Consider the following 1,153,433-nt stretch of genomic DNA (forward strand, 5'->3'; position numbering starts at 1 on the left):
CAGAGAAGGTAAATTGTAGGAAACATAATTCTCTACAAAAAAGGTCTCTTAACATTTTGCCATAGCTCGCTTGGTTTCCGAGATATTTGCAGATTTATCTCAAGGGAAGGGGCCTGAGGGACATATTTCGAGATATTTCTTCTTCTTGTTGTTCTTCTTCTGCACAGCTAAGCTGGAAGTGGCATTTGCAGCTCGCAATAGTGCAGAGTTATCTCAAAGAAAGGGGCCACGGTGTTTCTGTATCTCTATTATGTTGGTGCGGCTTCGGAACTTTTAAGTATCTTGATATATCTCGAGAACTACGCATCTGATCAAAAAATATCGTAGAACATAAAAAGTAGGAAACTTAATTCTCTACAAATAAGGTCTCTTAACATTTTGCCATAGCTCGCTTGGTTACCGAGATATTTGCAGATTTATCTCAAGGGAAGGGGCCTGAGGGACATATTTCGAGATATTTCTTCTTCTTGTTGTTCTTCTTCTGCACAGCTAAGCTGGAAGTGGCATTTGCAGCTCGCAATAGTGCAGAGTTACCTCAAAGAAAGGGGCCACGGTGTTTCTGTATCTCTATTATGTTGGTGCCGCTTCGGAACTTTTAAATATCTTGATATATCTCGAGAACTACGCATCTGATCAAAAAATATCGTAGAACATAAAAAGTAGGAAACTTAATTCTCTACAAATAAGGTCTCTTAACATCTTGCCATAGCTCGCTTGGTTTCCGAGATATTTGCAGATTTATCTCAAGGGAAGGGGCCTGACGGACATATTTCGAGATATTTCTTCTTCTTGTTGTTCTTCTTCTGCACAGCTAAGCTGGAAGTGGCATTTGCAGCTCGCAATAGTGCAGAGTTATCGCAAAGAAAGGGGCCACGGTGTTTCTGTATCTCTATTATGTTGGTGCGGCTTCGGAACTTTTAAATATCTTGATATATCTCGAGAACTACGCATCTGATCAAAAAATATCATACAACATAAAAAGTAGGAAACCTAATTTTCTACAAAAAAGGTCTCTTAACATTTTGCCGTAGCTCGCTTCGTTTCCGAGATATTTGCAGATTTATCTCAAGGGAAGGGGCCTGACGGACATATTTCGAAATATTTCTTATTCTTGTTGTTCTTCTTCTGCACAGCTAAGCTGGAAGTGGCATTTGCAGCTCGCAATAGTGCAGAGTTATCTCAAAGAAAGGGGCCACGGTGTTTCTGTACCTCTATTATGTTGGTGCAGCTTCGGAGCTTTTAAATATCTTGATATATCTCGAGAACTACGCATCTGATCAAAAAATATCATAGAAAATAAAAAGTAGGAAACTTAATTCTCTACAAAAAAGGTCTCTTAACATTTTGCCATAGCTCGCTTCGTTTCCGAGATATTTGCAGATTTATCTCAAGGGAAGGGGCCTGACGGACATATTTCGAGATATTTCTTCTTCTTGTTGTTCTTCTTCTGCACAGCTAAGCTGGAAGTGGCATTTGCAGCGCGCAATAGTGCAGAGTTATCTCAAAGAAAGGGGCCACGGTGTTTCTGTATCTCTATTATATTGGTGCGGCTTCGGAACTTTTAAATATCTTGATATATCTCGAAAACTACGCTTCTGATCAAAAAATATCAAAGAACGTAAATTGTAGGAAACATAATTCTCTACAAAAAAGGTCTCTTAACATTTTGCCATAGCTCGCTTCGTTTCCGAGATATTTGCAGATTTATCTCAAGGGAAGGGGCCTGACGGACATATTTCGAAATATTTCTTATTCTTGTTGTTCTTCTTCTGCACAGCTAAGCTGGAAGTGGCATTTGCAGCTCGCAATAGTGCAGAGTTATCTCAAAGAGAGGGGCCACGGTGTTTCTGTATCTCTATTATGTTGGTGCGGCTTCGGAACTTTTAAATATCTTGATATATCTCGAGAACTACGCATCTGATCAAAAAATATCATAGAACATAAAAAGTAGGAAACTTAATTCTCTACAAAAAAGGTCTCTTAACATTTTGCCATAGCTCGCTTCGTTTCCGAGATATTTGCAGATTTGTCTCAAGGGAAGGGTCCTGATGGACATATTTCGAGATATTTCTTGTTCTTGTTGTTCTTCTTCTGCACAGCTAAACTGGAAGTGGCATTTCCAGCTCGCAATCGTGCAGAGTTATCTCAAAGAAAGGGGCCACGGTGTTTCTGTATCTCTATTATGTTGGTGCGGCTTCGGAACTTTTAAATATCTTGATATATCTCGAGAACTACGCATCTGATCAAAAAATATCATAGAACATAAAAAGTAGGAAACTTAATTCTCTACAAAAAAGGTCTCTTAACATTTTGCCATAGCTCGCTTCGTTTCCGAGATATTTGCAGATTTATCTCAAGGGAAGGGGCCTGACGGACATATTTCGAGATATTTCTTCTTCTTGTTGTTCTTCTTCTGCACAGCTAAGCTGGAAGTGGCATTTGCGGCTCGTACTAGTGCAGAGTTATCTCAAAGAAAGGAGCCACGGTGTTTCTGTATCTCTATTATGTTGGTGCGGCTTCGGAACTTTTAAATATCTCGATATATCTCGAAAACTACGCTTCTGATCAAAAAATATCATAGAACATAAATTGTAGGAAACATAATTCACTACAAAAAACGTCTCTTAACATTTTGCCATAGCTCGCTTCGTTTCCGAGATATTTGCAGATTCAGCTCAAAGGAACGGGCCTGACGGACATATTTCGAGATACTTCTTCTTCTTGTTGTTCTTCCTCTGCACAGCTAAGCTGGAAGTGGCATTTGCAGCTCGCAATAGTGCAGAGTTATCTCAAAGAAAGGGGCCACGGTGTTTCTGTATCTCTATTATGTTGGTGCGGCTTCGGAACTTTTAAATATCTTGATATATCTCGAGAACTACGCATCTGATCAAAAAATATCATAGAACATAAAAAGTAGGAAACCTAATTTTCTACAAAAAAGGTCTCTTAACATTTTGCCGTAGCCCGCTTCGTTTCCGAGATATTTGCAGATTTATCTCAAGGGAAGGGGCCTGACGGACATATTTCGAAATATGTCTTATTCTTGTTGTTCTTCTTCTGCACAGCTAAGCTGGAAGTGGCATTTGCAGCTCGCAATAGTGCAGAGTTATCTCAAAGAAAGGGGCCACGGTGTTTCTGTATCTCTATTATGTTGGTGCGGCTTCGGAACTTTTAAATATCTCGATATATCTCGAGAACTACGCATCTGATCAAAAAATATCATAGAACATAAAAAGTAGGAAACTTAATTCTCTACAAAAAAGGTCTCTTAACATTTTGCCATAGCTCGCTTCGTTTCCGAGATATTTGCAGATTTATCTCAAGGGAAGGGGCCTAACGGACATATTTCGAGATATTTCTTCTTCTTGTTGTTCTTCTTCTGCACAGCTAAACTGGAAGTGGCATTTCCAGCTCGCAATAGTGCAGAGTCATCTCAAAGAAAGGGGCCACGGTGTTTCTGTATCTCTATTATGTTGGTGCGGCTTCGGAACTTTTAAATATCTCGATATATCTCGAAAACTACGCTTCTGATCAAAAAATATCATAGAACATAAATTGTAGGAAACATAATTCTCGACAAAAAAGGTCTCTTAACATTTTGCCATAGCTCGCTTCGTTTCCGAGATATTTGCAGATTTATCTCAAGGGAAGGGGCCTGACGGACATATTTCGAAATATTTCTTATTCTTGTTGTTCTTCTTCTGCACAGCTAAGCTGGAAGTGGCATTTGCAGCTCGCAATAGTGCAGAGTTATCTCAAAGAGAGGGGCCACGGTGTTTCTGTATCTCTATTATGTTGGTGCGGCTTCGGAACTTTTAAATATCTTGATATATCTCGAGAACTACGCATCTGATCAAAAAATATCATAGAACATAAAAAGTAGGAAACCTAATTTTCTACAAAAAAGGTCGCTTAACATTTTGCCGTAGCTCGCTTCGTTTCCGAGATATTTGCAGATTTATCTCAAGGGAAGGGTCCTGATGGACATATTTCGAGATATTTCTTCTTCTTGTTGTTCTTCTTCTGCACAGCTAAACTGGAAGTGGCATTTCCAGCTCGCAATCGTGCAGAGTTATCTCAAAGAAAGGGGCCACGGTGTTTCTGTATCTCTATTATGTTGGTGCGGCTTCGGAACTTTTAAATATCTCGATATATCTCGAAAACTACGCTTCTGATCAAAAAATATCATAGAACATAAATTGTAGGAAACATAATTCACTACAAAAAACGTCTCTTAACATTTTGCCATAGCTCGCTTCGTTTCCGAGATATTTGCAGATTCAGCTCAAAGGAACGGGCCTGACGGACATATTTCGAGATACTTCTTCTTCTTGTTGTTCTTCCTCTGCACAGCTAAGCTGGAAGTGGCATTTGCAGCTCGCAATAGTGCAGAGTTATCTCAAAGAAAGGGGCCACGGTGTTTCTGTATCTCTATTATGTTGGTGCGGCTTCGGAACTTTTAAATATCTTGATATATCTCGAGAACTACGCATCTGATAAAAAAATATCATAGAACATAAAAAGTAGGAAACCTAATTTTCTACAAAAAAGGTCTCTTAACATTTTGCCGTAGCCCGCTTCGTTTCCGAGATATTTGCAGATTTATCTCAAGGGAAGGGGCCTGACGGACATATTTCGAAATATGTCTTATTCTTGTTGTTCTTCTTCTGCACAGCTAAGCTGGAAGTGGCATTTGCAGCTCGCAATAGTGCAGAGTTATCTCAAAGAAAGGGGCCACGGTGTTTCTGTATCTCTATTATGTTGGTGCGGCTTCGGAACTTTTAAATATCTCGATATATCTCGAGAACTACGCATCTGATCAAAAAATATCATAGAACATAAAAAGTAGGAAACTTAATTCTCTACAAAAAAGGTCTCTTAACATTTTGCCATAGCTCGCTTCGTTTCCGAGATATTTGCAGATTTATCTCAAGGGAAGGGGCCTAACGGACATATTTCGAGATATTTCTTCTTCTTGTTGTTCTTCTTCTGCACAGCTAAACTGGAAGTGGCATTTCCAGCTCGCAATAGTGCAGAGTCATCTCAAAGAAAGGGGCCACGGTGTTTCTGTATCTCTATTATGTTGGTGCGGCTTCGGAACTTTTAAATATCTCGATATATCTCGAAAACTACGCTTCTGATCAAAAAATATCATAGAACATAAATTGTAGGAAACATAATTCTCGACAAAAAAGGTCTCTTAACATTTTGCCATAGCTCGCTTCGTTTCCGAGATATTTGCAGATTTATCTCAAGGGAAGGGGCCTGACGGACATATTTCGAAATATTTCTTATTCTTGTTGTTCTTCTTCTGCACAGCTAAGCTGGAAGTGGCATTTGCAGCTCGCAATAGTGCAGAGTTATCTCAAAGAGAGGGGCCACGGTGTTTCTGTATCTCTATTATGTTGGTGCGGCTTCGGAACTTTTAAATATCTTGATATATCTCGAGAACTACGCATCTGATCAAAAAATATCATAGAACATAAAAAGTAGGAAACCTAATTTTCTACAAAAAAGGTCGCTTAACATTTTGCCGTAGCTCGCTTCGTTTCCGAGATATTTGCAGATTTATCTCAAGGGAAGGGTCCTGATGGACATATTTCGAGATATTTCTTCTTCTTGTTGTTCTTCTTCTGCACAGCTAAACTGGAAGTGGCATTTCCAGCTCGCAATCGTGCAGAGTTATCTCAAAGAAAGGGGCCACGGTGTTTCTGTATCTCTATTATGTTGGTGCGGCTTCGGAACTTTTGAATATCTTGATATATCTCGAGAACTACGCCTCTGATCGAAAAATATCATAGAACATAAAAAGTAGGAAACATAATTCTCTACAAAAAAGGTCTCTTAACATTTTGCCATAGCTCGCTTCGTTTCCGAGATATTTGCAGATTTATCTCAAGGGAAGGGTCCTGACGGACATATTTCGAGATATTTCTTCTTCTTGTGGTTCTTCTTCTGCACAGCTAAACTGGAAGTGGCATTTCCTGCTCGCAATCGTGCAGAGTTATCTCAAAGAGAGGGGCCACGGTGTTTCTGTATCTCTATTATGTTGGTGCGGCTTCGGAACTTTTAAATATCTTGATATATCTCGAGAACTACGCCTCTGATCGAAAAATATCATAGAACATAAAAAGTAGGAAACTTAATTCTCTACAAAAAAGGTCTCTTAACATTTTGCCATAGCTCGCTTCGTTTCCGAGATATTTACAGATTTATCTCAAGGGAAGGGGCCTGACGGACATATTTCGAGATATTTCTTCTTCTTGTTGTTCTTCTTCTGCACAGCTAAGCTGGAAGTGGCATTTGCAGCTCGCAATAGTGCAGAGTTATCGCAAAGAAAGGGGCCACGGTGTTTCTGTATCTCTATTATGTTGGTGCGGCTTCGGAACTTTTAAATATCTTGATATATCTCGAGAACTACGCATCTGATCAAAAAATATCATACAACATAAAAAGTAGGAAACCTAATTTTCTACAAAAAAGGTCTCTTAACATTTTGCCGTAGCTCGCTTCGTTTCCGAGATATTTGCAGATTTATCTCAAGGGAAGGGGCCTGACGGACATATTTCGAAATATTTCTTATTCTTGTTGTTCTTCTTCTGCACAGCTAAGCTGGAAGTGGCATTTGCAGCTCGCAATAGTGCAGAGTTATCTCAAAGAAAGGGGCCACGGTGTTTCTGTACCTCTATTATGTTGGTGCAGCTTCGGAGCTTTTAAATATCTTGATATATCTCGAGAACTACGCATCTGATCAAAAAATATCATAGAAAATAAAAAGTAGGAAACTTAATTCTCTACAAAAAAGGTCTCTTAACATTTTGCCATAGCTCGCTTCGTTTCCGAGATATTTGCAGATTTATCTCAAGGGAAGGGGCCTGACGGACATATTTCGAGATATTTCTTCTTCTTGTTGTTCTTCTTCTGCACAGCTAAGCTGGAAGTGGCATTTGCAGCGCGCAATAGTGCAGAGTTATCTCAAAGAAAGGGGCCACGGTGTTTCTGTATCTCTATTATATTGGTGCGGCTTCGGAACTTTTAAATATCTTGATATAACTCGAAAACTACGCTTCTGATCAAAAAATATCAAAGAACGTAAATTGTAGGAAACATAATTCTCTACAAAAAAGGTCTCTTAACATTTTGCCATAGCTCGCTTCGTTTCCGAGATATTTGCAGATTTATCTCAAGGGAAGGGGCCTGACGGACATATTTCGAAATATTTCTTATTCTTGTTGTTCTTCTTCTGCACAGCTAAGCTGGAAGTGGCATTTGCAGCTCGCAATAGTGCAGAGTTATCTCAAAGAGAGGGGCCACGGTGTTTCTGTATCTCTATTATGTTGGTGCGGCTTCGGAACTTTTAAATATCTTGATATATCTCGAGAACTACGCATCTGATCAAAAAATATCATAGAACATAAAAAGTAGGAAACTTAATTCTCTACAAAAAAGGTCTCTTAACATTTTGCCATAGCTCGCTTCGTTTCCGAGATATTTGCAGATTTGTCTCAAGGGAAGGGTCCTGATGGACATATTTCGAGATATTTCTTCTTCTTGTTGTTCTTCTTCTGCACAGCTAAACTGGAAGTGGCATTTCCAGCTCGCAATCGTGCAGTGTTATCTCAAAGAAAGGGGCCACGGTGTTTCTGTATCTCTATTATGTTGGTGCGGCTTCGGAACTTTTAAATATCTTGATATATCTCGAGAACTACGCATCTGATCAAAAAATATCATAGAACATAAAAAGTAGGAAACTTAATTCTCTACAAAAAAGGTCTCTTAACATTTTGCCATAGCTCGCTTCGTTTCCGAGATATTTGCAGATTTGTCTCAAGGGAAGGGTCCTGATGGACATATTTCGAGATATTTCTTCTTCTTGTTGTTCTTCTTCTGCACAGCTAAACTGGAAGTGGCATTTCCAGCTCGCAATCGTGCAGAGTTATCTCAAAGAAAGGGGCCACGGTGTTTCTGTATCTCTATTATGTTGGTGCGGCTTCGGAACTTTTAAATATCTTGATATATCTCGAGAACTACGCATCTGATCAAAAAATATCATAGAACATAAAAAGTAGGAAACTTAATTCTCTACAAAAAAGGTCTCTTAACATTTTGCCATAGCTCGCTTCGTTTCCGAGATATTTGCAGATTTATCTCAAGGGAAGGGGCCTGACGGACATATTTCGAGATATTTCTTCTTCTTGTTGTTCTTCTTCTGCACAGCTAAGCTGGAAGTGGCATTTGCGGCTCGTACTAGTGCAGAGTTATCTCAAAGAAAGGAGCCACGGTGTTTCTGTATCTCTATTATGTTGGTGCGGCTTCGGAACTTTTAAATATCTCGATATATCTCGAAAACTACGCTTCTGATCAAAAAATATCATAGAACATAAATTGTAGGAAACATAATTCACTACAAAAAACGTCTCTTAACATTTTGCCATAGCTCGCTTCGTTTCCGAGATATTTGCAGATTCAGCTCAAAGGAACGGGCCTGACGGACATATTTCGAGATACTTCTTCTTCTTGTTGTTCTTCCTCTGCACAGCTAAGCTGGAAGTGGCATTTGCAGCTCGCAATAGTGCAGAGTTATCTCAAAGAAAGGGGCAACGGTGTTTCTGTATCTCTATTATGTTGGTGCGGCTTCGGAACTTTTAAATATCTTGATATATCTCGAGAACTACGCATCTGATCAAAAAATATCATAGAACATAAAAAGTAGGAAACCTAATTTTCTACAAAAAAGGTCTCTTAACATTTTGCCGTAGCCCGCTTCGTTTCCGAGATATTTGCAGATTTATCTCAAGGGAAGGGGCCTGACGGACATATTTCGAAATATGTCTTATTCTTGTTGTTCTTCTTCTGCACAGCTAAGCTGGAAGTGGCATTTGCAGCTCGCAATAGTGCAGAGTTATCTCAAAGAGAGGGGCCACGGTGTTTCTGTATCTCTATTATGTTGGTGCGGCTTCGGAACTTTTAAATATCTCGATATATCTCGAGAACTACGCATCTGATCAAAAAATGTCATAGAACGTAAAAAGTAGGAAACTTAATTCTCTACAAAAAAGGTCTCTTAACATTTTGCCATAGCTCTCTTCGTTTCCGAGATATTTGCAGATTTATCTCAAGGGAAGGGGCCTGACGGACATATTTCGAGATATTTCTTCTTCTTGTTGTTCTTCTTCTGCACAGCTAAGCTGGAAGTGGCATTTGCAGCTCGCAATAGTGCAGAGTTATCTCAAAGAAAGGGGCCACGGTGTTTCTGTATCTCTATTATGTTGGTGCGGCTTCGGAACTTTTAAATATCTTGATATATCTCGAGAACTACGCATCTGATCAAAAAATATCATAGAACATCAAAAGTAGGAAAATTAATTCTCTACAAAAAAGGTCTCTTAACATTTTGCCATAGCTCGCTTCGTTTCCGAGATATTTGCAGATGTATCTCAAGGGAAGGGGCCTAACGGACATATTTCGAGATATTTCTTCTTCTTGTTGTTCTTCTTCTGCACAGCTAAACTGGAAGTGGCATTTCCAGCTCGCAATAGTGCAGAGTCATCTCAAAGAAAGGGGCCACGGTGTTTCTGTATCTCTATTATGTTGGTGCGGCTTCGGAACTTTTAAATATCTCGATATATCTCGAAAACTACGCTTCTGATCAAAAAATATCATAGAACATAAATTGTAGGAAACATAATTCTCGACAAAAAAGGTCTCTTAACATTTTGCCATAGCTCGCTTCGTTTCCGAGATATTTGCAGATATATCTCAAGGGAAGGGGCCTGACGGACATATTTCGAGATATTTCTTCTTCTTGTTGTTCTTCTTCTGCACAGCTAAGCTGGAAGTGGCATTTACAGCTCGCAATAGTGCAGAGTTATCTCAAAGAAAGGGGCCACGGTGTTTCTGTATCTCTATTATGTTGGTGCGGCTTCGGAACTTTTAAATATCTTGATATATCTCGAGAACTACGCATCTGATCAAAAAATATCATAGAACATGAAAAGTAGGAAACTTAATTCTCTACAAAAAAGGTCTCTTAACATTTTGCCATAGCTCTCTTCGTTTCCGAGATATTTGCAGATTTATCTCAAGGGAAGGGGCCTGACGGACATATTTCGAGATATTTCTTCTTCTTGTTGTTCTTCTTCTGCACAGCTAAGCTGAAAGTGGCAGTTGCAGCTCGCAATAGTGCAGAGTTATCTCAAAGAAAGGGGCCACGGTGTTTCTGTATCTCTATTATGTTGGTGCGGCTTCGGAACTTTTAAATATCTTGATATATCTCGAGAACTACGCATCTGATCAAAAAATATCATAGAACATGAAAAGTAGGAAACTTAATTCTCTACAAAAAAGGTCTCTCAACATTTTGCCATAGCTCTCTTCGTTTCCGAGATATTTGCAGATTTATCTCAAGGGAAGGGGCCTGACGGACATATTTCGAGATATTTCTTCTTCTTGTTGTTCTTCTTCTGCACAGCTAAGCTGGAAGTGGCATTTGCAGCTCGCAATAGTGCAGAGTTATCTCAAAGAAAGGGGTCACGGTGTTTCTGTATCTCTCTTATGTTGGTGCGGCTTCGGAACTTTTAAATATCTTGATATATCTCGAGAACTACGCATCTGATCAAAAAATATCATAGAACATAAAAAGTAGGAAACTTAATTCTCTACAAAAAAGGTCTCTTAACATTTTGCCATAGCTCGCTTCGTTTCCGAGATATTTGCAGATATATCTCAAGGGAAGGGGCCTGACGGACATATTTCGAGATATTTCTTCTTCTTGTTGTTCTTCTTCTGCACAGCTAAGCTGGAAGTGGCATTTGCAGCTCGCAATAGTGCAGAGCTATCTCAAAGAAAGGGGCCACGGTGTTTCTGTATCTCTATTATGTTGGTGCGGCTTCGGAACTTTTAAATATCTTGATATATCTCGAGAACTACGCATCTGATCAAAAAATATCATAGAACATAAAAAGTAGGAAAATTAATTCTCTACAAAAAAGGTCTCTTAACATTTTGCCATAGCTCGCTTCGTTTCCGAGATATTTGCAGATTTATCTCAAGGGAAGGGGCCTAACGGACATATTTCGAGATATTTATTCTTCTTGTTGTTCTTCTTCTGCACAGCTAAACTGGAAGTGGCATTTCCAGCTCGCAATAGTGCAGAGTCATCTCAAAGAAAGGGGCCACGGTGTTTCTGTATCTCTATTATGTTGGTGCGGCTTCGGAACTTTTAAATATCTCGATATATCTCGAAAACTACGCTTCTGATCAAAAAATATCATAGAACATAAAAAGTAGGAAACTTAATTCTCTACAAAAAAGGTCTCTTAACATTTTGCCATAGCTCGCTTCGTTTCCGAGATATTTGCAGATTTATCTCAAGGGAAGGGGCCTAACGGACATATTTCGAGATATTTCTTCTTCTTGTTGTTCTTCTTCTGCACAGCTAAACTGGAAGTGGCATTTCCAGCTCGCAATAGTGCCGAGTCATCTCAAAGAAAGGGGCCACGGTGTTTCTGTATCTCTATTATGTTGGTGCGGCTTCGGAACTTTTAAATATCTCGATATATCTCGAAAACTACGCTTCTGATCAAAAAATATCATAGAACATAAATTGTAGGAAACATAATTCTCGACAAAAAAGGTCTGTTAACATTTTGCCATAGCTCGCTTCGTTTCCGAGATATTTGCAGATATATCTCAAGGGAAGGGGCCTGACGGACATATTTCAAGATATTTCTTCTTCTTGTTGTTCTTCTTCTGCACAGCTAAGCTGGAAGTGGCATTTACAGCTCGCAATAGTGCAGAGTTATCTCAAAGAAAGGGGCCACAGTGTTTCTGTATCTCTATTATGTTGGTGCGGCTTCGGAACTTTTAAATATCTTGATATATCTCGAGAACTACGCATCTGATCAAAAAATATCATAGAACATGAAAAGTAGGAAACTTAATTCTCTACAAAAAAGGTCTCTTAACATTTTGCCATAGCTCTCTTCGCTTCCGAGATATTTGCAGATTTATCTCAAGGGAAGGGGCCTGACGGACATATTTCGAGATATTTCTTCTTCTTGTTGTTCTTCTTCTGCACAGCTAAGCTGGAAGTGGCATTTGCAGCTCGCAATAGTGCAGAGTTATCTCAAAGAAAGGGGCCACGGTGTTTCTGTATCTCTATTATGTTGGTGCGGCTTCGGAACTTTTAAATATCTTGATATATCTCGAGAACTACGCATCTGATCAAAAAATATCATAGAACATGAAAAGTAGGAAACTTAATTCTCTACAAAAAAGGTCTCTTAACATTTTGCCATAGCTCTCTTCGTTTCCGAGATATTTGCAGATTTATCTCAAGGGAAGGGGCCTGACGGACATATTTCGAGATATTTCTTCTTCTTGTTGTTCTTCTTCTGCACAGCTAAGCTGGAAGTGGCATTTGCAGCTCGCAATAGTGCAGAGTTATCTCAAAGAAAGGGGCCACGGTGTTTCTGTATCTCTCTTATGTTGGTGCGGCTTCGGAACTTTTAAATATCTTGATATATCTCGAGAACTACGCATCTGATCAAAAAATATCATAGAACATAAAAAGTAGGAAACTTAATTCTCTACAAAAAAGGTCTCTTAACATTTTGCCATAGCTCGCTTCGTTTCCGAGATATTTGCAGATTTATCTCAAGGGAAGGGGCCTAACGGACATATTTCGAGATATTTCTTCTTCTTGTTGTTCTTCTTCTGCACAGCTAAACTGGAAGTGGCATTTCCAGCTCGCAATAGTGCAGAGTCATCTCAAAGAAAGGGGCCACGGTGTTTCTGTATCTCTATTATGTTGGTGCGGCTTCGGAACTTTTAAATATCTCGATATATCTCGAAAACTACGCTTCTGATCAAAAAATATCATAGAACATAAATTGTAGGAAACATAATTCTCGACAAAAAAGGTCTCTTAACATTTTGCCATAGCTCGCTTCGTTTCCGAGATATTTGCAGATATATCTCAAGGGAAGGGGCCTGACGGACATATTTCGAGATATTTCTTCTTCTTGTTGTTCTTCTTCTGCACAGCTATGCTGGAAGTGGCATTTACAGCTCGCAATAGTGCAGAGTTATCTCAAAGAAAGGGACCACGGTGTTTCTGTATCTCTATTATGTTGGTGCGGCTTCGGAACTTTTAAATATCTTGATATATCTCGAGAACTACGCATCTGATCAAAAAATGTCATAGAACGTAAAAAGTAGGAAACTTAATTCTCTACAAAAAAGGTCTCTTAACATTTTGCCATAGCTCTCTTCGCTTCCGAGATATTTCCAGATTTATCTCAAGGGAAGGGGCCTGACGGACATATTTCGAGATATTTCTTCTTCTTGTTGTTCTTCTTCTGCACAGCTAAGCTGGAAGTGGCATTTCCAGCTCGCAATAGTGCAGAGTTATTTCAAAGAAAGGGGCCACGGTGTTTCTGTATCTCTATTATGTTGGTGCGGCTTCGGAACTTTTAAATATCTTGATATATCTCGAGAACTGCGCATCTGATCAAAAAATATCATAGAACATAAAAAGTAGGAAACTTAATTCTCTACAAAAAAGGTCTCTTAACATTTTGCCATAGCTCGCTTCGTTTCCGAGATATTTGCAGATTTATCTCAAGGGAAGGGGCCTGACGGACATATTTCGAGATATTTCTTCTTCTTGTTGTTCTTCTTCTGCACAGCTAAGCTGGAAGTGGCATTTGCGGCTCGCACTAGTGCAGAGTTAGCTCAAAGAAAGGGGCCACGGTGTTTCTGTATCTCTATTATGTTGGTGCGGCTTCGGAACTTTTAAATATCTTGATATATCTCGAGAACTACGCATCTGATCAAAAAATATCATAGAACATAAAAAGTAGGAAACCTAATTCTCTACAAAAAAGGTCTCTTAACATTTTGCCATAGCTCGCTTCGTTTCCGAGATATTTGCAGATTTATCTCAAGGGAAGGGGCCTGACGGACATATTTCGAGATATTTCTTCTTCTTGTTGTTCTTCTTCTGCACAGCTAAGCTGGAAGTGGCATTTGCGGCTCGCACTAGTGCAGAGTTATCTCAAAGAAAGGGGCCACGGTGTTTCTGTATCTCTATTATGTTGGTGCGGCTTCGGAACTTTTAAATATCTTGATATATCTCGAGAACTACGCATCTGATCAAAAAATATCATAGAACATAAAAAGCAGGAAACTTAATTCTCTACAAAAAAGGTCTCTTAACATTTTGCCATAGCTCTCTTCGTTTCCGAGATATTTCCAGATTTATCTCAAGGGAAGGGGCCTGACGGACATATTTCGAGATATTTCTTCTTCTTGTTGTTCTTCTTCTGCACAGCTAAGCTGGAAGTGGCATTTGCAGCTCGCAATAGTGCAGAGTTATCTCAAAGAAAGGGGCCACGGTGTTTCTGTATCTCTATTATGTTGGTGCGGCTTCGGAACTTTTAAATATCTTGATATATCTCGAGAACTGCGCATCTGATCAAAAAATATCATAGAACATAAAAAGTAGGAAACTTAATTCTCTACAAAAAAGGTCTTTTAACATTTTGCCATAGCTCGCTTCGTTTCCGAGATATTTGCAGATTTATCTCAAGGGAAGGGGCCTGACGGACATATTTCGAGATATTTCTTCTTCTTGTTGTTCTTCTTCTGCACAGCTAAACTGGAAGTGGCATTTCCAGCTCGCAATAGTGCAGAGTCATCTCAAAGAAAGGGGCCACGGTGTTTCTGTATCTCTATTATGTTGGTGCGGCTTCGGAACTTTTAAATATCTCGATATATCTCGAAAACTACGCTTCTGATCAAAAAATATCATAGAACATAAATTGTAGGAAACATAATTCTCGACAAAAAAGGTCTCTTAACATTTTGCCATAGCTCGCTTCGTTTCCGAGATATTTGCAGATATATCTCAAGGGAAGGGGCCTGACGGACATATTTCGAGATATTTCTTCTTCTTGTTGTTCTTCTTCTGCACAGCTATGCTGGAAGTGGCATTTACAGCTCGTAATAGTGCAGAGTTATCTCAAAGAAAGGGACCACGGTGTTTCTGTATCTCTATTATGTTGGTGCGGCTTCGGAACTTTTAAATATCTTGATATATCTCGAGAACTACGCTTCTGATCAAAAAATATCATAGAACATAAATTGTAGGAAACATAAATCTCTACAAAAAAGGTCTCTTAACATTTTGCCATAGCTCTCTTCGTTTCCGAGATATTTCCAGATTTATCTCAAGGGAAGGGGCCTGACGGACATATTTCGAGATATTTCTTCTTCTTGTTGTTCTTCTTCTGCACAGCTAAGCTGGAAGTGGCATTTGCAGCTCGCAATAGTGCAGAGTTATCTCAAAGAAAGGGGCCACGGTGTTTCTGTATCTCTATTATGTTGGTGCGGCTTCGGAACTTTTAAATATCTTGATATATCTCGAGAACTGCGCATCTGATCAAAAAATATCATAGAACATAAAAAGTAGGAAACTTAATTCTCTACAAAAAAGGTCTTTTAACATTTTGCCATAGCTCGCTTCGTTTCCGAGATATTTGCAGATTTATCTCAAGGGAAGGGGCCTAACGGACATATTTCGAGATATTTCTTCTTCTTGTTGTTCTTCTTCTGCACAGCTAAACTGGAAGCGGCATTTCCAGCTCGCAATAGTGCAGAGTCATCTCAAAGAAAGGGGCCACGGTGTTTCTGTATCTCTATTATGTTGGTGCGGCTTCGGAACTTTTAAATATCTCGATATATCTCGAAAACTACGCTTCTGATCAAAAAATATCATAGAACATAAATTGTAGGAAACATAATTCCCGACAAAAAAGGTCTCTTAACATTTTGCCATAGCTCGCTTCGTTTCCGAGATATTTGCAGATATATCTCAAGGGAAGGGGCCTGACGGACATATTTCGAGATATTTCTTCTTCTTGTTGTTCTTCTTCTGCACAGCTAAGCTGAAAGTGGCATTTACAGCTCGCAATAGTGCAGAGTTATCTCAACGAAAGGGACCACGGTGTTTCTGTATCTCTATTATGTTGGTGCGGCTTCGGAACTTTTAAATATCTTGATATATCTCGAGAACTACGCATCTGATCAAAAAATGTCATAGAACGTAAAAAGTAGGAAACTTAATTCTCTACAAAAAAGGTCTCTTAACATTTTGCCATAGCTCTCTTCGTTTCCGAGATATTTCCAGATTTATCTCAAGGGAAGGGGCCTGACGGACATATTTCGAGATATTTCTTCTTCTTGTTGTTCTTCTTCTGCACAGCTAAGCTGGAAGTGGCATTTGCGGCTCGCACTAGTGCAGAGTTAGCTCAAAGAAAGGGGCCACGGTGTTTCTGTATCTCTATTATGTTGGTGCGGCTTCGGAACTTTTAAATATCTTGATATATCTCGAGAACTACGCATCTGATCAAAAAATATCATAGAACATAAAAAGTAGGAAACCTAATTCTCTACAAAAAGGGTCTCTTAACATTTTGCCATAGCTCGCTTCGTTTCCGAGATATTTGCAGATTTATCTCAAGGGAAGGGGCCTGACGGACATATTTCGAGATATTTCTTCTTCTTGTTGTTCTTCTTCTGCACAGCTAAGCTGGAAGTGGCATTTGCGGCTCGCACTAGTGCAGAGTTATCTCAAAGAAAGGGGCCACGGTGTTTCTGTATCTCTATTATGTTGGTGCGGCTTCGGAACTTTTAAATATCTTGATATATCTCGAGAACTACGCATCTGATCAAAAAATATCATAGAACATAAAAAGCAGGAAACTTAATTCTCTACAAAAAAGGTCTCTTAACATTTTGCCATAGCTCGCTTCGTTTCCGAGAGATTTGCAGATATATCTCAAGGGAAGGGGCCTGACGGACATATTTCGAGATATTTCTTCTTCTTGTTGTTCTTCTTCTGCACAGCTAAGCTGGAAGTGGCATTTGCGGCTCGCACTAGTGCAGAGTTAGCTCAAAGAAAGGGGCCACGGTGTTTCTGTATCTCTATTATGTTGGTGCGGCTTCGGAACTTTTAAATATCTTGATATATCTCGAGAACTACGCATCTGATCAAAAAATATCATAGAACATGAAAAGTAGGAAACTTAATTCTCTACAAAAAAGGTCTCTTAACATTTTGCCATACCTCTCTTCGTTTCCGAGATATTTGCAGATTTATCTCGAGGGAAGGGGTCTGACGGACATATTTCGAGATATTTCTTCTTCTTGTTGTTCTTCTTCTGCACAGCTAAGCTGGAAGTGGCATTTGCAGCGCGCAATAGTGCAGAGTTATCTCAAAGAAAGGGGCCACGGTGTTTCTGTATCTCTATTATGTTGGTGCGGCTTCGGAACTTTTAAATATCTTGATATATCTCGAGAACTACGCATCTGATCAAAAAATATCATAGAACATGAAAAGTAGGAAACTTAATTCTCTACAAAAAAGGTCTCTTAACATTTTGCCATAGCTCGCTTCGTTTCCGAGATATTTGCAGATTTATCTCAAGGGAAGGGGCCTGACGGACATATTTCGAGATATTTCTTCTTCTTGTTGTTCTTCTTCTGCAGAGCTAAGCTGGAAGTGGCATTTCCAGCTCGCAATAGTGCAGAGTCATCTCAAAGAAAGGGGCCACGGTGTTTCTGTATCTCTATTATGTTGGTGCGGCTTCGGAACTTTTAAATATCTCGATATATCTCGAAAACTACGCTTCTGATCAAAAAATATCATAGAACATAAATTGTAGGAAACATAATTCTCGACAAAAAAGGTCTCTTAACATTTTGCCATAGCTCGCTTCGTTTCCGAGATATTTGCAGATATATCTCAAGGGAAGGGGCCTGACGGACATATTTCGAGATATTTCTTCTTCTTGTTGTTCTTCTTCTGCACAGCTAAGCTGGAAGTGGCATTTGCAGCTCGCAATAGTGCAGAGCTATCTCAAAGAAAGGGGCCACGGTGTTTCTGTATCTCTATTATGTTGGTGCGGCTTCGGAACTTTTAAATATCTCGATATATCTCGAAAACTACGCTTCTGATCAAAAAATATCATAGAACATAAATTGTAGGAAACATAATTCTCGACAAAAAAGGTCTGTTAACATTTTGCCATAGCTCGCTTCGTTTCCGAGATATTTGCAGATATATCTCAAGGGAAGGGGCCTGACGGACATATTTCAAGATATTTCTTCTTCTTGTTGTTCTTCTTCTGCACAGCTAAGCTGGAAGTGGCATTTACAGCTCGCAATAGTGCAGAGTTATCTCAAAGAAAGGGGCCACAGTGTTTCTGTATCTCTATTATGTTGGTGCGGCTTCGGAACTTTTAAATATCTTGATATATCTCGAGAACTACGCATCTGATGAAAAAATATCATAGAACATGAAAAGTAGGAAACTTAATTCTCTACAAAAAAGGTCTCTTAACATTTTGCCATAGCTCTCTTCGCTTCCGAGATATTTGCAGATTTATCTCAAGGGAAGGGGCCTGACGGACATATTTCGAGATATTTCTTCTTCTTGTTGTTCTTCTTCTGCACAGCTAAGCTGGAAGTGGCATTTGCAGCTCGCAATAGTGCAGAGTTATCTCAAAGAAAGGGGCCACGGTGTTTCTGTATCTCTATTATGTTGGTGCGGCTTCGGAACTTTTAAATATCTTGATATATCTCGAGAACTACGCATCTGATCAAAAAATATCATAGAACATGAAAAGTAGGAAACTTAATTCCCTACAAAAAAGGTCTCTTAACATTTTGCCATAGCTCTCTTCGTTTCCGAGATATTTGCAGATTTATCTCAAGGGAAGGGGCCTGACGGACATATTTCGAGATATTTCTTCTTCTTGTTGTTCTTCTTCTGCACAGCTAAGCTGGAAGTGGCATTTGCAGCTCGCAATAGTGCAGAGTTATCTCAAAGAAAGGGGCCACGGTGTTTCTGTATCTCTCTTATGTTGGTGCGGCTTCGGAACTTTTAAATATCTTGATATATCTCGAGAACTACGCATCTGATCAAAAAATATCATAGAACATAAAAAGTAGGAAACTTAATTCTCTACAAAAAAGGTCTCTTAACATTTTGCCATAGCTCGCTTCGTTTCCGAGATATTTGCAGATTTATCTCAAGGGAAGGGGCCTAACGGACATATTTCGAGATATTTCTTCTTCTTGTTGTTCTTCTTCTGCACAGCTAAACTGGAAGTGGCATTTCCAGCTCGCAATAGTGCAGAGTCATCTCAAAGAAAGGGGCCACGGTGTTTCTGTATCTCTATTATGTTGGTGCGGCTTCGGAACTTTTAAATATCTTGATATATCTCGAGAACTACGCATCTGATCAAAAAATATCATAGAACATGAAAAGTAGGAAACTTAATTCTCTACAAAAAAGGTCTCTTAACATTTTGCCATACCTCTCTTCGTTTCCGAGATATTTGCAGATTTATCTCGAGGGAAGGGGTCTGACGGACATATTTCGAGATATTTCTTCTTCTTGTTGTTCTTCTTCTGCACAGCTAAGCTGGAAGTGGCATTTGCAGCTCGCAATAGTGCAGAGTTATCTCAAAGAAAGGGGCCACGGTGTTTCTGTATCTCTATTATGTTGGTGCGGCTTCGGAACTTTTAAATATCTTGATATATCTCGAGAACTACGCATCTGATCAAAAAATATCATAGAACATGAAAAGTAGGAAACTTAATTCTCTACAAAAAAGGTCTCTTAACATTTTGCCATAGCTCGCTTCGTTTCCGAGATATTTGCAGGTTTATCTCAAGGGAAGGGGCCTAACGGACATATTTCGAGATATTTCTTCTTCTTGTTGTTCTTCTTCTGCACAGCTAAACTGGAAGCGGCATTTCCAGCTCGCAATAGTGCAGAGTCATCTCAAAGAAAGGGGCCACGGTGTTTCTGTATCTCTATTATGTTGGTGCGGCTTCGGAACTTTTAAATATCTCGATATATCTCGAAAACTACGCTTCTGATCAAAAAATATCATAGAACATAAATTGTAGGAAACATAATTCTCGACAAAAAAGGTCTCTTAACATTTTGCCATAGCTCGCTTCGTTTCCGAGATATTTGCAGATATATCTCAAGGGAAGGGGCCTGACGGACATATTTCGAGATATTTCTTCTTCTTGTTGTTCTTCTTCTGCACAGCTAAGCTGGAAGTGGCATTTACAGCTCGCAATAGTGCAGAGTTATCTCAACGAAAGGGACCACGGTGTTTCTGTATCTCTATTATGTTGGTGCGGCTTCGGAACTTTTAAATATCTTGATATATCTCGAGAACTACGCATCTGATCAAAAAATGTCATAGAACGTAAAAAGTAGGAAACTTAATTCTCTACAAAAAAGGTCTCTTAACATTTTGCCATAGCTCTCTTCGTTTCCGAGATATTTCCAGATTTATCTCAAGGGAAGGGGCCTGACGGACATATTTCGAGATATTTCTTCTTCTTGTTGTTCTTCTTCTGCACAGCTAAGCTGGAAGTGGCATTTGCAGCTCGCAATAGTGCAGAGTTATCTCAAAGAAAGGGGCCACGGTGTTTCTGTATCTCTATTATGTTGGTGCGGCTTCGGAACTTTTAAATATCTTGATATATCTCGAGAACTGCGCATCTGATCAAAAAATATCATAGAACATAAAAAGTAGGAAACTTAATTCTCTACAAAAAAGGTCTCTTAACATTTTGCCATAGCTCGCTTCGTTTCCGAGATATTTGCAGATTTATCTCAAGGGAAGGGGCCTGACGGACATATTTCGAGATATTTCTTCTTCTTGTTGTTCTTCTTCTGCACAGCTAAGCTGGAAGTGGCATTTGCGGCTCGCACTAGTGCAGAGTTATCTCAAAGAAAGGGGCCACGGTGTTTCTGTATCTCTATTATGTTGGTGCGGCTTCGGAACTTTTAAATATCTTGATATATCTCGAGAACTACGCATCTGATCAAAAAATATCATAGAACATAAAAAGCAGGAAACTTAATTCTCTACAAAAAAGGTCTCTTAACATTTTGCCATAGCTCGCTTCGTTTCCGAGATATTTGCAGATTTATCTCAAGGGAAGGGGCCTGACGGACATATTTCGAGATATTTCTTCTTCTTGTTGTTCTTCTTCTGCACAGCTAAGCTGGAAGTGGCATTTCCAGCTCGCAATAGTGCAGAGTCATCTCAAAGAAAGGGGCCACGGTGTTTCTGTATCTCTATTATGTTGGTGCGGCTTCGGAACTTTTAAATATCTCGATATATCTCGAAAACTACGCTTCTGATCAAAAAATATCATAGAACATAAATTGTAGGAAACATAATTCTCGACAAAAAAGGTCTCTTAAGATTTTGCCATAGCTCGCTTCGTTTCCGAGATATTTGCAGATATATCTCAAGGGAAGGGGCCTGACGGACATATTTCGAGATATTTCTTCTTCTTGTTGTTCTTCTTCTGCACAGCTAAGCTGGAAGTGGCATTTGCAGCTCGCAATAGTGCAGAGCTATCTCAAAGAAAGGGGCCACGGTGTTTCTGTATCTCTATTATGTTGGTGCGGCTTCGGAACTTTTAAATATCTTGATATATCTCGAGAACTACGCATCTGATCAAAAAATATCATAGAACATAAAAAGTAGGAAAATTAATTCTCTACAAAAAAGGTCTCTTAACATTTTGCCATAGCTCGCTTCGTTTCCGAGATATTTGCAGATTTATCTCAAGGGAAGGGGCCTAACGGACATATTTCGAGATATTTCTTCTTCTTGTTGTTCTTCTTCTGCACAGCTAAACTGGAAGTGGCATTTCCAGCTCGCAATAGTGCAGAGTCATCTCAAAGAAAGGGGCCACGGTGTTTCTGTATCTCTATTATGTTGGTGAGGCTTCGGAACTTTTAAACACCTCGATATATCTCGAAAACTACGCTTCTGATCAAAAAATATCATAGAACATAAAAAGTAGGAAACTTAATTCTCTACAAAAAAGGTCTCTTAACATTTTGCCATAGCTCGCTTCGTTTCCGAGATATTTGCAGATTTATCTCAAGGGAAGGGGCCTAACGGACATATTTCGAGATATTTCTTCTTCTTGTTGTTCTTCTTCTGCACAGCTAAACTGGAAGTGGCATTTCCAGCTCGCAATAGTGCCGAGTCATCTCAAAGAAAGGGGCCACGGTGTTTCTGTATCTCTATTATGTTGGTGCGGCTTCGGAACTTTTAAATATCTCGATATATCTCGAAAACTACGCTTCTGATCAAAAAATATCATAGAACATAAATTGTAGGAAACATAATTCTCGACAAAAAAGGTCTGTTAACATTTTGCCATAGCTCGCTTCGTTTCCGAGATATTTGCAGATATATCTCAAGGGAAGGGGCCTGACGGACATATTTCAAGATATTTCTTCTTCTTGTTGTTCTTCTTCTGCACAGCTAAGCTGGAAGTGGCATTTACAGCTCGCAATAGTGCAGAGTTATCTCAAAGAAAGGGGCCACAGTGTTTCTGTATCTCTATTATGTTGGTGCGGCTTCGGAACTTTTAAATATCTTGATATATCTCGAGAACTACGCATCTGATCAAAAAATATCATAGAACATGAAAAGTAGGAAACTTAATTCTCTACAAAAAAGGTCTCTTAACATTTTGCCATAGCTCTCTTCGCTTCCGAGATATTTGCAGATTTATCTCAAGGGAAGGGGCCTGACGGACATATTTCGAGATATTTCTTCTTCTTGTTGTTCTTCTTCTGCACAGCTAAGCTGGAAGTGGCATTTGCAGCTCGCAATAGTGCAGAGTTATCTCAAAGAAAGGGGCCACGGTGTTTCTGTATCTCTATTATGTTGGTGCGGCTTCGGAACTTTTAAATATCTTGATATATCTCCAGAACTACGCATCTGATCAAAAAATATCATAGAACATGAAAAGTAGGAAACTTAATTCTCTACAAAAAAGGTCTCTTAACATTTTGCCATAGCTCTCTTCGTTTCCGAGATATTTGCAGATTTATCTCAAGGGAAGGGGCCTGACGGACATATTTCGAGATATTTCTTCTTCTTGTTGTTCTTCTTCTGCACAGCTAAGCTGGAAGTGGCATTTGCAGCTCGCAATAGTGCAGAGTTATCTCAAAGAAAGGGGCCACGGTGTTTCTGTATCTCTCTTATGTTGGTGCGGCTTCGGAACTTTTAAATATCTTGATATATCTCGAGAACTACGCATCTGATCAAAAAATATCATAGAACATAAAAAGTAGGAAACTTAATTCTCTACAAAAAAGGTCTCTTAACATTTTGCCATAACTCGCTTCGTTTCCGAGATATTTGCAGATTTATCTCAAGGGAAGGGGCCTAACGGACATATTTCGAGATATTTCTTCTTCTTGTTGTTCTTCTTCTGCACAGCTAAACTGGAAGTGGCATTTCTAGCTCGCAATAGTGCAGAGTCATCTCAAAGAAAGGGGCCACGGTGTTTCTGTATCTCTATTATGTTGGTGCGGCTTCGGAACTTTTAAATATCTCGATATATCTCGAAAACTACGCTTCTGATCAAAAAATATCATAGAACATAAATTGTAGGAAACATAATTCTCGACAAAAAAGGTCTCTTAACATTTTGCCATAGCTCGCTTGGTTTCCGAGATATTTGCAGATATATCTCAAGGGAAGGGGCCTGACGGACATATTTCGAGATATTTCTTCTTCTTGTTGTTCTTCTTCTGCACAGCTATGCTGGAAGTGGCATTTACAGCTCGCAATAGTGCAGAGTTATCTCAAAGAAAGGGACCACGGTGTTTCTGTATCTCTATTATGTTGGTGCGGCTTCGGAACTTTTAAATATCTTGATATATCTCGAGAACTACGCATCTGATCAAAAAATGTCATAGAACGTAAAAAGTAGGAAACTTCATTCTCTACAAAAAAGGTCTCTTAACATTTTGCCATAGCTCGCTTCGTTTCCGAGATATTTGCAGATTTATCTCAAGGGAAGGGGCCTGACGGACATATTTCGAGATATTTCTTCTTCTTGTTGTTCTTCTTCTGCACAGCTAAGCTGGAAGTGGCATTTGCGGCTCGCACTAGTGCAGAGTTAGCTCAAAGAAAGGGGCCACGGTGTTTCTGTATCTCTATTATGTTGGTGCGGCTTCGGAACTTTTAAATATCTTGATATATCTCGAGAACTACGCATCTGATCAAAAAATATCATAGAACATAAAAAGTAGGAAACCTAATTCTCTACAAAAAAGGTCTCTTAACATTTTGCCATAGCTCGCTTCGTTTCCGAGATATTTGCAGATTTATCTCAAGGGAAGGGGCCTGACGGACATATTTCGAGATATTTCTTCTTCTTGTTGTTCTTCTTCTGCACAGCTAAGCTGGAAGTGGCATTTGCGGCTCGCACTAGTGCAGAGTTATCTCAAAGAAAGGGGCCACGGTGTTTCTGTATCTCTATTATGTTGGTGCGGCTTCGGAACTTTTAAATATCTCGATATATCTCGAAAACTACGCTTCTGATCAAAAAATATCATAGAACATAAATTGTAGGAAACATAATTCTCTACAAAAAAGGTCTCTTAACATTTTGCCATAGCTCTCTTCGTTTCCGAGATATTTCCAGATTTATCTCAAGGGAAGGGGCCTGACGGACATATTTCGAGATATTTCTTCTTCTTGTTGTTCTTCTTCTGCACAGCTAAGCTGGAAGTGGCATTTGCAGCTCGCAATAGTGCAGAGTTATCTCAAAGAAAGGGGCCACGGTGTTTCTGTATCTCTATTATGTTGGTGCGGCTTCGGAACTTTTAAATATCTTGATATATCTCGAGAACTGCGCATCTGATCAAAAAATATCATAGAACATAAAAAGTAGGAAACTTAATTCTCTACAAAAAAGGTCTCTTAACATTTTGCCATAGCTCTCTTCGTTTCCGAGATATTTGCAGATTTATCTCAAGGGAAGGGGCCTAACGGACATATTTCGAGATATTTCTTCTTCTTGTTGTTCTTCTTCTGCACAGCTAAACCGGAAGTGGCATTTCCAGCTCGCAATAGTGCAGAGTCATTTCAAAGAAAGGGGCCACGGTGTTTCTGTATCTCTATTATGTTGGTGCAGCTTCGGAACTTTTAAATATCTCGATATATCTCGAAAACTACGCTTCTGATCAAAAAATATCATAGAACATAAATTGTAGGAAACATAATTCTCTACAAAAAAGGTCTCTTAACATTTTGCCATAGCTCTCTTCGTTTCCGAGATATTTCCAGATTTATCTCAAGGGAAGGGGCCTGACGGACATATTTCGAGATATTTCTTCTTCTTGTTGTTCTTCTTCTGCACAGCTAAGCTGGAAGTGGCATTTGCAGCTCGCAATAGTGCAGAGTTATCTCAAAGAAAGGGGCCACGGTGTTTCTGTATCTCTATTATGTTGGTGCGGCTTCGGAACTTTTAAATATCTTGATATATCTCGAGAACTGCGCATCTGATCAAAAAATATCATAGAACATAAAAAGTAGGAAACTTAATTCTCTACAAAAAAGGTCTCTTAACATTTTGCCATAGCTCGCTTCGTTTCCGAGATATTTGCAGATTTATCTCAAGGGAAGGGGCCTAACGGACATATTTCGAGATATTTCTTCTTCTTGTTGTTCTTCTTCTGCACGGCTAAACCGGAAGTGGCATTTCCAGCTCGCAATAGTGCAGAGTCATTTCAAAGAAAGGGGCCACGGTGTTTCTGTATCTCTATTATGTTGGTGCGGCTTCGGAACTTTTAAATATCTCGATATATCTCGAAAACTACGCTTCTGATCAAAAAATATCATAGAACATAAATTGTAGGAAACATAATTCTCGACAAAAAAGGTCTCTTAACATTTTGCCATAGCTCTCTTCGTTTCCGAGATATTTCCAGATTTATCTCAAGGGAAGGGGCCTGACGGACATATTTCGAGATATTTCTTCTTCTTGTTGTTCTTCTTCTGCACAGCTAAGCTGGAAGTGGCATTTGCAGCTCGCAATAGTGCAGAGTTATCTCAAAGAAAGGGGCCACGGTGTTTCTGTATCTCTATTATGTTGGTGCGGCTTCGGAACTTTTAAATATCTTGATATATCTCGAGAACTGCGCATCTGATCAAAAAATATCATAGAACATAAAAAGTAGGAAACTTAATTCTCTACAAAAAAGGTCTCTTAACATTTTGCCATAGCTCGCTTCGTTTCCGAGATATTTGCAGATTTATCTCAAGGGAAGGGGCCTGACGGACATATTTCGAGATATTTCTTCTTCTTGTTGTTCTTCTTCTGCACAGCTAAGCTGGAAGTGGCATTTGCGGCTCGCACTAGTGCAGAGTTAGCTCAAAGAAAGGGGCCACGGTGTTTCTGTATCTCTATTATGTTGGTGCGGCTTCGGAACTTTTAAATATCTTGATATATCTCGAGAACTACGCATCTGATCAAAAAATATCATAGAACATAAAAAGTAGGAAACCTAATTCTCTACAAAAAGGGTCTCTTAACATTTTGCCATAGCTCGCTTCGTTTCCGAGATATTTGCAGATTTATCTCAAGGGAAGGGGCCTGACGGACATATTTCGAGATATTTCTTCTTCTTGTTGTTCTTCTTCTGCACAGCTAAGCTGGAAGTGGCATTTGCGGCTCGCACTAGTGCAGAGTTATCTCAAAGAAAGGGGCCACGGTGTTTCTGTATCTCTATTATGTTGGTGCGGCTTCGGAACTTTTAAATATCTTGATATATCTCGAGAACTACGCATCTGATCAAAAAATATCATAGAACATAAAAAGCAGGAAACTTAATTCTCTACAAAAAAGGTCTCTTAATATTTTGCCATAGCTCGCTTCGTTTCCGAGATATTTGCAGATTTATCTCAAGGGAAGGGGCCTGGCGGACATATTTCGAGATATTTCTTCTTCTTGTTGTTCTTCTTCTGCACAGCTAAGCTGGAAGTGGCATTTGCAGCGCGCAATAGTGCAGAGTTATCTCAAAGAAAGGGGCCACGGTGTTTCTGTATCTCTATTATGTTGGTGCGGCTTCGGAACTTTTAAATATCTTGATATATCTCGAGAACTACGCATCTGATCAAAAAATATCATAGAACATGAAAAGTAGGAAACTTAATTCTCTACAAAAAAGGTCTCTTAACATTTTGCCATAGCTCTCTTCGTTTCCGAGATATTTGCAGATTTATCTCGAGGGAAGGGGTCTGACGGACATATTTCGAGATATTTCTTCTTCTTGTTGTTCTTCTTCTGCACAGCTAAGCTGGAAGTGGCATTTGCAGCTCGCAATAGTGCAGAGTTATCTCAAAGAAAGGGGCCACGGTGTTTCTGTATCTCTATTATGTTGGTGCGGCTTCGGAACTTTTAAATATCTTGATATATCTCGAGAACTACGCATCTGATCAAAAAATATCATAGAACATGAAAAGTAGGAAACTTAATTCTCTACAAAAAAGGTCTCTTAACATTTTGCCATAGCTCTCTTCGTTTCCGAGATATTTGCAGATTTATCTCAAGGGAAGGGGCCTGACGGACATATTTCGAGATATTTCTTCTTCTTGTTGTTCTTCTTCTGCACAGGTAAACTGGAAGTGGCATTTCCAGCTCGCACTAGTGCAGAGTTAGCTCAAAGAAAGGGGCCACGGTGTTTCTGTATCTCTATTATGTTGGTGCGGCTTCGGAACTTTTAAATATCTTGATATATCTCGAGAACTACGCATCTGATCAAAAAATATCATAGAACATAAAAAGTAGGAAACCTAATTCTCTACAAAAAAGGTCTCTTAACATTTTGCCATAGCTCGCTTCGTTTCCGAGATATTTGCAGATTTATCTCAAGGGAAGGGGCCTGACGGACATATTTCGAGATATTTCTTCTTCTTGTTGTTCTTCTTCTGCACAGCTAAGCTGGAAGTGGCATTTGCGGCTCGCACTAGTGCAGAGTTATCTCAAAGAAAGGGGCCACGGTGTTTCTGTATCTCTATTATGTTGGTGCGGCTTCGGAACTTTTAAATATCTTGATATATCTCGAGAACTACGCATCTGATCAAAAAATATCATAGAACATAAAAAGCAGGAAACTTAATTCTCTACAAAAAAGGTCTCTTAACATTTTGCCATAGCTCGCTTCGTTTCCGAGATATTTGCAGATTTATCTCAAGGGAAGGGGCCTGGCGGACATATTTCGAGATATTTCTTCTTCTTGTTGTTCTTCTTCTGCACAGCTAAGCTGGAAGTGGCATTTGCAGCGCGCAATAGTGCAGAGTTATCTCAAAGAAAGGGGCCACGGTGTTTCTGTATCTCTATTATGTTGGTGCGGCTTCGGAACTTTTAAATATCTTGATATATCTCGAGAACTACGCATCTGATCAAAAAATATCATAGAAGATGAAAAGTAGGAAACTTAATTCTCTACAAAAAAGGTCTCTTAACATTTTGCCATAGCTCGCTTCGTTTCCGAGATATTTGCAGATTTATCTCAAGGGAAGGGGCCTAACGGACATATTTCGAGATATTTCTTCTTCTTGTTGTTCTTCTTCTGCACAGCTAAGCTGGAAGTGGCATTTGCAGCTCGCAATAGTGCAGAGTTATCGCAAAGAAAGGGGCCACGGTGTTTCTGTATCTCTATTATGTTGGTGCGGCTTCGGAACTTTTAAATATCTTGATATATCTCGAGAACTACGCATCTGATCAAAAAATATCATAGAACATAAAAAGTAGGAAACCTAATTCTCTACAAAAAAGGTCTCTTAACATTTTGCCATAGCTCGCTTCGTTTCCGAGATATTTGCAGATTTATCTCAAGGGAAGGGGCCTGACGGACATATTTCGAGATATTTCTTCTTCTTGTTGTTCTTCTTCTGCACAGCTAAGCTGGAAGTGGCATTTGCGGCTCGCACTAGTGCAGAGTTATCTCAAAGAAAGGGGCCACGGTGTTTCTGTATCTCTATTATGTTGGTGCGGCTTCGGAACTTTTAAATATCTTGATATATCTCGAGAACTACGCATCTGATCAAAAAATATCATAGAACATAAAAAGCAGGAAACTTAATTCTCTACAAAAAAGGTCTCTTAACATTTTGCCATAGCTCGCTTCGTTTCCGAGATATTTGCAGATTTATCTCAAGGGAAGGGGCCTGGCGGACATATTTCGAGATATTTCTTCTTCTTGTTGTTCTTCTTCTGCACAGCTAAGCTGGAAGTGGCATTTGCAGCGCGCAATAGTGCAGAGTTATCTCAAAGAAAGGGGCCACGGTGTTTCTGTATCTCTATTATGTTGGTGCGGCTTCGGAACTTTTAAATATCTTGATATATCTCGAGAACTACGCATCTGATCAAAAAATATCATAGAACATGAAAAGTAGGAAACTTAATTCTCTACAAAAAAGGTCTCTTAACATTTTGCCATAGCTCTCTTCGTTTCCGAGATATTTGCAGATTTATCTCGAGGGAAGGGGTCTGACGGACATATTTCGAGATATTTCTTCTTCTTGTTGTTCTTCTTCTGCACAGCTAAGCTGGAAGTGGCATTTGCAGCTCGCAATAGTGCAGAGTTATCTCAAAGAAAGGGGCCACGGTGTTTCTGTATCTCTATTATGTTGGTGCGGCTTCGGAACTTTTAAATATCTTGATATATCTCGAGAACTACGCATCTGATCAAAAAATATCATAGAACATGAAAAGTAGGAAACTTAATTCTCTACAAAAAAGGTCTCTTAACATTTTGCCATAGCTCTCTTCGTTTCCGAGATATTTGCAGATTTATCTCAAGGGAAGGGGCCTGACGGACATATTTCGAGATATTTCTTCTTCTTGTTGTTCTTCTTCTGCACAGGTAAACTGGAAGTGGCATTTCCAGCTCGCAAGAGTGCAGAGTCATCTCAAAGAAAGGGGCCACGGTGTTTCTGTATCTCTATTATGTTGGTGCGGCTTCGGAACTTTTAAATATCTCGATATATCTCGAAAACTACGCTTCTGATCAAAAAATATCATAGAACATAAATTGTAGGAAACATAATTCACGACAAAAAAGGTCTCTTAACATTTTGCCATAGCTCGCTTCGTTTCCGAGATATTTGCAGATATATCTCAAGGGAAGGGGCCTGACGGACATATTTCGAGATATTTCTTCTTCTTGTTGTTCTTCTTCTGCACAGCTAAGCTGGAAGTGGCATTTGCAGCTCGCAATAGTGCAGAGTTATCTCAAAGAAAGGGGCCACGGTGTTTCTGTATCTCTATTATGTTGGTGCGGCTTCGGAACTTTTAAATATCTTGATATATCTCGAGAACTACGCATCTGATCAAAAAATATCATAGAACATAAAAAGTAGGAAACTTAATTCTCTAGAAAAAGGTCTCTTAATATTTTGCCATAGCTCGCTTCGTTTCCGAGATATTTGCAGATTTATCTCAAGGGAAGGGGCCTAACGGACATATTTCGAGATATTTCTTCTTCTTGTTGTTCTTCTTCTGCACAGCTAAACTGGAAGTGGCATTTCCAGGTCGCAATAGTGCAGAGTCATCTCAAAGAAAGGGGCCACGGTGTTTCTGTATCTCTATTATGTTGGTGCGGCTTCGGAACTTTTAAATATCTCGATATATCTCGAAAACTACGCTTCTGATCAAAAAATATCATAGAACATAAATTGTAGGAAACATAATTCTCGACAAAAAAGGTCTCTTAACATTTTGCCATAGCTCGCTTCGTTTCCGAGATATTTGCAGATATATCTCAAGGGAAGGGGCCTGACGGACATATTTCGAGATATTTCTTCTTCTTGTTGTTCTTCTTCTGCACAGCTAAGCTGGAAGTGGCATTTACAGCTCGCAATAGTGCAGAGTTATCTCAAAGAAAGGGACCACGGTGTTTCTGTATCTCTATTATGTTGGTGCGGCTTCGGAACTTTTAAATATCTTGATATATCTCGAGAACTACGCATCTGATCAAAAAATGTCATAGAACGTAAAAAGTAGGAAACTTAATTCTCTACAAAAAAGGTCTCTTAACATTCTGCCATAGCTCTCTTCGTTTCCGAGATATTTCCAGATTTATCTCAAGGGAAGGGGCCTGACGCACATATTTCGAGATATTTCTTCTTCTTGTTGTTCTTCTTCTGCACAGCTAAGCAGGAAGTGGCATTTGCAGCTCGCAATAGTGCAGAGTTATCTCAAAGAAAGGGGCCACGGTGTTTCTGTATCTCTATTATGTTGGTGCGGCTTCGGAACTTTTAAATATCTTGATATATCTCGAGAACTGCGCATCTGATCAAAAAATATCATAGAACATAAATTGTAGGAAACATAATTCTCTACAAAAAAGGTCTCTCAACATTTTGCCATAGCTCGCTTCGTTTCCGAGATATTTGCAGATATATCTCAAGGGCAGGGGCCTGACGGACATATTTCGAGATATTTCTTCTTCTTGTTGTTCTTCTTCTGCACAGCTAAGCTGGAAGTGGCATTTACAGCTCGCAATAGTGCAGACTTATCTCAAAGAAAGGGGCCACGGTGTTTCTGTATCTCTATTATGTTGGTGCGGCTTCGGAACTTTTAAATATCTTGATATATCTCGAGAACTACGCATCTGATCAAAAAATATCATAGAACATGAAAAGTAGGAAACTTAATTCTCTACAAAAAAGGTCTCTTAACATTTTGCCATAGCTCTCTTCGTTTCCGAGATATTTGCAGATTTATCTCGAGGGAAGGGGTCTGACGGACATATTTCGAGATATTTCTTCTTCTTGTTGTTCTTCTTCTGCACAGCTAAGCTGGAAGTGGCATTTGCAGCTCGCAATAGTGCAGAGTTATCTCAAAGAAAGGGGCCACGGTGTTTCTGTATCTCTATTATGTTGGTGCGGCTTCGGAACTTTTAAATATCTTGATATATCTCGAGAACTGCGCATCTGATCAAAAAATATCATAGAACATAAAAAGTAGGAAACTTAATTCTCTACAAAAAAGGTCTCTTAACATTTTGCCATAGCTCGCTTCGTTTCCGAGATATTTGCAGATTTATCTCAAGGGAAGGGGCCTGACGGACATATTTCGAGATATTTGTTCTTCTTCTTGTTCTTCTTCTGCACAGCTGAGCTGGAAGTGGCATTTGCGGCTCGCACTAGTGCAGAGTTAGCTCAAAGAAAGGGGCCACGGTGTTTCTGTATCTCTATTATGTTGGTGCGGCTTCGGAACTTTTAAATATCTTGATATATCTCGGGAACTACGCATCTGATCAAAAAATATCATAGAACATAAAAAGTAGGAAACCTAATTCTCTACAAAAAAGGTCTCTTAACATTTTGCCATAGCTCGCTTCGTTTCCGAGATATTTGCAGATTTATCTCAAGGGAAGGGGCCTGACGGACATATTTCGAGATATTTCTTCTTCTTGTTGTTCTTCTTCTGCACAGCTAAGCTGGAAGTGGCATTTGCGGCTCGCACTAGTGCAGAGTTATCTCAAAGAAAGGGGCCACGGTGTTTCTGTATCTCTATTATGTTGGTGCGGCTTCGGAACCTTTAAATATCTCGATATATCTCGAAAACTACGCTTCTGATCAAAAAATATCATAGAACATAAATTGTAGGAAACATAATTCTCTACAAAAAAGGTCTCTTAACATTTTGCCATAGCTCGCTTCGTTTCCGAGATATTTGCAGATATATCTCAAGGGCAGGGGCCTGACGGACATATTTCGAGATATTTCTTCTTCTTGTTGTTCTTCTTCTGCACAGCTAAGCTGGAAGTGGCATTTACAGCTCGCAATAGTGCAGACTTATCTCAAAGAAAGGGGCCACGGTGTTTCTGTATCTCTATTATGTTGGTGCGGCTTCGGAACTTTTAAATATCTTGATATATCTCGAGAACTACGCATCTGATCAAAAAATATCATAGAACATAAAAAGTAGGAAACTTAATTCTCTACAAAAAAGGTCTCTTAACATTTTGCCATAGCTCTCTTAGTTTCCGAGATATTTGCAGATTTATCTCAAGGGAAGGGGCCTGACGGACATATTTCGAGATACTTCTTCTTCTTGTTGTTCTTCTTCTGCACAGCTAAGCTGGAAGTGGCATTTGCAGCTCGCAATAGTGCAGAGTTATCTCAAAGAAAGGGGCCACGGTGTTTCTGTATCTCTATTATGTTGGTGCGGCTTCGGAACTTTTAAATATCTTAATATATCTCGAGAACTACGCATCTGATCAAAAAATATCATAGAACATAAAAAGTAGGAAACTTAATTCTCTACAAAAAAGGTCTCTTAACATTTTGCCATAGCTCGCTTCGTTTCCGAGATATTTGCAGATTTATCTCAAGGGAAGGGGCCTGACGGACATATTTCGAGATACTTCTTCTTCTTGTTGTTCTTCTTCTGCACAGCTAAGCTGGAAGTGGCATTTGCAGCTCGCAATAGTGCAGAGTTATCTCAAAGAAAGGGGCCACGGTGTTTCTGTATCTCTATTATGTTGGTGCGGCTTCGGAACTTTTAAATATCTTGATATATCTCGAGAACTACGCATCTGATCAAAAAATATCATAGAACATAAATTGTAGGAAACCTAATTTTCTACAAAAAAGGTCTCTTAACATTTTGCCATAGCTCGCTTCGTTTCCGAGATATTTGCAGATTTATCTCAAGGGAAGGCGCCTGACGGACATATTTCGAGATATTTCTTCTTCTTGTTGTTCTTCCTCTGCACAGCTAAGCTGGAAGTGGCATTTGCGGCTCGCACTAGTGCAGAGTTATCTCAAAGAAAGGGGCCACGGTGTTTCTGTATCCCTATTATGTTGGTGCGGCTTCGGAACTTTTAAATATCTCGATATATCTCGAAAACTACGCTTCTGATCAAAAAATATCATAGAACATAAATTGTAGGAAACATAATTCTCTACAAAAAACGTCTCTTAACATTTTGCCATAGCTCGCTTCGTTTCCGAGATATTTGCAGATTCAGCTCAAAGGAACTGGCCTGACGGACATATTTCGAGATATTTCTTCTTCTTGTTGTTCTTCTTCTGCACAGCTAAGCTGGAAGTGGCATTTGCAGCGCGCACTAGTGCAGAGTTAGCTCAAAGAAAGGGGCCACGGTGTTTCTGTATCTCTATTATGTTGGTGCGGCTTCGGAAATTTTAAATATCTTGATATATCTCGAGAACTACGCATCTGATCAAAAAATTGCATAGAACATGAAAAGTGGGAAACTTAATTCTCTACAAAAAAGGTCTCTTAACATTTTGCCATAGCTCTCTTCGTTTCCGAGATATTTGCAGATTTATCTCAAGGGAAGGGGCCTGACGGACATATTTCGAGATATTTCTTCTTCTTGTTGTTCTTCTTCTGCACAGCTAAGCTGGAAGTGGCATTTGCGGCTCGCACTAGTGCACAGTTATCTCAAAGAAAGGGGCCACGGTGTTTCTGTATCTCTATTATGTTGGTGCGTCTTCGGAACTTTTAAATATCTTGATATATCTCTAGAACTACGCATCTGATCAAAAAATATCATAGAAGATAAAAAGTAGGAAACTTAATTCTCTACAAAAAAGGTCTCTTAACATTTTCCCATAGCTGGCATCGTTTCCGCGATATTTGCAGATTTATCTCAAGGGAAGGGGCCTGACGGACATATTCCGAGATATTTCTTCTTCTTGTTGTTCCTCTTCTGCACAGCTAAGCTGGAAGTGGCATTTGCAGCTCGCAATAGTGCAGAGTTATCTCAAAGAAAGGGGCCACGGTGTTTCTGTATCTCTATTATGTTGGTGCGTCTTCGGAACTTTTAAATATCTTGATATATCTCGAGAACTACGCATCTGATCAAAAAATATCATAGAACATAAAAAGCAGGAAACTTAATTCTCTACAAAAAAGGTCTCTTAACATTTTGCCATAGCTCGCTTCGTTTCCGAGATATTTGCAGATTTATCTCAAGGGAAGGGGCCTGACGGACATATTTCGAGATATTTCTTCTTCTTGTTGTTCTTCTTCTGCACAGCTAAGCTGGAAGTGGCATTTGCAGCGCGCAATAGTGCAGAGTTATCTCAAAGAAAGGGGCCACGGTGTTTCTGTATCTCTATTATGTTGGTGCGGCTTCGGAACTTTTAAATATCTTGATATATCTCGAGAACTACGCATCTGATCAAAAAATATCATAGAACATGAAAAGTAGGAAACTTAATTCTCTACAAAAAAGGTCTCTTAACATTTTGCCATAGCTCTCTTCGTTTCCGAGATATTTGCAGATTTATCTCGAGGGAAGGGGTCTGACGGACATATTTCGAGATATTTCTTCTTCTTGTTGTTCTTCTTCTGCACAGCTAAGCTGGAAGTGGCATTTGCAGCTCGCAATAGTGCAGAGTTATCTCAAAGAAAGGGGCCACGGTGTTTCTGTATCTCTATTATGTTGGTGCGGCTTCGGAACTTTTAAATATCTTGATATATCTCGAGAACTACGCATCTGATCAAAAAATATCATAGAACATGAAAAGTAGGAAACTTAATTCTCTACAAAAAAGGTCTCTTAACATTTTGCCATAGCTCTCTTCGTTTCCGAGATATTTGCAGATTTATCTCAAGGGAAGGGGCCTGACGGACATATTTCGAGATATTTCTTCTTCTTGTTGTTCTTCTTCTGCACAGCTAAACTGGAAGTGGCATTTCCAGGTCGCAATAGTGCAGAGTCATCTCAAAGAAAGGGGCCACGGTGTTTCTGTATCTCTATTATGTTGGTGCGGCTTCGGAACTTTTCAATATCTCGATATATCTCGAAAACTACGCTTCTGATCAAAAAATATCATAGAACATAAATTGTAGGAAACATAATTCTCGACAAAAAAGGTCTCTTAACATTTTGCCATAGCTCGCTTCGTTTCCGAGATATTTGCAGATATATCTCAAGGGAAGGGGCCTGACGGACATATTTCGAGATATTTCTTCTTCTTGTTGTTCTTCTTCTGCACAGCTAAGCTGGAAGTGGCATTTGCGGCTCGCACTAGTGCACAGTTATCTCAAAGAAAGGGGCCACGGTGTTTCTGTATCTCTATTATGTTGGTGCGTCTTCGGAACTTTTAAATATCTTGATATATCTCTAGAACTACGCATCTGATCAAAAAATATCATAGAAGATAAAAAGTAGGAAACTTAATTCTCTACAAAAAAGGTCTCTTAACATTTTCCCATAGCTCGCTTCGTTTCCGAGATATTTGCAGATTTATCTCAAGGGAAGGGGCCTGACGGACATATTTCGAGATATTTCTTCTTCTTGTTGTTCTTCTTCTGCACAGCTAAGCTGGAAGTGGCATTTGCAGCGCGCAATAGTGCAGAGTTATCTCAAAGAAAGGGGCCACGGTGTTTCTGTATCTCTATTATGTTGGTGCGGCTTCGGAACTTTTAAATATCTTGATATATCTCGAGAACTACGCATCTGATCAAAAAATATCATAGAACATGAAAAGTAGGAAACTTAATTCTCTACAAAAAAGGTCTCTTAACATTTTGCCATAGCTCTCTTCGTTTCCGAGATATTTGCAGATTTATCTCGAGGGAAGGGGTCTGACGGACATATTTCGAGATATTTCTTCTTCTTGTTGTTCTTCTTCTGCACAGCTAAGCTGGAAGTGGCATTTGCAGCTCGCAATAGTGCAGAGTTATCTCAAAGAAAGGGGCCACGGTGTTTCTGTATCTCTATTATGTTGGTGCGGCTTCGGAACTTTTAAATATCTTGATATATCTCGAGAACTACGCATCTGATCAAAAAATATCATAGAACATGAAAAGTAGGAAACTTAATTCTCTACAAAAAAGGTCTCTTAACATTTTGCCATAGCTCTCTTCGTTTCCGAGATATTTGCAGATTTATCTCAAGGGAAGGGGCCTGACGGACATATTTCGAGATATTTCTTCTTCTTGTTGTTCTTCTTCTGCACAGCTAAACTGGAAGTGGCATTTCCAGGTCGCAATAGTGCAGAGTCATCTCAAAGAAAGGGGCCACGGTGTTTCTGTATCTCTATTATGTTGGTGCGGCTTCGGAACTTTTAAATATCTCGATATATCTCGAAAACTACGCTTCTGATCAAAAAATATCGTAGAACATAAATTGTAGGAAACATAATTCTCGACAAAAAAGGTCTCTTAACATTTTGCCATAGCTCGCTTCGTTTCCGAGATATTTGCAGATATATCTCAAGGGAAGGGGCCTGACGGACATATTTCGAGATATTTCTTCTTCTTGTTGTTCTTCTTCTGCACAGCTAAGCTGGAAGTGGCATTTACAGCTCGCAATAGTGCAGAGTTATCTCAAAGAAAGGGGCCACGGTGTTTCTGTACCTCTATTATGTTGGTGCGGCTTCGGAACTTTTAAATATCTTGATATATCTCGAGAACTGCGCATCTGATCAAAAAATATCATAGAACATAAAAAGTAGGAAACCTAATTCTCTACAAAAAAGGTCTCTTAACATTTTGCCATAGCTCGCTTCGTTTCCGGGATATTTGCAGATTTATCTCAAGGGAAGGGGCCTGACGGACATATTTCGAGATATTTCTTCTTCTTGTTGTTCTTCTTCTGCGCAGCTAAGCTGGAAGTGGCATTTGCGGCTCGCACTAGTGCAGAGTTATCTCAAAGAAAGGGGCCACGGTGTTTCTGTATCTCTATTATGTTGGTGCGGCTTCGGAACCTTTAAATATCTCGATATATCTCGAAAACTACGCTTCTGATCAAAAAATATCATAGAACATAAATTGTAGGAAACATAATTCTCTACAAAAAAGGTCTCTTAACATTTTGCCATAGCTCGCTTCGTTTCCGAGATATTTGCAGATATATCTCAAGGGCAGGGGCCTGACGGACATATTTCGAGATATTTCTTCTTCTTGTTGTTCTTCTTCTGCACAGCTAAGCTGGAAGTGGCATTTACAGCTCGCAATAGTGCAGACTTATCTCAAAGAAAGGGGCCACGGTGTTTCTGTATCTCTATTATGTTGGTGCGGCTTCGGAACTTTTAAATATCTTGATATATCTCGAGAACTACGCATCTGATGAAAAAATATCGTAGAACATAAAAAGTAGGAAACTTAATTCTCTACAAAAAAGGTCTCTTAACATTTTGCCATAGCTCTCTTCGTTTCCGAGATATTTGCAGATTTATCTCAAGGGAAGGGGCCTGACGGACATATTTCGAGATACTTCTTCTTCTTGTTGTTCTTCTTCTGCACAGCTAAGCTGGAAGTGGCATTTGCAGCTCGCAATAGTGCAGAGTTATCTCAAAGAAAGGGGCCACGGTGTTTCTGTATCTCTATTATGTTGGTGCGGCTTCGGAACTTTTAAATATCTTAATATATCTCGAGAACTACGCATCTGATCAAAAAATATCATAGAACATAAAAAGTAGGAAACTTAATTCTCTACAAAAAAGGTCTCTTAACATTTTGCCATATCTCGCTTCGTTTCCGAGATATTTGCAGATTTATCTCAAGGGAAGGGGCCTGACGGACATATTTCGAGATACTTCTTCTTCTTGTTGTTCTTCTTCTGCACAGCTAAGCTGGAAGTGGCATTTGCAGCTCGCAATAGTGCAGAGTTATCTCAAAGAAAGGGGCCACGGTGTTTCTGTATCTCTATTATGTTGGTGCGGCTTCGGAACTTTTAAATATCTTAATATATCTCGAGAACTACGCATCTGATCAAAAAATATCATAGAACATAAAATGTAGGAAACTTAATTCTCTACAAAAAAGGTCTCTTAACATTTTGCCATAGCTCGCTTCGTTTCCGAGATATTTGCAGATTTATCTCAAGGGAAGGGGCCTGACGGACATATTTCGAGATACTTCTTCTTCTTGTTGTTCTTCTTCTGCACAGCTAAGCTGGAAGTGGCATTTGCAGGTCGCAATAGTGCAGAGTTATCTCAAAGAAAGGGGCCACGGTGTTTCTGTATCTCTATTATGTTGGTGCGGCTTCGGAACTTTTAAATATCTTAATATATCTCGAGAACTACGCATCTGATCAAAAAATATCATAGAACATAAAATGTAGGAAACTTAATTCTCTACAAAAAAGGTCTCTTAACATTTTGCCATAGCTCGCTTCGTTTCCGAGATATTTGCAGATTTATCTCAAGGGAAGGGGCCTAACGGACATATTTCGAGATATTTCTTCTTCTTGTTGTTCTTCTTCTGCACAGCTAAGCTGGAAGCGGCATTTGCGGCTCGCACTAGTGCAGAGTTATCTCAAAGAAAGGGGCCACGGTGTTTCTGTATCTCTGTTATGCTGGTGCGGTTTCGGAACTTTTAAATATCTTGATATATCTCGAGAACTACGCATCTGATCAAAAAATATCATAGAACATAAATTGGAGGAAACCTAATTTTCTACAAAAAAGGTCTCTTAACATTTTGCCATAGCTCGCTTCGTTTCCGAGATATTTGCAGATTTATCTCAAGGGAAGGCGCCTGACGGACATATTTCGAGATATTTCTTCTTCTTGTTGTTCTTCCTCTGCACAGCTAAGCTGGAAGTGGCATTTGCGGCTCGCACTAGTGCAGAGTTATCTCAAAGAAAGGGGCCACGGTGTTTCTGTATCCCTATTATGTTGGTGCGGCTTCGGAACTTTTAAATATCTCGATATATCTCGAAAACTACGCTTCTGATCAAAAAATATTATAGAACGTAAATTGTAGGAAACATAATTCTCTACAAAAAACGTCTCTTAACATTTTGCCATAGCTCGCTTCGTTTCCGAGATATTTGCAGATTCAGCTCAAAGGAACTGGCCTGACGGACATATTTCGAGATATTTCTTCTTCTTGTTGTTCTTCTTCTGCACAGCTAAGCTGGAAGTGGCATTTACAGCTCGCAATAGTGCAGAGTTATCTCAAAGAAAGGGGCCACGGTGTTTCTGTATCTCTATTATGTTGGTGCGGCTTCGGAACTTTTAAATATCTTGATATATCTCGAGAACTACGCATCTGATCAAAAAATATCATAGAACATAAAAAGTAGGAAACCTAATTTTCTACAAAAAAGGTCTCCTAACATTTTGCCATAGCTCGCTTCGTTTCCGAGATATTTGCAGATTTATCTCAAGGGAAGGCGCCTGACGGACATATTTCGAGATATTTCTTCTTCTTGTTGTTCTTCTTCTGCACAGCTAAGCTGGAAGTGGCATTTGCGGCTCGCACTAGTGCAGAGTTATCTCAAAGAAAGGGGCCACGGTGTTTCTGTATCCCTATTATGTTGGTGCGGCTTCGGAACTTTTAAATATCTCGATATATCTCGAAAACTACGCTTCTGATCAAAAAATATCATAGAACATAAATTGTAGGAAACATAATTCTCTACAAAAAACGTCTCTTAACATTTTGCCATAGCTCGCTTCGTTTCCGAGATATTTGCAGATTCAGCTCAAAGGAACTGGCCTGACGGACATATTTCGAGATATTTCTTCTTCTTGTTGTTCTTCTTCTGCACAGCTAAACTGGAAGTGGCATTTCCAGCTCGCAATCGTGCAGAGTTATCTGAAAGAAAGGGGCCACGGTGTTTCTGTATCTCTATTATGTTGGTGCGGCTTCGGAACTTTTAAATATCTTGATATATCTCGAGAACTACGCCTCTGATCGAAAAATATCATAGCACATAAAAAGTAGGAAACTTAATTCTCTACAAAAAAGGTCTCTTAACATTTTGCCATAGCTCTCTTCGTTTCCGAGATATTTGCAGATTTATCTCAAGGGAAGGGGCCTGACGGACATATTTTGAGATATTTCTTCTTCTTGTTGTTCTTCTTCTGCACAGCTAAGCTGGAAGTGGCATTTGCAGCTCGCAATAGTGCAGAGTTATCTCAAAGAAAGGGGCCACGGTGTTTCTGTATCTCTATTATGTTGGTGCGGCTTCGGAACTTTTAAATATCTTGATATATCTCGAGAACTACGCATCTGATCAAAAAATGTCATAGAACGTAAAAAGTAGGAAACTTAATTCTCTACAAAAAAGGTCTCTTAACATTTTGCCATAGCTCTCTTCGTTTCCGAGATATTTCCAGATTTATCTCAAGGGAAGGGGCCTGACGGACATATTTCGAGATATTTCTTCTTCTTGTTGTTCTTCTTCTGCACAGCTAAGCTGGAAGTGGCATTTGCAGCTCGCAATAGTGCAGAGTTATCTCAAAGAAAGGGGCCACGGTGTTTCTGTATCTCTATTATGTTGGTGCGGCTTCGGAACTTTTAAATATCTTGATATATCTCGAGAACTGCGCATCTGATCAAAAAATATCATAGAACATAAAAAGTAGAAAACTTAATTCTCTACAAAAAAGGTCTCTTAACATTTTGCCATAGCTCGCTTCGTTTCCGAGATATTTGCAGATTTATCTCAAGGGAAGGGGCCTGACGGACATATTTCGAGATATTTCTTCTTCTTGTTGTTCTTCTTCTGCACAGCTAAGCTGGAAGTGGCATTTGCGGCTCGCACTTGTGCAGAGTTATCTCAAAGAAAGGGGCCACGGTGTTTCTGTATCCCTATTATGTTGGTGCGGCTTCGGAACTTTTAAATATCTCGATATATCTCGAAAACTACGCTTCTGATCAAAAAATATTATAGAACATAAATTGTAGGAAACATAATTCTCTACAAAAAACGTCGCTTAACATTTTGCCATACCTCGCTTCGTTTCCGAGATATTTGCAGATTCAGCTCAAAGGAACTGGCCTGACGGACATATTTCGAGATATTTCTTCTTCTTGTTGTTCTTCTTCTGCACAGCTAAGCTGGAAGTGGCATTTACAGCTCGCAATAGTGCAGAGTTATCTCAAAGAAAGGGGCCACGGTGTTTCTGTATCTCTATTATGTTGGTGCGGCTTCGGAACTTTTAAATATCTTGATATATCTCGAGAACTACGCATCTGATCAAAAAATGTCATAGAACGTAAAAAGTAGGAAACTTAATTCTCTACAAAAAAGGTCTCTTAACATTTTGCCATAGCTCTCTTCGTTTCCGAGATATTTCCAGATTTATCTCAAGGGAAGGGGCCTGACGGACATATTTCGAGATATTTCTTCTTCTTGTTGTTCTTCTTCTGCACAGCTAAGCTGGAAGTGGCATTTGCAGCTCGCAATAGTGCAGAGTTATCTCAAAGAAAGGGGCCACGGTGTTTCTGTATCTCTATTATGTTGGTGCGGCTTCGGAACTTTTAAATATCTTGATATATCTCGAGAACTGCGCATCTGATCAAAAAATATCATAGAACATAAAAAGTAGAAAACTTAATTCTCTACAAAAAAGTTCTCTTAACATTTTGCCATAGCTCGCTTCGTTTCCGAGATATTTGCAGATTTATCTCAAGGGAAGGGGCCTGACGGACATATTTCGAGATATTTCTTCTTCTTGTTGTTCTTCTTCTGCACAGCTAAGCTGGAAGTGGCATTTGCGGCTCGCACTAGTGCAGAGTTAGCTCAAAGAAAGGGGCCACGGTGTTTCTGTATCTCTATTATGTTGGTGCGGCTTCGGAACTTTTAAATATCTTGATATATCTCGAGAACTGCGCATCTGATCAAAAAATATCATAGAACATAAAAAGTGGGAAACCTAATTCTCTACAAAAAAGGTCTCTTAACATTTTGCCATAGCTCGCTTCGTTTCCGAGATATTTGCAGATTTATCTCAAGGGAAGGGGCCTGACGGACATATTTCGAGATATTTCTTCTTCTTGTTGTTCTTCTTCTGCACAGCTAAGCTGGAAGTGGCATTTGCGGCTCGCACTAGTGCAGAGTTATCTCAAAGAAAGGGGCCACGGTGTTTCTGTATCTCTATTATGTTGGTGCGGCTTCGGAACCTTTAAATATCTCGATATATCTCGAAAACTACGCTTCTGATCTAAAAATATTATAGAACATAAATTGTAGGAAACATAATTCTCTACAAAAAGGGTCTCTTAACATTTTGCCATAGCTCGCTTCGTTTCCGAGATATTTGCAGATTTATCTCAAGGGAAGGGGCCTGACGGACATATTTCGAGATATTTCTTCTTCTTGTTGTTCTTCTTCTGCACAGCTAAGCTGGAAGTGGCATTTCCAGCTCGCAATCGTGCAGAGTTATCTCAAAGAAAGGGGCCACGGTGTTTCTGTATCTATTATGTTGGTGCGGCTTCGGAACTTTTAAATATCTTGATATATCTCGAGAACTACGCCTCTGATCGAAAAATATCATAGAACATAAAAAGTAGGAAACTTAATTCTCTACAAAAAACGTCTCTTAACATTTTGCAATAGCTCGCTTCGTTTCCGAGATATTTGCAGATTCAGCTCAAAGGAACGGGCCTGACGGACATATTTCGAGATACTTCTTCTTCTTGTTGTTCTTCCTCTGCACAGCTAAGCTGGAAGTGGCATTTGCAGCTCGCAATAGTGCAGAGTTATCTCAAAGAAAGGGGCCACGGTGTTTCTGTATCTCTATTATGTTGGTGCGGCTTCGGAACTTTTAAATATCTTGATATATCTCGAGAACTACGCATCTGATCAAATAATATCATAGAACATAAAAAGTAGGAAACTTAATTCTCTACAAAAACGGTCTCTCAACATTTTGCCATAGCTCGCTTCGTTTCCGAGATATTTGCAGATTTATCTCAAGGGAAGGGGCCTGCCGGACATATTTCGAGATATTTCTTCTTCTTGTTGTTCTTCTTCTGCACAGCTAAGCTGGAAGTGGCATTTGCGGCTCGCACTAGTGCAGAGTTATCTCAAAGAAAGGGGCCACGGTGTTTCTGTATCCCTATTATGTTGGTGCGGCTTCGGAACTTTTAAATATCTCGATATATCTCGAAAACTACGCATCTGATCAAATAATATCATAGAACATAAATTGTAGGAAACATAATTCTCTACAAAAAACGTCTCTTAACATTTTGCCATAGCTCGCTTCGTTTCCGAGATATTTGCAGATTCAGCTCAAAGGAACTGGCCTGACGGACATATTTCGAGATATTTCTTCTTCTTGTTGTTCTTCTTCTGCACAGCTAAACTGGAAGTGGCATTTCCAGCTCGCAATCGTGCAGAGTTATCTCAAAGAAAGGGGCCACGGTGTTTCTGTATCTCTATTATGTTGGTGCGGCTTCGGAACTTTTAAATATCTTGATATATCTCGAGAACTACGCCTCTGATCGAAAAATATCATAGAACATAAAAAGTAGGAAACTTAATTCTCTACAAAAAAGGTCTCTTAACATTTTGCCATAGCTCTCTTCGTTTCCGAGATATTTGCAGATTTATCTCAAGGGAAGGGGCCTGACGGACATATTTTGAGATATTTCTTCTTCTTGTTGTTCTTCTTCTGCACAGCTAAGCTGGAAGTGGCATTTGCAGCTCGCAATAGTGCAGAGTTATCTCAAAGAAAGGGGCCACGGTGTTTCTGTATCTCTATTATGTTGGTGCGGCTTCGGAACTTTTAAATATCTTGATATATCTCGAGAACTACGCATCTGATCAAAAAATGTCATAGAACGTAAAAAGTAGGAAACTTAATTCTCTACAAAAAAGGTCTCTTAACATTTTGCCATAGCTCTCTTCGTTTCCGAGATATTTCCAGATTTATCTCAAGGGAAGGGGCCTGACGGACATATTTCGAGATATTTCTTCTTCTTGTTGTTCTTCTTCTGCACAGCTAAGCTGGAAGTGGCATTTGCAGCTCGCAATAGTGCAGAGTTATCTAAAAGAAAGGGGCCACGGTGTTTCTGTATCTCTATTATGTTGGTGCGGCTTCGGAACTTTTAAATATCTTGATATATCTCGAGAACTGCGCATCTGATCAAAAAATATCATAGAACATAAAAAGTAGAAAACTTAATTCTCTACAAAAAAGGTCTCTTAACATTTTGCCATAGCTCGCTTCGTTTCCGAGATATTTGCAGATTTATCTCAAGGGAAGGGGCCTGACGGACATATTTCGAGATATTTCTTCTTCTTGTTGTTCTTCTTCTGCACAGCTAAGCTGGAAGTGGCATTTGCGGCTCGCACTAGTGCAGAGTTATCTCAAAGAAAGGGGCCACGGTGTTTCTGTATCCCTATTATGTTGGTGCGGCTTCGGAACTTTTAAATATCTCGATATATCTCGAAAACTACGCTTCTGATCAAAAAATATTATAGAACATAAATTGTAGGAAACATAATTCTCTACAAAAAACGTCGCTTAACATTTTGCCATACCTCGCTTCGTTTCCGAGATATTTGCAGATTCAGCTCAAAGGAACTGGCCTGACGGACATATTTCGAGATATTTCTTCTTCTTGTTGTTCTTCTTCTGCACAGCTAAGCTGGAAGTGGCATTTACAGCTCGCAATAGTGCAGAGTTATCTCAAAGAAAGGGGCCACGGTGTTTCTGTATCTCTATTATGTTGGTGCGGCTTCGGAACTTTTAAATATCTTGATATATCTCGAGAACTACGCATCTGATCAAAAAATGTCATAGAACGTAAAAAGTAGGAAACTTAATTCTCTACAAAAAAGGTCTCTTAACATTTTGCCATAGCTCTCTTCGTTTCCGAGATATTTCCAGATTTATCTCAAGGGAAGGGGCCTGACGGACATATTTCGAGATATTTCTTCTTCTTGTTGTTCTTCTTCTGCACAGCTAAGCTGGAAGTGGCATTTGCAGCTCGCAATAGTGCAGAGTTATCTCAAAGAAAGGGGCCACGGTGTTTCTGTATCTCTATTATGTTGGTGCGGCTTCGGAACTTTTAAATATCTTGATATATCTCGAGAACTGCGCATCTGATCAAAAAATATCATAGAACATAAAAAGTAGAAAACTTAATTCTCTACAAAAAAGTTCTCTTAACATTTTGCCATAGCTCGCTTCGTTTCCGAGATATTTGCAGATTTATCTCAAGGGAAGGGGCCTGACGGACATATTTCGAGATATTTCTTCTTCTTGTTGTTCTTCTTCTGCACAGCTAAGCTGGAAGTGGCATTTGCGGCTCGCACTAGTGCAGAGTTAGCTCAAAGAAAGGGGCCACGGTGTTTCTGTATCTCTATTATGTTGGTGCGGCTTCGGAACTTTTAAATATCTTGATATATCTCGAGAACTGCGCATCTGATCAAAAAATATCATAGAACATAAAAAGTGGGAAACCTAATTCTCTACAAAAAAGGTCTCTTAACATTTTGCCATAGCTCGCTTCGTTTCCGAGATATTTGCAGATTTATCTCAAGGGAAGGGGCCTGACGGACATATTTCGAGATATTTCTTCTTCTTGTTGTTCTTCTTCTGCACAGCTAAGCTGGAAGTGGCATTTGCGGCTCGCACTAGTGCAGAGTTATCTCAAAGAAAGGGGCCACGGTGTTTCTGTATCTCTATTATGTTGGTGCGGCTTCGGAACCTTTAAATATCTCGATATATCTCGAAAACTACGCTTCTGATCTAAAAATATTATAGAACATAAATTGTAGGAAACATAATTCTCTACAAAAAGGGTCTCTTAACATTTTGCCATAGCTCGCTTCGTTTCCGAGATATTTGCAGATTTATCTCAAGGGAAGGGGCCTGACGGACATATTTCGAGATATTTCTTCTTCTTGTTGTTCTTCTTCTGCACAGCTAAGCTGGAAGTGGCATTTCCAGCTCGCAATCGTGCAGAGTTATCTCAAAGAAAGGGGCCACGGTGTTTCTGTATCTATTATGTTGGTGCGGCTTCGGAACTTTTAAATATCTTGATATATCTCGAGAACTACGCCTCTGATCGAAAAATATCATAGAACATAAAAAGTAGGAAACTTAATTCTCTACAAAAAACGTCTCTTAACATTTTGCAATAGCTCGCTTCGTTTCCGAGATATTTGCAGATTCAGCTCAAAGGAACGGGCCTGACGGACATATTTCGAGATACTTCTTCTTCTTGTTGTTCTTCCTCTGCACAGCTAAGCTGGAAGTGGCATTTGCAGCTCGCAATAGTGCAGAGTTATCTCAAAGAAAGGGGCCACGGTGTTTCTGTATCTCTATTATGTTGGTGCGGCTTCGGAACTTTTAAATATCTTGATATATCTCGAGAACTACGCATCTGATCAAATAATATCATAGAACATAAAAAGTAGGAAACTTAATTCTCTACAAAAACGGTCTCTCAACATTTTGCCATAGCTCGCTTCGTTTCCGAGATATTTGCAGATTTATCTCAAGGGAAGGGGCCTGCCGGACATATTTCGAGATATTTCTTCTTCTTGTTGTTCTTCTTCTGCACAGCTAAGCTGGAAGTGGCATTTGCGGCTCGCACTAGTGCAGAGTTATCTCAAAGAAAGGGGCCACGGTGTTTCTGTATCCCTATTATGTTGGTGCGGCTTCGGAACTTTTAAATATCTCGATATATCTCGAAAACTACGCTTCTGATCAAAAAATATCATAGAACATAAATTGTAGGAAACATAATTCTCTACAAAAAACGTCTCTTAACATTTTGCCACAGCTCGCTTCGTTTCCGAGATATTTGCAGATTCAGCTCAAAGGAACTGGCCTGACGGACATATTTCGAGATATTTCTTCTTCTTGTTGTTCTTCTTCTGCACAGCTAAACTGGAAGTGGCATTTCCAGCTCGCAATCGTGCAGAGTTATCTCAAAGAAAGGGGCCACGGTGTTTCTGTATCTCTATTATGTTGGTGCGGCTTCGGAACTTTTAAATATCTTGATATATCTCGAGAACTACGCCTCTGATCGAAAAATATCATAGAACATAAAAAGTAGGAAACTTAATTCTCTACAAAAAAGGTCTCTTAACATTTTGCCATAGCTCTCTTCGTTTCCGAGATATTTGCAGATTTATCTCAAGGGAAGGGGCCTGACGGACATATTTTGAGATATTTCTTCTTCTTGTTGTTCTTCTTCTGCACAGCTAAGCTGGAAGTGGCATTTGCAGCTCGCAATAGTGCAGAGTTATCTCAAAGAAAGGGGCCACGGTGTTTCTGTATCTCTATTATGTTGGTGCGGCTTCGGAACTTTTAAATATCTTGATATATCTCGAGAACTACGCATCTGATCAAAAAATGTCATAGAACGTAAAAAGTAGCAAACTTAATTCTCTACAAAAAAGGTCTCTTAACATTTTGCCATAGCTCTCTTCGTTTCCGAGATATTTCCAGATTTATCTCAAGGGAAGGGGCCTGACGGACATATTTCGAGATATTTCTTCTTCTTGTTGTTCTTCTTCTGCACAGCTAAGCTGGAAGTGGCATTTGCAGCTCGCAATAGTGCAGAGTTATCTCAAAGAAAGGGGCCACGGTGTTTCTGTATCTCTATTATGTTGGTGCGGCTTCGGAACTTTTAAATATCTTGATATATCTCGAGAACTGCGCATCTGATCAAAAAATATCATAGAACATAAAAAGTAGAAAACTTAATTCTCTACAAAAAAGGTCTCTTAACATTTTGCCATAGCTCGCTTCGTTTCCGAGATATTTGCAGATTTATCTCAAGGGAAGGGGCCTGACGGACATATTTCGAGATATTTCTTCTTCTTGTTGTTCTTCTTCTGCACAGCTAAGCTGGAAGTGGCATTTGCGGCTCGCACTAGTGCAGAGTTAGCTCAAAGAAAGGGGCCACGGTGTTTCTGTATCTCTATTATGTTGGTGCGGCTTCGGAACTTTTAAATATCTTGATATATCTCGAGAACTGCGCATCTGATCAAAAAATATCATAGAACATAAAAAGTGGGAAACCTAATTCTCTACAAAAAAGGTCTCTTAACATTTTGCCATAGCTCGCTTCGTTTCCGAGATATTTGCAGATTTATCTCAAGGGAAGGGGCCTGACGGACATATTTCGAGATATTTCTTCTTCTTGTTGTTCTTCTTCTGCACAGCTAAGCTGGAAGTGGCATTTGCGGCTCGCACTAGTGCAGAGTTATCTCAAAGAAAGGGGCCACGGTGTTTCTGTATCTCTATTATGTTGGTGCGGCTTCGGAACCTTTAAATATCTCGATATATCTCGAAAACTACGCTTCTGATCTAAAAATATTATAGAACATAAATTGTAGGAAACATAATTCTCTACAAAAAGGGTCTCTTAACATTTTGCCATAGCTCGCTTCGTTTCCGAGATATTTGCAGATTTATCTCAAGGGAAGGGGCCTGACGGACATATTTCGAGATATTTCTTCTTCTTGTTGTTCTTCTTCTGCACAGCTAAGCTGGAAGTGGCATTTCCAGCTCGCAATCGTGCAGAGTTATCTCAAAGAAAGGGGCCACGGTGTTTCTGTATCTATTATGTTGGTGCGGCTTCGGAACTTTTAAATATCTTGATATATCTCGAGAACTACGCCTCTGATCGAAAAATGTCATAGAACATAAAAAGTAGGAAACTTAATTCTCTACAAAAAACGTCTCTTAACATTTTGCAATAGCTCGCTTCGTTTCCGAGATATTTGCAGATTCAGCTCAAAGGAACGGGCCTGACGGACATATTTCGAGATACTTCTTCTTCTTGTTGTTCTTCCTCTGCACAGCTAAGCTGGAAGTGGCATTTGCAGCTCGCAATAGTGCAGAGTTATCTCAAAGAAAGGGGCCACGGTGTTTCTGTATCTCTATTATGTTGGTGCGGCTTCGGAACTTTTAAATATCTTGATATATCTCGAGAACTACGCATCTGATCAAATAATATCATAGAACATAAAAAGTAGGAAACTTAATTCTCTACAAAAACGGTCTCTCAACATTTTGCCATAGCTCGCTTCGTTTCCGAGATATTTGCAGATTTATCTCAAGGGAAGGGGCCTGCCGGACATATTTCGAGATATTTCTTCTTCTTGTTGTTCTTCTTCTGCACAGCTAAGCTGGAAGTGGCATTTGCGGCTCGCACTAGTGCAGAGTTATCTCAAAGAAAGGGGCCACGGTGTTTCTGTATCCCTATTATGTTGGTGCGGCTTCGGAACTTTTAAATATCTCGATATATCTCGAAAACTACGCTTCTGATCAAAAAATATCATAGAACATAAATTGTAGGAAACATAATTCTCTACAAAAAACGTCTCTTAACATTTTGCCATAGCTCGCTTCGTTTCCGAGATATTTGCAGATTCAGCTCAAAGGAACTGGCCTGACGGACATATTTCGAGATATTTCTTCTTCTTGTTGTTCTTCTTCTGCACAGCTAAACTGGAAGTGGCATTTCCAGCTCGCAATCGTGCAGAGTTATCTCAAAGAAAGGGGCCACGGTGTTTCTGTATCTCTATTATGTTGGTGCGGCTTCGGAACTTTTAAATATCTTGATATATCTCGAGAACTACGCCTCTGATCGAAAAATATCATAGAACATAAAAAGTAGGAAACTTAATTCTCTACAAAAAAGGTCTCTTAACATTTTGCCATAGCTATCTTCGTTTCCGAGATATTTGCAGATTTATCTCAAGGGAAGGGGCCTGACGGACATATTTTGAGATATTTCTTCTTCTTGTTGTTCTTCTTCTGCACAGCTAAGCTGGAAGTGGCATTTGCAGCTCGCAATAGTGCAGAGTTATCTCAAAGAAAGGGGCCACGGTGTTTCTGTATCTCTATTATGTTGGTGCGGCTTCGGAACTTTTAAATATCTTGATATATCTCGAGAACTACGCATCTGATCAAAAAATGTCATAGAACGTAAAAAGTAGGAAACTTAATTCTCTACAAAAAAGGTCTCTTAACATTTTGCCATAGCTCTCTTCGTTTCCGAGATATTTCCAGATTTATCTCAAGGGAAGGGGCCTGACGGACATATTTCGAGATATTTCTTCTTCTTGTTGTTCTTCTTCTGCACAGCTAAGCTGGAAGTGGCATTTGCAGCTCGCAATAGTGCAGAGTTATCTCAAAGAAAGGGGCCACGGTGTTTCTGTATCTCTATTATGTTGGTGCGGCTTCGGAACTTTTAAATATCTTGATATATCTCGAGAACTGCGCATCTGATCAAAAAATATCATAGAACATAAAAAGTAGAAAACTTAATTCTCTACAAAAAAGGTCTCTTAACATTTTGCCATAGCTCGCTTCGTTTCCGAGATATTTGCAGATTTATCTCAAGGGAAGGGGCCTGACGGACATATTTCGAGATATTTCTTCTTCTTGTTGTTCTTCTTCTGCACAGCTAAGCTGGAAGTGGCATTTGCGGCTCGCACTAGTGCAGAGTTAGCTCAAAGAAAGGGGCCACGGTGTTTCTGTATCCCTATTATGTTGGTGCGGCTTCGGAACTTTTAAATATCTCGATATATCTCGAAAACTACGCTTCTGATCAAAAAATATTATAGAACATAAATTGTAGGAAACATAATTCTCTACAAAAAACGTCGCTTAACATTTTGCCATACCTCGCTTCGTTTCCGAGATATTTGCAGATTCAGCTCAAAGGAACTGGCCTGACGGACATATTTCGAGATATTTCTTCTTCTTGTTGTTCTTCTTCTGCACAGCTAAGCTGGAAGTGGCATTTACAGCTCGCAATAGTGCAGAGTTATCTCAAAGAAAGGGGCCACGGTGTTTCTGTATCTCTATTATGTTGGTGCGGCTTCGGAACTTTTAAATATCTTGATATATCTCGAGAACTACGCATCTGATCAAAAAATGTCATAGAACGTAAAAAGTAGGAAACTTAATTCTCTACAAAAAAGGTCTCTTAACATTTTGCCATAGCTCTCTTCGTTTCCGAGATATTTCCAGATTTATCTCAAGGGAAGGGGCCTGACGGACATATTTCGAGATATTTCTTCTTCTTGTTGTTCTTCTTCTGCACAGCTAAGCTGGAAGTGGCATTTGCAGCTCGCAATAGTGCAGAGTTATCTCAAAGAAAGGGGCCACGGTGTTTCTGTATCTCTATTATGTTGGTGCGGCTTCGGAACTTTTAAATATCTTGATATATCTCGAGAACTGCGCATCTGATCAAAAAATATCATAGAACATAAAAAGTAGAAAACTTAATTCTCTACAAAAAAGTTCTCTTAACATTTTGCCATAGCTCGCTTCGTTTCCGAGATATTTGCAGATTTATCTCAAGGGAAGGGGCCTGACGGACATATTTCGAGATATTTCTTCTTCTTGTTGTTCTTCTTCTGCACAGCTAAGCTGGAAGTGGCATTTGCGGCTCGCACTAGTGCAGAGTTAGCTCAAAGAAAGGGGCCACGGTGTTTCTGTATCTCTATTATGTTGGTGCGGCTTCGGAACTTTTAAATATCTTGATATATCTCGAGAACTGCGCATCTGATCAAAAAATATCATAGAACATAAAAAGTGGGAAACCTAATTCTCTACAAAAAAGGTCTCTTAACATTTTGCCATAGCTCGCTTCGTTTCCGAGATATTTGCAGATTTATCTCAAGGGAAGGGGCCTGACGGACATATTTCGAGATATTTCTTCTTCTTGTTGTTCTTCTTCTGCACAGCTAAGCTGGAAGTGGCATTTGCGGCTCGCACTAGTGCAGAGTTATCTCAAAGAAAGGGGCCACGGTGTTTCTGTATCTCTATTATGTTGGTGCGGCTTCGGAACCTTTAAATATCTCGATATATCTCGAAAACTACGCTTCTGATCTAAAAATATTATAGAACATAAATTGTAGGAAACATAATTCTCTACAAAAAGGGTCTCTTAACATTTTGCCATAGCTCGCTTCGTTTCCGAGATATTTGCAGATTTATCTCAAGGGAAGGGGCCTGACGGACATATTTCGAGATATTTCTTCTTCTTGTTGTTCTTCTTCTGCACAGCTAAGCTGGAAGTGGCATTTCCAGCTCGCAATCGTGCAGAGTTATCTCAAAGAAAGGGGCCACGGTGTTTCTGTATCTATTATGTTGGTGCGGCTTCGGAACTTTTAAATATCTTGATATATCTCGAGAACTACGCCTCTGATCGAAAAATATCATAGAACATAAAAAGTAGGAAACTTAATTCTCTACAAAAAACGTCTCTTAACATTTTGCAATAGCTCGCTTCGTTTCCGAGATATTTGCAGATTCAGCTCAAAGGAACGGGCCTGACGGACATATTTCGAGATACTTCTTCTTCTTGTTGTTCTTCCTCTGCACAGCTAAGCTGGAAGTGGCATTTGCAGCTCGCAATAGTGCAGAGTTATCTCAAAGAAAGGGGCCATGGTGTTTCTGTATCTCTATTATGTTGGTGCGGCTTCGGAACTTTTAAATATCTTGATATATCTCGAGAACTACGCATCTGATCAAATAATATCATAGAAGATAAAAAGTAGGAAACTTAATTCTCTACAAAAACGGTCTCTTAACATTTTGCCATAGCTCGCTTCGTTTCCGAGATATTTGCAGATTTATCTCAAGGGAAGGGGCCTGCCGGACATATTTCGAGATATTTCTTCTTCTTGTTGTTCTTCTTCTGCACAGCTAAGCTGGAAGTGGCATTTGCAGCTCGCAATAGTGCAGAGTTATCTCAAAGAAAGGGGCCACGGTGTTTCTGTATCTCTATTATGTTGGTGCGGCTTCGGAACTTTTAAATATCTTGATATATCTCGAGAACTACGCATCTGATCAAAAAATATCATAGAACATAAAAAGTAGGAAACTTAATTCTCTACAAAAACGGTCTCTTAACATTTTGCCATAGCTCGCTTCGTTTCCGAGATATTTGCAGATTTATCTCAAGGGAAGGGGCCTGACGGACATATTTCGAGATATTTCTTCTTCTTGTTGTTCTTCTTCTGCACAGCTAAGCTGGAAGTGGCATTTGCGGCTCGCACTAGTGCAGAGTTATCTCAAAGAAAGGAGCCACGGTGTTTCTGTATCTCTATTATGTTGGTGCGGCTTCGGAACTTTTAAATATCTCGATATATCTCGAAAACTACGCTTCTGATCGAAAAATATCATAGAACATAAAAAGTAGGAAACTTAATTCTCTACAAAAAACGTCTCTTAACATTTTGCAATAGCTCGCTTCGTTTCCGAGATATTTGCAGATTCAGCTCAAAGGAACGGGCCTGACGGACATATTTCGAGATACTTCTTCTTCTTGTTGTTCTTCCTCTGCACAGCTAAGCTGGAAGTGGCATTTGCAGCTCGCAATAGTGCAGAGTTATCTCAAAGAAAGGGGCCACGGTGTTTCTGTATCTCTATTATGTTGGTGCGGCTTCGGAACTTTTAAATATCTTGATATATCTCGAGAACTACGCATCTGATCAAATAATATCATAGAACATAAAAAGTAGGAAACTTAATTCTCTACAAAAACGGTCTCTTAACATTTTGCCATAGCTCGCTTCGTTTCCGAGATATTTGCAGATTTATCTCAAGGGAAGGGGCCTGACGGACATATTTCGAGATATTTCTTCTTCTTGTTGTTCTTCTTCTGCACAGCTAAGCTGGAAGTGGCATTTGCGGCTCGCACTAGTGCAGAGTTATCTCAAAGAAAGGAGCCACGGTGTTTCTGTATCTCTATTATGTTGGTGCGCTTCGGAACTTTTAAATATCTCGATATATCTCGAAAACTACGCTTCTGATCAAAAAATATCATAGAACATAAATTGTAGGAAACATAATTCACTACAAAAAACGTCTCTTAACATTTTGCCATAGCTCGCTTCGTTTCCGAGATATTTGCAGATTCAGCTCAAAGGAACGGGCCTGACGGACATATTTCGAGATACTTCTTCTTCTTGTTGTTCTTCCTCTGCACAGCTAAGCTGGAAGTGGCATTTGCAGCTCGCAATAGTGCAGAGTTATCTCAAAGAAAGGGGCCACGGTGTTTCTGTATCTCTATTATGTTGGTGCGGCTTCGGAACCTTTAAATATCTCGATATATCTCGAAAACTACGCTTCTGATCAAAAAATATCATAGAACATAAATTGTAGGAAACATAATTCTCTACAAAAAAGGTCTCTTAACATTTTGCCATAGCTCGCTTCGTTTCCGATATATTTGCAGATATATCTCAAGGGCAGGGGCCTGACGGACATATTTCGAGATATTTCTTCTTCTTGTTGTTCTTCTTCTGCACAGCTAAGCTGGAAGTGGCATTTACAGCTCGCAATAGTGCAGAGTTATCTCAAAGAAAGGGGCCACGGTGTTTCTGTATCTCTATTATGTTGGTGCGGCTTCGGAACTTTTAAATATCTTGATATATCTCGAGAACTACGCATCTGATCAAAAAATATCATAGAACATAAAAAGTAGGAAACTTAATTCTCTACAAAAAAGGTCTCTTAACATTTTGCCATAGCTCTCTTCGTTTCCGAGATATTTGCAGATTTATCTCAAGGGAAGGGGCCTGACGGTCATATTTCGAGATACATCTTCTTCTTGTTGTTCTTCTTCTGCACAGCTAAGCTGGAAGTGGCATTTGCAGCTCGCAATAGTGCAGAGTTATCTCAAAGAAAGGGGCCACGGTGTTTCTGTATCTCTATTATGTTGGTGCGGCTTCGGAACTTTTAAATATCTTAATGTATCTCGAGAACTACGCATCTGATCAAAAAATATCATAGAACGTAAAAAGTAGGAAACTTAATTCTCTACAAAAAAGGTCTCTTAACATTTTGCCATAGCTCGCTTCGTTTCCGAGATATTTGCAGATTTATCTCAAGGGAAGGGGCCTGACGGACATATTTCGAGATACTTCTTCTTCTTGTTGTTCTTCTTCTGCACAGCTAAGCTGGAAGTGGCATTTGCAGCTCGCAATAGTGCAGAGTTATCTCAAAGAAAGGGGCCACGGTGTTTCTGTATCTCTATTATGTTGGTGCGGCTTCGGAACTTTTAAATATCTTAATATATCTCGAGAACTACGCATCTGATCAAAAAATATCATAGAACAGAAAATGTAGGAAACTTCATTCTCTACAAAAAAGGTCTCTTAACATTTTGCCATAGCTCTCTTCGTTTCCGAGATATTTGCAGATTTATCTCAAGGGAAGGGGCCTGACGGTCATATTTCGAGATACATCTTCTTCTTGTTGTTCTTCTTCTGCACAGCTAAGCTGGAAGTGGCATTTGCAGCTCGCAATAGTGCAGAGTTATCTCAAAGAAAGGGGCCACGGTGTTTCTGTATCTCTATTATGTTGGTGCGGCTTCGGAACTTTTAAATATCTTAATATATCTCGAGAACTACGCATCTGATCAAAAAATATCATAGAACGTAAAAAGTAGGAAACTTAATTCTCTACAAAAAAGGTCTCTTAACATTTTGCCATAGCTCGCTTCGTTTCCGAGATATTTGCAGATTTATCTCAAGGGAAGGGGCCTGACGGACATATTTCGAGATACTTCTTCTTCTTGTTGTTCTTCTTCTGCACAGCTAAGCTGGAAGTGGCATTTGCAGCTCGCAATAGTGCAGAGTTATCTCAAAGAAAGGGGCCACGGTGTTTCTGTATCTCTATTATGTTGGTGCGGCTTCGGAACTTTTAAATATCTTAATATATCTCGAGAACTACGCATCTGATCAAAAAATATCATAGAACATAAAATGTAGGAAACTTAATTCTCTACAAAAACGGTCTCTTAACATTTTGCCATAGCTCGCTTCGTTTCCGAGATATTTGCAGATTTATCTCAAGGGAAGGGGCCTGACGGACATATTTCGAGATATTTCTTCTTCTTGTTGTTCTTCTTCTGCACAGCTAAGCTGGAAGTGGCATTTGCGGCTCGCACTAGTGCAGAGTTATCTCAAAGAAAGGAGCCACGGTGTTTCTGTATCTCTATTATGTTGGTGCGGCTTCGGAACTTTTAAATATCTCGATATATCTCGAAAACTACGCTTCTGATCGAAAAATATCATAGAACATAAAAAGTAGGAAACTTAATTCTCTACAAAAAACGTCTCTTAACATTTTGCAATAGCTCGCTTCGTTTCCGAGATATTTGCAGATTCAGCTCAAAGGAACGGGCCTGACGGACATATTTCGAGATACTTCTTCTTCTTGTTGTTCTTCCTCTGCACAGCTAAGCTGGAAGTGGCATTTGCAGCTCGCAATAGTGCAGAGTTATCTCAAAGAAAGGGGCCACGGTGTTTCTGTATCTCTATTATGTTGGTGCGGCTTCGGAACTTTTAAATATCTTGATATATCTCGAGAACTACGCATCTGATCAAATAATATCATAGAACATAAAAAGTAGGAAACTTAATTCTCTACAAAAACGGTCTCTTAACATTTTGCCATAGCTCGCTTCGTTTCCGAGATATTTGCAGATTTATCTCAAGGGAAGGGGCCTGACGGACATATTTCGAGATATTTCTTCTTCTTGTTGTTCTTCTTCTGCACAGCTAAGCTGGAAGTGGCATTTGCGGCTCGCACTAGTGCAGAGTTATCTCAAAGAAAGGAGCCACGGTGTTTCTGTATCTCTATTATGTTGGTGCGGCTTCGGAACTTTTAAATATCTCGATATATCTCGAAAACTACGCTTCTGATCAAAAAATATCATAGAACATAAATTGTAGGAAACATAATTCACTACAAAAAACGTCTCTTAACATTTTGCCATAGCTCGCTTCGTTTCCGAGATATTTGCAGATTCAGCTCAAAGGAACGGGCCTGACGGACATATTTCGAGATACTTCTTCTTCTTGTTGTTCTTCCTCTGCACAGCTAAGCTGGAAGTGGCATTTGCAGCTCGCAATAGTGCAGAGTTATCTCAAAGAAAGGGGCCACGGTGTTTCTGTATCTCTATTATGTTGGTGCGGCTTCGGAACCTTTAAATATCTCGATATATCTCGAAAACTACGCTTCTGATCAAAAAATATCATAGAACATAAATTGTAGGAAACATAATTCTCTACAAAAAAGGTCTCTTAACATTTTGCCATAGCTCGCTTCGTTTCCGATATATTTGCAGATATATCTCAAGGGCAGGGGCCTGACGGACATATTTCGAGATATTTCTTCTTCTTGTTGTTCTTCTTCTGCACAGCTAAGCTGGAAGTGGCATTTACAGCTCGCAATAGTGCAGAGTTATCTCAAAGAAAGGGGCCACGGTGTTTCTGTATCTCTATTATGTTGGTGCGGCTTCGGAACTTTTAAATATCTTGATATATCTCGAGAACTACGCATCTGATCAAAAAATATCATAGAACATAAAAAGTAGGAAACTTAATTCTCTACAAAAAAGGTCTCTTAACATTTTGCCATAGCTCTCTTCGTTTCCGAGATATTTGCAGATTTATCTCAAGGGAAGGGGCCTGACGGTCATATTTCGAGATACATCTTCTTCTTGTTGTTCTTCTTCTGCACAGCTAAGCTGGAAGTGGCATTTGCAGCTCGCAATAGTGCAGAGTTATCTCAAAGAAAGGGGCCACGGTGTTTCTGTATCTCTATTATGTTGGTGCGGCTTCGGAACTTTTAAATATCTTAATGTATCTCGAGAACTACGCATCTGATCAAAAAATATCATAGAACGTAAAAAGTAGGAAACTTAATTCTCTACAAAAAAGGTCTCTTAACATTTTGCCATAGCTCGCTTCGTTTCCGAGATATTTGCAGATTTATCTCAAGGGAAGGGGCCTGACGGACATATTTCGAGATACTTCTTCTTCTTGTTGTTCTTCTTTTGCACAGCTAAGCTGGGGGTGGCATTTGCAGCTCGCAATAGTGCAGAGTTATCTCAAAGAAAGGGGCCACGGTGTTTCTGTATCTCTATTATGTTGGTGCGGCTTCGGAACTTTTAAATATCTTAATATATCTCGAGAACTACGCATCTGATCAAAAAATATCATAGAACAGAAAATGTAGGAAACTTCATTCTCTACAAAAAAGGTCTCTTAACATTTTGCCATAGCTCTCTTCGTTTCCGAGATATTTGCAGATTTATCTCAAGGGAAGGGGCCTGACGGTCATATTTCGAGATACATCTTCTTCTTGTTGTTCTTCTTCTGCACAGCTAAGCTGGAAGTGGCATTTGCAGCTCGCAATAGTGCAGAGTTATCTCAAAGAAAGGGGCCACGGTGTTTCTGTATCTCTATTATGTTGGTGCGGCTTCGGAACTTTTAAATATCTTAATATATCTCGAGAACTACGCATCTGATCAAAAAATATCATAGAACGTAAAAAGTAGGAAACTTAATTCTCTACAAAAAAGGTCTCTTAACATTTTGCCATAGCTCGCTTCGTTTCCGAGATATTTGCAGATTTATCTCAAGGGAAGGGGCCTGACGGACATATTTCGAGATACTTCTTCTTCTTGTTGTTCTTCTTCTGCACAGCTAAGCTGGAAGTGGCATTTGCAGCTCGCAATAGTGCAGAGTTATCTCAAAGAAAGGGGCCACGGTGTTTCTGTATCTCTATTATGTTGGTGCGGCTTCGGAACTTTTAAATATCTTAATATATCTCGAGAACTACGCATCTGATCAAAAAATATCATAGAACATAAAATGTAGGAAACTTAATTCTCTACAAAAAAGGTCTCTTAATATTTTGCCATAGCTCGCTTCGTTTCCGAGATATTTGCAGATTTATCTCAAGGGAAGGGGCCTAACGGACATATTTCGAGATACTTCTTCTTCTTGTTGTTCTTCCTCTGCACAGCTAAGCTGGAAGTGGCATTTGCAGCTCGCAATAGTGCAGAGTTATCTCAAAGAAAGGGGCCACGGTGTTTCTGTATCTCTATTATGTTGGTGCGGCTTCGGAACCTTTAAATATCTCGATATATCTCGAAAACTACGCTTCTGATCAAAAAATATCATAGAACATAAATTGTAGGAAACATAATTCTCTACAAAAAAGGTCTCTTAACATTTTGCCATAGCTCGCTTCCTTTCCGAGATATTTGCAGATATATCTCAAGGGCAGGGGCCTGACGGACATATTTCGAGATATTTCTTCTTCTTGTTGTTCTTCTTCTGCACAGCTAAGCTGGAAGTGGCATTTGCAGCTCGCAATAGTGCAGAGTTATCTCAAAGAAAGGAGCCACGGTGTTTCTGTATCTCTATTATGTTGGTGCGGCTCCGGAACTTTTAAATATCTTAATATATCTCGAGAACTACGCATCTGATCAAAAAATATCATAGAACATAAATTGTAGGAAACATAATTCACTACAAAAAACGTCTCTTAACATTTTGCCATAGCTCGCTTCGTTTCCGAGATATTTGCAGATTCAGCTCAAAGGAACGGGCCTGACGGACATATTTCGAGATACTTCTTCTTCTTGTTGTTCTTCCTCTGCACAGCTAAGCTGGAAGTGGCATTTGCAGCTCGCAATAGTGCAGAGTTATCTCAAAGAAAGGGGCCACGGTGTTTCTGTATCTCAATTATGTTGGTGCGGCTTCGGAACCTTTAAATATCTCGATATATCTCGAAAACTACGCTTCTGATCAAAAAATATCATAGAACATAAATTGTAGGAAACATAATTCTCTACAAAAAAGGTCTCTTAACATTTTGCCATAGCTCGCTTCGTTTCCGATATATTTGCAGATATATCTCAAGGGCAGGGGCCTGACGGACATATTTCGAGATATTTCTTCTTCTTGTTGTTCTTCTTCTGCACAGCTAAGCTGGAAGTGGCATTTACAGCTCGCAATAGTGCAGAGTTATCTCAAAGAAAGGGGCCACGGTGTTTCTGTATCTCTATTATGTTGGTGCGGCTTCGGAACTTTTAAATATCTTGATATATCTCGAGAACTACGCATCTGATCAAAAAATATCATAGAACATAAAAAGTAGGAAACTTAATTCTCTACAAAAAAGGTCTCTTAACATTTTGCCATAGCTCTCTTCGTTTCCGAGATATTTGCAGATTTATCTCAAGGGAAGGGGCCTAACGGACATATTTCGAGATATTTCTTCTTCTTGTTGTTCTTCTTCTGCACAGCTAAGCTGGAAGCGGCATTTGCGGCTCGCACTAGTGCAGAGTTATCTCAAAGAAAGGGGCCACGGTGTTTCTGTATCTCTGTTATGCTGGTGCGGTTTCGGAACTTTTAAATATCTTGATATATCTCGAGAACTACGCATCTGATCAAAAAATATCATAGAACATAAATTGTAGGAAACATAATTCTCTACAAAAAAGGTCTCTTAACATTTTGCCATAGCTCGCTTCGTTTCCGAGATATTTGCAGATTTATCTCAAGGGAAGGGGCCTGACGGACATATTTCGAGATACTTCTTCTTCTTGTTGTTCTTCTTCTGCACAGCTAAGCTGGAAGTGGCATTTGCAGCTCGCAATAGTGCCGAGTTATCGCAAAGAAAGGGGCCACGGTGTTTCTGTATCTCTATTATGTTGGTGCGGCTTCGGAACTTTTAAATATCTTAATATATCTCGAGAACTACGCATCTGATCAAAAAATATCATAGAACATAAAATGTAGGAAACTTAATTCTCTACAAAAAAGGTCTCTTAATATTTTGCCATAGCTCGCTTCGTTTCCGAGATATTTGCAGATTTATCTCAAGGGAAGGGGCCTAACGGACATATTTCGAGATATTTCTTCTTCTTGTTGTTCTTCTTCTGCACAGCTAAGCTGGAAGCGGCATTTGCGGCTCGCACTAGTGCAGAGTTATCTCAAAGAAAGGGGCCACGGTGTTTCTGTATCTCTGTTATGCTGGTGCGGTTTCGGAACTTTTAAATATCTTGATATATCTCGAGAACTACGCATCTGATCAAAAAATATCATAGAACATAAATTGTAGGAAACATAATTCTCTACAAAAACGGTCTCTTAACATTTTGCCATAGCTCGCTTCGTTTCCGAGATATTTGCAGATATATCTCAAGGGCAGGGGCCTGACGGACATATTTCGAGATATTTCTTCTTCTTGTTGTTCTTCTTCTGCACAGCTAAGCTGGAAGTGGCATTTGCAGCTCGCAATAGTGCAGAGTTATCTCAAAGAAAGGAGCCACGGTGTTTCTGTATCTCTATTATGTTGGTGCGGCTTCGGAACTTTTAAATATCTTAATATATCTCGAGAACTACGCATCTGATCAAAAAATATCATAGAACATAAATTGTAGGAAACATAATTCACTACAAAAAACGTCTCTTAACATTTTGCCATAGCTCGCTTCGTTTCCGAGATATTTGCAGATTCAGCTCAAAGGAACGGGCCTGACGGACATATTTCGAGATACTTCTTCTTCTTGTTGTTCTTCCTCTGCACAGCTAAGCTGGAAGTGGCATTTGCAGCTCGCAATAGTGCAGAGTTATCTCAAAGAAAGGGGCCACGGTGTTTCTGTATCTCTATTATGTTGGTGCGGCTTCGGAACCTTTAAATATCTCGATATATCTCGAAAACTACGCTTCTGATCAAAAAATATCATAGAACATAAATTGTAGGAAACATAATTCTCTACAAAAAAGGTCTCTTAACATTTTGCCATAGCTCGCTTCGTTTCCGATATATTTGCAGATATATCTCAAGGGCAGGGGCCTGACGGACATATTTCGAGATATTTCTTCTTCTTGTTGTTCTTCTTCTGCACAGCTAAGCTGGAAGTGGCATTTGCAGCTCGCAATAGTGCAGAGTTATCTCAAAGAAAGGGGCCACGGTGTTTCTGTATCTCTATTATGTTGGTGCGGCTTCGGAACTTTTAAATATCTTAATATATCTCGAGAACTACGCATCTGATCAAAAAATATCATAGAACATAAAATGTAGGAAACTTAATTCTCTACAAAAAAGGTCTCTTAATATTTTGCCATAGCTCGCTTCGTTTCCGAGATATTTGCAGATTTATCTCAAGGGAAGGGGCCTGACGGACATATTTCGAGATATTTCTTCTTCTTGTTGTTCTTCTTCTGCACAGCTGAGCTGGAAGTGGCATTTGCAGGTCGCAATAGTGCAGAGTTATCTCAAAGAAAGGGGCCACGGTGTTTCTGTATCTCTATTATGTTGGTGCGGCTTCGGAACTTTTAAATATCTCGATATATCTCGAAAACTACGCTTCTGATCAAAAAATATCATAGAACATAAATTGTAGGAAACATAATTCTCTACAAAAAACGTCTCTTAACATTTTGCCATAGCTCGCTTCGTTTCCGAGATATTTGCAGATTCAGCTCAAAGGAACTGGCCTGACGGACATATTTCGAGATATTTCTTCTTCTTGTTGTTCTTCCTCTGCACAGCTAAGCTGGAAGTGGCATTTGCAGCTCGCAATAGTGCAGAGTTATCTCAAAGAAAGGGGCCACGGTGTTTCTGTATCTCTATTATGTTGGTGCGGCTTCGGAACTTTTAAATATCTTGATATATCTCGAGAACTACGCATCTGATCACAAAATATCATAGAACATAAATTGTAGGAAACATAATTCTCTACAAAAAAGGTATCTTAAGATTTTGCCATAGCTCGCTTCGTTTCCGAGATATTTGCAGATTCAGCTCAAAGGAACTGGCCTGACGGACATATTTCGAGATATTTCTTCTTCTTGTTGTTCTTCCTCTGCACAGCTAAGCTGGAAGTGGCATTTGCAGCTCGCAATAGTGCAGAGTTATCTCAAAGAAAGGGGCCACGGTGTTTCTGTATCTCTATTATGTTGGTGCGGCTTCGGAACTTTTAAATATCTTGATATATCTCGAGAACTACGCATCTGATCACAAAATATCATAGAACATAAATTGTAGGAAACATAATTCTCTACAAAAAAGGTATCTTAACATTTTGCCATAGCTCGCTTCGTTTCCGAGATATTTGCAGATTTATCTCAAGGGAAGGGGCCTAACGGACATATTTCGAGATATTTCTTCTTCTTGTTGTTCTTCTTCTGCACAGCTAAGCTGGAAGCGGCATTTGCGGCTCGCAATAGTGCAGAGTTATCTCAAAGAAAGGGGCCACGGTGTTTCTGTATCTCTATTATGTTGGTGCTGCTTCGGAACTTTTAAATATCTTGATATATCTCGAGAACTACGCATCTGATCAAAAAATATCGTAGAACATGAAAAGTAGGAAACTTAATTCTCTACAAAAAAGGTCTCTTAACATTTTGCCATAGCTCTCTTCGTTTCCGAGATATTTGCAGATTTATCTCAAGGGAAGGGGCCTGACGGACATATTTCGAGATATTTCTTCTTCTTGTTGTTCTTCTTCTGCACAGCTAAGCTGGAAGTGGCATTTGCGGCTCGCACTAGTGCAGACTTATCTCAAAGAAAGGAGCCACGGTGTTTCTGTAACTCTATTATGTTGGTGCGGCTTCGGAACTTTTAAGTATCTTGATATATCTCGAGAACTACGCATCTGATCAAAAAATATCATAGAACATAAATTGTAGGAAACATAATTCTCTACAAAAAACGTCTCTTAACATTTTGCCATAGCTCGCTTCGTTTCCGAGATATTTGCAGATTCAGCTCAAAGGAACTGGCCTGACGGACATATTTCGAGATATTTCTTCTTCTTGTTGTTCTTCTTCTGCACAGCTAAGCTGGAAGTGGCATTTACAGCTCGCAATAGTGCAGAGTTATCTCAAAGAAAGGGGCCACGGTGTTTCTGTATCTCTATTATGTTGGTGCGGCTTCGGAGCTTTTAAATATCTTGATATATCTCGAGAACTACGCATCTGATCAAAAAATATCATAGAACATAAAATGTAGGAAACTTAATTCTCTACAAAAAAGGTCTCTCAACATTTTGCCATAGCTCGCTTCGTTTCCGAGATATTTGCAGATTTATCTCAAGGGAAGGGGCCTAACGGACATATTTCGAGATATTTCTTCTTCTTGTTGTTCTTCTTCTGCACAGCTAAGATGGAAGTGGCATTTGCGGCTCGCACTAGTGCAGAGTTATCTCAAAGAAAGGGGCCACGGTGTTTCTGTATCTCTATTATGTTGGTGCGGCTTCGGAACTTTTAAATATCTCGATATATCTCGAAAACTACGCTTCTGATCAAAAAATATCATAGAACATAAATTGTAGGAAACATAATTCTCTACAAAAAACGTCTCTTAACATTTTGCCATAGCTCGCTTCGTTTCCGAGATATTTGCAGATTCAGCTCAAAAAAACGGGCCTGACGGACATATTTCGAGATACTTCTTCTTCTTGTTGTTCTTCCTCTGCACAGCTAAGCTGGAAGTGGCATTTGCAGCTCGCAATAGTGCAGAGTTATCTCAAAGAAAGGGGCCACGGTGTTTCTGTATCTCTATTATGTTGGTGCGGCTTCGGAACTTTTAAATATCTTGATATATCTCGAGAACTACGCATCTGATCAAAAAATATCATAGAACATAAAAAGTAGGAAACTTAATTCTCTACAAAAAAGGTCTCTTAACATTTTGCCATAGCTCGCTTCGTTTCCGAGATATTTGCAGATTTATCTCAAGGGAAGGGGCCTGACGGACATATTTCGAGATATTTCTTCTTCTTGTTGTTCTTCTTCTGCACAGCTGAGCTGGAAGTGGCATTTGCAGGTCGCAATAGTGCAGAGTTATCTCAAAGAAAGGGGCCACGGTGTTTCTGTATCTCTATTATGTTGGTGCGGCTTCGGAACTTTTAAATATCTCGATATATCTCGAAAACTACGCTTCTGATCAAAAAATATCATAGAACATAAATTGTAGGAAACATAATTCTCTACAAAAAACGTCTCTTAACATTTTGCCATAGCCCGCTTCGTTTCCGAGATATTTGCAGATTCAGCTCAAAGGAACTGGCCTGACGGACATATTTCGAGATATTTCTTCTTCTTGTTGTTCTTCCTCTGCACAGCTAAGCTGGAAGTGGCATTTGCAGCTCGCAATAGTGCAGAGTTATCTCAAAGAAAGGGGCCACGGTGTTTCTGTATCTCTATTATGTTGGTGCGGCTTCGGAACTTTTAAATATCTTGATATATCTCGAGAACTACGCATCTGATCAAAAAATATCATAGAACATAAATTGTAGGAAACATAATTCTCTACAAAAAAGGTATCTTAACATTTTGCCATAGCTCGCTTCGTTTCCGAGATATTTGCAGATTTATCTCAAGGGAAGGGGCCTAACGGACATATTTCGAGATATTTCTTCTTCTTGTTGTTCTTCTGCACAGCTAAGCTGGAAGCGGCATTTGCGGCTCGCAATAGTGCAGAGTTATCTCAAAGAAAGGGGCCACGGTGTTTCTGTATCTCTATTATGTTGGTGCGGCTTCGGAACTTTTAAATATCTTGATATATCTCGAGAACTACGCATCTGATCAAAAAATATCATAGAACATAAAAAGTAGGAAACTTAATGCTCTACAAAAAAGGTCTCTTAACATTTTGCCATAGCTCGCTTCGTTTCCGAGATATTTGCAGATTTATCTCAAGGGAAGGGGCCTGACGGACATATTTCGAGATATTTCTTCTTCTTGTTGTTCTTCTTCTGCACAGCTGAGCTGGAAGTGGCATTTGCAGGTCGCAATAGTGCAGAGTTATCTCAAAGAAAGGGGCCACGGTGTTTCTGTATCTCTATTATGTTGGTGCGGCTTCGGAACTTTTAAATATCTCGATATATCTCGAAAACTACGCTTCTGATCAAAAAATATCATAGAACATAAATTGTAGGAAACATAATTCTCTACAAAAAACGTCTCTTAACATTTTGCCATAGCTCGCTTCGTTTCCGAGATATTTGCAGATTCAGCTCAAAGGAACTGGCCTGACGGACATATTTCGAGATATTTCTTCTTCTTGTTGTTCTTCCTCTGCACAGCTAAGCTGGAAGTGGCATTTGCAGCTCGCAATAGTGCAGAGTTATCTCAAAGAAAGGGGCCACGGTGTTTCTGTATCTCTATTATGTTGGTGCGGCTTCGGAACTTTTAAATATCTTGATATATCTCGAGAACTACGCATCTGATCACAAAATATCATAGAACATAAATTGTAGGAAACATAATTCTCTACAAAAAAGGTATCTTAACATTTTGCCATAGCTCGCTTCGTTTCCGAGATATTTGCAGATTCAGCTCAAAGGAACTGGCCTGACGGACATATTTCGAGATATTTCTTCTTCTTGTTGTTCTTCCTCTGCACAGCTAAGCTGGAAGTGGCATTTGCAGCTCGCAATAGTGCAGAGTTATCTCAAAGAAAGGGGCCACGGTGTTTCTGTATCTCTATTATGTTGGTGCGGCTTCGGAACTTTTAAATATCTTGATATATCTCGAGAACTACGCATCTGATCAAAAAATATCGTAGAACATGAAAAGTAGGAAACTTAATTCTCTACAAAAAAGGTCTCTTAACATTTTGCCATAGCTCTCTTCGTTTCCGAGATATTTGCAGATTTATCTCAAGGGAAGGGGCCTGACGGACATATTTCGAGATATTTCTTCTTCTTGTTGTTCTTCTTCTGCACAGCTAAGCTGGAAGTGGCATTTGCGGCTCGCACTAGTGCAGACTTATCTCAAAGAAAGGAGCCACGGTGTTTCTGTAACTCTATTATGTTGGTGCGGCTTCGGAACTTTTAAGTATCTTGATATATCTCGAGAACTACGCATCTGATCAAAAAATATCATAGAACATAAATTGTAGGAAACATAATTCTCTACAAAAAACGTCTCTTAACATTTTGCCATAGCTCGCTTCGTTTCCGAGATATTTGCAGATTCAGCTCAAAGGAACTGGCCTGACGGACATATTTCGAGATATTTCTTCTTCTTGTTGTTCTTCTTCTGCACAGCTAAGCTGGAAGTGGCATTTACAGCTCGCAATAGTGCAGAGTTATCTCAAAGAAAGGGGCCACGGTGTTTCTGTATCTCTATTATGTTGGTGCGGCTTCGGAGCTTTTAAATATCTTGATATATCTCGAGAACTACGCATCTGATCAAAAAATATCATAGAACATAAAATGTAGGAAACTTAATTCTCTACAAAAAAGGTCTCTCAACATTTTGCCATAGCTCGCTTCGTTTCCGAGATATTTGCAGATTTATCTCAAGGGAAGGGGCCTAACGGACATATTTCGAGATATTTCTTCTTCTTGTTGTTCTTCTTCTGCACAGCTAAGCTGGAAGCGGCATTTGCGGCTCGCACTAGTGCAGAGTTATCTCAAAGAAAGGGGCCACGGTGTTTCTGTATCTCTGTTATGTTGGTGCGGTTTCGGAACTTTTAAATATCTTAATATATCTCGAGAACTACGCATCTGATCAAAAAATATCATAGAACATAAAAAGTAGGAAACCTAATTTTCTACAAAAAAGGTCTCTTAACATTTTGCCATAGCTCGCTTCGTTTCCGAGATATTTGCAGATTTATCTCAAGGGAAGGCGCCAGACGGACATATTTCGAGATATTTCTTCTTCTTGTTGTTCCTCTTCTGCACAGCTAAGCTGGAAGTGGCACTTGCGGCTCGCACTAGTGCAGAGTTATCTCAAAGAAAGGGGCCACGGTGTTTCTGTATCCCTATTATGTTGGTGCGGCTTCGGAACTTTTAAATATCTCGATATATCTCGAAAACTACGCTTCTGATCAAAAAATATCATAGAACATAAATTGTAGGAAACATAATTCTCTACAAAAAACGTCTCTTAACATTTTGCCATAGCTCGCTTCGTTTCCGAGATATTTGCAGATTCAGCTCAAAGGAACTGGCCTGACGGACATATTTCGAGATATTTCTTCTTCTTGTTGTTCTTCTTCTGCACAGCTAAGCTGGAAGTGGCATTTACAGCTCGCAATAGTGCAGAGTTATCTCAAAGAAAGGGGCCACGGTGTTTCTGTATCTCTATTATGTTGGTGCGGCTTCGGAACTTTTAAATATCTTGATATATCTCGAGAACTACGCATCTGATCAAAAAATATCATAGAACATAAAAAGTAGGAAACCTAATTTTCTACAAAAAAGGTCTCTTAACATTTTGCCATAGCTCGCTTCGTTTCCGAGATATTTGCAGATTTATCTCAAGGGAAGGCGCCTGACGGACATATTTCGAGATATTTCTTCTGCTTGTTGTTCTTCTTCTGCACAGCTAAGCTGGAAGTGGCATTTGCGGCTCGCACTAGTGCAGAGTTATCTCAAAGAAAGGGGCCACGGTGTTTCTGTATCCCTATTATGTTGGTGCGGCTTCGGAACTTTTAAATATCTCGATATATCTCGAAAACTACGCTTCTGATCAAAAAATATCATAGAACATAAATTGTAGGAAACATAATTCTCTACAAAAAACGTCTCTTAACATTTTGCCATAGCTCGCTTCGTTTCCGAGATATTTGCAGATATATCTCAAGGGAAGGGGCCTGCCGGACATATTTCGAGATATTTCTTCTTCTTGTTGTTCTTCTTCTGCACAGCTAAGCTGGAAGTGGCATTTACAGCTCGCAATAGTGCAGAGTTATCTCAAAGAAAGGGGCCACGGTGTTTCTGTATCTCTATTATGTTGGTGCTGCTTCGGAACTTTTAAATATCTTGATATATCTCGAGAACTACGCATCTGATCAAAAAATATCATAGAACATGAAAAGTAGGAAACTTAATTCTCTACAAAAAAGGTCTCTTAACATTTTGCCATAGCTCTCTTCGTTTCCGAGATATTTGCAGATTTATCTCAAGGGAAGGGGCCTGACGGACATATTTCGAGATATTTCTTCTTCTTGTTGTTCTTCTTCTGCACAGCTAAGCTGGAAGTGGCATTTGCAGCTCGCAATAGTGCAGAGTTATCTCAAAGAAAGGGGCCACGGTGTTTCTGTATCTCTATTATGTTGGTGCAGCTTCGGAACTTTTAAATATCTTGATATATCTCGAGAACTACGCATCTGATCAAAAAATATCATAGAACATAAAAAGTAGGAAACTTAATTCTCTACAAAAAAGGTCTCTTAACATTTTGCCATAGCTCGCTTCGTTTCCGAGATATTTGCAGATTTATCTCAAGGGAAGGGTCCTGATGGACATATTTCGAGATATTTCTTCTTCTTGTTGTTCTTCTTCTGCACAGCTAAGCTGGAAGTGGCATTTGCGGCTCGCACTAGTGCAGAGTTATCTCAAAGAAAGGGGCCACGGTGTTTCTGTATCTCTATTATGTTGGTGCGGCTTCGGAACTTTTAAATATCTTGATATATCTCGAGAACTACGCATCTGATCAAAAAATATCATAGAACATAAATTGTAGGAAACATAATTCTCTACAAAAAAGGTATCTTAACATTTTGCCATAGCTCGCTTCGTTTCCGAGATATTTGCAGATATATCTCAAGGGAAGGGGCCTGCCGGACATATTTCGAGATATTTCTTCTTCTTGTTGTTCTTCTTCTGCACAGCTAAGCTGGAAGTGGCATTTACAGCTCGCAATAGTGCAGAGTTATCTCAAAGAAAGGGGCCACGGTGTTTCTGTATCTCTATTATGTTGGTGCGGCTTCGGAGCTTTTAAATATCTTGATATATCTCGAGAACTACGCATCTGATCAAAAAATATCATAGAACATAAAATGTAGGAAACTTAATTCTCTACAAAAAAGGTCTCTCAACATTTTGCCATAGCTCGCTTCGTTTCCGAGATATTTGCAGATTTATCTCAAGGGAAGGGGCCTAACGGACATATTTCGAGATATTTCTTCTTCTTGTTGTTCTTCTTCTGCACAGCTAAGCTGGAAGCGGCATTTGCGGCTCGCACTAGTGCAGAGTTATCTCAAAGAAAGGGGCCACGGTGTTTCTGTATCTCTGTTATGTTGGTGCGGTTTCGGAACTTTTAAATATCTTAATATATCTCGAGAACTACGCATCTGATCAAAAAATATCATAGAACATAAAAAGTAGGAAACCTAATTTTCTACAAAAAAGGTCTCTTAACATTTTGCCATAGCTCGCTTCGTTTCCGAGATATTTGCAGATTTATCTCAAGGGAAGGCGCCAGACGGACATATTTCGAGATATTTCTTCTTCTTGTTGTTCCTCTTCTGCACAGCTAAGCTGGAAGTGGCACTTGCGGCTCGCACTAGTGCAGAGTTATCTCAAAGAAAGGGGCCACGGTGTTTCTGTATCCCTATTATGTTGGTGCGGCTTCGGAACTTTTAAATATCTCGATATATCTCGAAAACTACGCTTCTGATCAAAAAATATCATAGAACATAAATTGTAGGAAACATAATTCTCTACAAAAAACGTCTCTTAACATTTTGCCATAGCTCGCTTCGTTTCCGAGATATTTGCAGATTCAGCTCAAAGGAACTGGCCTGACGGACATATTTCGAGATATTTCTTCTTCTTGTTGTTCTTCTTCTGCACAGCTAAGCTGGAAGTGGCATTTACAGCTCGCAATAGTGCAGAGTTATCTCAAAGAAAGGGGCCACGGTGTTTCTGTATCTCTATTATGTTGGTGCGGCTTCGGAACTTTTAAATATCTTGATATATCTCGAGAACTACGCATCTGATCAAAAAATATCATAGAACATAAAAAGTAGGAAACCTAATTTTCTACAAAAAAGGTCTCTTAACATTTTGCCATAGCTCGCTTCGTTTCCGAGATATTTGCAGATTTATCTCAAGGGAAGGCGCCTGACGGACATATTTCGAGATATTTCTTCTGCTTGTTGTTCTTCTTCTGCACAGCTAAGCTGGAAGTGGCATTTGCGGCTCGCACTAGTGCAGAGTTATCTCAAAGAAAGGGGCCACGGTGTTTCTGTATCCCTATTATGTTGGTGCGGCTTCGGAACTTTTAAATATCTCGATATATCTCGAAAACTACGCTTCTGATCAAAAAATATCATAGAACATAAATTGTAGGAAACATAATTCTCTACAAAAAACGTCTCTTAACATTTTGCCATAGCTCGCTTCGTTTCCGAGATATTTGCAGATATATCTCAAGGGAAGGGGCCTGCCGGACATATTTCGAGATATTTCTTCTTCTTGTTGTTCTTCTTCTGCACAGCTAAGCTGGAAGTGGCATTTACAGCTCGCAATAGTGCAGAGTTATCTCAAAGAAAGGGGCCACGGTGTTTCTGTATCTCTATTATGTTGGTGCTGCTTCGGAACTTTTAAATATCTTGATATATCTCGAGAACTACGCATCTGATCAAAAAATATCATAGAACATGAAAAGTAGGAAACTTAATTCTCTACAAAAAAGGTCTCTTAACATTTTGCCATAGCTCTCTTCGTTTCCGAGATATTTGCAGATTTATCTCAAGGGAAGGGGCCTGACGGACATATTTCGAGATATTTCTTCTTCTTGTTGTTCTTCTTCTGCACAGCTAAGCTGGAAGTGGCATTTGCAGCTCGCAATAGTGCAGAGTTATCTCAAAGAAAGGGGCCACGGTGTTTCTGTATCTCTATTATGTTGGTGCAGCTTCGGAACTTTTAAATATCTTGATATATCTCGAGAACTACGCATCTGATCAAAAAATATCATAGAACATAAAAAGTAGGAAACTTAATTCTCTACAAAAAAGGTCTCTTAACATTTTGCCATAGCTCGCTTCGTTTCCGAGATATTTGCAGATTTATCTCAAGGGAAGGGTCCTGATGGACATATTTCGAGATATTTCTTCTTCTTGTTGTTCTTCTTCTGCACAGCTAAGCTGGAAGTGGCATTTGCGGCTCGCACTAGTGCAGAGTTATCTCAAAGAAAGGGGCCACGGTGTTTCTGTATCTCTATTATGTTGGTGCGGCTTCGGAACTTTTAAATATCTTGATATATCTCGAGAACTACGCATCTGATCAAAAAATATCATAGAACATAAATTGTAGGAAACATAATTCTCTACAAAAAAGGTATCTTAACATTTTGCCATAGCTCGCTTCGTTTCCGAGATATTTGCAGATATATCTCAAGGGAAGGGGCCTGCCGGACATATTTCGAGATATTTCTTCTTCTTGTTGTTCTTCTTCTGCACAGCTAAGCTGGAAGTGGCATTTACAGCTCGCAATAGTGCAGAGTTATCTCAAAGAAAGGGGCCACGGTGTTTCTGTATCTCTATTATGTTGGTGCGGCTTCGGAACTTTTAAATATCTTGATAAATCTCGAGAACTACGCATGTGATCAAAAAATATCATAGAACATAAAAAGTAGGAAACTTAATTCTCTACAAAAAAGATCTCTTAACATTTTGCCATAGCTCGCTTCGTTTCCGAGATATTTGCAGATTTATCTCAAGGGAAGGGTCCTGATGGACATATTTCGAGATATTTCTTCTTCTTGTTGTTCTTCTTCTGCACAGCTAAACTGGAAGTGGCATTTCCAGCTCGCAATCGTGCAGAGTTATCTCAAAGAAAGGGGCCACGGTGTTTCTGTATCTCTATTATGTTGGTGCGGCTTCGGAACTTTTAAATATCTTGATATATCTCGAGAACTACGCCTCTGATCGAAAAATATCATAGAACATAAAAAGTAGGAAACTTAATTCACTACAAAAAACGTCTCTTAACATTTTGCCATAGCTCGCTTCGTTTCCGAGATATTTGCAGATTCAGCTCAAAGGAACGGGCCTGACGGACATATTTCGAGATACTTCTTCTTCTTGTTGTTCTTCCTCTGCACAGCTAAGCTGGAAGTGGCATTTGCAGCTCGCAATAGTGCAGAGTTATCTCAAAGAAAGGGGCCACGGTGTTTCTGTATCTCTATTATGTTGGTGCGGCTTCGGAACTTTTAAATATCTTGATATATCTCGAGAACTACGCATCTGATCAAAAAATATCATAGAACATAAAAAGTAGGAAACTTAATTCTCTACAAAAAAGGTCTCTTAACATTTTGCCATAGCTCGCTTCGTTCCCGAGATATTTGCAGATTTATCTCAAGGGAAGGGGCCTGACCGACATATTTCGAGATATTTCTTCTTCTTGTTGTTCTTCTTCTGCACAGCTAAGCTGGAAGTGGCATTTGCGGCTCGCACTAGTGCAGAGTTATCTCAAAGAAAGGGGCCACGGTGTTTCTGTATCTCTATTATGTTGGTGCGGCTTCGGAACTTTTAAATATCTTGATAAATCTCGAGAACTACGCATCTGATCAAAAAATATCATAGAACATAAAAAGTAGGACACTTAATTCTCTACAAAAAAGGTCTCTTAACATTTTGCCATAGCTCGCTTCGTTTCCGAGATATTTGCAGATTTATCTCAAGGGAAGGGTCCTGATGGACATATTTCGAGATATTTCTTCTTCTTGTTGTTCTTCTTCTGCACAGCTAAACTGGAAGTGGCATTTCCAGCTCGCAATCGTGCAGAGTTATCTCAAAGAAAGGGGCCACGGTGTTTCTGTATCTCTATTATGTTGGTGCGGCTTCGGAACTTTTAAATATCTTGATATATCTCGAGAACTACGCCTCTGATCGAAAAATATCATAGAACATAAAAAGTAGGAAACTTAATTCTCTACAAAAAAGGTCACTTAACATTTTGCCATAGCTGGCTTCGTTTCCGAGATATTTGCAGATTTATCTCAAGGGAAGGGGCCTGACGGACATATTTCGAGATATTTCTTCTTCTTGTTGTTCTTCTTCTGCACAGCTAAGCTGGAAGTGGCATTTGCGGCTCGCACTAGTGCAGAGTTATCTCAAAGAAAGGAGCCACGGTGTTTCTGTATCTCTATTATGTTGGTGCGGCTTCGGAACTTTTAAATATCTCGATATATCTCGAAAACTACGCTTCTGATCAAAAGATATCATAGAACATAAATTGTAGGAAACATAATTCACTACAAAAACCGTCTCTTAACATTTTGAGATAGCTCGCTTCGTTTCCGAGATATTTGCAGATTCAGCTCAAAGGAACGGGCCTGACGGACATATTTCGAGATACTTCTTCTTCTTGTTGTTCTTCCTCTGCACAGCTAAGCTGGAAGTGGCATTTGCAGCTCGCAATAGTGCAGAGTTATCTCCAAGAAAGGGGCCACGGTGTTTCTGTATCTCTATTATGTTGGTGCTGCTTCGGAACTTTTAAATATCTTGATATATCTCGAGAACTACGCATCTGATCAAAAAATATCATAGAACATGAAAAGTAGGAAACTTAATTCTCTACAAAAAAGGTCTCTTAACATTTTGCCATAGCTCGCTTCGTTTCCGAGATATTTGCAGATATATCTCAAGGGAAGGGGCCTGCCGGACATATTTCGAGATATTTCTTCTTCTTGTTGTTCTTCTTCTGCACAGCTAAGCTGGAAGTGGCATTTACAGCTCGCAATAGTGCAGAGTTATCTCAAAGAAAGGGGCCACGGTGTTTCTGTATCTCTATTATGTTGGTGCTGCTTCGGAACTTTTAAATATCTTGATATATCTCGAGAACTACGCATCTGATCAAAAAATATCATAGAACCTGAAAAGTAGGAAACTTAATTCTCTACAAAAAAGGTCTCTTAACATTTTGCCATAGCTCTCTTCGTTTCCGAGATATTTGCAGATTTATCTCAAGGGAAGGGGCCTGACGGACATATTTCGAGATATTTCTTCTTCTTGTTGTTCTTCTTCTGCACAGCTAAGCTGGAAGTGGCATTTGCAGCTCGCAATAGTGCAGAGTTATCTCAAAGAAAGGGGCCACGGTGTTTCTGTATCTCTATTATGTTGGTGCGGCTTCGGAACTTTTAAATATCTTGATATATCTCGAGAACTACGCATCTGATCAAAAAATATCATAGAACATAAAAAGTAGGGAACTTAATTCTCTACAAAAAAGGTCTCTTAACATTTTGCCATAGCTCGCTTCGTTTCCGAGATATTTGCAGATTTATCTCAAGGGAAGGGTCCTGATGGACATATTTCGAGATATTTCTTCTTCTTGTTGTTCTTCTTCTGCACAGCTAAGCTGGAAGTGGCATTTGCGGCTCGCACTAGTGCAGAGTTATCTCAAAGAAAGGGGCCACGGTGTTTCTGTATCTCTATTATGTTGGTGCGGCTTCGGAACTTTTAAATATCTCGATATATCTCGAAAACTACGCTTCTGACCAAAAAATATCATAGAACCTAAATTGTAGGAAACATAATTCACTACAAAAAACGTCTCATAACATTTTGCCATAGCTCGCTTCGTTTCCGAGATATTTGCAGATTCAGCTCAAAGGAACGGGCCTGACGGACATATTTCGAGATACTTCTTCTTCTTGTTGTTCTTCCTCTGCACAGCTAAGCTGGAAGTGGCATTTGCAGCTCGCAATAGTGCAGAGTTATCTCAAAGAAAGGGGCCACGGTGTTTCTGTATCTCTTTTATGTTGGTGCCGCTTCGGAACTTTTAAATATCTCGATATATCTCGAAAACTACGCTTCTGATCAAAAAATATCATAGAACATAAATTGAAGGAAACATAATTCACTACAAAAAACGTCTCTTAACATTTTGCCATAGCTCGCTTCGTTTCCGAGATATTTGCAGATTCAGCTCAAAGGAACGGGCCTGACGGATATATTTCGAGATACTTCTTCTTCTTGTTGTTCTTCCTCTGCACAGCTAAGCTGGAAGTGGCATTTGCAGCTCGCACTAGTGCAGAGTTATCTCAAAGAAAGGGGCCACGGTGTTTCTGTATCTCTATTATGTTGGTGCTGCTTCGGAACTTTTAAATATCTTGATATATCTCGAGAACTACGCATCTGATCAAAAAATATCATAGAACATGAAAAGTAGGAAACTTAATTCTCTACAAAAAAGGTCTCTTAACATTTTGCCATAGCTCTCTTCGTTTTCGAGATATTTGCAGATTTATCTCAAGGGAAGGGGCCTGACGGACATATTTCGAGATATTTCTTCTTCTTGTTGTTCTTCTTCTGCACAGCTAAGCTGGAAGTGGCATTTGCAGCTCGCAATAGTGCAGAGTTATCTCAAAGAAAGGGGCCACTGTGTTTCTGTATCTCTATTATGTTGGTGCGGCTTCGGAACTTTTAAATATCTTGATATATCTCGAGAACTACGCATCTGATCAAAAAATATCATAGAACATAAAAAGTAGGAAACTTAATTCTCTACAAAAAAGGTCTCTTAACATTTTGCCATAGCTCGCTTCGTTTCCGAGATATTTGCAGATTTATCTCAAGGGAAGGGTCCTGATGGACATATTTCGAGATATTTCTTCTTCTTGTTGTTCTTCTTCTGCACTGCTAAACTGGAAGTGGCATTTCCAGCTCGCAATCGTGCAGAGTTATCTCAAAGAAAGGGGCCACGGTGTTTCTGTATCTCTATTATGTTGGTGCGGCTTCGGAACTTTTAAATATCTTGATATATCTCGAGAACTACGCCTCTGATCGAAAAATATCATAGAGCATAAAAAGTAGGAAACTTAATTCTCTACAAAAAAGGTCTCTTAACATTTTGCCATAGCTCGCTTCGTTTCCGAGATATTTGCAGATTTATCTCAAGGGAAGGGGCCTGACGGACATATTTCGAGATATTTCTTCTTCTTGTTGTTCTTCTTCTGCACAGCTAAGCTGGAAGTGGCATTTGCGGCTCGCACTAGTGCAGAGTTATCTCAAAGAAAGGAGCCACGGTGTTTCTGTATCTCTATTATGTTGGTGCGGCTTCGGAACTTTTAAATATCTCGATATATCTCGAAAACTACGCTTCTGATCAAAAAATATCATAGAACATAAAAAGTAGGAAACTTAATTCTCTACAAAAAAGGTCTCTTAACATTTTGCCATAGCTCGCTTCGTTCCCGAGATATTTGCAGATTTATCTCAAGGGAAGGGGCCTGACCGACATATTTCGAGATATTTCTTCTTCTTGTTGTTCTTCTTCTGCACAGCTAAGCTGGAAGTGGCGTTTGCGGCTCGCACTAGTGCAGAGTTATCTCAAAGAAAGGGGCCACGGTGTTTCTGTATCTCTATTATGTTGGTGCGGCTTCGGAACTTTTAAATATCTCGATATATCTCGAAAACTACGCTTCTGACCAAAAAATATCATAGAACCTAAATTGTAGGAAACATAATTCTCTACAAAAAAGGTCTCTTAACATTTTGCCATAGCTCGCTTCGTTTCCGAGATATTTGCAGATATATCTCAAGGGAAGGGGCCTGACGGACATATTTCGAGATATTTCTTCTTCTTGTTGTTCTTCTTCTGCACAGCTAAGCTGGAAGTGGCATTTACAGCTCGCAATAGTGCAGAGTTATCTCAAAGAAAGGGGCCACGGTGTTTCTGTATCTCTATTATGTTGGTGCTGCTTCGGAACTTTTAAATATCTTGATATATCTCGAGAACTACGCCTCTGATCGAAAAATATTATAGAACATAAAAAGTAGGAAACTTAATTCTCTACAAAAAAGGTCTCTTAACATTTTGCCATAGCTCGCTTCGTTTCCGAGATATTTGCAGATTTATCTCAAGGGAAGGGGCCTGACGGACATATTTCGAGATATTTCTTCTTCTTGTTGTTCTTCTTCTGCACAGCTAAGCTGGAAGTGGCATTTGCGGCTCGCACTAGTGCAGAGTTATCTCAAAGGAAGGAGCCACGGTGTTTCTGTATCTCTTTTATGTTGGTGCCGCTTCGGAACTTTTAAATATCTCGATATATCTCGAAAACTACGCTTCTGATCAAAAAATATCATAGAACATAAATTGAAGGAAACATAATTCACTACAAAAAACGTCTCTTAACATTTTGCCATAGCTCGCTTCGTTTCCGAGATATTTGCAGATTCAGCTCAAAGGAACGGGCCTGACGGATATATTTCGAGATACTTCTTCTTCTTGTTGTTCTTCCTCTGCACAGCTAAGCTGGAAGTGGCATTTGCAGCTCGCAATAGTGCAGAGTTATCTCAAAGAAAGGGGCCACGGTGTTTCTGTATCTCTATTATGTTGGTGCGGCTTCGGAACTTTTAAATATCTTGATATATCTCGAGAACTACGCCTCTGATCGAAAAATATCATAGAGCATAAAAAGTAGGAAACTTAATTCTCTACAAAAAAGGTCTCTTAACATTTTGCCATAGCTCGCTTCGTTTCCGAGATATTTGCAGATTTATCTCAAGGGAAGGGGCCTGACGGACATATTTCGAGATATTTCTTCTTCTTGTTGTTCTTCTTCTGCACAGCTAAGCTGGAAGTGGCATTTGCGGCTCGCACTAGTGCAGAGTTATCTCAAAGAAAGGAGCCACGGTGTTTCTGTATCTCTATTATGTTGGTGCGGCTTCGGAACTTTTAAATATCTCGATATATCTCGAAAACTACGCTTCTGATCAAAAAATATCATAGAACATAAAAAGTAGGAAACTTAATTCTCTACAAAAAAGGTCTCTTAACATTTTGCCATAGCTCGCTTCGTTCCCGAGATATTTGCAGATTTATCTCAAGGGAAGGGGCCTGACCGACATATTTCGAGATATTTCTTCTTCTTGTTGTTCTTCTTCTGCACAGCTAAGCTGGAAGTGGCATTTGCGGCTCGCACTAGTGCAGAGTTATCTCAAAGAAAGGGGCCACGGTGTTTCTGTATCTCTATTATGTTGGTGCGGCTTCGGAACTTTTAAATATCTCGATATATCTCGAAAACTACGCTTCTGACCAAAAAATATCATAGAACCTAAATTGTAGGAAACATAATTCTCTACAAAAAAGGTCTCTTAACATTTTGCCATAGCTCGCTTCGTTTCCGAGATATTTGCAGATATATCTCAAGGGAAGGGGCCTGACGGACATATTTCGAGATATTTCTTCTTCTTGTTGTTCTTCTTCTGCACAGCTAAGCTGGAAGTGGCATTTACAGCTCGCAATAGTGCAGAGTTATCTCAAAGAAAGGGGCCACGGTGTTTCTGTATCTCTATTATGTTGGTGCTGCTTCGGAACTTTTAAATATCTTGATATATCTCGAGAACTACGCCTCTGATCGAAAAATATTATAGAACATAAAAAGTAGGAAACTTAATTCTCTACAAAAAAGGTCTCTTAACATTTTGCCATAGCTCGCTTCGTTTCCGAGATATTTGCAGATTTATCTCAAGGGAAGGGGCCTGACGGACATATTTCGAGATATTTCTTCTTCTTGTTGTTCTTCTTCTGCACAGCTAAGCTGGAAGTGGCATTTGCGGCTCGCACTAGTGCAGAGTTATCTCAAAGAAAGGAGCCACGGTGTTTCTGTATCTCTTTTATGTTGGTGCCGCTTCGGAACTTTTAAATATCTCGATATATCTCGAAAACTACGCTTCTGATCAAAAAATATCATAGAACATAAATTGAAGGAAACATAATTCACTACAAAAAACGTCTCTTAACATTTTGCCATAGCTCGCTTCGTTTCCGAGATATTTGCAGATTCAGCTCAAAGGAACGGGCCTGACGGATATATTTCGAGATACTTCTTCTTCTTGTTGTTCTTCCTCTGCACAGCTAAGCTGGAAGTGGCATTTGCAGCTCGCAATAGTGCAGAGTTATCTCAAAGAAAGGGGCCACGGTGTTTCTGTATCTCTATTATGTTGGTGCGGCTTCGGAACTTTTAAATATCTTGATATATCTCGAGAACTACGCATCTCATCAAAAAATATCATAGAACATAAAAAGTAGGAAACTTAATTCTCTACAAAAAAGGTCTCTTAACATTTTGCCATAGCTCGCTTCGTTCCCGAGATATTTGCAGATTTATCTCAAGGGAAGGGGCCTGACCGACATATTTCGAGATATTTCTTCTTCTTGTTGTTCTTCTTCTGCACAGCTAAGCTGGAAGTGGCATTTGCGGCTCGCACTAGTGCAGAGTTATCTCAAAGAAAGGGGCCACGGTGTTTCTGTATCTCTATTATGTTGGTGCTGCTTCGGAACTTTTAAATATCTTGATATATCTCGAGAACTACGCATCTGATCAAAAAATATCATAGAACATGAAAAGTAGGAAACTTAATTCTCTACAAAAAAGGTCTCTTAACATTTTGCCATAGCTCTCTTCGTTTTCGAGATATTTGCAGATTTATCTCAAGGGAAGGGGCCTGACGGACATATTTCGAGATATTTCTTCTTCTTGTTGTTCTTCTTCTGCACAGCTAAGCTGGAAGTGGCATTTGCAGCTCGCAATAGTGCAGAGTTATCTCAAAGAAAGGGGCCACTGTGTTTCTGTATCTCTATTATGTTGGTGCGGCTTCGGAACTTTTAAATATCTTGATATATCTCGAGAACTACGCATCTGATCAAAAAATATCATAGAACATAAAAAGTAGGAAACTTAATTCTCTACAAAAAAGGTCTCTTAACATTTTGCCATAGCTCGCTTCGTTTCCGAGATATTTGCAGATTTATCTCAAGGGAAGGGTCCTGATGGACATATTTCGAGATATTTCTTCTTCTTGTTGTTCTTCTTCTGCACTGCTAAACTGGAAGTGGCATTTCCAGCTCGCAATCGTGCAGAGTTATCTCAAAGAAAGGGGCCACGGTGTTTCTGTATCTCTATTATGTTGGTGCGGCTTCGGAACTTTTAAATATCTTGATATATCTCGAGAACTACGCCTCTGATCGAAAAATATCATAGAGCATAAAAAGTAGGAAACTTAATTCTCTACAAAAAAGGTCTCTTAACATTTTGCCATAGCTCGCTTCGTTTCCGAGATATTTGCAGATTTATCTCAAGGGAAGGGGCCTGACGGACATATTTCGAGATATTTCTTCTTCTTGTTGTTCTTCTTCTGCACAGCTAAGCTGGAAGTGGCATTTGCGGCTCGCACTAGTGCAGAGTTATCTCAAAGAAAGGAGCCACGGTGTTTCTGTATCTCTATTATGTTGGTGCGGCTTCGGAACTTTTAAATATCTCGATATATCTCGAAAACTACGCTTCTGATCAAAAAATATCATAGAACATAAAAAGTAGGAAACTTAATTCTCTACAAAAAAGGTCTCTTAACATTTTGCCATAGCTCGCTTCGTTCCCGAGATATTTGCAGATTTATCTCAAGGGAAGGGGCCTGACCGACATATTTCGAGATATTTCTTCTTCTTGTTGTTCTTCTTCTGCACAGCTAAGCTGGAAGTGGCATTTGCGGCTCGCACTAGTGCAGAGTTATCTCAAAGAAAGGGGCCACGGTGTTTCTGTATCTCTATTATGTTGGTGCGGCTTCGGAACTTTTAAATATCTCGATATATCTCGAAAACTACGCTTCTGACCAAAAAATATCATAGAACCTAAATTGTAGGAAACATAATTCTCTACAAAAAAGGTCTCTTAACATTTTGCCATAGCTCGCTTCGTTTCCGAGATATTTGCAGATATATCTCAAGGGAAGGGGCCTGACGGACATATTTCGAGATATTTCTTCTTCTTGTTGTTCTTCTTCTGCACAGCTAAGCTGGAAGTGGCATTTACAGCTCGCAATAGTGCAGAGTTATCTCAAAGAAAGGGGCCACGGTGTTTCTGTATCTCTATTATGTTGGTGCTGCTTCGGAACTTTTAAATATCTTGATATATCTCGAGAACTACGCCTCTGATCGAAAAATATTATAGAACATAAAAAGTAGGAAACTTAATTCTCTACAAAAAAGGTCTCTTAACATTTTGCCATAGCTCGCTTCGTTTCCGAGATATTTGCAGATTTATCTCAAGGGAAGGGGCCTGACGGACATATTTCGAGATATTTCTTCTTCTTGTTGTTCTTCTTCTGCACAGCTAAGCTGGAAGTGGCATTTGCGGCTCGCACTAGTGCAGAGTTATCTCAAAGAAAGGAGCCACGGTGTTTCTGTATCTCTTTTATGTTGGTGCCGCTTCGGAACTTTTAAATATCTCGATATATCTCGAAAACTACGCTTCTGATCAAAAAATATCATAGAACATAAATTGAAGGAAACATAATTCACTACAAAAAACGTCTCTTAACATTTTGCCATAGCTCGCTTCGTTTCCGAGATATTTGCAGATTCAGCTCAAAGGAACGGGCCTGACGGATATATTTCGAGATACTTCTTCTTCTTGTTGTTCTTCCTCTGCACAGCTAAGCTGGAAGTGGCATTTGCAGCTCGCAATAGTGCAGAGTTATCTCAAAGAAAGGGGCCACGGTGTTTCTGTATCTCTATTATGTTGGTGCGGCTTCGGAACTTTTAAATATCTTGATATATCTCGAGAACTACGCATCTGATCAAAAAATATCATAGAACATAAAAAGTAGGAAACTTAATTCTCTACAAAAAAGGTCTCTTAACATTTTGCCATAGCTCGCTTCGTTCCCGAGATATTTGCAGATTTATCTCAAGGGAAGGGGCCTGACCGACATATTTCGAGATATTTCTTCTTCTTGTTGTTCTTCTTCTGCACAGCTAAGCTGGAAGTGGCATTTGCGGCTCGCACTAGTGCAGAGTTATCTCAAAGAAAGGGGCCACGGTGTTTCTGTATCTCTATTATGTTGGTGCGGCTTCGGAACTTTTAAATATCTCGATATATCTCGAAAACTACGCTTCTGACCAAAAAATATCATAGAACCTAAATTGTAGGAAACATAATTCTCTACAAAAAAGGTCTCTTAACATTTTGCCATAGCTCGCTTCGATTCCGAGATATTTGCAGATATATCTCAAGGGAAGGGGCCTGACGGACATATTTCGAGATATTTCTTCTTCTTGTTGTTCTTCTTCTGCACAGCTAAGTTGGAAGTGGCATTTGCGGCTCGCACTAGTGCAGAGTTATCTCAAAGAAAGGGGCCACGGTGTTTCTGTATCTCTATTATGTTGGTGCGGCTTCGGAACTTTTAAATATTTCGATATATCTCGAAAACTACGCTTCTGATCAAAAAATATCATAGAACGTAAATTGTAGGAAACATTATTCTCTACAAAAAAGGTCTCTTAACATTTTGCCATAGCTCGCTTCGTTTCCGAGATATTTGCAGATTTATCTCAAGGGAAGGGTCCTGATGGACATATTTCGAGATATTTCTTCTTCTTGTTGTTCTTCTTCTGCACAGCTAAGCTGGAAGTGGCATTTGCAGTGCGCAATAGTGCAGAGTTATCTCAAAGAAAGGGGCCACGGTGTTTCTGTATCTCTATTATGTTGGTGCGGCTTCGGAACTTTTAAATATCTTGATATATCTCGAGAACTACGCATCTGATCAAAAAATATCATAGAAGATAAAAAGTAGGAAACTTAATTCTCTACAAAAAAGTTCTCTTAACATTTCGCCATAGCTCGCTTCGTTTCCGAGATATTTGCAGATTTATCTCAAGGGAAGGGGCCTGTCGGACATATTTCGAGATATTTCTTCTTCTTGTTGTTCTTCTTCTGCACAGCTAAGCTGGAAGTGGCATTTGCGGCTCGCACTAGTGCAGAGTTATCTCAAAGAAAGGGGCCACGGTGTTTCTGTATCTCTATTATGTTGGTGCGGCTTCGGAACTTTTAAATATCTTGATATATCTCGAGAACTACGCATCTGATCAAAAAATATCATAGAACATAAAAAGTAGGAAACTTAATTCTCTACAAAAAAGGTCTCTTAACATTTTGCCATAGCTCGCTTCGTTTCCGAGATATTTGCAGATATATCTCAAGGGAAGGGGCCTGCCGGACATATTTCGAGATATTTCTTCTTCTTGTTGTTCTTCTTCTGCACAGCTAATCTGGAAGTGGCATTTGCGGCTCGCACTAGTGCAGAGTTATCTCAAAGAAAGGGGCCACGGTGTTTCTGTATCTCTATTATGTTGGTGCGGCTTCGGAACTTTTAAATATCTTGATATATCTCGAGAACTACGCCTCTGATCGAAAAATATCATAGAACATAAAAAGTAGGAAACTTATTTCTCTACAAAAAAGGTCTCTTAACATTTTGCCATAGCTCGCTTCGTTTCCGAGATATTTGCAGATTTATCTCAAGGGAAGGGGCCTGACGGACATATTTCGAGATATTTCTTCTTCTTGTTGTTCTTCTTCTGCACAGCTAAGCTGGAAGTGGCATTTGCGGCTCGCACTAGTGCAGAGTTATCTCAAAGAAAGGAGCCACGGTGTTTCTGTATCTCTATTATGTTGGTGCGGCTTCGGAACTTTTAAATATCTCGATATATCTCGAAAACTACGCTTCTGATCAAAAAATATCATAGAACATAAATTGTAGGAAACATAATTCTCTACAAAAAACGTCTCTTAACATTTTGCCATAGCTCGCTTCGTTTCCGAGATATTTGCAGATTCAGCTCAAAGGAACGGGCCTGACGGACATATTTCGAGATACTTCTTCTTCTTGTTGTTCTTCCTCTGCACAGCTAAGCTGGAACTGGCATTTGCAGCTCGCAATAGTGCAGAGTTATCTCAAAGGAAGGGGCCACGGTGTTTCTGTATCTCTATTATGTTGGTGCGGCTTCGGAACTTTTAAATATCTTGATATATCTCGAGAACTACGCATCTGATCAAAAAATATCATAGAACATAAAAAGTAGGAAACTTAATTCTCTACAAAAAAGGTCTCTTAACATTTTGCCATCGCTCGCTTCGTTTCCGAGATATTTGCAGATATATCTCAAGGGAAGGGGCCTGCCGGACATATTTCGAGATATTTCTTCTTCTTGTTGTTCTTCTTCTGCACAGCTAATCTGGAAGTGGCATTTGCGGCTCGCACTAGTGCAGAGTTATCTCAAAGAAAGGGGCCACGGTGTTTCTGTATCTCTATTATGTTGGTGCGGCTTCGGAACTTTTAAATATCTTGATATATCTCGAGAACTACGCCTCTGATCGAAAAATATCATAGAACATAAAAAGTAGGAAACTTAATTCTCTACAAAAAAGGTCTCTTAACATTTTGCCATAGCTCGCTTCGTTTCCGAGATATTTGCAGATTTATCTCAAGGGAAGGGGCCTGACGGACATATTTCGAGATATTTCTTCTTCTTGTTGTTCTTCTTCTGCACAGCTAAGCTGGAAGTGGCATTTGCGGCTCGCACTAGTGCAGTTATCTCAAAGAAAGGAGCCACGGTGTTTCTGTATCTCCATTATGTTGGTGCGGCTTCGGAACTTTTAAATATCTCGATATATCTCGAAAACTACGCTTCTGATCAAAAAATATCATAGAACATAAATTGTAGGAAACATAATTCACTACAAAAAACGTCTCTTAACATTTTGCCATAGCTCGCTTCGTTTCCGAGATATTTCCAGATTTATCTCAAGGGAAGGGGCCTGACGGACATATTTCGAGATATTTCTTCTTCTTGTTGTTCTTCTTCTGCACAGCTAAGCTGGAAGTGGCATTTGCGGCTCGCACTAGTGCAGAGTTATCTCAAAGAAAGGAGCCACGGTGTTTCTGTATCTCTATTATGTTGGTGCGGCTTCGGAACTTTTAAATATCTCGATATATCTCGAAAACTACGCTTCTGATCAAAAAATATCATAGAACATAAATTGTAGGAAACATAATTCACTACAAAAAACGTCTCTTAACATTTTGCCATAGCTCGCTTCGTTTCCGAGATATTTGCAGATTCAGCTCAAAGGAACGGGCCTGACGGACATATTTCGAGATACTTCTTCTTCTTGTTGTTCTTCCTCTGCACAGCTAAGCTGGAAGTGGCATTTGCAGCTCGCAATAGTGCAGAGTTATCTCAAAGAAAGGGGCCACGGTGTTTCTGTATCTCTATTATGTTGGTGCGGCTTCGGAACTTTTAAATATCTTGATATATCTCGAGAACTACGCATCTGATCAAAAAATATCATAGAACATAAAAAGTAGGAAACTTAATTCTCTACAAAAAAGGTCTCTTAACATTTTGCCATAGCTCGCTTCGTTTCTGAGATATTTGCAGATTTATCTCAAGGGAAGGGTCCTGATGGACATATTTCGAGATACTTCTTCTTCTTGTTGTTCTTCGTCTGCACAGCTAAACTGGAAGTGGCATTTCCAGCTGGCAATCGTGCAGAGTTATCTCAAAGAAAGGGGCCACGGTGTTTCTGTATCTCTATTATGTTGGTGCGGCTTCGGAACTTTTAAATATCTTGATATATCTCGAGAACTACGCCTCTGATCGAAAAATATCATAGAACATAAAAAGTAGGAAACTTAATTCTCTACAAAAAAGGTCTCTTAAGATTTTGCCATAGCTCGCTTCGTTTCCGAGATATTTGCAGATTTATCTCAAGGGAAGGGGCCTGACGGACATATTTCGAGATATTTCTTCTTCTTGTTGTTCTTCTCCTGCACAGCTAAGCTGGAAGTGGCATTTGCGGCTCGCACTAGTGCAGAGTTATCTCAAAGAAAGGAGCCACGGTGTTTCTGTATCTCTATTATGTTGGTGCGGCTTCGGAACTTTTAAATATCTCGATATATCTCGAAAACTACGCTTCTGATCAAAAAATATCATAGAACATAAAAAGTAGGAAACTTAATTCTCTACAAAAAAGGTCTCTTAACATTTTGCCATAGCTCGCTTCGTTCCCGAGATATTTGCAGATTTATCTCAAGGGAAGGGGCCTGACCGACATATTTCGAGATATTTCTTCTTCTTGTTGTTCTTCTTCTGCACAGCTAAGCTGGAAGTGGCATTTGCGGCTCGCACTAGTGCAGAGTTATCTCAAAGAAAGGGGCCACGGTGTTTCTGTATCTCTATTATGTTGGTGCGGCTTCGGAACTTTTAAATATCTCGATATATCTCGAGAACTACGCATCTGATCAAAAAATATCATAGAACATAAAAAGTAGGAAACTTCATTCTCTACAAAAAAGGTCTCTTAACATTTTGCCATAGCTCTCTTCGTTTCCGAGATATTTGCAGATTTATCTCAAGGGAAGGGGCCTGACGGTCATATTTCGAGATACATCTTCTTCTTGTTGTTCTTCTTCTGCACAGCTAAGCTGGAAGTGGCATTTGCAGCTCGCAATAGTGCAGAGTTATCTCAAAGAAAGGGGCCACGGTGTTTCTGTATCTCTATTATGTTGGTGCGGCTTCGGAACTTTTAAATATCTTAATATATCTCGAGAACTACGCATCTGATCAAAAAATATCATAGAACGTAAAAAGTAGGAAACTTAATTCTCTACAAAAAAGGTCTCTTAACATTTTGCCATAGCTCGCTTCGTTCCCGAGATATTTGCAGATTTATCTCAAGGGAAGGGGCCTGACCGACATATTTCGAGATATTTCTTCTTCTTGTTGTTCTTCTTCTGCACAGCTAAGCTGGAAGTGGCATTTGCGGCTCGCACTAGTGCAGAGTTATCTCAAAGAAAGGGGCCACGGTGTTTCTGTATCTCTATTATGTTGGTGCGGCTTCGGAACTTTTAAATATCTCGATATATCTCGAGAACTACGCATCTGATCAAAAAATATCATAGAACATAAAAAGTAGGAAACTTAATTCTCTACAAAAAAGGTCTCTTAACATTTTGCCATAGCTCGCTTCGTTTCCGAGATATTTGCAGATTTATCTCAAGGGAAGGGTCCTGATGGACATATTTCGAGATATTTCTTCTTCTTGTTGTTCTTCTTCTGCACAGCTAAACTGGAAGTGGCATTTCCAGCTCGCAATCGTGCAGAGTTATCTCAAAGAAAGGGGCCACGGTGTTTCTGTATCTCTATTATGTTGGTGCGGCTTCGGAACTTTTAAATATCTTGATATATCTCGAGAACTACGCCTCTGATCGAAAAATATCATAGAACATAAAAAGTAGGAAACTTAATTCTCTACAAAAAAGGTCTCTTAACATTTTGCCATAGCTCGCTTCGTTTCCGAGATATTTGCAGATTTATCTCAAGGGAAGGGGCCTGACGGACATATTTCGAGATATTTCTTCTTCTTGTTGTTCTTCTTCTGCACAGCTAAGCTGGAAGTGGCATTTGCGGCTCGCACTAGTGCAGAGTTATCTCAAAGAAAGGAGCCACGGTGTTTCTGTATCTCTATTATGTTGGTGCGGCTTCGGAACTTTTAAATATCTCGATATATCTCGAAAACTACGCTTCTGATCAAAAAATATCATAGAACATAAAAAGTAGGAAACTTAATTCTCTACAAAAAAGGTCTCTTAACATTTTGCCATAGCTCGCTTCGTTCCCGAGATATTTGCAGATTTATCTCAAGGGAAGGGGCCTGACCGACATATTTCGAGATATTTCGTCTTCTTGTTGTTCTTCTTCTGCACAGCTAAGCTGGAAGTGGCATTTGCGGCTCGCACTAGTGCAGAGTTATCTCAAAGAAAGGGGCCACGGTGTTTCTGTATCTCTATTATGTTGGTGCGGCTTCGGAACTTTTAAATATCTCGATATATCTCGAGAACTACGCATCTGATCAAAAAATATCATAGAACATAAAAAGTAGGAAACTTAATTCTCTACAAAAAAGGTCTCTTAACATTTTGCCATAGCTCGCTTCGTTTCCGAGATATTTGCAGATTTATCTCAAGGGAAGGGTCCTGATGGACATATTTCGAGATATTTCTTCTTCTTGTTGTTCTTCTTCTGCACAGCTAAACTGGAAGTGGCATTTCCAGCTCGCAATCGTGCAGAGTTATCTCAAAGAAAGGGGCCACGGTGTTTCTGTATCTCTATTATGTTGGTGCGGCTTCGGAACTTTTAAATATCTCGATATATCTCGAAAACTACGCTTCTGATCAAAAAATATCATAGAACATAAAAAGTAGGAAACTTAATTCTCTACAAAAAAGGTCTCTTAACATTTTGCCATAGCTCGCTTCGTTCCCGAGATATTTGCAGATTTATCTCAAGGGAAGGGGCCTGACCGACATATTTCGAGATATTTCTTCTTCTTGTTGTTCTTCTTCTGCACAGCTAAGCTGGAAGTGGCATTTGCGGCTCGCACTAGTGCAGAGTTATCTCAAAGAAAGGGGCCACGGTGTTTCTGTATCTCTATTATGTTGGTGCGGCTTCGGAACTTTTAAATATCTCGATATATCTCGAGAACAACGCATCTGATCAAAAAAGATCATAGAACATAAAAAGTAGGAAACTTAATTCTCTACAAAAAAGGTCTCTTAACATTTTGCCATAGCTCGCTTCGTTTCCGAGATATTTGCAGATTTATCTCAAGGGAAGGGTCCTGATGGACATATTTCGAGATATTTCTTCTTCTTGTTGTTCTTCTTCTGCACAGCTAAACTGGAAGTGGCATTTCCAGCTCGCAATCGTGCAGAGTTATCTCAAAGAAAGGGGCCACGGTGTTTCTGTATCTCTATTATGTTGGTGCGGCTTCGGAACTTTTAAATATCTTGATATATCTCGAGAACTACGCCTCTGATCGAAAAATATCATAGAACATAAAAAGTAGGAAACTTAATTCTCTACAAAAAAGGTCTCTTAACATTTTGCCATAGCTCGCTTCGTTTCCGAGATATTTGCAGATTTATCTCAAGGGAAGGGGCCTGACGGACATATTTCGAGATATTTCTTCTTCTTGTTGTTCTTCTTCTGCACAGCTAAGCTGGAAGTGGCATTTGCGGCTCGCACTAGTGCAGAGTTATCTCAAAGAAAGGAGCCACGGTGTTTCTGTATCTCTATTATGTTGGTGCGGCTTCGGAACTTTTAAATATCTCGATATATCTCGAAAACTACGCTTCTGATCAAAAAATATTATAGAACATAAATTGTAGGAAACATAATTCACTACAAAAAACGTCTCTTAACATTTTGCCATAGCTCGCTTCGTTTCCGAGATATTTGCAGATTTATCTCAAGGGAAGGGTCCTGATGGACATATTTCGAGATATTTCTTCTTCTTGTTGTTCTTCTTCTGCACAGCTAAACTGGAAGTGGCATTTCCAGCTCGCAATCGTGCAGAGTTATCTCAAAGAAAGGGGCCACGGTGTTTCTGTATCTCTATTATGTTGGTGCGGCTTCGGAACTTTTAAATATCTCGATATATCTCGAAAACTACGCTTCTGATCAAAAAATATCATAGAACATAAATTGTAGGAAACATAATTCACTACAAAAAAGGTCTCTTAACATTTTGCCATAGCTCGCTTCGTTCCCGAGATATTTGCAGATTTATCTCAAGGGAAGGGGCCTGACCGACATATTTCGAGATATTTCTTCTTCTTGTTGTTCTTCTTCTGCACAGCTAAGCTGGAAGTGGCATTTGCGGCTCGCACTAGTGCAGAGTTATCTCAAAGAAAGGGGCCACGGTGTTTCTGTATCTCTATTATGTTGGTGCGGCTTCGGAACTTTTAAATATCTCGATATATCTCGAGAACTACGCATCTGACCAAAAAATATCATAGAACATAAAAAGTAGGAAACTTAATTATCTACAAAAAAGGTCTCTTAACATTTTGCCATAGCTCGCTTCGTTCCCGAGATATTTGCAGATTTATCTCAAGGGAAGGGGCCTGACCGACATATTTCGAGATATTTCTTCTTCTTGTTGTTCTTCTTCTGCACAGCTAAGCTGGAAGTGGCATTTGCGGCTCGCACTAGTGCAGAGTTATCTCAAAGAAAGGGGCCTCGGTGTTTCTGTATCTCTATTATGTTGGTGCGGCTTCGGAACTTTTAAATATCTCGATATATCTCGAGAACTACGCTTCTGATCAAAAAATATCATAGAACATAAAAAGTAGGAAACTTAATTCTCTACAAAAAAGGTCTCTTAACATTTTGCCATAGCTCGCTTCGTTTCCGAGATATTTGCAGATTTATCTCAAGGGAAGGGTCCTGATGGACATATTTCGAGATATTTCTTCTTCTTGTTGTTCTTCTTCTGCACAGCTAAACTGGAAGTGGCATTTCCAGCTCGCAATCGTGCAGAGTTATCTCAAAGAAAGGGGCCACGGTGTTTCTGTATCTCTATTATGTTGGTGCGGCTTCGGAACTTTTAAATATCTCGATATATCTCGAAAAGTACGCTTCTGATCAAAAAATATCATAGAACATAAAAGGTAGGAAACTTAATTCTCTACAAAAAAGGTCTCTTAACATTTTGCCATAGCTCGCTTCGTTCCCGAGATATTTGCAGATTTATCTCAAGGGAAGGGGCCTGACCGACATATTTCGAGATATTTCTTCTTCTTGTTGTTCTTCTTCTGCACAGCTAAGCTGGAAGTGGCATTTGCGGCTCGCACTAGTGCAGAGTTATCTCAAAGAAAGGGGCCACGGTGTTTCTGTATCTCTATTATGTTGGTGCGGCTTCGGAACTTTTAAATATCTCGATATATCTCGAGAACTACGCATCTGATCAAAAAATATCATAGAACATAAAAAGTAGGAAACTTAATTCTCTACAAAAAAGGTCTCTTAACATTTTGCCATAGCTCGCTTCGTTTCCGAGATATTTGCAGATTTATCTCAAGGGAAGGGTCCTGATGGACATATTTCGAGATATTTCTTCTTCTTGTTGTTCTTCTTCTGCACAGCTAAACTGGAAGTGGCATTTCCAGCTCGCAATCGTGCAGAGTTATCTCAAAGAAAGGGGCCACGGTGTTTCTGTATCTCTATTATGTTGGTGCGGCTTCGGAACTTTTAAATATCTTGATATATCTCGAGAACTACGCCTCTGATCGAAAAATATCATGGAACATAAAAAGTAGGAAACTTAATTCTCTACAAAAAAGGTCTCTTAACATTTTGCCATAGCTCGCTTCGTTTCCGAGATATTTGCAGATTTATCTCAAGGGAAGGGGCCTGACGGACATATTTCGAGATATTTCTTCTTCTTGTTGTTCTTCTTCTGCACAGCTAAGCTGGAAGTGGCATTTGCGGCTCGCACTAGTGCAGAGTTATCTCAAAGAAAGGAGCCACGGTGTTTCTGTATCTCTATTATGTTGGTGCGGCTTCGGAACTTTTAAATATCTCGATATATCTCGAAAACTACGCTTCTGATCAAAAAATATCATAGAACATAAATTGTAGGAAACATAATTCACTACAAAAAACGTCTCTTAACATTTTGCCATAGCTCGCTTCGTTTCCGAGATATTTGCAGATTCAGCTCAAAGGAACGGGCCTGACGGACATATTTCGAGATACTTCTTCTTCTTGTTGTTCTTCCTCTGCACAGCTAAGCTGGAAGTGGCATTTGCAGCTCGCAATAGTGCAGAGTTATCTCAAAGAAAGGGGCCACGGTGTTTCTGTATCTCTATTATGTTGGTGCGGCTTCGGAACTTTTAAATATCTTGATATATCTCGAGAACTACGCATCTGATCAAAAAATATCATAGAACATAAAAAGTAGGAAACTTAATTCTCTACAAAAAAGGTCTCTTAACATTTTGCCATAGCTCGCTTCGTTCCCGAGATATTTGCAGATTTATCTCAAGGGAAGGGGCCTGACGGACATATTTCGAGATATTTCTTCTTCTTGTAGTTCTTCTTCTGCACAGCTAAGCTGGAAGTGGCATTTGCGGCTCGCACTAGTGCAGAGTTATCTCAAAGAAAGGGGCCACGGTGTTTCTGTATCTCTATTATGTTGGTGCGGCTTCGGAACTTTTAAATATTTCGATATATCTCGAAAACTACGCTTCTGATCAAAAAATATCATAGAACGTAAATTGTAGGAAACATTATTCTCTACAAAAAAGGTCTCTTAACATTTTGCCATAGCTCGCTTCGTTTCCGAGATATTTCCAGATTTATCTCAAGGGAAGGGTCCTGATGGACATATATCGAGATATTTCTTCTTCTTGTTGTTCTTCTTCTGCACAGCTAAGCTGGAAGTGGCATTTGCAGCGCGCAATAGTGCAGAGTTATCTCAAAGAAAGGGGCCACGGTGTTTCTGTATCTCTATTATGTTGGTGCGGCTTCGGAACTTTTAAATATCTTGATATATCTCGAGAACTACGCATCTGATCAAAAAATATCATAGAAGATAAAAAGTAGGAAACTTAATTCTCTACAAAAAAGGTCTCTTAAGATTTCGCCATAGCTCGCTTCGTTTCCGAGATATTTGCAGATTTATCTCAAGGGAAGGGGCCTGTCGGACATATTTCGAGATATTTCTTCTTCTTGTTGTTCTTCTTCTGCACAGCTAAGCTGGAAGTGGCATTTGCGGCTCGCACTAGTGCAGAGTTATCTCAAAGAAAGGGGCCACGGTGTTTCTGTATCTCTATTATGTTGGTGCGGCTTCGGAACTTTTAAATATCTCGATATATCTCGAAAACTACGCTTCTGATCAAAAAATATCATAGAACATAAATTGTAGGAAACATAATTCTCTACAAAAAACGTCTCTTAACATTTTGCCATAGCTCGCTTCGTTTCCGAGATATTTGCAGATTCAGCTCAAAGGAACGGGCCTGACGGACATATTTCGAGATACTTCTTCTTCTTGTTGTTCTTCCTCTGCACAGCTAAGCTGGAAGTGGCATTTGCAGGTCGCAATAGTGCAGAGTTATCTCAAAGAAAGGGGCCACGGTGTTTCTGTATCTCTATTATGTTGGTGCGGCTTCGGAACTTTTAAATATCTCGATATATCTCGAAAACTACGCTTCTGATCAAAAAATATCATAGAACATAAATTGTAGGAAACATAATTCTCTACAAAAAACGTCTCTTAACATTTTGCCATAGCTCGCTTCGTTTCCGAGATATTTGCAGATTCAGCTCAAAGGAACGGGCCTGACGGACATATTTCGAGATACTTCTTCTTCTTGTTGTTCTTCCTCTGCACAGCTAAGCTGGAAGTGGCATTTGCAGGTCGCAATAGTGCAGAGTCATCTCAAAGAAAGGGGCCACGGTGTTTCTGTATCTCTATTATGTTGGTGCGGCTTCGGAACTTTTAAATATCTCGATATATCTCGAAAACTACGCTTCTGATCAAAAAATGTCATAGAACATAAATTGTAGGAAACATTATTCTCTACAAAAAAGGTCTCTTAACATTTTGCCATAGCTCCCTTCGTTTCCGAGATATTTGCAGATTTATCTCAAGGGAAGGGTCCTGATGGACATATTTCGAGATATTTCTTCTTCTTGTTGTTCTTCTTCTGCACAGCTAAGCTGGAAGTGGCATTTGCGGCTCGCACTAGTGCAGAGTTATCTCAAAGAAAGGGGCCACGGTGTTTCTGTATCTCTATTATGTTGGTGCGGCTTCGGAACTTTTAAATATTTCGATATATCTCGAAAACTACGCTTCTGATCAAAAAATATCATAGAACGTAAATTGTAGGAAACATTATTCTCTACAAAAAAGGTCTCTCAACATTTTGCCATAGCTCGCTTCGTTTCCGAGATATTTGCAGATTTATCTCAAGGGAAGGGTCCTGATGGACATATTTCGAGATATTTCTTCTTCTTGTTGTTCTTCTTCTGCACAGCTAAGCTGGAAGTGGCATTTGCAGCGCGCAATAGTGCAGAGTTATCTCAAAGAAAGGGGCCACGGTGTTTCTGTATCTCTATTATGTTGGTGCGGCTTCGGAACTTTTAAATATCTTGATATATCTCGAGAACTACGCATCTGATCAAAAAATATCATAGAAGATAAAAAGTAGGAAACTTAATTCTCTACAAAAAAGGTCTCTTAACATTTCGCCATAGCTCGCTTCGTTTCCGAGATATTTGCAGATTTATCTCAAGGGAAGGGGCCTGTCGGACATATTTCGAGATATTTCTTCTTCTTGTTGTTCTTCTTCTGCACAGCTAAGCTGGAAGTGGCATTTGCGGCTCGCACTAGTGCAGAGTTATCTCAAAGAAAGGGGCCACGGTGTTTCTGTATCTCTATTATGTTGGTGCGGCTTCGGAACTTTTAAATATCTCGATATATCTCGAAAACTACGCTTCTGATCAAAAAATATCATAGAACATAAATTGTAGGAAACATAATTCTCTACAAAAAACGTCTCTTAACATTTTGCCATAGCTCGCTTCGTTTCCGAGATATTTGCAGATTCAGCTCAAAGGAACGGGCCTGACGGACATATTTCGAGATACTTCTTCTTCTTGTTGTTCTTCCTCTGCACAGCTAAGCTGGAAGTGGCATTTGCAGCGCGCAATAGTGCAGAGTTATCTCAAAGAAAGGGGCCACGGTGTTTCTGTATCTCTATTATGTTGGTGCGGCTTCGGAACTTTTAAATATCTTGATATATCTCGAGAACTACGCATCTGATCAAAAAATATCATAGAAGATAAAAAGTAGGAAACTTAATTCTCTACAAAAAAGGTCTCTTAACATTTCGCCATAGCTCGCTTCGTTTCCGAGATATTTGCAGATTTATCTCAAGGGAAGGGGCCTGTCGGACATATTTCGAGATATTTCTTCTTCTTGTTGTTCTTCTTCTGCACAGCTAAGCTGGAAGTGGCATTTGCGGCTCGCACTAGTGCAGAGTTATCTCAAAGAAAGGGGCCACGGTGTTTCTGTATCCCTATTATGTTGGTGCGGCTTCGGAACTTTTAAATATCTCGATATATCTCGAAAACTACGCTTCTGATCAAAAAATATCATAGAACATAAATTGTAGAAAACATAATTCTCTACAAAAAACGTCTCTTAACATTTTGCCATAGCTCGCTTCGTTTCCGAGATATTTGCAGATTCAGCTCAAAGGAACGGGCCTGACGGACATATTTCGAGATACTTCTTCTTCTTGTTGTTCTTCCTCTGCACAGCTAAGCTGGAAGTGGCATTTGCAGCTCGCAATAGTGCAGAGTTATCTCAAAGAAAGGGGCCACGGTGTTTCTGTATCTCTATTATGTTGGTGCGGCTTCGGAACTTTTAAATATCTTGATATATCTCGAGAACTACGCATCTGATCAAAAAATATCATAGAACATAAAAAGTAGGAAACTTAATTCTCTACAAAAAAGGTCTCTTAACATTTTGCCATAGCTCGCTTCGTTTCCGAGATATTTGCAGATTTATCTCAAGGGAAGGGGCCTGACGGACATATTTCGAGATATTTCTTCTTCTTGTTGTTCTTCTTCTGCACAGCTGAGCTGGAAGTGGCATTTGCAGGTCGCAATAGTGCAGAGTTATCTCAAAGAAAGGGGCCACGGTGTTTCTGTATCTCTATTATGTTGGTGCGGCTTCGGAACTTTTGAATATCTCGATATATCTCGAAAACTACGCTTCTGATCAAAAAATGTCATAGAACGTAAATTGTAGGAAACATTATTCTCTACAAAAAAGGTCTCTTAACATTTTGCCATAGCTCGCTTCGTTTCCGAGATATTTGCAGATTCAGCTCAAAGGAACGGGCCTGACGGACATATTTCGAGATACTTCTTCTTCTTGTTGTTCTTCCTCTGCACAGCTAAGCTGGAAGTGGCATTTGCAGCTCGCAATAGTGCAGAGTTATCTCAAAGAAAGGGGCCACGGTGTTTCTGTATCTCTATTATGTTGGTGCGGCTTCGGAACTTTTAAATATCTTGATATATCTCGAGAACTACGCATCTGATCAAAAAATATCATAGAAGATAAAAAGTAGGAAACTTAATTCTCTACAAAAAAGGTCTCTTAACATTTCGCCATAGCTCGCTTCGTTTCCGAGATATTTGCAGATTTATCTCAAGGGAAGGGGCCTGTCGGACATATTTCGAGATATTTCTTCTTCTTGTTGTTCTTCTTCTGCACAGCTAAGCTGGAAGTGGCATTTGCGGCTCGCACTAGTGCAGAGTTATCTCAAAGAAAGGGGCCACGGTGTTTCTGTATCTCTATTATGTTGGTGCGGCTTCGGAACTTTTAAATATCTCGATATATCTCGAAAACTACGCTTCTGATCAAAAAATATCATAGAACATAAATTGTAGGAAACATAATTCTCTACAAAAAACGTCTCTTAACATTTTGCCATAGCTCGCTTCGTTTCCGAGATATTTGCAGATTCAGCTCAAAGGAACGGGCCTGACGGACATATTTCGAGATACTTCTTCTTCTTGTTGTTCTTCCTCTGCACAGCTAAGCTGGAAGTGGCATTTGCAGCTCGCAATAGTGCAGAGTTATCTCAAAGAAAGGGGCCACGGTGTTTCTGTATCTCTATTATGTTGGTGCGGCTTCGGAACTTTTAAATATCTTGATATATCTCGAGAACTACGCATCGGATCAAAAAATATCATAGAACATAAAAAGTAGGAAACTTAATTTTCTACAAAAAAGGTCTCTTAACATTTTGCCATAGCTCGCTTCGTTCCCGAGATATTTGCAGATTTATCTCAAGGGAAGGGGCCTGACGGACATATTTCGAGATATTTCTTCTTCTTGTTGTTCTTCTTCTGCACAGCTAAGCTGGAAGTGGCATTTGCGGCTCGCACTAGTGCAGAGTTATCTCAAAGAAAGGGGCCACGGTGTTTCTGTATCTCTATTATGTTGGTGCGGCTTCGGAACTTTTAAATATTTCGATATATCTCGAAAACTACGCTTCTGATCAAAAAATATCATAGAACGTAAATTGTAGGAAACATTATTCTCTACAAAAAAGGTCTCTTAACATTTTGCCATAGCTCGCTTCGTTTCCGAGATATTTGCAGATTTATCTCAAGGGAAGGGTCCTGATGGACATATTTCGAGATATTTCTTCTTCTTGTTGTTCTTCTTCTGCACAGCTAAGCTGGAAGTGGCATTTGCAGCGCGCAATAGTGCAGAGTTATCTCAAAGAAAGGGGCCACGGTGTTTCTGTATCTCTATTATGTTGGTGCGGCTTCGGAACTTTTAAATATCTTGATATATCTCGAGAACTACGCATCTGATCAAAAAATATCATAGAAGATAAAAAGTAGGAAACTTAATTCTCTACAAAAAAGGTCTCTTAACATTTCGCCATAGCTCGCTTCGTTTCCGAGATATTTGCAGATTTATCTCAAGGGAAGGGGCCTGTCGGACATATTTCGAGATATTTCTTCTTCTTGTTGTTCTTCTTCTGCACAGCTGAGCTGGAAGTGGCATTTGCAGGTCGCAATAGTGCAGAGTTATCTCAAAGAAAGGGGCCACGGTGTTTCTGTATCTCTATTATGTTGGTGCGGCTTCGGAACTTTTAAATATCTCGATATATCTCGAAAACTACGCTTCTGATCAAAAAATGTCATAGAACATAAATTGTAGGAAACATTATTCTCTACAAAAAAGGTCTCTTAACATTTTGCCATAGCTCGCTTCGTTTCCGAGATATTTGCAGATTCAGCTCAAAGGAACGGGCCTGACGGACATATTTCGAGATACTTCTTCTTCTTGTTGTTGTTCCTCTGCACAGCTAAGCTGGAAGTGGCATTTGCAGCTCGCAATAGTGCAGAGTTATCTCAAAGAAAGGGGCCACGGTGTTTCTGTATCTCTATTATGTTGGTGCGGCTTCGGAACTTTTAAATATCTTGATATATCTCGAGAACTACGCATCTGATCAAAAAATATCATAGAAGATAAAAAGTAGGAAACTTAATTCTCTACAAAAAAGGTCTCTTAACATTTCGCCATAGCTCGCTTCGTTTCCGAGATATTTGCAGATTTATCTCAAGGGAAGGGGCCTGTCGGACATATTTCGAGATATTTCTTCTTCTTGTTGTTCTTCTTCTGCACAGCTAAGCTGGAAGTGGCATTTGCGGCTCGCACTAGTGCAGAGTTATCTCAAAGAAAGGGGCCACGGTGTTTCTGTATCTCTATTATGTTGGTGCGGCTTCGGAACTTTTAAATATCTCGATATATCTCGAAAACTACGCTTCTGATCAAAAAATATCATAGAACATAAATTGTAGGAAACATAATTCTCTACAAAAAACGTCTCTTAACATTTTGCCATAGCTCGCTTCGTTTCCGAGATATTTGCAGATTCAGCTCAAAGGAACGGGCCTGACGGACATATTTCGAGATACTTCTTCTTCTTGTTGTTCTTCCTCTGCACAGCTAAGCTGGAAGTGGCATTTGCAGCTCGCAATAGTGCAGAGTTATCTCAAAGAAAGGGGCCACGGTGTTTCTGTATCTCTGTTATGTTGGTGCGGCTTCGGAACTTTTAAATATCTTGATATATCTCGAGAACTACGCATCTGATCAAAAAATATCATAGAACATAAAAAGTAGGAAACTTAATTCTCTACAAAAAAGGTCTCTTAACATTTTGCCATAGCTCGCTTCGTTCCCGAGATATTTGCAGATTTATCTCAAGGGAAGGGGCCTGACGGACATATTTTGAGATATTTCTTCTTCTTGTTGTTCTTCTTCTGCACAGCTAAGCTGGAAGTGGCATTTGCGGCTCGCACTAGTGCAGAGTTATCTCAAAGACAGGGGCCACGGTGTTTCTGTATCTCTATTATGTTGGTGCGGCTTCGGAACTTTTAAATATCTCGATATATCTCGAAAACTACGCTTCTGATCAAAAAATATCATAGAACATAAATTGTAGAAAACATAATTCTCTACAAAAAACGTCTCTTAACATTTTGCCATAGCTCGCTTCGTTTCCGAGATATTTGCAGATTCAGCTCAAAGGAACGGGCCTGACGGACATATTTCGAGATACTTCTTCTTCTTGTTGTTCTTCCTCTGCACAGCTAAGCTGGAAGTGGCATTTGCAGCTCGCAATAGTGCAGAGTTATCTCAAAGAAAGGGGCCACGGTGTTTCTGTATCTCTATTATGTTGGTGCGGCTTCGGAACTTTTAAATATCTTGATATATCTCGAGAACTACGCATCTGATCAAAAAATATCATAGAACATAAAAAGTAGGAAACTTAATTCTCTACAAAAAAGGTCTCTTAACATTTTGCCATAGCTCGCTTCGTTCCCGAGATATTTGCAGATTTATCTCAAGGGAAGGGGCCTGACGGACATATTTTGAGATATTTCTTCTTCTTGTTGTTCTTCTTCTGCACAGCTAAGCTGGAAGTGGCATTTGCGGCTCGCACTAGTGCAGAGTTATCTCAAAGAAAGGGGCCACGGTGTTTCTGTATCTCTATTATGTTGGTGCGGCTTCGGAACTTTTAAATATTTCGATATATCTCGAAAACTACGCTTCTGATCAAAAAATATCATAGAACATAAATTGTAGGAAACATTATTCTCTACAAAAAAGGTCTCTTAACATTTTGCCATAGCTCGCTTCGTTTCCGAGATATTTGCAGATTTATCTCAAGGGAAGGGTCCTGATGGACATATTTCGAGATATTTCTTCTTCTTGTTGTTCTTCTTCTGCACAGCTAAGCTGGAAGTGGCATTTGCAGCGCGCAATAGTGCAGAGTTATCTCAAAGAAAGGGGCCACGGTGTTTCTGTATCTCTATTATGTTGGTGCGGCTTCGGAACTTTTAAATATCTTGATATATCTCGAGAACTACGCATCTGATCAAAAAATATCATAGAAGATAAAAAGTAGGAAACTTAATTCTCTACAAAAAAGGTCTCTTAACATTTCGCCATAGCTCGCTTCGTTTCCGAGATATTTGCAGATTTATCTCAAGGGATGGGGCCTGTCGGACATATTTCGAGATATTTCTTCTTCTTGTTGTTCTTCTTCTGCACAGCTGAGCTGGAAGTGGCATTTGCAGGTCGCAATAGTGCAGAGTTATCTCAAAGAAAGGGGCCACGGTGTTTCTGTATCTCTATTATGTTGGTGCGGCTTCGGAACTTTTAAATATCTCGATATATCTCGAAAACTACGCTTCTGATCAAAAAATGTCATAGAACATAAATTGTAGGAAACATTATTCTCTACAAAAAGGGTCTCTTAACATTTTGCCATAGCTCGCTTCGTTTCCGAGATATTTGCAGATTTATCTCAAGGGAAGGGTCCTGATGGACATATTTCGAGATATTTCTTCTTCTTGTTGTTCTTCTTCTGCACAGCTAAACTGGAAGTGGCATTTCCAGCTCGCAATCGTGCAGAGTTATCTCAAAGAAAGGGGCCACGGTGTTTCTGTATCTCTATTATGTTGGTTCGGCTTCGGAACTTTTAAATATCTCGATATATCTCGAAAACTACGCTTCTGATCAAAAAATATCATAGAACATAAAAAGTAGGAAACTTAATTCTCTACAAGAAAGGTCTCTAAACATTTTGCCATAGCTCGCTTCGTTTCCGAGATATTTGCAGATTTATCTCAAGGGAAGGGGCCTGACGGACATATTTCGAGATATTTCTTCTTCTTGTTGTTCTTCTTCTGCACAGCTAAGCTGGAAGTGGCATTTGCGGCTCGCACTAGTGCAGAGTTATCTCAAAGAAAGGGGCCACGGTGTTTCTGTATCTCTATTATGTTGGTGCGGCTTCGGAACTTTTAAATATCTCGATATATCTCGAAAACTACGCTTCTGATCAAAAAATATCATAGAACATAAATTGTAGGAAACATAATTCTCTACAAAAAACGTCTCTTAACATTTTGCCATAGCTCGCTTCGTTTCCGAGATATTTGCAGATTCAGCTCAAAGGAACGGGCCTGACGGACATATTTCGAGATACTTCTTCTTCTTGTTGTTCTTCCTCTGCACAGCTAAGCTGGAAGTGGCATTTGCAGCTCGCAATAGTGCAGAGTTATCTCAAAGAAAGGGGCCACGGTGTTTCTGTATCTCTATTATGTTGGTGCGGCTTCGGAACTTTTAAATATCTTGATATATCTCGAGAACTACGCATCTGATCAAAAAATATCATAGAACATAAAAAGTAGGAAACTTAATTCTCTACAAAAAAGGTCTCTTAACATTTTGCCATAGCTCGCTTCGTTCCCGAGATATTTGCAGATTTATCTCAAGGGAAGGGGCCTGACGGACATATTTTGAGATATTTCTTCTTCTTGTTGTTCTTCTTCTGCACAGCTAAGCTGGAAGTGGCATTTGCGGCTCGCACTAGTGCAGAGTTATCTCAAAGACAGGGGCCACGGTGTTTCTGTATCTCTATTATGTTGGTGCGGCTTCGGAACTTTTAAATATCTCGATATATCTCGAAAACTACGCTTCTGATCAAAAAATATCATAGAACATAAATTGTAGAAAACATAATTCTCTACAAAAAACGTCTCTTAACATTTTGCCATAGCTCGCTTCGTTTCCGAGATATTTGCAGATTCAGCTCAAAGGAACGGGCCTGACGGACATATTTCGAGATACTTCTTCTTCTTGTTGTTCTTCCTCTGCACAGCTAAGCTGGAAGTGGCATTTGCAGCTCGCAATAGTGCAGAGTTATCTCAAAGAAAGGGGCCACGGTGTTTCTGTATCTCTATTATGTTGGTGCGGCTTCGGAACTTTTAAATATCTTGATATATCTCGAGAACTACGCATCTGATCAAAAAATATCATAGAACATAAAAAGTAGGAAACTTAATTCTCTACAAAAAAGGTCTCTTAACATTTTGCCATAGCTCGCTTCGTTCCCGAGATATTTGCAGATTTATCTCAAGGGAAGGGGCCTGACGGACATATTTTGAGATATTTCTTCTTCTTGTTGTTCTTCTTCTGCACAGCTAAGCTGGAAGTGGCATTTGCGGCTCGCACTAGTGCAGAGTTATCTCAAAGAAAGGGGCCACGGTGTTTCTGTATCTCTATTATGTTGGTGCGGCTTCGGAACTTTTAAATATTTCGATATATCTCGAAAACTACGCTTCTGATCAAAAAATATCATAGAACATAAATTGTAGGAAACATTATTCTCTACAAAAAAGGTCTCTTAACATTTTGCCATAGCTCGCTTCGTTTCCGAGATATTTGCAGATTTATCTCAAGGGAAGGGTCCTGATGGACATATTTCGAGATATTTCTTCTTCTTGTTGTTCTTCTTCTGCACAGCTAAGCTGGAAGTGGCATTTGCAGCGCGCAATAGTGCAGAGTTATCTCAAAGAAAGGGGCCACGGTGTTTCTGTATCTCTATTATGTTGGTGCGGCTTCGGAACTTTTAAATATCTTGATATATCTCGAGAACTACGCATCTGATCAAAAAATATCGTAGAAGATAAAAAGTAGGAAACTTAATTCTCTACAAAAAAGGTCTCTTAACATTTCGCCATAGCTCGCTTCGTTTCCGAGATATTTGCAGATTTATCTCAAGGGATGGGGCCTGTCGGACATATTTCGAGATATTTCTTCTTCTTGTTGTTCTTCTTCTGCACAGCTGAGCTGGAAGTGGCATTTGCAGGTCGCAATAGTGCAGAGTTATCTCAAAGAAAGGGGCCACGGTGTTTCTGTATCTCTATTATGTTGGTGCGGCTTCGGAACTTTTAAATATCTTGATATATCTCGAGAACTACGCATCTGATCAAAAAATATCATAGAACATAAAAAGTAGGAAACTTAATTGTCTACAAAAAAGGTCTCTTAACATTTTGCCATAGCTCGCTTCGTTCCCGAGATATTTGCAGATTCAGCTCAAAGGAACGGGCCTGACGGACATATTTCGAGATACTTCTTCTTTTTGTTGTTCATCCTCTGCACAGCTAAGCTGGAAGTGGCATTTGCAGGTCGCAATAGTGCAGAGTTATCTCAAAGAAACGGGCCACGGTGTTTCTGTATCTCTATTATGTTGGTGCGGCTTCGGAACTTTTAAATATCTCGATATATCTCGAAAACTACGCTTCTGGTCAAAAAATATCATAGAACCTATATTGTAGGAAACATAATTCTCTACAAAAAAGGTCTCTTAACATTTTGCCATAGCTCGCTTCGTTTCCGAGATATTTGCAGATATATCTCAAGGGAAGGGGCCTGACGGACATATTTCGAGATATTTCTTCTTCTTGTTGTTCTTCTTCTGCACAGCTAAGCTGGAAGTGGCATTTGCAGCTCGCAATAGTGCAGAGTTATCTCAAAGAAAGGGGCCACGGTGTTTCTGTATCCCTATTATGTTGGTGCGGCTTCGGAACTTTTAAATATCTCGATATATCTCGAAAACTACGCTTCTGATCAAAAAATATCATAGAACGTAAATTGTAGCAAACATTATTCTCTACAAAAAAGGTCTCTTAACATTTTGCCATAGCTCGCTTCGTTTCCGAGATATTTGCAGATTTATCTCAAGGGAAGGGTCCTGATGGACATATTTCGAGATATTTCTTCTTCTTGTTGTTCTTCTTCTGCACAGCTAAACTGGAAGTGGCATTTCCAGCTCGCAATCGTGCAGAGTTATCTCAAAGAAAGGGGCCACGGTGTTTCTGTATCTCTATTATGTTGGTGCGGCTTCGGAACTTTTAAATATCTCGATATATCTCGAAAACTACGCTTCTGATCAAAAAATATCATAGAACATAAATTGTAGGAAACTTAATTCTCTACAAAAAAGGTCTCTTAACATTTTGCCATAGCTCGCTTCGTTTCCGAGATATTTGCAGATTTATCTCAAGGGAAGGGGCCTGACGGACATATTTCGAGATATTTCTTCTTCTTGTTGTTCTTCTTCTGCACAGCTAAGCTGGAAGTGGCATTTGCAGCGCGCAATAGTGCAGAGTTATCTCAAAGAAAGGGGCGACGGTGTTTCTGTATCTCTATTATGTTGGTGCGGCTTCGGAACTTTTAAATATCTTGATATATCTCGAGAACTACGCATCTGATCAAAAAATATCGTAGAAGATAAAAAGTAGGAAACTTAATTCTCTACAAAAAAGGTCTCTTAACATTTTGCCATAGCTCGCTTCGTTTCCGAGATATTTGCAGATTTATCTCAAGGGAAGGGGCCTGACGGACATATTTCGAGATATTTCTTCTTCTTGTTGTTCTTCTTCTGCACAGCTAAGCTGGAAGTGGCATTTGCGGCTCGCACTAGTGCAGAGTTATCTCAAAGAAAGGGGCCACGGTGTTTCTGTATCCCTATTATGTTGGTGCGGCTTCGGAACTTTTAAATATCTCGATATATCTCGAAAACTACGCTTCTGATCAAAAAATATCATAGAACATAAATTGTAGGAAACATAATTCTCTACAAAAAACGTCTCTTAACATTTTGCCATAGCTCGCTTCGTTTCCGAGATATTTGCAGATTCAGCTCAAAGGAACTGGCCTGACGGACATATTTCGAGATATTTCTTCTTCTTGTTGTTCTTCCTCTGCACAGCTAAGCTGGAAGTGGCATTTGCAGCTCGCAATAGTGCAGAGTTATCTCAAAGAAAGGGGCCACGGTGTTTCTGTATCTCTATTATGTTGGTGCGGCTTCGGAACTTTTAAATATCTTGATATATCTCGAGAACTACGCATCTGATCAAAAAATATCATAGAAGATAAAAAGTAGGAAACTTAATTCTCTACAAAAAAGGTCTCTTAACATTTTGCCATAGCTCGCTTCGTTTCCGAGATATTTGCAGATTTATCTCAAGGAAAGGGGCCTGACGGACATATTTCGAGATATTTCTTCTTCTTGTTGTTCTTCTTCTGCACAGCTAAGCTGGAAGTGGCATTTGCGGCTCGCACTAGTGCAGAGTTATCTCAAAGAAAGGGGCCACGGTGTTTCTGTATCCCTATTATGTTGGTGCGGCTTCGGAACTTTTAAATATCTCGATATATCTCGAAAACTACGCTTCTGATCAAAAAATATCATACAACATGAATTGTAGGAAACATAATTCTCTACAAAAAACGTCTCTTAACATTTTGCCATAGCTCGCTTCGTTTCCGAGATATTTGCAGATTCAGCTCAAAGGAACTGGCCTGACGGACATATTTCGAGATATTTCTTCTTCTTGTTGTTCTTCCTCTGCACAGCTAAGCTGGAAGTGGCATTTGCAGCTCGCAATAGTGCAGAGTTATCTCAAAGAAAGGGGCCACGGTGTTTCTGTATCTCTATTATGTTGGTGCGGCTTCGGAACTTTTAGATATCTTGATATATCTCGAGAACTACGCATCTGATCAAAAAATATCATAGAACATAAAAAGTAGGAAACTTAATTCTCTACAAAAAAGGTCTCTTAACATTTTGCCATAGCTCGCTTCGTTTCCGAGATATTTGCAGATTTATCTCAAGGGAAGGGGCCTGACGGACATATTTCGAGATATTTCTTCTTCTTGTTGTTCTTCTTCTGCACAGCTAAGCTGGAAGTGGCATTTGCGGCTCGCACTAGTGCAGAGTTATCTCAACGAAAGGGGCCACGGTGTTTCTGTATCTCTATTATGTTGGTGCGGCTTCGGAACTTTTAAATATCTCGATATATCTCGAAAACTACGCTTCTGATCAAAAAATATCATAGAACATAAATTGTAGGAAACTTAATTCTCTACAAAAAAGGTCTCTTAACATTTTGCCATAGCTCTCTTCGTTTCCGAGATATTTGCAGATTTATCTCAAGGGAAGGGGCCTGACGGACATATTTCGAGATATTTCTTCTTCTTGTTGTTCTTCTGCACAGCTAAGCTGGAAGTGGCATTTGCAGCTCGCAATAGTGCATAGTTATCTGAAAGAAAGGGGCCACGGTGTTTCTGTATGTCTATTATGTTGGTGCGGCTTCGGAACTTTTAAATATCTTGATATATCTCGAGAACTACGCATCTAATCAAAAAATATCATAGAACATAAAAAGTAGGAAACTTAATTCTCTACAATAAAGGTCTCTTAACATTTTGCCATAGCTCTCTTCGTTTCCGAGATATTTGCAGATTTATCTCAAGGGAAGGGGCCTGACGGACATATTTCGAGATATTTCTTCTTCTTGTTGTTCTTCTTCTGCACAGCTAAGCTGGAAGTGGCATTTGCAGCTCGCAATAGTGCAGAGTTATCTCAAAGAAAGGGGCCACGGTGTTTCTGTATGTCTATTATGTTGGTGCGGCTTCGGAACTTTTAAATATCTTGATATATCTCGAGAACTACGCATCTAATCAAAAAATATCATAGAACATAAAAAGTAGGAAACTTAATTCTCTACAATAAAGGTCTCTTAACATTTTGCCATAGCTCTCTTCGTTTCCGAGATATTTGCAGATTTATCTCAAGGGAAGGGGCCTGACGGACATATTTCGAGATATTTCTTCTTCTTGTTGTTCTTCTTCTGCACAGCTAAGCTGGAAGTGGCATTTGCAGCTCGCAATAGTGCAGAGTTATCTCAAAGAAAGGGGCCACGGTGTTTCTGTATCTCTATTATGTTGGTGCGGCTTCGGAACTTTTAGATATCTTGATATATCTCGAGAACTACGCATCTGATCAAAAAATATCATAGAACATAAAAAGTAGGAAACTTAATTCTCTACAAAAAAGGTCTCTTAACATTTTGCCATAGCTCGCTTCGTTTCCGAGATATTTGCAGATTTATCTCAAGGGAAGGGGCCTGACGGACATATTTCGAGATATTTCTTCTTCTTGTTGTTCTTCTTCTGCACAGCTAAGCTGGAAGTGGCATTTGCGGCTCGCACTAGTGCAGAGTTATCTCAACGAAAGGGGCCACGGTGTTTCTGTATCTCTATTATGTTGGTGCGGCTTCGGAACTTTTAAATATCTCGATATATCTCGAAAACTACGCTTCTGATCAAAAAATATCATAGAACATAAATTGTAGGAAACTTAATTCTCTACAAAAAAGGTCTCTTAACATTTTGCCATAGCTCTCTTCGTTTCCGAGATATTTGCAGATTTATCTCAAGGGAAGGGGCCTGACGGACATATTTCGAGATATTTCTTCTTCTTGTTGTTCTTCTGCACAGCTAAGCTGGAAGTGGCATTTGCAGCTCGCAATAGTGCATAGTTATCTGAAAGAAAGGGGCCACGGTGTTTCTGTATGTCTATTATGTTGGTGCGGCTTCGGAACTTTTAAAAATCTTGATATATCTCGAGAACTACGCATCTAATCAAAAAATATCATAGAACATAAAAAGTAGGAAACTTAATTCTCTACAAAAAAGGTCTCTTAACATTTTGCCATAGCTCTCTTCGTTTCCGAGATATTTGCAGATTTATCTCAAGGGAAGGGGCCTGACGGACATATTTCGAGATATTTCTTCTTCTTGTTGTTCTTCTTCTGCACAGCTAAGCTGGAAGTGGCATTTGCAGCTCGCAATAGTGCAGAGTTATCTCAAAGAAAGGGGCCACGGTGTTTCTGTATCTCTATTATGTTGGTGCGGCTTCGGAACTTTTAGATATCTTGATATATCTCGAGAACTACGCATCTGATCAAAAAATATCATAGAACATAAAAAGTAGGAAACTTAATTCTCTACAAAAAAGGTCTCTTAACATTTTGCCATAGCTCGCTTCGTTTCCGAGATATTTGCAGATTTATCTCAAGGGAAGGGGCCTGACGGACATATTTCGAGATATTTCTTCTTCTTGTTGTTCTTCTTCTGCACAGCTAAGCTGGAAGTGGCATTTGCGGCTCGCACTAGTGCAGAGTTATCTCAACGAAAGGGGCCACGGTGTTTCTGTATCTCTATTATGTTGGTGCGGCTTCGGAACTTTTAAATATCTCGATATATCTCGAAAACTACGCTTCTGATCAAAAAATATCATAGAACATAAATTGTAGGAAACATAATTCTCTACAAAAAAGGTCGCTTAACATTTTGCCATAGCTCTCTTCGTTTCCGAGATATTTGCAGATTTATCTCAAGGGAAGGGGCCTGACGGACATATTTCGAGATATTTCTTCTTCTTGTTGTTCTTCTGCACAGCTAAGCTGGAAGTGGCATTTGCAGCTCGCAATAGTGCATAGTTATCTGAAAGAAAGGGGCCACGGTGTTTCTGTATGTCTATTATGTTGGTGCGGCTTCGGAACTTTTAAATATCTTGATATATCTCGAGAACTACGCATCTAATCAAAAAATATCATAGAACATAAAAAGTAGGAAACTTAATTCTCTACAAAAAAGGTCTCTTAACATTTTGCCATAGCTCTCTTCGTTTCCGAGATATTTGCAGATTTATCTCAAGGGAAGGGGCCTGACGGACATATTTCGAGATATTTCTTCTTCTTGTTGTTCTTCTTCTGCACAGCTAAGCTGGAAGTGGCATTTGTAGCTCGCAATAGTGCAGAGTTATCTCAAAGAAAGGGGCCACGGTGTTTCTGTATCTCTATTATGTTGGTGCGGCTTCGGAACTTTTAGATATCTTGATATATCTCGAGAACTACGCATCTGATCAAAAAATATCATAGAACATAAAAAGTAGGAAACTTAATTCTCTACAAAAAAGGTCTCTTAACATTTTGCCATAGCTCGCTTCGTTTCCGAGATATTTGCAGATTTATCTCAAGGGAAGGGGCCTGACGGACATATTTCGAGATATTTCTTCTTCTTGTTGTTCTTCTTCTGCACAGCTAAGCTGGAAGTGGCATTTGCGGCTCGCACTAGTGCAGAGTTATCTCAACGAAAGGGGCCACGGTGTTTCTGTATGTCTATTATGTTGGTGCGGCTTCGGAACTTTTAAATATCTTCATATATCTCGAGAACTACGCATCTAATCAAAAAATATCATAGAACATAAAAAGTAGGAAACTTAATTCTCTACAAAAAAGGTCTCTTAACATTTTGCCATAGCTCTCTTCGTTTCCGAGATATTTGCAGATTTATCTCAAGGGAAGGGGCCTGACGGACATATTTCGAGATATTTCTTCTTCTTGTTGTTCTTCTTCTGCACAGCTAAGCTGGAAGTGGCATTTGCAGCTCGCAATAGTGCAGAGTTATCTCAAAGAAAGGGGCCACGGTGTTTCTGTATCTCTATTATGTTGGTGCGGCTTCGGAACTTTTAGATATCTTGATATATCTCGAGAACTACGCATCTGATCAAAAAATATCATAGAACATAAAAAGTAGGAAACTTAATTCTCTACAAAAAAGGTCTCTTAACGTTTTGCCATAGCACGCTTCGTTTCCGAGATATTTGCAGATTTATCTCAAGGGAAGGGGCCTGACGGACATATTTCGAGATATTTCTTCTTCTTTTTGCTCTTCTGCACAGCTAAGCTGGAAGTGGCATTTGCAGCTCGCAATAGTGCATAGTTATCTGAAAGAAAGGGGCCACGGTGTTTCTGTATCTCTATTATGTTGGTGCGGCTTCGGAACTTTTAAATATCTTGATATATCTCGAGAACTACGCATCTAATCAAAAAATATCATAGAACATAAAAAGTAGGAAACTTAATTCTCTACAAAAAAGGTCTCTTAACATTTTGCCATAGCTCTCTTCGTTTCCGAGATATTTGCAGATTTATCTCAAGGGAAGGGGCCTGACGGACATATTTCGAGATATTTCTTCTTCTTGTTGTTCTTCTTCTGCACAGCTAAGCTGGAAGTGGCATTTGCAGCTCGCAATAGTGCAGAGTTATCTCAAGGAAAGGGGCCACGGTGTTTCTGTATCTCTATTATGTTGGTGCGGCTTCGGAACTTTTAAATATCTCGATATATCTCGAAAACTACGCTTCTGATCAAAAAATATCATAGAACATAAATTGTAGGAAACTTAATTCTCTACAAAAAAGGTCTCTTAACATTTTGCCATAGCTCTCTTCGTTTCCGAGATATTTGCAGATTTATCTCAAGGGAAGGGGCCTGACGGACATATTTCGAGATATTTCTTCTTCTTGTTGTTCTTCTTCTGCACAGCTAAGCTGGAAGTGGCATTTACAGCGCGCAATAGTGCAGAGTTATCTCAAAGAAAGGGGCCACGGTGTTTCTGTATCTCTATTATGTTGGTGCGGCTTCGGAACTTTTAGATATCTTGATATATCTCGAGAACTACGCATCTGATCAAAAAATATCATAGAACATAAAAAGTAGGAAGCTTAATTCTCTACAAAAGAGGTCTCTTAACATTTTGCCATAGCTCGCTTCGTTTCCGAGATATTTGCAGATTTATCTCAAGGGAAGGGGCCTGACGGACATATTTCGAGATATTTCTTCTTCTTGTTGTTCTTCTTCTGCACAGCTAAGCTGGAAGTGGCATTTGCGGCTCGCACTAGTGCAGAGTTATCTCAACGAAAGGGGCCACGGTGTTTCTGTATCTCTATTATGTTGGTGCGGCTTCGGAACTTTTAAATATCTCGATATATCTCGAAAACTACGCTTCTGATCAAAAAATATCATAGAACATAAATTGTAGGAAAGTTAATTCTCTACAAAAAAGGTCTCTTAACATTTTGTCATAGCTCTCTTCGTTTCCGAGATATTTGCAGATTTATCTCAAGGGAAGGGGCCTGACGGACATATTTCGAGATATTTCTTCTTCTTGTTGCTCTTCTGCATAGCTAAGCTGGAAGTGGCATTTGCAGCTCGCAATAGTGCATAGTTATCTGAAAGAAAGGGGCCACGGTGTTTCTGTATCTCTATTATGTTGGTGCGGCTTCGGAACTTTTAAATATCTTGATATATCTCGAGAACTACGCATCTAATCAAAAAATATCATAGAACATAAAAAGTAGGAAACTTAATTCTCTACAAAAAAGGTCTCTTAACATTTTGCCATAGCTCTCTTCGTTTCCGAGATATTTGCAGATTTATCTCAAGGGAAGGGGCCTGACGGACATATTTCGAGATATTTCTTCTTCTTGTTGTTCTTCTTCTGCACAGCTAAGCTGGAAGTGGCATTTGCGGCTCGCACTAGTGCAGAGTTATCTCAAAGAAAGGGGCCACGGTGTTTCTGTATCTCTATTATGTTGCTGCGGCTTCGGAACTTTTAAATATCTCGATATATCTCGAAAACTACGCTTCTGATCAAAAAATATCATAGAACATAAATTGTAGGAAACATAATTCTCTACAAAAAAGGTCTCTTAACATTTTGTCATAGCTCGCTTCGTTTCCGAGATATTTGCAGATATATCTCAAGGGAAGGGGCCTGACGGACATATTTCGAGATATTTCTTCTTCTTGTTGTTCTTCTTCTGCACAGCTAAGCTGGAAGTGGCATTTACAGCGCGCAATAGTGCAGAGTTATCTCAAAGAAAGGGGCCACGGTGTTTCTGTATCTCTATTATGTTGGTGCGGCTTCGGAACTTTTAAATATCTTGATATATCTCGAGAACTACGCATCTGATCAAAAAATATCATAGAACATAAAAAGTAGGAAGCTTAATTCTCTACAAAAGAGGTCTCTTAACATTTTGCCACAGCTCGCTTCGTTTCCGAGATATTTGCAGATTTATCTCAAGGGAAGGGGCCTGACGGACATATTTCGAGATATTTCTTCTTCTTGTTGTTCTTCTTCTGCACAGCTAAGCTGGAAGTGGCATTTGCGGCTCGCACTAGTGCAGAGTTATCTCAAAGAAAGGGGCCACGGTGTTTCTGTATCTCTATTATGTTGGTGCGGCTTCGGAACTTTTAAATATCTCGATATATCTCGAAAACTACGGTTCTGATCAAAAAATATCATAGAACATAAATTGTAGGAAACATAATTCTCTACAAAAAAGGTCTCTTAACATTTTGCCATAGCTCTCTTCGTTTCCGAGATATTTGCAGATTTATCTCAAGGGAAGGGGCCTGACGGACATATTTCGAGATATTTCTTCTTCTTGTTGTTCTTCTTCTGCACAGCTAAGCTGGAAGTGGCATTTGCAGCTCGCAATAGTGCAGAGTTATCTCAAAGAAAGGGGCCACGGTGTTTCTGTATCTCTATTATGTTGGTGCGGCTTCGGAACTTTTAAATATCTTGATATATCTCGAGAACTACGCATCTGATCAAAAAATATCATAGAACATAAAAAGTAGGAAACTTAATTCTCTACAAAAAAGGTCTCTTAACATTTTGCCATAGCTCGCTTCGTTTCCGAGATATTTGCAGATTTATCTCAAGGGAAGGGGCCTGACGGACATATTTCGAGATATTTCTTCTTCTTGTTGTTCTTCTTCTGCACAGCTAAGCTGGAAGTGGCATTTGCGGCTCGCACTAGTGCAGAGTTATCTCAAAGAAAGGGGCCACGGTGTTTCTGTATCTCTATTATGTTGGTGCGGCTTCGGAACTTTTAAATATCTCGATTTATCTCGAAAACTACGCTTCTGATCAAAAAATATCATAGAACATAAATTGTAGGAAACATAATTCTCTACAAAAAAGGTCTCTTACCATTTTGTCATCGCTCGCTTCGTTTCCGAGATATTTGCAGATATATCTCAAGGGAAGGGGCCTGACGGACATATTTCGAGATATTTCTTCTTCTTGTTGTTCTTCTTCTGCACAGCTAAGCTGGAAGTGGCATTTACAGCGCGCAATAGTGCAGAGTTATCTCAAAGAAAGGGGCCACGGTGTTTCTGTATCTCTATTATGTTGGTGCGGCTTCGGAACTTTTAAATATCTTGATATATCTCGAGAACTACGCATCTGATCAAAAAATATCATAGAACATAAAAAGTAGGAAGCTTAATTCTCTACAAAAGAGGTCTCTTAACATTTTGCCATAGCTCGCTTCGTTTCCGAGATATTTGCAGATTTATCTCAAGGGAAGGGGCCTAACGGACATATTTCGAGATATTTCTTCTTCTTGTTGTTCTTCTTCTGCACAGCTAAGCTGGAAGTGGCATTTACAGCTCGCAATAGTGCAGAGTTATCTCAAAGAAAGGGGCCACGGTGTTTCTGTATCTCTATTATGTTGGTGCGGCTTCGGAACTTTTAAATATCTTGATATATCTCGAGAACTACGCATCAGATCAAAAAATATCATAGAACATGAAAAGTAGGAAACTTAATTCTCTACACAAAAGGTCTCTTAACATTTTGCCATAGCTCTCTTCGTTTCCGAGATATTTGCAGATTTATCTCAAGGGAAGGGGCCTGACGGACATATTTCGAGATATTTCTTCTTCTTGTTGTTCTTCTTCTGCACAGCTAAGCTGGAAGTGGCATTTACAGCTCGCAATACTGCAGAGTTATCTCAAAGAAAGGGGCCACGGTGTTTCTGTTTCTCTATTATGTTGGTGCGGCTTTGGAACTTTTAAATATCTCGATATATCTCGAAAACTACGCTTCTGATCAAAAAATATCATAGAACATAAATTGTAGGAAACATAATTCTCTACAAAAGAGGTCTCTTAACATTTTGCCATAGCTCGCTTCGTTTCCGAGATATTTGCAGATTTATCTCAAGGGAAGGGGCCTGACGGACATATTTCGAGATATCTCTTCTTCTTGTTGTTCTTCTTCTGCACAGCTAAGCTGGAAGTGGCATTTGCAGCTCGCAATAGTGCAGAGTTATCTCAAAGAAAGGGGCCACGGTGTTTCTGTATCTCTATTATGTTGGTGCGGCTTCGGAACTTTTAAATATCTTGATATATCTCGAGAACTACGCATCTGATCAAAAAATATCATAGAACATAAAACGTAGGAAACTTAATTCTCTACAAAAAAGGTCTCTCAACATTTTGCCATAGCTCGCTTCGTTTCCGAGATATTTGCAGATTTATCTCAAGGGAAGGGGCCTGACGGACATATTTCGAGATATTTCTTCTTCTTGTTGTTCTTCTTCTGCACAGCTAAGCTGGAAGTGGCATTTGCGGCTCGCACTAGTGCAGAGTTATCTCAAAGAAAGGGGCCACGGTGTTTCTGTATCTCTATTATGTTGGTGCGGCTTTGGAACTTTTAAATATCTCGATATATCTCGAAAACTACGCTTCTGACCAAAAAATATCATAGAAAATAAATTGTACGAAACATAATTCTCTACAAAAAAGGTCTCTTAACATTTTGCCATAGCTCGCTTCGTTTCCGAGATATTTGCAGATATATCTCAAGGGAAGGGGCCTGACGGACATATTTCGAGATATTTCTTCTTCTTGTTGTTCTTCTTCTGCACAGCTAAGCTGGAAGTGGCATTTACAGCTCGCAATAGTGCAGAGTTATCTCAAAGAAAGGGGCCACGGTGTTTCTGTATCTCTATTATGTTGGTGCGGCTTCGGAACTTTTAAATATCTTGATATATCTCGAGAACTACGCATCTGATCAAAAAATATCATAGAACATAAAAAGTAGGAAACTTAATTCTCTACAAAAAAGGTCTCTTAACATTTTGCCATAGCTCGCTTCGTTTCCGAGATATTTGCAGATATATCTCAAGGGAAGGGGCCTGACGGACATATTTCGAGATATTTCTTCTTCTTGTTGTTCTTCTTCTGCACAGCTAAGCTGGAAGTGGCATTTACGGCTCGCACTAGTGCAGAGTTATCTCAACGAAAGGGGCCACGGTGTTTCTGTATCTCTATTATGTTGGTGCGGCTTCGGAACTTTTAAATATCTCGATATATCTCGAAAACTACGCTTCTGATCAAAAAATATCATAGAACATAAATTGTAGGAAACATAATTCTCTACAAAAAAGGTCTCTTAACATTTTGCCATAGCTCGCTTCGTTTCCGAGATATTTGCAGATATATCTCAAGGGAAGGGGCCTGACGGACATATTTCGAGATATTTCTTCTTCTTGTTGTTCTTCTTCTGCACAGCTAAGCTGGAAGTGGCATTTACAGCTCGCAATAGTGCAGAGTTATCTCAAAGAAAGGGGCCACGGTGTTTCTGTATCTCTATTATGTTGGTGCGGCTTCGGAACTTTTAAATATCTTGATATATCTCGAGAACTACGCATCAGATCAAAAAATATCATAGAACATAAAAAGTAGGAAACTTAATTCTCTACACAAAAGGTCTCTTAACATTTTGCCATAGCTCTCTTCGTTTCCGAGATATTTGCAGATTTATCTCAAGGGAAGGGGCCTGACGGACATATTTCGAGATATTTCTTCTTCTTGTTGTTCTTCTTCTGCACAGCTAAGCTGGAAGTGGCATTTACAGCTCGCAATACTGCAGATTTATCTCAAAGAAAGGGGCCACGGTGTTTCTGTATCCCTATTATGTTGGTGCGGCTTCGGAACTTTTAAATATCTCGATATATCTCGAAAACTACGCTTCTGATCAAAAAATATCATAGAACATAAATTGTAGGAAACATAATTCTCTACAAAAAACGTCTCTTAACATTTTGCCATAGCTCGCTTCGTTTCCGAGATATTTGCAGATTTATCTCAAGGGAAGGGGCCTGACGGACATATTTCGAGATATTTCTTCTACTTGTTGTTCTTCTTCTGCACAGCTAAGCTGGAAGTGGCATTTACAGCGCGCAATAGTGCAGAGTTATCTCAAAGAAAGGGGCCACGGTGTTTCTGTATCTCTATTATGTTGGTGCGGCTTCGGAACTTTTAGATATCTTGATATATCTCGAGAACTACGCATCTGATCAAAAAATATCATAGAACATAAAAAGTAGGAAGCTTAATTCTCTACAAAAGAGGTCTCTTAACATTTTGCCATAGCTCTTTTCGTTTCCGAGATATTTGCAGATTTATCTCAAGGGAAGGGCCTGACGGACATATTTCGAGATATTTCTTCTTCTTGTTGTTCTTCTTCTGCACAGCTAAGCTGGAAGTGGCATTTGCGGCTCGCACTAGTGCAGAGTTATCTCAACGAAAGGGGCCACGGTGTTTCTGTATCTCTATTATGTTGGTGCGGCTTCGGAACTTTTAAATATCTCGATATATCTCGAAAACTACGCTTCTGATCAAAAAATATCATAGAACATAGATTGTAGGAAACTTAATTCTCTACAAAAAAGGTCTCTTAACATTTTGCCATAGCTCTCTTCGTTTCCGAGATATTTGCAGATTTATCTCAAGGGAAGGGGCCTGACGGACATATTTCGAGATATTTCTTCTTCTTCTTGCTCTTCTGCATAGCTAAGCTGGAAGTGGCATTTGCAGCTCGCAATAGTGCATAGTTATCTGAAAGAAAGGGGCCACGGTGTTTCTGTATCTCTATTATGTTGGTGCGGCTTCGGAACTTTTAAATATCTTGATATATCTCGAGAACTACGCATCTAATCAAAAAATATCATAGAACATAGAAAGTAGGAAACTTAATTCTCTACAAAATAGGTCTCTTAACATTTTGCCATAGCTCGCTTCGTTTCCGAGATATTTGCAGATTTATCTCAAGGGAAGGGGCCTGACGGACATATTTCGAGATATTTCTTCTTCTTGTTGTTCTTCTTCTGCACAGCTAAGCTGGAAGTGGCATTTGCGGCTCGCACTAGTGCAGAGTTATCTCAAAGAAAGGGGCCACGGTGTTTCTGTATCTCTATTATGTTGGTGCGGCTTCGGAACTTTTAAATATCTCGATATATCTCGAAAACTACGCTTCTGATCAAAAAATATCATAGAACATAAATTGTAGGAAACATAATTCTCTACAAAAAAGGTCTCTTAACATTTTGTCATAGCTCGCTTCGTGTCCGAGATATTTGCAGATATATCTCAAGGGAAGGGGCCTGACGGACATATTTCGAGATATTTCTTCTTCTTGTTGTTCTTCTTCTGCACAGCTAAGCTGGAAGTGGCATTTGCGGCTCGCACTAGTGCAGAGTTATCTCAAAGAAAGGGGCCACGGTGTTTCTGTATCTCTATTATGTTGGTGCGGCTTCGGAACTTTTAAATATCTCGATATATCTCGAAAACTACGCTTCTGATCAAAAAATATCATAGAACATAAATTGTAGGAAACATAATTCTCTACAAAAAAGGTCTCTTCACATTTTGCCATAGCTCTCTTCGTTTCCGAGATATTTGCAGATTTATCTCAAGGGAAGGGGCCTGACGGACATATTTCGAGATACTTCTTCTTCTTGTTGTTCTTCTTCTGCACAGCTAAGCTGGAAGTGGCATTTGCAGCTCGCAATAGTGCAGAGTTATCTCAAAGAAAGGGGCCACGGTGTTTCTGTATCTCTATTATGTTGGTGCGGCTTCGGAACTTTTAAATATCTTGATATATCTCGAGAACTACGCATCTGATCAAAAAATATCATAGAACATAAAAAGTAGGAAACTTAATTCTCTACAAAAAAGGTCTCTTAACATTTTGCCATAGCTCGCTTCGTTTCCGAGATATTTGCAGATTTATCTCAAGGGAAGGGGCCTGACGGACATATTTCGAGATATTTCTTCTTCTTGTTGTTCTTCTTCTGCACAGCTAAGCTGGAAGTGGCATTTGCGGCTCGCACTAGTGCAGAGTTATCTCAAAGAAAGGGGCCACGGTGTTTCTGTATCTCTATTATGTTGGTGCGGCTTCGGAACTTTTAAATATCTCGATATATCTCGAAAACTACGCTTCTGATCAAAAAATATCATAGAACATAAATTGTAGGAAACATAATTCTCTACAAAAAAGGTCTCTTAACATTTTGTCATAGCTCGCTTCGTTTCCGAGATATTTGCAGATATATCTCAAGGGAAGGGGCCTGACGGACATATTTCGAGATATTTCTTCTTCTTGTTGTTCTTCTTCTGCACAGCTAAGCTGGAAGTGGCATTTACAGCGCGCAATAGTGCAGAGTTATCTCAAAGAAAGGGGCCACGGTGTTTCTGTATCTCTATTATGTTGGTGCGGCTTCGGAACTTTTAAATATCTTGATATATCTCGAGAACTACGCATCTGATCAAAAAATATCATAGAACATAAAAAGTAGGAAGCTTAATTCTCTACAAAAGAGGTCTCTTAACATTTTGCCATAGCTCGCTTCGTTTCCGAGATATTTGCAGATTTATCTCAAGGGAAGGGGCCTGACGGACATATTTCGAGATATTTCTTCTTCTTGTTGTTCTTCTTCTGCACAGCTAAGCTGGAAGTGGCATTTGCGGCTCGCACTAGTGCAGAGTTATCTCAAAGAAAGGGGCCACGGTGTTTCTGTATCTCTATTATGTTGGTGCGGCTTCGGAACTTTTAAATATCTCGATATATCTTGAAAACTACGCTTCTGATCAAAAAATATCATAGAACATAAATTGTAGGAAACATAATTCTCTACAAAAAAGGTCTCTTACCATTTTGTCATCGCTCGCTTCGTTTCCGAGATATTTGCAGATATATCTCAAGGGAAGGGGCCTGACGGACATATTTCGAGATATTTCTTCTTCTTGTTGTTCTTCTTCTGCACAGCTAAGCTGGAAGTGGCATTTACAGCGCGCAATAGTGCAGAGTTATCTCAGAGAAAGGGGCCACGGTGTTTCTGTATCTCTATTATGTTGGTGCGGCTTCGGAACTTTTAAATATCTTGATATATCTCGAGAACTACGCATCTGATCAAAAAATATCATAGAACATAAAAAGTAGGAAACTTAATTCTCTACAAAAGAGGTCTCTTAACATTTTGCCATAGCTCGCTTCGTTTCCGAGATATTTGCAGATATATCTCAAGGGAAGGGGCCTGACGGACATATTTCGAGATATTTCTTCTTCTTGTTGTTCTTCTTCTGCACAGCTAAGCTGGAAGTGGCATTTGCGGCTCGCACTAGTGCAGAGTTATCTCAAAGAAAGGGGCCACGGTGTTTCTGTATCTCTATTATGTTGGTGCGGCTTTGGAACTTTTAAATATCTCGATATATCTCGAAAACTACGCTTCTGACCAAAAAATATCATAGAACATAAATTGTACGAAACATAATTCTCTACAAAAAAGGTCTCTTAACATTTTGCCATAGCTCACTTCGTTTCCGAGATATTTGCAGATATATCTCAAGGGAAGGGGCCTGACGGACATATTTCGAGATATTTCTTCTTCTTGTTGTTCTTCTTCTGCACAGCTAAGCTGGAAGTGGCATTTGCGGCTCGCACTAGTGCAGAGTTATCTCAACGAAAGGGGCCACGGTGTTTCTGTATCTCTATTATGTTGGTGCGGCTTCGGAACTTTTAAATATCTCGATATATCTCGAAAACTACGCTTCTGATCAAAAAATATCATAGAACATAAATTGTAGGAAACATAATTCTCTACAAAAAAGGTCTCTTAACATTTTGCCATAGCTCGCTTCGTTTCCGAGATATTTGCAGATATATCTGAAGGGAAGGGGCCTGACGGACATATTTCGAGATATTTCTTCTTCTTGTTGTTCTTCTTCTGCACAGCTAAGCTGGAAGTGGCATTTACAGCTCGCAATAGTGCAGAGTTATCTCAAAGAAAGGGGCCACGGTGTTTCTGTATCTCTATTATGTTGGTGCGGCTTCGGAACTTTTAAATATCTTGATATATCTCGAGAACTACGCATCAGATCAAAAAATATCATAGAACATAAAAAGTAGGAAACTTAATTCTCTACACAAAAGGTCTCTTAACATTTTGCCATAGCTCTCTTCGTTTCCGAGATATTTGCAGATTTATCTCAAGGGAAGGGGCCTGACGGACATATTTCGAGATATTTCTTCTTCTTGTTGTTCTTCTTCTGCACAGCTAAGCTGGAAGTGGCATTTACAGCTCGCAATACTGCAGATTTATCTCAAAGAAAGGGGCCACGGTGTTTCTGTATCCCTATTATGTTGGTGCGGCTTCGGAACTTTTAAATATCTCGATATATCTCGAAAACTACGCTTCTGATCAAAAAATATCATAGAACATAAATTGTAGGAAACATAATTCTCTACAAAAAACGTCTCTTAACATTTTGCCATAGCTCGCTTCGTTTCCGAGATATTTGCAGATTTATCTCAAGGGAAGGGGCCTGACGGACATATTTCGAGATATTTCTTCTTCTTGTTGTTCTTCTTCTGCACAGCTAAGCTGGAAGTGGCATTTGCGGCTCGCACTAGTGCAGAGTTATCTCAAAGAAAGGGGCCACGGTGTTTCTGTATCTCTATTATGTTGGTGCGGCTTCGGAACTTTTAAATATCTCGATATATCTCGAAAACTACGCTTCTGATCAAAAAATATCATAGAACATAAATTGTAGGAAACATAATTCTCTACAAAAAAGGTCTCTTAACATTTTGTCATAGCTCGCTTCGTGTCCGAGATATTTGCAGATATATCTCAAGGGAAGGGGCCTGACGGACATATTTCGAGATATTTCTTCTTCTTGTTGTTCTTCTTCTGCACAGCTAAGCTGGAAGTGGCATTTGCGGCTCGCACTAGTGCAGAGTTATCTCAAAGAAAGGGGCCACGGTGTTTCTGTATCTCTATTATGTTGGTGCGGCTTCGGAACTTTTAAATATCTCGATATATCTCGAAAACTACGCTTCTGATCAAAAAATATCATAGAACATAAATTGTAGGAAACATAATTCTCTACAAAAAAGGTCTCTTCACATTTTGCCATAGCTCTCTTCGTTTCCGAGATATTTGCAGATTTATCTCAAGGGAAGGGGCCTGACGGACATATTTCGAGATACTTCTTCTTCTTGTTGTTCTTCTTCTGCACAGCTAAGCTGGAAGTGGCATTTGCAGCTCGCAATAGTGCAGAGTTATCTCAAAGAAAGGGACCACGGTGTTTCTGTATCTCTATTATGTTGGTGCGGCTTCGGAACTTTTAAATATCTTGATATATCTCGAGAACTACGCATCTGATCAAAAAATATCATAGAACATAAAAAGTAGGAAACTTAATTCTCTACAAAAAAGGTCTCTTAACATTTTGCCATAGCTCGCTTCGTTTCCGAGATATTTGCAGATTTATCTCAAGGGAAGGGGCCTGACGGACATATTTCGAGATATTTCTTCTTCTTGTTGTTCTTCTTCTGCACAGCTAAGCTGGAAGTGGCATTTACAGCGCGCAATAGTGCAGAGTTATCTCAGAGAAAGGGGCCACGGTGTTTCTGTATCTCTATTATGTTGGTGCGGCTTCGGAACTTTTAAATATCTTGATATATCTCGAGAACTACGCATCTGATCAAAAAATATCATAGAACATAAAAAGTAGGAAACTTAATTCTCTACAAAAGAGGTCTCTTAACATTTTGCCATAGCTCGCTTCGTTTCCGAGATATTTGCAGATATATCTCAAGGGAAGGGGCCTGACGGACATATTTCGAGATATTTCTTCTTCTTGTTGTTCTTCTTCTGCACAGCTAAGCTGGAAGTGGCATTTGCGGCTCGCACTAGTGCAGAGTTATCTCAAAGAAAGGGGCCACGGTGTTTCTGTATCTCTATTATGTTGGTGCGGCTTTGGAACTTTTAAATATCTCGATATATCTCGAAAACTACGCTTCTGACCAAAAAATATCATAGAACATAAATTGTACGAAACATAATTCTCTACAAAAAAGGTCTCTTAACATTTTGCCATAGCTCACTTCGTTTCCGAGATATTTGCAGATATATCTCAAGGGAAGGGGCCTGACGGACATATTTCGAGATATTTCTTCTTCTTGTTGTTCTTCTTCTGCACAGCTAAGCTGGAAGTGGCATTTGCGGCTCGCACTAGTGCAGAGTTATCTCAACGAAAGGGGCCACGGTGTTTCTGTATCTCTATTATGTTGGTGCGGCTTCGGAACTTTTAAATATCTCGATATATCTCGAAAACTACGCTTCTGATCAAAAAATATCATAGAACATAAATTGTAGGAAACATAATTCTCTACAAAAAAGGTCTCTTAACATTTTGCCATAGCTCGCTTCGTTTCCGAGATATTTGCAGATATATCTGAAGGGAAGGGGCCTGACGGACATATTTCGAGATATTTCTTCTTCTTGTTGTTCTTCTTCTGCACAGCTAAGCTGGAAGTGGCATTTACAGCTCGCAATAGTGCAGAGTTATCTCAAAGAAAGGGGCCACGGTGTTTCTGTATCTCTATTATGTTGGTGCGGCTTCGGAACTTTTAAATATCTTGATATATCTCGAGAACTACGCATCAGATCAAAAAATATCATAGAACATAAAAAGTAGGAAACTTAATTCTCTACAAAAAACGTCTCTTAACATTTTGCCATAGCTCGCTTCGTTTCCGAGATATTTGCAGATTCAGCTCAAAGGAACTGGCCTGACGGACATATTTCGAGATATTTCTTCTTCTTGTTGTTCTTCCTCTGCACAGCTAAGCTGGAAGTGGCATTTGCAGCTCGCAATAGTGCAGAGTTATCTCAAAGAAAGGGGCCACGGTGTTTCTGTATCTCTATTATGTTGGTGCGGCTTTGGAACTTTTAAATATCTCGATATATCTCGAAAACTACGCTTCTGATCAAAAAATATCATAGAACATAAATTGTAGGAAACATAATTCCCTACAAAAAAGGTCTCTTAACATTTTGCCATAGCTCGCTTCGTTTCCGAGATATTTGCAGATTTATCTCAAGGGAAGGGGCCTGACGGACATATTTCGAGATATTTCTTCTTCTTGTTGTTCTTCTTCTGCACAGCTAAGCTGGAAGTGGCATTTGCGGCTCGCACTAGTGCAGAGTTATCTCAAAGAAAGGGGCCACGGTGTTTCTGTATCTCTATTATGTTGGTGCGGCTTTGGAACTTTTAAATATCTCGATATATCTCGAAAACTACGCTTCTGACCAAAAAATATCATAGAAAATAAATTGTACGAAACATAATTCTCTACAAAAAAGGTCTCTTAACATTTTGCCATAGCTCGCTTCGTTTCCGAGATATTTGCAGATATATCTCAAGGGAAGGGGCCTGACGGACATATTTCGAGATATTTCTTCTTCTTGTTGTTCTTCTTCTGCACAGCTAAGCTGGAAGTGGCATTTACAGCTCGCAATAGTGCAGAGTTATCTCAAAGAAAGGGGCCACGGTGTTTCTGTATCTCTATTATGTTGGTGCGGCTTCGGAACTTTTAAATATCTTGATATATCTCGAGAACTACGCATCTGATCAAAAAATATCATAGAACATAAAAAGTAGGAAACTTAATTCTCTACAAAAAAGGTCTCTTCACATTTTGCCATAGCTCGCTTCGTTTCCGAGATATTTGCAGATATATCTCAAGGGAAGGGGCCTGACGGACATATTTCGAGATATTTCTTCTTCTTGTTGTTCTTCTTCTGCACAGCTAAGCTGGAAGTGGCATTTGCGGCTCGCACTAGTGCAGAGTTATCTCAACGAAAGGGGCCACGGTGTTTCTGTATCTCTATTATGTTGGTGCGGCTTCGGAACTTTTAAATATCTCGATATATCTCGAAAACTACGCTTCTGATCAAAAAATATCATAGAACATAAATTGTAGGAAACATAATTCTCTACAAAAAAGGTCTCTTAACATTTTGCCATAGCTCGCTTCGTTTCCGAGATATTTGCAGATATATCTCAAGGGAGGGGGCCTGACGGACATATTTCGAGATATTTCTTCTTCTTGTTGTTCTTCTTCTGCACAGCTAAGCTGGAAGTGGCATTTGCGGCTCGCACTAGTGCAGAGTTATCTCAAAGAAAGGGGCCACGGTGTTTCTGTATCTCTATTATGTTGGTGCGGCTTCGGAACTTTTAAATATCTCGATATATCTCGAAAACTACGCTTCTGATCAAAAAATATCATAGAACATAAATTGTAGGAAACATAATTCTCTACAAAAAAGGTCTCTTAACATTTTGTCATAGCTCGCTTCGTTTCCGAGATATTTGCAGATATATCTCAAGGGAAGGGGCCTGACGGACATATTTCGAGATATTTCTTCTTCTTGTTGTTCTTCTTCTGCACAGCTAAGCTGGAAGTGGCATTTACAGCGCGCAATAGTGCAGAGTTATCTCAAAGAAAGGGGCCACGGTGTTTCTGTATCTCTATTATGTTGGTGCGGCTTCGGAACTTTTAAATATCTTGATATATCTCGAGAACTACGCATCTGATCAAAAAATATCATAGAACATAAAAAGTAGGAAGCTTAATTCTCTACAAAAGAGGTCTCTTAACATTTTGTCATAGCTCGCTTCGTTTCCGAGATATTTGCAGATATATCTCAAGGGAAGGGGCCTAACGGACATATTTCGAGATATTTCTTCTTCTTGTTGTTCTTCCTCTGCACAGCTAAGCTGGAAGTGGCATTTGCAGCTCGCAATACTGCAGAGTTATCTCAAAGAAAGGGGCCACGGTGTTTCTGTATCTCTATTATGTTGGTGCGGCTTTGGAACTTTTAAATATCTCGATATATCTCGAAAACTACGCTTCTGATCAAAAAATATCATAGAACATAAATTGTAGGAAACATAATTCTCTACAAAAGAGGTCTCTTAAAATTTTGCCATAGCTCGCTTCGTTTCCGAGATATTTGCAGATTTATCTCAAGGGAAGGGGCCTGACGGACATATTTCGAGATATTTCTTCTTCTTGATGTTCTTCTCCTGCACAGCTAAGCTGGAAGTGGCATTTGCAGCTCGCAATAGTGCAGAGTTATCTCAAAGAAAGGGGCCACGGTGTTTCTGTATCTCTATTATGTTGGTGCGGCTTCGGAACTTTTAAATATCTTGATATATCTCGAGAACTACGCATCTGATCAAAAAATATCATAGAACATGAAAAGTAGGAAACTTAATTCTCTACAAAAAAGGTCTCTTAACATTTTGCCATAGCTCTCTTCGTTTCCGAGATATTTGCAGATTTATCTCAAGGGAAGGGGCCTGACGGACATATTTCGAGATATTTCTTCTTCTTGTTGTTCTTCTTCTGCACAGCTAAGCTGGAAGTGGCATTTGCGGCTCGCACTAGTGCAGAGTTATCTCAAAGAAAGGGGCCACGGTGTTTCTGTATCTCTATTATGTTGGTGCGGCTTTGGAACTTTTAAATATCTCGATATATCTCGAAAACTATGCTTCTGACCAAAAAATATCATAGAACATAAATTGTACGAAACATAATTCTCTACAAAAAAGGTCTCTTAACATTTTGCCATAGCTCGCTTCGTTTCCGAGATATTTGCAGATATATCTCAAGGGAAGGGGCCTGACGGACATATTTCGAGATATTTCTTCTTCTTGTTGTTCTTCTTCTGCACAGCTAAGCTGGAAGTGGCATTTACAGCTCGCAATAGTGCAGAGTTATCTCAAAGAAAGGGGCCACGGTGTTTCTGTATCTCTATTATGTTGGTGCGGCTTCGGAACTTTTAAATATCTTGATATATCTCGAGAACTACGCATCTGATCAAAAAATATCATAGAACATAAAAAGTAGGAAACTTAATTCTCTACAAAAAAGGTCTCTTAACATTTTGCCATAGCTCGCTTCGTTTCCGAGATATTTGCAGATATATCTCAAGGGAAGGGGCCTGACGGACATATTTCGAGATATTTCTTCTTCTTGTTGTTCTTCTTCTGCACAGCTAAGCTGGAAGTGGCATTTGCGGCTCGCACTAGTGCAGAGTTATCTCAACGAAAGGGGCCACGGTGTTTCTGTATCTCTATTATGTTGGTGCGGCTTCGGAACTTTTAAATATCTCGATATATCTCGAAAACTACGCTTCTGATCAAAAAATATCATAGAACATAAATTGTAGGAAACATAATTCTCTACAAAAAAGGTCTCTTAACATTTCGCCATAGCTCGCTTCGTTTCCGAGATATTTGCAGATATATCTCAAGGGAAGGGGCCTGACGGACATATTTCGAGATATTTCTTCTTCTTGTTGTTCTTCTTCTGCACAGCTAAGCTGGAAGTGGCATTTACAGCTCGCAATAGTGCAGAGTTATCTCAAAGAAAGGGGCCACGGTGTTTCTGTATCTCTATTATGTTGGTGCGGCTTCGGAACTTTTAAATATCTTGATATATCTCGAGAACTACGCATCAGATCAAAAAATATCATAGGACATAAAAAGTAGGAAACTTAATTCTCTACACAAAAGGTCTCTTAACATTTTGCCATAGCTCTCTTCGTTTCCGAGATATTTGCAGATTTATCTCAAGGGAAGGGGCCTGACGGACATATTTCGAGATATTTCTTCTTCTTGTTGTTCTTCTTCTGCACAGCTAAGCTGGAAGTGGCATTTACAGCTCGCAATACTGCAGATTTATCTCAAAGAAAGGGGCCACGGTGTTTCTGTATCCCTATTATGTTGGTGCGGCTTCGGATCTTTTAAATATCTCGATATATCTCGAAAACTACGCTTCTGATCAAAAAATATCATAGAACATAAATTGTAGGAAACATAATTCTCTACAAAAAACGTCTCTTAACATTTTGCCATAGCTCGCTTCGTTTCCGAGATATTTGCAGATTCAGCTCAAAGGAACTGGCCTGACGGACATATTTCGAGATATTTCTTCTTCTTGTTGTTCTTCCTCTGCACAGCTAAGCTGGAAGTGGCATTTGCAGCTCGCAATAGTGCAGAGTTATCTCAAAGAAAGGGGCCACGGTGTTTCTGTATCTCTATTATGTTGGTGCGGCTTCGGAACTTTTAAATATCTTGATATATCTCGAGAACTACGCATCTGATCAAAAAATATCATAGAACATAAAAAGTAGGAAACTTAGTTCTCTACAGAAAAGGTCTCTTAAGATTTTGCCATAGCTCGCTTCGTTTCCGAGATATTTGCAGATATATCTCAAGGGAAGGGGCCTGACGGACATATTTCGAGATATTTCTTCTTCTTGTTGTTCTTCTTCTGCACAGCTAAGCTGGAAGTGGCATTTGCGGCTCGCACTAGTGCAGAGTTATCTCAACGAAAGGGGCCACGGTGTTTCTGTATCTCTATTATGTTGGTGCGGCTTCGGAACTTTTAAATATCTCGATATATCTCGAAAACTACGCTTCTGATCAAAAAATATCATAGAACATAAATTGTAGGAAACATAATTCTCTACAAAAAAGGTCTCTCAACATTTTGCCATAGCTCGCTTCGTTTCCGAGATATTTGCAGATTTATCTCAAGGGAAGGGGCCTGACGGACATATTTCGAGATACTTCTTCTTCTTGTTGTTCTTCTTCTGCACAGCTAAACTGGAAGTGGCATTTCCAGCTCGCAATAGTGCAGAGTTATCTCAAAGAGAGGGGCCACGGTGTTTCTGTATCTCTATTATGTTGGTGCGGCTTCGGAACTTTTAAATATCTTGATATATCTCGAGAACTACGCATCTGATCAAAAAATATCATAGAACATAAAAAGTAGGAAACTTAATTCTCTACAAAAAAGTCTCGTAAGATTTTGCCATAGCTCGCTTCGTTTCCGAGATATTTGCAGATTTATCTCAAGGGAAGGGGCCTAACGGACATATTTCGAGATATTTCTTCTTCTTGTTGTTCTTCTTCTGCACAGCTAAACTGGAAGTGGCATTTCCAGCTCGCAATAGTGCAGAGTTATCTCAAAGAGAGGGGCCACGGTGTTTCTGTATCTCTATTATGTTGGTGCGGCTTCGGAACTTTTAAATATCTTGATATATCTCGAGAACTACGCATCTGATCAAAAAATATCATACAACATAAAAAGTAGGAAACTCAATTCTCTACAAAAAAGGTCTCTTAACATTTTGCAATAGCTCGCTTCGTTTCCGAGATATTTGCAGATGTATCTCAAGGGAAGGGGCCTGACGGACATATTTCGAGATATTTCTTCTTCTTGTTGTTCTTCTTCTGCACAGCTAAGCTGGAAGTGGCATTTGCGGCTCGCACTAGTGCAGAGTTATCTCAAAGAAAGGGGCCACGGTGTTTCTGTATCTCTATTATGTTGGTGCGGCTTCGGAACTTTTAAATATCTTGATATATCTCGAGAACTACGCATCTGATCCAAAACTATCATAGAACATAAATAGTAGGAAACTTAATTCTCTACAAAAAAGGTCTCTCAACATTTTGCCATAGCTCGCTTCGTTTCCGAGATATTTGCAGATTTATCTCAAGGGAAGGGGCCTAACGGACATATTTCCAGATATTTCTTCTTCTTGTGGTTCTTCTTCTGCACAGCTAAGCTGGAAGTGGCATTTGCGGCTCGCACTAGTGCAGAGTTATCTCAAAGAAAGGGGCCACGGTGTTTCTGTATCTCTATTATGTTGGTGCAGCTTCAGAACTTTTAAATATCTTGATATATCTCGAGAACTACGCATCTGATCAAAAAATATCATGGAACATAAAAAGTAGAAAACTTAATTCTCTACAGAAAAGGTCTCTTAACATTTTGCCATAGCTCGCTTCGTTTCCGAGATATTTGCAGATTTATCTCAAGGGAAGGGGCCTGACGGACATATTTCGAGATATTTCTTCTTCTTGTTGTTCTTCTTCTGCACAGCTAAGCTGGGAGTGGCATTTGCAGCTCGCAATAGTGCAGAGTTATCTCAAAGAAAGGGGCCACGGTGTTTCTGTATCTCTATTATGTTGGTGCGGCTTCGGAACTTTTAAATATCTTGATATATCTCGAGATCTACGCATCTGATCAAAAAATATCATAGAACATAAAAAGTAGGAAACTTAATTCTCTACAAAAAAGGTCTTTCAACATTTTGCCATAGCTCGCTTCGTTTCCGAGATACTTGCCGATTTATCTCAAGGGAAGGGGCCTGACGGACATATTTCGAGATATTTCTTCTTCTTGTTGTTCTTCTTCTGCACAGCTAAGCTGGAAGTGGCATTTGCAGCTCGCAATTGTGCAGAGTTATCTCAAAGAGAGGGGCCACGGTGTTTCTGTATCTCTATTATGTTGGTGCGGCTTCGGAACTTTTAAATATCTTGATATATCTCGAGAACTACGAATCTGATCAGAAAATATCATAGAACATAAAAAGTAGGAAACTCAATCCTCTACAAAAAAGGTCTCTTAACATTTTGCAATAGCTCGCTTCGTTTCCGAGATATTTGCAGATTTATCTCAAGGGAAGGGGCCTGACGGACATATTTCGAGATATTTCTTCTTCTTGTTGTTCTTCTTCTGCACAGCTAAGCTGGAAGTGGCATTTGCGGCTCGCACTAGTGCAGAGTTATCTCAACGAAAGGGGCCACGGTGTTTCTGTATCTCTATTATGTTGGTGCGGCTTCGGAACTTTTAAATATCTCGATATATCTCGAAAACTACGCTTCTGATCAAAAAATATCATAGAACATAAATTGTAGGAAACATAATTCTCTACAAAAAAGGTCTCTTAACATTTCGCCATAGCTCGCTTCGTTTCCGAGATATTTGCAGATATATCTCAAGGGAAGGGGCCTGACGGACATATTTCGAGATATTTCTTCTTCTTGTTGTTCTTCTTCTGCACAGCTAAGCTGGAAGTGGCATTTACAGCTCGCAATAGTGCAGAGTTATCTCAAAGAAAGGGGCCACGGTGTTTCTGTATCTCTATTATGTTGGTGCGGCTTCGGAACTTTTAAATATCTTGATATATCTCGAGAACTACGCATCAGATCAAAAAATATCATAGGACATAAAAAGTAGGAAACTTAATTCTCTACACAAAAGGTCTCTTAACATTTTGCCATAGCTCTCTTCGTTTCCGAGATATTTGCAGATTTATCTCAAGGGAAGGGGCCTGACGGACATATTTCGAGATATTTCTTCTTCTTGTTGTTCTTCTTCTGCACAGCTAAGCTGGAAGTGGCATTTACAGCTCGCAATACTGCAGATTTATCTCAAAGAAAGGGGCCACGGTGTTTCTGTATCCCTATTATGTTGGTGCGGCTTCGGATCTTTTAAATATCTCGATATATCTCGAAAACTACGCTTCTGATCAAAAAATATCATAGAACATAAATTGTAGGAAACATAATTCTCTACAAAAAACGTCTCTTAACATTTTGCCATAGCTCGCTTCGTTTCCGAGATATTTGCAGATTCAGCTCAAAGGAACTGGCCTGACGGACATATTTCGAGATATTTCTTCTTCTTGTTGTTCTTCCTCTGCACAGCTAAGCTGGAAGTGGCATTTGCAGCTCGCAATAGTGCAGAGTTATCTCAAAGAAAGGGGCCACGGTGTTTCTGTATCTCTATTATGTTGGTGCGGCTTCGGAACTTTTAAATATCTTGATATATCTCGAGAACTACGCATCTGATCAAAAAATATCATAGAACATAAAAAGTAGGAAACTTAGTTCTCTACAAAAAAGGTCTCTTAACATTTTGCCATAGCTCGCTTCGTTTCCGAGATATTTGCAGATATATCTCAAGGGAAGGGGCCTGACGGACATATTTCGAGATATTTCTTCTTCTTGTTGTTCTTCTTCTGCACAGCTAAGCTGGAAGTGGCATTTGCGGCTCGCACTAGTGCAGAGTTATCTCAACGAAAGGGGCCACGGTGTTTTTGTATCTCTATTATGTTGGTGCGGCTTCGGAACTTTTAAATATCTCGATATATCTCGAAAACTACGCTTCTGATCAAAAAATATCATAGAACATAAATTGTAGGAAACATAATTCTCTACAAAAAAGGTCTCTCAACATTTTGCCATAGCTCGCTTCGTTTCCGAGATATTTGCAGATTTATCTCAAGGGAAGGGGCCTGACGGACATATTTCGAGATACTTCTTCTTCTTGTTGTTCTTCTTCTGCACAGCTAAACTGGAAGTGGCATTTCCAGCTCGCAATAGTGCAGAGTTATCTCAAAGAGAGGGGCCACGGTGTTTCTGTATCTCTATTATGTTGGTGCGGCTTCGGAACTTTTAAATATCTTGATATATCTCGAGAACTACGCATCTGATCAAAAAATATCATAGAACATAAAAAGTAGGAAACTTAATTCTCTACAAAAAAGTCTGGTAAGATTTTGCCATAGCTCGCTTCGTTTCCGAGATATTTGCAGATTTATCTCAAGGGAAGGGGCCTAACGGACATATTTCGAGATATTTCTTCTTCTTGTTGTTCTTCTTCTGCACAGCTAAACTGGAAGTGGCATTTCCAGCTCGCAATAGTGCAGAGTTATCTCAAAGAGAGGGGCCACGGTGTTTCTGTATCTCTATTATGTTGGTGCGGCTTCGGAACTTTTAAATATCTTGATATATCTCGAGAACTACGCATCTGATCAAAAAATATCATACAACATAAAAAGTAGGAAACTCAATTCTCTACAAAAAAGGTCTCTTAACATTTAGCCATAGCTCGCTTCGTTTCCGAGATATTTGCAGATTTATCTCAAGGGAAGGGGCCTGACGGACATATTTCGAGATATTTCTTCTTCTTGTTGTTCTTCTTCTGCACAGCTAAGCTGGGAGTGGCATTTGCAGCTCGCAATAGTGCAGAGTTATCTCAAAGAAAGGGGCCACGGTGTTTCTGTATCTCTATTATGTTGGTGCGGCTTCGGAACTTTTAAATATCTTGATATATCTCGAGATCTACGCATCTGATCAAAAAATATCATAGAACATAAAAAGTAGGAAACTTAATTCTCTACAAAAAAGGTCTCTCAACATTTTGCCATAGCTCGCTTCGTTTCCGAGATACTTGCCGATTTATCTCAAGGGAAGGGGCCTGACGGACATATTTCGAGATATTTCTTCTTCTTGTTGTTCTTCTTCTGCACAGCTAAGCTGGAAGTGGCATTTGCAGCTCGCAATTGTGCAGAGTTATCTCAAAGAGAGGGGCCACGGTGTTTCTGTATCTCTATTATGTTGGTGCGGCTTCGGAACTTTTAAATATCTTGATATATCTCGAGAACTACGAATCTGATCAGAAAATATCATAGAAGATAAAAAGTAGGAAACTTAATTCTCTACAAAAAAGGTCTCTTAACATTTTGCCATAGCTCGCTTCGTTTCCGAGATATTTGCAGATTTATCTCAAGGGAAGGGGCCTGACGGACATATTTCGAGATATTTCTCCTTCTTGTTGTTCTTCTTCTGCACAGCTAAGCTGGAAGTGGCATTTGCGGCTCGCACTAGTGCAGAGTTATCTCAAAGAAAGGGGCCACGGTGTTTCTGTATCTCTATTATGTTGGTGCGGCTTCGGAACTTTTGAATATCTTGATATATCTCGAGAACTACGCATCTGATCAAAAAATATCATAGAACATAAAAAGTAGGAAACTTAATTCGCTACAAAAAGGTCTGTTAACATTTTGCCATAGCTCGCTTCGTTTCCGAGATATTTGCAGATTTATCTCAAGGGAAGGGGCCTAACGGACATATTTCGTGATATTTCTTCTTCTTGTTGTTCTTCTTCTGCACAGCTAAGATGGAAGTGGCATTTGCAGCTCGCATTAGGTCAGAGTTATCTCAAAGAAAGGGGCCACGGTGTTTCTGTATCTCTATTATGTTGGTGCGGCTTCTTAACTTTTAAATATGTTGATATATCTCGAGAACTACGCATCTGATCAAAAAATATCATAGAACATAAAAAGTAGGAAACTCAATCCTCTACAAAAAAGGTCTCTTAACATTTTGCAATAGCTCGCTTCGTTTCCGAGACATTTGCAGATTTATCTCAAGGGAAGGGGCCTGACGGACATATTTCGAGATATTTCTTCTTCTTGTTGTTCTTCTTCTGCACAGCTAAGCTGGAAGTGGCATTTGCAGCTCGCAATAGTGCAGAGTTATCGCAAAGAAAGGGGCCACGGTGATTCTGTATCTCTATTATGTTGGTGCGGCTTCGGAACTTTTAAGTATCTTGATATATCTCGAGAACTACGCCTCTGATCGAAAAATATCATAGAACATAAAAAGTAGGAAACTCAATCCTCTACAAAAAAGGTCTCTTAACATTTTGCAATAGCTCGCTTCGTTTCCGAGATATTTGCAGATTTATCTCAAGGGAAGGGGCCTGACGGACATATTTCGAGATATTTCTTCTTCTTGTTGTTCTTCTTCTGCACAGCTAAGCTGGAAGTGGCATTTGCAGCTCGCAATAGTGCAGAGTTATCGCAAAGAAAGGGGCCACGGTGTTTCTGTATCTCTATTATGTTGGTGCGGCTTCGGAACTTTTAAGTATCTTGATATATCTCGAGAACTACGCCTCTGATCGAAAAATATCATAGAACATAAAAAGTAGGAAACTTAATTCTCTACAAAAAAGGTCTCTTAACATTTTGCCATAGCTCGCTTCGTTTCCGAGATATTTGCAGATTTATCTCAAGGGAAGGGGCCTGACGGACATATTTCGAGATATTTCTTCTTCTTGTTGTTCTTCTTCTGCACAGCTAAGCTGGAAGTGGCATTTGCAGCTCGCAATAGTGCAGAGTTATCGCAAAGAAAGGGGCCACGGTGTTTCTGTATCTCTATTATGTTGGTGCGGCTTCGGAACTTTTAAATATCTTGATATATCTCGAGAACTACGCATCTGATCAAAAAATATCATAGAACATAAAAAGTAGGAAACCTAATTTTCTACAAAAAAGGTCTCTTAACATTTTGCCGTAGCTCGCTTCGTTTCCGAGATATTTGCAGATTTATCTCAAGGGAAGCGGTCTGACGGACATATTTCGAGATATTTCTTCTTCTTGTTGTTCTTCTTCTGCACAGCTAAGCTGGAAGTGGCATTTGCAGCTCGCAATAGTGCAGAGTTATCTCAAAGAAAGGGGCCACGGTGTTTCTGTATCTCTATTATGTTGGTGCAGCTTCGGATCTTTTAAATATCTCGATATATCTCGAAAACTACGCTTCTGATCAAAAAATATCATAGAACATAAATTGTAGGAAACATAATTCTCTACAAAAAAGGTCTCTTAACATTTTGCCATAGCTCCTTTCGTTTCCGAGATATTTGCAGATATATCTCAAGGGAAGGGGCCTGACGGACATATTTCGAGATATTTCCTCTTCTTGTTGTTCTTCTTCTGCACAGCTAAACTGGAAGTGGCATTTCCAGCTCGCAATAGCGCAGAGTTATCTCAAAGAAAGGGGCCGCGGTGTTTCTGTATCTCTATTATGTTGGTGCGGCTTCGGAACTTTTAAATATCTTGATATATCTCGAGAGCTACGCGTCTGATCAAAAAATATCATAGAACATAAAAAGTAGGAAACATAATTCTCTACAAAAAAGGTCTCTTAACATTTTGCCATAGCTCGCTTCGTTTCCGAGATATTTGCAGATTTATCTCAAGGGAAGTGGCCTGACGGACATATTTCGAGATATTTCTTCTTCTTGTTGTTCTTCTGCTGCACAGCTAAACTGGAAGTGGCATTTGCGGCTCGCACTAGTGCAGAGTTATCTCAAAGAAAGGGGCCACGGTGTTTCTGTATCCCTATTATGTTGGTGCGGCTTCGGAACTTTTAAATATCTCGATATATCTCGAAAACTACGCTTCTGATCAAAAAATATCAGAGAACATAAATTGTAGGAAACATAATTCTCTACAAAAAACGTCTCTTAACATTTTGCCATAGCTCCCTTCGTTTCCGAGATATTTGCAGATTCAGCTCAAAGGAACTGGCCTGACGGACATATTTCGAGATACTTCTTCTTCTTGTTGTTCTTCCTCTGCACAGCTAAGCTGGAAGTGGCATTTGCAGCTCGCAATAGTGCAGAGTTATCTCAAAGAAAGGGGCCACGGTGTTTCTGTATCTCTATTATGTTGGTGCGGCTTCGGAACTTTTAAATATCTTGATATATCTCGAGAACTACGCATCTGATCAAAAAATATCATAGAACATAAAAAGTAGGAAACTTAATTCTCTACAAAAAAGGTCTCTTAACATTTTGCCATAGCTCGCTTCGTTTCCGAGATATTTGCAGATTTATCTCAAGGGAAGGGGCCTGACGGACATATTTCGAGATATTTCTTCTTCTTGTTGTTCTTCTTCTGCACAGCTAAGCTGGAAGTGGCATTTGCGGCTCGCACTAGTGCAGAGTTATCTCAAAGAAAGGGGCCACGGTGTTTCTGTATCTCTATTATGTTGGTGCGGCTTCGGAACTTTTAAATATCTCGATATATCTCGAAAACTACGCTTCTGATCAAAAAATATCATAGAACATAAATTGTAGGAAACATAATTCTCTACAAAAAAGGTCTCTTAACATTTTGCCATAGCTCGCTTCGTTTCCGAGATATTTGCAGATTTATCTCAAGGGAAGGGGCCTGACGGACATATTTCGAGATATTTCTTCTTCTTGTTGTTCTCCTTCTGCACAGCTAAGCTGGAAGTGGCGTTTGCGGCTCGCACTAGTGCAGAGTTATCTCAAAGAAAGGGGCCACGGTGTTTCTGTATCTCTATTATGTTGGTGCGGCTTTGGAACTTTTAAATATCTCGATATATCTCGAAAACGACGCTTCTGATCAAAAAATATCATAGAACATAAATTGTAGGAAACATAATTCTCTACAAAAAAGGTCTCTTAACATTTTGCCATAGCTCGCTTCGTTTCCGAGATATTTGCAGATATATCTCAAGGGAAGGGGCCTGACGGACATATTTCGAGATATTTCTCCTTCTTGTTGTTCTTCTCCTGCACAGCTAAGCTGGAAGTGGCATTTACAGCTCGCAATACTGCAGAGTTATCTCAAAGATAGGGGCCACGGTGTTTCTGTATCTCTATTATGTTGGTGCGGCTTCGGAACTTTTAAACATCTTGATATATCTCGAGAACTACGCATCTGATCAAAAAATATCATAGAACATAAAAAGTAGGAAACTTAATTCTCTACAAAAAACGTCTCTTAACATTTTGCCATAGCTCGCTTCGTTTCCGAGATATTTGCAGACTCAGCTCAAAGGAACTGGCCTGACGGACATATTTCGAGATATTTCTTCTTCTTGTTGTTCTTCCTCTGCACAGCTAAGCTGGAAGTGGCATTTGCAGCTCGCAATAGTGCAGAGTTATCTCAAAGAAAGGGGCCACGGTGTTTCTGTATCTCTATTATGTTGGTGCGGCTTCGGAACTTTTAAATATCTCGATATATCTCGAGATCTACGCATCTGATCAAAAAATATCAGAGAACATAAAAAGTAGGAAACTTAATTCTCTACAAAAAAGGTCTCTCAACATTTTGCCATAGCTCGCTTCGTTTCCGAGATACTTGCCGATTTATCTCAAAGGCAGGGGCCTGACGGACATATTTCGAGATATTTCTTCTTCTTGTTGTTCTTCTTCTGCACAGCTAAGCTGGAAGTGGCATTTGCAGCTCGCAATTGTGCAGAGTTATCTCAAAGAGAGGGGCCACGGTGTTTCTGTATCTCTATTATGTTGGTGCGGCTTCGGAACTTTTAAATATCTTGATATATCTCGAGAACTACGAATCTGATCAGAAAATATCATAGAAGATAAAAAGTAGGAAACTTAATTCTCTACAAAAAAGGTCTGTTAACATTTTGCCATAGCTCGCTTCGTTTCCGAGATATTTGCAGATTTATCTCAAGGGAAGGGGCCTGACGGACATATTTCGAGATATTTCTTCTTCTTGTTGTTCTTCTTCTGCACAGCTAAGCTGGAAGTGGCATTTGCGGCTCGCACTAGTGCAGAGTTATCGCAAAGAAAGGGGCCACGGTGTTTTTGTATCTCTATTATGTTGGTGCGGCTTCGGAACTTTTAAATATCTTGATATATCTCGAGAACTACGCATCTGATCAAAAAATATCATAGAACATAAAAAGTAGGAACCCTAATTTTCTACAAAAAAGGTCTCTTAACATTTTGCCGTAGCTCGCTTCGTTTCCGAGATATTTGCAGATTTATCTCAAGGGAAGGGGTCTGACGGACATATTTCGAGATATTTCTTCTTCTTGTTGTTCTTCTTCTGCACAGCTAAGCTGGAAGTGGCATTTGCAGCTCGCAATAGTGCAGAGTTATCTCAAAGAGAGGGGCCACGGTGTTTCTGTATCTCTATTATGTTGGTGCGGCTTCGGAACTTTTAAATATCTTGATATATCTCGAGAACTACGCATCTGATCAAAAAATATTATAGAACATAAAAAGTAGGAAACTTAATTCTCTACAAAAAAGGTCTCTTAACATTTTGCCATAGCTCGCTTCGTTTCCGAGATATTTGCAGATTTATCTCAAGGGAAGGGGCCTAACGGACTTATTTCGAGATATTTCTTCTTCTTGTTGTTCTTCTTCTGCACAGCTAAACTGGAAGTGGCATTTCCAGGTCGCAATAGTGCAGAGATATCTAAAAGAAAGGAGCCACGGTGTTTCTGTATCTCTATTATGTTGGTGCGGCTTCGGAACTTTTAAATATCTTGATATATCTCGAGAACTACGCGTCTGATCAAAAAATATCATAGAACATAAAAAGTAGGAAACATAATTCCATACAAAAAAGGTCTCTTAACATTTTGCCATAGCTCGCTTCGTTTCCGAGATATTTGCAGATTTATCTCAAGGGAAGGGGCCTGACGGACATATTTCGAGATATTTCTTCTTCTTGTTGTTCTTCTTCTGCACAGCTAAGCTGGAAGTGGCATTTGCAGCTCGCAATAGTGCAGAGTTATATCAAAGAAAGGGGCCACGGTGTTTCTGTATCTCTATTATGTTGTTGCGGCTTCGGAACTTTTAAATATCTTGATATATCTCGAGATCTACGCATCTGATCAAAAAATATCATAGAACATAAAAAGTAGGAAACTTAATTCTCTACAAAAAAGGTCTCTCAACATTTTGCCAAAGCTCGCTTCGTTTCCGAGATACTTGCCGATTTATCTCAAGGGAAGGGGACTGACGGACATATTTCGAGATATTTCTTCTTCTTGTTGTTCTTCTTCTGCACAGCTAAGCTGGAAGTGGCATTTGCAGCTCGCAATTGTGCAGAGTTATCTCAAAGAGAGGGGCCACGGTGTTTCTGTATCTCTATTATGTTGGTGCGGCTACGGAACTTTTAAATATCTTGATATATCTCGAGAACTACGAATCTGATCAGAAAATATCATAGAACATAAAAAGTAGGAAAACTAATTTTCTACAAAAAAGGTCTCTTAACTTTTTGCCGTAGCTCGCTTAGTTTCCGAGATATTTGCAGATTTATCTCAAGGGAAGGGGCCTGACGGACATATTTCGAAATATTTCTTATTCTTGTTGTTCTTCTTCTCCACAGCTAAGCTGGAAGTGGCATTTGCAGCTCGCAATAGTGCAGAGTTATCTCAAAGAAAGGGGCCACGGTGTTTCTGTATCTCTATTATGTTGGTGCGGCTTTGGAACTTTTAAATATCTCGATATATATCGAAAACTACGCTTCTGATCAAAAAATATCATAGAACATAAATTGTAGGAAACATAATTCTCTACAAAAAAGGTCTCTTAACATTTTGCCATAGCTCGCTTCGTTTTCGAGATATTTGCAGATATATCTCAAGGGAAGGGGCCTGACGGACATATTTCGAGATATTTCTTCTTCTTGTTGTTCTTCTCCTGGACAGCTAAGCTGGAAGTGGCATTTACAGCTCGCAATACTGCAGAGTTATCTCAAAGAAAGGGGCCACGGTGTTTCTGTATCCCTATTATGTTGGTGCGGCTTCGGAACTTATAAATATCTCGATATATCTCGAAAACTACGCTTCTGATCAAAAAATATCATAGAACATAAATTGTAGGAAACATAATTCTCTACAAAAAACGTCTCTTAACATTTTGCCATAGCTCGCTTCGTTTCCGAGATATTTGCAGATTCACCTCAAAGGAACTGGCCTGACGGACATATTTCGAGATATTTCTTCTCATTGTTGTTCTTCCTCTGCACAGCTAAGCTGGAAGTGGCATTTGCAGCTCGCAATAGTGCAGAGTTATCTCAAAGAAAGGGGCCACGGTGTTTCTGTATCTCTATTATGTTGGTGCGGCTTCGGAACTTTTAAATATCTTGATATATCTCGAGAACTACGCATCTGATCAAAAAATATCATAGAACATAAAAAGTAGGAAACTTAATTCTCTACAAAAAAGTCTCGTAAGATTTTGCCATAGCTCGCTTCGTTTCCGAGATATTTGCAGATTTATCTCAAGGGAAGGGGCCTAACGGACATATTTCGAGATATTTCTTCTTCTTGTTGTTCTTCTTCTGCACAGCTAAACTGGAAGTGGCATTTCCAGCTCGCAATAGTGCAGAGTTATCTCAAAGAGAGGGGCCACGGTGTTTCTGTATCTCTATTATGTTGGTGCGGCTTCGGAACTTTTAAATATCTTGATATATCTCGAGAACTACGCATCTGATCAAAAAATATCATACAACATAAAAAGTAGGAAACTCAATTCTCTACAAAAAAGGTCTCTTAACATTTTGCAATAGCTCGCTTCGTTTCCGAGATATTTGCAGAAGTATCTCAAGGGAAGGTGCCTGACGGACATATTTCGAGATATTTCTTCTTCTTGTTGTTCTTCTTCTGCACAGCTAAGCTGGAAGTGGCATTTGCGGCTCGCACTAGTGCAGAGTTATCTCAAAGAAAGGGGCCACGGTGTTTCTGTATCTCTATTATGTTGGTGCGGCTTCGGAACTTTTAAATATCTTGATATATCTCGAGAACTACGCATCTGATCCAAAACTATCATAGAACATAAACAGTAGGAAACTTAATTCTCTACAAAAAAGGTCTCTCAACATTTTGCCATAGCTCGCTTCGTTTCCGAGATATTTGCAGATTTATCTCAAGGGAAGGGGCCTAACGGACATATTTCCAGATATTTCTTCTTCTTGTTGTTCTTCTTCTGCACAGCTAAGCTGGAAGTGGCATTTGCGGCTCGCACTAGTGCAGAGTTATCTCAAAGAAAGGGGCCACGGTGTTTCTGTATCTCTATTATGTTGGTGCAGCTTCAGAACTTTTAAATATCTTGATATATCTCGAGAACTACGCATCTGATCAAAAAATATCATGGAACATAAAAAGTAGAAAACTTAATTCTCTACAGAAAAGGTCTCTTAACATTTTGCCATAGCTCGCTTCGTTTCCGAGATATTTGCAGATTTATCTCAAGGGAAGGGGCCTGACGGACATATTTCGAGATATTTCTTCTTCTTGTTGTTCTTCTTCTGCACAGCTAAGCTGGAAGTGGCATTTGCAGCTCGCAATAGTGCAGGGTTATCTCAAAGAAAGGGGCCACGGTGTTTCTGTATCTCTATTATGTTGGTGCGGCTTCGGAACTTTTAAATATCTCGATATATCTCGAGATCTACGCATCTGATCAAAAAATATAGGAGAACATAAAAAGTAGGAAACTTAATTCTCTACAAAAAAGGTCTCTCAACATTTTGCCATAGCTCGCATCGTTTCCGAGATACTTGCCGATTTATCTCAAAGGCAGGGGCCTGACGGACATATTTCGAGATATTTCTTCTTCTTGTTGTTCTTCTTCTGCACAGCTAAGCTGGAAGTGGCATTTGCAGCTCGCAATTGTGCAGAGTTATCTCAAAGAGAGGGGCCACGGTGTTTCTGTATCTCTATTATGTTGGTGCGGCTTCGGAACTTTTAAATATCTTGATATATCTCGAGAACTACGAATCTGATCAGAAAATATCATAGAAGATAAAAAGTAGGAAACTTAATTCTCTACAAAAAAGGTCTGTTAACATTTTGCCATAGCTCGCTTCGTTTCCGAGATATTTGCAGATTTATCTCAAGGGAAGGGGCCTGACGGACATATTTCGAGATATTTCTTCTTCTTGTTGTTCTTCTTCTGCACAGCTAAGCTGGAAGTGGCATTTGCGGCTCGCACTAGTGCAGAGTTATCGCAAAGAAAGGGGCCACGGTGTTTCTGTATCTCTATTATGTTGGTGCGGCTTCGGAACTTTTAAATATCTTGATATATCTCGAGAACTACGCATCTGATCAAAAAATATCATAGAACATAAAAAGTAGGATCCCTAATTTTCTACAAAAAAGGTCTCTTAACATTTTGCCGTAGCTCGCTTCGTTTCCGAGATATTTGCAGATTTATCTCAAGGGAAGGGGTCTGACGGACATATTTCGAGATATTTCTTCTTCTTGTTGTTCTTCTTCTGCACAGCTAAGCTGGAAGTGGCATTTGCAGCTCGCAATAGTGCAGAGTTATCTCAAAGAGAGGGGCCACGGTGTTTCTGTATCTCTATTATGTTGGTGCGGCTTCGGAACTTTTAAATATCTTGATATATCTCGAGAACTACGCATCTGATCAAAAAATATCATAGAACATAAAAAGTAGGAAACTTAATTCTCTACAAAAAAGGTCTCTTAACATTTTGCCATAGCTCGCTTCGTTTCCGAGATATTTGCAGATTTATCTCAAGGGAAGGGGCCTAACGGACTTATTTCGAGATATTTCTTCTTCTTGTTGTTCTTCTTCTGCACAGCTAAACTGGAAGTGGCATTTCCAGGTCGCAATAGTGCAGAGTTATCTAAAAGAAAGGAGCCACGGTGTTTCTGTATCTCTATTATGTTGGTGCGGCTTCGGAACTTTTAAATATCTTGATATATCTCGAGAACTACGCGTCTGATCAAAAAATATCATAGAACATAAAAAGTAGGAAACTTAATTCTCTACAAAAAAGGTCTCTCAACATTTTGCCAAAGCTCGCTTCGTTTCCGAGATACTTGCCGATTTATCTCAAGGGAAGGGGACTGACGGACATATTTCGAGATATTTCTTCTTCTTGTTGTTCTTCTTCTGCACAGCTAAGCTGGAAGTGGCATTTGCAGCTCGCAATTGTGCAGAGTTATCTCAAAGAGAGGGGCCACGGTGTTTCTGTATCTCTATTATGTTGGTGCGGCTACGGAACTTTTAAATATCTTGATATATCTCGAGAACTACGAATCTGATCAGAAAATATCATAGAACATAAAAAGTAGGAAAACTAATTTTCTACAAAAAAGGTCTCTTAACTTTTTGCCGTAGCTCGCTTAGTTTCCGAGATATTTGCAGATTTATCTCAAGGGAAGGGGCCTGACGGACATATTTCGAAATATTTCTTATTCTTGTTGTTCTTCTTCTCCACAGCTAAGCTGGAAGTGGCATTTGCAGCTCGCAATAGTGCAGAGTTATCTCAAAGAAAGGGGCCACGGTGTTTCTGTACCTCTATTATGTTGGTGCAGCTTCGGAGCTTTTAAATATCTTGATATATCTCGAGAACTACGCATCTGATCAAAAAATATCATAGAACATAAAAAGTAGGAAACTTAATTCTCTACAAAAAAGGTCTCTTAACGTTTTGCAATAGCTCGCTTCGTTTCCGAGATATTTGCAGATTTATCTCAAGGGAAGGGTCCTGATGGACATATTTCGAGATATTTCTTCTTCTTGTTGTTCTTCTTCTGCACAGCTAAACTGGAAGTGGCATTTCCAGCTCGCAATCGTGCAGAGTTATCTCAAAGAAAGGGGCCACGGTGTTTCTGTATCTCTATTATGTTGGTGCGGCTTCGGAACTTTTAAATATCTTGATATATCTCGAGAACTACGCATCTGATCAAAAAATATCATAGAACATAAAAAGTAGGAAACATAATTCCATACAAAAAAGGTCTCTTAACATTTTGCCATAGCTCGCTTCGTTTCCGAGATATTTGCAGATTTATCTCAAGGGAAGGGGCCTGACGGACATATTTCGAGATACTTCTTCTTCTTGTTGTTCTTCTTCTGCACAGCTAAGCTGGAAGTGGCATTTGCAGCTCGCAATAGTGCAGAGTTATATCAAAGAAAGGGGCCACGGTGTTTCTGTATCTCTATTATGTTGTTGCGGCTTCGAAACTTTTAAATATCTTGATATATCTCGAGATCTACGCATCTGATCAAAAAATATCATAGAACATAAAAAGTAGGAAACTTAATTCTCTACAAAAAAGGTCTCTCAACATTTTGCCAAAGCTCGCTTCGTTTCCGAGATACTTGCCGATTTATCTCAAGGGAAGGGGCCTGACGGACATATTTCGAGATATTTCTTCTTCTTGTTGTTCTTCTTCTGCACAGCTAAGCTGGAAGTGGCATTTGCAGCTCGCAATTGTGCAGAGTTATCTCAAAGAGAGGGGCCACGGTGTTTCTGTATCTCTATTATGTTGGTGCGGCTTCGGAACTTTTAAATATCTTGATATATCTCGAGAACTACGAATCTGATCAGAAAATATCATAGAACATAAAAAGTAGGAAACCTAATTTTCTACAAAAAAGGTCTCTTAACTTTTTGCCGTAGCTCGCTTAGTTTCCGAGATATTTGCAGATTTATCTCAAGGGAAGGGGCCTGACGGACATATTTCGAAATATTTCTTATTCTTGTTGCTCTTCTTCTCCACAGCTAAGCTGGAAGTGGCATTTGCAGCTCGCAATAGTGCAGAGTTATCTCAAAGAAAGGGGCCACGGTGTTTCTGTACCTCTATTATGTTGGTGCAGCTTCGGAGCTTTTAAATATCTTGATATATCTCGAGAACTACGCATCTGATCAAAAAATATCATAGAACATAAAAAGTAGGAAACTTAATTCTCTACAAAAAAGGTCTCTTAACGTTTTGCAATAGCTCGCTTCGTTTCCGAGATATTTGCAGATTTATCTCAAGGGAAGGGTCCTGATGGACATATTTCGAGATATTTCTTCTTCTTGTTGTTCTTCTTCTGCACAGCTAAACTGGAAGTGGCATTTCCAGCTCGCAATCGTGCAGAGTTATCTCAAAGAAAGGGGCCACGGTGTTTCTGTATCTCTATTATGTTGGTGCGGCTTCGGAACTTTTAAATATCTTGATATATCTCGAGAACTACGCATCTGATCAAAAAATATCATAGAACATAAAAAGTAGGAAACTTAATTCTCTACAAAAAAGGTCTCTTAACATTTTGCCATAGCTCGCTTCGTTTCCGAGATATTTGCAGATTTATCTCAAGGGAAGGGGCCTAACGGACTTATTTCGAGATATTTCTTCTTCTTGTTGTTCTTCTTCTGCACAGCTAAACTGGAAGTGGCATTTCCAGGTCGCAATAGTGCAGAGTTATCTAAAAGAAAGGAGCCACGGTGTTTCTGTATCTCTATTATGTTGGTGCGGCTTCGGAACTTTTAAATATCTTGATATATCTCGAGAACTACGCATCTGATCAAAAAATATCATAGAACATAAAAAGTAGGAAACTTAATTCTCTACAAAAAAGGTCTCTTAACATTTTGCCATAGCTCGCTTCGTTTCCGAAATATTTGCAGATTTATCTCAAGGGAAGGGGCCTGACGGACATATTTCGAGATATTTCTTCTTCTTGTTGTTCTTCTTCTGCACAGCTAAGCTGGAAGTGGCATTTGCAGCTCGCAATTGTGCAGAGTTATCTCAAAGAGAGGGGCCACGGTGTTTCTGTATCTCTATTATGTTGGTGCGGCTTCGGAACTTTTAAATATCTTGATATATCTCGAGAACTACGAATCTGATCAGAAAATATCATAGAAGATAAAAAGTAGGAAACTTAATTCTCTACAAAAAAGGTCTGTTAACATTTTGCCATAGCTCGCTTCGTTTCCGAGATATTTGCAGATTTATCTCAAGGGAAGGGGCCTGACGGACATATTTCGAGATATTTCTTCTTCTTGTTGTTCTTCTTCTGCACAGCTAAGCTGGAAGTGGCATTTGCGGCTCGCACTAGTGCAGAGTTATCGCAAAGAAAGGGGCCACGGTGTTTCTGTATCTCTATTATGTTGGTGCGGCTTCGGAACTTTTAAATATCTTGCTATATCTCGAGAACTACGCATCTGATCAAAAAATATCATAGAACATAAAAAGTAGGAACCCTAATTTTCTACAAAAAAGGTCTCTTAACATTTTGCCGTAGCTCGCTTCGTTTCCGAGATATTTGCAGATTTATCTCAAGGGAAGGGTCCTGATGGACATATTTCGAGATATTTCTTCTTCTTGTTGTTCTTCTTCTGCACAGCTAAACTGGAAGTGGCATTTCCAGCTCGCAATCGTGCAGAGTTATCTCAAAGAAAGGGGCCACGGTGTTTCTGTATCTCTATTATGTTGGTGCGGCTTCGGAACTTTTAAATATCTTGATATATCTCGAGAACTACGCATCTGATCAAAAAATATCATAGAACATAAAAAGTAGGAAACATAATTCCATACAAAAAAGGTCTCTTAACATTTTGCCATAGCTCGCTTCGTTTCCGAGATATTTGCAGATTTATCTCAAGGGAAGGGGCCTGACGGACATATTTCGAGATACTTCTTCTTCTTGTTGTTCTTCTTCTGCACAGCTAAGCTGGAAGTGGCATTTGCAGCTCGCAATAGTGCAGAGTTATATCAAAGAAAGGGGCCACGGTGTTTCTGTATCTCTATTATGTTGTTGCGGCTTCGAAACTTTTAAATATCTTGATATATCTCGAGATCTACGCATCTGATCAAAAAATATCATAGAACATAAAAAGTAGGAAACTTAATTCTCTACAAAAAAGGTCTCTCAACATTTTGCCAAAGCTCGCTTCGTTTCCGAGATACTTGCCGATTTATCTCAAGGGAAGGGGCCTGACGGACATATTTCGAGATATTTCTTCTTCTTGTTGTTCTTCTTCTGCACAGCTAAGCTGGAAGTGGCATTTGCAGCTCGCAATTGTGCAGAGTTATCTCAAAGAGAGGGGCCACGGTGTTTCTGTATCTCTATTATGTTGGTGCGGCTTCGGAACTTTTAAATATCTTGATATATCTCGAGAACTACGAATCTGATCAGAAAATATCATAGAACATAAAAAGTAGGAAACCTAATTTTCTACAAAAAAGGTCTCTTAACTTTTTGCCGTAGCTCGCTTAGTTTCCGAGATATTTGCAGATTTATCTCAAGGGAAGGGGCCTGACGGACATATTTCGAAATATTTCTTATTCTTGTTGCTCTTCTTCTCCACAGCTAAGCTGGAAGTGGCATTTGCAGCTCGCAATAGTGCAGAGTTATCTCAAAGAAAGGGGCCACGGTGTTTCTGTACCTCTATTATGTTGGTGCAGCTTCGGAGCTTTTAAATATCTTGATATATCTCGAGAACTACGCATCTGATCAAAAAATATCATAGAACATAAAAAGTAGGAAACTTAATTCTCTACAAAAAAGGTCTCTTAACATTTTGCCATAGCTCGCTTCGTTTCCGAAATATTTGCAGATTTATCTCAAGGGAAGGGGCCTGACGGACATATTTCGAGATATTTCTTCTTCTTGTTGTTCTTCTTCTGCACAGCTAAGCTGGAAGTGGCATTTGCGGCTCGCACTAGTGCAGAGTTATCTCAAAGAAAGGGGCCACGGTGTTTCTGTATCTCTATTATGTTGGTGCGGCTTCGGAACTTTTAAATATCTTGATATATCTCGAGAACTACGCATCTGATCAAAAAATATCATAGAACATAAAAAGTAGGAAACTTAATTCTCTACAAAAAAGGTCTCTTAACATTTTGCCATAGCTCGCTTCGTTTCCGAGATATTTGCATAGTTATCTCAAGGGAAGGGGCCTGACGGACATATTTCGAGATATTTCTTCTTCTTGTTGTTCTTCTTCTGCACAGCTAAGCTGGAAGTGGCATTTGCGGCTTGCACTAGTGCAGAGTCATCTCAAAGAAAGGGGCCACGGTGTTTCTGTATCTCTATTATGTTGGTGCGGCTTCGGAACTTTTAAATATCTCGATATATCTCGAAAACTACGCTTCTGATCAAAAAATATCATAGAACATAAAAAGTAGGAAACTTAATTCTCTACAAAAAAGGTCTCTTAACATTTTGCCATAGCTCGCTTCGTTTCCGAGATATTTGCAGATTTATCTCAAGGGAAGGGGCCTAACGGACATATTTCGAGATATTTCTTCTTCTTGTTGTTCTTCTTCTGCACAGCTAAACTGGAAGTGGCATTTCCAGCTCGCAATAGTGCAGAGTTATCTCAAAGAAAGGGGCCACGGTGTTTCTGTATCTCTATTATGTTGGTGCGGCTTCGGAACTTTTAAATATCTTGATATATCTCGAGAACTACGCATCTGATCAAAAAATATCATAGAACATAAAAAGTAGGAAACTTAATTCTCTACAAAAAAGGTCTCTTAACATTTTGCCATAGCTCGCTTCGTTTCCGAGATATTTGCAGATTTATCTCAAGGGAAGGGGCCTGACGGACATATTTCGAGATATTTCTTCTTCTTGTTGTTCTTCTTCTGCACAGCTAAGCTGGAAGTGGCATTTGCGGCTCGCACTAGTGCAGAGTTATCTCAAAGAATGGGGCCACGGTGTTTCTGTATCTCTATTATGTTGGTGCGGCTTCGGAACTTTTAAATATCTCGATGTATCTCGAAAACTACGCTTCTGATCAAAAAATATCATAAAACATAAATTGTAGGAAACATAATTCTCTACAAAAAAGGTCTCTTAACATTTTGCCATAGCTCGCTTCGTTTCCGAGATATTTGCAGATATATCTCAAGGGAAGGGGCCTGACGGACATATTTCGAGATATTTCTTCTTCTTGTTGTTCTTCTTCTGCACAGCTAAGCTGGAAGTGGCATTTACAGCTGGCAATAGTGCAGAGTTATCTCAAAGAAAGGGGCCACGGTGTTTCTGTATCTCTATTATGTTGGTGCGGCTTCGGAACTTTTAAATATCTTGATATATCTCGAGAACTACGCATCTGATCAAAAAATATCATAGAACATAAAAAGTAGGAAACTTAATTCTCTACAAAAAAGGTCTCTTAACCTTTTGCTATAGCTCGCTTCGTTTCCGAGATATTTGCAGATTTATCTCAAGGGAAGTGGCCTGACGGACATATTTCGAGATATTTCTTCTTCTTGTTGTTCTTCTTCTGCACAGCTAAGCTGGAAGTGGCATTTGCAGCTCGCAATAGTGCAGAGTTATCCCAAAGAAAGGGGCCACGGTGTTTCTGTATCTCTATTATGTTGGTGCGGCTTCGGAACTTTTAAATATCTCGATATATCTCGAAAACTACGCTTCTGATCAAAAAATATCATAGAACATAAATTGTAGGAAACATAATTCTCTACAAAAAATGTCTCTTAACATTTTGCCATAGCTCGCTTCGTTTCCGAGATATTTGCAGATATATCTCAAGGGAAGGGGCCTGACGGACATATTTCGAGATATTTCTTCTTCTTGTTGTTCTTCCTCTGCACAGCTAAGCTGGAAGTGGCATTTCCAGCTCGCAATAGTGCAGAGTTATCTCAAAGAAAGGGGCCACGGTGTTTCTGTATCTCTATTATGTTGGTGCGGCTTCGGAACTTTTAAATATCTTGATATATCTCGAGAACTACGCATCTGATCAAAAAATATCATAGAACATAAAAAGTAGGAAACTTAATTCTCTACAAAAAAGGTCTCTTAACATTTTGCCATAGCTCGCTTCGTTTCCGAAATATTTGCAGATTTATCTCAAGGGAAGTGGCCTGACGGACATATTTCGAGATATTTCTTCTTCTTGTTGTTCTTCTTCTGCACAGCTAAGCTGGAAGTGGCATTTGCGGCTCGCACTAGTGCAGAGTTATCTCAAAGAAAGGGGCCACGGTGTTTCTGTATCTCTATTATGTTGGTGCGGCTTCGGAACTTTTAAATATCTTGATATATCTCGAGAACTACGCATCTGATCAAAAAATATCATAGAACATAAAAAGTAGGAAACTTAATTCTCTACAAAAAAGGTCTCTTAACATTTTGCCATAGCTCGCTTCGTTTCCGAGATATTTGCATAGTTATCTCAAGGGAAGGGGCCTGACGGACATATTTCGAGATATTTCTTCTTCTTGTTGCTCTTCTTCTGCACAGCTAAGCTGGAAGTGGCATTTGCGGCTTGCACTAGTGCAGAGTCATCTCAAAGAAAGGGGCCACGGTGTTTCTGTATCTCTATTATGTTGGTGCGGCTTCGGAACTTTTAAATATCTCGATATATCTCGAAAACTACGCTTCTGATCAAAAAATATCATAGAACATAAAAAGTAGGAAACTTAATTCTCTACAAAAAAGGTCTCTTAACATTTTGCCATAGCTCGCTTCGTTTCCGAGATATTTGCAGATTTATCTCAAGGGAAGGGGCCTAACGGACATATTTCGAGATATTTCTTCTTCTTGTTGTTCTTCTTCTGCACAGCTAAACTGGAAGTGGCATTTCCAGCTCGCAATAGTGCAGAGTTATCTCAAAGAAAGGGGCCACGGTGTTTCTGTATCTCTATTATGTTGGTGCGGCTTCGGAACTTTTAAATATCTTGATATATCTCGAGAACTACGCATCTGATCAAAAAATATCATAGAACATAAAAGGTAGGAAACTTAATTCTCTACAAAAAAGGTCTCTTAACATTTAACATAGCTCGCTTCGTTTCCGAGATATTTGCATATTTATCTCAAGGGAAGGGGCCTGACGGACATATTTCGAGATATTTCTTCTTCTTGTTGATCTTCTTCTGCACAGCTAAGCTGGAAGTGGCATTTGCGGCTCGCAATAGTGCAGAGTTATCTCAAAGAAAGAGGCCACGGTGTTTCTGTACCTCTATTATGTTGGTGCAGCTTCGGAACTTTTAAATATCTTGATATATCTCGAGAACTACGCATCTGATCAAAAAATATCATCGAACATAAAAAGTAGGAAACTTAATTCTCTACAAAAAAGGTCTCTTAACATTTTGCCATAGCTCGCTTCGTTTCCGAGATATTTGCAGATTTATCTCAAGGGAAGGGGCCTGACGGACATATTTCGAAATATTTCTTCTTCTTGTTGTTCTTCTTCTGCACAGCTAAGCTGGAAGTGGCATTTGCGGCTCGCACTATTGCAGAGTTATCTCAAAGAAAGGGGCCACGGTGTTTCTGTATCTCTATTATGTTTGTGCGGCTTCGTAACTTTTAAATCTCTCGATATATCTCGAAAACTACGCTTCTGATCAAAAAATATCATAGAACATAAATTGTAGGAAACATAATTCTCTACAAAAAAGGTCTCTTAACATTTTGCCATAGCTCGCTTGGTTTCCGAGATATTTGCAGATATATCTCAAGGGCAGGGGCCTGACGGACATATTTCGAGATATTTCTTCTTCTTGTTGTTCTTCTTCTGCACAGCTAAGCTGGAAGTGGCATTTGCAGCTCGCAATAGTGCAGAGTTATCCCAAAGAAAGGGGCCACGGTGTTTCTGTATCTCTATTATATTGGTGCGGCTTCGGAACTTTTAAATATCTTCATATATCTCGAGAACTACGCATCTGATCAAAAAATATCATACTACATAAAAAGTAGGAAACTTAATTCTCTACAAGAAAGGTCTCTAAACATTTTGCCATAGCTCGCTTCGTTTCCGAGATATTTGCAGATTTATCTCAAGGGAAGGGGCCTGACGGACATATTTCGAGATATTTCTTCTTCTTGTTGTTCTTCTTCTGCACAGCTAAGCTGGAAGTGGCATTTGCGGCTCGCACTAGTGCAGAGTTATCTCAAAGAAAGGCGCCACGGTGTTTCTGTATCTCTATTATGTTGGTGCGGCTTCGGAACTTTTAAATATCTTGATATATCTCGAGAACTACGCATCTGATCAAAAAATATCATAGAACATGAAAAGTAGGAAACTTAATTGTCTACAAAAAAGGTCTCTTAACATTTTGCCATAGCTCTCTTCGTTTCCGAGATATTTGCAGATTTATCTCAAGGGAAGGGGCCTGACGGACATATTTCGAGATATTTCTTCTTCTTGTTGTTCTTCTTCTGCACAGCTAAGCTCGAAGTGGCATTTGCATCTCGCAATAGTGCAGAGTTATCTCAAAGAAAGAGGCCACGGTGTTTCTGTACCTCTATTATGTTGGTGCAGCTTCGGAACTTTTAAATATCTTGATATATCTCGAGAAGTACGCATCTGATCAAAAAATATCATACTACATAAAAAGTAGGAAACTTAATTCTCTACAAGAAAGGTCTCTAAACATTTTGCCATAGCTCGCTTCGTTTCCGAGATATTTGCAGATTTATCTCAAGGGAAGGGGCCTGACGGACATATTTCGAGATATTTCTTCTTCTTGTTGTTCTTCTTCTGCACAGCTAAGCTGGAAGTGGCATTTGCAGCTCGCAATAGTGCAGAGTTATCTCAAAGAAAGGGGCCACGGTGTTTCTGTATCTCTATTATGTTGGTGCGGCTTCGGGACTTTTAAATATCTCGATATATCTCGAAAACTACGCTTCTGATCAAAAAATATCATAGAACATAAAAAGTAGGAAACTTAATTCTCTACAAAAAAGGTCTCTTAACATTTTGCCATAACTCGCTTCGTTTCCGAGATATTTGCAGATTTATCTCAAGGGAAGGGGCCTAACGGACATATTTCGAGATATTTCTTCTTCTTGTTGTTCTTCTTCTGCACAGCTAAGCTGGAAGTGGCATTTGCGGCTCGCACTAGTGCAGAGTTATCTCAAAGAGAGGGGCCACGGTGTTTCTGTATCACTATTATGTTGTTTGCGGCTTCGGAACTTTTAAATATCTTGATATATCTCGAGAACTACGCATCTGATCAAAAAATATCATAGAAGATAAAAAGTAGGAAACTTAATTCTCTACAAAAAAGGTCTCTTAACATTTTGCCATAGCTCGCTTCGATTCCGAGATATTTGCAGATTTATCTCAAGGGAAGGGGCCTGACGGACATATTTCGAGATATTTCTTCTTCTTGTTGTTCTTCTTCTGCACAGCTAAGCTGGAAGTGGCATTTGCGGCTCGCACTAGTGCAGAGTTATCTCAAAGAAAGGGGCCACGGTGTTTCTGTATCCCTATTATGTTGGTGCGGCTTCGGAACTTTTAAATATCTCGATATATCTCTAAAACTACGCTTCTGATCAAAAAATATCATAGAACATAAATTGTAGGAAACATAATTCTCTACAAAAAACGTCTCTTAACATTTTGCCATAGCTCGCTTCGTTTCCGAGATATTTGCCGATTCAGCTCAAAGGAACTGGCCTGACGGACATATTTCGAGATATTTCTTCTTCTTGTTGTTCTTCCTCTGCACAGCTAAGCTGGAAGTGGCATTTGCAGCTCGCAATAGTGCAGAGTTATCTCAAAGAAAGGGGCCACGGTGTTTCTGTATCTCTATTATGTTGGTGCGGCTTCGGAACTTTTAAATATCTTGATATATCTCGAGAACTACGCATCTGATCAAAAAATATCATAGAAGATAAAAAGTAGGAAACTTAATTCTCTACAAAAAAGGTCTCTTAACATTTCGCCATAGCTCGCTTTGTTTCCGAGATATTTGCAGATTTATCTCAAGGGAAGGGGCCTGTCGGACATATTTCGAGATATTTCTTCTTCTTGTTGTTCTTCTTCTGCACAGCTAAGCTGGAAGTGGCATTTGCGGCTCGCAATAGTGCAGAGTTATCTCAAAGAAAGGGGCCACGCTGTTTCTGTATCTCTATTATGTTGGTGCGGCTTCGGAACTTTTAAATATCTTGATATATCTCGAGAACTACGCATCTGATCAAAAAATATCATAGAACATAAAAAGTAGGAAACTTAATTCTCTACAAAAATGGTCTCTTAACATTTTGCCATAGCTCGCTTCGTTTCCGAGATATTTGCAGATTCATCTCAAGGAAAGGGGCCTGACGGACATATTTCGAGATATTTCTTCTTCTTGTTGTTCTTCTCCTGCACAGCTAAGCTGGAAGTGGCATTTGCGGCTCGCACTAGTGCAGAGTTATCTCAAAGAAAGGGGCCACGGTGTTTCTGTATCTGTATTATGTTGGTGCGGCTTCGGCGCTTTTAAATATCTTGATATATCTCGAGAACTACGCATCTGATCAAAAAATATCATAGAAGATAAAAAGTAGGAAACTTAATTCTCTACAAAAAAGATCTCTTAACATTTCGCCATAGCTCGCTTCGTTTCCGAGATATTTGCAGATTTATCTCAATCGAAGGGGCCTGACGGACATATTTCGAGATATTTCTTCTTCTTGTTGTTCTTCTTCTGCACAGCTAAGCTGGAAGTGGCATTTGCGGCTCGCACTAGTGCAGAGTTATCTCAAAGAAAGGGGCCACGGTGTTTCTGTATCTCTATTATGTTGGTGCGGCTTCGGAACTTTTAAATATCTCGATATATCTCGAAAACTACGCTTCTGATCAAAAAATATCATAGAACATAAATTGTAGGAAACATAATTCTCTACAAAAAACGTATCTTAACATTTTGCCATAGCTCGCTTCGTTTCCGAGATATTTGCAGATTCAGCTCAAAGGAACGGGCCTGACGGACATATTTCGAGATACTTCTTCTTCTTGTTGTTCTTCCTCTGCACAGCTAAGCTGGAAGTGGCATTTGCGGCTCGCAATAGTGCAGAGTTATCTCAAAGAAAGGGGCCACGGTGTTTCTGTATCTCTATTATGTTGGTGCGGCTTCGGAACTTTTAAATATCTTGATATATCTCGAGAACTACGCATCTGATCAAAAAATATCATAGAAGATAAAAAGTAGGAAACTTAATTCTCTACAAAAAAGGTCTCTTAACATTTTGCCATAGCTCGCTTCGTTTCCGAGATATTTGCATATTTATCTCAAGGGAAGGGGCCTGACGGACATATTTCGAGATATTTCTTCTTCTTGTAGTTCTTCTTCTGCACAGCTAAGCTGGAAGTGGCATTTGCGGCTCGCACTAGTGCAGAGTTATCTCAAAGAAAGGGGCCACGGTGTTTCTGTATCTCTATTATGTTGGTGCGGCTTCGGAACTTTTAAATATCTTCATATATCTCGAGAACTACGCATCTGATCAAAAAATATCATAGAACATGAAAAGTAGGAAACTTAATTCTCTACAAAAAAGGTCTCTTAACATTTTGCCATAGCTCTCTTCGTTTCCGAGATATTTGCAGATTTATCTCAAGGGAAGGGGCCTGACGGACATATTTCGAGATATTTCTTCTTCTTGTTGTTCTTCTTCTGCACAGCTAAACTGGAAGTGGCATTTCCAGCTCGCAATAGTGCAGAATTATCTCAAAGAAAGAGGCCACGGTGTTTCTGTACCTCTATTATGTTGGTGCAGCTTCGGAACTTTTAAATATCTTGATATATCTCGAGAACTACGTATCTGATCAAAAAATATCATCGAACATAAAAAGTAGGAAACTTAATTCTCTACAAAAAAGGTCTCTTAACATTTTGCCATAGCTCTCTTGGTTTCCGAGATATTTGCAGATTCAGCTCAAAGGAGCTGGCCTGACGGACATATTTCGAGATATTTCTTCTTCTTGTTGTTCTTCCTCTGCACAGCTAAGCTGGAAGTGGCATTTGCAGCTCGCAATAGTGCAGAGTTATCTTAAAGAAAGGGGCCACGGTGTTTCTGTATCTCTATTATGTAGGTGCGGCTTCGGAACTTTTAAATATCTTGATATATCTCGAGAAGTACGCATCTGATCAAAAAATGTCATAGAACATAAAAAGTAGGAAACTTAATTCTCTACAAAAAAGGTCTCTTAACATTTTGACATAGCTCGCTTCGTTTCCGAGATATTTGCATATTTATCTCAATCGAAGGGGCCTGACGGACATATTTCGAGATATTTCTTCTTCTTGTTGTTCTTCTTCTGCACAGCTAAGCTGGAAGTGGCATTTGCGGCTCGCACTAGTGCAGAGTTATCTCAAAGAAAGGGGCCACGGTGTTTCTGTATCTCTATTATGTTGGTGCGGCTTCGGAACTTTTAAATATCTCGATATATCTCGAAAACTACGCTTCTGATCAAAAAATATCATAGAACATAAATTGTAGGAAACATAATCCTCTACAAAAAACGTATCTTAACATTTTGCCATAGCTCGCTTCGTTTCCGAGATATTTGCAGATTCAGCTCAAAGGAACGGGCCTGACGGACATATTTCGAGATACTTCTTCTTCTTGTTGTTCTTCCTCTGCACAGCTAAGCTGGAAGTGGCATTTGCGGCTCGCAATAGTGCAGAGTTATCTCAAAGAAAGGGGCCACGGTGTTTCTGTATCTCTATTATGTTGGTGCGGCTTCGGAACTTTTAAATATCTTGATATATCTCGAGAACTACGCATCTGATCAAAAAATATCATAGAACATAAAAAGTAGGAAACTTAATTCTCTACAAAAAAGGTCTCTTAACATTTTGCCATAGCTCGCTTCGTTTCCGAGATATTTGCAGATTTATCTCAAGGGAAGGGGCCTGACGGACATATTTCGAGATATTTCTTCTTCTTGTTGTTCTTCTTCTGCACAGCTAAGCTGGAAGTGGCATTTGCGGCTCTCACTAGTGCAGAGTTATCTCAAAGAAAGGGGCCACGGTGTTTCTGTATCTCTATTATGTTGGTGCGGCTTCGGAACTTTTAAATATCTCGATATATCTCGAAAACTACGCTTCTGATCAAAAAATATCATAGAACATAAATTGTAGGAAACATAATTCTCTACAAAAAAGGTCTCTTAACATTTTGCCATAGCTCGCTTCGTTTCCGAGATATTTGCAGATATATCTCAAGGGAAGCGGCCTGACGGACATATTTCGAGATATTTCTTCTTCTTGTTGTTCTTCTTCTGCACAGCTAAGCTGGAAGTGGCATTTGCGGCTCGCACTAGTGCAGAGTTATCGCAAAGAAAGGGGCCACGGTGTTTCTGTCTCTCTATTATGTTGGTGCGGCTTCGGAACTTTTAAATATCTCGATATATCTCGAAAACTACGCTTCTGATCAAAAAATATCATAGAACATAAATTGTAGGAAACATAATTCTCTACAAAAAAGGTCTCTTAACATTTTGCCATAGCTCGCTTCGTTTCCGAGATTTTTGCAGATATATCTCAAGGGAAGGGGCCTGACGGACATATTTCGAGATATTTCTTCTTCTTGTTGTTCTTCTTCTGCACAGCTGAGCTGGAAGTGGCATTTGCAGGTCGCAATAGTGCAGAGTTATCTCAAAGAAAGGGGCCACGGTGTTTCTGTATCTCTATTATGTTGGTGCGGCTTCGGAACTTGTAAATATCTCGATATATCTCGAAAACTACGCTTCTGATCAAAAAATATCATAGAACGTGAATTGTAGGAAACATTACTCTCTACAAAAACGGTCTCTTAACATTTTGCCATAGCTCGCTTCGTTTCCGAGATATTTGCAGATACATCTCAAGGGAAGGGGCCTGACGGACATATTTCGAGATATTTCTTCTTCTTGTTGTTCTTCTTCTGCACAGCTAAGCTGGAATTTGCATTTGCGGCTCGCACTAGTGCACAGTTATCTCAAAGAAAGGGGCCACGGTGTTTCTGTACCTCTATTATGTTGGTGCGGCTTCGGAACTTTTAAATATCTTGATATATCTCGAGAGCTACGCATCTGATCAAAAAATATCATAGAACATGAAAAGTAGGAAACTTAATTCTCTACAAAAAAGGTCTCTTAACATTTTGCCATAGCTCGCTTCGTTTCCGAGATATTTGCAGATTCAGCTCAAAGGAACTGGCCTGACGGACATATTTCGAGATATTTCTTCTTCTTGTTGTTCTTCCTCTGCACAGCTAAGCTGGAAGTGGCATTTGCAGCTCGCAATAGTGCAGAGTTATCTTAAAGAAAGGGGCCACGGTGTTTCTGTATCTCTATTATGTTGGTGCGGCTTCGGAACTTTTAAATATCTTGATATATCTCGAGAACTACGCATCTGATCAAAAAATGTCATAGAACATAAAAAGTAGGAAACTTAATTCTCTACAAAAAAGATCTCTTAACATTTTGCCATAGCTCGCTTCGTTTCCGAGATATTTGCAGATTCAGCTCAAAGGAACTGGCCTGACGGACATATTTCGAGATATTTCTTCTTCTTGTTGTTCTTCCTCTGCACAGCTAAGCTGGAAGTGGCATTTGCAGCTCGCAATAGTGCAGAGTTATCTTAAAGAAAGGGGCCACGGTGTTTCTGTATCTCTATTATGTTGGTGCGGCTTCGGAACTTTTAAATATCTTGATATATCTCGAGAACTACGCATCTGATCAAAAAATGTCATAGAACATAAAAAGTAGGAAACTTAATTCTCTACAAAAAAGGTCTCTCAACATTTTGCCATAGCTCGCTTCGTTTCCGAGATATTTGCATATTTATCTCAAGGGAAGGGGCCTGACGGACATATTTCGAGATATTTCTTCTTCTTGTTGTTCTTCTTCTGCACAGCTAAGCTGGAAGTGGCATTTGCGGCTCGCACTAGTGCAGAGTTATCTCAAAGAAAGGGGCCACGGTGTTTCTGTATCTCTATTATGTTGGTGCGGCTTCGGAACTTTTAAATATCTCGATATATCTCGAAAACTACGCTTCTGATCAAAAAATATCATAGAACATAAAAAGTAGGAAACTTAATTCTCTACAAAAAAGGTCTCTTAACATTTTGCCATAGCTCGCTTCGTTTCCGAGATATTTGCAGATTTATCTCAAGGGAAGGGGCCTAACGGACATATTTCGAGATATTTCTTCTTCTTGTTGTTCTTCTTCTGCACAGCTAAACTGGAAGTGGCATTTCCAGCTCGCAATAGTGCAGAGTTATCTCAAAGAAAGGGGCCACGGTGTTTCTGTATCTCTATTATGTTGGTGCGGTTTCGGAACTTTTAAATATCTTGATATATCTCGAGAACTACGCATCTGATCAAAAAATATCATAGAACATAAAAAGTAGGAAACTTAATTCTCTACAAAAAAGGTCTCTTAACATTTTGCCATAGCTCGCTTCGTTTCCGAGATATTTGCAGATTTATCTCAAGGGAAGGGGCCTGACGGACATATTTCGAGATATTTCTTCTTCTTGTTGTTCTTCTTCTGCACAGCTGAGCTGGAAGTGGCATTTGCAGGTCGCAATAGTGCAGAGTTATCTCAAAGAAAGGGGCCACGGTGTTTCTGTATCTCTATTATGTTGGTGCGGCTTCGGAACTTGTAAATATCTCGATATATCTCGAAAACTACGCTTCTGATCAAAAAATATCATAGAACATAAATTGTAGGAAACATAATTCTCTACAAAAAACGTCTCTTAACATTTTGCCATAGCTCGCTTCGTTTCCGACATATTTGCAGATTCAGCTCAAAGGAACTGGCCTGACGGACATATTTCGAGATATTTCTTCTTCTTGTTGTTCTTCTTCTGCACAGCTAAGCTGGAAGTGGCATTTACAGCTCGCAATAGTGCAGAGGTATCTCAAAGAAAGGGGCCACGGTGTTTCTGTATCTCTATTATGTTGGTGCGGCTTCGGAACTTTTAAATATCTTGATATATCTCGAGAACTACGCATCTGATCAAAAAATATCATAGAACATAAAAAGTAGGAATCCTAATTCTCTACAAAAAAGGTCTCTTAACATTTTGCCATAGCTCGCTTCGTTTCCGAGATATTTGCAGATTTATCTCAAGGGAAGGGGCCTGACGGACATATTTCGAGATATTTCTGCTTCTTGTTGTTCTTCTTCTGCACAGCTAAGCTGGAAGTGGCATTTGCGGGTCGCACTAGTGCAGAGTTATCTCAAAGAAAGGGGCCACGGTGTTTCTGTATCCCTATTATGTTGGTGCGGCTTCGGAACTTTTAAATATCTCGATATATCTCGAAAACTACGCTTCTGATCAAAAAATATCATAGAACATAAATTGTAGGAAACATAATTCTCTACAAAAAACGTCTCTTAACATTTTGCCATAGCTCGCTTCGTTTCCGAGATATTTGCAGATTCAGCTCAAAGGAACTGGCCTGACGGACATATTTCGAGATATTTCTTCTTCTTGTTGTTCTTCCTCTGCACAGCTAAGCTGGAAGTGGCATTTGCAGCTCGCAATAGTGCAGAGTTATCTCAAAGAAAGGGGCCACGGTGTTTCTGTATCTCTATTATGTTGGTGCGGCTTCGGAACTTTTAAATATCTTGATATATCTCGAGAACTACGCATCTGATCAAAAAATATCATAGAACATAAAAAGTAGGAAACTTAATTCTCTACAAAAAAGGTCTCTTAACATTTTGCCATAGCTCGCTTCGTTTCCGAGATATTTGCAGATTTATCTCAAGGGAAGGGGCCTGACGGACATATTTCGAGATATTTCTTCTTCTTGTTGTTCTTCTTCTGCACAGCTAAGCTGGAAGTGGCATTTACAGCTCGCAATAGTGCCGAGTTATCTCAAAGAAAGGGGCCACGGTGTTTCTGTATCTCTATTATGTTGGTGCGGCTTCGGAACTTTTAAATATCTCGATATATCTCGAAAACTACGCTTCTAATCAAAAAATATCATAGAACATAAATTGTAGGAAACATAATTCTCTACAAAAAACGTCTCTTAACATTTTGCCATAGCTCGCTTCGTTTCCGAGATATTTGCAGATTCAGCTCAAAGGAACTGGCCTGACGGACATATTTCGAGATATTTCTTCTTCTTGTTGTTCTTCCTCTGCACAGCTAAGCTGGAAGTGGCATTTGCAGCTCGCAATAGTGCAGAGTTATCTCAAAGAAAGGGGCCACGGTGTTTCTGTATCTCTATTATGTTGGTGCGGCTTCGGAACTTTTAAATATCTTGATATATCTCGAGAACTACGCATCTGATCAAAAAATATCATAGAACATAAAAAGTAGGAAACTTAATTCTCTACAAAAAAGGTCTCTTATCATTTTGCCATAGCTCTCTTCGTTTCCGAGATATTTGCAGATTTATCTCAAGGGAAGGGGCCTGACGGACATATTTCGAGATATTTCTTCTTCTTGTTGTTCTTCTTCTGCACAGCTAAGCTGGAAGTGGCATTTGCAGCTCGCAATAGTGCAGAGTTATCTCAAAGAAAGGGGCCACGGTGTTTCTGTATCTCTATTATGTTGGTGTGGCTTCTTAACTTTTAAATATCTTGATATATCTCGAGAACTACGCATCTGATCAAAAAATATCATAGAACATAAAAAGTAGGAAACTCAATTCTCTACAAAAAAGGTCTCTTAACATTTTGCAATAGCTCGCTTCGTTTCCGAGATATTTGCAGAGCTATCTCAAAGAAAGGGGCCACGGTGTTTCTGTATCTCTATTATGTTGGTGCGGCTTCGGAACTTTTAAATATCTTGGTATATCTCGAGAACTACGCATCTGATCAAAAAATATCATAGAACATAAAAAGTAGGAAACTCAATTCTCTACAAAAAAGGTCTCCTAACATTTTGCCATAGCTCGCTTCGTTTCCGAGATATTTGCAGATATATCTCAAAGGAAGGGGCCTGACGGACATATTTCGAGATATTTCTTCTTCTTGTTGTTCTTCTTCTGCGCAGCTAAGCTGGAAGTGGCATTTGCAGCTCGCAATAGTGCAGAGATATCTCAAAGAAAGGGGCCACGGTGTTTCTGTATCTCTATTATGTTGGTGCGGCTTCGGAACTTTTAAATATCTTGATATATCTCGAGAACTACGCGTCTGATCAAAAAATATCATAGAACATACAAAGTAGGAAACTTAATTCTCTACAAAAAAGGTCTCTTAACATTTTGCCATAGCTCGCTTCGTTTCCGAGATATTTGCAGATTTATCTCAAGGGAAGGGGCCTGACGGACATATTTCGAGATATTTCTTCTTCTTGTTGTTCTTCTTCTGCACAGCTAAGCTGGAAGTGGCATTTGCGGCTCGCACTAGTGCAGAGTTATCTCAACGAAAGGGGCCACGGTGTTTCTGTATCTCTATTATGTTGGTGCGGCTTCGGAACTTTTAAATATCTCGATATATCTCGAAAACTACGCTTCTGAACAAAAAATATCATAGAACATAAATTGTAGGAAACATAATTCTCTACAAAAAAGGTCTCTTAACATTTTGCCATAGCTCGCTTCGTTTCCGAGATATTTGCAGATATATCTCAAGGGAAGGGGCCTGACGGACATATTTCGAGATATTTCTTCTTCTTGTTGTTCTTCTTCTGCACAGCTTAACTGGAAGTGGCATTTACAGCTCGCAATAGTGCAGAGTTATCTCAAAGAAAGGGGCCACGGTGTTTCTGTATCTCTATTATGTTGGTGCGGCTTCGGAACTTTTAAATATCTTGATATATCTCGAGAACTACGCATCTGATCAAAAAATATCATAGAACATAAAAAGTAGGAAACCTAATTCTCTACAAAAAAGGTCTCTTAACATTTTGCCATAGCTCTCTTCGTTTCCGAGATATTTGCAGATTTATCTCAAGGGAAGGGGCCTGACGGACATATTTCGAGATATTTCTTCTTCTTGTTGTTCTTCTTCTGCACAGCTAAGCTGAAAGTGGCATTTGCAGCTCGCAATAGTGCAGAGTTATCTCAAAGAAAGGGGCCACGGTGTTTCTGTATCTCTATTCTGTTGGTGCGGCTTCGGAACTTTTAAATATCTTGATATATCTCGAGAACTACGCATCTGATCAAAAAATATCATAGAACATAAAAAGTAGGAAACTTAATTCTCTACAAAAAAGGTCGCTTAACATTTTGCCATAGCTCGCTTCGTTTCCGAGATATTTGCATATTTATCTCAAGGGAAGGGGCCTGACGGACATATTTCGAGATATTTCTTCTTCTTGTTGTTCTTCTTCTGCACAGCTAAGCTGGAAGTGGCATTTGCGGCTCGCACTAGTGCAGAGTTATATCAAAGAACGGGGCCACGGTGTTTCTGTATCCCTATTATGTTGGTGCGGCTTCGGAACTTTTAAATATCTTGATATATCTCGAGAACTACGCTTCTGATCAAAAAATATCATAGAACATAAATTGTAGGAAACATAATTCTCTACAAAAAACGTCTCTTAACATTTTGCCATAGCTCGCTTCGTTTCCGAGATATTTGCAGATTCAGCTCAAAGGAACTGGCCTGACGGACATATTTCGAGATATTTCTTCTTCTTGTTGTTCTTCTTCTGCACAGCTAAGCTGAAAGTGGCATTTGCAGCTCGCAATAGTGCAGAGTTATCTCAAAGAAAGGGGCCACGGTGTTTCTGTATCTCTATTCTGTTGGTGCGGCTTCGGAACTTTTAAATATCTTGATATATCTCGAGAACTACGCATCTGATCAAAAAATATCATAGAGCATAAAAAGTAGGAAACTTAATTCTCTACAAAAAAGGTCGCTTAACATTTTGCCATAGCTCGCTTCGTTTCCGAGATATTTGCATATTTATCTCAAGGGAAGGGGCCTGACGGACATATTTCGAGATATTTCTTCTTCTTGTTGTTCTTCTTCTGCACAGCTAAGCTGGAAGTGGCATTTGCGGCTCGCACTAGTGCAGAGTTATATCAAAGAACGGGGCCACGGTGTTTCTGTATCCCTATTATGTTGGTGCGGCTTCGGAACTTTTAAATATCTTGATATATCTCGAGAACTACGCTTCTGATCAAAAAATATCATAGAACATAAATTGTAGGAAACATAATTCTCTACAAAAAACGTCTCTTAACATTTTGCCATAGCTCGCTTCGTTTCCGAGATATTTGCAGATTCAGCTCAAAGGAACTGGCCTGACGGACATATTTCGAGATATTTCTTCTTCTTGTTGTTCTTCTTCTGCACAGCTAAGCTGGAAGAGGCATTTGCAGCTCGCAATAGTGCATAGCTATCTGAAAGAAAGGGGCCACGGTGTTTCTGTATCTCTATTATGTTGGTGCGGCTTCGGAACTTTTAAATATCTTGATATATCTCGAGAACTACGCATCTGATCAAAAAATATCATAGAACATAAAAAGTAGGAAACTTAATTCGCTACAAAAAAGGTCTCTTAACATTTTGCCATAGCTCGCTTCGTTTCCGAGATATTTGCAGATTTATCTCAAGGGAAGGGGCCTGACGGACATATTTCGAGATATTTCTTCTTCTTGTTGTTCTTCTTCTGCACAGCTAAGCTGGAAGTGGCATTTGCAGCTCGCAATAGTGCAGAGTTATCTCAAAGAAAGGGGCCACGGTGTTTCTGTATCTCTATTATGTTGGTGCGGCTTCTTAACTTTTAAATATCTTGATATATCTCGAGAACTACGCATCTGATCAAAAAATTTCATAGAACATAAAAAGTAGGAAACTCAATTCTCTACAAAAAAGGTCTCTTAACATTTTGCAATAGCTCGCTTCGTTTCCGAGATATTTGCAGATTTATCTCAAGGGAAGGGGCCTGACGGACATATTTCGAGATATTTCTTCTTCTTGTTGTTTTTCTTCTGCACAGCTAAGCTGGAAGTGGCATTTGCGGCTCGCACTAGTGCAGAGTTATCTCAAAGAAAGGGGCCACGGTGTTTCTGTATCTCTATTATGATGGTGCGGCTTCGGAACTTTTAAATATCTCGATATATCTCGAAAACTACGCATCTGATCAAAAAATATCATAGAACATAAAAAGTAGGCAACTTAATTCTCTACAAAAAAGGTCTCTTATCATTTTGCCATAGCTCTCTTCGTTTCCGAGATATTTGCAGATTTATCTCAAGGGAAGGGGCCTGACGGACATATTTCGAGATATTTCTTCTTCTTGTTGTTCTTCTTCTGCACAGCTAAGCTGGAAGTGGCATTTGCAGCTCGCAATAGTGCAGAGTTATCTCAAAGAAAGGGGCCACGGTGTTTCTGTATCTCTATTATGTTGGTGCGGCTTCGGAACTTTTAAATATCTTGATATATCTCGAGAACTACGCGTCTGATCAAAAAATATCATAGAACATAAAAAGTAGGAAGCTTAATTCTCTACAAAAAAGTCTGGTAACATTTTGCCATAGCTCGCTTCGTTTCCGAGATATTTGCAGATTTATCTCAAGGGAAGGGGCCTAACGGACATATTTCGAGATATTTCTTCTTCTTGTTGTTCTTCTTCTGCACAGCTAAACTGGAAGTGGCATTTCCAGCTCGCAATAGTGCAGAGTTATCTCAAAGAGAGGGGCCACGGTGTTTCTGTATCTCTATTATGTTGGTGCGGCTTCTTAACTTTTAAATATCTTGATATATCTCGAGAACTACGCATCTGATCAAAAAATTTCATAGAACATAAAAAGTAGGAAACTCAATTCTCTACAAAAAAGGTCTCTTAACATTTTGCAATAGCTCGCTTCGTTTCCGAGATATTTGCAGATTTATCTCAAGGGAAGGGGCCTGACGGACATATTTCGAGATATTTCTTCTTCTTGTTGTTCTTCTTCTGCACAGCTAAACTGGAAGTGGCATTTCCAGCTCGCAATAGTGCAGAGTTATCTCAAAGAGAGGGGCCACGGTGTTTCTGTATCTCTATTATGTTGGTGCGGCTTCGGAACTTTTAAATATCTTGATATATCTCGAGAACTACGCATCTGATCAAAAAATACCATAGAACATAAAAAGTAGGAAACTTAATTCTCTACACATAAGGTCTCTTAACATTTTGCCATAGCTCGCTTCGTTTCCGAGATATTTGCAGATTTATCTCAAGGGAAGGGGCCTGACGGACATATTTCGAGATATTTCTTCTTCTTGTTGTTCTTCTTCTGCACAGCTAAGCTGGAAGTGGCATTTGCAGCTCGCAATAGTGCAGAGTTATCTCAAAGAAAGGGGCCACGGTGTTTCTGTATCTCTATTATGTTGGTGCGGCTTCGGAACTTTTAAATATCTTGATATATCTCGAAAACTACGCTTCTGATCAAAAAATATCATAGCACATAAATTGTAGGAAACATAATTCTCTACAAAAAACGTCTCTTAACATTTTGCCATAGCTCGCTTCGTTTCCGAGATATTTGCCGATTTATCTCAAGGGAAGGGGCCTGACGGACATATTTCGAGATATTTCTTCTTCTTGTTGTTCTTCTTCTGCACAGCTAAGCTGGAAGTGGCATTTGCAGCTCGCACTAGTGCAGAGTTATCTCAAAGAAAGGGGCCACGGTGTTTCTGTATCTCTATTATGATGGTGCGGCTTCGGAACTTTTAAATATCTCGATATATCTCGAAAACTACGCATCTGATCAAAAAATATCACAGAACATAAAAAGTAGGCAACTTAATTCTCTACAAAAAAGGTCTCTTATCATTTTGCCATAGCTCTCTTCGTTTCCGAGATATTTGCAGATTTATCTCAAGGGAAGGGGCCTGACGGACATATTTCGAGATATTTCTTCTTCTTGTTGTTCTTCTTCTGCACAGCTAAGCTGGAAGTGGCATTTGCAGCTCGCAATAGTGCAGAGTTATCTCAAAGAAAGGGGCCACGGTGTTTCTGTATCTCTATTATGTTGGTGCGGCTTCGGAACTTTTAAATATCTTGATATATCTCGAGAACTACGCGTCTGATCAAAAAATATCATAGAACATAAAAAGTAGGAAGCTTAATTCTCTACAAAAAAGTCTGGTAACATTTTGCCATAGCTCGCTTCGTTTCCGAGATATTTGCAGATTTATCTCAAGGGAAGGGGCCTAACGGACATATTTCGAGATATTTCTTCTTCTTGTTGTTCTTCTTCTGCACAGCTAAACTGGAAGTGGCATTTCCAGCTCGCAATAGTGCAGAGTTATCTCAAAGAGAGGGGCCTCGGTGTTTCTGTATCTCTATTATGTTGGTGCGGCTTCTTAACTTTTAAATATCTTGATATATCTCGAGAACTACGCATCTGATCAAAAAATTTCATAGAACATAAAAAGTAGGAAACTCAATTCTCTACAAAAAAGGTCTCTTAACATTTTGCAATAGCTCGCTTCGTTTCTGAGATATTTGCAGATTTATCTCAAGGGAAGGGGCCTGACGGACATATTTCGAGATATTTCTTCTTCTTGTTGTTCTTCTTCTGCACAGCTAAACTGGAAGTGGCATTTCCAGCTCGCAATAGTGCAGAGTTATCTCAAAGAGAGGGGCCACGGTGTTTCTGTATCTCTATTATGTTGGTGCGGCTTCGGAACTTTTAAATATCTTGATATATCTCGAGAACTACGCATCTGATCAAAAAATACCATAGAACATAAAAAGTAGGAAACTTAATTCTCTACACATAAGGTCTCTTAACATTTTGCCATAGCTCGCTTCGTTTCCGAGATATTTGCAGATTTATCTCAAGGGAAGGGGCCTGACGGACATATTTCGAGATATTTCTTCTTCTTGTTGTTCTTCTTCTGCACAGCTAAGCTGGAAGTGGCATTTGCAGCTCGCAATAGTGCAGAGTTATATCAAAGAAAGGGGCCACGGTGTTTCTGTATCTCTATTATGTTGGTGCGGCTTCGGAACTTTTAAATATCTTGATATATCTCGAAAACTACGCTTCTGATCAAAAAATATCATAGCACATAAATTGTAGGAAACATAATTCTCTACAAAAAACGTCTCTTAACATTTTGCCATAGCTCGCTTCGTTTCCGAGATATTTGCCGATTTATCTCAAGGGAAGGGGCCTGACGGACATATTTCGAGATATTTCTTCTTCTTGTTGTTCTTCTTCTGCACAGCTAAGCTGGAAGTGGCATTTGCAGCTCGCAATTGTGCAGAGTTATCTCAAAGAGAGGGGCCACGGTGTTTCTGTATCTCTATTATGTTGGTGCGGCTTCGGAACTTTTGAATATCTTGATATATCTCGAGAACTACGAATCTGATCAGAAAATATCATAAAAGACAAAAAGTAGGAAACTTAATTCTCTACAAAAAAGGTCTCTTAACATTTTGCCATAGCTCGCTTCGTTTCCGAGATATTTGCAGATATATCTCATGGTAAGGGGCCTGACGGACATATTTCGAGATATTTCTTCTTCTTGTTGTTCTTCTTCTGCACAGCTAAGCTGGAAGTGGCATTTGCAGCTCGCAATAGTGCATAGTTATCTGAAAGAAAGGGGCCACGGTGTTTCTGTATCTCTATTATGTTGGTGCGGCTTCGGAACTTTTAAATATCTCGATATATCTCGAAAACTACGCTTCTGATCAAAAAATATCATAGAACATAAATTGTAGGAAACATAATTCTCTACAAAAAAGGTCTCTTAACATTTTGCCATAGCTCGCTTCGTTTCCGAGATATTTGCAGATATATCTCAAGGGAAGGGGCCTGACGGACATATTTCGAGATGTTTCTTCTTCTTGTTGTTCTTCTTCTGCACAGCTATGCTGGAAGTGGCATTTGCAGCTCGCAATAGTGCAGAGTTATCTCAAAGAGAGGGGCCACGGTGTTTCTGTATCTCTACTATGTTGGTGCGGCTTCGGAACTTTTAAATATCTTGATATATCTCGAGAACTACGCATCTGATCAAAAAATATCATAGAACATAAATTGTAGGAAACATAATTCTCTACAAAAAAGGTCTCTTAACATTTTGCCATAGCTCGCTTCGTTTCCGAGATACTTGCCGATTTATCTCAAGGGAAGGGGCCTGACGGACATATTTCGAGATATTTCTTCTTCTTGTTGTTCTTCTTCTGCACAGCTAAGCTGGAAGTGGCATTTGCAGCTCGCAATAGTGCAGAGTTATCTCAAAGAAAGGGGCCACGGTGGTTCTGTATCTCTATTATGTTGGTGCGGCTTCGGAACTTTTAAATATCTTGATATATCTCGAGAACTACGCATCTGATCAAAAAATATCATAGAACATAAAACGTAGGAAACTTAATTCTCTACAAAAAAGGTCTCTTAACATTTTGCCATAGCTCGCTTCGTTTCCGAGATATTTGCAGATTTATCTCAAGGGAAGGGGCATAACGGACATATTTCGAGATATTTCTTCTTCGTGTTGTTCTTCTTCTGCACAGCTAAACTGGAAGTGGCATTTCCAGGTCGCAATAGTGCAGAGTTATCTCAAAGAAAGGAGCCACGGTGTTTCTGTATCTCTATTATGTTGGTGCGGCTTCGGAACTTTTAAATATCTTGATATATCTCGAGAACTACGCATCTGATCAAAAAATTTCATAGAACATAAAAAGTAGGAAACTCAATTCTCTACAAAAAAGGTCTCTTAAGATTTTGCAATAGCTCGCTTCGTTTCCGAGATATTTGCAGATTTATCTCAAGGGAAGGGGCCTGACGGACATATTTCGAGATATTTCTTCTTCTTGTTGTTCTTCTTCTGCACAGCTAAACTGGAAGTGGCATTTCCAGCTCGCAATAGTGCAGAGTTATCTCAAAGAGAGGGGCCACGGTGTTTCTGTATCTCTATTATGTTGGTGCGGCTTCGGAACTTTTAAATATCTTGATATATCTCGAGAACTACGCATCTGATCAAAAAATACCATAGAACATAAAAAGTAGGAAACTTAATTCTCTACACATAAGGTCTCTTAACATTTTGCCATAGCTCGCTTCGTTTCCGAGATATTTGCAGATTTATCTCAAGGGAAGGGGCCTGACGGACATATTTCGAGATATTTCTTCTTCTTGTTGTTCTTCTTCTGCACAGCTAAGCTGGAAGTGGCATTTGCAGCTCGCAATAGTGCAGAGTTATCTCAAAGAAAGGGGCCACGGTGTTTCTGTATCTCTATTATGTTGGTGCGGCTTCGGAACTTTTAAATATCTTGATATATCTCGAAAACTACGCTTCTGATCAAAAAATATCATAGCACATAAATTGTAGGAAACTTAATTCTCTACAAAAAAGGTCTCTTAACGTTTTGCAATAGCTCGCTTCGTTTCCGAGATATTTGCAGATTTATCTCAAGGGAAGGGTCCTGACGGACATATTTCGAGATATTTCTTCTTCTTGTTGTTCTTCTTCTGCACAGCTAAACTGGAAGTGGCATTTCCAGCTCGCAATAGTGCAGAGTTATCCCAAAGAATGGGGCCACGGTGTTTCTGTATCTCTATTATGTTGGTGCGGCTTCGGAACTTTTAAATATCTCGATATATCTCGAAAACTACGCTTCTGATCAAAAAATATCATAGAACATAAATTGTAGGAAACATAATTCTCTACAAAAAAGGTCTCTTAACATTTTGCCATAGCTCGCTTCGTTTCCGAGATATTTGCAGATTTATCTCAAGGGAAGGGTCCTGATGGACATATTTCGAGATACTTCTTCTTCTTGTTGTTCTTCTTCTGCACAGCTAAACTGGAAGTGGCATTTGCAGCTCGCAATAGTGCAGAGTTATCGCAAAGAAAGGGGCCACGGTGTTTCTGTATCTCTATTATGTTGGTGCGGCTTCGGAACTTTTAAATATCTTGATATATCTCGAGAACTACGCCTCTGATCGAAAAATATCATAGAACATAAAAAGTAGGAAACTTAATTCTCTACAAAAAAGGTCTCTTAACATTTTGCCGTAGCTCGCTTCGTTTCCGAGATATTTGCAGATTTATCTCAAGGAAAGGGGCCGACGGACATATTTCGAGATATTTCTTCTTCTTGTTGTTCTTCTTCTGCACAGCTAAGCTGGAAGTGGCATTTGCAGCTCGCAATAGTGCAGAGTTATCTCAAAGAAAGGGGCCACGGTGTTTCTGTACCTCTATTATGTTGGTGCAGCTTCGGAGCTTTTAAATATCTTGATATATCTCGAGAACTACGCATCTGATCAAAAAATATCATACAACATAAAAAGTAGGAAACTTAATTCTCTACAAAAAAGGTCTCTTAACGTTTTGCAATAGCTCGCTTCGTTTCCGAGATATTTGCAGATTTATCTCAAGGGAAGGGTCCTGACGGACATATTTCGAGATATTTCTTCTTCTTGTTGTTCTTCTTCTGCACAGCTAAACTGGAAGTGGCATTTCCAGCTCGCAATAGTGCAGAGTTATCCCAAAGAAAGGGGCCACGGTGTTTCTGTATCTCTATTATGTTGGTGCGGCTTCGGAACTTTTAAATATCTCGATATATCTCGAAAACTACGCTTCTGATCAAAAAATATCATAGAGCATAAATTATAGGAAACATAATTCTCTACAAAAAAGGTCTCTTAACATTTTGCCATAGCTCGCTTCGTTTCCGAGATATTTGCAGATTTATCTCAAGGGAAGGGTCCTGATGGACATATTTCGAGATATTTCTTCTTCTTGTTGTTCTTCTTCTGCACAGCTAAACTGGAAGTGGCATTTCCAGCTCGCAATAGTGCAGAGTTATCTCAAAGAGAGGGGCCACGGTGTTTCTGTATCTCTATTATGTTGGTGCGGCTTCGGAACTTTTAAATATCTTGATATATCTCGAGAACTACGCATCTGATCAAAAAATATCATAGAACATAAATTGTAAGAAACATAATTCTCTACAAAAAAGGTCTGTTAACATTTTGCCATAGCTCGCTTCGTTTCCGAGATACTTGCCGATTTATCTCAAGGGAAGGGGCCTGACGGACATATTTCGAGATATTTCTTCTTCTTGTTGTTCTTCTTCTGCACAGCTAAGCTGGAAGTGGCATTTGCAGCTCGCAATTGTGCAGAGTTATCTCAAAGAGAGGGGCCACGGTGTTTCTGTATCTCTATTATGTTGGTGCGGCTTCGGAACTTTTAAATATCTTGATATATCTCGAGAACTACGAATCTGGTCAGAAAATATCATACAAGATAAAAAGTAGGAAACTTAATTCTCTACAAAAAAGGTCTCTTAACATTTTGCCATAGCTCGCTTCGTTTCCGAGATATTTGCAGATTTATCTCAAGGTAAGGGGCCTGACGGACATATTTCGAGATATTTCTTCTTCTTGTTGTTCTTCTTCTGCACAGCTAAGCTGGAAGTGGCATTTGCAGCTCGCAATAGTGTATAGTTATCTGAAAGAAAGGGGCCACGGTGGTTCTGTATCTCTATTATGTTGGTGCGGCTTCGGAACTTTTAAATATCTCGATATATCTCGAAAACTACGCTTCTGATCAAAAAATATCAGAGAACGTAAATTGTAGGGAACATAATTCTCTACAAAAAAGGTCTCTCAAGATTTTGCCATAGCTCGCTTCGTTTCCGAGATATTTGCAGATTTATCTCAAGGGAAGGGGCCTGACGGACATATTTCGAGATATTTCTTCTTCTTGTTGTTCTTCTTCTGCACAGCTAAGCTGGAAGTGGCATTTCCAGCTCGCGATAGTGCAGAGTTATCTCAAAGAAAGGGGCCACGGTGTTTCTGTATCTCTATTATGTTGGTGCGGCTTCGGAACTTTTAAATATCTTGATATATCTCGAGAACTACGCGTCTGATCAAAAAATATCGTAGAACATAAAAAGTAGGAAACTTAATTCTCTACAAATAAGGTCTCTTAACATTTTGCCATAGCTCGCTTGGTTTCCGAGATATTTGCAGATTTATCTCAAGGGAAGGGGCCTGAGGGACATATTTCGAGATATTTCTTCTTCTTGTTGTTCTTCTTCTGCACAGCTAAGCTGGAAGTGCCATTTGCAGCGCGCAATAGTGCAGAGTTATCTCAAAGAAAGGGGCCACGGTGTTTCTGTATCTCTATTATGTTGGTGCGGCTTCGGAACTTTTAAATATCTCGATATATCTCGAAAACTACGCTTCTGATCAAAAAATATCAGAGAACGTAAATTGTAGGAAACATAATTCTCTACAAAAAAGGTCTCTTAAGATTTTGCCATAGCTCGCTTCGTTTCCGAGATATTTGCAGATTTATCTCAAGGGAAGGGGCCTGACGGACATATTTCGAGATATTTCTTCTTCTTGTTGTTCTTCTTCTGCACAGCTAAGCTGGAAGTGGCATTTCCAGCTCGCAATAGTGCAGAGTTACCTCAAAGAAAGGGGCCACGGTGTTTCTGTATCTCTATTATGTTGGTGCCGCTTCGGAACTTTTAAATATCTGGATATATCTCGAGAACTACGCATCTGATCAAAAAATATCATAGAACATAAAAAGTAGGAAACTCAATTCTCTACAAAAAAGGTCTCTTAACATTTTGCCATAGCTCGCTTCGTTTCCGAGATATTTGCAGATTTATCCCAAGGGAAGGGGCCTGACGGACATATTTCGAGATATTTCTTCTTCTTGTTGTTCTTCTTCTGCACAGCTAAGCTGGAAGTGGCATTTGCAGGTCGCAATAGTGCAGAGTTACCTCAAAGAAAGGTGCCACGGTGTTTCTGTATCTCTATTATGTTGGTGCGGCTTCGGAACTTTTAAATATCTTGATATATCTCGAGAACTACGCATCTGATCAAAAAATATCATAGAACATAAAAAGTAGGAAACTTAATTCTCTACAAAAAAGGTCTCTTAACATTTTGCTATAGCTCGCTTCGTTTCCGAGATATTTGCAGATTTATCTCAAGAGAAGGGGCCTGACGGACATATTTCGAGATATTTCTTCTTCTTGTTGTTCTTCTTCTGCACAGCTAAGCTGGAAGTGCCATTTGCAGCGCGCAATAGTGCAGAGTTATCTCAAAGAAAGGGGCCACGGTGTTTCTGTATCTCTATTATGCTGGTGCGGCTTCGGAACTTTTAAATATCTTGATATATCTCGAGAACTACGCATCTGTTCAAAAAATATCGTAGAACATAAAAAGTAGGAAACTTAATTCTCTACAAATAAGGTCTCTTAACATTTTGCCATAGCTCGCTTGGTTTCCGAGATATTTGCAGATTTATCTCAAGGGAAGGGGCCTGAGGGACATATTTCGAGATGTTTCTTCTTCCTGTTGTTCTTCTTCTGCACAGCTAAGCTGGAAGTGGCATTTGCAGCTCGCAATAGTGCAGAGTTACCTCAAAGAAAGGGGCCACGGTGTTTCTGTATCTCTAATATGTTGGTGCCGCTTCGGAACTTTTAAATATCTGGATATATCTCGAGAACTACGCATCTGATCAAAAAATATCATAGAACATAAAAAGTAGGAAACTTAATTCTCTACAAAAAAGGTCTCTTAACATTTTGCCATAGCTCGCTTGGTTTCCGAGATATTTGCAGATTTATATCAAGGGAAGGGGCCTGACGGACATATTTCCAGATATTTCTTCTTCTTGTTGTTCTTCTTCTGCACAGCTAAGCTGGAAGTGGCATTTGCCGCTCGCAATAGTGCAGAGTTATCTCAAAGAAAGGGGCCACGGTGTCTCTGTATCTCTATTATGTTGGTGCGGCTTCGGAACTTTTAAATATCTTGATATATCTCGAGAACTACGCATCTGATCAAAAAATATCATAGAACATGAAAAGTAGGAAACTTAATTCTCTACAAAAAAGGTCTCTTAACATTTTGCCATAGCTCTCTTCGCTTCCGAGATATTTGCAGATTTATCTCAAGGGAAGGGGCCTGACGGACATATTTCGAGATATTTCTTCTTCTTGTTGTTCTTCTTCTGCACAGCTAAGCTGGAAGTGGCATTTGCAGCTCGCAATAGTGCAGAGTTATCTCAAAGAAAGGGGCCACGGTGTTTCTGTATCTCTATTATGTTGGTGCGGCTTCGGAACTTTTAAATATCTTGATATATCTCGAGAACTACGCATCTGATCAAAAAATATCATAGAACATGAAAAGTAGGAAACTTAATTCTCTACAAAAAAGGTCTCTTAACATTTTGCCATAGCTCTCTTCGTTTCCGAGATATTTGCAGATTTATCTCAAGGGAAGGGGCCTGACGGACATATTTCGAGATATTTCTTCTTCTTGTTGTTCTTCTTCTGCACAGCTAAGCTGGAAGTGGCATTTGCAGCTCGCAATAGTGCAGAGTTATCTCAAAGAAAGGGGCCACGGTGTTTCTGTATCTCTCTTATGTTGGTGCGGCTTCGGAACTTTTAAATATCTTGATATATCTCGAGAACTACGCATCTGATCAAAAAATATCATAGAACATAAAAAGTAGGAAACTTAATTCTCTACAAAAAAGGTCTCTTAACATTTTGCCATAGCTCGCTTCGTTTCCGAGATATTTGCAGATTTATCTCAAGGGAAGGGGCCTAACGGACATATTTCGAGATATTTCTTCTTCTTGTTGTTCTTCTTCTGCACAGCTAAACTGGAAGCGGCATTTCCAGCTCGCAATAGTGCAGAGTCATCTCAAAGAAAGGGGCCACGGTGTTTCTGTATCTCTATTATGTTGGTGCGGCTTCGGAACTTTTAAATATCTCGATATATCTCGAAAACTACGCTTCTGATCAAAAAATATCATAGAACATAAATTGTAGGAAACATAATTCTCGACAAAAAAGGTCTCTTAACATTTTGCCATAGCTCGCTTCGTTTCCGAGATATTTGCAGATATATCTCAAGGGAAGGGGCCTGACGGACATATTTCGAGATATTTCTTCTTCTTGTTGTTCTTCTTCTGCACAGCTAAGCTGGAAGTGGCATTTACAGCTCGCAATAGTGCAGAGTTATCTCAACGAAAGGGACCACGGTGTTTCTGTATCTCTATTATGTTGGTGCGGCTTCGGAACTTTTAAATATCTTGATATATCTCGAGAACTACGCATCTGATCAAAAAATGTCATAGAACGTAAAAAGTAGGAAACTTAATTCTCTACAAAAAAGGTCTCTTAACATTTTGCCATAGCTCGCTTCGTTTCCGAGATATTTCCAGATTTATCTCAAGGGAAGGGGCCTGACGGACATATTTCGAGATATTTCTTCTTCTTGTTGTTCTTCTTCTGCACAGCTAAGCTGGAAGTGGCATTTGCGGCTCGCACTAGTGCAGAGTTAGCTCAAAGAAAGGGGCCACGGTGTTTCTGTATCTCTATTATGTTGGTGCGGCTTCGGAACTTTTAAATATCTTGATATATCTCGGGAACTACGCATCTGATCAAAAAATATCATAGAACATAAAAAGTAGGAAACCTAATTCTCTACAAAAAAGGTCTCTTAACATTTTGCCATAGCTCGCTTCGTTTCCGAGATATTTGCAGATCTATCTCAAGGGAAGGGGCCTGACGGACATATTTCGAGATATTTCTTCTTCTTGTTGTTCTTCTTCTGCACAGCTAAGCTGGAAGTGGCATTTGCGGCTCGCACTAGTGCAGAGTTAGCTCAAAGAAAGGGGCCACGGTGTTTCTGTATCTCTATTATGTTGGTGCGGCTTCGGAACTTTTAAATATCTTGATATATCTCGGGAACTACGCATCTGATCAAAAAATATCATAGAACGTAAAAAGTAGGAAACCTAATTCTCTACAAAAAAGGTCTCTTAACATTTTGCCATAGCTCGCTTCGTTTCCGAGATATTTGCAGATCTATCTCAAGGGAAGGGGCCTGACGGACATATTTCGAGATATTTCTTCTTCTTGTTGTTCTTCTTCTGCACAGCTAAGCTGGAAGTGGCATTTGCGGCTCGCACTAGTGCAGAGTTATCTCAAAGAAAGGGGCCACGGTGTTTCTGTATCTCTATTATGTTGGTGCGGCTTCGGAACCTTTAAATATCTCGATATATCTCGAAAACTACGCTTCTGATAAAAAAATATCATAGAACATAAATTGTAGGAAACATAATTCTCTACAAAAAAGGTCTCTCAACATTTTGCCATAGCTCGCTTCGTTTCCGAGATATTTGCAGATATATCTCAAGGGCAGGGGCCTGACGGACATATTTCGAGATATTTCTTCTTCTTGTTGTTCTTCTTCTGCACAGCTAAGCTGGAAGTGGCATTTACAGCTCGCAATAGTGCAGACTTATCTCAAAGAAAGGGGCCACGGTGTTTCTGTATCTCTATTATGTTGGTGCGGCTTCGGAACATTTAAATATCTTGATATATCTCGAGAACTACGCATCTGATCAAAAAATGTCATAGAACATGAAAAGTAGGAAACTTAATTCTCTACAAAAAAGGTCTCTCAACATTTTGCCATAGCTCTCTTCGTTTCCGAGATATTTGCAGATTTATCTCGAGGGAAGGGGTCTGACGGACATATTTCGAGATATTTCTTCTTTTTGTTGTTCTTCTTCTGCACAGCTAAGCTGGAAGTGGCATTTGCAGCTCGCAATAGTGCAGAGTTATCTCAAAGAAAGGGGCCACGGTGTTTCTGTATCTCTATTATGTTGGTGCGGCTTCGGAACTTTTAAATATCTTGATATATCTCGAGAACTGCGCATCTGATCAAAAAATATCATAGAACATAAAAAGTAGGAAACTTAATTCTCTACAAAAAAGGTCTCTTAACATTTTGCCATAGCTCGCTTCGTTTCGGAGATATTTGCAGATTTATCTCAAGGGAAGGGGCCTGACGGACATATTTCGAGATATTTCTTCTTCTTGTTGTTCTTCTTCTGCACAGCTAAACTGGAAGCGGCATTTCCAGCTCGCAATAGTGCAGAGTCATCTCAAAGAAAGGGGCCACGGTGTTTCTGTATCTCTATTATGTTGGTGCGGCTTCGGAACTTTTAAATATCTCGATATATCTCGAAAACTACGCTTCTGATCAAAAAATATCATAGAACATAAATTGTAGGAAACATAATTCTCGACAAAAAAGGTCTCTTAACATTTTGCCATAGCTCGCTTCGTTTCCGAGATATTTGCAGATATATCTCAAGGGAAGGGGCCTGACGGACATATTTCGAGATATTTCTTCTTCTTGTTGTTCTTCTTCTGCACAGCTAAGCTGGAAGTGGCATTTGCAGCTCGCAATAGTGCAGAGTTATCTCAAAGAAAGGGGCCACGGTGTTTCTGTATCTCTATTATGTTGGTGCGGCTTCGGAACTTTTAAATATCTTGATATATCTCGGGAACTACGCATCTGATCAAAAAATATCATAGAACATAAAAAGTAGGAAACCTAATTCTCTACAAAAAAGGTCTCTTAACATTTTGCCATAGCTCGCTTCGTTTCCGAGATATTTGCAGATTTATCTCAAGGGAAGGGGCCTGACGGACATATTTCGAGATATTTCTTCTTCTTGTTGTTCTTCTTCTGCACAGCTAAGCTGGAAGTGGCATTTGCGGCTCGCACTAGTGCAGAGTTATCTCAAAGAAAGGGGCCACGGTGTTTCTGAATCTCTATTATGTTGGTGCGGCTTCGGAACCTTTAAATATCTCGATATATCTCGAAAACTACGCTTCTGATCAAAAAATATCATAGAACATAAATTGTAGGAAACATAATTCTCTACAAAAAAGGTCTCTTAACATTTTGCCATAGCTCGCTTCGTTTCCGAGATATTTGCAGATAAATCTCAAGGGCAGGGGCCTGACGGACATATTTCGAGATATTTCTTCTTCTTGTTGTTCTTCTTCTGCACAGCTAAGCTGGAAGTGGCATTTACAGCTCGCAATAGTGCAGACTTATCTCAAAGAAAGGGGCCACGGTGTTTCTGTATCTCTATTATGTTGGTGCGGCTTCGGAACTTTTAAATATCTTGATATATCTCGAGAACTACGCATCTGATCAAAAAATATCATAGAACATAAAAAGTAGGAAACTTAATTCTCTACAAAAAAGGTCTCTTAACATTTTGCCATAGCTCTCTTAGTTTCCGAGATATTTGCAGATTTATCTCAAGGGAAGGGGCCTGACGGACATATTTCGAGATACTTCTTCTTCTTGTTGTTCTTCTTCTGCACAGCTAAGCTGGAAGTGGCATTTGCAGCTCGCAATAGTGCAGAGTTATCTCAAAGAAAGGGGCCACGGTGTTTCTGTATCTCTATTATGTTGGTGCGGCTTCGGAACTTTTAAATATCTTGATATATCTCGAGAACTACGCATCTGATCAAAAAATATCATAGAACATAAAAAGTAGGAAACTTAATTCTCTACAAAAAAGGTCTCTTAACGTTTTGCAATAGCTCGCTTCGTTTCCGAGATATTTGCAGATTTATCTCAAGGGAAGGGTCCTGACGGACATATTTCGGGATATTTCTTCTTCTTGTTGTTCTTCTTCTGCACAGCTAAACTGGAAGTGGCATTTCCAGCTCGCAATGGTGCAGAGTTATCCCAAAGAAAGGGGCCACGATGTTTCTGTATCTCTATTATGTTGGTGCGGCTTCGGAACTTTTAAATATCTCGATATATCTCGAAAACTACGCTTCTGATCAAAAAATATCATAGAACATAAATTGTAGGAAACATAATTCTCTACAAAAAAGGTCTCTTAACATTTTGCAATAGCTCGCTTCGTTTCCGAGATATTTGCAGATTTATCTCAAGGGAAGGGGCCTGACGGACATATTTCGAGATATTTCTTCTTCTTGTTGTTCTTCTTCTGCACAGCTAAGCTGGAAGTGGCATTTGCAGGTCGCAATAGTGCAGAGTTACCTCAAAGAAAGGGGCCACGGTGTTTCTGTATCTCTATTATGTTGGTGCCGCTTCGGAACTTTTAAATATCTGGATATATCTCGAGAACTACGCATCTGATCAAAAAATATCATAGAACATAAAAAGTAGGAAACTTAATTCTCTACAAAAACGGTCTCTTAACATTTTGCCGTAGCTCGCTTCGTTTCCGAGATATTTGCAGATTTATCTCAAGGGAAGGGGCCTGACGGACATATTTCCAGATATTTCTTCTTCTTGTTGTTCTTCTTCTGCACAGCTAAGCTGGAAGTGGCATTTGCAGCTCGCAATAGTGCAGAGTTATCTCAAAGAAAGGGGCCACGGTGTTTCTGTATCTCTATTATGTTGGTGCGGCTTCGGAACTTTTAAATATCTTGATATATCTCGAGAACTACGCATCTGTTCAAAAAATATCATAGAACATAAAAAGTAGGAATCCTAATTTTCTACAAAAAAGGTCTCTTAACATTTTGCCGTAGCTCGCTTCGTTTCCGAGATATTTGCAGATTTATCTCAAGGGAAGGGGCCTGACGGACATATTTCCAGATATTTCTTCTTCTTGTTGTTCTTCTTCTGCACAGCTAAGCTGGAAGTGGCATTTGCAGCTCGCAATAGTGCAGAGTTATCTCAAAGAAAGGGGCCACGGTGTTTCTGTATCTCTATTATGTTGGTGCGGCTTCGGAACTTTTAAATATCTTGATATATCTCGAGAACTACGCATCTGATCAAAAAATATCATAGAACATAAAAAGTAGGAAACTTAATTCTCTACAAAAAAGGTCTCTTAACATTTTGCCATAGCTCGCTTCGTTTCCGAGATATTTGCAGATTTATCCCAAGGGAAGGGGCCTGACGGACATATTTCGAGATATTTCTTCTTCTTGTTGTTCTTCTTCTGCACAGCTAAGCTGGAAGTGGCATTTGCAGCTCGCAATAGTGCAGAGTTATCTCAAAGAAAGGGGCCACGGTGTTTCTGTATCTCTATTATGTTGGTGCGGCTTCGGAACTTTTAAATATCTTGATATATCTCGAGAACTACGCATCTGATCAAAAAATATCATAGAACATAAACAGTAGGAAACTTAATTCTCTACAAAAAAGGTCTCTTAACGTTTTGCAATAGCTCGCTTCGTTTCCGAGATATTTGCAGATTTATCTCAAGGGAAGGGTCCTGACGGACATATTTCGGGATATTTCTTCTTCTTGTTGTTCTTCTTCTGCACAGCTAAACTGGAAGTGGCATTTCCAGCTCGCAATGGTGCAGAGTTATCCCAAAGAAAGGGGCCACGATGTTTCTGTATCTCTATTATGTTGGTGCGGCTTCGGAACTTTTAAATATCTCGATATATCTCGAAAACTACGCTTCTGATCAAAAAATATCATAGAACATAAATTGTAGGAAACATAATTCTCTACAAAAAAGGTCTCTTAACATTTTGCAATAGCTCGCTTCGTTTCCGAGATATTTGCAGATTTATCTCAAGGGAAGGGGCCTGACGGACATATTTCGAGATATTTCTTCTTCTTGTTGTTCTTCTTCTGCACAGCTAAGCTGGAAGTGGCATTTGCAGGTCGCAATAGTGCAGAGTTACCTCAAAGAAAGGGGCCACGGTGTTTCTGTATCTCTATTATGTTGGTGCCGCTTCGGAACTTTTAAATATCTGGATATATCTCGAGAACTACGCATCTGATCAAAAAATATCATAGAACATAAAAAGTAGGAAACTCAATTCTCTACAAAAAAGGTCTCTTAACATTTTGCCATAGCTCGCTTCGTTTCCGAGATATTTGCAGATTTATCCCAAGGGAAGGGGCCTGACGGACATATTTCGAGATATTTCTTCTTCTTGTTGTTCTTCTTCTGCACAGCTAAGCTGGAAGTGGCATTTGCAGGTCGCAATAGTGCAGAGTTACCTCAAAGAAAGGGGCCACGGTGTTTCTGTATCTCTATTATGCTGGTGCGGCTTCGGAACTTTTAAATATCTTGATATATCTCGAGAACTACGCATCTGTTCAAAAAATATCATAGAACATAAAAAGTAGGAATCCTAACTCTCTACAAAAAAGGTCTCTTAACAGTTTGCCGTAGCTCGCTTCGTTTCCGAGATATTTGCAGATTTATCTCAAGGGAAGGGGCCTGACGGACATATTTCGAAATATTTCTTATTCTTGTTGTTCTTCTTCTGCACAGCTAAGCTGGAAGTGGCATTTGCAGCTCGCAATAGTGCAGAGTTATCTCAAAGAAAGGGGCCACGGTGTTTCTGTACCTCTATTATGTTGGTGCAGCTTCGGAGCTTTTAAATATCTTGATATATCTCGAGAACTACGCATCTGATCAAAAAATATCATACAACATAAAAAGTAGGAAACTTAATTTTCTACAAAAAAGGTCTCTTAACGTTTTGCAATAGCTCGCTTGGTTTCCGAGATATTTGCAGATTTATCTCAAGGGAAGGGTCCTGACGGACATATTTCGAGATATTTCTTCTTCTTGTTGTTCTTCTTCTGCACAGCTAAACTGGAAGTGGCATTTCCAGCTCGCAATAGTGCAGAGTTATCCCAAAGAAAGGGGCCACGGTGTTTCTGTATCTCTATTATGTTGGTGCGGCTTCGGAACTTTTAAATATCTCGATATATCTCGAAAACTACGCTTCTGATCAAACAATATCGTAGAACATAAAAAGTAGAAAACTTAATTCTCTACAAATAAGGTCTCTTAACATTTTGCCATAGCTCGCTTGGTTTCCGAGATATTTGCAGATTTATCTCATGGGAAGGGGCCTGAGGGACATATTTCGAGATATTTCTTCTTCTTGTTGTTCTTCTTCTGCACAGCTAAGCTGGAAGTGGCATTTGCAGGTCGCAATAGTGCAGAGTTATCTCAAAGAAAGGGGCCACGGTGTTTCTGTATCTCTATTATGTTGGTGCGGCTTCGGAACTTTTAAATATCTCGATATATCTCGAAAACTACGCTTCTGATCAAAAAATATCAGAGAACGTAAATTGTAGGAAACATAATTCTCTACAAAAAAGGTCTCTTAAGATTTTGCCATAGCTCGCTTCGTTTCCGAGATATTTGCAGATTTATCTCAAGGGAAGGGGCCTGAGGGACATATTTCGAGATATTTCTTCTTCTTGTTGTTCTTCTTCTGCACAGCTAAGCTGGAAGTGCCATTTGCAGCGCGCAATAGTGCAGAGTTATCTCAAAGAAAGGGGCCACGGTGTTTCTGTATCTCTATTATGTTGGTGCGGCTTCGGAACTTTTAAATATCTTGATATATCTCGAGAACTACGCATCTGTTCAAAAAATATCATAGAACATAAAAAGTAGGAATCCTAATTTTCTACAAAAAAGGTCTCTTAACATTTTGCCGTAGCTCGCTTCGTTTCCGAGATATTTGCAGATTTATCCCAAGGGAAGGGGCCTGACGGACATATTTCGAGATATTTCTTCTTCTTGTTGTTCTTCTTCTGCACAGCTAAGCTGGAAGTGGCATTTGCAGGTCGCAATAGTGCAGAGTTACCTCAAAGAAAGGGGCCACGGTGTTTCTGTATCTCTATTATGCTGGTGCGGCTTCGGAACTTTTAAATATCTTGATATATCTCGAGAACTACGCATCTGTTCAAAAAATATCATAGAACATAAAAAGTAGGAATCCTAACTCTCTACAAAAAAGGTCTCTTAACAGTTTGCCGTAGCTCGCTTCGTTTCCGAGATATTTGCAGATTTATCTCAAGGGAAGGGGCCTGACGGACATATTTCGAAATATTTCTTATTCTTGTTGTTCTTCTTCTGCACAGCTAAGCTGGAAGTGGCATTTGCAGCTCGCAATAGTGCAGAGTTATCTCAAAGAAAGGGGCCACGGTGTTTCTGTACCTCTATTATGTTGGTGCAGCTTCGGAGCTTTTAAATATCTTGATATATCTCGAGAACTACGCATCTGATCAAAAAATATCATACAACATAAAAAGTAGGAAACTTAATTTTCTACAAAAAAGGTCTCTTAACGTTTTGCAATAGCTCGCTTGGTTTCCGAGATATTTGCAGATTTATCTCAAGGGAAGGGTCCTGACGGACATATTTCGAGATATTTCTTCTTCTTGTTGTTCTTCTTCTGCACAGCTAAACTGGAAGTGGCATTTCCAGCTCGCAATAGTGCAGAGTTATCCCAAAGAAAGGGGCCACGGTGTTTCTGTATCTCTATTATGTTGGTGCGGCTTCGGAACTTTTAAATATCTCGATATATCTCGAAAACTACGCTTCTGATCAAACAATATCGTAGAACATAAAAAGTAGAAAACTTAATTCTCTACAAATAAGGTCTCTTAACATTTTGCCATAGCTCGCTTGGTTTCCGAGATATTTGCAGATTTATCTCATGGGAAGGGGCCTGAGGGACATATTTCGAGATATTTCTTCTTCTTGTTGTTCTTCTTCTGCACAGCTAAGCTGGAAGTGGCATTTGCAGGTCGCAATAGTGCAGAGTTATCTCAAAGAAAGGGGCCACGGTGTTTCTGTATCTCTATTATGTTGGTGCGGCTTCGGAACTTTTAAATATCTCGATATATCTCGAAAACTACGCTTCTGATCAAAAAATATCAGAGAACGTAAATTGTAGGAAACATAATTCTCTACAAAAAAGGTCTCTTAAGATTTTGCCATAGCTCGCTTCGTTTCCGAGATATTTGCAGATTTATCTCAAGGGAAGGGGCCTGAGGGACATATTTCGAGATATTTCTTCTTCTTGTTGTTCTTCTTCTGCACAGCTAAGCTGGAAGTGCCATTTGCAGCGCGCAATAGTGCAGAGTTATCTCAAAGAAAGGGGCCACGGTGTTTCTGTATCTCTATTATGTTGGTGCGGCTTCGGAACTTTTAAATATCTTGATATATCTCGAGAACTACGCATCTGTTCAAAAAATATCATAGAACATAAAAAGTAGGAATCCTAATTTTCTACAAAAAAGGTCTCTTAACATTTTGCCGTAGCTCGCTTCGTTTCCGAGATATTTGCAGATTTATCTCAAGGGAAGGGGCCTGACGGACATATTTCCAGATATTTCTTCTTCTTGTTGTTCTTCTTCTGCACAGCTAAGCTGGAAGTGGCATTTGCAGCTCGCAATAGTGCAGAGTTATCTCAAAGAAAGGGGCCACGGTGTTTCTGTATCTCTATTATGTTGGTGCGGCTTCGGAACTTTTAAATATCTTGATATATCTCGAGAACTACGCATCTGTTCAAAAAATATCATAGAACATAAAAAGTAGGAATCCTAATTTTCTACAAAAAAGGTCTCTTAACATTTTGCCGTAGCTCGCTTCGTTTCCGAGATATTTGCAGATTTATCTCAAGGGAAGGGGCCTGACGGACATATTTCCAGATATTTCTTCTTCTTGTTGTTCTTCTTCTGCACAGCTAAGCTGGAAGTGGCATTTGCAGCTCGCAATAGTGCAGAGTTATCTCAAAGAAAGGGGCCACGGTGTTTCTGTATCTCTATTATGTTGGTGCGGCTTCGGAACTTTTAAATATCTTGATATATCTGGAGAACTACGCTTCTGATCAAAAAATATCATAGAACATAAAAAGTAGGAAACTTAATTCTCTACAAAAAAGGTCTCTTAACATTTTGCCATAGCTCGCTTCGTTTCCGAGATATTTGCAGATTTATCCCAAGGGAAGGGGCCTGACGGACATATTTCGAGATATTTCTTCTTCTTGTTGTTCTTCTTCTGCACAGCTAAGCTGGAAGTGCCATTTGCAGCGCGCAATAGTGCAGAGTTATCTCAAAGAAAGGGGCCACGGTGTTTCTGTATCTCTATTATGCTGGTGCGGCTTCGGAACTTTTAAATATCTTGATATATCTCGAGAACTACGCATCTGTTCAAAAAATATCGTAGAACATAAAAAGTAGGAAACTTAATTCTCTACAAATAAGGTCTCTTAACATTTTGCCATAGCTCGCTTGGTTTCCGAGATATTTGCAGATTTATCTCAAGGGAAGGGGCCTGAGGGACATATTTCGAGATGTTTCTTCTTCCTGTTGTTCTTCTTCTGCACAGCTAAGCTGGAAGTGGCATTTGCAGCTCGCAATAGTGCAGAGTTACCTCAAAGAAAGGGGCCACGGTGTTTCTGTATCTCTAATATGTTGGTGCCGCTTCGGAACTTTTAAATATCTGGATATATCTCGAGAACTACGCATCTGATCAAAAAATATCATAGAACATAAAAAGTAGGAAACTTAATTCTCTACAAAAAAGGTCTCTTAACATTTTGCCATAGCTCGCTTGGTTTCCGAGATATTTGCAGATTTATATCAAGGGAAGGGGCCTGACGGACATATTTCCAGATATTTCTTCTTCTTGTTGTTCTTCTTCTGCACAGCTAAGCTGGAAGTGGCATTTGCCGCTCGCAATAGTGCAGAGTTATCTCAAAGAAAGGGGCCACGGTGTCTCTGTATCTCTATTATGTTGGTGCGGCTTCGGAACTTTTAAATATCTTGATATATCTCGAGAACTACGCATCTGATCAAAAAATATCATAGAACATGAAAAGTAGGAAACTTAATTCTCTACAAAAAAGGTCTCTTAACATTTTGCCATAGCTCTCTTCGCTTCCGAGATATTTGCAGATTTATCTCAAGGGAAGGGGCCTGACGGACATATTTCGAGATATTTCTTCTTCTTGTTGTTCTTCTTCTGCACAGCTGAGCTGGAAGTGGCATTTGCAGCTCGCAATAGTGCAGAGTTATCTCAAAGAAAGGGGCCACGGTGTTTCTGTATCTCTATTATGTTGGTGCGGCTTCGGAACTTTTAAATATCTTGATATATCTCGAGAACTACGCATCTGATCAAAAAATATCATAGAACATGAAAAGTAGGAAACTTAATTCTCTACAAAAAAGGTCTCTTAACATTTTGCCATAGCTCTCTTCGTTTCCGAGATATTTGCAGATTTATCTCAAGGGAAGGGGCCTGACGGACATATTTCGAGATATTTCTTCGTCTTGTTGTTCTTCTTCTGCACAGCTAAGCTGGAAGTGGCATTTGCAGCTCGCAATAGTGCAGAGTTATCTCAAAGAAAGGGGCCACGGTGTTTCTGTATCTCTCTTATGTTGGTGCGGCTTCGGAACTTTTAAATATCTTGATATATCTCGAGAACTACGCATCTGATCAAAAAATATCATAGAACATAAAAAGTAGGAAACTTAATTCTCTACAAAAAAGGTCTCTTAACATTTTGCCATAGCTCGCTTCGTTTCCGAGATATTTGCAGATTTATCTCAAGGGAAGGGGCCTAACGGACATATTTCGAGATATTTCTTCTTCTTGTTGTTCTTCTTCTGCACAGCTAAACTGGAAGCGGCATTTCCAGCTCGCAATAGTGCAGAGTCATCTCAAAGAAAGGGGCCACGGTGTTTCTGTATCTCTATTATGTTGGTGCGGCTTCGGAACTTTTAAATATCTCGATATATCTCGAAAACTACGCTTCTGATCAAAAAATATCATAGAACATAAATTGTAGGAAACATAATTCTCGACAAAAAAGGTCTCTTAACATTTTGCCATAGCTCGCTTCGTTTCCGAGATATTTGCAGATATATCTCAAGGGAAGGGGCCTGACGGACATATTTCGAGATATTTCTTCTTCTTGTTGTTCTTCTTCTGCACAGCTAAGCTGGAAGTGGCATTTACAGCTCGCAATAGTGCAGAGTTATCTCAACGAAAGGGACCACGGTGTTTCTGTATCTCTATTATGTTGGTGCGGCTTCGGAACTTTTAAATATCTTGATATATCTCGAGAACTACGCATCTGATCAAAAAATGTCATAGAACGTAAAAAGTAGGAAACTTAATTCTCTACAAAAAAGGTCTCTTAACATTTTGCCATAGCTCGCTTCGTTTCCGAGATATTTCCAGATTTATCTCAAGGGAAGGGGCCTGACGGACATATTTCGAGATATTTCTTCTTCTTGTTGTTCTTCTTCTGCACAGCTAAGCTGGAAGTGGCATTTGCGGCTCGCACTAGTGCAGAGTTAGCTCAAAGAAAGGGGCCACGGTGTTTCTGTATCTCTATTATGTTGGTGCGGCTTCGGAACTTTTAAATATCTTGATATATCTCGGGAACTACGCATCTGATCAAAAAATATCATAGAACATAAAAAGTAGGAAACCTAATTCTCTACAAAAAAGGTCTCTTAACATTTTGCCATAGCTCGCTTCGTTTCCGAGATATTTGCAGATCTATCTCAAGGGAAGGGGCCTGACGGACATATTTCGAGATATTTCTTCTTCTTGTTGTTCTTCTTCTGCACAGCTAAGCTGGAAGTGGCATTTGCGGCTCGCACTAGTGCAGAGTTAGCTCAAAGAAAGGGGCCACGGTGTTTCTGTATCTCTATTATGTTGGTGCGGCTTCGGAACTTTTAAATATCTTGATATATCTCGGGAACTACGCATCTGATCAAAAAATATCATAGAACGTAAAAAGTAGGAAACCTAATTCTCTACAAAAAAGGTCTCTTAACATTTTGCCATAGCTCGCTTCGTTTCCGAGATATTTGCAGATCTATCTCAAGGGAAGGGGCCTGACGGACATATTTCGAGATATTTCTTCTTCTTGTTGTTCTTCTTCTGCACAGCTAAGCTGGAAGTGGCATTTGCGGCTCGCACTAGTGCAGAGTTATCTCAAAGAAAGGGGCCACGGTGTTTCTGTATCTCTATTATGTTGGTGCGGCTTCGGAACCTTTAAATATCTCGATATATCTCGAAAACTACGCTTCTGATAAAAAAATATCATAGAACATAAATTGTAGGAAACATAATTCTCTACAAAAAAGGTCTCTCAACATTTTGCCATAGCTCGCTTCGTTTCCGAGATATTTGCAGATATATCTCAAGGGCAGGGGCCTGACGGACATATTTCGAGATATTTCTTCTTCTTGTTGTTCTTCTTCTGCACAGCTAAGCTGGAAGTGGCATTTACAGCTCGCAATAGTGCAGACTTATCTCAAAGAAAGGGGCCACGGTGTTTCTGTATCTCTATTATGTTGGTGCGGCTTCGGAACATTTAAATATCTTGATATATCTCGAGAACTACGCATCTGATCAAAAAATGTCATAGAACATGAAAAGTAGGAAACTTAATTCTCTACAAAAAAGGTCTCTCAACATTTTGCCATAGCTCTCTTCGTTTCCGAGATATTTGCAGATTTATCTCGAGGGAAGGGGTCTGACGGACATATTTCGAGATATTTCTTCTTTTTGTTGTTCTTCTTCTGCACAGCTAAGCTGGAAGTGGCATTTGCAGCTCGCAATAGTGCAGAGTTATCTCAAAGAAAGGGGCCACGGTGTTTCTGTATCTCTATTATGTTGGTGCGGCTTCGGAACTTTTAAATATCTTGATATATCTCGAGAACTGCGCATCTGATCAAAAAATATCATAGAACATAAAAAGTAGGAAACTTAATTCTCTACAAAAAAGGTCTCTTAACATTTTGCCATAGCTCGCTTCGTTTCGGAGATATTTGCAGATTTATCTCAAGGGAAGGGGCCTGACGGACATATTTCGAGATATTTCTTCTTCTTGTTGTTCTTCTTCTGCACAGCTAAACTGGAAGCGGCATTTCCAGCTCGCAATAGTGCAGAGTCATCTCAAAGAAAGGGGCCACGGTGTTTCTGTATCTCTATTATGTTGGTGCGGCTTCGGAACTTTTAAATATCTCGATATATCTCGAAAACTACGCTTCTGATCAAAAAATATCATAGAACATAAATTGTAGGAAACATAATTCTCGACAAAAAAGGTCTCTTAACATTTTGCCATAGCTCGCTTCGTTTCCGAGATATTTGCAGATATATCTCAAGGGAAGGGGCCTGACGGACATATTTCGAGATATTTCTTCTTCTTGTTGTTCTTCTTCTGCACAGCTAAGCTGGAAGTGGCATTTACAGCTCGCAATAGTGCAGAGTTATCTCAACGAAAGGGACCACGGTGTTTCTGTATCTCTATTATGTTGGTGCGGCTTCGGAACTTTTAAATATCTTGATATATCTCGAGAACTACGCATCTGATCAAAAAATGTCATAGAACATGAAAAGTAGGAAACTTAATTCTCTACAAAAAAGGTCTCTTAACATTTTGCCATAGCTCTCTTCGTTTCCGAGATATTTGCAGATTTATCTCGAGGGAAGGGGTCTGACGGACATATTTCGAGATATTTCTTCTTCTTGTTGTTCTTCTTCTGCACAGCTAAGCTGGAAGTGGCATTTGCAGCTCGCAATAGTGCAGAGTTATCTCAAAGAAAGGGGCCACGGTGTTTCTGTATCTCTATTATGTTGGTGCGGCTTCGGAACTTTTAAATATCTTGATATATCTCGGGAACTACGCATCTGATCAAAAAATATCATAGAACATAAAAAGTAGGAAACCTAATTCTCTACAAAAAAGGTCTCTTAACATTTTGCCATAGCTCGCTTCGTTTCCGAGATATTTGCAGATTTATCTCAAGGGAAGGGGCCTGACGGACATATTTCGAGATATTTCTTCTTCTTGTTGTTCTTCTTCTGCACAGCTAAGCTGGAAGTGGCATTTGCGGCTCGCACTAGTGCAGAGTTATCTCAAAGAAAGGGGCCACGGTGTTTCTGAATCTCTATTATGTTGGTGCGGCTTCGGAACCTTTAAATATCTCGATATATCTCGAAAACTACGCTTCTGATCAAAAAATATCATAGAACATAAATTGTAGGAAACATAATTCTCTACAAAAAAGGTCTCTTAACATTTTGCCATAGCTCGCTTCGTTTCCGAGATATTTGCAGATAAATCTCAAGGGCAGGGGCCTGACGGACATATTTCGAGATATTTCTTCTTCTTGTTGTTCTTCTTCTGCACAGCTAAGCTGGAAGTGGCATTTACAGCTCGCAATAGTGCAGACTTATCTCAAAGAAAGGGGCCACGGTGTTTCTGTATCTCTATTATGTTGGTGCGGCTTCGGAACTTTTAAATATCTTGATATATCTCGAGAACTACGCATCTGATCAAAAAATATCATAGAACATAAAAAGTAGGAAACTTAATTCTCTACAAAAAAGGTCTCTTAACATTTTGCCATAGCTCTCTTAGTTTCCGAGATATTTGCAGATTTATCTCAAGGGAAGGGGCCTGACGGACATATTTCGAGATACTTCTTCTTCTTGTTGTTCTTCTTCTGCACAGCTAAGCTGGAAGTGGCATTTGCAGCTCGCAATAGTGCAGAGTTATCTCAAAGAAAGGGGCCACGGTGTTTCTGTATCTCTATTATGTTGGTGCGGCTTCGGAACTTTTAAATATCTTAATATATCTCGAAAACTACGCTTCTGATCAAAAAATATCATAGAACATAAATTGTAGGAAACATAATTCTCTACAAAAAAGGTCTCTTAACATTTTGCCATAGCTCGCTTCGTTTCCGAGATATTTGCAGATAAATCTCAAGGGCAGGGGCCTGACGGACATATTTCGAGATATTTCTTCTTCTTGTTGTTCTTCTTCTGCACAGCTAAGCTGGAAGTGGCATTTACAGCTCGCAATAGTGCAGACTTATCTCAAAGAAAGGGGCCACGGTGTTTCTGTATCTCTATTATGTTGGTGCGGCTTCGGAACTTTTAAATATCTTGATATATCTCGAGAACTACGCATCTGATCAAAAAATATCATAGAACATAAAAAGTAGGAAACTTAATTCTCTACAAAAAAGGTCTCTTAACATTTTGCCATAGCTCTCTTAGTTTCCGAGATATTTGCAGATTTATCTCAAGGGAAGGGGCCTGACGGACATATTTCGAGATACTTCTTCTTCTTGTTGTTCTTCTTCTGCACAGCTAAGCTGGAAGTGGCATTTGCAGCTCGCAATAGTGCAGAGTTATCTCAAAGAAAGGGGCCACGGTGTTTCTGTATCTCTATTATGTTGGTGCGGCTTCGGAACTTTTAAATATCTTGATATATCTCGAGAACTACGCATCTGATCAAAAAATATCATAGAACATGAAAAGTAGGAAACTTAATTCTCTACAAAAAAGGTCTCTTAACATTTTGCCATAGCTCTCTTCGTTTCCGAGATATTTGCAGATTTATCTCAAGGGAAGGGGCCTGACGGACATATTTCGAGATATTTCTTCTTCTTGTTGTTCTTCTTCTGCACAGCTAAGCTGGAAGTGGCATTTGCAGCTCGCAATAGTGCAGAGTTATCTCAAAGAAAGGGGCCACGGTGTTTCTGTATCTCTCTTATGTTGGTGCGGCTTCGGAACTTTTAAATATCTTGATATATCTCGAGAACTACGCATCTGATCAAAAAATATCATAGAACATAAAAAGTAGGAAACTTAATTCTCTACAAAAAAGGTCTCTTAACATTTTGCCATAGCTCGCTTCGTTTCCGAGATATTTGCAGATATATCTCAAGGGAAGGGGCCTGACGGACATATTTCGAGATATTTCTTCTTCTTGTTGTTCTTCTTCTGCACAGCTAAGCTGGAAGCGGCATTTCCAGCTCGCAATAGTGCAGAGTCATCTCAAAGAAAGGGGCCACGGTGTTTCTGTATCTCTATTATGTTGGTGCGGCTTCGGAACTTTTAAATATCTTGATATATCTCGGGAACTACGCATCTGATCAAAAAATATCATAGAACGTAAAAAGTAGGAAACCTAATTCTCTACAAAAAAGGTCTCTTAACATTTTGCCATAGCTCGCTTCGTTTCCGAGATATTTGCAGATCTATCTCAAGGGAAGGGGCCTGACGGACATATTTCGAGATATTTCTTCTTCTTGTTGTTCTTCTTCTGCACAGCTAAGCTGGAAGTGGCATTTGCGGCTCGCACTAGTGCAGAGTTATCTCAAAGAAAGGGGCCACGGTGTTTCTGTATCTCTATTATGTTGGTGCGGCTTCGGAACCTTTAAATATCTCGATATATCTCGAAAACTACGCTTCTGATAAAAAAATATCATAGAACATAAATTGTAGGAAACATAATTCTCTACAAAAAAGGTCTCTCAACATTTTGCCATAGCTCGCTTCGTTTCCGAGATATTTGCAGATATATCTCAAGGGCAGGGGCCTGACGGACATATTTCGAGATATTTCTTCTTCTTGTTGTTCTTCTTCTGCACAGCTAAGCTGGAGGTGGCATTTACAGCTCGCAATAGTGCAGACTTATCTCAAAGAAAGGGGCCACGGTGTTTCTGTATCTCTATTATGTTGGTGCGGCTTCGGAACATTTAAATATCTTGATATATCTCGAGAACTACGCATCTGATCAAAAAATGTCATAGAACATGAAAAGTAGGAAACTTAATTCTCTACAAAAAAGGTCTCTCAACATTTTGCCATAGCTCTCTTCGTTTCCGAGATATTTGCAGATTTATCTCGAGGGAAGGGGTCTGACGGACATATTTCGAGATATTTCTTCTTTTTGTTGTTCTTCTTCTGCACAGCTAAGCTGGAAGTGGCATTTGCAGCTCGCAATAGTGCAGAGTTATCTCAAAGAAAGGGGCCACGGTGTTTCTGTATCTCTATTATGTTGGTGCGGCTTCGGAACTTTTAAATATCTTGATATATCTCGAGAACTGCGCATCTGATCAAAAAATATCATAGAACATAAAAAGTAGGAAACTTAATTCTCTACAAAAAAGGTCTCTTAACATTTTGCCATAGCTCGCTTCGTTTCGGAGATATTTGCAGATTTATCTCAAGGGAAGGGGCCTGACGGACATATTTCGAGATATTTCTTCTTCTTGTTGTTCTTCTTCTGCACAGCTAAACTGGAAGCGGCATTTCCAGCTCGCAATAGTGCAGAGTCATCTCAAAGAAAGGGGCCACGGTGTTTCTGTATCTCTATTATGTTGGTGCGGCTTCGGAACTTTTAAATATCTCGATATATCTCGAAAACTACGCTTCTGATCAAAAAATATCATAGAACATAAATTGTAGGAAACATAATTCTCGACAAAAAAGGTCTCTTAACATTTTGCCATAGCTCGCTTCGTTTCCGAGATATTTGCAGATATATCTCAAGGGAAGGGGCCTGACGGACATATTTCGAGATATTTCTTCTTCTTGTTGTTCTTCTTCTGCACAGCTAAGCTGGAAGTGGCATTTACAGCTCGCAATAGTGCAGAGTTATCTCAACGAAAGGGACCACGGTGTTTCTGTATCTCTATTATGTTGGTGCGGCTTCGGAACTTTTAAATATCTTGATATATCTCGAGAACTACGCATCTGATCAAAAAATGTCATAGAACATGAAAAGTAGGAAACTTAATTCTCTACAAAAAAGGTCTCTTAACATTTTGCCATAGCTCTCTTCGTTTCCGAGATATTTGCAGATTTATCTCGAGGGAAGGGGTCTGACGGACATATTTCGAGATATTTCTTCTTCTTGTTGTTCTTCTTCTGCACAGCTAAGCTGGAAGTGGCATTTGCAGCTCGCAATAGTGCAGAGTTATCTCAAAGAAAGGGGCCACGGTGTTTCTGTATCTCTATTATGTTGGTGCGGCTTCGGAACTTTTAAATATCTTGATATATCTCGGGAACTACGCATCTGATCAAAAAATATCATAGAACATAAAAAGTAGGAAACCTAATTCTCTACAAAAAAGGTCTCTTAACATTTTGCCATAGCTCGCTTCGTTTCCGAGATATTTGCAGATTTATCTCAAGGGAAGGGGCCTGACGGACATATTTCGAGATATTTCTTCTTCTTGTTGTTCTTCTTCTGCACAGCTAAGCTGGAAGTGGCATTTGCGGCTCGCACTAGTGCAGAGTTATCTCAAAGAAAGGGGCCACGGTGTTTCTGAATCTCTATTATGTTGGTGCGGCTTCGGAACCTTTAAATATCTCGATATATCTCGAAAACTACGCTTCTGATCAAAAAATATCATAGAACATAAATTGTAGGAAACATAATTCTCTACAAAAAAGGTCTCTTAACATTTTGCCATAGCTCGCTTCGTTTCCGAGATATTTGCAGATAAATCTCAAGGGCAGGGGCCTGACGGACATATTTCGAGATATTTCTTCTTCTTGTTGTTCTTCTTCTGCACAGCTAAGCTGGAAGTGGCATTTACAGCTCGCAATAGTGCAGACTTATCTCAAAGAAAGGGGCCACGGTGTTTCTGTATCTCTATTATGTTGGTGCGGCTTCGGAACTTTTAAATATCTTGATATATCTCGAGAACTACGCATCTGATCAAAAAATATCATAGAACATAAAAAGTAGGAAACTTAATTCTCTACAAAAAAGGTCTCTTAACATTTTGCCATAGCTCTCTTAGTTTCCGAGATATTTGCAGATTTATCTCAAGGGAAGGGGCCTGACGGACATATTTCGAGATACTTCTTCTTCTTGTTGTTCTTCTTCTGCACAGCTAAGCTGGAAGTGGCATTTGCAGCTCGCAATAGTGCAGAGTTATCTCAAAGAAAGGGGCCACGGTGTTTCTGTATCTCTATTATGTTGGTGCGGCTTCGGAACTTTTAAATATCTTAATATATCTCGAAAACTACGCTTCTGATCAAAAAATATCATAGAACATAAATTGTAGGAAACATAATTCTCTACAAAAAAGGTCTCTTAACATTTTGCCATAGCTCGCTTCGTTTCCGAGATATTTGCAGATAAATCTCAAGGGCAGGGGCCTGACGGACATATTTCGAGATATTTCTTCTTCTTGTTGTTCTTCTTCTGCACAGCTAAGCTGGAAGTGGCATTTACAGCTCGCAATAGTGCAGACTTATCTCAAAGAAAGGGGCCACGGTGTTTCTGTATCTCTATTATGTTGGTGCGGCTTCGGAACTTTTAAATATCTTGATATATCTCGAGAACTACGCATCTGATCAAAAAATATCATAGAACATAAAAAGTAGGAAACTTAATTCTCTACAAAAAAGGTCTCTTAACATTTTGCCATAGCTCTCTTAGTTTCCGAGATATTTGCAGATTTATCTCAAGGGAAGGGGCCTGACGGACATATTTCGAGATACTTCTTCTTCTTGTTGTTCTTCTTCTGCACAGCTAAGCTGGAAGTGGCATTTGCAGCTCGCAATAGTGCAGAGTTATCTCAAAGAAAGGGGCCACGGTGTTTCTGTATCTCTATTATGTTGGTGCGGCTTCGGAACTTTTAAATATCTTAATATATCTCGAGAACTACGCATCTGATCAAAAAATATCATAGAACATAAAAAGTAGGAAACTTAATTCTCTACAAAAAAGGTCTCTTAAGATTTTGCCATAGCTCGCTTCGTTTCCGAGATATTTGCAGATTTATCTCAAGGGAAGGCGCCTGACGGACATATTTCGAGATATTTCTTCTTCTTGTTGTTCTTCCTCTGCACAGCTAAGCTGGAAGTGGCATTTGCGGCTCGCACTAGTGCAGAGTTATCTCAAAGAAAGGGGCCACGGTGTTTCTGTATCCCTATTATGTTGGTGCGGCTTCGGAACTTTTAAATATCTCGATATATCTCGAAAACTACGCTCCTGATCAAAAAATATCATAGAACATAAATTGTAGGAAACATAATTCTCTACAAAAAACGTCTCTTAACATTTTGCCATAGCTCGCTTCGTTTCCGAGATATTTGCAGATTCAGCTCAAAGGAACTGGCCTGACGGACATATTTCGAGATATTTCTTCTTCTTGTTGTTCTTCTTCTGCACAGCTAAGCTGGAAGTGGCATTTGCAGCGCGCACTAGTGCAGAGTTAGCTCAAAGAAAGGGGCCACGGTGTTTCTGTATCTCTATTATGTTGGTGCGGCTTCGGAACTTTTAAATATCTTGATATATCTCGAGAACTACGCATCTGATCAAAAAATATCATAGAACATAAAAAGTAGGAAACCTAATTCTCTACAAAAAAGGTCTCTTAACATTTTGCCATAGCACGCTTCGTTTCCGAGATATTTGCAGATTTATCTCAAGGGAAGGGGCCTGACGGACATATTTCGAGATATTTCTTCTTCTTGTTGTTCTTCTTCTGCACAGCTAAGCTGGAAGTGGCATTTGCGGCTCGCACTAGTGCAGAGTTATCTCAAAGAAAGGGGCCACGGTGTTTCTGTATCTCTATTATGTTGGTGCGGCTTCGGAACTTTTAAATATCTTGATATATCTCGAGAACTACGCATCTGATCAAAAAATATCATAGAACATAAAAAGCAGGAAACATAATTCTCTACAAAAAAGGTCTCTTAACATTTTGCCATAGCTCGCTTCGTTTCCGAGATATTTGCAGATTTATCTCAAGGGAAGGGGCCTGACGGACATATTTCGAGATATTTCTTCTTCTTGTTGTTCTTCTTCTGCACAGCTAAGCTGGAAGTGGCATTTGCAGCGCGCAATAGTGCAGAGTTATCTCAAAGAAAGGGGCCACGGTGTTTCTGTATCTCTATTATGTTGGTGCGGCTTCGGAACTTTTAAATATCTTGATATATCTCGAGAACTACGCATCTGATCAAAAAATATCATAGAACATGAAAAGTAGGAAACTTAATTCTCTACAAAAAAGGTCTCTTAACATTTTGCCATAGCTCTCTTCGTTTCCGAGATATTTGCAGATTTATCTCGAGGGAAGGGGTCTGACGGACATATTTCGAGATATTTCTTCTTCTTGTTGTTCTTCTTCTGCACAGCTAAGCTGGAAGTGGCATTTGCAGCTCGCAATAGTGCAGAGTTATCTCAAAGAAAGGGGCCACGGTGTTTCTGTATCTCTATTATGTTGGTGCGGCTTCGGAACTTTTAAATATCTTGATATATCTCGAGAACTACGCATCTGATCAAAAAATATCATAGAACATGAAAAGTAGGAAACTTAATTCTCTACAAAAAAGGTCTCTTAACATTTTGCCATAGCTCTCTTCGTTTCCGAGATATTTGCAGATTTATCTCAAGGGAAGGGGCCTGACGGACATATTTCGAGATATTTCTTCTTCTTGTTGTTCTTCTTCTGCACAGGTAAACTGGAAGTGGCATTTCCAGCTCGCAAGAGTGCAGAGTCATCTCAAAGAAAGGGGCCACGGTGTTTCTGTATCACTATTATGTTGGTGCGGCTTCGGAACTTTTAAATATCTCGATATATCTCGAAAACTACGCTTCTGATCAAAAAATATCATAGAACATAAATTGTAGGAAACATAATTCTCGACAAAAAAGGTCTCTTAACATTTTGCCATAGCTCGCTTCGTTTCCGAGATATTTGCAGATATATCTCAAGGGAAGGGGCCTGACGGACATATTTCGAGATATTTCTTCTTCTTGTTGTTCTTCTTCTGCACAGCTAAGCTGGAAGTGGCATTTGCAGCTCGCAATAGTGCAGAGTTATCTCAAAGAAAGGGGCCACGGTGTTTCTGTATCTCTATTATGTTGGTGCGGCTTCGGAACTTTTAAATATCTTGATATATCTCGAGAACTACGCATCTGATCAAAAAATATCATAGAACATAAAAAGTAGGAAACTTAATTCTCTAGAAAAAAGGTCTCTTAATATTTTGCCATAGCTAGCTTCGTTTCCGAGATATTTGCAGATTTATCTCAAGGGAAGGGGCCTAACGGACATATTTCGAGATATTTCTTCTTCTTGTTGTTCTTCTTCTGCACAGCTAAACTGGAAGTGGCATTTCCAGGTCGCAATAGTGCAGAGTCATCTCAAAGAAAGGGGCCACGGTGTTTCTGTATCTCTATTATGTTGGTGCGGCTTCGGAACTTTTAAATATCTCGATATATCTCGAAAACTACGCTTCTGATCAAAAAATATCATAGAACATAAATTGTAGGAAACATAATTCTCGACAAAAAAGGTCTCTTAACATTTTGCCATAGCTCGCTTCGTTTCCGAGATATTTGCAGATATATCTCAAGGGAAGGGGCCTGACGGACATATTTCGAGATATTTCTTCTTCTTGTTGTTCTTCTTCTGCACAGCTAAGCTGGAAGTGGCATTTACAGCTCGCAATAGTGCAGAGTTATCTCAAAGAAAGGGACCACGGTGTTTCTGTATCTCTATTATGTTGGTGCGGCTTCGGAACTTTTAAATATCTTGATATATCTCGAGAACTACGCGTCTGATCAAAAAATATCATAGAACATGAAAAGTAGGAAACTTAATTCTCTACAAAAAAGGTCTCTTATCATTTTGCCATAGCTCTCTTCGTTTCCGAGATATTTGCAGATTTATCTCGAGGGAAGGGGTCTGACGGACATATTTCGAGATATTTCTTCTTCTTGTTGTTCTTCTTCTGCACAGCTAAGCTGGAAGTGGCATTTGCAGCTCGCAATAGTGCAGAGTTATCTCAAAGAAAGGGGCCACGGTGTTTCTGTATCTCTATTATGTTGGTGCGGCTTCGGAACTTTTAAATATCTTGATATATCTCGAGAACTACGCATCTGATCAAAAAATATCATAGAAGATGAAAAGTAGGAAACTTAATTCTCTACAAAAAAGGTCTCTTAACATTTTGCCATAGCTCTCTTCGTTTCCGAGATATTTGCAGATTTATCTCAAGGGAAGGGGCCTGACGGACATATTTCGAGATATTTCTTCTTCTTGTTGTTCTTCTTCTGCACAGCTAAGCTGGAAGTGGCATTTGCGGCTCGCACTAGTGCAGAGTTATCTCAAAGAAAGGGGCCACGGTGTTTCTGTATCTCTATTATGTTGGTGCGGCTTCGGAACCTTTAAATATCTCGATATATCTCGAAAACTACGCTTCTGATCAAAAAATATCATAGAACATAAATTGTAGGAAACATAATTCTCTACAAAAAAGGTCTCTTAACATTTTGCCATAGCTCGCTTCGTTTCCGAGATATTTGCAGATATATCTCAAGGGCAGGGGCCTGACGGACATATTTCGAGATATTTCTTCTTCTTGTTGTTCTTCTTCTGCACAGCTAAGCTGGAAGTGGCATTTACAGCTCGCAATAGTGCAGACTTATCTCAAAGAAAGGGGCCACGGTGTTTCTGTATCTCTATTATGTTGGTGCGGCTTCGGAACTTTTAAATATCTTGATATATCTCGAGAACTACGCATCTGATCAAAAAATATCGTAGAACATAAAAAGTAGGAAACTTAATTCTCTACACAAAAGGTCTCATAACATTTTGCCATAGCTCTCTTCGTTTCCGAGATATTTGCAGATTTATCTCAAGGGAAGGGGCCTGACGGACATATTTCGAGATACTTCTTCTTCTTGTTGTTCTTCTTCTGCACAGCTAAGCTGGAAGTGGCATTTGCAGCTCGCAATAGTGCAGAGTTATCTCAAAGAAAGGGGCCACGGTGTTTCTGTATCTCTATTATGTTGGTGCGGCTTCGGAACTTTTAAATATCTTAATATATCTCGAGAACTACGCATCTGATCAAAAAATATCATAGAACATAAAATGTAGGAAACTTAATTCTCTACAAAAAAGGTCTCTTAACATTTTGCCATAGCTCGCTTCGTTTCCGAGATATTTGCAGATTTATCTCAAGGGAAGGGGCCTAACGGACATATTTCGAGATATTTCTTCTTCTTGTTGTTCTTCTTCTGCACAGCTAAGCTGGAAGCGGCATTTGCGGCTCGCACTAGTGCAGAGTTATCTCAAAGAAAGGGGCCACGGTGTTTCTGTATCTCTATTATGTTGGTGCGGCTTCGGAACCTTTAAATATCTCGATATATCTCGAAAACTACGCTTGTGATCAAAAAATATCATAGAACATAAATTGTAGGAAACATAATTCTCTACAAAAAAGGTCTCTCAACATTTTGCCATAGCTCGCTTCGTTTCCGAGATATTTGCAGATATATCTCAAGGGCAGGGGCCTGACGGACATATTTCGAGATATTTCTTCTTCTTGTTGTTCTTCTTCTGCACAGCTAAGCTGGAAGTGGCATTTACAGCTCGCAATAGTGCAGACTTATCTCAAAGAAAGGGGCCACGGTGTTTCTGTATCTCTATTATGTTGGTGCGGCTTCGGAACTTTTAAATATCTTGATATATCTCGAGAACTACGCATCTGATCAAAAAATATCATAGAACATGAAAAGTAGGAAACTTAATTCTCTACAAAAAAGGTCTCTTAACATTTTGCCATAGCTCTCTTCGTTTCCGAGATATTTGCAGATTTATCTCGAGGGAAGGGGCTTGACGGACATATTTCGAGATATTTCTTCTTCTTGTTGTTCTTCTTCTGCACAGGTAAACTGGAAGTGGCATTTCCAGCTCGCAAGAGTGCAGAGTCATCTCAAAGAAAGGGGCCACGGTGTTTCTGTATCACTATTATGTTGGTGCGGCTTCGGAACTTTTAAATATCTCGATATATCTCGAAAACTACGCTTCTGATCAAAAAATATCATAGAACATAAATTGTAGGAAACATAATTCTCGACAAAAAAGGTCTCTTAACATTTTGCCATAGCTCGCTTCGTTTCCGAGATATTTGCAGATATATCTCAAGGGAAGGGGCCTGACGGACATATTTCGAGATATTTCTTCTTCTTGTTGTTCTTCTTCTGCACAGCTAAGCTGGAAGTGGCATTTGCAGCTCGCAATAGTGCAGAGTTATCTCAAAGAAAGGGGCCACGGTGTTTCTGTATCTCTATTATGTTGGTGCGGCTTCGGAACTTTTAAATATCTTGATATATCTCGAGAACTACGCATCTGATCAAAAAATATCATAGAACATAAAAAGTAGGAAACTTAATTCTCTAGAAAAAAGGTCTGTTAATATTTTGCCATAGCTAGCTTCGTTTCCGAGATATTTGCAGATTTATCTCAAGGGAAGGGGCCTAACGGACATATTTCGAGATATTTCTTCTTCTTGTTGTTCTTCTTCTGCACAGCTAAACTGGAAGTGGCATTTCCAGGTCGCAATAGTGCAGAGTCATCTCAAAGAAAGGGGCCACGGTGTTTCTGTATCTCTATTATGTTGGTGCGGCTTCGGAACTTTTAAATATCTCGATATATCTCGAAAACTACGCTTCTGATCAAAAAATATCATAGAACATAAATTGTAGGAAACATAATTCTCGACAAAAAAGGTCTCTTAACATTTTGCCATAGCTCGCTTCGTTTCCGAGATATTTGCAGATATATCTCAAGGGAAGGGGCCTGACGGACATATTTCGAGATATTTCTTCTTCTTGTTGTTCTTCTTCTGCACAGCTAAGCTGGAAGTGGCATTTACAGCTCGCAATAGTGCAGAGTTATCTCAAAGAAAGGGGCCACGGTGTTTCTGTATCTCTATTATGTTGGTGCGGCTTCGGAACTTTTAAATATCTTGATATATCTCGAGAACTACGCATCTGATCAAAAAATATCATAGAACATAAAAAGTAGGAAACTTAATTCTCTACAAAAAAGGTCTCTTAACATTTTGCCATAGCTCGCTTCGTTTCCGAGATATTTGCAGGTTTATCTCAAGGGAAGGGGCCTAACGGACATATTTCGAGATATTTCTTCTTCTTGTAGTTCTTCTTCTGCACAGCTAAACTGGAAGTGGCATTTCCAGCTCGCAATAGTGCAGAGTTATCTCAAAGAAAGGAGCCACGGTGTTTCTGTATCTCTATTCTGTTGGTGCGGCTTCGGAACTTTTAAATATCTTGATATATCTCGAGAACTACGCATCTGATCAAAAAATATCATAGAACTTAAAAAGTAGGAAACTTAATTCTCTACAAAAAAGGTCTCTTAACATTTTGCCATAGCTCGCTTCGTTTCCGAGATATTTGCAGATTTATCTCAAGGGAAGGGGCATGACGGACATATTTCGAGATATTTCTTCTTCTTGTTGTTCTTCTTCTGCACAGCTAAGCTGGAAGTGGCATTTGCGGCTCGCACTAGTGCAGCGTTATCTCAAAGAAAGGGGCCACGGTGTTTCTGTATCTCTATTATGTTGGTGCGGCTTCGGAACTTTTAAATATCTCGATATATCTCGAAAACTACGCTTCTGATCAAAAAATATCATAGAACATAAATTGTAGGAAACTTAATTCTCTACAAAAAAGGTCTCTTAACATTTTGCCATAGCTCTCTTCGTTTCCGAGATATTTGCAGATTTATCTCAAGGGAAGGGGCCTGACGGACATATTTCGAGATATTTCTTCTTCTTGTTGTTCTTCTTCTGCACAGCTAAGCTGGAAGTGGCATTTGCAGCTCGCAATAGTGCAGAGTTATCTCAAAGAAAGGGGCCACGGTGTTTCTGTATCTCTATTATGTTGGTGCGGCTTCGGAACTTCTAAATATCTTGATATATCTCGAGAACTACGCATCTGATCAAAAAATATCATAGAACATAAAAAGTAGGAAACTTAATTCTCTACAAAAAAGGTCTCTTAACATTTTGCCATAGCTCGCCACCTTTCCGAGATATTTGCAGATTTATCTGAAGGGAAGGGGCCTGACGGACATATTTCGAGATATTTCTTCTTCTTGTTGTTCTTCTTCTGCACAGCTAAGCTGGAAGTGGCATTTGCGGCTCGCACTAGTGCAGAGTTATCTCAAAGAAAGGGGCCACTGTGTTTCTGTATCTCTATTATGTTGGTGCGGCTTCGGAACTTTTAAATATCTTGATATATCTCGAGAACTGCGCATCTGATCAAAAAATATCATAGAACATAAAAAGTAGGAAACTTAATTCTCTACAGAAAAGGTCTCTTAACATTTTGCCATAGCTCTCTCCGTTTCCGAGATATTTGCAGATTTATCTGAAGGGAAGGGGCCTAACGGACATATTTCGAGATATTTCTTCTTCTTGTTGTTCTTCTTCTGCACAGCTAAACTGGAAGTGGCATTTCCAGCTCGCAATAGTGCAGAGTTATCTCAAAGAAAGGAGCCACGGTGTTTCTGTATCTCTATTATGTTGGTGCGGCTTCGGAACTTTTAAATATCTTGATATATCTCGAGAACTACGCATCTGATCAAAAAATATCGTAGAACATAAAAAGTAGGAAACTTAATTCTCTACAAATAAAGTCTCTTAACATTTTGCCATAGCTCGCTTCGTTTCCGAGATATTTGCAGATTTATCTCAAGGGAAGGGGCCTGACGGACATATTTCGAGATATTTCTTCTTCTTGTTGTTCTTCTTCTGCACAGTAAGCTGGAAGTGGCATTTGCAGCTCGCAATAGTGCATAGTTATCTCAAAGAAAGGGGCCACGGTGTTTCTGTATCTCTATTATGTTGTTGCGGCTTCGGAACTTTTAAATATCTTGATATATCTCGAGAACTGCGCATCTGATCAAAAAATATCATGGAACATAAAAAGTAGGAAACTTAACTCTCTACAAAGAAGGTCTCTTAACATTTTGCCATAGCTCGCTTCGTTTCCGAGATATTTGCAGATTTATCTCAAGGGAAGGGGCCTGACGGCCATATTTCGAGATATTTCTTGTTCTTGTTGTTCTTCTTCTGCACAGCTAAGCTGGAAGTGGCATTTGCAGCTCGCAATAGTGCAGAGTTATCTCAAAGAAAGGGGCCACGGTGTTTCTGTATCTCTATTATGTTGGTGCGGCTTCGGAACTTTTAAATATCTTGATATATCTCGAGAACTACGCATCTGATCAAAAAATATCATAGAAGATGAAAAGTAGGAAACTTAATTCTCTACAAAAAAGGTCTCTTAACATTTTGCCATAGCTCTCTTCGTTTCCGAGATATTTGCAGATTTATCTCAAGGGAAGGGGCCTGACGGACATATTTCGAGATATTTCTTCTTCTTGTTGTTCTTCTTCTGCACAGCTAAGCTGGAAGTGGCATTTGCGGCTCGCACTAGTGCAGAGTTATCTCAAAGAAAGGGGCCACGGTGTTTCTGTATCTCTATTATGTTGGTGCGGCTTCGGAACCTTTAAATATCTCGATATATCTCGAAAACTACGCTTCTGATCAAAAAATATCATAGAACATAAATTGTAGGAAACATAATTCTCTACAAAAAAGGTCTCTTAACATTTTGCCATAGCTCGCTTCGTTTCCGAGATATTTGCAGATATATCTCAAGGGCAGGGGCCTGACGGACATATTTCGAGATATTTCTTCTTCTTGTTGTTCTTCTTCTGCACAGCTAAGCTGGAAGTGGCATTTACAGCTCGCAATAGTGCAGACTTATCTCAAAGAAAGGGGCCACGGTGTTTCTGTATCTCTATTATGTTGGTGCGGCTTCGGAACTTTTAAATATCTTGATATATCTCGAGAACTACGCATCTGATCAAAAAATATCGTAGAACATAAAAAGTAGGAAACTTAATTCTCTACACAAAAGGTCTCATAACATTTTGCCATAGCTCTCTTCGTTTCCGAGATATTTGCAGATTTATCTCAAGGGAAGGGGCCTGACGGACATATTTCGAGATACTTCTTCTTCTTGTTGTTCTTCTTCTGCACAGCTAAGCTGGAAGTGGCATTTGCAGCTCGCAATAGTGCAGAGTTATCTCAAAGAAAGGGGCCACGGTGTTTCTGTATCTCTATTATGTTGGTGCGGCTTCGGAACTTTTAAATATCTTAATATATCTCGAGAACTACGCATCTGATCAAAAAATATCATAGAACATAAAATGTAGGAAACTTAATTCTCTACAAAAAAGGTCTCTTAACATTTTGCCATAGCTCGCTTCGTTTCCGAGATATTTGCAGATTTATCTCAAGGGAAGGGGCCTAACGGACATATTTCGAGATATTTCTTCTTCTTGTTGTTCTTCTTCTGCACAGCTAAGCTGGAAGCGGCATTTGCGGCTCGCACTAGTGCAGAGTTATCTCAAAGAAAGGGGCCACGGTGTTTCTGTATCTCTGTTATGCTGGTGCGGTTTCGGGACTTTTAAATATCTTGATATATCTCGAGAACTACGCATCTGATCAAAAAATATCATAGAACATAAATTGTAGGAAACCTAATTTTCTACAAAAAAGGTCTCTTAACATTTTGCCATAGCTCGCTTCGTTTCCGAGATATTTGCAGATTTATCTCAAGGGAAGGGGCCTGACGGACATATTTCGAGATATTTCTTCTTCTTGTTGTTCTTCTTCTGCACAGCTAAGCTGGAAGTGGCATTTGCGGCTCGCACTAGTGCAGAGTTATCTCAAAGAAAGGGGCCACGGTGTTTCTGTATCTCTATTATGTTGGTGCAGCTTCGGAACCTTTAAATATCTCGATATATCTCGAAAACTACGCTTGTGATCAAAAAATATCATAGAACATAAATTGTAGGAAACATAATTCTCTACAAAAAAGGTCTCTCAACATTTTGCCATAGCTCGCTTCGTTTCCGAGATATTTGCAGATATATCTCAAGGGCAGGGGCCTGACGGACATATTTCGAGATATTTCTTCTTCTTGTTGTTCTTCTTCTGCACAGCTAAGCTGGAAGTGGCATTTACAGCTCGCAATAGTGCAGACTTATCTCAAAGAAAGGGGCCACGGTGTTTCTGTATCTCTATTATGTTGGTGCGGCTTCGGAACTTTTAAATATCTTGATATATCTCGAGAACTACGCATCTGATCAAAAAATATCATAGAAGATGAAAAGTAGGAAACTTAATTCTCTACAAAAAAGGTCTCTTAACATTTTGCCATAGCTCTCTTCGTTTCCGAGATATTTGCAGATTTATCTCGAGGGAAGGGGCCTGACGGACATATTTCGAGATATTTCTTCTTCTTGTTGTTCTTCTTCTGCACAGCTAAACTGGAAGTGGCATTTCCAGGTCGCAATAGTGCAGAGTCATCTCAAAGAAAGGGGCCACGGTGTTTCTGTATCTCTATTATGTTGGTGCGGCTTCGGAACTTTTAAATATCTCGATATATCTCGAAAACTACGCTTCTGATCAAAAAATATCATAGAACATAAATTGTAGGAAACATAATTCTCGACAAAAAAGGTCTCTTAACATTTTGCCATAGCTCGCTTCGTTTCCGAGATATTTGCAGATATATCTCAAGGGAAGGGGCCTGACGGACATATTTCGAGATATTTCTTCTTCTTGTTGTTCTTCTTCTGCACAGCTAAGCTGGAAGTGGCATTTACAGCTCGCAATAGTGCAGAGTTATCTCAAAGAAAGGGGCCACGGTGTTTCTGTATCTCTATTATGTTGGTGCGGCTTCGGAACTTTTAAATATCTTGATATATCTCGAGAACTACGCATCTGATCAAAAAATATCATAGAACATAAAAAGTAGGAAACTTAATTCTCTACAAAAAAGGTCTCTTAACATTTTGCCATAGCTCGCTTCGTTTCCGAGATATTTGCAGGTTTATCTCAAGGGAAGGGGCCTAACGGACATATTTCGAGATATTTCTTCTTCTTGTTGTTCTTCTTCTGCACAGCTAAACTGGAAGTGGCATTTCCAGCTCGCAATAGTGCAGAGTTATCTCAAAGAAAGGAGCCACGGTGTTTCTGTATCTCTATTCTGTTGGTGCGGCTTCGGAACTTTTAAATATCTTGATATATCTCGAGAACTACGCATCTGATCAAAAAATATCATAGAACTTAAAAAGTAGGAAACTTAATTCTCTACAAAAAAGGTCTCTTAACATTTTGCCATAGCTCTCTTCGTTTCCGAGATATTTGCAGATTTATCTCAAGGGAAGGGGCCTGACGGACATATTTCGAGATATTTCTTCTTCTTGTTGTTCTTCTTCTGCACAGCTAAGCTGGAAGTGGCATTTGCAGCTCGCAATAGTGCAGAGTTATCTCAAAGAAAGGGGCCACGGTGTTTCTGTATCTCTATTATGTTGGTGCGGCTTCGGAACTTTTAAATATCTTGATATATCTCGAGAACTACGCATCTGATCAAAAAATATCATAGAACCTAAAAAGTAGGAAACTTAATTCTCTACAAAAAAGGTCTCTTAACATTTTGCCATAGCTCGCTTCGTTTCCGAGATATTTGCAGGTTTATCTCAAGGGAAGGGGCCTAACGGACATATTTCGAGATATTTCTTCTTCTTGTTGTTCTTCTTCTGCACAGCTAAGCTGGAAGTGGCATTTGCGGCTCGCACTAGTGCAGAGTTATCTCAAAGAAAGGGGCCACGGTGTTTCTGTATCTCTATTATGTTGGTGCGGCTTCGGAACTTTTAAATATCTCGATATATCTCGAAAACTACGCTTCTGATCAAAAAATATCATAGAACATAAATTGTAGGAAACATAATTCTCTACAAGAAAGGTCTCTTAACATTTTGCCATAGCTCGCTTCGTTTCCGAGATATTTGCAGATATATCTCAAGGGAAGGGGCCTGACGGACATATTTCGAGATATTTCTTCTTCTTGTTGTTCTTCTTCTGCACAGCTAACCTGGAAGTGGCATTTGCAGCTCGCAATAGTGCAGAGTTATCTCAAAGAAAGGGGCCACGGTGTTTCTGTATCTCCATTATGTTGGTGCGGCTTCGGAACTTTTAAATATCTTGATATATCTCGAGAACTACGCATCTGATCAAAAAATATCATAGAACATAAAAAGTGGGAAACTTAATTCTCTACAAAAAAGGTCTCTTAACATTTTGCCATAGCTCGCTTCGTTTCCGAGATATTTGCAGATTTATCTCAAGGGAAGGGGCCTGACGGACATATTTCGAGATATTTCTTCTTCTTGTTGTTCTTCTTCTGCACAGCTAAGCTGGAAGTGGCATTTGCAGCTCGCAATAGTGCAGAGTTATCTCAAAGAAGGGGGCCACGGTGTTTCTGTATCTCTATTATGTTGGTGCGGCTTCGGAACTTTTAAATATCTTGATATATCTCGAGAACTACGCATCTGATCAAAAAATATCATAGAACATAAAAAGTAGGAAACTTAATTCTCTACAGAAAAGGTCTCTTAACATTTTGCCATAGCTCGCTTCGTTTCCGAGATATTTGCAGATATATCTCAAGGGAAGGGGCCTGACGGACATATTTCGAGATATTTCTTCTTCTTGTTGTTCTTCTTCTGCACAGCTAAGCTGAAAGTGGCATTTACAGCTCGCAATAGTGCAAAGTTATCTCGAAGAAAGGGGCCACGGTGTTTCTGTATCTCTATTATGTTGGTGCGGCTTCGGAACTTTTAAATATCTCGATATATCTCGAAAACTACGCTTCTGATCAAAAAATATCATACAACATAAATTGTAGGAAACTTAATTCTCTACAAAAAAGGTCTCTTAACATTTTGCCATAGCTCGCTTCGTTTCCGAGATATTTGCAGGTTTATCTCAAGGGAAGGGGCCTAACGGACATATTTCGAGATATTTCTTCTTCTTGTTGTTCTTCTTCTGCACAGCTAAACTGGAAGTGGCATTTCCAGCTCGCAATAGTGCAGAGTTATCTCAAAGAAAGGAGCCACGGTGTTTCTGTATCTCTATTCTGTTGGTGCGGCTTCGGAACTTTTAAATATCTTGATATATCTCGAGAACTACGCATCTGATCAAAAAATATCATAGAACATAAAAAGTAGGAAACTTAATTCTCTACAAAAAAGGTCTCTTAACATTTTGCCATAGCTCGCTTCGTTTCCGAGATATTTGCAGATGTATCTCAAGGGAAGGGGCATGACTGACATATTTCGAGATATTTCTTCTTCTTGTTGTTCTTCTTCTGCACAGCTAAGCTGGAAGTGGCATTTGCGGCTCGCACTAGTGCAAAGTTATCTCGAAGAAAGGGGCCACGGTGTTTCTGTATCTCTATTATGTTGGTGCGGCTTCGGAACTTTTAAATATCTCGATATATCTCGAAAACTACGCTTCTGATCAAAAAATATCATACAACATAAATTGTAGGAAACTTAATTCTCTACAAAAAAGGTCTCTTAACATTTTGCCATAGCTCGCTTCGTTTCCGAGATATTTGCAGGTTTATCTCAAGGGAAGGGGCCTAACGGACATATTTCGAGATATTTCTTCTTCTTGTTGTTCTTCTTCTGCACAGCTAAACTGGAAGTGGCATTTCCAGCTCGCAATAGTGCAGAGTTATCTCAAAGAAAGGAGCCACGGTGTTTCTGTATCTCTATTCTGTTGGTGCGGCTTCGGAACTTTTAAATATCTTGATATATCTCGAGAACTACGCATCTGATCAAAAAATATCATAGAACATAAAAAGTAGGAAACTTAATTCTCTACAAAAAAGGTCTCTTAACATTTTGCCATAGCTCGCTTCGTTTCCGAGATATTTGCAGATGTATCTCAAGGGAAGGGGCATGACTGACATATTTCGAGATATTTCTTCTTCTTGTTGTTCTTCTTCTGCACAGCTAAGCTGGAAGTGGCATTTGCGGCTCGCACTAGTGCAGAGTTATCTCAAAGAAAGGGGCCACGGTGTTTCTGTATCTCTATTATGTTGGTGCGGCTTCGGAACTTTTAAATATCTTGATATATCTCGAGAACTACGCGTCTGATCAAAAAATATCATAGAACATAAAAAGTAGGAAACATAATTCTCTACAAAAAAGGTCTCTTAACATTTTGCCATAGCTCGCTTCGTTTCCGAGATATTTGCAGATTTATCTCAAGGCAAGGGGCCTGACGGACATATCTCGAGATATTTCTTCTTCTTGTTGCTCTTCTTCTGCACAGCTAAGCTGGAAGTGGCATTTGCAGCTCGCAACAGTGCAGAGTTATCTCAAAGAAAGGGGCCACGGTGTTTCTGTATCTCTATTATGTTGGTGCGGCTTCGGAACTTTTAAATATCTTGATATATCTCGAGAACTACGCATCTGATCAAAAAATATCATAGAACATAAAAAGTAGGAAACTTAATTCTCTACAAAAAAGGTCTCTTAACATTTTGCCATAGCTCGCTTCGTTTGCGAGATATTTGCAGATTTATCTCAAGGGAAGGGGCCTGACGGACTTATTTCGGGATATTTCTTCTTCTTGTTGTTCTTCTTCTGCACAGCTAAGCTGGAAGTGGCATTTGCGGCTCGCACTAGTGCAGCGTTATCTCAAAGAAAGGGGCCACGGTGTTTCTGTATCTCTATTATGTTGGTGCGGCTTCGGAACTTTTAAATATCTTGATATATCTCGAGAACTACGCATCTGATCAAAAAATATGATAGAACATAAAAAGTAGGAAACTTAATTCTCTACAAAAAAGGTCTCTTAACATTTTGCCATAGCTCGCTTCGTTTCCGAGATATTTGCAGATTTATCTCAAGGGAAGGGGCATGACGGACATATTTCGAGATATTTCTTCTTCTTGTTGTTCTTCTTCTGCACAGCTAAGCTGAAAGTGGCATTTACAGCTCGCAATAGTGCAAAGTTATCTCGAAGAAAGGGGCCACGGTGTTTCTGTATCTCTATTATGTTGGTGCGGCTTCGGAACTTTTAAATATCTCGATATATCTCGAAAACTACGCTTCTGATCAAAAAATATCATACAACATAAATTGTAGGAAACTTAATTCTCTACAAAAAAGGTCTCTTAACATTTTGCCATAGCTCGCTTCGTTTCCGAGATATTTGCAGGTTTATCTCAAGGGAAGGGGCCTAACGGACATATTTCGAGATATTTCTTCTTCTTGTTGTTCTTCTTCTGCACAGCTAAACTGGAAATGGCATTTCCAGCTCGCAATAGTGCAGAGTTATCTCAAAGAAAGGAGCCACGGTGTTTCTGTATCTCTATTCTGTTGGTGCGGCTTCGGAACTTTTAAATATCTTGATATATCTCGAGAACTACGCATCTGATCAAAAAATATCATAGAACATAAAAAGTAGGAAACTTAATTCTCTACAAAAAAGGTCTCTTAACATTTTGCCATAGCTCGCTTCGTTTCCGAGATATTTGCAGATGTATCTCAAGGGAAGGGGCATGACTGACATATTTCGAGATATTTCTTCTTCTTGTTGTTCTTCTTCTGCACAGCTAAGCTGGAAGTGGCATTTGCGGCTCGCACTAGTGCAGAGTTATCTCAAAGAAAGGGGCCACGGTGTTTCTGTATCTCTATTATGTTGGTGCGGCTTCGGAACTTTTAAATATCTCGATATATCTCGAAAACTACGCTTCTGATCAAAAAATATCATAGAACATAAATTGTAGGAAACATAATTCTCTACAAAAAAGGTCTCTTAACATTTTGCCATAGCTCGCTTCGTTTCCGAGATATTTGCAGATATATCTCAAGGGAAGGGGCCTGACGGACATATTTCGAGATATTTCTTCTTCTTGTTGTTCTTCTTCTGCACAGCTAAGCTGAAAGTGGCATTTACAGCTCGCAATAGTGCAAAGTTATCTCAAAGAAAGGGGCCACGGTGTTTCTGTATCTCTATTATGTTGGTGCGGCTTCGGAACTTTTAAATATCTCGATATATCTCGAAAACTACGCTTCTGATCAAAAAATATCATAGAACATAAAAAGTAGGAAACTTAATTCTCTACAAAAAAGGTCTCTTAACATTTTGCCATAGCTCGCTTCGTTTCCGAGATATTTGCAGATTTATCTCAAGGGAAGGGGCATGACGGACATATTTCGAGATATTTCTTCTTCTTGTTGTTCTTCTTCTGCACAGCTAAGCTGGAAGTGGCATTTGCAGCTCGCAATAGTGCAGAGTTATCTCAAAGAAGGGGGCCACGGTGTTTCTGTATCTCTATTATGTTGGTGCGGCTTCGGAACTTTTAAATATCTTGATATATCTCGAGAACTACGCATCTGATCAAAAAATATCATAGAACATAAAAAGTAGGAAACTTAATTCTCTACAGAAAAGGTCTCTCAACATTTTGCCATAGCTCTCTTCGTTTCCGAGATATTTGCAGATTTATCTCAAGGGAAGGGGCCTGACGGACATATTTCGAGATATTTCTTATTCTTGTTGTTCTTCTTCTGCACAGCTAAGCTGGAAGTGGCATTTGCAGCTCGCACTAGTGCAGAGTTATCTCAAAGAAAGGGGCCACGGTGTTTCTGTATCTCTATTATCTTGGTGCGGCTTCGGAACTTTTAAATATCTTGATATATCTCGAGAACTACGCATCTGATCAAAAAATATCATAGAACATAAATAGTAGGAAACTTAATTCTCTACAAAAAAGGTCTCTCAACATTTTGCCATAGCTCTCTTCGTTTCCGAGATATTTGCAGATTTATCTCAAGGGAAGGGGCCTGACGGACATATTTCGAGATATTTCTTATTCTTGTTGTTCTTCTTCTGCACAGCTAAGCTGGAAGTGGCATTTGCAGCTCGCAATAGTGCAGAGTTATCTCAAAGAAAGGGGCCACGGTGTTTCTGTATCTCTATTATGTTGGTGCGGCTTCGGAACTTTTAAATATCTCGATATATCTCGAAAACTACGCATCTGATCAAAAAATATCATAGAACATAAATTGTAGGAAACATAATTCTGTACAAAAAAGTTCTCTTAACATTTTGCCATAGCTCGCTTCGTTTCCGAGATATTTACAGATATATCTCAAGGGAAGGGGCCTGACGGACATATTTCGAGATATTTCTTCTTCTTGTTGTTCTTCTTCTGCACAGCTAACCTGGAAGTGGCATTTGCAGCTCGCAATAGTGCAGAGTTATCTCAAAGAAAGGGGCCACGGTGTTTCTGTATCTCTATTATGTTGGTGCGGCTTCGGAACTTTTAAATATCTTGATATATCTCGAGAACTACGCATCTGATCAAAAAATATCATAGAACATAAAAAGTAGGAAACTTAATTCTCTACAGAAAAGGTCTCTTAACATTTTGCCATAGCTCTCTTCGTTTCCGAGATATTTGCAGATTTATCTCAAGGGAAGGGGCCTGACGGACATATTTCGAGATATTTCTTCTTCTTGTTGTTCTTCTTCTGCACAGCTAAGCTGGAAGTGGCATTTGCGGCTCGCACTAGTGCACAGTTATCTCAAAGAAAGGGGCCACGGTGTTTCTGTATCTCTATTATGTTGGTGCGGCTTCGGAACTTTTAAATATCTCGATATATCTCGAAAACTACGCTTCTGATCAAAAAATATCATAGAACATAAATAGTAGGAAACTTAATTCTCTACAAAAAAGGTCTCTCAACATTTTGCCATAGCTCTCTTCGTTTCCGAGATATTTGCAGATTTATCTCAAGGGAAGGGGCCTGACGGACATATTTCGAGATATTTCTTATTCTTGTTGTTCTTCTTCTGCACAGCTAAGCTGGAAGTGGCATTTGCAGCTCGCAATAGTGCAGAATTATCTCAAAGAAAGGGGCCACGGTGTTTCTGTATCTCTATTATGTTGGTGCGGCTTCGGAACTTTTAAATATCTTGATATATCTCGAGAACTACGCATCTGATCAAAAAATATCATAGAACATAAAAAGTAGGAAACTTAATTCTCTACAAAAACGGTCTCTTAACATTTTGCCATAGCTCGCTTCGTTTCCGAGATATTTGCAGATTTATCTCAAGGCAAGGGGCCTGACGGACATATTTCGAGATATTTCTTCTTCTTGTTGTTCTTCTTCTGCACAGCTAAGCTGGAAGTGGCATTTGCGGCTCGCACTAGTGCAGAGTTATCTCAAAGAAAGGGGCCACGGTGTTTCTGTATCTCTATTATCTTGGTGCGGCTTCGGAACTTTTAAATATCTTGATATATCTCGAGAACTACGCATCTGATCAAAAAATATCATAGAACATAAAAAGTAGGAAACTTAATTCTCTACAGAAAAGGTCTCTTAACATTTTGCCATAGCTCTCTTCGTTTCCGAGATATTTGCAGATTTATCTCAAGGGAAGGGGCCTGACGGACATATTTCGAGATATTTCTTATTCTTGTAGTTCTTCTTCTGCACAGCTAAGCTGGAAGTGGCATTTGCAGCTCGCAATAGTGCAGAGTTATCTCAAAGAAAGGGGCCACGGTGTTTCTGTATCTCTATTATGTTGGTGCGGCTTCGGAACTTTTAAATATCTTGATATATCTCGAGAACTACGCATCTGATCAAAAAATATCATAGAACATAAAAAGTAGGAAACTTAATTCTCTACAAAAACGGTCTCTTAACATTTTGCCATAGCTCGCTTCGTTTCCGAGATATTTGCAGATTTATCTCAAGGGAAGGGGCCTGACGGACATATTTCGAGATATTTCTTCTTCTTGTTGTTCTTCTTCTGCACAGCTAAGCTGGAAGTGGCATTTGCGGCTCGCACTAGTGCACAGTTATCTCAAAGAAAGGGGCCACGGTGTTTCTGTATCTCTATTATGTTGGTGCGGCTTCGGAACTTTTAAATATCTCGATATATCTCGAAAACTACGCATCTGATCAAAAAATATGATAGAACATAAAAAGTAGGAAACTTAATTCTCTACAAAAAAGGTCTCTTAACATTTTGCCATAGCTCGCTTCGTTTCCGAGATATTTGCAGGTTTATCTCAAGGGAAGGGGCCTAACGGACATATTTCGAGATATTTCTTCTTCTTGTTGTTCTTCTTCTGCACAGCTAAGCTGGAAGTGGCATTTGCGGCTCGCACTAGTGCAGAGTTATCTCAAAGAAAGGGGCCACGGTGTTTCTGTATCTCTATTATGTTGGTGCGGCTTCGGAACTTTTAAATATCTCGATATATCTCGAAAACTACGCTTCTGATCAAAAAATATCATAGAACATAAATTGTAGGAAACATAATTCTCTACAAAAAAGTTCTCTTAACATTTTGCCATAGCTCGCTTCGTTTCCGAGATATTTGCAGATATATCTCAAGGGAAGGGGCCTGACGGACATGTTTCGAGATATTTCTTCTTCTTGTTGTTCTTCTTCTGCACAGCTAAGCTGGAAGTGGCATTTGCAGCTCGCAATAGTGCAGAGTTATCTCAAAGAAGGGGGCCACGGTGTTTCTGTATCTCTATTATGTTGGGGCGGCTTCGGAACTTTTAAATATCTTGATATATCTCGAGAACTACGCATCTGATCAAAAAATATTATAGAACATAAAAAGTAGGAAACTTAATTCTCTACAAAAAAGGTCTCTTAACATTTTGCCATAGCTCGCTTCGTTTCCGAGATATTTGCAGATTTATCTCAAGGGAAGGGGCCTGACGGACATATTTCGAGATATTTCTTCTTCTTGTTGTTCTTCTTCTGCACAGCTAAGCTGGAAGTCGCATTTGCGGCTCGCACTAGTGCAGCGTTATCTCAAAGAAAGGGGCCACGGTGTTTCTGTATCTCTATTATGTTGGTGCGGCTTCGGAACTTTTAAGTATCTTGATATATCTCGAGAACTACGCATCTGATCAAAAAATATCATAGAACATAAAAAGTAGGAAACTTAATTCTCTACAAAAAAGGTCTCTTAACATTTTGCCATAGCTCGCTTCGTTTCCGAGATATTTGCAGATTTATCTCAAGGGAAGGGGCATGACGGACATATTTCGAGATATTTCTTCTTCTTGTTGTTCTTCTTCTGCACAGCTAAGCTGGAAGTGGCATTTGCGGCTCGCACTAGTGCAGAGTTATCTCAAAGAAAGGGGCCACGGTGTTTCTGTATCTCTATTATGTTGGTGCGGCTTCGGAACTTTTAAATATCTCGATATATCTCGAAAACTACGCTTCTGATCAAAAAATATCATAGAACATAAATTGTAGGAAACTTAATTCTCTACAAAAAAGGTCTCTTAACATTTTGCCATAGCTCTCTTCGTTTCCGAGATATTTGCAGATTTATCTCAAGGGAAGGGGCCTGACGGACATATTTCGAGATATTTCTTCTTCTTGTTGTTCTTCTTCTGCACAGCTAAGCTGGAAGTGGCATTTGCAGCTCGCAATAGTGCAGAGTTATCTCAAAGAAAGGGGCCACGGTGTTTCTGTATCTCTATTATGTTGGTGCGGCTTCGGAACTTTTAAATATCTTGATATATCTCGAGAACTACGCATCTGACCAAAAAGTATCATAGAACATAAAAAGTAGGAAACTTAATTCTCTACAAAAACGGTCTCTTAACATTTTGCCATAGCTCGCTTCGTTTCCGAGATATTTGCAGATTTATCTCAAGGGAAGGGGCCTGACGGACATATTTCGAGATATTTCTTCTTCTTGTTGTTCTTCTTCTGCACAGCTAAGCTGGAAGTGGCATTTGCGGCTCGCACTAGTGCACAGTTATCTCAAAGAAAGGGGCCACGGTGTTTCTGTATCTCTATTATGTTGGTGCGGCTTCGGAACTTTTAAATATCTCGATATATCTCGAAAACTACGCTTCTGATCAAAAAATATCATAGAACATAAATAGTAGGAAACTTAATTCTCTACAAAAAAGGTCTCTCAACATTTTGCCATAGCTCTCTTCGTTTCCGAGATATTTGCAGATTTATCTCAAGGGAAGGGGCCTGACGGACATATTTCGAGATATTTCTTATTCTTGTTGTTCTTCTTCTGCACAGCTAAGCTGGAAGTGGCATTTGCAGCTCGCAATAGTGCAGAATTATCTCAAAGAAAGGGGCCACGGTGTTTCTGTATCTCTATTATGTTGGTGCGGCTTCGGAACTTTTAAATATCTTGATATATCTCGAGAACTACGCATCTGATCAAAAAATATCATAGAACATAAAAAGTAGGAAACTTAATTCTCTACAAAAACGGTCTCTTAACATTTTGCCATAGCTCGCTTCGTTTCCGAGATATTTGCAGATTTATCTCAAGGCAAGGGGCCTGACGGACATATTTCGAGATATTTCTTCTTCTTGTTGTTCTTCTTCTGCACAGCTAAGCTGGAAGTGGCATTTGCGGCTCGCACTAGTGCAGAGTTATCTCAAAGAAAGGGGCCACGGTGTTTCTGTATCTCTATTATCTTGGTGCGGCTTCGGAACTTTTAAATATCTTGATATATCTCGAGAACTACGCATCTGATCAAAAAATATCATAGAACATAAAAAGTAGGAAACTTAATTCTCTACAGAAAAGGTCTCTTAACATTTTGCCATAGCTCTCTTCGTTTCCGAGATATTTGCAGATTTATCTCAAGGGAAGGGGCCTGACGGACATATTTCGAGATATTTCTTATTCTTGTAGTTCTTCTTCTGCACAGCTAAGCTGGAAGTGGCATTTGCAGCTCGCAATAGTGCAGAGTTATCTCAAAGAAAGGGGCCACGGTGTTTCTGTATCTCTATTATGTTGGTGCGGCTTCGGAACTTTTAAATATCTTGATATATCTCGAGAACTACGCATCTGATCAAAAAATATCATAGAACGTAAAAAGTAGGAAACTTAATTCTCTACAAAAACGGTCTCTTAACATTTTGCCATAGCTCGCTTCGTTTCCGAGATATTTGCAGATTTATCTCAAGGGAAGGGGCCTGACGGACATATTTCGAGATATTTCTTCTTCTTGTTGTTCTTCTTCTGCACAGCTAAGCTGGAAGTGGCATTTGCGGCTCGCACTAGTGCACAGTTATCTCAAAGAAAGGGGCCACGGTGTTTCTGTATCTCTATTATGTTGGTGCGGCTTCGGAACTTTTAAATATCTCGATATATCTCGAAAACTACGCATCTGATCAAAAAATATGATAGAACATAAAAAGTAGGAAACTTAATTCTCTACAAAAAAGGTCTCTTAACATTTTGCCATAGCTCGCTTCGTTTCCGAGATATTTGCAGGTTTATCTCAAGGGAAGGGGCCTAACGGACATATTTCGAGATATTTCTTCTTCTTGTTGTTCTTCTTCTGCACAGCTAAGCTGGAAGTGGCATTTGCAGCTCGCAATAGTGCAGAGTTATCTCAAAGAAGGGGGCCACGGTGTTTCTGTATCTCTATTATGTTGGGGCGGCTTCGGAACTTTTAAATATCTTGATATATCTCGAGAACTACGCATCTGATCAAAAAATATTATAGAACATAAAAAGTAGGAAACTTAATTCTCTACAAAAAAGGTCTCTTAACATTTTGCCATAGCTCGCTTCGTTTCCGAGATATTTGCAGATTTATCTCAAGGGAAGGGGCCTGACGGACATATTTCGAGATATTTCTTCTTCTTGTTGTTCTTCTTCTGCACAGCTAAGCTGGAAGTCGCATTTGCGGCTCGCACTAGTGCAGCGTTATCTCAAAGAAAGGGGCCACGGTGTTTCTGTATCTCTATTATGTTGGTGCGGCTTCGGAACTTTTAAATATCTTGATATATCTCGAGAACTACGCATCTGATCAAAAAATATCATAGAACATAAAAAGTAGGAAACTTAATTCTCTACAAAAAAGGTCTCTTAACATTTTGCCATAGCTCGCTTCGTTTCCGAGATATTTGCAGATTTATCTCAAGGGAAGGGGCATGACGGACATATTTCGAGATATTTCTTCTTCTTGTTGTTCTTCTTCTGCACAGCTAAGCTGGAAGTGGCATTTGCGGCTCGCACTAGTGCAGAGTTATCTCAAAGAAAGGGGCCACGGTGTTTCTGTATCTCTATTATGTTGGTGCGGCTTCGGAACTTTTAAATATCTCGATATATCTCGAAAACTACGCTTCTGATCAAAAAATATCATAGAACATAAATTGTAGGAAACATAATTCTCTACAAAAAAGGTCTCTTAACATTTTGCCATAGCTCGCTTCGTTTCCGAGATATTTGCAGATATATCTCAAGGGACGGGGCCTGACGGACATATTTCGAGATATTTCTTCTTCTTGTTGTTCTTCTTCTGCACAGCTAAGCTGAAAGTGGCATTTACAGCTCGCAATAGTGCAAAGTTATCTCAAAGAAAGGGGCCACGGTGTTTCTGTATCTCTATTATGTTGGTGCGGCTTCGGAACTTTTAAATATCTCGATATATCTCGAAAACTACGCTTCTGATCAAAAAATATCATAGAACATAAATTGTAGGAAACTTAATTCTCTACAAAAAAGGTCTCTTAACATTTTGCCATAGCTCTCTTCGTTTCCGAGATATTTGCAGATTTATCTCAAGGGAAGGGGCCTGACGGACATATTTCGAGATATTTCTTCTTCTTGTTGTTCTTCTTCTGCACAGCTAAGCTGGAAGTGGCATTTGCAGCTCCCAATAGTGCAGAGTTATCTCAAAGAAAGGGGCCACGGTGTTTCTGTATCTCTATTATGTTGGTGCGGCTTCGGAACTTTTAAATATCTTGATATATCTCGAGAACTACGCATCTGATCAAAAAATATCATAGAACATAAAAAGTAGGAAACTTAATTCTCTACAAAAAAGGTCTCTTAACATTTTGCCATAGCTCGCTTCGTTTCCGAGATATTTGCATGTTTATCTCAAGGGAAGGGGCCTAACGGACATATTTCGAGATATTTCTTCTTGTTGTTCTTCTTCTGCACAGCTAAGCTGGAAGTGGCATTTGCGGCTCGCACTTGTACACAGTTATCTCAAAGAAAGGGGCCACGGTGTTTCTGTGTCTCTATTATGTTGGTGCGGCTTCGGAACTTTTAAATATCTCGATATATCTCGAAAACTACGCTTCTGATCAAAAAATATCATAGAACATAAATTGTAGGAAACATAATTCTCTACAAAAAACGTCTCTCAACATTTTGCCATAGCTCGCTTCGTTTCCGAGATATTTGCAGATATATCCCAAGGGAAGGGGCCTGACGGACATATTTCGAGATATTTCTTCTTCTTGTTGTTCTTCTTCTGCACAGCTAAGCTGGAAGTGGCATTTGTAGGTCGCAATAGTGCAGAGTTATCTCAAAGAAAGGGGCCACGGTGTTTCTGTATCTCTATTATGTTGGTGCGCCTTCGGAACTTTTAAATATCTCGATATATCTCGAAAACTACGCTTCTGATCAAAAAATATCATAGAACGTAAATTGTAGGAAACATTATTCTCTACAAAAAAGGTCTCTTAACATTTTGCCATAGCTCGCTTCGTTTCCGAGATATTTGCAGATTTATCTCAAGGGAAGGGGCCTGACGGACATATTTCGAGATATTTCTTCTTCTTGTTGTTCTTCTTCTGCACAGCTAAGCTGGAAGTGGCATTTGCAGCTCCCAATAGTGCAGAGTTATCTCAAAGAAAGGGGCCACGGTGTTTCTGTATCTCTATTATGTTGGTGCGGCTTCGGAACTTTTAAATATCTTGATATATCTCGAAAACGACGCTTCTGATCAAAAAATATCATAGAACGTAAATTGTAGGAAACATAATTCTCTACAAAAAAGGTCTCTTAACATTTTGCCATAGCTCACTTCGTTTCCGAGATATTTGCAGATTTATCTCAAGGGAAGGGGCCTGACGGACATATTTCGAGATATTTCTTCTTCTTGTTGTTCTTCTTCTGCACAGCTAAGCTGGAAGTGGCATTTGCGGCTCGCACTAGTGCAGCGTTATCTCACAGAAAGGGGCCACGGTGTTTCTGTATCTCTATTATGTTGGTGCCGCTTCGGAACTTTTAAATATCTTGATATATCTCGAAAACTAAGCATCTGATCAAAAAACATCATAGAACATAAAAAGTAGGAAACTTAATTCTCTACAAAAAAGGTCTCTTAATATTTTGCCATAGCTCGCATCGTTTCCGAGATATTTGCAGATATAGCTCAAGGGAAGGGGCCTGACGGACATATTTCGAGATATTTCTTCTTCTTGTTGTTCCTCTTCAGCACAGCTAAGCTGGAAGTGGCATTTCCAGCCCGCAATAGTGCAGAGTTATCTCAAAGAAAGGATCCACGGTGTTTCTGTATCTCTATTATGTTGGTGCGGCTTCGGAACTTTTAAATATCTCGATATATCTCGAAAACTACGCTTCTGATCAAAAAATATCATAGAACATAAATTGTAGGAAACATAATTCTCTACAAAAAAGGTCTCTTAACATTTTGCCATAGCTCGCTTCGTTTCCGAGATATTTGCAGATATATCTCAAGGGACGGGGCCTGACGGACATATTTCGAGATATTTCTTCTTCTTGTTGTTCTTCTTCTGCACAGCTAAGCTGAAAGTGGCATTTACAGCTCGCAATAGTGCAAAGTTATCTCAAAGAAAGTAGCCACGGTGTTTCTGTATCTCTATTATGTTGGTGCGGCTTCGGAACTTTTAAATATCTCGATATATCTCGAAAACTACGCTTCTGATCAAAAAATATCATAGAACATAAATTGTAGGAAACTTAATTCTCTACAAAAAAGGTCTCTTAACATTTTGCCATAGCTCTCTTCGTTTCCGAGATATTTGCAGATTTATCTCAAGGGAAGGGGCCTGACGGACATATTTCGAGATATTTCTTCTTCTTGTTGTTCTTCTTCTGCACAGCTAAGCTGGAAGTGGCATTTGCAGCTCCCAATAGTGCAGAGTTATCTCAAAGAAAGGGGCCACGGTGTTTCTGTATCTCTATTATGTTGGTGCGGCTTCGGAACTTTTAAATATCTTGATATATCTCGAGAACTACGCTTCTGATCAAAAAATATCATAGAACATAAAAAGTAGGAAACTTAATTCTCTACAAAAAAGGTCTCTTAACATTTTGCCATAGCTCGCTTCGTTTCCGAGATATTTGCATGTTTATCTCAAGGGAAGGGGCCTAACGGACATATTTCGAGATATTTCTTCTTGTTGTTCTTCTTCTGCACAGCTAAGCTGGAAGTGGCATTTGCGGCTCGCACTTGTACACAGTTATCTCAAAGAAAGGGGCCACGGTGTTTCTGTGTCTCTATTATGTTGGTGCGGCTTCGGAACTTTTAAATATCTCGATATATCTCGAAAACTACGCTTCTGATCAAAAAATATCATAGAACATAAATTGTAGGAAACATAATTCTCTACAAAAAACGTCTCTCAACATTTTGCCATAGCTCGCTTCGTTTCCGAGATATTTGCAGATATATCCCAAGGGAAGGGGCCTGACGGACATATTTCGAGATATTTCTTCTTCTTGTTGTTCTTCTTCTGCACAGCTAAGCTGGAAGTGGCATTTGTAGGTCGCAATAGTGCAGAGTTATCTCAAAGAAAGGGGCCACGGTGTTTCTGTATCTCTATTATGTTGGTGCGCCTTCGGAACTTTTAAATATCTTGATATATCTCGAGAACTACGCATCTGATCAAAAAATATCATAGAACATAAAAAGTAGGAAACTTAATTCTCTACAAAAAAGGTCTCTTAACATTTTGCCATAGCTCGCTTCGTTTCCGAGATATTTGCAGGTTTATCTCAAGGGAAGGGGCCTAACGGACATATTTCGAGATATTTCTTCTTCTTGTTGTTCTTCTTCTGCACAGCTAAGCTGGAAGTGGCATTTGCGGCTCGCACTAGTGCAGAGTTATCTCAAAGAAAGGGGCCACGGTGTTTCTGTATCTCTATTATGTTGGTGCGGCTTCGGAACTTTTAAATATCTTGATATATCTCGAGAACTACGCATCTGATCAAAAAATATCATAGAACATAAAAAGTAGGAAACTTAATTCTCTACAAAAAAGGTCTCTTAACATTTTGCCATAGCTCGCTTCGTTTCCGAGATATTTGCAGGTTTATCTCAAGGGAAGGGGCCTAACGGACATATTTCGAGATATTTCTTCTTCTTGTTGTTCTTCTTCTGCACAGCTAAGCTGGAAGTGGCATTTGCGGCTCGCACTAGTGCAGAGTTATCTCAAAGAAAGGGGCCACGGTGTTTCTGTATCTCTATTATGTTGGTGCGGCTTCGGAACTTTTAAATATCTTGATATATCTCGAGAACTACGCATCTGATCAAAAAATATCATAGAACATAAAAAGTAGGAAACTTAATTCTCTACAAAAAAGGTCTCTTAACATTTTGCCATAGCTCGCTTCGTTTCCGAGATATTTGCAGATTTATCTCAAGGGAAGGGGCCTGACGGACATATTTCGAGATATTTCTTCTTCTTGTTGTTCTTCTTCTGCACAGCTAAGCTGGAAGTGGCATTTGCGGCTCGCACTAGTGCAGCGTTATCTCAAAGAAAGGGGCCACGGTGTTTCTGTATCTCTATTATGTTGGTGCGGCTTCGGAACTTTTAAATATCTTGATATATCTCGAGAACTACGCATCTGATCAAAAAATATCATAGAACATAAAAAGTAGGAAACTTAATTCTCTACAAAAAAGGTCTCTTAACATTTTGCCATAGCTCGCTTCGTTTCCGAGATATTTGCAGATTTATCTCAAGGGAAGGGGCATGACGGACATATTTCGAGATATTTCTTCTTCTTGTTGTTCTTCTTCTGCACAGCTAAGCTGGAAGTGGCATTTGCGGCTCGCAATAGTGCAAAGTTATCTCAAAGAAAGGGGCCACGGTGTTTCTGTATCTCTATTATGTTGGTGCGGCTTCGGAACTTTTAAATATCTTGATATATCTCGAGAACTACGCATCTGATCAAAAAATATCATAGAACATAAAAAGTAGGAAACTTAATTCTCTACAAAAAAGGTCTCTTAACATTTTGCCATAGCTCGCTTCGTTTCCGAGATATTTGCAGGTTTATCTCAAGGGAAGGGGCCTAACGGACATATTTCGAGATATTTCTTCTTCTTGTTGTTCTTCTTCTGCACAGCTAAGCTGGAAGTGGCATTTGCGGCTCGCACTTGTACACAGTTATCTCAAAGAAAGGGGCCACGGTGTTTCTGTGTCTCTATTATGTTGGTGCGGCTTCGGAACTTTTAAATATCTCGATATATCTCGAAAACTACGCTTCTGATCAAAAAATATCATAGAACATAAATTGTAGGAAACATAATTCTCTACAAAAAACGTCTCTCAACATTTTGCCATAGCTCGCTTCGTTTCCGAGATATTTGCAGATATATCCCAAGGGAAGGGGCCTGACGGACATATTTCGAGATATTTCTTCTTCTTGTTGTTCTTCTTCTGCACAGCTAAGCTGGAAGTGGCATTTGTAGGTCGCAATAGTGCAGAGTTATCTCAAAGAAAGGGGCCACGGTGTTTCTGTATCTCTATTATGTTGGTGCGCCTTCGGAACTTTTAAATATCTTGATATATCTCGAGAACTACGCATCTGATCAAAAAATATCATAGAACATAAAAAGTAGGAAACTTAATTCTCTACAAAAAAGGTCTCTTAACATTTTGCCATAGCTCGCTTCGTTTCCGAGATATTTGCAGGTTTATCTCAAGGGAAGGGGCCTAACGGACATATTTCGAGATATTTCTTCTTCTTGTTGTTCTTCTTCTGCACAGCTAAGCTGGAAGTGGCATTTGCGGCTCGCACTAGTGCAGAGTTATCTCAAAGAAAGGGGCCACGGTGTTTCTGTATCTCTATTATGTTGGTGCGGCTTCGGAACTTTTAAATATCTTGATATATCTCGAGAACTACGCATCTGATCAAAAAATATCATAGAACATAAAAAGTAGGAAACTTAATTCTCTACAAAAAAGGTCTCTTAACATTTTGCCATAGCTCGCTTCGTTTCCGAGATATTTGCAGGTTTATCTCAAGGGAAGGGGCCTAACGGACATATTTCGAGATATTTCTTCTTCTTGTTGTTCTTCTTCTGCACAGCTAAGCTGGAAGTGGCATTTGCGGCTCGCACTAGTGCAGAGTTATCTCAAAGAAAGGGGCCACGGTGTTTCTGTATCTCTATTATGTTGGTGCGCCTTCGGAACTTTTAAATATCTCGATATATCTCGAAAACTACGCTTCTGATCAAAAAATATCATAGAACATAAATTGTAGCAAACTTAATTCTCTACAAAAAAGGTCTCTTAACATTTTGCCATAGCTCTCTTCGTTTCCGAGATATTTGCAGATTTATCTCAAGGGAAGGGGCCTGACGGACATATTTCGAGATATTTCTTCTTCTTGTTGTTCTTCTTCTGCACAGCTAAGCTGGAAGTGGCATTTGCAGCTCGCAATAGTGCAGAGTTATCTCAAAGAAAGGGGCCACGGTGTTTCTGTATCTCTATTATGTTTGTGCGGCTTCGGAACTTTTAAATATCTTGATATATCTCGAGAACTACGCATCTGATCAAAAAATATCATAGAGCATAAAAAGTAGGAAACTTAATTCTCTACAAAAAAGGTCTCTAAACATTTTGCCATAGCTCGCTTCGTTTCCGAGATATTTGCAGGATTATCTCAAGGGAAGGGGCCTAACGGACATATTTCGAGATATTTCTTCTTCTTGTTGTTCTTCTTCTGCACAGCTAAGCTGGAAGTGGCATTTGCGGCTCGCACTAGTGCAGAGTTATCTCAAAGAAAGGGGCCACGGTGTTTCTGTATCTCTATTATGTTGGTGCGGCTTCGGAACTTTTAAATATCTTGATATATCTCGAGAACTACGCATCTGATCAAAAAATATCATAGAACATAAAAAGTAGGAAACTTAATTCTCTACAAAAAAGGTCTCTCAACATTTTGCCATAGCTCGCTTCGTTTCCGAGATATTTGCAGATTTATCTCAAGGGAAGGGGCATGACGGACATATTTCGAGATATTTCTTCTTCTTGTTGTTCTTCTTCTGCACAGCTAAGCTGGAAGTGGCATTTGCGGCTCGCACTAGTGCAGAGTTATCTCAAAGAAAGGGGCCACGGTGTTTCTGTATCTCTATTATGTTGGTGCGGCTTCGGAACTTTTAAATATCTCGATATACCTCGAAAACTACGCTTCTGATCAAAAAATATCATGGAACATAAATTGTAGGAAACATAATTCTCTACAAAAAAGGTCTCTCAACATTTTGCCATAGCTCGCTTCGTTTCCGAGATATTTGCAGATATATCTCAAGGGAAGGGGCCTGACGGACATATTTCGAGATATTTCTTCTTCTTGTTGTTCTTCTTCTGCACAGCTAAGCTGGAAGTGGCATTTGCAGCTCCCAATAGTGCAGAGTTATCTCAAAGAAAGGGGCCACGGTGTTTCTGTATCTCTATTATGTTGGTGCGCCTTCGGAACTTTTAAATATCTCGATATATCTCGAAAACTACGCTTCTGATCAAAAAATATCATAGAACGTAAATTGTAGGAAACATTATTCTCTACAAAAAAGGTCTCTTAACATTTTGCCATAGCTCGCTTCGTTTCCGAGATATTTGCAGATTTATCTCAAGAGAAGGGGCCTGACGGACATATTTCGAGATATTTCTTCTTCATGTTGTTCTTCTTATCCACAGCTAACCTGGAAGTGGCATTTGCAGCGCGCAATAGTGCAGAGTTATCTCAAAGAAAGGGGCCACGGTGTTTCTGTATCTCTGTTATGTTGGTGCGGCTTCGGAACTTTTAAATATCTTGATATATCTCGAGAACTACGCATCTTATCAAAAAGTATCATACTACATAAAAAGTAGGAAACTTAATTCTCTACAAGAAAGGTCTCTTAACATTTTGCCATAGCTCGCTTCGTTTCCGAGATATTTGCAGATTTATCTCAAGGGAAGGGGCCTGACGGACATATTTCGAGATATTTCTTCTTCTTGTTGTTCTTCTTCTGCACAGCTAAGCTGGAAGTGGCATTTGCGGCTCGCACTAGTGCAGAGTTATCTCAAAGAAAGGGGCCACGGTGTTTCTGTATCTCTATTATGTTGGTGCGGCTTCGGAACTTTTAAATATCTTGATATATCTCGAGAACTACGCATCTGATCAAAAAATATCATAGAACATAAAAAGTAGGAAACTTAATTCTCTACAAAAAAGGTCTCTTAACATTTTGCCATAGCTCGCTTCGTTTCCGAGATATTTGCAGATTTATCTCAAGGGACGGGGCCTGACGGACATATTTCGAGATATTTCTTCTTCTTGTTGTTCTTCTTCTGCACAGCTAAGCTGGAAGTGGCATTTGCGGCTCGCACTAGTGCAGCGTTATCTCAAAGAAAGGGGCCACGGTGTTTCTGTATCTCTATTATGTTGGTGCGGCTTCGGAACTTTTAAATATCTTGATATATCTCGAGAACTACGCATCTGATCAGAAAATATCATAGAACATAAAAAGTAGGAAACTTAATTCTCTACAAAAAAGGTCTCTTAACATCTTGCCATAGCTCGCTTCGTTTCCGAGATATTTGCAGATTTATCTCAAGGGAAGGGGCCTGACGGACATATTTCGAGATATTTCTTCTTCTTGTTGTTCTTCTTCTGCACAGCTAAGCTGGAAGTGGCATTTGCGGCTCGCACTAGTACACAGTTATCTCAAAGAAAGGGGCCACGGTGTTTCTGTATCTCTATTATGTTGGTGCGGCTTCGGAACTTTTAAATATCTTGATATATCTCGAGAACTACGCATCTGATCAAAAAATATCATAGAGCATAAAAAGTAGGAAACTTAATTCTCTACAAAAAAGGTCTCTAAACATTTTGCCATAGCTCGCTGCGTTTCCGAGATATTTGCAGGTTTATCTCAAGGGAAGGGGCCTAACGGACATATTTCGAGATATTTCTTCTTCTTGTTGTTCTTCTTCTGCACAGCTAAGCTGGAAGTGGCATTTGCGGCTCGCACTAGTGCAGAGTTATCTCAAAGAAAGGGGCCACGGTGTTTCTGTATCTCTATTATGTTGGTGCGGCTTCGGAACTTTTAAATATCTTGATATATCTCGAGAACTACGCATCTGATCAAAAAATATCATAGAACATAAAAAGTAGGAAACTTAATTCTCTACAAAAAAGGTCTCTTAACATTTTGCCATAGCTCGCTTCGTTTCCGAGATATTTGCAGATTTATCTCAAGGGAAGGGGCATGACGGACATATTTCGAGATATTTCTTCTTCTTGTTGTTCTTCTTCTGCACAGCTAAGCTGGAAGTGGCATTTGCGGCTCGCACTAGTGCAGAGTTATCTCAAAGAAAGGGGCCACGGTGTTTCTGTATCTCTATTATGTTGGTGCGGCTCCGGAACTTTTAAATATCTCGATATACCTCGAAAACTACGCTTCTGATCAAAAAATATCATGGAACATAAATTGTAGGAAACATAATTCTCTACAAAAAAGGTCTCTTAACATTTTGCCATAGCTCGCTTCGTTTCCGAGATATTTGCAGATATATCTCAAGGGAAGGGGCCTGACGGACATATTTCGAGATATTTCTTCTTCTTGTTGTTCTTCTTCTGCACAGCTAAGCTGGAAGTGGCATTTGCAGCTCCCAATAGTGCAGAGTTATCTCAAAGAAAGGGGCCACGGTGTTTCTGTATCTCTATTATGTTGGTGCGGCTTCGGAACTTTTAAATATCTTGATATATCTCGAGAACTACGCATCTGATCAAAAAATATCATAGAACATAAAAAGTAGGAAACTTAATTCTCTACAAAAAAGGTCTCTTAACATTTTGCCATAGCTCGCTTGGTTTCCGAGATATTTGCAGGTTTATCTCAAGGGAAGGGGCCTAACGGACATATTTCGAGATATTTCTTCTTCTTGTTGTTCTTCTTCTGCACAGCTAAGCTGGAAGTGGCATTTGCGGCTCGCACTAGTACACAGTTATCTCAAAGAAAGGGGCCACGGTGTTTCTGTATCTCTATTATGTTGGTGCGGCTTCGGAACTTTTAAATATCTCGATATATCTCGAAAACTACGCTTCTGATCAAAAAATATCATAGAACATAAATTGTAGGAAAGATAATTCTCTACAAAAAACGTCTCTCAACATTTTGCCATAGCTCGCTTCGTTTCCGAGATATTTGCAGATCTATTTCAAGGGAAGGGGCCTGACGGACATATTTCGAGATATTTCTTCTTCTTGTTGTTCTTCTTCTGCACAGCTAAGCTGGAAGTGGCATTTGTAGGTCGCAATAGTGCAGAGTTATCTCAAAGAAAGGGGCCACGGTGTTTCTGTATCTCTATTATGTTGGTGCGCCTTCGGAACTTTTAAATATCTCGATATATCTCGAAAACTACGCTTCTGATCAAAAAATATCATAGAACATAAATTGTAGGAAACTTAATTCTCTACAAAAAAGGTATCTTAACATTTTGCCATTGCTCTCTTCGTTTCCGAGATATTTGCAGATTTATCTCAAGGGAAGGGGCCTGACGGACATATTTCGAGATATTTCTTCTTCTTGTTGTTCTTCTTCTGCACAGCTAAGCTGGAAGTGGCATTTGCAGCTCGCAATAGTGCAGAGTTATCTCAAAGAAAGGGGCCACGGTGTTTCTGTATCTCTATTATGTTTGTGCGGCTTCGGAACTTTTAAATATCTTGATATATCTCGAGAACTACGCATCTGATCAAAAAATATCATAGAACATAAAAAGTAGGAAACTTGATTCTCTACAAAAAAGGTCTCTTAACATTTTGCCATAGCTCGCTTCGTTTCCGAGATATTTGCAGATTTATCTCAAGGGAAGGGGCATGACGGACATATTTCGAGATATTTCTTCTTCTTGTTGTTCTTCTTCTGCACAGCTAAGCTGGAAGTGGCATTTGCAGCTCGCAATAGTGCAGAGTTATCTCAAAGAAAGGGGCCACGGTGTTTCTGTATCTCTATTATGTTTGTGCGGCTTCGGAACTTTTAAATATCTTGATATATCTCGAGAACTACGCATCTGATCAAAAAATATCATAGAACATAAAAAGTAGGAAACTTGATTCTCTACAAAAAAGGTCTCTTAACATTTTGCCATAGCTCGCTTCGTTTCCGAGATATTTGCAGATTTATCTCAAGGGAAGGGGCATGACGGACATATTTCGAGATATTTCTTCTTCTTGTTGTTCTTCTTCTGCACAGCTAAGCTGGAAGTGGCATTTGCGGCCCGCAATAGTGCAAAGTTATCTCAAAGAAAGGGGCCACGGTGTTTCTGTATCTCTATTATGTTGGTGCGGCTTCGGAACTTTTAAATATCTCGATATATCTCGAAAACTACGCTTCTGATCAAAAAATATCATAGAACATAAATTGTAGGAAACTTAATTCTCTACAAAAAAGGTCTCTTAACATTTTGCCATAGCTCGCTTCGTTTCCGAGATATTTGCAGGTTTATCTCAAGGGAAGGGGCCTAACGGACATATTTCGAGATATTTCTTCTTCTTGTTGTTCTTCTTCTGCACAGCTAAGCTGGAAGTGGCATTTGCGGCTCGCACTAGTACACAGTTCTCTCAAAGAAAGGGGCCACGGTGTTTCTGTATCTCTATTATGTTGGTGCGGCTTCGGAACTTTTAAATATCTCGATATATCTCGAAAACTACGCTTCTGATCAAAAAATATCATAGAACATAAATTGTAGGATACATAATTCTCTACAAAAAACGTCTCTTAACATTTTGCCATAGCTCGCTTCGTTTCCGAGATATTTGCAGATATATCCCAAGGGAAGGGGCCTGACGGACATATTTCGAGATATTTCTTCTTCTTGTTGTTCTTCTTCTGCACAGCTAAGCTGGAAGTGGCATTTGTAGGTCGCAATAGTGCAGAGTTATCTCAAAGAAAGGGGCCACGGTGTTTCTGTATCTCTATTATGTTGGTGCGCCTTCGGAACTTTTAAATATCTCGATATATCTCGAAAACTACGCTTCTGATCAAAAAATATCATAGAACATAAATTGTAGGAAACTTAATTCTCTACAAAAAAGGTCTCTTAACATTTTGCCATAGCTCTCTTCGTTTCCGAGATATTTGCAGATTTATCTCAAGGGAAGGGGCCTGACGGACATATTTCGAGATATTTCTTCTTCTTGTTGTTCTTCTTCTGCACAGCTAAGCTGGAAGTGGCATTTGCAGCTCGCAATAGTGCAGAGTTATCTCAAAGAAAGGGGCCACGGTGTTTCTGTATCTCTATTATGTTGGTGCGGCTTCGGAACTTTTAAATATCTTGATATATCTCGAGAACTACGCATCTGATCAAAAAATATCATAGAACATAAAAAGTAGGAAACTTAATTCTCTACAAAAAAGGTCTCTTAACATTTTGCCATAGCTCGCTTCGTTTCCGAGATATTTGCAGGTTTATCTCAAGGGAAGGGGCCTAACGGACATATTTCGAGATATTTCTTCTTCTTGTTGTTCTTCTTCTGCACAGCTAAGCTGGAAGTGGCATTTGCGGCTCGCACTAGTGCAGAGTTATCTCAAAGAAAGGGGCCACGGTGTTTCTGTATCTCTATTATGTTGGTGCGGCTTCGGAACTTTTAAATATCTTGATATATCTCGAGAACTACGCATCTGATCAAAAAATATCATAGAACATAAAAAGTAGGAAACTTAATTCTCTACAAAAAAGGTCTCTTAACATTTTGCCATAGCTCGCTTCGTTTCCGAGATATTTGCAGATTTATCTCAAGGGAAGGGGCATGACGGACATATTTCGAGATATTTCTTCTTCTTGTTGTTCTTCTTCTGCACAGCTAAGCTGGAAGTGGCATTTGCGGCTCGCACTAGTGCAGAGTTATCTCAAAGAAAGGGGCCACGGTGTTTCTGTATCTCTATTATGTTGGTGCGGCTTCGGAACTTTTAAATATCTCGATATACCTCGAAAACTACGCTTCTGATCAAAAAATATCATGGAACATAAATTGTAGGAAACATAATTCTCTACAAAAAAGGTCTCTTAACATTTTGCCATAGCTCGCTTCGTTTCCGAGATATTTGCAGATATATCTCAAGGGAAGGGGCCTGACGAACATATTTCGAGATATTTCTTCTTCTTGTTGTTCTTCTTCTGCACAGCTAAGCTGGAAGTGGCATTTGCGGCTCGCAATAGTGCAAAGTTATCTCAAAGAAAGGGGCCACGGTGTTTCTGTATCTCTATTATGTTGGTGCGGCTTCAGAACTTTTAAATATCTCGATATATCTCGAAAACTACGCTTCTGATCAAAAAATATCATAGAACATAAATTGTAGGAAACTTAATTCTCTACAAAAAAGGTCTCTTAACATTTTGCCATAGCTCTCTTCGTTTCCGAGATATTTGCAGATTTATCTCAAGGGAAGGGGCCTGACGGACATATTTCGAGATATTTCTTCTTCTTGTTGTTCTTCTTCTGCACAGCTAAGCTGGAAGTGGCATTTGCGGCTCGCACTAGTGCAGAGTTATCTCAAAGAAAGGGGCCACGGTGTTTCTGTATCTCTATTATGTTGGTGCGGCTTCGGAACTTTTAAATATCTCGATATATCTCGAAAACTACGCTTCTGATCAAAAAATATCGTAGAACATAAATTGTAGGAAACATAATTCTCTACAAAAAAGGTCTCTTAACATTTTGCCATACCTCGCTTCGTTTCCGAGATATTTGCAGATTTATCTCAAGGGAAGGGGCCTGACGGACATATTTCGAGATATTTCTTCTTCTTGTTGTTCTTCTTCTGCACAGCTAAGCTGGAGGTGGCATTTGCAGCTCCCAATAGTGCAGAGTTATCTCAAAGAAAGGGGCCACGGTGTTTCTGTATCTCTATTATGTTGGTGCGGCTTCGGAACTTTTAAATATCTTGATATATCTCGAGAACTACGCTTCTGATCAAAAAATATCATAGAACATAAATTGTAGGAAACATAATTCTCTACAAAAAACGTCTCTTAACATTTTGCCATAGCTCGCTTCGTTTCCGAGATATTTGCAGATTTATCTCAAGGGAAGGGGCCTGACGGACATATTTCGAGATATTTCTTCTTCTTGTTGTTCTTCTCCTGCACAGCTAAGCTGGAAGTGGCATTTGCGGCTCGCACTAGTACACAGTTATCTCAAAGAAAGGGGCCACGGTGTTTCTGTATCTCTATTATGTTGGTGCGGCTTCGGAACTTTTAAATATCTCGATATATCTCGAAAACTACGCATCTGATCAAAAAATATCATAGAACATAAATTGTAGGAAACATAATTCTCTACAAAAAACGTCTCTTAACATTTTGCCATAGCTCGCTTCGTTTCCGGGATATTTGCAGATATATCCCAAGGGAAGGGGCCTGACGGACATATTTCGAGATATTTCTTCTTCTTGTTGTTCTTCTTCTGCACAGCTAAGCTGGAAGTGGCATTTGTAGGTCGCAATAGTGCAGAGTTATCTCAAAGAAAGGGGCCACGGTGTTTCTGTATCTCTATTATGTTGGTGCGCCTTCGGAACTTTTAAATATCTCGATATATCTCGAAAACTACGCTTCTGATCAAAAAATATCATAGAACATAAATTGTAGGAAACTTAATTCTCTACAAAAAAGGTCTCTTAACATTTTGCCATAGCTCTCTTCGTTTCCGAGATATTTGCAGATTTATCTCAAGGGAAGGGGCCTGACGGACATATTTCGAGATATTTCTTCTTCTTGTTGTTCTTCTTCTGCACAGCTAAGCTGGAAGTGGCATTTGCAGCTCGCAATAGTGCAGAGTTATCTCAAAGAAAGGGGCCACGGTGTTTCTGTATCTCTATTATGTTGGTGCGGCTTCGGAACTTTTAAATATCTTGATATATCTCGAGAACTACGCATCTGATCAAAAAATATCATAGAACATAAAAAGTAGGAAACTTAATTCTCTACAAAAAAGGTCTCTTAACATTTTGCCATAGCTCGCTTCGTTTCCGAGATATTTGCAGGTTTATCTCAAGGGAAGGGGCCTAACGGACATATTTCGAGATATTTCTTCTTCTTGTTGCTCTTCTTCTGCACAGCTAAGCTGGAAGTGGCATTTGCGGCTCGCACTAGTGCAGAGTTATCTCAAAGAAAGGGGCCACGGTGTTTCTGTATCTCTATTATGTTGGTGCGGCTTCGGAACTTTTAAATATCTTGATATATCTCGAGAACTACGCATCTGATCAAAAAATATCATAGAACATAAAAAGTAGGAAACTTAATTCTCTACAAAAAAGGTCTCTTAACATTTTGCCATAGCTCGCTTCGTTTCCGAGATATTTGCAGATTTATCTCAAGGGAAGGGGCATGACGGACATATTTCGAGATATTTCTTCTTCTTGTTGTTCTTCTTCTGCACAGCTAAGCTGGAAGTGGCATTTGCGGCTCGCACTAGTGCAGAGTTATCTCAAAGAAAGGGGCCACGGTGTTTCTGTATCTCTATTATGTTGGTGCGGCTTCGGAACTTTTAAATATCTCGATATACCTCGAAAACTACGCTTCTGATCAAAAAATATCATGGAACATAAATTGTAGGAAACATAATTCTCTACAAAAAAGGTCTCTTAACATTTTGCCATAGCTCGCTTCGTTTCCGAGATATTTGCAGATATATCTCAAGGGAAGGGGCCTGACGAACATATTTCGAGATATTTCTTCTTCTTGTTGTTCTTCTTCTGCACAGCTAAGCTGGAAGTGGCATTTGCGGCTCGCAATAGTGCAAGGTTATCTCAAAGAAAGGGGCCACGGTGTTTCTGTATCTCTATTATGTTGGTGCGGCTTCGGAACTTTTAAATATCTTGATATATCTCGAGAACTACGCCTTTGATCGAAAAATATGATAGAACATAAAAAGTAGGAAACTTAATTCTCTACAAAAAAGGTCTCTTAACATTTTGCCATAGCTCGCTTCGTTTCCGAGATATTTGCAGATTTATCTTAGGGGAAGGGGCCTGACGGACATATTTCGAGATATTTCTTCTTCTTGTTGTTCTTCTTCTGCACAGCTAAGCTGGAAGTGGCATTTGCAGCGCGCAATAGTGCAGAGTTATCTCAAAGAAAGGGGCCACGGTGTTTCTGTATCTCTGTTATGTTGGTGCGGCTTCGGAACTTTTAAATATCTTGATATATCTCGAGAACTACGCATCTGATCAAAAAATATCATACTACATAAAAAGTAGGAAACTTAATTCTCTACAAGAGAGGTCTCTAAACATTTTGCCATAGCTCGCTTCGTTTCCGAGATATTTGCAGATTTATCTCAAGGGAAGGGGCCTGACGGACATATTTCGAGATATTTCTTCTTCTTGTTGTTCTTCTTCTGCACAGCTAAGCTGGAAGTGGCATTTGCAGCTCGCAATAGTGCAGAGTTATCTCAAAGGGAGGGGCCACGGTGTGTCTGTATCTCTATTATGTTGGTGCGGCTTCGGAACTTTTAGATATCTTGATATATCTCGAGAACTACGCATCTGATCAAAAAATATCATAGAAGATAAAAAGTAGGAAACTTAATTCTCTACAAAAAAGGTCTCTTAACATTTCGCCATAGCTCGCTTCGTTTCCGAGATATTTGCAGATTTATCTCAAGGGAAGGGGCCTGTCGGACATATTTCGAGATATTTCTTCTTCTTGTTGTTCTTCTTCTGCACAGCTAAGCTGGAAGTGGCATTTGCGGCTCGCACTAGTGCAGAGTTATCTCAAAGAAAGGGGCCACGGTGTTTCTGTATCTCTATTATGTTGGTGCGGCTTCGGAACTTTTAAATATCTCGATATATCTCGAAAACTACGCTTCTGATCAAAAAATATCATAGAACATAAATTGTAGGAAACATAATTCTCTACAAAAAAGGTCTCTTAACATTTTGCCATAGCTCGCTTCGTTTCGGAGATATTTGCAGATTTATCTCAAGGGAAGAGGCCTGACGGACATATTTCGAGATATTTCTTCTTCTCGTTGTTCTTCTTCTGCACAGCTAAACTGGAAGTGGCATTTGCAGCTCGCAATAGTGCAGAGTTATCTCAAAGAAAGGGGCCACGGTGTTTCTGTATCTCTATTATGTTGGTGCGGCTTCGGAACTTTTAAATATCTTGATATATCTCGAGAACTACGCATCTGATCAAAAAATATCATAGAACATAAAAAGTAGGAAACTTAATTCTCTACAAAAAAGGTCTCTTAACATTTTGCCATAGCTCGCTTCGTTTCCGAGATATTTGCAGGTTTATCTCAAGGGAAGGGGCCTAACGGACATATTTCGAGATATTTCTTCTTCTTGTTGCTCTTCTTCTGCACAGCTAAGCTGGAAGTGGCATTTGCGGCTCGCACTAGTGCAGAGTTATCTCAAAGAAAGGGGCCACGGTGTTTCTGTATCTCTATTATGTTGGTGCGGCTTCGGAACTTTTAAATATCTTGATATATCTCGAGAACTACGCATCTGATCAAAAAATATCATAGAACATAAAAAGTAGGAAACTTAATTCTCTACAAAAAAGGTCTCTTAACATTTTGCCATAGCTCGCTTCGTTTCCGAGATATTTGCAGATTTATCTCAAGGGAAGGGGCATGACGGACATATTTCGAGATATTTCTTCTTCTTGTTGTTCTTCTTCTGCACAGCTAAGCTGGAAGTGGCATTTGCGGCTCGCACTAGTGCAGAGTTATCTCAAAGAAAGGGGCCACGGTGTTTCTGTATCTCTATTATGTTGGTGCGGCTTCGGAACTTTTAAATATCTCGATATACCTCGAAAACTACGCTTCTGATCAAAAAATATCATGGAACATAAATTGTAGGAAACATAATTCTCTACAAAAAAGGTCTCTTAACATTTTGCCATAGCTCGCTTCGTTTCCGAGATATTTGCAGATATATCTCAAGGGAAGGGGCCTGACGAACATATTTCGAGATATTTCTTCTTCTTGTTGTTCTTCTTCTGCACAGCTAAGCTGGAAGTGGCATTTGCGGCTCGCAATAGTGCAAGGTTATCTCAAAGAAAGGGGCCACGGTGTTTCTGTATCTCTATTATGTTGGTGCGGCTTCGGAACTTTTAAATATCTTGATATATCTCGAGAACTACGCCTCTGATCGAAAAATATGATAGAACATAAAAAGTAGGAAACTTAATTCTCTACAAAAAAGGTCTCTTAACATTTTGCCATAGCTCGCTTCGTTTCCGAGATATTTGCAGATTTATCTTAGGGGAAGGGGCCTGACGGACATATTTCGAGATATTTCTTCTTCTTGTTGTTCTTCTTCTGCACAGCTAAGCTGGAAGTGGCATTTGCAGCGCGCAATAGTGCAGAGTTATCTCAAAGAAAGGGGCCACGGTGTTTCTGTATCTCTGTTATGTTGGTGCGGCTTCGGAACTTTTAAATATCTTGATATATCTCGAGAACTACGCATCTGATCAAAAAATATCATACTACATAAAAAGTAGGAAACTTAATTCTCTACAAGAGAGGTCTCTAAACATTTTGCCATAGCTCGCTTCGTTTCCGAGATATTTGCAGATTTATCTCAAGGGAAGGGGCCTGACGGACATATTTCGAGATATTTCTTCTTCTTGTTGTTCTTCTTCTGCACAGCTAAGCTGGAAGTGGCATTTGCAGCTCGCAATAGTGCAGAGTTATCTCAAAGGGAGGGGCCACGGTGTGTCTGTATCTCTATTATGTTGGTGCGGCTTCGGAACTTTTAGATATCTTGATATATCTCGAGAACTACGCATCTGATCAAAAAATATCATAGAAGATAAAAAGTAGGAAACTTAATTCTCTACAAAAAAGGTCTCTTAACATTTCGCCATAGCTCGCTTCGTTTCCGAGATATTTGCAGATTTATCTCAAGGGAAGGGGCCTGTCGGACATATTTCGAGATATTTCTTCTTCTTGTTGTTCTTCTTCTGCACAGCTAAGCTGGAAGTGGCATTTGCGGCTCGCACTAGTGCAGAGTTATCTCAAAGAAAGGGGCCACGGTGTTTCTGTATCTCTATTATGTTGGTGCGGCTTCGGAACTTTTAAATATCTCGATATATCTCGAAAACTACGCTTCTGATCAAAAAATATCATAGAACATAAATTGTAGGAAACATAATTCTCTACAAAAAAGGTCTCTTAACATTTTGCCATAGCTCGCTTCGTTTCCGAGATATTTGCAGATTTATCTCAAGGGAAGAGGCCTGACGGACATATTTCGAGATATTTCTTCTTCTCGTTGTTCTTCTTCTGCACAGCTAAACTGGAAGTGGCATTTACAGCTCGCAATAGTGCAGAGTTATCTCAAAGAAAGGGGCCACGGTGTTTCTGTATCTCTATTATGTTGGTGCGGCTTCGGAACTTTTAAATATCTTGATATATCTCGAGAACTACGCCTCTGATCGAAAAATATCATAGAACATAAAAAGTAGGAAACTTAATTCTCTACAAAAAAGGTCTCTTAACATTTTGCCATAGCTCGCTTCGTTTCCGAGATATTTGCAGATACATCTCAAGGGAAGGGGCCTGACGGACATATTTCGAGATATTTCTTCTTCTTGTTGTTCTTCTTCTGCACAGCTAAACTGGAAGTGGCATTTACAGCTCGCAATAGTGCAGAGTTATCTCAAAGAAAGGGGCCACGGTGTTTCTGTATCTCTATTATGTTGGTGCGGCTTCGGAACTTTTAAATATCTTGATATATCTCGAGAACTACGCATCTGATCAAAAAATATCATAGAACATAAAAAGTAGGAAACTTAATTCTCTACAAAAAAGGTCTCTTAACATTTTGCCATAGCTCGCTTCGTTTCCGAGATATTTGCAGATTTATCTCAAGGGAAGGGGCCTAACGGACATATTTCGAGATATTTCTTCTTCTTGTTGTTCTTCTTCTGCACAGCTAAACTGGAAGTGGCATTTACAGCTCGCAATAGTGCAGAGTTATCTCAAAGAAAGGGGCCACGGTGTTTCTGTATCTCTATTATGTTGGTGCGGCTTCGGAACTTTTAAATATCTTGATATATCTCGAGAACTACGCCTCTGATCGAAAAATATCATAGAACATAAAAAGTAGGAAACTTAATTCTCTACAAAAAAGGTCTCTTAACATTTTGCCATAGCTCGCTTCATTTCCGAGATATTTGCAGATTTATCTCAAGGGAAGGGGCCTGACGGACATATTTCGAGATATTTCTTCTTCTTGTTGTTCTTCTTCTGCACAGCTAAGCTGGAAGTGGCATTTGCAGCGCGCAATAGTGCAGAGTTATCTCAAAGAAAGGGGCCACGGTGTTTCTGTATCTGTTATGTTGGTGCGGCTTCGGAACTTTTAAATATCTTGATATATCTCGAGAACTACGCATCTGATCAAAAAATATCATACTACATAGAAAGTAGGAAACTTAATTCTCTACAAGAAAGGTCTCTAAACATTTTGCCATAGCTCGCTTCGTTTCCGAGATATTTGCAGATTTATCTCAAGGGAAGGGGCCTGACGGACATATTTCGAGATATTTCTTCTTCTTGTTGTTCTTCTTCTGCACAGCTAAGCTGGAAGTGGCATTTGCAGCTCGCAATAGTGCAGAGTTATCTCAAAGAAAGGGGCCGCGGTGTTTCTGTATCTCTATTATGTTGGTGCGGCTTCGGAACTTTTAAATATCTTGATATATCTCGAGAACTACGCATCTGATCAAAAAATATGATAGAACATAAAAAGTAGGAAACTTAATTCTCTACAAAAAAGGTCTCTCAACATTTCGCCATAGCTCGCTTCGTTTCCGAGATATTTGCAGATTTATCTCAAGGGAAGGGGCCTGTCGGACATATTTCGAGATATTTCTTCTTCTTGTTGTTCTTCTTCTGCACAGCTAAGCTGGAAGTGGCATTTGCGGCTCGCACTAGTGCAGAGTTATCTCAAAGAAAGGGGCCACGGTGTTTCTGTATCTCTATTATGTTGGTGCGGCTTCGGAACTTTTAAATATCTTGATATATCTCGAGAACTACGCCTCTGATCGAAAAACATCATAGAACATAAAAAGTAGGAAACTTAATTCTCTACAAAAAAGGTCTCTTAACATTTTGCCATAGCTCGCTTCGTTTCCGAGATATTTGCAGATTTATCTCAAGGGAAGGGGCCTGACGGACATATTTCGAGATATTTCTTCTTCTTGTTGTTCTTCTTCTGCACAGCTAAGCTGGAAGTGGCATTTGCAGCGCGCAATAGTGCAGAGTTATCTCAAAGAAAGGGGCCACGGTGTTTCTGTATCTCTGTTATGTTGGTGCGGCTTCGGAACTTTTAAATATCTTGATATATCTCGAGAACTACGCATCTGATCAAAAAATATCATACTACATAAAAAGTAGGAAACTTAATTCTCTACAAGAAAGGTCTCTAAACATTTTGCCATAGCTCGCTTCGTTTCCGAGATATTTGCAGATTTATCTCAAGGGAAGGGGCCTGACGGACATATTTCGAGATATTTCTTCTTCTTGTTGTTCTTCTTCTGCACAGCTAAGCTGGAAGTGGCATTTGCAGCTCGCAATAGTGCAGAGTTATCTCAAAGAAAGGGGCCGCGGTGTTTCTGTATCTCTATTATGTTGGTGCGGCTTCGGAACTTTTAAATATCTTGATATATCTCGAGAACTACGCATCTGATCAAAAAATATCATAGAACATAAAAAGTAGGAAACTTAATTCTCTACAAAAAAGGTCTGTTAACATTTTGCCATAGCTTGCTTCGTTTCCGAGATATTTGCACATTTATCTCAAGGGAAGGGGCCTGACGGACATATTTCGAGATATTTCTTCTTCTTGTTGTTCTTCTTCTGCACAGCTAAGCTGGAAGTGGCATTTGCAGCTCGCAATAGTGCAGAGTTATCTCAAAGAGAGGGGCCACGGTGTTTCTGTATCTCTATTATGTTGGTGCGGCTTCGGAACTTTTAGATATCTTGATATATCTCGAGAACTACGCCTCTGATCGAAAAATATCATAGAACATAAAAAGTAGGAAACTTAATTCTCTACAAAAAAGGTCTCTTAACATTTTGCCATAGCTCGCTTCGTTTCCGAGATATTTGCAGATTTATCTTAGGGGAAGGGGCCTGACGGACATATTTCGAGATATTTCTTCTTCTTGTTGTTCTTCTTCTGCACAGCTAAGCTGGAAGTGGCATTTGCAGCGCGCAATAGTGCAGAGTTATCTCAAAGAAAGGGGCCACGGTGTTTCTGTATCTCTGTTATGTTGGTGCGGCTTCGGAACTTTTAAATATCTTGATATATCTCGAGAACTACGCATCTGATCAAAAAATATCATACTACATAAAAAGTAGGAAACTTAATTCTCTACAAGAGAGGTCTCTAAACATTTTGCCATAGCTCGCTTCGTTTCCGAGATATTTGCAGATTTATCTCAAGGGAAGGGGCCTGACGGACATATTTCGAGATATTTCTTCTTCTTGTTGTTCTTCTTCTGCACAGCTAAGCTGGAAGTGGCATTTGCAGCTCGCAATAGTGCAGAGTTATCTCAAAGGGAGGGGCCACGGTGTGTCTGTATCTCTATTATGTTGGTGCGACTTCGGAACTTTTAGATATCTTGATATATCTCGAGAACTACGCATCTGATCAAAAAATATCATAGAAGATAAAAAGTAGGAAACTTAATTCTCTACAAAAAAGGTCTCTTAACATTTCGCCATAGCTCGCTTCGTTTCCGAGATATTTGCAGATTTATCTCAAGGGAAGGGGCCTGTCGGACATATTTCGAGATATTTCTTCTTCTTGTTGTTCTTCTTCTGCACAGCTAAGCTGGAAGTGGCATTTGCGGCTCGCACTAGTGCAGAGTTATCTCAAAGAAAGGGGCCACGGTGTTTCTGTATCTCTATTATGTTGGTGCGGCTTCGGAACTTTTAAATATCTCGATATATCTCGAAAACTACGCTTCTGATCAAAAAATATCATAGAACATAAATTGTAGGAAACATAATTCTCTACAAAAAAGGTCTCTTAACATTTTGCCATAGCTCGCTTCGTTTCCGAGATATTTGCAGATTTATCTCAAGGGAAGAGGCCTGACGGACATATTTCGAGATATTTCTTCTTCTCGTTGTTCTTCTTCTGCACAGCTAAACTGGAAGTGGCATTTACAGCTCGCAATAGTGCAGAGTTATCTCAAAGAAAGGGGCCACGGTGTTTCTGTATCTCTATTATGTTGGTGCGGCTTCGGAACTTTTAAATATCTTGATATATCTCGAGAACTACGCCTCTGATCGAAAAATATCATAGAACATAAAAAGTAGGAAACTTAATTCTCTACAAAAAAGGTCTCTTAACATTTTGCCATAGCTCGCTTCGTTTCCGAGATATTTGCAGATACATCTCAAGGGAAGGGGCCTGACGGACATATTTCGAGATATTTCTTCTTCTTGTTGTTCTTCTTCTGCACAGCTAAACTGGAAGTGGCATTTACAGCTCGCAATAGTGCAGAGTTATCTCAAAGAAAGGGGCCACGGTGTTTCTGTATCTCTATTATGTTGGTGCGGCTTCGGAACTTTTAAATATCTTGATATGTCTCGAGAACTACGCATCTGATCAAAAAATATCATAGAACATAAAAAGTGGGAAACTTAATTCTCTACAAAAAAGGTCTCTTAACATTTTGCCATAGCTCGCTTCGTTTCCGAGATATTTGCCGATACATCTCAAGGGAAGGGGCCTGACGGACATATTTCGAGATATTTCTTCTTCTTGTTGTTCTTCTTCTGCACAGCTAAACTGGAAGTGGCATTTACAGCTCGCAATAGTGCAGAGTTATCTCAAAGAGAGGGGCCACGGTGTTTCTGTATCTCTATTATGTTGGTGCGGCTTCGGAACTTTTAGATATCTTGATATGTCTCGAGAACTACGCATCTGATCAAAAAATATCATAGAAGATAAAAAGTAGGAAACTTAATTCTCTACAAAAAAGGTCTCTTAACATTTCGCCATAGCTCGCTTCGTTTCCGAGATATTTGCAGATTTATCTCAAGGGAAGGGGCCTGTCGGACATATTTCGAGCTATTTCTTCTTCTTGTTGTTCTTCTTCTGCACAGCTAAACTGGAAGTGGCATTTACAGCTCGCAATAGTGCAGAGTTATCTCAAAGAAAGGGGCCACGGTGTTTCTGTATCTCTATTATGTTGGTGCGGCTTCGGAACTTTTAAATATCTTGATATATCCCGAGAACTACGCCTCTGATCCAAAAATATCATAGAACATAAAAAGTAGGAAACTTAATTCTCTACAAAAAAGGTCTCTTAACATTTTGCCATAGCTCGCTTCGTTTCCGAGATATTTGCCGATACATCTCAAGGGAAGGGGCCTGACGGACATATTTCGAGATATTTCTTCTTCTTGTTGTTCTTCTTCTGCACAGCTAAACTGGAAGTGGCATTTACAGCTCGCAATAGTGCAGAGTTATCTCAAAGAAAGGGGCCACGGTGTTTCTGTATCTCTATTATGTTGGTGCGGCTTCGGAACTTTTAAATATCTTGATATATCTCGAGAACTACGCATCTGATCAAAAAATATCATAGAAGATAAAAAGTAGGAAACTTAATTCTCTACAAAAAAGGTCTCTTAACATTTTGCCATAGCTCGCTTCGTTTCCGAGATATTTGCAGATTTATCTCAAGGGAAGGGGCCTGTCGGACATATTTCGAGATATTTCTTCTTCTTGTTGTTCTTCTTCTGCACAGCTAAGCTGGAAGTGGCATTTGCGGCTCGCACTAGTGCAGAGTTATCTCAAAGAAAGGGGCCACGGTGTTTCTGTATCTCTATTATGTTGGTGCGGCTTCGGAACTTTTAAATATCTCGATATATCTCGAAAACTACGCTTCTGATCAAAAAATATCATAGAACATAAATTGTAGGAAACATAATTCTCTACAAAAAAGGTCTCTTAACATTTTGCCATAGCTCGCTTCATTTCCGAGATATTTGCAGATACATCTCAAGGGAAGGGGCCTGACGGACATATTTCGAGATATTTCTTCTTCTTGTTGTTCTTCTTCTGCACAGCTACACTGGAAGTGGCATTTACAGCTCGCAATAGTGCAGAGTTATCTCAAAGAAAGGGGCCACGGTGTTTCTGTATCTCTATTATGTTGGTGCGGCTTCGGAACTTTTAAATATCTTGATATATCTCGAGAACTACGCCTCTGATCGAAAAATATCATAGAACATAAAAAGTAGGAAACTTAATTCTCTACAAAAAAGGTCTCTTAACATTTTGCCATAGCTCGCTTCGTTTCCGAGATATTTGCAGATACATCTCAAGGGAAGGGGCCTGACGGACATATTTCGAGATATTTCTTCCTCTTGTTGTTCTTCTTCTGCACAGCTAAACTGGAAGTGGCATTTACAGCTCGCAATAGTGCAGAGTTATCTCAAAGAAAGGGGCCACGGTGTTTCTGTATCTCTATTATGTTGGTGCGGCTTCGGAACTTTTAAATATCTTGATATATCTCGAGAACTACGCATCTGATCAAAAAATATCATAGAACATAAAAAGTGGGAAACTTAATTCTCTACAAAAAAGGTCTCTTAACATTTTGCCATAGCTCGCTTCGTTTCCGAGATATTTGCAGATTTATCTCAAGGGAAGGGGCCTGACGGACATATTTCGAGATATTTCTTCTTCTTGTTGTTCTTCTTCTGCACAGCTAAACTGGAAGTGGCATTTACAGCTCGCAATAGTGCAGAGTTATCTCAAAGAAAGGGCCACGGTGTTTCTGTATCTCTATTATGTTGGTGCGGCTTCGGAACTTTTAAATATCTTGATATATCTCGAGAACTACGCATCTGATCAAAAAATATCATAGAACATAAAAAGTGGGAAACTTAATTCTCTACAAAAAAGGTCTCTTAACATGTTGCCATAGCTCGCTTCGTTTCCGAGATATTTGCAGATTTATCTCAAGGGAAGGGGCCTAACGGACATATTTCGAGATATTTCTTCTCCTTGTTGTTCTTCTTCTGCACAGCTAAACTGGAAGTGGCATTTCCAGCTCGCAATAGTGCAGAGTTATCTCAAAGAGAGGGGCCACGGTGTTTCTGTATCTCTATTATGTTGGTGCGGCTTCGGAACTTTTAAATATCTTGATATATCTCGAGAACTACGCATCTGATCAAAAAATATCATAGAAGATAAAAAGTAGGAAACTTAATTCTCTACAAAAAAGGTCTCTTAACATTTTGCCATAGCTCGCTTCGTTTCCGAGATATTTGCAGATTTATCTCAAGGGAAGGGGCCTGTCGGACATATTTCGAGATATTTCTTCTTCTTGTTGTTCTTCTTCTGCACAGCTAAGCTGGAAGTGGCATTTGCGGCTCGCACTAGTGCAGAGTTATCTCAAAGAAAGGGGCCACGGTGTTTCTGTATCTCTATTATGTTGGTGCGGCTTCGGAACTTTTAAATATCTTGATATATCTCGAGAACTACGCCTCTGATCGAAAAATATCATAGAACATAAAAAGTAGGAAACTTAATTCTCTACAAAAAAGGTCTCTTAACATTTTGCCATAGCTCGCTTCGTTTCCGAGATATTTGCAGATACATCTCAAGGGAAGGGGCCTGACGGACATATTTCGAGATATTTCTTCCTCTTGTTGTTCTTCTTCTGCACAGCTAAACTGGAAGTGGCATTTACAGCTCGCAATAGTGCAGAGTTATCTCAAAGAAAGGGGCCACGGTGTTTCTGTATCTCTATTATGTTGGTGCGGCTTCGGAACTTTTAAATATCTTGATATATCTCGAGAACTACGCATCTGATCAAAAAATATCATAGAACATAAAAAGTGGGAAACTTAATTCTCTACAAAAAAGGTCTCTTAACATTTTGCCATAGCTCGCTTCGTTTCCGAGATATTTGCAGATTTATCTCAAGGGAAGGGGCCTGACGGACATATTTCGAGATATTTCTTCTTCTTGTTGTTCTTCTTCTGCACAGCTAAACTGGAAGTGGCATTTACAGCTCGCAATAGTGCAGAGTTATCTCAAAGAAAGGGCCACGGTGTTTCTGTATCTCTATTATGTTGGTGCGGCTTCGGAACTTTTAAATATCTTGATATATCTCGAGAACTACGCATCTGATCAAAAAATATCATAGAACATAAAAAGTGGGAAACTTAATTCTCTACAAAAAAGGTCTCTTAACATGTTGCCATAGCTCGCTTCGTTTCCGAGATATTTGCAGATTTATCTCAAGGGAAGGGGCCTAACGGACATATTTCGAGATATTTCTTCTCCTTGTTGTTCTTCTTCTGCACAGCTAAACTGGAAGTGGCATTTCCAGCTCGCAATAGTGCAGAGTTATCTCAAAGAGAGGGGCCACGGTGTTTCTGTATCTCTATTATGTTGGTGCGGCTTCGGAACTTTTAAATATCTTGATATATCTCGAGAACTACGCATCTGATCAAAAAATATCATAGAAGATAAAAAGTAGGAAACTTAATTCTCTACAAAAAAGGTCTCTTAACATTTTGCCATAGCTCGCTTCGTTTCCGAGATATTTGCAGATTTATCTCAAGGGAAGGGGCCTGTCGGACATATTTCGAGATATTTCTTCTTCTTGTTGTTCTTCTTCTGCACAGCTAAGCTGGAAGTGGCATTTGCGGCTCGCACTAGTGCAGAGTTATCTCAAAGAAAGGGGCCACGGTGTTTCTGTATCTCTATTATGTTGGTGCGGCTTCGGAACTTTTAAATATCTTGATATATCTCGAGAACTACGCATCTGATCAAAAAATATCATAGAAGATAAAAAGTAGGAAACTTAATTCTCTACAAAAAAGATCTCTTAACATTTTGCCATAGCTCGCTTCGTTTCCGAGATATTTGCAGATACATCTCAAGGGAAGGGGCCTGACGGACATATTTCGAGATATTTCTTCTTCTTGTTGTTCTTCTTCTGCACAGCTAAGCTGGAAGTGGCATTTGCAGCTCGCAATAGTGCAGAGTTATCTCAAAGAAAGGGGCCGCGGTGTTTCTGTATCTCTATTATGTTGGTGCGGCTTCGGAACTTTTAAATATCTTGATATATCTCGAGAACTACGCATCTGATCAAAAAATATCATAGAACATAAAAAGTAGGAAACTTAATTCTCTACAAAAAAGGTCTCTTAACATTTTGCCATAGCTTGCTTCGTTTCCGAGATATTTGCACATTTATCTCAAGGGAAGGGGCCTGAGGGACATATTTCGCGATATTTCTTCTTCTTGTTGTTCTTCTTCTGCACAGCTAAGCTGGAAGTGGCATTTGCAGCTCGCAATAGTGCAGAGTTATCTCAAAGAAAGGGGCCACGGTGTTTCTGTATCTCTATTATGTTGGTGCGGCTTCGGAACTTTTAAATATCTCGATATATCTCGAAAACTACGCTTCTGATCAAAAAATATCATAGAACATAAATTGTAGGAAACATAATTCTCTACAAAAAACGTCTCTTAACATTTTGCCATAGCTCGCTTCGTTTCCGAGATATTTGCAGATTCAGCTCAAAGGAACTGGCCTGACGGACATATTTCGAGATATTTCTTCTTCTTGTTGTTCTTCCTCTGCACAGCTAAGCTGGAAGTGGCATTTGCAGCTCGCAATAGTGCAGAGTTATCTCAAAGAAAGGGGCCACGGTGTTTCTGTATCTCTATTATGTTGGTGCGGCTTCGGAACTTTTAAATATCTCGATATATCTCGAAAACTACGCTTCTGATCAAAAAATATCATAGAACATAAATTGTAGGAAACATAATTCTCTACAAAAAAGGTCTCTTAACATTTTGCCATAGCTCGCTTCGTTTCCGAGATATTTGCAGATTTATCTCAAGGGAAGGGGCCTAACGGACATATTTCGAGATATTTCTTCTTCTTGTTGTTCTTCTTCTGCACAGCTAAACTGGAAGTGGCATTTCCAGCTCGCAATAGTGCAGAGTTATCTCAAAGAGAGGGGCCACGGTGTTTCTGTATCTCTATTATGTTGGTGCGGCTTCGGAACTTTTAAATATCTTGTTATATCTCGAGAACTACGCATCTGATCAAAAAATATCATAGAAGATAAAAAGTAGGAAACTTAATTCTCTACAAAAAAGGTCTCTTAACATTTTGCCATAGCTCGCTTCGTTTCCGAGATATTTGCAGATTTATCTCAAGGGAAGGGGCCTGACGGACATATTTCGAGATATTTCTTCTTCTTGTTGTTCTTCTTCTGCACAGCTAAGCTGGAAGTGGCATCTGCGGCTCGCACTAGTGCAGAGTTATCTCAAAGAAAGGGGCCACAGTGTTTCTGTATCCCTATTATGTTGGTGCGGCTTCGGAACTTTTAAATATCTCGATATATCTCGAAAACTACGCTTCTGATCAAAAAATATCATAGAACCTAAATTGTAGGAAACATAATTCTCTACAAAAAAGGTCTCTTAACATTTTGCCATAGGTCACTTCGTTTCCGAGATATTTGCAGATATATCTCAAGGGAAGGGGCCTGACGGACATATTTCGAGATATTTCTTCTTCTTGTTGTTCTTCTTCTGCACAGCTAAGCTGGAAGTGGCATTTACAGCTCGCAATAGTGCAGAGTTATATCAAAGAAAGGGGCCACGGTGTTTCTGTATCTCTATTATGTTGGTGCGGCTTCGGAACTTTTAAATATCTTGATATATCTCGAGAACTACGCATCTGATCAAAAAATATCATAGAACATGAAAAGTAGGAAACTTAATTCTCTACAAAAAAGGTCTCTTAACATTTTGCCATAGCTCTCTTCGTTTCCGAGATATTTGCAGATTTATCTCAAGGGAAGGGGCCTGACGGACATATTTCGCGATATTTCTTCTTCTTGTTGTTCTTCTTCTGCACAGCTAAGCTGGAAGTGGCATTTGCAGCTCGCAATAGTGCAGAGTTATCTCAAAGAAAGGGGCCACGGTGTTTCTGTATCTCTATTATGTTGGTGCGGCTTCGGAACTTTTAAATATCTCGATATATCTCGAAAACTACGCTTCTGATCAAAAAATATGATAGAACATAAATTGTAGGAAACATAATTCTCTACAAAAAACGTCTCTTAACATTTTGCCATAGCTCGCTTCGTTTCCGAGATATTTGCAGATTCAGCTCAAAGGAACTGGCCTGACGGACATATTTCGAGATATTTCTTCTTCTTGTTGTTCTTCCTCTGCACAGCTAAGCTGGAAGTGGCATTTGCAGCTCGCAATAGTGCAGAGTTATCTCAAAGAAAGGGGCCACGGTGTTTCTGTATCTCTATTATGTTGGTGCGGCTTCGGAACTTTTAAATATCTCGATATATCTCGAAAACTACGCTTCTGATCAAAAAATATCATAGAACATAAATTGTAGGAAACATAATTCTCTACAAAAAAGGTCTCTTAACATTTTGCCATAGCTCGCTTCGTTTCCGAGATATTTGCAGATTTATCTCAAGGGAAGGGGCCTAACGGACATATTTCGAGATATTTCTTCTTCTTGTTGTTCTTCTTCTGCACAGCTAAACTGGAAGTGGCATTTCCAGCTCGCAATAGTGCAGAGTTATCTCAAAGAGAGGGGCCACGGTGTTTCTGTATCTCTATTATGTTGGTGCGGCTTCGGAACTTTTAAATATCTTGTTATATCTCCAGAACTACGCATCTGATCAAAAAATATCATAGAAGATAAAAAGTAGGAAACTTAATTCTCTACAAAAAAGGTCTCTTAACATTTTGCCATAGCTCGCTTCGTTTCCGAGATATTTGCAGATTTATCTCAAGGGAAGGGGCCTGACGGACATATTTCGAGATATTTCTTCTTCTTGTTGTTCTTCTTCTGCACAGCTAAGCTGGAAGTGGCATCTGCGGCTCGCACTAGTGCAGAGTTATCTCAAAGAAAGGGGCCACAGTGTTTCTGTATCCCTATTATGTTGGTGCGGCTTCGGAACTTTTAAATATCTCGATATATCTCGAAAACTACGCTTCTGATCAAAAAATATCATAGAACCTAAATTGTAGGAAACATAATTCTCTACAAAAAAGGTCTCTTAACATTTTGCCATAGGTCACTTCGTTTCCGAGATATTTGCAGATATATCTCAAGGGAAGGGGCCTGACGGACATATTTCGAGATATTTCTTCTTCTTGTTGTTCTTCTTCTGCACAGCTAAGCTGGAAGTGGCATTTACAGCTCGCAATAGTGCAGAGTTATATCAAAGAAAGGGGCCACGGTGTTTCTGTATCTCTATTATGTTGGTGCGGCTTCGGAACTTTTAAATATCTTGATATATCTCGAGAACTACGCATCTGATCAAAAAATATCATAGAACATGAAAAGTAGGAAACTTAATTCTCTACAAAAAAGGTCTCTTAACATTTTGCCATAGCTCTCTTCGTTTCCGAGATATTTGCAGATTTATCTCAAGGGAAGGGGCCTGACGGACATATTTCGCGATATTTCTTCTTCTTGTTGTTCTTCTTCTGCACAGCTAAGCTGGAAGTGGCATTTGCAGCTCGCAATAGTGCAGAGTTATCTCAAAGAAAGGGGCCACGGTGTTTCTGTATCTCTATTATGTTGGTGCGGCTTCGGAACTTTTAAATATCTTGATATATCTCGAGAACAACGCATCTGATCAAAAATATCATACAACATAAAAAGTAGGAAACTTAATTCTCTACAAAAAAGGTCTCTTAACATTTTGCCATAGCTCGCTTCGTTTCCGAGATATTTGCAGATTCAGCTCAAAGGAACTGGCCTGACGCACATGTTTCGAGATATTTCTTCTTCTTGTTGTTCTTCTTCTGCACAGCTAAACTGGAAGTGGCATTTACAGCTCGCACTAGTGCAGAGTTATCTCAAAGAAAGGGGCCACGGTGTTTCTGTATCCCTATTATGTTGGTGCGGCTTCGGAACTTTTAAATATCTCGATATATCTCGAAAACTACGCTTCTGATCAAAAAATATCATAGAACCTAAACTGTAGGAAACGTAATTCTCTACAAAAAAGGTCTCTTAACATTTTGCCATAGGTCACTTCGTTTCCGAGATATTTGCAGATTTATCTCAAGGGAAGGGGCCTGACGGACATATTTCGAGATATTTCTTCTTCTTGTTGTTCTTCTTCTGCACAGCTAAGCTGGAAGTGGCATTTGCAGCTCGCAATAGTGCAGAGTTATCTCAAAGAAAGGGGCCGCGGTGTTTCTGTATCTCTACTATGTTGGTGCGGCTTCGGAACTTTTAAATATCTTGATATATCTCGAGAACTACGCATCTGATCAAAAAATATCATAGAACATAAAAAGTAGGAAACTTAATTCTCTACAAAAAAGGTCTCTTAACATTTTGCGATAGCTTGCTTCGTTTCCGAGATATTTGCACATTTATCTCAAGGGAAGGGGCCTGAGGGACATATTTCGCGATATTTCTTCTTCTTGTTGTTCTTCTTCTGCACAGCTAAGCTGGAAGTGGCATTTGCAGCTCGCAATAGTGCAGAGTTATCTCAAAGAAAGGGGCCACGGTGTTTCTGTATCCCTATTATGTTGGTGCGGCTTCGGAACTTTTAAATATCTCGATATATCTCGAAAACTACGCTTCTGATCAAAAAATATCATAGAACCTAAACTGTAGGAAACGTAATTCTCTACAAAAAAGGTCTCTTAACATTTTGCCATAGGTCACTTCGTTTCCGAGATATTTGCAGATTTATCTCAAGGGAAGGGGCCTGACGGACATATTTCGAGATATTTCTTCTTCTTGTTGTTCTTCTTCTGCACAGCTAAGCTGGAAGTGGCATTTGCAGCTCGCAATAGTGCAGAGTTATCTCAAAGAAAGGGGCCGCGGTGTTTCTGTATCTCTATTATGTTGGTGCGGCTTCGGAACTTTTAAATATCTTGATATATCTCGAGAACTACGCATCTGATCAAAAAATATCATAGAACATGAAAAGTAGGAAACTTAATTCTCTACAAAAAAGGTCTCTTAACATTTTGCCATAGCTCTCTTCGTTTCCGAGATATTTGCAGATTTATCTCAAGGGAAGGGGCCTGACGGACATATTTCGCGATATTTCTTCTTCTTGTTGTTCTTCTTCTGCACAGCTAAGCTGGAAGTGGCATTTGCAGCTCGCAATAGTGCAGAGTTATCTCAAAGAAAGGGGCCACGGTGTTTCTGTATCTCTATTATGTTGGTGCGGCTTCGGAACTTTTAAATATCTCGATATATCTCGAAAACTACGCTTCTGATCAAAAAATATCATAGAACATAAATTATAGGAAACATAATTCTCTACAAAAAACGTCTCTTAACATTTTGCCATAGCTCGCTTCGTTTCCGAGATATTTGCAGATTCAGCTCAAAGGAACTGGCCTGACGGACATATTTCGAGATATTTCTTCTTCTTGTTGTTCTTCCTCTGCACAGCTAAGCTGGAAGTGGCATTTGCAGCTCGCAATAGTGCAGAGTTATCTCAAAGAAAGGGGCCACGGTGTTTCTGTATCTCTATTATGTTGGTGCGGCTTCGGAACTTTTAAATATCTCGATATATCTCGAAAACTACGCTTCTGATCAAAAAATATCATAGAACATAAATTGTAGGAAACATAATTCTCTACAAAAAAGGTCTCTTAACATTTTGCCATAGCTCGCTTCGTTTCCGAGATATTTGCAGATTTATCTCAAGGGAAGGGGCCTAACGGACATATTTCGAGATATTTCTTCTTCTTGTTGTTCTTCTTCTGCACAGCTAAACTGGAAGTGGCATTTCCAGCTCGCAATAGTGCAGAGTTATCTCAAAGAGAGGGGCCACGGTGTTTCTGTATCTCTATTATGTTGGTGCGGCTTCGGAACTTTTAAATATCTTGTTATATCTCGAGAACTACGCATCTGATCAAAAAATATCATAGAAGATAAAAAGTAGGAAACTTAATTCTCTACAAAAAAGGTCTCTTAACATTTTGCCATAGCTCGCTTCGTTTCCGAGATATTTGCAGATTTATCTCAAGGGAAGGGGCCTGACGGACATATTTCGAGATATTTCTTCTTCTTGTTGTTCTTCTTCTGCACAGCTAAGCTGGAAGTGGCATCTGCGGCTCGCACTAGTGCAGAGTTATCTCAAAGAAAGGGGCCACAGTGTTTCTGTATCCCTACTATGTTGGTGCGGCTTCGGAACTTTTAAATATCTCGATATATCTCGAAAACTACGCTTCTGATCAAAAAATATCATAGAACCTAAATTGTAGGAAACATAATTCTCTACAAAAAAGGTCTCTTAACATTTTGCCATAGGTCACTTCGTTTCCGAGATATTTGCAGATATATCTCAAGGGAAGGGGCCTGACGGACATATTTCGAGATATTTCCTCTTCTTGTTGTTCTTCTTCTGCACAGCTAAACTGGAAGTGGCATTTCCAGCTCGCAATAGCGCAGAGTTATCTCAAAGAAAGGGGCCACGGTGTTTCTGTATCTCTATTATGTTGGTGCGGCTTCGGAACTTTTAAATATCTTGATATATCTCGAGAACTACGCATCTGATCAAAAAATATCATAGAACATGAAAAGTAGGAAACTTAATTGTCTACAAAAAAGGTCTCTTAACATTTTGCCATAGCTCACTTCGTTTCCGAGATATTTGCAGATATATCTCAAGGGAAGGGGCCTGACGGACATATTTCGAGATATTTCTTCTTCTTGTTGTTCTTCTTCTGCACAGCTAAGCTGGAAGTGGCATTTACAGCTCGCAATAGTGCAGAGTTATCTCAAAGAAAGGGGCCACGGTGTTTCTGTATCTCTATTATGTTGGTGCGGCTTCGGAACTTTTAAATATCTTGATATATCTCGAGAACTACGCATCTGATCAAAAAATATCATAGAACGTGAAAAGTAGGAAACTTAATTCTCTACAAAAAAGGTCTCTTAACATTTTGCCATAGCTCGCTTCGTTTCCGAGATATTTGCAGATTTATCTCAAGGGAAGGGGCCTGACGGACATATTTCGAGATATTTCTTCTTCTTGTTGTTCTTCTTCTGCACAGCTAAGCTGGACGTGGCATTTACAGCTCGCAATAGTGCAGAGTTATCGCAAAGAAAGGGGCCACGGTGTTTCTGTATCTCTATTATGTTGGTGCGGCTTCGGAACTTTTAAATATCTTGATATATCTCGAGAACTACGCATCTGATCAAAAAATATCATAGAACATGAAAAGTAGGAAACCTAATTCTCTACAAATAAGGTCTCTTAACATTTTGCCATAGCTCGCTTCGTTTCCGAGATATTTGCAGATTTATCTCAAGGGAAGGGGCCTGACGGACATTTTTCGAGATATTTCTTCTTCTTGTTGTTCTTCTTCTGTACAGCTAAGCTGGAAGTGGCATTTGCAGCTCGCAATAGTGCAGAGTTATCTCAAAGAAAGGGGCCACGGTGTTTCTGTATCTCTATTATGTTGGTGCGGCTTCGGAACTTTTAAATATCTTGATATATCTCGAGAACTACGCATCTGATCAAAAAATATCATAGAACATAAAAAGTAGGAAACTTAATTCTCTACAAAAAAGGTCTCTTAACATTTTGCCATAGCTCGCTTCGTTTCCGAGATATTTGCAGATTTATCTCAAGGGAAGGGGCCTGACGGACATATTTCGAGATATTTCTTCTTCTTGTTGTTCTTCTTCTGCACAGCTAAGCTGGAAGTGGCATTTGCGGCTCGCACTAGTGCAGAGTTATCTCAAAGAAAGGGGCCACGGTGTTTCTGTATCTCTATTATGTTGGTGCGGCTTCGGAACTTTTAAATATCTCGATATATCTCGAAAACTACGCTTCTGATCAAAAAATATCATAGAACCTAAATTGTGGGAAATATAATTCTCTACAAAAAAGGTCTCTTAACATTTTGCCGTAGCTCGCTTCGTTTCCGAGATATTTGCAGATTTATCTCAAGGGATGGGGCCTGACGGACATATTTCGAGATATTTCTTCTTCTTGTTGTTCTTCTTCTGCACAGCTAAGCTGGAAGCGGCATTTGCGGCTCGCACTAGTGCAGGGTTATCTCAAAGAAAGGGGCCACGGTGTTTCTGTATCTCTATTATGTTGGTGCGTCTTCGGAACTTTTAAATATCTCGATATATCTCGAAAACTACGCTTCTGATCAAAAAATATCATAGAACATAAATTGTAGGAAACATAATTCTCTACAAAAAACGTCTCTTAACATTTTGCCATAGCTCGCTTCGTTTCCGAGATATTTGCAGATTCAGCTCAAAGGAACTGGCCTGACGGACATATTTCGAGATATTTTTTCTTCTTGTTGTTCTTCCTCTGCACAGCTAAGCTGGAAGTGGCATCTGCAGCTCGCAATAGTGCAGAGTTATCTCAAAGAAAGGGGCCACGGTGTTTCTGTATCTCTATTATGTTGGGGCGGCTTCGGAACTTTTAAATATCTCGATATATTTCGAAAACTACGCTTCTGATCAAAAAATATCATAGAACATAAATTGTAGGATACATAATTCTCTACAAAAAAGGTCTCTTAACATTTTGCCATAGCTCGCTTCGTTTCCGAGATATTTGCAGATTTATCTCGAGGGAAGGGGCCTGACGGACATATTTCGAGATATTTCTTCTTCTTGTTGTTCTTCTTCTGCACAGCTAAGCTGGAAGCGGCATTTGCGGCTCGCACTAGTGCAGGGTTATCTCAAAGAAAGGGGCCACGGTGTTTCTGTATCTCTATTATGTTGGTGCGGCTTCGGATCTTTTAAATATCTCGATATATCTCGAAAACTACGCTTCTGATTAAAAAATATCATACAACATAAATTGTAGGAAACATAATTCTCTACAAAAAAGGTCTCTTAACATTTTGCCATAGCTCGTTTCGTTTCCGAGATATTTGCAGATATATCTCAAGGGAAGGGGCCTGACGGACATATTTCGAGATATTTCCTCTTCTTGTTGTTCTTCTTCTGCACAGCTAAACTGGAAGTGGCATTTCCAGCTCGCAATAGCGCAGAGTTATCTCAAAGAAAGGGGCCACGGTGTTTCTGTATCTCTATTATGTTGGTGCGGCTTCGGAACTTTTAAATATCTTGATATATCTCGAGAACTACGCATCTGATCAAAAAATATCATAGAACATGAAAAGTAGGAAACTTAATTGTCTACAAAAAAGGTCTCTTAACATTTTGCCATAGCTCACTTCGTTTCCGAGATATTTGCAGATATATCTCAAGGGAAGGGGCCTGACGGACATATTTCGAGATATTTCTTCTTCTTGTTGTTCTTCTTCTGCACAGCTAAGCTGGAAGTGGCATTTACAGCTCGCAATAGTGCAGAGTTATCTCAAAGAAAGGGGCCACGGTGTTTCTGTATCTCTATTATGTTGGTGCGGCTTCGGAACTTTTAAATATCTTGATATATCTCGAGAACTACGCATCTGATCAAAAAATATCATAGAACGTGAAAAGTAGGAAACTTAATTCTCTACAAAAAAGGTCTCTTAACATTTTGCCATAGCTCGCTTCGTTTCCGAGATATTTGCAGATTTATCTCAAGGGAAGGGGCCTGACGGACATATTTCGAGATATTTCTTCTTCTTGTTGTTCTTCTTCTGCACAGCTAAACTGGAAGTGGCATTTCCAGCTCGCAATAGTGCAGAGTTATCTCAAAGAGAGGGGCCACGGTGTTTCTGTATCTCTATTATGTTGGTGCGGCTTCGGAACTTTTAAATATCTTGATATATCCCGAGAACTACGCATCTGATCAAAAAATATCATAGAAGATAAAAAGTAGGAAACTTAATTCTCTACACAAAAGGTCTCTTCACATTTTGCCATAGCTCGCTTCGTTTCCGAGATATGTGCAGATTTATCTCAAGAGAAGGGGTCTGACGGACATATTTCGAGATATTTCTTCTTCTCGTTGTTCTTCTTCTGCACAGCTAAGCTGGAAGTGGCATTTGCGGCTCGCACTAGTGCAGAGTTATCTCAAAGAAAGGGGCCACGGTGTTTCTGTATCTCTATTATGTTGGTGCGGCTTCGGAACTTTAAAATATCTTTATATATCTCGAGAACTACGCATCTGATTAAAAAATATCATAGAACGTAAAAAGTAGGAAACTTAATTCTCTACAAATAAAGTCGCTTAACATTTTGCCATAGCTCGCTTCGTTTCCGAGATATTTGCAGATTTATCTCAAGGGAAGGGGCCTGACGGACATATTTCGAGATATTTCTTCTTCTTGTTGTTCTTCTTCTGCACAGCTAAGCTGGAAGTGGCATTTGCAGCTCGCAATAGTGCAGAGTTATCTCAAAGAAAGGGGCCACGGTGTTTCTGTATCTCTATTATGTTGGTGCGGCTTCGGAACTTTTAAATATCTTGATATATCTCGAGAACTACGCATCTGATCAAAAAATATCATAGAACATAAAAAGTAGGAAACTTAATTCTCTACAAAAAAGGTCTCTTAACATTTTGCGATAGCTCGCTTCGTTCCCGAGATATTTGCACATTTATCTCAAGGGAAGGGGCCTAACGGACATATTTCGAGATATTTCTTCTTCTTGTTGTTCTTCTTCTGCACAGCTAAACTGGAAGTAGCATTTCCAGCTCGCAATAGTGCAGAGTTATCTCAAAGAGAGGGGCCACGGTGTTTCTGTATCTCTATTATGTTGGTGCGGCTTCGGAACTTTTAAATATCTTGATATATCTCGAGAACTACGCATCTGATCAAAAAATATCATACAAGATAAAAAGTAGGAAACTTAATTCTCTACACAAAAGGTCTCTTCACATTTTGCCATAGCTCGCTTCGTTTCCGAGTTATGTGCAGATTTATCTCAAGGGAAGGGGCCTGACGGACATATTTCGAGATATTTCTTCTTCTTGTTGTTCTTCCTCTGCACAGCTAAGCTGGAAGTGGCATTTGCAGCTCGCAATAGTGCAGAGTTATCTCAAAGAAAGGGGCCACGGTGTTTCTGTATCTCTATTATGTTGGTGCGGCTTCGGAACTTTTAAATATCTTGATATATCTCGAGAACTACGCTTCTGATCAAAAAATATCATAGAACGTAAATTGTAGCAAACATTATTCTCGACAAAAAAGGTCTCTTAACATTTTGCCATAGCTCGCTTCGTTTCCGAGATATTTGCAGATTCATCTCAAGGGAAGGGGTCTGACGGACATATTTCGAGATATTTCTTCTTCTTGTTGTTCTTCTTCTGCACAGCTAAGCTCGAAGTGGCATTTGCAGCTCGCAATAGTGCAGAGTTATCTCAAAGAAAGAGGCCACGGTGTTTCTGTACCTCTATTATGTGGGTGCAGCTTCGGAACTTTTAAATATCTTGATATATCTCGAGAACTACGCATCTGATCAAAAAATATCATCGAACATAAAAAGTAGGAAACATAATTCTCTACAAAAAAGGTCTCTTAACATTTTGCCATAGCTCGCTTCGTTTCCGAGATATTTGCAGATTTATCTCAAGGTAAGTGGCCTGACGGACATATTTCGAGATATTTCTTCTTCTTGTTGTTCTTCTTCTGCACAGCTAAGCTGGAAGTGGCATTTGCAGCTCGCAATAGTGCAGAGTTATCCCAAAGAAAGGGGCCACGGTGTTTCTGTATCTCTATCATGTTGGTGCGGCTTCGGAACTTTTAAATATCTTGATATATCTCGAGAACTACGCATCTGATCAAAAAATATCATAGAACATAAAAAGTAGGAAACTTAATTCTCTACAAAAAAGGTCTCTTAACATTTTGCCATAGCTCGCTTCGTTTCCGAGATATTTGCAGATTTATCTCAAGGGAAGGGGCCTGACGGACATATTTCGAGATATCTCTTCTTCTTGTTGTTCTTCTTCTGCACAGCTAAGCTGGAAGTGGCATTTGCAGCTCGCAATAGTGCAGAGTTATCTCAAAGAAAGGGGCCACGGTGTTTCTGTATCTCTATTATGTTGGTGCGGCTTCGGATCTTTTAAATATCTCGATATATCTCGAAAACTACGCTTCTGATCAAAAAATATCATAGAACCTAAATTGTGGGAAATATAATTCTCTACAAAAAAGGTCTCTTAACATTTTGCCGTAGCTCGCTTCGTTTCCGAGATATTTGCAGATTTATCTCAAGGGAAGGGGCCTGACGGACATATTTCGAGATATTTCTTCTTCTTGTTGTTCTTCTTCTGCACAGCTAAGCTGGAAGCGGCATTTGCGGCTCGCACTAGTGCAGGGTTATCTCAAAGAAAGGGGCCACGGTGTTTCTGTATCTCTATTATGTTGGTGCGGCTTCGGATCTTTTAAATATCTCGATATATCTCGAAAACTACGCTTCTGATTAAAAAATATCATAGAACATAAATTGTAGGAAACATAATTCTCTACAAAAAAGGTCTCTTAACATTTTGCCATAGCTCGTTTCGTTTCCGAGATATTTGCAGATATATCTCAAGGGAAGGGGCCTGACGGACATATTTCGAGATATTTCCTCTTCTTGTTGTTCTTCTTCTGCACAGCTAAACTGGAAGTGGCATTTCCAGCTCGCAATAGCGCAGAGTTATCTCAAAGAAAGGGGCCACGGTGTTTCTGTATCTCTATTATGTTGGTGCGTCTTCGGAACTTTTAAATATCTTGATATATCTCGAGAACTACGCATCTGATCAAAAAATATCATAGAACATAAAAAGTAGGAAACTTAATTCTCTACAAAAAAGGTCTCTTAACATTTTACCATAGCTCGCTTCGTTTCCGAGATATTTGCAGATTTATCTCAAGGGAAGGGGCCTGACGGACATATTTCGAGATATTTCTTCTTCTTGTTGTTCTTCTTCCGCACAGCTAAGCTGGAAGTGGCATTTGCAGCTCGCAATAGTGCAGAGTTATCTCAAAGAAAGGGGCCACGGTGTTTCTGTATCTCTATTATGTTGGTGCGGCTTCGGAACTTTTAAATATCTTGATATATCTCGAGAACTACGCATCTGATCAAAAAATATCATAGAACATAAAAAGTAGGAAACTTAATTCTCTACAAAAAAGGTCTCTTAACATTTTGCCATAGCTCGCTTCGTTTCCGAGATATTTGCACATTTATCTCAAGGGAAGGGGCCTAACGGACATATTTCGAGATATTTCTTCTTCTTGTTGTTCTTCTTCTGCACAGCTAAACTGGAAGTAGCATTTCCAGCTCGCAATAGTGCAGAGTTATCTCAAAGAGAGGGGCCACGGTGTTTCTGTATCTCTATTATGTTGGTGCGGCTTCGGAACTTTTAAATATCTTGATATATCTCGAGAACTACGCATCTGATCAAAAAATATCATAGAAGATAAAAAGTAGGAAACTTAATTCTCTACACAAAAGGTCTCTTCACATTTTGCCATAGCTCGCTTCGTTTCCGAGTTATGTGCAGATTTATCTCAAGGGAAGGGGCCTGACGGACATATTTCGAGATATTTCTTCTTCTTGTTGTTCTTCCTCTGCACAGCTAAGCTGGAAGTGGCATTTGCAGCTCGCAATAGTGCAGAGTTATCTCAAAGAAAGGGGCCACGGTGTTTCTGTATCTCTATTATGTTGGTGCGGCTTCGGAACTTTTAAATATCTTGATATATCTCGAGAACTACGCTTCTGATCAAAAAATATCATAGAACGTAAATTGTAGCAAACATTATTCTCTACAAAAAAGGTCTCTTAACATTTTGCCATAGCTCGCTTCGTTTCCGAGATATTTGCAGATTCATCTCAAGGGAAGGGGTCTGACGGACATATTTCGAGATATTTCTTCTTCTTGTTGTTCTTCTTCTGCACAGCTAAGCTCGAAGTGGCATTTGCAGCTCGCAATAGTGCAGAGTTATCTCAAAGAAAGAGGCCACGGTGTTTCTGTACCTCTATTATGTGGGTGCAGCTTCGGAACTTTTAAATATCTTGATATATCTCGAGAACTACGCATCTGATCAAAAAATATCATCGAACATAAAAAGTAGGAAACATAATTCTCTACAAAAAAGGTCCCTTAACATTTTGCCATAGCTCGCTTCGTTTCCGAGATATTTGCAGATTTATCTCAAGGTAAGTGGCCTGACGGACATATTTCGAGATATTTCTTCTTCTTGTTGTTCTTCTTCTGCACAGCTAAGCTGGAAGTGGCATTTGCAGCTCGCAATAGTGCAGAGTTATCCCAAAGAAAGGGGCCACGGTGTTTCTGTATCTCTATCATGTTGGTGCGGCTTCGGAACTTTTAAATATCTTGATATATCTCGAGAACTACGCATCTGATCAAAAAATATCATAGAACATAAAAAGTAGGAAACTTAATTCTCTACAAAAAAGGTCTCTTAACATTTTGCCATAGCTCGCTTCGTTTCCGAGATATTTGCAGATTTATCTCAAGGGAAGGGGCCTGACGGACATATTTCGAGATATCTCTTCTTCTTGTTGTTCTTCTTCTGCACAGCTAAGCTGGAAGTGGCATTTGCGGCTCGCACTAGTGCAGAGTTATCTCAACGAAAGGGGCCACGGTGTTTCTGTATCTCTATTATGTTGGTGCGGCTTCGGAACTTTTAAATATCTTGATATATCTCGAGAACTACGCATCTGATCAAAAAATATCATAGAACATAAAAAGTAGGAAACTTAATTCTCTACAAAAAAGGTCTCTTAACATTTTGCCATAGCTCGCTTCGTTTCCGAGATATTTGCAGATTTATCTCAAGGGAAGGGGCCTGACGGACATTTTTCGAGATATTTCTTCTTCTTGTTGTTCTTCCTCTGCACAGCTAAGCTGGAAGTGGCATTTGCAGCTCGCAATAGTGCAGAGTTATCTCAAAGAAAGGGGCCACGGTGTTTCTGTATCTCTATTATGTGGGTGCAGCTTCGGAACTTTTAAATATCTTGATATATCTCGAGAACTACGCATCTGATCAAAAAATATCATCGAACATAAAAAGTAGGAAACATAATTCTCTACAAAAAAGGTCTCTTAACATTTTGCCATAGCTCGCTTCGTTTCCGAGATATTTGCAGATTTATCTCAAGGTAAGTGGCCTGACGGACATATTTCGAGATATTTCTTCTTCTTGTTGTTCTTCTTCTGCACAGCTAAGCTGGAAGTGGCATTTGCAGCTCGCAATAGTGCAGAGTTATCCCAAAGAAAGGGGCCACGGTGTTTCTGTATCTCTATCATGTTGGTGCGGCTTCGGAACTTTTAAATATCTTGATATATCTCGAGAACTACGCATCTGATCAAAAAATATCATAGAACATAAAAAGTAGGAAACTTAATTCTCTACAAAAAAGGTCTCTTAACATTTTGCCATAGCTCGCTTCGTTTCCGAGATATTTGCAGATTTATCTCAAGGGAAGGGGCCTGACGGACATTTTTCGAGATATTTCTTCTTCTTGTTGTTCTTCCTCTGCACAGCTAAGCTGGAAGTGGCATTTGCAGCTCGCAATAGTGCAGAGTTATCTCAAAGAAAGGGGCCACGGTGTTTCTGTATCTCTATTATGTTGGTGCGGCTTCGGAACTTTTAAATATCTTGATATATCTCGAGAACTACGCATCTGATCAAAAAATATCATAGAACATAAAAAGTAGGAAACATAATTCTCTACAAAAAAGGTCTCTTAACATTTTGCCATAGCTCGCTTCGTTTCCGAGATATTTGCAGATTTATCTCAAGGTAAGTGGCCTGACGGACATATTTCGAGATATTTCTTCTTCTTGTTGTTCTTCTTCTGCACAGCTAAGCTGGAAGTGGCATTTGCAGCTCGCAATAGTGCAGAGTTATCCCAAAGAAAGGGGCCACGGTGTTTCTGTATCTCTATCATGTTTGTGCGGCTTCGGAACTTTTAAATATCTTGATATTTCTCGAGAACTACGCATCTGATCAAAAAATATCATAGAACATAAAAAGTAGGAAACTTAATTCTCTACAAAAAAGGTCTCTTAACATTTTGCCATAGCTCGCTTCGTTTCCGAGATATTTGCAGATTTATCTCAAGGGAAGGGGCCTGACGGACATATTTCGAGATATTTCTTCTTCTTGTTGTTCTTCTTCTGCACAGCTAAGCTGGAAGTGGCATTTGCGGCTCGCACTAGTGCAGAGTTATCTCAACGAAAGGGGCCACGGTGTTTCTGTATCTCTATTATGTTGGTGCGGCTTCGGAACTTTTAAATATCTCGATATATCTCGAAAACTACGCATCTGATCAAAAAATATCATAGAACATAAATTGTAGGAAACATAATTCTCTACAAAAAAGGTCTCTTAACATTTTGCCATAGCTCGCTTCGTTTCCGAGATATTTGCAGATTCAACTCAAAGGAACTGGCCTGACGGACATATTTCGAGATATTTCTTCTTCTTGTTGTTCTTCCTCTGCACAGCTAAGCTGGAAGTGGCATTTGCAGCTCGCAATAGTGCAGAGTTATCTCAAAGAAAGGGGCCACGGTGTTTCTGTATCTCTATTATGTTGGTGCGGCTTCGGAACTTTTAAATATCTTGATATATCTCGAGAACTACGCATCTGATCAAAAAATATCATAGAACATAAAAAGTAGGAAACTTAATTCTCTACAAAAAAGGTCTCTTAACATTTTACCATAGCTCGCTTCGTTTCCGAGATATTTGCATATTTATCTCAAGGGAAGGGGCCTGACGGACATATTTCGAGATATTTCTTCTTCTTGTTGTTCTTCTTCTGCACAGCTAAGCTGGAAGTGGCATTTGCGTCTCGCACTAGTGCAGAGTTATCTCAAAGAAAGGGGCCACGGTGTTTCTGTATCTCTATTATGTTGGTGCGGCTTCGGAACTTTTAAATATCTTGATATATCTCGAGAACTACGCTTCTGATCAAAAAATATCATAGAACGTAAATTGTAGGAAACATTATTCTCTACAAAAAAGGTCTCTTAACATTTTGCCATAGCTCGCTTCGTTTCCGAGATATTTGCAGATTCATCTCAAGGGAAGGGGTCTGACGGACATATTTCGAGATATTTCTTCTTCTTGTTGTTCTTCTTCTGCACAGCTAAGCTCGAAGTGGCATTTGCAGCTCGCAATAGTGCAGAGTTATCTCAAAGAAAGAGGCCACGGTGTTTCTGTACCTCTATTATGTGGGTGCAGCTTCGGAACTTTTAAATATCTTGATATATCTCGAGAACTACGCATCTGATCAAAAAATATCATCGAACATAAAAAGTAGGAAACATAATTCTCTACAAAAAAGGTCTCTTAACATTTTGCCATAGCTCGCTTCGTTTCCGAGATATTTGCAGATTTATCTCAAGGTAAGTGGCCTGACGGACATATTTCGAGATATTTCTTCTTCTTGTTGTTCTTCTTCTGCACAGCTAAGCTGGAAGTGGCATTTGCAGCTCGCAATAGTGCAGAGTTATCCCAAAGAAAAGGCCACGGTGTTTCTGTATCTCTATTATGTTGGTGCGGCTTCGGAACTTTTAAATATCTCGATATATCTCGAAAACTACGCTTCTGATCAAAAAATATCATAGAACATAAATTGTAGGAAGCATAATTCTCTACAAAAAAGGTCTCTCAACATTTTGCCATAGCTCGCTTCGTTTCCGAGATATTTGCAGATATATCTCAAGGGAAGGGGCCTGACGGACATATTTCGAGATATTTCTTCTTCTTGTTGTTCTTCTTCTGCACAGCTAAGCTGGAAGTGGCATTTGCGGCTCGCACTAGTGCAGAGTTATCTCAACGAAAGGGGCCACGGTGTTTCTGTATCTCTATTATGTTGGTGCGGCTTCGGAACTTTTAAATATCTCGATATATCTCGAAAACTACGCATCTGATCAAAAAATATCATAGAACATAAATTGTAGGAAACATAATTCTCTACAAAAAAGGTGTCTTAACATTTTGCCATAGCTCGCTTCGTTTCCGAGATATTTGCAGATTCAACTCAAAGGAACTGGCCTGACGGACATATTTCGAGATATTTCTTCTTCTTGTTGTTCTTCCTCTGCACAGCTAAGCTGGAAGTGGCATTTGCAGCTCGCAATAGTGCAGCGTTATCTCAAAGAAAGGGGCCACGGTGTTTCTGTATCTCTATTATGTTGGTGCGGCTTCGGAACTTTTAAATATCTTGATATATCTCGAGAACTACGCATCTGATTAAAAAATATCATAGAACGTAAAAAGTAGGAAACTTAATTCTCTACAAAAAAGGTCTCTTAACATTTTGCCATAGCTCGCTTCGTTTCCGAGATGTTTGCACATTTATCTCAAGGGAAGGGGCCTAACGGACATATTTCGAGATATTTCTTCTTCTTGTTGTTCTTCTTCTGCACAGCTAAACTGGAAGTGGCATTTCCAGCTCGCAATAGTGCAGAGTTATCTCAAAGAGAGGGGCCACGGTGTTTCTGTATCTCTATTATGTTGGTGCGGCTTCGGAACTTTTAAATATCTTGATATATCTCGAGAACTACGCATCTGATCAAAAAATATCATAGAAGATAAAAAGTAGGAAACTTAATTCTCTACACAAAAGGTCTCTTCACATTTTGCCATAGCTCGCTTCGTTTCCGAGTTATGTGCAGATGTATCTCAAGGGAAGGGGCCTGACGGACATATTTCGAGATATTTCTTCTTCTTGTTGTTCTTCTTCTGCACAGCTAAGCTGGAAGTGGCATTTGCAGCTCGCAATAGTGCAGAGTTATCCCAAAGAAAGGGGCCACGGTGTTTCTGTATCTCTATCATGTTGGTGCGGCTTCGGAACTTTTAAATATCTTGATATATCTCGAGAACTACGCATCTGATCAAAAAATATCATAGAACATAAAAAGTAGGAAACTTAATTCTCTACAAAAAAGGTCTCTTAACATTTTGCCATAGCTCGCTTCGTTTCCGAGATATTTGCAGATTTATCTCAAGGGAAGGGGCCTGACGGACATTTTTCGAGATATTTCTTCTTCTTGTTGTTCTTCCTCTGCACAGCTAAGCTGGAAGTGGCATTTGCAGCTCGCAATAGTGCAGAGTTATCTCAAAGAAAGGGGCCACGGTGTTTCTGTATCTCTATTATGTTGGTGCGGCTTCGGAACTTTTAAATATCTTGATATATCTCGAGAACTACGCATCTGATCAAAAAATATCATAGAACATAAAAAGTAGGAAACATAATTCTCTACAAAAAAGGTCTCTTAACATTTTGCCATAGCTCGCTTCGTTTCCGAGATATTTGCAGATTTATCTCAAGGTAAGTGGCCTGACGGACATATTTCGAGATATTTCTTCTTCTTGTTGTTCTTCTTCTGCACAGCTAAGCTGGAAGTGGCATTTGCAGCTCGCAATAGTGCAGAGTTATCCCAAAGAAAGGGGCCACGGTGTTTCTGTATCTCTATCATGTTTGTGCGGCTTCGGAACTTTTAAATATCTTGATATATCTCGAGAACTACGCATCTGATCAAAAAATATCATAGAACATAAAAAGTAGGAAACTTAATTCTCTACAAAAAAGGTCTCTTAACATTTTGCCATAGCTCGCTTCGTTTCCGAGATATTTGCAGATTTATCTCAAGGGAAGGGGCCTGACGGACATATTTCGAGATATTTCTTCTTCTTGTTGTTCTTCTTCTGCACAGCTAAGCTGGAAGTGGCATTTGCGTCTCGCACTAGTGCAGAGTTATCTCAAAGAAAGGGGCCACGGTGTTTCTGTATCTCTATTATGTTGGTGCGGCTTCGGAACTTTTAAATATCTTGATATATCTCGAGAACTACGCTTCTGATCAAAAAATATCATAGAACGTAAATTGTAGGAAACATTATTCTCTACAAAAAAGGTCTCTTAACATTTTGCCATAGCTCGCTTCGTTTCCGAGATATTTGCAGATTCATCTCAAGGGAAGGGGTCTGACGGACATATTTCGAGATATTTCTTCTTCTTGTTGTTCTTCTTCTGCACAGCTAAGCTCGAAGTGGCATTTGCAGCTCGCAATAGTGCAGAGTTATCTCAAAGAAAGAGGCCACGGTGTTTCTGTACCTCTATTATGTGGGTGCAGCTTCGGAACTTTTAAATATCTTGATATATCTCGAGAACTACGCATCTGATCAAAAAATATCATCGAACATAAAAAGTAGGAAACATAATTCTCTACAAAAAAGGTCTCTTAACATTTTGCCATAGCTCGCTTCGTTTCCGAGATATTTGCAGATTTATCTCAAGGTAAGTGGCCTGACGGACATATTTCGAGATATTTCTTCTTCTTGTTGTTCTTCTTCTGCACAGCTAAGCTGGAAGTGGCATTTGCAGCTCGCAATAGTGCAGAGTTATCCCAAAGAAAAGGCCACGGTGTTTCTGTATCTCTATTATGTTGGTGCGGCTTCGGAACTTTTAAATATCTCGATATATCTCGAAAACTACGCTTCTGATCAAAAAATATCATAGAACATAAATTGTAGGAAGCATAATTCTCTACAAAAAAGGTCTCTCAACATTTTGCCATAGCTCGCTTCGTTTCCGAGATATTTGCAGATATATCTCAAGGGAAGGGGCCTGACGGACATATTTCGAGATATTTCTTCTTCTTGTTGTTCTTCTTCTGCACAGCTAAGCTGGAAGTGGCATTTGCGGCTCGCACTAGTGCAGAGTTATCTCAACGAAAGGGGCCACGGTGTTTCTGTATCTCTATTATGTTGGTGCGGCTTCGGAACTTTTAAATATCTCGATATATCTCGAAAACTACGCATCTGATCAAAAAATATCATAGAACATAAATTGTAGGAAACATAATTCTCTACAAAAAAGGTGTCTTAACATTTTGCCATAGCTCGCTTCGTTTCCGAGATATTTGCAGATTCAACTCAAAGGAACTGGCCTGACGGACATATTTCGAGATATTTCTTCTTCTTGTTGTTCTTCCTCTGCACAGCTAAGCTGGAAGTGGCATTTGCAGCTCGCAATAGTGCAGCGTTATCTCAAAGAAAGGGGCCACGGTGTTTCTGTATCTCTATTATGTTGGTGCGGCTTCGGAACTTTTAAATATCTTGATATATCTCGAGAACTACGCATCTGATCAAAAAATATCATAGAACATAAAAAGTAGGAAACTTAATTCTCTACAAAAAAGGTCTCTTAACATTTTGCCATAGCTCGCTTCGTTTCCGAGATATTTGCAGATTTATCTCAAGGGAAGGGGCCTGACGGACATTTTTCGAGATATTTCTTCTTCTTGTTGTTCTTCTTCTGCACAGCTAAGCTGGAAGTGGCATTTGCAGCTCGCAATAGTGCAGAGTTATCTCGAAGAAAGGGGCCACGGTGTTTCTGTATCTCTATTATGTTGATGCGGCTTCGGAACTTTTAAATATCTTGATATATCTCGAGAACTACGCATCTGATCAAAAAATATCATAGAACATAAAAAGTAGGAAACTTAATTCTCTACAAAAAAGGTCTCTTAACATTTTGCCATACCTCGCTTCGTTTCCGAGATATTTGCATATTTATCTCAAGGGAAGGGGCCTGACGGACATATTTCGAGATATTTCTTCTTCTTGTTGTTCTTCTTCTGCACAGCTAAGCTGGAAGTGGCATTTGCGGCTCGCACTAGTGCAGAGTTATGTCAAAGAAAGGGGCCACGGTGTTTCTGTATCTCTATTATGTTGGTGCGGCTTCGGAACTTTTAAATATCTCGATATATCTCGAAAACTACGCTTCTGATCAAAAAATATCATAGAACATAAATTGTAGGAAACATAATTCTCTACAAAAAAGGTCTCTTAACATTTTGCCATAGCTCGCTTCGTTTCCGAGATATTTGCAGATTCAACTGAAAGGAACTGGCCTGACGGACATATTTCGAGATATTTCTTCTTCTTGTTGTTCTTCCTCTGCACAGCTAAGCTGGAAGTGGCATTTGCAGCTCGCAATAGTGCAGAGTTATCTCAAAGAAAGGGGCCACGGTGTTTCTGTATCTCTATTATGTTGGTGCGGCTTCGGAACTTTTAAATATCTTGATATATCTCGAGAACTACGCGTCTGATCAAAAAATATCATAGAACATAAAAAGTAGGAAACTTAATTCTCTACAAAAACGGTCTCTTAACATTTTGCCATAGCTCGCTTCGTTTCCGAGATATTTGCAGATATATCTCAAGGGAAGGGGCCTGACGGACATATTTCGAGATATTTCTTCTTCTTGTTGTTCTTCTTCTGCACAGCTAAGCTGGAAGTGGCATTTGCGGCTCGCACTAGTGCACAGTTATCTCAAAGAAAGGGGCCACGGTGTTTCTGTATCTCTATTATGTTGGTGCGTCTTCGGAACTTTTAAATATCTCGATATATCTCGAAAACTACGCTTCTGATCAAAAAATATCATAGAACATAAATTGTAGGAAACATAATTCTCTACAAAAAACGTCTCTTAACATTTTGCCATAGCTCGCTTCGTTTCCGAGATATTTGCAGATTCAGCTCAAAGGAACTGGCCTGACGGACATATTTCGAGATATTTCTTCTTCTTGTTGTTCTTCCTCTGCACAGCTAAGCTGGAAGTGGCATTTGCAGCTCCCAATAGTGCAGAGTTATCTCAAAGAAAGGGGCCACGGTGTTTCTGTATCTCTATTATGTTGGTGCGGCTTCGGAACTTTTAAATATCTTGATATATCTCGAGAACTACGCATCTGATCAAAAAATATCATAGAGCATAAAAAGTAGGAAACTTAATTCTCTACAAAAAAGGTCTCTTCACATTTTGCCATACCTCGCTTCGTTTCCGAGATATTTGCATATTTATCTCAAGGGAAGGGGCCTGACGGACATATTTCGAGATATTTCCTCTTCTTGTTGTTCTTCTTCTGCACAGCTAAGCTGGAAGTGGCATTTGCGGCTCGCACTAGTGCAGAGTTATCTCAAAGAAAGGGGCCACGGTGTTTCTGTATCTCTATTATGTTGGTGCGGCTTCGGAACTTTTAAATATCTCGATATATATCGAAAACTACGCTTCTGATCAAAAAATATCATAGAACCTAAATTGTAGGAAACATAATTCTCTACAAAAAAGGTCTCTTAACATTTTGCCATAGCTCGCTTCGTTTCCGAGTTATTTGCAGATATATCTCAAGGGAAGGGGCCTGACGGACATATTTCGAGATATTTCTTCTTCTTGTTGTTCTTCTTCTGCACAGCTAAGCTGGAAGTGGCATTTGCAGCTCGCAATAGTGCAGAGTTATCTCAAAGAAAGGGGCCACGGTGTTTCTGTATCTCTATTATGTTGGTGCGGCTTCGGAACTTTTAAATATCTTGATATATCTCGAGAACTACGCATCTGATCAAAAAATATCATAGAACATAAAAAGTAGGAAACTTAATTCTCTACAAAAAAGGTCTCTTAACATTTTGCCATAGCTCGCTTCGTTTCCGAGATATTTGCAGATTTATCTCAAGGGAAGGGGCCTGACGGACATATTTCGAGATATTTCTTCTTCTTGTTGTTCTTCTTCTGCACAGCTAAGCTGGAAGTGGCATTTGCGGCTCGCCTAGTGCAGAGTTATCTCAAGAAAGGGGCCACGGTGTTTCTGTATCCCTATTATGTTGGTGCGGCTTCGGAACTTTTAAATATCTCGATATATCTCGAAAACTACGCTTCTGATCAAAAAATATCATAGAACATAAATTGTAGGAAACATAATTCTCTATAAAAAACGTCTCTTATCATTTTGCCATAGCTCGCTTCGTTTCCGAGATATTTGCAGATTCAGCTCAAAGGAACTGGCCTGACGGACATATTTCGAGATATTTCTTCTTCTTGTTGTTCTTCCTCTGCACAGCTAAGCTGGAAGTGGCATTTGCAGCTCGCAATAGTGCAGAGTTATCTCAAAGAAAGGGGCCACGGTGTTTCTGTATCTCTATTATGTTGGTGCGGCTTCGGAACTTTTAAATATCTTGATATATCTCGAGAACTACGCATCTGATCAAAAAATATCATAGAGCATAAAAAGTAGGAAACTTAATTCTCTACAAAAAAGGTCTCTTCACATTTTGCCATACCTCGCTTCGTTTCCGAGATATTTGCATATTTATCTCAAGGGAAGGGGCCTGACGGACATATTTCGAGATATTTCCTCTTCTTGTTGTTCTTCTTCTGCACAGCTAAGCTGGAAGTGGCATTTGCGGCTCGCACTAGTGCAGAGTTATCTCAAAGAAAGGGGCCACGGTGTTTCTGTATCTCTATTATGTTGGTGCGGCTTCGGAACTTTTAAATATCTCGATATATATCGAAAACTACGCTTCTGATCAAAAAATATCATAGAACCTAAATTGTAGGAAACATAATTCTCTACAAAAAAGGTCTCTTAACATTTTGCCATAGCTCGCTTCGTTTCCGAGTTATTTGCAGATATATCTCAAGGGAAGGGGCCTGACGGACATATTTCGAGATATTTCTTCTTCTTGTTGTTCTTCTTCTGCACAGCTAAGCTGGAAGTGGCATTTGCAGCTCGCAATAGTGCAGAGTTATCTCAAAGAAAGGGGCCACGGTGTTTCTGTATCTCTATTATGTTGGTGCGGCTTCGGAACTTTTAAATATCTTGATATATCTCGAGAACTACGCATCTGATCAAAAAATATCATAGAACATAAAAAGTAGGAAACTTAATTCTCTACAAAAAAGGTCTCTTAACATTTTGCCATAGCTCGCTTCGTTTCCGAGATATTTGCAGATTTATCTCAAGGGAAGGGGCCTGACGGACATATTTCGAGATATTTCTTCTTCTTGTTGTTCTTCTTCTGCACAGCTAAGCTGGAAGTGGCATTTGCGGCTCGCCTAGTGCAGAGTTATCTCAAGAAAGGGGCCACGGTGTTTCTGTATCCCTATTATGTTGGTGCGGCTTCGGAACTTTTAAATATCTCGATATATCTCGAAAACTACGCTTCTGATCAAAAAATATCATAGAACATAAATTGTAGGAAACATAATTCTCTATAAAAAACGTCTCTTAACATTTTGCCATAGCTCGCTTCGTTTCCGAGATATTTGCAGATTCAGCTCAAAGGAACTGGCCTGACGGACATATTTCGAGATATTTCTTCTTCTTGTTGTTCTTCGTCTGCACAGCTAAGCTGGAAGTGGCATTTGCAGCTCGCAACAGTGCAGAGTTATCTCAAAGAAAGGGGCCACGGTGTTTCTGTATCTCTATTATGTTGGTGCGGCTTCGGAACTTTTAAATATCTTGATATATCTCGAGAACTACGCATCTGATCAAAAAATATCATAGAACATAAAAAGTAGGAAACTTAATTCTCTACAAGAAAGGTCTCTTAACATTTTGCCATAGCTCGCTTCGTTTCCGAGATATTTGCAGATTTATCTCAAGGGAAGGGGCCTGACGGACATATTTCGAGATATTTCTTCTTCTTGTTGTTCTTCTTCTGCACAGCTAAGCTGGAAGTGGCATTTGCGGCTCGCACTAGTGCAGAGTTATCTCAAAGAAAGAGGCCACGGTGTTTCTGTATCCCTATTATGTTGGTGCGGCTTCGGAACTTTTAAATATCTCGATATATCTCGAAAACTACGCTTCTGATCAAAAAATATCATAGAACATAAATTGTAGGAAACATAATTCTCTATAAAAAACGTCTCTTAACATTTTGTCATTGCTCGCTTCGTTTCCGAGATATTTGCAGATTTATCTCAAGGGAAGGGGCCTGACGGACATATTTCGAGATATTTCTTCTTCTTGTTGTTCTTCTTCTGCACAGCTAAGCTGGAAGTGGCATTTGCGGCTCGCACTAGTGCAGAGTTATCTCAACGAAAGGGGCCACGGTGTTTCTGTATCTCTATTATGTTGGTGCGGCTTCGGAACTTTTAAATATCTCGATATATCTCGAAAACTACGCTTCTGATCAAAGAATATCATAGAACATAAATTGTAGGAAGCATAATTCTCTACAAAAAAGGTCTCTCAACATTTTGCCATAGCTCGCTTCGTTTCCGAGATATTTGCAGATATATCTCAAGGGAAGGGGCCTGACGGACATATTTCGAGATATTTCTTCTTCTTGTTGTTCTTCTTCTGCACAGCTAAGCTGGAAGTGGCATTTACAGCTCGCAATAGTGCAGAGTTATCTCAAAGAAAGGGGCCACGGTGTTTCTGTATCTCTATTATGTTGGTGCGGGTACGGAACTTTTAAATATCTTGATATATCTCGAGAACTACGCATCTGATCAAAAAATATCATAGAACATAAATTGTAGGAAGCATAATTCTCTACAAAAAAGGTCTCTCAACATTTTGCCATAGCTCGCTTCGTTTCCGAGATATTTGCAGATATATCTCAAGGGAAGGGGCCTGACGGACATATTTCGAGATATTTCTTCTTCTTGTTGTTCTTCTTCTGCACAGCTAAGCTGGAAGTGGCATTTACAGCTCGCAATAGTGCAGAGTTATCTCAAAGAAAGGGGCCACGGTGTTTCTGTATCTCTATTATGTTGGTGCGGGTACGGAACTTTTAAATATCTTGATATATCTCGAGAACTACGCATCTGATCAAAAAATATCATAGAACATGAAAAGTAGGAAACTTAATTCTCTACAAAAAAGGTCTCTTAACATTTTGCCATAGCTCTCTTCGTTTCCGAGATATTTGCAGATGTATCTCAAGGGATGGGGCCTGACGGACATATTTCGAGATATTTCTTCTTCTTGTTGTTCTTCTTCTGCACAGCTAAGCTGGAAGTGGCGTTTGCAGCTCGCAATAGTGCAGAGTTATCTCAAAGAAAGGGGCCACGGTGTTTCTGTATCTCTATTATGTTGGTGCGGCTTCGGAACTTTTAAATATCTTGATATATCTCGAGAACTATGCGTCTGATCAAAAAATATCATAGAACATAAAAAGTAGGAAACTTAATTCTCTACAAAAACGGTCTCTTAACATTTTGCCATAGCTCGCTTCGTCTCCGAGATATTTGCACATATATCTCAAGGGAAGGGGCCTGACGGACATATTTCGAGATATTTCTTCTTCTTGTTGTTCTTCTTCTGCACAGCTAAGCTGGAAGTGGCATTTGCGGCTCGCACTAGTGCACAGTTATCTCAAAGAAAGGGGCCACGGTGTTTCTGTATCTCTATTATGTTGGTGCTTCTTCGGAACTTTTAAATATCTCGATATATCTCGAAAACTACGCTTCTGATCAAAAAATATCATAGAACATAAATTGTAGGAAACATAATTCTCTACAAAAAACGTCTCTTAACATTTTGCCATAGCTCGCTTCGTTTCCGAGATATTTGCAGATTCAGCTCAAAGGAACTGGCCTGACGGTCATATTTCGAGATATTTCTTCTTCTTGTTGTTCTTCCTCTGCACAGCTAAGCTGGAAGTGGCATTTGCAGCTCGCAATAGTGCAGAGTTATCTCAAAGAAAGGGGCCACGGTGTTTCTGTATCTCTATTATGTTGGTGCGGCTTCGGAACTTTTAAATATCTTGATATATCTCGAGAACTACGCATCTGATCAAAAAATATCATAGAACATGAAAAGTAGGAAACTTAATTCTCTACAAAAAAGGTCTCTTAACATTTTGCCATACCTCGCTTCGTTTCCGAGATATTTGCATATTTATCTCAAGGGAAGGGGCCTGACGGACATATTTCGAGATATTTCTTCTTCTTGTTGTTCTTCTTCTGCACAGCTAAGCTGGAAGTGGCATTTGCGGCTCGCACTAGTGCAGAGTTATCTCAAAGAAAGGGGCCACGGTGTTTCTGTATCTCTATTATGTTGGTGCGGCTTCGGAACTTTTAAATATCTCGATATATCTCGAAAACTACGCTTCTGATCAAAAAATATCATAGAACATAAAAAGTAGGAAACCTAATTCTCTACAAAAAAGGTCTCTTAACATTTTGCCATAGCTCGCTTCGTTTCCGAGATATTTGCAGATTTATCTCAAGGGAAGGGGCCTAACGGACATATTTCGAGATATTTCTTCTTCTTGTTGTTCTTCTTCTGCACAGCTAAACTGGAAGTGGCATTTCCAGCTCGCAATAGTGGAGAGTTATCTCAAAGAAAGGGGCCACGGTGTTTCTGTATCTCTATTATGTTGGTGCGGCTTCGGAACTTTTAAATATCTTGATATATCTCGAGAACTACGCATCTGATCAAAAAATATCATAGAACATAAAAAGTAGCAAACCTAATTCTCTACAAAAAAGGTCTCTAAACATTTTGCCATAGCTCGCTTCGTTTCCGAGATATTTGCAGATTTATCTCAAGGGAAGGGGCCTGACGGACATATTTCGAGATACTTCTTCTTCTTGTTGTTCTTCTTCTGCACAGCTGAGCTGGAAGTGGCATTTGCAGGTCGCAATAGTGCAGAGTTACCTCAAAGAAAGGGGCCACGGTGTTTCTGTATCTCTATTATGTTGGTGCGGCTTCGGAACTTTTAAATATATCGATATATCTCGAAAACTACGCTTCTGATCAAAAAATATCATAGAACGTAAATTGTAGGAAACATTATTCTCTACAAAAAAGGTCTCTTAACATTTTGCCATAGCTCGCTTTGTTTCCGAGATATTTGCAGATTTATCTCAAGGGAAGGGTCCTGATGGACATATTTCGAGATATTTCTTCTTCTTGTTGTTCTTCTTCTGCACAGCTAAACTGGAAGTGGCATTTCCAGCTCGCAATCGTGCAGAGTTATCTCAAAGAAAGGGGCCACGGTGTTTCTGTATCTCTATTATGTTGGTGCGGCTTCGGAACTTTTAAATATCTTGATATATCTCGAGAACTACGCCTCTGATCGAAAAATATCATAGAACATAAAAAGTAGGAAACTTAATTCTCTACAAAAAAGGTCTCTTAACATTTTGCCATAGCTCGCTTCGTTTCCGAGAGATTTGCAGATTTATCTCAAGGGAAGGGGCCTGACGGACATATTTCGAGATATTTCTTCTTCTTGTTGTTCTTCCTCTGCACAGCTAAGCTGGAAGTGGCATTTGCAGCTCGCAATAGTGCAGAGTTATCTCGAAGAAAGGGGCCACGGTGTTTCTGTATCTCTATTATGTTGGTGCGGCTTCGGAACTTTTAAATATCTTGATATATCTCGAGAACTACGCATCTGATCAAAAAATATCATAGAACATAAAAAGTAGGAAACTTAATTCTCTACAAAAAAGGTCTCTTAACATTTTGCCATAGCTCGCTTCGTTTCCGAGATATTTGCAGATTTATCTCAAGGGAAGGGGCCTGACGGACATATTTCGAGATATTTCTTCTTCTTGTTGTTCTTCTTCTGCACAGCGAAGCTGGAAGTGGCATTTGCGGCTCGCACTAGTGCAGAGTTATCTCAAAGAAAGGGGCCACGGTGTTTCTGTATCTCTATTATGTTGGTGCGGCTTCGGAACTTTTAAATATCTTGATATATCTCGAGAACTACGCCTCTGATCGAAAAATATCATAGAACATAAAAAGTAGGAAACTTAATTCTCTACAAAAAAGGTCTCTTAACATTTTGCCATTGCTCGCTTCGTTTCCGAGAGATTTGCAGATTTATCTCAAGGGAAGGGGCCTGACGGACATATTTCGAGATATTTCTTCTTCTTGTTGTTCTTCTTCTGCACAGCTAAGCTGGAAGTGGCATTTGCAGCGCGCAATAGTGCAGAGTTATCTCAAAGAAAGGGGCCACGGTGTTTCTGTATCTCTATTATGTTGGTGCGACTTCGGAACTTTTAAATATCTTGATATATCTCGAGAACTACGCATCTGATCTAAAAATATCATACTACATAAAAAGTAGGAAACTTAATTCTCTACAAGAAAGGTCTCTAAACATTTTGCCATAGCTCGCTTCGTTTCCGAGATATTTGCAGATTTATCTCAAGGGAAGGGGCCTGACGGACGTATTTCGAGATATTTCTTCTTCTTGTTGTTCTTCCTCTGCACAGCTAAGCTGGAAGTGGCATTTGCAGCTCGCAATAGTGCAGAGTTATCTCAAAGAAAGGGGCCACGGTGTTTCTGTATCTCTATTATGTTGGTGCGGCTTCGGAACTTTTAAATATCTCGATATATCTCGAAAACTACGCTTCTGATCAAAAAATATCATAGAACATAAATTGTAGGAAACAGAATTCTCTACAAAAAAGGTCTCTTAACATTTTGCCATAGCTCGCTTCGTTTCCGAGATATTTGCAGATTTATCTCACGGGAAGGGGCCTAACGGACATATTTCGAGATATTTCTTCTTCTTGTTGTTCTTCTTCTGCACAGCTAAACTGGAAGTGGCATTTCCAGCTCGCAATAGTGCAGAGTTATCTCAAAGAAAGGGGCCACGGTGTTTCTGTATCCCTATTATGTTGGTGCGGCTTCGGAACTTTTAAATATCTCGATATATCTCGAAAACTACGCTTCTGATCAAAAAATATCATAGAACATAAATTGTAGGAAACATAATTCTCTATAAAAAACGTCTCTTAACATTTTGCCATAGCTCGCTTCGTCTCCGAGATATTTGCAGATTCAGCTCAAAGGAACTGGCCTGACGGACATATTTCGAGATATTTCTTCTTCTTGTTGTTCTTCCTCTGCACAGCTAAACTGGAAGTGGCATTTCCAGCTCGCAATAGTGCAGAGTTATCTCAAAGAAAGGGGCCACGGTGTTTCTGTATCTCTATTATGTTGGTGCGGCTTCGGAACTTTTAAATATCTTGATATATCTCGAGAACTACCCATCTGATCAAAAAATATCATAGAACATAAAAAGTAGGAAACTTAATTCTCTACAAAAAAGGTCTCTTAACATTTTGCCATAGCTCGCTTCGTTTCCGAGATATTTGCAGATTTATCTCAAGGGAAGGGGCCTGACGGACATATTTCGAGATATTTCTTCTTCTTGTTGTTCTTCTTCTGCACAGCTAAGCTGGAAGTGGCATTTGCGGCTCGCACTAGTGCAGAGTTATCTCAAAGAAAGGGGCCACGGTGTTTCTGTATCTCTATTATGTTGGTGCGGCTTCGGAACTTTTAAATATCTTGATATATCTCGAGAACTACGCATCTGATCAAAAAATATCATAGAACATAAAAAGTAGGAAACTTAATTCTCTACAAAAAAGGTCTCTCAACATTTTGCCATAGCTCGCTTCGTTTCCGAGATATTTGCATATTTATCTCAAGGGAAGGGGCCTGACGGACATATTTCGAGATATTTCTTCTTCTTGTTGTTCTTCTTCTGCACAGCTAAGCTGGAAGTGGCATTTGCGGCTCGCACTAGTGCAGAGTTATCTCAAAGAAAGGGGCCACGGTGTTTCTGTATCTCTATTATGTTGGTGCGGCTTCGGAACTTTTAAATATCTCGATATATCTCGAAAACTACGCTTCTGATCAAAAAATATCATAGAACATAAAAAGTAGGAAACTTAATTCTCTACAAAAAAGGTCTCTTAACATTTTGCCATAGCTCTCTTCGTTTCCGAGATATTTGCAGATTTATCTCAAGGGAAGGGGCCTGACGGACATATTTCGAGATATTTCTTCTTCTTGATGTTCTTCTTCTGCACAGCTAAGCTGGAAGTGGCATTTGCAGCTCGCAATAGTGCAGAGTTATCTCAAAGAAAGGGGCCACGGTGTTTCTGTATCTCTATTATGTTGGTGCGGCTTCGGAACTTTTAAATATCTTGATATATCTCGAGAACTACGCATCTGATCAAAAAATATCATAGAACATAAAAAGTAGGAAACTTAATTCTCTACAGAAAAGGTCTCTCAACATTTTGCCATAGCTCGCTTCGTTTCCGAGATATTTGCAGATTTATCTCAAGGGAAGGGGCCTGACGGACATATTTCGAGATATTTCTTCTTCTTGTTGTTCTTCTTCTGCACAGCTAAGCTGGAAGTGGCATTTGCGGCTCGCACTAGTGCAGAGTTATCTCAAAGAAAGGGGCCACGGTGTTTCTGTATCTCTATTATGTTGGTGCGGCTTTGGAACTTTTAAATATCTCGATATATCTCGAAAACTACGCTTCTGATCAAAAAATATCATAGAACATAAATTGTAGGAAACATAATTCTCTACAAAAAAGGTCTCTTACCATTTTGCCATAGCTCGCTTCGTTTCCGAGATATTTGCATATTTATCTCAAGGGAAGGGGCCTAACGGACATATTTCGAGATATTTCTTCTTCTTGTTGTTCTTCTTCTGCACAGCTAAACTGGAAGTGGCATTTCCAGCTCGCAATAGTGCAGAGTTATCTCAAAGAAAGGGGCCACGGTGTTTCTGTATCTCTATTATGTTGGTGCGGCTTCGGAACTTTTAAATATCTTGATATATCTCGAGAACTACGCATCTGATCAAAAAATATCATAGAACATAAAAAGTAGGAAACTTAATTCTCTACAAAAAAGGTCTCTTAACATTTTGCCATAGCTCGCTTCGTTTCCGAGATATTTGCAGATTTATCTCAAGGGAAGGGGCCTGACGGACATATTTCGAGATATTTCTTCTTCTTGTTGTTCTTCTTCTGCACAGCTAAGCTGGAAGTGGCATTTGCGGCTCGCACTAGTGCACAGTTATCTCAAAGAAAGGGGCCACGGTGTTTCTGTATCTTTATTATGTTGGTGCGGCTTCGGAACTTTTAAATATCTCGATATATCTCGAAAACTACGCTTCTGATCAAAAAATATCATAGAACATAAATTGTAGGAAACATAGTTCTCTACAAAAAGCGTCTCTTAACATTTTGCCATAGCTCGCTTCGTTTCCGAGATATTTGCAGATTCAGCTCAAAGGAACTGGCCTGACGGACATATTTCGAGATATTTCTTCTTCTTGTTGTTCTTCCTCTGCACAGCTAAGCTGGAAGTGGCATTTGCAGCTCGCAATAGTGCAGAGTTATCTCAAAGAAAGGGGCCACGGTGTTTCTGTATCTCTATTATGTTGGTGCGGCTTCGGAACTTTTAAATATCTTGATATATCTCGAGAACTACGCATCTGATCAAAAAATATCATAGAACATAAAAAGTAGGAAGCTTAATTCTCTACAAAAAAGGTCTCTTAACATTTTGCCATAGCCCGCTTTGTTTCCGAGATATTTGCAGATTTATCTCAAGGGAAGGGGCCTAACGGACATATTTCGAGATATTTCTCCTTCTTGTTGTTCTTCTTCTGCACAGCTAAGCTGGAAGTGGCATTTGCGGCTCGCACTAGTGCAGAGTTATCTCAAAGAAAGGGGTCACGGTGCTTCTGTATCACTATTATGTTGGTGTGGTTTCGGAACTTTGAAATATCTTGATATATCTCGAGAACTACGCATCTGATCAAAAAATATCATAGAACATAAAAAGTAGGAAACTTAATTCTCTACAAAAAAGGTCTCTTAACATTTTGCCATAGCCCGCTTCGTTTCCGAGATATTTGCAGATTTATCTCAAGGGAAGGGGCCTAACGGACATATTTCGAGATATTTCTTCTTCTTGTTGTTCTTCTTCTGCACAGCTAAGCTGGAAGTGGCATTTGCAGCTCGCTATAGTGCAGAGTTATCTCAAAGAAAGGGGCCACGGTGTTTCTGTATCTCTATTATGTTGGTGCGGCTTCGGAACTTTTAAATATCTTGATATATCTCGAGAACTGCGCATCTGATCAAAAAATATCATAGAACATAAAAAGTAGGAAACCTAATTCTCTACAAAAAAGGTCTCTTAACATTTTACCATAGCTCGCTTCGTTTCCGAGATATTTGCAGATTTATCTCAAGGGAAGGGGCCTAACGGACATATTTCGAGATATTTCTTCTTCTTGTTGTTCTTCTTCTGCACAGCTAAACTGGAAGTGGCATTTCCAGCTCGCAATAGTGCAGAGTTATCTCAAAGAAAGGGGCCACGGTGTTTCTGTATCTCTATTATGTTGGTGCGGCTTCGGAACTTTTAAATATCTTGATATATCTCGAGAACTACGCATCTGATCAAAAAATATCATAGAACATAAAAAGTAGGAAACTTAATTCTCTACAAAAAAGGTCTCTTAACATTTTGCCATAGCTCGCTTCGTTTCCGAGATATTTGCAGATTTATCTCAAGGGAAGGTGCCTGACGGACATATTTCGAGATATTTCTTCTTCTTGTTGTTCTTCTTCTGCACAGCTAAGCTGGAAGTGGCATTTGCGGCTCGCACTAGTGCAGAGTTATCTCAAAGAAAGGGGCCACGGTGTTTCTGTATCTCTATTATGTTGGTGCGGCTTCGGAACTTTTAAATATCTTGATATATCTCGAGAACTACGCATCTGATCAAAAAATATCATAGAACATAAAAAGTAGGAAACTTAATTCTCTACAAAAAAGGTCTCTTAACATTTTGCCATAGCTCTCTTCGTTTCCGAGATATTTGCAGATTTATCTCAAGGGAAGGGGCCTAACGGACATATTTCGAGATATTTCTTCTTCTTGTTGTTCTTCTTCTGCACAGCTAACATGGAAGTGGCATTTGCAGCTCGCAATAGTGCAGAGTTATCTCAAAGAAAGGGGCCACGGTGTTTCTGTATCTCTATTATGTTGGTGCGGCTTCGGAACTTTTAAATATCTTGATATATCTCGAGAACTACGGGTCTGATCAAAAAATATCATAGAACATAAAAAGTAGGAAACATAATTCTCTACAAAAAAGGTCTCTTAACATTTTGCCATAGCTCGCTTCGTTTCCGAGATATTTGCAGATTTATCTCAAGGGAAGGGGCCTGACGGACATATTTCGAGATATTTCTTCTTCTTGTTGTTCTTCTTCTGCACAGCTAAGCTGGAAGTGGCATTTGCGGCTCGCACTAGTGCACAGTTATCTCAAAGAAAGGGGCCACGGTGTTTCTGTATCTTTATTATGTTGGTGCGGCTTCGGAACTTTTAAATATCTCGATATATCTCGAAAACTACGCTTCTGATCAAAAAATATCATAGAACATAAATTGTAGGAAACATAGTTCTCTACAAGAAACGTCTCTTAACATTTTGCCATAGCTCGCTTCGTTTCCGAGATATTTGCAGATTCAGCTCAAAGGAACTGGCCTGACGGACATATTTCGAGATATTTCTTCTTCTTGTTGTTCTTCCTCTGCACAGCTAAGCTGGAAGTGGCATTTGCAGCTCGCAATAGTGCAGAGTTATCTCAAAGAAAGGGGCCACGGTGTTTCTGTATCTCTATTATGTTGGTGCGGCTTCGGAACTTTTAAATATCTTGATATATCTCGAGAACTACGCATCTGATCAAAAAATATCATAGAACATAAAAAGTAGGAAGCTTAATTCTCTACAAAAAAGGTCTCTTAACATTTTGCCATAGCCCGCTTCGTTTCCGAGATATTTGCAGATTTATCTCAAGGGAAGGGGCCTAACGGACATATTTCGAGATATTTCTTCTTCTTGTTGTTCTTCTTCTGCACAGCTAAGCTGGAAGTGGCATTTGCGGCTCGCACTAGTGCAGAGTTATCTCAAAGAAAGGGGTCACGGTGCTTCTGTATCTCTATTATGTTGGTGTGGTTTCGGAACTTTGAAATATCTTGATATATCTCGAGAACTACGCATCTGATCAAAAAATATCATAGAACGTAAAAAGTAGGAAACTTAATTCTCTACAAATAAGGTCTCTTAACATTTTGCCATAGCTCGCTTCGTTTCCGAGATATTTGCAGATTTATCTCAAGGGAAGGGGCCTGACGGACATATTTCGAGATATTTCTTCTTCTTGTTGTTCTTCTTCTGCACAGCTAAGCTGGAAGTGGCATTTACAGCTCGCAATAGTGCAGAGTTATCTCAAAGAAAGGGGCCACGGTGTTTCTGTATCTCTATTATGTTGGTGCGGCTTCGGAACTTTTAAATATCTTGATATATCTCGAGAACTACGCATCTGATCAAAAAATGTCATAGAACATAAAAAGTAGGAAACTTAATTCTCTACAAAAAAGGTCTCTCAACATTTTGCCATAGCTCTCTTCGTTTCCGAGATATTTCCAGATTTATCTCAAGGGAAGGGGCCTGACGGACATATTTCGAGATTTTTCTTCTTCTTGTTGTTCTTCTTCTGCACAGCTAAGCTGGAAGTGGCATTTGCAGCTCGCTATAGTGCAGAGTTATCTCAAAGAAAGGGGCCACGGTGTTTCTGTATCTCTATTATGTTGTTGCGGCTTCGGAACTTTTAAATATCTTGATGTATCTCGAGAACTGCGCATCTGATCAAAAAATATCATAGAACATAAAAAGTAGGAAACCTAATTCTCTACAAAAAAGGTCTCTTAACATTTTGCCATAGCTCGCTTCGTTTCCGAGATATTTGCAGATTTATCTCAAGGGAAGGGGCCTAACGGACATATCTCGAGATATTTCTTCTTCTTGTTGTTCTTCCTCTGCACAGCTAAGCTGGAAGTGGCATTTGCAGCTCGCAATAGTGCAGAGTTATCTCAAAGAAAGGGGCCACGGTGTTTCTGTATCTCTATTATGTTGGTGCGGCTTCGGAACCTTTAAATATCTTGATATATCTCGAGAACTACGCATCTGATCAAAAAATATCATAGAACATAAAAAGTAGGAAACTTAATTCTCTACAAAAAAGGTCTCTTAACATTTTGCCATAGCTCGCTTCGTATCCGAGATATTTGCATATTTATCTCAAGGGAAGGGGCCTGACGGACATATTTCGAGATATTTCTTCTTCTTGTTGTTCTTCTTCTGCACAGCTAAGCTGGAAGTGGCATTTGCGGCTCGCACTAGTGCAGAGTTATCTCAAAGAAAGGGGCCACGGTGTTTCTGTATCTCTATTATGTTGGTGCGGCTTCGGAACTTTTAAATATCTCGATATATCTCGAAAACTACGCTTCTGATCAAAAAATATCATAGAACATAAAAAGTAGGAAACTTAATTCTCTACAAAAAAGGTCTCTTAACATTTTGCCATAGCTCGCTTCGTTTCCGAGATATTTGCAGATTTATCTCAAGGGAAGGGGCCTGACGGACATATTTCGAGATATTTCTTCTTCTTGTTGTTCTTCTTCTGCACAGCTAAGCTGGAAGTGGCATTTGCGGCTCGCACTAGTGCAGAGTTATCTCAAAGAAAGGGGCCACGGTGTTTCTGTATCTCTATTATGTTGGTGCGGCTTCGGAACTTTTAAATATCTTGATATATCTCGAGAACTACGCATCTGATCAAAAAATATCATAGAACATAAAAAGTAGGAAACTTAATTGTCTACAAAAAAGGTCTCTCAACATTTTGCCATAGCTCGCTTCGTTTCCGAGATATTTGCATATTTATCTCAAGGGAAGGGGCCTGACGTACATATTTCGAGATATTTCTTCTTCTTGTTGTTCTTCTTCTGCACAGCTAAGCTGGAAGTGGCATTTGCGGCTCGCACTAGTGCAGAGTTATCTCAAAGAAAGGGGCCACGGTGTTTCTGTATCTCTATTATGTTGGTGCGGCTTCGGAACTTTTAAATATCTCGATATATCTCGAAAACTACGCTTCTGATCCAAAAATATCATAGAACATAAAAAGTAGGAAACTTAATTCTCTACAAAAAACGTCTGTTAACATTTTGCCATAGCTCGCTTCGTTTCCGAGATATTTGCAGATTCAGCTCAAAGGAACTGGCCTGACGGACATATTTCGAGATATTTCTTCTTCTTGTTGTTCTTCCTCTGCACAGCTAAGCTGGAAGTGGCATTTGCAGCTCGCAATAGTGCAGAGTTATCTCAAAGAAAGGGGCCACGGTGTTTCTGTATCTCTATTATGTTGGTGCGGCTTCGGAACTTTTAAATATCTTGATATATCTCGAGAACTACGCATCTGATCAAAAAATATCATAGAACATAAAAAGTAGGAAACTTAATTCTCTACAAAAAAGGTCTCTTAACATTTTGCGATAGCTCCCTTCGTATCCGAGATATTTGCATATTTATCTCAAGGGAAGGGGCCTGACGGACATATTTCGAGATATTTCTTCTTCTTGTTGTTCTTCTTCTGCACAGCTAAGCTGGAAGTGGCATTTGCGGCTCGCACTAGTGCAGAGTTATCTCAAAGAAAGGGGCCACGGTGTTTCTGTATCTCTATTATGTTGGTGCGGCTTCGGAACTTTTAAATATCTCGATATATCTCGAAAACTACGGTTCTGATCAAAAAATATCATAGAACATAAAAAGTAGGAAACTTAATTCTCTACAAAAAAGGTCTCTTAACATTTTGCCATAGCTCGCTTCGTTTCCGAGATATTTGCAGATTTATCTCAAGGGAAGGGGCCTAACGGACATATCTCGAGATATTTCTTCTTCTTGTCGTTCTTCGTCTGCACAGCTAAACTGGAAGTGGCATTTCCAGCTCGCAATAGTGCAGAGTTATCTCAAAGAAAGGGGCCACGGTGTTTCTGTATCTCTATTATGTTGGTGCGGCTTCGGAACTTTTAAATATCTTGATATATCTCGAGAACTACGCATCTGATCAAAAAATATCATAGAACATAAAAAGCAGGAAACTTAATTCTCTACAAAAAAGGTCTCTTAACATTTTGCCATGGCTCGCTTCGTTTCCGAGATATTTGCATATTTATCTCAAGGGAAGGGGCCTGACGGACATATTTCGAGATATTTCTTCTTCTTGTTGTTCTTCTTCTGCACAGCTAAGCTGGAAGTGGCCTTTGCCGCTCGCACTAGTGCAGAGTTATCTCAAAGAAAGGGGCCACGGTGTTTCTGTATCTCTATTATGTTGGTGCGGCTTCGGAACTTTTAAATATCTCGATATATCTCGAAAACTACGCTTCTGATCAAAAAATATCATACAACATAAAAAGTAGGAAACTTAATTCTCTACAAAAAAGGTCTCTTAACATTTTGCCATAGCTCGCTTCGTTTCCGAGATATTTGCATATATATCTCAAGGGAAGGGGCCTGACGGACATATTTCGAGATATTTCTTCTTCTTGTTGTTCTTCTTCTGCACAGCTAAGCTGGAAGTGGCATTTGCGGCTCGCACTAGTGCAGAGTTATCTCAAAGAAAGGGGCCAGGGTGTTTCTGTATCTCTATTATGTTGGTGCGGCTTCGGAACTTTTAAATATCTCGATGTATCTCGAAAACTACGCTTCTGATCAAAAAATATCATAGAACATAAATTGTAGGAAACATAATTGTCTACAAAAAAGGTCTCTTAACATTTTGCCATAGCTCGCTTCGTTTCCGAGATATTTGCAGATATATCTCAAGGGAAGGGGCCTGACGGACATATTTCGAGATATTTCTTCTTCTTGTTGTTCTTCCTCTGCACAGCTAAGCTGGAAGTGGCATTTGCAGCTCGCAATAGTGCAGAGTTATCTCAAAGAAAGGGGCCACGGTGTTTCTGTATCTCTATTATGTTGGTGCGGCTTCGGAACTTTTAAATATCTTGATATATCTCGAGAACTACGCATCTGATCAAAAAATATCATAGAACATAAAAAGTAGGAAACTTAATTCTCTACAAAAAAGGTCTCTTAACATTTTGCCATAGCTCGCTTCGTTTCCGAGATATTTGCATATTTATCTCAAGGGAAGGGGCCTGACGGACATATTTCGAGATATTTCTTCTTCTTGTTGTTCTTCTTCTGCACAGCTAAGCTGGAAGTGGCATTTGCGGCTCGCACTAGTGCAGAGTTATCTCAAAGAAAGGGGCCAGGGTGTTTCTGTATCTCTATTATGTTGGTGCGGCTTCGGAACTTTTAAATATCTCGATGTATCTCGAAAACTACGCTTCTGATCAAAAAATATCATAGAACATAAATTGTAGGACACATAATTCTCTACAAAAAAGGTCTCTTAACATTTTGCCATAGCTCGCTTCGTTTCCGAGATATTTGCAGATATATCTCAAGGGAAGGGGCCTGACGGACATATTTCGAGATATTTCTTCTTCTTGTTGTTCTTCCTCTGCACAGCTAAGCTGGAAGTGGCATTTGCAGCTCGCAATAGTGCAGAGTTATCTCAAAGAAAGGGGCCACGGTGTTTCTGTATCTCTATTATGTTGGTGCGGCTTCGGAACTTTTAAATATCTTGATATATCTCGAGAACTACGCATCTGATCAAAAAATATCATAGAACATAAAAAGTAGGAAACTTAATTCTCTACAAAAAAAGGTCTCTTAACATTTTGCCATAGCTCGCTTCGTTTCCGAGATATTTGCATATTTATCTCAAGGGAAGGGGCCTGACGGACATATTTCGAGATATTTCTTCTTCTTGTTGTTCTTCTTCTGCACAGCTAAGCTGGAAGTGGCATTTGCGGCTCGCACTAGTGCAGAGTTATCTCAAAGAAAGGGGCCACGGTGTTTCTGTATCTCTATTATGTTGGTGCGGCTTCGGAACTTTTAAATATCTCGATGTATCTCGAAAACTACGCTTCTGATCAAAAAATATCATAGAACATAAATTGTAGGAAACATAATTCTCTACAAAAAAGGTCTCTTAACATTTTGCCATAGCTCGCTTCGTTTCCGAGATATTTGCAGATATATCTCAAGGGAAGGGGCCTGACGGACATATTTCGAGATATTTCTTCTTCTTGTTGTTCTTCCTCTGCACAGCTAAGCTGGAAGTGGCATTTGCAGCTCGCAATAGTGCAGAGTTATCTCAAAGAAAGGGGCCACGGTGTTTCTGTATCTCTATTATGTTGGTGCGGCTTCGGAACTTTTAAATATCTTGATATATCTCGAGAACTACGCATCTGATCAAAAAATATCATAGAACATAAAAAGCAGGAAACTTAATTCTCTACAAAAAAGGTCTCTTAATATTTTGCCATAGCTCGCTTCGTTTCCGAGATATTTGCATATTTATCTCAAGTGAAGGGGCCTGACGGACATATTTCGAGATATTTCTTCTTCTTGTTGTTCTTCTTCTGCACAGCTAAGCTGGAAGTGGCATTTGCGGCTCGCACTAGTGCAGAGTTATCTCAAAGAAAGGGGCCACGGTGTTTCTGTATCTCTATTATGTTGGTGCGGCTTCGGAACTTTTAAATATCTTGATATATCTCGAGAACTACGCATCTGATCAAAAAATATCATAGAACATAAAAAGTAGGAAACTTAATTCTCTACAAAAAAGGTCTCTTAACATTTTGCCATAGCTCGCTTCGTTTCCGAGATATTCGCATATTTATCTCAAGGGAAGGGGCCTGACGGACATATTTCGAGATATTTCTTCTTCTTGTTGTTCTTCTTCTGCACAGCTAAGCTGGAAGTGGCATTTGCGGCTCGCACTAGTGCAGAGTTATCTCAAAGACAGGGGCCACGGTGTTTCTGTATCTCTATTATGTTGGTGCGGCTTCGGAACTATTAAATATCTCGATATATCTCGAAAACTACGCTTCTGATCAAAAAATATCATAGAACATAAATTGTAGGAAACATAATTCTCTACAAAAAAGGTCTCTTAACATTTTGCCATAGCTGGCTTCGTTTCCGAGATATTTGCAGATATATCTCAAGGGAAGGGGCCTGACGGACATATTTCGAGATATTTCTTCTTCTTGTTGTTCTTCCTCTGCACAGCTAAGCTGGAAGTGGCATTTGCAGCTCGCAATAGTGCAGAGTTATCTCAAAGAAAGGGGCCACGGTGTTTCTGTATCTCTATTATGTTGGTGCGGCTTCGGAACTTTTAAATATCTTGATATATCTCGAGAACTACGCATCTGATCAAAAAATATCATAGAACATAAAAAGCAGGAAACTTAATTCTCTACAAAAAAGGTCTCTTAATATTTTGCCATAGCTCGCTTCGTTTCCGAGATATTTGCATATTTATCTCAAGTGAAGGGGCCTGACGGACATATTTCGAGATATTTCTTCTTCTTGTTGTTCTTCTTCTGCACAGCTAAGCTGGAAGTGGCATTTGCGGCTCGCACTAGTGCAGAGTTATCTCAAAGAAAGGGGCCACGGTGTTTCTGTATCTCTATTATGTTGGTGCGGCTTCGGAACTTTTAAATATCTTGATATATCTCGAGAACTACGCATCTGATCATAAAATATCATAGAACATAAAAAGTAGGAAACTTAATTCTCTACAAAAAAGGTCTCTTAACATTTTGCCATAGCTCGCTTCGTTTCCGAGATATTTGCATATTTATCTCAAGGGAAGGGGCCTGACGGACATATTTCGAGATATTTCTTCTTCTTGTTGTTCTTCTTCTGCACAGCTAAGCTGGAAGTGGCATTTGCGGCTCGCACTAGTGCAGAGTTATCTCAAAGAAAGGGGCCACGGTGTTTCTGTATCTCTATTATGTTGGTGCGGCTTCGGAACTTTTAAATATCTTGATATATCTCGAGAACTACGCATCTGATCAAAAAATATCATAGAACATAAAAAGTAGGAAACTTAATTCTCCACAAAAAAGGTCTCTTAACATTTTGCCATAGCACGCTTCGTTTCCGAGATATTTGCATATTTATCTCAAGGGAAGGGGCCTGACGGGCATATTTCGAGATATTTCTTCTTCTTGTTGTTCTTCTTCTGCACAGCTAAGCTGGAAGTGGCATTTGCAGCTGGCAATAGTGCAGAGTTATCTCAAAGAAAGGGGCCACGGTGTTTCTGTATCTCTATTATGTTGGTGCGGCTTCGGAACTTTTAAATATCTCGATATATCTCGAAAACTACGCTTCTGATCAAAAAATATCATAGAACATAAATTGTAGGAAACATAATTCTCTACAAAAAACGTCTGTTAACATTTTGCCATAGCTCGCTTCGTTTCCGAGATATTTGCAGATTCAGCTCAAAGGAACTGGCCTGACGGACATATTTCGAGATATTTCTTCTTCTTGTTGTTCTTCTTCTGCACAGCTAAGCTGGCAGTGGCATTTGCGGCTCGCACTAGTGCACAGTTATGTCAAAGAAAGGTGCCACGGTGTTTCTGTATCTCTATTATGTTGGTGCGTCTTCGGAACTTTTAAATATCTCGATATATCTCGAAAACTACGCTTCTGATCAAAAAATATCGTAGATCGTAAATTGTAGGAAACATTATTCTCTACAAAAAAGGTCTCTTAACATTTTGCCATAGCTCGCTTCGTTTCCGAGATATTTGCAGATTCATCTCAAGGGAAGGGGTGTGACGGACATATTTCGAGATATTTCTTCTTCTTGTCGTACTTCTTCTGCACAGCTAAGCTCGAAGTGGCATTTGCAGCTCGCAATAGTGCAGAGTTATCTCAAAGAAAGAGACCACGGTGTTTCTGTACCTCTATTATGTTGGTGCAGCTTCGGAACTTTTAAATATCTTGATATATCTCGAGAACTACGCATCTGATCAAAAAATATCATCGAACATAAAAAGTAGGAAACTTAATTCTCTACAAAAAAGGTCTCTTAACATTTTGCCATAGCTCGCTTCGTTTCCGAGATATTTGCAGATTTATCTCAAGGGAAGTGGCCTGACGGACATATTTCGAGATATTTCTTCTTCTTGTTGTTCTTGTTCTGCACAGCTAAGCTGGAAGTGGCATTTGCAGCTCGCAATAGTGCAGAGATATCTCAAAGAAAGGGGCCACGGTGTTTCTGTATCTCTATTATGTTGGTGCGGCTTCGGAACTTTTAAATATCTTGATATATCTCGAGAACTACGCGTCTGATCAAAAAATATCATAGAACATAAAAAGTAAGAAACATAATTCTCTACAAAAAAGGTCTCTTAACATTTTGCCATAGCTCTCTTCGTTTCCGAGATATTTGCAGATTTATCTCAAGGGAAGGGGCCTGACGGACATATTTCGAGATATTTCTTCTTCTTGTTGTTCTTCTTCGGCACAGCTAAGCTGGAAGTGGCATTTGCGGCTCGCACTAGTGCAGAGTTATCTCAACGAAAGGGGCCACGGTGTTTCTGTATCTCTATTATGTTGGTGCGGCTTCGGAACTTTTAAATATCTTGATATATCTCGAGAACTACGCGTCTGATCAAAAAATATCATAGAACATAAAAAGTAGGAAACTTAATTCTCTACAAAAACGGTCTCTTAACATTTTGCCATAGCTCGCTTCGTTTCCGAGATATTTGCAGATATATTTCAAGGGAAGGGGCCTGACGGGCATATTTCGAGATATTTCTTCTTCTTGTTGTTCTTCTTCTGCACAGCTAAGCTGGAAGTGGCATTTGCGGCTCGCACTAGTGCACAGTTATCTCAAAGAAAGGGGCCACGGTGTTTCTGTATCTCTATTATGTTGGTGCGGCTTCGGAACTTTTAAATATCTTGATATATCTCGAGAACTACGCGTCTGATCAAAAAATATCATAGAACATAAAAAGTAAGAAACATAATTCTCTACAAAAAAGGTCTCTTAACATTTTGCCATAGCTCGCTTCGTTTCCGAGATATTTGCAGATTTATCTCAAGGGAAGGGGCCTGACGGACATATTTCGAGATATTTCTTCTTCTTGTTGTTCTTCTTCTGCACAGCTAAGCTGGAAGTGGCATTTGCGGCTCGCACTAGTGCAGAGTTATCTCAACGAAAGGGGCCACGGTGTTTCTGTATCTCTATTATGTTGGTGCGGCTTCGGAACTTTTAAATATCTTGATATATCTCGAGAACTACGCGTCTGATCAAAAAATATCATAGAACATAAAAAGTAGGAAACTTAATTCTCTACAAAAACGGTCTCTTAACATTTTGCCATAGCTCGCTTCGTTTCCGAGGTATTTGCAGATATATTTCAAGGGAAGGGGCCTGACGGGCATATTTCGAGATATTTCTTTTTCTTGTTGTTCTTCTTCTGCACAGCTAAGCTGGAAGTGGCATTTGCAGCTGGCAATAGTGCAGAGTTATCTCAAAGAAAGGGGCCACGGTGTTTCTGTATCTCTATTATGTTGGTGCGGCTTCGGAACTTTTAAATATCTCGATATATCTCGAAAACTACGCTTCTGATCAAAAAATATCATAGAACATAAATTGTAGGAAACATAATTGTCTACAAAAAACGTCTGTTAACATTTTGCCATAGCTCGCTTCGTTTCCGAGATATTTGCAGATTCAGCTCAAAGGAACTGGCCTGACGGACATATTTCGAGATATTTCTTCTTCTTGTTGTTCTTCTTCTGCACAGCTAAGCTGGAAGTGGCATTTGCGGCTCGCACTAGTGCACAGTTATGTCAAAGAAAGGTGCCACGGTGTTTCTGTATCTCTATTATGTTGGTGCGTCTTCGGAACTTTTAAATATCTCGATATATCTCGAAAACTACGCTTCGGATCAAAAAATATCATAGAACGTAAATTGTAGGAAACATTATTCTCTACAAAAAAGGTCTCTTAACATTTTGCCATAGCTCGCTTCGTTTCCGAGATATTTGCAGATATATCTCAAGGGAAGGGGCCTGACGGACATATTTCGAGATATTTCTTCTTCTTGTTGTTCTTCTTCTGCACAGCTAAGCTGGAAGTGGCATTTGCAGCTCGCAATAGTGCAGAGTTATCTCAAAGAAAGGGGCCACGGTGTTTCTGTATCTCTATTATGTTGGTGCGGCTTCGGAACTTTTAAACATCTTGATATATCTCGAGAACTACGCTTCTGATCAAAAAATATCATAGAACATAAATTGTAGGAAACATAATTCTCTACAAAAAACGTCTGTTAACATTTTGCCATAGCTCGCTTCGTTTCCGAGATATTTGCAGATTCATCTCAAAGGAACTGGCCTGACGGACATATTTCGAGATATTTCTTCTTCTTGTTGTTCTTCTTCTGCACAGCTAAGCTGGAAGTGGCATTTGCGGCTCGCACTAGTGCACAGTTATCTCAAAGAAAGGGGCCACGGTGTTTCTGTATCTCTATTATGTTGGTGCGGCTTCGGAACTTTTAAGTATCTCGATATATCTCGAAAACTACGCTTCTGATCAAAAAATATCATAGAACATAAATTGTAGGAAACATAATTCTCTACAAAAAATGTCTCTTAACATTTTGCCATAGCTCGCTTCGTTTCCGAGATATTTGCAGATTCAGCTCAAAGGAACTGGCCTGACGGACATATTTCGAGATATTTCTTCTTCTTGTTGTTCTTCTTCTGCACAGCTAAGCTGGAAGTGGCATTTGCAGCTCGCAATAGTGCAGAGTTATCTCAAAGAAAGGGGCCACGGTGTTTCTGTATCTCTATTATGTTGGTGCGGCTTCGGAACTTTTAAATATCTTGATATATCTCGAGAACTACGCATCTAATCAAAAAATATCATTGAACATGAAAAGTAGGAAACTTAATTCTCTACCAAAAAGGTCTCTCAACATTTTGCCATAGCTCTCTTCGTTTCCGAGATATTTGCAGATTTATCTCAAGGGAAGGGGCCTGACGGACATATTTCGAGATATTTCTTCTTCTTGTTGTTCTTCTTCTGCACAGCTAAGCTGGAAGTGGCATTTGCGGCTCGCACTAGTGCAGAGTTATCTCAATGAAAGGGGCCACGGTGTTTCTGTATCTCTATTATGTTGGTGCGGCTTCGGAACTTTTAAATATCTCGATATATCTCGAAAACTACGCTTCTGATCAAAAAATATCATAGAACCTAAATTGTAGGAAACATAATTCTCTACAAAAAAGGTCTCTTAAGATTTTGCCATAGCTCGCTTCGTTTCCGAGATATTTGCAGATATATCTCAAGGGAAGGGGCCTGACGGACATATTTCGAGATATTTCTTCTTCTTGTTGTTCTTCTTCTGCACAGCTAAGCTGGAAGTGGCATTTGCAGCTCGCAATAGTGCAGAGTTATCTGAAAGAAAGGGGCCACGGTGTTTCTGTATCTCTATTATGTTGGTGCGGCTTCGGAACTTTTAAATATCTTCATATATCTCGAGAACTACGCATCTGATCTAAAAATATCATAGAACATAAAAAGTAGGAAACTTAATTCTCTACAAATAAGGTCTCTTAACATTTTGCCATAGCGCGCTTGGTTTCCGAGATATTTGCAGATTTATCACAAGGGAAGGGGCCTCACGGACATATTTCGAGATATTTCTTCTTCTTGTTGTTCATCTTCTGCACAGCTAAGCTGGAAGTGGCATTTGCCGCTCGCAATAGTGCAGAGATATCTCAAAGAAAGGGGCCACGGTGTTTCTGTATCTCTATTATGTTGGTGCGGCTTCGGAACTTTTAAATATCTTGATATATCTCGAGAACTACGCCTCTGATCGAAAAATATCATAGAACGTAAAAAGTAGGAAACTTAATTCTCTACAAAAAAGGTCTCTTAACATTTTGCCATACCTCGCTTCGTTTCCGAGATATTTGCAGATTTATCTCAAGGGAAGGGGCCTGACGGACATATTTCGAGATATTTCTTCTTCTTGTTGTTCTTCTTCTGCACAGATAAGCTGGAAGTGGCATTTGCAGCGCGCAATAGTGCAGAGTTATCTCAAAGAAAGGGGCCACGGTGTTTCTGTATCTCTATTATGTTGGTGCGGCTTCGGAACTTTTAAATATCTCGATATATCGCGAAAACTACGCTTCTGATCAAAAAATATCATAGAACATAAATTGTAGGAAACATAATTCTCTACAAAAAACGTCTCTTAACATTTTGCCATAGCTCGCTTCGTTTCCGAGATATTTGCAGATTTATCTCAAGGGAAGGGGCCTGACGGACATATTTCGAGGTATTTCTTCTTCTTGTTGTTCTTCTTCTGCACAGTTAAGCTGGAAGTGGCATTTGCGGCTCGCACTAGTGCAGAGTTATCTCAACGAAAGGGGCCACGGTGTTTCTGTATCTCTATTATGTTGGTGCGGCTTCGGAACTTTTAAATATCTTGATATATCTCGAGAACTACGCGTCCGATCAAAAAATATCATACAACATAAAAAGTAGGAAACTTAATTCTCTACAAAAAAGGTCTCTTAACATTTTGCCATAGCTCGCTTCGTTTCCGAGATATTTGCAGATTTATCTCAATGGAAGGGGCCTGACGGGCATATTTCGAGATATTTCTTCTTCTTGTTGTTCTTCTTCTGCACAGCTAAGCTGGAAGTGGCATTTGGGGCTCGCACTAGTGCAGAGTTATCTCAAAGAAAGGGGCCACGGTGTTTCTGTATCTCTATTATGTTGGTGCGGCTTCGGAACTTTTAAATATCTCGATATATCTCGAAAACTACGCTTCTGATCAAAAAATATCATAGAACATAAATTGTAGGAAACATAATTCTCTACAAAAAACCTCTCTTAACATTTTGCCATAGCTCGCTTCGTTTCCGAGATATTTGCAGATTCAGCTCAAAGGAACTGGCCTGACGGACATATTTCGAGATATTTCTTCTTCTTGTTGTTCTTCCTCTGCACAGCTAAGCTGGAAGTGGCATTTGCAGCTCGCAATAGTGCAGGGTTATCTCAAAGAAAGGGGCCACGGTGTTTCTGTATCTCTATTATGTTGGTGCGGCTTCGGAACTTTTAAATATCTTGGTATATCTCGAGAACTACGCATCTGATCAAAAAATATCATAGAACATAAAAAGTAGGAAACTTAATTCTCTACAAAAAAGGTCTCTTAACATTTTACCATAGCTCGCTTCGTTTCCGAGATATTTGCAGATTTATCTCAATGGAAGGGGCCTGACGGGCATATTTCGAGATATTTCTTCTTCTTGTTGTTCTTCTTCTGCACAGCTAAGCTGGAAGTGGCATTTGCGGCTCGCACTAGTGCAGAGTTATCTCAAAGAAAGGGGCCACGGTGTTTCTGTATCTCTATTATGTTGGTGCGGCTTCGGAACTTTTAAATATCTCGATATATCTCGAAAACTACGCTTCTGATCAAAAAATATCATAGAACATAAATTGTAGGAAACATAATTCTCTACAAAAAACGTCTCTTAACATTTTGCCATAGCTCGCTTCGTTTCCGAGATATTTGCAGATTCAGCTCAAAGGAACTGGCCTGACGGACATATTTCGAGATATTTCTTCTTCTTGTTGTTCTTCCTCTGCACAGCTAAGCTGGAAGTGGCATTTGCAGCTCGCAATAGTGCAGAGTTATCTCAAAGAAAGGGGCCACGGTGTTTCTGTATCTCTATTATGTTGGTGCGGCTTCAGGACTTTTAAATATCTTGATATATCTCGAGAACTACGCATCTGATCAAAAAATATCATGGAACATAAAAAGTAGAAAACTTAATTCTCTACAGAAAAGGTCTCTTAACATTTTGCCATAGCTCGCTTCGTTTCCGAGATATTTGCAGATATATCTCAAGGGAAGGGGCCTGACGGACATATTTCGAGATATTTCTTCTTCTTGTTGTTCTTCTTCTGCACAGCTAAGCTGGAAGTGGCATTTGCGGCTCGCACTAGTGCAGAGTTATCTCAAAGAAAGGGGCCACGGTGTTTCTGTATCTCTATTAAGTTGGTGCAGCTTCAGGACTTTTAAATATCTTGATATATCTCGAGAACTACGCATCTGATCAAAAAATATCATGGAACATAAAAAGTAGAAAACTTAATTCTCTACAGAAAAGGTCTCTTAACATTTTGCCATAGCTCGCTTCGTTTCCGAGATATTTGCAGATATATCTCAAGGGAAGGGGCCTGACGGACATATTTCGAGATATTTCTTCTTCTTGTTGTTCTTCTTCTGCACAGCTAAGCTGGAAGTGGCATTTGCAGCTCGCAATAGTGCAGAGTTATCTCAAAGAAAGGGGCCACGGTGTTTCTGTATCTCTATTATGTTGGTGCGGCTTCGGAACTTTTAAATATCTTGATATATCTCGAGAACTACGCATCTGATCAAAAAATATCATGGAACATAAAAAGTAGAAAACTTAATTCTCTACAGAAAAGGTCTCTTAACATTTTGCCATAGCTCGCTTCGTTTCCGAGATACTTGCCGATTTATCTCAAGGGAAGGGGCCTGACGGACATATTTCGAGATATGTCTTCTTCTTGTTGTTCTTCTTCTGCACAGCTAAGCTGGAAGTGGCATTTGCAGCTCGCAATTGTGCAGAGTTATCTCAAAGAAAGGGGCCACGGTGTTTCTGTATCTCTATTATGTTGGTGCGGCTTCGGAACTTTTAAATATCTCGATATATCTCGAGAACTACGCATCTGATCAAAAAATATCATACAACATAAAAAGTAGGAAACTTAATTCTCTACAAATAAGGTCTCTTAACATTTTGGCATAGCTCGCTTCGTTTCCGAGATATTTGCAGATTTATCTCAATGGAAGGGGCCTGACGGGCATATTTCGAGATATTTCTTCTTCTTGTTGTTCTTCTTCTGCACAGCTAAGCTGGAAGTGGCATTTGCGGCTCGCACTAGTGCAGAGTTATCTCAAAGAAAGGGGCCACGGTGTTTCTGTATCTCTATTATGTTGGTGCGGCTTCGGAACTTTTAAATATCTCGATATATCTCGAAAACTACGCTTCTGATCAAAAAATATCATAGAACATAAATTGTAGGAAACATAATTCTCTACAAAAAACGTCTCTTAACATTTTGCCATAGCTCGCTTCGTTTCCGAGATATTTGCAGATTCAGCTCAAAGGAACTGGCCTGACGGACATATTTCGAGATATTTCTTCTTCTTGTTGTTCTTCCTCTGCACAGCTAAGCTGGAAGTGGCATTTGCAGCTCGCACTAGTGCAGGGTTATCTCAAAGAAAGGGGCCACGGTGTTTCTGTATCTCTATTAAGTTGGTGCAGCTTCAGGACTTTTAAATATCTTGATATATCTCGAGAACTACGCATCTGATCAAAAAATATCATGGAACATAAAAAGTAGAAAACTTAATTCTCTACAGAAAAGGTCTCTTAACATTTTGCCATAGCTCGCTTCGTTTCCGAGATACTTGCCGATTTATCTCAAGGGAAGGGGCCTGACGGACATATTTCGAGATATTTCTTCTTCTTGTTGTTCTTCTTCTGCACAGCTAAGCTGGAAGTGGAATTTGCAGCTCGCAATTGTGCAGAGTTATCTCAAAGAAAGGGGCCACGGTGTTTCTGTATCTCTATTATGTTGGTGCGGCTTCGGAACTTTTAAATATCTCGATATATCTCGAGAACTACGCATCTGATCAAAAAATATCATAGAACATAAAAAGTAGGAAACTTAATTCTCTACAAATAAGGTCTCTTAACATTTTGGCATAGCTCGCTTCGTTTCCGAGATATTTGCAGATTTATCTCAAGGGAAGGGGCCTGACGGACATATTTCGAGATATTTCTTCTTCTTGTTGTTCTTCTTCTGCACAGCTAAGCTGGAAGTGGCATTTGCAGCTCGCAATAGTGCAGAGTTATCGCAAACAAAGGGGCCACGGTGTTTCTGTATCTCTATTATGTTGGTGCGGCTTCGGAACTTTTAAATATCTTGATATATCTCGAGAACTACGCATCCGATCAAAAAATATCATAGAACATAAAAAGTAGGAAACATAATTCTCTACAAAAAACGGCTCTTAACATTTTGCCATAGCTCGCTTCGTTTCCGAGATATTTGCAGATTCAGCTCAAAGGAACTGGCCTGACGGACATATTTCGAGATATTTCTTCTTCTTGTTGTTCTTCTTCTGCACAGCTAAGCTGGCAGTGGCATTTGCGGCTCGCACTAGTGCACAGTTATGTCAAAGAAAGGTGCCACGGTGTTTCTGTATCTCTATTATGTTGGTGCGTCTTCGGAACTTTTAAATATCTTGATATATCTCGAGAACTACGCGTCTGATCAAAAAATATCATAGAACATAAAAAGTAAGAAACATAATTCTCTACAAAAAAGGTCTCTTAACATTTTGCCATAGCTCGCTTCGTTTCCGAGATATTTGCATATTTATCTCAAGGGAAGGGGCCTGACGGACATATTTCGAGATATTTCTTCTTCTTGTTGTTCTTCTTCTGCACAGCTAAGCTGGAAGTGGCATTTGCGGCTCGCACTAGTGCAGAGTTATCTCAAAGAAAGGGGCCACGGTGTTTCTGTATCTCTATTATGTTGGTGCGGCTTCGGAACTTTTAAATATCTCGATATATCTCGAAAACTACGCTTCTGATCAAAAAATATCATAGAACCTAAATTGTAGGAAACATAATTCTCTACAAAAAAGGTCTCTTAACATTTTGCCATAGCTCGCTTCGTTTCCGAGATATTTGCAGATATATCTCAAGGGAAGGGGCCTGACGGACATATTTCGAGATATTTCTTCTTCTTGTTGTTCTTCTTCTGCACAGCTAAGCTGGAAGTGGCATTTGCAGCTCGCAATAGTGCAGAGTTATCTCAAAGAAAGGGGCCACGGTGTTTCTGTATCTCTATTATGTTGGTGCGGCTTCGGAACTTTTAAATATCTTGATATATCTCGAGAACTACGCACCTGATCAAAAAATATCATAGAACATGAAAAGTAGGAAACTTAATTCTCTACCAAAAAGGTCTCTCAACATTTTGCGATAGCTCTCTTCGTTTCCGAGATATTTGCAGATTTATCTCAAGGGAAGGGGCCTGACGGACATATTTCGAGATATTTCTTCTTCTTGTTGTTCTTCTTCTGCACAGCTAAGCTGGAAGTGGCATTTGCGGCTCGCACTAGTGCAGAGTTATCTCAATGAAAGGGGCCACGGTGTTTCTGTATCTCTATTATGTTGGTGCGGCTTCGGAACTTTTAAATATCTTGATATATCACGAGAACTACGCATCTGATCAAAGAATGTCATAGAACATGAAAAGTAGGAAACTTAATTCTCTACAAAAAAGGTCTCTTAACATTTTGCCATAGCTCTCTTCGTTTCCGAGATATTTGCAGATTTATCTCAAGGGAAGGGGCCTGACGGACATATTTCGAGATATTTCTTCTTCTTGTTGTTCTTCTTCGGCACAGCTAAGCTGGAAGTGGCATTTGCGGCTCGCACTAGTGCAGAGTTATCTCAACGAAAGGGGCCACGGTGTTTCTGTATCTCTATTATGTTGGTGCGGCTTCGGAACTTTTAAATATCTTGATATATCTCGAGAACTACGCGTCTGATCAAAAAATATCATAGAACATAAAAAGTAGGAAACTTAATTCTCTACAAAAACGGTCTCTTAACATTTTGCCATAGCTCGCTTCGTTTCCGAGATATTTGCAGATATATTTCAAGGGAAGGGGCCTGACGGGCATATTTCGAGATATTTCTTCTTCTTGTTGTTCTTCTTCTGCACAGCTAAGCTGGAAGTGGCATTTGCGGCTCGCACTAGTGCACAGTTATCTCAAAGAAAGGGGCCACGGTGTTTCTGTATCTCTATTATGTTGGTGCGGCTTCGGAACTTTTAAATATCTTGATATATCTCGAGAACTACGCGTCTGATCAAAAAATATCATAGAACATAAAAAGTAAGAAACATAATTCTCTACAAAAAAGGTCTCTTAACATTTTGCCATAGCTCGCTTCGTTTCCGAGATATTTGCAGATTTATCTCAAGGGAAGGGGCCTGACGGACATATTTCGAGATATTTCTTCTTCTTGTTGTTCTTCTTCTGCACAGCTAAGCTGGAAGTGGCATTTGCGGCTCGCACTAGTGCAGAGTTATCTCAACGAAAGGGGCCACGGTGTTTCTGTATCTCTATTATGTTGGTGCGGCTTCGGAACTTTTAAATATCTTGATATATCTCGAGAACTACGCGTCTGATCAAAAAATATCATAGAACATAAAAAGTAGGAAACTTAATTCTCTACAAAAACGGTCTCTTAACATTTTGCCATAGCTCGCTTCGTTTCCGAGGTATTTGCAGATATATTTCAAGGGAAGGGGCCTGACGGGCATATTTCGAGATATTTCTTCTTCTTGTTGTTCTTCTTCTGCACAGCTAAGCTGGAAGTGGCATTTGCAGCTGGCAATAGTGCAGAGTTATCTCAAAGAAAGGGGCCACGGTGTTTCTGTATCTCTATTATGTTGGTGCGGCTTCGGAACTTTTAAATATCTCGATATATCTCGAAAACTACGCTTCTGATCAAAAAATATCATAGAACATAAATTGTAGGAAACATAATTGTCTACAAAAAACGTCTGTTAACATTTTGCCATAGCTCGCTTCGTTTCCGAGATATTTGCAGATTCAGCTCAAAGGAACTGGCCTGACGGACATATTTCGAGATATTTCTTCTTCTTGTTGTTCTTCTTCTGCACAGCTAAGCTGGAAGTGGCATTTGCGGCTCGCACTAGTGCACAGTTATGTCAAAGAAAGGTGCCACGGTGTTTCTGTATCTCTATTATGTTGGTGCGTCTTCGGAACTTTTAAATATCTCGATATATCTCGAAAACTACGCTTCGGATCAAAAAATATCATAGAACGTAAATTGTAGGAAACATTATTCTCTACAAAAAAGGTCTCTTAACATTTTGCCATAGCTCGCTTCGTTTCCGAGATATTTGCAGATATATCTCAAGGGAAGGGGCCTGACGGACATATTTCGAGATATTTCTTCTTCTTGTTGTTCTTCTTCTGCACAGCTAAGCTGGAAGTGGCATTTGCAGCTCGCAATAGTGCAGAGTTATCTCAAAGAAAGGGGCCACGGTGTTTCTGTATCTCTATTATGTTGGTGCGGCTTCGGAACTTTTAAACATCTTGATATATCTCGAGAACTACGCTTCTGATCAAAAAATATCATAGAACATAAATTGTAGGAAACATAATTCTCTACAAAAAACGTCTGTTAACATTTTGCCATAGCTCGCTTCGTTTCCGAGATATTTGCAGATTCATCTCAAAGGAACTGGCCTGACGGACATATTTCGAGATATTTCTTCTTCTTGTTGTTCTTCTTCTGCACAGCTAAGCTGGAAGTGGCATTTGCGGCTCGCACTAGTGCACAGTTATCTCAAAGAAAGGGGCCACGGTGTTTCTGTATCTCTATTATGTTGGTGCGGCTTCGGAACTTTTAAGTATCTCGATATATCTCGAAAACTACGCTTCTGATCAAAAAATATCATAGAACATAAATTGTAGGAAACATAATTCTCTACAAAAAATGTCTCTTAACATTTTGCCATAGCTCGCTTCGTTTCCGAGATATTTGCAGATTCAGCTCAAAGGAACTGGCCTGACGGACATATTTCGAGATATTTCTTCTTCTTGTTGTTCTTCTTCTGCACAGCTAAGCTGGAAGTGGCATTTGCAGCTCGCAATAGTGCAGAGTTATCTCAAAGAAAGGGGCCACGGTGTTTCTGTATCTCTATTATGTTGGTGCGGCTTCGGAACTTTTAAATATCTTGATATATCTCGAGAACTACGCATCTAATCAAAAAATATCATTGAACATGAAAAGTAGGAAACTTAATTCTCTACCAAAAAGGTCTCTCAACATTTTGCCATAGCTCTCTTCGTTTCCGAGATATTTGCAGATTTATCTCAAGGGAAGGGGCCTGACGGACATATTTCGAGATATTTCTTCTTCTTGTTGTTCTTCTTCTGCACAGCTAAGCTGGAAGTGGCATTTGCGGCTCGCACTAGTGCAGAGTTATCTCAATGAAAGGGGCCACGGTGTTTCTGTATCTCTATTATGTTGGTGCGGCTTCGGAACTTTTAAATATCTCGATATATCTCGAAAACTACGCTTCTGATCAAAAAATATCATAGAACCTAAATTGTAGGAAACATAATTCTCTACAAAAAAGGTCTCTTAAGATTTTGCCATAGCTCGCTTCGTTTCCGAGATATTTGCAGATATATCTCAAGGGAAGGGGCCTGACGGACATATTTCGAGATATTTCTTCTTCTTGTTGTTCTTCTTCTGCACAGCTAAGCTGGAAGTGGCATTTGCAGCTCGCAATAGTGCAGAGTTATCTGAAAGAAAGGGGCCACGGTGTTTCTGTATCTCTATTATGTTGGTGCGGCTTCGGAACTTTTAAATATCTTCATATATCTCGAGAACTACGCATCTGATCAAAAAATATCATAGAACATAAAAAGTAGGAAACTTAATTCTCTACAAAAAAGGTCTCTTAACATTTTGCCATAGCTCGCTTCGTTTCCGAGATATTTGCAGATTTATCTCAAGGGAAGGGGCCTAACGAACATATTCCGAGATATTTCTTCTTCTTGTTGTTCTTCTTCTGCACAGCTAAACTGGAAGTGGCATTTCCAGCTCGCAATAGTGCAGAGTTATCTCAAAGAAAGGGGCCACGGTGTTTCTGTATCTCTATTATGTTGGTGCGGCTTCGGAACTTTTAAATATCTTGATATATCTCGAGAACTACGCATCTGATCAAAAAATATCATAGAACATAAAAAGTAGGAAACTTAATTCTCTACAAAAAAGGTCTCTTAACATTTTGCCATAGCTCGCTTCGTTTCCGAGATATTTGCAGATTTATCTCAAGGGAAGGGGCCTAACGGACAAACTTCGAGATATTTCTTCTTCTTGTTGTTCTTCTTCTGCACAGCTAAGCTGGAAGTGGGATTTGCGGCTCGCACTAGTGCAGAGTTATCTCAAAGAAAGGGGCCACGGTGTTTCTGTATCTCTATTATGTTGGTGCGGTTTCGGAACTTTTAAATATCTTGATATATCTCGAGAACTACGCATCTGATCTAAAAATATCATAGAACATAAAAAGTAGGAAACTTAATTCTCTACAAATAAGGTCTCTTAACATTTTGCCATAGCGCGCTTGGTTTCCGAGATATTTGCAGATTTATCACAAGGGAAGGGGCCTCACGGACATATTTCGAGATATTTCTTCTTCTTGTTGTTCATCTTCTGCACAGCTAAGCTGGAAGTGGCATTTGCCGCTCGCAATAGTGCAGAGATATCTCAAAGAAAGGGGCCACGGTGTTTCTGTATCTCTATTATGTTGGTGCGGCTTCGGAACTTTTAAATATCTTGATATATCTCGAGAACTACGCCTCCGATCGAAAAATATCATAGAACGTAAAAAGTAGGAAACTTAATTCTCTACAAAAAAGGTCTCTTAACATTTTGCCATACCTCGCTTCGTTTCCGAGATATTTGCAGATTTATCTCAAGGGAAGGGGCCTGACGGACATATTTCGAGATATTTCTTCTTCTTGTTGTTCTTCTTCTGCACAGATAAGCTGGAAGTGGCATTTGCAGCGCGCAATAGTGCAGAGTTATCTCAAAGAAAGGGGCCACGGTGTTTCTGTATCTCTATTATGTTGGTGCGGCTTCGGAACTTTTAAATATCTCGATATATCGCGAAAACTACGCTTCTGATCAAAAAATATCATAGAACATAAATTGTAGGAAACATAATTCTCTACAAAAAACGTCTCTTAACATTTTGCCATAGCTCGCTTCGTTTCCGAGATATTTGCAGATTTATCTCAAGGGAAGGGGCCTGACGGACATATTTCGAGGTATTTCTTCTTCTTGTTGTTCTTCTTCTGCACAGTTAAGCTGGAAGTGGCATTTGCGGCTCGCACTAGTGCAGAGTTATCTCAACGAAAGGGGCCACGGTGTTTCTGTATCTCTATTATGTTGGTGCGGCTTCGGAACTTTTAAATATCTTGATATATCTCGAGAACTACGCGTCCGATCAAAAAATATCATACAACATAAAAAGTAGGAAACTTAATTCTCTACAAAAAAGGTCTCTTAACATTTTGCCATAGCTCGCTTCGTTTCCGAGATATTTGCAGATTTATCTCAATGGAAGGGGCCTGACGGGCATATTTCGAGATATTTCTTCTTCTTGTTGTTCTTCTTCTGCACAGCTAAGCTGGAAGTGGCATTTGGGGCTCGCACTAGTGCAGAGTTATCTCAAAGAAAGGGGCCACGGTGTTTCTGTATCTCTATTATGTTGGTGCGGCTTCGGAACTTTTAAATATCTCGATATATCTCGAAAACTACGCTTCTGATCAAAAAATATCATAGAACATAAATTGTAGGAAACATAATTCTCTACAAAAAACCTCTCTTAACATTTTGCCATAGCTCGCTTCGTTTCCGAGATATTTGCAGATTCAGCTCAAAGGAACTGGCCTGACGGACATATTTCGAGATATTTCTTCTTCTTGTTGTTCTTCCTCTGCACAGCTAAGCTGGAAGTGGCATTTGCAGCTCGCAATAGTGCAGGGTTATCTCAAAGAAAGGGGCCACGGTGTTTCTGTATCTCTATTATGTTGGTGCGGCTTCGGAACTTTTAAATATCTTGGTATATCTCGAGAACTACGCATCTGATCAAAAAATATCATAGAACATAAAAAGTAGGAAACTTAATTCTCTACAAAAAAGGTCTCTTAACATTTTACCATAGCTCGCTTCGTTTCCGAGATATTTGCAGATTTATCTCAATGGAAGGGGCCTGACGGGCATATTTCGAGATATTTCTTCTTCTTGTTGTTCTTCTTCTGCACAGCTAAGCTGGAAGTGGCATTTGCGGCTCGCACTAGTGCAGAGTTATCTCAAAGAAAGGGGCCACGGTGTTTCTGTATCTCTATTATGTTGGTGCGGCTTCGGAACTTTTAAATATCTCGATATATCTCGAAAACTACGCTTCTGATCAAAAAATATCATAGAACATAAATTGTAGGAAACATAATTCTCTACAAAAAACGTCTCTTAACATTTTGCCATAGCTCGCTTCGTTTCCGAGATATTTGCAGATTCAGCTCAAAGGAACTGGCCTGACGGACATATTTCGAGATATTTCTTCTTCTTGTTGTTCTTCCTCTGCACAGCTAAGCTGGAAGTGGCATTTGCAGCTCGCAATAGTGCAGAGTTATCTCAAAGAAAGGGGCCACGGTGTTTCTGTATCTCTATTATGTTGGTGCGGCTTCAGGACTTTTAAATATCTTGATATATCTCGAGAACTACGCATCTGATCAAAAAATATCATGGAACATAAAAAGTAGAAAACTTAATTCTCTACAGAAAAGGTCTCTTAACATTTTGCCATAGCTCGCTTCGTTTCCGAGATATTTGCAGATATATCTCAAGGGAAGGGGCCTGACGGACATATTTCGAGATATTTCTTCTTCTTGTTGTTCTTCTTCTGCACAGCTAAGCTGGAAGTGGCATTTGCGGCTCGCACTAGTGCAGAGTTATCTCAAAGAAAGGGGCCACGGTGTTTCTGTATCTCTATTAAGTTGGTGCAGCTTCAGGACTTTTAAATATCTTGATATATCTCGAGAACTACGCATCTGATCAAAAAATATCATGGAACATAAAAAGTAGAAAACTTAATTCTCTACAGAAAAGGTCTCTTAACATTTTGCCATAGCTCGCTTCGTTTCCGAGATATTTGCAGATATATCTCAAGGGAAGGGGCCTGACGGACATATTTCGAGATATTTCTTCTTCTTGTTGTTCTTCTTCTGCACAGCTAAGCTGGAAGTGGCATTTGCAGCTCGCAATAGTGCAGAGTTATCTCAAAGAAAGGGGCCACGGTGTTTCTGTATCTCTATTATGTTGGTGCGGCTTCGGAACTTTTAAATATCTTGATATATCTCGAGAACTACGCATCTGATCAAAAAATATCATGGAACATAAAAAGTAGAAAACTTAATTCTCTACAGAAAAGGTCTCTTAACATTTTGCCATAGCTCGCTTCGTTTCCGAGATACTTGCCGATTTATCTCAAGGGAAGGGGCCTGACGGACATATTTCGAGATATGTCTTCTTCTTGTTGTTCTTCTTCTGCACAGCTAAGCTGGAAGTGGCATTTGCAGCTCGCAATTGTGCAGAGTTATCTCAAAGAAAGGGGCCACGGTGTTTCTGTATCTCTATTATGTTGGTGCGGCTTCGGAACTTTTAAATATCTCGATATATCTCGAGAACTACGCATCTGATCAAAAAATATCATACAACATAAAAAGTAGGAAACTTAATTCTCTACAAATAAGGTCTCTTAACATTTTGGCATAGCTCGCTTCGTTTCCGAGATATTTGCAGATTTATCTCAATGGAAGGGGCCTGACGGGCATATTTCGAGATATTTCTTCTTCTTGTTGTTCTTCTTCTGCACAGCTAAGCTGGAAGTGGCATTTGCGGCTCGCACTAGTGCAGAGTTATCTCAAAGAAAGGGGCCACGGTGTTTCTGTATCTCTATTATGTTGGTGCGGCTTCGGAACTTTTAAATATCTCGATATATCTCGAAAACTACGCTTCTGATCAAAAAATATCATAGAACATAAATTGTAGGAAACATAATTCTCTACAAAAAACGTCTCTTAACATTTTGCCATAGCTCGCTTCGTTTCCGAGATATTTGCAGATTCAGCTCAAAGGAACTGGCCTGACGGACATATTTCGAGATATTTCTTCTTCTTGTTGTTCTTCCTCTGCACAGCTAAGCTGGAAGTGGCATTTGCAGCTCGCACTAGTGCAGGGTTATCTCAAAGAAAGGGGCCACGGTGTTTCTGTATCTCTATTAAGTTGGTGCAGCTTCAGGACTTTTAAATATCTTGATATATCTCGAGAACTACGCATCTGATCAAAAAATATCATGGAACATAAAAAGTAGAAAACTTAATTCTCTACAGAAAAGGTCTCTTAACATTTTGCCATAGCTCGCTTCGTTTCCGAGATACTTGCCGATTTATCTCAAGGGAAGGGGCCTGACGGACATATTTCGAGATATTTCTTCTTCTTGTTGTTCTTCTTCTGCACAGCTAAGCTGGAAGTGGCATTTGCAGCTCGCAATTGTGCAGAGTTATCGCAAACAAAGGGGCCACGGTGTTTCTGTATCTCTATTATGTTGGTGCGGCTTCGGAACTTTTAAATATCTTGATATATCTCGAGAACTACGCATCCGATCAAAAAATATCATAGAACATAAAAAGTAGGAAACATAATTCTCTACAAAAAACGTCTCTTAACATTTTGCCATAGCTCGCTTCGTTTCCGAGATATTTGCAGATTCAGCTCAAAGGAACTGGCCTGACGGACATATTTCGAGATATTTCTTCTTCTTGTTGTTCTTCCTCTGCACAGCTAAGCTGGAAGTGGCATTTGCAGCTCGCAATAGTGCAGAGTTATCTCAAAGAAAGGGGCCACGGTGTTTCTGTATCTCTATTATCTTGCTGCGGCTTCGGAACTTTTAAATATCTTGATATATCTCGAGAACTACGCATCCGATCAAAAAATATCATAGAACATAAAAAGTAGGAAACTTAATTCTCTACAAAAAAGGTCTCTCAACATTTTGCCATAGCTCGCTTCGTTTCCGAGATATTTGCAGATATATCTCAAGGGAAGGGGCCTGACAGACATATTTCGAGATATTTCTTCTTCTTGTTGTTCTTCTTCTGCACAGCTAAGCTGGAAGTGGCATTTGCAGCTCGCAATAGTGCAGAGTTATCTCAAAGAAAGGGGCCACGGTGTTTCTGTATCTCTATTATGTTGGTGCGGCTTCGGAACTTTTAAATATCTCGATATATCTCGAAAACTACGCTTCTGATCAAAAAATATCATAGAACATAAATTGTAGGAAACATAATTCTCTACAAAAAACGTCTCTTAACATTTTGCCATAGCTCGCTTCGTTTCCGAGATATTTGCGGATTCAGCTCAAAGGAACTGGCCTGACGGACATATTTCGAGATATTTCTTCTTCTTGTTGTTCTTCCTCTGCACAGCTAAGCTGGAAGTGGCATTTGCAGCTCGCACTAGTGCAGGGTTATCTCAAAGAAAGGGGCCACGGTGTTTCTGTATCTCTATTAAGTTGGTGCAGCTTCAGGACTTTTAAATATCTTGATATATCTCGAGAACTACGCATCTGATCAAAAAATATCATGGAACATAAAAAGTAGAAAACTTAATTCTCTACAGAAAAGGTCTCTTAACATTTTGCCATAGCTCGCTTCGTTTCCGAGATACTTGCCGATTTATCTCAAGGGAAGGGGCCTGACGGACATATTTCGAGATATTTCTTCTTCTTGTTGTTCTTCTTCTGCACAGCTAAGCTGGAAGTGGCATTTGCAGCTCGCAATTGTGCAGAGTTATCTCAAAGAAAGGGGCCACGGTGTTTCTGTATCTCTATTATGTTGGTGCGGCTTCGGAACTTTTAAATATCTCGATATATCTCGAGAACTACGCATCTGATCAAAAAATATCATAGAACATAAAAAGTAGGAAACTTAATTCTCTACAAATAAGGTCTCTTAACATTTTGGCATAGCTCGCTTCGTTTCCGAGATATTTGCAGATTTATCTCAAGGGAAGGGGCCTGACGGACATATTTCGAGATATTTCTTCTTCTTGTTGTTCTTCTTCTGCACAGCTAAGCTGGAAGTGGCATTTGCAGCTCGCAATAGTGCAGAGTTATCGCAAACAAAGGGGCCACGGTGTTTCTGTATCTCTATTATGTTGGTGCGGCTTCGGAACTTTTAAATATCTTGATATATCTCGAGAACTACGCATCCGATCAAAAAATATCATAGAACATAAAAAGTAGGAAACATAATTCTCTACAAAAAACGTCTCTTAACATTTTGCCATAGCTCGCTTCGTTTCCGAGATATTTGCAGATTCAGCTCAAAGGAACTGGCCTGACGGACATATTTCGAGATATTTCTTCTTCTTGTTGTTCTTCCTCTGCACAGCTAAGCTGGAAGTGGCATTTGCAGCTCGCAATAGTGCAGAGTTATCTCAAAGAAAGGGGCCACGGTGTTTCTGTATCTCTATTATCTTGCTGCGGCTTCGGAACTTTTAAATATCTTGATATATCTCGAGAACTACGCATCCGATCAAAAAATATCATAGAACATAAAAAGTAGGAAACTTAATTCTCTACAAAAAAGGTCTCTCAACATTTTGCCATAGCTCGCTTCGTTTCCGAGATATTTGCAGATATATCTCAAGGGAAGGGGCCTGACAGACATATTTCGAGATATTTCTTCTTCTTGTTGTTCTTCTTCTGCACAGCTAAGCTGGAAGTGGCATTTGCAGCTCGCAATAGTGCAGAGTTATCTCAAAGAAAGGGGCCACGGTGTTTCTGTATCTCTATTATGTTGGTGCGGCTTCGGAACTTTTAAATATCTTGATATATCTCGAGAACAACGCATCTGATCAAAAAATATCATAGAACATAAAAAGTAGGAAACTTAATTCTCTACAAAAAAGGTCTCTTAACATTTTGCCATAGCTCGCTTCGTTTCCGAGATATTTGCATATTTATCTCAAGGGAAGGGGCCTGACGGACATATTTCGAGATATTTCTTCTTCTTGTTGTTCTTCTTCTGTACAGCTAAGCTGGAAGTGGCATTTGCGGCTCGCACTAGCGCAGAGTTATCTCAAAGAAAGGGGCCACGGTGTTTCTGTATCTCTATTATGTTGGTGCGGCTGCGGAACTTTTAAATATCTCGATATATCTCGAGAACTACGCATCTGATCAAAAAATATCATAAAACATAAAAAGTAGGAAACTTAATTCTCTACAAAAAAGGTCTCTTAACATTTTGCCATAGCTCGCTTCGTTTCCAAAATATTTGCAGATTTATCTCAAGGGAAGGGGTCTGACGGACATATTTCGAGATATTTCTTCTTCTTGTTGTTCTTCTTCTGCACAGCTAAGCTGGAAGTGGCATTTGCAGCTCGCAGTAGTGCAGAGTTATCTCAAAGAAAGGGGCCACGGTGTTTCTGTATCTCTATTATGTTGGTGCGGCTTCGGAACTTTTAAATATCTTGGTATATCTCGAGAACTACGCATCTGATCAAAAAATATCATAGAACATAAAAAGTAGGAAACATAATTCTCTACAAAAAAGGTCTCTTAACATTTTGCCATAGCTCGCTTCGTTTCCGAGATATTTGCAGATTTATCTCAATGGAAGGGGCCTGACGGGCATATTTCGAGATATTTCTTCTTCTTGTTGTTCTTCTTCTGCACAGCTAAGCTGGAAGTGGCATTTGCGGCTCGCACTAGTGCAGAGTTATCTCAAAGAAAGGGGCCACGGTGTTTCTGTATCTCTATTATGTTGGTGCGGCTTCGGAACTTTTAAATATCTCGATATATCTCGAAAACTACGCTTCTGATCAAAAAATATCATAGAACATAAATTGTAGGAAACATAATTCTCTACAAAAAACGTCTCTTAACATTTTGCCATAGCTCGCTTCGTTTCCGAGATATTTGCAGATTCAGCTCAAAGGAACTGGCCTGACGGACATATTTCGAGATATTTCTTCTTCTTGTTGTTCTTCCTCTGCACAGCTAAGCTGGAAGTGGCATTTGCAGCTCGCAATAGTGCAGAGTTATCTCAAAGAAAGGGGCCACGGTGTTTCTGTATCTCTATTATGTTGGTGCGGCTTCAGGACTTTTAAATATCTTGATATATCTCGAGAACTACGCATCTGATCAAAAAATATCATGGAACATAAAAAGTAGAAAACTTAATTCTCTACAGAAAAGGTCTCTTAACATTTTGCCATAGCTCGCTTCGTTTCCGAGATATTTGCAGATATATCTCAAGGGAAGGGGCCTGACGGACATATTTCGAGATATTTCTTCTTCTTGTTGTTCTTCTTCTGCACAGCTAAGCTGGAAGTGGCATTTGCAGCTCGCAATAGTGCAGAGTTATCTCAAAGAAAGGGGCCACGGTGTTTCTGTATCTCTATTATGTTGGTGCGGCTTCGGAACTTTTAAATATCTTGATATATCTCGAGAACTACGCATCTGATCAAAAAATATCATGGAACATAAAAAGTAGAAAACTTAATTCTCTACAGAAAAGGTCTCTTAACATTTTGCCATAGCTCGCTTCGTTTCCGAGATACTTGCCGATTTATCTCAAGGGAAGGGGCCTGACGGACATATTTCGAGATATGTCTTCTTCTTGTTGTTCTTCTTCTGCACAGCTAAGCTGGAAGTGGCATTTGCAGCTCGCAATTGTGCAGAGTTATCTCAAAGAAAGGGGCCACGGTGTTTCTGTATCTCTATTATGTTGGTGCGGCTTCGGAACTTTTAAATATCTCGATATATCTCGAGAACTACGCATCTGATCAAAAAATATCATACAACATAAAAAGTAGGAAACTTAATTCTCTACAAATAAGGTCTCTTAACATTTTGGCATAGCTCGCTTCGTTTCCGAGATATTTGCAGATTTATCTCAATGGAAGGGGCCTGACGGGCATATTTCGAGATATTTCTTCTTCTTGTTGTTCTTCTTCTGCACAGCTAAGCTGGAAGTGGCATTTGCGGCTCGCACTAGTGCAGAGTTATCTCAAAGAAAGGGGCCACGGTGTTTCTGTATCTCTATTATGTTGGTGCGGCTTCGGAACTTTTAAATATCTCGATATATCTCGAAAACTACGCTTCTGATCAAAAAATATCATAGAACATAAATTGTAGGAAACATAATTCTCTACAAAAAACGTCTCTTAACATTTTGCCATAGCTCGCTTCGTTTCCGAGATATTTGCAGATTCAGCTCAAAGGAACTGGCCTGACGGACATATTTCGAGATATTTCTTCTTCTTGTTGTTCTTCCTCTGCACAGCTAAGCTGGAAGTGGCATTTGCAGCTCGCACTAGTGCAGGGTTATCTCAAAGAAAGGGGCCACGGTGTTTCTGTATCTCTATTAAGTTGGTGCAGCTTCAGGACTTTTAAATATCTTGATATATCTCGAGAACTACGCATCTGATCAAAAAATATCATGGAACATAAAAAGTAGAAAACTTAATTCTCTACAGAAAAGGTCTCTTAACATTTTGCCATAGCTCGCTTCGTTTCCGAGATACTTGCCGATTTATCTCAAGGGAAGGGGCCTGACGGACATATTTCGAGATATTTCTTCTTCTTGTTGTTCTTCTTCTGCACAGCTAAGCTGGAAGTGGCATTTGCAGCTCGCAATTGTGCAGAGTTATCTCAAAGAAAGGGGCCACGGTGTTTCTGTATCTCTATTATGTTGGTGCGGCTTCGGAACTTTTAAATATCTCGATATATCTCGAAAACTACGCTTCTGATCAAAAAATATCATAGAACATAAATTGTAGGAAACATAATTCTCTACAAAAAACGTCTCTTAACATTTTGCCATAGCTCGCTTCGTTTCCGAGATATTTGCAGATTCAGCTCAAAGGAACTGGCCTGACGGACATATTTCGAGATATTTCTTCTTCTTGTTGTTCTTCCTCTGCACAGCTAAGCTGGAAGTGGCATTTGCAGCTCGCAATAGTGCAGAGTTATCTCAAAGAAAGGGGCCACGGTGTTTCTGTATCTCTATTATGTTGGTGCGGCTTCAGGACTTTTAAATATCTTGATATATCTCGAGAACTACGCATCTGATCAAAAAATATCATGGAACATAAAAAGTAGAAAACTTAATTCTCTACAGAAAAGGTCTCTTAACATTTTGCCATAGCTCGCTTCGTTTCCGAGATATTTGCAGATATATCTCAAGGGAAGGGGCCTGACGGACATATTTCGAGATATTTCTTCTTCTTGTTGTTCTTCTTCTGCACAGCTAAGCTGGAAGTGGCATTTGCGGCTCGCACTAGTGCAGACTTATCTCAAAGAAAGGGGCCACGGTGTTTCTGTATCTCTATTAAGTTGGTGCAGCTTCAGGACTTTTAAATATCTTGATATATCTCGAGAACTACGCATCTGATCAAAAAATATCATGGAACATAAAAAGTAGAAAACTTAATTCTCTACAGAAAAGGTCTCTTAACATTTTGCCATAGCTCGCTTAGTTTCCGAGATATTTGCAGATATATCTCAAGGGAAGGGGCCTGACGGACATATTTCGAGATATTTCTTCTTCTTGTTGTTCTTCTTCTGCACAGCTAAGCTGGAAGTGGCATTTGCAGCTCGCAATAGTGCAGGGTTATCTCAAAGAAAGGGGCCACGGTGTTTCTGTATCTCTATTAAGTTGGTGCAGCTTCAGGACTTTTAAATATCTTGATATATCTCGAGAACTACGCATCTGATCAAAAAATATCATGGAACATAAAAAGTAGAAAACTTAATTCTCTACAGAAAAGGTCTCTTAACATTTTGCCATAGCTCGCTTCGTTTCCGAGATACTTGCCGATTTATCTCAAGGGAAGGGGCCTGACGGACATATTTCGAGATATTTCTTCTTCTTGTTGTTCTTCTTCTGCACAGCTAAGCTGGAAGTGGCATTTGCAGCTCGCAATTGTGCAGAGTTATCTCAAAGAAAGGGGCCACGGTGTTTCTGTATCTCTATTATGTTGGTGCGACTTCGGAACTTTTAAATATCTCGATATATCTCGAGAACTACGCATCTGATCAAAAAATATCATAGAACATAAAAAGTAGGAAACTTAATTCTCTACAAATAAGGTCTCTTAACATTTTGGCATAGCTCGCTTCGTTTCCGAGATATTTGCAGATTTATCTCAAGGGAAGGGGCCTGACGGACATATTTCGAGATATTTCTTCTTCTTGTTGTTCTTCTTCTGCACAGCTAAGCTGGAAGTGGCATTTGCAGCTCGCAATAGTGCAGAGTTATCGCAAACAAAGGGGCCACGGTGTTTCTGTATCTCTATTATGTTGGTGCGGCTTCGGAACTTTTAAATATCTCGATATATCTCGAAAACTACGCTGCTGATCAAAAAATATCATAGAACATAAATTGTAGGAAACATAATTCTCTACAAAAAACGTCTCTTAACATTTTGCCATAGCTCGCTTCGTTTCCGAGATATGTGCAGATTTATCTCAAGGGAAGGGGCCTGACGGACATATTTCGAGATATTTCTTCTTCTTGTTGTTCTTCTTCTGCACAGCTAAGCTGGAAGTGGCATTTGCGGCTCGCACTAGTGCAGAGTTATCTCAAAGAAAGGGGCCACGGTGTTTCTGTATCTCTATTATGTTGGTGCGGCTTCGGAACTTTTAAATATCTCGATATATCTCGAAAACTACGCTTCTGATCAAAAAATATCATAGAACATAAATTGTAGGAAACATAATTCTCTACAAAAAACGTCTCTTAACATTTTGCCATAGCTCGCTTCGTTTCCGAGATATTTGCAGATTCAGCTCAAAGGAACTGGCCTGACGGACATATTTCGAGATATTTCTTCTTCTTGTTGTTCTTCCTCTGCACAGCTAAGCTGGAAGTGGCATTTGCAGCTCGCAATAGTGCACAGTTATCTCAAAGAAAGGGGCCACGGTGTTTCTGTATCTCTATTATGTTGGTGCGGCTTCGGAACTTTTAAATATCTTGGTATATCTCGAGAACTACGCATCTGATCAAAAAATATCATAGAGCATAAAAAGTAGGAAACTTAATTCTCTACAAAAAAGGTCTCTTAACATTTTGCCATAGCTCGCTTCGTTTCCGAGATATTTGCAGATTTATCTCAAGGGAAGGGGCCTAACGGACATATTTCCAGATATTTCTTCTTCTTGTTGTTCTTCTTCTGCACAGCTAAGCTGGAAGTGGCATTTGCGGCTCGCACTAGTGCAGAGTTATCTCAAAGAAAGGGGCCACGGTGTTTCTGTATCTCTATTAAGTTGGTGCAGCTTCAGGACTTTTAAATATCTTGATATATCTCGAGAACTGCGCATCTGATCGAAAAATATCATGGAACATAAAAAGTAGAAAACTTAATTCTCTACAGAAAAGGTCTCTTAACATTTTGCCATAGCTCGCTTCGTTTCCGAGATATTTGCAGATTTATCTCGAGGGAAGGGGCCTGACGGACATATTTCGAGATATTTCTTCTTCTTGTTGTTCTTCTTCTGCACAGCTAAGCTGGAAGTGGCATTTGCGGCTCGCAATAGTGCAGAGTTATCTCAAAGAAAGGGGCCACGGTGTTTCGGTATCTCTATTATGTTGGTGCGGCTTCGGAACTTTTAAATATCTTGATATATCTCGAGAACTACGCATCCGATCAAAAAATATCATAGAACATAAAAAGTAGGAAACTTAATTCTCTACAAAAAAGGTCTCTCAACATTTTGCCATAGCTCGCTTCGTTTCCGAGATATTTGCAGATATATCTCAAGGGAAGGGGCCTGACAGACATATTTCGAGATATTTCTTCTTCTTGTTGTTCTTCTTCTGCACAGCTAAGCTGGAAGTGGCATTTGCAGCTCGCAATAGTGCAGAGTTATCTCAAAGAAAGGGGCCACGGTGTTTCTGTATCTCTATTATGTTGGTGCGGCTTCGGAACTTTTAAATATCTTGATATATCTCGAGAACAACGCATCTGATCAAAAAATATCATAGAACATAAAAAGTAGGAAACTTAATTCTCTACAAAAAAGGTCTCTTAACATTTTGCCATAGCTCGCTTCGTTTCCGAGATATTTGCAGATTTATCTCAATGGAAGGGGCCTGACGGGCATATTTCGAGATATTTCTTCTTCTTGTTGTTCTTCTTCTGCACAGCTAAGCTGGAAGTGGCATTTGCGGCTCGCACTAGTGCAGAGTTATCTCAAAGAAAGGGGCCACGGTGTTTCTGTATCTCTATTATGTTAGTGCGGCTTCGGAACTTTTAAATATCTCGATATATCTCGAAAACTACGCTTCTGATCAAAAAATATCATAGAACATAAATTGTAGGACACATAATTCTCTACAAAAAAGCTCTCTTAACATTTTGCCATAGCTCGCTTCGTTTCCGAGATATTTGCAGATTTATCTCAAGGGAAGGGGCCTAACGGACATATTTCCAGATATTTCTTCTTCTTGTTGTTCTTCTTCTGCACAGCTAAGCTGGAAGTGGCATTTGCGGCTCGCACTAGTGCAGAGTTATCTCAAAGAAAGGGGCCACGGTGTTTCTGTATCTCTATTAAGTTGGTGCAGCTTCAGGACTTTTAAATATCTTGATATATCTCGAGAACTACGCATCTGATCAAAAAATATCATGGAACATAAAAAGTAGAAAACTTAATTCTCTACAGAAAAGGTCTCTTAACATTTTGCCATAGCTCGCTTCGTTTCCGAGATATTTGCAGATATATCTCAAGGGAAGGGGCCTGACGGACATATTTCGAGATATTTCTTCTTCTTGTTGTTCTTCTTCTGCACAGCTAAGCTGGAAGTGGCATTTGCAGCTCGCAATAGTGCAGAGTTATCTCAAAGAAAGGGGCCACGGTGTTTCTGTATCTCTATTATGTTGGTGCGGCTTCGGAACTTTTAAATATCTTGATATATCTCGAGAACTACGCATCTGATAAAAAAATATCATGGAACATAAAAAGTAGAAAACTTAATTCTCTACAGAAAAGGTCTCTTAACATTTTGCCATAGCTCGCTTCGTTTCCGAGATACTTGCCGATTTATCTCAAAGGAAGGGGCCTGACGGACATATTTCGAGATATTTCTTCTTCTTGTTGTTCTTCTTCTGCACAGCTAAGCTGGAAGTGGCATTTGCAGCTCGCAATTGTGCAGAGTTATCTCAAAGAAAGGGGCCACGGTGTTTCTGTATCTCTATTATGTTGGTGCGGCTTCGGAACTTTTAAATATCTCGATATATCTCGAGAACTACGCATCTGATCAAAAAATATCATAGAACATAAAAAGTAGGAAACTTAATTCTCTACAAATAAGGTCTCTTAACATTTTGCCATAGCTCGCTTCGTTTCCGAGATGTGTGCAGATTTATCTCAAGGGAAGGGGCCTGACGGACATATTTCGAGATATTTCTTCTTCTTGTTGTTCTTCTTCTGCACAGCTAAGCTGGAAGTGGCATTTGCGGCTCGCACTAGTGCAGAGTTATCCCAAAGAAAGGGGCCACGCTGTTTCTGTATCTCTATTATGTTGGTGCGGCTTCGGAACTTTTAAATATCTCGATATATCTCGAAAACTACGCTTCTGATCAAAAAATATCAAAGAACATAAATTGTAGGAAACATAATTCTCTACAAAAAAGGTCTGTTAACATTTTGCCATAGCTCGCTTCGTTTCCGAGATATTTGCAGATTTATCTCAAGGGAAGGGTCCTGACGGACATATTTCGAGATATTTCTTCTTCTTGTTGTTCTTCTTCTGCACAGCTACGCTGGAAGTGGCATTTGCAGTTCGCAATAGTGCAGAGTTATCTCAAAGAAAGGGGCCACGGTGTTTCTGTATCTCTATTATGTTGGTGCGGCTTCGGAACTTTTAAATATCTTGATATATCTCGAGAACTACGCATCTGATCAAAAAATATCATAGAACATAAAAAGTAGGAAACTTAATTCTCTACAAAAAAGGTCTCTTAACATTCTGCCATAGCTCGCTTCGTTTCCGAGATATTCGCAGATGTATCTCAATGGAAGGGGCCTGACGGGCATATTTCGAGATATTTCTTCTTCTTGTTGTTCTTCTTCTGCACAGCTAAGCTGGAAGTGGCATTTGCGGCTCGCACTAGCGCAGAGTTATCTCAAAGAAAGGGGCCACGGTGTTTCTGTATCTCTATTATGTTGGTGCGGCTTCGGAACTTTTAAATATCTCGATATATCTCGAGAACTACGCTTCTGATCAAAAAATATCATAAAACATAAATTGTAGGAAACATAATTCTCTACACAAAACGTCTCTTAACATTTTGCCATAGCTCGCTTCGTTTCCGAGATATTTGCAGATTCAGCTCAGAGGAACTGGCCTGACGGACATATTTCGAGATATTTCTTCTTCTTGTTGTTCTTCCTCTGCACAGCTAAGCTGGAAGTGGCATTTGCAGCTCGCAATAGTGCAGAGTTATCTCAAAGAAAGGGCCCACGGTGTTTCTGTATCTCTATTATGTTGGTGCGGCTTCGGAACTTTTAAATATCTTGATATATCTCGAGAACTACGCATCCGATCAAAAAATATCATAGAACATAAAAAGTAGGAAACTTAATTCTCTACAAAAAAGGTCTCTCAACATTTTGCCATAGCTCGCTTCGTTTCCGAGATATCTGCAGATATATCTCAAGGGAAGGGGCCTGACAGACATATTTCGAGATATTTCTTCTTCTTGTTGTTCTTCTTCTGCACAGCTAAGCTGGAAGTGGCATTTGCAGCTCGCAATAGTGCAGAGTTATCTCAAAGAAAGGGGCCACGGTGTTTCTGTATCTCTATTATGTTGGTGCGGCTTCGGAACTTTTAAATATCTTGATATATCTCGAGAACAACGCATCTGATCAAAAAATATCATAGAACATAAAAAGTAGGAAACTTAATTCTCTACAAAAAAGGTCTCTTAACATTTTGCCATAGCTCGCTTCGTTTCCGAGATATTTGCATATTTATCTCAAGGGAAGGGGCCTGACGGACATATTTCGAGATATTTCTTCTTCTTGTTGTTCTTCTTCTGCACAGCTAAGCTGGAAGTGGCATTTGCGGCTCGCACTAGCGCAGAGTTATCTCAAAGAAAGGGGCCACGGTGTTTCTGTATCTCTATTATGTTGGTGCGGCTTCGGAACTTTTAAATATCTCGATATATCTCGAAAACTACGCTTCTGATCAAAAAATATCATAGAACATAAATTGTAGGAAACATAATTCTCTACAAAAAACGTCTCTTAACATTTTGCCATAGCTCGCTTCGTTTCCGAGATATTTGCAGATTCAGCTCAAAGGAACTGGCCTGACGGACATATTTCGAGATATTTCTTCTTCTTGTTGTTCTTCCTCTGCACAGCTAAGCTGGAAGTGGCATTTGCAGCTCGCAATAGTGCAGAGTTATCTCAAAGAAAGGGGCCACGGTGTTTCTGTATCTCTATTATGTTGGTGCGGGTTCGGAACTTTTAAATATCTTGATATATCTCGAGAACTACGCATCTGATCAAAAAATATCATAGAACATAAAAAGTAGGAAACTTAATTCTCTACAAATAAGGTCTCTTAACATTTTGGCATAGCTCGCTTCGTTTCCGAGATATTTGCAGATTTATCTCAAGGGAAGGGGCCTGACGGACATATTTCGAGATATTTCTTCTTCTTGTTGTTCTTCTTCTGCACAGCTAAGCTGGAAGTGGCATTTGCAGCTCGCAATAGTGCAGAGTTACCTCAAAGAAAGGGGCCACGGTGTTTCTGTATCTCTATTATGTTGGTGCCGCTTCGGAACTTTTAAATATCTGGATATATCTCGAGAACTACGCATCTGATCAAAAAATATCATAGAACATAAAAAGTAGGAAACTTAATTCTCTACAAAAAAGGTCTCTTAACATTTTGCCATAGCTCGCTTCGTTTCCGAGATATTTGCAGATTTATCTCAAGGGAAGGGGTCTGACGGACATATTTCGAGATATTTCTTCTTCTTGTTGTTCTTCTTCTGCACAGCTAAGCTGGAAGTGGCATTTGCAGCTCGCAGTAGTGCAGAGTTATCTCAAAGAAAGGGGCCACGGTGTTTCTGTATCTCTATTATGTTGGTGCGGCTTCGGAACTTTTAAATATCTCGATATATCTCGAGAACTACGCATCTGATCAAAAAATATCATAGAACATAAAAAGTAGGAAACTTAATTCTCTACAAATAAGGTCTCTTAACATTTTGGCATAGCTCGCTTTGTTTCCGAGATATTTGCAGATTTATCTCAAGGGAAGGGGCCTGACGGACATATTTCGAGATATTTCTTCTTCTTGTTGTTCTTCTTCTGCACAGCTAAGCTGGAAGTGGCATTTGCAGCTCGCAATAGTGCAGAGTTACCTCAAAGAAAGGGGCCACGGTGTTTCTGTATCTCTATTATGTTGGTGCCGCTTCGGAACTTTTAAATATCTGGATATATCTCGAGAACTACGCATCTGATCAAAAAATATCATAGAACATAAAAAGTAGGAAACTTAATTCTCTACAAAAAAGGTCTCTTAACATTTTGCCATAGCTCGCTTCGTTTCCGAGATATTTGCAGATTTATCTCAAGGGAAGGGGTCTGACGGACATATTTCGAGATATTTCTTCTTCTTGTTGTTGTTCTTCTGCACAGCTAAGCTGGAAGTGGCATTTGCAGCTCGCAGTAGTGCAGAGTTATCTCAAAGAAAGGGGCCACGGTGTTTCTGTATCTCTATTATGTTGGTGCGGCTTCGGAACTTTTAAATATCTTGATATATCTCGAGAACTACGCATCTGATCAAAAAATGTCATAGAACATAAAAAGTAGGAAACTTAATTCTCTACAAAAAAGGTCTCTTAACATTTTGCCATAGCTCGCTTCGTTTCCGAGATATTTGCAGATTTATCTCAAGGGAAGGGTCCTGATGGACATATTTCGAGATATTTCTTCTTCTTGTTGTTCTTCTTCTGCACAGCTAAGCTGGAAGTGGCATTTGCAGCGCGCAATAGTGCAGAGTTATCTCAAAGAAAGGGGCCACGGTGTTTCGGTGTCTCTATTATGTTGGTGCGGCTTCGGAACTTTTAAATATCTTGATACATCTCGAGAACTACGCATCCGATCAAAAAATATCATAGAACATAAAAAGTAGGAAACTTAATTCTCTACAAAAAAGGTCTCTCAACATTTTGCCATAGCTCGCTTCGTTTCCGAGATATTTGCAGATATATCTCAAAGGAAGGGGCCTGACGGACATATTTCGAGATATTTCTTCTTCTTGTTGTTCTTCTTCTGCACAGCTAAGCTGGAAGTGGCATTTGCAGCTCGCAATAGTGCAGAGTTACCTCAAAGAAAGGGGCCACGGTGTTTCTGTATCTCTATTATGTTGGTGCCGCTTCGGAACTTTTAAATATCTGGATATATCTCGAGAACTACGCATCTGATCAAAAAATATCATAGAACATAAAAAGTAGGAAACTTAATTCTCTACAAAAAAGGTCTCTTAACATTTTGCCATAGCTCGCTTTGTTTCCGAGATATTTGCAGATTTATCTCAAGGGAAGGGGTCTGACGGACATATTTCGAGATATTTCTTCTTCTTGTTGTTCTTCTTCTGCACAGCTAAGCTGGAAGTGGCATTTGCAGCTCGCAGTAGTGCAGAGTTATCTCAAAGAAAGGGGCCACGGTGTTTGTGTATCTCTATTATGTTGGTGCGGCTTCGGAACTTTTAAATATCTTGATATATCTCGAGAACTACGCATCCGATCAAAAAATATCATAGAACATAAAAAGTAGGAAACTTAATTCTCTACAAAAAAGGTCTCTTAACATTTTGCCATAGCTCGCTTCGTTTCCGAGATATTTGCAGATATATCTCAAGGGAAGGGGCCTGACGGACATATTTCGAGATATTTCTTCTTCTTGTTGTACTTCTTCTGCACAGCTAAGCTGGAAGTGGCATTTGCAGCTCGCAATAGTGCAGAGTTATCTCAAAGAAAGGGGCCACGGTGTTTCTGTATCTCTATTATGTTGGTGCGGCTTCGGAACTTTTAAATATCTTGATATATCTCGAGAACAACGCATCTGATCAAAAAATATCATAGAACATAAAAAGTAGGAAACTTAATTCTCTACAAAAAAGGTCTCTTAACATTTTGCCATAGCTCTCTTCGTTTCCGAGATATTTGCAGATTTATCTCAAGGGAAGGGGCCTGACGGACATATTTCGAGATATTTCTTCTTCTTGTTGTTCCTCTTCTGCACAGCTAAGCCGGAAGTGGCATTTGCGGCTCGCACTAGTGCAGAGTTATCTCAAAGAAAGGGGCCACGGTGTTTCTGTATCCCTATTATGTTGGTGCGGCTTCGGAACTTTTAAATATCTCGATATATCTCGAGAACTACGCATCTGATCAAAAAATATCATAGAACATGAAAAGTAGGAAACTTAATTCTCTACAAAAAAGGTCTCTTAACATTTTGCCATAGCTCTCTTCGTTTCCGAGATATTTGCAGATTTATCTCAAGGGAAGGGGCCTGACGGACATATTTCGAGATATTTCTTCTTCTTGTTGTTCTTCTTCTGCACAGCTAAGCTGGAAGTGGCATTTGCAGCGCGCAATAGTGCAGAGTTATCTCAAAGAAAGGGGCCACGGTGTTTCTGTATCTCTATTATGTTGGTGCGGCTTCGGAACTTTTAAATATCTTGATATATCTCGAGAACTACGCATCTGATCAAAAAATATCATAGAACATGAAAAATAGGAAACTTAATTCTCTACAAAAAAGGTCTCTTAACATTTTGCCATAGCTCTCTTCGTTTCCGAGATATTTGCAGATTTATCTCAAGGGAAGGGGCCTGACGGACATATTTCGAGATATTTCTTCTTCTTGTTGTTCTTCTTCTGCACAGCTAAGCTGGAAGTGGCATTTGCAGCGCGCAATAGTGCAGAGTTATCTCAAAGAAAGGGGCCACGGTGTTTCTGTATCTGTATTATGTTGGTGCGGCTTCGGAACTTTTAAATATCTTGATATATCTCGAGAACTACGCATCTGATCAAAAAATATCATACTACATAAAAAGTAGGAAACTTATTTCTCTACAAGAAAGGTCTCTAAACATTTTGCCATAGCTCGCTTCGTTTCCGAGATATTTGCAGATTTATCTCAAGGGAAGGGGCCTGACGGACATATTTCGAGATATTTCTTCTTCTTGTTGTTCTTCTTCTGCACAGCTAAGCTGGAAGTGGCATTTGCAGCTCGCAATAGTGCAGAGTTATCTCAAAGAAAGGGGCCACGGTGTTTCTGTATCTCTATTATGTTGGTGCGGCTTCGGAACTTTTAAATATCTCGATATATCTCGAAAACTACGCTTCTGATCAAAAAATATCATAGAACGTAAATTGTAGGAAACATTATTCTCTACAAAAAAGGTCCCTTAACATTTTGCCATAGCTCGCTTCGTTTCCGAGATATTTGCAGATTTATCTCAAGGGAAGGGTCCTGATGAACATATTTCGAGATATTTCTTCTTCTTGTTGTTCTTCTTCTGCACAGCTAAACTGGAAGTGGCATTTCCAGCTCGCAATCGTGCAGAGTTATCTCAAAGAAAGGGGCCACGGTGTTTCTGTATCTCTATTATGTTGGTGCGGATTCGGAACTTTTAAATATCTCGATATATCTCGAAAACTACGCTTCTGATCAAAAAATATCATAGAACGTAAATTGTAGGAAACATTATTCTCTACAAAAAAGGTCCCTTAACATTTTGCCATAGCTCGCTTCGTTTCCGAGATATTTGCAGATTTATCTCAAGGGAAGGGTCCTGATGAACATATTTCGAGATATTTCTTCTTCTTGTTGTTCTTCTTCTGCACAGCTAAACTGGAAGTGGCATTTCCAGCTCGCAATCGTGCAGAGTTATCTCAAAGAAAGGGGCCACGGTGTTTCTGTATCTCTATTATGTTGGTGCAGCTTCGGAACTTTTAAATATCTTGATATATCTCGAGAACTACGCATCTGATCAAAAAATATCATAGAACGTAAAAAGTAGGAAACTTAATTCTCTACAAAAAAGGTCTCTTAACATTTTGCCATAGCTCGCTTCGTTTCCGAGATATTTGCAGATTTATCTCAGGGGAAGGGGCCTGACGGACATATTTCGAGATATTTCTTCTTCTTGTTGTTCTTCTTCTGCACAGCTAAGCTGGAAGTGGCATTTGCGGCTCGCACTAGTGCAGACTTATCTCAAAGAAACGGGCCACGGTGTTTCTGTATCTCTATTATGTTGGTGCGGCTTCGGAACTTTTAAATATCTTGATATATCTCGAGAACTACGCATCTGATCAAAAAATATCATAGAACGTAAAAAGTAGGAAACGTAATTCTCTATAAAAAAGGTCTCTTAACATTTTGCCATAGCTCGCTTCGTTTCCGAGATATTTGCAGATTTATCTCAAGGGAAGGGGCCTGACGGACATATTTCGAGATATTTCTTCTTCTTGTTGTTCTTCTTCTGCACAGCTAAGCTGGAAGTGGCATTTGCAGCGCGCAATAGTGCAGAGTTATCTCAAAGATAGGGGCCACGGTGTTTCTGTATCTCTATTATGTTGGTGCGGCTTCGGAACTTTTAAATATCTCGATATATCTCGAAAACTACGCTTCTGATCAAAAAATATCATAGAACGTAAATTGTAGGAAACATTATTCTCTACAAAAAACGTCTCTTAACATTTTGCCATAGCTCGCTTCGTTTCCGAGATATTTGCAGATTCAGCTCAAAGGAACTGGCCTGACGGACATATTTCGAGATATTTCTTCTTCTTGTTGTTCTTCCTCTGCACAGCTAAGCTGGAAGTGGCATTTGCAGCTCGCAATAGTGCAGAGTTATCTCAAAGAAAGGGGCCACGGTGTTTCTGTATCTCTATTATGTTGGTGCGGCTTCGGAACTTTTAAATATCTTGATATATCTCGAGAACTACGCATCTGATCAAAAAATATCATAGAACATAAAAAGTAGGAAACTTAATTCTCTACAAAAAAGGTCTCTTAACATTTTGGAATAGCTCGCTTCGTTTCCGAGATATTTGCAGATATATCTCAAGGGAAGGGGCCTAACGGACATATTTCGAGATATTTCTTCTTCTTGTTGTTCTTCTTCTGCACAGCTAAACTGGAAGTGGCATTTCCAGCTCGCAATAGTGCAGAGTTATCTCAAAGAAAGGGGCCACGGTGTTTCTGTATCTCTATTATGTTGGTGCGGCTTCGGAACTTTTAAATATCTTGATATATTTCGAGAACAACGCATCTGATCAAAAAATATCATAGAACATAAAAAGTAGGAAACTTAATTCTCTACAAAAAAGGTCTCTTAACATTTTGCCATAGCTCTCTTCGTTTCCGAGATATTTGCAGATTTATCTCAAGGGAAGGGGCCTGACGGACATATTTCGAGATATTTATTCTTCTTGTTGTTCTTCTTCTGCACAGCTAAGCTGGAAGTGGCATTTGCAGCTCGCAATAGTGCAGAGTTATCTCAAAGAAAGGGGCCACGGTGTTTCTGTATCTCTATTATGTTGGTGCGGCTTCGGAACTTTTAAATATCTCGATATATCTCGAAAACTACGCTTCTGATCAAAAAATATCATAGAACGTAAATTGTAGGAAACATTATTCTCTACAAAAAAGGTCCCTTAATATTTTGCCATAGCTCGCTTCGTTTCCGAGATATTTGCAGATTTATCTCAAGGGAAGGGGCCTGACGGACATATTTCGAGATATTTCTTCTTCTTGTTGTTTTTTCTTCTGCACAGCTAAGCTGGAAGTGGCATTTGCAGCTCGCAATAGTGCAGAGTTATCTCAAAGAAAGGGGCCACGGTGTTTCTGTATCTCTATTATGTTGGTGCGGCTTCGGAACTTTTAAATATCTCGATATATCTCGAAAACTACGCTTCTGATCAAAAAATATCATAGAACGTAAATTGTAGGAAACATTATTCTCTACAAAAAACGTCTCTTAACATTTTGCCATAGCTCGCTTCGTTTCCGAGATATTTGCAGATTCAGCTCAAAGGAACTGGCCTGACGGACATATTTCGAGATATTTCTTCTTCTTGTTGTTCTTCCTCTGCACAGCTAAGCTGGAAGTGGCATTTGCAGCTCGCAATAGTGCAGAGTTATCTCAAAGAAAGGGGCCACGGTGTTTCTGTATCTCTATTATGTTGGTGCGGCTTCGGAACTTTTAAATATCTTGATATATCTCGAGAACTACGCATCTGATCAAAAAATATCATAGAACATAAAAAGTAGGAAACTTAATTCTCTACAAAAAAGGTCTCTTAACATTTTGGAATAGCTCGCTTCGTTTCCGAGATATTTGCAGATATATCTCAAGGGAAGGGGCCTAACGGACATATTTCGAGATATTTCTTCTTCTTGTTGTTCTTCTTCTGCACAGCTAAACTGGAAGTGGCATTTCCAGCTCGCAATAGTGCAGAGTTATCTCAAAGAAAGGGGCCACGGTGTTTCTGTATCTCTATTATGTTGGTGCGGCTTCGGAACTTTTAAATATCTTGATATATTTCGAGAACTACGCATCTGATCAAAAAATATCATAGAACATGAAAAGTAGGAAACTTAATTCTCTACAAAAAAGGTCTCTTAACATTTTGCCATAGCTCGCTTCGTTTCCGAGATATTAGCAGATTTATCTCAAGGGAAGGGGCCTGACGGACATATTTCGAGATATTTCTTCTTCTTGTTGTTCTTCTTCTGCACAGCTAAGCTGGAAGTGGCATTTGCGGCTCGCACTGGTGCAGAGTTATCTCAAAGAAAGGGGCCACGGTGTTTCTGTATCCCTATTATGTTGGTGCGGCTTCGGAACTTTTAAATATCTCGATATATCTCGAAAACTACGCTTCTCATCAAAAAATATCATACAACATAAATTGTAGGAAACTTAATTCTCTACAAAAAAGGTCTCTTAACATTTTGCCATAGCTCTCTTCGTTTCCGAGATATTTGCAGATTTATCTCAAGGGAAGGGGCCTGACGGACATATTTCGAGATATTTCTTCTTCTTGTTGTTCTTCTTCTGCACAGCTAAGCTGGAAGTGGCATTTGCAGCTCGCAATAGTGCAGAGTTATCTCAAAGAAAGGGGCCACGGTGTTTCTGTATCTCTATTATGTTGGTGCGGCTTCGGAACTTTTAAATATCTTGATATATCTCGAGAACTACGCATCTGATCAAAAAATATCATAGAACATAAAAAGTAGGAAACTTAATTCTCTACAAAAAAGGTCTCTTAACATTTTGGAATAGCTCGCTTCGTTTCCGAGATATTTGCAGATATATCTCAAGGGAAGGGGCCTAACGGACATATTTCGAGATATTTCTTCTTCTTGTTGTTCTTCTTCTGCACAGCTAAACTGGAAGTGGCATTTCCAGCTCGCAATAGTGCAGAGTTATCTCAAAGAAAGGGGCCACGGTGTTTCTGTATCTCTATTATGTTGGTGCGGCTTCGGAACTTTTAAATATCTTGATATATCTCGAAAACTACGCTTCTCATCAAAAAATATCATACAACATAAATTGTAGGAAACTTAATTCTCTACAAAAAAGGCCTCTTAACATTTTGCCATAGCTCTCTTCGTTTCCGAGATATTTGCAGATTTATCTCAAGGGAAGGGGCCTGACGGACATATTTCGAGATATTTCTTCTTCTTGTTGTTCTTCTTCTGCACAGCTAAGCTGGAAGTGGCATTTGCAGCTCGCAATAGTGCAGAGTTATCTCAAAGAAAGGGGCCACGGTGTTTCTGTATCTCTATTATGTTGGTGCGGCTTCGGAACTTTTAAATATCTTGATATATTTCGAGAACTACGCATCTGATCAAAAAATATCATAGAACATAAAAAGTAGGAAACTTAATTCTCTACAAAAAAGGTCTCTTAAGATTTTGCCATAGCTCGCTTCGTTTCCGAGATATTAGCAGATTTATCTCAAGGGAAGGGGCCTGACGGACATATCTCGAGATAGTTCTTCTTCTTGTTGTTCTTCTTCTGCACAGCTAAGCTGGAAGTGGCATTTGCGGCTCGCACTGGTGCAGAGTTATCTCAAAGAAAGGGGCCACTGTGTTTCTGTATCTCTATTATGTTGGAGCGGCTTCGGAACTTTTAAATATCTTGATATATCTCGAGAACTACGCATCTGATCAAAAAATATCATAGAACATAAAAAATAGGAAACTTAATTCTCTACAAAAAAGGTCTCTTAACATTTTGCCATAGCTCGCTTCGTTTCCGAGATATTTGCAGATATATCTCAAGGGAAGGGGCCTGACGGACATATTTCGAGATATTTCTTCTTCTTGTTGTTCTTCCTCTGCACAGCTAAGCTGGAAGTGGCATTTGCAGCTCGCAATAGTGCAGAGTTATCTCAAAGAAAGGGGCCACGGTGTTTCTGTATCTCTATTATGTTGGTGCGGCTTCGGAACTTTTAAATATCTTGATATATCTCGAGAACTACGCATCTGATCAAAAAATATCATAGAACATAAAAAGTAGGAAACTTAATTCTCTACAAAAAAGGTCTCTTAACATTTTGCGATAGCTCGCTTTGTTTCCGAGATATTTGCAGATTTATCTCAAGGGAAGGGTCCTGATGGACATATTTCGAGATATTTCTTCTTCTTGTTGTTCTTCTTCTGCACAGCTAAACTGGAAGTGGCATTTCCAGCTCGCAATCGTGCAGAGTTATCTCAAAGAAAGGGGCCACGGTGTTTCTGTATCTCTATTATGTTGGTGCGGCTTCGGAACTTTTAAATATCTCGATACATCTCGAAAACTACGCTTCTGATCAAAAAATATCATAGAACCTAAATTGTAGGAAACATAATTCTCTACAAAAAAGGTCTCTTAACATTTTGCCATAACTCGCTTCGTTTCCGAGATATTTGCAGATATATTTCAAGGGAAGGGGCCTGACGGACATATTTCGAGATATTTCTTCTTCTTGTTATTCTTCTTCTGCACAACTAAGCTGGAAGTGGCATTTATAGCTCGCAATAGTGCAGAGTTATCTCAAAGAAAGGGGCCACGGTGTTTCTGTATCTCTATTATGTCGGTGCGGCTTCGGAACTTTTAAATATCTTGATATATCTCGAGAACTACGCATCTGATCAAAAAATATCATAGAACATAAAAAGTAGGAAACTTAATTCTCTACAAAAAAGGTCTCTTAACATTTTGCCATAGCTCGCTTCGTTTCCGAGATATTTGCAGATTTATCTCAAGGGAAGGGGCCTGACGGACATATTTCGAGATATTTCTTCTTCTTGTTGTTCTTCTTCTGCACAGCTAAGCTGGAAGTGGCATTTGCAGCTCGCAATAGTGCAGAGTTATCTCAAAGAAAGGGGCCACGGTGTTTCTGTATCTCTATTATGTTGGTGCGGCTTCGGAACTTTTAAATATCTTGATATATTTCGAGAACTACGCATCTGATCAAAAAATATCATAGAACATAAAAAGTAGGAAACTCAATTCTCTACAAAAAAGGTGTCTTAACATTTTGCCATAGCTCGCTTCGTTTCCGAGATATTTGCAGATTTATCTCAAGGGAAGGGGCCTGACGGACATATTTCGAGATATTTCTTCTTCTTGTTGTTCTTCTTCTGCACAGCTAAACTGGAAGTGGCATTTCCAGCTCGCAATAGTGCAGAGTTATCTCAAAGAAAGGGGCCACGGTGCTTCTGTATCTCTATTATGTTGGTGCGGCTTCGGAACTTTTAAATATCTTGATATATCCCGAGAACTACGCATCTGATCAAAAAATATCATAGAACATGAAAAGTAGGAAACTTAATTCTCTACAAAAAAGGTCTCTTAACATTTTCCCATAGCTCTCTTCGTTTCCGAGATATTTGCAGATTTATCTCAAGGGAAGGGGCCTGACGGACATATTTCGAGATATTTCTTCTTCTTGTTGTTCTTCTTCTGCACAGCTAAGCTGGAAGTCGCATTTGCGGCTCGCACTGGTGCAGAGTTATCTCAAAGAAAGGGGCCACGGTGTTTCTGTATCCCTATTATGTTGGTGCGGCTTCGGAACTTTTAAATATCTCGATATATCTCGAAAACTACGCTTCTCATCAAAAAATATCATACAACATAAATTGTAGGAAACTTAATTCTCTACAAAAAAGGTCTCTTAACATTTTGCCATAGCTCTCTTCGTTTCCGAGATATTTGCAGATTTATCTCAAGGGAAGGGGCCTGACGGACATATTTCGAGATATTTCTTCTTCTTGTTGTTCTTCTTCTGCACAGCTAAGCTGGAAGTGGCATTTGCAGCTCGCAACAGTGCAGAGTTATCTCAAAGAAAGGGGCCACGGTGTTTCTGTATCTCTATTATGTTGGTGCGGCTTCGGAACTTTTAAATATCTTGATATATTTCGAGAACTACGCATCTGCTCAAAAAATATCATAGAACATAAAAAGTAGGAAACTTAATTCTCTACAAAAAAGGTCTCTTAACATTTTGCCATAGCTCGCTTCGTTTCCGAGATATTTGCAGATTTATCTCAAGGGAAGGGGCCTGACGGACATATTTCGAGATATTTCTTCTTCTTGTTGTTCTTCTTCTGCACAGCTAAGCTGGAAGTGGCATTTGCGGCTCGCACTAGTGCAGAGTTATCTCAAAGAAAGGGGCCACGGTGTTTCTGTATCTCTATTATGTTGGTGCGGCTTCGGAACTTTTAAATATCTCGATATATCTCGAAAACTACGCTTCTGATCAAAAAATATCATAGAACATAAATTGTAGGAAACATAATTCTCTACAAAAAAGGTCTCTTAACATTTTGCCATAGCTCGCTTCGTTTCCGAGATATTTGCAGATTTATCTCAAGGGAAGGGGCCTGACGGACATATTTCGAGATATTTCTTCTTCTTGTTGTTCTTCTTCCGCACAGCTAAGCTGGAAGTGGCATTTGCGGCTCGCACTAGTGCAGAGTTATCTCAAAGAAAGGGGCCACGGTGTTTCTGTATCTCTACTATGTTGGTGCGGCTTCGGAACTTTTAAATATCTTGATATATCTCGAGAACTACGCATCTGATCAAAAAATATCATAGAACATAAAAAGTAGGAAACTTAATTCTCTACAAAAAAGGTCTCTTAACATTTTGCCATAGCTCGCTTCGTTTCCGAGATATTTGCAGATTTATCTCAAGGGAAGGGGCCTGACGGACATATTTCGAGATATTTCTTCTTCTTGTTGTTCTTCTTCTGCACAGCTAAGCTGGAAGTGGCATTTGCGGCTCGCACTAGTGCAGAGTTATCTCAAAGAAAGGGGCCACGGTGTTTCTGTATCCCTATTATGTTGGTGCGGCTTCGGAACTTTTAAATATCTCGATATATCTCGAAAACTACGCTTCTGATCAAAAAATATCATACAACATAAATTGTAGGAAACATAATTCTCTATAAAAAACGTCTCTTAACATTTTGCCATAGCTCGCTTCGTTTCCGAGATATTTGCAGATTCAGCTCAAAGGAACTGGCCTGACGGACATATTTCGAGATATTTCTTCTTCTTGTTGTTCTTCCTCTGCACAGCTAAGCTGGAAGTGGCATTTGCGGCTCGCACTAGTGCAGAGTTATCTCAAAGAAAGGGGCCACGGTGTTTCTGTATCTCTATTATGTTGGTGCGGCTTCGGAACTTTTAAATATCTCGATATATCTCGAAAACTACGCTTCTGATCAAAAAATATCATAGAACATAAATTGTAGGAAACATAATTCTCTATAAAAAACGTCTCTTAACATTTTGCCATAGCTCGCTTCGTTTCCGAGATATTTGCAGATTCAGCTCAAAGGAACTGGCCTGACGGACATATTTCGAGATATTTCTTCTTCTTGTTGTTCTTCCTCTGCACAGCTAAGCTGGAAGTGGCATTTGCAGCTCGCAATAGTGCAGAGTTATCTCAAAGAAAGGGGCCACGGTGTTTCTGTATCTCTATTATGTTGGTGCGGGTTCGGAACTTTTAAATATCTTGATATATCTCGAGAACTACGCATCTGATCAAAAAATATCATAGAACATAAAAAGTAGGAAACTTAATTCTCTACAAAAAAGGTCTCTTAACATTTTGCCATAGCTCGCTTCGTTTCCGAGATATTTGCAGATTTATCTCAAGGGAAGGGGCCTGACGGACATATTTCGAGATATTTCTTCTTCTTGTTGTTCTTCTTCTGCACAGCTAAGCTGGAAGTGGCATTTGCGGCTCGCACTAGTGCAGAGTTATCTCAAAGAAAGGGGCCACGGTGTTTCTGTATCTCTATTATGTTGGTGCGGCTTCGGAACTTTTAAATATCTCGATACATCTCGAAAACTACGCTTCTGATCAAAAAATATCATAGAACATAAAAAGTAGGAAACTTAATTCTCTACAAAAAAGGTCTCTTAACATTTTGCCATAGCTCGCTTCGTTTCCGAGATATTTGCAGATTTATCTCAAGGGAAGGGGCCTGACGGACATATTTCGAGATATTTCTTCTTCTTGTTGTTCTTCTTCTGCACAGCTAAGCTGGAAGTGGCATTTGCGGCTCGCACTAGTGCAGAGTTATCTCAAAGAAAGGGGCCACGGTGTTTCTGTATCCCTATTATGTTGGTGCGGCTTCGGAATTTTTAAATATCTCGATATATCTCGAGAACTACGCTTCTGATCAAAAAATATCATAGAACATAAATTGTAGGAAACGTGATTCTCTACAAAAAACGTCTCTTAACATTTTGCCATAGCTCGCTTCGTTTCCGAGATATTTGCAGATTCAGCTCAAAGGAACTGGCCTGACGGACATATTTCGAGATATTTCTTCTTCTTGTTGTTCTTCCTCTGCACAGCTAAGCTGGAAGTGGCATTTGCAGCTCGCAATAGTGCAGAGTTATCTCAAAGAAAGGGGCCACGGTGTTTCTGTATCTCTATTATGTTGGTGCGGCTTCGGAACTTTTAAATATCTTGATATATCTCGAGAACTACGCATCTGATCAAAAAATATCATAGAACATAAAAAGTAGGAAACTTAATTCTCTACAAAAAAGGTCTCTTAACATTTTGCCATAGCTCGCTTCGTTTCCGAGATATGTGCAGATTTATCTCAAGGGAAGGGGCCTGACGGACATATTTCGAGATATTTCTTCTTCTTGTTGTTCTTCTTCTGCACAGCTAAGCTGGAAGTGGCATTTGCGGCTCGCACTAGTGCAGAGTTATCTCAAAGAAAGGGGCCACGGTGTTTCTGTATCCCTATTATGTTGGTGCGGCTTCGGAAGTTTTAAATATCTCGATATATCTCGAAAACTACGCTTCTGATCAAAAAATATCATAGAACATAAATTATAGGAAACATAATTCTCTATAAAAAACGTCTCTTAACATTTTGCCATAGCTCGCTTCGTTTCCGAGATATTTGCAGATTCAGCTCAAAGGAACTGGCCTGACGGACATATTTCGAGATATTTCTTCTTCTTGTTGTTCTTCCTCTGCACAGCTAAGCTGGAAGTGGCATTTGCAGCTCGCAATAGTGCAGAGTTATCTCAAAGAAAGGTGCCACGGTGTTTCTGTATCTCTATTATGTTGGTGCGGGTTCGGAACTTTTAAATATCTTGATATATCTCGAGAACTACGCATCTGATCAAAAAATATCATAGAACATAAAAAGTAGGAAACTTAATTCTCTACAAAAAAGGTCTCTTAACATTTTGCCATAGCTCGCTTCCTTTCCGAGATATGTGCAGATTTATCTCAAGGGAAGGGGCCTGACGGACATATTTCGAGATATTTCTTCTTCTTGTTGTTCTTCTTCTGCACAGCTAAGCTGGAAGTGGCATTTGCGGCTCGCACTAGTGCAGAGTTATCTCAAAGAAAGGGGCCACGGTGTTTCTGTATCCCTATTATGTTGGTGCGGCTTCGGAACTTTTAAATATCTCGATATATCTCGAAAACTACGCTTCTGATCAAAAAATATCATAGAACATAAATTGTAGGAAACATAATTCTCTACAAAAAAGGTCTCTTAACATTTTGCCATAGCTCGCTTCGTTTCCGAGATATGTGCAGATTTATCTCAAGGGAAGGGGCCTGACGGACATATTTCGAGATATTTCGTGTTCTTGTTGTTCTTCTTCTGCACAGCTAAGCTGGAAGTGGCATTTGCGGCTCGCACTAGTGCAGAGTTATCTCAAAGAAAGGGGCCACGGTGTTTCTGTATCCCTATTATGTTGGTGCGGCTTCGGAACTTTTAAATATCTCGATATATCTCGAAAACTACGCTTCTGATCAAAAAATATCATAGAACATAAATTGTAGGAAACATAATTCTCTATAAAAAACGTCTCTTAACATTTTGCCATAGCTCGCTTCGTTTCCGAGATATTTGCAGATTCAGCTCAAAGGAACTGGCCTGACGGACATATTTCGAGATATTTCTTCTTCTTGTTGTTCTTCCTCTGCACAGCTAAGCTGGAAGTGGCATTTGCAGCTCGCAATAGTGCAGAGTTATCTCAAAGAAAGGGGCCACGGTGTTTCTGTATCTCTATTATGTTGGTGCGGCTTCGGAACTTTTAAATATCTTGATATATCTCGAGAACTACGCATCTGATCAAAAAATATCATAGAACATAAAAAGTAGGAAACTTAATTCTCTACAAAAAAGGTCTCTTAACATTTTGCCATAGCTCGCTTCGTTTCCGAGATATGTGCAGATTTATCTCAAGGGAAGGGGCCTGACGGACATATTTCGAGATATTTCTTCTTCTTGTTGTTCTTCTTCTGCACAGCTAAGCTGGAAGTGGCATTTGCGGCTCGCACTAGTGCAGAGTTATCTCAAAGAAAGGGGCCACGGTGTTTCTGTATCCCTATTATGTTGGTGCGGCTTCGGAACTTTTAAATATCTCGATATATCTCGAAAACTACGCTTCTGATCAAAAAATATCATAGAACATAAATTGTAGGAAACATAATTCTCTACAAAAAAGGTCTCTTAACATTTTGCCATAGCTCGCTTCGTTTCCGAGATATTTGCAGATATATCTCAAGCGAAGGGGCCTGACGGACATATTTCGAGATATTTCTTCTTCTTGTTGTTCTTCTTCTGCACAGCTAAGCTGGAAGTGGCATTTGCGGCTCGCACTAGTGCAGAGTTATCTCAAAGAAAGGGGCCACGGTGTTTCTGTATCCCTATTATGTTGGTGCGGCTTCGGAACTTTTAAATATCTCGATATATCTCGAGAACTACGCTTCTGATCAAAAAATATCATAGAACATAAATTGTAGGAAACGTAATTCTCTACAAAAAACGTCTCTTAACATTTTGCCATAGCTCGCTTCGTTTCCGAGATATTTGCAGATTCAGCTCAAAGGAACTGGCCTGACGGACATATTTCGAGATATTTCTTCTTCTTGTTGTTCTTCCTCTGCACAGCTAAGCTGGAAGTGGCATTTGCAGCTCGCAATAGTGCAGAGTTATCTCAAAGAAAGGGGCCACGGTGTTTCTGTATCTCTATTATGTTGGTGCGGCTTCGGAACTTTTAAATATCTTGATATATCTCGAGAACTACGCATCTGATCAAAAAATATCATAGAACATAAAAAGTAGGACACTTAATTCTCTACAAAAAAGGTCTCTTAACATTTTGCCATAGCTCGCTTCGTTTCCGAGATATGTGCAGATTTATCTCAAGGGAAGGGGCCTGACGGACATATTTCGAGATATTTCGTCTTCTTGTTGTTCTTCTTCTGCACAGCTAAGCTGGAAGTGGCATTTGCGGCTCGCACTAGTGCAGAGTTATCTCAAAGAAAGGGGCCACGGTGTTTCTGTATCCCTATTATGTTGGTGCGGCTTCGGAACTTTTAAATATCTCGATATATCTCGAAAACTACGCTTCTGATCAAAAAATATCATAGAACATAAATTGTAGGAAACATAATTCTCTATAAAAAACGTCTCTTAACATTTTGCCATAGCTCGCTTCGTTTCCGAGATATTTGCAGATTCAGCTCAAAGGAACTGGCCTGACGGACATATTTCGAGATATTTCTTCTTCTTGTTGTTCTTCCTCTGCACAGCTAAGCTGGAAGTGGCATTTGCAGCTCGCAATAGTGCAGAGTTATCTCAAAGAAAGGGGCCACGGTGTTTCTGTATCTCTATTATGTTGGTGCGGGTTCGGAACTTTTAAATATCTTGATATATCTCGAGAACTACGCATCTGATCAAAAAATATCATAGAACATAAAAAGTAGGAAACTTAATTCTCTACAAAAAAGGTCTCTTAACATTTTGCCATAGCTCGCTTCGTTTCCGAGATATGTGCAGATTTATCTCAAGGGAAGGGGCCTGACGGACATATTTCGAGATATTTCTTCTTCTTGTTGTTCTTCTTCTGCACAGCTAAGCTGGAAGTGGCATTTGCGGCTCGCACTAGTGCAGAGTTATCTCAAAGAAAGGGGCCACGGTGTTTCTGTATCCCTATTATGTTGGTGCGGCTTCGGAACTTTTAAATATCTCGATATATCTCGAAAACTACGCTTCTGATCAAAAAATATCATAGAACATAAATTGTAGGAAACATAATTCTCTACAAAAAAGGTCTCTTAACATTTTGCCATAGCTCGCTTCGTTTCCGAGATATGTGCAGATTTATCTCAAGGGAAGGGGCCTGACGGACATATTTCGAGATATTTCGTCTTCTTGTTGTTCTTCTTCTGCACAGCTAAGCTGGAAGTGGCATTTGCGGCTCGCACTAGTGCAGAGTTATCTCAAAGAAAGGGGCCACGGTGTTTCTGTATCCCTATTATGTTGGTGCGGCTTCGGAACTTTTAAATATCTCGATATATCTCGAAAACTACGCTTCTGATCAAAAAATATCATAGAACATAAATTGTAGGAAACATAATTCTCTATAAAAAACGTCTCTCAACATTTTGCCATAGCTCGCTTCGTTTCCGAGATATTTGCAGATTCAGCTCAAAGGAACTGGCCTGACGGACATATTTCGAGATATTTCTTCTTCTTGTTGTTCTTCCTCTGCACAGCTAAGCTGGAAGTGGCATTTGCAGCTCGCAATAGTGCAGAGTTATCTCAAAGAAAGGGGCCACGGTGTTTCTGTATCTCTATTATGTTGGTGCGGGTTCGGAACTTTTAAATATCTTGATATATCTCGAGAACTACGCATCTGATCAAAAAATATCATAGAACATAAAAAGTAGGAAACTTAATTCTCTACAAAAAAGGTCTCTTAACATTTTGCCATAGCTCGCTTCGTTTCCGAGATATGTGCAGATTTATCTCAAGGGAAGGGGCCTGACGGACATATTTCGAGATATTTCTTCTTCTTGTTGTTCTTCTTCTGCACAGCTAAGCTGGAAGTGGCATTTGCGGCTCGCACTAGTGCAGAGTTATCTCAAAGAAAGGGGCCACGGTGTTTCTGTATCCCTATTATGTTGGTGCGGCTTCGGAACTTTTAAATATCTCGATATATCTCGAAAACTACGCTTCTGATCAAAAAATATCATAGAACATAAATTGTAGGAAACATAATTCTCTACAAAAAAGGTCTCTTAACATTTTGCCATAGCTCGCTTCGTTTCCGAGATATTTGCAGATATATCTCAAGCGAAGGGGCCTGACGGACATATTTCGAGATATTTCTTCTTCTTGTTGTTCTTCTTCTGCACAGCTAAGCTGGAAGTGGCATTTGCGGCTCGCACTAGTGCAGAGTTATCTCAAAGAAAGGGGCCACGGTGTTTCTGTATCCCTATTATGTTGGTGCGGCTTCGGAACTTTTAAATATCTCGATATATCTCGAAAACTACGCTTCTGATCAAAAAATATCATAGAACATAAATTGTAGGAAACATAATTCTCTATAAAAAACGTCTCTTAACATTTTGCCATCGCTCGCTTCGTTTCCGAGATATTTGCAGATTCAGCTCAAAGGAACTGGCCTGACGGACATATTTCGAGATATTTCTTCTTCTTGTTGTTCTTCCTCTGCACAGCTAAGCTGGAAGTGGCATTTGCAGCTCGCAATAGTGCAGAGTTATCTCAAAGAAAGGGGCCACGGTGTTTCTGTATCTCTATTATGTTGGTGCGGGTTCGGAACTTTTAAATATCTTGATATATCTCGAGAACTACGCATCTGATCAAAAAATATCATAGAACATAAAAAGTAGGAAACTTAATTCTCTACAAAAAAGGTCTCTTAACATTTTGCCATAGCTCGCTTCGTTTCCGAGATATTTGCAGATTTATCTCAAGGGAAGGGGCCTGACGGACATATTTCGAGATATTTCTTCTTCTTGTTGTTCTTCTTCTGCACAGCTAAGCTGGAAGTGGCATTTGCGGCTCGCACTAGTGCAGAGTTATCTCAAAGAAAGGGGCCACGGTGTTTCTGTATCTCTATTATGTTGGTGCGGCTTCGGAACTTTTAAATATCTCGATATATCTCGAAAACTACGCTTCTGATCAAAAAATATCATAGAACATAAATTGTAGGAAACATAATTCTCTACAAAAAACGTCTCTTAACATTTTGCCAGAGCTCGCTTCGTTTCCGAGATATTTGCAGATTCAGCTCAAAGGAACTGGCCTGACGGACATATTTCGAGATATTTCTTCTTCTTGTTGTTCTTCCTCTGCACAGCTAAGCTGGAAGTGGCATTTGCAGCTCGCAATAGTGCAGAGTTATCTCAAAGAAAGGGGCCACGGTGTTTCTGTATCTCTATTATGTTGGTGCGGGTTCGGAACTTTTAAATATCTTGATATATCTCGAGAACTACGCATCTGATCAAAAAATATCATAGAACATAAATTGTAGGAAACATAATTCTCTATAAAAAACGTCTCTTAACATTTTGCCATAGCTCGCTTCGTTTCCGAGATATTTGCAGATTCAGCTCAAAGGAACTGGCCTGACGGACATATTTCGAGATATTTCTTCTTCTTGTTGTTCTTCCTCTGCACAGCTAAGCTGGAAGTGGCATTTGCAGCTCGCAATAGTGCAGAGTTATCTCAAAGAAAGGGGCCACGGTGTTTCTGTATCTCTATTATGTTGGTGCGGGTTCGGAACTTTTAAATATCTTGATATATCTCGAGAACTACGCATCTGATCAAAAAATATCATAGAACATAAAAAGTAGGAAACTTAATTCTCTACAAAAAAGGTCTCTTAACATTTTGCCATAGCTCGCTTCGTTTCCGAGATATGTGCAGATTTATCTCAAGGGAAGGGGCCTGACGGACATATTTCGAGATATTTCTTCTTCTTGTTGTTCTTCTTCTGCACAGCTAAGCTGGAAGTGGCATTTGCGGCTCGCACTAGTGCAGAGTTATCTCAAAGAAAGGGGCCACGGTGTTTCTGTATCCCTATTATGTTGGTGCGGCTTCGGAACTTTTAAATATCTCGATATATCTCGAAAACTACGCTTCTGATCAAAAAATATCATAGAACATAAATTGTAGGAAACATAATTCTCTACAAAAAAGGTCTCTTAACATTTTGCCATAGCTCGCTTCGTTTCCGAGATATTTGCAGATATATCTCAAGCGAAGGGGCCTGACGGACATATTTCGAGATATTTCTTCTTCTTGTTGTTCTTCTTCTGCACAGCTAAGCTGGAAGTGGCATTTGCGGCTCGCACTAGTGCAGAGTTATCTCAAAGAAAGGGGCCACGGTGTTTCTGTATCCCTATTATGTTGGTGCGGCTTCGGAACTTTTAAATATCTCGATATATCTCGAAAACTACGCTTCTGATCAAAAAATATCATAGAACATAAATTGTAGGAAACATAATTCTCTATAAAAAACGTCTCTTAACATTTTGCCATAGCTCGCTTCGTTTCCGAGATATTTGCAGATTCAGCTCAAAGGAACTGGCCTGACGGACATATTTCGAGATATTTCTTCTTCTTGTTGTTCTTCCTCTGCACAGCTAAGCTGGAAGTGGCATTTGCAGCTCGCAATAGTGCAGAGTTATCTCAAAGAAAGGGGCCACGGTGTTTCTGTATCTCTATTATGTTGGTGCGGGTTCGGAACTTTTAAATATCTTGATATATCTCGAGAACTACGCATCTGATCAAAAAATATCATAGAACATAAATTGTAGGAAACATAATTCTCTATAAAAAACGTCTCTAAACATTTTGCCATAGCTCGCTTCGTTTCCGAGATATTTGCAGATTCAGCTCAAAGGAACTGGCCTGACGGACATATTTCGAGATATTTCTTCTTCTTGTTGTTCTTCCTCTGCACAGCTAAGCTGGAAGTGGCATTTGCAGCTCGCAATAGTGCAGAGTTATCTCAAAGAAAGGGGCCACGGTGTTTCTGTATCTCTATTATGTTGGTGCGGGTTCGGAACTTTTAAATATCTTGATATATCTCGAGAACTACGCATCTGATCAAAAAATATCATAGAACATAAAAAGTAGGAAACTTAATTCTCTACAAAAAAGGTCTCTTAACATTTTGCCATAGCTCGCTTCGTTTCCGAGATATGTGCAGATTTATCTCAAGGGAAGGGGCCTGACGGACATATTTCGAGATATTTCTTCTTCTTGTTGTTCTTCTTCTGCACAGCTAAGCTGGAAGTGGCATTTGCGGCTCGCACTAGTGCAGAGTTATCTCAAAGAAAGGGGCCACGGTGTTTCTGTATCCCTATTATGTTGGTGCGGCTTCGGAACTTTTAAATATCTCGATATATCTCGAAAACTACGCTTCTGATCAAAAAATATCATAGAACATAAATTGTAGGAAACATAATTCTCTACAAAAAAGGTCTCTTAACATTTTGCCATAGCTCGCTTCGTTTCCGAGATATTTGCAGATATATCTCAAGCGAAGGGGCCTGACGGACATATTTCGAGATATTTCTTCTTCTTGTTGTTCTTCTTCTGCACAGCTAAGCTGGAAGTGGCATTTGCGGCTCGCACTAGTGCAGAGTTATCTCAAAGAAAGGGGCCACGGTGTTTCTGTATCCCTATTATGTTGGTGCGGCTTCGGAACTTTTAAATATCTCGATATATCTCGAAAACTACGCTTCTGATCAAAAAATATCATAGAACATAAATTGTAGGAAACATAATTCTCTATAAAAAACGTCTCTTAACATTTTGCCATAGCTCGCTTCGTTTCCGAGATATTTGCAGATTCAGCTCAAAGGAACTGGCCTGACGGACATATTTCGAGATATTTCTTCTTCTTGTTGTTCTTCCTCTGCACAGCTAAGCTGGAAGTGGCATTTGCAGCTCGCAATAGTGCAGAGTTATCTCAAAGAAAGGGGCCACGGTGTTTCTGTATCTCTATTATGTTGGTGCGGGTTCGGAACTTTTAAATATCTTGATATATCTCGAGAACTACGCATCTGATCAAAAAATATCATAGAACATAAAAAGTAGGAAACTTAATTCTCTACAAAAAAGGTCTCTTAACATTTTGCCATAGCTCGCTTCGTTTCCGAGATATTTGCAGATTTATCTCAAGGGAAGGGGCCTGACGGACATATTTCGAGATATTTCTTCTTCTTGTTGTTCTTCTTCTGCACAGCTAAGCTGGAAGTGGCATTTGCGGCTCGCACTAGTGCAGAGTTATCTCAAAGAAAGGGGCCACGGTGTTTCTGTATCTCTATTATGTTGGTGCGGGTTCGGAACTTTTAAATATCTCGATATATCTCGAAAACTACGCTTCTGATCAAAAAATATCATAGAACATAAATTGTAGGAAACGTAATTCTCTACAAAAAACGTCTCTGAACATTTTGCCATAGCTCGCTTCGTTTCCGAGATATTTGCAGATTCAGCTCAAAGGAACTGGCCTGACGGACATATTTCGAGATATTTCTTCTTCTTGTTGTTCTTCCTCTGCACAGCTAAGCTGGAAGTGGCATTTGCAGCTCGCAATAGTGCAGAGTTATCTCAAAGAAAGGGGCCACGGTGTTTCTGTATCTCTATTATGTTGGTGCGGCTTCGGAACTTTTAAATATCTTGATATATCTCGAGAACTACGCATCTGATCAAAAAATATCATAGAACATAAAAAGTAGGACACTTAATTCTCTACAAAAAAGGTCTCTTAACATTTTGCCATAGCTCGCTTCGTTTCCGAGATATGTGCAGATTTATCTCAAGGGAAGGGGCCTGACGGACATATTTCGAGATATTTCTTCTTCTTGTTGTTCTTCCTCTGCACAGCTAAGCTGGAAGTGGCATTTGCAGCTCGCAATAGTGCACAGTTATCTCAAAGAAAGGGGCCACGGTGTTTCTGTATCTCTATTATGTTGGTGCGGGTTCGGAACTTTTAAATATCTTGATATATCTCGAGAACTACGCATCTGATCAAAAAATATCATAGAACATAAATTGTAGGAAACATAATTCTCTATAAAAAACGTCTCTTAACATTTTGCCATAGCTCGCTTCGTTTCCGAGATATTTGCAGATTCAGCTCAAAGGAACTGGCCTGACGGACATATTTCGAGATATTTCTTCTTCTTGTTGTTCTTCCTCTGCACAGCTAAGCTGGAAGTGGCATTTGCAGCTCGCAATAGTGCAGAGTTATCTCAAAGAAAGGGGCCACGGTGTTTCTGTATCTCTATTATGTTGGTGCGGGTTCGGAACTTTTAAATATCTTGATATATCTCGAGAACTACGCATCTGATCAAAAAATATCATAGAACATAAATTGTAGGAAACATAATTCTCTATAAAAAACGTCTCTTAACATTTTGCCATAGCTCGCTTCGTTTCCGAGATATTTGCAGATTCAGCTCAAAGGAAGGGGCCTGACGGACATATTTCGAGATATTTCTTCTTCTTGTTGTTCTTCTTCTGCACAGCTAAGCTGGCAAGTGGCATTTGCAGCTCGCAATAGTGCAGAGTTATCTCAAAGAAAGGGGCCACGGTGTTTCTGTATCTCTATTATGTTGGTGCGGGTTCGGAACTTTTAAATATCTTGATATATCTCGAGAACTACGCATCTGATCAAAAAATATCATAGAACATAAAAAGTAGGAAACTTAATTCTCTACAAAAAAGGTCTCTTAACATTTTGCCATAGCTCGCTTCGTTTCCGAGATATGTGCAGATTTATCTCAAGGGAAGGGGCCTGACGGACATATTTCGAGATATTTCTTCTTCTTGTTGTTCTTCTTCTGCACAGCTAAGCTGGAAGTGGCATTTGCGGCTCGCACTAGTGCAGAGTTATCTCAAAGAAAGGGGCCACGGTGTTTCTGTATCCCTATTATGTTGGTGCGGCTTCGGAACTTTTAAATATCTCGATATATCTCGAAAACTACGCTTCTGATCAAAAAATATCATAGAACATAAATTGTAGGAAACATAATTCTCTACAAAAAAGGTCTCTTAACATTTTGCCATAGCTCGCTTCGTTTCCGAGATATTTGCAGATTTATCTCAAGGGAAGGGGCCTGACGGACATATTTCGAGATATTTCTTCTTCTTGTTGTTCTTCTTCTGCACAGCTAAGCTGGAAGTGGCATTTGCGGCTCGCACTAGTGCAGAGTTATCTCAAAGAAAGGGGCCACGGTGTTTCTGTATCTCTATTATGTTGGTGCGGCTTCGGAACTTTTAAATATCTCGATATATCTCGAAAACTACGCTTCTGATCAAAAAATATCATAGAACATAAATTGTAGGAAACATAATTCTCTACAAAAAACGTCTCTTAACATTTTGCCAGAGCTCGCTTCGTTTCCGAGATATTTGCAGATTCAGCTCAAAGGAACTGGCCTGACGGACATATTTCGAGATATTTCTTCTTCTTGTTGTTCTTCCTCTGCACAGCTAAGCTGGAAGTGGCATTTGCAGCTCGCAATAGTGCAGAGTTATCTCAAAGAAAGGGGCCACGGTGTTTCTGTATCTCTATTATGTTGGTGCGGGTTCGGAACTTTTAAATATCTTGATATATCTCGAGAACTACGCATCTGATCAAAAAATATCATAGAACATAAAAAGTAGGAAACTTAATTCTCTACAAAAAAGGTCTCTTAACATTTTGCCATAGCTCGCTTCGTTTCCGAGATATTTGCAGATTTATCTCAAGGGAAGGGGCCTGACGGACATATTTCGAGATATTTCTTCTTCTTGTTGTTCTTCTTCTGCACAGCTAAGCTGGAAGTGGCATTTGCGGCTCGCACTAGTGCAGAGTTATCTCAAAGAAAGGGGCCACGGTGTTTCTGTATCTCTATTATGTTGGTGCGGCTTCGGAACTTTTAAATATCTCGATATATCTCGAAAACTACGCTTCTGATCAAAAAATATCATAGAACCTAAATTGTAGGAAACATAATTCTCTACAAAAAACGTCTCTTAACATTTTGCCAGAGCTCGCTTCGTTTCCGAGATATTTGCAGATTCAGCTCAAAGGAACTGGCCTGACGGACATATTTCGAGATATTTCTTCTTCTTGTTGTTCTTCCTCTGCACAGCTAAGCTGGAAGTGGCATTTGCAGCTCGCAATAGTGCAGAGTTATCTCAAAGAAAGGGGCCACGGTGTTTCTGTATCTCTATTATGTTGGTGCGGGTTCGGAACTTTTAAATATCTTGATATATCTCGAGAACTACGCATCTGATCAAAAAATATCATAGAACATAAAAAGTAGGAAACTTAATTCTCTACAAAAAAGGTCTCTTAACATTTTGCCATAGCTCGCTTCGTTTCCGAGATATGTGCAGATTTATCTCAAGGGAAGGGGCCTGACGGACATATTTCGAGATATTTCTTCTTCTTGTTGTTCTTCTTCTGCACAGCTAAGCTGGAAGTGGCATTTGCGGCTCGCACTAGTGCAGAGTTATCTCAAAGAAAGGGGCCACGGTGTTTCTGTATCCCTATTATGTTGGTGCGGCTTCGGAACTTTTAAATATCTCGATATATCTCGAAAACTACGCTTCTGATCAAAAAATATCATAGAACATAAATTGTAGGAAACATAATTCTCTACAAAAAAGGTCTCTTAACATTTTGCCATAGCTCGCTTCGTTTCCGAGATATTTGCAGATATATCTCAAGCGAAGGGGCCTGACGGACATATTTCGAGATATTTCTTCTTCTTGTTGTTCTTCTTCTGCACAGCTAAGCTGGAAGTGGCATTTGCGGCTCGCACTAGTGCAGAGTTATCTCAACGAAAGGGGCCACGGTGTTTCTGTATCCCTATTATGTTGGTGCGGCTTCGGAACTTTTAAATATCTCGATATATCTCGAAAACTACGCTTCTGATCAAAAAATATCATAGAACATAAATTGTAGGAAACATAATTCTCTATAAAAAACGTCTCTTAACATTTTGCCATAGCTCGCTTCGTTCCCGAGATATTTGCAGATTCAGCTCAAAGGAACTGGCCTGACGGACATATTTCGAGATATTTCTTCTTCTTGTTGTTCTTCCTCTGCACGGCTAAGCTGGAAGTGGCATTTGCAGCTCGCAATAGTGCAGAGTTATCTCAAAGAAAGGGGCCACGGTGTTTCTGTATCTCTATTATGTTGGTGCGGGTTCGGAACTTTTAAATATCTTGATATATCTCGAGAACTACGCATCTGATCAAAAAATATCATAGAACATAAAAAGTAGGAAACTTAATTCTCTACAAAAAAGGTCTCTTAACATTTTGCCATAGCTCGCTTCGTTTCCGAGATATTTGCAGATTTATCTCAAGGGAAGGGGCCTGACGGACATATTTCGAGATATTTCTTCTTCTTGTTGTTCTTCTTCTGCACAGCTAAGCTGGAAGTGGCATTTGCGGCTCGCACTAGTGCAGAGTTATCTCAAAGAAAGGGGCCACGGTGTTTCTGTATCTCTATTATGTTGGTGCGGCTTCGGAACTTTTAAATATCTCGATATATCTCGAAAACTACGCTTCTGATCAAAAAATATCATAGAACATAAATTGTAGGAAACATAATTCTCTACAAAAAACGTCTCTTAACATTTTGCCAGAGCTCGCTTCGTTTCCGAGATATTTGCAGATTCAGCTCAAAGGAACTGGCCTGACGGACATATTTCGAGATATTTCTTCTTCTTGTTGTTCTTCCTCTGCACAGCTAAGCTGGAAGTGGCATTTGCAGCTCGCAATAGTGCAGAGTTATCTCAAAGAAAGGGGCCACGGTGTTTCTGTATCTCTATTATGTTGGTGCGGGTTCGGAACTTTTAAATATCTTGATATATCTCGAGAACTACGCATCTGATCAAAAAATATCATAGAACATAAAAAGTAGGAAACTTAATTCTCTACAAAAAAGGTCTCTTAACATTTTGCGATAGCTCGCTTCGTTTCCGAGATATTTGCAGATTTATCTCAAGGGAAGGGGCCTGACGGACATATTTCGAGATATTTCTTCTTCTTGTTGTTCTTCTTCTGCACAGCTAAGCTGGAAGTGGCATTTGCGGCTCGCACTAGTGCAGAGTTATCTCAAAGAAAGGGGCCACGATGTTTCTGTATCTCTATTATGTTGGTGCGGCTTCGGAACTTTTAAATATCTCGATATATCTCGAAAACTACGCTTCTGATCAAAAAATATCATAGAACATAAATTGTACGAAACATAATTCTCTACAAAAAAGGTCTCGCAACATTTTGCCATAGCTGGCTTCGTTTCCGAGATATTTGCAGATATATCTCAAGGGAAGGGGCCTGACGGACATATTTCGAGATATTTCTTCTTCTTGTTATTCTTCTTCTGCACAGCTAAGCTGGAAGTGGCATTTACAGCTCGCAATAGTGCAGAGTTATCTCAAAGAAAGGGGCCACGGTGTTTCTGTATCCCTATTATGTTGGTGCGGCTTCGGAACTTTTAAATATCTCGATATATCTCGAAAACTACGCTTCTGATCAAAAAATATCATAGAACATAAATTGTAGGAAACATAATTCTCTATAAAAACCGTCTCTTAACATTTTGCCATAGCTCGCTTCGTTTCCGAGATATTTGCAGATTCAGCTCAAAGGAACTGGCCTGACGGACATATTTCGAGATATTTCTTCTTCTTGTTGTTCTTCCTCTGCACAGCTAAGCTGGGAGTGGCATTTGCAGCTCGCAATAGTGCAGAGTTATCTCAAAGAAAGGGGCCACGGTGTTTCTGTATCTCTATTATGTTGGTGCGGGTTCGGAACTTTTAAATATCTTGATATATCTCGAGAACTACGCATCTGATCAAAAAATATCATAGAACATAAAAAGTAGGAAACTTAATTCTCTACAAAAAAGGTCTCTTAACATTTTGCCATAGCTCGCTTCGTTTCCGAGATATTTGCAGATTTATCTCAAGGGAAGGGGCCTGACGGACATATTTCGAGATATTTCTTCTTCTTGTTGTTCTTCTTCTGCACAGCTAAGCTGGAAGTGGCATTTGCGGCTCGCACTAGTGCAGAGTTATCTCAAAGAAAGGGGCCACGGTGTTTCTGTATCCCTATTATGTTGGTGCGGCTTCGGAACTTTTAAATATCTCGATATATCTCGAAAACTACGCTTCTGATCAAAAAATATCATAGAACATAAATTGTAGGAAACATAATTCTCTACAAAAAAGGTCTCTTAACATTTTGCCATAGCTCGCTTCGTTTCCGAGATATTTGCAGATATATCTCAAGCGAAGGGGCCTGACGGACATATTTCGAGATATTTCTTCTTCTTGTTATTCTTCTTCTGCACAGCTAAGCTGGAAGTGGCATTTACAGCTCGCAATAGTGCAGAGTTATCTCAAAGAAAGGGGCCACGGTGTTTCTGTATCCCTATTATGTTGGTGCGGCTTCGGAACTTTTAAATATCTCGATATATCTCGAAAACTACGCTTCTGATCAAAAAATATCATAGAACATAAATTGTAGGAAACATAATTCTCTATAAAAACCGTCTCTTAACATTTTGCCATAGCTCGCTTCGTTTCCGAGATATTTGCAGATTCAGCTCAAAGGAACTGGCCTGACGGACATATTTCGAGATATTTCTTCTTCTTGTTGTTCTTCCTCTGCACAGCTAAGCTGGGAGTGGCATTTGCAGCTCGCAATAGTGCAGAGTTATCTCAAAGAAAGGGGCCACGGTGTTTCTGTATCTCTATTATGTTGGTGCGGGTTCGGAACTTTTAAATATCTTGATATATCTCGAGAACTACGCATCTGATCAAAAAATATCATAGAACATAAAAAGTAGGAAACTTAATTCTCTACAAAAAAGGTCTCTTAACATTTTGCCATAGCTCGCTTCGTTTCCGAGATATTTGCAGATTTATCTCAAGGGAAGGGGCCTGACGGACATATTTCGAGATATTTCTTCTTCTTGTTGTTCTTCTTCTGCACAGCTAAGCTGGAAGTGGCATTTGCGGCTCGCACTAGTGCAGAGTTATCTCAAAGAAAGGGGCCACGGTGTTTCTGTATCCCTATTATGTTGGTGCGGCTTCGGAACTTTTAAATATCTCGATATATCTCGAAAACTACGCTTCTGATCAAAAAATATCATAGAACATAAATTGTAGGAAACATAATTCTCTACAAAAAAGGTCTCTTAACATTTTGCCATAGCTCGCTTCGTTTCCGAGATATTTGCAGATATATCTCAAGCGAAGGGGCCTGACGGACATATTTCGAGATATTTCTTCTTCTTGTTGTTCTTCTTCTGCACAGCTAAGCTGGAAGTGGCATTTGCGGCTCGCACTAGTGCAGAGTTATCTCAAAGAAAGGGGCCACGGTGTTTCTGTATCCCTATTATGTTGGTGCGGCTTCGGAACTTTTAAATATCTCGATATATCTCGAAAACTACGCTTCTGATCAAAAAATATCATAGAACATAAATTGTAGGAAACATAGTTCTCTATAAAAAACGTCTCTTAACATTTTGCCATCGCTCGCTTCGTTTCCGAGATATTTGCAGATTCAGCTCAAAGGAACTGGCCTGACGGACATATTTCGAGATATTTCTTCTTCTAGTTGTTCTTCCTCTGCACAGCTAAGCTGGAAGTGGCATTTGCAGCTCGCAATAGTGCAGAGTTATCTCAAAGAAAGGGGCCACGGTGTTTCTGTATCTCTATTATGTTGGTGCGGGTTCGGAACTTTTAAATATCTTGATATATCTCGAGAACTACGCATCTGATCAAAAAATATCATAGAACATAAAAAGTAGGAAACTTAATTCTCTACAAAAAAGGTCTCTTAACATTTTGCCATAGCTCGCTTCGTTTCCGAGATATTTGCAGATTTATCTCAAGGGAAGGGGCCTGACGGACATATTTCGAGATATTTCTTCTTCTTGTTGTTCTTCTTCTGCACAGCTAAGCTGGAAGTGGCATTTGCGGCTCGCACTAGTGCAGAGTTATCTCAAAGAAAGGGGCCACGGTGTTTCTGTATCTCTATTATGTTGGTGCGGCTTCGGAACTTTTAAATATCTCGATATATCTCGAAAACTACGCTTCTGATCAAAAAATATCATAGAACATAAATTGTAGGAAACATAATTCTCTACAAAAAACGTCTCTTAACATTTTGCCAGAGCTCGCTTCGTTTCCGAGATATTTGCAGATTCAGCTCAAAGGAACTGGCCTGACGGACATATTTCGAGATATTTCTTCTTCTTGTTGTTCTTCCTCTGCACAGCTAAGCTGGAAGTGGCATTTGCAGCTCGCAATAGTGCAGAGTTATCTCAAAGAAAGGGGCCACGGTGTTTCTGTATCTCTATTATGTTGGTGCGGGTTCGGAACTTTTAAATATCTTGATATATCTCGAGAACTACGCATCTGATTAAAAAATATCATAGAACATAAATTGTAGGAAACATAATTCTCTATAAAAAACGTCTCTTAACATTTTGCCATAGCTCGCTTCGTTTCCGAGATATTTGCAGATTCAGCTCAAAGGAACTGGCCTGACGGACATATTTCGAGATATTTCTTCTTCTTGTTGTTCTTCCTCTGCACAGCTAAGCTGGAAGTGGCATTTGCAGCACGCAATAGTGCAGAGTTATCTCAAAGAAAGGGGCCACGGTGTTTCTGTATCTCTATTATGTTGGTGCGGGTTCGGAACTTTTAAATATCTTGATATATCTCGAGAACTACGCATCTGATCAAAAAATATCATAGAACATAAATTGTAGGAAACATAATTCTCTATAAAAAACGTCTCTTAACATTTTGCCATAGCTCGCTTCGTTTCCGAGATATTTGCAGATTCAGCTCAAAGGAACTGGCCTGACGGACATATTTCGAGATATTTCTTCTTCTTGTTGTTCTTCCTCTGCACAGCTGAGCTGGAAGTGGCATTTGCAGCTCGCAATAGTGCAGAGTTATCTCAAAGAAAGGGGCCACGGTGTTTCTGTATCTCTATTATGTTGGTGCGGGTTCGGAACTTTTAAATATCTTGATATATCTCGAGAACTACGCATCTGATCAAAAAATATCATAGAACATAAAAAGTAGGAAACTTGATTCTCTACAAAAAAGGTCTCTTAACATTTTGCCATAGCTCGCTTCGTTTCCGAGATATTTGCAGATTTATCTCAAGGGAAGGGGCCTGACGGACATATTTCGAGATATTTCTTCTTCTTGTTGTTCTTCTTCTGCACAGTTAAGCTGGAAGTGGCATTTGCGGCTCGCACTAGTGCAGAGTTATCTCAAAGAAAGGGGCCACGGTGTTTCTGTATCTCTATTATGTTGGTGCGGCTTCGGAACTTTTAAATATCTCGATATATCTCGAAAACTACGCTTCTGATCAAAAAATATCATAGAACATAAATTGTAGGAAACATAATTCTCTACAAAAAACGTCTCTTAACATTTTGCCAGAGCTCGCTTCGTTTCCGAGATATTTGCAGATTCAGCTCAAAGGAACTGGCCTGACGGACATATTTCGAGATATTTCTTCTTCTTGTTGTTCTTCCTCTGCACAGCTAAGCTGGAAGTGGCATTTGCAGCTCGCAATAGTGCAGAGTTATCTCAAAGAAAGGGGCCACGGTGTTTCTGTATCTCTATTATGTTGGTGCGGGTTCGGAACTTTTAAATATCTTGATATATCTCGAGAACTACGCATCTGATCAAAAAACATCATAGAACATAAAAAGTAGGAAACTTAATTCTCTACAAAAAAGGTCTCTTAACATTTTGCCATAGCTCGCTTCGTTTCCGAGATATGTGCAGATTTATCTCAAGGGAAGGGGCCTGACGGACATATTTCGAGATATTTCTTCTTCTTGTTGTTCTTCTTCTGCACAGCTAAGCTGGAAGTGGCATTTGCGGCTCGCACTAGTGCAGAGTTATCTCAAAGAAAGGGGCCACGGTGTTTCTGTATCCCTATTATGTTGGTGCGGCTTCGGAACTTTTAAATATCTCGATATATCTCGAAAATTACGCTTCTGATCAAAAAATATCATAGAACATAAATTGTAGGAAACATAATTCTCTACAAAAAAGGTCTCTTAACATTTTGCCATAGCTCGCTTCGTTTCCGAGATATTTGCAGATATATCTCAAGCGAAGGGGCCTGACGGACATATTTCGAGATATTTCTTCTTCTTGTTGTTCTTCTTCTGCACAGCTAAGCTGGAAGTGGCATTTGCGGCTCGCACTAGTGCAGAGTTATCTCAAAGAAAGGGGCCACGGTGTTTCTGTATCCCTATTATGTTGGTGCGGCTTCGGAACTTTTAAATATCTCGATATATCTCGAAAACTACGCTTCTGATCAAAAAATATCATAGAACATAAATTGTAGGAAACATAATTCTCTACAAAAAACGTCTCTTAACATTTTGCCAGAGCTCGCTTCGTTTCCGAGATATTTGCAGATTCAGCTCAAAGGAACTGGCCTGACGGACATATTTCGAGATATTTCTTCTTCTTGTTGTTCTTCCTCTGCACAGCTAAGCTGGAAGTGGCATTTGCAGCTCGCAATAGTGCAGAGTTATCTCAAAGAAAGGGGCCACGGTGTTTCTGTATCTCTATTATGTTGGTGCGGGTTCGGAACTTTTAAATATCTTGATATATCTCGAGAACTACGCATCTGATCAAAAAATATCATAGAACATAAAAAGTAGGAAACTTAATTCTCTACAAAAAAGGTCTCTTAACATTTTGCGATAGCTCGCTTCGTTTCCGAGATATTTGCAGATTTATCTCAAGGGAAGGGGCCTGACGGACATATTTCGAGATATTTCTTCTTCTTGTTGTTCTTCTGCACAGCTAAGCTGGAAGTGGCATTTGCGGCTCGCACTAGTGCAGAGTTATCTCAAAGAAAGGGGCCACGGTGTTTCTGTATCTCTATTATGTTGGTGCGGCTTCGGAACTTTTAAATATCTCGATATATCTCGAAAACTACGCTTCTGATCAAAAAATATCATAGAACATAAATTGTACGAAACATAATTCTCTACAAAAAAGGTCTCGCAACATTTTGCCATAGCTCGCTTCGTTTCCGAGATATTTGCAGATATATCTCATGGGAAGGGGCCTGACGGACATATTTCGAGATATTTCTTCTTCTTGTTATTCTTCTTCTGCACAGCTAAGCTGGAAGTGGCATTTACAGCTCGCAATAGTGCAGAGTTATCTCAAAGAAAGGGGCCACGGTGTTTCTGTATCCCTATTATGTTGGTGCGGCTTCGGAACTTTTAAATATCTCGATATATCTCGAAAACTACGCTTCTGATCAAAAAATATCATAGAACATAAATTGTAGGAAACATAATTCTCTATAAAAAACGTCTCTTAACATTTTGCCATAGCTCGCTTCGTTTCCGAGATATTTGCAGATTCAGCTCAAAGGAACTGGCCTGACGGACATATTTCGAGATATTTCTTCTTCTTGTTGTTCTTCCTCTGCACAGCTAAGCTGGGAGTGGCATTTGCAGCTCGCAATAGTGCAGAGTTATCTCAAAGAAAGGGGCCACGGTGTTTCTGTATCTCTATTATGTTGGTGCGGGTTCGGAACTTTTAAATATCTTGATATATCTCGAGAACTACGCATCTGATCAAAAAATATCATAGAACATAAAAAGTAGGAAACTTAATTCTCTACAAAAAAGGTCTCTTAACATTTTGCCATAGCTCGCTTCGTTTCCGAGATATTTGCAGATTTATCTCAAGGGAAGGGGCCTGACGGACATATTTCGAGATATTTCTTCTTCTTGTTGTTCTTCTTCTGCACAGCTAAGCTGGAAGTGGCATTTGCGGCTCGCACTAGTGCAGAGTTATCTCAAAGAAAGGGGCCACGGTGTTTCTGTATCTCTTTTATGTTGGTGCGGCTTCGGAACTTTTAAATATCTCGATATATCTCGAAAACTACGCTTCTGATCAAAAAATATCATAGAACATAAATTGTAGGAAACATAATTCTCTACAAAAAAGGTCTCTTAACATTTTGCCATAGCTCGCTTCGTTTCCGAGATATTTGCAGATATATCTCAAGGGAAGGGGCCTGACGGACATATTTCGAGATATTTCTTCTTCTTGTTGTTCTTCTTCTGCACAGCTAAGCTGGAAGTGGCATTTGCGGCTCGCACTAGTGCAGAGTTATCTCAAAGAAAGGGGCCACGGTGTTTCTGCATCTCTATTATGTTGGTGCGGCTTCGGAACTTTTAAATATCTCGATATATCTCGAAAACTACGCTTCTGATCAAAAAATATCATACAACATAAATTGTAGGAAACATAATTCTCTACAAAAAAGGTCTCTTAACATTTTGCCATAGCTCGCTTCGTTTCCGAGATATTTGCAGATATATCTCAAGGGAAGGGGCCTGACGGACATATTTCGAGATATTTCTTCTTCTTGTTATTCTTCTTCTGCACAGCTAAGCTGGAAGTGGCATTTACAGCTCGCAATAGTGCAGAGTTATCTCAAAGAAAGGGGCCACGGTGTTTCTGTATCTCTATTATGTTGGTGCGGCTTCGGAACTTTTAAATATCTTGATATATCTCGAGAACTACGCATCTGATCAAAAAATATCATACAAGATAAAAAGTACGAAACTTAATTCTCTACAAAAAAGGTCTCTTAACATTTTGCCATAGCTCGCTTCGTTTCCGAGATATTTGCAGATTTATCTCAAGGGAAGGGGCCTGACGGACATATTTCGAGATATTTCTTCTTCTTGTTGTTCTTCTTCTGCACAGCTAAGCTGGAAGTGGCATTTGCGGCTCGCACTAGTGCACAGTTATCTCAAAGAAAGGGGCCACGGTGTTTCTGTATCCCTATTATGTTGGTGCGGCTTCGGAACTTTTAAATATCTCGATATATCTCGAAAACTACGCTTCTGATCCAAAAATATCATACAACATAAATTGTAGGAAACATAATTCTCTACAAAAAACGTCTCTTAACATTTTGCCATAGCTCGCTTCGTTTCCGAGATATTTGCAGATTCACCTCAAAGGAACTGGCCTGACGGACATATTTCGAGATATTTCTTCTTCTTGTTGTTCTTCCTCTGCACAGCTAAGCTGGAAGTGGCATTTGCAGCTCGCAATAGTGCAGAGTTATCTCAAAGAAAGGGGCCACGGTGTTTCTGTATCTCTATTATGTTGGTGCGGCTTCGGAACTTTTAAATATCTCGACACATCTCGAAAACTACGCTTCTGATCAAAAAATATCATTGAACATAAATTGTAGGAAACATAATTCTCTACAAAAAACGTCTCTTAACATTTTGCCATAGCTCGCTTCGTTTCCGAGATATTTGCAGATTCAGCTCAAAGGAACTGGCCTGACGGACATATTTCGAGATATTTCTTCTTCTTGTTGTTCTTCCTCTGCACAGCTAAGCTGGAAGTGGCATTTGCAGCTCGCAATAGTGCAGAGTTATCTCAAAGAAAGGGGCCACGGTGTTTCTGTATCCCTATTATGTTGGTGCGGCTTCGGAACTTTTAAATATCTTGATATATCTCGAGAACTACGCATCTGATCAAAAAATATCATAGAAAATAAAAAGTAGGAAACTTAATTCTCTACAAAAAAGGTCTCTTAACATTTTGCCATAGCTCGCTTCGTTTCCGAGATATTTGCAGATATATCTCAAGGGAAGGGGCCTGACGGACATATTTCGAGATATTTCTTCTTCTTGTTGTTCTTCTTCTGCACAGCTAAGCTGGAAGTGGCATTTGCGGCTCGCACTAGTGCAGAGTTATCTCAAAGAAAGGGGCCACGGTGTTTCTGCATCTCTATTATGTTGGTGCGGCTTCGGAACTTTTAAATATCTCGATATATCTCGAAAACTACGCTTCTGATCAAAAAATATCATACAACATAAATTGTAGGAAACATAATTCTCTACAAAAAAGGTCTCTTAACATTTTGCCATAGCTCGCTTCGTTTCCGAGATATTTGCAGATATATCTCAAGGGAAGGGGCCTGACGGACATATTTCGAGATATTTCTTCTTCTTGTTATTCTTCTTCTGCACAGCTAAGCTGGAAGTGGCATTTACAGCTCGCAATAGTGCAGAGTTATCTCAAAGAAAGGGGCCACGGTGTTTCTGTATCTCTATTATGTTGGTGCGGCTTCGGAACTTTTAAATATCTTGATCTATCTCGAGAACTACGCATCTGATCAAAAAATATCATACAAGATAAAAAGTACGAAACTTAATTCTCTACAAAAAAGGTCTCTTAACATTTTGCCATAGCTCGCTTCGTTTCCGAGATATTTGCAGATTTATCTCAAGGGAAGGGGCCTGACGGACATATTTCGAGATATTTCTTCTTCTTGTTGTTCTTCTTCTGCACAGCTAAGCTGGAAGTGGCATTTGCGGCTCGCACTAGTGCACAGTTATCTCAAAGAAAGGGGCCACGGTGTTTCTGTATCCCTATTATGTTGGTGCGGCTTCGGAACTTTTAAATATCTCGATATATCTCGAAAACTACGCTTCTGATCCAAAAATATCATACAACATAAATTGTAGGAAACATAATTCTCTACAAAAAACGTCTCTTAACATTTTGCCATAGCTCGCTTCGTTTCCGAGATATTTGCAGATTCACCTCAAAGGAACTGGCCTGACGGACATATTTCGAGATATTTCTTCTTCTTGTTGTTCTTCCTCTGCACAGCTAAGCTGGAAGTGGCATTTGCAGCTCGCAATAGTGCAGAGTTATCTCAAAGAAAGGGGCCACGGTGTTTCTGTATCTCTATTATGTTGGTGCGGCTTCGGAACTTTTAAATATCTCGACACATCTCGAAAACTACGCTTCTGATCAAAAAATATCATAGAACATAAATTGTAGGAAACATAATTCTCTACAAAAAACGTCTCTTAACATTTTGCCATAGCTCGCTTCGTTTCCGAGATATTTGCAGATTCAGCTCAAAGGAACTGGCCTGACGGACATATTTCGAGATATTTCTTCTTCTTGTTGTTCTTCCTCTGCACAGCTAAGCTGGAAGTGGCATTTGCAGCTCGCAATAGTGCAGAGTTATCTCAAAGAAAGGGGCCACGGTGTTTCTGTATCCCTATTATGTTGGTGCGGCTTCGGAACTTTTAAATATCTTGATATATCTCGAGAACTACGCATCTGATCAAAAAATATCATAGAAAATAAAAAGTAGGAAACTTAATTCTCTACAAAAAAGGTCTCTTAACATTTTGCCATAGCTCGCTTCATTTCCGAGATATGTGCAGATTTATCTCAAGGGAAGGGGCCTGACGGAGATATTTCGAGATATTTCTTCCTCTTGTTGTTCTTCTTCCGCACAGCTACGCTGGAAGTGGCATTTGCGGCTCGCACTAGTGCAGAGTTATCTCAACGAAAGGGGCCACGGTGTTGCTGTATCTCTATTATGTTGGTGCGGCTTCGGAACTTTTAAATATCTCGATATATCTCGAAAACTACGCTTCTGATCAAAAAATATCACAGAACATAAATTGTAGGAAACATAATTCTCTACAAAAAAGGTCTCTTAACATTTTGCCATAGCTCGCTTCGTTTCCGAGATATTTGCAGATTTATCTCAAGGGAAGGGGCCTGACGGACATATTTCGAGATATTTCTTCTTCTTGTTGTTCTTCTTCTGCACAGCTAAGCTGGAAGTGGCATTTGAGGCTCGTACTAGTGCAGAGTTATCTCAAAGAAAGGGGCCACGGTGTTTCTGTATCTCTATTATGTTGGTGCGGCTTCGGAACTTTTAAATATCTCGATATATCTCGAAAACTACGCTTCTGATCAAAAAATATCATAGAACATAAATTGTAGGAAACATAATTCTCTACAAAAAAGGTCTCTTAACATTTTGCCATAGCTCGCTTCGTTTCCGAGATATTTGCAGATATATCTCAAGGGAAGGGGCCTGACGGACATATTTCGAGATATTTCTTCTTCTTGTTGTTCTTCTTCTGCACAGCTAAGCTGGAAGTGGCATTTGCGGCTCGCAATAGTGCAGAGTTATCTCAAAGAAAGGGGCCACGGTGTTTCTGTATCTCTATTATGTTGGTGCGGCTTCGGAACTTTTAAATATCTTGATATATCTCGAGAACTACGAATCTGATCAAAAAATATCATACAAGATAAAAAGTAGGAAACTTAATTCTCTACAAAAAAGGTCTCTTAACATTTTGCCATAGCTCGCTTCGTTTCCGAGATATTTGCAGATTTATCTCAAGGGAAGGGGCCTGACGGACATATTTCGAGATATTTCTTCTTCTTGTTGTTCTTCTTCTGCACAGCTAAGCTGGAAGTGGCATTTGCGGCTCGCTCTAGTGCAGAGTTATCTCAAAGAAAGGGGCCACGGTGTTTCTGTATCTCTATTATGTTGGTGCGGCTTCGGAACTTTTAAATATCTCGATATATCTCGAAAACTACGCTTCTGATCAAAAAATATCAGAGAACATAAATTGTAGGAAACATAATTCTCTACAAAAAAGGTCTCTTAACATTTTGCCATAGCTCGCTTCGTTTCCGAGATATTTGCAGATATATCTCAAGGGAAGGGGCCTGACGGACATATTTCGAGATATTTCTTCTTCTTGTTGTTCTTCTTCTGCACAGCTAAGCTGGAAGTGGCATTTGCGGCTCGCACTAGTGCAGAGTTATCTCAAAGAAAGGGGCCACGGTGTTTCTGTATCCCTATTATGTTGGTGCGGCTTCGGAACTTTTAAATATCTCGATATATCTCGAGAACTACGCTTCTGATCAAAAAATATCATAGAACATAAATTGTAGGAAACATAATTCTCTACAAAAAACGTCTCTTAACATTTTGCCATAGCTCGCTTCGTTTCCGAGATATTTGCAGATTCAGCTCAAAGGAACTGGCCTGACGGACATATTTCGAGATATTTCTTCTTCTTGTTGTTCTTCCTCTGCACAGCTAAGCTGGAAGTGGCATTTGCAGCTCGCAATAGTGCAGAGTTATCTCAAAGAAAGGGGCCACGGTGTTTCTGTATCTCTATTATGTTGGTGCGGCTTCGGAACTTTTAAATATCTTGATATATCTCGAGAACTACGCATCTGATCAAAAAATATCATAGAACATAAAAAGTAGGAAACTTAATTCTCTACAAAAAAGGTCTCTTAACATTTTGCCATAGCTCGCTTCGTTTCCGAGATATTCGCAGATTCAGCTCAAAGGAACTGGCCTGACGGACATATTTCGAGATATTTCTTCTTCTTGTTGTTCTTCTTCTGCACAGCTAAGCTGGAAGTGGCATTTGCGGCTCGCACTAGTGCAGAGTTATCTCAAAGAAAGGGGCCACGGTGTTTCTGTATCTCTATTATGTTGGTGCGGCTTCGGAACTTTTAAATATCTCGATATATCTCGAAAACTACGCTTCTGATCAAAAAATATCATAGAACATAAATTGTAGCAAACAGAATTCTCTACAAAAAAGGTCGCTTAACATTTTGCCATAGCTCGCTTCGTTTCCGAGATATTTGCAGATATATCTCAAGGGAAGGGGCCTGACGGACATATTTCGAGATATTTCTTTTTCTTGTTGTTCTTCTACTGCACAGCTAAGCAGGAAGTGGCATTTGCGGCTCGCACTAGTGCAGAGTTATCTCAAAGAAAGGGGCCACGGTGTTTCTGTATCTCTATTATGTTGGTGCGGCTTCGGAACTTTTAAATATCTCGATACATCTCGAAAACTACGATTCTGATCAAAAAATATCATAGAACCTAAATTGTAGGAAACATAATTCTCTACAAAAAAGGTCTCTTAACATTTTGCCATAGCTCGCTTCGTTTCCGAGATATTTGCAGATATATCTCAAGGGAAGGGGCCTGACGGACATATTTCGAGATATTTCTTCTTCTTGTTATTCTTCTTCTGCACAGCTAAGCTGGAAGTGGCATTTACAGCTCGCTCTAGTGCAGAGTTATCTCAAAGAAAGGGGCCACGGTGTTTCTGTATCTCTATTATGTTGGTGCGGCTTCGGAACTTTTAAATATCTCGATACATCTCGAAAACTACGCTTCTGATCAAAAAATATCATAGAACATAAATTGTAGGAAACATAATTCTCTACAAAAAACGTCTCTTAACATTTTGCCATAGCTCGCTTCGTTTCCGAGATATTTGCAGATTCACCTCAAAGGAACTGGCCTGACGGACATATTTCGAGATATTTCTTCTTCTTGTTGTTCTTCCTCTGCACAGCTAAGCTGGAAGTGGCATTTGCAGCTCGCAATAGTGCAGAGTTATCTCAAAGAAAGGGGCCACGGTGTTTCTGTATCTCTATTATGTTGGTGCGGCTTCGGAACTTTTAAATATCTCGATACATCTCGAAAACTACGCTTCTGATCAAAAAATATCATAGAACATAAATTGTAGGAAACATAATTCTCTACAAAAAAGGTCTCTTAACATTTTGCCATAGCTCGCTTCGTTTCCGAGATATTTGCAGATATATCTCAAGGGAAGGGGCCTGACGGACATATTTCGAGATATTTCTTCTTCTTGTTGTTCTTCTTCTGCACAGCTAAGCTGGAAGTGGCATTTGCGGCTCGCTCTAGTGCAGAGTTATCTCAAAGAAAGGGGCCACGGTGTTTCTGTATCTCTATTATGTTGGTGCGGCTTCGGAACTTTTAAATATCTCGATACATCTCGAAAACTACGCTTCTGATCAAAAAATATCATAGAACATAAATTGTAGGAAACATAATTCTCTACAAAAAACGTCTCTTAACATTTTGCCATAGCTCGCTTCGTTTCCGAGATATTTGCAGATTCACCTCAAAGGAACTGGCCTGACGGACATATTTCAAGATATTTCTTCTTCTTGTTGTTCTTCCTCTGCACAGCTAAGCTGGAAGTGGCATTTGCAGCTCGCAATAGTGCAGAGTTATCTCAAAGAAAGGGGCCACGGTGTTTCTGTATCTCTATTATGTTGGTGCGGCTTCGGAACTTTTAAATATCTCGATACATCTCGAAAACTACGCTTCTGATCAAAAAATATCATAGAACATAAATTGTAGGAAACATAATTCTCTACAAAAAAGGTCTCTTAACATTTTGCCATAGCTCGCTTCGTTTCCGAGATATTTGCAGATATATCTCAAGGGAAGGGGCCTGACGGACATATTTCGAGATATTTCTTCTTCTTGTTGTTCTTCTTCTGCACAGCTAAGCTGGAAGTGGCATTTACAGCTCGCAATAGTGCGGAGTTATCTCAAAGAAAGGGGCCACGGTGTTTCTGTATCTCTATTATGTTGGTGCGGCTTCGGAACTTTTAAATATCTCGTTATATCTCGAAAACTACGCTTCTGATCAAAAAATATCATAGAACATAAATTGTAGGAAACATAATTCTCTACAAAAAAGGTCTCTTAACATTTTGCCATAGCTCGCTTCGTTTCCGAGATATTTGCAGATATATCTCAAGGGAAGGGACCTGACGGACATATTTCGAGATATTTCTTCTTCTTGTTGTTCTTCTTCTGCACAGCTAAGCTGGAAGTGGCATTTACAGCTCGCAATAGTGCAGAGTTATCTCAAAGAAAGGGGCCACGGTGTTTCTGTATCTCTATTATGTTGGTGCGGCTTCGGAACTTTTAAGTATCTTGATATATCTCGAGAACTACGCATCTGATCAAAAAATATCATAGAACATAAAAAGTAGGAAACTTAATTCTCTACAAAAATGGTCTCTTAACATTTTGCCATACCTCGCTTCGTTTCCGAGATATTTGCAGATTTATCTCAAGGGAAGGGGCCTGACGGACATATTTCGAGATATTTCTTCTTCTTGTTGTTCTTCCTCTGCACAGCTAAGCTGGAAGTAGCATTTGCAGCTCGCAATAGTGCAGAGTTATCTCAAAGAAAGGGGCCACGGTGTTTCTGTATCTCTATTATGTTGGTGCGGCTTCGGAACTTTTAAGTATCTTGATATATCTCGAGAACTACGCATCTGATCAAAAAATATCATAGAACATAAAAAGTAGGAAACTTAATTCTCTACAAAAAAGGTCTCTTAACATTTTGCCATAGCTCGCTTCGTTTCCGAGATATTTGCAGATATATCTCAAGGGAAGGGGCCTGACGGACATATTTCGAGATATTTCTTCTTCTTCTTGTTCTTCTTCTGCACAGCTAAGCTGGAAGTGGCATTTGCGGCTCGCACTAGTGCAGAGTTATCTCAAAGAAAGGGGCCACGGTGTTTCTGTATCTCTATTATGTTGGTGCGGCTTCGGAACTTTTAAATATCTCGATATATCTCGAAAACTACGCTTCTGATCAAAAAATATCATAGAACGTAAATTGTAGGAAACATAATTCTCTACAAAAAAGGTCTCTTAACATTTTGCCATAGCTCGCTTCGTTTCCGAGATATTTGCAGATATATCTCAAGGGAAGGGGCCTGACGGACATATTTCGAGATATTTCTTCTTCTTGTTGTTCTTCTTCTGCACAGCTAAGCTGGAAGTGGCATTTACAGCTCGCAATAGTGCAGAGTTATCTCAAAGAAAGGGGCCACGGTGTTTCTGTATCTCTATTATGTTGGTGCGGCTTCGGAACTTTTAAATATCTCGATATATCTCGAAAACTACGCTTCTGATCAAAAAATGTCATAGAACATAAATTGTAGGAAACATAATTCTCTACAAAAAACGTCTCTTAACATTTTGCCATAGCTCGCTTCGTTTCCGAGATATTTGCAGATTCAGCTCAAAGGAACTGGCCTGACGGACATATTTCGAGATATTTCTTCTTCTTGTTGTTCTTCCTCTGCACAGCTAAGCTGGAAGTGGCATTTACAGCTCGCAATAGTGCAGAGTTATCTCAAAGAAAGGGGCCACGGTGTTTCTGTATCTCTATTATGTTGGTGCGGCTTCGGAACTTTTAAATATCTTGATATATCTCGAGAACTACGCATCTGATCAAAAAATATCATACAAGATAAAAAGTAGGAAACTTAATTCTCTACAAAAAAGGTCTCTTAACATTTTGCCATAGCTCGCTTCGTTTCCGAGATATTTGCAGATTAACCTCAAAGGAACTGGCCTGACGGACATATTTCGAGATATTTCTTCTTCTTGTTGTTCTTCCTCTGCACAGCTAAGCTGGAAGTGGCATTTGCAGCTCGCAATAGTGCAGAGTTATCTCAAAGAAAGGGGCCACGGTGTTTCTGTATCTCTATTATGTTGGTGCGGCTTCGGAACTTTTAAATATCTCGATACATCTCGAAAACTACGCTTCTGATCAAAAAATATCATAGAACATAAATTGTAGGAAACATAATTCTCTACAAAAAACGTCTCTTAACATTTTGCCATAGCTCGCTTCGTTTCCGAGATATTTGCAGATTCAGCTCAAAGGAACTGGCCTGACGGACATATTTCGAGATATTTCTTCTTCTTGTTGTTCTTCCTCTGCACAGCTAAGCTGGAAGTGGCATTTGCAGCTCGCAATAGTGCAGAGTTATCTCAAAGAAAGGGGCCACGGAGTTTCTGTATCCCTATTATGTTGGTGCGGCTTCGGAACTTTTAAATATCTTAATATATCTCGAGAACTACGCATCTGATCAAAAAATATCATAGAAAATAAATTGTAGCAAACAGAATTCTCTACAAAAAAGGTCGCTTAACATTTTGCCATAGCTCGCTTCGTTTCCGAGATATTTGCAGATATATCTCAAGGGAAGGGGCCTGACGGACATATTTCGAGATATTTCTTCTTCTTCTTGTTCTTCTTCTGCACAGCTAAGCTGGAAGTGGCATTTGCGGCTCGCACTAGTGCAGAGTTATCTCAAAGAAAGGGGCCACGGTGTTTCTGTATCTCTATTATGTTGGTGCGGCTTCGGAACTTTTAAATATCTCGATATATCTCGAAAACTACGCTTCTGATCAAAAAATATCATAGAACGTAAATTGTAGGAAACATGACTCTCTACAAAAAAGGTCTCTTAACATTTTGCCATAGCTCGCTTCGTTTCCGAGATATTTGCAGATATATCTCAAGGGAAGGGGCCTGACGGACATATTTCGAGATATTTCTTCTTCTTGTTGTTCTTCTTCTGCACAGCTAAGCTGGAAGTGGCATTTACAGCTCGCAATAGTGCAGAGTTATCTCAAAGAAAGGGGCCACGGTGTTTCTGTATCTCTATTATGTTGGTGCGGCTTCGGAACTTTTAAATATCTCGATATATCTCGAAAACTACGCTTCTGATCAAAAAATGTCATAGAACATAAATTGTAGGAAACATAATTCTCTACAAAAAACGTCTCTTAACATTTTGCCATAGCTCGCTTCGTTTCCGAGATATTTGCAGATTCAGCTCAAAGGAACTGGCCTGACGGACATATTTCGAGATATTTCTTCTTCTTGTTGTTCTTCCTCTGCACAGCTAAGCTGGAAGTGGCATTTGCAGCTCGCAATAGTGCAGAGTTATCTCAAAGAAAGGGGCCACGGTGTTTCTGTATCTCTATTAAGTTGGTGCGGCTTCGGAACTTTTAAATATCTTGATATATCTCAAGAACTACGCATCTGATCAAAAAATATCATAGAACATAAAAAGTAGGAAACTTAATTCTCTACAAAAAAGGTCTCTTAACATTTTGCCATAGCTCGCTTCGTTTCCGAGATATTTGCAGATTCAGCTCAAAGGAACTGGCCTGACGGACATATTTCGAGATATTTCTTCTTCTTGTTGTTCTTCCTCTGCACAGCTAAGCTGGAAGTGGCATTTGCAGCTCGCAATAGTGCAGAGTTATCTCAAAGAAAGGGGCCACGGTGTTTCTGTACCTCTATTATGTTGGTGCAACTTCGGAGCTTTTAAATATCTTGATATATCTCGAGAACTACGCATCTGATCAAAAAATATCATAGAACATAAAAAGTAGGAAACTTAATTCTCTACAAAAAAGGTCTCTTAAGATTTTCCCATAGCTGGCATCGTTTCCGAGATATTTGCAGATTTAGCTCAAGGGAAGGGGCCTGACGGACATATTCCGAGATATTTCTTCTTCTTGTTGTTCCCCTTCTGCACAGCTAAGCTGGAAGTGGCATTTGCAGCTCGCTATAGTGCAGAGTTATCTCAAAGAAAGGGGCCACGGTGTTTCTGTACCTCTATTATGTTGGTGCAGCTTCGGAGCTTTTAAATATCTTGATATATCTCGAGAACTACGCATCTGATCAAAAAATATCATAGAACATATACGGTAGGAAACTTAATTCTCTACAAAAAAGGTCTTTTAACGTTTTGCAATAGCTCGCTTCGTTTCCGAGATATTTGCAGATTTATCTCAAGGGAAGGGTCCTGACGGACATATTTCGAGATATTTCATCTTCTTGTTGTTCTTCTTCTGCACAGCTAAGCTGGAAGTGGCATTTGCAGCTCGCAATAGTGCAGAGTTATCTCAAAGAAAGGGGCCACGGTGTTTCTGTATCTCTATTATGTTGGTGCGGCTTCGGAACTTTTAAATATCTTGATATATCTCGAGAACTACGCCTCTGATCGAAAAATATCATAGAACATAAAAAGTAGGAAACTTAATTCTCTACAAAAAAGGTCTCTTATCATTTTCCCATAGCTGGCATCGTTTCCGAGATATTTGCAGATTTAGCTCAAGGGAAGGGGCCTGACGGACATATTCCGAGATATTTCTTCTTCTTGTTGTTCCCCTTCTGCACAGCTAAGCTGGAAGTGGCATTCGCAGCTCGCAATAGTGCAGAGCTATCTCAAAGAAAGGGGCCACGGTGTTTCTGTACCTCTATTATGTTGGTGCAGCTTCGGAGCTTTTAAATATCTTGATGTATCTCGAGAACTACGCATCTGATCAAAAAATATCATAGAACATAAAAAGTAGGAAACTTAATTCTCTACAAAAAAGGTCTCTTAACATTTTCCCATAGCTGGCATCGTTTCCGAGATATTTGCAGATTTAGCTCAAGGGAAGGGGCCTGACGGACATATTCCGAGATATTTCTTCTTCTTGTTGTTCCTCTTCTGCACAGCTAAGCTGGAAGTGGCATTTGCAGGTCGCAATAGTGCAGAGTTATCTCAAAGAAAGGGGCCACGGTGTTTCTGTATCTCTATTATGTTGGTGCGGCTTCGGAACTTTTAAATATCTCGATATATCTCGAAAACTACGCTTCTGATCAAAAAATATCATAGAACATAAAAAGTAGGAAACTTAATTCTCTACAAATAAGGTCTCTTAACATTTTGCGATAGCTCGCTTGGTTTCCGAGATATTTGCAGATTTATCTCAAGGGAAGGGGCCTGACGGACATATTTCGAAATATTTCTTCTTCTTGTTGTTCTTCTTCTGCACAGCTAAGCTGGAAGTGGCATTTGCAGCTCGCAATAGTGCAGAGTTACCTCAAAGAAAGGGGCCACGGTGTTTCTGTATCTCTATTATGTTGGTGCGGCTTCGGAACTTTTAAATATCTTGATATATCTCGAGAACTACGCATCTGATCAAAAAATATCATAGAACATAAAAAGTAGGAAACTTAATTCTATACAAAAAAGGTCTCTTAACATTTTGCCATAGCTCGCTTCGTTTCCGAGATATTTGCAGATATATCTCAAGGGAAGGGGCCTGACGGACATATTTCGAGATATTTCTTCTTCTTGTTGTTCTTCTTCTGCACAGCTAAGCTGGAAGTGGCATTTACAGCTCGCAATAGTGCGGAGTTATCTCAAAGAAAGGGGCCACGGTGTTTCTGTATCTCTATTATGTTGGTGCGGCTTCGGAACTTTTAAATATCTCGTTATATCTCGAAAACTACGCTTCTGATCAAAAAATATCATAGAACATAAATTGTAGGAAACATAATTCTCTACAAAAAAGGTCTCTTAACATTTTGCCATAGCTCGCTTCGTTTCCGAGATATTTGCAGATATATCTCAAGGGAAGGGACCTGACGGACATATTTCGAGATATTTCTTCTTCTTGTTGTTCTTCTTCTGCACAGCTAAGCTGGAAGTGGCATTTACAGCTCGCAATAGTGCAGAGTTATCTCAAAGAAAGGGGCCACGGTGTTTCTGTATCTCTATTATGTTGGTGCGGCTTCGGAACTTTTAAGTATCTTGATATATCTCGAGAACTACGCATCTGATCAAAAAATATCATAGAACATAAAAAGTAGGAAACTTAATTCTCTACAAAAATGGTCTCTTAACATTTTGCCATACCTCGCTTCGTTTCCGAGATATTTGCAGATTTATCTCAAGGGAAGGGGCCTGACGGACATATTTCGAGATATTTCTTCTTCTTGTTGTTCTTCCTCTGCACAGCTAAGCTGGAAGTAGCATTTGCAGCTCGCAATAGTGCAGAGTTATCTCAAAGAAAGGGGCCACGGTGTTTCTGTATCTCTATTATGTTGGTGCGGCTTCGGAACTTTTAAGTATCTTGATATATCTCGAGAACTACGCATCTGATCAAAAAATATCATAGAACATAAAAAGTAGGAAACTTAATTCTCTACAAAAAAGGTCTCTTAACATTTTGCCATAGCTCGCTTCGTTTCCGAGATATTTGCAGATATATCTCAAGGGAAGGGGCCTGACGGACATATTTCGAGATATTTCTTCTTCTTGTTGTTCTTCTTCTGCACAGCTAAGCTGGAAGTGGCATTTACAGCTCGCAATAGTGCAGAGTTATCTCAAAGAAAGGGGCCACGGTGTTTCTGTATCTCTATTATGTTGGTGCGGCTTCGGAACTTTTAAATATCTCGATATATCTCGAAAACTACGCTTCTGATCAAAAAATGTCATAGAACATAAATTGTAGGAAACATAATTCTCTACAAAAAACGTCTCTTAACATTTTGCCATAGCTCGCTTCGTTTCCGAGATATTTGCAGATTCAGCTCAAAGGAACTGGCCTGACGGACATATTTCGAGATATTTCTTCTTCTTGTTGTTCTTCCTCTGCACAGCTAAGCTGGAAGTGGCATTTACAGCTCGCAATAGTGCAGAGTTATCTCAAAGAAAGGGGCCACGGTGTTTCTGTATCTCTATTATGTTGGTGCGGCTTCGGAACTTTTAAATATCTTGATATATCTCGAGAACTACGCATCTGATCAAAAAATATCATACAAGATAAAAAGTAGGAAACTTAATTCTCTACAAAAAAGGTCTCTTAACATTTTGCCATAGCTCGCTTCGTTTCCGAGATATTTGCAGATTAACCTCAAAGGAACTGGCCTGACGGACATATTTCGAGATATTTCTTCTTCTTGTTGTTCTTCCTCTGCACAGCTAAGCTGGAAGTGGCATTTGCAGCTCGCAATAGTGCAGAGTTATCTCAAAGAAAGGGGCCACGGTGTTTCTGTATCTCTATTATGTTGGTGCGGCTTCGGAACTTTTAAATATCTCGATACATCTCGAAAACTACGCTTCTGATCAAAAAATATCATAGAACATAAATTGTAGGAAACATAATTCTCTACAAAAAACGTCTCTTAACATTTTGCCATAGCTCGCTTCGTTTCCGAGATATTTGCAGATTCAGCTCAAAGGAACTGGCCTGACGGACATATTTCGAGATATTTCTTCTTCTTGTTGTTCTTCCTCTGCACAGCTAAGCTGGAAGTGGCATTTGCAGCTCGCAATAGTGCAGAGTTATCTCAAAGAAAGGGGCCACGGAGTTTCTGTATCCCTATTATGTTGGTGCGGCTTCGGAACTTTTAAATATCTTAATATATCTCGCGAACTACGCATCTGATCAAAAAATATCATAGAAAATAAAAAGTAGGAAACTTAATTCTCTACAAAAAAGGTCTCTTAACATTTTGCCATAGCTCGCTTCATTTCCGAGATATGTGCAGATTTATCTCAAGGGAAGGGGCCTGACGGACATATTTCGAGATATTTCTTCTTCTTGTTGTTCTTCTTCTGCACAGCTACGCTGGAAGTGGCATTTGCGGCTCGCACTAGTGCAGAGTTATCTCAACGAAAGGGGCCACGGTGTTTCTGTATCTCTATTATGTTGGTGCGGCTTCGGAACTTTTAAATATCTCGATATATCTCGAAAACTACGCTTCTGATCAAAAAATATCAGAGAACATAAATTGTAGGAAACATAATTCTCTACAAAAAAGGTCTCTTAACATTTTGCCATAGCTCGCTTCGTTTCCGAGATATTTGCAGATATATCTCAAGGGAAGGGGCCTGACGGACATATTTCGAGATATTTCTTCTTCTTGTTGTTCTTCTTCTGCACAGCTAAGCTGGAAGTGGCATTTGCGGCTCGCACTAGTGCAGAGTTATCTCAAAGAAAGGGGCCACGGTGTTTCTGTATCTCTATTATGTTGGTGCGGCTTCGGAACTTTTAAATATCTCGATATATGTCGAAAACTACGCTTCTGATCAAAAAATATCATAGAACATAAATTGTAGCAAACAGAATTCTCTACAAAAAAGGTCGCTTAACATTTTGCCATAGCTCGCTTCGTTTCCGAGATATTTGCAGATATATCTCAAGGGAAGGGGCCTGACGGACATATTTCGAGATATTTCTTTTTCTTGTTGTTCTTCTTCTGCACAGCTAAGCTGGAAGTGGCATTTGCGGCTCGCACTAGTGCAGAGTTATCTCAAAGAAAGGGGCCACGGTGTTTCTGTATCTCTATTATGTTGGTGCGGCTTCGGAACTTTTAAATATCTCGATACATCTCGAAAACTACGCTTCTGATCAAAAAATATCATAGAACCTAAATTGTAGGAAACATAATTCTCTACAAAAAAGGTCTCTTAACATTTTGCCATAGCTCGCTTCGTTTCCGAGATATTTGCAGATATATCTCAAGGGAAGGGGCCTGACGGACATATTTCGAGATATTTCTTCTTCTTGTTGTTCTTCCTCTGCACAGCTAAGCTGGAAGTGGCATTTGCAGCTCGCAATAGTGCAGAGTTATCTCAAAGAAAGGGGCCACGGTGTTTCTGTATCTCTATTATGTTGGTGCGGCTTCGGAACTTTTAAATATCTCGATACATCTCGAAAACTACGCTTCTGATCAAAAAATATCATAGAACATAAATTGTAGGAAACATAATTCTCTACAAAAAACGTCTCTTAACATTTTGCCATAGCTCGCTTCGTTTCCGAGATATTTGCAGATTCAGCTCAAAGGAACTGGCCTGACGGACATATTTCGAGATATTTCTTCTTCTTGTTGTTCTTCTTCTGCACAGCTAAGCTGGAAGTGGCATTTACAGCTCGCAATAGTGCAGAGTTATCTCAAAGAAAGGGGCCACGGTGTTTCTGTATCTCTATTATGTTGGTGCGGCTTCGGAACTTTTAAATATCTTGATATATCTCGAGAACTACGCATCTGATCAAAAAATATCATAGAACATAAAAAGTAGGAAACTTAATTCTCTACAAAAATGGTCTCTTAACATTTTGCCATAGCTCGCTTCGTTTCCGAGATATTTGCAGATTTATCTCAAGGGAAGGGGCCTGACGGACATATTTCGAGATATTTCTTCTTCTTGTTGTTCTTCCTCTGCACAGCTAAGCTGGAAGTAGCATTTGCAGCTCGCAATAGTGCAGAGTTATCTCAACGAAAGGGGCCACGGTGTTTCTGTATCTCTATTATGTTGGTGCGGCTTCGGAACTTTTAAATATCTCGATATATCTCGAAAACTACGCTTCTGATCAAAAAATATCAGAGAACATAAATTGTAGGAAACATAATTCTCTACAAAAAAGGTCTCTTAACATTTTGCCATAGCTCGCTTCGTTTCCGAGATATTTGCAGATATATCTCAAGGGAAGGGGCCTGACGGACATATTTCGAGATATTTCTTCTTCTTGTTGTTCTTCTTCTGCACAGCTAAGCTGGAAGTGGCATTTGCGGCTCGCACTAGTGCAGAGTTATCTCAAAGAAAGGGGCCACGGTGTTTCTGTATCTCTATTATGTTGGTGCGGCTTCGGAACTTTTAAATATCTCGATATATGTCGAAAACTACGCTTCTGATCAAAAAATATCATAGAACATAAATTGTAGCAAACAGAATTCTCTACAAAAAAGGTCGCTTAACATTTTGCCATAGCTCGCTTCGTTTCCGAGATATTTGCAGATATATCTCAAGGGAAGGGGCCTGACGGACATATTTCGAGATATTTCTTTTTCTTGTTGTTCTTCTTCTGCACAGCTAAGCTGGAAGTGGCATTTGCGGCTCGCACTAGTGCAGAGTTATCTCAAAGAAAGGGGCCACGGTGTTTCTGTATCTCTATTATGTTGGTGCGGCTTCGGAACTTTTAAATATCTCGATACATCTCGAAAACTACGCTTCTGATCAAAAAATATCATAGAACCTAAATTGTAGGAAACATAATTCTCTACAAAAAAGGTCTCTTAACATTTTGCCATAGCTCGCTTCGTTTCCGAGATATTTGCAGATATATCTCAAGGGAAGGGGCCTGACGGACATATTTCGAGATATTTCTTCTTCTTGTTGTTCTTCCTCTGCACAGCTAAGCTGGAAGTGGCATTTGCAGCTCGCAATAGTGCAGAGTTATCTCAAAGAAAGGGGCCACGGTGTTTCTGTATCTCTATTATGTTGGTGCGGCTTCGGAACTTTTAAATATCTCGATACATCTCGAAAACTACGCTTCTGATCAAAAAATATCATAGAACATAAATTGTAGGAAACATAATTCTCTACAAAAAACGTCTCTTAACATTTTGCCATAGCTCGCTTCGTTTCCGAGATATTTGCAGATTCAGCTCAAAGGAACTGGCCTGACGGACATATTTCGAGATATTTCTTCTTCTTGTTGTTCTTCTTCTGCACAGCTAAGCTGGAAGTGGCATTTACAGCTCGCAATAGTGCAGAGTTATCTCAAAGAAAGGGGCCACGGTGTTTCTGTATCTCTATTATGTTGGTGCGGCTTCGGAACTTTTAAATATCTCGATATATCTCGAAAACTACGCTTCTGATCAAAAAATATCAGAGAACATAAATTGTAGGAAACATAATTCTCTACAAAAAAGGTCTCTTAACATTTTGCCATAGCTCGCTTCGTTTCCGAGATATTTGCAGATATATCTCAAGGGAAGGGGCCTGACGGACATATTTCGAGATATTTCTTCTTCTTGTTGTTCTTCTTCTGCACAGCTAAGCTGGAAGTGGCATTTGCGGCTCGCACTAGTGCAGAGTTATCTCAAAGAAAGGGGCCACGGTGTTTCTGTATCTCTATTATGTTGGTGCGGCTTCGGAACTTTTAAATATCTCGATATATGTCGAAAACTACGCTTCTGATCAAAAAATATCATAGAACATAAATTGTAGCAAACAGAATTCTCTACAAAAAAGGTCGCTTAACATTTTGCCATAGCTCGCTTCGTTTCCGAGATATTTGCAGATATATCTCAAGGGAAGGGGCCTGACGGACATATTTCGAGATATTTCTTTTTCTTGTTGTTCTTCTTCTGCACAGCTAAGCTGGAAGTGGCATTTGCGGCTCGCACTAGTGCAGAGTTATCTCAAAGAAAGGGGCCACGGTGTTTCTGTATCTCTATTATGTTGGTGCGGCTTCGGAACTTTTAAATATCTCGATACATCTCGAAAACTACGCTTCTGATCAAAAAATATCATAGAACCGAAATTGTAGGAAACATAATTCTCTACAAAAAAGGTCTCTTAACATTTTGCCATAGCTCGCTTCGTTTCCGAGATATTTGCAGATATATCTCAAGGGAAGGGGCCTGACGGACATATTTCGAGATATTTCTTCTTCTTGTTGTTCTTCCTCTGCACAGCTAAGCTGGAAGTGGCATTTGCAGCTCGCAATAGTGCAGAGTTATCTCAAAGAAAGGGGCCACGGTGTTTCTGTATCTCTATTATGTTGGTGCGGCTTCGGAACTTTTAAATATCTCGATACATCTCGAAAACTACGCTTCTGATCAAAAAATATCATAGAACATAAATTGTAGGAAACATAATTCTCTACAAAAAACGTCTCTTAACATTTTGCCATAGCTCGCTTCGTTTCCGAGATATTTGCAGATTCAGCTCAAAGGAACTGGCCTGACGGACATATTTCGAGATATTTCTTCTTCTTGTTGTTCTTCTTCTGCACAGCTAAGCTGGAAGTGGCATTTACAGCTCGCAATAGTGCAGAGTTATCTCAAAGAAAGGGGCCACGGTGTTTCTGTATCTCTATTATGTTGGTGCGGCTTCGGAACTTTTAAATATCTTGATATATCTCGAGAACTACGCATCTGATCAAAAAATATCATAGAACATAAAAAGTAGGAAACTTAATTCTCTACAAAAATGGTCTCTTAACATTTTGCCATAGCTCGCTTCGTTTCCGAGATATTTGCAGATTTATCTCAAGGGAAGGGGCCTGACGGACATATTTCGAGATATTTCTTCTTCTTGTTGTTCTTCCTCTGCACAGCTAAGCTGGAAGTAGCATTTGCAGCTCGCAATAGTGCAGAGTTATCTCAAAGAAAGGGGCCACGGTGTTTCTGTATCTCTATTATGTTGGTGCGGCTTCGGAACTTTTAAATATCTTGATATATCTCGAGAACTACGCATCTGATCAAAAAATATCATAGAACATAAAAAGTAGGAAACTTAATTCTCTACAAAAAAGGTCTCTTAACATTTTGCCATAGCTCGCTTCGTTTCCGAGATATTTGCAGATATATCTCAAGGGAAGGGGCCTGACGGACATATTTCGAGATATTTCTTCTTCTTCTTGTTCTTCTTCTGCGCAGCTAAGCTGGAAGTGGCATTTGCGGCTCGCACTAGTGCAGAGTTATCTCAAAGAAAGGGGCCACGGTGTTTCTGTATCTCTATTATGTTGGTGCGGCTTCGGAACTTTTAAATATCTCGATATATCTCGAAAACTACGCTTCTGATCAAAAAATATCATAGAACGTAAATTGTAGGAAACATAATTCTCTACAAAAAAGGTCTCTTAACATATTGCCATAGCTCGCTTCGTTTCCGAGATATTTGCAGATATATCTCAAGGGAAGGGGCCTGACGGACATATTTCGAGATATTTCTTCTTCTTGTTGTTCTTCTTCTGCACAGCTAAGCTGGAAGTGGCATTTACAGCTCGCAATAGTGCAGAGTTATCTCAAAGAAAGGGGCCACGGTGTTTCTGTATCTCTATTATGTTGGTGCGGCTTCGGAACTTTTAAATATCTCGATATATCTCGAAAACTACGCTTCTGATCAAAAAATGTCATAGAACATAAATTGTAGGAAACATAATTCTCTACAAAAAACGTCTCTTAACATTTTGCCATAGCTCGCTTCGTTTCCGAGATATTTGCAGATTCAGCTCAAAGGAACTGGCCTGACGGACATATTTCGAGATATTTCTTCTTCTTGTTGTTCTTCCTCTGCACAGCTAAGCTGGAAGTGGCATTTGCAGCTCGCAATAGTGCAGAGTTATCTCAAAGAAAGGGGCCACGGTGTTTCTGTATCTCTATTAAGTTGGTGCGGCTTCGGAACTTTTAAATATCTTGATATATCTCAAGAACTACGCATCTGATCAAAAAATATCATAGAACATAAAAAGTAGGAAACTTAATTCTCTACAAAAAAGGTCTCTTAACATTTTGCCATAGCTCGCTTCGTTTCCGAGATATTTGCAGATTCAGCTCAAAGGAACTGGCCTGACGGACATATTTCGAGATATTTCTTCTTCTTGTTGTTCTTCCTCTGCACAGCTAAGCTGGAAGTGGCATTTGCAGCTCGCAATAGTGCAGAGTTATCTCAAAGAAAGGGGCCACGGTGTTTCTGTACCTCTATTATGTTGGTGCAACTTCGGAGCTTTTAAATATCTTGATATATCTCGAGAACTACGCATCTGATCAAAAAATATCATAGAACATAAAAAGTAGGAAACTTAATTCTCTACAAAAAAGGTCTCTTAAGATTTTCCCATAGCTGGCATCGTTTCCGAGATATTTGCAGATTTAGCTCAAGGGAAGGGGCCTGACGGACATATTCCGAGATATTTCTTCTTCTTGTTGTTCCCCTTCTGCACAGCTAAGCTGGAAGTGGCATTTGCAGCTCGCAATAGTGCAGAGTTATCTCAAAGAAAGGGGCCACGGTGTTTCTGTATCTCTATTATGTTGGTGCGGCTTCGGATCTTTTAAATATCTCGATATATCTCGAAAACTACGCTTCTGATCAAAAAATATCATAGAACATAAATTGTAGAAAACTTAATTCTCTACAAAAAAGGTCTCTTAACATTTTGCCATAGCTCTCTTCGTTTCCGAGATATTTCCAGATTTATCTCAAGGGAAGGGGCCTGACGGACATATTTCGAGATATTTCTTCTTCTTGTTGTTCTTCTTCTGCACAGCTAAGCTGGAAGTGGCATTTGCGGCTCGCACTAGTGCAGAGTTATCTCAAAGAAAGGGGCCACGGTGTTTCTGTATCTCTATTATGTTGGTGCGGCTTCGGAACTTTTAAATATCTCGATATATCTCGAAAACTACGCTTCTGATCAAAAAATATCATAGAACATAAATTGTAGGAAACATAATTCTCTACAAAAAAGGTCTCTTAACATTTTGCCATAGCTCGCTTCGTTTCCGAGATATTTGCAGATATATCTCAAGGGCAGGGGCCTGACGGACATATTTCGAGATATTTCTTCTTCTTGTTGTTCTTCTTCTGCACAGCTAAGCTGGAAGTGGCATTTACAGCTCGCAATAGTGCAGAGTTATCTCAAAGAAAGGGGCCACGGTGTTTCTGTATCTCTATTATGTTGGTGCGGCTTCGGAACTTTTAAATATCTTGATATATCTCGAGAACTACGCATCTGATCAAAAAATATCATAGAACATAAAAAGTAGGAAACTTAATTCTCTACAAAAAAGGTCTCTTAACATTTTGCCATAGCTCTCTTCGTTTCCGAGATATTTGCAGATTTATCTCAAGGGAAGGGGCCTGACGGACATATTTCGAGATACTTCTTCTTCTTGTTGTTCTTCTTCTGCACAGCTAAGCTGGAAGTGGCATTTGCAGCTCGCAATAGTGCAGAGTTATCTCAAAGAAAGGGGCCACGGTGTTTCTGTATCTCTATTATGTTGGTGCGGCTTCGGAACTTTTAAGTATCTCGATATATCTCGAAAACTACGCTTCTGATCAAAAAATATCATAGAACATAAATTGTAGGAAACATAATTCTCTACAAAAAACGTCTCTTAACATTTTGCCATAGTTCGCTTCGTTTCCGAGATATTTGCAGATTCAGCTCAAAGGAACTGGCCTGACGGACATATTTCGAGATATTTCTTCTTCTTGTTGTTCTTCCTCTGCACAGCTAAGCTGGAAGTGGCATTTGCAGCTCGCAATAGTGCAGAGTTATCTCAAAGAAAGGGGCCACGGTGTTTCTGTATCTCTATTATGTTGGTGCGGCTTCGGAACTTTTAAATATCTCGATATATCTCGAAAACTACGCTTCTGATCAAAAAATATCATAGAACATAAATTGTAGGAAACATAATTTTCTACAAAAAAGGTCTCTTAACATTTTGCCGTAGCTCGCTTCGTTTCCGAGATATTTGCAGATTTATCTCAAGGGAAGGGGCCTGACGGACATATTTCGAAATATTTCTTATTCTTGTTGTTCTTCTTCTGCACAGCTAAGCTGGAAGTGGCATTTGCAGCTCGCTATAGTGCAGAGTTATCTCAAAGAAAGGGGCCACGGTGTTTCTGTACCTCTATTATGTTGGTGCAGCTTCGGAGCTTTTAAATATCTTGATATATCTCGAGAACTACACATCTGATCAAAAAATATCATAGAACATATACGGTAGGAAACTTAATTCTCTACAAAAAAGGTCTTTTAACGTTTTGCAATAGCTCGCTTCGTTTCCGAGATATTTGCAGATTTATCTCAAGGGAAGGGTCCTGACGGACATATTTCGAGATATTTCATCTTCTTGTTGTTCTTCTTCTGCACAGCTAAGCTGGAAGTGGCATTTGCAGCTCGCAATAGTGCAGAGTTATCTCAAAGAAAGGGGCCACGGTGTTTCTGTATCTCTATTATGTTGGTGCGGCTTCGGAACTTTTAAATATCTTGATATATCTCGAGAACTACGCCTCTGATCGAAAAATATCATAGAACATAAAAAGTAGGAAACTTAATTCTCTACAAAAAAGGTCTCTTATCATTTTCCCATAGCTGGCATCGTTTCCGAGATATTTGCAGATTTAGCTCAAGGGAAGGGGCCTGACGGACATATTCCGAGATATTTCTTCTTCTTGTTGTTCCCCTTCTGCACAGCTAAGCTGGAAGTGGCATTCGCAGCTCGCAATAGTGCAGAGCTATCTCAAAGAAAGGGGCCACGGTGTTTCTGTACCTCTATTATGTTGGTGCAGCTTCGGAGCTTTTAAATATCTTGATGTATCTCGAGAACTACGCATCTGATCAAAAAATATCATAGAACATAAAAAGTAGGAAACTTAATTCTCTACAAAAAAGGTCTCTTAACATTTTCCCATAGCTGGCATCGTTTCCGAGATATTTGCAGATTTAGCTCAAGGGAAGGGGCCTGACGGACATATTCCGAGATATTTCTTCTTCTTGTTGTTCCTCTTCTGCACAGCTAAGCTGGAAGTGGCATTTGCAGGTCGCAATAGTGCAGAGTTATCTCAAAGAAAGGGGCCACGGTGTTTCTGTATCTCTATTATGTTGGTGCGGCTTCGGAACTTTTAAATATCTCGATATATCTCGAAAACTACGCTTCTGATCAAAAAATATCATAGAACATAAAAAGTAGGAAACTTAATTCTCTACAAATAAGGTCTCTTAACATTTTGCGATAGCTCGCTTGGTTTCCGAGATATTTGCAGATTTATCTCAAGGGAAGGGGCCTGACGGACATATTTCGAAATATTTCTTCTTCTTGTTGTTCTTCTTCTGCACAGCTAAGCTGGAAGTGGCATTTGCAGCTCGCAATAGTGCAGAGTTACCTCAAAGAAAGGGGCCACGGTGTTTCTGTATCTCTATTATGTTGGTGCGGCTTCGGAACTTTTAAATATCTTGATATATCTCGAGAACTACGCATCTGATCAAAAAATATCATAGAACATAAAAAGTAGGAAACTTAATTCTATACAAAAAAGGTATCTTAACATTTTGCCATAGCTCGCTTCGTTTCCGAGATATTTGCAGATTTATCTCAAGGGAAGGGGCCTGACGGACATATTTCGAGATATTTCTTCTTCTTGTTGTTCTTCTTCTGCACAGCTAAGCTGGAAGCGGCATTTGCGGCTCGCACTAGTGCAGAGTTATCTCAAAGAAAGGGGCCACGGTGTTTCTGTATCTCTATTATGTTGGTGCGGCTTCGGAACTTTTAAATATCTTGATATATCTCGAGAACTACGCATCCGATCAAAAAATATCATAGAACATAAAAAGTAGGAAACTTAATTCTCTACAAAAAAGGTCACTAAACATTTTGCCATAGCTCTCTTCGTTTCCGAGATATTTCCAGATTTATCTCAAGGGAAGGGGCCTGACGGACATATTTCGAGATATTTCTTCTTCTTGTTGTTCTTCTTCTGCACAGCTAAGCTGGAAGTGGCATTTGCGGCTCGCACTAGTGCAGAGTTATCTCACAGAAAGGGGCCACGGTGTTTCTGTATCTCTATTATGTTGGTGCGGCTTCGGAACTTTTAAATATCTCGATATATCTCGAAAACTACGCTTCTGATCAAAAAATATCATAGAACATAAATTGTAGGAAACATAATTCTCTACAAAAAAGGTCTCTTAACATTTTGCCATAGCTCGCTTCGTTTCCGAGATATTTGCAGATATATCTCAAGGGCAGGGGCCTGACGGACATATTTCGAGATATTTCTTCTTCTTGTTGTTCTTCTTCTGCACAGCTAAGCTGGAAGTGGCATTTACAGCTCGCAATAGTGCAGAGTTATCTCAAAGAAAGGGGCCACGGTGTTTCTGTATCTCTATTATGTTGGTGCGGCTTCGGAACTTTTAAATATCTTGATATATCTCGAGAACTACGCATCTGATCAAAAAATATCATAGAACATAAAAAGTAGGAAACTTAATTCTCTACAAAAAAGGTCTCTTAACATTTTGCCATAGCTCTCTTCGTTTCCGAGATATTTGCAGATTTATCTCAAAGGAACTGGCCTGACGGACATATTTCGAGATATTTCTTCTTCTTGTTGTTCTTCCTCTGCACAGCTAAGCTGGAAGTGGCATTTGCAGCTCGCAATAGTGCAGAATTATCTCAAAGAAAGGGGCCACGGTGTTTCTGTATCTCTATTATGTTGGTGCGGCTTCGGAACTTTTAAATATCTCGATATATCTCGAAAACTACGCTTCTGATCAAAAAATATCATAGAACATAAATTGTAGCAAACATAATTCTCTACAAAAAAGGTCTCTTAACATTTTGCCATAGCTCGCTTCGTTTCCGAGATATTTGCAGATATATCTCAAGGGAAGGGGCCTAACGGGCATATTTCGAGATATTTCTTCTTCTTGTTGTTCTTGTTCTGCACAGCTAAGCTGGAAGTGGCATTTACAGCTCGCAATAGTGCAGAGGTATCTCAAAGAAAGAGGCCACGGTGTTTCTGTATCTCTATTATGTTGGTGCGGCTTCGGAACTTTTAAATATCTTGATATATCTCGAGAACTACGCATCCGATCAAAAAATATCATAGAACATGAAAAGTAGGAAACTTAATTCTCTACAAAAAAGGTCTCTTAACATTTTGCCATAGCTCTCTTCGTTTCCGAGATATTTGCAGATATATCTCAAGGGAAGGGGCCTGACGGACATATTTCGAGATATTTCTTCTTCTTGTTGTTCTTCTTCTGCACAGCTAAGCTGGAAGTGGCATTTGCGGCTCGCACTAGTGCAGAGTTATCTCAAAGAAAGGGGCCACGGTGTTTCTGTATCTCTATTATGTTGGTGCGTCTTCGGAACTTTTAAATATCTCGATATATCTCGAAAACTACGCTTCTGATCAAAAAATATCATAGAACATAAATTGTAGGAAACATAATTCTCTACAAAAAACGTCTCTTAACATTTTGCCATAGCTCGTTTCGTTTCCGAGATATTTGCAGATTCAGCTCAAAGGAACTGGCCTGACGGACATATTTCGAGATATTTCTTCTTCTTGTTGTTCTTCCTCTGCGCAGCTAAGCTGGAACTGGCATTTGCAGCTCGCAATAGTGCAGAGTTATCTCAAAGAAAGGGGCCACGGTGTTTCTGTATCTCTATTATGTTGGTGCGGCTTCGGAACTTTTAAATATCTTGATATATCTCGAGAACTACGCATCTGATCAAAAAATATCATAGAACATAAAAAGTAGGAAACTTAATTCTCTACAAAAAAGGTCTCTTAACATTTTGCCATAGCTCGCTTCGTTTCCGAGATATTTGCAGATTTATCTCAAGGGAAGTGGCCTGACGGACATATTTCGAGATATTTCTTCTTCTTGTTGTTCTTCTTCTGCACAGCTAAGCTGGAAGTGGCATTTACAGCTCGCAATAGTGCAGAGTTATCTCAAAGAAAGGGGCCACGGTGTTTCCGTATCTCTATTACGTTGGTGCGGCTTCGGAACTTTTAAATATCTTGATATATCTCGAGAACTACGCATCTGATCAAAAAATATCATAGAACATGAAAAGTAGGAAACATAATTCTCTACAAAAAAGGTCTCTTAACATTTTGCCGTAGCTCTCTTCGTTTCCGAGATATTTGCGGATATATCTCAAGGGAAGGGGCCTGACGGACATATTTCGAGATATTTCTTCTTCTTGTTGTTCTTCTTCTGCACAGCTAAGCTGGAAGTGGCATTTGCAGCTCGCAATAGTGCAGAGTTATCTCAAAGAAAGGGGCCACGGTGTTTCTGTATCTCTATTATGTTGGTGCGTCTGCGGAACTTTTAAATATCTCGATATATCTCGAAAACTACGCTTCTGATCAAAAAATATCATAGAACATAAATTGTAGGAAACATAATTCTCTACAAAAAACGTCTCTTAACATTTTGCCATAGCTCGTTTCGTTTCCGAGATATTTGCAGATTCAGCTCAAAGGAACTGGCCTGACGGACATATTTCGAGATATTTCTTCTTCTTGTTGTTCTTCCTCTGCACAGCTAAGCTGGAAGTGGCATTTGCAGCTCGCAATAGTGCAGAGTTTTCTCAAAGAAAGGGGCCACGGTGTTTCTGTATCTCTATTATGTTGGTGCGGCTTCGGAACTTTTAAGTATCTCGATATATCTCGAAAACTACGCTTCTGATCAAAAAATATCATAGAACATAAATTGTAGGAAACATAATTCTCTACAAAAAACGTCTCTTAACATTTTGCCATAGCTCGCTTCGTTTCCGAGATATTTGCAGATTCAGCTCAAAGGAACTGGCCTGACGGACATATTTCGAGATATTTCTTCTTCTTGTTGTTCTTCCTCTACACAGCTAAGCTGGAAGTGGCATTTGCAGCTCGCAATAGTGCAGAGTTATCTCAAAGAAAGGGGCCACGGTGTTTCTGTATCTCTATTATGTTGGTGGGGCTTCGGAACTTTTAAATATCTTGATATATCTCGAGAACTACGCATCTGATCAAAAAATATCATAGAACATAAAAAGTAGGAAACTTAATTCTCTACAAAAAAGGTCGCTTAACATTTTGCCATAGCTCGCTTCGTTTCCGAGATATTTGCAGATTTATCTCAAGGGAAGGGGCCTAACGGACATATTTCGAGATATTTCTTCTTCTTGTTGTTCTTCTTCTGCACAGCTAAGCTGGAAGTGGCATTTGCGGCTCGCACTAGTGCAGAGTTATCTCAAAGAAAGGGGCCACGGTGTTTCTGTATCTCTATTATGTTGGTGCGGCTACGGAACTTTTAAATATCTCGACATATCTCGAAAACTACGCTTCTGATCAAAAAATATCATAGAACATAAATTGTAGGAAACATAATTCTCTACAAAAAAGGTCTCTCAACATTTTGCCATAGCTCGCTTCGTTTCCGAGATATTTGCAGATATATCTCAAGGGCAGGGTCCTGACGGACATATTTCGAGATATTTCTTCTTCTTGTTGTTCTTCTTCTGCACAGCTAAGCTGGAAGTGGCATTTGCAGCTCGCAATAGTGCAGAGATATCTCAAAGAAAGGGGCCACGGTGTTTCTGTATCTCTATTATGTTGGTGCGGCTTCGGAACTTTTAAATATCTTGATATATCTCGAGAACTACGCGTCTGATCAAAAAATATCACAGAACGTAAAAAGTAGGAAACATAATTCTGTACAAAAAAGGTCTCTTAACATTTTGCCATAGCTCGCTTCGTTTCCGAGATATTTGCAGATTTATCTCAAGGGAAGGGGCCTGACGGACATATTTCGAGATATTTCTTCTTCTTGTTGTTCTTCTTCTGCACAGCTAAGCTGGAAGTGGCATTTACAGCTCGCAATAGTGCAGAGTTATCTCAAAGAAAGGGGCCGCGGTGTTTCTGTATCTCTATTATGTTGGTGCGGCTTCGGAACTTTTAAATATCTTGATATATCTCGAGAACTACGCATCTGATCAAAAAATATCATAGAACATGAAAAGTAGGAAACTTAATTCTCTACAAAAAAGGTCTCTTAACATTTTGCCGTAGCTCTCTTCATTTCCGAGATATTTGCAGATATATCTCAAGGGAAGGGGCCTGACGGACATATTTCGAGATATTTCTTCTTCTTGTTGTTCTTCTTCTGCACAGCTAAGCTGGAAGTGGCATTTGCAGCTCGCAATAGTGCAGAGTTATCTCAAAGAAAGGGGCCACGGTGTTTCTGTATCTCTATTATGTTGGTGCGGCTTCGGAACTTTTAAATATCTTGATATATCTCGAGAACTACGCATCTGATCAAAAAATATCATAGAACATAAAAAGTAGGAAACTTAATTCTCTACAAAAAAGGTCGCTTAACATTTTGCCATAGCTCGCTTCGTTTCCGAGATATTTGCATATTTATCTCAAGGGAAGGGGCCTGACGGACATATTTCGAGATATTTCTTCTTCTTGTTGTTCTTCTTCTGCACAGCTAAGCTGGAAGTGGCATTTGCGGCTCGCACTAGTGCAGAGTTATCTCAAAGAAAGGGGCCACGGTGTTTCTGTATCTCTATTATGTTGGTGCGGCTTCGGAACTTTTAAATATCTCGATATATCTCGAAAACTACGCTTCTGATCAAAAAATATCATAGAACATAAATTGTAGCAAACATAATTCTCTACAAAAAAGGTCTGTTAACATTTTGCCATAGCTCGCTTCGTTTCCGAGATATTTGCAGATATATCTCAAGGGAAGGGGCCTGACGGGCATATTTCGAGATATTTCTTCTTCTTGTTGTTCTTCTTCTGCACAGCTAAGCTGGAAGTGGCATTTACAGCTCGCAATAGTGCAGAGTTATCTCAAAGAAAGGGGCCACGGTGTTTCTGTATCTCTATTATGTTGGTGCGGCTTCGGAACTTTTAAATATCTTGATATATCTCGAGAACTACGCATCTGATCAAAAAATATCATAGAACATAAAAAGTAGGAAACTTAATTCTCTACAAAAAAGGTCGCTTAACATTTTGCCATAGCTCGCTTCGTTTCCGAGATATTTGCAGATATATCTCAAGGGAAGGGGCCTGACGGGCATATTTCGAGATATTTCTTCTTCTTGTTGTTCTTCTTCTGCACAGCTAAGCTGGAAGTGGCATTTACAGCTCGCAATAGTGCAGAGTTATCTCAAAGAAAGGGGCCACGGTGTTTCTGTATCTCTATTATGTTGGTGCGGCTTCGGAACTTTTAAATATCTTGATATATCTCGAGAACTACGCATCTGATCAAAAAATATCATAGAACATAAAAAGTAGGAAACTTAATTCTCTACAAAAAAGGTCGATTAACATTTTGCCATAGCTCGCTTCGTTTCCGAGATATTTGCAGATTTATCTCAAGGGAAGGGGCCTAACGGACATATTTCGAGATATTTCTTCTTCTTGTTGTTCTTCTTCTGCACAGCTGAGCTGGAAGTGGCATTTGCGGCTCGCACTAGTGCAGAGTTATCTCAAAGAAAGGGGCCACGGTGTTTCTGTATCTCTATTATGTTGGTGCGGCTACGGAACTTTTAAATATCTCGACATATCTCGAAAACTACGCTTCTGATCAAAAAATATCATAGAACATAAATTGTAGGAAACATAATTCTCTACAAAAAAGGTCTCTCAACATTTTGCCATAGCTCGCTTCGTTTCCGAGATATTTGCAGATATATCTCAAGGGCAGGGTCCTGACGGACATATTTCGAGATATTTCTTCTTCTTGTTGTTCTTCTTCTGCACAGCTAAGCTGGAAGTGGCATTTGCAGCTCGCAATAGTGCAGAGATATCTCAAAGAAAGGGGCCACGGTGTTTCTGTATCTCTATTATGTTGGTGCGGCTTCGGAACTTTTAAATATCTTGATATATCTCGAGAACTACGCGTCTGATCAAAAAATATCATAGAACGTAAGAAGTAGGAAACATAATTCTGTACAAAAAAGGTCTCTTAACATTTTGCCATAGCTCGCTTCGTTTCCGAGATATTTGCAGATTTATCTCAAGGGAAGGGGCCTGACGGACATATTTCGAGATATTTCTTCTTCTTGTTGTTCTTCTTCTGCACAGCTAAGCTGGAAGTGGCATTTACAGCTCGCAATAGTGCAGAGTTATCTCAAAGAAAGGGGCCGCGGTGTTTCTGTATCTCTATTATGTTGGTGCGGCTTCGGAACTTTTAAATATCTTGATATATCTCGAGAACTACGCATCTGATCAAAAAATATCATAGAACATGAAAAGTAGGAAACTTAATTCTCTACAAAAAAGGTCTCTTAACATTTTGCCGTAGCTCTCTTCATTTCCGAGATATTTGCAGATATATCTCAAGGGAAGGGGCCTGACGGACATATTTCGAGATATTTCTTCTTCTTGTTGTTCTTCTTCTGCACAGCTAAGCTGGAAGTGGCATTTGCAGCTCGCAATAGTGCAGAGTTATCTCAAAGAAAGGGGCCACGGTGTTTCTGTATCTCTATTATGTTGGTGCGGCTTCGGAACTTTTAAATATCTTGATATATCTCGAGAACTACGCATCTGATCAAAAAATATCATAGAACATAAAAAGTAGGAAACTTAATTCTCTACAAAAAAGGTCGCTTAACATTTTGCCATAGCTCGCTTCGTTTCCGAGATATTTGCATATTTATCTCAAGGGAAGGGGCCTGACGGACATATTTCGAGATATTTCTTCTTCTTGTTGTTCTTCTTCTGCACAGCTAAGCTGGAAGTGGCATTTGCGGCTCGCACTAGTGCAGAGTTATCTCAAAGAAAGGGGCCACGGTGATTCTGTATCTCTATTATGTTGGTGCGGCTTCGGAACTTTTAAATATCTCGATATATCTCGAAAACTACGCTTCTGATCAAAAAATATCATAGAACATAAATTGTAGCAAACATAATTCTCTACAAAAAAGGTCTGTTAACATTTTGCCATAGCTCGCTTCGTTTCCGAGATATTTGCAGATATATCTCAAGGGAAGGGGCCTGACGGGCATATTTCGGGATATTTCTTCTTCTTGTTGTTCTTCTTCTGCACAGCTAAGCTGGAAGTGGCATTTACAGCTCGCAATAGTGCAGAGTTATCTCAAAGAAAGGGGCCACGGTGTTTCTGTATCTCTATTATGTTGGTGCGGCTTCGGAACTTTTAAATATCTTGATATATCTCGAGAACTACGCATCTGATCAAAAAATATCATAGAACATAAAAAGTAGGAAACTTAATTCTCTACAAAAAAGGTCGCTTAACATTTTGCCATAGCTCGCTTCGTTTCCGAGATATTTGCATATTTATCTCAAGGGAAGGGGCCTGACGGACATATTTCGAGATATTTCTTCTTCTTGTTGTTCTTCTTCTGCACAGCTAAGCTGGAAGTGGCATTTGCGGCTCGCACTAGTGCAGAGTTATCTCAAAGAAAGGGGCCACGGTGTTTCTGTATCTCTATTATGTTGGTGCGGCTTCGGAACTTTTAAATATCTCGATATATCTCGAAAACTACGCTTCTGATCAAAAAATATCATAGAACATAAATTGTAGCAAAGATAATTCTCTACAAAAAAGGTCTCTTAACATTTTGCCATAGCTCGCTTCGTTTCCGAGATATTTGCAGATATATCTCAAGGGAAGGGGCCTGACGGGCATATTTCGAGATATTTCTTCTTCTTGTTGTTCTTCTTCTGCACAGCTAAGCTGGAAGTGGCATTTACAGCTCGCAATAGTGCAGAGTTATCTCAAAGAAAGGGGCCACGGTGTTTCTGTATCTCTATTATGTTGGTGCGGCTTCGGAACTTTTAAATATCTTGATATATCTCGAGAACTACGCATCTGATCAAAAAATATCATAGAACATAAAAAGTAGGAAACTTAATTCTCTACAAAAAAGGTCGCTTAACATTTTGCCATAGCTCGCTTCGTTTCCGAGATATTTGCAGATTTATCTCAAGGGAAGGGGCCTAACGGACATATTTCGAGATATTTCTTCTTCTTGTTGTTCTTCTTCTGCACAGCTAAGCTGGAAGTGGCATTTGCGGCTCGCACTAGTGCAGAGTTATCTCAAAGAAAGGGGCCACGGTGTTTCTGTATCTCTATTATGTTGGTGCGGCTACGGAACTTTTAAATATCTCGACATATCTCGAAAACTACGCTTCTGATCAAAAAATATCATAGAACATAAATTGTAGGAAACATAATTCTCTACAAAAAAGGTCTCTCAACATTTTGCCATAGCTCGCTTCGTTTCCGAGATATTTGCAGATATATCTCAAGGGCAGGGTCCTGACGGACATATTTCGAGATATTTCTTCTTCTTGTTGTTCTTCTTCTGCACAGCTAAGCTGGAAGTGGCATTTGCAGCTCGCAATAGTGCAGAGATATCTCAAAGAAAGGGGCCACGGTGTTTCTGTATCTCTATTATGTTGGTGCGGCTTCGGAACTTTTAAATATCTTGATATATCTCGAGAACTACGCGTCTGATCAAAAAATATCATAGAACGTAAAAAGTAGGAAACATAATTCTGTACAAAAAAGGTCTCTTAACATTTTGCCATAGCTCGCTTCGTTTCCGAGATATTTGCAGATTTATCTCAAGGGAAGGGGCCTGACGGACATATTTCGAGATATTTCTTCTTCTTGTTGTTCTTCTTCTGCACAGCTAAGCTGGAAGTGGCATTTACAGCTCGCAATAGTGCAGAGTTATCTCAAAGAAAGGGGCCGCGGTGTTTCTGTATCTCTATTATGTTGGTGCGGCTTCGGAACTTTTAAATATCTTGATATATCTCGAGAACTACGCATCTGATCAAAAAATATCATAGAACATGAAAAGTAGGAAACTTAATTCTCTACAAAAAAGGTCTCTTAACATTTTGCCGTAGCTCTCTTCATTTCCGAGATATTTGCAGATATATCTCAAGGGAAGGGGCCTGACGGACATATTTCGAGATATTTCTTCTTCTTGTTGTTCTTCTTCTGCACAGCTAAGCTGGAAGTGGCATTTGCAGCTCGCAATAGTGCAGAGTTATCTCAAAGAAAGGGGCCACGGTGTTTCTGTATCTCTATTATGTTGGTGCGGCTTCGGAACTTTTAAATATCTTGATATATCTCGAGAACTACGCATCTGATCAAAAAATATCATAGAACATAAAAAGTAGGAAACTTAATTCTCTACAAAAAAGGTCGCTTAACATTTTGCCATAGCTCGCTTCGTTTCCGAGATATTTGCAGATTTATCTCAAGGGAAGGGGCCTAACGGACATATTTCGAGATATTTCTTCTTCTTGTTGTTCTTCTTCTGCACAGCTAAGCTGGAAGTGGCATTTGCGGCTCGCACTAGTGCAGAGTTATCTCAAAGAAAGGGGCCACGGTGTTTCTGTATCTCTATTATGTTGGTGCGGCTACGGAACTTTTAAATATCTCGACATATCTCGAAAACTACGCTTCTGATCAAAAAATATCATAGAACATAAATTGTAGGAAACATAATTCTCTACAAAAAAGGTCTCTCAACATTTTGCCATAGCTCGCTTCGTTTCCGAGATATTTGCAGATATATCTCAAGGGAAGGGGCCTGACGGGCATATTTCGAGATATTTCTTCTTCTTGTTGTTCTTCTTCTGCACAGCTAAGCTGGAAGTGGCATTTACAGCTCGCAATAGTGCAGAGTTATCTCAAAGAAAGGGGCCACGGTGTTTCTGTATCTCTATTATGTTGGTGCGGCTTCGGAACTTTTAAATATCTTGATATATCTCGAGAACTACGCATCTGATCAAAAAATATCATAGAACATAAAAAGTAGAAAACTTAATTCTCTACAAAAAAGGTCTCTTAACATTTTGCCATAGCTCGCTTCGTTTCCGAGATATTTGCAGATATATCTCAAGGGAAGGGGCCTGACGGGCATATTTCGAGATATTTCTTCTTCTTGTTGTTCTTCTTCTGCACAGCTAAGCTGGAAGTGGCATTTACAGCTCGCAATAGTGCAGAGTTATCTCAAAGAAAGGGGCCACGGTGTTTCTGTATCTCTATTATGTTGGTGCGGCTTCGGAACTTTTAAATATCTTGATATATCTCGAGAACTACGCATCTGATCAAAAAATATCATAGAACATAAAAAGTAGGAAACTTAATTCTCTACAAAAAAGGTCGCTTAACATTTTGCCATAGCTCGCTTCGTTTCCGAGATATTTGCAGATTTATCTCAAGGGAAGGGGCCTAACGGACATATTTCGAGATATTTCTTCTTCTTGTTGTTCTTCTTCTGCACAGCTAAGCTGGAAGTGGCATTTGCAGCTCGCAATAGTGCAGAGTTATCTCAAAGAAAGGGGCCACGGTGTTTCTGTATCTCTATTATGTTGGTGCGGCTTCGGAACTTTTAAATATCTTGATATATCTCGAGAACTACGCATCTGATCAAAAAATATCATAGAACATAAAAAGTAGGAAACTTAATTCTCTACAAAAAAGGTCGCTTAACATTTTGCCATAGCTCGCTTCGTTTCCGAGATATTTGCATATTTATCTCAAGGGAAGGGGCCTGACGGACATATTTCGAGATATTTCTTCTTCTTGTTGTTCTTCTTCTGCACAGCTAAGCTGGAAGTGGCATTTGCGGCTCGCACTAGTGCAGAGTTATCTCAAAGAAAGGGGCCACGGTGTTTCTGTATCTCTATTATGTTGGTGCGGCTTCGGAACTTTTAAATATCTCGATATATCTCGAAAACTACGCTTCTGATCAAAAAATATCATAGAACATAAATTGTAGCAAACATAATTCTCTACAAAAAAGGTCTGTTAACATTTTGCCATAGCTCGCTTCGTTTCCGAGATATTTGCAGATATATCTCAAGGGAAGGGGCCTGACGGGCATATTTCGAGATATTTCTTCTTCTTGTTGTTCTTCTTCTGCACAGCTAAGCTGGAAGTGGCATTTACAGCTCGCAATAGTGCAGAGTTATCTCAAAGAAAGGGGCCACGGTGTTTCTGTATCTCTATTATGTTGGTGCGGCTTCGGAACTTTTAAATATCTTGATATATCTCGAGAACTACGCATCTGATCAAAAAATATCATAGAACATAAAAAGTAGGAAACTTAATTCTCTACAAAAAAGGTCGCTTAACATTTTGCCATAGCTCGCTTCGTTTCCGAGATATTTGCAGATTTATCTCAAGGGAAGGGGCCTAACGGACATATTTCGAGATATTTCTTCTTCTTGTTGTTCTTCTTCTGCACAGCTAAGCTGGAAGTGGCATTTGCGGCTCGCACTAGTGCAGAGTTATCTCAAAGAAAGGGGCCACGGTGTTTCTGTATCTCTATTATGTTGGTGCGGCTACGGAACTTTTAAATATCTCGACATATCTCGAAAACTACGCTTCTGATCAAAAAATATCATAGAACATAAATTGTAGGAAACATAATTCTCTACAAAAAAGGTCTCTCAACATTTTGCCATAGCTCGCTTCGTTTCCGAGATATTTGCAGATATATCTCAAGGGCAGGGTCCTGACGGACATATTTCGAGATATTTCTTCTTCTTGTTGTTCTTCTTCTGCACAGCTAAGCTGGAAGTGGCATTTGCAGCTCGCAATAGTGCAGAGATATCTCAAAGAAAGGGGCCACGGTGTTTCTGTATCTCTATTATGTTGGTGCGGCTTCGGAACTTTTAAATATCTTGATATATCTCGAAAACTACGCTTCTGATCAAAAAATATCATAGAACATAAATTGTAGCAAACATAATTCTCTACAAAAAAGGTCTGTTAACATTTTGCCATAGCTCGCTTCGTTTCCGAGATATTTGCAGATATATCTCAAGGGAAGGGGCCTGACGGGCATATTTCGAGATATTTCTTCTTCTTGTTGTTCTTCTTCTGCACAGCTAAGCTGGAAGTGGCATTTACAGCTCGCAATAGTGCAGAGTTATCTCAAAGAAAGGGGCCACGGTGTTTCTGTATCTCTATTATGTTGGTGCGGCTTCGGAACTTTTAAATATCTTGATATATCTCGAGAACTACGCATCTGATCAAAAAATATCATAGAACATAAAAAGTAGGAAACTTAATTCTCTACAAAAAAGGTCGCTTAACATTTTGCCATAGCTCGCTTCGTTTCCGAGATATTTGCATATTTATCTCAAGGGAAGGGGCCTGACGGACATATTTCGAGATATTTCTTCTTCTTGTTGTTCTTCTTCTGCACAGCTAAGCTGGAAGTGGCATTTGCGGCTCGCACTAGTGCAGAGTTATCTCAAAGAAAGGGGCCACGGTGTTTCGGTATCTCTATTATGTTGGTGCGGCTTCGGAACTTTTAAATATCTCGATATATCTCGAAAACTACGCTTCTGATCAAAAAATATCATAGAACATAAATTGTAGCAAACATAATTCTCTACAAAAAAGGTCTCTTAACATTTTGCCATAGCTCGCTTCGTTTCCGAGATATTTGCAGATATATCTCAAGGGAAGGGGCCTGACGGGCATATTTCGAGATATTTCTTCTTCTTGTTGTTCTTCTTCTGCACAGCTAAGCTGGAAGTGGCATTTACAGCTCGCAATAGTGCAGAGTTATCTCAAAGAAAGGGGCCACGGTGTTTCTGTATCTCTATTATGTTGGTGCGGCTTCGGAACTTTTAAATATCTTGATATATCTCGAGAACTACGCATCTGATCAAAAAATATCATAGAACATAAAAAGTAGGAAACTTAATTCTCTACAAAAAAGGTCGCTTAACATTTTGCCATAGCTCGCTTCGTTTCCGAGATATTTGCAGATTTATCTCAAGGGAAGGGGCCTAACGGACATATTTCGAGATATTTCTTCTTCTTGTTGTTCTTCTTCTGCACAGCTAAGCTGGAAGTGGCATTTGCGGCTCGCACTAGTGCAGAGTTATCTCAAAGAAAGGGGCCACGGTGTTTCTGTATCTCTATTATGTTGGTGCGGCTACGGAACTTTTAAATATCTCGACATATCTCGAAAACTACGCTTCTGATCAAAAAATATCATAGAACATAAATTGTAGGAAACATAATTCTCTACAAAAAAGGTCTCTCAACATTTTGCCATAGCTCGCTTCGTTTCCGAGATATTTGCAGATATATCTCAAGGGCAGGGTCCTGACGGACATATTTCGAGATATTTCTTCTTCTTGTTGTTCTTCTTCTGCACAGCTAAGCTGGAAGTGGCATTTGCAGCTCGCAATAGTGCAGAGATATCTCAAAGAAAGGGGCCGCGGTGTTTCTGTATCTCTATTATGTTGGTGCGGCTTCGGAACTTTTAAATATCTTGATATATCTCGAGAACTACGCATCTGATCAAAAAATATCATAGAACATGAAAAGTAGGAAACTTAATTCTCTACAAAAAAGGTCTCTTAACATTTTGCCGTAGCTCTCTTCATTTCCGAGATATTTGCAGATATATCTCAAGGGAAGGGGCCTGACGGACATATTTCGAGATATTTCTTCTTCTTGTTGTTCTTCTTCTGCACAGCTAAGCTGGAAGTGGCATTTGCAGCTCGCAATAGTGCAGAGTTATCTCAAAGAAAGGGGCCACGGTGTTTCTGTATCTCTATTATGTTGGTGCGGCTTCGGAACTTTTAAGTATCTCGATATATCTCGAAAACTACGCATCTGATCAAAAAATATCATAGAACATAAATTGTAGGAAACATAATTCTCTACAAAAAACGTCTCTTAACATTTTACCATAGTTCGCTTCGTTTCCGAGATATTTGCAGATTCAGCTCAAAGGAACTGGCCTGACGGACATATTTCGAGATATTTCTTCTTCTTGTTGTTCTTCCTCTGCACAGCTAAGCTGGAAGTGGCATTTGCAGCTCGCAATAGTGCAGAGTTATCTCAAAGAAAGGGGCCACGGTGTTTCTGTATCTCTATTATGTTGGTGCGGCTTCGGAACTTTTAAATATCTCGATATATCTCGAAAACTACGCTTCTGATCAAAAAATATCATAGAACATAAATTGTAGGAAACATAATTTTCTACAAAAAAGGTCTCTTAACATTTTGCCGTAGCTCGCTTCGTTTCCGAGATATTTGCAGATTTATCTCAAGGGAAGGGGCCTGACGGACATATTTCGAAATATTTCTTATTCTTGTTGTTCTTCCTCTGCGCAGCTAAGCTGGAAGTGGCATTTGCAGCTCGCAATAGTGCAGAGTTATCTCAAAGAAAGGGGCCACGGTGTTTCTGTATCTCTATTATGTTGGTGCGGCTTCGGAACTTTTAAATATCTTGATATATCTCGAGAACTACGCATCTGATCAAAAAATATCATAGAACATAAAAAGTAGGAAACTTAAGTCTCTACAAAAAAGGTCTCTTAACATTTTGCCATAGCTCGCTTCGTTTCCGAGATATTTGCAGATTTATCTCAAGGGAAGTGGCCTGACGGACATATTTCGAGATATTTCTTCTTCTTGTTGTTCTTCTTCTGCACAGCTAAGCTGGAAGTGGCATTTGCAGCTCGCAAGAGTGCAGAGTTATCCCAATGAAAGGGGCCACGGTGTTTCTGTATCTCTATTATGTTGGTGCGGCTTCGGAACTTTTACATATCTCGATATATCTCGAAAACTACGCTTCTGATCAAAAAATATCATAGAACATAAATTGTAGGAAACATAATTCTCTACAAAAAAGGTCTCTTAACATTTTGCCATAGCTCATTTCGTTTCCGAGATATTTGCAGATTTATCTCTAGGGAAGGGTCCTGATGGACATATTTCGTGATATTTCTTCTTCTTGTTGTTCTTCTTCTGCACAGCTAAGCTGGAAGTGGCATTTACAGCTCGCAATAGTGCAGAGTTATCTCAAAGAAAGGGGCCACGGTGTTTCCGTATCTCTATTACGATGGTGCGGCTTCGGAACTTTTAAATATCTTGATATATCTCGAGAACTACGCATCTGATCAAAAAATATCATAGAACATGAAAAGTAGGAAACATAATTCTCTACAAAAAAGGTCTCTTAACATTTTGCCGTAGCTCTCTTCGTTTCCGAGATATTTGCAGATATATCTCAAGGGAAGGGGCCTGACGGACATATTTCGAGATATTTCTTCTTCTTGTTGTTCTTCTTCTGCACAGCTAAGCTGGAAGTGGCATTTGCAGCTCGCAATAGTGCAGAGTTATCTCAAAGAAAGGGGCCACGGTGTTTCTGTATCTCTATTATGTTGGTGCGGCTTCGGAACTTTTAAATATCTTGATATATCTCGAGAACGACGCATCTGATCAAAAAATATCATAGAACATAAAAAGTAGGAAACTTAATTCTCTACAAAAAAGTTCGCTTAACATTTTGCCATAGCTCGCTTCGTTTCCGAGATATTTGCATATTTATCTCAAGGGAAGGGGCCTGACGGACATATTTCGAGATATTTCTTCTTCTTGTTGTTCTTCTTCTGCACAGCTAAGCTGGAAGTGGCATTTGCGGCTCGCACTAGTGCAGAGTTATCTCAAAGAAAGGGGCCACGGTGTTTCTGTATCTCTATTATGTTGGTGCGTCTTCGGAACTTTTAAATATCTCGATATATCTCGAAAACTACGCTTCTGATCAAAAAATATCATAGAACATAAATTGTAGGAAACATAATTCTCTACAAAAAACGTCTCTTAACATTTTGCCATAGCTCGTTTCGTTTCCGAGATATTTGCAGATTCAGCTCAAAGGAACTGGCCTGACGGACATATTTCGAGATATTTCTTCTTCTTGTTGTTCTTCCTCTGCACAGCTAAGCTGGAAGTGGCATTTGCAGCTCGCAATAGTGCAGAGTTTTCTCAAAGAAAGGGGCCACGGTGTTTCTGTATCTCTATTATGTTGGTGCGGCTTCGGAACTTTTAAGTATCTCGATATATCTCGAAAACTACGCTTCTGATCAAAAAATATCATAGAACATAAATTGTAGGAAACATAATTCTCTACAAAAAACGTCTCTTAACATTTTGCCATAGCTCGCTTCGTTTCCGAGATATTTGCAGATTCAGCTCAAAGGAACTGGCCTGACGGACATATTTCGAGATATTTCTTCTTCTTGTTGTTCTTCCTCTGCACAGCTAAGCTGGAAGTGGCATTTGCAGCTCGCAATAGTGCAGAGTTATCTCAAAGAAAGGGGCCACGGTGTTTCTGTATCTCTATTATGTTGGTGGGGCTTCGGAACTTTTAAATATCTTGATATATCTCGAGAACTACGCATCTGATCAAAAAATATCATAGAACATAAAAAGTAGGAAACTTAATTCTCTACAAAAAAGGTCGCTTAACATTTTGCCATAGCTCGCTTCGTTTCCGAGATATTTGCAGATTTATCTCAAGGGAAGGGGCCTAACGGACATATTTCGAGATATTTCTTCTTCTTGTTGTTCTTCTTCTGCACAGCTAAGCTGGAAGTGGCATTTGCGGCTCGCACTAGTGCAGAGTTATCTCAAAGAAAGGGGCCACGGTGTTTCTGTGTCTCTATTATGTTGGTGCGGCTACGGAACTTTTAAATATCTCGACATATCTCGAAAACTACGCTTCTGATCAAAAAATATCATAGAACATAAATTGTAGGAAACATAATTCTCTACAAAAAACGTCTCTTAACATTTTGCCATAGCTCGCTTCGTTTCCGAGATATTTGCAGATTCAGCTCAAAGGAACTGGCCTGACGGACATATTTCGAGATATTTCTTCTTCTTGTTGTTCTTCCTCTGCACAGCTAAGCTGGAAGTGGCATTTGCAGCTCGCAATAGTGCAGAGTTATCTCAAAGAAAGGGGCCACGGTGTTTCTGTATCTCTATTATGTTGGTGGGGCTTCGGAACTTTTAAATATCTTGATATATCTCGAGAACTACGCATCTGATCAAAAAATATCATAGAACATAAAAAGTAGGAAACTTAATTCTCTACAAAAAAGGTCGCTTAACATTTTGCCATAGCTCGCTTCGTTTCCGAGATATTTGCAGATTTATCTCAAGGGAAGGGGCCTAACGGACATATTTCGAGATATTTCTTCTTCTTGTTGTTCTTCTTCTGCACAGCTAAGCTGGAAGTGGCATTTGCGGCTCGCACTAGTGCAGAGTTATCTCAAAGAAAGGGGCCACGGTGTTTCTGTGTCTCTATTATGTTGGTGCGGCTACGGAACTTTTAAATATCTCGACATATCTCGAAAACTACGCTTCTGATCAAAAAATATCATAGAACATAAATTGTAGGAAACATAATTCTCTACAAAAAAGGTCTCTCAACATTTTGCCATAGCTCGCTTCGTTTCCGAGATATTTGCAGATATATCTCAAGGGCAGGGTCCTGACGGACATATTTCGAGATATTTCTTCTTCTTGTTGTTCTTCTTCTGCACAGCTAAGCTGGAAGTGGCATTTGCAGCTCGCAATAGTGCAGAGATATCTCAAAGAAAGGGGCCACGGTGTTTCTGTATCTCTATTATGTTGGTGCGGCTTCGGAACTTTTAAATATCTTGATATATCTCGAGAACTACGCGTCTGATCAAAAAATATCATAGAACGTAAAAAGTAGGAAACATAATTCTGTACAAAAAAGGTCTCTTAACATTTTGCCATAGCTCGCTTCGTTTCCGAGATATTTGCAGATTTATCTCAAGGGAAGGGGCCTGACGGACATATTTCGAGATATTTCTTCTTCTTGTTGTTCTTCTTCTGCACAGCTAAGCTCGAAGTGGCATTTGCAGCTCGCAATAGTGCAGAGTTATCTCAAAGAAAGGGGCCACGGTGTTTCTGTATCTCTATTATGTTGGTGCGGCTTCGGAACTTTTAAATATCTTGATATATCTCGAGAACTGCGCATCTGAACAAAAAATATCATAGAACATAAAAAGTAGGAAACATAATTCTCTACAAAAAAGGTCTCTTAACATTTTGCCATAGCTCGCTTCGTTTCCGAGGTATTTGCAGATTTATCTCAAGGGACGGGGCCTGACGGACATATTTCGAGATATTTCTTCTTCTTGTTGTTCTTCTTCTGCACAGCTAAGCTGGAAGTGGCATTTGCGGCTCGCACTAGTGCAGAGTTGTCTCAACGAAAGGGGCCACGGTGTTTCTGTATCTCTATTATGTTGGTGCGGCTTCGGAACTTTTAAATATCTCGATATATCTCGAAAACTACGCTTCTGATCAAAAAATATCATAGAACATAAATTGTAGGAAGCATAATTCTCTACAAAAAAGGTCTCTTAACATTTTGCCATAGCTCGCTTCGTTTCCGAGATATTTGCAGAATTATCTCAAGGGAAGGGGCCTGACGGACATATTTCGAGATATTTCTTCTTCTTGTTGTTCTTCTTCTGCACAGCTAAGCTGGAAGTGGCATTTGCGGCTCGCACTAGTGCACAGTTATCTCAAAGAAAGGGGCCACGGTGTTTCTGTATCCCTATTATGTTGGTGCGGCTTCGGAACTTTTAAATATCTCGATATATCTCGAAAACTACGCTTCTGATCAAAAAATATCATAGAACATAAATTGTAGGAAACATAATTCTCTACAAAAAAGGTCTCTTAACATTTTGCCATAGCTCGCTTCGTTTCCGAGATATTTGCAGAATTATCTCAAGGGAAGGGGCCTGACGGACATATTTCGAGATATTTCTTCTTCTTGTTGTTCTTCTTCTGCACAGCTAAGCTGGAAGTGGCATTTGCGGCTCGCACTAGTGCAGAGTTATCTCAAAGAAAGGGGCCACGGTGTTTCTGTATCCCTATTATGTTGGTGCGGCTTCGGAACTTTTAAATATCTCGATATATCTCGAAAACTACGCATCTGATCAAAAAATATCATAGAACATAAAAAGTAGGAAACTTAATTCTCTACAAAAAGGTCTCTTAACATTTTGCCATAGCTCGCTTCGTTTCCGAGATATTTGCAGATTTATCTCAAGGGAAGGGGCCTGACGGACATATTTCGAGATATTTCTTCTTCTTGTTGTTCTTCTTCTGCACAGCTAAGCTGGAAGTGGCATTTGCGGCTCGCACTAGTGCAGAGTTATCTCAAAGAAAGGGGCCACGGTGTTTCTGTATCTCTATTATGTCGGTGCGGCTTCGGAACTTTTAAATATCTCGATATATCTCGAAAACTACGCTTCTGATCAAAAAATATCATAGAACATAAATTGTAGAAAACATAATTCTCTACAAAAAAAGGTCTGTTAACATTTTGCCATAGCTCGCTTCGTTTCCGAGATATTTGCAGATATATCTCAAGGGAAGGGGCCTGACGGACATATTTCGAGATATTTCTTCTTCTTGTTGTTCTTCTTCTGCACAGCTAAGCTGGAAGTGGCATTTGCGGCTCGCACTAGTGCAGAGTTATCTCAAAGAAAGGGGCCACGGTGTTTCTGTATCTCTATTATGTTGGTGCGGCTTCGGAACTTTTAAATATCTCGATATATCTCGAAAACTACGCTTCTGATCAAAAAATATCATAGAACATAAATTGTAGGAAAGATAATTCTCTACAAAAAAGGTCTCTTAACATTTTGCCATAGCTCGCTTCGTTTCCGAGATATTTGCAGATATATCTCAAGGGAAGGGGCCTGACGGACATATTTCGAGATATTTCTTCTTCTTCTTGTTCTTCTTCTGCACAGCTAAGCTGGAAGTGGCATTTGCGGCTCGCACTAGTGCAGAGTTATCTCAAAGAAAGGGGCCACGGTGTTTCTGTATCTCTATTATGTTGGTGCGGCTTCGGAACTTTTAAATATCTCGATATATCTCGAGAACTACGCATCTGATCAAAAAATATCATAGAACATAAAAAGTAGGAAACTTAATTCTCTACAAAAAAGGTCTCTTAACATTTTGCCATAGCTCGCTTCGTTTCCGAGATATTTGCAGATTTATCTCAAGGGAAGGGGCCTGACGGACATATTTCGAGATATTTCTTCTTCTTGTTGTTCTTCTTCTGCACAGCTAAGCTGGAAGTGGCATTTACAGCTCGCAATAGTGCAGAGTTATCTCAAAGAAAGGGGCCACGGTGTTTCTGTATCTCTATTATGTTGGTGCGGCTTCGGAACTTTTAAATATCTTGATATATCTCGAGAACTACGCATCTGATCAAAAAATATCATAGAACATAAAAAGTAGGAAACTTAATTCTCTACAAAAAAGGTCTCTTAACATTTTGCGATAGGTCGCTTCGTTTCCGAGATATTTGCAGATTTATCTCAAGGGAAGGGGCCTGACGGACATATTTCGAGATATTTCTTCTTCTTGTTGTTCTTCTTCTGCACAGCTAAGCTGGAAGTGGCATTTGCGGCTCGCACTAGTGCAGAGTTATCTCAAAGAAAGGGGCCACGGTGTTTCTGTATCTCTATTATGTTGGTGCGGCTTCGGAACTTTTAAATATCTCGATATATCTCGAAAACTACGCTTCTGATCAAAAAATATCATAGAACATAAATTGTAGGAAAGATAATTCTCTACAAAAAACGTCTCTTAACATTTTGCCATAGCTCGCTTCGTGTCCGAGATATTTGCAGATTCAGCTCAAAGGAACGGGCCTGACGGACATACTTCGAGATACTTCTTCTTCTTGTTGTTCTTCCTCTGCACAGCTAAGCTGGAAGTGGCATTTGCAGCTCGCAATAGTGCAGAGTTATCTCAAAGAAAGGGGCCACGGTGTTTCTGTATCTCTATTATGTTGGTGCGGCTTCGGAACTTTTAAATATCTTGATATATCTCGAGAACTACGCATCTGATCAAAAAATATCATAGAACATAAAAAGTAGGAAACTTAATTCTCTACAAAAAAGGTCTCTTAACATTTTGCCATAGGTCGCTTCGTTTCCGAGATATTTGCAGATTAATCTCAAGGGAAGGGGCCTAACGGACATATTTCGAGATATTTCTTCTTCTTGTTGTCCTTCTTCTGCACAGCTAAACTGGAAGTGGCATTTCCAGCTCGCAATAGTGCAGAGTTATCTCAAAGAGAGGGGCCACGGTGTTTCTGTATCTCTATTATGTTGGTGCGGCTTCGGAACTTTTAAATATCTTGATATATCTCGAGAACTACGCATCTGATCAAAAAATATCATAGAACATAAAAAGTAGGAAACTTAATTCTCTACAAAAAAGGTCTCTTAACATTTTGCCATAGCTCGCTTGGTTTCCGAGATATTTGCAGATTTATCTCAAGGGAAGGGGCCTGACGGACATATTTCGAGATATTTCTTCTTCTTGTTGTTCGTCTTCTGCACAGCTAAGCTGGAAGTGGCATTTGCGGCTCGCACTAGTGCAGAGTTATCTCAAAGAAAGGGGCCACGGTGTTTCTGCATCTCTATTATGTTGGTGCGGCTTCGGAACTTTTAAATATCTCGATATATCTCGAAAACTACGCTTCTGATCAAAAAATATCATAGAAGATAAATTGTAGGAAAGATAATTCTCTACAAAAAACGTCTCTTAACATTTTGCCATAGCTCGCTTCGTTTCCGAGATATTTGCAGATTCAGCTCAAAGGAACGGGCCTGACGGACATATTTCGAGATACTTCTTCTTCTTGTTGTTCTTCCTCTGCACAGCTAAGCTGGAAGTGGCATTTGCAGCTCGCAATAGTGCAGAGTTATCTCAAAGAAAGGGGCCACGGTGTTTCTGTATCTCTATTATGTTGGTGCGGCTTCGGAACTTTTAAATATCTTGATATATCTCGAGAACTACGCATCTGATCAAAAAATATCATAGAACCTAAAAAGTAGGAAACTTAATTCTCTACAAAAAAGGTCTCTTAACATTTTGCCATAGCTCGCTTGGTTTCCGAGATATTTGCAGATTTATCTCAAGGGAAGGGGCCTGACGGACATATTTCGAGATATTTCTTCTTCTTGTTGTTCTTCTTCTGCACAGCTAAGCTGGAAGTGGCATTTGCGGCTCGCACTAGTGCAGAGTTATCTCAAAGAAAGGGGCCACGGTGTTTCTGTATCTCTATTATGTTGGTGCGGCTTCGGAACTTTTAAATATCTCGATATATCTCGAAAACTACGCTTCTGATCAAAAAATGTCATAGAACATAAATTATAGGAAAGATAATTCTCTACAAAAAACGTCTCTTAACATTTTGCCATAGCTCGCTTCGTTTCCGAGATATTTGCAGATTCAGCTCAAAGGAACGGGCCTGACGGACATATTTCGAGATACTTCTTCTTCTTGTTGTTCTTCCTCTGCACAGCTAAGCTGGAAGTGGCATTTGCAGCTCGCAATAGTGCAGAGTTATCTCAAAGAAAGGGGCCACGGTGTTTCTGTATCTCTATTATGTTGGTGCGGCTTCGGAACTTTTAAATATCTTGATATATCTCGAGAACTACGCATCTGATCAAAAAATATCATAGAACATAAAAAGTAGGAAACTTCATTCTCTACAAAAAAGGTCTCTTAACATTTTGCCATAGGTCGCTTCGTTTCCGAGATATTTGCAGATTTATCTCAAGGGAAGGGGCCTAACGGACATATTTCGAGATATTTCTTCTTCTTGTTGTCCTTCTTCTGCACAGCTAAACTGGAAGTGGCATTTCCAGCTCGCAATAGTGCAGAGTTATCTCAAAGAGAGGGGCCACGGTGTTTCTGTATCTCTATTATGTTGGTGCGGCTTCGGAACTTTTAAATATCTTGATATATCTCGAGAACTACGCATCTGATCAAAAAATATCATAGAAGATAAAAAGTAGGAAACTTAATTCTCTACAAAAAAGGTCTGTTAACATTTTGCCATAGCTCGCTTCGTTTCCGAGATATTTGCAGATATATCTCAAGGGAAGGGGCCTGACGGACATATTTCGAGATATTTCTTCTTCTTGTTGTTCTTCTTCTGCACAGCTAAGCTGGAAGTGGCATTTGCGGCTCGCACTACTGCAGAGTTATCTCAACGAAAGGGGCCACGGTGTTTCTGTATCTCTATTATGTTGGTGCGGCTTCGGAACTTTTAAATATCTCGATATATCTCGAAAACTACGCTTCTGATCAAAAAATATCATAGAACATAAATTGTAGGAAACATAATTCTCTACAAAAAAGGTCTCTTAACATTTTGCCATAGCTCGCTTCGTTTCCGAGATATTTGCAGATATATCTCAAGGGAAGGAGCCTGACGGACATATTTCGAGATATTTCTTCTTCTTGTTGTTCATCTTCTGCACAGCTAAGCTGGAAGTGGCATTTACAGCTCGCAATAGTGCAGAGTTATCTCAAAGAAAGGGGCCACGGTGTTTCTGTATCTCTATTATGTTGGTGCGGCTTCGGAACTTTTAAATATCTCGATATATCTCGAAAACTACGCTTCTGCTCAAAAAATATCATAGAACATAAATTATAGGAAAGATAATTCTCTACAAAAAACGTCTCTTAACATTTTGCCATAGCTCGCTTCGTTTCCGAGATATTTGCAGATTCAGCTCAAAGGAACGGGCCTGACGGACATATTTCGAGATACTTCTTCTTCTTGTTGTTCTTCCTCTGCACAGCTAAGCTGGAAGTGGCATTTGCAGCTCGCAATAGTGCAGAGTTATCTCAAAGAAAGGGGCCACGGTGTTTCTGTATCTCTATTATGTTGGTGCGGCTTCGGAACTTTTAAATATCTTGATATATCTCGAGAACTACGCATCTGATCAAAAAATATCATAGAACATAAAAAGTAGGAAACTTCATTCTCTACAAAAAAGGTCTCTTAACATTTTGCCATAGGTCGCTTCGTTTCCGAGATATTTGCAGATTTATCTCAAGGGAAGGGGCCTAACGGACATATTTCGAGATATTTCTTCTTCTTGTTGTCCTTCTTCTGCACAGCTAAACTGGAAGTGGCATTTCCAGCTCGCAATAGTGCAGAGTTATCTCAAAGAGAGGGGCCACGGTGTTTCTGTATCTCTATTATGTTGGTGCGGCTTCGGAACTTTTAAATATCTTGATATATCTCGAGAACTACGCATCTGATCAAAAAATATCATAGAAGATAAAAAGTAGGAAACTTAATTCTCTACAAAAAAGGTCTGTTAACATTTTGCCATAGCTCGCTTCGTTTCCGAGATATTTGCAGATATATCTCAAGGGAAGGGGCCTGACGGACATATTTCGAGATATTTCTTCTTCTTGTTGTTCTTCTTCTGCACAGCTAAGCTGGAAGTGGCATTTGCGGCTCGCACTACTGCAGAGTTATCTCAACGAAAGGGGCCACGGTGTTTCTGTATCTCTATTATGTTGGTGCGGCTTCGGAACTTTTAAATATCTCGATATATCTCGAAAACTACGCTTCTGATCAAAAAATATCATAGAACATAAATTGTAGGAAACATAATTCTCTACAAAAAAGGTCTCTTAACATTTTGCCATAGCTCGCTTCGTTTCCGAGATATTTGCAGATATATCTCAAGGGAAGGAGCCTGACGGACATATTTCGAGATATTTCTTCTTCTTGTTGTTCATCTTCTGCACAGCTAAGCTGGAAGTGGCATTTACAGCTCGCAATAGTGCAGAGTTATCTCAAAGAAAGGGGCCACGGTGTTTCTGTATCTCTATTATGTTGGTGCGGCTTCGGAACTTTTAAATATCTCGATATATCTCGAAAACTACGCTTCTGCTCAAAAAATATCATAGAACATAAATTGTAGGAAACATAATTCTCTACAAAAAAGGTCTCTTAACATTTTGCCATAGCTCGCTTCGTTTCCGAGATATTTGCAGATATATCTCAAGGGTAGGGGCCTGACGGACATATTTCGAGATATTTCTTCTTCTTGTTGTTCTTCTTCTGCACAGCTAAGCTGGAAGTGGCATTTGCGGCTCGCACTAGTGCAGAGTTATCTCAAAGAAAGGGGCCACGGTGTTTCTGTATCTCTATTATGTTGGTGCGGCTTCGGAACTTTTAAATATCTTGATATACCTCGAGAACTACGCTTCTGATCAAAAAATATCATAGAACATAAATTGTAGGAAACATAATTCTCTACAAAAAACGTCTCTTAACATTTTGCCATAGCTCGCTTCGTTTCCGAGATATTTGCAGATTCAGCTCAAAGGAACTGGCCTGACGGACATATTTCGAGATATTTCTTCTTCTTGTTGTTCTTCCTCTGCACAGCTAAGCTGGAAGTGGCATTTGCAGCTCGCAATAGTGCAGAGTTATCTCAAAGAAAGGGGCCACGGTGTTTCTGTACCTCTATTATGTTGGTGCGGCTTCGGAACTTTTAAATATCTTGATATATCTCGAGAACTACGCATCTGATCAAAAAATATCATAGAACATAAAAAGTAGGAAACTTAATTCTCTACAAAAAAGGTCTCTTAACATTTTGCCATATCTCGCTTCGTTTCCGAGATATTTGCAGATTTATCTCAAGGGAAGGGGCCTGACGGACATATTTCGAGATATTTCTTCTTCTTGTTGTTCTTCTTCTGCACAGCTGAGCTGGAAGTGGCATTTACAGCTCGCAATAGTGCAGAGTTATCTCAAAGAAAGGGGCCACGGTGTTTCTGTATCTCTATTATGTTGGTGCGGCTTCGGAACTTTTAAATATCTTGATATATCTCAAGAACTACGCATCTGATCAAAAAATATCATAGAACATAAAAAGTAGGAAACTTAATTCTCTACAAAAAAGGTCTCTTAACATTTTGCCATAGCTCGCTTCGTTTCCGAGATATGTGCAGATTTATCTCAAGGGAAGGGGCCTGACGGACATATTTCGAGATATTTCTTCTTCTTGTTGTTCTTCTTCTGCACAGCTAAGCTGGAAGTGGCATTTGCGGCTCGCACTACTGCAGAGTTATCTCAACGAAAGGGGCCACGGTGTTTCTGTATCTCTATTATGTTGGTGCGGCTTCGGAACTTTTAAATATCTCGATATATCTCGAAAACTACGCTTCTGATCAAAAAATATCATAGAACATAAATTGTAGGAAACATAATTCTCTACAAAAAAGGTCTCTTAACATTTTGCCATAGCTCGCTTCGTTTCCGAGATATTTGCAGATTTAGCTCAAGGGAAGGGGCCTGACGGACATATTTCGAGATATTTCTTCTTCTTGTTGTTCTTCCTCTGCACAGCTAAGCTGGAAGTGGCATTTGCAGCTCGCAATAGTGCAGAGTTATCTCAAAGAAAGGGGCCACGGTGTTTCTGTACCTCTATTATGTTGGTGCAACTTCGGAGCTTTTAAATATCTTGATATATCTCGAGAACTACGCATCTGATCAAAAAATATCATAGAACATAAAAAGTAGGAAACTTAATTCTCTACAAAAAAGGTCTCTTAACATTTTCCCATAGCTGGCATCGTTTCCGAGATATTTGCAGATTTAGCTCAAGGGAAGGGGCCTGACGGACATATTCCGAGATATTTCTTCTTCTTGTTGTTCCCCTTCTGCACAGCTAAGCTGGAAGTGGCATTTGCAGCTCGCAATAGTGCAGAGTTATCTCAAAGAAAGGGGCCACGGTGTTTCTGTACCTCTATTATGTTGGTGCAGCTTCGGAGCTTTTAAATATCTTGATGTATCTCGAGAACTACGCATCTGATCAAAAAATATCATAGAACATAAAAAGTAGGAAACTTAATTCTCTACAAAAAAGGTCTCTTAACATTTTCCCATAGCTGGCATCGTTTCCGAGATATTTGCAGATTTAGCTCAAGGGAAGGGGCCTGACGGACATATTCCGAGATATTTCTTCTTCTTGTTGTTCCTCTTCTGCACAGCTAAGCTGGAAGTGGCATTTGCAGGTCGCAATAGTGCAGAGTTATCTCAAAGAAAGGGGCCACGGTGTTTCTGTATCTCTATTATGTTGGTGCGGCTTCGGAACTTTTAAATATCTCGATATATCTCGAAAACTACGCTTCTGATCAAAAAATATCATAGAACATAAAAAGTAGGAAACTTAATTCTCTACAAATAAGGTCTCTTAACATTTTGCGAAAGCTCGCTTGGTTTCCGAGATATTTGCAGATTTATCTCAAGGGAAGGGGCCTGACGGACATATTTCGAGATATTTCTTCTTCTTGTTGTTCTTCTTCTGCACAGCTAAGCTGGAAGTGGCATTTGCAGCTCGCAATAGTGCAGAGTTACCTCAAAGAAAGGGGCCACGGTGTTTCTGTATCTCTATTATGTTGGTGCGGCTTCGGAACTTTTAAATATCTTGATATATCTCGAGAACTACGCATCTGATCAAAAAATATCATAGAACATAAAAAGTAGGAAACTTAATTCTCTACAAAAAAGGTCTCTTAACATTTTGCCATAGCTCGCTTCGTTTCCGAGATATTTGCAGATTTATCTCAAGGGAAGGGGCCTGACGGACATATTTCGAGATATTTCTTCTTCTTGTTGTTCTTCTTCTGCACAGCTAAGCTGGAAGCGGCATTTGCGGCTCGCACTAGTGCAGAGTTATCTCAAAGAAAGGGGCCACGGTGTTTCTGTATCTCTATTATGTTGGTGCGGCTTCGGAACTTTTAAATATCTTGATATATCTCGAGAACTACGCATCCGATCAAAAAATGTCATAGAACATAAAAAGTAGGAAACTTAATTCTCTACAAAAAAGGTCTCTTAACATTTTGCGATAGCTCGCTTCGTTTCCGAGATATTTGCAGATTTATCTCGAGGGAAGGGGCCTGACGGACATATTTCGAGATATTTCTTCTTCTTGTTGTTCTTCTTCTGCACAGCTAAGCTGGAAGCGGCATTTGCGCCTCGCACTAGTGCAGAGTTATCTCAAAGAAAGGGGCCACGGTGTTTCTGTATCTCTATTATGTTGGTGCGGCTTCGGATCTTTTAAATATCTCGATATATCTCGAAGACTACGCTTCTGATCAAAAAATATCATAGAACATAAATTGTAGAAAACTTAATTCTCTACAAAAAACGTCTCTTAACATTTTGCCATAGCTCGCTTCGTTTCCGAGATATTTGCAGATTCAGCTCAAAGGAACTGGCCTGACGGACATATTTCGAGATATTTCTTCTTCTTGTTGTTCTTCTTCTGCACAGCTAAGCTGGAAGTGGCATTTGCAGCTCGCAATAGTGCAGAGTTATCTCAAAGAAAGGGGCCACGGTGTTTCTGTATCTCTATTATGTTGGTGCGGCTTCGGAACTTTTAAATATCTCGATATATTTCGAGAACTACGCATCTGATCAAAAAATATCATAGAACATAAAAAGTAGGAAACATAATTCTCTACAAAAAAGGTCGCTTAACATTTTGCCATAGCTCGCTTCGTTTCCGAGATATTTGCAGATATATCTCAAGGGAAGGGGCCTGACGGACATATTTCGAGATATTTCTTCTTCTTGTTGTTCTTCTTCTGCACAGCTAAGCTGGAAGTGGCATTTGCAGCTCGCAATAGTGCAGAGTTATCTCAAAGAAAGGGGCCACGGTGTTTCTGTATCTCTATTATGTTGGTGCGGCTTCGGAACTTTTAAATATCTTGATATATCTCGAGAACTACGCATCTGATCAAAAAATATCATAGAACATAAAAAGTAGGAAACATAATTCTCTACAAAAAAGGTCGCTTAACATTTTGCCATAGCTCGCTTCGTTTCCGAGATATTTGCATATTTATCTCAAGGGAAGGGGCCTGACGGACATATTTCGAGATATTTCTTCTTCTTGTTGTTCTTCTTCTGCACAGCTAAGCTGGAAGTGGCATTTACAGCTCGCAATAGTGCAGAGTTATCTCAAAGAAAGGGGCCACGGTGTTTCTGTATCTCTATTATGTTGGTGCGGCTTCGGAACTTTTAAATATCTTGATATATCTCAAGAACTACGCATCTGATCAAAAAATATCATAGAACATAAAAAGTAGGAAACTTAATTCTCTACAAAAAAGGTCTCTTAACATTTTGCCATAGCTCTCTTCGTTTCCGAGATATTTGCAGATTTATCTCAAGGGAAGGGGCCTGACGGACATATTTCGAGATACTTCTTCTTCTTGTTGTTCTTCTTCTGCACAGCTAAGCTGGAAGTGGCATTTGCAGCTCGCAATAGTGCAGAGTTATCTCAAAGAAAGGGGCCACGGTGTTTCTGTATCTCTATTATGTTGGTGCGGCTTCGGAACTTTTAAGTATCTCGATATATCTCGAAAACTACGCTTCTGATCAAAAAATATCATAGAACATAAATTGTAGGACACATAATTCTCTACAAAAAACGTCTCTTAACATTTTGCCATAGTTCGCTTCGTTTCCGAGATATTTGCAGATTCAGCTCAAAGGAACTGGCCTGACGGACATATTTCGAGATATTTCTTCTTCTTGTTGTTCTTCCTCTGCACAGCTAAGCTGGAAGTGGCATTTGCAGCTCGCAATAGTGCAGAGTTATCTCAAAGAAAGGGGCCACGGTGTTTCTGTATCTCTATTATGTTGGTGCGGCTTCGGAACTTTTAAATATCTCGATATATCTCGAAAACTACGCTTCTGATCAAAAAATATCATAGAACATAAATTGTAGGAAACATAATTCTCTACAAAAAAGGTCTCTTAACATTTTGCCATAGCTCGCTTCGTTTCCGAGATATTTGCAGATATATCTCAAGGGCAGGGGCCTGACGGACATATTTCGAGATATTTCTTCTTCTTGTTGTTCTTCTTCTGCACAGCTAAGCTGGAAGTGGCATTTACAGCTCGCAATAGTGCAGAGTTATCTCAAAGAAAGGGGCCACGGTGTTTCTGTATCTCTATTATGTTGGTGCGGCTTCGGAACTTTTAAATATCTTAATATATCTCGAGAACTACGCATCTGATCAAAAAATATCATAGAACATAAAAAGTAGGAAACTTAATTCTCTACAAAAAAGGTCTCTGAACATTTTGCCATAGCTCGCTTCGTTTCCGAGATATTTGCAGATTTATCTCAAGGGATGGGGCCTAACGGACATATTTCGAGATATTTCTGCTTCTTGTTGTTCTTCTTCTGCACAGCTAAGTTGGAAGTGGCATTTGCGGCTCGCACTAGTGCAGAGTTATCTCAAAGAAAGGGGCCACGGTGTTTCTGTATCTCTATTATGTTGGTGCGGTCTCGGAACTTTTAAATATCTTGATATATCTCGAGAACTACGCATCTGATCAAAAAATATCATAGAACATAAAAAGTAGGAAGCATAATTCTGTACAAAAAAGGTCTCTTAACATTTTGCCATAGCTCGCTTCGTTTCCGAGATATTTGCAGATTTATCTCAAGGGAAGGGGCCTGACGGACATATTTCGAGATATTTCATCTTCTTGTTGTTCTTCTTCTGCACAGCTAAGCTGGAAGTGGCATTTGCGGCTCGCACTAGTGCACAGTTATCTCAAAGAAAGGGGCCACGGTGTTTCTGTATCTCTATTATGTTGGTGCGGCTTCGGAACTTTTAAGTATCTTGATATATCTCGAAAACTACGCTTCTGATCAAAAAATATCATAGAACATAAATTGTAGGAAACATAATTCTCTACAAAAAACGTCTCTTAACATTTTGCCATAGCTCGCTTCGTTTCCGAGATATTTGCAGATTCAGCTCAAAGGAACTGGCCTGATGGACATATTTCGAGATATTTCTTCTTCTTGTTGTTCTTCCTCTGCACAGCTAAGCTGGAAGTGGCATTTGCAGCTCGCAATAGTGCAGAGTTATCTCAAAGAAAGGGGCCACGGTGTTTCTGTATCTCTATTATGTTGGTGCGGCTACGGAACTTTTAAATATCTCGACATATCTCGAAAACTACGCTTCTGATCAAAAAATATCATAGAACGTAAAAAGTAGGAAACATAATTCTGTACAAAAAAGGTCTCTTAACATTTTGCCATAGCTCGCTTCGTTTCCGAGATATTTGCAGATTTATCTCAAGGGAAGGGGCCTGACGGACATATTTCGAGATATTTGTTCTTCTTGTTGTTCTTCTTCTGCACAGCTAAGCTGGAAGTGGCATTTACAGCTCGCAATAGTGCAGAGTTATCTCAAAGAAAGGGGCCACGGTGTTTCTGTATCTCTATTATGTTGGTGCGGCTTCGGAACTTTTAAATATCTTGATATATCTCGAGAACTACGCATCCGATCAAAAAATATCATAGAACATGAAAAGTAGGAAACTTAATTCTCTACAAAAAAGGTCTCTTAACATTTTGCCATAGCTCTCTTCGTTTCCGAGATATTTGCAGATATATCTCAAGGGAAGGGGCCTGACGGACATATTTCGAGATATTTCTTCTTCTTGTTGTTCTTCTTCTGCACAGCTAAGCTGGAAGTGGCATTTGCGGCTCGCACTAGTGCAGAGTTATCCCAAAGAAAGGGGCCACGGTGTTTCTGTATCTCTATTATGTTGGTGCGGCTTCGGAACTTTTACATATCTCGATATATCTCGAAAACTACGCTTCTGATCAAAAAATATCATAGAACATAAATTGTAGGAAACATAATTCTCTACAAAAAAGGTCTCTTAACATTTTGCCATAGCTCATTTCGTTTCCGAGATATTTGCAGATTTATCTCAAGGGAAGGGTCCTGATGGACATATTTCGAGATATTTCTCCTTCTTGTTGTTCTTCTTCTGCACAGCTAAGCTGGAAGTGGCATTTACAGCTCGCAATAGTGCAGAGTTATCTCAAAGAAAGGGGCCACGGTGTTTCTGTATCTCTATTACGTTGGTGCGGCTTCGGAACTTTTAAATATCTTGATATATCTCGAGAACTACGCATCTGATCAAAAAATATCATAGAACATGAAAAGTAGGAAACTTAATTCTCTACAAAAAAGGTCTCTTAACATTTTGCCGTAGCTCTCTTCGTTTCCGAGATATTTGCAGGTATATCTCAAGGGAAGGGGCCTGACGGACATATTTCGAGATATTTCTTCTTCTTGTTGTTCTTCTTCTGCACAGCTAAGCTGGAAGTGGCATTTACAGCTCGCAATAGTGCAGAGTTATGTCAAAGAAAGGGGCCACGGTGTTTCTGTATCTCTATTATGTTGTTGCGGCTTCGGAACTTTTAAATATCTTGATATATCTCGAGAACTACGCATCTGATCAAAAAATATCATAGAACATGAAAAGTAGCAAACATAATTCTCTACAAAAAAGGTCTCTTAACATTTTGCCATAGCTCGCTTCGTTTCCGAGATATTTGCAGATATATCTCAAGGGAAGGGGCCTAACGGGCATATTTCGAGATATTTCTTCTTCTTGTTGTTCTTGTTCTGCACAGCTAAGCTGGAAGTGGCATTTACAGCTCGCAATAGTGCAGAGGTATCTCAAAGAAAGGGGCCACGGTGTTTCTGTATCTCTATTATGTTGGTGCGGCTTCGGAACTTTTAAATATCTTGATATATCTCGAGAACTACGCATCCGATCAAAAAATATCATAGAACATGAAAAGTAGGAAACTTAATTCTCTACAAAAAAGGTCTCTTAACATTTTGCCATAGCTCTCTTCGTTTCCGAGATATTTGCAGATATATCTCAAGGGAAGGGGCCTGACGGACATATTTCGAGATATTTCTTCTTCTTGTTGTTCTTCTTCTGCACAGCTAAGCTGGAAGTGGCATTTGCGGCTCGCACTAGTGCAGAGTTATCTCAAAGAAAGGGGCCACGGTGTTTCTGTATCTCTATTATGTTGGTGCGTCTTCGGAACTTTTAAATATCTCGATATATCTCGAAAATTACGCATCTGATCAAAAAATATCATAGAACATAAATTGTAGGAAACATAATTCTCTACAAAAAACGTCTCTTAACATTTTGCCATAGCTCGTTTCGTTTCCGAGATATTTGCAGATTCAGCTCAAAGGAACTGGCCTGACGGATATATTTCGAGATATTTCTTCTTCTTGTTGTTCTTCCTCTGCACAGCTAAGCTGGAAGTGGCATTTGCAGCTCGCAATAGTGCAGAGTTATCCCAAAGAAAGGGGCCACGGTGTTTCTGTATCTCTATTATGTTGGTGCGGCTTCGGAACTTTTACATATCTCGATATATCTCGAAAACTACGCTTCTGATCAAAAAATGTCATAGAACATAAATTGTAGGAAACATAATTCTCTACAAAAAACGTCTCTTATCATTTTGCCATAGCTCGCTTCGTTTCCGAGATATTTGCAGATTCAGCTCAAAGGAACTGGCCTGACGGACATATTTCGAGATATTTCTTCTTCTTGTTGTTCTTCCTCTGCACAGCTAAGCTGGAAGTGGCATTTGCAGCTCGCAATAGTGCAGAGTTATCTCACAGAAAGGGGCCACGGTGTTTCTGTATCTCTATTATGTTGGTGCGGCTTCGGAACTTTTAAATATCTTGATATATCTCGAGAACTAAGCATCTGATCAAAAAATATCATAGAACATAAAAAGTAGGAAACTTAATTCTCTACAAAAAAGGTCTCTTAACATTTTGCCATAGCTCGCTTCGTTTCCGAGATATTTGCATATTTATCTCAAGGGAAGGGGCCTGACGGACATATTTCGAGATATTTCTTCTTCTTGTTGTTCTTCTTCTGCACAGCTAAGCTGGAAGTGACATTTGCGGCTCGCACTAGTGCAGAGTTATCTCAAAGAAAGCGGCCACGGTGTTTCTGTATCTCTATTATGTTGGTGCGGCTTCGGAACTTTTAAATATCTCGATATATCTCGAAAACTACGCTTCTGATCAAAAAATATCATAGAACATAAATTGTAGGAAACATAATTCCCTACAAATAAAGTCTCTTAACATTTTGCCATAGCTCGCTTCGTTTCCGAGATATTTGCAGATTTATCTCAAGGGAAGGGGCCTGACGGACATATTTCGAGATATTTCTTCTTCTTGTTGTTCTTCTTCTGCACAGCGAAGCTGGAAGTGGCATTCGCAGCTCGCTATAGTGCAGAGTTATCTCAAAGAAAGGGGCGACGGTGTTTCTGTATCTCTATTATGTTGGTGCGGCTTCGGAACTTTTAAATATCTTGATATATCTCGAGAACTACGCATCTGATCAAAAAATATCATAGAACATAGAAAGTAGCAAACTTAATTCTCCACAAAAAAGCTCTCTTAACATTTTGCCATAGCTCGCTTCGTTTCCGAGATATTTGCAGATTTATCTCAAGGGAAGGGGCCTGACGGACATGTTTCGAGATATTTCTTCTTCTTGTTGTTCTTCTTCTGCACAGCTAAGCTGGAAGTGGCATTTGCGGCTCGCACTAGTGCAGAGTTATCTCAAAGAAAGGGGCCACGGTGTTTCTGTATCTCTATTATGTTGGTGCGGGTTCGGAACTTTTAAATATCTTGATATATCTCGAGAACTACGCATCTGATCAAAAAATATCATTGAACATGAAAAGTAGGAAACTTAATTCTCTACAAAAAAGGTCTCTTAACATTTTCCCATAGCTCTCTTCGTTTCCGAGATATTTGCAGATTTATCTCAAGGGAAGGGGCCTGACGGACATATTTCGAGATATTTCTTCTTCTTGTTGTTCTTCTTCTGCACAGCTAAGCTGGAAGTGGCATTTGCAGCTCGCAATAGTGCAGACTTATCTCAAAGAAAGGGGCCACGGTGTTTCTGTATCTCTATTATGTTGGTGCGGCTTCGGAACTTTTAAATATCTCGATATATCTCGAAAACTACGCTTCTGATCAAAAAATATCATAGAACATAAATTGTAGGAAACATAATTCCCTACAAATAAAGTCTCTTAACATTTTGCCATAGCTCGCTTCGTTTCCGAGATATTTGCAGATTTATCTCAAGGGAAGGGGCCTGACGGACATATTTCGAGATATTTCTTCTTCTTGTTGTTCTTCTTCTGCACAGCTAAGCTGGAAGTGGCATTTGCGGCTCGCACTAGTGCAGAGTTATCTCAAAGAAAGGGGCCACGGTGTTTCTGTATCTCTATTATGTTGGTGCGGCTTCGGAACTTTTAAATATCTCGACATATCTCGAAAACTACGCTTCTGATCAAAAAATATCATAGAACATGAAAAGTAGGAAACTTAATTCTCTACAAAAAAGGTCTCTTAACATTTTGCCATAGCTCTCTTCGTTTCCGAGATATTTGCAGATTTATCTCAAGGGAAGGGTCCTGACGGACATATTTCGAGATATTTCTTCTTCTTGTTGTTCTTCTTCTGCACAGCTAAACTGGAAGTGGCATTTCAGCTCGCAATAGTGCAGAGTTATCTCAAAGAGAGGGGCCACGGTGTTTCTGTATCTCTATTATGTTGGTGCGGCTTCGGAACTTTTAAATATCTCGATATATCTCGAAAACTACGTATCTGATCAAAAAATATCATAGAACATAAAAAGTAGGAAACTTAATTCTCTACAAAAAAGGTCTCTTAACATTTTGCCAAAGCTCGCTTCGTTTCCGAGATATTTGCACATTTATCTCAAGGGAAGGGGCCTGACGGACATATTTCGAGATATTTCTTCTTCTTGTTGTTCTTCTTCTGCACAGCTAAGCTGGAAGTGGCATTTGCGGCTCGCACTAGTGCACAGTTATCTCAAAGAAAGGGGCCACGGTGTTTCTGTATCTCTATTATGTTGGTGCGTCTTCGGAACTTTTAAATATCTCGATATATCTCGAAAACTACGCTTCTGATCAAAAAATATCATAGAAGATAAAAAGTAGGAAACTTAATTGTCTACAAAAAAGGTCTCTTAACATTTCGCCATAGCTCGCTTTGTTTCCGAGATATTTGCAGATTTATCTCAAGGGAAGGGGCCTGTCGGACATATTTCGAGATATTTCTTCTTCTTGTTGTTCTTCTTCTGCACAGCTAAGCTGGAAGTGGCATTTGCAGCTCGCAATAGTGCAGAGTTATCTCACAGAAAGGGGCCACGGTGTTTCTGTATCTCTATTATGTTGGTGCGGCTTCGGAACTTTTAAATATCTTGATATATCTCGAGAACTAAGCATCTGATCAAAAAATATCATAGAACATAAAAAGTAGGAAACTTAATTCTCTACAAAAAAGGTCTCTTAACATTTTGCCATAGCTCGCTTCGTTTCCGAGATATTTGCATATTTATCTCAAGGGAAGGGGCCTGACGGACATATTTCGAGATATTTCTTCTTCTTGTTGTTCTTCTTCTGCACAGCTAAGCTGGAAGTGACATTTGCGGCTCGCACTAGTGCAGAGTTATCTCAAAGAAAGGGGCCACGGTGTTTCTGTATCTCTATTATGTTGGTGCGGCTTCGGAACTTTTAAATATCTTGATATATCTCGAGAACTACGCATCTGATCAAAAAATATCATTGAACATGAAAAGTAGGAAACTTAATTCTCTACAAAAAAGGTCTCTTAACATTTTGCCATAGCTCTCTTCGTTTCCGAGATATTTGCAGATTTATCTCAAGGGAAGGGGCCTGACGGACATATTTCGAGATATTTCTTCTTCTTGTTGTTCTTCTTCTGCACAGCTAAGCTGGAAGTGGCATTTGCAGCTCACAATAGTGCAGACTTATCTCAAAGAAAGGGGCCACGGTGTTTCTGTATCTCTATTATGTTGGTGCGGCTTCGGAACTTTTAAATATCTCGATATATCTCGAAAACTACGCTTCTGATCAAAAAATATCATAGAACATAAATTGTAGGAAACATAATTCCCTACAAATAAAGTCTCTTAACATTTTGCCATAGCTCGCTTCGTTTCCGAGATATTTGCAGATTTATCTCAAGGGAAGGGGCCTGACGGACATATTTCGAGATATTTCTTCTTCTTGTTGTTCTTCTTCTGCACAGCGAAGCTGGAAGTGGCATTCGCAGCTCGCTATAGTGCAGAGTTATCTCAAAGAAAGGGGCGACGGTGTTTCTGTATCTCTATTATGTTGGTGCGGCTTCGGAACTTTTAAATATCTTGATATATCTCGAGAACTACGCATCTGATCAAAAAATATGATAGAACATAAAAAGTAGGAAACTTAATTCTCTACAAAAAAGGTCTCTTAACATTTTGCCATAGCTCGCTTCGTTTCCGAGATATTTGCACATTTATCTCAAGGGAAGGGGCCTAACGGACATATTTCGAGATATTTCTTCTTCTTGTTGTTCTTCTTCTGCACAGCTAAGCTGGAAGTGGCATTTGCGGCTCGCACTAGTGCAGAGTTATCTCAAAGAAAGGGGCCACGGTGTTTCTGTATCTCTATTATGTTGGTGCGGCTTCGGAACTTTTAAATATCTTGATATATCTCGAGAACTACGCATCTGATCAAAAAATATCATAGAACATAAAAAGTAGGAAACTTAATTCTCTACAAAAAAGGTCTCTTAACATTTTGCCATAGCTCGCTTCGTTTCCGAGATATTTGCAGATTTATCTCAAGGGAAGGGGCCTGACGGACATATTTCGAGATATTTCTTCTTCTTGTTGTTCTTCTTCTGCACAGCTAAGCTGGAAGTGGCATTTGCGGCTCGCACTAGTGCACAGTTATCTCAAAGAAAGGGGCCACGGTGTTTCTGTATCTCTATTATGTTGGTGCGTCTTCGGAACTTTTAAATATCTCGATATATCTCGAAAACTACGCTTCTGATCAAAAAATATCATAGAAGATAAAAAGTAGGAAACTTAATTCTCTACAAAAAAGGTCTCTTAACATTTCGCCATAGCTCGCTTTGTTTCCGAGATATTTGCAGATTTATCTCAAGGGAAGGGGCCTGTCGGACATATTTCGAGATATTTCTTCTTCTTGTTGTTCTTCTTCTGCACAGCTAAGCTGGAAGTGGCATTTGCGGCTCGCACTAGTGCAGAGTTATCTCAAAGAAAGGGGCCACGGTGTTTCTGTATCTCTATTATGTTGGTGCGGCTTCGGAACTTTTAAATATCTCGATATATCTCGAAAACTACGCTTCTGATCAAAAAATATCATAGAGCATAAATTGTAGGAAACATAATTCTCTACAAAAAACGTCTCTTATCATTTTGCCATAGCTCGCTTCGTTTCCGAGATATTTGCAGATTCAGCTCAAAGGAACTGGCCTGACGGACATATTTCGAGATATTTCTTCTTCTTGTTGTTCTTCCTCTGCACAGCTAAGCTGGAAGTGGCATTTGCAGCTCGCAATAGTGCAGAGTTATCTCACAGAAAGGGGCCACGGTGTTTCTGTATCTCTATTATGTTGGTGCGGCTTCGGAACTTTTAAATATCTTGATATATCTCGAGAACTAAGCATCTGATCAAAAAATATCATAGAACATAAAAAGTAGGAAACTTAATTCGCTACAAAAAAGGTCTCTTAACATTTTGCCATAGCTCGCTTCGTTTCCGAGATATTTGCATATTTATCTCAAGGGAAGGGGCCTGACGGACATATTTCGAGATATTTCTTCTTCTTGTTGTTCTTCTTCTGCACAGCTAAGCTGGAAGTGACATTTGCGGCTCGCACTAGTGCAGAGTTATCTCAAAGAAAGGGGCCACGGTGTTTCTGTATCTCTATTATGTTGGTGCGGCTTCGGAACTTTTAAATATCTTGATATATCTCGAGAACTACGCATCTGATCAAAAAATATCATTGAACATGAAAAGTAGGAAACTTAATTCTCTACAAAAAAGGTCTCTTAACATTTTGCCATAGCTCTCTTCGTTTCCGAGATATTTGCAGATTTATCTCAAGGGAAGGGGCCTGACGGACATATTTCGAGATATTTCTTCTTCTTGTTGTTCTTCTTCTGCACAGCTAAGCTGGAAGTGGCATTTGCAGCTCACAATAGTGCAGACTTATCTCAAAGAAAGGGGCCACGGTGTTTCTGTATCTCTATTATGTTGGTGCGGCTTCGGAACTTTTAAATATCTCGATATATCTCGAAAACTACGCTTCTGATCAAATAATATCATAGAACATAAATTGTAGGAAACATAATTCCCTACAAATAAAGTCTCTTAACATTTTGCCATAGCTCGCTTCGTTTCCGAGATATTTGCAGATTTATCTCAAGGGAAGGGGCCTGACGGACATATTTCGAGATATTTCTTCTTCTTGTTGTTCTTCTTCTGCACAGCGAAGCTGGAAGTGGCATTCGCAGCTCGCTATAGTGCAGAGTTATCTCAAAGAAAGGGGCGACGGTGTTTCTGTATCTCTATTATGTTGGTGCGGCTTCGGAACTTTTAAATATCTTGATATATCTCGAGAACTACGCATCTGATCAAAAAATATGATAGAACATAAAAAGTAGGAAACTTAATTCTCTACAAAAAAGGTCTCTTAACATTTTGCCATAGCTCGCTTCGTTTCCGAGATATTTGCACATTTATCTCAAGGGAAGGGGCCTAACGGACATATTTCGAGATATTTCTTCTTCTTGTTGTTCTTCTTCTGCACAGCTAAGCTGGAAGTGGCATTTGCGGCTCGCACTAGTGCAGAGTTATCTCAAAGAAAGGGGCCACGGTGTTTCTGTATCTCTATTATGTTGGTGCGGCTTCGGAACTTTTAAATATCTTGATATATCTCGAGAACTACGCATCTGATCAAAAAATATCATAGAACATAAAAAGTAGGAAACTTAATTCTCTACAAAAAAGGTCTCTTAACATTTTGCCATAGCTCGCTTCGTTTCCGAGATATTTGCAGATTTATCTCAAGGGAAGGGGCCTGACGGACATATTTCGAGATATTTCTTCTTCTTGTTGTTCTTCTTCTGCACAGCTAAGCTGGAAGTGGCATTTGCGGCTCGCACTAGTGCACAGTTATCTCAAAGAAAGGGGCCACGGTGTTTCTGTATCTCTATTATGTTGGTGCGTCTTCGGAACTTTTAAATATCTCGATATATCTCGAAAACTACGCTTCTGATCAGAAAATATCATAGAAGATAAAAAGTAGGAAACTTAATTCTCTACAAAAAAGGTCTCTTAACATTTCGCCATAGCTCGCTTTGTTTCCGAGATATTTGCAGATTTATCTCAAGGGAAGGGGCCTGTCGGACATATTTCGAGATATTTCTTCTTCTTGTTGTTCTTCTTCTGCACAGCTAAGCTGGAAGTGGCATTTGCGGCTCGCACTAGTGCAGAGTTATCTCAAAGAAAGGGGCCACGGTGTTTCTGTATCTCTATTATGTTGGTGCGGCTTCGGAACTTTTAAATATCTCGATATATCTCGAAAACTACGCTTCTGATCAAAAAATATCATAGAGCATAAATTGTAGGAAACATAATTCTCTACAAAAAACGTCTCTTATCATTTTGCCATAGCTCGCTTCGTTTCCGAGATATTTGCAGATTCAGCTCAAAGGAACTGGCCTGACGGACATATTTCGAGATATTTCTTCTTCTTGTTGTTCTTCCTCTGCACAGCTAAGCTGGAAGTGGCATTTGCAGCTCGCAATAGTGCAGAGTTATCTCACAGAAAGGGGCCACGGTGTTTCTGTATCTCTATTATGTTGGTGCGGCTTCGGAACTTTTAAATATCTTGATATATCTCGAGAACTAAGCATCTGATCAAAAAATATCATAGAACATAAAAAGTAGGAAACTTAATTCGCTACAAAAAAGGTCTCTTAACATTTTGCCATAGCTCGCTTCGTTTCCGAGATATTTGCATATTTATCTCAAGGGAAGGGGCCTGACGGACATATTTCGAGATATTTCTTCTTCTTGTTGTTCTTCTTCTGCACAGCTAAGCTGGAAGTGACATTTGCGGCTCGCACTAGTGCAGAGTTATCTCAAAGAAAGGGGCCACGGTGTTTCTGTATCTCTATTATGTTGGTGCGGCTTCGGAACTTTTAAATATCTCGATATATCTCGAAAACTACGCTTCTGATCAAAAAATATCATAGAACATAAATTGTAGGAAACATAATTCCCTACAAATAAAGTCTCTTAACATTTTGCCATAGCTCTCTTCGTTTCCGAGATATTTGCAGATTTATCTCAAGGGAAGGGGCCTGACGGACATATTTCGAGATATTTCTTCTTCTTGTTGTTCTTCTTCTGCACAGCTAAGCTGGAAGTGGCATTTGCAGCTCGCAATAGTGCAGACTTATCTCAAAGAAAGGGGCCACGGTGTTTCTGTATCTCTATTATGTTGGTGCGGCTTCGGAACTTTTAAATATCTCGATATATCTCGAAAACTACGCTTCTGATCAAAAAATATCATAGAACATAAATTGTAGGAAACATAATTCCCTACAAATAAAGTCTCTTAACATTTTGCCATAGCTCGCTTCGTTTCCGAGATATTTGCAGATTTATCTCAAGGGAAGGGGCCTGACGGACATATTTCGAGATATTTCTTCTTCTTGTTGTTCTTCTTCTGCACAGCGAAGCTGGAAGTGGCATTCGCAGCTCGCTATAGTGCAGAGTTATCTCAAAGAAAGGGGCGACGGTGTTTCTGTATCTCTATTATGTTGGTGCGGCTTCGGAACTTTTAAATATCTTGATATATCTCGAGAACTACGCATCTGATCAAAAAATATCATAGAACATAAAAAGTAGGACACTTAATTCTCTACAAAAAAGGTCTCTTAACATTTTGCCATAGCTCGCTTCGTTTCCGAGATATTTGCAGATTTATCTCAAGGGAAGGGGCCTGACGGACATATTTCGAGATACTTCTTCTTCTTGTTGTTCTTCTTCTGCACAGCTAAACTGGAAGTGGCATTTCCAGCTCGCAATAGTGCAGAGTTATCTCAAAGAAAGGGGCGACGGTGTTTCTGTATCTCTATTATGTTGGTGCGGCTTCGGAACTTTTAAATATCTTGATATATCTCGGGAACTACGCATCTGATCAAAAAATATCATAGAACATAAAAAGTAGGAAACTTAATTCTCTACAAAAAAAGGTCTCTTAACATTTTGCCATAGCTCGCTTCGTTTCCGAGATATTTGCAGATTTATCTCAAGGGAAGGGGCCTGACGGACATATTTCGAGATATTACTTCTTCTTGTTGTTCTTCTTCTGCACAGCTATGCTGGGAGTGGCATTTGCAGCTCGCAATAGTGCAGAGTTATCTCAAAGAAAGGGGCCACGGTGTTTCTGTATCTCTATTATGTTGGTGCGGCTTCGGAACTTTTAAATATCTTGATATATCTCGAGAACTACGCATCTGATCAAAAAATATCATAGAACATAGAAAGTAGCAAACTTAATTCTCCACAAAAAAGCTCTCTTAACATTTTGCCATAGCTCGCTTCGTTTCCGAGATATTTGCAGATTTATCTCAAGGGAAGGGGCCTGACGGACATGTTTCGAGATATTTCTTCTTCTTGTTGTTCTTCTTCTGCACAGCTAAGCTGGAAGTGGCATTTGCGGCTCGCACTAGTGCAGAGTTATCTCAAAGAAAGGGGCCACGGTGTTTCTGTATCTCTATTATGTTGGTGCGGCTTCGGAACTTTTAAATATCTCGACATATCTCGAAAACTACGCTTCTGATCAAAAAATATCATAGAACATGAAAAGTAGGAAACTTAATTCTCTACAAAAAAGGTCTCTTAACATTTTGCCATAGCTCTCTTCGTTTCCGAGATATTTGCAGATTTATCTCAAGGGAAGGGTCCTGACGGACATATTTCGAGATATTTCTTCTTCTTGTTGTTCTTCTTCTGCACAGCTAAACTGGAAGTGGCATTTCAGCTCGCAATAGTGCAGAGTTATCTCAAAGAGAGGGGCCACGGTGTTTCTGTATCTCTATTATGTTGGTGCGGCTTCGGAACTTTTAAATATCTCGATATATCTCGAAAACTACGTATCTGATCAAAAAATATCATAGAACATAAAAAGTAGGAAACTTAATTCTCTACAAAAAAGGTCTCTTAACATTTTGCCAAAGCTCGCTTCGTTTCCGAGATATTTGCACATTTATCTCAAGGGAAGGGGCCTAACGGACATATTTCGAGATATTTCTTCTTCTTGTTGTTCTTCTTCTGCACAGCTAAGCTGGAAGTGGCATTTGCGGCTCGCACTAGTGCAGAGTTATCTCAAAGAAAGGGGCCACGGTGTTTCTGTATCTCTATTATGTTGGTGCGGCTTCGGAACTTTTAAATATCTCGATATATCTCGAAAACTACGCTTCTGATCAAAAAATATCATAGAACATAAATTGTAGGAAACATAATTCTCTACAAAAAAGGTCTCTTAACATTTTGCCATAGCTCGCTTCGTTTCCGAGATATTTGCAGATTTATCTCAAGGGAAGGGGCCTGTCGGACAGATTTCGAGATATTTCTTCTTCTTGTTGTTCTTCTTCTGCACAGCTAAACTGAAAGTGGCATTTCCAGCTCGCAATAGTGCAGAGTTATCTCAAAGAAAGGGGCCACGGTGTTTCTGTATCTCTATTATGTTGGTGCGGCTTCGGAACTTTTAAATATCTCGATATATCTCGAAAACTACGCTTCTGATCAAAAAATATCATAGAACCTAAATTGTAGGAAACATAATTCTCTACAAAAAACGTCTCATAACATTTTGCCATAGCTCGCTTCGTTTCCGAGATATTTGCAGATTCAGCTCAAAGGAACGGGCCTGATGGACATGTTTCGAGATATTTCTTCTTCTTGTTGTTCTTCTTCTGCACAGCTAAACTGGAAGTGGCATTTCCAGCTCGCAATAGTGCAGAGTTATCTTAAAGAAAGGGGCCACGGTGTTTCTGTATCTCTATTATGTTGGTGCGGCTTCGGCACTTTTAAATATCTTGATATATCTCGAGATCTACGCATCTGATCAAAAAATATCATACAACATAAAAAGTAGGAAACCTAATTCTCTACAAAAAAGGTCTCTTAACATTTTGCCATAGCTCGCTTCGTTTCCGAGATATTTGCAAATTTATCTCAAGGGAAGGGGCCTGACGGACATTTTTCGAGATATTTCTTCTTCTTGTTGTTCTTCTTCTGCACAGCTAAACTGGAAGTGGCATTTCCAGCTCGCAATAGTGCAGAGTTATCTCAAAGAAAGGGGCCACGGTGTTTCTGTATCTCTATTATGTTGGTGCGGCTTCGGAACTTTTAAATATCTTGATATATCTCGAGAACTACGCATCTGATCAAAAAATATCATAGAACATAAAAAGTAGGAAACTTAATTCTCTACAAAAAAGGTCTCTTAACATTTTGCCGTAGCTCGCTGCGTTTCCGAGATATTTGCAGATTTATCTCAAGGGAAGGGGCCTGACGGACATATTTCGAGATATTTCTTCTTCTTGTTGTTCTTCTTCTGCACAGCTAAGCTGGAAGTGGCATTTACAGCTCGCAATAGTGCAGAGTTATCTCAAAGAAAGGGGCCACTGTGTTTCTGTATCTCTATTATGTTGGTGCGGCTTCGGAACTTTTAAATATCTTGATATATCTCGAGAACTACGCATCTGATCAAGAAATATCATAGAACATAAAAAGTAGGAAACTTAATTCTCTACAAAAAAGGTCTCTTAACATTTTGCCATAGCTCGCTTCGTTTCCGATATATTTGCAGATTTATCTCAAGGAAAGGGGCCTGACGGACATATTTCGAGATATTTCTTCTTCTTGTTGTTCTTCTTCTGCACAGCTAAGCTGGAAGTGGCATTTGCAGCTCGCAATAGTGCAGAGTTATCTCAAAGAAAGTGGCCACGGTGTTTCTGTATCTCTATTATGTTGGTGCGGCTTCGGAACTTTTAAATATCTTGATATATCTCGAGAACTACGCATCTGATCAAAAAATATCATAGAACATAAAAAGTAGGAAACTTAATTCTCTACAAAAAAGGTCCCTTAACGTTTTGCCATAGCTCGCTTCCTTTCCGAGATATTTGCAGATTTATCTCAAGGGAAGGGGCCTGACGGACATATTTCGAGATATTTCTTCTTCTTGTTGTTCTTCTTCTGCACAGCTATGCTGGGAGTGGCATTTGCAGCTCGCAATAGTGCAGAGTTATCTCAAAGAAAGGGGCCACGGTGTTTCTGTATCTCTATTATGTTGGTGCGGCTTCGGAACTTTTAAATATCTTGATATATCTCGAGAACTACGCATCTGATCAAAAAATATCATAGAACATAGAAAGTAGCAAACTTAATTCTCCACAAAAAAGCTCTCTTAACATTTTGCCATAGCTCGCTTCGTTTCCGAGATATTTGCAGATTTATCTCAAGGGAAGGGGCCTGACGGACATGTTTCGAGATATTTCTTCTGCTTGTTGTTCTTCTTCTGCACAGCTAAACTGGAAGTGGCATTTCCAGCTCGCAATAGTGCAGAGTTATCTCAAAGAAAGGGGCCACGGTGTTTCTGTATCTCTATTATGTTGGTGCGGCTTCGGAACTTTTAAATATCTTGATATATCTCGAGATCTACGCATCTGATCAAAAAATATCATACAACATAAAAAGTAGGAAACCTAATTCTCTACAAAAAAGGTCTCTTAACATTTTGCCATAGCTCGCTTCGTTTCCGAGATATTTGCAGATTCAGCTCAAAGGAACGGGCCTGATGGACATATTTCGAGATATTTCTCCTTCTTGTTGTTCTTCTTCTGCACAGCTAAGCTGGAAGTGGCATTTACAGCTCGCAATAGTGCAGAGTTATCTCAAAGAAAGGGGCCACGGTGTTTCTGTATCTCTATTATGTTGGTGCGGCTTCGGAACTTTTAAATATCTTGATATATCTCGGGAACTACGCATCTGATCAAAAAATATCATAGAACATAAAAAGTAGGAAACTTAATTCTCTACAAAAAAAGGTCTCTTAACATTTTGCCATAGCTCGCTTCGTTTCCGAGATATTTGCAGATTTATCTCAAGGGAAGGGGCCTGACGGACATATTTCGAGATATTTCTTCTTCTTGTTGTTCTTCTTCTGCACAGCTAAACTGGAAGTGGCATTTCCAGCTCGCAATAGTGCAGAGTTATCTCAAAGAAAGGGGCCACGGTGTTTCTGTATCTCTATTATGTTGGTGCGGCTTCGGAACTTTTAAATATCTTGATATATCTCGAGAACTACGCATCTGATCAGAAAATATCGTAGAACATGAAAAGTAGGAAACTTAATTCTCTACAAAAAAGGTCTCTTTACATTTTGCCATAGCTCGCTTCGTTTCCGAGATATTTGCAGATTTATCTCAAGGGAAGGGGCCTGACGGACATATTTCGAGATATTTCTTCTTCTTGTTGTTCTTCTTCTGCACAGCTAAGCTGGAAGTGGCATTTACAGCTCGCAATAGTGCAGAGTTATCTCAAAGAAAGGGGCCACGGTGTTTCTGTATCTCTATTATGTTGGTGCGGCTTCGGAACTTTTAAATATCTTGATATATCTCGAGAACTACGCATCTGATCAAGAAATATCATAGAACATAAAAAGTAGGAAACTTAATTCTCTACAAAAAAGGTCTCTTAACATTTTGCCATAGCTCGCTTCGTTTCCGATATATTTGCAGATTTATCTCAAGGGAAGGGGCCTGACGGACATATTTCGAGATATTTCTTCTTCTTGTTGTTCTTCTTCTGCACAGCTAAGCTGGAAGTGGCATTTGCAGCTCGCAATAGTGCAGAGTTATCTCAAAGAAAGGGGCCACGGTGTTTCTGTATCTCTATTATGTTGGTGCGGCTTCGGAACTTTTAAATATCTTGATATATCTCGGGAACTACGCATCTGATCAAAAAATATCATACAACATAAAAAGTAGGAAACCTAATTCTCTACAAAAAAGGTCTCTTAACATTTTGCCATAGCTCGCTTCGTTTCGGAGATATTTGCAAATTTATCTCAATGGAAGGGGCCTGACGGACATATTTCGAGATATTTCTTCTTCTTGTTGTTCTTCTTCTGCACAGCTAAACTGGAAGTGGCATTTCCAGCTCGCAATAGTGCAGAGTTATCTCAAAGAAAGGGGCCACGGTGTTTCTGTATCTCTATTATGTTGGTGCGGCTTCGGAACTTTTAAATATCTTGATATATCTCGAGAACTACGCATCTGATCAAAAAATATCATAGAACATAAAAAGTAGGAAACTTAATTCTCTACAAAAAAGGTCTCTAAACATTTTGCCATAGCTCGCTTCGTTTCCGAGATATTTGCAGATTTATCTCAAGGGAAGGGGCCTGACGGACATATTTCGAGATATTTCTTCTTCTTGTTGTTCTTCTTCTGCACAGCTAAGCTGGAAGTGGCATTTACAGCTCGCAATAGTGCAGAGTTATCTCAAAGAAAGGGGCCACGGTGTTTCTGTATCTCTATTATGTTGGTGCGGCTTCGGAACTTTTAAATATCTTGATATATCTCGAGAACTACGCATCTGATCAAGAAATATCATAGAACATAAAAAGTAGGAAACTTAATTCTCTACAAATAAGGTCTCTTAACATTTTGCCATAGCTCGCTTCGTTTCCGATATATTTGCAGATTTATCCCAAGGAAAGGGGCCTGACGGACATATTTCGAGATATTTCTTCTTCTTGTTGTTCTTCTTCTGCACAGCTAAGCTGGAAGTGGCACTTGCAGCTCGCAATAGTGCAGAGTTATATCAAAGAAAGGGGCCACGGTGTTTCTGTATCTCTATTATGTTGGTGCGGCTTCGGAACTTTTAAATATCTTGATATATCTCGAGAACTACGCATCTGATCAAGAAATATCATAGAACATAAAAAGTAGGAAACTTAATTCTCTACAAATAAGGTCTCTTAACATTTTGCCATAGCTCGCTTCGTTTCCGATATATTTGCAGATTTATCCCAAGGAAAGGGGCCTGACGGACATATTTCGAGATATTTCTTCTTCTTGTTGTTCTTCTTCTGCACAGCTAAGCTGGAAGTGGCACTTGCAGCTCGCAATAGTGCAGAGTTATATCAAAGAAAGGGGCCACGGTGTTTCTGTATCTCTATTATGTTGGTGCGGCTTCGGAACTTTTAAATATCTTGATATATCTCGAGAACTACGCATCTGATCAAAAAATATCACAGAACATAAAAAGTAGGAAACTTAATTCTCTACAAAAAAGGTCTCTTAACGTTTTGCCATAGCTCGCTTCCTTTCCGAGATATTTGCAGATTTATCTCAAGGGAAGGGGCCTGACGGACATATTTCGAGATATTTCTTCTTGTTGTTCTTCTTCTGCACAGCTAAGCTGGAAGTGGCATTTGCGGCTCGCACTAGTGCAGAGTTATCTCAAAGAAAGGGGACACGGTTTTTCTGTATCTCTATTATGTTGGTGCGGCTTCGGAACTTTTAAATATCTTGATATATCTCGAGAACTACGCTTCTGATCAAAAAATATCATAGAACATAAATTGTAGGAACCATAATTCTCTACAAAAGAGGTCTCTTAACATTTTGCGATAGCTCGCTTCGTTTCCGAGATATTTGCAGATTTATCTCAAGGGAAGGGTCCTGATGGACATATTTCGAGATATTTCTTGTTCTTGTTGTTCTTCTTCTGCGCAGCTAAACTGGAAGTGGCATTTCCAGCTCGCAATCGTGCAGAGTTATCTCAAAGAAAGGGGCCACGGTGTTTCTGTATCTCTATTATGTTGGTGCGGCTTCGGAACTTTTAAATATCTTGATATATCTCGAGAACTACGCCTCTGATGGAAAAATAACATAGAACATAAAAAGTAGGAAACTTAATTCTCTACAAAAAAGGTCTCTCAACATTTTGCCATAGCTCGCTTCGTTTCCGAGATATTTGCAGATTTATCTCAAGGGAAGGGGCCTGACGGACATATTTCGAGATATTTCTTCTTCTTGTTGTTCTTCTTCTGCACAGCTAAGCTGGAAGTGGCATTTGCGGCTCGCACTAGTGCAGAGTTATCTCAAAGAAAGGGGCCACGGTGTTTCTGTATCTCTATTATGTTGGTGCGGCTTCGGAACTTTTAAATATCTCGATATATCTCGAGAACTACGCATCTGATCAAAAAATATCATAGAACATAAAAAGTAGGAAACTTAATTCTCTACAAATAAGGTCTCTTAACATTTTGCCATAGCTCGCTTCGTTTCCGAGATATTTGCAGATATATCTCAAGGGGAGGGACCTGACGGACATATTTCGAGATATTTCTTCTTCTTGTTGTTCTTCCTCTGCACAGCTAAGCTGGAAGTGGCATTTGCAGCTCGCAATAGTGCAGAGTTATCTCAAAGAAAGGGGCCACGGTGTTTCTGTATCTCTATTATGTTGGTGCGGCTTCGGAACTTTTAAATATCTTGATATATCTCGAGAACTACGCTTCTGATCAAAAAATATCATAGAACATAAATTGTAGGAACCATAATTCTCTACAAAAGAGGTCTCTTAACATTTTGCGATAGCTCGCTTCGTTTCCGAGATATTTGCAGATTTATCTCAAGGGAAGGGTCCTGATGGACATATTTCGAGATATTTCTTCTTCTTGTTGTTCTTCTTCTGCACAGCTAAACTGGAAGTGGCATTTCCAGCTCGCAATCGTGCAGAGTTATCTCAAAGAAAGGGGCCACGGTGTTTCTGTATCTCTATTATGTTGGTGCGGCTTCGGAACTTTTAAATATCTTGATATATCTCGAGAACTACGCCTCTGATCGAAAAATATCATAGAACATAAAAAGTAGGAAACTTAATTCTCTACAAAAAAGGTCTCTTAACATTTTGCGATAGCTCGCTTCGTTTCCGAGATATTTGCAGATTTATCTCAAGGGAAGGGGCCTGACGGACATATTTCGAGATATTTCTTCTTCTTGTTGTTCTTCTTCTGCACAGCTAAACTGGAAGTGGCATTTCCAGCTCGCAATAGTGCAGAGTTATCTCAAAGAAAGGGGCCACGGTGTTTCTGTATCTCTATTATGTTGGTGCGGCTTCGGAACTTTTAAATATCTTGATATATCTCGAGAACTACGCCTCTGATGGAAAAATAACATAGAACATAAAAAGTAGGAAACTTAATTCTCTACAAAAAAGGTCTCTCAACATTTTGCCATAGCTCGCTTCGTTTCCGAGATATTTGCAGATTTATCTCAAGGGAAGGGGCCTGACGGACATATTTCGAGATATTTCTTCTTCTTGTTGTTCTTCTTCTGCACAGCTAAGCTGGAAGTGGCATTTGCGGCTCGCACTAGTGCAGAGTTATCTCAAAGAAAGGGGCCACGGTGTTTCTGTATCTCTATTATGTTGGTGCGGCTTCGGAACTTTTAAATATCTCGATATATCTCGAGAACTACGCATCTGATCAAAAAATATCATAGAACATAAAAAGTAGGAAACTTAATTCTCTACAAATAAGGTCTCTTAACATTTTGCCATAGCTCGCTTCGTTTCCGAGATATTTGCAGATATATCTCAAGGGGAGGGACCTGACGGACATATTTCGAGATATTTCTTCTTCTTGTTGTTCTTCCTCTGCACAGCTAAGCTGGAAGTGGCATTTGCAGCTCGCAATAGTGCAGAGTTATCTCAAAGAAAGGGGCCACGGTGTTTCTGTATCTCTATTATGTTGGTGCGGCTTCGGAACTTTTAAATATCTTGATATATCTCGAGAACTACGCTTCTGATCAAAAAATATCATAGAACATAAATTGTAGGAACCATAATTCTCTACAAAAGAGGTCTCTTAACATTTTGCGATAGCTCGCTTCGTTTCCGAGATATTTGCAGATTTATCTCAAGGGAAGGGTCCTGATGGACATATTTCGAGATATTTCTTCTTCTTGTTGTTCTTCTTCTGCACAGCTAAACTGGAAGTGGCATTTCCAGCTCGCAATCGTGCAGAGTTATCTCAAAGAAAGGGGCCACGGTGTTTCTGTATCTCTATTATGTTGGTGCGGCTTCGGAACTTTTAAATATCTTGATATATCTCGAGAACTACGCCTCTGATCGAAAAATATCATAGAACATAAAAAGTAGGAAACTTAATTCTCTACAAAAAAGGTCTCTTAACATTTTGCCATAGCTCGCTTCGTTTCCGAGATATTTGCAGATTTATCTCAAGGGAAGGGGCCTGACGGACATATTTCGAGATATTTCTTCTTCTTGTTGTTCTTCTTCTGCACAGCTAAACTGGAAGTGGCATTTCCAGCTCGCAATAGTGCAGAGTTATCTCAAAGAAAGGGGCCACGGTGTTTCTGTATCTCTATTATGTTGGTGCGGCTTCGGAACTTTTAAATATCTTGATATATCTCGAGAACTACGCATCTGATCAAAAAATATCATAGAACATAAAAAGTAGGAAACTTAATTCTCTACAAAAAAGGTCTCTCAACATTTTGCCATAGCTCGCTTCGTTTCCGAGATATTTGCAGATTTATCTCAAGGGAAGGGGCCTGACGGACATATTTCGAGATATTTCTTCTTCTTGTTGTTCTTCTTCTGCACAGCTAAGCTGGAAGTGGCATTTACAGCTCGCAATAGTGCAGAGTTATCTCAAAGAAAGGGGCCACGGTGTTTCTGTATCTCTATTATGTTGGTGCGGCTTCGGAACTTTTAAATATCTTGATATATCTCGAGAACTACGCATCTGATCAAGAAATATCATAGAACATAAAAAGTAGGAAACTTAATTCTCTACAAAAAAGGTCTCTTAACATTTTGCCATAGCTCGCTTCGTTTCCGATATATTTGCAGATTTATCTCAAGGGAAGGGGCCTGACGGACATATTTCGAGATATTTCTTCTTCTTGTTGTTCTTCTTCTGCACAGCTAAGCTGGAAGTGGCATTTGCAGCTCGCAATAGTGCAGAGTTATCTCAAAGAAAGGGGCCACGGTGTTTCTGTATCTCTATTATGTTGGTGCGGCTTCGGAACTTTTAAATATCTTGATATATCTCGGGAACTACGCATCTGATCAAAAAATATCATACAACATAAAAAGTAGGAAACCTAATTCTCTACAAAAAAGGTCTCTTAACATTTTGCCATAGCTCGCTTCGTTTCGGAGATATTTGCAAATTTATCTCAAGGGAAGGGGCCTGACGGACATATTTCGAGATATTTCTTCTTCTTGTTGTTCTTCTTCTGCACAGCTAAACTGGAAGTGGCATTTCCAGCTCGCAATAGTGCAGAGTTATCTCAAAGAAAGGGGCCACGGTGTTTCTGTATCTCTATTATGTTGGTGCGGCTTCGGAACTTTTAAATATCTTGATATATCTCGAGAACTACGCATCTGATCAAAAAATATCATAGAACATAAAAAGTAGGAAACTTAATTCTCTACAAAAAAGGTCTCTAAACATTTTGCCATAGCTCGCTTCGTTTCCGAGATATTTGCAGATTTATCTCAAGGGAAGGGGCCTGACGGACATATTTCGAGATATTTCTTCTTCTTGTTGTTCTTCTTCTGCACAGCTAAGCTGGAAGTGGCATTTACAGCTCGCATAAGTGCAGAGTTATCTCAAAGAAAGGGGCCACGGTGTTTCTGTATCTCTATTATGTTGGTGCGGCTTCGGAACTTTTAAATATCTTGATATATCTCGAGAACTACGCATCTGATCAAGAAATATCATAGAACATAAAAAGTAGGAAACTTAATTCTCTACAAATAAGGTCTCTTAACATTTTGCCATAGCTCGCTTCGTTTCCGATATATTTGCAGATTTATCCCAAGGAAAGGGGCCTGACGGACATATTTCGAGATATTTCTTCTTCTTGTTGTTCTTCTTCTGCACAGCTAAGCTGGAAGTGGCACTTGCAGCTCGCAATAGTGCAGAGTTATATCAAAGAAAGGGGCCACGGTGTTTCTGTATCTCTATTATGTTGGTGCGGCTTCGGAACTTTTAAATATCTTGATATATCTCGAGAACTACGCATCTGATCAAAAAATATCACAGAACATAAAAAGTAGGAAACTTAATTCTCTACAAAAAAGGTCTCTTAACGGTTTGCCATAGCTCGCTTCCTTTCCGAGATATTTGCAGATTTATCTCAAGGGAAGGGGCCTGACGGACATATTTCGAGATATTTCTTCTTGTTGTTCTTCTTCTGCACAGCTAAGCTGGAAGTGGCATTTGCGGCTCGCACTAGTGCAGAGTTATCTCAAAGAAAGGGGACACGGTTTTTCTGTATCTCTATTATGTTGGTGCGGCTTCGGAACTTTTCAATATCTTGATATATCTCGAGAACTACGCTTCTGATCAAAAAATATCATAGAACATAAATTGTAGGAACCATAATTCTCTACAAAAGAGGTCTCTTAACATTTTGCGATAGCTCGCTTCGTTTCCGAGATATTTGCAGATTTATCTCAAGGGAAGGGTCCTGATGGACATATTTCGAGATATTTCTTGTTCTTGTTGTTCTTCTTCTGCGCAGCTAAACTGGAAGTGGCATTTCCAGCTCGCAATCGTGCAGAGTTATCTCAAAGAAAGGGGCCACGGTGTTTCTGTATCTCTATTATGTTGGTGCGGCTTCGGAACTTTTAAATATCTTGATATATCTCGAGAACTACGCCTCTGATCGAAAAATAACATAGAACATAAAAAGTAGGAAACTTAATTCTCTACAAAAAAGGTCTCTCAACATTTTGCCATAGCTCGCTTCGTTTCCGAGATATTTGCAGATTTATCTCAAGGGAAGGGGCCTGACGGACATATTTCGAGATATTTCTTCTTCTTGTTGTTCTTCTTCTGCACAGCTAAGCTGGAAGTGGCATTTGCGGCTCGCACTAGTGCAGAGTTATCTCAAAGAAAGGGGCCACGGTGTTTCTGTATCTCTATTATGTTGGTGCGGCTTCGGAACTTTTAAATATCTCGATATATCTCGAGAACTACGCATCTGATCAAAAAATATCATAGAACATAAAAAGTAGGAAACTTAATTCTCTACAAATAAGGTCTCTTAACATTTTGCCATAGCTCGCTTCGTTTCCGAGATATTTGCAGATATATCTCAAGGGAAGGGACCTGACGGACATATTTCGAGATATTTCTTCTTCTTGTTGTTCTTCCTCTGCACAGCTAAGCTGGAAGTGGCATTTGCAGCTCGCAATAGTGCAGAGTTATCTCAAAGAAAGGGGCCACGGTGTTTCTGTATCTCTATTATGTTGGTGCGGCTTCGGAACTTTTAAATATCTTGATATATCTCGAGAACTACGCCTCTGATCGAAAAATATCATAGAACATAAAAAGTAGGAAACTTAATTCTCTACAAAAAAGGTCTCTTAACATTTTGCCATAGCTCGCTTCGTTTCCGAGATATTTGCAGATTTATCTCAAGGGAAGGGGCCTGACGGACATATTTCGAGATATTTCTTCTTCTTGTTGTTCTTCTTCTGCACAGCTAAACTGGAAGTGGCATTTCCAGCTCGCAATAGTGCAGAGTTATCCCAAAGAAAGGGGCCACGGTGTTTCTGTATCTCTATTATGTTGGTGCGGCTTCGCAACTTTTAAATATCTCGATATATCTCGAAAACTACGCTTGTGATCAAAAAATATCATAGAACATAAATTGTAGGAAACATAATTCTCTACAAAAAAGGTCTCTTAACATTTTGCCATAGCTCGCTTCGTTTCCGAGATATTTGCAGATTTTTCTCAAGGGAAGGGTCCTGATGGACATATTTCGAGATATTTCTTCTTCTTGTTGTTCTTCTTCTGCACAGCTAAACTGGAAGTGGCATTTCCAGCTCGCAATCGTGCAGAGTTATCTCAAAGAAAGGGGCCACGGTGTTTCTGTATCTCTATTATGTTGGTGCGGCTTCGGAACTTTTAAATATCTTGATATATCTCGAGAACTACGCATCTGATCAAAAAATATCATAGAACATAAAAAGTAGGAAACTTAATTCTCTACAAAAAAGGTCGCTTAACATTTTGCCATAGCTCGCTTTGTTTCCGAGATATTTGCAGATTTATCTCAAGGGAAGGGGCCTTACGGACATATTTAGAGATATTTCTTCTTCTTGTTGTTCTTCTTCTGCACAGCGAAGCTGGAAGTGGCTATTCCAGCTCGCAATAGTGCAGAGTTATCTCAAAGAAAGGGGCCACGGTGTTTCTGTATCTCTATTATGTTGGTGCGGCTTCGGAACTTTTAAATATCTTGATATATCTCGAGATCTACGCATCTGATCAAAAAATATCATACAACATAAAAAGTAGGAAACCTAATTCTCTACAAAAAAGGTCTCTTAACATTTTGCCATAGCTCGCTTCGTTTCCGAGATATTTGCAAATTTATCTCAAGGGAAGGGGCCTGACGGACATATTTCGAGATATTTCTTCTTCTTGTTGTTCTTCTTCTGCACAGCTAAACTGGAAGTGGCATTTCCAGCTCGCAATAGTGCAGAGTTATCTCAAAGAAAGGGGCCACGGTGTTTCTGTATCTCTATTATGTTGGTGCGGCTTCGGAACTTTTAAATATCTTGATATATCTCGAGAACTACGCATCTGATCAAAAAATATCATAGAACATAAAAAGTAGGAAACTTAATTCTCTACAAAAAAGGTCTCTTAACATTTTGCCATAGCTCGCTTCGTTTCCGAGATATTTGCAGATTTATCTCAAGGGAAGGGGCCTGACGGACATATTTCGAGATATTTCTTCTTCTTGTTGTTCTTCTTCTGCACAGCTAAGCTGGAAGTGGCATTTACAGCTCGCAATAGTGCAGAGTTATCTCAAAGAAAGGGGCCACGGTGTTTCTGTATCTCTATTATGTTGGTGCGGCTTCGGAACTTTTAAATATCTTGATATATCTCGAGAACTACGCATCTGATCAAGAAATATCATAGAACATAAAAAGTAGGAAACTTAATTCTCTACAAAAAAGGTCTCTTAACATTTTGCCATAGCTCGCTTCGTTTCCGATATATTTGCAGATTTATCTCAAGGGAAGGGGCCTGACGGACATATTTCGAGATATTTCTTCTTCTTGTTGTTCTTCTTCTGCACAGCTAAGCTGGAAGTGGCATTTGCAGCTCGCAATAGTGCAGAGTTATCTCAAAGAAAGGGGCCACGGTGTTTCTGTATCTCTATTATGTTGGTGCGGCTTCGGAACTTTTAAATATCTTGATATATCTCGGGAACTACGCATCTGATCAAAAAATATCATACAACATAAAAAGTAGGAAACCTAATTCTCTACAAAAAAGGTCTCTTAACATTTTGCCATAGCTCGCTTCGTTTCGGAGATATTTGCAAATTTATCTCAAGGGAAGGGGCCTGACGGACATATTTCGAGATATTTCTTCTTCTTGTTGTTCTTCTTCTGCACAGCTAAACTGGAAGTGGCATTTCCAGCTCGCAATAGTGCAGAGTTATCTCAAAGAAAGGGGCCACGGTGTTTCTGTATCTCTATTATGTTGGTGCGGCTTCGGAACTTTTAAATATCTTGATATATCTCGAGAACTACGCATCTGATCAAAAAATATCATAGAACATAAAAAGTAGGAAACTTAATTCTCTACAAAAAAGGTCTCTAAACATTTTGCCATAGCTCGCTTCGTTTCCGAGATATTTGCAGATTTATCTCAAGGGAAGGGGCCTGACGGACATATTTCGAGATATTTCTTCTTCTTGTTGTTCTTCTTCTGCACAGCTAAGCTGGAAGTGGCATTTACAGCTCGCATAAGTGCAGAGTTATCTCAAAGAAAGGGGCCACGGTGTTTCTGTATCTCTATTATGTTGGTGCGGCTTCGGAACTTTTAAATATCTTGATATATCTCGAGAACTACGCATCTGATCAAGAAATATCATAGAACATAAAAAGTAGGAAACTTAATTCTCTACAAATAAGGTCTCTTAACATTTTGCCATAGCTCGCTTCGTTTCCGATATATTTGCAGATTTATCCCAAGGAAAGGGGCCTGACGGACATATTTCGAGATATTTCTTCTTCTTGTTGTTCTTCTTCTGCACAGCTAAGCTGGAAGTGGCACTTGCAGCTCGCAATAGTGCAGAGTTATATCAAAGAAAGGGGCCACGGTGTTTCTGTATCTCTATTATGTTGGTGCGGCTTCGGAACTTTTAAATATCTTGATATATCTCGAGAACTACGCATCTGATCAAAAAATATCACAGAACATAAAAAGTAGGAAACTTAATTCTCTACAAAAAAGGTCTCTTAACGTTTTGCCATAGCTCGCTTCCTTTCCGAGATATTTGCAGATTTATCTCAAGGGAAGGGGCCTGACGGACATATTTCGAGATATTTCTTCTTGTTGTTCTTCTTCTGCACAGCTAAGCTGGAAGTGGCATTTGCGGCTCGCACTAGTGCAGAGTTATCTCAAAGAAAGGGGACACGGTTTTTCTGTATCTCTATTATGTTGGTGCGGCTTCGGAACTTTTCAATATCTTGATATATCTCGAGAACTACGCTTCTGATCAAAAAATATCATAGAACATAAATTGTAGGAACCATAATTCTCTACAAAAGAGGTCTCTTAACATTTTGCGATAGCTCGCTTCGTTTCCGAGATATTTGCAGATTTATCTCAAGGGAAGGGTCCTGATGGACATATTTCGAGATATTTCTTGTTCTTGTTGTTCTTCTTCTGCGCAGCTAAACTGGAAGTGGCATTTCCAGCTCGCAATCGTGCAGAGTTATCTCAAAGAAAGGGGCCACGGTGTTTCTGTATCTCTATTATGTTGGTGCGGCTTCGGAACTTTTAAATATCTTGATATATCTCGAGAACTACGCCTCTGATCGAAAAATAACATAGAACATAAAAAGTAGGAAACTTAATTCTCTACAAAAAAGGTCTCTCAACATTTTGCCATAGCTCGCTTCGTTTCCGAGATATTTGCAGATTTATCTCAAGGGAAGGGGCCTGACGGACATATTTCGAGATATTTCTTCTTCTTGTTGTTCTTCTTCTGCACAGCTAAGCTGGAAGTGGCATTTGCGGCTCGCACTAGTGCAGAGTTATCTCAAAGAAAGGGGCCACGGTGTTTCTGTATCTCTATTATGTTGGTGCGGCTTCGGAACTTTTAAATATCTCGATATATCTCGAGAACTACGCATCTGATCAAAAAATATCATAGAACATAAAAAGTAGGAAACTTAATTCTCTACAAATAAGGTCTCTTAACATTTTGCCATAGCTCGCTTCGTTTCCGAGATATTTGCAGATATATCTCAAGGGAAGGGACCTGACGGACATATTTCGAGATATTTCTTCTTCTTGTTGTTCTTCCTCTGCACAGCTAAGCTGGAAGTGGCATTTGCAGCTCGCAATAGTGCAGAGTTATCTCAAAGAAAGGGGCCACGGTGTTTCTGTATCTCTATTATGTTGGTGCGGCTTCGGAACTTTTAAATATCTTGATATATCTCGAGAACTACGCTTCTGATCAAAAAATATCATAGAACATAAATTGTAGGAACCATAATTCTCTACAAAAGAGGTCTCTTAACATTTTGCGATAGCTCGCTTCGTTTCCGAGATATTTGCAGATTTATCTCAAGGGAAGGGTCCTGATGGACATATTTCGAGATATTTCTTCTTCTTGTTGTTCTTCTTCTGCACAGCTAAACTGGAAGTGGCATTTCCAGCTCGCAATCGTGCAGAGTTATCTCAAAGAAAGGGGCCACGGTGTTTCTGTATCTCTATTATGTTGGTGCGGCTTCGGAACTTTTAAATATCTTGATATATCTCGAGAACTACGCCTCTGATCGAAAAATATCATAGAACATAAAAAGTAGGAAACTTAATTCTCTACAAAAAAGGTCTCTTAACATTTTGCCATAGCTCGCTTCGTTTCCGAGATATTTGCAGATTTATCTCAAGGGAAGGGGCCTGACGGACATATTTCGAGATATTTCTTCTTCTTGTTGTTCTTCTTCTGCACAGCTAAACTGGAAGTGGCATTTCCAGCTCGCAATAGTGCAGAGTTATCCCAAAGAAAGGGGCCACGGTGTTTCTGTATCTCTATTATGTTGGTGCGGCTTCGCAACTTTTAAATATCTCGATATATCTCGAAAACTACGCTTGTGATCAAAAAATATCATAGAACATAAATTGTAGGAAACATAATTCTCTACAAAAAAGGTCTCTTAACATTTTGCCATAGCTCGCTTCGTTTCCGAGATATTTGCAGATTTTTCTCAAGGGAAGGGTCCTGATGGACATATTTCGAGATATTTCTTCTTCTTGTTGTTCTTCTTCTGCACAGCTAAACTGGAAGTGGCATTTCCAGCTCGCAATCGTGCAGAGTTATCTCAAAGAAAGGGGCCACGGTGTTTCTGTATCTCTATTATGTTGGTGCGGCTTCGGAACTTTTAAATATCTTGATATATCTCGAGAACTACGCATCTGATCAAAAAATATCATAGAACATAAAAAGTAGGAAACTTAATTCTCTACAAAAAAGGTCGCTTAACATTTTGCCATAGCTCGCTTTGTTTCCGAGATATTTGCAGATTTATCTCAAGGGAAGGGGCCTTACGGACATATTTAGAGATATTTCTTCTTCTTGTTGTTCTTCTTCTGCACAGCGAAGCTGGAAGTGGCTATTCCAGCTCGCAATAGTGCAGAGTTATCTCAAAGAAAGGGGCCACGGTGTTTCTGTATCTCTATTATGTTGGTGCGGCTTCGGAACTTTTAAATATCTCGATATATCTCGAAAACTACGCTTGTGATCAAAAAATATCATACAACATAAATTGTAGGAAACATAATTCTCTACAAAAAAGGTCTCTTAACATTTTGCCATAGCTCGCTTCGTTTCCGAGATATTTGCAGATATATCTCAAGGGAAGGGGCCTGACGGACATATTTCGAGATATTTCTTCTTCTTGTTGTACTTCTTCTGCACAGCTAAGCTGGAAGTGGGATTTACAGCTCGCAATAGTGCAAAGTTATCTCAAAGAAAGGGGCCACGGTGTTTCTGTATCTCTATTATGTTGGTGCGGCTTCGGAACTTTTAAATATCTTGATATATCTCGAGAACTACGCATCTGATCAAAAAATATCATAGAACATAAAAAGTAGGAAACTTAATTCTCTACAAAAAAGGTCTGTTAACATTTTGCCATAGCTCGCTTCGTTTCCGAGATATTTGCAGATTTATCTCAAGGGAAGGGGCCTGACGGACATATTTCGAGATATTTCTTCTTCTTGTTGTTCTTCTTCTGCACAGCTAAGCTGGAAGTGGCATTTGCGGCTCGCACTAGTGCAGAGTTATCTCAAAGAAAGGGGCCACGGTGTTTCTGTATCTCTATTATGTTGGTGCGGCTTCGGAACTTTTAAATATCTCGATATATCTCGAAAACTGCGCTTCTGATCAAAAAATATCATAGAACATAAATTGTAGGAAACATAATTCTCTACAAAAAGGGTCTCTTAGCATTTTGCCATAGCTCGCTTCGTTTCCGAGATATTTGCAGATTTATCTGAAGGGAAGGGGCCTAACGGACATATTTCGAGATATTTCTTCTTCTTGTTGTTCTTCTTCTGCACAGCTAAACTGGAAGTGGCATTTCCAGCTCGCAATAGTGCAGAGTTATCTCAAAGAAAGGGGCCACGGTGTTTCTGTATCTCTATTATGTTGGTGCGGCTTCGGAACTTTTAAATATCTTGATATATCTCGAGAACTGCGCATCTGATCAAAAAATGTCATAGAACATAGAAAGTAGGAAACTTAATTCTCTACAAAAAAGGTCTCTTAACATTTTGCCATAGCTCGCTTCGTTTCCGAGATATTTGCAGATTTATCTCAAGGGAAGGGGCATGACGGACATATTTCGAGATATTTCTTCTTCTTGTTGTTCTTCTTCTGCACAGCTAAGCTGGAAGTGGCATTTGCGGCTCGCACTAGTGCAGAGTTATCTCAAAGAAAGGGGCCACGGTGTTTCTGTATCTCTATTATGTTGGTGCGGCTTCGGAACTTTTAAATATCTCGATATATCTCGAAAACTACGCTTCTGATCAAAAAATATCATAGAACATAAATTGTAGGAAACATAATTCTCTACAAAAAAGGTCTCTTAACATTTTGCCATAGCTCGCTTCGTTTCCGAGATATTTGCAGATATATCTCAAGGGAAGGGGCCTGACGGACATATTTCGAGATATTTCTTCTTCTTGTTGTACTTCTTCTGCACAGCTAAGCTGGAAGTGGCATTTACAGCTCGCAATAGTGCAAAGTTATCTCAAAGAAAGCGGCGACGGTGTTTCTGTATCTCTATTATGTTGGTGCGGCTTCGGAACTTTTAAATATCTTGATATATCTCGAGAACTACGCGTCTGATCAAAAAATATCATAGAACATAAAAAGTAAGAAACATAATTCTCTACAAAAAAGGTCTCTTAACATTTTGCCATAGCTCGCTTCGTTTCCGAGATATTTGCAGATTTATCTGAAGGCAAGGGGCCTGACGGACATATTTCGAGATATTTCTTCTTCTTGTTGTTCTTCTTCTGCACAGCTAAACTGGAAGTGGCATTTCCAGCTCGCAATAGTGCAGAGTTATCTCAAAGAAAGGAGCCACGGTGTTTCTGTATCTCTATTCTGTTGGTGCGGCTTCGGAACTTTTAAATATCTTGATATATCTCGAGAACGACGCATCTGATCAAAAAATATCATACAACATAATAAGTAGGAAACTTAATTCTCTACAAAAAAGGTCTCTTAACATTTTGCCATAGCTCGCTTCGTTTCCGAGATATTTGCAGATTTATCTCAAGGGAAGGGACCTGACGGACATATTTCGAGATATTTCTTCTTCTTGTGGTTCTTCTTCTGCACAGCTAAGCTGGAAGTGGCATTTGCGGCTCGCACTAGTGCAGCGTTATCTCAAAGAAAGGGGCCACGGTGTTTCTGTATCTCTATTATGTTGGTGCGGCTTCGGAGCTTTTAAATATCTTGATATATCTCGAGAACTACGCATCTGATCAAAAAATATCATAGAACATAAAAAGTAGGAAACTTAATTCTCTACAAAAAAGGTCTCTTAACATTTTGCCATAGCTCGCTTCGTTTCCGAGATATTTGCAGATTTATCTCAAGGGAAGGGGCATGACGGACATATTTCGAGATATTTCTTCTTCTTGTTGTTCTTCTTCTGCACAGCTAAGCTGGAAGTGGCATTTGCGGCTCGCACTAGTGCAGAGTTATCTCAAAGAAAGGGGCCACGGTGTTTCTGTATCTCTATCATGTTGGTGCGGCTTCGGAACTTTTAAATATCTCGATATATCTCGAAAACTACGCTTCTGGTCAAAAAATATCATAGAACATAAATTATAGGAAACATAATTCTCTACAAAAAAGGTCTCTTAACATTTTGCCATAGCTCGCTTCGTTTCCGAGATATTTGCAGATATATCTCAAGGGAAGGGGCCTGACGGACATATTTCGAGATATTTCTTCTTCTTGTTGTTCTTCTTCTGCACAGCTAAGCTGAAAGTGGCATTTACAGCTCGCAATAGTGCAAAGTTATCTCAAAGAAAGGGGCCACGGTGTTTCTGTATCTCTATTATGTTGGTGCGGCTTCGGAACTTTTAAATATCTCGATATATCTCGGAAACTACGCTTCTGATCAAAAAATATCATAGAACATAAATTGTAGGAAACTTAATTCTCTACAAAAAAGGTCTCTTAACATCTTGCCATAGCTCTCTTTCTTTCCGAGATATTTGCAGATTTATCTCAAGGGAAGGGGCCTGACGGACTTATTTCGGGATATTTCTTCTTCTTGTTGTTCTTCTTCTGCACAGCTAAGCTGGAAGTGGCATTTGCGGCTCGCACTAGTGCAGCGTTATCTCAAAGAAAGGGGCCACGGTGTTTCTGTATCTCTATTATGTTGGTGCGGCTTCGGAACTTTTAAATATCTTGATATATCTCGAGAACTACGCATCTGATCAAAAAATATCATAGAACATAAAAAGTAGGAAACTTAATTCTCTACAAAAAAGGTCTCTTAACATTTTGCCATAGCTCGCTTCGTTTCCGAGATATTTGCAGATTTATCTCAAGGGAAGGGGCATGACGGACATATTTCGAGATATTTCTTCTTCTTGTTGTTCTTCTTCTGCACAGCTAAGCTGGAAGTGGCATTTGCGGCTCGCACTAGTGCAGAGTTATCTCAAAGAAAGGGGCCACGGTGTTTCTGTATCTCTATCATGTTGGTGCGGCTTCGGAACTTTTAAATATCTCGATATATCTCGAAAACTACGCTTCTGGTCAAAAAATATCATAGAACATAAATTATAGGAAACATAATTCTCTACAAAAAAGGTCTCTTAACATTTTGCCATAGCTCGCTTCGTTTCCGAGATATTTGCAGATATATCTCAAGGGAAGGGGCCTGACGGACATATTTCGAGATATTTCTTCTTCTTGTTGTTCTTCTTCTGCACAGCTAAGCTGAAAGTGGCATTTACAGCTCGCAATAGTGCAAAGTTATCTCAAAGAAAGGGGCCACGGTGTTTCTGTATCTCTATTATGTTGGTGCGGCTTCGGAACTTTTAAATATCTCGATATATCTCGAAAACTACGCTTCTGATCAAAAAATATCATAGAACATAAATTGTAGGAAACTTAATTCTCTACAAAAAAGGTCTCTTAACATCTTGCCATAGCTCTCTTTCTTTCCGAGATATTTGCAGATTTATCTCAAGGGAAGGGGCCTGACGGACTTATTTCGGGATATTTCTTCTTCTTGTTGTTCTTCTTCTGCACAGCTAAGCTGGAAGTGGCATTTGCGGCTCGCACTAGTGCAGCGTTATCTCAAAGAAAGGGGCCACGGTGTTTCTGTATCTCTATTATGTTGGTGCGGCTTCGGAACTTTTAAATATCTTGATATATCTCGAGAACTACGCATCTGATCAAAAAATATGATAGAACATAAAAAGTAGGAAACTTAATTCTCTACAAAAAAGGTCTCTTAACATTTTGCCATAGCTCGCTTCGTTTCCGAGATATTTGCAGATTTATCTCAAGGGAAGGGGCATGACGGACATATTTCGAGATATTTCTTCTTCTTGTTGTTCTTCTTCTGCACCGCTAAGCTGAAAGTGGCATTTACAGCTCGCAATAGTGCAAAGTTATCTCAAAGAAAGGGGCCACGGTGTTTCTGTATCTCTATTATGTTGGTGCGGCTTCGGAACTTTTAAATATCTCGATATATCTCGAAAACTACGCTTCTGATCAAAAAATATCATAGAACATAAATTGTAGGAAACTTAATTCTCTACAAAAAAGGTCTCTTATCATTTTGCCATAGCTCTCTTCGTTTCCGAGATATTTGCAGATTTATCTCAAGGGAAGGGGCCTGACGGACATATTTCGAGATATTTCTTCTTCTTGTTGTTCTTCTTCTGCACAGCTAAGCTGGAAGTGGCATTTGCGGCTCGCACTAGTGCAGAGTTATCTCAAAGAAAGGAGCCACGGTGTTTCTGTATCTCTATTCTGTTGGTGCGGCTTCGGAACTTTTAAATATCTTGATATATCTCGAGAACTACGCATCTGATCAAAAAATATCATAGAACATAATAAGTAGGAAACCTAATTCTCTACAAAAAAGGTCTCTTAACATTTTGCCATAGCTCGCTTCGTTTCCGAGATATTTGCAGATTTATCTCAAGGGAAGGGGCCTGACGGACATATTTCGAGATATTTCTTCTTCTTGTGGTTCTTCTTCTGCACAGCTAAGCTGGAAGTGGCATTTGCGGCTCGCACTAGTGCAGAGTTATCTCAAAGAAAGGGGCCACGGTGTTTCTGTATCTCTATTATATTGGTGCGGCTTCGGAACTTTTAAATATCTTGATATATCTCGAGAACTACGCATCTGATCAAAAAATATCATAGAACATAAATAGTAGGAAACTTAATTCTCTACAAAAAAGGTCTCTCAACATTTTGCCATAGCTCTCTTCGTTTCCAAGATATTTGCAGATTTATCTCAAGGGAAGGGGCCTGACGGACATATTTCGAGATATTTCTTATTCTTGTTGTTCTTCTTCTGCACAGCTAAGCTGGAAGTGGCATTTGCAGCTCGCAATAGTGCAGAGTTATCTCAAAGAAAGGAGCCACGGTGTTTCTGTATCTCTATTCTGTTGGTGCGGCTTCGGAACTTTTAAATATCTTGATATATCTCGAGAACTACGCATCTGATCAAAAAATATCATAGAACATAAAAGGTAGGAAACTTCATTGTCTACAAAAAAGGTCTCTTAACATTTTGCCATAGCTCGCTTCGTTTCCGAGATATTTGCAGATTTATCTCAAGGGAAGGGGCATGACGGACATATTTCGAGATATTTCTTCTTCTTGTTGTTCTTCTTCTGCACAGCTAAGCTGGAAGTGGCATTTGCGGCTCGCACTAGTGCAGAGTTATCTCAAAGAAAGGGGCCACGGTGTTTCTGTATCTCTATTATGTTGGTGCGGCTTCGGAACTTTTAAATATCTCGATATATCTCGAAAACTACGCTTCTGATCAAAAAATATCATAGAACATAAATTGTAGGAAACATAATTCTCTACAAAAAAGGTCTCTTAACATTTTGCCATAGCTCGCTTCGTTTCCGAGATATTTGCAGATTTATCTCAAGGGAAGGGGTATGACGGACATATTTCGAGATATTTCTTCTTCTTGTTGTTCTTCTTCTGCACAGCTAAGCTGGAAGTGGCATTTGCGGCTCGCACTAGTGCAGAGTTATCTCAAAGAAAGGGGCCACGGTGTTTCTGTATCTCTATTATGTTGGTGCGGCTTCGGAACTTTTAAATATCTCGATATATCTCGAAAACTACGCTTCTGATCAAAAAATATCATAGAACATAAATTGTAGGACACATAATTCTCTACAAAAAAGGTCTCTTAACATTTTGCCATAGCTCGCTTCGTTTCCGAGATATTTGCAGATATATCTCAAGGGAAGGGGCCTGACGGACATATTTCGAGATATTTCTTCTTCTTGTTGTTCTTCTTCTGCACAGCTAAGCTGGAAGTGGCATTTGCAGCTCGCAATAGTGCAGAGTTATCTCAAAGAAAGGGGCCACGGTGTTTCTGTATCTCTATTATGTTGGTGCGGCTTCGGAACTTTTAAATATCTTGATATATCTCGAGAACTACGCATCTGATCAAAAAATATCATAGAACATAAAAAGTAGGAAACTTAATTCTCTACAAAAAAGGTCTCCTAACATTTTGCCATAGCTCGCTTCGTTTCCGAGATATTTGCAGATATATCTCAAGGGAAGGGGCCTGACGGACATATTTCGAGATATTTCTTCTTCTTGTTGTACTTCTTCTGCACAGCTAAGCTGGAAGTGGCATTTACAGCTCGCAATAGTGCAAAGTTATCTCAAAGAAAGGGGCGACGGTGTTTCTGTATCTCTATTATGTTGGTGCGGCTTCGGAACTTTTAAATATCTTGATATATCTCGAGAACTACGCATCTGATCAAAAAATATCATAGAACATAAATAGTAGGAAACTTAATTCTCTACAAAAAAGGTCTCTCAACATTTTGCCATAGCTCTCTTCGTTTCCGAGATATTTGCAGATTTATCTCAAGGGAAGGGGCATGACGGACATATTTCGAGATACTTCTTCTTCTTGTTGTTCTTCTTCTGCACAGCTAAGCTGGAAGTGGCATTTGCGGCTCGCAATAGTGCAGAGTTATCTCAAAGAAAGGGGCCACGGTGTTTCTGTATCTCTATTATGTTGGTGCGGCTTCGGAACTTTTAAATATCTCGATATATCTCGAAAACTACGCTTGTGATCAAAAAATATCATAGAACATAAATTGTAGGACACATAATTCTCTACAAAAAAGGTCTCTTAACATTTTGCCATAGCTCGCTTCGTTTCCGAGATATTTGCAGATATATCTCAAGGGAAGGGGCCTGACGGACATATTTCGAGATATTTCTTCTTCTTGTTGTTCTTCTTCTGCACAGCTAAGCTGGAAGTGGCATTTGCAGCTCGCAATAGTGCAGAGTTATCTCAAAGAAAGGGGCCACGGTGTTTCTGTATCTCTATTATGTTGGTGCGGCTTCGGAACTTTTAAATATCTTGATATATCTCGAGAACTGCGCATCTGATCAAAAAATGTCATAGAACATAAAAAGTAGGAAACCTAATTCTCTACAAAAAAGGTCTCTTAACATTTTGCCATAGCTCGCTTCGTTTCCGAGATATTTGCAGATTTATCTCAAGGGAAGGGGCATGACGGACATATTTCGAGATATTTCTTCTTCTTGTTGTTCTTCTTCTGCACAGCTAAGCTGGAAGTGGCATTTGCGGCTCGCACTAGTGCAGAGTTATCTCAAAGAAAGGGGCCACGGTGTTTCTGTATCTCTATTATGTTGGTGCGGCTTCGGAACTTTTAAATATCTCGATATATCTCGAAAACTACGCTTCTGATCAAAAAATATCATAGAACATAAATTGTAGGAAACATAATTCTCTACAAAAAAGGTCTCTTAACATTTTGCCATAGCTCGCTTCGTTTCCGAGATATTTGCAGATATATCTCAAGGGAAGGGGCCTGACGGACATATTTCGAGATATTTCTTCTTCTTGTTGTTCTTCTTCTGCACAGCTAAGCTGGAAGTGGCATTTGCAGCTCGCAATAGTGCAGAGTTATCTCAAAGAAAGGGGCCACGGTGTTTCTGTATCTCTATTATGTTGGTGCGGCTTCGGAACTTTTAAATATCTTGATATATCTCGAGAACTACGCATCTGATCAAAAAATATCATAGAACATAAAAAGTAGGAAACTTAATTCTCTACAAAAAAGGTCTCCTAACATTTTGCCATAGCTCGCTTCGTTTCCGAGATATTTGCAGATATATCTCAAGGGAAGGGGCCTGACGGACATATTTCGAGATATTTCTTCTTCTTGTTGTACTTCTTCTGCACAGCTAAGCTGGAAGTGGCATTTACAGCTCGCAATAGTGCAAAGTTATCTCAAAGAAAGGGGCGACGGTGTTTCTGTATCTCTATTATGTTGGTGCGGCTTCGGAACTTTTAAATATCTTGATATATCTCGAGAACTACGCGTCTGATCAAAAAATATCATAGAACATAAAAAGTAAGAAACATAATTCTCTACAAAAAAGGTCTCTTAACATTTTGCCATAGCTCGCTTCGTTTCCGAGATATTTGCAGATTTATCTGAAGGCAAGGGGCCTGACGGACATATTTCGAGATATTTCTTCTTCTTGTTGTTCTTCTTCTGCACCGCTAAGCTGGAAGTGGCATTTGCGGCTCGCACTAGTGCAGAGTTATCTCAAAGAAAGGGGCCACGGTGTTTCTGTATCTCTATTATGTTGGTGCGGCTTCGGAACTTTTAAATATCTTGATATATCTCGAGAACTACGCATCTGATCAAAAAATATCATAGAACATAAAAAGTATGAAACTTAATTCTCTACAAAAAAGGTCTCTTAACATTTTGCCATAGCTCGCTTCGTTTCCGAGATATTTGCAGGTTTATCTCAAGGGAAGGGGCCTAACGGACATATTTCGAGATATTTCTTCTTCTTGTTGTTCTTCTTCTGCACAGCTAAACTGGAAGTGGCATTTCCAGCTCGCAATAGTGCAGAGTTATCTCAAAGAAAGGAGCCACGGTGTTTCTGTATCTCTATTCTGTTGGTGCTGCTTCGGAACTTTTAAATATCTTGATATATCTCGAGAACTACGCATCTGATCAAAAAATATCATAGAACATAAAAAGTAGGAAACTTAATTCTCTACAAAAAAGGTCTCTTAACATTTTGCCATAGCTCGCTTCGTTTCCGAGATATTTGCAGATTTATCTCAAGGGAAGGGGCATGACGGACATATTTCGAGATATTTCTTCTTCTTGTTGTTCTTCTTCTGCACAGCTAAGCTGGAAGTGGCATTTGCGGCTCGCACTAGTGCAGAGTTATCTCAAAGAAAGGGGCCACGGTGTTTCTGTATCTCTATTATGTTGGTGCGGCTTCGGAACTTTTAAATATCTTGATATATCTCGAGAACTACGCATCTGATCAAAAAATATCATACAACATAAAAAGTAGGAAACTTAATTCTCTACAAAAAAGGTCTCTTAACATTTTGCCATAGCTCGCTTCGTTTCCGAGATATTTGCAGGTTTATCTCAAGGGAAGGGGCCTAACGGACATATTTCGAGATATTTCTTCTTCTTGTTGTTCTTCTTCTGCACAGCTAAACTGGAAGTGGCATTTCCAGCTCGCAATAGTGCAGAGTTATCTCAAAGAAAGGAGCCACGGTGTTTCTGTATCTCTATTCTGTTGGTGCGGCTTCGGAACTTTTAAATATCTTGATATATCTCGAGAACTACGCATCTGATCAAAAAATATCATACAACATAATAAGTAGGAAACTTAATTCTCTACAAAAAAGGTCTCTTAACATTTTGCCATAGCTCGCTTCGTTTCCGAGATATTTGCAGATTTATCTCAAGGGAAGGGGCCTGACGGACATATTTCGAGATATTTCTTCTTCTTGTGGTTCTTCTTCTGCACAGCTAAGCTGGAAGTGGCATTTGCGGCTCGCACTAGTGCAGCGTTATCTCAAAGAAAGGGGCCACGGTGTTTCTGTATCTCTATTATGTTGGTGCGGCTTCGGAGCTTTTAAATATCTTGATATATCTCGAGAACTACGCATCTGATCAAAAAATATCATAGAACATAAAAAGTAGGAAACTTAATTCTCTACAAAAAAGGTCTCTTAACATTTTGCCATAGCTCGCTTCGTTTCCGAGATATTTGCAGATTTATCTCAAGGGAAGGGGCATGACGGACATATTTCGAGATATTTCTTCTTCTTGTTGTTCTTCTTCTGCACAGCTAAACTGGAAGTGGCATTTCCAGCTCGCACTAGTGCAGAGTTATCTCAAAGAAAGGGGCCACGGTGTTTCTGTATCTCTATCATGTTGGTGCGGCTTCGGAACTTTTAAATATCTCGATATATCTCGAAAACTACGCTTCTGGTCAAAAAATATCATAGAACATAAATTATAGGAAACATAATTCGCTACAAAAAAGGTCTCTTAACATTTTGCCATAGCTCGCTTCGTTTCCGAGATATTTGCAGATATATCTCAAGGGAAGGGGCCTGACGGACATATTTCGAGATATTTCTTCTTCTTGTTGTTCTTCTTCTGCACAGCTAAGCTGAAAGTGGCATTTACAGCTCGCAATAGTGCAAAGTTATCTCAAAGAAAGGGGCCACGGTGTTTCTGTATCTCTATTATGTTGGTGCGGCTTCGGAACTTTTAAATATCTCGATATATCTCGAAAACTACGCTTCTGATCAAAAAATATCATAGAACATAAATTGTAGGAAACTTAATTCTCTACAAAAAAGGTCTCTTAACATCTTGCCATAGCTCTCTTTCTTTCCGAGATATTTGCAGATTTATCTCAAGGGAAGGGGCCTGACGGACTTATTTCGGGATATTTCTTCTTCTTGTTGTTCTTCTTCTGCACAGCTAAGCTGGAAGTGGCATTTGCGGCTCGCACTAGTGCAGCGTTATCTCAAAGAAAGGGGCCACGGTGTTTCTGTATCTCTATTATGTTGGTGCGGCTTCGGAACTTTTAAATATATTGATATATCTCGAGAACTACGCATCTGATCAAAAAATATGATAGAACATAAAAAGTAGGAAACTTAATTCTCTACAAAAAAGGTCTCTTAACATTTTGCCATAGCTCGCTTCGTTTCCGAGATATTTGCAGATTTATCTCAAGGGAAGGGGCATGACGGACATATTTCGAGATATTTCTTCTTCTTGTTGTTCTTCTTCTGCACCGCTAAGCTGAAAGTGGCATTTACAGCTCGCAATAGTGCAAAGTTATCTCAAAGAAAGGGGCCACGGTGTTTCTGTATCTCTATTATGTTGGTGCGGCTTCGGAACTTTTAAATATCTCGATATATCTCGAAAACTACGCTTCTGATCAAAAAATATCATAGAACATAAATTGTAGGAAACTTAATTCTCTACAAAAAAGGGCTCTTAACATTTTGCCATAGCTCTCTTCGTTTCCGAGATATTTGCAGATTTATCTCAAGGGAAGGGGCCTGACGGACATATTTCGAGATATTTCTTCTTCTTGTTGTTCTTCTTCTGCACAGCTAAGCTGGAAGTGGCATTTGCGGCTCGCACTAGTGCAGAGTTATCTCAAAGAAAGGAGCCACGGTGTTTCTGTATCTCTATTCTGTTGGTGCGGCTTCGGAACTTTTAAATATCTTGATATATCTCGAGAACTACGCATCTGATCAAAAAATATCATAGAACATAATAAGTAGGAAACCTAATTCTCTACAAAAAAGGTCTCTTAACATTTTGCCATAGCTCGCTTCGTTTCCGAGATATTTGCAGATTTATCTCAAGGGAAGGGGCCTGACGGACATATTTCGAGATATTTCTTCTTCTTGTGGTTCTTCTTCTGCACAGCTAAGCTGGAAGTGGCATTTGCGGCTCGCACTAGTGCAGAGTTATCTCAAAGAAAGGGGCCACGGTGTTTCTGTATCTCTATTATATTGGTGCGGCTTCGGAACTTTTAAATATCTTGATATATCTCGAGAACTACGCATCTGATCAAAAAATATCATACAACATAAATAGTAGGAAACTTAATTCTCTACAAAAAAGGTCTCTCAACATTTTGCCATAGCTCTCTTCGTTTCCAAGATATTTGCAGATTTATCTCAAGGGAAGGGGCCTGACGGACATATTTCGAGATATTTCTTATTCTTGTTGTTCTTCTTCTGCACAGCTAAGCTGGAAGTGGCATTTGCAGCTCGCAATAGTGCAGAGTTATCTCAAAGAAAGGAGCCACGGTGTTTCTGTATCTCTATTCTGTTGGTGCGGCTTCGGAACTTTTAAATATCTTGATATATCTCGAGAACTACGCATCTGATCAAAAAATATCATAGAACATAAAAGGTAGGAAACCTCATTGTCTACAAAAAAGGTCTCTTAACATTTTGCCATAGCTCGCTTCGTTTCCGAGATATTTGCAGATTTATCTCAAGGGAAGGGGCATGACGGACATATTTCGAGATATTTCTTCTTCTTGTTGTTCTTCTTCTGCACAGCTAAGCTGGAAGTGGCATTTGCGGCTCGCACTAGTGCAGAGTTATCTCAAAGAAAGGGGCCACGGTGTTTCTGTATCTCTATTATGTTGGTGCGGCTTCGGAACTTTTAAATATCTCGATATATCTCGAAAACTACGCTTCTGATCAAAAAATATCATAGAACATAAATTGTAGGAAACATAATTCTCTACAAAAAAGGTCTCTTAACATTTTGCCATAGCTCGCTTCGTTTCCGAGATATTTGCAGATTTATCTCAAGGGAAGGGGTATGACGGACATATTTCGAGATATTTCTTCTTCTTGTTGTTCTTCTTCTGCACAGCTAAGCTGGAAGTGGCATTTGCGGCTCGCACTAGTGCAGAGTTATCTCAAAGAAAGGGGCCACGGTGTTTCTGTATCTCTATTATGTTGGTGCGGCTTCGGAACTTTTAAATATCTCGATATATCTCGAAAACTACGCTTCTGATCAAAAAATATCATAGAACATAAATTGTAGGACACATAATTCTCTACAAAAAAGGTCTCTTAACATTTTGCCATAGCTCGCTTCGTTTCCGAGATATTTGCAGATATATCTCAAGGGAAGGGGCCTGACGGACATATTTCGAGATATTTCTTCTTCTTGTTGTTCTTCTTCTGCACAGCTAAGCTGGAAGTGGCATTTGCAGCTCGCAATAGTGCAGAGTTATCTCAAAGAAAGGGGCCACGGTGTTTCTGTATCTCTATTATGTTGGTGCGGCTTCGGAACTTTTAAATATCTTGATATATCTCGAGAACTACGCATCTGATCAAAAAATATCATAGAACATAAAAAGTAGGAAACTTAATTCTCTACAAAAAAGGTCTCCTAACATTTTGCCATAGCTCGCTTCGTTTCCGAGATATTTGCAGATATATCTCAAGGGAAGGGGCCTGACGGACATATTTCGAGATATTTCTTCTTCTTGTTGTACTTCTTCTGCACAGCTAAGCTGGAAGTGGCATTTACAGCTCGCAATAGTGCAAAGTTATCTCAAAGAAAGGGGCGACGGTGTTTCTGTATCTCTATTATGTTGGTGCGGCTTCGGAACTTTTAAATATCTTGATATATCTCGAGAACTACGCATCTGATCAAAAAATATCATAGAACATAAATAGTAGGAAACTTAATTCTCTACAAAAAAGGTCTCTCAACATTTTGCCATAGCTCTCTTCGTTTCCGAGATATTTGCAGATTTATCTCAAGGGAAGGGGCATGACGGACATATTTCGAGATATTTCTTCTTCTTGTTGTTCTTCTTCTGCACAGCTAAGCTGGAAGTGGCATTTGCGGCTCGCACTAGTGCAGAGTTATCTCAAAGAAAGGGGCCACGGTGTTTCTGTATCTCTATTATGTTGGTGCGGCTTCGGAACTTTTAAATATCTCGATATATCTCGAAAACTACGCTTCTGATCAAAAAATATCATAGAACATAAATTGTAGGACACATAATTCTCTACAAAAAAGGTCTCTGAACATTTTGCCATAGCTCGCTTCGTTTCCGAGATATTTGCAGGTTTATCTCAAGGGAAGGGGCCTAACGGACATATTTCGAGATATTTCTTCTTCTTGTTGTTCTTCTTCTGCACAGCTAAACTGGAAGTGGCATTTCCAGCTCGCAATAGTGCAGAGTTATCTCAAAGAAAGGAGCCACGGTGTTTCTGTATCTCTATTCTGTTGGTGCGGCTTCGGAACTTTTAAATATCTTGATATATCTCGAGAACTACGCATCTGATCAAAAAATATCATACAACATAATAAGTAGGAAACTTAATTCTCTACAAAAAAGGTCTCTTAACATTTTGCCATAGCTCGCTTCGTTTCCGAGATATTTGCAGATTTATCTCAAGGGAAGGGGCCTGACGGACATATTTCGAGATATTTCTTCTTCTTGTTGTTCTTCTTCTGCACAGCTAAGCTGGAAGTGGCATTTGCGGCTCGCACTAGTGCAGAGTTATCTCAAAGAAAGGGGCCACGGTGTTTCTGTATCTCTATTATATTGGTGCGGCTTCGGAACTTTTAAATATCTTGATATATCTCGAGAACTACGCATCTGATCAAAAAATATCATACAACATAATAAGTAGGAAACTTAATTCTCTACAAAAAAGGTCTCTTAACATTTTGCCATAGCTCGCTTCGTTTCCGAGATATTTGCAGATTTATCTCAAGGGAAGGGGCCTGACGGACATATTTCGAGATATTTCTTCTTCTTGTGGTTCTTCTTCTGCACAGCTAAGCTGGAAGTGGCATTTGCGGCTCGCACTAGTGCAGAGTTATCTCAAAGAAAGGGGCCACGGTGTTTCTGTATCTCTATTATATTGGTGCGGCTTCGGAACTTTTAAATATCTTGATATATCTCGAGAACTACGCATCTGATCAAAAAATATCATAGAACATAAATAGTAGGAAACTTAATTCTCTACAAAAAAGGTCTCTCAACATTTTGCCATAGCTCTCTTCGTTTCCGAGATATTTGCAGATTTATCTCAAGGGAAGGGGCCTGACGGACATATTTCGAGATATTTCTTATTCTTGTTGTTCTTCTTCTGCACAGCTAAGCTGGAAGTGGCATTTGCAGCTCGCACTAGTGCAGAGTTATCTCAAAGAAAGGGGCCACGGTGTTTCTGTATCTCTATTATATTGGTGCGGCTTCGGAACTTTTAAATATCTTGATATATCTCGAGAACTACGCATCTGATCAAAAAATATCATAGAACATAAATAGTAGGAAACTTAATTCTCTACAAAAAAGGTCTCTCAACATTTTGCCATAGCTCTCTTCGTTTCCAAGATATTTGCAGATTTATCTCAAGGGAAGGGGCCTGACGGACATATTTCGAGATATTTCTTATTCTTGTTGTTCTTCTTCTGCACAGCTAAGCTGGAAGTGGCATTTGCAGCTCGCAATAGTGCAGAGTTATCTCAAAGAAAGGAGCCACGGTGTTTCTGTATCTCTATTCTGTTGGTGCGGCTTCGGAACTTTTAAATATCTTGATATATCTCGAGAACTACGCATCTGATCAAAAAATATCATAGAACATAAAAGGTAGGAAACCTCATTGTCTACAAAAAAGGTCTCTTAACATTTTGCCATAGCTCGCTTCGTTTCCGAGATATTTGCAGATTTATCTCAAGGGAAGGGGCATGACGGACATATTTCGAGATATTTCTTCTTCTTGTTGTTCTTCTTCTGCACAGCTAAGCTGGAAGTGGCATTTGCGGCTCGCACTAGTGCAGAGTTATCTCAAAGAAAGGGGCCACGGTGTTTCTGTATCTCTATTATGTTGGTGCGGCTTCGGAACTTTTAAATATCTCGATATATCTCGAAAACTACGCTTCTGATCAAAAAATATCATAGAACATAAATTGTAGGAAACATAATTCTCTACAAAAAAGGTCTCTTAACATTTTGCCATAGCTCGCTTCGTTTCCGAGATATTTGCAGGTTTATCTCAAGGGAAGGGGTATGACGGACATATTTCGAGATATTTCTTCTTCTTGTTGTTCTTCTTCTGCACAGCTAAGCTGGAAGTGGCATTTGCGGCTCGCACTAGTGCAGAGTTATCTCAAAGAAAGGGGCCACGGTGTTTCTGTATCTCTATTATGTTGGTGCGGCTTCGGAACTTTTAAATATCTCGATATATCTCGAAAACTACGCTTCTGATCAAAAAATATCATAGAACATAAATTGTAGGACACATAATTCTCTACAAAAAAGGTCTCTTAACATTTTGCCATAGCTCGCTTCGTTTCCGAGATATTTGCAGATATATCTCAAGGGAAGGGGCCTGACGGACATATTTCGAGATATTTCTTCTTCTTGTTGTTCTTCTTCTGCACAGCTAAGCTGGAAGTGGCATTTGCAGCTCGCAATAGTGCAGAGTTATCTCAAAGAAAGGGGCCACGGTGTTTCTGTATCTCTATTATGTTGGTGCGGCTTCGGAACTTTTAAATATCTTGATATATCTCGAGAACTACGCATCTGATCAAAAAATATCATAGAACATAAAAAGTAGGAAACTTAATTCTCTACAAAAAAGGTCTCCTAACATTTTGCCATAGCTCGCTTCGTTTCCGAGATATTTGCAGATATATCTCAAGGGAAGGGGCCTGACGGACATATTTCGAGATATTTCTTCTTCTTGTTGTACTTCTTCTGCACAGCTAAGCTGGAAGTGGCATTTACAGCTCGCAATAGTGCAAAGTTATCTCAAAGAAAGGGGCGACGGTGTTTCTGTATCTCTATTATGTTGGTGCGGCTTCGGAACTTTTAAATATCTTGATATATCTCGAGAACTACGCATCTGATCAAAAAATATCATAGAACATAAATAGTAGGAAACTTAATTCTCTACAAAAAAGGTCTCTCAACATTTTGCCATAGCTCTCTTCGTTTCCGAGATATTTGCAGATTTATCTCAAGGGAAGGGGCATGACGGACATATTTCGAGATATTTCTTCTTCTTGTTGTTCTTCTTCTGCACAGCTAAGCTGGAAGTGGCATTTGCGGCTCGCACTAGTGCAGAGTTATCTCAAAGAAAGGGGCCACGGTGTTTCTGTATCTCTATTATGTTGGTGCGGCTTCGGAACTTTTAAATATCTCGATATATCTCGAAAACTACGCTTCTGATCAAAAAATATCATAGAACATAAATTGTAGGACACATAATTCTCTACAAAAAAGGTCTCTGAACATTTTGCCATAGCTCGCTTCGTTTCCGAGATATTTGCAGGTTTATCTCAAGGGAAGGGGCCTAACGGACATATTTCGAGATATTTCTTCTTCTTGTTGTTCTTCTTCTGCACAGCTAAACTGGAAGTGGCATTTCCAGCTCGCAATAGTGCAGAGTTATCTCAAAGAAAGGAGCCACGGTGTTTCTGTATCTCTATTCTGTTGGTGCGGCTTCGGAACTTTTAAATATCTTGATATATCTCGAGAACTACGCATCTGATCAAAAAATATCATACAACATAATAAGTAGGAAACTTAATTCTCTACAAAAAAGGTCTCTTAACATTTTGCCATAGCTCGCTTCGTTTCCGAGATATTTGCAGATTTATCTCAAGGGAAGGGGCCTGACGGACATATTTCGAGATATTTCTTCTTCTTGTGGTTCTTCTTCTGCACAGCTAAGCTGGAAGTGGCATTTGCGGCTCGCACTAGTGCAGAGTTATCTCAAAGAAAGGGGCCACGGTGTTTCTGTATCTCTATTATATTGGTGCGGCTTCGGAACTTTTAAATATCTTGATATATCTCGAGAACTACGCATCTGATCAAAAAATATCATACAACATAATAAGTAGGAAACTTAATTCTCTACAAAAAAGGTCTCTTAACATTTTGCCATAGCTCGCTTCGTTTCCGAGATATTTGCAGATTTATCTCAAGGGAAGGGGCCTGACGGACATATTTCGAGATATTTCTTCTTCTTGTGGTTCTTCTTCTGCACAGCTAAGCTGGAAGTGGCATTTGCGGCTCGCACTAGTGCAGAGTTATCTCAAAGAAAGGGGCCACGGTGTTTCTGTATCTCTATTATATTGGTGCGGCTTCGGAACTTTTAAATATCTTGATATATCTCGAGAACTACGCATCTGATCAAAAAATATCATAGAACATAAATAGTAGGAAACTTAATTCTCTACAAAAAAGGTCTCTCAACATTTTGCCATAGCTCTCTTCGTTTCCGAGATATTTGCAGATTTATCTCAAGGGAAGGGGCCTGACGGACATATTTCGAGATATTTCTTATTCTTGTTGTTCTTCTTCTGCACAGCTAAGCTGGAAGTGGCATTTGCAGCTCGCAATAGTGCAGAATTATCTCAAAGAAAGGGGCCACGGTGTTTCTGTATCTCTATTATGTTGGGGCGGCTTCGGAATTTTTAAATATCTTGATATATCTCGAGAACTACGCATCTGATCAAAAAATATCATAGAACATAAAAAGTAGGAAACTTAATTCTCTACAAAAACGGTCTCTTAACATTTTGCCATAGCTCGCTTCGTTTCCGAGATATTTGCAGATTTATCTCAAGGGAAGGGGCCTGACGGACACATTTCGAGATATTTCTTCTTCTTGTTGTTCTTCTTCTGCACAGCTAAGCTGGAAGTGGCATTTGCGGCTCGCACTAGTACACAGTTATCTCAAAGAAAGGGGCCACGGTGTTTCTGTATCTCTATTATGTTGGTGCGGCTTCGGAACTTTTAAATATCTCGATATATCTCGAAAACTACCCTTCTGATCAAAAAATATCATAGAACATAAATTGTAGGAAACATAATTCTCTACAAAAAACGGCTCTTAACATTTTGCCATAGCTCGCTTCGTTTCCGAGATATTTGCAGATATATCCCAAGGGAAGGGGCCTGACGGACATATTTCGACATATTTCTTCTTCTTGTTGTTCTTCTTCTGCACAGCTAAGCTGGAAGTGGCATTTGTAGGTCGCAATAGTGCAGAGTTATCTCAAAGAAAGGGGCCACGGTGTTTCCGTATCTCTATTATGTTGGTGCGCCTTCGGAACTTTTAAATATCTCGATATATCTCGAAAACTACGCTTCTGATCAAAAAATATCATAGAACGTAAATTGTAGGAAACATTATTCTCTACAAAAAAGGTCTCTTAACATTTTGCCATAGCTCGCTTCGTTTCCGAGATATTTGCAGATTTATCTCAAGGGAAGGGGCCTGACGGACATATTTCGAGATATTTCTTCTTCATGTTGTTCTTCTTCTGCACAGCTAAGCTGGAAGTGGCATTTGCAGCGCGCAATAGTGCAGAGTTATCTCAAAGAAAGGGGCCACGGTGTTTCTGTATCTCTGTTATGTTGGTGCGGCTTCGGAACTTTTAAATATCTTGATATATCTCGAGAACTACGCATCTGATCAAAAAATATCATACTACATAAAAAGTAGGAAACTTAATTCTCTACAAGAAAGGTCTCTTAACATTTTGCCATAGCTCGCTTCGTTTCCGAGATATTTGCAGATTTATCTCAAGGGAAGGGGCCTGACGGACATATTTCGAGATATTTCTTCTTCTTGTTGTTCTTCTTCTGCACAGCTAAGCTGGAAGTGGCATTTGCGGCTCGCACTAGTACACAGTTATCTCAAAGAAAGGGGCCACGGTGTTTCTGTATCTCTATTATGTTGGTGCGGCTTCGGAACTTTTAAATATCTTGATATATCTCGAGAACTACGCTTCTGATCAAAAAATATCATAGAACATAAAAAGTAGGAAACTTAATTCTCTACAAAAAAGGTCTCTTAACATTTTGCCATAGCTCGCTTCGTTTCCGAGATATTTGCAGATTTATCTCAAGGGAAGGGGCATGACGGACATATTTCGAGATATTTCTTCTTCTTGTTGTTCTTCTTCTGCACAGCTAAGGTGGAAGTGGCATTTGCGGCTCGCACTAGTGCAGAGTTATCTCAAAGAAAGGGGCCACGGTGTTTCTGTATCTCTATTATGTTGGTGCGGCTTCGGAACTTTTAAATATCTCGATATATCTCGAAAACTACGCTTCTGATCAAAAAATATCATAGAACATAAATTGTAGGAAACATAATTCTCTACAAAAAAGGTCTCTTAACATTTTGCCATAGCTCGCTTCGTTTCCGAGATATTTGCAGATATATCTCAAGGGAAGGGGCCTGACGGACATATTTCGAGATATTTCTTCTTCTTGTTGTTCTTCTTCTGCACAGCTAAGCTGAAAGTGGCATTTACAGCTCGCAATAGTGCAAAGTTATCTCAAAGAAAGGGGCCACGGTGTTTCTGTATCTCTATTATGTTGGTGCGGCTTCGGAACTTTTAAATATCTCGATATATCTCGAAATCTACGCTTCTGATCAAAAAATATCATAGAACATAAATTGTAGGAAACTTAATTCTCTACAAAAAAGGTCTCTTAACATTTTGCCATAGCTCTCTTCGTTTCCGAGATATTTGCAGATTTATCTCAAGGGAAGGGGCCTGACGGACATATTTCGAGATATTTCTTCTTCTTGTTGTTCTTCTTCTGCACAGCTAAGCTGGAAGTGGCATTTGCGGCTCGCACTAGTGCAGAGTTATCTCAAAGAAAGGAGCCACGGTGTTTCTGTATCTCTATTCTGTTGGTGCGGCTTCGGAACTTTTAAATATCTTGATATATCTCGAGAACTACGCATCTGATCAAAAAATATCATAGAACATAAAAAGTAGGAAACTTAATTCTCTACAGAAAAGGTCTCTTAACATTTTGCCATAGCTCTCTTCGTTTCCGAGATATTTGCAGATTTACCTCAAGGGAAGGGGCCTGACGGACATATTTCGAGATATTTCTTATTCTTGTTGTTCTTCTTCTGCACAGCTAAGCTGGAAGTGGCATTTGCAGCTCGCAATAGTGCAGAGTTATCTCAAAGAAAGGGGCCACGGTGTTTCTGTATCTCTATTATGTTGGTGCGGCTTCGGAACTTTTAAATATCTTGATATATCTCGAGAACTACGCATCTGATCAAAAAATATCATAGAACATAAAAAGTAGGAAACTTAATTCTCTACAAAAACGGTCTCTTAACATTTTGCCATAGCTCGCTTCGTTTCCGAGATATTTGCAGATTTATCTCAAGGGAAGGGGCCTGACGGACATATTTCGAGATATTTCTTCTTCTTGTTGTTCTTCTTCTGCACAGCTAAGCTGGAAGTGGCATTTGCAGCTCGCAATAGTGCAGAGTTATCTCAAAGAAGGGGGCCACGGTGTTTCTGTATCTCTATTATGTTGGTGCGGCTTCGGAACTTTTAAATATCTTGATATATCTCGAGAACTACGCATCTGATCAAAAAATATCATAGAACATAAAAAGTAGGAAACTTAATTCTCTACAGAAAAGGTCTCTTAACATTTTGCCATAGCTCTCTTCGTTTCCGAGATATTTGCAGATTTATCTCAAGGGAAGGGGCCTGACGGACATATTTCGAGATATTTCTTATTCTTGTTGTTCTTCTTCTGCACAGCTAAGCTGGAAGTGGCATTTGCAGCTCGCAATAGTGCAGAGTTATCTCAAAGAAAGGGGCCACGCTGTTTCTGTATCTCTATTATGTTGGTGCGGCTTCGGAACTTTTAAATATCTTGATATATCTCGAGAACTACGCATCTGATCAAAAAATATCATAGAACATGAAAAGTAGGAAACTTAGTTCTCTACAAAAACGGTCTCTTAACATTTTGCCATAGCTCGCTTCGTTTCCGAGATATTTGCAGATTTATCTCAAGGGAAGGGGCCTGACGGACATATTTCGAGATATTTCTTCTTCTTGTTGTTCTTCTTCTGCACAGCTAAGCTGGAAGTGGCATTTGCGGCTCGCACTAGTGCACAGTTATCTCAAAGAAAGGGGCCACGGTGTTTCTGTATCTCTATTATGTTGGTGCGGCTTCGGAACTTTTAAATATCTCGATATATCTCGAAAACTACGCTTCTGATAAAAAAATATCATAGAACATAAAAAGTAGGAAACTTAATTCTCTACAAAAAAGGTCTCTTAACATTTTGCCATAGCTCGCTTCGTTTCCGAGATATTTGCAGATTTATCTCAAGGGAAGGGGCATGACGGACATATTTCGAGATATTTCTTCTTCTTGTTGTTCTTCTTCTGCACAGCTAAGCTGGAAGTGGCATTTGCAGCTCGCAATAGTGCAGAGTTATCTCAAAGAAGGGGGCCACGGTGTTTCTGTATCTCTATTATGTTGGTGCGGCTTCGGAACTTTTAAATATCTTGATATATCTCGAGAACTACGCATCTGATCAAAAAATATCATAGAACATAAAAAGTAGGAAACTTAATTCTCTACAGAAAAGGTCTCTTAACATTTTGCCATAGCTCTCTTCGTTTCCGAGATATTTGCAGATTTACCTCAAGGGAAGGGGCCTGACGGACATATTTCGAGATATTTCTTATTCTTGTTGTTCTTCTTCTGCACAGCTAAGCTGGAAGTGGCATTTGCAGCTCGCAATAGTGCAGAGTTATCTCAAAGAAAGGGGCCACGGTGTTTCTGTATCTCTATTATGTTGGTGCGGCTTCGGAACTTTTAAATATCTTGATATATCTCGAGAACTACGCATCTGATCAAAAAATATCATAGAACATAGAAAGTAGGAAACTTAATTCTCTACAAAAATGGTCTCTTAACATTTTGCCATAGCTCGCTTCGTTTCCGAGATATTTGCAGATTTATCTCAAGGGAAGGGGCCTGACGGACATATTTCGAGATATTTCTTCTTCTTGTTGTTCTTCTTCTGCACAGCTAAGCTGGAAGTGGCATTTGCAGCTCGCAATAGTGCAGAGTTATCTCAAAGAAGGGGGCCACGGTGTTTCTGTATCTCTATTATGTTGGTGCGGCTTCGGAACTTTTAAATATCTTGATATATCTCGAGAACTACGCATCTGATCAAAAAATATCATAGAACATAAAAAGTAGGAAACTTAATTCTCTACAGAAAAGGTCTCTTAACATTTTGCCATAGCTCTCTTCGTTTCCGAGATATTTGCAGATTTATCTCAAGGGAAGGGGCCTGACGGACATATTTCGAGATATTTCTTATTCTTGTTGTTCTTCTTCTGCACAGCTAAGCTGGAAGTGGCATTTGCAGCTCGCAATAGTGCAGAGTTATCTCAAAGAAAGGGGCCACGGTGTTTCTGTATCTCTATTATGTTGGTGCGGCTTCGGAACTTTTAAATATCTTGATATATCTCGAGAACTACGCATCTGATCAAAAAATATCATAGAACATAAAAAGTAGGAAACATAATTCTCTACAAAAAACGGCTCTTAACATTTTGCCATAGCTCGCTTCGTTTCCGAGATATTTGCAGATATATCCCAAGGGAAGGGGCCTGACGGACATATTTCGACATATTTCTTCTTCTTGTTGTTCTTCTTCTGCACAGCTAAGCTGGAAGTGGCATTTGCGGCTCGCACTAGTGCACAGTTATCTCAAAGAAAGGGGCCACGGTGTTTCTGTATCTCTATTATGTTGGTGCGGCTTCGGAACTTTTAAATATCTCGATATATCTCGAAAACTACGCTTCTGATCAAAAAATATCATAGAACGTAAATTGTAGGAAACATTATTCTCTACAAAAAAGGTCTCTTAACATTTTGCCATAGCTCGCTTCGTTTCCGAGATATTTGCAGATTTATCTCAAGGGAAGGGGCCTGACGGACATATTTCGAGATATTTCTTCTTCATGTTGTTCTTCTTCTGCACAGCTAAGCTGGAAGTGGCATTTGCAGCGCGCAATAGTGCAGAGTTATCTCAAAGAAAGGGGCCACGGTGTTTCTGTATCTCTGTTATGTTGGTGCGGCTTCGGAACTTTTAAATATCTTGATATATCTCGAGAACTACGCATCTGATCAAAAAATATCATACTACATAAAAAGTAGGAAACTTAATTCTCTACAAGAAAGGTCTCTTAACATTTTGCCATAGCTCGCTTCGTTTCCGAGATATTTGCAGATTTATCTCAAGGGAAGGGGCCTGACGGACATATTTCGAGATATTTCTTCTTCTTGTTGTTCTTCTTCTGCACAGCTAAGCTGGAAGTGGCATTTGCGGCTCGCACTAGTACACAGTTATCTCAAAGAAAGGGGCCACGGTGTTTCTGTATCTCTATTATGTTGGTGCGGCTTCGGAACTTTTAAATATCTTGATATATCTCGAGAACTACGCTTCTGATCAAAAAATATCATAGAACATAAAAAGTAGGAAACTTAATTCTCTACAAAAAAGGTCTCTTAACATTTTGCCATAGCTCGCTTCGTTTCCGAGATATTTGCAGATTTATCTCAAGGGAAGGGGCATGACGGACATATTTCGAGATATTTCTTCTTCTTGTTGTTCTTCTTCTGCACAGCTAAGCTGGAAGTGGCATTTGCGGCTCGCACTAGTGCAGAGTTATCTCAAAGAAAGGGGCCACGGTGTTTCTGTATCTCTATTATGTTGGTGCGGCTTCGGAACTTTTAAATATCTCGATATATCTCGAAAACTACGCTTCTGATCAAAAAATATCATAGAACATAAATTGTAGGAAACATAATTCTCTACAAAAAAGGTCTCTTAACATTTTGCCATAGCTCGCTTCGTTTCCGAGATATTTGCAGATATATCTCAAGGGAAGGGGCCTGACGGACATATTTCGAGATATTTCTTCTTCTTGTTGTTCTTCTTCTGCACAGCTAAGCTGAAAGTGGCATTTACAGCTCGCAATAGTGCAAAGTTATCTCAAAGAAAGGGGCCACGGTGTTTCTGTATCTCTATTATGTTGGTGCGGCTTCGGAACTTTTAAATATCTTGATATATCTCGAGAACTACGCATCTGATCAAAAAATATCATAGAACATAAAAAGTAGGAAACTTAATTCTCTACAGAAAAGGTCTCTTAACATTTTGCCATAGCTCTCTTCGTTTCCGAGATATTTGCAGATTTACCTCAAGGGAAGGGGCCTGACGGACATATTTCGAGATATTTCTTATTCTTGTTGTTCTTCTTCTGCACAGCTAAGCTGGAAGTGGCATTTGCAGCTCGCAATAGTGCAGAGTTATCTCAAAGAAAGGGGCCACGGTGTTTCTGTATCTCTATTATGTTGGTGCGGCTTCGGAACTTTTAAATATCTTGATATATCTCGAGAACTACGCATCTGATCAAAAAATATCATAGAACATAAAAAGTAGGAAACTTAATTCTCTACAAAAACGGTCTCTTAACATTTTGCCATAGCTCGCTTCGTTTCCGAGATATTTGCAGATTTATCTCAAGGGAAGGGGCCTGACGGACATATTTCGAGATATTTCTTCTTCTTGTTGTTCTTCTTCTGCACAGCTAAGCTGGAAGTGGCATTTGCAGCTCGCAATAGTGCAGAGTTATCTCAAAGAAGGGGGCCACGGTGTTTCTGTATCTCTATTATGTTGGTGCGGCTTCGGAACTTTTAAATATCTTGATATATCTCGAGAACTACGCATCTGATCAAAAAATATCATAGAACATAAAAAGTAGGAAACTTAATTCTCTACAGAAAAGGTCTCTTAACATTTTGCCATAGCTCTCTTCGTTTCCGAGATATTTGCAGATTTATCTCAAGGGAAGGGGCCTGACGGACATATTTCGAGATATTTCTTATTCTTGTTGTTCTTCTTCTGCACAGCTAAGCTGGAAGTGGCATTTGCAGCTCGCAATAGTGCAGAGTTATCTCAAAGAAAGGGGCCACGCTGTTTCTGTATCTCTATTATGTTGGTGCGGCTTCGGAACTTTTAAATATCTTGATATATCTCGAGAACTACGCATCTGATCAAAAAATATCATAGAACATAAAAAGTAGGAAACTTAATTCTCTACAGAAAAGGTCTCTTAACATTTTGCCATAGCTCTCTTCGTTTCCGAGATATTTGCAGATTTATCTCAAGGGAAGGGGCCTGACGGACATATTTCGAGATATTTCTTATTCTTGTTGTTCTTCTTCTGCACAGCTAAGCTGGAAGTGGCATTTGCAGCTCGCAATAGTGCAGAGTTATCTCAAAGAAAGGGGCCACGGTGTTTCTGTATCTCTATTATGTTGGTGCGGCTTCGGAACTTTTAAATATCTTGATATATCTCGAGAACTACGCATCTGATCAAAAAATATCATAGAACATAAAAAGTAGGAAACTTAGTTCTCTACAAAAACGGTCTCCTAACATTTTGCCATAGCTCGCTTCGTTTCCGAGATATTTGCAGATTTATCTCAAGGGAAGGGGCCTGACGGACATATTTCGAGATATTTCTTCTTCTTGTTGTTCTTCTTCTGCACAGCTAAGCTGGAAGTGGCATTTGCGGCTCGCACTAGTGCACAGTTATCTCAAAGAAAGGGGCCACGGTGTTTCTGTATCTCTATTATGTTGGTGCGGCTTCGGAACTTTTAAATATCTCGATATATCTCGAAAACTACGCTTCTGATCAAAAAATATCATAGAACATAAATTGTAGGAAACATAATTCTCTACAAATAAGGTCTCTTAACATTTTGCCATAGCTCGCTTCGTTTCCGAGATATTTGCAGATTTATCTCAAGGGAAGGGGCCTGACGGACATATTTCGAGATATTTCTTCTTCTTGTTGTTCTGCTTCTGCACAGCTAAGCTGGAAGTGGCATTTGCGGCTCGCACTGGTGCAGAGTTATCTCAAAGAAAGGGGCCACGGTGTTTCTGTATCTCTATTTAGTTGGTGCGGCTTCGGAACTTTTAAATATCTTGATATATCTCGAGAACTACGCATCTGATCAAAAAATATCATAGAACATAAATAGTAGGAAACTTAATTCTCTACAAAAAAGGTCTCTCATCATTTTGCCATAGCTCTCTTCGTTTCCGAGATATTTGCAGATTTATCTCAAGGGAAGGGGCCTGACGGACATATTTCGAGATATTTCTTATTCTTGTTGTTCATCTTCTGCACAGCTAAGCTGGAAGTGGCATTTGCGGCTCGCACTAGTACACAGTTATCTCAAAGAAAGGGGCCACGGTGTTTCTGTATCTCTATTATGTTGGTGCGGCTTCGGAACTTTTAAATATCTCGATATATCTCGAAAACTACCCTTCTGATCAAAAAATATCATAGAACATAAATTGTAGGAAACATAATTCTCTACAAAAAAGGTCTCTTAACATTTTGCCATAGCTCGCTTCGTTTCCGAGATATTTGCAGATATATCTCAAGGGAAGGGGCCTGACGGACATATTTCGAGATATTTCTTCTTCTTGTTGTTCTTCTTCTGCACAGCTAAGCTGAAAGTGGCATTTACAGCTCGCAATAGTGCAAAGTTATCTCAAAGAAAGGGGCCACGGTGTTTCTGTATCTCTATTATGTTGGTGCGGCTTCGGAACTTTTAAATATCTCGATATATCTCGAAAACTACGCTTCTGATCAAAAAATATCATAGAACATAAATTGTAGGAAACTTAATTCTCTACAAAAAAGGTCTCTTAACATTTTGCCATAGCTCTCTTCGTTTCCGAGATATTTGCAGATTTATCTCAAGCGAAGGGGCCTGACGGACATATTTCGAGATATTTCTTCTTCTTGTTGTTCTTCTTCTGCACAGCTAAGCTGGAAGTGGCATTTGCGGCTCGCACTAGTGCAGAGTTATCTCAAAGAAAGGGGCCACGGTGTTTCTGTATCTCTACTATGTTGGTGCGGCTTCGGAACTCTTAAATATCTTGATATATCTCGAGAACTACGCATCTGATCAAAAAATATCATAGAACATAAAAAGTAGGAAACTTAATTCTCTACAAAAAAGGTCTCTTAACATTTTGCCATAGCTCGCTACGTTTCCGAGATATTTGCAGATTTATCTCAAGGGAAGGGGCCTGACGGACATATTTCGAGATATTTCTTCTTCTTCTTGTTTTTCTTCTGCACAGCTAAGCTGGAAGTGGCATTTGCGGCTCGCACTAGTGCAGCGTTATCTCAAAGAAAGGGGCCACGGTGTTTCTGTATCTCTATTATGTTGGTGCGTCTTCGGAACTTTTAAATATCTCGATATATCTCGAAAACTACGCTTCTGATCAAAAAATATCATAGAACATAAATTGTAGGAAACATAATTCTCTACAAAAAAGGTCTCTTAACATTTTGCCATAGCTCGCTTCGTTTCCGAGATATTTGCAGATATATCTCAAGGGAATGGGCCTGACGGACATATTTCGAGATATTTCTTCTTCTTGTTGTTCTTCTTCTGCACAGCTAAGCTGAAAGTGGCATTTACAGCTCGCAATAGTGCAAAGTTATCTCAAAGAAAGGGGCCACGGTGTTTCTGTATCTCTATTATGTTGGTGCGGCTTCGGAACTTTTAAATATCTCGATATATCTCCAAAACTACGCTTCTGATCAAAAAATATCATAGAACATAAATTGTAGGAAACATAATTCTCTACAAAAAAGGTCTCTTAACATTTTGCCATAGCTCGCTTCGTTTCCGAGATATTTGCAGATATATCTCAAGGGAAGGGGCCTGACGGACATATTTCGAGATATTTCTTCTTCTTGTTGTTCTTCTTCTGCACAGCTAAGCTGAAAGTGGCATTTACAGCTCGCAATAGTGCAAAGTTATCTCAAAGAAAGGGGCCACGGTGTTTCTGTATCTTTATTATGTTGGTGCGGCTTCGGAACTTTTAAATATCTCGATATATCTCGAAAACTACGCTTCTGATCAAAAAACATCATAGAACATAAATTGTAGGAAACTTAATTCTCTACAAAAAAGGTCTCTTAACATTTTGCCATAGCTCTCTTCGTTTCCGAGATATTTGCAGATTTATCTCAAGGGAAGGGGCCTGACGGACATATTTCGAGATATTTCTTCTTCTTGTTGTTCTTCTTCTGCACAGCTAAGCTGGAAGTGGCATTTGCAGCTCCCAATAGTGCAGAGTTATCTCAAAGAAAGGGGCCACGGTGTTTCTGTATCTCTATTATGTTGGTGCGGATTCGGAACTTTTAAATATCTTGATATATCTCGAGAACTACGCATCTGATCAAAAAATATCATAGAACATAAAAAGTAGGAAACTTAATTCTCTACAAAAAAGGTCTCTTAACATTTTGCCATAGCTCGCTTCGTTTCCGAGATATTTGCAGGTTTATCTCAAGGGAAGGGGCCTAACGGACATATTTCGAGATATTTCTTCTTCTTGTTGTTCTTCTTCTGCACAGCTAAGCTGGAAGTGGCATTTGCGGCTCGCACTAGTACACAGTTATCTCAAAGAAAGGGGCCACGGTGTTTCTGTATCTCTATTATGTTGGTGCGGCTTCGGAACTTTTAAATATCTCGATATATCTCGAAAACTACGCTTCTGATCAAAAAATATCATAGAACATAAATTGTAGGAAACATAATTCTCTACAAAAAACGTCTCTTAACATTTTGCCATAGCTCGCTTCGTTTCGGAGATATTTGCAGATATATCCCAAGGGAAGGGGCCTGACGGACATATTTCGAGATATTTCTTCTTCTTGTTGTTCTTCTTCTGCACAGCTAAGCTGGAAGTGGCATTTGTAGGTCGCAATAGTGCAGAGTTATCTCAAAGAAAGGGGCCACGGTGTTTCTGTATCTCTATTATGTTGGTGCGCCTTCGGAACTTTTAAATATCTCGATATATCTCGAAAACTACGCTTCTGATCAAAAAATATCATAGAACGTAAATTGTAGGAAACATTATTCTCTACAAAAAAGGTCTCTTAACATTTTGCCATAGCTCGCTTCGTTTCCGAGATATTTGCAGATTTATCTCAAGGGAAGGGGCCTGACGGACATATTTCGAGATATTTCTTCTTCATGTTGTTCTTCTTCTGCACAGCTAAGCTGGAAGTGGCATTTGCAGCGCGCAATAGTGCAGAGTTATCTCAAAGAAAGGGGCCACGGTGTTTCTGTATCTCTGTTATGTTGGTGCGGCTTCGGAACTTTTAAATATCTTGATATATCTCGAGAACTACGCATCTTATCAAAAAATATCATACTACATAAAAAGTAGGAAACTTAATTCTCTACAAGAAAGGTCTCTTAACATTTTGCCATAGCTCGCTTCGTTTCCGAGATATTTGCAGATATATCTCAAGGTAAGGGGCCTGACGGACATATTTCGAGATATTTCTTCTTCTTGTTGTTCTTCTTCTGCACAGCTAAGCTGAAAGTGGCATTTACAGCTCGCAATAGTGCAAAGTTATCTCAAAGAAAGGGGCCACGGTGTTTCTGTATCTCTATTATGTTGGTGCGGCTTCGGAACTTTTAAATATCTTGATATATCTCGAGAACTACGCATCTGATCAAAAAATATCATAGAACATAAAAAGTAGGAAACTTAATTCTCTACAAAAAAGGTCTCTTAACATTTTGCCATAGCTCGCTTCGTTTCCGAGATATTTGCAGATTTATCTCAAGGGAAGGGGCCTGACGGACATATTTCGAGATATTTCTTATTCTTGTTGTTCGTCTTCTGCACAGCTAAGCTGGAAGTGGCATTTGCAGCTCGCAATAGTGCAGAGTTATCTCAAAGAAAGGGGCCACGGTGTTTCTGTATCTCTATTATGTTGGTGCGGCTTCGGAACTTTTAAATATCTCGATATATCTCGAAAACTACGCTTCTGATCAAAAAATATCATAGAACATAAATTGTAGGAAACATAATTCTCTACAAAAAAGGTCTCTTAACATTTTGCCATAGCTCGCTTCGTTTCCGAGATATTTGCAGATATATCTCAAGGGAAGGGGCCTGACGGACATATTTCGAGATATTTCTTCTTCTTGTTGTACTTCTTCTGCACAGCTAAGCTGGAAGTGGCATTTACAGCTCGCAATAGTGCAAAGTTATCTCAAAGAAAGGGGCCACGGTGTTTCTGTGTCTCTATTATGTTGGTGCGGCTTCGGAACTTTTAAATATCTCGATATATCTCGAAAACTACGCTTCTGATCAAAAAATATCATAGAACATAAATTGTAGGAAACTTAATTCTCTACAAAAAAGGTCTCTTAACATCTTGCCATAGCTCTCTTTCTTTCCGAGATATTTGCAGATTTATCTCAAGGGAAGGGGCCTGACGGACTTATTTCGGGATATTTCTTCTTCTTGTTGTTCTTCTTCTGCACAGCTAAGCTGGAAGTGGCATTTGCGGCTCGCACTAGTGCAGCGTTATCTCAAAGAAAGGGGCCACGGTGTTTCTGTATCTCTATTATGTTGGTGCGGCTTCGGAACTTTTAAATATCTTGATATATCTCGAGAACTACGCATCTGATCAAAAAATATGATAGAACATAAAAAGTAGGAAACTTAATTCTCTACAAAAAAGGTCTCTTAACATTTTGCCATAGCTCGCTTCGTTTCCGAGATATTTGCAGATATATCTCAAGGGAAGGGGCCTGACGGACATATTTCGAGATATTTCTTCTTCTTGTTGTTCTTCTTCTGCACAGCTAAGCTGAAAGTGGCATTTACAGCTCGCAATAGTGCAAAGTTATCTCAAAGAAAGGGGCCACGGTGTTTCTGTATCTTTATTATGTTGGTGCGGCTTCGGAACTTTTAAATATCTCGATATATCTCGAAAACTACGCTTCTGATCAAAAAACATCATAGAACATAAATTGTAGGAAACTTAATTCTCTACAAAAAAGGTCTCTTAACATTTTGCCATAGCTCTCTTCGTTTCCGAGATATTTGCAGATTTATCTCAAGGGAAGGGGCCTGACGGACATATTTCGAGATATTTCTTCTTCTTGTTGTTCTTCTTCTGCACAGCTAAGCTGGAAGTGGCATTTGCAGCTCCCAATAGTGCAGAGTTATCTCAAAGAAAGGGGCCACGGTGTTTCTGTATCTCTATTATGTTGGTGCGGATTCGGAACTTTTAAATATCTTGATATATCTCGAGAACTACGCATCTGATCAAAAAATATCATAGAACATAAAAAGTAGGAAACTTAATTCTCTACAAAAAAGGTCTCTTAACATTTTGCCATAGCTCGCTTCGTTTCCGAGATATTTGCAGGTTTATCTCAAGGGAAGGGGCCTAACGGACATATTTCGAGATATTTCTTCTTCTTGTTGTTCTTCTTCTGCACAGCTAAGCTGGAAGTGGCATTTGCGGCTCGCACTAGTACACAGTTATCTCAAAGAAAGGGGCCACGGTGTTTCTGTATCTCTATTATGTTGGTGCGGCTTCGGAACTTTTAAATATCTCGATATATCTCGAAAACTACGCTTCTGATCAAAAAATATCATAGAACATAAATTGTAGGAAACATAATTCTCTACAAAAAACGTCTCTTAACATTTTGCCATAGCTCGCTTCGTTTCGGAGATATTTGCAGATATATCCCAAGGGAAGGGGCCTGACGGACATATTTCGAGATATTTCTTCTTCTTGTTGTTCTTCTTCTGCACAGCTAAGCTGGAAGTGGCATTTGTAGGTCGCAATAGTGCAGAGTTATCTCAAAGAAAGGGGCCACGGTGTTTCTGTATCTCTATTATGTTGGTGCGCCTTCGGAACTTTTAAATATCTCCATATATCTCGAAAACTACGCTTCTGATCAAAAAATATCATAGAACGTAAATTGTAGGAAACATTATTCTCTACAAAAAAGGTCTCTTAACATTTTGCCATAGCTCGCTTCGTTTCCGAGATATTTGCAGATTTATCTCAAGGGAAGGGGCCTGACGGACATATTTCGAGATATTTCTTCTTCATGTTGTTCTTCTTCTGCACAGCTAAGCTGGAAGTGGCATTTGCAGCGCGCAATAGTGCAGAGTTATCTCAAAGAAAGGGGCCACGGTGTTTCTGTATCTCTGTTATGTTGGTGCGGCTTCGGAACTTTTAAATATCTTGATATATCTCGAGAACTACGCATCTTATCAAAAAATATCATACTACATAAAAAGTAGGAAACTTAATTCTCTACAAGAAAGGTCTCTTAACATTTTGCCATAGCTCGCTTCGTTTCCGAGATATTTGCAGATATATCTCAAGGTAAGGGGCCTGACGGACATATTTCGAGATATTTCTTCTTCTTGTTGTTCTTCTTCTGCACAGCTAAGCTGAAAGTGGCATTTACAGCTCGCAATAGTGCAAAGTTATCTCAAAGAAAGGGGCCACGGTGTTTCTGTATCTCTATTATGTTGGTGCGGCTTCGGAACTTTTAAATATCTTGATATATCTCGAGAACTACGCATCTGATCAAAAAATATCATAGAACATAAAAAGTAGGAAACTTAATTCTCTACAAAAAAGGTCTCTTAACATTTTGCCATAGCTCGCTTCGTTTCCGAGATATTTGCAGATTTATCTCAAGGGAAGGGGCCTGACGGACATATTTCGAGATATTTCTTATTCTTGTTGTTCTTCTTCTGCACAGCTAAGCTGGAAGTGGCATTTGCAGCTCGCAATAGTGCAGAGTTATCTCAAAGAAAGGGGCCACGGTGTTTCTGTATCTCTATTATGTTGGTGCGGCTTCGGAACTTTTAAATATCTCGATATATCTCGAAAACTACGCTTCTGATCAAAAAATATCATAGAACATAAATTGTAGGAAACATAATTCTCTACAAAAAAGGTCTCTTAACATTTTGCCATAGCTCGCTTCGTTTCCGAGATATTTGCAGATATATCTCAAGGGAAGGGGCCTGACGGACATATGTCGAGATATTTCTTCTTCTTGTTGTACTTCTTCTGCACAGCTAAGCTGGAAGTGGCATTTACAGCTCGCAATAGTGCAAAGTTATCTCAAAGAAAGGGGCCACGGTGTTTCTGTGTCTCTATTATGTTGGTGCGGCTTCGGAACTTTTAAATATCTCGATATATCTCGAAAACTACGCTTCTGATCAAAAAATATCATAGAACATAAATTGTAGGAAACTTAATTCTCTACAAAAAAGGTCTCTTAACATCTTGCCATAGCTCTCTTTCTTTCCGAGATATTTGCAGATTTATCTCAAGGGAAGGGGCCTGACGGACTTATTTCGGGATATTTCTTCTTCTTGTTGTTCTTCTTCTGCACAGCTAAGCTGGAAGTGGCATTTGCGGCTCGCACTAGTGCAGCGTTATCTCAAAGAAAGGGGCCACGGTGTTTCTGTATCTCTATTATGTTGGTGCGGCTTCGGAACTTTTAAATATCTTGATATATCTCGAGAACTACGCATCTGATCAAAAAATATGATAGAACATAAAAAGTAGGAAACTTAATTCTCTACAAAAAAGGTCTCTTAACATTTTGCCATAGCTCGCTTCGTTTCCGAGATATTTGCAGATTTATCTCAAGGGAAGGGGCATGACGGACATATTTCGAGATATTTCTTCTTCTTGTTGTTCTTCTTCTGCACAGCTAAGCTGGAAGTGGCATTTGCAGCTCGCAATAGTGCAGAGTTATCTCAAAGAAAGGGGCCACGGTGTTTCTGTATCTCTATTATGTTGGTGCGGCTTCGGAACTTTTAAATATCTCGATATATCTCGAAAACTACGCTTCTGATCAAAAAATATCATAGAACATAAATTGTAGAAAACTTAATTCTCTACAAAAAAGGTCTCTTAACATTTTGCCATAGCTCTCTTCGTTTCCGAGATATTTGCAGATTTATCTCAAGGGAAGGGGCCTGACGGACATATTTCGAGATATTTCTTCTTCTTGTTGTTCTTCTTCTGCACAGCTAAGCTGGAAGTGGCATTTGCGGCTCGCACTAGTGCAGAGTTATCTCAAAGAAAGGAGCCACGGTGTTTCTGTATCTCTATTCTGTTGGTGCGGCTTCGGAACTTTTAAATATCTTGATATATCTCGAGAACTACGCATCTGATCAAAAAATATCATAGAACATAATAAGTAGGAAACCTAATTCTCTACAAAAAAGGTCTCTTAACATTTTGCCATAGCTCGCTTCGTTTCCGAGATATTTGCAGATTTATCTCAAGGGAAGGGGCCTGACGGACATATTTCGAGATATTTCTTCTTCTTGTGGTTCTTCTTCTGCACAGCTAAGCTGGAAGTGGCATTTGCGGCTCGCACTAGTGCAGAGTTATCTCAAAGAAAGGGGCCACGGTGTTTCTGTATCTCTATTATATTGGTGCGGCTTCGGAACTTTTAAATATCTTGATATATCTCGAGAACTACGCATCTGATCAAAAAATATCATAGAACATAAATAGTAGGAAACTTAATTCTCTACAAAAAAGGTCTCTCAACATTTTGCCATAGCTCTCTTCGTTTCCAAGATATTTGCAGATTTATCTCAAGGGAAGGGGCCTGACGGACATATTTCGAGATATTTCTTATTCTTGTTGTTCTTCTTCTGCACAGCTAAGCTGGAAGTGGCATTTGCAGCTCGCAATAGTGCAGAGTTATCTCAAAGAAAGGAGCCACGGTGTTTCTGTATCTCTATTCTGTTGGTGCGGCTTCGGAACTTTTAAATATCTTGATATATCTCGAGAACTACGCATCTGATCAAAAAATATCATAGAACATAAAAGGTAGGAAACTTCATTGTCTACAAAAAAGGTCTCTTAACATTTTGCCATAGCTCGCTTCGTTTCCGAGATATTTGCAGATTTATCTCAAGGGAAGGGGCATGACGGACATATTTCGAGATATTTCTTCTTCTTGTTGTTCTTCTTCTGCACAGCTAAGCTGGAAGTGGCATTTGCGGCTCGCACTAGTGCAGAGTTATCTCAAAGAAAGGGGCCACGGTGTTTCTGTATCTCTATTATGTTGGTGCGGCTTCGGAACTTTTAAATATCTCGATATATCTCGAAAACTACGCTTCTGATCAAAAAATATCATAGAACATAAATTGTAGGAAACATAATTCTCTACAAAAAAGGTCTCTTAACATTTTGCCATAGCTCGCTTCGTTTCCGAGATATTTGCAGATATATCTCAAGGGAAGGGGCCTGACGGACATATTTCGAGATATTTCTTCTTCTTGTTGTTCTTCTTCTGCACAGCTAAGCTGGAAGTGGCATTTGCAGCTCGCAATAGTGCAGAGTTATCTCAAAGAAAGGGGCCACGGTGTTTCTGTATCTCTATTATGTTGGTGCGGCTTCGGAACTTTTAAATATCTTGATATATCTCGAGAACTACGCATCTGATCAAAAAATATCATAGAACATAAAAAGTAGGAAACTTAATTCTCTACAAAAAAGGTCTCCTAACATTTTGCCATAGCTCGCTTCGTTTCCGAGATATTTGCAGATATATCTCAAGGGAAGGGGCCTGACGGACATATTTCGAGATATTTCTTCTTCTTGTTGTACTTCTTCTGCACAGCTAAGCTGGAAGTGGCATTTACAGCTCGCAATAGTGCAAAGTTATCTCAAAGAAAGGGGCGACGGTGTTTCTGTATCTCTATTATGTTGGTGCGGCTTCGGAACTTTTAAATATCTTGATATATCTCGAGAACTACGCATCTGATCAAAAAATATCATAGAACATAAATAGTAGGAAACTTAATTCTCTACAAAAAAGGTCTCTCAACATTTTGCCATAGCTCTCTTCGTTTCCGAGATATTTGCAGATTTATCTCAAGGGAAGGGGCATGACGGACATATTTCGAGATATTTCTTCTTCTTGTTGTTCTTCTTCTGCACAGCTAAGCTGGAAGTGGCATTTGCGGCTCGCACTAGTGCAGAGTTATCTCAAAGAAAGGGGCCACGGTGTTTCTGTATCTCTATTATGTTGGTGCGGCTTCGGAACTTTTAAATATCTCGATATATCTCGAAAACTACGCTTCTGATCAAAAAATATCATAGAACATAAATTGTAGGACACATAATTCTCTACAAAAAAGGTCTCTTAACATTTTGCCATAGCTCGCTTCGTTTCCGAGATATTTGCAGGTTTATCTCAAGGGAAGGGGCATAACGGACATATTTCGAGATATTTCTTCTTCTTGTTGTTCTTCTTCTGCACAGCTAAACTGGAAGTGGCATTTCCAGCTCGCAATAGTGCAGAGTCATCTCAAAGAAAGGAGCCACGGTGTTTCTGTATCTCTATTCTGTTGGTGCGGCTTCGGAACTTTTAAATATCTTGATATATCTCGAGAACTACGCATCTGATCAAAAAATATCATACAACATAATAAGTAGGAAACTTAATTCTCTACAAAAAAGGTCTCTTAACATTTTGCCATAGCTCGCTTCGTTTCCGAGATATTTGCAGATTTATCTCAAGGGAAGGGGCCTGACGGACATATTTCGAGATATTTCTTCTTCTTGTGGTTCTTCTTCTGCACAGCTAAGCTGGAAGTGGCATTTGCGGCTCGCACTAGTGCAGAGTTATCTCAAAGAAAGGGGCCACGGTGTTTCTGTATCTCTATTATATTGGTGCGGCTTCGGAACTTTTAAATATCTTGATATATCTCGAGAACTACGCATCTGATCAAAAAATATCATACAACATAATAAGTAGGAAACTTAATTCTCTACAAAAAAGGTCTCTTAACATTTTGCCATAGCTCGCTTCGTTTCCGAGATATTTGCAGATTTATCTCAAGGGAAGGGGCCTGACGGACATATTTCGAGATATTTCTTCTTCTTGTGGTTCTTCTTCTGCACAGCTAAGCTGGAAGTGGCATTTGCGGCTCGCACTAGTGCAGAGTTATCTCAAAGAAAGGGGCCACGGTGTTTCTGTATCTCTATTATATTGGTGCGGCTTCGGAACTTTTAAATATCTTGATATATCTCGAGAACTACGCATCTGATCAAAAAATATCATAGAACATAAATAGTAGGAAACTTAATTCTCTACAAAAAAGGTCTCTCAACATTTTGCCATAGCTCTCTTCGTTTCCGAGATATTTGCAGATTTATCTCAAGGGAAGGGGCCTGACGGACATATTTCGAGATATTTCTTATTCTTGTTGTTCTTCTTCTGCACAGCTAAGCTGGAAGTGGCATTTGCAGCTCGCAATAGTGCAGAATTATCTCAAAGAAAGGGGCCACGGTGTTTCTGTATCTCTATTATGTTGGGGCGGCTTCGGAATTTTTAAATATCTTGATATATCTCGAGAACTACGCATCTGATCAAAAAATATCATAGAACATAAAAAGTAGGAAACTTAATTCTCTACAAAAACGGTCTCTTAACATTTTGCCATAGCTCGCTTCGTTTCCGAGATATTTGCAGATTTATCTCAAGGGAAGGGGCCTGACGGACACATTTCGAGATATTTCTTCTTCTTGTTGTTCTTCTTCTGCACAGCTAAGCTGGAAGTGGCATTTGCGGCTCGCACTAGTACACAGTTATCTCAAAGAAAGGGGCCACGGTGTTTCTGTATCTCTATTATGTTGGTGCGGCTTCGGAACTTTTAAATATCTCGATATATCTCGAAAACTACCCTTCTGATCAAAAAATATCATAGAACATAAATTGTAGGAAACATAATTCTCTACAAAAAACGGCTCTTAACATTTTGCCATAGCTCGCTTCGTTTCCGAGATATTTGCAGATATATCCCAAGGGAAGGGGCCTGACGGACATATTTCGACATATTTCTTCTTCTTGTTGTTCTTCTTCTGCACAGCTAAGCTGGAAGTGGCATTTGTAGGTCGCAATAGTGCAGAGTTATCTCAAAGAAAGGGGCCACGGTGTTTCCGTATCTCTATTATGTTGGTGCGCCTTCGGAACTTTTAAATATCTCGATATATCTCGAAAACTACGCTTCTGATCAAAAAATATCATAGAACGTAAATTGTAGGAAACATTATTCTCTACAAAAAAGGTCTCTTAACATTTTGCCATAGCTCGCTTCGTTTCCGAGATATTTGCAGATTTATCTCAAGGGAAGGGGCCTGACGGACATATTTCGAGATATTTCTTCTTCATGTTGTTCTTCTTCTGCACAGCTAAGCTGGAAGTGGCATTTGCAGCGCGCAATAGTGCAGAGTTATCTCAAAGAAAGGGGCCACGGTGTTTCTGTATCTCTGTTATGTTGGTGCGGCTTCGGAACTTTTAAATATCTTGATATATCTCGAGAACTACGCATCTGATCAAAAAATATCATAGAACATAAATAGTAGGAAACTTAATTCTCTACAAAAAAGGTCTCTCATCATTTTGCCATAGCTCTCTTCGTTTCCGAGATATTTGCAGATTTATCTCAAGGGAAGGGGCCTGACGGACATATTTCGAGATATTTCTTATTCTTGTTGTTCATCTTCTGCACAGCTAAGCTGGAAGTGGCATTTGCGGCTCGCACTAGTACACAGTTATCTCAAAGAAAGGGGCCACGGTGTTTCTGTATCTCTATTATGTTGGTGCGGCTTCGGAACTTTTAAATATCTCGATATATCTCGAAAACTACCCTTCTGATCAAAAAATATCATAGAACATAAATTGTAGGAAACATAATTCTCTACAAAAAAGGTCTCTTAACATTTTGCCATAGCTCGCTTCGTTTCCGAGATATTTGCAGATATATCTCAAGGGAAGGGGCCTGACGGACATATTTCGAGATATTTCTTCTTCTTGTTGTTCTTCTTCTGCACAGCTAAGCTGAAAGTGGCATTTACAGCTCGCAATAGTGCAAAGTTATCTCAAAGAAAGGGGCCACGGTGTTTCTGTATCTCTATTATGTTGGTGCGGCTTCGGAACTTTTAAATATCTCGATATATCTCGAAAACTACGCTTCTGATCAAAAAATATCATAGAACATAAATTGTAGGAAACTTAATTCTCTACAAAAAAGGTCTCTTAACATTTTGCCATAGCTCTCTTCGTTTCCGAGATATTTGCAGATTTATCTCAAGCGAAGGGGCCTGACGGACATATTTCGAGATATTTCTTCTTCTTGTTGTTCTTCTTCTGCACAGCTAAGCTGGAAGTGGCATTTGCGGCTCGCACTAGTGCAGAGTTATCTCAAAGAAAGGGGCCACGGTGTTTCTGTATCTCTACTATGTTGGTGCGGCTTCGGAACTCTTAAATATCTTGATATATCTCGAGAACTACGCATCTGATCAAAAAATATCATAGAACATAAAAAGTAGGAAACTTAATTCTCTACAAAAAAGGTCTCTTAACATTTTGCCATAGCTCGCTACGTTTCCGAGATATTTGCAGATTTATCTCAAGGGAAGGGGCCTGACGGACATATTTCGAGATATTTCTTCTTCTTCTTGTTTTTCTTCTGCACAGCTAAGCTGGAAGTGGCATTTGCGGCTCGCACTAGTGCAGCGTTATCTCAAAGAAAGGGGCCACGGTGTTTCTGTATCTCTATTATGTTGGTGCGGCTTCGGAACTTTTAAATATCTTGATATATCTCGAGAACTACGCATCTGATCAAAAAATATCATAGAACATAAAAAGTAGGAAACTTAATTCTCTACAAAAAAGGTCTCTTAACATTTTGCCATAGCTCGCTTCGTTTCCGAGATATTTGCAGATTTATCTCAAGGGAAGGGGCCTGACGGACATATTTCGAGATATTTCTTATTCTTGTTGTTCTTCTTCTGCACAGCTAAGCTGGAAGTGGCATTTGCAGCTCGCAATAGTGCAGAGTTATCTCAAAGAAAGGGGCCACGGTGTTTCTGTATCTCTATTATGTTGGTGCGGCTTCGGAACTTTTAAATATCTCGATATATCTCGAAAACTACGCTTCTGATCAAAAAATATCATAGAACATAAATTGTAGGAAACATAATTCTCTACAAAAAAGGTCTCTTAACATTTTGCCATAGCTCGCTTCGTTTCCGAGATATTTGCAGATATATCTCAAGGGAATGGGCCTGACGGACATATTTCGAGATATTTCTTCTTCTTGTTGTTCTTCTTCTGCACAGCTAAGCTGGAAGTGGCATTTGCGGCTCGCACTAGTACACAGTTATCTCAAAGAAAGGGGCCACGGTGTTTCTGTATCTCTATTATGTTGGTGCGGCTTCGGAACTTTTAAATATCTCGATATATCTTGAAAACTACCCTTCTGATCAAAAAATATCATAGAACATAAATTGTAGGAAACATAATTCTCTACAAAAAAGGTCTCTTAACATTTTGCCATAGCTCGCTTCGTTTCCGAGATATTTGCAGATATATCTCAAGGGAAGGGGCCTGACGGACATATTTCGAGATATTTCTTCTTCTTGTTGTTCTTCTTCTGCACAGCTAAGCTGAAAGTGGCATTTACAGCTCGCAATAGTGCAAAGTTATCTCAAAGAAAGGGGCCACGGTGTTTCTGTATCTCTATTATGTTGGTGCGGCTTCGGAACTTTTAAATATCTCGATATATCTCGAAAACTACGCTTCTGATCAAAAAATATCATAGAACATAAATTGTAGGAAACTTAATTCTCTACAAAAAAGGTCTCTTAACATTTTGCCATAGCTCTCTTCGTTTCCGAGATATTTGCAGATTTATCTCAAGCGAAGGGGCCTGACGGACATATTTCGAGATATTTCTTCTTCTTGTTGTTCTTCTTCTGCACAGCTAAGCTGGAAGTGGCATTTGCGGCTCGCACTAGTGCAGAGTTATCTCAAAGAAAGGGGCCACGGTGTTTCTGTATCTCTACTATGTTGGTGCGGCTTCGGAACTCTTAAATATCTTGATATATCTCGAGAACTACGCATCTGATCAAAAAATATCATAGAACATAAAAAGTAGGAAACTTAATTCTCTACAAAAAAGGTCTCTTAACATTTTGCCATAGCTCGCTACGTTTCCGAGATATTTGCAGATTTATCTCAAGGGAAGGGGCCTGACGGACATATTTCGAGATATTTCTTCTTCTTCTTGTTTTTCTTCTGCACAGCTAAGCTGGAAGTGGCATTTGCGGCTCGCACTAGTGCAGCGTTATCTCAAAGAAAGGGGCCACGGTGTTTCTGTATCTCTATTATGTTGGTGCGGCTTCGGAACTTTTAAATATCTTGATATATCTCGAGAACTACGCATCTGATCAAAAAATATCATAGAACATAAAAAGTAGGAAACTTAATTCTCTACAAAAAAGGTCTCTTAACATTTTGCCATAGCTCGCTTCGTTTCCGAGATATTTGCAGATTTATCTCAAGGGAAGGGGCCTGACGGACATATTTCGAGATATTTCTTATTCTTGTTGTTCTTCTTCTGCACAGCTAAGCTGGAAGTGGCATTTGCAGCTCGCAATAGTGCAGAGTTATCTCAAAGAAAGGGGCCACGGTGTTTCTGTATCTCTATTATGTTGGTGCGGCTTCGGAACTTTTAAATATCTCGATATATCTCGAAAACTACGCTTCTGATCAAAAAATATCATAGAACATAAATTGTAGGAAACATAATTCTCTACAAAAAAGGTCTCTTAACATTTTGCCATAGCTCGCTTCGTTTCCGAGATATTTGCAGATATATCTCAAGGGAATGGGCCTGACGGACATATTTCGAGATATTTCTTCTTCTTGTTGTTCTTCTTCTGCACAGCTAAGCTGAAAGTGGCATTTACAGCTCGCAATAGTGCAAAGTTATCTCAAAGAAAGGGGCCACGGTGTTTCTGTATCTCTATTATGTTGGTGCGGCTTCGGAACTTTTAAATATCTCGATATATCTCCAAAACTACGCTTCTGATCAAAAAATATCATAGAACATAAATTGTAGGAAACATAATTCTCTACAAAAAAGGTCTCTTAACATTTTGCCATAGCTCGCTTCGTTTCCGAGATATTTGCAGATATATCTCAAGGGAAGGGGCCTGACGGACATATTTCGAGATATTTCTTCTTCTTGTTGTTCTTCTTCTGCACAGCTAAGCTGAAAGTGGCATTTACAGCTCGCAATAGTGCAAAGTTATCTCAAAGAAAGGGGCCACGGTGTTTCTGTATCTTTATTATGTTGGTGCGGCTTCGGAACTTTTAAATATCTCGATATATCTCGAAAACTACGCTTCTGATCAAAAAACATCATAGAACATAAATTGTAGGAAACTTAATTCTCTACAAAAAAGGTCTCTTAACATTTTGCCATAGCTCTCTTCGTTTCCGAGATATTTGCAGATTTATCTCAAGGGAAGGGGCCTGACGGACATATTTCGAGATATTTCTTCTTCTTGTTGTTCTTCTTCTGCACAGCTAAGCTGGAAGTGGCATTTGCAGCTCCCAATAGTGCAGAGTTATCTCAAAGAAAGGGGCCACGGTGTTTCTGTATCTCTATTATGTTGGTGCGGATTCGGAACTTTTAAATATCTTGATATATCTCGAGAACTACGCATCTGATCAAAAAATATCATAGAACATAAAAAGTAGGAAACTTAATTCTCTACAAAAAAGGTCTCTTAACATTTTGCCATAGCTCGCTTCGTTTCCGAGATATTTGCAGGTTTATCTCAAGGGAAGGGGCCTAACGGACATATTTCGAGATATTTCTTCTTCTTGTTGTTCTTCTTCTGCACAGCTAAGCTGGAAGTGGCATTTGCGGCTCGCACTAGTACACAGTTATCTCAAAGAAAGGGGCCACGGTGTTTCTGTATCTCTATTATGTTGGTGCGGCTTCGGAACTTTTAAATATCTCGATATATCTCGAAAACTACGCTTCTGATCAAAAAATATCATAGAACATAAATTGTAGGAAACATAATTCTCTACAAAAAACGTCTCTTAACATTTTGCCATAGCTCGCTTCGTTTCGGAGATATTTGCAGATATATCCCAAGGGAAGGGGCCTGACGGACATATTTCGAGATATTTCTTCTTCTTGTTGTTCTTCTTCTGCACAGCTAAGCTGGAAGTGGCATTTGTAGGTCGCAATAGTGCAGAGTTATCTCAAAGAAAGGGGCCACGGTGTTTCTGTATCTCTATTATGTTGGTGCGCCTTCGGAACTTTTAAATATCTCGATATATCTCGAAAACTACGCTTCTGATCAAAAAATATCATAGAACGTAAATTGTAGGAAACATTATTCTCTACAAAAAAGGTCTCTTAACATTTTGCCATAGCTCGCTTCGTTTCCGAGATATTTGCAGATTTATCTCAAGGGAAGGGGCCTGACGGACATATTTCGAGATATTTCTTCTTCATGTTGTTCTTCTTCTGCACAGCTAAGCTGGAAGTGGCATTTGCAGCGCGCAATAGTGCAGAGTTATCTCAAAGAAAGGGGCCACGGTGTTTCTGTATCTCTGTTATGTTGGTGCGGCTTCGGAACTTTTAAATATCTTGATATATCTCGAGAACTACGCATCTTATCAAAAAATATCATACTACATAAAAAGTAGGAAACTTAATTCTCTACAAGAAAGGTCTCTTAACATTTTGCCATAGCTCGCTTCGTTTCCGAGATATTTGCAGATATATCTCAAGGTAAAGGGCCTGACGGACATATTTCGAGATATTTCTTCTTCTTGTTGTTCTTCTTCTGCACAGCTAAGCTGAAAGTGGCATTTACAGCTCGCAATAGTGCAAAGTTATCTCAAAGAAAGGGGCCACGGTGTTTCTGTATCTCTATTATGTTGGTGCGGCTTCGGAACTTTTAAATATCTTGATATATCTCGAGAACTACGCATCTGATCAAAAAATATCATAGAACATAAAAAGTAGGAAACTTAATTCTCTACAAAAAAGGTCTCTTAACATTTTGCCATAGCTCGCTTCGTTTCCGAGATATTTGCAGATTTATCTCAAGGGAAGGGGCCTGACGGACATATTTCGAGATATTTCTTATTCTTGTTGTTCTTCTTCTGCACAGCTAAGCTGGAAGTGGCATTTGCAGCTCGCAATAGTGCAGAGTTATCTCAAAGAAAGGGGCCACGGTGTTTCTGTATCTCTATTATGTTGGTGCGGCTTCGGAACTTTTAAATATCTCGATATATCTCGAAAACTACGCTTCTGATCAAAAAATATCATAGAACATAAATTGTAGGAAACATAATTCTCTACAAAAAAGGTCTCTTAACATTTTGCCATAGCTCGCTTCGTTTCCGAGATATTTGCAGATATATCTCAAGGGAAGGGGCCTGACGGACATATTTCGAGATATTTCTTCTTCTTGTTGTACTTCTTCTGCACAGCTAAGCTGGAAGTGGCATTTACAGCTCGCAATAGTGCAAAGTTATCTCAAAGAAAGGGGCCACGGTGTTTCTGTGTCTCTATTATGTTGGTGCGGCTTCGGAACTTTTAAATATCTCGATATATCTCGAAAACTACGCTTCTGATCAAAAAATATCATAGAACATAAATTGTAGGAAACTTAATTCTCTACAAAAAAGGTCTCTTAACATCTTGCCATAGCTCTCTTTCTTTCCGAGATATTTGCAGATTTATCTCAAGGGAAGGGGCCTGACGGACTTATTTCGGGATATTTCTTCTTCTTGTTGTTCTTCTTCTGCACAGCTAAGCTGGAAGTGGCATTTGCGGCTCGCACTAGTGCAGCGTTATCTCAAAGAAAGGGGCCACGGTGTTTCTGTATCTCTATTATGTTGGTGCGGCTTCGGAACTTTTAAATATCTTGATATATCTCGAGAACTACGCATCTGATCAAAAAATATGATAGAACATAAAAAGTAGGAAACTTAATTCTCTACAAAAAAGGTCTCTTAACATTTTGCCATAGCTCGCTTCGTTTCCGAGATATTTGCAGATTTATCTCAAGGGAAGGGGCATGACGGACATATTTCGAGATATTTCTTCTTCTTGTTGTTCTTCTTCTGCACAGCTAAGCTGGAAGTGGCATTTGCAGCTCGCAATAGTGCAGAGTTATCTCAAAGAAAGGGGCCACGGTGTTTCTGTATCTCTATTATGTTGGTGCGGCTTCGGAACTTTTAAATATCTCGATATATCTCGAAAACTACGCTTCTGATCAAAAAATATCATAGAACATAAATTGTAGAAAACTTAATTCTCTACAAAAAAGGTCTCTTAACATTTTGCCATAGCTCTCTTCGTTTCCGAGATATTTGCAGATTTATCTCAAGGGAAGGGGCCTGACGGACATATTTCGAGATATTTCTTCTTCTTGTTGTTCTTCTTCTGCACAGCTAAGCTGGAAGTGGCATTTGCGGCTCGCACTAGTGCAGAGTTATCTCAAAGAAAGGAGCCACGGTGTTTCTGTATCTCTATTCTGTTGGTGCGGCTTCGGAACTTTTAAATATCTTGATATATCTCGAGAACTACGCATCTGATCAAAAAATATCATAGAACATAATAAGTAGGAAACCTAATTCTCTACAAAAAAGGTCTCTTAACATTTTGCCATAGCTCGCTTCGTTTCCGAGATATTTGCAGATTTATCTCAAGGGAAGGGGCCTGACGGACATATTTCGAGATATTTCTTCTTCTTGTGGTTCTTCTTCTGCACAGCTAAGCTGGAAGTGGCATTTGCGGCTCGCACTAGTGCAGAGTTATCTCAAAGAAAGGGGCCACGGTGTTTCTGTATCTCTATTATATTGGTGCGGCTTCGGAACTTTTAAATATCTTGATATATCTCGAGAACTACGCATCTGATCAAAAAATATCATAGAACATAAATAGTAGGAAACTTAATTCTCTACAAAAAAGGTCTCTCAACATTTTGCCATAGCTCTCTTCGTTTCCAAGATATTTGCAGATTTATCTCAAGGGAAGGGGCCTGACGGACATATTTCGAGATATTTCTTATTCTTGTTGTTCTTCTTCTGCACAGCTAAGCTGGAAGTGGCATTTGCAGCTCGCAATAGTGCAGAGTTATCTCAAAGAAAGGAGCCACGGTGTTTCTGTATCTCTATTCTGTTGGTGCGGCTTCGGAACTTTTAAATATCTTGATATATCTCGAGAACTACGCATCTGATCAAAAAATATCATAGAACATAAAAGGTAGGAAACTTCATTGTCTACAAAAAAGGTCTCTTAACATTTTGCCATAGCTCGCTTCGTTTCCGAGATATTTGCAGATTTATCTCAAGGGAAGGGGCATGACGGACATATTTCGAGATATTTCTTCTTCTTGTTGTTCTTCTTCTGCACAGCTAAGCTGGAAGTGGCATTTGCGGCTCGCACTAGTGCAGAGTTATCTCAAAGAAAGGGGCCACGGTGTTTCTGTATCTCTATTATGTTGGTGCGGCTTCGGAACTTTTAAATATCTCGATATATCTCGAAAACTACGCTTCTGATCAAAAAATATCATAGAACATAAATTGTAGGAAACATAATTCTCTACAAAAAAGGTCTCTTAACATTTTGCCATAGCTCGCTTCGTTTCCGAGATATTTGCAGATATATCTCAAGGGAAGGGGCCTGACGGACATATTTCGAGATATTTCTTCTTCTTGTTGTTCTTCTTCTGCACAGCTAAGCTGGAAGTGGCATTTGCAGCTCGCAATAGTGCAGAGTTATCTCAAAGAAAGGGGCCACGGTGTTTCTGTATCTCTATTATGTTGGTGCGGCTTCGGAACTTTTAAATATCTTGATATATCTCGAGAACTACGCATCTGATCAAAAAATATCATAGAACATAAAAAGTAGGAAACTTAATTCTCTACAAAAAAGGTCTCCTAACATTTTGCCATAGCTCGCTTCGTTTCCGAGATATTTGCAGATATATCTCAAGGGAAGGGGCCTGACGGACATATTTCGAGATATTTCTTCTTCTTGTTGTACTTCTTCTGCACAGCTAAGCTGGAAGTGGCATTTACAGCTCGCAATAGTGCAAAGTTATCTCAAAGAAAGGGGCGACGGTGTTTCTGTATCTCTATTATGTTGGTGCGGCTTCGGAACTTTTAAATATCTTGATATATCTCGAGAACTACGCATCTGATCAAAAAATATCATAGAACATAAATAGTAGGAAACTTAATTCTCTACAAAAAAGGTCTCTCAACATTTTGCCATAGCTCTCTTCGTTTCCGAGATATTTGCAGATTTATCTCAAGGGAAGGGGCATGACGGACATATTTCGAGATATTTCTTCTTCTTGTTGTTCTTCTTCTGCACAGCTAAGCTGGAAGTGGCATTTGCGGCTCGCACTAGTGCAGAGTTATCTCAAAGAAAGGGGCCACGGTGTTTCTGTATCTCTATTATGTTGGTGCGGCTTCGGAACTTTTAAATATCTCGATATATCTCGAAAACTACGCTTCTGATCAAAAAATATCATAGAACATAAATTGTAGGACACATAATTCTCTACAAAAAAGGTCTCTTAACATTTTGCCATAGCTCGCTTCGTTTCCGAGATATTTGCAGGTTTATCTCAAGGGAAGGGGCATAACGGACATATTTCGAGATATTTCTTCTTCTTGTTGTTCTTCTTCTGCACAGCTAAACTGGAAGTGGCATTTCCAGCTCGCAATAGTGCAGAGTCATCTCAAAGAAAGGAGCCACGGTGTTTCTGTATCTCTATTCTGTTGGTGCGGCTTCGGAACTTCTAAATATCTTGATATATCTCGAGAACTACGCATCTGATCAAAAAATATCATACAACATAATAAGTAGGAAACTTAATTCTCTACAAAAAAGGTCTCTTAACATTTTGCCATAGCTCGCTTCGTTTCCGAGATATTTGCAGATTTATCTCAAGGGAAGGGGCCTGACGGACATATTTCGAGATATTTCTTCTTCTTGTGGTTCTTCTTCTGCACAGCTAAGCTGGAAGTGGCATTTGCGGCTCGCACTAGTGCAGAGTTATCTCAAAGAAAGGGGCCACGGTGTTTCTGTATCTCTATTATATTGGTGCGGCTTCGGAACTTTTAAATATCTTGATATATCTCGAGAACTACGCATCTGATCAAAAAATATCATACAACATAATAAGTAGGAAACTTAATTCTCTACAAAAAAGGTCTCTTAACATTTTGCCATAGCTCGCTTCGTTTCCGAGATATTTGCAGATTTATCTCAAGGGAAGGGGCCTGACGGACATATTTCGAGATATTTCTTCTTCTTGTGGTTCTTCTTCTGCACAGCTAAGCTGGAAGTGGCATTTGCGGCTCGCACTAGTGCAGAGTTATCTCAAAGAAAGGGGCCACGGTGTTTCTGTATCTCTATTATATTGGTGCGGCTTCGGAACTTTTAAATATCTTGATATATCTCGAGAACTACGCATCTGATCAAAAAATATCATAGAACATAAATAGTAGGAAACTTAATTCTCTACAAAAAAGGTCTCTCAACATTTTGCCATAGCTCTCTTCGTTTCCGAGATATTTGCAGATTTATCTCAAGGGAAGGGGCCTGACGGACATATTTCGAGATATTTCTTATTCTTGTTGTTCTTCTTCTGCACAGCTAAGCTGGAAGTGGCATTTGCAGCTCGCAATAGTGCAGAATTATCTCAAAGAAAGGGGCCACGGTGTTTCTGTATCTCTATTATGTTGGGGCGGCTTCGGAATTTTTAAATATCTTGATATATCTCGAGAACTACGCATCTGATCAAAAAATATCATAGAACATAAAAAGTAGGAAACTTAATTCTCTACAAAAACGGTCTCTTAACATTTTGCCATAGCTCGCTTCGTTTCCGAGATATTTGCAGATTTATCTCAAGGGAAGGGGCCTGACGGACACATTTCGAGATATTTCTTCTTCTTGTTGTTCTTCTTCTGCACAGCTAAGCTGGAAGTGGCATTTGCAGCTCGCAATAGTGCAGAGTTATCTCAAAGAAAGGGGCCACGGTGTTTCTGTATCTCTATTATGTTGGTGCGGCTTCGGAACTTTTAAATATCTTGATATATCTCGAGAACTACGCGTCTGATCAAAAAATATCATAGAACATAAAAAGTAGGAAACATAATTCTCTACAAAAAAAGTCTCTTAACATTTTGCCATAGCTCGCTTCGTTTCCGAGATATTTGCAGATTTATCTCAAGGCAAGGGGCCTGACGGACATATTTCGAGATATTTCTTATTCTTGTTGTTCTTCCTCTGCACAGCTAAGCTGGAAGTGGCATTTGCAGCTCGCAATAGTGCAGAGTTATCTCAAAGAAAGGGGCCACGGTGTTTCTGTATCTCTATTATGTTGGTGCGGCTTCGGAACTTTTAAATATCTTGATATATCTCGAGAACTACGCATCTGATCAAAAAATATCATACAACATGAAAAGTAGGAAACTTAATTCTCTACAAAAAAGGTCTCTTAACATTTTGCCATAGCTCGCTTCGTTTCCGAGATATTTGCAGGTTTATCTCAAGGGAAGGGGCCTAACGGATATATTTCGAGATATTTCTTCTTCTTGTTGTTCTTCTTCTGCACAGCTAAACTGGAAGTGGCATTTCCAGCTCGCAATAGTGCAGAGTTATCTCAAAGAAAGGAGCCACGGTGTTTCTGTATCTCTATTCTGTTGGTGCGGCTTCGGAACTTTTAAATATCTTGATATATCTCGAGAACTACGCATCTGATCAAAAAATATCATAGAACATAATAAGTAGGAAACTTAATTCTCTACAAAACAGGTCTCTTAACATTTTGCCATAGCTCGCTTCGTTTCCGAGATATTTGCAGATTTATCTCAAGGGAAGGGGCATGACGGACATATTTCGAGATATTTCTTCTTCTTGTTGTTCTTCTTCTGCACAGCTAAGCTGGAAGTGGGATTTGCGGCTCGCACTAGTGCAGCGTTATCTCAAAGAAAGGGGCCACGGTGTTTCTGTATCTCTATTATGTTGGTGCGGCTTCGGAACTTTTAAATATCTTGATATATCTCGAGAACTGCGCATCTGATCAAAAAATATCATAGAACATAAAAAGTAGGAAACTTAATTCTCTACAAAAAAGGTCTCTTAACATTTTGCCATAGCTCGCTTCGTTTCCGAGATATTTGCAGATTTATCTCAAGGGAAGGGGCCTGACGGACATATTTCGAGATATTTCTTCTTCATGTGGTTCTTCTTCTGCACAGCTAAGCTGGAAGTGGCATTTGCGGCTCGCACTAGTGCAGCGTTATCTCAAAGAAAGGGGCCACGGTGTTTCTGTATCTCTATTATGTTGGTGCGGCTTCGGAACTTTTAAATATCTTGATATATCTCGAGAACTACGCATCTGATCAAAAAATATCATAGAACATAAAAAGTAGGAAACTTAATTCTCTACAAAAAAGGTCTCTTAACATTTTGCCATAGCTCGCTTCGTTTCCGAGATATTTGCAGATTTATCTCAAGGGAAGGGGCATGACGGACATATTTCGAGATATTTCTTCTTCTTGTTGTTCTTCTTCTGCACAGCTAAGCTGGAAGTGGCATTTGCGGCTCGCACTAGTGCAGAGTTATCTCAAAGAAAGGGGCCACGGTGTTTCTGTATCTCTATCATGTTGGTGCGGCTTCGGAACTTTTAAATATCTCGATATATCTCGAAAACTACGCTTCTGATCAAAAAATATCATAGAACATAAATTGTAGGAAACATAATTCTCTACAAAAAAGGTCTCTTAACATTTTGCCATAGCTCGCTTCGTTTCCGAGATATTTGCAGATATATCTCAAGGGAAGGGGCCTGACGGACATATTTCGAGATATTTCTTCTTCTTGTTGTTCTTCTTCTGCACAGCTAAGCTGAAAGTGGCATTTACAGCTCGCAATAGTGCAAAGTTATCTCAAAGAAAGGGGCCACGGTGTTTCTGTATCTCTATTATGTTGGTGCGGCTTCGGAACTTTTAAATATCTCGATATATCTCGAAAACTACGCTTCTGATCAAAAAATATCATAGAACATAAATTGTAGGAAACTTAATTCTCTACAAAAAAGGTCTCTTAACATTTTGCCATAGCTCTCTTTGTTTCCGAGATATTTGCAGATTTATCTCAAGGGAAGGGGCATGACGGACATATTTCGAGATATTTCTTCTTCTTGTTGTTCTTCTTCTGCACAGCTAAGCTGGAAGTGGCATTTGCGGCTCGCACTAGTGCAGAGTTATCTCAAAGAAAGGGGCCACGGTGTTTCTGTATCTCTATTATGTTGGTGCGGCTTCGGAACTTTTAAATATCTCGATATATCTCGAAAACTACGCTTCTGATCAAAAAATATCATAGAACATAAATTGTAGGAAACATAATTCTCTACAAAAAAGGTCTCTTAACATTTTGCCATAGCTCGCTTCGTTTCCGAGATATTTGCAGATTTATCTCAAGGCAAGGGGCCTGACGGACATATTTCGAGATATTTCTTCTTCTTGTTGTTCTTCTTCTGCACCGCTAAGCTGGAAGTGGCATTTGCGGCTCGCACTAGTGCAGAGTTATCTCAAAGAAAGGGGCCACGGTGTTTCTGTATCTCTATTATGTTGGTGCGGCTTCGGAACTTTTAAATATCTTGATATATCTCGAGAACTACGCGTCTGATCAAAAAATATCATAGAACATAAAAAGTAGGAAACATAATTCTCTACAAAAAAAGTCTCTTAACATTTTGCCATAGCTCGCTTCGTTTCCGAGATATTTGCAGATCTATCTCAAGGCAAGGGGCCTGACGGACATATTTCGAGATATTTCTTATTCTTGTTGTTCTTCCTCTGCACAGCTAAGCTGGAAGTGGCATTTGCAGCTCGCAATAGTGCAGAGTTATCTCAAAGAAAGGGGCCACGGTGTTTCTGTATCTCTATTATGTTGGTGCGGCTTCGGAACTTTTAAATATCTTGATATATCTCGAGAACTACGCATCTGATCAAAAAGTATCATAGAACATAATAAGTAGGAAACTTAATTCTCTACAAAACAGGTCTCTTAACATTTTGCCATAGCTCGCTTCGTTTCCGAGATATTTGCAGATTTATCTCAAGGGAAGGGGCCTGACGGACATATTTCGAGATATTTCTTCTTCTTGTGGTTCTTCTTCTGCACAGCTAAGCTGGAAGTGGCATTTGCGGCTCGCACTAGTGCAGCGTTATCTCAAAGAAAGGGGCCACGGTGTTTCTGTATCTCTATTATGTTGGTGCGGCTTCGGAACTTTTAAATATCTTGATATATCTCGAGAACTACGCATCTGATCAAAAAATATCATAGAACATAAAAAGTAGCAAACTTAATTCTCTACAAAAAAGGTCTCTTAACATTTTGCCATAGCTCGCTTCGTTTCCGAGATATTTGCAGATTTATCTCAAGGGAAGGGGCATGACGGACCTATTTCGAGATATTTCTTCTTCTTGTTGTTCTTCTTCTGCACAGCTAAGCTGGAAGTGGGATTTGCGGCTCGCACTAGTGCAGCGTTATCTCAAAGAAAGGGGCCACGGTGTTTCTGTATCTCTATTATGTTGGTGCGGCTTCGGAACTTTTAAATATCTTGATATATCTCGAGAACTGCGCATCTGATCAAAAAATATCATAGAACATAAAAAGTAGGAAACTTAATTCTCTACAAAAAAGGTCTCTTAACATTTTGCCATAGCTCGCTTCGTTTCCGAGATATTTGCAGATTTATCTCAAGGGAAGGGGCCTGACGGACATATTTCGAGATATTTCTTCTTCATGTGGTTCTTCTTCTGCACAGCTAAGCTGGAAGTGGCATTTGCGGCTCGCACTAGTGCAGCGTTATCTCAAAGAAAGGGGCCACGGTGTTTCTGTATCTCTATTATGTTGGTGCGGCTTCGGAACTTTTAAATATCTTGATATATCTCGAGAACTACGCATCTGATCAAAAAATATCATAGAACATAAAAAGTAGGAAACTTAATTCTCTACAAAAAAGGTCTCTTAACATTTTGCCATAGCTCGCTTCGTTTCCGAGATATTTGCAGATTTATCTCAAGGGAAGGGGCATGACGGACATATTTCGAGATATTTCTTCTTCTTGTTGTTCTTCTTCTGCACAGCTAAGCTGGAAGTGGCATTTGCGGCTCGCACTAGTGCAGAGTTATCTCAAAGAAAGGGGCCACGGTGTTTCTGTATCTCTATCATGTTGGTGCGGCTTCGGAACTTTTAAATATCTCGATATATCTCGAAAACTACGCTTCTGATCAAAAAATATCATAGAACATAAATTGTAGGAAACATAATTCTCTACAAAAAAGGTCTCTTAACATTTTGCCATAGCTCGCTTCGTTTCCGAGATATTTGCAGATATATCTCAAGGGAAGGGGCCTGACGGACATATTTCGAGATATTTCTTCTTCTTGTTGTTCTTCTTCTGCACAGCTAAGCTGAAAGTGGCATTTACAGCTCGCAATAGTGCAAAGTTATCTCAAAGAAAGGGGCCACGGTGTTTCTGTATCTCTATTATGTTGGTGCGGCTTCGGAACTTTTAAATATCTCGATATATCTCGAGAACTACGCTTCTGATCAAAAAATATCATAGAACATAAATTGTAGGAAACTTAATTCTCTACAAAAAAGGTCTCTTAACATTTTGCCATAGCTCTCTTTGTTTCCGAGATATTTGCAGATTTATCTCAAGGGAAGGGGCATGACGGACATATTTCGAGATATTTCTTCTTCTTGTTGTTCTTCTTCTGCACAGCTAAGCTGGAAGTGGCATTTGCGGCTCGCACTAGTGCAGAGTTATCTCAAAGAAAGGGGCCACGGTGTTTCTGTATCTCTATTATGTTGGTGCGGCTTCGGAACTTTTAAATATCTCGATATATCTCGAAAACTACGCTTCTGATCAAAAAATATCATAGAACATAAATTGTAGGAAACATAATTCTCTACAAAAAAGGTCTCTTAACATTTTGCCATAGCTCGCTTCGTTTCCGAGATATTTGCAGATTTATCTCAAGGCAAGGGGCCTGACGGACATATTTCGAGATATTTCTTCTTCTTGTTGTTCTTCTTCTGCACCGCTAAGCTGGAAGTGGCATTTGCGGCTCGCACTAGTGCAGAGTTATCTCAAAGAAAGGGGCCACGGTGTTTCTGTATCTCTATTATGTTGGTGCGGCTTCGGAACTTTTAAATATCTTGATATATCTCGAGAACTACGCGTCTGATCAAAAAATATCATAGAACATAAAAAGTAGGAAACATAATTCTCTACAAAAAAAGTCTCTTAACATTTTGCCATAGCTCGCTTCGTTTCCGAGATATTTGCAGATCTATCTCAAGGCAAGGGGCCTGGCGGACATATTTCGAGATATTTCTTATTCTTGTTGTTCTTCCTCTGCACAGCTAAGCTGGAAGTGGCATTTGCAGCTCGCAATAGTGCAGAGTTATCTCAAAGAAAGGGGCCACGGTGTTTCTGTATCTCTATTATGTTGGTGCGGCTTCGGAACTTTTAAATATCTTGATATATCTCGAGAACTACGCATCTGATCAAAAAGTATCATAGAACATAATAAGTAGGAAACTTAATTCTCTACAAAACAGGTCTCTTAACATTTTGCCATAGCTCGCTTCGTTTCCGAGATATTTGCAGATTTATCTCAAGGGAAGGGGCCTGACGGACATATTTCGAGATATTTCTTCTTCTTGTGGTTCTTCTTCTGCACAGCTAAGCTGGAAGTGGCATTTGCGGCTCGCACTAGTGCAGCGTTATCTCAAAGAAAGGGGCCACGGTGTTTCTGTATCTCTATTATGTTGGTGCGGCTTCGGAACTTTTAAATATCTTGATATATCTCGAGAACTACGCATCTGATCAAAAAATATCATAGAACATAAAAAGTAGCAAACTTAATTCTCTACAAAAAAGGTCTCTTAACATTTTGCCATAGCTCGCTTCGTTTCCGAGATATTTGCAGATTTATCTCAAGGGAAGGGGCATGACGGACATATTTCGAGATATTTCTTCTTCTTGTTGTTCTTCTTCTGCACAGCTAAGCTGGAAGTGGCATTTGCGGCTCGCACTAGTGCAGCGTTATCTCAAAGAAAGGGGCCACGGTGTTTCTGTATCTCTATTATGTTGGTGCGGCTTCGGAACTTTTAAATATCTTGATATATCTCGAGAACTACGCATCTGATCAAAAAATATCATAGAACATAAAAAGTAGGAAACCTAATTCTCTACAAAAAAGGTCTCTTAACATTTTGCCATAGCTCGCTTCGTTTCCGACATATTTGCAGATTTATCTCAAGGGAAGGGGCATGACGGACATATTTCGAGATATTTCTTCTTCTTGTTGTTCTTCTTCTGCACAGCTAAGCTGGAAGTGGCATTTGCGGCTCGCACTAGTGCAAAGTTATCTCAAAGAAAGGGGCCACGGTGTTTCTGTATCTCTATTATGTTGGTGCGGCTTCGGAACTTTTAAATATCTTGATATATCTCGAGAACTACGCATCTGATCAAAAAATATCATAGAACATAAAAAGTAGGAAACTTAATTCTCTACAAAAAAGGTCTCTTAACATTTTGCCATAGCTCGCTTCGTTTCCGACATATTTGCAGATTTATCTCAAGGGAAGGGGCATGACGGACATATTTCGAGATATTTCTTCTTCTTGTTGTTCTTCTTCTGCACAGCTAAACTGGAAGTGGCATTTCCAGCTCGCAATAGTGCAGAGTTATCTCAAAGAAAGGAGCCACGGTGTTTCTGTATCTCTATTATGTTGGTGCGGCTTCGGAACTTTTAAATATCTCGATATATCTCGAAAACTACGCTTCTGATCAAAAAATATCATAGAACATAAATTGTAGGAAACATAATTCTCTACAAAAAAGGTCTCTTAACATTTTGCCATAGCTCGCTTCGTTTCCGAGATATTTGCAGATATATCTCAAGGGAAGGGGCCTGACGGACATATTTCGAGATATTTCTTCTTCTTGTTGTTCTTCTTCTGCACAGCTAAGCTGAAAGTGGCATTTACAGCTCGCAATAGTGCAAAGTTATCTCAAAGAAAGGGGCCACGGTGTTTCTGTATCTCTATTATGTTGGTGCGGCTTCGGAACTTTTAAATATCTCGATATATCTCGAGAACTACGCTTCTGATCAAAAAATATCATAGAACATAAATTGTAGGAAACTTAATTCTCTACAAAAAAGGTCTCTTAACATTTTGCCATAGCTCTCTTTGTTTCCGAGATATTTGCAGATTTATCTCAAGGGAAGGGGCATGACGGACATATTTCGAGATATTTCTTCTTCTTGTTGTTCTTCTTCTGCACAGCTAAGCTGGAAGTGGCATTTGCGGCTCGCACTAGTGCAGAGTTATCTCAAAGAAAGGGGCCACGGTGTTTCTGTATCTCTATTATGTTGGTGCGGCTTCGGAACTTTTAAATATCTCGATATATCTCGAAAACTACGCTTCTGATCAAAAAATATCATAGAACATAAATTGTAGGAAACATAATTCTCTACAAAAAAGGTCTCTTAACATTTTGCCATAGCTCGCTTCGTTTCCGAGATATTTGCAGATTTATCTCAAGGCAAGGGGCCTGACGGACATATTTCGAGATATTTCTTCTTCTTGTTGTTCTTCTTCTGCACCGCTAAGCTGGAAGTGGCATTTGCGGCTCGCACTAGTGCAGAGTTATCTCAAAGAAAGGGGCCACGGTGTTTCTGTATCTCTATTATGTTGGTGCGGCTTCGGAACTTTTAAATATCTTGATATATCTCGAGAACTACGCGTCTGATCAAAAAATATCATAGAACATAAAAAGTAGGAAACATAATTCTCTACAAAAAAAGTCTCTTAACATTTTGCCATAGCTCGCTTCGTTTCCGAGATATTTGCAGATCTATCTCAAGGCAAGGGGCCTGGCGGACATATTTCGAGATATTTCTTATTCTTGTTGTTCTTCCTCTGCACAGCTAAGCTGGAAGTGGCATTTGCAGCTCGCAATAGTGCAGAGTTATCTCAAAGAAAGGGGCCACGGTGTTTCTGTATCTCTATTATGTTGGTGCGGCTTCGGAACTTTTAAATATCTTGATATATCTCGAGAACTACGCATCTGATCAAAAAGTATCATAGAACATAATAAGTAGGAAACTTAATTCTCTACAAAACAGGTCTCTTAACATTTTGCCATAGCTCGCTTCGTTTCCGAGATATTTGCAGATTTATCTCAAGGGAAGGGGCCTGACGGACATATTTCGAGATATTTCTTCTTCTTGTGGTTCTTCTTCTGCACAGCTAAGCTGGAAGTGGCATTTGCGGCTCGCACTAGTGCAGCGTTATCTCAAAGAAAGGGGCCACGGTGTTTCTGTATCTCTATTATGTTGGTGCGGCTTCGGAACTTTTAAATATCTTGATATATCTCGAGAACTACGCATCTGATCAAAAAATATCATAGAACATAAAAAGTAGCAAACTTAATTCTCTACAAAAAAGGTCTCTTAACATTTTGCCATAGCTCGCTTCGTTTCCGAGATATTTGCAGATTTATCTCAAGGGAAGGGGCATGACGGACATATTTCGAGATATTTCTTCTTCTTGTTGTTCTTCTTCTGCACAGCTAAGCTGGAAGTGGCATTTGCGGCTCGCACTAGTGCAGCGTTATCTCAAAGAAAGGGGCCACGGTGTTTCTGTATCTCTATTATGTTGGTGCGGCTTCGGAACTTTTAAATATCTTGATATATCTCGAGAACTACGCATCTGATCAAAAAATATCATAGAACATAAAAAGTAGGAAACCTAATTCTCTACAAAAAAGGTCTCTTAACATTTTGCCATAGCTCGCTTCGTTTCCGACATATTTGCAGATTTATCTCAAGGGAAGGGGCATGACGGACATATTTCGAGATATTTCTTCTTCTTGTTGTTCTTCTTCTGCACAGCTAAGCTGGAAGTGGCATTTGCGGCTCGCACTAGTGCAAAGTTATCTCAAAGAAAGGGGCCACGGTGTTTCTGTATCTCTATTATGTTGGTGCGGCTTCGGAACTTTTAAATATCTTGATATATCTCGAGAACTACGCATCTGATCAAAAAATATCATAGAACATAAAAAGTAGGAAACTTAATTCTCTACAAAAAAGGTCTCTTAACATTTTGCCATAGCTCGCTTCGTTTCCGACATATTTGCAGATTTATCTCAAGGGAAGGGGCATGACGGACATATTTCGAGATATTTCTTCTTCTTGTTGTTCTTCTTCTGCACAGCTAAACTGGAAGTGGCATTTCCAGCTCGCAATAGTGCAGAGTTATCTCAAAGAAAGGAGCCACGGTGTTTCTGTATCTCTATTATGTTGGTGCGGCTTCGGAACTTTTAAATATCTCGATATATCTCGAAAACTACGCTTCTGATCAAAAAATATCATAGAACATAAATTGTAGGAAACATAATTCTCTACAAAAAAGGTCTCTTAACATTTTGCCATAGCTCGCTTCGTTTCCGAGATATTTGCAGATATATCTCAAGGGAAGGGGCCTGACGGACATATTTCGAGATATTTCTTCTTCTTGTTGTTCTTCTTCTGCACAGCTAAGCTGAAAGTGGCATTTACAGCTCGCAATAGTGCAAAGTTATCTCAAAGAAAGGGGCCACGGTGTTTCTGTATCTCTATTATGTTGGTGCGGCTTCGGAACTTTTAAATATCTCGATATATCTCGAAAACGACGCTTCTGATCAAAAAATCTCATAGAACATAAATTGTAGAAAACTTAATTCTCTACAAAAAAGGTCTCTTAACATTTTGCCATAGCTCTCTTCGTTTCCGAGATATTTGCAGATTTATCTCAAGGGAAGGGGCCTGACGGACATATTTCGAGATATTTCTTCTTCTTGTTGTTCTTCTTCTGCACAGCTAAGCTGGAAGTGGCATTTGCAGCTCGCAATAGTGCAGAGTTATCTCAAAGAAAGGGGCCACGGTGTTTCTGTATCTCTATTATGTTGGTGCGGCTTCGGAACTTTTAAATATCTTGATATATCTCGAGAACTACGCGTCTGATCAAAAAATATCATAGAACATAAAAAGTAGGAAACATAATTCTCTACAAAAAAGGTCTCTTAACATTTTGCCATAGCTCGCTTCGTTTCCGAGATATTTGCAGATTTATCTCAAGGCAAGGGGCCTGACGGACATATTTCGAGATATTTCTTCTTCTAGTTGCTCTTCTTCTGCACAGCTAAGCTGGAAGTGGCATTTGCGGCTCGCACTAGTGCAGAGTTATCTCAAAGAAAGGGGCCACGGTGTTTCTGTATCTCTATTATGTTGGTGCGGCTCCGGAACTTTTAAATATCTTGATATATCTCGAGAACTACGCATCTGATCAAAAAATATCATAGAACATAAAAAGTAGGAAACTTAATTCTCTACAAAAAAGGTCTCTTAACATTTTGCCATAGCTCGCTTCGTTTCCGAGATATTTGCAGGTTTATCTCAAGGGAAGGGGCCTAACGGACATATTTCGAGATATTTCTTCTTCTTGTTGTTCTTCTTCTGCACAGCTAAACTGGAAGTGGCATTTCCAGCTCGCAATAGTGCAGAGTTATCTCAAAGAAAGGAGCCACGGTGTTTCTGTATCTCTATTCTGTTGGTGCGGCTTCGGAACTTTTAAATATCTTGATATATCTCGAGAACTACGCATCTGATCAAAAAATATCATAGAACATAATAAGTAGGAAACTTAATTCTCTACAAAAAAGGTCTCTTAACATTTTGCCATAGCTCGCTTCGTTTCCGAGATATTTGCAGATTTATCTCAAGGGAAGGGGCCTGACGGACATATTTCGAGATATTTCTTCTTCTTGTGGTTCTTCTTCTGCACAGCTAAGCTGGAAGTGGCATTTGCGGCTCGCACTAGTGCAGCGTTATCTCAAAGAAAGGGGCCACGGTGTTTCTGTATCTCTATTATGTTGGTGCGGCTTCGGAACTTTTAAATATCTTGATATATCTCGAGAACTACGCATCTGATCAAAAAATATCATAGAACATAAAAAGTAGGAAACTTAATTCTCTACAAAAAAGGTCTCTTAACATTTTGCCATAGCTCGCTTCGTTTCCGAGATATTTGCAGATTTATCTCAAGGGAAGGGGCATGACGGACATATTTCGAGATATTTCTTCTTCTTGTTGTTCTTCTTCTGCACAGCTAAGCTGGAAGTGGCATTTGCGGCTCGCACTAGTGCAGAGTTATCTCAAAGAAAGGGGCCACGGTGTTTCTGTATCTCTATTATGTTGGTGCGGCTTCGGAACTTTTAAATATCTTGATATATCTCGAGAACTACGCATCTGATCAAAAAATATCATAGAACATAAAAAGTAGGAAACTTAATTCTCTACAAAAAAGGTCTCTTAACATTTTGCCATAGCTCGCTTCGTTTCCGAGATATTTGCAGATTTATCTCAAGGGAAGGGGCATGACGGACATATTTCGAGATATTTCTTCTTCTTGTTGTTCTTCTTCTGCACAGCTAAACTGGAAGTGGCATTTCCAGCTCGCAATAGTGCAGAGTTATCTCAAAGAAGGGGGCCACGGTGTTTCTGTATCTCTATTATGTTGGTGCGGCTTCGGAACTTTTAAATATCTTGATATATCTCGAGAACTACGCATCTGATCAAAAAATATCATAGAACATAAAAAGTAGGAAACTTAATTCTCTACAGAAAAGGTCTCTTAACATTTTGCCATAGCTCTCTTCGTTTCCGAGATATTTGCAGATTTATCTCAAGGGAAGGGGCCTGACGGACATATTTCGAGATATTTCTTATTCTTGTTGTGCTTCTTCTGCACAGCTAAGCTGGAAGTGGCATTGGCAGCTCGCAATAGTGCAGAGTTATCTCAAAGAAAGGGGCCACGGTGTTTCTGTATCTCTATTATGTTGGTGCGGCTTCGGAACTTTTAAATATCTTGATATATCTCGAGAACTACGCATCTGATCAAAAAATATCATAGAACATAAAAAGTAGGAAACTTAATTCTCTACAAAAACGGTCTCTTAACATTTTGCCATAGCTCGCTTCGTTTCCGAGATATTTGCAGATTTATCTCAAGGGAAGGGGCCTGACGGACATATTTCGAGATATTTCTTCTTCTTGTTGTTCTTCTTCTGCACAGCTAAGCTGGGAGTGGCATTTGCGGCTCGCACTAGTGCACAGTTATCTCAAAGATAGGGGCCACGGTGTTTCTGTATCTCTATTATGTTGGTGCGGCTTCGGAACTTTTAAATATCTCGATATATCTCGAAAACTACGCTTCTGATCAAAAAATATCATAGAACATAAATAGTAGGAAACTTAATTCTCTACAAAAAAGGTCTCTCAACATTTTGCCATAGCTCTCTTCGTTTCCGAGATATTTGCAGATTTATCTCAAGGGAAGGGGCCTGACGGACATATTTCGAGATATTTCTTATTCTTGTTGTTCTTCTTCTGCACAGCTAAGCTGGAAGTGGCATTTGCAGCTCGCAATAGTGCAGAATTATCTCAAAGAAAGGGGCCACGGTGTTTCTGTATCTCTATTATGTTGGTGCGGCTTCGGAACTTTTAAATATCTTGATATATCTCGAGAACTACGCATCTGATCAAAAAATATCATAGAACATAAATAGTAGGAAACTTAATTCTCTACAAAAAAGGTCTCTCAACATTTTGCCATAGCTCTCTTCGTTTCCGAGATATTTGCAGATTTATCTCAAGGGAAGGGGCCTGACGGACATATTTCGAGATATTTCTTATTCTTGTTGTTCATCTTCTGCACAGCTAAGCTGGAAGTGGCATTTGCAGCTCGCAATAGTGCAGAGTTATCTCAAAGAAAGGGGCCATGGTGTTTCTGTATCTCTATTATGTTGGTGCGGCTTCGGAACTTTTAAATATCTCGATATATCTCGAAAACTACGCATCTGATCAAAAAATATCATAGAACATAAATTGTAGGAAACATAATTCTCTACAAAAAAGTTCTCTTAACATTTTGCCATAGCTCGCTTCGTTTCCGAGATATTTGCAGATATATCTCAAGGGAAGGGGCCTGACGGACATATTTCGAGATATTTCTTCTTCTTGTTGTTCTTCTTCTGCACAGCTAACCTGGAAGTGGCATTTGCAGCTCGCAATAGTGCAGAGTTATCTCAAAGAAAGGGGCCACGGTGTTTCTGTATCTCTATTATGTTGGTGCGGCTTCGGAACTTTTAAATATCTTGATATATCTCGAGAACTACGCATCTGATCAAAAAATATCATAGAACATAAAAAGTAGGAAACTTAATTCTCTACAAAAAAGGTCTCTTAACATTTTGCCATAGCTCGCTTCGTTTCCGAGATATTTGCAGATTTATCTCAAGGGAAGGGGCCTGACGGACATATTTCGAGATATTTCTTCTTCTTGTTGTTCTTCTTCTGCACAGCTAAGCTGGAAGTGGCATTTGCAGCTCGCAATAGTGCAGAGTTATCTCAAAGAAGGGGGCCACGGTGTTTCTGTATCTCTATTATGTTGGTGCGGCTTCGGAACTTTTAAATATCTTGATATATCTCGAGAACTACGCATCTGATCAAAAAATATCATAGAACATAAAAAGTAGGAAACTTAATTCTCTACAGAAAAGGTCTCTTAACATTTTGCCATAGCTCGCTTCGTTTCCGAGATATTTGCAGATTTATCTCAAGGGAAGGGGCCTGACGGACATATTTCGAGATATTTCTTCTTCTTGTTGTTCGTCTTCTGCACAGCTAAGCTGGAAGTGGCATTTGCGGCTCGCACTAGTGCACAGTTATCTCAAAGAAAGGGGCCACGGTGTTTCTGTATCTCTATTATGTTGGTGCGGCTTCGGAACTTTTAAATATCTTCATATATCTCGAGAACTACGCATCTGATCAAAAAATATCATAGAACATAAAAAGTAGGAAACTTAATTCTCTACAGAAAAGGTCTCTTAACATTTTGCCATAGCTCGCTTCGTTTCCGAGATATTTGCAGATTTATCTCAAGGGAAGGGGCCTGACGGACATATTTCGAGATATTTCTTCTTCTTGTTGTTCGTCTTCTGCACAGCTAAGCTGGAAGTGGCATTTGCGGCTCGCACTAGTGCACAGTTATCTCAAAGAAAGGGGCCACGGTGTTTCTGTATCTCTATTATGTTGGTGCGGCTTCGGAACTTTTAAATATCTCGATATATCTCGAAAACTACGCATCTGATCAAAAAATATCATAGAACATAAAAAGTAGGAAACTTAATTCTCTACAAAAAAGGTCTCTTAACATTTTGCCATAGCTCGCTTCGTTTCCGAGATATTTGCAGGTTTATCTCAAGGGAAGGGGCCTAACGGACATATTTCGAGATATTTCTTCTTCTTGTTGTTCTTCTTCTGCACAGCTAAGCTGGAAGTGGCATTTGCGGCTCGCACTAGTGCAGAGTTATCTCAAAGAAAGGGGCCACGGTGTTTCTGTATCTCTATTATGTTGGTGCGGCTTCGGAACTTTTAAATATCTCGATATATCTCGAAAACTACGCTTCTGATCAAAAAATATCATAGAACATAAATTGTAGGAAACATAATTCTCTACAAAAAAGTTCTCTTAACATTTTGCCATAGCTCGCTTCGTTTCCGAGATATTTGCAGATATATCTCAAGGGAAGGGGCCTGACGGACATATTTCGAGATATTTCTTCTTCTTGTTGTTCTTCTTCTGCACAGCTAAGCTGGAAGTGGCATTTGCAGCTCGCAATAGTGCAGAGTTATCTCAAAGAAGGGGGCCACGGTGTTTCTGTATCTCTATTATGTTGGTGCGGCTTCGGAACTTTTAAATATCTTGATATATCTCGAGAACTACGCATCTGATCAAAAAATATCATAGAACATAAAAAGTAGGAAACTTAATTCTCTACAGAAAAGGTCTCTTAACATTTTGCCATAGCTCTCTTCGTTTCCGAGATATTTGCAGATTTATCTCAAGGGAAGGGGCCTGACGGACATATTTCGAGATATTTCTTATTCTTGTTGTTCTTCTTCTGCACAGCTAAGCTGGAAGTGGCATTTGCGGCTCGCACTAGTGCAGAGTTATCTCAAAGAAAGGGGCCACGGTGTTTCTGTATCTCTATTATGTTGGTGCGGCTTCGGAACTTTTAAATATCTCGATATATCTCGAAAACTACGCTTCTGATCAAAAAATATCATAGAACATAAATTGTAGGAAACATAATTCTCTACAAAAAAGTTCTCTTAACATTTTGCCATAGCTCGCTTCGTTTCCGAGATATTTGCAGATATATCTCAAGGGAAGGGGCCTGACGGACATATTTCGAGATATTTCTTCTTCTTGTTGTTCTTCTTCTGCACAGCTAAGCTGGAAGTGGCATTTGCAGCTCGCAATAGTGCAGAGTTATCTCAAAGAAGGGGGCCACGGTGTTTCTGTATCTCTATTATGTTGGTGCGGCTTCGGAACTTTTAAATATCTTGATATATCTCGAGAACTACGCATCTGATCAAAAAATATCATAGAACATAAAAAGTAGGAAACTTAATTCTCTACAGAAAAGGTCTCTTAACATTTTGCCATAGCTCTCTTCGTTTCCGAGATATTTGCAGATTTATCTCAAGGGAAGGGGCCTGACGGACATATTTCGAGATATTTCTTATTCTTGTTGTTCTTCTTCTGCACAGCTAAGCTGGAAGTGGCATTTGCAGCTCGCAATAGTGCAGAATTATCTCAAAGAAAGGGGCCACGGTGTTTCTGTATCTCTATTATGTTGGTGCGGCTTCGGAACTTTTAAATATCTTGATATATCTCGAGAACTACGCATCTGATCAAAAAATATCATAGAACATAAATAGTAGGAAACTTAATTCTCTACAAAAAAGGTCTCTCAACATTTTGCCATAGCTCTCTTCGTTTCCGAGATATTTGCAGATTTATCTCAAGGGAAGGGGCCTGACGGACATATTTCGAGATATTTCTTATTCTTGTTGTTCATCTTCTGCACAGCTAAGCTGGAAGTGGCATTTGCAGCTCGCAATAGTGCAGAGTTATCTCAAAGAAAGGGGCCATGGTGTTTCTGTATCTCTATTATGTTGGTGCGGCTTCGGAACTTTTAAATATCTCGATATATCTCGAAAACTACGCATCTGATCAAAAAATATCATAGAACATAAATTGTAGGAAACATAATTCTCTACAAAAAAGTTCTCTTAACATTTTGCCATAGCTCGCTTCGTTTCCGAGATATTTGCAGATATATCTCAAGGGAAGGGGCCTGACGGACATATTTCGAGATATTTCTTCTTCTTGTTGTTCTTCTTCTGCACAGCTAACCTGGAAGTGGCATTTGCAGCTCGCAATAGTGCAGAGTTATCTCAAAGAAAGGGGCCACGGTGTTTCTGTATCTCTATTATGTTGGTGCGGCTTCGGAACTTTTAAATATCTTGATATATCTCGAGAACTACGCATCTGATCAAAAAATATCATAGAACATAAAAAGTAGGAAACTTAATTCTCTACAAAAAAGGTCTCTTAACATTTTGCCATAGCTCGCTTCGTTTCCGAGATATTTGCAGATTTATCTCAAGGGAAGGGGCCTGACGGACATATTTCGGGATATTTCTTCTTCTTGTTGTTCTTCTTCTGCACAGCTAAGCTGGAAGTGGCATTTGCAGCTCGCAATAGTGCAGAGTTATCTCAAAGAAGGGGGCCACGGTGTTTCTGTATCTCTATTATGTTGGTGCGGCTTCGGAACTTTTAAATATCTTGATATATCTCGAGAACTACGCATCTGATCAAAAAATATCATAGAACATAAAAAGTAGGAAACTTAATTCTCTACAGAAAAGGTCTCTTAACATTTTGCCATAGCTCGCTTCGTTTCCGAGATATTTGCAGATTTATCTCAAGGGAAGGGGCCTGACGGACATATTTCGAGATATTTCTTCTTCTTGTTGTTCGTCTTCTGCACAGCTAAGCTGGAAGTGGCATTTGCGGCTCGCACTAGTGCACAGTTATCTCAAAGAAAGGGGCCACGGTGTTTCTGTATCTCTATTATGTTGGTGCGGCTTCGGAACTTTTAAATATCTCGATATATCTCGAAAACTACGCATCTGATCAAAAAATATCATAGAACATAAAAAGTAGGAAACTTAATTCTCTACAAAAAAGGTCTCTTAACATTTTGCCATAGCTCGCTTCGTTTCCGAGATATTTGTAGGTTTATCTCAAGGGAAGGGGCCTAACGGACATATTTCGAGATATTTCTTCTTCTTGTTGTTCTTCTTCTGCACAGCTAAGCTGGAAGTGGCATTTGCGGCTCGCACTAGTGCAGAGTTATCTCAAAGAAAGGGGCCACGGTGTTTCTGTATCTCTATTATGTTGGTGCGGCTTCGGAACTTTTAAATATCTCGATATATCTCGAAAACTACGCTTCTGATCAAAAAATATCATAGAACATAAATTGTAGGAAACATAATTCTCTACAAAAAAGTTCTCTTAACATTTTGCCATAGCTCGCTTCGTTTCCGAGATATTTGCAGATTTATCTCAAGGGAAGGGGCCTGACGGACATATTTCGAGATATTTCTTCTTCTTGTTGTTCGTCTTCTGCACAGCTAAGCTGGAAGTGGCATTTGCGGCTCGCACTAGTGCACAGTTATCTCAAAGAAAGGGGCCACGGTGTTTCTGTATCTCTATTATGTTGGTGCGGCTTCGGAACTTTTAAATATCTCGATATATCTCGAAAACTACGCATCTGATCAAAAAATATCATAGAACATAAAAAGTAGGAAACTTAATTCTCTACAAAAAAGGTCTCTTAACATTTTGCCATAGCTCGCTTCGTTTCCGAGATATTTGCAGGTTTATCTCAAGGGAAGGGGCCTAACGGACATATTTCGAGATATTTCTTCTTCTTGTTGTTCTTCTTCTGCACAGCTAAGCTGGAAGTGGCATTTGCGGCTCGCACTAGTGCAGAGTTATCTCAAAGAAAGGGGCCACGGTGTTTCTGTATCTCTATTATGTTGGTGCGGCTTCGGAACTTTTAAATATCTCGATATATCTCGAAAACTACGCTTCTGATCAAAAAATATCATAGAACATAAATTGTAGGAAACATAATTCTCTACAAAAAAGTTCTCTTAACATTTTGCCATAGCTCGCTTCGTTTCCGAGATATTTGCAGATATATCTCAAGGGAAGGGGCCTGACGGACATATTTCGAGATATTTCTTCTTCTTGTTGTTCTTCTTCTGCACAGCTAAGCTGGAAGTGGCATTTGCAGCTCGCAATAGTGCAGAGTTATCTCAAAGAAGGGGGCCACGGTGTTTCTGTATCTCTATTATGTTGGTGCGGCTTCGGAACTTTTAAATATCTTGATATATCTCGAGAACTACGCATCTGATCAAAAAATATCATAGAACATAAAAAGTAGGAAACTTAATTCTCTACAGAAAAGGTCTCTTAACATTTTGCCATAGCTCTCTTCGTTTCCGAGATATTTGCAGATTTATCTCAAGGGAAGGGGCCTGACGGACATATTTCGAGATATTTCTTATTCTTGTTGTTCTTCTTCTGCACAGCTAAGCTGGAAGTGGCATTTGCAGCTCGCAATAGTGCAGAGTTATCTCAAAGAAAGGGGCCACGGTGTTTCTGTATCTCTATTATGTTGGTGCGCCTTCGGAACTTTTAAATATCTCGATATATCTCGAAAACTACGCTTCTGATCAAAAAATATCATAGAACGTAAATTGTAGGAAACATTATTCTCTACAAAAAAGGTCTCTTAACATTTTGCCATAGCTCGCTTCGTTTCCGAGATATTTGCAGATTTATCTCAAGGGAAGGGGCCTGACGGACATATTTCGAGATATTTCTTCTTCATGTTGTTCTTCTTCTGCAGAGCTAAGCTGGAAGTGGCATTTGCAGCGCGCAATAGTGCAGAGTTATCTCAAAGAAAGGGGCCACGGTGTTTCTGTATCTCTGTTATGTTGGTGCGGCTTCGGAACTTTTAAATATCTTGATATATCTCGAGAACTACGCATCTTATCAAAAAATATCATACTACATAAAAAGTAGGAAACTTAATTCTCTACAAGAAAGGTCTCTAAACATTTTGCCATAGCTCGCTTCGTTTCCGAGATATTTGCAGATTTATCTCAAGGGAAGGGGCCTGACGGACATATTTCGAGATATTTCTTCTTCTTGTTGTTCTTCTTCTGCACAGCTAAGCTGGAAGTGGCATTTGCGGCTCGCACTAGTGCAGAGTTATCTCAAAGAAAGGGGCCACGGTGTTTCTGTATCTCTATTATGTTGGTGCGGCTTCGGAACTTTTAAATATCTTGATATATCTCGAGAACTACGCATCTGATCAAAAAATATCATAGAACATAAAAAGTAGGAAACTTAATTCTCTACAAAAAAGGTCTCTTAACATTTTGCCATAGCTCGCTTCGTTTCCGAGATATTTGCAGATTTATCTCAAGGGAAGGGGCCTGACGGACATATTTCGAGATATTTCTTCTTCTTGTTGTTCTTCTTCTGCACAGCTAAGCTGGAAGTGGCATTTGCAGCTCGCAATAGTGCAGAGTTATCTCAAAGAAGGCGGCCACGGTGTTTCTGTATCTCTATTATGTTGGTGCGGCTTCGGAACTTTTAAATATCTTGATATATCTCGAGAACTACGCATCTGATCAAAAAATATCATAGAACATAAAAAGTAGGAAACTTAATTCTCTACAGAAAAGTTCTCTTAACATTTTGCCATAGCTCGCTTCGTTTCCGAGATATTTGCAGATTTATCTCAAGGGAAGGGGCCTGACGGACATATTTCGAGATATTTCTTATTCTTGTTGTTCTTCTTCTGCACAGCTAAGCTGGAAGTGGCATTTGCAGCTCGCAATAGTGCAGAGTTATCTCAAAGAAGGGGGCCACGGTGTTTCTGTATCTCTATTATGTTGGTGCGGCTTCGGAACTTTTAAATATCTTGATATATCTCGAGAACTACGCATCTGATCAAAAAATATCATAGAACATAAAAAGTAGGAAACTTAATTCTCTACAGAAAAGGTCTCTTAACATTTTGCCATAGCTCTCTTCGTTTCCGAGATATTTGCAGATTTATCTCAAGGGAAGGGGCCTGACGGACATATTTCGAGATATTTCTTATTCTTGTTGTTCTTCTTCTGCACAGCTAAGCTGGAAGTGGCATTTGCAGCTCGCAATAGTGCAGAGTTATCTCAAAGAAAGGGGCCACGGTGTTTCTGTATCTCTATTATGTTGGTGCGGCTTCGGAACTTTTAAATATCTTGATATATCTCGAGAACTACGCATCTGATCAAAAAATATCATAGAACATAAAAAGTAGGAAACTTAATTCTCTACAAAAACGGTCTCTTAATATTTTGCCATAGCTCGCTTCGTTTCCGAGATATTTGCAGATATATCTCAAGGGAAGGGGCCTGACGGACATATTTCGAGATATTTCTTCTTCTTGTTGTTCTTCTTCTGCACAGCTAAGCTGAAAGTGGCATTTACAGCTCGCAATAGTGCAAAGTTATCTCAAAGAAAGGGGCCACGGTGTTTCTGTATCTCTATTATGTTGGTGCGGCTTCGGAACTTTTAAATATCTCGATATATCTCGAAAACTACGCTTCTGATCAAAAAATATCATAGAACATAAATTGTAGGAAACATAGTTCTCTACAAAAAAGGTCTCTTAACATTTTGCCATAGCTCGCTTCGTTTCCGAGATATTTGCAGGTTTATCTCAAGGGAAGGGGCCTAACGGACATATTTCGAGATATTTCTTCTTCTTGTTGTTCTTCTTCTGCACAGCTAAACTGGAAGTGGCATTTCCAGCTCGCAATAGTGCAGAGTTATCTCAAAGAAAGGAGCCACGGTGTTTCTGTATCTCTATTCTGTTGGTGCGGCTTCGGAACTTTTAAATATCTTGATATATCTCGAGAACTACGCATCTGATCAAAAAATATCATAGAACATAAAAAGTAGGAAACTTAATTCTCTACAAAAAAGGTCTCTTAACATTTTGCCATAGCTCGCTTGGTTTCCGAGATATTTGCAGATTTATCTCAAGGGAAGGGGCATGACGGACATATTTCGAGATATTTCTTCTTCTTGTTGTTCTTCTTCTGCACAGCTAAGCTGGAAGTGGCATTTGCGGCTCGCACTAGTGCAGAGTTATCTCAAAGAAAGGGGCCACGGTGTTTCTGTATCTCTATTATGTTGGTGCGGCTTCGGAACTTTTAAATATCTCGATATATCTCGAAAACTACGCTTCTGATCAAAAAATATCATAGAACATAAATTGTAGGAAACATAATTCTCTACAAAAAAGTTCTCTTAACATTTTGCCATAGCTCGCTTCGTTTCCGAGATATTTGCAGATTTATCTCAAGGGAAGGGGCCTGACGGACATATTTCGAGATATTTCTTCTTCTTGTTGTTCGTCTTCTGCACAGCTAAGCTGGAAGTGGCATTTGCGGCTCGCACTAGTGCACAGTTATCTCAAAGAAAGGGGCCACGGTGTTTCTGTATCTCTATTATGTTGGTGCGGCTTCGGAACTTTTAAATATCTCGATATATCTCGAAAACTACGCATCTGATCAAAAAATATCATAGAACATAAAAAGTAGGAAACTTAATTCTCTACAAAAAAGGTCTCTTAACATTTTGCCATAGCTCGCTTCGTTTCCGAGATATTTGCAGGTTTATCTCAAGGGAAGGGGCCTAACGGACATATTTCGAGATATTTCTTCTTCTTGTTGTTCTTCTTCTGCACAGCTAAGCTGGAAGTGGCATTTGCGGCTCGCACTAGTGCAGAGTTATCTCAAAGAAAGGGGCCACGGTGTTTCTGTATCTCTATTATGTTGGTGCGGCTTCGGAACTTTTAAATATCTCGATATATCTCGAAAACTACGCTTCTGATCAAAAAATATCATAGAACATAAATTGTAGGAAACATAATTCTCTACAAAAAAGTTCTCTTAACATTTTGCCATAGCTCGCTTCGTTTCCGAGATATTTGCAGATATATCTCAAGGGAAGGGGCCTGACGGACATATTTCGAGATATTTCTTCTTCTTGTTGTTCTTCTTCTGCACAGCTAAGCTGGAAGTGGCATTTGCAGCTCGCAATAGTGCAGAGTTATCTCAAAGAAGGGGGCCACGGTGTTTCTGTATCTCTATTATGTTGGTGCGGCTTCGGAACTTTTAAATATCTTGATATATCTCGAGAACTACGCATCTGATCAAAAAATATCATAGAACATAAAAAGTAGGAAACTTAATTCTCTACAGAAAAGGTCTCTTAACATTTTGCCATAGCTCTCTTCGTTTCCGAGATATTTGCAGATTTATCTCAAGGGAAGGGGCCTGACGGACATATTTCGAGATATTTCTTATTCTTGTTGTTCTTCTTCTGCACAGCTAAGCTGGAAGTGGCATTTGCAGCTCGCAATAGTGCAGAGTTATCTCAAAGAAAGGGGCCACGGTGTTTCTGTATCTCTATTATGTTGGTGCGCCTTCGGAACTTTTAAATATCTCGATATATCTCGAAAACTACGCTTCTGATCAAAAAATATCATAGAACGTAAATTGTAGGAAACATTATTCTCTACAAAAAAGGTCTCTTAACATTTTGCCATAGCTCGCTTCGTTTCCGAGATATTTGCAGATTTATCTCAAGGGAAGGGGCCTGACGGACATATTTCGAGATATTTCTTCTTCATGTTGTTCTTCTTCTGCAGAGCTAAGCTGGAAGTGGCATTTGCAGCGCGCAATAGTGCAGAGTTATCTCAAAGAAAGGGGCCACGGTGTTTCTGTATCTCTGTTATGTTGGTGCGGCTTCGGAACTTTTAAATATCTTGATATATCTCGAGAACTACGCATCTTATCAAAAAATATCATACTACATAAAAAGTAGGAAACTTAATTCTCTACAAGAAAGGTCTCTAAACATTTTGCCATAGCTCGCTTCGTTTCCGAGATATTTGCAGATTTATCTCAAGGGAAGGGGCCTGACGGACATATTTCGAGATATTTCTTCTTCTTGTTGTTCTTCTTCTGCACAGCTAAGCTGGAAGTGGCATTTGCGGCTCGCACTAGTGCAGAGTTATCTCAAAGAAAGGGGCCACGGTGTTTCTGTATCTCTATTATGTTGGTGCGGCTTCGGAACTTTTAAATATCTTGATATATCTCGAGAACTACGCATCTGATCAAAAAATATCATAGAACATAAAAAGTAGGAAACTTAATTCTCTACAAAAAAGGTCTCTTAACATTTTGCCATAGCTCGCTTCGTTTCCGAGATATTTGCAGATTTATCTCAAGGGAAGGGGCCTGACGGACATATTTCGAGATATTTCTTCTTCTTGTTGTTCTTCTTCTGCACAGCTAAGCTGGAAGTGGCATTTGCAGCTCGCAATAGTGCAGAGTTATCTCAAAGAAGGCGGCCACGGTGTTTCTGTATCTCTATTATGTTGGTGCGGCTTCGGAACTTTTAAATATCTTGATATATCTCGAGAACTACGCATCTGATCAAAAAATATCATAGAACATAAAAAGTAGGAAACTTAATTCTCTACAGAAAAGTTCTCTTAACATTTTGCCATAGCTCGCTTCGTTTCCGAGATATTTGCAGATTTATCTCAAGGGAAGGGGCCTGACGGACATATTTCGAGATATTTCTTATTCTTGTTGTTCTTCTTCTGCACAGCTAAGCTGGAAGTGGCATTTGCAGCTCGCAATAGTGCAGAGTTATCTCAAAGAAGGGGGCCACGGTGTTTCTGTATCTCTATTATGTTGGTGCGGCTTCGGAACTTTTAAATATCTTGATATATCTCGAGAACTACGCATCTGATCAAAAAATATCATAGAACATAAAAAGTAGGAAACTTAATTCTCTACAGAAAAGGTCTCTTAACATTTTGCCATAGCTCTCTTCGTTTCCGAGATATTTGCAGATTTATCTCAAGGGAAGGGGCCTGACGGACATATTTCGAGATATTTCTTATTCTTGTTGTTCTTCTTCTGCACAGCTAAGCTGGAAGTGGCATTTGCAGCTCGCAATAGTGCAGAGTTATCTCAAAGAAAGGGGCCACGGTGTTTCTGTATCTCTATTATGTTGGTGCGGCTTCGGAACTTTTAAATATCTTGATATATCTCGAGAACTACGCATCTGATCAAAAAATATCATAGAACATAAAAAGTAGGAAACTTAATTCTCTACAAAAACGGTCTCTTAATATTTTGCCATAGCTCGCTTCGTTTCCGAGATATTTGCAGATTTATCTCAAGGGAAGGGGCCTGACGGACATATTTCGAGATATTTCTTCTTCTTGTTGTTCTTCTTCTGCACAGCTAAGCTGGAAGTGGCATTTGCGGCTCGCACTAGTGCACAGTTATCTCAAAGAAAGGGGCCACGGTGTTTCTGTATCTCTATTATGTTGGTGCGGCTTCGGAACTTTTAAATATCTCGATATATCTCGAAAACTACGCTTCTGATCAAAAAATATCATAGAACATAAATTGTAGGAAACATAATTCTCTACAAAAAAGGTCTCTTAACATTTTGCCATAGCTCGCTTCGTTTCCGAGATATTTGCAGATTTATCTCAAGGCAAGGGGCCTGACGGACATATTTCGAGATATTTCTTCTTCTTGTTGTTCTTCTTCTGCACAGCTACGCTGGAAGTGGCATTTGCGGCTCGCACTAGTGCAGAGTTATCTCAAAGAAAGGGGCCACGGTGTTTCTGTATCTCTATTATGTTGGTGCGGCTTCGGAACTTTTAAATATCTCGATATATCTCGAAAACTACGCTTCTGATCAAAAAATATCATAGAACATAAATTGTAGGAAACATAATTCTCTACAAAAAAGGTCTCTTAACATTTTGCCATAGCTCGCTTCGTTTCCGAGATATTTGCAGATATATCTCAAGGGAAGGGGCCTGACGGACATATTTCGAGATATTTCTTCTTCTTGTTGTTCTTCTTCTGCACAGCTAAGCTGAAAGTGGCATTTACAGCTCGCAATAGTGCAAAGTTATCTCAAAGAAAGGGGCCACGGTGTTTCTGTATCTCTATTATGTTGGTGCGGCTTCGGAACTTTTAAATATCTCGATATATCTCGAAAACTACGCTTCTGATCAAAAAATATCATAGAACATAAATTGTAGGAAACATAGTTCTCTACAAAAAAGGTCTCTTAACATTTTGCCATAGCTCGCTTCGTTTCCGAGATATTTGCAGGTTTATCTCAAGGGAAGGGGCCTAACGGACATATTTCGAGATATTTCTTCTTCTTGTTGTTCTTCTTCTGCACAGCTAAACTGGAAGTGGCATTTCCAGCTCGCAATAGTGCAGAGTTATCTCAAAGAAAGGAGCCACGGTGTTTCTGTATCTCTATTCTGTTGGTGCGGCTTCGGAACTTTTAAATATCTTGATATATCTCGAGAACTACGCATCTGATCAAAAAATATCATAGAACATAAAAAGTAGGAAACTTAATTCTCTACAAAAAAGGTCTCTTAACATTTTGCCATAGCTCGCTTGGTTTCCGAGATATTTGCAGATTTATCTCAAGGGAAGGGGCATGACGGACATATTTCGAGATATTTCTTCTTCTTGTTGTTCTTCTTCTGCACAGCTAAGCTGGAAGTGGCATTTGCGGCTCGCACTAGTGCAGAGTTATCTCAAAGAAAGGAGCCACGGTGTTTCTGTATCTCTATTCTGTTGGTGCGGCTTCGGAACTTTTAAATATCTTGATATATCTCGAGAACTACGCATCTGATCAAAAAATATCATAGAACATAAAAGGTAGGAAACTTAATTCTCTACAAAAAAGGTCTCTTAACATTTTGCCATAGCTCGCTTCGTTTCCGAGATATTTGCAGATTTATCTCAAGGGAAGGGGCATGACGGACATATTTCGAGATATTTCTTCTTCTTGTGGTTCTTCTTCTGCACAGCTAAGCTGGAAGTGGCATTTGCGGCTCGCACTAGTGCAGCGTTATCTCAAAGAAAGGGGCCACGGTGTTTCTGTATCTCTATTATGTTGGTGCGGCTTCGGAACTTTTAAATATCTTGATATATCTCGAGAACTACGCATCTGATCAAAAAATATCATACAACATGAAAAGTAGGAAACTTAATTCTCTACAAAAAAGGTCTCTTAACATTTTGCCATAGCTCGCTTCGTTTCCGAGATATTTGCAGGTTTATCTCAAGGGAAGGGGCCTAACGGACATATTTCGAGATATTTCTTCTTCTTGTTGTTCTTCTTCTGCACAGCTAAACTGGAAGTGGCATTTCCAGCTCGCAATAGTGCAGAGTTATCTCAAAGAAAGGAGCCACGGTGTTTCTGTATCTCTATTCTGTTGGTGCGGCTTCGGAACTTTTAAATATCTTGATATATCTCGAGAACTACGCATCTGATCAAAAAATATCATAGAACATAATAAGTAGGAAACTTAATTCTCTACAAAAAAGGTCTCTTAACATTTTGCCATAGCTCGCTTCGTTTCCGAGATATTTGCAGATTTATCTCAAGGGAAGGGGCCTGACGGACATATTTCGAGATATTTCTTCTTCTTGTGGTTCTTCTTCTGCACAGCTAAGCTGGAAGTGGCATTTGCGGCTCGCACTAGTGCAGCGTTATCTCAAAGAAAGGGGCCACGGTGTTTCTGTATCTCTATTATGTTGGTGCGGCTTCGGAACTTTTAAATATCTTGATATATCTCGAGAACTACGCATCTGATCAAAAAATATCATAGAACATAAAAAGTAGGAAACTTAATTCTCTACAAAAAAGGTCTCTTAACATTTTGCCATAGCTCGCTTCGTTTCCGAGATATTTGCAGATTTATCTCAAGGGAAGGGGCATGACGGACATATTTCGAGATATTTCTTCTTCTTGTTGTTCTTCTTCTGCACAGCTAAGCTGGAAGTGGCATTTGCGGCTCGCACTAGTGCAGAGTTATCTCAAAGAAAGGGGCCACGGTGTTTCTGTATCTCTATCATGTTGGTGCGGCTTCGGAACTTTTAAATATCTCGATATATCTCGAAAACTACGCTTCTGATCAAAAAATATCATAGAACATAAATTGTAGGAAACTTAATTCTCTACAAAAAAGGTCTCTTAACATTTTGCCATAGCTCTCTTCGTTTCCGAGATATTTGCAGATTTATCTCAAGGGAAGGGGCCTGACGGACATATTTCGAGATATTTCTTCTTCTTGTTGTTCTTCTTCTGCACAGCTAAGCTGGAAGTGGCATTTGCGGCTCGCACTAGTGCAGAGTTATCTCAAAGAAAGGGGCCACGGTGTTTCTGTATCTCTATTATGTTGGTGCGGCTTCGGAACTTTTAAATATCTTGATATATCTCGAGAACTACGCATCTGATCAAAAAATATCATAGAACATAAAAAGTAGGAAACTTAATTCTCTACAAAAAAGGTCTCTTAACATTTTGCCATAGCTCGCTTCGTTTCCGAGATATTTGCAGATTTATCTCAAGGGAAGGGGCATGACGGACATATTTCGAGATATTTCTTCTTCTTGTTGTTCTTCTTCTGCACAGCTAAGCTGGAAGTGGCATTTGCAGCTCGCAATAGTGCAGAGTTATCTCAAAGAAGGGGGCCACGGTGTTTCTGTATCTCTATTATGTTGGTGCGGCTTGGGAACTTTTAAATATCTTGATATATCTCGAGAACTACGCATCTGATCAAAAAATATCATAGAACATAAAAAGTAGGAAACTTAATTCTCTACAGAAAAGGTCTCTTAACATTTTGCCATAGCTCTCTTCGTTTCCGAGATATTTGCAGATTTATCTCAAGGGAAGTGGCCTGACGGACATATTTCGAGATATTTCTTATTCTTGTTGTTCTTCTTCTGCACAGCTAAGCTGGAAGTGGCATTTGCAGCTCGCAATAGTGCAGAGTTATCTCAAAGAAAGGGGCCACGGTGTTTCTGTATCTCTATTATGTTGGTGCGGCTTCGGAACTTTTAAATATCTTGATATATCTCGAGAACTACGCATCTGATCAAAAAATATCATAGAACATAAAAAGTAGGAAACTTAATTCTGTACAAAAACGGTCTCTTAACATTTTGCCATAGCTCGCTTCGTTTCCGAGATATTTGCAGATTTATCTCAAGGGAAGGGGCCTGACGGACATATTTCGAGATATTTCTTCTTCTTGTTGTTCGTCTTCTGCACAGCTAAGCTGGAAGTGGCATTTGCGGCTCGCACTAGTGCAGAGTTATCTCAAAGAAAGGGGCCACGGTGTTTCTGTATCTCTATTATGTTGGTGCGGCTTCGGAACTTTTAAATATCTCGATATATCTCGAAAACTACGCATCTGATCAAAAAATATCATAGAACATAAAAAGTAGGAAACTTAATTCTCTACAAAAAGGGTCTCTTAACATTTTGCCATAGCTCGCTTCGTTTCCGAGATATTTGCAGGTTTATCTCAAGGGAAGGGGCCTAACGGACATATTTCGAGATATTTCTTCTTCTTGTTGTTCTTCTTCTGCACAGCTAAGCTGGAAGTGGCATTTGCAGCTCGCAATAGTGCAGAATTATCTCAAAGAAAGGGGCCACGGTGTTTCGGTATCTCTATTATGTTGGTGCGGCTTCGGAACTTTTAAATATCTTGATATATCTCGAGAACTACGCATCTGATCAAAAAATATCATAGAACATAAATAGTAGGAAACTTAATTCTCTACAAAAAAGGTCTCTCAACATTTTGCCATAGCTCTCTTCGTTTCCGAGATATTTGCAGATTTATCTCAAGGGAAGGGGCCTGACGGACATATTTCGAGATATTTCTTATTCTTGTTGTTCTTCTTCTGCACAGCTAAGCTGGAAGTGGCATTTGCAGGTCGCAATAGTGCAGAGTTATCTCAAAGAAAGGGGCCACGGTGTTTCTGTATCTCTATTATGTTGGTGCGGCTTCGGAACTTTTAACTATCTTGATATATCTCGAGAACTACGCATCTGATCAAAAAATATCATACAACATAAAAAGTAGGAAACTTAATTGTCTACAAAAACGGTCTCTTAACATTTTGCCATAGCTCGCTTCGTTTCCGAGATATTTGCAGATTTATCTCAAGGGAAGGGGCCTGACGGACATATTTCGAGATATTTCTTCTTCTTGTTGTTCTTCTTCCGCACAGCTAAGCTGGAAGTGGCATTTGCGGCTCGCACTAGTGCAGAGTTATCTCAAAGAAAGGGGCCACGGTGTTTCTGTATCTCTATCATATTGGTGCGGCTTCGGAACTTTTAAATATCTTGATATATCTCGAGAACTACGCATCTGATCAAAAAATATCATAGAACATAAATAGTAGGAAACTTAATTCTCTACAAAAAAGGTCTCTCAACATTTTGCCATAGCTCTCTTCGTTTCCGAGATATTTGCAGATTTATCTCAAGGGAAGGGGCCTGACGGACATATTTCGAGATATTTCTTATTCTTGTTGTTCTTCTTCTGCACAGCTAAGCTGGAAGTGGCATTTGCAGCTCGCAATAGTGCAGAGTTATCTCAAAGAAAGGGGCCACGGTGTTTCTGTATCTCTATTATGTTGGTGCGGCTTCGGAACTTTTAAATATCTTGATATATCTCGAGAACTACGCATCTGATCAAAAAATATCATAGAACATAAAAAGTAGGAAACTTAATTCTCTACAAAAACGGTCTCTTAACATTTTGCCATAGCTCGCTTCGTTTCCGAGATATTTGCAGATTTATCTCAAGGGAAGGGGCCTGACGGACATATTTCGAGATATTTCTTCTTCTTGTTGTTCTTCTTCTGCACAGCTAAGCTGGAAGTGGCATTTGCGGCTCGCACTAGTGCAGAGTTATCTCAAAGAAAGGGGCCACGGTGTTTCTGTATCTCTATTATATTGGTGCGGCTTCGGAACTTTTAAATATCTTGATATATCTCGAGAACTACGCATCTGATCAAAAAATATCATAGAACATAAATAGTAGGAAACTTAATTCTCTACAAAAAAGGTCTCTCAACATTTTGCCATAGCTCTCTTCGTTTCCGAGATATTTGCAGATTTATCTCAAGGGAAGGGGCCTGACGGACATATTTCGAGATTTTTGTTCTTCTTGTTGTTCTTCTTCTGCACAGCTAAGCTGGAAGTGGCATTTGCGGCTCGCACTAGTGCAGAGTTATCTCAAAGAAAGGGGCCACGGTGTTTCTGTATCTCTATCATGTTGGTGCGGCTTCGGAACTTTTAAATATCTCGATATATCTCGAAAACTACGCTTCTGATCAAAAAATATCATAGAACATAAATTGTAGGAAACATAATTCTCTACAAAAAAGGTCTCTTAACATTTTGCCATAGCTCGCTTCGTTTCCGAGATATTTGCAGATATATCTCAAGGGAAGGGGCCTGACGGACATATTTCGAGATATTTCTTCTTCTTGTTGTTCTTCTTCTGCACAGCTAAGCTGAAAGTGGCATTTACAGCTCGCAATAGTGCAAAGTTATCTCAAAGAAAGGGGCCACTGTGTTTCTGTATCTCTATTATGTTGGTGCGGCTTCGGAACTTTTAAATATCTCGATATATCTCGAAAACTACGCTTCTGATCAAAAAATATCATAGAACATAAATTGTAGGAAACTTAATTCTCTGCAAAAAAGGTCTCTTAACATTTTGCCATAGCTCTCTTCGTTTCCGAGATATTTGCAGATTTATCTCAAGGGAAGGGGCCTGACGGACATATTTCGAGATATTTCTTCTTCTTGTTGTTCTTCTTCTGCACAGCTAAGCTGGAAGTGGCATTTGCGGCTCGCACTAGTGCAGAGTTATTTCAAAGAAAGGGGCCACGGTGTTTCTGTATCTCTATTATGTTGGTGCGGCTTCGGAACTTTTAAATATCTTGATATATCTCGAGAACTACGCATCTCATCAAAAAATATCATAGAACATAAAAAGTAGGAAACTTAATTCTCTACAAAAAAGGTCTCTTAACATTTTGCCATAGCTCGCTTCGTTTCCGAGATATTTGCAGATTTATCTCAAGGGAAGGGGCCTGACGGACATATTTCGAGATTTTTGTTCTTCTTGTTGTTCTTCTTCTGCACAGCTAAGCTGGAAGTGGCATTTGCAGCGCGCAATAGTGCAGAGTTATCTCAAAGAAAGGGGCCACGGTGTTTCTGTATCTCTATTATGTTGGTGCGGCTTCGGAACTTTTAAATATCTTGATATATCTCGAGAACTACGCATCTGATCAAAAAATATCATACAACATAAAAAGTAGGAAACTTAATTCTCTACAAAAAAGGTCTCTTAACATTTTGCCATAGCTCGCTTCGTTTCCGAGATATTTGCAGGTTTATCTCAAGGGAAGGGGCCTAACGGACATATTTCGAGATATTTCTTCTTCTTGTTGTTCTTCTTCTGCACAGCTAAGCTGGAAGTGGCATTTGCGGCTCGCACTAGTACACAGTTATCTCAAAGAAAGGGGCCACGGTGTTTCTGTATCTCTATTATGTTGGTGCGGCTTCGGAACTTTTAAATATCTCGATATATCTCGAAAACTACGCATCTGATCAAAAAATATCATAGAACATAAAAAGTAGGAAACTTAATTCTCTACAAAAAAGGTCTCTTAACATTTTGCGATAGCTCGCTTCGTTTCCGAGATATTTGCAGGTTTATCTCAAGGGAAGGGGCCTAACGGACATATTTCGAGATATTTCTTCTTCTTGTTGTTCTTCTTCTGCACAGCTAAGCTGGAAGTGGCATTTGCAGCTCGCAATAGTGCAGAATTATCTCAAAGAAAGGGGCCACGGTGTTTCTGTATCTCTATTATGTTGGTGCGGCTTCGGAACTTTTAAATATCTTGATATATCTCGAGAACTACGCATCTGATCAAAAAATATCATAGAACATAAATAGTAGGAAACTTAATTCTCTACAAAAAAGGTCTCTCAACATTTTGCCATACCTCTCTTCGTTTCCGAGATATTTGCAGATTTATCTCAAGGGAAGGGGCCTGACGGACATATTTCGAGATATTTCTTATTCTTGTTGTTCTTCTTCTGCACAGCTAAGCTGGAAGTGGCATTTGCAGGTCGCAATAGTGCAGAGTTATCTCAAAGAAAGGGGCCACGGTGTTTCTGTATCTCTATTATGTTGGTGCGGCTTCGGAACTTTTAACTATCTTGATATATCTCGAGAACTACGCATCTGATCAAAAAATATCATACAACATAAAAAGTAGGAAACTTAATTGTCTACAAAAACGGTCTCTTAACATTTTGCCATAGCTCGCTTCGTTTCCGAGATATTTGCAGATTTATCTCAAGGGAAGGGGCCTGACGGACATATTTCGAGATATTTCTTCTTCTTGTTGTTCTTCTTCCGCACAGCTAAGCTGGAAGTGGCATTTGCGGCTCGCACTAGTGCAGAGTTATCTCAAAGAAAGGGGCCACGGTGTTTCTGTATCTCTATCATATTGGTGCGGCTTCGGAACTTTTAAATATCTTGATATATCTCGAGAACTACGCATCTGATCAAAAAATATCATAGAACATAAATAGTAGGAAACTTAATTCTCTACAAAAAAGGTCTCTCAACGTTTTGCCATAGCTCTCTTCGTTTCCGAGATATTTGCAGATATATCCCAAGGGAAGGGGCCTGACGGACATATTTCGAGATATTTCTTCTTCTTGTTGTTCTTCTTCTGCACAGCTAAGCTGGAAGTGGCATTTGTAGGTCGCAATAGTGCAGAGTTATCTCAAAGAAAGGGGCCACGGTGTTTCTGTATCTCTATTATGTTGGTGCGCCTTCGGAACTTTTAAATATCTCGATATATCTCGAAAACTACGCTTCTGATCAAAAAATATCATAGAACGTAAATTGTAGGAAACATTATTCTCTACAAAAAAGGTCTCTTAACATTTTGCCATAGCTCGCTTCGTTTCCGAGATATTTGCAGATTTATCTCAAGGGAAGGGGCCTGACGGACATATTTCGAGATATTTCTTCTTCTTGTTGTTCTTCTTCTGCACAGCTAAGCTGGAAGTGGCATTTGCGGCTCGCACTAGTGCAGAGTTATCTCAAAGAAAGGGGCCACGGTGTTTCTGTATCTCTATTATGTTGGTGCGGCTTCGGAACTTTTAAATATCTTGATATATCTCGAGAACTACGCATCTGATCAAAAAATATCATAGAACATAAAAAGTAGGAAACTTAATTCTCTACAAAAAAGGTCTCTTAACATTTTGCCATAGCTCGCTTCATTTCCGAGATATTTGCAGATTTATCTCAAGGGAAGGGGCCTGACGGACATATTTCGAGATATTTCTTCTTCATGTTGTTCTTCTTCTGCACAGCTAAGCTGGAAGTGGCATTTGCAGCGCGCAATAGTGCAGAGTTATCTCAAAGAAAGGGGCCACGGTGTTTCTGTATCTCTGTTATGTTGGTGCGGCTTCGGAACTTTTAAATATCTTGATATATCTCGAGAACTACGCATCTTATCAAAAAATATCATACTACATAAAAAGTAGGAAACTTAATTCTCTACAAGAAAGGTCTCTTAACATTTTGCCATAGCTCGCTTCGTTTCCGAGATATTTGCAGATTTATCTCAAGGGAAGGGGCCTGACGGACATATTTCGAGATATTTCTTCTTCTTGTTGTTCTTCTTCTGCACAGCTAAGCTGGAAGTGGCATTTGCGGCTCGCACTAGTGCAGAGTTATCTCAAAGAAAGGGGCCACGGTGTTTCTGTATCTCTATTATGTTGGTGCGGCTTCGGAACTTTTAAATATCTTGATATATCTCGAGAACTACGCATCTGATCAAAAAATATCATAGAACATAAAAAGTAGGAAACCTAATTCTCTACAAAAAAGGTCTCTTAACATTTTGCCATAGCTCGCTTCGTTTCCGAGATATTTGCAGATTTATCTCAAGGGAAGGGGCATGACGGACATATTTCGAGATATTTCTTCTTCTTGTTGTTCTTCTTCTGCACAGCTAAGCTGGAAGTGGCATTTGCGGCTCGCACTAGTGCAGAGTTATCTCAAAGAAAGGGGCCACGGTGTTTCTGTATCTCTATTATGTTGGTGCGGCTTCGGAACTTTTAAATATCTCGATATATCTCGAAAACTACGCTTCTGATCCAAAAATATCATAGAACATAAATTGTAGGAAACATAATTCTCTACAAAAAACGTCTCTTAACATTTTGCCATAGCTCGCTTCGTTTCCGAGATATTTGCAGATATATCCCAAGGGAAGGGGCCTGACGGACATATTTCGAGATATTTCTTCTTCTTGTTGTTCTTCTTCTGCACAGCTAAGCTGGAAGTGGCATTTGTAGGTCGCAATAGTGCAGAGTTATCTCAAAGAAAGGGGCCACGGTGTTTCTGTATCTCTATTATGTTGGTGCGCCTTCGGAACTTTTAAATATCTCGATATATCTCGAAAACTACGCTTCTGATCAAAAAATATCATAGAACGTAAATTGTAGGAAACATAATTCTCTACAAAAAACGTCTCTTAACATTTTGCCATAGCTCGCTTCGTTTCCGAGATATTTGCAGATATATCCCAAGGGAAGGGGCCTGACGGACATATTTCGAGATACTTCTTCTTCTTGTTGTTCTTCTTCTGCACAGCTAAGCTGGAAGTGGCATTTGCGGCTCGCACTAGTGCAGCGTTATCTCAAAGAAAGGGGCCACGGTGTTTCTGTATCTCTATTATGTTGGTGCGGCTTCGGAACTTTTAAATATCTTGATATATCTCGAGAACTACGCATCTGATCAAAAAATATCATAGAACATAAAAAGTAGGAAACTTAATTCTCTACAAAAAAGGTCTCTTAACATTTTGCCATAGCTCGCTTGGTTTCCGAGATATTTGCAGGTTTATCTCAAGGGAAGGGGCCTAACGGACATATTTCGAGATATTTCTTCTTCTTGTTGTTCTTCTTCTGCACAGCTAAGCTGGAAGTGGCATTTGCGGCTCGCACTAGTGCAGAGTTATCTCAAAGAAAGGGGCCACGGTGTTTCTGTATCTCTATTATGTTGGTGCGGCTTCGGAACTTTTAAATATCTCGATATATCTCGAAAACTACGCTTCTGATCAAAAAATATCATAGAACATAAATTGTAGGAAACATAATTCTCTACAAAAAAGTTCTCTTAACATTTTGCCATAGCTCGCTTCGTTTCCGAGATATTTGCAGATATATCTCAAGGGAAGGGGCCTGACGGACATATTTCGAGATATTTCTCCTTCTTGTTGTTCTTCTTCTGCACAGCTAAGCTGGAAGTGGCATTTGCAGCTCGCAATAGTGCAGAGTTATCTCAAAGAAGGGGGCCACGGTGTTTCTGTATCTCTATTATGTTGGTGCGGCTTCGGAACTTTTAAATATCTTGATATATCTCGAGAACTACGCATCTGATCAAAAAATATCATAGAACATAAAAAGTAGGAAACTTAATTCTCTACAGAAAAGGTCTCTTAACATTTTGCCATAGCTCTCTTCGTTTCCGAGATATTTGCAGATTTATCTCAAGGGAAGGGGCCTGACGGACATATTTCGAGATATTTCTTATTCTTGTTGTTCTTCTTCTGCACAGCTAAGCTGGAAGTGGCATTTGCAGCTCGCAATAGTGCAGAGTTATCTCAAAGAAAGGGGCCACGGTGTTTCTGTATCTCTATTATGTTGGTGCGCCTTCGGAACTTTTAAATATCTCGATATATCTCGAAAACTACGCTTCTGATCAAAAAATATCATAGAACGTAAATTGTAGGAAACATTATTCTCTACAAAAAAGGTCTCTTAACATTTTGCCATAGCTCGCTTCGTTTCCGAGATATTTGCAGATTTATCTCAAGGGAAGGGGCCTGACGGACATATTTCGAGATATTTCTTCTTCATGTTGTTCTTCTTCTGCAGAGCTAAGCTGGAAGTGGCATTTGCAGCGCGCAATAGTGCAGAGTTATCTCAAAGAAAGGGGCCACGGTGTTTCTGTATCTCTGTTATGTTGGTGCGGCTTCGGAACTTTTAAATATCTTGATATATCTCGAGAACTACGCATCTTATCAAAAAATATCATACTACATAAAAAGTAGGAAACTTAATTCTCTACAAGAAAGGTCTCTAAACATTTTGCCATAGCTCGCTTCGTTTCCGAGATATTTGCAGATTTATCTCAAGGGAAGGGGCCTGACGGACATATTTCGAGATATTTCTTCTTCTTGTTGTTCTTCTTCTGCACAGCTAAGCTGGAAGTGGCATTTGCGGCTCGCACTAGTGCAGAGTTATCTCAAAGAAAGGGGCCACGGTGTTTCTGTATCTCTATTATGTTGGTGCGGCTTCGGAACTTTTAAATATCTTGATATATCTCGAGAACTACGCATCTGATCAAAAAATATCATAGAACATAAAAAGTAGGAAACTTAATTCTCTACAAAAAAGGTCTCTTAACATTTTGCCATAGCTCGCTTCGTTTCCGAGATATTTGCAGATTTATCTCAAGGGAAGGGGCCTGACGGACATATTTCGAGATATTTCTTCTTCTTGTTGTTCTTCTTCTGCACAGCTAAGCTGGAAGTGGCATTTGCAGCTCGCAATAGTGCAGAGTTATCTCAAAGAAGGCGGCCACGGTGTTTCTGTATCTCTATTATGTTGGTGCGGCTTCGGAACTTTTAAATATCTTGATATATCTCGAGAACTACGCATCTGATCAAAAAATATCATAGAACATAAAAAGTAGGAAACTTAATTCTCTACAGAAAAGTTCTCTTAACATTTTGCCATAGCTCGCTTCGTTTCCGAGATATTTGCAGATTTATCTCAAGGGAAGGGGCCTGACGGACATATTTCGAGATATTTCTTATTCTTGTTGTTCTTCTTCTGCACAGCTAAGCTGGAAGTGGCATTTGCAGCTCGCAATAGTGCAGAGTTATCTCAAAGAAGGGGGCCACGGTGTTTCTGTATCTCTATTATGTTGGTGCGGCTTCGGAACTTTTAAATATCTTGATATATCTCGAGAACTACGCATCTGATCAAAAAATATCATAGAACATAAAAAGTAGGAAACTTAATTCTCTACAGAAAAGGTCTCTTAACATTTTGCCATAGCTCTCTTCGTTTCCGAGATATTTGCAGATTTATCTCAAGGGAAGGGGCCTGACGGACATATTTCGAGATATTTCTTATTCTTGTTGTTCTTCTTCTGCACAGCTAAGCTGGAAGTGGCATTTGCAGCTCGCAATAGTGCAGAGTTATCTCAAAGAAAGGGGCCACGGTGTTTCTGTATCTCTATTATGTTGGTGCGGCTTCGGAACTTTTAAATATCTTGATATATCTCGAGAACTACGCATCTGATCAAAAAATATCATAGAACATAAAAAGTAGGAAACTTAATTCTCTACAAAAACGGTCTCTTAATATTTTGCCATAGCTCGCTTCGTTTCCGAGATATTTGCAGATTTATCTCAAGGGAAGGGGCCTGACGGACATATTTCGAGATATTTCTTCTTCTTGTTGTTCTTCTTCTGCACAGCTAAGCTGGAAGTGGCATTTGCGGCTCGCACTAGTGCACAGTTATCTCAAAGAAAGGGGCCACGGTGTTTCTGTATCTCTATTATGTTGGTGCGGCTTCGGAACTTTTAAATATCTCGATATATCTCGAAAACTACGCTTCTGATCAAAAAATATCATAGAACATAAATTGTAGGAAACATAATTCTCTACAAAAAAGGTCTCTTAACATTTTGCCATAGCTCGCTTCGTTTCCGAGATATTTGCAGATTTATCTCAAGGCAAGGGGCCTGACGGACATATTTCGAGATATTTCTTCTTCTTGTTGTTCTTCTTCTGCACAGCTACGCTGGAAGTGGCATTTGCGGCTCGCACTAGTGCAGAGTTATCTCAAAGAAAGGGGCCACGGTGTTTCTGTATCTCTATTATGTTGGTGCGGCTTCGGAACTTTTAAATATCTCGATATATCTCGAAAACTACGCTTCTGATCAAAAAATATCATAGAACATAAATTGTAGGAAACATAATTCTCTACAAAAAAGGTCTCTTAACATTTTGCCATAGCTCGCTTCGTTTCCGAGATATTTGCAGATATATCTCAAGGGAAGGGGCCTGACGGACATATTTCGAGATATTTCTTCTTCTTGTTGTTCTTCTTCTGCACAGCTAAGCTGAAAGTGGCATTTACAGCTCGCAATAGTGCAAAGTTATCTCAAAGAAAGGGGCCACGGTGTTTCTGTATCTCTATTATGTTGGTGCGGCTTCGGAACTTTTAAATATCTCGATATATCTCGAAAACTACGCTTCTGATCAAAAAATATCATAGAACATAAATTGTAGGAAACATAGTTCTCTACAAAAAAGGTCTCTTAACATTTTGCCATAGCTCGCTTCGTTTCCGAGATATTTGCAGGTTTATCTCAAGGGAAGGGGCCTAACGGACATATTTCGAGATATTTCTTCTTCTTGTTGTTCTTCTTCTGCACAGCTAAACTGGAAGTGGCATTTCCAGCTCGCAATAGTGCAGAGTTATCTCAAAGAAAGGAGCCACGGTGTTTCTGTATCTCTATTCTGTTGGTGCGGCTTCGGAACTTTTAAATATCTTGATATATCTCGAGAACTACGCATCTGATCAAAAAATATCATAGAACATAAAAAGTAGGAAACTTAATTCTCTACAAAAAAGGTCTCTTAACATTTTGCCATAGCTCGCTTGGTTTCCGAGATATTTGCAGATTTATCTCAAGGGAAGGGGCATGACGGACATATTTCGAGATATTTCTTCTTCTTGTTGTTCTTCTTCTGCACAGCTAAGCTGGAAGTGGCATTTGCGGCTCGCACTAGTGCAGAGTTATCTCAAAGAAAGGGGCCACGGTGTTTCTGTATCTCTATTATGTTGGTGCGGCTTCGGAACTTTTAAATATCTCGATATATCTCGAAAACTACGCTTCTGATCAAAAAATATCATAGAACATAAATTGTAGGAAACATAATTCTCTACAAAAAAGGTCTCTTAACATTTTGCCATAGCTCGCTTCGTTTCCGAGATATTTGCAGATATATCTCAAGGGAAGGGGCCTGACGGACATATTTCGAGATATTTCTTCTTCTTGTTGTTCTTCTTCTGCACAGCTAAACTGGAAGTGGCATTTCCAGCTCGCAATAGTGCAGAGTTATCTCAAAGAAAGGAGCCACGGTGTTTCTGTATCTCTATTCTGTTGGTGCGGCTTCGGAACTTTTAAATATCTTGATATATCTCGAGAACTACGCATCTGATCAAAAAATATCATAGAACATAAAAGGTAGGAAACTTAATTCTCTACAAAAAAGGTCTCTTAACATTTTGCCATAGCTCGCTTCGTTTCCGAGATATTTGCAGATTTATCTCAAGGGAAGGGGCATGACGGACATATTTCGAGATATTTCTTCTTCTTGTGGTTCTTCTTCTGCACAGCTAAGCTGGAAGTGGCATTTGCGGCTCGCACTAGTGCAGCGTTATCTCAAAGAAAGGGGCCACGGTGTTTCTGTATCTCTATTATGTTGGTGCGGCTTCGGAACTTTTAAATATCTTGATATATCTCGAGAACTACGCATCTGATCAAAAAATATCATAGAACATAAAAAGTAGGAAACTTAATTCTCTACAAAAAAGGTCTCTTAACATTTTGCCATAGCTCGCTTCGTTTCCGACATATTTGCAGATTTATCTCAAGGGAAGGGGCATGACGGACATATTTCGAGATATTTCTTCTTCTTGTTGTTCTTCTTCTGCACAGCTAAACTGGAAGTGGCATTTCCAGCTCGCAATAGTGCAGAGTTATCTCAAAGAAAGGAGCCACGGTGTTTCTGTATCTCTATTATGTTGGTGCGGCTTCGGAACTTTTAAATATCTTGATATATCTCGAGAACTACGCATCTGATCAAAAAATATCATAGAACATAAAAAGTAGGAAACTTAATTCTCTACAAAAAAGGTCTCTTAACATTTTGCCATAGCTCGCTTCGTTTACGAGATATTTGCTGATTTATCTCAAGGGAAGGGGCATGACGGACATATTTCGAGATATTTCTTCTTCTTGTTGTTCTTCTTCTGCACAGCTAAGCTGGAAGTGGCATTTGCGGCTCGCACTAGTGCAGAGTTATCTCAAAGAAAGGGGCCACGGTGTTTCTGTATCTCTATTATGTTGGTGCGGCTTCGGAACTTTTAAATATCTTGATATATCTCGAGAACTACGCATCTGATAAAAAAATATCATAGAACATAAAAGGTAGCAAACTTAATTCTCTACAAAAAAGGTCTCTTAACATTTTGCAATAGCTCGCTTCGTTTCCGAGATATTTGCAGATTTATCTCAAGGGAAGGGGCATGACGGACATATTTCGAGATATTTCTTCTTCTTGTGGTTCTTCTTCTGCACAGCTAAGCTGGAAGTGGCATTTGCGGCTCGCACTAGTGCAGCGTTATCTCAAAGAAAGGGGCCACGGTGTTTCTGTATCTCTATTATGTTGGTGCGGCTTCGGAACTTTTAAATATCTTGATATATCTCGAGAACTACGCATCTGATCAAAAAATATCATACAACATGAAAAGTAGGAAACTTAATTCTCTACAAAAAAGGTCTCTTAACATTTTGCCATAGCTCGCTTCGTTTCCGAGATATTTGCAGGTTTATCTCAAGGGAAGGGGCCTAACGGACATATTTCGAGATATTTCTTCTTCTTGTTGTTCTTCTTCTGCACAGCTAAACTGGAAGTGGCATTTCCAGCTCGCAATAGTGCAGAGTTATCTCAAAGAAAGGAGCCACGGTGTTTCTGTATCTCTATTCTGTTGGTGCGGCTTCGGAACTTTTAAATATCTTGATATATCTCGAGAACTACGCATCTGATCAAAAAATATCATAGAACATAATAAGTAGGAAACTTAATTCTCTACAAAAAAGGTCTCTTAACATTTTGCCATAGCTCGCTTCGTTTCCGAGATATTTGCAGATTTATCTCAAGGGAAGGGGCCTGACGGACATATTTCGAGATATTTCTTCTTCTTGTGGTTCTTCTTCTGCACAGCTAAGCTGGAAGTGGCATTTGCGGCTCGCACTAGTGCAGCGTTATCTCAAAGAAAGGGGCCACGGTGTTTCTGTATCTCTATTATGTTGGTGCGGCTTCGGAACTTTTAAATATCTTGATATATCTCGAGAACTACGCATCTGATCAAAAAATATCATAGAACATAAAAAGTAGGAAACTTAATTCTCTACAAAAAAGGTCTCTTAACATTTTGCCATAGCTCGCTTCGTTTCCGAGATATTTGCAGATTTATCTCAAGGGAAGGGGCATGACGGACATATTTCGAGATATTTCTTCTTCTTGTTGTTCTTCTTCTGCACAGCTAAGCTGGAAGTGGCATTTGCGGCTCGCACTAGTGCAGAGTTATCTCAAAGAAAGGGGCCACGGTGTTTCTGTATCTCTATCATGTTGGTGCGGCTTCGGAACTTTTAAATATCTCGATATATCTCGAAAACTACGCTTCTGATCAAAAAATATCATAGAACATAAATTGTAGGAAACTTAATTCTCTACAAAAAAGGTCTCTTAACATTTTGCCATAGCTCTCTTCGTTTCCGAGATATTTGCAGATTTATCTCAAGGGAAGGGGCCTGACGGACATATTTCGAGATATTTCTTCTTCTTGTTGTTCTTCTTCTGCACAGCTAAGCTGGAAGTGGCATTTGCGGCTCGCACTAGTGCAGAGTTATCTCAAAGAAAGGGGCCACGGTGTTTCTGTATCTCTATTATGTTGGTGCGGCTTCGGAACTTTTAAATATCTTGATATATCTCGAGAACTACGCATCTGATCAAAAAATATCATACAACATAAAAAGTAGGAAACTTAATTCTCTACAAAAAAGGTCTCTTAACATTTTGCCATAGCTCGCTTCGTTTCCGAGATATTTGCAGATTTATCTCAAGGGAAGGGGCATGACGGACATATTTCGAGATATTTCTTCTTCTTGTTGTTCTTCTTCTGCACAGCTAAGCTGGAAGTGGCATTTGCAGCTCGCAATAGTGCAGAGTTATCTCAAAGAAGGGGGCCACGGTGTTTCTGTATCTCTATTATGTTGGTGCGGCTTGGGAACTTTTAAATATCTTGATATATCTCGAGAACTACGCATCTGATCAAAAAATATCATAGAACATAAAAAGTAGGAAACTTAATTCTCTACAGAAAAGGTCTCTTAACATTTTGCCATAGCTCTCTTCGTTTCCGAGATATTTGCAGATTTATCTCAAGGGAAGTGGCCTGACGGACATATTTCGAGATATTTCTTATTCTTGTTGTTCTTCTTCTGCACAGCTAAGCTGGAAGTGGCATTTGCAGCTCGCAATAGTGCAGAGTTATCTCAAAGAAAGGGGCCACGGTGTTTCTGTATCTCTATTATGTTGGTGCGGCTTCGGAACTTTTAAATATCTTGATATATCTCGAGAACTACGCATCTGATCAAAAAATATCATAGAACATAAAAAGTAGGAAACTTAATTCTCTACAAAAACGGTCTCTTAACATTTTGCCATAGCTCGCTTCGTTTCCGAGATATTTGCAGATTTATCTCAAGGGAAGGGGCCTGACGGACATATTTCGAGATATTTCTTATTCTTGTTGTTCTTCTTCTGCACAGCTAAGCTGGAAGTGGCATTTGCAGCTCGCAATAGTGCAGAATTATCTCAAAGAAAGGGGCCACGGTGTTTCTGTATCTCTATTATGTTGGTGCGGCTTCGGAACTTTTAAATATCTTGATATATCTCGAGAACTACGCATCTGATCAAAAAATATCATAGAACATAAAAAGTAGGAAACTTAATTCTCTACAAAAATGGTCTCTTAACATTTTGCCATAGCTCTCTTCGTTTCCGAGATATTTGCAGATTTATCTCAAGGGAAGGGGCCTGACGGACATATTTCGAGATATTTCTTATTCTTGTTGTTCTTCCTCTGCACAGCTAAGCTGGAAGTGGCATTTGCAGCTCGCAATAGTGCAGAGTTATCTCAAAGAAAGGGGCCACGGTGTTTCTGTATCTCTATTATGTTGGTGCGGCTTCGGAACTTTTAAATATCTTGATATATCTCGAGAACTACGCATCTGATCAAAAAATATCATAGAACATAAAAAGTAGGAAACTTAATTCTGTACAAAAACGGTCTCTTAACATTTTGCCATAGCTCGCTTCGTTTCCGAGATATTTGCAGATTTATCTCAAGGGAAGGGGCCTGACGGACATATTTCGAGATATTTCTTCTTCTTGTTGTTCGTCTTCTGCACAGCTAAGCTGGAAGTGGCATTTGCGGCTCGCACTAGTGCAGAGTTATCTCAAAGAAAGGGGCCACGGTGTTTCTGTATCTCTATTATGTTGGTGCGGCTTCGGAACTTTTAAATATCTCGATATATCTCGAAAACTACGCATCTGATCAAAAAATATCATAGAACATAAAAAGTAGGAAACTTAATTCTCTACAAAAAGGGTCTCTTAACATTTTGCCATAGCTCGCTTCGTTTCCGAGATATTTGCAGGTTTATCTCAAGGGAAGGGGCCTAACGGACATATTTCGAGATATTTCTTCTTCTTGTTGTTCTTCTTCTGCACAGCTAAGCTGGAAGTGGCATTTGCAGCTCGCAATAGTGCAGAATTATCTCAAAGAAAGGGGCCACGGTGTTTCTGTATCTCTATTATGTTGGTGCGGCTTCGGAACTTTTAAATATCTTGATATATCTCGAGAACTACGCATCTGATCAAAAAATATCATAGAACATAAATAGTAGGAAACTTAATTCTCTACAAAAAAGGTCTCTCAACATTTTGCCATAGCTCTCTTCGTTTCCGAGATATTTGCAGATTTATCTCAAGGGAAGGGGCCTGACGGACATATTTCGAGATATTTCTTATTCTTGTTGTTCTTCTTCTGCACAGCTAAGCTGGAAGTGGCATTTGCAGGTCGCAATAGTGCAGAGTTATCTCAAAGAAAGGGGCCACGGTGTTTCTGTATCTCTATTATGTTGGTGCGGCTTCGGAACTTTTAACTATCTTGATATATCTCGAGAACTACGCATCTGATCAAAAAATATCATACAACATAAAAAGTAGGAAACTTAATTGTCTACAAAAACGGTCTCTTAACATTTTGCCATAGCTCGCTTCGTTTCCGAGATATTTGCAGATTTATCTCAAGGGAAGGGGCCTGACGGACATATTTCGAGATATTTCTTCTTCTTGTTGTTCTTCTTCCGCACAGCTAAGCTGGAAGTGGCATTTGCGGCTCGCACTAGTGCAGAGTTATCTCAAAGAAAGGGGCCACGGTGTTTCTGTATCTCTATCATATTGGTGCGGCTTCGGAACTTTTAAATATCTTGATATATCTCGAGAACTACGCATCTGATCAAAAAATATCATAGAACATAAATAGTAGGAAACTTAATTCTCTACAAAAAAGGTCTCTCAACATTTTGCCATAGCTCTCTTCGTTTCCGAGATATTTGCAGATTTATCTCAAGGGAAGGGGCCTGACGGACATATTTCGAGATATTTCTTATTCTTGTTGTTCTTCTTCTGCACAGCTAAGCTGGAAGTGGCATTTGCAGCTCGCAATAGTGCAGAGTTATCTCAAAGAAAGGGGCCACGGTGTTTCTGTATCTCTATTATGTTGGTGCGGCTTCGGAACTTTTAAATATCTTGATATATCTCGAGAACTACGCATCTGATCAAAAAATATCATAGAACATAAAAAGTAGGAAACTTAATTCTCTACAAAAACGGTCTCTTAACATTTTGCCATAGCTCGCTTCGTTTCCGAGATATTTGCAGATTTATCTCAAGGGAAGGGGCCTGACGGACATATTTCGAGATATTTCTTCTTCTTGTTGTTCTTCTTCTGCACAGCTAAGCTGGAAGTGGCATTTGCGGCTCGCACTAGTGCAGAGTTATCTCAAAGAAAGGGGCCACGGTGTTTCTGTATCTCTATTATATTGGTGCGGCTTCGGAACTTTTAAATATCTTGATATATCTCGAGAACTACGCATCTGATCAAAAAATATCATAGAACATAAATAGTAGGAAACTTAATTCTCTACAAAAAAGGTCTCTCAACATTTTGCCATAGCTCTCTTCGTTTCCGAGATATTTGCAGATTTATCTCAAGGGAAGGGGCCTGACGGACATATTTCGAGATTTTTGTTCTTCTTGTTGTTCTTCTTCTGCACAGCTAAGCTGGAAGTGGCATTTGCGGCTCGCACTAGTGCAGAGTTATCTCAAAGAAAGGGGCCACGGTGTTTCTGTATCTCTATCATGTTGGTGCGGCTTCGGAACTTTTAAATATCTCGATATATCTCGAAAACTACGCTTCTGATCAAAAAATATCATAGAACATAAATTGTAGGAAACATAATTCTCTACAAAAAAGGTCTCTTAACATTTTGCCATAGCTCGCTTCGTTTCCGAGATATTTGCAGATATATCTCAAGGGAAGGGGCCTGACGGACATATTTCGAGATATTTCTTCTTCTTGTTGTTCTTCTTCTGCACAGCTAAGCTGAAAGTGGCATTTACAGCTCGCAATAGTGCAAAGTTATCTCAAAGAAAGGGGCCACTGTGTTTCTGTATCTCTATTATGTTGGTGCGGCTTCGGAACTTTTAAATATCTCGATATATCTCGAAAACTACGCTTCTGATCAAAAAATATCATAGAACATAAATTGTAGGAAACTTAATTCTCTACAAAAAAGGTCTCTTAACATTTTGCCATAGCTCTCTTCGTTTCCGAGATATTTGCAGATTTATCTCAAGGGAAGGGGCCTGACGGACATATTTCGAGATATTTCTTCTTCTTGTTGTTCTTCTTCTGCACAGCTAAGCTGGAAGTGGCATTTGCGGCTCGCACTAGTGCAGAGTTATTTCAAAGAAAGGGGCCACGGTGTTTCTGTATCTCTATTATGTTGGTGCGGCTTCGGAACTTTTAAATATCTTGATATATCTCGAGAACTACGCATCTCATCAAAAAATATCATAGAACATAAAAAGTAGGAAACTTAATTCTCTACAAAAAAGGTCTCTTAACATTTTGCCATAGCTCGCTTCGTTTCCGAGATATTTGCAGATTTATCTCAAGGGAAGGGGCCTGACGGACATATTTCGAGATTTTTGTTCTTCTTGTTGTTCTTCTTCTGCACAGCTAAGCTGGAAGTGGCATTTGCAGCGCGCAATAGTGCAGAGTTATCTCAAAGAAAGGGGCCACGGTGTTTCTGTATCTCTATTATGTTGGTGCGGCTTCGGAACTTTTAAATATCTTGATATATCTCGAGAACTACGCATCTGATCAAAAAATATCATACAACATAAAAAGTAGGAAACTTAATTCTCTACAAAAAAGGTCTCTTAACATTTTGCCATAGCTCGCTTCGTTTCCGAGATATTTGCAGGTTTATCTCAAGGGAAGGGGCCTAACGGACATATTTCGAGATATTTCTTCTTCTTGTTGTTCTTCTTCTGCACAGCTAAGCTGGAAGTGGCATTTGCGGCTCGCACTAGTACACAGTTATCTCAAAGAAAGGGGCCACGGTGTTTCTGTATCTCTATTATGTTGGTGCGGCTTCGGAACTTTTAAATATCTCGATATATCTCGAAAACTACGCATCTGATCAAAAAATATCATAGAACATAAAAAGTAGGAAACTTAATTCTCTACAAAAAAGGTCTCTTAACATTTTGCGATAGCTCGCTTCGTTTCCGAGATATTTGCAGGTTTATCTCAAGGGAAGGGGCCTAACGGACATATTTCGAGATATTTCTTCTTCTTGTTGTTCTTCTTCTGCACAGCTAAGCTGGAAGTGGCATTTGCAGCTCGCAATAGTGCAGAATTATCTCAAAGAAAGGGGCCACGGTGTTTCTGTATCTCTATTATGTTGGTGCGGCTTCGGAACTTTTAAATATCTTGATATATCTCGAGAACTACGCATCTGATCAAAAAATATCATAGAACATAAATAGTAGGAAACTTAATTCTCTACAAAAAAGGTCTCTCAACATTTTGCCATACCTCTCTTCGTTTCCGAGATATTTGCAGATTTATCTCAAGGGAAGGGGCCTGACGGACATATTTCGAGATATTTCTTATTCTTGTTGTTCTTCTTCTGCACAGCTAAGCTGGAAGTGGCATTTGCAGGTCGCAATAGTGCAGAGTTATCTCAAAGAAAGGGGCCACGGTGTTTCTGTATCTCTATTATGTTGGTGCGGCTTCGGAACTTTTAACTATCTTGATATATCTCGAGAACTACGCATCTGATCAAAAAATATCATACAACATAAAAAGTAGGAAACTTAATTGTCTACAAAAACGGTCTCTTAACATTTTGCCATAGCTCGCTTCGTTTCCGAGATATTTGCAGATTTATCTCAAGGGAAGGGGCCTGACGGACATATTTCGAGATATTTCTTCTTCTTGTTGTTCTTCTTCCGCACAGCTAAGCTGGAAGTGGCATTTGCGGCTCGCACTAGTGCAGAGTTATCTCAAAGAAAGGGGCCACGGTGTTTCTGTATCTCTATCATATTGGTGCGGCTTCGGAACTTTTAAATATCTTGATATATCTCGAGAACTACGCATCTGATCAAAAAATATCATAGAACATAAATAGTAGGAAACTTAATTCTCTACAAAAAAGGTCTCTCAACGTTTTGCCATAGCTCTCTTCGTTTCCGAGATATTTGCAGATATATCCCAAGGGAAGGGGCCTGACGGACATATTTCGAGATATTTCTTCTTCTTGTTGTTCTTCTTCTGCACAGCTAAGCTGGAAGTGGCATTTGTAGGTCGCAATAGTGCAGAGTTATCTCAAAGAAAGGGGCCACGGTGTTTCTGTATCTCTATTATGTTGGTGCGCCTTCGGAACTTTTAAATATCTCGATATATCTCGAAAACTACGCTTCTGATCAAAAAATATCATAGAACGTAAATTGTAGGAAACATTATTCTCTACAAAAAAGGTCTCTTAACATTTTGCCATAGCTCGCTTCGTTTCCGAGATATTTGCAGATTTATCTCAAGGGAAGGGGCCTGACGGACATATTTCGAGATATTTCTTCTTCTTGTTGTTCTTCTTCTGCACAGCTAAGCTGGAAGTGGCATTTGCGGCTCGCACTAGTGCAGAGTTATCTCAAAGAAAGGGGCCACGGTGTTTCTGTATCTCTATTATGTTGGTGCGGCTTCGGAACTTTTAAATATCTTGATATATCTCGAGAACTACGCATCTGATCAAAAAATATCATAGAACATAAAAAGTAGGAAACTTAATTCTCTACAAAAAAGGTCTCTTAACATTTTGCCATAGCTCGCTTCATTTCCGAGATATTTGCAGATTTATCTCAAGGGAAGGGGCCTGACGGACATATTTCGAGATATTTCTTCTTCATGTTGTTCTTCTTCTGCACAGCTAAGCTGGAAGTGGCATTTGCAGCGCGCAATAGTGCAGAGTTATCTCAAAGAAAGGGGCCACGGTGTTTCTGTATCTCTGTTATGTTGGTGCGGCTTCGGAACTTTTAAATATCTTGATATATCTCGAGAACTACGCATCTTATCAAAAAATATCATACTACATAAAAAGTAGGAAACTTAATTCTCTACAAGAAAGGTCTCTTAACATTTTGCCATAGCTCGCTTCGTTTCCGAGATATTTGCAGATTTATCTCAAGGGAAGGGGCCTGACGGACATATTTCGAGATATTTCTTCTTCTTGTTGTTCTTCTTCTGCACAGCTAAGCTGGAAGTGGCATTTGCGGCTCGCACTAGTGCAGAGTTATCTCAAAGAAAGGGGCCACGGTGTTTCTGTATCTCTATTATGTTGGTGCGGCTTCGGAACTTTTAAATATCTTGATATATCTCGAGAACTACGCATCTGATCAAAAAATATCATAGAACATAAAAAGTAGGAAACCTAATTCTCTACAAAAAAGGTCTCTTAACATTTTGCCATAGCTCGCTTCGTTTCCGAGATATTTGCAGATTTATCTCAAGGGAAGGGGCATGACGGACATATTTCGAGATATTTCTTCTTCTTGTTGTTCTTCTTCTGCACAGCTAAGCTGGAAGTGGCATTTGCGGCTCGCACTAGTGCAGAGTTATCTCAAAGAAAGGGGCCACGGTGTTTCTGTATCTCTATTATGTTGGTGCGGCTTCGGAACTTTTAAATATCTTGATATATCTCGAGAACTACGCATCTGATCAAAAAATATCATAGAACATAAAAAGTAGGAAACCTAATTCTCTACAAAAAAGGTCTCTTAACATTTTGCCATAGCTCGCTTCGTTTCCGAGATATTTGCAGATTTATCTCAAGGGAAGGGGCATGACGGACATATTTCGAGATATTTCTTCTTCTTGTTGTTCTTCTTCTGCACAGCTAAGCTGGAAGTGGCATTTGCGGCTCGCACTAGTGCAGAGTTATCTCAAAGAAAGGGGCCACGGTGTTTCTGTATCTCTATTATGTTGGTGCGGCTTCGGAACTTTTAAATATCTCGATATATCTCGAAAACTACGCTTCTGATCAAAAAATATCATAGAACATAAATTGTAGGAAACATAATTCTCTACAAAAAACGTCTCTTAACATTTTGCCATAGCTCGCTTCGTTTCCGAGATATTTGCAGATATATCCCAAGGGAAGGGGCCTGACGGACATATTTCGAGATATTTCTTCTTCTTGTTGTTCTTCTTCTGCACAGCTAAGCTGGAAGTGGCATTTGTAGGTCGCAATAGTGCAGAGTTATCTCAAAGAAAGGGGCCACGGTGTTTCTGTATCTCTATTATGTTGGTGCGCCTTCGGAACTTTTAAATATCTCGATATATCTCGAAAACTACGCTTCTGATCAAAAAATATCATAGAACGTAAATTGTAGGAAACATAATTCTCTACAAAAAACGTCTCTTAACATTTTGCCATAGCTCGCTTCGTTTCCGAGATATTTGCAGATATATCCCAAGGGAAGGGGCCTGACGGACATATTTCGAGATACTTCTTCTTCTTGTTGTTCTTCTTCTGCACAGCTAAGCTGGAAGTGGCATTTGCGGCTCGCACTAGTGCAGCGTTATCTCAAAGAAAGGGGCCACGGTGTTTCTGTATCTCTATTATGTTGGTGCGGCTTCGGAACTTTTAAATATCTTGATATATCTCGAGAACTACGCATCTGATCAAAAAATATCATAGAACATAAAAAGTAGGAAACTTAATTCTCTACAAAAAAGTCTCTTAACATTTTGCCATAGCTCGCTTCGTTTCCGAGATATTTGCAGATTTATCTCAAGGGAAGGGGCATGACGGACATATTTCGAGATATTTCTTCTTCTTGTTGTTCTTCTTCTGCACAGCTAAGCTGGAAGTGGCATTTGCGGCTCGCACTAGTGCAGAGTTATCTCAAAGAAAGGGGCCACGGTGTTTCTGTATCTCTATTATGTTGGTGCGGCTTCGGAACTTTTAAATATCTCGATATATCTCGAAAACTACGCTTCTGATCAAAAAATATCATAGAACATAAATTGTAGGAAACATAATTCTCTACAAAAAAGGTCTCTTAACATTTTGCCATAGCTCGCTTCGTTTCCGAGATATTTGCAGATTTATCTCAAGGGAAGGGGCCTGACGGACATATTTCGAGATATTTCTTCTTCTTGTTGTTCTTCTTCTGCACAGCTAAGCTGGAAGTGGCATTTGCAGCTCGCAATAGTGCAGAGTTATCTCAAAGAAAGGGGCCACGGTGTTTCTGTATCTCTATTATGTTGGTGCGGCTTCGGAACTTTTAAATATCTTGATATATCTCGAGAACTACGCATCTGATCAAAAAATATCATAGAACATAAAAAGTAGGAAACTTAATTCTCTACAAAAAAGGTCTCTTAACATTTTGCCATAGCTCGCTTCGTTTCCGAGATATTTGCAGATTTATCTCAAGGGAAGGGGCCTGACGGACATATTTCGAGATATTTCTTCTTCTTGTTGTTCTTCTTCTGCACAGCTAAGCTGGAAGTGGCATTTGCGGCTCGCACTAGTGCAGCGTTATCTCAAAGAAAGGGGCCACGGTGTTTCTGTATCTCTATTATGTTGGTGCGGCTTCGGAACTTTTAAATATCTTGATATATCTCGAGAACTACGCATCTGATCAAAAAATATCATAGAACATAAAAAGTAGGAAACTTAATTCTCTACAAAAAAGTCTCTTAACATTTTGCCATAGCTCGCTTCGTTTCCGAGATATTTGCAGATTTATCTCAAGGGAAGGGGCATGACGGACATATTTCGAGATATTTCTTCTTCTTGTTGTTCTTCTTCTGCACAGCTAAGCTGGAAGTGGCATTTGCGGCTCGCACTAGTGCAGAGTTATCTCAAAGAAAGGGGCCACGGTGTTTCTGTATCTCTATTATGTTGGTGCGGCTTCGGAACTTTTAAATATCTCGATATATCTCGAAAACTACGCTTCTGATCAAAAAATATCATAGAACATAAATTGTAGGAAACATAATTCTCTACAAAAAAGGTCTCTTAACATTTTGCCATAGCTCGCTTCGTTTCCGAGATATTTGCAGATATATCTCAAGGGAAGGGGCCTGACGGACATATTTCGAGATATTTCTTCTTCTTGTTGTTCTTCTTCTGCACAGCTAAGCTGAAAGTGGCATTTACAGCTCGCAATAGTGCAAAGTTATCTCAAAGAAAGGGGCCACGGTGTTTCTGTATCTCTATTATGTTGGTGCGGCTTCGGAACTTTTAAATATCTTGATATATCTCGAGAACTACGCATCTGATCAAAAAATATCATAGAACATAAAAAGTAGGAAACTTAATTCTCTACAAAAAAGGTCTCTTAACATTTTGCCATAGCTCGCTTCGTTTCCGAGATATTTGCAGATTTATCTCAAGGGAAGGGGCCTGACGGACATATTTCGAGATATTTCTTCTTCTTGTTGTTCTTCTTCTGCACAGCTAAGCTGGAAGTGGCATTTGCGGCTGGCACTAGTGCAGCGTTATCTCAAAGAAAGGGGCCACGGTGTTTCTGTATCTCTATTATGTTGGTGCGGCTTCGGAACTTTTAAATATCTTGATATATCTCGAGAACTACGCATCTGATCAAAAAATATCATAGAACATAAAAAGTAGGAAACTTAATTCTCTACAAAAAAGGTCTCTTAACATTTTGCCATAGCTCGCTTCGTTTCCGAGATATTTGCAGATTTATCTCAAGGGAAGGGGCATGACGGACATATTTCGAGATATTTCTTCTTCTTGTTGTTCTTCTTCTGCACAGCTAAGCTGGAAGTGGCATTTGCGGCTCGCACTAGTGCAGAGTTATCTCAAAGAAAGGGGCCACGGTGTTTCTGTATCTCTATTATGTTGGTGCGGCTTCGGAACTTTTAAATACCTCGATATATCTCGAAAACTACGCTTCTGATCAAAAAACATCATAGAACATAAATTGTAGGAAACTTAATTCTCTACAAAAAAGGTCTCTTAACATTTTGCCATAGCTCTCTTCGTTTCCGAGATATTTGCAGATGTATCTCAAGGGAAGGGGCCTGACGGACATATTTCGAGATATTTCTTCTTCTTGTTGTTCTTCTTCTGCACAGCTAAGCTGGAAGTGGCATTTGCGGCTCGCACTAGTGCAGCGTTATCTCAAAGAAAGGGGCCACGGTGTTTCTGTATCTCTATTATGTTGGTGCGCCTTCGGAACTTTTAAATATCTCGATATATCTCGAAAACTACGCTTCTGATCAAAAAATATCATAGAACGTAAATTGTAGGAAACATTATTCTCTACAAAAAAGGTCTCTTAACATTTTGCCATAGCTCGCTTCGTTTCCGAGATATTTGCAGATTTATCTCAAGGGAAGGGGCCTGACGGACATATTTCGAGATATTTCTTCTTCATGTTGTTCTTCTTCTGCACAGCTAAGCTGGAAGTGGCATCTGCAGCGCGCAATAGTGCAGAGTTATCTCAAAGAAAGGGGCCACGGTGTTTCTGTATCTCTGTTATGTTGGTGCGGCTTCGGAACTTTTAAATACCTTGATATATCTCGAGAACTACGTATCTTATCAAAAAATATCATACTACATAAAAAGTAGGAAACTTAATTCTCTACAAGAAAGGTCTCTTAACATTTTGCCATACCTCGCTTCGTTTCCGAGATATTTGCAGATTTATCTCAAGGGAAGGGGCCTGACGGACATATTTCGAGATATTTCTTCTTCTTGTTGTTCTTCTTCTGCACAGCTAAGCTGGAAGTGGCATTTGCGGCTCGCACTAGTGCAGAGTTATCTCAAAGAAAGGGGCCACGGTGTTTCTGTATCTCTATTATGTTGGTGCGGCTTCGGAACTTTTAAATATCTTGATATATCTCGAGAACTACGCATCTGATCAAAAAATATCATAGAACATAAAAAGTAGAAAACTTGATTCTCTACAAAAAAGGTCTCTTAACATTTTGCCATAGCTCGCTTCGTTTCCGAGATATTTGCAGATTTATCTCAAGGGAACGGGGCCTGACGGACATATTTCGAGATATTTCTTCTTCTTGTTGTTCTTCTTCTGCACAGCTAAGCTGGAAGTGGCATTTGCGGCTCGCACTAGTGCAGCGTTATCTCAAAGAAAGGGGCCACGGTGTTTCTGTATCTCTATTATGTTGGTGCGGCTTCGGAACTTTTAAATATCTTGATATATCTCGAGAACTACGCATCTGATCAAAAAATATCATAGAACATAAAAAGTAGGAAACTTAATTCTCTACAAAAAAGGTCTCTTAACATTTTGCCATAGCTCGCTTCGTTTCCGAGATATTTGCAGATTTATCTCAAGGGAAGGGGCATGACGGACATATTTCGAGATATTTCTTCTTCTTGTTGTTCTTCTTCTGCACAGCTAAGCTGGAAGTGGCATTTGCGGCTCGCCATAGTGCAGAGTTATCTCAAAGAAAGGGGCCACGGTGTTTCTGTATCTCTATTATGTTGGTGCGGCTTCGGAACTTTTAAATATCTCGATATATCTCGAAAACTACGCTTCTGATCAAAAAATATCATAGAACATAAATTGTAGGAAACATAATTCTCTACAAAAAAGGTCTCTTAACATTTTGCCATAGCTCGCTTCGTTTCCGAGATATTTGCAGATATATCTCAAGGGAAGGGGCCTGACGGACATATTTCGAGATATTTCTTCTTCTTGTTGTTCTTCTTCTGCACAGCTAAGCTGAAAGTGGCATTAACAGCTCGCAATAGTGCAAAGTTATCTCAAAGAAAGGGGCCACGGTGTTTCTGTATCTCTATTATGTTGGTGCAGCTTCGGAACTTTTAAATATCTCGATATATCTCGAAAACTACGCTTCTGATCAAAAAATATCATAGAACATAAATTTTAGGAAACTTAATTCTCTACAAAAAAGGTCTCTTAACATTTTGCCATAGCTCTCTTCGTTTCCGAGATATTTGCAGATTTATCTCAAGGGAAGGGGCCTGACGGACATATTTCGAGATATTTCTTCTTCTTGTTGTTCTTCTTCTGCACAGCTAAGCTGGAAGTGGCATTTGCAGCTCGCAATAGTGCAGAGTTATCTCAAAGAAAGGGGCCACGGTGTTTCTGTATCTCTATTATGTTTGTGCGGCTTCGGAACTTTTAAATATCTTGATATATCTCGAGAACTACGCATCTGATCAAAAAATATCATAGAACGTAAAAAGTAGGAAACTTAATTCTCTACAAAAAAGGTCTCTTAACATTTTGCCATAGCTCGCTTCGTTTCCGAGATATTTGCAGATTTATCTCAAGGGAAGGGGCCTGACGGACATATTTCGAGATATTTCTTCTTCTTGTTGTTCTTCTTCTGCACAGCTAAGCTGGAAGTGGCATTTGCGGCTCGCACTAGTGCAGCGTTATCTCAAAGAAAGTGGCCACGGTGTTTCTGTATCTCTATTATGTTGGTGCGGCTTCGGAACTTTTAAATATCTTGATATATCTCGAGAACTACGCTTCTGATCAAAAAATATCATAGAACATAAATTGTAGGAAACATAATTCTCTACAAAAAAGGTCTCTTAACATTTTGCCATAGCTCGCTTCGTTTCCGAGATATTTGCAGATTTATCTCAAGGGAAGGGGCATGACGGACATATTTCGAGATATTTCTTCTTCTTGTTGTTCTTCTTCTGCACAGCTAAGCTGGAAGTGGCATTTGCGGCTCGCACTAGTGCAGAGTTATCTCAAAGAAAGGGGCCACGGTGTTTCTGTATCTCTATTATGTTGGTGCGGCTTCGGAACTTTTAAATATCTCGATATATCTCGAAAACTACGCTTCTGATCAAAAAATATCATAGAACATAAATTGTAGGAAACATAATTCTCTACAAAAAACGTCTCTTAACATTTTGCCATAGCTCGCTTCGTTTCCGAGATATTTGCAGATATATCCCAAGGGAAGGGGCCTGACGGACATATTTCGAGATATTTCTTCTTCTTGTTGTTCTTCTTCTGCACAGCTAAGCTGGAAGTGGCATTTGTAGGTCGCAATAGTGCAGAGTTATCTCAAAGAAAGGGGCCACGGTGTTTCTGTATCTCTATTATGTTGGTGCGCCTTCGGAACTTTTAAATATCTCGATATATCTCGAAAACTACGCTTCTGATCAAAAAATATCATAGAACATAAAAAGTAGGAAACTTAATTCTCTACAAAAAAGGTCTCTTAACATTTTGCCATAGCTCGCTTCGTTTCCGAGATATTTGCAGATTTATCTCAAGGGGAGGGGCATGACGGACATATTTCGAGATATTTCTTCTTCTTGTTGTTCTTCTTCTGCACAGCTAAGCTGGAAGTGGCATTTGCGGCTCGCACTAGTGCAGAGTTATCTCAAAGAAAGGGGCCACGGTGTTTCTGTATCTCTATTATGTTGGTGCGGCTTCGGAACTTTTAAATATCTCGATATATCTCGAAAACTACGCTTCTGATCAAAAAATGTCATAGAACATAAATTGTAGGAAACATAATTCTCTACAAAAAAGGTCTCTTAACATTTTGCCATAGCTCGCTTCGTTTCCGAGATATTTGCAGATCTATCTCAAGGGAAGGGGCATGACGGACATATTTCGAGATATTTCTTCTTCTTGTTGTTCTTCTTCTGCACAGCTAAGCTGGAAGTGGCATTTGCGGCTCGCACTAGTGCAGAGTTATCTCAAAGAAAGGGGCCACGGTGTTTCTGTATCTCTATTATGTTGGTGCGGCTTCGGAACTTTTAAATATCTCGATATATCTCGAAAACTACGCTTCTGATCAAAAAATATCATAGAACATAAATTGTAGGAAACATAATTCTCTACAAAAAAGGTCTCTTAACATTTTGCCATAGCTCGCTTCGTTTCCGAGATATTTGCAGATATATCTCAAGGTAAGGGGCCTGACGGACATATTTCGAGATATTTCTTCTTCTTGTTGTTCTTCTTCTGCACAGCTAAGCTGAAAGTGGCATTTACAGCTCGCAATAGTGCAAAGTTATCTCAAAGAAAGGGGCCACGGTGTTTCTGTATCTCTATTATGTTGGTGCGGCTTCGGAACTTTTAAATATCTTGATATATCTCGAGAACTACGCATCTGATCAAAAAATATCATAGAACATAAATTGTAGGAAACTTAATTCTCTACAAAAAAGGTCTCTTAACATTTTGCCATAGCTCGCTTCGTTTCCGAGATATTTGCAGATATATCCCAAGGGAAGGGGCCTGACGGACATATTTCGAGATATTTCTTCTTCTTGTTGTTCTTCTTCTGCACAGCTGAGCTGGAAGTGGCATTTGTAGGTCGCACTAGTGCAGAGTTATCTCAATGAAAGGGGCCACGGTGTTTCTGTATCTCTATTATGTTGGTGCGGCTTCGGAACTTTTAAATATCTTGATATATCTCGAGAACTACGCATCTGATCAAAAAATCTCATAGAAGATAAAAAGTAGGAAACTTAATTCTCTACAAAAAAGGTCTCTTAACATTTTGCCATAGCTCGCTTGGTTTCCGAGATATTTGCAGATTTATCTCTAGGGAAGGGGCCTGACGGACATATTTCGAGATATTTCTTGTTCTTGTTGTTCTTCTTCTGCACAGCTAAGCTGGAAGTGGCATTTGCGGCTCGCACTAGTGCAGAGTTATCTCAAAGAAAGGGGCCACGGTGTTTCTGTATCTCTATTATGTTGGTGCGGCTTCGGAACTTTTAAATATCTTGATATATCTCGAGAACTACGCTTCTGATCAAAAAATATCATAGAACATAAATTGTAGGAAACTTAATTCTCTACAAAAAAGGTCTCTTAACATTTTGCCATAGCTCTCTTCGTTTCCGAGATATTTGCAGATTTATCTCAAGGGAAGGGGCCTGACGGACATATTTCGAGATGTTTCTTCTTCTTGTTGTTCTTCTTCTGCACAGCTAAGCTGGAAGTGGCATTTGCAGCTCCCAATAGTGCAGAGTTATCTCAAAGAAAGGGGCCACGGTGTTTCTGTATCTCTATTATGTTGGTGCGGCTTCGGAACTTTTAAATATCTTGATATATCTCGAGAACTACGCATCTGATCAAAAAATATCATAGAACATAAAAAGTAGGAAACTTAATTCTCTACAAAAAAGGTCTCTTAACACTTTGCCATAGCTCGCTTCGTTTCCGAGATATTTGCAGATTTATCTCAAGGGAAGGGTCCTGATGGACATATTTCGAGATATTTCTTCTTCTTGTTGTTCTTCTTCTGCACAGCTAAGCTGGAAGTGGCATTTCCAGCTCGCAATCGTGCAGAGTTATCTCAAAGAAAGGGGCCACGGTGTTTCTGTATCTCTATTATGTTGGTGCGGCTTCGGAACTTTTAAATATCTTGATATATCTCGAGAACTACGCGTCTGATCGAAAAATATCATAGAACATAAAAAGTAGGAAACTTAATTCTCTACACAAAAGGTCTCTTAACATTTTGCCATAGCTCGCTTCGTTTCCGAGATATTTGCAGATTTATCTCAAGGGAAGGGGCCTGACGGACATATTTCGAGATATTTCTTCTTCATGTTGTTCTTCTTCTGCACAGCTAAGCTGGAAGTGGCATTTGCAGCGCGCAATAGTGCAGAGTTATCTCAAAGAAAGGGGCCACGGTGTTTCTGTATCTCTGTTATGTTGGTGCGGCTTCGGAACTTTTAAATATCTTGATATATCTCGAGAACTACGCATCTGATCAAAAAATATCATACTACATAAAAAGTAGGAAACTTAATTCTCTACAAGAAAGGTCTCTTAACATTTTGCCATAGCTCGCTTCGTTTCCGAGATATTTGCAGATTTATCTCAAGGGAAGGGGCCTGACGGACATATTTCGAGATATTTCTTCTTCTTGTTGTTCTTCGTCTGCACAGCTAAGCTGGAAGTGGCATTTGCGGCTCGCACTAGTACACAGTTATCTCAAAGAAAGGGGCCACGGTGTTTCTGTATCTCTATTATGTTGGTGCGGCTTCGGAACTTTTAAATATCTCGATATATCTCGAAAACTACGCTTCTGATCAAAAAATATCATAGAACATAAATTGTAGGAAACATAATTCTCTACAAAAAACGTCTCTTAACATTTTGCCATAGCTCGCTTCGTTTCCGAGATATTTGCAGATTCAGCTCAAAGGAACTGGCCTGACGGACATATTTCGAGATATTTCTTCTTCTTGTTGTTCTTCTTCTGCACAGCTAAGCTGGAAGTGGCATTTACAGCTCGCAATAGTGCAGAGTTATCTCAAAGAAAGGGGCCACGGTGTTTCTGTATCTCTATTATGCTGGTGCGGCTTCGGAACTTTTAAATATCTTGATATATCTCGAGAACTACGCGTCTGATCAAAAAATATCATAGAACATAAAAAGTAGGAAACTTAATTCTCTACAAATAAGGTCTCTTAACATTTTGCCATAGCTCGCTTCGTTTCCGAGATATTTGCAGATTTATCTCAAGGGAAGGGGCCTCACGGACATATTTCGAGATATTTCTTCTTCTTGTTGTTCTTCTTCTGCACAGCTAAGCTGGAAGTGGCATTTGCAGCTCGCAATAGTGCAGAGATATCTCAAAGAAAGGGGCCACGGTGTTTCTGTATCTCTATTATGTTGGTGCGGCTTCGGAACTTTTAAATATCTTGATATATCTCGAGAAATACGCGTCTGATCAAAAAATATCATAGAACATAAAAAGTAGGAAACATAATTCTCTACAAAAAAGGTCTCTTAAAATTTTGCCATAGCTCGCTTCGTTTCCGAGATATTTGCAGATTTATCTCAAGGGAAGGGGCCTGACGGACATATTTCGAGATATTTCTTCTTCTTGTTGTTCTTCTTCTGCACAGCTAAGCTGGAAGTGGCATTTGCGGCTCGCACTAGTGCACAGTTATCTCAAAGAAAGGGGCCACGGTGTTTCTGTATCTCTATTATGTTGGTGCGGCTTCGGAACTTTTAAGTATCTCGATATATCTCGAAAACTACGCTTCTGATCAAAAAATATCATAGAACATAAATTGTAGGAAACATAATTCTCTACAAAAAACGTCTCTTAACATTTTGCCATAGCTCGCTTCGTTTCCGAGATATTTGCAGATTCAGCTCAAAGGAACTGGCCTGACGGACATATTTCGAGATATTTCTTCTTCTTGTTGTTCTTCCTCTGCACAGCTAAGCTGGAAGTGGCATTTGCAGCTCGCAATAGTGCAGAGTTATCTCAAAGAAAGGGGCCACGGTGTTTCTGTATCTCTACTATGTTGGTGCGGCTCCGGAACTTTTAAATATCTTGATATATCTCGAGAACTACGCATCTGATCAAAAAATATCATAGAACATAAAAAGTAGGAAACTTAATTCTCTACAAAAAAGGTCTCTTAACATTTTGCCATAGCTCGCTTCGTTTCCGAGATATTTGCATATTTATCTCAAGGGAAGGGGCCTGACGGACATATTTCGAGATATTTCTTCTTCTTGTTGTTCTTCTTCTGCACAGCTAAGCTGGAAGTGGCATTTGCGGCTCGCACTATTGCAGAGTTATCTCAAAGAAAGGGGCCACGGTGTTTCTGTATCTCTATTATGTTGGTGCGGCTTCGGAACTTTTAAATATCTCGATATATCTCGAAAACTACGCTTCTGATCAAAAAATATCATAGAACATAAATTGTAGGAAACATAATTCTCTACAAAAAAGGTCTCTTAACATTTTGCCATAGCTCGCTTCGTTTCCGAGATATTTGCAGATATATCTCAAGGGAAGGGGCCTGACGGACATATTTCGAGATATTTCTTCTTCTTGTTGTTCTTCTTCTGCACAGCTAAGCTGGAAGTGGCATTTACAGCTCGCAATAGTGCAGAGTTATCTCAAAGAAAGGGGCCACGGTGTTTCTGTATCTCTATTATGTTGGTGCGGCTTCGGAACTTTTAAATATCTTGATATATCTCGAGAACTACGCGTCTGATCAAAAAATATCATAGAACATAAAAAGTAGGAAACATAATTCTCTACAAAAACGGTCTCTTAACATTTTGCCATAGCTCGCTTCGTTTCCGAGATATTTGCAGATATATCTCAAGGGAAGGGGCCTGACGGACATATTTCGAGATATTTCTTCTTCTTGTTGTTCTTCTTCTGCACAGCTAAGCTGGAAGTGGCATTTGCGACTCGCACTAGTGCACAGTTATCTCAAAGAAAGGGGCCACGGTGTTTCTGTATCACTATTATGTTGGTGCGGCTTCGGAACTTTTAAATATCTTGATATATCTCGAGAACTACGCGTCTGATCTAAAAATATCATAGAACATAAAAAGTAGGAAACATAATTCTCTACAAAAAAGGTCTCTTAACATTTTGCAATAGCTCGCTTCGTTTCCGAGATATTTGCAGATTTATCTCAAAGGAACTGGCCTGACGGACATATTTCGAGATATTTCTTCTTCTTGTTGTTCTTCCTCTGCACAGCTAAGCTGGAAGTGGCATTTGCAGCTCGCAATAGTGCAGAGTTATCTCAAAGAAAGGGGCCACGGTGTTTCTGTATCTCTATTATGTTGGTGCGGCTTCGGAACTTTTAAATATCTTGATATATCTCGAGAACTACGTATCTGATCAAAAAATATCATAGAACATAAAAAGTAGGAAACTTAATTCTCTACAAATAAGGTCTCTTAACATTTTGCCATAGCTCGCTTCGTTTCCGAGATATTTGCAGATTTATCTCAAGGGAAGGGGCCTGACGGACATATTTCGAGATATTTCTTCTTCTTGTTGTTCTTCCTCTGCACAGCTAAGCTGGAAGTGGCATTTGCAGCTCGCAATAGTGCAGAGTTATCTCAAAGAAAGGGGCCACGGTGTTTCTGTATCTCTATTATGTTGGTGCGGCTCCGGAACTTTTAAATATCTTGATATATCTCGAGAACTACGCATCTGATCAAAAAATATCATAGAACATAAAAAGTAGGAAACTTAATTCTCTACAAAAAAGGTCTCTTAGCATTTTGCCATAGCTCGCTTCGTTTCCGAGATATTTGCATAATTATCTCAAGGGAAGGGGCCTGACGGACATATTTCGAGATATTTCTTCTTCTTGTTGTTCTTCTTCTGCACAGCTAAGCTGGAAGTGGCATTTGCGGCTCGCACTATTGCAGAGTTATCTCAAAGAAAGGGGCCACGGTGTTTCTGTATCTCTATTATGTTGGTGCGGCTTCGGAACTTTTAAATATCTCGATATATCTCGAAAACTACGCTTCTGATCAAAAAATATCATAGAACATAAATTGTAGGAAACATAATTCTCTACAAAAAAGGTCTCTTAACATTTTGCCATAGCTCGCTTCGTTTCCGAGATATTTGCAGATATATCTCAAGGGAAGGGGCCTGACGGACATATTTCGAGATATGTCTTCTTCTTGTTGTTCTTCTTCTGCACAGCTAAGCTGGAAGTGGCATTTACAGCTCGCAATAGTGCAGAGTTATCTCAAAGAAAGGGGCCACGGTGTTTCTGTATCTCTATTATGTTGGTGCGGCTTCGGAACTTTTAAATATCTTGACATATCTCGAGAACTACGCGTCTGATCAAAAAATATCATAGAACATAAAAAGTAGGAAACATAATTCTCTACAAAAACGGTCTCTTAACATTTTGCCATAGCTCGCTTCGTTTCCGAGATATTTGCAGATATATCTCAAGGGAAGGGGCCTGACGGACATATTTCGAGATATTTCTTCTTCTTGTTGTTCTTCTTCTGCACAGCGAAGCTGGAAGTGGCATTTGCGGCTCGCACTAGTGCACAGTTATCTCAAAGAAAGGGGCCACGGTGTTTCTGTATCTCTATTATGTTGGTGCGGCTTCGGAACTTTTAAATATCTCGATATATCTCGAAAACTACGCTTCTGACCAAAAAATATCATAGAACATAAAAAGTAGGAAACTTAATTCTCTACAAAAAAGGTCTCTTAACATTTTGCCATTGCTCGCTTCGTTTCCGAGATATTTGCAGATTTATCTCAAGGGAAGGGGCCTAACGGACATATTTCGAGATATTTCTTCTTCTTGTTGTTCTTCCTCTGCACAGCTAAGCTGGAAGTGGCATTTGCAGCTCGCAATAGTGCAGAGTTATCTCAAAGAAAGGGGCCACGGTGTTTCTGTATCTCTATTATGTTGGTGCGGCTTCGGAACTTTTAAATATCTTGATATATCTCGAGAACTACGCATCTGATCAAAAAATATCATAGAACATAAAAAGTAGGAAACTTAATTCTCTACAAAAAAGGTCTCTTAACATTTTGCCATAGCTCGCTTCGTTTCCGAGATATTTGCATATTTATTTCAAGGGAAGGGGCCTGACGGACATATTTCGAGATATTTCTTCTTCTTGTTGTTCTTCTTCTGCACAGCTAAGCTGGAAGTGGCATTTGCGGCTCGCACTAGTGCAGAGTTATCTCAAAGAAAGGGGCCACGGTGTTTCTGTATCTCTATTATGTTGGTGCGGCTTCGGAACTTTTAAGTATCTCGATATATCTCGAAAACTACGCTTCTGATCAAAAAATATCATAGAACATAAATTGTAGGAAACATAATTCTCTACAAAAAACGTCTCTTAACATTTTGCCATAGCTCGCTTCGTTTCCGAGATATTTGCAGATTCAACTCAAAGGAACTGGCCTGACGGACATATTTCGAGATATTTCTTCTTCTTGTTGTTCTTCCTCTGCACAGCTAAGCTGGAAGTGGCATTTGCGGCTCGCACTAGTGCACAGTTATCTCAAAGAAAGGGGCCACGGTGTTTCTGTATCTCTATTATGTTGGTGCGTCTTCGGAACTTTTACATATCTCGATATATCTCGAAAACTACGCTTCTGATCAAAAAATATCATAGAACATAAATTGTAGGAAACATAATTCTCTACAAAAAACGTCTCTTAACATTTTGCCATAGCTCGCTTCGTTTCCGAGATATTTGCAGATTTATCTCAAGGGAAGGGGCCAACGGACATATTTCGACATATTTCTTCTTCTTGTTGTTCTTCTTCTGCACAGCTAAGCTGGAAGTGGCATTTGCAGCTCGCAATAGTGCAGAGATATCTCAAAGAAAGGGGCCACGGTGTTTCTGTATCTCTATTATGTTGGTGCGGCTTCGGAACTTTCAAATATCTTGATATATCTCGAGAACTACGCGTCTGATCAAAAAATATCATAGAACATAAAAAGTAGGAAACATAATTCTCTACAAAAACGGTCTCTTAACATTTTGCCATAGCTCGCTTCGTTTCCGAGATATTTGCAGATATATCTCAAGGGAAGGGGCCTGACGGACATATTTCGAGATATTTCTTCTTCTTGTTGTTCTTCTTCTGCACAGCTAAGCTGGAAGTGGCATTTGCGGCTCGCACTAGTGCACAGTTATCTCAAAGAAAGGGGCCACGGTGTTTCTGTATCTCTATTATGTTGGTGCGTCTTCGGAACTTTTACATATCTCGATATATCTCGAAAACTACGCTTCTGATCAAAAAATATCATAGAACATAAATTGTAGGAAACATAATTCTCTACAAAAAACGTCTCTTAACATTTTGCCATAGCTCGCTTCGTTTCCGAGATATTTGCAGATATATCTCAAGGGAAGGGGCCTAACGGACATATTTCGAGATATTTCTTCTTCTTGTTGTTCTTCTTCTGCACAGCTAAGCTGGAAGTGGCATTTGCAGCTCGCAATAGTGCAGAGATATCTCAAAGAAAGGGGCCACGGTGTTTCTGTATCTCTATTATGTTGGTGCGGCTTCGGAACTTTTAAATATCTTGATATATCTCGAGAACTACGCGTCTGATCAAAAAATATCATAGAACATAAAAAGTAGGAAACATAATTCTGTACAAAAAAGGTCTCTTAACATTTTGCCATAGCTCGCTTCGTTTCCGAGATATTTGCAGATTTATCTCAAGGGAAGGGGCCTGACGGACATATTTCGAGATATTTCTTCTTCTTGTTGTTCTTCTTCTGCACAGCTAAGCTGGAAGTGGCATTTGCAGCTCGCAATAGTGCAGAGTTATCTCAAAGAGAGGGGCCACGGTGTTTCTGTATCTCTATTATGTTGGTGCGGCTTCGGAACTTTTAAATATCTTGATATATCTCGAGAACTACGCATCTGATCAAAAAATATCATAGAAGCTAAATTGTAGGAAACATAATTCTCTACAAAAAACGTCTCTTAACAGTTTGCCATAGCTCGCTTCGTTTCCGAGATATTTGCAGATTCAGCTCAAAGGAACTGGCCTGACGGACATATTTCGAGATATTTCTTCTTCTTGTTGTTCTTCCTCTGCACAGCTAAGCTGGAATGGCATTTGCAGCTCGCAATAGTGCAGAGTTATCTCAAAGAAAGGGGCCACGGTGTTTGTGTATCTCTATTATGTTGGTGCGGCTTCGGAACTTTTAAATATCTTGATATACCTCGAGAACTACGCATCTGATCAAATAATATCATAGAACATAAAAAGTAGGAAACTTAATTCTCTACAAAAAAGCTCTCTTAACATTTTGCCATAGCTCGCTTCGTTTCCGAGATATTTGCAGATATATCTCAAGGGAAGGGGCCTGACGGACATATTTCGAGATATGTCTTCTTCTTGTTGTTCTTCTTCTGCACAGCTAAGCTGGAAGTGGCATTTACAGCTCGCAATAGTGCAGAGTTATCTCAAAGAAAGGGGCCACGGTGTTTCTGTATCTCTATTATGTTGGTGCGGCTTCGGAACTTTTAAATATCTTGACATATCTCGAGAACTACGCGTCTGATCAAAAAATATCATAGAACATAAAAAGTAGGAAACATAATTCTCTACAAAAACGGTCTCTTAACATTTTGCCATAGCTCGCTTCGTTTCCGAGATATTTGCAGATATATCTCAAGGGAAGGGGCCTGACGGACATATTTCGAGATATTTCTTCTTCTTGTTGTTCTTCTTCTGCACAGCGAAGCTGGAAGTGGCATTTGCGGCTCGCACTAGTGCACAGTTATCTCAAAGAAAGGGGCCACGGTGTTTCTGTATCTCTATTATGTTGGTGCGGCTTCGGAACTTTTAAATATCTCGATATATCTCGAAAACTACGCTTCTGACCAAAAAATATCATAGAACATAAAAAGTAGGAAACTTAATTCTCTACAAAAAAGGTCTCTTAACATTTTGCCATTGCTCGCTTCGTTTCCGAGATATTTGCAGATTTATCTCAAGGGAAGGGGCCTAACGGACATATTTCGAGATATTTCTTCTTCTTGTTGTTCTTCCTCTGCACAGCTAAGCTGGAAGTGGCATTTGCAGCTCGCAATAGTGCAGAGTTATCTCAAAGAAAGGGGCCACGGTGTTTCTGTATCTCTATTATGTTGGTGCGGCTTCGGAACTTTTAAATATCTTGATATATCTCGAGAACTACGCATCTGATCAAAAAATATCATAGAACATAAAAAGTAGGAAACTTAATTCTCTACAAAAAAGGTCTCTTAACATTTTGCCATAGCTCGCTTCGTTTCCGAGATATTTGCATATTTATTTCAAGGGAAGGGGCCTGACGGACATATTTCGAGATATTTCTTCTTCTTGTTGTTCTTCTTCTGCACAGCTAAGCTGGAAGTGGCATTTGCGGCTCGCACTAGTGCAGAGTTATCTCAAAGAAAGGGGCCACGGTGTTTCTGTATCTCTATTATGTTGGTGCGGCTTCGGAACTTTTAAGTATCTCGATATATCTCGAAAACTACGCTTCTGATCAAAAAATATCATAGAACATAAATTGTAGGAAACATAATTCTCTACAAAAAACGTCTCTTAACATTTTGCCATAGCTCGCTTCGTTTCCGAGATATTTGCAGATTCAACTCAAAGGAACTGGCCTGACGGACATATTTCGAGATATTTCTTCTTCTTGTTGTTCTTCCTCTGCACAGCTAAGCTGGAAGTGGCATTTGCGGCTCGCACTAGTGCACAGTTATCTCAAAGAAAGGGGCCACGGTGTTTCTGTATCTCTATTATGTTGGTGCGTCTTCGGAACTTTTACATATCTCGATATATCTCGAAAACTACGCTTCTGATCAAAAAATATCATAGAACATAAATTGTAGGAAACATAATTCTCTACAAAAAACGTCTCTTAACATTTTGCCATAGCTCGCTTCGTTTCCGAGATATTTGCAGATTTATCTCAAGGGAAGGGGCCAACGGACATATTTCGACATATTTCTTCTTCTTGTTGTTCTTCTTCTGCACAGCTAAGCTGGAAGTGGCATTTGCAGCTCGCAATAGTGCAGAGATATCTCAAAGAAAGGGGCCACGGTGTTTCTGTATCTCTATTATGTTGGTGCGGCTTCGGAACTTTCAAATATCTTGATATATCTCGAGAACTACGCGTCTGATCAAAAAATATCATAGAACATAAAAAGTAGGAAACATAATTCTCTACAAAAACGGTCTCTTAACATTTTGCCATAGCTCGCTTCGTTTCCGAGATATTTGCAGATATATCTCAAGGGAAGGGGCCTGACGGACATATTTCGAGATATTTCTTCTTCTTGTTGTTCTTCTTCTGCACAGCTAAGCTGGAAGTGGCATTTGCGGCTCGCACTAGTGCACAGTTATCTCAAAGAAAGGGGCCACGGTGTTTCTGTATCTCTATTATGTTGGTGCGTCTTCGGAACTTTTACATATCTCGATATATCTCGAAAACTACGCTTCTGATCAAAAAATATCATAGAACATAAATTGTAGGAAACATAATTCTCTACAAAAAACGTCTCTTAACATTTTGCCATAGCTCGCTTCGTTTCCGAGATATTTGCAGATATATCTCAAGGGAAGGGGCCTAACGGACATATTTCGAGATATTTCTTCTTCTTGTTGTTCTTCTTCTGCACAGCTAAGCTGGAAGTGGCATTTGCAGCTCGCAATAGTGCAGAGATATCTCAAAGAAAGGGGCCACGGTGTTTCTGTATCTCTATTATGTTGGTGCGGCTTCGGAACTTTTAAATATCTTGATATATCTCGAGAACTACGCGTCTGATCAAAAAATATCATAGAACATAAAAAGTAGGAAACATAATTCTGTACAAAAAAGGTCTCTTAACATTTTGCCATAGCTCGCTTCGTTTCCGAGATATTTGCAGATTTATCTCAAGGGAAGGGGCCTGACGGACATATTTCGAGATATTTCTTCTTCTTGTTGTTCTTCTTCTGCACAGCTAAGCTGGAAGTGGCATTTGCAGCTCGCAATAGTGCAGAGTTATCTCAAAGAGAGGGGCCACGGTGTTTCTGTATCTCTATTATGTTGGTGCGGCTTCGGAACTTTTAAATATCTTGATATATCTCGAGAACTACGCATCTGATCAAAAAATATCATAGAAGCTAAATTGTAGGAAACATAATTCTCTACAAAAAACGTCTCTTAACAGTTTGCCATAGCTCGCTTCGTTTCCGAGATATTTGCAGATTCAGCTCAAAGGAACTGGCCTGACGGACATATTTCGAGATATTTCTTCTTCTTGTTGTTCTTCCTCTGCACAGCTAAGCTGGAATGGCATTTGCAGCTCGCAATAGTGCAGAGTTATCTCAAAGAAAGGGGCCACGGTGTTTGTGTATCTCTATTATGTTGGTGCGGCTTCGGAACTTTTAAATATCTTGATATACCTCGAGAACTACGCATCTGATCAAATAATATCATAGAACATAAAAAGTAGGAAACTTAATTCTCTACAAAAAAGCTCTCTTAACATTTTGCCATAGCTCGCTTCGTTTCCGAGATATTTGCATATTTATCTCAAGGGAAGGGGCCTGACGGACATATTTCGAGATATTTCTTCTTCTTGTTGTTCTTCTTCTGCACAGCTAAGCTGGAAGTGGCATTTGCGGCTCTCACTAGTGCAGAGTTAACTCAGAGAAAGGGGCCACGGTGTTTCTGTATCTCTATTATGTTGGTGCGGCTTCGGAACTTTTAAATATCTCGATATATCTCGAGAACTACGCATCTGATCAAAAAATATCATAGAACATGAAAAGTAGGAAACTTAATTCTCTACAAAAAAGGTCTCTTAACATTTTGCCATAGCTCGCTTCGTTTCCGAGATATTTGCAGATTTATCTCAAGGGAAGGGGCCTAACGGACATATTTCGAGATATTTCTTCTTCTTGTTGTTCTTCTTCTGCACAGCTAAACTGGAAGTGGCATTTCCAGCTCGCAATAGTGCAGAGTTATCTCAAAGAAAGGGGTCACGGTGTTTCTGTATCTCTATTATGTTGGTGCGGCTTCGGAACTTTTAAATATCTCGATATATCTCGAAAACTACGCTTCTGATCAAAAAATATCATAGAACGTAGATTGTAGGAAACATTATTCTCTACAAAAAAGGTCTCTTAACATTTTGCCATAGCTCGCTTCGTTTCCGAGATATTTGCAGATTCAGCTCAAAGGAACGGGCCTGACGGACATATTTCGAGATACTTCTTCTTCTTGTTGTTCTTCTTCTGCACAGCTAAGCTGGAAGTGGCATTTGCAGCTCGCACTAGTGCAGAGTTATCTCAAAGAAAGGGGCCACGGTGTTTCTGTATCTCTATTATGTTGGTGCGGCTTCGGAACTTTTAAATATCTCGATATATCTCGAAAACTACGCTTCTGATCAAAAAATATCATAGAACATAAATTGTAGGAAGCATAATTCTCTACAAAAAAGGTCTCTTAACATTTTGCCATAGCTCGCTTCGTTTCCGAGATATTTGCAGATATATCTCAAGGGAAGGGGCCTGACGGACATATTTCGAGATATTTCTTCTTCTTGTTGTTCTTCTTCTGCACAGCTAAGCTGGAAGTGGCATTTACAGCTCGCAATAGTGCAGAGTTATCTCAAAGAAAGGGGCCACGGTGTTTCTGTACCTCTATTATGTTGGTGCAGCTTCGGAACTTTTAAGTATCTTGATATATCTCGAGAACTACGCATCTGATCAAAAAATATCATCGAACATAAAAAGTAGGCAACTTAATTCTCTACAAAAAAGGTCTCTTAACATTTTGCCATAGCTCGCTTCGTTTCCGAGATATTTGCATATTTATCTCAAGGGAAGGGGCCTGACGGACATATTTCGAGATATTTCTTCTTCTTGTTGTTCTTCTTCTGCACAGCTAAGCTGGAAGTGGCATTTACAGCTCGCAATAGTGCAGAGTTATCTCAAAGAAAGGGGCCACGGTGTTTCTGTATCTCTATTATGTTGGTGCTGCTTCGGAACTTTTAAATATCTTGATATATCTCGAGAACTACGCATCTGATCAAAAAATATCATAGAACATGAAAAGTACGAAACTTAATTCTCTACAAAAAAGGTCTCTTAACATTTTGCCATAGCTCTCTTCGTTTCCGAGGTATTTGCAGATTTATCTCAAGGGAAGGGGCCTGACGGACATATTTCGAGATATTTCTTCTTTTTGTTGTTCTTCTTCAGCACAGCTAAGCTGGAAGTGGCATTTGCAGTTCGCAATAGTGCAGAGTTATCTCAAAGACAGGGGCCACGGTGTTTCTGTATCTCTATTATGTTGGTGCGGCTTCGGAACTTTTAAATATCTTGATATATCTCGAGAACTACGCATCCGATCAAAAAATATCATAGAACATAAAAAGTAAGAAACTTAATTCTCTACAAAAAAGGTCTCTTAACATTTTGCCATAGCTCGCTTCGTTTCCGAGATATTTGCAGATTTATCTCGAGGGAAGGGGCCTGACGGACATATTTCGAGATATTTCTTCTTCTTGTTGTTCTTCTTCTGCACAGCTAAGCTGGAAGCGGCATTTGCGGCTCGCACTAGTGCAGAGTTATCTCAAAGAAAGGGGCCACGGTGTTTCTGTATCTCTATTATGTTGGTGCGGCTTCGGAACTTTTAAATATCTTGATATATCTCGAGAACTACGCCTCTGATCGAAAAATATCATAGAACATAAAAAGTAGGAAACCTAATTATCTACAAAAAAGGTCTCTTAACATTTTGCCATAGCTCGCTTCGTTTCCGAGATATTTGCAGATTTATCTCAAGGGAAGGGGCCTGACGGACATATTTCGAGATATTTCTTCTTCTTGTTGTTCTTCTTCAGCACAGCTGAGCTGGAAGTGGCATTTACAGCTCGCAATAGTGCAGAGTTATCTCAAAGAAAGGGGCCACGGTGTTTCGGTATCTCTATTATGTTGGTGCGGCTTCGGAACTTTTAAATATCTTGATATATCTCGAGAACTACGCATCTGATCAAAAAATATCATAGAACATGAAAGGTAGGAAACTTAATTCTCTACAAAAAAGGTCGCTTAACATTTTGCCATAGCTCGCTTCGTTTCCGAGATATTTGCATATTTATCTCAAGGGAAGGGGCCTGACGGACATATTTCGAGATATTTCTTCTTCTTGTTGTTCTTCTTCTGCACAGCTACGCTGGAAGTGGCATTTGCCGCTCGCACTAGTGCAGAGTTATCTCAAAGAAAGGGGCCACGGTGTTTCTGTATCTCTATTATGTTGGTGCGGCTTCGGAACTTTTAAATATCTCGATATATCTCGAAAACTACGCTTCTGATCAAAAAATATCATAGAACATAAATTGTAGCAAACATAATTCTCTACAAAAAAGGTCTCTTAACATTTTGCCATAGCTCGCTTCGTTTCCGAGATATTTGCAGATATATCTCAAGGGAAGGGGCCTGACGGGCATATTTCGAGATATTTCTTCTTCTTGTTGTTCTTCTTCTGCACAGCTAAGCTGGAAGTGGCATTTACAGCTCGCAATAGTGCAGAGTTATCTCAAAGAAGGGGCCACGGTGTTTCTGTATCTCTATTATGTTGGTGCGGCTTCGGAACTTTTAAATATCTTGATATATCTCGAGAACTACGCATCCGATCAAAAAATATCATAGAACATAAAAAGTAAGAAACTTAATTCTCTACAAAAAAGGTCTCTTAACATTTTGCCATAGCTCGCTTCGTTTCCGAGATATTTGCAGATTTATCTCGAGGGAAGGGGCCTGACGGACATATTTCGAGATATTTCTTCTTCTTGTTGTTCTTCTTCTGCACAGCTAAGCTGGAAGCGGCATTTGCGGCTCGCACTAGTGCAGAGTTATCTCAAAGAAAGGGGCCACGGTGTTTCTGTATCTCTATTATGTTGGTGCGGCTTCGGATCTTTTAAATATCTCGATATATCTCGAAAACTACGCTTCTGATCAAAAAATATCATAGAACATAAATTGTAGGAAACTTAATTCTCTACAAAAAAGGTCTCCTAACATTTTGCCATAGCTCGCTTCGTTTCCGAGATATTTGCAGATTTATCTCAAGGGAAGGGGCCTGACGGACATATTTCGAGATATTTCTTCTTCTTGTTGTTCTTCTTCAGCACAGCTAAGCTGGAAGTGGCATTTACAGCTCGCAATAGTGCAGAGTTATCTCAAAGAAAGGGGCCACGGTGTTTCTGTATCTCTATTATGTTGGTGCGGCTTCGGAACTTTTAAATATCTTGATATATCTCGAGAACTACGCATCTGATCAAAAAATATCATAGAACATGAAAGGTAGGAAACTTAATTCTCTACAAAAAAGGTCGCTTAACATTTTGCCATAGCTCGCTTTGTTTCCGAGATATTTGCAGATTTATCTCAAGGGAAGGGGCCTAACGGACATATTTCGAGATATTTCTTCTTCTTGTTGTTCTTCTTCTGCACAGCTAAGCTGGAAGCGGCATTTGCGGCTCGCACTAGTGCAGAGTTATCTCAAAGAAAGGGGCCACGGTGTTTCTGTATCTCTATTATGTTGGTGCGGCTTCGGAACTTTTAAATATCTTGATATATCTCGAGAACTACGCCTCTCATCGAAAAATATCATAGAACATAAAAAGTAGGAAACCTAATTATCTACAAAAAAGGTCTCTTAACATTTTGCCATAGCTCGCTTCGTTTCCGAGATATTTGCAGATTTATCTCAAGGGAAGCGGCCTGACGGACATATTTCGACATATTTCTTCTTCTTGTTGTTCTTCTTCTGCACAGCTAAGCTGGAAGTGGCATTTACAGCTCGCAATAGTGCAGAGTTATCTCAAAGAAAGGGGCCACGGTGTTTCTGTATCTCTATTATGTTGGTGCGGCTTCGGAACTTTTAAATATCTTGATATATCTCGAGAACTACGCATCTGATCAAAAAATATCATAGAACATGAAAGGTAGGAAACTTAATTCTCTACAAAAAAGGTCGCTTAACATTTTGCCATAGCTCGCTTCGTTTCCGAGATATTTGCATATTTATCTCAAGGGAAGGGGCCTGACGGACATATTTCGAGATATTTCTTCTTCTTGTTGTTCTTCTTCTGCACAGCTAAGCTGGAAGTGGCATTTGCCGCTCGCACTAGTGCAGAGTTATCTCAAAGAAAGGGGCCACGGTGTTTCTGTATCTCTATTATGTTGGTGCGGCTTCGGAACTTTTAAATATCTCGATATATCTCGAAAACTACGCTTCTGATCAAAAAATATCATAGAACATAAATTGTAGCAAACATAATTCTCTACAAAAAAGGTCTCTTAACATTTTGCCATAGCTCGCTTCGTTTCCGAGATATTTGCAGATATATCTCAAGGGAAGGGGCCTGACGGACATATTTCGAGATATTTCTTCTTCTTGTTGTTCTTCTTCTGCACAGCTAAGCTGGAAGTGGCATTTTCAGCTCGCAATAGTGTAGAGTTATCTCAAAGAAAGGGGCCACGGTGTTTCTGTATCTCTATTATGTTGGTGCGGCTTCGGAACTTTTAAATATCTTGATATATCTCGAGAACTACGCATCTGATCAAAAAATATCATAGAACATGAAAAGTAGGAAACTTAATTCTCTACAAAAAAGGTCTCTTAACATTTTGCCATAGCTCGCTTCGTTTCCGAGATATTTGCATATTTATCTCAAGGGAGGGGGCCTGACGGACATATTTCGAGATATTTCTTCTTCTTGTTGTTCTTCTTCTGCACAGCTAAGCTGGAAGTGGCATTTGCCGCTCGCACTAGTGCAGAGTTATCTCAAAGAAAGGGGCCACGGTGTTTCTGTATCTCTATTATGTTGGTGCGGCTTCGGAACTTTTAAATATCTCGATATATCTCGAAAACTACGCTTCTGATCAAAAAATATCATAGAACATAAATTGTAGCAAACATAATTCTCTACAAAAAAGGTCTCTTAACATTTTGCCATAGCTCGCTTCGTTTCCGAGATATTTGCAGATATATCTCAAGGGAAGGGGCCTGACGGGCATATTTCGAGATATTTCTTCTTCTTGTTGTTCTTCTTCTGCACAGCTAAGCTGGAAGTGGCATTTACAGCTCGCAATAGTGCAGAGTTATCTCAAAGAAAGGGGCCACGGTGTTTCTGTATCTCTATTATGTTGGTGCGGCTTCGGAACTTTTAAATATCTTGATATATCTCGAGAACTACGCATCCGATCAAAAAATATCATAGAACATGAAAAGTAGGAAACTTAATTCTCTACAAAAAAGGTCTCTTAACATTTTGCCATAGCTCTCTTCGTTTCCGAGATATTTGCAGATATATCTCAAGGGAAGGGGCCTGACGGACATATTTCGAGATATTTCTTCTGCTTGTTGTTCTTCTTCTGCACAGCTAAGCTGGAAGTGGCATTTGCGGCTCGCACTAGTGCAGAGTTATCTCAAAGAAAGGGGCCACGGTGTTTCTGTATCTCTATTATGTTGGTGCGTCTTCGGAACTTTTAAATATCTCGATATATCTCGAAAACTACGCTTCTGATCAAAAAATATCATAGAACATAAATTGTAGGAAACATAATTCTCTACAAAAAACGTCTCTTATCATTTTGCCATAGCTCATTTCGTTTCCGAGATATTTGCAGATTCAGCTCAAAGGAACTGGCCTGACGGACATATTTCGAGATATTTCTTCTTCTTGTTGTTCTTCCTCTGCACAGCTAAGCTGGAAGTGGCATTTGCAGCTCGCAATAGTGCAGAGTTATCTCAAAGAAAGGGGCCACGGTGTTTCTGTATCTCTATTATGTTGCTGCGACTTCGGAACTTTTAAATATCTTGATATATCTCGAGAACTACGCGTCTGATCAAAAAATATCATAGAACGTAAAAAGTAGGAAACATAATTCTGTACAAAAAAGGTCTCTTAACATTTTGCCATAGCTCGCTTCGTTTCCGAGATATTTGCAGATTTATCTCAAGGGAAGGGGCCTGACGGACATATTTCGAGATATTTCTTCTTCTTGTTGTTCTTCTTCTGCACAGCTAAGCTGGAAGTGGCATTTACAGCTCGCAATAGTGCAGAGTTATCTCAAAGAAAGGGGCCACGGTGTTTCTGTATCTCTATTATGTTGGTGCTGCTTCGGAACTTTTAAATATCTTGATATATCTCGAGAACTACGCATCTGATCAAAAAATATCATAGAAGATGAAAAGTACGAAACTTAATTCTCTACAAAAAAGGTCTCTTAACATTTTGCCATAGCTCGTTTCGTTTCCGAGATATTTGCAGATTCAGCTCAAAGGAACTGGCCTGACGGACATATTTCGAGATATTTCTTCTTCTTGTTGTTCTTCCTCTGCACAGCTAAGCTGGAAGTGGCATTTGCAGCTCGCAATAGTGCAGAGTTATCTCAAAGAAAGGGGCCACGGTGTTTCTGTATCTCTATTATGTTGGTGCGGCTTCGGAACTTTTAAATATCTTGATATATCTCGAGAACTACGCATCTGATCAAAAAATATCATAGAACATAAAAAGTAGGAAACTTAATTCTCTACAAAAAAGGTCTCTTAACATTTTGCCATAGCTCGCTTCGTTTCCGAGATATTTGCATATTTATCTCAAGGGAAGGGGCCTGACGGACATATTTCGAGATATTTCTTCTTCTTGTTGTTCTTCTTCTGCACAGCTAAGCTGGAAGTGGCATTTACAGCTCGCAATAGTGCAGAGTTATCTCAAAGAAAGGGGCCACGGTGTTTCTGTATCTCTATTATGTTGGTGCTGCTTCGGAACTTTTAAATATCTTGATATATCTCGAGAACTACGCATCTGATCAAAAAATATCATAGAACATGAAAAGTACGAAACTTAATTCTCTACAAAAAAGGTCTCTTAACATTTTGCCATAGCTCTCTTCGTTTCCGAGGTATTTGCAGATTTATCTCAAGGGAAGGGGCCTGACGGACATATTTCGAGATATTTCTTCTTTTTGTTGTTCTTCTTCTGCACAGCTAAGCTGGAAGTGGCATTTGCAGTTCGCAATAGTGCAGAGTTATCTCAAAGACAGGGGCCACGGTGTTTCTGTATCTCTATTATGTTGGTGCGGCTTCGGAACTTTTAAATATCTTGATATATCTCGAGAACTACGCATCCGATCAAAAAATATCATAGAACATAAAAAGTAGGAAACTTAATTCTCTACAAAAAAGGTCTCTTAACATTTTGCCATAGCTCGCTTCGTTTCCGAGATATTTGCAGATTTATCTCAAGGGAAGGGGCCTGACGGACGTATTTCGAGATATTTCTTCTTCTTGTTATTCTTCTTCTGCACAGCTAAGCTGGAAGTGGCATTTGCGGCTCGCACTAGTGCAGAGTTATCTCAACGAAAGGGGCCACGGTGCTTCTGTATCTCTATTATGTTGGTGCGGCTTCGGAACTTTTAAATATCTCGATATATCTCGAGAACTACGCATCTGATCAAAAAATATCATAGAACATAAAAAGTAGGAAACTTAATTCTCTACAAAAAAGGTCTCTTAACATTTTGCCATAGCTCGCTTCGTTTCCGAGATATTTGCATATTTATCTCAAGGGAAGGGGCCTGACGGACATATTTCGAGATATTTCTTCTTCTTGTTGTTCTTCTTCTGCATAGCTAAGCTGGAAGTGGCATTTACAGCTCGCAATAGTGCAGAGTTATCTCAAAGAAAGGGGCCACGGTGTTTCTGTATCTCTATTATGTTGGTGCTGCTTCGGAACTTTTAAATATCTTGATATATCTCGAGAACTACGCATCTGATCAAAAAATATCATAGAACATGAAAAGTACGAAACTTAATTCTCTACAAAAAAGGTCTCTCAACATTTTGCCATAGCTCTCTTCGTTTCCGAGGTATTTGCAGATTTATCTCAAGGGAAGGGGCCTGACGGACATATTTCGAGATATTTCTTCTTTTTGTTGTTCTTCTTCTGCACAGCTAAGCTGGAAGTGGCATTTGCAGTTCGCAATAGTGCAGAGTTATCTCAAAGACAGGGGCCACGGTGTTTCTGTATCTCTATTATGTTGGTGCGGCTTCGGAACTTTTAAATATCTTGATATATCTCGAGAACTACGCATCCGATCAAAAAATATCATAGAACATAAAAAGTAGGAAACTTAATTCTCTACAAAAAAGGTCTCTTAACATTTTGCCATAGCTCGCTTCGTTTCCGAGATATTTGCAGATTTATCTCGAGGGAAGGGGCCTGACGGACATATTTCGAGATATTTCTTCTTCTTGTTGTTCTTCTTCTGCACAGCTAAGCTGGAAGCGGCATTTGCGGCTCGCACTTGTGCAGAGTTATCTCAAAGAAAGGGGCCACGGTGTTTCTGTATCTCTATTATGTTGCTGCGGCTTCGGAACTTTTAAATATCTTGATATATCTCGAGAACTACGCGTCTGATCAAAAAATATCATAGAACGTAAAAAGTAGGAAACATAATTCTGTACAAAAAAGGTCTCTTAACATTTTGCCATAGCTCGCTTCGTTTCCGAGATATTTGCAGATTTATCTCAAGGGAAGGGGCCTGACGGACATATTTCGAGATATTTCTTCTTCTTGTTGTTCTTCTTCTGCACAGCTAAGCTGGAAGTGGCATTTACAGCTCGCAATAGTGCAGAGTTATCTCAAAGAAAGGGGCCACGGTGTTTCTGTATCTCTATTATGTTGGTGCTGCTTCGGAACTTTTAAATATCTTGATATATCTCGAGAACTACGCATCTGATCAAAAAATATCATAGAAGATGAAAAGTACGAAACTTAATTCTCTGCAAAAAAGGTCTCTTAACATTTTGCCATAGCTCGTTTCGTTTCCGAGATATTTGCAGATTCAGCTCAAAGGAACTGGCCTGACGGACATATTTCGAGATATTTCTTCTTCTTGTTGTTCTTCCTCTGCACAGCTAAGCTGGAAGTGGCATTTGCAGCTCGCAGTAGTGCAGAGTTATCTCAAAGAAAGGGGCCACGGTGTTTCTGTATCTCTATTATGTTGCTGCGGCTTCGGAACTTTTAAATATCTTGATATATCTCGAGAACTACGCGTCTGATCAAAAAATATCATAGAACGTAAAAAGTAGGAAACATAATTCTGTACAAAAAAGGTCTCTTAACATTTTGCCATAGCTCGCTTCGTTTCCGAGATATTTGCAGATATATCTCAAGGGAAGGGGCCTGACGGACATATTTCGAGATATTTCTTCTTCTTGTTGTTCTTCTTCTGCACAGCTAAGCTGGAAGTGGCATTTACAGCTCGCAATAGTGCAGAGTTATCTCAAAGAAAGGGGCCACGGTGTTTCTGTATCTCTATTATGTTGGTGCGACTTCGGAACTTTTAAATATCTTGATATATCTCGAGAACTACGCATCTGATCAAAAAATATCATAGAACATAAAAAGTAGGAAACTTAATTCTCTACAAAAAAGGTCTCTTAACATTTTGCCATAGCTCGCTTCGTTTCCGAGATATTTGCAGATTTATCTCAAGGGAAGGGGCCTGACGGACGTATTTCGAGATATTTCTTCTTCTTGTTATTCTTCTTCTGCACAGCTAAGCTGGAAGTGGCATTTGCGGCTCGCACTAGTGCAGAGTTATCTCAACGAAAGGGGCCACGGTGCTTCTGTATCTCTATTATGTTGGTGCGGCTTCGGAACTTTTAAATATCTCGATATATCTCGAAAACTACGCTTCTGATCAAAGAATATCATAGAACATAAATTGTAGGAAGCATAATTCTCTACAAAAAAGGTCTCTTAACATTTTGCCATAGCTCGCTTCGTTTCCGAGATATTTGCAGATATATCTCAAGGGAAGGGGCCTGACGGACATATTTCGAGATATTTCTTCTTCTTGTTGTTCTTCTTCTGCACAGCTAAGCTGGAAGTGGCATTTGCAGCTCGCAATAGTGCAGAGTTATCTCAAAGATAGGGGCCACGGTGTTTCTGTATCTCTATTATGTTGGTGCGGCTTCGGAACTTTTAAATATCTTGATATATCTCGAGAACTACGCATCTGTTCAAAAAATATCATAGAACATAAAAAGTAGGAACCTTAATTCTCTACAAAAAAGGTCTCTTAACATTTTGCCATAGCTCGCTTCGTTTCCGAGATATTTGCAGATTTATCTCAAGGGAAGGGGCCTGACGGACATATTTCGAGATATTTCTTCTTCTTGTTGTTCTTCTTCTGCACAGCTAAGCTGGAAGTGGCATTTGCGGCTCGCACTAGTGCAGAGTTATCTCAAAGAAAGGGGCCACGGTGTTTCTGTATCTCTATTATGTTGGTGCGGCTTCGGAACTTTTAAATATCTCGATGTATCTCGAAAACTACGCTTCTGATCAAAAAATATCATAGAACATAAATTGTAGGAAACATAATTCTCTATAAAAAACGTCTCTTAACATTTTGCCATAGCTCGCTTCGTTTCCGAGATATTTGCAGATATATCTCAAGGGAAGGGGCCTGACGGACATATTTCGAGATATTTCTTCTTCTTGTTGTTCTTCTTCTGCACAGCTAAGCTGGAAGTGGCATTTACAGCTCGCAATAGTGTAGAGTTATCTCAAAGAAAGGGGCCACGGTGTTTCTGTATCTCTATTATGTTGGTGCGGCTTCGGAACTTTTAAATATCTTGATATATCTCGAGAACTACGCATCTGATCAAAAAATATCATAGAACATGAAAAGTAGGAAACTTAATTCTCTACAAAAAAGGTCTCTTAACATTTTGCAATAGCACGCTTCGTTTCCGAGATATTTGCAGATTTATCTCAAAGGAACTGGCCTGACGGACATATTTCGAGATATTTCTTCTTCTTGTTGTTCTTCCTCTGCACAGCTAAGCTGGAAGTGGCATTTGCAGCTCGCAATAGTGCAGAGTTATCTCAAAGAAAGGGGCCACGGTGTTTCTGTATCTCTATTATGTTGGTGCGACTTCGGAACTTTTAAATATCTTGATATATCTCGAGAACTACGCATCTGATCAAAAAATATCATAGAACATAAAAAGTAGGAAACTTAATTCTCTACAAAAAAGGTCTCTTAACATTTTGCCATAGCTCGCTTCGTTTCCGAGATATTTGCAGATTCATCTCAAGGGAAGGGGCCTGACGGACGTATTTCGAGATATTTCTTCTTCTTGTTATTCTTCTTCTGCACAGCTAAGCTGGAAGTGGCATTTGCGGCTCGCACTAGTGCAGAGTTATCTCAACGAAAGGGGCCACGGTGCTTCTGTATCTCTATTATGTTGGTGCGGCTTCGGAACTTTTAAATATCTCGATATATCTCGAAAACTACGCTTCTGATCAAAGAATATCATAGAACATAAATTGTAGGAAGCATAATTCTCTACAAAAAAGGTCTCTTAACATTTTGCCATAGCTCGCTTCGTTTCCGAGATATTTGCAGATATATCTCAAGGGAAGGGGCCTGACGGACATATTTCGAGATATTTCTTCTTCTTGTTGTTCTTCTTCTGCACAGCTAAGCTGGAAGTGGCATTTGCAGCTCGCAATAGTGCAGAGTTATCTCAAAGAAAGGGGCCACGGTGTTTCTGTATCTCTATTATGTTGGTGCGGCTTCGGAACTTTTAAATATCTTGATATATCTCGAGAACTACGCATCTGATCAAAAAATATCATAGAACATAAAAAGTAGGAACCTTAATTCTCTACAAAAAAGGTCTCTTAACATTTTGCCATAGCTCGCTTCGTTTCCGAGATATTTGCAGATTTATCTCAAGGGAAGGGGCCTGACGGACATATTTCGAGATATTTCTTCTTCTTGTTGTTCTTCTTCTGCACAGCTAAGCTGGAAGTGGCATTTGCGGCTCGCACTAGTGCAGAGTTATCTCAAAGAAAGGGGCCACGGTGTTTCTGTATCTCTATTATGTTGGTGCGTCTTCGGAACTTTTAAATATCTCGATATATCTCGAAAACTACGCTTCTGATCAAAAAATATCATAGAACATAAATTGTAGGAAACATAATTCTCTACAAAAAACGTCTCTTATCATTTTGCCATAGCTCGTTTCCTTTCCGAGATATTTGCAGATTCAGCTCAAAGGAACTGGCCTGACGGACATATTTCGAGATATTTCTTCTTCTTGTTGTTCTTCCTCTGCACAGCTAAGCTGGAAGTGGCATTTGCAGCTCGCAATAGTGCAGAGTTATCTCAAAGAAAGGGGCCACGGTGTTTCTGTATCTCTATTATGTTGGTGCGTCTTCGGAACTTTTAAATATCTCGATGTATCTCGAAAACTACGCTTCTGATCAAAAAATATCATAGAACATAAATTGTAGGAAACATAATTCTCTACAAAAAACATCTCTTAACATTTTGCCATAGCTCGTTTCGTTTCCGAGATATTTGCAGATTCAGCTCAAAGGAACTGGCCTGACGGACATATTTCGAGATATTTCTTCTTCTTGTTGTTCTTCTTCTGCACAGCTAAGCTGGAAGTGGCATTTACAGCTCGCAATAGTGTAGAGTTATCTCAAAGAAAGGGGCCACGGTGTTTCTGTATCTATATTCTGTTGGTGCGGCTTCGGAACTTTTAAATATCTTGATATATCTCGAGAACTACGCATCTGATCAAAAAATATCATAGAACATGAAAAGTAGGAAACTTAATTCTCTACAAAAAAGGTCTCTTAACATTTTGCAATAGCACGCTTCGTTTCCGAGATATTTGCAGATTTATCTCAAAGGAACTGGCCTGACGGACATATTTCGAGATATTTCTTCTTCTTGTTGTTCTTCCTCTGCACAGCTAAGCTGGAAGTGGCATTTGCAGCTCGCAATAGTGCAGAGTTATCTCAAAGAAAGGGGCCACGGTGTTTCTGTATCTCTATTATGTTGGTGCGGCTTCGGATCTTTTAAATATCTCGATATATCTCGAAAACTACGCTTCTGATCAAAAAATATCATAGAACATAAATTGTAGGAAACATAATTCTCTACAAAAAAGGTCTCTTAACATTTTGCCATAGCTCGCTTCGTTTCCGAGATATTTGCAGATATATCTCAAGGGAAGGGGCCTGACGGACATATTTCGAGATATTTCTTCTTCTTGTTGTTCTTCTTCTGCACAGCTAAGCTGGAAGTGGCATTTACAGCTCGCAATAGTGTAGAGTTATCTCAAAGAAAGGGGCCACGGTGTTTCTGTATCTCTATTATGTTGGTGCGGCTTCGGAACTTTTAAATATCTTGATATATCTCGAGAACTACGCATCTGATCAAAAAATATCATAGAACATGAAAAGTAGGAAACTTAATTCTCTACAAAAAAGGTCTCTTAACATTTTGCAATAGCACGCTTCGTTTCCGAGATATTTGCAGATTTATCTCAAAGGAACTGGCCTGACGGACATATTTCGAGATATTTCTTCTTCTTGTTGTTCTTCCTCTGCACAGCTAAGCTGGAAGTGGCATTTGCAGCTCGCAATAGTGCAGAGTTATCTCAAAGAAAGGGGCCACGGTGTTTCTGTATCTCTATTATGTTGGTGCGACTTCGGAACTTTTAAATATCTTGATATATCTCGAGAACTACGCATCTGATCAAAAAATATCATAGAACATAAAAAGTAGGAAACTTAATTCTCTACAAAAAAGGTCTCTTAACATTTTGCCATAGCTCGCTTCGTTTCCGAGATATTTGCAGATTTATCTCAAGGGAAGGGGCCTGACGGACGTATTTCGAGATATTTCTTCTTCTTGTTATTCTTCTTCTGCACAGCTAAGCTGGAAGTGGCATTTGCGGCTCGCACTAGTGCAGAGTTATCTCAACGAAAGGGGCCACGGTGCTTCTGTATCTCTATTATGTTGGTGCGGCTTCGGAACTTTTAAATATCTCGATATATCTCGAAAACTACGCTTCTCATCAAAGAATATCATAGAACATAAATTGTAGGAAGCATAATTCTCTACAAAAAAGGTCTCTTAACATTTTGCCATAGCTCGCTTCGTTTCCGAGATATTTGCAGATATATCTCAAGGGAAGGGGCCTGACGGACATATTTCGAGATATTTCTTCTTCTTGTTGTTCTTCTTCTGCACAGCTAAGCTGGAAGTGGCATTTGCAGCTCGCAATAGTGCAGAGTTATCTCAAAGAAAGGGGCCACGGTGTTTCTGTATCTCTATTATGTTGGTGCGGCTTCGGAACTTTTAAATATCTTGATATATCTCGAGAACTACGCATCTGATCAAAAAATATCATAGAACATAAAAAGTAGGAACCTTAATTCTCTACAAAAAAGGTCTCTTAACATTTTGCCATAGCTCGCTTCGTTTCCGAGATATTTGCAGATTTATCTCAAGGGAAGGGGCCTGACGGACATATTTCGAGATATTTCTTCTTCTTGTTGTTCTTCTTCTGCACAGCTAAGCTGGAAGTGGCATTTGCGGCTCGCACTAGTGCAGAGTTATCTCAAAGAAAGGGGCCACGGTGTTTCTGTATCTCTATTATGTTGGTGCGTCTTCGGAACTTTTAAATATCTCGATATATCTCGAAAACTACGCTTCTGATCAAAAAATATCATAGAACATAAATTGTAGGAAACATAATTCTCTACAAAAAACGTCTCTTATCATTTTGCCATAGCTCGTTTCCTTTCCGAGATATTTGCAGATTCAGCTCAAATGAACTGGCCTGACGGACATATTTCGTGATATTTCTTCTTCTTGTTGTTCTTCCTCTGCACAGCTAAGCTGGAAGTGGCATTTGCAGCTCGCAGTAGTGCAGAGTTATCTCAAAGAAAGGGGCCACGGTGTTTCTGTATCTCTATTATGTTGCTGCGGCTTCGGAACTTTTAAATATCTTGATATATCTCGAGAACTACGCGTCTGATCAAAAAATATCATAGAACGTAAAAAGTAGGAAACATAATTCTGTACAAAAAAGGTCTCTTAACATTTTGCCATAGCTCGCTTCGTTTCCGAGATATTTGCAGATATATCTCAAGGGAAGGGGCCTGACGGACATATTTCGAGATATTTCTTCTTCTTGTTGTTCTTCTTCTGCACAGCTAAGCTGGAAGTGGCATTTACAGCTCGCAATAGTGCAGAGTTATCTCAAAGAAAGGGGCCACGGTGTTTCTGTATCTCTATTATGTTGGTGCGTCTTCGGTACTTTTAAATATCTCGATGTATCTCGAAAACTACGCTTCTGATCAAAAAATATCATAGAACATGAAAAGTAGGAAACTTAATTCTCTACAAAAAAGGTCTCTTAACATTTTGCAATAGCACGCTTCGTTTCCGAGATATTTGCAGATTTATCTCAAAGGAACTGGCCTGACGGACATATTTCGAGATATTTCTTCTTCTTGTTGTTCTTCCTCTGCACAGCTAAGCTGGAAGTGGCATTTGCAGCTCGCAATAGTGCAGAGTTATCTCAAAGAAAGGGGCCACGGTGTTTCTGTATCTCTATTATGTTGGTGCGACTTCGGAACTTTTAAATATCTTGATATATCTCGAGAACTACGCATCTGATCAAAAAATATCATAGAACATAAAAAGTAGGAAACTTAATTCTCTACAAAAAAGGTTTCTTAACATTTTGCCATAGCTCGCTTCGTTTCCGAGATATTTGCAGATTTATCTCAAGGGAAGGGGCCTGACGGACGTATTTCGAGATATTTCTTCTTCTTGTTATTCTTCTTCTGCACAGCTAAGCTGGAAGTGGCATTTGCGGCTCGCACTAGTGCAGAGTTATCTCAACGAAAGGGGCCACGGTGCTTCTGTATCTCTATTATGTTGGTGCGGCATCGGAACTTTTAAATATCTCGATATATCTCGAAAACTACGCTTCTGATCAAAGAATATCATAGAACATAAATTGTAGGAAGCATAATTCTCTACAAAAAAGGTCTCTTAACATTTTGCCATAGCTCGCTTCGTTTCCGAGATATTTGCAGATATATCTCAAGGGAAGGGGCCTGACGGACATATTTCGAGATATTTCTTCTTCTTGTTGTTCTTCTTCTGCACAGCTAAGCTGGAAGTGGCATTTGCAGCTCGCAATAGTGCAGAGTTATCTCAAAGATAGGGGCCACGGTGTTTCTGTATCTCTATTATGTTGGTGCGGCTTCGGAACTTTTAAATATCTTGATATATCTCGAGAACTACGCATCTGTTCAAAAAATATCATAGAACATACAAAGTAGGAACCTTAATTCTCTACAAAAAAGGTCTCTTAACATTTTGCCATAGCTCGCTTCGTTTCCGAGATATTTGCAGATTTATCTCAAGGGAAGGGGCCTGACGGACATATTTCGAGATATTTCTTCTTCTTGTTGTTCTTCTTCTGCACAGCTAAGCTGGAAGTGGCATTTGCGGCTCGCACTAGTGCAGAGTTATCTCAAAGAAAGGGGCCACGGTGTTTCTGTATCTCTATTATGTTGGTGCGGCTTCGGAACTTTTAAATATCTCGATGTATCTCGAAAACTACGCTTCTGATCAAAAAATATCATAGAACATAAATTGTAGGAAACATAATTCTCTATAAAAAACGTCTCTTAACATTTTGCCATAGCTCGCTTCGTTTCCGAGATATTTGCAGATATATCTCAAGGGAAGGGGCCTGACGGACATATTTCGAGATATTTCTTCTTCTTGTTGTTCTTCTTCTGCACAGCTAAGCTGGAAGTGGCATTTACAGCTCGCAATAGTGTAGAGTTATCTCAAAGAAAGGGGCCACGGTGTTTCTGTATCTCTATTATGTTGGTGCGGCTTCGGAACTTTTAAATATCTTGATATATCTCGAGAACTACGCATCTGATCAAAAAATATCATAGAACATGAAAAGTAGGAAACTTAATTCTCTACAAAAAAGGTCTCTTAACATTTTGCAATAGCACGCTTCGTTTCCGAGATATTTGCAGATTTATCTCAAAGGAACTGGCCTGACGGACATATTTCGAGATATTTCTTCTTCTTGTTGTTCTTCCTCTGCACAGCTAAGCTGGAAGTGGCATTTGCAGCTCGCAATAGTGCAGAGTTATCTCAAAGAAAGGGGCCACGGTGTTTCTGTATCTCTATTATGTTGGTGCGACTTCGGAACTTTTAAATATCTTGATATATCTCGAGAACTACGCATCTGATCAAAAAATATCATAGAACATAAAAAGTAGGAAACTTAATTCTCTACAAAAAAGGTCTCTTAACATTTTGCCATAGCTCGCTTCGTTTCCGAGATATTTGCAGATTTATCTCAAGGGAAGGGGCCTGACGGACGTATTTCGAGATATTTCTTCTTCTTGTTATTCTTCTTCTGCACAGCTAAGCTGGAAGTGGCATTTGCGGCTCGCACTAGTGCAGAGTTATCTCAACGAAAGGGGCCACGGTGCTTCTGTATCTCTATTATGTTGGTGCGGCTTCGGAACTTTTAAATATCTCGATATATCTCGAAAACTACGCTTCTGATCAAAGAATATCATAGAACATAAATTGTAGGAAGCATAATTCTCTACAAAAAAGGTCTCTTAACATTTTGCCATAGCTCGCTTCGTTTCCGAGATATTTGCAGATATATCTCAAGGGAAGGGGCCTGACGGACATATTTCGAGATATTTCTTCTTCTTGTTGTTCTTCTTCTGCACAGCTAAGCTGGAAGTGGCATTTGCAGCTCGCAATAGTGCAGAGTTATCTCAAAGAAAGGGGCCACGGTGTTTCTGTATCTCTATTATGTTGGTGCGGCTTCGGAACTTTTAAATATCTTGATATATCTCGAGAACTACGCATCTGATCAAAAAATATCATAGAACATAAAAAGTAGGAACCTTAATTCTCTACAAAAAAGGTCTCTTAACATTTTGCCATAGCTCGCTTCGTTTCCGAGATATTTGCAGATTTATCTCAAGGGAAGGGGCCTGACGGACATATTTCGAGATATTTCTTCTTCTTGTTGTTCTTCTTCTGCACAGCTAAGCTGGAAGTGGCATTTGCGGCTCGCACTAGTGCAGAGTTATCTCAAAGAAAGGGGCCACGGTGTTTCTGTATCTCTATTATGTTGGTGCGTCTTCGGAACTTTTAAATATCTCGATATATCTCGAAAACTACGCTTCTGATCAAAAAATATCATAGAACATAAATTGTAGGAAACATAATTCTCTACAAAAAACGTCTCTTATCATTTTGCCATAGCTCGTTTCCTTTCCGAGATATTTGCAGATTCAGCTCAAAGGAACTGGCCTGACGGACATATTTCGAGATATTTCTTCTTCTTGTTGTTCTTCCTCTGCACAGCTAAGCTGGAAGTGGCATTTGCAGCTCGCAATAGTGCAGAGTTATCTCAAAGAAAGGGGCCACGGTGTTTCTGTATCTCTATTATGTTGGTGCGTCTTCGGAACTTTTAAATATCTCGATGTATCTCGAAAACTACGCTTCTGATCAAAAAATATCATAGAACATAAATTGTAGGAAACATAATTCTCTACAAAAAACATCTCTTAACATTTTGCCATAGCTCGTTTCGTTTCCGAGATATTTGCAGATTCAGCTCAAAGGAACTGGCCTGACGGACATATTTCGAGATATTTCTTCTTCTTGTTGTTCTTCTTCTGCACAGCTAAGCTGGAAGTGGCATTTACAGCTCGCAATAGTGTAGAGTTATCTCAAAGAAAGGGGCCACGGTGTTTCTGTATCTCTATTCTGTTGGTGCGGCTTCGGAACTTTTAAATATCTTGATATATCTCGAGAACTACGCATCTGATCAAAAAATATCATAGAACATGAAAAGTAGGAAACTTAATTCTCTACAAAAAAGGTCTCTTAACATTTTGCAATAGCACGCTTCGTTTCCGAGATATTTGCAGATTTATCTCAAAGGAACTGGCCTGACGGACATATTTCGAGATATTTCTTCTTCTTGTTGTTCTTCCTCTGCACAGCTAAGCTGGAAGTGGCATTTGCAGCTCGCAATAGTGCAGAGTTATCTCAAAGAAAGGGGCCACGGTGTTTCTGTATCTCTATTATGTTGGTGCGACTTCGGAACTTTTAAATATCTTGATATATCTCGAGAACTACGCATCTGATCAAAAAATATCATAGAACATAAAAAGTAGGAAACTTAATTCTCTACAAAAAAGGTCTCTTAACATTTTGCCATAGCTCGCTTCGTTTCCGAGATATTTGCAGATTTATCTCAAGGGAAGGGGCCTGACGGACGTATTTCGAGATATTTCTTCTTCTTGTTATTCTTCTTCTGCACAGCTAAGCTGGAAGTGGCATTTGCGGCTCGCACTAGTGCAGAGTTATCCCAACGAAAGGGGCCACGGTGCTTCTGTATCTCTATTATGTTGGTGCGGCTTCGGAACTTTTAAATATCTCGATATATCTCGAAAACTACGCTTCTGATCAAAGAATATCATAGAACATAAATTGTAGGAAGCATAATTCTCTACAAAAAAGGTCTCTTAACATTTTGCCATAGCTCGCTTCGTTTCCGAGATATTTGCAGATATATCTCAAGGGAAGGGGCCTGACGGACATATTTCGAGATATTTCTTCTTCTTGTTGTTCTTCTTCTGCACAGCTAAGCTGGAAGTGGCATTTGCAGCTCGCAATAGTGCAGAGTTATCTCAAAGAAAGGGGCCACGGTGTTTCAGTATCTCTATTATGTTGGTGCGGCTTCGGAACTTTTAAATATCTTGATATATCTCGAGAACTACGCATCTGTTCAAAAAATATCATAGAACATAAAAAGTAGGAACCTTAATTCTCTACAAAAAAGGTCTCTTAACATTTTGCCATAGCTCGCTTCGTTTCCGAGATATTTGCAGATTTATCTCAAGGGAAGGGGCCTGACGGACATATTTCGAGATATTTCTTCTTCTTGTTGTTCTTCTTCTGCACAGCTAAGCTGGAAGTGGCATTTGCGGCTCGCACTAGTGCAGAGTTATCTCAAAGAAAGGGGCCACGGTGTTTCTGTATCTCTATTATGTTGGTGCGGCTTCGGAACTTTTAAATATCTCGATGTATCTCGAAAACTACGCTTCTGATCAAAAAATATCATAGAACATAAATTGTAGGAAACATAATTCTCTATAAAAAACGTCTCTTAACATTTTGCCATAGCTCGCTTCGTTTCCGAGATATTTGCAGATTCATCTCAAAGGAACTGGCCTGACGGACATATTTCGAGATATTTCTTCTTCTTGTTGTTCTTCCTCTGCACAGCTAAGCTGGAAGTGGCATTTGCAGCTCGCAATAGTGCAGAGTTATCTCAAAGAAAGGGGCCACGGCGTTTCTGTATCTCTATTATGTTGATGCGGCTTCGGAACTTTTAAATATCTTGATATATCTCGAGAACTACGCATCTGATCAAAAAATATCATAGAACATAAAAAGTAGGAAACTTAATTCTCTACAAAAAAGGTCTCTTAACATTTTGCCATAGCTCGCTTCGTTTCCGAGATATGTGCAGATTTATCTCAAGGGAAGGGGCCTGACGGACATATTTCGAGATATTTCTTCTTCTTGTTGTTCTTCTTCTGCACAGCTAAGCTGGAAGTGGCATTTGCGGCTCGCACTAGTGCAGAGTTATCTCAGAGAAAGGGGCCACGGTGTTTCTGTATCCCTATTATGTTGGTGCGGCTTCGGAACTTTTAAATATCTCGATATATCTCGAAAACTACGCCTCTGATCAAAAAATATCATACAACATAAATTGTAGGAAACATAATTCTCTACAAAAAAGGTCTCTCAACATTTTGCCATAGCTCGCTTCGTTTCCGAGATATTTGCAGATATATCTCAAGGGAAGGGGCCTGACGGACATATTTCGAGATATTTCTTCTTCTTGTTGTTCTTCTTCTGCACAGCTAAGCTGGAAGTGGCATTTACAGCTCGCAATAGTGCAGAGTTATCTCAAAGAAAGGGGCCACGGTGTTTCTGTATCTCTATTATGTTGGTGCGGCTTCGGAACTTTTAAATATCTTGATATATCTCGAGAACTACGCATCTGATCAAAAAATATCATAGAACATAAAAAGTAGGAAACTTAATTCTCTACAAAAAAGGTCTCTTAACATTTTGCCATAGCTCTCTTCGTTTCCGAGATATTTGCAGATTTATCTCAAGGGAAGGGGCCTGACGGACATATTTCGAGATATTTCTTCTTCTTGTTGTTCTTCTTCTGCACAGCTAAGCTGGAAGTGGCATTTGCAGCTCGCAATAGTGCAGAGTTATCTCAAAGAAAGGGGCCACGGTGTTTCTGTATCTCTATTATGTTGGTGCGGCTTCGGAACTTTTAAATATCTTGATATATCTCGAGAACTACGCATCTGATCAAAAAATATCATAGAACATAAAAAGTAGGAAACTTAATTCTCTACAAAAAAGGTCTCTTAACATTTTGCCATAGCTCGCTTCGTTTCCGAGATATTTGCAGATTCATCTCAAAGGAACTGGCCTGACGGACATATTTCGAGATATTTCTTCTTCTTGTTGTTCTTCCTCTGCACAGCTAAGCTGGAAGTGGCATTTGCAGCTCGCAATAGTGCAGAGTTATCTCAAAGAAACGGGCCACGGCGTTTCTGTATCTCTATTATGTTGGTGCGGCTTCGGAACTTTTAAATATCTTGATATATCTCGAGAACTACGCATCTGATCAAAAAATATCATAGAACATAAAAAGTAGGACACTTAATTCTCTACAAAAAAGGTCTCTTAACAATTTTGCCATAGCTCGCTTCGTTTCCGAGATATTTGCAGATTTATCTCAAGGGAAGGGGCCTGACGGACATATTTCGAGATATTTCTTCTTCTTGTTGTTCTTCTTCTGCACAGCTAAGCTGGAAGTGGCATTTGCGGCTCGCACTAGTGCAGAGTTATCTCAAAGAAAGGGGCCACGGTGTTTCAGTATCTCTACTATGTTGGTGCGGCTTCGGAACTTTTAAATATCTTGATATATCTCGAGAACTACGCATCTGATCAAAAAATATCATAGAACATAAAAAGTCGGAAACTTAATTCTCTACAAAAAAGGTCTCTTAACATTTTGCCATAGCTCGCTTCGTTTCCGAGATATTTGCAGATTTATCTCAAGGGAACGGGCCTGACGGACATATTTCGAGATATTTCTTCTTCTTGTTGTTCTTCTTCTGCGCAGCTGAGCTGGAAGTGGCATTTGCGGCTCGCACTAGTGCAGAGTTATCTCAACGAAAGGGGCCACGGTGCTTCTGTATCTCTATTATGTTGGTGCGGCTTCGGAACTTTTAAATATCTCGATATATCTCGAAAACTACGCTTCTGATCAAAGAATATCATAGAACATAAATTGTAGGAAGCATAATTCTCTACAAAAAAGGTCTCTTAACATTTTGCCATAGCTCGCTTCGTTTCCGAGATATTTGCAGATATATCTCAAGGCAAGGGGCCTGACGGACATATTTCGAGATATTTCTTCTTCTTGTTGTTCTTCTTCTGCACAGCTAAGCTGGAAGTGGCATTTGCAGCTCGCAATAGTGCAGAGTTATCTCAAAGAAAGGGGCCACGGTGTTTCTGTATCTCTATTATGTTGGTGCGGCTTCGGAACTTTTAAATATCTTGATATATCTCGAGAACTACGCATCTGATCAAAAAATATCATAGAACATAAAAAGTAGGAACCTTAATTCTCTACAAAAAAGGTCTCTTAACATTTTGCCATAGCTCGCTTCGTTTCCGAGATATTTGCAGATTTATCTCAAGGGAAGGGGCCTGACGGACATATTTCGAGATATTTCTTCTTCTTGTTGTTCTTCTTCTGCACAGCTAAGCTGGAAGTGGCATTTGCGGCTCGCACTAGTGCAGAGTTATCTCAAAGAAAGGGGCCACGGTGTTTCTGTATCTCTATTATGTTGGTGCGGCTTCGGAACTTTTAAATATCTCGATGTATCTCGAAAACTACGCTTCTGATCAAAAAATATCATAGAACATAAATTGTAGGAAACATAATTCTCTATAAAAAACGTCTCTTAACATTTTGCCATAGCTCGCTTCGTTTCCGAGATATTTGCAGATTCATCTCAAAGGAACTGGCCTGACGGACATATTTCGAGATATTTCTTCTTCTTGTTGTTCTTCCTCTGCACAGCTAAGCTGGAAGTGGCATTTGCAGCTCGCAATAGTGCAGAGTTATCTCAAAGAAAGGGGCCACGGCGTTTCTGTATCTCTATTACGTTGATGCGGCTTCGGAACTTTTAAATATCTTGATATATCTCGAGAACTACGCATCTGATCAAAAAATATCATAGAACATAAAAAGTTGGAAACTTAATTCTCTACAAAAAAGGTCTCTTAACATTTTGCCATAGCTCGCTTCGTTTCCGAGATATTTGCAGATTTATCTCAAGGGAAGGGGCCTGACGGACATATTTCGAGATATTTCTTCTTCTCGTTGTTCTTCTTCTGCACAGCTAAGCTGGAGGTGGCATTTGCGGCTCGCACTAGTGCAGAGTTATCTCAAAGAAAGGGGTCACGGTGTTTCTGTATCTCTATTATGTTGGTGCGGCTTCGGAACTTTTAAATATCTCGATATATCTCGAAAACTACGCTTCTGATCAAAAAATATCATAGAACATAAATTGTAGGAAACAGAATTCTCTACAAAAAAGGTCTCTTAACATTTTGCCATAGCTCGCTTCGTTTCCGAGATATTTGCAGATATATCTCAAGGGAAGGGGCCTGACGGACATATTTCGAGGTATTTCTTCTTCTTGTTGTTCTTCTTCTGCACAGCTAAGCTGGAAGTGGCATTTACAGCTCGCAATAGTGCAGAGTTATCTCAAAGAAAGGGGCCACGGTGTTTCTGTATCTCTATTATGTTGGTGCGGCTTCGGAACTTTTAAATATCTTGATATATCTCGAGAACTACGCATCTGATCAAAAAATATCATAGAACATAAAAAGTAGGAAACTTAATTCTCTACAAAAAAGGTCTCTTAACATTTTGCCATAGCTCGCTTCGTTTCCGAGATATGTGCAGATTTATCTCAAGGGAAGGGGCCTGACGGACATATTTCGAGATATTTCTTCTTCTTGTTGTTCTTCTTCTGCACAGCTAAGCTGGAAGTGGCATTTGCGGCTCGCACTAGTGCAGAGTTATCTCAGAGAAAGGGGCCACGGTGTTTCTGTATCCCTATTATGTTGGTGCGGCTTCGGAACTTTTAAATATCTCGATATATCTCGAAAACTGCGCCTCTGATCAAAAAATATCATACAACATAAATTGTAGGAAACATAATTCTCTACAAAAAAGGTCTCTCAACATTTTGCCATAGCTCGCTTCGTTTCCGAGATATTTGCAGATATATCTCAAGGGAAGGGGCCTGACGGACATATTTCGAGATATTTCTTCTTCTTGTTGTTCTTCTTCTGCACAGCTAAACTGGAAGTGGCATTTACAGCTCGCAATAGTGCAGAGTTATCTCAAAGAAAGGGGCCACGGTGTTTCTGTATCTCTATTATGTTGGTGCGGCTTCGGAACTTTTAAATATCTTGATATATCTCCAGAACTACGCATCTGATCAAAAAATATCATAGAACATAAAAAGTAGGAAACTTAATTCTCTACAAAAAAGGTCTCTTAACATTTCGCCATAGCTCGCTTCGTTTCCGAGATATTTGCAGATTTATCTCAAGGGAAGGGGCCTGTCGGACATATTTCGAGATATTTCTTCTTCTTGTTGTTCTTCTTCTGCACAGCTAAGCTGGAAGTGGCATTTGCGGCTCGCACTAGTGCAGAGTTATCTCAAAGAAAGGGGCCACGGTGTTTCTGTATCTCTATTATGTTGGTGCGGCTTCGGAACTTTTAAATATGTTGATATATCTCGAGAACTACGCATCTGATCACAAAATATCATAGAAGATAAAAAGTAGGAAACTTAATTCTCTACAAAAAAGGTTTCTTAACATTTTGCCATAGCTCGCTTCGTTTCCGAGATATTCGCAGATTTATCTCAAGGGAAGGGGCCTGACGGACATATTTCGAGATATTTCTTCTTCTTGTTGTTCTTCTTCTGCACAGCTAAGCTGGAAGTGGCATTTGCGGCTCGCAATAGTGCAGAGTTATCTCAAAGAAAGGGGCCACGGTGTTTCTGTATCTCCATTATGTTGGTGCGGCTTCGGAACTTTTAAATATCTTGATATATCTCCAGAACTACGCATCTGATCAAAAAATATCATACTACATAAAAAGTAGGAAACTTAATTCTCTACACAGAGAGGTCTCGAAACATTTTGCCATAGCTCGCTTCGTTTCCGAGATATTTGCAGATTTATCTCAAGGGAAGGGGCCTGACGGACATATTTCGAGATATTTCTTCTTCTTGTTGTTCTTCTTCTGCACAGCTAAGCTGGAAGTGGCATTTGCAGCTCGCAATAGTGCAGAGTTATCTCAAAGAGAGGGGCCACAGTGTTTCTGTATCTCTATTATGTTGGTGCGGCTTCGGAACTTTTAAATATCTTGATATATCTCGAGAACTACGCATCTGATCAAAAAATATCATAGAACATAAAAAGTAGGAAACTTAATTCTCTACAAAAAAGGTGTCTTAACATTTCGCCATAGCTCGCTTCGTTTCCGAGATATTTGCAGATTTATCTCAAGGGAAGGGGCCTGTCGGACATATTTCGAGATATTTCTTCTTCTTGTTGTTCTTCTTCTGCACAGCTAAGCTGGAAGTGGCATTTGCGGCTCGCACTAGTGCAGAGTTATCTCAAAGAAAGGGGCCACGGTGTTTCTGTATCTCTATTATGTTGGTGCGGCTTCGGAACTTTTAAATATGTTGATATATCTCGAGAACTACGCATCTGATCAAAAAATATCATAGAACATAAAAAGTAGGAAACTTAATTCTCTATAGAAAAGGTCTCTTAACATTTTGCCATAGCTCGCTTCGTTTCCGAGATATTTGCACATTTATCTCAAGGGAAGGGGCCTGACGGACATATTTCGACATATTTCTTCTTCTTGTTGTTCTTCTTCTGCACAGCTAAGCTGGAAGTGGCATTTGCAGCTCGCAATAGTGCAGAGTTATCTCAAAGAAAGGGGCCACGGTGTTTCTGTATCTCTATTATGTTGGTGCGGCTTCGGAACTTTTAAATATCTCGATATATCTCGAAAACTACGCTTCTGCTCAAAAAATATCATAGAACATAAATTGTAGGAAACATAATTCTCTACAAAAAACGTCTCTTAACATTTTGCCATAGCTCGCTTCGTTTCCGAGATATTTGCAGATTCAGCTCAAAGGAACGGGCCTGACGGACATATTTCGAGATATTTCTTCTTCTTGTTGTTCTTCTTCTGCACAGCTAAACTGGAAGTGGCATTTCCAGCTCGCAATAGTGCAGAGTTATCTCAAAGAAAGGGGCCACGGTGTTTCTGTATCTCTACTATGTTGGTGCGGCTTCGGAACTTTTAAATATCTTGATATATCTCGAGAACTACGCATCTGATCAAAAAATATCATAGAACATAAAAAGTAGGAAACTTAATTCTCTACAAAAAAGGTCTCTTAACATTTTGCCATAGCTCGCTTCATTTCCGAGATATTTGCAGATTTATCTCAAGGGAAGGGGCCTGACGTACATATTTCGAGATATTTCTTCTTCTTGTTGTTCTTCTTCTGCACAGCTAAGCTGGAAGTGGCATTTACAGCTCGCAATAGTGCAGAGTTATCTCAAAGAAAGGGGCCACGGTGTTTCTGTATCTCTATTATGTTGGTGCGGCTTCGGAACTTTTAAATATCTTGATATATCTCGAGAACTACGCATCTGATCAAAAAATATCATAGAACATAAAAAGTAGGAAACTTAATTCTCTACAAAAAAGGTCTCTCAACATTTTGCCATAGCTCGCTTCGTTTCCGAGATATTTGCAGATTTATCTCAAGGGAAGGGGCCTGACGGACATATTTCGACATATTTCTTCTTCTTGTTGTTCTTCTTCTGCACAGCTAAGCTGGAAGTGGCATTTGCAGCTCGCAATAGTGCAGAGTTATCTCAAAGAAAGGGGCCACGGTGTTTCTGTATCTCTACTATGTTGGTGCGGCTTCGGAACTTTTAAATATCTTGATATATCTCGAGAACTACGCATCTGATCAAAAAATATCATAGAACATAAAAAGTAGGAAACTTAATTCTCTACAAAAAAGGTCTGTTAACATTTTGCCATAGCTCGCTTCATTTCCGAGATATTTGCAGATTTATCTCAAGGGAAGGGGCCTGACGTACATATTTCGAGATATTTCTTCTTCTTGTTGTTCTTCTTCTGCACAGCTAAGCTGGAAGTGGCATTTACAGCTCGCAATAGTGCAGAGTTATCTCAAAGAAAGGGGCCACGGTGTTTCTGTATCTCTATTATGTTGGTGCGGCTTCGGAACTTTTAAATATCTTGATATATCTCGAGAACTACGCATCTGATCAAAAAATATCATAGAACATAAAAAGTAGGAAACTTAATTCTCTACAAAAAAGGTCTCTTAACATTTTGCCATAGCTCGCTTCGTTTCCGAGATATTTGCAGATTTATCTCAAGGGAAGGGGCCTGACGGACATATTTCGAGATATTTCTTCTTCTTGTTGTTCTTCTTCTGCACAGCTAAGCTGGAAGTGGCATTTGCGGCTCGCACTAGTGCAGAGTTATCTCAAAGAAAGGGGCCACGATGTTTCTGTATCTCTATTATGTTGGTGCGGCTTCGGAACTTTTAAATATCTCGATATATCTCGAGAACTACGCATCTGATCAAATAATATCATAGAACATAAAAAGTAGGAAACTTAATTCTCTACAAATAAGGTCTCTTAACATTTTGCCATAGCTCGCTTGATTTCCGAGATATTTGCAGATTTATCTCAAGGGAAGGGGCCTGACGTACATATTTCGAGATATTTCTTCTTCTTGTTGTTCTTCTTCTGCACAGCTAAGCTGGAAGTGGCATTTACAGCTCGCAATAGTGCAGAGTTATCTCAAAGAAAGGGGCCACGGTGTTTCTGTATCTCTATTATGTTGGTGCGGCTTCGGAACTTTTAAATATCTTGATATATCTCGAGTACTACGCATCTGATCAAAAAATATCATAGAACATAAAAAGTAGGAAACTTAATTCTCTACAAAAAAGGTCTCTTAACATTTTGCCATAGCTCGCTTCGTTTCCGAGATATTTGCAGATTTATCTCAAGGGAAGGGGCCTGACGGACATATTTCGAGATATTTCTTCTTCTTGTTGTTCTTCTTCTGCACAGCTAAGCTGGAAGTGGCATTTGCAGCTCGCAATAGTGCAGAGTTATCTCAAAGAAGGGGGCCACGGTGTTTCTGTATCTCTATTATGTTGGTGCGGCTTCGGAACTTTTAAATATCTTGATATATCTCGAGAACTACGCATCTGATCAAAAAATATCATAGAACATAAAAAGTAGGAAACTTAATTCTCTATAGAAAAGGTCTCTTAACATTTTGCCATAGCCCGCTTCATTTCCGAGATATTTGCAGATTTATCTCAAGGGAAGGGGCCTAACGGACATATTTCGAGATATTTCTTCTTCTTGTTGTTCTTCTTCTGCACAGCGAAGCTGGAAGTGGCAATTGCAGCTCGCAATAGTGCAGAGTTATCTCAAAGAAAGGGGCCACGGTGTTTCTGTATCTCTATTATGTTGGTGCGGCTTCGGAACTTTTAAATATCTTGATATATCTCGAGAACTACGCATCTGATCAAAAAATATCATAGAACATAAAAAGTAGGAAACTTAATTCTCTATAGAAAAGGTCTCTTAACATTTTGCCATAGCTCGCTTCGTTTCCGAGATATTTGCACATTTATCTCAAGGGAAGGGGCCTGACGGACATATTTCGACATATTTCTTCTTCTTGTTGTTCTTCTTCTGCACAGCTAAGCTGGAAGTGGCATTTGCAGCTCGCAATAGTGCAGAGTTATCTCAAAGAAAGGGGCCACGGTGTTTCTGTATCTCTATTATGTTGGTGCGGCTTCGGAACTTTTAAATATCTCGATATATCTCGAAAACTACGCTTCTGCTCAAAAAATATCATAGAACATAAATTGTAGGAAACATAATTCTCTACAAAAAACGTCTCTTAACATTTTGCCATAGCTCGCTTCGTTTCCGAGATATTTGCAGATTCAGCTCAAAGGAACGGGCCTGACGGACATATTTCGAGATATTTCTTCTTCTTGTTGTTCTTCTTCTGCACAGCTAAACTGGAAGTGGCATTTCCAGCTCGCAATAGTGCAGAGTTATCTCAAAGAAAGGGGCCACGGTGTTTCTGTATCTCTACTATGTTGGTGCGGCTTCGGAACTTTTAAATATCTTGATATATCTCGAGAACTACGCATCTGATCAAAAAATATCATAGAACATAAAAAGTAGGAAACTTAATTCTCTACAAAAAAGGTCTCTTAACATTTTGCCATAGCTCGCTTCATTTCCGAGATATTTGCAGATTTATCTCAAGGGAAGGGGCCTGACGTACATATTTCGAGATATTTCTTCTTCTTGTTGTTCTTCTTCTGCACAGCTAAGCTGGAAGTGGCATTTACAGCTCGCAATAGTGCAGAGTTATCTCAAAGAAAGGGGCCACGGTGTTTCTGTATCTCTATTATGTTGGTGCGGCTTCGGAACTTTTAAATATCTTGATATATCTCGAGAACTACGCATCTGATCAAAAAATATCATAGAACATAAAAAGTAGGAAACTTAATTCTCTACAAAAAAGGTCTCTCAACATTTTGCCATAGCTCGCTTCGTTTCCGAGATATTTGCAGATTTATCTCAAGGGAAGGGGCCTGACGGACATATTTCGACATATTTCTTCTTCTTGTTGTTCTTCTTCTGCACAGCTAAGCTGGAAGTGGCATTTGCAGCTCGCAATAGTGCAGAGTTATCTCAAAGAAAGGGGCCACGGTGTTTCTGTATCTCTACTATGTTGGTGCGGCTTCGGAACTTTTAAATATCTTGATATATCTCGAGAACTACGCATCTGATCAAAAAATATCATAGAACATAAAAAGTAGGAAACTTAATTCTCTACAAAAAAGGTCTGTTAACATTTTGCCATAGCTCGCTTCATTTCCGAGATATTTGCAGATTTATCTCAAGGGAAGGGGCCTGACGTACATATTTCGAGATATTTCTTCTTCTTGTTGTTCTTCTTCTGCACAGCTAAGCTGGAAGTGGCATTTACAGCTCGCAATAGTGCAGAGTTATCTCAAAGAAAGGGGCCACGGTGTTTCTGTATCTCTATTATGTTGGTGCGGCTTCGGAACTTTTAAATATCTTGATATATCTCGAGAACTACGCATCTGATCAAAAAATATCATAGAACATAAAAAGTAGGAAACTTAATTCTCTACAAAAAAGGTCTCTTAACATTTTGCCATAGCTCGCTTCGTTTCCGAGATATTTGCAGATTTATCTCAAGGGAAGGGGCCTGACGGACATATTTCGAGATATTTCTTCTTCTTGTTGTTCTTCTTCTGCACAGCTAAGCTGGAAGTGGCATTTGCAGCTCGCAATAGTGCAGAGTTATCTCAAAGAAGGGGGCCACGGTGTTTCTGTATCTCTATTATGTTGGTGCGACTTCGGAACTTTTAAATATCTTGATATATCTCGAGAACTACGCATCTGATCAAAAAATATCATAGAACATAAAAAGTAGGAAACTTAATTCTCTATAGAAAAGATCTCTTAACATTTTGCCATAGCCCGCTTCATTTCCGAGATATTTGCAGATTTATCTCAAGGGAAGGGGCCTAACGGACATATTTCGAGATATTTCTTCTTCTTGTTGTTCTTCTTCTGCACAGCGAAGCTGGAAGTGGCAATTGCAGCTCGCAATAGTGCAGAGTTATCTCAAAGAAAGGGGCCACGGTGTTTCTGTATCTCTATTATGTTGGTGCGGCTTCGGAACTTTTAAATATCTTGATATATCTCGAGAACTACGCATCTGATCAAAAAATATCATAGAACATAAATAGTAGGAAACTTAATTCTCTACAAAAAAGGTCTCTCAACATTTTGCCATAGCTCGCTTCGTTTCCGAGATATTTGCACATTTATCTCAAGGGAAGGGGCCTGACGGACATATTTCGACATATTTCTTCTTCTTGTTGTTCTTCTTCTGCACAGCTAAGCTGGAAGTGGCATTTGCGGCTCGCACTAGTGCAGAGTTACCTCAAAGAAAGGGGCCACGGTGTTTCTGTATCTCTATTATGTTGGTGCGGCTTCGGAACTTTTAAATATCTTGATATATCTCGAGATCTACGCATCTGATCAAAAAATATCATAGAACATAAAAAGTAGGAAACTTAATTCTCTACAAAAAAGGTCTCTTAACATTTTGCCATAGCTCGCTTCGTTTCCGAGATATTTGCAGATTTATCTCAAGGGAAGGGGCCTGACGGACATATTTCGACATATTTCTTCTTCTTGTTGTTCTTCTTCTGCACAGCTAAGCTGGAAGTGGCATTTGCAGCTCGCAATAGTGCAGAGTTATCTCAAAGAAAGGGGCCACGGTGTTTCTGTATCTCTATTATGTTGGTGCGGCTTCGGAACTTTTAAATATCTCGATATATCTCGAAAACTACGCTTCTGATCAAAAAATATCATAGAACATAAATTGTAGGAAACATAATTCTCTACAAAAAACGTCTCTTAACATTTTGCCATAGCTCGCTTTGTTTCCGAGATATTTGCAGATTCAGCTCAAAGGAACGGGCCTGACGGACATATTTCGAGATATTTCTTCTTCTTGTTGTTCTTCTTCTGCACAGCTAAACTGGAAGTGGCATTTCCAGCTCGCAATAGTGCAGAGTTATTTCAAAGAAAGGGGCCACGGTGTTTCTGTATCTCTACTATGTTGGTGCGGCTTCGGAACTTTTAAATATCTTGATATATCTCGAGAACTACGCATCTGATCAAAAAATATCATAGAACATAAAAAGTAGGAAACTTAATTCTCTACAAAAAAGGTCTCTTAACATTTTGCCATAGCTCGCTTCATTTCCGAGATATTTGCAGATTTATCTCAAGGGAAGGGGCCTGACGTACATATTTCGAGATATTTCTTCTTCTTGTTGTTCTTCTTCTGCACAGCTAAGCTGGAAGTGGCATTTACAGCTCGCAATAGTGCAGAGTTATCTCAAAGAAAGGGGCCACGGTGTTTCTGTATCTCTATTATGTTGGTGCGGCTTCGGAACTTTTAAATATCTTGATATATCTCGAGATCTACGCATCTGATCAAAAAATATCATAGAACATAAAAAGTAGGAAACTTAATTCTCTACAAAAAAGGTCTGTTAACATTTTGCCATAGCTCGCTTCATTTCCGAGATATTTGCAGATTTATCTCAAGGGAAGGGGCCTAACGGACATATTTCGAGATATTTCTTCTTCTTGTTGTTCTTCTTCTGCACAGCGAAGCTGGAAGTTGCAATTGCAGCTCGCAATAGTGCAGAGTTATCTCAAAGAAAGGGGCCACGGTGTTTCTGTATCTCTATTATGTTGGTGCGGCTTCGGAACTTTTAAATATCTTGATATATCTCGAGAACTACGCATCTGATCAAAAAATATCATAGAACATAAAAAGTAGGAAACTTAATTCTCTACAAAAAAGGTCTCTTAACATTTTGCCATAGCTCGCTTCGTTTCCGAGATATTTGCAGATTTATCTCAAGGGAAGGGGCCTGACGGACATATTTCGAGATATTTCTTCTTCTTGTTGTTCTTCTTCTGCACAGCTAAGCTGGAAGTGGCATTTGCAGCTCGCAATAGTAGAGAGTTATCTCAAAGAAAGGGGCCACGGTGTTTCTGTATTTCTATTATGTTGGTGCGGCTTCGGAACTTTTAAATATCTTGATATATCTCGAGAACTACGAATCTGATCAAAAAATATCATAGAACATAAAAAGTAGGAAACTTAATTCTCTACAAAGAAGGTCTCTTAACATTTTGCCATAGCTCGCTTCGTTTCCGAGATATTTGCAGATTTATCTCAAGGGAAGGGGCCTGACGGACATATTTCGAGATATTTCTTCTTCTTGTTGTTCTTCTTCTGCACAGCTAAACTGGAAGTGGCATTTCCAGCTCGCAATAGTGCAGAGTTATCTCAAAGAAAGGGGCCACGGTGTTTCTGTATCTCTATTATGTTGGTGCGGCTTCGGAAGTTTTAAATATCTCGATATATCTTGAAAACTACGCTTCTGATCAAAAAATATCATAGAACATAAATTGTAGGAAACATAATTCTCTACAAAAAACGTCTCTTAACATTTTGCCATAGCTCGCTTCGTTTCCGAGATATTTGCAGATTCAGCTCAAAGGAACGGGCCTGACGGACATATTTCGAGATATTTCTTCTTCTTGTTGTTCTTCTTCTGCACAGCTAAACTGGAAGTGGCATTTCCAGCTCGCAATAGTGCAGAGTTATCTCAAAGAAAGGGGCCACGGTGTTTCTGTATCTCTACTATGTTGGTGCGGCTTCGGAACTTTTAAATATCTTGATATATCTCGAGAACTACGCATCTGATCAAAAAATATCATAGAACATAAAAAGTAGGAAACTACATTCTCTACAAAAAAGGTCTCTCAACATTTTGCCATAGCTCGCTTCATTTCCGAGATATTTGCAGATTTATCTCAAGGGAAGGGGCCTGACGTACATATTTCGAGATATTTCTTCTTCTTGTTGTTCTTCTTCTGCACAGCTAAGCTGGAAGTGGCATTTACAGCTCGCAATAGTGCAGAGTTATCTCAAAGAAAGGGGCCACGGTGTTTCTGTATCTCTATTATGTTGGTGCGGCTTCGGAACTTTTAAATATCTTGATATATCTCGAGATCTACGCATCTGATCAAAAAATATCATAGAACATAAAAAGTAGAAAACTTAATTCTCTACAAAAAAGGTCTGTTAACATTTTGCCATAGCTCGCTTCATTTCCGAGATATTTGCAGATTTATCTCAAGGGAAGGGGCCTGACGTACATATTTCGAGATATTTCTTCTTCTTGTTGTTCTTCTTCTGCACAGCTAAGCTGGAAGTGGCAATTGCAGCTCGCAATAGTGCAGAGTTATCTCAAAGAAAGGGGCCACGGTGTTTCTGTATCTCTATTATGTTGGTGCGGCTTCGGAACTTTTAAATATCTTGATATATCTCGAGAACTACGCATCTGATCAAAAAATATCATAGAACATAAAAAGTAGGAAACTTAATTCTCTACAAAAAAGGTCTCTTAACATTTTGCCATAGCTCGCTTCGTTTCCGAGATATTTGCAGATTTATCTCAAGGGAAGGGGCCTGACGGACATAATTCGAGATATTTCTTCTTCTTGTTGTTCTTCTTCTGCACAGCTAAGCTGGAAGTGGCATTTGCAGCTCGCAATAGTAGAGAGTTATCTCAAAGAAAGGGGCCACGGTGTTTCTGTATTTCTATTATGTTGGTGCGGCTTCGGAACTTTTAAATATCTTGATATATCTCGAGAACTACGAATCTGATCAAAAAATATCATAGAACATAAAAAGTAGGAAACTTAATTCTCTACAAAGAAGGTCTCTTAACATTTTGCCATAGCTCGCTTCGTTTCCGAGATATTTGCAGATTTATCTCAAGGGAAGGGGCCTGACGGACATATTTCGAGATATTTCTTCTTCTTGTTGTTCTTCTTCTGCACAGCTAAACTGGAAGTGGCATTTCCAGCTCGCAATAGTGCAGAGTTATCTCAAAGAAAGGGGCCACGGTGTTTCTGTATCTCTATTATGTTGGTGCGGCTTCGGAAGTTTTAAATATCTCGATATATCTCGAAAATTACGCTTCTGATCAAAAAATATCATAGAACATAAATTGTAGGAAACATAATTCTCTACAAAAAACGTCTCTTAACATTTTGCCATAGCTCGCTTCGTTTCCGAGATATTTGCAGATTCAGCTCAAAGGAACGGGCCTGACGGACATATTTCGAGATATTTCTTCTTCTTGTTGTTCTTCTTCTGCACAGCTAAACTGGAAGTGGCATTTCCAGCTCGCAATAGTGCAGAGTTATCTCAAAGAAAGGGGCCACGGTGTTTCTGTATCTCTACTATGTTGGTGCGGCTTCGGAACTTTTAAATATCCTGATATATCTCGAGAACTACGCATCTGATCAAAAAATATCATAGAACATAAAAAGTAGGAAACTTAATTCTCTATAGAAAAGGTCTCTTAACATTTTGCCAAAGCTCGCTTCGTTTCCGAGATATTTGCAGATTTATCTCAAGGGAAGGGGCCTGACGGACATATTTCGAGATATTTCTTCTTCTTGTTGTTCTTCTTCTGCACAGCTAAGCTGGAAGTGGCATTTGCAGCTCGCAATAGTGCAGAGTTATCTCAAAGAAGGGGGCCACGGTGTTTCTGTATCTCTATTATGTTGGTGCGGCTCCGGAACTTTTAAATATCTTGATATATCTCGAGAACTACGCATCTGATCAAAAAATATCATAGAACATAAAAAGTAGGAAACTTAATTCTCTATAGAAAAGGTCTCTTAACATTTTGCCATAGCTCGCTTCGTTTCCGAGATATTTGCACATTTAACTCAAGGGAAGGGGCCTGACGGACATATTTCGAGATATTTCTTCTTCTTGTTGTTCTTCTTCTGCACAGCTAAGCTGGAAGTGGCATTTGCAGCTCGCAATAGTGCAGAGTTATCTCAAAGAAAGGGGCCACGGTGTTTTTGTATCTCCATTATGTTGGTGCGGCTTCAGAACTTTTAAATATCTTGATATATCTCGAGAACTACGCATCTGATCAAAAAATATCATAGAACATAAAAAGTAGGAAACTTAATTCTCTATAGAAAAGGTCTCTTAACATTTTGCCATAGCCCGCTTCATTTCCGAGATATTTGCAGATTTATCTCAAGGGAAGGGGCCTAACGGACATATTTCGAGATATTTCTTCTTCTTGTTGTTCTTCTTCTGCACAGCGAAGCTGGAAGTGGCAATTGCAGCTCGCAATAGTGCAGAGTTATCTCAAAGAAAGGGGCCACGGTGTTTCTGTATCTCTATTATGTTGGTGCGGCTTCGGAACTTTTAAATATCCTGATATATCTCGAGAACTACGCATCTGATCAAAAAATATCATAGAACATAAAAAGTAGGAAACTTAATTCTCTACAAAAAAGGTCTCTTAACATTTTGCCATAGCTCGCTTCGTTTCCGAGATATTTGCAGATTTATCTCAAGGGAAGGGGCCTGACGGACATATTTCGAGATATTTCTTCTTCTTGTTGTTCTTCTTCTGCACAGCTAAGCTGGAAGTGGCATTTGCAGCTCGCAATAGTAGAGAGTTATCTCAAAGAAAGGGGCCACGGTGTTTCTGTATTTCTATTATGTTGGTGCGGCTTCGGAACTTTTAAATATCTTGATATATCTCGAGAACTACGAATCTGATCAAAAAATATCATAGAACATAAAAAGTAGGAAACTTAATTCTCTACAAAGAAGGTCTCTTAACATTTTGCCATAGCTCGCTTCGTTTCCGAGATATTTGCAGATTTATCTCAAGGGAAGGGGCCTGACGGACATATTTCGAGATATTTCTTCTTCTTGTTGTTCTTCTTCTGCACAGCTAAACTGGAAGTGGCATTTCCAGCTCGCAATAGTGCAGAGTTATCTCAAAGAAAGGGGCCACGGTGTTTCTGTATCTCTATTATGTTGGTGCGGCTTCGGAAGTTTTAAATATCTCGATATATCTCGAAAACTATGCTTCTGATCAAAAAATATCATAGAACATAAATTGTAGGAAACATAATTCTCTACAAAAAACGTCTCTTAACATTTTGCCATAGCTCGCTTCGTTTCCGAGATATTTGCAGATTCAGCTCAAAGGAACGGGCCTGACGGACATATTTCGAGATATTTCTTCTTCTTGTTGTTCTTCTTCTGCACAGCTAAACTGGAAGTGGCATTTCCAGCTCGCAATAGTGCAGAGTTATCTCAAAGAAAGGGGCCACGGTGTTTCTGTATCTCTACTATGTTGGTGCGGCTTCGGAACTTTTAAATATCTTGATATATCTCGAGAACTACGAATCTGATCAAAAAATATCATAGAACATAAAAAGTAGGAAACTTAATTCTCTACAAAGAAGGTCTCTTAACATTTTGCCATAGCTCGCTTCGTTTCCGAGATATTTGCAGATTTATCTCAAGGGAAGGGGCCTGACGGACATATTTCGAGATATTTCTTCTTCCTGTTGTTCTTCTTCTGCACAGCTAAACTGGAAGTGGCATTTCCAGCTCGCAATAGTGCAGAGTTATCTCAAAGAAAGGGGCCACGGTGTTTCTGTATCTCTATTATGTTGGTGCGGCTTCGGAAGTTTTAAATATCTCGATATATCTCGAAAACTATGCTTCTGATCAAAAAATATCATAGAACATAAATTGTAGGAAACATAATTCTCTACAAAAAACGTCTCTTAACATTTTGCCATAGCTCGCTTCGTTTCCGAGATATTTGCAGATTCAGCTCAAAGGAACGGGCCTGACGGACATATTTCGAGATATTTCTTCTTCTTGTTGTTCTTCTTCTGCACAGCTAAACTGGAAGTGGCATTTCCAGCTCGCAATAGTGCAGAGTTATCTCAAAGAAAGGGGCCACGGTGTTTCTGTATCTCTACTATGTTGGTGCGGCTTCGGAACTTTTAAATATCTTGATATATCTCGAGAACTACGAATCTGATCAAAAAATATCATAGAACATAAAAAGTAGGAAACTTAATTCTCTACAAAGAAGGTCTCTTAACATTTTGCCATAGCTCGCTTCGTTTCCGAGATATTTGCAGATTTATCTCAAGGGAAGGGGCCTGACGGACATATTTCGAGATATTTCTTCTTCCTGTTGTTCTTCTTCTGCACAGCTAAACTGGAAGTGGCATTTCCAGCTCGCAATAGTGCAGAGTTATCTCAAAGAAAGGGGCCACGGTGTTTCTGTATCTCTATTATGTTGGTGCGGCTTCGGAAGTTTTAAATATCTCGATATATCTCGAAAACTATGCTTCTGATCAAAAAATATCATAGAACATAAATTGTAGGAAACATAATTCTCTACAAAAAACGTCTCTTAACATTTTGCCATAGCTCGCTTCGTTTCCGAGATATTTGCAGATTCAGCTCAAAGGAACGGGCCTGACGGACATATTTCGAGATATTTCTTCTTCTTGTTGTTCTTCTTCTGCACAGCTAAACTGGAAGTGGCATTTCCAGCTCGCAATAGTGCAGAGTTATCTCAAAGAAAGGGGCCACGGTGTTTCTGTATCTCTACTATGTTGGTGCGGCTTCGGAACTTTTAAATATCTTGATATATCTCGAGAACTACGCATCTGATCAAAAAATATCATAGAACATAAAAAGTAGGAAACTACATTCTCTACAAAAAAGGTCTCTTAACATTTTGCCATAGCTCGCTTCATTTCCGAGATATTTGCAGATTTATCTCAAGGGAAGGGGCCTGACGTACATATTTCGAGATATTTCTTCTTCTTGTTGTTCTTCTTCTGCACAGCTAAGCTGGAAGTGGCATTTACAGCTCGCAATAGTGCAGAGTTATCTCAAAGAAAGGGGCCACGGTGTTTCTGTATCTCTACTATGTTGGTGCGGCTTCGGAACTTTTAAATATCTTGATATATCTCGAGAACTACGCATCTGATCAAAAAATATCATAGAACATAAAAAGTAGGAAACTACATTCTCTACAAAAAAGGTCTCTTAACATTTTGCCATAGCTCGCTTCATTTCCGAGATATTTGCAGATTTATCTCAAGGGAAGGGGCCTGACGTACATATTTCGAGATATTTCTTCTTCTTGTTGTTCTTCTTCTGCACAGCTAAGCTGGAAGTGGCATTTACAGCTCGCAATAGTGCAGAGTTATCTCAAAGAAAGGGGCCACGGTGTTTCTGTATCTCTATTATGTTGGTGCGGCTTCGGAACTTTTAAATATCTTGATATATCTCGAGATCTACGCATCTGATCAAAAAATATCATAGAACATAAAAAGTAGAAAACTTAATTCTCTACAAAAAAGGTCTGTTAACATTTTGCCATAGCTCGCTTCATTTCCGAGATATTTGCAGATTTATCTCAAGGGAAGGGGCCTGACGTACATATTTCGAGATATTTCTTCTTCTTGTTGTTCTTCTTCTGCACAGCTAAGCTGGAAGTGGCATTTACAGCTCGCAATAGTGCAGAGTTATCTCAAAGAAAGGGGCCACGGTGTTTCTGTATCTCTATTATGTTGGTGCAGCTTCGGAACTTTTAAATATCTTGATATATCTCGAGAACTACGCATCTGATCAAAAAATATCATGGAACATAAAAAGTAGAAAACTTAATTCTCTACAAAAAAGGTCTCTTAACATTTTGCCATAGCTCGCTTCGTTTCCGAGATATTTGCAGATTTATCTCAAGGGAAGGGGCCTGACGGACATATTTCGAGATATTTCTTCTTCTTGTTGTTCTTCTTCTGCACAGCTAAGCTGGAAAGGGCATTTGCAGCTCGTAATAGTGCAGAGTTATCTCAAAGAAAGGGGCCACGGTGTTTCTGTATCTCTATTATGTTGGTGCGGCTTCGGAACTTTTAAATATCTTGATATATCTCGAGAACTACGCATCTGATCAAAAAATATCATAGAACATAAAAAGTAGGAAACTTAATTCTCTACACAATAGGTCTCTTAACATTTTGCCATAGCTCGCTTCGTTTCCGAGATATTTGCAGATTTATCTCAAGGGAAGGGGCCTGACGGACATATTTCGAGATATTTCTTCTTCTTGTTGTTCTTCTTCTGCACAGCTAAGCTGGAAGCGGCATTTGCGGCTCGCACTAGTGCAGAGTTATCTCAAAGAAAGGGGCCACGGTGTTTCTGTATCTCTATTATGTTGGTGCGGCTTCGGAACTTTTAAATATCTCGATATATCTCGAAAACTACGCTTCTGATCAAAAAATATCATAGAACATAAATTGTAGGAAACATAATTCTATACAAAAAAGGTCTCTTAACATTTTGCCATAGCTCGTTTCGTTTCCGACATATTTGCAGATATATATCAAGGGAAGGGGCCTGACGGACATATTTCGAGATATTTGTTCTTCTTGTTGTTGTTCTTCTGCACAGCTAAACTGGAAGTGGCATTACCAGCTCGCAATAGCGCAGAGTTATCTCAAAGAAAGGGGCCACGGTGTTTTTGTATCTCTATTATGTTGGTGCGGCTTCGGAACTTTTAAATATCTTGATATATCTCGAGAACTACGCATCTGATCAAGAAATATCATAGAACATAAAAAGTAGGAAACTTAATTCTCTACAAAAAAGGTCTCTTAACATTTTGCCATAGCTCGCTTCGTTTCCGAGATATTTGCAGATTTATCTCAAGGGAAGGGGCCTGACGGACATATTTCGAGATATTTCTTCTTCTTGTTGTTCTTCTTCTGCACAGCTAAGCTGGAAGTGGCATTTGCAGCTCGCAATAGTAGAGAGTTATCTCAAAGAAAGGGGCCACGGTGTTTCTGTATTTCTATTATGTTGGTGCGGCTTCGGAACTTTTAAATATCTTGATATATCTCGAGAACTACGAATCTGATCAAAAAATATCATAGAACATAAAAAGTAGGAAACTTAATTCTCTACAAAGAAGGTCTCTTAACATTTTGCCATAGCTCGCTTCGTTTCCGAGATATTTGCAGATTTATCTCAAGGGAAGGGGCCTGACGGACATATTTCGAGATATTTCTTCTTCTTGTTGTTCTTCTTCTGCACAGCTAAACTGGAAGTGGCATTTCCAGCTCGCAATAGTGCAGAGTTATCTCAAAGAAAGGGGCCACGGTGTTTCTGTATCTCTATTATGTTGGTGCGGCTTAGGAAGTTTTAAATATCTCGATATATCTCGAAAACTACGCTTCTGATCAAAAAATATCATAGAACATAAATTGTAGGAAACATAATTCTCTACAAAAAACGTCTCTTAACATTTTGCCATAGCTCGCTTCGTTTCCGAGATATTTGCAGATTCAGCTCAAAGGAACGGGCCTGACGGACATATTTCGAGATATTTCTTCTTCTTGTTGTTCTTCTTCTGCACAGCTAAACTGGAAGTGGCATTTCCAGCTCGCAATAGTGCAGAGTTATCTCAAAGAAAGGGGCCACGGTGTTTCTGTATCTCTACTATGTTGGTGCGGCTTCGGAACTTTTAAATATCTTGATATATCTCGAGAACTACGCATCTGATCAAAAAATATCATAGAACATAAAAAGTAGGAAACTACATTCTCTACAAAAAAGGTCTCTTAACATTTTGCCATAGCTCGCTTCATTTCCGAGATATTTGCAGATTTATCTCAAGGGAAGGGGCCTGACGTACATATTTCGAGATATTTCTTCTTCTTGTTGTTCTTCTTCTGCACAGCTAAGCTGGAAGTGGCATTTACAGCTCGCAATAGTGCAGAGTTATCACAAGGAAAGGGGCCACGGTGTTTCTGTATCTCTATTATGTTGGTGCGGCTTCGGAACTTTTAAATATCTTGATATATCTCGAGATCTACGCATCTGATCAAAAAATATCATAGAACATAAAAAGTAGAAAACTTAATTCTCTACAAGAAAGGTCTGTTAACATTTTGCCATAGCTCGCTTCATTTCCGAGATATTTGCAGATTTATCTCAAGGGAAGGGGCCTGACGTACATATTTCGAGATATTTCTTCTTCTTGTTGTTCTTCTTCTGCACAGCTAAGCTGGAAGTGGCATTTACAGCTCGCAATAGTGCAGAGTTATCTCAAAGAAAGGGGCCACGGTGTTTCTGTATCTCTATTATGTTGGTGCGGCTTCGGAACTTTTAAATATCTTGATATATCTCGAGAACTACGCATCTGATCCGAAAATATCATAGAACATAAAAAGTAGGAAACTTAATTCTCTACAAAAAAGGTCTCTTAACATTTTGCCATAGCTCGCTTCGTTTCCGAGATATTTGCAGATTTATCTCAAGGGAAGGGGCCTGACGGACATATTTCGAGATATTTCTTCTTCTTGTTGTTCTTCTTCTGCACAGCTAAGCTGGAAGTGGCATTTGCAGCTCGCAATAGTGCAGAGTTATCTCAAAGAAGGGGGCCACGGTGTTTCTGTATCTCTATTATGTTGGTGCGGCTCCGGAACTTTTAAATATCTTGATATATCTCGAGAACTACGCATCTGATCAAAAAATATCATAGAACATAAAAAGTAGGAAACTTAATTCTCTATAGAAAAGGTCTCTTAACATTTTGCCATAGCTCGCTTCGTTTCCGAGATATTTGCACATTTACCTCAAGGGAAGGGGCCTGACGGACATATTTCGAGATATTTCTTCTTCTTGTTGTTCTTCTTCTGCACAGCTAAGCTGGAAGTGGCATTTGCAGCTCGCAATAGTGCAGAGTTATCTCAAAGAAAGGGGCCACGGTGTTTTTGTATCTCCATTATGTTGGTGCGGCTTCAGAACTTTTAAATATCTTGATATATCTCGAGAACTACGCATCTGATCAAAAAATATCATAGAACATAAAAAGTAGGAAACTTAATTCTCTATAGAAAAGGTCTCTTAACATTTTGCCATAGCCCGCTTCATTTCCGAGATATTTGCAGATTTATCTCAAGGGAAGGGGCCTAACGGACATATTTCGAGATATTTCTTCTTCTTGTTGTTCTTCTTCTGCACAGCGAAGCTGGAAGTGGCAATTGCAGCTCGCAATAGTGCAGAGTTATCTCAAAGAAAGGGGCCACGGTGTTTCTGTATCTCTATTATGTTGGTGCGGCTTCGGAACTTTTAAATATCTTGATATATCTCGAGAACTACGCATCTGATCAAAAAATATCATAGAACATAAAAAGTAGGAAACTTAATTCTCTACACAATAGGTCTCTTAACATTTTGCCATAGCTCGCTTCGTTTCCGAGATATTTGCAGATTTATCTCAAGGGAAGGGGCCTGACGGACATATTTCGAGATATTTCTTCTTCTTGTTGTTCTTCTTCTGCACAGCTAAGCTGGAAGCGGCATTTGCGGCTCGCACTAGTGCAGAGTTATCTCAAAGAAAGGGGCCACGGTGTTTCTGTATCTCTATTATGTTGGTGCGGCTTCGGAACTTTTAAATATCTCGATATATCTCGAAAACTACGCTTCTGATCAAAAAATATCATAGAACATAAATTGTAGGAAACATAATTCTATACAAAAAAGGTCTCTTAACATTTTGCCATAGCTCGTTTCGTTTCCGACATATTTGCAGATATATATCAAGGGAAGGGGCCTGACGGACATATTTCGAGATATTTGTTCTTCTTGTTGTTGTTCTTCTGCACAGCTAAACTGGAAGTGGCATTACCAGCTCGCAATAGCGCAGAGTTATCTCAAAGAAAGGGGCCACGGTGTTTTTGTATCTCTATTATGTTGGTGCGGCTTCGGAACTTTTAAATATCTTGATATATCTCGAGAACTACGCATCTGATCAAGAAATATCATAGAACATAAAAAGTAGGAAACTTAATTCTCTACAAAAAAGGTCTCTTAACATTTTGCCATAGCTCGCTTCGTTTCCGAGATATTTGCAGATTTATCTCAAGGGAAGGGGCCTGACGGACATATTTCGAGATATTTCTTCTTCTTGTTGTTCTTCTTCTGCACAGCTAAGCTGGAAGTGGCATTTGCAGCTCGCAATAGTAGAGAGTTATCTCAAAGAAAGGGGCCACGGTGTTTCTGTATTTCTATTATGTTGGTGCGGCTTAGGAAGTTTTAAATATCTCGATATATCTCGAAAACTACGCTTCTGATCAAAAAATATCATAGAACATAAATTGTAGGAAACATAATTCTCTACAAAAAACGTCTCTTAACATTTTGCCATAGCTCGCTTCGTTTCCGAGATATTTGCAGATTCAGCTCAAAGGAACGGGCCTGACGGACATATTTCGAGATATTTCTTCTTCTTGTTGTTCTTCTTCTGCACAGCTAAACTGGAAGTGGCATTTCCAGCTCGCAATAGTGCAGAGTTATCTCAAAGAAAGGGGCCACGGTGTTTCTGTATCTCTACTATGTTGGTGCGGCTTCGGAACTTTTAAATATCTTGATATATCTCGAGAACTACGCATCTGATCAAAAAATATCATAGAACATAAAAAGTAGGAAACTACATTCTCTACAAAAAAGGTCTCTTAACATTTTGCCATAGCTCGCTTCATTTCCGAGATATTTGCAGATTTATCTCAAGGGAAGGGGCCTGACGTACATATTTCGAGATATTTCTTCTTCTTGTTGTTCTTCTTCTGCACAGCTAAGCTGGAAGTGGCATTTACAGCTCGCAATAGTGCAGAGTTATCACAAGGAAAGGGGCCACGGTGTTTCTGTATCTCTATTATGTTGGTGCGGCTTCGGAACTTTTAAATATCTTGATATATCTCGAGATCTACGCATCTGATCAAAAAATATCATAGAACATAAAAAGTAGAAAACTTAATTCTCTACAAGAAAGGTCTGTTAACATTTTGCCATAGCTCGCTTCATTTCCGAGATATTTGCAGATTTATCTCAAGGGAAGGGGCCTGACGTACATATTTCGAGATATTTCTTCTTCTTGTTGTTCTTCTTCTGCACAGCTAAGCTGGAAGTGGCATTTACAGCTCGCAATAGTGCAGAGTTATCTCAAAGAAAGGGGCCACGGTGTTTCTGTATCTCTATTATGTTGGTGCGGCTTCGGAACTTTTAAATATCTTGATATATCTCGAGAACTACGCATCTGATCATAAAATATCATAGAACATAAAAAGTAGGAAACTTAATTCTCTACAAAAAAGGTCTCTTAACATTTTGCCATAGCTCGCTTCGTTTCCGAGATATTTGCAGATTTATCTCAAGGGAAGGGGCCTGACGGACATATTTCGAGATATTTCTTCTTCTTGTTGTTCTTCTTCTGCACAGCTAAGCTGGAAGTGGCATTTGCAGCTCGCAATAGTGCAGAGTTATCTCAAAGAAGGGGGCCACGGTGTTTCTGTATCTCTATTATGTTGGTGCGGCTCCGGAACTTTTAAATATCTTGATATATCTCGAGAACTACGCATCTGATCAAAAAATATCATAGAACATAAAAAGTAGGAAACTTAATTCTCTATAGAAAAGGTCTCTTAACATTTTGCCATAGCTCGCTTCGTTTCCGAGATATTTGCACATTTACCTCAAGGGAAGGGGCCTGACGGACATATTTCGAGATATTTCTTCTTCTTGTTGTTCTTCTTCTGCACAGCTAAGCTGGAAGTGGCATTTGCAGCTCGCAATAGTGCAGAGTTATCTCAAAGAAAGGGGCCACGGTGTTTTTGTATCTCCATTATGTTGGTGCGGCTTCAGAACTTTTAAATATCTTGATATATCTCGAGAACTACGCATCTGATCAAAAAATATCATAGAACATAAAAAGTAGGAAACTTAATTCTCTATAGAAAAGGTCTCTTAACATTTTGCCATAGCCCGCTTCATTTCCGAGATATTTGCAGATTTATCTCAAGGGAAGGGGCCTAACGGACATATTTCGAGATATTTCTTCTTCTTGTTGTTCTTCTTCTGCACAGCGAAGCTGGAAGTGGCAATTGCAGCTCGCAATAGTGCAGAGTTATCTCAAAGAAAGGGGCCACGGTGTTTCTGTATCTCTATTATGTTGGTGCGGCTTCGGAACTTTTAAATATCCTGATATATCTCGAGAACTACGCATCTGATCAAAAAATATCATAGAACATAAAAAGTAGGAAACTTAATTCTCTACAAAAAAGGTCTCTTAACATTTTGCCATAGCTCGCTTCGTTTCCGAGATATTTGCAGATTTATCTCAAGGGAAGGGGCCTGACGGACATATTTCGAGATATTTCTTCTTCTTGTTGTTCTTCTTCTGCACAGCTAAGCTGGAAGTGGCATTTGCGGCTCGCACTAGTGCAGAGTTATCTCAAAGAAAGGGGCCACGGTGTTTCTGTATCTCTATTATGTTGGTGCGGCTTCGGAACTTTTAAATATCTCGATATATCTCGAAAACTACGCTTCTGATCAAAAAATATCATAGAACATAAATTGTAGCAAACATAATTCTCTACAAAAAAGGTCTCTTAACATTTTGCCATAGCTCGCTTCGTTTCCGAGATATTTGCAGATATATCTCAAGGGAAGGGGCCTGACGGACATATTTCGAGATATTTCTTCTTCTTGTTGTTCTTCTTCTGCACAGCTAAGCTGGAAGTGGCATTTGCGGCTCGCACTAGTGCAGAGTTATCTCAAAGAAAGGGGCCACGGTGTTTCTGTATCTCTATTATGTTGGTGCGGCTTCGGAACTTTTAAATATCTCGATATATCTCGAAAACTACGCTTCTGATCAAAAAATATCGTAGAACATAAATTGTAGGAAACATAATTCTCTACAAAAAACGTCTCTTAACGTTTTGCCATAGCTCGCTTCGTTTCCGAGATATTTGCAGATTTATCTCAAGGGAAGGGGCCTGACGGACATATTTCGAGATATTTCTTCTTCTTGTTGTTCTTCTTCTGCACAGCTAAGCTGGAAGTGGCATTTGCGGCTCGCACTAGTGCAGAGTTATCTCAAAGAAAGGGGCCACGGTGTTTCTGTATCTCTATTATGTTGGTGCGGCTTCGGAACTTTTAAATATCTTGATATATCTCGAGAACTACGCTTCTGATCAAAAAATATCATAGAACATAAATTGTAGGAAACATAATTCTCTACAAAAAAGGTCTCTTAACATTTTGCCATAGCTCGCTTCGTTTCCGAGATATTTGCAGATATATCTCAAGGGAAGGGGCCTGACGGACATATTTCGAGATATTTCTTCTTCTTGTTGTTCTTCTTCTGCACAGCTAAGCTGGAAGTGGCATTTGCGGCTCGCACTAGTGCAGAGTTATCTCAAAGAAAGGGGCCACGGTGTTTCTGTACCTCTATTATGTTGGTGCGGCTTCGGAACTTTTAAATATCTTGATATATCTCGAGAACTACGCATCTGATCAAAAAATATCATAGAACATAAAACGTAGGAAACTTAATTCTCTACAAAAAAGGTCTCTTAACATTTTGCCATAGCTCGCGTCGTTTCCGAGATATTTGCAGATTTATCTCAAGGGAAGGGGCCTGACGGACATATTTCGAGATATTTCTTCTTCTTGTTGTTCTTCTTCTGCACAGCTAAGCTGGAAGTGGCATTTGCAGCTCGCAATAGTGCAGAGTTATCTCAAAGAAAGGGGCCACGGTGTTTCTGTATCTCTATTATGTTGGTGCGGCTTCGGAACTTTTAAATATCTCGATATATCTCGAAAACTACGCTTCTGATCAAAAAATATCATAGAACATAAATTGTAGGAAACATAATTCTCTACAAAAAACGTCTCTTTACATTTTGCCATAGCTCGCTTCGTTTCCGAGATATTTGCAGATTTATCCAAGGGAAGGGGCCTGACGGACATATTTCGAGATATTTCTTCTTCTTGTTGTTCTTCTTCTGCACAGCTAAGCTGGAAGTGGCATTTGCGGCTCGCACTAGTGCAGAGTTATCTCAAAGAAAGGGGCCACGGTGTTTCTGTATCTCTATTATGTTGGTGCAGCTTCGGAACTTTTAAATATCTTGATATATCTCGAGATCTACGCATCTGATCAAAAAATATCATAGAACATAAAAAGTAGAAAACTTGATTCTCTACAAAAAAGGTCTCTTAACATTTTGCCATAGCTCGCTTCGTTTCCGAGATATTTGCAGATTTATCTCAAGGGAAGGGGCCTGACGGACATATTTCGACATATTTCTTCTTCTTGTTGTTCTTCTTCTGCACAGCTAAGCTGGAAGTGGCATTTGCAGCTCGCAATAGTGCAGAGTTATCTCAAAGAAAGGGGCCACGGTGTTTCTGTATTTCTATTATGTTGGTGCGGCTTCGGAACTTTTAAATATCTTGATATATCTCGAGAACTACGAATCTGATCAAAAAATATCATAGAACATAAAAAGTAGGAAACTTAATTCTCTACAAAAAAGGTCTCTTAACATTTTGCCATAGCTCGCTTCGTTTCCGAGATATTTGCAGATTTATCTCAAGGGAAGGGGCCTGACGGACATATTTCGAGATATTTCTTCTTCTTGTTGTTCTTCTTCTGCACAGCTAAACTGGAAGTGGCATTTCCAGCTCGCAATAGTGCAGAGTTATCTCAAAGAAAGGGGCCACGGTGTTTCTGTATCTCTATTATGTTGGTGCGGCTTCGGAACTTTTAAATATCTCGATATATCTCGAAAACTACGCTTCTGATCAAAAAATATCATAGAACATAAATTGTAGGAAACATAATTCTCTACAAAAAACGTCTCTTAACATTTTGCCATAGCTCGCTTCGTTTCCGGGATATTTGCAGATTCAGCTCAAAGGAACGGGCCTGACGGACATATTTCGAGATATTTCTTCTTCTTGTTGTTCTTCTTCTGCACAGCTAAGCTGGAAGTGGCATTTGCAGCTCGCAATAGTGCAGAGTTATCTCAAAGAAGGGGGCCACGGTGTTTCTGTATCTCTATTATGTTGGTGCGGCTTCGGAACTTTTAAATATCTTGATATATCTCGAGAACTACGCATCTGATCAAAAAATATCATAGAACATAAAAAGTAGGAAACTTAATTCTCCATAGAAAAGGTCTCTTAAAATTTTGCCATAGCTCGCTTCGTTTCCGAGATATTTGCACATTTATCTCAAGGGAAGGGGCCTAACGGACATATTTCGAGATATTTCTTCTTCTTGTTGTTCTTCTTCTGCACAGCTAAGCTGGAAGTGGCATTTGCGGCTCGCACTAGTGCAGAGTTATCTCAAAGAAAGGGGCCACGGTGTTTCTGTATCTCTATTATGTTGGTGCGGCTTCGGAACTTTTGAGTATCTTGATATATCTCGAGAACTACGCATCTGATCAAAAAATATCATAGAACATAAAAAGTAGGAAACTTAATTCTCTTCAAAATAGGTCGCTTAACATTTTGCCATAGCTCGCTTCGTTTCCGAGATATTTGCAGATTTATCTCAAGGGAAGGGGCCTGACGGACATATTTCGAGATATTTCTTCTTCTTGTTGTTCTTCTTCTGCACAGCTAAGCTGGAAGTGGCATTTGCGGCTCGCACTAGTGCAGAGTTATCTCAAAGAAAGGGGCCACGGTGTTTCCGTATCTCTATTATGTTGGTGCGGCTACGGAACTTTTAAATATCTCGATATATCCCGAAAACTACGCTTCTGATCAAAAAATATCATAGAACATAAATTGTAGGAAACATAATTCTCTACAAAAAACGTCTCTTAACATTTTGCCATAGCTCGCTTCGTTTCCGAGATATTTGCAGATTCAGCTCAAAGGAACGGGCCTGACGGACATATTTCGAGATATTTCTTCTTCTTGTTGTTCTTCTTCTGCACAGCTAAACTGGAAGTGGCATTTCCAGCTCGCAATAGTGCAGAGTTATCTCAAAGAAAGGGGCCACGGTGTTTCTGTATCTCTACTATGTTGGTGCGGCTTCGGAACTTTTAAATATCTTGATATATCTCGAGAACTACGCATCTGATCAAAAAATATCATACAACATAAAAAGTAGGAATCTTAATTCTCTACAAAAAAGGTCTCTGAATATTTTGCCATAGCTCGCTTCGTTTCCGAGATATTTGCAGATACATCTCAAGGGAAGGGGCCTGACGGACATATTTCGAGATACTTCTTCTTCTTGTTGTTCTTCTTCTGCACAGCTAAGCTGGAAGTGGCATTTGCAGCTCGCAATAGTGCAGAGTTATCTCAAAGAACGGGGCCACGGTGTTTCTGTATCTCTATTATGTTGGTGGGGCTTCGGAACTTTTAAATATCTTGATATATCTCGAGAACTACGCGTCTGATCAAAAAATATCATAGAACATAAAAAGTAGCAAACTTAATTCTCTACAAAAAAGGTCTTTTAACATTTTGCCATAGCTCGCTTCGTTTCCGAGATATTTGCAGATTTATCTCAAGGGAAGGGGCGTGACGGACATGCTTCGAGATATTTCTTCTTCTTGTTGTTCTCCTTCTGCACAGCTAAGCTGGAAGTGGCATTTGCGGCTCGCACTAGTGCAGAGTTATCTCAAAGAAAGGGGCCACGGTGTTTCTGTATCTCTATTATGTTGGTGCGGCTTCGGAACTTTCAAATGTCTCGATATATCTCGAGAACTACGCATCTGATCAAAAAATATCATAGAACATAAAAAGTAGGAAACTTAATTCTCTACAAAAAAGGTCTCTTAACATTTTGCCATAGCTCGCTTCGTTTCCGAGATATTTGCAGATTTATCTCAAGGGAAGGGGCCTGACGGACATATTTCGAGATATTTCTTCTTCTTGTTGTTCTTCTTCTGCGCAGCTAAGCTGGAAGTGGCATTTGCAGCTCGCAATAGTGCAGAGTTATCTCAAAGAAAGGGGCCACGGTGTTTCTGTATCTCTATTATGTTGGTGCGGCTTCGGAACTTTTAAATATCTCGATATATCTCGAAAACTACGCGTCTGATCAAAAAATATCATAGAACATAAATTGTAGGAAACATAATTCTCTACAAAAAAGGTCTCTCAACATTTTGCCATAGCTCGCTTCGTTTCCGAGATATTTGCAGATACATCTCAAGGGAACGGGCCTGACGGACATATTTCGAGATATTTCTTCTTCTTGTTGTTCTTCTTCTGCACAGCTAAGCTGGAAGTGGCATTTGCGGCTCGCACTAGTGCAGAGTTATCTCAAAGGAAGGGGCCACGGTGTTTCTGTATCTCTATTATGTTGCTGCGGCTTCGGAACTTTTAAATATCTCCATATATCTCGAAAACTACGCTTCTGATCAAAAAATATCATAGAACATAAATTGTAGGAAACATAATTCTCTACAAAAAACGTCTCTTAACATTTTGCCATAGCTCGCTTCGTTTCCGAGATATTTGCAGATTCAGCTCAAAGGAACGGGCCTGACGGACATATTTCGACATATTTCTTCTTCTTGTTGTTCTTCTTCTGCACAGCTAAGCTGGAAGTGGCATTTGCGGCTCGCACTAGTGCAGAGTTATCTCAAAGAAAGGGGCCACGGTGTTTCTGTATCTCTATTATGTTGGTGCGGCTTCGGAACTTTTAAATATCTCGATATATCTCGAAAACTACGCTTCTGATCAAAAAATATCATAGAAGATAAATTGTAGGAAACATAATTCTCTACAAAAAAGGTCTCTTAACATTTTGCCATAGCTCGCTTCGTTTCCGAGATATTTGCAGATACATCTCAAGGGAAGGGGCCTGACGGACATATTTCGAGATATTTCTTCTTCTTGTTGTTCTTCTTCTGCACAGCTAAACTGGAAGTGGCGTTTCCAGCTCGCAATAGTGCAGAGTTATCTCAAAGAAAGGGGCCACAGTGTTTCTGTATCTCTATTATGTTGGTGCGGCTTCGAAACTTTTAAATATCTTGATATATCTCGAGAACTACGCATCTGATCAAAAAATATCATAGAACATAAAAAGTAGGAAACTTAATTCTCTACAAAAAAGGTCTCTTAACATTTTGCCATAGCTCGCTTCGTTTCCGAGATATTTGCAGATCTATCTCAAGGGAAGGGGCCTGACGGACATGCTTCGAGATATTTCTTCTTCTTGTTGTTCTTCTTCTGCACAGCTAAGCTGGAAGTGGCATTTGCGGCTCGCACTAGTGCAGAGTTATCTCAAAGAAAGGGGCCACGGTGTTTCTGTATCTCTATTATGTTGGTGCGGCTTCGGAACTTTTAAATATCTCGATATATCTCGAGAACTACGCATCTGATCAAAAAATATCATAGAACATAAATTGTAGGAAACATAATTCTCTACAAGAAACGTCTCTTAACATTTTGCCATAGCTCGCTTCGTTTCCGAGATATTTGCAGATTCAACTCAAAGGAACGGGCCTGACGGACATATTTCGAGATATTTCTTCTTCTTGTTGTTCTTCTTCTGCACAGCTAAACTGGAAGTGGCATTTCCAGCTCGCAATAGTGCAGAGTTATCTCAAAGAAAGGGGCCACGGTGTTTCTGTATCTCTATTATGTTGGTGCGGCTTCGGAACTTTTAAATATCTTGATATATCTCGAGAACTACGCATCTGATCAAAAAATATCATAGAAGATAAAAAGTAGGAAACTTAATTCTCTACAAAAAAGGTCTCTTAATATTTTGGCATAGCTCGCTTCCTTTCCGAGATATTTGCAGATATATCTCAAGGGAAGGGGCCTGAAGGACATATTTCGAGATATTTCTTCTTGTTGTTCTTCTTCTGCACAGCTAAGCTGGAAGTGGCATTTGCGGCACGCACTAGTGCAGAGTTATCTCAAAGAAAGGGGCCACGGTGTTTCTGTATCTCTATTATGTTGGTGCGGCTTCGGAACTTTTAAATATCTCGATATATCTCGAAACCTACGCTTCTGATCAAAAAATATCATAGAAGATAAATTGTAGGAAACATAATTCTCTACAAAAAAGGTCTCTTAACATTTTGCCATAGCCCGCTTCGTTTCCGAGATATTTGCAGATACATCTCAAGGGAAGGGGCCTGACGGACATATTTCGAGATATTTCTTCTTCTTGTTGTTCTTCTTCTGCACAGCTAAGCTGGAAGTGGCATTTGCAGCTCGCAATAGTGCAGAGTTATCTCAAAGAAAGGGGCCACGGTGTTTCTGTATCTCTATTATGTTGGTGCGGCTTCGGAACTTTTAAATATCTTGATATATCTCGAGAACTACGCATCTGATCAAAAAACATGATAGAACATAAAAAGTAGGAAACTTAATTCTCTACAAAAAAGGTCTCTTAATATTTTGCCATAGCTCGCTTCGTTTCCGAGATATTTGCAGATTTATCTCAAGGGAAGGGGCCTGACGGATATATTTCGAGATATTTCTTCTTGTTGTTCTTCTTCTGCACAGCTAAACTGGAAGTGGCATTTCCAGCTCGCAATAGTGCAGAGTTATCTCAAAGAAAGGGGCCACGGTGTTTCTGTATCTCTACTATGTTGGTGCGGCTTCGGAACTTTTAAATATCTTGATATATCTCGAGAACTACGCATCTGATCAAAAACTATCATAGAACATAAAAAGTAGGAAACTTAATTCTCTACAAAAAAGGTCTCTTAACATTTTGCCATAGCTCGCTTCATTTCCGAGATATTTGCAGATTTATCTCAAGGGAAGGGGCCTGACGTACATATTTCGAGATATTTCTTCTTCTTGTTGTTCTTCTTCTGCACAGCTAAGCTGGAAGTGGCATTTACAGCTCGCAATAGTGCAGAGTTATCTCAAAGAAAGGGGCCACGGTGTTTCTGTATCTCTATTATGTCGGTGCGGCTTCGGAACTTTTAAATATCTTGATATATCTCGAGAACTACGCATCTGATCAAAAAATATCATAGAACATAAAAAGTAGGAAACTTAATTCTCTACAAAAAAGGTCTCTTAACATTTTGCCATAGCTCGCTTCGTTTCCGAGATATTTGCAGATATATCTCAAGGGATGGGGCCTGACGGACATATTTCGAGATATTTCTTCTTCTTGTTGTTCTTCTTCTGCACAGCTAAGCTGGAAGTGGCATTTGCAGCTCGCAATAGTGCAGAGTTATCTCAAAGAAGGGGGCCACGGTGTTTCTGTATCTCTATTATGTTGGTGCGGCTTCGGAACTTTTAAATATCTTGATATATCTCGAGAACTACGCATCTGATCAAAAAATATCATAGAACATAAAAAGTAGGAAACTTAATTCTCTACAGAAAAGGTCTCTTAACATTTTGCCATAGCTCGCTTCGTTTCCGAGATATTTGCAGATTTATCTCAAGGGAAGGGGCCTGACGGACATATTTCGAGATATTTCTTCTTCTTGTTGTTCTTCTTCTGCACAGCTAAGCTGGAAGTGGCATTTGCAGCTCGCAATAGTGCAGAGTTATCTCAAAGAAGGGGGCCACGGTGTTTCTGTATCTCTATTATGTTGGTGCGGCTTCGGAACTTTTAAATATCTTGATATATCTCGAGAACTACGCATCTGATCAAAAAATATCATGGAACATAAAAAGTAGAAAACTTAATTCTCTACAAAAAAGGTCTCTTAACATTTTGCCATAGCTCGCTTCGTTTCCGAGATATTTGCAGATTTATCTCAAGGGAAGGGGCCTGACGGACATATTTCGACATATTTCTTCTTCTTGTTGTTCTTCTTCTGCACAGCTAAGCTGGAAGTGGCATTTGCAGCTCGCAATAGTGCAGAGTTATCTCAAAGAAAGGGGCCACGGTGTTTCTGTATTTCTATTATGTTGGTGCGGCTTCGGAACTTTTAAATATCTTGATATATCTCGAGAACTACGCATCTGATCAAAAAATATCATAGAACATAAAAAGTAGGAAACTTAATTCTCTATAGAAAAGGTCTCTTAACATTTTGCCATAGCTCGCTTCGTTTCCGAGATATTTGCAGATTTATCTCAAGGGAAGGGGCCTGACGGACATATTTCGAGATATTTCTTCTTCTTGTTGTTCTTCTTCTGCACAGCTAAGCTGGAAGTGGCATTTGCAGCTCGCAATAGTGCAGAGTTATCTCAAAGAAGGGGGCCACGGTGTTTCTGTATCTCTATTATGTTGGTGCGGCTTCGGAACTTTTAAATATCTTGATATATCTCGAGAACTACGCATCTGATCAAAAAATATCATAGAACATAAAAAGTAGGAAACTTAATTCTCTATAGAAAAGGTCTCTTAACATTTTGCCATAGCTCGCTTCGTTTCCGAGATATTTGCACATTTATCTCAAGGGAAGGGGCCTGACGGACATATTTCGAGATATTTCTTCTTCTTGTTGTTCTTCTTCTGCACAGCTAAGCTGGAAGTGGCATTTGCGGCTCGCACTAGTGCAGAGTTATCTCAAAGAAAGGGGCCACGGTGTTTCTGTATCTCTATTATGTTGGTGCAGCTTCGGAACTTTTAAATATCTTGATATATCTCGAGAACTACGCATCTGATCAAAAAATATCATGGAACATAAAAAGTAGAAAACTTAATTCTCTACAAAAAAGGTCTCTTAACATTTTGCCATAGCTCGCTTCGTTTCCGAGATATTTGCAGATTTATCTCAAGGGAAGGGGCCTGACGGACATATTTCGAGATATTTCTTCTTCTTGTTGTTCTTCTTCTGCACAGCTAAGCTGGAAAGGGCATTTGCAGCTCGTAATAGTGCAGAGTTATCTCAAAGAAAGGGGCCACGGTATTTCTGTATCTCTATTATGTTGGTGCGGCTTCGGAACTTTTAAATATCTTGATATATCTCGAGAACTACGCATCTGATCAAAAAATATCATAGAACATAAAAAGTAGGAAACTTAATTCTCTACAAAATAGGTCTCTTAACATTTTGCCATAGCTCGCTTCGTTTCCGAGATATTTGCAGATTTATCTCAAGGGAAGGGGCCTGACGGACATATTTCGAGATATTTCTTCTTCTTGTTGTTCTTCTTCTGCACAGGTAAGCTGGAAGTGGCATTTGCAGCTCGCAATAGTGCAGAGTTATCTCAAAGAAAGGGGCCACGGTGTTTCTGTATCTCTATTATGTTGGTGCGGCTTCGCAACTTTCAAATATCTTGATATATCTCGAGAACTACGCGTCTGATCAAAAAATATCATAGAACATAAAAAGTAGGAAACTTAATTCTCTACAAAAAAGGTCTCTTAACATTTTGCCATAGCTCTCTTCGTTTCCGAGATATTTGCAGATTTATTTCAAGGGAAGGGGCCTGACGGACATGCTTCGAGATATTTCTTCTTCTTGCTGTTCTTCTTCTGCACAGCTAAGCTGGAAGTGGCATTTGCGGCTCGCACTAGTGCAGAGTTATCTCAAAGAAAGGGGCCACGGTGTTTCTGTATCTCTATTATGTTGGTGCGGCTTCGGAACTTTTAAATATCTCGATATATCTCGAAAACTACGCTTCTGATCAAAAAATATCATAGAACATAAATTGTTGGAAACATAATTCTCTACAAAAAACGTCTCTTAACATTTTGCCACAGCTCGCTTCCTTTCCGAGATATTTGCAGATTCAGCTCAAAGGAACGGGCCTGACGGACATATTTCGTGATATTTCTTCTTCTTGTTGTTCTTCTTCTGCACAGCTAAACTGGAAGTGGCATTTCCAGCTCGCAATAGTGCAGAGTTATCTCAAAGAAAGGGGCCACGGTGTTTCTGTATCTCTATTATGTTGGTGCGGCTTCGGAACTTTTAAATATCTTGATATATCTCGAGAACTACGCATCTGATCAAAAAATATCATAGAACATAAAAAGTAGCAAACTTAATTCTCTACAAAAAAGGTCTCTTAACATTTTGCCATAGCTCGCTTCCTTTCCGAGATATTTGCAGATTTATCTCAAGGGAAGGGGCCTGACGGACATATTTCGAGATATTTCTTCTTGTTGTTCTTCTTCTGCACAGCTAAGCTGGAAGTGGCATTTGCGGCTCGCACTAGTGCAGAGTTATCTCAAAGAAAGGGGCCACGGTGTTTCTGTATCTCTATTATGTTGGTGCGGCTTCGGAACTTTTAAATATCTCGATATATCTCGAAAACTACGCTTCTGATCAAAAAATATCATAGAAGATAAATTGTAGGAAACATAATTCTCTACAAAAAAGGTCTCTAAACATTTTGCCATAGCTCGCTTCGTTTCCGAGATATTTGCAGATTTATCTCAAGGGAAGGGGCCTGACGGACATATTTCGAGATATTTCTTCTTCTTGTTGTTCATCTTCTGCACAGCTAAGCTGGAGGTGGCATTTACAGCTCGCAATAGTGCAGAGTTATCTCAAAGAAAGGGGCCACGGTGTTTCTGTATCTCTATTATGTTGGTGCGGCTTCGGAACTTTTAAATATCTTGATATATCTCGAGAACTACGCATCTGATCAAAAAATATCATAGAAGATAAAAAGTAGGAAACTTAATTCTCTACAAAAAAGGGCTCTTAACATTTTGCCATAGCTCGCTTCGTTTCCGAGATATTTGCAGATTTATCTCAAGGGAAGGGGCCTGACGGACATATTTCGAGATATTAGTTCTTCTTGTTGTTCTTCTTCTGCACAGCTAAGCTGGAAGTGGCATCTGCGGCTCGCACTAGTGCACAGTTATCTCAAAGAAAGGGGCCACGGTGTTTCTGTATCTCTATTATGTTGGTGCGGCTTCGGAACTTTTAAATATCTCGATATATCTCGAAAACTACGCTTCTGATCAAAAAATATCATAGAACATAAATTATAGGAAACATAATTCTCTACAAAAAACGTCTCTTAACATTTTGCCATAGCTCGCTTCGTTTCCGAGATATTTGCAGATTCAGCTCAAAGGAACTGGCCTGACGGACATATTTCGAGATATTTCTTCTTCTTGTTGTTCTCCCTCTGCACAGCTAAGCTGGAAGTGGGATTTGCAGCTCGCAATAGTGCAGAGTTATCTCAAAGAAAGGGGCCACGGTGTTTCTGTATCTCTATTATGTTGGTGCGGCTTCGGAACTTTTAAATATCTTGATAGATCTCGAGAACTACGCATCTGATCAAAAAATATCATAGAACATAAAAAGTAGGAAACTTAATTCTCTACAAAAAAGGTCTCTTAACATTTTGCCATCGCTCGCTTCGTTTCTGAGATATTTGCAGATTTATCTCAAGGGAAGGGGCCTGACGGACATATTTCGAGATATTTCTTCTTCTTGTTGTTCTTCTTCTGCACAGCTAAGCTGGAAGTGGCATTTGCAGCTCGCAATAGTGCAGAGTTACCTCAAAGCAGGGGGCCACGGTGTTTCTGTTTCTCTATTCTGTTGGTGCGGCTTCGGAACTTTTAAATATCTTGATATATCTCGAGAACTACGCTTCTGATCAAAAAATATCATAGAACATAAAAAGTAGGAAACTTAATTCTCTACAAAAAAGGTCTCTTAACATTTTGCCATAGCTCGCTTCATTTCCGAGATATTTGCAGATTTATCTCAAGGGAAGGGGCCTAACGGACATATTTCGAGATATTTCTTCTTCTTGTTGTTCTTCTTCTGCACAGCGAAGCTGGAAGTGGCATTTGCAGCTCGCATTAGTACAGAGTTATCTCAAAGAAAGGGGCCACGGTGTTTCTGTATCTCTATTATATTGGTGCAGCTTCGGAACTTTCAAATATCTTGATATATCTCGAGATCTACGCATCTGATCAAAAAATATCATAGAACATAAAAAGTAGGAAACTTAATTCTCTACAAGAAAGGTCTCTAAACATTTTGCCATAGCTCGCTTCGTTTCCGAGATATTTGCAGATTTATCTCAAGGGAAGGGGCCTGACGGACATATTTCGAGATATTTCTTCTTCTTGTTGTTCTTCTTCTGCACAGCTAAGCTGGAAGTGGCATTTGCGGCTCGCACTAGTGCAGAGTTATCTCAAAGAAAGGGGCCACGGTGTTTCTGTATCTCTATTATGTTGGTGCGGCTTCGGAACTTTTAAATATCTCGATATATCTCGAAAACTACGCTTCTGATCAAAAAATATCATAGAACATAAATTATAGGAAACATAATTCTCTACAAAAAACGTCTCTTAACATTTTGCCATAGCTCGCTTCGTTTCCGAGATATTTGCAGATTCAGCTCAAAGGAACTGGCCTGACGGACATATTTCGAGATATTTCTTCTTCTTGTTGTTCTCCCTCTGCACAGCTAAGCTGGAAGTGGGATTTGCAGCTCGCAATAGTGCAGAGTTATCTCAAAGAAAGGGGCCACGGTGTTTCTGTATCTCTATTATATTGGTGCGGCTTCGGAACTTTTAAATATCTTGATATATCTCGAGAACTACGCATCTGATCAAAAAATATCATAGAACATAAAAAGTAGGAAACTTCATTCTCTACAAAAAAGGTCTCTTAACATTTTGCCATCGCTCGCTTCGTTTCTGAGATATTTGCAGATTTATCTCAAGGGAAGGGGCCTGACGGACATATTTCGAGATATTTCTTCTTCTTGTTGTTCTTCTTCTGCACAGCTAAGCTGGAAGTGGCATTTGCAGCTCGCAATAGTGCAGAGTTATCTCAAAGAAGGGGGCCACGGTGTTTCTGTATCTCTATTCTGTTGGTGCGGCTTCGGAACTTTTAAATATCTTGATATATCTCGAGAACTACGCTTCTGATCAAAAAATATCATAGAACATAAAAAGTAGGAAACTTAATTCTCTACAAAAAAGGTCTCTTAACATTTTGCCATAGCTCGCTTCATTTCCGAGATATTTGCAGATTTATCTCAAGGGAAGGGGCCTAACGGACATATTTCGAGATATTTCTTCTTCTTGTTGTTCTTCTTCTGCACAGCGAAGCTGGAAGTGGCATTTGCAGCTCGCATTAGTACAGAGTTATCTCAAAGAAAGGGGCCACGGTGTTTCTGTATCTCTATTATATTGGTGCAGCTTCGGAACTTTCAAATATCTTGATATATCTCGAGATCTACGCATCTGATCAAAAAATATCATAGAACATAAAAAGTAGGAAACTTAATTCTCTACAAGAAAGGTCTCTAACCATTTTGCCATAGCTCGCTTCGTTTCCGAGATATTTGCAGATTTATCTCAAGGGAAGGGGCCTGACGGACATATTTCGAGATATTTCTTCTTCTTGTTGTTCTTCTTCTGCACAGCTAAGCTGGAAGTGGCATTTGCGGCTCGCACTAGTGCAGAGTTATCTCAAAGAAAGGGGCCACGGTGTTTCTGTATCTCTATTATGTTGGTGCGGCTTCGGAACTTTTAAATATCTCGATATATCTCGAAAACTACGCTTCTGATCAAAAAATATCATAGAACATAAATTATAGGAAACATAATTCTCTACAAAAAACGTCTCTGAACATTTTGCCATAGCTCGCTTCGTTTCCGAGATATTTGCAGATTCAGCTCAAAGGAACTGGCCTGACGGACATATTTCGAGATATTTCTTCTTCTTGTTGTTCTCCCTCTGCACAGCTAAGCTGGAAGTGGGATTTGCAGCTCGCAATAGTGCAGAGTTATCTCAAAGAAAGGGGCCACGGTGTTTCTGTATCTCTATTATATTGGTGCGGCTTCGGAACTTTTAAATATCTTGATATATCTCGAGAACTACGCATCTGATCAAAAAATATCATAGAACATAAAAAGTAGGAAACTTAATTCTCTACAAGAAAGGTCTCTAAACATTTTGCCATAGCTCGCTTCGTTTCCGAGATATTTGCAGATTTATCTCAAGGGAAGGGGCCTGACGGACATATTTCGAGATATTTCTTCTTCTTGTTGTTCTTCTTCTGCACAGCTAAGCTGGAAGTGGCATTTGCGGCTCGCACTAGTGCAGAGTTATCTCAAAGAAAGGGGCCACGGTGTTTCTGTATCTCTATTACGTTGGTGCGGCTTCGGAACTTTTAAGTATCTTGATATATCTCGAGAACTACGCATCTGATCAAAAAATATCATAGAACATAAATAGTAGGAAACTTAATTCTCTACAACAAAGGTCTCTCAACATTTTGCGATAGCTCGCTTCGTTTCCGAGATATGTGCAGATACATCTCAAGGGAAGGGGCCTGACGGACATATTTCGAGATATTTCTTCTTCTTGTTGTTCTTCTTCTGCACAGCTAAGCTGGAAGTGGCATTTGCAGCTCGCAATAGTGCAGAGTTATCTCAAAGAAAGGGGCCACGGTGTTTCTGTATCTCTATTATGTTGGTGCGGCTTCGGAACTTTTAAATATCTCGATATATCTCGAAAACTACGCTTCTGATCAAAAAATATCATAGAACGTAAATTGTAGGAAACATAATTCTCTACAAAAAAGGTCTCTTAACGTTTTGCCATAGCTCGCTTCGTTTCCGAGAAATTTGCAGATTTATCTCAAGGGAAGGGTCCTGACGGACATATTTCGAGATATTTCTTCTTCTTGTTGTTCTTCTTCTGCACAGCTAAGCTGGAAGTGGCATTTGCAGCTCGCAATAGTGCAGAGTTATCTCAAAGAAAGGGGCCACGGTGTTTCTGTATCTCTATTATGTTGGTGCGGCTTCGGAACTTTTAAATATCTTGATATATCTCGAGAACTACGCGTCTGATCAAAAAATATCATAGAACATAAAAAGTAGGAAACATAATGCTCTACAAATGAGGTCTCTTAACATTTTGCCATAGCTCGCTTCGTTTCCGAGATATTTGCAGATTTATCTCAAGGGAAGGGGCCTGACGGACATATTTCGAGATATTTCTTCTTCTTGTTGTTCTTCTTCTGCACAGCTAAGCTGGAAGTGGCATTTGCAGCTCGCAATAGTGCAGAGTTATCTCAAAGAAAGGGGCCACGGTGTTTCTGTATCTCTATTATGTTGGTGCGGCTTCGGAACTTTTCAATATCTCGAAATATCTCGAAAACTACGCTTCTGATCAAAAAATATCATAGAACATAAATTGTAGGAAACATAATTCTCTACAAAAAACGTCTCTTAACATTTTGCCATAGCTCGCTTCGTTTCCGAGATATTTGCAGATTCAGCTCAAAGGAACTGGCCTGACGGACATATTTCGAGATATTTCTTCTTCTTGTTGTTCTTCCTCTGCACAGCTAAGCTGGAAGTGGCATTTGCAGCTCGCAATAGTGCAGAGTTATCTCAAAGAAAGAGGCCACGGTGTTTCTGTATCTCTATTATGTTGGTGCGGCTTCGGAACTTTTAAATATCTTGATATATCTCGAGAACTACGCATCTGATCAAAAAATATCATAGAACATAAAAAGTAGGAAACTTAATTCTCTACAAAAAAGGTCTCTCAACATTTTGCCATAGCTCGCTTCGTTTCCGAGATATTTGCAGATTTATCTCAAGGGAAGGTGCCTGACGGACATATTTCGAGATATTTCTTCTTCTTGTTGTTCTTCTTCTGCACAGCTAAGCTGGAAGTGGCATTTGCAGGTCGCAATAGTGCAGAGTTATCTCAAGGAAAGGGGCCACGGTGTTTCTGTATCTCTATTATGTTGGTGCGGCTTCGGAACTTTTAAATATCTCGATATATCTCGAAAACTACGCTTCTGATCAAAAAATATCAGAGAACGTAAATTGTAGGAAACATAATTCTCTACAAAAAAGGTCCCTTAACATTTTCCCATAGCTCGCTTCGTTTCCGAGATATTTGCAGATTTATCTCAAGGGAAGGGGCCTGACGGACATATTTCGAGATATTTCTTCTTCTTGTTGTTCTTCTTCTGCACAGCTAAACTGGAAGTGGCATTTCCAGCTCGCAATAGTGCAGAGTTATCTCAAAGAAAGGGGCCACGGTGTTTCTGTATCTCTATTATGTTGGTGCGGCTTCGGAACTTTTAAATATCTCGATATATCTCGAAAACTACGCTTCTGATCAAAAAATATCATAGAACATAAATTGTAGGAAACATAATTCTCTACAAAAAATGTCTCTTAACATTTTGCCATAGCTCGCTTCGTTTCCGAGATATTTGCAGATTCAGCTCAAAGGAACTGGCCTGACGGACATATTTCGAGATATTTCTTCTTCTTGTTGTTCTTCCTCTGCACAGCTAAGCTGGAAGTGGCATTTACAGCTCGCAATAGTGCAGAGTTATCTCAAAGAAAGAGGCCACGGTGTTTCTGTACCTCTATTATGTTGGTGCAGCTTCGGAACTTTTAAATATCTTGATATATCTCGAGAACTACGCATCTGATCAAAAAATATCATAGAAGATAAAAAGTAGGAAACTTAATTCTCTACAAAAAAGGTCTCTTAACATTTTGCCATAGCTCGCTTCGTTTCCGAGATATTTGCAGATTTATCTCAAGGGAAGGGGCCTTACGGACATATTTCGAGATATTTCTTCTTCTTGTTGTTCTTCGTCTACACAGCTAAGCTGGAAGTGGCATTTGCAGCTCGCAATAGTGCAGAGTTATCTCAAAGAAAGGGGCCACGGTGTTTCTGTATCTCTATTATGTTGGTGCGGCTTCGGAACTTTTAAATATCTCGATATATCTCGAAAACTACGCTTCTGATCAAAAAATATCATAGAACACAAATTGTAGGAAACATAATTCTCTACAAAAAGGTCTCTTAACGTTTTGCCATAGCTCGCTTTGTTTCCGAGATATTTGCAGATTTATCTCAAGTGAAGGGTCCTGACGGACATATTTCGAGATATTTCTTCTTCTTGTTGTTCTTCTTCTGCACAGCTAAACTGGAAGTGGCATTTCCAGCTCGCAATAGTGCAGAGTTATCCCAAAGAAAGGGGCCACGGTGTTTCTGTATCTCTATTATGTTGGTGCGGCTTCGGAACTTTTAAGTATCTCGATATATCTCGAGAACTACGCATCTGATCAAAAAATATCATAGAACATAAAAAGTAGGAAACTTAATTCTCTACAAAAGAGGTCTCTTAACATTTTGCCATAGCTCGCTTCGTTTCCGAGATATTTGCAGATATATCTCAAGGGAAGGGGCCTGACGGACATATTTCGAGATATTTCTTCTTCTTGTTGTTCTTCTTCTGCACAGCTAAGCTGGAAGTGGCATTTACAGCTCGCAATAGTGCAGAGTTATCTCAAAGAAAGGGGCCACGATGTTTCTGTATCTCTATTATGTTGGTGCGGCTTCGGAACTTTTAAACATCTTGATATATCTCGAGAACTACGCATCTGATCAAAAAATATCATAGAACATAAAAAGTAGGAAACTTAATTCTCTACAAAAAAGGTCTCTTAACATTTTGCCATAGCTCGCTTCGTTTCCGAGATATTTGCAGATTTATCTCAAGGGAAGGGGCCTAACGGACATATTTCGAGATATTTCTTCTTCTTGTTGTTCTTCTTCTGCACAGCTAAACTGGAAGTGGCATTTCCAGCTCGCAATAGTGCAGAGTTATCTCAAAGAAAGGGGCCACGGTGTTTCTGTATCTCTATTATGTTGGTGCGGCTTCGGAACTTTTAAATATCTCGATATATCTCGAAAACTACGCTTCTGATCAAAAAATATCATAGAACATAAATTGTAGGAAACATAATTCTCTACAAAAAACGTCTCTTAACATTTTGCCATAGCTCGCTTCGTTTCCGAGATATTTGCAGATTCAGCTCAAAGGAACGGGCCTGACGGACATATTTCGAGATATTTCTTCTTCTTGTTGTTCTTCTTCTGCACAGCTAAGCTGGAAGTGGCATTTGCAGCTCGCAATAGTGCAGAGTTATCTCAAAGAAAGGGGCCACGGTGTTTCTGTATCTCCATTATGTTGGTGCGGCTTCGGAACTTTTAAATATCTTGATATACCTCGAGAACTACGCATCTGATCAAAAAATATCATACAACATAAAAAGTAGGAAACTTAATTCTCTACAAAAAAGGTCTCTTAGCATTTTGCCATAGCTCGCTTCGTTTCCGAGATATTTGCAGATTTATCTCAAGGGAAGGGGCCTGACGGACATATTTCGAGATACTTCTTCTTCTTGTTGTTCTTCTTCTGCACAGCTAAGCTGGAAGTGGCATTTGCGGCTCGCACTAGTGCAGAGTTATCTCAAAGAAAGGGGCCACGGTGTTTCTGTATCTCTATTATGTTGGTGCGGCTTCTTAACTTTTAAATATCTTGATATATCTCGAGAACTACGCATCTGATCAAAAAATATCATAGAACATAAAAAGTAGGAAACTTAATTCTCTACAAAAAAGGTCTCTTCACATTTTGCCATAGCTCGCTTCGTTTCCGAGATATTTGCAGATATATCTCAAGGGAAGGGGCCTGACGGACATATTTCGAGATATTTCTTCTTCTTGTTGTTCTTCTTCTGCACAGCTAAGCTGGAAGTGGCATCTACAGCTCGCAATAGTGCAGAGTTATCTCAAAGAAAGGGGCCACGGTGTTTCTGTATCTCTATTATGTTGGTGCGGCTTCGGAACTTTTAAATATCTTGATATATCTCGAGAACTACGCATCTGATCAAAAAATATCATAGAACATAAAAAGTAGGAAACTTAATTCTCTACAAAAAAGGTCTCTCAACATTTTGCCATAGCTCTCGTCGTTTTCGAGATATTTGCAGATTTATCTCAAGGGAAGGGGCCTGACGGACATATTTCGAGATATTTCTTCTTCTTGTTTGTTCTTCTTCTGCACAGCTAAGCTGGAAGTGGCATTTGCAGCTCGCAATAGTGCAGAGTTATCTCAAAGAAAGGGGCCACGGTGTTTCTGTATCTCTATTACGTTGGTGCGGCTTCGGAACTTTTAAATATCTCGATATATCTCGAAAACTACGCTTCTGATCAAAAAATATCATAGAACATAAATTGTAGGAACCATAGTTCTCTACAAAAAAGGTCTCTTAACATTCTGCCATAGCTCGCTTCGTTTCCGAGATATTTGCAGATATATCTCAAGGGAAGGGGCCTGACGGACATATTTCGAGATATTTCTTCTTCTTGTTGTTCTTCTTCTGCACAGCTAAGCTGGAAGTGGCATTTACAGCTCGCAATAGTGCAGAGTTATCTCAAAGAAAGGGGCCACGATGTTTCTGTATCTCTATTATGTTGGTGCGGCTTCGGAACTTTTAAACATCTTGATATATCTCGAGAACTACGCATCTGATCAAAAAATATCATAGAACATAAAAAGTAGGAAACTTAATTCTCTACAAAAAAGGTCTCTTAACATTTTGCCATAGCTCGCTTCGTTTCCGAGATATTTGCAGATTTATCTCAAGGGAAGGGGCCTAACGGACATATTTCGAGATATTTCTTCTTCTTGTTGTTCTTCTTCTGCACAGCTAAACTGGAAGTGGCATTTCCAGCTCACAATAGTGCAGAGTTATCTCAAAGAGAGGGGCTACGGTGTTTCTGTATCTCTATTATGTTGGTGCGGCTTCGGAACTTTTAAATATCTTGATATATCTCGAGAACTACGCATCTGATCAAAAAATATGATAGAAGATAAAAAGTAGGAAACTTAATTCTCTACAAAAAAGGTCTCTTAATATTTTGCCATAGCTCGCTTCGTTTCCGAGATATTTGCAGATTTATCTCAAGGGAAGGGGCCTAACGGACATATTTCGAAATATTTCTTCTTCTGGTTGTTCTTCTTCTGCACAGCTAAACTGGAAGTGGCATTTCCAGCTCGCAATAGTGCAGAGTTATCTCAAAGAAAGGGGCCACGGTGTTTCTGTATCTCTATTATGTTGGTGCGGCTTCGGAACTTTTAAATATCTCGATATATCTCGAAAACTACGCTTCTGATCAAAAAATATCATAGAACATAAATTCTAGGAAACATAATTCTCTACAAAAAACGTCTCTTAACATTTTGCCATAGCTCGCTTCGTTTCCGAGATATTTGCAGATTCAGCTCAAAGGAACTGGCCTGACGGACATATTTCGAGATATTTCTTCTTCTTGTTGTTCTTCCTCTGCACAGCTAAGCTGGAAGTGGCATTTACAGCTCGCAATAGTGCAGAGTTATCTCAAAGAAAGGGGCCACGGTGTTTCTGTATCTCTATTATGTTGGTGCAGCTTCGGAACTTTTAAATATCTTGATATATCTCGAGAACTACGCATCTGATCAAAAAATATCATAGAACATAAAAAGTAGGAAACCTAATTTTCTACAAAAAAGGTCTCTTAACATTTTGCCGTAGCTCGCTTCGTTTCCGAGATATTTGCAGATTTATCTCAAGGGAAGGGGCCTGACGGACATATTTCGAAATGTTTCTTCTTCTTGTTGTTCTTCTTCTGCACAGCTAAGCTGGAAGTGGCATTTGCAGGTCGCAATAGTGCAGAGTTATCTCAAGGAAAGGGGCCACGGTGTTTCTGTATCTCTATTATGTTGGTGCGGCTTCGGAACGTTTAAATATCTCGATATATCTCGAAAACTACGCTTCTGATCAAAAAATATCAGAGAACGTAAATTGTAGGAAACTTAATTCTCTACAAATAAGGTCTCTTAACATTTTGCCATAGCTCGCTTCGTTTCCGAGATATTTGCAGATTTATCTCAAGGGAAGCTGCCTGACGGACATATTTCGAGATATTTCTTCTTCTTGTTGTTCTTCTTCTGCACAGCTAAGCTGGAAGTGGCATTTGCAGCTCGCAATAGTGCAGAGTTATCGCAAAGAAAGGCGCCACGGTGTTTCTGTATCTCTATTATGTTGGTGCGGCTTCGGAACTTTTAAATATCTTGATATATCTCGAGAACTACGCATCTGATCAAAAAATATCATAGAAAATAAAAAGTAGGAAACTTAATTCTCTACAAAAAAGGTCTCTTAACATTTTGCCATAGCTCGCTTCGTTTCCGAGATATTTGCAAATTTATCTCAAGGGAAGGGGCCTAACGGACATATTTCGTGATATTTCTTCTTCTTGTTGTTCTTCTTCTGCACAGCTAAGCTGGAAGTGGCATTTGCAGCTCGCAATAGTGCAGAGTTATCTCAAAGAAAGGGGCCACGGTGTTTCTGTATCTCTATTAAGTTGGTGCGGCTTCTTAACTTTTAAATATCTTGATATATCTCGAGAACTACGCATCTGATCAAAAAATATGATAGAACATAAAAAGTAGGAAACTTAATTCTCTACAAAAAAGGTCTCTTAACATTTTGCCATAGCTCGCTTCGTTTCCGAGATATTTGCAGATTTATCTCAAGGGAAGGGGCCTGACGGACATATTTCGAGATATTTCTTCTTCTTGTTGTTCTTCTTCTGCACAGCTAAGCTGGAAGTGGCATTTGCAGGTCGCAATAATGCAGAGTTATCTCAAAGAAAGGGGCCACGGTGTTTCTGTATCTCTATTATGTTGGTGCGGCTTCGGAACTTTTAAATATCTTGATATATCTCGAAAACTACGCATCTGATCAAAAAATATCATAGAACATAAATAGTAGGAAACTTAATTTCCTACAAAAAAGTTCTCTCAACATTTTGCCATAGCTCGCATCGTTTCCGCGATATTTGCAGGTTTAGTTCAAAGGGAGGGGCCTGACGGACATATTTCGAGATATTTCTTCTTCTTGTTGTTCCTCTTCAGCACAGCTAAGCTGGAAGTGGCATTTCCAGCCCGCAATAGGGCAGAGTTATCTCAAAGAAAGGATCCACGGTGTTTCTGTATCTTTATTATGCTGGTGCGGCTTCGGAACTTTTAAACATCTCGATATATCTCGAAAACTACGCATCTGACCAAAAAATATCATAGAACATAAATAGTAGGAAACTTAATTTCCTACAAAAACGGTCTCTCAACATCTTGCCGTAGCTCGCTTCGTTTCCGAGATATTTGCAGACTTAGTTCAAAGGGAGGGGCCTGACGGACATATTTCGAGATATTTCTTCTTCTTGTTGTTCCTCTTCAGCACAGCTAAGCTGGAAGTGGCATTTCCAGCCCGGAATAGGGCAGAGTTATCTCAAAGAAAGGATCCACGGTGTTTCTGTATCTTTATTATGCTGGTGCGGCTTCGGAACTTTTAAATATCTCGATATATCTCGAAAACTACGCATCTGACCAAAAAATATCATAGAACATAAATAGTAGGAAACTTAATTTCCTACAAAAACGGTCTCTCAACATCTTGCCGTAGCTCGCTTCGTTTCCGAGATATTTGCAGATTTATCTCAAGGGAAGGGGCCTGACGGACATATTTCGAAATATTTCTTCTTCTTGTTGTTCTTCTTCTGCACAGCTAAGCTGGACGTGGCATTTGCAGCTCGCAATAGTGCAGAGTTATTTCAAAGAAAGAGGCGACGGTGTTTGTGTATCTTCATTATGTTGGTGCGGCTTCGGAACTTTTAAATATCTCGATATATCTCGAAAACCACGCATCTGATCAAAAAATATCATAGAACGTAAATTGTAGGAAACATAATTCTCTACAAAAAAGGTATCTGAACATTTTGCTATAGCTCGCTTCGTTTCCGAGATATTTGCAGATTTATCTCAAGGCAAGGGGCCTGACGGACATATTTCGAGATATTTCTTCTTCTTGTTATTCTTCTTCGGCACAGCTAAGCTGGAAGTGGCATTTGCAGCTCGCAATAGTGCAGAGTTATCTCACAGAAAGGGGCCACGGTGTTTCTGTATCTCTATTATGTTGGTGCGGCTTCGGAACTTTTAAATATCTCGGAAACTACGCTTCTGATCAAAAAATATCATAGAACGTATATTGTAGGAAACATAATTCTCTACAAAAAAGGTCTCTTAACGTTTTGCCATAGCTCGCTTCGTTTCCGAGATATTTGCAGATATATCTCAAGGGAAGGGGCCTGACGGACATATTTTGAGATATTTCTTCTTCTTGTTGTTCTTCTTCTGCACAGCTAAGCTGCAAGTGGCATTTGCAGCTCGCAATAGTGCAGAGTTATCTCAAAGAAAGGGGCCACGGTGTTTCTGTATCTCTATTATGTTGGTGCGTCTTCGGAACTTTTAAATATCTTGATATATCTAGAGAACTACGCATCTGATCAAAAAATATCATAGAACATAAAAAGTAGGAAACTTAATTCTCTACAAAAAAGGTCTCTTAACATTTTGCCATAGCTCGCTTCGTTTCCGAGATATTTGCAGATTTATCTCAAGGGAAGGGGCCTGACGGACATATTTCGAGATATTTCTTCTTCTTGTTGTTCTTCTTCTGCACAGCTAAGCTGGAAGTGGCATTTGCAGCGCGCAATAGTGCAGAGTTATTTCAAAGAAAGAGGCGACGGTGTTTGTGTATCTTTATTATGTTGGTGCGGCTTCGGAACTTTTAAATATCTCGATATATCTCGAAAACCACGCATCTGATCAAAAAATATCATACAACGTAAATTGTAGGAAACATAATTCTCTACAAAAAAGGTATCTTAACATTTTGCTATAGCTCGCTTCGTTTCCGAGATATTTGCAGATTTATCTCAAGGCAAGGGGCCTGACGGACATATTTCGAGATATTTCTTCTTCTTGTTATTCTTCTTCGGCTCAGCTAAGCTGGAAGTGGCATTTGCAGCTCGCAATAGTGCAGAGTTATCTCACAGAAAGGGGCCACGGTGTTTCTGTATCTCTATTATGTTGGTGCGGCTTCGGAACTTTTAAATATCTCGATATATCTCGAAAACTACGCATCTGACCAAAAAATATCATAGAACATAAAAAGTAGGAAACTTAATTCTCTACAAAATGGTCTCTTAACGTTTTGCCATAGCTCGCTTCGTTTCCGAGATATTGGCAGATTTATCTCAAGGGAAGGGGCCTGACGGACATATTTCGAGATATTTCTTCTTCTTGTTGTTCTTCTTCTGCACAGCTAAGCTGGAAGTGGCATTTGCGGCTCGCACTAGTGCATAGTTATCTCAAAGAAAGGGGACACGGTGTTTCTGTATCTCTATTATGTTGGTGCGGCTTCGGAACTTTTAAATATCTTGATATATCTCGAGAACTACGCATCTGATCAAAAAATATCATACAAGATAAAAAGTAGGAAACTTAGTTCTCTACAAAAAAGGTCTCTTAACATTTTGCCATAGCTCGTTTCGTTTCCGAGATATTTGCGGATTTATCTCAAGGGAAGGGGCCTGACGGACATATTTCGAGATATTTCTTCTTCTTGTTGTTCTTCTTCTGCACAGCTACGCTCGAAATGGCATTTGCAGCTCGCAATAGTGCAGAGTTATCTCAAAGAAAGAGGCCACGGTGTTTCTGTACCTCTATTATGTTGGTGCAGCTTCGGAACTTTTAAATATCTTGATATATCTCGAGAACTGCGCATCTGATCAAAAAATATGATAGAACATAAAAAGTAGGAAACTTAATTCTCTACAAAAAAGGTCTCTTAACATTTTGCCATAGCTCGCTTGGTTTCCGAGATATTTGCAGATTTATCTCAAGGGAAGTGGCCTGACGGACATATTTCGAGATATTTCTTCTTCTTGTTGTTCTTCTCCTGCACAGCTAAGCTGGAAGTGGCATTTGCAGCTCGCAATAGTGCAGAGTTATCTCAAAGAAAGAGGCCACGGTGTTTCTGTACCTCTATTATGTTGGTGCAGCTTCGGAACTTTTAAATATCTTGATATATCTCGAGAGCTACGCATCTGATCAAAAAATATCATAGAAGATAAAAAGTAGGAAACTTAATTCTCTACAAAAAAGGTTTCTTACCATTCTGCCATAGCTCGCTTCGTTTCCGAGATATTTGCAGATTCATCTCAAGGGAAGGGGCCTAACGGACATATTTCGAGATATTTCTTCTTCTTGTTGTTCTTCTTCTTCACAGCTAAGCTGGAAGTGGCATTTGCAGCTCGCAATAGTGCAGAGTTATCTCAAAGAAAGGGGCCACGGTGTTTCTGTATCTCTATTATGTTGGTGCAGCTTCGGAACTTTTAAATATCTCGATATATCTCGAAAACTACGCTTCTGATCAAAAAATATCATAGAACATAAATTGTAGGAAACATAATTCTCTACAAAAAAGGTTTCTTAACGTTTTGCCATAGCTCGCTTCGTTTCCGAGATATTTGCAGATATATCTCAAGGGAAGGGTCCTGACGGACATATTTCGAGATATTTCTTCTTCTTGTTGTTCTTCTTCTGCACAGCTAAGCTGGAAGTGGCATTTGCTGCTCGCAATAGTTTAGAGTTATCTCAAAGGAAGAGGCCACGGTGTTTCTGTACCTCTATTATGTTGGTGCGGCTTCGGAACTTTTCAATATCTTGATATATCTCGAGAACCACGCATCTGATCAAAAAATATCATAGAACATAAAAAGTAGGAAACTTAATTCTCTACAAAAAAGGTCTCTTAACATTTTGCCATAGCTCGCTTCGTTTCCGAGATATTGGCAGATTTATCTCAAGGGAAGGGGCCTGACGGACATATTTCGAGATATTTCTTCTTCTTGTTGTTCTTCTTCTGCACAGCTAAGCTGGAAGTGGCATTTGCGGCTCGCACTAGTGCATAGTTATCTCAAAGAAAGGGGACACGGTGTTTCTGTATCTCTATTATGTTGGTGCGGCTTCGGAACTTTTAAATATCTTGATATATCTCGAAAACTACGCTTCTGATCAAAAAATATCATAGAACGTAAATTGTAGGAAACATAATTCTCTACAAGCAAGGTTTCTTAACGTTTTGCCATAGCTCGCTTCGTTTCCGAGATATTTGCAGATTTATCTCAAGGGAAGGGTCCTGACGGACATATTTCGAGATATTTCTTCTTCTTGTTGTTCTTCTTCTGCACAGCTAAGCTCGAAATGGCATTTGCAGCTCGCAATAGTGCAGAGTTATCTCAAAGAAAGAGGCCACGGTGTTTCTGTACCTCTATTATGTTGGTGCGGCTTCGGAACTTTTAAATATCTTGATATATCTCGAGAACTACGCATCTGATCAAAAAATATCATACAACATAAAAAGTAGGAAACTTAATTCTCTACAAAAAAGGTCTCTGAACATTTTGCCATAGCTCGCTTCGTTTCCGAGATATATGAAGATTTATCTCAAGGGAAGGGGCCTGACGGACATATTTCGAGATATTTCTTCTTCTTGTTGGTCTTCTTCTGCACAGCTAAGCTGGAAGTGGCATTTGCAGCTCGCAATAGTGCAGAGTTATCTCAAAGAAAGGGGCCACGGTGTTTCTGTGTCCCTATTATGTTGGTGCGGCTTCGGAGCTTTTAAATATCTCGATATATCTCGAAAACTACGCCTCCGATCAAAAAATATCATAGAACGTAACTTGTAGGAAACATAATTCTCTACAAAAAAGGTCTCTTAACATTTTGCCATCGCTCGCTTCGTTTCCGAGATATTTGCAGATATATCTCAAGGGAAGGGGCCTGACGGACATATTTCGAGATATTTCTTCTTCTTGTTGTTCTTCTTCTGCACAGCTAAGCTGGAAGTGGCATTTGCGGCTCGCACTAGTGCAGAGTTATCTCAAAGAAAGGGGCCACGGTGTTTCTGTATCTCTATTATGTTGGTGCGGCTTCGGAACTTTTAAATATCTCGATATATCTCGAAAACTACGCTTCTGATCAAAAAATATCATAGAACATAAATTGTAGGAAACATAATTCTGTACAAAAAAGGTCTCTTAACATTTTGCCATAGCTCGCTTCGTTTCCGAGATATTTGCAGATATATCTCAAGGGAAGGGCCTGACGGACATATTTCGAGATATTTCTTCTTCTTGTTGTTCTTCTTCTGCACAGCTAAGCTGGAAGTGGCATTTGCAGCTCGCAGTAGTGCAGGGTTATCTCAAAGAAAGGGGCCACGGTGTTTCTGTATCTCTATTATGTTGGTGCGGCTTCGGAACTTTTAAATATCTCGATATATCTCGAAAACTACGCTTCTGATCAAAAAATACCATCGAACATAAATTGTAGGAAACATGATTCTCTACAAAAAACGTCTCTTAACATTTTGCCATAGCTCGCTTCGTTTCCGAGATATTTGCAGATGTATCTCAAGGGAAGGGGCCTGACGGACATATTTCGAGATATTTCTTCTTCTTGTTGTTCTTCTTCTGCACAGCTAAGCTGGAAGTGGCATTTGCAGCTCGCAATAGTGCAGAGTTATCTCAAAGAAAGGGGCCACGGTGGTTCTGTATCTCTATTATGTTGGTGCGGCTTCGGAACTTTTAAATATCTTGATATATCTCGAGAACTACGCATCTGATCAAAAAATATCATACAACATAAAAAGTAGGAAACTTAATTCTCTACAAAAAAGGTCTCTTAACATTTTGCCATAGCTCGCTTCTGTTCCGAGATATTTGCAGATTTATCTCAAGGGAAGGGACCTGACGGACATATTTCGAGATATTTCTTCTTCTTGTTGTTCTTCTTCTGCACAGCTAAGCTGGAAGTGCGATTTGCGGCTCGCACTAGTGCAGAGTTATCTCAAAGAAAGGGGCCACGGTGTTTCTGTATCTCTATTATGTTGGTGCGGCTTCGGAACTTTTAAATATCTCGATATATCTCGAAAACTACGCTTCTGATCAGAAAATATCATAGAACATAAATTGTAGGAAACATAATTCTGTACAAACAACGTCTCTTAACATTTCGCCATAGCTCGCTTCGTTTCCGAGATATTTGCAGATTCAGCTCAAAGGAACGGGCCTGACGGACATATTTCGAGGTATTTCTTCTTCTTGTTGTTCTTCTTCTGCACAGCTAAGCTGGAAGTGGCATTTACAGCTCGCACTAGTGCAGAGTTATCTCAAAGAAAGGGGCCACGGTGTTTCTGTATCTCTATTATGTTGGTGCGGCTTCGGAACTTTTAAATATCTCAATATATCTCGAAAACTACGCTTCTGATCAAAAAATATCATAGAACATAAATTGTAGGAAATATAATTCTCTACAAAAAAGGTCTCTTAACATTTTGCCATAGCTCGCTTCTGTTCCGAAATATTTGCAGATTTATCTCAAGGGAAGGGACCTGACGGACATATTTCGAGATATTTCTTCTTCTTGTTGTTCTTCTTCTGCACAGCTAAGCTGGAAGTGGGATTTGCGGCTCGCACTAGTGCAGAGTTATCTCAAAGAAAGGGGCCACGGTGTTTCTGTATCTCTATTATGTTGGTGCGGCTTCGGAACTTTTAAATATCTCGATATATCTCGAAAACTACGCTTCTGATCAGAAAATATCATAGAACATAAATTGTAGGAAACATAATTCTGTACAAACAACGTCTCTTAACATTTTGCCATAGCTCGCTTCGTTTCCGAGATATTTGCAGATTCAGCTCAAAGGAACGGGCCTGACGGACATATTTCGAGATATTTCTTCTTCTTGTTGTTCTTCTTCTGCACAGCTAAGCTGGAAGTGGCATTTACAGCTCGCACTAGTGCAGAGTTATCTCAAAGAAAGGGGCCACGGTGTTTCTGTATCTCTATTATGTTGGTGCGGCTTCGGAACTTTTGAATATCTTGATATATCTCGAGAACTACGCATCTGATCAAAAAATATCATAGAACATAAAAAGTAGGAAACTTAATTCTCTACAAATAAGGTCTCTTAACATTTTGCCATAGCTCGCTTCGTTTCCGAGATATTTGCAGATTTATCTCAAGGGAAGGGGCCTGACGGACATATTTCGAGATATTTCTTCTTCTTGTTGTTCTTCTTCTGCACAGCTAAGCTGGAAGTGGCATTTGCAGCTCGCAATAGTGCAGAGTTATCTCAAAGAAAGGGGCCACGGTGTTTCTGTATCTCTATTATGTTGGTGCGGCTTCGGAACTTTTAAATATCTCGATATATCTCGAAAACTACGCTTCTGATCAGAAAATATGATAGAACATAAATTGTAGGAAACATAATTCTGTACAAACAACGTCTCTTAACATTTCGCCATAGCTCGCTTCGTTTCCGAGATATTTGCAGATTCAGCTCAAAGGAACGGGCCTGACGGACATATTTCGAGGTATTTCTTCTTCTTGTTGTTCTTCTTCTGCACAGCTAAGCTGGAAGTGGCATTTACAGCTCGCACTAGTGCAGAGTTATCTCAAAGAAAGGGGCCACGGTGTTTCTGTATCTCTATTATGTTGGTGCGGCTTCGGAACTTTTAAATATCTCAATATATCTCGAAAACTACGCTTCTGATCAAAAAATATCATAGAACATAAATTGTAGGAAATATAATTCTCTACAAAAAAGGTCTCTTAACATTTTGCCATAGCTCGCTTCTGTTCCGAAATATTTGCAGATTTATCTCAAGGGAAGGGACCTGACGGACATATTTCGAGATATTTCTTCTTCTTGTTGTTCTTCTTCTGCACAGCTAAGCTGGAAGTGGGATTTGCGGCTCGCACTAGTGCAGAGTTATCTCAAAGAAAGGGGCCACGGTGTTTCTGTATCTCTATTATGTTGGTGCGGCTTCGGAACTTTTAAATATCTCGATATATCTCGAAAACTACGCTTCTGATCAGAAAATATCATAGAACATAAATTGTAGGAAACATAATTCTGTACAAACAACGTCTCTTAACATTTTGCCATAGCTCGCTTCGTTTCCGAGATATTTGCAGATTCAGCTCAAAGGAACGGGCCTGACGGACATATTTCGAGATATTTCTTCTTCTTGTTGTTCTTCTTCTGCACAGCTAAGCTGGAAGTGGCATTTACAGCTCGCACTAGTGCAGAGTTATCTCAAAGAAAGGGGCCACGGTGTTTCTGTATCTCTATTATGTTGGTGCGGCTTCGGAACTTTTAAATATCTCAATATATCTCGAAAACTACGCTTCTGATCAAAAAATATCATAGAACATAAATTGTAGGAAACATAATTCTCTACAAAAAACGTCTCTTAACATTTTGCCATAGCTCGCTTCGTTTCCGAGATATTTGCAGATTTATCTCAAGGGAAGGGGCCTGACGGACATATTTCGAGATATTTCTTCTTCTTGTTGTTCTTCTTCTGCACAGCTAAGCTGGAAGTGGCATTTGCGGCTCGCACTAGTGCAGAGTTATCTCAAAGGAAGGGGCCACGGTGTTTCTGTATCTCTATTATGTTGGTGCGGCTTCGGAACTTTTGAATATCTTGATATATCTCGAGAACTACGCATCTGATCAAAAAATATCATAGAAGATAAAAAGTAGGAAACATAATTCTCTACAAAAAAGGTCTCTGAACATTTTGCCATAGCTCGCTTCGTTTCCGAGATATTTGCAGATTTATCTCAAGGGAAGGGGCCTGACGTACATATTTCGAGATATTTCTTCTTCTTGTTGTTCTTCTTCTGCACAGCTAAGCTGGAAGTGGCATTTGCGGCTCGCACTAGTGCAGAGTTATCTCAAAGGAAGGGGCCACGGTGTTTCTGTATCTCTATTATGTTGGTGCGGCTTCGGAACTTTTGAATATCTTGATATATCTCGAGAACTACGCATCTGATCAAAAAATATCATAGAACATAAAAAGTAGGAAACTTAATTCTCTACAAATAAGGTCTCTTAACATTTTGCCATAGCTCGCTTCGTTTCCGAGATATTTGCAGATTTATCTCAAGGGAAGGGGCCTGACGGACATATTTCGAGATATTTCTTCTTCTTGTTGTTCTTCTTCTGCACAGCTAAGCTGGAAGTGGCATTTGCAGCTCGCAATAGTGCAGAGTTATCTCAAAGAAAGGGGCCACGGTGTTTCTGTATCTCTATTATGTTGGTGCGGCTTCGGAACTTTTAAATATCTTGATATATCTCGAGAACTACGCATCTGATCAAAAAATATCATAGAACATAAAAAGTAGGAAACTTAATTCTCTACAAAAAAGGTCTCTTAACATTTTGCCGTAGCTCGCTTCGTTTCCGAGATATTTGCAGATTTATCTCAAGGGAAGGGGCCTGACGGACATATTTCGAGATATTTCTTCTTCTTGTTGTTCTTCTTCTGCACAGCTAAGCTGGAAGTGGCATTTGCAGCTCGCGGTAGTGCAGAGTTATCTCAAAGAAAGGGGCCACGGTGTTTCTGTATCTCTATTATGTTGGTGCGGCTTCGGAACTTTTAAATATCTCGATATATCTCGAAAACTACGCTTCTGATCAAAAAATACCATCGAACATAAATTGTAGGAAACATAATTCTCTACAAAAAACGTCTCTTAACATTTTGCCATAGCTCGCTTCGTTTCCGAGATATTTGCAGATGTATCTCAAGGGAAGGGGCCTGACGGACATATTTCGAGATATTTCTTCTTCTTGTTCTTCTTCTTCTGCACAGCTAAGCTGGAAGTGGCATTTGCAGCTCGCAATAGTGCAGAGTTATCTCAAAGAAAGGGGCCACGGTGGTTCTGTATCTCTATTATGTTGGTGCGGCTTCGGAACTTTTAAATATCTTGATATATCTCGAGAACTACGCATCTGATCAAAAAATATCATACAACATAAAAAGTAGGAAACTTAATTCTCTACAAAAAAGGTCTCTTAACATTTTGCCATAGCTCGCTTCTGTTCCGAGATATTTGCAGATTTATCTCAAGGGAAGGGACCTGACGGACATATTTCGAGATATTTCATCTTCTTGTTGTTCTTCTTCTGCACAGCTAGGCTGGAAGTGCGATTTGCGGCTCGCACTAGTGCAGAGTTATCTCAAAGAAAGGGGCCACGGTGTTTCTGTATCTCTATTATGTTGGTGCGGCTTCGGAACTTTTAAATATCTCGATATATCTCGAAAACTACGCTTCTGATCAGAAAATATCATAGAACATAAATTGTAGGAAACATAATTCTGTACAAACAACGTCTCTTAACATTTTGCCATAGCTCGCTTCGTTTCCGAGATATTTGCAGACTCAGCTCAAAGGAACGGGCCTGACGGACATATTTCGAGGTATTTCTTCTTCTTGTTGTTCTTCTTCTGCACAGCTAAGCTGGAAGTGGCATTTGCAGCTCGCAATAGTGCAGAGTTATCTCAAAGAAAGGGGCCACGGTGTTTCTGTATCTCTATTATGTTGGTGCGGCTTCGGAACTTTTAAATATCTTGATATATCTCGAGAACTACGCATCTGATCAAAAAATATCATAGAACATAAAAAGTAGGAAACTTAATTCTCTACAAAAAAGGTCTCTTAACATTTTGCCGTAGCTCGCTTCGTTTCCGAGATATTTGCAGATTTATCTCAAGGGAAGGGGCCTGACGGACATATTTCGAGATATTTCTTCTTCTTGTTGTTCTTCTTCTGCACAGCTAAGCTGGAAGTGGCATTTGAGGCTCGCACTAGTGCAGAGTTATCTCAAAGAAAGGGGCCACGGTGTTTCTGTGTCCCTATTATGTTGGTGCGGCTTCGGAGCTTTTAAATATCTCGATATATCTCGAAAACTACGCCTCCGATCAAAAAATATCATAGAACATAACTTGTAGGAAACATAATTCTCTACAAAAAAGGTCTCTTAACATTTTGCCATCGCTCGCTTCGTTTCCGAGATATTTGCAGATATATCTCAAGGGAAGGGGCCTGACGGACATATTTCGAGATATTTCTTCTTCTTGTTGTTCTTCTTCTGCACAGCTAAGCTGGAAGTGGCATTTGCGGCTCGCACTAGTGCAGAGTTATCTCAAAGAAAGGGGCCACGGTGTTTCTGTATCTCTATTATGTTGGTGCGGCTTCGGAACTTTTAAATATCTCGATATATCTCGAAAACTACGCTTCTGATCAAAAAATATCATAGAACATAAATTGTAGGAAACATAATTCTGTACAAAAAAGGTCTCTTAACATTTTGCCATAGCTCGCTTCGTTTCCGAGATATTTGCAGATATATCTCAAGGGAAGGGCCTGACGGACATATTTCGAGATATTTCTTCTTCTTGTTGTTCTTCTTCTGCACAGCTAAGCTGGAAGTGGCATTTGCAGCTCGCAGTAGTGCAGAGTTATCTCAAAGAAAGGGGCCACGGTGTTTCTGTATCTCTATTATGTTGGTGCGGCTTCGGAACTTTTAAATATCTCGATATATCTCGAAAACTACGCTTCTGATCAAAAAATACCATCGAACATAAATTGTAGGAAACATAATTCTCTACAAAAAACGTCTCTTAACATTTTGCCATAGCTCGCTTCGTTTCCGAGATATTTGCAGATATATCTCAAGGGAAGGGGCCTGACGGACATATTTCGAGATATTTCTTCTTCTTGTTGTTCTTCTTCTGCACAGCTAAGCTGGAACTGGCATTTGCGGCTCGCACTAGTGCAGAGTTATCTCAAAGAAAGGGGCCACGGTGTTTCTGTATCTCTATTATGTTGGTGCGGCTTCGGAACTTTTAAATATCTCGATATATCTCGAGAACTACGCTTCTGATCAAAAAATACCATCGAACATAAATTGTAGGAAACATAATTCTCTACAAAAAACGTCTCTTAACATTTTGCCATAGCTCGCTTCGTTTTCGAGATATTTGCAGATTCAGCTCAAAGGAACGGGCCTGACGGACATATTTCGAGATATTTCTGCTTCTTGTTGTTCTTCTTCTGCACAGCTAAGCTGGAAGTGGCATTTACAGCTCGCACTAGTGCAGAGTTATCTCAAAGAAAGGGGCCACGGTGTTTCTGTATCTCTATTATGTTGGTGCGGCTTCGGAACTTTTAAATATCTCAATATATCTCGAAAACTACGCTTCTGATCAAAAAATACCATCGAACATAAATTGTAGGAAACATGATTCTCTACAAAAAACGTCTCTTAACATTTTGCCATAGCTCGCTTCGTTTCCGAGATATTTGCAGATTTATCTCAAGGGAAGGGGCCTGACGGACATATTTCGAGATATTTCTTCTTCTTGTTGTTCTTCTTCTGCACAGCTAAGCTGGAAGTGGCATTTGCAGCTCGCAATAGTGCAGAGTTATCTCAAAGAAAGGGGCCACGGTGTTTCTGTATCTCTATTATGTTGGTGCGGCTTCGGAACTTTTAAATATCTTGATATATCTCGAGAACTACGCATCTGATCAAAAAATATCATAGAACATAAATTGTAGGAAACATAATTCTCTACAAAAAAGGTTTCTTAACGTTTTGCCATAGCTCGCTTCGTTTCCGAGATATTTGCAGATTTATCTCAAGGGAAGGGTCCTGACGGACATATTTCGAGATATTTCTTCTTCTTGTTGTTCTTCTTCTGCACAGCTAAGCTGGAAGTGGCATTTCCAGCTCGCAATAGTGCAGAGTTATCTCAAAGAAAGGGGCCACGGTGTTTCTGTATCTCTATTATGTTGGTGCGGCTTCGGAACTTTTAAATATCTCGATATATCTCGAAAACTACGCTTCTGATCAAAAAATATCATAGAACGTAAATTGTAGGAAACATAATTCTCTATAAAAAAAGGTCTCTTAACATTTTGCCATAGCTCGCTTCGTTTCCGAGATATTTGCAGATTTATCTCAAGGGAAGGGGTCTGACGGACATATTTCGAGATATTTCTTCTTCTTCCTGTTCTTCTTCTGCACAGCTAAGCACGAAGTGGCATTTGCAGCTCGCAATAGTGCAGAGTTATCTCAAAGAAAGGGGCCACGGTGTTTCTGTATCTCGATTATGTTGGTGCGGCTACGGAACTTTTAAATATCTTGATATATCTCGAGAACTACGCATCTGATCAAAAAATATCATAGAACATAAAAAGTAGGAAACTTAATTCTCTACAAAAAAGGTCTCTTAACATTTTGCCATAGCTCGCTTCGTTTCCGAGATATTTGCAGATTTATCTCAAGGGAAGGGGCCTGACGGACATATTTCGAGATATTTCTTCTTCTTGTTGTTCTTCTTCTGCACAGCTAAGCTGGAAGTGGCATTTGCAGCTCGCAATAGTGCAGAGTTATCTCAAAGAAAGGGGCCACGGTGTTTCTGTATCTCTATTATGTTGGTGCGGCTTCGGAACTTTTAAATATCTTGATATATCTCGAGAACTACGCATCTGATCAAAAAATATCATAGAACATAAAAAGTAGGAAACTTAATTCTCTACAAAAAAGGTCTCTTAACATTTTGCCATAGCTTGCTTCGTTTCCGAGATATTTGCAGATCTATCTCAAGGGAAGGGGCCTGACGGACATATTTCGAGATATTTCTTCTTCTTGTTGTTCTTCTTCTGCACAGCTAAGCTGGAAGTGGCATTTGAGGCTCGCACTAGTGCAGAGTTATCTCAAAGAAAGGGGCCACGGTGTTTCTGTATCTCTATTATGTTGGTGCGGCTTCGGAACTTTTAAAAATCTCGATATATCTCGAAAACTACGCTTCTGATCAAAAAATATCATAGAACATAAATTGTAGGAAACATAATTCTCTACAAAAAACGTCTCTTAACATTTTGCCATAGCTCGCTTCGTTTCAGAGATATTTGCAGATTCAGCTCAAAGGAACGGGCCTGACGGACATATTTCGAGATATTTCTTCTTCTTGTTGTTCTTCTTCTGCACAGCTAAGCTGGAAGTGGCATTTACAGCTTGCAATAATGCAGAGTTATCTCAAAGAAAGGGGCCACGGTGTTTCTGTATCTCTATTATGTTGGTGCGGCTTCGGAACTTTTAAATATCTTGATATATCTCGAGAACTACGCATCTGATCAAAAAATATCATAGAACATAAAAAGTAGGAAACTTAATTCTCTACAAAAAAGGTCTCTTAACATTTTGCCATAGCTCGCTTTGTTTCCGAGATATTTGCAGATTTATCTCAAGGGAAGGGGCCTAACGGACATATTTCGAGATATTTCTTCTTCTTGTTGTTCTTCTTCGTCACAGCTAAGCTGGAAGTGGCATTTGCAGCTCGCAATAGTGCAGAGTTATCTCAAAGAAAGGGGCCACGGTGTTTCTGTATCTCTATTATGTTGGTGCAGCTTCGGAACTTTTAAATATCTCGATATATCTCGAAAACTACGCTTCTGATCAAAAAATATCATAGAACATAAATTGTAGGAAACATAATTCTCTACAAAAAAGGTCTCTTAACGTTTTGCCATAGCTCGCTTCGTTTCCGAGATATTTGCAGATTTATCTCAAGGGAAGGGGCCTGACGGACATATTTCGAGATATTTCTTATTCTTGTTGTTCTTCTTCTGCACAGCGAAACTGGAAGTGGCATTTGCAGCTCGCAATAGTGCAGAGTTATCTCAAAGAAAGGGGCCACGGTGTTTCTGTATCTCTATTATGTTGGTGCGGCTTCGGAATTTTTAAATATCTCGATATATCTCGAAAACTACGCTTCTGATCAAAAAATATCATAGAACATAAATTGTAGGAAACATAATTCTCTACAAAAAAGATCTCTTAACATTTTGCCATAGCTCCCTTCGTTTCCGAGATATTTGCAGATTTATCTCAAGGGAAGAGGTCTGACGGACATATTTCGAGATATTTCTTCTTCTTGTTGTTCTTCTTCTGCACAGCTAAGCTGGAAGTGGCATTTGCAGCTCGCAATAGTGCAGAGTTATCTCAAAGAAAGGGGCCACGGTGTTTCTGTATCTCTATAATGTTGGTGCGGCTTCGGAACTTTTAAATATCTCGATATATCTCGAGAACTACGCATCTGATCAAAAAATATCATAGAACATAAAAAGTAGGAAACTTAATTCTCTACAAAAAAGGTCTCTTAACATTTTGCCATAGCTCGCTTCGTTTCCGAGATATTTGCAGATTTATCTCAAGGGAAGGGGCCTGACGGACATATTTCGAGATATTTCTTATTCTTGTTGTTCTTCTTCTGCACAGCGAAACTGGAAGTGGCATTTGCAGCTCGCAATAGTGCAGAGTTATCTCAAAGAAAGGGGCCACGGTGTTTCTGTATCTCTATTATGTTGGTGCGGCTTCGGAATTTTTAAATATCTCGATATATCTCGAAAACTACGCTGCTGATCAAAAAATATCATAGAACATAAATTGTAGGAAACATAATTCTCTACAAAAAAGATCTCTTAACATTTTGCCATAGCTCCCTTCGTTTCCGAGATATTTGCAGATTTATCTCAAGGGAAGGGGCCTGACGGACATATTTCGAGATATTTCTTCTTCTTCATGTTCTTCTTCTGCACAGCTAAGCTGGAAGTGGTATTTGCAGCTCGCAATAGTGCAGAGTTATCTCAGAGAAAGAGGCCACGGTGTTTCTGTACCTCTATTATGTTGGTGCAGCTTCGGAACTTTTAAATATCTTGATATATCTCGAGAACTACGCATCTCATCAAAAAATATCATAGAACATAAAACTAGGAAACTTAATTCTCTACAAAAAAGGTATCTTAACATTTTGCCATAGCTCGCTTCGTTTCCGAGATATTTGCAGATTTATCTCAAGGGAAGGGGTCTGACGGACATATTTCGAGATATTTCTTCTTCTTGTTGTTCTTCTTCTGCACAGCTAAGCTCGAAGTGGCATTGGCAGCTCGCAATAGTGCAGAGTTATTTCAAAGAAAGATGCCACGGTGTTTGTGTATCTTTATTATGTTGGTGCGGCTTCGGAGCTTTTAAATATCTCGATATATCTCGAAAACCACGCATCTGATCAAAAAATATCATAAAACGTAAATTGTAGGAAACATAATTCTCTACAAAAAAGGTATCTAAACATTTTGCTATAGCTCGCTTCGTTTCCGAGATATTTGCAGATTTATCTCAAGGGAAGGTGCCTGACGGACATATTTCGAGATATTTCTTCTTCTTGTTGTTCTTCTTCTGCACAGCTAAGCTCGAAGTGGCATTTGCAGCTCGCAATAGTGCAGAGTTATCTCAAAGAAAGGGGCCACGGTGTTTCTGTATCTCTATTATGTTGGTGCGGCTTCGGATCTTTTGAATATCACGATATATCTCGAAAACTACGCTTCTGATCAAAAAATATCATAGAACAGAAATTGTAGGAAACATAATTCTCTACAAAAAAGGTCTCTTAACATTTTGCCATAGCTCGTTTCGTTTCCGAGATATTTGCAGATATATCTCAAGGGAAGGGGCCTGACGTACATATTCCGAGATATTTCTTGCTCTTGTTGTGCTTCTTCTGCACAGCTAAGCAGGAACTGGCATTTGCTGCTCGCAATAGTGCAGAGTTATCTCACAGAAATGGGCCACGGTGTTTCTGTATCTCTATTATGTTGGTGCGGCTTCGGAACTTTTAAATATCTTGATATATCTCGTGAACTACGCATCTGATCAAAAAATATCATACAATATAAAAAGTAGGAAACTTAATTCTCTACAAAAAAGGTCTCTTAACATTTTGCCATAGCACGCTTTGTTTCCGAGATATTTGCAGATTTAGCTCAAGGGAAGGGGCCTGACGGACATATTCCGAGATATTTCTTGTTCTTGTTGTGCTTTTTCTGCACAGCTAAGCTGGAACTGGCATTTGCAGCTCGCAGTAGTGCAGAGTTATCTCACAAAAAGGGGCCACGGTGTTTCTGTATCTCTATTATGTTGGTGCGGCTTCGGAACTTTTAAATATCATGATATATCTCGAAAACTAAGCATCTGATCAAAAAAACCTCATACAACGTGAATAGTAGGAAACTTAATTCTCTACAAAAAAGGTCTCTAAAGATTTTGCCATAGCTCGCATCGTTTCCGAGATATTTGCAAATATAGCTCAAGGGAAGGGGCCTGACGGACATATTTCGAGATATTTCTTCTTCTTGTTGTTCTTCTTCTGCACAGCTAAGCTGGAAGTGGCATTTGCAGCTCGGAATAGTGCAGAGTTATTTCAAAGAAAGAGGCCACGGTGTTTGTGTATCTTTATTGTGTTGGTGCGGCTTCGGAACTTTTAAATATCTCGATATATCTCGAAAACCACGCATCTGATCAAAAAATATCATAGAACGTAAATTGTAGGAAACATAATTCTCTACAAAAAAGGTATCTTAACATTTTGCTATAGCTCGCTTCGTTTCCGAGATATTTGCAGATTTATCTCAAGGCAAGGGGCCTGACGGACATATTTCGAGATATTTCTTCTTCTTGTTGTTCTTCTTCTGCACAGCTAAGCTTGAAGTGGCATTTGCAGCGCGCAATAGTGCAGAGTTATTTCAAAGAAAGATGCCACGGTGTTTGTGTATCTTTATTATGTTGGTGCGGCTTCGGAACTTTTAAATATCTCGATATATCTCGAAAACCACGCATCTGATCAAAAAATATCATAAAACGTAAATTGTAGGAAACACAATTCTCTACAAAATAGGTATCTAAACATTTTGCTATAGCTCGCTTCGTTTCCGAGATATTTGCAGATTTATCTCAAGGGAAGGTGCCTGACGGACATATTTCGAGATACTTCTTCTTCTTGTTGTTCTTCTTCTGCACAGCTAAGCTGGAAGTGGCATTTGCAGCTCGGAATAGTGCAGAGTTATCTCAGAGAAAGCGGCCACGGTGTTTCTGTACCTCTATTATGTTGGTGCAGCTTCGGAACTTTTAAATATCTTGATATATCTCGAGAACTACGCATCTGATAAAAAAATATCATAGAACATAAAACTAGGAAACTTAATTCTCTACAAAAAAGGTATCTTAACATTTTGCCATAGCTCGCTTCGTTTCCGAGATATTTGCAGATTTATCTCAAGGGAAGGGGTCTGACGGACATATTTCGAGATATTTCTCATTCTTGTTGTTCTTCTTCTGCTCAGCTAAACTGGAAGTGGCATTTCCAGCTCGCAATAGTGCAGAGTTATCTCAAAGAAAGGGGCCACGGTGTTTCTGTATCTCTATTATGTTGGTGCGGCTTCGGAACTTTTAAATATCTTGATATATCTCGAGAACTACGCATCTGATCAAAAAATATCATAGAACATAAAAAGTAGGAAAATTAATTCGCTACACAAAAGGTCTCTTTACATTTTGCCATAGCTCACTTCGTTTCCGAGATATATGCAGATTTATCTCAAGGGAAGGGGCCTGACGGACATATTTCGAGATATTTCTTCTTCTTGTTGTTCTTCTTCTGCACAGCTAAGCTGGAAGTGGCATTTGTAGCTCGCAATAGTGCAGAGTTATCTCAAAGAAAGAGGCCACGGTGTTTCTGTACCTCTATTATATTGGTGCAGCTTCGGAACTTTTAAATATCTCGATATATCTCGAGAACTACGCATCTGATCAAAAAATATCATTGAACATAAAAAGTAGGAAACTTAATTCTCTACAAAAAAGGTCTCTTAAGATTTTGCCATAGCTCGCTTCGTTTCCGAGATATTTGCAGATATATCTCAAGGGAAGGGGCCTGACGGACATATTTCGAGATATTTCTTCTTCTTGTTGTTCTTCTGCACAGCTAAGCTGGAAGTGGCATTTGCAGCTCGCAATAGTGCAGAGTTATCTCAAAGAAAGGGGCCACGGTGTTTCTGTATCTCAATTATGTTGGTGCGGATTCGGAACTATTAAATATCTTGATATATCTCGAGAACTACGCATCTGATCAAAAAATATCATAGAACATAAAAAGTAGGAAACTTAATTCTCTACAAAAAAGGTCTCCTAAGATTTTGCCATAGCTCGCTTCGTTTCCGAGATATTTGCAGATTTATCTCAAGGGAAGGGGCCTGACGGACATATTTCGAGATATTTCTTCTTCTTGTTGTTCTTCTTCTGCACAGCTAAGCTGGAAGTGGCATTTACAGCTCGCAATAGTGCAGAGTTATCTCAAAGAAAGGGGCCACGGTGTTTCTGTATCTCTATTATGTTGGTGCGGCTTCGGAACTTTTAAATATCTTGATATATCTCGAGAACTACGCATCTGATCAAAAAATATCATAGAACATAAAAAGTAGGAAACTTAATTCTCTACAAAAAAGGTCTCTTAACATTTTGCCATAGCTCGCTTCGTTTCCGAGATATTTGCAGATTTATCTCAAGGGAAGGGGCCTGACGGACATATTTCGAGATATTTCTTCTTCTTGTTGTTCTTCTTCTGCACAGCTAAGCTGGAAGTGGCATTTGCAGCTCGCAATAGTGCAGAGTTATCTCAAAGAAAGGGGCCACGGTGTTTCTGTATTTCTATTATGTTGGTGCGGCTTCGGAACTTTTAAATATCTTGATATATCTCGAGAACTACGAATCTGATCAAAAAATATCATAGAACATAAAAAGTAGGAAACTTAATTCTCTACAAGAAAGGTCTCTTAACATTTTGCCATAGCTCGCATCGTTTCCGAGATATTTGCAGATATATCTCAAGGGAAGGGGCCTGACGGACATATTTCGAGATATTTCTTCTTCTTGTTGTTCTTCTTCTGCACAGCTAAGCTGGAAGTGGCATTTGCGGCTCGCACTAGTGCAGAGTTATCTCAAAGAAAGGGGCCACGGTGTTTCTGTATCTCTATTATGTTGGTGCGGCTTCGGAACTTTTAAATATCTCCATATATCTCGAAAACTACGCTTCTGATCAAAAAATATCATAGAACATAAATTGTAGGAAACATAATTCTCTATAAAAAAGGTCTCTTAACATTTTGCCATAGCTCGCATCGTTTCCGAGATATTTGCAGATATATCTCAAGGGAAGCGGCCTGACGGACATATTTCGAGATATTTCTTCTTCTTGTTGTTCTTCTTCTGCACAGCTAAGCTGGAAGTGGCATTTGCGGCTCGCACTAGTGCAGAGTTATCTCAAAGAAAGGGGCCACGGTGTTTCTGTATCTCTATTATGTTGGTGCGGCTTCGGAACTTTTAAATATCTCGATATATCTCGAAAACTACGCTTCTGATCAAAAAATATCATAGAACATAAATTGTAGCAAACATAATTCTCTACAAAAAACGTCTCTTAACATTTTGCCATAGCTCGCTTCGTTTCCGAGATATTTGCAGATTCAGCTCAAAGGAACGGGCCTGACGGACATATTTCGAGATATTTCTTCTTCTTGTTGTTCTTCTTCTGCACAGCTAAACTGGAAGTGGCATTTCCAGCTCGCAATAGTGCAGAGTTATCTCAAAGAAAGGGGCCACGATGTTTCTGTATCTCTACTATGTTGGTGCGGGTTCGGAACTTTTAAATATCTCGATATATCTCGAGAACTACGCATCTGATCAAATATCATAGAACATAAAAAGTAGGAAACTTAATTCTCTACAAATAAGGTCTCTTAACATTTTGCTATAGCTCGCTTCATTTCCGAGATATTTGCAGATTTATCTCAAGGGAAGGGGCCTGACGTACATATTTCGAGATATTTCTTCTTCTTGTTGTTCTTCTTCTGCACAGCTAAGCTGGAAGTGGCATTTACAGCTCGCAATAGTGCAGAGTTATCTCAAAGAAAGGGGCCACGGTGTTTCTGTATCTCTATTATGTTGGTGCGGCTTCGGAACTTTTAAATATCTTGATATATCTCGAGAACTACGCATCTGATCAAAAAATATCATAGAACATAAAAAGTAGGAAACTTAATTCTCTACAAAAAAGGTCTCTTAACATTTTGCCATAGCTCGCTTCGTTTCCGAGATATTTGCAGATTTATCTCAAGGGAATGGGCCTGACGGACATATTTCGAGATATTTCTTCTTCTTGTTGTTCTTCTTCTGCACAGCTAAGCTGGAAGTGGCATTTGCAGCTCGCAATAGTGCAGAGTTATCTCAAAGAAAGGGGCCACGGTGTTTCTGTATTTCTATTATGTTGGTGCGGCTTCGGAACTTTTAAATATCTTGATATATCTCGAGAACTACGAATCTGATCAAAAAATATCATAGAACATAAAAAGTAGGAAACTTAATTCTCTACAAGAAAGGTCTCTTAACATTTTGCCATAGCTCGCATCGTTTCCGAGATATTTGCAGATATATCTCAAGGGAAGGGGCCTGACGGACATATTTCGAGATATTTCTTCTTCTTGTTGTTCTTCTTCTGCACAGCTAAGCTGGAAGTGGCATTTGCGGCTCGCACTAGTGCAGAGTTATCTCAAAGAAAGGGGCCACGGTGTTTCTGTATCTCTATTATGTTGGTGCGGCTTCGGAACTTTTAAATATCTCCATATATCTCGAAAACTACGCTTCTGATCAAAAAATATCATAGAACATAAATTGTAGGAAACATAATTCTCTACAAAAAAGGTCTCTTAACATTTTGCCATAGCTCGCATCGTTTCCGAGATATTTGCAGATTTATCTCAAGGGAAGGGGCCTGACGTACATATTTCGAGATATTTCTTCTTCTTGTTGTTCTTCTTCTGCACAGCTAAGCTGGAAGTGGCATTTACAGCTCGCAATAGTGCAGAGTTATCTCAAAGAAAGGGGCCACGGTGTTTCTGTATCTCTATTATGTTGGTGCGGCTTCGGAACTTTTAAATATCTTGATATATCTCGAGAACTACGCATCTGATCAAAAAATATCATAGAACATAAAAAGTAGGAAACTTAATTCTCTACAAAAAAGGTCTCTTAACATTTTGCCATAGCTCGCTTCGTTTCCGAGATATTTGCAGATTTATCTCAAGGGAATGGGCCTGACGGACATATTTCGAGATATTTCTTCTTCTTGTTGTTCTTCTTCTGCACAGCTAAGCTGGAAGTGGCATTTGCAGCTCGCAATAGTGCAGAGTTATCTCAAAGAAAGGGGCCACGGTGTTTCTGTATTTCTATTATGTTGGTGCGGCTTCGGAACTTTTAAATATCTCCATATATCTCGAAAACTACGCTTCTGATCAAAAAATATCATAGAACATAAATTGTAGGAAACATAATTCTCTACAAGAAAGGTCTCTTAACATTTTGCCATAGCTCGCATCGTTTCCGAGATATTTGCAGATATATCTCAAGGGAAGGGGCCTGACGGACATATTTCGAGATATTTCTTCTTCTTGTTGTTCTTCTTCTGCACAGCTAAGCTGGAAGTGGCATTTGCGGCTCGCACTAGTGCAGAGTTATCTCAAAGAAAGGGGCCACGGTGTTTCTGTATCTCTATTATGTTGGTGCGGCTTCGGAACTTTTAAATATCTCCATATATCTCGAAAACTACGCTTCTGATCAAAAAATATCATAGAACATAAATTGTAGGAAACATAATTCTCTACAAAAAAGGTCTCTTAACATTTTGCCATAGCTCGCATCGTTTCCGAGATATTTGCAGATATATCTCAAGGGAAGCGGCCTGACGGACATATTTCGAGATATTTCTTCTTCTTGTTGTTCTTCTTCTGCACAGCTAAGCTGGAAGTGGCATTTGCGGCTCGCAATAGTGCAGAGTTATCTCAAAGAAAGGGGCCACGGTGTTTCTGTATCTCTACTATGTTGGTGCGGCTTCGGAACTTTTAAATATCTTGATATATCTCGAGAACTACGCATCTGATCAAAAAATATCATAGAACATAAAAAGTAGGAAACTTAATTCTCTACAAAAAAGGTCTCTTAACATTTTGCCATAGCTGGCTTCGTTTCCGAGATATTTGCAGATTTATCTCAAGGGAAGGGGCCTGACGGACATATTTCGAGATATTTCTTCTTCTTGTTGTTCTTCTTCTGCACAGCTAAGCTGGAAGTGGCATTTGCGGCTCGCACTAGTGCAGAGTTATCTCAAAGAAAGGGGCCACGATGTTTCTGTATCTCTACTATGTTGGTGCGGCTTCGGAACTTTTAAATATCTCGATATATCTCGAGAACTACGCATCTGATCAAATAATATCATAGAACATAAAAAGTAGGAAACTTAATTCTCTACAAATAAGGTCTCTTAACATTTTGCTATAGCTCGCTTCATTTCCGAGATATTTGCAGATTTATCTCAAGGGAAGGGGCCTGACGTACATATATCGAGATATTTCTTCTTCTTGTTGTTCTTCTTCTGCACAGCTAAGCTGGAAGTGGCATTTACAGGTCGCAATAGTGCAGAGTTATCTCAAAGAAAGGGGCCACGGTGTTTCTGTATCTCTATTATGTTGGTGCGGCTTCGGAACTTTTAAATATCTTGATATATCTCGAGAACTACGCATCTGATCAAAAAATATCATAGAACATAAAAAGTAGGAAACTTAATTCTCTACAAAAAAGGTCTCTTAACATTTTGCCATAGCTCGCTTCGTTTCCGGGATATTTGCAGATTTATCTCAAGGGAAGGGGCCTGACGGACATATTTCGAGATATTTCTTCTTCTTGTTGTTCTTCTTCTGCACAGCTAAGCTGGAAGTGGCATTTGCAGCTCGCAATAGTGCAGAGTTATCTCAAAGAAAGGGGCCACGGTGTTTCTGTATTTCTATTATGATGGTGCGGCTTCGGAACTTTTAAATATCTTGATATATCTCGAGAACTACGAATCTGATCAAAAAATATCATAGAACATAAAAAGTAGGAAACTTAATTCTCTACAAAAAAGGTCTCTTAACATTTTGCCATAGCTCGCTTCGTTTCCGAGATATTTGCAGATTTATCTCAAGGGAAGGGGCCTGACGGACATATTTCGAGATATTTCTTCTTCTTGTTGTTCTTCTTCTGCACAGCTAAACTGGAAGTGGCATTTCCAGCTCGCAATAGTGCAGAGTTATCTCAAAGAAAGGGGCCACGGTGTTTCTGTATCTCTATTATGTTGGTGCGGCTTCGGAACTTTTAAATATCTCGATATATCTCGAAAACTACGCTTCTGATCAAAAAATATCATAGAACATAAATTGTAGGAAACATAATTCTCTACAAAAAACGTCTCTTAACATTTTGCCATAGCTCGCTTCGTTTCCGAGATATTTGCAGATTCAGCTCAAAGGAACGGGCCTGACGGACATATTTCGAGATATTTCTTCTTCTTGTTGTTCTTCTTCTGCACAGCTAAACTGGAAGTGGCATTTCCAGCTCGCAATAGTGCAGAGTTATCTCAAAGAAAGGGGCCACGGTGTTTCTGTATTTCTATTATGTTGGTGCGGCTTCGGAACTTTTAAATATCTTGATATATCTCGAGAACTACGAATCTGATCAAAAAATATCATAGAACATAAAAAGTAGGAAACTTAATTCTCTACAAGAAAGGTCTCTTAACATTTTGCCATAGCTCGCATCGTTTCCGAGATATTTGCAGATATATCTCAAGGGAAGGGGCCTGACGGACATATTTCGAGATATTTCTTCTTCTTGTTGTTCTTCTTCTGCACAGCTAAGCTGGAAGTGGCATTTGCGGCTCGCACTAGTGCAGAGTTATCTCAAAGAAAGGGGCCACGGTGTTTCTGTATCTCTATTATGTTGGTGCGGCTTCGGAACTTTTAAATATCTCCATATATCTCGAAAACTACGCTTCTGATCAAAAAATATCATAGAACATAAATTGTAGGAAACATAATTCTCTACAAAAAAGGTCTCTTAACATTTTGCCATAGCTCGCATTGTTTCCGAGATATTTGCAGATATATCTCAAGGGAAGCGGCCTGACGGACATATTTCGAGATATTTCTTCTTCTTGTTGTTCTTCTTCTGCACAGCTAAGCTGGAAGTGGCATTTGCGGCTCGCAATAGTGCAGAGTTATCTCAAAGAAAGGGGCCACGGTGTTTCTCTATCTCTATTATGTTGGTGCGGCTTCGGAACTTTCAAATATCTTGATATATCTCGAGAACTACGCGTCTGATCAAAAAATATCATAGAACATAAAAAGTAGGAAACTTAATTCTCTATAGAAAAGGTCTCTTAACATTTTGCCATAGCCCGCTTCATTTCCGAGATATTTGCAGATTTATCTCAAGGGAAGGGGCCTAACGAACATATTTCGAGATATTTCTTCTTCTTGTTGTTCTTCTTCTGCACAGCGAAGCTGGAAGTGGCATTTGCGGCTCGCACTAGTGCAGAGTTATCTCAAACAAAGGGGCCACGGTGTTTCTGTATCTCTATTATGTTGGTGCAGCTTCGGAACTTTTAAATATCTTGATATATCTCGAGATCTACGCATCTGATCAAAAAATATCATAGAACATACAAAGTAGGAAACTTAATTCTCTACAAAAAAGATCTCTTAACATTTTGCCATAGCTCGCTTCGTTTCCGAGATATTTGCAGATTTATCTCAAGGGAAGGGGCCTGACGGACATATTTCGAGATATTTCTTCTTCTTGTTGTTCTTCTTCTGCACAGCTAAGCTGGAAGTGGCATTTGCAGCTCGCAATAGTGCAGAGTTATCTCAAAGAAAGGGGCCACGGTGTTTCTGTATCTCTATTATGTTGGTGCGGCTTCGGAACTTTTAAATATCTTGATATATCTCGAAAACTACGCTTGTGATGAAAAAATATCATAGAACATAAATTGTAGGAAACATAATTCTCTACAAAAAAGGTCTGTTAACATTTTGCCATAGCTCGCTTCGTTTCCGAGATATTTGCAGATTTATCTCAAGGGAAGGGGCCTGACGGACATATTTCGAGATATTTCTTCTTCTTGTTGTTCTTCTTCTGCACAGCTAAACTGGAAGTGGCATTTCCAGCTCGCAATAGTGCAGAGTTATCTCAAAGAAAGGGGCCACGGTGTTTCTGAATCTCTATTATGTCGGTGCGGCTTCGGAACTTCTAAGTATCTCGATATATCTCGAAAACTACGCTTCTGATCAAAAAATATCATAGAACATAAATTGTAGGAAACATAATTCTCTACAAAAAACGTCTCTTAACATTTTGCCATAGCTCGCTTCGTTTCCGAGATATTTGCAGATTCAGCTCAAAGGAGCGGGCCTGACGGACATATTTCGAGATATTTCTTCTTCTTGTTGTTCTTCTTCTGCACAGCTAAGCTGGAAGTGGCATTTGCAGCTCGCAATAGTGCAGAGTTATCTCAAAGAAAGGGGCCACGGTGTTTCTGTATCTCTATTATGTTGGTGCGGCTTCGGAACTTTTAAATATCTTGATATATCTCGAGAACTACGCGTCTGATCAAAAAATATCATAGAACATAAAAAGTAGGAAACTTAACTCTCTACAAAAAAGGTCTCTTAACATTTTGCCATAGCTCGCTTCGTTTCCGAGATATTTGCAGATTTATCTCAAGGGAAGGGGCCTGACGGACATATTTCGAGATATTTCTTCTTCTTGTTGTTCTTCTTCTGCACAGCTAAGCTGGAAGTGGCATTTGCGGCTCGCACTAGTGCAGAGTTATCTCAAAGAAAGGGACCACGGTGTTTCTGTATCTCTATTATGTTGGTGCGGCTTCGGAACTTTTAAATATCTCGATATATCTCGAAAACTACGCTTCTGATCAAAAAATATCGTAGAACGTAGATTGTAGGAAACATAATTCTCTACAAAAAAGGTCTCTTAACATTTTGCCATAGCTCGCTTCGTTTCCGAGATATTTGCAGATTTATCTCAAGGGAAGGGGCCTGACGGACATATTTCGAGATATTTCTTCTTCTTGTTGTTCTTCTTCTGCACAGCTAAGCTGGAAGTGGCATTTGCAGCTCGCAATAGTGCAGAGTTATCTCAAAGAAAGGGGCCACGGTGTTTCTGTATCTCTATTATGTTGGTGCGGCTTCGGAACTTTTAAATATCTTGATATATCTCGAGAACTACGCATCTGATCAAAAAATATCATAGAACATAAAACGTAGGAAACTTAATTCTCTACAAAAAAGGTCTCTTAACATTTTGCCATAGCTCGCGTCGTTTCCGAGATATTTGCAGATTTATCTCAAGGGAAGGGGCCTGACGGACATATTTCGAGATATTTCTTCTTCTTGTTGTTCTTCTTCTGCACAGCTAAGCTGGAAGTGGCATTTGCGGCTCGCACTAGTGCAGAGTTATCTCAAAGAAAGGGGCCACGGTGTTTCTGTACCTCTATTATGTTGGTGCGGCTTCGGAACTTTTAAATGTCTCGATATATCTCGAAAACTACGCTTCTGATCAAAAAATATCATAGAACATAAATTGTAGGAAACATAATTCTCTACAAAAAAGGTCTCTTAACATTTTGCCATAGCTCGCTTCGTTTCCGAGATATTTGCAGATATATCTCAAGGGAAGGGGCCTGACGGACATATTTCAGATATTTCTTCTTCTTGTTGTTCTTCTTCTGCACAGCTAAGCTGGAAGTGGCATTTACAGCTCGCAGTAGTGCAGAGTTATCTCAAAGAAAGGGGCCACGGTGTTTCTGTATCTCTATTATGTTGGTGCGACTTCGGAACTTTTAAATATCTTGATATACCTCGAGAACTACGCATCTGATCAAAAAATATCATAGAACATAAAACGTAGGAAACTTAATTCTCTACAAAAAAGGTCTCTTAACATTTTGCCATAGCTCGCGTCGTTTCCGAGATATTTGCAGATTTATCTCAAGGGAAGGGGCCTGACGGACATATTTCGAGATATTTCCTCTTCTTGTTGTTCTTCTTCTGCACAGCTAAGCTGGAAGTGGCATTTGCGGCTCGCACTAGTGCAGAGTTATCTCAAAGAAAGGGGCCACGGCGTTTCTGTATCTCTATTATGTTGGTGCGGCTTCGGAACATTTAAATATCTTCATATATCTCGAGAACTACGCATCTGATCAAAAAATATCATAGAACATAAAAAGTAGGAAACTTAATTCTCTACAAAAAAGGTCTCTTAACATTTTGCCATAGCTCGCTTCGTTTCCGAGATATTTGCAGATTTATCTCCAGGGAAGGGGCCTGACGGACATATTTCGAGATATTTCTTCTTCTTGTTGTTCTTCTTCTGCACAGCTAAGCTGGAAGTGGCATTTGCAGCTCGCAATAGTGCAGAGTTATCTCAAAGAAAGGGGCCACGGTGTTTCTGTATCTCTATTATGTTGGTGCGGCTTCGGAACTTTTAAATATCTTGATATATCTCGAGAACTACGCATCTGATCAAAAAATATCACAGAACATAAAACGTAGGAAACTTAATTCTCTACAAAAAAGGTCTCTTAACATTTTGCCATAGCTCGCGTCGTTTCCGAGATATTTGCAGATTTATCTCAAGGGAAGGGGCCTGACGGACATATTTCGAGATATTTCTTCTTCTTGTTGTTCTTCTTCTGCACAGCTAAGCTGGAAGTGGCATTTGCAGCTCGCAATAGTGCAGAGTTATCCCAAAGAAAGGGGCCACGGTGTTTCTGTATCTCTGTTATGTTGGTGCGGCTTCGGAACTTTTAAATATCTCGATATATCTCGAAAACTACGCTTCTGATCAAAAAATATCATAGAACATAAATTGTAGGAAACATAATTTTCTACAAAAAACGTCTCTTTACATTTTGCCATAGCTCGCTTCGTTTCCGAGATATTTGCAGATTTATCTCAAGGGAAGGGGCCTGACGGACATATTTCGAGATATTTCTTCTTCTTGTTGTTCTTCTTCTGCACAGCTAAGCTGGAAGTGGCATTTGCAGCTCGCAATAGTGCAGAGTTATCTCAAAGAAAGGGGCCACGGTGTTTCTGTATCTCTATTATGTTGGTGCGGCTTCGGAACTTTTAAATATCTTGATATATCTCGAGAACTACGCATCTGATCAAAAAATATCATAGAACATAAAACGTAGGAAACTTAATTCTCTACAAAAAAGGTCTCTTAACATTTTGCCATAGCTCGCGTCGTTTCCGAGATATTTGCAGATTTATCTCAAGGGAAGGGGCCTGACGGACATATTTCGAGATATTTCTTCTTCTTGTTGTTCTTCTTCTGCACAGCTAAGCTGGAAGTGGCATTTGCGGCTCGCACTAGTGCAGAGTTATCTCAAAGAAAGGGGCCACGGTGTTTCTGTACCTCTATTATGTTGGTGCGGCTTCGGAACTTTTAAATGTCTCGATATATCTCGAAAACTACGCTTCTGATCAAAAAATATCATAGAACATAAATTGTAGGAAACATAATTCTCTACAAAAAAGGTCTCTTAACATTTTGCCATAGCTCACTTCGTTTCCGAGATATTTGCAGATATATCTCAAGGGAAGGGGCCTGACGGACATATTTCAGATATTTCTTCTTCTTGTTGTTCTTCTTCTGCACAGCTAAGCTGGAAGTGGCATTTACAGCTCGCAGTAGTGCAGAGTTATCTCAAAGAAAGGGGCCACGGTGTTTCTGTATCTCTATTATGTTGGTGCGACTTCGGAACTTTTAAATATCTTGATATACCTCGAGAACTACGCATCTGATCAAAAAATATCATAGAACATAAAACGTAGGAAACTTAATTCTCTACAAAAAAGGTCTCTTAACATTTTGCCATAGCTCGCGTCGTTTCCGAGATATTTGCAGATTTATCTCAAGGGAAGGGGCCTGACGGACATATTTCGAGATATTTCTTCTTCTTGTTGTTCTTCTTCTGCACAGCTAAGCTGGAAGTGGCATTTGCAGCTCGCAATAGTGCAGAGTTATCCCAAAGAAAGGGGCCACGGTGTTTCTGTATCTCTGTTATGTTGGTGCGGCTTCGGAACTTTTAAATATCTCGATATATCTCGAAAACTACGCTTCTGATCAAAAAATATCATAGAACATAAATTGTAGGAAACATAATTTTCTACAAAAAACGTCTCTTTACATTTTGCCATAGCTCGCTTCGTTTCCGAGATATTTGCAGATTTATCTCAAGGGAAGGGGCCTGACGGACATATTTCGAGATATTTCTTCTTCTTGTTGTTCTTCTTCTGCACAGCTAAGCTGGAAGTGGCATTTGCAGCTCGCAATAGTGCAGAGTTATCTCAAAGAAAGGGGCCACGGTGTTTCTGTATCTCTATTATGTTGGTGCGGCTTCGGAACTTTTAAATATCTTGATATATCTCGAGAACTACGCATCTGATCAAAAAATATCATAGAACATAAAACGTAGGAAACTTAATTCTCTACAAAAAAGGTCTCTTAACATTTTGCCATAGCTCGCGTCGTTTCCGAGATATTTGCAGATTTATCTCAAGGGAAGGGGCCTGACGGACATATTTCGAGATATTTCTTCTTCTTGTTGTTCTTCTTCTGCACAGCTAAGCTGGAAGTGGCATTTGCGGCTCGCACTAGTGCAGAGTTATCTCAAAGAAAGGGGCCACGGTGTTTCTGTACCTCTATTATGTTGGTGCGGCTTCGGAACTTTTAAATGTCTCGATATATCTCGAAAACTACGCTTCTGATCAAAAAATATCATAGAACATAAATTGTAGGAAACATAATTCTCTACAAAAAAGGTCTCTTAACATTTTGCCATAGCTCACTTCGTTTCCGAGATATTTGCAGATATATCTCAAGGGAAGGGGCCTGACGGACATATTTCAGATATTTCCTCTTCTTGTTGTTCTTCTTCTGCACAGCTAAGCTGGAAGTGGCATTTGCGGCTCGCACTAGTGCAGAGTTATCTCAAAGAAAGGGGCCACGGCGTTTCTGTATCTCTATTATGTTGGTGCGGCTTCGGAACATTTAAATATCTTCATATATCTCGAGAACTACGCATCTGATCAAAAAATATCATAGAACATAAAAAGTAGGAAACTTAATTCTCTACAAAAAAGATCTCTTAACATTTTGCCATAGCTCGCTTCGTTTCCGAGATATTTGCAGATTTATCTCCAGGGAAGGGGCCTGACGGACATATTTCGAGATATTTCTTCTTCTTGTTGTTCTTCTTCTGCACAGCTAAGCTGGAAGTGGCATTTGCAGCTCGCAATAGTGCAGAGTTATCTCAAAGAAAGGGGCCACGGTGTTTCTGTATCTCTATTATGTTGGTGCGGCTTCGGAACTTTTAAATATCTTGATATATCTCGAGAACTACGCATCTGTTCAAAACATATCACAGAACATAAAACGTAGGAAACTTAATTCTCTACAAAAAAGGTCTCTTAACATTTTGCCATAGCTCGCGTCGTTTCCGAGATATTTGCAGATTTATCTCAAGGGAAGGGGCCTGACGGACATATTTCGAGATATTTCTTCTTCTTGTTGTTCTTCTTCTGCACAGCTAAACTGGAAGTGGCATTTCCAGCTCGCAATAGTGCAGAGTTATCTCAAAGAAAGGGGCCACGGTGTTTCTGTATCTCTATTATGTTGGTGCGGCTTCGGAACTTTTAAATATCTTGATATATCTCGAGAACTACGCATCTGATCAAAAAATATCATACAACATAAAAAGTAGGAAACTTAATTCTCTACAAAATAGGTCTCTTAACATTTTGCCATCGCTCGCTTCGTTTCCGAGATATTTGCAGATTTATCTCAAGGGAAGGGGCCTGACGGACATATTTCGTGATATTTCTTCTTCTTGTTGTTCTTCTTCTGCACAGCTAAGCTGGAAGTGGCATTTGCAGCTCGCAATAGTGCAGAGTTATCTCAAAGAAAGGGGCCACGGTGTTTCTCTATCTCTATTATGTTGGTGCGGCTTCGGAACTTTCAAATATCTTGATATATCTCGAGAACTACGCGTCTGATCAAAAAATATCATAGAACATAAAAAGTAGGAAACTTAATTCTCTATAGAAAAGGTCTCTTAACATTTTGCCATAGCCCGCTTCATTTCCGAGATATTTGCAGATTTATCTCAAGGGAAGGGGCCTAACGGACATATTTCGAGATATTCCTTCTTCTTGTTGTTCTTCTTCTGCACAGCGAAGCTGGAAGTGGCAAATGCAGCTCGCAATAGTGCAGAGTTATCTCAAAGAAAGGGGCCACGGTGTTTCTGTATCTCTATTATGTTGGTGCGGCTTCGGAACTTTTAAATATCTTGATATATCTCGAGAACTACGCATCTGATCAAAAAATATCATAGAACATAAATAGTAGGAAACTTAATACTCTACAAAAAAGGTCTCTCAACATTTTGCCATAGCTCGCTTCGTTTCCGAGATATTTGCACATTTATCTCAAGGGAAGGGGCCTAACGGACATATTTCGAGATATTTCTTCTTCTTGTTGTTCTTCTTCTGCACAGCTAAGCTGGAAGTGGCATTTGCGGCTCGCACTAGTGCAGAGTTATCTCAAACAAAGGGGCCACGGTGTTTCTGTATCTCTATTATGTTGGTGCAGCTTCGGAACTTTTAAATATCTTGATATATCTCGAGATCTACGCATCTGATCAAAAAATATCATAGAACATACAAAGTAGGAAACTTAATTCTCTACAAAAAAGGTCTCTTAACATTTTGCCATAGCTCGCGTCGTTTCCGAGATATTTGCAGATTTATCTCAAGGGAAGGGGCCTGACGGACATATTTCGAGATATTTCTTCTTCTTGTTGTTCTTCTTCTGCACAGCTAAGCTGGAAGTGGCATTTGCAGCTCGCAATAGTGCAGAGTTATCCCAAAGAAACGGGCCACGGTGTTTCTGCATCTCTATTATGTTGGTGCGGCTTCGGAACTTTTAAATATCTCGATATATCTCGAAAACTACGCTTCTGATCAAAAAATATCATAGAACATAAATTGTAGGAAACATAATTTTCTACAAAAAACGTCTCTTTACATTTTGCCATAGCTCGCTTCGTTTCCGAGATATTTGCAGCTTTATCTCAAGGGAAGGGGCCTGACGGACATATTTCGAGATATTTCTTCTTCTTGTTGTTCTTCTTCTGCACAGCTAAGCTGGAAGTGGCATTTGCAGCTCGCAATAGTGCAGAGTTATCTCAAAGAAAGGGGCCACGGTGTTTCTCTATCTCTATTATGTTGGTGCGGCTTCGGAACTTTCAAATATCTTGATATATCTCGAGAACTACGCGTCTGATCAAAAAATATCATAGAACATAAAAAGTAGGAAACTTAATTCTCTATAGAAAAGGTCTCTTAACATTTTGCCATAGCCCGCTTCATTTCCGAGATATTTGCAGATGTATCTCAAGGGAAGGGGCCTAACGGACATATTTCGAGATATTTCTTCTTCTTGTTGTTCTTCTTCTGCACAGCTAAGCTGGAAGTGGCATTTGCAGCTCGCAATAGTGCAGAGTTATCTCGAAGAAAGGGGCCACGGTGTTTCTGTATCTCTATTATGTTGGTGCGGCTTCGGAACTTTTAAATATCTTGATATATCTCGAGAACTACGCATCTGATCAAAAAATATCATAGAACATAAAAAGTAGGAAACTTAATTCTCTACAAAAAAGGTCTCTTAACATTTTGCCATAGCTCGCTTCGTTTCCGAGATATTTGCAGATTTATCTCAAGGGAAGGGGCCTGACGGACATATTTCGAGATATTTCTTCTTCTTGTTGTTCTTCTTCTGCACAGCTAAGCTGGAAGTGGCATTTGCAGCTCGCAATAGTGCAGAGTTATCTCAAAGAAAGGGGCCACGGTGTTTCTGTATTTCTATTATGTTGGTGCGGCTTCGGAACTTTTAAATATCTTGATATATCTCGAGAACTACGAATCTGATCAAAAAATATCATAGAACATAAAAAGTAGGAAACTTAATTCTCTACAAAAAAGGTCTCTTAACATTTTGCCATAGCTCGCTTCGTTTCCGAGATATTTGCAGATTTATCTCAAGGGGAGGGGCCTGACGGACATATTTCGAGATATTTCTTCTTCTTGTTGTTCTTCTTCTGCACAGCTAAACTGGAAGTGGCATTTCCAGCTCGCAATAGTGCAGAGTTATCTCAAAGAAAGGGGCCACGGTGTTTCTGTATCTCTATTATGTTGGTGCGGCTTCGGAACTTTTAAATATCTTGATATATCTCGAGAACTACGCATCTGATCAAAAAATATCATAGAACATAAAAAGTAGGAAACTTAATTCTCTATAGAAAAGGTCTCTTAACATTTTGCCATAGCTCGCTTCGTTTCCGAGATATTTGCACATTTATCTCAAGGGAAGGGGCCTAACGGACATATTTCGAGATATTTCTTCTTCTTGTTGTTCTTCTTCTGCACAGCTAAGCTGGAAGTGGCATTTGTGGCTCGCACTAGTGCAGAGTTATCTCAAAGAAAGGGGCCACGGTGTTTCTGTATCTCTATTATGTTGGTGCGGCTTCGGAACTTTTAAATATCTTGATATATCTCGAGAACTACGCATCTGATCAAAAAATATCATAGAACATAAAAAGTAGGAAACTTAATTCTCTACAAAAAAGGTCTCTTAACATTTTGCCATAGCTCGCTTCGTTTCCGAGATATTTGCAGATTTATCTCAAGGGAAGGGGCCTGACGGACATATTTCGAGATATTTCTTCTTCTTGTTGTTCTTCTTCTGCACAGCTAAGCTGGAAGTGGCATTTGCAGCTCGCAATAGTGCAGAGTTATCTCAAAGAAGGGGACCACGGTGTTTCTGTATCTCTATTATGTTGGTGCGGCTTCGGAACTTTTAAATATCTTGATATATCCCGAGAACTACGCATCTGATCAAAAAATATCATAGAACATAAAAAGTAGGAAACTTAATTCTCTACAAAAAAGGTCTCTTAACATTTTGCCATAGCTCGCTTCGTTTCCGAGATATTTGCAGATTTATCTCAAGGGAAGGGGCCTGACGGACATATTTCGAGATATTTCTTCTTCTTGTTGTTCTTCTTCTGCACAGCTAAGCTGGAAGTGGCATTTGCGGCTCGCACTAGTGCAGAGATATCTCAAAGAAAGGGGCCACGGTGTTTCTGTATCTCTATTATGTTGGTGCGGCTTCGGAACTTTCAAATATCTCGATATATCTCGAAAACTACGCTTCTGATCAAAAAATATCATAGAACATAAATTGTAGCAAACATAATTCTCTACAAAAAAGGTCTCTTAACATTTTGCCATAGCTCGCTTCGTTTCCGAGATATTTGCAGATATATCTCAAGGGAAGGGGCCTGACGGACATATTTCGAGATATTTCTTCTTCTTGTTGTTCTTCTTCTGCACAGCTAAGCTGGAAGTGGCATTTGCGGCTCGCACCAGTGCAGAGTTATCTCAAAGAAAGGGGCCACGGTGTTTCTGTATCTCTGTTATGTTGGTGCGGCTTCGGAACTTTTAAATATCTCGATATATCTCGAAAACTACGCTTCTGATCAAAAAATACCGTAGAACATAAATTGTAGGAAACATAATTCTTTACAAAAAACGTCTCTTAACGTTTTGCCATAGCTCGCTTCGTTTCCGAGATATTTGCAGATTTATCTCAAGGGAAGGGGCCTGACGGACATATTTCGAGATATTTCTTCTTCTTGTTGATCTTCTTCTGCACAGCTAAGCTGGAAGTGGCATTTGCAGCTCGCAATAGTGCAGAGTTATCTCAAAGAAAGGGGCCACGGTGTTTCTGTATCTCTATTATGTTGGTGCGGCTTCGGAACTTTTAAATATCTTGATATATCTCGAGAACTACGCGTCTGATCAAAAAATATCATAGAACATAAAAAGTAGGAAACTTAATTCTCTATAGAAAAGGTCTCTTAACATTTTGCCATAGCCCGCTTCATTTCCGAGATATTTGCAGATTTATCTCAAGGGAAGGGGCCTAACGGACATATTTCGAGATATTTCTTCTTCTTGTTGTTCTTCTTCTGCACAGCGAAGCTGGAAGTGGCAAATGCAGCTCGCAATAGTGCAGAGTTATCTCAAAGAAAGGGGCCACGGTGTTTCTGTATCTCTATTATGTTGGTGCGGCTTCGGAACTTTTAAATATCTTGATATATCTCGAGAACTACGCATCTGATCAAAAAATATCATAGAACATAAATAGTAGGAAACTTTATACTCTACAAAAAAGGTCTCTCAACATTTTGCCATAGCTCGCTTCGTTTCCGAGATATTTGCAGATTTATCTCAAGGGAAGGGGCCTGACGGACATATTTCGAGATATTTCTTCTTCTTGTTGTTCTTCTTCTGCACAGCTAAGCTGGAAGTGGCATTTGCAGCTCGCAATAGTGCAGAGTTATCTCAAAGAAAGGGGCCACGGTGTTTCTGTATCTCTATTATGTTGGTGCGGCTTCGGAACTTTTAAATATCTTGATATATCTCGAGAACTACGCATCTGATCAAAAAATATCACACAACATAAAACGTAGGAAACTTAATTCTCTACAAAAAAGGTCTCTTAACATTTTGCCATAGCTCGCGTCGTTTCCGAGATATTTGCAGATTTATCTCAAGGGAAGGGGCCTGACGGACATATTTCGAGATATTTCTTCTTCTTGTTGTTCTTCTTCTGCACAGCTAAGCTGGAAGTGGCATTTGCAGCTCGCGATAGTGCAGAGTTATCCCAAAGAAAGGGGCCACGGTGTTTCTGTATCTCTATTATGTTGGTGCGGCTTCGGAACTTTTAAATATCTCGATATATCTCGAAAACTACGCTTCTGATCAAAAAATATCATAGAACATAAATTGTAGGAAACATAATTTTCTACAAAAAACGTCTCTTTACATTTTGCCATAGCTCGCTTCGTTTCCGAGATATTTGCAGATTTATCTCAAGGGAAAGGGCCTGACGGACATATTTCGAGATATTTCTTCTTCTTGTTGTTCTTCTTCTGCACAGCTAAACTGGAAGTGGCATTTCCAGCTCGCAATAGTGCAGAGTTATCTCAAAGAAAGGGGCCACGGTGTTTCTGTATCTCTATTATGTTGGTGCGGCTTCGGAACTTTTAAATATCTTGATATATCTCGAGAACTACGCATCTGATCAAAAAATATCATACAACATAAAAAGGAGGAAACTTAATTCTCTACAAAATAGGTCTCTTAACATTTTGCCATAGCTCGCTTCGTTTCCGAGATATTTGCAGATTTATCTCAAGGGAAGGGGCCTGACGGACATATTTCGAGATATTTCTTCTTCTTGTTGTTCTTCTTCTGCACAGCTAAGCTGGAAGTGGCATTTGCAGCTCGCAATAGTGCAGAGTTATCTCAAAGAAAGGGGCCACGGTGTTTCTCTATCTCTATTATGTTGGTGCGGCTTCGGAACTTTCAAATATCTTGATATATCTCGAGAACTACGCGTCTGATCAAAAAATATCATAGAACATAAAAAGTAGGAAACTTAATTCTCTATAGAAAAGGTCTCTTAACATTTTGCCATAGCCCGCTTCATTTCCGAGATATTTGCAGATTTATCTCAAGGGAAGGGGCCTAACGGACATATTTCGAGATATTTCTTCTTCTTGTTGTTCTTCTTCTGCACAGCGAAGCTGGAAGTGGCAAATGCAGCTCGCAATAGTGCAGAGTTATCTCAAAGAAAGGGGCCACGGTGTTTCTGTATCTGTATTATGTTGGTGCGGCTTCGGAACTTTTAAATATCTTGATATATCTCGAGAACTACGCATCTGATCAAAAAATATCATAGAACATAAATAGTAGGAAACTTAATACTCTACAAAAAAGGTCTCTCAACATTTTGCCATAGCTCGCTTCGTTTCCGAGATATTTGCACATTTATCTCAAGGGAAGGGGCCTAACGGACATATTTCGAGATATTTCTTCTTCTTGTTGTTCTTCTTCTGCACAGCTAAGCTGGAAGTGGCATTTGCGGCTCGCACTAGTGCAGAGTTATCTCAAACAAAGGGGCCACGGTGTTTCTGTATCTCTATTATGTTGGTGCAGCTTCGGAACTTTTAAATATCTTGATATATCTCGAGATCTACGCATCTGATCAAAAAATATCATAGAACATACAAAGTAGGAAACTTGATTCTCTACAAAAAAGGTCTCTTAACATTTTGCCATTGCTCGCTTCGTTTCCGAGATATTTGCAGATTTATCTCAAGGGGAGGGGCCTGACGGACATATTTCGAGATATTTCTTCTTCTTGTTGTTCTTCTTCTGCACAGCTAAACTGGAAGTGGCATTTCCAGCTCGCAATAGTGCAGAGTTATCTCAAAGAAAGGGGCCACGGTGTTTCTGTATCTCTATTATGTTGGTGCGGCTTCGGAACTTTTAAATATCTCGATATATCTCGAAAACTACGCTTCTGATCAAAAAATATCATAGAACATAAATTGTAGGAAACATAATTCTCTACAAAAAACGTCTCTTAACATTTTGCCATAGCTCGCTTCGTTTCCGAGATATTTGCAGATTCAGCTCAAAGGAACGGGCCTGACGGACATATTTCGAGATATTTCTTCTTCTTGTTGTTCTTCTTCTGCACAGCTAAACTGGAAGTGGCATTTCCAGCTCGCAATAGTGCAGAGTTATCTCAAAGAAAGGGGCCACGGTGTTTCTGTATCTCTACTATGTTGGTGCGGCTTCGGAACTTTTAAATATCTTGATATATCTCGAGAACTACGCATCTGATCAAAAAATATCATAGAACATAAAAAGTAGGAAACTTAATTCTCTACAAAAAAGGTCTCTTAACATTTTGCCATAGCTCGCTTCATTTCCGAGATATTTGCAGATTTATCTCAAGGGAAGGGGCCTGACGTACATATTTCGAGATATTTCTTCTTCTTGTTGTTCTTCTTCTGCACAGCTAAGCTGGAAGTGGCATTTACAGCTCGCAATAGTGCAGAGTTATCTCAAAGAAAGGGGCCACGGTGTTTCTGTATCTCTATTATGTTGGTGCGGCTTCGGAACTTTTAAATATCTCGATATATCTCGAAAACTACGCTTCTGATCAAAAAATATCATAGAACATAAATTGTAGGAAACATAATTTTCTACAAAAAACGTCTCTTTACATTTTGCCATAGCTCGCTTCGTTTCCGAGATATTTGCAGATTTATCTCAAGGGAAAGGGCCTGACGGACATATTTCGAGATATTTCTTCTTCTTGTTGTTCTTCTTCTGCACAGCTAAACTGGAAGTGGCATTTCCAGCTCGCAATAGTGCAGAGTTATCTCAAAGAAAGGGGCCACGGTGTTTCTGTATCTCTATTATGTTGGTGCGGCTTCGGAACTTTTAAATATCTTGATATATCTCGAGAACTACGCATCTGATCAAAAAATATCATACAACATAAAAAGGAGGAAACTTAATTCTCTACAAAATAGGTCTCTTAACATTTTGCCATAGCTCGCTTCGTTTCCGAGATATTTGCAGATTTATCTCAAGGGAAGGGGCCTGACGGACATATTTCGAGATATTTCTTCTTCTTGTTGTTCTTCTTCTGCACAGCTAAGCTGGAAGTGGCATTTGCAGCTCGCAATAGTGCAGAGTTATCTCAAAGAAAGGGGCCACGGTGTTTCTCTATCTCTATTATGTTGGTGCGGCTTCGGAACTTTCAAATATCTTGATATATCTCGAGAACTACGCGTCTGATCAAAAAATATCATAGAACATAAAAAGTAGGAAACTTAATTCTCTATAGAAAAGGTCTCTTAACATTTTGCCATAGCCCGCTTCATTTCCGAGATATTTGCAGATTTATCTCAAGGGAAGGGGCCTAACGGACATATTTCGAGATATTTCTTCTTCTTGTTGTTCTTCTTCTGCACAGCGAAGCTGGAAGTGGCAAATGCAGCTCGCAATAGTGCAGAGTTATCTCAAAGAAAGGGGCCACGGTGTTTCTGTATCTGTATTATGTTGGTGCGGCTTCGGAACTTTTAAATATCTTGATATATCTCGAGAACTACGCATCTGATCAAAAAATATCATAGAACATAAATAGTAGGAAACTTAATACTCTACAAAAAAGGTCTCTCAACATTTTGCCATAGCTCGCTTCGTTTCCGAGATATTTGCACATTTATCTCAAGGGAAGGGGCCTAACGGACATATTTCGAGATATTTCTTCTTCTTGTTGTTCTTCTTCTGCACAGCTAAGCTGGAAGTGGCATTTGCGGCTCGCACTAGTGCAGAGTTATCTCAAACAAAGGGGCCACGGTGTTTCTGTATCTCTATTATGTTGGTGCAGCTTCGGAACTTTTAAATATCTTGATATATCTCGAGATCTACGCATCTGATCAAAAAATATCATAGAACATACAAAGTAGGAAACTTGATTCTCTACAAAAAAGGTCTCTTAACATTTTGCCATTGCTCGCTTCGTTTCCGAGATATTTGCAGATTTATCTCAAGGGGAGGGGCCTGACGGACATATTTCGAGATATTTCTTCTTCTTGTTGTTCTTCTTCTGCACAGCTAAACTGGAAGTGGCATTTCCAGCTCGCAATAGTGCAGAGTTATCTCAAAGAAAGGGGCCACGGTGTTTCTGTATCTCTATTATGTTGGTGCGGCTTCGGAACTTTTAAATATCTCGATATATCTCGAAAACTACGCTTCCGATCAAAAAATATCATAGAACATAAATTGTAGGAAACATAATTCTCTACAAAAAACGTCTCTTAACATTTTGCCATAGCTCGCTTCGTTTCCGAGATATTTGCAGATTCAGCTCAAAGGAACGGGCCTGACGGACATATTTCGAGATATTTCTTCTTCTTGTTGTTCTTCTTCTGCACAGCTAAACTGGAAGTGGCATTTCCAGCTCGCAATAGTGCAGAGTTATCTCAAAGAAAGGGGCCACGGTGTTTCTGTATCTCTACTATGTTGGTGCGGCTTCGGAACTTTTAAATATCTTGATATATCTCGAGAACTACGCATCTGATCAAAAAATATCATAGAACATAAAAAGTAGGAAACTTAATTCTCTACAAAAAAGGTCTCTTAACATTTTGCCATAGCTCGCTTCATTTCCGAGATATTTGCAGATTTATCTCAAGGGAAGGGGCCTGACGTACATATTTCGAGATATTTCTTCTTCTTGTTGTTCTTCTTCTGCACAGCTAAGCTGAAAGTGGCATTTACAGCTCGCAATAGTGCAGAGTTATCTCAAAGAAAGGGGCCACGGTGTTTCTGTATCTCTATTATGTTGGTGCGGCTTCGGAACTTTTGAATATCTTGATATATCTCGAGAACTACGCATCTGATCAAAAAATATCATAGAACATAAAAAGTAGGAAACTTAATTCTCTATAGAAAAGGTCTCTTAACATTTTGCCATAGCTCGCTTCGTTTCCGAGATATTTGCACATTTATCTCAAGGGAAGGGGCCTAACGGACATATTTCGAGATATTTCTTCTTCTTGATGGTCTTCTTCTGCACAGCTAAGCTGGAAGTGGCATTTGCGGCTCGCACTAGTGCAGAGTTATCTCAAAGAAAGGGGCCACGGTGTTTCTGTATCTCTATTATGTTGGTGCAGCTTCGGAACTTTTAAATATCTTCATATATCTCGAGAACTACGCATCTGATCAAAAAATATCATGGAACATAAAAAGTAGGAAACTTAATTCTCTACAAAAAAGGTCTCTTAACATTTTGCCATAGCTCGCTTCGTTTCCGAGATATTTGCAGATTTATCTCAAGGGAAGGGGCCTGACGGACATATTTCGAGATATTTCTTCTTCTTGTTGTTCTTCTTCTGCACAGCTAAACTGGAAGTGGCATTTCCAGCTCGCAATAGTGCAGAGTTATCTCAAAGAAAGGGGCCACGGTGTTTCTGTATCTCTATTATGTTGGTGCGGCTTCGGAACTTTTAAATATCTCGATATATCTCGAAAACTACGCTTCTGATCAAAAAATATCATAGAACATAAATTGTAGGAAACATAATTCTCTACAAAAAACGTCTCTTAACATTTTGCCATAGCTCGCTTCGTTTCCGAGATATTTGCACATTTATCTCAAGGGAAGGGGCCTAACGGACATATTTCGAGATATTTCTTCTTCTTGTTGTTCTTCTTCTGCACAGCTAAGCTGGAAGTGGCATTTGCGGCTCGCACTAGTGCAGAGTTATCTCAAAGAAAGGGGCCACGGTGTTTCTGTATCTCTATTATGTTGGTGCAGCTTCGGAACTTTTAAATATCTTGATATATCTCGAGATCTACGCATCTGATCAAAAAATATCATAGAACATACAAAGTAGGAAACTTGATTCTCTACAAAAAAGGTCTCTTAACATTTTGCCATATCTCGCTTCGTTTCCGAGATATTTGCAGATTTATCTCAAGGGAAGGGGCCTGACGGACATATTTCGAGATATTTCTTCTTCTTGTTGTTCTTCTTCTGCACAGCTAAGCTGGAAGTGGCATTTGCAGCTCGCAATAGTGCAGAGTTATCCCAAAGAAAGGGGCCACGGTGTTTCTGTATCTCTATTATGTTGGTGCGGCTTCGGAACTTTTAAATATCTCGATATATCTCGAAAACTACGCTTCTGATCAAAAAATATCATAGAACATAAATTGTAGGAAACATAATTCTCCACAAAAAACGTCTCTTTACATTTTGCCATAGCTCGCTTCGTTTCCGAGATATTTGCAGATTTATCTCAAGGGAAGGGGCCTGACGGACATATTTCGAGATATTTCTTCTTCTTGTTGTTCTTCTTCTGCACAGCTAAACTGGAAGTGGCATTTCCAGCTCGCAATAGTGCAGAGTTATCTCAAAGAAAGGGGCCACGGTGTTTCTGTATCTCTATTATGTTGGTGCGGCTTCGGAACTTTTAAATATCTTGATATATCTCGAGAACTACGCATCTGATCAAAAAATATCATACAACATAAAAAGTAGGAAACTTAATTCTCTACAAAATAGATCTCTTAACATTTTGCCATAGCTCGCTTCGTTTCCGAGATATTTGCAGATTTATCTCAAGGGAAGGGGCCTGACGGACATATTTCGAGATATTTCTTCTTCTTGTTGTTCTTCTTCTGCACAGCTAAGCTGGAAGTGGCATTTGCAGCTCGCAATAGTGCAGAGTTATCTCAAAGAAAGGGGCCACGGTGTTTCTGTATCTCTATTATGTTGGTGCGGCTTCGGAACTTTCAAATATCTTGATATATCTCGAGAACTACGCGTCTGATCAAAAAATATCATAGAACATAAAAAGTGGGAAACTTAATTCTCTATAGAAAAGGTCTCTTAACATTTTGCCATAGCCCGCTTCATTTCCGAGATATTTGCAGATTTATCTCAAGGGAAGGGGCCTAACGGACATATTTCGAGATATTTCTTCTTCTTGTTGTTCTTCTTCTGCACAGCGAAGCTGGAAGTGGCAAATGCAGCTCGCAATAGTGCAGAGTTATCTCAAAGAAAGGGGCCACGGTGTTTCTGTATCTCTATTATGTTGGTGCGGCTTCGGAACTTTTAAATATCTTGATATATCTCGAGAACTACGCATCTGATCAAAAAATATCATAGAACATAAATAGTAGGAAACTTAATACTCTACAAAAAAGGTCTCTCAACATTTTGCCATAGCTCGCTTCGTTTCCGAGATATTTGCACATTTATCTCAAGGGAAGGGGCCTAACGGACATATTTCGAGATATTTCTTCTTCTTGTTGTTCTTCTTCTGCACAGCTAAGCTGGAAGTGGCATTTGCGGCTCGCACTAGTGCAGAGTTATCTCAAAGAAAGGGGCCACGGTGTTTCTGTATCTCTATTATGTTGGTGCGGCTTCGGAACATTTAAATATCTTCATATATCTCGAGAACTACGCATCTGATCAAAAAATATCATAGAACATAAAAAGTAGGAAACTTAATTCTCTACAAAAAAGATCTCTTAACATTTTGCCATAGCTCGCTTCGTTTCCGAGATATTTGCAGATTTATCTCAAGGGAAGGGGCCTGACGGACATATTTCGAGATATTTCTTCTTCTTGTTGTTCTTCTTCTGCACAGCTAAGCTGGAAGTGGCATTTGCAGCTCGCAATAGTGCAGAGTTATCTCAAAGAAAGGGGCCACGGTGTTTCTGTATTTCTATTATGTTGGAGCGGCTTCGGAACTTTTAAATATCTTGATATATCTCGAGAACTACGAATCTGATCAAAAAATATCATAGAACATAAAAAGTAGGAAACTTAATTCTCTACAAAAAAGGTCTCTTAACATTTTGCCATAGCTCGCTTCGTTTCCGAGATATTTGCAGATTTATCTCAAGGGAAGGGGCCTGACGGACATATTTCGAGATATTTCTTCTTCTTGTTGTTCTTCTTCTGCACAGCTAAACTGGAAGTGGCATTTCCAGCTCGCAATAGTGCAGAGTTATCTCAAAGAAAGGGGCCACGGTGTTTCTGTATCTCTATTATGTTGGTGCGGCTTCGGAACTTTTAAATATCTCGATATATCTCGAAAACTACGCTGCTGATCAAAAAATATCATAGAACATAAATTGTAGGAAACATAATTCTCTACAAAAATCGTCTCTTAACATTTTGCCATAGCTCGCTTCGTTTCCGAGATATTTGCAGATTTATCTCAAGGGAAGGGGCCTGACGGACATATTTCGAGATATTTCTTCTTCTTGTTGTTCTTCTTCTGCACAGCTAAACTGGAAGTGGCATTTGCAGCTCGCAATAGTGCAGAGTTATCTCAAAGAAAGGGGCCACGGTGTTTCTGTATCTCTATTATGTTGGTGCGGCTTCGGAACTTTTAAATATCTTGATATATCTCGAGAACTACGCATCTGATCAAAAAATATCATAGAACATAAAACGTAGGAAACTTAATTCTCTACAAAAAAGGTCTCTTAACATTTTGCCATAGCTCGCGTCGTTTCCGAGATATTTGCAGATTTATCTCAAGGGAAGGGGCCTGACGGACATATTTCGAGATATTTCTTCTTCTTGTTGTTCTTCTTCTGCACAGCTAAGCTGGAAGTGGCATTTGCGGCTCGCACTAGTGCAGAGTTATCTCAAAGAAAGGGGCCACGGTGTTTCTGTATCTCTATTATGTTGGTGCGGCTTCGGAACATTTAAATATCTTCATATATCTCGAGAACTACGCATCTGATCAAAAAATATCATAGAACATAAAAAGTAGGAAACTTAATTCTCTACAAAAAAGATCTCTTAACATTTTGCCATAGCTCGCTTCGTTTCCGAGATATTTGCAGATTTATCTCAAGGGAAGGGGCCTGACGGACATATTTCGAGATATTTCTTCTTCTTGTTGTTCTTCTTCTGCACAGCTAAGCTGGAAGTGGCATTTGCAGCTCGCAATAGTGCAGAGTTATCTCAAAGAAAGGGGCCACGGTGTTTCTGTATTTCTATTATGTTGGAGCGGCTTCGGAACTTTTAAATATCTTGATATATCTCGAGAACTACGAATCTGATCAAAAAATATCATAGAACATAAAAAGTAGGAAACTTAATTCTCTACAAAAAAGGTCTCTTAACATTTTGCCATAGCTCGCTTCGTTTCCGAGATATTTGCAGATTTATCTCAAGGGAAGGGGCCTGACGGACATATTTCGAGATATTTCTTCTTCTTGTTGTTCTTCTTCTGCACAGCTAAACTGGAAGTGGCATTTCCAGCTCGCAATAGTGCAGAGTTATCTCAAAGAAAGGGGCCACGGTGTTTCTGTATCTCTATTATGTTGGTGCGGCTTCGGAACTTTTAAATATCTCGATATATCTCGAAAACTACGCTGCTGATCAAAAAATATCATAGAACATAAATTGTAGGAAACATAATTCTCTACAAAAATCGTCTCTTAACATTTTGCCATAGCTCGCTTCGTTTCCGAGATATTTGCAGATTTATCTCAAGGGAAGGGGCCTGACGGACATATTTCGAGATATTTCTTCTTCTTGTTGTTCTTCTTCTGCACAGCTAAACTGGAAGTGGCATTTGCAGCTCGCAATAGTGCAGAGTTATCTCAAAGAAAGGGGCCACGGTGTTTCTGTATCTCTATTATGTTGGTGCGGCTTCGGAACTTTTAAATATCTTGATATATCTCGAGAACTACGCATCTGATCAAAAAATATCATAGAACATAAAACGTAGGAAACTTAATTCTCTACAAAAAAGGTCTCTTAACATTTTGCCATAGCTCGCGTCGTTTCCGAGATATTTGCAGATTTATCTCAAGGGAAGGGGCCTGACGGACATATTTCGAGATATTTCTTCTTCTTGTTGTTCTTCTTCTGCACAGCTAAGCTGGAAGTGGCATTTGCGGCTCGCACTAGTGCAGAGTTATCTCAAAGAAAGGGGCCACGGTGTTTCTGTATCTCTATTATGTTGGTGCGGCTTCGGAACATTTAAATATCTTCATATATCTCGAGAACTACGCATCTGATCAAAAAATATCATAGAACATAAAAAGTAGGAAACTTAATTCTCTACAAAAAAGATCTCTTAACATTTTGCCATAGCTCGCTTCGTTTCCGAGATATTTGCAGATTTATCTCAAGGGAAGGGGCCTGACGGACATATTTCGAGATATTTCTTCTTCTTGTTGTTCTTCTTCTGCACAGGTAAGCTGGAAGTGGCATTTGCAGCTCGCAATAGTGCAGAGTTATCTCAAAGAAAGGGGCCACGGTGTTTCTGTATCTCTATTATGTTGGTGCGGCTTCGGAACTTTTAAATATCTTGATATATCTCGAGAACTACGCATCTGATCAAAAAATATCACAGAACATAAAACGTAGGAAACTTAATTCTCTACAAAAAAGGTCTCTTAACATTTTGCCATAGCTCGCTTCGTTTCCGAGATATTTGCAGATTTATCTCAAGCGAAGGGGCCTGACGGACATATTTCGAGATATTTCTTCGTCTTGTTGTTCTTCTTCTGCACAGCTAGGCTGGAAGTGGCATTTGCAGCTCGCAATAGTGCAGAGTTATCTCAAAGAAAGGGGCCACGGTGTTTCTGTATCTCTATTATGTTGGTGCGGCTTCGGAACTTTTAAATATCTTGATATATCTCGAGAACTACGCATCTGATCAAAAAATATCATAGAAGATAAAAAGCAGGAAACTTAATTCTCTACCAAAAAGGTCTCTTAACATTTTGCCATAGCTCGCTTCGTTTCCGAGATATTTGCAGATTTATCTCAAGGGAAGGGGCCTGACGGACATATTTCGAGATATTTCTTCTTCTTGTTGTTCTTCTTCTGCACAGCTAAGCTGGAAGTGGCATTTGCGGGTCGCACTAGTGCAGAGTTATCTCAAAGAAAGGGGCCACGGTGTTTCTGTATCTCTATTATGTTGGTGCGGCTTCGGAACATTTAAATATCTTCATATATCTCGAGAACTACGCATCTGATCAAAAAATATCATAGAACATAAAAAGTAGGAAACTTAATTCTCTACAAAAAAGATCTCTTAACATTTTGCCATAGCTCGCTTCGTTTCCGAGATATTTGCAGATTTATCTCAAGGGAAGGGGCCTGACGGACATATTTCGAGATATTTCTTCTTCTTGTTGTTCTTCTTCTGCACAGCTAAGCTGGAAGTGGCATTTGCAGCTCGCAATAGTGCAGAGTTATCTCAAAGAAAGGGGCCACGGTGTTTCTGTATCTCTATTATGTTGGTGCGGCTTCGGAACTTTTAAATATCTTGATATATCTCGAGAACTACGCATCTGATCAAAAAATATCACAGAACATAAAACGTAGGAAACTTAATTCTCTACAAAAAAGGTCTCTTAACATTTTGCCATAGCTCGCGTCGTTTCCGAGATATTTGCAGATTTATCTCAAGGGAAGGGGCCTGACGGACATATTTCGAGATATTTCTTCTTCTTGTTGTTCTTCTTCTGCACAGCTAAGCTGGAAGTGGCATTTGCAGCTCGCAATAGTGCAGAGTTATCTCAAAGAAAGGGGCCACGGTGTTTCTGTATCTCTATTATGTTGGTGCGGCTTGGGAACTTTTAAATATCTCGATATATCTCGAAAACTACGCTTCTGATCAAAAAATATCATAGAACATAAATTGTAGGAAACATAATTCTCTACAAAAAACGTCTCTTTACATTTTGCCATAGCTCGCTTCGTTTCCGAGATATTTGCAGATTTATCTCAAGGGAAGGGGCCTGACGGACATATTTCGAGATATTTCTTCTTCTTGTTGTTCTTCTTCTGCACAGCTAAACTGGAAGTGGCATTTCCAGCTCGCAATAGTGCAGAGTTATCTCAAAGAAAGGGGCCACGGTGTTTCTGTATCTCTATTATGTTGGTGCGGCTTCGGAACTTTTAAATATCTTCATATATCTCGAGAACTACGCATCTGATCAAAAAATATCATAGAACATAAAAAGTAGGAAACTTAATTCTCTACAAAAAAGATCTCTTAACATTTTGCCATAGCTCGCTTCGTTTCCGAGATATTTGCAGATTTATCTCAAGGGAAGGGGCCTAACGGACATATTTCGAGATATTTCTTCTTCTTGTTGTTCTTCTTCTGCACAGCGAAGCTGGAAGTGGCAAATGCAGCTCGCAATAGTGCAGAGTTACCTCAAAGAAAGGGGCCACGGTGTTTCTGTATCTCTATTATGTTGGTGCGGCTTCGGAACTTTTAAATATCTTGATATATCTCGAGAACTACGCATCTGATCAAAAAATATCATAGAACATAAATAGTAGGAAACTTAATACTCTACAAAAAAGGTCTCTCAACATTTTGCCATAGCTCGCTTCGTTTCCGAGATATTTGCACATTTATCTCAAGGGAAGGGGCCTAACGGACATATTTCGAGATATTTCTTCTTCTTGTTGTTCTTCTTCTGCACAGCTAAGCTGGAAGTGGCATTTGCGGCTCGCACTAGTGCAGAGTTATCTCAAAGAAAGGGGCCACGGTGTTTCTGTATCTCTATTATGTTGGTGCAGCTTCGGAACTTTTAAATATCTTGATATATCTCGAGATCTACGCATCTGATCAAAAAATATCATAGAACATACAAAGTAGGAAACTTGATTCTCTACAAAAAAGGTCTCTTAACATTTTGCCATAGCTCGCTTCGTTTCCGAGATATTTGCAGATTTATCTCAAGGGAAGGGGCCTGACGGACATATTTCGACATATTTCTTCTTCTTGTTGTTCTTCTTCTGCACAGCTACGCTGGAAGTGGCATTTGCAGCTCGCAATAGTGCAGAGTTATCTCAAAGAAAGGGGCCACGGTGTTTCTGTATTTCTATTATGTTGGTGCGGCTTCGGAACTTTTAAATATCTTGATATATCTCGAGAACTACGAATCTGATCAAAAAATATCATACAACATAAAAAGTAGGAAACTTAATTCTCTACAAAAAAGGTCTCTTAACATTTTGCCATAGCTCGCTTCGTTTCCGAGATATTTGCAGATTTATCTCAAGGGAAGGGGCCTGACGGACATATTTCGAGATATTTCTTCTTCTTGTTGTTCTTCTTCTGCACAGCTAAACTGGAAGTGGCATTTCCAGCTCGCAATAGTGCAGAGTTATCTCAAAGAAAGGGGCCACGGTGTTTCTGTATCTCTATTATGTTGGTGCGGCTTCGGAACTTTTAAATATCTTGATATATCTCGAGAACTACGCATCTGATCAAAAAATATCATAGAACATAAAAAGTAGGAAACTTAATTCTCTATAGAAAAGGTCTCTTAACATTTTGCCATAGCTCGCTTCGTTTCCGAGATATTTGCACATTTATCTCAAGGGGAGGGGCCTAACGGACATATTTCGAGATATTTCTTCTTCTTGTTGTTCTTCTTCTGCACAGCTAAGCTGGAAGTGGCATTTGCGGCTCGCACTAGTGCAGAGTTATCTCAAAGAAAGGGGCCACGGTGTTTCTGTACCTCTATTATGTTGGTGCGGCTTCGGAACTTTTAAATGTCTCGATATATCTCGAAAACTACGCTTCTGATCAAAAAATATCATAGAACATAAATTGTAGGAAACATAATTCTCTACAAAAAAGGTCTCTTAACATTTTGCCATAGCTCGCTTCGTTTCCGAGATATTTGCAGATATATCTCAAGGGAAGGGGCCTGACGGACATATTTCGAGATATTTCTTCTTCTTGTTGTTCTTCTTCTGCACAGCTAAGCTGGAAGTGGCATTTTCGGCTCGCACTAGTGCAGAGTTATCTCAAAGAAAGGGGCCACGGTGTTTCTGTATCTCTATTATGTTGGTGCGGCTTCGGAACTTTTAAATATCTCGATATATCTCGAAAACTACGCGTCTGATCAAAAAATATCATAGAACATAAATTGTAGGAAACATAATTCTCTACAAAGAACGTCTCTTAACATTTTGCCATAGCTCGCTTCGTTTCCGAGATATTTGCAGATTCAGCTCAAAGGAACGGGCCTGACGGTCATATTTCGAGATATTTCTTCTTCTTGTTGTTCTTCTTCTGCACAGCTAAACTGGAAGTGGCATTTCCAGCTCGCAAAAGTGCAGAGTTATCTCAAAGAAAGGGGCCACGGTGTTTCTGTATCTCTACTATGTTGGTGCGGCTTCGGAACTTTTAAATATCTTGATATATCTCGAGAACTACGCATCTGATCAAAAAATATCATACAACATAAAAAGTAGGAAACTTAATTCTCTACAAAAAAGGTCTCTGAACATTTTGCCATAGCTCGCTTCGTTTCCGAGATATTTGCAGATACATCTCAAGGGAAGGGGCCTGACGGACATATTTCGAGATACTTCTTCTTCTTGTTGTTCTTCTTCTGCACAGCTAAGCTGGAAGTGGCATTTGCAGCTCGCAATAGTGCAGAGTTATCTCAAAGAACGGGGCCACGGTGTTTCTGTATCTCTATTATGTTGGTGGGGCTTCGGAACTTTTAAATATCTTGATATATCTCGAGAACTACGCGTCTGATCAAAAAATATCATAGAACATAAAAAGTAGCAAACTTAATTCTGTAGAAAAAAGGTCTTTTAACATTTTGCCATAGCTCGCTTCGTTTCCGAGATATTTGCAGATACATCTCAAGGGAAGGGGCCTGACGGACATATTTCGAGATATTTCTTCTTCTTGTTGTTCTTCTTCTGCACAGCTAAGCTGGAAGTGGCATTTGCGGCTCGCACTTGTGCAGAGTTATCTCAAAGGAAGGGGCCACGGTGTTTCTGTATCTCTATTATGTTGCTGCGGCTTCGGAACTTTTAAATATCTCGATATATCTCGAAAACTACGCTTCTGATCAAAAAATATCATAGAACATAAATTGTAGGAAACATAATTCTCTACAAAAAAGGTCTCTCAACATTTTGCCATAGCTCGCTTCGTTTCCGAGATATTTGCAGATACATCTCAAGGGAAGGGGCCTGACGGACATATTTCGAGATATTTCTTCTTCTTGTTGTTCTTCTTCTGCACAGCTAAGCTGGAAGTGGCATTTGCGGCTCGCACTAGTGCAGAGTTATCTCAAAGGAAGGGGCCACGGTGTTTCTGTATCTCTATTATGTTGCTGCGGCTTCGGAACTTTTAAATATCTCCATATATCTCGAAAACTACGCTTCTGATCAAAAAATATCATAGAACATAAATTGTAGGAAACATAATTCTCTACAAAAAAGATCTCTTAACATTTTGACATAGCTCGCTTCGTTTCCGAGATATTTGCAGATATATCTCAAGGGAAGGGGCCTGACGGACATATTTCGAGATATTTCTTCTTGTTGTTCTTCTTCTGCACAGCTAAGCTGGAAGTGGCATTTGCGGCTCGCACTAGTGCAGAGTTATCTCAAAGAAAGGGGCCACGGTGTTTCTGTATCTCTATTATGTTGGTGCGGCTTCGGAACTTTTAAATATCTCGATATATCTCGAAAACTACGCGTCTGAGCAAAAAATATCATAGAACGTAAATTGTAGGAAACATAATTCTCTACAAAAAAGGTCTCTCAACATTTTGCCATAGCTCGCTTCATTTCCGAGATATTTGCAGATTTATCTCAAGGGAAGGGGCCTGACGTACATATTTCGAGATATTTCTTCTTCTTGTTGTTCTTCTTCTGCACAGCTAAGCTGGAAGTGGCATTTACAGCTCGCAATAGTGCAGAGTTATCTCAAAGAAAGGGGCCACGGTGTTTCTGTATCTCTATTATGTTGGTGCGGCTTCGGAACTTTTAAATATCTTGATATATCTCGAGAACTACGCATCTGATCAAAAAATATCATAGAACATAAAAAGTAGGAAACTTAATTCTCTACAAAAAAGGTCTCTTAACATTTTGCCATAGCTCGCTTCGTTTCCGAGATATTTGCAGATTTATCTCAAGGGAAGGGGCCTGACGGACATATTTCGAGATATTTCTTCTTCTTGTTGTTCTTCTTCTGCACAGCTAAGCTGGAAGTCGCATTTGCAGCTCGCAATAGTGCAGAGTTATCTCAAAGAAGGGGGCCACGGTGTTTCTGTATCTCTATTATGTTGGTGCGGCTTCGGAACTTTTAAATATCTTGATATATCTCGAGAACTACGCATCTGATCAAAAAATATCATAGAACATAAAAAGTAGCAAACTTAATTCTCTATAGAAAAGGTCTCTTAACATTTTGCCATAGCTCGCTTCGTTTCCGAGATATTTGCACATTTATCTCAAGGGAAGGGGCCTAACGGACATATTTCGAGAAATTTCTTCTTCTTGTTGTTCTTCTTCTGCACAGCTAAGCTGGAAGTGGCATTTGCGGCTCGCACTAGTGCAGAGTTATCTCAAAGAAAGGGGCCACGGTGTTTCTGTATCTCTATTATGTTGGTGCAGCTTCGGAACTTTTAAATATCTTGATATATCTCGAGAACTACGCATCTGATCAAAAAATATCATGGAACATAAAAAGTAGAAATCTTAATTCTCTACAAAAAAGATCTCTTAACATTTTGCCATAGCTCGCTTCGTTTCCGAGATATTTGCAGATTTATCTCAAGGGAAGGGGCCTGACGGACATATTTCGAGATATTTCTTCTTCTTGTTGTTCTTCTTTTGCACAGCTAAGCTGGAAGTGGCATTTGCAGCTCGCAATAGTGCAGAGTTATCTCAAAGAAAGGGGCCACAGTGTTTCTGTATTTCTATTATGTTGGTGCGGCTTCGGAACTTTTAAATATCTTGATATATCTCGAGAACTACGAATCTGATCAAAAAATATCATAGAACATAAAAAGTAGGATACTTAATTCTCTACAAAAGAGGTCTCTTAACATTTTGCCATAGCTCGGTTCGTTTCCGAGATATTTGCAGATTTATCTCAAGGGAAGGGGCCTGACGGACATATTTCGAGATATTTCTTCTTCTTGTTGTTCTTCTTCTGCACAGCTAAGCTGGAAGTGGCATTTGCAGCTCGCAAAAGTGCAGAGTTATCTCAAAGAAAGGGGCCACGGTGTTTCTGTATCTCTATTATGTTGGTGCGGCTTCGGAACTTTCAAATATCTTGATATATCTCGAGAACTACGCGTCTGATCAAAAAATATCATAGAACATAAAAAGTAGCAAACTTAATTCTCTACAAAAAAGGTCTCTTAACATTTTGCCATAGCTCGCTTCGTTTCCGAGATATTTGCAGATTTATCTCAAGGGAAGGGGCCTGACGGACATATTTCGAGATATTTCTTCTTCTTGTTGTTCTTCTTCTGCACAGCTAGGCTGGAAGTGGCATTTGCAGCTCGCAATAGTGCAAAGTTATCTCAAAGAAAGGGGCCACGGTGTTTCTGTATCTCTATTATGTTGATGCGGCTTCGGAACTTTCAAATATCTTGATATATCTCGAGAACTACGCGTCTGATCAAAAAATATCATAGAACATAAAAAGTAGCAAACTTAATTCTCTACAAAAAAGGTCTCTTAACATTTTGCCATAGCTCGCTTCGTTTCCGAGATATTTGCAGATTTATCTCAAGGGAAGGGGCCTGACGGACATATTTCGAGATATTTCTTCTTCTTGTTGTTCTTCTTCTGCACAGCTAAGCTGGAAGCGGCATTTGCGGCTCGCGCTAGTGCAGAGTTATCTCGAAGAAAGGGGCCACGGTGTTTCTGTATCTCTATTATGTTGGTGCGGCTTCGGAACTTTTAAATATCTTGATATATCTCGAGAACTACGCATCTGATCAAAAAATATCATAGAACATAAATTGTAGGAAACATAATTCTCTACAAAAAAGGTCTCTTAACATTTTGCCATAGCTCGTTTCGTTTCCGAGATATTTGCAGATATATCTCAAGGGAAGGGGCCTGACGGACATATTTCGAGATATTTCTTCTTCTTGTTGTTCTTCTTCAGCACAGCTAAACAGGAAGTGGCATTTCCAGCTCGCAATAGTGCAGAGTAATCTCAAAGAAAGGGGCCACGGTGTTTCTGTATCTCTATTATGTTGGTGCGGCTTCGGAACTTTTAAATATCTTGATATATCTCGAGAACTACGCATCTGATCAAAAAATATCATAGAACATAAAAAGTAGGAAACTTAATTCTCTACAAAAAAGGTCTCTTAACATTTTGCCATAGCTCGCTTCGTTTCCGAGATATTTGCAGATTTATCTCAAGGGAAGGGGCCTGACGGACATATTTCGAGATATTTCTCCTTCTTGTTGTTCTTCTTCTGCACAGCTAAGCTGGAAGTGGCATTTACAGCTCGCAATAGTGCAGAGTTATCTCAAAGAAGGGGGCCACGGTGTTTCTGTATCTCTATTATGTTGGTGCGGCTTCGGAACTTTTAAATATCTTGATATATCTCGAGAACTACGCATCTGATCAAAAAATATCATAGAACATAAAAAGTAGGAAACTTAATTCTCTACAAAAAAGGTCTCTTAACATTTTGCCATAGCTCGCTTCGTTTCCGAGATATTTGCAGATTTATCTCAAGGGAAGGGGCCTGACGGACATATTTCGAGATATTTCTTCTTCTTGTTGTTCTTCTTCTGCACAGCTAAGCTGGAAGTGGCATTTGCAGCTCGCAATAGTGCAGAGTTATCTCAAAGAAAGAGGCCACGGTGTTTCTGTACCTCTATTATGTTGGTGCAGCTTCGGAACTTTTAAATATCTTGATATATCTCGAGAACTACGCATCTGATCAAAAAATATCATAGACTATAGAAAGTAGAAAACTTAATTCTCTACAAAAAAGGTCTCTTAACATTTTGCCATAGCTCGCTTCGTTTCCGAGATATATGCAGATTTATCTCGAGGGAAGGGGCCTGACGGACATATTTCGAGATATTTCTTCTTCTTGTTGTTCTTCTTCTGCACAGCTAAGCTGGAAGCGGCATTTGCGGCTCGCGCTAGTGCAGAGTTATCTCGAAGGAAGGGGCCACGGTGTTTCTGTATCTCTATTATGTTGGTGCGGCTTCGGAACTTTTAAATATCTCGATATATCTCGAAAACTACGCTTCTGATCAAAACATATCATAGAACATAAATTGTAGGAAACATAATTCTTTACAAAAAAGGTCTCTTAACATTTTGCGATAGCTCGTTTCGTTTCCGAGATATTTGCAGATATATCTCAAGGGAAGGGGCCTGACGGACATATTTCGAGATACTTCTTCTTCTTGTTGTTCTTCTTCTGCACAGCTAAACTGGAAGTGGCATTTCCAGCTCTCAAAAGCGCAGAGTTATCTCAAAGAAAGGGGCCACGGTGTTTCTGTATCTCTATTATGTTGGTGCGGCTTCGGAGCTTTTAAATATCTTGATATATCTCGAGAACTACACATCTGATCAAAAAATATCATAGAAGATAAAAAGTAGGACACTTAATTCTCTACAAAAAAGGTCTCTTAACATTTTGCCATAGCTCGCTTCGTTTCCGAGATATTTGCAGATTTATCTCAAGGGAAGGGGCCTGACGGACATATTTCGAGATATTTCTTCTTCTTGTTGTTCTTCTTCTGCACAGCTAAGCTGGAAGCGGCATTTGCGGCTCGCGCTAGTGCAGAGTTATCTCGAAGAAAGGGGCCACGGTGTTTCTGTATCGCTATTATGTTGGTGCGGCTTCGGAACTTTTAAATATCTTGATATATCTCGAGAACTACGCATCTGATCAAAAAATATCATAGAACATAAATTGTAGGAAACATAATTCTCTACAAAAAAGGTCTCTTAACATTTTGCCATAGCTCGCTTCGTTTCCGAGATATTTGCAGATTTATCTCAAGGGAAGGGGCCTGACGGACATATTTCGAGATATTTCTTCTTCTTGTTGTTCTTCTTCTGCACAGCTAAGCTGGAAGTGGCATTTGCAGCTCGCAATAGTGCAGAGTTATCTCAAAGAAAGAGGCCACGGTGTTTCTGTACCTCTATTATGTTGGTGCAGCTTCGGAACTTTTAAATATCTTGATATATCTCGAGAACTACGCATCTGATCAAAAAATATCATAGACTATAGAAAGTAGAAAACTTAATTCTCTACAAAAAAGGTCTCTTAACATTTTGCCATAGCTCGCTTCGTTTCCGAGATATATGCAGATTTATCTCGAGGGAAGGGGCCTGACGGACATATTTCGAGATATTTCTTCTTCTTGTTGTTCTTCTTCTGCACAGCTAAGCTGGAAGCGGCATTTGCGGCTCGCGCTAGTGCAGAGTTATCTCGAAGAAAGGGGCCACGGTGTTTCTGTATCTCTATTATGTTGGTGCGGCTTCGGAACTTTTAAATATCTCGATATATCTCGAAAACTACGCTTCTGATCAAAAAATATCATAGAACATAAATTGTAGGAAACATAATTCTTTACAAAAAAGGTCTCTTAACATTTTGCGATAGCTCGTTTCGTTTCCGAGATATTTGCAGATATATCTCAAGGGAAGGGGCCTGACGGACATATTTCGAGATACTTCTTCTTCTTGTTGTTCTTCTTCTGCACAGCTAAACTGGAAGTGGCATTTCCAGCTCTCAAAAGCGCAGAGTTATCTCAAAGAAAGGGGCCACGGTGTTTCTGTATCTCTATTATGTTGGTGCGGCTTCGGAGCTTTTAAATATCTTGATATATCTCGAGAACTACACATCTGATCAAAAAATATCATAGAAGATAAAAAGTAGGAAACTTAATTCTCTACAAAAAAGGTTTCTTAACATTTTGCCATAGCTCGCTTCGTTTCCGAGATATTTGCAGATTTATCTCAAGGGAAGGGGCCTGACGGACATATTTCGAGATATTTCTTCTTCTTGTTGTTCTTCTTCTGCACAGCTAAGCTGGAAGTGGCATTTGCGGCTCGCACTAGTGCAGAATTATCTCAAAGAAAGGGGCCACGGTGTTTCTGTATCTCTATTATCTTGGTGCGGCTTCGGAACTTTTAAATATCTTGATATATCTCGAGAACTACGCATCTGATCAAAAAATATCATAGAACATAAATTGTAGGAAACATAATTCTCTACAAAAAAGGTCTCTTAACATGTTGCCATAGCTCGCTTCGTTTCCGAGATATTTGCAGATACATCTCAAGGAAAGGGGCCTGACGGACATATTTCGAGATATTTCTTCTTCTTGTTGTTCTTCTTCTGCACAGCTAAGCTGGAAGTGGCATTTGCGGCTCGCACTAGTGCAGAGTTATCTCAAAGAAAGGGGCCACGGTGTTTCTGTATCTCTATTATGTTGGTGCGGCTTCGCAACTTTTAAATATCTCGATATATCTCGAAAACTACGCTTCTGATCAAAAAATATCATAGAACATAAATTGTAGGAAACATAATTCTCTACAAAAAAGGTCTCTTAACATTTTGCCACAGCTCGCTTCGTTTCCGAGATATTTGCAGATTTATCTCAAGGGAAGGGGCCTGACGGACATATTTCGAGATATTTCTTCGTCTTGTTGTTCTTCTTCTGCACAGCTAGGCTGGTAGTGGCATTTGCAGCTCGCAATAGTGCAGAGTTATCTCAAAGAAAGGGGCCACGGTGTTTCTGTATCCCTATTATGTTGGTGCGGCGTCGGAACTTTCAAATATCTTGATATATCTCGAGAACTACGCGTCTGATCAAAAAATATCATAGAACATAAAAAGTAGGAAACTTAATTCTCTACAAACAAGGTCTCTTAACATTTTGCCATAGCTCGCTTCGTTTCCGAGATATTTGCAGATATATCTCAAGGGAAGGGGCCTGACGGACATGTTTCGAGATATTTCTTCTTCTTGTTGTTCTTCTTCTGCACAGCTAAGCTGGAAGTGGCATTTGCGGCTCGCACTAGTGCAGAATTATCTCAAAGAAAGGGGCCAGGGTGTTTCTGTATCTCTATTATGTTGGTGCGGCTTCGGAACTTTTAAATATCTTGATATATCTCGAGAACTACGCATCTGATCAAAAAATATCATAGAGCATAAAAAGTAGGAAACTTAATTCTCTACAAAAAACGTCTCTTAGCATTTTGCCATAGCTCGCTTCGTTTCCGAGATTTTTGCAGATATATCTCAAGGGAAGGGGCCTGACGGACATATTTCGAGATATTTCTTCTTCTTGTTGTTCTTCTTCTGCACAGCTAAGCTGGAAGTGGCATTTGCAGCTCGCCATAGTGCAGAGTTATCTCAAAGAGAGGGGCCACGGTGTTTCTGTATCTCTATTATGTTGGTGCGGCTTCGGAACTTTTAAATATCTTGATATATCTCGACAACTACGCATCTGATCAAAAAATATCATAGAAGATAAAAAGTAGGAAACTTAATTCTCTACAGAAAAGGTCTCTTAACATTTTGCCATAGCTCGCTTCGTTTCCGAGATATTTGCAGATTTATCTCAAGGGAAGGGGCCTGACGGACATATTTCGAGATATTTCTTCTTCTTGTTGTTCTTCTTCTGTACAGCTAAGCTGGAAGTGGCATTTGCAGCTCGCAATAGTGCAGAGTTATCTCAAAGAAAGGGGCCACGGTGTTTCTGTATCTCTATTATGTTGGTGCGGCTTCGGAACTTTTAAATATCTTGATATATCTCGCGAAGTACGCATCTGATCAAAAAATATCATAGAACATAAAAAGTAAGAAACTTAATTCTCTACAAAAAAGGTCTCTTAACATTTTGCCAGAGCTCGCTTCGTTTCCGAGATATTTGCAGATTTATCTCAAGGGAAGGGGCCTGACGGACATATTTCGAGATATTTCTTCTTCTTGTTGTTCTTCTTCTGCACAGCTAAGCTGGAAGTGGCATTTACAGCTCGCAATAGTGCAGAGTTATCTCAAAGATAGGGGCCACGGTGTTTCTGTATCTCTATTATGTTGGTGCGGCTTCGGAACTTTTAAATATCTTGATATATCTCGAGAACTACGCATCTGATCAAAAAATATCATAGAACATAAAAAGTAGGAAACTTAATTCTCTACAAAAAAGGTCTCTTAACATTTTACCATAGCCCGCTTCGTTTCCGAGATATTTGCAGATTTATCTCAAGGGAAGGGGCCTGACGGACATATTTCGAGATATTTCTTCTTCTTGTTGTTCTTCTTCTGCACAGCTAAGCTGGAAGTGGCATTTGCGGCTCGCACTAGTGCAGAGTTATCTCAAAGAAAGGCGCCACGGTGTTTCTGTATCTCTATTATGTTGGTGCGGCTTCGCAACTTTTAAATATCTCGATATATCTCGAAAACTACGCTTCTGATCAAAAAATATCATAGAACAGAAATTGTAGGAAACATAATTCTCTACAAAAAAGGTCTCTTAACATGTTGCCATAGCTCGCTTCGTTTCCGAGATATTTGCAGATACATCTCAAGGGAAGGGGCCTGACGGACATATTTCGAGATATTTCTTCTTCTTGTTGTTCTTCTTCTGCACAGCTAAGCTGGAAGTGGCATTTGCAGCTCGCAATAGTGCAGAGTTATCTCAAAGAAAGGGGCCACGGTGTTTCTGTATCTCTATTATGTTGGTGCGGCTTCGGAACTTTTAAATATCTTGATATATCTCGAGAACTACGCATCTGATCAAAAAATATCATAGAACATAAAAAGTAGGAAACTTAATTCTCTACAAAAAAGGTCTGTTAACATTTTGCCATAGCTCGCTTCGTTTCCGAGATATTTGCAGATTTATCTCAAGGGAAGGGGCCTGACGGACATATTTCGAGATATATCTTCTTCTTGTTGTTCTTCTTCTGCACAGCTAAGCTGGAAGTGGCATTTGCGGCTCGCACTAGTGCAGATTTATCTCAAAGTAAGGGGCCACGGTGTTTCTGTATCTCTATTATGTTGGTGCAGCTTCGCAACTTTTAAATATCTCGATATATCTCGAAAACTACGCTTCTGATCAAAAAATATCATAGAACATAAATTGTAGGAAACATAATTCTCTACAAAAAAGGTCTCTTAACATTTTGCCACAGCTCGCTTCGTTTCCGAGATATTTGCAGATTTATCTCAAGGGAAGGGGCCTGACGGACATATTTCGAGATATTTCTTCGTCTTGTTGTTCTTCTTCTGCACAGCTAAGCTGGAAGTGGCATTTGCGGCTCGCACTAGTGCAGAATTATCTCAAAGAAAGGGGCCACGGTGTTTCTGTATCTCTATTATGTTGGTGCGGCTTCGCAACTTTTAAATATCTCGATATATCTCGAGAACTACGCATCTGATCGAAAAATATCATAGAAGATAAAAAGTAGGAAACTTAATTCTCTACAAAAAAGGTCTCTTAACATTTTGCCATAGCTCGCTTCGTTTCCGAGATATTTGCAGATTTATCTCAAGGGAAGGGGCCTGACGGACATATTTCGAGATATTTCTTCTTCTTGTTGTTCTTCTTCTGCACAGCTAAGCTGGAAGTGGCATTTGCGGCTCGCACTAGTGCAGAATTATCTCAAAGAAAGGGGCCACGGTGTTTCTGTATCTCTATTATGTTGGTGCGGCTTCGGAACTTTTAAATATCTTGATATATCTCGAGAACTACGCATCTGATCAAAAAATATCATAGAACATAAAAAGTTGGAAACTTAATTCTCTACAAAAAAGGTCTCTTAACATTTTGCCATAGCTCGCTTCGTTTCCGAGATTTTTGCAGATATATCTCAAGGGAAGGGGCCTGACGGACATATTTCGAGATATTTCTTCTTCTTGTTGTTCTTCTTCTGTACAGCTAAGCTGGAAGTGGCATTTGCAGCTCGCAATAGTGCAGAGTTATCTCAAAGAAAGGGGCCACGGTGTTTCTGTATCTCTATTATGTTGGTGCGGCTTCGCAACTTTTAAATATCTCGATATATCTCGAGAACTACGCATCTGATCGAAAAATATCATAGAAGATAAAAAGTAGGAAACTTAATTCTCTACAAAAAAGGTCTCTTAACATTTTGCCATAGCTCGCTTCGTTTCCGAGATATTTGCAGATTTATCTCAAGGGAAGGGGCCTGACGGACATATTTCGAGATATTTCTTCTTCTTGTTGTTCTTCTTCTGCACAGCTAAGCTGGAAGTGGCATTTGCGGCTCGCACTAGTGCAGAATTATCTCAAAGAAAGGGGCCACGGTGTTTCTGTATCTCTATTATGTTGGTGCGGCTTCGGAACTTTTAAATATCTTGATATATCTCGAGAACTACGCATCTGATCAAAAAATATCATAGAACATAAAAAGTTGGAAACTTAATTCTCTACAAAAAAGGTCTCTTAACATTTTGCCATAGCTCGCTTCGTTTCCGAGATTTTTGCAGATATATCTCAAGGGAAGGGGCCTGACGGACATATTTCGAGATATTTCTTCTTCTTGTTGTTCTTCTTCTGTACAGCTAAGCTGGAAGTGGCATTTGCAGCTCGCAATAGTGCAGAGTTATCTCAAAGAAAGGGGCCACGGTGTTTCTGTATCTCTATTATGTTGGTGCGGCTTCGGAACTTTTAAATATCTTGATATATCTCGAGAACTACGCATCTGATCAAAAAATATCATAGAACATAAAAAGTAAGAAACTTAATTCTCTACAAAAAAGGTCTCTTAACATTTTGCCATAGCTCGCTTCGTTTCCGAGATATTTGCAGATTTATCTCAAGGGAAGGGGCCTGACGGACATATTTCGAGATATTTCTTCTTCTTGTTGTTCTTCTTCTGCACAGCTAAGCTGGAAGTGGCATTTACAGCTCGCAATAGTGCAGAGTTATCTCAAAGATAGGGGCCACGGTGTTTCTGTATCTCTATTATGTTGGTGCAGCTTCGGAACTTTTAAATATCTTGATATATCTCGAGAACTACGCATCTGCTCAAAAAATATCATAGAACATAAAAAGTAGGAAACTTAATTCTCTACAAAAAAGGTCTCTTAACATTTTACCATAGCTCGCTTCGTTTCCGAGATATTTGCAGATTTATCTCAAGGGAAGGGGCCTGACGGACATATTTCGAGATATTTCTTCTTCTTGTTGTTCTTCTTCTGCACAGCTAAGCTGGAAGTGGCATTTGCGGCTCGCACTAGTGCAGAGTTATCTCAAAGAAAGGGGCCACGGTGTTTCTGTATCTCTATTATGTTGGTGCGGCTTCGGAACTTTTAAATATCTTGATATATCTCGAGAACTACGCATCTGATCAAAAAATATCATAGAACATAAAAAGTAGGAAACTTAATTCTCTACAAAAAAGGTCTGTTAACATTTTGCCATAGCTCGCTTCGTTTCCGAGATATTTGCAGATTTATCTCAAGGGAAGGGGCCTGACGGACATATTTCGAGATATATCTTCTTCTTGTTGTTCTTCTTCTGCACAGCTAAGCTGGAACTGGCATTTGCGGCTCGCACTACTGCAGAATTATCTCAAAGAAAGGGGCCACGGTGTTTCTGTATCTCTATTATGTTGGTGCGGCTTCGGAACTTTTAAATATCTTGATATATCTCGAGAACTACGCATCTGATCAAAAAATATCATAGAACATCAAAAGTAGCAAACTTAATTCTCTACAAAAAAGGTCTCTTAACATTTTGCCATAGCTCGCTTCGTTTCCGAGATATTTGCAGATATATCTCAAGGGAAGGGGCCTGACGGACATGTTTCGAGATATTTCTTCTTCTTGTTGTTCTTCTTCTGCACAGCTAAGCTGGAAGTGGCATTTGCGGCTCGCACTAGTGCAGAGTTATCTCAAAGAAAGGGGCCACGGTGTTTCTGTATCTCTATTATGTTGGTGCGGCTTCGGAACTTTTAAATATCTTGATATATCTCGAGAACTACGCATCTGATCAAAAAATATCATAGAACATAAAAAGTAGGAAACTTAATTCTCTACAAAAAAGGTCTCTTAACATTTTGCCATAGCTCGCTTCGTTTCTGAGATATTTGCAGATTTATCTCAAGGGAAGGGGCCTGACGGACATATTTCGAGATATTTCTTCTTCTTGTTGTTCTTCTTCTGCACAGCTAAGCTGGAAGTGGCATTTGCGGCTCGCACTAGTGCAGAGTTATCTCAAAGAAAGGGGCCACGGTGTTTCTGTATCTCTATTATGTTGGTGCGGCTTCGGAACTTTTAAATATCTTGATATATCTCGAGAACTACGCATCTGATCAAAAAATATCATAGAACATAAAAAGTAAGAAACTTAATTCTCTACAAAAAAGGTCTCTTAACATTTTGCCATAGCTCGCTTCGTTTCCGAGATATTTGCAGATTTATCTCAAGGGAAGGGGCCTGACGGACATATTTCGAGATATTTCTTCTTCTTGTTGTTCTTCTTCTGCACAGCTAAGCTGGAAGTGGCATTTGCGGCTCGCACTAGTGCAGAGTTATCTCAAAGAAAGGGGCCACGGTGTTTCTGTATCCCTATTATGTTGGTGCGGCGTCGGAACTTTCAAATATCTTGATATATCTCGAGAACTACGCGTCTGATCAAAAAATATCATAGAACATAAAAAGTAGCAAACTTAATTCTCTACAAAAAAGGTCTCTTAATATTTTGCCATAGCTCGCTTCGTTTCCGAGATATTTGCAGATTTATCTCAAGGGAAGGGGCCTGACGGACATATTTCGAAATATTTCTTCTTCTTGTTGTTCTTCTTCTGCACAGCTAAGCTGGAAGTGGCATTTGCGGCTCGCACTAGTGCAGAGTTATCTCAAAGAAAGGGGCCACGGTGTTTCTGTATCTCTATTATGTTGGTGCGGCTTCGGAACTTTTAAATATCTTGATATATCTCGAGAACTACGCATCTGATCAAAAAATATCATAGAACATAAAAAGTAGGAAACTTAATTCTCTACAAAAAAGGTCTGTTAACATTTTGCCATAGCTCGCTTCGTTTCCGAGATATTTGCAGATTTATCTCAAGGGAAGGGGCCTGACGGACATATTTCGAGATATATCTTCTTCTTGTTGTTCTTCTTCTGCACAGCTAAGCTGGAAGTGGCATTTGCGGCTCGCACTAGTGCAGAATTATCTCAAAGAAAGGGGCCACGGTGTTTCTGTATCTCTATTATCTTGGTGCGGCTTCGGAACTTTTAAATATCTTGATATATCTCGAGAACTACGCATCTGATCAAAAAATATCATAGAACATAAATTGTAGGAAACATAATTCTCTACAAAAAAGGTCTCTTAACATGTTGCCATAGCTCGCTTCGTTTCCGAGATATTTGCAGATACATCTCAAGGAAAGGGGCCTGACGGACATATTTCGAGATATTTCTTCTTCTTGTTGTTCTTCTTCTGCACAGCTAAGCTGGAAGTGGCATTTGCGGCTCGCACTAGTGCAGAGTTATCTCAAAGAAAGGGGCCACGGTGTTTCTGTATCTCTATTATGTTGGTGCGGCTTCGCAACTTTTAAATATCTCGATATATCTCGAAAACTACGCTTCTGATCAAAAAATATCATAGAACATAAATTGTAGGAAACATAATTCTCTACAAAAAAGGTCTCTTAACATTTTGCCACAGCTCGCTTCGTTTCCGAGATATTTGCAGATTTATCTCAAGGGAAGGGGCCTGACGGACATATTTCGAGATATTTCTTCGTCTTGTTGTTCTTCTTCTGCACAGCTAGGCTGGTAGTGGCATTTGCAGCTCGCAATAGTGCAGAGTTATCTCAAAGAAAGGGGCCACGGTGTTTCTGTATCCCTATTATGTTGGTGCGGCGTCGGAACTTTCAAATATCTTGATATATCTCGAGAACTACGCGTCTGATCAAAAAATATCATAGAACATAAAAAGTAGGAAACTTAATTCTCTACAAACAAGGTCTCTTAACATTTTGCCATAGCTCGCTTCGTTTCCGAGATATTTGCAGATATATCTCAAGGGAAGGGGCCTGACGGACATGTTTCGAGATATTTCTTCTTCTTGTTGTTCTTCTTCTGCACAGCTAAGCTGGAAGTGGCATTTGCGGCTCGCACTAGTGCAGAATTATCTCAAAGAAAGGGGCCAGGGTGTTTCTGTATCTCTATTATGTTGGTGCGGCTTCGGAACTTTTAAATATCTTGATATATCTCGCGAAGTACGCATCTGATCAAAAAATATCATAGAACATAAAAAGTAAGAAACTTAATTCTCTACAAAAAAGGTCTCTGAACATTTTGCCATAGCTCGCTTCGTTTCCGAGATATTTGCAGATTTATCTCAAGGGAAGGGGCCTGACGGACATATTTCGAGATATTTCTTCTTCTTGTTGTTCTTCTTCTGCACAGCTAAGCTGGAAGTGGCATTTACAGCTCGCAATAGTGCAGAGTTATCTCAAAGATAGGGGCCACGGTGTTTCTGTATCTCTATTATGTTGGTGCGGCTTCGGAACTTTTAAATATCTTGATATATCTCGAGAACTACGCATCTGATCAAAAAATATCATAGAACATAAAAAGTAGGAAACTTAATTCTCTACAAAAAAGGTCTCTTAACATTTTACCATAGCCCGCTTCGTTTCCGAGATATTTGCAGATTTATCTCAAGGGAAGGGGCCTGACGGACATATTTCGAGATATTTCTTCTTCTTGTTGTTCTTCTTCTGCACAGCTAAGCTGGAAGTGGCATTTGCGGCTCGCACTAGTGCAGAGTTATCTCAAAGAAAGGCGCCACGGTGTTTCTGTATCTCTATTATGTTGGTGCGGCTTCGCAACTTTTAAATATCTCGATATATCTCGAAAACTACGCTTCTGATCAAAAAATATCATAGAACAGAAATTGTAGGAAACATAATTCTCGACAAAAAAGGTCTCTTAACATGTTGCCATAGCTCGCTTCGTTTCCGAGATATTTGCAGATACATCTCAAGGGAAGGGGCCTGACGGACATATTTCGAGATATTTCTTCTTCTTGTTGTTCTTCTTCTGCACAGCTAAGCTGGAAGTGGCATTTGCAGCTCGCAATAGTGCAGAGTTATCTCAAAGAAAGGGGCCACGGTGTTTCTGTATCTCTATTATGTTGGTGCGGCTTCGGAACTTTTAAATATCTTGATATATCTCGAGAACTACGCATCTGATCAAAAAATATCATAGAACATAAAAAGTAGGAAACTTAATTCTCTACAAAAAAGGTCTGTTAACATTTTGCCATAGCTCGCTTCGTTTCCGAGATATTTGCAGATTTATCTCAAGGGAAGGGACCTGACGGACATATTTCGAGATATATCTTCTTCTTGTTGTTCTTCTTCTGCACAGCTAAGCTGGAAGTGGCATTTGCGGCTCGCACTAGTGCAGATTTATCTCAAAGTAAGGGGCCACGGTGTTTCTGTATCTCTATTATGTTGGTGCAGCTTCGCAACTTTTAAATATCTCGATATATCTCGAAAACTACGCTTCTGATCAAAAAATATCATAGAACATAAATTGTAGGAAACATAATTCTCTACAAAAAAGGTCTCTTAACATTTTGCCACAGCTCGCTTCGTTTCCGAGATATTTGCAGATTTATCTCAAGGGAAGGGGCCTGACGGACATATTTCGAGATATTTCTTCGTCTTGTTGTTCTTCTTCTGCACAGCTAAGCTGGAAGTGGCATTTGCGGCTCGCACTAGTGCAGAATTATCTCAAAGAAAGGGGCCACGGTGTTTCTGTATCTCTATTATGTTGGTGCGGCTTCGCAACTTTTAAATATCTCGATATATCTCGAGAACTACGCATCTGATCGAAAAATATCATAGAAGATAAAAAGTAGGAAACTTAATTCTCTACAAAAAAGGTCTCTTAACATTTTGCCATAGCTCGCTTCGTTTCCGAGATATTTGCAGATTTATCTCAAGGGAAGGGGCCTGACGGACATATTTCGAGATATTTCTTCTTCTTGTTGTTCTTCTTCTGCACAGCTAAGCTGGAAGTGGCATTTGCGGCTCGCACTAGTGCAGAATTATCTCAAAGAAAGGGGCCACGGTGTTTCTGTATCTCTATTATGTTGGTGCGGCTTCGGAACTTTTAAATATCTTGATATATCTCGAGAACTACGCATCTGATCAAAAAATATCATAGAACATAAAAAGTTGGAAACTTAATTCTCTACAAAAAAGGTCTCTTAACATTTTGCCATAGCTCGCTTCGTTTCCGAGATTTTTGCAGATATATCTCAAGGGAAGGGGCCTGACGGACATATTTCGAGATATTTCTTCTTCTTGTTGTTCTTCTTCTGTACAGCTAAGCTGGAAGTGGCATTTGCAGCTCGCAATAGTGCAGAGTTATCTCAAAGAAAGGGGCCACGGTGTTTCTGTATCTCTATTATGTTGGTGCGGCTTCGGAACTTTTAAATATCTTGATATATCTCGAGAACTACGCATCTGATCAAAAAATATCATAGAACATAAAAAGTAAGAAACTTAATTCTCTACAAAAAAGGTCTCTTAACATTTTGCCATAGCTCGCTTCGTTTCCGAGATATTTGCAGATTTATCTCAAGGGAAGGGGCCTGACGGACATATTTCGAGATATTTCTTCTTCTTGTTGTTCTTCTTCTGCACAGCTAAGCTGGAAGTGGCATTTACAGCTCGCAATAGTGCAGAGTTATCTCAAAGATAGGGGCCACGGTGTTTCTGTATCTCTATTATGTTGGTGCGGCTTCGGAACTTTTAAATATCTTGATATATCTCGAGAACTACGCATCTGCTCAAAAAATATCATAGAACATAAAAAGTAGGAAACTTAATTCTCTACAAAAAAGGTCTCTTAACATTTTACCATAGCTCGCTTCGTTTCCGAGATATTTGCAGATTTATCTCAAGGGAAGGGGCCTGACGGACATATTTCGAGATATTTCTTCTTCTTGTTGTTCTTCTTCTGCACAGCTAAGCTGGAAGTGGCATTTGCGGCTCGCACTAGTGCAGAGTTATCTCAAAGAAAGGGGCCACGGTGTTTCTGTATCTCTATTATGTTGGTGCGGCTTCGGAACTTTTAAATATCTTGATATATCTCGAGAACTACGCATCTGATCAAAAAATATCATAGAACATAAAAAGTAGGAAACTTAATTCTCTACAAAAAAGGTCTGTTAACATTTTGCCATAGCTCGCTTCGTTTCCGAGATATTTGCAGATTTATCTCAAGGGAAGGGGCCTGACGGACATATTTCGAGATATATCTTCTTCTTGTTGTTCTTCTTCTGCACAGCTAAGCTGGAACTGGCATTTGCGGCTCGCACTACTGCAGAATTATCTCAAAGAAAGGGGCCACGGTGTTTCTGTATCTCTATTATGTTGGTGCGGCTTCGGAACTTTTAAATATCTTGATATATCTCGAGAACTACGCATCTGATCAAAAAATATCATAGAACATCAAAAGTAGCAAACTTAATTCTCTACAAAAAAGGTCTCTTAACATTTTGCCATAGCTCGCTTCGTTTCCGAGATATTTGCAGATATATCTCAAGGGAAGGGGCCTGACGGACATGTTTCGAGATATTTCTTCTTCTTGTTGTTCTTCTTCTGCACAGCTAAGCTGGAAGTGGCATTTGCGGCTCGCACTAGTGCAGAGTTATCTCAAAGAAAGGGGCCACGGTGTTTCTGTATCTCTATTATGTTGGTGCGGCTTCGGAACTTTTAAATATCTTGATATATCTCGAGAACTACGCATCTGATCAAAAAATATCATAGAACATAAAAAGTAGGAAACTTAATTCTCTACAAAAAAGGTCTCTTAACATTTTGCCATAGCTCGCTTCGTTTCTGAGATATTTGCAGATTTATCTCAAGGGAAGGGGCCTGACGGACATATTTCGAGATATTTCTTCTTCTTGTTGTTCTTCTTCTGCACAGCTAAGCTGGAAGTGGCATTTGCGGCTCGCACTAGTGCAGAGTTATCTCAAAGAAAGGGGCCACGGTGTTTCTGTATCTCTATTATGTTGGTGCGGCTTCGCAACTTTTAAATATCTCGATATATCTCGAAAACTACGCTTCTGATCAAAAAATATCATAGAACATAAATTGTAGGAAACATAATTCTCTACAAAAAAGGTCTCTTAACATTTTGCCATAGCTCGCTTCGTTTCCGAGATATTTGCAGATTTATCTCAAGGGAAGGGGCCTGACGGACATATTTCGAGATATTTCTTCGTCTTGTTGTTCTTCTTCTGCACAGCTAGGCTGGTAGTGGCATTTGCAGCTCGCAATAGTGCAGAGTTATCTCAAAGAAAGGGGCCACGGTGTTTCTGTATCCCTATTATGTTGGTGCGGCGTCGGAACTTTCAAATATCTTCATATATCTCGAGAACTACGCGTCTGATAAAAAAATATCATAGAACATAAAAAGTAGGAAACTTAATTCTCTACAAAAAAGGTCTCTTAACATTTTGCCATAGCTCGCTTCGTTTCTGAGATATTTGCAGATTTATCTCAAGGGAAGGGGCCTGACGGACATATTTCGAGATATTTCTTCTTCTTGTTGTTCTTCTTCTGCACAGCTAAGCTGGAAGTGGCATTTGCGGCTCGCACTAGTGCAGAGTTATCTCAAAGAAAGGGGCCACGGTGTTTCTGTATCTCTATTATGTTGGTGCGGCTTCGCAACTTTTAAATATCTCGATATATCTCGAAAACTACGCTTCTGATCAAAAAATATCATAGAACATAAATTGTAGGAAACATAATTCTCTACAAAAAAGGTCTCTTAACATTTTGCCATAGCTCGCTTCGTTTCCGAGATATTTGCAGATTTATCTCAAGGGAAGGGGCCTGACGGACATGTTTCGAGATATTTCTTCTTCTTGTTGTTCTTCTTCTGCACAGCTAAGCTGGAAGTGGCATTTGCGGCTCGCACTAGTGCAGAATTATCTCAAAGAAAGGGGCCACGGTGTTTCTGTATCTCTATTATGTTGGTGCGGCTTCGGAACTTTTAAATATCTTGATATATCTCGAGAACTACGCATCTGATCAAAAAATATCATAGAGCATGAAAAGTAGGAAACTTAATTCTCTACAAAAAAGGTCTCTTAACATTTTGCCATAGCTCGCTTTGTTTCCGAGATTTTTGCAGATATATCTCAAGGGAAGGAGCCTGACGGACATATTTCGAGATATTTCTTCTTCTTGTTGTTCTTCTTCTGCACAGCTAAGCTGGAAGTGGCATTTGCAGCTCGCCATAGTGCAGAGTTATCTCAAAGAGAGGGGCCACGGTGTTTCTGTATCTCTATTATGTTGGTGCGGCTTCGGAACTTTTAAATATCTTGATATATCTCGAGAACTACGCATCTGATCGAAAAATATCATAGAAGATAAAAAGTAGGAAACTTAATTCTCTACAAAAAAGGTCTCTTAACATTTTGCCATAGCTCGCTTCGTTTCCGAGATATTTGCAGATTTATCTCAAGGGAAGGGGCCTGACGGACATATTTCGAGATATTTCTTCTTCTTGTTGTTCTTCTTCTGCACAGCTAAGCTGGAAGTGGCATTTGCGGCTCGCACTAGTGCAGAATTATCTCAAAGAAAGGGGCCACGGTGTTTCTGTATCTCTATTATGTTGGTGCGGCTTCGGAACTTTTAAATATCTTGATATATCTCGAGAACTACGCATCTGATCAAAAAATATCATAGAACATAAAAAGTAGGAAACTTAATTCTCTACAAAAAAGGTCTCTTAACATTTTGCCATAGCTCGCTTCGTTTCCGAGATTTTTGCAGATATATCTCAAGGGAAGGGGCCTGACGGACATATTTCGAGATATTTCTTCTTCTTGTTGTTCTTCTTCTGTACAGCTAAGCTGGAAGTGGCATTTGCAGCTCGCAATAGTGCAGAGTTATCTCAAAGAAAGGGGCCACGGTGTTTCTGTATCTCTATTATGTTGGTGCGGCTTCGGAACTTTTAAATATCTTGATATATCTCGAGAACTACGCATCTGATCAAAAAATATCATAGAACATAAAAAGTAAGAAACTTAATTCTCTACAAAAAAGGTCTCTTAACATTTTGCCATAGCTCGCTTCGTTTCCGAGATATTTGCAGATTTATCTCAAGGGAAGGGGCCTGACGGACATATTTCGAGATATTTCTTCTTCTTGTTGTTCTTCTTCTGCACAGCTAAGCTGGAAGTGGCATTTGCGGCTCGCACTAGTGCAGAGTTATCTCAAAGAAAGGGGCCACGGTGTTTCTGTATCCCTATTATGTTGGTGCGGCGTCGGAACTTTCAAATATCTTGATATATCTCGAGAACTACGCGTCTGATCAAAAAATATCATAGAACATAAAAAGTAGCAAACTTAATTCTCTACAAAAAAGGTCTCTTAATATTTTGCCATAGCTCGCTTCGTTTCCGAGATATTTGCAGATTTATCTCAAGGGAAGGGGCCTGACGGACATATTTCGAGATATTTCTTCTTCTTGTTGTTCTTCTTCTGCACAGCTAAGCTGGAAGTGGAATTTGCGGCTCGCACTAGTGCAGAGTTATCTCAAAGAAAGGGGCCACGGTGTTTCTGTATCTCTATTATGTTGGTGCGGCTTCGGAACTTTTAAATATCTTGATATATCTCGAGAACTACGCATCTGATCAAAAAATATCATAGAACATAAAAAGTAGGAAACTTAATTCTCTACAAAAAAGGTCTGTTAACATTTTGCCATAGCTCGCTTCGTTTCCGAGATATTTGCAGATTTATCTCAAGGGAAGGGGCCTGACGGACATATTTCGAGATATATCTTCTTCTTGTTGTTCTTCTTCTGCACAGCTAAGCTGGAAGTGGCATTTGCGGCTCGCACTAGTGCAGAGTTATCTCAAAGAAAGGGGCCACGGTGTTTCTGTATCTCTATTATGTTGGTGCGGCTTCGCAACTTTTAAATATCTCGATATATCTCGAAAACTACGCTTCTGATCAAAAAATATCATAGAACATAAATTGTAGGAAACATAATTCTCTACAAAAAAGGTCTCTTAACATTTTGCCACAGCTCGCTTCGTTTCCGAGATATTTGCAGATTTATCTCAAGGGAAGGGGCCTGACGGACATATTTCGAGATATTTCTTCGTCTTGTTGTTCTTCTTCTGCACAGCTAAGCTGGAACTGGCATTTGCGGCTCGCACTACTGCAGAATTATCTCAAAGAAAGGGGCCACGGTGTTTCTGTATCTCTATTATGTTGGTGCGGCTTCGGAACTTTTAAATATCTTGATATATCTCGAGAACTACGCATCTGATCAAAAAATATCATAGAACATCAAAAGTAGCAAACTTAATTCTCTACAAAAAAGGTCTCTTAACATTTTGCCATAGCTCGCTTCGTTTCCGAGATATTTGCAGATATATCTCAAGGGAAGGGGCCTGACGGACATGTTTCGAGATATTTCTTCTTCTTGTTGTTCTTCTTCTGCACAGCTAAGCTGGAAGTGGCATTTGCGGCTCGCACTAGTGCAGAGTTATCTCAAAGAAAGGGGCCACGGTGTTTCTGTATCTCTATTATGTTGGTGCGGCTTCGGAACTTTTAAATATCTTGATATATCTCGAGAACTACGCATCTGATCAAAAAATATCATAGAACATAAAAAGTAGGAAACTTAATTCTCTACAAAAAAGGTCTCTTAACATTTTGCCATAGCTCGCTTCGTTTCCGAGATATTTGCAGATTTATCTCAAGGGAAGGGGCCTGACGGACATATTTCGAGATATATCTTCTTCTTGTTGTTCTTCTTCTGCACAGCTAAGCTGGAAGTGGCATTTGCGGCTCGCACTAGTGCAGAGTTATCTCAAAGAAAGGGGCCACGGTGTTTCTGTATCTCTATTATGTTGGTGCGGCTTCGCAACTTTTAAATATCTCGATATATCTCGAAAACTACGCTTCTGATCAAAAAATATCATAGAACATAAATTGTAGGAAACATAATTCTCTACAAAAAAGGTCTCTTAACATTTTGCCACAGCTCGCTTCGTTTCCGAGATATTTGCAGATTTATCTCAAGGGAAGGGGCCTGACGGACATATTTCGAGATATTTCTTCGTCTTGTTGTTCTTCTTCTGCACAGCTAAGCTGGAACTGGCATTTGCGGCTCGCACTAGTGCAGAGTTATCTCAAAGAAAGGGGCCACGGTGTTTCTGTATCTCTATTATGTTGGTGCGGCTTCGCAACTTTTAAATATCTCGATATATCTCGAAAACTACGCTTCTGATCAAAAAATATCATAGAACATAAATTGTAGGAAACATAATTCTCTACAAAAAAGGTCTCTTAACATTTTGCCATAGCTCGCTTCGTTTCCGAGATATTTGCAGATATATCTCAAGGGAAGGGGCCTGACGGACATGTTTCGAGATATTTCTTCTTCTTGTTGTTCTTCTTCTGCACAGCTAAGCTGGAAGTGGCATTTGCGGCTCGCACTAGTGCAGAATTATCTCAAAGAAAGGGGCCACGGTGTTTCTGTATCTCTATTATGTTGGTGCGGCTTCGGAACTTTTAAATATCTTGATATATCTCGAGAACTACGCATCTGATCAAAAAATATCATAGAACATGAAAAGTAGGAAACTTAATTCTCTACAAAAAAGGTCTCTTAACATTTTGCCATAGCTCGCTTCGTTTCCGAGATTTTTGCAGATATATCTCAAGGGAAGGAGCCTGACGGACATATTTCGAGATATTTCTTCTTCTTGTTGTTCTTCTTCTGCACAGCTAAGCTGGAAGTGGCATTTGCAGCTCGCCATAGTGCAGAGTTATCTCAAAGAGAGGGGCCACGGTGTTTCTGTATCTCTATTATGTTGGTGCGGCTTCGGAACTTTTAAATATCTTGATATATCTCGAGAACTACGCATCTGATCGAAAAATATCATAGAAGATAAAAAGTAGGAAACTTAATTCTCTACAAAAAAGGTCTCTTAACATTTTGCCATAGCTCGCTTCGTTTCCGAGATATTTGCAGATTTATCTCAAGGGAAGGGGCCTGACGGACATATTTCGAGATATTTCTTCTTCTTGTTGTTCTTCTTCTGCACAGCTAAGCTGGAAGTGGCATTTGCGGCTCGCACTAGTGCAGAATTATCTCAAAGAAAGGGGCCACGGTGTTTCTGTATCTCTATTATGTTGGTGCGGCTTCGGAACTTTTAAATATCTTGATATATCTCGAGAACTACGCATCTGATCAAAAAATATCATAGAACATAAAAAGTAGGAAACTTAATTCTCTACAAAAAAGGTCTCTTAACATTTTGCCATAGCTCGCTTCGTTTCCGAGATTTTTGCAGATATATCTCAAGGGAAGGGGCCTGACGGACATATTTCGAGATATTTCTTCTTCTTGTTGTTCTTCTTCTGTACAGCTAAGCTGGAAGTGGCATTTGCAGCTCGCAATAGTGCAGAGTTATCTCAAAGAAAGGGGCCACGGTGTTTCTGTATCTCTATTATGTTGGTGCGGCTTCGGAACTTTTAAATATCTTGATATATCTCGAGAACTACGCATCTGATCAAAAAATATCATAGAACATAAAAAGTAAGAAACTTAATTCTCTACAAAAAAGGTCTCTTAACATTTTGCCATAGCTCGCTTCGTTTCCGAGATATTTGCAGATTTATCTCAAGGGAAGGGGCCTGACGGACATATTTCGAGATATTTCTTCTTCTTGTTGTTCTTCTTCTGCACAGCTAAGCTGGAAGTGGCATTTGCGGCTCGCACTAGTGCAGAGTTATCTCAAAGAAAGGGGCCACGGTGTTTCTGTATCCCTATTATGTTGGTGCGGCGTCGGAACTTTCAAATATCTTGATATATCTCGAGAACTACGCTTCTGATCAAAAAATATCATAGAACATAAAAAGTAGCAAACTTAATTCTCTACAAAAAAGCTCTCTTAATATTTTGCCATAGCTCGCTTCGTTTCCGAGATATTTGCAGATATATCTCAAGGGAAGGGGCCTGACGGACATGTTTCGAGATATTTCTTCTTCTTGTTGTTCTTCTTCTGCACAGCTAAGCTGGAAGTGGCATTTGCGGCTCGCACTAGTGCAGAATTATCTCAAAGAAAGGGGCCACGGTGTTTCTGTATCTCTATTATGTTGGTGCGGCTTCGGAACTTTTAAATATCTTGATATATCTCGAGAACTACGCATCTGATCAAAAAATATCATAGAACATAAAAAGTAGCAAACTTAATTCTCTACAAAAAAGGTCTCTTAACATTTTGCCATAGCTCGCTTCGTTTCCAAGATATTTGCAGATATATCTCAAGGGAAGGGGCCTGACGGACATGTTTCGAGATATTTCTTCTTCTTGTTGTTCTTCTTCTGCACAGCTAAGCTGGAAGTGGCATTTGCGGCTCGCACTAGTGCAGAGTTATCTCAAAGAAAGGGGCCACGGTGTTTCTGTATCTCTATTATGTTGGTGCGGCTTCGGAACTTTTAAATATCTTGATATATCTCGAGAACTACGCATCTGATCAAAAAATATCATAGAACATAAAAAGTAGGAAACTTAATTCTCTACAAAAAAGGTCTCTTAATATTTTGCCATAGCTCGCTTCGTTTCCGAGATATTTGCAGATTTATCTCAAGGGAAGGGGCCTGACGGACATATTTCGAGATATTTCTTCGTCTTGTTGTTCTTCTTCTGCACAGCTAGGCTGGTAGTGGCATTTGCAGCTCGCAATAGTGCAGAGTTATCTCAAAGAAAGGGGCCACGGTGTTTCTGTATCCCTATTATGTTGGTGCGGCGTCGGAACTTTCAAATATCTTCATATATCTCGAGAACTACGCGTCTGATCAAAAAATATCATAGAACATAAAAAGTAGCAAACTTAATTCTCTACAAAAAAGGTCTCTTAACATTTTGCCATAGCTCGCTTCGTTTCCGAGATATTTGCAGATATATCTCAAGGGAAGGGGCCTGACGGACATGTTTCGAGATATTTCTTCTTCTTGTTGTTCTTCTTCTGCACAGCTAAGCTGGAAGTGGCATTTGCGGCTCGCACTAGTGCAGAATTATCTCAAAGAAAGGGGCCACGGTGTTTCTGTATCTCTATTATGTTGGTGCGGCTTCGGAACTTTTAAATATCTTGATATATCTCGAGAACTACGCATCTGATCAAAAAATATCATAGAACATAAAAAGTAGGAAACTTAATTCTCTACAAAAAAGGTCTCTTAACATTTTGCCATAGCTCGCTTCGTTTCCGAGATATTTGCAGATTTATCTCAAGGGAAGGGGCCTGACGGACATATTTCGAGATATTTCTTCTTCTTGTTGTTCTTCTTCTGCACAGCTAAGCTGGAAGTGGCATTTGCGGCTCGCACTAGTGCAGAGTTATCTCAAAGAAAGGGGCCACGGTGTTTCTGTATCTCTATTATGTTGGTGCGGCTTCGCAACTTTTAAATATCTCGATATATCTCGAAAACTACGCTTCTGATCAAAAAATATCATAGAACATAAATTGTAGGAAACATAATTCTCTACAAAATAGGTCTCTTAACATTTTGCCATAGCTCGCTTCGTTTCCGAGATATTTGCAGATTTATCTCAAGGGAAGGGGCCTGACGGACATATTTCGAGATATTTCTTCGTCTTGTTGTTCTTCTTCTGCACAGCTAGGCTGGTAGTGGCATTTGCAGCTCGCAATAGTGCAGAGTTATCTCAAAGAAAGGGGCCACGGTGTTTCTGTATCCCTATTATGTTGGTGCGGCGTCGGAACTTTCAAATATCTTCATATATCTCGAGAACTACGCGTCTGATCAAAAAATATCATAGAACATAAAAAGTAGCAAACTTAATTCTCTACAAAAAAGGTCTCTTAACATTTTGCAATAGCTCGCTTCGTTTCCGAGATTTTTGCAGATATATCTCAAGGGAAGGGGCCTGACGGACATATTTCGAGATATTTCTTCTTCTTGTTTTTCTTCTTCTGTACAGCTAAGCTGGAAGTGGCATTTGCAGCTCGCAATAGTGCAGAGTTATCTCAAAGAAAGGGGCCACGGTGTTTCTGTATCTCTATTATGTTGGTGCGGCTTCGGAACTTTTAAATATCTTGATATATCTCGAGAACTACGCTTCTGATCAAAAAATATCATAGAACATAAAAAGTAGCAAACTTAATTCTCTACAAAAAAGGTCTCTTAATATTTTGCCATAGCTCGCTTCGTTTCCGAGATATTTGCAGATATATCTCAAGGGAAGGGGCCTGACGGACATGTTTCGAGATATTTCTTCTTCTTGTTGTTCTTCTTCTGCACAGCTAAGCTGGAAGTGGCATTTGCGGCTCGCACTAGTGCAGAATTATCTCAAAGAAAGGGGCCACGGTGTTTCTGTATCTCTATTATGTTGGTGCGGCTTCGGAACTTTTAAATATCTTGATATATCTCGAGAACTACGCATCTGATCAAAAAATATCATAGAACATAAAAAGTAGCAAACTTAATTCTCTACAAAAAAGGTCTCTTAACATTTTGCCATAGCTCGCTTCGTTTCCGAGATATTTGCAGATATATCTCAAGGGAAGGGGCCTGACGGACATGTTTCGAGATATTTCTTCTTCTTGTTGTTCTTCTTCTGCACAGCTAAGCTGGAAGTGGCATTTGCGGCTCGCACTAGTGCAGAGTTATCTCAAAGAAAGGGGCCACGGTGTTTCTGTATCTCTATTATGTTGGTGCGGCTTCGGAACTTTTAAATATCTTGATATATCTCGAGAACTACGCATCTGATCAAAAAATATCATAGAACATAAAAAGTAGGAAACTTAATTCTCTACAAAAAAGGTCTCTTAACATTTTGCCATAGCTCGCTTCGTTTCCGAGATATTTGCAGATTTATCTCAAGGGAAGGGGCCTGACGGACATATTTCGAGATATTTCTTAGTCTTGTTGTTCTTCTTCTGCACAGCTAGGCTGGTAGTGGCATTTGCAGCTCGCAATAGTGCAGAGTTATCTCAAAGAAAGGGGCCACGGTGTTTCTGTATCTCTATTATGTTGGTGCGGCTTCGGAACTTTTAAATATCTTGATATATCTCGAGAACTACGCATCTGATCGAAAAATATCATAGAAGATAAAAAGTAGGAAACTTAATTCTCTACAAAAAAGGTCTCTTAACATTTTGCCATAGCTCGCTTCGTTTCCGAGATATTTGCAGATTTATCTCAAGGGAAGGGGCCTGACGGACATATTTCGAGATATTTCTTCTTCTTGTTGTTCTTCTTCTGCACAGCTAAGCTGGAAGTGGCATTTGCGGCTCGCACTAGTGCAGAATTATCTCAAAGAAAGGGGCCACGGTGTTTCTGTATCTCTATTATGTTGGTGCGGCTTCGGAACTTTTAAATATCTTGATATATCTCGAGAACTACGCATCTGATCAAAAAATATCATAGAACATAAAAAGTAGGAAACTTAATTCTCTACAAAAAAGGTCTCTTAACATTTTGCCATAGCTCGCTTCGTTTCCGAGATTTTTGCAGATATATCTCAAGGGAAGGGGCCTGACGGACATATTTCGAGATATTTCTTCTTCTTGTTGTTCTTCTTCTGTACAGCTAAGCTGGAAGTGGCATTTGCAGCTCGCAATAGTGCAGAGTTATCTCAAAGAAAGGGGCCACGGTGTTTCTGTATCTCTATTATGTTGGTGCGGCTTCGGAACTTTTAAATATCTTGATATATCTCGAGAACTACGCATCTGATCAAAAAATATCATAGAACATAAAAAGTAAGAAACTTAATTCTCTACAAAAAAGGTCTCTTAACATTTTGCCATAGCTCGCTTCGTTTCCGAGATATTTGCAGATTTATCTCAAGGGAAGGGGCCTGACGGACATATTTCGAGATATTTCTTCTTCTTGTTGTTCTTCTTCTGCACAGCTAAGCTGGAAGTGGCATTTGCGGCTCGCACTAGTGCAGAGTTATCTCAAAGAAAGGGGCCACGGTGTTTCTGTATCCCTATTATGTTGGTGCGGCGTCGGAACTTTCAAATATCTTGATATATCTCGAGAACTACGCATCTGATCAAAAAATATCATAGAACATAAAAAGTAGGAAACTTAATTCTCTACAAAAAAGGTCTCTTAACATTTTGCCATAGCTCGCTTCATTTCCGAGATATTTGCAGATTTATCTCAAGGGAAGGGGCCTGACGGACATATTTCGAGATATTTCTTCGTCTTGTTGTTCTTCTTCTGCACAGCTAGGCTGGTAGTGGCATTTGCAGCTCGCAATAGTGCAGAGTTATCTCAAAGACAGGGGCCACGGTGTTTCTGTATCCCTATTATGTTGGTGCGGCGTCGGAACTTTCAAATATCTTCATATATCTCGAGAACTACGCGTCTGATCAAAAAATATCATAGAACATAAAAAGTAGCAAACTTAATTCTCTACAAAAAAGGTCTCTCAACATTTTGCCATAGCTCGCTTCGTTTCCGAGATATTTGCAGATATATCTCAAGGGAAGGGGCCTGACGGACATGTTTCGAGATATTTCTTCTTCTTGTTGTTCTTCTTCTGCACAGCTAAGCTGGAAGTGGCATTTGCGGCTCGCACTAGTGCAGAATTATCTCAAAGAAAGGGGCCACGGTGTTTCTGTATCTCTATTATGTTGGTGCGGCTTCGGAACTTTTAAATATCTTGATATATCTCGAGAACTACGCATCTGATCAAAAAATATCATAGAACATAAAAAGTAGGAAACTTAATTCTCTACAAAAAAGGTCTCTTAACATTTTGCCATAGCTCGCTTCGTTTCCGAGATATTTGCAGATTTATCTCAAGGGAAGGGGCCTGACGGACATATTTCGAGATATTTCTTCTTCTTGTTGTTCTTCTTCTGCACAGCTAAGCTGGAAGTGGCATTTGCGGCTCGCACTAGTGCAGAGTTATCTCAAAGAAAGGGGCCACGGTGTTTCTGTATCTCTATTATGTTGGTGCGGCTTCGCAACTTTTAAATATCTCGATATATCTCGAAAACTACGCTTCTGATCAAAAAATATCATAGAACGTAAATTGTAGGAAACATAATTCTCTACAAAATAGGTCTCTTAACATTTTGCCATAGCTCGCTTCGTTTCCGAGATATTTGCAGATTTATCTCAAGGGAAGGGGCCTGACGGACATATTTCGAGATATTTCTTCGTCTTGTTGTTCTTCTTCTGCACAGCTAGGCTGGTAGTGGCATTTGCAGCTCGCAATAGTGCAGAGTTATCTCAAAGAAAGGGGCCACGGTGTTTCTGTATCCCTATTATGTTGGTGCGGCGTCGGAACTTTCAAATATCTTCATATATCTCGAGAACTACGCGTCTGATCAAAAAATATCATAGAACATAAAAAGTAGCAAACTTAATTCTCTACAAAAAAGGTCTCTTAACATTTTGCAATAGCTCGCTTCGTTTCCGAGATTTTTGCAGATATATCTCAAGGGAAGGGGCCTGACGGACATATTTCGAGATATTTCTTCTTCTTGTTTTTCTTCTTCTGTACAGCTAAGCTGGAAGTGGCATTTGCAGCTCGCAATAGTGCAGAGTTATCTCAAAGAAAGGGGCCACGGTGTTTCTGTATCTCTATTATGTTGGTGCGGCTTCGGAACTTTTAAATATCTTGATATATCTCGAGAACTACGCATCTGATCAAAAAATATCATACAACATAAAAAGTAGGAAACTTAATTCTCTACAAAAAAGGTCTCTTAACATTTTACCATAGCTCGCTTCGTTTCCGAGATATTTGCAGATTTATCTCAAGGGAAGGGGCCTGACGGACATGTTTCGAGATATTTCTTCTTCTTGTTGTTCTTCTTCTGCACAGCTAAGCTGGAAGTGGCATTTGCGGCTCGCACTAGTGCAGAGTTATCTCAAAGAGAGGCGCCACGGTGTTTCTGTATCTCTATTATGTTGGTGCGGCTTCGCAACTTTTAAATATCTCGATATATCTCGAAAACTACGCTTCTGATCAAAAAATATCATAGAACATAAATTGTAGGAAACATAATTCTCTACAAAAAAGGTCTCTTAACATTTTGCCATAGCTCGCTTCGTTTCCGAGATATTTGCAGATTTATCTCAAGGGAAGGGGCCTGACGGACATATTTCGAGATATTTCTTCGTCTTGTTGTTCTTCTTCTGCACAGCTAGGCTGGTAGTGGCATTTGCAGCTCGCAATAGTGCAGAGTTATCTCAAAGAAAGGGGCCACGGTGTTTCTGTATCTCTATTATGTTGGTGCGGCTTCGGAACTTTTAAATATCTTGATATATCTCGAGAACTACGCATCTGATCAAAAAATATCATAGAACATAAAAAGTAGGAAACTTAATTCTCTACAAAAAAGGTCTCTTAACATTTTGCCATAGCTCGCTTCGTTTCCGAGATATTTGCAGATTTATCTCAAGGGAAGGGGCCTGACGGACATATTTCGAGATATTTCTTCTTCTTGTTGTTCTTCTTCTGCACAGCTAAGCTGGAAGTGGCATTTGCGGCTCGCACTAGTGCAGAGTTATCTCAAAGAAAGGGGCCACGGTGTTTCTGAATCTCTATTATGTTGGTGCGGCTTCGGAACTTTTAAATATCTCGATATATCTCGAAAACTACGCTTCTGATCAAAAAATATCATACAGCATAAATTGTAGGAAACATAATTCTCTACAAAAAACGTCTCTTAACATTTTGCCATAGCTCGATTCGTTCCCGAGATATTTGCAGATTCAGCTCAAAGGAACGGGCCTGACGGACATATTTCGAGATATTTCTTCTTCTTGTTGTTCTTCTTCGGCACAGCTAAGCTGGAAGTGGCATTTGCAGCTCGCAATAGTGCAGAGTTATCTCAAAGAAAGGGGCCACGGTGTTTCTGTATCTCTATTATGTTGGTGCGGCTTCGGAACTTTTAAATATCTTGATATATCTCGAGAACTACGCATCTGATCAAAAAATATCATAGAACATAAAAAGTAGGGAACTTAATTCTCTACAAAAAAGGTCTCTTAACATTTTGCCATAGCTCGCTTCGTTTCCGAGATATTTGCAGATTTATCTCAAGCGAAGGGGCCTGACGGACATATTTCGAGATATTTCTTCGTCTTGTTGTTCTTCTTCTGCACAGCTAGGCTGGAAGTGGCATTTGCAGCTCGCAATAGTGCAGAGTTATCTCAAAGAAAGGGGCCACGGTGTTTCTGTATCTCTATTATGTTGGTGCGGCTTCGGAACTTTTAAATATCTTGATATATCTCGAGAACTACGCATCTGATCAAAAAATATCATAGAAGATAAAAAGCAGGAAACTTAATTCTCTACCAAAAAGGTCTCTTAACATTTTGCCATAGCTCGCTTCGTTTCCGAGATATTTGCAGATTTATCTCAAGGGAAGGGGCCTGACGGACATATTTCGAGATATTTCTTCTTCTTGTTGTTCTTCTTCTGCACAGCTAAGCTGGAAGTGGCATTTGCGGCTCGCACTAGTGCAGAGTTATCTCAAAGAAAGGGGCCGCGGTGTTTCTGAATCTCTATTATGTTGGTGCGGCTTCGGAACTTTTAAATATCTCGATATATCTCGAAAACTACGCTTCTGATCAAAAAATATCATAAACATAAATTGTAGGAAACATAATTCTCTACAAAAACCGTCTCTTAACATTTTGCCATAGCTCGCTTCGTTTCCGAGATATTTGCAGATTCAGCTCAAAGGAACGGGCCTGACGGACATATTTCGAGATACTTCTTCTTCTTGTTGTTCTTCTTCTGCACAGCTAAGCTGGAAGTGGCATTTGCAGCTCGCAATAGTGCAGAGTGATCTCAAAGAAAGGGGCCACGGTGTTTCTGTATCTCTATTATGTTGGTGCGGCTTCGGAACTTTGAAATATCTCGATATATCTCGAAAACTACGCTTCTGATCAAAAAATGTCATACAACATAAATTGTAGGAAACATAATTCTCTACAAAAAAGGTCTCTTAACATTTTGCCATAGCTCGCTTCGTTTCCGAGATATTTGCAGATTTATCTCAAGGGAAGGGGCCTGACGGACATATTTCGAGATATTTCTTCGTCTTGTTGTTCTTCTTCTGCACAGCTAGGCTGGAAGTGGCATTTGCAGCTCGCAATAGTGCAGAGTTATCTCAAAGAAAGGGGCCACGGTGTTTCTGTATCCCTATTATGTTGGTGCGGCGTCGGAACTTTCAAATATCTTGATATATCTCGAGAACTACGCGTCTGATCAAAAAATATCATAGAACATAAAAAGTAGCAAACTTAATTCTCTACAAAAAAGGTCTCTTAACATTTTGCCATAGCTCGCTTCGTTTCCGACATATTTGCAGATATATCTCAAGGGAAGGGGCCTGACGAACATGTTTCGAGATATTTCTTCTTCTTGTTGTTCTTCTTCTGCACAGCTAAGCTGGAAGTGGCATTTGCGGCTCGCACTAGTGCAGAGTTATCTCAAAGAAAGGGGCCACGGTGTTTCTGTATCTCTATTATGTTGGTGCGGCTTCGGAACTTTTAAATATCTTGATATATCTCGAGAACTACGCATCTGATCAAAAAATATCATAGAACATAAAAAGTAGGAAACTTAATTCTCTACAAAAAAGGTCTCTTAACATTTTGCCATAGCTCGCTTCGTTTCCGAGATATTTGCAGATTTATCGCAAGGGAAGGGGCCTGACGGACATATTTCGAGATATTTCTTCTTCTTGTTGTTCTTCTTCTGCACAGCTAAGCTGGAAGTGGCATTTGCGGCTCGCACTAGTGCAGAGTTATCTCAAAGAAAGGGGCCACGGTGTTTCTGTATCTCTGTTATGTTGGTGCGGCTTCGCAACTTTTAAATATCTCGATATATCTCGAAAACTACGCTTCTGATCAAAAAATATCATAGAACATAAATTGTGGGAAACATAATTCTCTACAAAAAAGGTCTCTTAACATTTTGCCATAGCTCGCTACGTTTCCGAGATATTTGCAGATTTATCTCAAGGGAAGGGGCCTGACGGACATATTTCGAGATATTTCTTCGTCTTGTTGTTCTTCTTCTGCACAGCTAGGCTGGAAGTGGCATTTGCAGCTCGCAATAGTGCAGAGTTATCTGAAAGAAAGGGGCCACGGTGTTTCTGTATCCCTATTATGCTGGTGCGGCGTCGGAACTTTCAAATATCTTGATATATCTCGAGAACTACGCGTCTGATCAAAAAATGTCATAGAACATAAAAAGTAGCAAACTTAATTCTCTACAAAAAAGGTCTTTTAACATTTTGCCATACCTCGCTTCGTTTCCGAGATATTTGCAGATTTATCTCAAGGGAAGGGGCCTGACGGACATATTTCGAGATATTTCTTCTTCTTGTTGTTCTTCTTCTGCACAGCTAAGCTGGAAGTGGCATTTGCGGCTCGCACTAGTGCAGAGTTATCTCAAAGAAAGGGGCCACGGTGTTTCTGTATCTCTATTATGTTGGTGGGGCTTCGGAACTTTTAAATATCTTGATATATCTCGAGAACTACGCATCTGATCAAAAAATATCATAGAACATAAAAAGTAGGAAACTTAATTCTCTACAAAAAAGGTCTCTTAACATTTTGCCATAGCTCGCTTCGTTTCCGAGATATTTGCAGATTTATCTCAAGGGAAGGGGCCTGACGGACATATTTCGAGATATTTCTTCTTCTTCTTGTTCTTCTTCTGCACAGCTAAGCTGGAAGTGGCATTTCCGGCTCGCACTAGTGCAGAGTTATCTCAAAGAAAGGGGCCACGGTGTTTCTGTATCTCTATTATGTTGGTGCGGCTTCGCAACTTTTAAATATCTCGATATATCTCGAAAACTACGCTTCTGATCAAAAAATATCATAGAACATAAATTGTAGGAAACATAATTCTCTACAAAAAGGGTCTCTTAACATTTTGCCATAGCTCGCTTCGTTTCCGAGATATTTGCAGATTTATCTCAAGGGAAGGGGCCTGACGGACATATTTCGAGATATTTCTTCGTCTTGTTGTTCTTCTTCTGCACAGCTAGGCTGGAAGTGGCATTTGCAGCTCGCAATAGTGCAGAGTTATCTCAAAGAAAGGGGCCACGGTGTTTCTGTATCCCTATTATGTTGGTGCGGCGTCGGAACTTTCAAATATCTTGATATATCTCGAGAACTACGCGTCTGATCAAAAAATATCATAGAACATAAAAAGTAGCAAACTTAATTCTCTACAAAAAAGGTCTCTTAACATTTTGCCATAAGTCGCTTCGTTTCCGAGATATTTGCAGATATATCTCAAGGGAAGGGGCCTGAGGGACATGTTTCGAGATATTTCTTCTTCTTGTTGTTCTTCTTCTGCACAGCTAAGCTGGAAGTGGCATTTGCGGCTCGCACTAGTGCAGAGTTATCTCAAAGAAAGGGGCCACGGTGTTTCTGTATCTCTATTATGTTGGTGCGGCTTCGGAACTTTTAAATATCTTGATATATCTCGAGAACTACGCATCTGATTAAAAAATATCATAGAACATAAAAAGTAGGAAACTTAATTCTCTACAAAAAAGGTCTCTTAACATTTTGCCATACCTCGCTTCGTTTCCGAGATATTTGCAGATTTATCTCAAGGGAAGGGGCCTGACGGACATATTTCGAGATATTTCTTCTTCTTGTTGTTCTTCTTCTGCACAGCTAAGCTGGAAGTGGCATTTGCGGCTCGCACTAGTGCAGAGTTATCTCAAAGAAAGGGGCCGCGGTGTTTCTGAATCTCTATTATGTTGGTGCGGCTTCGGAACTTTTAAATATCTCGATATATCTCGAAAACTACGCTTCTGATCAAAAAATATCATAAACATAAATTGTAGGAAACATAATTCTCTACAAAAACCGTCTCTTAACATTTTGCCATAGCTCGCTTCGTTTCCGAGATATTTGCAGATTCAGCTCAAAGGAACGGGCCTGACGGACATATTTCGACATATTTCTTCTTCTTGTTGTTCTTCTTCTGCACAGCTAAGCTGGAAGTGGCATTTGCGGCTCGCACTAGTGCAGAGTTATCTCAAAGAAAGGGGCCACGGTGTTTCTGTATCTCTATTATGTTGGTGCGGCTTCGGAACTTTTAAATACCTCGATATATCTCGAAAACTACGCATCTGATCAAAAAATATCATAGAACATAAAAAGTAGGTAACTTAATTCTCTACAAAAGGGTCTCTTAACATTTTGCCATAGCTCGCTTCGTTTCCGAGATATTTGCAGATTTATCTCAAGGGAAGGGGCCTGACGGACATATTTCGAGATATTTCTTCTTCTTGTTGTTCTTCTTCTGCACAGCTAAGCTGGAAGTGGCATTTACGGCTCGCACTAGTGCAGAGTTATCTCAAAGAAAGGGGCCACGGTGTTTCTGTATCTCTATTATGTTGGTGCGGCTTCGGAACTTTTAAATACCTCGATATATCTCGAAAACTACGCATCTGATCAAAAAATATCATAGAACGTAAAAAGTAGGTAACTTAATTCTCTACAAAAAAGGTCTCTTAACATTTTGCCATAGCTCGCTTCGTTTCCGAGATATTTGCAGATTTATCTCAAGGGAAGGGGCCTGACGGACATATTTCGAGATATTTCTTCTTCTTGTTGTTCTTCTTCTGCACAGCTAAGCTGGAAATGGCATTTACAGCTCGCAATAGTGCAGAGTTATCTCAAAGATAGGGGCCACGGTGTTTCTGTATCTCTATTATGTTGGTGCGGCTTCGGAACTTTTAAATATCTTGATATATCTCGAGAACTACGCATCTGATCAAAAAATATCATAGAACAGAAAAAGTAGAAAACTTAATTCTCTACAAAAAAGGTCTCTTAACATTTTGCCATAGCTCGCTTCGTTTCCGAGTTATTTGCAGATTTATCTCAAGGGAAGGGGCCTGACGGACATATTTCGAGATATTTCTTCTTCTTGTTGTTCTTCTTCTGCACAGCTAAGCTGGAAGTGGCATTTGCGGCTCGCACTAGTGCAGAGTTATCTCAAAGAAAGGGGCCACGGTGTTTCTGTATCTCTATTATGTTGGTGCGGCTTCGGAACTTTTAAATACCTCGATATATGTCGAAAACTACGCATCTGATCGAAAAATATCATAGAACATAAAAAGTCGGAAACTTAATTCTCTACAAAAAAGGTCTCTCAACATTTTGCCATAGCTCGCTTCGTTTCCGAGATATTTGCAGATTTATCTCAAGGGAAGGGGCCTGACGGACATATTTCGAGATATTTCTTCTTCGTGTTGTTCTTCTTCTGCACAGCTAAGCTGGAAGTGGCATTTACAGCTCGCAATAGTGCAGAGTTATCTCAAAGAAAGGGGCCACGGTGTTTCTGTATCTCTATTATGTTGGTGCGGCTTCGGAACTTTTAAATATCTCGATATATCTCGAAAACTACGCTTCTGATCAAAAAATATCATAGAAGATAAATTGTAGGAAACATAATTCTCTACAAAAAAGGTCTCTTAACATTTTGCCATAGCTCGCTTCGTTTCCGAGATATTTGCAGATACATCTCAAGGGAAGGGGCCTGACGGACATATTTCGAGATATTTCTTCTTCGTGTTGTTCTTCTTCTGCACAGCTAAGCTGGAAGTGGCATTTACAGCTCGCAATAGTGCAGAGTTATCTCAAAGAAAGGGGCCACGGTGTTTCTGTATCTCTATTATGTTGGTGCGGCTTCGGAACTTTTAAATATCTCGATATATCTCGAAAACTACGCTTCTGATCAAAAAATATCATAGAAGATAAATTGTAGGAAACATAATTCTCTACAAAAAAGGTCTCTTAACATTTTGCCATAGCTCGCTTCGTTTCCGAGATATTTGCAGATACATCTCAAGGGAAGGGGCCTGACGGACATATTTCGAGATATTTCTTCTTCTTGTTGTTCTTCTTCTGCACAGCTAAGCTGGAAGTGTCATTTGCGGCTCGCAGTAGTGCAGAGTTATCTCAAAGAAAGGGGCCACGGTGTTTCTGTATCTCTATTATGTTGGTGCGGCTTCGGAACTTTTAAATATCTTGATATATCTCGAGAACTACGCATCTGATCAAAAAATATCATAGAACATAAAAAGTAGGAAACTTAATTCTCTACAAAAAAGGTCTCTTAACATTTTGCCATAGCTCGCTTCGTTTCCGAGATATTTGCAGATATATCTCAAGGGAAGGGGCCTGACGGACATATTTCGAGATATTTCTTCTTCTTGTTGTTCTTCTTCTGCACAGCTAAGCTGGAAGTGGCATTTGCAGCTCGCAATAGTGCAGAGTTATCTCAAAGAAAGGGGCCACGGTGTTTCTGTATCTCTATTATGTTGGTGCGGCTTCGGAACTTTTAAATATCTCGATATATCTCGAAAACTACGCTTCTGATCAAAAAATATCATACAACATAAATTGTAGGAAACATAATTCTCTACAAAAAACGTCTCTTAACATTTTGCCATAGCTCGCTTCGTTTCCAAGATATTTGCAGATACATCTCAAGGGAAGGGGCCTGACGGACATATTTCGAGATATTTCTTCTTCTTGTTGTTCTTCTTCTGCACAGCTAAGCTGGAAGTGGCATTTGCAGCTCGCAATAGTGCAGAGTTATCTCGAAGAAAGGGGCCACGGTGTTTCTGTATCTCTATTATGTTGGTGCGGCTTCGGAACTTTTAAATATCTTGATATATCTCGAGAACTACGCATCTGATCAAAAAATATCATAGAACATAAAAAGTAGGAAACTTAATTCTCTACAAAAAAGGTCTCTTAACATTTTGCCATAGCTCGCTTCGTTTCCGAGATATTTGCAGATATATCTCAAGGGAAGGGGCCTGACGGACATATTTCGAGATATTTCTTCTTCTTGTTGTTCTTCTTCTGCACAGCTAAGCTGGAAGTGGCATTTGCAGCTCGCAATAGTGCAGAGTTATCTCAAAGAAAGGGGCCACGGTGTTTCTGTATCTCTATTATGTTGGCGCGGCTTCGGAACTTTTAAATATCTTGATATATCTCGAGAACTACGCATCTGATCAAAAAATATCATAGAACATAAAAAGTAGGAAACTTAATTCTCTACAAAAAAGGTCTCTTAACATTTTGCCATAGCTCGCTTCGTTTCCGAGATATTTGCAGATTTATCTCAAGGGAAGGGGCCTGACGGACATATTTCGAGATATTTCTTCTTCTTGTTGTTCTTCTTCTGCACAGCTAAGCTGGAAGTGGCATTTGCAGCTCGCCATAGTGCAGAGTTATCTCAAAGAAAGGGGCCACGGTGTTTCTGTATCTCTATTATGTTGGTGCGGCTTCGGAACTTTTAAATATCTTGATATATCTCGAGAACTACGCATCTGATCAAGAAATATCATAGAACATAAAAAGTAGGAAACTTAATTCTCTACAGAAAAGGTCTCTTAACATTTTGCCATAGCTCGCTTCGTTTCCGAGATATTTGCAGATTTATCTCAAGGGAAGGGGCCTGACGGACATATTTCGAGATATTTCTTCTTCTTGTTGTTCTTCTTCTGCACAGCTAAGCTGGAAGTGGCATTTGCGGCTCGCACTAGTGCAGAGTTATCTCAAAGAAAGGGGCCACGGTGTTTCTGTATCTCTATTATGTTGGTGCGGCTTCGGAACTTTTAAATATCTCGATATATCTCGAAAACTACGCTTCTGATCAAAAAATATCATACAACATAAATTGTAGGAAACATAATTCTCTACAAAAAACGTCTCTTAACATTTTGCCATAGCTCGCTTCGTTTCCAAGATATTTGCAGATACATCTCAAGGGAAGGGGCCTGACGGACATATTTCGAGATATTTCTTCTTCTTGTTGTTCTTCTTCTGCACAGCTAAGCTGGAAGTGGCATTTGCAGCTCGCAATAGTGCAGAGTTATCTCGAAGAAAGGGGCCACGGTGTTTCTGTATCTCTATTATGTTGGTGCGGCTTCGGAACTTTTAAATATCTTGATATATCTCGAGAACTACGCATCTGATCAATTAATATCATACAAGATAAAAAGTAGGAAACTTAATTCTCTACAAAAAAGGTCTCTTAACATTTTGCCATAGCTCGCTTCGTTTCCGAGATATTTGCAGATATATCTCAAGGGAAGGGGCCTGACGGACATATTTCGAGATATTTCTTCTTCTTGTTGTTCTTCTTCTGCACAGCTAAGCTGGAAGTGGCATTTGCAGCTCGCAATAGTGCAGAGTTATCTCAAAGAAAGGGGCCACGGTGTTTCTGTATCTCTATTATGTTGGTGCGGCTTCGGAACTTTTAAATATCTCGATATATCTCGAAAACTACGCTTCTGATCAAAAAATATCATACAACATAAATTGTAGGAAACATAATTCTCTACAAAAAACGTCTCTTAACATTTTGCCATAGCTCGCTTCGTTTCCAAGATATTTGCAGATACATCTCAAGGGAAGGGGCCTGACGGACATATTTCGAGATATTTCTTCTTCTTGTTGTTCTTCTTCTGCACAGCTAAGCTGGAAGTGGCATTTGCAGCTCGCAATAGTGCAGAGTTATCTCGAAGAAAGGGGCCACGGTGTTTCTGTATCTCTATTATGTTGGTGCGGCTTCGGAACTTTTAAATATCTTGATATATCTCGAGAACTACGCATCTGATCAAAAAATATCATAGAACATAAAAAGTAGGAAACTTAATTCTCTACAAAAAAGGTCTCTTAACATTTTGCCATAGCTCGCTTCGTTTCCGAGATATTTGCAGATATATCTCAAGGGAAGGGGCCTGACGGACATATTTCGAGATATTTCTTCTTCTTGTTGTTCTTCTTCTGCACAGCTAAGCTGGAAGTGGCATTTGCAGCTCGCAATAGTGCAGAGTTATCTCAAAGAAAGGGGCCACGGTGTTTCTGTATCTCTATTATGTTGGCGCGGCTTCGGAACTTTTAAATATCTTGATATATCTCGAGAACTACGCATCTGATCAAAAAATATCATAGAACATAAAAAGTAGGAAACTTAATTCTCTACAAAAAAGGTCTCTTAACATTTTGCCATAGCTCGCTTCGTTTCCGAGATATTTGCAGATTTATCTCAAGGGAAGGGGCCTGACGGACATATTTCGAGATATTTCTTCTTCTTGTTGTTCTTCTTCTGCACAGCTAAGCTGGAAGTGGCATTTGCAGCTCGCCATAGTGCAGAGTTATCTCAAAGAAAGGGGCCACGGTGTTTCTGTATCTCTATTATGTTGGTGCGGCTTCGGAACTTTTAAATATCTTGATATATCTCGAGAACTACGCATCTGATCAAGAAATATCATAGAACATAAAAAGTAGGAAACTTAATTCTCTACAGAAAAGGTCTCTTAACATTTTGCCATAGCTCGCTTCGTTTCCGAGATATTTGCAGATTTATCTCAAGGGAAGGGGCCTGACGGACATATTTCGAGATATTTCTTCTTCTTGTTGTTCTTCTTCTGCACAGCTAAGCTGGAAGTGGCATTTGCGGCTCGCACTAGTGCAGAGTTATCTCAAAGAAAGGGGCCACGGTGTTTCTGTATCTCTATTATGTTGGTGCGGCTTCGGAACTTTTAAATATCTCGATATATCTCGAAAACTACGCTTCTGATCAAAAAATATCATACAACATAAATTGTAGGAAACATAATTCTCTACAAAAAACGTCTCTTAACATTTTGCCATAGCTCGCTTCGTTTCCAAGATATTTGCAGATACATCTCAAGGGAAGGGGCCTGACGGACATATTTCGAGATATTTCTTCTTCTTGTTGTTCTTCTTCTGCACAGCTAAGCTGGAAGTGGCATTTGCAGCTCGCAATAGTGCAGAGTTATCTCGAAGAAAGGGGCCACGGTGTTTCTGTATCTCTATTATGTTGGTGCGGCTTCGGAACTTTTAAATATCTTGATATATCTCGAGAACTACGCATCTGATCAATTAATATCATACAAGATAAAAAGTAGGAAACTTAATTCTCTACAAAAAAGGTCTCTTAACATTTTGCCATAGCTCGCTTCGTTTCCGAGATATTTGCAGATATATCTCAAGGGAAGGGGCCTGACGGACATATTTCGAGATATTTCTTCTTCTTGTTGTTCTTCTTCCGCACAGCTAAGCTCGAAGTGGCATTTGCAGCTCGCAATAGTGCAGAGTTATCTCAAAGAAAGGGGCCACGGTGTTTCTGTATCTCTATTATGTTGGTGCGGCTTCGGAACTTTTAAATATCTTGATATATCTCGAGAACTACGCATCTGATCAAAAAATATCATAGAACATAAAAAGTAGGAAACTTAATTCTCTACAGAAAAGGTCTCTTAACATTTTGCCATAGCTCGCTTCGTTTCCGAGATATTTGCAGATTTATCTCAAGGGAAGGGGCCTGACGGACATATTTCGAGATATTTCTTCTTCTTGTTGTTCTTCTTCTGCACAGCTAAGCTGGAACTGGCATTTGCAGCTCGCCATAGTGCAGAGTTATCTCAAAGAAAGGGGCCACGGTGTTTCTGTATCTCTATTTTGTTGGTGCGGCTTTGGAACTTTTAAATATCTTGATATATCTCGAGAACTACGCATCTGATCAAAAAATATCATAGAACATAAAAAGTAGGAAACTTAATTCTCTACAAAAAAGGTCTCTTAACATTTTCCTATAGCTCGCTTCGTTTCCGACATATTTGCAGATATATCTCCAGGGAAGGGGCCTGACGGACATATTTCGAGATATTTCTTCTTCTTGTTGTTCTTCTTCTGCACAGTTAAGCTGGAAGTGGCATTTGCAGCTCGCAATAGTGCAGAGTTATCTCAAAGAAAGGGGCCACGGTGTTTCTGTATCTCTATTATGTTGGTGCGGCTTCGGAACTTTTAAATATCTCGATATATCTCGAAAACTACGCTTCTGATCAAAAAATATCATACAACATAAATTGTAGGAAACATAATTCTCTACAAAAAACGTCTCATAACATTTTGCCATAGCTCGCTTCGTTTCCAAGATATTTGCAGATACATCTCAAGGGAAGGGGCCTGACGGACATATTTCGAGATATTTCTTCTTCTTGTTGTTCTTCTTCTGCACAGCTAAGCTGGAAGTGGCATTTGCAGCTCGCAATAGTGCAGAGTTATCTCAAAGAAAGGGGCCACGGTGTTTCTGTATCTCTATTATGTTGGTGCGGCTTCGGAACTTTTAAATATCTTGATACATCTCGAGAACTACGCATCTGATCAAAAAATATCATAGAACATAAAAAGTAGGAAACTTAATTCTCTACAAAAAAGGTCTCTTAACATTTTGCCATAGCTCGCTTCGTTTCCGAGATATTTGCAGATGTATCTCAAGGGAAGGGGCCTGACGGACATATTTCGAGATATTTCTTCTTCTTGTTGTTCTTCTTCTGCACAGCTAAGCTGGAAGTGGCATTTACAGCTCGCAATAGTGCAGAGTTATCTCAAAGATAGGGGCCACGGTGTTTCTGTATCTCTATTATGTTGGTGCGGCTTCGGAACTTTTAAATATCTTGATATATCTCGAGAACTACGCATCTGATCAAAAAGTATTATAGAACATAAAAAGTAGGAAACTTAATTCTCTACAAAAAAGGTCTCTTAACATTTTACCATAGCCCGCTTCGTTTCCGAGATATTTGCAGATTTATCTCAAGTGAAGGGGCCTGACGGACATATTTCGAGATATTTCTTCTTCTTGTTGTTCTTCTTCTGCACAGCTAAGCTGGAAGTGGCATTTACAGCTCGCAATAGTGCAGAGTTATCTCAAAGAAAGGGGCCACGGTGTTTCTGTATCTCTATTATGTTGGTGCGGCTTTGGAACTTTTAAATATCTTGATATATCTCGAGAACTACGCATCTGATCAATTAATATCATACAAGATAAAAAGTAGGAAACTTAATTCTCTACAAAAAAGGTCTCTTAACATTTTGCCATAGCTCGCTTCGTTTCCGAGATATTTGCAGATATATCTCAAGGGAAGGGGCCTGACGGACATATTTCGAGATATTTCTTCTTCTTGTTGTTCTTCTTCTGCACAGCTAAGCTGGAAGTGGCATTTGCAGCTCGCAATAGTGCAGAGTTATCTCAAAGAAAGGGGCCACGGTGTTTCTGTATCTCTATTATGTTGGTGCGGCTTCGGAACTTTTAAATATCTTGATATATCTCGAGAACTACGCATCTGATCAAAAAATATCATAGAACGTAAAAAGTAGGAAACTTAATTCTCTACAGAAAAGGTCTCTTAACATTTTGCCATAGCTCGCTTCGTTTCCGAGATATTTGCAGATTTATCTCAAGGGAAGGGGCCTGACGGACATATTTCGAGATATTTCTTCTTCTTGTTGTTCTTCTTCTGCACAGCTAAGCTGGAACTGGCATTTGCAGCTCGCCATAGTGCAGAGTTATCTCAAAGAAAGGGGCCACGGTGTTTCTGTATCTCTATTTTGTTGGTGCGGCTTTGGAACTTTTAAATATCTTGATATATCTCGAGAACTACGCATCTGATCAAAAAATATCATAGAACATAAAAAGTAGGAAACTTAATTCTCTACAAAAAAGGTCTCTTAACATTTTCCCATAGCTCGCTTCGTTTCCGAGATATTTGCAGATATATCTCCAGGGAAGGGGCCTGACGGACATATTTCGAGATATTTCTTCTTCTTGTTGTTCTTCTTCTGCACAGCTAAGCTGGAAGTGGCATTTGCAGCTCGCAATAGTGCAGAGTTATCTCAAAGAAAGGGGCCACGGTGTTTCTGTATCTCTATTATGTTGGTGCGGCTTCGGAACTTTTAAATATCTCGATATATCTCGAAAACTACGCTTCTGATCAAAAAATATCATACAACATAAATTGTAGGAAACATAATTCTCTACAAAAAACGTCTCTTAACATTTTGCCATAGCTCGCTTCGTTTCCAAGATATTTGCAGATACATCTCAAGGGAAGGGGCCTGACGGACATATTTCGAGATATTTCTTCTTCTTGTTGTTCTTCTTCTGCACAGCTAAGCTGGAAGTGGCATTTGCAGCTCGCAATAGTGCAGAGTTATCTCAAAGAAAGGGGCCACGGTGTTTCTGTATCTCTATTATGTTGGTGCGGCTTCGGAACTTTTAAATATCTCGATATATCTCGAAAACTACGCTTCTGATCAAAAAATATCATACAACATAAATTGTAGGAAACATAATTCTCTACAAAAAACGTCTCATAACATTTTGCCATAGCTCGCTTCGTTTCCAAGATATTTGCAGATACATCTCAAGGGAAGGGGCCTGACGGACATATTTCGAGATATTTCTTCTTCTTGTTGTTCTTCTTCTGCACAGCTAAGCTGGAAGTGGCATTTGCAGCTCGCAATAGTGCAGAGTTATCTCAAAGAAAGGGGCCACGGTGTTTCTGTATCTCTATTATGTTGGTGCGGCTTCGGAACTTTTAAATATCTTGATACATCTCGAGAACTACGCATCTGATCAATTAATATCATAGAAGATAAAAAGTAGAAAACTTAATTCTCTACAAAAAAGGTCTCTTAACATTTTGCCATAGCTCGCGTCGTTTCCGAGATATTTGCAGATATATCTCAAGGGAAGGGGCCTGACGGACATATTTCGAGATATTTCTTCTTCTTGTTGCTCTTCTTCTGCACAGCTAAGCTGGAAGTGGCATTTGCAGCTCGCAATAGTGCAGAGTTATCTCAAAGAAAGGGGCCACGGTGTTTCTGTATCTCTATTATGTTGGTGCGGCTTCGGAACTTTTAAATATCTTGATATATCTCGAGAACTACGCATCTGATCAAAAAATATCATAGAACATAAAAAGTAGGAAACTTAATTCTCTACAAAAAAGGTCTCTTAACATTTTGCCATAGCCCGCTTCGTTTCCGAGATATTTGCAGATACATCTCAAGGGAAGGGGCCTGACGGACATATTTCGAGATATTTCTTCTTCTTGTTGTTCTTCTTCTGCACAGCTAAGCTGGAAGTGGCATTTGCAGCTCGCAATAGTGCAGAGTTATCTCAAAGAAAGGGGCCACGGTGTTTCTGTATCTCTATTATGTTGGTGCGGCTTCGGAACTTTTAAATATCTTGATACATCTCGAGAACTACGCATCTGATCAAAAAATATCATAGAACATAAAAAGTAGGGAACTTAATTCTCTACAAAAAAGGTCTCTTAACATTTTACCATAGCTCGCTTCGTTTCCGAGATATTTGCAGATATATCTCAAGGGAAGGGGCCTGACGGACATATTTCGAGATATTTCTTCTTCTTGTTGTTCTTCTTCTGCACAGCTAAGCTGGAAGTGACATTTGCAGCTCGCAATAGTGCAGAGTTATCTCAAAGAAAGGGGCCACGGTGTTTCTGTATCTCTATTATGTTGGTGCGGCTTCGGAACTTTTAAATATCTTGATATATCTCGAGAACTACGCATCTGATCAACAAATATCATAGAACATAAAAAGTAGGAAACTTAATTCTCTACAAAAAAGGTCTCTTAACATTTTGCCATAGCTCGCTTCGTTTCCGAGATATTTGCAGATGTATCTCAAGGGAAGGGGCCTGACGGACATATTTCGAGATATTTCTTCTTCTTGTTGTTCTTCTTCTGCACAGCTAAGCTGGAAGTGGCATTTACAGCTCGCAATAGTGCAGAGTTATCTCAAAGATAGGGGCCACGGTGTTTCTGTATCTCTATTATGTTGGTGCGGCTTCGGAACTTTTAAATATCTCGATATATCTCGAAAACTACGCTTCTGATCAAAAAATATCATACAACATAAATTGTAGGAAACATAATTCTCTACAAAAAACGTCTCTTAACATTTTGCCATAGCTCGCTTCGTTTCCAAGATATTTGCAGATACATCTCAAGGGAAGGGGCCTGACGGACATATTTCGAGATATTTCTTCTTCTTGTTGTTCTTCTTCTGCACAGCTAAGCTGGAAGTGGCATTTGCAGCTCGCAATAGTGCAGAGTTATCTCAAAGAAAGGGGCCACGGTGTTTCTGTATCTCTATTATGTTGGTGCGGCTTCGGAACTTTTAAATATCTTGATACATCTCGAGAACTACGCATCTGATCAATTAATATCATAGAAGATAAAAAGTAGAAAACTTAATTCTCTACAAAAAAGGTCTCTTAACATTTTGCCATAGCTCGCGTCGCTTCCGAGATATTTGCAGATATATCTCAAGGGAAGGGGCCTGACGGACATATTTCGAGATATTTCTTCATCTTGTTGCTCTTCTTCTGCACAGCTAAGCTGGAAGTGGCATTTGCAGCTCGCAATAGTGCAGAGTTATTTCAAAGAAAGGGGCCACGGTGTTTCTGTATCTCTATTTTGTTGGTGCGGCTTTGGAACTTTTAAATATCTTGATATATCTCGAGAACTACGCATCTGATCAAAAAATATCATAGAACATAAAAAGTAGGAAACTTAATTCTCTACAAAAAAGGTCTCTTAACATTTTCCCATAGCTCGCTTCGTTTCCGAGATATTTGCAGATATATCTCCAGGGAAGGGGCCTGACGGACATATTTCGAGATATTTCTTCTTCTTGTTGTTCTTCTTCTGCACAGCTAAGCTGGAAGTGGCATTTGCAGCTCGCAATAGTGCAGAGTTATCTCAAAGAAAGGGGCCACGGTGTTTCTGTATCTCTATTATGTTGGTGCGGCTTCGGAACTTTTAAATATCTCGATATATCTCGAAAACTACGCTTCTGATCAAAAAATATCATACAACATAAATTGTAGGAAACATAATTCTCTACAAAAAACGTCTCTTAACATTTTGCCATAGCTCGCTTCGTTTCCAAGATATTTGCAGATACATCTCAAGGGAAGGGGCCTGACGGACATATTTCGAGATATTTCTTCTTCTTGTTGTTCTTCTTCTGCAGAGCTAAGCTGGAAGTGGCATTTGCAGCTCGCAATAGTGCAGAGTTATCTCAAAGAAAGGGGCCACGGTGTTTCTGTATCTCTATTATGTTGGTGCGGCTTCGGAACTTTTAAATATCTTGATACATCTCGAGAACTACGCATCTGATCAATTAATATCATAGAAGATAAAAAGTAGAAAACTTAATTCTCTACAAAAAAGGTCTCTTAACATTTTGCCATAGCTCGCGTCGCTTCCGAGATATTTGCAGATATATCTCAAGGGAAGGGGCCTGACGGACATATTTCGAGATATTTCTTCTTCTTGTTGCTCTTCTTCTGCACAGCTAAGCTGGAAGTGGCATTTGCAGCTCGCAATAGTGCAGAGTTATCTCAAAGAAAGGGGCCACGGTGTTTCTGTATCTCTATTATGTTGGTGCGGCTTCGGAACTTTTAAATATCTTGATATATCTCGAGAACTACGCATCTGATCAAAAAATATCATAGAACATAAAAAGTAGGAAACATAATTCTCTACAAAAAAGGTCTCTTAACATTTTGCCATAGCCCGCTTCGTTTCCGAGATATTTGCAGATACATCTCAAGGGAAGGGGCCTGACGGACATATTTCGAGATATTTCTTCTTCTTGTTGTTCTTCTTCTGCACAGCTAAGCTGGAAGTGGCATTTGCAGCTCGCAATAGTGCAGAGTTATCTCAAAGAAAGGGGCCACGGTGTTCCTGTATCTCTATTATGTTGGTGCGGCTTCGGAACTTTTAAATATCTTGATACATCTCGAGAACTACGCATCTGATCAATTAATATCATAGAAGATAAAAAGTAGAAAACTTAATTCTCTACAAAAAAGGTCTCTTAACATTTTGCCATAGCTCGCGTCGCTTCCGAGATATTTGCAGATATATCTCAAGGGAAGGGGCCTGACGGACATATTTCGAGATATTTCTTCTTCTTGTTGCTCTTCTTCTGCACAGCTAAGCTGGAAGTGGCATTTGCAGCTCGCAATAGTGCAGAGTTATCTCAAAGAAAGGGGCCACGGTGTTTCTGTATCTCTATTATGTTGGTGCGGCTTCGGAACTTTTAAATATCTTGATATATCTCGAGAACTACGCATCTGATCAAAAAATATCATAGAACATAAAAAGTAGGAAACTTAATTCTCTACAAAAAAGGTCTCTTAACATTTTGCCATAGCCCGCTTCGTTTCCGAGATATTTGCAGATACATCTCAAGGGAAGGGGCCTGACGGACATATTTCGAGATATTTCTTCTTCTTGTTGTTCTTCTTCTGCACAGCTAAGCTGGAAGTGGCATTTGCAGCTCGCAATAGTGCAGAGTTATCTCAAAGAAAGGGGCCACGGTGTTTCTGTATCTCTATTATGTTGGTGCGGCTTCGGAACTTTTAAATATCTTGATACATCTCGGGAACTACGCATCTGATCAAAAAATATCATAGAACATAAAAAGTAGGAAACTTAATTCTCTACAAAAAAGGTCTCTTAACATTTTGCCATAGCTCGCTTCGTTTCCGAGATATTTGCAGATGTATCTCAAGGGAAGGGGCCTGACGGACATATTTCGAGATATTTCTTCTTCTTGTTGTTCTTCTTCCGCACAGCTAAGCTGGAAGTGGCATTTACAGCTCGCAATAGTGCAGAGTTATCTCAAAGATAGGGGCCACGGTGTTTCTGTATCTCTATTATGTTGGTGCGGCTTCGGAACTTTTAAATATCTTGATATATCTCGAGAACTACGCATCTGATCAAAAAGTATCATAGAACATAAAAAGTAGGAAACTTAATTCTCTACAGAAAAGGTCTCTTAACATTTTACCATAGCCCGCTTCGTTTCCGAGATATTTGCAGATTTATCTCAAGTGAAGGGGCCTGACGGACATATTTCGAGATATTTCTTCTTCTTGTTGTTCTTCTTCTGCACAGCTAAGCTGGAAGTGGCATTTACAGCTCGCAATAGTGCAGAGTTATCTCAAAGAAAGGGGCCACGGTGTTTCTGTATCTCTATTATGTTGGTGCGGCTTCGGAACTTTTAAATATCTTGATATATCTCGAGAACTACGCATCTGATCAATTAATATCATACAAGATAAAAAGTAGGAAACTTAATTCTCTACAGAAAAGGTCTCTTAACATTTTGCCATAGCTCGCTTCGTTTCCGAGATATTTGCAGATTTATCTCAAGGGAAGGGGCCTGACGGACATATTTCGAGATATTTCTTCTTCTTGTTGTTCTTCTTCTGCACAGCTAAGCTGGAACTGGCATTTGCAGCTCGCCATAGTGCAGAGTTATCTCAAAGAAAGGGGCCACGGTGTTTCTGTATCTCTATTTTGTTGGTGCGGCTTTGGAACTTTTAAATATCTTGATATATCTCGAGAACTACGCATCTGATCAAAAAATATCATAGAACATAAAAAGTAGGAAACTTAATTCTCTACAAAAAAGGTCTCTTAACATTTTGCCATAGCTCGCGTCGCTTCCGAGATATTTGCAGATATATCTCAAGGGAAGGGGCCTGACGGACATATTTCGAGATATTTCTTCTTCTTGTTGCTCTTCTTCTGCACAGCTAAGCTGGAAGTGGCATTTGCAGCTCGCAATAGTGCAGAGTTATCTCAAAGAAAGGGGCCACGGTGTTTCTGTATCTCTATTATGTTGGTGCGGCTTCGGAACTTTTAAATATCTTGATATATCTCGAGAACTACGCATCTGATCAAAAAATATCATAGAACATAAAAAGTAGGAAACTTAATTCTCTACAAAAAAGGTCTCTTAACATTTTGCCATAGCCCGCTTCGTTTCCGAGATATTTGCAGATACATCTCAAGGGAAGGGGCCTGACGGACATATTTCGAGATATTTCTCCTTCTTGTTGTTCTTCTTCTGCACAGCTAAGCTGGAAGTGGCATTTGCAGCTCGCAATAGTGCAGAGTTATCTCAAAGAAAGGGGCCACGGTGTTTCTGTATCTCTATTATGTTGGTGCGGCTTCGGAACTTTTAAATATCTTGATACATCTCGGGAAATACCCATCTGATCAAAAAATATCATAGAACATAAAAAGTAGGAAACTTAATTCTCTACAAAAAAGGTCTCTTAACATTTTACCATAGCTCGCTTCGTTTCCGAGATATTTGCAGATATATCTCAAGGGAAGGGGCCTGACGGACATATTTCGAGATATTTCTTCTTCTTGTTGTTCTTCTTCTGCACAGCTAAGCTGGAAGTGGCATTTGCAGCTCGCAATAGTGCAGAGTTATCTCAAAGAAAGGGGCCACGGTGTTTCTGTATCTCTATTATGTTGGTGCGGCTTCGGAACTTTTAAATATCTCGATATATCTCGAAAACTACGCTTCTGATCAAAAAATATCATACAACATAAATTGTAGGAAACTTAATTCTCTACAAAAAAGGTCTCTTAATATTTTGCCATAGCTCGCTTCGTTTCCGAGATATTTGCAGATTTATCTCAAGGGAAGGGGCCTGACGGACATATTTCGAGATATTTCTTCTTCTTGTTGTTCTTCTTCTGCACAGCTAAGCTGGAAGTGGCATTTGCAGCTCGCACTAGTGCAGAGTTATCTCAAAGAAAGGGGCCACGGTGTTTCTGTATCTCTATTATGTTGGTGCGGCTTCGGAACTTTTAAATATCTTGATACATCTCGAGAACTACGCATCTGATCAAAAAATATCATAGAACATAAAAAGTAGGGAACTTAATTCTCTACAAAAAAGGTCTCTTAACATTTTACCATAGCTCGCTTCGTTTCCGAGATATTTGCAGATATATCTGAAGGGAAGGGGCCTGACGGACATATTTCGAGATATTTCTTCTTCTTGTTGTTCTTCTTCTGCACAGCTAAGCTGGAAGTGGCATTTGCAGCTCGCAATAGTGCAGAGTTATCTCAAAGAAAGGGGCCACGGTGTTTCTGTATCTCTATTATGTTGGTGCGGCTTCGGAACTTTTAAATATCTTGATATATCTCGAGAACTACGCATCTGATCAATTAATATCATAGAAGATAAAAAGTAGAAAACTTAATTCTCTACAAAAAAGGTCTCTTAACATTTTGCCATAGCTCGCTTCGTTTCCGAGATATTTGCAGATATATCTCAAGGGAAGGGGCCTGACGGACATATTTCGAGATATTTCTTCTTCTTGTTGTTCTTCTTCTGCACAGCTAAGCTGGAAGTGGCATTTGCAGCTCGCAATAGTGCAGAGTTATCTCAAAGAAAGGGGCCACGGTGTTTCTGTATCTCTATTATGTTGGTGCGGCTTCGGAACTTTTAAATATCTTGATATATCTCGAGAACTACGCATCTGATCAAAAAATATCATAGAACATAAAAAGTAGGAAACTTAATTCTCTACAAAAAAGGTCTCTTAATATTTTGCCATAGCTCGCTTCGTTTCCGAGATATTTGCAGATTTATCTCAAGGGAAGGGGCCTGACGGACATATTTCGAGATATTTCTTCTTCTTGTTGTTCTTCTTCTGCACAGCTAAGCTGGAACTGGCATTTGCAGCTCGCCATAGTGCAGAGTTATCTCAAAGAAAGGGGCCACGGTGTTTCTGTATCTCTATTATGTTGGTGCGGCTTCGGAACTTTTAAATATCTTGATATATCTCGAGAACTACGCATCTGATCAAAAAATATCATAGAACATAAAAAGTAGGAAACTTAATTCTCTACAAAAAAGGTCTCTTAACATTTTCCCATAGCTCGCTTCGTTTCCAAGATATTTGCAGATATATCTCAAGGGAAGGGGCCTGACGGACATATTTCGAGATATTTCTTCTTCTTGTTGTTCTTCTTCTGCACAGCTAAGCTGGAAGTGGCATTTGCAGCTCGCAATAGTGCAGAGTTATCTCAAAGAAAGGGGCCACGGTGTTTCTGTATCTCTATTATGTTGGTGCGGCTTCGGAACTTTTAAATATCTCGATATATCTCGAAAACTACGCTTCTGATCAAAAAATATCATACAACATAAATTGTAGGAAACATAATTCTCTACAAAAAACGTCTCTTAACATTTTGCCATAGCTCGCTTCGTTTCCAAGATATTTGCAGATACATCTCAAGGGAAGGGGCCTGACGGACATATTTCGAGATATTTCTTCTTCTTGTGTTCTTCTTCTGCACAGCTAAGCTGGAAGTGGCATTTGCAGCTCGCAATAGTGCAGAGTTATCTCAAAGAAAGGGGCCACGGTGTTTCTGTATCTCTATTATGTTGGTGCGGCTTCGGAACTTTTAAATATCTTGATATATCTCGAGAACTACGCATCTGATCAAAAAATATCATAGAACATAAAAAGTAGGAAACTTAATTCTCTACAAAAAAGGTCTCTTAATATTTTGCCATAGCTCGCTTCGTTTCCGAGATATTTGCAGATTTATCTCAAGGGAAGGGGCCTGACGGACATATTTCGAGATATTTCTTCTTCTTGTTGTTCTTCTTCTGCACAGCTAAGCTGGAACTGGCATTTGCAGCTCGCCATAGTGCAGAGTTATCTCAAAGAAAGGGGCCACGGTGTTTCTGTATCTCTATTATGTTGGTGCGGCTTCGGAACTTTTAAATATCTTGATATATCTCGAGAACTACGCATCTGATCAAAAAATATCATAGAACATAAAAAGTAGGAAACTTAATTCTCTACAAAAAAGGTCTCTTAACATTTTCCCATAGCTCGCTTCGTTTCCAAGATATTTGCAGATATATCTCAAGGGAAGGGGCCTGACGGACATATTTCGAGATATTTCTTCTTCTTGTTGTTCTTCTTCTGCACAGCTAAGCTGGAAGTGGCATTTGCAGCTCGCAATAGTGCAGAGTTATCTCAAAGAAAGGGGCCACGGTGTTTCTGTATCTCTATTATGTTGGTGCGGCTTCGGAACTTTTAAATATCTCGATATATCTCGAAAACTACGCTTCTGATCAAAAAATATCATACAACATAAATTGTAGGAAACATAATTCTCTACAAAAAACGTCTCTTAACATTTTGCCATAGCTCGCTTCGTTTCCAAGATATTTGCAGATACATCTCAAGGGAAGGGGCCTGACGGACATATTTCGAGATATTTCTTCTTCTTGTTGTTCTTCTTCTGCACAGCTAAGCTGGAAGTGGCATTTGCAGCTCGCAATAGTGCAGAGTTATCTCAAAGAAAGGGGCCACGGTGTTTCTGTATCTCTATTATGTTGGTGCGGCTTCGGAACTTTTAAATATCTTGATATATCTCGAGAACTACGCATCTGATCAAAAAATATCATAGAACATAAAAAGTAGGAAACTTAATTCTCTACAGAAAAGGTCTCTTAACATTTTGCCATAGCTCGCTTCGTTTCCGAGATATTTGCAGATTTATCTCAAGGGAAGGGGCCTGACTGACATATTTCGAGATATTTCTTCTTCTTGTTGTTCTTCTTCTGCACAGCTAAGCTGGAAGTGGCATTTGCGGCTCGCACTAGTGCAGAGTTATCTCAAAGAAAGGGGCCACGGTGTTTCTGTATCTCTATTATGTTGGTGCGGCTTCGGAACTTTTAAATATCTCGATATATCTCGAAAACTACGCTTCTGATCAAAAAATATCATACAACATAAATTGTAGGAAACATAATTCTCTACAAAAAACGTCTCTTAACATTTTGCCATAGCTCGCTTCGTTTCCAAGATATTTGCAGATACATGCAAGGGAAGGGGCCTGACGGACATATTTCGAGATATTTCTTCTTCTTGTTGTTCTTCTTCTGCACAGCTAAGCTGGAAGTGGCATTTGCAGCTCGCAATAGTGCAGAGTTATCTCAAAGAAAGGGGCCACGGTGTTTCTGTATCTCTATTATGTTGGTGCGGCTTCGGAACTTTTAAATATCTTGATACATCTCGAGAACTAGGCATCTGATCAAAAAATATCATAGAACATAAAAAGTAGGAAACTTAATTCTCTACAAAAAAGGTCTCTTAACATTTTGCCATAGCTCGCTTCGTTTCCGAGATATTTGCAGATATATCTCAAGGGAAGGGGCCTGACGGACATATTTCGAGATATTTCTTCTTCTTGTTGTTCTTCTTCTGCACAGCTAAGCTGGAAGTGGCATTTGCAGCTCGCAATAGTGCAGAGTTATCTCAAAGAAAGGGGCCACGGTGTTTCTGTATCTCTATTATGTTGATGCGGCTTCGGAACTTTTAAATATCTTGATATATCTCGAGAACTACGCATCTGATCAAAAAATATCATAGAACATAAAAAGTAGGAAACTTAATTCTCTACAAAAAAGGTCTCTTAATATTTTGCCATAGCTCGCTTCGTTTCCGAGATATTTGCAGATTTATCTCAAGGGAAGGGGCCTGACGGACATATTTCGAGATATTTCTTCTTCTTGTTGTTCTTCTTCTGCACAGCTAAGCTGGAACTGGCATTTGCAGCTCGCCATAGTGCAGAGTTATCTCAAAGAAAGGGGCCACGGTGTTTCTGTATCTCTATTATGTTGGTGCGGCTTCGGAACTTTTAAATATCTTGATATATCTCGAGAACTACGCATCTGATCAAAAAATATCATAGAACATAAAAAGTAGGTAACTTAATTCTCTACAAAAAAGGTCTCTTAACATTTTCCCATAGCTCGCTTCGTTTCCAAGATATTTGCAGATATATCTCAAGGGAAGGGGCCTGACGGACATATTTCGAGATATTTCTTCTTCTTGTTGTTCTTCTTCTGCACAGCTAAGCTGGAAGTGGCATTTGCAGCTCGCAATAGTGCGGAGTTATCTCAAAGAAAGGGGCCACGGTGTTTCTGTATCTCTATTATGTTGGTGCGGCTTCGGAACTTTTAAATATCTCGATATATCTCGAAAACTACGCTTCTGATCAAAAAATATCATACAACATAAATTGTAGGAAACATAATTCTCTACAAAAAACGTCTCTTAACATTTTGCCATAGCTCGCTTCGTTTCCAAGATATTTGCAGATACATCTCAAGGGAAGGGGCCTGACGGACATATTTCGAGATATTTCTTCTTCTTGTTGTTCTTCTTCTGCACAGCTAAGCTGGAAGTGGCATTTGCAGCTCGCAATAGTGCAGAGTTATCTCAAAGAAAGGGGCCACGGTGTTTCTGTATCTCTATTATGTTGGTGCGGCTTCGGAACTTTTAAATATCTTGATATATCTCGAGAACTACGCATCTGATCAAAAAATATCATAGAACATAAAAAGTAGGAAACTTAATTCTCTACAAAAAAGGTCTCTTAATATTTTGCCATAGCTCGCTTCGTTTCCGAGATATTTGCAGATTTATCTCAAGGGAAGGGGCCTGACGGACATATTTCGAGATATTTCTTCTTCTTGTTGTTCTTCTTCTGCACAGCTAAGCTGGAACTGGCATTTGCAGCTCGCCATAGTGCAGAGTTATATCAAAGAAAGGGGCCACGGTGTTTCTGTATCTCTATTATGTTGGTGCGGCTTCGGAACTTTTAAATATCTTGATATATCTCGAGAACTACGCATCTGATCAAAAAATATCATAGAACATAAAAAGTAGGAAACTTAATTCTCTACAAAAAAGGTCTCTTAACATTTTCCCATAGCTCGCTTCGTTTCCAAGATATTTGCAGATATATCTCAAGGGAAGGGGCCTGACGGACATATTTCGAGATATTTCTTCTTCTTGTTGTTCTTCTTCTGCACAGCTAAGCTGGAAGTGGCATTTGCAGCTCGCAATAGTGCAGAGTTATCTCAAAGAAAGGGGCCACGGTGTTTCTGTATCTCTATTATGTTGGTGCGGCTTCGGAACTTTTAAATATCTCGATATATCTCGAAAACTACGCTTCTGATCAAAAAATATCATACAACATAAATTGTAGGAAACATAATTCTCTACAAAAAACGTCTCTTAACATTTTGCCATAGCTCGCTTCGTTTCCAAGATATTTGCAGATACATCTCAAGGGAAGGGGCCTGACGGACATATTTCGAGATATTTCTTCTTCTTGTTGTTCTTCTTCTGCACAGCTAAGCTGGAAGTGGCATTTGCAGCTCGCAATAGTGCAGAGTTATCTCAAAGAAAGGGGCCACGGTGTTTCTGTATCTCTATTATGTTGGTGCGGCTTCGGAACTTTTAAATATCTTGATATATCTCGAGAACTACGCATCTGATCAAAAAATATCATAGAACATAAAAAGTAGGAAACTTAATTCTCTACAGAAAAGGTCTCTTAACATTTTGCCATAGCTCGCTTCGTTTCCGAGATATTTGCAGATTTATCTCAAGGGAAGGGGCCTGACTGACATATTTCGAGATATTTCTTCTTCTTGTTGTTCTTCTTCTGCACAGCTAAGCTGGAAGTGGCATTTGCGGCTCGCACTAGTGCAGAGTTATCTCAAAGAAAGGGGCCACGGTGTTTCTGTATCTCTATTATGTTGGTGCGGCTTCGGAACTTTTAAATATCTCGATATATCTCGAAAACTACGCTTCTGATCAAAAAATATCATACAACATAAATTGTAGGAAACATAATTCTCTACAAAAAACGTCTCTTAACATTTTGCCATAGCTCGCTTCGTTTCCAAGATATTTGCAGATACATGCAAGGGAAGGGGCCTGACGGACATATTTCGAGATATTTCTTCTTCTTGTTGTTCTTCTTCTGCACAGCTAAGCTGGAAGTGGCATTTGCAGCTCGCAATAGTGCAGAGTTATCTCAAAGAAAGGGGCCACGGTGTTTCTGTATCTCTATTATGTTGGTGCGGCTTCGGAACTTTTAAATATCTTGATACATCTCGAGAACTAGGCATCTGATCAAAAAATATCATAGAACATAAAAAGTAGGAAACTTAATTCTCTACAAAAAAGGTCTCTTAACATTTTGCCATAGCTCGCTTCGTTTCCGAGATATTTGCAGATATATCTCAAGGGAAGGGGCCTGACGGACATATTTCGAGATATTTCTTCTTCGTGTTGTTCTTCTTCTGCACAGCTAAGCTGGAAGTGGCATTTACAGCTCGCAATAGTGCAGAGTTATCTCAAAGAAAGGGGCCACGGTGTTTCTGTATCTCTATTATGTTGGTGCGGCTTCGGAACTTTTAAATATCTTGATACATCTCGAGAACTACGCATCTGATCAAAAAATATCATAGAACATAAAAAGTAGGAAACTTAATTCTCTACAAAAAAGGTCTCTTAACATTTTACCATAGCTCGCTTCGTTTCCGAGATATTTGCAGATATATCTCAAGGGAAGGGGCCTGACGGACATATTTCGAGATATTTCTTCTTCTTGTTGTTCTTATTCTGCACAGCTAAGCTGGAAGTGGCATTTGCAGCTCGCAATAGTGCAGAGTTATCTCAAAGAAAGGGGCCACGGTGTTTCTGTATCTCTATTATGTTGGTGCGGCTTCGGAACTTTTAAATATCTTGATACATCTCGAGAACTACGCATCTGATCAAAAAATATCATAGAACATAAAAAGTAGGAAACTTAATTCTCTACAAAAAACGTCTGTTAACATTTTGCCATAGCTCGCTTCGTTTCCAAGATATTTGCAGATACATCTCAAGGGAAGGGGCCTGACGGACATATTTCGAGATATTTCTTCTTCTTGTTGTTCTTCTTCTGCACAGCTAAGCTGGAAGTGGCATTTGCAGCTCGCAATAGTGCAGAGTTATCTCAAAGAAAGGGGCCACGGTGTTTCTGTATCTCTATTATGTTGGTGCGGCTTCGGAACTTTTAAATATCTTGATATATCTCGAGAACTACGCATCTGGTCAAAAAATATCATAGAACATAAAAAGTAGGAAACTTAATTCTCTACAGAAAAGGTCTCTTAACATTTTGCCATAGCTCGCTTCGTTTCCGAGATATTTGCAGATTTATCTCAAGGGAAGGGGCCTGACTGACATATTTCGAGATATTTCTTCTTCTTGTTGTTCTTCTTCTGCACAGCTAAGCTGGAAGTGGCATTTGCGGCTCGCACTAGTGCAGAGTTATCTCAAAGAAAGGGGCCACGGTGTTTCTGTATCTCTATTATGTTGGTGCGGCTTCGGAACTTTTAAATATCTCGATATATCTCGAAAACTACGCTTCTGATCAAAAAATATCATACAACATAAATTGTAGGAAACATAATTCTCTACAAAAAACGTCTCTTAACATTTTGCCATAGCTCGCTTCGTTTCCAAGATATTTGCAGATACATCTCAAGGGAAGGGGCCTGACGGACATATTTCGAGATATTTCTTCTTCTTGTTGTTCTTCTTCTGCACAGCTAAGCTGGAAGTGGCATTTGCAGCTCGCAATAGTGCAGAGTTATCTCAAAGAAAGGGGCCACGGTGTTTCTGTATCTCTATTATGTTGGTGCGGCTTCGGAACTTTTAAATATCTTGATATATCTCGAGAACTACGCATCTGGTCAAAAAATATCATAGAACATAAAAAGTAGGAAACTTAATTCTCTACAGAAAAGGTCTCTTAACATTTTGCCATAGCTCGCTTCGTTTCCGAGATATTTGCAGATTTATCTCAAGGGAAGGGGCCTGACTGACATATTTCGAGATATTTCTTCTTCTTGTTGTTCTTCTTCTGCACAGCTAAGCTGGAAGTGGCATTTGCGGCTCGCACTAGTGCAGAGTTATCTCAAAGAAAGGGGCCACGGTGTTTCTGTATCTCTATTATGTTGGTGCGGCTTCGGAACTTTTAAATATCTCGATATATCTCGAAAACTACGCTTCTGATCAAAAAATATCATACAACATAAATTGTAGGAAACATAATTCTCTACAAAAAACGTCTCTTAACATTTTGCCATAGCTCGCTTCGTTTCCAAGATATTTGCAGATACATCTCAAGGGAAGGGGCTTGACGGACATATTTCGAGATATTTCTTCTTCTTGTTGTTCTTCTTCTGCACAGCTAAGCTGGAAGTGGCATTTGCAGCTCGCAATAGTGCAGAGTTATCTCAAAGAAAGGGGCCACGGTGTTTCTGTATCTCTATTATGTTGGTGCGGCTTCGGAACTTTTAAATATCTTGATACATCTCGAGAACTAGGCATCTGATCAAAAAATATCATAGAACATAAAAAGTAGGAAACTTAATTCTCTACAAAAAAGGTCTCTTAACATTTTGCCATAGCTCGCTTCGTTTCCGAGATATTTGCAGATATATCTCAAGGGAAGGGGCCTGACGGACATATTTCGAGATATTTCTTCTTCTTGTTGTTCTTATTCTGCACAGCTAAGCTGGAAGTGGCATTTGCAGCTCGCAATAGTGCAGAGTTATCTCAAAGAAAGGGGCCACGGTGTTTCTGTATCTCTATTATGTTGGTGCGGCTTCGGAACTTTTAAATATCTTGATACATCTCGAGAACTACGCATCTGATCAAAAAATATCATAGAACATAAAAAGTAGGAAACTTAATTCTCTACAAAAAACGTCTGTTAACATTTTGCCATAGCTCGCTTCGTTTCCAAGATATTTGCAGATACATCTCAAGGGAAGGGGCCTGACGGACATATTTCGAGATATTTCTTCTTCTTGTTGTTCTTCTTCTGCACAGCTAAGCTGGAAGTGGCATTTGCAGCTCGCAATAGTGCAGAGTTATCTCAAAGAAAGGGGCCACGGTGTTTCTGTATCTCTATTATGTTGGTGCGGCTTCGGAACTTTTAAATATCTTGATATATCTCGAGAACTACGCATCTGGTCAAAAAATATCATAGAACATAAAAAGTAGGAAACTTAATTCTCTACAGAAAAGGTCTCTTAACATTTTGCCATAGCTCGCTTCGTTTCCGAGATATTTGCAGATTTATCTCAAGGGAAGGGGCCTGACTGACATATTTCGAGATATTTCTTCTTCTTGTTGTTCTTCTTCTGCACAGCTAAGCTGGAAGTGGCATTTGCGGCTCGCACTAGTGCAGAGTTATCTCAAAGAAAGGGGCCACGGTGTTTCTGTATCTCTATTATGTTGGTGCGGCTTCGGAACTTTTAAATATCTCGATATATCTCGAAAACTACGCTTCTGATCAAAAAATATCATACAACATAAATTGTAGGAAACATAATTCTCTACAAAAAACGTCTCTTAACATTTTGCCATAGCTCGCTTCGTTTCCAAGATATTTGCAGATACATCTCAAGGGAAGGGGCTTGACGGACATATTTCGAGATATTTCTTCTTCTTGTTGTTCTTCTTCTGCACAGCTAAGCTGGAAGTGGCATTTGCAGCTCGCAATAGTGCAGAGTTATCTCAAAGAAAGGGGCCACGGTGTTTCTGTATCTCTATTATGTTGGTGCGGCTTCGGAACTTTTAAATATCTTGATATATCTCGAGAACTACGCTTCTGATCAAAAAATATCATACAACATAAATTGTAGGAAACATAATTCTCTACAAAAAACGTCTCTTAACATTTTGCCATAGCTCGCTTCGTTTCCAAGATATTTGCAGATACATCTCAAGGGAAGGGGCCTGACGGACATATTTCGAGATATTTCTTCTTCTTGTTGTTCTTCTTCTGCACAGCTAAGCTGGAAGTGGCATTTGCAGCTCGCAATAGTGCAGAGTTATCTCAAAGAAAGGGGCCACGGTGTTTCTGTATCTCTATTATGTTGGTGCGGCTTCGGAACTTTTAAATATCTTGATATATCTCGAGAACTATGCATCTGATCAAAAAATATCATAGAACATAAAAAGTAGGAAACTTAATTCTCTACAGAAAAGGTCTCTTAACATTTTGCCATAGCTCGCTTCGTTTCCGAGATATTTGCAGATTTATCTCAAGGGAAGGGGCCTGACTGACATATTTCGAGATATTTCTTCTTCTTGTTGTTCTTCTTCTGCACAGCTAAGCTGGAAGTGGCATTTGCGGCTCGCACTAGTGCAGAGTTATCTCAAAGAAAGGGGCCACGGTGTTTCTGTATCTCTATTATGTTGGTGCGGCTTCGGAACTTTTAAATATCTCGATATATCTCGAAAACTACGCTTCTGATCAAAAAATATCATACAACATAAATTGTAGGAAACATAATTCTCTACAAAAAACATCTCTTAACATTTTGCCATAGCTCGCTTCGTTTCCAAGATATTTGCAGATACATCTCAAGGGAAGGGGCCTGACGGACATATTTCGAGATATTTCTTCTTCTTGTTGTTCTTCTTCTGCACAGCTAAGCTGGAAGTGGCATTTGCAGCTCGCAATAGTGCAGAGTTATCTCAAAGAAAGGGGCCACGGTGTTTCTGTATCTCTATTATGTTGGTGCGGCTTCGGAACTTTTAAATATCTTGATACATCTCGAGAACTAGGCATCTGATCAAAAAATATCATAGAACATAAAAAGTAGGAAACTTAATTCTCTACAAAAAAGGTCTCTTAACATTTTGCCATAGCTCGCTTCGTTTCCGAGATATTTGCAGATATATCTCAAGGGAAGGGGCCTGACGGACATATTTCGAGATATTTCTTCTTCGTGTTGTTCTTCTTCTGCACAGCTAAGCTGGAAGTGGCATTTACAGCTCGCAATAGTGCAGAGTTATCTCAAAGAAAGGGGCCACGGTGTTTCTGTATCTCTATTATGTTGGTGCGGCTTCGGAACTTTTAAATATCTTGATACATCTCGAGAACTACGCATCTGATCAAAAAATATCATAGAACATAAAAAGTAGGAAACTTAATTCTCTACAAAAAAGGTCTCTTAACATTTTACCATAGCTCGCTTCGTTTCCGAGATATTTGCAGATATATCTCAAGGGAAGGGGCCTGACGGACATATTTCGAGATATTTCTTCTTCTTGTTGTTCTTATTCTGCACAGCTAAGCTGGAAGTGGCATTTGCAGCTCGCAATAGTGCAGAGTTATCTCAAAGAAAGGGGCCACGGTGTTTCTGTATCTCTATTATGTTGGTGCGGCTTCGGAACTTTTAAATATCTTGATACATCTCGAGAACTACGCATCTGATCAAAAAATATCATAGAACATAAAAAGTAGGAAACTTAATTCTCTACAAAAAACGTCTGTTAACATTTTGCCATAGCTCGCTTCGTTTCCAAGATATTTGCAGATACATCTCAAGGGAAGGGGCCTGACGGACATATTTCGAGATATTTCTTCTTCTTGTTGTTCTTCTTCTGCACAGCTAAGCTGGAAGTGGCATTTGCAGCTCGCAATAGTGCAGAGTTATCTCAAAGAAAGGGGCCACGGTGTTTCTGTATCTCTATTATGTTGGTGCGGCTTCGGAACTTTTAAATATCTTGATATATCTCGAGAACTACGCATCTGGTCAAAAAATATCATAGAACATAAAAAGTAGGAAACTTAATTCTCTACAGAAAAGGTCTCTTAACATTTTGCCATAGCTCGCTTCGTTTCCGAGATATTTGCAGATTTATCTCAAGGGAAGGGGCCTGACTGACATATTTCGAGATATTTCTTCTTCTTGTTGTTCTTCTTCTGCACAGCTAAGCTGGAAGTGGCATTTGCGGCTCGCACTAGTGCAGAGTTATCTCAAAGAAAGGGGCCACGGTGTTTCTGTATCTCTATTATGTTGGTGCGGCTTCGGAACTTTTAAATATCTCGATATATCTCGAAAACTACGCTTCTGATCAAAAAATATCATACAACATAAATTGTAGGAAACATAATTCTCTACAAAAAACTTCTCTTAACATTTTGCCATAGCTCGCTTCGTTTCCAAGATATTTGCAGATACATCTCAAGGGAAGGGGCCTGACGGACATATTTCGAGATATTTCTTCTTCTTGTTGTTGTTCTTCTGCACAGCTAAGCTGGAAGTGGCATTTGCAGCTCGCAATAGTGCAGAGTTATCTCAAAGAAAGGGGCCACGGTGTTTCTGTATCTCTATTATGTTGGTGCGGCTTCGGAACTTTTAAATATCTTGATATATCTCGAGAACTACGCATCTGGTCAAAAAATATCATAGAACATAAAAAGTAGGAAACTTAATTCTCTACAGAAAAGGTCTCTTAACATTTTGCCATAGCTCGCTTCGTTTCCGAGATATTTGCAGATTTATCTCAAGGGAAGGGGCCTGACTGACATATTTCGAGATATTTCTTCTTCTTGTTGTTCTTCTTCTGCACAGCTAAGCTGGAAGTGGCATTTGCGGCTCGCACTAGTGCAGAGTTATCTCAAAGAAAGGGGCCACGGTGTTTCTGTATCTCTATTATGTTGGTGCGGCTTCGGAACTTTTAAATATCTCGATATATCTCGAAAACTACGCTTCTGATCAAAAAATATCATACAACATAAATTGTAGGAAACATAATTCTCTACAAAAAACGTCTCTTAACATTTTGCCATAGCTCGCTTCGTTTCCAAGATATTTGCAGATACATCTCAAGGGAAGGGGCTTGACGGACATATTTCGAGATATTTCTTCTTCTTGTTGTTCTTCTTCTGCACAGCTAAGCTGGAAGTGGCATTTGCAGCTCGCAATAGTGCAGAGTTATCTCAAAGAAAGGGGCCACGGTGTTTCTGTATCTCTATTATGTTGGTGCGGCTTCGGAACTTTTAAATATCTTGATACATCTCGAGAACTAGGCATCTGATCAAAAAATATCATAGAACATAAAAAGTAGGAAACTTAATTCTCTACAAAAAAGGTCTCTTAACATTTTGCCATAGCTCGCTTCGTTTCCGAGATATTTGCAGATATATCTCAAGGGAAGGGGCCTGACGGACATATTTCGAGATATTTCTTCTTCTTGTTGTTCTTATTCTGCACAGCTAAGCTGGAAGTGGCATTTGCAGCTCGCAATAGTGCAGAGTTATCTCAAAGAAAGGGGCCACGGTGTTTCTGTATCTCTATTATGTTGGTGCGGCTTCGGAACTTTTAAATATCTTGATACATCTCGAGAACTACGCATCTGATCAAAAAATATCATAGAACATAAAAAGTAGGAAACTTAATTCTCTACAAAAAACGTCTGTTAACATTTTGCCATAGCTCGCTTCGTTTCCAAGATATTTGCAGATACATCTCAAGGGAAGGGGCCTGACGGACATATTTCGAGATATTTCTTCTTCTTGTTGTTCTTCTTCTGCACAGCTAAGCTGGAAGTGGCATTTGCAGCTCGCAATAGTGCAGAGTTATCTCAAAGAAAGGGGCCACGGTGTTTCTGTATCTCTATTATGTTGGTGCGGCTTCGGAACTTTTAAATATCTTGATATATCTCGAGAACTACGCATCTGGTCAAAAAATATCATAGAACATAAAAAGTAGGAAACTTAATTCTCTACAGAAAAGGTCTCTTAACATTTTGCCATAGCTCGCTTCGTTTCCGAGATATTTGCAGATTTATCTCAAGGGAAGGGGCCTGACTGACATATTTCGAGATATTTCTTCTTCTTGTTGTTCTTCTTCTGCACAGCTAAGCTGGAAGTGGCATTTGCGGCTCGCACTAGTGCAGAGTTATCTCAAAGAAAGGGGCCACGGTGTTTCTGTATCTCTATTATGTTGGTGCGGCTTCGGAACTTTTAAATATCTCGATATATCTCGAAAACTACGCTTCTGATCAAAAAATATCATACAACATAAATTGTAGGAAACATAATTCTCTACAAAAAACGTCTCTTAACATTTTGCCATAGCTCGCTTCGTTTCCAAGATATTTGCAGATACATCTCAAGGGAAGGGGCTTGACGGACATATTTCGAGATATTTCTTCTTCTTGTTGTTCTTCTTCTGCACAGCTAAGCTGGAAGTGGCATTTGCAGCTCGCAATAGTGCAGAGTTATCTCAAAGAAAGGGGCCACGGTGTTTCTGTATCTCTATTATGTTGGTGCGGCTTCGGAACTTTTAAATATCTTGATATATCTCGAGAACTACGCTTCTGATCAAAAAATATCATACAACATAAATTGTAGGAAACATAATTCTCTACAAAAAACGTCTCTTAACATTTTGCCATAGCTCGCTTCGTTTCCAAGATATTTGCAGATACATCTCAAGGGAAGGGGCCTGACGGACATATTTCGAGATATTTCTTCTTCTTGTTGTTCTTCTTCTGCACAGCTAAGCTGGAAGTGGCATTTGCAGCTCGCAATAGTGCAGAGTTATCTCAAAGAAAGGGGCCACGGTGTTTCTGTATCTCTATTATGTTGGTGCGGCTTCGGAACTTTTAAATATCTTGATATATCTCGAGAACTATGCATCTGATCAAAAAATATCATAGAACATAAAAAGTAGGAAACTTAATTCTCTACAGAAAAGGTCTCTTAACATTTTGCCATAGCTCGCTTCGTTTCCGAGATATTTGCAGATTTATCTCAAGGGAAGGGGCCTGACTGACATATTTCGAGATATTTCTTCTTCTTGTTGTTCTTCTTCTGCACAGCTAAGCTGGAAGTGGCATTTGCGGCTCGCACTAGTGCAGAGTTATCTCAAAGAAAGGGGCCACGGTGTTTCTGTATCTCTATTATGTTGGTGCGGCTTCGGAACTTTTAAATATCTCGATATATCTCGAAAACTACGCTTCTGATCAAAAAATATCATACAACATAAATTGTAGGAAACATAATTCTCTACAAAAAACGTCTCTTAACATTTTGCCATAGCTCGCTTCGTTTCCAAGATATTTGCAGATACATCTCAAGGGAAGGGGCCTGACGGACATATTTCGAGATATTTCTTCTTCTTGTTGTTCTTCTTCTGCACAGCTAAGCTGGAAGTGGCATTTGCAGCTCGCAATAGTGCAGAGTTATCTCAAAGAAAGGGGCCACGGTGTTTCTGTATCTCTATTATGTTGGTGCGGCTTCGGAACTTTTAAATATCTTGATACATCTCGAGAACTAGGCATCTGATCAAAAAATATCATAGAACATAAAAAGTAGGAAACTTAATTCTCTACAAAAAAGGTCTCTTAACATTTTACCATAGCTCGCTTCGTTTCCGAGATATTTGCAGATATATCTCAAGGGAAGGGGCCTGACGGACATATTTCGAGATATTTCTTCTTCTTGTTGTTCTTCTTCTGCACAGCTAAGCTAGAAGTGGCATTTGCAGCTCGCAATAGTGCAGAGTTATCTCAAAGAAAGGGGCCACGGTGTTTCTGTATCTCTATTATGTTGGTGCGGCTTCGGAACTTTTAAATATCTCGATATATCTCGAAAACTACGCTTCTGATCAAAAAATATCATACAACATAAATTGTAGGAAACATAATTCTCTACAAAAAACGTCTCTGAACATTTTGCCATAGCTCGCTTCGTTTCCAAGATATTTGCAGATACATCTCAAGGGAAGGGGCCTGACGGACATATTTCGAGATATTTCTTCTTCTTGTTGTTCTTCTTCTGCACACCTAAGCTGGAAGTGGCATTTGCAGCTCGCAATAGTGCAGAGTTATCTCAAAGAAAGGGGCCACGGTGTTTCTGTATCTCTATTATGTTGGTGCGGCTTCGGAACTTTTAAATATCTTGATATATCTCGAGAACTACGCATCTGATCAAAAAATATCATAGAACATAAAAAGTAGGAAACTTAATTCTCTACAGAAAAGGTCTCTTAACATTTTGCCATAGCTCGCTTCGTTTCCGAGATATTTGCAGATTTATCTCAAGGGAAGGGGCCTGACTGACATATTTCGAGATATTTCTTCTTCTTGTTGTTCTTCTTCTGCACAGCTAAGCTGGAAGTGGCATTTGCGGCTCGCACTAGTGCAGAGTTATCTCAAAGAAAGGGGCCACGGTGTTTCTGTATCTCTATTATGTTGGTGCGGCTTCGGAACTTTTAAATATCTCGATATATCTCGAAAACTACGCTTCTGATCAAAAAATATCATACAACATAAATTGTAGGAAACATAATTCTCTACAAAAAACGTCTCTTAACATTTTGCCATAGCTCGCTTCGTTTCCAAGATATTTGCAGATACATCTCAAGGGAAGGGGCCTGACGGACATATTTCGAGATATTTCTTCTTCTTGTTGTTCTTCTTCTGCACAGCTAAGCTGGAAGTGGCATTTGCAGCTCGCAATAGTGCAGAGTTATCTCAAAGAAAGGGGCCACGGTGTTTCTGTATCTCTATTATGTTGGTGCGGCTTCGGAACTTTTAAATATCTTGATACATCTCGAGAACTAGGCATCTGATCAAAAAATATCATAGAACATAAAAAGTAGGAAACTTAATTCTCTACAAAAAAGGTCTCTTAGCATTTTGCCATAGCTCGCTTCGTTTCCGAGATATTTGCAGATATATCTCAAGGGAAGGGGCCTGACGGACATATTTCGAGATATTTCTTCTTCGTGTTGTTCTTCTTCGGCACAGCTAAGCTGGAAGTGGCATTTACAGCTCGCAATAGTGCAGAGTTATCTCAAAGAAAGGGGCCACGGTGTTTCTGTATCTCTATTATGTTGGTGCGGCTTCGGAACTTTTAAATATCTTGATACATCTCGAGAACTACGCATCTGATCAAAAAATATCATAGAACATAAAAAGTAGGAAACTTAATTCTCTACAAAAAAGGTCTCTTAACATTTTACCATAGCTCGCTTCGTTTCCGAGATATTTGCAGATATATCTCAAGGGAAGGGGCCTGACGGACATATTTCGAGATATTTCTTCTTCTTGTTGTTCTTATTCTGCACAGCTAAGCTGGAAGTGGCATTTGCAGCTCGCAATAGTGCAGAGTTATCTCAAAGAAAGGGGCCACGGTGTTTCTGTATCTCTATTATGTTGGTGCGGCTTCGGAACTTTTAAATATCTTGATACATCTCGAGAACTACGCATCTGATCAAAAAATATCATAGAACATAAAAAGTAGGAAACTTAATTCTCTACAAAAAACGTCTGTTAACATTTTGCCATAGCTCGCTTCGTTTCCAAGATATTTGCAGATACATCTCAAGGGAAGGGGCCTGACGGACATATTTCGAGATATTTCTTCTTCTTGTTGTTCTTCTTCTGCACAGCTAAGCTGGAAGTGGCATTTGCAGCTCGCAATAGTGCAGAGTTATCTCAAAGAAAGGGGCCACGGTGTTTCTGTATCTCTATTATGTTGGTGCGGCTTCGGAACTTTTAAATATCTTGATATATCTCGAGAACTACGCATCTGGTCAAAAAATATCATAGAACATAAAAAGTAGGAAACTTAATTCTCTACAGAAAAGGTCTCTTAACATTTTGCCATAGCTCGCTTCGTTTCCGAGATATTTGCAGATTTATCTCAAGGGAAGGGGCCTGACTGACATATTTCGAGATATTTCTTCTTCTTGTTGTTCTTCTTCTGCACAGCTAAGCTGGAAGTGGCATTTGCGGCTCGCACTAGTGCAGAGTTATCTCAAAGAAAGGGGCCACGGTGTTTCTGTATCTCTATTATGTTGGTGCGGCTTCGGAACTTTTAAATATCTCGATATATCTCGAAAACTACGCTTCTGATCAAAAAATATCATACAACATAAATTGTAGGAAACATAATTCTCTACAAAAAACGTCTCTTAACATTTTGCCATAGCTCGCTTCGTTTCCAAGATATTTGCAGATACATCTCAAGGGAAGGGGCCTGACGGACATATTTCGAGATATTTCTTCTTCTTGTTGTTCTTCTTCTGCACAGCTAAGCTGGAAGTGGCATTTGCAGCTCGCAATAGTGCAGAGTTATCTCAAAGAAAGGGGCCACGGTGTTTCTGTATCTCCATTATGTTGGTGCGGCTTCGGAACTTTTAAATATCTTGATACATCTCGAGAACTACGCATCTGATCAAAAAATATCATAGAACATAAAAAGTAGGAAACTTAATTCTCTACAAAAAAGGTCTCTTAACATTTTACCATAGCTCGCTTCGTTTCCGAGATATTTGCAGATATATCTCAAGGGAAGGGGCCTGACGGACATATTTCGAGATATTTCTTCTTCTTGTTGTTCTTCTTCTGCACAGCTAAGCTGGAAGTGGCATTTGCAGCTCGCAATAGTGCAGAGTTATCTCAAAGAAAGGGGCCACGGTGTTTCTGTATCTCTATTATGTTGGTGCGGCTTCGGAACTTTTAAATATCTTGATATATCTCGAGGAACTACGCATCTGATCAAAAAATATCATAGAACATAAAAAGTAGGAAACTTAATTCTCTACAAAAAAGGTCTCTTAACATTTTGCCATAGCTCGCTTCGTTTCCGAGATATTTGCAGATTTATCTCAAGGGAAGGGGCCAGACGGACATATTTCGAGATATTTCTTCTTCTTGTTGTTCTTCTTCTGCACAGCTAAGCTGGAAGTGGCATTTGTGGCTCGCACTAGTGCAGAGTTATCTCAAAGAAAGGGGCCACGGTGTTTCTGAATCTCTATTATGTTGGTGCGGCTTCGGAACTTTTAAATATCTCGATATATCTCGAAAACTACGCTTCTGATCAAAAAATATCATAAACATAAATTGTAGGAAACATAATTCTCTACAAAAACCGTCTCCTATCATTTTGCCATAGCTCGCTTCGTTTCCGAGATATTTGCAGATTCAGCTCAAAGGAACGGGCCTGACGGACATATTTCGAGATATTTCTTCTTCTTGTTGTTCTTCTTCTGCACAGCTAAGCTGGAAGTGGCATTTGCAGCTCGCAATAGTGCAGAGTTATCTCAAAGAAAGGGGCCACGGTGTTTCTGTATCTCTATTATGTTGGTGCGGCTTCGGAACTTTTAAATATCTTGATATATCTCGAGAACTACGAATCTGATCAAAAAATATCATAGAAGATAAAAAGTAGGAAACTTAATTCTCTACAAAAAAGGTCTCTTAACATTTTGCCATAGCTCGCTTCGTTTCCGAGATATTTGCAGATATATCTCAAGGGAAGGGGCCTGACGGACATATTTCGAGATATTTCTTCTTCTTGTTGTTCTTCTTCTGCACAGCTAAGCTGGAAGTGGCATTTGCAGCTCGCAATAGTGCAGAGTTATCTCAAAGAAAGGGGCCACGGTGTTTCTGTATCTCTATTATGTTGGTGCGGCTTCGGAACTTTTAAATATCTTGATATATCTCGAGAACTACGCATCTGACCAAAAAATATCATAGAACATAAAAAGTAGGAAACTTAATTCTCTACAAAAAAGGTCTCTTAACATTTTGCCATAGCTCGCTTCGTTTCCGAGATATTTGCAGATATATCTCAAGGGAAGGGGCCTGACGGACATATTTCGAGATATTTCTTCTTCTTGTTGTTCTTCTTCTGCACAGCTAAGCTGGAAGTGGCATTTGCAGCTCGCAATAGTGCAGAGTTATCTCAAAGAAAGGGGCCACGGTGTTTCTGTATCTCTATTATGTTGGTGCGGCTTCGGAACTTTTAAATATCTTGATATATCTCGAGAGCTACGCATCTGATCAAAAAATATCATAGAACATAAAAAGTAGGAAACTTAATTCTCTACAAAAAAGGTCTCTTAACATTTTGCCATAGCTCGCTTCGTTTCCGAGATATTTGCAGATTTATCTCAAGGGAAGGGGCCTGACGGACATATTTCGAGATATTTCTTCTTCTTGTTGTTCTTCTTCTGCACAGCTAAGCTGGAAGTGGCATTTACAGCTCGCAATAGTGCAGAGTTATCTCAAAGATAGGGGCCACGGTGTTTCTGTATCTCTATTATGTTGGTGCGGCTTCGGAACTTTTAAATATCTTGATATATCTCGAGAACTACGCATCTGATCAAAAAATATCATAGAACATATAAAGTAGGAAACTTAATTCTCTACAAAAAAGGTCTCTTAACATTTTACCATAGCTCGCTTCGTTTCCGAGATATTTGCAGATTTATCTCAAGGGAAGGGGCGTGACGGACATATTTCGAGATATTTCTTCTTCTTGTTGTTCTTCTTCTGCGCAGCTAAGCGGGAAGTGGCATTTGCAGCTCGCAATAGTGCAGAGTTATCTCAAAGAAAGGGGCCACGGTGTTTCTGTATCTCTATTATGTTGGTGCGGCTTCGTAACTTTTAAATATCTTGATATATCTCGAGAACTACGCATCTGATCAAAAAATATCATAGAACATAAAAAGTAGGAAACTTAATTCTCTACAAAAAAGGTCTCTTAACATGTTGCCATAGCTCGCTTCGTTTCCGAGATATTTGCAGATTTATCTCAAGGGAAGGGGCCTGACGGACATATTTCGAGATATTTCTTCTTCTTGTTGTTCTTCTTCTGCACAGCTAAACTGGAAGTGGCATTTCCAGCTCGCAATAGTGCAGAGTTATCTCAAAGAAAGGGGCCACGGTGTTTCTGTATCTCTATTATGTTGGTGCGGCTTCGGAACTTTTAAATATCTTGATATATCTCGAGAACTACGCATCTGATCAAAAAATATCATACAACATAAAAAGTAGGAAACTTAATTCTCTACAAAAAAGGTCTCTTAACATTTTGCCATAGCTCGCTTCGTTTCCGAGATATTTGCAGATTTATCTCAAGGGAAGGGGCCTGACGGACATATTTCGAGATATTTCTTCTTCTTGTTGTTCTTCTTCTGCACAGCTAAGCTGGAAGTGGCATTTGCAGCTCGCAATAGTGCAGAGTTATCTCAAAGAAAGGGGCCACGGTGTTTCTGTATCTCTATTATGTTGGTGCGGCTTCGGAACTTTTAAATATCTCGATATATCTCGAAAACTACGCTTCTGATCAAAAAATATCATAGAACATAAAAAGTAGGAAACTTAATTCTCTACAAAAAAGGTCTCTTAACATTTTACCATAGCTCGCTTCGTTTCCGAGATATTTGCAGATTTATCTCAAGGGAAGGGGCCTGACGGACATATTTCGAGATATTTCTTCTTCGTGTTGTTCTTCTTCTGCACAGCTAAGCTGGAAGTGGCATTTACAGCTCGCAATAGTGCAGAGTTATCTCAAAGAAAGGGGCCACGGTGTTTCTGTATCTCTAGTATGTTGGTGCGGCTTCGGAACTTTTAAATATCTTGATATATCTCGAGAACTACGCATCTGATCAAAAAATATCATAGAACATAAAAAGTAGGAAACTTAATTCTCTACAAAAAAGGTCTCTTAACATTTTGCCATAGCTCGCTTCGTTTCCGAGATATTTGCTGATTTATCTCAAGGGAAGGGGCCTGACGGACATATTTCGAGATATTTCTTCTTCTTGTTGTTCTTCTTCTGCACAGCTAAACTGGAAGTGGCATTTCCAGCTCGCACTAGTGCAGAGTTATCTCAAAGAAAGGGGCCACGGTGTTTCTGAATCTCTATTATGTTGGTGCGGCTTCGGAACTTTTAAATATCTCGATATATCTCGAAAACTACGCTTCTGATCAAAAAATATCATAAACATAAATTGTAGGAAACATAATTCTCTACAAAAACCGTCTCCTATCATTTTGCCATAGCTCGCTTCGTTTCCGAGATATTTGCAGATTCACCTCAAAGGAACGGGCCTGACGGACATATTTCGAGATATTTCTTCTTCTTGTTGTTCTTCTTCTGCACAGCTAAGCTGGAAGTGGCATTTGCAGCTCGCAATAGTGCAGAGTTATCTCAAAGAAAGGGGCCACGGTGTTTCTGTACCTCTATTATGTTGGTGCGGCTTCGGAACTTTTAAATATCTTGATATATCTCGAGAACTACGCATCTGATCAAAAAATATCATAGAAGATAAAAAGTAGGAAACTTAATTCTCTACAAAAAAGGTCTCTTAACATTTTGCCATAGCTCGCTTCGTTTCCGAGATATTTGCAGATTTATCTCAAGGGAAGGGGCCTGACGGATATATTTCGAGATATTTCTTCTTCTTGTTGTTCTTCTTCTGCACAGCTAAGCTGGAAGTGGCATTTAGAGCTCGCAATAGTGCAGAGTTATCGCAAAGATAGGGGCCACGGTGTTTCTGTATCTCTATTATGTTGGTGCGGCTTCGGAACTTTTAAATATCTTGATATATCTCGAGAACTACGCATCTGATCAAAAAATATCATAGAACATAAAAAGTAGGAAACTTAATTCTCTACAAAAAAGGTCTCTTAACATTTTACCATAGCTCGCTTCGTTTCGGAGATATTTGCAGATTTATCTCAAGGGAAGGGGCCTGACGGACATATTTCGAGATATTTCTTCTTCTTGTTGTTCTTCTTCTGCGCAGCTAAGCGGGAAGTGGCATTTGCAGCTCGCAATAGTGCAGAGTTATCTCAAAGAAAGGGGCCACGGTGTTTCTGTATCTCTATTATGTTGGTGCGGCTTCGTAACTTTTAAATATCTTGATATATCTCGAGAACTACGCATCTGATCAAAAAATATCATAGAACATAAAAAGTAGGAAACTTAATTCTCTACAAAAAAGGTCTCTTAACATTTTGCCATAGCTCGCTTCGTTTCCGAGATATTTGCAGATTTATCTCAAGGGAAGGGGCCTGACGGATATATTTCGAGATATTTCTTCTTCTTGTTGTTCTTCTTCTGCACAGCTAAGCTGGAAGTGGCATTTAGAGCTCGCAATAGTGCAGAGTTATCGCAAAGATAGGGGCCACGGTGTTTCTGTATCTCTATTATGTTGGTGCGGCTTCGGAACTTTTAAATATCTTGATATATCTCGAGAACTACGCATCTGATCAAAAAATATCATAGAACATAAAAAGTAGGAAACTTAATTCTCTACAAAAAAGGTCTCTTAACATTTTACCATAGCTCGCTTCGTTTCGGAGATATTTGCAGATTTATCTCAAGGGAAGGGGCCTGACGGACATATTTCGAGATATTTCTTCTTCTTGTTGTTCTTCTTCTGCGCAGCTAAGCGGGAAGTGGCATTTGCAGCTCGCAATAGTGCAGAGTTATCTCAAAGAAAGGGGCCACGGTGTTTCTGTATCTCTATTATGTTGGTGCGGCTTCGTAACTTTTAAATATCTTGATATATCTCGAGAACTACGCATCTGATCAAAAAATATCATAGAACATAAAAAGTAGGAAACTTAATTCTCTACAAAAAAGGTCTCTTAACATTTTGCCATAGCTCGCTTCGTTTCCGAGATATTTGCAGATTTATCTCAAGGGAAGGGGCCTGACGGACATATTTCGAGATATTTCTTCTTCGTGTTGTTCTTCTTCTGCACAGCTAAGCTGGAAGTGGCATTTACAGCTCGCAATAGTGCAGAGTTATCTCAAAGAAAGGGGCCACGGTGTTTCTGTATCTCTACTATGTTGGTGCGGCTTCGGAACTTTTAAATATCTTGATATATCTCGAGAACTACGCATCTGATCAAAAAATATCATAGAACATAAAAAGTAGGAAACTTAATTCTCTACAAAAAAGGTCTCTTAACATTTTGCCATAGCTCGCTTCGTTTCCGAGATATTTGCAGATTTATCTCAAGGGAAGGGGCCTGACGGACATATTTCGAGATATTTCTTCTTCGTGTTGTTCTTCTTCTGCACAGCTAAGCTGGAAGTGGCATTTACAGCTCGCAATAGTGCAGAGTTATCTCAAAGAAAGGGGCCACGGTGTTTCTGAATCTCTATTATGTTGGTGCGGCTTCGGAACTTTTAAATATCTCGATATATCTCGAAAACTACGCTTCTGATCAAAAAATATCATACAACATAAATTGTAGGAAACATAATTCTCTACAAAAAAGGTCTCTTAACATTTTGCCATAGCTCGCTTCGTTTCCGAGATATTTGCAGATTTATCTCAAGGGAAGGGGCCTGACGGACATATTTCGAGATATTTCTTCTTCTTGTTGTTCTTCTTCTGCACAGCTAAACTGGAAGTGGCATTTCCAGCTCGCACTAGTGCAGAGTTATCTCAAAGAAAGGGGCCACGGTGTTTCTGAATCTCTATTATGTTGGTGCGGCTTCGGAACTTTTAAATATCTCGATATATCTCGAAAACTACGCTTCTGATCAAAAAATATCATAAACATAAATTGTAGGAAACATAATTCTCTACAAAAACCGTCTCCTAACATTTTGCCATAGCTCGCTTCGTTTCCGAGATATTTGCAGATTCACCTCAAAGGAACGGGCCTGACGGACATATTTCGAGATATTTCTTCTTCTTGTTGTTCTTCTTCTGCACAGCTAAGCTGGAAGTGGCATTTGCAGCTCGCAATAGTGCAGAGTTATCTCAAAGAAAGGGGCCACGGTGTTTCTGTACCTCTATTATGTTGGTGCGGCTTCGGAACTTTTAAATATCTTGATATATCTCGAGAACTACGCATCTGATCAAAAAATATCATAGAAGATAAAAAGTAGGAAACTTAATTCTCTACAAAAAAGGTCTCTTAACATTTTACCATAGCTCGCTTCGTTTCGGAGATATTTGCAGATTTATCTCAAGGGAAGGGGCCTGACGGACATATTTCGAGATATTTCTTCTTCTTGTTGTTCTTCTTCTGCGCAGCTAAGCGGGAAGTGGCATTTGCAGCTCGCAATAGTGCAGAGTTATCTCAAAGAAAGGGGCCACGGTGTTTCTGTATCTCTATTATGTTGGTGCGGCTTCGTAACTTTTAAATATCTTGATATATCTCGAGAACTACGCATCTGATCAAAAAATATCATAGAACATAAAAAGTAGGAAACTTAATTCTCTACAAAAAAGGTCTCTTAACATTTTGCCATAGCTCGCTTCGTTTCCGAGATATTTGCAGATTTATCTCAAGGGAAGGGGCCTGACGGACATATTTCGAGATATTTCTTCTTCGTGTTGTTCTTCTTCTGCACAGCTAAGCTGGAAGTGGCATTTACAGCTCGCAATAGTGCAGAGTTATCTCAAAGAAAGGGGCCACGGTGTTTCTGTATCTCTACTATGTTGGTGCGGCTTCGGAACTTTTAAATATCTTGATATATCTCGAGAACTACGCATCTGATCAAAAAATATCATAGAACATAAAAAGTAGGAAACTTAATTCTCTACAAAAAAGGTCTCTTAACATTTTGCCATAGCTCGCTTCGTTTCCGAGATATTTGCAGATTTATCTCAAGGGAAGGGGCCTGACGGACATATTTCGGGATATTTCTTCTTCGTGTTGTTCTTCTTCTGCACAGCTAAGCTGGAAGTGGCATTTACAGCTCGCAATAGTGCAGAGTTATCTCAAAGAAAGGGGCCACGGTGTTTCTGAATCTCTATTATGTTGGTGCGGCTTCGGAACTTTTAAATATCTCGATATATCTCGAGAACTACGCATCTGATCAAAAAATATCATAGAACATAAAAAGTAGGAAACTTAATTCTCTACAAAAAAGGTCTCTTAACATTTTGCCATAGCTCGCTTCGTTTCCGAGATATTTGCAGATTTATCTCAAGGGAAGGGGCCTGACGGACATATTTCGAGATATTTCTTCTTCTTGTTGTTCTTCTTCTGCACAGCTAAGCTGGAAGTGGCATTTGCAGCTCGCAATAGTGCAGAGTTATCTCAAAGAAAGGGGCCACGGTGTTTCTGTATCTCTATTATGTTGGTGCGGCTTCGGAACTTTTAAATATCTTGATATATCTCGAGAACTACGCATCTGATCAGAAAATATCATAGAACATAAAAAGTAGGAAACTTAATTCTCTACAAAAACGTCTCTTAACATTTTGCCATAGCTCGCATCGTTTCCGAGATATTTGCAGATTTATCTCAAGGGAAGGGGCCTGACGGACATATTTCGAGATATTTCTTCTTCGTGTTGTTCTTCTTCTGCACAGCTAAGCTGGAAGTGGCATTTACAGCTCGCAATAGTGCAGAGTTATCTCAAAGAAAGGGGCCACGGTGTTTCTGTATCTCTACTATGTTGGTGCGGGTTCGGAACTTTTAAATATCTTGATATATCTCGAGAACTACGCATCTGATCAAAAAATATCATAGAACATAAAAAGTAGGAAACTTAATACTCTACAAAAAAGGTCTCTTAACATTTTGCCATAGCTCGCTTCGTTTCCGAGATATTTGCAGATTTATCTCAAGGGAAGGGGCCTGACGGACATATTTCGAGATATTTCTTCTTCTTGTTGTTCTTCTTCTGCACAGCTATGCTGGAAGTGGCATTTGCGGCTCGCACTAGTGCAGAGTTATCTCAAAGAAAGGGGCCACGGTGTTTCTGAATCTCTATTATGTTGGTGCGGCTTCGGAACTTTTACATATCTCGATATATCTCGAAAACTACGCTTCTGATCAAAAAATATCATACAACATAAATTGTAGGAAACATAATTCTCTACAAAAAAGGTCTCTTAACATTTTGCCATAGCTCGCTTCGTTTCCGAGATATTTGCAGATTTATCTCAAGGGAAGGGGCCTGACGGACATATTTCGAGATATTTCTTCTTCTTGTTGTTCTTCTTCTGCACAGCTAAGCTGGAAGTGGCATTTGCAGCTCGCAATAGTGCAGAGTTATCTCAAAGAAAGGGGCCACGGTGTTTCTGTATCTCTATTATGTTGGTGCGGCTTCGGAACTTTTAAATATCTTGATATATCTCGAGAACTACGCATCTGATCAGAAAATATCATAGAACATAAAAAGTAGGAAACTTAATTCTCTACAAAAACGTCTCTTAACATTTTGCCATAGCTCGCATCGTTTCCGAGATATTTGCAGATTTATCTCAAGGGAAGGGGCCTGACGGACATATTTCGAGATATTTCTTCTTCGTGTTGTTCTTCTTCTGCACAGCTAAGCTGGAAGTGGCATTTACAGCTCGCAATAGTGCAGAGTTATCTCAAAGAAAGGGGCCACGGTGTTTCTGTATCTCTACTATGTTGGTGCGGGTTCGGAACTTTTAAATATCTTGATATATCTCGAGAACTACGCATCTGATCAAAAAATATCATAGAACATAAAAAGTAGGAAACTTAATTCTCTACAAAAAAGGTCTCTTAACATTTTGCCATAGCTCGCTTCGTTTCCGAGATATTTGCAGATTTATCTCAAGGGAAGGGGCCTGACGGACATATTTCGAGATATTTCTTCTTCTTGTTGTTCTTCTTCTGCACAGCTATGCTGGAAGTGGCATTTGCGGCTCGCACTAGTGCAGAGTTATCTCAAAGAAAGGGGCCACGGTGTTTCTGAATCTCTATTATGTTGGTGCGGCTTCGGAACTTTTACATATCTCGATATATCTCGAAAACTACGCTTCTGATCAAAAAATATCATACAACATAAATTGTAGGAAACATAATTCTCTACAAAAAAGGTCTCTTAACATTTTGCCATAGCTCGCTTCGTTTCCGAGATATTTGCAGATTTATCTCAAGGGAAGGGGCCTGACGGACATATTTCGAGATATTTCTTCTTCTTGTTGTTCTTCTTCTGCACAGCTAAGCTGGAAGTGGCATTTGCGGCTCGCACTAGTGCAGAGTTATCTCAAAGAAAGGGGCCACGGTGTTTCTGTATCTCTATTATGTTGGTGCGGCTTCGGAACTTTTAAATATCTCGATATATCTCGAAAACTACGCTTCTGATCAAAAAATATCATACAACATAAATTGTAGGAAACATAATTCTCTACAAAAAAGGTCTCTTAACATTTTGCCATAGCTCGCTTCGTTTCCGAGATATTTGCAGATTTATCTCAAGGGAAGGGGCCTGACGGACATATTTCGAGATATTTCTTCTTCTTGTTGTTCTTCTTCTGCACAGCTAAACTGGAAGTGGCATTTCCAGCTCGCAATAGTGCAGAGTTATCTCAAAGAAAGGGGCCACGGTGTTTCTGTATCTCTATTATGTTGGTGCGGCTTCGGAACTTTTAAATATCTTGATATATCTCGAGAACTACGCATCTGATCAAAAAATATCATAGATCATAAAAAGTAGGAAACTTAATTCTCTACAAAAAAGGTCTCTTAACATTTTGCCATAGCTCGCTTCGTTTCCGAGATATTTGCAGATATATCTCAAGGGAAGGGGCCTGACGGACATATTTCGAGATATTTCTTCTTCTTGTTGTTCTTCTTCTGCACAGCTAAGCTGGAAGTGGCATTTGCAGCTCGCAATAGTGCAGAGTTATCTCAAAGAAAGGGGCCACGGTGTTTCTGTATCTCTATTATGTTGGTGCGGCTTCGGAACTTTTAAATATCTTGATATATCTCGAGAACTACGCATCTGATCAAAAAATATCATAGAACATAAAAAGTAGGAAACTTAATTCTCTACAAAAAAGGTCTCTTAACATTTTACCATAGCTCGCTTCGTTTCCGAGATATTTGCAGATTTATCTCAAGGGAAGGGGCCTGACGGACATATTTCGAGATATTTCTTCTTCTTGTTGTTCTTCTTCTGCACAGCTAAGCGGGAAGTGGCACTTGCAGCTCGCAATAGTGCAGAGTTATCTCAAAGAAAGGGGCCACGGTGTTTCTGTACCTCTATTATGTTGGTGCGGCTTCGGAACTTTTAAATATCTCGATATATCTCGAAAACTACGCTTCTGATCAAAAAATATCATAGAACATAAATTGTAGGACACATAATTCTCTACAAAAAAGGTCTCTTAACATTTTGCCATAGCTCGCTTCGTTTCCAAGATATATGCAGATACATCTCAAGGGAAGGGGCCTGACGGACATATTTCGAGATATTTCTTCTTCTTGTTGTTCTTCTTCTGCACAGCTAAGCTGGAAGTGGCATTTGCAGCTCGCAATAGTGCAGAGTTATCTCAAAGAAAGGGGCCACGGTGTTTCTGTATCTCTATTATGTTGGTGCGGCTTCGGAACTTTTAAATATCTTGATATATCTCGAGAACTACGCATCTGATCAAAAAATATCATAGAACATAAAAAGTAGGAAACTTAATTCTCTACAAAAAAGGTCTCTTAACATTTTGCCATAGCTCGCTTCATTTCCGAGATATTTGCAGATTTATCTCAAGGGAAGGGGCCTGACGGACATATTTCGAGATATTTCTTCTTCTTGTTGTTCTTCTTCTGCACAGCTAAGCTGGAAGTGGCATTTGCGGCTCGCACTAGTGCAGAGTTATCTCAAAGAAAGGGGCCACGGTGTTTCTGTATCTCTATTATGTTGGTGCGGCTTCGGAACTTTTAAATATCTTGATATATCTCGAGAACTACGCATCTGATCAAAAAATATCATAGAACATAAAAAGTAGGAAACATAATTCTCTACAAAAAAGGTCTCTTAACATTTTGCCATAGCTCGCTTCGTTTCCGAGATATTTGCAGATATATCTCAAGGGAAGGGGCCTGACGGACATATTTCGAGATATTTCTTCTTCTTGTTGTTCTTCTTCTGCACAGCTAAGCTGGAAGTGGCATTTGCAGCTCGCAATAGTGCAGAGTTATCTCAAAGAAAGGGGCCACGGTGTTTCTGTATCTCTATTATCTTGGTGCGGCTTCGGAACTTTTAAATATCTTGATATATCTCGAGAACTACGCATCTGATCAAAAAATATCATAGAACATAAAAAGTAGGAAACTTAATTCTCTACAAAAAAGGTCTCTTAACATTTTGCCATAGCTCGCTTCGTTTCCGAGATATTTGCAGATTTATCTCAAGGGAAGGGGCCTGACGGACATATTTCGAGATATTTCTTCTTCTTGTTGTTCTTCTTCTGCCCAGCTAAGCTGGAAGTGGCATTTACAGCTCGCAATAGTGCAGAGTTATCTCAAAGATAGGGGCCACGGTGTTTCTGTATCTCTATTATGTTGGTGCGGCTTCGGAACTTTTAAATATCTTGATATATCTCGAGAACTACGCATCTGATCAAAAAATATCATAGAACATAAAAAGTAGGAAACTTAATTCTCTACAAAAAAGGTCTCTTAACATTTTACCATAGCTCGCTTCGTTTCCGAGATATTTGCAGATTTATCTCAAGGGAAGGGGCCTGACGGACATATTTCGAGATATTTCTTCTTCTTGTTGTTCTTCTTCTGCACAGCTAAGCGGGAAGTGGCACTTGCAGCTCGCAATAGTGCAGAGTTATCTCAAAGAAAGGGGCCACGGTGTTTCTGTACCTCTATTATGTTGGTGCGGCTTCGGAACTTTTAAATATCTCGATATATCTCGAAAACTACGCTTCTGATCAAAAAATATCATAGAACATAAATTGTAGGACACATAATTCTCTACAAAAAAGGTCTCTTAACATTTTGCCATAGCTCGCTTCGTTTCCAAGATATATGCAGATACATCTCAAGGGAAGAGGCCTGACGGACATATTTCGAGATATTTCTTCTTCTTGTTGTTCTTCTTCTGCACAGCTAAGCTGGAAGTGGCATTTGCAGCTCGCAATAGTGCAGAGTTATCTCAAAGAAAGGGGCCACGGTGTTTCTGTATCTCTATTATGTTGGTGCGGCTTCGGAACTTTTAAATATCTTGATATATCTCGAGAACTACGCATCTGATCAAAAAATATCATAGAACATAAAAAGTAGGAAACTTAATTCTCTACAAAAAAGGTCTCTTAACATTTTGCCATAGCTCGCTTCATTTCCGAGATATTTGCAGATTTATCTCAAGGGAAGGGGCCTGACGGACATATTTCGAGATATTTCTTCTTCTTGTTGTTCTTCTTCTGCACAGCTAAGCTGGAAGTGGCATTTGCGGCTCGCACTAGTGCAGAGTTATCTCAAAGAAAGGGGCCACGGTGTTTCTGTATCTCTATTATGTTGGTGCGGCTTCGGAACTTTTAAATATCTTGATATATCTCGAGAACTACGCATCTGATCAAAAAATATCATAGAACATAAAAAGTAGGAAACATAATTCTCTACAAAAAAGGTCTCTTAACATTTTGCCATAGCTCGCTTCGTTTCCGAGATATTTGCAGATATATCTCAAGGGAAGGGGCCTGACGGACATATTTCGAGATATTTCTTCTTCTTGTTGTTCTTCTTCTGCACAGCTAAGCTGGAAGTGGCATTTGCAGCTCGCAATAGTGCAGAGTTATCTCAAAGAAAGGGGCCACGGTGTTTCTGTATCTCTATTATCTTGGTGCGGCTTCGGAACTTTTAAATATCTTGATATATCTCGAGAACTACGCATCTGATCAAAAAATATCATAGAACATAAAAAGTAGGAAACTTAATTCTCTACAAAAAAGGTCTCTTAACATTTTGCCATAGCTCGCTTCGTTTCCGAGATATTTGCAGATTTATCTCAAGGGAAGGGGCCTGACGGACATATTTCGAGATATTTCTTCTCCTTGTTGTTCTTCTTCTGCCCAGCTAAGCTGGAAGTGGCATTTACAGCTCGCAATAGTGCAGAGTTATCTCAAAGATAGGGGCCACGGTGTTTCTGTATCTCTATTATGTTGGTGCGGCTTCGGAACTTTTAAATATCTTGATATATCTCGAGAACTACGCATCTGATCAAAAAATATCATAGAACATAAAAAGTAGGAAACTTAATCCTCTACAAAAAAGGTCTCTTAACATTTTACCATAGCTCGCTTCGTTTCCGAGATATTTGCAGATTTATCTCAAGGGAAGGGGCCTGACGGACATATTTCGAGATATTTCTTCTTCTTGTTGTTCTTCTTCTGCACAGCTAAGCGGGAAGTGGCATTTGCAGCTCGCAATAGTGCAGAGTTATCTCAAAGAAAGGGGCCACGGTGTTTCTGTACCTCTATTATGTTGGTGCGGCTTCGGAACTTTTAAATATCTCGATATATCTCGAAAACTACGCTTCTGATCAAAAAATATCATAGAACATAAATTGTAGGAAACATAATTCTCTACAAAAAAGGTCTCTTAACATTTTGCCATAGCTCGCTTCGTTTCCAAGATATTTGCAGATACATCTCAAGGGAAGGGGCCTGACGGACATATTTCGAGATATTTCTTCTTCTTGTTGTTCTTCTTCTGCACAGCTAAGCTGTAAGTGGCATTTGCAGCTCGCAATAGTGCAGAGTTATCTCAAAGAAAGGGGCCACGGTGTTTCTGTATCTTTATTATGTTGGTGCGGCTTCGGAACTATTAAATATCTTGATATATCTCGAGAACTACGCATCTGATCAAAAAATATCATAGAACATAAAAAGTAGGAAACTTAATTCTCTACAAAAAAGGTCTCTTAACATTTTGCCATAGCTCGCTTCGTTTCCGAGATATTTGCAGATTTATCTCAAGGGAAGGGGCCTGACGGACATATTTCGAGATATTTCTTCTTCTTGTTGTTCTTCTTCTGCACAGCTAAGCTGGAAGTGGCATTTGCGGCTCGCACTAGTGCAGAGTTATCTCAAAGAAAGGGGCCACGGTGTTTCTGTATCTCTATTATGTTGGTGCGGCTTCGGAACTTTTAAATATCTTGATATATCTCGAGAACTACGCATCTGATCAAAAAATATCATAGAACATAAAAAGTAGGAAACATAATTCTCTACAAAAAAGGTCTCTTAACATTTTGCCATAGCTCGCTTCGTTTCCGAGATATTTGCAGATATATCTCAAGGGAAGGGGCCTGACGGACATATTTCGAGATATTTCTTCTTCTTGTTGTTCTTCTTCTGCACAGCTAAGCTGGAAGTGGCATTTGCAGCTCGCAATAGTGCAGAGTTATCTCAAAGAAAGGGGCCACGGTGTTTCTGTATCTCTATTATCTTGGTGCGGCTTCGGAACTTTTAAATATCTTGATATATCTCGAGAACTACGCATCTGATCAAAAAATATCATAGAACATAAAAAGTAGGAAACTTAATTCTCTACAAAAAAGGTCTCTTAACATTTTGCCATAGCTCGCTTCGTTTCCGAGATATTTGCAGATTTATCTCAAGGGAAGGGGCCTGACGGACATATTTCGAGATATTTCTTCTTCTTGTTGTTCTTCTTCTGCCCAGCTAAGCTGGAAGTGGCATTTACAGCTCGCAATAGTGCAGAGTTATCTCAAAGATAGGGGCCACGGTGTTTCTGTATCTCTATTATGTTGGTGCGGCTTCGGAACTTTTAAATATCTTGATATATCTCGAGAACTACGCATCTGATCAAAAAATATCATAGAACATAAAAAGTAGGAAACTTAATCCTCTACAAAAAAGGTCTCTTAACATTTTACCATAGCTCGCTTCGTTTCCGAGATATTTGCAGATTTATCTCAAGGGAAGGGGCCTGACGGACATATTTCGAGATATTTCTTCTTCTTGTTGTTCTTCTTCTGCACAGCTAAGCGGGAAGTGGCATTTGCAGCTCGCAATAGTGCAGAGTTATCTCAAAGAAAGGGGCCACGGTGTTTCTGTACCTCTATTATGTTGGTGCGGCTTCGGAACTTTTAAATATCTCGATATATCTCGAAAACTACGCTTCTGATCAAAAAATATCATAGAACATAAATTGTAGGAAACATAATTCTCTACAAAAAAGGTCTCTTAACATTTTGCCATAGCTCGCTTCGTTTCCAAGATATTTGCAGATACATCTCAAGGGAAGGGGCCTGACGGACATATTTCGAGATATTTCTTCTTCTTGTTGTTCTTCTTCTGCACAGCTAAGCTGGAAGTGGCATTTGCAGCTCGCAATAGTGCAGAGTTATCTCAAAGAAACGGGCCACGGTGTTTCTGTATCTTTATTATGTTGGTGCGGATTCGGAACTATTAAATATCTTGATATATCTCGAGAACTACGCATCTGATCAAAAAATATCATAGAACATAAAAAGTAGGAAACTTAATTCTCTACAAAAAAGGTCTCTTAACATTTTGCCATAGCTCGCTTCGTTTCCGAGATATTTGCAGATTTATCTCAAGGGAAGGGGCCTGACGGACATATTTCGAGATATTTCTTCTTCGTGTTGTTCTTCTTCTGCACAGCTAAGCTGGAAGTGGCATTTACAGCTCGCAATAGTGCAGAGTTATCCCAAAGATAGGGGCCACGGTGTTTCTGTATCTCTATTATGTTGGTGCGGCTTCGGAACTTTTAAATATATTGATATATCTCGAGAACTACGCATCTGATCAAAAAATATCATAGAACATAAAAAGTAGGAAACTTAATTCTCTACAAAAAAGGTCTCTTAACATTTTACCATAGCTCGCTTCGTTTCCGAGATATTTGCAGATTTATCTCAAGGGAAGGGGCCTGACGGACATATTTCGAGATATTTCTTCTTCGTGTTGTTCTTCTTCTGCACAGCTAAGCTGGAAGTGGCATTTACAGCTTGCAATAGTGCAGAGTTATCTCAAAGAAAGGGGCCACGGTGTTTCTGTATCTCTATTATGTTGGTGCGGCTTCGGAACTTTTAAATATCTCGATATATCTCGAAAACTACGCTTCTGATCAAAAAATATCATAGAACATAAATTGTATGAAACATAATTCTCTACAAAAAAGGTCTCTTAACATTTTGCCATAGCTCGCTTCGTTTCCGAGATATTTGCAGATACATCTCAAGGGAAGGGGCCTGACGGACATATTTCGAGATATTTCTTCTTCTTGTTGTTCTTCTTCTGCACAGCTAAGCTGGAAGTGGCATTTGCAGCTCGCAATAGTGCAGAGTTATCTCAAAGAAAGGGGCCACGGTGTTTCTGTATCTCTATTATGTTGGTGCGGCTTCGGAACTTTTAAATATCTTGACATATCTCGAGAACTACGCATCTGATCAAAAAATATCATAGAACATAAAAAGTGGAAAACTTAATTCTCTACAAAAAAGGTCTCTTAACATTTTGCCATAGCTCGCTTCGTTTCCGAGATATTTGCAGATTTATCTCAAGGGAAGGGGCCTGACGGACATATTTCGAGATATTTCTTCTTCTTGTTGTTCTTCTTCTGCACAGTTAAGCTGGAAGTGGCATTTACAGCTCGCAATAGTACAGAATTATCTCAAAGATAGGGGCCACGGTGTTTCTGTATCTCTATTATGTTGGTGCGGCTTCGGAACTTTTAAATATATTGATATATCTCGAGAACTACGCATCTGGTCAAAAAATATCATAGAACATAAAAAGTAGGAAACTTAAATCTCTACAAAAAAGGTCTCTTAACATTTTACCATAGCTCGCTTCGTTTCCGAGATATTTGCAGATTTATCTCAAGGGAAGGGGCCTGACGGACATATTTCGAGATATTTCTTCTTCTTGTTGTTCTTCTTCTGCACAGCTAAGCGGGAAGTGGCATTTGCAGCTCGCAATAGTGCAGAGTTATCTCAAAGAAAGGGGCCACGGTGTTTCTGTATCTCTATTATGTTGGTGCGGCTTCGGAACTTTTAAATATCTTGATATATCTCGAGAACTACGCATCTGATCGAAAAATATCATAGAACATGAAAAGTAGGAAACTTAATTCTCTACAAAAAAGGTCTCTTAACATTTTGCCATAGCTCGCTTCGTTTCCAAGATATTTGCAGATACATCTCAAGGGAAGGGGCCTGGCGGACATATTTCGAGGTATTTCTTCTTCTGCACAGCTAAGCTGGAAGTGGCATTTGCGGCTCGCACTAGTGCAGAGTTATCTCAAAGAAAGGGGCCACGGTGTTTCTGAATCTCTATTATGTTGGTGCGGCTTCGGAACTTTTAAATATCTCGATATATCTCGAAAACTACGCTTCTGATCAAAAAATATCATAAACATAAATTGTAGGAAACATAATTCTCTACAAAAACCGTCTCCTATCATTTTGCCATAGCTCGTTTCGTTTCCGAGATATTTGCAGATTCAGCTCAAAGGAACGGGCCTGACGGACATATTTCGAGATATTTCTTCTTCTTGTTGTTCTTCTTCTGCACAGCTAAGCTGGAAGTGGCATTTGCAGCTCGCAATAGTGCAGAGTTATCTCAAAGAAAGGGGCCACGGTGTTTCTGTACCTCTATTATGTTGGTGCGGCTTCGGAACTTTTAAATATCTTGACATATCTCGAGAACTACGCATCTGATCAAAAAATATCATAGAACATAAAAAGTGGAAAACTTAATTCTCTACAAAAAAGGTCTCTTAACATTTTGCCATAGCTCGCTTCGTTTCCGAGATATTTGCAGATTTATCTCAAGGGAAGGGGCCTGACGGACATATTTCGAGATATTTCTTCTTCTTGTTGTTCTTCTTCTGCACAGCTAAGCTGGAAGTGGCATTTACAGCTCGCAATAGTGCAGAATTATCTCAAAGATAGGGGCCACGGTGTTTCTGTATCTCTATTATGTTGGTGCGGCTTCGGAACTTTTAAATATATTGATATATCTCGAGAACTACGCATCTGATCAAAAAATATCATAGAACATAAAAAGTAGGAAACTTAATTCTCTACAAAAAAGGTCTCTTAACATTTTACCATAGCTCGCTTCGTTTCCGAGATATTTGCAGATTTATCTCAAGGGAAGGGGCCTGACGGACATATTTCGAGATATTTCTTCTTCTTGTTGTTCTTCTTCTGCACAGCTAAGCGGGAAGTGGCATTTGCAGCTCGCAATAGTGCAGAGTTATCTCAAAGAAAGGGGCCACGGTGTTTCTGTATCTCTATTATGTTGGTGCGGCTTCGGAACTTTTAAATATCTTGATATATCTCGAGAACTACGCATCTGATCGAAAAATATCATGGAACATGAAAAGTAGGAAACTTAATTCTCTACAAAAAAGGTCTCTTAACATTTTGCCATAGCTCGCTTCGTTTCCAAGATATTTGCAGGTACATCTCAAGGGAAGGGGCCTGACGGACATATTTCGAGGTATTTGTTCTTCTGCACAGCTAAGCTGGAAGTGGCATTTGCGGCTCGCACTAGTGCAGAGTTATCTCAAAGAAAGGGGCCACGGTGTTTCTGAATCTCTATTATGTTGGTGCGGCTTCGGAACTTTTAAATATCTCGATATATCTCGAAAACTACGCTTCTGATCAAAAAATATCATAAACATAAATTGTAGGAAACATAATTCTCTACAAAAACCGTCTCCTATCATTTTGCCATAGCTCGCTTCGTTTCCGAGATATTTGCAGATTCAGCTCAAAGGAACGGGCCTGACGGACATATTTCGAGATATTTCTTCTTCTTGTTGTTGTTCTTCTGCACAGCTAAGCGGGAAGTGGCATTTGCAGCTCGCAATAGTGCAGAGTTATCTCAAAGAAAGGGGCCACGGTGTTTCTGTATCTCTATTATGTTGGTGCGGCTTCGGAACTTTTAAATATCTTGATATATCTCGAGAACTACGCATCTGATCGAAAAATATCATAGAAGATGAAAAGTAGGAAACTTAATTCTCTACAGAAAAGGTCTCTTAACATTTTGCCATAGCTCGCTTCGTTTCCAAGATATTTGCAGATACATCTCAAGGGAAGGGGCCTGACGGACATATTTCGAGGTATTTCTTCTTCTGCACAGCTAAGCTGGAAGTGGCATTTGCGGCTCGCACTAGTGCAGAGTTATCTCAAAGAAAGGGGCCACGGTGTTTCTGAATCTCTATTATGTTGGTGCGGCTTCGGAACTTTTAAATATCTCGATATATCTCGAAAACTACGCTTCTGATCAAAAAATATCATAAACATAAATTGTAGGAAACATAATTCTCTACAAAAACCGTCTCCTATCATTTTGACATAGCTCGCTTCGTTTCCGAGCTATTTGCAGATTCAGCTCAAAGGAACGGGCCTGACGGACATATTTCGAGATATTTCTTCTTCTTGTTGTTCTTCTTCTGCACAGCTAAGCTGGAAGTGGCATTTGCAGCTCGCAATAGTGCAGAGTTATCTCAAAGAAAGGGGCCACGGTGTTTCAGTATCTCTATTATGTTGGTGCGGCTTCGGAACTTTTAAATATCTTGATATATCTCGAGAACTACGCATCTGATCAAAAAATATCATAGAACATAAAAAGTAGGAAACTTAATTCTCTACAAAAAAGGTCTCTTAACATTTTGCCATAGCTCGCTTCGTTTCCGAGATATTTGCAGATTTATCTCAAGGGAAGCGGCCTGACGGACATATTTCGAGATATTTCTTCTTCCTGTTGTTCTTCTTCTGCACAGCTAAGCTGGAAGTGGCATTTGCAGCTCGCAATAATGCAGAGTTATCTCAAAGAAAGGGGCCACGGTGTTTCTGTATCTCTATTATGTTGGTGCGGCTTCGGAACTTTTAAATATCTTGATATATCTCGAGAACTACGCATCTGATCGAAAAATATCATAGAACATGAAAAGTAGGAAACTTAATTCTCTACAAAAAAGGTCTGTTAACATTTTGCCATAGCTCGCTTCGTTTCCGAGATATTTGCAGATTTATCTCAAGGGAAGGGGCCTGACGGACATATTTCGAGATATTTCTTCTTCTTGTTGTTCTTCTTGTGCACAGCTAAACTGGAAGTGGCATTTGCAGCTCGCAATAGTGCAGAGTTATCTCAAAGAAAGGGGCCACGGTGTTTCTGTATCTCTATTATGTTGGTGCGGCTTCGGAACTTTTAAATATCTTGATATATCTCGAGAACTACGCATCTGATCAAAAAATATCATAGAACATAAAAAGTAGGAAACTTAATTCTCTACAAAAAAGGTTTCTTAACATTTTGCCATAGCTCGCTTCGTTTCCGAGATATTTGCAGATTTATCTCAAGGGAAGGGGCCTGACGGACATATTTCGAGATATTTCTTCTTGTTGTTCTTCTTCTGCACAGCTAAGCTGGAAGTGGCATTTGCAGCTCGCAATAGTGCAGAGTTATCTCAAAGAAAGGGGCCACGGTGTTTCTGTATCTCTATTATGTTGGTGCGGCTTCGGAACTTTTAAATATCTTGATATATCTCGAGAACTACGCATCTGATCAAAAAATATCATAGAACATAAAAAGTAGGAAACTTAATTCTCTACAAAAAAGGTCTCTTAACATTTTGCCATAGCTCGCTTCGTTTCCGAGATATTTGCAGATTTATCTCAAGGGAAGGGGCCTGACGGACATATATCGAGATATTTCTTCTTCGTGTTGTTCTTCTTCTGCACAGCTAAGCTGGAAGTGGCATTTACAGCTCGCAGTAGTGCAGAGTTATCTCAAAGAAAGGGGCCACGGTGTTTCTGTATCTCTATTATGTTGGTGCGGCTTCGGAACTTTTAAATTTCATGATATATCTCGAGAACTACGCATCTGATCAAAAAATATCATAGAACATAAAAAGTAGGAAACTTAATTCTCTACAAAAAAGGTCTCTTAACATTTTGCCATAGCTCGATTCGTTTCCGAGATATTTGCAGATTTATCTCAAGGGAAGGGGCGTGACGGACATATTTCGAGATATTTCTTCTTCTTGTTGTTCTTCTTCTGCGCAGCTAAGCGGGAAGTGGCATTTGCAGCTCGCAATAGTGCAGAGTTATCTCAAAGAAAGGGGCCACGGTGTTTCTGTATCTCTATTATGTTGGTGCGGCTTCGGAACTTTTAAATATCTTGATATATCTCGAGAACTACGCATCTGATCAAAAAATATCATAGAACATAAAAAGTAGGAAACTTAATTCTCTACAAAAAAGGTCTGTTAACATTTTGCCATAGCTCGTTTCGTTTCCGAGATATTTGCAGATTTATCTCAAGGGAAGGGGCCTGACGGACATATATCGAGATATTTCTTCTTCGTGTTGTTCTTCTTCTGCACAGCTAAGCTGGAAGTGGCATTTACAGCTCGCAGTAGTGCAGAGTTATCTCAAAGAAAGGGGCCACGGTGTTTCTGTATCTCTATTATGTTGGTGCGGCTTCGGAACTTTTAAATATCTCGATATATCTCGAAAACTACGCTTCTGATCAAAAAATATCATAGTACATAAATTGTAGGAAACCTAATTCTCTACAAAAAACGTCTCTTAACATTTTGCCATAGCTCGCTTCGTTTCCGAGATATTTGCAGATTTATCTCAAGGGAAGGGGCCTGACGGACGTATTTCGAGATATTTCTTCTTCTTGTTGTTCTTCTTCTGCACAGCTAAGCTGGAAGTGGCATTTGCAGCTCGCAATAGTGCAGAGTTATCTCAAAGAAAGGGGCCACGGTGTTTCTGTATCTCTATTATGTTGGTGCGGCTTCGGAACTTTTAATTATCTTGATATATCTCGAGAACTACGCATCTGATCAAAAAATATCATAGAACATAAAAAGTAGGAAACTTAATTCTGTACAGAAAAGGTCTCTTAACATTTTGCCATAGCTCGCTTCGTTTCCGAGATATTTGCAGATTTATCTCAAGGGAAGGGGCCTGACGGACATATTTCGAGATATTTCTTCTTCTTGTTGTTCTTCTTCTGCACAGCTAAGCTGGAAGTGGCATTTGCAGCTCGCAATAGTGCAGAGTTATCTCAAAGAAAGGGGCCACGGTGTTTCTGTATCTCTATTATGTTGGTGCGGCTTCGGAACTTTTAAATATCTCGATATATCTCGAAAACTACGCTTCTGATCAAAAAATATCATAGTACATAAATTGTAGGAAACCTAATTCTCTACAAAAAACGTCTCTTAACATTTTGCCATAGCTCGCTTCGTTTCCGAGATATTTGCAGATTTATCTCAAGGGAAGGGGCCTGACGGACATATTTCGAGATATTTCTTCTTCTTGTTGTTCTTCCTCTGCACAGCTAAGCTGGAAGTGGCATTTGCAGCTCGCAATAGTGCAGAGTTATCTCAAAGAAAGGGGCCACGGTGTTTCTGTATCTCTATTATGTTGGTGCGGCTTCGGAACTTTTAAATATCTTGATATATCTCGAGAACTACGCATCTGATCAAAAAATATCATAGAACATAAAAAGTAGGAAACTTAATTCTCTACAAAAAAGGTCTCTTAACATTTTGCCATAGCTCGCTTCGTTTCCGAGATATTTGCAAATGTATCTCAAGGGAAGGGGCCTGACGGACATATTTCGAGATATTTCTTCTTGTTGTTCTTCTTCTGCACAGCTAAGCTGGAAGTGGCATTTGCGGCTCGCACTAGTGCAGAGTTATCTCAAAGAAAGGGGCCACGGTGTTTCTGTATCTCTATTATGTTGGTGCGGCTTCGGAACTTTTAAATATCTCGATATATCTCGAAAACTACGCTTCTGATCAAAAAATATCATAGAACATAAATTGTAGGAAACATAATTCTCTACAAAAAAGGTCTCTTAACATTTTGCCACTGCTCGCTTCGTTTCCGAGATATTTGCAGATATATCTCACGGGAAGGGGACTGACCGACATATTTCGAGATATTTCTTCTTCTTGTTGTTCTTCCTCTGCACAGCTAAGCTGGAAGTGGCATTTGCGGCTCGCACTAGTGCAGAGTTATCTCAAAGAAAGGGCCCACGGTGTTTCTGTATCTCTATTATGTTGGTGCGGCTTCGGAACTTTTAAATATCTCGATATATCTCGAAAACTACGCTTCTGATCAAAAAATATCATAGTACATAAATTGTAGGAAACCTAATTCTCTACAAAAAACGTCTCTTAACATTTTGCCATAGCTCGCTTCGTTTCCGAGATATTTGCAGATTTATCTCAAGGGAAGGGGCCTGACGGACGTATTTCGAGATATTTCTTCTTCTTGTTGTTCTTCTTCTGCACAGCTAAGCTGGAAGTGGCATTTGCAGCTCGCAATAGTGCAGAGTTATCTCAAAGAATGGGGCCACGGTGTTTCTGTATCTCTATTATGTTTGTGCGGCTTCGGAACTTTTAAATATCTTGATATATCTCGAGAACTACGCATCTGATCAAAAAATATCATAGAACATAAAAAGTAGGAAACTTAATTCTCTACAAAAAAGGTCTCTTAACATTTTGCCATAGCTCGCTTCGTTTCCGAGATATTTGCAGATTTATCTCAAGGGAAGGGGCCTGCCGGACATATTTCGAGATATTTCTTCTTCTTGTTGTTCTTCTTCTGCACAGCTAAGCTGGAAGTGGCATTTGCAGCTCGCAATAGTGCAGAGTTATCTCAAAGAAAGGGGCCACGGTGTTTCTGTATCTCTATTATGTTGGTGCGGCTTCGGAACTTTTAAATATCTTGATATATCTCGAGAACTACGCATCTGATCAAAAAATATCATAGAAGATAAAAAGTAGGAAACTTAATTCTCTACAAAAAAGGTCTCTTAACATTTTGCCATAGCTCGCTTCGTTTCCGAGATATTTGCAGATTTATCTCAAGGGAAGGGGCCTGACGGACATATTTCGAGATATTTCTTCTTCGTGTTGTTCTTCTTCTGCACAGGTAAGCTGGAAGTGGCATTTACAGCTCGCAATAGTGCAGAGTTATCTCAAAGAAGGCGGCCACGGTGTTTCTGTATCTCCATTATGTTGGTGCGGCTTCGGAACATTTAAATATCTCGATATATCTCGAAAACTACGCTTCTGATCAAAAAATATCATAGAACATAAATTGTAGGAAACGTAATTCTCTACAAAAAAGGTCTCTTAACATTTTGCCATAGCTCGCTTCGTTTCCAAGATATTTGCAGATTTATCTCAAGGGAAGGGGCCTGACGGACATATTTCGAGATATTTCTTCTTCGTGTTGTTCTTCTTCTGCACAGCTAAGCTGGAAGTGGCATTTACAGCTCGCAATAGTGCAGAGTTATCTCAAAGAAAGGGGCCACGGTGTTTCTGTATCTCTATTATGTTGGTGCGGCTTCGGAACTTTTAAATATCTTGATATATCTCGAGAACTACGCATCTGATCAAAAAATATCATAGAACATAAAAAGTAGAAAACTTAATTCTCTACAAAAAAGGTCTCTTAACATTTTGCCATAGCTCGCTTCGTTTCCGAGATATTTGCTGATTTATCTCAAGGGAAGGGGCCTGACGGACATATTTCGAGATACTTCTTCTTCGTGTTGTTCTTCTTCTGCACAGCTAAGCTGGAAGTGGCATTTCCAGCTCGCAATAGTGCAGAGTTATCTCAAAGAAAGGGGCCACGGTGTTTCTGTATCTCTATTATGTTGGTGCGGCTTCGGAACTTTTAAATATCTTGATATATCTCGAGAACTACGCATCTGATCAAAAAATATCATAGAACATAAAAAGTAGGAAACTTAATTCTGTACAGAAAAGGTCTCCTAACATTTTGCCATAGCTCGCTTCGTTTCCGAGATATTTGCAGATTTATCTCAAGGGAAGGGGCCTGACGGACATATTTCGAGATATTTCTTCTTCTTGTTGTTCTTCTTCTGCACAGCTAAGCTGGAAGTGGCACTTACAGCTCGCAATAGTGCAGAGTTATCTCAAAGAAAGGGGCCACGGTGTTTCTGTATCTCTATTATGTTGGTGCGGCTTCGGAACTTTTAAATATCTTGATATATCTCGAGAACTATGCATCTGATCAAAAAATATCATAGAACATAAAAAGTAGAAAACTTAATTCTCTACAAAAAAGGTGTCTTAACATTTTGCCATAGCTCGCTTTGTTTCCGAGATATTTGCAGATTTATCTCAAGGGAAGGGGCCTGACGGACATATTTCGAGATACTTCTTCTTCGTGTTGTTCTTCTTCTGCACAGCTAAGCTGGAAGTGGCATTTCCAGCTCGCAATAGTGCAGAGTTATCTCAAAGAAAGGGGCCACGGTGTTTCTGTATCTCTATTATGTTGGTGCGGCTTCGGAACTTTTAAATATCTCGATATATCTCGAAAACTACGCTTCTGATCAAAAAATATCATAGAACATAAAAAGTAGGAAACTTAATTCTGTACAGAAAAGGTCTCCTAACATTTTGCCATAGCTCGCTTCGTTTCCGAGATATTTGCAGATTTATCTCAAGGGAAGGGGCCTGACGGACATATTTCGAGATATTTCTTCTTCTTGTTGTTCTTCTTCTGCACAGCTAAGCTGGAAGTGGCATTTGCAGCTCGCAATAGTGCAGAGTTATCTCAAAGAAAGGGGCCACGGTGTTTCTGTATCTCTATTATGTTGGTGCGGCTTCGGAACTTTTAAATATCTTGATATATCTCGAAAACTACGCTTCTGATCAAAAAATATCATAGAACATAAATTGTAGGAAACATAATTCTCTACAAAAAAGGTCTGTTAACATTTTGCCATAGCTCGCTTCGTTTCCGAGATCTTTGCAGATATATCTCAAGGGAAGGGACCTGACGGACATATTTCGAGATATTTCTTCTTCTTGTTGTTCTTCTTCTGCACAGCTAAGCTGGAAGTGGCATTTACAGCTCGCAATAGTGCAGAATTATCTCAAAGATAGGGGCCACGGTGTTTCTGTATCTCTATTATGTTGGTGCGGCTTCGGAACTTTTAAATATCTTGATATATCTCGAGAACTACGCATCTGATCAAAAAATATCATAGAACATAAAAAGTAGGAAACATAATTCTCTACAAAAAAGGTCTGTTAACATTTTGCCATAGCTCGCTTCGTTTCCGAGATCTTTGCAGATATATCTCAAGGGAAGGGGCCTGACGGACATATTTCGAGATATTTCTTCTTCTTGTTGTTCTTCTTCTGCACAGCTAAGCTGGAAGTGGCATTTACAGCTCGCAATAGTGCAGAGTTATCTCAAAGATAGGGGCCACGGTGTTTCTGTATCTCTATTATGTTGGTGCGGCTTCGGAACTTTTAAATATCTTGATATATCTCGAGAACTACGCATCTGATCAAAAAATATCATAGAACATAAAAAGTAGGAAACTTAATTCTCTACAAAAAAGGTCTCTTAACATTTTACCATAGCTCGCTTCGTTTCCGAGATATTTGCAGATTTATCTCAAGGGAAGGGGCCTGACGGACATATTTCGAGATATTTCTTCTTCGTGTTGTTCTTCTTCTGCACAGCTATGCTGGAAGTGGCATTTCCAGCTCGGAATAGTGCAGAGTTATCTCAAAGAAAGGGGCCACGGTGTTTCTGTATCTCTATTATGTTGGTGCGGCTTCGGAACTTTTAAATATCTTGATATATCTCGAGAACTACGCATCTGATCAAAAAATATCATAGAACATAAAAAGTAGAAAACTTAATTCCCTACAAAAAAGGTCTCTTAACATTTTGCCATAGCTCGCTTTGTTTCCGAGATATTTGCAGATTTATCTCAAGGGAAGGGGCCTGACGGACATATTTCGAGATATTTCTTCTTCGTGTTGTTCTTCTTCTGCACAGCTAAGCTGGAAGTGGCACTTACAGCTCGCAATAGTGCAGAGTTATCTGAAAGAAAGGGGCCACGGTGTTTCTGTATCTCTATTATGTTGGTGCGGCTTCGGAACTTTTAAATATCTTGATATATCTCGAGAACTACGCATCTGATCAAAAAATATCATAGAACATAAAAAGTAGAAAACTTAATTCTCTACAAAAAAGGTGTCTTAACATTTTGCCATAACTCGCTTTGTTTCCGAGATATTTGCAGATTTATCTCAAGGGAAGGGGCCTGACGGACATATTTCGAGATACTTCTTCTTCGTGTTGTTCTTCTTCTGCACAGCTAAGCTGGAAGTGGCATTTCCAGCTCGCAATAGTGCAGAGTTATCTCAAAGAAAGGGGCCACGGTGTTTCTGTATCTCTATTATGTTGGTGCGGCTTCGGAACTTTTAAATATCTTGATATATCTCGAGAACTACGCATCTGATCAAAAAATATCATAGAACATAAAAAGTAGGAAACTTAATTCTCTACAAAAAAGGTCTCTTAACATTTTACCATAGCTCGCTTCGTTTCCGAGATATTTGCAGATTTATCTCAAGGGAAGGGGCCTGACGGACATATTTCGAGATATTTCTTCTTCTTGTTGTTCTTCTTCTGCACAGCTAAGCTGGAAGTGGCATTTGCAGCTCGCAATAGTGCAGATTTATCTCAAAGAAAGGGGCCACGGTGTTTCTGTATCTCTATTATGTTGGTGCGGCTTCGGAACTTTTAAATATCTCGATATATCTCGAAAACTACGCTTCTGATCACAAAATATCATAGAACATAAATTGTAGGAAACCTAATTCTCTACAAAAAAGGTCTCTTAACATTTTGCCATAGCTCGCTTCGTTTCCGAGATATTTGCAGATTTATCTCAAGGGAAGGGGCCTGACGGACATATTTCGAGATATTTCTTCTTCTTGTTGTTCTTCTTCTGCACAGCTAAGCTGGAAGTGGCATTTCCAGCTCGCAATAGTGCAGAGTTATCTCAAAGAAAGGGGCCACGGTGTTTCTGTATCTCTATTATGTTGGTGCGGCTTCGGAACTTTTAAATATCTTGATATATCTCGAGAACTACGCATCTGATCAAAAAATATCATAGAACATAAAAAGTAGGAAACATAATTCTCTACAAAAAAGGTCTGTTAACATTTTGCCATAGCTCGCTTCGTTTCCGAGATCTTTGCAGATATATCTCAAGGGAAGGGGCCTGACGGACATATTTCGAGATATTTCTTCTTCGTGTTGTTCTTCTTCTGCACAGCTATGCTGGAAGTGGCATTTCCAGCTCGGAATAGTGCAGAGTTATCTCAAAGAAAGGGGCCACGGTGTTTCTGTATCTCTATTATGTTGGTGCGGCTTCGGAACTTTTAAATATCTTGATATATCTCGAGAACTACGCATCTGATCAAAAAATATCATAGAACATAAAAAGTAGAAAACTTAATTCCCTACAAAAAAGGTCTCTTAACATTTTGCCATAGCTCGCTTTGTTTCCGAGATATTTGCAGATTTATCTCAAGGGAAGGGGCCTGACGGACATATTTCGAGATATTTCTTCTTCGTGTTGTTCTTCTTCTGCACAGCTAAGCTGGAAGTGGCATTTACAGCTCGCAATAGTGCAGAGTTATCTCAAAGAAAGGGGCCACGGTGTTTCTGTATCTCTATTATGTTGGTGCGGCTTCGGAACTTTTAAATATCTTGATATATCTCGAGAACTACGCATCTGATCAAAAAATATCATAGAACATAAAAAGTAGAAAACTTAATTCTCTACAAAAAAGGTCTCTTAACATTTTGCCATAGCTCGCTTTGTTTCCGAGATATTTGCAGATTTATCTCAAGGGAAGGGGCCTGACGGACATATTTCGAGATACTTCTTCTTCGTGTTGTTCTTCTTCTGCACAGCTAAGCTGGAAGTGGCATTTCCAGCTCGCAATAGTGCAGAGTTATCTCAAAGAAAGGGGCCACGGTGTTTCTGTATCTCTATTATGTTGGTGCGGCTTCGGAACTTTTAAATATCTCGATATATCTCGAAAACTACGCTTCTGATCAAAAAATATCATAGAACATAAATTGTAGGAAACATAATTCTCTACAAAAAAGGTCTGTTAACATTTTGCCATAGCTCGCTTCGTTTCCGAGATCTTTGCAGATATATCTCAAGGGAAGGGACCTGACGGACATATTTCGAGATATTTCTTCTTCTTGTTGTTCTTCTTCTGCACAGCTAAGCTGGAAGTGGCATTTACAGCTCGCAATAGTGCAGAATTATCTCAAAGATAGGGGCCACGGTGTTTCTGTATCTCTATTATGTTGGTGCGGCTTCGGAACTTTTAAATATCTTGATATATCTCGAGAACTACGCATCTGATCAAAAAATATCATAGAACATAAAAAGTAGGAAACATAATTCTCTACAAAAAAGGTCTGTTAACATTTTGCCATAGCTCGCTTCGTTTCCGAGATCTTTGCAGATATATCTCAAGGGAAGGGGCCTGACGGACATATTTCGAGATATTTCTTCTTCTTGTTGTTCTTCTTCTGCACAGCTAAGCTGGAAGTGGCATTTACAGCTCGCAATAGTGCAGAGTTATCTCAAAGATAGGGGCCACGGTGTTTCTGTATCTCTATTATGTTGGTGCGGCTTCGGAACTTTTAAATATCTTGATATATCTCGAGAACTACGCATCTGATCAAAAAATATCATAGAACATAAAAAGTAGGAAACTTAATTCTCTACAAAAAAGGTCTCTTAACATTTTACCATAGCTCGCTTCGTTTCCGAGATATTTGCAGATTTATCTCAAGGGAAGGGGCCTGACGGACATATTTCGAGATATTTCTTCTTCGTGTTGTTCTTCTTCTGCACAGCTAAGCTGGAAGTGGCATTTGCAGCTCGCAATAGTGCAGAGTTATCTCAAAGAAAGGGGCCACGGTGTTTCTGTATCTCTATTATGTTGGTGCGGCTTCGGAACTTTTAAATATCTTGATATATCTCGAGAACTACGCATCTGATCAAAAAATATCATAGAACATAAAAAGTAGAAAACTTAATTCTCTACAAAAAAGGTCTCTTAACATTTTGCCATAGCTCGCTTTGTTTCCGAGATATTTGCAGATTTATCTCAAGGGAAGGGGCCTGACGGACATATTTCGAGATATTTCTTCTTCGTGTTGTTCTTCTTCTGCACAGCTAAGCTGGAAGTGGCATTTACAGCTCGCAATAGTGCAGAGTTATCTCAAAGAAAGGGGCCACGGTGTTTCTGTATCTCTATTATGTTGGTGCGGCTTCGGAACTTTTAAATATCTTGATATATCTCGAGAACTACGCATCTGATCAAAAAATATCATAGAACATAAAAAGTAGAAAACTTAATTCTCTACAAAAAAGGTCTCTTAACATTTTGCCATAGCTCGCTTTGTTTCCGAAATATTTGCAGATTTATCTCAAGGGAAGGGGCCTGACGGACATATTTCGAGATATTTCTTCTTCGTGTTGTTCTTCTTCTGCACAGCTAAGCTGGAAGTGGCATTTCCAGCTCGCAATAGTGCAGAGTTATCTCAAAGAAAGGGGCCACGGTGTTTCTGTATCTCTATTATGTTGGTGCGGCTTCGGAACTTTTAAATATCTTGATATATCTCGAGAACTACGCATCTGATCAAAAAATATCATAGAACATAAAAAGTAGAAAACTTAATTCTCTACAAAAAAGGTCTCTTAACATTTTGCCATAGCTCGCTTCGTTTCCGAGATATTTGCAGATTTATCTCAAGGGAAGGGGCCTGACGGACATATTTCGAGATATTTCTTCTTCTTGTTGTTCTTCTTCTGCACAGCTAAGCTGGAAGTGGCATTTGCAGCTCGCAATAGTGCAGATTTATCTCAAAGAAAGGGGCCACGGTGTTTCTGTATCTCTATTATGTTGGTGCGGCTTCGGAACTTTTAAATATCTCGATATATCTCGAAAACTACGCTTCTGATCACAAAATATCATAGAACATAAATTGTAGGAAACCTAATTCTCTACAAAAAAGGTCTCTTAACATTTTGCCATAGCTCGCTTCGTTTCCGAGATCTTTGCAGATATATCTCAAGGGAAGGGGCCTGACGGACATATTTCGAGATATTTCTTCTTCTTGTTGTTCTTCTTCTGCACAGCTAAGCTGGAAGTGGCATTTACAGCTCGCAATAGTGCAGAGTTATCTCAAAGATAGGGGCCACGGTGTTTCTGTATCTCTATTATGTTGGTGCGGCTTCGGAACTTTTAAATATCTTGATATATCTCGAGAACTACGCATCTGATCAAAAAATATCATAGAACATAAAAAGTAGGAAACTTAATTCTCTACAAAAAAGGTCTCTTAACATTTTACCATAGCTCGCTTCGTTTCCGGGATATTTGCAGATTTATCTCAAGGGAAGGGGCCTGACGGACACATTTCGAGATATTTCTTCTTCGTGTTGTTCTTCTTCTGCACAGCTAAGCTGGAAGTGGCATTTCCAGCTCGCAATAGTGCAGAGTTATCTCAAAGAAAGGGGCCACGGTGTTTCTGTATCTCTATTATGTTGGTGCGGCTTCGGAACTTTTAAATATCTTGATATATCTCGAGAACTACGCATCTGATCAAAAAATATCATAGAACATAAAAAGTAGAAAACTTAATTCTGTACAAAAAAGGTCTCTTAACATTTTGCCATAGCTCGCTTTGTTTCCGAGATATTTGCAGATTTATCTCAAGGGAAGGGGCCTGACGGACATATTTCGAGATATTTCTTCTTCGTGTTGTTCTTCTTCTGCACAGCTAAGCTGGAAGTGGCATTTACAGCTCGCAATAGTGCAGAGTTATCTCAAAGAAAGGGGCCACGGTGTTTCTGTATCTCTATTATGTTGGTGCGGCTTCGGAACTTTTAAATATCTTGATATATCACGAGAACTACGCATCTGATCAAAAAATATCATAGAACATAAAAAGTAGAAAACTTAATTCTCTACAAAAAAGGTCTCTTAATATTTTGCCATAGCTCGCTTTGTTTCCGAGATATTTGCAGATTTATCTCAAGGGAAGGGGCCTGACGGACATATTTCGAGATATTTCTTCTTCGTGTTGTTCTTCTTCTGCACAGCTAAGCTGGAAGTGGCATTTCCAGCTCGCAATAGTGCAGAGTTATCTCAAAGAAAGGGGCCACGGTGTTTCTGTATCTCTATTATGTTGGTGCGGCTTCGGAACTTTTAAATATCTTGATATATCTCGAGAACTACGCATCTGATCAAAAAATATCATAGAACATAAAAAGTAGGAAACTTAATTCTCTACAAAAAAGGTCTCTTAACATTTTGCCATAGCTCGCTTCGTTTCCGAGATATTTAGAGATTTATCTCAAGGGAAGGGGCCAGACGGACATATTTCGAGATATTTCTTCTTCTTGTTGTTCTTCTTCTGCACAGCTAACCTGGAAGTGGCATTTGCAGCTCGCAATCGTGCAGAGTTATCTCAAAGAAAGGGGCCACGGTGTTTCTGTATCTCTATTATGTTGGTGCGGCTTCGGAACTTTTAAATATCTCGATATATCTCGAAAACCACGCTTCTGATCACAAAATATCATAGAACATAAATTGTAGGAAACCTAATTCTCTACAAAAAAGGTCTCTTAACATTTTGCCATAGCTCGCTTCGTTTCCGAGATATTTGCAGATTTATCTCAAGGGAAGGGGCCTGACGGACATATTTCGAGATATTTCTTCTTCTTGTTGTTCTTCTTCTGCACAGCTAAGCTGGAAGTGGCATTTGCAGCTCGCAATAGTGCAGAGTTATCTCAAAGAAAGGGGCCACGGTGTTTCTGTATCTCTATTATGTTGGTGCGGCTTCGGAACTTTTAAATATCTCGATATATCTCGAGAACGTCGCTTCTGATCAAATAATATCATAGAACATAAATTGTAGGAAACCTAATTCTCTACAAAAAAGGTCTCTTAACATTTTGCCATAGCTCGCTTCGTTTTCGAGATATTTGCAGATTTATCTCAAGGGAAGGGGCCTGACGGACATATTTCGAGATATTTCTTCTTCTTGTTGTTCTTCTTCTGCACAGCTAAGCCGGAAGTGGCATTTCCAGCTCGCAATAGTGCAGAGTTATCTCAAAGAAAGGGGCCACGGTGTTTCTGTATCTCTATTATGTTTGTGCGGCTTCGGAACTTTTACATATCTTGATATATCTCGAGAACTACGCATCTGATCAAAAAATATCATAGAACATAAAAAGTAGGAAACATAATTCTCTACAAAAAAGGTCTGTTAACATTTTGCCATAGCTCGCTTCGTTTCCGAGATCTTTGCAGATATATCTCAAGGGAAGGGGCCTGACGGACATATTTCGAGATATTTCTTCTTCTTGTTGTTCTTCTTCTGCACAGCTAAGCTGGAAGTGGCATTTACAGCTCGCAATAGTGCAGAGTTATCTCAAAGATAGGGGCCACGGTGTTTCTGTATCTCTATTATGTTGGTGCGGCTTCGGAACTTTTAAATATCTTGATATATCTCGAGAACTACGCATCTGATCAAAAAATATCATAGAACATAAAAAGTAGGAAACTTAATTCTCTACAAAAAAGGTCTCTTAACATTTTACCATAGCTCGCTTCGTTTCCGAGATATTTGCAGATTTATCTCAAGGGAAGGGGCCTGACGGACATATTTCGAGATATTTCTTCTTCGTGTTGTTCTTTTTCTGCACAGCTAAGCTGGAAGTGGCATTTCCAGCTCGCAATAGTGCAGAGTTATCTCAAAGAAAGGGGCCACGGTGTTTCTGTATCTCTATTATGTTGGTGCGGCTTCGGAACTTTTAAATATCTTGATATATCTCGAGAACTACGCATCTGATCAAAAAATATCATAGAACATAAAAAGTAGAAAACTTAATTCTCTACAAAAAAGGTCTCTTAACATTTTGCCATAGCTCGCTTTGTTTCCGAGATATTTGCAGATTTATCTCAAGGGAAGGGGCCTGACGGACATATTTCGAGATATTTCTTCTTCGTGTTGTTCTTCTTCTGCACAGCTAAGCTGGAAGTGGCATTTCCAGCTCGCAATAGTGCAGAGTTATCTCAAAGAAAGGGGCCACGGTGTTTCTGTATCTCTATTATGTTGGTGCGGCTTCGGAACTTTTAAATATCTCGATATATCTCGAGAACTTCGCTTCTGATCAAAAAATATCATAGAACATAAATTGTAGGAAACCTAATTCTCTACAAAAAACGTCTCTTAACATTTTGCCATAGCTCGCTTCGTTTCCGAGATATTTGCAGATGTATCTCAAGGGAAGAGGCCTGACGGACATATTTCGAGATATTTCTTCTTCTTGTTGTTCTTCTTCTGCACAGCTAAGCTGGAAGTGGCATTTGCAGCTCGCAATAGTGCAGCGTTATCTCAAAGAAAGGGGCCACGGTGTTTCTGTATCTCTATTATGTTGGTGCGGCTTCGGAACTTTTAAGTATCTTGATATATCTCGACAATTACGCATCTGATCAAAAAATATCATACAACATAAAAAGTAGGAAACTTAATTCTCTACAAAAAAGGTCTCTTAACATTTTGCCATAGCTCGCTTCGTTTCCGAGATATTTGCAGATTTATCTCAAGGGAAGTGGCCTGACGGACATATTTCGAGATATTTCTTCTTCTTGTTGTTCTTCTTCTGCACAGCTAAGCTGGAAGTGGCATTTGCAGCTCGCAATAGTGCAGAGTTATCTCAAAGAAAGGAGCCACGGTGTTTCTGTATCCCTATTATGTTGGTGCGGCTTCGGAACTTTTAAATATCTTGATATATCTCGAGAACTACGCATCTGATCAAAAAATATCATACAACATAAAAAGTAGGAAACTTAATTCTCTACAAATAAGGTCTCTTAACATTTTGCCATAGCTCGCTTCGTTTCCGAGATATTTGCAGATTTATCTGAAGGGAAGGGGCCTGACGGACATATTTCGAGATATTTCTTCTTCTTGTTGTTCTTCTTCTGCACAGCTAAACTGGAAGTGGCATTTGCGGTTCGCACTAGTGCAGAGTTATCTCAAAGAAAGGGGCCACGGTGTTTCTGTATCTCTATTATGTTGGTGTGGTTTCGGAACTTTTAAATATCTTGATATATCTCGAGAACTACGCGTCTGATCAAAAAATATCATAGAACATAAATAGTAGGAAACTTAATTCTCTACAAAAAAGGTCTCTCAACATTTTGCCACAGCTCGCTTCGTTTCCGAGATATTTACAGATTTATCTCAAGGGAAGGGGCATAACGGACATATTTCCAGATATTTCTTCTTCTTGTGGTTCTTCTTCTGCACAGCTAAGCTGGAAGTGGCATTTGCGGCTCGCACTAGTGCAGAGTTATCTCAAAGAAAGGGGCCACGGTGTTTCTGTATCTCCATTATGTTGGTGCAGCTTCGGAACTTTTAAATATCTTGATATATCTCGAGAACTACGCATCTGATCAAAAAATATCATGGAAGATAAAAAGTAGGAAACCTAATTTTCTACAAAAAAGGTCTCTTAACATTTTGCCACAGCTCGCTTCGTTTCCGAGATATTTGCAGATTTATCTCAAGGGAAGTGGCCTGACGGACATATTTCGAGATATTTCTTCTTCTTGTTGTTTTTCTTCTGCACAGCTAAGCTGGAAGTGGCATTTGCAGCTCGCAATAGTGCAGAGTTATCGCAAAGGAAGAGGCCACGGTGTTTCTGTACCTCTATTATGTTGGTGCAGCTCCGGAACTTTTAAATATCTTGATATATCTCGAGAACTACGCATCTGATCAAAAAATATCATAGAACATAAAAAGTAGGAAACTTAATTCTCTACAAAAAAGGTCTCTTAACATTTTGCCAGAGCTCGCTTCGTTTCCGAGATATTTGCAGATTTATCTCAAGGGAAGGGGCCTGACGGACATATTTCGAGATTTTTCTTCTTCTTGTTGTTCTTCTTCTGCACAGCTAAGCTGGAAGTGGCATTTGCAGCTCGCAATAGTGCAGCGTTATCTCAAAGAAAGGGGCCACGGTGTTTCTGTATCTCTATTATGTTGGTGCGGCTTCGGAACTTTTAAATATCTTGATATATCTCGACAATTACGCATCTGATCAAAAAATATCATACAACATAAAAAGTAGGAAACTTAATTCTCTACAGAAAAGGTCTCTTAACATTTTGCCATAGCTCGCTTCGTTTCCGAGATATTTGCAGATTTATCTCAAGGGAAGTGGCCTGACGGACATATTTCGAGATATTTCTTCTTCTTGTTGTTCTTCTTCTGCACAGCTAAGCTGGAAGTGGCATTTGCAGCTCGCAATAGTGCAGAGTTATCTCAAAGAAAGGGGCCACGGTGTTTCTGTATCTCTATTATGTTGGTGCGGCTTCGGAACTTTTAAATATCTTGATATATCTCGAGATCTACGCATCTGATCAAAAAATATCATAGAACATAAAAAGTAGGAAACTTAATTCTCTACAAAAAAGGTCTCTTAACATTTTGCCATAGCTCGCTTCGTTTCCGAGATATTTGCAGATTTATCTCAAGGGAAGGGGCCTGACGGACATATTTCGAGATATTTCTTCTTCTTGTTGTTCTTCTTCTGCACAGCTAAGCTGGAAGTGGCATTTGCAGCTCGCAATAGTGCAGCGTTATCTCAAAGAAAGGGGCCACGGTGTTTCTGTATCTCTATTATGTTGGTGCGGCTTCGGAACTTTTAAATATCTTGATATATCTCGACAATTACGCATCTGATCAAAAAATATCATACAACATAAAAAGTAGGAAACTTAATTCTCTACAAAAAAGGTCTCTTAACATTTTGCCATAGCTCGCTTCGTTTCCGAGATATTTGCAGATTTATCTCAAGGGAAGTGGCCTGACGGACATATTTCGAGATATTTCTTCTTCTTGTTGTTCTTCTTCTGCACAGCTAAGCTGGAAGTGGCATTTGCAGCTCGCAATAGTGCAGAGTTATCTCAAAGAAAGGAGCCACGGTGTTTCTGTATCTCTATTATGTTGGTGCGGCTTCGGAACTTTTAAATATCTTGATATATCTCGAGAACTACGCATCTGATCAAAAAATATCATACAACATAAAAAGTAGGAAACTTAATTCTCTACAAAAAAGGTCTCTTAACATTTTGCCATAGCTCGCTTCGTTTCCGAGATATTTGCAGATTTATCTCAAGGGAAGGGGCCTGACGGACATATTTCGAAATATTTCTTCTTCTTGTTGTTCTTCTTCTGCACAGCTAAGCTGGAAGTGGCATTTGCAGCTCGCAATAGTGCAGAGTTATCTCAAAGAAAGGAGCCACGGTGTTTCTGTATCTCTATTATGTTGGTGCGGCTTCGGAACTTTTAAATATCTTGATATATCTCGAGAACTACGCATCTGATCAAAAAATATCATAGAACATAAAAAGTAGGAAACTTAATTCTCTACAAATAAGGTCTCTTAACATTTTGCCATAGCTCGCTTCGTTTCCGAGATATTTGCAGATTTATCTCAAGGGAAGGGGCCTGACGGACATATTTCGAGATATTTCTTCTTCTTGTTGTTCTTCTTCTGCACAGCTAAACTGGAAGTGGCATTTCCAGCTCGCAATAGTGCAGAGTTATCTCAAAGAAAGGAGCCACGGTGTTTCTGTATCTCTAATATGTTGGTGCGGCTTCGGAACTTTTAAATATCTTGATATATCTCGAGAACTACGCATCTGATCAAAAAATATCATAGAACATAAATAGTAGGAAACTTAATTCTCTACAAATAAGGTCTCTTAACATTTTGCCATAGCTCGCTTCGTTTCCGAGATATTTGCAGATTTATCTCAAGGGAAGGGGCCTGACGGACATATTTCGAGATATTTCTTCTTCTTGTTGTTCTTCTTCTGCACAGCTAAGCTGGAAGTGGCATTTGCAGCTCGCAATAGTGCAGAGTTATCGCAAAGGAAGAGGCCACGGTGTTTCTGTACCTCTATTATGTTGGTGCAGCTCCGGAACTTTTAAATATCTTGATATATCTCGAGAACTACGCATCTGATCAAAAAATATCATAAAAGATAAAAAGTAGGAAACTTAATTCTCTACAAAAAAGGTCTCTTAACATTTTCCCATAGCTGGCATCGTTTCCGAGATATTTGCAGATTTAGCTCAAGGGAAGGGGCCTGACGGACATATTCCGAGATATTTCTTCTTCTTGTTGTTCTTCTTCTGCACAGCTAAGCTGGAAGTGGCATTTACAGCTCGCAATAGTGCAGAGTTATCTCAAAGAAAGGGGCCACGGTGTTTCTGTATCTCTATTATGTTGGTGCGGCTTCGGAACTTTTAAATATCTTGATATATCTCGAGATCTACGCATCTGATCAAAAAATATCATAGAACATAAAAAGTAGGAAACTTAATTCTCTACAAAAAAGGTCTTTAAACATTTTGCCATAGCTCGCTTCGTTTCCGAGATATTTGCAGATTTATCTCAAGGGAAGGGGCCTGACGGACATATTTCGAGATATTTCTTCTTCTTGTTGTTCTTCTTCTGCACAGCTAAGCTGGAAGTGGCATTTGCAGCTCGCAATAGTGCAGCGTTATCTCAAAGAAAGGGGCCACGGTGTTTCTGTATCTCTATTATGTTGGTGCGGCTTCGGAACTTTTAAATATCTTGATATATCTCGACAATTACGCATCTGATCAAAAAATATCATACAACATAAAAAGTAGGAAACTTAATTCTCTACAAAAAAGGTCTCTTAACATTTTGCCATAGCTCGCTTCGTTTCCGAGATATTTGCAGATTTATCTCAAGGGAAGTGGCCTGACGGACATATTTCGGGATATTTCTTCTTCTTGTTGTTCTTCTTCTGCACAGCTAAGCTGGAAGTGGCATTTGCAGCTCGCAATAGTGCAGAGTTATCTCAAAGAAAGGAGCCACGGTGTTTCTGTATCTCTATTATGTTGGTGCGGCTTCGGAACTTTTAAATATCTTGATATATCTCGAGAACTACGCATCTGATCAAAAAATATCATACAACATAAAAAGTAGGAAACTTAATTCTCTACAAAAAAGGTCTCTTAACATTTTGCCATAGCTCGCTTCGTTTCCGAGATATTTGCAGATTTATCTCAAGGGAAGGGGCCTGACGGACATATTTCGAGATATTTCTTCTTCTTGTTGTTCTTCTTCTGCACAGCTAAGCTGGAAGTGGCATTTGCAGCTCGCAATAGTGCAGCGTTATCTCAAAGAAAGGGGCCACGGTGTTTCTGTATCTCTATTATGTTGGTGCGGCTTCGGAACTTTTAAATATCTTGATATATCTCGAGATCTACGCATCTGATCAAAAAATATCATACAACATAAAAAGTAGGAAACTTAATTCTCTACAAAAAAGGTCTCTTAACATTTTGCCATAGCTCGCTTCGTTTCCGAGATATTTGCAGATTTATCTCAAGGGAAGTGGCCTGACGGACATATTTCGAGATATTTCTTCTTCTTGTTGTTCTTCTTCTGCACAGCTAAGCTGGAAGTGGCATTTGCAGCTCGCAATAGTGCAGAGTTATCTCAAAGAAAGGAGCCACGGTGTTTCTGTATCTCTATTATGTTGGTGCGGCTTCGGAACTTTTAAATACCTTGATATATCTCGAGAACTACGCATCTGATCAAAAAATATCATAAAACGTAAAAAGTAGGAAACTTAATTCTCTACAAAAAAGGTCTCTTAACATTTTCCCATAGCTGGCATCGTTTCCGAGATATTTGCAGATTTAGCTCAAGGGAAGGGGCCTGACGGACATATTCCGAGATATTTCTTCTTCTTGTTGTTCTTCTTCTGCACAGCTAAGCTGGAAGTGGCATTTGCAGCTCGCAATAGTGCAGAGTTATCTCAAAGAAAGGGGCCACGGTGTTTCTGTATCTCTATTATGTTGGTGCGGCTTCGGAACTTTTAAATATCTTGATATATCTCGAGATCTACGCATCTGATCAAAAAATATCATAGAACATAAAAAGTAGGAAACTTAATTCTCTACAAAAAAAGGTCTCTTAACATTTTGCCATAGCTCGCTTCGTTTCCGAGATATTTGCAGATTTATCTCAAGGGAAGGGGCCTGACGGACATATTTCGAGATATTTCTTCTTCTTGTTGTTCTTCTTCTGCACAGCTAAGCTGGAAGTGGCATTTGCAGCTCGCAATAGTGCAGCGTTATCTCAAAGAAAGGGGCCACGGTGTATCTGTATCTCTATTATGTTGGTGCGGCTTCGGAACTTTTAAATATCTTGATATATCTCGACAATTACGCATCTGATCAAAAAATATCATACAACATAAAAAGTAGGAAACTTAATTCTCTACAAAAAAGGTCTCTTAACATTTTGCCATAGCTCGCTTCGTTTCCGAGATATTTGCAGATTTATCTCAAGGGAAGGGGACTGACGGACATATTTCGAGATATTTCTTCTTCTTGTTCTTCTTCTTCTGCACAGCTAAGCTGGAAGTGGCATTTGCAGATCGCAATAGTGCAGAATTATCACAAAGAAAGGGGCCACGGTGTTTCTGTATCTCTATTATGTTGGTGCGGCTTCGGAACTTTTAAATATCTTGATATATCTCGAGAGCTACGCATCTGATCAAAAAATATCATAGAACATAAAAAGTAGGAAACTTAATTCTCTACAAAAAAGGTCTCTTAACATTTTGCCATAGCTTGCTTCGTTTCCGAGATATTTGCAGATATATCTCAAGGGAAGGGGCCTGACGGACATATTTCGAGATATTTCTTCTTCTTGTTGTTCTTCTTCTGCACAGCTAAGCTGGAAGTGGCATTTGCAGCTCGCAAAAGTGCAGAGTTACCTCAAAGAAAGGGGCCACGGTGTTTCTGTATCTCTATTATGTTGGTGCGGCTTCGGATCTTTTAAATATCTCGATATATTTCGAAAACTACGCTTCTGATCAAAAAATATCATAGAACGTAAATTGTAGGGAACATAATTCTCTACAAAAAAGGTCTCTTAACATTTTGCCATAGCTCACTTCGTTTCCGAGATATTTGCAGATTTATCTCAAGGGAAGGGGCCTGACGGACATATTTCGAGATATTTCTTCTTCTTCTTGTTCTTCTTCTGCACAGCTAAGCTGGAAGTGGCATTTTCAGCTCGCAATAGTGCAGAGTTATCTCAAAGAAAGGGGCCACGGTGTTTCTGTATCTCTATTATGTTGGTGCGGCTTCGGAACTTTTAAATATCTCGATATATCTCGAAAGCTACGCTTCTGATCAAAAAATATCATAGAACATAAATTGTAGGAAACATAATTCTCTACAAAAAAGGTCTCTTAACGTTTTGCCATAGCTCGCTTCGTTTCCGAGATATTTGCAGATTTATCTCAAGGGAAGGGTCCTGACGGACATATTTCGAGATATTTCTTCTTCTTGTTGTTCTTCTTCTGCACAGCTAAACTGGAAGTGCTATTTCCAGCTCGCAATAGTGCAGAGTTATCCCGAAGAAAGGGGCAACGGTGTTTCTGTATCTCTATTATGTTGGTGCGGCTTCGGAACTTTTAAATATCTCGATATATCTCGAAAACTACGCTTCTGATCAAAAAATATCATAGAACATAAAAAGTAGGACACTTAATTCTCTACAAAAAAGGTCTCTTAACATTTTGCCATAGCTCGCTTCGTTTCTGAGATATTTGCAGATTTATCTCAAGGGAAGGGGCCTGACGGACATATTTCGAGATACTTCTTCTTCTTGTTGTTCTTCTTCTGCACAGCTAAGCTGGAAGTGGCATTTGCAGCTCGCAATAGTGCAGAGTTATCTCAAAGAAAGGGGCCACGGTGTTTCTGTATCTCTATTATGTTGGTGCGGCTTCGGTACTTTTAAATATCTTGATATAGCTCGAGAACTACGCATCTGATCAAAAAATATCATAGAACATAAAAAGTAGGAAACTTAATTCTCTACAAAAAAGGCCTCTTAACATTTTGCCATAGCTCGCTTCGTTTCCGAGGTATTTGCAGATTTATCTCGAGGGAAGGGGCCTGACGGACATATTTCGAAATATTTCTTCTTCTTGTTGTTCTTCTTCTGCACAGCTAAGCTGGAAGCGGCATTTGCGGCTCGCACTAGTGCAGAGTTATCTCAAAGAAAGGGGCCACGGTGTTTCTGTATCTCTATTATGTTGGTGCCGCTTCGGAGCTTTTAAATATCTGGATATATCTCGAGAACTACGCATCTGATCAAAAAATATCATAGAACATAAAAAGTAGGAAACTTAATTCTGTACAAAAAAGGTCTCTTAACATTTTGCCATAGCTCGCTTCGTTTCCGAGATATTTGCAGATTTATCTCAAGGGAAGGGGCCTGACGGACATATTTCGAGATATTTCTTCTTCTTGTTCTTCTTCTTCTGCACAGCTAAGTTAGAAGTGGCATTTGCAGCTCGCATTAGTGCAGAGTTATCTCAAAGAAAGGGGCCACGGTGTTTCTGTATCTCTATTATGTTGGTGCGGCTTCGGACCTTTTAAATATCTCGATATATCTCGAGAACTACGCATCTGATCAAAAAATATCATAGAACATAAAAAGTAGGAAACCTAATTTTCTACAAAAAAGGTCTCTTAACATTTTGCCGTAGCTCGCTTCGTTTCCGAGATATTTGCAGATTTATCTCAAGGGAAGGGGCCTGACGGACATATTTCGAAATATTTCTTCTTCTTGTTGTTCTTCTTCTGCACAGCTAAGCTGGAAGTGGCATTTGCAGCTCGCAATAGTGCAGAGTTATCTCAAAGAAAGGGGCCACGGTGTTTCTGTACCTCTATTATGTTGGTGCAGCTTCGGAACTTTTAAATATCTTGATACATCTCGAGAACTACGCATCTGATCAAAAAATATCATAGAACATAAAAAGTAGGAAACTTAATTCTCTACAAAAAAGGTATCTTAACATTTTGCCATAGCTCGCTTCGTTTCCGAGATATTTGCAGATTTATCTCAAGGGAAGGGGCTTGACGGACATATTTCGAGATATTTCTTCTTCTTGTTGTTCTTCTTCTGCACAGCTAAGCTGGAAGTGGCTTTTGCAGGTCGCAATAGTGCAGAGTTATCTCAAAGAAAGGGGCCACGGTGTTTCTGTATCTCTATTATGTTGGTGCGGCTTCGGATCTTTTAAATATCTCGATATATCTCGAAAACTACGCTTCTGATCAAAAAATATCATAGAACATAAAAAGTAGGAAACTTAATTCTCTACAAAAAAGGTCTCTTAACCTTTTGCCATAGCTGTGCTTCGTTTCCGAGATATTTGCAGATTTATCTCAAGGGAAGGGTCCTGACGGACATATTTCGAGATATTTCTTCTTCTTGTTGTTCTTGTTCTGCACAGCTAAGCTGGAAGCGGCATTTGCGGCTCGCACTAGTGCAGAGTTATCTCAAAGAAATGGGCCACGGTGTTTCTGTATCTCTATTATGTTGGTGCGGCTTCGGAACTTTTAAATATCTCGTTATATCTCGAAAACTACGCTTCTGATCAAAAAATATCATAGAACATAAATTGTAGGAAACATAATTCTCTACAAAAAAGGTCTCTTAACATTTTGCCATAGCTCGCTTGGTTTCCGAGATATTTGCAGATTTATCTCAAGGGAAGGGGCCTGACGGACATATTTCGAGATATTTCTTCTTCTTGTTGTTCTTCTTCTGCACAGCTAAGCTGGAAGTGGCATTTGCAGCTCGCAATAGTGCAGAGTTACCTCAAAGAAAGGGGCCACGGTGTTTCTGTATCTCTAGTATGTTGGTGCCGCTTCGGAACTTTTAAATATCTGGATATATCTCGAGAACTACGCATCTGATCAAAAAATATCATAGAACATAAAAAGTAGGAAACCTAATTTTCTACAAAAAAGGTCTCTTAACATTTTGCCGTAGCTCGCTTGGTTTCCGAGATATTTGCAGATTTATCTCAAGGGAAGGGGCCTGACGGACATATTTCGAGATATTTCTTCTTCTTGTTGTTCTTCTTCTGCACAGCTAAACTGGAAGTGCTATTTCCAGCTCGCAATAGTGCAGAGTTATCCCGAAGAAAGGGGCAACGGTGTTTCTGTATCTCTATTATGTTGGTGCGGCTTCGGAACTTTTAAATATCTCGATACATCTCGAAAACTACGCTTCTGATCAAAAAATATCATAGAACATAAAAAGTAGGAAACTTAATTCTCTACAAAAAAGGTCTCTTAACATTTTGCCATAGCTCGCTTCGTTTCCGAGATATTTGCAGATTTATCTCAAGGGAAGGGGCCTGACGGACATATTTCGAGATATTTCTTCTTCTTGTTCTTCTTCTTCTGCACAGCTAAGTTAGAAGTGGCATTTGCAGCTCGCATTAGTGCAGAGTTATCTCAAAGAAACGGGCCACGGTGTTTCTGTATCTCTATTATGTTGGTGCGGCTTCGGATCTTTTAAATATCTCGATATATCTCGAGAACTACGCATCTGATCAAAAAATATCATAGAACATAAAAAGTAGGAAACCTAATTTTCTACAAAAAAGGTCTCTTAACATTTTGCCGTAGCTCGCTTCGTTTCCGAGATATTTGCAGATTTATCTCAAGGGAAGGGGTCTGTCGGACATATTTCGAGATATTTCTTCTTCTTGTTGTTCTTCTTCTGCACAGCTAAGCTGGAAGTGGCATTTGCAGCTCGCAATAGTGCAGAGTTATCTCAAAGAAAGGGGCCACGGTGTTTCTGTATCTCTATTATGTTGGTGCGGCTTCGGAACTTTTAAATATCTTGATATATCTCGAGAACTACGCATCTGATCAAATAATATCATAGAACATAAAAAGTAGGAAACTTAATTCTCTACAAATAAGGTCTCTTAACATTTTGCCATAGCTCACTTCGTTTCCGAGATATTTGCAGATTTATCTCAAGGGAAGGGGCCTGACGGACATATTTCGAGATATTTCTTCTTCTTGTTGTTCTTCTTCTGCACAGCTAAGCTGGAAGTGGCATTTTCAGCTCGCAATAGTGCAGAGTTATCTCAAAGAAAGGGGCCACGGTGTTTCTGTATCTCTATTATGTTGGTGCGGCTTCGGAACTTTTAAATATCTCGATATATCTCGAAAGCTACGCTTCTGATCAAAAAATATCATAGAACATAAATTGTAGGAAACATAATTCTCTACAAAAAAGGTCTCTTAACGTTTTGCCATAGCTCGCTTCGTTTCCGAGATATTTGCAGATTTATCTCAAGGGAAGGGTCCTGACGGACATATTTCGAGATATTTCTTCTTCTTGTTGTTCTTCTTCTGCACAGCTAAACTGGAAGTGCTATTTCCAGCTCGCAATAGTGCAGAGTTATCCCGAAGAAAGGGGCAACGGTGTTTCTGTATCTCTATTATGTTGGTGCGGCTTCGGAACTTTTAAATATCTCGATACATCTCGAAAACTACGCTTCTGATCAAAAAATATCATAGAACATAAAAAGTAGGAAACTTAATTCTCTACAAAAAAGGTCTCTTAACATTTTGCCATAGCTCGCTTCGTTTCCGAGATATTTGCAGATTTATCTCAAGGGAAGGGGCCTGACGGACATATTTCGAGATATTTCTTCTTCTTGTTCTTCTTCTTCTGCACAGCTAAGTTAGAAGTGGCATTTGCAGCTCCCATTAGTGCAGAGTTATCTCAAAGAAAGGGGCCACGGTGTTTCTGTATCCCTATTATGTTGGTGCGGCTTCGGATCTTTTAAATATCTCGATATATCTCGAGAACTACGCATCTGATCAAAAAATATCATAGAACATAAAAAGTAGGAAACCTAATTTTCTACAAAAAAGGTCTCTTAACATTTTGCCGTAGCTCGCTTCGTTTCCGAGATATTTGCAGATTTATCTCAAGGGAAGGGGCCTGACGGACATATTTCGAAATATTTCTTCTTCTTGTTGTTCTTCTTCTGCACAGCTAAGCTGGAAGTGGCATTTGCAGCTCGCAATAGTGCAGAGTTATCTCAAAGAAAGGGGCCACGGTGTTTCTGTACCTCTATTATGTTGGTGCAGCTTCGGAACTTTTAAATATCTTGATACATCTCGAGAACTACGCATCTGATCAAAAAATATCATAGAACATAAAAAGTAGGAAACTTAATTCTCTACAAAAAAGGTATCTTAACATTTTGCCATAGCTCGCTTCGTTTCCGAGATATTTGCAGATTTATCTCAAGGGAAGGGGCTTGACGGACATATTTCGAGATATTTCTTCTTCTTGTTGTTCTTCTTCTGCACAGCTAAGCTGGAAGTGGCTTTTGCAGGTCGCAATACTGCAGAGTTATCTCAAAGAAAGGGGCCACGGTGTTTCTGTATCTCTATTATGTTGGTGCGGCTTCGGATCTTTTAAATATCTCGATATATCTCGAAAACTACGCTTCTGATCAAAAAATATCATAGAACATAAAAAGTAGGAAACTTAATTCTCTACAAAAAAGGTCTCTTAACATTTTGCCATAGCTCGCTTCGTTTCTGAGATATTTGCAGATTTATCTCAAGGGAAGGGGCCTGACGGACATATTTCGAGATATTTCTTCTTCTTGTTGTTCTTCTTCTGCACAGCTAAGCTGGAAGTGGCATTTGCAGCTCGCAATAGTGCAGAGTTATCTCAAAGAAAGGGGCCACGGTGTTTCTGTACCTCTATTATGTTGGTGCAGCTTCGGAACTTTTAAATATCTTGATATATCTCGAGAACTACGCATCTGATCAAAAAATATCATAGAACATAAAAAGTAGGAAACATACTTCTCTACAAAAAAGGTCTCTTAACATTTTGCCATAGCTCGCTTCGTTTCTGAGATATTTGCAGATTTATCTCAAGGGAAGGGGCCTGACGGACATATTTCGAGATATTTCTTCTTCTTGTTGTTCTTGTTCTGCACAGCTAAGCTGGAAGCGGCATTTGCGGCTCGCACTAGTGCAGAGTTATCTCAAAGAAAGGGGACACGGTGTTTCTGTATCTCTATTATGTTGGTGCGGTTTCGGAACTTTTAAATATCTCGTTATATCTCGAAAACTACGCTTCTGATCAAAAAATATCATTGAATATAAATTGTAGGAAACATAATTCTCTACAAAAAAGGTCTCTTAACGTTTTGCCATAGCTGTGCTTCGTTTCCGAGATATTTGCAGATTTATCTCAAGGGAAGGGTCCTGACGGACATATTTCGAGATATTTCTTCTTCTTGTTGTTCTTGTTCTGCACAGCTAAGCTGGAAGCGGCATTTGCGGCTCGCACTAGTGCAGAGTTATCTCAAAGAAATGGGCCACGGTGTTTCTGTATCTCTATTATGTTGGTGCGGCTTCGGAACTTTTAAATATCTCGTTATATCTCGAAAACTACGCTTCTGATCAAAAAATATCATAGAACATAAATTGTAGGAAACATAATTCTCTACAAAAAAGGTCTCTTAACATTTTGCCATAGCTCGCTTGGTTTCCGAGATATTTGCAGATTTATCTCAAGGGAAGGGGCCTGACGGACATATTTCGAGATATTTCTTCTTCTTGTTGTTCTTCTTCTGCACAGCTAAGCTGGAAGTGGCATTTGCAGCTCGCAATAGTGCAGAGTTACCTCAAAGAAAGGGGCCACGGTGTTTCTGTATCTCTATTATGTTGGTGCCGCTTCGGAACTTTTAAATATCTTGATATATCTCGAGAACTACGCATCTGATCAAATAATATCATAGAACATAAAAAGTAGGAAACTTAATTCTCTACAAATAAGGTCGCTTAACATTTTGCCATAGCTCGCTTCGTTTCCGAGATATTTGCAGATTTATCTCAAGGCAAGGGGACTGACGGACATATTTCGAGATATTTCTTCTTCTTGTTCTTCTTCTTCTGCACAGCTAAGCTGGAAGTGGCATTTGCAGCTCGCAATAGTGCAGAATTATCACAAAGAAAGGGGCCACGGTGTTTCTGTATCTCTATTATGTTGGTGCGGCTTCGGAACTTTTAAATATCTTGATATATCTCGAGAACTACGCATCTGATCAAAAAATATCATAGAACATAAAAAGTAGGAAACTTAATTCTCTACAAAAAAGGTCTCTTAACATTTTGCCATAGCTTGCTTCGTTTCCGAGATATTTGCAGATATATCTCAAGGGAAGGGGCTTGACGGACATATTTCGAGATATTTCTTCTTCTTGTTGTTCTTCTTCTGCACAGCTAAGCTGGAAGTGGCATTTGCAGCTCGCAAAAGTGCAGAGTTACCTCAAAGAAAGGGGCCACGGTGTTTCTGTATCTCTATTATGTTGGTGCGGCTTCGGATCTTTTAAATATCTCGATATATTTCGAAAACTACGCTTCTGATCAAAAAATATCATAGAACGTAAATTGTAGGGAACATAATTCTCTACAAAAAAGGTCTCTTAACATTTTGCCATAGCTCGCTTCGGTTCCGAGATATTTGCAGATTTATCTCAAGGGAAGGGGTCTGTCGGACATATTTCGAGATATTTCTTCTTCTTGTTGTTCTTCTTCTGCACAGCTAAGCTGGAAGTGGCATTTGCAGCTCGCAATAGTGCAGAGTTATCTCAAAGAAAGGGGCCACGGTGTTTCTGTATCTCTATTATGTTGGTGCGGCTTCGGAACTTTTAAATATCTTGATATATCTCGAGAACTACGCATCTGATCAAATAATATCATAGAACATAAAAAGTAGGAAACTTAATTCTCTACAAATAAGGTCTCTTAACATTTTGCCATAGCTCACTTCGTTTCCGAGATATTTGCAGATTTATCTCAAGGGAAGGGGCCTGACGGACATATTTCGAGATATTTCTTCTTCTTGTTGTTCTTCTTCTGCACAGCTAAGCTGGAAGTGGCATTTTCAGCTCGCAATAGTGCAGAGTTATCTCAAAGAAAGGGGCCACGGTGTTTCTGTATCTCTATTATGTTGGTGCGGCTTCGGAACTTTTAAATATCTCGATATATCTCGAAAGCTACGCTTCTGATCAAAAAATATCATAGAACATAAATTGTAGGAAACATAATTCTCTACAAAAAAGGTCTCTTAACGTTTTGCCATAGCTCGCTTCGTTTCCGAGATATTTGCAGATTTATCTCAAGGGAAGGGTCCTGACGGACATATTTCGAGATATTTCTTCTTCTTGTTGTTCTTCTTCTGCACAGCTAAACTGGAAGTGCTATTTCCAGCTCGCAATTGTGCAGAGTTATCCCGAAGAAAGGGGCAACGGTGTTTCTGTATCTCTATTATGTTGGTGCGGCTTCGGAACTTTTAAATATCTCGATACATCTCGAAAACTACGCTTCTGATCAAACAATATCATAGAACATAAAAAGTAGGACACTTAATTCTCTACAAAAAAGGTCTCTTAACATTTTGCCATAGCTCGCTTCGTTTCTGAGATATTTGCAGATTTATCTCAAGGGAAGGGGCCTGACGGACATATTTCGAGATACTTCTTCTTCTTGTTGTTCTTCTTCTGCACAGCTAAGCTGGAAGTGGCATTTGCAGCTCGCAATAGTGCAGAGTTATCTCAAAGAAAGGGGCCACGGTGTTTCTGTATCTCTATTATGTTGGTGCGGCTTCGGTACTTTTAAATATCTTGATATAGCTCGAGAACTACGCATCTGATCAAAAAATATCATAGAACATAAAAAGTAGGAAACTTAATTCTCTACAAAAAAGGCCTCTTAACATTTTGCCATAGCTCGCTTCGTTTCCGAGGTATTTACAGATTTATCTCGAGGGAAGGGGCCTGACGGACATATTTCGAGATATTTCTTCTTCTTGTTGTTCTTCTTCTGCACAGCTAAGCTGGAAGTGGCATTTGCAGCTCGCAAAAGTGCAGAGTTACCTCAAAGAAAGGGGCCACGGTGTTTCTGTATCTCTATTATGTTGGTGCGGCTTCGGATCTTTTAAATATCTCGATATATTTCGAAAACTACGCTTCTGATCAAAAAATATCATAGAACGTAAATTGTAGGGAACATAATTCTCTACAAAAAAGGTCTCTTAACATTTTGCCATAGCTCGCTTCGGTTCCGAGATATTTGCAGATTTATCTCAAGGGAAGGGGTCTGTCGGACATATTTCGAGATATTTCTTCTTCTTGTTGTTCTTCTTCTGCACAGCTAAGCTGGAAGTGGCATTTGCAGCTCGCAATAGTGCAGAGTTATCTCAAAGAAAGGGGCCACGGTGTTTCTGTATCTCTATTATGTTGGTGCGGCTTCGGAACTTTTAAATATCTTGATATATCTCGAGAACTACGCATCTGATCAAATAATATCATAGAACATAAAAAGTAGGAAACTTAATTCTCTACAAATAAGGTCTCTTAACATTTTGCCATAGCTCACTTCGTTTCCGAGATATTTGCAGATTTATCTCAAGGGAAGGGGCCTGACGGACATATTTCGAGATATTTCTTCTTCTTGTTGTTCTTCTTCTGCACAGCTAAGCTGGAAGTGGCATTTTCAGCTCGCAATAGTGCAGAGTTATCTCAAAGAAAGGGGCCACGGTGTTTCTGTATCTCTATTATGTTGGTGCGGCTTCGGAACTTTTAAATATCTCGATATATCTCGAAAGCTACGCTTCTGATCAAAAAATATCATAGAACATAAATTGTAGGAAACATAATTCTCTACAAAAAAGGTCTCTTAACGTTTTGCCATAGCTCGCTTCGTTTCCGAGATATTTGCAGATTTATCTCAAGGGAAGGGTCCTGACGGACATATTTCGAGATATTTCTTCTTCTTGTTGTTCTTCTTCTGCACAGCTAAACTGGAAGTGCTATTTCCAGCTCGCAATAGTGCAGAGTTATCCCGAAGAAAGGGGCAACGGTGTTTCTGTATCTCTATTATGTTGGTGCGGCTTCGGAACTTTTAAATATCTCGATACATCTCGAAAACTACGCTTCTGATCAAACAATATCATAGAACATAAAAAGTAGGACACTTAATTCTCTACAAAAAAGGTCTCTTAACATTTTGCCATAGCTCGCTTCGTTTCTGAGATATTTGCAGATTTATCTCAAGGGAAGGGGCCTGACGGACATATTTCGAGATACTTCTTCTTCTTGTTGTTCTTCTTCTGCACAGCTAAGCTGGAAGTGGCATTTGCAGCTCGCAATAGTGCAGAGTTATCTCAAAGAAAGGGGCCACGGTGTTTCTGTATCTCTATTATGTTGGTGCGGCTTCGGTACTTTTAAATATCTTGATATAGCTCGAGAACTACGCATCTGATCAAAAAATATCATAGAACATAAAAAGTAGGAAACTTAATTCTCTACAAAAAAGGCCTCTTAACATTTTGCCATAGCTCGCTTCGTTTCCGAGGTATTTACAGATTTATCTCGAGGGAAGGGGCCTGACGGACATATTTCGAGATATTTCTTCTTCTTGTTGTTCTTCTTCTGCACAGCTAAGCTGGAAGTGGCATTTGCAGCTCGCAAAAGTGCAGAGTTACCTCAAAGAAAGGGGCCACGGTGTTTCTGTATCTCTATTATGTTGGTGCGGCTTCGGATCTTTTAAATATCTCGATATATTTCGAAAACTACGCTTCTGATCAAAAAATATCATAGAACGTAAATTGTAGGGAACATAATTCTCTACAAAAAAGGTCTCTTAACATTTTGCCATAGCTCGCTTCGGTTCCGAGATATTTGCAGATTTATCTCAAGGGAAGGGGTCTGTCGGACATATTTCGAGATATTTCTTCTTCTTGTTGTTCTTCTTCTGCACAGCTAAGCTGGAAGTGGCATTTGCAGCTCGCAATAGTGCAGAGTTATCTCAAAGAAAGGGGCCACGGTGTTTCTGTATCTCTATTATGTTGGTGCGGCTTCGGAACTTTTAAATATCTTGATATATCTCGAGAACTACGCATCTGATCAAATAATATCATAGAACATAAAAAGTAGGAAACTTAATTCTCTACAAATAAGGTCTCTTAACATTTTGCCATAGCTCACTTCGTTTCCGAGATATTTGCAGATTTATCTCAAGGGAAGGGGCCTGACGGACATATTTCGAGATATTTCTTCTTCTTGTTGTTCTTCTTCTGCACAGCTAAGCTGGAAGTGGCATTTTCAGCTCGCAATAGTGCAGAGTTATCTCAAAGAAAGGGCCCACGGTGTTTCTGTATCTCTATTATGTTGGTGCGGCTTCGGAACTTTTAAATATCTCGATATATCTCGAAAGCTACGCTTCTGATCAAAAAATATCATAGAACATAAATTGTAGGAAACATAATTCTCTACAAAAAAGGTCTCTTAACGTTTTGCCATAGCTCGCTTCGTTTCCGAGATATTTGCAGATTTATCTCAAGGGAAGGGTCCTGACGGACATATTTCGAGATATTTCTTCTTCTTGTTGTTCTTCTTCTGCACAGCTAAACTGGAAGTGCTATTTCCAGCTCGCAATAGTGCAGAGTTATCCCGAAGAAAGGGGCAACGGTGTTTCTGTATCTCTATTATGTTGGTGCGGCTTCGGAACTTTTAAATATCTCGATACATCTCGAAAACTACGCTTCTGATCAAACAATATCATAGAACATAAAAAGTAGGACACTTAATTCTCTACAAAAAAGGTCTCTTAACATTTTGCCATAGCTCGCTTCGTTTCTGAGATATTTGCAGATTTATCTCAAGGGAAGGGGCCTGACGGACATATTTCGAGATACTTCTTCTTCTTGTTGTTCTTCTTCTGCACAGCTAAGCTGGAAGTGGCATTTGCAGCTCGCAATAGTGCAGAGTTATCTCAAAGAAAGGGGCCACGGTGTTTCTGTATCTCTATTATGTTGGTGCGGCTTCGGTACTTTTAAATATCTTGATATAGCTCGAGAACTACGCATCTGATCAAAAAATATCATAGAACATAAAAAGTAGGAAACTTAATTCTCTACAAAAAAGGCCTCTTAACATTTTGCCATAGCTCGCTTCGTTTCCGAGGTATTTACAGATTTATCTCGAGGGAAGGGGCCTGACGGACATATTTCGAAATATTTCTTCTTCTTGTTGTTCTTCTTCTGCACAGCTAAGCTGGAAGCGGCATTTGCGGCTCGCACTAGTGCAGAGTTATCTCAAAGAAAGGGGCCACGGTGTTTCTGTATCTCTATTATGTTGGTGCCGCTTCGGAGCTTTTAAATATCTGGATATATCTCGAGAACTACGCATCTGATCAAAAAATATCATAGAACATAAAAAGTAGGACACTTAATTCTCTACAAAAAAGGTCTCTTAACATTTTGCCATAGCTCGCTTCGTTTCTGAGATATTTGCAGATTTATCTCAAGGGAAGGGGCCTGACGGACATATTTCGAGATACTTCTTCTTCTTGTTGTTCTTCTTCTGCACAGCTAAGCTGGAAGTGGCATTTGCAGCTCGCAATAGTGCAGAGTTATCTCAAAGAAAGGGGCCACGGTGTTTCTGTATCTCTATTATGTTGGTGCGGCTTCGGTACTTTTAAATATCTTGATATAGCTCGAGAACTACGCATCTGATCAAAAAATATCATAGAACATAAAAAGTAGGAAACTTAATTCTCTACAAAAAAGGCCTCTTAACATTTTGCCATAGCTCGCTTCGTTTCCGAGGTATTTACAGATTTATCTCGAGGGAAGGGGCCTGACGGACATATTTCGAAATATTTCTTCTTCTTGTTGTTCTTCTTCTGCACAGCTAAGCTGGAAGCGGCATTTGCGGCTCGCACTAGTGCAGAGTTATCTCAAAGAAAGGGGCCACGGTGTTTCTGTATCTCTATTATGTTGGTGCCGCTTCGGAGCTTTTAAATATCTGGATATATCTCGAGAACTACGCATCTGATCAAAAAATATCATAGAACATAAAAAGTAGGAAACTTAATTTTCTACAAAAAAGGTCTCTTAACATTTTGCCATAGCTCGCTTCGTTTCCGAGATATTTGCAGATTTATCTCAAGGGAAGGGGCCTGACGGACATATTTCGAGATATTTCTTCTTCTTGTTCTTCTTCTTCTGCACAGCTAAGTTAGAAGTGGCATTTGCAGCTCGCAATAGTGCAGAGTTATCTCAAAGAAAGGGGCCACGGTGTTTCTGTATCTCTATTATGTTGGTGCGGCTTCGGATCTTTTAAATATCTCGATATATCTCGAGAACTACGCATCTGATCAAAAAATATCATAGAACATAAAAAGTAGGAAACCTAATTTTCTACAAAAAAGGTCTCTTAACATTTTGCCGTAGCTCGCTTCGTTTCCGAGATATTTGCAGATTTATCTCAAGGGAAGGGGCCTGACGGACATATTTCGAAATATTTCTTCTTCTTGTTGTTCTTCTTCTCCACAGCTAAGCTGGAAGCGGCATTTGCGGCTCGCACTAGTGCAGAGTTATCTCAAAGAAAGGGGCCACGGTGTTTCTGTATCTCTATTATGTTGGTGCCGCTTCGGAGCTTTTAAATATCTGGATATATCTCGAGAACTACGCATCTGATCAAAAAATATCATAGAACATAAAAAGTAGGAAACTTAATTCTCTACAAAAAAGGTCTCTTAACATTTTGCCATAGCTCGCTTCGTTTCCGAGATATTTGCAGATTTATCTCAAGGGAAGGGGCCTGACGGACATATTTCGAGATATTTCTTCTTCTTGTTCTTCTTCTTCTGCACAGCTAAGTTAGAAGTGGCATTTGCAGCTCGCAATAGTGCAGAGTTATCTCAAAGAAAGGGGCCACGGTGTTTCTGTATCTCTATTATGTTGGTGCGGCTTCGGATCTTTTAAATATCTCGATATATCTCGAGAACTACGCATCTGATCAAAAAATATCATAGAACATAAAAAGTAGGAAACCTAATTTTCTACAAAAAAGGTCTCTTAACATTTTGCCGTAGCTCGCTTCGTTTCCGAGATATTTGCAGATTTATCTCAAGGGAAGGGGCCTGACGGACATATTTCGAAATATTTCTTCTTCTTGTTGTTCTTCTTCTCCACAGCTAAGCTGGAAGTGGCATTTGCAGCTCGCAATAGTGCAGAGTTATCTCAAAGAAAGGGGCCACGGTGTTTCTGTACCTCTATTATGTTGGTGCAGCTTCGGAACTTTTAAATATCTTGATACATCTCGAGAACTACGCATCTGATCAAAAAATATCATAGAACATAAAAAGTAGGAAACTTAATTCTCTACAAAAAAGGTATCTTAACATTTTGCCATAGCTCGCTTCGTTTCCGAGATATTTGCAGATTTATCTCAAGGGAAGGGGCTTGACGGACATATTTCGAGATATTTCTTCTTCTTGTTGTTCTTCTTCTGCACAGCTAAGCTGGAAGTGGCTTTTGCAGGTCGCAATAGTGCAGAGTTATCTCAAAGAAAGGGGCCACGGTGTTTCTGTATCTCTATTATGTTGGTGCGGCTTCGGATCTTTTAAATATCTCGATATATCTCGAAAACTACGCTTCTGATCAAAAAATATCATAGAACATAAAAAGTAGGAAACATACTTCTCTACAAAAAAGGTCTCTTAACATTTTGCCATAGCTCGCTTCGTTTCTGAGATATTTGCAGATTTATCTCAAGGGAAGGGGCCTGACGTACATATTTCGAGATATTTCTTCTTCTTGTTGTTCTTGTTCTGCACAGCTAAGCTGGAAGCGGCATTTGCGGCTCGCACTAGTGCAGAGTTATCTCAAAGAAAGGGGACACGGTGTTTCTGTATCTCTATTATGTTGGTGCGGCTTCGGAACTTTTAAATATCTCGTTATATCTCGAAAACTACGCTTCTGATCAAAAAATATCATTGAATATAAATTGTAGGAAACATAATTCTCTACAAAAAAGGTCTCTTAACGTTTTGCCATAGCTCGCTTCGTTTCCGAGATATTTGCAGATTTATCTCAAGGGAAGGGTCCTGACGGACATATTTCGAGATATTTCTTCTTCTTGTTGTTCTTGTTCTGCACAGCTAAGCTGGAAGCGGCATTTGCGGCTCGCACTAGTGCAGAGTTATCTCAAAGAAATGGGCCACGGTGTTTCTGTATCTCTATTATGTTGGTGCGGCTTCGGAACTTTTAAATATCTCGTTATATCTCGAAAACTACGCTTCTGATCAAAAAATATCATAGAACATAAATTGTAGGAAACATAATTCTCTACAAAAAAGGTCTCTTAACATTTTGCCATAGCTCGCTTGGTTTCCGAGATATTTGCAGATTTATCTCAAGGGAAGGGGCCTGACGGACATATTTCGAGATATTTCTTCTTCTTGTTGTTCTTCTTCTGCACAGCTAAGCTGGAAGTGGCATTTGCAGCTCGCAATAGTGCAGAGTTACCTCAAAGAAAGGGGCCACGGTGTTTCTGTATCTCTATTATGTTGGTGCCGCTTCGGAACTTTTAAATATCTGGATATATCTCGAGAACTACGCATCTGATCAAAAAATATCATAGAACATAAAAAGTAGGAAACCTAATTTTCTACAAAAAAGGTCTCTTAACATCTTGCCGTAGCTCGCTTCGTTTCCGAGATATTTGCAGATTTATCTCAAGGGAAGGGGTCTGACGGACATATTTCGAAATATTTCTTCTTCTTGTTGTTCTTCTTCTGCACAGCTAAGCTGGAAGTGGCATTTGCAGCTCGCAGTAGTGCAGAGTTATCTCAAAGAAAGGGGCCACAGTGTTTCTGTATGTCTATTATGTTGGTGCGGCTTCGGAACTTTTAAATATCTTGATATATCTCGAGAACTACGCATCTGATCAAATAATATCATAGAACATAAAAAGTAGGAAACTTCATTCTCTACAAATAAGGTCGCTTAACATTTTGCCATAGCTCGCTTCGTTTCCGAGATATTTGCAGATTTATCTCAAGGCAAGGGGCCTGACGGACATATTTCGAGATATTTCTTCTTCTTGTTGTTCTTCTTCTGCACAGCTAAGCTGGAAGTGGCATTTGCAGCTCGCAGTAGTGCAGAGTTATCTCAAAGAAAGGGGCCACAGTGTTTCTGTATGTCTATTATGTTGGTGCGGCTTCGGAACTTTTAAATATCTCGATATATCTCGAAAACTACGCTTCTGATCAAAAAATATCATAGAACATAAATTGTAGGAAACATAATTCTCTACAAAAAAGGTCTCTTAACATTTTGCCATAGCCCGCTTCGTTTCCGAGATATTTGCTGATTTATCTCAAGGGAAGGGTCCTGACGGACATATTTCGGGATATTTCTTCTTCTTGTTGTTCTTCTTCTGCACAGCTAAACTGGAAGTGGCATTTCCAGCTCGCAATAGTGCAGAGTTATCTCAAAGAAAGGGGCCACGGTGTTTCTGTATCTCTATTATGTTGGTGCGGCTTCGGTACTTTTAAATATCTTGATATAGCTCGAGAACTACGCATCTGATCAAAAAATATCGTAGAACATAAAAAGTAGGAAACCTAATTTTCTACAAAAAAGGTCTCTTAACATTTTGCCGTAGCTCGCTTCGTTTCCGAGATATTTGCAGATTTATCTCAAGGGAAGGGTCCTGACGGACATATTTCGAGATATTTCTTCTTCTTGTTGTTCTTCTTCTGCACAGCTAAACTGGAAGTGGCATTTCCAGCTTGCAATAGTGCAGAGTTACCTCAAAGAAAGGGGCCACGGTGTTTCTGTATCTCTATTATGTTGGTGCCGCTTCGGAACTTTTAAATATCTGGATATATCTCGAGAACTACGCATCTGATCAAAAAATATCATAGAACATAAAAAGTAGGAAACTTAATTCTCTACAAAAAAGGTCTCTTAACATTTTGCGATAGCTCGCTTCGTTTCCGAGATATTTGCAGATTTATCTCAAGGGAAGGGGCCTTACGGACATATTTCGAGATATTTCTTCTTCTTGTTCTTCTTCTTCTGCACAGCTAAGCTAGAAGTGGCATTTGCAGCTCGCAATAGTGCAGAGTTATCTCAAAGAAAGGGGCCACGGTGTTTCTGTACCTCTATTATGTTGGTGCAGCTTCGGAACTTTTAAATATCTTGATATATCTCGAGAACTACGCATCTGATCAAAAAATATCATAGAACATAAAAAGTAGGAAACTTAATTCTCTACAAAAAAGGTATCTTAACATTTTGCGATAGCTCGCTACGTTTCCGAGATATTTGCAGATTTATCTCAAGGGAAGGGGCTTGACGGACATATTTCGAGATATTTCTTCTTCTTGTTGTTCTTCTTCTGCACAGCTAAGTTGGAAGAGGCATTTGCAGCTCGCAATAGTGCAGAGTTATCTCAAAGAAAGGGGCCACGGTGTTTCTGTATCTCTATTATGTTGGTGCGGCTTCGGAACTTTTAAATATCTTGATATATCTCGAGAACTACGCATCTGAGCAAAAAATAACATAGAACATAAAAAGTGGGAAACTTAATTCTCTACAAAAAAGGTCTCTTAACATTTTGCCATAGCTCGCTTGGTTTCCGAGATATTTGCAGATTTATCTCAAGGGAAGGGGCCTGACGGACATATTTCGAGATATTTCTTCTTCTTCTTGTTCTTCTTCTGCACAGCTAAGCTGGAAGTGGCATTTGCAGCTCGCAATAGTGCAGAGTTACCTCAAAGAAAGGGGCCACGGTGTTTCTGTATCTCTATTATGTTGGTGCAGCTTCGGAACTTTTAAATATCTGGATATATCTCGAGAACTACGCATCTGATCAAAAAATATCATAGAACATAAAAAGTAGGAAACCTAATTTTCTACAAAAAAGGTCTCTTAACATTTTGCCGTAGCTCGCTTCGTTTCCGAGATATTTGCAGATTTATCTCAAGGGAAGGGGCCTGACGGACATATTTCGAGATATTTCTTCTTCTTGTTGTTCTTCTTCTGCACAGCTAAGCTGGAAGTGGCATTTGCAGCTCGCAGTAGTGCAGAGTTATCTCAAAGAAAGGGGCCACAGTGTTTCTGTATGTCTATTATGTTGGTGCGGCTTCGGAACTTTTAAATATCTTGATATATCTCGAGAACTACGCATCTGATCAAATAATATCATAGAACATAAAAAGTAGGAAACTTAATTCTCTACAAATAAGGTCGCTTAACATTTTGCCATAGCTCGCTTCGTTTCCGAGATATGTGCAGATTTATCTCAAGGGAAGGGGCCTGACGGACATATTTCGAGATATTTCTTCTTCTTGTTGTTCTTCTTCTGCACAGCTAAACTGGAAGTGGCATTTCCAGCTCGCAATAGTGCAGAGTTATCTCAAAGAAAGGGGCCACGGTGTTTCTGTATCTCTATTATGTTGGTGCGGCTTCGGAACTTTTAAATATCTTGATATATCTCGAAAACTACGCTTCTGATCAAAAAATATCATAGAACATAAATTGTAGGAAACATAATTCTCTACAAAAAAGGTCTCTTAACATTTTGCCATAGCCAGCTTCGTTTCCGAGATATTTGCAGATTTATCTCAAGGGAAGGGTCCTGACGGACATATTTCGGGATATTTCTTCTTCTTGTTGTTCTTCTTCTGCACAGCTAAACTGGAAGTGGCATTTCCAGCTCGCAATAGTGCAGAGTTATCTCAAAGAAAGGGGCCACGGTGTTTCTGTATCTCTATTATGTTGGTGCGGCTTCGGAACTCTTAAATATCTTGATATATCTCGAGAACTACGCATCTGATCAAATAATATCATAGAACATAAAAAGTAGCAAACTTAATTCTCTACAAATAAGGTCGCTTAACATTTTGCCATAGCTCGCTTCGTTTCCGAGATATTTGCAGATTTATCTCAAGGGAAGAGGCCTGACGGACATATTTCGAGATATTTCTTCTTCTTGTTGTTCTTCTTCTGCACAGCTAAGCTGGAAGTGGCATTTGCAGCTCGCAATAGTGCAGAGTTATCTCAAAGAAAGGGGCCACGGTGTTTCTGTATCTTTATTATGTTGGTGCGGCTTCGGAACTTTTAAATATCTCGATATATCTCGAAAACTACGCTTCTGATCAAAAAATATCATAGAACATAAATCGTAGGAAACATAATTCTCTACAAAAAAGGTCTCTTAACGTTTTGCCATAGCTCGCTTCGTTTCCGAGATATTTGCAGATTTATCTCAAGGGAAGGGTCCTGACGGACATATTTCGAGATATTTCTTCTTCTTGTTGTTCTTCTTATGCACAGCTAAACTGGAAGTGGCATTTCCAGCCCGCAATAGTGCAGAGTTATCCCGAAGAAAGGGGCCACGGTGTTTCTGTATCTCTATTATGTTGGTGCGGCTTCGGAACTTTTAAATATCTCGATATACCTCGAAAACTACGCTTCTGATCAAAAAATATCATAGAACATAAAAAGTAGGAAACTTAATTCTCTACAAAAAAGGTCTCTTAACATTTTGCCATAGCTCGCTTCGTTTCCGAGATATTTGCAGATTTATCTCAAGGGAAGGGGACTGACGGACATATTTCGAGATATTTCTTCTTCTTGTTGTTCTTCTTCTGCACAGCTAAGCTGGAAGTGGCATTTGCAGCTCGCAGTAGTGCAGAGTTATCCCGAAGAAAGGGGCCACGGTGTTTCTGTATCTCTATTATGTTGGTGCGGCTTCGGAACTTTTAAATATCTCGATATATCTCGAAAACTACGCTTCTGATCAAAAAATATCATTGAATATAAATTGTAGGAAACATAATTCTCTACAAAAAAGGTCTCTTAACGTTTTGCCATAGCTCGCTTCGTTTCCGAGATATTTGCAGATTTATCTCAAGGGAAGGGTCCTGACGGACATATTTCGAGATATTTCTTCTTCTTGTTGTTCTTGTTCTGCACAGCTAAGCTGGAAGCGGCATTTGCGGCTCGCACTAGTGCAGAGTTATCTCAAAGAAATGGGCCACGGTGTTTCTGTATCTCTATTATGTTGGTGCGGCTTCGGAACTTTTAAATATCTCGTTATATCTCGAAAACTACGCTTCTGATCAAAAAATATCATAGAACATAAATTGTAGGAAACATAATTCTCTACAAAAAAGGTCTCTTAACATTTTGCCATAGCTCGCTTGGTTTCCGAGATATTTGCAGATTTATCTCAAGGGAAGGGGCCTGACGGACATATTTCGAGATATTTCTTCTTCTTGTTGTTCTTCTTCTGCACAGCTAAGCTGGAAGTGGCATTTGCAGCTCGCAATAGTGCAGAGTTACCTCAAAGAAAGGGGCCACGGTGTTTCTGTATCTCTATTATGTTGGTGCCGCTTCGGAACTTTTAAATATCTGGATATATCTCGAGAACTACGCATCTGATCAAAAAATATCATAGAACATAAAAAGTAGGAAACCTAATTTTCTACAAAAAAGGTCTCTTAACATTTTGCCGTAGCTCGCTTCGTTTCCGAGATATTTGCAGATTTATCTCAAGGGAAGGGGTCTGACGGACATATTTCGAAATATTTCTTCTTCTTGTTGTTCTTCTTCTGCACAGCTAAGCTGGAAGTGGCATTTGCAGCTCGCAGTAGTGCAGAGTTATCTCAAAGAAAGGGGCCACAGTGTTTCTGTATGTCTATTATGTTGGTGCGGCTTCGGAACTTTTAAATATCTTGATATATCTCGAGAACTACGCATCTGATCAAATAATATCATAGAACATAAAAAGTAGGAAACTTCATTCTCTACAAATAAGGTCGCTTAACATTTTGCCATAGCTCGCTTCGTTTCCGAGATATTTGCAGATTTATCTCAAGGCAAGGGGCCTGACGGACATATTTCGAGATATTTCTTCTTCTTGTTGTTCTTCTTCTGCACAGCTAAGCTGGAAGTGGCATTTGCAGCTCGCAGTAGTGCAGAGTTATCTCAAAGAAAGGGGCCACAGTGTTTCTGTATGTCTATTATGTTGGTGCGGCTTCGGAACTTTTAAATATCTCGATATATCTCGAAAACTACGCTTCTGATCAAAAAATATCATAGAACATAAATTGTAGGAAACATAATTCTCTACAAAAAAGGTCTCTTAACATTTTGCCATAGCCCGCTTCGTTTCCGAGATATTTGCAGATTTATCTCAAGGGAAGGGTCCTGACGGACATATTTCGGGATATTTCTTCTTCTTGTTGTTCTTCTTCTGCACAGCTAAACTGGAAGTGGCATTTCCAGCTCGCAATAGTGCAGAGTTATCTCAAAGAAAGGGGCCACGGTGTTTCTGTATCTCTATTATGTTGGTGCGGCTTCGGTACTTTTAAATATCTTGATATAGCTCGAGAACTACGCATCTGATCAAAAAATATCGTAGAACATAAAAAGTAGGAAACCTAATTTTCTACAAAAAAGGTCTCTTAACATTTTGCCGTAGCTCGCTTCGTTTCCGAGATATTTGCAGATTTATCTCAAGGGAAGGGTCCTGACGGACATATTTCGAGATATTTCTTCTTCTTGTTGTTCTTCTTCTGCACAGCTAAACTGGAAGTGGCATTTCCAGCTTGCAATAGTGCAGAGTTACCTCAAAGAAAGGGGCCACGGTGTTTCTGTATCTCTATTATGTTGGTGCCGCTTCGGAACTTTTAAATATCTGGATATATCTCGAGAACTACGCATCTGATCAAAAAATATCATAGAACATAAAAAGTAGGAAACCTAATTCTCTACAAAAAAGGTCTCTTAACATTTTGCGATAGCTCGCTTCGTTTCCGAGATATTTGCAGATTTATCTCAAGGGAAGGGGCCTTACGGACATATTTCGAGATATTTCTTCTTCTTGTTCTTCTTCTTCTGCACAGCTAAGCTAGAAGTGGCATTTGCAGCTCGCAATAGTGCAGAGTTATCTCAAAGAAAGGGGCCACGGTGTTTCTGTACCTCTATTATGTTGGTGCAGCTTCGGAACTTTTAAATATCTTGATATATCTCGAGAACTACGCATCTGATCAAAAAATATCATAGAACATAAAAAGTAGGAAACTTAATTCTCTACAAAAAAGGTATCTTAACATTTTGCGATAGCTCGCTACGTTTCCGAGATATTTGCAGATTTATCTCAAGGGAAGGGGCTTGACGGACATATTTCGAGATATTTCTTCTTCTTGTTGTTCTTCTTCTGCACAGCTAAGTTGGAAGAGGCATTTGCAGCTCGCAATAGTGCAGAGTTATCTCAAAGAAAGGGGCCACGGTGTTTCTGTATCTCTATTATGTTGGTGCGGCTTCGGAACTTTTAAATATCTTGATATATCTCGAGAACTACGCATCTGATCAAAAAATAACATAGAACATAAAAAGTGGGAAACTTAATTCTCTACAAAAAAGGTCTCTTAACATTTTGCCATAGCTCGCTTGGTTTCCGAGATATTTGCAGATTTATCTCAAGGGAAGGGGCCTGACGGACATATTTCGAGATATTTCTTCTTCTTGTTGTTCTTCTTCTGCACAGCTAAGCTGGAAGTGGCATTTGCAGCTCGCAATAGTGCAGAGTTACCTCAAAGAAAGGGGCCACGGTGTTTCTGTATCTCTATTATGTTGGTGCCGCTTCGGAACTTTTAAATATCTGGATATATCTCGAGAACTACGCATCTGATCAAAAAATATCATAGAACATAAAAAGTAGGAAACCTAATTTTCTACAAAAAAGGTCTCTTAACATTTTGCCGTAGCTCGCTTCGTTTCCGAGATATTTGCAGATTTATCTCAAGGGAAGGGGCCTGACGGACATATTTCGAGATATTTCTTCTTCTTGTTGTTCTTCTTCTGCACAGCTAAGCTGGAAGTGGCATTTGCAGCTCGCAGTAGTGCAGAGTTATCTCAAAGAAAGGGGCCACAGTGTTTCTGTATGTCTATTATGTTGGTGCGGCTTCGGAACTTTTAAATATCTTGATATATCTCGAGAACTACGCATCTGATCAAATAATATCATAGAACATAAAAAGTAGGAAACTTAATTCTCTACAAATAAGGTCGCTTAACATTTTGCCATAGCTCGCTTCGTTTCCGAGATATGTGCAGATTTATCTCAAGGGAAGGGGCCTGACGGACATATTTCGAGATATTTCTTCTTCTTGTTGTTCTTCTTCTGCACAGCTAAACTGGAAGTGGCATTTCCAGCTCGCAATAGTGCAGAGTTATCTCAAAGAAAGGGGCCACGGTGTTTCTGTATCTCTATTATGTTGGTGCGGCTTCGGAACTTTTAAATATCTTGATATATCTCGAAAACTACGCTTCTGATCAAAAAATATCATAGAACATAAATTGTAGGAAACATAATTCTCTACAAAAAAGGTCTCTTAACATTTTGCCATAGCCAGCTTCGTTTCCGAGATATTTGCAGATTTATCTCAAGGGAAGGGTCCTGACGGACATATTTCGGGATATTTCTTCTTCTTGTTGTTCTTCTTCTGCACAGCTAAACTGGAAGTGGCATTTCCAGCTCGCAATAGTGCAGAGTTATCTCAAAGAAAGGGGCCACGGTGTTTCTGTATCTCTATTATGTTGGTGCGGCTTCGGAACTCTTAAATATCTTGATATATCTCGAGAACTACGCATCTGATCAAATAATATCATAGAACATAAAAAGTAGCAAACTTAATTCTCTACAAATAAGGTCGCTTAACATTTTGCCATAGCTCGCTTCGTTTCCGAGATATTTGCAGATTTATCTCAAGGGAAGAGGCCTGACGGACATATTTCGAGATATTTCTTCTTCTTGTTGTTCTTCTTCTGCACAGCTAAGCTGGAAGTGGCATTTGCAGCTCGCAATAGTGCAGAGTTATCTCAAAGAAAGGGGCCACGGTGTTTCTGTATCTTTATTATGTTGGTGCGGCTTCGGAACTTTTAAATATCTCGATATATCTCGAAAACTACGCTTCTGATCAAAAAATATCATAGAACATAAATCGTAGGAAACATAATTCTCTACAAAAAAGGTCTCTTAACGTTTTGCCATAGCTCGCTTCGTTTCCGAGATATTTGCAGATTTATCTCAAGGGAAGGGGCCTTACGGACATATTTCGAGATATTTCTTCTTCTTGTTCTTCTTCTTCTGCACAGCTAAGCTAGAAGTGGCATTTGCAGCTCGCAATAGTGCAGAGTTATCTCAAAGAAAGGGGCCACGGTGTTTCTGTACCTCTATTATGTTGGTGCAGCTTCGGAACTTTTAAATATCTTGATATATCTCGAGAACTACGCATCTGATCAAAAAATATCATAGAACATAAAAAGTAGGAAACTTAATTCTCTACAAAAAAGGTATCTTAACATTTTGCGATAGCTCGCTACGTTTCCGAGATATTTGCAGATTTATCTCAAGGGAAGGGGCTTGACGGACATATTTCGAGATATTTCTTCTTCTTGTTGTTCTTCTTCTGCACAGCTAAGTTGGAAGAGGCATTTGCAGCTCGCAATAGTGCAGAGTTATCTCAAAGAAAGGGGCCACGGTGTTTCTGTATCTCTATTATGTTGGTGCGGCTTCGGAACTTTTAAATATCTTGATATATCTCGAGAACTACGCATCTGATCAAAAAATAACATAGAACATAAAAAGTGGGAAACTTAATTCTCTACAAAAAAGGTCTCTTAACATTTTGCCATAGCTCGCTTGGTTTCCGAGATATTTGCAGATTTATCTCAAGGGAAGGGGCCTGACGGACATATTTCGAGATATTTCTTCTTCTTGTTGTTCTTCTTCTGCACAGCTAAGCTGGAAGTGGCATTTGCAGCTCGCAATAGTGCAGAGTTACCTCAAAGAAAGGGGCCACGGTGTTTCTGTATCTCTATTATGTTGGTGCCGCTTCGGAACTTTTAAATATCTGGATATATCTCGAGAACTACGCATCTGATCAAAAAATATCATAGAACATAAAAAGTAGGAAACCTAATTTTCTACAAAAAAGGTCTCTTAACATTTTGCCGTAGCTCGCTTCGTTTCCGAGATATTTGCAGATTTATCTCAAGGGAAGGGGCCTGACGGACATATTTCGAGATATTTCTTCTTCTTGTTGTTCTTCTTCTGCACAGCTAAGCTGGAAGTGGCATTTGCAGCTCGCAGTAGTGCAGAGTTATCTCAAAGAAAGGGGCCACAGTGTTTCTGTATGTCTATTATGTTGGTGCGGCTTCGGAACTTTTAAATATCTTGATATATCTCGAGAACTACGCATCTGATCAAATAATATCATAGAACATAAAAAGTAGGAAACTTAATTCTCTACAAATAAGGTCGCTTAACATTTTGCCATAGCTCGCTTCGTTTCCGAGATATGTGCAGATTTATCTCAAGGGAAGGGGCCTGACGGACATATTTCGAGATATTTCTTCTTCTTGTTGTTCTTCTTCTGCACAGCTAAACTGGAAGTGGCATTTCCAGCTCGCAATAGTGCAGAGTTATCTCAAAGAAAGGGGCCACGGTGTTTCTGTATCTCTATTATGTTGGTGCGGCTTCGGAACTTTTAAATATCTTGATATATCTCGAAAACTACGCTTCTGATCAAAAAATATCATAGAACATAAATTGTAGGAAACATAATTCTCTACAAAAAAGGTCTCTTAACATTTTGCCATAGCCAGCTTCGTTTCCGAGATATTTGCAGATTTATCTCAAGGGAAGGGTCCTGACGGACATATTTCGGGATATTTCTTCTTCTTGTTGTTCTTCTTCTGCACAGCTAAACTGGAAGTGGCATTTCCAGCTCGCAATAGTGCAGAGTTATCTCAAAGAAAGGGGCCACGGTGTTTCTGTATCTCTATTATGTTGGTGCGGCTTCGGAACTCTTAAATATCTTGATATATCTCGAGAACTACGCATCTGATCAAATAATATCATAGAACATAAAAAGTAGCAAACTTAATTCTCTACAAATAAGGTCGCTTAACATTTTGCCATAGCTCGCTTCGTTTCCGAGATATTTGCAGATTTATCTCAAGGGAAGAGGCCTGACGGACATATTTCGAGATATTTCTTCTTCTTGTTGTTCTTCTTCTGCACAGCTAAGCTGGAAGTGGCATTTGCAGCTCGCAATAGTGCAGAGTTATCTCAAAGAAAGGGGCCACGGTGTTTCTGTATCTTTATTATGTTGGTGCGGCTTCGGAACTTTTAAATATCTCGATATATCTCGAAAACTACGCTTCTGATCAAAAAATATCATAGAACATAAATCGTAGGAAACATAATTCTCTACAAAAAAGGTCTCTTAACGTTTTGCCATAGCTCGCTTCGTTTCCGAGATATTTGCAGATTTATCTCAAGGGAAGGGTCCTGACGGACATATTTCGAGATATTTCTTCTTCTTGTTGTTCTTCTTATGCACAGCTAAGTTGGAAGAGGCATTTGCAGCTCGCAATAGTGCAGAGTTATCTCAAAGAAAGGGGCCACGGTGTTTCTGTATCTCTATTATGTTGGTGCGGCTTCGGAACTTTTAAATATCTTGATATATCTCGAGAACTACGCATCTGATCAAAAAATAACATAGAACATAAAAAGTGGGAAACTTAATTCTCTACAAAAAAGGTCTCTTAACATTTTGCCATAGCTCGCTTGGTTTCCGAGATATTTGCAGATTTATCTCAAGGGAAGGGGCCTGACGGACATATTTCGAGATATTTCTTCTTCTTGTTGTTCTTCTTCTGCACAGCTAAGCTGGAAGTGGCATTTGCAGCTCGCAATAGTGCAGAGTTACCTCAAAGAAAGGGGCCACGGTGTTTCTGTATCTCTATTATGTTGGTGCCGCTTCGGAACTTTTAAATATCTGGATATATCTCGAGAACTACGCATCTGATCAAAAAATATCATAGAACATAAAAAGTAGGAAACCTAATTTTCTACAAAAAAGGTCTCTTAACATTTTGCCGTAGCTCGCTTCGTTTCCGAGATATTTGCAGATTTATCTCAAGGGAAGGGGCCTGACGGACATATTTCGAGATATTTCTTCTTCTTGTTGTTCTTCTTCTGCACAGCTAAGCTGGAAGTGGCATTTGCAGCTCGCAGTAGTGCAGAGTTATCTCAAAGAAAGGGGCCACAGTGTTTCTGTATGTCTATTATGTTGGTGCGGCTTCGGAACTTTTAAATATCTTGATATATCTCGAGAACTACGCATCTGATCAAATAATATCATAGAACATAAAAAGTAGGAAACTTAATTCTCTACAAATAAGGTCGCTTAACATTTTGCCATAGCTCGCTTCGTTTCCGAGATATGTGCAGATTTATCTCAAGGGAAGGGGCCTGACGGACATATTTCGAGATATTTCTTCTTCTTGTTGTTCTTCTTCTGCACAGCTAAACTGGAAGTGGCATTTCCAGCTCGCAATAGTGCAGAGTTATCTCAAAGAAAGGGGCCACGGTGTTTCTGTATCTCTATTATGTTGGTGCGGCTTCGGAACTTTTAAATATCTTGATATATCTCGAAAACTACGCTTCTGATCAAAAAATATCATAGAACATAAATTGTAGGAAACATAATTCTCTACAAAAAAGGTCTCTTAACATTTTGCCATAGCCAGCTTCGTTTCCGAGATATTTGCAGATTTATCTCAAGGGAAGGGTCCTGACGGACATATTTCGGGATATTTCTTCTTCTTGTTGTTCTTCTTCTGCACAGCTAAACTGGAAGTGGCATTTCCAGCTCGCAATAGTGCAGAGTTATCTCAAAGAAAGGGGCCACGGTGTTTCTGTATCTCTATTATGTTGGTGCGGCTTCGGAACTCTTAAATATCTTGATATATCTCGAGAACTACGCATCTGATCAAATAATATCATAGAACATAAAAAGTAGCAAACTTAATTCTCTACAAATAAGGTCGCTTAACATTTTGCCATAGCTCGCTTCGTTTCCGAGATATTTGCAGATTTATCTCAAGGGAAGAGGCCTGACGGACATATTTCGAGATATTTCTTCTTCTTGTTGTTCTTCTTCTGCACAGCTAAGCTGGAAGTGGCATTTGCAGCTCGCAATAGTGCAGAGTTATCTCAAAGAAAGGGGCCACGGTGTTTCTGTATCTTTATTATGTTGGTGCGGCTTCGGAACTTTTAAATATCTCGATATATCTCGAAAACTACGCTTCTGATCAAAAAATATCATAGAACATAAATCGTAGGAAACATAATTCTCTACAAAAAAGGTCTCTTAACGTTTTGCCATAGCTCGCTTCGTTTCCGAGATATTTGCAGATTTATCTCAAGGGAAGGGTCCTGACGGACATATTTCGAGATATTTCTTCTTCTTGTTGTTCTTCTTATGCACAGCTAAACTGGAAGTGGCATTTCCAGCCCGCAATAGTGCAGAGTTATCCCGAAGAAAGGGGCCACGGTGTTTCTGTATCTCTATTATGTTGGTGCGGCTTCGGAACTTTTAAATATCTCGATATACCTCGAAAACTACGCTTCTGATCAAAAAATATCATAGAACATAAAAAGTAGGAAACTTAATTCTCTACAAAAAAGGTCTCTTAACATTTTGCCATAGCTCGCTTCGTTTCCGAGATATTTGCAGATTTATCTCAAGGGAAGGGGACTGACGGACATATTTCGAGATATTTCTTCTTCTTGTTGTTCTTCTTCTGCACAGCTAAGCTGGAAGTGGCATTTGCAGCTCGCAGTAGTGCAGAGTTATCCCGAAGAAAGGGGCCACGGTGTTTCTGTATCTCTATTATGTTGGTGCGGCTTCGGAACTTTTAAATATCTCGATATATCTCGAAAACTACGCTTCTGATCAAAAAATATCATAGAACATAAATTGTAGGAAACATAATTCTCTACAAAAAAGGTCTCTTAACATTTTGCCATAGCCCGCTTCGTGTCCGAGATATTTGCAGATTTATCTCACGGGAAGGGTCCTGACGGACATATTTCGAGATATTTCTTCTTCTGGTTGTTCTTCTTCTGCACAGCTAAACTGGAAGTGGCATTTCCAGCTCGCAATAGTGCAGAGTTATCTCAAAGAAAGGGGCCACAGTGTTTCTGTATCTCTATTATGTTGGTGCGGCTTCGGAACTTTTAAATATCTTGATATATCTCGAGAACTACGCATCTGATCAAATAATATCATACAACATAAAAAGTAGGAAACTTAATTCTCTACAAATAAGGTCTCTTAACATTTTGCCATAGCTCGCTTCGTTTCCGAGATATTTGCAGATTTATCTCAAGGGAAGGGGCCTGACGGACATATTTCGAGATATTTCTTCTTCTTGTTGTTCTTCTTCTGCACAGCTAAGCTGGAAGTGGCATTTGCAGCTCGCAATAGTGCAGAGTTATCTCAAAGAAAGGGGCCACGGTGTTTCTGTATCTCTATTATGTTGGTGCGGCTTCGGAACTTTTAAATATCTCGATATATCTCGAAAACTACGCCTCTGATCAAAAAATATCATAGAACATAAATTGTAGGAAACATAATTCTCTACAAAAAAGGTCTCTTAACATTTTGCCATAGCTCGCTTCGTTTCCGAGATATTTGCAGATTTATCTCAAGGGAAGGGGCCTGACGGACATATTTCGAGATATTTCTTCTTCTTGTTGTTCTTCTTCTGCACAGCTAAGCTGGAAGTGGCATTTGCAGCTCGCAATAGTGCAGAGTTACCTCAAAGAAAGGGGCCACGGTGTTTCTGTATCTCTATTATGTTGGTGCCGCTTCGGAACTTTTAAATATCTGGATATATCTCGAGAACTACGCATCTGATCAAAAAATATCATAGAACATAAAAAGTAGGAAACCTAATTTTCTACAAAAAAGGTCTCTTAACATTTTGCCGTAGCTCGCTTCGTTTCCGAGATATTTGCAGATTTATCTCAAGGGAAGGGGCCTGACGGACATATTTCGAAATATTTCTTCTTCTTGTTGTTCTTCTTCTGCACAGCTAAGCTGGAAGTGGCATTTGCAGCTCGCAATAGTGCAGAGTTATCTCAAAGAAAGGGGCCACGGTGTTTCTGTACCTCTATTATGTTGGTGCAGCTTCGGAACTTTTAAATATCTTGATATATCTCGAGAACTACGCATCTGATCAAAAAATATTATAGAACATAAAAAGTAGGAAACTTAATTCTCTACAAAAAAGGTATCTTAACATTTTGCGATAGCTCGCTACGTTTCCGAGATATTTGCAGATTTATCTCAAGGGAAGGGGCTTGACGGACATATTTCGAGATATTTCTTCTTCTTGTTGTTCTTCTTCTGCACAGCTAAGCTGGAAGTGGCATTTGCAGGTCGCAATAGTGCAGAGTTATCTCAAAGAAAGGGGCCACGGTGTTTCTGTATCTCTATTATGTTGGTGCGGCTTCGGATCTTTTAAATATCTCGATATATCTCGAAAACTACGCTTCTGATCAAAAAATATCATAGAACGTAAATTGTAGGAAACATAATTCTCTACAAAAAAGGTGTCTTAACATTTTGCCATAGCTCGCTTCGTTTCCGAGATATTTGCACATTTATCTCAAGGGAAGGGGTCTGACGGACATATATCGAGATATTTCTTCTTGTTGTTGTTCTTCTTCTGCACAGCTAAGCTGGAAGTAGCATTTGCAGCTCGCAATAGTGCAGAGTTATCTCAAAGAAAGGGGCCACGGTGTTTCTGTATCTCTATTATGTTGGTGCGGCTTCGGAACTTTTAAATATCTCGATATATCTCGAAAACTACGCTTCTGATCAAAAAATATCATAGAACATAAATTGTAGGAAACATAATTCTCTACAAAAAAGGTCTCTTAACATTTTGCCATAGCTCGCTTCGTTTCCGAGATATTTGCAGATTTATCTCAAGGGAAGGGTCCTGACGGACATATTTCGGGATGTTTCTTCTTCTTGTTGTTCTTCTTCTGCACAGCTAAACTGGAAGTGGCATTTCCAGATCGCAATAGTGCAGAGTTATCTCAAAGAAAGGGGCCACGGTGTTTCTGTATCTCTATTATTTTGGTGCGGCTTCGGAACTCTTAAATATCTTGATATATCTCGAGAACTACGCATCTGATCGAAAAATATCATAGAACATAAAAAGTGGGAAACTTAATTCTCTACAAAAAAGGTCTCTTAACATTTTGCCATAGCCCGCTTCGTTTCCGAGATATTTGCAGATTTATCTCAAGGGAAGGGGCTTGACGGACATATTTCGAGATATTTCTTCTTCTTGTTGTTCTTCTTCTGCACAGCTAAGCTGGAAGTGGCATTTGCAGGTCGCAATAGTGCAGAGTTATCTCAAAGAAAGGGGCCACGGTGTTTCTGTATCTCTATTATGTTGGTGCGGCTTCGGATCTTTTAAATATCTCGATATATCTCGAAAACTACGCTTCTGATCAAAAAATATCATAGAACGTAAATTGTAGGAAACATAATTCTCTACAAAAAAGGTCTCTTAACATTTTGCCATAGCTCGCTTCGTTTCCGAGATATTTGCAGATTTATCTCAAGGGAAGGGTCCTGACGGACATATTTCGGGATGTTTCTTCTTCTTGTTGTTCTTCTTCTGCACAGCTAAACTGGAAGTGGCATTTCCAGATCGCAATAGTGCAGAGTTATCTCAAAGAAAGGGGCCACGGTGTTTCTGTATCTCTATTATTTTGGTGCGGCTTCGGAACTCTTAAATATCTTGATATATCTCGAGAACTACGCATCTGATCGAAAAATATCATAGAACATAAAAAGTGGGAAACTTAATTCTCTACAAAAAAGGTCTCTTAACATTTTGCCATAGCCCGCTTCGTTTCCGAGATATTTGCAGATTTATCTCAAGGGAAGGGTCCTGACGGACATATTTCGGGATATTTCTTCTTCTTGTTGTTCTTCTTCTGCACAGCTAAGCTGGAAGTGGCATTTGCAGCTCGCAATAGTGCAGAGTTATCTCAAAGAAAGGGGCCACGGTGTTTCTGTATCTTTATTATGTTGGTGCGGCTTCGGAACTTTTAAATATCTCGATATATCTCGAAAACTACGCTTCTGATCAAAAAATATCATAGAACATAAATCGTAGGAAACATAATTCTCTACAAAAAAGGTCTCTTAACGTTTTGCCATAGCTCGCTTCGTTTCCGAGATATTTGCAGATTTATCTCAAGGGAAGGGTCCTGACGGACATATTTCGAGATATTTCTTCTTCTTGTTGTTCTTCTTATGCACAGCTAAACTGGAAGTGGCATTTCCAGCCCGCAATAGTGCAGAGTTATCCCGAAGAAAGGGGCCACGGTGTTTCTGTATCTCTATTATGTTGGTGCGGCTTCGGAACTTTTAAATATCTCGATATATCTCGAAAACTACGCTTCTGATCAAATAATATCATAGAACATAAAAAGTAGGAAACTTAATTCTCTACAAATAAGGTCTCTTAACATTTTGCCATAGCTCGCTTCGTTTCCGAGATATTTGCAGATATATCTCAAGGGAAGGGGCCTGACGGACATATTTCGAGATATTTCTTCTTCTTGTTGTTCTTCTTCTGCACAGCTAAGCTGGAAGTGGCATTTGCAGCTCGCAATAGTGCAGAGTTATCTCAAAGGAAGGGGCCACGGTGTTTCTGTATCTCTATTATGTTGGTGCGGCTTCGGAACTTTTAAATATCTCGATATATCTCGAAAACTACGCTTCTGATCAAAAAATATCATAGAACATAAAAAGTAGGAAACTTAATTCTCTACAAAAAAGGTCTCTTAACATTTTGCCATAGCTCGCTTCGTTTCCGAGATATTTGCAGATTTATCTCAAGGGAAGGGGACTGACGGACATATTTCGAGATATTCCTTCTTCTTGTTGTTCTTCTTCTGCACAGCTAAGCTGGAAGTGGCATTTGCAGCTCGCAGTAGTGCAGAGTTATCTCAAAGAAAGGGGCCACAGTGTTTCTGTATCTCTATTATGTTGGTGCGGCTTCGGAACTTTTAAATATCTTGATATATCTCGAGAACTACGCATCTGATCAAATAATATCATAGAACATAAAAAGTAGGAAACTTAATTCTCTACAAATAAGGTCTCTTAACATTTTGCCATCGCTCGCTTCGTTTCCGAGATATTTGCAGATTTATCTCAAGGGAAGGGGCCTGACGGACATATTTCGAGATATTTCTTCTTCTTGTTGTTCTTCTTCTGCACAGCTAAGCTGGAAGTGGCATTTGCAGCTCGCAATAGTGCAGAGTTATCTCAAAGAAAGGGGCCACGGTGTTTCTGTATCTCTATTATGTTGGTGCGGCTTCGGAACTCTTAAATATCTTGATATATCTCGAGAACTACGCATCTGATCGAAAAATATCATAGAACATAAAAAGTAGGAAACTTGGTTCTCTTCAAAAAAGGTCTCTTAACATTTTGCCATAGCTCGCTTCGTTTCCGAGATATTTGCAGATTTATCTCAAGGGAAGGGGACTGACGGACATATTTCGAGATATTTCTTCTTCTTGTTGTTCTTCTTCTGCACAGCTAAGCTGGAAGTGGCATTTGCAGCTCGCAGTAGTGCAGAGTTATCCCGAAGAAAGGGGCCACGGTGTTTCTGTATCTCTATTATGTTGGTGCGGCTTCGGAACTTTTAAATATCTCGATATATCTCGAAAACTACGCTTCTGGTCAAAAAATATCATAGAACATAAATTGTAGGAAACATAATTCTCTACAAAAAAGGTCTCTTAACATTTTGCCATAGCCCGCTTCGTTTCCGAGATATTTGCAGATTTATCTCAAGGGAAGGGTCCTGACGGACATATTTCGAGATATTTCTTCTTCTTGTTGTTCTTCTTCTGCACAGCTAAACTGGAAGTGGCATTTCCAGCTCGCAATAGTGCAGAGTTATCTCAAAGAAAGGGGCCACAGTGTTTCTGTATCTCTATTATGTTGGTGCGGCTTCGGAACTTTTAAATATCTTGATATATCTCGAGAACTACGCATCTGATCAAATAATATCATAGAACATAAAAAGTAGGAAACTTAATTCTCTACAAATAAGGTCTCTTAACATTTTGCCATAGCTCGCTTCGTTTCCGAGATATTTGCAGATTTATCTCAAGGGAAGGGGCCTGACGGACATATTTCGAGATATTTCTTCTTCTTGTTGTTCTTCTTCTGCACAGCTAAGCTGGAAGTGGCATTTGCAGCTCGCAGTAGTGCAGAGTTATCCCGAAGAAAGGGGCCACGGTGTTTCTGTATCTCTATTATGTTGGTGCGGCGTCGGAACTTTTAAATATCTCGATATATCTCGAAAACTACGCTTCTGATCAAAAAATATCATAAAACATAAATTGTAGGAAACATAATTCTCTACAAAAAAGGTCTCTTAACATTTTGCCATAGCCCGCTTCGTTTCCGAGATATTTGCAGATTTATCTCAAGGGAAGGGTCCTGACGGACATATTTCGAAATATTTCTTCTTCTTGTTGTTCTTCTTCTGCACAGCTAAACTGGAAGTGGCATTTCCAGCTCGCAATAGTGCAGAGTTATCTCAAAGAAAGGGGCCACAGTGTTTCTGTATCTCTATTATGTTGGTGCGGCTTCGGAACTTTTAAATATCTTGATATATCTCGAGAACTACGCATCTGATCAAATAATATCATACAACATAAAAAGTAGGAAACTTAATTCTCTACAAATAAGGTCTCTTAACATTTTGCCATAGCTCGCTTCGTTTCCGAGATATTTGCAGATTTATCTCAAGGGAAGGGGCCTGACGGACATATTTCGAGATATTTCTTCTTCTTGTTGTTCTTCTTCTGCACAGCTAAGCTGGAAGTGGCATTTGCAGCTCGCAATAGTGCAGAGTTATCTCAAAGAAAGGGGCCACGGTGTTTCTGTATCTCTATTATGTTGGTGCGGCTTCGGAACTTTTAAATATCTCGATATATCTCGAAAACTACGCTTCTGATCAAAAAATATCATAGAACATAAATTGTAGGAAACATAATTCTCTACAAAAAAGGTCTCTTAACATTTTGCCATAGCTCGCTTCGTTTCCGAGATATTTGCAGATTTATCTCAAGGGAAGGGTCCCGACGGACATATTTCGGGATATTTCTTCTTCTTGTTGTTCTTCTTCTGCACAGCTAAACTGGAAGTGGCATTTCCAGATCGCAATAGTGCAGAGTTATCTCAAAGAAAGGGGCCACGGTGTTTCTGTATCTCTATTATTTTGGTGCGGCTTCGGAACTCTTAAATATCTTGATATATCTCGAGAACTACGCATCTGATCGAAAAATATCATAGAACATAAAAAGTGGGAAACTTAATTCTCTTCAAAAAAGGTCTATTAAGATTTTGCCATAGCTCGCTTCGTTTCCGAGATATTTGCAGATTTATCTCAAGGGAAGGGGCCTGACGGACATATTTCGAGATATTTCTTCTTCTTGTTGTTCTTCTTCTGCACAGCTAAGCTGGAAGTGGCATTTGCAGCTCGCAATAGTGCAGAGTTATCTCAAAGAAAGGGGCCACGGTGTTTCTGTATCTCTATTATGTTCGTGCGGCTTCGGAACTTTTAAATATCTCGATATATCTCGAAAACTACGCTTCTGATCAAAAAATATCATAGAACATAAATTGTAGGAAACATAATTCTCTACAAAAAAGGTCTCTTAACATTTTGCCATAGCTCGCTTCGTTTCCGAGATATTTGCAGATTTATCTCAAGGGAGGGGTCCTGACGGACATATTTCGAGATATTTCTTCTTCTTGTTGTTCTTCTTCTGCACAGCTAAGTTGGAAGTGGCATTTGCAGCTCGCAGTAGTGCAGAGTTATCTCAAAGAAAGGGGCCACAGTGTTTCTGTATCTCTATTATGTTGGTGCGGCTTCGGAACTTTTAAATATCTTGATATATCTCGAGAACTACGCATCTGATCGAAAAATATCATAGAACATAAAAAGTAGGAAACTTAATTCTCTACAAAACAGGTCTCTTAACATTTTGCCATAGCTCGCTTCGTTTCCGAGATATTTGCAGATTTATCTCAAGGGAAGGGGACTGACGGATATATTTCGAGATATTTCTTCTTCTTGTTGTTCTTCTTCTGCACAGCTAAGCTGGAAGTGGCATTTGCAGCTCGCAGTAGTGCAGAGTTATCTCAAAGAAAGGGGCTACAGTGTTTCTGTATCTCTATTATGTTGGTGCGGCTTCGGAACTTTTAAATATCTTGATATATCTCGAGAACTACGCATCTGATCAAATAATATCATAGAACGTAAAAAGTAGGAAACTTAATTCTCTACAAATAAGGTCTCTTAACATTTTGCCATCGCTCGCTTCGTTTCCGAGATATTTGCAGATTTATCTCAAGGGAAGGGGCCTGACGGACATATTTCGAGATATTTCTTCTTCTTGTTGTTCTTCTTCTGCACAGCTAAGCTGGAAGTGGCATTTGCAGCTCGCAATAGTGCAGAGTTATCTCAAAGAAAGGGGCCACGGTGTTTCTGTATCTCTATTATGTTGGTGCGGCTTCGGAACTCTTAAATATCTTGATATATCTCGAGAACTACGCATCTGATCGAAAAATATCATAGAACATAAAAAGTAGGAAACTTAGTTCTCTTCAAAAAAGGTCTCTTAACATTTTGCCATAGCTCGCTTCGTTTCCGAGATATTTGCAGATTTATCTCAAGGGAAGGGGACTGACGGACATATTTCGAGATATTTCTTCTTCTTGTTGTTCTCCTTCTGCACAGCTAAACTGGAAGTGGCATTTCCAGCTCGCAATAGTGCAGAGTTATCCCGAAGAAAGGGGCCACGGTGTTTCTGTATCTCTATTGTGTTGGTGCGGCTTCGGAACTTTTAAATATCTCGATATATCTCGAAAACTACGCTTCTGATCAAAAAATATCATAGAACATAAAAAGTAGGAAACGTAATTCTCCACAAAAAAGGTCTTTTAACATTTTGCCATAGCTCGGATTGTTTGCGAGATATTTGCAGATTTAGCTCAAGGGAAGGGGCCTGACGTACATATTCCGAGATATTTCTTGTTCTTGTTGTGCTTCTTCTGCACAGCTAAGCTGGAAGTGGCATTTGCAGCTCGCAATAGTGCAGAGTTATCTCAAAGAAACGGGCCACGGTTTTTCTGTATCTCTATTATGTTGGTGCGGCTTCGGAACTTTTAAATATCTCGATATATCTCGAAAACTACGCTTCTGGTCAAAAAATATCATAGAACGTAAATTGTAGGAAACATAATTCTCTACAAAAAAGGTATCTTAACATTTTGCCATAGCTCGCTTCGTTTCCGAGATATTTGCAGATTTATCTCACGGGAAGGGGCTTGACGGACATATTTCGAGATATTTCTTCTTTTTGTTGTTCTTCTTCTGCACAGCTAAGCTGGAAGTGGCATTTGCAGCTCGCAATAGTGCAGAGTTACCTCAAAGAAAGGGGCCACGGTGTTTCTGTATCTCTATTATGTTGGTGCCGCTTCGGAACTTTTAAATATCTGGGTATATCTCGAGAACTACGCATCTGATCAAAAAAGATCATAGAACATAAAAAGTAGGAAACTTAATTCTCTACAAAAAAGGTATCTTAACATTTTGCCATAGCTCGCTTCGTTTCCGAGATATTTGCAGATTTATCTCAAGGGAAGGGCCCTGACGGACATATTTCGAGATATTTCTTCTTCTTGTTGTTCTTCTTCTGCACAGCTAAGCTGGAAGTGGCATTTGCAGCTCGCAATAGTGCAGAGTTATCTCAAAGAAAGGGGCCACGGTGTTTCTGTATCTCTATTATGTTGGTGCGGCTTCGGAATTTTTAAATATCTCGATATATCTCGAAAACGACGCTTCTGATCAAAAAATATCATAGAACGTAAATTGTAGGAAACATAATTCTCTACAAAAAAGGTCTCTTAACATTTTGCCATAGCTCACTTCGTTTCCGAGATATTTGCAGATTTATCTCAAGGGAAGGGGTCTGACGGACATATTTCGAGATATTTCCTCCTCTTGTTGTTCTTCTTCTGCACAGCTAAGCTCGAACTGGCATTTGCAGCTCGCAATAGTGCAGAGTTATCTCACAGAAAGGGGCCACGGTGTTTCTGTATCTCTATTATGTTGGTGCCGCTTCGGAACTTTTAAATATCTTGATATATCTCGAAAACTAAGCATCTGATCAAAAAACATCATAGAACATAAAAAGTAGGAAACTTAATTCTCTACAAAAAAGGTCTCTTAATATTTTGCCATAGCTCGCATCGTTTCCGAGATATTTGCAGATATAGCTCAAGGGAAGGGGCCTGACGGACATATTTCGAGATATTTCTTCTTCTTGTTGTTCCTCTTCAGCACAGCTAAGCTGGAAGTGGCATTTCCAGCCCGCAATAGTGCAGAGTTATCTCAAAGAAAGGATCCACGGTGTTTCTGTATCTCTATTATGTTGATGCGGCTTCGGAACTTTCAAATATCTTGATATATCTCGAGAACTACGCATCTGATCAAAACATATCATAGAACATAAAAAGTAGGAAACGTAATTCTCCACAAAAAAGGTCTTTTAACATTTTGCCATAGCTCGGATTGTTTGCGAGATATTTGCAGATTTATCTCAAGGGAAGGGGCTTGACGGACATATTTCGAGATATTTCTTCTTCTTGTTGTTCTTCTTCTGCACAGCTAAGCTGGAAGTGGCATTTGCAGGTCGCAATAGAGCAGAGTTATCTCAAAGAAAGGGGCCACGGTGTTTCTGTATCTCTATTATGTTGGTGCGGCTTCGGATCTTTTAAATATCTCGATATATCTCGAAAACTACGCTTCTGATCAAAAAATATCATAGAACGTAAATTGTAGGGAACATAATTCTCTACAAAAAAGGTCTCTTAACATTTTGCCATAGCTCGCTTCGTTTCCGAGATATTTGCAGATTTATCTGAAGGGAAGGGGTCTGACGGACATATTTCGAGATATTTCTTCTTCTTGTTGTTCTTCTTCTGCACAGCTAAGCTCGAAGTGGCATTTGCAGCTCGCAATAGTGCAGAGTTATCTCACAGGAAGGGGCCACCGTGTTTCTGTATCTCTATTATGTTGGTGCGGCTTCGGAACTTTTAAATATCTTGATATATCTCGAGAACTACGCATCTGATCAAAAAATATCATAGAACATAAGAAGTAGGAAACTTAATTCTCTACAAAAAAGGTCTCTTAACATTTTGCCATAGCTCGCTTCGTTTCCGAGATATTTGCAGATTTATCTCAAGGGAAGGGGCCTGACGGACATATGTCGAGATATTTCTTCTTCCTGTTGTTCTTCTTCTGCACAGCTAAGCTGGAAGTGGCATTTGCAGCTCGCAATAGTGCAGAGTTATCTCAAAGAAACGGGCCACGGTTTTTCTGTATCTCTATTATGTTGGTGCGGCTTCGGAGCTTTTAAATATCTCGATATATCTCGAAAACTACGCTTCTGGTCAAAAAATATCATAGAACATAAATTGTAGGAAACATACTTCTCTACAAAAAATGTCTCTTAACATTTTGCCATAGCTCGCTTCGTTTCCGAGATATTTGCAGGTTTATCTCAAGGGAAGGGGCCTGACGGACATATTTCGAGATATTTCTTCTTCTTGTTGTTCTTCTTCTGCACAGCTAAACTGGAAGTGGCATTTCCAGCTCGCAATAGTGCAGAGTTATCTCAAAGAAAGGGGCCACGGTGTTTCTGTATCTTCATTATGTTGGTGCGGCTTCGGAACTTTTAAATATCTTGATATATCTCGAAAGCTAAGCATCTGACCAAAAAACATCATAGAACGCGAATAGTAGGAAACTTAATTCTCTACAAAAAAGGTCTCTTAATATTTTGCCATAGCTCGCATCGTTTCCGAGATATTTGCAGATATAGCTCAAGGGAAGGGGCCTGACGGACATATTTCGAGATATTTCTTCTTCTTGTTGTTCCTCTTCAGCACAGCTAAGCTGGAAGTGGCATTTCCAGCCCGCAATAGTGCAGAGTTATCTCAAAGAAAGGATCCACGGTGTTTCTGTATCTCTATTATGTTGATGCGGCTTCGGAACTTTTAAATATCTTGATATATCTCGAGAACTACGCATCTGATCAAAAAATATCAGAGAACGTAAATTGTAGGAAACATAATTCTCTACAAAAAAGGTCTCTTAACATTTTGCCATAGCTCGCTTCGTTTCCGAGATATTTGCAGATTTATCTCACGGGAAGGGGCTTGACGGACATATTTCGAGATATTTCTTCTTTTTGTTGTTCTTCTTCTGCACAGCTAAGCTGGAAGTGGCATTTGCAGCTCGCAATAGTGCAGAGTTACCTCAAAGAAAGGGGCCACGGTGTTTCTGTATCTCTATTATGTTGGTGCCGCTTCGGAACTTTTAAATATCTGGATATATCTCGAGAACTACGCATCTGATCAAAAAAGATCATAGAACATAAAAAGTAGGAAACTTAATTCTCTACAAAAAAGGTCTCTTAACATTTTGCCATAGCTCGCTTCGTTTCCGAGATATTTGCAGATTTATCTCAAGGGAAGGGGCCTGACGGACATATGTCGAGATATTTCTTCTTCTTGTTGTTCTTCTTCTGCACAGCTAAGCTGGAAGTGGCATTTGCAGCTCGCAATAGTGCAGAGTTATCTCAAAGAAACGGGCCACGGTTTTTCTGTATCTCTATTATGTTGGTGCGGCTTCGGAACTTTTAAATATCTCGATATATCTCGAAAACTACGCTTCTGGTCAAAAAATATCATAGAACATAAATTGTAGGAAACATAATTCTCTACAAAAAATGTCTCTTAACATTTTGCCATAGCTCGCTTCGTTTCCGAGATATTTGCAGATTTATCTCAAGGGAAGGGGCCTGACGGACATATTTCGAGATATTTCTTCTTCTTGTTGTTCTTCTTCTGCACAGCTAAACTGGAAGTGGCATTTCCAGCTCGAAATAGTGCAGAGTTATCTCAAAGAAAGGGGCCACGGTGTTTCTGTATCTCTATTATGTTGGTGCGGCTTCGGAACTTTTAAATATCTTGATATATCTCGAGAACTACGCATCTGATCGAAAAATATCATAGAACATAAAAAGTAGGAAACTTAATTCTCTACAAAAAAGGTCTCTAAACATTTTGCCATAGCTCGCTTCGTTTCCGAGATATTTGCAGATTTATCTCAAGGGAAGGGGCCTGACGGACATATTTCGAGATATTTCTTCTTCTTGTTGTTCTTCTTCTGCACAGCTATGCTGGAAGTGGCATTTGCAGCTCGGAATAGTGCAGAGTTATTTCAAAGAAAGAGGCCACGGTGTTTGTGTATCTTTATTATGTTGGTGCGGCTTCGGAACTTTTAAATATCTCGATATATCTCGAAAACCACGCATCTGATCAAAGAATATCATAGAACGTAAATTGTAGGAAACATAATTCTCTACAAAAAAGGTATCATAACATTTTGCTATAGCTCGCTTCGTTTCCGAGATATTTGCAGATTTATCTCAAGGCAAGGGGCCTGACGGACATATTTCGAGATATTTCTTCTTCTTGTTGTTCCTCTTCAGCACAGCTAAGCTGGAAGTGGCATTTCCAGCCCGCAATAGTGCAGAGTTATCTCAAAGAAAGGATCCACGGTGTTTCTGTATCTCTATTATGTTGATGCGGCTTCGGAACTTTTAAATATCTTGATATATCTCGAGAACTACGCATCTGATCAAAACATATCATAGAACATAAAAAGTAGGAAACGTAATTCTCCACAAAAAAGGTCTTTTAACATTTTGCCATAGCTCGGATTGTTTGCGAGATATTTGCAGATTTAGCTCAAGGGAAGGGGCCTGACGTACATATTCCGAGATATTTCTTGATCTTGTTGTGCTTCTTCTGCACAGCTAAGCTGGAACTGGCAATTGCTGCTCGCAATAGTGCAGAGTTATCTCACAGAAATGGGCCACGGTGTTTCTGTATCTCTATTATGTTGGTGCGGCTTCGGAACTTTTAAATATCTTGATATATCTCGAGAACTACGCATCTGATCAAAAAATATCATACAACATAAAAAGTAGGAAACTTAATTCTCTACAAAAAAGGTCTCTTAACATTTTGCCATAGCTCGCTTCGTTTCCGGGATATTTGCAGATTTAGCTCAAGGGAAGGGGCCTGACGGACATATTTCGAGATATTTCTTCTTCTTGTTGTTCTTCTTCTGCACAGCTATGCTGGAAGTGGCATTTGCAGCTCGGAATAGTGCAGAGTTATTTCAAAGAAAGAGGCCACGGTGTTTGTGTATCTTTATTATGTTGGTGCGCCTTCGGAACTTTTAAATATCTCGATATATCTCGAAAACCACGCATCTGATCAAAGAATATCATAGAACGTAAATTGTAGGAAACATAATTCTCTACAAAAAAGGTATCTTAACATTTTGCAATAGCTCGCTTCGTTTCCGAGATATTTGCAGATTTATCTCAAGGCAAGGGGCCTGACGGACATATTTCGAGATATTTCTTCTTCTTGTTATTCTTCTTCGGCACAGCTAAGCTGGAAGGGGCATTTGCAGCTCGCAATAGTGCAGAGTTATCTCACAGAAAGGGGCCACGGTGTTTCTGTATCTCTATTATGTTGGTGCGGCTTCGGAACTTTTAAATATCTCGATATATCTCGAAAACTACGCATCTGACCAAAAAATATCATAGAACATAAATAGTAGGAAACTTAATTTCCTACAAAAAAGGTCTCTCAACATTTTGCCATAGCTCGCATCGTTTCCGAGATATTTGCAGATGTAGCACAAGGGAAGGGGCCTGACGGACATATTCCGAGATATTTCTTGTTCTTGTTGTGCTTTTTCTGCACAGCTAAGCTGGAACTGGCATTTGCTGCTCGCAATAGTGCAGAGTTATCTCACAGAAAGGGGCCACGGTGTTTCTGTATCTCTATTATGTTGGTGCGGCTTCGGAACTTTTAAATATCATGATATATCTCGAAAACTACGCATCTGATCAAAAAATATCATAGAACATAAATAGTAGGAAACTTAATGTCCTACAAAAAAGTTCTCTCAACATTTTGCCATAGCTCGCTTCGTTTCCGAGATATTTGCAGATTTATCTCAAGTGAAGGGGCCTGACGGACATATTTCGAGATATTTCTTCTTCTTGTTGTTCTTCTTCTGCACAGCTAAGCTGGAAGTGGCATTTGCAGCTCGCAATAGTGCAGAGTTATCTCAAAGAAAGGGGCCACGGTGTTTCTGTATCTCTATTATGTTGGTGCAGCTTCGGAACTTTTAAATATCTTGATATATCTCGAGAACTACGCATCTGATCAAAAAATAACATACAACATAAAAAGTAGGAAACTTAATTCTCTACAAAAAAGGTATCTTAACATTTTGCCATACTCCGCTTCGTTTCCGAGATATTGGCAGATTTATCTCAAGGGAAGGGGCCTGACGGACATATTTCGAGATATTTCTTCTTCTTGTTGTTCTTCTTCTGCACAGCTAAGCTGGTAGTGGCATTTGCAGGTCGCAATAGTGCGGAGTTATCTCAAAGAAAGGGGCCACGGTGTTTCTGTATCTCTATTATGTTGGTGCGGCTTCGGAACTTTTAAATATCTCGATATATCTCGAAAACTACGCTTCTGATCAAAAAATAACATACAACATAAAAAGTAGGAAACTTAATTCTCTACAAAAAAGGTCTCTTAACATTTTGCCATAGCTCGCTTCGTTTCCGAGATATATGCAGATTTATCTCAAGGGAAGGGGCCTGACGGACATATTTCGAGATATTTCTTCTTCTTGTTGTTCTTCTTCTGCACAGCTAAGCTGGAAGTGGCATTTGCAGCTCGCAATAGTGCAGAGTTATCTCAAAGAAAGAGGCCACGGTGTTTCTGTACCTCTATTATGTTGGTGCAGCTTCGGAACTTTTAAATATCTTGATATATCTCGAGAACAACGCATCTGATCAAAAAATATCATAGAACATAAAAAGTAGAAAACTTAATTCTCTACAAAAAAGGTCTCTTAACATTTTTCCATAGCTTGCTTCGTTTCCGAGATATTTGCAGATATATCTCGAGGGAAGGGGCCTGACGGACATATTTCGAGATATTTCTTCTTCTTGTTGTTCTTCTTCTGCACAGCTAAGCTGGAAGTGGCTTTTGCGACTCGCACTAGTGCAGAGTTATCTCAAAGAAAGGGGCCACGGTGTTTCTGTATCTCTATTATGTTGGTGCGGCTTCGGAACTTTTAAATATCTCGATATATCTCGAAAACTACGCTTCTGATCAAAAAATATCATACAACATAAATTGTAGGAAACATAATTCTCTACAAAAAAGGTCTCTTAAGATTTTGCCATAGCTCGTTTCGTTTCCGAGATATTTGCAGATATATCTCAAGGGAAGGGGCCTGACGGACATATTTCGAGATATTTCTTCTTCTTGTTGTTCTCCTTCTGCACAGCTAAACTGGAAGTGGCATTTCCAGCTCGCAATAGTGCAGAGTTATCTCAAAGAAAGGGGCCACGGTGTTTCTGAATCTCTATTATGTTGGTGCGGCTTCGGAACTTTTAAATATCTTGATATATCTCGAGAACTACGCATCTGATCAAAAAATATCATAGAACATAAAAAGTAGGAAACTTAATTCCCTACAAAAAAGGTCTCTTAACATTTTGCCATAGCTCGCTTCGTTTCCGAGATATTTGCAGATGTATCTCAAGGGAAGGGGCCTGACGGACATATTTCGAGATATTTCTTCTTCTTGTTGTTCTTTTTCTGCACAGCTAAGCTGGAAGTGGCATTTACAGCTCGCAATAGTGCAGAGTTATCTCAAAGAAAGGGGCCACGGTGTTTCTGTATCTCTATTATGTTGGTGCGGCTTCGGAACTTTTAAATATCTTGATATATCTCGAGAACTACGCATCTGATCAAAAAATATCATAGAACATATAAAGTAGGAATCTTAATTCTCTACAAATAAAGTCTCTTAACATTTTGCCATAGCTCGCTTCATTTCCGAGATATTTGCAGATTTATCTCAAGGGAAGGGGCCTGACGGACATATTTCGAGACATTTCTTCTTCGTGTTGTTCTTCTTCTGCACAGCTAAGCTGGAAGTGGCATTTGCAGCTCGCAATAGTGCAGAGTAATCTCAAAGAAAGGGGCCACGGTGTTTCTGTATCTCTATTATGTTGTTGCGGCTTCGGAACTTTTAAATATCTTGATATATCTCGAGAACTACGCATCTGATCAAAAAATATCATAGAACATAAAAAGTAGGAAACTTAATTCTCTACAAAAAAGGTCTTTTAACATTGTGCCATAGCTCGCTTCGTTTCCGAGATATATGCAGATTTATCTCAAGGGAACGGGCCTGACGGACATATTTCGAGATATTTGTTCTTCTTGTTGTTCTTCTTCTGCACAGCTAAGCTGGAAGTGGCATTTGCAGCTCGCAATAGTGCAGAGTTATCTCAGAGAAGGAGGCCACGGTGTTTCTGTACGTCTATTATGTTGGTGCGGCTTCGGAACTTTCAAATATCTCGATATATCTCGAAAACTACGCTTCTGATCAAAAAATATCATAGAACATAAATTGTAGGAAACTTAATTCGCTACAAAAAAGGTCTCTTAACATTTTGCCATAGCTCGCTTCGTTTCCGAGATATTTGCAGATTTATCTCAAGGGAAGGGGCCTGACGGACATATTTCGAGATATTTCTTCTTCTTGTTGTTCTTCTTCTGCACAGCTAAACTGGAAGTGGCATTTACAGCTCGCAATAGTGCAGAGTTATCTCAAAGAAAGGGGCCACGGTGTTTCTGTATCTCTATTATGTTGGTCCGGCTTCGGAACTTTTAAATATCTTGATATATCTCGAGAACTACGCATCTGATCAAAAAATATCATAGAACATAAAAAGTAGGAAACATAATTCTCTACAAAAAACGTCTCTTAACATTTTGCCATAGCTCGCTTCGTTTCCGAGATATATGCAGATTTATCTCAAGGGAAGGGGCCTGACGGACATATTTCGAGATATTTCTTCTTCTTGTTGTTCTTCTTCTGCACAGCTAAGCTGGAAGTGGCATTTGCAGCTCGCAATAGTGCAGAGTTATCTCAAAGAAAGGGGCCACGGTGTTTCTGTATCTCTATTATGTTGGTGCGGCTTCGGAACTTTTAAATATCTCGATATATCTCGAAAACTACGCTTCTGATCAAAAAATATCATAGAACATAACTTGTAGGAAACATAATTCTCTACAACAAACGTCTCTTAACATTTTGCCATAGCTCGCTTCGTTTCCGAGATATTTGCAGATTCAGCTCAAAGGAACGGGCCTGACGGACATATATCGCGATATTTCTTCTTCTTGTTGTTCTTCTTCTGCACAGCTAAGCTGGAAGTGGCATTTACAGCTCGCAATAGTGCGGAGTTATCTCAAAGAAAGGGGCCACGGTGTTTCTGTATCTCTATTATGTTGGTGCGGCTTCGGAACTTTTAAATAGCTTGATATATCTCGAGAACTACGCATCTGATCAAAAAATATCATAGAACATAAAAAGTAGGAAACTTAATTCTCTACAAAAAAGGTCTTTTAACATTGTGCCATAGCTCGCTTCGTTTCCGAGATATATGCAGATTTATCTCAAGGGAAGGGGCCTGACGGACATATTTCGAGACATTTCTTCTTCTTGTTGTTCTTCTTCTGCACAGCTAAGCTGGAAGTGGCATTTGCAGCTCGCAATAGTGCAGAGTAATCTCAAAGAAAGGGGCCACGGTGTTTCTGTATCTCTATTATGTTGGTGCGGCTTCGGAACTTTTAAATAGCTTGATATATCTCGAGAACTACGCATCTGATCAAAAAATATCATAGAACATAAAAAGTAGGAAACTTAATTCTCTACAAAAAAGGTCTTTTAACATTGTGCCATAGCTCGCTTCGTTTCCGAGATATATGCAGATTTATCTCAAGGGAAGGGGCCTGACGGACATATTTCGAGATATTTCTTCTTCTTGTTGTTCTTCTTCTGCACAGCTAAGCTGGAAGTGGCATTTGCAGCTCGCAATAGTGCAGAGTTATCTCAAAGAAGGAGGCCACGGTGTTTCTGTACCTCTATTATGTTGGTGCGGCTTCGGAACTTTTAAATATCTCGATATATCTCGAAAACTACGCTTCTGATCAAAAAATATCATACAACATAACTTGTAGGAAACATAATTCTCTACAAAAAAGGTCTCTTAACATTTTGCCATAGCTCGCTTCGTTTCCGAGATATTTGCAGATATATCTCAAGGGAAGGGGCCTGACGGACATATTTCGAGATATTTCTTCTTCTTGTTGTTCTTCTTCTGCACAGCTAAACTGGAAGTGGCATTTCCAGCTCGCAATAGTGCAGAGTTATCTGAAAGAAAGGGGCCACGGTGTTTCTGTATCTCTATTATGTTGGTGCGGCTTCGGAACTTTTAAATATCTTGATATATCTCGAGAACTACGCATCTGATCTGTTACGTCCCTAGTTATAACCCATTTTCGTCTTTCGCCATTTCAAGGAGGTCTCGCTTTGGAATCCGCGTAACATCAGCGTTTTTTCGCTTAGCGACGCCCGCGATACGAAATCGGGGAACTCGCGGAATGCGATGGCGAAAACCCTTTGCTTGCAGGTTTTCGCAAGCAAAGAGCGTGACCTACTCCCCTTTTGGGAGTATAAGTTATCGCCACAACGCAGGTACGCCAGTTCCGTGATAGCGTAAAGCAGAGACGAAGTTCTGTCCGTTCGCGACCCGCAGTAGATCCGCGAGTAAGGCTAAACTCGAAACCAGGAAGATCATCGACGAAGTGCTCGGCCGACGGTTCAACACGAGTGTATCGCCGTGGTCTGAGATAACAGACCCATAATTGGACCAAATCCAGGAGTGCACCCGTGTGCTGTGCAGGACCACCACCAACTGCTTGTATCTCCAAGGTCGAGTCGTAGCCACGCGTCGCGAGTCTAGTGTATCGTCCGAACCGCGAAGCAAGCGAAAACCGAGACCCTCAGTGTGAATGACCATCGAGTGAATACGAGAACGAACGAGCGACGAACAACACCCGAAGTCGGCGAAGGGTATGTAACAACAGGGACAGAATAGATATATATCTATTGAAGACCCATACATGTCTATCTTTAATAATTGAACACTCCATCCTGTACTCCTACACTACCTGCAAGGAAGGTCAAGGTACGCTTTAGCGTTTTGATCGGCAGAACCCAGAACATAGTAATAGTAGAATAACCACCTATAAGGTGGGACGTAACAGATCAAAAAATATCATAGAACATAAAAAGTAGGAAACTTAATTCTCTACAAAAAAGGTCTCTTAACATTGTGCCATAGCTCGCTTCGTTTCCGAGATATGCAGATTTATCTCAAGGGAAGGGGCCTGACGGACATATTCCGAGATATTTCTTCTTCTTGTTGTTCTTCTTCTGCACAGCTAAGCTGGAAGTGGCATTTGCAGCTCGCAACAGTGCAGAGTTATCTCAAAGAAGGAGGCCACGGTGTTTCTGTACCTCTATTATGTTGGTGCGGCTTCGGAACTTTTAAATATCTCGATATATCTCGAAAACTACGCTTCTGATCAAAAAATATCATAGAACATAACTTGTAGGAAACATAATTCTCTACAACAAACGTCTCTTAACATTTTGCCATAGCTCGCTTCGTTTCCGAGATATTTGCAGATTCAGCTCAAAGGAACGGGCCTGACGGACATATATCGCGATATTTCTTCTTCTTGTTGTTCTTCTTCTGCACAGCTAAGCTGGAAGTGGCATTTACAGCTCGCAATAGTGCGGAGTTATCTCAAAGAAAGGGGCCACGATGTTTCTGTATCTCTATTATGTTGGTGCGGCTTCGGAACTTTTAAATATCTTGATATATCTCGAGAACTACGCATCTGATCAAAAAATATCATGGAACATAAAAAGTAGGAAACTTAATTCTCTACAAATAAAGTCTCTTAACATTTTGCCATAGCTCGCTTCGTTTCCGAGATCTTTGCAGATATATCTCAAGGGAAGGGGCCTGACGGACATATTTCGAGATATTTCTTCTTCTTGTTGTTCTTCTTCTGCACAGCTAAACTGGAAGTGGCATTTCCAGCTCGCAGTAGTGCAGAGTTATCTCAAAGAAAGGGGCCACGGTGTTTCTGTATCTCTATTATGTTGGTGCGGCTTCGGAACTTTTAAATATCTTGATATATCTCGAGAACTGCGCATCTGATCAAAAAATATCATAGAACATAAAAAGTAGGAAACTTAATTCTCTACAAATAAAGTCTCTTAACATTTTGCCATAGCTCGCTTCGTTTCCGAGATATTTGCAGATTTATCTCAAGGGAAGGGGCCTGACGGACATATTTCGAGACATTTCTTCTTCTTGTTGTTCTTCTTCTGCACAGCTAAGCTGGAAGTGGCATTTGCAGCTCGCAATAGTGCAGAGTTATCTCAAAGAAAGGGGCCACGGTGTTTCTGTATCTCTATTATGTTGGTGCGGCTTCGGAACTTTTAAATATCTTGATATATCTCGAGAACTACGCATCTGATCAAAAAATATCATAGAACATAAAAAGTAGGAAACTTAATTCTCTACAAAAAAGGTCTCTTAACATTGTGCCATAGCTCGCTTCGTTTCCGAGATATATGCAGATTTATCTCAAGGGAAGGGGCCTGACGGACATATTTCGAGATATTTCTTCTTCTTGTTGTTCTTCTTCTGCACAGCTAAGCTGAAAGTGGCATTTGCAGCTCGCAATAGTGCAGAGTTATCTCAAAGAAAGGGGCCACGGTGTTTCTGTATCTCTATTATGTTGGTGCGGCTTCGGAACTTTTAAATATCTCGATATATCTCGAAAACTACGCTTCTGATCAAAAAATATCATAGAACATAACTTGTAGGAAACATAATTCTCTACAACAAACGTCTCTTAACATTTTGCCATAGCTCGCTTCGTTTCCGAGATATTTGCAGATTCAGCTCAAAGGAACGGGCCTGACGGACATATATCGCGATATTTCTTCTTCTTGTTGTTCTTCTTCTGCACAGCTAAGCTGGAAGTGGCATTTACAGCTCGCAATAGTGCGGAGTTATCTCAAAGAAAGGGGCCACGGTGTTTCTGTATCTCTATTATGTTGGTGCGGCTTCGCAACTTTTAAATATCTCGATATATCTCGAGAACTACGCATCTGATCAAAAAATATCATAGAACATAAAAAGTAGGAAACTTAATTCTCTACAAAAAAGGTCTTTTAACATTGTGCCATAGCTCGCTTCGTTTCCGAGATATATGCAGATTTATCTCAAGGGAAGGGGCCTGACGGACATATTTCGAGACATTTCTTCTTCTTGTTGTTCTTCTTCTGCACAGCTAAGCTGGAAGTGGCATTTGCAGCTCGCAATAGTGCAGAGTAATCTCAAAGAAAGGGGCCACGGTGTTTCTGTATCTCTATTATGTTGGTGCGGCTTCGGAACTTTTAAATAGCTTGATATATCTCGAGAACTACGCATCTGATCAAAAAATATCATAGAACATAAAAAGTAGGAAACTTAATTCTCTACAAAAAAGGTCTTTTAACATTGTGCCATAGCTCGCTTCGTTTCCGAGATATATGCAGATTTATCTCAAGGGAAGGGGCCTGACGGACATATTTCGAGATATTTCTTCTTCTTGTTGTTCTTCTTCTGCACAGCTAAGCTGGAAGTGGCATTTGCAGCTCGCAATAGTGCAGAGTTATCTCAAAGAAGGAGGCCACGGTGTTTCTGTACCTCTATTATGTTGGTGCGGCTTCGGAACTTTTAAATATCTCGATATATCTCGAAAACTACGCTTCTGATCAAAAAATATCATACAACATAACTTGTAGGAAACATAATTCTCTACAAAAAAGGTCTCTTAACATTTTGCCATAGCTCGCTTCGTTTCCGAGATATTTGCAGATATATCTCAAGGGAAGGGGCCTGACGGACATATTTCGAGATATTTCTTCTTCTTGTTGTTCTTCTTCTGCACAGCTAAACTGGAAGTGGCATTTCCAGCTCGCAATAGTGCAGAGTTATCTGAAAGAAAGGGGCCACGGTGTTTCTGTATCTCTATTATGTTGGTGCGGCTTCGGAACTTTTAAATATCTTGATATATCTCGAGAACTACGCATCTGATCTGTTACGTCCCTAGTTATAACCCATTTTCGTCTTTCGCCATTTCAAGGAGGTCTCGCTTTGGAATCCGCGTAACATCAGCGTTTTTTCGCTTAGCGACGCCCGCGATACGAAATCGGGGAACTCGCGGAATGCGATGGCGAAAACCCTTTGCTTGCAGGTTTTCGCAAGCAAAGAGCGTGACCTACTCCCCTTTTGGGAGTATAAGTTATCGCCACAACGCAGGTACGCCAGTTCCGTGATAGCGTAAAGCAGAGACGAAGTTCTGTCCGTTCGCGACCCGCAGTAGATCCGCGAGTAAGGCTAAACTCGAAACCAGGAAGATCATCGACGAAGTGCTCGGCCGACGGTTCAACACGAGTGTATCGCCGTGGTCTGAGATAACAGACCCATAATTGGACCAAATCCAGGAGTGCACCCGTGTGCTGTGCAGGACCACCACCAACTGCTTGTATCTCCAAGGTCGAGTCGTAGCCACGCGTCGCGAGTCTAGTGTATCGTCCGAACCGCGAAGCAAGCGAAAACCGAGACCCTCAGTGTGAATGACCATCGAGTGAATACGAGAACGAACGAGCGACGAACAACACCCGAAGTCGGCGAAGGGTATGTAACAACAGGGACAGAATAGATATATATCTATTGAAGACCCATACATGTCTATCTTTAATAATTGAACACTCCATCCTGTACTCCTACACTACCTGCAAGGAAGGTCAAGGTACGCTTTAGCGTTTTGATCGGCAGGACCCAGAACATAGTAATAGTAGAATAACCACCTATAAGGTGGGACGTAACAGATCAAAAAATATCATAGAACATAAAAAGTAGGAAACTTAATTCTCTACAAAAAAGGTCTCTTAACATTGTGCCATAGCTCGCTTCGTTTCCGAGATATGCAGATTTATCTCAAGGGAAGGGGCCTGACGGACATATTCCGAGATATTTCTTCTTCTTGTTGTTCTTCTTCTGCACAGCTAAGCTGGAAGTGGCATTTGCAGCTCGCAACAGTGCAGAGTTATCTCAAAGAAGGAGGCCACGGTGTTTCTGTACCTCTATTATGTTGGTGCGGCTTCGGAACTTTTAAATATCTCGATATATCTCGAAAACTACGCTTCTGATCAAAAAATATCATAGAACATAACTTGTAGGAAACATAATTCTCTACAACAAACGTCTCTTAACATTTTGCCATAGCTCGCTTCGTTTCCGAGATATTTGCAGATTCAGCTCAAAGGAACGGGCCTGACGGACATATATCGCGATATTTCTTCTTCTTGTTGTTCTTCTTCTGCACAGCTAAGCTGGAAGTGGCATTTACAGCTCGCAATAGTGCGGAGTTATCTCAAAGAAAGGGGCCACGATGTTTCTGTATCTCTATTATGTTGGTGCGGCTTCGGAACTTTTAAATATCTTGATATATCTCGAGAACTACGCATCTGATCAAAAAATATCATGGAACATAAAAAGTAGGAAACTTAATTCTCTACAAATAAAGTCTCTTAACATTTTGCCATAGCTCGCTTCGTTTCCGAGATCTTTGCAGATATATCTCAAGGGAAGGGGCCTGACGGACATATTTCGAGATATTTCTTCTTCTTGTTGTTCTTCTTCTGCACAGCTAAACTGGAAGTGGCATTTCCAGCTCGCAGTAGTGCAGAGTTATCTCAAAGAAAGGGGCCACGGTGTTTCTGTATCTCTATTATGTTGGTGCGGCTTCGGAACTTTTAAATATCTTGATATATCTCGAGAACTGCGCATCTGATCAAAAAATATCATAGAACATAAAAAGTAGGAAACTTAATTCTCTACAAATAAAGTCTCTTAACATTTTGCCATAGCTCGCTTCGTTTCCGAGATATTTGCAGATTTATCTCAAGGGAAGGGGCCTGACGGACATATTTCGAGACATTTCTTCTTCTTGTTGTTCTTCTTCTGCACAGCTAAGCTGGAAGTGGCATTTGCAGCTCGCAATAGTGCAGAGTTATCTCAAAGAAAGGGGCCACGGTGTTTCTGTATCTCTATTATGTTGGTGCGGCTTCGGAACTTTTAAATATCTTGATATATCTCGAGAACTACGCATCTGATCAAAAAATATCATAGAACATAAAAAGTAGGAAACTTAATTCTCTACAAAAAAGGTCTCTTAACATTGTGCCATAGCTCGCTTCGTTTCCGAGATATATGCAGATTTATCTCAAGGGAAGGGGCCTGACGGACATATTTCGAGATATTTCTTCTTCTTGTTGTTCTTCTTCTGCACAGCTAAGCTGAAAGTGGCATTTGCAGCTCGCAATAGTGCAGAGTTATCTCAAAGAAGGAGGCCACGGTGCTTCTGTACCTCTATTATGTTGGTGCGGCTTCGGAACTTTTAAATATCTCGATATATCTCGAAAACTACGCTTCTGATCAAAAAATATCATAGAACATAACTTGTAGGAAACATAATTCTCTACAAAAAACGTCTCTTAACATTTTGCCATAGCTCGCTTCGTTTCCGAGATATTTGCAGATTCATCTCAAAGGAACGGGCCTGACGGACATATTTCGAGATATTTCTTCTTCTTGTTGTTCTTCTTCTGCACAGCTAAGCTGGAAGTGGCATTTGCAGCTCGCAATAGTGCAGAGTTATCTCAAAGAAAGGGGCCACGGTGTTTCTGTATCTCTATTATGTTGGTGCGACTTCGGAACTTTTAAATATCTTGATACATCTCGAGAACTACGCATCTGATCAACAAATATCATAGAACATAAAAAGTAGGAAACTTAATTCTCTACAAAAAAGGTCTCTTAAGATTTTGCCATAGCTCGTTTGGTTTCCGAGATATTTGCAGATATATCTCAAGGGATGGGGCCTGACGGACATATTTCGAGATATTTCTTCTTCTTGTTGTTCTTCTTCTGCACAGCTAAACTGGAAGTGGCATTTCCAGCTCGCAATAGTGCAGAGTTATCTCAAAGAAAGGGGCCACGGTGTTTCTGTATCTCTATTATGTTGGTGCGGCTTCGGAACTTTTAAATATCTCGATATATCTCGAGAACTACGCATCTGATCAAAAAATATCATAGAACATAAAACGTAGGAAACTTAATTCTCTACAAAAAAGGTCTCTTAACATTTTGCCATAGCTCGCTTCGTTTCCGAGATATTTGCAGATTTATCTCATGGGAAGGGGCCTGACGGACATATTTCGAGATATTTCTTCTTCTTGTTGTTCTTCTTCTGCACAGCTAAACTGGAAGTGGCATTTCCAGCTCGCAATAGTGCAGAGTTATCTCAAAGAAAGGGGCCACGGTGTTTCTGTATCTCTATTATGTTGGTGCGGCTTCGGAACTTTTAAATATCTTGATATATCTCGAGAACTACGCATCTGATCAAAAAATATCGTAGAACATAAAAAGTAGGAAACTTAATTCTCTACAAAAAAGGTCTCTTAACATTTTGCCATAGCTCGCTTCGTTTCCGAGATATATGCAGATTTATCTCAAGGGAAGGGGCCTGACGGACATATTTTGAGATATTTCTTCTTCTTGTTGTTCTTCTTCTGCACAGCTAAGCTGGAAGTGGCATTTGCAGCTTGCAATAGTGCAGAGTTATCTCAAAGAAGGAGGCCACGGTGTTTCTGTATCTCTATTATGTTGGTGCGGCTTCGGAACTTTTAAATATCTTGATATATCTCGAGAACTACGCATCTGATCAAAAAATATCATAGAACATAAAAAGTAGGAAACTTCATTCTCTACAAAAAAGGTCTCTTAACATTGTGCCATAGCTCGTTTCGTTTCCGAGATATTTGCAGATATATCTCAAGGGAAGGGGCCTGACGGACATATTTCGAGATATTTCTTCTTCTTGTTGTTCTTCTTCTGCACAGCTAAACTGGAAGTGGCATTTCCAGCTCGCAATAGCGCAGAGTTATCTCAAAGAAAGGGGCCACGGTGTTTCTGTATCTCTATTATGTTGGTGCGGCTTCGGAACTTTTAAATATCTTGATATATCTCGAGAACTACGCATCTGATCAAAAAATATCATAGAACATAAAAAGTAGGAAACTTAATTCTCTACAAAAAAGGTCTCTTAACATTTTGCCATAGCTCGCTTTGTTTCCGAGATATTTGCAGATTTATCTCAAGGGAAGGGGCCTGACGGACATATTTCGAGATATTTCTTCTTCTTGTTGTTCTTCTTCTGCACAGCTAAACTGGAAGTGGCATTTCCAGCTCGCAATAGCGCAGAGTTATCTCAAAGAAAGGGGCCACGGTGTTTCTGTATCTCTATTATGTTGGTGCGACTTCGGAACTTTTAAATATCTTGATACATCTCGAGAACTACGCATCTGATCAAAAAATATCATAGAACATAAAAAGTAGGAAACTTAATTCTCTACAAAAAAGGTCTCTTAACATTTTGCCATAGCTCGCTTCGTTTCCGAGATATTTGCAGATTTATCTCAAGGGAAGGGGCCTGACGGACATATTTCGAGATATTTCTTCTTCTTGTTGTTCTTCTTCTGCACAGCTAAGCTGGAAGTGGCATTTGCAGCTCGCAATAGTGCAGAGTTATCTCAAAGAAAGGGGCCACGGTGTTTCTGTATCTCTATTATGTTGGTGCGACTTCGGAACTTTTAAATATCTTGATACATCTCGAGAACTACGCATCTGATCAACAAATATCATAGAACATAAAAAGTAGGAAACTTAATTCTCTACAAAAAAGGTCTCTTAAGATTTTGCCATAGCTCGTTTGGTTTCCGAGATATTTGCAGATATATCTCAAGGGATGGGGCCTGACGGACATATTTCGAGATATTTCTTCTTCTTGTTGTTCTTCTTCTGCACAGCTAAACTGGAAGTGGCATTTCCAGCTCGCAATAGTGCAGAGTTATCTCAAAGAAAGGGGCCACGGTGTTTCTGTATCTCTATTATGTTGGTGCGGCTTCGGAACTTTTAAATATCTCGATATATCTCGAGAACTACGCATCTGATCAAAAAATATCATAGAACATAAAACGTAGGAAACTTAATTCTCTACAAAAAAGGTCTCTTAACATTTTGCCATAGCTCGCTTCGTTTCCGAGATATTTGCAGATTTATCTCATGGGAAGGGGCCTGACGGACATATTTCGAGATATTTCTTCTTCTTGTTGTTCTTCTTCTGCACAGCTAAACTGGAAGTGGCATTTCCAGCTCGCAATAGTGCAGAGTTATCTCAAAGAAAGGGGCCACGGTGTTTCTGTATCTCTATTATGTTGGTGCGGCTTCGGAACTTTTAAATATCTTGATATATCTCGAGAACTACGCATCTGATCAAAAAATATCGTAGAACATAAAAAGTAGGAAACTTAATTCTCTACAAAAAAGGTCTCTTAACATTTTGCCATAGCTCGCTTCGTTTCCGAGATATATGCAGATTTATCTCAAGGGAAGGGGCCTGACGGACATATTTTGAGATATTTCTTCTTCTTGTTGTTCTTCTTCTGCACAGCTAAGCTGGAAGTGGCATTTGCAGCTTGCAATAGTGCAGAGTTATCTCAAAGAAGGAGGCCACGGTGTTTCTGTATCTCTATTATGTTGGTGCGGCTTCGGAACTTTTAAATATCTTGATATATCTCGAGAACTACGCATCTGATCAAAAAATATCATAGAACATAAAAAGTAGGAAACTTCATTCTCTACAAAAAAGGTCTCTTAACATTGTGCCATAGCTCGTTTCGTTTCCGAGATATTTGCAGATATATCTCAAGGGAAGGGGCCTGACGGACATATTTCGAGATATTTCTTCTTCTTGTTGTTCTTCTTCTGCACAGCTAAACTGGAAGTGGCATTTCCAGCTCGCAATAGCGCAGAGTTATCTCAAAGAAAGGGGCCACGGTGTTTCTGTATCTCTATTATGTTGGTGCGGCTTCGGAACTTTTAAATATCTTGATATATCTCGAGAACTACGCATCTGATCAAAAAATATCATAGAACATAAAAAGTAGGAAACTTAATTCTCTACAAAAAAGGTCTCTTAACATTTTGCCATAGCTCGCTTTGTTTCCGAGATATTTGCAGATTTATCTCAAGGGAAGGGGCCTGACGGACATATTTCGAGATATTTCTTCTTCTTGTTGTTCTTCTTCTGCACAGCTAAACTGGAAGTGGCATTTCCAGCTCGCAATAGCGCAGAGTTATCTCAAAGAAAGGGGCCACGGTGTTTCTGTATCTCTATTATGTTGGTGCGACTTCGGAACTTTTAAATATCTTGATACATCTCGAGAACTACGCATCTGATCAAAAAATATCATAGAACATAAAAAGTAGGAAACTTAATTCTCTACAAAAAAGGTCTCTTAACATTTTGCCATAGCTCGCTTCGTTTCCGAGATATTTGCAGATTTATCTCAAGGGAAGGGGCCTGACGGACATATTTCGAGATATTTCTTCTTCTTGTTGTTCTTCTTCTGCACAGCTAAACTGGAAGTGGCATTTCCAGCTCGCAATAGTGCAGAGTTATCTCAAAGAAAGGGGCCACGGTGTTTCTGTATCTCTATTATGTTGGTGCGGCTTCGGAACTTTTAAATATCTCGATATATCTCGAAAACTACGCATCTGATCAAAAAATATCATAGAACATAAATTGTAGGAAACATAATTCTCTACAAAAAAGGTCTCTTAAGATTTTGCCATAGCTCGTTTGGTTTCCGAGATATTTGCAGATATATCTCAAGGGATAGGGCCTGACGGACATATTTCGAGATATTTCTTCTTCTTGTTGTTCTTCTTCTGCACAGCTAAACTGGAAGTGGCATTTCCAGCTCGCAATAGTGCAGAGTTATCTCAAAGAAAGGGGCCACGGTGTTTCTGTATCTCTATTATGTTGGTGCGGCTTCGGAACTTTTAAATATCTCGATATATCTCGAGAACTACGCGTCTGATCAAAAAATATCATAGAACATAAAAAGTAGCAAACTTCATTCTCTACAAAAAAGGTCTTTTAACATTTTGCGATAGCTCGCTTCGTTTCCGAGATATTTGCAGATTTATCTCAAGGGAAGGGGACTGACGGACATGTTTCGAGATATTTCTTCTTCTTGTTGTTCTTCTTCTGCACAGCTAAGTTGGAAGTGGCATTTGCGGCTCGCACTAGTGCAGAGTTATCTCAAAGAAAGGGGCCACGGTGTTTCTGTATCTCTATTATGTTGGTGCGGCTTCGGAACTTTTAAATATCTTGATACATCTCGAGAACTACGCATCTGATCAAAAAATATCATAGAACATAAAAAGTAGGAAACTTAATTCTCTACAAAAAAGGTCTCTTAACATTTTGCCATAGCTCGCTTCGTTTCCGAGATATGTGCAGATTTATCTCAAGGGAAGGGGCCTGACGGACATATTTCGAGATATTTCTTCTTCTTGTTGTTCTTCTTCTGCACAGCTAAGCAGGAAGTGGCATTTGCAGCTCGCAATAGTGCAGAGTTATCTCAAAGAAAGGGGCCACGGTGTTTCTGTATCTCTATTATGTTGGTGCGGCTTCGGAACTTTTAAATATCTTGATATATCTCGAGAACCACGCATCTGATCGAAAAATATCATAGAACATAAAAAGTAGGAAACTTAATTCTCTACAAAAAAGGTCTCTTAACATTTTGCCATAGCTCGCTTCGTTTCCGAGATATTTGCAGATTTATCTCAAGGGAAGGGGCCTGACGGACATGTTTCGAGATATTTCTTCTTCTTGTTGTTCTTCTTCTGCACAGCTAAGCTGGAAGTGGCATTTGCAGCTCGCACTAGTGCAGAGTTATCTCAAAGAAAGGGGCCACGGTGTTTCTGTATCTCTATTATGTTGGTGCGGCTTCGCAACTTTTAAATATCTCGATATATCTCGAAAACTACGCTTCTGATCAAAAAATATCATAGAACATAAATTGTAGGAAACATAATTCTCTACAAAAAAGGTCTCTCAACATTTTACCATAGCTCGCTTCGTTTCCGAGATATTTGCAGATTTATCTCAAGGGAAGGGGCCTGACGGACATATTTCGAGATATTTCTTCTTCTTGTTGTTCTTCTTCTGCACAGCTAGGCTGGAAGTGGCATTTGCAGCTCGCAATAGTGCAGAGTTATCTCAAAGAAAGGGGCCACGGTGTTTCTGTATCTCTATTATGTTGGTGCGGCTTCGCAACTTTTAAATATCTCGATATATCTCGAAAACTACGTTTCTGATCAAAAAATATCATAGAACATAAAAAGTAGGAAACTTAATTCTCTACAAAAAAGGTCTCTCAACATTTTACCATAGCTCGCTTCGTTTCCGAGGTATTTGCAGATATATCTCAAGGGAAGGGGCCTGACGGACATATTTCGAGATATTTCTTCTTCTTGTTGTTCTTCTTCTGCACAGCTAAGCTGGAAGTGGCATTTGCGGCTCGCACTAGTGCAGAGTTATCTCAAAGAAAGGGGCCACGGTGTTTCTGTATCTCTATTATGTTGGTGCGGCTTCGCAACTTTTAAATATCTCGATATATCTCGAAAACTACACTTCTGATCAAAAAATATCATAGAACATAAATTGTAGGAAACATAATTCTCTACAAAAAAGGTCTCTCAACATTTTACCATAGCTCGCTTCGTTTCCGAGATATTTGCAGATTTATCTGAAGGGAAGGGGCCTGACGGACATATTTCGAGATATTTCTTCTTCTTGTTGTTCTTCTTCTGCACAGCTAGGCTGGAAGTGGCATTTGCAGCTCGCAATACTGCAGAGTTATCTCAAAGAAAGGGGCCACGGTGTTTCTGTATCTCTATTATGTTGGTGCGGCTTCGGAACTTTTAAATATCTTGATATATCTCGAGAACTACGCATCTGATCAAAAAATATCATAGAACATAAAAAGTAGGAAACTTAATTCTCTACAAGAAAGGTCTCTTAACATTTTGCCATAGCTCGCTTCGTTTCCGAGATATTTGCAGATTTATCTCAAGGGAAGGGGCCTGACGGACATAATGCGAGATATTTCTTCTTCTTGTTGTTCTTCTTCTGCACAGCTAAGCTGGAAGTGGCATTTGCAGCTCGCACTAGTGCAGAGTTATCTCAAAGAAAGTGGCCACGGTGTTTCTGTATCTCTATTATGTTGGTGCGGCTTCGGAACTTTTAAATATCTTGATATATCTCGAGAACTACGCATCTGATCAAAAAATATCATAGAACATAAAACGTAGGAAACTTAATTCTCTACAAAAAAGGTCTCTTAACATTTTGCCATAGCTCGCTTTGTTTCCGAGATATTTGCAGATTTATCTCAAGGGAAGGGGCCTGACGGACATATTTCGAGATATTTCTTCTTCTTGTTGTTCTTCTTCTGCACAGCTAAGCTGGAAGTGGCATTTGCGGCTCGCACTAGTGCAGAGTTATCTCAAAGAAAGGGGCCACGGTGTTTCTGTATCTCTATTATGTTGGTGCGGCTTCGGAACTTTTAAATATCTTGATATATCTCGAGAACTACGCATCTGATCAAAAAATATCATAGAACATACAAAGTAGGAAACTTAATTCTCTACAAAAAAGGTCTCTTAACATTTTGCCATAGCTCGCTTCGTTTCCGAGATATTTGTAGATTTATCTCAAGGGAAGGGGCCTGACGGACATATTTCGAGATATTTCTTCTTCTTGTTGTTCTTCTTCTGCACAGCTAAGCTGGAAGTGGCATTTGCGGCTCGCACTAGTGCAGAGTTATCTCAAAGAAAGGGGCCACGGTGTTTCTGTATCTCTATTATGTTGGTGCGGCTTCGCAACTTTTAAATATCTCGATATATCTCGAAAACTACGCTTCTGATCAAAAAATATCATAGAACATAAAAAGTAGGAAACTTAATTCTCTACAAAAAAGGTCTCTCAACATTTTACCATAGCTCGCTTCGTTTCCGAGATATTTGCAGATATATCTCAAGGGAAGGGGCCTGACGGACATATTTCGAGATATTTCTTCGTCTTGTTGTTCTTCTTCTGCACAGCTAAGCTGGAAGTGGCATTTGCGGCTCGCACTAGTGCAGAGTTATCTCAAAGAAAGGGGCCACGGTGTTTCTGTATCTCTATTATGTTGGTGCGGCTTCGCAACTTTTAAATATCTCGATATATCTCGAAAACTACGCTTCTGATCAAAAAATGTCATAGAACATAAATTGTAGGAAACATAATTCTCTACAAAAAAGGTCTCTCAACATTTTACCATAGCTCGCTTCGTTTCCGAGATATTTGCAGATTTATCTCAAGGGAAGGGGCCTGACGGACATATTTAGAGATATTTCTTCTTCTTGTTGTTCTTCTTCTGCACAGCTAGGCTGGAAGTGGCATTTGCAGCTCGCAATAGTGCAGAGTTATCTCAAAGAAAGGGGCCACGGTGTTTCTGTATCTCTATTATGTTGGTGCGGCTTCGGAACTTTTAAATATCTCGATATATCTCGAAAACTACGCTTCTGATCAAAAAATATCATAGAACATAAAATGTAGGAAACTTAATTCTCTACAAAAAAGGTCTCTCAACATTTTACCATAGCTCGCTACGTTTCCGAGATATTTGCAGATATATCTCAAGGGAAGGGGCCTGACGGACATATTTCGAGATATTTCTTCTTCTTGTTGTTCTTCTTCTGCACAGCTAAGCTGGAAGTGGCATTTGCGGCTCGCACTAGTGCAGAGTTATCTCAAAGAAAGGGGCCACGGTGTTTCTGTATCTCTATTATGTTGGTGCGGCTTCGCAACTTTTAAATATCTCGATATATCTCGAAAACTACGCTTCTGATCAAAAAATATCATAGAACATAAATTGTAGGAAACATAATTCTCTACAAAAAAGGTCTCTCAACATTTTACCATAGCTCGCTTCGTTTCCGAGATATTTGCAGATTTATCTCAAGGGAAGGGGCCTGACGGACATATTTCGAGATATTTCTTCTTCTTGTTGTTCTTCTTCTGCACAGCTAGGCTGGAAGTGGCATTTGCAGCTCGCAATAGTGCAGAGTTATCTCAAAGAAAGGGGCCACGGTGTTTCTGTATCTCTATTATGTTGGTGCGGCTTCGCAACTTTTAAATATCTCGATATATCTCGAAAACTACGCTTCTGATCAAAAAATATCATAGAACATAAAAAGTAGGAAACTTAATTCTCTACAAAAAAGGTCTCTCAACATTTTACCATAGCTCGCTTCGTTTCCGAGATATTTGCAGGTATATCTCAAGGGAAGGGGCCTGACGGACATATTTCGAGATATTTCTTCTTCTTGTTGTTCTTCTTCTGCACAGCTAAGCTGGAAGTGGCATTTGCGGCTCGCACTAGTGCAGAGTTATCTCAAAGAAAGGGGCCACGGTGTTTCTGTATCTCTATTATGTTGGTGCGGCTTCGGAACTTTTAAATATCTTGATATATCTCGAGAACTACGCATCTGATCAAAAAATATCATAGAACATACAAAGTAGGAAACTTAATTCTCTACAAAAAAGGTCTCTTAACATTTTGCCATAGCTCGCTTCGTTTCCGAGATATTTGTAGATTTATCTCAAGGGAAGGGGCCTGACGGACATATTTCGAGATATTTCTTCTTCTTGTTGTTCTTCTTCTGCACAGCTAAGCTGGAAGTGGCATTTGCGGCTCGCACTAGTGCAGAGTTATCTCAAAGAAAGGGGCCACGGTGTTTCTGTATCTCTATTATGTTGGTGCGGCTTCGCAACTTTTAAATATCTCGATATATCTCGAAAACTACGCTTCTGATCAAAAAATATCATAGAACATAAAAAGTAGGAAACTTAATTCTCTACAAAAAAGGTCTCTCAACATTTTACCATAGCTCGCTTCGTTTCCGAGATATTTGCAGATATATCTCAAGGGAAGGGGCCTGACGGACATATTTCGAGATATTTCTTCGTCTTGTTGTTCTTCTTCTGCACAGCTAAGCTGGAAGTGGCATTTGCGGCTCGCACTAGTGCAGAGTTATCTCAAAGAAAGGGGCCACGGTGTTTCTGTATCTCTATTATGTTGGTGCGGCTTCGCAACTTTTAAATATCTCGATATATCTCGAAAACTACGCTTCTGATCAAAAAATGTCATAGAACATAAATTGTAGGAAACATAATTCTCTACAAAAAAGGTCTCTCAACATTTTACCATAGCTCGCTTCGTTTCCGAGATATTTGCAGATTTATCTCAAGGGAAGGGGCCTGACGGACATATTTAGAGATATTTCTTCTTCTTGTTGTTCTTCTTCTGCACAGCTAGGCTGGAAGTGGCATTTGCAGCTCGCAATAGTGCAGAGTTATCTCAAAGAAAGGGGCCACGGTGTTTCTGTATCTCTATTATGTTGGTGCGGCTTCGGAACTTTTAAATATCTCGATATATCTCGAAAACTACGCTTCTGATCAAAAAATATCATAGAACATAAAATGTAGGAAACTTAATTCTCTACAAAAAAGGTCTCTCAACATTTTACCATAGCTCGCTACGTTTCCGAGATATTTGCAGATATATCTCAAGGGAAGGGGCCTGACGGACATATTTCGAGATATTTCTTCTTCTTGTTGTTCTTCTTCTGCACAGCTAAGCTGGAAGTGGCATTTGCGGCTCGCACTAGTGCAGAGTTATCTCAAAGAAAGGGGCCACGGTGTTTCTGTATCTCTATTATGTTGGTGCGGCTTCGCAACTTTTAAATATCTCGATATATCTCGAAAACTACGCTTCTGATCAAAAAATATCATAGAACATAAATTGTAGGAAACATAATTCTCTACAAAAAAGGTCTCTCAACATTTTACCATAGCTCGCTTCGTTTCAGAGATATTTGCAGATTTATCTCAAGGGAAGGGGCCTGACGGACATATTTCGAGATATTTCTTCTTCTTGTTGTTCTTCTTCTGCACAGCTAGGCTGGAAGTGGCATTTGCAGCTCGCAATAGTGCAGAGTTATCTCAAAGAAAGGGGCCACGGTGTTTCTGTATCTCTATTATGTTGGTGCGGCTTCGGAACTTTTAAATATCTTGATATATCTCGAGAACTACGCATCTGATCAAAAAATATCATAGAACATAAAACGTAGGAAACTTAATTCTCTACAAAAAAGGTCTCTTAACATTTTGCCATAGCTCGCTTTGTTTCCGAGATATTTGCAGATTTATCTCAAGGGAAGGGGCCTGACGGACATATTTCGAGATATTTCTTCTTCTTGTTGTTCTTCTTCTGCACAGCTAAACTGGAAGTGGCATTTCCAGCTCGCAATAGTGCAGAGTTATCTCAAAGAAAGGGGCCACGGTGTTTCTGTATCTCTATTATGTTGGTGCGGCTTCGGAACTTTTAAATATCTTGATATATCTCGAGAACTACGCATCTGATCAAAAAATATCATAGAACATACAAAGTAGGAAACTTAATTCTCTACAGAAAAGGTCTCTTAACATTTTGCTATAGCTCGCTTCATTTCCGAGATATTTGCAGATTTATCTCAAGGGAAGGGGCCTGACGGACATATTTCGAGATACTTCTTCTTATTGTTGTTCTTCTTCTGCACAGCTAAGCTGGAAGTGGCATTTGCGGCTCGCACTAGTGCAGAGTTATCTCAAAGAAAGGGGCCACGGTGTTTCTGTATCTCTATTGTGTTGGTGCGGCTTCGCAACTTTTAAATATCTCGATATATCTCGAAAACTACGCTTCTGATCAAAAAATATCATAGAACATAAAAAGTAGGAAACTTAATTCTCTACAAAAAAGGTCTCTCAACATTTTACCATAGCTCGCTTCGTTTCCGAGATATTTGCAGATATATCTCAAGGGAAGGGGCCTGACGGACATATTTCGAGATATTTCTTCTTCTTGTTGTTCTTCTTCTGCACAGCTAAGCTGGAAGTGGCATTTGCGGCTCGCACTAGTGCAGAGTTATCTCAAAGAAAGGGGCCACGGTGTTTCTGTATCTCTATTATGTTGGTGCGGCTTCGGAACTTTTAAATATCTCGATATATCTCGAGAACTACGCATCTGATCAAAAAATATCATAGAACATAAAAAGTAGGAAACTTAATTCTCTACAAAAAAGATCTCTTAACATTTTGCCATAGCTCGCTTCGTTTCCGAGATATTTGCAGATTTATCTCAAGGGAAGGGGCCTGACGGACATATTTCGAGATATTTCTTCGTCTTGTTGTTCTTCTTCTGCACAGCTAAGCTGGAAGTGGCATTTGCGGCTCGCACTAGTGCAGAGTTATCTCAAAGAAAGGGGCCACGGTGTTTCTGTATCTCTATTATGTTGGTGCGGCTTCGCAACTTTTAAATATCTCGATATATCTCGAAAACTACGCTTCTGATCAAAAAATATCATAGAACATAAAATGTAGGAAACTTAATTCTCTACAAAAAAGGTCTCTCAACATTTTACCATAGCTCGCTTCGTTTCCGAGATATTTGCAGATATATCTCAAGGGAAGGGGCCTGACGGACATATTTCGAGATATTTCTTCTTCTTGTTGTTCTTCTTCTGCACAGCTAAGCTGGAAGTGGCATTTGCGGCTCGCACTAGTGCAGAGTTATCTCAAAGAAAGGGGCCACGGTGTTTCTGTATCTCTATTATGTTGGTGCGGCTTCGCAACTTTTAAATATCTCGATATATCTCGAAAACTACGCTTCTGATCAAAAAATATCATAGAACATAAATTGTAGGAAACATAATTCTCTACAAAAAAGGTCTCTCAACATTTTACCATAGCTCGCTTCGTTTCCGAGATATTTGCAGATTTATCTCAAGGGAAGGGGCCTGACGGACATATTTCGAGATATTTCTTCTTCTTGTTGTTCTTCTTCTGCACAGCTAGGCTGGAAGTGGCATTTGCAGCTCGCAATAGTGCAGAGTTATCTCAAAGAAAGGGGCCACGGTGTTTCTGTATCTCTATTATGTTGGTGCGGCTTCGGAACTTTTAAATATCTTGATATATCTCGAGAACTACGCATCTGATCAAAAAATATCATAGAACATAAAACGTAGGAAACTTAATTCTCTACAAAAAAGGTCTCTTAACATTTTGCCATAGCTCGCTTTGTTTCCGAGATATTTGCAGATTTATCTCAAGGGAAGGGGCCTGACGGACATATTTCGAGATATTTCTTCTTCTTGTTGTTCTTCTTCTGCACAGCTAAACTGGAAGTGGCATTTCCAGCTCGCAATAGTGCAGAGTTATCTCAAAGAAAGGGGCCACGGTGTTTCTGTATCTCTATTATGTTGGTGCGGCTTCGGAACTTTTAAATATCTTGATATATCTCGAGAACTATGCATCTGATCAAAAAATATCATAGAACATAAAAAGTAGGAAACTTAATTCTCTACAGAAAAGGTCTCTTAACATTTTGCTATAGCTCGCTTCATTTCCGAGATATTTGCAGATTTATCTCAAGGGAAGGGGCCTGACGGACATATTTCGAGATACTTCTTCTTATTGTTGTTCTTCTTCTGCACAGCTAAGCTGGAAGTGGCATTTGCGGCTCGCACTAGTGCAGAGTTATCTCAAAGAAAGGGGCCACGGTGTTTCTGTATCTCTATTGTGTTGGTGCGGCTTCGCAACTTTTAAATATCTCGATATATCTCGAAAACTACGCTTCTGATCAAAAAATATCATAGAACATAAAAAGTAGGAAACTTAATTCTCTACAAAAAAGATCTCTTAACATTTTGCCATAGCTCGCTTCGTTTCCGAGATATTTGCAGATTTATCTCAAGGGAAGGGGCCTGACGGACATATTTCGAGATATTTCTTCTTCTTGTTGTTCTTCTTCTGCACAGCTAGGCTGGAAGTGGCATTTGCAGCTCGCAATAGTGCAGAGTTATCTCAAAGAAAGGGGCCACGGTGTTTCTGTATCTCTATTATGTTGGTGCGGCTTCGGAACTTTTAAATATCTTGATATATCTCGAGAACTACGCATCTGATCAAAAAATATCATAGAACATAAAAAGTAGGAAACTTAATTCTCTACAAAAAAGGTCTCTTAACATTTTGCCATAGCTCGCTTCGTTTCCGAGATATTTGCAGATTTATCTCAAGGGAAGGGGCCTGACGGACATATTTCGAGATATTTCTTCTTCTTGTTGTTCTTCTTCTTGTTGTTCTTCTTCTGCACAGCTAAGCTGGAAGTGGCATTTGCAGCTCGCAATAGTGCAGAGTTATCTCAAAGAAAGGGGCCACGGTGTTTCTGTATCTCTATTATGTTGGTGCGGCTTCGGAACTTTTAAATATCTTGATATATCTCGAGAACTACGCATCTGATCAAAAAATATCATAGAACATAAAACGTAGGAAACCTAATTCTCTACAAAAAAGGTCTCTTAACATTTTGCCATAGCTCGCTTCGTTTCCGAGATATTTGCAGATTTATCTCAAGGGAAGGGGCCTGACGGACATAATGCGAGATATTTCTTCTTCTTGTTGTTCTTCTTCTGCACAGCTAAGCTGGAAGTGGCATTTGCAGCTCGCACTAGTGCAGAGTTATCTCAAAGAAAGTGGCCACGGTGTTTCTGTATCTCTATTATGTTGGTGCGGCTTCGGAACTTTTAAATATCTTGATATATCTCGAGAACTACGCATCTGATCAAAAAATATCATAGAACATAAAACGTAGGAAACTTAATTCTCTACAAAAAAGGTCTCTTAACATTTTGCCATAGCTCGCTTTGTTTCCGAGATATTTGCAGATTTATCTCAAGGGAAGGGGCCTGACGGACATATTTCGAGATATTTCTTCTTCTTGTTGTTCTTCTTCTGCACAGCTAAGCTGGAAGTGGCATTTGCGGCTCGCACTAGTGCAGAGTTATCTCAAAGAAAGGGGCCACGGTGTTTCTGTATCTCTATTATGTTGGTGCGGCTTCGGAACTTTTAAATATCTTGATATATCTCGAGAACTACGCATCTGATCAAAAAATATCATAGAACATACAAAGTAGGAAACTTAATTCTCTACAAAAAAGGTCTCTTAACATTTTGCCATAGCTCGCTTCGTTTCCGAGATATTTGTAGATTTATCTCAAGGGAAGGGGCCTGACGGACATATTTCGAGATATTTCTTCTTCTTGTTGTTCTTCTTCTGCACAGCTAAGCTGGAAGTGGCATTTGCGGCTCGCACTAGTGCAGAGTTATCTCAAAGAAAGGGGCCACGGTGTTTCTGTATCTCTATTATGTTGGTGCGGCTTCGCAACTTTTAAATATCTCGATATATCTCGAAAACTACGCTTCTGATCAAAAAATATCATAGAACATAAAAAGTAGGAAACTTAATTCTCTACAAAAAAGGTCTCTCAACATTTTACCATAGCTCGCTTCGTTTCCGAGATATTTGCAGATATATCTCAAGGGAAGGGGCCTGACGGACATATTTCGAGATATTTCTTCGTCTTGTTGTTCTTCTTCTGCACAGCTAAGCTGGAAGTGGCATTTGCGGCTCGCACTAGTGCAGAGTTATCTCAAAGAAAGGGGCCACGGTGTTTCTGTATCTCTATTATGTTGGTGCGGCTTCGCAACTTTTAAATATCTCGATATATCTCGAAAACTACGCTTCTGATCAAAAAATGTCATAGAACATAAATTGTAGGAAACATAATTCTCTACAAAAAAGGTCTCTCAACATTTTACCATAGCTCGCTTCGTTTCCGAGATATTTGCAGATTTATCTCAAGGGAAGGGGCCTGACGGACATATTTAGAGATATTTCTTCTTCTTGTTGTTCTTCTTCTGCACAGCTAGGCTGGAAGTGGCATTTGCAGCTCGCAATAGTGCAGAGTTATCTCAAAGAAAGGGGCCACGGTGTTTCTGTATCTCTATTATGTTGGTGCGGCTTCGCAACTTTTAAATATCTCGATATATCTCGAAAACTACGCTTCTGATCAAAAAATATCATAGAACATAAATTGTAGGAAACATAATTCTCTACAAAAAAGGTCTCTCAACATTTTACCATAGCTCGCTTCGTTTCCGAGATATTTGCAGATTTATCTCAAGGGAAGGGGCCTGACGGACATATTTCGAGATATTTCTTCTTCTTGTTGTTCTTCTTCTGCACAGCTAGGCTGGAAGTGGCATTTGCAGCTCGCAATAGTGCAGAGTTATCTCAAAGAAAGGGGCCACGGTGTTTCTGTATCTCTATTATGTTGGTGCGGCTTCGGAACTTTTAAATATCTTGATATATCTCGAGAACTACGCATCTGATCAAAAAATATCGTAGAACATAAAACGTAGGAAACTTAATTCTCTACAAAAAAGGTCTCTTAACATTTTGCCATAGCTCGCTTTGTTTCCGAGATATTTGCAGATTTATCTCAAGGGAAGGGGCCTGACGGACATATTTCGAGATATTTCTTCTTCTTGTTGTTCTTCTTCTGCACAGCTAAACTGGAAGTGGCATTTCCAGCTCGCAATAGTGCAGAGTTATCTCAAAGAAAGGGGCCACGGTGTTTCTGTATCTCTATTATGTTGGTGCGGCTTCGGAACTTTTAAATATCTTGATATATCTCGAGAACTATGCATCTGATCAAAAAATATCATAGAACATAAAAAGTAGGAAACTTAATTCTCTACAGAAAAGGTCTCTTAACATTTTGCTATAGCTCGCTTCATTTCCGAGATATTTGCAGATTTATCTCAAGGGAAGGGGCCTGACGGACATATTTCGAGATACTTCTTCTTATTGTTGTTCTTCTTCTGCACAGCTAAGCTGGAAGTGGCATTTGCGGCTCGCACTAGTGCAGAGTTATCTCAAAGAAAGGGGCCACGGTGTTTCTGTATCTCTATTGTGTTGGTGCGGCTTCGCAACTTTTAAATATCTCGATATATCTCGAAAACTACGCTTCTGATCAAAAAATATCATAGAACATAAAAAGTAGGAAACTTAATTCTCTACAAAAAAGATCTCTTAACATTTTGCCATAGCTCGCTTCGTTTCCGAGATATTTGCAGATTTATCTCAAGGGAAGGGGCCTGACGGACATATTTCGAGATATTTCTTCTTCTTGTTGTTCTTCTTCTGCACAGCTAGGCTGGAAGTGGCATTTGCAGCTCGCAATAGTGCAGAGTTATCTCAAAGAAAGGGGCCACGGTGTTTCTGTATCTCTATTATGTTGGTGCGGCTTCGGAACTTTTAAATATCTTGATATATCTCGAGAACTACGCATCTGATCAAAAAATATCATAGAACATAAAAAGTAGGAAACTTAATTCTCTACAAAAAAGGTCTCTTAACATTTTGCCATAGCTCGCTTCGTTTCCGAGATATTTGCAGATTTATCTCAAGGGAAGGGGCCTGACGGACATATTTCGAGATATTTCTTCTTCTTGTTGTTCTTCTTCTTGTTGTTCTTCTTCTGCACAGCTAAGCTGGAAGTGGCATTTGCAGCTCGCAATAGTGCAGAGTTATCTCAAAGAAAGGGGCCACGGTGTTTCTGTATCTCTATTATGTTGGTGCGGCTTCGGAACTTTTAAATATCTTGATATATCTCGAGAACTACGCATCTGATCAAAAAATATCATAGAACATAAAACGTAGGAAACCTAATTCTCTACAAAAAAGGTCTCTTAACATTTTGCCATAGCTCGCTTCGTTTCCGAGATATTTGCAGATTTATCTCAAGGGAAGGGGCCTGACGGACATAATGCGAGATATTTCTTCTTCTTGTTGTTCTTCTTCTGCACAGCTAAGCTGGAAGTGGCATTTGCAGCTCGCACTAGTGCAGAGTTATCTCAAAGAAAGTGGCCACGGTGTTTCTGTATCTCTATTATGTTGGTGCGGCTTCGGAACTTTTAAATATCTTGATATATCTCGAGAACTACGCATCTGATCAAAAAATATCATAGAACATAAAACGTAGGAAACTTAATTCTCTACAAAAAAGGTCTCTTAACATTTTGCCATAGCTCGCTTTGTTTCCGAGATATTTGCAGATTTATCTCAAGGGAAGGGGCCTGACGGACATATTTCGAGATATTTCTTCTTCTTGTTGTTCTTCTTCTGCACAGCTAAGCTGGAAGTGGCATTTGCGGCTCGCACTAGTGCAGAGTTATCTCAAAGAAAGGGGCCACGGTGTTTCTGTATCTCTATTATGTTGGTGCGGCTTCGGAACTTTTAAATATCTTGATATATCTCGAGAACTACGCATCTGATCAAAAAATATCATAGAACATACAAAGTAGGAAACTTAATTCTCTACAAAAAAGGTCTCTTAACATTTTGCCATAGCTCGCTTCGTTTCCGAGATATTTGTAGATTTATCTCAAGGGAAGGGGCCTGACGGACATATTTCGAGATATTTCTTCTTCTTGTTGTTCTTCTTCTGCACAGCTAAGCTGGAAGTGGCATTTGCGGCTCGCACTAGTGCAGAGTTATCTCAAAGAAAGGGGCCACGGTGTTTCTGTATCTCTATTATGTTGGTGCGGCTTCGCAACTTTTAAATATCTCGATATATCTCGAAAACTACGCTTCTGATCAAAAAATATCATAGAACATAAAAAGTAGGAAACTTAATTCTCTACAAAAAAGGTCTCTCAACATTTTACCATAGCTCGCTTCGTTTCCGAGATATTTGCAGATATATCTCAAGGGAAGGGGCCTGACGGACATATTTCGAGATATTTCTTCGTCTTGTTGTTCTTCTTCTGCACAGCTAAGCTGGAAGTGGCATTTGCGGCTCGCACTAGTGCAGAGTTATCTCAAAGAAAGGGGCCACGGTGTTTCTGTATCTCTATTATGTTGGTGCGGCTTCGCAACTTTTAAATATCTCGATATATCTCGAAAACTACGCTTCTGATCAAAAAATGTCATAGAACATAAATTGTAGGAAACATAATTCTCTACAAAAAAGGTCTCTCAACATTTTACCATAGCTCGCTTCGTTTCCGAGATATTTGCAGATTTATCTCAAGGGAAGGGGCCTGACGGACATATTTAGAGATATTTCTTCTTCTTGTTGTTCTTCTTCTGCACAGCTAGGCTGGAAGTGGCATTTGCAGCTCGCAATAGTGCAGAGTTATCTCAAAGAAAGGGGCCACGGTGTTTCTGTATCTCTATTATGTTGGTGCGGCTTCGGAACTTTTAAATATCTCGATATATCTCGAAAACTACGCTTCTGATCAAAAAATATCATAGAACATAAAATGTAGGAAACTTAATTCTCTACAAAAAAGGTCTCTCAACATTTTACCATAGCTCGCTACGTTTCCGAGATATTTGCAGATATATCTCAAGGGAAGGGGCCTGACGGACATATTTCGAGATATTTCTTCTTCTTGTTGTTCTTCTTCTGCACAGCTAAGCTGGAAGTGGCATTTGCGGCTCGCACTAGTGCAGAGTTATCTCAAAGAAAGGGGCCACGGTGTTTCTGTATCTCTATTATGTTGGTGCGGCTTCGCAACTTTTAAATATCTCGATATATCTCGAAAACTACGCTTCTGATCAAAAAATATCATAGAACATAAATTGTAGGAAACATAATTCTCTACAAAAAAGGTCTCTCAACATTTTACCATAGCTCGCTTCGTTTCCGAGATATTTGCAGATTTATCTCAAGGGAAGGGGCCTGACGGACATATTTCGAGATATTTCTTCTTCTTGTTGTTCTTCTTCTGCACAGCTAGGCTGGAAGTGGCATTTGCAGCTCGCAATAGTGCAGAGTTATCTCAAAGAAAGGGGCCACGGTGTTTCTGTATCTCTATTATGTTGGTGCGGCTTCGGAACTTTTAAATATCTTGATATATCTCGAGAACTACGCATCTGATCAAAAAATATCATAGAACATAAAACGTAGGAAACTTAATTCTCTACAAAAAAGGTCTCTTAACATTTTGCCATAGCTCGCTTTGTTTCCGAGATATTTGCAGATTTATCTCAAGGGAAGGGGCCTGACGGACATATTTCGAGATATTTCTTCTTCTTGTTGTTCTTCTTCTGCACAGCTAAACTGGAAGTGGCATTTCCAGCTCGCAATAGTGCAGAGTTATCTCAAAGAAAGGGGCCACGGTGTTTCTGTATCTCTATTATGTTGGTGCGGCTTCGGAACTTTTAAATATCTTGATATATCTCGAGAACTACGCATCTGATCAAAAAATATCATAGAACATAAAAAGTAGGAAACTTAATTCTCTACAGAAAAGGTCTCTTAACATTTTGCTATAGCTCGCTTCATTTCCGAGATATTTGCAGATTTATCTCAAGGGAAGGGGCCTGACGGACATATTTCGAGATACTTCTTCTTATTGTTGTTCTTCTTCTGCACAGATAAGCTGGAAGTGGCATTTGCGGCTCGCACTAGTGCAGAGTTATCTCAAAGAAAGGGGCCACGGTGTTTCTGTATCTCTATTGTGTTGGTGCGGCTTCGCAACTTTTAAATATCTCGATATATCTCGAAAACTACGCTTCTGATCAAAAAATATCATAGAACATAAAAAGTAGGAAACTTAATTCTCTACAAAAAAGGTCTCTCAACATTTTACCATAGCTCGCTTCGTTTCCGAGATATTTGCAGATATATCTCAAGGGAAGGGGCCTGACGGACATATTTCGAGATATTTCTTCTTCTTGTTGTTCTTCTTCTGCACAGCTAAGCTGGAAGTGGCATTTGCGGCTCGCACTAGTGCAGAGTTATCTCAAAGAAAGGGGCCACGGTGTTTCTGTATCTCTATTATGTTGGTGCGGCTTCGGAACTTTTAAATATCTCGATATATCTCGAGAACTACGCATCTGATCAAAAAATATCATAGAACATAAAAAGTAGGAAACTTAATTCTCTACAAAAAAGATCTCTTAACATTTTGCCATAGCTCGCTTCGTTTCCGAGATATTTGCAGATTTATCTCAAGGGAAGGGGCCTGACGGACATATTTCGAGATATTTCTTCTTCTTGTTGTTCTTCTTCTGCACAGCTAAGCTGGAAGTGGCATTTGCGGCTCGCACTAGTGCAGAGTTATCTCAAAGAAAGGGGCCACGGTGTTTCTGTATCTCTATTATGTTGGTGCGGCTTCGCAACTTTTAAATATCTCGATATATCTCGAAAACTACGCTTCTGATCAAAAAATATCATAGAACATAAATTGTAGGAAACATAATTCTCTACAAAAAAGGTCTCTCAACATTTTACCATAGCTCGCTTCGTTTCCGAGATATTTGCAGATTTATCTCAAGGGAAGGGGCCTGACGGACATATTTCGAGATATTTCTTCTTCTTGTTGTTCTTCTTCTGCACAGCTAGGCTGGAAGTGGCATTTGCAGCTCGCAATAGTGCAGAGTTATCTCAAAGAAAGGGGCCACGGTGTTTCTGTATCTCTATTATGTTGGTGCGGCTTCGGAACTTTTAAATATCTTGATATATCTCGAGAACTACGCATCTGATCAAAAAATATCATAGAACATAAAACGTAGGAAACTTAATTCTCTACAAAAAAGGTCTCTTAACATTTTGCCATAGCTCGCTTTGTTTCCGAGATATTTGCAGATTTATCTCAAGGGAAGGGGCCTGACGGACATATTTCGAGATATTTCTTCTTCTTGTTGTTCTTCTTCTGCACAGCTAAACTGGAAGTGGCATTTCCAGCTCGCAATAGTGCAGAGTTATCTCAAAGAAAGGGGCCACGGTGTTTCTGTATCTCTATTATGTTGGTGCGGCTTCGGAACTTTTAAATATCTTGATATATCTCGAGAACTACGCATCTGATCAAAAAATATCATAGAACATAAAAAGTAGGAAACTTAATTCTCTACAGAAAAGGTCTCTTAACATTTTGCTATAGCTCGCTTCATTTCCGAGATATTTGCAGATTTATCTCAAGGGAAGGGGCCTGACGGACATATTTCGAGATACTTCTTCTTATTGTTGTTCTTCTTCTGCACAGCTAAGCTGGAAGTGGCATTTGCGGCTCGCACTAGTGCAGAGTTATCTCAAAGAAAGGGGCCACGGTGTTTCTGTATCTCTATTGTGTTGGTGCGGCTTCGCAACTTTTAAATATCTCGATATATCTCGAAAACTACGCTTCTGATCAAAAAATATCATAGAACATAAAAAGTAGGAAACTTAATTCTCTACAAAAAAGGTCTCTCAACATTTTACCATAGCTCGCTTCGTTTCCGAGATATTTGCAGATATATCTCAAGGGAAGGGGCCTGACGGACATATTTCGAGATATTTCTTCTTCTTGTTGTTCTTCTTCTGCACAGCTAAGCTGGAAGTGGCATTTGCGGCTCGCACTAGTGCAGAGTTATCTCAAAGAAAGGGGCCACGGTGTTTCTGTATCTCTATTATGTTGGTGCGGCTTCGGAACTTTTAAATATCTCGATATATCTCGAGAACTACGCATCTGATCAAAAAATATCATAGAACATAAAAAGTAGGAAACTTAATTCTCTACAAAAAAGATCTCTTAACATTTTGCCATAGCTCGCTTCGTTTCCGAGATATTTGCAGATTTATCTCAAGGGAAGGGGCCTGACGGACATATTTCGAGATATTTCTTCTTCTTGTTGTTCTTCTTCTGCACAGCTAGGCTGGAAGTGGCATTTGCAGCTCGCAATAGTGCAGAGTTATCTCAAAGAAAGGGGCCACGGTGTTTCTGTATCTCTATTATGTTGGTGCGGCTTCGGAACTTTTAAATATCTTGATATATCTCGAGAACTACGCATCTGATCAAAAAATATCATAGAACATAAAAAGTAGGAAACTTAATTCTCTACAAAAAAGGTCTCTTAACATTTTGCCATAGCTCGCTTCGTTTCCGAGATATTTGCAGATTTATCTCAAGGGAAGGGGCCTGACGGACATATTTCGAGATATTTCTTCTTCTTGTTGTTCTTCTTCTTGTTGTTCTTCTTCTGCACAGCTAAGCTGGAAGTGGCATTTGCAGCTCGCAATAGTGCAGAGTTATCTCAAAGAAAGGGGCCACGGTGTTTCTGTATCTCTATTATGTTGGTGCGGCTTCGGAACTTTTAAATATCTTGATATATCTCGAGAACTACGCATCTGATCAAAAAATATCATAGAACATAAAACGTAGGAAACCTAATTCTCTACAAAAAAGGTCTCTTAACATTTTGCCATAGCTCGCTTCGTTTCCGAGATATTTGCAGATTTATCTCAAGGGAAGGGGCCTGACGGACATATTTCGAGATATTTCTTCTTCTTGTTGTTCTTCTTCTGCACAGCTAAACTGGAAGTGGCATTTCCAGCTCGCAATAGTGCAGAGTTATCTCAAAGAAAGGGGCCACGGTGTTTCTGAATCTCTATTATGTTGGTGCGGCTTCGGAACTTTTAAATATCTCGATATATCTCGAAAACTACGCTTCTGATCAAAAAATATCATAGAACATAAAAAGTAGGAAACTTAATTCTCTACAAAAAAGGTCTCTTAACATTTTGCCATAGCTCGCTTCGTTTCCGAGATATTTGCAGATTTATCTCAAGGGAAGGGGCCTGACGGACATATTTCGAGATATTTCTTCTTCTTGTTGTTCTTCTTCTGCACAGCTAAGCTGGAAGTGGCATTTGCGGCTCGCACTAGTGCAGAGTTATCTCAAAGAAAGGGGCCACGGTGTTTCTCTATCTCTATTATGTTGGTGCGGCTTCGCAACTTTTAAATATCTCGATATATCTCGAAAACTACGCTTCTGATCAAAAAATATTATACAACATAAATTGTAGGAAACATAATTCTCTACAAAAAAGGTCTCTCAACATTTTACCATAGCTCGCTTCGTTTCCGAGATATTTGCAGATTTATCTCAAGGGCAGGGGCCTGACGGACATATTTCGAGATATTTCTTCTTCTTGTTGTTCTTCTTCTGCACAGCTAGGCTGGAAGTGGCATTTGCAGCTCGCACTAGTGCAGAGTTATCTCAAAGAAAGGGGCCACGGTGTTTCTGTATCTCTATTATGTTGGTGCGGCTTCGGAACTTTTAAATATCTTGATATATCTCGAGAACTACGCATCTGATCAAAAAATATCATAGAACATAAAACGTAGGAAACTTAATTCTCTACAAAAAAGGTCTCTTAACATTTTGCCATAGCTCGCTTTGTTTCCGAGATATTTGCAGATTTATCTCAAGGGAAGGGGCCTGACGGACATATTTCGAGATATTTCTTCTTCTTGTTGTTCTTCTTCTGCACAGCTAAACTGGAAGTGGCATTTCCAGCTCGCAATAGTGCAGAGTTATCTCAAAGAAAGGGGCCACGGTGTTTCTGTATCTCTATTATGTTGGTGCGGCTTCGGAACTTTTAAATATCTTGATATATCTCGAGAACTACGCATCTGATCAAAAAATATCATAGAACATATAAAGTAGGAAACTTAATTCTCTACAAAAAAGGTCTCTTAACATTTTGCCATAGCTCGCTTCGTTTCCGAGATATTTGCAGATTTATCTCAAGGGAAGGGGCCTGACGGACATATTTCGAGATATTTCTTCTTCTTGTTGTTCTTCTTCTGCACAGCTAAACTGGAAGTGGCATTTCCAGCTCGCAATAGTGCAGAGTTATCTCAAAGAAAGGGGCCACGGTGTTTCTGAATCTCTATTATGTTGGTGCGGCTTCGGAACTTTTAAATATCTCGATATATCTCGAAAACTACGCTTCTGATCAAAAAATATCATAGAACATAAAAAGTAGGAAACTTAATTCTCTACAAAAAAGGTCTCTTAACATTTTGCCATAGCTCGCTTCGTTTCCGAGATATTTGCAGATTTATCTCAAGGGAAGGGGCCTGACGGACATATTTCGAGATATTTCTTCTTCTTGTTGTTCTTCTTCTGCACAGCTAAGCTGGAAGTGGCATTTGCGGCTCGCACTAGTGCAGAGTTATCTCAAAGAAAGGGGCCACGGTGTTTCTGAATCTCTATTATGTTGGTGCGGCTTCGGAACTTTTAAATATCTCGATATATCTCGAAAACTACGCTTCTGATCAAAAAATATCATAGAACATAAATTGTAGGAAACATAATTCTCTAGAAAAAAGGTCTCTTAACATTTTGCCATAGCTCGCTTCGTTTCCGAGATATTTGCAGATTTATCTCAAGGGAAGGGGCCTGACGGACATATTTCGAGATATTTCTTCTTCTTGTTGTTCTTCTTCTGCACAGCTAGGCTGGAAGTGGCATTTGCAGCTCGCAATAGTGCAGAGTTATCTCAAAGAAAGGGGCCACGGTGTTTCTGTATCTCTATTATGTTGGTGCGGCTTCGGAACTTTTAAATATCATGATATATCTCGAGAACTACGCATCTGATCAAAAAATATCATAGAACATAAAAAGTAGGAAACTTAATTCTCTACAAAAAAGGTCTCTCAACATTTTGCCATAGCTCGCTTCGTTTCCGAGATATTTGGTGATTTATCTCAAGGGAAGGGGCCTGAGGGACATATTTCGAGATATTTCTTCTTCTTGTTGTTCTTCTTCTGCACAGCTAAGCTGGAAGTGGCATTTGCAGCTCGCAATAGTGCAGAGTTATCTCAAAGAAAGGGGCCACGGTGTTTCTGTATCTCTATTATGTTGGTGCGGCTTCGGAACTTTTAAATATCTTGATATATCTCGAGACCTACGCATCTGATCAAAAAATATCATAGATCATAAAAAGTAGGAAACTTAATTCTCTACAAAAAAGGTCTCTCAACATTTTGCCATAGCTCGCTTCGTTTCCGAGATATTTGCAGATTTATCTCAAGGGAAGGGGCCTGACGGACATATTTCGAGATATTTCTTCTTCTTGTTGTTCTTCTTCTGCACAGCTAAGCTGGAAGTGGCATTTGCAGCTCGCAATAGTGCAGAGTTATCTCAAGGAAAGGGGCCACGGTGTTTCTGTATCTCTATTATGTTGGTGCGGCTTCGGAACTTTTAAATATCTTGATATATCTCGAGAACTACGCATCTGATCAAAAAATATCATAGATCATAAAAAGTAGGAAACTTAATTCTCTACAAAAAAGGTCTCTTAACATTTTGCCATAGCTCGCTTCGTTTCCGAGATATTTGCAGATTTATCTCAAGGGAAGGGGCCTGACGGACATATTTCGAGATATTTCTTCTTCTTGTTGTTCTTCTTCTGCACAGCAAAGCTGGAAGTGGCATTTGCGCCTCACACTAGTGCTGAGTTATCTCAAAGAATGGGGCCACGTTGTTTCTGAATCTCTATTATGTTGGTGCGGCTTCGGAACTTTTAAATATCTCGATATATCTCGAAAACTACGCTTCTGATCAAAAAATATCATAGAACATAAAAAGTAGGAAACTTAATTCTCTACAAAAAAGGTATCTTAACATTTTGCCATAGCTCGCTTCGTTTCAGAGATATTTGCAGATTTATCTCAAGGGAAGGGGCCTGACGGACATATTTCGAGATATTTCTTCTTCTTGTTGTTCTTCTTCTGCACAGCTAAGCTGGAAGTGGCATTTGCGGCTCGCACTAGTGCAGAGTTATCTCAAAGAAAGGGGCCACGGTGTTTCTGAATCTCTATTATGTTGGTGCGGCTTCGGAACTTTTAAATATCTCGATATATCTCGAAAACTACGCTTCTGATCAAAAAATATCATAGAACATAAATTGTAGGAAACATAATTCTCTAGAAAAAAGGTCGCTTAACATTTTGCCATAGCTCGCTTCGTTTCCGAGATATTTGCAGATTTATCTCAAGGGAAGGGGCCTGACGGACATATTTCGAGATATTTCTTCTTCTTGTTGTTCTTCTTCTGCACAGCTAAGCTGGAAGTGGCATTTGCAGCTCGCAATAGTGCAGAGTTATCTCAAAGAAAGGGGCCACGGTGTTTCTGTATCTCTATTATGTTGGTGCGGCTTCGGAACTTTTAAATATCTCGATATATCTCGAAAACTATGCTTCTGATCAAAAAATATCATAGAACATGAATCGTAGGAAACATAATTCTCTACAAAAAAGGTCTCTTAACGTTTTGCCATAGCCCGCTTCGTTTCCGAGATATTTGCAGATTTATCTCAAGGGAAGGGTCCTGACGGACATATTTCGAGATATTTCTTCTTCTTGTTGTTCTTCTTCTGCACAGCTAAGCTGGAAGTGGCATTTGCAGCTCGCAATAGTGCAGAGTTATCTCAAAGAAAGGGGCCACGGTGTTTCTGTATCTCTATTATGTTGGTGCGGCTTCGGAACTTTTAAATATCTCGATATATCTCGAAAACTACGCTTCTGATCAAAAAATATCATAGAACATGAATCGTAGGAAACATAATTCTCTACAAAAAAGGTCTCTTAACGTTTTGCCATAGCCCGCTTCGTTTCCGAGATATTTGCAGATTTATCTCAAGGGAAGGGTCCTGACGGACATATTTCGAGATATTTCTTCTTCTTGTTGTTCTTCTTCTGCACAGCTAAACTGGAAGTGGCATTTCCAGCTCGCAATAGTGCAGAGTTATCTCAAAGAAAGGGGCCACGGTGTTTCTGTATCTCTATTATGTTGGTGCGGCTTCGGAACTCTTAAATATCTTGATATATCTCGAGAACTACGCATCTGATCAAATAATATCATAGAACATAAAAAGTAGCAAACTTAATTCTCTACAAATAAGGTCGCTTAACATTTTGCCATAGCTCGCTTCGTTTCCGAGATATTTGCAGATTTATCTCAAGGGAAGGGGCCTGACGGACATATTTCGAGATATTTCTTCTTCTTGTTGTTCTTCTTCTGCACAGCTAAGTTGGAAGTGGCATTTGCAGCTCGCAGTAGTGCAGAGTTATCTCAAAGAAAGGGGCCACAGTGTTTGTGTATCTCTATTATGTTGGTGCGGCTTCGGAACTTTTAAATATCTTGATATATCTCGAGAACTACGCATCTGATCAAATAATATCATAGAACATAAAAAGTAGCAAACTTAATTCTCTACAAATAAGGTCGCTTAACATTTTGCCATAGCTCGCTTCGTTTCCGAGATATTTGCAGATTTATCTCAAGGGAAGGGGCCTGACGGACATATTTCGAGATATTTCTTCTTCTTGTTGTTCTTCTTCTGCACAGCTAAGCTGGAAGTGGCATTTGCAGCTCGCAATAGTGCAGAGTTATCTCAAAGAAAGGGGCCACGGTGTTTCTGTATCTCTATTATGTTGGTGCGGCTTCGGAACTTTTAAATATCTCGATATATCTCGAAAACTACGCTTCTGATCAAAAAATATCATAGAACATGAATCGTAGGAAACATAATTCTCTACAAAAAAGGTCTCTTAACGTTTTGCCATAGCCCGCTTCGTTTCCGAGATATTTGCAGATTTATCTCAAGGGAAGGGTCCTGACGGACATATTTCGAGATATTTCTTCTTCTTGTTGTTCTTCTTCTGCACAGCTAAACTGGAAGTGGCATTTCCAGCTCGCAATAGTGCAGAGTTATCTCAAAGAAAGGGGCCACGGTGTTTCTGTATCTCTATTATGTTGGTGCGGCTTCGGAACTCTTAAATATCTTGATATATCTCGAGAACTACGCATCTGATCAAATAATATCATAGAACATAAAAAGTAGCAAACTTAATTCTCTACAAATAAGGTCGCTTAACATTTTGCCATAGCTCGCTTCGTTTCCGAGATATTTGCAGATTTATCTCAAGGGAAGGGGCCTGACGGACATATTTCGAGATATTTCTTCTTCTTGTTGTTCTTCTTCTGCACAGCTAAGTTGGAAGTGGCATTTGCAGCTCGCAGTAGTGCAGAGTTATCTCAAAGAAAGGGGCCACAGTGTTTGTGTATCTCTATTATGTTGGTGCGGCTTCGGAACTTTTAAATATCTTGATATATCTCGAGAACTACGCATCTGATCAAATAATATCATAGAACATAAAAAGTAGCAAACTTAATTCTCTACAAATAAGGTCGCTTAACATTTTGCCATAGCTCGCTTCGTTTCCGAGATATTTGCAGATTTATCTCAAGGGAAGGGGCCTGACGGACATATTTCGAGATATTTCTTCTTCTTGTTGTTCTTCTTCTGCACAGCTAAGCTGGAAGTGGCATTTGCAGCTCGCAATAGTGCAGAGTTATCTCAAAGAAAGGGGCCACGGTGTTTCTGTATCTCTATTATGTTGGTGCGGCTTCGGAACTTTTAAATATCTCGATATATCTCGAAAACTACGCTTCTGATCAAAAAATATCATAGAACATAAATTGTAGGAAACATAATTCTCTACAAAAAAGGTCTCTTAACATTTTGCCATAGCTCGCTTCGTTTCCGAGATATTTGCAGATTTATCTCAAGGGAAGGGTCCTGACGGGCATATTTCGAGATATTTCTTCTTCTTGTTGTTCTTCTTCTGCACAGCTAAGTTGGAAGTGGCATCTCCAGCTCGCAATAGTGCAGAGTTATCCCGAAGAAAGGGGCCACGGTGTTTCTGTATCTCTATTATGTTGGTGCGGCTTCGGAACTTTTAAATATCTCGATATATCTCGAAAACTACGCTTCTGATCAAAAAATATCATAGAACATAAATTGTAGGAAACATAATTCTCTACAAAAAAGGTCTCTTAACATTTTGCCATAGCTCGCTTCGTTTCCGAGATATTTGCAGATTTATCTCAAGGGAAGGGTCCTGACGGACATATTTCGAGATATTTCTTCTTCTTGTTGTTCTTCTTCTGCACAGCTAAACTGGAAGTGGCATTTGCAGCTCGCAATAGTGCAGAGTTATCTCAAAGAAAGGGGCCACGGTGTTTCTGTATCTCTATTATGTTGGTGCGGCTTCGGAACTTTTAAATATCTCGATATATCTCGAAAACTACGCTTCTGATCAAAAAATATCATAGAACATAAATTGTAGGAAATATAATTCTCTACAAAAAAGGTCTCTTAACGTTTTGCCATAGCTCGCTTCGTTTCCGAGATATTTGCAGATTTATCTCAAGTGAAGGGTCCTGACGGACATATTTCGAGATATTTCTTCTTCTTGTTGTTCTTCTTCTGCACAGCTAAACCGGAAGTGGCATTTCCAGCTCGCAATAGTGCAGAGTTATCTCAAAGAAAGGGGCCACGGTGTTTCTGTATCTCTATTATGTTGGTGCGGCTTCGGAACTCTTAAATATCTTGATATATCTCGAGAACTACGCATCTGATCGAAAAATATCATAGAACATAAAAAGTAGGAAACTTAATTCTCTTCAAAAAAGGTCTCTTAACATTTTGCCATAGCTCGCTTCGATTCCGAGATATTTGCAGATTTATCTCAAGTGAAGGGGACTGACGGACATATTTCGAGATATTTCTTCTTCTTGTTGTTCTTCTTCTGCACAGCTAAGCTGGAAGTGGCATTTGCAGCTCGCAATAGTGCAGAGTTATCTCAAAGAAAGGGGCCACGGTGTTTCTGTATCTCTATTATGTTGGTGCGGCTTCGGAACTTTTAAATATCTCGATATATCTCGAAAACTACGCTTCTGATCAAAAAATATCATAGAACATGAATCGTAGGAAACATAATTCTCTACAAAAAAGGTCTCTTAACGTTTTGCCATAGCCCGCTTCGTTTCCGAGATATTTGCAGATTTATCTCAAGGGAAGGGTCCTGACGGACATATTTCGAGATATTTCTTCTTCTTGTTGTTCTTCTTCTGCACAGCTAAACTGGAAGTGGCATTTCCAGCTCGCAATAGTGCAGAGTTATCTCAAAGAAAGGGGCCACGGTGTTTCTGTATCTCTATTATGTTGGTGCGGCTTCGGAACTTTTAAATATCTCGATATATCTCGAAAACTACGCTTCTGATCAAAAAATATCATAGAACATAAATTGTAGGAAACATAATTCTCTACAAAAAAGGTCTCTTAACATTTTGCCATAGCTCGCTTCGTTTCCGAGATATTTGCAGATTTATCTCAAGGGAAGGGTCCTGACGGACATATTTCGAGATATTTCTTCTTCTTGTTGTTCTTCTTCTGCACAGCTAAACTGGAAGTGGCATTTGCAGCTCGCAATAGTGCAGAGTTATCTCAAAGAAAGGGGCCACGGTGTTTCTGTATCTCTATTATGTTGGTGCGGCTTCGGAACTTTTAAATATCTCGATATATCTCGAAAACTACGCTTCTGATCAAAAAATATCATAGAACATAAATTGTAGGAAATATAATTCTCTACAAAAAAGGTCTCTTAACGTTTTGCCATAGCTCGCTTCGTTTCCGAGATATTTGCAGATTTATCTCAAGTGAAGGGTCCTGACGGACATATTTCGAGATATTTCTTCTTCTTGTTGTTCTTCTTCTGCACAGCTAAACTGGAAGTGGCATTTCCAGCTCGCAATAGTGCAGAGTTATCTCAAAGAAAGGGGCCACGGTGTTTCTGTATCTCTATTATGTTGGTGCGGCTTCGGAACTCTTAAATATCTTGATATATCTCGAGAACTACGCATCTGATCGAAAAATATCATAGAACATAAAAAGTATGAAACTTAATTCTCTTCAAAAAAGGTCTCTTAACATTTTGCCATAGCTCGCTTCGATTCCGAGATATTTGCAGATTTATCTCAAGGGAAGGGGACTGACGGACATATTTCGAGATATTTCTTCTTCTTGTTGTTCTTCTTCTTCACAGCTAAGCTGGAAGTGGCATTTGCAGCTCGCAATAGTGCAGAGTTATCTCAAAGAAAGGGGCCACGGTGTTTCTGTATCTCTATTATGTTGGTGCGGCTTCGGAACTTTTAAATATCTCGATATATCTCGAAAACTACGCTTCTGATCAAAAAATATCATAGAACGTAAATTGTAGGAAATATAATTCTCTACAAAAAAGGTCTCTTAACGTTTTGCCATAGCTCGCTTCGTTTCCGAGATATTTGCAGAATTATCTCAAGTGAAGGGTCCTGACGGACATATTTCGAGATATTTCTTCTTCTTGTTGTTCTTCTTCTGCACAGCTAAACTGGAAGTGGCATTTCCAGCTCGCAATAGTGCAGAGTTATCTCAAAGAAAGGGGCCACGGTGTTTCTGTATCTCTATTATGTTGGTGCGGCTTCGGAACTCTTAAATATCTTGATATATCTCGAGAACTACGCATCTGATCGAAAAATATCATAGAACATAAAAAGTAGGAAACATAATTCTCTACAAAAAAGGTCTCTTAACGTTTTGCCATAGCTCGCTTCGTTTCCGAGATATTTGCAGATTTATCTCAAGGGAAGGGTCCTGACGGACATATTTCGAGATATTTCTTCTTCTTGTTGTTCTTCTTATGCACAGCTAAACTGGAAGTGGCATTTCCAGCTCGCAATAGTGCAGAGTTATCCCGAAGAAAGGGGCCACGGTGTTTCTGTATCTCTATTATGTTGGTGCGGCTTCGGAACTTTTAAATATCTCGATATATCTCGAAAACTACGCTTCTGATCAAAAAATATCATAGAACATAAAAAGTAGGAAACTTAATTCTCTACAAAAAAGGTCTCTTAACATTTTGCCATAGCTCGCTTCGTTTCCGAGATATTTGCAGATTTATCTCAAGGGAAGGGGACTGACGGACATATTTCGAGATATTTCTTCTTCTTGTTGTTCTTCTTCTGCACAGCTAAGCTGGAAGTGGCATTTGCAGCTCGCAGTAGTGCAGAGTTATCCCGAAGAAAGGGGCCACGGTGTTTCTGTATCTCTATTATGTTGGTGCGGCTTCGGAACTTTTAAATATCTCGATATATCTCGAAAACTACGCTTCTGATCAAAAAATATCATAGAACATAAAAAGTAGGAAACTTAATTCTCTACAAATAAGGTCTCTTAACATTTTGCCATCGCTCGCTTCGTTTCCGAGATATTTGCAGATTTATCTCAAGGGAAGGGGCCTGACGGACATATTTCGAGATATTTCTTCTTCTTGTTGTTCTCCTTCTGCACAGCTAAACTGGAAGTGGCATTTCCAGCTCGCAATAGTGCAGAGTTATCCCGAAGAAAGGGGCCACGGTGTTTCTGTATCTCTATTATGTTGGTGCGGCTTCGGAACTTTTAAATATCTCGATATATCTCGAAAACTACGCTTCTGATCAAAAAATATCATAGAACATAAATTGTAGGAAACATAATTCTCTACAAAAAAGGTCTCTTAACATTTTGCCATCGCTCGCTTCGTTTCCGAGATATTTGCAGATTTATCTCAAGGGAAGGGTCCTGACGGACATATTTCGAGATATTTCTTCTTCTTGTTGTTCTTCTTCTGCACAGCTAAACTGGAAGTGGCATTTGCAGCTCGCAATAGTGCAGAGTTATCTCAAAGAAAGGGGCCGCGGTGTTTCTGTATCTCTATTATGTTGGTGCGGCTTCGGAACTTTTAAATATCTCGATATATCTCGAAAACTACGCTTCTGATCAAAAAATATCATAGAACATAAATTGTAGGAAATATAATTCTCTACAAAAAAGGTCTCTTAACGTTTTGCCATAGCTCGCTTCGTTTCCGAGATATTTGCAGATTTATCTGAAGTGAAGGGTCCTGACGGACATATTTCGAGATATTTCTTCTTCTTGTTGTTCTTCTTCTGCACAGCTAAACTGGAAGTGGCATTTCCAGCTCGCAATAGTGCAGAGTTATCTCAAAGAAAGGGGCCACGGTGTTTCTGTATCTCTATTATGTTGGTGCGGCTTCGGAACTGTTAAATATCTTGATATATCTCGAGAACTACGCATCTGATCTAAAAATATCATAGAACATAAAAAGTAGGAAACTTAATTCTCTTCAAAAAAGGTCTCTTAACATTTTGCCATAGCTCGCTTCGATTCCGAGATATTTGCAGATTTATCTCAAGGGAAGGGGACTGACGGACATATTTCGAGATATTTCTTCTTCTTGTTGTTCTTCTTCTGCACAGCTAAGTTGGAAGTGGCATTTGCAGCTCGCAGTAGTGCAGAGTTATCTCAAAGAAAGGGGCCACAGTGTTTCTGTATCTCTATTATGTTGGTGCGGCTTCGGAACTTTTAAATATCTTGATATATCTCGAGAACTACGCATCTGATCAAATAATATCATAGAACATAAAAAGTAGCAAACTTAATTCTCTACAAATAAGGTCGCTTAACATTTTGCCATAGCTCGCTTCGTTTCCGAGATATTTGCAGATTTATCTCAAGGGAAGGGGACTGACGGACATATTTCGAGATATTTCTTCTTCTTGTTGTTCTTCTTCTGCACAGCTAAGCTGGAAGTGGCATTTACAGCTCGCAGTAGTGCAGAGTTATCCCGAAGAAAGGGGCCACGGTGTTTCTGTATCTCTATTATGTTGGTGCGGCTTCGGAACTTTTAAATATCTCGATATATCTCGAAAACTACGCTTCTGATCAAAAAATATCATAGAACATAAATTGTAGGAAACATAATTCTCTACAAAAAAGGTCTCTTAACATTTTGCCATAGCCCGCTTCGTTTCCGAGATATTTGCAGATTTATCTCAAGGGAAGGGTCCTGACGGACATATTTCGAGATATTTCTTCTTCTTGTTGTTCTTCTTCTGCACAGCTAAACTGGAAGTGGCATTTCCAGCTCGCAATAGTGCAGAGTTATCTCAAAGAAAGGGGCCACGGTGTTTCTGTATCTCTATTATGTTGGTGCGGCTTCGGAACTTTTAAATATCTCGATATATCTCGAAAACTACGCTTCTGATCAAAAAATATCATAGAACATAAATTGTAGGAAACATAATTCTCTACAAAAAAGGTCTCTTAACGTTTTGCAATAGCTCGCTTCGTTTCCGAGATATTTGCAGATTTATCTCAAGGGAAGGGTCCTGACGGACATATTTCGAGATATTTCTTCTTCTTGTTATTCTTCTTCTGCACAGCTAAACTGGAAGTGGCATTTCCAGCTCGCAATAGTGCAGAGTTATCCCGAAGAAAGGGGCCACGGTGTTTCTGTATCTCGATTATGTTGGTGCGGCTTCGGAACTTTTAAATATCTCGATATATCTCGAAAACTACGCTTCTGATCAAAAAATATCATAGAACATAAATTGTAGGAAACATAATTCTCTACAAAAAAGGTCTCTTAACATTTTGCCATAGCTCGCTTCGTTTCCGAGATATTTGCAGATTTATCTCAAGTGAAGGGTCCTGACGGACATATTTCGAGATATTTCTTCTTCTTGTTGTTCTTCTTCTGCACAGCTAAACTGGAAGTGGCATTTCCAGCTCGCAATAGTGCAGAGTTATCTCAAAGAAAGGGGCCACGGTGTTTCTGTATCTCTATTATGTTGGTGCGGCTTCGGAACTCTTAAATATCTTGATATATCTCGAGAACTACGCATCTGATCGAAAAATATCATAGAACATAAAAAGTAGGAAACTTAATTCTCTTCAAAAAAGGTCTCTTAACATTTTGCCATAGCTCGCTTCGATTCCGAGATATTTGCAGTTTTATCTCAAGGGAAGGGGACTGACGGACATATTTCGAGATATTTCTTCTTCTTGTTGTTCTTCTTCTGCACAGCTAAGCTGGAAGTGGCATTTGCAGCTCGCAATAGTGCAGAGTTATCTCAAAGAAAGGGGCCACGGTGTTTCTGTATCTCTATTATGTTGGTGCGGCTTCGGAACTTTTAAATATCTCGATATATCTCGAAAACTACGCTTCTGATCAAAAAATATCATAGAACATGAATCGTAGGAAACATAATTCTCTACAAAAAAGGTCTGTTAACGTTTTGCCATAGCTCGCTTCGTTTCCGAGATATTTGCAGATTTATCTCAAGGGAAGGGTCCTGACGGACATATTTCGAGATATTTCTTCTTCTTGTTGTTCTTCTTCTGCACAGCTAAACTGGAAGTGGCATTTGCAGCTCGCAATAGTGCAGAGTTATCTCAAAGAAAGGGGCCACGGTGTTTCTGTATCTCTATTATGTTGGTGCGGCTTCGGAACTTTTAAATATCTCGATATATCTCGAAAACTACGCTTCTGATCAAAAAATATCATAGAACATAAATTGTAGGAAATATAATTCTCTACAAAAAAGGTCTCTTAACGTTTTGCCATAGCTCGCTTCGTTTCCGAGATATTTGCAGATTTATCTCAAGTGAAGGGTCCTGACGGACATATTTCGAGATATTTCTTCTTCTTGTTGTTCTTCTTCTGCACAGCTAAACTGGAAGTGGCATTTCCAGCTCGCAATAGTGCAGAGTTATCTCAAAGAAAGGGGCCACGGTGTTTCTGTATCTCTATTATGTTGGTGCGGCTTCGGAACTCTTAAATATCTTGATATATCTCGAGAACTACGCATCTGATCAAATAATATCATAGAACATAAATTGTAGGAAACATAATTCTCTACAAAAAAGGTCTCTTAACATTTTGCCATAGCCCGCTTGGTTTCCGAGATATTTGCAGATTTATCTCAAGGGAAGGGTCCTGACGGACATATTTCGAGATATTTCTTCTTCTTGTTGTTCTTCTTCTGCACAGCTAAACTGGAAGTGGCATTTCCAGCTCGCAATAGTGCAGAGTTATCTCAAAGAAAGGGGCCACGGTGTTTCTGTATCTCTATTATGTTGGTGCGGCTTCGGAACTTTTAAATATCTCGATATATCTCGAAAACTACGCTTCTGATCAAAAAATATCATAGAACATAAATTGTAGGAAACATGATTCTCTACAAAAACGGTCTCTTAACGTTTTGCAATAGCTCGCTTCGTTTCCGAGATATTTGCAGATTTATCTCAAGGGAAGGGGCCTGACGGACATATTTCGAGATATTTCTTCTTCTTGTTGTTCTTCTTCTGCACAGCTAAGCTGGAAGTGGCATTTGCAGCTCGCAGTAGTGCAGAGTTATCTCAAAGAAAGGGGCCACAGTGTTTCTGTATGTCTATTATGTTGGTGCGGCTTCGGAACTTTTAAATATCTTGATATATCTCGAGAACTACGCATCTGATCAAATAATATCATAGAACATAAAAAGTAGGAAACTTAATTCTCTACAAATAAGGTCGCTTAACATTTTGCCATAGCTCGCTTCGTTTCCGAGATATTTGCAGATTTATCTCAAGGGAAGGGGCCTGACGGACATATTTCGAGATATTTCTTCTTCTTGTTGTTCTTCTTATGCACAGCTAAACTGGAAGTGGCATTTCCAGCTCGCAATAGTGCAGAGTTATCTCAAAGAAAGGGGCCACGGTGTTTCTGTATCTCTATTATGTTGGTGCGGCTTCGGAACTTTTAAATATCTTGATATATCTCGAGAACTACGCATCTGATCGAAAAATATCATAGAACATAAATTGTAGGAAACATAATTCTCTACAAAAAAGGTCTCTTAACATTTTGCCATAGCCCGCTTCGTTTCCGAGATATTTGCAGATTTATCTCAAGGGAAGGGGACTGACGGACATATTTCGAGATATTTCTTCTTCTTGTTGTTCTTCTTCTGCACAGCTAAACTGGAAGTGGCATTTCCAGCTCGCAATAGTGCAGAGTTATCCCGAAGAAAGGGGCCACGGTGTTTCTGTATCTCTATTATGTTGGTGCGGCTTCGGAGCTTTTAAATATCTCGATATATCTCGAAAACTACGCTTCTGATCAAAAAATATCATAGAACATAAATTGTAGGAAACATAATTCTCTACAAAAAAGGTCTCTTAACATTTTCCCATAGCTCGCTTCGTTTCCGAGATATTTGCAGATTTATCTCAAGGGAAGGGTCCTGACGGACATATTTCGAGATATTTCTTCTTCTTGTTGTTCTTCTTCTGCACAGCTAAACTGGAAGTGGCATTTCCAGCTCGCAATAGTGCAGAGTTATCTCAAAGAAAGGGGCCACGGTGTTTCTGTATCTCTATTATGTTGGTGCGGCTTCGGAACTCTTAAATATCTTGATATATCTCGAGAACTACGCATCTGATCGAAAAATATCATAGAACGTAAAAAGTAGGAAACATAATTCTCTACAAAAAAGGTCTCTTAACATTTTGCCATAGCTCGCTTCGTTTCCGAGATATTTGCAGATTTATCTCAAGGGAAGGGTCCTGACGGACATATTTCGAGATATTTCTTCTTCTTGTTGTTCTTCTTCTGCACAGCTAAACTGGAAGTGGCATTTGCAGCTCGCAATAGTGCAGAGTTATCTCAAAGAAAGGGGCCACGGTGTTTCTGTATCTCTATTATGTTGGTGCGGCTTCGGAACTTTTAAATATCTCGATATATCTCGAAAACTACGCTTCTGATCAAAAAATATTATAGAACATAAATTGTAGGAAATATAATTCTCTACAAAAAAGGTCTGTTAACGTTTTGCCATAGCTCGCTTCGTTTCCGAGATATTTGCAGAATTATCTCAAGTGAAGGGTCCTGACGGACATATTTCGAGATATTTCTTCTTCTTGTTGTTCTTCTTCTGCACAGCTAAACTGGAAGTGGCATTTCCAGCTCGCAATAGTGCAGAGTTATCTCAAAGAAAGGCGCCACGGTGTTTCTGTATCTCTATTATGTTGGTGCGGCTTCGGAACTCTTAAATATCTTGATATATCTCGAGAACTACGCATCTGATCGAAAAATATCATAGAACATAAAAAGTAGGAAACTTAATTCTCTTCAAAAAAGGTCTCTTAACATTTTGCCATAGCTTGCTTCGATTCCGAGATATTTGCAGATTTATCTCAAGGGAAGGGGACTGACGGACATATTTCGAGATATTTCTTCTTCTTGTTGTTCTTCTTCTGCACAGCTAAGTTGGAAGTGGCATTTGCAGCTCGCAGTAGTGCAGAGTTATCTCAAAGAAAGGGGCCACAGTGTTTCTGTATCTCTATTATGTTGGTGCGACTTCGGAACTTTTAAATATCTTGATATATCTCGAGAACTACGCATCTGATCAAATAATATCATAGAACATAAAAAGTAGCAAACTTAATTCTCTACAAATAAGGTCGCTTAACATTTTGCCATAGCTCGCTTCGTTTCCGAGATATTTGCAGATTTATCTCAAGGGAAGGGGCCTGACGGACATATTTCGAGATATTTCTTCTTCTTGTTGTTCTTCTTCTGCACAGCTAAGCTGGAAGTGGCATTTGCAGCTCGCAATAGTGCAGAGTTATCTCAAAGAAAGGGGCCACGGTGTTTCTGTATCTCTATTATGTTGGTGCGGCTTCGGAACTTTTAAATATCTCGATATATCTCGAAAACTACGCTTCTGATCAAAAAATATCATAGAACATAAAAAGTAGGAAACTTAATTCTCTACAAAAAAGGTCTCTTAACATTTTGCCATAGCTCGCTTCGTTTCCGAGATATTTGCAGATTTATCTCAAGGGAAGGGGACTGACGGACATATTTCGAGATATTTCTTCTTCTTGTTGTTCTTCTTCTGCACAGCTAAGCTGGAAGTGGCATTTGCAGCTCGCAGTAGTGCAGAGTTATCCCGAAGAAAGGGGCCACGGTGTTTCTGTATCTCTATTATGTTGGTGCGGCTTCGGAACTTTTAAATATCTCGATATATCTCGAAAACTACGCTTCTGATCAAAAAATATCAGAGAACATAAATTGTAGGAAACATAATTCTCTACAAAAAAGGTCTCTTAACATTTTGCCATAGCCCGCTTCGTTTCCGAGATATTTGCAGATTTATCTCAAGGGAAGGGTCCTGACGGACATATTTCGAGATATTTCTTCTTCTTGTTGTTCTTCTTCTGCACAGCTAAACTGGAAGTGGCATTTCCAGCTCGCAATAGTGCAGAGTTATCTCAAAGAAAGGGGCCACGGTGTTTCTGTATCTCTATTATGTTGGTGCGGCTTCGGAACTTTTAAATATCTCGATATATCTCGAAAACTACGCTTCTGATCAAAAAATATCATAGAACATAAATTGTAGGAAACATAATTCTCTACAAAAAAGGTCTCTCAACGTTTTGCAATAGCTCGCTTCGTTTCCGAGATATTTGCAGATTTATCTCAAGGGAAGGAGTCTGACGGACATATTTCGAGATATTTCTTCTTCTTGTTGTTCTTCTTCTGCACAGCTAAGCTGGAAGTGGCATTTGCAGCTCGCAATAGTGCAGAGTTATCTCAAAGAAAGGGGCCACGGTGTTTCTGTATCTCTATTATGTTGGTGCGGCTTCGGAACTTTTAAATATCTCGATATATCTCGAAAACTACGCTTCTGATCAAAAAATATCATAGAACATAAAAAGTAGGAAACTTAATTCTCTACAAAAAAGGTCTCTTAACATTTTGCCATAGCTCGCTTCGTTTCCGAGATATTTGCAGATTTATCTCAAGGGAAGGGGACTGACGGACATATTTCGAGATATTTCTTCTTCTTGTTGTTCTTCTTCTGCACAGCTAAGCTGGAAGTGGCATTTGCAGCTCGCAGTCGTGCAGAGTTATCCCGAAGAAAGGGGCCACGGTGTTTCTGTATCTCTATTATGTTGGTGCGGCTTCGGAACTTTTAAATATCTCGATATATCTCGAAAACTACGCTTCTGATCAAAAAATATCAGAGAACATAAATTGTAGGAAACATAATTCTCTACAAAAAAGGTCTCTTAACATTTTGCCATAGCCCGCTTCGTTTCCGAGATATTTGCAGATTTATCTCAAGGGAAGGGTCCTGACGGACATATTTCGAGATATTTCTTCTTCTTGTTGTTCTTCTTCTGCACAGCTAAACTGGAAGTGGCATTTCCAGCTCGCAATAGTGCAGAGTTATCTCAAAGAAAGGGGCCACGGTGTTTCTGTATCTCTATTATGTTGGTGCGGCTTCGGAACTTTTAAATATCTCGATATATCTCGAAAACTACGCTTCTGATCAAAAAATATCATAGAACATAAATTGTAGGAAACATAATTCTCTACAAAAAAGGTCTCTCAACGTTTTGCAATAGCTCGCTTCGTTTCCGAGATATTTGCAGATTTATCTCAAGGGAAGGAGTCTGACGGACATATTTCGAGATATTTCTTCCTCTTGTTGTTCTTCTTCTGCACAGCTAAACTGGAAGTGGCATTTCCAGCTCGCAATAGTGCAGAGTTATCTCAAAGAAAGGGGCCACGGTGTTACTGTATCTTCATTATGTTGGTGCGGCTTCGGAACTTTTAAATATCTTGATATATCTCGAAAGCTAAGCATCTGATCAAAAAACATCATAGAACGCGAATAGTAGGAAACTTAATTCTCTACAAAAAAGGTCTCTTAATATTTTGCCATAGCTCGCATCGTTTCCGAGATATTTGCAGATATAGCTCAAGGGAAGGGGCCTGACGGACATATTTCGAGATATTTCTTCTTCTTGTTGTTCCTCTTCAGCACAGCTAAGCTGGAAGTGGCATTTCCAGCCCGCAATAGTGCAGAGTTATCTCAAAGAAAGGATCCACGGTGTTTCTGTATCTCTATTATGTTGATGCGGCTTCGGAACTTTTAAATATCTTGATATATCTCGAGAACTACACATCTGATCAAAAAATATCATAGAACATAAAAAGTAGGAAACGTAATTCTCCAGAAAAAAGGTCTTTTAACATTTTGCCATAGCTCGGATTGTTTGCGAGATATTTGCAGATTTAGCTCAAGGGAAGGGGCCTGACGTACATATTCCGAGATATTTCTTGTTCTTGTTGTGCTTCTTCTGCACAGCTAAGCTGGAAGTGGCATTTGCAGCTCGCAATAGTGCAGAGTTATCACAAAGAAAGGGGCCACGGTGTTTCTGTATCTCTATTATGTTGGTGCGGCTTCGGAATTTTTAAATATCTCGATATATCTCGAAAACGACGCTTCTGATCAAAAAATATCATAGAACGTAAATTGTAGGAAACATAATTCTCTACAAAAAAGGTATCTTAACATTTTGCCATAGCTCGCTTCGTTTCCGAGATATTTGCAGATTTATCTCACGGGAAGGGGCTTGACGGACATATTTCGAGATATTTCTTCTTTTTGTTGTTCTTCTTCTGCACAGCTAAGCTGGAAGTGGCATTTGCAGCTCGCAATAGTGCAGAGTTACCTCAAAGAAAGGGGCCACGGTGTTTCTGTATCTCTATTATGTTGGTGCCGCTTCGGAACTTTTAAATATCTGGATATATCTCGAGAACTACGCATCTGATCAAAAAAGATCATAGAACATAAAAAGTAGGAAACTTAATTCTCTACAAAAGAGGTATCTTAACATTTTGCCATAGCTCTCTTCGTTTCCGAGATATTTGCAGATTTATCTCACGGGAAGGGGCTTGACGGACATATTTCGAGATATTTCTTCTTCTAGTTGTTCTTCTTCTGCACAGCTAAGCTGGAAGTGGCATTTGCAGGTCGCAATAGTGCAGAGTTATCTCAAAGAAAGGGGCCACGGTGTTTCTGTATCTCTATTATGTTGGTGCGCCTTCGGAACTTTTAAATATCTCGATATATCTCGAAAGCTACGCTTCTGATCAAAAAATATCATAGAACGTAAATTTTAGGAAACATAATTCTCTACAAAAAAGGTCTCTTAACATTTTGCCATAGCTCGCTTCGTTTCCGAGATATTTGCAGATTTATCTCAAGGGAAGGGGCCTGACGGACATATTTCGAGATATTTCTTCTTCTTGTTGTTCTTCTTCTGCACAGCTAAACTGGAAGTGGCGTTTCCAGCTCGCAATAGCGCAGAGTTATCTCAAAGAAAGGGGCCACGGTGTTTCTGTATCTCTATTATGTTGGTGCGGCTTCGGAACTTTTAAATATCTTGATATATCTCGAGAACTACGCATCTGATCAAAAAATATCATAGAACATAAGAAGTAGGAAACTTAATTCTCTACAAAAAAGGTCTCTTAACATTTTGCCATAGCTCGCTTCGTTTCCGAGATATTTGCAGATTTATCTCAAGGGAAGGGGCCTGACGGACATATGTCGAGATATTTCTTCTTCTTGTTGTTCTTCTTCTGCACAGCTAAGCTGGAAGTGGCATTTGCAGCTCGCAATAGTGCAGAGTTATCTCAAAGAAACGGGCCACGGTTTTTCTGTATCTCTATTATGTTGGTGCGGCTTCGGAACTTTTAAATATCTCGATATATCTCGAAAACTACGCTTCTGGTCAAAAAATATCATAGAACATAAATTGTAGGAAACATAATTCTCTACAAAAAAGGTCTCTTAACATTTTGCCATAGCCCGCTTCGTTTCCGAGATATTTGCAGATTTATCTCACGGGAAGGGGCTTGACGGACATATTTCGAGATATTTCTTCTTTTTGTTGTTCTTCTTCTGCACAGCTAAGCTGGAAGTGGCATTTGCAGCTCGCAATAGTGCAGAGTTACCTCAAAGAAAGGGGCCACGGTGTTTCTGTATCTCTATTATGTTGGTGCCGCTTCGGAACTTTTAAATATCTGGATATATCTCGAGAACTACGCATCTGATCAAAAAAGATCATAGAACATAAAAAGTAGGAAACTTAATTCTCTACAAAAGAGGTATCTTAACATTTTGCCATAGCTCTCTTCGTTTCCGAGATATTTGCAGATTTATCTCACGGGAAGGGGCTTGACGGACATATTTCGAGATATTTCTTCTTCTAGTTGTTCTTCTTCTGCACAGCTAAGCTGGAAGTGGCATTTGCAGGTCGCAATAGTGCAGAGTTATCTCAAAGAAAGGGGCCACGGTGTTTCTGTATCTCTATTATGTTGGTGCGCCTTCGGAACTTTTAAATATCTCGATATATCTCGAAAGCTACGCTTCTGATCAAAAAATATCATAGAACGTAAATTTTAGGAAACATAATTCTCTACAAAAAAGGTCTCTTAACATTTTGCCATAGCTCGCTTCGTTTCCGAGATATTTGCAGATTTATCTCAAGGGAAGGGGCCTGACGGACATATTTCGAGATATTTCTTCTTCTTGTTGTTCTTCTTCTGCACAGCTAAACTGGAAGTGGCGTTTCCAGCTCGCAATAGCGCAGAGTTATCTCAAAGAAAGGGGCCACGGTGTTTCTGTATCTCTATTATGTTGGTGCGGCTTCGGAACTTTTAAATATCTTGATATATCTCGAGAACTACGCATCTGATCAAAAAATAACATAGAACATAAAAAGTAGGAAACTTAATTCTCTACAAAAAAGGTATCTTAACATTTTGCCATACTCCGCTTCGTTTCCGAGATATTGGCAGATTTATCTCAAGGGAAGGGGCCTGACGGACATATTTCGAGATATTTCTTCTTCTTGTTGTTCTTCTTCTGCACAGCTAAACTGGAAGTGGCGTTTCCAGCTCGCAATAGCGCAGAGTTATCTCAAAGAAAGGGGCCACGGTGTTTCTGTATCTCTATTATGTTGGTGCGGCTTCGGAACTTTTAAATATCTCGATATATCTCGAAAACTACGCTTCTGATCAAAAAATATCAGAGAACGTAAATTGTAGGAAACATAATGCTCTACAAAAAAGGTCTCTTAACATTTTGCCATAGCTCGCTTCGTTTCCGAGATATTTGCAGATTTATCTCAAGGGAAGGGGCCTGACGGACATATTTCGAGATATTTCTTCTTCTTGTTGTTCTTCTTCTGCACAGCTAAGCTGCAAGTGGCATTTGCAGCTCGCAATAGTGCAGAGTTATCTCAAAGAAAGGGGCCACGGTGTTTCTGTATCTCTATTATGTTGGTGCGGCTTCGGAACTTTTGAATATCTCGATATATCTCGAGAACTACGCATCTGATCAAGAAATATCATAGAACATAAAAAGTAGGAGACTTAATTCTCTACAAAAGAGGTCTCTTAACATTTTGCCATAGCTCGCTTCGTTTCCGAGATATTTGCAGATTTATCTCAAGGGAAGGGGCCTGACGGACATATTTCGAGATATTTCTTCTTCTTGTTGTTCTTCTTCTGCACAGCTAAGCTGGAAGTGGCATTTGCAGGTCGCTATATAGCAGAGTTATCTCAAAGAAAGGGGCCACGGTGTTTCTGTATCTCTATTATGTTGGTGCGCCTTCGGAACTTTTAAATATCTCGATATATCTCGAAAACTACGCTTCTGATCAAAAAATATCATAGAACCTAAATTTTAGGAAACATAATTCTCTACAAAAAAGGTCTCTTAACATTTTGCCATAGCTCGCTTCGTTTCCGAGATATTTGCAGATTTATCTCAAGGGTAGGGGCCACGGTGTTTCTGTATCTCTATTATGTTGGTGCGGCTTCGGAACTTTTAAATATCTCGATATATCTCGAACACTACGCTTCGGATCGAAAAATATCATACAACATAAATTGTAGGAAACATAATTCTCTACAAAAAAGGTCTCTTAACATTTTGCCATAGCTCGCTTCGTTTCCGAGATATTTGCAGATTTATCTCAAGGGAAGGGGCCTGACGGACATATTTCGAGATATTTCTTCTTCTTGTTGTTCTTCTTCTGCACAGCTAAGCTGGAAGTGGCATTTGCAGCTCGCAATAGTGCAGAGTTATCGCAAAGAAAGGGGACACGGTGTTTCTGTATCTCTATTATGTTGGTGCGGCTTCGGAACTTTTAAATATCTTGATATATCTCGAGAACTACGCATCTGATCAAAAAATATCATAGAACATAAAAAGTAGGAAACATAATTCTCTACAAAAAAGGTCTCTTAACATTTTGCCATAGCTCGCTTCGTTTCCGAGATATTTGCAGATTTATCTCAAGGGAAGGGGCCTGACGGACATATTTCGAGATATTTCTTCTTCTTGTTGTTCTTCTTCTGCACAGCTAAGCTGGAAGTGGCATTTGCAGGTCGCTATATAGCAGAGTTATCTCAAAGAAAGGGGCCACGGTGTTTCTGTATCTCTATTATGTTGGTGCGCCTTCGGAACTTTTAAATATCTCGATATATCTCGAAAACTACGCTTCTGATCAAAAAATATCATAGAACCTAAATTTTAGGAAACATAATTCTCTACAAAAAAGGTCTCTTAACATTTTGCCATAGCTCGCTTCGTTTCCGAGATATTTGCAGATTTATCTCAAGGGAAGGGGCCACGGTGTTTCTGTATCTCTATTATGTTGGTGCGGCTTCGGAACTTTTAAATATCTCGATATATCTCGAACACTACGCTTCGGATCGAAAAATATCATACAACATAAATTGTAGGAAACATAATTCTCTACAAAAAAGGTCTCTTAACATTTTGCCATAGCTCGCTTCGTTTCCGAGATATTTGCAGATTTATCTCAAGGGAAGGGGCCTGACGGACATATTTCGAGATATTTCTTCTTCTTGTTGTTCTTCTTCTGCACAGCTAAGCTGGAAGTGGCATTTGCAGCTCGCAATAGTGCAGAGTTATCGCAAAGAAAGGGGACACGGTGTTTCTGTATCTCTATTATGTTGGTGCGGCTTCGGAACTTTTAAATATCTTGATATATCTCGAGAACTACGCATCTGATCAAAAAATATCATAGAACATAAAAAGTAGGAAACTTAATTCTCTACAAAAGAGGTATCTTAACATTTTGCCATAGCTCTCTTCGTTTCCGAGATATTTGCAGATTTATCTCACGGGAAGGGGCTTGACGGACATATTTCGAGATATTTCTTCTTCTAGTTGTTCTTCTTCTGCACAGCTAAGCTGGAAGTGGCATTTGCAGGTCGCAATAGTGCAGAGTTATCTCAAAGAAAGGGGCCACGGTGTTTCTGTATCTCTATTATGTTGGTGCGCCTTCGGAACTTTTAAATATCTCGATATATCTCGAAAGCTACGCTTCTGATCAACAAATATCATAGAACGTAAATTTTAGGAAACATAATTCTCTACAAAAAAGGTCTCTTAACATTTTGCCATAGCTCGCTTGGTTTCCGAGATATTTGCAGATTTATCTCAAGGGAAGGGGCCTGACGGACATATTTCGAGATATTTCTTCTTCTTGTTGTTCTTCTTCTGCACAGCTAAACTGGAAGTGGCGTTTCCAGCTCGCAATAGCGCAGAGTTATCTCAAAGAAAGGGGCCACGGTGTTTCTGTATCTCTATTATGTTGGTGCGGCTTCGGAACTTTTAAATATCTTGATATATCTCGAGAACTACGCATCTGATCAAAAAATATCATAGAACATAAGAAGTAGGAAACTTAATTCTCTACAAAAAAGGTCTCTTAACATTTTGCCATAGCTCGCTTCGTTTCCGAGATATTTGCAGATTTATCTCAAGGGAAGGGGCCTGACGGACATATGTCGAGATATTTCTTCTTCTTGTTGTTCTTCTTCTGCACAGCTAAGCTGGAAGTGGCATTTGCAGCTCGCAATAGTGCAGAGTTATCTCAAAGAAACGGGCCACGGTTTTTCTGTATCTCTATTATGTTGGTGCGGCTTCGGAACTTTTAAATACCTCGATATATCTCGAAAACTACGCTTCTGGTCAAAAAATATCATAGAACATAAATTGTAGGAAACATAATTCTCTACAAAAAATGTCTCTTAACATTTTGCCATAGCTCGCTTCGTTTCCGAGATATTTGCAGATTTATCTCAAGGGAAGGGGCCTGACGGACATATTTCGAGATATTTCTTCTTCTTGTTGTTCTTCTTCTGCACAGCTAAACTGGAAGTGGCATTTCCAGCTCGCAATAGTGCAGAGTTATCTCAAAGAAAGGGGCCACGGTGTTACTGTATCTTCATTATGTTGGTGCGGCTTCGGAACTTTTAAATATCTTGATATATCTCGAAAGCTAAGCATCTGATCAAAAAACATCATAGAACGCGAATAGTAGGAAACTTAATTCTCTACAAAAAAGGTCTCTTAATATTTTGCCATAGCTCGCATCGTTTCCGAGATATTTGCAGATATAGCTCAAGGGAAGGGGCCTGACGGACATATTTCGAGATATTTCTTCTTCTTGTTGTTCCTCTTCAGCACAGCTAAGCTGGAAGTGGCATTTCCAGCCCGCAATAGTGCAGAGTTATCTCAAAGAAAGGATCCACGGTGTTTCTGTATCTCTATTATGTTGATGCGGCTTCGGAACTTTTAAATATCTTGATATATCTCGAGAACTACACATCTGATCAAAAAATATCATAGAACATAAAAAGTAGGAAACGTAATTCTCCAGAAAAAAGGTCTTTTAACATTTTGCCATAGCTCGGATTGTTTGCGAGATATTTGCAGATTTAGCTCAAGGGAAGGGGCCTGACGTACATATTCCGAGATATTTCTTGTTCTTGTTGTGCTTCTTCTGCACAGCTAAGCTGGAAGTGGCATTTGCAGCTCGCAATAGTGCAGAGTTATCACAAAGAAAGGGGCCACGGTGTTTCTGTATCTCTATTATGTTGGTGCGGCTTCGGAATTTTTAAATATCTCGATATATCTCGAAAACGACGCTTCTGATCAAAAAATATCATAGAACGTAAATTGTAGGAAACATAATTCTCTACAAAAAAGGTATCTTAACATTTTGCCATACCTCGCTTCGTTTCCGAGATATTTGCAGATTTATCTCACGGGAAGGGGCTTGACGGACATATTTCGAGATATTTCTTCTTTTTGTTGTTCTTCTTCTGCACAGCTAAGCTGGAAGTGGCATTTGCAGCTCGCAATAGTGCAGAGTTACCTCAAAGAAAGGGGCCACGGTGTTTCTGTATCTCTATTATGTTGGTGCCGCTTCGGAACTTTTAAATATCTGGATATATCTCGAGAACTACGCATCTGATCAAAAAAGATCATAGAACATAAAAAGTAGGAAACTTAATTCTCTACAAAAGAGGTATCTTAACATTTTGCCATAGCTCTCTTCGTTTCCGAGATATTTGCAGATTTATCTCACGGGAAGGGGCTTGACGGACATATTTCGAGATATTTCTTCTTCTAGTTGTTCTTCTTCTGCACAGCTAAGCTGGAAGTGGCATTTGCAGGTCGCAATAGTGCAGAGTTATCTCAAAGAAAGGGGCCACGGTGTTTCTGTATCTCTATTATGTTGGTGCGCCTTCGGAACTTTTAAATATCTCGATATATCTCGAAAGCTACGCTTCTGATCAAAAAATATCATAGAACGTAAATTTTAGGAAACATAATTCTCTACAAAAAAGGTCTCTTAACATTTTGCCATAGCTCGCTTCGTTTCCGAGATATTTGCAGATTTATCTCAAGGGAAGGGGCCTGACGGACATATTTCGAGATATTTCTTCTTCTTGTTGTTCTTCTTCTGCACAGCTAAACTGGAAGTGGCGTTTCCAGCTCGCAATAGCGCAGAGTTATCTCAAAGAAAGGGGCCACGGTGTTTCTGTATCTCTATTATGTTGGTGCGGCTTCGGAACTTTTAAATATCTTGATATATCTCGAGAACTACGCATCTGATCAAAAAATAACATAGAACATAAAAAGTAGGAAACTTAATTCTCTACAAAAAAGGTATCTTAACATTTTGCCATACTCCGCTTCGTTTCCGAGATATTGGCAGATTTATCTCAAGGGAAGGGGCCTGACGGACATATTTCGAGATATTTCTTCTTCTTGTTGTTCTTCTTCTGCACAGCTAAACTGGAAGTGGCGTTTCCAGCTCGCAATAGCGCAGAGTTATCTCAAAGAAAGGGGCCACGGTGTTTCTGTATCTCTATTATGTTGGTGCGGCTTCGGAACTTTTAAATATCTCGATATATCTCGAAAACTACGCTTCTGATCAAAAAATATCAGAGAACGTAAATTGTAGGAAACATAATGCTCTACAAAAAAGGTCTCTTAACATTTTGCCATAGCTCGCTTCGTTTCCGAGATATTTGCAGATTTATCTCAAGGGAAGGGGCCTGACGGACATATTTCGAGATATTTCTTCTTCTTGTTGTTCTTCTTCTGCACAGCTAAGCTGCAAGTGGCATTTGCAGCTCGCAATAGTGCAGAGTTATCTCAAAGAAAGGGGCCACGGTGTTTCTGTATCTCTATTATGTTGGTGCGGCTTCGGAACTTTTGAATATCTCGATATATCTCGAGAACTACGCATCTGATCAAGAAATATCATAGAACATAAAAAGTAGGAGACTTAATTCTCTACAAAAGAGGTCTCTTAACATTTTGCCATAGCTCGCTTCGTTTCCGAGATATTTGCAGATTTATCTCAAGGGAAGGGGCCTGACGGACATATTTCGAGATATTTCTTCTTCTTGTTGTTCTTCTTCTGCACAGCTAAGCTGGAAGTGGCATTTGCAGGTCGCTATATAGCAGAGTTATCTCAAAGAAAGGGGCCACGGTGTTTCTGTATCTCTATTATGTTGGTGCGCCTTCGGAACTTTTAAATATCTCGATATATCTCGAAAACTACGCTTCTGATCAAAAAATATCATAGAACCTAAATTTTAGGAAACATAATTCTCTACAAAAAAGGTCTCTTAACATTTTGCCATAGCTCGCTTCGTTTCCGAGATATTTGCAGATTTATCTCAAGGGAAGGGGCCACGGTGTTTCTGTATCTCTATTATGTTGGTGCGGCTTCGGAACTTTTAAATATCTCGATATATCTCGAACACTACGCTTCGGATCGAAAAATATCATACAACATAAATTGTAGGAAACATAATTCTCTACAAAAAAGGTCTCTTAACATTTTGCCATAGCTCGCTTCGTTTCCGAGATATTTGCAGATTTATCTCAAGGGAAGGGGCCTGACGGACATATTTCGAGATATTTCTTCTTCTTGTTGTTCTTCTTCTGCACAGCTAAGCTGGAAGTGGCATTTGCAGCTCGCAATAGTGCAGAGTTATCGCAAAGAAAGGGGACACGGTGTTTCTGTATCTCTATTATGTTGGTGCGGCTTCGGAACTTTTAAATATCTTGATATATCTCGAGAACTACGCATCTGATCAAAAAATATCATAGAACATAAAAAGTAGGAAACATAATTCTCTACAAAAAAGGTCTCTTAACATTTTGCCATAGCTCGCTTCGTTTCCGAGATATTTGCAGATTTATCTCAAGGGAAGGGGCCTGACGGACATATTTCGAGATATTTCTTCTTCTAGTTGTTCTTCTTCTGCACAGCTAAGCTGGAAGTGGCATTTGCAGGTCGCAATAGTGCAGAGTTATCTCAAAGAAAGGGGCCACGGTGTTTCTGTATCTCTATTATGTTGGTGCGCCTTCGGAACTTTTAAATATCTCGATATATCTCGAAAGCTACGCTTCTGATCAAAAAATATCATAGAACGTAAATTTTAGGAAACATAATTCTCTACAAAAAAGGTCTCTTAACATTTTGCCATAGCTCGCTTCGTTTCCGAGATATTTGCAGATTTATCTCAAGGGAAGGGGCCTGACGGACATATTTCGAGATATTTCTTCTTCTTGTTGTTCTTCTTCTGCACAGCTAAACTGGAAGTGGCGTTTCCAGCTCGCAATAGCGCAGAGTTATCTCAAAGAAAGGGGCCACGGTGTTTCTGTATCTCTATTATGTTGGTGCGGCTTCGGAACTTTCAAATATCTCGATATATCTCGAGAACTACGCATCTGATCAAAAAATATCATAGAACATAAAAAGTAGGAAACTTAATTCTCTACAAAAAAGGTCTCTTAACATTTTGCCATAGCTCGCTTCGTTTCCGAGATATTTGCAGATTTATCTCAAGGGAAGGGGCCTGACGGACATATTTCGAGATATTTCTTCTTCTTGTTGTTCTTCTTCTGCACAGCTAAGCTGCAAGTGGCATTTGCAGCTCGCAATAGTGCAGAGTTATCTCAAAGAAAGGGGCCACGGTGTTTCTGTATCTCTATTATGTTGGTGCGGCTTCGGAACTTTTGAATATCTCGATATATCTCGAGAACTACGCATCTGATCAAAAAATATCATAGAACATAAAAAGTAGGAGACTTAATTCTCTACAAAAGAGGTCTCTTAACATTTTGCCATAGCTCGCTTCGTTTCCGAGATATTTGCAGATTTATCTCAAGGGAAGGGGCCTGACGGACATATTTCGAGATATTTCTTCTTCTTGTTGTTCTTCTTCTGCACAGCTAAGCTGGAAGTGGCATTTGCAGGTCGCTATATAGCAGAGTTATCTCAAAGAAAGGGGCCACGGTGTTTCTGTATCTCTATTATGTTGGTGCGCCTTCGGAACTTTTAAATATCTCGAAAACTACGCTTCTGATCAAAAAATATCATAGAACCTAAATTTTAGGAAACATAATTCTCTACAAAAAAGGTCTCTTAACATTTTGCCATAGCTCGCTTCGTTTCCGAGATATTTGCAGATTTATCTCAAGGGAAGGGGCCACGGTGTTTCTGTATCTCTATTATGTTGGTGCGGCTTCGGAACTTTTAAATATCTCGATATATCTCGAACACTACGCTTCGGATCGAAAAATATCATACAACATAAATTGTAGGAAACATAATTCTCTACAAAAAAGGTCTCTTAACATTTTGCCATAGCTCGCTTCGTTTCCGAGATATTTGCAGATTTATCTCAAGGGAAGGGGCCTGACGGACATATTTCGAGATATTTCTTCTTCTTGTTGTTCTTCTTCTGCACAGCTAAGCTGGAAGTGGCATTTGCAGCTCGCAATAGTGCAGAGTTATCGCAAAGAAAGGGGACACGGTGTTTCTGTATCTCTATTATGTTGGTGCGGCTTCGGAACTTTTAAATATCTTGATATATCTCGAGAACTACGCATCTGATCAAAAAATATCATAGAACATAAAAAGTAGGAAACATAATTCTCTACAAAAAAGGTCTCTTAACATTTTGCCATAGCTCGCTTCGTTTCCGAGATATTTGCAGATTTATCTCAAGGGAAGGGGCCTGACGGACATATTTCGAGATATTTCTTCTTCTAGTTGTTCTTCTTCTGCACAGCTAAGCTGGAAGTGGCATTTGCAGGTCGCAATAGTGCAGAGTTATCTCAAAGAAAGGGGCCACGGTGTTTCTGTATCTCTATTATGTTGGTGCGCCTTCGGAACTTTTAAATATCTCGATATATCTCGAAAGCTACGCTTCTGATCAAAAAATATCATAGAACGTAAATTTTAGGAAACATAATTCTCTACAAAAAAGGTCTCTTAACATTTTGCCATAGCTCGCTTCGTTTCCGAGATATTTGCAGATTTATCTCAAGGGAAGGGGCCTGACGGACATATTTCGAGATATTTCTTCTTCTTGTTGTTCTTCTTCTGCACAGCTAAACTGGAAGTGGCGTTTCCAGCTCGCAATAGCGCAGAGTTATCTCAAAGAAAGGGGCCACGGTGTTTCTGTATCTCTATTATGTTGGTGCGGCTTCGGAACTTTTAAATATCTTGATATATCTCGAGAACTACGCATCTGATCAAAAAATAACATAGAACATAAAAAGTAGGAAACTTAATTCTCTACAAAAAAGGTATCTTAACATTTTGCCATACTCCGCTTCGTTTCGGAGATATTGGCAGATTTATCTCAAGGGAAGGGGCCTGACGGACATATTTCGAGATATTTCTTCTTCTTGTTGTTCTTCTTCTGCACAGCTAAACTGGAAGTGGCGTTTCCAGCTCGCAATAGCGCAGAGTTATCTCAAAGAAAGGGGCCACGGTGTTTCTGTATCTCTATTATGTTGGTGCGGCTTCGGAACTTTTAAATATCTCGATATATCTCGAAAACTACGCTTCTGATCAAAAAATATCAGAGAACGTAAATTGTAGGAAACATAATTCGCTACAAAAAAGGTCTCTTAACATTTTGCCATAGCTCGCTTCGTTTCCGAGATATTTGCAGATTTATCTCAAGGGAAGGGGCCTGACGGACATATTTCGAGATATTTCTTCTTCTTGTTGTTCTTCTTCTGCACAGCTAAGCTGCAAGTGGCATTTGCAGCTCGCAATAGTGCAGAGTTATCTCAAAGAAAGGGGCCACGGTGTTTCTGTATCTCTATTATGTTGGTGCGGCTTCGGAACTTTCAAATATCTCGATATATCTCGAGAACTACGCATCTGATCAAAAAATATCATAGAACATAAAAAGTAGGAAACTTAATTCTCTACAAAAAAGGTCTCTTAACATTTTGCCATAGCTCGCTTCGTTTCCGAGATATTTGCAGATTTATCTCAAGGGAAGGGGCCTGACGGACATATTTCGAGATATTTCTTCTTCTTGTTGTTCTTCTTCTGCACAGCTAAGCTGCAAGTGGCATTTGCAGCTCGCAATAGTGCAGAGTTATCTCAAAGAAAGGGGCCACGGTGTTTCTGTATCTCTATTATGTTGGTGCGGCTTCGGAACTTTTAAATATCTCGATATATCTCGAGAACTACGCATCTGATCAAAAAATATCATAGAACATAAAAAGTAGGAGACTTAATTCTCTACAAAAGAGGTCTCTTAACATTTTGCCATAGCTCGCTTCGTTTCCGAGATATTTGCAGATTTATCTCAAGGGAAGGGGCCTGACGGACATATTTCGAGATATTTCTTCTTCTTGTTGTTCTTCTTCTGCACAGCTAAGCTGGAAGTGGCATTTGCAGGTCGCTATATAGCAGAGTTATCTCAAAGAAAGGGGCCACGGTGTTTCTGTATCTCTATTATGTTGGTGCGCCTTCGGAACTTTTAAATATCTCGATATATCTCGAAAACTACGCTTCTGATCAAAAAATATCATAGAACCTAAATTTTAGGAAACATAATTCTCTACAAAAAAGGTCTCTTAACATTTTGCCATAGCTCGCTTCGTTTCCGAGATATTTGCAGATTTATCTCAAGGGAAGGGGCCACGGTGTTTCTGTATCTCTATTATGTTGGTGCGGCTTCGGAACTTTTAAACATCTCGATATATCTCGAACACTACGCTTCGGATCGAAAAATATCATACAACATAAATTGTAGGAAACATAATTCTCTACAAAAAAGGTCTCTTAACATTTTGCCATAGCTCGCTTCGTTTCCGAGATATTTGCAGATTTATCTCAAGGGAAGGGGCCTGACGGACATATTTCGAGATATTTCTTCTTCTTGTTGTTCTTCTTCTGCACAGCTAAGCTGGAAGTGGCGTTTCCAGCTCGCAATAGCGCAGAGTTATCTCAAAGAAAGGGGCCACGGTGTTTCTGTATCTCTATTATGTTGGTGCGGCTTCGGAACTTTTAAATATCTTGATATATCTCGGGAACTACGCATCTGATAAAAAATATCATACAACATAAAAAGTAGGAAACTTAATTCTCTACAAAAAAGGTCTCTTAACATTTTGCCATAGCTCGCTTCGTTTCCGAGATATATGCAGATATATCTCAAGGGAAGGGGCCTGACGGACATATTTCGAGATATTTCTTCTTCTTGTTGTTCTCCTTCTGCACAGCTAAACTGGAAGTGGCATTTCCAGCTCGCAATAGTGCAGAGTTATCTCAAAGAAAGGGGCCACGGTGTTTCTGTATCTCTATTATGTTGGTGCGGCTTCGGAACTTTTAAATATCTTGATATATCTCGAGAACTACGCATCTGATCAAAAAATATCATAGAACATAAAAAGTAGGAAACTTAATTCCCTACAAAAAAGGTCTCTTAACATTTTGCCATAGCTCGCTTCGTTTCCGAGATATTTGCAGATGTATCTCAAGGGAAGGGGCCTGACGGACATATTTCGAGATATTTCTTCTTCTTGTTGTTCTTCTTCTGCACAGCTAAGCTGGAAGTGGCATTTACAGCTCGCAATAGTGCAGAGTTATCTCAAAGAAAGGGGCCACGGTGTTTCTGTATCTCTATTATGTTGGTGCGGCTTCGGAACTTTTAAATATCTTGATATATCTCGAGAACTACGCATCTGATCAAAAAATATCATAGAACATAAAAAGTAGGAAACTTAATTCTCTACAAAAAAGGTCTCTTAAGATTGTGCCATAGCTCGCTTCGTTTCCGAGATATATGCAGATTTATCTCAAGGGAAGGGGCCTGACGGACATATTTCGAGATATTTCTTCTTCTTGTTGTTCTTCTTCTGCACAGCTAAGCTGGAAGTGGCATTTGCAGCTCGCAATAGTGCAGAGTTATCTCAAAGAAGGAGGCCACGGTGTTTCTGTACCTCTATTATGTTGGTGCGGCTTCGGAACTTTTAAATATCTCGATATATCTCGAGAACTACGCTTCTGATCAAAAAATATCATAGAACATAACTTGTAGGAAACATAATTCTCTACAAAAAACGTCTCTTAATATTTTGCCATAGCTCGCTTCGTTTCCGAGATATTTGCAGATTCATCTCAAAGGAACGGGCCTGACGGACATATTTCGAGATATTTCTTCTTCTTGTTGTTCTTCTTCTGCACAGCTAAGCTGGAAGTGGCATTTGCAGCTCGCAATAGTGCAGAGTTATCTCAAAGAAAGGGGCCACGGTGTTTCTGTATCTCTATTATGTTGGTGCGGCTTCGGAACTTTTAAATATCTCGATATATCTCGAAAACTACGCTTCTGATCAAAAAATATCATAGAACATAAATTGTAGGAAACTTAATTCGCTACAAAAAAGGTCTCTTAACATTTTGCCATAGCTCGCTTCGTTTCCGAGATATTTGCAGATTTATCTCAAGGGAAGGGGCCTGACGGACATATTTCGAGATATTTCTTCTTCTTGTTGTTCTTCTTCTGCACAGCTAAACTGGAAGTGGCATTTCCAGCTCGCAATAGTGCAGAGTTATCTCAAAGAAAGGGGCCACGGTGTTTCTGTATCTCTATTATGTTGGTCCGGCTTCGGAACTTTTAAATATCTTGATATATCTCGAGAACTACGCATCTGATCAAAAAATATCATAGAACATAAAAAGTAGGAAACATAATTCTCTACAAAAAACGTCTCTTAACATTTTGCCATAGCTCGCTTCGTTTCCGAGATATATGCAGATTTATCTCAAGGGAAGGGGCCTGACGGACATATTTCGAGATATTTCTTCTTCTTGTTGTTCTTCTTCTGCACAGCTAAGCTGGAAGTGGCATTTGCAGCTCGCAATAGTGCAGAGTTATCTCAAAGAAGGAGGCCACGGTGTTTCTGTACCTCTATTATGTTGGTGCGGCTTCGGAACTTTTAAATATCTCGATATATCTCGAAAGCTACGCTTCTGATCAAAAAATATCATAGAACATAACTTGTAGGAAACATAATTCTCTACAAAAAAGGTCTCTTAACATTTTGCCATAGCTCGCTTCGTTTCCGAGATATTTGCAGATATATCTCAAGGGAAGGGGCCTGACGGACATATTTCGAGATATTTCTTCTTCTTGTTGTTCTTCTTCTGCACAGCTAAACTGGAAGTGGCATTTCCAGCTCGCAATAGTGCAGACTTATCTGAAAGAAAGGGGCCACGGTGTTTCTGTATCTCTATTATGTTGGTGCGGCTTCGGAACTTTTAAATATCTTGATATATCTCGAGAACTACGCATCTGATCAAAAAATATCATAGAACATAAAAAGTAGGAAACTTAATTCTCTACAAATAAAGTCTCTTAACATTTTGCCATAGCTCGCTTCGTTTCCGAGATATTTGCAGATTTATCTCAAGGGAAGGGGCCTGACGGACATATTTCGAGACATTTCTTCTTCTTGTTGTTCTTCTTCTGCACAGCTAAGCTGGAAGTGGCATTTGCAGCTCGCAATAGTGCAGAGTTATATCAAAGAAAGGGGCCACGGTGTTTCTGTATCTCTATTATGTTGGTGCGGCTTCGGAACTTTTAAATATCTTGATATATCTCGAGAACTACGCATCTGATCAAAAAATATCATAGAACATAAAAAGTAGGAAACTTAATTCTCTACAAAAAAGGTCTCTTAAGATTGTGCCATAGCTCGCTTCGTTTCCGAGATATATGCAGATTTATCTCAAGGGAAGGGGCCTGACGGACATATTTCGAGATATTTCTTCTTCTTGTTGTTCTTCTTCTGCACAGCTAAGCTGGAAGTGGCATTTGCAGCTCGCAATAGTGCAGAGTTATCTCAAAGAAGGAGGCCACGGTGTTTCTGTACCTCTATTATGTTGGTGCGGCTTCGGAACTTTTAAATATCTCGATATATCTCGAGAACTACGCTTCTGATCAAAAAATATCATAGAACATAACTTGTAGGAAACATAATTCTCTACAAAAAACGTCTCTTAATATTTTGCCATAGCTCGCTTCGTTTCCGAGATATTTGCAGATTCATCTCAAAGGAACGGGCCTGACGGACATATTTCGAGATATTTCTTCTTCTTGTTGTTCTTCTTCTGCACAGCTAAGCTGGAAGTGGCATTTGCAGCTCGCAATAGTGCAGAGTTATCTCAAAGAAAGGGGACACGGTGTTTCTGTATCTCTATTATGTTGGTGCGGCTTCGGAACTTTTAAATATCTCGATATATCTCGAAAACTACGCTTCTGATCAAAAAATATCATAGAACATAAATTGTAGGAAACTTAATTCGCTACAAAAAAGGTCTCTTAACATTTTGCCATAGCTCGCTTCGTTTCCGAGATATTTGCAGATTTATCTCAAGGGAAGGGGCCTGACGGACATATTTCGAGATATTTCTTCTTCTTGTTGTTCTTCTTCTGCACAGCTAAGCTGGAAGTGGCATTTGCAGCTCGCAATAGTGCAGAGTTATCTCAAAGAAAGGGGCCACGGTGTTTCTGTATCTCTATTGTGTTGGTGCGGCTTCGGAACTTTTAAATATCTCGATATATCTCGAAAACTACGCTTCTGATCAAAAAATATCATAGAACATAACTTGTAGGAAACATAATTCTCTACAACAAACGTCTCTTAACATTTTGCCATAGCTCGCTTCGTTTCCGAGATATTTGCAGATTCAGCTCAAACGAACGGGCCTGACGGACATATATCGCGATATTTCTTCTTCTTGTTGTTCTTCTTCCGCACAGCTAAGCTGGAAGTGGCATTTACAGCTCGCAATAGTGCGGAGTTATCTCAAAGAAAGGGGCCACGGTGTTTCTGTATCTCTATTATGTTGGTGCGGCTTCGGAACTTTTAAATATCTTGATATATCTCGAGAACTACGCATCTGATCAAAAAATATCATAGAACATAAAAAGTAGGAAACTTAATTCTCTACAAATAAAGTCTCTTAACATTTTGCCATAGCTCGCTTCATTTCCGAGATATTTGCAGATTTATCTCAAGGGAGGGGGCCTGACGGACATATTTCGAGATATTTCTTCTTCTTGTTGTTCTTCTTCTGCACAGCTAAGCTGGAAGTGGCATTTGCAGCTCGCAATAGTGCAGAGTTATCTCAAAGAAGGAGGCCACGGTGTTTCTGTACCTCTATTACGTTGGTGCGGCTTCGGAACTTTTAACTATCTCGATATATCTCGAAAACTACGCTTCTGATCAAAAAATATCATAGAACATAACTTGTACGAAACATAATTCTCTACAAAAACGTCTCTTAACATTTTGCCATAGCTCGCTTCGTTTCCGAGATATTTGCAGATATATCTCAAGGGAAGGGGCCTGACGGACATATTTCGAGATATTTCTTCTTCTTGTTGTTCTTCTTCGGCACAGCTAAACTGGAAGTGGCATTTGCGGCTCGCACTAGTGCAGAGTTATCTCAAAGAAAGGGGCCACGGTGTTTCTGAATCTCTATTATGTTGGTGCGGCTTCGGAACTTTTAAATATCTCGATATATCTCGAGAACTACGCATCTGATCAAAAAGTATCATAGAACATAACTTGTAGGAAACATAATTCTCTACAAAAAAGGTCTCTTAACATTTTGCCATAGCTCGCTTCGTTTCCGAGATATTTGCAGATATATCTCAAGGGAAGGGGCCTGACGGACATATTTCGAGATATTTCTTCTTCTTGTTGTTCTTCTTCTGCACAGCTAAGCTGGAAGTGGCATTTGCAGCTCGCAATAGTGCAGAGTTATCTCAAAGAAGGAGGCCACGGTGTTTCTGTACCTCTATTATGTTGGTGCGGCTTCGGAACTTTTAAATATCTCGATATATCTCGAAAACTACGCTTCTGATCAAAAAATATCATAGAACATAACTTGTAGGAAACATAATTCTCTACAAAAAACGTCTCTTAACATTTTGCCATAGCTCGCTTCGTTTCCGAGATATTTGCAGATTCATCTCAAAGGAACGGGCCTGACGGACATATTTCGAGATATTTCTTCTTCTTGTTGTTCTTCTTCTGCACAGCTAAGCTGGAAGTGGCATTTGCAGCTCCCAATAGTGCAGAGTTATCTCAAAGAAAGGGGCCACGGTGTTTCTGTATCTCTATTATGTTGGTGCGGCTTCGGAACTTTTAAATATCTTGATATATCTCGAGAACTACGCATCTGATCAAAAAATATCATAGAACATAAAAAGTAGGAAACTTAATTCTCTACAAGAAAGGTCTCTTAACATTGTGCCATAGCTCGCTTCGTTTCCGAGATATATGCAGATTTATCTCAAGGGAAGGGGCCTGACGGACATATTTTGAGATATTTCTTCTTCTTGTTGTTCTTCTTCTGCACAGCTAAGCTGGAAGTGGCATTTGCAGCTCGCAATAGTGCAGAGTTATCTCAAAGAAGGAGGCCACGGTGTTTCTGTACCTCTATTATGTTGGTGCGGCTTCGGAACTTTTAAATATCTTGATATATCTCGAGAACTACGCATCTGATCAAAAAATATCATAGAACATAAAAAGTAGGAAACTTAATTCTCTACAAAAAAGGTCTCTTATCATTGTGCCATAGCTCGCTTCGTTTCCGAGATATATGCAGATTTATCTCAAGGGAAGGGGCCTGACGGACATATTTTGAGATATTTCTTCTTCTTGTTGTTCTTCTTCTGCACAGCTAAACTGGAAGTGGCATTTCCAGCTCGCAATACTGCAGAGTTATCTGAAAGAAAGGGGCCACGGTGTTTCTGTATCTCTATTATGTTGGTGCGGCTTCGGAACTTTTAAATATCTTGATATATCTCGAGAACTACGCATCTGATCAAAAAATATCATAGAACATAAAAAGTAGGAAACTTAATTCTCTACAAAAAATGTCTCTTAACATTTTGCCATAGCTCGCTTCGTTTCCGAGATATTTGCAGATTTATCTCAAGGTAAGGGGCCTGACGGACATATTTCGAGATATTTCTTCTTCTTGTTGTTCTTCTTCTGCACAGCTAAGCTGGAAGTGGCATTTGCAGCTCGCAATAGTGCAGAGTTATCTCAAAGAAGGAGGCCACGGTGTTTCTGTACCTCTATTATGTTGGTGCGGCTTCGGAACTTTTAAATATCTTGATATATCTCGAGAACTACGCATCTGATCAAAAAATATCATAGAACATAAAAAGTAGGAAACTTAATTCTCTACAAAAAAGGTCTCATCATTGTGCCATAGCTCGCTTCGTTTCCGAGATATATGCAGATTTATCTCAAGGGAAGGGGCCTGACGGACATATTTTGAGATATTTCTTCTTCTTGTTGTTCTTCTTCTGCACAGCTAAACTGGAAGTGGCATTTCCAGCTCGCAATACTGCAGAGTTATCTGAAAGAAAGGGGCCACGGTGTTCCTGTATCTCTATTATGTTGGTGCGGCTTCGGAACTTTTAAATATCTTGATATATCTCGAGAACTACGCATCTGATCAAAAAATATCATAGAACATAAAAAGTAGGAAACTTAATTCTCTACAAAAAATGTCTCTTAACATTTTGCCATAGCTCGCTTCGTTTCCGAGATATTTGCAGATTTATCTCAAGGTAAGGGGCCTGACGGACATATTTCGAGATATTTCTTCTTCTTGTTGTTCTTCTTCTGCACAGCTAAGCTGGAAGTGGCATTTGCAGCTCGCAATAGTGCAGAGTTATCTCAAAGAAGGAGGCCACGGTGTTTCTGTACCTCTATTATGTTGGTGCGGCTTCGGAACTTTTAAATATCTTGATATATCTCGAGAACTACGCATCTGATCAAAAAATATCATAGAACATAAAAAGTAGGAAACTTAATTCTCTACAAAAAAGGTCTCTTATCATTGTGCCATAGCTCGCTTCGTTTCCGAGATATATGCAGATTTATCTCAAGGGAAGGGGCCTGACGGACATATTTTGAGATATTTCTTCTTCTTGTTGTTCTTCTTCTGCACAGCTAAACTGGAAGTGGCATTTCCAGCTCGCAATACTGCAGAGTTATCTGAAAGAAAGGGGCCACGGTGTTTCTGTATCTCTATTATGTTGGTGCGGCTTCGGAACTTTTAAATATCTTGATATATCTCGAGAACTACGCATCTGATCAAAAAATATCATAGAACATAAAAAGTAGGAAACTTAATTCTCTACAAAAAAGGTCTCTTTATATTGTGCCATAGCTCGCTTCGTTTCCGAGATATATGCAGATTTATCTCAAGGGAAGGGGCCTGACGGACATATTTTGAGATATTTCTTCTTCTTGTTGTTCTTCTTCTGCACAGCTAAGCTGGAAGTGGCATTTGCAGCTCGCAATAGTGCAGAGTTATCTCAAAGAAGGAGGCCACGGTGTTTCTGTACCTCTATTATGTTGGTGCGGCTTCGGAACTTTTAAATATCTCGATATATCTCGAAAACTACGCTTCTGATCAAAAAATATCATAGAACGTAACTTGTAGGAAACAGAATTCTCTACAAAAAAGGTCTCCTAACATTTTGCCATAGCTCGCTTCGTTTCCGAGATATTTGCATATATATCTCAAGGGAAGGGGCCTGACGGACATATTTCGAGATATTCCTTCTTCTTGTTGTTCTTCTTCTGCACAGCTAAACTGGAAGTGGCATTTCCAGCTCGCAATACTGCAGAGTTATCTGAAAGAAAGGGGCCACGGTGTTTCTGTATCTCTATTATGTTGGTGCGGCTTCGGAACTTTTAAATATCTCGATATATCTCGAGAACTACGCATCTGATCAAAAAGTATCATAGAACATAACTTGTAGGAAACATAATTCTCCACAAAAAAGGTCTCTTAACATTTTGCCATAGCTCGCTTCGTTTCCGAGATATTTGCAGATATATCTCAAGGGAAGGGGCCTGACGGACATATTTCGAGATATTTCTTCTTCTTGTTGTTCTTCTTCTGCACAGCTAAGCTGGAAGTGGCATTTGCAGCTCGCAATAGTGCAGAGTTATCTCAAAGAAGGAGGCCACGGTGTTTCTGTACCTCTATTATGTTGGTGCGGCTTCGGAACTTTTAAATATCTCGATATATCTCGAAAACTACGCTTCTGATCAAAAAATATCATAGAACATAACTTGTAGGAAACATAATTCTCTACAAAAAACGTCTCTTAACATTTTGCCATAGCTCGCTTCGTTTCCGAGATATTTGCAGATTCATCTCAAAGGAACGGGCCTGACGGACATATTTCGAGATATTTCTTCTTCTTGTTGTTCTTCTTCTGCACAGCTAAGCTGGAAGTGGCATTTGCAGCTCGCAATAGTGCAGAGTTATCTCAAAGAAAGGGGCCACGGTGTTTCTGTATCTCTATTATGTTGGTGCGGCTTCGGAACTTTTAAATATCTTGATATATCTCGAGAACTACGCATCTGATCAAAAAATATCATAGAACATAAAAAGTAGGAAACTTAATTCTCTACAAAAAAGGTCTCTTAACATTGTGCCATAGCTCGCTTCGTTTCCGAGATATATGCAGATTTATCTCAAGGGAAGGGGCCTGACGGACATATTTTGAGATATTTCTTCTTCTTGTTGTTCTTCTTCTGCACAGCTAAGCTGGAAGTGGCATTTGCAGCTCGCAATAGTGCAGAGTTATCTCAAAGAAGGAGGCCACGGTGTTTCTGTACCTCTATTATGTTGGTGCGGCTTCGGAACTTTTAAATATCTCGATATATCTCGAAAACTACGCTTCTGATCAAAAAATATCATACAACATAACTTGTAGGAAACATAATTCTCTACAAAAAAGGTCTCTTAACATTTTGCCATAGCTCGCTTCGTTTCCGAGATATTTGCAGATATATCTCAAGGGAAGGGGCCTGACGGACATATTTCGAGATATTTCTTCTTCTTGTTGTTCTTCTTCTGCACAGCTAAACTGGAAGTGGCATTTCCAGCTCGCAATACTGCAGAGTTATCTGAAAGAAAGGGGCCACGGTGTTTCTGTATCTCTATTATGTTGGTGCGGCTTCGGAACTTTTAAATATCTTGATATATCTCGAGAACTACGCATCTGATCAAAAAATATCATAGAACATAAAAAGTAGGAAACTTAATTCTCTACAAAAAAGGTCTCTTATCATTGTGCCATAGCTCGCTTCGTTTCCGAGATATATGCAGATTTATCTCAAGGGAAGGGGCCTGACGGACATATTTTGAGATATTTCTTCTTCTTGTTGTTCTTCTTCTGCACAGCTAAGCTGGAAGTGGCATTTGCAGCTCCCAATAGTGCAGAGTTATCTCAAAGAAAGGGGCCACGGTGTTTCTGTATCTCTATTATGTTGGTGCGGCTTCGGAACTTTTAAATATCTTGATATATCTCGAGAACTACGCATCTGATCAAAAAATATCATAGAACATAACTTGTAGGAAACATAATTCTCTACAAAAAACGTCTCTTAACATTTTGCCATAGCTCGCTTCGTTTCCGAGATATTTGCAGATTCATCTCAAAGGAACGGGCCTGACGGACATATTTCGAGATATTTCTTCTTCTTGTTGTTCTTCTTCTGCACAGCTAAGCTGGAAGTGGCATTTGCAGCTCCCAATAGTGCAGAGTTATCTCAAAGAAAGGGGCCACGGTGTTTCTGTATCTCTATTATGTTGGTGCGGCTTCGGAACTTTTAAATATCTTGATATATCTCGAGAACTACGCATCTGATCAAAAAATATCATAGAACATAAAAAGTAGGAAACTTAATTCTCTACAAAAAAGGTCTCTTAACATTGTGCCATAGCTCGCTTCGTTTCCGAGATATATGCAGATTTATCTCAAGGGAAGGGGCCTGACGGACATATTTTGAGATATTTCTTCTTCTTGTTGTTCTTCTTCTGCACAGCTAAGCTGGAAGTGGCATTTGCAGCTCGCAATAGTGCAGAGTTATCTCAAAGAAGGAGGCCACGGTGTTTCTGTACCTCTATTATGTTGGTGCGGCTTCGGAACTTTTAAATATCTCGATATATCTCGAAAACTACGCTTCTGATCAAAAAATATCATACAACATAACTTGTAGGAAACATAATTCTCTACAAAAAAGGTCTCTTAACATTTTGCCATAGCTCGCTTCGTTTCCGAGATATTTGCAGATTTATCTCAAGGTAAGGGGCCTGACGGACATATTTCGAGATATTTCTTCTTCTTGTTGTTCTTCTTCTGCACAGCTAAGCTGGAAGTGGCATTTGCAGCTCGCAATAGTGCAGAGTTATCTCAAAGAAGGAGGCCACGGTGTTTCTGTATCTCTATTATGTTGGTGCGGCTTCGGAACTTTTAAATATCTTGATATATCTCGAGAACTACGCATCTGATCAAAAAATATCATAGAACATAAAAAGTAGGAAACTTAATTCTCTACAAAAAAGGTCTCTTATCATTGTGCCATAGCTCGCTTCGTTTCCGAGATATATGCAGATTTATCTCAAGGGAAGGGGCCTGACGGACATATTTTGAGATATTTCTTCTTCTTGTTGTTCTTCTTCTGCACAGCTAAACTGGAAGTGGCATATCCAGCTCGCAATACTGCAGAGTTATCTGAAAGAAAGGGGCCACGGTGTTTCTGTATCTCTATTATGTTGGTGCGGCTTCGGAACTTTTAAATATCTTGATATATCTCGAGAACTACGCATCTGATCAAAAAATATCATAGAACATAAAAAGTAGGAAACTTAATTCTCTACAAAAAATGTCTCTTAACATTTTGCCATAGCTCGCTTCGTTTCCGAGATATTTGCAGATTTATCTCAAGGGAAGGGGCCTGACGGACATATTTCAAGATATTTCTTCTTCTTGTTGTTCTTCTTCTGCACAGCTAAGCTGGAAGTGGCATTTGCAGCGCGCAATAGTGCAGAGTTATCTCAAAGAAAGGGGCCACGGTGTTTCTGTATCTCTATTATGTTGGTGCGGCTTCGGAACTTTTAAATATCTTGATATATCTCGAGAACTACGCATCTGATCAAAAAATATCATAGAAGATAAAAAGTAGGAAACTTAATTCTCTACAAAAAAGGTCTCTTAACATTGTGCCATAGCTCGCTTCGTTTCCGAGATATATGCAGATTTATCTCAAGGGAAGGGGCCTGACGGACATATTTTGAGATATTTCTTCTTCTTGTTGTTCTTCTTCTGCACAGCTAAGCTGGAAGTGGCATTTGCAGCTCGCAATAGCGCAGAGTTATCTCAAAGAAGGAGGCCACGGTGTTTCTGTATCTCTATTATGTTGGTGCGGCTTCGGAACTTTTAAATATCTTGATATATCTCGAGAACTACGCATCTGATCAAAAAATATCATAGAACATAAAAAGTAGGAAACTTAATTCTCTACAAAAAAGGTCTCTTAACATTGTGCCATAGCTCGCTTCGTTTCCGAGAGATATGCAGATTTATCTCAAGGGAAGGGGCCTGACGGACATATTTTGAGATATTTCTTCTTCTTGTTGTTCTTCTTCTGCACAGCTAAACTGGAAGTGGCATTTCCAGCTCGCAATAGTGCAGAGTTATCTGAAAGAAAGGGGCCACGGTGTTTCTGTATCTCTATTATGTTGGTGCGGCTTCGGAACTTTTAAATATCTTGATATATCTCGAGAACTACGCATCTGATCAAAAAATATCATAGAACAGAACTTGTAGGAAACATAATTCTCTACAAAAAACGTCTCTTAACATTTTGCCATAGCTCGCTTCGTTTCCGAGATATTTGCAGATTCATCTCAAAGGAACGGGCCTGACGGACATATTTCGAGATATTTCTTCTTCTTGTTGTTCTTCTTCTGCACAGCTAAGCTGGAAGTGGCATTGGCAGCTCCCAATAGTGCAGAGTTATCTCAAAGAAAGGGGCCACGGTGTTTCTGTATCTCTATTATGTTGGTGCGGCTTCGGAACTTTTAAATATCTTGATATATCTCGAGAACTACGCATCTGATCAAAAAATATCATAGAACATAAAAAGTAGGAAACTTAATTCTCTACAAAAAAGGTCTCTTAACATTGTGCCATAGCTCGCTTCGTTTCCGAGATATATGCAGATTTATCTCAAGGGAAGGGGCCTGACGGACATATTTTGAGATATTTCTTCTTCTTGTTGTTCTTCTTCTGCACAGCTAAGCTGGAAGTGGCATTTGCAGCTCGCAATAGTGCAGAGTTATCTCAAAGAAGGAGGCCACGGTGTTTCTGTACCTCTATTATGTTGGTGCGGCTTCGGAACTTTTAAATATCTCGATATATCTCGAAAACTACGCTTCTGATCAAAAAATATCATACAACATAACTTGTAGGAAACATAATTCTCTACAAAAAAGGTCTCTTAACATTTTGCCATAGCTCGCTTCGTTTCCGAGATATTTGCAGATTTATCTCAAGGTAAGGGGCCTGACGGACATATTTCGAGATATTTCTTCTTCTTGTTGTTCTTCTTCTGCACAGCTAAGCTGGAAGTGGCATTTGCAGCTCGCAATAGTGCAGAGTTATCTCAAAGAAGGAGGCCACGGTGTTTCTGTATCTCTATTATGTTGGTGCGGCTTCGGAACTTTTAAATATCTCGATATATCTCGAAAACTACGCTTCTGATCAAAAAATATCATAGAACGTAAATTGTAGGAAACATAATTCTCTACAAAAAAGGTCTCTTAACATTTTGCCATAGCTCGCTTCGTTTCCGAGATATTTGCAGATATATCTCAAGGGAAGGGGCCTGACGGACATATTTCGAGATATTTCTTCTTCTTGTTGTTCTTCTTCTGCACAGCTAAGCTGGAAGTGGCATTTGCGGCTCGCACTAGTGCAGAGTTATCTCAAAGAAAGGGGCCACGGTGTTTCTGTATCTCTATTATGTTGGTGCGGCTTCGGATCATTTAAATATCTTGATATATCTCGAGAACTACGCATCTGATCAAAAAATATCATAGAACATAAAAAGGAGGAAACTTAATTCTCTACAAAAAAGGTCTCTTAACATTTTGCCATAGCTCGCTTCGTTTCCGAGATATTTGCAGATTTATCTCAAGGGAAGGGGCCTGACGGACATATTTCGAGATATTTCTTCTTCTTGTTGTTCTTCTTCTGCACAGCTAAGCTGGAAGTGGCATTTGCAGCTCGCAATAGTGCAGAGTTATCTCAAAGAAAGGGGCCACGGTGTTTCTGTATCTCTATTATGTTGGTGCGGCTTCGGAACTTTTAAATATCTCGATATATCTCGAAAACTACGCTTCTGATCAAAAAATATCATAGAACATAAATTGTAGGAAACATAATTCTCTACAAAAAAGGTCTCTTAAGATTTTGCCATAGCTCGTTTGGTTTCCGAGATATTTGCAGATATATCTCAAGGGAAGGGGCCTGACGGACATATTTCGAGATATTTCTTCTTCTTGTTGTTCTTCTTCTGCACAGCTAAACTGGAAGTGGCATTTGCAGCTCGCCATAGTGCAGAGTTATCTCAAAGAAAGGGGCCACGGTGTTTCTGTATCTCTATTATGTTGGTGCGTCTTCGGAACTTTTAATTATCTTGATATATCTCGAGAACTACGCATCTGATCAAAAAATATCATAGAACATAAAAAGTAGGAAACTTAATTCTCTACAAAAAAGGTCTCTTAACATTTTGCCATAGCTCGCTTCGTTTCCGAGATATTTGCAGATTTATCTCAAGGGAAGGGGCCTGACGGACATATTTCGAGATATTTCTTTTTCTTGTTGTTCTTCTTCTGCACAGCTAAACTGGAAGTGGCATTTCCAGCTCGCAATAGTGCAGAGTTATCTCAAAGAAAGGGGCCACGGTGTTTCTGTATCTCTATTATGTTGGTGCGGCTTCGGACCTTTTAAATATCTCGATATATCTCGAAAACTACGCATCTGATCAAAAAATATCATAGAACATAAATTGTAGGAAACATAATTCTCTACAAAAAAGGTCTCTTAAGATTTTGCCATAGCTCGTTTGGTTTCCGAGATATTTGTAGATATATCTCAAGGGATGGGTCCTGACGGACATATTTCGAGATATTTCTTCTTCTTGTTGTTCTTCTTCTGCACAGCTAAACTGGAAGTGGCATTTCCAGCTCGCAATAGTGCAGAGTTATCTCAAAGAAAGGGGCCACGGTGTTTCTGTATCTCTATTATGTTGGTGCGGCTTCGGAACTTTTAAATATCTTGATATATCTCGAGAACTACGCATCTGATCAAAAAATATCATAGAACACAAAAAGTAGGAAACTTAATTCTCTACAAAAAAGGTCTTAACATTTTGCCATAGCTCGCTTCGTTTCCGAGATATGTGCAGATTTATCTCAAGGGAAAGGGCCTGACGGACATATTTCGAGATATTTCTTCTTCTTGTTGTTCTTCTTCTGCACAGCTAAGCTGGAAGTGGCATTTCCAGCTCGCAATAGTGCAGAGTTATCTCAAAGAAAGGGGCCACGGTGTTTCTGTATCTCTATTATGTTGGTGCGGCTTCGGATCATTTAAATATCTTGATATATCTCGAGAACTACGCATCTGATCAAAAAATATCATAGAACATAAAAAGGAGGAAACTTAATTCTCTACAAAAAAGGTCTCTTAACATTTTGCCATAGCTCGCTTCGTTTCCGAGATATTTGCAGATTTATCTCAAGGGAAGGGGCCTGACGGACATATTTCGAGATATTTCTTCTTCTTGTTGTTCTTCTTCTGCACAGCTAAGCTGGAAGTGGCATTTGCAGCTCGCAATAGTGCAGAGTTATCTCAAAGAAAGGGGCCACGGTGTTTCTGTATCTCTATTATGTTGGTGCGGCTTCGGAACTTTTAAATATCTCGATATATCTCGAAAACTACGCTTCTGATCAAAAAATATCATAGAACATAAATTGTAGGAAACATAATTCTCTACAAAAAAGGTCTCTTAAGATTTTGCCATAGCTCGTTTGGTTTCCGAGATATTTGCAGATATATCTCAAGGGAAGGGGCCTGACGGACATATTTCGAGATATTTCTTCTTCTTGTTGTTCTTCTTCTGCACAGCTAAACTGGAAGTGGCATTTGCAGCTCGCCATAGTGCAGAGTTATCTCAAAGAAAGGGGCCACGGTGTTTCTGTATCTCTATTATGTTGGTGCGGCTTCGGAACTTTTAAATATCTTGATATATCTCGAGAACTACGCATCTGATCAAAAAATATCATAGAACATAAAAAGTAGGAAACTTAATTCTCTACAAAAAAGGTCTCTTAACATTTTGCCATAGCTCGCTTCGTTTCCGAGATATTTGCAGATTTATCTCAAGGGAAGGGGCCTGACGGACATATTTCGAGATATTTCTTTTTCTTGTTGTTCTTCTTCTGCACAGCTAAACTGGAAGTGGCATTTCCAGCTCGCAATAGTGCAGAGTTATCTCAAAGAAAGGGGCCACGGTGTTTCTGTATCTCTATTATGTTGGTGCGGCTTCGGACCTTTTAAATATCTCGATATATCTCGAAAACTACGCATCTGATCAAAAAATATCATAGAACATAAATTGTAGGAAACATAATTCTCTACAAAAAAGGTCTCTTAAGATTTTGCCATAGCTCGTTTGGTTTCCGAGATATTTGTAGATATATCTCAAGGGATGGGGCCTGACGGACATATTTCGAGATATTTCTTCTTCTTGTTGTTCTTCTTCTGCACAGCTAAACTGGAAGTGGCATTTCCAGCTCGCAATAGTGCAGAGTTATCTCAAAGAAAGGGGCCACGGTGTTTCTGTATCTCTATTATGTTGGTGCGGCTTCGGAACTTTTCAATATCTTGATATATCTCGAGAACTACGCATCTGATCAAAAAATATCATAGAACACAGAAAGTAGGAACCTTAATTCTCTACAAAAAAGGTCTCTTAACATTTTGCCATAGCTCGCTTCGTTTCCGAGATATGTGCAGATATATCTCAAGGGAAAGGGCCTGACGGACATATTTCGAGATATTTCTTCTTCTTGTTGTTCTTCTTCTGCACAGCTAAGCTGGAAGTGGCATTTGCAGCTCGCATTAGTACAGAGTTATCTCAAAGAAAGGGGCCACGGTGTTTCTGTATCTCTATTATGTTGGTGCGGCTTCGGAACTTTTAAATATCTCGATATATCTCGAAAACTACGCTTCTGATCAAAAAATATCATAGAACATAAATTGTAGGAAACATAATTCTCTACAAAAAAGGTCTCTTAACATTTTGCCATAGCTCGCTTCGTTTCCGAGATATTTGCAGATTTATCTCAAGGGAAGGGGCCTGACGGACATATTTCGAGATATTTCTTCTTCTTGTTGTTCTTCTTCTGCACAGCTAAGCTGGAAGTGGCATTTGCAGCTCGCAATAGTGCAGAGTTATCTCAAAGAAAGGGGCCACGGTGTTTCTGTATCTCTATTATGTTGGTGCTGCTTCGGAACTTTTAAATATCTTGATACATCTCGAGAACTACGCATCTGATCAAAAAATATCATAGAACATAAAAAGTAGGAAACTTAATTCGCTACAAAAAAGGTCTCTTAACATTTTGCCATAGCTCGCTTCGTTTCCGAGATATGTGCAGATTTATCTCAAGGGAAGGGGCCTGACGGACATATTTCGAGATATTTCCTCTTCTTGTTGTTCTTCTTCTGCACAGCTAAGCAGGAAGTGGCATTTGCAGCTCGTAATAGTGCAGAGTTATCTCAAAGAAAGGGGCCACGGTGTTTCTGTATCTCTATTATGTTGGTGCCGCTTCGGAACTTTTAAATATCTTGATATATCTCGAGAACTACGCATCTGACCAAAAAATATCATAGAACATAAAAAGTAGGAAACTTAATTCTCTACAAAAAAGGTCTCTTAACATTTTGCCATAGCTCGCTTCGTTTCCGAGATATTTGCAGATTTATCTCAAGGGAAGGGGCCTGACGGACATGTTTCGAGATATTTCTTCTTCTTGTTGTTCTTCTTCTGCACAGCTAAGTTGGAAGTGGCATTTGCGGCTCGCACTAGTGCAGAGTTATCTCAAAGAAAGGGGCCACGGTGTTTCTGTATCTCTATTATGTTGGTGCGGCTTCGGAACTTTTAAATATCTTGATACATCTCGAGAACTACGCATCTGATCAAAAAATATCATAGAACATAAAAAGTAGGAAACTTAATTCTCTACAAAAAAGGTCTCTTAACATTTTGCCATAGCTCGCTTCGTTTCCGAGATATGTGCAGATTTATCTCAAGGGAAGGGGCCTGACGGACATATTTCGAGATATTTCTTCTTCTTGTTGTTCTTCTTCTGCACAGCTAAGCTGGAAGTGGCATTTGCAGCTCGCAATAGTACAGAGTTATCTCAAAGAAAGGGGCCACGGTGTTTCTGTATCTCTATTATGTTGGTACGGCTTCGGAACTTTTAAATATCTCGATATATCTCGAAAACTACGCTTCTGATCAAAAAATATCATAGAACATAAATTATAGGAAACATAATTCTCTGCAAAAAAGGTCTCTTAACATTTTGCCATAGCTCGCTTCGTTTCCGAGATATTTGCAGATTTATCTCAAGGTAAGGGGCCTGACGGACATATTTCGAGATATTTCTTCTTCTTGTTGTTCTTCTTCTGCACAGCTAAGCTGGAAGTGGCATTTGCGGCTCGCACTAGTGCAGAGTTATCTCAAAGAAAGGGGCCACGGTGTTTCTGAATCTCTATTATGTTGGTGCGGCTTCGGAACTTTTAAATATCTCGATATATCTCGAAAACTACGCTTCTGATCAAAAAATATCATAGAACATAAATTGTAGGAAACATAATTCTCTACAAAAAACGTCTCTTATCATTTTGCCATAGCTCGCTTCGTTTCCGAGATATTTGCAGATTTATCTCAAGGGAAGGGGCCTGACGGACATATTTCGAGATATTTCTTCTTCTTGTTGTTCTTCTTCTGCACAGCTAAGCTGAAAGTGGCATTTGCAGCTCGCAGTAGTGCAGAGTTATCTCAAAGAAAGGGGCCACGGTGTTTCTGTATCTCTATTATGTTGGTGCGGCTTCGGAACTTTTAAATATCTTGATATATCTCGAGAACTACGCATCTGATCAAAAAAATATCATAGAACATAAAAAGTAGGAAACTTAATTCTCTACAAAAAAGGTCTCTTAACATTTTGCCATAGCTCGCTTCGTTTCCGAGATATTTGCAGATTTATCTCAAGGGAAGGGGCCTGACGGACATATTTCGAGATATTTCTTTTTCTTGTTGTTCTTCTTCTGCACAGCTAAACTGGAAGTGGCATTTCCAGCTCGCAATAGTGCAGAGTTATCTCAAAGAAAGGGGCCACGGTGTTTCTGTATCTCTATTATGTTGGTGCGGCTTCGGACCTTTTAAATATCTCGATATATCTCGAAAACTACGCATCTGATCAAAAAATATCATAGAACATAAATTGTAGGAAACATAATTCTCTACAAAAAAGGTCTCTTAAGATTTTGCCATAGCTCGTTTGGTTTCCGAGATATTTGTAGATATATCTCAAGGGATGGGGCCTGACGGACATATTTCGAGATATTTCTTCTTCTTGTTGTTCTTCTTCTGCACAGCTAAACTGGAAGTGGCATTTCCAGCTCGCAATAGTGCAGAGTTATCTCAAAGAAAGGGGCCACGGTGTTTCTGTATCTCTATTATGTTGGTGCGGCTTCGGAACTTTTCAATATCTTGATATATCTCGAGAACTACGCATCTGATCAAAAAATATCATAGAACACAGAAAGTAGGAAACTTAATTCTCTACAAAAAAGGTCTCTTAACATTTTGCCATAGCTCGCTTCGTTTCCGAGATATGTGCAGATATATCTCAAGGGAAAGGGCCTGACGGACATATTTCGAGATATTTCTTCTTCTTGTTGTTCTTCTTCTGCACAGCTAAGCTGGAAGTGGCATTTGCAGCTCGCAATAGTACAGAGTTATCTCAAAGAAAGGGGCCACGGTGTTTCTGTATCTCTATTATGTTGGTGCGGCTTCGGAACTTTTAAATATCTCGATATATCTCGAAAACTACGCTTCTGATCAAAAAATATCATAGAACATAAATTGTAGGAAACATAATTCTCTACAAAAAAGGTCTCTTAACATTTTGCCATAGCTCGCTTCGTTTCCGAGATATTTGCAGATTTATCTCAAGGGAAGGGGCCTGACGGACATATTTCGAGATATTTCTTCTTCTTGTTGTTCTTCTTCTGCACAGCTAAGCTGGAAGTGGCATTTGCAGCTCGCAATAGTGCAGAGTTATCTCAAAGAAAGGGGCCACGGTGTTTCTGTATCTCTATTATGTTGGTGCGGCTTCGCAACTTTTAAATATCTTGATACATCTCGAGAACTACGCATCTGATCAAAAAATATCATAGAACATAAAAAGTAGGAAACTTAATTCTCTACAAAAAAGGTCTCTTAACATTTTGCCATAGCTCGCTTCGTTTCCGAGATATGTGCAGATTTATCTCAAGGGAAGGGGCCTGACGGACATATTTCGAGATATTACTTCTTCTTGTTGTTCTTCTTCTGCACAGCTAAGCAGGAAGTGGCATTTGCAGCTCGTAATAGTGCAGCGTTATCTCAAAGAAAGGGGCCACGGTGTTTCTGTATCTCTATTATGTTGGTGCGGCTTCGGAACTTTTAAATATCTTGATATATCTCGAGAACTACGCATCTGATCAAAAAATATCATAGAACATAAAAAGTAGGAAACTTAATTCTCTACAAAAAAGGTCTCTTAACATTTTGCCATAGCTCGCTTCGTTTCCGAGATATTTGCAGATTTATCTCAAGGGAAGGGGCCTGACGGACATGTTTCGAGATATTTCTTCTTCTTGTTGTTCTTCTTCTGCACAGCTAAGTTGGAAGTGGCATTTGCGGCTCGCACTAGTGCAGAGTTATCTCAAAGAAAGGGGCCACGGTGTTTCTGTATCTCTATTATGTTGGTGCGGCTTCGGAACTTTTAAATATCTTGATAGATCTCGAGAACTACGCATCTGATCAAAAAATATCATAGAACATAAAAAGTAGGAAACTTAATTCTCTACAAAAAAGGTCTCTTAACATTTTGCCATAGCTCGCTTCGTTTCCGAGATATGTGCAGATTTATCTCAAGGGAAGGGGCCTGACGGACATATTTCGAGATATTTGTTCTTCTTGTTGTTCTTCTTCTGCACAGCTAAGCTGGAAGTGGCATTTGCAGCTCGCAATAGTACAGAGTTATCTCAAAGAAAGGGGCCACGGTGTTTCTGTATCTCTATTATGTTGGTACGGCTTCGGAACTTTTAAATATCTCGATATATCTCGAAAACTACGCTTCTGATCAAAAAATATCATAGAACATAAATTATAGGAAACATAATTCTCTGCAAAAAATGTCTCTTAACATTTTGCCATAGCTCGCTTCGTTTCCGAGATATTTGCAGATTTATCTCAAGGTAAGGGGCCTGACGGACATATTTCGAGATATTTCTTCTTCTTGTTGTTCTTCTTCTGCACAGCTAAGCTGGAAGTGGCATTTGCGGCTCGCACTAGTGCAGAGTTATCTCAAAGAAAGGGGCCACGGTGTTTCTGAATCTCTATTATGTTGGTGCGGCTTCGGAACTTTTAAATATCTCGATATATCTCGAAAACTACGCTTCTGATCAAAAAATATCATAGAACATAAATTGTAGGAAACATAATTCTCTACAAAAAACGTCGCTTATCATTTTGCGATAGCTCGCTTCGTTTCCGAGATATTTGCAGATTTATCTCAAGGGAAGGGGCCTGACGGACATATTTCGAGATATTTCTTCTTCTTGTTGTTCTTCTTCTGCACAGCTAAGCTGAAAGTGGCATTTGCAGCTCGCAGTAGTGCAGAGTTATCTCAAAGAAAGGGGCCACGGTGTTTCTGTATCTCTATTATGTTGGTGCGGCTTCGGAACTTTTAAATATCTTGATATATCTCGAGAACTACGCATCTGATCAAAAAATATCATAGAATATGAAAAGTAGGAAACTTAATTCTCTACAAGAAAGGTCTCTTAACATTTTGCCATAGCTCGCTTCGTTTCCGAGATATTTGCAGATTTATCTCAAGGGAAGGGGCCTGACGGACATATTTCGAGATATTTCTTCTTCTTGTTGTTCTTCTTCTGCACAGCTAAGCTGGAAGTGGCATTTGCGGCTCGCACTAGAGCAGAGCTATCTCAAAGAAAGGGGCCACGGTGTTTCTGAATCCCTATTATGTTGGTGCGGCTTCGGAACTTTTAAATATCTCGATATATCTCGAAAACTACGCTTCTGATCAAAAAATATCATAGAACATAAATTGTAGGAAACATAATTCTCTACAAAAAAGGTCTCTTAACATTTTGCCATAGCTCGCTTCGTTTCCGAGATATTTGCAGATACATCTCAAGGGAAGGGGCCTGACGGACATATTTCGAGATATTTCTTCTTCTTGTTGTTCTTCTTCTGCACAGCTAAGCTGAAAGTGGCATTTGCAGCTCGCAGTAGTGCAGAGTTATCTCAAAGAAAGGGGCCACGGTGTTTCTGTATCTCTATTATGTTGGTGCGGCTTCGGAACTTTTAAATATCTTGATATATCTCGAGAACTACGCATCTGATCAAAAAATATCATCGAACATGAAAAGTAGGAAACTTAATTCTCTACAAAAAATGTCTCTCAACATTTTACCATAGCTCGCTTCGTTTCCGAGATATTTGCAGATATATCTCAAGGGAAGGGGCCTGACGGACATATTCCGAGATATTTCTTCTTCTTGTTGTTCTTCTTCTGCACAGCTAAGCTGGAAGTGGCATTTGCGGCTCGCACTAGTGCAGAGTTATCTCAAAGAAAGGGGCCACGGTGTTTCTGTATCTCTATTATGTTGGTGCGGCTTCGCAACTTTTAAATATCTCGATATATCTCGAAAACTACGCTTCTGATCAAAAAATATCATAGAACATAAATTGTAGGAAACATAATTCTCTACACAAAAGGTCTCTCAACATTTTACCATAGCTCGCTTCGTTTCCGAGATATTTGCAGATTTATCTCAAGGGAAGGGGCCTGACGGACATATTTCGAGATATTTCTTCTTCTTGTTGTTCTTCTTCTGCACAGCTAGGCTGGAAGTGGCATTTGCAGCTCGCAATAGTGCAGAGTTATCTCAAAGAAAGGGGCCACGGTGTTTCTGTATCTCTATTATGTTGGTGCGGCTTCGGAACTTTTAAATATCTTGATATATCTCGAGAACTACGCATCTGATCAAAAAATATCATAGAACACAGAAAGTAGGAAACTTAATTCTCTACAAAAAAGGTCTCTTAACATCTTGCCATAGCTCGCTTCGTTTCCGAGATATGTGCAGATTTATCTCAAGGGAAAGGGCCTGACGGACATATTTCGAGATATTTCTGCTTCTTGTTGTTCTTCTTCTGCACAGCTAAGCTGGAAGTGGCATTTGCAGCTCGCAATAGTACAGAGTTATCTCAAAGAAAGGGGCCACGGTGTTTCTGTATCTCTATTATGTTGGTGCGGCTTCGGAACTTTTAAATATCTCGATATATCTCGAAAACTACGCTTCTGATCAAAAAATATCATAGAACATAAATTGTAGGAAACATAATTCTCTACAAAAAAGGTCTCTTAACATTTTGCCATAGCTCGCTTCGTTTCCGAGATATTTGCAGATTTATCTCAAGGGAAGGGGCCTGACGGACATATTTCGAGATATTTCTTCTTCTTGTTGTTCTTCTTCTGCACAGCTAAGCTGGAAGTGGCATTTGCAGCTCGCAATAGTGCAGAGTTATCTCAAAAAAAGGGGCCACGTTGTTTCTGTATCTCTATTATGTTGGTGCGGCTTCGGAACTTTCAAATATCTTGATATATCTCGAGAACTACGCGTCTGACCAAAAAATATCATAGAACATAAAAAGTAGCAAACTTAATTCTCTACAAAAAAGGTCTCTTAACATTTTGCGATAGCTCGCTTCGTTTCCGAGATATTTGCAGATTTATCTCAAGGGAAGGGGCCTGACGGACATATTTCGAGATATTTCTTCTTCTTGTTGTTCTTCTTCTGCACAGCTAAGCTGGAAGTGGCATTTGCAGCTCGCAATAGTGCAGAGTTATCTCAAAGAAAGGGGCCACGGTGTTTCTGTATCTCTATTATGTTGGTGCGGCTTCGCAACTTTTAAATATCTTGATACATCTCGAGAACTACGCATCTGATCAAAAAATATCATAGAACATAAAAAGTAGGAAACTTAATTCTCTACAAAAAAGGTCTCTTAACATTTTGCCATAGCTCGCTTCGTTTCCGAGATATGTGCAGATTTATCTCAAGGGAAGGGGCCTGACGGACATATTTCGAGATATTTCTTCTTCTTGTTGTTCTTCTTCTGCACAGCTAAGCAGGAAGTGGCATTTGCAGCTCGTAATAGTGCAGAGTTATCTCAAAGAAAGGGGCCACGGTGTTTCTGTATCTCTATTATGTTGGTGCGGCTTCGGAACTTTTAAATATCTTGATATATCTCGAGAACTACGCATCTGATCAAAAAATATCATAGAACATAAAAAGTAGGAAACTTAATTCTCTACAAAAAAGGTCTCTTAACATTTTGCCATAGCTCGCTTCGTTTCCGAGATATTTGCAGATTTATCTCAAGGGAAGGGGCCTGACGGACATGTTTCGAGATATTTCTTCTTCTTGTTGTTCTTCTTCTGCACAGCTAAGTTGGAAGTGGCATTTGCGGCTCGCACTAGTGCAGAGTTATCTCAAAGAAAGGGGCCACGGTGTTTCTGTATCTCTATTATGTTGGTGCGGCTTCGGAACTTTTAAATATCTTGATACATCTCGAGAACTACGCATCTGATCAAAAAATATCATAGAACATAAAAAGTAGGAAACTTAATTCTCTACAAAAAAGGTCTCTTAACATTTTGCCATAGCTCGCTTCGTTTCCGAGATATGTGCAGATTTATCTCAAGGGAAGGGGCCTGACGGACATATTTCGAGATATTTCTTCTTCTTGTTGTTGTTCTTCTGCACGGCTAATCTGGAAGTGGCATTTGCAGCTCGCAATAGTACAGAGTTATCTCAAAGAAAGGGGCCACGGTGTTTCTGTATCTCTATTATGTTGGTACGGCTTCGGAACTTTTAAATATCTCGATATATCTCGAAAACTACGCTTCTGATCAAAAAATATCATAGAACATAAATTATAGGAAACATAATTCTCTGCAAAAAAGGTCTCTTAACATTTTGCCATAGCTCGCTTCGTTTCCGAGATATTTGCAGATTTATCTCAAGGTAAGGGGCCTGACGGACATATTTCGAGATATTTCTTCTTCTTGTTGTTCTTCTTCTGCACAGCTAAGCTGGAAGTGGCATTTGCGGCTCGCACTAGTGCAGAGTTATCTCAAAGAAAGGGGCCACGGTGTTTCTGAATCTCTATTATGTTGGTGCGGCTTCGGAACTTTTAAATATCTCGATATATCTCGAAAACTACGCTTCTGATCAAAAAATATCATAGAACATAAATTGTAGGAAACATAATTCTCTACAAAAAACGTCTCTTATCATTTTGCCATAGCTCGCTTCGTTTCCGAGATATTTGCAGATTTATCTCAAGGGAAGGGGCCTGACGGACATATTTCGAGATATTTCTTCTTCTTGTTGTTCTTCTTCTGCACAGCTAAGCTGAAAGTGGCATTTGCAGCTCGCAGTAGTGCAGAGTTATCTCAAAGAAAGGGGCCACGGTGTTTCTGTATCTCTATTATGTTGGTGCGGCTTCGGAACTTTTAAATATCTTGATATATCTCGAGAACTACGCATCTGATCAAAAAATATCATAGAATATGAAAAGTAGGAAACTTAATTCTCTACAAAAAAGGTCTCTTAACATTTTGCCATAGCTCGCTTCGTTTCCGAGATATTTGCAGATTTATCTCAAGGGAAGGGGCCTGACGGACATATTTCGAGATATTTCTTCTTCTTGTTGATCTTCTTCTGCACAGCTAAGCTGGAAGTGGCATTTGCGGCTCGCACTAGAGCAGAGCTATCTCAAAGAAAGGGGCCACGGTGTTTCTGAATCCCTATTATGTTGGTGCGGCTTCGGAACTTTTAAATATCTCGATATATCTCGAAAACTACGCTTCTGATCAAAAAATATCATAGAACATAAATTGTAGGAAACATAATTCTCTACAAAAAAGGTCTCTTAACATTTTGCCATAGCTCGCTTCGTTTCCGAGATATTTGCAGATACATCTCAAGGGAAGGGGCCTGACGGACATATTTCGAGATATTTCTTCTTCTTGTTGTTCTTCTTCTGCACAGCTAAGCTGAAAGTGGCATTTGCAGCTCGCAGTAGTGCAGAGTTATCTCAAAGAAAGGGGCCACGGTGTTTCTGTATCTCTATTATGTTGGTGCGGCTTCGGAACTTTTAAATATCTTGATATATCTCGAGAACTACGCATCTGATCAAAAAATATCATAGAACATAAAAAGTAGGAAACTTAATTCTCTACAGAAAAGGTCTCTTAACATTTTGCCATAGCTCGCTTCATTTCCGAGATATTTGCAGATTTATCTCAAGGGAAGGGGCCTGACGGACATATTTCGAGATATTTCTTCTTATTGTTGTTCTTCTTCTGCACAGCTAAGCTGGAAGTGGCATTTGCGGCTCGCACTAATGCAGAGTTATCTCAAAGAAAGGGGCCACGGTGTTTCTGTATCTCTATTATGTTGGTGCGGCTTCGCAACTTTTAAATATCTCGATATATCTCGAAAACTACGCTTCTGATCAAAAAATATCATAGAACATAAAAAGTAGGAAACTTAATTCTCTACAAAAAAGGTCTCTCAACATTTTACCATAGCTCGCTTCGTTTCCGAGATATTTGCAGATATATCTCAAGGGAAGGGGCCTGACGGACATATTCCGAGATATTTCTTCTTCTTGTTGTTCTTCTTCTGCACAGCTAAGCTGGAAGTGGCATTTGCGGCTCGCACTAGTGCAGAGTTATCTCAAAGAAAGGGGCCACGGTGTTTCTGTATCTCTATTATGTTGGTGCGGCTTCGCAACTTTTAAATATCTCGATATATCTCGAAAACTACGCTTCTGATCAAAAAATATCATAGAACATAAATTGTAGGAAACATAATTCTCTACAGAAAAGGTCTCTCAACATTTTACCATAGCTCGCTTCGTTTCCGAGATATTTGCAGATTTATCTCAAGGGAAGGGGCCTGACGGACATATTTCGAGATATTTCTTCTTCTTGTTGTTCTTCTTCTGCACAGCTAGGCTGGAAGTGGCATTTGCAGCTCGCAATAGTGCAGAGTTATCTCAAAGAAAGGGGCCACGGTGTTTCTGTATCTCTATTATGTTGGTGCGGCTTCGGAACTTTTAAATATCTTGATATATCTCGAGAACTACGCATCTGATCAAAAAATATCATAGAACATAAAAAGTAGGAAACTTAATTCTCTACAAAAAAGGTCTCTCAACATTTTGCCATAGCTCGCTTCGTTTCCGAGATATTTGCAGATTTATCTCAAGGGAAGGGGCCTGACGGACATATTTCGAGATATTTCTTCTTCTTGTTGTTCTTCTTCTGCACAGCTAAGCTGGAAGTGGCATTTGCGGCTCGCACTAATGCAGAGTTATCTCAAAGAAAGGGGCCACGGTGTTTCTGTATCTCTATTACGTTGGTGCGGCTTCGGAACTTTTAAATATCTTGATATATCTCGAGAACTACGCATCTGATCAAAAAATATCATAGAACATAAAAAGTAGGAAACTTAATTCTCTACAAAAAAGGTCTCTTAACATTTTGCCATAGCTCGCTTTGTTTCCGAGATATTTGCAGATTTATCTCAAGGGAAGGGGCCTGACGGACATAATGCGAGATGTTTCTTCTTCTTGTTGTTCTTCTTCTGCACAGCTAAGCTGGAAGTGGCATTTGCAGCTCGCAGTAGTGCAGAGTTATCTCAAAGAACGGGGCCACGGTGTTTCTGTATCTCTATTATGTTGGTGCGGCTTCGGAACTTTTAAATATCTTGATATATCTCGAGAACTACGCATCTGATCAAAAAATATTATAGAACATAAAAAGTAGGAAACTTAATTCTCTACAGAAAAGGTCTCTTAACATTTTGACATAGCTCGCTTCATTTCCGAGATATTTGCAGATTTATCTCAAGGGAAGGGGCCTGACGGACATATTCCGAGATATTTCTTCTTCTTGTTGTTCTTCTTCTGCACAGCTAAGCTGGAAGTGGCATTTGCGGCTCGCACTAGTGCAGAGTTATCTCAAAGAAAGGGGCCACGGTGTTTCTGTATCTCTATTATGTTGGTGCGGCTTCGCAACTTTTAAATATCTCGATATATCTCGAAAACTACGCTTCTGATCAAAAAATATCATAGAACATAAATTGTAGGAAACATAATTCTCTACACAAAAGGTCTCTCAACATTTTACCATAGCTCGCTTCGTTTCCGAGATATTTGCAGATTTATCTCAAGGGAAGGGGCCTGACGGACATATTTCGAGATATTTCTTCTTCTTGTTGTTCTTCTTCTGCACAGCTAAGCTGGAAGTGGCATTTGCGGCTCGCACTAATGCAGAGTTATCTCAAAGAAAGGGGCCACGGTGTTTCTGTATCTCTATTATGTTGGTGCGGCTTCGGAACTTTTAAATATCTTGATATATCTCGAGAACTACGCATCTGATCAAAAAATATCATAGAACATAAAAAGTAGGAAACTTAATTCTCTACAAAAAAGGTCTCTTAACATTTTGCCATAGCTCGCTTTGTTTCCGAGATATTTGCAGATTTATCTCAAGGGAAGGGGCCTGACGGACATAATGCGAGATGTTTCTTCTTCTTGTTGTTCTTCTTCTGCACAGCTAAGCTGGAAGTGGCATTTGCAGCTCGCAGTAGTGCAGAGTTATCTCAAAGAACGGGGCCACGGTGTTTCTGTATCTCTATTATGTTGGTGCGGCTTCGGAACTTTTAAATATCTTGATATATCTCGAGAACTACGCATCTGATCAAAAAATATCATAGAACATAAAAAGTAGGAAACTTAATTCTCTACAAAAAAGGTCTCTTAACATTTTCCCATAGCTCGCTTCGTTTCCGAGATATTTGCAGATTTATCTCAAGGGAAGGGGCCTGACGGACATATTTCGAGATATTTCTTCTTCTTGTTGTTCTTCTTCTGCACAGCTAAGCTGGAAGTGGCATTTGCGGCTCGCACTAATGCAGAGTTATCTCAAAGAAAGGGGCCACGGTGTTTCTGTATCTCTATTATGTTGGTGCGGCTTCGCAACTTTTAAATATCTCGATATATCTCGAAAACTACGCTTCTGATCAAAAAATATTATAGAACGTAAAAAGTAGGAAACTTAATTCTCTACAAAAAAGGTCTCTCAACATTTTACCATAGCTCGCTTCGTTTCCGAGATATTTGCAGATATATCTCAAGGGAAGGGGCCTGACGGACATATTCCGAGATGTTTCTTCTTCTTGTTGTTCTTCTTCTGCACAGCTAAGCTGGAAGTGGCATTTGCGGCTCGCACTAGTGCAGAGTTATCTCAAAGAAAGGGGCCACGGTGTTTCTGTATCTCTATTATGTTGGTGCGGCTTCGCAACTTTTAAATATCTCGATATATCTCGTAAACTACGCTTCTGATCAAAAAATATCATAGAACATAAATTGTAGGAAACATAATTCTCTACAAAAAAGGTCTCTCAACATTTTACCATAGCTCGCTTCGTTTCCGAGATATTTGCAGATTTATCTCAAGGGAAGGGGCCTGACGGACATATTTCGAGATATTTCTTCTTCTTGTTGTTCTTCTTCTGCACAGCTAGGCTGGAAGTGGCATTTGCAGCTCGCAATAGTGCAGAGTTATCTCAAAGAAAGGGGCCACGGTGTTTCTGTATTTCTATTATGTTGGTGCGGCTTCGGAACTTTTAAATATCTTGATATATCTCGAGAACTACGCATCTGATCAAAAAATATCATAGAACATAAAAAGTAGGAAACTTAATTCTCTACAGAAAAGGTCTCTTAACATTTTGCCATAGCTCGCTTCATTTCCGAGATATTTGCAGATTTATCTCAAGGGAAGGGGCCTGACGGACATATTTCGAGATATTTCTTCTTATTGTTGTTCTTCTTCTGCACAGCTAAGCTGGAAGTGGCATTTGCGGCTCGCACTAATGCAGAGTTATCTCAAAGAAAGGGGCCACGGTGTTTCTGTATCTCTATTATGTTGGTGCGGCTTCGCAACTTTTAAATATCTCGATATATCTCGAAAACTACGCTTCTGATCAAAAAATATCATAGAACATAAAAAGTAGGAAACTTAATTCTCTACAAAAAAGGTCTCTCAACATTTTACCATAGCTCGCTTCGTTTCCGAGATATTTGCAGATATATCTCAAGGGAAGGGGCCTGACGGACATATTCCGAGATATTTCTTCTTCTTGTTGTTCTTCTTCTGCACAGCTAAGCTGGAAGTGGCATTTGCGGCTCGCACTAGTGCAGAGTTATCTCAAAGAAAGGGGCCACGGTGTTTCTGTATCTCTATTATGTTGGTGCGGCTTCGCAACTTTTAAATATCTCGATATATCTCGAAAACTACGCTTCTGATCAAAAAATATCATAGAACATAAATTGTAGGAAACATAATTCTCTACACAAAAGGTCTCTCAACATTTTACCATAGCTCGCTTCGTTTCCGAGATATTTGCAGATTTATCTCAAGGGAAGGGGCCTGACGGACATATTTCGAGATATTTCTTCTTCTTGTTGTTCTTCTTCTGCACAGCTAGGCTGGAAGTGGCATTTGCAGCTCGCAATAGTGCAGAGTTATCTCAAAGAAAGGGGCCACGGTGTTTCTGTATCTCTATTATGTTGGTGCGGCTTCGGAACTTTTAAATATCTTGATATATCTCGAGAACTACGCATCTGATCAAAAAATATCATAGAACATAAAAAGTAGGAAACTTAATTCTCTACAAAAAAGGTCTCTTAACATTTTGCCATAGCTCGCTTCGTTTCCGAGATATTTGCAGATTTATCTCAAGGGAAGGGGCCTGACGGACATATTTCGAGATATTTCTTCTTCTTGTTGTTCTTCTTCTGCACAGCTAAGCTGGAAGTGGCATTTGCGGCTCGCACTAATGCAGAGTTATCTCAAAGAAAGGGGCCACGGTGTTTCTGTATCTCTATTATGTTGGCGCGGCTTCGGAACTTTTAAATATCTTGATATATCTCGAGAACTACGCATCTGATCAAAAAATATCATAGAACATAAAAAGTAGGAAACTTAATTCTCTACAAAAAAGGTCTCTTAACATTTTGCCATAGCTCGCTTCGTTTCCGAGATATTTGCAGATTTATCTCAAGGGAAGGGGCCTGACGGACATATTTCGAGATATTTCTTCTTCTTGTTGTTCTTCTTCTGCACAGCTAGGCTGGAAGTGGCATTTGCAGCTCGCAATAGTGCAGAGTTATCTCAAAGAAAGGAGCCACGGTGTTTCTGTATCTCTATTATGTTGGTGCGGCTTCGGAACTTTTAAATATCTTGATATATCTCGAGAACTACGCATCTGATCAAAAAATATCATAGAACATAAAAAGTAGGAAACTTAATTCTCTACAGAAAAGGTCTCTTAACATTTTGCCATAGCTCGCTTCATTTCCGAGATATTTGCAGATTTATCTCAAGGGAAGGGGCCTGACGGACATATTTCGAGATATTTCTTCTTATTGTTGTTCTTCTTCTGCACAGCTAAGCTGGAAGTGGCATTTGCGGCTCGCACTAATGCAGAGTTATCTCAAAGAAAGGGGCCACGGTGTTTCTGTATCTCTATTATGTTGGTGCGGCTTCGGAACTTTTAAATATCTTGATATATCTCGAGAACTACGCATCTGATCAAAAAATATCATAGAACATAAAACGTAGGAAACTTAATTCTCTACAAAAAAGGTCTCTTAACATTTTGCCATAGCTCGCTTTGTTTCCGAGATATTTGCAGATTTATCTCAAGGGAAGGGGCCTGACGGACATATTTCGAGATATTTCTTCTTCTTGATGTTCTTCTTCTGCACAGCTAAACTGGAAGTGGCATTTCCAGCTCGCAATAGTGCAGAGTTATCTCAAAGAAAGGGGCCACGGTGTTTCTGTATCTCTATTATGTTGGTGCGGCTTCGGAACTTTTAAATATCTTGATATATCTCGAGACCTACGCATCTGATCAAAAAATATCATAGAACATAAAAAGTAGGAAACTTAATTCTCTACAAAAAAGGTCTCTTAACATTTTGCCATAGCTCGCTTCGTTTCCGAGATATTTGTAGATTTATCTCAAGGGAAGGAGCCTGACGGACATATTTCGAGATATTTCTTCTTCTTGTTGTTCTTCTTCTGCACAGCTAAGCTGGAAGTGGCATTTGCGGCTCGCACTAATGCAGAGTTATCTCAAAGAAAGGGGCCACGGTGTTTCTATATCTCTATTATGTTGGTGCGGCTTCGCAACTTTTAAATATCTCGATATATCTCGAAAACTACGCTTCTGATCAAAAAATATCATAGAACATAAAAAGTAGGAAACTTAATTCTCTACAAGATAGGTCTCTCAACATTTTACCATAGCTCGCTTCGTTTCCGAGATATTTGCAGATATATCTCAAGGGAAGGGGCCTGACGGACATATTTCGAGATATTTCTTCTTCTTGTTGTTCTTCTTCTGCACAGCTAGGCTGGAAGTGGCATTTGCAGCTCGCAATAGTGCAGAGTTATCTCAAAGAAAGGGGCCACGGTGTTTCTGTATCTCTATTATGTTGGTGCGGCTTCGGAACTTTTAAATATCTTGATATATCTCGAGAACTACGCATCTGATCAAAAAATATCATAGAACATAAAAAGTAGGAAACTTAATTCTCTACAGAAAAGGTCTCTTAACATTTTGCCATAGCTCGCTTCATTTCCGAGATATTTGCAGATTTATCTCAAGGGAAGGGGCCTGACGGACATATTCCGAGATATTTCTTCTTCTTGTTGTTCTTCTTCTGCACAGCTAAGCTGGAAGTGGCATTTGCGGCTCGCACTAGTGCAGAGTTATCTCAAAGAAAGGGGCCACGGTGTTTCTGTATCTCTATTATGTTGGTGCGGCTTCGCAACTTTTAAATATCTCGATATATCTCGTAAACTACGCTTCTGATCAAAAAATATCATAGAACATAAATTGTAGGAAACATAATTCTCTACAAAAAAGGTCTCTCAACATTTTACCATAGCTCGCTTCGTTTCCGAGATATTTGCAGATTTATCTCAAGGGAAGGGGCCTGACGGACATATTTCGAGATATTTCTTCTTCTTGTTGTTCTTCTTCTGCACAGCTAGGCTGGAAGTGGCATTTGCAGCTCGCAATAGTGCAGAGTTATCTCAAAGAAAGGGGCCACGGTGTTTCTGTATCTCTATTATGTTGGTGCGGCTTCGGAACTTTTAAATATCTTGATATATCTCGAGAACTACGCATCTGATCAAAAAATATCATAGAACATAAAAAGTAGGAAACTTAATTCTCTACAAAAAAGGTCTCTTAACATTTTCCCATAGCTCGCTTCGTTTCCGAGATATTTGCAGATTTATCTCAAGGGAAGGGGCCTGACGGACATATTTCGAGATATTTCTTCTTCTTGTTGTTCTTCTTCTGCACAGCTAAGCTGGAAGTGGCATTTGCGGCTCGCACTAATGCAGAGTTATCTCAAAGAAAGGGGCCACGGTGTTTCTGTATCTCTATTATGTTGGTGCGGCTTCGGAACTTTTAAATATCTTGATATATCTCGAGAACTACGCATCTGATCAAAAAACATCATAGAACATAAAAAGTAGGAAACTTAATTCTCTACAAAAAAGGTCTCTTAACATTTTGCCATAGCTCGCTTCGTTTCCGAGATATTTGCAGATTTATCTCAAGGGAAGGGGCCTGACGGACATAATGCGAGATGTTTCTTCTTCTTGTTGTTCTTCTTCTGCACAGCTAAGCTGGAAGTGGCATTTGCAGCTCGCACTAGTGCAGAGTTATCTCAAAGAAAGGGGCCACGGTGTTTCTGTATCTCTATTATGTTGGTGCGGCTTCGGAACTTTTAAATATCTTGATATATCTCGAGAACTACGCATCTGATCAAAAAATATCATAGAACATAAAACGTAGGAAACTTAATTCTCTACAAAAAAGGTCTCTTAACATTTTGCCATAGCTCGCTTTGTTTCCGAGATATACGCAGATTTATCTCAAGGGAAGGGGCCCGACGGACATATTTCGAGATATTTCTTCTTCTTGTTGTTCTTCTTCTGCACAGCTAAACTGGAAGTGGCATTTCCAGCTCGCAATAGTGCAGAGTTATCTCAAAGAAAGGGGCCACGGTGTTTCTGTATCTCTATTATGTTGGTGCGGCTTCGGAACTTTTAAATATCTTGATATATCTCGAGACCTACGCATCTGATCAAAAAATATCATAGAACATAAAAAGTAGGAAACTTAATTCTCTACAAAAAAGGTCTCTTAACATTTTGCCATAGCTCGCTTCGTTTCCGAGATATTTGTAGATTTATCTCAAGGGAAGGGGCCTGACGGACATATTTCGAGATATTTCTTCTTCTTGTTGTTCTTCTTCTGCACAGCTAAGCTGGAAGTGGCATTTGCGGCTCGCACTAATGCAGAGTTATCTCAAAGAAAGGGGCCACGGTGTTTCTATATCTCTATTATGTTGGTGCGGCTTCGCAACTTTTAAATATCTCGATATATCTCGAAAACTACGCTTCTGATCAAAAAATATCATAGAACATAAAAAGTAGGAAACTTAATTCTCTACAAGAAAGGTCTCTCAACATTTTACAATAGCTCGCTTCGTTTCCGAGATATTTGCAGATATATCTCAAGGGAAGGGGCCTGACGGACATATTTCGAGATATTTCTTCTTCTTGTTGTTCTTCTTCTGCACAGCTAAGCTGGAAGTGGCATTTGCGGCTCGCACTAGTGCAGAGTTATCTCAAAGAAAGGGGCCACGGTGTTTCTGTATCTCTATTATGTTGGTGCGGCTTCGGAACTTTTAAATATCTTGATATATCTCGAGAACTACGCATCTGATCAAAAAATATCATAGAACATAAAAAGTAGGAAACTTAATTCTCTACAAAAAAGGTCTCTTAACATTTTGCCATAGCTCGCTTCGTTTCCGAGATATTTGCAGATTTATCTCAAGGGAAGGGGCCTGACGGACATATTTCGAGATATTTCTTCTTCTTGTTGTTCTTCTTCTGCACAGCTAAGCTGGAAGTGGCATTTGCGGCTCGCACTAATGCAGAGTTATCTCAAAGAAAGGGGCCACGGTGTTTCTGTATCTCTATTATGTTGGTGCGGCTTCGGAACTTTTAAATATCTTGATATATCTCGAGAACTACGCATCTGATCAAAAAATATCATAGAACATAAAAAGTAGGAAACTTAATTCTCTACAAAAAAGGTCTCTTAACATTTTGCCATAGCTCGCTTCGTTTCCGAGATATTTGCAGATTTATCTCAAGGGAAGGGGCCTGACGGACATAATGCGAGATGTTTCTTCTTCTTGTTGTTCTTCTTCTGCACAGCTAAGCTGGAAGTTGCATTTGCAGCTCGCAGTAGTGCAGAGTTATCTCAAAGAACGGGGCCACGGTGTTTCTGTATCTCTATTATGTTGGTGCGGCTTCGGAACTTTTAAATATCTTGATATATCTCGAGAACTACGCATCTGATCAAAAAATATCATAGAACATAAAAAGTAGGAAACTTAATTCTCTACAAAAAAGGTCTCTCAACATTTTACCATAGCTCGCTTCGTTTCCGAGATATTTGCAGATATATCTCAAGGGAAGGGGCCTGACGGACATATTCCGAGATATTTCTTCTTCTTGTTGTTCTTCTTCTGCACAGCTAAGCTGGAAGTGGCATTTGCGGCTCGCACTAGTGCAGAGTTATCTCAAAGAAAGGGGCCACGGTGTTTCTGTATCTCTATTATGTTGGTGCGGCTTCGCAACTTTTAAATATCTCGATATATCTCGTAAACTACGCTTCTGATCAAAAAATATCATAGAACATAAATTGTAGGAAACATAATTCTCTACAAAAAAGGTCTCTCAACATTTTACCATAGCTCGCTTCGTTTCCGAGATATTTGCAGATTTATCTCAAGGGAAGGGGCCTGACGGACATATTTCGAGATATTTCTTCTTCTTGTTGTTCTTCTTCTGCACAGCTAGGCTGGAAGTGGCATTTGCAGCTCGCAATAGTGCAGAGTTATCTCAAAGAAAGGGGCCACGGTGTTTCTGTATCTCTATTATGTTGGTGCGGCTTCGCAACTTTTAAATATCTCGATATATCTCGAAAACTACGCTTCTGATCAAAAAATATCATAGAACATAAAAAGTAGGAAACATAATTCTCTACAAAAAAGGTCTCTCAACATTTTACCATAGCTCGCTTCGTTTCCGAGATATTTGCAGATTTATCTCAAGGGAAGGGGCCTGACGGACATATTTCGAGATATTTCTTCTTCTTGTTGTTCTTCTTCTGCACAGCTAGGCTGGAAGTGGCATTTGCAGCTCGCAATAGTGCAGAGTTATCTCAAAGAAAGGGGCCACGGTGTTTCTGTATCTCTATTATGTTGGTGCGGCTTCGCAACTTTTAAATATCTCGATATATCTCGTAAACTACGCTTCTGATCAAAAAATATCATAGAACATAAATTGTAGGAAACATAATTCTCTACAAAAAAGGTCTCTCAACATTTTACCATAGCTCGCTTCGTTTCCGAGATATTTGCAGATTTATCTCAAGGGAAGGGGCCTGACGGACATATTTCGAGATATTTCTTCTTCTTGTTGTTCTTCTTCTGCACAGCTAGGCTGGAAGTGGCATTTGCAGCTCGCAATAGTGCAGAGTTATCTCAAAGAAAGGGGCCACGGTGTTTCTGTATCTCTATTATGTTGGTGCGGCTTCGCAACTTTTAAATATCTCGATATATCTCGAAAACTACGCTTCTGATCAAAAAATATCATAGAACATAAAAAGTAGGAAACTTAATTCTCTACAAAAAAGGTCTCTCAACATTTTACCATAGCTCGCTTCGTTTCCGAGATATTTGCAGATATATCTCAAGGGAAGGGGCCTGACGGACATATTCCGAGATATTTCTTCTTCTTGTTGTTCTTCTTCTGCACAGCTAAGCTGGAAGTGGCATTTGCGGCTCGCACTAGTGCAGAGTTATCTCAAAGAAAGGGGCCACGGTGTTTCTGTATCTCTATTATGTTGGTGCGGCTTCGCAACTTTTAAATATCTCGATATATCTCGTAAACTACGCTTCTGATCAAAAAATATCATAGAACATAAATTGTAGGAAACATAATTCTCTACAAAAAAGGTCTCTCAACATTTTACCATAGCTCGCTTCGTTTCCGAGATATTTGCAGATTTATCTCAAGGGAAGGGGCCTGACGGACATATTTCGAGATATTTCTTCTTCTTGTTGTTCTTCTTCTGCACAGCTAGGCTGGAAGTGGCATTTGCAGCTCGCAATAGTGCAGAGTTATCTCAAAGAAAGGGGCCACGGTGTTTCTGTATCTCTATTATGTTGGTGCGGCTTCGCAACTTTTAAATATCTCGATATATCTCGAAAACTACGCTTCTGATCAAAAAATATCATAGAACATAAAAAGTAGGAAACATAATTCTCTACAAAAAAGGTCTCTCAACATTTTACCATAGCTCGCTTCGTTTCCGAGATATTTGCAGATTTATCTCAAGGGAAGGGGCCTGACGGACATATTTCGAGATATTTCTTCTTCTTGTTGTTCTTCTTCTGCACAGCTAGGCTGGAAGTGGCATTTGCAGCTCGCAATAGTGCAGAGTTATCTCAAAGAAAGGGGCCACGGTGTTTCTGTATCTCTATTATGTTGGTGCGGCTTCGCAACTTTTAAATATCTCGATATATCTCGTAAACTACGCTTCTGATCAAAAAATATCATAGAACATAAATTGTAGGAAACATAATTCTCTACAAAAAAGGTCTCTCAACATTTTACCATAGCTCGCTTCGTTTCCGAGATATTTGCAGATTTATCTCAAGGGAAGGGGCCTGACGGACATATTTCGAGATATTTCTTCTTCTTGTTGTTCTTCTTCTGCACAGCTAGGCTGGAAGTGGCATTTGCAGCTCGCAATAGTGCAGAGTTATCTCAAAGAAAGGGGCCACGGTGTTTCTGTATCTCTATTATGTTGGTGCGGCTTCGCAACTTTTAAATATCTCGATATATCTCGAAAACTACGCTTCTGATCAAAAAATATCATAGAACATAAAAAGTAGGAAACTTAATTCTCTACAAAAAAGGTCTCTCAACATTTTACCATAGCTCGCTTCGTTTCCGAGATATTTGCAGATATATCTCAAGGGAAGGGGCCTGACGGACATATTCCGAGATATTTCTTCTTCTTGTTGTTCTTCTTCTGCACAGCTAAGCTGGAAGTGGCATTTGCGGCTCGCACTAGTGCAGAGTTATCTCAAAGAAAGGGGCCACGGTGTTTCTGTATCTCTATTATGTTGGTGCGGCTTCGCAACTTTTAAATATCTCGATATATCTCGTAAACTACGCTTCTGATCAAAAAATATCATAGAACATAAATTGTAGGAAACATAATTCTCTACAAAAAAGGTCTCTCAACATTTTACCATAGCTCGCTTCGTTTCCGAGATATTTGCAGATTTATCTCAAGGGAAGGGGCCTGACGGACATATTTCGAGATATTTCTTCTTCTTGTTGTTCTTCTTCTGCACAGCTAGGCTGGAAGTGGCATTTGCAGCTCGCAATAGTGCAGAGTTATCTCAAAGAAAGGGGCCACGGTGTTTCTGTATCTCTATTATGTTGGTGCGGCTTCGGAACTTTTAAATATCTTGATATATCTCGAGAACTACGCATCTGATCAAAAAATATCATAGAACATAAAAAGTAGGAAACTTAATTCTCTACAAAAAAGGTCTCTTAACATTTTGCCATAGCTCGCTTCGTTTCCGAGATATTTGCAGATTTATCTCAAGGGAAGGGGCCTGACGGACATATTTCGAGATATTTCTTCTTCTTGTTGTTCTTCTTCTGCACAGCTAAGCTGGAAGTGGCATTTGCGGCTCGCACTAATGCAGAGTTATCTCAAAGAAAGGGGCCACGGTGTTTCTGTATCTCTATTATGTTGGTGCGGCTTCGCAACTTTTAAATATCTCGATATATCTCGTAAACTACGCTTCTGATCAAAAAATATCATAGAACATAAATTGTAGGAAACATAATTCTCTACAAAAAAGGTCTCTCAACATTTTACCATAGCTCGCTTCGTTTCCGAGATATTTGCAGATTTATCTCAAGGGAAGGGGCCTGACGGACATATTTCGAGATATTTCTTCTTCTTGTTGTTCTTCTTCTGCACAGCTAGGCTGGAAGTGGCATTTGCAGCTCGCAATAGTGCAGAGTTATCTCAAAGAAAGGGGCCACGGTGTTTCTGTATCTCTATTATGTTGGTGCGGCTTCGCAACTTTTAAATATCTCGATATATCTCGAAAACTACGCTTCTGATCAAAAAATATCATAGAACATAAAAAGTAGGAAACTTAATTCTCTACAAAAAAGGTCTCTCAACATTTTACCATAGCTCGCTTCGTTTCCGAGATATTTGCAGATATATCTCAAGGGAAGGGGCCTGACGGACATATTCCGAGATATTTCTTCTTCTTGTTGTTCTTCTTCTGCACAGCTAAGCTGGAAGTGGCATTTGCGGCTCGCACTAGTGCAGAGTTATCTCAAAGAAAGGGGCCACGGTGTTTCTGTATCTCTATTATGTTGGTGCGGCTTCGCAACTTTTAAATATCTCGATATATCTCGTAAACTACGCTTCTGATCAAAAAATATCATAGAACATAAATTGTAGGAAACATAATTCTCTACAAAAAAGGTCTCTCAACATTTTACCATAGCTCGCTTCGTTTCCGAGATATTTGCAGATTTATCTCAAGGGAAGGGGCCTCACGGACATATTTCGAGATATTTCTTCTTCTTGTTGTTCTTCTTCTGCACAGCTAGGCTGGAAGTGGCATTTGCAGCTCGCAATAGTGCAGAGTTATCTCAAAGAAAGGGGCCACGGTGTTTCTGTATCTCTATTATGTTGGTGCGGCTTCGGAACTTTTAAATATCTTGATATATCTCGAGAACTACGCATCTGATCAAAAAATATCATAGAACATAAAAAGTAGGAAACTTAATTCTCTACAAAAAAGGTCTCTTAACATTTTGCCATAGCTCGCTTCGTTTCCGAGATATTTGCAGATTTATCTCAAGGGAAGGGGCCTGACGGACATATTTCGAGATATTTCTTCTTCTTGTTGTTCTTCTTCTGCACAGCTAAGCTGGAAGTGGCATTTGCGGCTCGCACTAATGCAGAGTTATCTCAAAGAAAGGGGCCACGGTGTTTCTGTATCTCTATTATGTTGGTGCGGCTTCGGAACTTTTAAATATCTTGATATATCTCGAGAACTACGCATCTGATCAAAAAATATCATAGAACATAAAACGTAGGAAACTTAATTCTCTACAAAAAAGGTCTCTTAACATTTGGCCATAGCTCGCTTTGTTTCCGAGATATTTGCAGATTTATCTCAAGGGAAGGGGCCTGACGGACATATTTCGAGATATTTCTTCTTCTTGTTGTTCTTCTTCTGCACAGCTAAACTGGAAGTGGCATTTCCAGCTCGCAATAGTGCAGAGTTATCTCAAAGAAAGGGGCCACGGTGTTTCTGTATCTCTATTATGTTGGTGCGGCTTCGGAACTTTTAAATATCTTGATATATCTCGAGACCTACGCATCTGATCAAAAAATATCATAGAACATAAAAAGTAGGAAACTTAATTCTCTACAAAAAAGGTCTCTTAACATTTTGCCATAGCTCGCTTCGTTTCCGAGATATTTGTAGATTTATCTCAAGGGAAGGGGCCTGACGGACATATTCCGAGATATTTCTTCTTCTTGTTGTTCTTCTTCTGCACAGCTAAGCTGGAAGTGGCATTTGCGGCTCGCACTAGTGCAGAGTTATCTCAAAGAAAGGGGCCACGGTGTTTCTGTATCTCTATTATGTTGGTGCGGCTTCGCAACTTTTAAATATCTCGATATATCTCGTAAACTACGCTTCTGATCAAAAAATATCATAGAACATAAATTGTAGGAAACATAATTCTCTACAAAAAAGGTCTCTCAACATTTTACCATAGCTCGCTTCGTTTCCGAGATATTTGCAGATTTATCTCAAGGGAAGGGGCCTGACGGACATATTTCGAGATATTTCTTCTTCTTGTTGTTCTTCTTCTGCACAGCTAGGCTGGAAGTGGCATTTGCAGCTCGCAATAGTGCAGAGTTATCTCAAAGAAAGGGGCCACGGTGTTTCTGTATCTCTATTATGTTGGTGCGGCTTCGCAACTTTTAAATATCTCGATATATCTCGAAAACTACGCTTCTGATCAAAAAATATCATAGAACATAAAAAGTAGGAAACATAATTCTCTACAAAAAAGGTCTCTCAACATTTTACCATAGCTCGCTTCGTTTCCGAGATATTTGCAGATTTATCTCAAGGGAAGGGGCCTGACGGACATATTTCGAGATATTTCTTCTTCTTGTTGTTCTTCTTCTGCACAGCTAGGCTGGAAGTGGCATTTGCAGCTCGCAATAGTGCAGAGTTATCTCAAAGAAAGGGGCCACGGTGTTTCTGTATCTCTATTATGTTGGTGCGGCTTCGCAACTTTTAAATATCTCGATATATCTCGTAAACTACGCTTCTGATCAAAAAATATCATAGAACATAAATTGTAGGAAACATAATTCTCTACAAAAAAGGTCTCTCAACATTTTACCATAGCTCGCTTCGTTTCCGAGATATTTGCAGATTTATCTCAAGGGAAGGGGCCTGACGGACATATTTCGAGATATTTCTTCTTCTTGTTGTTCTTCTTCTGCACAGCTAGGCTGGAAGTGGCATTTGCAGCTCGCAATAGTGCAGAGTTATCTCAAAGAAAGGGGCCACGGTGTTTCTGTATCTCTATTATGTTGGTGCGGCTTCGCAACTTTTAAATATCTCGATATATCTCGAAAACTACGCTTCTGATCAAAAAATATCATAGAACATAAAAAGTAGGAAACTTAATTCTCTACAAAAAAGGTCTCTCAACATTTTACCATAGCTCGCTTCGTTTCCGAGATATTTGCAGATATATCTCAAGGGAAGGGGCCTGACGGACATATTCCGAGATATTTCTTCTTCTTGTTGTTCTTCTTCTGCACAGCTAAGCTGGAAGTGGCATTTGCGGCTCGCACTAGTGCAGAGTTATCTCAAAGAAAGGGGCCACGGTGTTTCTGTATCTCTATTATGTTGGTGCGGCTTCGCAACTTTTAAATATCTCGATATATCTCGTAAACTACGCTTCTGATCAAAAAATATCATAGAACATAAATTGTAGGAAACATAATTCTCTACAAAAAAGGTCTCTCAACATTTTACCATAGCTCGCTTCGTTTCCGAGATATTTGCAGATTTATCTCAAGGGAAGGGGCCTGACGGACATATTTCGAGATATTTCTTCTTCTTGTTGTTCTTCTTCTGCACAGCTAGGCTGGAAGTGGCATTTGCAGCTCGCAATAGTGCAGAGTTATCTCAAAGAAAGGGGCCACGGTGTTTCTGTATCTCTATTATGTTGGTGCGGCTTCGCAACTTTTAAATATCTCGATATATCTCGAAAACTACGCTTCTGATCAAAAAATATCATAGAACATAAAAAGTAGGAAACATAATTCTCTACAAAAAAGGTCTCTCAACATTTTACCATAGCTCGCTTCGTTTCCGAGATATTTGCAGATTTATCTCAAGGGAAGGGGCCTGACGGACATATTTCGAGATATTTCTTCTTCTTGTTGTTCTTCTTCTGCACAGCTAGGCTGGAAGTGGCATTTGCAGCTCGCAATAGTGCAGAGTTATCTCAAAGAAAGGGGCCACGGTGTTTCTGTATCTCTATTATGTTGGTGCGGCTTCGCAACTTTTAAATATCTCGATATATCTCGTAAACTACGCTTCTGATCAAAAAATATCATAGAACATAAATTGTAGGAAACATAATTCTCTACAAAAAAGGTCTCTCAACATTTTACCATAGCTCGCTTCGTTTCCGAGATATTTGCAGATTTATCTCAAGGGAAGGGGCCTGACGGACATATTTCGAGATATTTCTTCTTCTTGTTGTTCTTCTTCTGCACAGCTAGGCTGGAAGTGGCATTTGCAGCTCGCAATAGTGCAGAGTTATCTCAAAGAAAGGGGCCACGGTGTTTCTGTATCTCTATTATGTTGGTGCGGCTTCGCAACTTTTAAATATCTCGATATATCTCGAAAACTACGCTTCTGATCAAAAAATATCATAGAACATAAAAAGTAGGAAACTTAATTCTCTACAAAAAAGGTCTCTCAACATTTTACCATAGCTCGCTTCGTTTCCGAGATATTTGCAGATATATCTCAAGGGAAGGGGCCTGACGGACATATTCCGAGATATTTCTTCTTCTTGTTGTTCTTCTTCTGCACAGCTAAGCTGGAAGTGGCATTTGCGGCTCGCACTAGTGCAGAGTTATCTCAAAGAAAGGGGCCACGGTGTTTCTGTATCTCTATTATGTTGGTGCGGCTTCGCAACTTTTAAATATCTCGATATATCTCGTAAACTACGCTTCTGATCAAAAAATATCATAGAACATAAATTGTAGGAAACATAATTCTCTACAAAAAAGGTCTCTCAACATTTTACCATAGCTCGCTTCGTTTCCGAGATATTTGCAGATTTATCTCAAGGGAAGGGGCCTGACGGACATATTTCGAGATATTTCTTCTTCTTGTTGTTCTTCTTCTGCACAGCTAGGCTGGAAGTGGCATTTGCAGCTCGCAATAGTGCAGAGTTATCTCAAAGAAAGGGGCCACGGTGTTTCTGTATCTCTATTATGTTGGTGCGGCTTCGGAACTTTTAAATATCTTGATATATCTCGAGAACTACGCATCTGATCAAAAAATATCATAGAACATAAAAAGTAGGAAACTTAATTCTCTACAAAAAAGGTCTGTTAACATTTTGCCATAGCTCGCTTCGTTTCCGAGATATTTGCAGATTTATCTCAAGGGAAGGGGCCTGACGGACATATTTCGAGATATTTCTTCTTCTTGTTGTTCTTCTTCTGCACAGCTAAGCTGGAAGTGGCATTTGCGGCTCGCACTAATGCAGAGTTATCTCAAAGAAAGGGGCCACGGTGTTTCTGTATCTCTATTATGTTGGTGCGGCTTCGGAACTTTTAAATATCTTGATATATCTCGAGAACTACGCATCTGATCAAAAAATATCATAGAACATAAAAAGTAGGAAACTTAATTCTCTACAAAAAAGGTCTCTCAACATTTTACCATAGCTCGCTTCGTTTCCGAGATATTTGCAGATATATCTCAAGGGAAGGGGCCTGACGGACATATTCCGAGATATTTCTTCTTCTTGTTGTTCTTCTTCTGCACAGCTAAGCTGGAAGTGGCATTTGCGGCTCGCACTAGTGCAGAGTTATCTCAAAGAAAGGGGCCACGGTGTTTCTGTATCTCTATTATGTTGGTGCGGCTTCGCAACTTTTAAATATCTCGATATATCTCGTAAACTACGCTTCTGATCAAAAAATATCATAGAACATAAATTGTAGGAAACATAATTCTCTACAAAAAAGGTCTCTCAACATTTTACCATAGCTCGCTTCGTTTCCGAGATATTTGCAGATTTATCTCAAGGGAAGGGGCCTGACGGACATATTTCGAGATATTTCTTCTTCTTGTTGTTCTTCTTCTGCACAGCTAGGCTGGAAGTGGCATTTGCAGCTCGCAATAGTGCAGAGTTATCTCAAAGAAAGGGGCCACGGTGTTTCTGTATCTCTATTATGTTGGTGCGGCTTCGCAACTTTTAAATATCTCGATATATCTCGAAAACTACGCTTCTGATCAAAAAATATCATAGAACATAAAAAGTAGGAAACTTAATTCTCTACAAAAAAGGTCTCTCAACATTTTACCATAGCTCGCTTCGTTTCCGAGATATTTGCAGATATATCTCAAGGGAAGGGGCCTGACGGACATATTCCGAGATATTTCTTCTTCTTGTTGTTCTTCTTCTGCACAGCTAAGCTGGAAGTGGCATTTGCGGCTCGCACTAGTGCAGAGTTATCTCAAAGAAAGGGGCCACGGTGTTTCTGTATCTCTATTATGTTGGTGCGGCTTCGCAACTTTTAAATATCTCGATATATCTCGTAAACTACGCTTCTGATCAAAAAATATCATAGAACATAAATTGTAGGAAACATAATTCTCTACAAAAAAGGTCTCTCAACATTTTACCATAGCTCGCTTCGTTTCCGAGATATTTGCAGATTTATCTCAAGGGAAGGGGCCTGACGGACATATTTCGAGATATTTCTTCTTCTTGTTGTTCTTCTTCTGCACAGCTAGGCTGGAAGTGGCATTTGCAGCTCGCAATAGTGCAGAGTTATCTCAAAGAAAGGGGCCACGGTGTTTCTGTATCTCTATTATGTTGGTGCGGCTTCGCAACTTTTAAATATCTCGATATATCTCGAAAACTACGCTTCTGATCAAAAAATATCATAGAACATAAAAAGTAGGAAACTTAATTCTCTACAAAAAAGGTCTCTCAACATTTTACCATAGCTCGCTTCGTTTCCGAGATATTTGCAGATATATCTCAAGGGAAGGGGCCTGACGGACATATTCCGAGATATTTCTTCTTCTTGTTGTTCTTCTTCTGCACAGCTAAGCTGGAAGTGGCATTTGCGGCTCGCACTAGTGCAGAGTTATCTCAAAGAAAGGGGCCACGGTGTTTCTGTATCTCTATTATGTTGGTGCGGCTTCGCAACTTTTAAATATCTCGATATATCTCGTAAACTACGCTTCTGATCAAAAAATATCATAGAACATAAATTGTAGGAAACATAATTCTCTACAAAAAAGGTCTCTCAACATTTTACCATAGCTCGCTTCGTTTCCGAGATATTTGCAGATTTATCTCAAGGGAAGGGGCCTGACGGACATATTTCGAGATATTTCTTCTTCTTGTTGTTCTTCTTCTGCACAGCTAGGCTGGAAGTGGCATTTGCAGCTCGCAATAGTGCAGAGTTATCTCAAAGAAAGGGGCCACGGTGTTTCTGTATCTCTATTATGTTGGTGCGGCTTCGGAACTTTTAAATATCTTGATATATCTCGAGAACTACGCATCTGATCAAAAAATATCATAGAACATAAAAAGTAGGAAACTTAATTCTCTACAAAAAAGGTCTCTTAACATTTTGCCATAGCTCGCTTCGTTTCCGAGATATTTGCAGATTTATCTCAAGGGAAGGGGCCTGACGGACATATTTCGAGATATTTCTTCTTCTTGTTGTTCTTCTTCTGCACAGCTAAGCTGGAAGTGGCATTTGCGGCTCGCACTAATGCAGAGTTATCTCAAAGAAAGGGGCCACGGTGTTTCTGTATCTCTATTATGTTGGTGCGGCTTCGGAACTTTTAAATATCTTGATATATCTCGAGAACTACGCATCTGATCAAAAAATATCATAGAACATAAAACGTAGGAAACTTAATTCTCTACAAAAAAGGTCTCTTAACATTTTGCCATAGCTCGCTTTGTTTCCGAGATATTTGCAGATTTATCTCAAGGGAAGGGGCCTGACGGACATATTTCGAGATATTTCTTCTTCTTGTTGTTCTTCTTCTGCACAGCTAAACTGGAAGTGGCATTTCCAGCTCGCAATAGTGCAGAGTTATCTCAAAGAAAGGGGCCACGGTGTTTCTGTATCTCTATTATGTTGGTGCGGCTTCGGAACTTTTAAATATCTTGATATATCTCGAGACCTACGCATCTGATCAAAAAATATCATAGAACATAAAAAGTAGGAAACTTAATTCTCTACAAAAAAGGTCTCTTAACATTTTGCCATAGCTCGCTTCGTTTCCGAGATATTTGTAGATTTATCTCAAGGGAAGGGGCCTGACGGACATATTTCGAGATATTTCTTCTTCTTGTTGTTCTTCTTCTGCACAGCTAAGCTGGAAGTGGCATTTGCGGCTCGCACTAATGCAGAGTTATCTCAAAGAAAGGGGCCACGGTGTTTCTATATCTCTATTATGTTGGTGCGGCTTCGCAACTTTTAAATATCTCGATATATCTCGAAAACTACGCTTCTGATCAAAAAATATCATAGAACATAAAAAGTAGGAAACTTAATTCTCTACAAGAAAGGTCTCTCAACATTTTACCATAGCTCGCTTCGTTTCCGAGATATTTGCAGATATATCTCAAGGGAAGGGGCCTGACGGACATATTTCGAGATATTTCTTCTTCTTGTTGTTCTTCTTCTGCACAGCTAAGCTGGAAGTGGCATTTGCGGCTCGCACTAGTGCAGAGTTATCTCAAAGAAAGGGGCCACGGTGTTTCTGTATCTCTATTATGTTGGTGCGGCTTCGGAACTTTTAAATATCTTGATATATCTCGAGAACTACGCATCTGATCAAAAAATATCATAGAACATAAAAAGTAGGAAACTTAATTCTCTACAAAAAAGGTCTCTTAACATTTTGCCATAGCTCGCTTCGTTTCCGAGATATTTGCAGATTTATCTCAAGGGAAGGGGCCTGACGGACATAATGCGAGATGTTTCTTCTTCTTGTTGTTCTTCTTCTGCACAGCTAAGCTGGAAGTGGCATTTGCAGCTCGCACTAGTGCAGAGTTATCTCAAAGAAAGGGGCCACGGTGTTTCTGTATCTCTATTATGTTGGTGCGGCTTCGGAACTTTTAAATATCTTGATATATCTCGAGAACTACGCATCTGATCAAAAAATATCATAGAACATAAAACGTAGGAAACTTAATTCTCTACAAAAAAGGTCTCTTAACATTTTGCCATAGCTCGCTTTGTTTCCGAGATATTTGCAGATTTATCTCAAGGGAAGGGGCCTGACGGACATATTTCGAGATATTTCTTCTTCTTGTTGTTCTTCTTCTGCACAGCTAAACTGGAAGTGGCATTTCCAGCTCGCAATAGTGCAGAGTTATCTCAAAGAAAGGGGCCACGGTGTTTCTGTATCTCTATTATGTTGGTGCGGCTTCGGAACTTTTAAATATCTTGATATATCTCGAGACCTACGCATCTGATCAAAAAATATCATAGAACATAAAAAGTAGGAAACTTAATTCTCTACAAAAAAGGTCTCTTAACATTTTGCCATAGCTCGCTTCGTTTCCGAGATATTTGTAGATTTATCTCAAGGGAAGGGGCCTGACGGACATATTTCGAGATATTTCTTCTTCTTGTTGTTCTTCTTCTGCACAGCTAAGCTGGAAGTGGCATTTGCCGCTCGCACTAATGCAGAGTTATCTCAAAGAAAGGGGCCACGGTGTTTCTGTATCTCTATTATGTTGGTGCGGCTTCGCAACTTTTAAATATCTCGATATATCTCGAAAACTACGCTTCTGATCAAAAAATATCATAGAACATAAAAAGTAGGAAACTTAATTGTCTACAAGAAAGGTCTCTCAACATTTTACCATAGCTCGCTTCGTTTCCGAGATATTTGCAGATATATCTCAAGGGAAGGGGCCTGACGGACATATTTCGAGATATTTCTTCTTCTTGTTGTTCTTCTTCTGCACAGCTAAGCTGGAAGTGGCATTTGCGGCTCGCACTAGTGCAGAGTTATCTCAAAGAAAGGGGCCACGGTGTTTCTGTATCTCTATTATGTTGGTGCGGCTTCGGAACTTTTAAATATCTTGATATATCTCGAGAACTACGCATCTGATCAAAAAATATCATAGAACATAAAACGTAGGAAACTTAATTCTCTACAAAAAAGGTCTCTTAACATTTTGCCATAGCTCGCTTTGTTTCCGAGATATTTGCAGATTTATCTCAAGGGAAGGGGCCTGACGGACATATTTCGAGATATTTCTTCTTCTTGTTGTTCTTCTTCTGCACAGCTAAACTGGAAGTGGCATTTCCAGCTCGCAATAGTGCAGAGTTATCTCAAAGAAAGGGGCCACGGTGTTTCTGTATCTCTATTATGTTGGTGCGGCTTCGGAACTTTTAAATATCTTGATATATCTCGAGACCTACGCATCTGATCAAAAAATATCATAGAACATAAAAAGTAGGAAACTTAATTCTCTACAAAAAAGGTCTCTTAACATTTTGCCATAGCTCGCTTCGTTTCCGAGATATTTGTAGATTTATCTCAAGGGAAGGGGCCTGACGGACATATTTCGAGATATTTCTTCTTCTTGTTGTTCTTCTTCTGCACAGCTAAGCTGGAAGTGGCATTTGCGGCTCGCACTAATGCAGAGTTATCTCAAAGAAAGGGGCCACGGTGTTTCTATATCTCTATTATGTTGGTGCGGCTTCGCAACTTTTAAATATCTCGATATATCTCGAAAACTACGCCTCTGATCAAAAAATATCATAGAACATAAAAAGTAGGAAACTTAATTCTCTACAAGAAAGGTCTCTCAACATTTTACCATAGCTCGCTTCGTTTCCGAGATATTTGCAGATATATCTCAAGGGAAGGGGCCTGACGGACATATTTCGAGATATTTCTTCTTCTTGTTGTTCTTCTTCTGCACAGCTAAGCTGGAAGTGGCATTTGCGGCTCGCACTAGTGCAGAGTTATCTCAAAGAAAGGGGCCACGGTGTTTCTGTATCTCTATTATGTTGGTGCGGCTTCGGAACTTTTAAATATCTTGATATATCTCGAGAACTACGCATCTGATCAAAAAATATCATAGAACATAAAAAGTAGGAAACTTAATTCTCTACAAAAAAGGTCTCTTTACATTGTGCCATAGCTCGCTTCGTTTCCGAGATATATGCAGATTTATCTCAAGGGAAGGGGCCTGACGGACATATTTTGAGATATTTCTTCTTCTTGTTGTTCTTCTTCTGCACAGCTAAGCTGGAAGTGGCATTTGCAGCTCGCAATAGTGCAGAGTTATCTCAAAGAAGGAGGCCACGGTGTTTCTGTACCTCTATTATGTTGGTGCGGCTTCGGAACTTTTAAATATCTCGATATATCTCGAAAACTACGCTTCTGATCAAAAAATATCATAGAACATAACTTGTAGGAAACAGAATTCTCTACAAAAAAGGTCTCCTAACATTTTGCCATAGCTCGCTTCGTTTCCGAGATATTTGCATATATATCTCAAGGGAAGGGGCCTGACGGACATATTTCGAGATATTTCTTCTTCTTGTTGTTCTTCTTCTGCACAGCTAAACTGGAAGTGGCATTTCCAGCTCGCAATACTGCAGAGTTATCTGAAAGAAAGGGGCCACGGTGTTTCTGTATCTCTATTATGTTGGTGCGGCTTCGGAACTTTTAAATATCTCGATATATCTCGAGAACTACGCATCTGATCAAAAAGTATCATAGAACATAACTTGTAGGAAACATAATTCTCCACAAAAAAGGTCTCTTAACATTTTGCCATAGCTCGCTTCGTTTCCGAGATATTTGCAGATATATCTCAAGGGAAGGGGCCTGACGGACATATTTCGAGATATTTCTTCTTCTTGTTGTTCTTCTTCTGCACAGCTAAGCTGGAAGTGGCATTTGCAGCTCGCAATAGTGCAGAGTTATCTCAAAGAAGGAGGCCACGGTGTTTCTGTACCTCTATTATGTTGGTGCGGCTTCGGAACTTTTAAATATCTCGATATATCTCGAAAACTACGCTTCTGATCAAAAAATATCATAGAACATAACTTGTAGGAAACATAATTCTCTACAAAAAACGTCTCTTAACATTTTGCCATAGCTCGCTTCGTTTCCGAGATATTTGCAGATTCATCTCAAAGGAACGGGCCTGACGGACATATTTCGAGATATTTCTTCTTCTTGTTGTTCTTCTTCTGCACAGCTAAGCTGGAAGTGGCATTTGCAGCTCCCAATAGTGCAGAGTTATCTCAAAGAAAGGGGCCACGGTGTTTCTGTATCTCTATTATGTTGGTGCGGCTTCGGAACTTTTAAATATCTTGATATATCTCGAGAACTACGCATCTGATCAAAAAATATCATAGAACATAAAAAGTAGGAAACTTAATTCTCTACAAAAAAGGTCTCTTAACATTGTGCCATAGCTCGCTTCGTTTCCGAGATATATGCAGATTTATCTCAAGGGAAGGGGCCTGACGGACATATTTTGAGATATTTCTTCTTCTTGTTGTTCTTCTTCTGCACAGCTAAGCTGGAAGTGGCATTTGCAGCTCGCAATAGTGCAGAGTTATCTCAAAGAAGGAGGCCACGGTGTTTCTGTACCTCTATTATGTTGGTGCGGCTTCGGAACTTTTAAATATCTCGATATATCTCGAAAACTACGCTTCTGATCAAAAAATATCATACAACATAACTTGTAGGAAACATAATTCTCTACAAATAAGGTCTCTTAACATTTTGCCATAGCTCGCTTCGTTTCCGAGATATTTGCAGATATATCTCAAGGGAAGGGGCCTGACGGACATATTTCGAGATATTTCTTCTTCTTGTTGTTCTTCTTCTGCACAGCTAAACTGGAAGTGGCATTTCCAGCTCGCAATACTGCAGAGTTATCTGAAAGAAAGGGGCCACGGTGTTTCTGTATCTCTATTATGTTGGTGCGGCTTCGGAACTTTTAAATATCTTGATATATCTCGAGAACTACGCATCTGATCAAAAAATATCATAGAACATAAAAAGTAGGAAACTTAATTCTCTACAAAAAATGTCTCTTAACATTTTGCCATAGCTCGCTTCGTTTCCGAGATATTTGCAGATTTATCTCAAGGTAAGGGGCCTGACGGACATATTTCGAGATATTTCTTCTTCTTGTTGTTCTTCTTCTGCACAGCTAAGCTGGAAGTGGCATTTGCAGCTCGCAATAGTGCAGAGTTATCTCAAAGAAGGAGGCCACGGTGTTTCTGTACCTCTATTATGTTGGTGCGGCTTCGGAACTTTTAAATATCTTGATATATCTCGAGAACTACGCATCTGATCAAAAAATATCATAGAACATAAAAAGTAGGAAACTTAATTCTCTACAAAAAAGGTCTCTTATCATTGTGCCATAGCTCGCTTCGTTTCCGAGATATATGCAGATTTATCTCAAGGGAAGGGGCCTGACGGACATATTTTGAGATATTTCTTCTTCTTGTTGTTCTTCTTCTGCACAGCTAAGCTGGAAGTGGCATTTGCAGCTCCCAATAGTGCAGAGTTATCTCAAAGAAAGGGGCCACGGTGTTTCTGTATCTCTATTATGTTGGTGCGGCTTCGGAACTTTTAAATATCTTGATATATCTCGAGAACTACGCATCTGATCAAAAAATATCATAGAACATAAAAAGTAGGAAACTTAATTCTCTACAAAAAAGGTCTCTTTACATTGTGCCATAGCTCGCTTCGTTTCCGAGATATATGCAGATTTATCTCAAGGGAAGGGGCCTGACGGACATATTTTGAGATATTTCTTCTTCTTGTTGTTCTTCTTCTGCACAGCTAAGCTGGAAGTGGCATTTGCAGCTCGCAATAGTGCAGAGTTATCTCAAAGAAGGAGGCCACGGTGTTTCTGTACCTCTATTATGTTGGTGCGGCTTCGGAACTTTTAAATATCTCGATATATCTCGACAACTACGCTTCTGATCAAAAAATATCATAGAACGTAACTTGTAGGAAACATAATTCTCTACAAAAAAGGTCTCTTAACATTTTGCCATAGCTCGCTTCGTTTCCGAGATATTTGCAGATATATCTCAAGGGAAGGGGCCTGACGGACATATTTCGAGATATTTCTTCTTCTTGTTGTTCTTCTTCTGCACAGCTAAACTGGAAGTGGCATTTCCAGCTCGCAATACTGCAGAGTTATCTGAAAGAAAGGGGCCACGGTGTTTCTGTATCTCTATTATGTTGGTGCGGCTTCGGAACTTTTAAATATCTTGATATATCTCGAGAACTACGCATCTGATCAAAAAATATCATAGAACATAAAAAGTAGGAAACTTAATTCTCTACAAAAAATGTCTCTTAACATTTTGCCATAGCTCGCTTCGTTTCCGAGATATTTGCAGATTTATCTCAAGGTAAGGGGCCTGACGGACATATTTCGAGATATTTCTTCTTCTTGTTGTTCTTCTTCTGCACAGCTAAGCTGGAAGTGGCATTTGCAGCTCGCTATAGTGCAGAGTTATCTCAAAGAAGGAGGCCACGGTGTTTCTGTATCTCTATTATGTTGGTGCGGCTTCGGAACTTTTAAATATCTTGATATATCTCGAGAACTACGCATCTGATCAAAAAATATCATAGAACATAAAAAGTAGGAAACTTAATTCTCTACAAAAAAGGTCTCTTATCATTGTGCCATAGCTCGCTTCGTTTCCGAGATATATGCAGATTTATCTCAAGGGAAGGGGCCTGACGGACATATTTTGAGATATTTCTTCTTCTTGTTGTTCTTCTTCTGCACAGCTAAACTGGAAGTGGCATATCCAGCTCGCAATACTGCAGAGTTATCTGAAAGAAAGGGGCCACGGTGTTTCTGTATCTCTATTATGTTGGTGCGGCTTCGGAACTTTTAAATATCTTGATATATCTCGAGAACTACGCATCTGATCAAAAAATATCATAGAACATAAAAAGTAGGAAACTTAATTCTCTACAAAAAAGGTCTCTTAACATTGTGCCATAGCTCGCTTCGTTTCCGAGATATATGCAGATTTATCTCAAGGGAAGGGGCCTGACGGACATATTTTGAGATATTTCTTCTTCTTGTTGTTCTTCTTCTGCACAGCTAAGCTGGAAGTGGCATTTGCAGCTCGCAATAGTGCAGAGTTATCTCAAAGAAGGAGGCCACGGTGTTTCTGTACCTCTATTATGTTGGTGCGGCTTCGGAACTTTTAAATATCTCGATATATCTCGAAAACTACGCTTCTGATCAAAAAATATCATACAACATAACTTGTAGGAAACATAATTCTCTACAAAAAAGGTCTCTTAACATTTTGCCATAGCTCGCTTCGTTTCCGAGATATTTGCAGATATATCTCAAGGGAAGGGGCCTGACGGACATATTTCGAGATATTTCTTCTTCTTGTTGTTCTTCTTCTGCACAGCTAAACTGGAAGTGGCATTTCCAGCTCGCAATACTGCAGAGTTATCTGAAAGAAAGGGGCCACGGTGTTTCTGTATCTCTATTATGTTGGTGCGGCTTCGGAACTTTTAAATATCTTGATATATCTCGAGAACTACGCATCTGATCAAAAAATATCATAGAACATAAAAAGTAGGAAACTTATTTCTCTACAAAAAATGTCTCTTAACATTTTGCCATAGCTCGCTTCGTTTCCGAGATATTTGCAGATTTATCTCAAGGTAAGGGGCCTGACGGACATATTTCGAGATATTTCTTCTTCTTGTTGTTCTTCTTCTGCACAGCTAAGCTGGAAGTGGCATTTGCAGCTCGCAATAGTGCAGAGTTATCTCAAAGAAGGAGGCCACGGTGTTTCTGTACCTCTATTATGTTGGTGCGGCTTCGGAACTTTTAAATATCTTGATATATCTCGAGAACTACGCATCTGATCAAAAAATATCATAGAACATAAAAAGTAGGAAACTTAATTCTCTACAAAAAAGGTCTCTTATCATTGTGCCATAGCTCGCTTCGTTTCCGAGATATATGCAGATTTATCTCAAGGGAAGGGGCCTGACGGACATATTTTGAGATATTTCTTCTTCTTGTTGTTCTTCTTCTGCACAGCTAAGCTGGAAGTGGCATTTGCAGCTCGCAATAGTGCAGAGTTATCTCAAAGAAGGAGGCCACGGTGTTTCTGTACCTCTATTATGTTGGTGCGGCTTCGGAACTTTTAAATATCTCGATATATCTCGACAACTACGCTTCTGATCAAAAAATATCATAGAACGTAACTTGTAGGAAACATAATTCTCTACAAAAAAGGTCTCTTAACATTTTGCCATAGCTCGCTTCGTTTCCGAGATATTTGCAGATATATCTCAAGGGAAGGGGCCTGACGGACATATTTCGAGATATTTCTTCTTCTTGTTGTTCTTCTTCTGCACAGCTAAACTGGAAGTGGCATTTCCAGCTCGCAATACTGCAGAGTTATCTGAAAGAAAGGGGCCACGGTGTTTCTGTATCTCTATTATGTTGGTGCGGCTTCGGAACTTTTAAATATCTTGATATATCTCGAGAACTACGCATCTGATCAAAAAATATCATAGAACATAAAAAGTAGGAAACTTAATTCTCTACAAAAAATGTCTCTTAACATTTTGCCATAGCTCGCTTCGTTTCCGAGATATTTGCAGATTTATCTCAAGGTAAGGGGCCTGACGGACATATTTCGAGATATTTCTTCTTCTTGTTGTTCTTCTTCTGCACAGCTAAGCTGGAAGTGGCATTTGCAGCTCGCTATAGTGCAGAGTTATCTCAAAGAAGGAGGCCACGGTGTTTCTGTATCTCTATTATGTTGGTGCGGCTTCCGAACTTTTAAATATCTTGATATATCTCGAGAACTACGCATCTGATCAAAAAATATCATAGAACATAAAAAGTAGGAAACTTAATTCTCTACAAAAAAGGTCTCTTATCATTGTGCCATAGCTCGCTTCGTTTCCGAGATATATGCAGATTTATCTCAAGGGAAGGGGCCTGACGGACATATTTTGAGATATTTCTTCTTCTTGTTGTTCTTCTTCTGCACAGCTAAACTGGAAGTGGCATATCCAGCTCGCAATACTGCAGAGTTATCTGAAAGAAAGGGGCCACGGTGTTTCTGTATCTCTATTATGTTGGTGCGGCTTCGGAACTTTTAAATATCTTGATATATCTCGAGAACTACGCATCTGATCAAAAAATATCATAGAACATAAAAAGTAGGAAACTTAATTCTCTACAAAAAATGTCTCGTAACATTTTGCCATAGCTCGCTTCGTTTCCGAGATATTTGCAGATTTATCTCAAGGGAAGGGGCCTGACGGACATATTTCAAGATATTTCTTCTTCTTGTTGTTCTTCTTCTGCACAGCTAAGCTGGAAGTGGCATTTGCAGCGCGCAATAGTGCAGAGTTATCTCAAAGAAAGGGGCCACGGTGTTTCTGTATCTCTATTATGTTGGTGCGGCTTCGGAACTTTTAAATATCTTGATATATCTCGAGAACTACGCATCTGATCAAAAAATATCATAGAAGATAAAAAGTAGGAAACTTAATTCTCTACAAAAAAGGTCTCTTAACATTGTGCCATAGCTCGCTTCGTTTCCGAGATATATGCAGATTTATCTCAAGGGAAGGGGCCTGACGGACATATTTTGAGATATTTCTTCTTCTTGTTGTTCTTCTTCTGCACAGCTAAGCTGGAAGTGGCATTTGCAGCTCGCAATAGTGCAGAGTTATCTCAAAGAAGGAGGCCACGGTGTTTCTGTATCTCTATTATGTTGGTGCGGCTTCGGAACTTTTAAATATCTTGATATATCTCGAGAACTACGCATCTGATCAAAAAATATCATAGAACATAAAAAGTAGGAAACTTAATTCTCTACAAAAAAGGTCTCTTAACATTGTGCCATAGCTCGCTTCGTTTCCGAGATATATGCAGATTTATCTCAAGGGAAGGGGCCTGACGGACATATTTTGAGATATTTCTTCTTCTTGTTGTTCTTCTTCTGCACAGCTAAGCTGGAAGTGGCATTTGCAGCTCGCAATAGTGCAGAGTTATCTCAAAGAAGGAGGCCACGGTGTTTCTGTATCTCTATTATGTTGGTGCGGCTTCGGAACTTTTAAATATCTTGATATATCTCGAGAACTACGCATCTGATCAAAAAATATCATAGAACATAAAAAGTAGGAAACTTTATTCTCTACAAAAAAGGTCTCTCAACATTGTGCCATAGCTCGCTTCGTTTCCGAGAGATATGCAGATTTATCTCAAGGGAAGGGGCCTGACGGACATATTTTGAGATATTTCTTCTTCTTGTTGTTCTTCTTCTGCACAGCTAAACTGGAAGTGGCATTTCCAGCTCGCAATAGTGCAGAGTTATCTGAAAGAAAGGGGCCACGGTGTTTCTGTATCTCTATTATGTTGGTGCGGCTTCGGAACTTTTAAATATCTTGATATATCTCGAGAACTACGCATCTGATCAAAAGATATCATAGAACATAAAAAGTAGGAAACTTAATTCTCTACAAAAAATGTCTCTTAACATTTTGCCATAGCTCGCTTCGTTTCCGAGATATTTGCAGATATATCTCAAGGGAAGGGGCCTGACGGACATATTTCGAGATATTTCTTCTTCTTGTTGTTCTTCTTCTGCACAGCTAAGCTGGAAGTGGCATTTGCGGCTCGCACTAGTGCAGAGTTATCTCAAAGAAAGGGGCCACGGTGTTTCTGTATCTCTATTATGTTGGTGCGGCTTCGGAACTTTTAAATATCTCGATATATCTCGAAAACTACGCTTCTGATCAAAAAATATCATGGAACATAAAAAGTAGGAAACTTAATTCTCTACAAAAAAGGTCTCTTAACATTTTGCCATAGCTCGCTTTGTTTCCGAGATATTTGCAGATTTATCTCAAGGGAAGGGGCCTGACGGACATATTTCGAGATATTTCTTCTTCTTGTTGTTCTTCTTCTGCACAGCTAAACTGGAAGTGGCATTTCCAGCTCGCAATAGCGCAGAGTTATCTCAAAGAAAGGGGCCACGGTGTTTCTGTATCTCTATTATGTTGGTGCGACTTCGGAACTTTTAAATATCTTGATACATCTCGAGAACTACGCGTCCGATCAAAAAATATCATAGAACATAAATTGTAGGAAACATAATTCTCTACAAAGAAGGTCTCTTAAGATTTTGCCATAGCTCGTTTGGTATCCGAGATATTTGCAGATATATCTCAAGGGATGGGGCCTGACGGACATATTTCGAGATATTTCTTCTTCTTGATGTTCTTCTTCTGCACAGCTAAACTGGAAGTGGCATTTCCAGCTCGCAATAGTGCAGAGTTATCTCAAAGAAAGGGGCCACGGTGTTTCTGTATCTCTATTATGTTGGTGCGGCTTCGGAACTTTTAAATATCTTGATATATCTCGAGAACTACGCATCTGATCAAAAAATATCATAGAACACAAAAAGTAGGAAACTTAATTCTCTACAAAAAAGGTCTTAACATTTTGCCATAGCTCGCTTCGTTTCCGAGATATGTGCAGATTTATCTCAAGGGAAAGGGTCTGACGGACATATTTCGAGATATTTCTTCTTCTTGTTGTTCTTCTTCTGCACAGCTAAGCTGGAAGTGGCATTTCCAGCTCGCAATAGTGCAGAGTTATCTCAAAGAAAGGGGCCACGGTGTTTCTGTATCTCTATTATGTTGGTGCGGCTTCGGATCATTTAAATATCTTGATATATCTCGAGAACTACGCATCTGATCAAAAAATATCATAGAACATATATTGTCGGAAACATAATTCTCTACAAAAAAGGTCTCTTAACATTTTGCCATAGCTCGCTTCGTTTCCGAGATATATGCAGATTTATCTCAAGGGAAGGGGCCTGACGGACATATTTCGAGATATTTCTTCTTCTTGTTGTTCTTCTTCTGCACAGCTAAGCTGGAAGTGGCATTTGCAGCTCGCAATAGTGCAGAGTTATCTCAAAGAAAGGGGCCACGGTGTTTCTGTATCTCTATTATGTTGGTGCGGCTTCGGAACTTTTAAATATCTCGATATATCTCGAAAACTACGCTTCTGATCAAAAAATATCATAGAACATAAATTGTAGGAAACATAATTCTCTACAAAAAAGGTCTCTTAACATTTTGCCATAGCTCGTTTCGTTTCCGAGATATTTGCAGATATATCTCAAGGGAAGGGGCCTGACGGACATATTTCGAGATATTTCTTCTTCTTGTTGTTCTTCTTCTGCACAGCTAAACTGGAAGTGGCATTTGCAGCTCGCAATAGTGCAGAGTTATCTCAAAGAAAGGGGCCACGGTGTTTCTGTATCTCTATTATGTTGGTGCGGCTTCGGAACTTTTAAATATCTTGATATATCTCGAGAACTACGCATCTGATCAAAAAATATCATAGAACATAAAAAGGAGGAAACTTAATTCTCTACAAAAAAGGTCTCTTAACATTTTGCCATAGCTCGCTTCGTTTCCGAGATATTTGCAGATTTATCTCAAGGGAAGGGGCCTGACGGACATATTTCGAGATATTTCTTCTTCTTGTTGTTCTTCTTCTGCACAGCTAAGCTGGAAGTGGCATTTGCAGCTCGCAATAGTGCAGAGTTATCTCAAAGAAAGGGGCCACGGTGTTTCTGTATCTCTATTATGTTGGTGCGGCTTCGGAACTTTTAAATATCTCGATATATCTCGAAAACTACGCTTCTGATCAAAAAATATCATAGAACATAAATTGTAGGAAACATAATTCTCTACAAAAAAGGTCTCTTAAGATTTTGCCATAGCTCGTTTGGTTTCCGAGATATTTGCAGATATATCTCAAGGGAAGGGGCCTGACGGACATATTTCGAGATATTTCTTCTTCTTGTTGTTCTTCTTCTGCACAGCTAAACTGGAAGTGGCATTTGCAGCTCGCCATAGTGCAGAGTTATCTCAAAGAAAGGGGCCACGGTGTTTCTGTATCTCTATTATGTTGGTGCGGCTTCGGAACTTTTAAATATCTTGATATATCTCGAGAACTACGCATCTGATCAAAAAATATCATAGAACATAAAAAGTAGGAAACTTAATTCTCTACAAAAAAGGTCTCTTAACATTTTGCCATAGCTCGCTTCGTTTCCGAGATATTTGCAGATTTATCTCAAGGGAAGGGGCCTGACGGACATATTTCGAGATATTTCTTTTTCTTGTTGTTCTTCTTCTGCACAGCTAAACTGGAAGTGGCATTTCCAGCTCGCAATAGTGCAGAGTTATCTCAAAGAAAGGGGCCACGGTGTTTCTGTATCTCTATTATGTTGGTGCGGCTTCGGACCTTTTAAATATCTCGATATATCTCGAAAACTACGCATCTGATCAAAAATTATCATAGAACATAAATTGTAGGAAACATAATTCTCTACAAAAAAGGTCTCTTAAGATTTTGCCATAGCTCGTTTGGTTTCCGAGATATTTGTAGATATATCTCAAGGGATGGGGCCTGACGGACATATTTCGAGATATTTCTTCTTCTTGTTGTTCTTCTTCTGCACAGCTAAACTGGAAGTGGCATTTCCAGCTCGCAATAGTGCAGAGTTATCTCAAAGAAAGGGGCCACGGTGTTTCTGTATCTCTATTATGTTGGTGCGGCCTCGGAACTTTTCAATATCTTGATATATCTCGAGAACTACGCATCTGATCAAAAAATATCATAGAACATAAAAAGTAGGAAACTTAATTCTCTACAAAAAAGGTCTCTTAACATTTTGCCATAGCTCGCTTCGTTTCCGAGATATTTGTAGATTTATCTCTAGGGAAGGGGCCTGACGGACATATTTCGAGATATTTCTTCTTCTTGTTGTTCTTCTTCTGCACAGCTAAGCTGGAAGTGGCATTTGCGGCTCGCACTAATGCAGAGTTATCTCAAAGAAAGGGGCCACGGTGTTTCTATATCTCTATTATGTTGGTGCGGCTTCGCAACTTTTAAATATCTCGATATATCTCGAAAACTACGCTTCTGATCAAAAAATATCATAGAACATAAAAAGTAGGAAACTTAATTCTCTACAAGAAAGGTCTCTCAACATTTTACCATAGCTCGCTTCGTTTCCGAGATATTTGCAGATATATCTCAAGGGAAGGGGCCTGACGGACATATTTCGAGATATTTCTTCTTCTTGTTGTTCTTCTTCTGCACAGCTAAGCTGGAAGTGGCATTTGCGGCACGCACTAGTGCAGAGTTATCTCAAAGAAAGGGGCCACGGTGTTTCTGTATCTCTATTATGTTGGTGCGGCTTCGGAACTTTTAAATATCTTGATATATCTCGAGAACTACGCATCTGATCAAAAAATATCATAGAACATAAAAAGTAGGAAACTTAATTCTCTACAAAAAAGGTCTCTTAACATTTTGCCATAGCTCGCTTTGTTTCCGAGATATTTGCAGATTTATCTCAAGGGAAGGGGCCTGACGGACATATTTCGAGATATTTCTTCTTCTTGTTGTTCTTCTTCTGCACAGCTAAGCTGGAAGTGGCATTTGCGGCTCGCACTAATGCAGAGTTATCTCAAAGAAAGGGGCCACGGTGTTTCTGTATCTCTATTATGTTGGTGCGGCTTCGGAACTTTTAAATATCTTGATATATCTCGAGAACTACGCATCTGATCAAAAAATATCATAGAACATAAAAAGTAGGAAACTTAATTCTCTACAAAAAAGGTCTCTTAACATTTTGCCATAGCTCGCTTCGTTTCCGAGATATTTGCAGATATATCTCAAGGGAAGGGGCCTGACGGACATATTTCGAGATATTTCTTCTTCTTGTTGTTCTTCTTCTGCACAGCTAAGCTGGAAGTGGCATTTGCGGCTCGCACTAGTGCAGAGTTATCTCAAAGAAAGGGGCCACGGTGTTTCTGTATCTCTATTATGTTGGTGCGGCTTCGGAACTTTTAAATATCTTGATATATCTCGAGAACTACGCATCTGATCAAAAAATATCATAGAACATAAAAAGTAGGAAACTTAATTCTCTACAAAAAAGGTCTCTTAACATTTTGCCATAGCTCGCTTCGTTTCCGAGATATTTGCAGATTTATCTCAAGGGAAGGGGCCTGACGGACATAATGCGAGATGTTTCTTCTTCTTGTTGTTCTTCTTCTGCACAGCTAAGCTGGAAGTGGCATTTGCAGCTCGCTGTAGTGCAGAGTTATCTCAAAGAACGGGGCCACGGTGTTTCTGTATCTCTATTATGTTGGTGCGGCTTCGGAACTTTTAAATATCTTGATATATCTCGAGAACTACGCATCTGATCAAAAAATATCATAGAACATAAAAAGTAGGAAACTTAATTCTCTACAGAAAAGGTCTCTTAACATTTTGCCATAGCTCGCTTCATTTCCGAGATATTTGCAGATTTATCTCAAGGGAAGGGGCCTGACGGACATATTTCGAGATATTTCTTCTTATTGTTGTTCTTCTTCTGCACAGCTAAGCTGGAAGTGGCATTTGCGGCTCGCACTAATGCAGAGTTATCTCAAAGAAAGGGGCCACGGTGTTTCTGTATCTCTATTATGTTGGTGCGGCTTCGCAACTTTTAAATATCTCGATATATCTCGAAAACTACGCTTCTGATCAAAAAATATCATAGAACATAAAAAGTAGGAAACTTAATTCTCTACAAAAAAGGTCTCTCAACATTTTACCATAGCTCGCTTCGTTTCCGAGATATTTGCAGATATATCTCAAGGGAAGGGGCCTGACGGACATATTCCGAGATATTTCTTCTTCTTGTTGTTCTTCTTCTGCACAGCTAAGCTGGAAGTGGCATTTGCGGCTCGCACTAGTGCAGAGTTATCTCAAAGAAAGGGGCCACGGTGTTTCTGTATCTCTATTATGTTGGTGCGGCTTCGCAACTTTTATATATCTCGATATATCTCGTAAACTACGCTTCTGATCAAAAAATATCATAGAACATAAATTGTAGGAAACATAATTCTCTACAAAAAAGGTCTCTCAACATTTTACCATAGCTCGCTTCGTTTCCGAGATATTTGCAGATTTATCTCAAGGGAAGGGGCCTGACGGACATATTTCGAGATATTTCTTCTTCTTGTTGTTCTTCTTCTGCACAGCTAGGCTGGAAGTGGCATTTGCAGCTCGCAATAGTGCAGAGTTATCTCAAAGAAAGGGGCCACGGTGTTTCTGTATCTCTATTATGTTGGTGCGGCTTCGGAACTTTTAAATATCTTGATATATCTCGAGAACTACGCATCTGATCAAAAAATATCATAGAACATAAAAAGTAGGAAACTTAATTCTCTACAAAAAAGGTCTCTTAACATTTTGCCATAGCTCGCTTCGTTTCCGAGATATTTGCAGATTTATCTCAAGGGAAGGGGCCTGACGGACATATTTCGAGATATTTCTTCTTCTTGTTGTTCTTCTTCTGCACAGCTAAGCTGGAAGTGGCATTTGCGGCTCGCACTAATGCAGAGTTATCTCAAAGAAAGGGGCCACGGTGTTTCTGTATCTCTATTATGTTGGTGCGGCTTCGCAACTTTTAAATATCTCGATATATCTCGAAAACTACGCTTCTGATCAAAAAATATCATAGAACATAAAAAGTAGGAAACTTAATTCTCTACAAAAAAGGTCTCTCAACATTTTACCATAGCTCGCTTCGTTTCCGAGATATTTGCAGATATATCTCAAGGGAAGGGGCCTGACGGACATATTCCGAGATATTTCTTCTTCTTGTTGTTCTTCTTCTGCACAGCTAAGCTGGAAGTGGCATTTGCGGCTCGCACTAGTGCAGAGTTATCTCAAAGAAAGGGGCCACGGTGTTTCTGTATCTCTATTATGTTGGTGCGGCTTCGCAACTTTTAAATATCTCGATATATCTCGTAAACTACGCTTCTGATCAAAAAATATCATAGAACATAAATTGTAGGAAACATAATTCTCTACAAAAAAGGTCTCTCAACATTTTACCATAGCTCGCTTCGTTTCCGAGATATTTGCAGATTTATCTCAAGGGAAGGGGCCTGACGGACATATTTCGAGATATTTCTTCTTCTTGTTGTTCTTCTTCTGCACAGCTAGGCTGGAAGTGGCATTTGCAGCTCGCAATAGTGCAGAGTTATCTCAAAGAAAGGGGCCACGGTGTTTCTGTATCTCTATTATGTTGGTGCGGCTTCGGAACTTTTAAATATCTTGATATATCTCGAGAACTACGCATCTGATCAAAAAATATCATAGAACATAAAAAGTAGGAAACTTAATTCTCTACAAAAAAGGTCTCTTAACATTTTCCCATAGCTCGCTTCGTTTCCGAGATATTTGCAGATTTATCTCAAGGGAAGGGGCCTGACGGACATATTTCGAGATATTTCTTCTTCTTGTTGTTCTTCTTCTGCACAGCTAAGCTGGAAGTGGCATTTGCGGCTCGCACTAATGCAGAGTTATCTCAAAGAAAGGCGCCACGGTGTTTCTGTATCTCTATTATGTTCGTGCGGCTTCGGAACTTTTAAATATCTTGATATATCTCGAGAACTACGCATCTGATCAAAAAATATCATAGAACATAAAAAGTAGGAAACTTAATTCTCTACAAAAAAGGTCTCTTAACATTTTGCCATAGCTCGCTTCGTTTCCGAGATATTTGCAGATTTATCTCAAGGGAAGGGGCCTGACGGACATAATGCGAGATGTTTCTTCTTCTTGTTGTTCTTCTTCTGCACAGCTAAGCTGGAAGTGGCATTTGCAGCTCGCACTAGTGCAGAGTTATCTCAAAGAAAGGGGCCACGGTGTTTCTGTATCTCTATTATGTTGGTGCGGCTTCGGAACTTTTAAATATCTTGATATATCTCGAGAACTACGCATCTGATCAAAAAATATCATAGAACATAAAACGTAGGAAACTTAATTCTCTACAAAAAAGGTCTCTTAACATTTTGCCATAGCTCGCTTTGTTTCCGAGATATTTGCAGATTTATCTCAAGGGAAGGGGCCTGACGGACATATTTCGAGATATTTATTCTTCTTGTTGTTCTTCTTCTGCACAGCTAAACTGGAAGTGGCATTTCCAGCTCGCAATAGTGCAGAGTTATCTCAAAGAAAGGGGCCACGGTGTTTCTGTATCTCTATTATGTTGGTGCGGCTTCGGAACTTTTAAATATCTTGATATATCTCGAGACCTACGCATCTGATCAAAAAATATCATAGAACATAAAAAGTAGGAAACTTAATTCTCTACAAAAAAGGTCTCTTAACATTTTGCCATAGCTCGCTTCGTTTCCGAGATATTTGTAGATTTATCTCAAGGGAAGGGGCCTGACGGACATATTTCGAGATATTTCTTCTTCTTGTTGTTCTTCTTCTGCACAGCTAAGCTGGAAGTGGCATTTGCGGCTCGCACTAATGCAGAGTTATCTCAAAGAAAGGGGCCACGGTGTTTCTATATCTCTATTATGTTGGTGCGGCTTCGCAACTTTTAAATATCTCGATATATCTCGAAAACTACGCTTCTGATCAAAAAATATCATAGAACATAAAAAGTAGGAAACTTAATTCTCTACAAGAAAGGTCTCTCAACATTTTACCATAGCTCGCTTCGTTTCCGAGATATTTGCAGATATATCTCAAGGGAAGGGGCCTGACGGACATATTTCGAGATATTTCTTCTTCTTGTTGTTCTTCTTCTGCACAGCTAAGCTGGAAGTGGCATTTGCGGCTCGCACTAGTGCAGAGTTATCTCAAAGAAAGGGGCCACGGTGTTTCTGTATCTCTATTATGTTGGTGCGGCTTCGGAACTTTTAAATATCTTGATATATCTCGAGAACTACGCATCTGATCAAAAAATATCATAGAACATAAAAAGTAGGAAACTTAATTCTCTACAAAAAAGGTCTCTTAACATTTTGCCATAGCTCGCTTCGTTTCCGAGATATTTGCAGATTTATCTCAAGGGAAGGGGCCTGACGGACATATTTCGAGATATTTCTTCTTCTTGTTGTTCTTCTTCTGCACAGCTAAGCTGGAAGTGGCATTTGCGGCTCGCACTAATGCAGAGTTATCTCAAAGAAAGGGGCCACGGTGTTTCTGTATCTCTATTATGTTGGTGCGGCTTCGCAACTTTTAAATATCTCGATATATCTCGAAAACTACGCTTCTGATCAAAAAATATCATAGAACATAAAAAGTAGGAAACTTAATTCTCTACAAAAAAGGTCTCTTAACATTTTACCATAGCTCGCTTCGTTTCCGAGATATTTGCAGATATATCTCAAGGGAAGGGGCCTGACGGACATATTCCGAGATATTTCTTCTTCTTGTTGTTCTTCTTCTGCACAGCTAAGCTGGAAGTGGCATTTGCGGCTCGCACTAGTGCAGAGTTATCTCAAAGAAAGGGGCCACGGTGTTTCTGTATCTCTATTATGTTGGTGCGGCTTCGCAACTTTTAAATATCTCGATATATCTCGTAAACTACGCTTCTGATCAAAAAATATCATAGAACATAAATTGTAGGAAACATAATTCTCTACAAAAAAGGTCTCTCAACATTTTACCATAGCTTGCTTCGTTTCCGAGATATTTGCAGATTTATCTCAAGGGAAGGGGCCTGACGGACATATTTCGAGATATTTCTTCTTCTTGTTGTTCTTCTTCTGCACAGCTAGGCTGGAAGTGGCATTTGCAGCTCGCAATAGTGCAGAGTTATCTCAAAGAAAGGGGCCACGGTGTTTCTGTATCTCTATTATGTTGGTGCGGCTTCGGAACTTTTAAATATCTTGATATATCTCGAGAACTACGCATCTGATCAAAAAATATCATAGAACATAAAAAGTAGGAAACTTAATTCTCTACAGAAAAGGTCTCTTAACATTTTGCCATAGCTCGCTTCATTTCCGAGATATTTGCAGATTTATCTCAAGGGAAGGGGCCTGACGGACATATTTCGAGATATTTCCTCTTATTGTTGTTCTTCTTCTGCACAGCTAAGCTGGAAGTGGCATTTGCGGCTCGCACTAATGCAGAGTTATCTCAAAGAAAGGGGCCACGGTGTTTCTGTATCTCTATTATGTTGGTGCGGCTTCGCAACTTTTAAATATCTCGATATATCTCGAAAACTACGCTTCTGATCAAAAAATATCATAGAACATAAAAAGTAGGAAACTTAATTCTCTACAAAAAAGGTCTCTCAACATTTTACCATAGCTCGCTTCGTTTCCGAGATATTTGCAGATATATCTCAAGGGAAGGGGCCTGACGGACATATTCCGAGATATTTCTTCTTCTTGTTGTTCTTCTTCTGCACAGCTAAGCTGGAAGTGGCATTTGCGGCTCGCACTAGTGCAGAGTTATCTCAAAGAAAGGGGCCACGGTGTTTCTGTATCTCTATTATGTTGGTGCGGCTTCGCAACTTTTAAATATCTCGATATATCTCGTAAACTACGCTTCTGATCAAAAAATATCATAGAACATGAATTGTAGGAAACATAATTCTCTACAAAAAAGGTCTCTCAACATTTTACCATAGCTCGCTTCGTTTCCGAGATATTTGCAGATTTATCTCAAGGGAAGGAGCCTGACGGACATATTTCGAGATATTTCTTCTTCTTGTTGTTCTTCTTCTGCACAGCTAGGCTGGAAGTGGCATTTGCAGCTCGCAATAGTGCAGAGTTATCTCAAAGAAAGGGGCCACGGTGTTTCTGTATCTCTATTATGTTGGTGCGGCTTCGGAACTTTTGAATATCTTGATATATCTCGAGAACTACGCATCTGATCAAAAAATATCATAGAACATAAAAAGTAGGAAACTTAATTCTCTACAAAAAAGGTCTCTTAACATTTTGCCATAGCTCGCTTCGTTTCCGAGATATTTGCAGATTTATCTCAAGGGAAGGGGCCTGACGGACATATTTCGAGATATTTCTTCTTCTTGTTGTTCTTCTTCTGCACAGCTAAGCTGGAAGTGGCATTTGCGGCTCGCACTAATGCAGAGTTATCTCAAAGAAAGGGGCCACGGTGTTTCTGTATCTCTATTATGTTGGTGCGGCTTCGGAACTTTTAAATATCTTGATATATCTCGAGAACTACGCATCTGATCAAAAAATATCATAGAACATAAAACGTAGGAAACTTAATTCTCTACAAAAAAGGTCTCTTAACATTTTGCCATAGCTCGCTTTGTTTCCGAGATATTTGCAGATTTATCTCAAGGGAAGGGGCCTGACGGACATATTTCGAGATATTTCTTCTTCTTGTTGTTCTTCTTCTGCACAGCTAAACTGGAAGTGGCATTTCCAGCTCGCAATAGTGCAGAGTTATCTCAAAGAAAGGGGCCACGGTGTTTCTGTATCTCTATTATGTTGGTGCGGCTTCGGAACTTTTAAATATCTTGATATATCTCGAGACCTACGCATCTGATCAAAAAATATCATAGAACATAAAAAGTAGGAAACTTAATTCTCTACAAAAAAGGTCTCTTAACATTTTGCCATAGCTCGCTTCGTTTCCGAGATATTTGTAGATTTATCTCAAGGGAAGGGGCCTGACGGACATATTTCGAGATATTTCTTCTTCTTGTTGTTCTTCTTCTGCACAGCTAAGCTGGAAGTGGCATTTGCGGCTCGCACTAATGCAGAGTTATCTCAAAGAAAGGGGCCACGGTGTTTCTATATCTCTATTATGTTGGTGCGGCTTCGCAACTTTTAAATATCTCGATATATCTCGAAAACTACGCTTCTGATCAAAAAATATCATAGAACATAAAAAGTAGGAAACTTAATTCTCTACAAGAAAGGTCTCTCAACATTTTACCATAGCTCGCTTCGTTTCCGAGATATTTGCAGATATATCTCAAGGGAAGGGGCCTGACGGACATATTTCGAGATATTTCTTCTTCTTGTTGTTCTTCTTCTGCACAGCTAAGCTGGAAGTGGCATTTGCGGCTCGCACTAGTGCAGAGTTATCTCAAAGAAAGGGGCCACGGTGTTTCTGTATCTCTATTATGTTGGTGCGGCTTCGCAACTTTTAAATATCTCGATATATCTCGAAAACTACGCTTCTGATCAAAAAATATCATAGAACATAAAAAGTAGGAAACTTAATTCTCTACAAAAAAGGTCTCTCAACATTTTACCATAGCTCGCTTCGTTTCCGAGATATTTGCAGATATATCTCAAGCGAAGGGGCCTGACGGACATATTTCGAGATATTTCTTCTTCTTGTTGTTCTTCTTCTGCACAGCTAAGCTGGAAGTGGCATTTGCGGCTCGCACTAGTGCAGAGTTATCTCAAAGAAAGGGGCCACGGTGTTTCTGTATCTCTATTATGTTGGTGCGGCTTCGCAACTTTTAAATATCTCGATATATCTCGAAAACTACGCTTCTGATCAAAAAATATCATAGAACATAAATTGTAGAAAACATAATTCTCTACAAAAAAGGTCTCTCAACATTTTACCATAGCTCGCTTCGTTTCCGAGATATTTGCAGATTTATCTCAAGGGAAGGGGCCTGACGGACATATTTCGAGATATTTCTTCTTCTTGTTGTTCTTCTTCTGCACAGCTAGGCTGGAAGTGGCATTTGCAGCTCGCAATAGTGCAGAGTTATCTCAAAGAAAGGGGCCACGGTGTTTCTGTATCTCTATTATGTTGGTGCGGCTTCAGAACTTTTAAATATCTTGATATATCTCGAGAACTACGCATCTGATCAAAAAATATCATAGAACATAAAAAGTAGGAAACTTAATTCTCTACAAAAAAGGTCTCTTAACATTTTGCCATAGCTCGCTTCGTTTCCGAGATATTTGCAGATTTATCTCAAGGGAAGGGGCCTGACGGACATATTTCGAGATATTTCTTCTTCTTGTTGTTCTTCTTCTGCACAGCTAAGCTGGAAGTGGCATTTGCGGCTCGCACTAATGCAGAGTTATCTCAAAGAAAGGGGCCACGGTGTTTCTGTATCTCTATTATGTTGGTGCGGCTTCGGAACTTTTAAATATCTTGATATATCTCGAGAACTACGCATCTGATCAAAAAATATCATAGAACATAAAAAGTAGGAAACTTAATTCTCTACAGAAAAGGTCTCTTAACATTTTGCCATAGCTCGCTTCATTTCCGAGATATTTGCAGATTTATCTCAAGGGAAGGGGCCTGACGGACATATTTCGAGATATTTCTTCTTCTTGTTGTTCTTCTTCTGCACAGCTAAACTGGAAGTGGCATTTCCAGCTCGCAATAGTGCAGAGTTATCTCAAAGAAAGGGGCCACGGTGTTTCTGTATCTCTATTATGTTGGTGCGGCTTCGGAACTTTTAAATATCTTGATATATCTCGAGACCTACGCATCTGATCAAAAAATATCATAGAACATAAAAAGTAGGAAACTTAATTCTCTACAAAAAAGGTCTCTTAACATTTTGCCATAGCTCGCTTCGTTTCCGAGATATTTGTAGATTTATCTCAAGGGAAGGGGCCTGACGGACATATTTCGAGATATTTCTTCTTCCTGTTGTTCTTCTTCTGCACAGCTAAGCTGGAAGTGGCATTTGCGGCTCGCACTAATGCAGAGTTATCTCAAAGAAAGGGGCCACGGTGTTTCTATATCTCTATTATGTTGGTGCGGCTTCGCAACTTTTAAATATCTCGATATATCTCGAAAACTACGCTTCTGATCAAAAAATATCATAGAACATAAAAAGTAGGAAACTTAATTCTCTACAAGAAAGGTCTCTCAACATTTTACCATAGCTCGCTTCGTTTCCGAGATATTTGCAGATATATCTCAAGGGAAGGGGCCTGACGGACATATTTCGAGATATTTCTTCTTCTTGTTGTTCTTCTTCTGCACAGCTAAGCTGGAAGTGGCATTTGCGGCTCGCACTAGTGCAGAGTTATCTCAAAGAAAGGGGCCACGGTGTTTCTGTATCTCTATTATGTTGGTGCGGCTTCGGAACTTTTAAATATCTTGATATATCTCGAGAACTACGCATCTGATCAAAAAATATCATAGAACATAAAAAGTAGGAAACTTAGTTCTCTACAAAAAAGGTCTCTTAACATTTTGCCATAGCTCGCTTCGTTTCCGAGATATTTGCAGATTTATCTCAAGGGAAGGGGCCTGACGGACATATTTCGAGATATTTCTTCTTCTTGTTGTTCTTCTTCTGCACAGCTAAGCTGGAAGTGGCATTTGCGGCTCGCACTAATGCAGAGTTATCTCAAAGAAAGGGGCCACGGTGTTTCTGTATCTCTATTATGTTGGTGCGGCTTCGGAACTTTTAAATATCTTGATATATCTCGAGAACTACGCATCTGATCAAAAAATATCATAGAACATAAAAAGTAGGAAACTTAATTCTCTACAAAAAAGGTCTCTTAACATTTTGCCATAGCTCGCTTCGTTTCCGAGATATTTGCAGATTTATCTCAAGGGAAGGGGCCTGACGGACATAATGCGAGATGTTTCTTCTTCTTGTTGTTCTTCTTCTGCACAGCTAAGCTGGAAGTGGCATTTGCAGCTCGCAGTAGTGCAGAGTTATCTCAAAGAACGGGGCCACGGTGTTTCTGTATCTCTATTATGTTGGTGCGGCTTCGGAACTTTTAAATATCTTGATATATCTCGAGAACTACGCATCTGATCAAAAAATATCATAGAACATAAAAAGTAGGAAACTTAATTCTCTACAGAAAAGGTCTCTTAACATTTTGCCATAGCTCGCTTCATTTCCGAGATATTTGCAGATTTATCTCAAGGGAAGGGGCCTGACGGACATATTTCGAGATATTTCTTCTTATTGTTGTTCTTCTTCTGCACAGCTAAGCTGGAAGTGGCATTTGCGGCTCGCACTAATGCAGAGTTATCTCAAAGAAAGGGGCCACGGTGTTTCTGTATCTCTATTATGTTGGTGCGGCTTCGCAACTTTTAAATATCTCGATATATCTCGAAAACTACGCTTCTGATCAAAAAATATCATAGAACATAAAAAGTAGGAAACTTAATTCTCTACAAAAAAGGTCTCTTAACATTTTACCATAGCTCGCTTCGTTTCCGAGATATTTGCAGATATATCTCAAGGGAAGGGGCCTGACGGACATATTCCGAGATATTTCTTCTTCTTGTTGTTCTTCTTCTGCACAGCTAAGCTGGAAGTGGCATTTGCGGCTCGCACTAGTGCAGAGTTATCTCAAAGAAAGGGGCCACGGTGTTTCTGTATCTCTATTATGTTGGTGCGGCTTCGCAACTTTTAAATATCTCGATATATCTCGTAAACTACGCTTCTGATCAAAAAATATCATAGAACATAAATTGTAGGAAACATAATTCTCTACAAAAAAGGTCTCTCAACATTTTACCATAGCTCGCTTCGTTTCCGAGATATTTGCAGATTTATCTCAAGGGAAGGGGCCTGACGGACATATTTCGAGATATTTCTTCTTCTTGTTGTTCTTCTTCTGCACAGCTAGGCTGGAAGTGGCATTTGCAGCTCGCAATAGTGCAGAGTTATCTCAAAGAAAGGGGCCACGGTGTTTCTGTATCTCTATTATGTTGGTGCGGCTTCGGAACTTTTAAATATCTTGATATATCTCGAGAACTACGCATCTGATCAAAAAATATCATAGAACATAAAAAGTAGGAAACTTAATTCTCTACAGAAAAGGTCTCTTAACATTTTGCCATACCTCGCTTCATTTCCGAGATATTTGCAGATTTATCTCAAGGGAAGGGGCCTGACGGACATATTTCGAGATATTTCCTCTTATTGTTGTTCTTCTTCTGCACAGCTAAGCTGGAAGTGGCATTTGCGGCTCGCACTAATGCAGAGTTATCTCAAAGAAAGGGGCCACGGTGTTTCTGTATCTCTATTATGTTGGTGCGGCTTCGCAACTTTTAAATATCTCGATATATCTCGAAAACTACGCTTCTGATCAAAAAATATCATAGAACATAAAAAGTAGGAAACTTAATTCTCTACAAAAAAGGTCTCTCAACATTTTACCATAGCTCGCTTCGTTTCCGAGATATTTGCAGATATATCTCAAGGGAAGGGGCCTGACGGACATATTCCGAGATATTTCTTCTTCTTGTTGTTCTTCTTCTGCACAGCTAAGCTGGAAGTGGCATTTGCGGCTCGCACTAGTGCAGAGTTATCTCAAAGAAAGGGGCCACGGTGTTTCTGTATCTCTATTATGTTGGTGCGGCTTCGCAACTTTTAAATATCTCGATATATCTCGTAAACTACGCTTCTGATCAAAAAATATCATAGAACATAAATTGTAGGAAACATAATTCTCTACAAAAAAGGTCTCTCAACATTTTACCATAGCTCGCTTCGTTTCCGAGATATTTGCAGATTTATCTCAAGGGAAGGGGCCTGACGGACATATTTCGAGATATTTCTTCTTCTTGTTGTTCTTCTTCTGCACAGCTAGGCTGGAAGTGGCATTTGCAGCTCGCAATAGTGCAGAGTTATCTCAAAGAAAGGGGCCACGGTGTTTCTGTATCTCTATTATGTTGGTGCGGCTTCGGAACTTTTAAATATCTTGATATATCTCGAGAACTACGCATCTGATCAAAAAATATCATAGAACATAAAAAGTAGGAAACTTAATTCTCTACAAAAAAGGTCTCTTAACATTTTGCCATAGCTCGCTTCGTTTCCGAGATATTTGCAGATTTATCTCAAGGGAAGGGGCCTGACGGACATATTTCGAGATATTTCTTCTTCTTGTTGTTCTTCTTCTGCACAGCTAAGCTGGAAGTGGCATTTGCGGCTCGCACTAATGCAGAGTTATCTCAAAGAAAGGGGCCACGGTGTTTCTGTATCTCTATTATGTTGGTGCGGCTTCGGAACTTTTAAATATCTTGATATATCTCGAGAACTACGCATCTGATCAAAAAATATCATAGAACATAAAACGTAGGAAACTTAATTCTCTACAAAAAAGGTCTCTTAACATTTTGCCATAGCTCGCTTTGTTTCCGAGATATTTGCAGATTTATCTCAAGGGAAGGGGCCTGACGGACATATTTCGAGATATTTCTTCTTCTTGTTGTTCTTCTTCTGCACAGCTAAACTGGAAGTGGCATTTCCAGCTCGCAATAGTGCAGAGTTATCTCAAAGAAAGGGGCCACGGTGTTTCTGTATCTCTATTATGTTGGTGCGGCTTCGGAACTTTTAAATATCTTGATATATCTCGAGACCTACGCATCTGATCAAAAAATATCATAGAACATAAAAAGTAGGAAACTTAATTCTCTACAAAAAAGGTCTCTTAACATTTTGCCATAGCTCGCTTCGTTTCCGAGATATTTGTAGATTTATCTCAAGGGAAGGGGCCTGACGGACATATTTCGAGATATTTCTTCTTCTTGTTGTTCTTCTTCTGCACAGCTAAGCTGGAAGTGGCATTTGCGGCTCGCACTAATGCAGAGTTATCTCAAAGAAAGGGGCCACGGTGTTTCTATATCTCTATTATGTTGGTGCGGCTTCGCAACTTTTAAATATCTCGATATATCTCGAAAACTACGCTTCTGATCAAAAAATATCATAGAACATAAAAAGTAGGAAACTTAATTCTCTACAAGAAAGGTCTCTCAACATTTTACCATAGCTCGCTTCGTTTCCGAGATATTTGCAGATATATCTCAAGGGAAGGGGCCTGACGGACATATTTCGAGATATTTCTTCTTCTTGTTGTTCTTCTTCTGCACAGCTAAGCTGGAAGTGGCATTTGCGGCTCGCACTAGTGCAGAGTTATCTCAAAGAAAGGGGCCACGGTGTTTCTGTATCTCTATTATGTTGGTACGGCTTCGGAACTTTTAAATATCTTGATATATCTCGAGAACTACGCATCTGATCAAAAAATATCATAGAACATAAAAAGTAGGAAACTTAATTCTCTACAACAAAGGTCTCTTAACATTTTGCCATAGCTCGCTTCGTTTCCGAGATATTTGCAGATTTATCTCAAGGGAAGGGGCCTGACGGACATATTTCGAGATATTTCTTCTTCTTGTTGTTCTTCTTCTGCACAGCTAAGCTGGAAGTGGCATTTGCGGCTCGCACTAATGCAGAGTTATCTCAAAGAAAGGGGCCACGGTGTTTCTGTATCTCTATTATGTTGGTGCGGCTTCGCAACTTTTAAATATCTCGATATATCTCGAAAACTACGCTTCTGATCAAAAAATATCATAGAACATAAAAAGTAGGAAACTTAATTCTCTACAAAAAAGGTTTCTCAACATTTTACCATAGCTCGCTTCGTTTCCGAGATATTTGCAGATATATCTCAAGGGAAGGGGCCTGACGGACATATTTCGAGATATTTCTTCTTCTTGTTGTTCTTCTTCTGCACAGCTAAGCTGGAAGTGGCATTTGCGGCTCGCACTAGTGCAGAGTTATCTCAAAGAAAGGGGCCACGGTGTTTCTGTATCTCTATTATGTTGGTGCGGCTTCGCAACTTTTAAATATCTCGATATATCTCGAAAACTACGCTTCTGATCAAAAAATATCATAGAACATAAATTGTAGAAAACATAATTCTCTACAAAAAAGGTCTCTCAACATTTTACCATAGCTCGCTTCGTTTCCGAGATATTTGCAGATTTATCTCAAGGGAAGGGGCCTGACGGACATATTTCGAGATATTTCTTCTTCTTGTTGTTCTTCTTCTGCACAGCTAGGCTGGAAGTGGCATTTGCAGCTCGCAATAGTGCAGAGTTATCTCAAAGAAAGGGGCCACGGTGTTTCTGTATCTCTATTATGTTGGTGCGGCTTCGCAACTTTTAAATATCTTGATATATCTCGAGAACTACGCATCTGATCAAAAAATATCATAGAACATAAAAAGTAGGAAACTTAATTCTCTACAAAAAAGGTCTCTTAACATTTTGCCATAGCTCGCTTCGTTTCCGAGATATTTGCAGATTTATCTCAAGGGAAGGGGCCTGACGGACATATTTCGAGATATTTCTTCTTCTTGTTGTTCTTCTTCTGCACAGCTAAGCTGGAAGTGGCATTTGCGGCTCGCACTAATGCAGAGTTATCTCAAAGAAAGGGGCCACGGTGTTTCTGTATCTCTATTATGTTGGTGCGGCTTCGGAACTTTTAAATATCTTGATATATCTCGAGAACTACGCATCTGATCAAAAAATATCATAGAAGATAAAAAGTAGGAAACTTAATTCTCTACAAAAAAGGTCTCTTAACATTTTGCCATAGCTCGCTTCGTTTCCGAGATATTTGCAGATTTATCTCAAGGGAAGGGGCCTGACGGACATATTTCGAGATATTTCTTCTTCTTGTTGTTCTTCTTCTGCACAGCTAAGCTGGAAGTGGCATTTGCGGCTCGCACTAATGCAGAGTTATCTCAAAGAAAGGGGCCACGGTGTTTCTGTATCTCTATTATGTTGGTGCGGCTTCGGAACTTTTAAATATCTTGATATATCTCGAGACCTACGCATCTGATCAAAAAATATCATAGAACATAAAAAGTAGGAAACTTAATTCTCTACAAAAAAGGTCTCTTAACATTTTGCCATAGCTCGCTTCGTTTCCGAGATATTTGCAGATTTATCTCAAGGGAAGGGGCCTGACGGACATATTTCGAGATATTTCTTCTTCTTGTTGTTCTTCTTCTGCACAGCTAAGCTGGAAGTGGCATTTGCGGCTCGCACTAATGCAGAGTTATCTCAAAGAAAGGGGCCACGGTGTTTCTGTATCTCTATTATGTTGGTGCGGCTTCGGAACTTTTAAATATCTTGATATATCTCGAGAACTACGCATCTGATCAAAAAATATCATAGAACATAAAACGTAGGAAACTTAATTCTCTACAAAAAAGGTCTCTTAACATTTTGCCATAGCTCGCTTTGTTTCCGAGATATTTGCAGATTTATCTCAAGGGAAGGGGCCTGACGGACATATTTCGAGATATTTCTTCTTCTTGTTGTTCTTCTTCTGCACAGCTAAACTGGAAGTGGCATTTCCAGCTCGCAATAGTGCAGAGTTATCTCAAAGAAAGGGGCCACGGTGTTTCTGTATCTCTATTATGTTGGTGCGGCTTCGGAACTTTTAAATATCTTGATATATCTCGAGACCTACGCATCTGATCAAAAAATATCATAGAACATAAAAAGTAGGAAACTTAATTCTCTACAAAAAAGGTCTCTTAACATTTTGCCATAGCTCGCTTCGTTTCCGAGATATTTGTAGATTTATCTCAAGGGAAGGGGCCTGACGGACATATTTCGAGATATTTCTTCTTCTTGTTGTTCTTCTTCTGCACAGCTAAGCTGGAAGTGGCATTTGCGGCTCGCACTAATGCAGAGTTATCTCAAAGAAAGGGGCCACGGTGTTTCTATATCTCTATTATGTTGGTGCGGCTTCGCAACTTTTAAATATCTCGATATATCTCGAAAACTACGCTTCTGATCAAAAAATATCATAGAACATAAAAAGTAGGAAACTTAATTCTCTACAAGAAAGGTCTCTCAACATTTTACCATAGCTCGCTTCGTTTCCGAGATATTTGCAGATATATCTCAAGGGAAGGGGCCTGACGGACATATTTCGAGATATTTCTTCTTCTTGTTGTTCTTCTTCTGCACAGCTAAGCTGGAAGTGGCATTTGCGGCTCGCACTAGTGCAGAGTTATCTCAAAGAAAGGGGCCACGGTGTTTCTGTATCTCTATTATGTTGGTGCGGCTTCGGAACTTTTAAATATCTTGATATATCTCGAGAACTACGCATCTGATCAAAAAATATCATAGAACATAAAAAGTAGGAAACTTAATTCTCTACAACAAAGGTCTCTTAACATTTTGCCATAGCTCGCTTCGTTTCCGAGATATTTGCAGATTTATCTCAAGGGAAGGGGCCTGACGGACATATTTCGAGATATTTCTTCTTCTTGTTGTTCTTCTTCTGCACAGCTAAGCTGGAAGTGGCATTTGCGGCTCGCACTAATGCAGAGTTATCTCAAAGAAAGGGGCCACGGTGTTTCTGTATCTCTATTATGTTGGTGCGGCTTCGCAACTTTTAAATATCTCGATATATCTCGAAAACTACGCTTCTGATCAAAAAATATCATAGAACATAAAAAGTAGGAAACTTAATTCTCTACAAAAAAGGTTTCTCAACATTTTACCATAGCTCGCTTCGTTTCCGAGATATTTGCAGATATATCTCAAGGGAAGGGGCCTGACGGACATATTTCGAGATATTTCTTCTTCTTGTTGTTCTTCTTCTGCACAGCTAAGCTGGAAGTGGCATTTGCGGCTCGCACTAGTGCAGAGTTATCTCAAAGAAAGGGGCCACGGTGTTTCTGTATCTCTATTATGTTGGTGCGGCTTCGCAACTTTTAAATATCTCGATATATCTCGAAAACTACGCTTCTGATCAAAAAATATCATAGAACATAAATTGTAGAAAACATAATTCTCTACAAAAAAGGTCTCTCAACATTTTACCATAGCTCGCTTCGTTTCCGAGATATTTGCAGATTTATCTCAAGGGAAGGGGCCTGACGGACATATTTCGAGATATTTCTTCTTCTTGTTGTTCTTCTTCTGCACAGCTAGGCTGGAAGTGGCATTTGCAGCTCGCAATAGTGCAGAGTTATCTCAAAGAAAGGGGCCACGGTGTTTCTGTATCTCTATTATGTTGGTGCGGCTTCGCAACTTTTAAATATCTTGATATATCTCGAGAACTACGCATCTGATCAAAAAATATCATAGAACATAAAAAGTAGGAAACTTAATTCTCTACAAAAAAGGTCTCTTAACATTTTGCCATAGCTCGCTTCGTTTCCGAGATATTTGCAGATTTATCTCAAGGGAAGGGGCCTGACGGACATAATGCGAGATGTTTCTTCTTCTTGTTGTTCTTCTTCTGCACAGCTAAGCTGGAAGTGGCATTTGCAGCTCGCACTAGTGCAGAGTTATCTCAAAGAAAGGGGCCACGGTGTTTCTGTATCTCTATTATGTTGGTGCGGCTTCGGAACTTTTAAATATCTTGATATATCTCGAGAACTACGCATCTGATCAAAAAATATCATAGAACCTAAAACGTAGGAAACTTAATTCTCTACAAAAAAGGTCTCTTAACATTTTGCCATAGCTCGCTTTGTTTCCGAGATATTTGCAGATTTATCTCAAGGGAAGGGGCCTGACGGACATATTTCGAGATATTTCTTCTTCTTGTTGTTCTTCTTCTGCACAGCTAAACTGGAAGTGGCATTTCCAGCTCGCAATAGTGCAGAGTTATCTCAAAGAAAGGGGCCACGGTGTTTCTGTATCTCTATTATGTTGGTGCGGCTTCGGAACTTTTAAATATCTTGATATATCTCGAGACCTACGCATCTGATCAAAAAATATCATAGAACATAAAAAGTAGGAAACTTAATTCTCTACAAAAAAGGTCTCTTAACATTTTGCCATAGCTCGCTTCGTTTCCGAGATATTTGTAGATTTATCTCAAGGGAAGGGGCCTGACGGACATATTTCGAGATATTTCTTCTTCTTGTTGTTCTTCTTCTGCACAGCTAAGCTGGAAGTGGCATTTGCGGCTCGCACTAATGCAGAGTTATCTCAAAGAAAGGGGCCACGGTGTTTCTGTATCTCTATTATGTTGGTGCGGCTTCGCAACTTTTAAATATCTCGATATATCTCGAAAACTACGCTTCTGATCAAAAAATATCATAGAACATAAAAAGTAGGAAACTTAATTCTCTACAAAAAAGGTCTCTCAACATTTTACCATAGCTCGCTTCGTTTCCGAGATATTTGCAGATATATCTCAAGGGAAGGGGCCTGACGGACATATTTCGAGATATTTCTTCTTCTTGTTGTTCTTCTTCTGCACAGCTAAGCTGGAAGTGGCATTTGCGGCTCGCACTAGTGCAGAGTTATCTCAAAGAAAGGGGCCACGGTGTTTCTGTATCTCTATTATGTTGGTGCGGCTTCGCAACTTTTAAATATCTCGATATATCTCGAAAACTACGCTTCTGATCAAAAAATATCATAGAACATAAATTGTAGGAAACATAATTCTCTACAAAAAAGGTCTCTCAACATTTTACCATAGCTCGCTTCGTTTCCGAGATATTTGCAGATTTATCTCAAGGGAAGGGGCCTGACGGACATATTTCGAGATATTTCTTCTTCTTGTTGTTCTTCTTCTGCACAGCTAGGCTGGAAGTGGCATTTGCAGCTCGCAATAGTGCAGAGTTATCTCAAAGAAAGGGGCCACGGTGTTTCTGTATCTCTATTATGTTGGTGCGGCTTCGCAACTTTTAAATATCTCGATATATCTCGAAAACTACGCTTCTGATCAAAAAATATCATAGAACATAAATTGTAGGAAACATAATTCTCTACAAAAAAGGTCTCTCAACATTTTACCATAGCTCGCTTCGTTTCCGAGATATTTGCAGATTTATCTCAAGGGAAGGGGCCTGACGGACATATTTCGAGATATTTCTTCTTCTTGTTGTTCTTCTTCTGCACAGCTAGGCTGGAAGTGGCATTTGCAGCTCGCAATAGTGCAGAGTTATCTCAAAGAAAGGGGCCACGGTGTTTCTGTATCTCTATTATGTTGGTGCGGCTTCGCAACTTTTAAATATCCCGATATATCTCGAAAACTACGCTTCTGATCAAAAAATATCATAGAACATAAAAAGTAGGAAACTTAATTCTCTACAAGAAAGGTCTCTCAACATTTTACCATAGCTCGCTTCGTTTCCGAGATATTTGCAGATATATCTCAAGGGAAGGGGCCTGACGGACATATTTCGAGATATTTCTTCTTCTTGTTGTTCTTCTTCTGCACAGCTAAGCTGGAAGTGGCATTTGCGGCTCGCACTAGTGCAGAGTTATCTCAAAGAAAGGGGCCACGGTGTTTCTGTATCTCTATTATGTTGGTGCGGCTTCGGAACTTTTAAATATCTTGATATATCTCGAGAACTACGCATCTGATCAAAAAATATCATAGAACATAAAAAGTAGGAAACTTAATTCTCTACAAAAAAGGTCTCTTAACATTTTGCCATAGCTCGCTTCGTTTCCGAGATATTTGCAGATTTATCTCAAGGGAAGGGGCCTGACGGACATATTTCGAGATATTTCTTCTTCTTGTTGTTCTTCTTCTGCACAGCTAAGCTGGAAGTGGCATTTGCGGCTCGCACTAATGCAGAGTTATCTCAAAGAAAGGGGCCACGGTGTTTCTGTATCTCTATTATGTTGGTGCGGCTTCGCAACTTTTAAATATCTCGATATATCTCGAAAACTACGATTCTGATCAAAAAATATCATAGAACATAAAAAGTAGGAAACTTAATTCTCTACAAAAAAGGTCTCTCAACATTTTACCATAGCTCGCTTCGTTTCCGAGATATTTGCAGATATATCTCAAGGGAAGGGGCCTGACGGACATATTTCGAGATATTTCTTCTTCTTGTTGTTCTTCTTCTGCACAGCTAAGCTGGAAGTGGCATTTGCGGCTCGCACTAGTGCAGAGTTATCTCAAAGAAAGGGGCCACGGTGTTTCTGTATCTCTATTATGTTGGTGCGGCTTCGCAACTTTTAAATATCTTGATATATCTCGAGAACTACGCATCTGATCAAAAAATATCATAGAACATAAAAAGTAGGAAACTTAATTCTCTACAAAAAGGGTCTCTTAACATTTTGCCATAGCTCGCTTCGTTTCCGATATATTTGCAGATTTATCTCAAGGGAAGGGGCCTGACGGACATAATGCGAGATATTTCTTCTTCTTGTTGTTCTTCTTCTGCACAGCTAAGCTGGAAGTGGCATTTGCAGCTCGCACTAGTGCAGAGTTATCTCAAAGAAAGGGGCCACGGTGTTTCTGTATCTCTATTATGTTGGTGCGGCTTCGGAACTTTTAAATATCTTGATATATCTCGAGAACTACGCATCTGATCAAAAAATATCATAGAACATAAAAAGTAGGAAACTTAATTCTCTACAGAAAAGGTCTCTTAACATTTTGCCATAGCTCGCTTCATTTCCGAGATATTTGCAGATTCAGCTCAAAGGAACGGGCCTGACGGACATATTTCGAGATATTTCTTCTTCTTGTTGTTCTTCTTCTGCACAGCTAAGCTGGAAGTGGCATTTGCAGCTCGCAATAGTGCAGAGTTATCTCAAAGAAAGGGGCTACGGTGTTTCTGTATCTCTATTATGTTGGTGCGGCTTCGGAACTTTTAAATATCTTGATATATCTCGAGAACTACGCATCTGATCAAAAAATATCATAGAATATAAATTGTAGGAAACATAATTCTCTAGAAAAAAGGTCTCTTAACATTTTGCCATAGCTCGCTTCGTTTCCGAGATATTTGCAGGTATATCTCAAGGGAAGGGGCCTGACGGACATATTTCGAGATATTTCTTCTTCTTGTTGTTCTTCTTCTGCACAGCTAAGCTGGAAGTGGCATTTGCGGCTCTCACTAGTGCAGAGTTATCTCAAAGAAAGGGGCCACGGTGTTTCTGTATCTCTATTATGTTGGTGCGGCTTCGGCACTTTTAAATATCTTGATATATCTCGAGAACTACGCATCTGATCAAAAAATATCATAGAACATAAAAAGTAGGAAACTTAATTCTCTACAGAAAAGGTCTCTTAACATTTTGCCATAGCTCGCTTCATTTCCGAGATATTTGCAGATTCATCTCAAAGGAACGGGCCTGACGGACATATTTCGAGATATTTCTTCTTCTTGTTGTTCTTCTTCTGCACAGCTAAGCTGGAAGTGGCATTTGCGGCTCGCACTAGTGCAGAGTTATCTCAAAGAAAGGGGCCACGGTGTTTCTGTATCTCTATTATGTTGGTGCGGCTTCGGAACTTTTAAATATCTCGATATATCTCGAAAACTACGCTTCTGATCAAAAAATATCATTGAACATAAATTGTAGGAAACATAATTCTCTAGAAAAAAGGTCTCTTAACATTTTGCCATAGCTCGCTTCGTATCCGAGATATTTGCAGGTATATCTCAAGGGAAGGGGCCTGACGGACATATTTCGAGATATTTCTTCTTCTTGTTGTTCTTCTTCTGCACAGCTAAGCTGGAAGTGGCATTTGCAGCTCGCAATAGTGCAGAGTTATCTCAAAGAAAGGGGCTACATTGTTTCTGTATCTCTATTATGTTGGTGCGGCTTCGGAACTTTTGAATATCTTGATATATCTCGAGAACTACGCATCTGATCAAAAAATATCATAGAACATAAAAAGTAGGAAACTTAATTCTCTACAAAAGAGGTCTCTCAACATTTTGCCATAGCTCGCTTCGTTTCCGAGATATTTGCAGATTTATCTCAAGGGAAGGGGCCTGACGGACATATTTCGAGATATTTCTTCTTCTTGTTGTTCTTCTTCTGCACAGCTAAGCTGGAAGTGGCATTTGCAGCTCGCAATAGTGCAGAGTTATCTCAAAGAAAGGGGCTACGGTGTTTCTGTATCTCTATTATGTTGGTGCGGCTTCGGAACTTTTAAATATCTTGATATATCTCGAGAACTACGCATCTGATCAAAAAATATCATAGAACATAAATTGTAGGAAACATAATTCTCTAGAAAAAAGGTCTCTTAACATTTTGCCATAGCTCGCTTCGTTTCCGAGATATTTGCAGGTATATCTCAAGGGAAGGGGCCTGACGGACATATTTCGAGATATTTCTTCTTCTTGTTGTTCTTCTTCTGCACAGCTAAGCTGGAAGTGGCATTTGCGGCTCTCACTAGTGCAGAGTTATCTCAAAGAAAGGGGCCACGGTGTTTCTGTATCTCTATTATGTTGGTGCGGCTTCGGCACTTTTAAATATCTTGATATATCTCGAGAACTACGCATCTGATCAAAAAATATCGTAGAACATAAAAAGTAGGAAACTTAATTCTCTACAAATAAGGTCTCTTAACATTTTGCCATAGCTCGCTTCGTTTCCGAGATATTTGCAGATTTATCTCAAGGGAAGGGGCCTGACGGACATATTTCGAGATATTTCTTCTTCTTGTTGTTCTTCTTCTGCACAGCTAAGCTGGAAGTGGCATTTGCAGCTCGCAATAGTGCAGAGTTATCTCAAAGAAAGGGGCCACGGTGTTTCTGTATCTCTATTATGTTGGTGCGGCTTCGGAACTTTTAAATATCTTGATATATCTCGAGAACTACGCATCTGATCAAAAAATATCATAGAACATAAAAAGTAGGAAACTTAATTCTCTACAAAAAAGGTCTCTTAACATTTTCCCATAGCTGGCATCGTTTCCGAGATATTTTCAGATTTATCTCAAGGGAAGGGGCCTGACGGACATATTTCGAGATATTTCTTCTTCTTGTTGTTCTTCTTCTGCACAGCTAAGCTGGAAGTGGCATTTGCAGCTCGCAATAGTGCAGAGTTATCTCAAAGAAAGGGGCCACGGTGTGTCTGTATCTCTATTACGTTGGTGCGGCTTCGGAACTTTTAAATATCTTGATATATCTCGAGAACTACGCATCTGATCAAAAAATATCATAAAACATAAAAAGTAGGAAACTTAATTCTCTACAAATAAGGTCTCTTAACATTTTGCCATAGCTCGTTTCGTTTCCGAGATATTTGCAGATTTATCTCAAGGGAAGGGGCCTAACGGACATATTTCGAGATATTTCTTCTTCTTGTTGTTCTTCTTCTGCACAGCTAAACTGGAAGTAGCATTTCCAGCTCGCAATAGTGCAGAGTTATCTCAAAGAAAGGGGCCACGGTGTTTCTGTATCTCTATTATGTTGGTGCGGCTTCGGAACTTTTAAATATCTTGATATATCTCGAGAACTACGCATCTGATCAAAAAATATCATAGAACATAAAAAGTAGGAAACTTAATTCTCTACAAATAAGGTCTCTTAACATTTTGCCATAGCTCGCTTCGTTTCCGAGATATTTGCAGATTTATCTATAGGGAAGGGGCCTGACGGACATATTTCGAGATATTTCTTCTTCTTGTTGTTCTTCTTCTGCACAGCTAAGCAGGAAGTGGCATTTGCAGCTCGCAATAGTGCAGAGTTATCTCAAAGAAAGGGGCCACGGTGTTTCTGTATCTCTATTATGTTGGTGCGGCTTCGGAACTTTTAAATATCTTGATATATCTCGAGAACTACGCATCTGATCAAAAAATATCATAGAACATAAAAAGTAGAAAACTTAATTCTCTACAAAAAAGTTCTCTTAACATTTTGCCATAGCTCGCTTCGTTTCCGAGATATATGCAGATTTATCTCGAGGGAAGGGGCCTGACGGACATATTTCGAGATATTTCTACTTCTTGTTGTTCTTCTTCTGCACAGCTAAGCTGGAAGCGGCATTTGCGGCTCGCACTAGTGCAGTGTTATCTCGAAGAAAGGGGCCACGGTGTTTCTGTATCTCTATTATGTTGGTGCGGCTTCGGAACTTTTAAATATCTTGATATATCTCGAGAACTACGCATCTGATCAAAAAATATCATAGAACATAAAAAGTAGAAAACTTAATTCTCTACAAAAAAGTTCTCTTAACATTTTGCCATAGCTCGCTTCGTTTCCGAGATATTTGCAGATTTATCTCAAGGGAAGGGGCCTGACGGACATAATGCGAGATGTTTCTTCTTCTTGTTGTTCTTCTTCTGCACAGCTAAGCTGGAAGTGGCATTTGCAGCTCGCAGTAGTGCAGAGTTATCTCAAAGAAAGGGGCCACGGTGTTTCTGTATCTCTATTATGTTGGTGCGGCTTCGGAACTTTTAAATATCTTGATATATCTCGAGAACTACGCATCTGATCAAAAAATATCATAGAACATAAAAAGTAGGAAACTTAATTCTCTACAGAAAAGGTCTCTTAACATTTTGCCATAGCTCGCTTCATTTCCGAGATATTTGCAGATTTATCTCAAGGGAAGGGGCCTGACGGACATATTTCGAGATATTTCTTCTTATTGTTGTTCTTCTTCTGCACAGCTAAGCTGGAAGTGGCATTTGCGGCTCGCACTAATGCAGAGTTATCTCAAAGAAAGGGGCCACGGTGTTTCTGTATCTCTATTATGTTGGTGCGGCTTCGCAACTTTTAAATATCTCGATATATCTAGAAAACTACGCTTCTGATCAAAAAATATCATAGAACATAAAAAGTAGGAAACTTAATTCTCTACAAGAAAGGTCTCTCAACATTTTACCATAGCTCGCTTCGTTTCCGAGATATTTGCAGATATATCTCAAGGGAAGGGGCCTGACGGACATATTTCGAGATATTTCTTCTTCTTGTTGTTCTTCTTCTGCACAGCTAAGCTGGAAGTGGCATTTGCGGCTCGCACTGGTGCAGAGTTATCTCAAAGAAAGGGGCCACGGTGTTTCTGTATCTCTATTATGTTGGTGCGGCTTCGGAACTTTTAAATATCTTGATATATCTCGAGAACTACGCATCTGATCAAAAAATATCATAGAACATAAAAAGTAGGAAACTTAATTCTCTACAAAAAAGGTCTCTTAACATTTTGCCATAGCTCGCTTCGTTTCCGAGATATTTGCAGATTTATCTCAAGGGAAGGGGCCTGACGGACATATTTCGAGATATTTCTTCTTCTTGTTGTTCTTCTTCTGCACAGCTAAGCTGGAAGTGGCATTTGCGGCTCGCACTAATGCAGAGTTATCTCAAAGAAAGGGGCCACGGTGTTTCTGTATCTCTATTATGTTGGTGCGGCTTCGCAACTTTTAAATATCTCGATATATCTCGAAAACTACGCTTCTGATCAAAAAATATCATAGAACATAAAAAGTAGGAAACTTAATTCTCTACAAAAAAGGTCTCTCAACATTTTCCCATAGCTCGCTTCGTTTCCGAGATATTTGCAGATATATCTCAAGGGAAGGGGCCTGACGGACATATTTCGAGATATTTCTTCTTCTTGTTGTTCTTCTTCTGCACAGCTAAGCTTGAAGTGGCATTTGCGGCTCGCACTAGTGCAGAGTTATCTCAAAGAAAGGGGCCACGGTGTTTCTGTATCTCTATTATGTTGGTGCGGCTTCGGAACTTTTAAATATCTTGATATATCTCGAGAACTACGCATCTGATCAAAAAATATCATAGAACATAAAAAGTGGGAAACTTAATTCTCTACAAAAAAGGTCTCTTAACATTTTGCCATAGCTCGCTTCGTTTCCGAGATATTTGCAGATTTATCTCAAGGGAAGGGGCCTGACGGACATATTTCGAGATATTTCTTCTTCTTGTTGTTCTTCTTCTGCACAGCTAAACTGGAAGTGGCATTTCCAGCTCGCAATAGTGCAGAGTTATCTCAAAGAAAGGGGCCACGGTGTTTCTGTATCTCTATTATGTTGGTGCGGCTTCGGAACTTTTAAATATCTTGATATATCTCGAGAACTACGCATCTGATCAAAAAATATCATAGAACATAAATTGTAGGAAACATAATTCTCTAGAAAAAAGGTCTCTTAACATTTTGCCATAGCTCGCTTCGTTTCCGAGATATTTTCAGGTATATCTCAAGGGAAGGGGCCTGACGGACATATTTCGAGATATTTCTTCTTCTTGTTGTTCTTCTTCTGCACAGCTAAGCTGGAAGTGGCATTTGCGGCTCTCACTAGTGCAGAGTTATCTCAAAGAAAGGGGCCACGGTGTTTCTGTATCTCTATTATGTTGGTGCGGCTTCGGCACTTTTAAATATCTTGATATATCTCGAGAACTACGCATCTGATCAAAAAATATCATAGAACATAAAAAGTAGGAAACTTAATTCTCTACAGAAAAGGTCTCTTAACATTTTGCCATAGCTCGCTTCATTTCCGAGATATTTGCAGATTCAGCTCAAAGGAACGGGCCTGACGGACATATTTCGAGATATTTCTTCTTCTTGTTGTTCTTCTTCTGCACAGCTAAGCTGGAAGTGGCATTTGCGGCTCGCACTAGTGCAGAGTTATCTCAAAGAAAGGGGCCACGGTGTTTCTGTATCTCTATTATGTTGGTGCGGCTTCGGAACTTTTAAATATCTCGATATATCTCGAAAACTACGCTTCTGATCAAAAAATATCATTGGACATAAATTGTAGGAAACATAATTCTCTAGAAAAAAGGTCTCTTAACATTTTGCCATAGCTCGCTTCGTTTCCGAGATATTTGCAGGTATATCTCAAGGGAAGGGGCCTGACGGACATATTTCGAGATATTTCTTCTTCTTGTTGTTCTTCTTCTGCACAGCTAAGCTGGAAGTGGCATTTGCAGCTCGCAATAGTGCAGAGTTATCTCAAAGAAAGGGGCTACATTGTTTCTGTATCTCTATTATGTTGGTGCGGCTTCGGAACTTTTGAATATCTTGATATATCTCGAGAACTACGCATCTGATCAAAAAATATCATAGAACATAAAAAGTAGGAAACTTAATTCTCTACAAAAGAGGTCTCTCAACATTTTACCATAGCTCGCTTCGTTTCCGAGATATTTGCAGATTTATCTCAAGGGAAGGGGCCTGACGGACATATTTCGAGATATTTCTTCTTCTTGTTGTTCTTCTTCTGCACAGCTAAGCTGGAAGTGGCATTTGCAGCTCGCAATAGTGCAGAGTTATCTCAATGAAAGGGGCTACGGTGTTTCTGTATCTCTATTATGTTGGTGCGGCTTCGGAACTTTTAAATATCTTGATATATCTCGAGAACTACGCATCTGATCAAAAAATATCATAGAACATAAATTGTAGGAAACATAATTCTCTAGAAAAAAGGTCTCTTAACATTTTGCCATAGCTCGCTTCGTTTCCGAGATATTTGCAGGTATATCTCAAGGGAAGGGGCCTGACGGACATATTTCGAGATATTTCTTCTTCTTGTTGTTCTTCTTCTGCACAGCTAAGCTGGAAGTGGCATTTGCGGCTCTCACTAGTGCAGAGTTATCTCAAAGAAAGGGGCCACGGTGTTTCTGTATCTCTATTATGTTGGTGCGGCTTCGGCACTTTTAAATATCTTGATATATCTCGAGAACTACGCATCTGATCAAAAAATATCGTAGAACATAAAAAGTAGGAAACTTAATTCTCTACAAAAAAGGTCTCTTAACATTCTCCCATAGCTGGCATCGTTTCCGAGATATTTTCAGATTTATCTCAAGGGAAGGGGCCTGACGGACATATTTCGAGATATTTCTTCTTCTTGTTGTTCTTCTTCTGCACAGCTAAGCTGGAAGTGGCATTTGCAGCTCGCAATAGTGCAGAGTTATCTCAAAGAAAGGGGCCACGGTGTGTCTGTATCTCTATTACGTTGGTGCGGCTTCGGAACTTTTAAATATCTTGATATATCTCGAGAACTACGCATCTGATCAAAAAATATCATAAAACATAAAAAGTAGGAAACTTAATTCTCTACAAATAAGGTCTCTTAACATTTTGCCATAGCTCGTTTCGTTTCCGAGATATTTGCAGATTTATCTCAAGGGAAGGGGCCTAACGGACATATTTCGAGATATTTCTTCTTCTTGTTGTTCTTCTTCTGCACAGCTAAACTGGAAGTAGCATTTCCAGCTCGCAATAGTGCAGAGTTATCTCAAAGAAAGGGGCCACGGTGTTTCTGTATCTCTATTATGTTGGTGCGGCTTCGGAACTTTTAAATATCTTGATATATCTCGAGAACTACGCATCTGATCAAAAAATATCATAGAACATAAAAAGTAGGAAACTTAATTCTCTACAAATAAGGTCTCTTAACATTTTGCCATAGCTCGCTTCGTTTCCGAGATATTTGCTGATTTATCTCAAGGGAAGGGGCCTGACGGACATATTTCGAGATATTTCTTCTTCTTGTTGTTCTTCTTCTGCACAGCTAAGCTGGAAGTGGCATTTGCAGCTCGCAATAGTGCAGAGTTATCTCAAAGAAAGGGGCCACGGTGTTTCTGTATCTCTATTATGTTGGTGCGGCTTCGGAACTTTTAAATATCTTGATATATCTCGAGATCTACGCATCTGATCAAAAAATATCATAGAACATAAAAAGTCGGAAACTTAATTCTGTACAAAAAAGGTCTCTTAACATTTTCCGACAGCTGGCATGGTTTCAGAGATATTTGCAGATTTAGCTCAAGGGAAGGGGCCTGACGGACATATTCCGAGATATTTCTTCTTCTTGTTGTTCCTCTTCTGCACAGCTAAGCTGGAAGTGGCATTTGCATCTCGCAATAGTGCAGAGTTATCTCAAAGAACGGGGCCACGGTGTTTCTGTATCTCTATTATGTTGGTGCGGCTTCGGAACTTTTAAATATCTCGATATATCTCGAAAACTACGCTTCTGATCAAAAAATATCAGAGAACGTAAATTGTAGGAAACATAATTCTCTACAAAAAAGGTCTCTTAACATTTTGCCATAGCTCGCTTCGTTTCCGAGATATTTTCAGATTTATCTCAAGGGAAGGGGCCTGACGGACATATTTCGAGATATTTCTTCTTCTTGTTGTTCTTCTTCTGCACAGCTAAGCTGGAAGTGGCATTTGCAGGTCGCAATACTGCAGAGTTATCTCAAAGAAAGGGGCCACGGTGTTTCTGTATCTCTATTATGTTGGTGCGGCTTCGGAACTTTTAAATATCTTGATATATCTCGAGAACTACGCGTCTGATCAAAAAATATCATAGAACATAAAAAGTAGGAAACATAATTCTCTACAAAAAAGGTCTCTTAACATTTTGCCATAGCTCGCTTTGTTTCCGAGATATTTGCAGATTTATCTCAAGGGAAGGGGCCTGACGGACATATTTCGAGATATTTCTTCTTCTTGTTGTTCTTCTTCTGCACAGCTAAGCTGGAAGTGGCATTTGCAGCTCGCAATAGCGCAGAGTTATCTCAAAGAAAGGGGCCACGGTGTTTCTGTATCTCTATTATGTTGGTGCGGCTTCGGAACTTTTAAATATCTTGATATATCTCGAGAACTACGCATCTGATCAAAAAATATCGTAGAACATAAAAAGTAGGAAACTTAATTCTCTACAAATAAGGTCTCTTAACATTTTGCCATAGCTCGCTTCGTTTCCGAGATATTTGCAGATTTATCTCAAGGGAAGGGGCCTGACGGACATATTTCGAGATATTTCTTCTTCTTGTTGTTCTTCTTCTGCACAGCTAAGCTGGAAGTGGCATTTGCAGCTCGCAATAGTGCAGAGTTATCTCAAAGAAAGGGGCCACGGTGTTTCTGTATCTCTATTATGTTGGTGCGGCTTCGGAACTTTTAAATATCTTGATATATCTCGAGAACTACGCATCTGATCAAAAAATATCATAGAACATAAAAAGTAGGAAACTTAATTCTCTACAAAAAAGGTCTCTTAACATTCTCCCATAGCTGGCATCGTTTCCGAGATATTTTCAGATTTATCTCAAGGGAAGGGGCCTGACGGACATATTTCGAGATATTTCTTCTTCTTGTTGTTCTTCTTCTGCACAGCTAAGCTGGAAGTGGCATTTGCAGCTCGCAATAGTGCAGAGTTATCTCAAAGAAAGGGGCCACGGTGTGTCTGTATCTCTATTACGTTGGTGCGGCTTCGGAACTTTTAAATATCTTGATATATCTCGAGAACTACGCATCTGATCAAAAAATATCATAAAACATAAAAAGTAGGAAACTTAATTCTCTACAAATAAGGTCTCTTAACATTTTGCCATAGCTCGTTTCGTTTCCGAGATATTTGCAGATTTATCTCAAGGGAAGGGGCCTAACGGACATATTTCGAGATATTTCTTCTTCTTGTTGTTCTTCTTCTGCACAGCTAAGCTGGAAGTGGCATTTGCAGCTCGCAATAGCGCAGAGTTATCTCAAAGAAAGGGGCCACGGTGTTTCTGTATCTCTATTATGTTGGTGCGGCTTCGGAACTTTTAAATATCTTGATATATCTCGAGAACTACGCATCTGATCAAAAAATATCATAGAACATAAAAAGTAGGAAACTTAATTCTCTACAAATAAGGTCTCTTAACATTTTGCCATAGCTCGCTTCGTTTCCGAGATATTTGCTGATTTATCTCAAGGGAAGGGGCCTGACGGACATATTTCGAGATATTTCTTCTTCTTGTTGTTCTTCTTCTGCACAGCTAAGCTGGAAGTGGCATTTGCAGCTCGCAATAGTGCAGAGTTATCTCAAAGAAAGGGGCCACGGTGTTTCTGTATCTCTATTATGTTGGTGCGGCTTCGGAACTTTTAAATATCTTGATATATCTCGAGATGTACGCATCTGATCAAAAAATATCATAGAACATAAAAAGTCGGAAACTTAATTCTGTACAAAAAAGGTCTCTTAACATTTTCCGACAGCTGGCATGGTTTCAGAGATATTTGCAGATTTAGCTCAAGGGAAGGGGCCTGACGGACATATTCCGAGATATTTCTTCTTCTTGTTGTTCCTCTTCTCTACAGCTAAGCTGGAAGTGGCATTTGCATCTCGCAATAGTGCAGAGTTATCTCAAAGAACGGGGCCACGGTGTTTCTGTATCTCTATTATGTTGGTGCGGCTTCGGAACTTTTAAATATCTCGATATATCTCGAAAACTAGGCTTCTGATCAAAAAATATCAGAGAACGTAAATTGTAGGAAACATAATTCTCTACAAAAAAGGTCTCTTAACATTTTGCCATAGCTCGCTTCGTTTCCGAGATATTTTCAGATTTATCTCAAGGGAAGGGGCCTGACGGACATATTTCGAGATATTTCTTCTTCTTGTTGTTCTTCTTCTGCACAGCTAAGCTGGAAGTGGCATTTGCAGGTCGCAATACTGCAGAGTTATCTCAAAGAAAGGGGCCACGGTGTTTCTGTATCTCTATTATGTTGGTGCGGCTTCGGAACTTTTAAATATCTTGATATATCTCGAGAACTACGCGTCTGATCAAAAAATATCATAGAACATAAAAAGTAGGAAACATAATTCTCTACAAAAAAGGTCTCTTAACATTTTGCCATAGCTCGCTTTGTTTCCGAGATATTTGCAGATTTATCTCAAGGGAAGGGGCCTGACGGACATATTTCGAGATATTTCTTCTTCTTGTTGTTCTTCTTCTGCACAGCTAAGCTGGAAGTGGCATTTGCAGCTCGCAATAGCGCAGAGTTATCTCAAAGAAAGGGGCCACGGTGTTTCTGTATCTCTATTATGTTGGTGCGGCTTCGGAACTTTTAAATATCTTGATATATCTCGAGAACTACGCATCTGATCAAAAAATATCATAGAACATAAAAAGTAGGAAACTTAATTCTCTACAAAAAAGGTCTCTTAACATTTTGCCATAGCTCGCTTCGTTTCCGAGATATTTGCAGATTTATCTCAAGGGAAGGGGCCTAACGGACATATTTCGAGATATTTCTTCTTCTTGTTGTTCTTCTTCTGCACAGCTAAGCTGGAAGTGGCATTTGCAGCTCGCAATAGTGCAGAGTTATCTCAAAGAAAGGGGCCACGGTGTTTCTGTATCTCTATTATGTTGGTGCGGCTTCGGAACTTTTAAATATCTTGATATATCTCGACAATTACGCATCTGATCAAAAAATATCATACAACATAAAAAGTAGGAAACTTAATTCTCTACAAAAAAGGTATCTTAACATTTTGCCATAGCTCGCTTCGTTTCCGAGATATTTGCAGATTTATCTCAAGGGAAGGGGCCTGACGGACATATTTCGAGATATTTCTTCTTCTTGTTGTTCTTCTTCTGCACAGCTAAACTGGAAGTGGCATTTCCAGCTCGCAATAGTGCAGAGTTATCTCAAAGAAAGGGGCCACGGTGTTTCTGTATCTCTATTATGTTGGTGCGGCTTCGGAACTTTTAAATATCTTGATATATCTCGAGAACTACGCATCTGATCAAAAAATATCATAGAACATAAATTGTAGGAAACATAATTCTCTAGAAAAAAGGTCTCTTAACATTTTGCCATAGCTCGCTTCGTTTCCGAGATATTTGCAGGTATATCTCAAGGGAAGGGGCCTGACGGACATATTTCGAGATATTTCTTCTTCTTGTTGTTCTTCTTCTGCACAGCTAAGCTGGAAGTGGCATTTGCGGCTCTCACTAGTGCAGAGTTATCTCAAAGAAAGGGGCCACGGTGTTTCTGTATCTCTATTATGTTGGTGCGGCTTCGGAACTTTTAAATATCTTGATATATCTCGAGAACTACGCATCTGATCAAAAAATATCATAGAACATAAAAAGTAGGAAACTTAATTCTCTACAAAAGAGGTCTCTCAACATTTTGCCATAGCTCGCTTCGTTTCCGAGATATTTGCAGGTATATCTCAAGGGAAGGGGCCTGACGGACATATTTCGAGATATTTCTTCTTCTTGTTGTTCTTCTTCTGCACAGCTAAGCTGGAAGTGGCATTTGCGGCTCCCACTAGTGCAGAGTTATCTCAAAGAAAGGGGCCACGGTGTTTCTGTATCTCTATTATGTTGGTGCGGCTTCGGCACTTTTAAATATCTTGATATATCTCGAGAACTACGCATCTGATCAAAAAATATCGTAGAACATAAAAAGTAGGAAACTTAATTCTCTACAAATAAGGTCTCTTAACATTTTGCCATAGCTCGCTTCGTTTCCGAGATATTTGCAGATTTATCTCAAGGGAAGGGGCCTGACGGACATATTTCGAGATATTTCTTCTTCTTGTTGTTCTTCTTCTGCACAGCTAAGCTGGAAGTGGCATTTGCAGCTCGCAATAGTGCAGAGTTATCTCAAAGAAAGGGGCCACGGTGTTTCTGTATCTCTATTATGTTGGTGCGGCTTCGGAACTTTTAAATATCTTGATATATCTCGAGAACTACGCATCTGATCAAAAAATATCATAGAACATAAAAAGTAGGAAACTTAATTCTCTACAAAAAAGGTCTCTTAACATTCTCCCATAGCTGGCATCGTTTCCGAGATATTTTCAGATTTATCTCAAGGGAAGGGGCCTGACGGACATATTTCGAGATATTTCTTCTTCTTGTTGTTCTTCTTCTGCACAGCTAAGCTGGAAGTGGCATTTGCAGCTCGCAATAGTGCAGAGTTATCTCAAAGAAAGGGGCCACGGTGTGTCTGTATCTCTATTACGTTGGTGCTGCTTCGGAACTTTTAAATATCTTGATATATCTCGAGAACTACGCATCTGATCAAAAAATATCATAAAACATAAAAAGTAGGAAACTTAATTCTCTACAAATAAGGTCTCTCAACATTTTGCCATAGCTCGTTTCGTTTCCGAGATATTTGCAGATTTATCTCAAGGGAAGGGGCCTAACGGACATATTTCGAGATATTTCTTCTTCTTGTTGTTCTTCTTCTGCACAGCTAAACTGGAAGTAGCATTTCCAGCTCGCAATAGTGCAGAGTTATCTCAAAGAAAGGGGCCACGGTGTTTCTGTATCTCTATTATGTTGGTGCGGCTTCGGAACTTTTAAATATCTTGATATATCTCGAGAACTACGCATCTGATCAAAAAATATCATAGAACATAAAAAGTAGGAAACTTAATTCTCTACAAATAAGGTCTCTTAACATTTTGCCATAGCTCGCTTCGTTTCCGAGATATTTGCTGATTTATCTCAAGGGAAGGGGCCTGACGGACATATTTCGAGATATTTCTTCTTCTTGTTGTTCTTCTTCTGCACAGCTAAGCTGGAAGTGGCATTTGCAGCTCGCAATAGTGCAGAGTTATCTCAAAGAAAGGGGCCACGGTGTTTCTGTATCTCTATTATGTTGGTGCGGCTTCGGAACTTTTAAATATCTTGATATATCTCGAGATCTACGCATCTGATCAAAAAATATCATAGAACATAAAAAGTCGGAAACTTAATTCTGTACAAAAAAGGTCTCTTAACATTTTCCGACAGCTGGCATGGTTTCAGAGATATTTGCAGATTTAGCTCAAGGGAAGGGGCCTGACGGACATATTCCGAGATATTTCTTCTTCTTGTTGTTCCTCTTCTGCACAGCTAAGCTGGAAGTGGCATTTGCATCTCGCAATAGTGCAGAGTTATCTCAAAGAACGGGGCCACGGTGTTTCTGTATCTCTATTATGTTGGTGCGGCTTCGGAACTTTTAAATATCTCGATATATCTCGAAAACTACGCTTCTGATCAAAAAATATCAGAGAACGTAAATTGTAGGAAACATAATTCTCTACAAAAAAGGTCTCTTAACATTTTGCCATAGCTCGCTTCGTTTCCGAGATATTTTCAGATTTATCTCAAGGGAAGGGGCCTGACGGACATATTTCGAGATATTTCTTCTTCTTGTTGTTCTTCTTCTGCACAGCTAAGCTGGAAGTGGCATTTGCAGGTCGCAATACTGCAGAGTTATCTCAAAGAAAGGGGCCACGGTGTTTCTGTATCTCTATTATGTTGGTGCGGCTTCGGAACTTTTAAATATCTTGATATATCTCGAGAACTACGCGTCTGATCAAAAAATATCATAGAACATAAAAAGTAGGAAACATAATTCTCTACAAAAAAGGTCTCTTAACATTTTGCCATAGCTCGCTTTGTTTCCGAGATATTTGCAGATTTATCTCAAGGGAAGGGGCCTGACGGACATATTTCGAGATATTTCTTCTTCCTGTTGTTCTTCTTCTGCACAGCTAAGCTGGAAGTGGCATTTGCAGCTCGCAATAGCGCGGAGTTATCTCAAAGAAAGGGGCCACGGTGTTTCTGTATCTCTATTATGTTGGTGCGGCTTCGGAACTTTTAAATATCTTGATATATCTCGAGAACTACGCATCTGATCAAAAAATATCATAGAACATAAAAAGTAGGAAACTTAATTCTCTACAAAAAAGGTCTCTTAACATTTTGCCATAGCTCGCTTCGTTTCCGAGATATTTGCAGATTTATCTCAAGGGAAGGGGCCTGACGGACATATTTCGAGATATTTCTTCTTCTTGTTGTTCTTCTTCTGCACAGCTAAGCTGGAAGTGGCATTTGCAGCTCGCAATAGTGCAGAGTTATCGCAAAGAAAGGGGCCACGGTGTTTCTGTATCTCTATTATGTTGGTGAGGCTTCGGAACTTTTAAATATCTTGATATATCTCGAGAACTACGCATCTGATCAAAAAATATCATACTACATGAAAAGTAGGAAACTTAATTCTCTACAAAAAAGGTCTCTTAACATTTTGCCATAGCTCGCTTCGTTTCCGAGATATTTGCAGGTTTATCTCAAGGGAAGGGGCCTGACGGACATATTTCGAGATATTTCTTCTTCTTGTTGTTCTTCTTCTGCACAGCTAAGCTGGAAGTGGCATTTGCAGCTCGCAATAGTGCAGAGTTATCTCAAAGAAAGGGGCCACGGTGTTTCTGTATCTCTATTATGTTGGTGCGGCTTCGGAACTTTTAAATATCTTGATATATCTCGAGAACTACGTATCTGATCAAAAAATATCATAGAACATAAAAAGTAGGAAACTTAATTCTCTACAAAAAAGGTCTCTTAACATTTTGCCATAGCTCGCTTCGTTTCCGAGATATTTGCAGATTTATCTCAAGGGAAGGGGCCTGACGGACACATTTCGAGATATTTCTTCTTCTTGTTGTTCTTCTTCTGCACAGCTAAGCTGGAAGTGGCATTTGCAGCTCGCAATAGTGCAGAGTTATCTCAAAGAAAGGGGCCACGGGGTTTCTGTATCTCTATTATGTTGGTGCGGCTTCGGAACTTCTAAATATCTCGATACATCTCGAAAACTACGCTTCGGATCAAAAAATATCATAGAACATAAATTGTAGGAAACATAATTCTCTACAAAAAACGTCTCGTAACATTTCGCCATAGCTCGCTTCGTTTCCGAGATATTTGCAGATTCAGCTCAAAGGAACGGGCCTGACGGACATATTTCGAGATATTTCTTCTTCTTGTTGTTCTTCTTCTGCATAGCTAAGCTGGAAGTGGCATTTGCAGCTCGCAATAGTGCAGAGTTATCGCAAAGAAAGGGGCCACGGTGTTTCTGTATCTCTATTATGTTGGTGAGGCTTCGGAACTTTTAAATATCTTGATATATCTCGAGAACTACGCATCTGATCAAAAAATATCATACTACAGAAAAAGTAGGAAACTTAATTCTCTACAAGAAAGGTCTCTTAACATTTTGCCATAGCTCGCTTCGTTTCCGAGATATTTGCAGATTTATCTCAAGGGAAGTGGCCTGACGGACATATTTCGAGATATTTCTTCTTCTTGTTGTTCTTCTTCTGCACAGCTAAGCTGGAAGTGGCATTTGCAGCTCGCAATAGTGCAGAGTTATCTCAAAGAAAGGGGCCACGGTGTTTCTGTATCTCTATTATGTTGGTGCGGCTTCGGAACTTTTAAATATCTTGATATATCTCGAGAACTACGCATCTGATCAAAAAATATCATAGAACGTAAATAGTAGGAAACTTAATTCTCTACAAAAAAGGTCTCTTCACATTTTGCCATAGCTCGCTTCGTTTCCGAGATATTTGCAGATTTATCTCAAGGGAAGGGGCCTGACGGACATATTTCGAGATATTTCTTCTTCTTGTTGTTCTTCTTCTGCACAGCTAAGCTGGAAGTGGCATTTGCAGCTCGCAATAGTGCAGAGTTATCTCAAAGAAAGGGGCCACGGGGTTTCTGTATCTCTATTATGTTGGTGCGGCTTCGGAACTTCTAAATATCTCGATACATCTCGAAAACTACGCTTCTGATCAAAAAATATCATAGAACATAAATTGTAGGAAACATAATTCTCTACAAAAAACGTCTCGTAACATTTCGCCATAGCTCGCTTCGTTTCCGAGATATTTGCAGATTCAGCTCAAAGGAACGGGCCTGACGGACATATTTCGAGATATTTCTTCTTCCTGTTGTTCTTCTTCTGCACAGCTAAGCTGGAAGTGGCATTTGCAGCTCGCAATAGTGCAGAGTTATCGCAAAGAAAGGGGCCACGGTGTTTCTGTATCTCTATTATGTTGGTGAGGCTTCGGAACTTTTAAATATCTTGATATATCTCGAGAACTACGCATCTGATCAAAAAATATCATACTACATAAAAAGTAGGAAACTTAATTCTCTACAAGAAAGGTCTCTTAACATTTTGCCATAGCTCGCTTCGTTTCCGAGATATTTGCAGATTTATCTCAAGGGAAGGGGCCTGACGGACACATTTCGAGATATTTCTTCTTCTTGTTGTTCTTCTTCTGCACAGCTAAGCTGGAAGTGGCATTTGCAGCTCGCAATAGTGCAGAGTTATCTCAAAGAAAGGGGCCACGGTGTTTCTGTATCTCTATTATGTTGGTGCGGCTTCGGAACTTTTAAATATCTTGATATATCTCGAGAACTACGTATCTGATCAAAAAATATCATAGAACATAAAAAGTAGCAAACTTAATTCTCTACAAAAAAGGTCTCTTAACATTTTGCCATAGCTCGCTTCGTTTCCGAGATATTTGCAGATTTATCTCAAGGGAAGGGGCCTGACGGACATATTTCGAGATATTTCTTCTTCTTGTTGTTCTTCTTCTGCACAGCTAAGCTGGAAGTGGCATTTGCAGCTCGCAATAGTGCAGAGTTATCTCAAAGAAAGTGGCCACGGGGTTTCTGTATCTCTATTATGTTGGTGCGGCTTCGGAACTTCTAAATATCTCGATACATCTCGAAAACTACGCTTCTGATCAAAAAATATCATAGAACATAAATTGTAGGAAACATAATTCTCTACAAAAAACGTCTCGTAACATTTTGCCATAGCTCGCTTCGTTTCCGAGATATTTGCAGATTCAGCTCAAAGGAACGGGCCTGACGGACATATTTCGTGATATTTCTTCTTCCTGTTGTTCTTCTTCTGCACAGCTAAGCTGGAAGTGGCATTTGCAGCTCGCAATAGTGCAGAGTTATCGCAAAGAAAGGGGCCACGGTGTTTCTGTATCTCTATTATGTTGGTGAGGCTTCGGAACTTTTAAATATCTTGATATATCTCGAGAACTACGCATCTGATCAAAAAATATCATACTACATAAAAAGTAGGAAACTTAATTCTCTACAAGAAAGGTCTCTTAACATTTTGCCATAGCTCGCTTCGTTTCCGAGATATTTGCAGATTTATCTCAAGGGAAGGGGCCTGACGGACACATTTCGAGATATTTCTTCTTCTTGTTGTTCTTCTTCTGCACAGCTAAGCTGGAAGTGGCATCTGCAGCTCGCAATAGTGCAGAGTTATCTCAAAGAAAGGGGCCACGGTGTTTCTGTATCTCTATTATGTTGGTGCGGCTTCGGAACTTTTAAATATCTTGATATATCTCGAGAACTACGTATCTGATCAAAAAATATCATAGAACATAAAAAGTAGGAAACTTAATTCTCTACAAAAAAGGTCTCTTAACATTTTGCCATAGCTCGCTTCGTTTCCGAGATATTTGCAGATTTATCTCAAGGGAAGGGGCCTGACGGACATATTTCGAGATATTTCTTCTTCTTGTTGTTCTTCTTCTGCACAGCTAAGCTGGAAGTGGCATTTGCAGCTCGCAATAGTGCAGAGTTATCTCAAAGAAAGTGGCCACGGGGTTTCTGTATCTCTATTATGTTGGTGCGGCTTCGGAACTTCTAAATATCTTGATATATCTCGAAAACTACGCATCTGATCAAAAAATATCATACTACATAAAAAGTAGGAAACTTAATTCTCTACAAGAAAGGTCTCTTAACATTTTGCCATAGCTCGCTTCGTTTCCGAGATATTTGCAGATTTATCTCAAGGGAAGGGGCCTGACGGACACATTTCGAGATATTTCTTCTTCTTGTTGTTCTTCTTCTGCACAGCTAAGCTGGAAGTGGCATTTGCAGCTCGCAATAGTGCAGAGTTATCTCAAAGAAAGGGGCCACGGTGTTTCTGTATCTCTATTATGTTGGTGCGGCTTCGGAACTTTTAAATATCTTGATATATCTCGAGAACTACGTATCTGATCAAAAAATATCATAGAACATAAATTGTAGGAAACATAATTCTCTACAAAAAACGTCTCGTAACATTTCGCCATAGCTCGCTTCGTTTCCGAGATATTTGCAGATTCAGCTCAAAGGAACGGGCCTGACGGACATATTTCGAGATATTTCTTCTTCTTGTTGTTCTTCTTCTGCATAGCTAAGCTGGAAGTGGCATTTGCAGCTCGCAATAGTGCAGAGTTATCGCAAAGAAAGGGGCCACGGTGTTTCTGTATCTCTATTATGTTGGTGAGGCTTCGGAACTTTTAAATATCTTGATATATCTCGAGAACTACGCATCTGATCAAAAAATATCATACTACATAAAAAGTAGGAAACTTAATTCTCTACAAGAAAGGTCTCTTTACATTTTGCCATAGCTCGCTTCGTTTCCGAGATATTTGCAGATTCAGCTCAAAGGAACGGGCCTGACGGACATATTTCGAGATATTTCTTCTTCTTGTTGTTCTTCTTCTGCACAGCTAAGCTGGAAGTGGCATTTGCAGCTCGCAATAGTGCAGAGTTATCGCAAAGAAAGGGGCCACGGTGTTTCTGTATCTCTATTATGTTGGTGAGGCTTCGGATCTTTTAAATATCTTGATATATCTCGAGAACTACGCATCTGATCAAAAAATATCATACTACATAAAAAGTAGGAAACTTAATTCTCTACAAAAAAGGTCTCTTAACATTTTGCCATAGCTCGCTTCGTTTCCGAGATATTTGCAGATTTATCTCAAGTGAAGGGGCCTGACGGACATATTTCGAGATATTTCTTCTTCTTGTTGTTCCTCTTCTGCACAGCTAAGCTGGAAGTGGCATTTGCAGCTCGCAATAGTGCAGAGTTATCTCAAAGAAAGGGGCCACGGTGTTTCTGTATCTCTATTATGTTGGTGCGGCTTCGGAACTTTTAAATATCTTGATATATCTCGACAATTACGCATCTGATCAAAAAATATCATAGAACATAAAAAGTTGGAAACTTAATTCTCTACAAAAAAGGTCTCTTAACATTTTGCCATAGCTCGCTTCGTTTCCGAGATATTTGCAGATTTATCTCAAGGGAAGGGGCCTGACGGACATATTTCGAGATACTTCTTCTTCTTGTTGTTCTTCCTCTGCACAGCTAAGCTGGAAGTGGCATTTGCAGCTCGCAATAGTGCAGAGTTATCGCAAAGAAAGGGGCCACGGTGTTTCTGTATCTCTATTATGTTGGTGAGGCTTCGGAACTTTTAAATATCTTGATATATCTCGAGAACTACGCATCTGATCAAAAAATATCATACTACATAAAAAGTAGGAAACTTAATTCTCTACAAAAAAGGTCTCATAACATTTTGCCATAGCTCGCTTCGTTTCCGAGATATTTGCAGATTTATCTCAAGGGAAGGGGCCTAACGGACATATTTCGAGATATTTCTTCTTCTTGTTGTTCTTCTTCTGCACAGCTAAGCTGGAAGTGGCATTTGCAGCTCGCAATAGTGCAGAGTTATCTCAAAGAAAGGGGCCACGGTCTTTCTGTATCTCTATTATGTTGGTGCGGCTTCGTAACTTTTAAATATCTTGATATATCTCGACAATTACGCATCTGATCAAAAAATATCATACAACATAAAAAGTAGGAAACTTAATTCTCTACAAAAAAGGTCTCTTAACATTTTGCCATAGCTCGCTTCGTTTCCGAGATATTTGCAGATTTATCTCAAGGGAAGTGGCCTGACGGACATATTTCGAGATATTTCTTCTTCTTGTTGTTCTTCTTCTGCACAGCTAAGCTGGAAGTGGCATTTGCAGCTCGGAATAGTGCAGAGTTATCCCAAAGAAAGGGGCCACGGTGTTTCTGTATCTCTATTATGTTGGTGCGGCTTCGGAACTTTTAAATATCTCGATATATCTCGAAAACTACGCTTCTGATCAAAAAATATCATAGAACATAAAAAGTAGGAAACCTAATTTTCTACAAAAAAGGTCTCTTAACATTTTGCCGTAGCTCGCTTCGTTTCCGAGATATTTGCAGATTTATCTCAAGGGAAGGGGCCTGACGGACATATTTCGAAATATTTCTTCTTCTTGTTGTTCTTCTTCTGCACAGCTAAGCTGGAAGTGGCATTTGCAGCTCGCAATAGTGCAGAGTTATCTCAAAGAAAGGGGCCACGGTGTTTCTGTACCTCTATTATGTTGGTGCGGCTTCGGAACTTTTAAATATCTTGATATATCTCGAGAACTACGCATCTGATCAAAAAATATCATAGAACATAAAAAGTAGGAAACTGAATTCTCTACAAAAAAGGTGTCTTAACATTTTGCCATATCTCGCTTCGTTTCCGAGATATTTGCAGATTTATCTCAAGGGAAGGGGCCTGACGGACATATTTCGAGATATTTCTTCTTCTTGTTGTTCTTCTTCTGCACAGCTAAGCTGGAAGTTGCATTTGCAGCTCGCAATAGTGCAGAGTTATCTCAAAGAAAGGGGCCACGGTTGTTCTGTATCTCTATTATGTTGGTGCGTCTTCGGAACTTTTAAATATCTTGATATATCTCGAGAACTACGTATCTGATCAAAAAATATCATAGAACATAAAAAGTAGGAAACTTAATTCTCTACAAAAAAGGTCTCTTAACATTTTGCCATAGCTCGCTTCGTTTCCGAGATATTTGCAGATTTATCTCAAGGGAAGGGGCCTGACGGACATATTTCGAGATATTTCTTCTTCTTGTTGTTCTTCTTCTGCACAGCTAAGCTGGAAGTGGCATTTGCAGCACGCAATAGTGCAGAGTTATCTCAAAGAAAGGGGCCACGGTGTTTCTGTATCTCTATTATGTTGGTGCGGCTTCGGAACTTCTAAATATCTCGATATATCTCGAAAACTACGCTTCTGATCAAAAAATATCATAGAACATAAAAAGTAGGAAACCTAAGTTTCTACAAAAAAGGTCTCTTAACATTTTGCCGTAGCTCGCTTCGTTTCCGAGATATTTGCAGATTTATCTCAAGGGAAGGGGCCTGACGGACATATTTCGAAATATTTCTTCTTCTTGTTGTTCTTCTTCTGCACAGCTAAGCTGGAAGTGGCATTTGCAGCTCGCAATAGTGCAGAGTTATCTCAAAGGAAGGGGCCACGGTGTTTCTGTACCCCTATTATGTTGGTGCGGCTTCGGAACTTTTAAATATCTTGATATATCTCGAGAACTACGCATCTGATCAAAAAATGTTATAGAACATAAAAAGTAGGAAACTTAATTCTCTACAAAAAAGGTCTCTTAACATTTTGCCATAGCTCGCTTGGTTTCCGAGATATTTGCAGATTTATCTCAAGGGAAGGGGCCTGACGGACATATTTCGAGATATTTCTTCTTCTTGTTGTTCTTCTTCTGCACAGCTAAGCTGGAAGTGGCATTTGCAGCTCGCAATAGTGCAGAGTTATCTCAAAGAAAGGGGCCACGGTGTTTCTGTATCTCTATTATGTTGGTGCGGCTTCGGAACTTTTAAATATCTTGATATATCTCGAGAACTACGCATCTGATCAAAAAATATCATAGAACATAAAAAGTAGGAAACTCAATTCTCTACAAAAAAGGTCTCTTAACATTTTGCAATAGCTCGCTTCGTTTCCGAGATATTTGCAGATTTATCTCAAGGGAAGGTGCCTGACGGACATATTTCGAGATATTTCTTCTTCTTGTTGTTCTTGTTCTGCACAGCTAAGCTGGAAGTGGCATTTGCGGCTCGCACTAGTGCAGAGTTATCTCAAAGAAAGGGGCCACGGTGTTTCTGTATCTCTATTATGTTGGTGCGGCTTCGGAACTTTTAAATATCTCGATATATCTCGAAAACTACGCTTCTGATCAAAAAATATCATAGAACATAAATTGTAGGAAACATAATTCTCTACAAAAAACGTCTCTTAACATTTTGCCATAGCTCGCTTCGTTTCCGAGATATTTGCAGATTTATCTCAAGGGAAGGGGCCTGACGGACATATTTCGAAATATTTCTTCTTCTTGTTGTTCTTCTTCTGCACAGCTAAGCTGGAAGTGGCATTTGCAGCTCGCAATAGTGCAGAGTTATCTCAAAGAAAGGGGCCACGGTGTTTCTGTACCTCTATTATGTTGGTGCGGCTTCGGAACTTTTAAATATCTTGATATATCTCGAGAACTACGCATCTGATCAGAAAATATCATAGAAGATAAAAAGTAGGAAACTTAATTCTCTACAAAAAAGGTCTCTTAACATTTTGCCATAGCTCGCTTCGTTTCCGAGATATTTGCAGATTCAGCTCAAAGGAACTGGCCTGACGGACATATTTCGAGATATTCCTTCTTCTTGTTGTTCTTCCTCTGCACAGCTAAGCTGGAAGTGGCATTTGCAGCTCGCAATAGTGCAGAGTTATCTCAAAGAAAGGGGCCACGGTGTTTCTGTATCTCTATTATGTTGGTGCGGCTTCGGAACTTTTAAATATCTCGATATATCTCGAAAACTACGCTTCTGATCAAAAAATATCATAGAACATAAATTGTAGGAAACATAATTCTCTACAAAAAACGTCTCTTAACATTTTGCCATAGCTCGCTTGGTTTCCGAGATATTTGCAGATTCAGCTCAAAGGAACTGGCCTGACGGACATATTTCGAGATATTCCTTCTTCTTGTTGTTCTTCCTCTGCACAGCTAAGCTGGAAGTGGCATTTGCAGCTCGCAATAGTGCAGAGTTATCTCAAAGAAAGGGGCCACGGTGTTTCTGTATCTCTATTATGTTGGTACGGCTTCGGAACTTTTAAATATCTTGGTATATCTCGAGAACTACGCATCTGATCAAAAAATACCATAGAACATAAATTGTAGGAAACATAATTCTCTACAAAAAAGGTCTCTTAACATTTTGCCATAGCTCGCTTCGTTTCCGAGATATTTGCAGATTTATCTCAAGGGAAGTGGCCTGACGGACATATTTCGAGATATTTCTTCTTCTTGTTGTTCTTCTTCTGCACAGCTAAGCTGGAAGTGGCATTTGCAGCTCGGAATAGTGCAGAGTTATCCCAAAGAAAGGGGCCACGGTGTTTCTGTATCTCTATTATGTTGGTGCGGCTTCGGAACTTTTAAATATCTTGATATATCTCGACAATTACGCATCAGATCAAAAAATATCATAGAACATAAAAAGTTGGAAACTTAATTCTCTACAAAAAAGGTCTCTTAACATTTTGCCATAGCTCGCTTCGTTTCCGAGATATTTGCAGATTTATCTCAAGGGAAGGGGCCTGACGGACATATTTCGAGATATTTCTTCTTCTTGTTGTTCTTCCTCTGCACAGCTAAGCTGGAAGTGGCATTTGCAGCTCGCAATAGTGCAGAGTTATCGCAAAGAAAGGGGCCACGGTGTTTCTGTATCTCTATTATGTTGGTGAGGCTTCGGAACTTTTAAATATCTTGATATATCTCGAGAACTACGCATCTGATCAAAAAATATCATACTACATAAAAAGTAGGAAACTTAATTCTCTACAAAAAAGGTCTCTTAACATTTTGCCATAGCTCGCTTCGTTTCCGAGATATTTGCAGATTTATCTCAAGGGAAGGGGCCTAACGGACATATTTCGAGATATTTCTTCTTCTTGTTGTTCTTCTTCTGCACAGCTAAGCTGGAAGTGGCATTTGCAGCTCGCAATAGTGCAGAGTTATCTCAAAGAAAGGGGCCACGGTCTTTCTGTATCTCTATTATGTTGGTGCGGCTTCGTAACTTTTAAATATCTTGATATATCTCGACAATTACGCATCTGATCAAAAAATATCATACAACATAAAAAGTAGGAAACTTAATTCTCTACAAAAAAGGTCTCTTAACATTTTGCCATAGCTCGCTTCGTTTCCGAGATATTTGCAGATTTATCTCAAGGGCAGTGGCCTGACGGACATATTTCGAGATATTTCTTCTTCTTGTTGTTCTTCTTCTGCACAGCTAAGCTGGAAGTGGCATTTGCAGCTCGGAATAGTGCAGAGTTATCCCAAAGAAAGGGGCCACGGTGTTTCTGTATCTCTATTATGTTGGTGCGGCTTCGGAACCTTTAAATATCTCGATATATCTCGAAAACTACGCTTCTGATCAAAAAATATCATAGAACATAAAAAGTAGGAAACCTAATTTTCTACAAAAAAGGTCTCTTAACATTTTGCCGTAGCTCGCTTCGTTTCCGAGATATTTGCAGATTTATCTCAAGGGAAGGGGCCTGACGGACATATTTCGAAATATTTCTTCTTCTTGTTGTTCTTCTTCTGCACAGCTAAGCTGGAAGTGGCATTTGCAGCTCGCAATAGTGCAGAGTTATCTCAAAGAAAGGGGCCACGGTGTTTCTGTACCTCTATTATGTTGGTGCGGCTTCGGAACTTTTAAATATCTTGATATATCTCGAGAACTACGCATCTGATCAAAAAATATCATAGAACATAAAAAGTAGGAAACTGAATTCTCTACAAAAAAGGTGTCTTAACATTTTGCCATATCTCGCTTCGTTTCCGAGATATTTGCAGATTTATCTCAAGGGAAGGGGCCTGACGGACATATTTCGAGATATTTCTTCTTCTTGTTGTTCTTCTTCGGCACAGCTAAGCTGGAAGTTGCATTTGCAGATCGCAATAGTGCAGAGTTATCTCAAAGAAAGGGGCCACGGTGTTTCTGTATCTCTATTATGTTGGTGCGTCTTCGGAACTTTTAAATATCTTGATATATCTCGAGAACTACGCATCTGAATAAAAAATATCATAGAACATAAAAAGTAGGAAACTCAATTCTCTACAAAAAAGGTCTCTTAACATTTTGCAATAGCTCGCTTCGTTTCCGAGATATTTGCAGATTTATCTCAAGGGAAGGTGCCTGACGGACATATTTCGAGATATTTCTTCTTCTTGTTGTTCTTGTTCTGCACAGCTAAGCTGGAAGTGGCATTTGCGGCTCGCACTAGTGCAGAGTTATCTCAAAGAAAGGGGCCACGGTGTTTCTGTATCTCTATTATGTTGGTGCGGCTTCGGAACCTTTAAATATCTCGATATATCTCGAAAACTACGCTTCTGATCAAAAAATATCATAGAACATAAAAAGTAGGAAACCTAATTTTCTACAAAAAAGGTCTCTTAACATTTTGCCGTAGCTCGCTTCGTTTCCGAGATATTTGCAGATTTATCTCAAGGGAAGGGGCCTGACGGACATATTTCGAAATATTTCTTCTTCTTGTTGTTCTTCTTCTGCACAGCTAAGCTGAAAGTGGCATTTGCAGCTCGCAATAGTGCAGAGTTATCTCAAAGAAAGGGGCCACGGTGTTTCTGTATCTCTATTATGTTGGTGCGGCTTCGGAACTTTTAAATATCTTGATATATCTCGAGAACTACGCATCTGAATAAAAAATATCATACAACCTAAAAAGTAGGAAACTCAATTCTCTACAAAAAAGGTCTCTTAACATTTTGCAATAGCTCGCTTCGTTTCCGAGATATTTGCAGATTTATCTCAAGGGAAGGTGCCTGACGGACATATTTCGAGATATTTCTTCTTCTTGTTGTTCTTGTTCTGCACAGCTAAGCTGGAAGTGGCATTTGCGGCTCGCACTAGTGCAGAGTTATCTCAAAGAAAGGGGCCACGGTGTTTCTGTATCTCTATTATGTTGGTGCGGCTTCGGAACTTTTAAATATCTTGATATATCTCGAGAACTACGCATCTGATCAGAAAATATCATAGAAGATAAAAAGTAGGAAACTTAATTCTCTACAAAAAAGGTCTCTTAACATTTTGCCATAGCTCGCTTCGTTTCCGAGATATTTGCAGATTCAGCTCAAAGGAACTGGCCTGACGGACATATTTCGAGATATTCCTTCTTCTTGTTGTTCTTCCTCTGCACAGCTAAGCTGGAAGTGGCATTTGCAGCTCGCAATAGTGCAGAGTTATCTCAACGAAAGGGGCCACGGTGTTTCTGTATCTCTATTATGTTGGTGCGGCTTCGGAACTTTTAAATATCTCGATATATCTCGAAAACTACGCTTCTGATCAGAAAATATCATAGAAGATAAAAAGTAGGAAACTTAATTCTCTACAAAAAAGGTCTCTTAACATTTTGCCATAGCTCGCTTCGTTTCCGAGATATTTGCAGATTCAGCTCAAAGGAACTGGCCTGACGGACATATTTCGAGATATTCCTTCTTCTTGTTGTTCTTCCTCTGCACAGCTAAGCTGGAAGTGGCATTTGCAGCTCGCAATAGTGCAGAGTTATCTCAAAGAAAGGGGCCACGGTGTTTCTGTATCTCTATTATGTTGGTGCGGCTTCGGAACTTTTAAATATCTCGATATATCTCGAAAACTACGCTTCTGATCAAAAAATATCATAGAACATAAATTGTAGGAAACATAATTCTCTACAAAAAACGTCTCTTAACATTTTGCCATAGCTCGCTTCGTTTCCGAGATATTTGCAGATTCAGCTCAAAGGAACTGGCCTGACGGACATATTTCGAGATATTCCTTCTTCTTGTTGTTCTTCCTCTGCACAGCTAAGCTGGAAGTGGCATTTGCAGCTCGCAATAGTGCAGAGTTATCTCAAAGAAAGGGGCCACGGTGTTTCTGTATCTCTATTATGTTGGTGCGGCTTCGGAACTTTTAAATATCTTGGTATATCTCGAGAACTACGCATCTGATCAAAAAATATCATAGAACATAAATTGTAGGAAACATAATTCTCTACAAAAAAGGTCTCTTAACATTTTGCCATAGCTCGCTTCGTTTCCGAGATATTTGCAGATATATCTCAAGGGAAGGGGCCTGACGGACATATTTCGAGATATTTCTTCTTCTTGTTGTTCTTCTTCTGCGCAGCTAAGCTGGAAGTGGCATTTGCAGCTCGCAGTAGTGCAGAGATATCTCAAAGAAAGGGGCCACGGTGTTTCTGTATCTCTATTATGTTGGTGCGGCTTCGGAACTTTTAAATATCTTGATATATCTCGAGAACTACGCATCTGATCAAAAAATATCATAGAACATAAAAAGTAGGAAACTTAATTCTCTACAAAAAAGGTCGCTTAACATTTTGCCATAGCTCGCTTCGTTTCCGAGATATTTGCATATTTATCTCAGGGTAAGGGGCCTGACGGACATATTTCGAGATATTTCTTCTTCTTGTTGTTCTTCTTCTGCACAGCTAAGCTGAAAGTGGCACTTGCAGCTCGCAATAGTGCAGAGTTATCTCAAAGAAAGGGGCCACGGTGTTTCTGTATCTCTATTATGTTGGTGCGGCTTCGGAACTTTTAAATATCTTGATATATCTCGAGAACTACGCATCTGATCAGAGAATATCATAGAAGATAAAAAGTAGGAAACTTAATTCTCTACAAAAAAGGTCTCTTAACATTTTGCCATAGCTCGCTTGGTTTCCGAGATATTTGCAGATTTATCTCAAGGTAAGGGGCCTGACGGACATATTTCGAGATATTTCTTCTCCTTGTTGTTCTTCTTCTGCACAGCTAAGCTGGAAGTGGCATTTGCAGCTCGCAATAGTGCATAGTTATCTGAAAGAAAGGGGCCACGGTGTTTCTGTATCTCTATTATGTTGGTGCGGCTTCGGAACTTTTAAATATCTTGATATATCTCGAGAACTACGCATCTGATCAAAAAATATCATAGAACAGAAAAAGGAGGAAACTCAATTTTCTACAAAAAAGGTCTCTTAACATTTTGCAATAGCTCGCTTCGTTTCCGAGATATTTGCAGATTTATCTCAAGGGAAGGTGCCTGACGGACATATCTCGAGATATTTCTTCTTCTTGTTGTTCTTCTTCTGCGCAGCTAAGCTGGAAGTGGCATTTGCGGCTCGCACTAGTGCAGAGTTATCTCAAAGAAAGGGGCCACGGTGTTTCTGTATCTCTATTATGTTGGTACGGCTTCGGAACTTTTAAATATCTCGATATATCTCGAAAACTACGCTTCTGATCAAAAAATATCATAGAACATGAATTGTAGGAAACATAATTCTCTACAAAAAACGTCTCTTAACATTTTGCCATAGCTCGCTTCGTTTCCGAGATAGTTGCAGATTCAGCTCAAAGGAACTGGCCTGACGGACATATTTCGAGATATTCCTTCTTCTTGTTGTTCTTCCTCTGCACAGCTAAGCTGGAAGTGGCATTTGCAGCTCGCAATAGTGCAGAGTTATCTCAAAGAAAGGGGCCACGGTGTTTCTGTATCTCTATTATGTTGGTGCGGCTTCGGAACTTTTAAATATCTTGGTATATCTCGAGAACTACGCATCTGATCAAAAAATATCATAGAACATAAATTGTAGGAAACATAATTCTCTACAAAAAAGGTCTCTTAACATTTTGCCATAGCTCGCTTCGTTTCCGAGATATTTGCAGATATATCTCAAGGGAAGGGGCCTGACGGACATATTTCGAGATATTTCTTCTTCTTGTTGTTCTTCTTCTGCGCAGCTAAGCTGGAAGTGGCATTTGCAGCTCGCAATAGTGCAGAGATATCTCAAAGAAAGGGGCCACGGTGTTTCTGTATCTCTATTATGTTGGTGCGGCTTCGGAACTGTTAAATATCTTGATATATCTCGAGAACTACGCGTCTGATCAAAAAATATCATAGAACATACAAAGTAGGAAACTTAATTCTCTACAAAAAAGGTCTCTTAACATTTTGCCATAGCTCGCTTCGTTTCCGAGATATTTGCAGATTTATCTCAAGGGAAGGGGCCTGACGGACATATTTCGAGATATTTCTTCTTCTTGTTGGTCTTCTTCTGCACAGCTAAGCTGGAAGTGGCATTTGCGGCTCGCACTAGTGCAGAGTTATCTCAACGAAAGGGGCCACGGTGTTTCTGTATCTCTATTATGTTTGTGCGGCTTCGGAACTTTTAAATATCTCGATATATCTCGAAAACTACGCTTCTGAACAAAAAATATCATAGAACATAAATTGTAGGAAACATAATTCTCTACAAAAAAGGTCTCTTAACATTTTGCCATAGCTCGCTTCGTTTCCGAGATATTTGCAGATATATCTCAAGGGAAGGGGCCTGACGGACATATTTCGAGATATTTCTTCTTCTTGTTGTTCTTCTTCTGCACAGCTTAACTGGAAGTGGCATTTACAGCTCGCAATAGTGCAGAGTTATCTCAAAGAAAGGGGCCACGGTGTTTCTGTATCTCTATTATGTTGGTGCGGCTTCGGAACTTTTAAATATCTTGATATATCTCGAGAACTACGCATCTGATCAGAAAATATCATAGAAGATAAAAAGTAGGAAACTTAATTCTCTACATAAAAGGTCTCTTAACATTTTGCCATAGCTCGCTTCGTTTCCGAGATATTTGCAGATTTATCTCAAGGTAAGGGGCCTGACGGACATATTTCGAGATATTTCTTCTTCTTGTTGTTCTTCTTCTGCACAGCTAAGCTGGAAGTGGCATTTGCAGCTCGCAATAGTGCATAGTTATCTGAAAGAAAGGGGCCACGGTGTTTCTGTATCTCTATTATGTTGGTGCGGCTTCGGAACTTTTAAATATCTTGATATATCTCGAGAACTACGCATCTGATCAAAAAATATCATAGAACGTAAAAAGTAGGAAACTCAATTCTCTACAAAAAAGGTCTCTTAACATTTTGCAATAGCTCGCTTCGTTTCCGAGATATTTGCAGATTCAGCTCAAAGGAACTGGCCTGACGGACATATTTCGAGATATTCCTTCTTCTTGTTGTTCTTCCTCTGCACAGCTAAGCTGGAAGTGGCATTTGAAGCTCGCAATAGTGCAGAGTTATCTCAAAGAAAGGGGCCACGGTGTTTCTGTATCTCTATTATGTTGGTGCGGCTTCGGAACTTTTGAATATCTTGATATATCTCGAGAACTACGCATCTGATCAAAAAATATCATAGAACATAAAAAGTAGGAAACTTAATTCTCTACAAAAAAGGTCTCTTAACATTTTGCCATAGCTCGCTTCGTTTCCGAGATATTTGCAGATTTATCTCAAGGGAAGGGGCCTGACGGACATATTTCGAGATATTTCTTCTTCTTGTTGTTCTTCTTCTGCACAGCTAAGCTGAAAGTGGCATTTGCAGCTCGCAATAGTGCAGAGTTATCTCAAAGAAAGGGGCCACGGTGTTTCTGTATCTCTATTATGTTGGTGCGGCTTCGGAACTTTTAAATATCTTGATATATCTCGAGAACTACGCATCTGATCAGAAAATATCATAGAAGATAAAAAGTAGGAAACTTAATTCTCTACAAAAAAGGTCTCTAAACATTTTGCCATAGCTCGCTTCGTTTCCGAGATTTTTGCAGATTTATCTCAAGGTAAGGGGCCTGACGGACATATTTCGAGATATTTCTTCTTCTTGTTGTTCTTCTTCTGCACAGCTAAGCTGGAAGTGGCATTTGCAGCTCGCAATAGTGCATAGTTATCTCAAAGAAAGGGGCCACGGTGTTTCTGTATCTCTATTATGTTGGTGCGGCTTCGGAACTTTTAAATATCTCGATATATCTCGAAAACTACGCTTCTGATCAAAAAATATCATAGAACATAAATTGTAGGAAACATAATTCTCTACAAAAAACGTCTCTTAACATTTTGTCATAGCTCGCTTCGTTTCCGAGATATTTGCAGATTCAGCTCAAAGGAACTGGCCTGACGGACATATTTCGAGATATTCCTTCTTCTTGTTGTTCTTCCTCTGCACAGCTAAGCTGGAAGTGGCATTTGCAGCTCGCAATAGTGCAGAGTTATCTCAAAGAAAGGGGCCACGGTGTTTCTGTATCTCTATTATGTTGGTGCGGCTTCGGAACTTTTAAATATCTTGGTATATCTCGAGAACTACGCATCTGATCAAAAAATATCATAGAACATAAATTGTAGGAAACATAATTCTCTACAAAAAAGGTCTCTTAACATTTTGCCATAGCTCGCTTCTTTTCCCAGATATTTGCAGATTTATCTCAAGGGAAGGGGCCTGACGGACATATTTCGAGATATTTCTTCTTCTTGTTGTTCTTCTTCTGCACAGCTAAGCTGGAAGTGGCATTTGCGGCTCGCACTAGTGCAGAGTTATCTCAACGAAAGGGGCCACGGTGTTTCTGTATCTCTATTATGTTGGTGCGGCTTCGGAACTTTTAAATATCTTGATATATCTCGAGAACTACGCATCTGATCAAAAAATATCATAGAACATAAAAAGTAGGAAACTTAATTCTCTACAAAAAAGGTCGCTTAACATTTTGCCATAGCTCGCTTCGTTTCCGAGATATTTGCATATTTATCTCAAGGGAAGGGGCCTGACGGACATATTTCGAGATATTTCTTCTTCTTGTTGTTCTTCTTCTGCACAGCTAAGCTGGAAGTGGCATTTGCGGCTCGCACTAGTGCAGAGTTATCTCAAAGAACGGGGCCACGGTGTTTCTGTATCCCTATTATGTTGGTGCGGCTTCGGAACTTTTAAATATCTTGATATATCTCGAGAACTACGCTTCTGATCAAAAAATATCATAGAACATAAATTGTAGGAAACATAATTCTCTACAAAAAACGTCTCTTAACATTTTGCCATAGCTCGCTTCGTTTCCGAGATATTTGCAGATTCAGCTCAAAGGAACTGGCCTGACGGACATATTTCGAGATATTTCTTCTTCGTGTTGTTCTTCCACTGCACAGCTAAGCTGGAAGTGGCATTTGCAGCTCGCAATAGTGCAGAGTTATCTCAAAGAAAGGGGCCACGGTGTTTCTGTATCTCTATTATGTTGGTGCGGCTTCGGAACTTTTGAATATCTTGATATATCTCGAGAACTACGCATCTGATCAAAAAATATCATAGAACATAAAAAGTAGGAAACTTAATTCTCTACAAAAAAGGTCTCTTAACATTTTGCCATAGCTCGCTTCTTTTCCGAGATATTTGCAGATTTATCTCAAGGGAAGGGGCCTGACGGACATATTTCGAGATATTTCTTCTTCTTGTTGTTCTTCTTCTGCACAGCTAAGCTGGAAGTGGCATTTGCGGCTCGCACTAGTGCAGAGTTATCTCAACGAAAGGGGCCACGGTGTTTCTGTATCTCTATTATGTTGGTGCGGCTTCGGAACTTTTAAATATCTTGATATATCTCGAGAACTACGCATCTGATCAGAAAATATCATAGAAGATAAAAAGTAGGAAACTTAATTCTCTACAAAAAAGGTCTCTTAACATTTTGCCATAGCTCGCTTCGTTTCCGAGATTTTGCAGATTTATCTCAAGGTAAGGGGCCTGACGGACATATTTCGAGATATTTCTTCTTCTTGTTGTTCTTCTTCTGCACAGCTAAGCTGGAAGTGGCATTTGCAGCTCGCAATAGTGCATAGTTATCTCAAAGAAAGGGGCCACGGTGTTTCTGTATCTCTATTATGTTGGTGCGGCTTCGGAACTTTTAAATATCTCGATATATCTCGAAAACTACGCTTCTGATCAAAAAATATCATAGAACATAAATTGTAGGAAACATAATTCTCTACAAAAAACGTCTCTTAACATTTTGTCATAGCTCGCTTCGTTTCCGAGATATTTGCAGATTCAGCTCAAAGGAACTGGCCTGACGGACATATTTCGAGATATTCCTTCTTCTTGTTGTTCTTCCTCTGCACAGCTAAGCTGGAAGTGGCATTTGCAGCTCGCACTAGTGCAGAGTTATCTCAAAGAAAGGGGCCACGGTGTTTCTGTATCTCTATTATGTTGGTGCGGCTTCGGAACTTTTAAATATCTTGGTATATCTCGAGAACTACGCATCTGATCAAAAAATATCATAGAACATAAATTGTAGGAAACATAATTCTCTACAAAAAAGGTCTCTTAACATTTTGCCATAGCTCGCTTCGTTTCCGATATATTTGCAGATATATCTCAAGGGAAGGGGCCTGACGGACATATTTCGAGATATTTCTTCTTCTTGTTGTTCTTCTTCTGCGCAGCTAAGCTGGAAGTGGCATTTGCAGCTCGCAATAGTGCAGAGATATCTCAAAGAAAGGGGCCACGGTGTTTCTGTATCTCTATTATGTTGGTGCGGCTTCGGAACTTTTAAATATCTTGATATATCTCGAGAACTACGCATCTGATCAAAAAATATCATAGAACATAAAAAGTAGGAAACTTAATTCTCTACAAAAAAGGTCGCTTAACATTTTGCCATAGCTCGCTTCGTTTCCGAGATATTTGCAGATTCAGCTCAAAGGAACTGGCCTGACGGACATATTTCGAGATATTTCTTCTTCTTGTTGTTCTTCCACTGCACAGCTAAGCTGGAAGTGGCATTTGCAGCTCGCAATAGTGCAGAGATATCTCAAAGAAAGGGGCCACGGTGTTTCTGTATCTCTATTATGTTGGTGCGGCTTCGGAACTGTTAAATATCTTGATATATCTCGAGAACTACGCGTCTGATCAAAAAATATCATAGAACATACAAAGTAGGAAACTTAATTCTCTACAAAAAAGGTCTCTTAACATTTTGCCATAGCTCGCTTCGTTTCCGAGATATTTGCAGATTTATCTCAAGGGAAGGGGCCTGACGGACATATTTCGAGATATTTCTTCTTCTTGTTGTTCTTCTTCTGCACAGCTAAGCTGGAAGTGGCATTTGCGGCTCGCACTAGTGCAGAGTTATCTCAACGAAAGGGGCCACGGTGTTTCTGTATCTCTATTATGTTGGTGCGGCTTCGGAACTTTTAAATATCTCGATATATCTCGAAAACTACGCTTCTGAACAAAAAATATCATACAACATAAAAAGTAGGAAACCTAATTCTCTACAAAAAAGGTCTCTTAACATTTTGCCATAGCTCTCTTCGTTTCCGAGATATTTGCAGATTTATCTCAAGGGAAGGGGCCTGACGGACATATTTCGAGATATTTCTTCTTCTTGTTGTTCTTCTTCTGCACAGCTAAGCTGAAAGTGGCATTTGCAGCTCGCAATAGTGCAGAGTTATCTCAACGAAAGGGGCCACGGTGTTTCTGTATCTCTATTATGTTGGTGCGGCTTCGGAACTTTTAAATATCTCGATATATCTCGAAAACTACGCTTCTGATCGAAAAATATCATAGAACATAAATTGTAGGAAACATAATTCTCTACAAAAAAGGTCTCTTAACATTTTGCCATAGCTCGCTTCGTTTCCGAGATATTTGCAGATTTATCTCAAGGGAAGGGGCCTGACGGACATATTTCGAGATATTTCTTCTTCTTGTTGTTCTTCTTCTGCACAGCTAAGCTGAAAGTGGCATTTGCAGCTCGCAATAGTGCAGAGTTATCTCAAAGAAAGGGGCCACGGTGTTTCTGTATCTCTATTATGTTGGTGCGGCTTCGGAACTTTTAAATATCTTGATATATCTCGAGAACTACGCATCTGATCAGAAAATATCGTAGAAGATAAAAAGTAGGAAACTTAATTCTCTACAAAAAAGGTCTCTTAACATTTTGCAATAGCTCGCTTCGTTTCCGAGATATTTGCAGATTTATCTCAAGGGAAGGTGCCTGACGGACATATTTCGAGATATTTCTTCTTCTTGTTGTTCTTGTTCTGCACAGCTAAGCTGGAAGTGGCATTTGCGGCTCGCACTAGTGCAGAGTTATCTCAAAGAAAGGGGCCACGGTGTTTCTGTATCTCTATTATGTTGGTGCGGCTTCGGAACTTTTAAATATCTCGATATATCTCGAAAACTACGCTTCTGATCAAAAAATATCATAGAACATAAATTGTAGGAAACATAATTCTCTACAAAAAACGTCTCTTAACATTTTGCCATAGCTCGCTTCGTTTCCGAGATATTTGCAGATTCAGCTCAAAGGAACTGGCCTGACGGACATATTTCGAGATATTCCTTCTTCTTGTTCTTCTTCCTCTGCACAGCTAAGCTCGAAGTGGCATTTGCAGCTCGCAATAGTGCAGAGTTATCTCAAAGAAAGCGGCCACGGTGTTTCTGTATCTCTATTATGTTGGTGCGGCTTCGGAACTTTTGAATATCTTGATATATCTCGAGAACTACGCATCTGATCAAAAAATATCATAGAACAAAAAAAGTAGGAAACTTAATTCTCTACAAAAAAGGTCTCTTACCATTTTGCCATAGCTCGCTTCGTTTCCGAGATATTTGCAGATTTATCTCAAGGGAAGGGGCCTGACGGACATATTTCGAGATATTTCTTCTTCTTGTTGTTCTTCCTCTGCACAGCTAAGCTGGAAGTGGCATTTGCAGCGCGCAATAGTGCAGAGTTATCTCAAAGAAAGGGGCCACGGTGTTTCTGTATCTCTACTATGTTGGTGCGGCTTCGGAACTTTTAAATATCTTGATATATCTCGAGAACTACGCATCTGATCAAAAAATATCATAGAACATAAAAAGTAGGCAACTTAATTCTCTACAAAAAAGGTCTCTTATCATTTTGCCATAGCTCTCTTCGTTTCCGAGATATTTGCAGATTTATCTCAAGGGAAGGTGCCTGACGGACATATTTCGAGATATTTCTTCTTCTTGTTGTTCTTGTTCTGCACAGCTAAGCTGGAAGTGGCATTTGCGGCTCGCACTAGTGCAGAGTTATCTCAAAGAAAGGGGCCACGGTGTTTCTGTATCTCTATTATGTTGGTGCGGCTTCGGAACTTTTAAATATCTCGATATATCTCGAAAACTACGCTTCTGATCAAAAAATATCATAGAACATAAATTGTAGGAAACATAATTCTCTACAAAAAACGTCTCTTAACATTTTGCCATAGCTCGCTTCGTTTCCGAGATATTTGCAGATTCAGCTCAAAGGAACTGGCCTGACGGACATATTTCGAGATATTCCTTCTTCTTGTTCTTCTTCCTCTGCACAGCTAAGCTCGAAGTGGCATTTGCAGCTCGCAATAGTGCAGAGTTATCTCAAAGAAAGCGGCCACGGTGTTTCTGTATCTCTATTATGTTGGTGCGGCTTCGGAACTTTTGAATATCTTGATATATCTCGAGAACTACGCATCTGATCAAAAAATATCATAGAACAAAAAAAGTAGGAAACTTAATTCTCTACAAAAAAGGTCTCTTACCATTTTGCCATAGCTCGCTTCGTTTCCGAGATATTTGCAGATTTATCTCAAGGGAAGGGGCCTGACGGACATATTTCGAGATATTTCTTCTTCTTGTTGTTCTTCCTCTGCACAGCTAAGCTGGAAGTGGCATTTGCAGCGCGCAATAGTGCAGAGTTATCTCAAAGAAAGGGGCCACGGTGTTTCTGTATCTCTACTATGTTGGTGCGGCTTCGGAACTTTTAAATATCTTGATATATCTCGAGAACTACGCATCTGATCAAAAAATATCATAGAACATAAAAAGTAGGCAACTTAATTCTCTACAAAAAAGGTCTCTTATCATTTTGCCATAGCTCTCTTCGTTTCCGAGATATTTGCAGATTTATCTCAAGGGAAGGGGCCTGACGGACATATTTCGAGATATTTCTTCTTCTTGTTGTTCTTCTTCTGCACAGCTAAGCTGGAAGTGGCATTTGCAGCTCGCAATAGTGCAGAGTTATCTCAAAGAAAGGGGCCACGGTGTTTCTGTATCTCTATTATGTTGGTGCGGCTTCGGAACTTTTAAATATCCTGATATATCTCGAGAACTACGCATCTGATCAGAAAATATCATAGAAGATAAAAAGTAGGAAACTTAATTCTCTACATAAAAGGTCTCTTAACATTTTGCCATAGCTCGCTTCGTTTCCGAGATATTTGCAGATTTATCTCAAGGGAAGGGGCCTAACGGACATATTTCGTGATATTTCTTCTTCTTGTTGTTCTTCTTCTGCACAGCTAAGCTGGAAGTGGCATTTGCAGCTCGCACTAGTGCAGTGTTATCTCAAAGAAAGGGGCCACGGTGTTTCTGTATCTCTATTATGTTGCTGCGGCTTCGGAACTTTTAAATATCTCGATATATCTCGAAAACTACGCTTCTGATCAAAAAATATCATACAGCATAAATTGTAGGAAACATAATTCTCTACAAAAAACGTCTCTTAACATTTTGCCATAGCTCGCTTCGTTTCCGAGATATTTGCAGATTCAGCTCAAAGGAACTGGCCTGACGGACATATTTCGAGATATTTCTTCTTCTTGTTGTTCTTCCTCTGCACAGCTAAGCTGGAAGTGGCATTTGCAGCGCGCAATAGTGCAGAGTTATCTCAAAGAAAGGGGCCACGGTGTTTCTGTATCTCTATTATGTTGGTGCGGCTTCGGAACTTTTAAATATCTTGATATATCTCGAGAACTACGCATCTGATCAAAAAATATCATAGAACATAAAAAGTAGGCAACTTAATTCTCTACAAAAAAGGTCTCTTAACATTTTCCCATAGCTGGCATCGTTTCCGAGATATTTGCAGATTTATCTCAAGGGAAGGGGCCTGACGGACATATTCCGAGATATTTCTTCTTCTCGTTGTTCCTCTTCTGCACAGGTAAGCTGGAAGTGGCATTTGCAGCTCGCAATAGTGCAGAGTTATCTCAAAGAAAGAGGCCACGGTGTTTCTGCACCTCTATTATGTTGTTGCAGCTTCGGAACTTTTAAATATCTTGATATATCTCGAGAACTACGCATCTGATCAAAAAATATCATAGAACATAAAAAGTAGGAAACTTAATTCTCTACATAAAAGTCTGTTAACATTTTGCCATAGCTCGCTTCGTTTCCGAGATAATTGCAGATTTATCTCAAGGGAAGGGGCCTAACGGACATATTTCCAGATATTACTTCTTCTTGTTGTTCTTCTTCTGCACAGCTAAACTGGAAGTGGCATTTCCAGGTCGCAATAGTGCAGAGTTATCTCAAAGAAAGGAGCCACGGTGTTTCTGTATCTCTATTATGTTGGTGCGGCTTCGGAACTTTTAAATATCTTGATATATCTCGAGAACTACGCATCTGATCAGAAAATATCATAGAAGATAAAAAGTAGGAAACTTAATTCTCTACAAATAAGGTCTCTTAACATTTTGCCATAGCTCGCTTCGTTTCCGAGATATTTGCAGATTTATCTCAAGGTAAGGGGCCTGACGGACATATATCGAGATATTTCTTCTTCTTGTTGTTCTTCTTCTGCACAGCTAAGCTGGAAGTGGCATTTGCAGCTCGCAATAGTGCATAGCTATCTGAAAGAAAGGGGCCACGGTGTTTCTGAATCTCTATTATGTTGGTGCGGCTTCGGAACTTTTAAATATCTTGATATATCTCGAGAACTACGCATCTGATCAAAAAATATCATAGAACATAAAAAGTAGGAAACTTAATTCGCTACAAAAAAGGTCTCTTAACATTTTGCCATAGCTCGCTTCGTTTCCGAGATATTTGCAGATTTATCTCAAGGAAAGGGGCCTGACGGACATATTTCGAGATATTTCTTCTTCTTGTTGTTCTTGTTCTGCACAGCTTAACTGGAAGTGGCATTTACAGCTCGCAATAGTGCAGAGTTATCTCAAAGAAAGGGGCCACGGTGTTTCTGTATCTCTATTATGTTGGTGCGGCTTCGGAACTTTTAAATATCTTGATATATCTCGAGAACTACGCATCTGATCAAAAAATATCATAGAACATAAAAAGTAGGAAACCTAATTCTCTACAAAAAAGGTCTCTTAACATTTTGCCATAGCTCTCTTCGTTTCCGAGATATTTGCAGATTTATCTCAAGGGAAGGGGCCTGACGGACATATTTTGAGATATTTCTTCTTCTTGTTGTTCTTCTTCTGCACAGCTAAGCTGAAAGTGGCATTTGCAGCTCGCAATAGTGCAGAGTTATCTCAAAGAAAGGGGCCACGGTGTTTCTGTATCTCTATTATGTTGGTGCGGCTTCGGAACTTTTGAATATCTTGATATATCTTTGAGAACTACGCATCTGATCAAAAAATATCATAGAACATAAAAAGTAGGAAACTTAATTCTCTACAAAAAAGGTCTCTTAACATTTTGCCATAGCTCGCTTCGTTTCCGAGATATTTGCAGATTTATCTCATGGTAAGGGGCCTGACGGACATATTTCGAGATATTTCTTCTTCTTGTTGTTCTTCTTCTGCACAGCTAAGCTGGAAGTGGCATTTGCGGCTCGCACTAGTGCAGAGTTATCTCAACGAAAGGGGCCACGGTGTTTCTGTATCTCTATTATGTTGGTGCGGCTTCGGAACTTTTAAATATCTCGATATATCTCGAAAACTACGCTTCTGATCGAAAAATATCATAGAACATAAATTGTAGGAAACATAATTCTCTACAAAAAAGGTCTCTTAACATTTTGCCATAGCTCGCTTCGTTTCCGAGATATTTGCAGATTTATCTCAAGGGAAGGGTCCTGACGGACATATTTCGAGATATTTCTTCTTCTTGTTGTTCTTCTTCTGCACAGCTAAGCTGAAAGTGGCATTTGCAGCTCGCAATAGTGCAGAGTTATCTCAAAGAAAGGGGCCACGGTGTTTCTGTATCTCTATTATGTTGGTGCGGCTTCGGAACTTTTAAATATCTTGATATATCTCGAGAACTACGCATCTGATCAGAAAATATCATAGAAGATAAAAAGTAGGAAACTTAATTCTCTACAAAAAAGGTCTCTTAACATTTTGCCATAGCTCGCTTCGTTTCCGAGATATTTGCAGATTTATCTCAAGGTAAGGGGCCTGACGGACATATTTCGAGATATTTCTTCTTCTTGTTGTTCTTCTTCTGCACAGCTAAGCTGAAAGTGGCATTTGCAGCTCGCAATAGTGCAGAGTTATCTCAAAGAAAGGGGCCACGGTGTTTCTGTATCTCTATTATGTTGGTGCGGCTTCGGAACTTTTGAATATCTTGATATATCTTTGAGAACTACGCATCTGATCAAAAAATATCATAGAACATAAAAAGTAGGAAACTTAATTCTCTACAAAAAAGGTCTCTTAACATTTTGCCATAGCTCGCTTCGTTTCCGAGATATTTGCAGATTTATCTCATGGTAAGGGGCCTGACGGAAATATTTCGAGATATTTCTTCTTCTTGTTGTTCTTCTTCTGCACAGCTAAGCTGGAAGTGGCATTTGCGGCTCGCACTAGTGCAGAGTTATCTCAAAGAAAGGGGCCACGGTGTTTCTGTATCTCTATTATGTTGCTGCGGCTTCGGAACTTTTAAATATCTCGATATATCTCGAAAACTACGCTTCTGATCAAAAAATATCATACAGCATAAATTGTAGGAAACATAATTCTCTACAAAAAACGTCTCTTAACATTTTGCCATAGCTCGCTTCGTTTCCGAGATATTTGCAGATTCAGCTCAAAGGAACTGGCCTGACGGACATATTTCGAGATATTTCTTCTTCTTGTTGTTCTTCCTCTGCACAGCTAAGCTGGAAGTGGCATTTGCAGCGCGCAATAGTGCAGAGTTATCTCAAAGAAAGGGGCCACGGTGTTTCTGTATCTCTATTATGTTGGTGCGGCTTCGGAACTTTTAAATATCTTGATATATCTCGAGAACTACGCATCTGATCAAAAAATATCATAGAACATAAAAAGTAGGCAACTTAATTCTCTACAAAAAAGGTCTCTTAACATTTTCCCATAGCTGGCATCGTTTCCGAGATATTTGCAGATTTATCTCAAGGGAAGGGGCCTGACGGACATATTCCGAGATATTTCTTCTTCTCGTTGTTCCTCTTCTGCACAGGTAAGCTGGAAGTGGCATTTGCAGCTCGCAATAGTGCAGAGTTATCTCAAAGAAAGAGGCCACGGTGTTTCTGCACCTCTATTATGTTGTTGCAGCTTCGGAACTTTTAAATATCTTGATATATCTCGAGAACTACGCATCTGATCAAAAAATATCATAGAACATAAAAAGTAGGAAACTTAATTCTCTACATAAAAGTCTGTTAACATTTTGCCATAGCTCGCTTCGTTTCCGAGATAATTGCAGATTTATCTCAAGGGAAGGGGCCTAACGGACATATTTCCAGATATTACTTCTTCTTGTTGTTCTTCTTCTGCACAGCTAAACTGGAAGTGGCATTTCCAGGTCGCAATAGTGCAGAGTTATCTCAAAGAAAGGAGCCACGGTGTTTCTGTATCTCTATTATGTTGGTGCGGCTTCGGAACTTTTAAATATCTTGATATATCTCGAGAACTACGCATCTGATCAGAAAATATCATAGAAGATAAAAAGTAGGAAACTTAATTCTCTACAAATAAGGTCTCTTAACATTTTGCCATAGCTCGCTTCGTTTCCGAGATATTTGCAGATTTATCTCAAGGTAAGGGGCCTGACGGACATATATCGAGATATTTCTTCTTCTTGTTGTTCTTCTTCTGCACAGCTAAGCTGGAAGTGGCATTTGCAGCTCGCAATAGTGCATAGCTATCTGAAAGAAAGGGGCCACGGTGTTTCTGAATCTCTATTATGTTGGTGCGGCTTCGGAACTTTTAAATATCTTGATATATCTCGAGAACTACGCATCTGATCAAAAAATATCATAGAACATAAAAAGTAGGAAACTTAATTCGCTACAAAAAAGGTCTCTTAACATTTTGCCATAGCTCGCTTCGTTTCCGAGATATTTGCAGATTTATCTCAAGGAAAGGGGCCTGACGGACATATTTCGAGATATTTCTTCTTCTTGTTGTTCTTCTTCTGCACAGCTTAACTGGAAGTGGCATTTACAGCTCGCAATAGTGCAGAGTTATCTCAAAGAAAGGGGCCACGGTGTTTCTGTATCTCTATTATGTTGGTGCGGCTTCGGAACTTTTAAATATCTTGATATATCTCGAGAACTACGCATCTGATCAAAAAATATCATAGAACATAAAAAGTAGGAAACCTAATTCTCTACAAAAAAGGTCTCTTAACATTTTGCCATAGCTCTCTTCGTTTCCGAGATATTTGCAGATTTATCTCAAGGGAAGGGGCCTGACGGACATATTTTGAGATATTTCTTCTTCTTGTTGTTCTTCTTCTGCACAGCTAAGCTGAAAGTGGCATTTGCAGCTCGCAATAGTGCAGAGTTATCTCAAAGAAAGGGGCCACGGTGTTTCTGTATCTCTATTATGTTGGTGCGGCTTCGGAACTTTTGAATATCTTGATATATCTTTGAGAACTACGCATCTGATCAAAAAATATCATAGAACATAAAAAGTAGGAAACTTAATTCTCTACAAAAAAGGTCTCTTAACATTTTGCCATAGCTCGCTTCGTTTCCGAGATATTTGCAGATTTATCTCATGGTAAGGGGCCTGACGGACATATTTCGAGATATTTCTTCTTCTTGTTGTTCTTCTTCTGCACAGCTAAGCTGGAAGTGGCATTTGCGGCTCGCACTAGTGCAGAGTTATCTCAACGAAAGGGGCCACGGTGTTTCTGTATCTCTATTATGTTGGTGCGGCTTCGGAACTTTTAAATATCTCGATATATCTCGAAAACTACGCTTCTGATCGAAAAATATCATAGAACATAAATTGTAGGAAACATAATTCTCTACAAAAAAGGTCTCTTAACATTTTGCCATAGCTCGCTTCGTTTCCGAGATATTTGCAGATTTATCTCAAGGGAAGGGTCCTGACGGACATATTTCGAGATATTTCTTCTTCTTGTTGTTCTTCTTCTGCACAGCTAAGCTGAAAGTGGCATTTGCAGCTCGCAATAGTGCAGAGTTATCTCAAAGAAAGGGGCCACGGTGTTTCTGTATCTCTATTATGTTGGTGCGGCTTCGGAACTTTTAAATATCTTGATATATCTCGAGAACTACGCATCTGATCAGAAAATATCATAGAAGATAAAAAGTAGGAAACTTAATTCTCTACAAAAAAGGTCTCTTAACATTTTGCCATAGCTCGCTTCGTTTCCGAGATATTTGCAGATTTATCTCAAGGTAAGGGGCCTGACGGACATATTTCGAGATATTTCTTCTTCTTGTTGTTCTTCTTCTGCACAGCTAAGCTGGAAGTGGCATTTGCAGCTCGCAATAGTGCATAGTTATCTGAAAGATAGGGGCCACGGTGTTTCTGTATCTCTATTATGTTGGTGCGGCTTCGGAACTTTTAAATATCTTGATATATCTCGAGAACTACGCATCTGATCAAAAAATATCATAGAACATAAAAAGTAGGAAACTCAATTCTCTACAAAAAAGGTCTCTTAACATTTTGCAATAGCTCGCTTCGTTTCCGAGATATTTGCAGATTTATCTCAAGGGAAGGTGCCTGACGGACATATTTCGAGATATTTCTTCTTCTTGTTGTTCTTGTTCTGCACAGCTAAGCTGGAAGTGGCATTTGCGGCTCGCACTAGTGCAGAGTTATCTCAAAGAAAGGGGCCACGGTGTTTCTGTATCTCTATTATGTTGGTGCGGCTTCGGAACTTTTAAATATCTCGATATATCTCGAAAACTACGCTTCTGATCAAAAAATATCATAGAACATAAATTGTAGGAAACATGATTCTCTACAAAAAAACGTCTCTTAACATTTTGCCATAGCTCGCTTCGTTTCCGAGATATTTGCAGATTCAGCTCAAAGGAACTGGCCTGACGGACATATTTCGAGATATTCCGTCTTCTTGTTGTTCTTCCTCTGCACAGCTAAGCTGGAAGTGGCATTTGCAGCTCGCAATAGTGCAGAGTTATCTCAAAGAAAGGGGCCACGGTGTTTCTGTATCTCTATTATGTTGGTGCGGCTTCGGAACTTTTGAATATCTTGATATATCTCGAGAACTACGCATCTGATCAAAAAATATCATAGAACATAAAAAGTAGGAAACTTAATTCTCTACAAAATAGGTCTCTTAACATTTTGCCATAGCTCTATTCGTTTCCGAGATATTTGCAGATTTATCTCAAGGGAAGGGGCCTGACGGACATATTTCGAGATATTTCTTCTTCTTGTTGTTATTCTTCGGCACAGCTAAGCTGGAAGTGGCATTTGCGGCTCGCAATAGTGCAGAGTTATCTCAACGAAAGGGGCCACGGTGTTTCTGTATCTCTATTATGTTGGTGCGGCTTCGGAACTTTTAAATATCTCGATATATCTCGAAAACTATGCTTCTGATCAAAAAATATCATAGAACATAAATTGTAGGAAACATAATTCTCTACAAAAAAGGTCTCTTAACATTTTGCCATAGCTCGCTTCGTTTCCGAGATATTTGCAGATTTATCTCAAGGGAAGGGGCCTGACGGACATATTTCGAGATATTTCTTCTTCTTGTTGTTCTTCTTCTGCACAGCTAAGCTGAAAGTGGCATTTGCAGCTCGCAATAGTGCAGAGTTATCTCAAAGAAAGGGGCCACGGTGTTTCTGTATCTCTATTATGTTGGTGCGGCTTCGGAACTTTTAAATATCTTGGTATATCTCGAGAACTACGCATCTGATCAAAAAATATCATAGAACATAAATTGTAGGAAACATAATTCTCTACAAAAAAGGTCTCTTAACATTTTGCCATAGCTCGCTTCGTTTCCGAGATATTTGCTGATATATCTCAAGGGAAGGGGCCTGACGGACATATTTCGAGATATTTCTTCTTCTTGTTGTTCTTCTTCTGCGCAGCTAAGCTGGAAGTGGCATTTGCAGCTCGCAATAGTGCAGAGATATCTCAAAGAAAGGGGCCACGGTGTTTCTGTATCTCTATTATGTTGGTGCGGCTTCGGAACTGTTAAATATCTTGATATATCTCGAGAACTACGCGTCTGATCAAAAAATATCATAGAACATACAAAGTAGGAAACTTAATTCTCTACAAAAAAGGTCTCTTAACATTTTGCCATAGCTCGCTTCGTTTCCGAGATATTTGCAGATTTATCTCAAGGGAAGGGGCCTGACGGACATATTTCGAGATATTTCTTCTTCTTGTTGTTCTTCTTCTGCACAGCTAAGCTGGAAGTGGCATTTGCGGCTCGCACTAGTGCAGAGTTATCTCAACGAAAGGGGCCACGGTGTTTCTGTATCTCTATTATGTTGGTGCGGCTTCGGAACTTTTAAATATCTCGATATATCTCGAAAACTACGCTTCTGAACAAAAAATATCATAGAACATAAATTGTAGGAAACATAATTCTCTACAAAAAAGGTCTCTTAACATTTTGCCATAGCTCGCTTCGTTTCCGAGATATTTGCAGATATATCTCAAGGGAAGGGGCCTGACGGACATATTTCGAGATATTTCTTCTTCTTGTTGTTCTTCTTCTGCACAGCTTAACTGGAAGTGGCATTTACAGCTCGCAATAGTGCAGAGTTATCTCAAAGAAAGGGGCCACGGTGTTTCTGTATCTCTATTATGTTGGTGCGGCTTCGGAACTTTTAAATATCTTGATATATCTCGAGAACTACGCATCTGATCAAAAAATATCATAGAACATAAAAAGTAGGAAACCTAATTCTCTACAAAAAAGGTCTCTTAACATTTTGCCATAGCTCGCTTCGTTTCCGAGATATTTGCAGATATATCTCAAGGGAAGGGCCCTGTCGGACATATTTCAAGATATTTCTTCTTCTTGTTGTTCTTCTTCTGCACAGCTAAGCTGGAAGTGGCATTTGCAGCTCGCAATAGTGCAGAGTTATCTCAAAGAAAGGGGCCACGGTGTTTCTGTATCTCTATTATGTTGGTGCGGCTTCGGAACTTTTAAATATCTTGATATATCTCGAGAACTACGCATCTGATCAAAAAATATCATAGAACATAAAAAGTAGGAAACCTAATTCTCTACAAAAAAGGTCTCTTAACATTTTGCCATAGCTCGCTTCGTTTCCGAGATATTTGCAGATTTATCTCAAGGGAAGGGGCCTAACGGACATATTTCGAGATATTTCTTCTTCTTGTTGTTCTTCTTCTGCACAGCTAAGCTGGAAGTGGCATTTGCGGCTCGCACTAGTGCAGAGTTATCTCAAAGAAAGGGGCCACGGTGTTTCTGTATCTCTATTATGTTGGTGCGGCTTCGGAACCTTTAAATATCTCGATATATCTCGAAAACTACGCTTCTGATCAAAAAATATCATAGAACATAAATTGTAGGAAACATAATTCTCTACAAAAAAGGTCTCTTAACATTTTGCCATAGCTCGCTTCGTTTCCGAGATATTTGCAGATATATCTCAAGGGAAGGGGCCTGACGGACATATTTCGAGATATTTCTTCTTCTTGTTGTTCTTCTTCTGCACAGCTAAGCTGGAAGTGGCATTTACAGCTCGCAATAGTGCAGAGTTATCTCAAAGAAAAGGGCCACGGTGTTTCTGTATCTCTATTATGTTGGTGCGGCTTCGGAACTTTTAAATATCTTGATATATCTCGAGAACTACGCGTCTGATCAAAAAATATCATAGAACATAAAAAGTAGGAAACATAATTCTCTACAAAAAAGGTCTCTTAACATTTTGCCATAGCTCGCTTCGTTTCCGAGATATTTGCAGATTTATCTCAAGGGAAGGGGCCTGACGGACATATTTCGAGATATTTCTTCTTCTTGTTGTTCTTCTTCTGCACAGCTAAGCTGAAAGTGGCATTTGCAGCTCGCAATAGTGCAGAGTTATCTCAAAGAAAGGGGCCACGGTGTTTCTGTATCTCTATTCTGTTGGTGCGGCTTCGGAACTTTTAAATATCTTGATATATCTCGAGAACTACGCATCTGATCAAAAAATATCATACAACATAAAAACTAGGAAACTTAATTCTCTACAAAAAAGGTCGCTTAACATTTTGCCATAGCTCGCTTCGTTTCCGAGATATTTGCAGATTTATCTCAAGGGAAGGGGCCTGACGGACATATTTCGAGATATTTCTTCTTCTTGTTGTTCTTCTTCTGCACAGCTAAGCTGGAAGTGGCATTTGCGGCTCGCAATAGTGCAGAGTTATCTCAACGAAAGGGGCCACGGTGTTTCTGTATCTCTATTATGTTGGTGCGGCTTCGGAACTTTTAAATATCTTGATATATCTCGAGAACTACGCGTCTGATCAAAAAATATCATAGAACATAAAAAGTAGGAAACATAATTCTCTACAAAAAAGGTCTCTTAACATTTTGCCATAGCTCGCTTCGTTTCCGAGATATTTGCAGATTTATCTCAAGGGAAGGGGCCTGACGGACATATTTCGAGATATTTCTTCTTCTTGTTGTTCTTCTTCTGCGCAGCTAAGCTGGAAGTGGCATTTGCAGCTCGCAATAGTGCAGAGATATCTCAAAGAAAGGGGCCACGGTGTTTCTGTATCTCTATTATGCTGGTGCGGCTTCGGAACTTTTAAATATCTTGATATATCTCGAGAACTACGCATCTGATCGAAAAACATCAGAGAACATAAATAGTAGGAAACTTAATTCTCTACAAAAAAGGTCTCTCAACATTTTGCCATAGCTCGCTTCGTTTCCGAGATATTTGCAGATTTATCTCAAGGGAAGGGGCCTAACGGACATATTTCCAGATATTTCTTCTTCTTGTTGTTCTTCTTCTGCACAGCTAAGCTGGAAGTGGCATTTGCGGCTCGCACTAGTGCAGAGTTATCTCAAAGAAAGGGGCCACGGTGTTTCTGTATCTCTATTATGTTGGTGCAGCTTCAGAACTTTTAAATATCTTGATGTATCTCGAGAACTACGCATCTGATCAAAAAATATCGTGGAACATAAAAAGTAGAAAACTTAATTCTCTACAGAAAAGGTCTCTTAACATTTTGCCATAGCTCGCTTCGTTTCCGAGATATTTGCAGATTTATCTCAAGAGAAGGGGCCTGACGGACATATTTCGAGATATTTCTTCTTCTTGTTGTTCTTCTTCTGCACAGCTAAACTGGACGTGGCATTTCCAGCTCGCAATAGTGCAGAGTTATCTCAAAGAGAGGGGCCACGGTGTTTCTGTATCTCTATTATGTTGGTGCGGCTTCGGAACTTTTAAATATCTTGATATATCTCGAGAACTACGCATCTGATCAAAAAATATCATAGAACATAAATTGTAGGAAACAGAATTGTCTACAAAAAAGGTCTCTTCACATTTTGCCATAGCTCGCTTCGTTTCCGGGATATTTGCAGATATATCTCAAGGGAAGGGGCCTGACGGACATATTTCGAGATATTTCTTCTTCTTGTTGTTCTTCTTCTGCACAGCTAAGCTGGAAGTGGCATTTACAGCTCGCAATAGTGCAGAGTTATCTCAAAGAAAAGGGCCACGGTGTTTCTGTATCTCTATTATGTTGGTGCGGCTTCGGAACTTTTAAATATCTTGATATATCTCGAGAACTACGCATCTGATCAAAAAATATCATAGAAGATAAAAAGTAGGGAACTTAATTCTCTACAAAAAAGGTCTCTTAACATTTTCCCATAGCTGGCATCGTTTCCGAGATATTTGCAGATTTATCTCAAGGGAAGGGGCCTGACGGACATATTCCGAGATATTTCTTCTTCTTGTTGTTCCTCTTCTGCACAGCTAAGCTGGAAGTGGCATTTGCAGCTCGCAATAGTGCAGAGTTATCTGAAAGAGAGGGGCCACGGTGTTTCTGTATCTCTATTATGTTGGTGCGGCTTCGGAACTTTTAAATATCTTGATATATCTCGAGAACTACGCATCTGATCAGAAAATATCATAGAAGATAAAAAGTAGGAAACTTAATTCTCTACAAAAAAGGTCTCTTAACATTTTGCCATAGCTCGCTTCGTTTCCGAGATATTTGCAGATTTATCTCAAGGTAAGGGGCCTGACGGACATATTTCCAGATATTTCTTCTTCTTGTTGTTCTTCTTCTGCACAGCTAAGCTGGAAGTGGCATTTGCAGCTCGCAATAGTGCAGAGTTATCTCAAAGAAAGGGGCCACGGTGTTTCTGTATCTCTATTATGTTGGTGCGGCTTCTTAACTTTTAAATATCTTGATATATCTCGAGAACTACGCATCTGATCAAAAAATATCATAGAACATAAAAAGTAGGAAACTCAATTCTCTACAATAAAGTCTGTTAACATTTTGCCATAGCTCGCTTCGTTTCCGAGATATTTGCAGATTTATCTCAAGGGAAGGGGCCTGACGGACATATTTCGAGATATTTCTTCTTCTTGTTGTTCTTCTTCTGCACAGCTAAGCTGGGAGTGGCATTTGCGGCTCGCACTAGTGCAGAGTTATCTCAAAGAAAGGGGCCACGGTGTTTCTGTATCTCTATTATGTTGGTGCGGCTTCGGAACTTTTAAATATCTCGATATATCTCGAAAACTACGCTTCTGATCAAAAAATATCAGAGAACGTATATTGTAGGAAACATAATTCTCTACGAAAAAGGTCTCTTAACATTTTGCCATAGCTCGCTTCGTTTCCGAGATATTTGCAGATTTATCTCAAGGGAAGGGGCCTGACGGACATATTTCGAGATATTTCTTCTTCTTGTTGTTCTTCTTCTGCACAGCTAAACTGGACGTGGCATTTCCAGCTCGCAATAGTGCAGAGTTATCTCAAAGAGAGGGGCCACGGTGTTTCTGTATCTCTATTATGTTGGTGCGGCTTCGGAACTTTTAAATATCTTGATATATCTCGAGAACTACGCATCTGATCAAAAAATATCATAGAACATAAATTGTAGGAAACATAATTGTCTACAAAAAAGGTCTCTTCACATTTTGCCATAGCTCGCTTCGTTTCCGAGATATTTGCAGATATATCTCAAGGGAAGGGGCCTGACGGACATATTTCGAGATATTTCTTCTTCTTGTTGTTCTTCTTCTGCACAGCTAAGCTGGAAGTGGCATTTACAGCTCGCAATAGTGCAGAGTTATCTCAAAGAAAAGGGCCACGGTGTTTCTGTATCTCTATTATGTTGGTGCGGCTTCGGAACTTTTAAATATCTTGATATATCTCGAGAACTACGCATCTGATCAGAAAATATCATAGAAGATAAAAAGTAGGAAACTTAATTCTCTACAAAAAAGGTCTCTTAACATTTTGCCATAGCTCGCTTCGTTTCCGAGATATTTGCAGATTTATCTCAAGGTAAGGGGCCTGACGGACATATTTCGAGATATTTCTTCTTCTTGTTGTTCCTCTTCTGCACAGCTAAGCTGGAAGTGGCATTTGCAGCTCGCAATTGTGCAGAGTTATCTCAAAGAGAGGGGCCACGGTGTTTCTGTATCTCTATTATGTTGGTGCGGCTTCGGAACTTTTAAATATCTTGATATATCTCGAGAAGTACGCATCTGATCAGAAAATATCATAGAAGATAAAAAGTAGGAAACTTAATTCTCTACAAAAAAGGTCTCTTAACATTTTGCCATAGCTCGCTTCGTTTCCGAGATATTTGCAGATTTATCTCAAGGGAAGGGGCCTAACGGACATATTTCGTGATATTTCTTCTTCTTGTTGTTCTTCTTCTGCACAGCTAAGCTGGAAGTGGCATTTGCAGCTCGCAATAGTGCAGAGTTATCTCAAAGAAAGGGGCCACGGTGTTTCTGTATCTCTATTATGTTGGTGCGGCTTCTTAACTTTTAAATATCTTGATATATCTCGAGAACTACGCATCTGATCAAAAAATTTCATAGAACATAAAAAGTACGAAACTCAATTCTCTACACAAAAGGTCTCTTAACATTTTGCAATAGCTCGCTTCGTTTCCGAGATATTTGCAGATTTATCTCAAGGGAAGGGGCCTGACGGACATATTTCGAGATATTTCTTCTTCTTGTTGTTCTTCTTCTGCACAGCTAAGCTGGAAGTGGCATTTGCGGCTCGCACTAGTGCAGAGTTATCTCAAAGAAAGGGGCCACGGTGTTTCTGTATCTCTATTATGTTGGTGCGGCTTCGGAACTTTTAAATATCTCGATATATCTCGAAAACTACGCATCTGATCAAAAAATATCATAGAACATAAAAAGTAGGCAACTTAATTCTCTACAAAAAAGGTCTCTTATCATTTTGCCATAGCTCTCTTCGTTTCCGAGATATTTGCAGATTTATCTCAAGGGAAGGGGCCTGACGGACATATTTCGAGATATTTCTTCTTCTTGTTGTTCTTCTTCTGCACAGCTAAGCTGGAAGTGGCATTTGCAGCTCGCAATAGTGCAGAGTTATCTCAAAGAAAGGGGCCACGGTGTTTCTGTATCTCTATTATGTTGGTGCGGCTTCTTAACTTTTAAATATCTTGATATATCTCGAGAACTACGCATCTGATCAAAAAATACCATAGAACATAAAAAGTAGGAAACTTAATTCTCTACACATAAGGTCTCTTAACATTTTGCCATAGCTCGCTTCGTTTCCGAGATATTTGCAGATTTATCTCAAGGGAAGGGGCCTGACGGACATATTTCGAGATATTTCTTCTTCTTGTTGTTCTTCTTCTGCACAGCTAAGCTGGAAGTGGCATTTGCAGCTCGCAATAGTGCAGAGTTATCTCAAAGAAAGGGGCCACGGTGTTTCTGTATCTCTATTATGTTGGTGCGGCTTCGGAACTTTTAAATATCTTGATATATCTCGAGAACTACGCGTCTGATCAAAAAATATCATAGAACATAAAAAGTAGGAAACATAATTCTCTACAAAAAAGGTCTCTTAACATTTTGCCATAGCTCGCTTCGTTTCCGAGATATTTGTAGATTTATCTCAAGGGAAGGGGCCTGACGGACATATTTCGAGATATTTCTTCTTCTTGTTGTTCTTCTTCTGCACAGCTAAACTGGACGTGGCATTTCCAGCTCGCAATAGTGCAGAGTTATCTCAAAGAGAGGGGCCACGGTGTTTCTGTATCTCTATTATGTTGGTGCGGCTTCGGAACTTTTAAATATCTTGATACATGTCGAGAACTACGCATCTGATCCAAAAATATCATAGAACATAAATAGTAGGAAACTTAATTCTCTACAAAAAAGGTCTCTCAACATTTTGCCATAGCTCGCTTCGTTTCCGAGATATTTGCAGATTTATCTCAAGGGAAGGGGCCTAACGGACATATTTCCAGATATTTCTTCTTCTTGTTGTTCTTCTTCTGCACAGCTAAGCTGGAAGTGGCATTTGCGGCTCGCACTAGTGCAGAGTTATCTCAAAGAAAGGGGCCACGGTGTTTCTGTATCTCTATTATGTTGGTGCAGCTTCAGAACTTTTAAATATCTTGATGTATCTCGAGAACTACGCATCTGATCAAAAAATATCATGGAACATAAAAAGTAGAAAACTTAATTCTCTACAGAAAAGGTCTCTTAACATTTTGCCATAGCTCGCTTCGTTTCGAAGATATTTGCAGATTTATCTCAAGGGAAGGGGCCTGACGGACATATTTCGAGATATTTCTTCTTCTTGTTGTTCTTCTTCTGCACAGCTAAACTGGACGTGGCATTTCCAGCTCGCAATAGTGCAGAGTTATCTCAAAGAGAGGGGCCACGGTGTTTCTGTATCTCTATTATGTTGGTGCGGCTTCGGAACTTTTAAATATCTTGATATATCTCGAGAACTACGCATCTGATCAAAAAATATCATAGAACATAAATTGTAGGAAACATAATTGTCTACAAAAAAGGTCTCTCAACATTTTGCCATAGCTCGCTTCGTTTCCGAGATATTTGCAGATTTATCTCAAGGGAAGGGGCCTAACGGACATATTTCGTGATATTTCTTCTTCTTGTTGTTCTTCTTCTGCACAGCTAAGCTGGAAGTGGCATTTGCAGCTCGCAATAGTGCAGAGTTATCTCAAAGAAAGGGGCCACGGTGTTTCTGTATCTCTATTATGTTGGTGCGGCTTCTTAACTTTTAAATATCTTGATATATCTCGAGAACTACGCATCTGATCAAAAAATATCATAGAACCTAAATTGTAGGAAACATAATTGTCTACAAAAAAGGTCTCTTCACATTTTGCCATAGCTCGCTTCGTTTCCGAGATATTTGCAGATATATCTCAAGGGAAGGGGCCTGACGGACATATTTCGAGATATTCCTTCTTCTTGTTGTTCTTCTTCTGCACAGCTAAGCTGGAAGTGGCATTTACAGCTCGCAATAGTGCAGAGTTATCTCAAAGAAAGGGGCCACGGTGTTTCTGTATCTCTATTATGTTGGTGCGGCTTCGGAACTTTTAAATATCTTGATATATCTCGAGAACTACGCATCTGATCAAAAAATATCATAGAAGATAAAAAGTAGGGAACTTAATTCTCTACAAAAAAGGTCTCTTCACATTTTGCCATAGCTCGCTTCGTTTCCGAGATATTTGCAGATATATCTCAAGGGAAGGGGCCTGACGGACATATTTCGAGATATTTCTTCTTCTTGTTGTTCATCTTCTGCACAGCTAAGCTGGAAGTGGCATTTGCAGCTCGCAATAGTGCAGAGTTATCTCAAAGAAAGGGGCCACGGTGTTTCTGTATCTCTATTATGTTGGTGCGGCTTCGGAACTTTTAAATATCTTGATATATCTCGAGAACTACGCGTCTGATCAAAAAATATCATAGAACATAAAAAGTAGGAAACATAATTCTCTACAAAAAAGGTCTCTTAACATTTTGCCATAGCTCGCTTCGTTTCCGAGATATTTGCAGATTTATCTCAAGGGAAGGGGCCTGACGGACATATTTCGAGATATTTCTTCTTCTTGTTGTTCTTCTTCTGCACAGCTAAACTGGACGTGGCATTTCCAGCTCGCAATAGTGCAGAGTTATCTCAAAGAGAGGGGCCACGGTGTTTCTGTATCTCTATTATGTTGGTGCGGCTTCGGAACTTTTAAATATCTTGATATATCTCGAGAACTACGCATCTGATCAAAAAATATCATAGAACATAAATTGTATGAAACATAATTGTCTACAAAAAAGGTCTCTTAACATTTTGCCATAGCTCACTTCGTTTCCGAGATACTTGCCGATTTATCTCAAGGGAAGGAGCCTGACGGACATATTTCGAGATATTTCTTCTTCTTGTTGTTCTTCTTCTGCACAGCTAAGCTGGAAGTGGCATTTGCAGCTCGCAATTGTGCAGAGTTATCTCAAAGAGAGGGGCCACGGTGTTTCTGTATCTCTATTATGTTGGTGCGGCTTCGGAACTTTTAAATATCTTGATATATCTCGAGAACTACGAATCTGATCAGAAAATATCATAGAAGATAAAAAGTAGGAAACTTAATTCTCTACAAAAAAGGTCTCTCAACATTTTGCCATAGCTCGCTTCGTTTCCGAGATATTTGCAGATTTATCTCATGGTAAGGGGCCTGACGGACATATTTCGAGATATTTCTTCTTCTTGTTGTTCTTCTTCTGCACAGCTAAGCTGGAAGTGGCATTTGCAGCTCGCAATAGTGCATAGTTATCTGAACGAAAGGGGCCACGGTGTTTCTGTATCTCTATTATGTTGGTGCGGCTTCGGAACTTTTAAATATCTCGATATATCTCGAAAACTACGCTTCTGATCAAAAAATATCATAGAACATAAAAAGTAGGAAACTTAATTCGCTACAAAAAAGGTCTCTTAACATTTTGCCATAGCTCGCTTCGTTTCCGAGATATTTGCAGATTTATCTCAAGGGAAGGGGCCTAACGGACACATTTCGTGATATTTCTTCTTCTTGTTGTTCTTCTTCTGCACAGCTAAGCTGGAAGTGGCATTTGCAGCTCGCAATAGTGCAGAGTTATCTCAAAGAAAGGGGCCACGGTGTTTCTGTATCTCTATTATGTTGGTGCGGCTTCTTAACTTTTAAATATTTTGATATATCTCGAGAACTACGCATCTGATCAGAAAATTTCATAGATCATAAAAAGTAGGAAACTCAATTCTCTACAAAAAAGGTCTCTTAACATTTTGCAATAGCTCGCTTCGTTTCCGAGATATTTGCAGATTTATCTCAAGGGAAGGGGCCTGACGGACATATTTCGAGATATTTCTTCTTCTTGATGTTCTTCTTCTGCACAGCTAAGCTGGAAGTGGCATTTGCGGCTCGCACTAGTGCAGAGTTATCTCAAAGAAAGGGGCCACGGTGTTTCTGTATCTCTATTATGTTGGTGCGGCTTCGGAACTTTTAAATATCTCGATATATCTCGAAAACTACGCATCTGCTCAAAAAATATCATAGAACATAAAAAGTAGGCAACTTAATTCTCTACAAAAAAGGTCTCTTATCATTTTGCCATAGCTCGCTTCGTTTCCGAGATATTTGCAGATTTATCTCAAGGGAAGGGGCCTGACGGACATATTTCGAGATATTTCTTCTTCTTGTTGTTCTTCTTCTGCACAGCTAAACTGGACGTGGCATTTCCAGCTCGCAATAGTGCAGAGTTATCTCAAAGAGAGGGGCCACGGTGTTTCTGTATCTCTATTATGTTGGTGCGGCTTCGGAACTTTTAAATATCTTGATATATCTCGAGAACTACGCATCTGATCAAAAAATATCATAGAACATAAATTGTAGGAAACATAATTGTCTACAAAAAAGGTCTCTTAACATTTTGCCATAGCTCGCTTCGTTTCCGAGATACTTGCCGATTTATCTCAAGGGAAGGGGCCTGACGGACATATTTCGAGATATTTCTTCTTCTTGTTGTTCTTCTTCTGCACAGCTAAGCTGGAAGTGGCATTTGCAGCTCGCAATTGTGCAGAGTTATCTCAAAGAGAGGGGCCACGGTGTTTCTGTATCTCTATTATGTTGGTGCGGCTTCGGAACTTTTAAATATCTTGATATATCTCGAGAACTACGAATCTGATCAGAAAATATCATAGAAGATAAAAAGTAGGAAACTTAATTCTCTACAAAAAAGGTCTCTCAACATTTTGCCATAGCTCGCTTCGTTTCCGAGATATTTGCAGATATATCTCAAGGGAAGGGGCCTAACGGACATATTTCGAGATATTTCTTCTTCTTGTTGTTCTTCTTCTGCACAGCTAAGCTGGAAGTGGCATTTGCAGCTCGCAATAGTGCAGAGTCGTCTCAAAGAAAGGGGCCACGGTGTTTCTGTATCTCTATTATGTTGGTGCAGCTTCGGAACTTTGAAATATCTTGATATATCTCGAGAACTACGCATCTGATCAAAAAATATCATAGAACATAAAAAGTAGAAAACTTAATTCTCTACAAAAAAGGTCTCTCAACATTTTGCCATAGCTCGCTTCGTTTCCGAGATATATGCAGATTTATCTCAAGGGAAGGGTCATGATGGACATATTTCGAGATATTTCTTCTTCTTGTTGTTCTTCTTCTGCACAGCTAAACTGGAAGTGGCATTTCCAGCTCGCAATAGTGCAGAGTTATCTCAAAGAGAGGGGCCACGGTGTTTCTGTATCTCTATTATGTTGGTGCGGCTTCGGAACTTTTAAATATCTTGATATATCTCGAGAACTACGCATCTGATCAGAAAATATCATAGAAGATAAAAAGTAGGAAACTTAATTCTCTACAAAAAAGGTCTCTTAACATTTTGCCCTAGCTCGTTTCGTTTCCGAGATATTTGCAGATTTATCTCATGGTAAGGGGCCTGACGGACATATTTCGAGATATTTCTTCTTCTTGTTGTTCTTCTTCTGCACAGCTAAGCTGGAAGTGGCATTTGCAGCTCGCAATAGTGTATAGTTATCTCAAAGAAAGGGGCCACGGTGTTTCTGTATCTCTATTATGTTGGTGCGGCTTCTTAACTTTTAAATATCTCGATATATCTCGAAAACTACGCATCTGATCAAAAAATATCATAGAACATAAAAAGTAGGCAACTTAATTCTCTACAAATAAGGTCTCTTAACATTTTGCCATAGCTCGCTTCGTTTCCGAGATATTTGCTGATTTATCTCAAGGGAAGGGGCCTGACGGACATATTTCGAGATATTTCTTCTTCTTGTTGTTCTTCTTCTGCACAGCTAAGCTGGAAGTGGCATTTGCAGCTCGCAATAGTGCAGAGTTATCTCAAAGAAAGGGGCCACGGTGTTTCTGTATCTCTATTATGTTGGTGCGGCTTCGGAACTTTTAAATATCTTGATATATCTCGAGAACTACGCGTCTGATCAAAAAATATCATAGAACATAAAAAGTAGGAAACTTAATTCTCTACAAAAAAGTCTGTTAACATTTTGCCATAGCTCGCTTCGTTTCCGAGATATTTGCAGATTTATCTCAAGGGAAGGGGCCTAACGGACATATTTCGACATATTTCTTCTTCTTGTTGTTCTTCTTCTGCACAGCTAAACTGGAAGTGGCATTTCCAGCTCGCAATAGTGCAGAGTTATCTCAAAGAGAGGGGCCACGGTGTTTCTGTATCTCTATTATGTTGGTGCGGCTTCGGAACTCTTAAGTATCTTGATATATCTCGAGAACTACGCATCTGATCAAAAAATACCATAGAACATAAAAAGTAGGAAACTTAATTCTCTACAAAAAAGGTCTCTTAGCATTTTGCCATAGCTCGCTTCGTTTCCGAGATATTTGCAGATTTATCTCAAGGGAAGGGGCCTAACGGACATATTTCGAGATATTTCTTCTTCTTGTTGTTCTTCTTCTGCACAGCTAAACTGGAAGTGGCATTTCCAGCTCGCAATAGTGCAGAGTTATCTCAAAGAGAGGGGCCACGGTGTTTCTGTATCTCTATTATGTTGGTGCAGCTTCGGAACTTTTAAATATCTTGATATATCTCGAGAACTACGCATCTGATCAAAAAATACCATAGAACATAAAAAGTAGGAAACTTAATTCTCTACACATAAGGTCGCTTAACATTTTGCCATAGCTCGCTTCGTTTCCGAGATATTTGCAGATTTATCTCAAGGGAAGGGGCCTGACGGACATATTTCGAGATATTTCTTCTTCTTGTTGTTCTTCTTCTGCACAGCTAAGCTGGAAGTGGCATTTGCAGCTCGCAATAGTGCAGAGTTATCTCAAAGAAAGGGGCCACGGTGTTTCTGTATCTCTATTATGTTGGTGCGGCTTCGGAACTTTTAAATATCTTGATATATCTCGAGAACTACGCGTCTGATCAAAAAATATCATAGAACATAAAAAGTAGGAAACATAATTCTCTACAAAAAAGGTCTCTTAACATTTTGCCATAGCTCGCTTCGTTTCCGAGATATTTGCAGATTTATCTCAAGGGAAGGGGCCTGACGGACATATTTCGAGATATTTCTTCTTTTTGTTGTTCTTCTTCTGCACAGCTAAACTGGAAGTGGCATTTCCAGCTCGCAATAGGGCAGAGTTATCTCAAAGAAAGGGGCCACGGTGTTTCTGTATCTCTATTATGTTGGTGCGGCTTCGGAACTTTTAAATATCTCGATATATCCCGAAAACTACGCTTCTGATCAAAAAATATCATAGAACATAAATTTTAGGAAACATAATTCTCTACAAATAAAGTCTCTTAACATTTTGCCATAGCTCGCTTCGTTTCCGAGATATTTGCAGATTTATCTCAAGGGAAGGGGCCTGACGGACATGTTTCGAGATATTTCTTCTTCTTGTTGTTCTTCCTCTGCACAGCTAAACTGGAAGTGGCATTTCCAGCTCGCAATAGTGCAGAGTTATCTCAAAGGAAGGGGCCACGGTGTTTCTGTATCTCTATTATGTTGGTGCGGCTTCGGAACTTTTAAATATCTTGATATATCTCGAGAACTACGCTTCTGATCAAAAAATATCATAGAACATAAATTGTAGGAAACATAATTCTCTACAAAAAAGGTCTCTTAAGATTTTGCCATAGCTCGTTTCGTTTCCGAGATATTTGCAGATATATCTCAAGGGAAGGGGCCTGACGGACATATTTCGAGATATTTCTTCTTCTTGTTGTTCTTCTTCTGCACAGCTAAACTGGAAGTGGCATTTCCAGCTCGCAATAGTGCAGAGTTATCTCAAAGAAAGGGGCCACGGTGTTCCTGTATCTCTATTATGTTGGTGCGGCTTCGGAACTTTTAAATATCTTGATATATCTCGAGAACTACGCATCTGATCAAAAAATACCATAGAACATAAAAAGTAGGAAACTTAATTCTCTACACATAAGGTCGCTTAACATTTTGCCATAGCTCGCTTCGTTTCCGAGATATTTGCAGATTTATCTCAAGGGAAGGGGCCTGACGGACATATTTCGAGATATTTCTTCTTCTTGTTGTTCTTCTTCTGCACAGCTAAGCTGGAAGTGGCATTTGCAGCTCGCAATAGTGCAGAGTTATCTCAAAGAAAGGGGCCACGGTGTTTCTGTATCTCTATTATGTTGGTGCGGCTTCGGAACTTTTAAATATCTTGATATATCTCGAGAACTACGCGTCTGATCAAAAAATATCATAGAACATAAAAAGTAGGAAACATAATTCTCTACAAAAAAGGTCTCTTAACATTTTGCCATAGCTCGCTTCGTTTCCGAGATATTTGCAGATTTATCTCAAGGGAAGGGGCCTGACGGACATATTTCGAGATATTTCTTCTTTTTGTTGTTCTTCTTCTGCACAGCTAAACTGGAAGTGGCATTTCCAGCTCGCAATAGGGCAGAGTTATCTCAAAGAAAGGGGCCACGGTGTTTCTGTATCTCTATTATGTTGGTGCGGCTTCGGAACTTTTAAATATCTCGATATATCCCGAAAACTACGCTTCTGATCAAAAAATATCATAGAACATAAATTTTAGGAAACATAATTCTCTACAAATAAAGTCTCTTAACATTTTGCCATAGCTCGCTTCGTTTCCGAGATATTTGCAGATTTATCTCAAGGGAAGGGGCCTGACGGACATGTTTCGAGATATTTCTTCTTCTTGTTGTTCTTCCTCTGCACAGCTAAACTGGAAGTGGCATTTCCAGCTCGCAATAGTGCAGAGTTATCTCAAAGGAAGGGGCCACGGTGTTTCTGTATCTCTATTATGTTGGTGCGGCTTCGGAACTTTTAAATATCTTGATATATCTCGAGAACTACGCTTCTGATCAAAAAATATCATAGAACATAAATTGTAGGAAACATAATTCTCTACAAAAAAGGTCTCTTAAGATTTTGCCATAGCTCGTTTCGTTTCCGAGATATTTGCAGATATATCTCAAGGGAAGGGGCCTGACGGACATATTTCGAGATATTTCTTCTTCTTGTTGTTCTTCTTCTGCACAGCTAAACTGGAAGTGGCATTTCCAGCTCGCAATAGTGCAGAGTTATCTCAAAGAAAGGGGCCACGGTGTTCCTGTATCTCTATTATGTTGGTGCGGCTTCGGAACTTTTAAATATCTTGATATATCTCGAGAACTACGCATCTGATCAAAAAATATCATAGAACATAAATAGTAGGAAACTTAATTCTCTACAAAAAAGGTCTCTCAACATTTTGCCATAGCTCGCTTCGTTTCCGAGATATTTGCAGATATATCTCAAGGGAAGGGGCCTAACGGACATATTTCGAGATATTTCTTCTTCTTGTTGTTCTTCTTCTGCACAGCTAAGCTGGAAGTGGCATTTGCAGCTCGCAATAGTGCAGAGTCGTCTCAAAGAAAGGGGCCACGGTGTTTCTGTATCTCTATTATGTTGGTGCAGCTTCGGAACTTTGAAATATCTTGATATATCTCGAGAACTACGCATCTGATCAAAAAATACCATAGAACATAAAAAGTAGGAAACTTAATTCTCTACAAAAAAGGTCTCTTAGCATTTTGCCATAGCTCGCTTCGTTTCCGAGATATTTGCAGATTTATCTCAAGGGAAGGGGCCTAACGGACATATTTCGAGATATTTCTTCTTCTTGTTGTTCTTCTTCTGCACAGCTAAACTGGAAGTGGCATTTCCAGCTCGCAATAGTGCAGAGTTATCTCAAAGAGAGGGGCCACGGTGTTTCTGTATCTCTATTATGTTGGTGCAGCTTCGGAACTTTTAAATATCTTGATATATCTCGAGAACTACGCATCTGATCAAAAAATACCATAGAACATAAAAAGTAGGAAACTTAATTCTCTACACATAAGGTCGCTCAACATTTTGCCATAGCTCGCTTCGTTTCCGAGATATTTGCAGATTTATCTCAAGGGAAGGGGCCTGACGGACATATTTCGAGATATTTCTTCTTCTTGTTGTTCTTCTTCTGCACAGCTAAGCTGGAAGTGGCATTTGCAGCTCGCAATAGTGCAGAGTTATCTCAAAGAAAGGGGCCACGGTGTTTCTGTATCTCTATTATGTTGGTGCGGCTTCGGAACTTTTAAATATCTTGATATATCTCGAGAACTACGCGTCTGATCAAAAAATATCATAGAACATAAAAAGTAGGAAACATAATTCTCTACAAAAAAGGTCTCTTAACATTTTGCCATAGCTCGCTTCGTTTCCGAGATATTTGCAGATTTATCTCAAGGGAAGGGGCCTGACGGACATATTTCGAGATATTTCTTCTTTTTGTTGTTCTTCTTCTGCACAGCTAAACTGGAAGTGGCATTTCCAGCTCGCAATAGGGCAAAGTTATCTCAAAGAAAGGGGCCACGGTGTTTCTGTATCTCTATTATGTTGGTGCGGCTTCGGAACTTTTAAATATCTCGATATATCCCGAAAACTACGCTTCTGATCAAAAAATATCATAGAACATAAATTTTAGGAAACATAATTCTCTACAAATAAAGTCTCTTAACATTTTGCCATAGCTCGCTTCGTTTCCGAGATATTTGCAGATTTATCTCAAGGGAAGGGGCCTGACGGACATGTTTCGAGATATTTCTTCTTCTTGTTGTTCTTCCTCTGCACAGCTAAACTGGAAGTGGCATTTCCAGCTCGCAATAGTGCAGAGTTATCTCAAAGGAAGGGGCCACGGTGTTTCTGTATCTCTATTATGTTGGTGCGGCTTCGGAACTTTTAAATATCTTGATATATCTCGAGAACTACGCTTCTGATCAAAAAATATCATAGAACATAAATTGTAGGAAACATAATTCTCTACAAAAAAGGTCTCTTAAGATTTTGCCATAGCTCGTTTCGTTTCCGAGATATTTGCAGATATATCTCAAGGGAAGGGGCCTGACGGACATATTTCGAGATATTTCTTCTTCTTGTTGTTCTTCTTCTGCACAGCTAAACTGGAAGTGGCATTTCCAGCTCGCAATAGTGCAGAGTTATCTCAAAGAAAGGGGCCACGGTGTTCCTGTATCTCTATTATGTTGGTGCGGCTTCGGAACTTTTAAATATCTTGATATATCTCGAGAACTACGCATCTGATCAAAAAATACCATAGAACATAAAAAGTAGGAAACTTAATTCTCTACACATAAGGTCGCTTAACATTTTGCCATAGCTCGCTTCGTTTCCGAGATATTTGCAGATTTATCTCAAGGGAAGGGGCCTGACGGACATATTTCGAGATATTTCTTCTTCTTGTTGTTCTTCTTCTGCACAGCTAAGCTGGAAGTGGCATTTGCAGCTCGCAATAGTGCAGAGTTATCTCAAAGAAAGGGGCCACGGTGTTTCTGTATCTCTATTATGTTGGTGCGGCTTCGGAACTTTTAAATATCTTGATATATCTCGAGAACTACGCGTCTGATCAAAAAATATCATAGAACATAAAAAGTAGGAAACATAATTCTCTACAAAAAAGGTCTCTTAACATTTTGCCATAGCTCGCTTCGTTTCCGAGATATTTGCAGATTTATCTCAAGGGAAGGGGCCTGACGGACATATTTCGAGATATTTCTTCTTTTTGTTGTTCTTCTTCTGCACAGCTAAACTGGAAGTGGCATTTCCAGCTCGCAATAGGGCAGAGTTATCTCAAAGAAAGGGGCCACGGTGTTTCTGTATCTCTATTATGTTGGTGCGGCTTCGGAACTTTTAAATATCTCGATATATCCCGAAAACTACGCTTCTGATCAAAAAATATCATAGAACATAAATTTTAGGAAACATAATTCTCTACAAATAAAGTCTCTTAACATTTTGCCATAGCTCGCTTCGTTTCCGAGATATTTGCAGATTTATCTCAAGGGAAGGGGCCTGACGGACATGTTTCGAGATATTTCTTCTTCTTGTTGTTCTTCCTCTGCACAGCTAAACTGGAAGTGGCATTTCCAGCTCGCAATAGTGCAGAGTTATCTCAAAGGAAGGGGCCACGGTGTTTCTGTATCTCTATTATGTTGGTGCGGCTTCGGAACTTTTAAATATCTTGATATATCTCGAGAACTACGCTTCTGATCAAAAAATATCATAGAACATAAATTGTAGGAAACATAATTCTCTACAAAAAAGGTCTCTTAAGATTTTGCCATAGCTCGTTTCGTTTCCGAGATATTTGCAGATATATCTCAAGGGAAGGGGCCTGACGGACATATTTCGAGATATTTCTTCTTCTTGTTGTTCTTCTTCTGCACAGCTAAACTGGAAGTGGCATTTCCAGCTCGCAATAGTGCAGAGTTATCTCAAAGAAAGGGGCCACGGTGTTCCTGTATCTCTATTATGTTGGTGCGGCTTCGGAACTTTTAAATATCTTGATATATCTCGAGAACTACGCATCTGATCAAAAAATATCATAGAACATAAATAGTAGGAAACTTAATTCTCTACAAAAAAGGTCTCTCAACATTTTGCCATAGCTCGCTTCGTTTCCGAGATATTTGCAGATATATCTCAAGGGAAGGGGCCTAACGGACATATTTCGAGATATTTCTTCTTCTTGTTGTTCTTCTTCTGCACAGCTAAGCTGGAAGTGGCATTTGCAGCTCGCAATAGTGCAGAGTCGTCTCAAAGAAAGGGGCCACGGTGTTTCTGTATCTCTATTATGTTGGTGCAGCTTCGGAACTTTGAAATATCTTGATATATCTCGAGAACTACGCATCTGATCAAAAAATATCATAGAACATAAAAAGTAGAAAACTTAATTCTCTACAAAAAAGGTCTCTCAACATTTTGCCATAGCTCGCTTCGTTTCCGAGATATATGCAGATTTATCTCAAGGGAAGGGGCCTGACGGACATATTTCGAGATATTTCTTCTTCTTGTTGTTCTTCTTCTGCACAGCTAAGCTGGAAGTGGCATTTGCAGCTCGCAATAGTGCAGAGTTATCTCAAAGAAAGGGGCCACGGTGTTTCTGTATCTCTATTATGTTCGTGCGGCTTCGGAACTTTTAAATATCTTGATATATCTCGAGAACTACGCGTCTGATCAAAAAATATCATAGAACATAAAAAGTAGGAAACATAATTCTCTACAAAAAAGGTCTCTTAACATTTTGCCATAGCTCGCTTCGTTTCCGAGATATTTGCAGATTTATCTCAAGGGAAGGGGCCTGACGGACATATTTCGAGATATTTCTTCTTCTTGTTGTTCTTCTTCTGCACAGCTAAACTGGACGTGGCATTTCCAGCTCGCAATAGTGCAGAGTTATCTCAAAGAGAGGGGCCACGGTGTTTCTGTATCTCTATTATGTTGGTGCGGCTTCGGAACTTTTAAATATCTTGATATATCTCGAGAACTACGCATCTGATCAAAAAATATCATAGAACATAAATTGTAGGAAACATAATTGTCTACAAAAAAGGTCTCTTAACATTTTGCCATAGCTCGCTTCGTTTCCGAGATACTTGCCGATTTATCTCAAGGGAAGGGGCCTGACGGACATATTTCAAGATATTTCTTCTTCTTGTTGTTCTTCTTCTGCACAGCTAAGCTGGAAGTGGCATTTACAGCTCGCAATAGTGCATAGTTATCTGAAAGAAAGGGGCCACGGTGTTTCTGTATCTCTATTATGTTGGTGCGGCTTCGGAACTTTTAAATATCTCGATATATCTCGAAAACTACGCTTCTGATCAAAAAATATCATAGAACATAAATTATAGGAAACATAATTCTCTACAAAAAAGGTCTCTTAACATTTTGCCATAGCTCGCTTCGTTTCCGAGATATTTGCAGATTTATCTCAAGGGAAGGGTCATGATGGACATATTTCGAGATATTTCTTCTTCTTGTTGTTCTTCTTCTGCACAGCTAAACTGGAAGTGGCATTTCCAGCTCGCAATAGTGCAGAGTTATCTCAAAGAGAGGGGCCACGGTGTTTCTGTATCTCTATTATGTTGGTGCGGCTTCGGAACTTTTAAATATCTCGATATATCTCGAAAACTACGCATCTGATCAAAAAATATCATAGAACATAAAAAGTAGGCAACTTAATTCTCTACAAAAAAGGTCTCTTATCATTTTGCCATAGCTCTCTTCGTTTCCGAGATATTTGCAGATTTATCTCAAGGGAAGGGGCCTAACGGACATATTTCGAGATATTTCTTCTTCTTGTTGTTCTTCTTCTGCACAGCTAAACTGGAAGTGGCATTTCCAGCTCGCAATAGTGCAGAGTTATCTCAAAGAGAGGGGCCACGGTGTTTCTGTATCTCTATTATGTTGGTGCGGCTTCGGAACTCTTAAATATCTTGATATATCTCGAGAACTACGCATCTGATCAAAAAATACCATAGAACATAAAAAGTAGGAAACTTAATTCTCTACAAAAAAGGTCTCTTATCATTTTGCCATAGCTCGCTTCGTTTCCGAGATATTTGCAGATTTATCTCAAGGGAAGGGGCCTAACGGACATATTTCGAGATATTTCTTCTTCTTGTTGTTCTTCTTCTGCACAGCTAAACTGGAAGTGGCATTTCCAGCTCGCAATAGTGCAGAGTTATCTCAAAGAGAGGGGCCACGGTGTTTCTGTATCTCTATTATGTTGGTGCAGCTTCGGAACTTTTAAATATCTTGATATATCTCGAGAACTACGCATCTGATCAAAAAATACCATAGAACATAAAAAGTAGGAAACTTAATTCTCTACACATAAGGTCTCTTAACATTTTGCCATAGCTCGCTTCGTTTCCGAGATATTTGCAGATTTATCTCAAGGGAAGGGGCCTGACGGACATATTTCGAGATATTTCTTCTTCTTGTTGTTCTTCTTCTGCACAGCTAAGCTGGAAGTGGCATTTGCAGCTCGCAATAGTGCAGAGTTATCTCAAAGAAAGGGGCCACGGTGTTTCTGTATCTCTATTATGTTGGTGCGGCTTCGGAACTTTTAAATATCTTGACATATCTCGAGAACTACGCGTCTGATCAAAAAATATCATAGAACATAAAAAGTAGGAAACATAATTCTCTACAAAAAAGGTCTCTTAACATTTTGCCATAGCTCGCTTCGTTTCCGAGATATTTGCAGATTTATCTCAAGGGAAGGGGCCTGACGGACATATTTCGAGATATTTCTTCTTCTTGTTGTTCTTCTTCTGCACAGCTAAGCTGGAAGTGGCATTTGCAGCTCGCAATAGTGTATAGTTATCTCAAAGAAAGGGGCCACGGTGTTTCTGTATCTCTATTATGTTGGTGCGGCTTCTTAACTTTTAAATATCTCGATATATCTCGAAAACTACGCATCTGATCAAAAAATATCATAGAACATAAAAAGTAGGCAACTTAATTCTCTACAAAAAAGGTCTCTTATCATTTTGCCATAGCTCTCTTCGTTTCCGAGATATTTGCAGATTTATCTCAAGGGAAGGGGCCTGACGGACATATTTCGAGATATTTCTTCTTCTTGTTGTTCTTCTTCTGCACAGCTAAGCTGGAAGTGGCATTTGCAGCTCGCAATAGTGCAGAGTTATCTCAAAGAAAGGGGCCACGGTGTTTCTGTATCTCTATTATGTTGGTGCGGCTTCGGAACTTTTAAATATCTTGATATATCTCGAGAACTACGCGTCTGATCAAAAAATATCATAGAACATAAAAAGTAGGAAACTTAATTCTCTACAAAAAAGTCTGTTAACATTTTGCCATAGCTCGCTTCGTTTCCGAGATATTTGCAGATTTATCTCAAGGGAAGGGGCCTAACGGACATATTTCGAGATATTTCTTCTTCTTGTTGTTCTTCTTCTGCACAGCTAAACTGGAAGTGGCATTTCCAGCTCGCAATAGTGCAGAGTTATCTCAAAGAGAGGGGCCACGGTGTTTCTGTATCTCTATTATGTTGGTGCGGCTTCGGAACTCTTAAATATCTTGATATATCTCGAGAACTACGCATCTGATCAAAAAATACCATAGAAAATAAAAAGTAGGAAACTTAATTCTCTACAAAAAAGGTCTCTTATCATTTTGCCATAGCTCGCTTCGTTTCCGAGATATTTGCAGATTTATCTCAAGGGAAGGGGCCTAACGGACATATTTCGAGATATTTCTTCTTCTTGTTGTTCTTCTTCTGCACAGCTAAACTGGAAGTGGCATTTCCAGCTCGCAATAGTGCAGAGTTATCTCAAAGAGAGGGGCCACGGTGTTTCTGTATCTCTATTATGTTGGTGCAGCTTCGGAACTTTTAAATATCTTGATATATCTCGAGAACTACGCATCTGATCAAAAAATACCATAGAACATAAAAAGTAGGAAACTTAATTCTCTACACATAAGGTCTCTTAACATTTTGCCATAGCTCCCTTCGTTTCCGAGATATTCGCAGATTTATCTCAAGGGAAGGGGCCTGACGGACATATTTCGAGATATTTCTTCTTCTTGTTGTTCTTCTTCTGCACAGCTAAGCTGGAAGTGGCATTTGCAGCTCGCAATAGTGCAGAGTTATCTCAAAGAAAGGGGCCACGGTGTTTCTGTATCTCTATTATGTTGGTGCGGCTTCGGAACTTTTAAATATCTTGATATATCTCGAGAACTACGCGTCTGATCAAAAAATATCATAGAACATAAAAGGTAGGAAACATAATTCTCTACAAAAAAGGTCTCTTAACATTTTGCCATAGCTCGCTTCGTTTCCGAGATATTTGCAGATTTATCTCAAGGGAAGGGGCCTGACGGACATATTTCGAGATATTTCTTCTTCTTGTTGTTCTTCTTCTGCACAGCTAAACTGGACGTGGCATTTGCAGCTCGCAAGAGTGCAGAGTTATCTCAAAGAGAGGGGCCACGGTGTTTCTGTATCTCTATTATGTTGGTGCGGCTTCGGAACTTTTAAATATCTTGATATATCTCGAGAACTACGCATCTGATCAAAAAATATCATAGAACATAAATTGTAGGAAACATAATTGTCTACAAAAAAGGTCTCTTAACATTTTCCCATAGCTGGCATCGTTTCCGAGATATTTGCAGATATATCTCAAGGGAAGGGGCCTGACGGACATATTCCGAGATATTTCTTCTTCTTGTTGTTCCTCTTCTGCACAGCTAAGCTGGAAGTGGCATTTGCAGCTCGCAATAGTGCAGAGTTATCTCAAAGAAAGAGGCCACGGTGTTTCTGCACCTCTATTATGTTGGTGCAGCTTCGGAACTTTTAAATATCTTGATATATCTCGAGAACTACGCATCTGATCAAAAAATATCATAGAACATAAAAAGTAGGAAACTTAATTCTCTACAAAAAAGGTCTCTTAACGTTTTGCAATAGCTCGCTTTGTTTCCGAGATATTTGCAGATTAATCTCAAGGGAAGGGTCCTGACGGACATATTTCGAGATATTTCTTCTTCTTGTTGTTCTTCTTCTGCACAGCTAAGCTGGAAGTGGCATTTGCAGCTCGCAATAGTGCAGAGTTATCGCAAAGAAAGGGGCCACGGTGTTTCTGTATCTCTATTATGTTGGTGCGGCTTCGGAACTTTTAAATATCTTGATATATCTCGAGAACTACGCATCTGATCAAAAAATATCCTAGAACATAAAAAGTAGGAAACCTAATTTTCTACAAAAAAGGTCTCTTAACATTTTGCCGTAGCTCGCTTCGTTTCCGAGATATTTGCAGATTTATCTCAAGGGAAGGGGCCTGACGGACATATTTCGAAATATTTCTTATTCTTGTTGTTCTTCTTCTGCACAGCTAAGCTGGAAGTGGCATTTGCAGCTCGCAATAGTGCAGAGTTATCTCAAAGAAAGGGGCCACGGTGTTTCTGTACCTCTATTATGTTGGTGCGGCTTCGGAACTTTTAAATATCTTGATATATCTCGAGAACTACGCCTCTGATCGAAAAATATCATAGAACATAAAAAGTAGGAAACTGAATTCTCTACAAAAAAGGTCTCTTAACATTTTGCCATAGCTCGCTTCGTTTCCGAGATATTTGCAGATTTATCTCAAGGGAAGGGTCCTGACGGACATATTTCGAGATATTTCTTCTTCTTGTTGTTCTTCTTCTGCACAGCTAAACTGGAAGTGGCATTTCCAGCTCGCAATAGTGCAGAGTTATCCCAAAGAAAGGGGCCACGGTGTTTCTGTATCTCTATTATGTTGGTGCGGCTTCGGAACTTTTAAATATCTCGATATATCTCGAAAACTACGCTTCTGATCAAAAAATATCATAGAACATAAATTGTAGGAAACATAATTCTCTACAAAAAAGGTCTCTTAACATTTTGCCATAGCTCGCTTCGTTTCCGAGATATTTGCAGATTTATCTCAAGGGAAGGGTCCTGATGGACATATTTCGAGATGTTTCTTCTTCTTGTTGTTCTTCTTCTGCACAGCTAAACTGGAAGTGGCATTTCCAGCTCGCAGTAGTGCAGAGTTATCTCAAAGAAAGGGGCCACGGTGTATCTGTATCTCTATTATGTTGGTGCGGCTTCGGAACTTTTAAATATCTCGATATATCTCGAGAACTACGCGTCTGATCAAAAAATATCATAGAACATAAAAAGTAGGAAACTTAATTCTCTACAAAAAAGTCTGTTAACATTTTGCCATAGCTCGCTTCGTTTCCGAGATATTTGCAGATTTATCTCAAGGGAAGGGGCCTAACGGACATATTTCGAGATATTTCTTCTTCTTGTTGTTCTTCTTCTGCACAGCTAAACTGGAAGTGGCATTTCCAGCTCGCAATAGTGCAGAGTTATCTCAAAGAGAGGGGCCACGGTGTTTCTGTATCTCTATTATGTTGGTGCGGCTTCGGAACTCTTAAATATCTTGATATATCTCGAGAACTACGCATCTGATCAAAAAATACCATAGAAAATAAAAAGTAGGAAACTTAATTCTCTACAAAAAAGGTCTCTTATCATTTTGCCATAGCTCGCTTCGTTTCCGAGATATTTGCAGATTTATCTCAAGGGAAGGGGCCTAACGGACATATTTCGAGATATTTCTTCTTCTTGTTGTTCTTCTTCTGCACAGCTAAACTGGAAGTGGCATTTCCAGCTCGCAATAGTGCAGAGTTATCTCAAAGAGAGGGGCCACGGTGTTTCTGTATCTCTATTATGTTGGTGCAGCTTCGGAACTTTTAAATATCTTGATATATCTCGAGAACTACGCATCTGATCAAAAAATACCATAGAACATAAAAAGTAGGAAACTTAATTCTCTACACATAAGGTCTCTTAACATTTTGCCATAGCTCCCTTCGTTTCCGAGATATTCGCAGATTTATCTCAAGGGAAGGGGCCTGACGGACATATTTCGAGATATTTCTTCTTCTTGTTGTTCTTCTTCTGCACAGCTAAGCTGGAAGTGGCATTTGCAGCTCGCAATAGTGCAGAGTTATCTCAAAGAAAGGGGCCACGGTGTTTCTGTATCTCTATTATGTTGGTGCGGCTTCGGAACTTTTAAATATCTTGATATATCTCGAGAACTACGCGTCTGATCAAAAAATATCATAGAACATAAAAAGTAGGAAACATAATTCTCTACAAAAAAGGTCTCTTAACATTTTGCCATAGCTCGCTTCGTTTCCGAGATATTTGCAGATTTATCTCAAGGGAAGGGGCCTGACGGACATATTTCGAGATATTTCTTCTTCTTGTTGTTCTTCTTCTGCACAGCTAAACTGGACGTGGCATTTGCAGCTCGCAATAGTGCAGAGTTATCTCAAAGAGAGGGGCCACGGTGTTTCTGTATCTCTATTATGTTGGTGCGGCTTCGGAACTTTTAAATATCTTGATATATCTCGAGAACTACGCATCTGATCAAAAAATATCATAGAACATAAATTGTAGGAAACATAATTGTCTACAAAAAAGGTCTCTTAACATTTTCCCATAGCTGGCATCGTTTCCGAGATATTTGCAGATATATCTCAAGGGAAGGGGCCTGACGGACATATTCCGAGATATTTCTTCTTCTTGTTGTTCCTCTTCTGCACAGCTAAGCTGGAAGTGGCATTTGCAGCTCGCAATAGTGCAGAGTTATCTCAAAGAAAGAGGCCACGGTGTTTCTGCACCTCTATTATGTTGGTGCAGCTTCGGAACTTTTAAATATCTTGATATATCTCGAGAACTACGCATCTGATCAAAAAATATCATAGAACATAAAAAGTAGGAAACTTAATTCTCTACAAAAAAGGTCTCTTAACGTTTTGCAATAGCTCGCTTTGTTTCCGAGATATTTGCAGATTAATCTCAAGGGAAGGGTCCTGACGGACATATTTCGAGATATTTCTTCTTCTTGTTGTTCTTCTTCTGCACAGCTAAGCTGGAAGTGGCATTTGCAGCTCGCAATAGTGCAGAGTTATCGCAAAGAAAGGGGCCACGGTGTTTCTGTATCTCTATTATGTTGGTGCGGCTTCGGAACTTTTAAATATCTTGATATATCTCGAGAACTACGCATCTGATCAAAAAATATCCTAGAACATAAAAAGTAGGAAACCTAATTTTCTACAAAAAAGGTCTCTTAACATTTTGCCGTAGCTCGCTTCGTTTCCGAGATATTTGCAGATTTATCTCAAGGGAAGGGGCCTGACGGACATATTTCGAAATATTTCTTATTCTTGTTGTTCTTCTTCTGCACAGCTAAGCTGGAAGTGGCATTTGCAGCTCGCAATAGTGCAGAGTTATCTCAAAGAAAGGGGCCACGGTGTTTCTGTACCTCTATTATGTTGGTGCGGCTTCGGAACTTTTAAATATCTTGATATATCTCGAGAACTACGCCTCTGATCGAAAAATATCATAGAACATAAAAAGTAGGAAACTGAATTCTCTACAAAAAAGGTCTCTTAACATTTTGCCATAGCTCGCTTCGTTTCCGAGATATTTGCAGATTTATCTCAAGGGAAGGGTCCTGACGGACATATTTCGAGATATTTCTTCTTCTTGTTGTTCTTCTTCTGCACAGCTAAACTGGAAGTGGCATTTCCAGCTCGCAATAGTGCAGAGTTATCCCAAAGAAAGGGGCCACGGTGTTTCTGTATCTCTATTATGTTGGTGCGGCTTCGGAACTTTTAAATATCTCGATATATCTCGAAAACTACGCTTCTGATCAAAAAATATCATAGAACATAAATTGTAGGAAACATAATTCTCTACAAAAAAGGTCTCTTAACATTTTGCCATAGCTCGCTTCGTTTCCGAGATATTTGCAGATTTATCTCAAGGGAAGGGTCCTGATGGACATATTTCGAGATGTTTCTTCTTCTTGTTGTTCTTCTTCTGCACAGCTAAACTGGAAGTGGCATTTCCAGCTCGCAGTAGTGCAGAGTTATCTCAAAGAAAGGGGCCACGGTGTATCTGTATCTCTATTATGTTGGTGCGGCTTCGGAACTTTTAAATATCTCGATATATCTCGAAAACTACGCTTCTGATCAAAAAATATCATAGAACATAAAAAGTAGGAAACTTAATTCTCTACAAAACAGTCTGTTAACATTTTGCCATAGCTCGCTTCGTTTCCGAGATATTTGCAGATTTATCTCAAGGGAAGGGTCCTGATGGACATATTTCGAGATGTTTCTTCTTCTTGTTGTTCTTCTTCTGCACAGCTAAACTGGAAGTGGCATTTCCAGCTCGCAGTAGTGCAGAGTTATCTCAAAGAAAGGGGCCACGGTGTTTCTGTATCTCTATTATGTTGGTGCGGCTTCGGAACTTTTAAATATCTCGATATATCTCGAAAACTACGCTTCTGATCAAAAAATATCATAGAACATAAAAAGTAGGAAACTTAATTCTCTACAAAACAGTCTGTTAACATTTTGCCATAGCTCGCTTCGTTTCCGAGATATTTGCAGATTTATCTCAAGGGAAGTGGCCTAACGGACATATTCCGAGATATTTCTTCTTCTTGGTGTTCCTCTTCTGCACAGCTAAGCTGGAAGTGACATTTGCAGCTCGCAATAGTGCAGAGTTATCTCAAAGAAAGAGGCCACGGTGTTTCTGCACCTCTATTATGTTGGTGCAGCTTCGGAACTTTTAAATATCTTGATATATCTCGAGAACTACGCATCTGATCAAAAAATATCATAGAACATAAAAAGTAGAAAACTTAATTCTCTACAAAAAAGGTCTCTCAACGTTTTGCAATAGCTCGCTTTGTTTCAGAGATATTTGCAGATTTATCTCAAGGGAAGGGTCCTGACGGACATATTTCGAGATATTTCTTCTTCTTGTTGTTCTTCTTCTGCACAGCTAAACTGGAAGTGGCATTTCCAGCTCGCAATAGTGCAGAGTTATCCCAAAGAAAGGGGCCACGGTGTTTCTGTATCTCTATTATGTTGGTGCGGCTTCGGAACTTTTAAATATCTCGATATATCTCGAAAACTACGCTTCTGATCAAAAAATATCATAGAACATAAATTGTAGGAAACATAATTCTCTACAAAAAAGGTCTCTTAACAGTTTGCCATAGCTCGCTTCGTTTCCGAGATATTTGCAGATATATCTCAAGGGAAGGGGCCTGACGGACATATTTCGAGATATTTCTTCTTCTTGTTGTTCTTCTTCTGCACAGCTAAGCTGGAAGTGGCATTTACAGCTCGCAATAGTGCATAGTTATCTGAAAGAAAGGGGCCACGGTGTTTCTGTATCTCTATTATGTTGGTGCGGCTTCGGAACTTTTAAATATCTCGATATATCTCGAAAACTACGCTTCTGATCAAAAAATATCATAGAACATAAATTGTAGGAAACATAATTCTCTACAAAAAAGGTCTCTTAACATTTTGCCATAGCTCGCTTCGTTTCCGAGATATTTGCAGATTTATCTCAACGGAAGGGTCCTGATGGACATATTTCGAGATATTTCTTCTTCTTGTTGTTCTTCTTCTGCACAGCTAAACTGGAAGTGGCATTTCCAGCTCGCAATAGTGCAGAGTTATCTCAAAGAGAGGGGCCACGGTGTTTCTGTATCTCTATTATGTTGGTGCGGCTTCGGAACTTTTAAATATCTCGATATATCTCGAAAACTACGCTTCTGATCAAAAAATATCATAGAACATAAATTGTAGGAAACATAATTCTCTACAAAAAAGGTCTCTTAACATTTTGCCATAGCTCGCTTCGTTTCCGAGATATTTGCAGATTTATCTCAAGGGAAGGGTCCTGATGGACATATTTCGAGATGTTTCTTCTTCTTGTTGTTCTTCTTCTGCACAGCTAAACTGGAAGTGGCATTTCCAGCTCGCAGTAGTGCAGAGTTATCTCAAAGAAAGGGGCCACGGTGTATCTGTATCTCTATTATGTTGGTGCGGCTTCGGAACTTTTAAATATCTCGATATATCTCGAAAACTACGCTTCTGATCAAAAAATATCATAGAACATAAAAAGTAGGAAACTTAATTCTCTACAAAACAGTCTGTTAACATTTTGCCATAGCTCGCTTCGTTTCCGAGATATTTGCAGATTTATCTCAAGGGAAGGGTCCTGATGGACATATTTCGAGATGTTTCTTCTTCTTGTTGTTCTTCTTCTGCACAGCTAAACTGGAAGTGGCATTTCCAGCTCGCAGTAGTGCAGAGTTATCTCAAAGAAAGGGGCCACGGTGTTTCTGTATCTCTATTATGTTGGTGCGGCTTCGGAACTTTTAAATATCTCGATATATCTCGAAAACTACGCTTCTGATCAAAAAATATCATAGAACATAAAAAGTAGGAAACTTAATTCTCTACAAAACAGTCTGTTAACATTTTGCCATAGCTCGCTTCGTTTCCGAGATATTTGCAGATTTATCTCAAGGGAAGTGGCCTAACGGACATATTCCGAGATATTTCTTCTTCTTGGTGTTCCTCTTCTGCACAGCTAAGCTGGAAGTGACATTTGCAGCTCGCAATAGTGCAGAGTTATCTCAAAGAAAGAGGCCACGGTGTTTCTGCACCTCTATTATGTTGGTGCAGCTTCGGAACTTTTAAATATCTTGATATATCTCGAGAACTACGCATCTGATCAAAAAATATCATAGAACATAAAAAGTAGAAAACTTAATTCTCTACAAAAAAGGTCTCTCAACGTTTTGCAATAGCTCGCTTTGTTTCAGAGATATTTGCAGATTTATCTCAAGGGAAGGGTCCTGACGGACATATTTCGAGATATTTCTTCTTCTTGTTGTTCTTCTTCTGCACAGCTAAACTGGAAGTGGCATTTCCAGCTCGCAATAGTGCAGAGTTATCCCAAAGAAAGGGGCCACGGTGTTTCTGTATCTCTATTATGTTGGTGCGGCTTCGGAACTTTTAAATATCTCGATATATCTCGAAAACTACGCTTCTGATCAAAAAATATCATAGAACATAAATTGTAGGAAACATAATTCTCTACAAAAAAGGTCTCTTAACAGTTTGCCATAGCTCGCTTCGTTTCCGAGATATTTGCAGATATATCTCAAGGGAAGGGGCCTGACGGACATATTTCGAGATATTTCTTCTTCTTGTTGTTCTTCTTCTGCACAGCTAAGCTGGAAGTGGCATTTACAGCTCGCAATAGTGCATAGTTATCTGAAAGAAAGGGGCCACGGTGTTTCTGTATCTCTATTATGTTGGTGCGGCTTCGGAACTTTTAAATATCTCGATATATCTCGAAAACTACGCTTCTGATCAAAAAATATCATAGAACATAAATTGTAGGAAACATAATTCTCTACAAAAAAGGTCTCTTAACATTTTGCCATAGCTCGCTTCGTTTCCGAGATATTTGCAGATTTATCTCAACGGAAGGGTCCTGATGGACATATTTCGAGATATTTCTTCTTCTTGTTGTTCTTCTTCTGCACAGCTAAACTGGAAGTGGCATTTCCAGCTCGCAATAGTGCAGAGTTATCTCAAAGAGAGGGGCCACGGTGTTTCTGTATCTCTATAATGTTGGTGCGGCTTCGGAACTTTTAAATATCTTGATATATCTCGAGAACTACGCATCTGATCAAAAAATATGATAGAACATAAATTGTAAGAAACATAATTCTCTACAAAAAAGGTCTCTTAACATTTTGCCATAGCTCGCTTCGTTTCCGAGATATTTGCAGATTTATCTCAAGGGAAGGGTCCTGATGGACATATTTCGAGATATTTCTTCTTCTTGTTGTTCTTCTTCTGCACAGCTAAACTGGAAGTGGCATTTCCAGCTCGCAATCGTGCAGAGTTATCTCAAAGAAAGGGGCCACGGTGTTTCTGTATCTCTATTATGTTGGTGCGGCTTCGGAACTTTTAAATATCTTGATATATCTCGAGAACTACGCCTCTGATCGAAAAATATCATAGAACATAAAAAGTAGGAAACTTAATTCTCTACAAAAAAGGTCTCTTAACATTTTGCCATAGCTCGCTTGGTTTCCGAGGTATTTGCAGATTTATCTCAAGGGAAGGGGCCTGACGGACATATTTCGAGATATTTCTTCTTCTTGTTGTTCTTCTTCTGCACAGCTAAGCTGGAAGTGGCATTTGCAGCTCGCAATAGTGCAGAGTTATCGCAAAGAAAGGGGCCACGGTGTTTCTGTATCTCTATTATGTTGGTGCGGCTTCGGAACTTTTAAATATCTTGATATATCTCGAGAACTACGCATCTGATCAAAAAATATCCTAGAACATAAAAAGTAGGAAACCTAATTTTCTACAAAAAAGGTCTCTTAACATTTTGCAGTAGCTCGCTTCGTTTCCGAGATATTTGCAGATTTATCTCAAGGGAAGGGGCCTGACGGACATATTTCGAAATATTTCTTATTCTTGTTGTTCTTCTTCTGCACAGCTAAGCTGGAAGTGGCATTTGCAGCTCGCAATAGTGCAGAGTTATCTCAAAGAAAGGGGCCACGGTGTTTCTGTACCTCTATTATGTTGGTGCGGCTTCGGAACTTTTAAATATCTTGATATATCTCGAGAACTACGCCTCTGATCGAAAAATATCATAGAACATAAAACGTAGGAAACTGAATTCTCTACAAAAAAGGTCTCAACATTTTGCCATAGCTCGCTTCGTTTCCGAGATATTTGCAGATTTATCTCAAGGGAAGGGGCCGACGGACATATTTCGAGATATTTCTTCTTCTTGTTGTTCTTCTTCTGCACAGCTAAGCTGGAAGTGGCATTTGCAGCTCGCAATAGTGCAGAGTTATCGCAAAGAAAGGGGCCACGGTGTTTCTGTATCTCTATTATGTTGGTGCGGCTTCGGAACTTTTAAATATCTTGATATATCTCGAGAACTACGCATCTGATCAAAAAATATCATAGAACATAAATTGTAGGAAACATAATTGTCTACAAAAAAGGTCTCTTAACATTTTGCCATAGCTCGCTTCGTTTCCGAGATATTTGCAGATTTATCTCATGGTAAGGGGCCTGACGGACATATTTCGAGATATTTCTTCTTCTTGTTGTTCTTCTTCTGCACAGCTAAGCTGGAAGTGGCATTTGCAGCTCGCAATAGTGCATAGTTATCTGAAAGAAAGGGGCCACGGTGTTTCTGTATCTCTATTATGTTGGTGCGGCTTCGGAACTTTTAAATATCTCGATATATCTCGAAAACTACGCTTCTGATCAAAAAATATCATAGAACATAAATTGTAGGAAACATAATTCTCTACAAAAAAGGTCTCTTAACATTTTGCCATAGCTCGCTTCGTTTCCGAGATATTTGCAGATATATCTCAAGGGAAGGGGCCTGACGGACATATTTCGAGATATTTCTTCTTCTTGTTGTTCTTCTTCTGCACAGCTAAGCTGGAAGTGGCATTTACAGCTCGCAATAGTGCAGAGTTATCTCAAAGAAAGGGGCCACGGTGTTTCTGTATCTCTATTATGTTGGTGCGGCTTCGGAACTTTTAAATATCTTGATATATCTCGAGAACTACGCATCTGATCAAAAAATATCATAGAACATAAAAAGTAGGAAACTTAATTCTCTACAAAAAAGGTCTCTTAACGTTTTGCAATAGCTCGCTTTGTTTCCGAGATATTTGCAGATTTATCTCAAGGGAAGGGTCCTGACGGACATATTTCGAGATATTTCTTCTTCTTGTTGTTCTTCTTCTGCACAGCTAAACTGGAAGTGGCATTTACAGCTCGCAATAGTGCATAGTTATCTGAAAGAAAGGGGCCACGGTGTTTCTGTATCTCTATTATGTTGGTGCGGCTTCGGAACTTTTAAATATCTCGATATATCTCGAAAACTACGCTTCTGATCAAAAAATATCATAGAACATAAATTGTAGGAAACATAATTCTCTACAAAAAAGGTCTCTTAACATTTTGCCATAGCTCGCTTCGTTTCCGAGATATTTGCAGATTTATCTCAAGGGAAGGGTCCTGATGGACATATTTCGAGATATTTCTTCTTCTTGTTGTCCTTCTTCTGCACAGCTAAACTGGAAGTGGCATTTCCAGCTCGCAATAGTGCAGAGTTATCTCAAAGAGAGGGGCCACGGTGTTTCTGTATCTCTATTATGTTGGTGCGGCTTCGGAACTTTTAAATATCTTGATATATCTCGAGAACTACGCATCTGATCAAAAAATATCATAGAACATAAATTGTAGGAAACATAATTCTCTACAAAAAAGGTCTCTTAACATTTTGCCATTGCTCGCTTCGTTTCCGAGATATTTGCAGATTTATCTCAAGGGAAGGGTCCTGATGGACATATTTCGAGATATTTCTTCTTCTTGTTGTTCTTCTTCTGCACAGCTAAACTGGAAGTGACATTTCCAGCTCGCAATCGTGCAGAGTTATCTCAAAGAAAGGGGCCACGGTGTTTCTGTATCTCTATTATGTTGGTGCGGCTTCGGAACTTTTAAATATCTTGATATATCTCGAGAACTACGCCTCTGATCGAAAAATATCATAGAACATAAAAAGTAGGAAACTTAATTCTCTACAAAAAAGGTGTCTTAACATTTTGCCATAGCTCGCTTGGTTTCCGAGGTATTTGCAGATTTATCTCAAGGGAAGGGGCCTGACGGACATATTTCGAGATATTTCTTCTTCTTGTTGTTCTTCTTCTGCACAGCTAAACTGGAAGTGGCATTTCCAGCTCGCAATAGTGCAGAGTTACCCCAAAGAAAGGGGCCACGGTGTTTCTGTATCTCTATTATGTTGGTGCGGCTTCGGAACTTTTAAATATCTCGATATATCTCGAAAACTACGCTTCTGATCAAAAAATATCATAGAACACAAATTGTAGGAAACATAATTCTCTACAAAAAAGGTCTCTTAACATTTTGCCATAGCTCGCTTGGTTTCCGAGATATTTGCAGATTTATCTCAAGGGAAGGGTCCTGATGGACATATTTCGAGATATTTCTTCTTCTTGTTGTTCTTCTTCTGCACAGCTAAACTGGAAGTGGCATTTCCAGCTCGCAATAGTGCAGAGTTATCTCAAAGAGAGGGGCCACGGTGTTTCTGTATCTCTATAATGTTGGTGCGGCTTCGGAACTTTTAAATATCTTGATATATCTCGAGAACTACGCATCTGATCAAAAAATATCATAGAACATAAATTGTAAGAAACATAATTCTCTACAAAAAAGGTCTCTTAACATTTTGCCATAGCTCGCTTCGTTTCCGAGATACTTGCCGATTTATCTCAAGGGAAGGGGCCTGACGGACATATTTCGAGATATTTCGTCTTCTGCACAGCTAAGCTGGAAGTGGCATTTGCAGCTCGCAATTGTGCAGAGTTATCTCAAAGAGAGGGGCCACGGTGTTTCTGTATCTCTATTATGTTGGTGCGGCTTCGGAACTTTTAAATATCTTGATATATCTCGAGAACTACGCATCTGATCAAAAAATATCATAGAACATAAAAAGTAGGAAACTTAGTTCTCTACAAAAAAGGTCTCTTAAGATTTTGCCATAGTTCGCTTCGTTTCCGAGATATTTGCAGATTTATCTCAAGGGAAGGGGCCTGACGGACATATTTCGAGATATTTCTTCTTCTTGTTGTTCTTCTTCTGCACAGCTAAGCTGGAAGTGGCATTTGCAGCTCGCAATAGTGCAGAGTTATCTCAAAGAAAGGGGCCACGGTGTTTCTGTATCTCTATTATGTTGGTGCGGCTTCTTAACTTTTAAATATCTTGATATATCTCGAGAACTACGCATCTGATCAAAAAATATCATAGAACCTAAATTGTAGGAAACATAATTGTCTACAAAAAAGGTCTCTTCACATTTTGCCATAGCTCGCTTCGTTTCCGAGATATTTGCAGATATATCTCAAGGGAAGGGGCCTGACGGACATATTTCGAGATATTTCTTCTTCTTGTTGTTCTTCTTCTGCACAGCTAAGCTGGAAGTGGCATTTGCAGCTCGCAATAGTGCAGAGTTATCTCAAAGAAAGGGGCCACGGTGTTTCGGTATCTCTATTATGTTGGTGCGGCTTCGGAACTTTTAAATATCTTGATATATCTCGAGAACTACGCATCTGATCAAAAAATATCGTAGAACATAAAAAGTAGGAAACTTAATTCTCTACAAATAAGGTCTCTTAACATTTTGCCATAGCTCGCTTGGTTTCCGAGATATTTGCAGATCTATCTCAAGGGAAGGGGCCTGAGGGACATATTTCGAGATATTTCTTCTTCTTGTTGTTCTTCTTCTGCACAGCTAAGCTGGAAGTGGCATTTGCAGCTCGCAATAGTGCAGAGTTACCTCAAAGAAAGGGGCCACGGTGTTTCTGTATCTCTATTATGTTGGTGCCGCTTCGGAACTTTTAAATATCTGGATATATCTCGAGAACTACGCATCTGATCAAAAAATATCATAGAACATAAAAAGTAGGAAACTTAATTCTCTACAAAAAAGGTCTCTTAACATTTTGCCATAGCTCGCTTCGTTTCCGAGATATTTGCAGATTTATCTCAAGGGAAGGGGCCTGACGGACATATTTCGAGATATTTCTTCTTCTTGTTGTTCTTCTTCTGCACAGCTAAGCTGGAAGTGGCATTTGCAGCTCGCAATAGTGCAGAGTTATCTCAAAGAAAGGGGCCACGGTGTTTCGGTATCTCTATTATGTTGGTGCGGCCTCGGAACTTTTAAATATCTTGATATATCTCGAGAACTACGCATCTGATCAAAAAATATCGTAGAACATAAAAAGTAGGAAACTTAATTCTCTACAAATAAGGTCTCTTAACATTTTGCCATAGCTCGCTTGGTTTCCGAGATATTTGCAGATCTATCTCAAGGGAAGGGGCCTGAGGGACATATTTCGAGATATTTCTTCTTCTTGTTGTTCTTCTTCTGCACAGCTAAGCTGGAAGTGGCATTTGCAGCTCGCAATAGTGCAGAGTTACCTCAAAGAAAGGGGCCACGGTGTTTCTGTATCTCTATTATGTTGGTGCCGCTTCGGAACTTTTAAATATCTGGATATATCTCGAGAACTACGCATCTGATCAAAAAATATCATAGAACATAAAAAGTAGGAAACTTAATTCTCTACAAAAAAGGTCTCTTAACATTTTGCCATAGCTCGCTTCGTTTCCGAGATATTTGCAGATTTATCTCAAGGGAAGGGGCCTGAGGGACATATTTCGAGATATTTCTTCTTCTTGTTGTTCTTCTTCTGCACAGCTAAGCTGGAAGTGGCATTTGCAGCTCGCAATAGTGCAGAGTTACCTCAAAGAAAGGGGCCACGGTGTTTCTGTATCTCTATTATGTTGGTGCCGCTTCGGAACTTTTAAATATCTGGATATATCTCGAGAACTACGCATCTGATCAAAAAATATCATAGAACATAAAAAGTAGGAAACTTAATTCTCTACAAAAAAGGTCTCTTAACATTTTGCCATAGCTCGCTTCGTTTCCGAGATATTTGCAGATTTATCTCAAGGGAAGGTGCCTGACGGACATATTTCGAGATATTTCTTCTTCTTGTTGTTCTTCTTCTGCACAGCTAAGCTGGAAGTGGCATATGCAGCTCGCAGTAGTGCAGAGTTATCTCAAAGAAAGGGGCCACGGTGTTTCTGTATCTCTATTATGTTGGTGCGGCTTCGGAACTTTTAAATATCTTGATATATCTCGAGAACTACGCATCTGATCAAAAAATATCATAGAACATAAAAAGTAGGAAACTTAATTCTCTACAAAAAAGGTCTCTTAACATTTTGCCATAGCTCGCTTCGTTTCCGAGATATTTGCAGATTTATCTCAAGGGAAGGGGCCTGACGGACATATTTCGAGATATTTCTTCTTCTTGTTGTTCTTCTTCTGCACAGCTAAGCTGGAAGTGGCATTTGCAGCTCGCAATAGTGCAGAGTTATCTCAAAGAAAGGGGCCACGGTGTTTCTGTATCTCTATTATGTTGGTGCGGCTTCGGAACTTTTAAATATCTTGATATATCTCGAGAACTACGCATCTGATCAAAAAATATCATAGAACATAAAAAGTAGGAAACTTAATTCTCTACAAAAAAGGTCTCTTAACATTTTGCCATAGCTCGCTTCGTTTCCGAGATATTTGCAGATTTATCTCAAGGGAAGGGGCCTGACGGACATATTTCGAGATATTTCTTCTTCTTGTTGTTCTTCTTCTGCACAGCTAAGCTGGAAGTGGCATTTGCAGCTCGCAGTAGTGCAGAGTTATCTCAAAGAAAGGGGCCACGGTGTTTCTGTATCTCTATTATGTTGGTGCGGCTTCGGAACTTTTAAATATCTTGATATATCTCGAGAACTACGCATCTGATCAAAAAATATCGTAGAACATAAAAAGTAGGAAACTTAATTCTCTACAAATAAGGTCTCTTAACATTTTGCCATAGCTCGCTTGGTTTCCGAGATATTTGCAGATTTATCTCAAGGGAAGGGGCCTGACGGACATATTTCGAAATATTTCTTATTCTTGTTGTTCTTCTTCTGCACAGCTAAGCTGGAAGTGGCATTTGCAGGTCGCAATAGTGCAGAGTTATCTCAAAGAAAGGGGCCACGGTGTTTCTGTATCTCTATTATGTTGGTGCGGCTTCGGAACTTTTAAATATCTCGATATATCTCGAAAACTACGCTTCTGATAAAAAAATATCAGAGAACCTAAATTGTAGGAAACATAATTCTCTACAAAAAAGGTCTCTTAACATTTTGCCATAGCTCGCTTCGTTTCCGAGATATTTGCAGATTTATCTCAAGGGAAGGGTCCTGACGGACATATTTCGAGATATTTCTTCTTCTTATTGTTCTTCTTCTGCACAGCTAAACTGGAAGTGGCATTTCCAGCTCGCAATCGTGCAGAGTTATCTCAAAGAGAGGGGCCACGGTGTTTCTGTATCTCTATTATGTTGGTGCGGCTTCGGAACTTTTAAATATCTTGATATATCTCGAGAACTACGCATCTGATCAAAAAATATCATAGAACATAAAAAGTAGGAAACCTAATTTTCTACAAAAAAGGTCTCTTAACATTTTGCCGTAGCTCGCTTCGTTTCCGAGATATTTGCAGATTTATCTCAAGGGAACGGGCCTGACGGACATATTTCGAAATATTTCTTATTCTTGTTGTTCTTCTTCTGCACAGCTAAGCTGGAAGTGGCAATTGCAGCTCGCAATAGTGCAGAGTTATCTCAAAGAAAGGGGCCACGGTGTTTCTGTACCTCTATTATGTTGGTGCAGCTTCGGAGCTTTTAAATATCTTGATATATCTCGAGAACTACGCATCTGATCAAAAAATATCATAGAACATAAAAAGTAGGAAACTTAATTCTCTACAAAAAAGGTCTCTTAACATTTTGCCATAGCTCGCTTCGTTTCCGAGATATTTGCAGATTTATCTCAAGGGAAGGGGCCTGACGGACATATTTCGAGATATTTATTCTTCTTGTTGTTCTTCTTCTGCACAGCTAAGCTGGAAGTGGCATTTGCAGCGCGCAATAGTGCAGAGTTATCTCAAAGAAAGGGGCCACGGTGTTTCTGTATCTCTATTATGTTGGTGCGGCTTCGGAACTTTTAAATATCTTGATATATCTCGAAAACTACGCTTCTGATCAAAAAATATCAGAGAACGTAAATTGTAGGAAACATAATTCTCTACAAAAAAGGTCTCTTAACATTTTGCCATAGCTCGCTTCGTTTCCGAGATATTTGCAGATATATCTCAAGGGCAGGGGCCTGACGGACATATTTCGAGATATTTCTTCTTCTTGTTGTTCTTCTTCTGCACAGCTAAGCTGGAAGTGGCATTTACAGCTCGCAATAGTGCAGAGTTATCTCAAAGAAAGGGGCCACGGTGTTTCTGTATCTCTATTATGTTGGTGCGGCTTCGGAACTTTTAAATATCTTGATATATCTCGAGAACTACGCATCTGATCAAAAAATATCATAGAACATAAAAAGTAGGAAACTTAATTCTCTACAAAAAAGGTCTCTTAACATTTTGCCATAGCTCGCTTCGTTTCCGAGATATTTGCAGATTTATCTCAAGGGAAGGGGCCTGACGGACATATTTTGAGATACTTCTTCTTCTTGTTGTTCTTCTTCTGCACAGCTAAGCTGGAAGTGGCATTTGCAGCACGCAATAGTGCAGAGTTATCTCAAAGAAAGGGGCCACGGTGTTTCTGTATCTCTATTATGTTGGTGCGGCTTCGGAACTTTTAAATATCTTGATATATCTCGAGAACTACGCATCTGCTCAAAAAATATCATAGAACATAAAAAGTAGGAAACTTAATTCTCTACAAAAAAGGTCTCTTAACATTTTGCCATAGCTCTCTTCGTTTCCGAAATATTTGCAGATTTATCTCAAGGGAAGGGGCCTGACGGACATATTTCGAGATACTTCTTCTTCTTGTTGTTCTTCTTCTGCACAGCTAAGCTGGAAGTGGCATTTGCAGCTCGCAATAGTGCAGAGTTATCTCAAAGAAAGGGGCCACGGTGTTTCTGTATCTCTATTATGTTGGTGCGGCTTCGGCACTTTTAAATATCTTGATATATCTCGAGAACTACGCATCTGATCAAAAAATATCATAGAACATAAATTGCAGGAAACATAATTCTCTACAAAAAAGGTCTCTTAACATTTTGCCATAGCTCGCTTCGTTTCCGAGATATTTGCAGATTTATCTCAAGGGAAGGCGCCTGACGGACATATTTCGAGATATTTCTTCTTCTTGTTGTTCTTCTTCTGCACAGCTAAGCTGGAAGTGGCATTTGCGGCTCGCACTAGTGCAGAGTTATCTCAAAGAAAGGGGCCACGGTGTTTCTGTATCCCATTTATGTTGGTGCGGCTTCGGAACTTTTAAATATCTCGATATATCACGAAAACTACGCTTCTGATCAAAAAATATCATAGAACATAAATTGTAGGAGACATAATTCTCTACAAAAAACGTCTCTTAACATTTTGCCATAGCTCGCTTCGTTTCCGAGATATTTGCAGATTCAGCTCAAAGGAACTGGCCTGACGGACATATTTCGAGATATTTCTTCTTCTTGTTGTTCTTCTTCTGCACAGCTAAGCTGGAAGTGGCATTTACAGCTCGCAATAGTGCAGAGTTATCTCAAAGAAAGGGGCCACGGTGTTTCTGTATCTCTATTATGTTGGTGCGGCTTCGGAACTTTTAAATATCTTGATATATCTCGAGAACTACGCATCTGATCAAAAAATATCATAGAACATAAAAAGTAGGAAACTTAATTCTCTACAAAAAAGGTCTCTTAATATTTTGCCATAGCTCGTTTCGTTTCCGAGATATTTGCATATTTATCTCAAGGGAAGGGGCCTGACGGACTTATTTCGAGATATTTCTTCTTCTTGTTGTTCTTCTTCTGTACAGCTAAGCTGGAAGTGGCATTTGCGGCTCGCACTAGTGCAGAGTTATCTCAAAGAAAGGGGCCACGGTGTTTCTGTATCTCTATTATGTTGGTGCGGCTTCGGAACTTTTAAATATCTTGATATATCTCGAGAACTACGCATCTGATCAAAAAATATCATAGAACATAAAAAGTAGGAAACCTAATTTTCTACAAAAAAGGTCTCTTAACATTTTGCCATAGCTCGCTTCGTTTCCGAGATATTTGCAGATTTATCTCAAGGGAAGGCGCCTGACGGACATATTTCGAGATATTTCTTCTTCTTGTTGTTCTTCTTCTGCACAGCTAAGCTGGAGGTGGCATTTACAGCTCGCAATAGTGCAGAGTTATCTCAAAGAAAGGGGCCACGGTGTTTCTGTATCTCTATTATGTTGGTGCGGCTTCGGAACTTTTAAATATCTTGATATATCTCGAGAACTACGCATCTGATCAAAAAATATCATAGAACATAAAAAGTAGGAAACTTAATTCTCTACAAAAAAGGTCTCTTAATATTTTGCCATAGCTCGCTTCGTTTCCGAGATATTTGCATATTTATCTCAAGGGAAGGGGCCTGACGGACTTATTTCGAGATATTTCTTCTTCTTGTTGTTCTTCTTCTGTACAGCTAAGCTGGAAGTGGCATTTGCGGCTCGCACTAGTGCAGAGTTATCTCAAAGAAAGGGGCCACGGTGTTTCTGTATCTCTATTATGTTGGTGCGGCTTCGGAACTTTTAAATATCTCGATATATCTCGAAAACTACGCTTCTGATCTAAAAATATCAGAGAACGTAAATTGTAGGAAACATAATTCTCTACAAAAAAGGTCTCTTAAGATTTTGCCATAGCTCGCTTCGTTTCCGAGATATTTGCAGATTTATCTCAAGGGAAGGGGCCTGACGGAAATATTTCGAGATATTTCTTCTTCTTGTTGTTCTTCTTCTGCACAGCTAAGCTGGAAGTGGCATTTGCAGCTCGCAATAGTGCAGAGTTATCTCAAAGAAAAGGGCCACGGTGTTTCTGTATCTCTATTATGTTGGTGCGGCTTCGGAACTTTTAAATATCTTGATATATCTCGAGAACTACGCATCTGATCAAAAAATATCGTAGAACATAAAAAGTAGGAAACTTAATTCTCTACAAATAAGGTCTCTTAACATTTTGCCATAGCTCGCTTGGTTTCCGAGATATTTGCAGATTTACCTCAAGGGAAGGGGCCTGACGGACATATTTCGAGATATTTCTTCTTCTTGTTGTTCTTCTTCTGCACAGCTAAGCTGGAAGTGGCATTTGCAGCTCGCAATAGTGCAGAGTTATCTCAAAGAAAGGGGCCACGGTGTTTCTGTATCTCTATTATGTTGGTGCGGCTTCGGAACTTTTAAATATCTTGATATATCTCGAGAACTACGCATCTGATCAAAAAATATCATAGAACATAAAAAGTAGGAAACTTAATTCTCTACAAAAAAGGTCTCTTAACATTTTGCCATAGCTCGCTTCGTTTCCGAGATATTTGCAGATTTATCTCAAGGGAAGGGGCCTGACGGACATATTTCGAGATATTTCTTCTTCTTGTTGTTCTTCTTCTGCACAGCTAAGCTGGAAGTGGCATTTGCAGCTCGCAGTAGTGCAGAGTTATCTCAAAGAAAGGGGCCACGGTGTTTCTGTATCTCTATTATGTTGGTGCGGCTTCGGAACTTTTAAATATCTTGATATATCTCGAGAACTACGCATCTGATCAAAAAATATCGTAGAACATAAAAAGTAGGAAACTTAATTCTCTACAAATAAGGTCTCTTAACATTTTGCCATAGCTCGCTTGGTTTCCGAGATATTTGCAGATTTATCTCAAGGGAAGGGGCCTGACGGACATATTTCGAAATATTTCTTATTCTTGTTGTTCTTCTTCTGCACAGCTAAGCTGGAAGTGGCATTTGCAGGTCGCAATAGTGCAGAGTTATCTCAAAGAAAGGGGCCACGGTGTTTCTGTATCTCTATTATGTTGGTGCGGCTTCGGAACTTTTAAATATCTCGATATATCTCGAAAACTACGCTTCTGATAAAAAAATATCAGAGAACCTAAATTGTAGGAAACATAATTCTCTACAAAAAAGGTCTCTTAACATTTTGCCATAGCTCGCTTCGTTTCCGAGATATTTGCAGATTTATCTCAAGGGAAGGGTCCTGACGGACATATTTCGAGATATTTCTTCTTCTTATTGTTCTTCTTCTGCACAGCTAAACTGGAAGTGGCATTTCCAGCTCGCAATCGTGCAGAGTTATCTCAAAGAGAGGGGCCACGGTGTTTCTGTATCTCTATTATGTTGGTGCGGCTTCGGAACTTTTAAATATCTTGATATATCTCGAGAACTACGCATCTGATCAAAAAATATCATAGAACATAAAAAGTAGGAAACCTAATTTTCTACAAAAAAGGTCTCTTAACATTTTGCCGTAGCTCGCTTCGTTTCCGAGATATTTGCAGATTTATCTCAAGGGAACGGGCCTGACGGACATATTTCGAAATATTTCTTATTCTTGTTGTTCTTCTTCTGCACAGCTAAGCTGGAAGTGGCAATTGCAGCTCGCAATAGTGCAGAGTTATCTCAAAGAAAGGGGCCACGGTGTTTCTGTACCTGTATTATGTTGGTGCAGCTTCGGAGCTTTTAAATATCTTGATATATCTCGAGAACTACGCATCTGATCAAAAAATATCATAGAACATAAAAAGTAGGAAACTTAATTCTCTACAAAAAAGGTCTCTTAACATTTTGCCATAGCTCGCTTCGTTTCCGAGATATTTGCAGATTTATCTCAAGGGAAGGGGCCTGACGGACATATTTCGAGATATTTATTCTTCTTGTTGTTCTTCTTCTGCACAGCTAAGCTGGAAGTGGCATTTGCAGCGCGCAATAGTGCAGAGTTATCTCAAAGAAAGGGGCCACGGTGTTTCTGTATCTCTATTATGTTGGTGCGGCTTCGGAACTTTTAAATATCTTGATATATCTCGAAAACTACGCTTCTGATCAAAAAATATCAGAGAACGTAAATTGTAGGAAACATAATTCTCTACAAAAAAGGTCTCTTAACATTTTGCCATAGCTCGCTTCGTTTCCGAGATATTTGCAGATATATCTCAAGGGCAGGGGCCTGACGGACATATTTCGAGATATTTCTTCTTCTTGTTGTTCTTCTTCTGCACAGCTAAGCTGGAAGTGGCATTTACAGCTCGCAATAGTGCAGAGTTATCTCAAAGAAAGGGGCCACGGTGTTTCTGTATCTCTATTATGTTGGTGCGGCTTCGGAACTTTTAAATATCTTGATATATCTCGAGAACTACGCATCTGATCAAAAAATATCATAGAACATAAAAAGTAGGAAACTTAATTCTCTACAAAAAAGGTCTCTTAACATTTTGCCATAGCTCGCTTCGTTTCCGAGATATTTGCAGATTTATCTCAAGGGAAGGGGCCTGACGGACATATTTCGAGATACTTCTTCTTCTTGTTGTTCTTCTTCTGCACAGCTAAGCTGGAAGTGGCATTTGCAGCACGCAATAGTGCAGAGTTATCTCAAAGAAAGGGGCCACGGTGTTTCTGTATCTCTATTATGTTGGTGCGGCTTCGGAACTTTTAAATATCTTAATATATCTCGAGAACTACGCATCTGATCAAAAAATATCATAGAACATAAAATGTAGGAAACTTAATTCTCTACAAAAAAGGTCTCTTAACATTTTGCCATAGCTCGCTTCGTTTCCGAGATATTTGCAGATTTATCTCAAGGGAAGGGGCCTAACGGACATATTTCGAGATATTTCTTCTTCTTGTTGTTCTTCTTCTGCACAGCTAAGCTGGAAGTGGCATTTACAGCTCGCAATAGTGCAGAGTTATCTCAAAGAAAGGGGCCACGGTGTTTCTGTATCTCTATTATGTTGGTGCGGCTTCGGAACTTTTAAATATCTTGATATATCTCGAGAACTACGCATCTGCTCAAAAAATATCATAGAACATAAAAAGTAGGAAACTTAATTCTCTACAAAAAAGGTCTCTTAACATTTTGCCATAGCTCTCTTCGTTTCCGAAATATTTGCAGATTTATCTCAAGGGAAGGGGCCTGACGGACATATTTCGAGATACTTCTTCTTCTTGTTGTTCTTCTTCTGCACAGCTAAGCTGGAAGTGGCATTTGCAGCTCGCAATAGTGCAGAGTTATCTCAAAGAAAGGGGCCACGGTGTTTCTGTATCTCTATTATGTTGGTGCGGCTTCGGCACTTTTAAATATCTTGATATATCTCGAGAACTACGCATCTGATCAAAAAATATCATAGAACATAAATTGCAGGAAACATAATTCTCTACAAAAAAGGTCTCTTAACATTTTGCCATAGCTCGCTTCGTTTCCGAGATATTTGCAGATTTATCTCAAGGGAAGGCGCCTGACGGACATATTTCGAGATATTTCTTCTTCTTGTTGTTCTTCTTCTGCACAGCTAAGCTGGAAGTGGCATTTGCGGCTCGCACTAGTGCAGAGTTATCTCAAAGAAAGGGGCCACGGTGTTTCTGTATCCCATTTATGTTGGTGCGGCTTCGGAACTTTTAAATATCTCGATATATCACGAAAACTACGCTTCTGATCAAAAAATATCATAGAACATAAATTGTAGGAGACATAATTCTCTACAAAAAACGTCTCTTAACATTTTGCCATAGCTCGCTTCGTTTCCGAGATATTTGCAGATTCAGCTCAAAGGAACTGGCCTGACGGACATATTTCGAGATATTTCTTCTTCTTGTTGTTCTTCTTCTGCACAGCTAAGCTGGAAGTGGCATTTACAGCTCGCAATAGTGCAGAGTTATCTCAAAGAAAGGGGCCACGGTGTTTCTGTATCTCTATTATGTTGGTGCGGCTTCGGAACTTTTAAATATCTTGATATATCTCGAGAACTACGCATCTGATCAAAAAATATCATAGAACATAAAAAGTAGGAAACTTAATTCTCTACAAAAAAGGTCTCTTAATATTTTGCCATAGCTCGTTTCGTTTCCGAGATATTTGCATATTTATCTCAAGGGAAGGGGCCTGACGGACTTATTTCGAGATATTTCTTCTTCTTGTTGTTCTTCTTCTGTACAGCTAAGCTGGAAGTGGCATTTGCGGCTCGCACTAGTGCAGAGTTATCTCAAAGAAAGGGGCCACGGTGTTTCTGTATCTCTATTATGTTGGTGCGGCTTCGGAACTTTTAAATATCTTGATATATCTCGAGAACTACGCATCTGATCAAAAAATATCATAGAACATAAAAAGTAGGAAACCTAATTTTCTACAAAAAAGGTCTCTTAACATTTTGCCATAGCTCGCTTCGTTTCCGAGATATTTGCAGATTTATCTCAAGGGAAGGCGCCTGACGGACATATTTCGAGATATTTCTTCTTCTTGTTGTTCTTCTTCTGCACAGCTAAGCTGGAGGTGGCATTTACAGCTCGCAATAGTGCAGAGTTATCTCAAAGAAAGGGGCCACGGTGTTTCTGTATCTGTATTATGTTGGTGCGGCTTCGGAACTTTTAAATATCTTGATATATCTCGAGAACTACGCATCTGATCAAAAAATATCATAGAACATAAAAAGTAGGAAACTTAATTCTCTACAAAAAAGGTCTCTTAATATTTTGCCATAGCTCGCTTCGTTTCCGAGATATTTGCATATTTATCTCAAGGGAAGGGGCCTGACGGACTTATTTCGAGATATTTCTTCTTCTTGTTGTTCTTCTTCTGTACAGCTAAGCTGGAAGTGGCATTTGCGGCTCGCACTAGTGCAGAGTTATCTCAAAGAAAGGGGCCACGGTGTTTCTGTATCTCTATTATGTTGGTGCGGCTTCGGAACTTTTAAATATCTTGATATATCTCGAGAACTACGCATCTGATCAAAAAATATCATAGAACATAAAAAGTCGGAAACCTAATTTTCTACAAAAAAGGTCTCTTAACATTTTGCCATAGCTCGCTTCGTTTCCGAGATATTTGCAGATTTATCTCAAGGGAAGGGGCCTGACGGACATATTTCGAGATATTTCTTCTTCTTGTTGTTCTTCTTCTGCACAGCTGAGCTGGAAGTGGCATTTGCAGGTCGCAATAGTGCAGAGTTATCTCAAAGAAAAGGGCCACGGTGTTTCTGTATCTCTATTATGTTGGTGCGGCTTCGGAACTTTTAAATATCTCGATATATCTCGAAAACTACGCTTCTGATCAAAAAATGTCATAGAACGTAAATTGTAGGAAACATTATTCTCTACAAAAAAGGTCTCTTAACATTTTGCCATAGCTCGCTTCGTTTCCGAGATATTTGCAGATTTATCTCAAGGGAAGGGTCCTGATGGTCATATTTCGAGATATTTCTTCTTCTTGTTGTTCTTCTTCTGCACAGCTAAACTGGAAGTGGCATTTCCAGCTCGCAATCGTGCAGAGTTATCTCAAAGAAAGGGGCCACGGTGTTTCTGTATCTCTATTATGTTGGTGCGGCTTCGGAACTTTTAAATATCTTGATATATCTCGAGAACTACGCATCTGATCAAAAAATATCATACTACATAAAAAGTAGGAAACTTAATTCTCTACAAGAAAGGTCTCAAAACATTTTGCCATAGCTCGCTTCGTTTCCGAGATATTTGCAGATATATCTCAAGGGAAGGGGCCTGACGGACATATTTCGAGATATTTCTTCTTCTTGTTGTTCTTCTTCTGCACAGCTGAGCTGGAAGTGGCATTTGCAGGTCGCAATAGTGCAGAGTTATCTCAAAGAAAGGGGCCACGGTGTTTCTGTATCTCTATTATGTTGGTGCGGCTTCGGAACTTTTAAATATCTCGATATATCTCGAAAACCACGCTTCTGATCAAAACATATCATAGAACATAAATTGTAGGAAACATAATTCTCTACAAAAAACGTCTCTTAACATTTTGCCATAGCTCGCTTCGTTTCCGAGATATTTGCAGATTCAGCTCAAAGGAACGGGCCTGACGGACATATTTCGAGATACTTCTTCTTCTTGTTGTTCTTCCTCTGCACAGCTAAGCTGGAAGTGGCATTTGCAGCTCGCAATAGTGCAGAGTTATCTCAAAGAAAGGGGCCACGGTGTTTCTGTATCTCTATTATGTTGGTGCGGCTTCGGAACTTTTAAATATCTCGATATATCTCGAAAACTACGCTTCTGATCAAAAAATATCATAGAACGTAAATTGTAGGAAACATTATTCTCTACAAAAAAGGTCTCTTAACATTTTGCCATAGCTCGCTTCGTTTCCGAGATATTTGCAGATTTATCTCAAGGGAAGGGTCCTGATGGACATATTTCGAGATATTTCTTCTTCTTGTTGTTCTTCTTCTGCACAGCTAAGCTGGAAGTGGCATTTACAGCTCGCAATAGTGCAGAGTTATCTCAAAGAAAGGGGCCACGGTGTTTCTGTATCTCTATTATGTTGGTGCGGCTTCGGAACTTTTAAATATCTTGATATATCTCGAGAACTACGCATCTGATCAAAAAATATCATAGAACATAAAAAGTAGGAAACTTAATTCTCTACAAAAAAGGTCTCTTAACATTTTGCCATAGGTCGCTTCGTTTCCGAGATATTTGCAGATTTATCTCAAGGGAAGGGGCCTAACGGACATATTTCGAGATATTTCTTCTTCTTGTTGTCCTTCTTCTGCACAGCTAAACTGGAAGTGGCATTTCCAGCTCGCAATAGTGTAGAGTTATCTCAAAGAAAGGGGCCACGGTGTTTCTGTATCCCTATTATGTTGGTGCGGCTTCGGAACTTTTAAATATCTCGATATATCTCGAAAACTACGCTTCTGATCAAAAAATATCATAGAACATAAATTGTAGGAAACGTAATTCTCTATAAAAAACGTCTCTTAACATTTTGCCATAGCTCGCTTCGTTTCCGAGATATTTGCAGATTCAGCTCAAAGGAACTGGCCTGACGGACATATTTCGAAATATTTCTTCTTCTTGTTGTTCTTCCTCTGCACAGCTAAGCTGGAAGTGGCATTTGCAGCTCGCAATAGTGCAGAGTTATCTCAAAGAAAGGGGCCACGGTGTTTCTGTATCTCTATTATGTTGGTGCGGCTTCGGAACTTTTAAATATCTTGATATATCTCGAGAACTACGCTTCTGATCAAAAAATATCATAGAACATAAATTGTACGAAACAGAATTCTCTACAAAAAAGGTCTCTTAACATTTTGCCATAGCTCGCTTCGTTTCCGAGATATTTGCAGATATATCTCAAGGGAAGGGGCCTGACGGACATATTTCGAGATATTTCTTCTTCTTGTTGTTCTTCTTCTGCACAGCTAAGCTGGAAGTGGCATTTACAGCTCGCAATAGTGCAGAGTTATCTCAAAGAAAGGGGCCACGGTGTTTCTGTATCTCTATTATGTTGGTGCGGCTTCGGAACTTTTAAATATCTTGATATATCTCGAGAACTACGCATCTGATCAAAAAATATCATAGAACATAGAAAGTAGGAAACTTAATTCTCTACAAAAAAGGTCTCTTAACATTTTGCCATAGCTCGCTTCGTTTCCGAGATATTTGCAGATTTATCTCAAGGGAAGGGGCCTGACGGACATATTTCGAGATATTTCTTCTTCTTGTTGTTCTTCTTCTGCACAGCTAAGCTGGAAGTGGCATTTGCGGCTCGCACTAGTGCAGAGTTATCTCAAAGAAAGGGGCCACGGTGTTTCTGTATCCCTATTATGTTGGTGCGGCTTCGGAACTTTTAAATATCTCGATATATCTCGAAAACTACGCTTCTGATCAAAAAATATCATAGAACATGAATTGTAGGAAACATAATTCTCTACAAAAAACGTCTCTTAACATTTTGCCATAGCTCGCTTCGTTTCCGAGATGTTTGCAGATTCAGCTCAAAGGAACTGGCCTGACGGACATATTTCGAGATATTTCTTCTTCTTGTTGTTCTTCTTCTGCACAGCTAAGCTGGAAGTGGCATTTGCGGCTCGCTCTAGTGCAGAGTTATCTCAAAGAAAGGGGCCACAGTGTTTCTGTATCTCTATTATGTTGGTGCGGCTTCGGAACTTTTAAATATCTTAATATATCTCGAGAACTACGCATCTGATCCAAAAATATCATAGAACATAAATAGTTGGAAACTTAATTCTCTACAAAAAAGGTCTCTCAACATTTTGCCATAGCTCGCTTCGTTTCCGAGATATTTGCAGATTTATCTCAAGGGAAGGGGCCTGACGGACATATTTCCAGATATTTCTTCTTCTTGTTGTTCTTCTTCTGCACAGCTAAGCTGGAAGTGGCATTTGCAGCTCGCAATAGTGCAGAGTTATCTCAAAGAAAGGGGCCACGGTGTTTCTGTATCTCTATTATGTTGGTGCGGCTTCGGAACTTTTAAATATCTCGATATATCTCGAAAACTACGCTTCTGATCAAAAAATATCATACAACATAAATTGTAGGAAACATAATTCTCTACAAAAAACGTCTCTTAACATTTTGCCATAGCTCGCTTCGTTTCCGAGATATTTGCAGATTCAGCTCAAAGGAACTGGCCTGACGGACATATTTCGAGATATTTCTTCTTCTTGTTGTTCTTCCTCTGCACAGCTAAGATGGAAGTGGCATTTACAGCTCGCAATAGTGCAGAGTTATCTCAAAGAAAGGGGCCACGGTGTTTCTGTATCTCTATTATGTTGGTGCGGCTTCGGAACTTTTAAATATCTTGATATATCTCGAGAACTACGCATCTGATCAAAAAATATCATAGAACATAAAAAGTAGGAAACTTAATTCTCTACAAAAAAGGTCTCTTAACATTTTGCCATAGGTCGCTTCGTTTCCGAGATATTTGCAGATTTATCTCAAGGGAAGGGGCCTAACGGACATATTTCGAGATATTTCTTCTTCTTGTTGTCCTTCTTCTGCACAGCTAAGCTGGAAGTGGCATTTGCGGCTCGCACTAGTGCAGAGTTATCTCAAAGAAAGGGGCCACGGTGTTTCTGTATCTCTATTATGTTGGTGCGGCTTCGGAACTTTTAAATATCTCAATATATCTCGAAAACTACGCTTCTGATCAAAAAATATCATAGAACATAAATTGTAGGAACAGAATTCTCTACAAAAAAGGTCTCTTAACATTTTGCCATAGCTCGCTTCGTTTCCGAGATATTTGCAGATATATCTCAAGGGAAGGGGCCTGACGGACATATTTCGAGATATTTCTTCTTCTTGTTGTTCTTCTTCTGCACAGCTAAGCTGGAAGTGGCATTTGCGGCTCGCTCTAGTGCAGAGTTATCTCAAAGAAAGGGGCCACGGTGTTTCTGTATCTCTATTATGTTGGTGCGGCTTCGGAACTTTTAAATATCTTGATATATCTCGAGAACTACGCATCTGATCAAAAAATATCATAGAACATAGAAAGTAGGAAACTTAATTCTCTACAAGAAAGGTCTCTTAACATTTTGCCATAGCTCGCTTCGTTTCCGAGATATTTGCAGATTTATCTCAAGGGAAGGGGCCTGACGGACATATTTCGAGATATTTCTTCTTCTTGTTGTTCTTCTTCTGCACAGCTAAGCTGGAAGTGGCATTTGCGACTCGCACTAGTGCAGAGTTATCTCAAAGAAAGGGGCCACGGTGTTTCTGTATCCCTATTATGTTGGTGCGGCTTCGGAACTTTTAAGTATCTCGATATATCTCGAAAACTACGCTTCTGATCAAAAAATATCATAGAACATGAATTGTAGGAAACATAATTCTCTACAAAAAACGTCTCTCAACATTTTGCCATAGCTCGCTTCGTTTCCGAGATATTTGCAGATTCAGCTCAAAGGAACTGGCCTGACGGACATATTTCGAGATATTTCTTCTTCTTGTTGTTCTTCTTCTGCACAGCTAAGCTGGAAGTGGCATTTGCGGCTCGCTCTAGTGCAGAGTTATCTCAAAGAAAGGGGCCACGGTGTTTCTGTATCTCTATTATGTTGGTGCGGCTTCGGAACTTTTAAATATCTTGATATATCTCGAGAACTACGCATCTGATCCAAAAATATCATAGAACATAAATAGTTGGAAACTTAATTCTCTACAAAAAAGGTCTCTCAACATTTTGCCATAGCTCGCTTCGTTTCCGAGATATTTGCAGATGTATCTCAAGGGAAGGGGCCTGACGGACATATTTCCAGATATTTCTTCTTCTTGTTGTTCTTCTTCTGCACAGCTAAGCTGGAAGTGGCATTTGCAGCTCGCAATAGTGCAGAGTTATCTCAAAGAAAGGGGCCACGGTGTTTCTGTATCTCTATTATGTTGGTGCGGCTTCGGAACTTTTAAATATCTCGATATATCTCGAAAACTACACTTCTGATCAAAAAATATCATAGAACATAAATTGTAGGAAACATAATTCTCTACAAAAAACGTCTCTTAACATTTTGCCATAGCTCGCTTCGTTTCCGAGATATTTGCAGATTCAGCTCAAAGGAACTGGCCTGACGGACATATTTCGAGATATTTCTTCTTCTTGCTGTTCTTCCTCTGCACAGCTAAGCTGGAAGTGGCATTTACAGCTCGCAATAGTGCAGAGTTATCTCAAAGAAAGGGGCCACGGTGTTTCTGTATCTCTATTATGTTGGTGCGGCTTCGGAACTTTTAAATATCTTGATATATCTCGAGAACTACGCATCTGATCAAAAAATATCATAGAACATAAAAAGTAGGAAACTTAATTCTCTACAAAAAAGGTCTCTTAACATTTTGCCATAGCTCGCTTCGTTTCCGAGATATTTGCAGATTTATCTCAAGGGAAGGGGCCTGACGGACATATTTCGAGATATTTCTTCTTCTTGTTGTTCTTCTTCTGCACAGCTAAGCTGGAAGTGGCATTTACAGCTCGCAATAGTGCAGAGTTATCTCAAAGAAAGGGGCCACGGTGTTTCTGTATCTCTATTATGTTGGTGCGGCTTCGGAACTTTTAAATATCTTGATATATCTCGAGAACTACGCATCTGATCAAAAAATATCATAGAACATAAAAAGTAGGAAACTTAATTCTCTACAAAAAAGGTCTCTTAACATTTTGCCATAGGTCGCTTTGTTTCCGAGATATTTGCAGATTTATCTCAAGGGAAGGGGCCTAACGGACATATTTCGAGATATTTCTTCTTCTTGTTGTCCTTCTTCTGCACAGCTAAACTGGAAGTGGCATTTCCAGCTCGCAATAGTGCAGAGTTATCTCAAAGAGAGGGGCCACGGTGTTTCTGTATCTCTATTATGTTGGTGCGGCTTCGGAACTTTTAAATATCTTGATATATCTCGAGAACTACGCATCTGATCAAAAAATATCATAGAAGATAAAAAGTAGGAAACTTAATTCTCTACAAAAAAGGTCTCTTAACATTTTGCCATAGCTCGCTTCGTTTCCGAGATATTTGCAGATATATCTCAAGGAAAGGGGCCTGACGGACATATTTCGAGATATTTCTTCTTCTTGTTGTTCTTCTTCTGCACAGCTAAGCTGGAAGTGGCATTTGCGGCTCGCACTAGTGCAGAGTTATCTCAAAGAAAGGGGCCACGGTGTTTCTGTATCCCTATTATGTTGGTGCGGCTTCGGAACTTTTAAATATCTCGATATATCTCGAAAACTACGCTTCTGATCAAAAAATATCATAGAACATAAATTGTAGGAAACATAATTCTCTATAAAAAACGTCTCTTAACATTTTGCCATACCTCGCTTCGTTTCCGAGATATTTGCAGATTCAGCTCAAAGGAACTGGCCTGACGGACATATTTCGAGATATTTCTTCTTCTTGTTGTTCTTCCTCTGCACAGCTAAGCTGGAAGTGGCATTTGCAGCTCGCAATAGTGCAGAGTTATCTCAAAGAAAGGGGCCACGGTGTTTCTGTATCTCTATTATGTTGGTGCGGCTTCGGAACTTTTAAATATCTTGATATATCTCGAGAACTACGCATCTGATCAAAAAATATCATAGAACATAAAAAGTAGGAAACTTAATTCTCTACAAGAAAGGTCTCTGAACATTTTCCCATAGCTCGCTTCGTTTCCGAGATATTTGCAGATTTATCTCAAGGGAAGGGGCCTGACGGACATATTTCGAGATATTTCTTCTTCTTGTTGTTCTTCTTCTGCACAGCTAAGCTGGAAGTGGCATTTGCGGCTCGCACTAGTGCAGAGTTATCTCAAAGAAAGGGGCCACGGTGTTTCTGTATCTCTATTATGTTGGTGCGGCTTCGGAACTTTTAAATATCTCGATATATCTCGAAAACTACGCTTCTGATCAAAAAATATCATAGAACATAAATTGTAGGAAACAGAATTCTCTACAAAAAAGGTCTCTTAACATTTTGCCATAGCTCGCTTCGTTTCCGAGATATTTGCAGATATATCTCAAGGGAAGGGGCCTGACGGACATATTTCGAGATATTTCTTCTTCTTGTTGTTCTTCTTCTGCACAGCTAAGCTGGAAGTGGCATTTACAGCTCGCAATACTGCAGAGTTATCTCAAAGAAAGGGGCCACGGTGTTTCTGTATCTCTATTATGTTGGTGCGGCTTCGGAACTTTTAAATATCTTGATATATCTCGAGAACTACGCATCTGATCAAAAAATATCATAGAACATAGAAAGTAGGAAACTTAATTCTCTACAAAAAAGGTCTCTTAACATTTTGCCATAGCTCGCTTCGTTTCCCAGATATTTGCAGATTTATCTCAAGGGAAGGGGCCTGACGGACATATTTCGAGATATTTCTTCTTCTTGTTGTTCTTCTTCTGCACAGCTAAGCTGGAAGTGGCATTTACAGCTCGCAATACTGCAGAGTTATCTCAAAGAAAGGGGCCACGGTGTTTCTGTATCTCTATTATGTTGGTGCGGCTTCGGAACTTTTAAATATCTTGATATATCTCGAGAACTACGCATCTGATCAAAAAATATCATAGAACATAGAAAGTAGGAAACTTAATTCTCTACAAAAAAGGTCTCTTAACATTTTGCCATAGCTCGCTTCGTTTCCGAGATATTTGCAGATTTATCTCAAGGGAAGGGGCCTGACGGACATATTTCGAGATATTTCTTCTTCTTGTTGTTCTTCTTCTGCACAGCTAAGCTGGAAGTGGCATTTGCGGCTCGCACTAGTGCAGAGTTATCTCAAAGAAAGGGGCCACGGTGTTTCTGTATCCCTATTATGTTGGTGCGGCTTCGGAACTTTTAAATATCTTGATATATCTCGAGAACTACGCATCTGATCCAAAAATATCATAGAACATAAATAGTAGGAAACTTAATTCTCTACAAAAAAGGTCTCTCAACATTTTGCCATAGCTCGCATCGTTTCCGAGATATTTGCAGATTTATCTCAAGGGAAGGGGCCTGACAGACATATTTCCAGATATTTCTTCTTCTTGTTGTTCTTCTTCTGCACAGCTAAGCTGGAAGTGGCATTTGCAGCTCGCAATAGTGCAGAGTTATCTCAAAGAAAGGGGCCACGGTGTTTCTGTATCTCTATTATGTTGGTGCGGCTTCGGAACTTTTAAATATCTTGATATATCTCGAGAACTACGCATCAGATCAAAAAATATCATAGAACATAAAAAGTAGGAAGCTTAATTCTCTACAAAAGAGGTCTCTTAACATTTTGCCATAGCTCGCTTCGTTTCCGAGATATTTGCAGATTTATCTCAAGGGAAGGGGCCTGACGGACATATTTCGAGATATTTCTTCTTCTTGTTGTTCTTCTTCTGCACAGCTAAGCTGGAAGTGGCATTTGCGGCTCGCACTAGTGCAGAGTTATCTCAAAGAAAGGGGCCACGGTGTTTCTGTATCTCTATTATGTTGGTGCGGCTTCGGAACTTTTAAATATCTCGATATATCTCGAAAACTACGCTTCTGATCAAAAAATATCATAGAACATAAATTGTAGGAAACATAATTCTCTACAAAAAAGGTCTCTTAACATTTTGTCATAGCTCGCTTCGTTTCCGAGATATTTGCAGATATATCTCAAGGGAAGGGGCCTGACGGACATATTTCGAGATATTTCTTCTTCTTGTTGTTCTTCCTCTGCACAGCTAAGCTGGAAGTGGCATTTACAGCGCGCAATAGTGCAGAGTTATCTCAAAGAAAGGGGCCACGGTGTTTCTGTATCTCTATTATGTTGGTGCGGCTTCGGAACTTTTAAATATCTTGATATATCTCGAGAACTACGCATCTGATCAAAAAATATCATAGAACATAAAAAGTAGGAAGCTTAATTCTCTACAAAAGAGGTCTCTTAACATTTTGCCATAGCTCGCTTCGTTTCCGAGATATTTGCAGATTTATCTCAAGGGAAGGGGCCTAACGGACATATTTCGAGATATTTCTTCTTCTAGTTGTTCTTCTTCTGCACAGCTAAACTGGAAGTGGCATTTCCAGCTCGCAGTAGTGCAGAGTTATCTCAAAGAGAGGGGCCACGGTGTTTCTGTATCTCTATTATGTTGGTGCGGCTTCGGAACTTTTAAATATCTCGATATATCTCGAAAACTACGCTTCTGATCAAAAAATATCATAGAACATAAATTGTAGGAAACATAATTCTCTACAAAAAAGGTCTCTTAATATTTTGCCATAGCTCGCTTGGTTTCCGAGATATTTGCAGATATATCTCAAGGGAAGGGGCCTGACGGACATATTTCGAGATATTTCTTCTTCTTGTTGTTCTTCTTCTGTACAGCTAAGCTGGAAGTGGCATTTACAGCTCGCAATAGTGCAGAGTTATCTCAAAGAAAGGGGCCACGGTGTTTCTGTATCTCTATTATGTTGGTGCGGCTTCGGAACTTTTAAATATCTTGATATATCTCGAGAACTACGCATCAGATCAAAAAATATCATAGAACATAAAAAGGAGGAAACTTAATTCTCTACAAAAAAGGTCTCTTAACATTTTGCCATAGCTCTCTTCGTTTCCGAGATATTTGCAGATTTATCTCAAGGGAAGGGGCCTGACGGACATATTTCGAGATATTTCTTCTTCTTGATGTTCTTCTTCTGCACAGCTGAGCTGGAAGTGGCATTTGCGGCTCGCACTAGTGCAGAGTTATCTCAAAGAAAGGGGCCACGGTGTTTCTGTATCTCTATTATGTTGGTGCGGCTTTGGAACTTTTAAATATCTCGATATATCTCGAAAACTACGCTTCTGACCAAAAAATATCATAGAACATAAATTGTACGAAACATAATTCTCTACAAAAAAGGTCTCTTAACATTTTGCCATAGCTCGCTTCGTTTCCGAGATATTTGCAGATATATCTCAAGGGAAGGGGCCTGACGGACATATTTCGAGATATTTCTTCTTCTTGTTGTTCTTCTTCTGCACAGCTAAGCTGGAAGTGGCATTTACAGCTCGCAATAGTGCAGAGTTATCTCAAAGAAAGGGGCCACGGTGTTTCTGTATCTCTATTATGTTGGTGCGGCTTCGGAACTTTTAAATATCTTGATATATCTCGAGAACTACGCATCTGATCAAAAAATATCATAGAACATAAAAAGTAGGAAACTTAATTCTCTACAAAAAAGGTCTCTTAACATTTTGCCATAGCTCGCTTCGTTTCCGAGATATTTGCAGATATATCTTAAGGGAAGGGGCCTGACGGACATATTTCGAGATATTTCTTCTTCTTGTTGTTCTTCTTCTGCACAGCTAAGCTGGAAGTGGCATTTGCGGCTCGCACTAGTGCAGAGTTATCTCAACGAAAGGGGCCACGGTGTTTCTGTATCTCTATTATGTTGGTGCGGCTTCGGAACTTTTACATATCTCGATATATCTCGAAAACTACGCTTCAGATCAAAAAATATCATAGAACATAAATTGTAGGAAACATGATTCTCTACAAAAAAGGTCTCTTAACATTTTGCGATAGCTCGCTTCGTTTCCGAGATATTTGCAGATATATCTCAAGGGAAGGGGCCTGACGGACATATTTCGAGATATTTCTTCTTCTTGTTGTTCTTCTTCTGCACAGCTAAGCTGGAAGTGGCATTTACAGCTCGCAATAGTGCAGAGTTATCTCAAAGAAAGGGGCCACGGTGTTTCTGTATCTCTATTATGTTGGTGCGGCTTCGGAACTTTTAAATATCTTGATATATCTCGAAAACTACGCTTCTGATCAAAAAATATCATAGAAGATAAATTGTAGGAAACATAATTCTCTACAAAAAACGTCTCTTAACATTTTGCCATAGCTCGCTTCGTTTCCGAGATATTTGCAGATTCAGCTCAAAGGAACTGGCCTGACGGACATATTTCGAGATATTTCTTCTTCTTGTTGTTCTTCCTCTGCACAGCTAAGCTGGAAGTGGCATTTGCAGCTCGCAATAGTGCAGAGTTATCTCAAAGAAAGGGGCCACGGTGTTTCTGTATCTCTATTATGTTGGTGCGGCTTCGGAACTTTTAAATATCTCGATATATCTCGAAAACTACGCTTCTGTTCAAAAAATATCATAGAACATAAATTGTAGGAAACATAATTCTCTACAAAAAAGGTCTCTTAACATTTTGCCATAGCTCGCTTCGTTTCCGAGATATTTGCAGATATATCTCAAGGGAAGGGGCCTGACGGACATATTTCGAGATATTTCTTCTTCTTGTTGTTCTTCTTCTGCACAGCTAAGCTGGAAGTGGCATTTGCAGCTCGCAATAGTGCAGAGTTATCTCAAAGAAGGGGGCCACGGTGTTTCTGTATCTCTATTATGTTGGTGCGGCTTCGGAACTTTTAAATATCTTGATATATCTCGAGAACTACGCATCTGATCAAAAAATATCATAGAACATAAAAAGTAGGAAACTTAATTCTCTACAGAAAAGGTCTCTTAACATTTTGCCATAGCTCTCTTCGTTTCCGAGATATTTGCAGATTTATCTCAAGGGAAGGGGCCTGACGGACATATTTCGAGATATTTCTTATTCTTGTTGTTCTTCTTCTGCACAGCTAAGCTGGAAGTGGCATTTGCAGCTCGCAATAGTGCAGAGTTATCTCAAAGAAAGGGGCCACGGTGTTTCTGTATCTCTATTATGTTGGTGCGGCTTCGGAACTTTTAAATATCTTGATATATCTCGAGAACTACGCATCTGATCAAAAAATATCATAGAACATAAAAAGTAGGAAACTTAATTCTCTACAAAAACGGTCTCTTAACATTTTGCCATAGCTCGCTTCGTTTCCGAGATATTTGCAGATTTATCTCAAGGGAAGGGGCCTGACGGACATATTTCGAGATATTTCTTCTTCTTGTTGTTCTTCTTCTGCACAGCTAAGCTGGAAGTGGCATTTGCGGCTCGCACTAGTGCACAGTTATCTCAAAGAAAGGGGCCACGGTGTTTCTGTATCTCTATTATGTTGGTGCGGCTTCGGAACTTTTAAATATCTCGATATATCTCGAAAACTACGCTTCTGATCAAAAAATATCATAGAACATAAAAAGTAGGAAACTTAATTCTCTACAAAAAAGGTCTCTCAACATTTTGCCATAGCTCGCTTCGTTTCCGAGATATTTGCAGGTTTATCTCAAGGGAAGGGGCCTAACGGACATATTTCGAGATATTTCTTTTTCTTGTTGTTCTTCTTCTGCACAGCTAAGCTGGAAGTGGCATTTGCGGCTCGCACTAGTGCACAGTTATCTCAAAGAAAGGGGCCACGGTGTTTCTGTATCTCTATTATGTTGGTGCGGCTTCGGAACTTTTAAATATCTCGATATATCTCGAAAACTACGCTTCTGATCAAAAAATATCATAGAACATAAAAAGTAGGAAACATAATTCTCTACAAAAAAGGTCTCTTAACATTTTGCCATAGCTCGCTTCGTTTCCGAGATATTTGCAGATATATCTCAAGGGAAGGGGCCTGACGGACATATTTCGAGATATTTCTTCTTCTTGTTGTTCTTCTTCTGCACAGCTAAGCTGGAAGTGGCATTTACAGCTCGCAATAGTGCAGAGTTATCTCAAAGAAAGGGGCCACGGTGTTTCTGTATCTCTATTATGTTGGTGCGGCTTCGGAACTTTTAAATATCTTGATATATCTCGAGAACTACGCATCTGATCAAAAAATATCATAGAACATAAAAAGTAGGAAACTTAATTCTCTACAAAAAAGGTCTCTTAACATTTTGCCATAGCTCGCTTCGTTTCCGAGATATTTGCAGATATATCTTAAGGGAAGGGGCCTGACGGACATATTTCGAGATATTTCTTCTTCTTGTTGTTCTTCTTCTGCACAGCTAAGCTGGAAGTGGCATTTGCGGCTCGCACTAGTGCAGAGTTATCTCAACGAAAGGGGCCACGGTGTTTCTGTATCTCTATTATGTTGGTGCGGCTTCGGAACTTTTACATATCTCGATATATCTCGAAAACTACGCTTCAGATCAAAAAATATCATAGAACATAAATTGTAGGAAACATGATTCTCTACAAAAAAGGTCTCTTAACATTTTGCGATAGCTCGCTTCGTTTCCGAGATATTTGCAGATATATCTCAAGGGAAGGGGCCTGACGGACATATTTCGAGATATTTCTTCTTCTTGTTGTTCTTCTTCTGCACAGCTAAGCTGGAAGTGGCATTTACAGCTCGCAATAGTGCAGAGTTATCTCAAAGAAAGGGGCCACGGTGTTTCTGTATCTCTATTATGTTGGTGCGGCTTCGGAACTTTTAAATATCTTGATATATCTCGAAAACTACGCTTCTGATCAAAAAATATCATAGAAGATAAATTGTAGGAAACATAATTCTCTACAAAAAACGTCTCTTAACATTTTGCCATAGCTCGCTTCGTTTCCGAGATATTTGCAGATTCAGCTCAAAGGAACTGGCCTGACGGACATATTTCGAGATATTTCTTCTTCTTGTTGTTCTTCCTCTGCACAGCTAAGCTGGAAGTGGCATTTGCAGCTCGCAATAGTGCAGAGTTATCTCAAAGAAAGGGGCCACGGTGTTTCTGTATCTCTATTATGTTGGTGCGGCTTCGGAACTTTTAAATATCTCGATATATCTCGAAAACTACGCTTCTGTTCAAAAAATATCATAGAACATAAATTGTAGGAAACATAATTCTCTACAAAAAAGGTCTCTTAACATTTTGCCATAGCTCGCTTCGTTTCCGAGATATTTGCAGATATATCTCAAGGGAAGGGGCCTGACGGACATATTTCGAGATATTTCTTCTTCTTGTTGTTCTTCTTCTGCACAGCTAAGCTGGAAGTGGCATTTGCAGCTCGCAATAGTGCAGAGTTATCTCAAAGAAGGGGGCCACGGTGTTTCTGTATCTCTATTATGTTGGTGCGGCTTCGGAACTTTTAAATATCTTGATATATCTCGAGAACTACGCATCTGATCAAAAAATATCATAGAACATAAAAAGTAGGAAACTTAATTCTCTACAGAAAAGGTCTCTTAACATTTTGCCATAGCTCTCTTCGTTTCCGAGATATTTGCAGATTTATCTCAAGGGAAGGGGCCTGACGGACATATTTCGAGATATTTCTTATTCTTGTTGTTCTTCTTCTGCACAGCTAAGCTGGAAGTGGCATTTGCAGCTCGCAATAGTGCAGAGTTATCTCAAAGAAAGGGGCCACGGTGTTTCTGTATCTCTATTATGTTGGTGCGGCTTCGGAACTTTTAAATATCTTGATATATCTCGAGAACTACGCATCTGATCAAAAAATATCATAGAACATAAAAAGTAGGAAACTTAATTCTCTACAAAAACGGTCTCTTAACATTTTGCCATAGCTCGCTTCGTTTCCGAGATATTTGCAGATTTATCTCAAGGGAAGGGGCCTGACGGACATATTTCGAGATATTTCTTCTTCTTGTTGTTCTTCTTCTGCACAGCTAAGCTGGAAGTGGCATTTGCGGCTCGCACTAGTGCACAGTTATCTCAAAGAAAGGGGCCACGGTGTTTCTGTATCTCTATTATGTTGGTGCGGCTTCGGAACTTTTAAATATCTCGATATATCTCGAAAACTACGCTTCTGATCAAAAAATATCATAGAACATAAAAAGTAGGAAACTTAATTCTCTACAAAAAAGGTCTCTCAACATTTTGCCATAGCTCGCTTCGTTTCCGAGATATTTGCAGGTTTATCTCAAGGGAAGGGGCCTAACGGACATATTTCGAGATATTTCTTTTTCTTGTTGTTCTTCTTCTGCACAGCTAAGCTGGAAGTGGCATTTGCGGCTCGCACTAGTGCACAGTTATCTCAAAGAAAGGGGCCACGGTGTTTCTGTATCTCTATTATGTTGGTGCGGCTTCGGAACTTTTAAATATCTCGATATATCTCGAAAACTACGCTTCTGATCAAAAAATATCATAGAACATAAAAAGTAGGAAACTTAATTCTCTACAAAAAAGGTCTCTTAACATTTTGCCATAGCTCGCTTCGTTTCCGAGATATTTGCAGGTTTATCTCAAGGGAAGGGGCCTAACGGACATATTTCGAGATATTTCTTCTTCTTGTTGTTCTTCTTCTGCACAGCTAAACTGGAAGTGGCATTTCCAGCTCGCAATAGTGCAGAGTTATCTCAAAGAAAGGAGCCACGGTGTTTCTGTATCTCTATTCTGTTGGTGCGGCTTCGGAACTTTTAAATATCTTGATATATCTCGAGAACTACGCATCTGATCAAAAAATATCATAGAACATAATAAGTAGGAAACTTAATTCTCTACAAAAAAGGTCTCTTAACATTTTGCCATAGCTCGCTTCGTTTCCGAGATATTTGCAGATTTATCTCAAGGGAAGGGGCCTGACGGACATATTTCGAGATATTTCTTCTTCTTGTTGTTCTTCTTCTGCACAGCTAAGCTGGAAGTGGCATTTGCGGCTCGCACTAGTGCAGCGTTATCTCAAAGAAAGGGGCCACGGTGTTTCTGTATCTCTATTATGTTGGTGCGGCTTCGGAACTTTTAAATATCTTGATATATCTCGAGAACTACGCATCTGATCAAAAAATATCATAGAACATAAAAAGTAGGAAACTTAATTCTCTACAAAAAAGGTCTCTTAACATTTTGCCATAGCTCGCTTCGTTTCCGAGATATTTGCAGATTTATCTCAAGGGAAGGGGCCTGACGGACATATTTCGAGATATTTCTTCTTCTTGTTGTTCTTCTTCTGCACAGCTAAGCTGGAAGTGGCATTTGCGGCTCGCACTAGTGCACAGTTATCTCAAAGAAAGGGGCCACGGTGTTTCTGTATCTCTATTATGTTGGTGCGGCTTCGGAACTTTTAAATATCTCGATATATCTCGAAAACTACGCTTCTGATCAAAAAGTATAGAACACAAATTGTAGGAAACATAATTCTCTACAAATAAGGTCTCTTAACATTTTCCCATAGCTCGCTTCGTTTCCGAGATATTTGCAGATTTATCTCAAGGGAAGGGGCCTGACGGACATATTTCGAGATATTTCTTCTTCTTGTTGTTCTTCTTCTGCACAGCTAAGCTGGAAGTGGCATGTGCAGCTCGCAATAGTGCAGAGATATCTCAAAGAAAGGGGCCACGGTGTTTCTGTATCTCTATTATGTTGGTGCGGCTTCGGAACTTTTAAATATCTCGATATATCTCGAAAACTACGCTTCTGACCAAAAAATATCATAGAACATAAATTGTACGAAACATAATTCTCTACAAAAAAGGTCTCTTAACATTTTGCCATAGCTCGCTTCGTTTCCGAGACATTTGCAGATATATCTCAAGGGAAGGGGCATGACGGACATATTTCGAGATATTTCTTCTTCTTGTTGTTCTTCTTCTGCACAGCTAAGCTGGAAGTGGCATTTACAGCTCGCAATAGTGCAGAGTTATCTCAAAGAAAGGGGCCACGGTGTTTCTGTATCTCTATTATGTTGGTGCGGCTTCGGAACTTTTAAATATCTTGATATATCTCGAGAACTACGCATCTGATCAAAAAATATCATAGAACATAAAAAGTAGGAAACTTAATTCTCTACAAAAAAGGTCTCTTAACATTTTGCCATAGCTCGCTTCGTTTCCGAGATATTTGCAGATATATCTTAAGGGAAGGGGCCTGACGGACATATTTCGAGATATTTCTTCTTCTTGTTGTTCTTCTTCTGCACAGCTAAGCTGGAAGTGGCATTTGCGGCTCGCACTAGTGCAGAGTTATCTCAACGAAAGGGGCCACGGTGTTTCTGTATCTCTATTATGTTGGTGCGGCTTCGGAACTTTTACATATCTCGATATATCTCGAAAACTACGCTTCTGATCAAAAAATATCATAGAACATAAATTGTAGGAAACATGATTCTCTACAAAAAAGGTCTCTTAACATTTTGCGATAGCTCGCTTCGTTTCCGAGATATTTGCAGATATATCTCAAGGGAAGGGGCCTGACGGACATATTTCGAGATATTTCTTCTTCTTGTTGTTCTTCTTCTGCACAGCTAAGCTGGAAGTGGCATTTACAGCTCGCAATAGTGCAGAGTTATCTCAAAGAAAGGGGCCACGGTGTTTCTGTATCTCTATTATGTTGGTGCGGCTTCGGAACTTTTAAATATCTTGATATATCTCGAAAACTACGCTTCTGATCAAAAAATATCATAGAAGATAAATTGTAGGAAACATAATTCTCTACAAAAAACGTCTCTTAACATTTTGCCATAGCTCGCTTCGTTTCCGAGATATTTGCAGATTCAGCTCAAAGGAACTGGCCTGACGGACATATTTCGAGATATTTCTTCTTCTTGATGTTCTTCTTCTGCACAGCTGAGCTGGAAGTGGCATTTGCGGCTCGCACTAGTGCAGAGTTATCTCAAAGAAAGGGGCCACGGTGTTTCTGTATCTCTATTATGTTGGTGCGGCTTTGGAACTTTTAAATATCTCGATATATCTCGAAAACTACGCTTCTGACCAAAAAATATCATAGAACATAAATTGTACGAAACATAATTCTCTACAAAAAAGGTCTCTTAACATTTTGCCATAGCTCGCTTCGTTTCCGAGATATTTGCAGATATATCTCAAGGGAAGGGGCCTGACGGACATATTTCGAGATATTTCTTCTTCTTGTTGTTCTTCTTCTGCACAGCTAAGCTGGAAGTGGCATTTACAGCTCGCAATAGTGCAGAGTTATCTCAAAGAAAGGGGCCACGGTGTTTCTGTATCTCTATTATGTTGGTGCGGCTTCGGAACTTTTAAATATCTTGATATATCTCGAAAACTACGCTTCTGATCAAAAAATATCATAGAAGATAAATTGTAGGAAACATAATTCTCTACAAAAAACGTCTCTTAACATTTTGCCATAGCTCGCTTCGTTTCCGAGATATTTGCAGATTCAGCTCAAAGGAACTGGCCTGACGGACATATTTCGAGATATTTCTTCTTCTTGATGTTCTTCTTCTGCACAGCTGAGCTGGAAGTGGCATTTGCGGCTCGCACTAGTGCAGAGTTATCTCAAAGAAAGGGGCCACGGTGTTTCTGTATCTCTATTATGTTGGTGCGGCTTTGGAACTTTTAAATATCTCGATATATCTCGAAAACTACGCTTCTGACCAAAAAATATCATAGAACATAAATTGTACGAAACATAATTCTCTACAAAAAAGGTCTCTTAACATTTTGCCATAGCTCGCTTCGTTTCCGAGATATTTGCAGATATATCTCAAGGGAAGGGGCCTGACGGACATATTTCGAGATATTTCTTCTTCTTGTTGTTCTTCTTCTGCACAGCTAAGCTGGAAGTGGCATTTACAGCTCGCAATAGTGCAGAGTTATCTCAAAGAAAGGGGCCACGGTGTTTCTGTATCTCTATTATGTTGGTGCGGCTTCGGAACTTTTAAATATCTTGATATATCTCGAGAACTACGCATCTGATCAAAAAATATCATAGAACATAAAAAGTAGGAAACTTAATTCTCTACAAAAAAGGTCTCTTAACATTTTGCCATAGCTCGCTTCGTTTCCGAGATATTTGCAGATATATCTTAAGGGAAGGGGCCTGACGGACATATTTCGAGATATTTCTTCTTCTTGTTGTTCTTCTTCTGCACAGCTAAGCTGGAAGTGGCATTTGCGGCTCGCACTAGTGCAGAGTTATCTCAACGAAAGGGGCCACGGTGTTTCTGTATCTCTATTATGTTGGTGCGGCTTTGGAACTTTTAAATATCTCGATATATCTCGAAAACTACGCTTCTGATCAAAAAATATCATAGAACATAAAAAGTAGGAAACTTAATTCTCTACAGAAAAGGTCTCTTAACATTTTGCCATAGCTCTCTTCGTTTCCGAGATATTTGCAGATTTATCTCAAGGGAAGGGGCCTGACGGACATATTTCGAGATATTTCTTCTTCTTGTTGTTCTTCCTCTGCACAGCTAAGCTGGAAGTGGCATTTGCAGCTCGCAATAGTGCAGAGTTATCTCAAAGAAAGGGGCCACGGTGTTTCTGTATCTCTATTATGTTGGTGCGGCTTCGGAACTTTTAAATATCTCGATATATCTCGAAAACTACGCTTCTGATCAAAAAATATCATAGAACATAAATTGTAGGAAACATAATTCTCTACAAAAAAGGTCTCTTAACATTTTGCCATAGCTCGCTTCGTTTCCGAGATATTTGCAGATATATCTCAAGGGAAGGGGCCTGACGGACATATTTCGAGATATTTCTTCTTCTTGTTGTTCTTCTTCTGCACAGCTAAGCTGGAAGTGGCATTTGCAGCTCGCAATAGTGCAGAGTTATCTCAAAGAAGGGGGCCACGGTGTTTCTGTATCTCTATTATGTTGGTGCGGCTTCGGAACTTTTAAATATCTTGATATATCTCGAGAACTACGCATCTGATCAAAAAATATCATAGAACATAAAAAGTAGGAAACTTAATTCTCTACAGAAAAGGTCTCTTAACATTTTGCCATAGCTCTCTTCGTTTCCGAGATATTTGCAGATTTATCTCAAGGGAAGGGGCCTGACGAACATATTTCGAGATATTTCTTATTCTTGTTGTTCTTCTTCTGCACAGCTAAGCTGGAAGTGGCATTTGCAGCTCGCAATAGTGCAGAGTTATCTCAAAGAAAGGGGCCACGGTGTTTCTGTATCTCTATTATGTTGGTGCGGCTTCGGAACTTTTAAATATCTTGATATATCTCGAGAACTACGCATCTGATTAAAAAATATCATACAACATAAAAAGTAGGAAACTTAATTCTCTACAAAAAAGGTCTCTTAACATTTTGCCATAGCTCGCTTCGTTTCCGAGATATTTGCAGGTTTATCTCAAGGGAAGGGGCCTAACGGACATATTTCCAGATATTTCTTCTTCTTGTTGTTCTTCTTCTGCACAGCTAAACTGGAAGTGGCATTTCCAGCTCGCAATAGTGCAGAGTTATCTCAAAGAAAGGAGCCACGGTGTTTCTGTATCTCTATTCTGTTGGTGCGGCTTCGGAACTTTTAAATATCTTGATATATCTCGAGAACTACGCATCTGATCAAAAAATATCATAGAACATAAATTGTAGGAAACATAATTCTCTACAAAAAAGGTCTCTTAACATTTTGCCATAGCTCGCTTGGTTTCCGAGATATTTGCAGATTTATCTCAAGGGAAGGGGCCTGACGGACATATTTCGAGATATTTCTTCTTCTTGTTGTTCTTCTTCTGCACAGCTAAGCTGGAAGTGGCATGTGCAGCTCGCAATAGTGCAGAGATATCTCAAAGAAAGGGGCCACGGTGTTTCTGTATCTCTATTATGTTGGTGCGGCTTCGGAACTTTTAAATATCTTGATATATCTCGAGAACTACGCATCTGATTAAAAAATATCATAGAACATAAAAAGTAGGAAACTTAATTCTCTACAAAAAAGGTCTCTTAACATTTTGCCATAGCTCGCTTCGTTTCCGAGATATTTGCAGGTTTATCTCAAGGGAAGGGGCCTAACGGACATATTTCCAGATATTTCTTCTTCTTGTTGTTCTTCTTCTGCACAGCTAAACTGGAAGTGGCATTTCCAGCTCGCAATAGTGCAGAGTTATCTCAAAGAAAGGAGCCACGGTGTTTCTGTATCTCTATTCTGTTGGTGCGGCTTCGGAACTTTTAAATATCTTGATATATCTCGAGAACTACGCATCTGATCAAAAAATATCATAGAACATAAAAAGTAGGAAACTTAATTCTCTACAAAAAAGGTCTCTTAACATTTTGCCATAGCTCGCTTCGTTTCCGAGATATTTGCAGATTTATCTCAAGGGAAGGGGCATGACGGACATATTTCGAGATATTTCTTCTTCTTGTTGTTCTTCTTCTGCACAGCTAAGCTAGAAGTGGCATTTGCGGCTCGCACTAGTGCAAAGTTATGTCAAAGAAAGGGGCCACGGTGTTTCTGTATCTCTATTATGTTGGTGCGGCTTCGGAACTTTTAAATATCTCGATATATCTCGAAAACTACGCTTCTGATCAAAAAATATCATAGAACATAAATTGTAGGAAACTTAATTCTCTACAAAAAAGGTCTCTTAACATTTTGCCATAGCTCTCTTCGTTTCCGAGATATTTGCAGATTTATCTCAAGGGAAGGGGCCTGACGGACATATTTCGAGATATTTCTTCTTCTTGTTGTTCTTCTTCTGCACAGCTAAGCTGGAAGTGGCATTTGCACCTCGCAATAGTGCAGAGTTATCTCAAAGAAAGGGGCCACGGTGTTTCTGTATCTCTATTATGTTGGTGCGGCTTCGGAACTTTTAAATATCTTGATATATCTCGAGAACTACGCGTCTGATCAAAAAATATCATAGAACATAAAAAGTAGGAAACATAATTCTCTACAAAAAGGATCTCTTAACATTTTGCCATAGCTCGCTTCGTTTCCGAGATATTTGCAGATTTATCTCAAGGGAAGGGGCCTAACGGACATATTTCGAGATATTTCTTCTTCTTGTTGTTCTTCTTCTGCACAGCTAAACTGGAAGTGGCATTTCCAGCTCGCAATAGTGCAGAGTTATCTCAAAGAAAGGAGCCACGGTGTTTCTGTATCTCTATTCTGTTGGTGCGGCTTCGGAACTTTTAAATATCTTGATATATCTCGAGAACTACGCATCTGATCAAAAAATATCATAGAACATAATAAGTAGGAAACTTAATTCTCTACAAAAAAGGTCTCTTAACATTTTGCCATAGCTCGCTTCGTTTCCGAGATATTTGCAGATTTATCTCAAGGGAAGGGGCCTGACGGACATATTTCGAGATATTTCTTCTTCTTGTTGTTCTTCTTCTGCACAGCTAAGCTGGAAGTGGCATTTGCGGCTCGCACTAGTGCAGCGTTATCTCAAAGAAAGGGGCCACGGTGTTTCTGTATCTCTATTATGTTGGTGCGGCTTCGGAACTTTTAAATATCTTGATATATCTCGAGAACTACGCATCTGATCAAAAAATATCATAGAACATAAAAAGTAGGAAACTTAATTCTCTACAAAAAAGGTCTCTCAACATTTTGCCATAGCTCGCTTCGTTTCCGAGATATTTGCAGATTTATCTCAAGGGAAGGGGCCTGACGGACATATTTCGAGATATTTCTTCTTCTTGTTGTTCTTCTTCTGCACAGCTAAGCTGAAAGTGGCATTTACAGCTCGCAATAGTGCAAAGTTATCTCAAAGAAAGGGGCCACGGTGTTTCTGTATCTCTATTATGTTGGTGCGGCTTCGGAACTTTTAAATATCTCGATATATCTCGAAAACTACGCTTCTGATCAAAAAATATCATAGAACATAAATTGTAGGAAACATAATTCTCTACAAAAAAGGTCTGTTATCATTTTGCCATAGCTCTCTTCGTTTCCGAGATATTTGCAGATTTATCTCAAGGGAAGGGGCCTAACGGACATATTTCGAGATATTTCTTCTTCTTGTTGTTCTTCTTCTGCACAGCTAAGCTGGAAGTGGCATTTGCGGCTCGCACTAGTGCACAGTTATCTCAAAGAAAGGGGCCACGGTGTTTCTGTATCTCTATTATGTTGGTGCGGCTTCGGAACTTTTAAATATCTCGATATATCTCGAAAACTACGCTTCTGTTCAAAAAATATAGAACACAAATTGTAGGAAACTTAATTCTCTACAAAAAAGGTCTCTTAACATTTTGCCATAGCTCGCTTCGTTTCCGAGATATTTGCAGGTTTATCTCAAGGGAAGGGGCCTAACGGACATATTTCCAGATATTTCTTCTTCTTGTTGTTCTTCTTCTGCACAGCTAAACTGGAAGTGGCATTTCCAGCTCGCAATAGTGCAGAGTTATCTCAAAGAAAGGAGCCACGGTGTTTCTGTATCTCTATTCTGTTGGTGCGGCTTCGGAACTTTTAAATATCTTGATATATCTCGAGAACTACGCATCTGATCAAAAAATATCATAGAACATAAATTGTAGGAAACATAATTCTCTACAAAAAAGGTCTCTTAACATTTTGCCATAGCTCGCTTGGTTTCCGAGATATTTGCAGATTTATCTCAAGGGAAGGGGCCTGACGGACATATTTCGAGATATTTCTTCTTCTTGTTGTTCTTCTTCTGCACAGCTAAGCTGGAAGTGGCATGTGCAGCTCGCAATAGTGCAGAGATATCTCAAAGAAAGGGGCCACGGTGTTTCTGTATCTCTATTATGTTGGTGCGGCTTCGGAACTTTTAAATATCTTGATATATCTCGAGAACTACGCATCTGATTAAAAAATATCATAGAACATAAAAAGTAGGAAACTTAATTCTCTACAAAAAAGGTCTCTTAACATTTTGCCATAGCTCGCTTCGTTTCCGAGATATTTGCAGGTTTATCTCAAGGGAAGGGGCCTAACGGACATATTTCCAGATATTTCTTCTTCTTGTTGTTCTTCTTCTGCACAGCTAAACTGGAAGTGGCATTTCCAGCTCGCAATAGTGCAGAGTTATCTCAAAGAAAGGAGCCACGGTGTTTCTGTATCTCTATTCTGTTGGTGCGGCTTCGGAACTTTTAAATATCTTGATATATCTCGAGAACTACGCATCTGATCAAAAAATATCATAGAACATAAAAAGTAGGAAACTTAATTCTCTACAAAAAAGGTCTCTTAACATTTTGCCATAGCTCGCTTCGTTTCCGAGATATTTGCAGATTTATCTCAAGGGAAGGGGCATGACGGACATATTTCGAGATATTTCTTCTTCTTGTTGTTCTTCTTCTGCACAGCTAAGCTAGAAGTGGCATTTGCGGCTCGCACTAGTGCAAAGTTATGTCAAAGAAAGGGGCCACGGTGTTTCTGTATCTCTATTATGTTGGTGCGGCTTCGGAACTTTTAAATATCTCGATATATCTCGAAAACTACGCTTCTGATCAAAAAATATCATAGAACATAAATTGTAGGAAACTTAATTCTCTACAAAAAAGGTCTCTTAACATTTTGCCATAGCTCTCTTCGTTTCCGAGATATTTGCAGATTTATCTCAAGGGAAGGGGCCTGACGGACATATTTCGAGATATTTCTTCTTCTTGTTGTTCTTCTTCTGCACAGCTAAGCTGGAAGTGGCATTTGCACCTCGCAATAGTGCAGAGTTATCTCAAAGAAAGGGGCCACGGTGTTTCTGTATCTCTATTATGTTGGTGCGGCTTCGGAACTTTTAAATATCTTGATATATCTCGAGAACTACGCGTCTGATCAAAAAATATCATAGAACATAAAAAGTAGGAAACATAATTCTCTACAAAAAGGATCTCTTAACATTTTGCCATAGCTCGCTTCGTTTCCGAGATATTTGCAGATTTATCTCAAGGGAAGGGGCCTAACGGACATATTTCGAGATATTTCTTCTTCTTGTTGTTCTTCTTCTGCACAGCTAAACTGGAAGTGGCATTTCCAGCTCGCAATAGTGCAGAGTTATCTCAAAGAAAGGAGCCACGGTGTTTCTGTATCTCTATTCTGTTGGTGCGGCTTCGGAACTTTTAAATATCTTGATATATCTCGAGAACTACGCATCTGATCAAAAAATATCATAGAACATAATAAGTAGGAAACTTAATTCTCTACAAAAAAGGTCTCTTAACATTTTGCCATAGCTCGCTTCGTTTCCGAGATATTTGCAGATTTATCTCAAGGGAAGGGGCCTGACGGACATATTTCGAGATATTTCTTCTTCTTGTTGTTCTTCTTCTGCACAGCTAAGCTGGAAGTGGCATTTGCGGCTCGCACTAGTGCAGCGTTATCTCAAAGAAAGGGGCCACGGTGTTTCTGTATCTCTATTATGTTGGTGCGGCTTCGGAACTTTTAAATATCTTGATATATCTCGAGAACTACGCATCTGATCAAAAAATATCATAGAACATAAAAAGTAGGAAACTTAATTCTCTACAAAAAAGGTCTCTCAACATTTTGCCATAGCTCGCTTCGTTTCCGAGATATTTGCAGATTTATCTCAAGGGAAGGGGCCTGACGGACATATTTCGAGATATTTCTTCTTCTTGTTGTTCTTCTTCTGCACAGCTAAGCTGAAAGTGGCATTTACAGCTCGCAATAGTGCAAAGTTATCTCAAAGAAAGGGGCCACGGTGTTTCTGTATCTCTATTATGTTGGTGCGGCTTCGGAACTTTTAAATATCTCGATATATCTCGAAAACTACGCTTCTGTTCAAAAAATATAGAACACAAATTGTAGGAAACATAATGCTCTACAAATAAGGTCTCTTAACATTTTGCCATAGCTCGCTTCGTTTCCGAGATATTTGCAGATTTATCTCAAGGGAAGGGGCCTGACGGACATATTTCGAGATATTTCTTCTTCTTGTTGTTCTTCTTCTGCACAGCTAAGCTGGAAGTGGCATGTGCAGCTCGCAATAGTGCAGAGATATCTCAAAGAAAGGGGCCACGGTGTTTCTGTATCTCTATTATGTTGGTGCGGCTTCGGAACTTTTAAATATCTTGATATATCTCGAGAACTACGCATCTGATTAAAAAATATCATAGAACATAAAAAGTAGGAAACTTAATTCTCTACAAAAAAGGTCTCTTAACATTTTGCCATAGCTCGCTTCGTTTCCGAGATATTTGCAGGTTTATCTCAAGGGAAGGGGCCTAACGGACATATTTCCAGATATTTCTTCTTCTTGTTGTTCTTCTTCTGCACAGCTAAACTGGAAGTGGCATTTCCAGCTCGCAATAGTGCAGAGTTATCTCAAAGAAAGGAGCCACGGTGTTTCTGTATCTCTATTCTGTTGGTGCGGCTTCGGAACTTTTAAATATCTTGATATATCTCGAGAACTACGCATCTGATCAAAAAATATCATAGAACATAAAAAGTAGGAAACTTAATTCTCTACAAAAAAGGTCTCTTAACATTTTGCCATAGCTCGCTTCGTTTCCGAGATATTTGCAGATTTATCTCAAGGGAAGGGGCATGACGGACATATTTCGAGATATTTCTTCTTCTTGTTGTTCTTCTTCTGCACAGCTAAGCTAGAAGTGGCATTTGCGGCTCGCACTAGTGCAAAGTTATGTCAAAGAAAGGGGCCACGGTGTTTCTGTATCTCTATTATGTTGGTGCGGCTTCGGAACTTTTAAATATCTCAATATATCTCGAAAACTACGCTTCTGATCAAAAAATATCATAGAACATAAATTGTAGGAAACTTAATTCTCTACAAAAAAGGTCTCTTAACATTTTGCCATAGCTCTCTTCGTTTCCGAGATATTTGCAGATTTATCTCAAGGGAAGGGGCCTGACGGACATATTTCGAGATATTTCTTCTTCTTGTTGTTCTTCTTCTGCACAGCTAAGCTGGAAGTGGCATTTGCACCTCGCAATAGTGCAGAGTTATCTCAAAGAAAGGGGCCACGGTGTTTCTGTATCTCTATTATGTTGGTGCGGCTTCGGAACTTTTAAATATCTTGATATATCTCGAGAACTACGCGTCTGATCAAAAAATATCATAGAACATAAAAAGTAGGAAACATAATTCTCTACAAAAAGGATCTCTTAACATTTTGCCATAGCTCGCTTCGTTTCCGAGATATTTGCAGATTTATCTCAAGGGAAGGGGCCTAACGGACATATTTCGAGATATTTCTTCTTCTTGTTGTTCTTCTTCTGCACAGCTAAACTGGAAGTGGCATTTCCAGCTCGCAATAGTGCAGAGTTATCTCAAAGAAAGGAGCCACGGTGTTTCTGTATCTCTATTCTGTTGGTGCGGCTTCGGAACTTTTAAATATCTTGATATATCTCGAGAACTACGCATCTGATCAAAAAATATCATAGAACATAATAAGTAGGAAACTTAATTCTCTACAAAAAAGGTCTCTTAACATTTTGCCATAGCTCGCTTCGTTTCCGAGATATTTGCAGATTTATCTCAAGGGAAGGGGCCTGACGGACATATTTCGAGATATTTCTTCTTCTTGTTGTTCTTCTTCTGCACAGCTAAGCTGGAAGTGGCATTTGCGGCTCGCACTAGTGCAGCGTTATCTCAAAGAAAGGGGCCACGGTGTTTCTGTATCTCTATTATGTTGGTGCGGCTTCGGAACTTTTAAATATCTTGATATATCTCGAGAACTACGCATCTGATCAAAAAATATCATAGAACATAAAAAGTAGGAAACTTAATTCTCTACAAAAAAGGTCTCTCAACATTTTGCCATAGCTCGCTTCGTTTCCGAGATATTTGCAGATTTATCTCAAGGGAAGGGGCCTGACGGACATATTTCGAGATATTTCTTCTTCTTGTTGTTCTTCTTCTGCACAGCTAAGCTGAAAGTGGCATTTACAGCTCGCAATAGTGCAAAGTTATCTCAAAGAAAGGGGCCACGGTGTTTCTGTATCTCTATTATGTTGGTGCGGCTTCGGAACTTTTAAATATCTCGATATATCTCGAAAACTACGCTTCTGATCAAAAAATATCATAGAACATAAATTGTAGGAAACATAATTCTCTACAAAAAAGGTCTGTTATCATTTTGCCATAGCTCTCTTCGTTTCCGAGATATTTGCAGATTTATCTCAAGGGAAGGGGCCTAACGGACATATTTCGAGATATTTCTTCTTCTTGTTGTTCTTCTTCTGCACAGCTAAGCTGGAAGTGGCATTTGCGGCTCGCACTAGTGCACAGTTATCTCAAAGAAAGGGGCCACGGTGTTTCTGTATCTCTATTATGTTGGTGCGGCTTCGGAACTTTTAAATATCTCGATATATCTCGAAAACTACGCTTCTGTTCAAAAAATATAGAACACAAATTGTAGGAAACATAATGCTCTACAAATAAGGTCTCTTAACATTTTGCCATAGCTCGCTTCGTTTCCGAGATATTTGCAGATTTATCTCAAGGGAAGGGGCCTGACGGACATATTTCGAGATATTTCTTCTTCTTGTTGTTCTTCTTCTGCACAGCTAAGCTGGAAGTGGCATGTGCAGCTCGCAATAGTGCAGAGATATCTCAAAGAAAGGGGCCACGGTGTTTCTGTATCTCTATTATGTTGGTGCGGCTTCGGAACTTTTAAATATCTTGATATATCTCGAGAACTACGCATCTGATCAAAAAATATCATAGAACATAAAAAGTAGGAAACTTAATTCTCTACAAAAAAGGTCTCTTAACATTTTGCCATAGCTCGCTTCGTTTCCGAGATATTTGCAGGTTTATCTCAAGGGAAGGGGCCTAACGGACATATTTCCAGATATTTCTTCTTCTTGTTGTTCTTCTTCTGCACAGCTAAACTGGAAGTGGCATTTCCAGCTCGCAATAGTGCAGAGTTATCTCAAAGAAAGGAGCCACGGTGTTTCTGTATCTCTATTCTGTTGGTGCGGCTTCGGAACTTTTAAATATCTTGATATATCTCGAGAACTACGCATCTGATCAAAAAATATCATAGAACATAAAAAGTAGGAAACTTAATTCTCTACAAAAAAGGTCTCTTAACATTTTGCCATAGCTCGCTTCGTTTCCGAGATATTTGCAGATTTATCTCAAGGGAAGGGGCATGACGGACATATTTCGAGATATTTCTTCTTCTTGTTGTTCTTCTTCTGCACAGCTAAGCTAGAAGTGGCATTTGCGGCTCGCACTAGTGCAAAGTTATGTCAAAGAAAGGGGCCACGGTGTTTCTGTATCTCTATTATGTTGGTGCGGCTTCGGAACTTTTAAATATCTCGATATATCTCGAAAACTACGCTTCTGATCAAAAAATATTATAGAACATAAATTGTAGGAAACTTAATTCTCTACAAAAAAGGTCTCTTAACATTTTGCCATAGCTCTGTTCGTTTCCGAGATATTTGCAGATTTATCTCAAGGGAAGGGGCCTGACGGACATATTTCGAGATATTTCTTCTTCTTGTTGTTCTTCTTCTGCACAGCTAAGCTGGAAGTGGCATTTGCACCTCGCAATAGTGCAGAGTTATCTCAAAGAAAGGGGCCACGGTGTTTCTGTATCTCTATTATGTTGGTGCGGCTTCGGAACTTTTAAATATCTTGATATATCTCGAGAACTACGCGTCTGATCAAAAAATATCATAGAACATAAAAAGTAGGAAACATAATTCTCTACAAAAAGGGTCTCTTAACATTTTGCCATAGCTCGCTTCGTTTCCGAGATATTTGCAGGTTTATCTCAAGGGAAGGGGCCTAACGGACATATTTCGAGATATTTCTTCTTCTTGTTGTTCTTCTTCTGCACAGCTAAACTGGAAGTGGCATTTCCAGCTCGCAATAGTGCAGAGTTATCTCAAAGAAAGGAGCCACGGTGTTTCTGTATCTCTATTCTGTTGGTGCGGCTTCGGAACTTTTAAATATCTTGATATATCTCGAGAACTACGCATCTGATCAAAAAATATCATAGAACATAATAAGTAGGAAACTTAATTCTCTACAAAAAAGGTCTCTTAACATTTTGCCATAGCTCGCTTCGTTTCCGAGATATTTGCAGATTTATCTCAAGGGAAGGGGCCTGACGGACATATTTCGAGATATTTCTTCTTCTTGTTGTTCTTCTTCTGCACAGCTAAGCTGGAAGTGGCATTTGCGGCTCGCACTAGTGCAGCGTTATCTCAAAGAAAGGGGCCACGGTGTTTCTGTATCTCTATTATGTTGGTGCGGCTTCGGAACTTTTAAATATCTTGATATATCTCGAGAACTACGCATCTGATCAAAAAATATCATAGATCATAAAAAGTAGGAAACTTAATTCTCTACAATAAAGGTCTCTCAACATTTTGCCATAGCTCGCTTCGTTTCCGAGATATTTGCAGATTTATCTCAAGGGAAGGGGCATGACGGACATATTTCGAGATATTTCTTCTTCTTGTTGTTCTTCTTCTGCACAGCTAAGCTGGAAGTGGCATTTGCGGCTCGCACTAGTGCAGAGTTATCTCAAAGAAAGGGGCCACGGTGTTTCTGTATCTCTATTATGTTGGTGCGGCTTCGGAACTTTTAAATATCTCGATATATCTCGAAAACTACGCTTCTGATCAAAAAATATCATAGAACATAAATTGTAGGAAACATAATTCTCTACAAAAAAGGTCTCTTAACATTTTGCCATAGCTCGCTTCGTTTCCGAGATATTTGCAGATATATCTCAAGGGAAGGGGCCTGACGGACATATTTCGAGATATTTCTTCTTCTTGTTGTTCTTCTTCTGCACAGCTAAGCTGAAAGTGGCATTTACAGCTCGCAATAGTGCAAAGTTATCTCAAAGAAAGGGGCCACGGTGTTTCTGTATCTCTATTATGTTGGTGCGGCTTCGGAACTTTTAAATATCTCGATATATCTCGAAAACTACGCTTCTGATCAAAAAATATCATAGAACATAAATTGTAGGAAACATAATTCTCTACAAAAAAGGTCTCTTATCATTTTGCCATAGCTCTCTTCGTTTCCGAGATATTTGCAGATTTATCTCAAGGGAAGGGGCCTAACGGACATATTTCGAGATATTTCTTCTTCTTGTTGTTCTTCTTCTGCACAGCTAAGCTGGAAGTGGCATTTGCGGCTCGCACTAGTGCACAGTTATCTCAAAGAAAGGGGCCACGGTGTTTCTGTATCTCTATTATGTTGGTGCGGCTTCGGAACTTTTAAATATCTCGATATATCTCGAAAACTACGCTTCTGATCAAAAAATATAGAACACAAATTGTAGGAAACATAATTCTCTACAAATAAGGTCTCTTAACATTTTGCCATAGCTCGCTTCGTTTCCGAGATATTTGCAGATTTATCTCAAGGGAAGGGGCCTGACGGACATATTTCGAGATATTTCTTCTTCTTGTTGTTCTTCTTCTGCACAGCTAAGCTGGAAGTGGCATGTGCAGCTCGCAATAGTGCAGAGATATCTCAAAGAAAGGGGCCACGGTGTTTCTGTATCTCTATTATGTTGGTGCGGCTTCGGAACTTTTAAATATCTTGATATATCTCGAGAACTACGCATCTGATCAAAAAATATCATAGAACATAAAAAGTAGGAAACTTAATTCTCTACAAAAAAGGTCTCTTAACATTTTGCCATAGCTCGCTTCGTTTCCGAGATATTTGCAGGTTTATCTCAAGGGAAGGGGCCTAACGGACATATTTCGAGATATTTCTTCTTCTTGTTGTTCTTCTTCTGCACAGCTAAACTGGAAGTGGCATTTCCAGCTCGCAATAGTGCAGAGTTATCTCAAAGAAAGGAGCCACGGTGTTTCTGTATCTCTATTATGTTGGTGCGGCTTCGGAACTTTTAAATATCTTGATATATCTCGAGAACTACGCATCTGATCAAAAAATATCATAGAACATAAAAAGTAGGAAACTTAATTCTCTACAAAAAAGGTCTCTTAACATTTTGCCATAGCTCGCTTCGTTTCCGAGATATTTGCAGGTTTATCTCAAGGGAAGGGGCCTAACGGACATATTTCGAGATATTTCTTCTTCTTGTTGTTCTTCTTCTGCACAGCTAAACTGGAAGTGGCATTTCCAGCTCGCAATAGTGCAGAGTTATCTCAAAGAAAGGAGCCACGGTGTTTCTGTATCTCTATTCTGTTGGTGCGGCTTCGGAACTTTTAAATATCTTGATATATCTCGAGAACTACGCATCTGATCAAAAAATATCATAGAACATAATAAGTAGGAAACTTAATTCTCTACAAAAAAGGTCTCTTAACATTTTGCCATAGCTCGCTTCGTTTCCGAGATATTTGCAGATTTATCTCAAGGGAAGGGGCCTGACGGACATATTTCGAGATATTTCTTCTTCTTGTTGTTCTTCTTCTGCACAGCTAAGCTGGAAGTGGCATGTGCAGCTCGCAATAGTGCAGAGATATCTCAAAGAAAGGGGCCACGGTGTTTCTGTATCTCTATTATGTTGGTGCGGCTTCGGAACTTTTAAATATCTTGATATATCTCGAGAACTACGCATCTGATCAAAAAATATCATAGAACATAAAAAGTAGGAAACTTAATTCTCTACAAAAAAGGTCTCTTAACATTTTGCCATAGCTCGCTTCGTTTCCGAGATATTTGCAGGTTTATCTCAAGGGAAGGGGCCTAACGGACATATTTCGAGATATTTCTTCTTCTTGTTGTTCTTCTTCTGCACAGCTAAACTGGAAGTGGCATTTCCAGCTCGCAATAGTGCAGAGTTATCTCAAAGAAAGGAGCCACGGTGTTTCTGTATCTCTATTCTGTTGGTGCGGCTTCGGAACTTTTAAATATCTTGATATATCTCGAGAACTACGCATCTGATCAAAAAATATCATAGAACATAAAAAGTAGGAAACTTAATTCTCTACAAAAAAGGTCTCTCAACATTTTGCCATAGCTCGCTTCGTTTCCGAGATATTTGCAGGTTTATCTCAAGGGAAGGGGCCTAACGGACATATTTCGAGATATTTTTCTTCTTGTTGTTCTTCTTCTGCACAGCTAAACTGGAAGTGGCATTTCCAGCTCGCAATAGTGCAGAGTTATCTCAAAGAAAGGAGCCACGGTGTTTCTGTATCTCTATTCTGTTGGTGCGGCTTCGGAACTTTTAAATATCTTGATATATCTCGAGAACTACGCCTCTGATCAAAAAATATCATAGAACATAATAAGTAGGAAACTTAATTCTCTACAAAAAAGGTCTCTTAACATTTTGCCATAGCTCGCTTCGTTTCCGAGATATTTGCAGATTTATCTCAAGGGAAGGAGCCTGACGGACATATTTCGAGATATTTCTTCTTCTTCTTGTTCTTCTTCTGCACAGCTAAGCTGGAAGTGGCATTTGCGGCTCGCACTAGTGCAGCGTTATCTCAAAGAAAGGGGCCACGGTGTTTCTGTATCTCTATTATGTTGGTGCGGCTTCGGAACTTTTAAATATCTTGATATATCTCGAGAACTACGCATCTGATCAAAAAATATCATAGAACATAAAAAGTAGGAAACTTAATTCTCTACAAAAAAAGTCTCTTAACATTTTGCCATAGCTCGCTTCGTTTCCGAGATATTTGCAGATTTATCTCAAGGGAAGGGGCATGACGGACATATTTCGAGATATTTCTTCTTCTTGTTGTTCTTCTTCTGCACAGCTAAGCTGGAAGTGGCATTTGCGGCTCGCACTAGTGCAGCGTTATCTCAAAGAAAGGGGCCACGGTGTTTCTGTATCTCTATTATGTTGGTGCGGCTTCGGAACTTTTAAATATCTTGATATATCTCGAGAACTACGCATCTGATCAAAAAATATCATAGAACATAAAAAGTAGGAAACTTAATTCTCTACAAAAAAGGTCTCTCAACATTTTGCCATAGCTCTCTTCGTTTCCGAGATATTTGCAGATTTATCTCAAGGGAAGGGGCCTGACGGACATATTTCGAGATATTTCTTCTTCTTGTTGTTCTTCTTCTGCACAGCTAAACTGGAAGTGGCATTTCCAGCTCGCAATAGTGCAGAGTTATCTCAAAGAAAGGAGCCACGGTGTTTCTGTATCTCTATTATGTTGGTGCGGCTTCGGAACTTTTAAATATCTTGATATATCTCGAGAACTACGCATCTGATCAAAAAATATCATAGAACATAAAAAGTAGGAAACTTAATTCTCTACAAAAAAGGTCTCTTAACATTTTGCCATAGCTCGCTTCGTTTCCGAGATATTTGCAGGTTTATCTCAAGGGAAGGGGCCTGACGGACATATTTCGAGATATTTCTTCTTCTTGTTGTTCTTCTTCTGCACAGCTAAGCTGGAAGTGGCATTTGCACCTCGCAATAGTGCAGAGTTATCTCAAAGAAAGGGGCCACGGTGTTTCTGTATCTCTATTATGTTGGTGCGGCTTCGGAACTTTTAAATATCTTGATATATCTCGAGAACTACGCGTCTGATCAAAAAATATCATAGAACATAAAAAGTAGGAAACATAATTCTCTACAAAAAGGGTCTCTTAACATTTTGCCATAGCTCGCTTCGTTTCCGAGATATTTGCAGGTTTATCTCAAGGGAAGGGGCCTAACGGACATATTTCGAGATATTTCTTCTTCTTGTTGTTCTTCTTCTGCACAGCTAAACTGGAAGTGGCATTTCCAGCTCGCAATAGTGCAGAGTTATCTCAAAGAAAGGAGCCACGGTGTTTCTGTATCTCTATTCTGTTGGTGCGGCTTCGGAACTTTTAAATATCTTGATATATCTCGAGAACTACGCATCTGATCAAAAAATATCATAGAACATAATAAGTAGGAAACTTAATTCTCTACAAAAAAGGTCTCTTAACATTTTGCCATAGCTCGCTTCGTTTCCGAGATATTTGCAGATTTATCTCAAGGGAAGGGGCCTGACGGACATATTTCGAGATATTTCTTCTTCTTGTTGTTCTTCTTCTGCACAGCTAAGCTGGAAGTGGCATTTGCGGCTCGCACTAGTGCAGCGTTATCTCAAAGAAAGGGGCCACGGTGTTTCTGTATCTCTATTATGTTGGTGCGGCTTCGGAACTTTTAAATATCTTGATATATCTCGAGAACTACGCATCTGATCAAAAAATATCATAGATCATAAAAAGTAGGAAACTTAATTCTCTACAATAAAGGTCTCTCAACATTTTGCCATAGCTCGCTTCGTTTCCGAGATATTTGCAGATTTATCTCAAGGGAAGGGGCATGACGGACATATTTCGAGATATTTCTTCTTCTTGTTGTTCTTCTTCTGCACAGCTAAGCTGGAAGTGGCATTTGCGGCTCGCACTAGTGCAGAGTTATCTCAAAGAAAGGGGCCACGGTGTTTCTGTATCTCTATTATGTTGGTGCGGCTTCGGAACTTTTAAATATCTCGATATATCTCGAAAACTACGCTTCTGATCAAAAAATATCATAGAACATAAATTGTAGGAAACATAATTCTCTACAAAAAAGGTCTCTTAACATTTTGCCATAGCTCGCTTCGTTTCCGAGATATTTGCAGATATATCTCAAGGGAAGGGGCCTGACGGACATATTTCGAGATATTTCTTCTTCTTGTTGTTCTTCTTCTGCACAGCTAAGCTGAAAGTGGCATTTACAGCTCGCAATAGTGCAAAGTTATCTCAAAGAAAGGGGCCACGGTGTTTCTGTATCTCTATTATGTTGGTGCGGCTTCGGAACTTTTAAATATCTCGATATATCTCGAAAACTACGCTTCTGATCAAAAAATATCATAGAACATAAATTGTAGGAAACATAATTCTCTACAAAAAAGGTCTCTTATCATTTTGCCATAGCTCTCTTCGTTTCCGAGATATTTGCAGATTTATCTCAAGGGAAGGGGCCTAACGGACATATTTCGAGATATTTCTTCTTCTTGTTGTTCTTCTTCTGCACAGCTAAGCTGGAAGTGGCATTTGCGGCTCGCACTAGTGCACAGTTATCTCAAAGAAAGGGGCCACGGTGTTTCTGTATCTCTATTATGTTGGTGCGGCTTCGGAACTTTTAAATATCTCGATATATCTTGAAAACTACGCTTCTGATCAAAAAATATAGAACACAAATTGTAGGAAACATAATTCTCTACAAATAAGGTCTCTTAACATTTTGCCATAGCTCGCTTCGTTTCCGAGATATTTGCAGATTTATCTCAAGGGAAGGGGCCTGACGGACATATTTCGAGATATTTCTTCTTCTTGTTGTTCTTCTTCTGCACAGCTAAACTGGAAGTGGCATTTCCAGCTCGCAATAGTGCAGAGTTATCTCAAAGAAAGGAGCCACGGTGTTTCTGTATCTCTATTCTGTTGGTGCGGCTTCGGAACTTTTAAATATCTTGATATATCTCGAGAACTACGCCTCTGATCAAAAAATATCATAGAACATAATAAGTAGGAAACTTAATTCTCTACAAAAAAGGTCTCTTAACATTTTGCCATAGCTCGCTTCGTTTCCGAGATATTTGCAGATTTATCTCAAGGGAAGGAGCCTGACGGACATATTTCGAGATATTTCTTCTTCTTCTTGTTCTTCTTCTGCACAGCTAAGCTGGAAGTGGCATTTGCGGCTCGCACTAGTGCAGCGTTATCTCAAAGAAAGGGGCCACGGTGTTTCTGTAACTCTATTATGTTGGTGCGGCTTCGGAACTTTTAAATATCTTGATATATCTCGAGAACTACGCATCTGATCAAAAAATATCATAGAACATAAAAAGTAGGAAACTTAATTCTCTACAAAAAAAGTCTCTTAACATTTTGCCATAGCTCGCTTCGTTTCCGAGATATTTGCAGATTTATCTCAAGGGAAGGGGCATGACGGACATATTTCGAGATATTTCTTCTTCTTGTTGTTCTTCTTCTGCACAGCTAAGCTGGAAGTGGCATTTGCGGCTCGCACTAGTGCAGAGTTATCTCAAAGAAAGGGGCTACGGTGTTTCTGTATCTCTATTATGTTGGTGCGGCTTCGGAACTTTTAAATATCTCGATATATCTCGAAAACTACGCTTCTGATCAAAAAATATCATAGAACATAAATTGTAGGAAACATAATTCTCTACAAAAAAGGTCTCTTAACATTTTGCCATAGCTCGCTTCGTTTCCGAGATATTTGCAGATATATCTCAAGGGAAGGGGCCTGACGGACATATTTCGAGATATTTCTTCTTCTTGTTGTTCTTCTTCTGCACAGCTAAGCTGAAAGTGGCATTTACAGCTCGCAATAGTGCAAAGTTATCTCAAAGAAAGGGGCCACGGTGTTTCTGTATCTCTATTATGTTGGTGCGGCTTCGGAACTTTTAAATATCTTGATATATCTCGAGAACTACGCATCTGATCAAAAAATATCATAGAACATAAAAAGTAGGAAACTTAATTCTCTACAAAAAAGGTCTCTTAACATTTTGCCATAGCTCGCTTCGTTTCCGAGATATTTGCAGGTTTATCTCAAGGGAAGGGGCCTAACGGACATATTTCGAGATATTTCTTCTTCTTGTTGTTCTTCTTCTGCACAGCTAAACTGGAAGTGGCATTTCCAGCTCGCAATAGTGCAGAGTTATCTCAAAGAAAGGAGCCACGGTGTTTCTGTATCTCTATTCTGTTGGTGCGGCTTCGGAACTTTTAAATATCTTGATATATCTCGAGAACTACGCATCTGATCAAAAAATATCATAGAACATAAAAAGTAGGAAACTTAATTCTCTACAAAAAAGGTCTCTTAACATTTTGCCATAACTCGCTTCGTTTCCGAGATAGTTGCAGATTTATCTCAAGGGAAGGGGCATGACGGACATATTTCGAGATATTTCTTCTTCTTGTTGTTCTTCTTCTGCACAGCTAAGCTAGAAGTGGCATTTGCGGCTCGCACTAGTGCAAAGTTATCTCAAAGAAAGGGGCCACGGTGTTTCTGTATCTCTATTATGTTGGTGCGGCTTCGGAACTTTTAAATATCTCGATATATCTCGAAAACTACGCTTCTGATCAAAAAATATCATAGAACATAAATTGTAGAAAACTTAATTCTATACAAAAAAGGTCTCTTAACATTTTGCCATAGCTCTCTTCGTTTCCGAGATATTTGCAGATTTATCTCAAGGGAAGGGGCCTGACGGACATATTTCGAGATATTTCTTCTTCTTGTTGTTCTTCTTCTGCACAGCTAAGCTGGAAGTGGCATTTGCACCTCGCAATAGTGCAGAGTTATCTCAAAGAAAGGAGCCACGGTGTTTCTGTATCTCTATTCTGTTGGTGCGGCTTCGGAACTTTTAAATATCTTGATATATCTCGAGAACTACGCATCTGATCAAAAAATATCATAGAACATAAAAAGTAGGAAACTTAATTCTCTACAAAAAAGGTCTCTTAACATTTTGCCATAACTCGCTTCGTTTCCGAGATAGTTGCAGATTTATCTCAAGGGAAGGGGCATGACGGACATATTTCGAGATATTTCTTCTTCTTGTTGTTCTTCTTCTGCACAGCTAAGCTAGAAGTGGCATTTGCGGCTCGCACTAGTGCAAAGTTATCTCAAAGAAAGGGGCCACGGTGTTTCTGTATCTCTATTATGTTGGTGCGGCTTCGGAACTTTTAAATATCTCGATATATCTCGAAAACTACGCTTCTGATCAAAAAATATCATAGAACATAAATTGTAGAAAACTTAATTCTATACAAAAAAGGTCTCTTAACATTTTGCCATAGCTCTCTTCGTTTCCGAGATATTTGCAGATTTATCTCAAGGGAAGGGGCCTGACGGACATATTTCGAGATATTTCTTCTTCTTGTTGTTCTTCTTCTGCACAGCTAAGCTGGAAGTGGCATTTGCACCTCGCAATAGTGCAGAGTTATCTCAAAGAAAGGGGCCACGGTGTTTCTGTATCTCTATTATGTTGGTGCGGCTTCGGAACTTTTAAATATCTTGATATATCTCGAGAACTACGCGTCTGATCAAAAAATATCATAGAACATAAAAAGTAGGAAACATAATTCTCTACAAAAAAGGTCTCTTAACATTTTGCCATAGCTCACTTCGTTTCCGAGATATTTGCAGATTTATCTCAAGGGAAGGGGCCTGACGGACATATTTCGAGATATTTCTTCTTCTTGTTGTTCTTCTTCTGCACAGCTAAGCTGGAAGTGGCATTTGCGGCTCGCACTAGTGCAGCGTTATCTCAAAGAAAGGGGCCACGGTGTTTCTGTATCTCTATTATGTTGGTGCGGCTTCGGAACTTTTAAATATCTTGATATATCTCGAGAACTACGCATCTGATCAAAAAATATCATAGAACATAAAAAGTAGGAAACTTAATTCTCTACAAAAAAAGTCTCTTAACATTTTGCCATAGCTCGCTTCGTTTCCGAGATATTTGCAGATTTATCTCAAGGGAAGGGGCATGACGGACATATTTCGAGATATTTCTTCTTCTTGTTGTTCTTCTTCTGCACAGCTAAGCTGGAAGTGGCATTTGCGGCTCGCACTAGTGCAGAGTTATCTCAAAGAAAGGGGCTACGGTGTTTCTGTATCTCTATTATGTTGGTGCGGCTTCGGAACTTTTAAATATCTCGATATATCTCGAAAACTACGCTTCTGATCAAAAAATATCATAGAACATAAATTGTAGGAAACATAATTCTCTACAAAAAAGGTCTCTTAACATTTTGCCATAGCTCGCTTCGTTTCCGAGATATTTGCAGATATATCTCAAGGGAAGGGGCCTGACGGACATATTTCGAGATATTTCTTCTTCTTGTTGTTCTTCTTCTGCACAGCTAAGCTGAAAGTGGCATTTACAGCTCGCAATAGTGCAAAGTTATCTCAAAGAAAGGGGCCACGGTGTTTCTGTATCTCTATTATGTTGGTGCGGCTTCGGAACTTTTAAATATCTTGATATATCTCGAGAACTACGCATCTGATCAAAAAATATCATAGAACATAAAAAGTAGGAAACTTAATTCTCTACAAAAAAGGTCTCTTAACATTTTGCCATAGCTCGCTTCGTTTCCGAGATATTTGCAGGTTTATCTCAAGGGAAGGGGCCTAACGGACATATTTCGAGATATTTCTTCTTCTTGTTGTTCTTCTTCTGCACAGCTAAACTGGAAGTGGCATTTCCAGCTCGCAATAGTGCAGAGTTATCTCAAAGAAAGGAGCCACGGTGTTTCTGTATCTCTATTCTGTTGGTGCGGCTTCGGAACTTTTAAATATCTTGATATATCTCGAGAACTACGCATCTGATCAAAAAATATCATAGAACATAAAAAGTAGGAAACTTAATTCTCTACAAAAAAGGTCTCTTAACATTTTGCCATAACTCGCTTCGTTTCCGAGATAGTTGCAGATTTATCTCAAGGGAAGGGGCATGACGGACATATTTCGAGATATTTCTTCTTCTTGTTGTTCTTCTTCTGCACAGCTAAGCTAGAAGTGGCATTTGCGGCTCGCACTAGTGCAAAGTTATCTCAAAGAAAGGGGCCACGGTGTTTCTGTATCTCTATTATGTTGGTGCGGCTTCGGAACTTTTAAATATCTCGATATATCTCGAAAACTACGCTTCTGATCAAAAAATATCATAGAACATAAATTGTAGAAAACTTAATTCTATACAAAAAAGGTCTCTTAACATTTTGCCATAGCTCTCTTCGTTTCCGAGATATTTGCAGATTTATCTCAAGGGAAGGGGCCTGACGGACATATTTCGAGATATTTCTTCTTCTTGTTGTTCTTCTTCTGCACAGCTAAGCTGGAAGTGGCATTTGCGGCTCGCACTAGTGCAGCGTTATCTCAAAGAAAGGGGCCACGGTGTTTCTGTATCTCTATTATGTTGGTGCGGCTTCGGAACTTTTAAATATCTTGATATATCTCGAGAACTACGCATCTGATCAAAAAATATCATAGAACATAAAAAGTAGGAAACATAATTCTCTACAAAAAAGGTCTCTTAACATTTTGCCATAGCTCGCTTCGTTTCCGAGATATTTGCAGATATATCTCAAGGGAAGGGGCCTGACGGACATATTTCGAGATATTTCTTCTTCTTGTTGTTCTTCTTCTGCACAGCTAAGCTGAAAGTGGCATTTACAGCTCGCAATAGTGCAAAGTTATCTCAAAGAAAGGGGCCACGGTGTTTCTGTATCTCTATTATGTTGGTGCGGCTTCGGAACTTTTAAATATCTCGATATATCTCGAAAACTACGCTTCTGATCAAAAAATATCATAGAACATAAATTGTAGGAAACATAATTCTCTACAAAAAAGGTCTCTTAAGATTTTGCCATAGCTCTCTTCGTTTCCGAGATATTTGCAGATTTATCTGAAGGGAAGGGGCCTGACGGACATATTTCGAGATATTTCTTCTTCTTGTTGTTCTTCTTCTGCACAGCTAAGCTGGAAGTGGCATTTGCAGCTCGCAATAGTGCAGAGTTATCTCAAAGAAAGGGGCCACGGTGTTTCTGTATCTCTATTATGTTGGTGCGGCTTCGGAACTTTTAAATATCTTGATATATCTCGAGAACTACGCATCTGATCAAAAAATATCATAGAACATAAAAAGTAGGAAACTTAATTCTCTACAAAAAAGGTCTCTTAACATTTTGCCACAGCTCGCTTCGTTTCCGAGATATTTGCAGGTTTATCTCAAGGGAAGGGGCCCAGCGGACATATTTCGAGATATTTCTTCTTCTTGTTGTTCTTCTTCTGCACAGCTAAACTGGAAGTGGCATTTCCAGCTCGCAATAGTGCAGAGTTATCTCAAAGAAAGGAGCCACGGTGTTTCTGTATCTCTATTCTGTTGGTGCGGCTTCGGAACTTTTAAATATCTTGATATATCTCGAGAACTACGCATCTGATCAAAAAATATCATAGAACATAATAAGTAGGAAACATAATTCTCTACAAAAAAGGTCTCTTAACATTTTGCCATAGCTCACTTCGTTTCCGAGATATTTGCAGATATATCTCAAGGGAAGGGGCCTGACGGACATATTTCGAGATATTTCTTCTTCTTGTTGTTCTTCTTCTGCACAGCTAAGCTGAAAGTGGCATTTACAGCTCGCAATAGTGCAAAGTTATCTCAAAGAAAGGGGACACGGTGTTTCTGTATCGCTATTATGTTGCTGCGGCTTCGGAACTTTTAAATATCTCGATATATCTCGAAAACTACGCTTCTGATCAAAAAATATCATAGAACATGAATTGTAGGAAACTTAATTCTCTACAAAAAAGGTCTCTCAACATTTTGCCATAGCTCTCTTCGTTTCCGAGATATTTGCAGATTTATCTCAAGGGAAGGGGCCTGACGGACATATTTCGAGATATTTCTTCTTCTTGTTGTTCTTCTTCTGCACAGCTAAGCTGGAAGTGGCATTTGCGGCTCGCACTAGTGCAGCGTTATCTCAAAGAAAGGGGCCACGGTGTTTCTGTATCTCTATTATGTTGGTGCGGCTTCGGAACTTTTAAATATCTTGATATATCTCGAGAACTACGCATCTGATCAAAAAATATCATAGAACATAAAAAGTAGGAAACATAATTCTCTACAAAAAAGGTCTCTTAACATTTTGCCATAGCTCGCTTCGTTTCCGAGATATTTGCAGATATATCTCAAGGGAAGGGGCCTGACGGACATATTTCGAGATATTTCTTCTTCTTGTTGTTCTTCTTCTGCACAGCTAAGCTGAAAGTGGCATTTACAGCTCGCAATAGTGCAAAGTTATCTCAAAGAAAGGGGCCACGGTGTTTCTGTATCTCTATTATGTTGGTGCGGCTTCGGAACTTTTAAATATCTCGATATATCTCGAAAACTACGCTTCTGATCAAAAAATATCATAGAACATAAATTGTAGGAAACATAATTCTCTACAAAAAAGGTCTCTTAAGATTTTGCCATAGCTCTCTTCGTTTCCGAGATATTTGCAGATTTATCTGAAGGGAAGGGGCCTGACGGACATATTTCGAGATATTTCTTCTTCTTGTTGTTCTTCTTCTGCACAGCTAAGCTGGAAGTGGCATTTGCAGCTCGCAATAGTGCAGAGTTATCTCAAAGAAAGGGGCCACGGTGTTTCTGTATCTCTATTATGTTGGTGCGGCTTCGGAACTTTTAAATATCTTGATATATCTCGAGAACTACGCATCTGATCAAAAAATATCATAGAACATAAAAAGTAGGAAACTTAATTCTCTACAAAAAAGGTCTCTTAACATTTTGCCACAGCTCGCTTCGTTTCCGAGATATTTGCAGGTTTATCTCAAGGGAAGGGGCCCAGCGGACATATTTCGAGATATTTCTTCTTCTTGTTGTTCTTCTTCTGCACAGCTAAACTGGAAGTGGCATTTCCAGCTCGCAATAGTGCAGAGTTATCTCAAAGAAAGGAGCCACGGTGTTTCTGTATCTCTATTCTGTTGGTGCGGCTTCGGAACTTTTAAATATCTTGATATATCTCGAGAACTACGCATCTGATCAAAAAATATCATAGAACATAATAAGTAGGAAACATAATTCTCTACAAAAAAGGTCTCTTAACATTTTGCCATAGCTCACTTCGTTTCCGAGATATTTGCAGATATATCTCAAGGGAAGGGGCCTGACGGACATATTTCGAGATATTTCTTCTTCTTGTTGTTCTTCTTCTGCACAGCTAAGCTGAAAGTGGCATTTACAGCTCGCAATAGTGCAAAGTTATCTCAAAGAAAGGGGACACGGTGTTTCTGTATCGCTATTATGTTGCTGCGGCTTCGGAACTTTTAAATATCTCGATATATCTCGAAAACTACGCTTCTGATCAAAAAATATCATAGAACATGAATTGTAGGAAACTTAATTCTCTACAAAAAAGGTCTCTCAACATTTTGCCATAGCTCTCTTCGTTTCCGAGATATTTGCAGATTTATCTCAAGGGAAGGGGCCTGACGGACATATTTCGAGATATTTCTTCTTCTTGTTGTTCTTCTTCTGCACAGCTAAGCTGGAAGTGGCATTTGCAGCTCGCAATAGTGCAGAGTTATCTCAAAGAAAGGGGCCACGGTGTTTCTGTATCTCTATTATGTTGGTGCGGCTTCGGAACTTTTAAATATCTTGATATATCTCGAGAACTACGCATCTGATCAAAAAATATCATAGAACATAAAAAGTAGGAAACTTAATTCTCTACTAGAACGGTCTCTTAACATTTTGCCATAGCTCGCTTCGTTTCCGAGATATTTGCAGGTTTATCTCAAGGGAAGGGGCCTGACGGACATATTTCGAGATATTTCTTCTTCTTGTTGTTCTTCTTCTGCACAGCTAAGCTGGAAGTGGCATTTGCGGCTCGCACTAGTGCAGAGTTATCTCAAAGAAAGGGGCCACGGTGTTTCTGTATCTCTATTATATTGGTGCGGCTTCGGAACTTTTAAATATCTTGATATATCTCGAGAACTACGCATCTGATCAAAAAATATCATAGAACATAAATAGTAGGAAACTTAATTCTCTACAAAAAAGGTCTCTCAACATTTTGCCATAGCTCTCTTCGTTTCCGAGATATTTGCAGATATATCTCAAGGGAAGGGGCCTGACGGACATATTTCGAGATATTTCTTATTCTTGTTGTTCTTCTTCTGCACAGCTAAGCTGGAAGTGGCATTTGCAGCTCGCAATAGTGCAGAATTATCTCAAAGAAAGGGGCCACGGTGTTTCTGTATCTCTATAATGTTGGTGCGGCTTCGGAACTTTTAAATATCTTGATATATCTCGAGAACTACGCATCTGATCAAAAAATATCATAGAACATAAAAAGTAGGAAACTTAATTCTCTACAAAAACGGTCTCTTAACATTTTGCCATAGCTCGCTTCGTTTCCGAGATATTTGCAGATTTATCTCAAGGGAAGGGGCCTGACGGACATATTTCGAGATATTTCTTCTTCTTGTTGTTCTTCTTCTGCACAGCTAAGCTGGAAGTGGCATTTGCGGCTCGCACTAGTACACAGTTATCTCAAAGAAAGGGGCCACGGTGTTTCTGTATCTCTATTATGTTGGTGCGGCTTCGGAACTTTTAAATATCTCGATATATCTCGAAAACTACCCTTCTGATCAAAAAATATCATAGAACATAAATTGTAGGAAACATAATTCTCTACAAAAAACGTCTCTTAACATTTTGCCATAGCTCGCTTCGTTTCCGAGATATTTGCAGATATATCCCAAGGGAAGGGGCCTGACGGACATATTTCGAGATATTTCTTCTTCTTGTTGTTCTTCTTCTGCACAGCTAAGCTGGAAGTGGCATTTGTAGGTCGCAATAGTGCAGAGTTATCTCAAAGAAAGGGGCCACGGTGTTTCTGTATCTCTATTATGTTGGTGCGCCTTCGGAACTTTTAAATATCTCGATATATCTCGAAAACTACGCTTCTGATCAAAAAATATCATAGAACGTAAATTGTAGGAAACATTATTCTCTACAAAAAAGGTCTCTTAACATTTTGCCATAGCTCGCTTCGTTTCCGAGATATTTGCAGATTTATCTCAAGGGAAGGGGCCTGACGGACATATTTCGAGATATTTCTTCTTCATGTTGTTCTTCTTCTGCACAGCTAAGCTGGAAGTGGCATTTGCAGCGCGCAATAGTGCAGAGTTATCTCAAAGAAAGGGGCCACGGTGTTTCTGTATCTCTGTTATGTTGGTGCGGCTTCGGAACTTTTAAATATCTTGATATATCTCGAGAACTACGCATCTGATCAAAAAATATCATACTACATAAAAAGTAGGAAACTTAATTCTCTACAAGAAAGGTCTCTTAACATTTTGCCATAGCTCGCTTCGTTTCCGAGATATTTGCAGATTTATCTCAAGGGAAGGGGCCTGACGGACATATTTCGAGATATTTCTTCTTCTTGTTGTTCTTCTTCTGCACAGCTAAGCTGGAAGTGGCATTTGCGGCTCGCACTAGTGCAGAGTTATCTCAAAGAAAGGGGCCACGGTGTTTCTGTATCTCTATTATGTTGGTGCGGCTTCGGAACTTTTAAATATCTCGATATATCTCGAAAACTACGCTTCTGATCAAAAAATATCATAGAACATAAATTGTAGGCAACATAATTCTCTACAAAAAAGGTCTCTTAACATTTTGCCATAGCTCGCTTCGTTTCCGAGATATTTGCAGATTTATTTCAAGGGAAGGGGCCTGACGGACATATTTCGAGATATTTCTTCTTCTTGTTGTTCTTCTTCTGCACAGCTAAGCTGGAAGTGGCATTTGCGGCTCGCACTAGTGCAGAGTTATCTCAAAGAAAGGGGCCACGGTGTTTCTGTATCTCTATTATGTTGGTGCGGCTTCGGAACTTTTAAATATCTCGATATATCTCGAAAACTACGCTTCTGATCAAAAAATATCATAGAACATAAATTGTAGGCAACATAATTCTCTACAAAAAAGGTCTCTTAACATTTTGCCATAGCTCGCTTCGTTTCCGAGATATTTGCAGATATATCCCAAGGGAAGGGGCCTGACGGACATATTTCGAGATATTTCTTCTTCTTGTTGTTCTTCTTCTGCACAGCTAAGCTGGAAGTGGCATTTGCGGCTCGCACTAGTGCAGAGTTATCTCAAAGAAAGGGGCCACGGTGTTTCTGTATCTCTATTATGTTGGTGCGGCTTCGGAACTTTTAAATATCTTGATATATCTCGAGAACTACGCATCTGATCAAAAAATATCATAGAACATAAAAAGTAGGAAACTTAATTCTCTACAAAAAAGGTCTCTTAACATTTTGCCATAGCTCGCTTCGTTTCCGAGATATTTGCAGATTTATCTCAAGGGAAGGGGCCTGACGGACATATTTCGAGATATTTCTTCTTCTTGTTGTTCTTCTTCTGCACAGCTAAGCTGGAAGCGGCATTTGCGGCTCGCACTAGTGCAGCGTTATCTCAAGGAAAGGGGCCACGGTGTTTCTGTATCTCTATTATGTTGGTGCGGCTTCGGAACTTTTAAATATCTTGATATATCTCGAGAACTACGCATCTGATCAAAAAATATCATAGAACATAAAAAGTAGGAAACATAATTCTCTACAAAAAAGGTCTCTTAACATTTTGCCATAGCTCGCTTCGTTTCCGAGATATTTGCAGATTTATCTCAAGGGAAGGGGCATGACGGACATATTTCGAGATATTTCTTCTTCTTGTTGTTCTTCTTCTGCACAGCTAAGCTGGAAGTGGCATTTGCGGCTCGCACTAGTGCAGAGTTATCTCAAAGAAAGGGGCCACGGTGTTTCTGTATCTCTATTATGTTGGTGCGGCTTCGGAACTTTTAAATATCTTGATATATCTCGAGAACTACGCATCTGATCAAAAAATATCATAGAACATAAAAAGTAGGAAACTTAATTCTCTACAAAAAAGGTTTCTTAACGTTTTGCCATAGCTCGCTTCGTTTCCGAGATATTTGCAGATTTATCTCAAGGGAAGGGGCCTGACGGACAGATTTCGAGATACTTCTTCTTCTTGTTGTTCTTCTTCTGCACAGCTAAGCTGGAAGTGGCATTTACAGCTCGCAATAGTGCAGAGTTATCTCAAAGAAAGGGGCCACGGTGTTTCTGTATCTCTATTACGTTGGTGCGGCTTCGGAACTTTTAAATATCTTGATATATCTCGAGAACTACGCATCTGATCAAAAAATATCATAGAACATAAAAAGTAGGAAACTTAATTCTCTACAAAAAAGGTGTCTTAACATTTTGCCATAGCTCGCTTCGTTTCCGAGATATTTGCAGATTTATCTCAAGGGAAGGGGCCTGACGGACATATTTCGAGATATTTCTTCTTCTTGTTGTTCTTCTTCTGCACAGCTAAGCTGGAAGTGGCATTTGCGGCTCGCACTAAACGCAGAGTTATCTCAAAGAAAGGGGCCACGGTGTTTCTGTATCTCTATTATGTTGGTGCGGCTTCGGAACTTTTAAATATCTTGATATATCTCGAGAACTACGCATCTGATCAAAAAATATCATAGAACATAAAAAGTAGGAAACTTAATTCTCTCCAAAAAGGTTTCTTAAGGTTTTGCCATAGCTCGCTTCGTTTCCGAGATATTTGCAGATTTATCTCAAGGGAAGGGGCCTGACGGACATTAATCGAGATATTTCTTCTTCTTGATGTTCTTCTTCTGCACAGCTAAGCTGGAAGTGGCATTTGCAGCTCGCAATAGTGCAGAGTTATCTCAAAGAAAGGGGCCACGGTGTTTCTGTATCTCTATTATGTTGGTGCGGCTTCGGAACTTTTAAATATCTTGATATATCTCGAGAACTACGCATCTGATCAAAAAATATTATAGAACATAGAAAGTAGGAAACTTAATTCTCTACAAAAAAGGTCTCTTAACATTTTGCCATAGCTCGCTTCGTTTCCGAGATATTTGCAGATTTATCTCAAGGGAAGGGGCCTGACGGACATATTTCGAGATATTTCTTCCTCTTGTTGTTCTTCTTCTGCACAGCTAAGCTGGAAGTGGCATTTACAGCTCGCAATAGTGCAGAGTTATCTCAAAGAAAGGGGCCACGGTGTTTCTGTATCTCTATTATGTTGGTGCGGCTTCGGAACTTTTAAATATCTTGATATATCTCGAGAACTACGCATCTGATCAAAAAATATTATAGAACATAGAAAGTAGGAAACTTAATTCTCTACAAAAAAGGTCTCTTAACATTTTGCCATAGCTCGCTTCGTTTCCGAGATATTTGCAGATTTATCTCAAGGGAAGGGGCCTGACGGACATATTTCGAGATATTTCTTCTTCTTGTTGTTCTTCTTCTGCACAGCTAAGCTGGAAGTGGCATTTACAGCTCGCAATAGTGCAGAGTTATCTCAAAGAAAGGGGCCACGGTGTTTCTGTATCTCTATTATGTTGGTGCGGCTTCGGAACTTTTAAATATCTTGATATATCTCGAGAACTACGCATCTGATCAAAAAATATGATAGAACATAAAAAGTAGGAAACTTAATTCTCTACAAAAGAGGTCTCTTAACATTTTGCCATAGCACTCTTCGTTTCCGAGATATTTGCAGATTTATCTCAAGGGAAGGGGCCTGACGGACATATTTCGAGATATTTCTTCTTCTTGTTGTTCTTCTTCTGCACAGCTAAGCTGGAAGTGGCATTTGCAGCTCGCAATAGTGCAGAGTTATCTCAAAGAAAGGGGCCACGGTGTTTCTGTATCTCTATTATGTTGGTGCGGCTTCGGAACTTTTAAATATCTTGATATATCTCGAGAACTACGCATCTGATCAAAAAATATTATAGAACATAAAAAGTAGGAAACTTAATTCTCTACAAAAAAGGTGTCTTAACATTTTGCCATAGCTCGCTTCGTTTCCGAGATATTTGCAGATTTATCTCAAGGGAAGGGGCCTGACGGACATATTTCGAGATATTTCTTCTTCTTGTTGTTCTTCTTCTGCACAGCTAAGCTGGAAGTGGCATTTGCGGCTCGCACTAAACGCAGAGTTATCTCAAAGAAAGGGGCCACGGTGTTTCTGTATCTCTATTATGTTGGTGCGGCTTCGGAACTTTTAAATATCTTGATATATCTCGAGAACTACGCATCTGATCAAAAAATATCATAGAACATAAAAAGTAGGAAACTTAATTCTCTCCAAAAAGGTTTCTTAAGGTTTTGCCATAGCTCGCTTCGTTTCCGAGATATTTGCAGATTTATCTCAAGGGAAGGGGCCTGTCGGACAGATTTCGAGATATTTCTTCTTCTTGTTGTTCTTCTTCTGCACAGCTAAGCTGGAAGTGGCATTTACAGCTCACAATAGTGCAGAGTTATCTCAAAGAAAGGGGCCACGGTGTTTCTGTATCTCTATTATGTTGGTGCGGCTTCGGAACTTTTAAATATCTTGATATATCTCGAGAACTACGCTTCTGATCAAAAAATATCATAGAACATAAATTGTAGGAAACATAATTCTCTACAAAAAAGGTCTCTTAACATTTTGCCATAGCCCTCTTCGTTTCCGAGATATTTGCAGATTTATCTCAAGGGAAGGGGCCTGACGGACATTAATCGAGATATTTCTTCTTCTTGATGTTCTTCTTCTGCACAGCTAAGCTAGAAGTGGCATTTGCAGCTCGCAATAGTGCAGAGTTATCTCAAAGAAAGGGGCCACGGTGTTTCTGTATCTCTATTATGTTGGTGCGGCTTCGGAACTTTTAAATATCTTGATATATCTCGAGAACTACGCATCTGATCAAAAAATATCATAGAACATAAATTGTAGGAAACATAATTCTCTACAAAAAAGGTCTCTCAACATTTTGCCATAGCTCGCTTCGTTTCCGAGATATTTGCAGATATATCTCAAGGGAAGGGGCCTGACGGACATATTTCGAGATATTTCTTCTTCTTGTTGTTCTTCTTCTGCACAGCTATGCTGGAAGTGGCATTTACAGCTCGCAATAGTGCAGAGTTATCTCAAAGAAAGGGGCCACGGTGTTTCTGTATCTCTATTATGTTGGTGCGGCTTCGGAACTTTTAAATATCTTGATATATCTCGAGAACTACGCATCTGATCAAAAAATATCATAGAACGTAAAAAGTAGGAAACTTAATTCTCTACAAAAAAGGTCTCTTAACATTTTGCCATAGCTCGCTTCGTTTCCGAGATATTTGCAGATTTATCTCAAGGGAAGGGGCCTGACGGACATATTTCGAGATATTTCTTCTTCTTGTTGTTCTTCTTCTGCACAGCTAAGCTGGAAGTGGCATTTGCGGCTCGCACTAGTGCAGAGTTATCTCAAAGAAAGGGGCCACGGTGTTTCTGTATCTCTATTATGTTGGTGCGGTTTCGGAACTTTTAAATATCTTGATATATCTCGAGAGCTACGCGTCTGATCAAAAAATATCATAGAACATAAAAAGTGGGAAACATAATTCTCTACAAAAAAGGTCTCTTAACATTTTGCCATAGCTCGCTTCGTTTCCGAGATATTTGCAGATTTATCTCAAGGGAAGGGGCCTGACGGACATATTTCGAGATATTTCTTCTTCTTGTTGTTCTTCTGCACAGCTAAGCTGGAAGTGGCATTTGCAGCTCGCAATAGTGCATAGTTATCTGAAAGAAAGGGGCCACGGTGTTTCTGTATCTCTATTATGTTGGTGCGGCTTCGGAACTTTCAAATATCTTGATATATCTCGAGAACTACGCATCTGATCAAAAAATATCATAGAACATAAAAAGTAGGAAACTTAATTCTCTACAAAAAAGGTCTCTCAACATTTTGCCATAGCTCTCTTCGTTTCCGAGATATTTGCAGATTTATCTCAAGGGAAGGGGCCTGACGGACATATTTCGAGATATTTCTTCTTCTTGTTGTTCTTCTTCTGCACAGCTAAGCTGGAAGTGGCATTTGCAGCTCGCAATAGTGCAGAGTTATCTCAAAGAAAGGGGCCACGGTGTTTCTGTATCTCTATTATGTTGGTGCGGCTTCGGAACTTTTAAATATCTTGATATATCTCGAGAACTACGCATCTGATCAAAAAATATTATAGAACATAGAAAGTAGGAAACTTAATTCTCTACAAAAAAGGTCTCTTAACATTTTGCCATAGCTCGCTTCGTTTCCGAGATATTTGCAGATTTATCTCAAGGGAAGGGGCCTGACGGACATATTTCGAGATATTTCTTCTTCTTGTTGTTCTTCTTCTGCACAGCTAAGCTGGAAGTGGCATTTACAGCTCGCAATAGTGCAGAGTTATCTCAAAGAAAGGGGCCACGGTGTTTCTGTATCTCTATTATGTTGGTGCGGCTTCGGAACTTTTAAATATCTTGATATATCTCGAGAACTACGCATCTGATCAAAAAATATCATAGAACATAAAAAGTAGGAAACTTAATTCTCTACAAAAGAGGTCTCTTAACATTTTGCCATAGCTCGCTTCGTTTCCGAGATATTTGCAGATTTATCTCAAGGGAAGGGGCCTAACGGACATATTTCGAGATATTTCTTCTTCTTGTTGTTCTTCTTCTGCACAGCTAAACTGGAAGTGGCATTTCGAGCTCGCAATAGTGCAGAGTTATCTCAAAGAGAGGGGCCACGGTGTTTCTGTATCTCTATTATGTTGGTGCGGCTTCGGAACTTTTAAATATCTTGATATATCTCGAGAACTACGCTTCTGATCAAAAAATATCATAGAACATAAATTGTAGGAAACATAATTCTCTACAAAAAAGGTCTCTTAACATTTTGCCATAGCCCTCTTCGTTTCCGAGATATTTGCAGATTTATCTCAAGGGAAGGGGCCTGACGGACATTAATCGAGATATTTCTTCTTCTTGATGTTCTTCTTCTGCACAGCTAAGCTAGAAGTGGCATTTGCAGCTCGCAATAGTGCAGAGTTATCTCAAAGAAAGGGGCCACGGTGTTTCTGTATCTCTATTATGTTGGTGCGGCTTCGGAACTTTTAAATATCTTGATATATCTCGAGAACTACGCATCTGATCAAAAAATATCATAGAACATAAATTGTAGGAAACATAATTCTCTACAAAAAAGGTCTCTCAACATTTTGCCATAGCTCGCTTCGTTTCCGAGATATTTGCAGATATATCTCAAGGGAAGGGGCCTGACGGACATATTTCGAGATATTTCTTCTTCTTGTTGTTCTTCTTCTGCACAGCTATGCTGGAAGTGGCATTTACAGCTCGCAATAGTGCAGAGTTATCTCAAAGAAAGGGGCCACGGTGTTTCTGTATCTCTATTATGTTGGTGCGGCTTCGGAACTTTTAAATATCTTGATATATCTCGAGAACTACGCATCTGATCAAAAAATATCATAGAACGTAAAAAGTAGGAAACTTAATTCTCTACAAAAAAGGTCTCTTAACATTTTGCCATAGCTCGCTTCGTTTCCGAGATATTTGCAGATTTATCTCAAGGGAAGGGGCCTGACGGACATATTTCGAGATATTTCTTCTTCTTGTTGTTCTTCTTCTGCACAGCTAAGCTGGAAGTGGCATTTGCGGCTCGCACTAGTGCAGAGTTATCTCAAAGAAAGGGGCCACGGTGTTTCTGTATCTCTATTATGTTGGTGCGGCTTCGGAACTTTTAAATATCTTGATATATCTCGAGAACTACGCATCTGATCAAAAAATATCATAGAACATAAAAAGTAGGAAACTTAATTCTCTACAAAAGAGGTCTCTTAACATTTTGCCATAGCTCGCTTCGTTTCCGAGATATTTGCAGATTTATCTCAAGGGAAGGGGCCTAACGGACATATTTCGAGATATTTCTTCTTCTTGTTGTTCTTCTTCTGCACAGCTAAACTGGAAGTGGCATTTCGAGCTCGCAATAGTGCAGAGTTATCTCAAAGAGAGGGGCCACGGTGTTTCTGTATCTCTATTATGTTGGTGCGGCTTCGGAACTTTTAAATATCTTGATATATCTCGAGAACTACGCATCTGATCAAAAAATATCATAGAAGATAAAAAGTAGGAAACTTAATTCTCTACAAAAAAGGTCTCTTAACATTTTGCCATAGCTCGCTTCGTTTCCGAGATATTTGCAGATTTATCTCAAGGGAAGGGGCCTGACGGACATATTTCGAGATATTCCTTCTTCTTGTTGTTCTTCTTCTGCACAGCTAAGCTGGAAGTGGCATTTGCGGCTCGCACTAGTGCAGAGTTATCTCAAAGAAAGGGGCCACGGTGTTTCTGTATCTCTATTATGTTGGTGCGGCTTCGGAACTTTTAAATATCTCGATATATCTCGAAAACTACGCTTCTGATCAAAAAATATCATAGAACATAAATTGTAGGAAACATAATTCTCTACAAAAAAGGTCTCTTAACATTTTGTCATAGCTCGCTTCGTTTCCGAGATATTTGCAGATATATCTCAAGGGAAGGGGCCTGACGGACATATTTCGAGATATTTCTTCTTCTTGTTGTTCTTCTTCTGCACAGCTAAGCTGGAAGTGGCATTTACAGCTCGCAATAGTGCAGAGTTATCTCAAAGAAAGGGGCCACGGTGTTTCTGTATCTCTATTATGTTGGTGCGGCTTCGGAACTTTTAAATATCTTGATATATCTCGAGAACTACGCATCTGATCAGAAAATATCATAGAAGATAAAAAGTAGGAAACTTAATTCTCTACAAAAAAGGTCTCTTAACATTTTGCCATAGCTCGCTTCGTTTCCGAGATATTTGCAGATTTATCTCAAGGTAAGGGGCCTGACGGACATATTTCGAGATATTTCTTCTTCTTGTTGTTCTTCTTCTGCACAGCTAAGCTGGAAGTGGCATTCGCAGCTCGCAATAGTGCATAGTTATCTGAAAGAAAGGGGCCACGGTGTTTGTGTATCTCTATTATGTTGGTGCGGCTTCGGAACTTTTAAATATCTTGATATATCTTGAGAACTACGCATCTGATCAAAAAATATCATAGAACATAAAAAGTAGGAAACTTAATTCGCTACAAAAAAGGTCTCTTAACATTTTGCCATAGCTCGCTTCGTTTCCGAGATTTTTTGCAGATTTATCTCAAGGGAAGTGGCCTGACGGACATATTTCGAGATATTTCTTCTTCTTGTTGTTCTTCATCTGCACAGCTAAGCTGGAAGTGGCATGTGCGGCTCGCACTAGTGCAGAGTTATCTCAAAGAAAGGGGCCACGGTGTTTCTGTATCTCTATTATGTTGGTGCGGCTTCGGAACTTTTAAATATCTTGATATATCTCGAGAACTACGCATCTGATCAAAAAATATCATAGAACATAAAAAGTAGGAAACTTAATTCGCTCAAAAAAGGTCTCTTAACATTTTGCCATAGCTCGCTTCGTTTCCGAGATATTTGCAGATTTATCTCAAGGGAAGGGGCCTAACGGACATATTTCGTGATATTTCTTCTTCTTGTTGTTCTTCTTCTGCACAGCTAAGCTGGAAGTGGCATTTGCAGCTCGCATTAGTGCAGAGTTATCTCAAAGAAAGGGGCCACGGTGTTTCTGTATCTCTATTATGTTGGTGCGGCTTCTTGACTTTTAAATATCTTGATATATCTCGAGAACTACGCATCTGATCAAAAAATATCATAGAACATAAAAAGTAGGAAACTCAATTCTCTTCAAAAAAAACGTCTCTTAACATTTTGCAATAGCTCGCTTCGTTTCCGAGATATTTGCAGATTTATCTCAAGGGAAGGGGCCTGACGGACATATTTCGAGATATTTCTTCTTCTTGTTGTTCTTCTTCTGCACAGCTAAGCTGGAAGTGGCATTTGCAGCTCGCAATTGTGCAGAGTTATCTCAAAGAGAGGGGCCACGGTGTTTCTGTATCTCTATTATGTTGGTGCGGCTTCGGAACTTTTAAATATCTTGATATATCTCGAGAACTACGCATCTGATCAAAAAATATCATAGAACATAAATTGTAGGAAACATAATTCTCTACAAAAAAGGTCTCTCAACATTTTGCCATAGCTCGCTTCGTTTCCGAGATATTTGCAGATATATCTCAAGGGAAGGGGCCTGACGGACATATTTCGAGATATTTCTTCTTCTTGTTGTTCTTCTTCTGCACAGCTAAGCTGGAAGTGGCATTTACAGCTCGCAATAGTGCAGAGTTATCTCAAAGAAAGGGGCCACGGTGTTTCTGTATCTCTATTATGTTGGTGCGGCTTCGGAACTTTTAAATATCTTGATATATCTCGAGAACTACGCATCTGATCAAAAAATATCATAGAACATAAAAAGTAGGAAACTTAATTCCCTACAAAAAAGGTCTCTTAACATTTTGCCATAGCTCGCTTCGTTTCCGAGATATTTGCAGATTTATCTCAAGGGAAGGGGCCTGACGGACATATTTCGAGATATTTCTTCTTCTTGTTGTTCTTCTTCTGCACAGCTAAGCTGGAAGTGGCATTTGCGGCTCGCACTAGTGCAGAGTTATCTCAAAGAAAGGGGCCACGGTGTTTCTGTATCTCTATTATGTTGGTGCGGCTTCGGAACTTTTAAATATCTTGATATATCTCGAGAACTACGCATCTGATCAGAAAATATCATAGAAGATAAAAAGTAGGAAACTTAATTCTCTACAAAAAAGGTCTCTTAACATTTTGCCATAGCTCGCTTCGTTTCCGAGATATTTGCAGATTTATCTCAAGGTAAGGGGCCTGACGGACATATTTCGAGATATTTCTTCTTCTTGTTGTTCTTCTTCTGCACAGCTAAGCTGGAAGTGGCATTCGCAGCTCGCAATAGTGCATAGTTATCTGAAAGAAAGGGGCCACGGTGTTTGTGTATCTCTATTGTGTTGGTGCGGCTTCGGAACTTTTAAATATCTTGATATATCTCGAGAACTACGCATCCGATCAAAAAATATTATAGAACATAGAAAGTAGGAAACTTAATTCTCTACAAAAAAGGTCTCTTAACATTTTGCCATAGCTCGCTTCGTTTCCGAGATATTTGCAGATTTATCTCAAGGGAAGGGGCCTGACGGACATATTTCGAGATATTTCTTCTTCTTGTTGTTCTTCTTCTGCACAGCTAAGCTGGAAGTGGCATTTACAGCTCGCAATAGTGCAGAGTTATCTCAAAGAAAGGGGCCACGGTGTTTCTGTATCTCTATTATGTTGGTGCGGCTTCGGAACTTTTAAATATCTTGATATATCTCGAGAACTACGCATCTGATCAAAAAATATCATAGAACATAAAAAGTAGGAAACTTAATTCTCTACAAAAAAGGTCTCTTAACATTTTGCCATAGCTCGCTCAGTTTCCGAGATATTTGCAGATTTATCTCAAGGGAAGGGGCCTGACGGACATATTTCGAGATATTTCTTCTTCTTGTTGTTCTTCTTCTGCACAGCTAAGCTGGAAGTGGCATTTGCGGCTCGCACTAGTGCAGAGTTATCTCAAAGAAAGGGGCCACGGTGTTTCTGTATCTCTATTATGTTGGTGCGGCTTCGGAACTTTTAAATATCTCGATATATCTCGAAAACTACGCTTCTGATCAAAAAATATCATAGAACATAAATTGTAGGAAACATAATTCTCTACAAAAAAGGTCTCTTAACATTTTGTCATAGCTCGCTTCGTTTCCGAGATATTTGCAGATATATCTCAAGGGAAGGGGCCTGACGGACATATTTCGAGATATTTCTTCTTCTTGTTGTTCTTCTTCTGCACAGCTAAGCTGGAAGTGGCATATGCGGCTCGCACTAGTGCAGAGTTATCTCAAAGAAAGGGGCCACGGTGTTTCTGTATCTCTATTATGTTGGTGCGGCTTCGGAACTTTTAAATATCTTGATATATCTCGAGAACTACGCATCTGATCAGAAAATATCATAGAAGATAAAAAGTAGGAAACTTAATTCTCTACAAAAAAGGTCTCTTAACATTTTGCCATAGCTCGCTTCGTTTCCGAGATATTTGCAGATTTATCTCAAGGTAAGGGGCCTGACGGACATATTTCGAGATATTTCTTCTTCTTGTTGTTCTTCTTCTGCACAGCTAAGCTGGAAGTGGCATTTGCAGCTCGCAATAGTGCATAGTTATCTGAAAGAAAGGGGCCACGGTGTTTGTGTATCTCTATTATGTTGGAGCGGCTTCGGAACTTTTAAATATCTTGATATATCTTGAGAACTACGCATCTGATCAAAAAATATCATAGAACATAAAAAGTAGGAAACTTAATTCGCTACAAAAAAGGTCTCTTAACATTTTGCCATAGCTCGCTTCGTTTCCGAGATATTTGCAGATTTATCTCAAGGGAAGTGGCCTGACGGACATATTTCGAGATATTTCTTCTTCTTGTTGTTCTTCTTCTGCACAGCTAAGCTGGAAGTGGCATTTGCGGCTCGCACTAGTGCAGAGTTATCTCAAAGAAAGGGGCCACGGTGTTTCTGTATCTCTATTATGTTGGTGCGGCTTCGGAACTTTTAAATATCTTGATATATCTCGAGAACAACGCATCTGATCAGAAAATATCATAGAAGATAAAAAGTAGGAAACTTAATTCTCTACAAAAAAGGTCTCTTAACATTTTGCCATAGCTCGCTTCGTTTCCGAGATATTTGCAGATTTATCTCAAGGTAAGGGGCCTGACGGACATATTTCGAGATATTTCTTCTTCTTGTTGTTCTTCTTCTGCACAGCTAAGCTGGAAGTGGCATATGCAGCTCGCAATAGTGCATAGTTATCTGAAAGAAAGGGGCCACGGTGTTTCTGTATCTCTATTATGTTGGTGCGGCTTCGGAACTTTTAAATATCTTGATATATCTCGAGAACTACGCATCTGATCAAAAAATATCATAGAACATAAAAAGTAGGAAACTTAATTCGCTCAAAAAAGGTCTCTTAACATTTTGCCATAGCTCGCTTCGTTTCCGAGATATTTGCAGATTTATCTCAAGGGAAGGGGCCTAACAGACATATTTCGTGATATTTCTTCTTCTTGTTGTTCTTCTTCTGCACAGCTAAGCTGGAAGTGGCATTTGCAGCTCGCATTAGTGCAGAGTTATCTCAAAGAAAGGGGCCACGGTGTTTCTGTATCTCTATTATGTTGGTGCGGCTTCTTGACTTTTAAATATCTTGATATATCTCGAGAACTACGCATCTGATCAAAAAATATCATAGAACATAAAAAGTAGGAAACTTAATTCTCTACAAAAAAGGTCTCTCAACATTTTGCCATAGCTCTCTTCGTTTCCGAGATATTTGCAGATTTATCTCAAGGGAAGGGGCCTGACGGACATATTTCGAGATATTTCTTCTTCTTGTTGTTCTTCTTCTGCACAGCTAAGCTGGAAGTGGCATTTGCAGCTCGCAATAGTGCAGAGTTATCTCAAAGAAAGGGGCCACGGTGTTTCTGTATCTCTATTATGTTGGTGCGGCTTCGGAACTTTTAAATATCTTGATATATCTCGAGAACTACGCATCTGATCAAAAAATATTATAGAACATAGAAAGTAGGAAACTTAATTCTCTACAAAAAAGGTCTCTTAACATTTTGCCATAGCTCGCTTCGTTTCCGAGATATTTGCAGATTTATCTCAAGGGAAGGGGCCTGACGGACATATTTCGAGATATTTCTTCTTCTTGTTGTTCTTCTTCTGCACAGCTAAGCTGGAAGTGGCATTTACAGCTCGCAATAGTGCAGAGTTATCTCAAAGAAAGGGGCCACGGTGTTTCTGTATCTCTATTATGTTGGTGCGGCTTCGGAACTTTTAAATATCTTGATATATCTCGAGAACTACGCATCTGATCAAAAAATATCATAGAACATAAAAAGTAGGAAACTTAATTCTCTACAAAAAAGGTCTCTTAACATTTTGCCATAGCTCGCTCAGTTTCCGAGATATTTGCAGATTTATCTCAAGGGAAGGGGCCTGACGGACATATTTCGAGATATTTCTTCTTCTTGTTGTTCTTCTTCTGCACAGCTAAGCTGGAAGTGGCATTTGCGGCTCGCACTAGTGCAGAGTTATCTCAAAGAAAGGGGCCACGGTGTTTCTGTATCTCTATTATGTTGGTGCGGCTTCGGAACTTTTAAATATCTCGATATATCTCGAAAACTACGCTTCTGATCAAAAAATATCATAGAACATAAATTGTAGGAAACATAATTCTCTACAAAAAAGGTCTCTTAACATTTTGTCATAGCTCGCTTCGTTTCCGAGATATTTGCAGATATATCTCAAGGGAAGGGGCCTGACGGACATATTTCGAGATATTTCTTCTTCTTGTTGTTCTTCTTCTGCACAGCTAAGCTGGAAGTGGCATATGCGGCTCGCACTAGTGCAGAGTTATCTCAAAGAAAGGGGCCACGGTGTTTCTGTATCTCTATTATGTTGGTGCGGCTTCGGAACTTTTAAATATCTTGATATATCTCGAGAACTACGCATCTGATCAGAAAATATCATAGAAGATAAAAAGTAGGAAACTTAATTCTCTACAAAAAAGGTCTCTTAACATTTTGCCATAGCTCGCTTCGTTTCCGAGATATTTGCAGATTTATCTCAAGGTAAGGGGCCTGACGGACATATTTCGAGATATTTCTTCTTCATGTTGTTCTTCTTCTGCACAGCTAAGCTGGAAGTGGCATTTGCAGCTCGCAATAGTGCATAGTTATCTGAAAGAAAGGGGCCACGGTGTTTGTGTATCTCTATTATGTTGGAGCGGCTTCGGAACTTTTAAATATCTTGATATATCTTGAGAACTACGCATCTGATCAAAAAATATCATAGAACATAAAAAGTAGGAAACTTAATTCGCTACAAAAAAGGTCTCTTAACATTTTGCCATAGCTCGCTTCGTTTCCGAGATATTTGCAGATTTATCTCAAGGGAAGTGGCCTGACGGACATATTTCGAGATATTTCTTCTTCTTGTTGTTCTTCTTCTGCACAGCTAAGCTGGAAGTGGCATTTGCGGCTCGCACTAGTGCAGAGTTATCTCAAAGAAAGGGGCCACGGTGTTTCTGTATCTCTATTATGTTGGTGCGGCTTCGGAACTTTTAAATATCTTGATATATCTCGAGAACAACGCATCTGATCAGAAAATATCATAGAAGATAAAAAGTAGGAAACTTAATTCTCTACAAAAAAGGTCTCTTAACATTTTGCCATAGCTCGCTTCGTTTCCGAGATATTTGCAGATTTATCTCAAGGTAAGGGGCCTGACGGACATATTTCGAGATATTTCTTCTTCTTGTTGTTCTTCTTCTGCACAGCTAAGCTGGAAGTGGCATTTGCGGCTCGCACTAGTGCAGAGTTATCTCAAAGAAAGGGGCCACGGTGTTTCTGTATCTCTATTATGTTGGTGCGGCTTCGGAACTTTTAAATATCTTGATATATCTCGAGAACAACGCATCTGATCAGAAAATATCATAGAAGATAAAAAGTAGGAAACTTAATTCTCTACAAAAAAGGTCTCTTAACATTTTGCCATAGCTCGCTTCGTTTCCGAGATATTTGCAGATTTATCTCAAGGTAAGGGGCCTGACGGACATATTTCGAGATATTTCTTCTTCTTGTTGTTCTTCTTCTGCACAGCTAAGCTGGAAGTGGCATATGCAGCTCGCAATAGTGCATAGTTATCTGAAAGAAAGGGGCCACGGTGTTTCTGTATCTCTATTGTGTTGGTGCGGCTTCGGAACTTTTAAATATCTTGATATATCTCGAGAACTACGCATCTGATCAAAAAATATCATAGAACATAAAAAGTAGGAAACTTAATTCGCTCAAAAAAGGTCTCTTAACATTTTGCCATAGCTCGCTTCGTTTCCGAGATATTTGCAGATTTATCTCAAGGGAAGGGGCCTAACAGACATATTTCGTGATATTTCTTCTTCTTGTTGTTCTTCTTCTGCACAGCTAAGCTGGAAGTGGCATTTGCAGCTCGCATTAGTGCAGAGTTATCTCAAAGAAAGGGGCCACGGTGTTTCTGTATCTCTATTATGTTGGTGCGGCTTCTTGACTTTTAAATATCTTGATATATCTCGAGAACTACGCATCTGATCAAAAAATATCATAGAACATAAAAAGTAGGAAACTCAATTCTCTACAAAAAAGGTCTCTTAACATTTTGCAATAGCTCGCTTCGTTTCCGAGATATTTGCAGATTTATCTCAAGGGAAGGGGCCTGACGGACATATTTCGAGATATTTCTTCTTCTTGTTGTTCTTCTTCTGCACAGCTAAGCTGGAAGTGGCATTTGCAGCTCGCAATTGTGCAGAGTTATCTCAAAGAGAGGGGCCACGGTGTTTCTGTATCTCTATTATGTTGGTGCGGCTTCGGAACTTTTAAATATCTTGATATATCTCGAGAACTACGCATCTGATCAGAAAAGATCATAGAAGATAAAAAGTAGGAAACTTAATTCTCTACAAAAAAGGTCTCTTAACATTTTGCCATAGCTCGCTTCGTTTCCGAGATATTTGCAGATTTATCTCAAGGTAAGGGGCCTGACGGACATATTTCGAGATATTTCTTCTTCTTGTTGTTCTTCTTCTGCACAGCTAAGCTGGAAGTGGCATTTGCAGCTCGCAATAGTGCATAGTTATCTGAAAGAAAGGGGCCACGGTGTTTCTGTATCTCTATTATGTTGGTGCGGCTTCGGAACTTTTAAATATCTTGATATATCTCGAGAACTACGCATCTGATCAAAAAATATCATAGAACATAAAAAGTAGGAAACTTAATTCGCTACAAAAAAGGTCTCTTAACATTTTGCCATAGCTCGCTTCGTTTCCGAGATATTTGCAGATTTATCTCAAGGGAAGTGGCCTGACGGACATATTTCGAGATATTTCTTCTTCTTGTTGTTCTTCTTCTGCACAGCTAAGCTGGAAGTGGCATTTGCGGCTCGCACTAGTGCAGAGTTATCTCAAAGAAAGGGGCCACGGTGTTTCTGTATCTCTATTATGTTGGTGCGGCTTCGGAACTTTTAAATATCTTGATATATCTCGAGAACAACGCATCTGCTCAGAAAATATCATAGAAGATAAAAAGTAGGAAACTTAATTCTCTACAAAAAAGGTCTCTTAACATTTTGCCATAGCTCGCTTCGTTTCCGAGATATTTGCAGATACATCTCAAGGGAAGGGGCCTGACAGACATATTTCGAGATATTTCTTCTTCTTGTTGTTCTTCTTCTGCACAGCTAAGCTGGAAGTGGCATTTGCGGCTCGCACTAGTGCAGAGTTATCTCAAAGAAAGGGGCCACGGTGTTTCTGTATCTCTATTATGTTGGTGCGGCTTCGGAACTTTTAAATATCTCGATATATCTCGAAAACTACGCGTCTGATCAAAAAATATCATAGAACATAAATTGTAGGAAACATAATTCTCTACAAAAAAGGTCTCTTAACATTTTGCCATAGCTCGCTTCGTTTCCGAGATATTTGCAGATACATCTCAAGGGAAGGGGCCTGACGGACATATTTCGAGATATTTCTTCTTCCTGTTGTTCTTCCTCTGCACAGCTAAGCTGGAAGTGGCATTTGCGGCTCGCACTAAACGCAGAGTTATCTCAAAGAAAGGGGCCACGGTGTTTCTGTATCTCTATTATGTTGGTGCGGCTTCGGAACTTTTAAATATCTCGATATATCTCGAAAACTACGCTTCTGATCAAAAAATATCATAGAACATATATTGTAGGAAACATAATTCTCTACAAAAAAGGTCTCTTAACATTTTGCCATAGCTCGCTTCGTTTCCGAGATATTTGCAGATACATCTCAAGGGAAGGGGCCTGACAGACATATTTCGAGATATTTCTTCTTCTTGTTGTTCTTCTTCTGCACAGCTAAGCTGGAAGTGGCATTTGCGGCTCGCACTAGTGCATAGTTATCTCAAAGAAAGGGGCCACGGTGTTTCTGTATCTCTATTATGTTGGTGCGGCTTCGGAACTTTTAAATATCTCGATATATCTCGAAAACTACGCGTCTGATCAAAAAATATCATAGAACATAAATTGTAGGAAACATAATTCTCTACAAAAAAGGTCTCTTAACATTTTGCCATAGCTCGCTTCGTTTCCGAGATATTTGCAGATACATCTCAAGGGAAGGGGCCTGACGGACATATTTCGAGATATTTCTTCTTCTTGTTGTTCTTCTTCTGCACAGCTAAGCTGGAAGTGGCATTTCCAGCTCGGAATAGTGCAGAGTTATCTCAAAGAAAGGGGCCACGGTGTTTCTGTATCTCTATTATGTTGGTGCGGCTTCGGAACTTTTAAATATCTTGATATATCTCGGGAACTACGCATCTGATCAAAAAATATCATAGAACATAAAAAGTAGGAAACTTAATTGTCTACAAAAAAGGTCTCCTAACATTTTGCCATAGCTCTCTTCGTTTCCGAGATATTTGCAGATTTATCTCAAGGGAAGGGGCCTGACGGACATATTTCGAGATATTTCTTCTTCTTGTGGTTCTTCTTCTGCACAGCTAAGGTGGAAGTGGTATTTGCGGCTCGCACTAAACGCAGAGTTATCTCAAAGAAAGGGGCCACGGTGTTTCTGAATCTCTATTATGTTGGTGCGGCTTCGGAACTTTTAAATATCTCGATATATCTCGAAAACTACGCTTCTGATCAAAAAATATCATAGAACATAAATTGTAGGAAACATAGTTCTCTACAAAAAAGGTCTCTTAACATTTTGCCATAGCTCGCTTCGTTTCCGAGATGTTTGCAGATTTATCTCAAGGGAAGGGGCCTGACGGACATATTTCGAGATATTTCTTCTTCTTGTTGTTCTTCTTCTGCACAGCTAAACTGGAAGTGGCATTTCCAGCTCGCAATAGTGCAGAGTTATCTCAAAGAAAGGGGCCACGGTGTTTCTGTATCTCTATTATGTTGGTGCGGCTTCGGAACTTTTAAATATCTTGATATATCTCGAGAACTACGCATCTGATCAAAAAATATCATAGAACATAAAAAGTAGGAAACTTAATTCTCTACAAAAAAGGTCTCTTAACATTTTGCCATAGCTCGCTTCGTTTCCAGGATATTTGCAGATTTATCTCAAGGGAAGGGGCCTGACGGACATATTTCGAGATATTTCTTCTTCTTGTTGTTCTTCTTCTGCACAGCTAAACTGGAAGTGGCATTTCCAGCTCGCAGTAGTGCAGAGTTATCTCAAAGAAAGGGGCCACGGTGTTTCTGTATCTCTATTATGTTGGTGCGGCTTCGGAACTTTTAAATATCTCGATATATCTCGAAAACTACGCTTCTGATCAAAAAATATCATAGAACATAAATTGTAGGAAACATAATTCTCTACAAAAAAGGTCTCTCACCATTTTGCCAGAGCTCGCTTCGTTTCTGAGATATTTGCAGATTTATCTCAAGGGAAGGGTCCTGACGGACATATTTCGGGATATTTCTTCTTCTTGTTGTTCTTCTTCTGCACAGCTAAGCTGGAAGTGGCATTTGCAGCTCGCAGTAGTGCAGAGTTATCTCAAAGAAAGGGGCCACAGTGTTTCTGTATCTCTATTATGTTGGTGCGGCTTCGGAACTTTTAAATATCTTGATATATCTCGAGAACTACGCTTCTGATCAAAAAATATCATAGAACATAAATTGTAGGAAACATAATTCTCTACAAAAAAGGTCTCTTAAGATTTTGCCATAGCTCGTTTCGTTTCCGAAATATTTGCAGATATATCTCAAGGGAAGGGGCCTGACGGACATATTTCGAGATATTTCTTCTTCTTGTTGTTCTTCTTCTGCACAGCTAAACTGGAAGTGGCATTTCCAGCTCGCAATAGTGCAGAGTTATCTCAAAGAAAGGGGCCACGGTGTTTCTGTATCTCTATTATGTTGGTGCGGCTTCGGAACTTTTAAATATCTTGATATATCTCGAGAACTACGCATCTGATCAAAAAATATCATAGAACATAAAAAGTAGGTAACTTAATTCTCTACAAAAAAGGTCTCTTAACATTTTGCCATAGCTCGCTTCGTTTCCGAGATATTTGCAGATTTATCTCAAGGGAAGGGTCCTAACGGACATATTTCGAGATATTTCTTCTTCTTGTTGTTCTTCTTCTGCACAGCTAACCTGGAAGTGGCATTTCCAGCTCGCAATAGTGCAGAGTTATCCCGAAGAAAGGGGCCACGGTGTTTCTGTATCTCTATTATGTTTGTGCGGCTTCGGAACTTTTAAATATCTCGATATATCGCGAAAACTACGCTTCTGATCAAAAAATATCATAGAACATAAATTGTAGGAAACATAATTCTCTACAAAAAAGGTCTCTTACCATTTTGCCATAGCTCGCTTCGTTTCTGAGATATTTGCAGATTGATCTCAAGGGAAGGGTCCTGACGGACATATTTCGGGATATTTCTTCTTCTTGTTGTTCTTCTTCTGCACAGCTAAACTGGAAGTGGCATTTCTAGCTCGCAATAGTGCAGAGTTATCTCAAAGAAAGGGGCCACTGTGTTTCTGTATCTCTATTATGTTGGTGCGGCTTCGGAACTTTTAAATATCTTGATATATCTCGAGAACTACGCATCTGATCAAAAAATATCATAGAACATAAAAAGTAGGTAACTTAATTCTCTACAAAAAAGGTCTCTTAACATTTTGCCATAGCTCGCTTCGTTTCCGAGATATTTGCAGATTTATCTCAAGGGAAGGGTCCTAACGGACATATTTCGAGATATTTCTTCTTCTTGTTGTTCTTCTTCTGCACAGCTAACCTGGAAGTGGCATTTCCAGCTCGCAATAGTGCAGAGTTATCCCGAAGAAAGGGGCCACGGTGTTTCTGTATCTCTATTATGTTGGTGCGGTTTCGGAACTTTTAAATATCTTGATATATCTCGAGAACTACGCTTCTGATCAAAAAATATCATAGAACATAAATTGTAGGAAACATAATTCTCTACAAAAAAGGTCTCTTAAGATTTTGCCATAGCTCGTTTCGTTTCCGAGATATTTGCAGATATATCTCAAGGGAAGGGGCCTGACGGACATATTTCGAGATATTTCTTCTTCTTGTTGTTCTTCTTCTGCACAGCTAAGCTGGAAGTGGCATTTGCAGCTCGCAATAGTGCAGAGTTATCTCAAAGGAAGGGGCCACGGTGTTTCTGTATCTCTATTATGTTGGTGCGGCTTCGGAACTTTTAAATATCTTGATATATCTCGAGAACTACGCATCTGATCAAATAATATCATAGAACATAAAAAGTAGGAAACTTAATTCTCTACAAATAAGGTATCATAACATTTTGCCATAGCTCGCTTCGTTTCCGAGATATTTGCAGATTTATCTCAAGGGAAGGGGCCTGACGGACATATTTCGAGATATTTCTTCTTCTTGTTGGTCTTCTTCTGCACAGCTAAGCTGGAAGTGGCATTTGCAGCTCGCAATAGTGCAGAGTTATCTCAAAGAATGGGGCCACGGTGTTTCTGTATCTCTATTACATTGGTGCGGTTTCGGAACTTTTAAATATCTTGATATATCTCGAGAACTACGCTTCTGATCAAAAAATATCATAGAACATAAATTGTAGGAAACATAATTCTCTACAAAAAACGTCTCTTAACATTTTGCCGTAGCTCGCTTCGTTTCCGAGATATTTGCAGATTCAGCTCAAAGGAACTGGCCTGACGGACATATTTCGAGATATTTCTTCTTCTTGTTGTTCTTCCTCTGCACAGCAAAGCTGGAATTGGCATTTGCAGCTCGCAATAGTGCAGAGTTATCTGAAAGAAAGGGGCCACGGTGTTTCTGTATCTCTATTATGTTGGTGCGGTTTCGGAACTTTTAAATATCTTGATATATCTCGAGAACTACGCTTCTGATCAAAAAATATCATAGAACATAAATTGTAGGAAACATAATTCTCTACAAAAAAGGTCTCTTAAGATTTTGCCATAGCTCGTTTCGTTTCCGAGATATTTGCAGATATATCTCAAGGGAAGGGGCCTGACGGACATATTTCGAGATATTTCTTCTTCTTGTTGTTCTTCTTCTGCACAGCTAAGCTGGAAGTGGCATTTGCAGCTCGCAATAGTGCAGAGTTATCTCAAAGGAAGGGGCCACGGTGTTTCTGTATCTCTATTATGTTGGTGCGGCTTCGGAACTTTTAAATATCTTGATATATCTCGAGAACTACGCATCTGATCAAATAATATCATAGAACATAAAAAGTAGGAAACTTAATTCTCTACAAATAAGGTATCATAACATTTTGCCATAGCTCGCTTCGTTTCCGAGATATTTGCAGATTTATCTCAAGGGAAGGGGCCTGACGGACATATTTCGAGATATTTCTTCTTCTTGTTGGTCTTCTTCTGCACAGCTAAGCTGGAAGTGGCATTTGCAGCTCGCAATAGTGCAGAGTTATCTCAAAGAATGGGGCCACGGTGTTTCTGTATCTCTATTACATTGGTGCGGCTTCGGAACTTTTAAATATCTTGATATATCTCGAGAACTACGCTTCTGATCAAAAAATATCATAGAACATAAATTGTAGGAAACATAATTCTCTACAAAAAACGTCTCTTAACATTTTGCCGTAGCTCGCTTCGTTTCCGAGATATTTGCAGATTCAGCTCAAAGGAACTGGCCTGACGGACATATTTCGAGATATTTCTTCTTCTTGTTGTTCTTCCTCTGCACAGCAAAGCTGGAATTGGCATTTGCAGCTCGCAATAGTGCAGAGTTATCTCAAAGAAAGGGGCCACGGTGTTTCTGTATCTCTACTATGTTGGTGCGGCTTCGGAACTTTTAAATATCTTGATATATCTCGAGAACTACGCATCTGATCAAATAATATCATAGAACATAAAAAGTAGGAAACTTAATTCTCTACAAATAAGGTCTCTTAACATTTTGCCATAGCTCGCTTCGTTTCCGAGATATTTGCAGGTCTATCTCAAGAGAAGGGGCCTGACGGACATATTTCGAGATATTTCTTCTTCTTGTTGTTCTTCTTCTGCACAGCTAAGCTGGAAGTGGCATTTGCAGCTAGCAATAGTGCAGAGTTATCTCAAAGAAAGGGGCCACGGTGTTTCTGTATCTCTATTATGTTGGTGCGGCTTCGGAACTTTTAAATATCTCGATATATCTCGAAAATTACGCTTCTGATCAAAAAATATCATAGAACATAAATTGTAGGAAACATAATTCTCTACAAAAAAGGTCTCTTAACGTTTTGCCATAGCTCGCTTCGTTTCCGAGATATTTGCAGATTTATCTCAAGGGAAGGGTCCTAACGGACATATTTCGATATATTTCTTCTTCTTGTTGTTCTTCTTCTGCACAGCTAACCTGGAAGTGGCATTTCCAGCTCGCAATAGTGCAGAGTTATCCCGAAGAAAGGGGCCACGGTGTTTCTGTATCTCTATTATGTTGGTGCGGCTTCGGAACTTTTAAATATCTCGATATATCTCGAAAACTACGCTTCTGATCAAAAAATATCATAGAACATAAATTGTAGGAAACATAATTCTCTACAAAAAAGGTCTCTCACCATTTTGCCAGAGCTCGCTTCGTTTCTGAGATATTTGCAGATTTATCTCAAGGGAAGGGTCCTGACGGACATATTTCGGGATATTCCTTCTTCTTGTTGTTCTTCTTCTGCACAGCTAAGCTGGAAGTGGCATTTGCAGCTCGCAGTAGTGCAGAGTTATCTCAAAGAAAGGGGCCACAGTGTTTCTGTATCTCTATTATGTTGGTGCGGCTTCGGAACTTTTAAATATCTTGATATATCTCGAGAACTACGCTTCTGATCAAAAAATATCATAGAACATAAATTGTAGGAAACATAATTCTCTACAAAAAAGGTCTCTTAACATTTTGCCATAGCTTGCTTCGTTTCCGAGATATTTGCAGATTTATCTCAAGGGAAGGGTCCTAACGGACATATTTCGAGATATTTCTTCTTCTTGTTGTTCTTCTTCTGCACAGCTAACCTGGAAGTGGCATTTCCAGCTCGCAATAGTGCAGAGTTATCCCGAAGAAAGGGGCCACGGTGTTTCTGTATCTCTATTATGTTTGTGCGGCTTCGGAACTTTTAAATATCTCGATATATCGCGAAAACTACGCTTCTGATCAAAAAATATCATAGAACGTAAATTGTAGGAAACATAATTCTCTACAAAAAAGGTCTCTTACCATTTTGCCATAGCTCGCTTCGTTTCTGAGATATTTGCAGATTGATCTCAAGGGAAGGGTCCTGACGGACATATTTCGGGATATTTCTTCTTCTTGTTGTTCTTCTTCTGCACAGCTAAACTGGAAGTGGCATTTCTAGCTCGCAATAGTGCAGAGTTATCTCAAAGAAAGGGGCCACTGTGTTTCTGTATCTCTATTATGTTGGTGCGGCTTCGGAACTTTTAAATATCTTGATATATCTCGAGAACTACGCATCTGATCAAAAAATATCATAGAACATAAAAAGTAGGTAACTTAATTCTCTACAAAAAAGGTCTCTTAACATTTTGCCATAGCTCGCTTCGTTTCCGAGATATTTGCAGATTTATCTCAAGGGAAGGGTCCTAACGGACATATTTCGAGATATTTCTTCTTCTTGTTGTTCTTCTTCTGCACAGCTAACCTGGAAGTGGCATTTCCAGCTCGCAATAGTGCAGAGTTATCCCGAAGAAAGGGGCCACGGTGTTTCTGTATCTCTATTATGTTGGTGCGGTTTCGGAACTTTTAAATATCTTGATATATCTCGAGAACTACGCTTCTGATCAAAAAATATCATAGAACATAAATTGTAGGAAACATAATTCTCTACAAAAAAGGTCTCTTAAGATTTTGCCATAGCTCGTTTCGTTTCCGAGATATTTGCAGATATTTCTCAAGGGAAGGGGCCTGACGGACATATTTCGAGATATTTCTTCTTCTTGTTGTTCTTCTTCTGCACAGCTAAGCTGGAAGTGGCATTTGCAGCTCGCAATAGTGCAGAGTTATCTCAAAGGAAGGGGCCACGGTGTTTCTGTATCTCTATTATGTTGGTGCGGCTTCGGAACTTTTAAATATCTTGATATATCTCGAGAACTACGCATCTGATCAAATAATATCATAGAACATAAAAAGTAGGAAACTTAATTCTCTACAAATAAGGTATCATAACATTTTGCCATAGCTCGCTTCGTTTCCGAGATATTTGCAGATTTATCTCAAGGGAAGGGGCCTGACGGACATATTTCGAGATATTTCTTCTTCTTGTTGGTCTTCTTCTGCACAGCTAAGCTGGAAGTGGCATTTGCAGCTCGCAATAGTGCAGAGTTATCTCAAAGAATGGGGCCACGGTGTTTCTGTATCTCTATTACATTGGTGCGGTTTCGGAACTTTTAAATATCTTGATATATCTCGAGAACTACGCTTCTGATCAAAAAATATCATAGAACATAAATTGTAGGAAACATAATTCTCTACAAAAAACGTCTCTTAACATTTTGCCGTAGCTCGCTTCGTTTCCGAGATATTTGCAGATTCAGCTCAAAGGAACTGGCCTGACGGACATATTTCGAGATATTTCTTCTTCTTGTTGTTCTTCCTCTGCACAGCAAAGCTGGAATTGGCATTTGCAGCTCGCAATAGTGCAGAGTTATCTCAAAGAAAGGGGCCACGGTGTTTCTGTATCTCTATTATGTTGGTGCGGCTTCGGAACTTTTAAATATCTTGATATATCTCGAGAACTACGCATCTGATCAAATAATATCATAGAACATAGAAAGTAGGAAACTTAATTCTCTACAAATAAGGTCTCTTAACATTTTGCCATAGCTCGCTTCGTTTCCGAGATATTTGCAGGTCTATCTCAAGAGAAGGGGCCTGACGGACATATTTCGAGATATTTCTTCTTCTTGTTGTTCTTCTTCTGCACAGCTAAGCTGGAAGTGGCATTTGCAGCTAGCAATAGTGCAGAGTTATCTCAAAGAAAGGGGCCACGGTGTTTCTGTATCTCTATTATGTTGGTGCGGCTTCGGAACTTTTAAATATCTCGATATATCTCGAAAACTACGCTTCTGATCAAAAAATATCATAGAACATAAATTGTAGGAAACATAATTCTCTACAAAAAAGGTCTCTTAACGTTTTGCCATAGCTCGCTTCGTTTCCGAGATATTTGCAGATTTATCTCAAGGGAAGGGTCCTAACGGACATAATTCGAGATATTTCTTCTTCTTGTTGTTCTTCTTCTGCACAGCTAACCTGGAAGTGGCATTTCCAGCTCGCAATAGTGCAGAGTTATCCCGAAGAAAGGGGCCACGGTGTTTCTGTATCTCTATTATGTTGGTGCGGCTTCGGAACTTTTAAATATCTCGATATATCTCGAAAACTACGCTTCTGATCAAAAAATATCATAGAACATAAATTGTAGGAAACATAATTCTCTACAAAAAAGGTCTCTCACCATTTTGCCAGAGCTCGCTTCGTTTCTGAGATATTTGCAGATTTATCTCAAGGGAAGGGTCCTGACGGACATATTTCGGGATATTTCTTCTTCTTGTTGTTCTTCTTCTGCACAGCTAAGCTGGAAGTGGCATTTCCAGCTCGCAGTAGTGCAGAGTTATCTCAAAGAAAGGGGCCACAGTGTTTCTGTATCTCTATTATGTTGGTGCAGCTTCGGAACTTTTAAATATCTTGATATATCTCGAGAACTACGCTTCTGATCAAAAAATATCATAGAACATAAATTGTAGGAAACATAATTCTCTACAAAAAAGGTCTCTTAAGATTTTGCCATAGCTCGTTTCGTTTCCGAAATATTTGCAGATATATCTCAAGGGAAGGGGCCTGACGGACATATTTCGAGATATTTCTTCTTCTTGTTGTTCTTCTTCTGCACAGCTAAACTGGAAGTGGCATTTCCAGCTCGCAATAGTGCAGAGTTATCTCAAAGAAAGGGGCCACGGTGTTTCTGTATCTCTATTATGTTGGTGCGGCTTCGGAACTTTTAAATATCTTGATATATCTCGAGAACTACGCATCTGATCAAAAAATATCATAGAACATAAAAAGTAGGTAACTTAATTCTCTACAAAAAAGGTCTCTTAACATTTTGCCATAGCTCGCTTCGTTTCCGAGATATTTGCAGATTTATCTCATGGGAAGGGTCCTAACGGACATATTTCGAGATATTTCTTCTTCTTGTTGTTCTTCTTCTGCACAGCTAACCTGGAAGTGGCATTTCCAGCTCGCAATAGTGCAGAGTTATCTGAAAGAAAGGGGCCACGGTGTTTCTGTATCTCTATTATGTTGGTGCGGTTTCGGAACTTTTAAATATCTTGATATATCTCGAGAACTACGCTTCTGATCAAAAAATATCATAGAACATAAATTGTAGGAAACATAATTCTCTACAAAAAAGGTCTCTTAAGATTTTGCCATAGCTCGTTTCGTTTCCGAGATATTTGCAGATATATCTCAAGGGAAGGGGCCTGACGGACATATTTCGAGATATTTCTTCTTCTTGTTGTTCTTCTTCTGCACAGCTAAGCTGGAAGTGGCATTTGCAGCTCGCAATAGTGCAGAGTTATCTCAAAGGAAGGGGCCACGGTGTTTCTGTATCTCTATTATGTTGGTGCGGCTTCGGAACTTTTAAATATCTTGATATATCTCGAGAACTACGCATCTGATCAAATAATATCATAGAACATAAAAAGTAGGAAACTTAATTCTCTACAAATAAGGTATCATAACATTTTGCCATAGCTCGCTTCGTTTCCGAGATATTTGCAGATTTATCTCAAGGGAAGGGGCCTGACGGACATATTTCGAGATATTTCTTCTTCTTGTTGGTCTTCTTCTGCACAGCTAAGCTGGAAGTGGCATTTGCAGCTCGCAATAGTGCAGAGTTATCTCAAAGAATGGGGCCACGGTGTTTCTGTATCTCTATTACATTGGTGCGGCTTCGGAACTTTTAAATATCTTGATATATCTCGAGAACTACGCTTCTGATCAAAAAATATCATAGAACATAAATTGTAGGAAACATAATTCTCTACAAAAAACGTCTCTTAACATTTTGCCGTAGCTCGCTTCGTTTCCGAGATATTTGCAGATTCAGCTCAAAGGAACTGGCCTGACGGACATATTTCGAGATATTTCTTCTTCTTGTTGTTCTTCCTCTGCACAGCAAAGCTGGAATTGGCATTTGCAGCTCGCAATAGTGCAGAGTTATCTCAAAGAAAGGGGCCACGGTGTTTCTGTATCTCTACTATGTTGGTGCGGCTTCGGAACTTTTAAATATCTTGATATATCTCGAGAACTACGCATCTGATCAAATAATATCATAGAACATAAAAAGTAGGAAACTTAATTCTCTACAAATAAGGTCTCTTAACATTTTGCCATAGCTCGCTTCGTTTCCGAGATATTTGCAGGTCTATCTCAAGAGAAGGGGCCTGACGGACATATTTCGAGATATTTCTTCTTCTTGTTGTTCTTCTTCTGCACAGCTAAGCTGGAAGTGGCATTTGCAGCTAGCAATAGTGCAGAGTTATCTCAAAGAAAGGGGCCACGGTGTTTCTGTATCTCTATTATGTTGGTGCGGCTTCGGAACTTTTAAATATCTCGATATATCTCGAAAATTACGCTTCTGATCAAAAAATATCATAGAACATAAATTGTAGGAAACATAATTCTCTACAAAAAAGGTCTCTTAACGTTTTGCCATAGCTCGCTTCGTTTCCGAGATATTTGCAGATTTATCTCAAGGGAAGGGTCCTAACGGACATATTTCGAGATATTTCTTCTTCTTGTTGTTCTTCTTCTGCACAGCTAACCTGGAAGTGGCATTTCCAGCTCGCAATAGTGCAGAGTTATCCCGAAGAAAGGGGCCACGGTGTTTCTGTATCTCTATTATGTTGGTGCGGCTTCGGAACTTTTAAATATCTCGATATATCTCGAAAACTACGCTTCTGATCAAAAAATATCATAGAACATAAATTGTAGGAAACATAATTCTCTACAAAAAAGGTCTCTCACCATTTTGCCAGAGCTCGCTTCGTTTCTGAGATATTTGCAGATTTATCTCAAGGGAAGGGTCCTGACGGACATATTTCGGGATATTTCTTCTTCTTGTTGTTCTTCTTCTGCACAGCTAAGCTGGAAGTGGCATTTGCAGCTCGCAGTAGTGCAGAGTTATCTCAAAGAAAGGGGCCACAGTGTTTCTGTATCTCTATTATGTTGGTGCGGCTTCGGAACTTTTAAATATCTTGATATATCTCGAGAACTACGCTTCTGATCAAAAAATATCATAGAACATAAATTGTAGGAAACATAATTCTCTACAAAAAAGGTCTCTTAAGATTTTGCCATAGCTCGTTTCGTTTCCGAAATATTTGCAGATATATCTCAAGGGAAGGGGCCTGACGGACATATTTCGAGATATTTCTTCTTCTTGTTGTTCTTCTTCTGCACAGCTAAACTGGAAGTGGCATTTCCAGCTCGCAATAGTGCAGAGTTATCTCAAAGAAAGGGGCCACGGTGTTTCTGTATCTCTATTATGTTGGTGCGGCTTCGGAACTTTTAAATATCTTGATATATCTCGAGAACTACGCATCTGATCAAAAAATATCATAGAACATAAAAAGTAGGTAACTTAATTCTCTACAAAAAAGGTCTCTTAACATTTTGCCATAGCTCGCTTCGTTTCCGAGATATTTGCAGATTTATCTCAAGGGAAGGGTCCTAACGGACATATTTCGAGATATTTCTTCTTCTTGTTGTTCTTCTTCTGCACAGCTAACCTGGAAGTGGCATTTCCAGCTCGCAATAGTGCAGAGTTATCCCGAAGAAAGGGGCCACGGTGTTTCTGTATCTCTATTATGTTTGTGCGGCTTCGGAACTTTTAAATATCTCGATATATCGCGAAAACTACGCTTCTGATCAAAAAATATCATAGAACATAAATTGTAGGAAACATAATTCTCTACAAAAAAGGTCTCTTACCATTTTGCCATAGCTCGCTTCGTTTCTGAGATATTTGCAGATTGATCTCAAGGGAAGGGTCCTGACGGACATATTTCGGGATATTTCTTCTTCTTGTTGTTCTTCTTCTGCACAGCTAAACTGGAAGTGGCATTTCTAGCTCGCAATAGTGCAGAGTTATCTCAAAGGAAGGGGCCACTGTGTTTCTGTATCTCTATTATGTTGGTGCGGCTTCGGAACTTTTAAATATCTTGATATATCTCGAGAACTACGCATCTGATCAAAAAATATCATAGAACATAAAAAGTAGGTAACTTACTTCTCTACAAAAAAGGTCTCTTAACGTTTTGCCATAGCTCGCTTCGTTTCCGAGATATTTGCAGATTTATCTCAAGGGAAGGGTCCTAACGGACATATTTCGAGATATTTCTTCTTCTTGTTGTTCTTCTTCTGCACAGCTAACCTGGAAGTGGCATTTCCAGCTCGCAATAGTGCAGAGTTATCCCGAAGAAAGGGGCCACGGTGTTTCTGTATCTCTATTATGTTGGTGCGGTTTCGGAACTTTTAAATATCTTGATATATCTCGAGAACTACGCTTCTGATCAAAAAATATCATAGAACATAAATTGTAGGAAACATAATTCTCTACAAAAAAGGTCTCTTAAGATTTTCCCATAGCTCGTTTCGTTTCCGAGATATTTGCAGATATATCTCAAGGGAAGGGGCCTGACGGACATATTTCGAGATATTTCTTCTTCTTGTTGTTCTTCTTCTGCACAGCTAAGCTGGAAGTGGCATTTGCAGCTCGCAATAGTGCAGAGTTATCTCAAAGGAAGGGGCCACGGTGTTTCTGTATCTCTATTATGTTGGTGCGGCTTCGGAACTTTTAAATATCTTGATATATCTCGAGAACTACGCATCTGATCAAATAATATCATAGAACATAAAAAGTAGGAAACTTAATTCTCTACAAATAAGGTATCATAACATTTTGCCATAGCTCGCTTCGTTTCCGAGATATTTGCAGATTTATCTCAAGGGAAGGGGCCTGACGGACATATTTCGAGATATTTCTTCTTCTTGTTGGTCTTCTTCTGCACAGCTAAGCTGGAAGTGGCATTTGCAGCTCGCAATAGTGCAGAGTTATCTCAAAGAATGGGGCCACGGTGTTTCTGTATCTCTATTACATTGGTGCGGTTTCGGAACTTTTAAATATCTTGATATATCTCGAGAACTACGCTTCTGATCAAAAAATATCATAGAACATAAATTGTAGGAAACATAATTCTCTACAAAAAACGTCTCTTAACATTTTGCCGTAGCTCGCTTCGTTTCCGAGATATTTGCAGATTCAGCTCAAAGGAACTGGCCTGACGGACATATTTCGAGATATTTCTTCTTCTTGTTGTTCTTCCTCTGCACAGCAAAGCTGGAATTGGCATTTGCAGCTCGCAATAGTGCAGAGTTATCTCAAAGAAAGGGGCCACGGTGTTTCTGTATCTCTATTATGTTGGTGCGGCTTCGGAACTTTTAAATATCTTGATATATCTCGAGAACTACGCATCTGATCAAATAATATCATAGAACATAAAAAGTAGGAAACTTAATTCTCTACAAATAAGGTCTCTTAACATTTTGCCATAGCTCGCTTCGTTTCCGAGATATTTGCAGGTCTATCTCAAGAGAAGGGGCCTGACGGACATATTTCGAGATATTTCTTCTTCTTGTTGTTCTTCTTCTGCACAGCTAAGCTGGAAGTGGCATTTGCAGCTAGCAATAGTGCAGAGTTATCTCAAAGAAAGGGGCCACGGTGTTTCTGTATCTCTATTATGTTGGTGCGGCTTCGGAACTTTTAAATATCTCGATATATCTCGAAAACTACGCTTCTGATCAAAAAATATCATAGAACATAAATTGTAGGAAACATAATTCTCTACAAAAAAGGTCTCTTAACGTTTTGCCATAGCTCGCTTCGTTTCCGAGATATTTGCAGATTTATCTCAAGGGAAGGGTCCTAACGGACATATTTCGAGATATTTCTTCTTCTTGTTGTTCTTCTTCTGCACAGCTAACCTGGAAGTGGCATTTCCAGCTCGCAATAGTGCAGAGTTATCCCGAAGAAAGGGGCCACGGTGTTTCTGTATCTCTATTATGTTGGTGCGGCTTCGGAACTTTTAAATATCTCGATATATCTCGAAAACTACGCTTCTGATCAAAAAATATCATAGAACATAAATTGTAGGAAACATAATTCTCTACAAAAAAGGTCTCTCACCATTTTGCCAGAGCTCGCTTCGTTTCTGAGATATTTGCAGATTTATCTCAAGGGAAGGGTCCTGACGGACATATTTCGGGATATTTCTTCTTCTTGTTGTTCTTCTTCTGCACAGCTAAGCTGGAAGTGGCATTTGCAGCTCGCAGTAGTGCAGAGTTATCTCAAAGAAAGGGGCCACAGTGTTTCTGTATCTCTATTATGTTGGTGCGGCTTCGGAACTTTTAAATATCTTGATATATCTCGAGAACTACGCTTCTGATCAAAAAATATCATAGAACATAAATTGTAGGAAACATAATTCTCTACAAAAAAGGTCTCTTAAGATTTTGCCATAGCTCGTTTCGTTTCCGAAATATTTGCAGATATATCTCAAGGGAAGGGGCCTGACGGACATATTTCGAGATATTTCTTCTTCTTGTTGTTCTTCTTCTGCACAGCTAAACTGGAAGTGGCATTTCCAGCTCGCAATAGTGCAGAGTTATCTCAAAGAAAGGGGCCACGGTGTTTCTGTATCTCTATTATGTTGGTGCGGCTTCGGAACTTTTAAATATCTTGATATATCTCGAGAACTACGCATCTGATCAAAAAATATCATAGAACATAAAAAGTAGGTAACTTAATTCTCTACAAAAAAGGTCTCTTAACATTTTGCCATAGCTCGCTTCGTTTCCGAGATATTTGCAGATTTATCTCAAGGGAAGGGTCCTAACGGACATATTTCGAGATATTTCTTCTTCTTGTTGTTCTTCTTCTGCACAGCTAACCTGGAAGTGGCATTTCCAGCTCGCAATAGTGCAGAGTTATCCCGAAGAAAGGGGCCACGGTGTTTCTGTATCTCTATTATGTTTGTGCGGCTTCGGAACTTTTAAATATCTCGATATATCTCGAAAACTACGCTTCTGATCAAAAAATATCATAGAACATAAATTGTAGGAAACATAATTCTCTACAAAAAAGGTCTCTCACCATTTTGCCATAGCTCGCTTCGTTTCTGAGATATTTGCAGATTTATCTCAAGGGAAGGGTCCTGACGGACATATTTCGGGATATTTCTTCTTCTTGTTGTTCTTCTTCTGCACAGCTAAACTGGAAGTGGCATTTCTAGCTCGCAATAGTGCAGAGTTATCTCAAAGAAAGGGGCCACTGTGTTTCTGTATCTCTATTATGTTGGTGCGGCTTCGGAACTTTTAAATATCTTGATATATCTCGAGAACTACGCATCTGATCAAAAAATATCATAGAACATAAAAAGTAGGAAACTTAATTCTCTACAAAAAAGGTCTCTTAACATTTTGCCATAGCTCGCTTCGTTTCCGAGATATTTGCAGATTTATCTCAAGGGAAGGGGCCTGACGGACATATTTCGAGATATTTCTTCTTCTTGTTGTTCTTCTTCTGCACAGCTAAGCTGGAAGTGGCATTTACAGCTCGCAATAGTGCAGAGTTATCTCAAAGAAAGGGACCACGGTGTTTCTGTATCTCTATTATGTTGGTGCGGCTTCGGAACTTTTAAATATCTTGATATATCTCGAGAACTACGCATCTGATCAAAAAATATCATAGAACATGAAAAGTAGGAAACTTAATTCTCTACAAAAAAGGTCTCTTAACATTTTGCCATAGCTCTCTTCGTTTCCGAGATATTTGCAGATTTATCTCAAGGGAAGGGGCCTGACGGACATATTTCGAGATATTTCTTCTTCTTGTTGTTCTTCTTCTGCACAGCTAAGCTGGAAGTGGCATTTGCAGCTCGCAATAGAGCAGAGTTATCTCAAAGAAAGGGGCCACGGTGTTTCTGTATCTCTATTATGTTGGTGCGGCTTCGGAACTTTTAAATATCTTGATATATCTCGAGAACTACTCGTCTGATCAAAAAATATCATAGAACATAAAAAGTAGGAAACTTAATTCTCTACAAAAACTGTCTCTTAACATTTTGCCATAGCTCGCTTCGTTTCCGAGATATTTGCAGATATATCTCAAGGGAAGGGGCCTGACGGACATATTTCGAGATATTTCTTCTTCTTGTTGTTCTTCTTCTGCACAGCTAAGCTGGAAGTGGCATTTGCGGCTCGCACTAGTGCACAGTTATCTCAAAGAAAGGGGCCACGGTGTTTCTGTATCTCTATTATGTTGGCGCGTCTTCGGAACTTTTAAGTATCTCGATATATCTCGAAAACTACGCTTCTGATCAAAAAATATCATAGAACATAAATTGTAGGAAACATAATTCTCTACAAAAAACGTCTCTTAACATTTTGCCATAGCTCGCTTCGTTTCCGAGATATTTGCAGATTCAGCTCAAAGGAACTGGCCTGACGGACATATTTCGAGATATTTCTTCTTCTTGTTGTTCTTCCTCTGCACAGCTAAGCTGGAAGTGGCATTTGCAGCTCGCAATAGTGCAGAGTTATCTCAAAGAAAGGGGCCACGGTGTTTCTGTATCTCTATTATGTTGGTGCGGCTTCGGAACTTTTAAATATCTTGATATATCTCGAGAACTACGCGTCTGATCAAAAAATATCATAGAACATAAAAAGTAGGAAACTTAATTCTCTACAAAAAAGGTCTCTTAACATTTTGCCATAGCTCGCTTCGTTTCCGAGATATTTGCAGATTTATCTCAAGGGAAGGGGCCTAACGGACATATTTCGAGATATTTCTTCTTCTTGATGTTCTTCTTCTGCACAGCTAAACTGGAAGTGGCATTTCCAGCTCGCAATAGTGCAGAGTTATCTCAAAGAAAGGGGCCACGGTGTTTCTGTATCTCTATTATGTTGGTGCGGCTTCGGAACTTTTAAATATCTTGATATATCTCGAGAACTACGCATCTGATCAAAAAATATCATAGAACATAAAAAGTAGGAAACTTAATTCTCTACAAAAAAGGTCTCTTAACATTTTGCCATAGCTCGCTTCGTTTCCGAGATATTTGCAGATTTATCTCAAGGGAAGGGGCCTGACGGACATATTTCGAGATATTTCTTCTTCTTGTTGTTCTTCTTCTGCACAGCTAAGCTGGAAGTGGCATTTGCGGCTCGCACTAGTGCAGAGCTATCTCAAAGAAAGGGGCCACGGTGTTTCTGTATCTCTATTATGTTGGTGCGGCTTCGGAACTTTTAAATATCTTGATATATCTCGAGAACTACGCATCTGATCAAAAAATATCATAGAACATAAAAAGTAGGAAACTTAATTCTCTTCCAAAAATGTCTCTTAACATTTTGCCATAGCTCGCTTCGTTTCCGAGATATTTGCAGATTTATCTCAAGGGAAGGGGCCTGACGGACATATTTCGAGATATTTCTTCTTCTTGTTGTTCTTCTTCTGCACAGCTAAGCTGGAAGTGGCATTTGCGGCTCGCACTAGTGCAGAGTTATCTCAAAGAAAGGGGCCACGGTGTTTCTGTATCTCTATTATGTTGGTGCGGCTTCGGAACTTTTAAATATCTCGATATATCTCGAAAACTACGCTTCTGATCAAAAAATATCATAGAACATAAAAAGTAGGAAACCTAATTCTCTACAAAAAAGGTCTCTTAACATTTTGCCATAGCTCGCTTCCTTTCCGAGATATTTGCAGATTTATCTCAAGGGAAGGGGCCTAACGGACATATTTCGAGATATTTCTTCTTCTTGATGTTCTTCTTCTGCACAGCTAAACTGGAAGTGGCATTTCCAGCTCGCAATAGTGCAGAGTTATCTCAAAGAAAGGGGCCACGGTGTTTCTGTATCTCTATTATGTTGGTGCGGCTTCGGAACTTTTAAATATCTTGATATATCTCGAGAACTACGGATCTGATCAAAAAATATCATAGAACATAAAAAGTAGGAAACTTAATTCTCTACAAAAAAGGTCTCTTAACATTTTGCCATAGCTCGCTTCGTTTCCGAGATATTTGCAGATTTATCTCAAGGGAAGGGGCCTGACGGACATATTTCGAGATATTTCTTCTTCTTGTTGTTCTTCTTCTGCACAGCTAAGCTGGAAGTGGCATTTGCGGCTCGCACTAGTGCAGAGTTATCTCAAAGAAAGGGGCCACGGTGTTTCTGTATCTCTATTATGTTGGTGCGGCTTCGGAACTTTTAAATATCTTGATATATCTCGAGAACTACGCATCTGATCAAAAAATATCATAGAACATAAAAAGTAGGAAACTTAATTCTCTTCCAAAAATGTCTCTTAACATTTTGCCATAGCTCGCTTCGTTTCCGAGATATTTGCAGATTTATCTCAAGGGAAGGGGCCTGACGGACATATTTCGAGATATTTCTTCTTCTTGTTGTTCTTCTTCTGCACAGCTAAGCTGGAAGTGGCATTTGCGGCTCGCACTAGTGCAGAGATATCTCAAAGAAAGGGGCCACGGTGTTTCTGTATCTCTATTATGTTGGTGCGGCTTCGGAACTTTTAAATATCTTGATATATCTCGAGAACTACGCGTCTGATCAAAAAATATCATAGAACATAAAAAGTAGGAAACATAATTCTCTACAAAAACGGTCTCTTAACATTTTGCCATAGCTCGCTTCGTTTCCGAGATATTTGCAGATATATCTCAAGGGAAGGGGCCTGACGGACATATTTCGAGATATTTCTTCTTCTTGTTGTTCTTCTTCTGCACAGCTAAGCTGGAAGTGGCATTAGCGGCTCGCACTAGTGCACAGTTATCTCAAAGAAAGGGGCCACGGTGTTTCTGTATCTCTATTATGTTGGTGCGGCTTCGGAACTTTTAAATATCTCGATATATCTCGAAAACTACGCTTCTGATCCAAAAATATCATAGAACATAAATTGTAGGAAACATAATTCTCTACAAAAAAGGTCTCTTAACATTTTGCCATAGCTCGCTTCGTTTCCGAGATATTTGCAGATATATCTCAAGGGAAGGGGCCTGACGGACATATTTCGAGATATTTCTTCTTCTTGTTGTTCTTCTTCTGCACAGCTAAGCTGGAAGTGGCATTTACAGCTCGCAATAGTGCAGAGTTATCTCAAAGAAAGGGGCCACGGTGTTTCTGTATCTCTATTATGTTGGTGCGGCTTCGGAACTTTTAAATATCTTGATATATCTCGAGAACTACGCATCTGATCAAAAAATATCATAGAACATGAAAAGTAGGAAACTTAATTCTCTACAAAAAAGGTCTCTTAACATTTTGCCATAGCTCTCTTCGTTTCCGAGATATTTGCAGATTTATCTCAAGGGAAGGGGCCTGACGGACATATTTCGAGATACTTCTTCTTCTTGTTGTTCTTCTTCTGCACAGCTAAGCTGGAAGTGGCATTTGCAGCTCGCAATAGTGCAGAGTTATCTCAAAGAAAGGGGCCACGGTGTTTCTGTATCTCTATTATGTTGGTGCGGCTTCGGAACTTTTAAACATCTTGATATATCTCGAGAACTACGCGTCTGATCAAAAAATATCGTAGAACATAAAAAGTAGGAAACTTAATTCTCTACAAAAAAGGTCTCTTAACATTTTGCCATAGCTCGCTTCGTTTCCGAGATATTTGCATATTTATCTCAAGGGAAGGGGCCTGACGGACATATTTCGAGATATTTCTTCTTCTTGTTGTTCTTCTTCTGCACAGCTAAGCTGGAAGTGGCATTTGTGGCTCGCACTAGTGCAGAGTTATCTCAAAGAAAGGGGCCACGGTGTTTCTGTATCTCTATTATGTTGGTGCGGCTTCGGAACTTTTAAATATCTCGATATATCTCGAAAACTACGCTTCTGATCAAAAAATATCATACAGCATAAAAAGTAGGAAACTTAATTCTCTACAAAAAAAGTCTCTTAACATTTTGCCATAGCTCGCTTCGTTTCCGAGATATTTGCAGATTCATCTCAAGGGAAGGGGTCTGACGGACATATTTCGAGATATTTCTTCTTCTTGTTGTTCTTCTTCTGCACATCTAAGCTCGAAGTGGCATTTGCAGCTCGCAATAGTGCAGAGTTATCTCAAAGAAAGGGGCCACGGTGTTTCTGTATCTCTATTATGTTGGTGCGGCTTCGGAACTTTTAAATATCTTGATATATCTCGAGAACTACGCATCTGATCAAAAACTATCATAGAACATGAAAAGTAGGAAACTTAATTCTCTACAAAAAAGGTCTCTTAACAGTTTGCCATAGCTCTCTTCGTTTCCGAGATATTTGCAGATTTATCTCAAGGGAAGGGGCCTGACGGACATATTTCGAGGTATTTCTTCTTCTTGTTGTTCTTCTTCTGCACAGCTAAGCTGGAAGTGGCATTTGCAGCTCGCAATAGAGCAGAGTTATCTCAAAGAAAGGGGCCACGGTGTTTCTGTATCTCTATTATGTTGGTGCGGCTTCGGAACTTTTAAATATCTTGATATATCTCGAGAACTACTCGTCTGATCAAAAAATATCATAGAACATAAAAAGTAGGAAACTTAATTCTCTACCAAAACTGTCTCTTAACATTTTGCCATAGCTCGCTTCGTTTCCGAGATATTTGCAGATATATCTCAAGGGAAGGGGCCTGACGGACATATTTCGAGATATTTCTTCTTCTTGTTGTTCTTCCTCTGCACAGCTAAGCTGGAAGTGGCATTTGCAGCTCGCAATAGTGCAGAGTTATCTCAAAGAAAGGGGCCACGGTGTTTCTGTATCTCTATTATGTTGGTGCGGCTTCGGAACTTTTAAATATCTTGATATATCTCGAGAACTACGCATCTGATCAAAAAATATCATAGAACGTAAATTGTAGGAAACATTATTCTCTACAAAAAAGGTCTCTCAACATTTTGCCATAGCTCGCTTCGTTTCCGAGATATTTGCAGATTCATCTCAAGGGAAGAGGTCTGACGGACATATTTCGAGATATTTCTTCTTCTTGTTGTTCTTCTTCTGCACAGCTAAGCTGGAAGTGGCATTTGCAGCTCGCAATAGCGCAGAGTTATCTCAAAGAAAGGGGCCACGGTGTTTCTGTATCTCTATTATGTTGGTGCGGCTTCGGAACTTTTAAACATCTTGATATATCTCGAGAACTACGCGTCTGATCAAAAAATATCATAGAACATAAAAAGTAGGAAACTTAATTCTCTACAAAAAAGGTCTCTTAACATTTTGCCATAGCTCGCTTCGTTTCCGAGATATTTGCAGATTTATCTCAAGGGAAGGGGCCTGACGGACATATTTCGAGATATTTCTTCTTCTTGTTGTTCTTCTTCTGCACAGCTAAGCTGGAAGTGGCATTTGCGGCTCGCACTAGTGCACAGTTATCTCAAAGAAAGGGGCCACGGTGTTTCTGTATCTCTATTATGTTGGTGCGGCCTCGGAACTTTTAAATATCTTGATATATCTCGAGAACTACGCTTCTGATCAAAAAATATCATAGAACGTAAATTGTACGAAACATTATTCTCTACAAAAAAGGTCTCTCAACATTTTGCCATAGCTCGCTTCGTTTCCGAGATATTTGCAGATTCATCTCAAGGGAAGAGGTCTGACGGACATATTTCGAGATATTTCTTCTTCTTGTTGTTCTTCTTCTGCACAGCTAAGCTGGAAGTGGCATTTGCAGCTCGCAACAGTGCAGAGTTATCTCAAGGAAAGGGGCCACGGTGTTTCTGTATCTCTATTATGTTGGTGCGGCCTCGGAACTTTTAAATATCTTGATATATCTCGAAAACTACGCATCTGATCAAAAAATATCTTAGAACATAAAAAGTAGGAAACTTAATTCTCTACAAAAAAGGTCTCTTAACATTTTGCCATAGCTCGCTTCGTTTCCGAGATATTTGCATATTTATCTCAAGGGAAGGGGCCTGACGGACATGTTTCGAGATATTTCTTCTTCTTGTTGTTCTTCTTCTGCACAGCTAAGCTGGAAGTGGCATTTGCGGCTCGCACTAGTGCAGAGTTATCTCAAAGAAAGGGGCCACGGTGTTTCTGTATCTGTATTATGTTGGTGCGGCTTCGGAACTTTTACATATCTTGATATATCTCGAGAACTACGCATCTGATCAAAAAATATCATAGAAGATAAAAAGTAGGAAACTTAATTCTCTACAAAAAAGGTCTCTTAACATTTCGCCATAGCTCGCTTCGTTTCCGAGATATTTGCAGATTTATCTCAAGGGAAGGGGCCTGTCGGACATATTTCGAGATATTTCTTCTTCTTGTTGTTCTTCTTCTGCACAGCTAAGCTGGAAGTGGCATTTGCGGCTCGCACTAGTGCAGAGTTATCTCAAAGAAAGGGGCCACGGTGTTTCTGTATCTCTATTATGTTGGTGCGGCTTCGGAACTTTTAAATATCTTGATATATCTCGGGAACTACGCATCTGATCAAAAAATATCATAGAACATAAAAAGTAGGAAACTTAATTCTCTACAAAAAAGGTCTCTTAACATTTTGCCATAGCTCGCTTCGTTTCCGAGATATTTGCAGATTTATCTCAAGGGAAGGGGCCTAACGGACATATTTCGAGATATTTCTTCTTCTTGTTGTTCTTCTTCTGCACAGCTAAACTGGAAGTGGCATTTCCAGCTCGCAATAGTGCAGAGTTATCTCAAAGAAAGGGGCCACGGTGCTTCTGTATCTCTATTATGTTGGTGCGGCTTCGGAACTTTTAAATATCTCGATATATCTCGAAAACTACGCTTCTGATCAAAAAATATCATAGAACATAAAAAGTAGGAAACTTAATTCTCTACAAAAAAGGTGTCTTAACATTTTGCCATAGCTCGCTTCGTTTCCGAGATATTTGCAGATTTATCTCAAGGGAAGGGGCCTGACGGACATATTTCGAGATATTTCTTCTTCTTGTTGTTCTTCTTCTGCACAGCTAAGCTGGAAGTGGCATTTGCGGCTGGCACTAGTGCAGAGTTATCTCAAAGAAAGGGGCCACGGTGTTTCTGTATCTGTATTATGTTGGTGCGGCTTCGGAACTTTTAAATATCTTGATATATCTCGAGAACTACGCATCTGATCAAAAAATATCATAGAATATAAAAAGTAGGAAACTTAATTCTCTACAAAAAAGGTCTCTTAACATTTCGCCATAGCTCGCTTCGTTTCCGAGATATTTGCAGATTTATCTCAAGGGAAGGGGCCTGTCGGACATATTTCGAGATATTTCTTCTTCTTGTTGTTCTTCTTCTGCACAGCTAAGCTGGAAGTGGCATTTGCGGCTCGCACTAGTGCAGAGTTATCTCAAAGAAAGGGGCCACGGTGTTTCTGTATCTCTATTATGTTGGTGCGGCTTCGGAACTTTTAAATATCTCGATATATCTCGAAAACTACGCTTCTGATCAAAAAATATCATAGAACATAAATTGTAGGAAACATAATTCTCTACAAAAAAGGTCTCTTAACATTTTGCCATAGCTCGCTTCGTTTCCGAGATATTTGCAGATTTATCTCAAGGGAAGGGGCCTAACGGACATATTTCGAGATATTTCTTCTTCTTGTTGTTCTTCTTCTGCACAGCTAAGCTGGAAGTGGCATTTGCGGCTCGCACTATTGCAGAGTTATCTCAAAGAAAGGGGCCACGGTGTTTCTGTATCTCTATTATGTTGGTGCGGCTTCGGAACTTTTAAATATCTTGATATATCTCGAGAACTACGCATCTGATCAAAAAATATCATAGAACATAAAAAGTAGGAAACTTAATTCTCTACAAAAAAGGTCTCTTAACATTTTGCCATAGCTCGCTTCCTTTCCGAGATATTTGCAGATTTATCTCAAGGGAAGGGGCCTGACGGACATATTTCGAGATATTTCTTCTTCTTGTTGTTCTTCTTCTGCACAGCTAAGCTGGAAGTGGCATTTGCGGCTCGCACTAGTGCAGAGTTATCTCAAAGAAAGGGGCCACGGTGTTTCTGTATCTCTATTATGTTGGTGCGGCTTCGGAACTTTTAAACATCTTGATATATCTCGAGAACTACGCGTCTGCTCAAAAAGTATCATAGAACATAAAAAGTAGGAAACTTAATTCTCTACAAAAAAGGTCTCTTAACATTTTGCCATAGCTCGCTTCGTTTCCGAGATATTTGCAGATTTATCTCAAGGGAAGGGGCCTGACGGACATATTTCGAGATATTTCTTCTTCTTGTTGTTCTTCTTCTGCACAGCTAAGCTGGAAGTGGCATTTGCGGCTCGCACTAGTGCACAGTTATCTCAAAGAAAGGGGCCACGGTGTTTCTGTATCTCTATTATGTTGGTGCGGCCTCGGAACTTTTAAATATCTTGATATATCTCGAGAACTACGCTTCTGATCAAAAAATATCATAGAACGTAAATTGTAGGAAACATTATTCTCTACAAAAAAGGTCTCTCAACATTTTGCCATAGCTCGCTTCGTTTCCGAGATATTTGCAGATTCATCTCAAGGGAAGAGGTCTGACGGACATATTTCGAGATATTTCTTCTTCTTGTTGTTCTTCTTCTGCACAGCTAAGCTGGAAGTGGCATTTGCAGCTCGCAATAGCGCAGAGTTATCTCAAAGAAAGGGGCCACGGTGTTTCTGTATCTCTATTATGTTGGTGCGGCTTCGGAACTT

This window comes from Osmia lignaria, unplaced genomic scaffold (genome assembly GCF_051020975.1).
Source record: "Osmia lignaria lignaria isolate PbOS001 unplaced genomic scaffold, iyOsmLign1 scaffold0013, whole genome shotgun sequence".
Lineage (NCBI taxonomy): Eukaryota > Metazoa > Arthropoda > Insecta > Hymenoptera > Megachilidae > Osmia > Osmia lignaria.